Source organism: Prionailurus viverrinus, chromosome D4 (genome assembly GCF_022837055.1).
Source record: "Prionailurus viverrinus isolate Anna chromosome D4, UM_Priviv_1.0, whole genome shotgun sequence".
Taxonomy (NCBI): domain Eukaryota; kingdom Metazoa; phylum Chordata; class Mammalia; order Carnivora; family Felidae; genus Prionailurus; species Prionailurus viverrinus.
This window is the reverse complement of record NC_062573.1, coordinates 32,091,912-33,245,344: the sequence shown is the minus strand read 5'-3', so window position 1 is coordinate 33,245,344 and position 1,153,433 is coordinate 32,091,912. Positions and strand designations below refer to the sequence as shown.

At 41.6% G+C, this 1,153,433-nt stretch overlaps 19 protein-coding genes, 2 long non-coding RNA genes, 1 other non-coding gene and 2 pseudogenes across 47 annotated transcripts; 11 read left to right on the top strand and 13 right to left on the bottom strand.

Annotated features, from left to right (window-relative positions):
- Positions 1–146,155: 146,155 nt before the first annotated feature.
- On the bottom strand, positions 146,156–149,524 carry LOC125149857 (uncharacterized). Its single transcript, XM_047829016.1, has 4 exons — positions 149,242–149,524; positions 148,850–148,944; positions 147,283–147,514; positions 146,156–146,910 (listed from the first exon to the last, which is right to left on the bottom strand). The coding sequence occupies exons 1-4, from the start codon at positions 149,522–149,524 to the stop codon at positions 146,876–146,878; spliced, it is 645 nt and encodes a 214-aa protein (XP_047684972.1). The 3' UTR covers positions 146,156–146,875.
- ACO1 (aconitase 1) lies at positions 149,072–214,918 on the top strand. The gene is made up of 21 exons (XM_047830687.1): positions 149,072–149,219; positions 174,713–174,831; positions 175,879–176,047; positions 177,093–177,230; positions 183,752–183,821; positions 183,948–184,131; positions 184,603–184,742; positions 188,185–188,356; positions 191,611–191,711; positions 192,662–192,778; positions 194,138–194,297; positions 196,216–196,351; positions 197,657–197,741; positions 198,516–198,672; positions 200,339–200,463; positions 202,507–202,611; positions 203,341–203,483; positions 206,198–206,345; positions 210,307–210,429; positions 212,932–213,117; positions 214,061–214,918. Exons 2-21 carry the CDS (start codon positions 174,735–174,737, stop codon positions 214,172–214,174), a joined length of 2,670 nt encoding a protein of 889 aa, XP_047686643.1. The 5' UTR covers positions 149,072–149,219; positions 174,713–174,734; the 3' UTR covers positions 214,175–214,918.
- A 1,414-nt stretch (positions 214,919–216,332) lies between these two features.
- RIGI (RNA sensor RIG-I) lies at positions 216,333–253,838 on the bottom strand. 4 transcript variants are annotated; one of them, XM_047830683.1, is made up of 19 exons: positions 253,562–253,803; positions 247,461–247,595; positions 243,489–243,670; positions 242,239–242,386; positions 241,021–241,143; positions 239,828–239,929; positions 239,257–239,410; positions 238,463–238,721; positions 236,316–236,478; positions 234,475–234,594; positions 230,298–230,455; positions 229,180–229,315; positions 228,307–228,455; positions 226,043–226,133; positions 223,073–223,243; positions 221,705–221,856; positions 218,456–218,599; positions 216,984–217,135; positions 216,656–216,843 (listed from the first exon to the last, which is right to left on the bottom strand). In XM_047830683.1, exons 1-19 carry the CDS (start codon positions 253,665–253,667, stop codon positions 216,795–216,797), a joined length of 2,694 nt encoding a protein of 897 aa, XP_047686639.1. In that variant the 5' UTR covers positions 253,668–253,803; the 3' UTR covers positions 216,656–216,794. The 4 variants fall into 4 exon arrangements, with proteins under 4 accessions (XP_047686638.1, XP_047686640.1, XP_047686641.1 ...); XM_047830682.1 differs by lacking the exon at positions 216,984–217,135 and having other exon boundaries at positions 216,333–216,843; positions 253,562–253,838; XM_047830684.1 differs by lacking the exons at positions 216,984–217,135; positions 241,021–241,143 and having other exon boundaries at positions 216,333–216,843.
- Positions 253,839–263,559: 9,721 nt separating this feature from the next.
- Positions 263,560–275,176, bottom strand: TOPORS (TOP1 binding arginine/serine rich protein, E3 ubiquitin ligase). The gene is made up of 3 exons (XM_047830681.1): positions 274,998–275,176; positions 273,238–273,432; positions 263,560–267,114 (listed from the first exon to the last, which is right to left on the bottom strand). The coding sequence occupies exons 1-3, from the start codon at positions 274,998–275,000 to the stop codon at positions 264,184–264,186; spliced, it is 3,129 nt and encodes a 1,042-aa protein (XP_047686637.1). The 5' UTR covers positions 275,001–275,176; the 3' UTR covers positions 263,560–264,183.
- SMIM27 (small integral membrane protein 27) lies at positions 274,213–275,606 on the top strand. Its single transcript, XM_047830698.1, has 3 exons — positions 274,213–274,321; positions 274,798–275,043; positions 275,387–275,606. Exons 2-3 carry the CDS (start codon positions 274,999–275,001, stop codon positions 275,507–275,509), a joined length of 168 nt encoding a protein of 55 aa, XP_047686654.1. The 5' UTR covers positions 274,213–274,321; positions 274,798–274,998; the 3' UTR covers positions 275,510–275,606.
- Positions 275,607–276,054: 448 nt separating this feature from the next.
- NDUFB6 (NADH:ubiquinone oxidoreductase subunit B6) lies at positions 276,055–288,336 on the bottom strand. The gene is made up of 4 exons (XM_047830697.1): positions 288,034–288,336; positions 285,825–285,917; positions 279,620–279,664; positions 276,055–276,232 (listed from the first exon to the last, which is right to left on the bottom strand). The coding sequence occupies exons 1-4, from the start codon at positions 288,211–288,213 to the stop codon at positions 276,164–276,166; spliced, it is 387 nt and encodes a 128-aa protein (XP_047686653.1). The 5' UTR covers positions 288,214–288,336; the 3' UTR covers positions 276,055–276,163.
- Positions 288,337–296,661: 8,325 nt separating this feature from the next.
- On the bottom strand, positions 296,662–635,555 carry APTX (aprataxin). 12 transcript variants are annotated; one of them, XR_007146386.1, is made up of 17 exons: positions 622,608–622,692; positions 601,654–601,790; positions 600,307–600,353; positions 599,790–600,092; positions 598,634–598,693; positions 597,594–597,820; positions 591,709–591,812; positions 590,761–590,943; positions 571,044–571,691; positions 562,767–562,896; positions 543,420–543,521; positions 531,283–531,428; positions 499,934–499,977; positions 497,302–497,401; positions 390,699–390,831; positions 373,419–373,520; positions 296,662–296,907 (listed from the first exon to the last, which is right to left on the bottom strand). XR_007146386.1 is itself a non-coding variant. In XM_047830691.1 (10 exons), exons 3-9 carry the CDS (start codon positions 601,784–601,786, stop codon positions 590,789–590,791), a joined length of 1,029 nt encoding a protein of 342 aa, XP_047686647.1. In that variant the 5' UTR covers positions 601,787–601,790; positions 622,608–622,692; positions 634,727–635,555; the 3' UTR covers positions 570,372–571,691; positions 590,761–590,788. The 12 variants fall into 12 exon arrangements, 5 of the variants coding, with proteins under 5 accessions (XP_047686650.1, XP_047686647.1, XP_047686646.1 ...); XR_007146385.1 differs by lacking the exons at positions 296,662–296,907; positions 373,419–373,520 and adding an exon at positions 388,605–388,669; XR_007146390.1 differs by lacking the exons at positions 296,662–296,907; positions 373,419–373,520 and adding an exon at positions 388,605–388,669 and having other exon boundaries at positions 571,481–571,691.
- Positions 345,605–353,436, top strand: LOC125149856 (60S ribosomal protein L26-like). Its single transcript, XM_047829015.1, has 3 exons — positions 345,605–345,707; positions 348,661–348,784; positions 352,992–353,436. The coding sequence occupies exons 1-3, from the start codon at positions 345,605–345,607 to the stop codon at positions 353,434–353,436; spliced, it is 672 nt and encodes a 223-aa protein (XP_047684971.1).
- On the top strand, positions 442,166–442,873 carry TMEM215 (transmembrane protein 215). Its single transcript, XM_047830695.1, has one exon. It carries the CDS (start codon positions 442,166–442,168, stop codon positions 442,871–442,873), a length of 708 nt encoding a protein of 235 aa, XP_047686651.1.
- On the bottom strand, positions 452,323–452,818 carry LOC125150592 (microtubule-associated proteins 1A/1B light chain 3B-like; annotated as a pseudogene).
- DNAJA1 (DnaJ heat shock protein family (Hsp40) member A1) lies at positions 634,576–645,325 on the top strand. The gene is made up of 9 exons (XM_047830689.1): positions 634,576–634,728; positions 635,811–635,952; positions 636,128–636,305; positions 638,360–638,464; positions 639,567–639,794; positions 641,546–641,660; positions 643,323–643,438; positions 643,727–643,827; positions 644,694–645,325. Exons 2-9 carry the CDS (start codon positions 635,821–635,823, stop codon positions 644,910–644,912), a joined length of 1,194 nt encoding a protein of 397 aa, XP_047686645.1. The 5' UTR covers positions 634,576–634,728; positions 635,811–635,820; the 3' UTR covers positions 644,913–645,325.
- A 6,365-nt stretch (positions 645,326–651,690) lies between these two features.
- SMU1 (SMU1 DNA replication regulator and spliceosomal factor) lies at positions 651,691–673,425 on the bottom strand. The gene is made up of 12 exons (XM_047830688.1): positions 673,277–673,425; positions 669,425–669,635; positions 667,489–667,641; positions 666,137–666,247; positions 662,872–663,000; positions 661,319–661,438; positions 659,667–659,783; positions 658,921–659,048; positions 658,275–658,401; positions 656,119–656,286; positions 653,441–653,593; positions 651,691–652,195 (listed from the first exon to the last, which is right to left on the bottom strand). Exons 1-12 carry the CDS (start codon positions 673,300–673,302, stop codon positions 652,097–652,099), a joined length of 1,542 nt encoding a protein of 513 aa, XP_047686644.1. The 5' UTR covers positions 673,303–673,425; the 3' UTR covers positions 651,691–652,096.
- Positions 673,426–699,728: 26,303 nt separating this feature from the next.
- On the bottom strand, positions 699,729–754,638 carry B4GALT1 (beta-1,4-galactosyltransferase 1). Its single transcript, XM_047831313.1, has 6 exons — positions 754,046–754,638; positions 722,749–722,984; positions 707,779–707,966; positions 705,081–705,203; positions 702,926–703,030; positions 699,729–702,686 (listed from the first exon to the last, which is right to left on the bottom strand). Exons 1-6 carry the CDS (start codon positions 754,461–754,463, stop codon positions 702,554–702,556), a joined length of 1,203 nt encoding a protein of 400 aa, XP_047687269.1. The 5' UTR covers positions 754,464–754,638; the 3' UTR covers positions 699,729–702,553.
- Positions 754,639–794,624: 39,986 nt separating this feature from the next.
- On the bottom strand, positions 794,625–794,727 carry LOC125151098 (U6 spliceosomal RNA). The gene has a single exon (XR_007146645.1). It is a non-coding gene; the product is annotated as a U6 spliceosomal RNA (small nuclear RNA).
- A 6,492-nt stretch (positions 794,728–801,219) lies between these two features.
- Positions 801,220–812,718, top strand: LOC125150874 (uncharacterized). The gene is made up of 3 exons (XR_007146514.1): positions 801,220–801,386; positions 808,436–808,582; positions 812,444–812,718. It is a non-coding gene; the product is annotated as an uncharacterized LOC125150874 (long non-coding RNA).
- A 1,295-nt stretch (positions 812,719–814,013) lies between these two features.
- SPINK4 (serine peptidase inhibitor Kazal type 4) lies at positions 814,014–821,653 on the top strand. Its single transcript, XM_047831315.1, has 4 exons — positions 814,014–814,109; positions 818,545–818,588; positions 819,934–820,046; positions 821,512–821,653. Exons 1-4 carry the CDS (start codon positions 814,049–814,051, stop codon positions 821,555–821,557), a joined length of 264 nt encoding a protein of 87 aa, XP_047687271.1. The 5' UTR covers positions 814,014–814,048; the 3' UTR covers positions 821,558–821,653.
- A 15,688-nt stretch (positions 821,654–837,341) lies between these two features.
- On the top strand, positions 837,342–853,285 carry CHMP5 (charged multivesicular body protein 5). Its single transcript, XM_047831314.1, has 8 exons — positions 837,342–837,582; positions 838,364–838,468; positions 839,896–839,942; positions 841,980–842,073; positions 842,201–842,272; positions 847,209–847,317; positions 849,988–850,100; positions 852,582–853,285. The coding sequence occupies exons 1-8, from the start codon at positions 837,514–837,516 to the stop codon at positions 852,630–852,632; spliced, it is 660 nt and encodes a 219-aa protein (XP_047687270.1). The 5' UTR covers positions 837,342–837,513; the 3' UTR covers positions 852,633–853,285.
- Positions 853,286–862,186: 8,901 nt separating this feature from the next.
- Positions 862,187–938,472, top strand: NFX1 (nuclear transcription factor, X-box binding 1). 5 transcript variants are annotated; one of them, XR_007146254.1, is made up of 25 exons: positions 862,187–862,339; positions 866,886–867,887; positions 879,391–879,549; positions 881,960–882,037; positions 886,806–886,911; positions 890,232–890,303; positions 891,997–892,136; positions 900,094–900,193; positions 900,277–900,494; positions 906,480–906,577; positions 909,703–909,733; positions 913,443–913,522; positions 914,676–914,784; positions 918,624–918,743; positions 920,810–920,889; positions 925,266–925,496; positions 926,355–926,428; positions 927,240–927,341; positions 927,854–927,895; positions 932,893–932,991; positions 933,632–933,698; positions 934,578–934,723; positions 935,461–935,565; positions 936,795–937,054; positions 938,462–938,472. XR_007146254.1 is itself a non-coding variant. In XM_047829665.1 (24 exons), exons 1-24 carry the CDS (start codon positions 862,315–862,317, stop codon positions 936,865–936,867), a joined length of 3,357 nt encoding a protein of 1,118 aa, XP_047685621.1. In that variant the 5' UTR covers positions 862,187–862,314; the 3' UTR covers positions 936,868–937,071. The 5 variants fall into 5 exon arrangements, 3 of the variants coding, with proteins under 3 accessions (XP_047685621.1, XP_047685622.1, XP_047685624.1); XM_047829665.1 differs by lacking the exon at positions 938,462–938,472 and having other exon boundaries at positions 936,795–937,071; XR_007146255.1 differs by lacking the exons at positions 933,632–933,698; positions 936,795–937,054; positions 938,462–938,472.
- A 10,736-nt stretch (positions 938,473–949,208) lies between these two features.
- On the bottom strand, positions 949,209–964,699 carry AQP7 (aquaporin 7). 6 transcript variants are annotated; one of them, XM_047829549.1, is made up of 8 exons: positions 964,425–964,699; positions 963,261–963,311; positions 959,315–959,432; positions 951,223–951,346; positions 950,666–950,803; positions 950,338–950,456; positions 949,924–950,141; positions 949,209–949,543 (listed from the first exon to the last, which is right to left on the bottom strand). In XM_047829549.1, the coding sequence occupies exons 2-8, from the start codon at positions 963,284–963,286 to the stop codon at positions 949,267–949,269; spliced, it is 1,020 nt and encodes a 339-aa protein (XP_047685505.1). In that variant the 5' UTR covers positions 963,287–963,311; positions 964,425–964,699; the 3' UTR covers positions 949,209–949,266. The 6 variants fall into 6 exon arrangements, with proteins under 6 accessions (XP_047685505.1, XP_047685507.1, XP_047685508.1 ...); XM_047829551.1 differs by having other exon boundaries at positions 950,338–950,453; XM_047829552.1 differs by having other exon boundaries at positions 950,338–950,453; positions 950,720–950,803.
- A 31,947-nt stretch (positions 964,700–996,646) lies between these two features.
- On the bottom strand, positions 996,647–1,002,668 carry AQP3 (aquaporin 3 (Gill blood group)). Its single transcript, XM_047829556.1, has 6 exons — positions 1,002,481–1,002,668; positions 999,324–999,450; positions 998,829–998,966; positions 998,333–998,451; positions 997,788–998,005; positions 996,647–997,699 (listed from the first exon to the last, which is right to left on the bottom strand). The coding sequence occupies exons 1-6, from the start codon at positions 1,002,586–1,002,588 to the stop codon at positions 997,531–997,533; spliced, it is 879 nt and encodes a 292-aa protein (XP_047685512.1). The 5' UTR covers positions 1,002,589–1,002,668; the 3' UTR covers positions 996,647–997,530.
- Positions 1,002,669–1,012,071: 9,403 nt separating this feature from the next.
- NOL6 (nucleolar protein 6) lies at positions 1,012,072–1,025,989 on the bottom strand. 2 transcript variants are annotated; one of them, XM_047829547.1, is made up of 26 exons: positions 1,025,639–1,025,989; positions 1,024,390–1,024,596; positions 1,024,173–1,024,289; positions 1,020,877–1,021,056; positions 1,020,343–1,020,511; positions 1,019,977–1,020,111; positions 1,019,729–1,019,892; positions 1,019,520–1,019,640; positions 1,019,257–1,019,315; positions 1,019,071–1,019,172; positions 1,018,753–1,018,868; positions 1,018,427–1,018,604; positions 1,018,128–1,018,250; positions 1,017,806–1,017,954; positions 1,017,580–1,017,655; positions 1,017,211–1,017,351; positions 1,016,950–1,017,067; positions 1,016,717–1,016,871; positions 1,016,450–1,016,613; positions 1,015,851–1,016,003; positions 1,015,518–1,015,615; positions 1,014,618–1,014,742; positions 1,014,406–1,014,495; positions 1,013,812–1,014,006; positions 1,013,584–1,013,685; positions 1,012,072–1,013,360 (listed from the first exon to the last, which is right to left on the bottom strand). In XM_047829547.1, the coding sequence occupies exons 1-26, from the start codon at positions 1,025,690–1,025,692 to the stop codon at positions 1,013,211–1,013,213; spliced, it is 3,441 nt and encodes a 1,146-aa protein (XP_047685503.1). In that variant the 5' UTR covers positions 1,025,693–1,025,989; the 3' UTR covers positions 1,012,072–1,013,210. The 2 variants fall into 2 exon arrangements, with proteins under 2 accessions (XP_047685503.1, XP_047685504.1); XM_047829548.1 differs by having other exon boundaries at positions 1,025,792–1,025,989.
- Positions 1,025,898–1,033,137, top strand: LOC125150144 (uncharacterized). 2 transcript variants are annotated; one of them, XR_007146246.1, is made up of 5 exons: positions 1,025,898–1,025,983; positions 1,029,828–1,029,954; positions 1,032,029–1,032,092; positions 1,032,524–1,032,632; positions 1,032,903–1,033,137. It is a non-coding gene; the product is annotated as an uncharacterized LOC125150144 (long non-coding RNA). The 2 variants fall into 2 exon arrangements; XR_007146247.1 differs by having other exon boundaries at positions 1,032,875–1,033,137.
- Positions 1,033,138–1,036,055: 2,918 nt separating this feature from the next.
- UBE2R2 (ubiquitin conjugating enzyme E2 R2) lies at positions 1,036,056–1,150,634 on the top strand. The gene is made up of 5 exons (XM_047831245.1): positions 1,036,056–1,036,875; positions 1,121,404–1,121,490; positions 1,132,911–1,133,008; positions 1,147,050–1,147,184; positions 1,149,627–1,150,634. Exons 1-5 carry the CDS (start codon positions 1,036,699–1,036,701, stop codon positions 1,149,844–1,149,846), a joined length of 717 nt encoding a protein of 238 aa, XP_047687201.1. The 5' UTR covers positions 1,036,056–1,036,698; the 3' UTR covers positions 1,149,847–1,150,634.
- On the bottom strand, positions 1,072,106–1,072,579 carry LOC125150837 (60S ribosomal protein L27a-like; annotated as a pseudogene).
- Positions 1,150,635–1,153,433: the final 2,799 nt, after the last annotated feature.

Here is a 1,153,433-nt window from a genome sequence, read left to right as displayed (position 1 = left end):
CCAGAGGGGTTGTAAGTAGGTCTGGAGGTCAAGGGCAGCTTCTTTTCATGCAGCTGAAAGAGAGATCTTGAGATAACATTCAGAACACCCTATTTCCATATCCAGCCCATCATAACTAATACACTCTTCAGTGATAAAAATAAAATAAAATTTATCTTTCTGTATTGAAAACCTTCAGGGGGAAGACTTCATAGAAATAAAATGTCCAGTCCCTTGAAATGTAACATCTCTCGGTCACTCTCCAGCATCTTTATGCTGGAATCATCAGCACGGTCATTAGCATCTTAATGTAGCTGTGGGTGCTTTGTGTATGAAGTAGCTGGAGTGCATTTTGAAAGGTTTTTTGGTGGATGGTCTGGCTGTGATAGAGTATTGAGAGATAGCCTGCAGCACTTCTTGTCCAACATCGTGCATGTCCCTAACGAGAGAAGAATGATTTCATTGCCAGACAAATATGTGTGAGAGACTAATAAGGCAGTTAGAGCTATTATCAGAGCAAATGAGCCACCTAAGTGACAGCATGACTGAAGTGTAGATAGACTACATTTGCCTCTGCCTTTGCCTGCAAACATGAAGTCATAGGCAGGCACACTCTGTCAGTCTTCTTAAGGAAACCATTATGGGATTTAAGATTTCAAACTTCAGAGCTGGCTTCTTTCCAGACTGGAGAGTATATAAAGTTGCACCAAAAAGGAACCCACAGAAATACACTCAGTTCCATCATGGGAAAAAGAAAAGTCCATATTGCTGTACTTATTGCTTTATTGCCCTCTCCCACCTCAAAAAAAAAAAATCCATAGCTTCATAGACCTCATAATCATCTCTGCTCTAATAGAAAGATAAGGCGGGGGAAAGGAACAAAAGAAAAATTTCCCCAATATAGCTTCCTTTATGGAATGTAAGAACTTTTGGAAAAGATAAGAATGTCTTAATTAATTAGTTAATTAATTCTCCAAACATATATTGATGTCCTACTATACTAATGAGGCTTTTGTATTCCTGGATGAACAAAAATGAAGACTGAATCTCCAGTCAAGTTCAGGTATGTATGACCAGCCATTAACAAACTTGTAAAACAGTACTTTTGGTGCATTCAGGCTCTTTTTTCTCCAACATTGTTTCTTATTTTCCATTATTCTTTTCTCCTTTTAGTCATCTACCTTCAAAGGTTCCTCTCAAAAATCCCTGACAACATTCAATGACCTGTTTAAATGGCCTATTTAAAATAACCAAAATAGGACAAGCGAACATTCCTTACAGTAAAAAATAGTATAAATTTAAACAAAAAGGCTACATTATACTCAGTGAAATCCCAAGCAAAACAAGAATGGCTGATTTCAATTTTTTAAATAAAATGTTTTAAAAGTCCCCATTTGTTTCTTTCCAATCCATTTCACAGGCAGCTGAGAGAGCACACATAATAAAATGTACTTCTAATCATGTCATCTCCCCCATGAAAACCTTTCAACAGCTTTTTAAATAATCTTAAGATAAAAATCAAATCCTAAAAGTAGCCTTCTAAGTTTTGTATAGCCATCTACTTTCCCTCTCCTTTTAGCTCAGTAAGTACCAACCAGCTAGGCTTTCTTTTAGTTATTAAACAGTGGATCTTTCCACATCAAGAGATTCTAAGTACCCCTTGCCTACAATGGCTCAGGCATTCCTCTGCTGTCCTCTAACTCTCAAGCCCCCTCTCCACCCTCTCTCCCTCTCTCTCTTTCTCTCTGTCTCATCATCTGCACAATTTACCTCTCAGTTCTGCATTTAAAATATCAGTTCCTTGGAGACAGAAAAAAATATCCCTCCTCCTCCATTATTCTCTCTCATACCACCATGTGTCCCCTTCACCCATAAGACTTCTCACACAGGGGTATTATAATTGCTTATGCAATTACTATTTAATTTCTTTCTCCCCTCTATACTGTAACCTCTACAAGGGTAGGACAGTGTTTGTTTTGTTCAATACTATTTGTCTAGTATGCAGCACGGTACTTAGTAGATACTCCATACGTATTTATTGAATAAGTTAACATCTAGACTGTTAAGATCAATAAAAATGAGAACACAAACGTGTTCATCATAAGTCATGATTTCTAAAATTAGACTCAAATTAGATCTGAGTTTCTTGACAAATAAAATGAAAAGAAGAAATGATCAGCTGGGATCAACTATATAAGGTGAATCAAACCATTTCTTCAAGCAACAAAACCTGTCTGATCAAAAAATGTAGAAAACTTTCTCAAAGAGATAACATCCCTTCACAGGACTGAGCATAGTTTATAATTACACATGTGTATGACCCTTGATGGATGCGTCTTACGCTAGACTACAAACTTCCCAAAGGCACAGACCTTGTCTGTTTTATTCACCATAATACTCCAGAACATAACACAGTGCCTGAAATATCAGGAGATGCTGCTAGTCGTTCCTCCTTTATTAACCCATTTATTCTTTCATTCAACAAATATTTACTCTGTAGTTATTATCTGGGTGACATGGTCCAAGATACTAAAGAAACACCATGAGCAAATGATGGAAATAGTATACCTGATCATTTTTTAGCAACAGTAGTCACAAATTCCATATGGCTGTTTTGGGGCTTTGTCGCTTTTGCTGCTGTTGTTGGCGTTAAGTATGAGAGAAAACACTATAACGTGTGAAGTCATGAAACAACAAGTGTAACAAAACTTTTGCACAAACTTCACTTTTTAAAGGTTCAGTGTGTTTCAGGAGTAAAATGTGAAGTGACCAGAGGCGATGAGAGGGAGCAGGTCCCTTAGTACCCCTTCTCTCTGCTGAGTTAATGGCAAAACCTGGAGAAACAAACACTCAAGTCTGTATTTGCTGGTGATGGCGGGTAGTGCCAGAGTACCTCTGTGCTCACTCTTGTTCTAAAACATTCTGCAAAAATGAAGCTGGTTCGCCAAATTGTCCTTTCTTTATAGAAGACAGCGGAGATTCAAACACTTTTCTTTCTTCTCTGAAATCAACCTAGTGCTTATAGTATCCCAAGTCCACGTAGCTATTATCATGTGAAGTCCTTTACAGTTAGTAACTATACAGAAATACGTAGAAGGGATATGTGGGCACCAAAATCAAAATCATGATTCTTGGGCTATAGCTCCTCAATGTTAACTACACTTAGGACATTCTACTCTAATTTCCTAAAGTAGGATACACCAGTCATCTAAAGAAATCAGTAATCTGATCCCTTCTCCTTCAAGGGCATGTTTTGAAGCACTAAGATTAGAAAGAGGCAATTCAAGGGGCAACAGAGTGGCTCAGTCCGTTTAGCGTCTGACTTCAGCTCAGGTCATGACCTCATGGTTTGTGAGTTCAAGCCCCACATCAGGCTCTGTGCTGACAGCCTGGAGCCTGGAGCCTGCTTCAGATTCTGTGCCTCTCTCTCTCTCTCTCTCTCTCTCTCTCTCTCTCTCTCTCCCTCTCCCCTGCTCATGCTCTGTCTCTCTCTCTCTCAAAAAAAAAAAAAAATTAGTAAACACTAAAAAATAATTCAAAAAAAAAACCAAGCAATTGCAGATAACTCCCTGTGGATTATCTGCATGTGTAAGGACCTCCAGCACCGTGATCCCATTTCATAATTCCTCTGCATCTCATGAAATCTGATTATGAATATCAGCTTGCCTACTGCAGTTCTGGAGAGAAGATCACTCCACTTGTGCATGAAGCTGAGCAACAGGTAAATTCAGTCTTAACCATGAAGCAAAACTGGATGGCTGTTTTCTGCTGAAGGGATACACCCCTACTAGCTGTTGAAGTCATTTAATCACTCAGGACATCATTTTCCTTCACACAAAATGGGGACAAAACTGTCTTGTCTATTCCACAGAGTTTTCTAAGGATAAAGTGATTCCACGTATGTGAAAATGTTCCCCAACATTTCGAGGAGGACGGTGAGGCATGTGGGTAAGCCCTTCAACCTTGATGAGCAAAAAAATACTCCATCTTTTCCAGGCACGTTTTTCCATGTTCTTCCACTCAGTTTTCCCATGGGATACGTGTGGAGTTTTTGAGTGGAGCATTAAAAGAAGGCTTGCACTTTCTACGCTCACCAATGTTTATCACTAGAAACATATTTTATTTTATTTTTTTAATTTTTTTTCAACATTTATTTATTTTTGGGACAGAGAGAGACAGAGCATGAACGGGGGAGGGGCAGAGAGAGAGGGAGACACAGAATCGGAAACAAGCTCCAGGCTCTGAGCCATCAGCCCAGAGCCTGACGCGGGGCTCGAACTCACGGACCGCGAGATCGTGACCTGGCTGAAGTAGGACACTTAACCGACTGCGCCACCCAGGCGCCCCCTAGAAACATATTTTAAATACACAGCATACTTCTCTTTTGCCTGGAAATATCTATACTTAAATCTCCTTGGATGAAAATATTAGAAAAATTTCTATGTGATTTTTAAATTAGTTCAACTTAATCTTAGCTCTGGTTATTATCACAATGTAAAATCTATTTGGATATTTAGGGGCCCCTGGGTGGCTCAGTCAGTTGAGCATCCGACTTTTGGTTTCGGCTCAGGTCATGATCTCACGGTTCATGGGTTCAAGCCCTGTGTCAGGCTCTGCACTGGCAGTGTGGAGCCTGCTTGGGATTCCCTGTTCTCCCTCTCTCTCTGCCCCTCCCCTGCTTGCTCTCACTCTCTCTCTCTCTCTCTCTCTCTCTCTCTCTCTCTTTATCTCTCAAAATAAATAAACATTTTTTAAAAAATTATCTGGACATCTAAAAATATATAGAATAAGGAAGGGAAGATGTATTTATTTATTTATTTATTTATTTATTTATTTATTGCAAAGCAGGGAAGACTATCAATCAGAAAAACCAAAATAACTACAAAAACAAAACATAAAATTGCACACTCTTCTCTTAGTCAAAGAGTCCAAATGAGAAAATCTCATTTAAAAACTTAAGCAATATCTAAAGCGAATGCGTCACAAAAGCTTTTTTTTTCTATCATTTATCTCAGATTTTCCTTTTCAGCAACATTTTTTGAAAGTAGAAATAATGTTGGTGGTAACTTCCTTTTAAAAGGCCCAAAATGGAGTCATTGTACTATGCCCCATACCAGCACACCAAAACTTATTACCTTACCTAACTGCAATGTCAACATCTCCCTGGAGTACAATCTTAAACCGGTCAATCCGAATTTCCTGGTCAGCACTAGTGAAATCTGCCTGTTCGACCCCTTCTGTCCTCCAAAGAAAATGAGGTAATCTGCTCTTTCCTTGTCCCTGCTCACTTCAGCCCATAAAAGTCTCCTGCTGTCTTCAGTTCTTTGGAGCTCCTTTCTATCTGCTAACATGGGATGCTGCCTGATTCATGAACCACTGAAGAAATCCAAGATCTTTAAAGTTTACTCAGTTGAATTTTGTTTTTTAACAGCTTCATCTCGTGTCTAGAAAAATAGAGCAGAAAATTCCCCACCCCTGGTGCATTGGGTGTAGAACTGAATAAATTATTTAAACAAACCATAGCACCTATGCTTGCACTGACTTTTGAATGATTCTCTTTGATATGAGTTACTTCCCTATAGTGGGCACTCAGCTCTAATCTTCACTGTCCTTTATTTCTCAGTCTTTTCTACTTCACAGTCTGTTATATGTCATAGAATTATCAAAGCCCTAGTTGATTTCTTGACTGTGAGAATGGAAAGGCTTATATCTAATCTGTTTTTAGTGACTTTACCTAAACAAGAAAGTGCATTCACTCAAATCCATCATTCAAAAACATTTATTGATCCCATTGTGTACTAGAACAGTGCTAAATATATGAGATAAAGAGGTTAAAGGCCACAGTTTTGCAAGCAAGGATGTCACCGCTCAGTTGATATAAACAATTAAGGAAACAATTAGTATGTAGATATACAAAACAATCAGACACACACACACACACACACACACACACACACACACACACACAGATTATTACAGAAGCACAGATGAAGGGTTTCTAACTCAGATATGCCCTGATTGGAGGCTGTTGGCCTGGGGAAGCTCTAGGCAGGCTAACAAGAAGCAAGGCATCTTATATGATTGGTTTATTTCAATAATAATTGTATTTTATAGTATATCTGCTTAAAAATAGTTTCCAAAACCATTTTGGTAACTTACAATTGTACATTTACATGCTAAATTAAGTAATACATATTCACTAAATATCTAGATCATTTCTAAGTAAGATTAAACACTGAAATATTAATTACTAAGCATACATTTAAGTTTATATACTTTAGCTGCTTATTTTACTTGGTAAAAAGAAGCTAGATATTTGAAGTCATTAATAAACACGTTCTTTTTTGCCACAATGAGAATCTGTACTATAAGAAAGCAAATCCCTAAGAAAATTATGAGATGGTATATTCATAAACTTTGCCCGTCAGCTACAAAATGCTGGCATATGACACATAGTTCATAATTACCTATGTCTTAGCTTCCTCTATAAAGTCAAAGTCATTACTAGTTAAAAATTATAATCAATGTGTGTAAATGAAACTATAAGAAGCAACAAGGGCAAAGGGAAACAATTCTGTGTGCCCAGTATGCAAGGTATATACAATGTGCTATTGTTAAGGAAAAAGGAGGGTAATTTTATCATAAATTAAGTCCACTGGTTGTTCCAGAACGAGGAAGAAAAAGGTATATAGGACAAAGCCAGAATGGATTTGGAAAGTTGTAGAGGTTTTGCAAAAAAAAAAAAAAAAGAATTCAATCTCTAGCAGTCAAAGCTGACTAAGAGTTGAAGGGTTTTTAAAAAAATGAGCTTTAGTATCAATAATATACTGATACAAAACTAGTGTTTGTTTTTCTGTTAAAATGACAATTTCTTGGATTATTGCTATGCTCTTAATAAGAGGTTATAAAAGATATTCTTTACCATTTTTTTAAGTAGGCTTCAGGCCCAAATGGGGTTTGAACTCAAGACCCTGAGATCAAGACTTGCACGCTCTACCAGTTGAGCCAGCAGGCATTCTACTTTACCTTTTGAATAATCCACTATTAAAAAAAGAAATTCAATAGAGTAAATGTGAAGGTCTAATTGGCTTTATTAAGCAATTCATGAATTAAGCAGCATCCCATCTAGCAAGTAGGGGGGAGCCTCAAGGAGCTGTACCAAATGGAAGGTTTTTAGAGGACGGTATGGCAAGAAAGTTATTAGCAAAAGAAAGGGAAGGACTGTTCTAGGCAAGATCACCTGCCTTTGTGGGGAGGTCTTATTAGGTAGATGACCTCACAAAACTAAACCTTACAAAGCTAAATTTGATTTTTTTCCTGTTACTCCATCTCATGTCAGTTTGATTCTTAATCCAGATAGAAAGACCTTGACAGGTAAACTAAAATTCTTCCTTCCCAACAAGGGGTTCAGAACAAATATCCCCAAAGTGTGCTATTTAAGTATGTAGATTATTTTAAGCTAATGGCAACTAAGAATCCGCAGTTTTAGGAGGAGTATTTGGCCCTCCCCTACCGACCAAGAAGAATCTAAATTGGGGATCTCCCCCAGAATAAGAGTTACCTCTAATAAATTTTACCTAAGTGCTTTATCTATATGGCAGGGCAAACAGCTAATTAACAATCATCTGTTCTCCTTGTTGCTCTGTAAATTGCCCTCTTCCCCTTTGAAGCCCCTATTCTAATCCTTCGCTCAGAATGGCATATATATCTCATTTTACCTTTCTTTCATTGAACTTCTCAAGAATGTGAGGTTCCCATACACACAAAATTAAATTTTATTTTCTCCTGTTAATCAGTCTCATGTCAATTTAATTCTTACACCAGCCAGAAGAAGCTGATGGGTTCATGAGATTGCTAACCCAAGATCAAGAAGAACAAGAAGTAATTCCACAGGACTGTATGAATTTATGAAGGATGATTATAGGTTTTGTTTGGAACACTACTTACATTTAGTGTTCTATTTCCTAGATATAAGGAATCCTTTTCTCTTTTTCCTGTAGACATCTATAACTCATAAAACTATTTAGCAGATTATGCTTTTATAAATGGAAGTGAGACATTTACCTTTTTATCCCTTCCTAATCTCCCCCAGAATTCAGAAACATTTGTGTATTCTCATTTTCATGGCAATATAATTATTTGCATAGGTTCAATACAAATATGTCTTCCTTATAACAGAACATAATTAAAAATATTGATTATACAATCAAGACTTTGACTGTAATGTCATATTTGGAATGATGTGCATAGAATCAGATATAACCAGACAGTTTTAAGGAACTAAGGTCAACTTTAAGGAACCAATGCTTACAAAGTCCTCTTAGGAAAACCAGCCTGGTGTCTGGTTTTAAAAGCCTCAAGAGGCTTTTAAAAGTCCAGTCGACAACTCCTTATAGAAACTTCCAACAAAGCAAAGTAGGTTTACATGGGTAATTACCATTCTTGTTGCACCTATGTAAGTAATCAGGTCATATCTAAGAAGACCAAGTTTGTTTTGTAATTGAAAATAATCTTGCTTTGATTATCACTGATCAAAAGTGAGGTGACTATAGAGAGAAATTTTTTTTTAATTTTAGTTTTTTAATTTACATCCAAATTAGTTAGCATATAGTGCAACAATAAGAAATTTTATGTTTCAAGAGGGAACTATAGCACAGCCTTTTGAGTTATCAAATTCTGGTCCTGTTCATTGTCTCTAAGTTATTTTTCACCTCTTTATAAACTTCATGATATTACCTCCTACCCGTGAAGTATATGAGATCCTGTCATCTTACACAAATTGTCAATACTTGACAAATTAAAATTTTTGTCCGTTTCCTTCAACATCTGACTAAAACCCTCCAAACAAACATTTCCAGTTTTTCTCCTACTCTCCTGACTTGGGAGTCACTGAGAATTAAAGCCTGACTGCCCAGATCCCTACTGGAACTCTCCATTATCTTCCTAGCCTTTCTCCCCAGGATCTGAAGAAGAGCCATGAGCTGATGCCAGATGACTTGATATAAACTTCAAAGGGCTCATCACTCAGCAGATCACATATAGGCACCTTCAGGCCCCAAGTTGCAGCCGTATGGATCACTGAGGAAGTTCATCAGAAATCCTGTATCTTCCATGCTCTTCTGGAAAATAACTAAAACTGTCGTCAATCTCACCCAAACCTCTCTGATATCTATGCCATCACCAAAGCATTCCAACTGCAAACTGGGAGATCTATCACATTGCCATTGCCATCCTCATTGCACTATCTACAGACACATCAAGACCAATGTCTAGGAATCTTCTTGATTGTCTACTTTCTGGACTCAGGAACTGGATTTATAGCCTGTTCCAGTCATTAATGTCTGTTCTCCTTTTTATTCCCATAGGAATCCTCCTTGTTAAATACCCAACTGCTCATACCACCCAGCAAATAACCTCTACCACCAAGTCTCAGTAGATGGTTCAACTTGTCCTTAAATAACACAAATCTGCTTTAACAAACTACTGCACTAGTTTTCTTAGGTTGTTCAATGGAATGCCTGGTTTCCCTAGAACAAAAGGGAGGACTGACCAAGACCAAGGACCTTAATTTTCTTTCAGGCTAACTAAATCTTAGATAGGCTTCTTCCTGCCTCTAGACCCCTGACCCCCCTGTCTCAGAGCATTTGCTTCAAGAAAACTCATTGTAAACTCTGTCTCATTACTTTTCTTATGTAAAGCTTTTTAAAAGCCTCTCACCAGTTCTACCTTCTAGGAATGTCTTTCTTATAAACCTGGGAGCCATCCTTCTAAAATATAATCATTAAGGACGACAATGCCCCATCTCCCAGTTTCTGTGGAAGGGCTATGAGCCTAACTTTGGCAGGCAGCTTACTTCAAGTTGTAAAATTATCTCTTGTCATGAAGATACACAAAAGTTTATTTTTCCTTTGGATAAAAACAATTAGCCAACAAAGATGACCTAAGATCCTCCTTCCTACCCCAGCTCTCTGTTACAGTAGAGCTGAGCTCAGACATAGAGTCTCCCACAAACTATTGTAATAGCCTTGAGTAAAGTCTTAAACAGACAAGTTTAACATTGTCCCGCGTTTGACAGAGGCTACCATGATCTATCATGAAGTATCTAATAGTTATGATAGACCAAGTGGACTAAGCCAGTTCACAGCAATCTCAACAACCTTGGACAAGTTATCCTCTCTGAGCCTCAGTCTACTCACCCTTCCAAACATGGATGCTACCATGAGATTTTTGTAAAGATTAAAATCACTGATGTTTGTAAGACCTAGCTCACTGCCCAAAGAATCTGACAATCTAAAACACTTGTTAATCCCTCTTCTTCCCAACCCATCTCCTTAGCCAGTCACTTAACACACCACAAGATGATTTATTTGTTTTACATGTTATTTGTCATAGATCTCAGAAACTTTTTAAAAGATTGCACTTAATCTGCAGTTATTCTTTTAATGAATAAGTATCAGATCTAAACTCCCTGAAGAGATGATGCCTCCCGTTGTTCAAGGCAGTGCCCTTTGCAGGCACCATTTTGGCAGTCCGGAAGTAGACAACAATCTGGAGGAGCTGAAGGGTCAGAAAGACCAGGAATATGGAGAGTAAACAGAAGCAGCAGAAGAGCTAAGATTGAAAAGCAAGGATTTATACACTTCCACAACCCAACAAGAGCCTCTCCCAGATTAGAAGCTCCCTAAGGCCTACTTCTGCTTCAGGCAACCCATGCTGTCATCTCTATCCTGAACAGCATCTGGAGGCATTCGCCCCAGAAGCTGCACTCTCTGACCTGATTCTCTTTTAAACCATGTATTGTTTTAGGCTAACAACCTATAATCCTATTTTATGAAACAGTTTCAATAAATGCAATCTTTTGTCATTTTCTAAAATTAACTCTCTCCCTTTATTAATACTTGTTCTTTCACATTGGGAAATGTGAATAGTAAGTGCCCTTTTCATTGGTTTCATTCATCTGTTAAGTATCAAGGGGCTAGTACTTCAATCAATACATGCAATCTTTTGGAATTAAATTGCCCTGTTAGGAAGCCAGAGAAAATGTCTTCATGTGATGAAACACTTTGTGTTTGTCTCAGTCTCCTTTGCTCAATTGTTTTGGAACAAATACACATTTTTGCCTAATTTAAATATCACCTGTAAATGTTTATAATCATCCTCAGGCATCACTATGTAAAGGTGGGAGGAGTATTTCCTATTTCTAAAAATAGTATTGTGGTTCTGGCAGCATTTTTAAAAATATATTTTGGTAAACTGAATCACATTAAATGTAGAAGAGGCTCAGATTGTTTAAATAACATTTGTGATAACTGACTGGATTACGGGAATTGGTCTCAAAACTCAGATCATTGTTTACTTCAGTGGAGGGTGGGCTATGAAACTACTCATGGTTTCCCACCTCACTAACTTTGGTGTTTGATTTCCTCCAGCCATGGAGAATCAGAAACAGCTCTAGGGCTGGGGGAACAAAGGGAAGAGGTTAAAATTATTAAAACCTAGAAGTTGGAAAGAGGGTCTCTCACATAAACCGGTGACAATAAAGTTCCATGAACTCAATCCTCCATACCACAGGTTCAAACACAAGTACACTCACAGTATAAAAATACTCACATTATAACGGAATTTATCTTCCTTACTGAGGGCCTACTCTGTATTGAATCATGTAGTATCTAAAACATATATTAGCAGTTCAAAGTATGGTTCAAGAATCCCTAGCATCCTCAGAACCCTTTCAGGGACTCTGCAGAGTCAAAACTAATTTTGTAATAACGCTAAGAAGTTACATGTCTGTCTTCGTTGTGTTGGTATTTGTACTGATGATGTGAAATTTATAATGGGAAAATCTCATGGCCCCTAAGCATGAATCAAGGCAGTGACACCAAAATAAAAATATATCAGTAATAACTATAGTCTTAACAGCCATGAACTCTCATGTAAGAAAAAAATTAAAAGCCAGCCTCACTTAAGAGTGTTTTTAATGAAGCAGTAAAAATTATTAACTTTATTAAATTTTACCTCTTAAATGCTCATCTTTTTAATATTCTATATGATTAAATGGAAAGTACACATAAAGCCGAGGAAAGTTGTGTGATTATTTGAGTCGCAAGCTGCACTTAACAGTTTTTTCATAGAACACATTTTTTCTGGAAAGAACAGCTGACAGACAAACAGTGGTTTTCAGACTTGGGTATTTGGCAGATGTTTCTTGAAAATGAACAAAGTGAACTTGTCACTTGAAGAAAAACAACTAACAATATTTGTGGCCACTGATAAAATTTGAACTTTCAAATGAAAATTAGAATTGTGAAGACTTGTATCTACCACCATGAGCTTGACAGCTTTCCGATACCTAAAGATTTTTCTGATCTGATAGGTGGCTAGTTTAACAAATGTGATTTTTGTTTATATCCTGCGATAAAATGTGTCAACATTTAGAAGGCCTGCATAACTCAGTAAACCAATATTTTCCAAATGATCCATGCATAATGCATAAAATTATATGTGGGTGAAATATCCATTCAAAGTGCAAAGCAGACCGATGGATTTTAATATTACACAGTACAGAATGTTCCCCAATATGGTTTAAGATTCCAGATTGTTACAAACCTTTAATAAACTACCACTTGCTCAGTTTGGGTATCTATCAAAGGAGAATATCCACAACTAAGGGTAAAGTCTTTAAGAATCGTCTTCTCTTTTCCAACTATGAATCTGTGTAAGGTCACTTTTTCTTCATCCACTTCAACCAAAACAACATATTGCAATAAATCATATATAAAGGGTACATATGACATTCCTGCCGTCTTAAAAGACATTAAAGAGATTGGCAAAACATAAAATAATGCCACTCTCTGAAGCTTTTTTTTTAAAACACAGTTGTTTAGTTAAAAATATGTTGTTTATGGGGGCACCTGGGTGGCTGAATCAGTTAAGCATCCAACTCTTGGTTTTGGCTCAGGTCTTGATCCCATGGTTTGTGAGTTCGAGCCCCGCATCGAGCTCCGCACTGACAGTGCAGAACCTGCTTGGGATTCTCTCTTTCCCACTGTCTGTCCCTTCCTCACCCATTCTCTCTGTCTCTCTCAAAATAAATAAATAAACTTAAAAAATGTTATTTATGTTAATATATGATGGGCTTATTATTGCTATTTTAAAATAAATAAATATTATAGAAATATTTCTCAGTTTTAATTTCTAATATTGTAAATATCTATAGATATGCAACTCATATAAATAAAAGCTTTTGAAATCTTCAGTAATTTTTAAGAGTTAAGGGAGTTTTGAGTCGAAATGCTTGAGAACTGCTACTTTAGATATATCATCTCATTTTATCTTTAAGATATTAGATTGTTACTGTATTTTCAGATGAGTTGCCTAAGATTCAGAGAGACTAAGTAACTTGCTGAAGGTCATTCAGCCAGCTGTTAAATGCCAGAGTTTGTAATAATTAGCCATTGGGTATATGTATATAGTAGATGAAAATAGCGCAAAACAGCCAGGTAGAACAAACAGGAAAACAAAACAAAACAAAACAAAACACACACACACACACACACACACACACACACACACACACACAAATGGACACTAGGCATCTTATAGTTGATCAAGAGAGGAAAACATAGGAAAATGAAGTTAATAGAATACATATTTTTGTTACCAGTTCCACAAAAATCTTTGCATGCCCTAAAGTTCTACTGGGGAATCCTGTTATCACCCAGAGAGATATCCAACATCATGCCAGCTTTTGTGAGGGTTACAGTGCATTTGACTGGAATTGCACTGGTTACCTATTTGGAGCTTTTAAGTGCTATAGTGGATGGCTGAACAGGTTTGTCACCAACTGACTTAAATCCTTGGGATGATAAGTATACCATCCAGCCTTCATCAGTAAATGCCTAAGAGAAGGAAGTATAGTAGGGCTTACATTCATGGAGTACCTGTGGTGCCACACATGTTACATCTCATTTAATCCTCACACAGTCCCTAAAAGGTAAGGGGTTTCCTCATGTTTAAAACAGGACCAAGATTAAGGCTTCAAGAGGCCTTGTGAGGATGAAGATCAGTGAGTGCAAAATAGCACCCCCCACCCCCCCACCCCCAGTCTCGGAACACTGGGTCCTACACAGATGCCAAATTCTGAGAATGAGAGATAAAAGGGACAGACTAGCAGATCAGTTAGAACTATAACAACCAAGGCCTGATTACCCACATGGCCACCTCCATTTTAAGTCACAAAGATTTGGTTTAAATGATAGGCTAAATTCTGTAGCCAGATGTCTCCAGTTGTCAAAAGTGTAGCGCTATGGAGACCAAGATGTAGGCCAGCCCTGACAATGAGAGACATTTTTAAGAATAAAGATATTACCTTTAAAGATTATTAGCATTCTACTATGCTCACCTCCCTACTCTCACTTAAGATGAATTTTTCATGTATTAAATTTGCATAATTCATAATTCTAGGTTTCTCTATTTTTCTGACAGCTAGGTAACTAAAGATTGTAAGGGGAACTAAAATTCTATGTATTTGAGTGTGTGCTGTGTAAAATATCCTAATTATATGTTTATAAGTTACAACATTTGTGTCTTTATATGTTATAGTAATTAATGCATTAAGGATAACACAAACAAATAATTGTGTTTCTTTTCATGGGAGTGTAGTGAAGACAAGAATGGATGTTTTCCATAAATGGAAGCCTATCAGTCCATTTTTTCTCTATTCCTGGGCAAGAGGATAGATTTTTACCTGATTTCAGGATAAACGTGCTGTCCTGCTCTTTATGTTGTCACCACCTACCACCTGATCCCACAGGACAGCTGGACACTCTAACAGGCCACTGCCAGCCTTGGGACTTTTGACAATGTTCAGAGTTCATTCCCTTGAGGCCACAAGTCCCCAGGATAAGATTTTTATTAGAGGATGAACCAGAAAATATGTTGGATTACAGGTGCTGAGATCTAGTCCTACAATATTCATGCACTGTTAAGAGCCATAGAAAGGTTTTACAAGAGATGTTTTATAAAATGTTAAATAGGATTAATTTGAGAAACAGGACAAGATGAGCTAATTAACGAAGGTACAGTGCAGCTTAAATTGTGATGGGAGACTTGAGGTGACTCACTTGGTCTTCAACTTTTCCATTGTACAATGTTTCTGCCAAGGATGCTTCTAGAATTCCCCAGTTCCATGTTGTGTTTCTAACCCTCTAAGATCTATTGCAAGAGTTGTCTTTCAGGTGGCAGTAATCACAACTGAGTCTTCCTTCCTCAGGACTAAGGCTCCTGAGTTTTTTTTAATGGGTCACTCAGACATTGCTGGTATAAGGACATTTGTGTTTATGTCTTATCTCTTTTGTACATGGGAACCTTCTCTCCACCCGCTTCCAGTTCCCATATTGAGGGACCTCTATTAGCGGAGCACTCAATGACTCATAAATTTGAGATAAAACCTAAGCTGGGCCAGCCTAACTTCAGGAAGCATGTGTTACATTCTATTCTTGCAAGCCTTCTGTTTTACAGAAGCTGGCTGCCTCACTCCTCCAGAGTTGACTGTCCTTTTTGTTTTTGTTTTTGTTTTTAGGTTGCCTGTGATCGGATAAACCTACCTAATTCTGGGATGCAACTTTACTTATTTTTTTAATTATTTTTTTTTTTTTGAGAGAGAGAGAGAGAGAGAGAGAGAGACGGTGCAAGTAAGCCAAGGGCAGAAAGAAAGAGAATCCACAAGCAGAGGGGGCATGGAGAGGGAGAGAGAGAAGCGGGGCTTCGTGTTTTTGTGGGGGTTTTTTTACCTGACACAGGGCTCATGTTCACCCCAAGCAGGGCTCAAACTCACAATCATGACCTGAGCCAGTCAGATGCTTAACCGACTGAGCCACCCAGGTGCCCTGGGATGCAATTTTAAAAAGACCACTATTGTCACACACCTAAGTCATGTTTTCCAAAAGCCCTAGTGACAAGTTGGTATTTTGACCTCATTCTCCACAATTCCTTTGTCTCTGATTGAATAAAGAAAGGAGCTGTTAGAAATTGTCATTCTAATGCCCTAGTTCAAGGACTATAAAATAGAAATACAGAGTGGAACTTGGGTAGTAAAATAATACCTGGAGATTGAAGCATCTGCCGTGGCCCAGGAGAAGAGTGTTTCTACATTTGAAATAAGAGCGAAACATTTGGCTTCAGCAGCATATCTGTATTGTGTCTTCCAATTTGGACGGTTTTGTTTCCTTTTGTTTTGCTTGCTTTTGTTTTTAGCTGATATGTTCTGAAGGGGCAGCTTTAAGACTTAGGCTTTAGCAAGTGATTATCATGTGGCACTTGAACCCTGTTGGGTCACAAAGTTTATGACAGCTTCAACCATAGATAAGTGGCTCTTTTGTAAAGGCTGAGCTGCAGGCACCAGGCCACAGCAACACATCCAGACATCTGCCATGAGGGCCTCAGGAGGAGGCTGCTGCAGTCTGACCTTGAATTTCCCAAGAGTGGCTTGGCCTCACGTTGAGTGCAATGCTCCTAAAGCATCAATGAATGGGCAAAAATACTCCATTTTACCGTTTTGCAGACAGATCTGTGGTGCAGTGGAGTTCTACAGAGCATTAGTTAGCATTTAGATCCAATGTTAGTACCATGTCTGGGTAGACAGTAAGGGATTGATCCCCAGCCCCAAATTCCACTCTTCGTTCAGGAATCAGAAGAAAACTATGGAGCAACTATTCTTAAATTCATGAACCTTTGCCTACAGGTGTAAGAGCCAGCCCACCATTTGGTTTGAAACTAGATTCAGATTTTAGATCCAAATTAGGTTTCACTCAGAGAAGAGGAGTAGATTTTGTTAAGTATTAACTAAAAAGTCATGGGATCCTTATTATAAAGAAAATACAGCAACTTCCTGGAGTGCTTCAGTCTTTCTATTCAAATACGAACAAGTGAAGAATGAAAATCAAATAAAGAAAGGCATCGTGGTTAAGCAGAAGCAAGAGAGAGAGTTACTTACGAGGATGGTTGGAATATTAACTAAACTAAGTAGACATGGAAGAAATCAGAATTTAAAGATCAGAATAGAGGGGCATGAAATGCAAGAGTCTAACTGCTCTCAAAGTGCTAGAAAAAGGGGACATGTTCTTATGCAGTGGTTCTCAAACATTACTTATGCTGGGATTACTTGAGGCTGCACCCCAGACCAAATCAATTACGATCTCTGGGGGTGGGATGTGGCATCAGTGTTTTTAAACCTCCTAGGAGGTGCCAACATGCAGACAAGTTTCAGAAGCAATGTTTAAACAGGGGACTGTTTAATTGTTTCAATTCTTACTAAATCGGAAAGAGGGCCTAGCAGGGGAACAAAATCTAGCAGAGAAAGAGAGGAAAGATATCAGAGTATACTGAAATGACTCTTCCAGAGGGAGCCAGGATCCAGAAAATTATTAAGAAGCACCCTGTGAAAGTCACAGAAGAGGAATCCGTGAAATCAGCAGTGTAAAATATTCAAAGTATTCCTGAGTGAACTGCAATGAAAGATTGCTCCTGAAGGTTTAGTGATTGAATTGAGATCATGACCAAAAAGTTTATGGAATTAGGACACTAAAGATGAAGCCTATTAAATATTAAACAGAAGCCATGAAGGGCAATTATGTGTGACACCAAGACCTGGATTAGATATTGATCTGACCGGAAAGTACAACCAGTTGGATTGTGCAAACCAGAAAAATGAAGGCAAAAAGGATGTTAAACAATAAAATTGGGAGGCAGACCCAAAATCCATTGATTTCATATATCTTGCTTAGGAGACCCTAAAGACAGAATCTAGAAGATGATGTCAGAAAGATTTCTTGATATCATATCATTAATTCTAAGAGAATTAATCTGTTTGGTAAAGTTAGAATAATCAACTGGATACACATAGTTTCTGTAGAGGCTGCTTTTGGGCAAACAAGCTTGAGCAATGGAATGTAGAATGAGCCCACAGGATCTCCTGGCTGAAAACAGGCCCATCAGGTGACCCACCTCAAAATATCCATAGACCCTAACTAACCAATGGGTTACTTACAACCAGACACAGTTACCAAAAAAGGGAAAATTCCATATGTCACCATACCTCCTCATCTTCCCCCGTTAAAAACAGCCCCACCCTCCCCGGTGCAGTCAGTTAAGTAAGCATCTGACTCTTGATCTCAGCTCAGGTTTTGATCTCAGGGTCACAAGTTCAAGCACACATTGGGCCCTGCGTGGGGCTCCGCACTGGGCTCCACATTGGGCTCTGTGCTGGGCTTAAGCCTACTTAAAAAGAAAAAGGGTAACCTCAATCTTTGGGGCACTGGGGTGGCTCAGTCAGTTGAGCAGCCAACTCTTAATTTCATCTCAGATCATGATCCCAAGGTTGAGGGATGAAGCCCCACATCAAGTTCTGCACTGGGCATGGAGTCTGCTTAAGATTTTTCTCTCTCTCTCTCCCTCTGCTTCCACCCCCTCCCCTCTGCTGCCCCTCCATCCCCACTCACACTCACATGCATACACACACTCTCTCTATATATAAAATAAAAAATAAAAGGGTCACCCGGGGGCTCAGTCAGTTGAGTGTCTGACTTCGGCTCAGGTCATGATCTCGTGGTTCACGTGTTCGAGCCCCTCTTCGGGCTCTGTACTGACAGCTCAGACCCTGGAGCCTGCTTTGAATTCTGTGTCTCCCTGTCTCTCTGCCTCTTCCCTGTTAGACACTTTCTCTCTCTCAAAAGTAAATAAAACAGTAAAAATAAAATTTAATAAATTTAAAATTAATAATAATAAAAAAATAAAACAGCCCCCACCCATTGCCTTATCACAGACAGTCTCTCCTTTGCTGTCCTGCCCACCACTCCCTTGCACTGTATTCAATAAACTTGTATCTTCTTTGTTCTGCCTCAGGTGAATCCCTCCACCACACCCATCACCGACTTTCACCTGATCATCACCCCATATTTGGGGGCCTCCGTCCGACCAGACAGACAGCGCAGCTTCCTTCTTGAGAAGCAGCTCTGCAGAAAGCACAGCCTGAGATCTGCTCTTCTACACTTAAGGTTTACAGGGCCACCCTCCCCGAAGGGCATGGCCAAGGCTGAGACTTGGAAGACACACCCATCTAATTCTGAGTACGTAATTAGGAATCCCTCTGTTGCCTCACAACCAAGCCACATTTTTTTCATCAATTCTATCATACCAACACTGGCATTTTGATCTTACCTTTGTGCCAACTTTGTCTCTGCCAATTGGTTTAGAACTTGGTTCTGGAAATGTTTATTAAATATTGACCTCCTGAAACCCTTGATACTCTCTCTATAGTCTTTACTAGACTAGGTCGATGGTTGAGACCTTGATGCTCGTATTGGCAACAGTGCCTAACCACCGCCTTGCACATTATAGTACCTCCAAAAATATGTGTGAGGTGAGGAATAATGTTGCTTTTTCCTAACCCTTTCACCCTGACTTAAGAATGAGAGTCTTTAGGGGCGCCTGGGTGGCTCAGTCGGTTAAGTGTCCGACTTCAGCTCAGGTCATGACCTCACGGTCCGTGAGTTCGAGCCCCGCGTCGGGCTCTGTGCTGACAGCTCAGAGCCTGGACCCCGCTTCAGATTCTGTCTCCCCCTCTCTCTGCCCCTCCCCTGCTCATGCTCTCTCTCTGTCTCAAAAATAAATAAAAGCATTTAAAAAAAATTAAAAAAAAAAGAAGAATGAGAGTCTTTGTACATTAGTCACTGACACTCACCTCCTCCACATCTAAGCACAGAGCTTTTCGAGAGAAAGAGGGAGCTCAACATTCCCCCTCTAACTGGAGCTGGTTTTTCCTAACGCTCTAGCAGCAATCGACGGTGGCTTATGTTCTGAAGCCACCACCTCTCTTTAAGTGCTAAGGTCAGAGTCAGTGCAAGGAATGTAGTATGAAGAAACAGGCCTTAGAGCTCAGCCTGACATTCAGCCCAACTCACCAGCAATGCAACCAGGAGAATAGGAGGCAGAATTCATAGCGAAATATAAAAAGTTTATATCCAAAATGTATCTTCTGGACAATTTCTCCTCAGTCAGACAGTGAACTTGATAAATTTGAGATTCCAAAATGAGATGTCCCTTCATATCTTCTCTTTAGAGCTGGCTTATATCATTAGCATTTTTATATCCAAACCCTGCCCCTCCACCCAACTCTCACAATAATTAGGGCCACAGATTCTTTCCCTAGGATATAAATGACCTAAAGTTGTTGTAACAGGGACCTAGCAGTAAAGAATCCAGGGATAGTATCTCAGGGTCATCCAAATCTCATTTTTAGAAGGATGGATGTTGTGAGAGAAATTTAAGAGAGGAAAAGAGATTTTTATGTGTAGAGCAGTTAAAATCCAATGTGTAATTAAATTCTACCTGTTAAGAAGAGTCCTGTAAATCATTTTTTAGACATTGGACAAGAATTTTTTTAGGCATTAAAAAGCATTTAGTATGTTTGGGGCACCTGGGTGGCTCAGTCGGTTAAACATCCAAATTTGGCTCAGGCTATGATCTTGTGGTTCCTGGGTTCGAGCTCGCTTTGGATCCTCTGTCCCGCTCTTTCTTTGCCCCTCCCCCACTCTCTCTCTCTCAAAAATAAACATTTAAAAAAAAATAAAGACTTTAAAAAAAATCATTTACTATGTCAATTCTGACTACCCCAAACCTAATTCCAGAGAAGGTACCAATCTCTTCCATTTTACTCAGCTTGGAATGTCTTCACTAATGAAAACCCATCCCTGGATGAAATGGAAACATCATCCTATGGGACCTCTGCCCAGATTATCTGTTTGTCATCTATACTCTATTATTCTCCATTCTGAAGCCCAAGAACTCTTTCCTTTTTTCACATTCATTTGATCAATCAACCTGAATTTCAAAAGATCTTTAAAAAAAAGCCCTCATTCTATTTCTCATAAATGCAAACAAATTTCCTTGCGGCTTTTTAGAATTCTGGTGTAACTCAAGTTTCAGTCACTGAAGCCTTGTTACTCTGCTTTAGCCTAGGCTCAGTCATCAACCTAGAACTGCCAGATCCTTTAGTATTCAGCACACAGATTACTCTCATTTAATGACTAGTTTTATTCCTGAATTTTAATGGGGCCTATTCTCACTTTTAATTGCTTTTAAAAATGAGATAGTTTTGAAGGAATCTACACATATTTGACACAACCATAAATATTTTAAAAAGAAAAATCTCATGCTGGAGAACCATGAAAGACTCATCAGTTAAAGTAAACAGGAAAGAGCAGTTGCAGGATTAAATTTGCATTATTTCAAATCAGATCAGGGCAATTAATATGTTAAACTCCAGTTAACATCAAAAGCACAGGATGTGTTAAACTTGTCTCTTCCATTATTAAATGACGAAAATGATTTAATTACAAATTCTCTATTTTCTCTTACTACAGAAACACTCTTCCTATGTGTCATACTAGTTCTCTTTGGTCACTGAATTTTGAAGTTTTTCCCCCCAGTTGATATTGAATAACGATAGACCCTTCAGACAGCTTCATTCTATTCTGATCAGAATCCACGCAGCTCTGTGCAACTGATCCTTAGCTAGCATCCGTTGTCCTTCACCACTTTGTACCATAGAGCAAGAAGTCAAGAGAAAGAACATCTTCCCTCAGAGAACTGAAACAGGAACTTCGGAGGAGTGCCCTGCCTCTCAGATATCACACTTCTATTTTCTTCTCAGCTGCACTTCTGTCTATGTCGGGGGGAAAAAAAATTGTTAGTAAGGCTAACAAAGGTGAGAGGTGATAGGGCAAATATAGTCAGAGAAACTTCCGTTTAAAAGATGATTTCTGCTCGCGTACTTGGGTTGCATGAAAGAGCTTGGAGAACTTTTATTTCTATTTGGCAGCCCCACTCTACTTCAAAACTGTGGTCCTGTTGCCGAGGGAGTCACGTCCGTGTGTAGGGAGGCAGCAAGACAATTAGGTTTGATAAGCCCCATGTTCTCCTGAAAGTTGTTCCATCCTTTTGTATTTTTTATTTGGTCCCTGCATTTTTAACTGCGAAAAATTTTAAACACACCAAAAGCACAAAAAGCACCACAGAAAACACCTCTACCAACATTCTAGGAACATAAACACTGTATCACTTTTGCTTCAGTTGCTAAAATAAATAAGTAAAACATTGCAGATGCAGTTGGAGTTCCAAATGAAAATGGCCCCAGTTGATTTTTCTCCATCTCTCTCCAGGAACAAGTGCTACCCCTGTTCAAACTGAGGACGCTGTCTCTCCATGTTTCTACATTGTAACTACTTATTGTCTATTCAGGAGCATATTGTTTTCTATTCCGGGTTTATCAAATTGATGGGCATGGTATCACGTAGCATGTGTCACATTGCTCCTTGCTTTCACTGTCAGTGATGCTTTTAAATTCTATCCATGTTAGTACATATCGATCTTGCTTGTTTTTAACTACACCATTGTATAAATACACTGCAATCTGTCCTTCCACCCAAATGACAGTTACTGAACTTGTTTCTGATTGTTCACATATGCTTAATGGTCTTTAGAATGTATTATGACTTATTTTACACCCCTCCCTACCTTATCCCTACAAGTCGCATCTATATTTTAATCCTGTGTCGTTTTTAAACTCCCAAATATGTTGTTGTTGTTGTTGCTGTTACTTTTAAAGTCCTATTTATTTATTTTTTATCTCTACAATTTCTGCTTGGTTCTTTTATGTAAACTTTTCCTTTTTTCATAATATCCTGTTCTTACTTTATGTATGATTTTTATCCTTCTTTTATCTCTGATCATTCTTTAAAAGTACTTAGGGGTGCCTGGGTGGCTCAGTCGGTTGAGTGTCCAACTTCAGCTTGGGTCATGATCTCAGTGTTCATGAGTTCAAGCCCTGCGTCAGACACTGTGCTGACAGCTCAGAGCCTGGAGCCTGCTTTGGATTCTGTGTCTCCCTCTCTCTGCCTCTCCTCTGCTCATGCTCTCTCTCTCTCTCTCTCCTCTCTCTCTCTCTCTCTCTCAAAAATAAACAAACATTAAAAAAATTGTAAATACTTAAAAAAAATGTTCTCAATTGCTCATTATTGGAAATTCTTGGGCCATTTATACATCCATTTGTCACCTGCATTGACTTCGCAGTGTGACTTGTTCCGTCAAGAACCTCAGACTTTTTGACATCTTCCAGTGGGAGTTTTTCCTCACAAAAGACAACTTCAAAGAGAAGTTCCATATGTACCTCCCCCACGGCTTCAGCATTCTGCCACAGGCTTTAGTTTTAGCTTGTTCTTCCGGCTTGAATTCCTCTAGGGGTCTGAAAACTTGGAATTTCTCTTCTTTACCTCTGAGGTTGGCTCTCCCTTCATGTTCTCTGTCATTATGTTTATTTCATTAAGGATTTCTGTGTTAGGGAAAATTGTGGGACTCTCCCTCTTCAGCTTTCTGGTGAAGACTTCCAAATATGTCCTCAGAGCTCTCTGAGCCCTTCAGCCAATCTCTGTGCCCCCCAAACATTCCTTTGCTTATAAAGTGATTTGTAGAAATTATATTTTCCCATTTTATCTCTATTTGAATATCATTTTCCTTATTTATGCAATGTATTTTTCCTTTGAAATCTGAAATCCTTTTCCACATTTCACTACTAGGATGAAACACATTGAAAGGCAAAAAAGAAAAAAAAAAAAAAAAACAACCTAGAGCTTCCAGAAGATGTGTATGGTTTTATTCACAAATTTAACTTACGTGAACATTTTACTTAAAAGCAACTAAAGAAGTATTGCTTTCTAACCTCATTTCATCTATTTATATATTTTGTGTTATTTTTGTTCTTTTCCTAAGGTCATGTCCTTTCATGAAACCCAAAATAGTTTTTGTAAACAGCCTGTAGAAATATAAATCTTGTGACCAATTTTCAAAGAAAGAGCTGAAGTGAAATATGTAACAAGTTGGAGGTTTGTGACTTCTTACTTGAGACTTACAAGGGATGGATATACACTCTACAGTATGAGTCTAGGAAAGAGAACAACCCTACTAACTCATGTAGGTATTATTTCTTGATAATTGCCCTTAAAACTGGGCAAGAGGAAAAATATACTGGATGTTTGTTTGTTTGTTTGTTTTCCCTAACATTAAATAGCATTCAAGAAATCATCTTATTTCAATCCAAGGACAGATAATATCAGCTGCTTACCAGTTTTGACTTTGATTTCAAAACCATAGGATTAAAAAATATAAATCTATTTTAACTTAAAGTAAAATTTAAGCTTCCATCATAAGTTGGCATCTATTACACATTTTTCCTGAAGCTGAAGAAAAATCCCATTTTTTTGGACCCTCTTGCAAAATAATAACATAGAATCGGGAGACAACATTCATCCAAAGATACTCAGTTGTCTCATTGAAGAAACAGAACTTCAGAGACATTAGTTAAGTGAAAGAGCCAGGATTTGGACCTAATGTTATCAAATTCCAAACAGATTTTCATGGTCTGGCATGCATTAATGAAAAGGTCTCTGTCCCAGAAGTCAAGAGATTTATGTTCAAGCTTGGACACTGCCACTCCCATCCATCCCATTTGGGATGTCTTAATGAACAATAATAAAGAATCTTTGAGTGCTGTCAGTTGGGAGCTGACCTGACATAGTTTGACCATGATATTCTCCTGTTGAATGTAAACACTGTCCCAGAGCACCAACATCAGCAGAGGTCACTCTGGGAATATGACAGAGTGAGAAAAACACAAGATCACTTTGCAATCATATCTGATCCTAGACAAAAATAAGAATATTCAAACCACATAAATATCCAAACATCCCCTCTCCCACCTATCATGAGTGCCAGCTGTTTTTTTAATCAATTACAGTTATAGCCCCACTATGCTCCTCCTGCGTCTGAGATACAAACTATTTACCCCTAGTAAAGAATTTTCCCCATCCCCTGACAGTACCCATCCACAGCAAACTCCTGCCTCCTCAACCCCTCCCTTTAGTCACCTAACAGAAAGCCAAATTCTGTAACAAATTTTCCTATACCCTCTGAATTTGACACCCACACTTGCCCATGGGATCCCCTTATTGCATCAAGTAATCAGCACAACTTCTTGTGACTTTAAGTGTCCTTGGTGGTATTTGACTGGTGAGTATCAACACTAATACATCACATATTTCCCTGGAATTCTACAGGAAAAAGAGGAAGTTGGAGTAACAGCATCAGTATAATACTGATAATACTCCAGAGTATAATACCCGAAGGGCCCTTCCAGTTCTGTCATGCCATAGCCTAAACGTTTACTATTTCTACCCCTTCCTTTTGGTTTTGTCTGATATTCACCAAATTCCTGAGAAACTACAGTAAGATTGTTTCTACATTTTGCAAGAGAAGATTTACAGTAATTAGCATAACACTGAGCTAGAAGGCAATTTTCCAGTGGTCTCAGAATGAGACGCTGTTAAATAATCTATACAACTTTGAATTCAGAAGTACCAGAAACTCAGATTCACACTGTAAATAATCCTGTAATCACATATGCAGTCTTTATCAACTTTTCCTTCCTCTCAGGGTTCTAACCATTTTACAGAAATTGAAGCATGGACAATCCCAATCAAAATTGCACCAGCATTCTTCTCGAAGCTAGAACAAGCCATCCTAAAATTCATATGGAACCACAAAAGGCCCCAAATAGCCAAAGTAATTTTGAAGAAGAAGACCAAAGCAGGAGGCATCATAATCCCGGACTTTAGCCTCTACTACAAAGCTGTAATCATCAAGACAGCATGGTATTGGCACAAAAACAGACACATAGACCAATGGAATAGAATAGAAACCCCAGAACTAGACCCACAAAAGTATGGCCAACTCATCTTTGACAAAGCAGGAAAGAATATCCAATGGAAAAAAGACAGTCTCTTTAACAAATGGTGCTGGGAGAACTAGACAACAACATGCAGAAGAATGAAACTAGTCCACTTTTTTACACCATTCACAAAAATAAACTCAAAATGGATAAAGGACCTGAATGTGAGACAGGAAACCATCAAAACCCTAGAGGAGAAAGCAGGAAAAGACCTCTCTGACCTCAGCTGCAGCAATTTCTTACTTGACACATCCCCAAAGGCAAGGGAATTAAAAGCAAAAATGAACTATTGGGACCTCGTGAAGATAAAAAGCTTCTGCACAGCAAAGGAAACAATCGACAAAACTAAAAGGCAACCAACGGAATGGGGAAAGATATTTGCAAATGACATATCGGACAAAGGGCTAGTATCCAAAATCTATAAAGAGCTCACCAAACCCCACACCCAAAAAACAAATAATCCAGTGAAGAAAAGGGCAGAAAACATGAATAGACACTTCTCTAAAGAAGACATCCGGATGGACAACAGGCACATGAAAAGATGCTCAACATCACTCCTCATCAGGGAAATACAAATCAAAACCACACTGAGATATCACCTCACGCCAGTCAGAGTGGCCAAAATGAACAAATCAGGAGACTATAGATGCTGGAGAGGATGTGGAGAAATGGGAACCCTCTTGCACTGTTGGTGGGAATGCAAACTGGTGCAGCCGCTCTGGAAAACAGTGTGGAGGTTCCTCAAAAAATTAAAAATAGACCTACCGTATGACCCAGCAATAGCTCTGCTAGGAATTTATCCAAGGGATACAGGAGTACTGATGCATAGGGCCACTTGTACCCCAATGTTTATAGCAGCACTCTCAACAATAGCCAAATTGTGGAAAAAGCCTAAATGTCCATCAACTGATGAATGGATAAAGAAATTGTGGTTTATATACACAATGGAGTACTAGGTGGCAATGAGAAAAAATGAAATATGGTGCTTTGTAGCAACATGGATGGAACTGGAAAGTGTGATGCTACAAATATGGTGCTTTGTAGCAACATGGATGGAACTGGAAAGTGAAATAAGTCATACAGAGAAAGACAGATACCATATGTTTTCACTCTTATGTGGATCCTGAGAAACTTAACAGAAACCCATGGGGGAGGGGAAGGAAAAAAAAAAGAGGTTAGAGTGGGAGAGAGCCAAAGCATAAGAGACTCTTAAAAACTGAGAACAAACTGAGGGTTGATGGGGGGTGGGAGGGAGGCGAGGGTAGGTGATGGACATTGAAGAGGGCATCTTTTGGGATGAGCACTGGGTGTTGTATGGAAACCAATTTGACAATAAATTTCATATATTAAAAAAAAAGAAATTGAAGCATGGAAGTAAATTTTTTGGCATGACAGTTGAGAAATTAAATGTGGTTAAAAGCAACCGAGTGATGAAGATTCATTCATGTAGCTATAATGATGAAGTCAGTAAATCACATGCAATTTAATGATATTTCTGATACAGGATATGTAAGTTATGCATCATAATAATCATCTGGTTTTGAAACCTTTTTATACCTTTTGTTGAGATCTGGCTGAATGAATCTGCCAAATGACAAGAATAAAACAATTTAGTAACAAGTTTGATGTCCTTTATGCAAGGGAAAACAGTCTGTGGACTGGGGAGTTCAATGCTCGCGAGCAGTGAAGTGCTCTTCCTGTGGGATTCAGGGCAAGTGCGAGATTTATAGAGCATTAGAAGCAACAACATGGGGCACCTGGGTGGCTCGGTGGGTTAAGTGTCAGACTTCTGCTCAGGTCACGATCTCATGGTTTGTGAGTTGGAGCCCCACATTGGGCTCTCTGTCGTCAGTGCAGAGCCAGCTTCCTCTGTCTCCCCCTTAAGCCCCTCCTGCTCCAGCACACTCTCTCTCTCAGAAATGAATAAACTTTAAAAAAAAATAATAAAGCAGCAACACAGAAACAGGGCATGATTGGCTAAGAGGTCAGGGATTTCTTTATAAGGCTAGCAAGACCTATTTTCTCGGGGAAGGTCAGCTAGCCAAAGCTGAGCTGGAGGACTGGGGTTGTGTGTGTTAGGTGTCCTTGACAGGTGTTTCCCGTTAAGTACAGGCAGATTTAGGTTTAGATTCGTGACTTGGGCCTGGCCACTGGAATGGCCTCCACTTTTTGGAGTTCTGACACACAAATTAACTTTATATCAGATCATTTGTATTTAATAATTTTTGATAACAGAATGAAGATGACTCTCTCTGTTAACTGAAAGAAACTATTTAGATTTCAATGATGAAAGGTTGGAGAGGAAATGGTGCTAATGGAAAGGTCCATACAGAATAATCAAAGATAAACTGACTGCCAGATCAAAGAGGAATATGAACAAGCAGAGAGCAGCAACATCATCAACAGAAAGCACCTGTAAAGAAAACAACCTGTAGAGAAGCAGATCTTATTAATAATAAAGGGCTATAAATTAGATGACCTTTTTGAATTCGGACGTAAAGACATGCTTTGGAAAATTGCTAAAGCAGCCATGAAGAAATCCTGGCAAGCAGCAATGATGGAATAACTAAAGACTTTCCAGAAAGTATATATTTCCTCATATCAAAGAATATTTTAAATGTAGAATTCAATTTTTCTGCCAAATGCACCTACTACTGATGGTTTGAAAGGACTGCTTTTATTTTATTAAAAAGGTGCATTTTTAGCTGTGGGGCAGTTTGGTCTGACCTGGGTAATAATCGCAGAGCTACCCACTCCTATCAGAGCTCTTCTCTCCCTCTCCTTCTCTCCCTCACACAAGTCTTGAGTAGCGTGGTTATCACCCAATGTCTACCTCAAGGATTAATCGGGAAGTGGTCTTTTACAGAAACCACCTGGGACCACCTAAGAGACTACCAACAGGACATATTAACTCCTCACCATGAAGATTTTCTAAGTTCTGTAACTTTGTAAATTCAGAGTTCTAGAAATCAGATATAACCACCTAAAAAGGAGCTTATTAGGCTACAGTCACTATTACACCTTCACCTTTTACGTCTGAATATTTGAAAGTACACAGTATCAAGAAATTTCCCCAGTTACTCAATACTCTCAACATGAGAATCAACAGGGTAAATTCCTCTGGAAATTTCGCATTTTGGAAAATTTTCCAATGCTCTGGCTTCAAATTTATTAATCTTTTCCCTGCAATGTCTAATCTGCAATTAATCCATCTTGTGTGGTTTTCATTTTAGATAATGTATATTTCATCTCTTGAAGTTCCACTGGAGTCTTTTTTATATCCTCCATATCTCCCTTCAACTTCCTCATGCTTTTTTCTTCCTTGTTGAGCATATATATTTATAATATGCTCTTTTTTTTTATAAAAAATTTTTTTTCAACGTTTATTTTTATTTTGGGGACAGAGAGAGACAGAGCATGAACGGGGCAGGGGCAGAGAGAGAGGGAGACACAGAATCGGAAACAGGCTCCAGGCTCTGAGCCATCAGCCCAGAGCCCGACACGGGGCTCGAACTCACGGACCGCGAGATCGTGACCTGGCTGAAGTCCGACGCTTAACCGACTGTGCCACCCAGGCGCCCCATATAATAAATGTTTCAGTGTCCTTGTCTACTGATTCTGTGAGTCTTGCCATTTATAGGTGCATTTCTATTGAGTCTTTTCTCTTCTGGTTATGGATAAATATGTCCTGTCTCTTTGAATACCTAGTAATTTTTTATTGGATTCTAAACAGAAATTTACGTCGTTGAGCTGGAGGGTTTTTGATTTGTTATTCTTTGTATAACTTTAAATATTTGGGAGCTTTCTTCAGGGGTGCAGTTGCATTATTTGGAATCAGAGTGATTCTTTTGAGGTTGATTTTAATTTTGTTAGAGTGGGTCTCAAATGCCTTTAGTCTAAAATTCTACCCTACGACTGAGGCAATACTTTTCTGAGGACTCTACTCAATATTTTGTGTTAGATTATCTTTCACTCTTGCTGGTGGAAAAACAAACTGTTGCAAGGGGCGCCTGGGTGGCTCAGTCGGTTGAGCATCCATCTTCAGCTCAGGTCATGATCTTGCAGTTCGTGGATCAAACCCTGTGTCAGGCTCTGTGCTGACAGCTTAGAGCCTGGAGCCTGCCTCAGATTCTGTGTCTCTCTCATGCTCTGTCTCTCTCTCTCTCTCTCTCTCTCTCTCTCTCTCTCTCTCTCAAAAATAAGCATTAAAAAAAAAACTGCAAAAGCAAACTTTTAAGTTGATGTCAGAGCATACAGAGTAGCATGTCCTAGTAGGGGAAAGCAGACAGGGCTTAACCAGATGCAGGCAGCATATACAGATATAGAGGAGTAAACAAATTCACAAGTACCCACAAATGATGATAAAGTTGGAGAATTATGAAGACTTAATGGGACTCTCTAACACTGAGAATCTTTCCAATAATTAAAAATCTCTTAATGTTCTACACTCTTCACTTTAGAAATCTTTCCACCCATTTTAAATATCAAACAATAAGGTTGAAACCCTTTTGGTCCAGGATAGGAAAACCCAAACTCTATTATTCTCACTGTGACACAGATGAGAAAGTTTTTTAAAGCTCTACAAGATCAGCCACATAACATAAGTGGAATGAGTAAATAAATAAACCAATACTTAGAATATAATTGAGAACTGAAACTTAAGTATTCCAACTCCTGATCCAGCACTCTGGAATATACTTGGGGATGCATCATGGCCACAAAAATTATAATACAGGCAGGGTATTTTAAAAATCAAAACACCTAAACCCCCTGAAAAGATATTCTGATGAGAATTAGCATATCTCACATTTGTGCTACACTTTATATAGCATTTTCAAGGAGTTCCTTCTGATGTGATCACCAAAAAAAAAAAAAAACCCTCCCTTTGACAACTGGAGCAGTTATAATTTTTCCTGTTTAACAAATGAGGAAATTGTGACTCAAAAAAGTTAATTAAGGGGCACCTGGGTGGCTCCGTTGGTTAAATGTCCGACTTTGGCTCAGGTCATGATCTCAAAGTTCGTGAGTTCAAGCCCCACGTTGGGCTCTCTCCTGACAGTTCAGAGCCTGGAGCCTGCTTCAGATTCTGTGTCTCCCTCTCTCTCTCTGCTCCTCTCTCTCTCAAAAATAAACATTAAAAAAATTTTTTTAATTAAAAAAAAAAAGAAGTTAATTAAGTGCCAAGACATCTCAGCAAGTAGACTGGACCAGAATTAGCCTTCTGACATTGTGCTCTTGGCTCATGTGATGTCTGTGCCACACTATTTGAGATGCCCACCACTAGACCAAGGTGAATACAGTGCAAAGACTTTTGGCCCCCTGATCATTCCAGAGTTTCTTTTTCCTATGATATTCATTTGATGTTTCTTAAAATAATAGAAAAATTTATGTATTTCAGACCTAAGTTCAAAGCTTGAATACTTCCAAGTTAGTGCTTTTTGAGATGATCAATGGCTTTGATTTGAGAACCATGGTGATTTAACTGGAAAGTGGACTCTCCAGTCCAGGCAAACAGATTACACGTAAGACTGGGCACAGTTCTGCATGTGTGTCCACAGTGAGGTCAGTTGAGAAAGCATGGGAATTCCTACTGATATTAAGTCAGAAAAAAATCTCAAAATTGTATCAACTTCCAACAACAAACATTCATTTGTTTTCTTATAAACCTGAGAGTAGCCTGGGGAAGTTCTGCTTCGGGACGCACATCACATTCAGGTCAGCTCCACACATCCTTCGTTTTCCTTGGACCAACACTACCTGGGATGTGCTCCTCTGGAAACAATGACAGAGTGTAAGAGACAGGAGCAGAACCACACAATGTCTTCGAGGGCTTCCTCTCAAACCAGACATTGTCACAAACCAATGGAATGGAGAAGGATACCCACAGCCCCCGGTAAGATGATCTGCAAAGTCTGACAAAGGCTATGAATGTGTGATGGCAATTCATGAAGGGAGTGAAGAAGGGGGGACATTAATTCCACCTACCACACTATTTTATGTTTTATTTTATAAAATGAGTTTGTAATAATGTATCAGTATCAGGGCCAAAAAGGAAGCAGGCCCTTGGGACCATAAAAACACTAACTTAAGTCCTGCAGCGATTTCTACTTAGGAACAATGAGAATCAGTTTTTAAGCCTGCAGAATTCAGTAGTGGCTGGGTATCATATGTACTAGGATTGTGTCGTTTCCTCCATTAGAGTTACTTTGTACTCAAATCTCTACTGGAATCTTAAGGAAAATTACACAGTACAAATAATGGTGAGTTTCTTACAAAAGTAATTTGGAGGCACATCTAATGAAACTTCATATTCATATTAAAACAAAATTGCCTACGAAGTCTGAGTGCACACTGCTCCACTCTGTATTCCAAAACAAAGAGAACACTCAGCATCGGGTGCTCGGTATTCACACATCAACTCATTTGGTTCTCAGAACAAATCTCCACATCCTCTACTCCCACCCAGCCACCCAGGGAGCAGACTGGCCCCCAAATTCACATACACATGCAAGGTAATTCAAAGACAAAGAAGAAAGAAAGAAAGAAAGAAAGAAAGAAAGAAAGAAAGAAAGAAAGAAAGAAGAAAGAAAGAGAAAGAAAAGAAAAGAAAGAAAGAAAGAAAGAAAGAGAAAGAAGAAAGAAAGAAAGAAAGAAAGAAAGAAAGAAAGAAAGAAAGAAAAAGAGAAGGAGAGAAAAGGAAGGAAGAAAAAGAAAGGAAGGAAGGAAGGGAGGAGAGTTCTTGAATCCCAACTTCTTTCAATTAAATTGGGCCGATCTCACCTTCTGTTTAAAAAAATAAGTAACTACAACAGAAATCTAAAAATTGATCATTGAATTTTTTACTTTTAAATAATGAAGTTTTGGGATCTTGATGTCTTATTTACTTGAGATGCTAAAGATCATTCTCCCCCCCCCCTTTTTTAAATATAATTATTGTCAAGTTAGCTAATAACAGTGTATATAGTGTGCTCCTGGCTTCAGGAGTAGAGTCCCATGATTCATCGTTTACATACAACACCCAGTGCTCATCCCAACAAGTGCCCTCAGTTTGTTCTCTGTATTTAAGAGTCTCCTATGGTTTGCCTCCCTGCCTGTAACTATGTTTTTCTTTCCCTTCCCCCATGATCTTCTGTTAAATTTCTTAAATTCCACATATGAGTGAAAACGTAGGATATCTATTTTTCTATGACTGACTTATTTCACTTGATGCTAAAGGTTATTCTCCCACGTTGGGTACCAGAACTACTATAAATAGACACAATGAGTATACATCCTCCTAATTCCTATAATCCATGTCCATGTGTCTTGTATTAACTCTGCCACCGGGAAGAAAACTGCTAAACAAGCACCAATGAGGTGCTATGTTGCCACGTAGAGTGTCTAACATTTGTCCCCTGAAAATTATTCCTCCAGCCGTGGCCCTAGAGTAGTCTTCAACATATTCTGTCCAAATTAATGCAGTAGTTTCTCTCCTCCTCCTCCTCTCCCTCCTACTCCTCCTTCCCTCTTCTACCCCCTCCTCTTCCTCCTCTACTTCCTAACTCCAACTTCTCCCCGTACTCTGAATCTGCCATTCTCTCTAAAACCCAGCTCTGACCATGTCGCTTCATTAGATAGCAGTTAGCCAGAATGCTGCCCTCCCTGACTGTCCTAACAAGAACTGTCCTGCACCAACCCTTTCCCCTATCATAAAAGCCTTCAACATCTCACCGGTTTTCCTTCAACCCACATTTCCAGCGGCCTCTCCCATTACGTCCTTGATATACCCAGTGCCTTATGCAAATTGGACTGCTTCCTCTTCAGGTTTTCTCCGGAGCATGGAGCCCTTTGATCATGCTGCCTCCTCTGCCGGGGACACTTTATTCCCCCATCTGAACCTGGCAAGACAGCACTCAGACCCTCAAGACCCTGGCGGGTTGCAGCAGGCTCCTGCAGCAGCCCCAGCAGTTTCCTTCCCTCTGACTCCACTCTATCCTGTCCCTGAGATCTTTCTAAAAGTCAAATGTCACTCTGCTCAAAATTCTTCAGTGGCTCGTCAGCCCTATGGTATTAGGTACAAGTACTTGAACACACTGGATAAAACCCCCCTTGACCTGGCCTGCTTCCACCTTTCCTGCCTCATCTGCCCCCCTTTCTATGCAGCCTAGGATGCAGTCATTTTGAACTGCTTGCAGTTTTCAACAGGGCATGCTTTCTCCCCACCCCGTAACCCTACATGTGTGCATCTTTCAGGCACACTCAGCTGTGCAGCTGGCAGGTGAACTATTCCTTCAAAGACAAGCTCAAACAATCTCTTTCTCAAGATGCTGACCCTAAGCTTCCACCCTGGGTAAGTCTGTTGCCATCCCAATTCTGACCCCCAGATCCCCACTTCATACGTCTATCCCCCTCCGTGCGGCATTCTATTCTAACAAGCTGTGTCCTTGTTTTACTTCCTTGGTTGAACTATGAACACTGTTAGGGCTTCCCACTATACGACAAAGCCAGACAGATTATAGACAAAGACAACAGATTATAGAAAGCACTATACAAGAAGTAAAGATAAAATCCTTGCAGACTCCCTGGAGCAGAGGAGAAATCCTCCGAAGGGAGGGATTCATTCATTCACTCACTCATTCATGTATCCACTCATTGCCTAAACAAACACAGGCCCTGTGTGTCTAACCATGTCTTAGATCAAAAGACAGATTATTCCTCAGAAGGCCCACCCTGGGGATATCATGCAGCAACTGTTCTGTCAGTCTTGCCTCAAATGACTGTTAATGTGCATTCTCTTAGCAGATTAGGGCTTACAGGCATCCTGCACGTCTTGGTTCCCTCCTAGTTTTTCCTGTTAGTGGTGTTCTCAAGCCAGTCACAGCCACAGCCACACTTGGCCTTAATATACTCTGATGTTAAAGGCAGCTCTTGCCTACCTCTTACAGACGGACTTCAGACTAGGAGACCTAAATCTGGGGGCTCTGCCCTGTCCTAGAAAAGCTGGCAATCGAGTTAAGCCCGCTGGAGTCTGAGTCGTGCTCTCTCACTGCCTGCTACTGCTGCCCGAGCAGTGAGAGGCTTAGCAGCGATGCTCACCCCCCACCCCGGGGGGACCACAGTGCCACCTGCACCACATCATAGTTTCCCTGTTAGGGCATCAGGTGGTGGCTTTCTTTTCCGCATTCATTTCTCATTCCCAGGATCACAAGGTGACTTCAGATACCTCAGTTCCAGACACTATTACTGACAACAGTTATGGGTGAAGCACTTAATCCAGAATTGGGTCTGCACACAAATGCAAAATATTGGAAAAGCCAAAAATAATCCCCCAAGTTTTCACAGGCAGCTCGCTCAAGGCGCATGTGGGTGGCAGAACAGAAGGAGGCAGGGAAGAGTATGTGCCTCTGAGTCTGGTAATTTGGGTTCGAGTCCTGGCCCTGCCACTTTATCTTATGATTCTGGGAAAGTTGCTAGACCTCTTAGTCCCCAGTTTGGTCACCTATAAAATGAGGTATTGTTAGTTTTTATAGGAGATCTTTTTAAGAATTAAATGAGATCATTCCCAAAAAAAGTGCTTTTAAGAACACTGTTTGCACCTAAGTGCCCACAGAGGCTTATTACTACATTGTTGCTGTTGTATGCAAATTATCCACAGAACAATATTCATAAAATTGTCTTTTTTCCTCCTAGAAGCAGACACACTGGGTTCAAAGTGGGTAAAGAGAGTGCCTGGAATGTAGATCACTGCCTATCACAGAGTGCATGGTCAACAAATGATTGCTCAACACTGATTCCTTCCTTCCTATACAGTTTCAACTTTCCATACTAAAAAGAGGGAAAGAGATGTTAACAACCCAAAGTGTTTTTGATAATCCAAAAAAAATGTATATTTGACTTACAGAAGACTGTCGACTATGCTTTATTAAAAGAACATGTCCAATGTTCGCAAAACCCAAAGTGATTCACTCAACCAACAAACGCTAATTAAGACTATGCCCCATACCAGGCACTGTGATGACTGTGTCTTCAGTATGGAAAGACCACTGAGCTCTGCCCTCATGGAGCTTCAATTCTAGTGGTGCCAACCAGGCCACCCTATAGCTTTCGTGGGCCATACGCACTTTTGTGTACTTCCTCCTCCACAAAAAACAGATTAAGAATTAGACTTTATGGCTGTGTTAGCATAAAGATGAATTATTAATATCATATATCAAAACATTTCTTTGACCTAGAAATCCATTTTTTTGTTTTTAAAAGAAATTAAAACATTTTTGTGGATCCCAAAGAGTATTTTGGGCCCTGATGGAGAAGGTAGAGACACACTAAAGGGAACATGAGCATAAAATATTCCAAGTGGCTTTTGTTTCTTTTTTTTTTGCTGAATCATTTAAAGGTAAGTTGCAGACACTATAACATTTGCTTTCAAAATCCTTCAGCAGGCATCTTCTAAATAAGGAGATTCTTCTACATATCTATAATTATCATTGTCATACCTCAGAAAATTAACATTAATTCATGACACTACAGTATTTTAGCCTATATTATAGTTTCCAAGTACCACATCATATAACTTTTGTATTTTATATTTATACCCCTATCTTGAACCAAATTTATATTACCAAATTTATCCAATTCACATTATTTGCCACATTTATCTTTGGATGACATTTGTGCCAAAATACTCTCTCATTTTTAATGCTTAAAATGTTTCTTTTGCTGAACTATTAGTGATGCTTTATTGAGACACAAAGTTCTCTATCCCATTTTCTTTCACTGTCATCCTTTGATAATTTTTTTCTTTCTCTCAAAAATCCTTAGCCCATTCTCCTCTTCAGGAGTGTTCTCATGCATCCAGTTTCCTAGGCTACAATATTAAGAAAGAGAATTGTCATATTCCATTTGCTGGATGTCATTTTGTAAAGTGCATATGATAGCTACCGAAGTTAGCAGGCAGATCTAATCATACATCTTATCTCTACCATACTGTGTTCTCTACAGTATATCCTTTAGAACAGACAGCACATAAACTCAGAGCAAAACTTCCATATACATGTGTGATGATCTCATGACCTCGCAAAGACTGGTTGGGGTAATAAAGTTGTTATCAGTTTACAGACATAGGCTTAAAATATCAATCCTGACACATCTACTTAAACCCTCTAAGTCATGGTTCCGGCTAAAAAATAGAGTTGATAACCTGTGTAAAACACCTAATGTATAAACGCTACACAATGTCTCCCTCCCCCTTCCCTTTCTCTTCCCTAGTGTTCTAAGAGACCATCCTCAAGGATAATTCCCAGAAAGAAAGCTATGCCTCCTCTAAAACCTTCATTCCTTCCACAAAGAGGCCCACCTTGGGGTCTCATTGACAAGTCACAAAACACAGGCCACAAGAGATAATTATAGAGACAGATATTTGTTTTATTTGAAACATGTGAAACAAAATACTCAATATTTTCAGTAATGAAAAACATTCAATCAAGATTCCATTTGCTAAAGCAGGCAAATAATACTTCAATCATCCAGAACAATGAAGATTACAGTACGTAAATAAATGCCTTATCCTGACTAGTTCGATCCAATGTACATAATAAAGCAATATCTAAAAATATATGCTTCCACTTCTGAGAAATGGAGTTACTTTCCCCTATTCCTCCTACTAAGCACAACTGAAAACTCTGTACACTATATATACAACAAACAACGAGACTCTGAAAGGTGGAGAGAAGAAAGACCAACTAGGCACAACAGAACTTGAGGGAGAATATGATAGTGAGTTCCCTGGGTTTTCTTTTTGCCTTAAATATCCCAAACTGAAGACGCTGGCAACCCAGAAACATCAAGTACATTAAAAAACAAACAAACAAACTTTTTGCTCATATCAATGATTAAGAAAAGCAATTGACAAAATTCAATAGCCACTCATCATTTAAAAAAAGACTTTCAGAAAAGTAGGAATATAGATGGGAAACTTCCTCAACTTGATAAACAGCATCTTCAAGAAAACCTACAGCTAACATTATACTTCACAGTTGATGACTAGATGTTTTCCTCCTAAGATTGAGAACAATTCAAGGATGTCAACTCTTAACCACTCTTAACCAACATCGTGCTGGAAGTTCTAGCCAGTACAACAAGGCAAAAAACCAGAAGTGAAAGGCATGCAGAACAGAAAGGAAGAAAAAAAAGTGTGTGCAGATGACATGATTGTCTACACAGAAACTGCAAAGGAATCCACAAGAAAAAAAAATCACCGACAAGTAAATGACTTCAGCAAGGTTATGAAATATAAGAAAAATATACAAAAATCAATATTTCGATATACTGTCAATGAGTATGTATACACCAAAATTAAAAATTCAATACCATTCCCAATTGTTCAAAAAATGAAATACCTGTAAGTAAACCTAACAAAACATGTGATATAGATGCTGAAAATTGTACAACACCAATGAAAGAAAGAAGAGCTAAATAAATGAAGACAGAGGCACCTGGCTGGCTCATTGGTACAGCATGCAACTCTTGATCTTGGAGTTGTGGGTTTAAGCCCCACGTTGGGTGTACAGATTACTTAAAAATAAGGTTTTAAATATATATATTTAAGAGACATACTGTATTGGAAGATTAACATAGCAAAGATAACAACTCTCCACAAACCAATTAGGTTTAATACAATTCCTACCAAAATCTCAGCAATATCTTTTGTAGATATAGACAAGATTATTCTAAAATTTATATAAAAAGGCAAAGGAACTAGAAGGGTAAAACAATTTTGAAAAAGAAAAACAAAGTGTGAAGTATCTTTAAGCCTTACTTTTTTAGCTCAATACTCAAGACTGTGATGTTACCAGAGGAATGAACACACAGACCAATCAAATAAAATAGAGAACCCAGAAATAGATTCATACAAATATGCCCAAATACGTCATCTTTGACAAAGTTACAAAAGCAACTCAACGGACTGAGGATTGCCTTTTCATTAAATGGTGCTCAAGCAGTTGAACATTTATCAGCAACAACAAGAAAAAGAAACTACAAAAATTAACTCAAAATGGATCACAGTATGCAAACTGTTAAACTATAAAATGTTTAGGAAAAAAAAACAGGAAAAAAATATTTGACAGGTAGGCCTAGGCAAAGAGTTCTTAGATTTGACTCCTTTCAATCCATTAAAGGAAACTTGATAAAGTGGGCTTCACCAACATTAAAAAACTCTAGCTGTGGGGCGCATGGGTAGCTCAGTTGGTTGAGCGTCTGACTCTGGCTCAGGTCCTGATCTCGTGGACTGTGAGTTCAAGCCCCACGTCGGGCTCTGGGCTGACAGCTCAGAGCCTCGAGCCTGCTTAGGATTCTGTGCCTCCCTCTCTCTCTGCCCCATCCCCGCTCATGCTCTCTATCTCTCTCTCTCTCTCTGTGTCAAAAATAAAAATAAACATTAAAAAAAAATTTTTTTTTAACCTCTAGCTCTGTGACAGACCCTGTTAAGAGAATGAAAAGGCAAGCTACAAACTATGAGAAAATATTTGCAAACTACATATCTGACAAAGGACAATATATTATGAAGTCTCAAATTTCAACGGAAAACCACACAGTCCAATTTAGAAAAAGGACAAAACATGGAAACGGGTATTTTACCACAGAAAACGTCCAGATGGCAGATCAGCACATGAAAAGATGTTCCATTATCATTAACCATTAGGGAGATGAAATTAAAACCACAATACATGATCACTGTATGTCTAGCAGAATAGCTAAAATTAAAAAATAGTGGCCATATTAAATACAGATGAAGATATAGGGAAACTGAGTCACTTATACATTGCTGGTGTGAATGTAAAACTGGACAGCTCTCTGGCAGTTTTGCAAAAAAACCTAAACTTTCAAATACAGCAGCAACAACATTCCTATCCCAGAGAAATGAAAACTAATGCACACACACACACACACACACACACACACACACACAAACATGTACACGAATGCTTAACATAGTTTTGTTTGTAATGGCAAAAACTGGAAACAATCCATATGGCCTTTACTGGGTGAATGGTTAAAAAAACTGGCTCACCCCATCATGAAATACTACACAGAAATAAAAAGGAGCTATTGATAAGTACAACAAACTGAATGAATCAGAGAACTGTGCTGAGCGGGGGGAAAAAAATCTGAAAAGCTGCATACTGTATGATTCCATTTATCTAACATTTCTTAATGTTTATTTATTTATTTTGAGAGAGAGAGAGAGAGAGAGAGAGAGAGAGAGAAGGAGCAAGGAAGGGGCAGAGAGAGAGTGAGAGACAGAGAATCCCAAGCAGGCTCCGTGCTGTATGGAGCCTGATGTAGGGCTCGATCCCCATGAACCATAAGTTCATGACCTGAGCCTAAACCAAGAGTCAGAGGCTTAACCAACTGAGCCACCCAGGTGCCCCAAATATAACATTTCTGAAGTGACAAAATTATAGAAATGGAGGACAGCTTAGTGGTTGCCAGAAGTTAAGGAAGGAGTTGCTATGGAAGGGAAGTGGGTGTGGCTGAAAAGGGACTACATGGGAGATTTCTTGTGATAATGGAAATGTGCTGTATCTTGACATCCATTCCTGGCTATGATATTGTCCTATAGTTTTGGGGAAAGGGAATATGAGATCCCTCTCTACGACATCTTACAATTGCATGGCGATCTACAATTATCTCAAATGAAACAGTTTCATTCACAGGCACACAATATGCACAGCTGTCAAGAAGCCATGCCTCTGTATTCCTGGTAACTCAGATGCTAATTAAGCTTGTGACCCTGAGCAAGGGCTCAGGGTTCACACTCAGGCTGTGATGTCAAACTCATCAGCTTTCTGACTAACCTTGCTCTGAACTAATGTTTCTGGAAATATAGTGTATATACTATATAGTGTATACATTGTGTAGAGCTCATTAAAAAACTATGGCTGTTCTGATGCAATGCTTTGCTATGAGCTCCCGAACCAAATCAATTTTTCAACAGTTTGGTCCTGTATCAGCTACCATCCTAGCCCTAAACAGAGGCTGTCAACCATGGCTGAACATTAGAATTGCCTGGAGAGTGACTGATTCAATCAGCTGGGGCTGGGACTCCAGTGTTATTTAGAAGCTCACCAGGAGATCCACATGCAACCAGAGTTGAGAACTACTGGTCCAAAACAAATAGGCAAAAACCCACCTTCACACTGAAAAGAAAATGACCAAATACAGATTTAAAAAATAACAGCCAATACTGGCAAGGACGAGGAGAAACCTCTATTCTCACTCATTGCCAAAGAGAGAATAAAATAATTTCCAAAACTTTCTGAAAGGCAATTTGACATCTCTATGGAAAAATTCCCTTCCAGGGAGACACCAATGACCTGTGGTGAGCCAGAGAAAGGACACAGAGACTGCACTCCCAGCCTCCCCACCTCAGGGAGGACCACAGTCAGCACTTAGGCCTGTGCTAAATTAGAAGCCTCAGTCAGCAGCTTTTGAAGTATGAAGGGGCCTCTTTCAGGAAAAGACTGAGAGATGAGCATTTTGGTCTGTTCCCTCTACGCTGAGCCATGGAAGGATAGCCACAGCAAGTCCTCGTTCCCATGAGCGCATTAAGAACTGTTTCTTTGTAACAGTTTTGTGAGTTTCGAGGACACCAGGCCCCATTGGCTTTCTAAGCTGGGTATCTGGGGACCCACCTTTCAGGTGGAAGTCTTAAAAGCTGGGACACTAGATGTTGGGTCCAGGCTGTTCACTCTTCAGGGAGAAGCTGGAAGTTGTGAGTTCCTTCCCCATTATATGCCCCTGTGCCAGGGGTGGGGTTTATGGAGAAAGTGGATCTCAGCCTTTCCTACCCATTTCAATGTGGGTATTTTCTTATTCACTCCATGTGTAGTTTTTGCTCAGGTATTTTCTGGATTTCTTTTAGAGGCAATTGTTCCCTATGTAGCTGTAGACTCAGTGTGCCCGTGGGAGGAGGTGAGTTCAGGAGCCCCCCATGTTGCCATCTTCGACCAGAAATCTCCCCTTTCCATTTCTTAAAATCAGTAGTGTGGATCTCCAACCTTAACGAGGGGTGGTACTTGGCCAGCTTTGCCGGCATTTGAACTCCCAGGATCTTTGTTTATTAATTCTAATAACCACATGTGAATCTATAATCATCTCAATAAAAACTTCAATTAAAATAATGCATGGCTAGTAACAGAGTTCATTCATCAAAGTTGATCACCCTAACAGAATCCTGTATACCAAGTGTATGATAAAATTTATGCTACAGCTCTTACAAAGTTCACTCTACCTAACTTATTCTGTAGCATATTTTATATTTGGGTTGTTCATTGATGTGAAACTTCATTTATTTCTTTAGCTATTAATTGTGGTGTTTCTCCACCCCTCCCCCCCCCCAGTATGACTAGTTCTTCTGTTGTGTATTGTTAGTGATTCTTGTGTCTCTTTGTTATTATCATTTCATCACAAATGAATTTTAAAATTTGCAATAAAATAGCTTTCCAAACAAGGGAAAAAGTGAATGTAGCTTATTAGAGATAAACGTGAAAAAGTAAAGAAATAGACATGAAAATTCTTGCCTCGGATACTTGGTCATTATTTAAAATTTTTTTAAATGTTTATTTATTTCTGAAATAGAGAGAGAGCATGAGTGGAGGAGGGCAGAGAGAGAGGGAGACACAGAATCTGAAGCAGGCTCCAGGCTCTGAACTGTCAGCACAGAGCCTGACACAGGGCATGAACCCACAAACTTGGTCATTCACTTCAACAGTGCCAAGCACTATTCTAGGTACTGAAGATATAGTAATAAAGTAAACAAAGTCCCACCTTCATGGAGGTCACAGTCAACCAGGTTAGAAAGATAAACAGATAAATTATTATGTAATGTAATATTAGATAATACTACTAAATACCATACAGAAAACTGCATCTGGATAATTACCAATAGAGAATAGTGGGACCCTAACGTAGATAGAGTGGCGGGGTCCCACACAGCTTGTCTGAAGAGATGACCTATGAGCAGAGATTTGTATTACATCTGAGACAATATATGGTCATCAAGACAAAACCAATGCTGGCTCTTCTAAGACAGATGCTTATTAATTCCTGATTCCCAGAAGAATTAATAGAGAAATGGGTTCTCAGCCAAACTTCTTTATCTTCCAATCCAAAGGCTGAGGCATTTGGTTAGAAAATAAAACAGGGCCAAATACTTAACACCCCATTCTTTCATTCGCCTTTCTTTCGATATTTTTTAAAAGCTTGTCTAGCTCTAAAAGGAAAAAAAAAAACAACACCATTTTAATGAACATGGCAATTAAGAGATTCAGCCCTTGGAAACTAACACCCTTTGAGCTGCTGTGATGTTGGCCTTTTCCTGATTTGAGGTCAATAAAGTTATGGTGTTTGTGTCTCTCAGGGAAAATCCCTGCTTGTAAAATCATTTGACTCACTCTGGCTTCCCCAAATCCTCTTCAGAAGCTCAATCTGGAGATCAGAGCAGGCTACTCCTTTTCAATTAACTCTCTTTCAGACTTGATCATTGTCCTTGTCTTCATTTATGTCAAATAGTGCTCCCTGTGGAGACAGGCAGCTGGTTATTCTGAGACCACTCAGATAATCCTTATTAAAATAACTACCTCCCTTGCACAAATCCATCTATCAACTTCACCTTGACAGGCCCGTCAGCCTCATGCCTGGTGCCACTTCTGAGTCCCAAATGGTAGGCTTCCTCCCCACCCACCTCGAAATGCTGCAGCGGTAGCCCTGGGACACTGATTGCAAGGTGCAAACTGCATGTGCGGATTCTGAGCTGTTTCCTTCTTTGAAAGTTTAATTCAATTCAGGAAATCTTCACTGAACAAATAGTATAATTTCTGGGAAAACAGGTATGGGATCCTAGGATCCCTTGTTAAATGAGAATAATGGCTTTGCCTAAAAGGTTTCCTTGGAGACAACAGGGAATGTTCTGGGGATGTTTGTTATCTAGTCCGATAAATGCCAGATCAATGTTTTTATGAGACAATACCATAGCAAGCGACATGGAGGAAGGGAGATAAGAGCTTTGGAGATCTCATAAACTCCATGTTTAGCATGAACACCTATGTATGAAGATAGGAGTTATTAGTTTGTTTAATAACCAAAAAAAAAAGAAAAAAATCATCTGAAATGAAAGAAGAGGAGCTAGTCACAACAGCTCCAGAAACCTTCCTCAGCCCTCCTATCACCTCCTTCCATGTCAGGATACTCCCTGTGCTTCTGCTGGAATGTGTAGAAGCCACTCTCTCTTGACTTTAGAAATGACTTGTTTTGACCTCTGAATTCAAAGTTACACTGGGATTGAAGAGTGAATGACGCCAAACAGCCCCTGATGTAAATTGTGTGATTACTACCGAGAGTTCTCTGGGTCTCTCCTAATGTGGTCTCTCCTCTGAACTAGATGTGACAAAATGGTGAGCCGCTCACAGGTAGGGAAGAGACACTGCACCAGACAAAAGGACTATTTCTTATTTGCCCTTTGTTACTCATAGAAATAAATGGGGTCTATTTACTTCTCATATATGTAGACTTAGCCAGCATAATGAGTCCTAAGGTGGACTGGTAGATGCCATGGTACAGGGTCATGTACCTTTGGACTTCTTTCAAAGCCACTGGAGGGCCACAGACCTGGGGTCACATATAGCTTCGTGCCCTAGGCAGACGGAGAATTAAAACCAAGGACTATGAATAAGAGACAAATAATGAGTGTCACAAAAGGGAAAAAGCACTGTGCTACTAGATGATTCTCTGAATATCTAAGAGCTTCTAAACTAAGACCAAGACAGATAAAGTCCTCTAGGGAATTTTGGATAAGGAAACATCGCTAGAGTTGTGAGTATTGCTACCAGAACTGAAATCACCAGCCAGCATGTAGGGGGGATTTAAGACTTAGGAAGAGCTGCAGATTCCCCTGTTATAAGAAGTGAAACATCTACAAGTCTAGATGTAGTAAGTAGGCCATGTCAACTGGTACAACCTTGCCCTGCTGGGGAATGTAACCCTGGAGAATCCTACTTTGGGAACTTGGAAAGAGTATGAAATTTGGCTACCAAGTCAGTAGAAATTCCAACATTTGCTCACTTCCTAAATAAAGTTCCTTCTGATCGACTGTAACTAAAGGATTTATAGAGATCCCAGGCTGTGGGATGATGCCTGTTATCTTGATTTTCTCCAATCTATCATCCATACCCTAGCCTCCTGCGTAAACATCCTGGAGCACAAATGTATTTTTGTCATCTTGTTTTGATAATCATTCAATGGTTTCCCATTGCAATAAATAGCAACTTCAAAATCTTTAACATGGCTTATGAAGCCTAAACAAATTCTTCCAGGTTCTTCTCTCATCAGTGTCAGTAGGTATCCCATATATAAGTGGCACATCTTTTCCATGAATGAGCCAGGCTTTCTCACCTCAGATTACTCCTTTGCCTGATCCCCCCACCCTTTCACTGTATTAACTCCTTTCCACCATTCAGGTTGAAATTTACATTTTACTTTCATTGGAACACCTTCCATTGCCCTAAAATTACATTACAAATCTCTCCAATGTGCTCCCACAGAATCCCATATGTATTCCATAAATGGTACTTACCCCACTGTATTATCATTAGTAATTTATCTATACTCCCTCACCAATCTAAATTTCTTGTGGGAAGACATGCATCTTGTTTATCTTTACATTCACAGAACAAAACAGGGTCTCTCAAATGAATAAAGGAATGTATGAAAACAGCATTGCCACCAAGAGGCAAGAGATCTACATCCAAGTCAACACCTCAGTATTTAACCTTGAGAGTAAGCAAAGCATAAACTCACCATAGAGGAGAACATAGAAATAGAAATGTGATATGCTGTCTGCATAAACCAAGTGGATGGACTGGACCATGCCTTTATGGTCCCATCAACACTACAAGCAATAGCTTCATATGCAAGATTGCAAAGTACATTGGGTTGCTCTAAAATACATGCAAGGTAAGCATCCATGGGCACTCTGAAGGACAGGAAATATGAACAGTTTCTATAAATGCAGGGATTCAAAAAAAATTCTCTGTTCTAATTGTTATGGGAAGGAGGGAATTAACTGAAGGGTACAGTATAGAAACATGAATACTTGGCCAGATTATGCCCCAGCTCAGCTCTCTAAGATTCAAGTGTCATTAAAAACTCACCTTAATTAGGCAGGGCTATGACCTTTATTGATTGGAATTTATTATTAATTTTTAGCATAGTTTCCAGTCTTCATTCTGGCTGTTAATTGGGTCCCTTTCCCTCAGTGAAAAATGTTCTCATGTGCAGAGTCTGAGCATTTCCCAGCACTAACTTCCATTTCACCTCCATCATGTTGAGGCAAGGGCAGCATCCTCTCTGTTCTAGCAGAGCCTTGACTGTGTTTTAGCTGGCATGCAAATGTAGAGTGTGATCCATCATGTTTTATTTAATAGAGTTGCTGAGAGAAAGGAAAAAGGAAATTGTTGTGAATTAAATGTCCTTGTCGTTTCAGGCAAGAAGATAAAAGTTCTGATTGATTGCCGAGATGGCTGAAAATGGAAGTATTAATGCAAAACAATGATTTTGTTATGTTTCTATTCTCTGGAGTGTTGCAAATGGCAGTGAAAATTTTATTCTGGAAACAGATTAAGAGAGACTTTCTCCCTCGCCAGAACAAAAAGATTTGGTGAAATCAGGAAGGAGACGGTGAAGACCCAGGGAATAGGGTCGGGGGATCTACATCCCAGTCCTGGCCCTGATATGTTCCCTTGGTGGCCTTGGACAAGTCATTTATTGCCCTAACCTCAAATTTCTTAAGCTTTGAAGATTTGGCCAGATATGAGATCTAATATCTCTTCACTGCCCCTACTGCCATACAACTCTTTCTCCCTCTACATTAATCCAAGCAATAGGTCTTAAGTACGTGCCATCCACTGGAGGATGGCCTGCTCCCCCCACTAGAATCTTGAATTAAAGTATCAGCAGAAATTCCACCAAGTTCTGCCTTTTCTTTTCAATAGTATATAAATGTGATTGTAACAAAACAGAGTATAACGTGTTAAATGACCCCATTCACTGGATTAAATTTAACAATTTACCAGAGTTAACCTAAGCACAATTAGATACACAACGAACTACAGGTAAACTGCAGTATGGTTTTAGGGTTAGCTTCTACTTCCTCCTCACTTACCAATGGGGAAAATCTTTAGTTGAGTACAGATAATGAAAACAGCCCTGTCATGATCTGGTCCAGATCCTCCTTTTTGCCTCGCCTTCCTAAATCTGCAACTTTCCCTGATTCTACGGATCCCTGAGTACATATCACTCCATTTGCCATGCTTTCTGAGATGTTGGCTCTTTGATGGATCCAGACTCTTAAAGTCCTCAGAGAAAATTCCCAGCATGTGGCTACAACTGGCCAAGGTTCAGAGTTTAAGCTGAATGTCTTTATCTACTACACTTCTTTCTCTTCCTCAAAAAACCACTATTCAGACTTGGGCATTGTTGAAAACTAACAGGTTGGATTCTCTCCAGTGTGGGTTTCTTCTGCACAGGACTCAAGATGGTAACCTCAGAAATGGCTCCTATCATCTCACTCTGTGACTCCTGCTTTGGTGTGTGTGTGAGAGACAGAGACAGAGACAGAGACAGAGACAGAGAGACAAAGAGAGAAGCAAAGAGACAGAGAGGAAAGCACAGAGAAAGCTGTTAAGAAACAACTACCAGGTTTGATAGCTCAAAACAGAGTCTTGTATGATCTCAGACTGTGCAATAATGTATGAGTTCTGGATCAGAACTCAAATTCAATATGACGTCAGATTTTTTAATAAATTTTAGGTATTGGTCTTTAAATAAAAACCAGACACTTTGAGAACAAAGACATGCACTTAGAAAGTATTTGTGAAATGTTCTTTTAGTTTACATGGGCTTTGGCTTCTTTTTTGTTAAATGTCTGATTCTTAAAACACTAGCACAGTTTGCATCCTGCAAAACATGAAAGATAATTCTGTCCAGATCACAAGAGATACAGATTTGACTACTGCTTTTGCTCAAAACAATTACTTCATAATTTATATGATGTAATATCCATACTTGACATGAGGTCCCCAGCAAGCACTGGTTTTCTATACTGCTTTGATGGTTTTATTTTATTCAAAAGTTGCTTTTGGATACAGGAAGTCAAGTATAGAATGATGAATTCTGGTGAAATTGATGAAGTCAAGTCTTTCCACTTGGGGAAATGACTTTCAGATAATAAGCAATCTGATCATTCTCTCAGGCCACCAGGGCATAGCCACACACACAGTGTGAGTAATTCCCTAGCAGAGTAAATTAACAAATGTAACTCAAATGAACTTAACTTCTTAGAGTATAGAGTTAATGAGCCTGAAACGTGTGAGATTAGTTTAGGAGAGTGAGCTCGGGCAGGCTCCAAAGCAACACACTGCATCCCAAACACGAGGAAATCTAGGTCATTTGTCATAAGGAGGAACAGGAGTAAAGGAATCAATAGTCAGTGTATACACCATCATCCTTGGAGGAAAGACAGCTAAAAATGGACAGGCAGACTTTGAGACAATATCGTAGCTAGATCTTTATGGAAATTGGTGAAGCATTTCCAGATGTATTGAGTCTGGAGTACATGTATAGATTTATATTAGTAAATTTATATTTGTATCTATATTATAGTCTTTATACGAGACTCTTTATATTTAGCCTTTAATACCCTCATTGTTTCATAATTCAGTTTGAAAGTACATTGTTCTGTTCTATTTTTAAAATATTTAAAAGAGAAAATAAAGATAAAAACAATCATGAAGAAAATGCAATCCTACTTAAATTTCTTGGAACAAACTTCCAAATCTTTGGCCAGTCTCTCAAGTCAGACTACCTGCTGAAAAGTATTGACTTTCATGATCCTGAAGCCAAATGTTACTGCTTAGACTCAGGTAAATAATGTAACCTTTCTGTGCTTCAGTTTCTTCCACTGAAAAGCTGAAATAAAAAGAGTACCTACCTCATAGAGTCAGTTACTGTGTGCCTGGTAGTTGATGCATTTATTTTTATCATTTTAAAATATGTATCATTCTCAAAATAGAATGAAGTTAGGTTTATTCTTTACACCATACCAAAAAATAATGATGATGATGATGATGAACAGATGGAAATAATAATGAAGACAAAAGAAAATCCTTCAAAAAGTATACAAAGTTTCAGTTATAAGAGATGAATAAGTCCTAGAGATCTACTACTACTCGGCATAGGGCCTGAAGTTAACAATACCGTATTACATACTTAAAAATCGCAGGTGCCTGGGTGGCTCAGTCAGTTAGGCATCTGATTCTTGGTTTTGGCTCAGGTCATGATCTCACAGTTTGGGACTTCAAGCCTTGCACAGGGCTTCGTACTGATAGTACAGAGCTTCTTTCTCTCTCTCTCTCTCTCTCTCTCTCTTTCTCTCTTTCTGTCTCTTCCATGCACTCTCTTTCTCAAAGTGAATAAACTTTAAAAAAAGTTTTGCAAAGAGGGTAGATCTTATGTTGTGCTCTTATGACCAAAAAATAATAAATATAATAACAAGGGGGTGGGAGAAAACCTTTGGAGGGGCTCTATATGTTTATGGCACAGATTGTGGTAGTTTCACATGTGTATACTTATTTCCAAACTCACGAAGTTTTGTACATTAAATACATGCAGCTCTTTGTATGTCACTCTACCTCAAAAAGTGGTTTTTAAAAAGAAAGTAAGGGGGCACCTGGGTGACTCAGTCGGTTAAGTATCTGACTTCAGCTCAGGTCATGATCTCACAGTTCGAGAGTTTGAGCCCCGCATCAGGCTCTGTGCTGACAGCTCAGAGCTTGGAGCCTGCTTCGGATTCTGTGTCTCCCTCTCTCTCTGCTCCTTCCCTGCTCATACTCTGTATCTCTATTTCTCAAAAATAAGTAAACATTTTTAAAAAAAATTTTTTTTAATAAAAATTAAGAAAATTTAGAAAAATATAGTTTGCAATCTTAAGGTGAAAAAGTATATATAATCCAGAAAACAAAGGTGGGAATCACAGCAGAAATAACGAACACGTTCATATTTATAAAGATTTAAATTTTCCTTAAAGAAAAATAATTTCCATAAACAAACTAAAAGAGATACATGAAAATTATTGTTAAAATATTTGACAATTAGGGGACAAAAATGTAATATATTTTACATATATATAAATATGTGATATTATATATATATATATATATATATATATACTTATAGATACTAACAAAGAAGAGTTCCCAATGTGAAAAAAAAAATAGGCAGAGTACATGACAGGCTACTCACAAAAGAAGTAACACATGTTTCTTTTTTAAATGCTCACCTCACTCAAAATCAAAGTCACGAAAACTAAACCAACATGGAGATTAGTAATATCTGGTTGTGTCAGTGGAGAAGTGTGAATCTGGTCTGAGGGATGGGAAACTGGATTTAAGAACAAGGAAGTGAACTGGAAAAGGTGGAGAACAGGATCAATGGGGAGAAAGGAAAGGAATCGGGAGAAAAGTCTGGTACACTTAAACTGGAGGTAGATGGCCTTTGGATCTTGGCATGAAACAGACCTGGGTCTGAATCTTTTCTCTGATGATTGCTATCTCTTAGATAGCCTTGACAAGTTACTGGCTTTCTTGAGTCTTAGCTTCTTCAATCTATGACGTAAAGCATGGTTACGAAGATTGAGAAAAACAATATATTTGGCTTGGTCAACTCCATCCCACCTGCACCCAGCTTCCAGGTTTAGTAAAACTGTTTTTACTGATTAATGTAATTCTCCCCTGCCCCCCCCCCCCCCTGATGATCATGCAGAAACCATCCAGTCCTGGAAGAGCCAACCAGGCCTCCTTGACCCTCGTGCTCCATCAATAAAACTGTCAATAAGAAAGAAACAGCAGACTCCTTCAGAGGTTAAAAGCAAAATGGACATGAGGAGATTTTCAGATCTCAGTCCAAGCTGTCTGCTCCAGCAACCAGGGAACTACCCCATCTTGACCAGTGAATGAAGCAAATGCAGTCAATTTCACTAATCACATTTTCCCCGGGGGGAGTGCAGGACAGCTGATACCCACATTTGGTCTATGGTTATTTTCTGTAGCTTCCTTTTTGGTGGGGGCTTTGTGCTTGATTTTTTTTAATTTAGTCACTTTTTATGTATTTTATGTACATTTATGAAGTGTAAGGGAATAATCTCTCCCGATGCATTCAGAAACCCTCTTATTAATTCGAGATGGAAAGAACATTGTGACGGTAAGTAAACAATAACTATGTTCAAAAAGATCAGTACAATGTTTTGTAGGAATAAGAGGCAAAACTATAGTATGAAAGAGAGAAAGAGGGAGGGGGGAGAAAGTAAGAGGGAGAGAAAGGAGAAGAAAAAAAGAAAAAGGGAGGAAGGGAGGGAGAGAAACCACAACTAGTGGGTGCAGGAAACAGGGTTTCTCCATCAAAGACTGCCACCTAGTGGGCCTGTAACTGCACCTGTCCTTTGGCCTGTGCTAGTCCTGGAAGGCGGCCAGAGCCATCAGAGGCAGCTGACCTGCAAGCCCTCAAACCTAAATGAAAAGCAGATGAATAAATGTCGGCGCATCAGTAGATTCTAAATCTTGACAACACAGAAGCCTTATTTAATTTGATCCCCGTGCATCAGAGACTCTAAACTGCCATTAGTCAGGCATGCTGCCACTCTCTTCTCCGTTGTAGAAGACTAGTGCTGTTTATGGGGCATACACCAGCTATATTTCATGAAAGCAAGTGAAAGGAAACAAAATCTCTTGTGATAAAATAAAGAATAAATATAAACACCATTGCTTTATCCTGTATAAACCTTCCTGGACCACGTGTCAACCCATTTAGGTATGTTTCTCAAAAAAAAAAAAAAATAGTACATATATATTTGAAATTTTTGAATAAATGAAATGACCACTAGCATTTTTTTTCAGTGATCAAAAGTGGCTTGACTAGAGGTTAATGCTATCCAGTAAAGAAACAACAGTGTTGAAAGAAAAAATAATATGTTCATATTTAATGTTTTCTCTCTGCTCTTTCAAACAGAAGTGAAATTGTTTATATAAAGAATTTATCCTTAATTCCGTGCCTCCACACCACTTTGCTGACTTAAACAAGGATTACTATACTATATGACAAAACCTATTTAAATTCCAAAAGAAACATTGTATTTCTAAGCCTTTGTATTACCTTTTTATGTGGTAGAGAAAAAAAAAAGCAAATAAGATTTGTCTTTTATTTTTTACTCCTGCCCAGAAAAAAAAAATCTTAGAAGCTCTCGTATTCTCTTTAATCACAGTTTCTACCTCTAGGCTCCAAATGCAATTCTCATTTACAGAATTCTAAGGTTTGCATAATTTTTAAGACACAACACTATATATTTCTGTCCTATGAGTTGCATACTCTGAATTCAGCTGGGTTTTTTTGGCATACAGATTTAACGACCACCCAGATTCTTGCAAAGAGAACTGGAAAACAGTTCCAAGAGGATATTTTCTCTGCTATGCTAATGTTAAGTAAAAGTTAATTGAATAAAATTAGAACATATGACCTACTAAAATAAAAAACAAAGCCAATGGTAAGATTTTCATTTGGGTACCCAATCTAAAAATCCTGACAAGAAACAACAACAAAAAATATAGCTTCAGTATGTATATGGTATTTATCATTCATTTAGATGATGCACTTACATAATTTTTTTTAAAAAGACAAAATTTATTGAGCATATAGACAATAAATAGTCTGAGAATCAGAAAAGTAACCAAGAGAGTACAATTTCATGGTACCCAATGGTAGCTTCAAAAAAGAAGTAAATGCAACTAAGAAGTCTAGTTAAATAGTCTTGAAAAATGCCCATTAGGTATGGCAATTAAGTTATTGACACTGGGGACAGCAGTCTCAATAGAGTGGTAAGGGCACAGGCTGGGACACAGTGGATTGGGGAAAATGTTGAAATAGAGGAAGTAGAGATAGCAATACTATTCTTTCTGTTTTAAAAAAAAATCCTTTTTTAATGTTTATTTATTTTTGACAGAGAGAGACAGAGTGTGAGCAATGGAGGAGCAGAGAGAGAGGGAGACTCAGAATCTAAAGCAGGGTCCAGGCTCTGAGCTGTCAGCACAGACCCCGACGCGGGGCTCGAACCCATGAACCTGAGACCATGACCTGAGCTGAAGTCGGAGGCTTAACCGACTGAGCCGCTCAGGCGCCCCAGCAATATAATTCTTTCAAAAAAACATGGATAGGGGCACTTGGGTGTCAGCTGTGCTGACAGCTCAGAGCCTGGAGCCTGCTTCGGATTCTGTGTCTCCCTCTCTCTCTGCCCCATCCCCGCTCACGCTGTCTTTCCTTCAAAAATAAACATTAAAAACAATTTTTTAACAAAAAAATACGGATAAAATAGGAAGAAAGGAAAGAAGGAAGGGCGGGGGGGGAAGGAGGAGGGGAGGGAGGAAGGAAGGGCGGAAGAAGGAAAATCAGGGGTCAAATGAGGAATATTTTTAGGATAGGGGCATGCCCAGAGTTTAGTTAAGCTACTACATGGTACTGCTGTCTCAGCGTCCATTTTGTTTGGCCAAGTGGCCTTGGGGGCTTTACATCGATACCAGCCCCTCATGCAGTCCACAAAATGTGAGTTCATGATGTGACTTTCCCAACAGACCTTGTGTTCAACGGTCTCCCTTGCCTATCCCAGGCCTGTATGCCTTTAAGTCCCTTAGATAAGACCCCCAAGAGGTTTACCAAAACCCCTCTCTTATGCTTTGAATTGACCAATACAGCTCTGATAACCCCCAGCACTCCACCCACAGGCCCTAACAAAGTCTTGTGCCTCTGATCCTGCTTCTCTGTCTGCCCTCTGCCTTGACCTCCTATGAGCCCCTCGAGGCATGGAGGGATAGCTGTGGCTATAGATGTGTGTTTAGGTACAGAGGACAGAAGCACATCTGAGAGTTTCAATGAGGTACAAAGTAAGGCAGCTGTTGAAACCTAGCAAGATATGTAGATTGGCTAGAGATCTAGCCTGAGGAAAGTAGTAAGGATTTGGAACAGAAAAAGATAGTGACCAAAGGTAGTCTTCTGCAGGTAAGAGAAAAGAAAGCAAATTGTCTCATGGATCCCAAATGGGTATTTTCTTGGGTAGATGTAGGAGAAGCAATTTTGAGTAATTTATTTTCAGTACCTAAAAAGATCCCCAGTAATTACTCACAGAATAAGGTGTTGGCAACTAGTATTTTATGGCTGATCTTTCACTTGAAGTCCAAGTACACATACTGCCTGCCCTCAGAATATTAACAACCAATTATCATCATGAATTTGCATCTGATGCTAAGCTTCATCCCATCTCCACCACTATTATCCTTCTGTTCTAAAAGAACAAACAACACAACAACAAAAAAAAAGGCAGGCAAGGCAATTTTTTCTTCCTTTCTTCCCAAAAATGTTTTAAAATTCCTTCTGTACCTAATTTCCCATTTGCAGCTGGCCTGACTCCTCTTAAATGTCTAAAATAATATACTGCCTTCACGATATTAGCATATTCCATACACTAAGAATATTTCATCCATATTTGCATATTTGATTACCACACAGGGACAGATAGCCAAAGGCTGGAGATTCAATCCTAGCCAAAAGACTTTCAAGCAGCAAAGATTTCTTGGATACAACTTCAAAATTACAAACCAGAAAAGACATAATTGACAAATGTGACCACATCAAAATTAATAAATACTGTACTATAAAAGACAATGCTAAAAGGGGGTAAAAAAAAAGACAAGTCACATATGAGAAGGAAAATTTTGAAATCGTGTATGTGGCAAAGGATAGATTTTTCAACAAATAGCACAGAAACCACTGGGCATACACACAGAGGGAAGAAAAACAAACTTGAAACTATACTTCATATCATATAAAAATTAATTCAAAATGGATGATAAATCTAAATGTAAAGTCTAAAAACTGTAAAACTTCTAGAAAAAGGCATAAGATAAAATCCCTGAGACCTCGGGTTTGGCAAATATTTCTTAGATACAACACCACAACCATAATACATAAAAAGGGGATAAATTAGTAAGTTGGACTTCAAATCTAAAATTTCTACCCTTCAGAAGACACTGTAAAGAGAATGAACAAAGTCATTACATGAAAGGAAATTTTTGCAAGGCATATACCTGATAAACAACTTATATCTATAAAATAGAAAAAATTATCAAATCAAACAAGTAAACAACCCAATTTTTTAAATTTCTTTTTTTAATGTTTAGTCTTTTTTTTAAGGCAATCTTTTTTTAAGTTTATTTATTTATTTTGAGAGAGAGAGAGAGAAAGAGAGAGCACGCCAGTGGGGGGGGGGGTGCAGGGGGGGTGGGCAGAGAGTGAGGGAGACAGAGAGAATCCCACGCAGGTTCCGTGCTGTCAGTGAAGAGCCCAATGTGGGGCTTGAACCCACAAACTTTGAGATCATGATCTGAAGTCAAGAGTCTGACATTTAACCGACTGAGCCACCCAGGTGCCCCTAACCCAATTTGTTAAGTGAGCAAAAGATTTGAATACACACTTCACCAAAAATTATGGATAGATAGATAGATGAAATATAAGCACATGACCAGGTGTTCAACATCATTACTCATTAAGGAAATGCAAATTAAAACCACAATGAGATACTACTACATCCCTATCAGAAGGGCCAAAACTAAAAAGTCTGACCATACCAAGCACCAGAGAGAATGTAGAGGAACCTCAATGCCCATACCCCATTGGTGGGAAAGTAAAATGGTGCAGCTACTTTGGAAAACAATTTGGTAGATTCTTAAAAAGCTAAATATACACCTACTATAGGATCCAGACATTCCATTCCTAGGTATCTGCCCAAGAGAAATGAAAGCATATGTCCACACTAAAAAACTTGTATAAGAACGTGTATAGCAGCTTTATTTGTGAAAACCTGGAAGTGACTCAAATGTCCATCAGCAGGTAAATACATAAACAAATCACGGTATACCCATCCAATGGAATACTACTCAGTGATAAAAAGGAATAAACTATCGTAAATGCAAAAACATTGATCAATTTCAAAATGAATATGCTGAGTGAAAGAAGCCAACCAACATAGAGTAGACGCTTTATGATTACACTTACAGAAAATTCTAGAAAATGCAAACTGACCTATATAGTGACAGAAAGGAAATCAGTGATTGGGAGAGGTAAGGACATTGCAGAAGAACAGAAGAGACGGAGTACCAAAGAGTTTAAAGAAACTTTGAGGGATATTTTCATTTTCTTGATTGTGGTAATGGTTTTACAGATATATTCATATGTCAAAAATTTCAAACGGTATATTTTAAACACATACAGTTATATTTGTTGATTATACCTCATTAAGGCCATTTAAAAACTCCATAGCCTCCTACTGTTTCCTCCATTTAAAAATGTGTAAGGGCCACCTGGGTGGTTCAGTCGGTTGGTTAAGCGTCTGACTCTTGGTTTTGGCTCAGGTCATGATTTCACAATTTCATGAGTTCAAGCCCCTCGCTGAGCTCTGTGCTGACAGTTTGGAGCCTGCTTGGGATTCTCTTTCTCTCTCTCTCCCTCCCTCTCTCTCTGCTCCTCCCCACTCGCACTGTCTCTGTCTCAAAATAAATAAACTTAAAAAAATACTATAAAATATAAGCAAATAATATAATGAATAGCCATGTATTAATCACCTAGATTAAATATTAAAAATGTATTGAAGCCCCTCAATATGCCTCTTGCACATGTTAGAAGACCTCACTGCCTCCTTACTGAAGACCTGCAGATATCTCAAAATCCCACACTTCCCCTTGTGAAAACAAGAAATGATATGTAGAATAGGGGGTTAAGTCATTCCCCAGAAATTCTTTTGCCATCTTCATGTGACATCAAGTTCAAGTACCCTCTGTGTGCAGTGGTAAACAGAGTGCCATCTAACCACCAGGCCTCCTCTCTCCTCAAAAGGAACATGTTTGCATTAGCTCCAGCGCTACCCAGCCTGGGCACGGCTCTGCTCCACAAGCAGGCATGCGAGGCAGAGACGACTCTGAGCTCAGGTGCATGCATGGCCTCTTTTTTACTTCCCAGCTGACTGGCAGTCTCTTCACACCTGCTTTATTACTCTAAGTTGTCCCTCTTTTCATGCATTATATACTCCCTGTGGGAAACAGCAATGTCTCTCCTGGAAAAGAAAGAAGTTCAGCCCATGAGCAATACAGTGGGAAGTAAACGCACTCACGAGTTCCAATGTTATCTTAGCAACTGCTTTTCTCCGCATTTTGCAATAGTACGAGAAGAGCCTTTCTCCACAACTATATGACCCAAAAACATCAAAGAATTAGTGTCAGGCTGAAATGGGAAGAATATACTCCGCCTGAAGATTAATCCCTGGAAGCAAAATAAATGAGCCGATATAATAATGCCTTACACAGAAAACCTCAGAATGTGAAACTCTCCAAGACTTCAGAGACCACCATGTTCAAGACTCTTGCTTTACAAACAATGAACCGAAGCCGTGACTCTTTACGGTGTTCTATTTTTTAAATGTTCTAAATCTCTAAAAGGTCAACAGAATATGTCCGTATTTATCATGGTCTTTCAGTGCTTTGCCAATGGCTTTTCAAAACTTTACAACTGCAGAACAATAAGCTTCAAAACAGAGACGGTGGGATGGTCTCAATCAGTGGGGCTAACGTGAGCAATCTGTAAAAACTAATTACATTTTATCCCATTAAGGGATGAATGAGCGACTGATCCTGGTGTAAGTGTTCCCAGTTTTCCTGGCCAAGAAAAAAGGATCAGTTGCCCCCCCACCCCCTTCTGCCATTTCACTGCTAGCACCACACATGGATTACCAATGGCTACTTGTATAGCCCTCAAACCCCCAGCTTCCGCGGATCAGAAAAGCTGATGTGCATGCTGGTTATGAAAGTCTAATGGGATCAAATGTAAGTGTGATAAATAACCCCTCTGTCAGCACAGCCATAGAGTAATCTTTCAAAAGTTAATGTGTAATCATGACTCTCCTTTAAAATCCTTAACAGTTCATCACTGCTTTGGGATAAATTCAATCTCTATTTCTCCATACAAAGTCCTTCATAATCTGTATCTTCCCTATCTTTCTAGCCTCCTTTTCAACTTTCACTATTACCATTCTCCATCTTACCCCTGCACTCTGAACTCCAGTCAAATGTTTAAAATTGTCCAGTTAAGCCTCACCCATGCTTTCATGGCTTGGCTTACTTGGATACCCCTTCCTTGAATGTGTCTCTCCTCTTCTACCCTCCCAAGTCTGCCTTAATGGGTGCTCACTCATCTATAGTAAGAAGCTTCCTAAAGATCCTCACCTAGTATTCATGCCTGTGTCGCAATCTCTCCCCTTCAGTGTAGACCGAATCCAGTGACTTGCTTCTCGTGCATAGAACATGCAAAAAGTGATGGCAGGTCCCTATGAAGATCAGGTTATAAAAGACTGTGACTTTAGTCTTACATCCTCTCTCTGGCTCTTCTCACTAGCTCACTCTCATGAAGCAGCTGCCATGAGGGAGATGTCCCATGCAGAGACCCACAAGGCAGGAAACCAAGGGAAGCCTTCAGCAAGCAGCCAGTGAACAACTGAGGTGGTCAGTCCAACAGCCTGGGAAGAAATGAGATTTTCTAGCAACTGTGTGGGCAAACTTGGAAGCGGATCCTTCCCCAAACAGTGGGACTGACTGCAGCCCAGTTGACGTGTAGATTGCAGCCTTGTAAAATACTCGGAGCCAGAACCACCCCATCACAGCATGCCCAGAGCCTTGACACACAGAAACTATGATAAATTTCTGAAGCCACAAATGTTGGGCGTAGATGGTTTACACATTAGCTCCTGAAACTCCATACCTACCAAACAAGGAAAATTTAACTCCTCTACCCTTGCTAACTGTCTGTCAGGCATGTGCCTCTCTTTCCCATTTGACATGAACCTCTTGAAGATTGGAAACAGGTCTTTTCATCTTTTTAACCCCAAGATCTCAACACAAGGCCCGGCACATGGAAGGACTCAGTAAATGTTTGTAAGCGATGGATTGGGCGAATTAAATAACAACCCAGTTTCCGAATTGAGATTTAAAACAAAACTGACAAGTCAAATCTGCTTCCTTTCAAATACAGAGGACTATTCCAGGAGTTGTCAGGGTAGCAAAAAACACTATGAGAGGTATCTCTTTTATTCAAAGACAACTCTTGCTGACCACGTCACTCTTCAGTGTGAGGGCTGTCGGAGGCGACTCCTCCTGGGTGAGGCAGAGACTCAGTTAAAATACAAGTCGCTCAAGGGCACCTGGTGGCTCAACTGGTTGAGTGTCCGACTCTTGATTTTGGCTCAAGTCATGATCTCACAATTCGTGAAATTGAGCTCTACACCAGGCTCCACAATGACAGCGTGAACGATCAGTTGCCCCCCTGCACTCACTTGCACAGGCAACTCACTCACTCACTCACTCTCTCTCAATAAATAAACACTTAAAAAAATGGAAGTCAATCAGGCTAAACATCCTCAAAGATAAATCACTCACTTGAGACAAGGAAGAAGTACCTACTAACCTACTGTATGTCTTCATAACAGTTTGAAGGAGGTCCCTTCCAGAAGGAGGAAATCAGAGGGGCAGCAGGTTAATTAGCCCTTCCTCAAGAACAATGGCACAATGCAGGCATCTAACAAGGATTCTAGTTACGTTTTCAGAAGGGAATTACAAAATAATTTACCAGTGACTTCTATTGTATCTGTCTGCTATGTTGGTTTCACATTTTGAAGAGTACTAACATGCATAAAGTCAAAAGCCCCTGGATTTGTCTTTTCAGGAAACTGAGTGTATAGAGATCATGGGCCAATCTATGGCTCATGGGTCTCTTTTAGCTATAGAGAGGCTGAAAAGATTTAAAAAGACAGAAGAGCCAGCTAATTTTCTGAGGCCAGCTGCAAGGAAGAAAAGTAAAAATAATCAACTTCACTCTTTGAACTGTGCTATCTACCACTGTTACCACACCAATCCTATGCCACAAAGTTAACAGCTTTTTCCGATGTTATGATTTCAGAATCCTAGGTGCAGGGGAATTAAGTAATTTGTCTTAAGTTACACAGCTGATAAACAATGGGTTGGTGACTTAAAGCCAGCAGTCAAAGGCTTTGATCCCATATTCATCGCTCTTACACTGTACATAAGGTGCTGACCTAGACTTTAATTCACTTTTCCTTTATTTTAACAAGCACCGATGAGCATCATTCACGTGCCAGGCTCTTTGCCAAGGGACGCAGCATGAGATGTGGCGCCAGGGTGGTGTAGTGGGAGATCAGCACCCACAACGAATTTGCTTCCAGCGCTGCCCTTGTGTTTGAGGAATTTTCTTTTTAGCTGATAGATTTTCTGGTATTATCTAAAAATTTCCTTCCATATCCCTGTTGCAAGAAAACAAGTATCCTAGCACAGACAAGATTCATTTGGGCAAGTGTAGGAATGGCAAGCTGACAGAATACTTGAGTTAATGACGCTTCCAACAATAAGATCTATTCAGTAACTTACTTCATGGTACAAACTGTGCCCTAGACAATATGCTCACTTGTCTCACACTTCTCTACATGGAACACAACACTTGGTAGCTTAGGACTTTTAAGTCTAAATCATATGAACATGAAAGTTTAAAAATTCAGTTAAACATCTACAGGTTCCTAAATATATAGGTGTTGAGCAGCCATATATTAATCCCTCTCCATCTCCATTACATGAATGCAACACTATGCATTCAATAAATGTTGATGATTTAATGTACCAGATGCTGCAGTTGTGCCCTTCACGTATCATCCCAATATTTTCACAGGACTTCACTATCCCTGTGACATAGACGTGAATATATCCGATATGTAACCATCTAACTATATTTGGCACCTATTATGTGTCAGGTCCTGTGCTAAGCATTGAACATGTTTTCTCATTTATTCATTCATTTGGTAATTATTTATAGAGAGTTTATTATAATCCAGGGGTGGGGTTAGCCCCTTAGGACATAATAGCAAGCAAATGGAATAGACGGGCATCGTCTTCACTGACCTTGCTTTCCAGGTGGGTGGATACAGCAATAAATAAGAAAATAAATAGGGGCGCCTGGGTGGCTCGGTAGGTTAAGCGTCTGACTTCGGCTCAGGTCATGATCTCACGGTCCGTGAGTTCGAGCCCCGCGTCGGACTCTGTGCTGACAGCTCAGAGCCTGGAGCCTGCTTCAGATTCTGTGTCTCCCTCTCTTTCTGACCCTCCCCCGTTCATGCTCTGTCTCTCTCTGTCTCAAAAATAAACATTAAAAAAAAATAAGAAGAAAATAAATAATAAGATAATCACAGATTATGACAGTACTGAGAAGAAAATAACTAAATAAGACAGAAAAATGTGTGGAGAGGAAGATTCTACCTTGGGAATCATGGTAGGCTACTTCTGTCCAAGTAGGCTCCCTGGGGTGGTAACATCCAAGCTGAGACCTGAAGAGCATGAAGGAGACAGCCATGGAAAGACCTGAAGGAAAAGGTCCCAGGCAAAGAGAGCAAGTGCCCTGAGGTGGGAAAGAGCTTGGCTTCCTAGGAGAGCAGAAAAGATGCCAGAGGTAGGATGGTCCATTGTGAGTCTAGAAAGGTAGGTGGGAGTCAGATGATGCCTTGCAGTTCTGGGCAAGGAATTTTGATTCTGTTTAAACCTACATGAAAGCATTGAATGTTTTCAGCAGAGGCACGGTTATGATCTCAGTTGTAATTTTTTAAGATGATTCTGGTTTCTATGCGTGGAATGAACCTTAGATAAACAAGAGTGGAACTAGTGAGGAGGTCTTTACTGCCATCCAGATCAGAGATGGTAGACGCTTGGCCCAGGGAGGTCGCAGTGGTATGGAGAAAAGTGGACAACTTGAGATGTGCTGTAGTGGTGGAACCAGCCTGGCTCACAGACTTTAATGTGAGAAGTGACTTCATGCGGTTGGCAAATGTATTGCCCATGTATTACTCCTTCCTACATATTTTTTTAAAAAACACAACTGGACCTTAAAATGTTAAGTTATCGTCAATTACGGTTGAGCCTTGAAGAAGTCTGAATTGCACGAGTTCACTTATAAGCAGATTTTTTCCAGTTAATATACTGGAAATTTTTTTGAAGATTTTCAACAATTTGAAAAAAATGTCTTTTCTCTAGCTTACTTTATTGTAAGAATACAAAATACATATAACATACAAAACACATGTTAATCAACTGTTCATGTTATCAGCGAAAGCTCCTAGTCAACGCCAGGCTAACAGTAGTCAAGTTTTGGAGAATCAAGACTTACACACAGATTTTCAACTGTGTGGGGACTGGCGCCCCAAACCCCCATGTTGTTGAAGGGTCAACTGTACATCTCAATAAAACTGAAGCAGTTTGAAGGGGCGGTATTATCGCCAAGAGCTGGAGAGTGGAAACCCTGGGAATCACACCAACTATGTTTGACTTGAAGTCCATAACCACTATGCTCCATAGCTTCACATTCATCCCTACTCCTTGTCCAAAATCTCTCCAGGAAACCTTGAGTTTGTCCTATTCTCTACTCCTGGTCCTGGACCTTCTGGTTTTTCACCAGGACTGCAAAGTGCAGCCATGTAATTTGTGCCCTGCACAACTAGAGGAAGGATGGACATAGAGCACTAGGGAGGTTTTAAAGACAGGTTTACAAATTCATTGATATTCCTCCCCTCAAAGTGTTCACTCCCTTACTCTCAAGTGTGGACTGGACTTAGTGATGTGCTTCTGATAATAGAACATGTGAAAGTCATAGGATGTCACTTCTGAGATTAGGTTATAAAAAGACTACAGCTTCTGTTCAGGGGGTTCACTCTCATTCATTCTGTCTCTCTCCCTCTCTGTGCCTCTCTTTTTTTCCCTCCGTCCCTCATCACTGATTCGGTTAAACCAGCTGCCATGTCATGAGGGCACTCAGTGGTATGGGCAGGCCCCCATGGCACAGAACCAAGGCTTGCCAGAAACCATGTGAGTCAGATTGGAAATAAATTTTCTGAGGCCAGGCCACAGGCACCATAAATGAGCTTAGAAGTGGACCTTACTTCAGTCAAACCTTGAGATGACTCCAGCCCAATATAGCTTGAATGCAACCACTTGAGAGACTCAGTTGGCTGACCTACAGAAACTGTGATGTAATAAATTTTTGTTGCTTTAAGCTGCTAAATTTGGGGTGATTTGTTACACAGCAATAGATAACTAATATAACCATAATGTGGATGGTTTCTGGAGTTACGCAGCATGGCTGCACTGTCCCCACACTTCACCACTTCTCTGTTACCAGTTTGGGATTTTCTGTTCTAGTTACACCTTAATCACTTTCCCAGATGGGACCCCCATTCTCTGTCTGCTGACCTCACAACCTGTATCCATACGTGAAAAGGTGGTACACATCCATCCACCTCAGACTCACGGGATTATTCCAGGTCCTGGCTAGACCTGCTCCTTTGCCTGGATTAAACAATACCGATCCAAGTTTTCAACTTTAATATTTTTGTATCCTCCCAATATAAGATACTGATTGTCAAACAGTGTTCAAAGGAATGACAGTGTCAGAATCCCTGGATAGTTTGACACGCATACAGATTCTGGGCCCCCACAGTAGAGAGGCTACTTCAGTGGGGTAACTCAGGATGCTCCCAGGTAATTTTGAGGCATAGCCAGGTTTTGTAAACTCTGGCTTAGTGTTTATCCCTGACGTGCTCTGCAAACATGGCCCATAATTGGAACTAGAAGCTAGATTTCCTGTGTCCTCTTCAGTAGATTTCTCTCACACATGCACTATAAAGTTAACATTTTTCCTTGATGCATTTTCTCAAAGGCAATAACTGAATTATATTTGTTGAATGTCTGCAAAGATTCAGCAATCAGTATATACTGAATTTACATATGAAACATTTTGTACTTTTAGGGAAGTGGGATTCAACTGGATGGAAGTGAGTACTCTGAACATATAAATTTATTTTCTGTGATCTTACTTTTGCAGTAACGAATTTAATTGGTATCTTTTCTGACTCTGTGGAAAATGTGAAGAGCATCTCAATAAATTAATAAATGACAGCTTTGGGTTTATCAGTGATCGAGGCTGCAAAACTAATAGCTAAAGAAAATATAGCAAAGCAAAAATAGAGCCATTTATTCTGTTAAAGTTAAATTCAGGGAAACAGGGTCGTCAGCAAAATGCCAGAGCCAAAGATGCTACTGGAAAGGGAATCTGGTAGGAATAAAGGAAACTGCAGTTTTCTAATTAACACTGCAACGAATACTAAAAATGACCTTAAAGCAGAGTTTAAAAGGTATTTTAATGAGTTTTTGGCAAGGACTGCTGATGAGCCCTTTTTCATAACTGAAGAGAAATGTCTTAAAATTAACCAAGGCTTATGATCATCATATTGGAATCATATTTCAGGGAAATAAAACCCTTTGCTAGAAGTTAAACAAAAGGCCCAGTAAGAATACTAATAGAGCTTGTATCTTATTCTAATAACTCTGAGAAGAGGCAGATTTCTGAAGTCTAACTATTATGCCATTGTCTCCTTTTAACCTTCTGAGAAATTGTCACTGATTTTAAACACACATACATACTTCATTACTCCATGATTACCTATTTGTCTATTTCAGTATCCTTCCCTTTCTCACCAGTGGTTCTTCAGATTCTTCCCTAGGCTATTACATTAAGATACATACAGGGGTGCCTGGGTGGCTCAGTCAGTTAAGCATCTGACTTCAGCTTAGGTCATGATCTCATGGCTCATATGTTCGAGCCCTGCATTGGGCTCTGTGCTGACAGCTCAGAGCCTAGAACCTGCTTCGGATTCTGTGTCTCCCGCTCTCTGCCCCTCCCCCGCTCGCATTCTGTCTCTCTCTGTCTCTCAAAAATAAATAAAAACATTAAAGAATATTTTAAAAAAGACATATACAATCATCTCCCACATTTTTTAAAGACTTCACTTGCACAAGACTTCTAGTTTAATGTAGTATCTGCTACCAATTTTCTATGAAAATAACTCTGTACATGGACCCAAACAGCGTACATTCTAGCTTATAACCCGATAAACTGACCCAATTCCCATCGTCGTTTCTGAGTTTAAGTCTAGAATCACCCGTCACTTCTGCAGTGTCACCCCCCACCTTTGTGTTGCAGTAAGGGATCTGCTACTTTGTCTTTCTTCAGCCCTCTTCCATCTGCTTATGTGTTCCAGAATTTATTGAGATCTTATTTCACTCTGCCTTCTTTCAGCACTGATATGGAGTTCTCCCTATTGTTATACTTATCCTCTCATTTTAGATATAAGGTTGAAAAAACTTGTAGGCTCAGAATAAGCCCACAAGAATTGATAGTTTTATTACCAACAATAAATTAATAATAATAAATCAACAAAAATAATGTAAGAAATGATCAGCATTTATTAAATACAAAGCCTCTGTCCCACTTCTCTAAAACTAACATAGATTTTAGTTTCCTTCAGGACCACTTAGCAGTTGGTCTGGAAAATCTAGATTGATGCTCACAGTTGCCATGGGTGGAGAAAAATACACCATATATCTCAGTTTGGTCAGGCAAAAATTGGCTTGTCATCCTCTGCAATAAGGCGTGCTCTGTCTTCTGGGGAAACTTTAAGATTAACAGCAAGAATCTAAGTAGGAGTTTCATGTTAAAGTTAGATAAATAAGTTATATAAGTTATTTAAGAATAAAAATATGGGGGCACCTGGATGGCTCAGTCGGCTAAGCTTCCAACTTCAGCCCAGGTCATGATCTCACGGTTTGTGAGTTCGAGCCACGCATCAGGCTCTGTGCTGACAGCTTGGAGCCTGGAGCTGCTTCGGACTCTATGTCTCCCTCTCTCTCTCTGCCACTCCCCTGCTCACACTCTGTCTCTCTCAAAAATAAAAAATAAACATTAAAAAAAATTAAATTTCTAAAAAAAAAAAAAAAGAATAAAAATATGATCAGGGTGCCTGGGTAGCTCAGTTGGTTAAGCTACCAACTCTTGATTTCAGCTCAGGTCATGATCTCAGTTTGTGAAAGCAAGTCCTACATCAGACTCTGTGCTAAAAGCACCAAGCCTGCTTGGGATTCTCTTTCCTTCTCTCTCTGTCCCTCCCCCACTCGTGCTCACATGCTCTCTCTCTCTCTCCAAATAAATAAATAAAAATTATACACACACACACACACACACACACACACACACACACACACACACGATTTGTCATCAAGAAACTGGAGGTATTTCTAGGCATTTCATCCACAGCTATAACTCAGGGACCCTAGGTAAAACATTCTCTAGCACAACAGCTGTGCCACGAAGAGAATAAAAGGTCAAAGGAAAATCTTTCCTTTAGAATTCATGGAAGAATTCCACCATCAGTCTGGGGTCTCCGTCTGGACTCTAGATTGAAGCAGATGAAGTGCACAGAGACCATGCCAAAGCCATACCAGCACCTTGAAACTCTGAGTATGGTCCTTGGACCAGGAGCATCCCAGGAACTTGTTAGAAATGCAGGCTCACATGCCCCATCCTCTGCCTTTTTAACAAGATCCTCAGGTGATTTGTATGCCCCTTAAAGTTTGACAAGCTCTGCCCTGGAGAAATCTTCTCATACCAGGGGCTATAGAAAAGCGGGACACTGGATCATTAACTTCTCCAGCTTTATATCTTCCTATTTGCTCCTCCTCCCCACTGTTCCTGGGCCATAGGGGTTACTTGTGGAGGTAGGGGCCTTGGATGATTCCAAAAGACCAAATTACATGGTATGACCCCCAAATTCCAGAAGCAACCGCACAAACCTGGCAGGGCAAGGCGTCCTGAATTCCACTAAGCTAATATTAAAGAAACGACACAGACTTCTGAGAGCCCCATATTAGTCAAGACTCTTGGAGCTGCCATAGCAGAAAATCCAACTCAAAAAAAATTTTTTTTCTCAGTTCATGTAACTAAAAATTCCCGATGTTGATCAATTGCAGATACAGCTGGGTTTGAGTGTTTAAACAATGTTGTAGAAAGCTGCCTACCTCTTGCCAACTTATGCTTCTCTCTGTGTTGGCTTCTCTGGAAGGCTTGGCCTTATGAAAGCTCCCAGTCCCAGGTCTACCTTTTCTCAGCTCTCTAGAAAAAGAGAAAGCTTCTCTCCCAGCAGTTTTCTAAAATTCTAGACTGAGTTTTATTGGCTCTGTTTGTGCCAGTTTGGATCACATGCTCATTTCTGAACCAATCACAGTAGATAAGTGGATGTGACCTTCTAAGTCACAGACCTACTCTTTGAGCTGAGGATGAAGTCAACCTCATCTTCAGTACACAGGCTGAGAGCACGGGAGAGATGCTACCCCTAGAAAACTGGGGATATAATGGCAGAGGAGGGGGAGATTGATGCTGAGTTTAAAAAAAAAAACAAAACAAGTAGCTGTTCATGAAGGACATTTCAGCTGAAATTCACAACCACACAGAGGCGACCTCTCCAGAAGCAACAACATGTCCATCTATTGCAGTAGAGCTGCACAGCAAGGACGTAGATCCCCAGTGTATTTTCTTGTTATTTTGAGAGTGTCCATTGTTCCATTATAATACCCACAACATAATAAATTCAATTTGTATTTAAAGTTATATCAATTGGTAACACTGTTTGCTTACTTTTTCAGAGTACAAAGTTTGACCCAACAACCTAACTTAAGAAACGTGAAAATCATTAGCCAGTGAGAATATAGAAGAAAAGTCATTTTAATGGTATCAGAGCTCTAGGCAAAGCTGTGACATGTGCAGATTTTGTCCTAATTAGTATCCAGTGTGACCTCTTAGGAACTAACATGGACGGTCTTAGCCCTGGTCAAAGTTCCCAATGATCTCTAATGCCTCTGGGAAGTGCGACTTCCCCTCAAGGAAACATTGATCTCTCTCCATGTCTGAAAAAATCAGGATACAGAGCTGTGGATCGCCTTTGGAGATGTTCAATTTTGTTCTCCACTACTCAACTCTCAAGTGAATTATTCTGTACAAATCTACTTTAATTATGTATTAATTTCAATATTATTACATGCAGTACACAACTGCTGCTCATTAAAAATTAATCTGGATTCTATCGGTTTTATTTAGTATTCATTATGAGGCAACATTCACTTTTTTTAGAAAGGCCTCCAGATAAATGTGTTGCTCTACATAACCAAGTAGTGATTTGCCAGAAATAGAAATACCTTAGTAAGAATTATGCCTCCCTCTTCCCTTCCCTCCTGTTTTTAGCAGCTTCATTCACAGCCATGGGTAATGAACTAGCAGAAGAGGGAACTGACAAGGACTGGTTAAGTGCAACATTTGAGGATCCTGCTGCTCTAGGTTGTTGTTGGAGCTGGAACACCAAAGACCTATTCTCATGGTGCTATTAAAAGGAATTATTTTACGTCCTTGTTTTCAACAGCCCTGCTCTGGAGACTCTACAGCAAGGATGCCTTTGTTCAGATGTTGACCAGAAGCCCCAGAGCTTTATTTCTCCACATCCGTTAGTACTTTTCCATGCAGACAGATGCCCAGCAAAACAATGATGCTTAAACTGTGTGAGAGAAGAATCACATAGGATTTCAAGGAATAATAATAAAGTCTTAATCAGTTTTCTTCTGAATCTGAAAATAACAGTTAACATTTATGTAGACCTTACTATGTGTCAGGTGTTGCACACATCTTATTTAATTCCAAGGTAAATACTGTAGTTATTTCCACGTGAATTTTGCATTGTTTTCATAACACCTTAAAAGGATTCATACACATGTTCGCAATTACTGAGAAAACCTCTAACAAAGAAGAAACAAAACCTTAACCTTGAATTCGCAATGCCAAATAATTTACAGAGAAAACAAATTTTTACAGTACAGTTGTGGTCTCTTGACAGCATCAAATCGACATTTTAAAAAGGGTTAAGTGATACATACTGGCTTGGGCATTATTTTCTTAACACAGGAATTGATGCTGCACTTGGGGATATTTCATGAAAATGTTAGCTTCCAACTAGAACTGACACAAAGAGAAGTTTTACAGAATAAGGTTTTGTGGCTACTTCTCGGTGAGCTATACTGGAACAGGTTCCCATCCTACACTTTCTGTGACTTTCTCATTGGCTCTTGTTAAAATACAAAGAAAAGTAAAAAAATGTGCCAAGCCAGTGTATCAGTCAGACTAATACAAGTCTGACTAACAGAAGTACAGAAACCAACTTCAGCCAACAAAAGTAAAAAATAAATACGTGGTAGAGGGTAGGGGGTGTGATACAGGAGCATTATATAAACCAAAGGTAGGAAGCATCCATCCAGGCTTGAGGAAGTGATGAGAACAGGAAAGAGAAGTGGATCAGGAACCTTTCTTTGCTTTTTATTTGTGATACTTCCTACTCTCTTTGCAGACCAGACCAGCTTTTTCTGCTTCTCACCCAGATGACAAAAACAGCCACTCACAGCTCCCAAGTCTAATGTTATGAAAGAGTGGACCTAGGCCGGCCGACTCCATTTTGTTCTGTGTCCTCCATCTTGAGTGACTATGTCCCCGACATGGCCCCCTTTCCAGGAAAACTGCAGAAAGAAATTCCCGCTCAAACCTCAGACCACACCTCCTCCCCTTGAGTAACTTGCCGTTCAAACCACGCCCCCGGCAACATGCGCAACGGGACTCTGACCCTTCCCCAGCCAATCGGCTAAGGCCACGACCATTACCCCACCAACTGCCCCTAGATCCTTATAAAACGTTTGTGCTTTTGGAGTGCCTGGGTGGCGCAGTCGGTTAAGCGTCCGACTTGAGCCAGGTCACGATCTCGCGGTCCAGGAGTTCGAGCTCCGCGTCAGGCTCTGGGCTGATGGCTCAGAGCCTGGAGCCTGTTTCCGATTCTGTGTCTCCCTCTCTCTCTGCTCCTCCCCCGTTCATGCTCTGTCTCTCTCTGTCCCAAAAATAAATAAATGTTGAAAAAATAAAATAAAAAAACCTTTGTGCTTTTGAAACTCGCTCTCTCTCCGGCATCTCACCACTGCCTCAGTGCAGGTAGGGGATTGAACTTGAGCTAGCTCGAATAAAGGCTCTTTGCTTTTGCATCGGACATGGCTCCCTGGGGGTCTTTGGGGATCACAAATTCTGGGCAAGACAGTTACATGTTGACCAAATATGAAACTACACATTCTCCCTCTTTCTCGGGTCTAATTTCAAACTGTCAAGATAAATAATTGGGGAAAGGCACACTTGGGAGTCATATGTCCACCACTGGACTATTCAACTGGGAGGTGGGGTCAAATAGAACAAAATGGTATAAGACCCATCAATGCAGGTTAGAAAACAGATGCCAAAGAAGAGAGAGTGACTGTGAAACGGTCAGATGCCCTAAGGATGTTTTGTTAGTCTGGGTTCTACAGAGAAACAGAATCAATAGGTATTGGTTCTACATAGAGAAGGAGAGAGAGAAAAAAGACAGAGAAGGGAAGGGAAGGGAAGGGAAGGGAAGGGAAGGGAAGGGAAGGGAAGGGAAGTGGGGAGGGGAGGGGGGAAGGGGGGAAGGGAAGGTGGGGAAGGGGAGGGAAGGGGAGGGAAGGGAATGGAGGGGGGGAAGGGGAGGGAAGGGAAGGGGGGAAGGGGAGGGGAGGAGAGAGGAGGGGAAGGGAGGGGAAGGGAAGGGAAGGGAAGGGAAGGGAAGGGAAGGGAAGGGAAGGGAAGGGAAGGGAAGGGAAGGAGAATTTGTTCATACAATTATAGAGATTGACAAGTTCCAAGGTGTGCAGTGAGTAAGCTGAAGACCCAGGAAAGCCAACGGTATAGCTGTAGTCTGAGGGCAGAAGAAGACACATGTCCCAGCTCAACAGTCAGGCAGGTGAAGTTCCCTCTTACTCAGCCTTTTTGTTCTATTTAAGTCTTCAATTGACTGGATGAGGCCCGCTTACGTTAGGAAAAGCAATCTGTTTCACTCAGCCTACCACTTCAGGTGTTAATCTCATGTAAAACCACCCTTACAGACACACTCAGAATAGTGTTTGGCCAAATGTCCGGGCCCCCTGTGGCCCAGTCAACTTCATACATAAAATTAATCATCACAAGTGCCCTCTACCACAAACAACACAGTCTTTTCCAGCATCTGACTTCAGAGACAAAATTAGAAAGAATATTCATCTAATGATATTTTAATTTCTTTTGATAATATAAACCATGTCATAATAAAATTTTGTTAATAAAAAATTAAATGGTATCTACTTAGAAGCAAAGTAGAATGACAAGAGGGTGCCTTGACCCAAAAAGTATAATCCAACTGATCACAGACACCTCTCAAAAAAGACATTGGCACAAGTAAGCCTATCACATTTTCCTTACCAGAAATGATGAAGTAATGATAAGGGAATTCTTTGATTCAGATACTTTAAATTTATTTGAAGATTTTAGACTTTTTATGTCATCATATTCTTTTTGCTTAAAGATATATGCATTCTCTGATTCCAAGTCAAAACTGACAGAAATTAACCTAAGACTTAACACAGCTGTGAATGTTTTACAGTTATTAAGCTGAAACAAGCTAATAAAAAACAATATTTTAATTCACTAATGTAAAGATAACTTATTAGTCTGTGGTTTGCATTATTAAACAAGTTTGAAAGGTTAAATACTCATGTTCTAAATTATAGAATAAAGGTTACTCTCATCCATATCTTTGTTGCAGAAAGGAAATATGTTAAGACGAGGAAATGTAAACAATTTTGGAACACTTAGGCTTTTGAATAATTCATAATCTTTTATTCACTGAATACTTGAATACCTACTATGCAGCAGAGCTGGTCCTAAAGTTAAGATTTACTTCAAATGCAAAATGTATGTTTTTTATCCTGAGTTATTTGACTACTAAATATTATTACCATTTAAATAGTCTTGTCTTGGGGCACCTGGGTGACTCAATTGGTTGAACATCTGACTTCAGCTCAGGTCATGATTTCATGGTTTGTGAGTTCAAGCCCCACATCAGGCTTGCTGCTGTCAGCCTGTCAGCAAAGAGCCTGCTTCCGATCCTCTGTCCTCTTCTCTCTGCCCCTCCCCCACTTGCGCTTTCCCAAAAATAAATAAATATTTAAGATAGTCTTGTCTTTCAAATAGACAACATTTTTCTAAAGACATGTCAATCTTTTAAATATTAAGCATTTACATAATCAGAATTATTCTGAGAAAATCAGGTTATACTTCATTTTTGAGATTCAGAAAAAATAAAAGAAAGAGACTATGATAGAGCAAATAGGGCAAAATGTAAACAAGTGGCAGAATTGCAATAAAGAGTCGGGGGAATTCTTTATACCAGTTTTCCAACTTTTCTGAGTTATATTTAAAAGTATATCAAAATTTAAAGTTACTAAGAAATGAAAAAAAAAAGGAAAAATGTTATCCAGCACCTCCACTTCTGGGTATATATCCAAAGAAAATGAAATCACTGTCTCAAGAGATATCTGCACTCCCCTATCCAGTGCAGTGTTATTTACAATAGCCAAGACATGAGAGGTGTCTACTGATAGATTAATGGGTTAATAAAATGTAATACACACACACACACACACACACACACACACACACACACACTGCACTATTATACACTCATAAAAAGGAAATCTTGCCATTTTCAACAACATGGGTAAGACTTGAGGTCATTATGCTAAGTGAGATAAGTCAGACAAAGACAAATATTATGTGCTCTTACTTATATATAATCTTTGAAAACCAAATCATAGAAACTGAGAAGAGATTGATAGTTGCCATGGTTGCCAAGGGATTTTGGGGGGACAGATGAGGGTGGTCAAAAGGTACAAACCCCCCAGTTATAAGACAAGTAAGTTCCGGGGATGTAATGTAGAGCATGGTGACTATAGTTAATAACACTGAATTGTATATTTCAAAGTAGCTAAAAGAGTAAATCTTAAAAGTTCTCATTACAACAAAAAAAATGTAATTATGTGAGGTGATGTGTGTGAAGTAAACTTATTGTGGTGATCATTTTGCAATATATACAAATATCAAATCATTATGTTGTACATCCTAAACTAATACAATGTTTATGTCAGTTATATCTCAATAAAACTGGGAGAAAAGAAAAGTTGATAGTGTTGGTAAGTTGACAAACTGTCCACAAAGTCAGGTTATATTAATATAAGGCAGGCTGTCAGGAAGAAGATACTAAATGGTTTAGTGAAATCATGGCAGATCACTTTTACTGAACCTAACATTTAACTTCCTGCCCAATCAGAATGTATGGTAGGAATGTCTGATTGTCTGGAGCTGTGGTCCTCTGGGATGCTCTGATTCATTTACAACTTCAGAAAGTTGTAAATGAGCTCTCAAGCTGTGATTGGCCAGTTCAATTTGACTTCATCTTTTCTCTGGGAATGTCATTCATCAAATGGGCCTCCCAGGGGGCAGCAGTGAATCTATCACAGAGGAAGACAATCAAGTAGGACCAAAACCACATTCAAAATAAAAGTTTTTTAAATAAAACTAGGTTGATGAAGAAAAAGCAAAAGAGAGGATTACAGTATTTTCACTTTATCATATACAGGGTGGGAGGATTAATTAGCTTGTTTTTGTAAAGTACTTTAAAGATAAATGGTGCTGTTAACTTGCCAAAACTCATTCCTATTATGTTTATTTGCTGTGCCCTACATAAATATTTAATGATTACCCTGGGAAAGTAACTCTTGTTTAATCTATCATCCTTTTCTTATTAGTAGATAGTACACAACAGCCAAATTTTTCCCCTGAACATATTATTTTTAAAAATGCCTCCAAGATAGCTTCCCATCAACTAAGCAATAATCCACAAATAAGCCATTAATTTTTTATCGCCCTTAGCAATGAGAAACACATAATAGGGTAGAATCTATAAGTTGGAGCTCCTTCAAGGTAAAATAGGAGTTAATTTTCCTTGCACCATTGTGGTCACAACCACACTGGTCACTGCAAGGGTAAGCTTTTTAACAAAGAAGGAACAACACAGGTTCTGATTCACTCATTGTTTCTAAGCATTATTGACCACAAACCATGCCTTATTTCTAGAAACACGGGTTTCACAAATTAAGAGAAAACACTCTGGTGTCCCCCAAAGTGGTGATTTTCAACTAGCATGTTTCATGTCCCACAAATTAATCTAAATGGGAAAAGGTAGAGAAAGGAATATCAACACCTCTTTTCACTGAAGTTTTAACTGTGAAGTGAGATCAGCAGAGGCCCCAGCTCTGGCCACGGGGCTCAGCCCTGCTGCACAGAGGATCCCTGGCTGGCAACCTTCTTAATCCGCATATCCGTGGACCTCTTTGTGTGGCCCTGGCAGAGGAGCACCTTGGCCTCCCACCACAGCAAGAGCAGGCCCATGTGTATACATAGCACCTGGCAGTGGAAGGCAGAAGAGCAGAAAGCCAGCAGATAATCCCTGGCAAGTAAGGTTGGCAGTAAAATAGCAGGAAGTGAGCAGGGGGAGGATGATTAGGAGAAAAACCATGTACACAGTTACCCTCCACAGGCCACAGGATTCTGTCACGTTTGCCAGGGAACATGCTAATAGGGAAGTGGCAAAGTCTTAATGTGTTTTCAAGTGTTGCTAGGAAACCTGTGTCTGCAGGACACTAAATCCGAGTCCAGTGATTTCAAAACCACTGACCCAAGAAATATGCGGCTAATTCAAAAACACTGGATAATGTCCTTCCTGACGGAAGCCTTAATGATTTGGCCAATTCAGCCCTCACCGGTGGAAAGGCCCTAGCTGGGAGGCCAGGCTACAGACACAGAAATGAACGGAGATACCCTTTGCCTCTATCACAGTGGTCTCTAGTGCCTCGACCAAACCGGAAAATCTGACCTAACTTTTCCCTAGAAAATTTCTCTTGGCCATGAGTGGTAGAATCAAGGTTATCATTGCTTTTCCCATCCCAGGACTTGCCATTTTTTCCAAGCTGTGTGACCTTAGACTTGAGCTTACCCTTGGAGAAGCAGGCCTCTGGGCAATTCTATGCCTTGAAAGAGTCAAGTTCCTTCAAAGGGAGAGAGTGGTGTGTAGGGTAAGACCTGCAGCTCACAGACCACGTGAATTTGAATCTGGGCTCTATCACTTAAGAGCTGTGTGACCTCCAAGTTAATCACCGCTTCTGAGGCTCAGTTTGCTCAGTTACAAAACGAAGAAAATGCGATTCTTATGATTCAATGCCAGGCTTTACCACATTCTTTTTCCTAAAATGCAGTCAATTATATTTTAATGTAGATAATGTAATGAATTTAATGTGAATGAAAAAATTGCTAACCTTTAAGTGAACACATTTATCCATGCAATTATACATCATTCTATCCTTCAGTATCATAACCAAAACTTAAGTGATGCCTTTTTTTTTAGTGATGCCTTTTTTAACTGAGAATATAAAGATGTTTCTAACTTATTTGTAGCCATTTTCACTTATGCATTTTTCTTTTTTTAAAACCTATGCTCAAGAGCTTAACTTTCTCAGCAATTTCAGTTGTTGTTTTTTTAAATGTTTGTTTATTTTTGAGAGAGAGAGCACAAGCAGGGGAGGGACAGAGACAGACACAGAATCCAGAGTAGGCTCCAGGCTCTGAGCTGTCAGCACAGAACCCAACATGGGACCAGAGCCCGACCCGGGGCCAGAGCCCAATGTGGGGCTCGAACCCACGAACCATAAGATCATGACCTGAGCCGAAGTCGGACACTTAACTGACCGAGCCACCCAGGCACCATGGCAAGTGCAGTTTTGACAATCAAACTCTTGAGCATTCAGGACTGCTGCATATGGTGATACACTGGTTATGTATTGACACCCTTAGAAAATGTCATTCATACAGATCATAAGGGCATGTGTAAAAATACCACACGTCCTTAAATGAATCACGTATTGCTGGAAACAAACCTGCTCTTCATGAAAGCTACCAGACCTGGTGTAGATAAATGTTCAACCCCCTGGGATCAATGTCTGTATGATGTGTAAATTGGTTAAGCCAACCTCTCTTCACTTTGAAGATTTTGATTTCTTCAAGAACATAGGGCTAGCTGATATTTTAATGAAACGTTGTTTGAAACCATAAATATAATTATTTTACACTGCTGAAAGAGACAGCAAGGAAGATGTGTGGACTTGAGTATGGTTTTAGAGACACATTTGTTTGGTTGGATGTTCTATTGTTGAGAGACCAGTAAATAGTCTAAAGCAACACTAAAATCCTATCTTTGCTTTCTAAGTTGCACATATCATGATCAAAGTTCAATCCACCTGAAAGAAAGATTTCCTACAAAGTAATATTAAATCACTCTTCTTACAAAGCTATTTTTAAATATAACACATTTAACTAATCACAAAATATTACATGCTCATTGCAAACAATTTTGGAGGGAATAGTGAGCATATTTTTAAAAGACCATCAAAATCACATATGCTATTACCATCCAGAGATAACCTCTTTAAATACTTTGCTGTATTTCTTCCCAGCTTTCTTCAAATGACATTGTGTGTATATATAATTTTTTCCACAAGTTCAAAATTATCCAGTTATATACTTATTCTGAATTTTAACAACATCATTAACATATTAAATACCTTCAAAAATATCACTTTTAATGATTGCATATTAGCATATTATCAGATGTTTTGGTTGCTTTTAATTTTTGACTATTATAAATAATGTGATGAATATCTTTTACATAAATCTTTGATCCCTAAAATTTTCAAGGAACCTATTAAAGACTTTGTCACACACTGTCAGTTTCCTTCCACAAAGTTCATGCCAATATAAACTCTAACCAGAAGAGTACAAAGACATTTGTTCTCTCACATTCTTGCCAACAATGGATTTTTAAAAATGTTTCTACCAACAAAATCAGATTCTCAAAGAGATATCTATACATACACATTCACTGCAACATTATTCACATTAGCCAAGATATGGAAACAACCTAAATGCCTTCCAAGGGACGCATGAATAAAGAAAATGAGTATAATGAAACATTATTCGGCCATGTAAAAAAAAGGAAATCGTGCCTTTTGCAACAACATGGATAAATGTAGAGGGCATTATGCTAAGTGACATAAGCCAGAGAAAGACAAATACTCTATGGTATCATTTATATGTAGAATCTTAAAAAAAAAAAAAGCCAATTTCATAGAAACAGAATAGAATGATGGTTGCCAGAAACTGACAGGAGGACGATATGAAGAGATCTAAGTTAAAGGTACAAACTTTGGTGACTATATTCAAGAGCATGGTATTGTTTACTTGAAAGTTCCTGAGAGTATGCAGCCACTCTGGAAAACAGTGTGAAGGTTCCTCAAAAAATTAAAAATAGATCTACCCTATGACCCAGCAATAGCACTGCTAGGAATTTACCCAAGGGATACTGGAGTGCTGATGCATAGGGGCACTTGTACCCCAATGTTTATAGTAGCACTTTCAACAGTAGCCAAATTGTGAAAAGAGCCTAAATGTCCATCAACTGACGAATGGATAAAGAAGTTGTGGTTTATATATACAATGGAATACTACGTGGCAATGAGAAAGAATGAAATATGGCCTTTTGTAGCAACGTGAGTGGAACTGGAAAGTGTTATGCTTAGTGAAATAAGTCATACAGAGAAAGACAAATACCATATGTTTTCACTCTTATGTGGATCCTGAGAAATTTAACAGAAGACCATGGGGGATGGGAAGGGGAAAAAAAAAAGTTAGAGAGGGAGGGAGGCAAACCATAAGAGACTCTTAAATACTGAGAATAAACTGAGGGTTGATCGGGGATGGGAGGGAGGGGAAAGTGGGTGATGGCATTGAGGAGGGCACCTGTTAAGATGAGCACTGGGTGTTGTATGGAAACCAATTTCACAATAAACTTCATATAAAAAAGAAAGAAAGAAAGAAAGAAAGAAAGAAAGAAAGAAAGAAAGAAAGAAAGAAAGTTCCTGAGAGATCTTAATTGTTGTTATCACAAAAAGAAAAAGTATGAAGCGTTAACTATGTGACGTGATCATGTATCAATCATTTTGATATTGTAATTATTCCACAGTGTATATGTATATCAAATCATCATGTTGTATACTTTAAATATGCAATTAAATTTGTCAAATATTTCTCAATAAAGCTGGGGGAAATATTTCTATCACTCAGTTGATATTTACTGTATACCTGCAATGGGCCAGACCCTGGCTATGGCTTCAAGAAATGTAGTCTAATAGAAGAAACAAAATCACAAATGAGTGAAAGAATTGATAAACAAGTGAATAAATATAACATATTATGTTAAAATAAGAATGCAAAATGAGTTTTGGCTAAGAAAAGGTGAGGGAACTGCCTGAGAGGAAAAAAAAAAAAAAAAACCTGTGTTATAGCATGCAGTTACATAGCTCAGCTGAGAAGAACTTCTCCCTTGAAAATATCTTCTAGATATTAATATGTATTGCTGGTACCTATTATTTTAAATGTCATCCTACTGAGGGGGCGCCTGGGTAGCTCAGTCGGTTGAGGATCAGACTCTTGGTTTTGGCTCAGGTCATGATATCACAGTTTGTGAGTTCAGGCTCCACATTGGGTTCTGTGTTGACAATGCAGAGCCTGCTTGAGATTCTCTCTCTCTCCCTCTCTTTCTGCCCCTCCCCCACTGACTCACTCTTTCTCTCAAAAATAAACTTTAAAAAAAAGTTTTTAATTTTTTTTAACACATTCATTTTTGAGAGAGAGAGAGAGAGAGAGAGAGAGAGACAGAGCTTGGGTGGGGGAGGGGCAGAGAGAGAGGGAAACATAGAATCAGAAGCAGGCTCCAGGCCCTGAGCTGTCAGCACACAGCCCAACATGGGGCTCAAACTCATGGACCACGAGATCATGCCCAGAACCAAAGTCAGACGTTTAACTGAGTCACCCAGGCGCCCCCCCAAAAAATTTTTTAAATGTCATCATACTGAGGAAGACCAGGCATACAGTTTCCAAAAGTTGGCCAACCACTGAGTGGATGCCAAACAGAAGTTTAATCAATACCTTGTGCCAGCCAAGAAAAAAGAATCTTAAGAATCCTGGGCTGGACCCAAAAACTTGTGACAAGTGTATGGATAGCATATTTAAATATGGCCCAGTGGGTCACTTTCTGCTTTTCAGAGGCAGCCTTTTTTTTTTTTTTTTTTTTTTAGACAGAGAGAGAGAGCAAGCATGAGTGGGGGAGAGAGGCAAAGGGAGAGAGAGAGAATCCTAAGCAGGCTGCACACTCAGTGCAGAGCCTGATGCAGGGCTGGATTCCACAACCTTGGGATCACGACCTGAGACAAAATCAAGAGTTGGATGCTCAACCAAGCCTTCCAGGCGCCCCTAAAAGGCATCCTTTAAAAAGAGGAAAAGAGGGGCACCTGGGTGGCTCAGTTGGTTAAGCATCTGACTCTTGATCTTGCGATTTGTGGGATCCAGCCCCACGTTGGGCTCACTGCTGTCACCACAGAGCCTGCTTTGGATCCCCTGTCTCCATCTCTTTCTGCCTCTCCCCCGCCCATGCTGTGTCTCTAAAAATAAATAAACATTTTTAAAAAAGGGAAAAAAAGAAAAAGAGAAAACACCTATTTAAAAAAAAAAGTGAAGGGGCGCCTGGGTGGCGCAGTCGGTTAAGCGTCCGACTTCAGCCAGGTCACGATCTCGCGGTCCGGGAGTTCGAGCCCCGCGTCAGGCTCTGGGCTGATGGCTCGGAGCCTGGAGCCAGTTTCCGATTCTGTGTCTCCCTCTCTCTCTGCCCCTCCCCCATTCATGCTCTGTCTCTCTCTGTCCCAAAAATAAATAAACGTTGAAAAAAAAATTAAAAAAAAAAAAGTGAAAAGGACATGATAAATATTTTTTGATAAAAGTCACCGCCATTTTTGTAATCCTTCTAAAATCAGGAAAAATGTATTTAATTTGGAAATAATGCAGGCATACTAATGTCTAAAATTTCAATGCACCTTAGGAATTTAACTACAAAACTTTGTGTAAGTTGAGGAAAGGCATGAGGCTCAAATCAGCAAGGCTCTCAAGAATAGAGCAGTAAATGTGGCCAAAAACATTCAAAGAAAACACAGAACGAAACTAAATGGAATAAAAATGAACTTAAAACACTGCCAAAATACAAAATTAAGCTTCCTTGTTCTCTCATTTTGCGGTTAATTTATCCCATTACAACCCTCTGACCTATAATTTACCATCAATTTCACCGTCAGGATTTTCATTCTTCTTTTAATAGTCCCTCAGTTGTATATATATATGAACCTGATGGCATAAGTGACCTAGAGAGCAGCAAAAACAAAAACAAAAACACATTAAACCTAGAGTGATGCATTCCTGGAACTCTCTATAATTCCTCCCAGTATTTAGAAGTGCTTGTGTTTGAATAATCCTGCTCTGGGCTATTGTTCAAGTAACAAACAGCAAAAATCTAGACGTTCAAGGATAAGACTCTCAGATGATGTGTCTTTGCTTTAAGATTCAATGTTTTGTACCTGTGGCAAATCACCTGACCTTTTTTAAGCCTATAAAATGTGTATTACCAAAATAATACTTAATCTCCAGAGTTGTGAAAATTAAATATGGTCTGTAAAAAAATTATAGCATATAGCACAACAGAGTAGTAGTGACACAATACAATTGTTTTTATTGTAATAATTACTTAACTATTATGCTTACAAAACAATTTCTAGTTTTCTTATATTTCATAGTGATCTCTTGTTGAAATATCTGAGGAATTTTGATCATTCAGACCTTGCTTTGCCCAAATCCAAACCTTGAAAACTACAATTCTCTCCTCATGTCCACTTAGTTTCTAATAGTACATGATATTCCAAGTCTAATGTTTCTGATTCCTCTTCTTAAGTGCATTAACCTCAATAAGGTTCATGAAATGCAAGTGAGAACACATACATTTATAGCCTGTAGAAATAGGTCATTTTCAAATGTATTACTCAGGAAGAATTTTTTGCTCTGATGAAGTAGAGAAGGAGAGGAAAGAAGAAAAAGGTGTGTCAAAAACCACAGGCACATGACCATCTCTGACGGGCAGGGTAACCATCCACTCGGACCAATGTTGACTCTGCCTTCTCTTCAGGACAGTAGAGTAAGACAGCTTGTTGTGTAAGGATAAGGGCCTCTGGCTACAGAGTCTGGCTCGGCGATGGCATTCCCACAGTGCCTATCCTGATAATTAGGCAAGTGATAGGGAATTCTGTTTTAATCGTAAAGATGATGTCACTCTGCCTGATTGTTACCTACAGCTTTCTTTTCTTTTTTTTTCCTGAAGCTTTCTAAAATGTGGAACACAGCAGAAAATCTAGAGCACTAAAATGAGAGAGGAAATGAGAGACTCTTGCAGATAGCACCAAACTCTGGAACCGAAGTTTACAGAAGCCCTCGTAGGAACCTTACGTCTAAGAAGCCATAAGCTTCTCAGTCACAATGAGAAGAGGCAAGATTCCAGAGGAAATCAAACAGTCAAATTTGTCTGAAGAGTGTTTTAAGGAATGGCCAAAACACGATATGTATTTGGGGACTAACTAAAATTCCTGGACCCAGGCTTTACTTATGTCCTTCTTCACTTTGTTTTTCCCCATAGATTCTCAACCCAGAGAAACAGGGTAAGACCAGAAAGGCAGAGAGAGCAAAACTCCATTTCACTGCAGGATCTTATGCTCCGTGGAAGTTTGAAAGCCTGAGTCCCTAATTGGAAGTATAATCTGAGCCTCCTTCACAGCAAAACAGTTCCACTTGGGACAGCGTTCTTTCTAAGTCTGTCTTGCCAAATGAACTTAACCCAAAGAGATATATTTGCTTACTATTCTCTTGGACAAACAGATTGTCGGTGTGCTTTGGCATTCTCAAATAGTAACCCTCATTATTTTTTTCCGTTGTTATCCACAAACTTTGACATCTTTCTGTGAGTAGCATTATACATGTAATTCATCAAAGCTTCAGTTCCAACATAAATTCCTCAAACACACCTCGCTTGTGAAGTATCCTCACTGGCTTTCTTCTGTTATATCCCTCCGAGTTAACTTCCAGCTGACAGACCAAGATTTTTTTTTCTTTTCTGTAATCATTAATCTTCACTGAAAAGCTGTTCAAATGCCTTCCAACAGCTTCAGGGGCAGAGCCTCCTGCTGGCACTAGTAACTCTCATAAATATTATTGGGATTGTGCATGTACATCAGGGAGAGATTTTTAACCCAAGAGAACATGAAAAGAACACCAGCAGGCTCATTCTGAGCTAGTATGAGTTGTGCAACTGAGCACAGTAGAGGATGCGTGCAGGAAATTAGCCAGCAATTGAAAGGGCGAACAGGTGTTCCACGCAGGCTCTGCTTCTAGCGAGCAGTAAGAATGGCACACTTTATTGTATATTATTATTACCTATTATTACATCTTATCTCCTCCAGTAAATGACAAACTCCCTGTAAGAAGCATCTTTGTGTTATCAATGAAGTATTTCACAGATCGGCATTCCGATGTTTGCTGAATAAGTGAACTGGATGAGTGGATAGATAAGATAGGTGGATGGGTGAATAGCTTGTGAATTAAAGCTTGTATTATTCACATATCAAAAAAGAATAGTCTCCAGTAAGAACATACTCCCCAATATCAGGATGAGCAAAATATTCCAAGCCTCTTTTAAAAGAACTATGACATTATTTGTGGTGTGTGTGTGTGTGTGTGCACACGTGTGTGCATATGGGGGACTATTTCTCAGAGCTACCCACATAGTTTTTGTGCCTGTTTTAGAAATTAAAACCACGACTGTGCTTTGAAAAAAATCTTGATGCTAGCTGTCTGGGCAGGTACTAAAGCCTTAGGAGCATCTTCTAAAGAAATATTGCCTGTAGAAACTAGTGAAGAAAGGGGCACCTGGGTGGCTCAGTCGGTTAAGCTTCCTACTCCTAATTTTGGCTTTGATCTCACAGTTCCTGGTATTAAGCCCAGCATGGGGCTCCTCACTGACAGCATGGAGCCTGCTTGGGATTCTCTCTCTCCCTCTCTCTCTGCCCCTCCCCCCTCAAAATAAATAAATAAACATTTTTTAAAAATTAAAAAAATAAAAGGGACACCTGGGTGGCTCAGTCGGTTAAGCATCTGACTTCAGCTCAAGTCATAATCTCACAGTTTCTGAGTTTGAGCCCCACATCAGGCTCTCTATGTCAGTGCAGAGCCTGCTTTGGACCCTCTGTTCTTCTCTCTATATGCCCCTCCCCCACTCACATGCTGTCACTGTCTCTCTCTCTCAAAAATAAATAAATATTTTTTAAAAATTTTAATGTTTAAAAAATTAACAAAAAAGAAATTAGTGAGGGAAGATTATGATATGGAAAAAGAAACATCTTTTTAAAGAAATTTTAACAAATTGGGTCAAAAGGAATCTATAATATGCTCCTTAAAAATTATATTTAAAATAATGCTCAGAACATTAATGTACGAGCTAGAGAAGGGATAAAGCTCTTGTGATAAAGAGATTATGAATATAGAGTTGTGGGATTAAGTTTGCCACATTTAAATATTCTTGTAAGAATAATATTCTAACAGAGTGCCAAAGTGCTTCTTCTACTTTCTTATTTCAATTTTACTCTCAGCAAGCTGGCCAGGTGAGCTTGCTGGTCTGTGATGATTCTCTATAAACTTACATAGTGACAAGCAACTCTGAGCACCATTTAAAACCCTATGCAAATTCTAGTCTCTTCCCCAGATATTGAAACTATTTGACAGAAAATTTAAAACAACTCTGATCAATATGTTAAAAGTTCTAATTGAAAAGGTGGTAGATGGAGCACCTGAGTGGCTCAGTTGCTTAAGCATCTGACTCTTGTTTCAGTTCAGGTTATGATATCATGGTTTGTGGGTTCAGGCCCCACATCAGGCTTTGTGCTGACAGTGAGAATCCTGCTTGAGATTCTCTCTTCTCTCGCTCTCTCTCTCTCCACATCCCCTTCTCCCACTCGCTTTCTCTCAAAAGTAAATAAATAAACTTTTAAAAAAAGAAAAAGAATCACTAAAAAAAAAAAAAAGTGGTAGACATCCAAGCTCAGAGGGATAATTTCATCAGAGAGATGCTACAAATAAATAAAACAGTAATAAAGATAAAGACTGCTTTCAACTGTTCATCAGTACCCTCAATACAGCTGAGGAAAGAATAAGTAGACTTGAGGAAATGTCAACAGCCATTACCCAAACTGAAACCTAGCAAGAAAAAAATTATGAAAAACCATTTTTTAATTTAAATAATTTTTTAAATATGAAAAAAATTTAGAACATCCAAGAGCTGTGGAACAATATTTCAAAAGAAGAGAGAGAGAGAAAGGGCCAGGAAAATATAGTTAAAAAAAAAGGCTAAGAAAAAATGATAATAATGGCTAAGAGTTTCCCAAATTAATGATAGTCATGACACAACAGATCTAAGAAGTCCAGAGTACAGCAAGCATGATAAATACAAATATATATATATATATATATATATATATATAATATTCAAACTGCTAAGAACGATGACAATGAAATTCTTGAAGACAGCAGATATAAAAGAAACATTATATACAAAGGAAGAAAAACAAAAATACAGCAAATTTACCATCAGAAACATCCAAGCTAAAAGACAATACCATTAAAGTGATGAAAGAGAAACTGTCAACCTAGAATTCTACATCCAACAAAAATACCATTTAATAGGGAAGGAAAAATAAATACTTTTCACACAAAAACTGAGGAAATTTATTGCCAGCATATCTAGTCTACAAAAAATGTTGAAGTACCTCAGACATAAATAATACATTGGGCTGAAAACTAAATGTACCAAAAAAAAAAAAACCAAGAATTTTTAAGAATGGAATAAATGACAGGGCACCTAGGTGGCTCAGCCGGTTAAGTGTCCAACTCTTGGTTTCAGCTCAGGTCGTGATCTCACAGTTTGTGAGTTCAAGCCCCACATAGGGCTCCCTGCTTGGGATTCTCTCTCTCTCTCTCTCTCTGGCCCTCCTCCGTTTGTAGTCTCTCTCTCTCAAATATATATATATATATATATATATATATATATACACACACACACACATATATATATGTATATATATATTATATATATTATATATTGGGTCATATATACATATACATATATATATATATATATATAAGCTTTAAAATTTTTAAAAAGAATGGAATAAATGAAGGTAAAATTAACCATTTCTTTTATTCAATCTAAAAAATAGTAACACTGCATTCTGTTTATAGCGTATGATACAGTAAAACATATGACACAAAGGATGAGAAGGAGGAATTGAAAATATACAGTTGGAAGGTCCTTACTCCACACATGAAGCAGTATAGTATCATTTGAAGATATATTAGTTAAATATGTATATTATAAGCCCTAGGTTTAATAAAACAAATTTCCAAAGAAGCATAAGTAATAAGTCAATAGAGGAGATAAAATAGAATCACAAAAATTTTCTAGGCAGAAAAGGTGGGAGAGCAAAGAATAGATAGAAGAAATGGAAAATAGCTAAAAACACAATAGATCTGAATCCAACCATATAAATAATCACATTGAATGTGGATGATTCAAGAAAAACAGTTACAGCACAACAATTTTCAGATGGGGCAAAAGAGCAAGACCCAAATATATGCTGTCTTTCAGAAATCTACTTTATCTATGGAGAAAGATAAACTGTGCAAACATTATATAAATGAAAGCTGGAGTAATTATGTTAATATCAGACAAAGTAAACCTCAACAAAAATAAGACCGGGGACGAAATAGGACATTATATAGATGGTCAATCCTCCAAGAATAAATAGTAACTTATGTATGCACCAAACAACAGAGTTTTAAATATATTAGCAAAAAACTGATGGGACTGAAAGAGGAAATTAACAAAACCACAGTTACAGTTGAAAACTTCAATATTCCCCTCAGTAATGGATAGAACAACACCAAAATCATTAAGAATTACAGAAGAAGTGAACAACACTATCAATCAACTAAATCTAACCAATATACAGAAACACCACCCAACATCAGCAAAATATAGTTTCTTTTCAACTGTACATAGAACATCATATTCTTTTTTTTTCATGTTTATTTATTTATTTTTGAGAGAGAGAGAGAGCACACAAGCAGGGGAGGGACAGAGAGAGACGGTGAGAGAGAATCCCAAGCAGGCTCCATGCTGTCAATAGAGCCCAACACAGGGCTTGACCCCACAAATCATGAGATCATAACCTGAGCCAAAATAAAGAGTGAGATGCTTAACTGACTGAGCCACCCAGGTGCCCCACTTAGATCATAATCTAAGCCTTAAAATAACTTCAACAAATTTAGAAGAACAGAAATCATACAAAGCCTTATTATCACCAAAAGAGAGTAGAAATCTAATCTCCCCATTCAGTCTTTGCTGACTGGGGTGGCAGGGAATCTGTTTTTCCATATTTGGTTGGAGTAAGGTGGTTATTATCAAAAAGTTTTCTGTCTTGCTAAATTGCCTTTTTCCCAGTTATTTATCTAGAGAGAACAGGCTTTTCATTTGTGCCCAATTGTCTTTCCCAGATGCAGGCTTCTTCAGCACCCAATCTGGGATATATGGAAGGCAAAAAGGAATCTCAGGAAATACACCACTTTGTCATTCTTTGGGCTCTAAGGTCCCTAAACAGTCTGCCCTTTTCTCTCCACCTTTTAGAGTATTTTTCTTATTTTTTAGGACAATTGTAGCATATTGTATTATATTGTATTATATTTATATTATATTATATTATATTATATTATATTATATTATATTATATTATATTCATTATAAAAAGAAGATAAAGAGACCTAAATGGAGTTAAGGCTTCTATACTTCATTTGAACTACAAAAATGTTGACACCAGTAGATTGTGATAATTTAAGTAAGCATAACTTCAATCACTAAAAAATCTGCACAAAGAGATGCACTCAAAAACACTATATCTCAATAAAAATGAAATCAAAATAAAAAAATATAAAATATATTCAAGTAACTCACTAAAAGGCAGGAAAAAGTAAACAGAGAAAAAACAGAAAAATAATCAAGGGGCCGGCTAAAGCACTAACATATCAAAATTGCATTAAATATAAATAGTCTAAATACAGAATTAAAAAACAAAGACTGGCAGAATGGATAAAAATGAAAAAGGCCCAACTCTGAGCTATCTAAAAGCTCACTTCATTTAAAACTGATTAAACACAAAATGATAGAGGGATGCCTGGGTGGATCAGTCAGTTAAGTGTCCTACTCTTGGTTTTAGCTCAGGTCATGATCTCACAGTTTGTGAATTTGAGTCCTGTTTTCTGCTCTGGCTGATAGTGTGGAGCCTGCTTGGGATTCTGTCTCACCCTCTCTCTGCCCCTCCACCCCCCTCCCTCTCTCTCAAAGTAAATAAATAAACTTGAAACACAAAATGATGGGAAAAGATATGCCAAGCATTAAGCAAAGAAAGTAAGAGTGCCTATATTACTATCAGATAAAATAGGCTTCAGAACAAAGAAAGTTACCAGGGACAAAGAGGGACAGTACATGATGATAAAAGGGTCAGTCCACCAAAGAGATACAATAATCCTAAATGTGTATGCACCAAAAAATAGAGCTGCAAAATATGTGAAACAAGAAGTGGCAGAACTAAAGGGCGAAATAAAGCAATCCACAATTTTAGTGGGAAACTTCAAAACTCTTCTTCTCTCAAAAATTGATAGAACTACTACACAGACAATCAGCAAGGACAGGGAAGAACTTAACAGCACCATAGACTAACAGGATCTAACTGACATTTATAAAACACACCACACAGCAACAGCAGAATATATATTTTTTCAAGTAAATGAGGACATAGACATGCATGGAGGCATCTGCTACACCCTTTACACTTTCTCTATTTGACCTTTTTCCAACAGAAAAAGTAATAAATACTTGCTAATTATAACCAGTGAAGTAATACAATACAATGTCATACAAAGATTAATCCAGGGGTGCCTGGGTGGCTCAGTTAAGCGTCCGACTTCAGGTCAAGAGATGATCTCATGATTTGTAGGTTCGAGCCCCAGCTGTCTGTGCTGACAGCTCAGAGCTTGGAGCCTGCTTCAGATTCTGTGTCTCCCTCTCTCTCTGCCCCTTCCCTACTGGTACTCTGTCTCTCTCTCTCTCTCTCAAAAATAAAATAAAACATTTTTAAAAAATTAAGATTAATCATGGCAGACCCACTCCTCTATAATTCCAGCTTGCATTGTTATTGTGGGTATGAAACATCTGTAATCCGCCGAAAAAAGTGAATCATCTCGACAGCTCCTACAGCAGCAAAGAGAATGAAGGACTCAGTAGAGCATACTGATCAAAAGTCCAACCTTTAGCATTCTACCTACCACGCTGGAGTCCCTCTCCTAAAACTTACTGGCTGCAGCTGAGATTTACGAATCCCCAGGTTCTCTAAGCCTCCTTTTCCTCAACTGTATAATGCGGATAAGAAGAGCAGCTACATTACAGGCATTCTTTTTTCTCTCAGGACCACACCATCTCTCACATCTGTTTCTCTCTGTTCTTTTCTTCCCTCTGCAGACGAGAAAAAACAAAATGGGGAGAAAATTGCCATATGTATGGCAAAGTTTTAACGTCCTTACTACATAAATTTCAGTAAGAAAAAAAATTGAATAGGGCAATAAAAACACTAAGAAAGAATATTAATAGGCAATTCACACACAAAAAATTGAAAGGGCCAAAAAAAAGGTATGAAAGCCTCACTTTTATTCAGATAACTAAAAGAAAAATTCAAACGGGCAAAAAAAACTCACCCTAGTGACCAAAGAATTGAAATTTAAAAGTATATGTCATTTTTACTTATAAAATTAGCAAAAATAAAATAAAAGTAGTGTTAAGAATTCAGCATAATTTACATTTGTTTAGAACCACTGATCACTGATAGTGATTAAATCACTGATAGTGATATAAACTTTCTACAAGAATTTGGCAACATCTACTACAAACCTTTAAAGTAGTCATCACCCTTCTTGATATTTATACATTATTTGTACTTACTTTAGGAAGTTATTATGCTGCAGAACACATCAGAGATTCACATAAAGATTTATAAGAAGATACCAAGTTTTAGCTATAATCTAGTGAAAAACTAGAAACCTAACATTATTTTTTTTAAGCTTATTTATTTATTTTGAGAGAGAGAGAGCCTGCACAGGGGAGGAGCAGACAATCTCAAGCAGGCTCCATGCTGTCAGCGCAGAGCCCAAAGTGGGGCTCAAACCCACAAACCATGAGATCATCACCTGAGCCCAAATCAGGAGTTGGACACTTAACCAACTGGGCCACTCAGGCACCCTTAGAAACCTAAATTTATAAGGAAAGCGATGATAAAATTAATTGTGATATGTGCATATATCATAACAGCCATTAAAATCATGTTTTCTAAAATTATCTCATGATAGGAGTAAATGAATATAATATAATGTTAAGACAAAAGCAGTATAGAAACCATACATATAATACATATGTTAAAAAGAAGTGTATATATATATATATATATATATATATATATACATGTATATATGTATATGTATATATATAGTGCCCTCCCTCAGAAACTAGCACAGTGCTGATACAAAATAGGAATGCCCAAATGTTAAATTTAACAAAGCGATTGCTTTTGTAACCAAAGAAACTTTAGTGAATTTTATTCTCAGTTATAATTTATTCAAAGAATAATTATTTTATGTAAGTGGCATTATAATCGATTGAGCCTAATTGAGCATTTCTCGGGTATTTCCAGAATTTCACATAAGTTTAAAATCATAAAAGAAGACACTATTATGGGGCACCTGGGTGGCTCAGTCAGTTGAGCGTCCAACTTTGGCTCAGGTCATGATCTCATGGTTTGTGAGTTCAAGCCCCACGTCGCACTCTGTGCTGACAGCTCCGGGCCTGGAGCCTGCCTCGGATTCTGTCTCCCTCTCTCTCTCTCTCTGCTCCTCCCCTGCTCACACTCTGTCTCTCTCTCTCAAAAATAAATAAAGATTTTAAAAAATTTAAAAAAAGAAGACACTTAACATTATTATAAATTAAAGGAGGTTATGGTTTTTATTTCATTTTATTTTATGTTATTTAAAAATTTTAATACTTATTTATTTTTGAGAGAGAGAGAGAGAGAGAGAGAGAGAGAAAGCCCTCCGAAGTCAGAGGATTAACTGACTGAGCCATCCAGGTGCCCCAGAGATTGTGTTTTAAATATTCTTATTTTATATATTAGCTCTCATTCCAAAAAGAACTTTAGGTGACCTAAATAAAAACATACAATAACAGTTGTTTATATTTATCAAGTACTTATTAAATTTCAGGTTTTCTTCTAACAACCCCATCATTCTCCCAATTTCACAAATGAAGAAACTGAGGCACAGTGCTTAGGAAAATATACAAGATCACACACCTGGTAGGGGACCTGGGTGGCTCAGTCGGTTAAGCGTCCGACTTCAGCTCAGGTCATGATCTCACGGTCCATGAGTTCGAGCCCCACATCAGGCTCTGTGCTGTCAGTTCAGAGCCTGGAGCCTGCTTTGGATTCTGTGTCTCCCTCGGTCTCTGCCCCTCCCCCACTCATGCTCTGTCTCTCTCTGTGTCTCAATAAATGTTAAAAAAAAATTTTTTTAATAAAAAAAAGATCACACACCCGATAAATGGATGAGTTAGGATTGAACTCAGACCCTCTGGCTCCAAAACCCACAGTCTGGGGACTGCAGAACTGCCTTGGTACACGAAGACACTGACACCGTCAGAATCAGCTACATTCTGATTTTCAACACCCGAGGTGATTTCTTCATGTTCCATATCCAACCATTAAGTACAATGAATGAATTGAAGCACGAATCATACTGACCAAGGACTGAGGTGGACAATGTCTGAATTTTGAGCCCACCCCTCTTTCAACCCTTAACTTCTCTCCTTGTTGTAGCCATTTTCCCAAAACAATACCTATATCCTCATGTCCTCCTTGCCTTCCACCTCAACCACATTTATGAACAGGAAAGAATCATGAAGCTTATTCATTCTCAGGTATGAAATAACTGATGTGACGTTGTTACCCCTGCCAAGAAATTAGGAATTTTTTTTTTAATGTTTATTTATATTTATTTTGAGAGAGAGAAAGTGTATGTGGGAATGGGAGCGAGGGAAGGGCAGAGAGAAAGGGAGGGAGAGAGTCCCAAGCAGGCTCCATGCTGTCAACAAGGAGCCCGACTTGGGGCTCAAACACACAAACTGTGAGATCATTACATGAGCCAAAATCAAGAGTCAGACGCTTAACCAACTGAGCCACCCAGGCACTGTGGAATGTGGATTTTTAACAAGAAATAGAGTCTTAAATCAAAAGACCAAACCTCTAACAGTGAGGGCTTCAAAGATTGACAAGGCCATGAAAGAGACAGTTTGGACATAGAGAATTTCTGGTACCACTAAAATTATATCCATAAAGGGACTGTCTGGACCTCTGAAAATAGCATGAGCTCGGGAGTCTACCATTTTCTAGCTGTGTGAACTTAGGAAATGTAATTAATTGGGCCTCTTTTTTAAAAAAATTTTTTTAATATAATTTATTGTCAAGTTGGCTAACATACTGTGTATACAGTCTGCTCTTGGTTTTTTCCCGTGATTCATCGCTTACATATACAACACCCAGAGCTCATCCCTACAAGTGCCCTCCTCAATGCCCATCACCCATTTTCCCTTCTCCCCCTTTTTTTTAATTTTTGAAGGACAACATAGTACCTGCTTTCTAGGGATGTGACAAGATTTAGTGATAATGTATCTAAATTAGCACCCACAGTCTCTGGTGTAGGGTTAATGCTCCATAAATTATTGGTACTGATATTTAGTATTCATTTTGGCAATAGTATAAGTATTAACATTAGTGACATTAATTAACATTAATGAAAAGTACTGAAGCTAGCATCTAGATTTGAACTTTAGCTCTGCCACCTACTAGCCTTGTAAGCCTGCAAATAATACATAATCAACCCAGACCCTGTTGGGAGAGGCAGTCCCCATGGGCCCTGAGCACCCTGCATGTTTTTGCTGGGTACGCTGAGAATGTAAGGCTCTCGTGGCTCTTTATGGGGCCCATTTCTCAGGGTTGTTTTTGCAGCAAGCAACCTTGAAGGATAAAGCAGTGTTTCCACTCAAAGAGTAGGTTTCCTTAGCGCTCACTGTGAGAACAATAAATTCCTGTCCTATAACACAACCCACTGCACATGCAGCGTCCACCTAGATCCATCTATGTCATCCCGTGGGGCTTGGAGGGCAAGGGGCGGTGGAGCCGACCCCATGCTTTCACTGTTTGCTGTGTTGCCTTTGCCTCTGACCTAGGTTTTTATGTCTGGTGCCAGCATCCAGAGAACAGTAACAGGATGGCTTGTCTTCTTACACATATGGTAAAATCTCAGCGCCTTCAGAAATCATGAAAGCCTCTTAGTTTTCTCGTTTCCCACAGAAGAACAGCATCACCTGCCCTATCTCCCTCAAAGAACTATCAGAAAGCTGAACAAAATATATATTCACGCACAGTGTCAATTTTTATGTAAGCTGAGAGACTAGCGGAACACAAGTGACTGCGGATCATAAGGGGACCCGTATGTGACAGCAATGAGAGACTCTCAAAATATAGTTAATTTATTATATTGTGAATTCCAAGTCAGCAAGTGTCTATATTTTGCAGGCTCTATCTTGAAAGCATTCCCTGTGATTTTGGTACCAAGAGATACCAGATACCGAGAACAATGGCGTGTAAGTGATGCACTCCTATGCATGTGTGTGACTAAACCTTCTGGTAACTCATTAACTGAAACAAAGACAAGTCTCCAAAACATCAGCTTTCTTCTGTTGAGATATCATCATCCCTCCTTATTGTAGTTTTGATGTAATGACTCACATTTTCATTTTTCACTTACTTAGATGACCTTTATACTGTGGGGATTCACCACTAGTTTCCGTAAGTACTTGGTCTTTTTCTTCAGGACTAAAAACCATGGAGAATCACAGAGAGAATCAGATTTTCCCTGCTCCTCCTACCTCATGTGCATCAAGGCCAAAGAAAAACACATCTGCTCTGAAACTTACTGCCAACTACAAAGAACTAATGAAAACCAGAGCCTCTGAACAGTACAATGCTAGTTACAGTCTGTATCTATCAAGCAATTCCTGGATGTGCAATGACCCATATGCTGAAACCTTCACATGGCCAGATGGGCGCTGCCCAAATTCAGAGAACCACTGAGGATCATTCAAAATCTCCATAACTAGTACCCTTGACATTTACCAAACCAGAAACTAAACCTGGCCCATGTGAAAAGTGATTAAGTGAAAATCATGAACACAGCTTTAATATTTCATAAGAAGCCTCTAATTCAAGGACAGCCTTTTGTTTCAACAGTAAACCAAAATGATCAGAAACCCATATGCATATGAGCATGATGAATGTTTTATTAATAACAAGTGGCCCAAATTGAGATCCAAACATATCTATCTGTAAATGTCAGATGAACTAGTGGGAGGCCCAAAGGAACTAATTTGCATGAATCTGTTTGTAAGTGACTAGGGTTTTGGGGGTTGTGGGGTTTTTTGCCTTGTTTTGTTTTTTGGTTTGGACTAATCAAAGACAGAGGTTCTGTGTGGCACTTTAAAGAAATCTGAGAAAAGGACAAGAGAATATAGTACATGCCTCTCCCCTTTGCCACCAGACCCATGAGCACAGGCGGAACCAGCTTGTGAAGCACGGGGATATATCAGAGCATAAAGACCAAAGCTTTGATTCCAAGCGACAGAATGAAACCTTAAAACATACAGTCTCGGGGCGCCTGGGTGGCGCAGTCGGTTAAGCGTCCGACTTTAGCCAGGTCACGATCTCGCGGTCCGTGAGTTCGAGCCCCGCGTCAGGCTCTGGGCTGATGGCTCAGAGCCTGGAGCCTGTTTCCGATTCTGTGTCTCCCTCTCTCTCTGCCCCTCCCCCGTTCATGCTCTGTCTCTCTCTGTCCCAAAAATAAATAAACGTTGAAAAAAAAAAAATTTAAAAAAAAAAAAAAAAACAAAAACAAAAACATACAGTCTCCCTGACAATCAGAAACTGTGTTCAATAGCTTTTGTTGCTGTTACACTAACCCTTTAACTGTGTGCCTGGTCTATTTGCTCTGGTTCAGTGATCCTAGACAACAGACTTTAATGTGAAAAACAGGTAAACAGCTCAGCAATACTAGCTGAACACTGTAACAGTTTCTCCAAGGTTTGAGGGCATTCTTTGCAACCTGCATCTTCTCATAATAATAGCCAATCAAGGGAGTGGAGGAAATGAAGGAAGAAAGGTGAGAGAAAGAGAATGAGAGAGACTGAGCAGGATCTAAGAACTCAAAATTCTTAAAGTACTGTTTTTCAGTTAGTCTTCCTGATTTTTTTTTCATTTCTGTTGTTTTCCTTTTTTAAACGTTGATACAATCCTACATAATTTTCTTTTTATGTAATTGTTCTCTTCCTAACCATAACAATGCCTGTGCTTCTGGTTTGGGTCACTACACCTCAGACACACACAGGCGCATCCTTCTCTTGGTCTTTTCAGGACTGCGGCACTGACCCGGGAGCCCTCTCCCGCCCAAGAGATGTGCATATTCTCAGCAGATCAACTGCCCGGAAGTGAGGAGGGCAAGGTCATGCCCCTCAGTGTCATGGGCCGTTGGAAAATGTGGACATTCCCACTGCAACCTGCAGTCTGATCCAGACAGACTGACCCTTGTAACACAGGAACCAGGAGCTCCTGGAGACACTCAGTTCCACAGCAGGTTAGTCTGGAATAAAAGGCTCAAACTTTCAACAACAAACTGCAGAGAGGAAGGAGACCACTGGACACAGTTAAGGCAGGCACTGCTTTGTTCTCCAGGGGAGCTTTCAGTAGGATGCATACACATCACACTTGCAACCATTTATAAAACTTGTAGCACGGCTGCCTTGGTGGTCAGAAGTCTGTAGTCACGGACTTGTTGCTTTAATTATGTTTTGTCACTGACATCACTCATCTGTTACACACCAGTATAATTCCAAACTCTACTGCAAACCGCCACTCCCAGGACTATGAGATGTGGTAAAATCCTCAGGTCAGCCTCCACAGGCTGAACCATTTCAAGGCAGATGCCACTTGTCTCTTCTTTTTTTTTTCTTTTAATTTTTATTTTGATGTTATTACTTATTTTTGAGACAGAAAGAAAGCACGAGCTGGGGAGGGGCAGGGAAAGAGGCAAACAAGAACCAAAGTGGGCTCCACGCCAACATTACAGAGCCCGACACAGGGCTCAAACTCACAAGCCATGACATCATGGCCTGAGCCAAAGCCGAACGTTTAGCCGACTGAGCCACCCAGGTGCCTCTCACTTGTCTCTTCTTAGTGAGGGAGCTTGTAGTTGTCTCCCATGTGTTTCTGAATAATGTTCCTCCTGACACCGCCCTGAATCCTCCATTCAACTGCCGCTGGCACTCAGGGAAAGTGATGCTTGGTGCCATCCATGGAATGTCTTTTTCACCAAAGGTGAGTAAAAGGGACCGATGTTCTCCATACCTTACCCCTGCCATAATTCCCTGTATTCTGCTTTATCTACTTTAATACCACCCTATGAAAAAAAAAATCTCCTAAATATGACAATCTTTGTCCTAGGTTTATGTCTTTTTTTTAATTAAATGTACATCTTGCCTCCCATGTTTTAGTATTCTAGTACCCTTGAGTAGCAGGGGTCATAAATTGTAGCCAATAACATTAGAGAAGCTGGGCTCTAGTCTGGGCCCTGCCACCTTCCATGTGGGTGATACTGGGCAATAATTTCTATCTCAAGGTGCTCACCTATATGGGGTAATTATCCTACCTCAAAGGCAGTTGTCAGATTATCTGTTATATTGCCAAATTCCCTCAGACCCTACAGAAGTCCTCTAATTGAACACATCTGGGACTAGAAGTTCATAGGTTAATCAAAAAAAGCCAGAAATATGGAGAAATCTTATGAATTAATAATACATACTGTGGTAAGCAGAACAGTTGGCCTCCCAAAGATGTTCGCATCCTAATTTCCAGAACTTGTAAGTATGTTGTTATATGACCAAGAGGAATCAGGATGGCAGAAGGAATTAAGATTGTTAATCAGATGATCTTAACATGGGAAGATTATCCTGGATTATCCCAGTGGACCCAATGTAATCACAAGCGTCCTTAAAAGTGGGAGTGGGAAGAGTGCCTAGGTGGCTCAGTTGGTTGAGTGTCCAACTTCAGCTCAGGTCATGATCTCACGGTCCGTGAGTTCAAGCCCCACGTCAGGCTCTGTGCTGACAGCTCAGAGCCTGGAGCCTCTTCAGATTCTATGTCCCTCCCTCTCTCTCTCTCTCTCTCTCTCTCTCTCTCTCTCTCTCTCTCTGCCATCCCCTTCTTGCGCTCTCTCTCACTCTCAAAAAAATAGAATAAACAAAAAAAAAAGTGGGAGTGGGAAGCAAAAGAGGAACATCAAAGAGGTGAAAGCACGAGAAGGATTCAGCCTCGCATTCCTGTCTTTGAAGATGGCCACAAGCCCAGTAGTATAGAAGTCCCATAAAAGATGTAAAAGAGAAATGGATTCTCCCCTAGACCTTCCACAAGGAAGGCACCCCTGCTGACACTTTGATTTCAGCCCAGCGAGACACATTTTGGATGTGTCAATCACAGACCTTTAAGATAATATATTCGTGCTATTTCAAGTCTCTATGTTGTGTACTTTGTCACAGCAGCAAAAAGAAACTAATACATATTAGTAACATTTCAGATTAAAACATGTAATTGTTCATTCACCTGCCAATCTTTTGATTTGAATATATATCAGAGATAAGAGTTACACAAAGTCATTTTTTATTAAATAACATTCATATATTTGGCTACAATTTCCATTTTGGTTTCTTAAAATGAAGCAGGTATCTGCTAAAAGACTGTATCCAAATATAAAACTAACTCTTACAACTCATTCAGATGATAAAAAACAAATTAACAGAAAGAAGGCAAAAAAGTAGACATTTCACAAAAGAAGTAGTAGGAATAACCAAAGAGCATGGGACAAGATGTTCGACATCATTAATCATCAGAAAAATGCAAATTAAAATCACAGTGAGATAAACTGCATACCACTAAAATAACTAAAATTTAAAATACTAAGTACTGTCAAGGATTAGAGTTTCCATTACACTGCATTTTTATTTTTGTTTTTATTTTTATCTTTAGCTTTTTAAAAATTTCTTTTTAAGTAGCTTTTTAAAAAATAGGGGGCTCCTGGGTGGCTCAGTTGGTTAAGTGTCTGACTTCAGCTCAAGTCATGATCTCACAGTTTGTGAGTTTGAGACCTGTGTCAGGCTGTGTGCTAACAGCTCAGAGCCTGGGGGCTGCTTCAGAATCTGTGACTCCCACACTCTCTCTGCCCCTCCCCTACTCACACTGTCTCTCTGTGTCTCTCAAAAAATAAATAAACGTTAAAAAAAATTTTTTTTTAATTTCTTAAGTAGGCTCTAGGCCCATCGTGGGGCTTGAACTCATGACCCCAAGATCAAGAGTCACACCCTCCATCCAGGACCCCCTATGCAGCATTTTAAATCATATATTTTGTTATCTATTCTTAGAAGTTTCAGCAATGGTTCAGCTGACTCTACAACTTACTCAAGAAGCAAACTGATGGATTTTCCAAGAGAAAATTGATACATATTTTTAAGACTAAAGTTATCTTTAAGATGTATATTCAAAGTAGGGCGCCTGGGTGGCCCAGTCAGTTAAGCATCTGGCTTCAGCTCAGGTCATGATCTCCCGGCTCTGTGCTGACAGCTCAGAGCCTGGAGCCTGCTTCAGATTCTGTGTCTCCTTTTCTCTCTGCCCCTCCTCTGCTCATGCTCTGTCTTGCTCTGTCTCTCAAAAATAAATAAATGTTGAAAAAAATGTTTTTTAAAAATATGTATATTGAAAGAAAAATAGAGCCGATGAGCATGAGATTTCTTTCCCATAATAGTATTTCAGGAAACAAAGTAGCAATATCAATAGAGTCTCAAGGAAAGAATATTGTGACCCAGAATTACTGTTCATGTGAAAGAAAAAAAAAGAAACCAGTGAAGAAATGGTAGTGAGCCATGTAACAGGAAGGAAGAGGACGAAGAAGAAGGGGAGGAGGAGGAGGTAAGAAACAGAGGGAGGAGAGAAAGCAATGAAGGAAGGAAAAAGTGAGGGAAGAAGGGAAGGCGGAAACATATTGCTTTGAATATATTTAATTAAATAGGACATGTATCAAAAATAATCCTTGAGAAAAGGAAATGTGACAAAAAATTAAGTAATAATTATGTGGATCTAAAATATTATAGGGGTACCTGGGTGGCTCAGTTGGTTAAGTGCCTGACTCTTGATTTCAGCTCAGGTCATGATCTCACAGTTCATGAGATCAAGCCCCACATTGGGCTCTGTTGCTGACGGTGCAGAGCCTGCTTGGGATTCTCTCTCTCCCTCTCTCTCCCCCTCCCCCCACTCTCTTTCTTTTTTTTTTTTAAATTTTTTTTTTCCACGTTTTTATTTATTTTTGGGACAGAGAGAGACAGAGCATGAACGGGGGAGGGGCAGAGAGAGAGGGAGACACAGAATCGGAAACAGGCTCCAGGCTCCGAGCCATCAGCCCGGAGCCTGACGCGGGGCTCGAACTCACGGACCGCGAGATCGTGACCTGGCTGAAGTCGGACGCTTAACTGACTGCGCCACCCAGGCGCCCCCCCCCCCACTCTCTTTCTTTCCCTCTCTCTCATAATAATTAGATAAACATTAAAAATAAATAAATAAATAAAATACTACATATGTTTTAGGGGCATCTGGGTGGTTCAGTTGGTTAAGCTTCTGACTCTTGATTCCAGCTCAGGTCATGATCTCGTGGTTCATAGTTCATAGTCTCAAGCCCCACGTTGGGCTCTGCACTGAGAGCACAGAGCCTGGTTGGGTTTCTCTCTGTCTCTCTCTGCCCCTCCCCTGCTTACATGCATTCTCTCTCTCTTCTTCTCTCTCAAAATAAATAAACTTAAAAAATTTCAATAAAATAAAATAGTACATATGTTTTAATATCTTAGGATATAATTAACAATGTGAGAGGAGAAAGTAAAAGCACACTAAAGGTTCTCAGCTTTTACTCTGTCATATGTGAAATGTTATAAAATTTCCAAAAATTGAGGACTTTGATACAATGATATGTTATATAGTCATTAAAAGTATGCAGTTCTGATTAAAGATAGCACAATAAACCCATTTCCCTCAGGTCACATGGACCAGACATGGTTCCCATGCCCAAACCTGGGCCCATTTGCAAAGACCAATCGTGAGGCATTCTGGGTTGGGAGTGAGGCTGACCTTCCTGGAGAACAAGAGGGCTTTACTAGCCCACGTCATGGTTCTGTTTTCAGGAAAGAAAAGATGGAAGGATTGCCTGTTTAGAAACCAGTGGTTAGTGTCAATGTCCTCCAGCCCAAGATCACAAGGAACACACCCAAAGCTGAATGAGCTAAGTTTAGCGCTCATTGCAGTGAGGGAGAAGGCACGGCATAGGGGACCGCGGGGCATCTCAGTAAGAAAGAATGAGAAAGAACTAATTACAGAAGTTAGCCAAGGGCTAGGTGATTTGGGGGAGGGCTAAAGGCAGCAGGGTTCACAATGGATTGGATGCTACCAGGAGACGAGGGCAACTCTAGCCTTGTTGTCCTAGTAAATCTGACCTATCAGGCAAGCGATATAAACCAAAGCCAGAGCTGTGATAGCCACTCATATTAGCCAGGATAGGAGGATGTTCCGTACTTCTGTGGTTTGTTTTTGTCTGTACTTGGAAAATGATCAAGTTCTCTCCTGTATGTTTTCTCTCATTCCACCGCGGTCACGGAATTCCCTTGTGTGACGTGGATAGATGTTCGGTGAGGTCATTTGCGTCCAACAGGAGAACACTGTGGCCTCATTGTTCAGTGTCCTGCCAGTCCCTGAATGTCAGGAGTGCCTTGCCTCCTTTTCCACAGTTTTATCCAAATGGCGGGGTTGAGGGGAGAGCTAATCCTGATGCCATTATTTGTACCTAATAACACTTTTGGTGCTGTTCCATATGCCCAGTAAGAGGCACAAATGTGGCAAGATTTCAGTAACAACTATTTCAGTTTACATAGTTTGTGTGTAAACTAATGAAACAGTTCATTTTCTCTGTGTGGGAAAATGACCCCCTCCCACCCCTCGGTTCCCCTAGAGCACCACTAGGGCATTTCTGTTTGCAATAAACATGTAGGGTTTTATTTACTTGGTCCTCCCTAACACTCACAAATATTGATTTATATCAGTTGGTCTATTTAACCAGCAAGCAAAAGAAAGCTTCCCCAAATGAACATCTCTGAGCCAAGTTTCTGGCCGGAGGGAATATGCTTCCCTTTCAGTTATAATTCTCTCCCAACAAGGTACTATCAGGGGAAGCCTAAGAAACAGCATGTGCCACTCAGCTCATTGTGGCTTTAGATCAAGCCTCAGCTGTAACCAGAGCTGACTTACAAAATACAGATACCAATGGAAACAAAAGGTTCCATTTCCACTGGAAAGAGTAGCTTCCAGATCTCGGTGGGCAACAAAGAGAAAAGAAGACTTCTCAGAAATTGAACATGAGGCTTTTTCTCTCTCCGGTTTACCTTCAGAGCGCTGCCATTCTGAGTTTTCCACCCATTTGAACCTTCTCAGCTCAAGGAAGACAAAATAAGACTAAACTGGCAATCATTGAGTCAGACAAATAAATCGGGTAACTATCTTCTACAGTTTCCTAAGTGGGACACAAAAGACAGCCAGAGACACAAGTCAGGCTAGCGTGCCTCTGGGGAGCTAGAGAGCCCCAAAACCAGGACAGAGTTGGATCTCGGCTGTGCCTGCCCACCCAAAAGCGCAGAGACAGCCAGTAGGCAAAGCTCACTTGTCTGAGGTTGTGGTTTGTGGAACAACCGAAAGTTGGAGAAATCACTCTCCTCAGATTTCCATCCTTTTTCCATTCCCTGCCACCTGGACTATCATAGGCTTCTCTAACCCAGGTCAGTTGGTCAGAGAGGCCCTTCCTTCTGGTTTCCAGGACAGGATTCCATGACAGAGCCTTCCAGGAGAAACTTCACAAGAGGTTGAGCCCTGCTTTGTTTGTCAGCAGGAATCCCGCCACCTCCCCCCACCCCCACCAGCCCCTGACAACAGGAATACCTGATGACCCATTTACAACCCTGAGTCTAATGCAGCAAGGGTCTAATGAAGAAAACATGCGACTCTTCATCTCAGGGTCATGAGTTCAAACCCTACACTGGGCCTAGAGCTTACTCTAAACAAAAACAAAAACAAAAACAAAAACAAAACAAAACAAAACAAAAATTGCTACAAATCTCAAGGTGGTGCCTGATCCTGACCCTGTCACCCAGGCACTTAGGATCTGCCCTGGGCCAGGTGGTAGACCCCATAGTCACAGCTTCCCTTTCTGTCCTCTCTACCCCACCCCATCCCTTGCTCTGTGTAGGGACCAAGGGCAGTACCCCAAAGGCCACTTTGGCATGAAGATTATTTTGAATTAAAAGCAATCAAAAGCCAACAAATTCAGAAGAAGCTCTTTATCTCCCCTTCAACTAACAAAAAAGAATTTAGACAGAAGACATTCCTGAGGAAGAGAGCTATCACCATAGACAACTATATTATAATATGAACTAGGCATAGTAGACAGGGAGGAACCTAGTGAGGCTCGTTTCGTCAAAGTCCCCTGTGTCCTGTCATTTCCAAGCAGCCCAGCAAACACTTGGTTACCATTTATTCTTTTTCATCTTCCTGTGAATTGCACTCCTTCCCTTTGAAGTATCAGACCCCTATCCCCTTCTCCTTAGTTCAGAATGACATAAATACCTCATTTTGCCTGCCTTTCTAATTTCATGTCTGTGTGGCTTCCTCATACATACAAAATTAAATTTTATTTTCTCCTGTTAATCTGTCTCATGTTAATTTGATTGTTAGTCCAGCTAAAAGGACCTTCACAGACAGAGGAAATTCTTCCTCTCAACACCTGAAGCGTTGATCCAGACTCTGGGACATGACTTTTTCCTTGATTTACCTGCCTTACACTCCCACTGTTCCCTAAGACCACCTGAGCCCAAGGAAGCCTGATTAAGACCCAAAGATCATGCCAGCCTCTTCTGGGAGACTGGGTACTATCTCAGCTCCCTGCCTCTGGCTAAGCACCTAGTTTAAATTGACCTTTCCTTACCCCTTCCAAAGCCAAACCTGTCACATTTATTCTGACCTGAACCTGAGGTCTCACACCCCTCTATTCTTCATAATATTCTGTACTGATTGGTAAACAATAAAAATCAGATTCACAGCCTCAGCTATACAAACCTCAAACTAATGAGGTGATATAATCATGTCACAGTGAAAAAAGGATATGGGGGACATGTAACAAGAAATCATTTGCTGTAACAAGTCTGAGCCCAGTTTCTACCCAATGTTGGTTGTGTAGGTGGCCCTTGACAAATGGGGAGCGCATACACATAAAATCAAATGCCTGCCTGGAAAATATCTGCATGTCAATCATGTGATTAATCAACTCCGCATCACGGCCACATTATATATGTCATTTTATATGTTAAAGTTTAAAAAATGTGGACCCTTCTAATGTGGAGTCTCTCCCATCCTCTGCTGAGTGGTAAATCATGGTTCCAGGAGCTTGCACTTCCTCTCCCTCCCCCTTTCCCCTGGAGGGTTCTGAGGGTTACGCATTTGCCCTTCAGCAGTGATGAATGGAGTGTTGTGCTAATGCTGGGCGCCACCATTATTCATGTCCCTATCCTCTGTCCAGGCCTTTAATTGCAGCATAGTGCAAGTAGAAGCAAAAACTGTATTACAGAGGAAAACTTTCATCTTCCTGATTATAATACCTGACAAAAGGCAGGCTCTTCTATTAATCTTGGGCACCTTCCACCAGAGGGGCATCCATTCACTCACCAGATTCGTGCAGGACCCATATCGAGCCAGCATCACACGGAAACAGAAGATGTGGCTCTTGGGACCCATAACTTCAGCCGGAAGAAGCTGGGCTGATAATCATATCACTCTGTGGTCACATCCTTAATCGGCCTATTATGGGGCATAAATTAAGAATTTTACCGGAGAGAATCTAGGTCTCAGAATTCCTGACTGCAGGGACCCAGATGAGCTCTGCTGAATAAAAAGTTTTCCAGCATATTCTAGCTCTCTCATTGCAGCCTATTATAATCCAGTTCACACTTATTCAGAAATGCCCTGGATTCGTCAGAGTCCTCTCTTTCCTCCCTTTTTAGTTCTTAAAGCAATATTCAAAAGACGGTATTCAGCTACACAAATCATATCTAAAGGATATTGGCCAAAGATCTATTGTTCCATATGTATAATTATAGTGATTTTTGTCATAATTAACAAAGAGACAGACAAGTGGGAAGCCCATCAGACCACAATAAGAGCATCAATTTGGGGGGCACCTGGGTGGCTCAGTCAGTCAGTTAAGCATTGGACTTCGGCTCAGGTCATGATCTCACCTTTCATGAGTTCGAACCCCACATTGGGCTCTGTGCTGACAGCTCGGAGCCTCGAGCCTGCTTCGGATTCTGTGTCTCCCACACTCTCCCTGCCCCTCCCCTGCTCATGCTCTCTCTCTCTCTCTCTCTCTCTCTCTCTCTGTCGAAAATAAGTAAACGTTAAAAAAAATTTTCAAAAATGAATAAATGTTTAAAAAGTTTTTAATAAAAAATGAAAAGCATCAATTTGGGTTACAAGACAGTCCATTACTGTAGTTGATCATGGTTTCTATGAAGTCTTGGAGCCACAAAGGTTGTAGTGTCAGGAACTGACCATTTTCAGACAACAAGCCCCCTTTTCTCAAGAGCTAAAGATAAATCTTTTCCTTTGGTATCTGGGACAAAATTGGCTATGCCACCTCATGGTAGGACACAAAAAGAGGCAGTCAGAAGAGGTGCCCAGGGGCTCCTGGGTGGCTCAGTAGGTCGAGTGTCTGACTTCGGCTCAGGTCATGATCTTATGGTTCGTGGGTTCAAGCCCCATGTCAGGCTTTGCACTGACAAGCGGAGAGGCTGCTTTGGATTCTGTGTCTCCCTCTCCCTCTACCCCTCTCCACTCTCTCGCTCTTTCTCTCAAAAATAAATAAACATTAAAAAATTTTTAAAAGGGGCGCCTGGGTGGCTCAGTCGGTTAAGCATCCGACTTCAGCTCAGGTCATGATCTCATAGTTTGTGAGTTCCAGCACCGCATCAGGCTCTGTGCTGACAGCTCAGAGCCTGGAGCCTGCTTCACATACTGTGTCTCCCTCTCTCTCTGCCCCTCCTCCTCTCTCTCTCTCTCTCTCTCTCTCCAAAAATAAACATTAAATTTTTTTTTTAAAGATTAAAAAAAAAAAAAGAAGGGGTGCCCGTTGGTGGAAAGTGCCAATTCTGAACACTTTGAACAGTGGCTTCTTATTCTATCCTTGCAATCTCCTTTTTTATAGAAGCTATAGCACATGTCTGCATGTGTGTGTGTGTGTGTGTAGAGACAGAGAAAAAAAGTTAAAACAAACTTTAGAGAGTTTCTATCCCTTGCCAAGCATCTCACAGTCTAGTCAAGGAGATGGACAAAAATTGCACTAATTGCAAAACAGCATATTACACTTTATGATGGAAAGGTCGTGCGGGCACCAAGGAGGGAGTGGTAAACGCTGTCAGGTGAAAGCAGAGAAGACTTCATGGAAAAGGTGATGAATAACTGACTCCTGAAGAATGAGTAGGAATTTCCAGATTCCTTATGGGGTCAAGGCCATTTCTGCTTAGCTTGGGTGAGCAGTTCTCAAACTTTAGTCTGCAAGTTTATAAAAGCACAGATGGCTGAGCCTCACCAGCAGTTTCTGATTGAATAGGTCTGAAGTGGGCTCACAAATTTGCATTTCTAACAAGCTCACAAGTGATGCTAATGCTGAGAACTGGGGCTTAGGTGCAGGGTGAGGAGCAGAACTGGAGAAAGATACGCTGGGAAATAGGCATGGCCTGGATCATAAGGGACCCTGGGGTCCACAGGGAGACCAATCACTCTCTGGACAGTAAAGACCCACTGACACGTGTTAAGCCACAGACTGGAGTAACTGTAATTGTGTTTTCAGAGGTCACCTTTGGTGCAGGTGTACAGGAACAGGGTGATTATAACTGGGTCTCACTCAGGAAATGAAGTTAGAACAAAAGCCCCAGGGAGTGATAGGAACATCTAGGAAGGATGTGAGGTTACTTTATGTGAAAATGAGAACACTCGCCTGGTCTCCTGAGCTCTCCTCTCAAAGCAGGGAAATAAATCAACTGTCTCCTTTGCCTCTAGAAACTCTTATTCGTTTTCATCCCTTATTAAAATATGCATGATGTATCTTCTGGGAATGGACACACAGATTTCAGTATCATTTACTTAACTGCCATAGTTTGTTAATTCTTTTTTTCCAAGAAATAAAAGGAAACATCCTTGTTTACTGAAGTCAGAGTATCCTGGTGGGTCTTTCACATGCACCTCTGTTACCTACAAAGCCCTGGGTTAAGGGTGCCTGGGAGATGAAAAGGGTAGGGTTACGGGAGCCTTTGTGTTTCCAGTTTGGGCAGAAGATGACCAGAAAAGGTTGGAGCAGCACAGACTAGCCATGTAGAGGAGGCGGGGGCGGGGGCCGGTGGCAGTGGCAGAAATACCAAAGGTTGGTGCACCTGCAGGGAATAAAATGAGGGTTTCTAGGAAGCCCCAGAAGTATTTGGTAGGTGACTGACTTTCTTCTAGAATATGTTGGATGGAGGAAATATACAATATTAGCAGTAACATTAAAAAAGCTAACATTTATTGATGCTTACTGTCTTAGCCTGGGTTCCCCCTAAAGCAAAGCATGAAACAAAGGCTCACCTGATGGTGGTTTGGGAATTGGGATATGAGAAAGCAGGGATGCAGCACAAGGAGGTAGCTTGGGAGTAGAAAAAGCCAGTCCCAGCTTCGGATAGAACTGACCCCTGCCGTGGGCCACCGCTCACTTGACTCGCAGGATCTCCTGAGAAGATTTTTTTTTTAATTTTTTTAACACTTATTCATTTTTGAGAGACAGAGTGTGAGTCGGGGAGGGGCAGAGAGACACAGAATCAGAAGCAGGCTCTAGGCTCTGAGCTGTCAGCACAAGGCCCAATGCGGGCTCGAGCTCACGAACTGGGAGATCATGACCTGAGCTGAAGTCGGATGCTCAACCAACTGAGCCACCCAAGCTCCCCTAAACCTCCCAATAAGCTTTATGAAATGCTTATCAAATGTCTGTCCAGGCAAGAAAAGGGCAGGTTTCATTCAGACATTGGCCACCTTCCCCCAGTGGTCAAGGGCTGGCCTGCAAGACATTATTAAACCCCTTGAACTTCTGAGTCGCACACACAGGAGCACCCACTGCAAGTATCAGAGAAGCCTGGGCAGAAAGTGGGAGTGCTGAGGGGCTGTCAGCCTGCCCCTGCACCCAGTGGGTGAGGCCTACATGGAGCTGGTCACCACACGGCAGCATCGGGGGTGAGGCTGAGAGCCTACGTGATGGAACGTGAGTGTCCAGTACACTGGTGATGGGCCAGGTCCAGGGCTAAGGGCCTCACATGCATTCTTTCATTTAACCCATAAGACAACCCTGTAAGGCAGGCATTGCTATCCCCACAGTACAGGTGAGGAAATGAGGGTTAGAGACTCAAGACGGTTAGCAAAGTTAGTCAGGCACGAACTCAAATCTACTTCTGGCTTCAGAGGTCATGCTTTCCCACAATATTAGGCTGTATCCAACACATTCAGCTGGATGGTAACTCAGAAAGTCAGTTTAGGAAGCCATATCAACAATCTTTAAAATGCTTATTAATTGCATTTCTATCCTAGAAATACGACTTAAGGAAATCATCAGAAATGTGCACAAAGAATGATGTTTACCCCAGTCTTATTTATAATGAGATAGGTACATGTATGTGTACATGTATGTATATGTATATATATGAGTATCATGCAATTATTTAAAATGACTATGAAAGAATATAATCCAGTAGAGAGAAAAAATATAGCCCACAGAACATATGTCATGAGCTTAACAACATAGGAAACGTAAAAACATAGAGAAAAAACAGAAAGGAAAAGTAAAAAATGTCAAAGTAGGTAGTAAGATCATGTTAAAACTTTTTTCTTTCTACTTCTCAATAGTTTTTAAGTTTTCCACCAAAAAAAAAAAACAAAAACAAAAACCTATTATTTTGCATTGAGGAGGGCACTTGTTGGGATGAGCACTGGGTGCTGTATGTAAGCGATGAATCATGGGAATCTACTCCCAAAACCAAGAGCACACTATATACACTGTATATTAGCTAACTTGACAATACATTAAATAATTTTAAAAACCCTATTACCTTTGGGATAATTGGCATTTTTTATTTTACTTTAATAGGCAGTGGGGGGAGTGACTGCTACCCACCAGTGGCTCACCCCCAGGGGCTCTAGGTCACCTTCCAGGACCAGCGGGGTTGGGTTGTCTGTCCATCCTGCAAGTTTGCTGTCCCTGAGGAAGAAAGGGTCCTTTGTAGCTGAGAGAAGGTTTTGTGTGCTTTACAAATAATCTCCTTCAAAACCTTCTGCTTGGAGCCTAGACCTGTATGTCCACTCCCGGGCTCCAGAGATATCTCTGTCACCCAAGGCTGGGCACCACCGCAGCCTGGGCTCTGCTCTAATAAGTCGTGGAATGCTTGTGTCCGAGATCTTAACTGGGGGCAGCCCTGCTGAAATGAGCTCTGTCCCAGGTGAGGACAGAACTGTTTCTGTGGCATTCCCTGAAGTCCAGGAGTCCTCCTGGTGGAAGAAGATGGGAATGTGGGACGGGAAAAGGGCACGGGATCTGCACCTTCCTACCCTTTACTAATATCTCTAGTGCTAGTTTTACTTTCACACCCTGGCCAGCCCAGTCTCCCTCACTCCCAATGGAGAGATTCTTACACCAATAGGATTTCCCACTTCTGAGTCTGTCAACTGAGTCCCTCCCTTCTCTTTGCTTTTTTTAGGGATACAGGTGACCCTTGCTACATTTTACTCATAATTGCCGTGTGGCCACTTCCATTATTATTTTGTTTTGGAGTCTTATTCCCTCTGCTTACCTCCTAGAAATAAGTCCTGGAGACCCAAAACTAGAAGACTACATGCGCAGAATGGTCATGGCCCAGTGCTTCACAGTGATGTCTCAAAAGCCCACATGGTTCCCTTTTGTTCTTTACTAAATAATCTGGTCTATTTCAGGGAAAACAGTTGCTTAGTCAGGTGTCCAATGGAGGAGACAAGGCTGTAAATTCTGGCTATCACCCGAAGCATATCTGTAGTTCTATCTTTCTCTACATTATCAGACATCAAAAGATACTTTGACAAGAGAATCATTTGGAAGAAATCTTGAAACCAATCATTTGCTAGTTCAGTGGAGGTACAGCATATTTTAAACAGCATTTCTGTGTCTACAGGATTTCACACATTATGAGGCCCATGTTCCCCAAGGAGATGTGAGATCAATCTACCCAGCATCCTTTGCAGTAATATGATGGTAAATATTTCACAATGAGTTTTCCAAGGGGGGTAAAAAGCCCTGATTTGTATCACTTGCCAATTTTCAGGGTGTAAATACTCCTAGTGAGGCCATTTCAAATCACCAATAATTTTAAAACTGGCCCATAAAAATCCTTGAGACTTAACATTCAGCTCTCAGAAGCTGGTTTGAGCCACTTCAACAGACCACTGGACAGGCACGTGACTTAGACCCTGTAAACAGATGCACCTGCGTGAAATGAGCTTTGAAGAGAAAAATACTGGGAAGCAGTCTCCACATGGACTCTATCTTTCTGCAATGTGGCAGAGGAAGTGCCCTGTTGTTGAGTGTGGGAGCCTGGTTGTGGTGTCCAGTCCAAGCACCAGCAGTGTGAGCTGCTGTGTCTGTTCCCATGGCACCGGCCCTAGGGTCGGCCCTGGAGCAGACCTGAGGTGCACCCAAGTGTTGTTCCTGACTTTGTGGCCTCTTGGCTCACCTACAGGTTCTGTGACTTGCTCATCTCCTTTAATAAATCTCTTTTGTGGTTTGCCTGAATAGAGCGAATTCTCGTATTTGCAAATATGAACCCTAGCTGATTCTGTTTGAGGCAGAGATAGATTCTTGGAAGCGTAATTAAATATTGCTTCCATTACATCTGTCTTCAGAGTTTATGATTTTCCCTGTCGGGGTGAATTCAGGTTTCATTCGATCCCCTGTACTCCCATTGATGGCAATGGTGGACAGAAACCTCAAACTCGGATTACTCAGCAGCTCCTGATGCAGGAAGGGTGCAGCTTTACTGTGCAATGAAGCATCTAATAAGAAGGCCTTGCTCTCCCAGAAAGCCTCAGGGAAAGTGAGGGATAATTCCTTTGACCTCAGCAGTGCCAGCTCTCACATTCACCAAAGACACAGTGGAAAACTCTCTGAAAAGCAACACAGGGACCATGCAATTATCCACTACGTACATTTTGATAACCGCTCCCAAATCATTGATTCGTCAAACTTTACCTTAGATATTATTCTAGCACTTTAGGAACCTCCCACCTCCAAGGCACCTTCAATTCTTGCTAAAAATTATATATGCCTTGCCAGACCTCCTGAAGACCAGGAATTTACATTTTCAACTTGTCCTTAAAATTTCTGAGAGCCAAACTTATTTATGATCAATATCACACAAAAAAAGGGCAACTCACCCCCCCAAAAAAAAGAAAAAAAAAAATATATATATATATATTTAAAAGTTTAACAGAAAATCCTAGGTATACAACACAGATTACATCTTTAGACATTCACGCATAACATTATCATGAAATGATTAATAAATAAATTTTAACCCATAGTTTCAGGCCAATAAAGTTCTCCAAAATGCCTCAGGTGTGTGAAGAGAAGCTGAGTGGAACCCAGTGCATTTCCTGGAAGTCACCACCCTCCCCCAACTTTTTCTCCATATCTACAGACCTCCTGTCTCCCGTGGTAGTTTCCAAAAGAGAACTCTACCCAGCAGTTTTGAAATTCTGCTGCTTCTCATCATGCCTGAAAGATATGGTGAAGTTAAAAATAACAACAGCTGAGTTTGAAGGTCTGTTTACAAAACACCAGGCTAAGCACTTTGAATGGATTATTTCACTTAATCCTCACAGCTCTGTGGTGTAGGCACAGTCATTATCCTCATTATACAGATGAGGAAACTAGACACAAGCAAATTGTCCAAGTTCTCAGGAAGGTAATGGCAAAGGGAGGATATGAACTGTGTGAATCTAACTCCAGAGTCTATACTCTTTTTTTATTATTATTTATTTTCAATGTTTATTTATTTTTGAGAGACAGTGCAAGCTGGGGAGGAACACAGAGACAGAGGCAGAGGATCCAAAGCAGGCTCTGCACTGTAGCAAAGAGCCCAACACGGGGCTCAAACCCACGAAATGCGAGATCACGACCTGAGCTGAAGTCAGATGCCCAACCGACTGAGCCACCCAGGTGCCCCTGGAGTCTATATTCTTAAGGACTGCACCACACTGATAGTAGCTGACAGTGGTCAGATCAAAGACAAGCCAAAGCAGTCTTAAGAAAGAAGAACAGGGGCACCTGGGTGGCACAGTCAGTTAAGCGTCCGACTTCAGCCAGGTCACGATCTCGCGGTCCGTGAGTTCGAGCCCCACATCGGGCTCTGTGCTGACAGCTCAGAGCCTGGAGCCTGCTTCCAATTCTGTGTCTCCCTCTCTCTCTGCCCCTCCCCCATTCATGCTCTGTCTCTCTCTGTCCCAAAAATAAATAAACGTTGAAAAAAAAAATTTAAAAAAAAAAAAAAAAAAAAAGAAAGAAGAACAAAGCAGGAGTTATCACGCTCCCTGGTTTCAAACTATACTATAAAACTATAGTACTCAAAACAGTGTAGTACTGGCATAAAAATAGATACAAAGATCAACAGAATAGAATACAGAATCCAGAAATAAACCCAGCTTATGTGGCCAATTAATCTTCAACAAAGGAGGTAAGAATATACAGTGGGGAAAAGACAGTCTCTTCATTAAATAGTGTTGGAAAAACTGGACAACTATACTCAAAAGAATGAAACTGGACCATCTTCTTACACTGTACACAAAATAATGTAAGTAAATGTAAGACTAGAAACCATAAAAATCCTAGAAGTAAACATAGGCAGTAAGCCCTTTGACATCTAAGCAGTATTATTCTGGATCTGTCTCCTCAAACAAAGGAAACAAAGGACTAGAGCTAGGTATATCAACTAGGATTACATCAAACTAAAAAGCTTTTGCACAGTAAAGGAAACCATCAACAACACGAAAAGGCAAACTACTGAATGGGAGAAGATATTTGTAAATGATATAATCAATAAGGGGTTAATAACCAAAATGCATAAAGAACTCATATAAGTCAATATCAAAAAAACAAACAATCCAGGCACCTGGGTGGCTCCATCAGTTAAGCATTTGGTTCTTTACATTTCGACTCAGGTCATGATCCCAGGGTTGTGGGATCAAGCCCCATGTCAGGCTCCATGCTCAGTGTGGGATTCTCTTTCTCCCTCTCTCTGTGCCCCTACCCTGATCATATGCACACACTCTCTCTCTTTCAAAATAAGCTTTAAAAAAAATAATCCAATTAAAAAATGCTCAGAGGACCCAAATAAACATTTTTCCAAAGAAGACACACAGATATCCAACAGACATATGAAAAGATGCTCAACATCACTCATCATCAGGGAAATACAAATTAAACCACAATGAGATATCACCTTATATCTATCAGAGTATTCTGGCTATTATCAAAAATATAAGAAATAACAATTGCTGGTGAGAATGTGAAGAAAAAGGAACCCTCCAGCACTGTTGGTGGAAATGCAAAATGAGGGCAGCAACTATGGAAAACAGTATGGAGATTCCTCAAAAAATTAAATATAGAACTACCATAAAACCCAGCAATTCTACTTCTGGGTATCTGTCAAAAGAAAGTGAAAAATCCTAATTCAGAAAGATATATGCACCCCTATGTTTACTGCAGCAATATTTACAATAGTCAAAATATGGAAACAACCTAAGTGTCCATCTATAGAAGAATGGATAAGGAAGATAAAATATACATACACACGCGCGCGCACACACACACACAGGAATATTACTCAACCATAGAAAGGAATGAAATCTTAACATTTGCAACAACATAGATAGACCTAGTAGGTATTATGATCAGTGAAATAAAGGCAGAGAAAGACAAATACCATATGATTTCATTTATATGTAGACTCTAAAAAACAAACAAACAAAACAGAAGCAGACTCATAGATACAGAGAATAATCTGAGAGTTGCCAGAGAGGAGGGGATAGGAAGATGGGTGAAATAGAAGAAGGGGATTAAAAGGCACAAACTTCCAGTTATAACATAAATAAGACACAGGGATACAATGTACAGCTTTGAGAATATAGGTAACAATGGCAGCTTTATATGGCGACGGATGGCAGCTAAGTTCACCATGTTGATCACTTCATAATGTATCTGAATGCTGAGCCACTATGTTGTATATCTGAAACTAATATAATATTGGGGCTTTTTTAGTTTCAAGTTTTTATTTAAATTCCCGTTATTTCACAAAAACAAATATTACATGTCAACCACACTTCAATAAAAAAAGAAAGAAAGAAAAAGACAGAGGTGGGACGCTGGGGAATGACAAGTGCTGCAAGGAAGCTGCTTAACGTACACAAAAGGACCTCCCAGAATGTCCAAGGCTTGCAGAAAATCTTGGAGGGTTTTACAGGGGCTGGGTGTCCTCATTAGCTAGTGAGGACTAGTCTGTGACACAGGGATGGGAGGAGCAATTGTGACCCCACTCACAGTTTGTGGCCCAAAGAGTCAGTAAAGTGGCTACAGTTCTTGCTACAGAGAACAGATTCTGTCATTGTCATCTGATCCATTTGTTGTCTTTGTTATAAAAGCCAGGTGAAAGAATACCTTCTAGGGTTTCTGCTGAAAAGCGTTGACCCAGGGTGCTCACTGAAGCAGTCCCAGACTCAATTCCACCTCCTCCACTGTCTTGCTTTTCAGGTTTCACAGGAACTAAAACCATTCCCTCGAATCAGGGTAGCACAGACCTGGGCTCAAATCCTAACTCTACCATACAAAGTCCGCAACCTCGGGCAAGTTAATTGACCTCTCTGAACCTAGTTTTTCATCTGTAAGAAATTGATGAACATTCTTAACTCACGGGAATGAGCATGAGAATTAAATGAAAACAGCATTTAGCAAAGGTCCTGGCTAAGAGCAAACGTTCAATAATTGGTAATTACTTGGACCATCACACAAGCGCACACTTCTTCCCAAATCATTTATTCATTAATTCCTTTATACACAAGTCCCTTCAAAAAACACTTCTGAATTCTGTACTTTTGCTTTGTGTACACACATATCAACGGGACGTGGATAGATGGAGGGTGTGGGTATGTGTTATCAGGCCTGTGCTTACTTCCTTTGCAAAAGCAGTATCTGGAAGGTATAACGCCCACAGTGCAGTCTGTGTTCAGACAGACATGGACTGCAGTCAGGCCTAGGGCATCCAGGGAAGCAAGCTATCTCTTCTTCTGCATTCCCTACCTTTTCTCTCCAAACAGCAAGAACAGGGTTTCTTTTCACATGGGAATAAATGAAATGCAGAAAGTTTTGCTTCCATTCACAGCCTCCCTCCCATCCCTCTGCCATCTGAGCACTGACTGCCTGGCTCTCTGTGTGTCTCCACACTGTGCTATATTGAGACCCTTCCTGTAATAAAGAGAAGTAAATCAAGTCCATATTCAAAAGCCACACCGAAGAGCAAAACAAACTCAGACACAAGACTGTGCCCATTCTGATGAACGAGGAGCGCCAGCCTGGTTGGCGAAGGTAAGACTGAATGATGCCTTTACATAGTTTCATTTTTTGCCTTTCCCCCAGGGCCTCTTAGCTTGGCTTTTTTCATGTATATTTTTGACATTTATTCATAGGGATAAATGGACTGTTTGATCTTTCTGGATTTCCCTTTCAGTGACTAACCAAGACAGGAAAATATAGAAATACATAATTTCGAGCCCTCAAACCACTGGTTGCATCTGCAAAGATGCAGATAAGAAATGAATACTCTCTTCTTTGACCAATATTTATCATGTCTTCTACAGCTTGCTGCAAGCTCCCTGCCCTCAGATTTCATGGACTACAGCAGGGCTTTGCAGCCTCAGTACTATTTGGGGAGAGATCATTCTTTGCTGTGGAGAACTGTCCTGTGCATCGCACGATCTGGGCAATATCTATAGTCTCTACTACTCACTGGCGCCATAGCACTCTCGACCAGAGCTGTGCCAACCGAACTATCTGCAAATGTTGCCAAAATGTCTCCTGGGGGACAAACCCCCCCTCACCCTGGTTGAGAACCACAGGACCAGAGAGACATGTAATTGAATACCTATCATGAAATGAGAAGGCAGTGACTGGCAGAAACGTGTCAAGTGCTACAGAGAAACTCCTTCCACCAGGAAAAATAAGGAAAACAGGAGATGACAGCTGAAGCTGAGCTTAGAGCTTTCGTTGTCAGAAGTAACTCCCTATTTTGAACTCAGATTAGCCTTCTGACACCACTACCATCCTTTGGTCTAGATTCTCTCATTCGATACAAAAACGATTTGCCTATACAAGTATTTGCCAGCTCGCATGATACTGTCTGGGTTTGCTACTCTGGTCTTAAAGGAGAATTCCCGGGAATGGGGTGGAAAATCGCCGGGGGAGCCTCAGCCATGGTCCATGAAGACAGGAGGGCAAAGAAGAATGCAGATCCTGGGAGACAACCTGAGGAAACAAAAGCGTATCATCTATCACTAAGCATAAGCATCTATGTTTACTTTAAAAACAAAAGTCCGGACAAGAACTTCAATGATCCTTTGCAACTACGTGGATGGAACCAGAGGGTATGATGCTAGATGAAATCAGTCAGTCAGAGAAAGACAAATATCATGACCTCATTTATATGAGAACTTTAAGAGACAAAACAGATGAACATAAGGGAAGGGAAGCAAAAACCAGATAAAAACAGGGAGGGGGACAAACATAAGAGACTGTTAAATATAGAGAACAAACAGAGGGTTACTGGAGAGGGGTTGTGGGAGGGGGGATGGGCTAAATGGGTAAGGGGCACTAAGGAATCCACTCCTGAAATCACTGTTGCACACTATATGCTAACTACCTTGGATATAAATTTTAAAAGACAGTAATAATAAAAATTTTTAAAAAAGAACTTCAATGATCCGATACATTTCTCTACTATGAAATGAAACAAAAGTGAGCCCTAACTATTGAGTTTTCTGAAACATCATGAGTTTAAGCTAGTGAATTCAACACTCAGAAACCCTACGCATGTGGCCAGTGCTGCTTGCAGTGATGTTCCCTTTGCTCTCCTTCCAAGTTATAACTGTTTGCTCCTCTTGAAGCTAAAAGAAGTTCCAGATGAAATGGCAGGTGCTTAGACACTCACTGCCAGACGCCATTCACAGCAAGCAGCCCCACAGCCACATTGTCCCATGTGTGCAAATTTGTGTGGGTGCACAGGAGCCCATCTAATTGACTTTTAATGCTAATAAATCCACAAAGTAAACATGGAGGGACTGGAGGGAGGCACTCCAAATAATGGAGCATGAACCTCTAAAGATCCACTCATGTCAAAATTCACTTTTTCAGAACTCCACAAATCAAAGGCTCGCAATGATCCAAGAAGTATTTATTCAAGTACTGAATCTGGGTAAAAAGGGTGAGCTTCATGGTATTTGAACTTGTCCTATCACAACCTTATTTTGAATCAGAAAGTTTGCACCGTTATTTGTTGAACAAATGGATGCAGTTTGCTCTGGCTGATTAAGCATCAGTTGGGTTATAAGATGGCTGAAAATCTGCATTAACAGCAAAGCGACAATTTCACCATCCACAAACCCAGCTTTGGCAGTTACGTTTCCTTCCAGTAAGAGAACTGACACAGCAATTTTTCTTGTGGCCTAATGGAGCTCACGTAGATCCTAGGAGATGACTTTAATAAGGAGATAATCTGAGGGGCACCTGGGTGGCTCAGTTGGTTATGCATCTGACTGCGGCTCAGGTCATGATATTGCGGTTTGTGAGTTCAAGCCCCACGTTGGGCTCTGGGCTGACAGCTCTGGAGCCTGGAGCCTGCTTCGGATTCTGTGTTTCCCTCTCTCTCTGCCTTCCCCCTGCTCACACTCTGTCTCTCTCTCTCAAAAATGAACATTAAAATTTTTTTTTTAAATAATGTGATAATCTGAAAGCTTAAGGTTAACACCGCACGTACTGACTGCTTTGTAAATTCTTGACGTGCTATCATCACCAGTTTCACTAGAAAATGTGTCCATGGGCTTTTAACTGGGCTTCTGCCACTGAGCTTAGAATTATAAAATAAGAGTTGCAGGGGAAGCAACAAATAACTCTCCTCTGTAACTACTACTCCTGCTGGGATGTAAACCCTACACCGGAATGAAAAAAACAAACGTTAAATTGCCTACAACTGTTAGTTATAGTGATTCAGGACTTTTCACACCTTTCTTTTTTTTTTTTTTTTTTCCCAATTCTTTTGCCAAGAGTGTAACTCCCTCTTACATTATCTCTGACTACATTGGTTGCCATGGTTTTCTAGCTTTCACTACTTCTGGAAATAAATAACCCATTAGATGTATGTCATTGCTAATTTGTCTCTTTGTATCACACAGATAGGTGATTTGTAGCCTGGACATCAGCACTAGTTATCCTGAGTCTCTCTTAGTGAAAAGTTGGCACCAGAATGTTTTAGCAAAATACATAATACCCTGACTTCCGTTTAGGAGATCTGTCCTCATGAAAAGGTGAGTATTGTTTCTTAGTAGTGAGTCAATCTTGCTTGCTTCTATTGTTACTAAAGATAATTTATTTTATTAATAACCTTTTGTACATTTTCTGTACTATCTTATGTCCAGGCCCCCTTTTTTATAGACACTGTAAAAATTAAAATTAGCCTCAACTGTTTCAAAACATCACAAATTCCAAAGTGATAAGACTCCAAAGGAATGTTTAAAAAAAAATTACATGAAAATGATTATTACAGAATATCTGGGTGGTTTTTTTGTACGTTCTGAACTGTTTTTACTCATGACACTTCTGACATCAAATATATGGGTTTGTTTTTTTTTTTCCCCCACACCAACCAACTCTCCAAATCTCCAGACACCAACTGGTTGCCTACAACTCAATTCAGTCTTGACATGGTCTGGAGTCCATTCCTGTCTGGAATTAGAAGAGATCCCACAGGTGAAGGGTTCAGCCCCACAAGACTACCCCCCACTTCAAATGCCAATCACAAGAAATGCCAGGGCCTACCTATACTCTTGACTGACAGCTATAAATCAGAGGTCCCCATGACCCCCTCATCAGTGTCAAAGATGATTTGCTAGAACAGCTCACAAAACTCAGGAAAACAGTTTACTATTACTGGTTTATGATTTTCAAAATGCAACTCTGAAACGGCCAAATGGAAGACATGCATAGGACAAGGTATGGGGTGAGCAGCGCAAAGCCCCCTCCAGGCATACTGCCACCCTCCCAACACCTCCATGTGTTCACCAACCCAGAAGTTCTCTGAACCTCGTGTTTTGGAGGTGTTTATGGAGGTTTTATTAAGCTGACATGACTGACGAAATCACTGGCCATTGCTGAGCCCCTCCCTCCTTCCCAGAGGTCAGGGGATGAGTATGAAATTTCCAACACTCACCACACCTTGGTCTTTCTGGCAACCAACCTCCATCCCGAAGCTATCTTGGGAGCCCAGCCATCAGCCATCTCATCAGCATACAAAAAAGACACTCTTATCATGCCAAAGATTCCAAGGGTCTTAGAAGTTCTTGTGTCAGGAAGGAGGGAATAAGACTAACATATGACATATTATAAGATGTTTTTATCATCCCTATCACTCAAGAAATTCTAAGTTTTAGGAGCTCTGTACCAGACACTGGGGACAAAGACACATGTATCTATCTATCTATCTATCTATCTATCTATCTATCTATGTAGAGAGAGAGAGAGATCTTATTATTTCACGGTATCACAGAGGTACATCAATTCTTTCAAGTTGCAGAGATAATCAGTCTATAATTTGGTGGGTATGAGTCTCCCAAATGACCTCAGCCCCACGCAGTCCAGGATCCAAAGAGAATTCAGCATGAAAAAATATGGTTTTGTACCCACTAGCAAGAAAGGAAGATGGGGCAAAAGTTAATCTCCCAAGGGGCTAGGTCCTATTTCTTGTCAAAAGTATCTCAGAAGCTCCTAAATCAAGACCATATTCCCTTTTGGTGTCATGAAGAACTTTGTACAAAACCTTGATGTTGGGACTTCCCATACATCCACCCGCCCCACCTACACCATCTCTAGCTCAGTGGCACCCTTGACACGTAATACTTGTTACTGGCTTTAGGCCCTCATCCTTGCGCTATCAGCACATACCACAGAAAGCTCTCAATTGTGTTGAAATAAACAGGACTGAAGTTATTTGTTAAATGAGCTGTTTATGCACAAGCCTGTAATCATAACAACTTGAATGCAGAGTGAGACATTTGAGGGAACAATAGGTCATTGTGACTGTCCCAGGCTAAACCCAGTCAGTCTGACAAAAAAAAAAAAAAATAAGAATAGCAGAGCTGAGGGGAATGGCCAAGAATCAGAACCTTCAGGGAGGTCACATACACCTAGGCCACTGGCCAATCCAGAGAGTTCAAGAGGCAACAACACACATTAAGATTATTTGCCTTCCCCATTGGCTTGGGACATAGCCTTGATTTCCAATGTTCCCTGAATCTGTTTATTCTTTGATTCAACATTCAGCAAGTCCATATGGAAAACCGCCTTCTGAGAGATACAGGGATAACTAAGGCTTTCTAGAGCCCACAGAGATCCTCTGGAGATGGACATAAGTAGCCACAACACAAAATCAAATGGGCAGAGGTCATAAGAGGGACACAAATGAAGTTCTCCTTGATAAGAGATCTGTTAATAACCATCTTCCAACCTGATTTTCATGAAAGAAGTTCTTTCTCACTTGTGACTTTCTGAATATATCTGCACAGAAGAAAGGAATAATGAAGGCTGCTCAGACTGGTCCCTCCCCAGTCAACTCCACTCATCTTTAGGTCTCAACTTATAAGTCACTTCCTCCAAAATATCTTCTTCGATCCTTCCTAGGTCCCTGCTACATTCTCCAAGATCCATAGGATTTTCCTAATCAGATACTTAATATTCTGCTTAATTATTTGCTTAATTTTCTGTCCCTATAATTAGATTAAATTCCATGAAAGGAGAGCTGCGCCCTGTATCTCTGCTCAGAGTTTGGTGCACAGTAGGCATGCAGTGAACATTTTATACACATTTATCAATCAGTCAACACATAGCACATTTAAAAAGCCTCAGCAAAAATCAAAGGGGAGGAACACTGAGCAGCAAAACTGCTCAGCAATCTAACTGGACATGAAAATGGATTAATGCAAACTTTTAACACAAAATATAGAATTATAGACTATAGGCCCTGCCCCTCATGCATGGAAAGGGGTTCAATGGTGCTGGCAATAAATCACAGATCGTTTGAAACCCAAAATTATTCAACATTTTTTTATCCCTACCTACCATTAGTTTCCCACACACACACACACACAATACTTTTTAATAGAACCACTAATAAATTAGGAGGAGAAACCATGCTCTGACTTTCATCTCCTCCTTCTTCTGCCTTCCACCTTCTGGGAGGCTTGAGAGAGAGACAATAGCCAGAAGAAGAAGGAATAAAGAGAATGAATAATCCCTGTGCTTCAGCTTTTAGCTGTCAGTCTCTCACTAAGGATCAGAATCCTGCCCAAGATCTGAAGAACCTGGGGTTCTGGCATTCAGGGTTCTGTATCCCCAGTCCTGGACCCTCTGCTCAGGAAGCTTCCACATAACGGCTGCCTCTCCACCTAAGAACAAGGCTGCCAGGGGATGTCCGGTCCAGCCAGCATCCATCAGCATCACTGAGTGTCATACATACCTGGACAGCCACTGAACGTGACCCTGAGCAGGCAAATTAGCACTGGGATGCAAAAAAAAACAACCCATGCTGCACTTTTCAATGAAAATGCTCCCGTTTGATCTCTATCAGGAACAGTGCTTTTCTACAAGCCTGTCACTGCATGTGATGCCTCTATTACATACACAGCCTCTGGCAACATGGACAAGGCTGAATCCCTGCCCAAAATCAAAATGTGCCAAGGCAGATCAAAACATGAAGCAGTGCTTAAGTTGAGGTGGAGAGCAATTCACGAGCACAGACATCTAACTCTTAACTCTTTCTTTGCTTCTATCCTTAGTTTCCAGTTGGACTGTGGATACCACAATACCACCCTCCTCCCTGCTCCTCAAACCCATTATCACCACCAAAAATCACCCAGATTCCACAACATCATACAATGCATTCATTGGATTCTAGCAGAGAGGCAATGGAAACACAACATGACATCTTCCATTTCCAAACAGAGCCCAAGGAAAGCATTGCCCCATTGACGAATGCTTGCTTTCAGGCGCTCCCGCTATCCCCAGGTGGTTCATATGCACACCCAGTTGGAGACTGGCACTTTCCTGTCTAGAACAGCTGTTCCACTGAGCCACCCCCAGAAGGATGCCTCAACCAAAAGCCAATTTTTTATGGCAATGCCCACTGATTAATAAAGCATGTGCAAAGAGACAGCCCTCCAAATAATTAGCCTTCCTTTTGCAGATCTTGGGAAGTCATGCCCAATCCAAGCCTCCCTGCAATTCTGGCTCCTTAACCAGCATAGTTGTGAGCAAAAAGAGCTTTTGTTATAAACTTCAGGTGTCTTTGCTAAAGCACAGGTGAGAAATGTAGGACAGAGTAACTTCCAGCTCTTACCAGAATGCAAACATGCTTCTCTCTTGAAGCTGGAAGGTACCAGTGGGGTGGCCATAATGCTCCTAACTAAAATGAAACCACATTTGGGGAGGAGTGAGAACAAGGACTGACGTTAGACCTTCCTGAATCTATATTTGAGGAGACATGAGAAAAAGGACTGACAATGAACCTTGTTGGGATTGATTCTTGCAGACGTTTAAGGAATAATGGGGTTTTTTTACTACAAAAGGAATTAATGTTCACTGTAGAAATACAGACAAGCATGGGAAGAAAAATAAATTAGTGATAATCCACTTTCTAAAAGTAATCACTATTAAGATTTTACTGTAATTCCTTTCTTCCACACATGCGTGTATGTGTGTATGTGTATTTTTTGTTGTGAGTACTATTTTGTAACTGGTGTTTTTACTTAATAAAAACTACTATGTTAATTTTTTGCACAATTTTTAAATTGTGTTGTTTTATTTATTTATTTTTGAAAGAGAGCATGAGTGGGGGAGAGGTAGAGAGAGGAGAGGAGGACAGAGGATCTGAGGCAGGTTCTGAGCTGACAGCAGTGAGCTGTATGTGGGGCTCGAACTCATGAACCATTAGATCATGACCTGAGCCGAAGTCAGACACTCAACCAATTGACCCACTCAGGTGCCCTGTTCGTTTTTTAAAGACCACATTTATGGGTACTAAAAATAGCTCAATTTATTAAACCAGGAACACTACTGTATTATCTCTTGCTAAAAGACAAACTGAGGCATATTAAGAGTTTTAAATTAAAATTTTAAGAGTTTATTTGAGCAAAGAGTCAGTTCAAATTGAACAGCACCAAACAGAAAGTGGACAGGAGCTCTCCACCAACACGAGCCAAAGGAAAGACTTATATGCATAGAGAAAATGCAGAAACAAAGTAAAGGAGTTATTGATTGGCTTGAAGCCTGGCTGGCTATTTGTGACTGGTTGTCCTCAGCATTTTGATTTCATAACTGAGGCATTTACAGACTTAGATTTTGGTTTGCTTGCAGAGGGTTAGAACCACATCAGTCTAATGGTCTCCTTGTTTATTTAACCTAACATTCTTAATCTTCACAAGGACTCTCTGAGTTGGATACTATTAGATTTTGCCATTTTTTTAGAAGTTTTATTTATTTGTTTTGTAAGGGAGCATGCATGAGCAGGGGAGGGGCAGAGAGAGGGGGAAAGGGAGAATTCCAAGCAGGCTCAGGTTGTTAGTGCAGAGCCCAACTCAGGGCTCAATCCCACGAACCGTGAGATCATGACCTGAGCTGAAAGCAGGAGCTGGACGCTTAACTGACTGAGCCAGTCAGGCACCCCAGATTTTACCATTTTTCAATGAGGATACAGAGATGTAGAAATAAGACAGGTGGTGTCTCTTGTCTGCTCCTCCTTTCCTTCTCCTCTTGCCCTTATTCCATCCTCACATCAAGAGACAGAGACAGCTTCCAGTGCCTTCTCACAGCTCAACAAAACCAGCTAGATGAGGCCATGTGGAAACAGGTCACCAGAGAGATCTTCCAGGACCATCTCTGCCAGGGCAAAGCAGACCTGCAGGACACTCAGCCGTCAGACTTCCAATGACAGCTTCCTGAAGGCTCTCTGCCCTGCTTCCACCCAGTGTGGGACCTGGACTCAGTTTAATACAAGCGGGGAAGACACACAGCACCAATTTCTATGCGTGTTCTTTCTGGCTTTTTAGCTCTTGTTTTGAATTATTTTATCTCTTGTTTTGATTTCTTTGTCTTCTGTTTCTCTTCTCTTTCACTCTATTTTCATTAGCGCTTATGTTTTTGAAAGACAACTTTTGTTTCCTTTGTTCACTGCACCTCTCTCCCAGCTCACCCCAGTCCCCTCCACCAAGCAAGGGTTTCTCAGCTTCAGTTTTTATAGATCTCACTCTGGTCTAAGAGGTCCCCTTCCTTTTTCCCTTGGTTTAGCATGCTCAGTCAAGGCTGCTTCTGGTACCTGCTTCGGGAGAAGCCAATGACACCAAAATGGACAGATCACTGCTCCAGTGTAATAAAGAGATGGTAGGAAATTATCCCACCAGGAAGAAACTGCTAGCTGCGCGCATGCACACACACACACACACACACACACACACAAGCACACACTCCCCTGACCAAGTGAAAGCTGTTTCCCTTACTTTGAATTTATCTGCATCTTTCCAGCTCTCATTTGTTCCGATGCAACCCAACCCAATGTGATGTTATTACACTAAAGGGTCTTTCCTACAGCCTCTCAGTCAGCATTTTGCTTCACAACAGGTTATATTTCACAAATGCAAATATAAGTAATGTGTGCAGAAAGATTACAATGCACCCTACAGGTACCATCTGGAGTCTGTTCTGCTTAGCTTTCCGACAAAGGCCGAGGTATTCTAAGACACTTCACTGCAGTCCAACCTGCTACCTAGAAACCAGGCTGCCTAATTTCACTTGTCACCAATAACTCAGGTTTAGGAGTCAGAGCACTGCAAGCAGTTTAGAGTGAGGGGAGGGGGGCAGTCTAAATGCAATTCATTTTCCTTTCTGGGCTGACTCTCCAGCCAAGCATTAGGGAGCACTTGTTTTTCACTTTGATTATATTCCCTTACCATTCCAGGGTCTTCAGCTCCTCCCATCCCTTCTCTGTGCCCTGCCCGCCCCCCCCCCCTGTTTTACATACACACACACACACACACACACACACACACACACACACACACGAAAATCTACACCTAAGATTCCAAGGACTTTCAAAATGTACTCACTGATAGGAACCAAGTGCTGCTTATAATGGGTGTTTTGTTGTTGTTGTTGATGTTGTTGTTGTTGTTATTTTTACTATAATAGAAAACAGAGAAGAGAATTAAAGACAGATAGAGCTTATAATAAGAACAAATCCCTACGTAGCTGCTGAGACTTGACCACTGAAAATCTCCTAAGAGGCCTGGCAGCCTCCATGGGACTCATCTCAAAGGTTTGATGCATTAGGGTCCTGAGTTATTGGCAGCATCTCCTGAAAATAATGAAGGATCCAAGAATGCAGATTGTGCTACTCACTGGGTCTGCTTTCTAGAAGTATATCCAATCCTGACCTATCCTCTAATGGTAACGTTGGGGAGCTATTTCATAGACATTAGTGTTGCAGTGAACAGTGAAGAGGCTCCCGTCTGAATAATGTCAGATCAAAATTGTGTTGCTGCTTCACCTCAACACACAGTCTCCAACTCCAGGCAAAATGATAGTGGCACAACTCTGCTTTGTGTTGAGCTAGGAAAGAATCTGCATGATTTTTTCAAGGATGACAGAAACATCCAGAATATGTCAGAACACAAATATCTCACTGAAGACAGAGTGCACAGGATTAAGACAAAGTCTACGGAGAAATCAGAAGAATCATTGATTTGGGAAGCTTTCAAGCAGGTAGGAGCAAGAGGCAAGGCTTTAAATAGCTACTGCTGGCTATAAAAATAAGTGAACTGTAAATTCTTCTGACTGGAGGTTTCCTAAAACAGCAGAAATAGAAGTATTCCTAAAATCCTAATACAGGGAAAGTCACTCAAAGAAATACTTCTTAAGGGAATTGATGCATTAAGAGGAAGCATTTGCAGACTAAAAGCCACATAATACACAGGGGTTGCATCGTGACAGGATACTTGTTAAAAGAATCCATTTGAGGCTCCAATATTGAGGGTCAGTAATTTCTCAGAAAAAGGTTAATGGAAACAAAACAGAATTCAGGGCGCATTCTCCCAATCAGTGTGCAGAAGTATAAGCAAAAGTACACCCTTAGCATACCCTCAAGCTATAGAAAGCAAAATTATTGCAAAATTCTATTTTGTAGAATGTGCAATCAATACCATGAAGAAGAGAGGGAGGCCAGATGTAGGGGGACACTTGTGTGTGTGATTGGGCAGGTGGACAAAATCACCCTGTCACTTCCAGAGAGGCTGCAGTGATGCCCTTTTTGAAGGCAGAGAGAACGAATGTGAATAAACCAAGTGGTGATGGATGGAGCTAAAGAAACTTTCTCAAACCAGCTTCCAGCCCCAGAAGCTACTCCGAAAAATTTATAAACATGTCACAGATGAACAGAGATTAGGGAAAGCTGATGGAGAATGAAGCCATGAAACCTAATGGCTGTGGTCCATATCTTCCCTCCTGGAAAGAAAGGGAAACATGATCTGAGCCACAGTATTCTAGAAAGGTTGGGACGGGGGAGTCTGGCTTGGCTTTCATGGTATAAAGCAGCAGTGTTCTTCTCTGGAACATCACAAACAATGAAAGTACCAACACAACATGAGAAGGATCAAGCTAGAGAAGATGCAAAGAGAGTCTAGAATCACCAACAGGACACAGGAACATTGAGCACAGAGGTTTGGAACAGGATGAATAAGCAAATATGAGGCTAGAGGGAACCCTTCCAGAAGGGGATATCAAAGTTAACCCATGTCCAAGGACTTTTGAAAAAGACACCACTGCATTCAAGAGGCCATATGGATATCCACACAAGTCAGCCACAGCAGATAATCTGTGTCCTTTGGCTAAGGGTGGTGCAGGTGCAGGCTGACCATGCATGGCTTTCACCACCTGCTAGGCTCAGGGCCAAGTGTTCAGCATGCAACATGTTATTCAGTTTTCCCAGCAGTCTCCCATCCTCATCAAACCCCTCAGTCAGAGAAATAACATCCACGGAGAATTGATGGATTCTGAATTGTATCCTTCTGTTAAACTAAACAATCAGAAAGCTACACTACAAGGGATGTTTTGGGATATATGGTGCTCACCCTCCACCTTCCACCTCAAATTCCTTTAATTAAATCATGCTGACACTGTAAGCAGTAGTCCTGTTAAAAGTATCACTGGGTTAATGTAAGGGTATTACCTATTGGATTACACAGTATCCTCTTCATGAGTCCCCAAGAAACACAACTCCTGACCTTAGTATTAAGGATTATTATAGTTTCCCTAGCACAGGGTATGCTTTTACTTTATAGACACTGGGCCATGCAACTAATCCTGTTTGCTGACTTGCATGGGCTGCTAGGAAGCTCCAGGCCAGATTTGTGGCTCAACTCAAGGCATGCTATTACTCTAACTTCATTCCATTCTTTCTTGCTCCACTTTTCAAATATTTATGCTTATCTTTTTATCCTATAAAATTATATACATTTTTTAAAACCCAGTTTGTACAAGATCAGGTATAAACACATACATACATACATACATACATACACGTGTACAGATCTAAAAGTGCTATGGCCAAATTGCAAAAACAGTGCAAGTACTATGAGGTTCATGTACATATAATTGAAATTAGAGAAAATCCTGTCCCCTGCTAAAAGTATTTCTTATTAAAATTTATAAGTAACCCAGTTCTCCTGCTTCACATTTTTATTGAGCAAATCCATTTTCAACTTGCCAGAAACCTGAATTTCTTTAGTCATCATAGAGGAGCCAAGCCTTCTGATTTATATGGAACAATTTCTCCATCTATTGGCACAATTTAATATTGCAGATGATATCTTGAAATCAAACGTTCCCTTATTACTTTATGTAGATTTTGTTTCCTTCATTAAGTCTCTCAAAAAGTTTCCACTGTCAATAATTAAATTCATCTCCCCTGCATTAAGCTCTTTGCCTGCCGGAATTAATAAACCTATAGAAATTAAAATCACAGCATTATCACTGAGCTGAGAGGCTTCCTGGATCACAATCTTCAACTCCTAAAGGAGGTCAGGCCAAATTTTCCAAAATAAGATATAAAAGAATGAAGAAGTATTATGCATATATTTAATATAAGCCATTTTAGGATGTGACCATCATTTTAAAGTCATGTTTAACGGTTGAGTGAAAGGTTGGACATGCCAACATTTTAATCCTCATTTGGAATAGCTCATAAGAGACCAAACATATGGGCATCCAAATGTGCCAATCAGATTTAAAAGTCTGTATCATAGACTGATATTGACTTGAGACAGAACCAGTCTCACCATTCCTCGCCCACCAGCAAATACCTACCTTTGAGTAAATCCCTTCACCTGACAAGGCAATCCCACTCGTTAACAAAATACATCACCCTTGAAGTGTTTTTAAAGCATAAAATGTTCTCAAAAGTCTCTGTGATATCGCAATCTCTCTATGACTCTATATATCTGCAGTGAATTTATTTTTATGTACATCTCTGTATTACTACCCTACAGATCTAAGCTTAAAACCCAGTCTTCCACTTATACAAAGCATGTAGCCTTGAGTTAGTTTAACCTCCATAACCTTCTTTCCTTATGTATATGCGAAAATAATACTAATTACCTTATGGTGAGGATTAAAAAAGATAATTTAAAAAAATATATGTGGCACTCAGCAGACACTAAATAAATGGTAGATTTTAGTAGTTGTGGCAGGGAGAAGAAAGGGCTTTGTCACATTTTTCCCCTAAGTCCCTTAACAATTCAGTACTTTTCAAATTGAATCTCTGGCCTGAAGAAACAACTTTAAGAGGATCTGAAAGCAGAGAGGTTCACCAACAGAAAGAAATAAGGGCCTTAATGAAAACTCTGAAGGAAGGAAGAAGCAAATGGAAGCAGAATGGAAAAATAAGAGCAGAAATCAGTAAAACAGCACACAGGAAATCAATAGAGAAAATCAGCAAAACCCAAAGTTGGCTCTTTGAAAAAAATTCAAAAAAATTGATAAGTCTCTAGCCAAGGTAACTAAGCAAAAAAAGAGAGAAGACACAAATTACTAATATCAGAAATAGAAGACGGGACATCACTCTAGATCTCACAGAAATTGAAAAGAGGTCTCACAGACCTAAATGTAAAATCAAAACTATAAAACTCCTAAAAGATAACATAGGAGAAAACCTAGATGCCCTTAGGGATGGCAATGACTTTTAAAATACAAAACCAAAGACTTGTTCAATGAAATTAAGAATTGATAAACTGGACTTGATTAAAATTAAAAACTTCTGTAGAAGACAATCTCAAGAGAATGAGAATATACACCACAAAGTAGGAGAAAATGTTTGCAAAAGACACAATTTATAGAGGTCTGTTATTCAAAATATACAAAGAACACTTAAAACTCAATGATAAAACTCAATAAACAATCTGATTAAAAATGAGCAGACCTAAGAGACACTTCACCAAAGAAGAAATACAAATTGACAAGTAAGCACAGGAAAGATGTTCAATATCATATGTTATTGGGGAAATGCACATTTGCACAACAATGAGATAACAATACTTATCTATTAAAATGACTAAAAGCCAGAACAGTGACAACACCAAATGCTGGAGAGGATATGGAGCAAGAGGAACTCTCATTCATTACTGATGGGAATGCAAAATAGTACAGCCACTTTGGAAGACAGTTTGCAATTTCTTACAAAACTAAATATATATTCTTTCACAAAATCTAGTAGCTGCACTGCTTGGTGTTTACCCAAATGAAATGAAAACTTATCTCCACACAAAAACTTGCATACAGATGTTTAAAGCAGCTTTATTCATAACTGCCAAAACTTAGAAGCAACCAACTTGTCCTTCAATAGGAGAAAGATGAATTAAACTGTGGTACATCCAGACAGTGGAATACTACTCAGCACTAAAAGGAAAAGAGCTATCAAGCCATGAAATGACATGGAGGAAACTTAAATGCATATTACTTCATGAAAGAAGCTGATCTCAAAAGGCTGTATGATTTAAAATGCATAGGATTCAGAGAAAGGCAAAATTATGGACACAGTTAAAGAATCAGTGGTTGCCAGGGATTAGGGGAGAGAGAGTGATGAATAGGCATAGCACAGAGAACTTTTCATTTGCCTTTCCATATAAATTTTAGAATCGGCTTATCAATTTCTACAAAAAAAAATCCTGCTGGATTTGATTGGTTTTGCATTGGATCTCTAGTTCAATTTGAATAGAATTGACATTTTAACAAGTATGAGATTTCAAATCCTTGAACATAGTATCGCTGCCCATTTATTCAGCTCTTTCCTTGATTATATTCATCAGTGTTTGGTAGTTTTAGCATATAGATCCTATCCATATTTTTTGAGATTTATACCTACGCTTTGTATAATTTTTGTGCTATTGCATATAGTACTCATCTTTAATTTCAACTTCCAATTGTTCATTGTTAATACATAAAAATGTAATTGAATTTTATATATTTACCTTCTATTCTAAAATCCTGCTAAACTGGGGTGCCTGGGTAGCTCAGTCAGCTGAATGTTCGACTCTTGATTTCAGGCCAGGTCATGATCCCAGGGTCATGGGATCAAATACTCTGTCAGGCTCCATGCTGAGCATGCAGCCTGCCTAAGATTCTCTCTCTCCCTCTGCCCCTCTCCCCCACTCATGCACTTTCTCTCTAAATAAAATATTTAAAATAATAATAATAATAATACAATCCTGCTAAACTTACTTGTTAGTTCTAGTAATCTTTTTGCAGATTCTTTGAGATTTTCTATATAGTTGTTCATATCAGCTGCAAACAGATTATAGTTTTATTTAACTTTCCGGTTTGTATGCCCTTTATCTTTTTGGACCCAGAACAAAACTGAATAGAAGTAATGACAGGGGACACTCTTGCCTTTTTTCTGACCTTACAGGGAAAGCATTCAGTCTTTCACCATTAAGTGTGATGTTTCACTTAGCATAATATTTCAATATTTGTCCATGGTGCAGCATGTATCAGTATTTCATTCTCCAAACAAATGGATTTATGGATTGGAAGAATCGACATTGTTAAAATAGCCATATTACTGAAAGTGATCTATGAACTCAATGTAATCCGTACCAAAATTCCAATGGCATTTTTCACAGAAATAGAAAAAGCAATCTTAAAATTCATATGGAACCACAAAAAAAAAAACTCCGAATAGCCAAAGCAGTCTTGAAAAAGAACAACAATGTTGGCAGTATTACACTTCCTCATTTGAAATTACATTACAAAGCTAGAGTAATAATAACAGCATAGTACTAGCTAATCTGACACTTTAAAAATATCAGATTTTCAGCTTTTGCCCTTATCTCCTTAACAGCATATAATGACTATCTCAGTGCTTTATACTTTCAGACCATCCATGCCAGCAATTTTTTTTTCTTTCCTGCTACTGAAATGTGTGGCATCTACTTTCAACTATAATTTTGATCAAGGCTAAATCAGGAATATTTTGGTCTTATAATTATATTTACAAATTAATATTCAAGAATGTACACTTTTAATGAGTATCAATTTCTCCCATTAAGTTAACAAAAAAAAATTATTGGTAGTATCCAGCATTGTGATGGATCCCAAAAGACAGTTATTCTGTCTCAGTCAGTGGAAATTTGACCTAATACAAGTTTTCTAAAGAATGATTTGGGGGCGCCTGGGTGGCTCAGTCGGTTAAGCGTCCGACTTCAGCTCAGGTCACGATCTCGCAGTCAGTGAGTTCGAGCCCCGCGTCAGGCTCTGGGCTGATGGCTCAGAGCCTGGAGCCTGCTTCCGATTCTGTGTCTCCCTCTCTCTCTCTGACCCTCCCCCGTTCATGCTCTGTCTCTCTCTGTCTCAAAAATAAATAAACGTTAAAAAAAATATTAAAAAAAAAAAAAAAGAATGATTGGGGAACGTATTTTAAAAGTTTTCAAAGTGTGCAAACCTTCAATCCAGCAATTCTTCTTACAGGAATTTGTGCTAAGAAAATAATTAGATATTTAGTCAACATTTTATGCATAAAAATGTTCATCTGTTCATAAGGGAAAATAAGAAATTTTTTAAATCGCTAAACATGGGAAATGGTCAAGGGTTAAATAAAATACAATCTATTTGTGTGATATAATATTATGCAATACAAAAATCATGCTTTCAATTCAGTTTCAATGACCTGAGAAAAGTTTCTAATGTTATGTTTTGAAAAAAAAATGCAACATATAAAAAACAGCTACTATGCACTCCCTACTTATTGAGGTAAGACGGAGACTGATAAAATGAAACATATTAACAGTGATAACTCATCATGGGTGATAGGATTACGGGCAGTTTTTTAATGGAGTGTGTGTGTTTGTGTGTGTGTGTGTGTGTGTGTGTGTGTGTGTACGCACACATCTAAGTATATTTTCAAAGTTTTTGGCTGCGAACATGTTTTACTTTTATACGATGGTGAAAGTGATGTACAGAAGTGTTCTTAATTTGACCTCTATTTAAACCACTTCTTTATTTTACTGCACAGCGATAAATGTCTCCTTCAAGAATACCTCATTTTGTTTTCTCCAAAAGTTGCAAAAACAACTTAGATAATGAGCAGTTTATTTGCAGTAATAATGTATTGGCACTACTTAGGGAACTAGTTCACAGAACTTTTCCCTATGGCAAAACAAAAATGTCATACACAGAGGTATTACAGTGTTTATGCTAACTCTGGCATTTTATACGCTTGAGCTCATTATTATTCTCATTAATTTTGTGATTGTTAATAGCACTGCTATTTATATGATGACTTAACCTTTACAAATTTATATCAAAGATTTCAAAACTCAATGGAGAACGTGTCTAGAATGTAAGAGGATGTATCTCTGAATGATTTTCCCCAGTGGGGAGCATATTTTGATCCTTAATGTACTTAAATAATTGGGACGCCTAACTATAGAAAAGTTGAGAAACACTATTTTATCAGTAAAAGTATGAAAATTGGAAATGATTAATTGGCTTTCATAAAAATACATATGAATGTCAAAAATATATGTGAAATGAAAACAACCCAAGGGAGTATTTTCTACATGTTCCCTTTTGTGAAGGTGATTTTCAAATAAGCAAAGAATATGAACCTTTTAACAAAGAGCACTTATTTTAAAGCAAAAGCTATCCTAGGCTTAAATCTGAGCAAGACAAACTGAAAAACTCAACAGGATAAAAATATGGAAGATCCTCTATTTTAATTGTTAGGAATGCAGTGAGGACCCCGCTGTTCACTTTTGCCAACAGATGGTTTAGGCAGTCTTGCAGTCATTTTATCCCTGGTCACAGAGTTGTTCTGTGTCAGCTGTGTTTCTGTACAGTTGTCAAGTGTTTTACAAACATTGTTAAAGCCATTGTATATGATGAGCATAAAAGCAGTAGGAACCATTATATCTTCCATCTTTTTCTATACTTTAGAAGAGTTCATAAAGCATGATAATTACCTGTTGTTGAAAAGTAGAATCTGAAGGCAAAAATGTAAAAGTCTAACAAAATACCAGATCTGTTGCTGAGCCCGTGGGGAAACAGGCCCTCCGTGGGAGAAATGCATAATGGGGCCTCCACACCTACAGACAGTTGACCAGCAGAGATTATAACCTTGCTGCCTCTCAGTTCCTCTCTTACTCTGCTCGCTAATGCTGGGTCAGGCTTCTCAAGCCACCTTTCAGGCTCTAAGTCAGGATGTATGGCTGGGGGCACCAGAGGGAGTCTGAGAGGCTGGAGGAGGAGGCTGGAAGGGACTGGGCTCCTTCCTGCCTGTATGGGGGGCGGGGGGAGGGGGGGTGCTTCCTGTTTGCTTGCAGTTCCCAGGAGACTGCGCTGCGATGCTTTTCACCCTGACCGCACCAGTACCTTCCCAAGTGGCAGCCAAATACAGTTTTCAGTTTTCCCCATAGTTGCAAACTCCTATCTCCCATAGAAACATCAGAATCAGGGGCACCTGGGTGGCTCAGTCGGTTGAGCGTCCGACTTCGGCTCAGGTCATGATCTCACAGCTCGTGAGTTGGAGCCCCATGTCGGGCTCTGTGCTGACAGCTCAGAGCCTGGAGCCTGCTTCGGATTCTGTGCCTCCCTCTCTGTCTGCCCCAAGCCACTCGCATTCTGTCTCCATCTCTCTCAAAAATAAATAAACATTAAAAAAAAAAAAACTAAAAAAAAAAGAAACATCAGGATCAGCTGGCTACCGCCTTCTTCAAGATCCGGGCCCTGTTTCAAACTCAGAACCACAGCACCAGGGAAGCAGCACCACCTCCACAGAGGTCTGAGTTGCCATTCCATGGGATCCCTCCTCAAAGTTTCCTCAGCCAAGGACTGGTACAGGCTTCCAACATCTGCTGCCTTTTTGATTCCCTGAAGTTCTCTTTTTACCCTTTCAGCGATTTAATTAACCCCATACCTAGTGAACAATTCTTTATATTAAATTCCATCGGTTGAAATAACTGATGTGGTTTGTTTCCACACTTGACCTCATCTTTGAGTCAGTTTGGGCTCTATAGCAAGTTACCATAGACTAAGTGGTTTAAACAACAAGCATTTAGCTCTCACAGTTCTAGAGCCTGGAAGTCCAAGATGAAGTCAGTCGGTCCTAAAGAGGACCTCCTTCTAGGCTGCAGTCTGCTGACATTGCATCCTCGAGTGACAGAGAGAGCTCAAGCTACCTCTCCAGCTCCACCCTCTCCAGTCACCTCCCAAAGGCCCACTTCCAACTACCATCACATTTGGTGGGGAGGCCAGGGGTCATCAAGATTTCAACATATGAATTTGGAAGGACACATTCAGTCCACTGCACACCCTAACTCACACAGTCAAGAATTTGGCAATATGTAGAAAATTGACATGGACTCACCCTTTGACCCATCAATGCCACGACTGGTTCTCCAAGAAAAAGACATAGGGTCTAGGATTTTCTTTGAAGTGCTATTTGTAACAGCAAAGATTGGAAACAAAAATGTCTATCAATGGTACATGCACATAACAGAGTATTATAAAGTCATAAAAAGGAATGGGAAAAGTCTCCACATACTGCTACAGGGTCATTTCCATGAGAAGTGGTTAGGCAAAAAAAAAAAAAAAAAAAAAAAAAAAAAATTTTTTTTTTAAAAACTATGGAGGAGAGGAGAGAGGGAGAGAGGCACCTGGCTAGCTCAGTCAGTTAAGCATCTGACTCTTGATTTCATGATTTCATGATTCGCGAGATCGAGCCCCATGTCAGGTTCTGAGCTGACAGCACTGAGCCTGCTTGGGATTCTCCTGCTCTTCCTCTCTCTCTGCCCCTCCCCAGTGCACATACTCTCCCTCTCCCTCTCTCTCTCTCTCTCTCTCAAAATAAATAAATAAACTTAAAAAAAACATGGGGAGAAAATATGCATAGGACACTTCTATTTACCTATAAAAGAAAAATATAAAAGCATATTCACCCATTTGCTTTTGTTAAATTAGGGACACCTGGGTGGTTCAGTTGGTTGAGTGTCCAACTTTGGCTCAGGTCATGATCTCGCAGTTTGTGAGTTCGAGCCCTGCATGGGGCTCTGTGCTGACAGCTCAGAGCCTGGAGCCTGCTTCGGAGTCTGTGTCTCCTCCTCTCTCTACCCCTCCCTTGCTCACAGTCTGTGTCTCTCTGTCTCTCAATAATAAACATTAAAAAAAAAAATGAAAGAAAAAAAAGAATTTAGGGGCACCTGGGTGGCTCAGTCAGTTAACCGTCTGACTTCAGCTCAGGTCATGATCTCACAGTTCATGAGTTCAAGCCCCACATCTGCCTCTGTGCTGACAGCTCAGAGCCTGGAGCCTGCTTCAGATTCTGCATCCACCTCTCTCTGTTCCTCCCCCACTCGTGCTCTGTCTCTGTCTCTCTCTCTCAAAGATAAACAAATATTGAAAAAAAAATTTTTTTAACAATGTAATAGACACCACTTACTCCCCCTCAGGTTTCTCTCAGGAATTTGACAAAAGACCTGACTTAAAACAAGTAGAACATAAAACGTATGACCCACAAGGAAAGGTATGGCCATAGACAACTGCTCATACAATGGAAACAAGCCAGTCAAAAAGAAATGACTAGGCAATAGAGTTACCTAGCCACTAAGGGTCAGATCTGAGAAGGAGGGAAGGAAAGGGACAGATCAAAACCCTGTAAAACAAAGTCCCTTGCTTATAGTCGTTAGCATTCACTTTTGAATGCCCCCTCTCTGTAAAGAGAGCTTTCCTACTATTCTTACTTTCTGATCTTACATTCTAATAAACTTTTGCCTGCTGCTTATTTTATTTTGTGTCCACCCTTTCATTCTTCGAAGCAGCAAGACAAGGAATCCCAGGCATTAAGATAAAAAAAATCCTGCAATGGTAGGAAAAAATAGGTTGAAGAAGATTGAGATAGAAGCTAGACTACTCAAAATATACCTTGTTTTATAGATTTGACTTTGAAAGGTTCTGGTACCAATTCCAACATGGGTGTGTGTGTGTGTGTGTGTGTGTGTGTGTGTGTGTGTGTGGTAGTTGGGGAGGGGTTTCCCACACCATTAAGCAATTCTCAGACAGCACCTGGGTGTCCCACAATTTAACTCGATTCTGACACTAACAACCCGGAAATAGCATCAAATCTCACAGGTTAAGGGCTCAGTCTTACAACACTTCCCCCACCCTGCTCCCATTTCAGAGGCCAGTCACAAGTCCAGGTTGTGACCTGTGCTTCTGACTGACTGGTCATATGTACTGGAGGTTCCAACAACCCCCTTCTTAGATTCAGTTAATTTGCCAGAGCACACAGAACTCAGAGAAACATTTTACTTTCTAGATCACTAATTGATTACAAAAGGATATAACTCAAGAAGAGCCACATGCAATAAAGCATAGAGCAAGGTATGGGGAAAGGGTGCAAACCTTCCATGCTCTCCCCAGATGCACCACTCTCCTCAAATCTCCACATGTTCACTGAGTCTGAAGCTCGCCAAACCCTGCCCTTTGGAGTGGGAGTTTTACAGAGGCTACATTACATAGACACTGCTGATTAAATCACTGGTGACAACTGATTCAACCTCCAGTCCCTCCCTTCCCAGGCCTGAAAGTTCCAACCCTAATCACATAGTTGGCTCCTCTGGCAACCAGCCCCCATCCAGAGATGCTTTCCAAAAGCTGCCTCGTTAATGTAACAAAAGACACCTTTATTGCTCTTATCATTCAGTAAATTCCAAGGGTTTTAGTTGCTCTGTGCCAAAACTGAACAAGGACCAAATGCATATTCCTCATCTCAAATCACAATATTACAACTTTGAAACAAAAAATAATTTGCATAATCATAAGTCATACTCAACTAAAATTGACATTTTTTTAATGATGTATTTTATAAACAAACAAAAACGCCATCCACTAAAAAGGCATTGTTTCTACAATGCCAACCCCACAGCCAGAAGCACCCATAGGGTGCAGATTATGTCTCTAAATACCATTTTCCAGTAACAGGTACAAGGTTCTAGATCTGAAACAGAAAATATACAAAGTGAATGAGGAATCTCCTATTATACCAGAAAGCAAGAAAGATATCAAACACAGCTAGGTTATGTCAAAAAGACTCAAGAGCCAACTTGAAGATATTCTATTAGAACATCTTCATTTCCAACCCCTAATGATTAATGAGTCTAGGAAATGATCATCAAGGCCTACTAACATCATAAAAAAACAAAAAAAAAAGAGACAACCAGATGTTACGTACTTCCTAATAAAAGTATACAATATCATCTATGAAGTATTCTTGTGCAAAACACACAAGCATGATGTAATCAAGCTTCAATATACATGTACCTATGTGCAGGAGATAGAAGAACATATTAAATGACACAGTGGAGATGCAATTAGCAAAATCCAGGTGGTAGAACACCACAGGACAATTATTTCAACAAATAAATTGCAAGAAGAAAAGAGAATGTGTAAATTAACAGAAAAGATAGCAGGTGAAACTTAAACAAACAAATTGGGTTTTTTTTGTTTTTTTTTTTAATTTTTTTTTTCAACGTTTATTTATTTTTGGGACAGAGAGAGACAGAGCGTGAACAGGGGAGGGGCAGAGAGAGAGGGAGACACAGAATCAGAAACAGGCTCCAGGCTCTGAGCCATCAGCCCAGAGCCTGACGCGGGGCTCGAACTCACGGACCGCGAGATCGTGACCTGGCTAAAGTCGGACGCTTAACCGACTGCGCCACCCAGGTGCCCCCAAACAAATTGTTTTTATAAGACAATTGGGGAAATATGAATACAGGTGGCATATTATATATTTTGGGATTATTTTACTGTTTACTATGTTAATATAATAATATTGTGGTTACATTTTTAAAATAATTTATGATTCAAGAATGAAATTGTATAAGGTCAGGCATTTGCTTCCAAATTATCAGGTGTGGGGAAGAATTGGGTGAGGATACAGTAAAAACAATATTGTCCAAGGGGTACCTGGATTGCTCAGTTGGTTGAACATCTGACTCTTGATTTTGGTTCAGCTAATGATCCCAGGGTCATGGGATCCAGCCTTGCATCAGGCGCCACACTCAGCGTGGAGCCTGCTTGAGATTCTCTCTCCCCCTCTCTCTCTCTCTCTCTCTCTCTCTCTGCCCCTCTCCCCCACTTGCATGCTATCTCTCTCTCTAAAATAAAAAAACAAAACCAAAAAAAATCCAATATTGTCCAGGACTTTATAGTTGTAGGGTCTGGGACATAGGTATATGGGGGTTCATTATATAATTCTTTTTACTTTTTCATATGTTTATATTTTCCATAATAAAAAGTCTACTTAAAATGCAAAATCATCTGAGTTAACATTTTCGGATGTAATTCTTTGATAACTTTTCCTATTACTTGCATTTTCATTTCTTCTAGAGTCAACTTTTGGTAGTTTATAAGTAATGCTGTGAACAAAAAAATTATTCATTAGCATTTTTCTTAGAGAATAAAATAAATAGATACATTCTTTAGAGTGTAAGACTATAGGCAAACCAGACTATGGGAAGAACAATCGTGCCCGATTAAAAAAAAAAAAAAAAAAAGGTTGAGGAATTTCTTGGTTACATCTGAAAGAAATGAGGGGAGAGAGAGGAAAGAGAGTAGGAATAGGAAGGAGAAAGGCAGCAGACGGCTATGCAAGGTGTGATTAAATCCAATGAACACAAATATAGTCTTGATAATAACATCGAACGCGCAGTGAGCATTCACAATGTGCCACTTTTCTAAGCACGGTACACATATTAGCGCATTCAATTTTCATTACAACTCGATGAAGTAAGAATTGTTATTACCACTGCTTTCAAAATGAGGAAACTGAGGCCCAGAGAAGGTCAAGCTTTTCCCCACGTTGACAGAACTAGTAAACACTGGAGTCAGGATTAAAACCCAGAACGAAAGGCAATATGGCTACCGGGCCTGCACTCTTTAGCCATTATTCTTCAGGGCAGAGTTGAGAAAACTGACCACAGGCCAAGCACAACCAGTAGCCTGTTTCTGTACCTTTTTCCCCCCAGGGGGCCGCCCTGCTTAGGGCCCCCGCAGGCCGGCTGCAGGGGTGCAGAGTGGCAGCCGCAGGTGCCCGCCGAGCCCTCCGCGCCTGGCCGGGGTCTCACCTGCGACAGGGAGACCATCCGCACGACCGCTGGTAGCCTTCGAAGCTCTTGGTGGCTGTCAGCTGCCGGTAGGCCCTGGAAGCCAGAGGTTGCACCGCCCAGAAGGACCAGGAGGAAACAGCGGGAAGGTAGGCCCCGCCCTGTGCCGCCAGCCGCCCCGCCCACCGTAATCCGGCCCGGGGCGCAGGGCAGGTAACTCTCACGTATGAGGAGGGGGCGCTTCTCCTGCATCCAGCATCTCGTCCCCTAGGGCAGCCATGAGCACAGCCTCCCCCTCTCCCCCCCCACATACATCTTGAGAGCTAAATGTTTTGGGGGTTTTAAAAGGTTGTAAGATAGGAAAAGAAGGATGAGAAGGAGTAGTGTATGTGTTCACAAAGACTAAAATATTTGTTATCTAACCCATTACAGAAAAACTGACCAATCCTTTCTGTGCTCTCAGCGGTTTCCGTGAGCACACAGGGAAAGGGGGTTATATTGCCCCCTGTTAGATGTTGCTGGGAAAATAAGGACAGCCCCCGTGGATGCAGGAGTGTGGATACTTAGAAAACTATGAAGCAGCCACAAAATCTCAAAGCATGAGCAGGTTCTGGGATTGTCACAAGCAAACAGAAGTGGCATTTGAACGAAAGTCAACCAAAATCTCTGAGGGGGGGAAGGTACAACTGATATAGATTGTATATATATTGGCCAGAAACTTTCTCTTTATGAGTTTCAAAATTATTTGCATAGAATACTTTATGTATTGTATTAAATTATTTTAACATCTATACTTGTAGTTATGTATCTCAATAAGTATTTACACATTTTACCTCATTTGTTAATTTGTCAGAGATTAGTATATTTTATTTATTTTGGTGCAGTTCTCACAAGTAGTCAATTACCTATATTAAATAATTCATTAATATTTTATGTTACTAATTTATATTTTCTTTAGTTCTTTTTCCTAATTTCTTTTTTTGTTTCAATAACTACAGAACTGAAGATTTATTTGCCACTATATAGAGCTTTAGTTACATTCAAAATATTTCGGGGGTGGGGGAGAGAGAGACTTGTGATGCTTTTTTAAAAATTATTATTAATGGGGGAGCATCAGGGTGGCTCATTCACTTAAGTGTCCAACTCTTGATTTGGGCTCAGGTCATGATCTCACAGTTCATGAGCTCGAACTCCACATGGGGCTCTGTTGTGTCAGCACAGAGTCTGCTTGGGAATTCTCTCTCTCTCTCTCTCTCTCTCTCTCTCTTTCTCTCAAAATAAATAAGTAAACCTTAAAAAAATTATTATTAATGGAGCAATATTTTTTCGAAATAGCTCTTTAGAAGTATAAATAAAACAAATATACTAGACCATAAAACAAAGCAGATTCCAGCAATGATTTAAAAACAGATTATATTACAAATGAAATTCTATAATTGTATATATGTGCTGCAGAGTAATTGGGAATGGGAGGCAGATATAGAAGTAACACGATCAGCCATGAGTTGATCATTGTTGAAGCCAAGTGATGTCTATATGGGGGCTCATTATTCTAGTCTCTCTAATTTTGTAAATGGCTGACATTATTCATAATTTTAAATATTTAAAATAAAGCTTTAAAAGGGACTACATAGAGAAGTTCCAAATTTCAAGCTTGGCAAAATTTGGGGCAGTTGCAAGACAAGTTTAACAAACTGATTTTTTTTTTTCTCAATGTGAAAACAAAGCTACACAACTAAATTTGTGCCTGGTGATTTCAATCAAACATCAAAGCATCCCCCACTCCCCACAAAACAATATAGATACTGTCAGGGTCTGGGATTTTACTCCTACTTACAAGGTACTAAGATCCTGTTACCATTTTATAAATACTGGAAAAAGACACAAGACTCGTAAATCACAGAAGAGGACTTTATTACTCATGACACAACAAGCGGCATGAGCCTTATCCCAGATCCCATGGGGGTAACATAGAGGGGCCCAGAAGGATATAATACATACAATGAGTTTGTATTGCTAACAAGGAACACACTTGGGAATCTACTGTTTTTATAGTAAGTGGTAAGAAAGCCTGTACTTTGAACCCACATGTACCTATGACCCAGCCTCAACAATTACAAATTTTTAAATGATATGGTTCACCTACACTCTCACTCAATTCTTCACACACACACCCAATAATTTAGAAGCAAACATATGACTTGATATAACTTCAACCCTCACGGTGTTCACTATAAACACAACCCAGAGAAATGGCATTAGGAAAGAATAGTCAGGAAGGAACTTGAATTCTTGGCATACCTAGCAAAAATGTGCAGGGATGTTCAGGACCTGTGGAAGATTGTTTTCCCCATCAATCCACCTGTTGCCCCTACCTGTCTTGGCTTCTAGCAAACTGTCACAAAAGTATGTCACTCTATTGGCCATTCTGATTACTTTAACCAACAGAGGCTAGAACTAAATTTCTCACACAAGGCTACTATCATCGGGACTCCAAACAACAAGATGAAATTAACCTCAAGTATTGACCTCAAATATGCCTTCCAGAGTCCTGGACCCAGGTGACTGTCCCAGGGAAGACCAGAGGACTCTATTTCAGACAGTCAGGATGTAGTCTAGCCTAAGGCCCATCCATTATTCATTTCACTAACCTGCTGATCTTTGGTGTCATTGCCAATAATTACAGGAGGCAATAGATGAGCCAAAAAACAACCTCTATCCCTAATGGAGAGAGATTCCTTGGCCCATTTCTAGCCACATACAAGCATATAACCCAAGCAGGCACAGGTCACTCCTAACAGGATTTGTCATTAAACTTGATTTGGATCAACATTGCTACATTAGCTTGGTTAAGTCACACGGGCAGTGTCACTGAATGGTTGTAATTTCCTTTTCTATATGTGGCATATCCCTCTCAAGCATCAGAGAAGCACATGATTTTGTAACAGAATGAAGTGAGGTTGTGCCAGTCCATGTGTTTGTACCTGTCTACAGGGGCTCCATGTTGAGAGCTGCTATTGACGCATAGGCACAGCAGTATCATTTATGATCAGTCACATCCACAACCTGTCAACTGCATCTGCTGTTTGACTTGAGTGATGGTGTTCGATCTAGGCGACAAAGAGAATATTTATGGCCTCCTCCCTTGTATATCTGTAGTCTCAGATGTTCCTACCACAGGTGCCAGGGTCGTTTAATCCATCAGACTATAGTCTTCCAAGGGGTGGACCAGATAACAGACCAGGCCGCTAAATCATGGCTACTATCCCAAGAGTCAGTAAAAAATATGTTTCATCATAGGGAATATTGGCCAGAGTTATGAAAATGGCCTTGAGTTCTATGCAGTGAGTGAATAACAATGCCAATTTTCAGTATGGCATATACGGAGCAGCAGTTGAACAGCTCCAGCCTCCCCTCTCCCCTAACAGGTTTGAACTTGGCCAGACCATCAGTGAACCAGGCCCCAGCATTAAGGTGCACCTCTGTGAACTAAGGACACCATTGAGCCAGGGGCTTTACTTCAGGTGGTATCATGTGAGTACAGTTTCCCCAAAGCAACAGCTACCACTTTTTCATATAAACTGAGATGCTGCTAGGGCCAGTCTACTTGGTCCTTAAATACCCAATTTCCAAGTGAGGAAAAACTTTCCAATTTGACAAGTGAGATATATTGGGCCTTTTCCTTATTGGTTGTCAAGCCTGAGTTAACCCACCCAAAATGGGGACCTCAGGCTGCAGAGTCACAGGTCTTTATAGGTCTTTTGTTTTTAATATAATTTATTGTCAAATTGGCTTACATAAAACACCCAGTGCTCATTCAGTTTCTCAAGATCCACATGAGTGAAAACATATGACATCTGTCCTTCTCTGACTTATTTCACTCAGCATAATACCTTCCAGTTCCTTCCACATTGCTGCAAACAGCAGGATTTCATTCTTTCTCGTTGCCAAGTAGTATTCCACTGTATATATAAACCACAATTTCTTTATCCATTCATCAGCTGATGGACATTTAGGCTCTTTCCATAATTTGGCTATTGGTGAAAGAGCTTCTATAAACACTGGGGTACACATGCCCTTATGCATCAGCACTCCTGTATCCCTTGGGTAAATTCCCAGCAGTGCTATTGCTGGGACGTAGGTAGTTCTGTTTTTAATTTTTTGAGGACCCTCCACACTTTTTTCCAGAGCAGCTACACCAGTTTGCATTCCCACCAACAGTGCAGGAGGGTTCCTGTTTCTTTTTCAACAAGAGCTTGGCAACAGGTCAACAGCTGCATCTACTTCCCAAACCCCAGCTTTTTTAAAAGAGGTGCACTTGATGTCTGGGTCGGCAGGTGGCGATGTTGTACTAGGGAATTGCCTTTCTGACTTGTGCAATAGCGGTCTAAAGCTGTGATTTCCTTTTCTTCTCAGATTTTATATTCTTTTTGCTAGACCGCCAGTAAGAAGACAGAGATTACCTCTCTACCACAGTCTTCGAATAGAAGAAGCCCTTCTGGACTTCATAAGTATTCACAATGCAAGCACGTACAACATAAATATCAGTTATACGTTCGGCAACGAAAGACAGTAGCACATTGAATCAGCCCAAAAAGCCTGCCCTACCAGGTCACTTTAATTTTCCTTCTTCACAGAAAAAGTTGCCCAAACCCCATCAGTTGATTTTTGGATGCTTCCCCCACCCCCAGCCCCCAGCAAGGATCCCAATCTTGGCAGTACTAACGTTTTGGGTAGGATCATTGTTTGGGGAATGCATCCTGTGCACTGTAGGATATTTATGGCATCCCTGCTCCTATGCACTAAATGCCAGTAGAATACACCCTCCCTCTTTTAGTCGTGACAATCAAAGATATCTCTAGACATTGTCAAATGTCTTAGGGTCGGAAGGGGGGACTAAATCACCCTGGCTGAGGACCACTACACTATGGGAACATGGACCAATGGATTAAGAAGCCTAATAGGGATATAAAGGGAAGTCCAGAAGGTAAGGGGATGCAGATGGGAGAGGAGGAAGTCAGGCTTTGGAGGATGGCTTTTTTTTTAATCCTTGGTCTCCTCAAGACAGGCTTGGTACCAGTTTCCTTGCTCATATTATGCAGCTTCCTCCACAGTCCTCAGTGCCTTCAGCTACCCTTGCATCCAGCACCCCAACCCCCTCCACTAACTGAGCAGAATTGTAACCTGGGCAATTATGCACAACAGAGCTAAAAATATTTGAGCTTCCCCCTTCTTGAAGTTCCCCAAGCATACTCAGCTTTTTCCTGAAAGCAGCTGAAGTTGGGAAATGGGGGAGGGGAAGGGTCAGGAGGTGCAGAGGGACAGAGCAATTCCTTGTCCATAAACAAGGCCTTGCATCAACTTCCAGTTTCAAGCCCACAGCTTGGGCTCATCCAAATCAACACTTGTTTTTGATCCACTTAAGTTTCTATCTCCATATTGTTGACAGCATTTATTTAAACTTTGGGGATTCCTTGACTCAGCAGCTATAGCCACTTTTGGCCACCCCACTGTCATATAACATCTCTTTCTCATTCTACTCTCGAGGAGAGTGAGCACAACCAAAACATCGTTTGGGTAAATTGTTTCAAGCCTGTTTCTTATCACTTAGCTTCTAAATAAACATTAACAGGATAGCAGTGGAGGACACTTACTGTGCCCTTTGATCACCACTTGGGTAACAGCATTTGCTACTAGATCCTGGAAGTCCTCTCTTGCCCACTAACATAACCCATAGGGTCTTCCAGAAAGGATTGTCTCTGCCAGCATCCCATCACGTCACCAAAAGTGTCAGCAACTAAGATTTTACCGTACACAAGCTAATAAATAAGCCTCTTACTGTTTCATGGATGTTGGCAGAATACACAAGATTCTTGGGTCAGAGATAAAGTATTTTATTACTCATACACAGCAAGTAGCATGAAAATAATGTCACATTGGTTCCCTGTGGGGACAACAGGTAGAGGGCCCAGGTGGATGCTATGCATACAGTGAGTCTGCTTTGTAGATTAGGAAAAATGAGTTTGGGGAACGTACTGCTTTTATAGTGACTATAAGACGGGTCAAAAAGAAATACCCCGAATGAAGGACAAAGTGACTAATGGGTGGAAAAGAATGAAGAGAGCACAAGGGCATAGGGGCCGTAGTAAGATTTTTAAATAGTAGTTAATCTAACCCATGAAAGCAGTCTCCTCATAAACCGGAAACAGAAATGAGCCCAACTAGTGACAAATTTGCTGTTTTTCTAACTCTCATTTGTTGATGTTACCAAACCATTTTCTTGGGGAAAAAAAAAAAATCAAGTCAGGAGCAGCAGCCTCAGAACAATGACATTACTGCCCCCAACTTCCAATATTTCCATCCCCCAGGATGAGGAGCATCTTTACCGATGTGTACCTAAACTACAGGGCTGCATCAGGGGTTTTTTATACTATGATTAGGGAGAAGAAGCCCTGAAAATAAGTGAATAAGGAATTCTAGACGGTGATAGACCAAAGTTCTCTCCTAGAACACTGATGTTCCTCTTCTTTTCTGCAGAGAATAAATGATTTATAGCCTCAGAATATCCCATGATTTCACTTAAATAAAATTCTACATCATTGTATCGAGGTTAAAAGCACCAGCTCTGGAGTTACATCACCCTTAGTTCAAACCCCAGCATCACCATTTGCCAGTTGAAGCGTTAGAATCATCCTGAATCTCACTTTCCTTATCTGTGGAATGGTAAGAATGTCACCAGCCTCAAAGGGTTGTTGTGAAGATTCAATGGGACATTTGATCACATTTGGCTTTTATCACTATTTAGGTTGGGGGGGTGGCAGTGTTAACTGTAAAACAGATGGCTAGCGGGTCTGGGGAAAGCAGCTCAAGGATTCAGGCACTTGGGCGGTAAGAAAAGAAGCACAAACATTAAGTACAGGAGAGGTGTGGAAGGGGGTACCAGTTGGATACTTGGGAGGGAGGGCGAAGATGAAGTCAAGCACTGACTTTCCTTATTATCAATATATAGCATTTTTTAAAGGAACAGAAAACATTTATTTCAAACTTCCTCTAGTATGAGGAAGACACATTCAGCAACGAACGTAGGTATTCTAGAGTCCCCTCAAGCATTTCAGGAAGGACCACCTTATGCTTCACTCATTGCCAGATGTTTCCCCTCTGTACTATGCTAGAGAACACTGCACAGAGTGTAATGGAGGAGGGGGCAGAAAGAAAGTGACAGTAAGAAAGAGTCAAGAAACTCATACTGAGCACCTGCCATGTGCCAGGTTCCAGGTTAGGGGTGATGAACAAAGTGACATGGTCTCGCCCTATGGAGCATGTATCTCCAGGTAGCAGCTCCCCGGTGCCAATCTGTGGGCCTGCTAGAGCTGAATCACCTGTAGAATTTAAATTCCTCAGACTCTGAGCACAGATCCTACCCCTCACCTAATTAATCAGACATTCTAGGAGGTGGGGGACACCAGAGGCAGTATTCTTAATAGGTGCTCTCTGTGATTCCAAGAAACACTCAGTTTGGAACCACCACTAGTGTTTCTCAAAAGGTGGTCAGACTGTCAAACTCAGTCTCTCCAGGAGAACAGCATATGAATGTGCTCTCAGACTGCCTTTCTCTGACACCATTTCTTTTTTCTTAAATAATATGTGTGCAAGGGGCACCTGGGTGGCTCAGTCGGTTGAGCATCCGACTTCGGCTCAGGTCATGATCTCACAGTTCATGAGTTCAAGCCCCACGTTGGGCTCTGTGCTGACAGCTCAGAGGCTGGAGCCTGCTTCGGATTCTGTGTCTCCCTCTCTCTGCCCCTTCCATGCTCATGCTGTCTGTCTCTCAAAAAATGAATAAACGTTAAAAAAAATTTTTTAAATAATATGTGTGTGAGTGCATTATAAATTGGAAAGTGTGATACAAAGTTAATTAGGTACAGTTTTTAGGACCTTTCTATACCAAGGAAGTCCAGTTTATACAAGTAACTGAAGTCAGTGTGAACTACAATAAGGCATTCCTCAGAGCATAACAGGTCTCTGACCACATCTTCATGGTTCTCCTTATAGTAGCAGAAACTTCTGGCAGTGAGGCTACTAGAATAGTGCAGTCACCTCAACTGAAGGTCCTTCTGCCACTGGCCCCTGGAGTGATCTGCGGTGCCTGAGCAGCTCCACAGCTGGCTGGATGGCTTCCTCTCACAAGGTCCATAAGGTTTATACATTCCTCTAGACCTCTCGCAGAGTCTTTTGTACCATGGCAGAAATGTTTATCAGGTGGGCCCTGTATAAGCATAGTAATATGGTTCTAAAGCCCTTAAATGTTTAGCTTTTGCAATACACCATAAGACCCAAATTCAAGATGTGAGATTCAGAGTGAGGGAGAAACTGGATGGGAAGGAGGGGATAGACTGATGGTTAGAAAAGATGACGAATTCTCATTTTAGATGTGAAGAATGGCAGGTGTCTTTGGAATATCCAGGTGGTGAGACTCCACAAGTGGCTGGAAATAAAACATGTGGAGACCTGAAGAGAGTTAAGAACAGGCTTCAGCTACAGGTGACAGGGAGTCTGCACAGAGAAAATAAAAGAATAAAAGCTCATTAGCATATGGAATCACATGTAAAGGGAGAGGAGAAAAAGTATAGTGAAAGAGCCTAAGAAAGAGAGATCAAAGACTGAGAGGTGATGAGAGCAGAGGGCTCTAAAGCCAAAAGGAGGTTAAAATTTCAAGGAAAGACTAGTCACCAGTGTCAAGTAACACAGAGCAGTCAGCGAGGACAAGAACAGAGGGCAGGCCAGTGGATTTGCAATCTGCATGTCACTGGTGACTTTCTAGAGGGGAACAAAGCCGAGTGATGTGGGTACTACAGGTTTCTCATGCTTTCTCAAAGTAGAGTGTTCCTATGAAACCAAAATGGCAGAAAGCAAAGAAGCAATTACCATTATTTTCTGTGGAAAAGTTTTTCAGCGTTCCCAGACCCAAAATACAGCTTCTCTTAGGCTTTTCCAATACCCTAGGACACATCTTACTAATAGATGCACCAAATAAATCCAGATACAAGCACAGATGCTCACAGACACAGTCCAAAGCTACAGTGGCTTGATGCTGAGGTGCTGAGCGTAGTTCGCAGGGAAGGAGCTTGATGGGGCCCCTCTCATCTGGAACAGCTTGCTGCAAAACAAACACTGAATGTTATTTTCACTTTTCATCTTTTTTGTAACAGTAAAAATCCTCTTCAGATTTCTTTCAGTTAGCGAAAACAGGTACTAAGGTAGGTCTTCCATAAAATCAAAGTGGCAGAACACCAACTCTTAAATGTATTTCCTTCATGGTTTTGACCAGTGTTTATTAATAAATTCCAGTTCCCTTTAGAGTTTTGATTTCATTATTTTCTGCCAAGGATTATCAGTTATTGTGTTATATGCCTGTTATCATTGAACATTATCACCTAACTTCCAAAGGAATTCTATTATTATTATTTTTCAGTTTGTGGTGAACCTCTGGCATGGGATAGACACTCAAGGAAAATTTCTTCAAAGAATTTGCAAAGGAAGAATGAATGAATGTGAATTTAGAAAGTGTGTGGAAAGAAAGTCTTTTCCCATATTGGAAATATAGTAAGTATCTCATTTTTCAAAGTTAAATACAACCCTTTATATTTAAAAACTAGATATAATTAGGGATAGCTTGTACCCTAGAATAGTATAATGAGAAAAGTATGGACTTGGGAAACAGGCAGGCATGAGGACTGAATCCCAGCTATGGCATTTCGTATCTGCAAAATGGGGTAATATTTTTCACTTCACAGGACAGATGGCAGAGTTGATTAAGATATTGAAAGATCCAATCATACGGCCCTACACAGAGGAACAGAATGGCAACTAACTGGTACCAATGGGAATTAGTATTAGCTATTAGCTATTCATCTTATAAGCTGTTTATTCAGATACTCAAGATAGAAAACTACAGTAGTTTTCCATATAAATCGGCAGGAAAACCTCACCACCTTGGAACTAGAAAGATTGAATCACTTCTTTCTAGTCAGCTTTGCTAGAGAGGGTGCAACTCGAATCACCCAACAAAAGCAGGTCTGGTGAAGAAGGTCCATTCAGCGTCAACTGTCGGCCATTTCTCTCATTTCTAACCGGTGAACAGCCTGCATTATAAATCGTTGTCACACGTTAAAAAAAAAATTTTTTTTTTACACCAGAAACTGCATTCATAACCATGGAAACGTCGAAGTCCTATTATATTTCAGCGTGGTTCCGAGGCCCACTTGGCACGCTTTGCAAGGAATTAAGGCGGGAGTAGAGGTCGGGGGTGGGCACAAGGGGGTGAGAGGGGCGTGGCGGTGGGGACAGGGGCCAAGTGACCACACGTACTGGAACAGCTGAAGAACGAAAACTCTCCCTTTATGGCCAAATCATTTTTTAAAGCAAAAAAGAAAAACAACTACATTTCTTCCCCACCCCTTCCTGGCGCGAGCCGGACAGTCACACCCTATACCTCAAAGCGAGCGAAAGTCACACTGCTCCCAGGACTGGGCCCGCCGAAGTGGTGCGGGCCGCAGCACGCGTCCGCCCGCTTCCTGCGGTCGGGCCCTTAGCCTCCGCCCCCTCCCGCCAGGGGCGAAGTCTCTCCAGCCGGGCGGGGCGGGGCAGCCGGGAGAGACTCCGCCCCACCTCTCGGGCCGCTACCCCGCCGCGCCCGGGCCCCGCGCCCCCCGCCCCGCCCCTGCTCCGCCCATCAGCGGGTGGCCCCGGGGGACGCAGGGGGAGGGGCGCGGAGGCGGCTGCCCCTAGATCCACGCAGCGCTCGGGAGCGTGCCCCGCACTTGACGCCTGCCCACGCTCAGATCCCATTCGTGCACTTAGCGGTGAGTACCGGCCCGGAGGGACGGATGTCCCGGGGAAGGAGCGCCGGCCCCCCTCTTCCCGGAGGCAGACGGCGCGAGCCTCTTCCGAGGCGCGTGGAGCGGCTACGGGCTGGGTAGAGGCCGGGGAAGGCCCGGGGGAGAATCTGGCTCCTGGGGACTGACCTCTCCGCCTTGTCTGCAGCCTGTGCCGCGCGGGGGACAGGGTTCAGGGACTGGAAATGGCTCTCCTCGTCCCTCTGCCTCGGCTGTGCACGCCGCCGGAGAGTCCTCACAGAGGTTGTGCGGGCCTCGCTGGGAGTCCTCATCCAGGCTCTAAGGCCGGCTGAACTGGAGAATCCTCACCCCAAGGAGGGTGTGCGGGCCTCACTGGGGAGTCCTAACCCCAAGAAGGGTGTGCGGGTCTCACCAGAGAGTTCTTACCGCGCCCGGACTTGTAGGATAGGGAAATCCACAGCTGGCAGATTGGGGAATCCACACCAAGTAATAAGGGGAAACTGGGGTGAGATGGAAGGGTTCGGCACAGAGCCTGCCCTAATGAATTCAGAGATCCAGGAAGGAGAATGGGCTGCCTTTCTTAATTCAGCCGGATATCTGAACGGCATGTCTTTCCTGCAACGTACTTAACATACATAACCCTCCTCACAAGCGTGAGGATGAGGGGTGGGCGGGGGATGGGCAGCCTCTTGGACAGCTATTCTCAAACTTTTGAGGGGGCTCAAAAACCCCTTTACACTTAAAAACTAGCATACTAAGCTTTCGTTTGTGTGGGTTATATCTTTTGATATTTACTATATATATAAAACAAAGTTTTACTATATTTAATGATTGATTTTTTTTAAATAATGGACCTATTTATATTAACAAAGAATTTTATTTTCTAAAATAGAATGTTACTGATAAGAGTGGCATTGTTTTATAGTTTTGCAGTCTCTTTAATGTCTGGTTTAATAGAAGTCAGCTGGATTCTTATATCCGCTTCTGCACTCAAGTCTGGTGCACTGTCACATCTTGTAGCCTCTGGAAAACTCCACTGTATACTCCTGAACACGTGACAGAGGAAAAGGCCAATTGCCTTTTGGTATTATTATGAAAGTTGTTTTGACCTTGTGGATTCCTAGAGTTCCTGCACCACACTTTGAGAGCCACTGGTGTAGGAAATGCTTTGGAGGCTTTAATCATTGGTCCTGCTTCTTGTTTGGGATGTTTGCTCTAAATGGAAACACATACAGCACCCCATGCGTGGACAGTGTTAACCTCTGGTATTTGGGACCAAGCTTGACCTCACTGTGGCAACTTTTAGTAGTAGGTCTCCGCATAAGAGATGATGAGTCCCAGTGGCCTCCTGAAAACGCAGCAAGGTTCACAGATGGCTGGTTGTTCCTGTGCCCCAAGAGCTGATCTGTCTGTGCATCCAGATTGCGGCAGTGATGTGGCAAACAGGACCTGTGGGTTCAGCGAAATGCCCATGGGGAGCCCGTGCCAAGTGTGTAGGGGTTTGTGTGAGAGTTACCAAGTGGTCAAAAAGTCATTTCCAGAGAACACTGCCTTCCTTTCCGCCATGTTCACTGCTGTTTTTAGCTGTGTAGCCTTATTGGAATATCATGATAACCCAATCGTGGCATTCGTTCACTTTCCACTTTCAGAGATGTGCCACCTTGAGTGGCCCTTCCTCAGCTCCTACCAGAAAGCAATGTCCTGCATCCTGGTGTGTGGTAGGTGGGATCTCTCACTGGATTTTTTCCTTGGCTTTATGCTCTGTCAGAACAAGTTCCAGGTAGAAATTACATACATATATACATCAAAGGAAGACAGTTCTCTAACTCTGTCCTCCCTTTTGCTCCTCCATCCACAGAGCTTCTCCTGCTCTGATGAAGCAGCTTGGATACTGCAGCTGATAGTTTAGACATGTTGCAAGCAGGGACGTCTGGGTGGCTCAGTCGGTTAATCGTCTGACTCTTGGTTTCAGCTCAGGTCATGATCTCATGGTTTGTGGGTTAGAACCTCACATTGGGCTCTGCAGACAGCGTGGAGCCTGCTTGGGATTCTCGGTCTCCCTCTTTCCCTGCTTGCTCTCTATCTCAAACTCAAAGAAATAAACTAAAAAAAAAAAAAATGTTGCAAGCATACGAGCATGTTTCATCTTTTGTTGTCCTAGCCACAGATGGGAGAAGGGAATGGGATCTAACCTCTGCATACCTGCCATGTTCTTGGAGTAAAGCTCCACTTTGATGGTGGGGTGTCATTCCTTTATCCCTTGAGCACATATTTATGGACTGTCTACTTACCAAGTGCCCAGTTCTATACTGGACACTGGGGAAAATAGCACAAACAGGCAGTCCCTCTCTCTCTGGAGTTTACAGTCTGGTAGCCTCAGCATCTGCTGGTTAATTGAGACAGGCCACTGTCAAGTGTTCGCATGAAACCTGGTCTTGTGTGAAGAACACTGCCTCTCCCTGATGTGAGCTTCAAAGCACATGCTGAAGAAGCCTGAGCCCCAAATTGTGAAGATAATGATAAAAACCAACATTTATTACCATGGGCCTGGCAAAGAACTTCCTTTGCCTTCCTTCCTCTACTCTTCCTTTTATGAAGGACATAACTCCCTGTGAAGGAGCCAGACTCTACTAGGAAATGATTTCCAGCCTAGTTCCAGTCCCTGGGCCAACCTTGGGCAAGACACTCTCTGGGCCTCAGTGTCTTCATCTTTAAAGTAGGCGGTTGAGGGGCACCTGGGTGGCTCAGTCGATTAAGTGTCCGACTTCAGTTCAGGCACGTCATGATCTTATAGTTCGTGGGTTCGAGCCCCGCATCAGGCTCTGTGCTGATAGCTCAGAGTCTGGAGCCTGCTTCAGATTCTGTGTGTGTCTCTCTCTGCCCCTCCGCAACTCTCTCTCTCTCTCTCAAAAATAAATAAACATTAAAAATTTAAATAAAAAAATAAAGTACGTTTGGGCCACTGATGTCCTGAGGAGCCAGTGGTTTGCTGGAGCTAGTTTGCACTAGCATTTGTGGCCATCTCTTCCCAATTCCATGTTCAGTGACATCACATTTTTTAGCTTGAGGTAAGCCATTATGGAACTATTGACACCATGGAGATCAGCAAATGGTATAATCCAGGGCTCCCCTGTGGCCGAGAGCAAGTGATTAAACGTTTACCAGCACACCATTGCTACTGTCAGAGCCAGGGCGCTTTTTGTTTGTTTGTACAGTTGACCCTTGAACAACATGGAGGTTAGGGGGACTGACCCCTCCTACGCAATAGAAAATCCAAGTAAAACTTTTAACTCCCCAAAAACTTAACTATTAATAGCCTAGTGCTGACCAGAAGCCTTAGCAATAGCATAAATAATTAATGCATAATTTTGTGTGTTACATTAATTATATGCTGTATTCTTATAATAAAGCTACAGAAAAAAAATGTTAAGAAAACCATAAGGAAAATGCATATACTTTACTGAGAACATTTACTTTATTGAGAACAATTTGTAGATAAGTGGACCCATGCAGTTCAAACCCTTGTTCAGGGGTCATCTGTATTTTTTTAAAAAATAAACTCTTCAGCCTGGACAAAGACACTGAATGTGGAGTATGTGATTCAATTCCTCCAGAACTTTTGGTAGGGAAAAAACAATCTGTTTTTTACCCTATTCTACAATGTGAGTCAGCAAACGTTTCTGTAAGGAGGCAGAGTATTTTAGGTTTTGTGGGTTCTACAGTCTCTTACTACTCAGCTCTGCTGTTGTAATGTGAAACAGCTGAAGACAGTATGCAAACAAATGGGCACAGCTGGGTTCCAATAAAACTTTACTCACAAATACGGGTGCTAGGCCATAGTTTGCAGACCCATCTCAGAATGTCAGAACAGGAGCCATGCTTCAAGGAGGTAATTTCATGGAAAAGGACATTCTTTAGGACTATATCCATGAAGAGCAGAGACTTGATACTCTAAGGTATAGCTGGAAGTGGCAACTGCAAAGGATTTGGAATCAATCGAGAAAGAATCCATAGAAGGTTGTTTAAAGCCAAGTATGTTCACGTTTTGAGGACACAGCCACGTGTGGTGAGTAGGGGAAAGTGTTTTTATTCCCAGCTGCCATTCAGAAGCGGTCTCAGTCTAAGCCAGCATGTGAATTTTGGGTGTTGTTATGCAAAAATCAGTAGTGCATCTAATAGCTATTCTGATTCCAGGGAGAAGGACAAAAGTAATGTTTAAAAAAGGAAGGAAAATCCTCATTATATGTGTTTATATTTTATATACTGTATATATACATTATATATATGTATACTATATATATGCATATTTGTATGTCTGTATACCTAAGGTATGTGGCTGTGCTATTACTTTTCCATGTATTTTTTAAATGCTAATTTTTGAGAAGGCAAGCATGCATGCATATGTTGGTGGGGGGGATGGGTAGACAGAGATGGGGAGACAGAATCCCAAGCAGCCTCCGTGTTGTCAGCACAAAGCCCAACGTGGGGCTCGAACCAACAAACCGTGACCTCATGACCTGAGCTGAAGTCGAAAGTTCAACTGACTGAACCACCCAGGTGCCCCTACTTGTCCATGTATTTAAAATAGGTAATGTTTGGAAGTACCTGTAGCTAGTTCTTGGCAGTGAAATGGGGTAGAAGAAAGATGGGAACTTTTACTTATTATTCTTTGTAATACTATGTGTATGCCTACCCTTCAACATTCATGTATGTATTCATGCCTTTCCAACCTAAAAATAAAACAAAAAAACTAAGATCCCAAAACCTATATTTTTTCAAGGAAAACAGGATTATTTCTCTGGTGACAATGTTACTACCACCCTTTCTCCCCCAATAAAACAAATTATTTTGGGGCACCTGGGTGGCTCAGTTGGTTGAGCCTCCGATTTCAGCTTAGGTCTTGATCTCATGGTTCTTGGGTTAGAGCCCCGCATCAGACTTGCTGCTCTCAGCGCAGAGCCTGCCCCAGATCTTCTGCCCTGCCCCCCCTGCTCACCCTCACTCTCAAAAATAAAATAAAACATTAAAAAAAAATTGTTAACAGGGGCGCCTGGGTGGCGCAGTCGGTTAAGCGTCCGACTTCAGCCAGGTCACGATCTCGCGGTCCGGGAGTTCGAGCCCCGCGTCAGGCTCTGGGCTGACGGCTCAGAGCCTGGAGCCTGTTTCCGATTCTGTGTCTCCCTCTCTCTCTGCCCCTCCCCCGTTCATGCTCTGTCTCTCTCTGTCCCAAAAATAAATGAACGTTGAAAAAAAAATAATAAAAAAAAAATTAACATATTTTAATTGTCACATCACAATTCTGAACTAGTATATATACTAGTGTATATTAGTTCAAAATAATATTGGGAAAGAGGCCTTTCAGAGCAAAACATTTTACTAAATGGTATTTTTTTTTAACCCCCTGTCCAAGGTTACAAGTACCAGTGTTCCTTAATGGACTCTTACGCAGCCCTTAAACTAGTGTCGTAAAATGTTGTTTCATGAGATGCCATGAAGTACAGTTTTTACATTTAAAACCATGTTACCCACGAATATTTTCCTGTGATCCTGTTTTTTTTTTTTAATTTTTTTTAACATTTATTTATTTTTGAGACAGAGAGAGACAGAGCTTGAACGGGGAAGGGTCAGAGAGAGGGAGACACAGAATCTGAAACGGGCTCCAGGCTCTGAGCTGTCAGCACAGAGCCTGACGTGGGGCTGGAACTCACGGACCGTGAGATCATGACCTGAGGTGAAGTCGGCTGCTTAACCGTCTGAGCCACCCAGGCGCCCCCTGTGATCCTGTTTTTATGAGGAGAGAAAGCAGGTGCACGTATACGTGGGCGAACACACCCACGGACAAAGGCAAAGGGTTTGCCAAATGCTGAGTAGTTTTCTCTTGGTGATGGGGTACCACTGATTTTTTACTTTTCTTCACTTTGCTTATCAGTATTTTCTAGCAAGTATTAAACCGGTACTAAATTTTAAAATTTTTTTAATATTTTTTTTTATTTTTGAGAGAGAGAGAGAGAACATGAGCACGGAAGGAGCAGAGAGAGAGGGAGACAAAGAATCCAAAGCAGGCTCCACACTCTGAGCTGTCAGCAGAGAGCCCGACTCAGGGCTCAAACTTACAAACTGTGAGATCATGACCTGAGCTGAGGTCGGAGGCTTAACCCAGGTGCCCTAAGTATTAAATTTGATATAAGCATTAAAATTGAACAACCGTTACATTTGATATGACCAAAAATAATCACCCAGTTACTTAATACAAAGGGACAACACAGTTGCCTTCATTTTTCTTAGACTGAGTTACTCCTTACTTGCCTAGCAGTGACCCTACACACCTGCTACTCCCTTTCTGCCAGTGAGAAGTAGAGGAACAAGTATGGAGCAAAAGGTGTGGAGAACCAAAAAAGGGTAGCCAATAGACCTTAGTCACATGGTGCCTTGTCTGCTTCCCTGGGGAGCAGCTCCAACCTCAGCCCTTTCTTCTCCCTCCAGCTGACCCAGAGGTCAGAAAGGTCATAAGAATCTCACCATCACCTGAAAAGCCATCAGCTGACCATTTCCCTAGGTTGATCGGCTTGCGTTTCTTGCTTAGCTGTTTTTCAATGCAACATGTCAAACATAGACCTGGAGAGTATAAATCCCCAGCTTCAACAGTCATGAACATTAACATTTGGCCTATCTTTCCCCCAAATTCACTTCCTTTTTTTCCCTATTCCAGGAGATAGCATCTTATTTTCAACTGTATAAATTAACAAAAAATTATTCTTTGTTGGGTCTTTTTAGTAAAAAGCATGCACTGGTGCTGTAGCAAAAATCTCTACATTCTGGGGCGCCTGGGTGGCGCAGTCGGTTAAGTGTCCGACTTCAGCCAGGTCACGATCTCGCGGTCCGGGAGTTCGAGCCCCGCGTCAGGCTCTGGGCTGATGGCTCAGAGCCTGGAGCCTGTTTCCGATTCTGTGTCTCCCTCTCTCTCTGCCCCTCCCCCGTTCATGCTCTGTCTCTCTCTGTCCCAAAAATAAATAAACGTTGAAATAAAAAAAAAAAATCAAAAAAAAAAATCTCTACATTCTGCCCTAATGTCAGCCCAACTGAGCAACTGTGCAGTCCTTGAACGCTTGCTGTGTTGTCCTGCTTCACTGCTTTTGCATTTGATCTCCTCTCTGCCTACGAGTCTAAATCAGCCTTCCCTCATTCCTTCTCCCAATTCTCTATAAAGCCTTTCTTGATTCCCCTGGTTATAGCTGTGTCTTTTCTGTGACCTTCCTTATAACCCTTATCATGTTACTGTTACTTGTGTGCTTATCTTAGTCTCCTTGTTAGATAGTACTCGTCTTATAAAACAGGGAGTGTTTTCCTTATCTCCTTTTCTTCTGTGGTACTTAGCAAAGCTTAATGCAGAGAAGTTGCTCAGAAATACATATGCTAAGTTAATTTGAATTGAGTTCATTAAAGAAAATTTTTTGTTATAAAAGAGATGCACCACATTCAAAGGAAAATGTTCAGAGATGGCCTAGGACCGAGAACATTTCATCTCACCTGCAAGGATTTTAAAACAGTTTAAAGAATTGTGATGAAAAGAATCTTCCATTTGAACCAGTATGAAAAGGCAACTTTTTATGAGGAAAATAATTTTTCTTTGTAATCTGTTGTCATTTTTTTTCACATATATATCTGGAGGCTGTAGCTCTTCTCTGATTTTATTTTATTAATGTTTGTTTATTTTTGAGAGAGAGCATGTATGACTGGGGGAGGGGCAGAGAGATAGGGACAGGATCCAAAGTGGGCTCTGTGCTTAAAGCAGATGCAGGGCTTGATGTCACAAACCATGAAATCATGACCTGAGCAGAAGTCCGACGTTCAACTGAGCCACCCAGGAGCCCCTCTTCTCTGATTTTAGAATGCTTTTTTACCCCACTAATTAAGAGTGAGTCTGATGATGTTTTAGAATATCCATTGTGTTTTAAGATACAGATTTAAGGAGCCCACAGGTGGCTTAGCTGATTTGGCTCAGGTCATGATCTCATGGCTTGCCTTGTGAGTTTGAGCTCAGAGCCTGATCTGACTCCATCTTTCTCTGCCCCTCTCCCGCTTGGGTTTTCTCTCTCTCTCTCTCTCTCTCTCTCTCTCTCTCTCTCAAAATATAATAAACATTAAAAAAAGAAGATGTAGATTTAAACCTTCAGTAAAAGAAGTGGGCTACTTTTAGGACCCACGTGCCCCGTGAAGTAAGTTGATAGCAATCTCATGAATAATGGTGGCTCACAGGTATAGAGTTCCAATGTACACTGTGCTTTCACCTCCCTTGTTTTATTATCACAGCAGCCCTCGTGAGCTGGGCACAGCAGTGCAGGGCAGGTATTATTACCTTAAATCTGCAGAGAAGTAAACTCCGGTTTAGGGAGATGGAGTGAATCTTGCCTGTGGTAAAAAGTGGCGACTCTGATTTTAAATGTGTATTGGAAACCGTAGGACTTTGGGATTGGGTGCTGCAAACATGCAAAAGTAAGAAACTGTCTTTTTCAGTACTATATGTCTTTGGGGGACAGACCAAGTTTTGGAGGTTAAGTATGGATCCCTTAATGCCATAGAACCACCAGAGTGATCTCATACTTTCGGAACCAATCATTTCTCAGATTCCTCTTCTGCCTTAGTCGTTTGTTGTAAAAGTCAATCCACCTTCTATTGAATTAGCGCGGCTGTTGTGCGTGAATGCTGGTGTGGTTTTCATTCCCTTTTCTTGACTTGAAGAGAGCTCTGGACAAGCCCATATTTGGATAGTGTGACTTGCCTGGGCTGTTGCTCAAATAAACGTGTATGGAGGACTTATTCCTTATCCTCATCATCCTTTTACAACCATTATTGTAAAATTACAAAGCACAGTACACACTGCAGCGTAGTTCATGAAGAAGGGGTGCCAGTCTGAGATTGTCCTCCTGCACGATCAAGGAAAAACAAGAGGTGAATACATCATTGCTGACGGTCTGTTATATGCAAGAGCTGTGCTAGAACAGTCATGCTGAAAGTACAGTTCTGTACTCGTGGTGGCATAAAGACCAGCCGCGGGTTTGGTTTTAAGGGTGGTATGTTTCATAAAACCCCTTATTTGCTCAGTTAAGAATCAGTTGCGTTTTAAATGCTGGTTTGGCTGTGTTACTGACATCAACACATCCTTTCAAAGTTACCTATCATGCAGATTTTGCCAAAATCAAGGATATTTTAGGGGAAATACAGGTTGACTATCTAGTCTTAACATATGTACCTTTGAGTGTGAAATTTGTCTTAATACGAGGTTACATTTTTTAAATCCAGTTGGTTAATTTGGGTTTTTGTATGAGGAGTGACTGTAAGTTCTATCACCTATGCTGCCTACTGGGAGGAGACATGGAGCTAGAATCAGCCCTGGCATCACAGGGCCTGAGTTGAACTTCCAGCTTGGCCACTGATCAAGCCACAAGGCCTCGGCAGGTTACTTAACCCCTCCAACCCTCAATCTTCCCAACTGTAAAATGGAATGGTGGTGCCTTTCTCACAGGGTTGCTGGTAGACCACATTAGACAACATGGCTGAGGTGCCTGGTACCCCACAGGCACTCTGCACATGTCACTGGGCTGTAGTGCTCATGGATTGATGTAGCATTCATGGCATAATGCCTACACGTTGCTACCGTTCTTCTGAACTCTTGTCCCAGCCCCGAGCTCCTGAGCTCCAGATCCACCTATGCAACTGCTTGCTGGATGTCTTCATCCCAAGGTCTGTAGCCAAAACCAGCATCTTGGCTCCAGTCTTGGTCATTGGCTCTGCCATTTTGTCCAAATGAGGCACATAGGAGCTATCCTAGACCCCTTCTTCATTTCTTACCCTCAGTCCATTCTGTTTTTTTTTTTTTTTGAAATGGTAGAACAGTCTTTTTTTGTAGATGCCATGCTTACCTCAGTTGAAAATCATACAGAATCCACACAAACTATCAGAACTAATGAGGATAGCAAAATTTCAGGATAAAGGCCAAATAAAAATAATTCAGTTGTATTTCTCTATGCTAATGACAAACAACCAGAAATTGAAAAATATTTATTTTTTGTGTTTTTACATATTTATTTATTTTGAGAGAGAGAGTACACATGAGCATGAGTGGGGGCAGAGCAGAGAGAGAATCTCAAGCACATTCCAGGCATCATGACCTGAGTCAAAACCCAGGTGCCCCTTAAGTTGTGTTTTTTTTTTCTTTTTTAAAAATTTTTTAATGTTTTTTTTTGAAACCATTTTATTTAATTTATTTTTTAAATTTACATCCAAGTTAGCATATAGTGCAACAGTGATTTCAGGAGTAGATTCCTTAGTGCCCCTTACCCATTTAGCCCATCCCCCTTTCCACAACCCCTCCAATAACCTTCTGTTTGTTTCCATGTTTAAGAGTCTTTTATGTTCTTTCCCCCTCCCCGTTTTTATATTATTTTTGCTTTCCTTCTGTTCATCTGTTTTGTATCTTAAAGTCCTCGTATGAGTGAAGTCATGTATTTGTCTTTCTCTGACTAATTTCACTTAGCATAATACCCTCTAGTTCCATCCACGTAGTTGTAAATGGCAAGATTTCATTCTTTTTGATTGCCGAGTAATACTCCATTGTATATGTATACCACATCTTTATCCATTCATCCATTGATGGACATTTGGGCTCTTTCCACACTTTGGCTATTGTCAATAGTGCTGCTATAAACATTGGGGTGCATGTGCCCCTTCAAAACAGCACACCTGTATCCCTTGGATAAATGTCTAGTAGTGCAATTGCTGGGTCGTAGGGTAGTTCTATTTTTAGTTTTTGAGGAACCTCCATGGTGTTTTCAAGAGTGGCTGCACCAGTTTGCATTCCCTCCAGCAGTGCAAAAGAGAGCCTCTTTGCGTCCTCACCAACATCTGTTGTTGCCTGAGTTGTTAATGTTAGCCCTTCTGATAGGTGTGAGGTGGTATCTCATTGTGGTTTTGATTTGTATTTCCCTGATGATGAGTGATGTTGAGCGTTTTTTCATGTGTCATTTGGCCATCTGGATGTCTTCTTTGTCTATTCATGTCTTTTGCCCATTTCTTCACTGGATTATTTGTTTTTTGGGTGTTGAGTTTGGTAAGTTCTTTATAGATTTTGGATACTAACCCTTTATCTGACATGTTGTTTGCAAATATCTTCTCCCATTCCATTGGTTGCCTTTTAGTTTTGCTGATTATTTCCTTCACCGTGCAGAAGCATTTTATTTTGATGAGGTCCCCATAGTTCATTTTTGCTTTTGTTTCCCTTGCCTCTGGAGACGTGTTAAGAAGTTGCTGCAGCCAGGGTCACAGAGGTTTTTGCCTGCTTTCTCCTTGAGGATTTTGATGGCTTCCTGTCTTACGTTTAGGTTTTTCATCCATTTTGAGTTTATTTTTGTGTATGGTGTAAGAAAGTGGTCCAGGTTCATTTTTCGGCATGTCACTGTCCAGTTTTCCCAGCAACATTTGCTGAAGAGACTGTGTTTATTCCATTGGATATTCTTTCCTGCTTTGTCAAAGATTAGTTGGCCATATGTTTGTGGGCCCATTTCTGGGTTCTCTATTCTGTTCCATTGACCTAAGTGTCTGTTCTTGTGCCAGTACCATACTGTCTTCATGACAACAGCTTTGTAATATAGTTTGAATTCCGTCCATTCTGCTTTCTTAATTCTCACTGAGATATATTGTCTCTGACCTCTCTTTCTGACTGTAACCTGCCTCCCCAACATAAGTCCAGCATCCTTCTCCTGAAGCAGTCCCCCAGACTACCAGAGTGATCTCAGAAAATCAAATCAGGTCTTGAAGCATCCAGACTAGAATCCTTTAATGGTGCCCCTGTCTTCAGGATAAAGCTGAACCTTTTTGTGAGGCCCCTTGTGATGGGGACCCTGCCCCCTTCCTTTCCCTCCTCACTTAGCTCTGCCCACATGCCTCCTGTACTTCATCCACCTGGGCCTGCTTTATGATTTCCACAGGGTCACACTTCCATGCCTTTGTGTGCTGTGTTCTCTGCCCCAAATATACTTTCATTGACTCCCTCCATTCGTGAAGTTCCCGTTTTGCCTGTCCCTGGAGGTCTTCATGCCCCGCCTCCCAGGCTGGATTAGCTGTTCTCCCAAGAGGTTTCTTTATCACCATTCACCACTGCTGTAGCATGGATCTCATGATATTGTTATTAATTCCTCCTGTCCAGTCTATGTGTGACTGAAGAGCAATGGGGACTGTGTTCCTTTATCCCAGTTGCCTATAAATGTCGAATGTATGGGGGTGCCTGGATGGCTCAGTCAGTTAAGCGTCCGACTTCAGCTCAGGTCTCGATCTCGCGTTCCAGGAGTTCGAGCCCCGAGTTGGGCTCTGGGCTGATGGCTCAGAGCCTGGAGCCTGCTTCCGATTCTTTGTCTCCCTTTCTCTCTGCCCCTCCCCCGTTGATGCTGTGTCTCTCTCTGTCTCAAAAATAAATAAACGTTAAAAAAAAATTTTTTTTTAAATGTCAAATGTATGAATGAATTTACATCCTGTCTCTTAGACAATCCAGAGAGGCCCAGGTGCCAAATATGTCTAATGCTATTTTATTACTTGTTATGTCTTTGATGCCATGAAATGGCATTTGCATATAGATGCCATGCCACTGTCTGGGCCACTGAGATAGGGTGAAGGCTTAGCTGCTTAAGAGGTAGGCTTTAGAGTGTGATGGACTTGATTTTGAGTTCCAGCTCCCCCTTTCAATATGCCTGATATTTAGCTTCAGTTTCCAGCTCTGAACCACATCACTCAACTGCTCTGGGGAAAGAATATGATGGTCAGAAAACAGGAGCATCGGGTCGTCCTGGCAGTTGTCTTGCTTTTGGAAAATCAATAAATAAATATATGGGTTTATACCTCAAGCTTCTGAGAACTCTGTTAGCATGAGTCATCATTCTTAAGTCCAGTTCTGAGGTGAGTGAGGGTTGATGACCTCAGAAACTTGGGAAATTCATGGAGATAAATGCTGCCCTCTGAGACCCTGGCAGCCTGACACCCTGCCTCTTGTAGCGACACTCTTTCTTTCTAGTTCCTAAAATTTGAGTTAGAAAAGTTCATTACCAAACATCTATACAATTTGTTCAGAAGCTTGAGGAAATCATGCAGCTTTTCTTAAAGAATGGATATCAACTAGGCCTGCCCCATAATGCTTTTAAAAACACAGTGGTCTGCCCCTACCCCGCTCCTCTCACCTCAAAAGTTAGATGCAATAGGGGGTCGCCTGGGTGGCTCAGTCAGTTAAGCGTCCGACTTAGGCTCAGGTCATGATCTCATGGTTTGAGCCCCAAGTCCGGCTCTGTGCTGACAACTCAGAGCCTGGAGCCTGCTTCGGATTCTGTGTCTGCCTTTCTCTCTCTGCTCCTCCCTCACTCATGCTCATTCGCTCGCCCTCTCTCTCTCTCTCTCTCTTTCTCTCAAAAATAAATAAACCTTAAAAAAAAATTTTTGTAAGTTAGATGCTATAGGACTTGGTTCTGCAAAATGTCACTTTTGGGGTGTCTGCAGGTGTCATTTTTGAAGCCCCACTGATAACTGTGGGTTACTGCAGGGTAGGAGACCCACATTCCAAGAAGAGGCTGAAGACTGACCTTTATGAGGAGAGGATGAGATCAGGAGCAGAGGGCTGGGTCAGGACGCCTGGGGGGCCCTGCCCTGCTTCTTCCTTTCTGACCAAATGTTTTATGACCCCACGATGACTTTCCTGGAAGTATAAATTCTGAAGTTGACAAGCCCTTTTGTGAAACTGCTTCTATTAGACCACAGTGATATCAAAAATTAAAACTATTTCTGTTCTTTTGAGTTTGTGCTACTGCAGTTAATTTAAAATGAACTTAAAGAATGTGTCAGGTAAGCCTTCCTCCTTTGGGAATTACATATGATGTTGTGCTGTCTTCACCAGCAAGCCTAGAACTGGGAGTCTTGACAAGGCGCGGGGGCTATTCCCTCAGACAGTGCAGTGGCCATGGCCCCTGTCCCCCAAATCCTGTCTGTTGCCTTCGGCAGTGGCTGTGTATGTCTGCTGAGTGAGTCATGATCATCTTAATGATACATCCTAAAAATTTCCAGTGTTACTTAATAATGAAGTTCAAGGAAACAGAAGGGTTAGATTTCAGGAAGTTAGCTACTTTTTAAATGTAATCTAGTATTTTCACATTATGACTTAATTTCATATCAGACTTTAACAAATTCCAGTGTTGGGAATCTACAGTTAATTTAAACCAAGTGTAAAGAAAGCTAGGACAGTACTTTGTAGTTTGTCTTCAGACACGGTCCCTACAGTGGCCAAGTCTGCTGCCTCCCCACCTTGTCTCCTTTTCTGCCCTCATTCACCTTGCCCTGGCCTCCTTGCCTTCCTCAGACCCGCCTCAGGGCCTTTGCACATGGTCTCACCCCTGCTCCAGTTGTACATAGCTTGTCCCCTCACTTCCTTCAAGGCTCCGCTCAAGTGGCTCCATATGAATGAGACCTCCTTTGATCTCTCAGTATGCTTCACGGCCCAACACTCCCTACTGCCCTTGTCCTGCCTATCCACAGAGCTGGTCACCATCTGACATTCTGTTTGTATATCATTTAGCTGTGTATTCTGTCTCCCTCCTCATGGAAGCACCACACAGGCAGGGCCTTTGTCAGTTTTTTACTGGGTGTATCCCCAGTGCCTAAAACAGTTCCTGGCACATATTAGATGGTTAATATAAATGTGTGTTGAATACATGAATAATGAAGCATAGAATTTTTTTTACTCAGAAGGGACTTTTTAGGATCATCAACTAAACTTATGTTACAGGTTAGGAAACTGAGGCACAGAAAGGTTATATGGCTCATTCAAAATGGAACTCAATCATTTCAAAACTGTGACAGCTCTTTTTAAAAATCTAGGAATATATGTGGAGCCTTCTGGGCAGTTGTCCAGGATGAGATGGAAGAATAAGTGAAAATAGACTGATTATTTAAAAATTTGGCAAAAACAGGGGCACCTGGGTGGTTCAGTCAGTCGAGTATCTAACTTCGGCTCAAGTCATGATCTGCAGTTCATGAGTTCAAAACCCACGTTGGGCCCTGTGCTGACAGCTCGGAGCCTGGAGCCTGCTTTGGATTCTGTGTCTCCCTCTTTCTCTGTCCCTCCCCACTAGCACTCTGTCTCTCTCTATCTCTCTATCTCTCTCAAAAAATAAACATTGAAAAAAAATTTTAATTTAGTAAGGAAATAAAAATAAAAAAGACAAGCAAATTGTGTGATCGCAAAACTTTCTGATACAGAAGCAGTCTTATTCATGTTTACAGACAAGGGTGCACGTCTCATTATATGCTCGTGCTCAAGAAAAATGGGTTGATGGATTTGGTTATATTGTTGCACGACAATTCCTTTCTGCAAGACCCTCCTTCTGCACTACCTCTTTCTTTGTTTACATTCTGTCCCAAAATAGATCGTTGCTCTTAGGGCTTCTTATTCAAAATTCTTTCCAAGTACCCCATTTAAGAGATTTCTGTGGGTAGTTTTTGTTTTTGTTTTTTTAGGTGACCTGGTCTCTGGGAAAATCCGGAGATATTTAGTTATTCCAGTTGTCCAGATGTAGTTACATCAAAGAAAGCAAAGAGCTAATCTTTCTAGTTCTCTACTTTGTGAAAAAATCCACTTGACAAGCCATGGTGGTTTGCTGGCCTGGGTGGTTCTGACCTCAGTCTTATTTATGCTTACATAGACATCCTTGGAATCTCGCTTTTGACAAAAAGTTGTTTATAAGTAGCATGATATTTAGATACACAACAGTCAGTTTGGGAGTGGGACCAATTAATTTTTCTTTAAACAGAAAATAAATGAAGCATTGCTAATCCTTATAGTGAACTGAAATGAACTCTAGAGATGCAGTGACTTGACTTTGACTTTAGAGTTGGGACCCGTGAAAATTCAGAATGGGTGTATTTAGGAAAATGTGAGGAGGGGAGAGATGGGAAAACCACATGAAATACAGAAGAAACCTCTTTCTGTTGTCTGGATGGATTTTAAAAGCCCACCCCTGTGTGCCTTTAGATATCCTAAATAATGTGGAGCGTGTGTTGCCTGTACTTTATCCATCACTCTCCACTAATCTCTTGGAAATTCTTTGAAACTATACAAGCTCTCCTGGAAACTGATAGGCACACTCCCCACCCTCGAGAACTAAACAAAACCTCTGTCCTCCCCACCCCATTACTGGCAGGAGTCCCGCTGCTCAGGCTCACTCCTCTCCCCTGCTGGTTGATTGTGGGGCCCGTTCATACTGCCCCTCTTTCCCTATCCTAAAACCACCTAAAAAGATTCAACTCTGATAACAGAAGCAGCTAAATCTTGGATTTGTATACTCCAAAGTCTGGAAAGTGACTTGAAGAGGTGAATCTTACTGGATCTGATCACTGGGATTTAGCTAAAGTCAGTCGACCTTTCCGCGCATTTCTGCAAATCTGGCTGTGCCGAATAAGCATCACGGTGTGGTGTTCTGCAGGGTGTATGGTCCGAGATGTTCCTCTGGCAAGAGTGATGGGTCAGCAGTGTGCTGCCCGTGCTTTGTGTTCAGTGTCCTAAAACCCACTTGCAAGATTGCTGCCTGGGCTTTGGAAGTTCAGTCTGGGTAACAGAGAGCAAAGCTCACTGAACCAAATGGGGTTTTGCCCATGATTTAAGCTAATGGGGCCTCTTACCTTGCTATAACCAGCTAGGTTCAGGATGCACCTCGGCATGGGGTCAGACTGTACATCAGACCTTAGAGCTGCCCAAAGATTTTAGGGGTCCCGGAGCCAAGTCTCATCCACACTAAGAGCTCGGTGAAGTCCTCCTCCAAGGAGAACATTTGGTCACCAAAGGCCATCTGGGTATCACTCGGTTTGGTCTGTGTCTGGCAGACTGACAGTTTACAAAAGAAGAAATTCAGATGTCAAAGAGACAGATGAAAAAGTGTCCACCTTCACTGGCAATTAAAGATAAGCCCAAGATTAGCTTTTTAATCTTTCCATTTGGCGAAGAATTATGTTGCCTAGTTGAGGCACCTCCATTCACTGCCTCAGAGAAGGGTCATAAATTGGCACGGCCTTTCCCAGGCCACGTGGTGATGTTTAACACAATGGAGACATGCAAATCCTTTCACTCAGCTGTCCTACTTCTAGGGACCAGAAGCTAGGAATTTATATTAAGGAAATGGATTGAGGACCTACTCAAAGAAGTGTGTACAAAGGTTGCAGCATTGTTTGCCTGTTAATACCTGGAAACTAAGTATTTTACTAATGGGAGATTTAAGTAAATTGTTGTATATCTAAATGATAGATTTTTATGGTGTAATTAAAAATGATATAAAATATCACCCGATAGCCCGATAAAGATGTATTGCTGAGTGAGAAAAGGCAATTTGCAAAACACTGTGAGGTCTAATCCATTTTTTAAAGAAATCTAAATACATTTATTTCTTTTTTTTCCAATATTTTTTAATGTTTATTTTGAGAGAGAGAGTGTGAGTGGGGGAGGGGCAGAGAGAGAGGGATACACAGAATCTGAAGGAGGTTCCAGGCTCTGAGCTGTCAGCACAGAGCCCATCATGGGGCTGGAACTCACAAACCATGAGATGGTGACCTGAGGCAAACTCGGACGCTCAACTGACTGAGCCACCCAGGTGTCCCAAAATCCAAATACCTTTAAAAGTCATGTTAGATGAAACTCCAAACCATGCATGGTATTACAGGTGACTTTTATTTTCTTCTTTTTGTTTACCTGCACTTTGTAATATTTCTGCAATGATCATCTTTTACTTAGTGTAATATTTTTGAAGTTCTCACCAGCCTAGAAGATATGGTTCTGCAGCAAGTTTGGTCTCCTGCTGGGATTGCAGGACAGTAGGGTGATGGGGAGAAGGGGGAGCTGGAGGAGGGCTGAGGAGGGTGGTGAGAAGGAAGGGGTCCAGCTTGGATTGATACTTGTGACCTGTATGACATGCAACTGATCTGTCTGATGTTAAATGTGAACCATTTACAAATTCTTTAGTGAACCGTTTCACTGCATTGTTCGACAACAAGGACGCAGTTTGGAGGAGCAGAGTGGGTTTATCTAAAGAGTAATAGTCACAAATTTACTTTTAAATAAATCCTCATCAGGGGCGCCTGGGTGGCGCAGTCGGTTAAGCGTCCGACTTCAGCCAGGTCACGATCTCGCCATCCGTGAGTTCAAGCCCCGCGTCAGGCTCTGGGCTGATGGCTCAGAGCCTGGAGCCTGTTTCTGATTCTGTGTCTCCCTCTCTCTCTGCCCCTCCCCCGTTCATGCTCTGTCTCTCTCTGTCCCAAAAATAAATAAACGTTGAAAAAAAAAATTAAAAAAAAATAAATAAATAAATCCTCATCAGACATTATGAAAGAAAGAACCATATGTTGTGGTTTCAGGAACTTTATGAAGTGTTCTAGCTTCCTTTTAAAAGATAGTTTCTACTTAAGAAACATTTATCTACTTAAGGATAATCAATGTTGACTTTATTTTAGATCTTTTTCTATTCATTTCTATATATGATGGTATGTGTGTGTATGAATGAATATATAGTAATAGTCTTAAAGTTTTTAAATTAGATTCTCATATATATATAATTCAACTTCTTCTATTTCATTTCTGTTAATGTGAGTCTTTGCTCACATTTCTTATGTTGAATCTGAGTAAGGAATTGTATGTTTGATATTTATATCAATAAAATTTATTTGCCCTTACTTGTCTGCCTCTCTCAGAAAAAAAACTAGTTACCCAGGGTAGATTATGAAAAACTTAACTCTAAGTTGTTTTCCCAAAGTTCAGCTGCCAGTCAGTTCTCTGGTATTTTGCACCACATGGAAGGCTCAGTCAGTGATTAGAGAACTAACTCACAAAAGTGCAGAAGACTGTGATATGCCTAAGTGGTACTTTTTTAAACTTTACTTTTGGAGGATTTTGCGCATACTTTTTATCCCTGCCAGAAATTTGCGTTTCATTGGAGAGAAAATCAGCTGTATCTTCTTCCTCGGTCTACCACTCATAAATCTAGTGATCCCACTTTGCTTCTGGGGACCTCTGTCTCCTGGTCAGGAAAATGCTATGGCATCTCTAAGTTCTCTCCAGAAGGCTCAACATTCTCTGATTCTGTCTCATCACCTGCATAGCATCTAGGGCCAGGTGTCCCAAGGGCATGGTGGGGGACGGGTTAATGCCATGCCACATATGCACAAAAAGGTGGTGCCTCTCTGAGTTCCCTGCAGGTGTCCAAAATTGAGACCAAAGGTTGGTTGGCAGCCAGACTGTGGTTGGGGAGGAACCCCAGCTCTGAACTGCCTGCACCTATTTTGCCAAGAGCATGGTTCATTTGTTAAATTAGATCTGTCTGCCTATGCCTAATGTTTAGTGTTTTTAGTAATTTGCTTTAAAAATCTGGTGTTCAGTACTCTTTCCCCAACCTCTCCTGTCCCGGCACAAGATGTACCTGAGGGGATCATGACAATGTACAAGTCACCCAGCTGGTATTTCAGGATGGGTTAGCTTTGAAACACACTGTTTCTCAACTGAATAATTCTCTTCATTTTAAGAGTGTGAGCTAAGTGTAGAGAAGTGTTTCAAGTACAGTGCAAGTGTCTGTCTTTAAATTCCTTTTGTATAAGAACTGTTCATGCGTCCTACTTAATTCACAGGCCGGGGCCAATGTTCAGCGGTCCTACGGTCCTGAACACAAGGTTCATAAAGCACAAGTTCTGAATGAGCTCTAACATCACTGCTTAAAAGATATCATTTCCCTTTCTTAACTTTCTTTTTCTTCTTCTTTTTAATTTGTTTTCTCTTTTCCTCTATGCAATACTGTCTTACTCTGTGGAGCAGAAAAGGTAGCACCCACGCTTATTTCCATGACACTAACCCTCACCCTTCCAAAAAGAAAAAAAACTAGGATAACACTCCACCCGCTCCCCAAAACATCCACAACAACTCTCTCTGTTCACTCCTCCGTTTTATTAGTATTGAATGGGGATTAGGTGAAACAGAAAAAAGGCAGGAACAAAACAGAGGGAAGGGAGGATGGCAGATAAGAAAAGAAGGGAGTTGAAATGGTGGGGGTCTGTGCTTCCTGTGCATGTGAGAAGTAGGCAGCGCTCCCTGGCCAGCTGGTGGGGTTTCTAGATGAAACCCAGACCTCTGGGAGTCTGCAGGATTTGCAGTAATACTTGAGGTTTGAGGATGGGATAGGAGTCTGGCCAGGGGAAGGCAGACCGAGGAGGCATTTATGATGCCTAGATTCTACTTTGGATCTGGACTGTTCCCAAGCCAAAGGTCTTTCCCTTCTACCCTCCTTGGAACACGGTTGTTTTTGGCTTTCTCTTGGGACTGCTAAAGCATTGGGAGCTCCTATAAAGTGATTTTAAGACAGGAGTAATAGCATGAGTGAAACCTGGAAGGGACTTCCAGAGCCCTCCAGCTTCTTGAAAGGACAGTTTCCCAGAAGCAAAACCAGTTTTAGGTTGTTGCTATTGCTTGTCACTGACCTGTGACTTAGTAAAAGTGGCAAGGGGCATGTGACAATGCCCAGCTCAGACTAACGTGCTGGGTGACCCCGGAAAGAAGGAAAGCAACTCCAGTATTCCAAACTGAGTCTCAGCAGGAGGGTTTCTCAGGCCCATGAATCTCTCCTGTTTTGTTTTTTTGGGGTTTTTTTTGTTAGTTTGTCTGTCTGTTTTAGCTTTGGGGTTGGTCTGTGACCTCTACACAGCACCACCTTCAGAACCGAAGTTGCTGCACCTGGGGTGGAGGAAGTCGCTTGAGGGTGGGGTGGGAAGAGCCAGGATTTCAAACCTGGCTCTGCCTCTAAGTAGGTGTATGTCCTTAGGCAAATTTTTGTATCTCTCTGAGCTGCAGTTTCCTCGGCTGTAAAATGGAAATAATGATATGCTTTAGCTTACAGAGGTGTTGCCAAAATTAGAGAAGATGGTATAAAGTGTTGGGTGTATTTATGTACCGGTACCCGTGTACTTATGTGTTGGTACTTAGTAACTGGTGACTGATTTCTTTCTCTTTTAGCTTCTGCAAGTAGAATTTGGTTCATTGATTAGTGAAATTAGACAATTGTCTAGTTGGTTTTTGCATGCGCACAAGTTAGGGAGTGACAGAGAAAGAGGGAGACAGAGGACCCAAAGCTGGCCCTGTGCTGACAGCAGAGAGCCCGACACGGGGCTTAAACTCACTTGATCATGACCTGAGCCGAAGTCAGACGCTTAATCGACCGAGCCACCCAGGCACCCTGACAATTTTCTAGTTTTTAAGGAAAAGGGGAGGCGGACGGTAGAGCACTTTTTACACAAGCCATTTTCCCTAAGAGCTCTGTCGGTCACCATATCTGTCCTGAAATACTGGTAGGCTTCATAGGGTGGTGGGAACAGCAGAAATTGTGTAAGGTTTTCAGAGTTCTGCCAGAGTTACGGGGCATTCGTAAGCTATAGGGAAGTAAATTGACACATTTCATCCACTGCGTCATGGCAAATGGGTACAACTTAGCAGTTGGTTTAATCGTAGACTTTTGGCAAACTTGAGGCACCTGTCCCCATTAGGGTTTGACACAGAGATAGGGAAGAGTCAAAGACTCAAGGCATTTTAAAGATGTGAATGACTCACCCTGCCCCATTCTGCAAGGGCCTCCCACCACTTCCTCTGGCTGCAGAGATTCTCAAATGTCCCACAGCCTCTGTGGAGAGGCTCTTTTCCTGACCCATTTCCCAGGCAGGCCAAACAGCAGTTTCACTGTTGCAGTTGCTACTCTGTGGGGTAGAAAAGTTACATCTAGGGGCAATGGAATCGGTAACAAATCAAAGGGAGAATAGGATTATTACTGCCTTTTTCAATTTACAGCCTCAAAATTCCAATCAGTGGAATTATTAGTCTTGTTTTCTGAGCCCACCAATTTGTAAACTTATATAGACAAGCCAACGTATTTCTTACTAAACAGTATATTTATAGGTGTTTTTTTTCCTCCTGACTGGCTCCTCATTTAGTGGGGATGAACAATGAGTATCTCACATCTGTGTAGCACTTTAAGAAATGTGCTCTGTCCTCTGGGGCACATGGGTGTCCCAGTTGATTAAGCATCCAACTTTGCCTCAGGTCGTCATCTCATGGTTCATTGGGCTCTGTGCTGACAGTGCAGAGGCTACTAGGGATTCTCTCTCTCTCTCTCTCTCTCTCTCTCTCTCTTGCCTGCCCCTCCCCCATTCATGCTTTCTCTGTCTTAAAATAAATAAATAAAGATAAAGAAATGTACTCTGTCTTCAAAGCCACAGTGTTCCTTCCCAAAGCAGTCCTAAGATCCTCCAGGCTCCCACACTTAGGGTTCAGTTGTATTTCTTCTGCCCCATGATTCGGTGATTCTCTCCGTGGCTGTTTTCTCTAGCTTTTGCCTCTTCTTTCCATCCACCACTTTTCCACATCAGCTGCCGCCATCCAGTTCCCCACGCAGGTTACCTCTCGCCTCCTTTCTCTCTGTAGTTGCCTACCTGAGTTTTCTCTCTCTGATTACCCTGCCCTTCTCCAGTCTGAGACATCTGCCAGGTGGGGCTGGGACACGTGTCACGGGCTGGCAGTCCAGTGGTCACATAGAGCCCACAGGCGTGTTCGGTTTAGCCGTCATGCTACAGACTCACACGGTATTTTAGAAACATTTAGTTACCAACATTTCTAAATCAAGAGAGTTCACGTAGAAATCCCGACTGCCAGACTTGCTTGAAAAATTGGATGATCTGTCAACAGTGGGCTGGGCATTCCTGCATCAGCTCTAGGCTGGAGCCAAATGGCCACTGCCCCCCTTAGACGGCACATTCCACCCAGGCCTGCTCCCTCCTCCCACCTCCCCCATCAATTCTGATTCAGTAGCTTAGGGGTGAGACTTAGGAATCTGTCTGTATTTTTAACCAGAGCTATCCCTGGGTAGTTCTAACTCAGATGGTCTAGGGGCATATGCTTTTATAAACACAGTTTCCCTTGCTGGGCTTTCTTTAGTTTTGGTTCCAGAATTCCCAGAGAAGGAAGTGGATTGGCCCAGATTAGGGCAGATAGCTTTCCCTCTCCCTGACAAAATGGCAGCCCCTGCAAAACCACGTGGAACTCGGGGAAAGAAGTCATTGCCGGCACAGAGATGCTGGCAGACAACCTCACTCTGTCCTCTGGATTCTCTAGTGCTCCTGACAGGTGTCTCGCTTGTCCTGTGGCATCCAGCACTGCTAACTCCAGTAAGGCAGGGGCTGCTTCTCAGTCCACTGCCTCTCCCCAGAATTCCCTAGCCCTGGACTTTAGACAGAGGATATACACAAATATCTATTTCTTTTAAACTCAGTTTTCAAAAAGTTATATGGGTAAAAACACAACATGGGTACATGGCTAAAAACACAAACAAAATGAAAGGATGTGTAGTGGAAACTGAGTTTTACTCCTAATCTTGACGTCGAGGCCCCTGCCCTTCTTAAAGGAGCCAGTCGCTTTGGTGTTTTCATGAAGCTATGGGCCTGTCTAGGGAGACAAGAACCACTTGTAACTTTTTATCCTCCCAAACGGTCATTTCCTGTTACAGATACACCACATTTTATTGTGCTTTGCAGATACTGCATTTTTTATAGATGGAAGGTTTGTAGCAACCCCGCTTTGAGCAAGTCTGTTGGTATCATTTTCCCAGCAGCATTTCTTCACTTCCTGTCTCTGTGTCACATTTTGACAATTTTCACAATATAGCAAACTTACTCATTATCATTAGATTTGGTATAGTTGTCTACAATCAGTGATTATGACTCCCTGAAAGCTCAGATGATGGTTAGCATTTTTTAGCAATAAAGTATTTTTTATTTAAAAAAATTTTTTAATGTTTATTTTTGAGAGAGAGAGAGACAGAGTACGAGAGGGAGACACAGAATCTGAAACAGGCTCCAGACTGAGCTGTCAGCACAGAGCCCGACGTGGGGCTTGAACTCATAAACTGCAAGATCGTGACTTGAGCTAAATTTGGATGCTTAACTGACTGAGCCACCCTCCTGCCCCAGCAATAAAGTGTTTCTTAATTAAAGTATATACAGTGTTTTTAAATAGATTAATGTATAGTGTAAACATAACTTTTATATGCATTGGGAAACCAAAACATTCTTTTGACCCACATTATTGCAATACTTGTCTTATTGTGGTGGTATGAACTGAACCCATATGTCCAGAGTTTGCACATATTGTTTTTTCATTTTACAGTAATATGTTGATCATTCCATATTAGTCATCCTCAAATATGTTGAATATTTAAATATTCATAAAACCCCTGAATTAATTGGGGAAATGTTAGTATTCTTGTGTTTTGTTTTGTTTTTTTTAAGATTTTAGTTTTAAGTGATCTCTACACGCCTCAGAAATGTTACTATTCTTTTTTATTTTTAATGTTTGTATTTATTTTTGAGAGAGAGAGAGAGAATGAGCAGGGGGAAGGGCAGAGAGAGAGAGAGAGAGAGAGAAAGCCAGGGAGGAACAGAGAGAGGGAGGCAGAGGATCCAAAGCAGGCTCTGCTCCAACAGCAGAGACCCCAAACCAGGGCTCGAACTCATAAACCATGACATCATGATCTGAGCCAAGGTCAGACGCTGAACCGACTGAGCCACCCAGGTGCCCCGGAACATTACTATTCTTATCTCAAAATTGGGAAATGGATTGGTTGAAGGATTTTTGCCCCAGGGGTAGGACTAGAAAGCAAATTTTCTCATTCCTTCTCTACTTGCTATTCCTACTGTGTTTTTCTCTGAGTCATACATTTATGTTATTTGAAATTGCTATTTATCTGTGTGGTGGAGGCCAGGAACAATTACTTCCCTGGTTCACTGCTTATAATCCTGCCTGGAGCTGGGGTAGAGGGTCTCCTCCACACTCACTTGGGAAGTAAGTTTAGGCCTTTACGCCCCACTGCAGTACCAGAGATTCCTTGATGTGAACACTTTGTTGCCACCTTGTGCAAAGTGAATCAGGAAGACTTCAAACTACCATGTTTCTTTCAAATGCTGCAGAGACTGTTACAACAGGAAATAGTGCTTTCAAGCCCCCACTTCCAAAGTTCAAGTTTTATACAATTCCATGTCCTCTTCTATGACCTTTTACCTCCTGTCAGGCAAGACATGAGTCCAGCTCAAAGGGCCGGTTTGTATCCTCAGGATTTACCATAAGACACGGTATATCTTATTGGTGGAAGAATGTTGGAAAGTTGTAGACATAAGACAAAAGTGTGGGATTTTATGGTCTCTCAAGAGGTGAATGCTAGCTTTCGTGATACCTTCACAGAAGCCCATTTAATTTGCTAAGAATATAATTCTTGTAGTCGTTTATGTCCTGCCTTCCTCCTGTGAAAAGATGAGTGATGTCTTGAAGTGAATATCTACCGTGATTGTCAAAATAAATGAGGTCCAGTTTTGACAGTTAGAAATTAAATGTTCCCTTTTCTTTTCAGGGACACGTGGCCATCAGGAATCATGAGCAACCCATTTGCACACCTTGTTGAGCCTTTAGATCCTGCACAACCAGGAAAGAAATTCTTCAATTTGAATAAACTGAAGGATCCAAGATATGGTAGGTGCATGGCTCTATGATGTTAATTGTTCTCACAGCAGTTTGAGTCTCGTTTGCATAGTAATTAAGCTATGTAATTAATTAGCCTTTAGGAGATTTGAAAGAGGGAGTGGCAGAAATGGCTGAATGGTCTTGAATTAAGCACACAAACTCACACACCTTTTCTTACGTTGCTCATTTTTATGTTAGTAATTATTATATACATGTGACATTTATATAACACTTTATAGTATATAGAGGGTTTATACGTATATGTTACATCATTTAGTCTGCATAACAACCCCTTGAGGTCATGTTTATAAAATGTTAGAAGTCCTGAGGAAGCTGAGACCCAGAGAGGGTCAATGACATGATCAAGAAACAATGTGGGTAAGAGCAGAGGACAAAAACATGTCTTTTTTATCCCAAATCCTCTGCTTTTCTACCTTTGCACTCTTGTCTTTTCCAAATAATATTGGTGAATAGTTTTCATAGATCAGGAATGAACATTTCTTTTATAAATAAACAAAATAGTTTTTCTTCTGAACTGTTGTTATCCTTGAACCCACTACCAGTAGCCATTCTGCATGGCATGTGGGCTTATATTTCCTTTGAAAGGTGTATGTGACCAAACTTTGGTCTTAATTACATTAGTTGTAAAGAAGTTATTTTCTCATTTCTTGAACACTAGTTTTCATAAGAAATATTACTCTGTGTGGTGTGTGTGTGTGTGTGTGTGTGTGTTACTTGCCAGCACATAATATGGTAAATATCTAGGCTAACTTCTTTCATGATGACTTAACAGAAACTATTAATGGAATCCAAGGTAAGGCAATCATTTATTGTGAAAGAATTAACTTTTTCTATTACTGAATGTCTCTTCAACCCATTCAGTATTCTGACATATCGAACTGTTGAAATCAATTTAAATTTACCCTCTTTCCCTGTTGGAAAAATAGTCTGATGCTTCATATCAGGTTTATATGGGGACTGGCTTTAAAATAGTTCTTATAATAATGTGTCTCATGACTTGTGTTTATTTTGTCATACTTTTTTCTTTTTTTCTAGAACGCTTACCATTTTCTATCAGAGTTCTCCTGGAGGCAGCCATTCGGAACTGTGATCAATTTTTGGTGAAGAAAAATGACATTGAAAATATCCTAAATTGGAATGTCATGCAGCATAAGAACATAGAAGTGCCGTTTAAGCCTGCCCGCGTCATCCTGCAAGACTTTACGTGAGCCTAATGTCACTTCACTTCCCTGTTCACTGCCTCCCTTGCCAGCCTTTAAGGAAAGCTTGAATCACACACACACACACACACACACACACACACGCGCGCGCGCGCGCTATGACTGTATAATTTATCACCCATTATCCAGACACTTTTGAAAACGAAAGAGGTCTGTTATCCTGGACAGCTAGAGATTGTCTCCGACAAGTGGGGTGTGTAGTCACTCCACTTCTTCCAGTGGCAAAGGTCATTGTTTTTGGAGATCCTAACCTTAAGTATACTAACAAAAAGTGGAAGAAATAGCATGGAGTAGGGCTATCTTGGAATCTTCTCTCCCTCACATCCTGTTACCCAGGTAGCCAGGTTTGAAACAGCTGTCCTTAGAATATCAATATGCTGTGTCCTGAGGGGAGACTTGTAGTTCACAAGGCCTGACCTGTTGCCCTTAAACCTCAGTTCACATCCTGCTATTCCTGGGAGTCTTTATTCCCCATCATGGCCTGTTTTCTGAGATCTTGCCTTTCCATTTTTAAGTGATGTTATTTTATTCCTTATAGAGATGAAATTTTACTTTACCAAAGGACAGTCTAGAGGACAAATTTTATACTCAAAATAATAAAAAGGAAGGATTCACAGCATTCTTCTCTGAATTACATCCATTTCTTTAAATTTGGTTGGAGGTTGGAGGTGAAATCCGTGTATCTTCTATAGGCCTTTGTCACCCACCCCCCCACGTGAATGGGAATCAGCCATGGCAGTAACAGCCCTAGTGTTAAGTGCACATTTTACCACGGTCTCTATTTAGACCGTATTTGTTGTTAACTTTAATGCAAAATTGCATGTAGAGATACCACTCAGTCATGGTGCTTACTACCAATTTCTGCTCAAGGAAGCGTGTTTAGAAACTTCCACTTTTCTAAGGCATCTATTGTTAGCCCCACTGATGAGACTGTCTCGTGGCCAGTATTGTCACTGGAGGCAAAAGGTGAAAAATCTAAGTACACTTGTTTAACAGTTTTTTTTTCTGTTTAATTCTCTCTTTTCTTAGGGGTGTGCCAGCTGTGGTTGACTTTGCGGCAATGCGCGATGCTGTGAAAAAGTTAGGAGGAGATCCAGAGAAAATAAACCCTGTTTGTCCTGCTGATCTTGTAATTGATCACTCCATCCAGGTTGATTTCAACAGAAGGTGAGAGATTAGGATGAATACTTGGGTTTTCTGTTTTGTGCGGAATCTTGGAGATCAAGTCTTCTTTGTGTGTGTAAGTAAACAAAAGAAGAAAATCTTTAAAAGATGTATTCAGAAAAACTCAAACTTAATACAGATTTTCCAGTGAAGATTTTTTTAGGGGGGTGGGGGGTTATTATGTGTGGTTTTTTTCCTATTCACTTCTTTTGGGGCCCAGGCTGAAGGAGAAAGCTCCTGGTGATCACAGAGGCTCAAGAGGGCAAGTGGGAACCCACAATATCTCTTGAGGCTTAGATTAGGGCTGGCAGGTTAGAATGCTATCTATTTGCAGTAATATTAATCAAAGCAAGACACACAGTCAATCCCTAACTCAGGAGTGGGAAGTACACTCCATCTGTTGTAAAAGTAAGTGCAGGGGCGCCTGGGTGGCTCAGTCGGTTAAGCGGCCGACTTCGGCTCAGGTCGTGATCTCGCGGTCCGTGAGTTCGAGCCTCGCATCGGGCTCTGTGCTGACAGCTCAGAGCCTGGAGCCTGTTTCGGATTCTGTGTCTCCCTCTCTCTGACCCTCCCCTGTTCATGCGCTGTCTCTCTCTGTCTCAAAAATAAATAAACATTAAAAAAAAAAAAAAAAAAAAGTAAGTGCAAGATTATACAGCCAGGGTTTGGATACAAGCAGGGCAACCAGGTACTGCTAAAAGTCTGATATCTTAACCTAGAAGAATAACTAAATAAAGTTATCATCAACTATGAGTGCAGAAGAAAGAACTATACCACATTCAATGCTGGGAAAATTAGTTACTTGATAGAGCAGGTCCTATGAATTAAAGCATTAATATTTTTTAAATTAAATCATCAAAAACTTTAAAAGAAATAGAAGTATGTATATGTCTTGATGAGAAAGATCTTTCTAAATTTAAAAGCAGTAAATGAAGCAAAAAGGGAACAAGGAACTATAGATTTAATGGCTTCAAAGTTAACGGTAAATATCTTTAAAATATTTGCAACAAATACAACAAAGGGCTAATATCTTTAATATATAAACCTTGTGTATAATCCATTAAAAAATCGTAAAACCCAGCAGATAAATGGGTAAAGGAAAGTGGATGTTTCACAATAAAAGGAAAAACAAATGGTAAACACGACATAAATCATTTTCAACTTTACAAGTAATAAAAAAGTAGATTAAATCCTTGAGATACCATTTTCTCCTATCAGTAAAGATTAGAAAATAAACATTATTAATTATAAAGGTGTCATGAGGGAGACACTTTTATGTGCTGCTGATCACACTGAATTAGAAATGATGAAGGCAGCGTGTATTAAGATTATTAGAAATCACCAAACCTTTCATCCTGGAATTTCCACTTCTGAGCATATCCTTCACAGATACCTGAAATTCAGAAATAGCTTAATGGCTACATAGTGTTCATTAAAGCATGATTTATAATAGTGAAAACCTAGAAGCATCCTAAACGTCCAACAAAGGAGAATGATTAAATTAAGGTATGTCCTTGAAGTAAATTATTAGGTAACATTTGCTGTTATAATTATAAAGGGTTTAATAACACTTGGAACATGCTCACGTCTTAGCTCAATGAGCCAAATGTAAATTGCTTGTATAGCGTGATTTCAGCTAGATGAAGAACTATACAGAGATTAAAAGATTGGAAAAAGAGATGCCAAACTGCTAGATGATTTATCTCTGGGATTGTAACTGTTCTTCATTTTCACAATAAGAAGCTATTGGTTTGGTTTATTTATTATTTTTATTTTTAGAGGCAGAGCGCGAGCAGGGGAGGGGCAGAGAGAGAGACAGAGGATCCAAAGCAGGTTCCATGGTGACAGCACAGAGCCCGATGTGGGGTTCAAACCCACAAACCACGAGATCACGACCTGAGCTCAAGTCGGACACTTAACTAACTGAGCCACCAGGAGCCCCGGAAGCTATTGTTTTTAAATTAAAAAGTCACTTAAGATAGGAAACAAACCACTCAGAGATAGACAGAAAACTTTATTTGCTTCCTTGGGGACTTAAGTGGGTTCCATACAGCCTCAAGGGAACTGTAGTAGCTGGTCATTCTCAAGTTAATGTCAATATCCAAGCCAGAGAAATTCAGGATAAAAAGACATCGGCTTTGTCCCCTGAATTGATGGTTCTTGGAACAGACTGGAGATTCGGCAGCTGTTCCCTTTCCTTTGGACTCTAAACTCATCCTTAGGCAATTTGTCTTTTCTTTTTTTTCCCTCCTTGAATCACATGAGCTCAATTTAATAGTTTGGTGTCAAAGGGAAGAATAAGAAGTACATGGATAGAATGTTACTCTATTTGAGGGTAAGGATATTTCCTAACACCCCACTTCAGAAGTTATAAAAGTAGCCTCGCAAAATCATTGGCAACTTTATCTTTCCTGAAGATTCTCACTGATGTTGATAATTTACCTTTATTTCACTGCCTGCAAGGGGAAAGTACTGGTGGAGATAGATTTGTAATTGTTTTAATGTCTGAAGTCTTTTGACTGAAAATTCAAAGAGCTCCTGGCTATTATTAAGCAGTTAATGAATCTGAGTCATCACCAAGTTCACTGTGATTTTTTTTTCCTTGAGACCCATCAACTCTGATTTCAATTTTTTATGGACCCTTTACATTTATACCGTAGTACTGAAAACATTATTATAAAAACAGCAAAGTCCAGGGGGGAACTTTGATCCAAATTGATATCCGAATCTGGCAAACACTTTTTTTTCTTTTTTGTAATTAAAGAGAACATTTCTGTTAGAAGTATTTTCATTGGTGGTGTTTTGTTTTTAATGCTTGAGTTTGGTTTTGCAATTTGACCTCCCAGGCTCTTCCCTCATTTTTGTAAGGAATTAAATGTGATATGTCTCAACTTCTGTGGAACTGTGTGCTGTGGGCTTATTTCCAGCTATTTCCAGAAATGAACTCAAAAAACTGTGGCAGGGTGCTGGGATGATAAAGGTTCTCGTTTAAATATTTCTGAGCTCTTTGCCTTGCTTGAATAATAATAATTGGCCGCACACCATTTTTAGGAATGGAGGGTCTAGCTAACTCATTATTGTAAAATTACAATAATTATTCAAAGTTACCTCAAAAATAACCTTTTCTTTTTAAAATCCCAACAAGAATATCAAAACAACTTCTGACCAGATTTCATGAGTGTGGAAGCTCTCTCCTCTGTAAATAACTATAAATAACTCTGTAAATAAGTTTGTGACTTTCTGGAGTACCATTAAATGTAATAGAAACTTTGATATACGTCCAAATCTGAATTCAAATTACATAACTAGGGAGAAATTTCCTCTTTAGTCATATTCAGAAACTTTATTAAAAGCTCAGCAGATTGGTGAATTCAGGGAACTTCTGAGTTCAAATTCAAATTCTAGGTCTGTTCATTCATCCCAGTAACTAGAACTGTTCATTGAGCCAAGGTTAGAATAAAAAAAGTTTTGTTTTAAATAGTAAATAGGTTTTTACCTAGAGTTAACCTATCTTAAAAGAGCCTGAGCATGTCTGGCTTCTGCTTGTCCTGTGAATATGTCATTTACGTCACACTGGTGCCCCAGAATTCTCTGGGGTGAACGTTCCCCTCCCAACCCTGCTTCTGCTGTGAGAGGCTCTGTTGTCCTTCCACTGCTGGAGGCATGAGGGGGAGGAACCCTGACTGGATGTCCACAAGTGCTCCGAGTAGAAGAGCCACGGGCACCAGACACAGGGCCACACAGGGAGTCTGGAGGGTTCGGCCAGCGGTATCACTTGATCCAGGGTGCGGACCAGGGAGGGAAGAGCTGGAAAAGGCACGGAGAGAATACAGGAGAGAATAGAGGGTGGAAAGGCATGAGGGAAGTGAGGTTTGGGAGAATATGAGGGCTTCAGCATGGCTGAAGTTAAAGTTTGAACCAGGTGATAGGAGAGGGCTTATAAAGGAAGTTTGAGAGGTGGCTGGGTGGCTCAGTAATTTAAGTGTCCTTACTCTTAATTTTGGCTCAGGTCATGATCTCACAGTTAGTGGGTTCCAGCCCCGCATCGGGCCCTGTGCTGACAGTGTGGAGCCTGCTAGGGATTCTCTCTCTCTCTCTCTCTCTCTCTCTCTCTCTCTCTCTCTGCCCTTCCTCTGCTCTCTCTCAGTCTTTCAAATAAATAAAAGTTTTTTAAACAAGGAAATTTGAGGTTACACTGAAAAACTTCATTTTTTTTAAATTTTCTTTTTAATGTTTATTTATTTATTGAGAGAGAGAGCAAGCCAGGGAGGGAAACAGAGAGAGAGAGAGAGAGAGTGCGCATCCCAAGCCAGCTCCGGGCTGTCGGCACAGAGCCGGATGCAGGGCTCGAACTCACGAACTGTGAGATAATGACCTGAGCCAAAACCAAGAGTCAGACATTTAGCTAACTGAGCCACTCAGACGCCCTTGAAGAACTTTGTGTTTTATTTAGGGAAGAGATTTGTACTTTACTGAGAAATGGGAAGCCATTGGCAGGTTCAAGATGGGTCATGATAATCTATGTTTTAGAAAATGGATGCTGGTGATGGTATAAAGGTAGGTTGAAGAGACTGACAGAGGAGCCAGTTAGGCCTTTTCTGGAGTAAATGCTTGGATAGTTGTAGATACTAAGTGGCGGGAGGGGAAGTCAGTCGCTAGATGATACAGACAGATGGGGACGGGGATGAGGATGAGGTTCAGGAAGCAAGCTCATGTGTTAGGGTGTGACCCGCTGAGTATGTGGTGCCTGAGGTGTTCCTGATGCAGATAGATGCCTGGGATACATTGGAAATGTGGACCCGGACCTGAAGAGACAGGTGGGAGTCAGAGGGATGGAGCCCTCAGTGTACTGGTAAGAAGGTGGAAACGAGTGCCTAAAGGAGTAGCTGTACTGGTCCAGAGGATCCAGAGGATCCAGAGGCTCTGTCCTTCCAGGGGTAGCACACTTGTCCTGCCTCGTTCCCTTACATCACCATCTCCTTTCTCTCTTTCTACCTTCTGCTTTTCTCTCATGCATACACACACTCACAGACATTCATACAGTACATCAGGGATCACCTTTTTTTGTAAAGGGCCAGTAGTAAATATTTTAGGTTTTGCTGCCTACACACTGTCTCTGCTCACATATCCTTTTGTTTTCAACCTTTAAAAATGTAAAAATTATTGCTTGCTTCAGGGCAAAACCTGTACAGACATTGGGCTGGATTTGGAGTTTGTGGACCCCTGCTCTAAGGCACCCTCAGGAATTGATTCCCTTAAAGCAGCTGACACTTAACCTTGGAGAATATTCACATCAGGAGAAAGAAATCAGTGTCGTAACTGAGTGTGTAAATGTGTAAATGTGTAAACTGAGTAAATGCTAAGTGCTTGCAGCCCTTTTCTTCCCAAGGAGCACCTACCTGTCTTTATCTGGCTGACTCTTCTTCATCCTTCAGACTGGATCGGTGTCACTTTCCTCTCGAAGGCATTCCCGACCCCCAGTCTGAGTTTGTGACCCTATCTGAGTGTTCCCCTGGCACTCTGTACTTCCTGTATCATGGCATGATGGTCACACTCCCGTAATTGCCTGGCTGTTTCTCTGTATTGCTCACCAGGCTCTGGGCACCAAGTGGGCAGTGCATTTGCCGCTGTTGCATGCTTGTATTCCCAGAGAGTGGCAAGGACAGGCTCTGTGGATCACTAATAAGTTTAGAAGAGTGGTGGCTTCCTAGTAAAGTCAGTAGGTGTTTACTATTAATGAATGAAGTCTGACTTGGGTCTTAGCTATTAATTTTACCGCCCTTTCCTGGGTTCACTCAATCCATGATATACAGTTTATGAGTGCCTTCTGTGCCCAAACCTGTGAAGTTGTAACTATGAGTAGTTCTACTTTGACTCAAGACGTATGTAATTTGATTATAAAAATCCTGGAAGAGCTTCTTGATTCCCTGCTCTGCCTGTGTCTTTCCTATTGGACTGAATGACTTTGAGTAAACTCCAGCATATAATCTGTGCTTTATAGATACTCTTGGGTGGCACCATTCTCCTCAGAAACCTCTCCAGGAGCTAGGAGACTGATTTTATAAAGGCCTGTGCCTCCTGGCATCGCTGTTTCGCTGTCTCCCAACATAAACAGATGAAAATGCCAGCCCGGACCAGGCTCAGCTCAGAGTGTCATAACAAGGTCAGGCAGGATGAAGTACAGAGACCAAGGTTCTTTAAATCTCTAAGCTGCTGTTGTCATCATAAATGTCCAGACACTGTTCCTAAAAGTCAGGCTGTGTGACTAGACTAGCTATAACTTGAATTCACTTAATGTTTGTTACTCACCATGTTTAAAGGTATTATAGAGATCAATTGAACCAAATAATAATTACTCTTTTTACTTTTTCTGATTACCTCTCATTTCCCATGTAAATAAACGCATTGGTATCGCCCAGCAAGGCTGCAGATGAAGTTGCCAGTTGGTTTCTTTATCACTGAGAAGTCTGACCGGTAATATTTTAAGCCTTAAAATTTATACATTCAGCTTTTCTCTCTGACAGGGCAGACAGTTTACAGAAGAATCAAGACCTGGAATTTGAAAGAAATAGAGAACGGTTTGAATTTTTAAAGGTATGGGCGGAGTTTGCTTCCATTGGCTGGTTGTTTATAAACGCGGGTATGAGGGGGAGGTGCCAAGGAGCTGGGCTGCATGGAAGTGCATCGGATATTCATTGCGTTCTTTCCGGTCCATCCTAGTGGGGTTCTCAGGCTTTTCGCAACATGCGGATTATACCCCCTGGCTCAGGAATCATCCACCAGGTGAATCTGGAGTATTTGGCAAGAGTGGTGTTTGATCACGATGGCTATTATTACCCAGACAGCCTTGTGGGCACGGATTCGCACACTACCATGATTGATGGTTTGGGAGTTCTGGGCTGGGGTGAGTATTGTTGCAGGTTCCTCTTCCACACACGCTGTTCTGTAGTGTGTAGCCTAATTCACACTGATCCCGTCATAACATCCCAGTAGCACGACTTTGTGTGACCACACATATCAGAGAGACATTTTTGTCTGCTTTATTTACTGTTGGATTTCCAGTGCCTAGAAAAGCACCTCACAGGTACTCAATAATAATGTTTGGAAGAACGAACTGGAGCTGTTTGTTAAAAATGGAGACTCCGGAACCCCACTTTCCACTTGGTATAGAACCAAAGGGATTGTGATACTGCTGTTTTGGGAACCACACTCTGAGAAGTGCTTATAAAAATTCTGTAGAGGGAAATAGAAAAAGATAACTACTCATTACAGGATCCAAATCTACACTAGGAAGACATTGTAATGGGGTTGAATTATGCCTGAGGGATATAGTAAGACATGCTGAAAGCATTCTTCTGCCCTGCCTTCCTTGCAGGAGTGGGTGGTATCGAAGCAGAGGCAGTCATGCTGGGTCAGCCAATCAGTATGGTGCTTCCCCAGGTGATCGGCTACAGGCTGATGGGAAATCCCCACCCTCTGGTGACATCCACTGACATTGTGCTCACCATTACCAAGGTAACAACTTGCCCCCTCTTCCATGGTCTTGTGCAGTCACAGTGATGGGAGGAAATACATGCTGGCGTCCATCTTGGTTTCTCTGTGCACTAGGAAACAGTATGTTGATGATTTTTAAAAAGAGATGAGGAGAGGGTTCTTTGTTAAGTTTTAGATAATTATGTTCATTTTACTCTTCCATGGCTGCATGGATCCTTTTCTTTAAAAGGGTATTTTGAAATTGTGAAATAGTTCAGACACACAGAAGTTAAAATGACGTTGGCATGCACCACCACCCAGAACTAACAGTTGGTAACATTTTGCCCCCTTTGCTTCAGAGCCCTCTCTGTATGTATACTTTTTATGAGATAAAATGGGATATTTATGGCTAAAGCCATCCTCCACATTCTTAGAAATAATGGCTATCCTAATGTTCCAAGACTCATTCCCAAGCATGTGTTTATACTGTGACTACATTTTCTCACATGGTTCTTCTTTATATGTAAATAGCAAACTGCTCCTATGAATTTAATGTCTAACTTGTTTAATTCCCTTCTGTGTATTCTAAATTACAACAGATGTTTCTCCAAGCTGGAAATACTCCTTTTTTTTTTTTCTTTTTCCTTAGCTTTTGCAAGAAATAATGGGTTTTTTTTGGTGATTTGCTTGCTTTGCAAAAATAAGGCAGTTTCATTTTGAAAGGTTATTAGAAAAGTGATGGTTTTTTATTATCACAGACATTTTTTTCTGGTTGTACAGTTTGGAGGCTTGGAGTGTTAGGGATGGCCACTATCCTGTTAAAGGCCAAAGATGTTTCTCTTTAATCTTTATGGAATTTGGAATCACATTTCTTTGAACACTGTAGCTTTTTTGAGAAGTCTGTGCATTATTCTTTAAATGTAGAATAATATAGGTCTTGCCCACAGAATTTGGCAGAATCCCACATAACCAAAAGAGCCTGACGGTTGTCCACACAGTTCATGAAACTGGCTTCGTGCAGGGCCACATCAGTCACTGAGGCCCCAGCCCTGGCTGATGGCGTGTATGGAAAATATATGGGAGTCAGACTGTCTAGATCTTTTGGTTACATTTGACTTGTACCTCTGTTCAGGAAATATGTTCATTATACCCTTGAAAATAATCCATTTACTTATCCGCTTAACTAGTGCAAGACCATTTAGGTTGAAAGAAAGTATTTAATTTTTAGCACTTCCAGTGATCTCCTTAGAGAGAAAAAGCCCTTCTCATTTTGGAAAACTTTTATTAATGTTGATATTTGTGATTTGGGCATTAACTTTTTTTTTTCCTTTTTATAATAATTATTTTGACGTCATTTTATTTTTTTATTTAATTATTTTTTAAATTTACATCCAAGTTAGCTAGCATATAGTGCAACAGTGATTTCAGGAGTAGATTCCTCAATGCCCCTTACCCATTTAACCCCTCCCGCCTCCAAAAACCCCTCCAGTAGCCCTCTGGTTGTTCTCCATATCTAAGCCTCTCTTATGTTTTGTCTCCCTCCCTGTCTTTATATTATTTTTGCTTCCCTTTCCTTGTGTTCATCTGTTCTGTGTCTTAAAATCCTTATATGCCTGAAGTCATATGATATTTGTCTTTCTCTGACTAATTTCACTTAGCATAATGCCTTCTAGTTCCATCCACGTAGTCGCAAATGGCAAGACTTCATTCTTTTTGATTGCTGAGTAATACTCCATTGTATATATGTGTGTGTGTGTGTGTGTATATATATATATATCACATCACCTTTATCCATTCATCTATCAGTGGACATTTGGGCTCTTTCCATACTTTGGCTATTGTTGATAGCGCTGCTATAAGCATTGGGGTGCATGTGTCCCCTTGAAACAGCACACCTGTATCCCGTGGATAAATGCCTAGTAGTGCAATTGCTGGGTCATAGGGTAGTTCTATTTTTAATTTTTTGAGGAACCTCCACACTGTTTTCCAGAGTGGCTGCACCAGTTTGCATTCCCACCAACAATGCAAAAGAGATCCTTTCTCTCCACATCCTCACCAACATCTGTTGTTGCCTGAGTTAATGTTAGCCATTCTGACAGGTATGAGGTGGTATCTCATTGTGGTTTTGATTTGTATTTCCCTGATGATGAGTGATGTTGAGCATTTTTTCATGTGTCGGTTGGCCATCTGGATGTCTTCTTTGGAAAAGTGTCTATTCATGTCTCTTGCCTGTTTCTTCACTGGATTATTTGTTTTTTGGGTGTTGAGTTTGATAAGTTCTTTATGGATTTTGGATACTAACCCTTTATCTAATATGTCATTTGCAAGTATCTTCTCCCGTTCTGTCAGTTGCCTTTTAGTTTTGCTGATTGTTTCCTTCACTGTACAGAAGCTTTTTATTTTGATGAGGTCCCAATAGTTCGTTTTTGCTTTTGTTCCCCTTGCCTCTGGAGACGTGTTGAGTAAGAAGTTGCTGCAGCCAGGGTCAAAGAGGTTTTTGCCTGCTTTCTCCTCGAGGATTTTGATGGCTTCCTGTCTTACGTTTAGGTCTTTCATCCATTTTGAGTTTATTTTTGTGAATGGTGTAAGAAAGTGGTCCAGGTTCATTCTTTTGCTTGTCGCTGTCCAGTTTTCCCAGCACCACTTGCTAAAGAGACTGTCTTTCGTGCTTTGTCAAAGATTAGTTGGCCACAGGTTTGTGGGTCCATTTCTGGGTTCTCTATTCTGTTCCATTGATCTGAGTGTCTGTTTTTGTGCCAGTACCATACTGTCTTGATATTACAGCTTTGTAATACAACTTGAAGTCTGGGATTTTGATGCCTCCAGCTTTGGTTTTCTTTTTCAAGATTGCTTTGGCTATTCGGGGTCTTTTCTAGTTCCATACAAATTTTAGGATTGTTTGTTCTAGCTCTGTGAAGAATGCTGGTGTTATTTTGATAGGGATTACATTGAATATGTAGATTGCTTTGGGTAGTATTGACATTTTAACAATATCTGTTCTTTCTATCCAGGAGCATGGACTCTTTTTCCATTTTTTTTTTGTGTCTTCTTCAATCTCTTTCATAAGCTTGCTATAGTTTTCAGTGTAGACATCATTTAGATTTACAGGAGAGTTGATGTAAAGAATACAGGGAGTTTCTGTTACCTTTCTTCCAACTGCCCCAAACGTTAACATCTCACATAACTGTGGTACATGAAATCAAAATGAAGAATGTGGGTCCAACACTGCTAATGAAACAAGTAACTTCACCAGTGTTTTCAGTAATGACCCTTTTCTGTTGCAGGATTCAATCCAAGATTCCACACTGTATATAGTTAACATTACTTTTTAAATTTTATTTCTTAGAGTAATCAAAAATATGTTGGGCCGCGTCATTGTTTGTGTTTATGTACCAGGCTAGTTAATAAGAATTGTAAGGAGCTAGTTCTGCATTTTAAATGTGGGCTGTCAAGTCTCAGACTTTTCTATTGTTTTGCTGCCTAGCACCTGCGTCAGGTTGGGGTAGTGGGCAAATTTGTCGAGTTCTTCGGGCCGGGAGTAGCCCAATTGTCCATTGCCGACCGAGCTACTATTGCGAACATGTGTCCAGAGTACGGGGCGACAGCTGCATTTTTCCCAGTTGATGAAGTTAGTATCAAGTACCTGGTGCAGACAGGTAAGTGTAGAACCGCGAAGGCAGAAGCCCTTCGTAAAGTTTCGTAGAACTCTGGGGATTGGAGAACTGCCTTATGCCTCTGTCCCTTGGAGTGCACAGGGTCAGACTTACGGTGTTTCTCCTTTTCTCTGTAGAGTCAGAATGGTTGCTGGGATTTCAGAGGATATGAGACAGACACTGTATGGCCAGTAGAAAGAGCTCAGGTGTTCTGGAATCCAAGTTATTCATGCTGGTCTCTACTTCTAGTTATTTGACAGGAAACAAGGGATCTTAGTAATGAGAACAGCTGTCATGTGCTGGGCACTTGCTATGTATTTGCTCTCACCCTCTTCACAGATCTGGGGTAGATTGATAGATGAGTTCATTAAACTAATCGGAGAGAAGACTGAGGATCAGAGAGAGATGTAGGGTATTTTTCCAAAGCCAATAAGTAATGGAGCTAGAATCCAAAGCTGAGGCTCCAAACAGGACAGCATTCCAGGACACCTCTGTCTGGGCTGTCCCAAAGGTAAAATGAAAGACCGCATATGAGGGCATCTTGAAATGTTGGCAGTTTCTTGACTCTGTATGTATTTGTTTAGAGATTTGACTTGAACTTGGAGAAAGGTTTTTTTTTTTTTTAATTTTTCAAATTTATTTTTAAAATATTCAGTCATTTATTTAACACATTATCAACATCTGATCTAGGTGTCAGAGATACAGCAGTGACCAACATAATGTCTCTGCCCTCGTGGAGTTTCCATTCCAGTGAGGGAGACAGGCATGAACAAATAAATGCATACGTATGTATATAAGAGAATGAGGAAGAAGGCAGGGGAGGTGGTTGAAGTAGCTGAAGGGTGCTAATTTATATATCGGAAGGTCAGCCAGGGCTCCTGAAAGCAGTTTGAACAGATGCTTAAGTGAAGTGGGGGACAAGAAGTGGGAAGTGGTGGAGGAGGCATTTTCCAGACAGAGGAACCCAAGTACAGCAACTCAAGATGGGACGGTCTCTGTGTGTTCAGACAACAGCCGAGAGGGTGGGGGGGCCTTTGTGGCTGGAGCCCAGGGTCAAGGCCATGGGAGGGGAGGTCAGGGACCAGATCCACACAGGGGCTTGCAGGCCATAGCGGACAGTTAGAAATTTATTTTAAATTCTAAATGTTCTAGGAAGCCACCGGGTCATTTTGAGCAAGAAGATCACATCAAACAATTTTATTTTTGATGGCTCATCCTATGTGACAGAGGTGGAAGGGACCTTTTGTTTTCCAAATGACTTTTTTTTTTTAAACATTTTTTAGTGTTTATTTATTTTTGAGAGAGAGCACGAGCAGGGGAGGGGCAGAGAGAGAAGGAGACACAGAATCCGAAGCAGGCTCCAGGCTCTGAGCTGTCAGCACAGAGCCCGATGCAGGGCTCGAACCCACAAACCATGAGATCATGACCTGAGCTGAAGTCAGATGCCTTAACCGACTGAGCCATCCAGGCGCCTCCCAAATGACTTTTAAAATTACAACTGAGTTATTAAGGAGAAAAGAACAGACAGACTTGGGCCTTCTCATCAGTATCCAGTGTTTACTATTGAAAGGTTCTAATGGCTGATGTTCCTTTTGAGATATCAGGAAACAGCAGGCATCAAAGGTAAAGGCTGGTCAAGGTAAAGGCAAATGCAAGGACGGGGCAAATGCACACACACCTCATCATGAGGATTTGTGAGATGTTTACAGACTTAAAGTTTCATCCAGGTCTTCTCCCTGATTGTCCTGAGGAAAACCCTCTGGAAGTAGTTAATATTGTGATAAAAAGTGGTCTTTTTAAAATGTTTTCATTACATATAACTGTATTGAAATTGATTAATATCTCCCTTACTCCCCAAAAAGTTGAAGTGAAAAAGAGGTAGAAATAAAAGAACAGAAGAAATGGTTGAGGGAATTGACCGAGAGAAGGGGAGGGTTGACGGGGAGGAAAAAGAGGGGAAAGCTGCAAGATACACCCAGAGATCAGATTCATTTCTGTGGCTGTAGAAGTGGCCACCAAGCTGCTTAGTGATCTGGCACCAAATTTGCCACATCTAGTGCATTGAAACAGACATACTGCTTCAGAGAAGTAGAGCCCTTTCTCACATTGAAAGCTAAGAGAGTTTTCTTCTGTGCATCTTCGGGAAGAGGACGGCTGGGTTGTATCAAACGTGATAGATACATACATTAATGAAGCTCAGCCATCTTTTAGGAGGTCCAGGCTGAAAGCGGGTAACTTTTACAATCCAGTTAAAACAAACAGGCAAATAAACAGGCTCATCTATCATGGTCCAAGAATCAAGCTCTCAGACAGTCTTACTTAACTGTCAGAGAAATGTGTGGAATGTGTGCCCATTGGGTATTGCTCCGTGAATATTGTCATCTACAGTCAGGATCTAGATAAAACGGCAGAGAGGCACCTGGCTGGCTCATTGGTAGAGCATGTGACTCTTGATCTCGGGGTTGTAAGTTGGAGCCCCATGTTGGGTGTATAGATTACTTGAAAATAAAATGTTAAAAAAAAAAAAAAAGATACAGCCAAGCATTGAGGGTCATATTCCATTAGGAGTTAAGACTTGGGACTTTGGAGTCTTGAGCCACTATTTCCTTATCTAGAACTTGTCTCATAAGGTAATGATAAAGATTAGAGATGGAGATGATACATTTAAAATGTTTAGCACATAGTGCTGGGCAGACGCGAAGTGCTCAGAGCTGGTGGCAGCTTGAGAGGATTGCTATTTTCACAAGAATAATGTGGAGTGCTGAGTCTGGTCACTTGAAGGCAGAGGCTTCGGTGTGCTTTAACAGGTAACTAAGCCTTAGGTCCTCTGAATGAAGGACAGTGACCAAAGAGAGGAGAGTACTTACAGATAGGACTAGAATCTTCTTCAGCACATAGTCCAGATCAGTTCATGGCCCCTGATAAACAGCAGCATCACCCAGAGAGTCAAAAAGTTAGACTGAATGTTGAAATCGAAGCAAAGCTTTTGGGTGTGTGTGTGTGTGTGTGTGTGTGTGTGTGTGTGTGTGTGGTGTGTGTGTGGTGTGTGTGGTGTGTGTGGTGTGTGTGGTGTGTGTGGTGTGTGTGGTGTGTGTGGTGTGTGTGGTGTGTGTGGTGTGTGTGTGTGTGTGTGTGTGTGTGTGTGTGTGTGTGTGTGAGGGAGATGCACCTGACTTCTCTAATTGCTGGCCGAGGCTTTAGTTTCACTGGGAAATATTAACACCTGTTACTTGTTATTTCTTAAAATGCCCACTTAGGTCGTGATGAAGAAAAAGTAAAGCAAATGAAAAAGTATCTTCAAGCTGTAGGAATGTTTCGGGATTTCAGTAACCTCTCTCAAGACCCAGAGTTTGCCCAGGTATGAGAGCACCTTTCACCAAGTGTGTGTTTCCTCTTCCTTGAGCCTGTGATTTCAGTTGTGTGTGTTTTTTCTTAGGAGGTGTACTTGTAGGAAATTAGTCACTGCCAAGTCATCACAGAAGAACAGCATGTTAAAAGGCTGAAAAAAATCAAAAAGATAAGGAATTGTAAACGTAAAATAACTTCTTCCATTCCTCCTGGCCATTAGGCTGAGTGTGCGCCCCCTTTCTGACCTACCCATTTACTCCTCTAAGGTGGAAAACCTTTGAAGAAGGCCTTTGCCAGAGGGAGTAAGGCTGTTTAAAGGCTAAGCTCATTGTTATTATAGATGGAAAAGAAATGGAGGTCAAGTGTAGCAATTAGTTCTGATTTATCCAGTGACTTACCTTCATTCGTTTTCTCAGGTGCAAACCGATTCCCAATTTTTCTTTTCAAGAAAGCCAGGAGGGTAACCTGGATACAGGCCCCTGGTTTTGTTTCATAGTACACTGAGAGAAGGAAATATGCACTTAGACCAAGGCCCGTTTCCTGGCATTGATGACTGAGTGGCCGCATCCTACCAATTCATTTTAGCAAAAAGCACAATGGTGTATGTATCATTTTAGAATAAACCCATCTCAAACTAAGCTAAGCCTTAAAAAGAATGTAGGAGCTGCTTTGGAAAGGTGGATGCATAAAAGACACCAGCCAGCAGCTACAGCGCCCACCCTGGTCATCCTGAGAGGTGACAAGTCTTCCTGCCTCTCCCGCACCACTTACATGTCCATCTTGATCTTCAGAAACTCATTCTTTAAGTATTAAAAAGAAGATTGACTCCTTGCTTATGAATGTGGTGGTTTAGTTTGTTTGGTTTTGTAGCTGTGGTGTTATAAATTGTCTGGCACAACCGGAGTGTTTTCTCTGAGGTACAACGTCCGCGCCTGAGTCCTTTCCCTTTTGGGTGGACAGGTTGTAGAATTGAACTTGAGAACAGTCGTGCCTTGCTGCAGTGGACCAAAAAGGCCTCAGGACAAAGTCGCTGTGACGGACATGAAAAAGGACTTTGAGAGCTGCCTTGGAGCCAAGGTAGGGTCCGGGAAGGCAGGTGGAAGTCTCCCCAACCCTGCCCCGTGCCCGATCTCTTAGTGCCCACGCTGCTTTTCACCCTCTAATGAGGAAGCTTCCTGAAGCCTGACGCTGAGGGCGTTACTTCTCCATCCTGAAGTCCTCAGTGCCTCTCCCATTAGCCAAGAGCCACACAACTTCCTTAGAGCACTTGACCACCTGTGAACACAACTCATCCCGCCTTTTTAAAAGCATATCTGCTTTTCATATGACTCTCACTACACTGTCTACTCGACTTGCCCAAGCTTTTCTGGCCATCTTACTTCTTGTTCATGCCCTGCCTCCACCCACCTACATGCATCTTCACCTTCTGTGCATGTCCTAATCTATCAGCCCCTCCATAGCATGGCCTCACATCCCATAGCAGAAAGTCATCATTTGAACTTCTGGCACTTGGTCTGAGATGGCATCCATGTTCTTAAACCTACATTGCTGGTCCTTTACATTTCCCTTATTGGATGTCCCTTGTTGGACTGTATGTTTTGAGTATAGGATTTATGTCAGAATCACCTTTGTATCCCACAAAGTACCCAGCATAACATCTTGTATGCAGATTTTCAATGAACATCTCCCCACATGATGATTACGATATGTGGTGGGTTTTATCCTTGGGCCACCAGCATTAAACCAAATGTTCAGCTGTACTTTATTTGCCTTATTGATCATGATTAGTTGAATCTGACCAAAATGTATATATGTACACACACAGTGAAAAGTTCTCACTTTAGAAGAAAAAGAAATACTTTGGTAACCATAATTTTAAAAGCAATTTTTTTTAAATCTTTTTTTTTTTAATGTTTATTTATTTTTGAGACAGAGAGAGACAGAGCATGAACGGGGGAGGGTCAGAGAGAGGGAGACCCAGAATCTGAAACAGGCTCCAGGCTCTGAGCTGTCAGCACAGAGCCCGACGCAGGGCTCAAACTCACGGACCGCGAGATTATGACCTGAGCCGAAGTCGGCCGCTTAACCAACTGAGCCACCCAGGTGCCCCAAAGCAATTTTTAACAAAACATAAGTATGTCAGCTAGTGAACTCTGAAATGCTAAAGAAAAATTAAAGTTCTCTTTATTGTTTTTAAATATTTATAAAAGGCAGTCATAATTTCTGAATCTTGATCTACTTTGAAGTCCTATTAATATTTACTTCCTTCTCATCTCAAAAATGGAAATGCTAAAGCTACAAATTTAGTTTCAAGTTCGTCTGATTAAACTCAATGACATTATTGTAGAGTTTAATGGATAGGAACCAAGGCCACTGATTCTAATATGATGGAAACTTAGAACTTCTTTTTTTTTTTTTTTTTTTTCCTCCCCATAGCAAGGGTTTAAAGGATTCCAGGTTGCTCTGGACCATCATAATGACCATAAGACATTTATATATAATAATAGTGAATTCACCCTCACTCATGGTTCCGTGGTCATTGCTGCCATTACTAGCTGCACAAACACCAGTAATCCATCGGTGATGTTGGGGGCAGGTGAGTGCATTTGAATTGGTCCCCATGGTCATGTGGACGTGTGGGTGGAAATCTTTCAAGACACGACCAAGGGGCTTAACAGTTCTACATGTCCAAACGTTGTCTTTTACCAAGGCAGAGATTTATTGGCCCAAAAGTGTTTACACAGTAACTAGTGTCCAAAGCCAAGTATTTAAAGTAGAATACATAATGCATACTAGTCTTTAGGATTAACACAGAAAATAAGTAGAAGAAAGCCAAAAAAAAAGATGAATTTTTGGTAAAGCTTAGAATCTTGTGTTAGATTCTAGAAGGAAAAACAAAACCTGTTTTCATATCAATATCACAGACTATTCTCTGTAAAACCCCTATTGGGCCTTTTCATACAGTAGACTTCCTCTGTCTTTGATGTGCTGTCAGGTGCATCTGACTTAAGGCACAGGGCACTGGTTGATAAAACTTCCTGGTCTGTTGGGCAATTCTGGTTAAGCAGTTAATATTGACATACAGAGTTTAATTAATAGAAGGCTCTTTAGTGGGAATGCAAGCTGGTGCAGCCACTCTGGGAAACAGTATGGAAGTTCCTCAGAAAACTAAAAATAGAACTACCCTACCACCCAGCAATTACACTATTAGGTATTTGTCCAAGGGATACAGGTGTGCTGTTTCGAGGGGCACATGCACCCCAATGTTTATAGCAGCACTCTCAACAATAGCCAAAGTATGGAAAGAGCCCAAATGTCCACTGATGGATGAATGGATAAAGAAGATACAGTTTATATACACAATGGAGTATTACTCAGCAATCACAAAGAATGAAATCTTGCCATTTGCGACTATGTGGATGGAACTGGAGGGTATTATGCTAAGCGAAATTAGAGAAAGACAAATATCATATGACTTCACTCCTATGAGGACTTTAAGAGACAAAACAGATGAACATAAGGGAAGGGAAGCAAAAATAATATAAAAACAAGGAGGGGGACAAAACAGAAGAGACTCATAAATATGGAGAACAAACTGAGGGTTACTGGAGGAGTTGAAATCATTGTTGCACTCCTGAAATCATTGTTGCACTATATGCTAACTAATTTGGATGTAAATTTTAAAAAATAATAAAACTTTTTTTTAAAAAAAAGGAAAGCTCTTTAGTTTCCAGTTGTTTTTTTATCATTCCCAAGAGTTCCTGCTGTGTCCAAAGACCAAGGTCATCACAGAGTTCTTTCTTTTAAAAGTGCACAAGTACGTAAGGAAAACCTTTGTCCAAGAATTCTTCTGTTGACACCTAAGCCTTTGTTGTCTGGATCGAACAAATTTCCTTAAGACAAGTCACCAGCTTGTCTGTAGCTTTTTGTGTCTTTTGACCCCCACTCCTCATTTCTTTCCAAATTCTATGAGCTGTTCCTAAGAGAGCACCCAGTGCCCCAGTTATGGTCTCTGTTACTTGCCAAAACTCCAGGGGCCTAGAGCTGGTGATTTTCTGCTTTAAAAAAAAAAAATCTGAGGACTAGATTTTTACTCTAGACTGTATTCCTCACCTACCAGTGCACAATTCATATCCCTTTAAAAAGGGCCCTTCCAATTATAATTTTCATCCAGATAAAACGTAATTAGAAGGATTGCTTTCCCTCCAAAAATTAAAAAACTTATTCTGTAATATATTCCTGAACGTTTTTAAGTTTACTTCTTTAAAAAAAAAAAGCCCATCTCTTTCTTCGTTTTCATGACTAATTTTGAGTTTATTGCATACGTGTAAATGACTTTGGGCCAGTGAGCTTTTGATTTCTGCTAGGCAGCAGAACTAGAAAGCACCATGAATGGGGCTTTGTCAGGCGGTGGCAGGAAATGCAGACGGAAGGACCAGTCTCCTTCCTGAACTGTCCCTGACAGCTAGGCTAGGTGGCCACCCTACCTGATGTTGGTGTTCACTATTTCACAGGATTGTTAGCAAAGAAAGCTGTGAATGCCGGCCTGCACGTGAAGCCTTACATCAAAACTAGCCTGTCTCCTGGAAGCGGTGTGGTCACCTACTACCTGAGAGAAAGTGGTGTCATGCCTTACCTGTCACAGCTTGGGTGAGGAAGAATTTTCTTTTACACATTGCTTTTGTTCTATTTTGTTCCACATGTATCTTATGGTGTCACCTTGTAACACACGTCAGCCTATCTGATGGTATCTAATTAGTCTTGTCAGATGGTGAGTAGATTTCAGCCCTTAGACTCCAACAGAGTAGGGCCCTCGTGTGGACACTTGTGCTGGTTGATCATCATACAAGGGTGCCTATAAGGGCAAAGCAGGACTGAAATCAAGCCTGTGGTTTTGCTATGACACTGCATCCTTCTAGAGGAGAGGCTGCCATTTCTCAATTGACAGAGGTATGCTGTGGGCTAACATTGGCTCTACACCTGAGAGACTGCCCTTAGGTATGAAAATACTTTCTTACCAGGACTAACAATGTTTTAATTCCTTGGTGTAAACTAGTCATTTGTTACCAAATACAATTCCTCCAGTTTGCCCACTGTTCCTAATTTGGATGAGAAAGATTTTATCCATGCGTCTCATTAAAGTCAAAGTCCTTGGGATTATACAAAGTAGTAAATACAGAAATTACATGGCATATGTGATTTCAACTTTTAAAAAATCTAGATCATTCTCTCATGGTTCATGGTTTTGAACCCCATGTCAGGGTCTGTGCTGACAGCTCGGAGCCTGGAGCCTGCTTCGGATTCTGTGTCTCCCTCTCTCTCTGCCCCTCCCCCACTCATGCTCTGTCTCTCTCTCAAAAATAACATTTTTTAAAAAAAAGTCTGGATCATTCAGTTGAACTCCTTTTTACAATTTACTCGAAAAAGAATTTATTTTATTTTAGTTTTATTTATTTGAGAGAGAGAGAAAGAGCAAGCAGGGGGCGGGGGGAAAGAGAGCAACAAGGAATCCCGAGGAAGCTCTGTGATGTCAGCACAGAGCCTAACATGGGGCATGGTGCCATAAACTGTGAGATCATGACCTGAGCTGAAATCAAGAGTCAGATGCTTGACCAACTGAGCCCCCCAGGAGCCCCTCAAAAAAGACTTTAATTCAATGATCTCGAATGGATGAATAGTATATTAAAACGTTCTACCTGGTTGGTCAGTTGCATGTTGACTCTTAATCTTGGGGTCATGTTCAAGCCCCGTGTTGGGGGGTTAGATTGTACTTAAGATTAAAACAAAAACAAAAGCACCTTTAAAATGCTCCTGAGAATGAAAGCTTTCTAGAAACAGTGCTAAACTTACTCCATGTGCTGCTGTTCTCCTTAAATCAGTAGTCTCTAGACCTGTCATCAGCAGAGAGGCTCGCTGAGAATCATTGCGCACCCGTGCTTCTCTCCCGGCACCTAGGTTTGATGTGGTCGGCTACGGTTGCATGACCTGCATTGGCAACAGTGGGCCCTTACCAGAAGCTGTGGTAGAAGCCATCACCCAGGTAAGTGCAGAGGAGCCTGTGGGGCTTCAGAGCTGTTGCCTCCTTTCATAAGATGTGCGACCAAAATGCCGGTCGTCTCAGGAAGGTCCGGGGAAGCAGGGAATGGATGCCGTTGCACGTATGGTCTTCGGGGGCAAGCCATCCTTACCAGCTGTCTACGTTGTGCGGCACATTCCTCAGCCGTAAATTGGAGATGATAATAGTACGTGCTGCGAGCACGGAGGTGATAATGGACGTGCCGGACTTTGAGTGGTGCCGGCACACAAGTGCCCGGTCAGTGCTGGTGTTGACTGCAGACAGCTCCAGAACTGTGTGTTCCTGCTAATCTGAAAACTGGCTCGGAGTCAGGGCTGCATGCAAACAAATCAACACTAAGTTGCATTGGTTTGATTTTTGTTCTGTAAATTCTGTAGCTTTAGGAAACACTATTTGGTTTGCTTTGCAAACATAGGTCAGTGTGGCTTCCTTGAGCTTTCAACTGTTAGACTTTCCCTCCTGTTCTCAGGCCCCAGGCGGCAAAGTAACCAGGATGCTGCCTTCTGACTGACCTGGGATTTTCTCATGACCAGAAACCATGTCTCTCTGTGTCTTTTGACCCAGAGTGTCTCCCCAGGGACAGCAGTGCATGTTCTTTTCCCCGCACCCAGAGGACCAAGTGAAAGAAGGGTTTAAGGAGCCTCCTCCATTGATGGGAAACTTTAGCAGGTGGTCTGAGACAAAAAGCCCAGGCAACCTCTTCTCTGCGTGAACTGATTTTTCTCTTGCCGGACACAGGGAGACCTTGTAGCTGTTGGAGTGCTATCTGGGAACAGGAATTTTGAAGGTCGAGTCCACCCCAATACCCGGGCCAACTACTTAGCCTCTCCGCCCTTAGTGATAGCATATGCAATTGCTGGGACCATCAGGATCAACTTTGAGAAAGAGCCACTGGGTAAGATTCCATTTGTGTGGTTACACTTGTTTGTTTGATTTTTTTCCCAGTGAATTTGAAAATCTTATTGGAGGAAAGTAACTGCTTTCATTAATAAATAATGAGGCAAAGAACTAACAAAGATGAGAAGGAGTCTTTTCTTTATTCCCTCACACACAGGGAAGACCTACCTGAAATACACAAGAATTAACTGAAGGACAGAGATAACAAAAGGAAAGAAATAAGGGGCACCTGGGTGGCTCAGTCGGTTAAGCAGCCAACTTTTGATTTTGGCTCAGGTCAAGATCTCAGGTTCATGAGTTACACACGGGCTCTGTGCTAACACTGCAGAGCTGCTTAGGATTTTCTCTCTCTCCATCTCTCTCTCTGCCCTTCTTCTGCTCATTCACTCTCTCTCTCTGTCTACCTCTCAAAATAAATAGATAAATAAAATTTAAAAAAAAAAAAAAAGGGCTACTGGGTGGCTCAGTCAGTTGAGCATCCGACTTCGGCTCAAGTCATGATCTCGCAATTCATGAGGTTAAGACCTTGTCGGGCTCTGTGCTGACAGCTGGAAGCCTGGAGCCTGCTTCAGATTCGGTGTCTGCCTTTCTCTCTGCCCCTCCCCTGCTCACACTCTGTCTCTCAAAAAACATAAATAAACATTAAAAAATAATTAAAAAAAATAAAAAATAAAACAAAAATTTTAAAAGGAAAGAAATATAAAAAGGCATAGAGAGCATGCTATTCTGGCTTCCTCCCTAGTTCTTCTCTTTCTAGCTCCTGCTTTTATCTAACGATAGGCACTGTTTTAACATGTACTCTGTGGAAACACATCTCACACAGTTCACCTTCCCCAAATTCGGACAAATGATGCTGTGTTTCCTTTCCTCTGGTGGTTTTGCTGTGCCTTCCCCAATCTGTTCTGAGTAGATTAAATAATGTGAAAAGAGTGCCCCTTAAATTAACTTTTTGGAAATCAAAACTAGAGCTATAATTGATCCTCATTATATGGTAGATTTGATATTGCAGATTTGCTTATTCACCAAAATGTATTTTAACCCCCAAATCAATACTCACCTTGCCTCCAAGGTCATTTGCAGACACGCACAGAGGGGTGGCAGCTTTGAGTCACTCAACGAGCGTGTTCTCAGCTGCATCCAAACTAGGCAGGGTTCCACCTTCTTGTTTCAGCACTCCTACTGTCAGCAAGTATCCTGCTCATGCTCTGTGTAGTGCCATGTTTTCCCACATTTTTGTGGTTTTGGCGATTGCACTTTTAAAAATAGTCCCCAAGCATAGTGCCGAAGTGCTGTCTAGTATACATAAGCCCGAGAAGGCTGGGGTGTGCCTCGTGGGAAGTAGACTTAGTTCAGGCAAGAGTTATGGTGTTGCTGGCTGTGACTTCAGTGTTAACGCATCAACAAAATATATTAGATAGGGTGTCTTTAAGCAAAAGCACACGTAAAGCAAGATTATGAATTGATCGGTTGCCGAAAACGTTAGGCTCGAGGCCCTCAGGGGCCTAACCCGCATCCCCTGGGGGCAGCGACTGAGTCTTCACTACTCAGTGTTTGCATGGATTTTACAGAATATTGCTACCCCGGAGAACGGGATTTGACTGTATGTGATAATGAAAAGGGGGTATTAAATGCAGTTTTTCTCTAGTAAACTTTTTTTCCCCCAGGGGTAAATGCAAAGGGACAACAGGTATTTCTGAAAGACATCTGGCCAACCAGAGACGAGATCCAGGCGGTGGAGCGTCAGTATGTAATCCCTGGGATGTTTAAGGAGGTCTACCAGAAAATAGAGGTGAGGTCCCCGCCCACCCTGCCCCTACACGTTTAGGGGAAAGCCGTTCCTTTGTGGCCTCTCTGCAGACCTTGAGGCTGATGGGGTGGAAGCTATGGAGAGTAACATTTACTTCTAAAGATAACCAGGGAAGTGGTTCTCAGTCATTTCTCCTGAGACTCACATTTTTACAAAACCTGCACTCTCCCCAGATGTTCCCAGATTTGCACAAGGCCCCAGATTTGGCAGTATCCTTGGGAAGAGAGGCCTTAGGTTGTGTGTGATTCCTAGCCAGCTTGCCCTAACCCACCCCCTCCTCAGACACCCTGGATGTCGTGTCAACTGTGGTTGAGGATCCGTGATGTCTATTAGAGTATGTCACTGAGGTAGAGGTGTAATGCACCCTCAGAATTATTTGGATGCTTAAAAAAATTTTTTAAACACATTCAGTAAAAAGCCCCAAACTACCAAACTACTGAAATAAATAAAACTTTTTGTGCAGTTTACAAACAGGGAGAAAATGTGTGGGGCTCAGTATCGTTTTCGGAGACCCTTGGATGTTATTCTTTCTCTGCTTTCTGTGGTTGGGTGCCTTAGGGAGTGCTGACTGGGGCTTGGGTTTGAAATAACATAGCAGACTGGGGAGAAGGGTCAAATGGAGGGTCATATTCATGCACCGTGCCCTCCCACGAGTTGCACATTGGGAAGTGGTTATGAGCAAGTTTGTTGGGCGTTGGGTTGAATGCATTTCTCCAAAGGCTGAGGTAATGACCCTGTGGAGACATTCAAGTTGATTTTAATGCATAGCATCTGTCATTTGCTATCCAGTGTCCGTGTGACCTGGATGTCCACTTCCCCAAATTTTCAGAGAGTAAATAATTTCCCCTTTGGTACAATCTGAATTATTGCTTGCTAAGTTAATACTTTGTGTATGGATTAGTTTTCTGTTGCTGCCCAACAATTTATCCTAAAACTTAGTGGGTTAAAACAGCATTTATTATCTTACAGTTTCTGTGGATCAGAAATCCAAGTGTGGCTTAGCCGGGTGCCTCTGCCTTCACAAGGCTCCAGCCAAGGTGTCATCTGGGGCTGCAGCTCATCTGAAGGCTCAGCTGGGGGAAGACCCCCTTCTAAGGCCACTCACATGGTTGTGGGAGGATAATGTGCCTCACAGGCTGTTGGGCTGAGGGCCTCAGTTCCCTGCCTACAGTTAGCTGGATGCCCCCCTCATTGCCTTTCTGGTGGGTCTCTTCACAGCTCACAGCATGGTACTGACTTCCATCAGAGCAAGCAACAAAGGGAGAGAGAGACAGAAGGCCAAGTCTCTTTATAACCCAATCTTGGAAATTAGTCACTAGGTTCAGCCCACACTTAGCAGGAGGGGATGGCTTAAGTGTGTGAATGCCAGAAAGGTGGGGGCAGGTCCTTGGAGCCATCTTAGGGGCTTCCTGTCACAGTGCATATGTATTTTTAAGTTATTTGCCATGACATTGTCTTAGTATAAAGGAACTCTTTTGTATGGCTGGAATAAGAACTGTTTTGGGGTTTGTTGTATCGAAGTGGAGTTGACACACAATTACATTAGTTTCAGGCCCCGTACGTCTCATTGCTCACCACAAGTGTAGCCACCCTGCATCCCTGTTGATCACTGTTACGATACCACTGACTATGTTCCCCGTGCTGTTCCTTTCATCCCCATGGCTCATGCATTCCATGACTGGGAGCCTATACCCCCCAACCCCTTTCACCCCTTTCTGCCCATCCTTTCACCTCCCCTCCCCTCCGGCAACCATCAGTTACTTCTCTGTGTTTATCAGTCTGTTTCTGCTTTTTCTGTTGGTTTGTTCATTTGATTTGTTTTTTAGGTGCCACATACAAGTGAAAGCATGGTATTTATCTTTCTCTGATGTATTTCACTTGGTGTACTCAGAGGGTGTTATGCTAAGGATGGTTTTTATTATACTCTTAGAACATACATTTTTTGCTTACATGTTAAATATTCCTTAGAATGGAATGTGATTCGATTTGCTTTTCTTTCTTTTATCTTTTTTTATTTTTTTAAAGACTGTGAATGAAAGCTGGAATGCCTTAGCAGCCCCCTCGGATAAGCTATATTGCTGGAATCCCAAATCAACATACATTAAGTCACCACCGTTCTTTGAAAACCTGGTATGGCTTTTTTTTTTTAATGTTTAACAAAGTCAGTTTTCCAAATGGTTTCCTTATAAAGTGTACTTTATTACCCTGTGCCCTTGCTTTGTCCACCCATTCCATTGAAACCTCTACAAAGCCGAACGGATGATTCTGGGGAGAATCTTGAGAAGCTGGGATATTTGGCTCTAGTGAGCCTATAGCTCCTGTGTCTGGGGCTTCTGTGTGGCTGTTAGAGACACCCTGGGGCTCCAGTGCCACCTATACGTAGACTCAGAAAAGTCTGCGGAACTGACTGTTCCGGGAAGACATCCCCAGGCCTGTCCTATTTAAACCTTATACTCAGAAATCAAGGGAGCTCTTCTCTACAACTGATGAACCAGGAGCCCGTGAACCCCTGGGTGGGGAGAGGGTGGGAGGAGAAGTCAGGAATCTCGTGTCCTCAGCTTCTGAGCTCCGTGGATGTGGACACAAAGAATGCCACCTATGGCTGCATCCCTATTGGTTTTGACAGAATAGTGCCCAACTTTGCCTCCCTTCAAGGGTGGGATGTGAGTGTTCTGAGTAAATTCACCTTACTTTTCTAAGTACCCCTGACAAAACCAAAAACACTAGAATTTTCTGTGTATCACTATAGGTCTGGCATCTAGTTCAGGTCCACAGACCATTGTTGTGACCGTTGAGACTCCCTTGGTGACTTGCTAGAGCAAACCTGGGCCAACACTGACTTGCTGTATGCTTTGCTAGACTTCAGATATCCAGCCTCCTAAGTCTATAGTGGATGCGTATGTGCTGTTAAATTTGGGGGATTCGGTAACAACTGACCACATTTCTCCGGCTGGAAATATTGCAAGAAACAGCCCCGCTGCTCGCTACTTAACTAACAGAGGGTAAGTGTGAGTGAGGGAAAAAAAGACTAAAAGACAGAAATGGAATGAATGAAGCCAGTATTTCTCTTTTGAATCAGAGTCTGGTTTTTCACTGAACACTGAGGCTTGAAAAACAGTCGCCCTTTCTGTTTGCTGCTTCCAAGCTTCCTTGGGAGATTCCATCAGCAAGGGAGGGGACCTTCCTTCTAATGTCCCCATGAGACCCAGCTGTCGTTCCCGCCCCAGCTTGGCTGCCGTGAGGGTATGGGCTCTGCTCTCCGCCTGTGTCGCACTCGGCAGGGATGTCACCTGAGGTGCGTAGCCAGGTCCTGGTTGAGAGGAGGAATTTCTGAGAACAGTGGCTGACACATCCATTTGCCGATCCTTCAGTGTAGACTGATTTTAACAGCTATTATACCAGTATTATCTCTTGTCACCTAATACACCGATAGTAATTGGAGTCGTTCCCAGATCTGACTTTCCATGAGAATCATCTGGGGAGATAAAAATTCCGGTTCCTCTCTGCACCTCCTGAATCAGCTTCTTCAGGGATGAAGCCCAGAGCTGATGGGAAGAACAAAATCCAGGTCCTTCTTCTTCCTTCCCTTTCCTTGCCCTTCCCTTTGCTTTCTTTTCCCTTTCTCTTTCCTTTCCCTTGCCCTTTCCTTCCCCTTCCCTTTCCTTTCCCTTTCTCTTTCCCTTCCCTTTCTCTTTTCTTTCTTTCTTTTCCCTTTCTCTTTCCTTCTTCTTCCCTTCCCCTCCCTTCCCCTTCCCCTCCCTTCCCCTTCCCCTTATCTTCCTCTTCCCCTTCCCTTCCTTTCTCTTTCCTTCCCCCTCCTTTTCCCATCCCTTTCTCTTCCCTTTCCCTTCCGTTTCCCTTCCTTCTTGTGTTTTGTTTTGTCAGTGGGAGAGGAAAACTGCCTTGCCCTCACCGCACTTGCCTGGTAGCTGACCTGTTTTCTTCATACATCCCCCTCCTACTGTGCTCCACTCAGTCTCTGCCTTCTCCTAGTGCATCCTATGGGACAGTCATGTGCAGAGCAAGACTATTCCATGTTCCCCAGAAATGTGAGTGTTGAAGGTCTAAGAAGATAGCCCACCTCTAGAGGAGGTGATATACAGGAGTCTATGTCAAGATTTTTTTTTTAATGTGGGGCAACTACTGTAGTAAATGTACAGGAACTTTCTATACACAGACGCATATGGTAAGGTTTTAAAGGGATATGATTGTACTTTGAATGGGAGACAAGCGTCCATCAGCAAGCAGAGACAGGCAGGTGATATTCAAGAGGTGTCAGCGAATCCCTGCCCTTCCCCCTCATCCGTGCAGCTCAGTCTACACTGGCGATTGCCTTGTTTATCAAATGTTCCAGGCAAAGCCAAACGCCTTTCTGCCTGATGGTTTGAGCTGGCTGGTTTTTCCTCTTGGATCCTCTTCCCTCAAATAATCTGCCTGGTTAACTCCATTGCCAATTCAAGTCTTCCTCCATGAGGTTACCCTGCCCATACTCTTGTTCTCTTTGCTTTGATCTACTTTTTTTTTTCCCTCCGTTATTAACCACATTCTAGTAACACTAATAGACAGTGCTCTTTTTTTTATTATTATTTCTTTGTCTCCACCTTTTAGAATGTAAGCCCTGCAAAGGCACAGATCTTAATATGTTTGGTTCATCAGTGTACCTTAGGCCCTTTGAATAGTCCTTGGCCCATAACTGGTGGTCAGTAAATGTTGAGTGAATGAATGAATGGGAGAAAAGAATTCAACAGCAAACAGAGAAACAGAGATTGAAGCTGAATACAGAAACTAAGGAAACAAGCCGTGACCAATACTTTTTTTGATTGGTGATTGTTGACAATCTTTTGAGAAGGGGGATCACAGGGAAATGAATGAAGGGAAATACAGTACATTCCCAGAAAAATGCACATATCCCAAGCATTCCAGATACAATTTCAGGAGTTTGTAGATATGCTCACCTACTCCTAAAGCCCATTCACACCTTCTCTCCATCTTCAAATTACATCTCATCATGAGATCAGATCACCACTCAGACACACTTCCTAGCATTTTCAGAAACAGCCAGGGAGCTGATCGCTGTGTTAATTGTAAGCTGTTGTCCCTGCCGTCACAAAGTGTCCTTTCACTGGGGCCCACAGACAGGATTTTTTTTTTGATTTCAGGACAAGGAATAGCTGTTCTGCCTCTTCAGCATTGCTCTGATTTTTATCTTATGAAAATTGTAAACCACGTTGCCAGTCGTGTGTCTGCCCAGCACACTGAGCTCGTGAGAAGTAGATCTCCTTCCTGTTAGTTTACAGAATGTACCTTGTGTTTCCCTCATTCTTGGCTCCATCTGACTGGCCTATACTGATTATTCTTTTTGTTTTCTTTTTCTTACCTACTTTTAATGTTTTATCTTTTGTGAAGTTCCCTAGGCTACCCTAATGAATAAATAAAGTAAATACTCAATAGAGTTCCTCCTGGTTTTTTACCCAGATTTATAAGACTGCAAGTAAACCTGAGGAGAATGTTGATTTCTGCCTTTCAGTGCCCCACTTCTGACATCTGCCTCTACTGTCCTCAGCAGATGTTAGGAATAGCTTTCCTGCCTTGAAGAGCAAGGCTTATTAGATTAGAGAGCTATCTAGGTCTATGGTTTTTCTCTTGTCTTGATGTAAGTTAAGTTTCACCTTTGTTCCGTTCACTAAGCCAGCTCCTCTCCCGCTTGCATTATTAGCTTGACTCCACGAGAATTCAACTCCTACGGCTCCCGCCGAGGTAACGATGCCATCATGGCACGGGGGACATTTGCCAACATTCGCTTATTAAACAAATTTCTGAACAAGCAGGCACCACAGACTATACATCTGCCTTCTGGAGAAATTGTAAGTATTGTGTCTTCTGCTTGGTTGAGAGGCCGGCATTTGTCAGGCTCTGACTGAAATTTCATCAGTTCAGGTATTTGAGGAGGGAAATTCCAGGTTAAGGTCTCCAGAGGCTCTTTATCAACAAGCACTGTTGTATGACTTTATTAGCATTTAATTTCACTCACCACACCACTAGAAAAAAAAGAGGGCCCGCGGAGGCCTGCTAGGGTCCCAATGGGAGCCATTTGGAGTTGGCCCTGTTACAGCGGGACTTGTTGAGCCACAGATGGGAGGCATGTGAGAGGTGGAGAAAGTCTACATTTTGAATCGGACATACCAGCTGCGGAGCGTTCATTCAGCAAGTTATTTTCGACTCTGAGCTGCATTTTTCTGACCTGCAAAGTAGAATGATGCCTACCTTGTCCAGCTCTGAGGCTTACACTTAAATGGAATGACACACATAACGTGGCAGATACTCTCTGACACATGCCGTCCGTCCTCGACATCCAGCAGCTACTGCAAAGCTGCTTGAACAGTGTTTAAGTTACTTGAGAAATAGCCCTCCCAACTTACTTAACAATAATAGTAGCTAGTATTTATATGGAACTTACTACATCCAGGTACTGTTCTGAGCTCTTTATATATATTGATCTATTAATCCTCATAACAACCCTCTGAGGTAGGTACCATGATTGTCCGTGTTTTAAGATCCCAAAAATGGATATTAAAACCTAGAGAGTCTGGCTCCAAAGTCGGTGTGGTCTACCGCCACCCATATGCCTCACTTGTAACAGATGATATTTTAGTAAAACAGACTCTTCACAAATAATCACTAGTCACCAGGACCCAACACAGAGTCAGTGCCCAGTAGATACTTGTTCAGTGAAGAGCAGGGATGATAAACTATTCAATGAAAAAAATACAATTAAATGGTCGAATGCCCAAGAGACCAAGGGGAAAAGGCGTGCAGTTATAGACACTGGGAGGCCTCCGGTTTATGGCCGTCACAGTGAACCCCTCTTAGTTTTACAAGTCCTGCCATGGCATAGAACTTCTGGTCAGATGTTCAGTGCCTCATCTGAAATAAGGAGACTGAGATGAACCGACATTTGAGCCAAGCCTTGAACCTGAAAGATAGACGAACACAAAGAACAGGGTGTGGGGAGGGAAAGAAGATAACAGAGATAATGCAGGGAGCAGAAGAAAACTGCAAGAAAAATACTGTCTTCTCAGAGTGCTGAAATGATTTTCTGTTGGTGGTATAAGGTAATCAGAGGACAAAAAGGACTTTTCATAAAAAAAAAAAATAATTATTATTATGGGCTCTTTTAATAATTAAAAGCCCCTAAAAAATTTCACAGGAAAAGTTGGTTAGTTGAGAGAATCTCTCAGAATATAGAACAGAAAGACAAAGGAAAGATTAGAAAATATAAGAAAATTTAAGACGGAGATGAGGAGGCTCGGCATCTGACTAAACAGGCTGAAAAGAGAAGAGAGGAAATTATTCAAGAAGTGACACAAGGAAAATTCCCCAACTGCAAGATCCGATTCCAGATTACACCCACTGAATGCCCACATGATTACGGGAGAACAGCTCCAAGTCACATCATTGTGAAGTTAAGTGCAGCAGAGATAAGAAGAAGATCTACAAACTTCAAAAGCGAGAAAAACGGCTTATGTGTAATGTTCTGGGGATCAGAAGTGCTCAGAGCAACACTGGAAACAGACTGGTTTGCACCCCAGGATTCCATGTCCTATGTTAAAATAATAACATCTTCAGATTCAAAAACTTTAAAAGTACCCCTCAATCCCTGTCTCAGGAAATGACTTGGTGAATGCGTTTTACTGAGATGAGGGAATAAGCCAAAAAGGGAAGATGTAGGATCCAGGAAAAGAAAATGCAGGGGATCCCCAGGACGTTGGCGAAGGAAGATTCTTCCATAACATCAGTGCACCACATCTAGAGAAGAATCCGTCTGAATTGGAATAGGACTGAAGCTCGAGGAGTTATCCCTCCATGGAAAGGATGTTTTCATTTTTATTTTTTAAAATGTTTATTTCTTTATTTTGAGAGAAGAGAGTACGTATGTGTGAGCCCACACACGCAAGCAGGGGAGGGGCAGAGAGAGGAGGAGAGAGAATCCCGAGCAGGCTCCGCACTGTTAGCACAAGGCTAACAGTGGGGCTTGATCCCATGAACTGTGAGATCATGACCTGAGCCAAAACCAAAAGTCGATGCTTAACCAACTGAGCCATCCACAAATCTCATGGTTGGTGAGTTTGAGCCCCACATCAGGTCAGCCTGCTGTCCTCTCTCTGTCCCTCCCCTGTTTGCTGTCTCTCTCAAAAATAAAAAATAAACATTTAAAAAATAAAAATAAAAACAAATGACATACTTCCTGATACATTTGAATGTCCTTAGAGAAGATTTGTACTTTAGGCAGAGTGTTTGGGGATTCATTGATGGGTAGGGACACAGAAACAGATGAGTGTGTGTGCACGCACATAGACGCGCGCACACACACACACACACACACACACACAAATTAATACCAGTGGGGATTTTTTTTAACTGCCAAGAAAAGGAAATCATAGTATATTACATGACTCAGCTATAAATAACATTCACATAGTCAAAGTAATGCAAATACCAAATACTGACTTACCCAAAATGTCTGACATAATTCTATTGGGAGGTTGGGGAGAGGGGACCCTAGGGGAATGGTAGTTAGCCAAATCCCCATTGAAGCAGGAAATTGGTAAATAACAAAAATGGAGAAATGAAGAACTGGTGGTTTCAATATAACACTAGAGCCATAGAGGAACAATAGAAGAAAACAACAGAATTTTATGTCCTCTTCTTTAGAAGACAGGGAGAGTGCAGGGAGCTGTTGCTGTGTAAGCTCCCCAGATTCCCAGAGCGCCATGTAGAACTAACCAGAGGCTCCAGCAGCCCGCCAAAATAGTAATTTGTGAAAGCTTACTTCGGAGTTTGATTATACACCTTTCTAGAGCTTCTTCTGAAGGAAACACTCTACTGAGGGATTTTTTTTTTCCTTAAGTAGCCAGGAGAAACAATTATTTCATTACTTAATCACGAGCAACGATATCACATGTCTTCCTGAAGTCTTGGCTCCGCAGAACATTCAGAGTTCTTGTGAAAAACACATGAAATTGTGTTAGATGTTTCTCATGTACACTAAAATATTAGTCCTCTCCTGTCCTTTATTGATGGAGGCTTCTACTTCCTAGTGTCTCTGCCTTGACTTCCATGTAGAAAGGTGGCTAATAAAAATTTGCATTTTTTATGATTTTAGAACATGTTGCCTTCTTTGTGTTTAGCTACCCTTCCCAAGGGACCATGACTGAGTCTCTGAGTCAAATCCCAGGTTTAGCTGAGATTCTCTGTTTTTTAAGCTTTAAAATAGTTTAATCAGGGGTGCCTGGGTGGCTCAGTTGGTTAAGTGTCCGACTTCGGTTCAGGTCACGATCTCGCAGTCCGTAAGTTCAAGCCCCACGTTGGGCTCTGTGCTGACAGCTCAGAGCCTGGAGCCTGGTTGGGACTCTGTCTCCCTCTTTCTCTGCTCCTCTCCTGCTCGCACTCTGTCTCTTTCTCAAAATAATAAATAAACATTCAAAAAAAATTTTTTTTAATTGTTTAATCAACAGAAGAGGGGAAAAAAAGTCTGATCTTTTCCTTTTTTTCCCTTGGTGCCTTAAGATTAGAATGTTTTTCTAAAACCAGGACAACAGCTAGGGATTTCAGTTAAAAGAATATACAATTCACCGGTAGGGGTAAATAGATGGAGTTAATTGGAAATTTGTAAATCAGACAACTGATTGGTTGAGTTTTTGTTGGCTTTGTGTTGACATGGGTCACTGAAGATCCTTCTGACCCTGCACTTACCAGGTGCCACTGCCTGTGTCCACACTCTGTGCCTTTACCGAGTCTGTAAAACCTTCCTTTTCTCTTCCTCAGCTTGATGTGTTCGATGCCGCGGAGCAGTACCAGCAGGCTGGCCTTCCCCTGATCGTGCTGGCTGGCAAAGAGTATGGCTCGGGCAGCTCCCGGGACTGGGCCGCCAAGGGCCCTTTCCTCCTGGTGAGTACGATGGAGAGAGATCCCAGCAGGCGAGCTCAGGAAAGCGTGTGATGTTTGTGCAACTGCTTCTTGGTGGACCTGGCTTTACCTCACTCAGTGAAGGGTGACCTAGAGTTGAACTGGTTCCTTAGATCAGTTATTCATTTTCGGGAGACCATGGATCTTTGGGGTGTCTGTAGAGCAGTTGGGACGAGGGTCTGTGAAGTCTCTGAAATTCTGTTGAAAAGGGTGTATGTATGTCTTTGTTTTGTAGGGAAGAATTTCATGGTTTTCATGATACTCAGTTTGAGGATCAGAAATGTATCTCAGGCGGTTGTCCCAGGAGCGCAGTAAGCCCGGGCGGCCGATCCTGTGTTGTCGGTCAGGAGGTTCACAGAAGGGGAAAGTAAGGAGCCTTCACTTTGGACACACGCGGGAGCACACGTTTTTACAGTTGCTTCTCACTGCCCGTGAATCAGCTCGTAGACTCCCAAGGGAAAAGGCAGCGCTCTCTGGATGTAGACAGGCAGCTCTTTAGAACCTTCTACCAATTCAGGGCCTGACCCTCTGGCGGCGTCCCCATGGAGGGGCCGTGCAGGGAGCAGGCAGCTTTTACCTCCTGAGCATTTGCTGGAAGAGCCTTGCAGCTCAGCTTTAATTCTCGGGGTTGGGTGAAACGCCATAGCCAGTGTCAATCCAAATGATTTGTGGCTCCAGCAAATTAAGCCTTGGGAAGCACTAAATAAGTTGACATCCACTAAATAAGTTGATGTCTATGGTAAAAAATGTGGTGTCTGGCAGGCTGCCCTCCAGAAGTCCAGGATAATGTGTTTGAACATCACACCTACTGTGTTTTTTCTTTTTTTTTTTTTTAATCCATCCTTTTGCTCTGGCACGGGGTGGGGGTGGGGGGAGGATGTTCTCTGATTACTTGGTAATATATCAAAAGCCTGCCTTTTTGAGAAGCTGCTAGAAAAAACCAGAGAAATGACAGAAGAGGAAAGGGTTTTAGGGAAGAAGGCTGGGAGCTGGTGGTAGAAATGAGACCTGGTGCAGCACGCAGCCAGAGAGGGAACCGTAAGAGCTGGCGGAGGGTAAGAGAACCGGCACGCAAGGGGCTCCTAGGAGCCTAGACCTCTGTACGGAACGGCTCCAGGTTCCGGCAGCCCAAGCCGGGCTGCTCAGCAGTGCTGGGCTGTGCTCCCGGCTGAGGTGCCGCGCGGCCCTTGCCCGGAGCTAGGCACGTGCACAGGACCACCCCCCTCCTAGTGAATACGTGTACGTAAATCCAGACGGAATATCTGCTGCTCTGAAGAACCTGTTCTTCCTCTATACGCTCATTTTTAAATGTGGAAACGCTTGTGGGATTTTTAAATATACCTATGCCAGGATCTCATGCCCAAAGATTCTGGTTTAGTTGCTAAGGAGAAAGGCCTGCATGTGGGCATTGTAAAAACCTGCCCTGGTGATGTGAATATGTGGCAAAGTTTGAGAACCAGTGCTTTGTGTCTACGGCTCCCGCAGCTTACAAGAATCACTAGCTTCCTCCCCTCCATGCTCCCTGCAAGAGGTCCTGATCTGGGGTAATGCCTAAAGAACCTACATTTTTAACAAGTTCCCAAAGTATACCCTAAAGGGGCACCAGGGTGGCTCAGTGAGGTAAGCGTTCGACTCTTGATTTCGGCTCAGGTCATGATCTCAGGGTCGTGAGACTGAGCCCCAAGTCGGGCTCTGCACTGGGTGTGGAGCCTGCTTGAGACTCTCTTTCCCTCTCCTACAGCCCTTCCCCCTCAAAAGTGCACTCTATGTATCAAGAGCCCGTGTAGGGGTATCTTAATATTATATTACAATTAACTAATATTTAAGAGTGGGGTGTTCTAGGTAATCAAGGATCCTGGCTTATTGAGCACTGCTGTATATTGCCACTTCTAGTTCACTAATAAAAGGTACTTTACAGGAAGTCTTAATATGAAGACTGTATTCAGTGCAATTCAGTCCTTGAAACAGGAATTGTAAAAGCAGCACATCATTTACTTTCTCGATAGTATGTTCTGGAAGTTGCTTTTTTGGTTAAATCTTTTGTGTCTGCACCTATAGTAGCAAAATCCCAGGGAAATAGAAGAAATGATTATGGTGTTTTGTGGTGTAGATTCCAGATAACAATGAAAGTTTGCTAAGAGATGTTGTATCACAAAGCAGCTAAGCATGTGGTCAAACTGCATGGGTTCCAATACCAGGTACTCCACTGACTGCGTGGGTAAAGAGGGGACAATAATGGCCTCTACCTCCCAGAGCTGGCGGAGGGTGGATTGAGAAAATCCATTCAAGTGCTTGCACGTGGCCTGTACTTATAGGCAGTTCAGACTATCTACTGTGTTATTTATAATTAGAGAGCAACTTTATGTAAACAACCAGTTGGTACTTAGAATTTAGGTGTGAGAAGACTTAAGAAGCCTTTTGTAAAGTTTCCTTGTTGCTAAAGAAAACTGGAACTGTGTCCAAAGTACTGTCTTGGCTCCTCAGGGAATCAAAGCCGTCCTGGCAGAGAGTTACGAGCGCATTCACCGCAGTAATTTGGTGGGAATGGGGGTGATTCCCCTCGAATATCTTCCTGGGGAGACTGCAGACATCCTGGGACTCACAGGGCGGGAACGATACACGATCATCATTCCAGAAAACCTCAAACCACGAATGAAAGTGCAGGTCAAGGTAAGCTGAGCCTCTCCACACCGGGCCCAAGTAAACAGGGCTGTGTGTTTATAATCAATCCCGTCAGAAGGAAAGGAGTAGAGTTCGGAAGGAAGAAAATCACTCAGTAGGACTGCAGGGAGGATGGCAGCTGTTGACTGATCACTTACAGCTTGTTTATGCGTGTGGTCACCATCACTTCCTTTCTTACCCTCCAACCAGCCCCGCTGTCTCCACTGTGGCCCAGACTCACTTAGCCCAGAGAGGGGTGGGGGGAAGCTCAAAGACCGCACATTGTCACATTACCCAAAAAATACCTTTTTATTATCAAAATGTGAACAGACACACCCCATCCCTGAGCCTCACCCCAGGCCCCAGATTTTGATTAGCCCAGAGGTAAATACGACAGCTCCCTATGTGAGGTGAGGCCAAGTGCCCCGCACCGCCTACGGGACCACCTTAATGAGACTTCTCCTGACCCGCAGCTCCCAGAGAGGGTTTAGAAAATACCATCCAGGGGCACCTGGGTAGCTCCATCTGGTAAGTATCCAGGTTGGGCTCAGGTCATGATCTTGGGGTTTGTGAGTTCCAGCCCCACACTGAATGCTTGGGATTCTTTCTCTCCCTCTCTCTCTGCCCCTGCCCCCACATTGACGTGCGCGCATGATCTCTCTCTCTCCCTCTCAAAGTAAAGAGAGAAAACGCCATCCCGAACATCATTAGTTGCTGCTACCCCAGGAGACCTGGTTCTCTGTTGCCTGTCACTGCCATCACTCATACGCCATGATGCTTCCCTGTGCAGAGAAGTCCACTGGGGGTCTCGTCCAAATGCAGCTTCTGATTTCCTGGGTCTGGGCTGGAGCCCGGAACTGCACGCGGCAGCCCTGAGGACAGGGTGGGTGGGCGCCCCTCCTTGCCTAGCCTCCTCCCTCACTGATTCTCCTCTGCTTCTTTGTCATCACAGCTTGACACTGGGAAGAGCTTCCAGGCCGTCATGAGGTTCGACACCGACGTGGAGCTTGCTTATTTCCACAACGGGGGCATCCTCAACTACATGGTTCGCAAGATGGCCAAGTAGGTCACCTGCACCTGGAGCTGCACCAGGAGGGAGCGAAGCGCCACCGGCCGGCCGGGCCCTTGGTGCAGAGCACCCCCCTCCACGTGTGGGCCTCCCCGCAGGGGTGCCGCCTTGCACACATGCACGTGAGCACGGACGTGTTCTGGTGCCATCCCTCCAGGCACAAAACGAGCAGTTTCTGCATTCTCTATTTTTGTGAATCTTTGGCTCTCTCTCTGGAATTTGGAAGCTCAAGTGGTGGCAATGTCAGTAGTGCCAGAAAAGGAGAACTGAGCTTGTCTTTAAGGAAACTGATTACAGGATGTTGATTTTTTCACTGTCAGCCTGATAAGTCTTCTCAGAAGGCGTCGCCTGTCCTCTTTCCTGTTCGGCTCTGTTCTCCTCTGTTCGGTGAAACCTTTCCCTTGAGACTCCCTGGCCTATGCATAGTATGCCAGAGTTAACTGACATGGGTAGATGAGAACTTTCTCCCACTTCAGATCACAGTAGTGATTGTGACTCCCCTGCCCCCTTCTTCCTTCAGAGCGGATGATCCAGACAGCTTGGATCAGACACTGACATTTTTTGATTATGTACCTTTGGATGGATCAACACTAAAGAAATTGTGACATTTTTCTTTTACTATCTTCAAAAATCGTCCCCAGAAAATTTTTCAGTTAAGAGGAGGACTTTGGAGGTGGTTTTGGAGAGAGACTTAGAACATTTGTAATTTGAAGAAGAGATTAAATCTATTTTCAAGCAAAACTTTTTGACTTTGGAATTGAATTCTGTGGTGTGTGAGGCTTCAGTCTGGGCCTGTTTAGAGCAGAGCGAGTCTCAGGCTACCAGCATCCTGAAGCCTGGGTGACGTTTAACCTCTCCTGCTTTTACAACCACATCCGTGCTATACAGGTGAAATGGAAGAGTTGGGGAACCAGGATTTCTCTGCCCTGGTTGGGAGCAGACAAGAAGCTAGTAGGAGCAATAATGTAAGCGTGGTGAGCAGATCATCTTTTTATTTTCGTGTCCTATAGTTTACGTCCTTATTGTCATTGACAGCATTTTGGGGCACATGTCTCAGCTGCCATAACAAAATATCATAGACTGGGTGGCTCAAACATCAACAATGTATTTTCTCCTTCCTGGAGACTACAAGTTAAGATCAAGTTTCCAGCCACTTCATTTTCTGGTCAGAGCTTTCTGTCTTTCCTTTTGTGATGTTTGAAGGTTTGTCTAAGCCATTTATGGTCCTAGTGAATTACAACTAATCTGAATCTGTTTTAGAGAATACTTAAGTTATTACAGAGCCTACCCTGTCTTGAACACAAAATACCGTGGCCTACATGGAAACAGCAAAACTCAGGCAGTTGTCCCCATGTCTGGAAAACCGCAAACAACTCTCAGGGCATCAGCAACCTTGTTTAATGACACAAGAATGCCACTTGAATACATAGTCTGATTTTTTTTAAGTGGATAGGACAGCCAAATTTATCTCCTCAGTTTCATCCAAGGAACCTGAGAACAGAGTCCAAACTGTTGACCATCAACTATTACAAAATGGCTTGAGATGACCATTCAAAGGGAACAACAGCACGGGTTAAGGAAACAAATTAATAGGGCAAGATGTACAAATAAACTATAAAAACAAATCAATTTCTCAAGAAGTACTGTATCATCTACACACTCCTATTACTAAAAGTTGTCCTACAGAATTTTAAGATTACATGCCACACACTGGTACATGGAAAATATGAGTAACTACTATATCTATGTATATGAATATTTATCGAACCCTTAGAATTATCAGCATTTAAGAGATCAGCATAGAGGAATCAACAGCACAGACTGGGACAGAGCTAACAGAAATAGGAGCCAAGAGGGGGTTCCAAGAAAGGAGTACTCAACAGGGCCAAAAGCAGCAAAGAGATCAAAGAGAGAGAAGGCCTAAGAAGTGCCTGATGGATTAGGCACTGGTATTAACAAGAACAATGTCAGTAGATTAAGGGCAAAAGTCAGTTTACAGTAGGTTAAGGAAAGAAAGGGAAGCATAGAAAAAACTTTCAACATTTCTTTCCTTCCTTCCTTTAATTCATTCATTCATTCTAATGTGTACCCAGTGGCTACTGGATATTCACTGGGGATCAGTTGCAAGGGGAAGGATAGGAAAAGAAGTTAAGGCTTTTTAATTTTTCCCAAGTACTTAAGAGCTTTATTGGCCTACAGAAAGCCATAAACAGAGGGTAAAGTTAAGTGATAGATATTTAGTTCAATACAAGCCTTGGGCAAATACCTTCACAATGGTACAAGCAATCCATGATTGTACCCACTGGGGCTAATGTCTTCAGTCAGGGTCGGTCATCCATCCCCTGTAGCTAAAGAATGAGGCACCCAGGTCATTTGGGCATTTCCTTAGCATCAAATGGTATCTTCTCAAAATGAAAGTCCTTCCACTTTGCATATAGTTTCTGAGCTCCAGTTGCAATATCCTCCACCACAAAACTTTCTATTTTTATAACTGGAATCTCAAATATCTTATACTTCACATGGATTCCCCAGTCATGGCTGCAGTTTGGTCTGGCACAGAAGATCTTTGCTCTCTTCTCAAAATATCCAAAGCTCTTTGGTTTGGGGTGTAGTTTACTCACAAAGCACTTCCTGAAAGCATCTCCAACCACAGTGTAATGGCATTCCTACGGATGAAGGGGTTGAATAACAACATTAAAACGAGTACAAAACCGTGATTTTAAAAAGCTCCACCCTTATCTGAGATGAAGAGCACGTAGGATCCCACTCATTTTACAGATGGGGTAAGAAGGAAATACACATTCACCTGAAGGCCAGACCAGAATCCACGCGGCCTGACTCCCAGTTACACGGGTGGAGTTGACGGTGGGGGTCAGGGTACAAGTGAAGTGACAGGGGCCATCTCATGAAGAGGAGGACTAAGAAGTTTCCAGGGAACTGAGCTTCTGAAAATATCCCCTTTATTGATTCAGAAACAAAAGGGAGTATTTATTGAAGATCTCCAAAGACTGAATTCACCTGGCAGGCAAAATCCAAAGGATACAGAGAACAAAGGGTCAATGTGGACCTGAAGAGGGTTGGGGACTAAAGGGTTCAGAGGCTCTGCCTGTAGTCAACTTTAGAGTAAACCTCAGAAAGGCCACACTGTACAGAACAAATGCAGACCCAACACACCAGCCCCTCGGGAAAAGTCATAAAGCACCATTTCAACAGAAAAATCACTCAAATTGGAGCTGAAGGGACCTTTTATAGCTAAAGAAGCAGACTCCTAAAGGCATGGGAACTTGCTAGTATCACCCCTAATATCCTTCTTGCTCAGAGGGACTGATTAGAGACTTCAGCTTTCTGAAGCCCAAGGAGAACCCTGAAAACTCATCATCTGAACGAGCCTCCCCTTTATCAGCAGCAATGGAGTTACATCCAACTTTTGTCTTTAGACATTTTTGTATCCAAAGTTTTATCCAAAAGTATTAGGGAAAAAAAATTCAGAAAACTAACCTATTTTTTAAAATGAGATACTTTGTTTTCGTTATAAAAGTGATTTGTATCCCAAAAAAAAAGTTTAGAAAACATAAAATAGTAGAAAATATCACAGAATCTCACTGCAAAATAGTAATGCATTTTAGATATTTCCCCTAGTCTTTTTGTCTATACAAAGTTAAATTTATTTTTTTGTTGCTGGTAGTGATGGTGGTATTATTGCTATTATGTCACACTGCTATAGTCCTAGCATATTTCCAATTTTGTATCCTTGTTATTTTTCCCACTTCATTAGTTTGTAAGAAGTTTTTCATTATATATAAGCTTCATGATCATTTTGTTTAATAAACTTTACTTCGGATTTATTTTAGATTTACAGAAAAATTTCCAAGATTATCCAGAAAATTCCTGTAGACCCTTCACTCAGCTTCCCTGAATTCTCACACACCATAGTACATTTGTCAAAACTAAGAAATTAGGATTGGAACATTACTATTAACTACAGATTTTACTACTTTTTATAATAATATTCTTTATCTACTCTAGGATCGAATGCAAGATACCCCATTCATTTAGCATAACCATTTTTAATGGCTATGTAATATTTAGTTAAGTGGCTTTTTCTTCTTTATTGTTAAGGATTTCCTATTAAAACGTGTTTAGCTTTTTAAAAATACATTGACTATGGTCATGAAAACAATAAAAATAATAATGTCTGACTATAAATATCTCACCAATAGTAAGCTTTAATTACTGCTAAAAAATGACCCAGTGCTCTTTGTTAAAAAGGCTGCTTACCTCCACCACTCTGATATCAACAGTGTAACATGCAAAGGCTTTGCACTTTCTGCAGAGCAGTTTTTTATTTTCCTTATCAGGTACAGGTTCTACTTTTCCTTGACTATCCCTGATGACTTTTTCTTGAATCTGTATCTGGAGAACCTACATGCAAAAAAACACACGCAAAAAACAAACAAAAAAAAAAACCCCACATCATCAGTGTAATTTGTGTACAACTAGGAGGTATATATATACACATATACGTGTATGTAATCATTCATTTATATACAACTTCCACGAACATACAGTACCTGACTTTATTAAAAAAAAAAAATCCCATAGATTATTTTAATGGTTCTCCTAATTCTTTGTTAGTGTTTAACTGTGACCTCCAATTAGTCTTTTAATTTTTTCATCAAAGATGCTCATAAAATACTAAGGATGTCCATAAAATAGTCATCTGAACCATGCTTTCTACTTTAGTAGTTGGCAAAATTTTTTAAATCCCTCACAAATAAACATACGATATATACTGTTTCAGGCATGACTACACCCACTTGTAGAGCAGAGACCCATTAAATGGAACAGCAGGCAGAAGAGTCCCCATCATCTAAAAAAATTTTTTTCTCTCCTCTTCCAACCACAGGAGAGTATTGTTGAATTACAGTAAAGTTAAATGTATATATAGTATGTCTGCCTTCTATTCCAAACCTCAGGACATGGCTAAGTATAACTAAGAACCTGGACATGATGGAGAAAATAAACCTAAGAAGATTCCAAAGGTTGAAGAGAGGATGGCAGGCAGCTAGGAAACACATGGTAGAACAACATGGTGGTGACTCCCTGGGTTTTCTTTTCACCTCATATATCCAGACTAGGGGCTGAAGAAACAAGCAAGCAGAAATGCCTATGGGCCCAAATAAAAAATATCTCAACAGAAACCTACTCTCTCTAGCCAAAGGACCTGGAAAGGCACAGCCTAGCAAGCTAAAAAACTTTCAGACATTAACTGTTCTACTCCAAACATCACAGAATAAAACAAAAAACTACGGCCTAGGGGTGCACCTGGGTGGCACAGTCAGTTAAGTGTCCGACTCTTGATCTTGGCTCAGGTCATGATCTCACAGTTCGTGAGTTTGGGCCCTGCATCGGGCTTTGCGTGCTGATGGCGCGAAGCCTGCTTGGGATTCCCTCTTTCCTCTCCGCCCCTCCCCCATTTGTGCATGCACACTCTCTCTCTCTCTCTCTCTCAAAAATATATAAAAAAAATTTTTTTAAGTTTATTTTTGAGACAGAGTGAGTGTGAGTAGGAGAGGGGCAGAGAGAGAGAAGGAGACACAGAATCCCAACTAGGCTCCAGACTCAGAGTTGTCAGCACACAGCCTGACGCGGGGCTCAAACTCATGAACCATGAGATCATGACCTGAGCTGGAGTCAGACACTGACTGAGCCACCCAAGTGCCCCTAAATGTATGTATGTGTGTGTGTGTGTGTGTGTGTGTGTGTGTGTGTATGTAAATAACTAACTAACCTATTTTTAGGGTGGCCTCACCCCTACCCATGCTAGCAAAGACTGAGTGGGGCACCAAAATTTCCACTTGCAGAGCTGTAACGAAGAACCTTGACACTCTCACCCCATGGTGTCAGAGAAAGCCAAGAGGGGAGCCATGACTTTCAGCCCTGCCAAATGGTAGACCCTTTTGCCTGTGATGTCAGGGAGACCCTGTGGGGAGCCAGAACTCCCACACACACCCCCAACAAAATTACCAGCTACCAACAGGTCCCGGCCACACTTGTCCCAAACTCCCTCTCATCCTTTACCATCTCTGCCTGTTCTCTATGGCTGTGAGGGGAATCCCAAATGTGATTCAAAAGTCTAACTCAACATGTTGATACTTAACCTGTTTTGTTCTCATCCCACTCCTGTCCTGGCACACTGACTACAAAAGAATGTCTGTGTCTGGCCCAGCCTCCATCTCCCCTGGAAGATTTTTACTCTATTTCTTCTGCCACAAAGGAGTCTAAGCAGCTTGTCACCCAATGGAAGAGACAAAAATTAGGGCATGGAGATGAAAGCTATTATGGTTTTAAAACTTTTATTGCCAACATTCCCATATGCTACAAAATGGGAAGGTGGCACAGTGAAAAGCCCTTATCTTCAGTAAAATTCAGAAGAAAAATTAAGAGGAACTAAAAAATTTCCCTGCCATTCTCAATGAAACTGTGGAAGAAGTATTTTTAAATATTTTAGTCTCTAAGCTTTAGGAAGACATTTTTTAAAAAATGAGGAACCACTGACAAAGATTTTATGTCCTAAAATAAGTGTTAGACTACTACTTCTTAAAACTTTCTTGATAAAAGAGATTATGACTTTTTAAAAATATGGACACTATGGAGTCAGTCTACTGAAATGTAAAGTTCATTTTTGTGAAGGTCAAGTCTACCTCCCATATGCCTCTGTCCATAACAACTCTCATTTTTTGAGCACTTACTTTGTACCAGGCACTGTGCTGAGCGATGCACATACCCCATTTTATCCCCCAAACTGCCCTGTGAATTAAATACCATTTCTTTCCTAACTTTATGAATGTGGAGACTGATGACTTAAGAGATAGAGTTAATGCCTGAGGTCACATATCGCATAAGTGGCAGCAATTCTGGGATCAGAGTTTCCACAAGGGGTCTAGAGAAAGTGTGGGGGTGCGTGTACATGCGTACATGTGTGTGTGCATGTGCATATGTTTCCTGATTTTCCCCAATCTGGTTCCATGCTTCTGGGTTATAAAGGAAATTACAATCAAATGAAGGTTACTACCAAGAGGCTGAACTGAACAGATAACGCCACTCCAAAGTGCACATTACTATCCACAGCCAAACAGCATTTTACCACGTGCATAGTGCACTGGGAGCTCTTCTCGGAAGACTCCAGATATCAGAGAGAGGGGCCTGAGGAAAAGACAGGGGAGAGCAGGGTCCTGCCTGTTATGATGTAGTCCTCAAGATGAGCTCCCAACTTAAGGGTCGTTCTAACTCAGTTTGTCCTTTCTAACTAAAAACCAAACTTCAAGTATCAACACTAATAATTTGTATTTTAATCTCACTGAGACTTAAATCAGAATGACTCCGATGTTCACTGCAGGACAAAATTTTAAGCATAAACTTATTGTTCTAATGCAACACTCAGAGCAATATGATAAAAGGTACCAACTATGCTCGTATTCTATTACAGTCAGATTCTGAAAAAGTAACACAGATTAAAAGACTTACCTTTTCTTTAAATACTGCTTCATTCCATGTCTGAAGCATTGAAATGGAGTCATTCATCATTTTTTCTTTGTATATGTTTATTTTTTCTTTTTCAATTACAACAGCATTACTAGTCAGAAGGAAGCACTTGCTACCTCTCGCTCTTCCTCTGCCTATCAGAAAAGAAATATTTGGTGCCTTTGACTTAAAACCCTGGTAAATCTGAGAATAAGTCAACAAAAGGGTATTCCTAAAATTCAACTTTGGTTCACTGAACTCCATTTTCACAGGAAAGGTGAGCTGTTAGAGCATGGGCTCCAATGCAGGTATATACCTGAATATTAAACTACATGTTAAACTAAGAGCCCACACTAGACTGGCTTCCTTGGGGTCCCCATGGTGCAGGGTGATTAGACACCCATGTTGTCAGAGACACTGCCTTGAAGACAATCCATTATGAACCCACAGGATGACATTGTGAGCGAGCACTCTAAGACAAATAATGAACACATCCTCCCTCAAAGCCTTCAGGGAAATGGGGAAATAGATATGTTCACAGTCATCAGAATATAGATGGCAACAAGTGCTATAAGAAAGATCACTGTAAAGGACTATGTGCATTCCAAAAACTGTTGCCAGCTGGGGGAATTAGAGACAGGTGATATGGAATCAGGGGAAGAGGTTAAGAGGTAAAATGAAGATTGTCAGTAGCAGTACATGAGCACTTTCTGCAACAACAAGAAAATGATGAAGTCAGGCTGGCAGAAGTGGATAATGAATAAAGGCGAAGAACGGGAAATAGGTTGGAAAGATAAACTGGTCCTGGATTTTGACCTTTTTAACATCACGTAAATTGGGACCTATTAGAGTTCCTATGCAGGTGAGTGACATGCCCAACGCTGTTTTTCATGAAGTAAAGTGGCCGGTGTTGTTATGGAAATTGAAAAAAGGAAGAGAGGCTACTTAGGAGATCACCTAGTTGAGGTAGGACAGAAAAATCCCATGGAGTTTTTCTTCTAGAATACAGGGATCCATCAGTACCACAAGTACCACCATGAGAGGTCCACATGTTGGCTATACATATATAATCCAAGTGGGAATTATCTTTCCATAAATGTCAGTCAATGTAGGTCAACTAAACAGTACTCATTGTGCACAAGAATCAAAATGGGATATATATTAGTGGACAAAATTGTACTCCCCAATCCTGATCAAGTAAGTCACTGTTAGGGCCAATGATATCAAAGTCCACTGTGCCAAACAAGGGTCAGTAAAAGAGAAAGGCCAGAAGCACAATGACTGGTCGAAAGTAAGTTTCTAAATGACAGACACACTCACAAATCAGACAAACTGGCAGTCACTTAGTAATGGCATCAAAGCTCTTCTTACCTCTAGTTTGGATCATTTTGATGACATTGCCCACATACTCATACAGGATGACCAAATTGCACTCAGCAATGTCAATGCCTTCATCAGCAACTGAGGTGGCGATCAGAATCTTTTTATCTCCATTAGTTCTGAATGCATCCAATGCACACTTCTGTGCTGGGAGTGTCATCCCTGCATCAGAGTCAAAGAGCATTTTAGAAGTCACCAAAAGAAGGAACTTTACCCGGGGCGCCTGGGTGGCTCGGTCGGTTAAGCGTCCGACTTCGGCTCAGGTCATGATCTCGTGGTCCATGAGTTCGACCCTGCGTCGGGCTCTGTGCTGACAGCTCAGAGCCTGGAGCCTGTTCCCGATTCTGTGTCTCCCTCTCTCTCTGCCCCTCCCCTGTTCATGCTCTGTCTCTCTCTCTGTCTCAAAAATAAATAAACGTTAAAAAAAAATTAAAAAAAAAAAAAAAAAGAAGGAACTTTACCCTTGAAAAATAGCCACTAATGATGGAATGCTTACTATGTGGTCAAATACTAAAGTAAGTGCTTTATATCCATGATGTCAAAATAACCCTAGGCACTAGGGCCTATTCTTATCCTTGTTTTAGAGGACATAATGGTGGTGTTTAACAATTTGGACTCTGCCACAAGACTGCCTGAGTTCAAATCCTAGCTGGGGGACTAACTAGCTGTGTGAGATAAGAGTCATGTTATCTCAAAACAAATACTGATTTTTTTTGGGTGGGGGGGATTATCAACAACTAATCATAATGCCTTTGAATGTGTCCAGGACTTTACAGCTGACAGAACAGTTTCACAACTACTTATTCACTGGAACTTCACAAAGCCCTTTTTGGTTGATGTGGAAAGTGTTGTAACTCCCCTTTACAGATGAAGACCTTAAGACTTTGGAAGTCTGATAAACTGACAGCCTAGTTAGTGGCAGAACCAGGCCTTAATTTAAGTCTGAGACCCTAAGAGTGTGCAGTTCTCAGTCATGGATATACTATGAAGAAAAAGAATTTCAATGGTCTCCACCTCTGAGTTAATAGAATTCATAAAAGTTGGCAGCCAAAATCTGCAGATATATTTTAAGGCCAAAACATTCACCCATTTCTTCATCAAACATTTACTCAGCAATTATAGTTTGTCAGCTAAAAATATAATGGTTAAAAGGTCCATTTTTACCTATAAGGATCTCATAGAAGAAGAATATAAATAGGAAGCCATAATTCAATGTGATGAGCAGTGAAATGGAGGCAGAGTGGATCTACAGGATGGGAAGGAGAGACACCTCAACTAGTCTTAGGAGGTTGGGGAAGGCCACTTGGATAAGCACAATGACTGGTACAGAGTACCATTTCCAAACAAATGTGGATGGACGGATGATGGATAGATAGATGATGGATGGATAAATGAATAAACAAGAAAATATTTTGAGTGCCTATTTGTGAAGAAATAACAAAGTTTGAAAACCAACTCATGTAGGAATCAAATTGCAGAGAACTTTAAATTCCAAGTGCCATAATTTGGCATTGGACTTCATTTGGTAAGCTAAATTTTCAAAATCTGCATTTACTTTTCAGATTCATGAAGTTTAAACTTTGTATAAGTGCAAGAGTGATGAGTGAGGACTGACAGGATGGGGACTGCTTATTATAAACAAAACTAAACAGGTGGAAGGAAGTGAAGACCAGTCCCTGCTGGTCACTGAGGGTGGGGAGCACAGCTGCAAGAATGTCAGGTGGGGGCTGGTCACACTAGATCTTCTTGGATAATAACAGAGGCAACCTTTCATGCTTCAACCACCCTAGCTAGATATCAGGATTGTCTGCTTGAGCTTTTTCTTTTTTTTTTAAGTTTATTTAATTATTTTGAGAGAGAGCAAGGAAGTGAGCAGGGGAGGGTCAGAGAGAGGAAGAGAGAATCCCAAGCAGTATCCACGCTGTCAGCACAGAGCTCGACTCGGGGCTCAAACTCACGCAATGTGAGATCATGACCTGAGCCGAAATCAAGAGTCAGACGCTCAACTGGCTGAGCTACCCAGGTGCCCCTGACCTTTTTTTTTAATTGTAAAATATATAATACACATAAAAGCATCAATAGTAAAAAACAATAAAATAAAAACAGAACATTTCTATTTCCAGCTTATCTTAATCTACTGGTTGAGAATTGGAGAAAAAGAGTGACATGCTCAAACAATATTATAAAAAATAACTGGTTTTTCCCACCAGATATATGGGAAGAAGCAATGTCTACAAATTTTTGGCATTTGAGCATTGTGATGGCTTTCTGATGTGTCAACTTGGCTAGGCTGAACTATAGTACCTAGTAACAGATCTAGGTGTTTTTGTAAGGGGAATTTGCAGATGTAATTAAAGTCCCTAATCAGGGGTGCCTGAGTGGTTCAGTCAGTTAAGTGTCTGACTTCAGCTCAGGTCATGATCTCACAGTTCGTGAGTTAGAGCCCTGCATCGGGCTCTGTGCTGACAGCTCAGAGCCTGGACCCTCCTTCGGATTCTGTGTCTCCTTCTCTCTCTGCTCCTCCCCTGCTCTTGCTCTGTCTCTCTCTCAAAAAATAAATAAACATTAAAAAAGAAAGCTCCTAATCACTTGACATTTAAGTTGTGAAAGACGTTTCAACCTTGGTTGGCCTGACCCACAATCAGCCCTTTGAAAGAGGACTTCGGCATCAGTCCCTGAGCTCAGAGACTCGAAACAGTTCACGCCTGTGGAGGTCAGGCCTGCTCCTGACCACCTGCTCTATGGATTTCAGACTTCCTTTGCCAGTCCAACTATGTATGTATGCTAACTCCCATATGTGAACATATGTGTTTCACACATAAACAACACATATATGTATATATGTATGTGTGTACAACCTCCTACTGGTTTTACTTCTCCAGACTGATATAAGTATTAGAAAAGAATTTGAATATATTATAAATATTCTTATATATATAGTAATTCATTATATATAAGTACCTGTGTTCTGATTTGTTTTGCCCCGTCCAGTCAATATGCCAGGTTTTAGAAAGCTGAGTTCAGAATTTTCTTCAATCCATTTCTTCAAAGCCTAAAAATCAAAAGCAATTATCAGTTGGACACTATTTGTACAAAATCTGTATTAATACTGAAATACTGCAAGAAGAAAAAAAAAAAACCTTTAAGTTAGTGAACAGTTTTCTGACAAACCTGAGAATAAATGCTTTTTGGCACTGAATTCTATGCAATAATTAACTGTAGTGGTTAAGATCTTTGTGATCTGACACAAAATATACACAAAAAAATATCTCTAAGATATTTTTTAAATGAAGAAAAGCAATGCTCAGAATAGTGAATGTGTAGAATAGTGAATTTACCAAGATCTCAGGACATAAGATCAATATACAGAAGTCAGTTGTATTTCTGTTCACCAGCAACAAGCAACTAAGTACAATACAACAGCATTAAAAAACTGACACTTAGGTGTAAGTCTAACAAAACACGTGCAGAATCTATATGTGAAAACAATGAAACAGTGATAAAAGAAACCAAAGATGTGGTAGGTAGCCCGTCAGATGGTTCCCAATGATCTCTAGCCCTGGTCTTCAGATCCTTGTGTAATCCCCTTGAGTATGAACTGAACTCACTGACATGCTTCTAATGAATAAAAACATGGCAGACATGATCACTTCCAAGCTGATCTTATAAAATGACTACGACTTCCACATTAGGCTCACTCTCTCAGTCTCTCTCCGATCACTCACTCTAGAGGAGGTCTGCTGTCATTCTCGGAGGCAACTCTGTGGAAAGGCCCACATGAGTGAGCTCAGAAGCACAGATTCTGAGGCCCGCTGGTAGCCATGTAGGCTAAGGTTGGAAGTTGAGCCTCTCAAGTAAAGCCTTAAGATGACTACAGCCTTGGGAGAGCCTGAGCCGGAAACATCCAGTTGAGTGGTTTCTAGACTCCTGATCCATAGGTATTATAAGATAATAGATGTTTGTTACTACCAGTCACTAAGTTTTAAGGTAATTTTTTATCAGCAGTAATACAGATACTAATACAGAAGCCCTATATAAACGAAGAAAGAGAGATAATATGGTCATGGATTCAAAGACTCCATATTTTTAAGATGTTACTTCTCCCCAATTTTATCTGTTGATTCAATGCAATTCCATTCAAAATTCCAGCAGATTTTTTCATACATGTGAATGAGCTTATTCTAAAATATAAATGGAAAAGCAAAGGAAGATAGCTAAAACGATTTTGAAAAAAGGAAAAAAGTTGGAGGACTCACACTATATAAAGCTAATCAAGACAGTATGGGATGGGTTAAAGGATAGATGGATATAGATGAATGGAACAGAATCAAGAATCCAGAATAGACCTATATAAATACAGTCAACTGATTTTTTTTTTTAAGTTACAAAGGCAATTCAATGGAAAAAGGACGGTCTTTTCAACATATAGAGCTGCAATAATTAGCTATCCACATAAAAAAAGAAAAAAAGCATCTCAACCCATAACTCAAAATAGATTGTAGACCTAAATGTAAAATGCAGAACTATAAACCTTCGAGAAGATAACAAAGAAAATCTTTGTGATCTTGGGTAAACAAAGAGTTCTTATGTACAATACCAAAAGCACAAGCCACAAAAAGAAAAAATTGATAAACTAGGCTTTGTAAAAAGTTAAAAGTTTCAATCTATAAAAGATACTGTTAAGAGAATTAACAGACCAGAAGAAAATATATACAAATCACATTTCTCACAGAGGACTTTTTTGTCAGAATAAACTTTAAAAACTTTCACTCAACAATAATATGTTAACAACCCAATCAGATCCTATTTTAAAATGGGCAAAAGATGTGCAGAGACACTTCACCAAAGAAGATATATGGATGTCTAATCAGTTTATGGAGAAATGTCCAACTGCATTAGTTGAGATGCAAATATAGTAAAATGAACATTTACTCTAGGAAGATACCACTACGTGCCCAGAGAATGGTTATGATTTTTTAAATTGACCAAACATTTTTAAAAAATATGAAGTCCTTGCTCTACAGGTACCAAGACTTACTAGAAATTATTGATCAAAACAGTGAGGTATTAATATAAGGATAAACAAAGAGATAATCAGAACAGAATAGCCCAGAAACAGCCCACACATATACAGGTGCCTGATTACAGAGCAGTGAGGAAAGGACAATCTTTTCAATAAAACGGTGCTAGGTCGATGTGTAATCCACAAGAAGAAAGAAGCTTACATCCACAAGTGCTCTGGTTTTCACAAAGAGGATGGTTCTGCTCTCTGGGTTTAAGTGGTACTCCTCTTGCAAGATGAAGCAGAGATCTTTGAGTTTTGGGTTCTCATTGCTGGGATCCATAGAAACGCTTTCCAGTTTCTGCAGCTTTTCTGCAAAAGGGGAACATTCTATAAATGGCTTACAAATTCTAGAAATTTAGAACACACTGTGACCATTAGCTAGAGTTCAAGTAGTTAATCTCTCAATCCTTGACCAGAATTTTAAGAGCAATAACCACTGCTTTAATGTAACATTAAATGTAGCAATAAATGCATATTTATTTTTGCCCCAGAGAGCTGGTTCCCCAATGTTTAGCAGCACACCACTGAGCTACACATATGTATACTAAATACTTTCCTACAAGCCAAAATGAGAGAGAGGGAGAAGGACTTACTTTTCATTTAAAATTTTCCTATATTTTTCTAAATATGAGAGCAGTAGGATTATGGGCGATTTTGGTTTTCTTCTGTATAGAAGTACATATAAATTATAGTATGCTGATTAACACTGAACACTTTTTCTTATCTTTAAACCTTTGTAAAACTACTAAAAGTTAAACCAAAAAAAATGCTACTACCTATTATAATTTCTATGGGATGTATACTTCGCAAATCCTATTTTACTTCTTAACAAGAAGAAATAATGTTAAGCAACGGATTTTTTTCCTTAAGTACCAGATTTCACTGATGATTCATAGCCCTATCTACATAAGATCTTCTTGAGCCCGGAACAACTCCCTGAGCATCACTGCACACTAAATATAACGCAATGTAAGTATGCTGCCACTGGAGTCACCAGGTTCCAATGGCTTCCTCCTCTAGAAACACCACCCACCTTCGAATCTCCGAGTGAGATCTTGCTCAATCTCATCAAATCCTGCCGCTCGGACGTTGGTGAAGAAGTCTTTCAAGTAGTCCAGAGCATCTTTCATTCGCGCATGCTCATTGATAATGAGGGCATCATTATATTTCTGTTGAAAATGAAAACTGGGTTTCAGTGTGTCTCCAATGCCTAATGCATTCACTGTACTAAAATTCAATTAGCTGTACTTAGCGTGAGTAGGGGAGGGGCAAAATAAACTTTTCTCAAATCTATTCCAACTTAGTTTTAAGATGAATGGCTCCAATGGAACTGCAATAAAACCTTTGAACCAAATATTGTTTTAAAAATCTGAATTAGCTAGAATCATACATTAATTAGGATCATTTTGAATTTAGAATTCCACCTTGGAAGAGAAAGAGGAAATTACAAGAAAAATCCATGTCAAAGATTAAAGAACAAGAGCAAATCAATTTCCACATCAACTTGCCTCATGATTCAGACATTCGACTTAATCTCTTCATACACCCAAAGCCATCACTGAATTGCAACTGCACCTGTTCAGAATGATGGTGCTGACCACCTACACCAAATATTCAACTAAATTCATTAAATTCCAAAAATGCATACAGACTGAGTGCATTTTTAAATACTTTCAATGGCATGATGAGCAGAGGTGATGGTTGTTTCTCAACTTCTTGGTTAACCAGTAAGCAACCAAAGACTCTGGATTTCTGAGCCTGTGGCTTTGCCAAAGGTAAGAAAACATATGCTCAAGATAAGGTAGCAGGAGTCACCTAATGAACTTTCAAGATGACTGTCACCAATCACATATCTACAATAATGGTCATCATCCCCCAATTTCTTTCAATCATGTCAATCATAGCAATGCTAGAGGCATGGCATAGAATCCCAGCCTTTGTTTCCATCCTGTTTCTACTAGTATTAAGTTTCAGTAGGCAGAGAAGATGCTAAATGGGGTAACTTTAAAGTTTGCTTCATAGGAACCTTTTGGAAAGTTCCTAAGCGAGCTCTTGAAACAGGGTGAAAAGTTGATGTTCTCTCAGCTACCAGAGCAAAGCTCCCAGTTAGGTGCTAAAACTAAAATACACTTTTGAAAAGAAGTCACATACCCGCAAATGGGAAGTGTACAAAAACAGTGCTTTACAAATCCTGCTCTCTTCATCTTTGTCAGGCAACTGAAACACCGTGCATGCTTTCTGAACAGTAACGATCCATTGTTCATATTTCTGCGTTCCAAATTCCCGATTTCGAATTTGAGATATACCTTCTGGAAGAAGAAAAAGGTTTTCATTATGCCATATGATCAGTCATTTAAAGTTCTAAGCATGCCTCACCCTCTAATTTTCTTTTTTTTATTAAAAATGTATTTTAAGTTTTTTTAAATGTTTATTTATTTTTGAGAGAGAGAGAGCATGAGTAGGGGAGGGGCAGAGAGCGAGGGACACACAGAATCTGAAGCAGGCTCCAGGCTACGAGCTGTCCAGGCTACGAACCGCGAGATTATGACCTGAGCCAAAGTTGGACACTTAACCAACTGAGCCACCGAGGTGCCCCCCACCTAATTTTTTTTCTTACTCTCTGTAAATAGAATATTCCTCCTGAAATAGTTTTCAGCAGCAGTATATCTGTGTTTGCATATGATTGCTTACTGAATACTCTCTGCACCAAGAAATCAAAGTACTCCTTATTTCATTTTCACAAATCTGTAAGGTAGAGGTTACATTTTACAGGTGAGGAAACCAAAGCTCAGAAAAGCAAAGTAGTTTATCCAAAGTGACACAGCTAGTACATGGGGGAGTGCAGGAATGCAAATCCAGGTGTGTCTGATACCCAAATCTTACCAGCTTTGTGAGCTAACAACCAAAGCAGCCCAGAAGTAAAACAATGGACATGAAGATATCTAACTTTGCTTCTAAAAATGAAGTAGTGAATAAAAATAACAGGTCTCATGAGCTTCATCAGGAGGATATTTAAAAGCAGGAGAGAAAGAACTCAACACAGTCTATTCTGCCTTGCTGTAAACTGAAGTCATCTGATCTCCACGGCATCACTCACAGGGCTGAGCAAAGAGCTTGTCATGGATGCTTCTGTATGTGTGCATCTCCTAAGCTATGCCTCATCTCAGTTGCTTGGTCTAAACATTGAGCATATCCTGTGGTCCAGGCTCTGTGCAGGGTCCTGGGGGTAAAAGGATGTAGAAGACCGAAGCCTGATCTCAAGCAGCTCAGTCTGTAAGTTACTCTGGGATTCAATCTCCAGGTCTCCCTGTTAAGAGCACAGTATAATAAAACTCACAGGCAAGAGCTATATTTCTGGGTTAAATTTCTCCTCCCACCCTTTCGTGTTTAACAGGAGGAACAAAGGAGGCTACTCAGACAAGTAGCACTGACATGCTTCTTTCCCAGCCCCAACTATAAACGGTGGCCAGATGAATTAATAAGTATTTCTTGAACACGGGTGGGTGTGAAAATGAGTTAAGCAATGGGGAAATGAACTGCTCATAGGATATGGACTGGGGAAAAGGTGGAGGTAGAGAATTAGAGGTGGGAGGAATAAGAAGGTAGAAATTCATGTCTCTCTGCCCTTCTGCTACTTCCCCAGTTTAATCACATCATAATGTTCCTGGATAATGTGACAGCCTCTTAACTCGTCTCCCTACTTCTTGCTTTGTTCCCTCCAATCCACTGCCCACTCAGCAGCTAGAGTGGGTTCGCAAAACTGCAGAAGAGACACTATGCTACCCCACTGCTTAAAAGCCTTTAGTGGATGCCTCTGGCCAGATGCTACCCGGCTCCCAGGATCCTCTGTGATCTAGTCTCTGACTACTTCTAATTCTTTTTTTTTTTTTTAATTTTTAAAAATATTTATTTATTTTTGAGATAGACAGTGTGTGAGCAGGGGAGGGGCAGAGACAGAGGGAGACAGAATCTGAAGCAGGCCCCAGGCTCTGAGCTGTCAGCACAGAACCTGACACGGGACTTGAACTTACAAACTGTGAGACCATGAGCTGAGCTGAGCTGAGGTCAGACACTTAACTGACTGAGCCACCCAGGCACCCCTGCCTGTTTCTGATTCTTATCTCCAGCAGTTGACAAGACTAATGGAAATCCACATACTTGCTCCACTTTCCTGGCTGTTGCACACACTGTTTCCTCTGCCTGAAACACACCTTACCACCACCACCCACCTACCCCTATCCTGTTGTTTTATTATTACTTATCTAATTTTGGCCTTACACATTACACTGGAAATACCACAAGGGCAGGAGCTGTATCTCAGGGTCCATGTTATATTCCCATCACCTGGCATATGGCCTAGGACCAGGTGAATGATGAGTGAATGAGCATGTTCAAGGAACTGCTAAATCAAAGGATTCAAGTATGGAAGGAGTGGCAGATAAAACTGGAAAGATAAGTAGAACCAGAGTGTGCAGGCAGGGATCAGACTGGCAGGTCAGAGGCTTAGAGGGCTTTGCTTGTAAGGCAGACAGATTCAAGCAGGATACTGACACAATCAAACTGGTATTTCAGAAAGACCAACCAGGTAATGGCGGGTTGAATGGAGAAATGAGTAGGGGTGGGTAAGCCAGCCAGCCAGCTGTGAGATTAAGTCCTAAAGCAAGCTGTGAAAGAAAAAGAGAAGAGAAAAAAAAGTAAAGTAAGTGTGAAAAAGGTGAACTCGGGGCGCCTGGGTGGCGCAGTCGGTTGGGCGTCCGACTTCAGCCAGGTCACGATCTCGCGGTCCGAGTTCGAGCCCCGCGTCGGGCTCTGGGCTGATGGCTCGGAGCCTGGAGCCTGTTTCCGATTCTGTGTCTCCCTCTCTCTCTGCCCCTCCCCCGTTCATGCTCTGTCTCTCTCTGTCCCAAAAAAAAAATAAACATTAAAAAAAAAAAAAAAAAGGTGAACTCACAAATTCAGCATCTCCAGAGCTGCTCCTAGTGGTGGAAGCAGCACTACCCACCGGTGTACCTACAAGTGCACAAGCCAGAAGCCCAGTGGAAGTCACCCCAACTCCCATCCGAAGCCAGCTGGCCATGAAATCTGAATACTTCCTGTTTGCAGGGCTCCGCACAAGCCTCCTCCCTCTACCAACCTGTCTTGACTGCCTCTGTTTGGCCCTCTTTGTTCACTGGTATCCTTATCACCTCACCCATCAGTTTAAAATCTTCAGGTGCTTTGCACTGCTTTTAGGAGAAAGTCAAACTCAGTCCTACCATGTCTTTCCCTGTCTGGCCCCTGCCTCTCTCTACTCACTCCTTTCTACTACTCATATATTACGAGTACCATGAGATGCTTGCCGTTCCTAAAACATTCCCTTCCTTCAATGCCTGACACCTTTTCAATCTCACTTGTCTCTTTCTTAACTTGGCCTCAAGCTTCAAGATTGTCTCAGGCATCATCCCATCCCAGAGAGCTTTCCCTGCAGCCCACTCTAGGCCAAAGTTCCCAACGTGCTCCCACGGCACCCAGTGTGTACCTCTGCCCCGCTGTGTGGAAGCCCCCTGCATCTGATTCTCATTATTTGACTGTGAGTTCCCCGAGGTTGGGACTATGTCTTTAATCTTATTATTCCCATTAGCTAGCACAATGAATATCTGGTGGATGAATGAAAGAACAAAAGAGAAGAAGAGAACTTGGGTGACTTCGTGAGAAAGTCTCAGAAGAACAAAGAATCAAAGGTCACCTCCTGTTTCAATCTGATCCATCAGGGAAATGGTGGTTTCATATAAATAGGGAATTTATATTTTCATATAAGTAGGAAGAACAGAAAGCTAATTGTGGAGATTAAGAAAGTCATGAATTGGGGCGCCTGGGTGGCGCAGTCGGTTAAGCGTCCGACTTCAGCCAGTTCATGATCTCGCGGTCCATGAGTTCAAGCCCCGCGTCGGGCTCTGGGCTGATGGCTCAGAGCCTGGAGCCTGTTTCCGAATCTGTGTCTCCCTCTCTCTCTGCCCCTTGCCCATTCATGCTCTGTCTCTCTCTGTCCCCAAAATAAATAAACGTTGAAAAAAAAAATTTTTTTTAATAAAAAAAAAAAAAAGAAAGTCATGAATTGATTGAAATATGGTATTTTTCAGGTATGTATGTCAACACAGATTTACTTTGGATTAAAAAAAAATGAGACTAAAGAAGGAATTTTAAGGTTCCTCAATAACCTATAATCAAGAAGGCTAACCTCTTGATATAGTCTTGACACTGTCTGAACTGAAGAGAATGCAAAAAGACACTAGGGAATAATACATGGCTATTCCTAAGTGGAGAAAACGCAAAATGAGATTTATCTCACCGAGAGTTATGGTACCGATTTCGTCAAAGATACTCTTTGCCAGACTCTCTGTTTCCCTCATCAGCTGAGAGATGATGCATTTAAATCTGTCAGTGGTCCGTGATTCCACTTTCCTGAAAACTAGAGCCATCAGAGTAAAGTGAGTATTTTTCAGGAAGAACACATCATACTTCAAAGTAGGCATCTGCACACCTTTCTCTGTCTCTGTTACTTCTTCTGTAAGACCTAAGGCCCCAAGCTCACAGGCAGGTAGTCTAAACGATATATCAAATCTTCAGAAACCTTGCAATAGCTCCCTAATGCTTAATGCACAGATTCTAACATCTTCATTTTTCATGGTCTGGGTCTAATCCGACTTCTCAGTCTGGTTTTCTTATTACTCAACTCTACTTTGACAAGGCTGGTATCAATCTTATCTCTGCAAATACAACACTTTTTCAGTCTCTCTTCTTTGATCTTCTCCTTTCCCACCCAACCCTCAGAAGTGTTCACATTGTTCCTAAAATTCATTATTGCATTGTTTCAGCAGAAACTTATTCCCTGGCTACCATATGCCATGTTCTGGTGATAAACAGTTGAAAGGAACACACTCTGTGGTCCAGAGAGGTCTGTGTTCTTAGGGGAGAAATGTGTGTAGCCAAATAACCACAGTAAAGTCCTATAACAATAACTATGTGCAAGGTATCATGGAGCACAAGAAAAAGAATCTCTAATCCTTCCAGAGGAGGAAATGTTGTGGGGGAAATAGGGGAAGAGGAAAGGAGAAAGCACACGATGCACTTGAGGAGCCCAGAGGAATGTGACAAGGTTGGGCTTATGGGAGGGGGAGGAGATGAAGCACAGAGGGCAGAGGGACTGGATTTTAAAGAAATTTGTACTTGATACTAAAAAGTTTAGATTAGGTGCCTTCCCTAAAATCCTTACAGGCAGCTCCCAGAAGGGAACTTAACTGCCCCTCTCTGGCTATCTCATGTCTGTTTGTTCTGCCTTATACAGTCATACACTATCCCCAAAGCAAAGAGAAATGTATATATGTCTCCTCTTCCTCTCTTCCTTGTTGGGTCAGTATAGCATTGTAATTTAATAAACATTTGCTACTCAAATCTTTTTTAAAAAATCAAATACTGATCTGCTGAGGAAAAATACAATGAATTCACATTAATTTCCTTTCAACCCAAATCATCAGATTCATACTCAAATAATGAATGACCACACAGTCTCCTCCTCAGGCATGCAACACAGGGAAGGGCTGAGCCCAGCTCTTAGCCATTTACATGCTGTGATTTTAATTTTTAAAACAAAAATTTTTTTAACATTTATTCATTTTTTGATAGAGAGAGACAGAGTGTGAATGGGGGAGGGGCAGAGAGAGAGGGAGACACAGAATCAAAAGCAAGCTCCAGGCTCTGAGCTGTCAGCACAGAGCCTGATGCGGGGCTCAAACTCACAGACTGTGAGATCATGACCTGAGCTGAAGTTGGATGCTTAACCAACTGAGCCACCCAGGCGCCCCTATATGCTGTGATTTTTCTCATCACGCCTCATTGTTAGTATCTTTATAAGAACTTTATCAAAAACACAAAACCAAAAAAAAGAATTTTATCAAACTGAAGAGTAAGAATGTTTGTTTTAGGACAGTCCCCTCCTGAGGTTTGTCCACTGCCTGGAATACAGCTCAGCTAAGGAGACAGCTGTGAAATGTAATTATTTCCCAAGTTTGGGGTTAAATATTTTCCACTAAATGGAAAAGGTAAAAACTCAGTATTCATCTGAATGGCTCTGAACTAGGAAACGCGGAGGGTAACAAAGTCCTAAAAGGCATGCTATGGGATTCCACTTACACTTTTGGGGCTTATAAACAATTTCTTCCAGTTCCTCCAAGTTGTCTTTGACTGTTGCTATCACTGATGTGTCAAGAGAAGCACACAGTCTGCAGATATATTCCACGGCTTCTGCTGTGCTTTTGGCATCCCCAATGCCAATGGAGGCAGTCAGCCCAATGACCTGTGAGGAGCATTGGAAATCATCAGATGCCTGGGAAACTGCCTGCCATTTCCACAATCCTGCATACAACTCTTTCCTGTTAAAGTCAGGTTTTATTTTTTGTTTTGTTTTGTTTTTACTAATTTCCCATAAAGAGCAAGAACAGTATTTATTTTTTTCTGATACTTTCCATGACAATGCAAATGGAAAGGTCCCCATTAGGCAAAGCACTGAATAAATGCAAAAGTCGGAACTCATCCGATGAACATGAATCAGCAAAGAAAGCAAGAGTGGAAACCCTTTCAAGGAAGGACTTCTCTTCTCTACTCTTGTGTCCCCCATAATGTGTAGAACAACATACTGAAAGGAAAGGGACTGAAATCAGACACAACTCCATTCTAAACTCAACCATGTCACACTGGCTGCATGTCCCTGAACAATGCAGGGACACATGTCAGCTGTCTCTAAAAGTTGGGAAACAACAACTATTTAAAATGGTAGTTGTGTGAATTCAGTAACAAGATTTATAAAAAATTTAGCTTAATGGTCACCTAACAATTTAAGTTCTACTTGAATAGCCACTCAGTAAATACTGAATAACTGACTCATTAGCAAGAAATCTAGTGAACCACCAATTTTTTTCTAGAAGAAGCTTTAAGAAATGTGATTGCTGGGGGCACCTAGATGGCTCAGTCGGTTGGGTATCTGACTGTGGTTCAGGTCATGATCTCACTGCTGTTGAGTTCAAGCCCCGCATCGGGCTCTGTGCTGACAGCTCAGAGCCTGGAGCCTGCTTCAGATTCTATGTCTGTCTGTCTGTCTGTCTCTCACTCTCTCTCTCTCCCCCTCTCTCTCTCGACCCCCTCCCCTGGTCTCTCTCTCAAAAGTGAATAAACATTAAACAATAAATTTTAAAAAATGTGATTGCTACTGAATTTTGTCTATGGGTACATGCTGAATTTCTTTTAACCTGTGCTTCCTAAAGAGGTAGTTATTAGGGCTAGAGAACTTTATATGATGTGACACTAGTATACCATGCTATAAATTCATGGTTTCCAACCTTATCTGGATCCCCAGTGTAACCAAGCAATTCCTGTTTCAAATCCTTTCCATGCACCCCGAGCTCCCTCCTCCATTCCCATCTTGATTATTCCCAGCAAATAATCTCTCTGCCTCTCCTACATTTAAGAGAAAAGAGAGATTAAATGCCAGGGATTCCCCACCTTTCCTGTCCCCATCTATGAACTACTCTGTCTTGACTCCTTTCACACCCTCACCTCTGATGACACCAAAAATGGTGTCCCATCTACTCTCCTGGACTAATGCATATATCTGCCTACTTACCCCATACCCTCTGGTTTCCCCTGACATCCTGTTCTATCAATCATTCCCTCTATCTCCATTCTGCCTCACCCTACTGCTATTTACTACTTCACATTCTATACTCAAACAATATTGAAGAGCTTCACAATTCTCGACTCTCAGGCACACCATGCTCTCTCATACCTCTGTGCCTTTGGACACACAGCAGACTTTCCTGAAGACCATCAAGCTATCTAATTTGTACCTTCTTGTTAGCTTTTGCCTAACTTCTATTGGGTGTTGCCTTACTTTCACAGCACATGAGTTTTCACTTCTGTTCTGACTACAGATTGTACCCATCTCCATAGTGTGTCATCACCATACATTATGACATAATTTTTACATGTTTGGCTCCCCAGGAAATTAAACTGTTTGAGAGCAAGGACTGTCTTTTTATATTTGTATCCCCAGTGCCTAGCACAATGGATAACACAGGGCGGGGGGGGGGGGGGGGGGGGCTGTGCCTGAGGCATGTTTGTTAAGTGAATAAATGAATGAATGAATCAATCAAAATTAACCAATAGGCTATACAATCTGGACTTAGCACCTGAAAAGAACATCCTTAATTTGGTCATAAGAGTAAGTAAATAGGATTTAGCAAGGTTATAGCTCTTCTGAGGAATCCATCTGAATCTGGAGATACCTGAGGCAGTGGGTCTGAAGATCCTCCAAGTTTCTGATCTAGATAATTAAACATGATCATATTATAAGGATGGTGTTTACCAGTATTGTGACATTCATCAAATATCATCAAAGTAAAGACAGAGAGTGATGGAATAGTCCCATTTTTAAGACTATTCACAAGAATCTGTGGAGTTAAAATGATGATGTCATTGTTCTCAACAATCTGTTTCACTGAGACATTCTCAGACGTTGCTCCAGAAACACCTGCAACTTTGTACCTGGGAAATGACAGAAATTCCCTATTACCAACCACAATGTGAATGAGGAACCACAAAGATATAAAACACTAGATCAGAGCATCAACTGATTAAGCTCTCCTAACTCCGAAAGGAATCTGGAGACAAGTGCTTAGCACAGAGCCTTACACATAGTAAATGATCAACAAATGCAAGCTAGTTATAATTGTTGCTAGCATGTATTAATTCTTTCAAGTCATTAAGAAAGAAAATACTACTTAAAGAGTAATGTTAAATAAGCTATGAAATCATTAAAAAATTAAATGTGCCATTTAAATGTAAAATTTATCTCAGGTCATTTACTCACTCTGTAAGAGCTAGCCAAAGGAGTTTAGGATTTCAAGTGTACCTAACAAAATAGACTTGAATCCATGAAAAATTAATTGTATATAGATTATATAAAGGCTCAATCTACTATCGATTTTTGAATCATGGCTTTCCAAAAACTAAACAAAGCTAAAAACACACCAGTTACATGAAACTAGAGGAGAGAAACAAGACCAACTGTTATACCTACCCAAGTCTTACAAAATAGTTTGAGAACACAGATTTCTGCTGTTCATACACTGGGAGTTGAACAGCAAAAAAGACAACCTTCCCCTTTTGTCCTTGCGGAAATTTTTTAAGATGATGCTCACATATAAGAAGTGAAACAAAGGTTTTTCCACAACCTTTTAATATAAAAAGAAAAAGAAAATGTGTAACTAATAGTATACTAAAATATTTCTGTAGAAAGGTAATTACTGTTGGCTCCCCTCAAACCACTGCACTGATTGGTAAACTGAGAATGTGGATGGGTTAACTGCAGCAGAATTTACACCAGGACATGAAAATATCAAGTTACTTCCTAGGTAACATGCAAATAAATAGTCAAGGCATAAAGCAAACTAAAAAGGGGGGCTTTTTTTTTTCTTCCTCAAGTTCCTTAAAATACCTGGAGACTCTATTACTGGGACAGTCTTCTCAAAAGACATATGGAGCAAGGAAAATATTGACCCTTGCCCATTTTGTCCCAGTATTCAATAAAAGAAAAAAAAAAAGGAAGCAAACACAGAAACAAACCACGTAAGCAGTGGCAATCAACTTACCAGTAGGAGCACATATTATTGTGTTTTTTCCTTCCTTAGCAGGCAAAGCAAGCTCTAGTTGGTAATTTCTTGGCTTCACTGGGGTGTAAATATGAGAGACTTCTGTAACACAAAACGAACAAAATTTCCAAATAGTTACTGCTCTGAGGAATCAAATAAATAGCTATCTATCATCAAATAGACAGGAATTATGACTTTAGCAAGAAGGGCCTCATTTGAGAAAATTTAGAATCCTTGCCTCTTGCTAACCATTCTAGCTTCTCCATTGATGTGAAGTACAGAATCCTCTATCAATGACAAAATGCCAATGGCGAGAGTTTTGTTTTGTTTTTTTCTTTAAAGCCACAAAGATTTCTTTCTTAAACAATCTCAAAATCTAGTAAGGAGAAAACTAAAGCAAGAATGGCCTAATTCAGAGCAAGCAGATGGCCACGGGTTAAAGGAAATGCTATATGGAACAAAACAACAAATCCCTCCAAGGTCTCTGAAAAGCAACAAACTGTAAACATTGAATTCCCAAAGCAATTTCATATTGATGAGCAATCATGCTTTATTATTCTGCAGGCTTTCACATAGTATCTTCTCTCAACAGAACCAGAAGTTCCAAGGAATAACCAGAGGCTTTTTCTCACTAACAGATAAGCATGTAGAATGTTACTGCCAGAAAAGATCTTAGAAATAATCTATTGATTCCAACCTATTTAAAAAAAATGAAAATTTCTAAAAGGCTAAGGACCTTTACATATCAGAAAAATTTAAAGCAACTTACATTTGTTGATTTTATTCAGAAATGACAAAAAAACTGGTATCACTTGGTTGCAAAAGTAATCTGTAAATTCTCTTCTTACAGTAGCGTTAGCCCCAAATCACACTTTTCTTCTAACACTACTCAATATTAATCAGAATTTCTTCCCTGGGGTGCCTGGTTGGTTCAGTCGGTTAAGCGTCCAACTTCACTTCAGGTCATGATCTCCCAGTTTGTGAGTTCGAGCCCCACATCAGGCTCACTGCTGTCAGTGCAGAGCCGGCTTCGGATCCTCTGTCCCCCTCTCTCTGCCCCTCCCCATCTTGCACTCTCCCAAAAATGAAAATTAAAAAAAAAAAAAAAAGACTATGGCTTTTGGCACTGGAAGACATGTCCCTACACAAAATACCTAAAGAACACCATTATGGAAAAGAACAATGCTGGGTACCTGAAGATGGACATGAATTCTGACTAAGATTCTGGCATTCAGATTCTTCCTTGTAGAAAATCTGTATGTCAGAAGTTTCCATTTCATCATCCTCAAGAACTTTCACGTCAATATTCTTTGCACCTGTATGAGACCAAAAAACACCTCAGAATCTTCATCTGATCTGATTATTGTCTTGACAGCACAAGTCCTACAAAGAGGTCATAATAGTAAAATTTTCAACTTCTGCTAAGATTTTGCACAACCACTTGCTTCACCTTCTAAAACAATTAAAAGAATCTTTTTGAGTTTGATGTCTCAATTTGGAGTCTGAACTCCAATGCCATTTAGGACTTTATTATTCAAAGTGTAGAACATGGGCCAGCAACTTCCAGAGCTTGTTGGGGATGCAGGCTCTCGAGTCCCTGCTAAATCAGAATGTGCACTTTAACAAAATCCCCAGAAGATTCTCATGCACACTAGAGAAGCAACATTTAGCAAGTATTTATGTCTTCCATTCTTGACCTAACCCAAGAAATCAGATGTGTATTTATATAGACATTTTCCAGAACAACTTGTGATTTAAAGAAACCTAGGAAAAGCGAAGACCAGACACTCAGATGGTTTAGAAAACTCAGACTTTGAAACAATGCTCTGAGAAGATGTTAGCTTCGGGAAACCAAATGATGGTTTCATCACAACACAGATATATCATCACAACACACTCTTTTCTTCAGTCCTGTTCTGGCTTAGTTCCTGATGGCTCCCAGGCAAGACAACCAGGCTATGTGTATTATGATTCTTACTCTGAAAAGGGGGCAAGTCTTGGCGTTCAAACCTTTCATTCTATAATTTTAAAGCTATTTCTCTGATAATTTAAACCCAGAGAGTGAGTTCAGACTCTGCCTTCCCCACATCCTTTGGACCAGATGGGCTAATTCTGGATGAGAGCAGTTTGCCCTGGTCCATTTTAGGGGTTAGACACAACCAAATTACTTCTGCAGGGAAGGAGCCACTTACCTACCAGAACTCAACTCACTGCTGCTCTCTCTCTCTCTCTCTCTCTCTCTCTCTCTCTCTCTCTCTCGAGATGTAGCCATGGGTCTCTGAAGGGCAAAATGCCTCTGACAGTGAGTGAGAAATATAGGAATGAAAGAGGCCCTAAGTAGAACCATGAGAAAGATGGAGCATGTTTTCAGACCCTCCTACCCTTCAGAGCTCTTCCCTGGAATATCCTACCTTTGTCCACAGTCCACAGTTCACTGAACTTGCTCTCTTCTTTGTCCAAAGCAAGTTTCAAAGTTTTGGGCCAGTTTTCCTTGTCCGATCTGAGAAAGCATTCAACCATTTTCTCTGCACCTGCCATCAGCCCCTTATTGGAACAAACCTAAGCAAGACAACTGAAGTTAATCAATCATTTCAAAAGTTTTCCTTTTATGGAAAGGAAATCTGAAGAAACATCAATTCAAGCACTAATTTAAAAACCATTGTATAATATGGTTCAGTAGATCTGATTTATGACCATTTTTGCCCCATCCAACATAGTGCCTTTTAAGACACCCTTTCCTTTGTCCTTGTCTTTACACGTGGCATCACTATGTCAAGCCAGGTGTTCTCACCTCCTTGGAGACCTTGTATCTATCAGCAGCAGCAATGTTAGGAAACAATGCATTTGACAACCATTCAAAATAAGGGTACACTGGCATAAAGAGATATTTGGAAGAATATAACAGAATATTAACAAATGGTTTTCTCAGGGCAATGGGACCTATATGATTTTTATTATTAATCGTTACTAAAATGTATTGAGCATCTATGATTATATGCTAGGCATATATAAGCATATATATATAAAAAATATATATATATAATATATATATAATATATATAATATAAATATATATAATATATAAATATATATACAATATATACATAATATATATAAAATATTTTATAAAATATAAAATATATATATAATCTCATTTAATCCATATAAAAGTATGCTAATAAGATACTATCATTATTTCCATTTTATACATAAAAAAAGAGGTTTAGAGAAAATAAGCAACTTGCCTAAGATCACACCACAAGTAGGTGGTTAAACTAGGATTCTAACAAAATTTGCGTCCAAAGCCTGAACGCTTAACCACTAGACTCTATAGGTTTTCTTTTTATTTGCTAAACTGTTCAACTTTATTTAAAGTTGCATAAAATATTATTCGCAAAAATAATAATTTTAACTGAAAATAGGACAAACCTGAAAAACCTGTGACATTAAAAATTATTCAGTTCACAACTAAAAATACTATTCTAGGTAATTATGCCTTAGAATTGAGGACTTTTGTGGATTTCAATGATCTTTCTTGGGTCTAAATCAGTGGAGAAAACAGAATACATTTCCCATGTTCAAATTACTTCCCCCAAATTCAGTATTTAATATTAAATTAATTCGAATTAATTAATTATATTAAATATAGTAATTAAATTACCTGCATAATTTCTTCACATTCCTGACTAATTAAACATTTAGATACTTCAGGAAGGATATCTTTTGGATTAACTGTAGTTTTAAATTCTGGTTGTAAACGCTTTAACAGTGACCTATATTCCTCCAACCTTTCAATGGTTTGGAAATCCCAACTTTCAATGGCTTCATAAAGTCCAGAATAACCTGAAAAGAAGAAAATAGGGGCTTTTACGAAACCAACTAAAAGATATTTGAAGATTAACATCATACAATCATGTTTGAATGTACAGTGAGAGAACCCAAAAGGCATCTGTGAACCACCTGAATAATTAATGATCTTTCAAAAAGAAAACTCAATATTCATTTTAGGCACCCAACATTTTAGGTCCTCCAACATTTATTATCTCTTAGGAGAAAGTGCTAAGGATAATGTGAAGTCTCACATTCGGTCTTAGTATAAAATCTCCCTTCCACAGTGCCACGGATCTCACCTACAACCTCTGTATCTTCCAAGGAGTCAAAACATCATACAATCATTATCTTCCCAGTGCAAAGGCAAAAAGAAACATAAATCTTAATTCCTACCCCTAAGGAACTTAGCCTTCTACATTACTCCAAGAAAAGAAAAACCTCTCCAACTGTAGTAACCTAGGAATGCTTCAATCTAAGGTTCTCAAACAGAATCACCAGGCTTCTCACTCTAAAGCCCACATTCTCTTTATTTGGAAGAACCTTGCAACAAAATGAACACTTGGGAACCCACTATCCAATTTAACAACTAGAGTTTCCTAAGACTTTTGTGGGGGTGTACTTCTTTTTACCCCTCCTTTCCCCTCCCTGCAAAGAGACTACCATCCTGTATTTGATGTATCACTCCCTTCATTTTTTTTGAATAGTTGCCTAGCATACGTTTAACTCCTTAATGTATGTTTAGTTTGGCTTGTTTGGAACTTCATAATTATATCCTACTAAATGTAATTTTCACTGCTTTTTAAAAAGTTTAATATTACATTTCTAAGCTTCACCTGTGTTGTCATGTGTAGCTGTGTTCATACATTTTCACTGAGGTATAATGGGCCAAGTGTCAATATTGTAGAATTTATTTATCTATTTTCTTCCTGAAAGACATTGGGGTTGCTTCCAGTTTTGGTTGGTTGGTTGGTTGCTTTTGTTATTACAAGTGTTCTACCACCATTCTTGTATGTGTATTCTGGAATATATGTGTGAGTTTTTCTAGGACACATACTTAAGAGTGAAACTCTTGGATAGAGGGATACAAGAGATCCTCTCCAAGTCTTAACTTTGTTGGACTTCCTAAATTTTGCTATCTAGTAGTTAATAAAATGCTATCCTAATTCACAATTCCCTAATTGCTATTGGGCTGAGAATCTTTTCTTAGGTTTATTAACCTTTTCTACTTCCTATTCTTTGTAATGTTGGTTTCATACTTTTGCCCTGTGGATGTTTTCTTTCTTTTTATAATTAATTTTAAAGCCTTTTTAACACATTCTAGATATTAATCTAGAATCTATTAATCTCATCTATTAATCCTCTCCAGTTTCTGATTTGTTTTTTCACTTTCTTTAGTGTTGTGATAAAGAGATGTTTTTAATTTAATGTAATCAGATTTGTCAATTTGTCTTTTATGGATAATGCTTTAATGTATCGTTTCATAAATCCTGCTATACCCCAAGGTCATAAATTATTATTCTATATTCTTTTCTACGATTGTTAAATTTTTGCCTTTTGGAATTAAGTCTTTAATTCTGGTGAATTCATTTTGTATGTATGTGTGAATGGAATGAGCTAAGGAATACAAATTTGTTTTACATGGGTATGTAAGTTAGGGTTTATTTGGTTTTTAACATCATTCTGTCTATAATGGCATACTGAAATTTATTAAAAGTCCCTCCATTCCTAATGGTCCTCCCTTTCAAGTGGTCTCAAATATATCAGGTTTTCATAAATACAGGAATTTAATTGAAGGCTCTCTATTCTAGTTCATTGGTCAGTTGGTCAATGCCAGGATCAACGTTAAGCTGTCTCAATGCCTCAATGGCTCTAAAATAAATCTTGTTATCTAGAAGAGGAAACCCCAGCCTATTTAATTCTTCTTTAGGAATGTCCTATTCTTAGATCATAATTCTTCCATTTACATTTTAGAATAATTTAGAAATTTGTCAAGTGCATGAAAAAGCATGTAGTATTTTTACTAAAGTTGTATTGAATATAACACTTGATTTTAGTCAAAAGGCTGAGAAGGAAGAACAATTGTACTGAATATAAATATCAATGTTGAGAGAGCTGATATTTTTATGGTATTAAGTCTTCCTCTCAATGTGCATGGGTATATATCTCCACTTCAATAGGACTTCTTTAATATCTTTCAATAACACTTTATCATTTTCTCCATTCAGACCTTACACATCTTTTGCTAGGTTTTTTCCTAAACACATTACAACTTTTGTGACTATTGTAAGTGGTATCCATTTTGGACTACATTTTCTATTTGCTTCTGGTGCGTAGAAATGCAACTAATTTTTATGCTTTATTTTTATTTCAGTAAAATTATAATGTTAAATTAGTTTCAGGTGCACAACATAGTGATTCAACAATTCTATACATTACTCACTCAGTGCTTATCACGGTAAGTGTACTCTCGATCCCCTTTATCTGTTTCACCCACCTCCCCATAACTACTTCCCCTCTAGCAACAACCAGTTTGTTCTCTATATCTAGGAGTCTATTTTTTATCTTTTTCTTTGTTCGTTTTCTTTCTTAAATTCCCCCTATGAGTGAAATCATATGCTATTTGTCTTTCTCTGCCTGACTTATTCCACTTAGCATTACACCCTATAGATCCATACATGTTGCAAATGGCAAGATTTCATTCTTTTTTATGGCTGAGTAATATTCCATAGTATATATACTACATCTTTACCCATTCATCTATGAATGGACACTTGCATCCATATCTTGGCTATTATAAATAATGCTGCAATTAACATAGTGGTGCATATATCCCTTTGAATTAGTGTTTTTGTTTTCTTTGGGTAAATACTTAGTAGTGGAATTATAGGATCATACAGTAATTCTATTTTTAATATTTGGGATACCTCCATACTGTTTTCCACAGTGGCTGAACCAGTTTGCATTCCCACTAACCGTGCACAAGGGTCCTTTTTTCTCCATATCTTCACCAATAATTATTATTTCTTGTGTTTTTTATTTTGGCCAATCTGACAGATGTGAGGGACTATCTCATTGTGGTCTGATTTGCATTTCTCTGATAATGAGTGATGTTGAGCATCTTTCCATGTGTCTGTTGGCCATCTGGCTATCTTTGGAAAAATGTCTACTCACATCTTCTGCCCACTTTTTAACTGAATTGTTTGGGGGTTTTGGTGTTGAGTTGTAGAAGTTCTTCATATATTTTGGATATTAACCTCTTATTGGATATGTCATTTGCAAGTAACTTCTCCCATTCAGTAGGTTGTCTTCTTGTTTTGTTGATGGTTTCCTTTGCTATGTAAAAAAAGCTTTTTATTTGTTGTAGTCCCAATAGTTTAATTTTGCTTTTATTTCCCTTGCCAAGGAGACAAATCTAGAAAAATGTTTCTGTGGCTGATGTCAAAGAAATTACTTCCTATGTTTTCTTCTAGGAATTTTCTGCTTTTGGGTCTTGCATTTAAGTTTTTAATCCAATTTGGGTTTATTTTTGTGTATGGTGCAGAAATGCAACTAATTTTTGTATTTTCATCTTATCTCTAATATACTTACCCAATAATAAACTCTCCCAATAATCACTCTGTAGCTCCCTGTGGATATTTCAGGTAGGCAATTATATTATCTGACTGAAAATAATCCCTTACATTGCCTCCGATTAAGAAACAGGAAGTACATGGGGATAGCTCAAAATTAATAGTATTTCACTTTTACAGCATTTTGAAACAGTCAAATAACATACTCTGATTTGTAAGAATAATGAACTAACCTGCATGAGCAAGGGCATCCAAAAAGCCACGGAACCAGCCTTCTTCCTGGAGCTCCAATAGGAACTTAAGAAAAAGTGAGGCAGCCTCCATCGTGCCCTTATTGTTTTTCTCAGCCCGAATATACTGCACCTCATCTATAAACAGAAGCAAGAGTGACTCATCAAACTGCAGAATCACTAATCACTGGAAGAAAAACCTGCAAAGCGTTGTCAGACCTAATCAAATGGGGATGGTGATTTTAACAAATCACAGCAATGAAAGGCAAGAAGGCAGCAAACCCTCCGTTCAGGCAGAGTATGGGCATTCTTCACCAACTAAGCCCACCCACCCATCGTCTCCAGAAACTTCTTCTAGTTTGGTATGGAAGTCTGGGAACATGCTCTAAAGCAATCACTTAAAAAGGGAGTTTCTTAACAATCTCTGAGAAAGCACCCCCACAACAAAGAAGTCATTATAGCACTGGATTAGATGGAAGAACAAAGTCTTCTTCCAACATTTTGATAATCTCTTGTTCAAAAGTCTGAATTAACTGTAGGACTAAAAGCGTGTGAGGATAGGACCACTCCATGGCATCTTTAATTACACTGGACTCAGAAAGAGTTAGAAATGGAGTGATATCTTCATGGTCCTCTTTCTAGGTTTTTGCTTGAATGGCATGAAATACGGCACACAAGAGAAGCTAAACAGAAACACAATGAGACCAAGTAGCAGAAAACTATCCACCCAACTGCTGGTGGTCTTGCTAACTTGACACACTAACTCCATGTCTGGGGTGGTGACCAAATGGTTGCCTTCAAATGACCTGACACTTGATAGTGTCCCTTTTTTCCCCCTATTGTCAGTGGAATGTAAATTCCAAGAAGTAAACCAGTTGCCTGACTGGTTAACCACTGTATCCTCAGAGATTAAAAGAGGACCCAGCACATAATAGACAATGAATGAATGAAGAAAGGAAGGGATAGCCTCCTTCTCTGCCAAGGTCTCTGTCTTGGAACAGTAAAGTTAACACTTTCAATGTGCAAAATTCAATGGTTTTTAGAGTTGTGGAGCTATCTCTACTATCTAATTTTAGTACACTCTGACTAGTAAAAAGAAATCTTGTACCAGCCACTCCCATCTCCCTTCCCCTTAACTAACCACTAATCTACTTGGGTCTCTACAGATTTGCCTACTTTGGAGATTTCATATGAATGAAATCATACAATATGTGGTCTTTGTAAGTCAGTTCTTCCACTTAAGCATAACGTTTTCAAGATTCATCCATGCTGTAGCTTGTATCATTCATTCCTTTTTATTGCTGAATAATATACTATTGTATGGATACACCACCTGTTGTCCATCCATTCATCAGTTAATGAGCATTTAGGTTGTTTCCATGTTTTGGCTATTCTGAATAACAATGCAATGAACAGTCATGTACAAGTGTTTACGTACACATATGTATTCATTTCTCTTGAGTTTATACCTATGTGTGAGATTGCTGGGTCATATGGTAACTCCATTTAACAGTGTAAGGAATTATCAAACTGCTCTCCAAAGGAGCTATACTGTTTTACATGCCCACCAGCAATTTATGAGGATTCCAATTTTTTTTTAATATATGAAATTTATTGTCAAATTGGTTTCCATACAACACCCAGTGCTCATCCCAAAAGGTGCCCTCCTCAATACCCATCACCCACCCTCCCCTCCCTCCCACCCCCCATCAACCCTCAGTTTGTTCTCAGTTTTTAACAGTCTCTTATGTTTTGGCTCTCTCCCACTCTAACTTTTTTTTTTTCCTTTCCTTCCCCCATGGGTTTCTGTTAAGTTTCTTAGGATCCACATAAGAGTGAAACCATATGGTATCTGTCTTTCTCGTGTATGGCTTATTTCACTTAGCATCACACTCTCCAGTTTCATCCACGTTGCTACAAAAGGCCATATTTCATTCTTTCTCATTGCCACGTAGTATTCCATTGTGTATATAAACCACAATTTCTTTATCCATTCATCAGTTGATGGAAATTTAGGCTCTTTCCATAATTTGGCTATTGTTGAGAGTGCTGCTATAAACAGTGGGGTACAAGTGCCCCTATGCATGAGGATTCCAATATTTTAACACATCCTTGCCAACACTTCTGTTTTTTAGTTTATCTATCCATATTAGTTTTCTGTGGCTGCAATAACAAATTAGCATTAACTGGTGGCCTTCAAACAATAGAAACTTATTCTCTTACAGTTCTAGAGACCAAAAGTCTGAAATCAAGATGCTGGCAGGAGTACACTTCCTCTGAAGGCTCTAAGGGACAATACATCCCACTTCCCTTCCAGCTCCTAGCATTCCGTGGTTTGTGGCCACATCAAATCTTTGCCTCTTTCTTCATGTTATTCTCCCCTCTGTTTGTCTGTCTTGTGGCCACATCACTCCAATCTCTGCCTCTATCTTCACATGACATTCTCTTTGTCTCTCTGTATTTTCACATGGCTATCTTCTTATGAAGACACCAACCACATTGATTAGGATCCCACCCTATGCCAGCACATCCTCAACCTTAACTGATTACCTCTATAAAGATCCTATTTCCAAATAAGTTCACATTCTGAGGTAGTGGAGGTTAAGACTTCAACATATCTTTTTTAGGGACAATGCAATCTTGTTGCCTACCCCAACTTCCCTGGGCACACAACTGTACCCTATCCTTTGGGATAGTTAATCCTGTTCCTAGACTCTATCCTTAGAGGTGGGTTCTTACTCCCAGGCCTCCTTGCCCTTCATTCTTTCCTTAGACATTCCACCAGCCATAACTGGCTCTCCTGCATGAAGGTCCAGGTAAGTCCCAGTCACAGCTGAAACCTTCCCAGGGAAACTGTCTTGCTGCATCCTGGGCAGGTTAGCTTCACTCTGCACAAGGTCAGGTCCATCCTGCTGCTACCTAGTCCTGATATCTCCTGCTTCCTCAAAAGCACTGGGAGTTCAATGCAGGGAAAACTCTATTTTGGTACTTTCCTACTACCTTTGCCATCCTGGCCACTCTGTGATTCCATAGCCAGCTTCTCAAGGTAGAATTTCTTGATCTCTTTTCTGTGCTTTCTTGGTCTCTTTACATGCCTCTGACTAGAGCACTGGCACTGCATAGTACACAGTAACTGTCTGAGTGTCTATCTTTTCCCATTGACAGTTATCATGGACATGTTGTATCCATTTTTGTCTTCATCTTTGTATTCTAATCATCAACAAAGCGTCTGGCTCATGTATGGTCCAGAAAATGTTACTGAAGGAATGGGTAAATACTCAGAATACTGCTCACGGAGGGCCCCTCCAAGATAAGGGTTAGCCTTCTACTCCAAAGGGATATTGCAAAAAAAACTTATAGCCCACAACCTAGTCTGCCTTGAAACATCCTGGACAACCAGTAAATAAGTAAAGCCCTGCAGCACCCTAGTGACCATGCAAGCTCTCCAGAAGAAACATGGCTTCAATTCTCCTTTCCCAAGATTCAACTAGTGTACAATATCCAACATGTGGAGACAAAGATTATGGTAAAAGAGATATTGGATATTGCTGGTGTAATTTAAACATATTGGTGTATTTGTGTGTGCATGGGGAATGAATTTTTGGGCATAAGGAGAGTGTAGATAAGCTCCCACTTCTAGGGGGGAAAATGAGTCAGAAAGTTTATATCCAGCTACAACACTCATGTCTCAGCTCCCTAACTGAATCCTGATAGAGTATACTTGTCACAATTAAGGTTAACCAATAGAATTCAGAGATTCCAAAGCATCCAAGAAAAAAAAAAATAGGGGATAGAGAAACTTTACCAATCTAACGGAAAACAGAAAAAGATGAGAAGAAAGAAAAAAGTTTATGGATACATGTGCACATTATAAAGTATAAAGAAATGAACAGGAAAAATAGAAACCAACTAAATGGTATCAGTTGCCCTTGGTAAGAAGCTGGAAACGAAACTTCTATTGTTTCTTTAACATTCAAAAATAAGACAATACTATAGTGTTCTGCAGCTAGCTTTTTCTATTTCCCGTTTGGTACTTTGTGATTACACTATAACTATAAATTAAAACCACTATATATATTAAAAACTATGCTGTCTGTGTGCTCCCAAAGCACACTATGGTTTTCCATCAGAGTACTTACCACATTTCATCATTTATGGTGTACTTAGTTAGCAACCTGCCTTCGCATACACACTCTTTTTTTTTTTTTTGTCAAGTTTTTATTTAAATTCCAACTAATGGACATACATTGCAATATTAGTTTCTGGTATAGAATTTAGTGATTCATCACTTACATAAAATACCCAGTGCTCATCACAGTATCAAATGTATTTTTTTTCAATATATGAAATTTATTGGCAAATTGGTTTCTATACAACACCCAGTGCTCATCCCAAAAGATGCCCTCCTCAATACCCATCACCCACCCTCCCCTCCCTCCCACCCCCCATCAACCCTCAGTTCTCAGTTTTTAAGAGTCTCTTATGCTTTGGCTCTCCCTCTCTAACTCTTTTTTTTTTTTTTCCTTCCCCTCCTCCATGGGTTTCTGTTAAGTTTCTCAGGATCCACATAAGAGTGAAAACATATGGTATCTGTCTTTCTCTGCATATACACTCTTTGTTAGGTCAGGATCATTTCTAGCACACTCACCACTGATTTTTCAGTTCCTAGCATGATGCTTCCTATTAGATAATACGTGTAGTAAGTGTGTAAATTCTCTCCAATGCTAGCATATTGCCTAACATATGAGTTGTTCATTGAATGGACACATGAGTGCAAGAAAGAATGGGATTCACAATAGTTTGTTAGTGTTCCATTCATTCCAAGATTTCTAGAAGAGATTCTTGCAGGGGCTTATATTCTTCAGAGGCCCAAGCAACTCTGTGGCTCATTAGAATGTTACTTTGTTACTTCTCCCTGAGCACAACTAGAAAGCAGAAGCCCACTTTTGTTAATGGTATTCTTTCACTCCTCACTCCACAACCCTTGGTTTTACAGAGAAATTAGCCTTCAAATTACCTGTCTGCTTTCAGGTAATCTCCCCAAACTGCCTCACATCAAGAAAGATATTTCAGCAGTTGGAGCCTGAAAAGGAGTTACCAGATCCCTTCTCTCATCTCAACTCCTTCTAGGCACCACCTCCCTTTTCCTCTTTTCTTAAAGCCTCTGCTCATCTCCAGCACAGGGCACTTGGATTCAAATTTACAATATGGCATTCATCCATCATCATGTGTCTCAAAAGCTAGACAGAAACACCTGAATTGAAGCCTGCAGCCATTCAGTCCAGAGAGTCTTGCTCCTCTCAAGCTTCCAGCCATTGCAAATAAGACACAGCAAGAATAAGGGTCAATTACCTTGGAGCTCTCATAGCATTTTGTAATCATTAATGTACATCTGTCCTCACCAGTCTCCCACCCCCAAAATCTTGAGCTGCATAGTATTTTAAAGAAGGGCCTAAATCCTATTCTTTAATCTCGATGTTGGTACAAAGCTGAAGACACATTAGACACAACCATTAAAGGAAATACATGAAGTGGACAATGATTGGTTTATCCAGCTTTGAACCTGACTAGACATGCACCCCTACACAAGTCATAGCACTTCTCTAGGACTCAGTTCCCCATCTGAACTTCCAAAGGCTCCTCCTAGCAATTTCTAGTCTAAAATGCGGTGGCAATTGAAGAAGCAAAACAGATGAACCTAGGACAAGGGAAGGAAAAATAAGATAAAAACAGAGAAGAAGGCAAACCGTAAGAGACTCCTAAATACAGAGACCAAACTGAGGGTTGCTGGAGGGGTGTTGGCTGGGAGGATGGGCTAAATCAGTGATGGGCATTAACGAGGGCACTTGTTGGGATGAGCACTGGGTGTTATATGTAAGTGAATCATCAAATTCTACTCCTGAAATCATTATTGCACTATGTTAACTTAGATTTAAATAAAATTTAAAAAATAATTTTTAAAAATGCTTTAGGGATCTTGCCTCAACACCCGGGTTCCTAGCAGGCTACTTGCATTGATTAAAAGAAAGGAAAAAAGCACGGGAAAAACAAGTCCTAAACTGTTTCCTTGCTTCAAGGGGCTCGGGCCGCTGGGGACCACTCACCGTCCTTAAACCAGGGCGACATGTAGCTCAGGATATAGGTAGGGTCCAGAATCTTGATGACATAGTCCTGGAAGGCGCGCAGATTCCTCCTCTCCTCCGCCGTCATCCCGGTGGCTCAGCTCCCCGCGAGGTCCTACCTCACCGGTGTCCCACTCCCTTTAAAGCCCAGCGGCTGGCCAGGAGGGATTTTCTGAGAGGGTGTACTGGCCCAGCGGAGAGGCGGAGCCGCCGGGGAACCTAAACTGCAGAAGGGAAATGGAAACCGAAACCACAACCAGTGGTGAACGGGCCAGGGCTTGGCGGCTCGCGGAAGCTGGGCTGCCCCAGGTCCCCGCCTCCCTGACCGCGTTTTCCTGACGTTAGCCAACCTGCAAGTGCTCGCTGGCCCAGAGGGACGGAGGAGGATCCCTGGGAACTTTTTTTTTTTTTCATTTTGCTTTTATAGCAGTAAAGTTTAGATTCAATAAATGCACAGATTTTAAGTGTATGATTCACTGAGTTTTGGAAAATGTGTATGTGTTAACTGCTTCCCCCAGGTTGTGTAGGTCCTACCTGCATGTTTAACCTAACAGGTATCTCCCACCTGTTTCCCAAACTGTATGTACTATTTTGCATTCCCACCAGTAGAGTCAGAGAGCTCCAGTAGCTACACATGGGTCAATTTGCCATCTTGGTCAATGTGAAATAGTGTATTGTTGTAGTTTTAACTCCTCAAATAGTTAATGATGTGAGAACATTTGCATGTACCTGTTGGCAATTTACATATCTTCCTTTGTGAGGCATTAGTTTCCATCCTTTGCCTGATTGGGTTTTCTTTGTATTATGAACTTATAAGTTATTTATTCTAGATATAAGCCCATTGTCAAATATATGTATTTCAAATGTTTTCTCCTAGTCTGTGACTTACCATTTCATTTTCTTAAAGGTGTCTTTCAAGCAAATGTGAAATATTAAGAAAGCAAATAGAGTCATGAGATAGAAAATAAAGGAGATTGAAAAAAACTGTTTTAATGCAGTGGTAGGTCTTTCTAGGTAGGTCACACTTCAGCTGAGTCCTTAAGAATGAGAAGGAATGAATTATTCAAAAAAATAAGAAGGGGGGGAATTCCATACAAGGGGACAGAAAGCACAAATGAGTCAAAGAGAAAAAGTGATTTGTATCAGGAATTTCTTGAACAAGTGATAAATGGCATGGAGTGTTAGTGAATTGATGAAAGGGCCTTGTAAGGCAAAGAATAAAGTACAATGGAAACACATTGCAGGATTTTAAGCAAGGAATAACATAATTTGATGACATTTTTTAAAAGACTTTCTCTCTGGCTCCTATGTGGAATGGGTAGATCGATGGGAGCTGACTCAAGTTAAAAGAGGATGAGAGCAAAGATGAGGACAGTGGCAATGCAGAGTATAAGAAATGAAAAGTTCCAGATATACTTCAGACATAGGATTGAGTGAAGGAAGTGGGAAAGGAAGAGGGGAAAAAAAATCAAGGCTACATTCCAGGCATTGGCTTGAGCAACTAGGAGAATGGTAGCACCAAGACTAAAATGAAGAAGACAGGTTTAAAACGTATCGTATTCTACCGTGAAAGAAAGATGTTAGATAACAGCAAGTTCAGGAAGGAGAAATAAAGCAAGATAAGGGAATAAACAGTAATGAGGGCTGCTTATATTAGATGAGTGACTCAAGGGAGACCTAAGTGAAGTGAGATAGCATGCCATTTGGGTGAAGAGCATTCTAAAACAAAGTGCAAAGAGAAAATTAAAAAAAAAAACACATAGTACAAAAAAACAGGGGTGAACCAGGTCTGCAAAAGAAGGGGAGAAGAGTCACTAGAATAAAGTGGGTTCGGGAAAGAGAGGAGAGAGCTGGCCAAGGCAGTTCACATACAGCCTGACAGACCACAATAAGGACTTTGGTTTTGATTTTTTTTTTTTTAAGTTTATTTATTTGGGGAGAGAGAGCACAAGCAGGGGAGGGGCAGAGAGAGGAGGAGAAAGAGAATCCCAAGCAAGCTCCAAGCTGTCAGCGAGGCTTGATCCCACGAACTGCGAGATCACAACCTAAGCTGAAACCAAGAGTTGGATGCTCAGCCAACTGAGCCACCCAGACAGCCCAGTTTGGGTTTTGATTTTAAATATGATGCAGAACCATTGCAGGATTTGGGGGTTATAACAAGACCTGTTTTTAAAGGCTCACTGTGGTTGACTGGAAGAAAACAAGCTGCAGGGAGACAGGTGGAAGCCTACTGACCAGGTAAGAAGCTGGTACCAGCACTAGTCCAAGTGAGAGATCATGGCATCCTGGATTGGGAGCAAAGCTGTGGAAGTGGTAAAGTGTGGTCATGAACCGAATGTGGGATATGTCAGAAACAAGTCAAGGAAAATTCCTCTTTAGCCTGAGCAGCTGCATGAATGGGCGTGCCATCTATTAGCATGGGACGTTGGAAGACAGGAAGGCTTGTAGGAGGAAATCAAGAACATACTCGCTTGCTGATGAGAATGATCCACAGGCAGTGCTTCTCAAACACGAATGCACAAGAATCACTCACAGGTCTTATTAAAGTACTGATTCTGACCTAGTAAGTCTGAGATTCTGCATTTCTAAGAAGCTGACGCTGGTGATGCTGATATTGCTGGTCCACAGACCTCATTCTGAGTAGCAAAGTAACTAAGTAACATGTAGCTAAGGAACTAAAAAGCAGGAGATACAGGAAAAAAGAGGATAATTTAAAAATCAAAATTCCTATTAAAGTGAGGTAAGTGAAATCCACAGCACATGCAGAGGGTATATGTCCCAGAACAGTGGTTCTCCAACTGTGGTCTGCCAGCCAGTAACATCAGAACCACCTGGAAACCTGTTAGAAAAGCAAATTCTTGGCATCCCAGACATTTTGAAGGTGTGGGCCCCAGCAATATGTTTTAACAAACCTTCCACATGCTACAGATGCACACTTAAGTGTGAGGACTAAAGGCCTAGAGGAAGAGGGCTTTCTCCATTGAGTGGAGCAAACCTGGATGCTATGGTAGGTTGGATGCAAAAGTTACAATTCTTCACTTTTCCCAATACTCATATCTCTTACAATGCAATTTTGTAGCTCCTCCCATCAATACTGGTCTCTTTTCCTTCCCCTAGAATCAGCTTGGTCTTAGGACTTACTATACGGAGAAAAAAAAAAAAAAAAAAGAGGAAATGATGATGTCAATTCTGAGCCCAGGTCTTGAGACTCCACACTTCTCTCTCTCTCAGACCCCTGTGACCACCAGGTAAACAAGCTCAGGCTAATGTGCTGGAAGATGACTACACAGAGTCCAATAATCCCAGATGAGGCCATCCTGGATCAGCAGGCCACCCAGTTGGCTGAGGACAGACAAACAAACCAGTCAAGACCAAATGGGTGGGCAATGTCTCTACTAACATGCTAGAGGGGTATTGTTTTGGTGAGCAGATAGGGTTTGTGTTTGCCCAAACCTGGCACTGATCAGAACTGCCCAGCCACTATGGAAAGCCTGCGGTAGAGACAAGTGGAAGGTTTGAGAAAGTAAAAGGTGTGAACTATACCCATTATACCAATGAGCAAGAACACTAAAGAAACTTGTCCACTTGGGATTGTGTTCTTATGGTGACACCAACCTGCAGTTCCTAATTTCCTTCAAAAACACTCAGGAGGATGCATGTAGGCACAACTGAAGAGCTGGGTTCATCCAGATGGAGGTCCTGCTAGGTAACAGGTTAGCAAACTATTGCAGGACAGATTTGGCACGTGACTTGTTTTTAAAGAGGCCACAAGCTGAAAATTGTTTTAACATCTTCGAAGAGTTACAAAAAAAAAAAAAAAGACTATACAACATAGAGTACATCTGGCCCTTTACAGGAAAAGGTTGCTCACCCCTAAACTAAGTGAACGAAGACAGAAGGGCTAGAAAGAGGTTATTGTAAGGGAATGATTTAAACATAATCCAGAAAATCATAGCTGAGCATGAAGGGAAGTATAGAGAAGGAGGGTGATGGGTAGAGTAAGGTCAAAGATTATACTTCCTAGTCCTGTATTCTAAAAATGGTATTAGATATCTTTGGAGGTGGCCTAATCTGCCCCACCCAGAACAGAATTCCCTGATTCAATGACCACATGAAGGTAACTCCCAAGACCTAAAAAATAAAATTAACCTCTTGGAAATTCTGTTTATACCCTACTGCATGCAGGGCACTGCCTCTGATACAAGATATACAACATAAAATTGAAGAGGCAAGTAAAGTATATGGGACTAGAGGGTACATATACTTGGTCTCTTTTGAAAACCTTTTCTTCTTTTGCCAGCCTCCTTAATGTTGTATTCTCTAGAATTTTCACTTATGCCTGCTTTTCTTGTTTTTCTACTCTCTGAAAGAACTCATCCACTTCTACAACCTCTCTAGTACACCCACCCTAGTTTCCCAGTAACTCCTAAATCACCTCCCCAGTCCCCATCTCTCCTCCAAGATTCACACTCCTATTTCCAGGTACCCACTGGAAATCTTCATCTGTCCAGATGTCCCCCAGGGTGTCCCAATAGAATTTTCTGTGATGATGGAAATGTTCTCTACCTATATTGGCCAATATGGCAGCCATGAGCCTCACTAAACACCACTTAAAATTCAGTTCCTCAGTTTTACTAGCCACATTTCAAGTGATCAATACCCATATGTGCCTAGTAGCTACTATATTGGACAGTGCAGCTCTAGGCTGCTCAGTCTCAAACTGAACTCATTGTCTTCCCCAACTATCCCTATTCCTCTATCTCCTAATTCTCACACGGTGTGGTGGGGAGGGGGGCGGAAATCTCATCATACCAGACTTTTCCCTCTCCTTACAGCCCATCCTCAGGTACATGGTACCCAAATTTTGTCTAATCTACCTCAGAAATTGATTGAATCCAGCCTCTCCACTGAATCCCTGTTGTTTTTCTAAAGGCCCTTCTGACTTCTGGTTTGAGCTATTGAAAAGAGCTCCTTAAGCAGTCTTTCATCGAGGTTTTCCCACTCCAAACATTCTTCTACATTACTGCTAGTTGTTTGAAAACAAATGTAATCGTTCCATTCCCACCTTCTTTAACATTTCTGTTGGTTCCACCCTATTCATTGTTACACCTCTAGCATTTAGCATAGACTCAGACCATATGTACTCAGCATTTGGTGAATAAATGAATTTTACAGACATAAGTCCAAAGAGGTATCCTTGTGCTTGAGAATGGTTTACCTATTTAAAGTGCAGATGGTCATGCAGAGAAACAAATACTAGAGATCTAATTCTGCCCCCTTGTGTCTGTATAAAAGCATATCATCTAATGCTTTACAGGGATGAATTTATGGACTCAGACCTTGGCCTAACTCAACTTCCATTTTCCTTTCCTCTTGCTTTTCTCAGGCACAGATCCAATGGATTTACCATTCCCCCACATGCAGGTAAAGTGAGAATTTCCTAATTTTCACATTTTAACAACCAATCTTACTGTACTTTTTTAAATGGCCCTTTCGCACTTAATGTTTTCTAATACCTAAGTGATTCAGGTATTGACTAAAAACTCAGAATGAGGAAATAACTATTTACCAAGTTTTCATTATCTTCTTTGTACACATGCCAGCTGCTCTAGTGGAACTCAAGCATAAAGTACAAGATATAATATCCATGACACAACTACCATTTTCTTCGCCATCCTTGATCTTCTGCCATCACCCACAGTATCTTCCATGTAAAGGATACTTCCAGCCACATTGATCACCACCCTCAGTTCCAATCACCTTCACCTCTACCTCCACCCATTCTAGTTACTTCCAAACATGCCTAGCATTAGGCACTCTCTAAAATATTTTTTGTCTTATTCCTTCCTCCACTATATCCACTTGAACCTCACTGGAAAACAAATTGTTATCTCCCTGTTCTTTACGTATAATGGTGACCTAGCTTCACCTTTCCTACACAGCCCAGAAGCCAGAATGCATCAATTCAACTATACTCACCAATATCTCAACTCCCTTGCCTCCCTTTTACTAGTCACATTCAGAACTTCAACCATGAACCATCTCTTTATTCACTCACCAAACACATACTATACAACAGCATTTTCTCATTCCTCTTCTCAAGTCCAATCTTACTCACGACCCGTATTTCTCAGAAGTTGGCATTACTTCCTACTTCATGGAGAGAGGCTTTACAAGTGTGAATAACCTCATCTCAGTGCATCTTGCTCATGAGCATTTCTTTGTGCATTACCTCCTTCTGTCATTTCACAGTAAGACTTGCCTCTGCTTCTGCCCATTACTAATTCACTTACCTGTGCTGTGCTCTGCCATTCAGGAACTCTGCTCCATCAGTTACCTCTCCTTTACTTTTTTTTCCTATTCCAGGGTCTCCTTCTCAGAAAGCTTGTCTTCCCTCTATCCTAAATTACAAAACAAACAAACAAAAACCTCTCTTGGGGCCCCTGGGTGGCTTGGTCAGTTAAGCGTCCAACTCTTGGGTTTTGGCTCAGGTGGTCTCATTGTTTCATCAGTTTGACCTCTGCATCGGGATTCTCTCTCCCCCCCTCTGCCCCTCCCCTGCTCATGCTCTCTCAAAATAAATAATAAATTTAAAAAACACCTCACCTTTGTTTTTATACCCCTCACACACTTGCTTCTGAGCATGGGATCAAGAGCAGTTAACCATGTATCTCAGACTAAGATCCTTATCTCAACAGGCCCAGGATTATAAATGGGACCACAATACTTCTAGTGACTGGTTCTTTCTCACAAAGTGGCTTTAATAGTTACTGTATGTTCGCCTGTGACTTTTTTTCTTTTGCCAAGTATATGTGGCTGAAAACTCTAACACACTCATACAGGTAACCTAGCAGGCCTACGGAGGCAATTTTATTAACGTTTTGAAATTATTTTAAACCTACAGAAATACAAAAATAGTATGAACACTTCCCTTTTTTTACTCTAACACTTTGCCATAATTTATCATTTGCTCTGTCTACATATGTAGCATTCTTTCTGAACCTTTTGAGAGTAGGCTACATACACAATGATTATGATTTAGCTTCCCATGTGGGTTTTCCTAAAGGCACCAGTGGACATATCCATATAGTAGTGCCCCCCGCCCCAACTCACCTGCAATTTTGCTTTTCATGTTGGTTGTCCAGTCAACTAGGATTTGGAAGCAGATGATCTGCCTTTTAAAGTATCCTGAGGTCAACAGTAGCCTAAGGCTACATAACAATGCCTTTGTCATTCACCTCATTTATCTCATCATGTAGGCATTTTACCACCTCACATCATCACAAGGATGAGTACAAGTTATTTTGAGAGACATTCACGTAATTTTTATTACAGTATATTAATTGTCCAATTCTATTACTGCTGTCGTTAATTTCTCACTTCACCTAATTTATAAATTAAACTTTATCACAGATATGTATGTATAGAAAAAACCAGTACATACAGGGTTCAGTACTATTCAGTTTCAGGCATCCAGAGGGATCTTGGAACTTATTCCTTGCAGTTAAAGGGGTCATACCGTATAAATTCTGGTCTCAGTAATAGCTACATTAATTTAGTCAGTTAACATTTCAATTGTACGTAGCTTAACGAGCTTAATGTTAGAAATGCACCCATGCTCAGAATTCTGAAAAAATCTGGTTTGTGAAGAGAAACCTCTCCTTCTACTTCCCATCCTTTGCCCCCATTGGTGGGGACAGTGGGATGGCCACAACTCAAACCAGCTCATACATGGTTTCTGGTATCCTGAAGAACCTTCTGAAAAATTTTTAATCCAGGGTGTACTGACCCACTAAAGGCATCCATACCCACTGGCAGGGGACTGTAATTATTCCCCATGATAGAAGAATTCCCAGTAAGAATGGGCTGTCAGTTTACCTGGAGTAAACTGTTGTTGCCCTTTTGTATGCACAGACCATTATTACAGATTAGATGGGTTGGTGAGGGCCTCCCACAGAGCTTACTGAAACTGGGAAGTAATGAAGTTTTCCTGTTGTCAATCTGGAGACTGATGAACAACCAAGTGCAAATGTGAGGTTGCATTCCCGTTAAAGTCACAGAAGTCACAAAAACACTAAAAACCTGAGGTAAAATAAAATGTCTCATGGACACTGAATTCAGATGAACAGGTTAAAGAACACAGGATTAGGCTAAAAGCTGACAGACAGCAGAGCCCCCTGAAAGGAGAAAGGAGGTCTTAGCCAATTTTAAACATCGCTAGCACCTAGTTATCCATCAAGTGCTGTAAGTACTTCTTATATGAAACGAAAGAGAAGGGATTTACCAGTACACATACATACAGTCGCCAAAGAACTTGCAGATTGGTAAGAGAACACTCTGTAATCAATTACTACACTGTCCAGGGTTATTATGAGAGCAAGTTTGAGGGGAAATAATGAAAGGGTACACGTTAGCAGAAGCCTCCTTTAACACAGATGAAATTCAGTTCCTAGCAGAAGAAAAATCCACATATGAAGGCTCTGCATTAGTAAGCAGCAGCCCCTCCATAGACCTGAAACAGGCTAAGGTGGCCAGAGCAAATGAGGGGAGAGGAAAGCTGAAGGTGAACCAGAATCTGATGAAGCAGAGGCATATTATGCTGGATTTTTGCTTGCTTTTTTTAAGTATCCTAAGAATAACAGAAAGTTCCTGAAGGATTTTCAATATGGGAATGAAACAAAAAAAATTTTTTTTTAACTTTTTTTGAATGCTAACATGGGGGGGGGGTAGGTGTAGAGCAACAATGGATACAGGCAGACCCATTATAATAGCACAAGTGAGAGATTATGGCTGCCTAGGTTGGATAATGGTATAGACACATTAGAAATACTTACTGGCCAGGATTTGGGGATTGAATGAGAGAAGGAGGAGAAACAAAGACTGGGAAATTTTGGCCTGAACACCTAAGAGGATGATGTGATGGTGCCATGTGTTAAGATGAGCTTTAGGTGTTTAAAAACATTGATAGGTTTTCACTAAATGTATACAAATATCACATAAAATTAAAAAATGAAATAAAATAGCATTGTCTTTAATACTTCAGAAAACTTCAAAATCATGTCATAATTTCAAAGTATATTCCTTGATCAATTATGGTCTTCCCAAAATTTCTCAGTCTCAGTGTCTGAGCTTACTAAAAATTGCCAACATCAATTTTAGATTGTCATTTTAAAAGAATTTCCTATTGCCCTTATAACAAATACAAAAATGACCTACAAAGCTTGGTTGTCCTTTGGCTAATTTTGCCTACTTTTAGTTCTTGCAGTATGCTTCTGCCTTTGGATCTTTGGACATCTTTTCCTTTGTGAAGAACAACTCTACTCCTAGCTAACAGCTACTTGTTTTCTCAATTTCAATTCAGCTATCACTTCCACATGAAATTAGGCCCCCACTGTGTGCTCTTATAGGAAATTATGTTTTCTCTTCTGAGAATTTATGGTTTTTAATGTTTACATATATGTCCCCCAAGGACAGAGATCATATCTACTTTGTTCTATCACTGAAACCCTAAGAACATAAAATATAGAACCTGCCACCCAGCAGGCATTCCAACTTCTGTTGAACAATGAATGAATATGGTAACAAGGCAAGCTGAAGGCGACTAAATTAGATTTAATCCAAATTCTGTTCTTCCCTGGCAATCTTACATCAGGCTAGACAGAGAGCAATTTATTTTATCATCTCTAAAACAGGATAAAACATAAACATAACCACTCTGCATACAAGAACTACCAATGTAGAAGTTTGGCAAGGGTATTTTGTTTTTAATAGGCTAAATGCTACATAACTGCATTTTACTGAAGACAGAAAACAAGTATGATATTCCTTATAATCAAAGAACTAAAATAATTAAAACTGTGAAATTAAATGCAGATCATCTAAAATTTACTATTTATAACAAGTATATCCTTAACTATTTTCAAGATTTGAGCTCTACTAAAATTAAAAAAAAAAAAAAAAGGCAATACTACATAGAAAAATTTCTGGATTCTTGTAAAGTGTTACTGTTTTATTTTTTATTTTGTCGAATACATATCTGTTTTCCTGGCAGTCCAGATAAACAAGTATATAAAGGAAATATTTAAATTTTCTTTTGGCAGATGTCTAAACTGTGCAGATTAAAATGCCTTAATTTAACCTGAAGAAATGGTTTTGAATCATACAAAGTTTTAAGAAGAAAAATAAAGACTGTCCAAAGGGATTCTCCTAGCTTATAACACATTTCCAGAATAACTCTCAAAAAAAAAATTCAAAAATACTCATTGACTACTTTAAAAATATGTTGATACCATATGGCTTTATGAAATAACTTCTAAAATTTATATTTTTTTTTATTTAAAAAGGACCCCAAGTTTTAAATAAACTGCTAGCAATATCATTTTCCTCACTTAAAAGTGCATATCTCTGAGGGTGGGACATACATACTTTTTGAACAAATAATGATTTTTACAAATTTTTAACACAAAAAAAAAATCACTTAAAATATTTTTAAGGGGGAAAAGAGTTTTCACCAAAAGTCATCTTTAAATAGACTGCAGCAGATGAAACTGTTAACTGTTGTTTTTGTTTTCCATCAGAATTCTCGATGAGATGCTTTGGCAGTTTTAAGACATATCACGGTCTCTCCCAAGAGACACTGACATTAATGATGTCCGTGGAGATGGCAATTGCCTTGATGGCTCAGTTTGAATAGAGACATTACTGGGCTGGTTCTCCAAATCAGAGGCAAAGGTACTCTCTTCTCTTACATCAAGAGTTTGTTCAACTGAAGCTGCCTGGGATGGAATATTATCCACAGTTTTGTTGGCATTATTCAAGTTGTTATTAAGTGTGGTAGTATTACACTCCGTGTCTAGGATGCCAAATTCATCTTCTATTGTAACTACATCTTTAGCTTCAAATGGTTCGAAGGGAGGAGGCAAAAACTCATTTTGTAAAGAGTCTTGAGGACCACTATTATCACATTCTGTATCCTCCTTTACTTCAGAATCCTTATCACTATCACTGTCAATGGTAATTACAACTGGTGAGCGTGAAGCATTGTCCCCATGATGCTTCTTATGCTTCTTCTTGTGCTTCTTCTTTTTCTTTTTATGGTGTCTAGTCGTATCAGTAGCTTTCCCTTCATAAACTATCTCCACACTCAAGCTCCGGGTCCTCCTTTTTTTCCTCTTGTGTTTTGTCTCTCTGTCTGATGACCGGCTGTCTGAAAAGCTATCACTCTCATTTTTGTGGTTTCCATCTAATTTTGACGAGGATTTTTGGTAATGGCTTTCCTTTACTTTAGAAGCAAATTCACGAGAAGGTTGGGCCACTTCGTTAGTACCCTCCAAATGGCGCGTTTTGTATTTTCGTTTCCCCCCAGGCTTTTCATTTCTTACCCAATCAGGCCCTGTAGATGCAGTCTTTGATCTATTACTAGATAGGCTCCTTGATCTGTGCCTTTCATAGTAGTAATACTTCCTTTCACTGTGATTATTTTTTTTCCTTGCATTTGTTCTTTCAGAAAAGGACTGAATTCTAAATTCTGGACTTGAAGATTGTCTGGAATAATGAGCTCTGGACAGAGTCCTCCTCCTGTATGATGATTCGTAGCCATCCCTGTCCTTGTTTCTACTATAGTAAGTGTACTCCCACTTATATCTGCTTCCATAATTATTTCTTAAGTAATAACGATCTCTATTTCTGCTCCGTGATCTTCTTTTACCATGATCACTGCTACGAGATCTTGATCTACTTGTGCTTTCACTACTTAGAGAGAGAGTCTGGCTTCTTCTTGACCAGCTGCTATCTCTAGTTCTTGATCTCTTTTTGTCTCTTCTACCTCTAGGTCTGCTACTCTCCCTGCTTCTGGATCTTTTGCTTTTCATCCTTTTCTTCCCATGATGCTTTCTACGATTCTTCTGATCATGCCCACTTCTACTCTGGGAACGTGAATCTGAACTTCTTGACCTTGCCCTCCTCCTGTGTCTACGGTTATATGGGGAATATACTCTGTCTCCTCTGATAGATGAGCTCAGGTCTCTAGGAGATGACAATGATGTTGAGTGTTTCTCTTCCTTCTTTGACTTGATTCTTTTACCAGAACCACAATGACCTTTACTTATTTGCTCATCCTTTCCAAGGACAGAGCGTGGAGATGAACATCTACTAACATCACTATCACCAGAACTGTAAGATTGTTCTTGTGTCTTCACGGTCTCCATTTTCTCATAAGAGCCTAACTCCTCAGAATCAGAGGACAGTTCAACAAGTTCTGGGGTCCTCTCAGCTAGTGGTTTAACAAACCCAACAATGACACAATTATCTGCAGAAGAATCACTGTCATTATTTAGGTCTTCATTACTTTGTACTCCTTGTATCTGAGATGTAGTTCTTCCTGCTACAAGTTCTTCATCTGAACTATCAGAAGTATTTAAAAGGGAAGACATGGCAGCATGTACCTGCTCTGAGCTTGAGTAAGATGGCCCTGGAGTTTCATCATCCCATGGTGCTTGACTAACAGTGGTTACATTGATATCCAACTCTTGGGTTTCAGCTTCATCTGGAGATATTGTTATAACTGAAGAATCAGAATGGCTACCTTCTTCATATGAAGGAGCAGGACAATCATAATTAGCATGCTGGTCAAAAGCTGCCATGTTAAAGGGAGATCGAGCAAAACTGATAAATTCATGTATAAAATGCTCAGTCCGATTAAGTAAAAACGGTCTTAAGTCAGATACAAACTCCCGACTCTCCAAATCATAGCGAGTAACATTACTCATGATGATGTGCTGGACAATATTCACTAAAGATCCATGAGCTCCAAAAAGAACTGTAAGTTCACGTTTTAACCAGGGGACTAATCTGTGAAGGCAAGCCGGATTTCTACGGAAAAATTCAGCTGAAATATCCCTGCAGCGACCACCATCTTCAATATTTCTAACACGAGCACCAGCACGATAGAGAGTTCGTCTGAAATTAATAATATCTTGTTCTTGAATTTTTCGCAAAGATCTTTCATCTGCAGTAGTTGGCCTCCTTATTGCAATCTGCCTCATAAGTTGAGGAATTTCACCATTTCTAGGTCTTGCTGAAATGCCTAACCCTTCAAATAGTACTCCACTATCTGGTGGAGTTGTTGTTCTTCTATTCACGGTACTACTAGGTGAATACACAGAAGTACTTCGATTTGTCATAGTTGTACGATAGCGAAATCGTGGAGCATCAGGGGTGGCAAAAGAACCATTATACGAAGGCCTCAGGACATACTCCTTGAAGTCATCTTCTGCCCTCACAGAATGGAAAATAGAATCAAAGGGCTGTTTACACAGTGGACATTCAGCTTTGTTTTTTGACCACTCCTGTACACAGCGAAAACAGAACTTATGTAAACAGCGATCTAAGTAAGACACATTATCAAATCTATCCAAGCATATAGGACACTTAGAATCAGGAGATGCATCAGCTGGTACTGTCTGTTGCAATTTGCTAGTACCAGCTTTAGGTGAAAAGTTGTCCATTTTAAATTCCTTAGCAGCTGATGCCATTATCTGTAAAAGGGAAAAAAATACATCAGTAATCTGATAAAAAAGAAACTAAACCTGGAAAAAAAAAAAGCAAATAATGACTATGAGACATTCTTTGGTGAAAGTAGTAGAGTAGCTCATTATCTTTGTAATATGCAAGGGCAGCATAGCATGGTACTGAAAACACAAGCATTAAAGTCAGGTATTTGAATCCTGAATTGAATTCTGATTCCACACTAGCAAGCGTGACTAGATCGGTGATAATAGAACCTGCATCACAGTATTTGTGAAGATATAAAAAGCCTTCAGAGGGGCGCCTGGGTGGCTCAGTTGGTTGAGCATCCAACTTCGGCTCAGGTAATGATCTCACAGCTTGTGAGCTCGAGCCCCACGTCCAGTTCTGTGCTGACAGCTTGAAGCCTGCTTCAGATTCTGTCTCCATCTCTCTCTGCCCCTCTCCCAGCTTGTGTTCACTCTCTCTCTCTCTCAAAACATAAACATTAAAAAAATAAAGGGCAACCTGGGTGGCTCAGTCGGTTAAGCGTCTGACTTCGGCTCAGGCCATGATCTCATGGTTCATGGGTTTAAGCCCCACATCAGGCTGGGTGCTGACAGCTCAGAGCCTGGACCCTGCTTTGGATTCTGTGTCTCCTTCTTGCTCTGCTCCTCCCCCATTCACACTCTGTCTCTCTCAAAAATAAACATTTAAAAAATTTTTTTAAAAAATAAAAACCCTTTAGAAAAGGTACATTATCATATATAGTAAGCTTTCAAGTACTATACAGCATTCTATCTTTAATTGTTTTAAAGTTTATTTATTTTGAGAGAGAGAGAGAAAAGCAAGCATGGGGCAGAGACAGAGGGAGAGAGAGAATCCCAAGCAAGCTCTGCATGGTTAACGCTGAGCCCAGTGCAGGGCTCCAACTCACAAACTGCAAGATCATGAACTGAGCCGAAGTCAGATGCTTAAATGACTGAGCCAACCAGGTGCCCCTAACTTTCTATTCTTTTTCAAGAGAATTTAACAGGGGGCACCTGGGTGGCTCAGTCAGTTAAGCATCCAACTCCTGATTCCAGCTCAGGTCATGATCTCATAGTTCGTGAGATGGAGCCCTGCATGGGGCTCTGCACTGACAGCGCAGAGCCTGCTTGGGATGCTCTCCTTCTCTCTCTTTGCCCCTACCCAGACTCACTCTCTCCCACACACAATCTCTCTCTCAAAATAAATAAACTTAAAAAAAAAAAATAGAGAACTAAAAAAAATTTGATATATACACAAGAAAATCTGCCGAGAACTCATGTATCCACCACCCAGATTTAACAACTTCACATTTTTCATGGTTATTCCAAATTTTTTAAAATATCCCTTATCTTCTCCTATCCCTCTCTAGAAAACAAAAGCCCAAATCACCACAGTCCTCAGTTGGTGTTACTTCCATGTATGGTTTTATATCATTGATACAAATGCCCTGAACAATACAGACTGACTTATTTTATTTGTGGAAAGTATTGGATATGCACCTTTAAAAATAACTGTAGTGACAGGCACCTGGGTAGCTCAGTAAGTTAAGCGTCCGACTCTTGGTTTTGGCTCAGGTCATGATCTCATGGTCGTGGGATCAAGCCCCAGCGGGGTTCCATGCTGGCATGAAGCCCACTTGGGAGTCTCTCTCCCTCTGTCCCTCCCCCCGCTTGCTCATGCTCTCAAAAAAATAAAAAATAAAAATAACTGTCGTGAGATAATCTGCATACCACAAAGTTCACCAGTTTAAACCAATTCTGTAGTCTTTAGTGGAAGATTCTTACACACACACACACACACACACAAGTATCTTTTAGTGAAGACTAAATGAAATATGTAAAAGCACTCAAAGTAGTTGCTGTGAGCCAGCAACTACTGCATAAACGTTAGATGCTGTTATTATTATTATTTGTTACACTATTATTTTCAGTTCCTCACTGACTCCTTACAGAATCCCCTAAAAGCCTTGCTTAGATTTATTTAATCCAAAGTCACCCACAAAGTTTCTTGAAATAATGCTTCTAGTCTCATTTTTTCCCCACAAGGATCACTAAAATCTTAAAGATTAGTTTTGTTTTCTTTAAATTCATCAGTTTATGTTGACCCATAACTTACAAAATGATTTTGCCAGAGCTGAAATTTGGTGTGCCTTATATTTTTGGCTTTATCATCTTATCTCTCTTTAGCTATATTCTATACTAATCACTAAATATATATTAAATATTAGGTTCTTCCTTTATGTTTCCTGGGCCTATTATTCATCTTTATTCACCTCCTCTATTACAGGGAGTTCTATCAGCAGTCAACTGCTTTCAAGTCAGCCAAATAATACAACTTTCTAAACACTGGCCATACCAAACTCTAACAAACCCGATGACAAAAATCCATGATTGTGAAATGTAACTATTTCATCACAGATTTCAAATTAAACTTGCTCATCTAGGGTATCTTAACTTTCTCCAAGACATAACTTAATAGGAAATCAATTAATGCTGAACAAATGTTTCTCCAGAGATCTAAATATTTCTAGTCCTCTATTTTCTAGACCAGAAATACAAAAATCAACACTCTACAGCACAGAATTGCAAACTGCTTAGAGCTATATAAATAATACAGTACTAATTGTTACTATATTTAAACTCTGAAACCTTAATATTGCATAAATCTCTCAGCATTTTCCCCTACTTCTAACATTTTTATTCTCCCCCAGGAAAAAAAAAGCCTAAAAATAAACATTTTTATGATCAGAGTCTGTGCACTAGGGGAAGGGGATAAAGAGTGAAGTGGGAACTGGAGAGGTTCACAGAGAACCTGGACTGAAAAGCAAATTTTCCCTAAAAATAACTCTGTAAACTAGAGATATCCAATTAGCTCTAGATTTTAGTCTGTACACCTATGTAATAAAGGGATTACTAGACTTTTTAAAAAGACTGGTGAATTTAAAGCTAATACACTGTATCTTAGTTTATTTCTTGGAAATACAGACATTTAGTATTTACTGAACATTTGCAGTTCACATAAAAATTACAACCCTGAATGCATTTATTAAAGGAAATTAGTAGGTAGTGAACTTGAAGTTCAAATAAAACAAAATATCAAGTAGGATTTGTTTTAAAAAATGGAATCTTAAGTCTTCCCTTCCCCAGTTTTATAAGCCTGTTAACCACTTTGACAGCACAGCATAAAGCTAAAGAATGATCAGTAATGTCATTTACAATAGACAAAAAGAAAAGAGTTGTTTTGTATTTCTCAAGTATCTTTAGATATAAAGAATGAAAGTTACCAGAAACATCAAACAATGACAATGAATGTACATCATCAAATAAGAGATTTACTCCTTCAAAAACATCACTGATGCTGAAATTAAAACATTTGCTAATGGAGCACCTGGCTTGCTCAGTCAGTAGACCATGTGACTCTTGATCTCGAGGTAATGAGTTCAAGCTCCAATTGGGTGTAGAGATTACTTTTTTTTTAATTCACCAAAATATTTGCTGAGATACAAATGAGGTACAATTACCATATGACCCAGAATTCAACACCTACCAAAGAGAAATGAAAACATACGTCCACACAAAAACCTGGATGTGAATAATCAGAGCAGCATTTGTCACAATAGCTCAAACGTGGAAACAATCCCAACAACTGATGAAAAGACAAAATGTGGTATATCCATACAATGGAATATAACTGGGCAATAAAAAGGATGAAGCACTGATAAATGCTACAATATAGATGAAAATTTTCATTAAGCTAAATGGAAAAAAAAAAAATTAGTCGCTAAGACCACATGTTGCATGATGCCATTCATATGAAATGTCCAGAATAGGCAAATCTATGGATGAAAATTTATGGTGGTTGCTGGGGGAGGGAGAGAGATTACAAAGTTTATTTCTGAGATGATGAAAATGTTCAATTATAGTTGCACAACTCTGTAAGTATACCCAAAACCACTGGATTATACACTTTAAACAGGTGACCTTTATGGATGGAATATAAATTCTATTTCAACAAAGCTGTTTTAAAAATACGAATTAAGGCATAAAACAGGAATGGTTAGGAGACAGATTAAGATTTATAGGTTTATAAATTCTGGGTTTAGGTAGCAAAGGTGGACCTGATGGTGGATTTAGTGCTTCAGATTCTAGAACCTTGTGATAAAGGTTTCTCTGTCCTCGCACTCTAGGAATTGGGACTTGAAGTTAATTTCCCCACAGGGCTAAAGATGAAATCAATTCTTCTGATCCTTTTTCCAGAACTGCCTCCCAAATTCTAAATAAACTTTGCCACCTTTAGGATACACTGATTAAACCAAACCTTCCCCAAATCGTCAAATCTACTGGCTTTAACAGAGGTAAGAATCCTTCCTATCACATTTTGGGGTAATTGCAGTATTTAACAAGTATGTATTACTTAGGGAAAATGAGTGAGAGGAGGTAAAGAATCGAGAGACTGGAGTCTATAAATTATGTCAGGACATTTAAAAATGGTGCTAATTAGGGGCATCTGGGTGCCTCAGTCAGTTAAGGCTCTGACTCTTGATTTCGGTTCAGGTCATGATCTTGAGGTTCATGAATTCGAGCCCCAAGTCAGAGAATTCCTGCTTAAATTTTCTCTCTCGCTCTCTCTCCCTCTCTGCCCCTACCCAGTTTGTGCGTGCATGCAATCTCTTTCTCTCTCTGAAAATAAATAAATTAAGTTTATTTTAAAAATGGTGATTACATATAGGGGAGTGATGTTATTAATTCTAATGTTGAGCCAGGGTTGAAAATCAAAGCCACTTATTAGTGGTGTGATCTGGAGAAAATTATTTCTCAAAACCTTCAAATTTTCCCAACTCTAAAATGGGTTAAATAACAGTACCCACCTGAAAAGTAGATGAACTAGAATAAGCCCCAAATATTAAAAATAATCTGGAGGGGTGGCTCAGTAGTTAAGAGTCCCACTTTGGCTCAGGTCATGATCTCATGGTTCCTGAGTTCGAGCCCCGCACCAGGCCCTGTGCTGACAGCTGGGAGCCTGGAACCTGCTTCAGATTCTGGGTCTCCCTCTCTCTCTCTGCCCCCCAGCTCATGCTCTCTCTCAAAAATAAACAAACATTAAAAAATAATAATAAAAATAAAAGTAATCTGGGTCTTACCTCTTATGACCTTAAAAACCACTGCACCTCTCTGATCTGCAATTCAGTTCCCAAGGATCACATGGATCTTACAGGATCTACTGACCAGAAGCTATGAATTTTAATTCCAATTCCAGCCATAAAAAAAACCTGCTTGGGAACCATTTCCTTCTAAAGCCACTCACTCCAGGTAAGCATTACTGCTATGGCTGCCTAAAGCTTTTAATTTCATTGACTAAAAACAAAATAAAAAAGACCCCAACCTTCACCATTAACTTGAATCTCGGATAACTATTAATTTATTCTAAATAATCTTGAAAATTACCTACCAAAAATTCTATTCTCTTTGCCTTTAACACATTGTTTGCTTCATCTCAGTACGGCTCCCTTCCAGTCTACGAATGAGCAGCCCACGAGGAAAGCTGCACTGACTGGATGGTTGGAAAAACCACAGGCAGGCGAGCCCAACCCACAATGTGTAACACAGCACAGACAACTCCAATAGTCACGGTGATAGTGGCTTCCTCGGGGTGAGAACTGCCACTCGCCAGGATCGCTGATAAGCACCACGTGCATTACATAATCACAACGAACTAAAACACATTTACTCCTATTTTACAGACAGGCGGAGAGATTAGGGAACCTAACCTCTGGCAAAACCTCTGATAGGGGCGATGCCACTAGTGAGACGCGAACGTTTTGTTTTGTGTGGGGTCCCCCACCCCCCGCCCCCAAGAGAGCAAGCTTTTTCCAGTACACCGGTAGGCTCGCGCCCCTCGGGAGAGGTTCCAGGAAACGCAACCCTTCCCCGCCCACCCGCACAAATCCACAGGTGCGCCACTAGAGCCGCCAGCCCGCCCGCCGGGAGCCCCGCCCCGCCGAGGCCCGGACGGCCCCTCAGGCCCCGATCGCAGCTCCCTGGTCCCTGGGCCTCGTTCCAGGCCAGGAGCGCCGGCTAGCCCAGCCCTTCCGACCTCCGCGCCCCATTGTTTCGGATCTTTCTCACCTCGGAGGACGCCGGCGCAGGCCCGGCTGGGGCGCTCGTGCCAAGCTCCCGGCGGCCCAAAAAGCTAGGTCGATGACGGCAGGATCCGCGAAGGCGTACTCGACGACTTCTCCGCCGGCCCTCAGGAACGGGAGCAGGCGGGGGCGCTTCACCCTCCTCGCGAGACAGCGGAGACCCCGGCGGCTGCTGCGACCCCTGTGACGTAAAGCACTCATCACCAATGGCAGCTTGGGGGGCGGCGGCAGAAAGCGAGACCCACTCCGCAGCCCCCCGCGCGTCAAAACACAACACCCGCGTGCGTAACGCATGCGCAGTAGAAGGGCGCCGGCACCGAGGGCGGGGCCTAAGAACTCTCGGCCGAGCCCCGGCCCTTCCCCCATCGTCACCTCCACTCCCCGAAGGGGAGCTCGGAGATCCTTCCAGGCACAAATCATTACTATCACCGTCATTCTTGTGATCACCAGTTTCTGGGGGTTACAGGCCCACTACTTAATTTTCGTATTTAACTTACCCGAAAAACACGATAACCAGCTTGGTTTCATTTAAACCTCACCAAACTCTGCGAAAAGTTACTAAAATTACCTCTAGTTGTAAACATAAAGGAACTGAGTTATATGGAGGTGAAGTGACCGCCTCGGGTTGCACAGCTAGGAAATAACACTGGAATTCGAATGGAATCCAAAGCCAGAGCCCAACCAGTGTCCTACGCAGTCTTCATAAATCTACTTCAGTCTAAGGATAAACAGGGATTGCCTAAAAAAACAGGACCTTGAAATCTTCCCAAAACTGGTAACTTTTTTTCTCAAAAGAACACTTTTCCCCTTCCCCGTATCTGGATTAAAACGCTCTTTAGGTGATACCTGAGATGTACAGACACAACGCCTGAGCCTCAAGCGGCCGATTGCTCCACTCTTATCCACAGGCCTCAGATGGGAGCGTCCCAAACATTCTCAAGCTAAACTTGGTACAACGGCCCAGGTACAAAATGCTGTCTTTGGCTTAATATCTGATAATGTGCTACCGTTCTAAACACATAACATACGCTCAAAAAGACACTTGTTGATCGGCACGTACATTATGCCAGGTAATGCGCGCTACGTTATTTCTTCTTAGAAGTACCATTTACATTCACAAGCCACTAAGTTCTCAAAGACTTTGTTTTCTGGCAGAAGGGCTCAATTAACAGGGACTCCCATAACGATTTGTCCCTGTGTTATATAAAAATGGGTGACACTCTTATTTAAGCCAATGATGAATACACGAACGTCTATCTGTATCATGTGGAAACAAATGCGGGAGGAAACGTTAATCCCTCCAGCGCCAGAAACCAGTGTAGTATTTAAAATAAGGATTATTTTTTCAAATAAATGTTTAAATGCACAAGACGGTTCATTATCTTGCATGAATACAGCACTGCAACTGAAAGACCGGTTGTTAAGGCACGCCCATCTCTCTAACTAAAAAAAAAAAAAAAAAAAAAAAAAAAAAAAAAAAAAAAAAAAAAAAGCCATTTTCAACATTTTCTCCTTTATCTCATCCCCTCCCCGCACCCCGAGCTAGGCCCGCAGATCACGTGAGCCTGTCCCCAGCTCCGGGCGGAAGAGGCCGGCCCAGCTGAAGGGAAACGCTCCTGGAGGCGAGGGGCGGGCGCTGATGCCCGGCTGCAAGATGGCCGCCACCGCTCGGCAGCCGCCGCCCGGGAGGTTACTCTAAGGCCCGCAGTTTCCCTCCGTTCCCGCTGAACGCCGCAGCCTCCTTACCATGAAGCCAGTGAGTCGCCGCACCCTGGACTGGACTTATTCAGTGGTAGGTCCTTAGTCTGGGGGGGCTCCACGGTGTCGACTTCCTAGGCCCGCAGGCGGAAGGCCCCCTATTTCTTCAGCGCCCAGAAACTCTAAAATCCATTCCTGTATTAAGGATTTTACTCTCACCTCGACTCCGCCTCTTCCTGGAAGACACGCTCTTCCGCTTCTTACGTAAGGGCGGCTGGGTGTACTCGCCTCCGGAACCCTTTATTCCAGTTGTTCACTGTAATTCCCACCTTAGCAACGTACACGGCAACCTGTTGGGGCGAGGGGAGGGAGAAAAGTACCACTTACAGTAACTTTTCTTTTTTTTTGCTCTTACTCCCCACCTTGCATTTTTTTAGTTGCTTCTCGCGATCGTATTGCTCTCCTGGGGATATGTCATCTATGCATCAACAGTAGTCGCACGACGACAGCTAAGCAAGAAATACCCAGACAAAATCTTGGGGATGAATGAGAATTTGTAATTCTTCTGGATTTAATTCTGTGCATATAGTTCTTTACCTCATGCTTATATGACACGTGTGTATATTTAAAGTAAAATCCATTATGCAGAGTTTCCAATTTTTTTTTTTTGTATAAGTGCTTTATAATAACCACTAATCTAATTTTCACAGAGGTTTGTCTTTTACATTCTTATATAAAACCTAGATCTGACAGCATGGGAGAACTGGATCCTAAGTAGAATGACCTGTTTTTCCACCTAGAGTTTCTAAAGTACCTCTTTTAAAATGCCTCAGAAAGTCTTCTTTAAAACAAATTGTTGTGGAATTGTCGTTCTTATATTTGTTTATTGCAACATTTCATTCTGTTGCACACCTTCACATAAGATTAGGTTAAGTACTGAGCAAGAAAAAAATATTATGTGACTACTTTTCTACATCCTGTTTTTCAAGAAGAAAAAGGTGATCGCTCATAATATTTTTTTTTTAGCTTGTCAAGTTTTTATTTATTGTTAAATAATTCAGAGTTGCAAACTGTACAATATTTGGGAAGAAAACGACAACACATATCTCAGAGTAAACTTTATTAAAGTTACTTTTCCAGAAAATATATTCAGTAAATACAGTAATGCAGCAACAAACTTGGGCTCATATGCCTTTGAAATTTTAAAGTAATCTTCAGTGATGCTGATCAGGAAATTCTTTCATTGGTGGAATTACTTCTCCAGTCTCCAGAATTGTATCACCCTAAAAAAACAAAGATGAATTAGTACAAAAATCTTGCCTGCAGAGGTGATAGTTCCACTTGGTCAGACCTCACAAGGAAAATGTAGTTCAGTTCTGGCATTCACACTTTGAAAAGGACTTAGACAAAGTAGAAGCTGTCAAAGATGAGCAATATTCAAAATCTTAAGGTATAAGTGAAGGGGAAGCATAAGTGAAAGAAGTATACGGGAAAGTTTCACTCAAACAAAACGTCCAGAAAGGGCATGAAAGTGGTCTTTACAAAGTGACAGAGATGTTTATTTTGCATGGCCCCAAGAAAAAGGAAAAGCCCTAAAAAGAAGTTATGTATTCCCAGCAACTGAATGTGTTAGGCAATCACCAGTTTACCATTAGGCTCAGATATGAGGGACAGAATGCAAACTTTGCCAGGGTAGCTGGTTCAGGCATCTTTTCAAACCTAAATACAATCTATGTGGGAGAAAGGGCATGGGCTTTGGAGCCAGAACCAGGTGGTAAGAATCCTGGAACCTTCACTAAGAAGCTGTGTAATTTTAGGCAAATTACTTAGATTTAGTTCCAGCTTTGTGTTTTAAAATAGATTCTGTCAGTCTCACAGTCCATGAATAACTGGGTAGACTAGAATTACCCCAACCCCACCCTTGCCATTCCTTGACCTGGTAATGTTCAGGACTGTTATCTGATGAAGAAATACACTTTTACTGTTGAAGTCATTATACATTTGAGGGGTAGTTTGTTACACAGTTAGCATTATCCTAACACAGAAATTGGTACCCTGAAGTGGTACTAATGCCACTGTAATAAAAATCGAACCAATCTGCACTGGCTGAACAGTGGAGGCAAGGACAATGGCATGGGAGGCTAAAAGATGGAAACAAAAAGCAGTAGTAACTTGGAAGCAGAGCCTCTAGTGAATTGAGGTCTTAGGAGAAGTAGCTGAAAAAAGTTACAGTATGTCTTTGATTACTACCAGCTGCCTTGGGAACGTACTTTAAGAAACAGGAGCTTAGGCAAAAAGTGGGTGATTTAAGAGGAGGAATAAAAATGGAAAGAATAAAAAAATTCAGGACCTTGCAGTATTGGAAAATCATACTGCTTCTGAATCTATAAACACTGAGAGCTAACACTGAAGAGATCCTGAGATCAGAGACCCAGTAAAACTCAATAAACAGAAGAACTCTCCTATGGCAAAGATAACATCTTGAATCAGTGTCTCAGATGTCCTCCACACAGTTGCCATGGAGTTGAAGATGCAGTTGCATGAACATCAAAGAAATGAGAGAACTTCGTAACTACACAAAGCACAGATGCATAGAGGACTGACTACAAGCAAATGGGCTCCCATCACGTATTTTTCTTTCCATACCTACCAACTGTTTTGGGAACTGGATGGTCAAAGAAGCCAAACATATAGGCAACAAAAGCCTCTGGCACTCAACCTTAAGCAGAAGGCAGATTTTAAAGGCTGTACAACCCTAAGAGCATACTTCCCAGTACGCATTTGAGACATGGTCTAGGTTGATAATGGAAAAGAAAACAAAACAAACCCTAAACAAAGCCAGGGGCCAGGAAGAACAATGAACAAAGGTATTCCTTCCAGAAACAAAATTAGTGCCCATTCAGGTAACTTACTGCACACGGGGGTTAGGAGTCTTCATGTTTTATCACTGGCATTTCAGAATTGCCAAGAACTAGTGACTGCTCTACTGTCCCAATTCCACCACTGAACAATGGGTGGCAGGGGTTAAAGAAGGGATACAGTTAAGTAACCTTCTTAGTTCACTAATCCTCAGATCTCCAAGAGAAGTCACATCTAAACCTACCAGATACTACTGTGCAACATCTGGAGATCATGCATTTGGGGCTGGTTGCAGTGATGGTATGGGACTGCGGGATTTCTCTCCAGAAAGGAACTGTGTTTTATGTGTAGGGAGAAGGAAGCAAAGAGCTATTCAGTAATGAGAAGGGTGGACTGGCACTGACTCCAAGCATGGTAGGCTGGGAAATACAAAAAAGCACAGAGATCCGTGGAACAATAACAATGAGTTCTGGACAACAGGATCTGAAGAGAAGTGATGTAAGCTACTTCCAAGGTTAGACCTTAAGATCCTCCTGAGATATCCACCCCTCTCTTTCCCTGACATGATCTTTAGAAGCTCATATTCCAGATGGCATACCTATAAGGTTGTGGAGGACTGCATGATGGACATCAGTCTGTGCTGTCAGTAAGAAACAGACCGTTGATTTGTTAAGCCACTGACATCTGAGGGTTAGTGCCTATCCTATTCTAATATATGTACAAATGATCATTCTTTAAGTTCTCACAGAGGAAGCTTCTTAAAGGGATCAATGGCACAGAAACAACCACAGTGGCAAAAAAACAAAACAGAACTAGGCATGCTAAATGCTCCATAGCATTTAGGAGACCATCACTTTGGTCTTCTAAAAAGAGCCTCACCCTTCTTTTCTTTTGAACAGTACTAGCAAAATAAATAATAAACATATGTCAATGGAAGATTAAATAAATTACCCAACTGATGAAACTAGTAAGATAATTTCCTATTTTGAGACTACATAGGCCCTGACACACATTAATTATACACAATGAAATAATAGAAGAATTTCCCTATTTCCAACTGAAGGGTTAGCCAATTTTGGTGGTTCACCCTAAAATTCCCTTCTTGCAGACGATAATGGATTATTGTGACTGTGTCATTTGGTTGAAGCAAGAACCAACACAGTTCTGTTTTTTTAAAGTATAGAACTTAGAGATTGATGGTAGTTCATTATCTATGACTAGAAATAGGACAAGAACATAATCTGTATTTTGCCATGCTAAACAATAACCTCACAGACAACCAGTAAAAATACCAACTGTTGGTTAAGTAATCTTTTAATGCTGAAAACACTCATTTTAAATTAGGATAATAGCTTACATATTCACATCCCAAAACTTAAAGTACACATTAACACATTTTAAATTCACAGATGGAGAGGTTAAGGTCAACTGCCAGAAGAAATGATAGTTTGGAATTACTGAAGGAGGATTTCAGTTGCTGTTACTATGCCCAAGTGTCTGCTCAGGCTAGTGCCCTAAGTCCTCAACTCTACATGAAACAGGGCACCAGTGAAAAACTGTTGGTACCTTCAGTTCACTTTAGGATTACAAAGGTCATACAAGTTTTATAGCCAGCTTCAAAAGGAATGCTTCCACCTCCCATTTTCAACTGTACCTTCTGCCTTACAATATTTCCTATTTTTTCTTTACAAGAATATACAAAACAGGCACTTACAATGACACTGAGAAGAAAGGAACATTTTAATGATCACTTAGGGAGAGAAAGAAGAGAGAAAACTAATAAAAGAAAAATCAGAGACATTAAGACTTACTGGGAATATTCTGGGCTTCCTTTCAACAATGGCATATGGTTTTGCCTGCAATAAAAGTAATGCTCTGTTAATTATGGTTTTAGAGTTTCTTCTAAAATAAATCCTATTCCAGATTTTTAACTTAAATCCCAAACTTTCACCCAACTCCAGACTCATACGTTCAATTGTTTACTCAAGATCTTTACTTGGCTATCTCTACTCGTCATCTCAAACTTAACCAGGTCCAACTTGTAACATCTCTCAGCCCCAAATGGTCCCCTATTGCAGCAAATGGCACTTTCGTTTTCCCAGTTACAAAGACCAAAAACCTCAATTCCTCAGCAGATCCTGTTGAGTTTATAATGTTGAGATTATATCTTGAATCCAACTGTTTCTCAACACCTCTAGTACTACTACTCTTGTTCAAGCCTCTATCACTTTTTTCACCTGCTAGTGTCCCAGCATTGGTGCATGCCTTCTTAGTCTGTTCCCAACACAGAGGCAGAGTGATTCTTTTTTAAGATGTACCAATCTTCTGCTTAAAGTTTGGCAATTTCTACAGCAAAGGCCAAAGTCCTTGCTGTGATCTCTTAAGACCCTACACAATCTGGCCCTTGGTTACCTCTCTGATGTCTCTCTACTTTCTCTGTATTGTAGCCACAGTGGTTCCTTTGCTATTCGTCCAATCAGCTGGGCCTGCTTGTGCCACAGGGCCCTTATACATTAATGATTCCTCTACCTGAAATGCTCTTCTAGATACCTGCTTGGTTCATATCCTCATTTCATTTATGTTTCTCTTCAAATAGCACTTCCCCACAGAGGCCTCATCTTACCCTGCTTAGTTTTCCTTCTATAGATTTATAACCTCCTATAACATTACATGCCTCTTTGTTTATCTATTTATTGCCAGTCTCCAAGACTAAACAGTGCATGAGGGTAGAGACTCAATCTGCTTTGTTCACTGCTATATCCCCGTGTTTAGAACAGTGCCTTGCATATAAGAGATGCTAAATAAATGTTTGTTAAATAAATGTATTTATTAAGTATACACATTTGCACAAGATACCACACCAACAAAATTTTACTAAAAGATCATTGACATAATGTAAGACTAAAGGAAACTAGAGCCAAATGCAGGAGATAAACTCAAAATACAATGTAAATATATTAAAATGTCTTTAAGTACTGTGGCCAGAGGCAAGAAAACATTGAAATGTGCCTCGAAAGAATGTAAAATTCAGTTAGTCACTAAAGATGTTAGCTGAAGCAAACTGGCTGCAACATTAATGAGGATGCAGACCTGCCCAAATCCAGAGGAAGAATAAGGTAAGGGAGAGGCCTTGGGACCTCTAGTAACAAAACCTTTAACTAATCATGTCCATTTGTGGCTCAGGAAAAATCACCTGGAAGTAGGACTACCCCAGATAAGCAACCATACTAATGTCATGAATTGTCAACCCAGTAACTGCAGTTTGTTAAATTTACTTCTCTTAGGAGATAAATGACTTTTCAATCCTAGAAAAATTTAGTTAAATATAGATATAACAAAGATTAAACCTAGAGTATAAACAAGTAAATGTCAAATTTAGTACGTTCTTAAAGCATGAGCATAATCCATATACAGTAGTCTGTTATTTAGAACATGTGTAATGTTTAAGGTAATCAGTCTGGCTATTAGAGGTTCTAAAAAATCAGTTTTAGGATCCTAGTTAAAATGGATAATTGATTTAAGCTTGTGATTGTGAGTTTAAAAAGATTTTGCTTCTTAGGGTCATTAATTTGCCCTACATATGCTTAAAAATATAATTCAACATATAAATACAAATGCATAAATGCAGCTTAAAACATATAATATAGTATATTTGTAAGTGGAATTGTTTTAGTTGAGTTCAACTTGAATTAATCCAAACATAGTAAGAAGAAAGGAGACCACATTTTACTAGATGTACAAATAGTTTAATAAAATTTTAAAACCGAGTTTAAACAATTGTTTTTAAATTTGAAACTAACAAAATGAATTTTAATTTATATTCCAGGTAACTGTGAACAGTTCTTTCTGCGCATAAAAACCACTCTTGGATGTTAAAAAAAAAACGTGCACCGACAAGAAAGTAGTAACATTTTTTTCTTCTGTAGAGTCTTGCATGTTGAGACAGTGAAAAAAATAACAGACATATAATGATATGAAATGGGCTGTGGACTTGAAGATGAACATAAATATAAAATTTTGTTTAAGCCCAGCAACAAGAGAAACATAAGCTATACTCTTACCCTTAGACATATACATTTGTTAGCCGCCACCCACCCACCCACCCCCCCCGCCCCTTAACAGTTGCAGAAGGATTTTCTGTTGGTTTACAAAGTGAAAACACTAAAGTCCAACTCTAATTCCCACTAGCCTCCACTAATTTCATGTTTCTAACACAGAAGACAGGCCATGTCTACTCGGATATCCCTAAAACTGATGTGGCAGCACATGCTCCCACACAAATTTACTCCTTTCCAAAACACTACTTAGAACTTCCAAGGCTAGAAATTCTAGTCACAAGTGTCTCTGAACTTTGGTTTCATCCCCAACTTAACTTGAGCTATGTCTTCTTTAAAAAATGTCTTCTGGGGCGCCTGGGTGGCTCAGTTGGTTAAGCGGCCGACTTCGGCTCAGGTCATGATCTCGCGGTCCGTGAGTTCGAGCCCCGCGTCAGGCTCTGTGCTGACAGCTTGGGGCCTGGAGCCTGTTTCAGATTCTGTGTCTCCCTCTCTCTGACCCTCCCCCATTCATGCTCTGTCTCTCTCTGTCTCAAAAATAAATAAACGTTAAAAAAAATTTTTTTTTTAAATGTCTTCTGCCTCTACTTTTCTTTTTCATTCCTGCTGTCTATCTTCACCCTAACCAGATTCTCATCAACTAACACCTACAAAACTGCAACAGAGCCTTTAGCTGATTTGCCTGATTTTGGTACTTTCCTCCCTCCAATTACCCCATCATATCAATGTGGGTTTTTTTTACGTTTTCCTAAATACAGCACGTTTACCAATCACTATTGAAAATGGAAAGCTTCTCACTGCCTACCAGATAAGGTTTAACCTCCTCTGCCTAGCTTTCAAGAGTTTCCACTAAATGGTCCCAGCCCACTGAGCCAAGAGACCTGCTATTCCAGTTGCCTCCTCAGTCTTGGGTAGATATGATACGCACACTACCGACTCCTTATCTTTCTTTCTAGCTAGGATCTTTTCTCTTCCATACTCTTACCCAAATCATACCCAACTTTCAACCTCACTATAAACTCTTTAAGGTCAGGAAGTTTATCTTGTATATTCTTTCCAGAGCAATAAAGGAAGATGATATACTAGGCACTCAGTTTTTGTTGATTAATGAACATAATCTGCTTACTGAAGAGAACAAAAATGATGTCAGCAATCAGAATTTAAAGAAACCATGCAATCAGGAGAGAACAAGTCACGTTAAAGGGAATTTTCTGAGAATACCAATTATTTATTTTGACTCTCCTTTCAACATGCTAACAGAAAGCAAACCTCAACTGGATTATCTACAATTTGTTTAGGCAGTCCCTAACTTTTGTTTTATCTTGAAGTAATTCTGTACTTACAAAAAACTGTAAGAATTATAAAAATAGGGGTGCCTCTCGGTGGCCCAGCCAGTTAAGCATCTGACTTTGGCTCATGTCAAGATCATGTCATGATCTTGCGGTTCATGTGCATCAGGCTGTGTGCTGACAGTGTGGAGCCTACTCGGGATTCTCTCCCTCTCTCTCTGCCCCTCCCCTACTCTTTGTCTGTCCCAAAACAAATAAATAAAACTTAAAAAAAAAAAAGAATTATAAAAATAATTTTTTCCTGAATCACTTCAGTAAGCTGCAAATATTACTTTAGTATTGCCTACAAATAAGAATAATATTCTTAAAATAATCACAATACAGACATCAAGATCAAGAAATTAATCTGTTTCATTATTGATACATTTACTACCTTCTATCTAGTCTAAAGAACCCATTCAAATGTTACCAACTGTCTCAATAATTGTTTGGAATTCTCAGAAAATCCTCTCTTACAGAACTTGTTCTCCATTGTGGTAGGTTCTAAAATTCTGAATGCCAATGCCATCTTTGTTCTTTTAACTAAGCAGATTATGCCATCAATCAACAGCTGCATTCAGCTGACATGCCTCTTTAAGTCTTCAATCTAGAACAAATCTTCAGTCATTCTTTAACTTTCACAATCTTGATACTTTGGAAGGTAACAAGCCAATTACTACACAGAGAAGTCCTTCATTTTTGTCTTATGATTAGATTCAGGTTATACATTTTTGGCAGGAATAGCGCATGCTTGATGCTGTTTTCTCACTGCACCCTATCAAGCAGTACACATTTCCAGTCTGTCCCATTAGTTGTAACAAATAAGTATGGTGAAGATAGGTATTTTGAGATTAACGTTAGCAACTTTTGATGTTCTCTGGCTGAAGAAAATGTTACTTTGATGATTCTCAAGTGGTGACTTTTCTAATTGTATCAGTCCTTGTCCATTTAATATTTAGCAATCTACTGTACAAAAAAAATGGTCTCCTCTACCCATTTATTAATTTTTTGTATGTGTGTGCACTCATGGTTTTGCATTTTATTTATTCAGTTATAACTAACTATCATTAGTTATCTTTTTTTAATGTTTATTCATTTTTGAGAGAGAGAGAAAGAGCAAGAGACAGCATGAGTGGGAGAGGGGCAGAAAGAGAGAGGGACAGAGGATCCAAAGTGGGCTCAGTGCTGGCAGCAGCGAGCCCGATGTGGGGCTTGAACTCACAAACCATGAGACCATGACCTGAGCTGAAGCTGGACACTCAATCAAGTGAGCCACCCAGGCACCCCTATCATTAGTTATTTTGATGCTCACATTGTCCTGCGGGAGTGCGGATGAGTACAATAAGTTCACTTTGTACTTTTCCTGCCCCAGCTCTGGAATTGGCCATTTCTCCAAAGAGCTCAGGATCCTTTCAGTGGAGAATTTAGAAAATATGACCAGGCTGCTAGATATGTTAATTACCATGTGGTAGCACAGCAACCAGGCCTGTCAGTGGACAGACCTAGGGAATACCCACATTTATATATAGAATTCTGTATCAATACACATTAAAAACCTTGAGTTTATACCAAAAATTCCAATTCCATTCCAGTACCACAGGGTTTTCTATCTTTCCACGTGTGTAAGTCCCTTTTCTGACATGAGAATTCCGGGTCTCATTATCATCAATGTATGTACTTATTTGAGTCATTCTCCTATAACCAATCTCCTGTCACTACCACCACCCTCCAGTATAAATAACCTCACCTCATTCCAGTCCTGAGATCTTACTATAGATTGCCTCCTCCATCATTGCCCCAAACCACCTTTCTTCCAGATGTCCTCTTCCCCTTGCTCAGGTTCCAATATCCTACCCAAGGTTAATGACCACTGCTGCTCTCCAAACAAGTATATTCACTAACCTTCCCCCTCCAAACTTTCCCTCTTCCCAGGACCCAGTATCTTCAGTGGGTACAAGAATGCCCCATTCACTCTATTTGGGTTATGACATCCCATGCTGGGCAGCCACCACTCCTCTCCCCTCCGTGCCACTCCCCCAAGCGCAATCCTTCCTCACCCTGCCTTGGATCCAACACCCTATACCAGACTATCCCTCGGCTTTAAAATGTGGCAACTGGCTCAGTTCAATCACTACATGCAAGATCTTTTCATGACAAAGTTCAAGCTTTTGGGCATCATGGATTCTAAAGAAAGAAAATCGTGAAAAATCAGATAGAATGAAGAAAAGAGAAATGGAATGATGACAAAGATAACCTTTGTCTGATTTGAATTGTATCTTATATCACATCTATGTTCAAACAAAGGAGCAGAAATTCTTTTCTTGCTTCCTACTTGGAACCCCAAGTTCACACCAGTATTATTAGGCCAACTACATTCTGATCATTTAAATACTATTTTTATGAGAAAACTCATTTCACATTGTAATCAACTAATATAAAGATTAATTTTTTGAAAAACCATACTTAAGTTTCATTAAACCTTTTACCTAAAAGGGTTCAAAGTAGTTCAAAACCAGTTATAAGTGCAGATTATTTCCACTAAGTAAAGCAGGGTAAGGCATGCCCACATGGGAAATAATTTTGTATAATATCAAAAATAAATTTTGAAAAATACATACTTAAAACATACTTACATTCACATGATATTTGATATAATAATGAATAATCCAGGCAGGTATAAGTACATGAGTAAAAGCAAAGATACTGTGTCCATATGCCTTATAAATCTGGAGGGAAAAGAAACATACATAAACAGATATCCCATTTTTTTATGCCTGTGGCAGGAAAAAAGCATCAATGATATAATAATGTCATGATTATTTTTAAATGCCTACATACTACATATTTACTACAGTCTGTAATTAACCTCACCCACTGAAATATTTTTATTAAACACAGGGCCTGCTAGGGGATATCTACAGAGTTCAGAGCAAACAAGGCTTAAGGCAAGCAACATTTTGCAAAACTACAGTAAGATATTTATAGATATATAGAGATTTTAAAGACTACAAAAAAAACCATCCTTAATATAAGCTTGTTAGATAAAACATGGCAAAAATAATGAAAGAATAGTTTTAATTGATTTAACGAGAGTAATCAAACCTACAGAATTTTTCAGGTAAAGTCAATTTACGTATCAATTTCAGACATCCACAGTCAACACACATGCATCATTCTAGGTGTAAGACAGACAACCTTGAGCACACCAAAGCTCGAAAAAGAATGTTTTACATATTGAGACGGGGTGTTCCAAGCTCACTTTGAGATGCCTTCAGGAACACTATCTTAAAAGAGAAAGGCAAAATAGAGGTAAAAATGGAATTTTTCCATGACAGCCAATTTGACTGCAACACACCTATCTTACCAGGGAAAGGACTAACTAGACTCTAGGTATTACAGTACATCTGATTATGGAAGAAAAATTAACTCAAAGGAAGGTAAATCAGACTTCAACAATCATTTACTTCCTTTCATCGCTGGCTGATGGGTGGAATGTCAACTTCCAACCAGGTAGCTGCCAAAATCAACAAGTAGTGTCAGGGATACAAAGGGTGAGAGGAGGGTTGAATCAATTTAATTTTACCACCATAAATAAGTATCTAATACGACTTTCTGAGAAAAATGCGCACAAGAGTTGGTAGCACAGGAAGAAGTAGATACACGAGGATCTCAATGTGAACTCCTTCAATTCTTGGCTCTGTGACTATGGGTATACCATTCAATTTCTGTAGGCCTCATTTTCCACACATTTAAAATAAGGATTAGAAGTAGTGTCTACCCGGGACGCCCAGGTGGCTCGGTTGGTTAGGCCTCCGACTTGGGCTTGGGTCATGATCTTACAGTTTGTGAGTTTGAGCCCTGTGTTGGGCTCTGAGCTGATGGCTCAGGGCCTGGAGCCTGCTCCAGATTCTGTCTCTCTCTCTCGGCCCCTGCTCACACTCTGTCTCTCTCAAAAATAAATAAACACCAAAAAAAAAAAAGAAAAAAATTAAAAATTAAAAAAAGTAGTGTCTACCTTACCTTACAGAAGTAAAGAAAGTAACACATGAGAAATGCTCAGCAAAATCCAAGGCAGAAAGTTAGCACCCAAGTGTTACTTAATAGTATTATTACCATCATTATCAGCCAATGTTACAGCTTATTGAAAGCAATTCTGAGATATAGTGTTCATCACTTAAACTCATGTAATTTAATGAATAACTTCAAGAAAATATCCAGAGACCCTTAAAATAAAGACAGCTCTTAAATGAGTGATTTTCTCCAGTGTGAAGTCCAGAAATGGCATTTGCAAATTAAACAATGTGTCAGAAGTACATAGTGGTTGTTCAGAAGGGTGGCTCTTGAATATTACTCAATAAGCATACAAGTAGGACTCTTATCTTTTATGGTGATCACATGGGGGCTGTACTACCAGTTAGAGAGTCATTGTGCCTTCTGGTCAGTTGGGTGTAGTGTTAGTCTCTATAACCTCAACTTTTAAAAAGCAGGCAGGTGTCTTTAAATACTAAAATCACATAATTTTCACTCAAGGAATCCTCCTAGCATTCTGTAAAACCTAAGCAAAGATTCGCCTCCTTCGCATCACACATGACAGCGAAAGGGCTCTCCCAAAGCCATACACACTCCTGAACTCCAGAACTCCCAGCCCAGGACTCTTGGGACAAGAGAGCGTCCCTATTAAACCTGAGTCTCGGTTGAACCTGGTTCTCCCTCAGGGAACTACGGGGATTTGCGGGCCCAGAGTGATGTCAGTCCTTGGTGTGTCTATAATGAGCAGGCGTCGAGAGGCCAGGCTGGGGGTCGCGGCGGGGTGTATCAGTGCGAGGATGGTTTGTCACTCACCACCTTCTTCCAGGGGGCCTGGTCCTGCAAAAACTTATTCCAGAATCTCTCCATAGGCCACACCCTCTGCGGGGGCAGCACCGGCTCCCGGGGGCTCAGTTCTTGGTCCTTTAGCCATCGCCTTCTCAGCTCTCGGAGCTGCTGCAGCCGCAGTTTCTCATCGGGCGTGTACCCCGACATGTCGCCCCTGGTACCGAGGCAGGACACGGCGCTTCCCCGACCAGGGTCTTCTCACTTAGGCGCGCGCCACCCCCCTTCTGAGGCGACCTTGCGCGGACGTTCGGGAGCGGCGCGCCGTTATGACGTCACTCTGGTCCTGCCTCCGCAGCGGCTCCAACCTCGGCGCAGGGGCTGGGCTTGCACGAAATCTTTACCCGCCCAGGTTACTTGCGGGTGGATGGTCGGTGCGTCTTAGTTGTGGGCGGAGGGGGGGAAAGTGACGAAAAGAAGCAAGAGAGGTCGGAGGGCTAGAGTGGTGTGCTGAGACTTGGAAGGATGAGAATATGTGATTCAGTGAATGGGACGTCCAAATGCAAATTCTTCACTTCCGTCTCCCACCTTGGTACTCCTCTTCCCATGACTGTACTTGAGAGTCTGTGAAGAACGTTACTTCCGAGTTTAAGTGCCAGCTGTGTCAGTGACTGGTAAAGTGACCTTGAGCAGTCTCAATCTGTTTCTTTATCTGTACTGCGGGGTCAAAAAAAGAGTAGCTTAATATCTAACAGAATTGGACCCGTTCATGCTTTGACCAGAAATTCCGCTTCGAGGACTGTATCCAAAAGATGCAGTGGTAAAAATATGAAAAGAATGTGCACGAATATTCACTGCAGCACTATTTACAATAAAATACTGGAAATTCCTAAATGGTGGGCTGGTTGAAGAAATTATGGTGCAATAATGCAATTCTCTGGTCTATACACAACTGTAGAGTGATCTCTAGAATCTACTGTTAAGTGAAGAAAAAAAAAAACTAAGTGGAGGGAAGTGTATATAGTATGCTACCTTTTATCCAAAAAGAGAAATTTAATTTTCAATTAAATTTGAAAAATAATGTGAAGGAAACTATTGCTATTGGGGGAGAAAGGGAATAGGATAGAGGAGATAGGGATAGAAGCTAGGCATCTCTGTATATATCCTATGTAACAGATTTGACTCTAGAACCATGTAAACATTTTATACTTTTGTAAAACAAAATTAAATTTACAAAATCTCCTCTAACAATCAAAACTAAAAACACATGAATCTAACTGATCTGCCAGGTGGCATAACCCCCCAAACACACACCATTTTGAGTAAATCTAATCCATCAAATTACTGTACGTCTATAGAGAGGTATGCCTCAAAGACAGAGGAACTTCAAAAAAAATCTTAAATTATTTTAGGTAATATATATTGGTAGTGGTGGTATTATTAATGTGACACTGAAAGTAAACATTTACACTGGAATTTTTGTAATGGGAGAAAGGAGTTACAAATGTAAATTGTATGACTTTAAGTAAAAACTCTGAAGGCCTGAATTTGAATAAAAAACTCAGTAACAATTCGTGATGTATTTTATCTTTAAATATGTTTATTTGGGACACCTGGGTGGCTCAGTGAGGAGCATCCGACTCGATTTCGGCTCAGGTCATGATCGGCTCAGGTCATGATCGCAGGGTTGTGGGATCAAACCACACACTGGGTTCCATGCTGAGCATGAAGCCTGCTTAACATTCTCTCTCCATCTGCCCCCTCCCCTGCTCACGTGTGCGTGCACTTTCTCTCTGTCTCTGTCTCTCTCTCTCTCTATATATATATATCTCTCTCTATATATATCTATATTTATATATATGTATATATCTATATCTATACATATATGTGTATATATATATCATTGTATCTTAGCTCTGCCCACTGAAATGACTTAAAAAACAATGGCCAATCCAGTAACCATAAACATCTCTAGCACCTATAGTGTGATTTCTAAATACCATTTTCCATTAGAAGAAACCAGGACTCCTCAGAACAGCAGTTCTCAAACATTTTGCTTCTCAAATTTCCTTAAACTTTTGAAAGTTGTTGAGGATCCCAAAGAGGTTTTGTGTGTATGGGTTATACCTATTGATGTTAGAAATTAAAACATTTTATTTTATTTTATTTTATTTTATTTTATTTTATTTTATTTTATTTTTTGTTTTTGAGAGACAGAGTGAGACAGAGCATGAGCAGGGGAGGGGCAGAGAGAGAAGGAGACACAGAATCCGAAGCAGGCTCCAGGCTCTGAGCTGCCAACACGGAGCCAGATGTGGGGCTCAAACTCGCGGACCGCTAGATCATGACCTGAGCCAAAGTCAGAGGCTTAACCTACTGAGCCACCCAGGCGCCCCAAAACAGATTTTAAAATAACAAAATATCTATTAACAAAAATTATTTAGTGAGAAGAGTGCCATTGTTTTACATTTTTGTAAATCTCTTTAAAGTCTGGCCTAATAATGACAGCAGAATTTTTAAAACCACTTCTACATTCGATCATAATATCATACACCACATATCCCTTGTAAAACTATACTTTTGTAAGAGAATGAGACTTAAAAAGGGCAAATAGCATGTTGGTATTAGTATGAAAATAATTTTGGCCTCATAAACACCATGAAAAGATCACAGGGATTCCCAGGGGTCCCCAGATCACTCTTTGAGAACCACTGCCTTAGAGAAATACCTAATTCCAGGTCTGAGTTAAGAAATGTAAAAGAAGTCAGGAACATCTTGCTTAGCAGAAAGCAGGGAAATTTTTAAAGACTGTTTGGGTCATGTCAAAAGGATTCAGAAGCAGGGGCGCCTGGGTGGCTCAGTCGGTTGAGCATCTAACTCTTGATTTTGGCTGAGGTCATGAACCTGCAGTTCATGGGATCAAGCCCCGGGTTGGGCTCCACACTGACAGCATAGAACCTCCTTGGGATTCTCTCCCTGCCCCTGCCCCTCCCTGGATCATGCTGTCTCTCTCTCAAAATAAATATATAAACTTAAAGAAAAATGATTCAGGAGCCAACTTGAATAGATTTCCACTGGTCAAAGATAAAAGAATTTGTGTATCAATAAGTATAATGACCTCAGTGGAACGAAAATATCAAAGAGATTCACATACATGAGTTCATGATGAGTTGAAAAAAAAAACTCATTGGTCATTTTTCTATGGTGTTAGGAAACCAACTCATTATTTTGAAAGCTGTTAAGTGAAAGGGAAAAATCAAGCACTTTGTGTAAGTTGGCATCTCTGTATAAGTTGCATCTTGGAGTAACAAAATAGTTTATGAAGGAAAAATTTAATCAAAGAAGCATAACCTGATAAAAGAAGAAGGGATGGCAAAAGTAGAATATCACTACTCTGCAACCATTAATGAGTAAATGCAATGATCATCAAAAGCTGCTTAAGTCTCAAAAAGAGAGTAAGTGCGCCTCCTGGTGGAAGAGTGCCTCACTGCCTGTGAAGTAACCTTGCCAAACAAAAAAAAAATTGAACCTGAATCTGTTCAAGTTTCTAGATCTAAAGGAAGTTTCTAGATCATTTAAAGGAAATACATGCACAGACTCCTGTAATTTCTATACAACACCAAAATGATACATTCAGAAAAATCCATACCGTAGAAACTAGACAAGTAACTCCATTTCTTAAACAAAAATATATTGAAGGGAAAACAGAGAGAGAAGTGGGGGATGATAACCCATAGATTAAAAGAGATGATAACTCTGGAACCACAAAAGACCCCAAATAACCAACACAATACTGAAAAAGAAAAACAAAACTGGAGGCATTATGATTCCAGATTTCAAGCTATATTACAGAGCTGTAACCATCAAGACAGTATGGTACTGACACAAAAACAGACACATAGGTCAATGGAACAGAATAGAGAACCTAGAAATGGACCCACAACTATATGGTCAACTAATCTTCGACAAAGCAGGAGAGAATATCCAATGGAAAAAGGACAGTCTCTTTAACAAGTGGTGCTGGGAAAACTGGACAGCAACATGCAGAAGAATGAAACTAGACCACTTTCTTACACCATATACAAACATAAATTCAAAACGGATGTGAGACCTAAATGTGAGACAGGCTACCATCAAAATCCTAGAGAAAAAAACAAGCAGCAATCTCTTTGACCTTGGCCACAGCAACTTTTTGCTAGACGTGTCGCTGGAGGCAAGGAAAACAAAAGCAAAAATGAACTATTGGGACTTCATCAGGATAAAAACCTTCTGCATAGTGAAGGATACAATCAACAAAACCAAAAGTCAGCCTATGGAATGGGAGAAGATATTTACAAATAACATGTCTGATAAAAGGTTAGTATCCAAAATCTATAAAGGACTTATCAAACTCAACACCCAAAAACCAAATAATCCAGTGAAGTAATGAGCAGAAGACATGAATAGACACTTTTCCAAAGACATCCAGATGTCTAACACATGAAAAGATGCTCAACATCACTCATCATAAGGGAAATACAAATCAAAACCATGAGATACCACCTTTCAGAATGGCTAAAATTAATACAAGAAACAACAGGTGTTGGCGAGGATGCAAAGAAAAGGGGACCCTCTTACACTGTTGGTGGTAATGCAAACTGGTGTAGCCACTCTGGAGAACTACATGGTTCCTCAAAAATTTAGAAATAGAACTACCCCATGACCCACCAATTGCACTATTAGGTATTTACCTAAAGGATACACAAATACAGATTTGAAGGGGTATATGCACCCTGATGTTTATAGCAGTGTTATCAACAATAGCCAAACTATGGAGAGAGCCCAAATGTCCATTGACTGATTAATGGATAAAGAAGAGGTAGTACACACACACATACGCACACACACACATACACACACACACACAGGAATATTATTCAGCCATCAAAAAGAATAAAATCTTTCCATTTGCAACCATGTGGATAGAGCTAGAATGGATTATGCTAAGCGAAATAAGTCAGATAGAGAAATACAAATACCATATGATTTCACTCATATATGGAATTTGAGAACATATGGGGGGGTGGGGAGAGGGAAACAAACCATAAGAGACTTTTAATAGAAAACAAACTTAGGGTTGATGGAGGGAGGGAGGTGGGGGATGAGTTAGATGTGTGATGGGTATAAGGAGGGCACTTATGATGATGAACACTGGGTGTGGTATATGACAAATAACTGAATTCTACTCCTGAAACCAATATTGCACTGTATATTAACTAACTATAATTTAAATTAAAAAATTTTTTAAATAGCCAAATTATGGAAAGAGCCCAAATGTCCATCAACTGATGAATGGATAAAGAAGTTGTGGTATATATATACAATAGAATATTATTCAGCTATAAAAAAGAATTAAATATTGCCATTTGCAACAATGTAGTTGGAACTAGAAAGTATTATACTCAGTGAAATAAATCAGAAAGACAAAAACAATATTATTTCACTCAGATGTTGAGTTTAAGAAATATAACAGATGAACATAGGGGATAAAAGAGAGGGGCAAACCCATAAAACAGACTCTCAACTGTAGAGGACACACTGAGGATTGCTGAAGTGGAGGTGGGTGAGGGGATGGGTGAAGGGGGTGATGGGTCTTAAGGAGGGCACATGTGACGAGCACTGGGTGTTATATGTAAGTGATGAATCACTAAATCCTACACCTGAAACTAATATTCCAATGTATGTTAACTAACTTGAATTTAAATAAAAATTTGGAAGGTAAAAAAAGAGATGATAACTCAACAATAAGAACATGAACAACTCGAGTAAAAAATAGACCAAAGATCTTAATAGACATCTCACTAAAGAAGATATACAGATGGCCAGTAAGGATATGAAAACATGCTCCACATCATATGTCATCAGGGAATGCAAATTAGAACAATGAGATACCATTATACAACTGTTAGAAGGGCCAAAATCTGGGATCCTGACAGCACCAAATTGCTGGTGAGAATGTGAAGCAACAGCATACATTGTCAGTGGGATGCAAAATATTACTTACCTTGGAAGACTGGTGGTTTCTTATAAAACTAAACATACTCTTACTATATGATCCAGCAATCACATGCCACAGTATTTAACAAAAGAAGTTGAAAACTTATGTCCATACAAAATCTGCATACAGATGTTTATAGCAGCTTTATTCATAACTGCCAAAATTTGGAAGCAAACAAGATTTCCTTCCATAAGTGATTGGATAACTGCGGTACATCCAGACAATAGAATGTTATTCAGCACCAGGGCACCTGGGTGACTCAGTTGGTTAAGCACCGACCTCATGTCATGATCTCACAGTTCACAAGTTCCAGCCCCATATCAGGCTCAGAGCCTGGAGCCTGCTTCAGATTCTGTGTCTCCTTCTCTCTCTGCCCCTCCCCGACTCATTTTCTCTCTTTCTCTGTCTCAAAAATAAATAAAAACATTTTAAAAAGAATGTTATTCAGCACTAAAAAGAAAGGAGCTACTAACCAATGAAAAGACATGAACGAAACTTAAATGTGTATTACTAAGAAAGAACCAATCTGAGAACCCTACATACTGTATGACTCACACTATATGACATTCTGGAAAAGCTAAAATTATGGAGACAATAAAAAGATCAATGGTTGCCAGGCCAGGGGGCAGGGGGTAATGTATGAATAGGCAGAACACAGAGGATTTTTCAGGCAAGGAAAATATTCTGTGTGACATTGTAATGATGGATATATGTTATTTGCCCAAACCCATAGAATGTACAACATCAAGAGTGAACCCTAAGGTAAACTATGGAGTTCGAGTGATTATAGTGTATCAAGGTAAGTTCATCCTTGGTTAAAAAAAAAAAAGTACTATTCTAGTGAGTGATGTTGATAATGGGGGAGGCTATGCATGTGTGAGAGAGCAGGGGGATATGGAAAATCTCTGTACCTTTTCCTCAATATTATTGTACACACAAAACTAAAACAATCAAGTCTTTTTAAAGTGTGAAACAATGAGGGAAATTTGAACACTACTTTGATCTTTTATAATATTAAGGAATAGTTGTTAATTTTTTATATGATGACATTGTGGTTATATTTCTAAAGAGTAGTTCTTATCTCTTACAGATGCATACTGAAATATTTATGGGTGAGAGAATACAATGCCTTCTAAATAATTGTACATGATTTATAAATACTTTAAATAATTGGAGAGGGAGGAAAGAGGTTTAGAGGAAAGAAGATTAGTAATGAGTTGGTAATTGTTGATGCTGTCTAATAGGTAAATGGGGGGAGTAATTATACTCCTCTCACATACTATTTTGTATATATTTGAAGTTCTTCCAAATAATAAGTTTTTAAAAATCTGTGCCTTGAAGTAATAAGTAAACTATGCATTTAAGCTATTACTAATCCTCATTCTATCTTATAATAGCTACATTTTAGACTAAAATCCTGCATCCTTCTTAGGTTAGAGCTCTCAACCCTGTTAGGATGAGATGCAAACAACTGATAGTCAAGGAAGAGTGCTTAATCATCCCAGGAAGGATAGAGATCCTCAATGAGGCATTCGATAACCCACATACATGTTTCTTTAGTGAGTAGAGTTAAAGACATCTAGTAATTTCTTGAATTTGGGAGCTCCATTCTGACTTACTCTGGAAAATTACTATACTTTCCTCACCTCCTGCCACCACAACACTCAAAAAGAAAAAAGAAAGAAAATCAATATTGTTTTGGAAAATATATTCTTACACCACTTCCTACTGTCTACTGTATTTCTACCCCTTCCCATTTACATATAGCTATGAAACCCAAGAAGAAGATGGGTTCTAAAAATAAAACACAGTGGGGGAGCAAGTTCACCTACCACACCTGAGAAATGTGGACTCACAAATTCAGATGGTAGTACCTGGTTTAACTCCTGGATAATCCCACAAGAGGGCACTCTAGCTTGTGGGAAATTATAAATCCTGTACAGTCAAGTTGAGCTTTCTATAAGGTCTCATTTACCAGTCCACAAAACCAGGAAGGAGCTACAGAACAGAGGGCTGGGAAAAGAAGGAGCTGGGAGATAAGGCGAGAGGTTGTCTTCTGTCAATAAACTTGGGATCTAATAAGGGTCTAATACTTCCAAGTATGTTTTTAAAGACCAACTTGATTTGAGCCCTGGAAGAGTACACCAGTTGGAGCAGAGATGAGATTGAGACCATTGATTTGAGGTGATGAGGGACAGAGAGCCAAACTGAGTGCAGGACCCTCTACCACCAGACTGAATTTGCAACCTGGAATTGAGATTCAGTTTCCACCATCAAAATTCCCTTTCAAACTGCCAGTCAGAAATTTAAAAGCTTTTGTGCTATCTTCATTTATTTAAGTGTATTTATTTTTTCTATAAATTCCTTTACCTTTTAGTAAGTTTCTTTCCTCTTGTTCTTTTGCTTTAAAAAAAATAATAATCTATCACTCTACCACACAAGGCATCATTATTTCCAAGGACGCAAAGAGGAAAAGGATACTTACTCATGTTGATTAGAAGATCTGCAAGAGGGAGCATTCTTGAAGTCCCTACTTGGAATTTTTTTTTTTTAAATCAGTGTCTTAGAGGTAAACAGAAACTAATATAATCCACAGCTTCATGACAAAGTTCATTACTTACACAGGCAGAAGGTCACAAACTGTGTGCCAGAGATGGAGTTCTGAGCTGAACATTATATAGTTTCCATCTGTGAGGCACAGTTGGCAAGACTACAACTGTCTTAATACCCTACAATTAGTAGGGCAGAATAAGTTGTTTGACTTCTTAAGCATGTAAGTAGTCCAAGACAGTGTCCATCTCCTCAAGTTGTTACTTCTAGTTGGATCCCTGCACTTTCAGTGGCAAGTGATGGCAAACAGACACATTCTAGAAAAAACAATAGATTAAAATCATTACCTCTGCATCATAGAAGGCACCCTTGAGTTCTCTACCAGAGTTTCTAAATTTTGTGTTTCCTTTCAACAATAATTTAAAACTTTTCATGTAAGCACATTCTAGATCATTTGGATAACCACCTCATAACCAAATACTCAAATTTGCATGTGTGTTTACAATTGCATGGAGCCAAGTGGACGCCACGTGATGTTATGGCACTGTAGGAATACAAGTTTCTCAGTCATTCAGAAGTAGGGAAGCGGTGAATGGAGCCACCTCACAGCACACAGCACCTCACAGCAAAGTTTCCATCTTTGTATGTATTGACTAGCAACAGTTGATTCAGTGAGGTAATAAACAAGTAAAATGAAAAAGTTTTCATTATGTCTTCTTTTTGTTAGAGTATTTTGTTTCTATTGCATTTTGTAGGGTGCTAGTAAGCAGATCAGCCAACAAAACAAGAATTGGTTTGAAATTAACGTCGTTTAAAAGGGAAAAAACAACAATGCTCAATAACTCAAATAATGTTCCAGTAATACACAATGAAGCAGAGAACCCCAAAATGCATCTTTCTACTATTTAACACATCATTGTTATTGTTTTATTATTCAAATTTTTAGCCTTATATTTTTGTTCACACATAATTGGTAAATTAATATCCATTGCATAGATGAAACAGAGTATAGACAATGAGTTTATATGTAAGTTGTGTTTGTAAATATTTAAATAAAGGTATAATGGAAATTACTTTATTCTAGGAATATGCAAGAATTTGTTTTTCCTCCTTTAAAAGGTATTATTACATTACTTAAATTTGTACAGAATATACAGGTTTTTTTCTTTTTTATAAAATTATTAATGACCAACAGGGAATAAACTAAAGAAAAAACAGTGAGCATGTCTTCATAAGAACAGATGTACAGCCTTTTGGGGACTAGATTGACAACTTTCTATAAATTCTAATATTCCTAAATGTAATAGTTCATCCCATAATTTCAGCCTAGTAAATAATACTTCATAAGTTATACATTTCACAAAACATTGGCGCAAAGTGTTTAAGCCTAAAATTTTTTGACCTCTACCCAGAAGGACAATTTTTCTTTCCTTTGTTTTGTTTTCTTTTCCTTTTTCCCCCAAGGAGCAATTAGTTTTATCTTTTCTTTCCCTGAATTAATTTTAGTTGATTTTCTTGGATAAAAGACATGGCTTTTGGAGGGAAGGAGGTGGAATCTCAACCATCCCAGCTGATTATAATGCAAATTTACATAATAATTGATAAAATTTACCTTATCTTTTTACTTAATAGATTTTCCATAACATCTTAAAGTCCTTATTAATAGTGAAAAGGAAAAGTATTATTAACAATTTTTTAAATTAACAATAAGACCCTTCATTATTATGAAAATGCAGCTGTCTTACATTTTTGATGTAACATTGTATTTTTTTTCTGTTCATAAGTTATCTTTGATCTCTACACACCTGCTTTGGTGTATTCATGGGTATCTGTAATGATATGAGTGCTGTGAACATTTCATTTGAATGGCTTTTGTTCTCTTTTCTGTACTCATGCATTTCATTAGCATGATGATGCAGTGGTCATAATCCAGAAGAGTTATTGTTCTTCTCCCCATTTCTTTGTTCATGTACACACACACACACACACACACATACACACAAATAGATGCTGCCTCCTTCAGATAACACCACATCCACTATCATCAATTTATTTACCTGGTGACTTTAAATTAAGAAGCAGTATGTCTACAGTGGGCCCAATAAAAGGTAGAATTGAGACACAAAACTGGATAAAATTCTTTCCTCACTATTTGTTTTAGCCAGAATTATGCCAGTGCTTATTAACATAGTCAATTCATTGGTTGATACTTGAACTTTTTATCTGCATCTTTTAGGGAAATAACATTACACCCATTTATTGTATCAATATTTATTCAGTGAAAATAATGTGCATTTTGTGAGATCTTAACTATAGTACCCATTATTGGCACATAATTTTTCAGTTTATAAAGTACTTTCTTGTATATATCTTATTTAATTTCACAATAACCTTTTGAGTCTGTGTTTTTTGTTGACTCTGAGTTGTTTAGAGAAATTAGGGTCAGAGAAAATGGTCTATTTCATTTCTTCCCAAGTTACTTATAATCAATGAAGTACTTTTAACATGCTCTTCTTAAAGAGAGGAAAGCAGCCTGTGTATTTCTTTGGGTAGATCAAGAACGAAAATAAACCACCTATGCAGACATTTTCTACTGGTCTTGAATATGGTTGGATATTAGTGCAAGATTAGTGATTCCTCTTGGTTGGAAAGTGGAAGTCACAGGTCACACTGAATTTCAAAGTACAAATCATTTGAATTAATGGGATGTACCCTCCTTCAACTGTCCCTGCCATGGCTGGGTTCAGCACACCTATTTCTATCAGATGGAGGTCAGTTCCTCACTGGTCCATATCCTTCAAGACTACTACATCAGGACTAGCTTACTTTTATTGGCCTGTTTATTCACAGGAACTACTCAGAGAAGCAAGAGACTAATTGCAATGGGATCAATTTGGTTTCTCTTATTCAGGGAGAAAAGGTTTCAGTATCAAACCCAAAATATCCCTGTGGCAAGGTGCAAAGTTTTCTGTAATTTGGTTACTTCAGGCAACATATCATAATAATATCCCAAATATGCTCTACTTTCAAGTTTGTGTCTTACTTCAAGTTTGTGTTTTACCTTATGCAAATATATAAGCACTCTTCTAGCAACTATTTTTTTAAATATGAAAGTTATTGGCGAATTGGTTTCCATACAACACCCAGTGCTCATCCCAACAGGTGCCCTCCTCAATGTCCATCACCCACTTTCCCCTCTCCCCCAGCCCCCATCAATTCTCAGTTTGTTCTCAGTATTTAAGAGTTTCTTATGGTTTGCCTCCTTCCCTCTCTGTAACTTTTTTTCCCCTTCCCCCATGGTCTTCTGTTAAGTTTCTCAGGATCCACGTAAGAGTGAAAACATATGGTATCTGTCTTTCTCTGTATGACTTATTTCACTTAGCATAACACTCTCCAGTTCCATCCACGTAGCAACTATTTATTTATAATAATTCATATTTTCCATATATCAAATTCCTTCCAAAATATCATACCACCAAATATTGGTAATTTGTGTTTATAGCAGGAGCCATCCATGCATCCATCCATTCAGTAAACATTTTACTTAGTGTTTTATATATGCCAGACACTGAACTGTGCTGAGAATAAATTTATGAGCAAGATTCAAGGAGCCTCACACTCTAATAAGAAAGACAGATATGTAGACAAATAAGTTTACATAATGACTATAGAAAATGTGTAATGAAGTCTCCAGCCTTGGGAAAAATAAACCTATCTACTTTTCATTTATCCATCCATCTGTGCATTTATCACATATCAATCTTGAGTACCTACCCAATGACAGGCCTTGACCTCAATGTCAGGGATACAAGTTAAGTGAGACACAGCCCCTGTCTTCAAGGAATCCCACAATTTGGTGTGAGATCCAGATAAGTAATAACTACCTATAGCAGGAGATAGTAGAGGCATATGTCTAGTACCATGGCTGCACAAAGGAGTGATCAACTACTGGGTGAGGATTCAGAAGAGGCTTCAAAGTACAGAATTTGATAGAACTGGATCTAGAGGGATGAGACAGTGTCAGTGAGCAGATGAGGAGAGAGGGTAGTCAAGGAAAAGGATAAACTAACACTTTTCATTATCTCTGAATGTTTAGATGGAGGAGCTGTGTGTTCACTCAGACCCTCTCTCAGTTTGAAATGCCCATGTGTGTGCCATGGGGTGAGTGATGACAGGTACCAGAACAAATGTTTGGATAAGTCCAGTCCTGCTTTCTAATTAATCATATTTAATTGGCCTGGTAGTTCTGGACTATAGCTTCAAATCCAAATTCCTGTGATGGCTTTCAAGGTTCTTAGTGATTTGCCTTCTTCTTGTCTATGCTGCTTAATTTCACCTTCTTCCTCTACCTCAGTCCTACATTATAGGACCAATCGCCTTTCTACCTGCCCCCCACCAACAATATCTCCTTATTCTCTAATCTCTCTTTGCCTTCTGACACCAGTCACACTTGCCTACTTCCTCTCTGCCAGTTGACAGTTTAGCTAAGTCCTACATCCTCTACAAAACTTTGACCTCTGTGGTCCAATGATTTCTTTTTTCTTTTTTCTTTTTTCTTTTTTCTTTTTTCTTTTTTTAGAAAGAGAGAGAATGAGCAGGCGAGAGAGGCAGAAGGGGAGAGAATCTTAAGCAGACTCCATGCTCAGTGAAAAGCCCAACCCAGAGCTCGATCCCACAGCCCTCAGATCACGACCTGAGTGGAAATCAAGAGTAAGACGCTCAACCAACTGAGCTACTCAGGTGCCCTGGTCCAATTATTTCTATTTCTTTCGCCCACTTAAAAGTCTCCTTCAGTGTTAAACCTGTGCCATCTATTGCTTCCACAAATGGTTCAGATGAACAACTTTGCTAAAATCCCACTCTGGCTAGCCTGAATATACCTGGAATACTTATTATATGGAAATGGCACATATCATATCTTGCAGGACATCTTGGAATAAAGTTCATTGAAAAGTTTAATTAGCATAAAACAGTGTATGACGTTAGTAAATGTCTGCTGGTTAAAGCTGTGCAAGCCCTGTTCCCAAATACCCCATACTGTAATCACTTCACCCTGGGTTCACCATGTCTCAAGCAGTGGGAAGCATCTCCATTCAAACTTCATCATCTCCATCCACAGCCCACCTTCCTGACACCATAAGCTCAAACCCTGTCAGAAAGCACTCTGTGGTTCTACTTTCTGCTGTTCTGCTAGATGTTTTCAGAATTTATCAACCACATGCTTACTCTGAAACCTGGAGAAGAGTCATAATGCTCACAAATGTCTCTGAAGGAAATTTGGACCTTATTGTCTTTCTTTCACATCATCTTCTTTTCTTTCTTCCAGTTGTTTCTTCTCTCCTGTGTTAATCAGGGTAATGAACAAACAATCCCCAAATATCAATGGCTAAAAGTTTTGAAAGTATATTTCATGTCCATTTCACAGTTTGTGGTAGGTTGTGGGGATTAGGAAGCAGGTGTAGGCTCCACAGAGGCATCGAAGGGCCCAGGCTGATAAAGACTTCCATGGTCTGCCTGGGCAATCACATCCACTGGCTGGAGGGTGAGGAAGGGAGGCAAAAGAAACATGAATGGTGATGCAGGACATTTTAGGAGCCAGAACTGGAAAGGATAATATATCTCTTCCATCCACATTCCATTTGCCAGAACTCAAGCACGGGACCCCACTTAACTGCAGGGGGACAGTGAGAAATGTAATTTAGCTATATTTCCAGGAAGAGAACAAAATGAGTTTGGTGAACAAACTCTCCATCTTATTTGATTAGGGAGAAATTTATATATATCTTTCCTTAGAGGTCTTTAGTCTTCAACCAGTCCAAGGAAACACACTTTGACATGTCACACAATTTCAACAATGTGTTTGATGTCATCATATACATTCCAGTTACATTTGTAACCAACATCTTATAATTCTCAGATTGTCTCCCACATGCATGTTAGTTCTTCAATAAGATTTCATGGTGAAAGGGGTGGTAGTGGGAAGGAAGCCGACTAGAAAGGGCTGTTTTTCATAGAAGGCGGGGGGGGGTAGTTAACAACTTAGAACTTTGAGAAACCTAATTGAATGTCTATTGACAGCTTATGATATTACTAAATTAGTCAGTTCAAGAACTTGAGAGGAAATGTATTTCTGAGCAGACTATTTATTTATATAGGAACAGGTAATTTGGATTCAGAAGCATTAAAACATATTTTAAAAACGGGAATGTAAGGTCTTAGAGGATGCACTCACAGTTTCACAGTTAGGGGATGACCCACATTTCCACTAGATGGCCCTATTTCAAAATATTACAGAGCTGAAGATGAACATCTTTCTGATGACTTGCAACTCTCATACCTTTTCAAGTATTTAGGGCACTTCATTACCAATTGTAGCTGGTTTTTCTAAAATACTATTGATGTGGCAAATTTCATCTTTTAGTATGACATGGAACCTGTTTTGGTAAAAGAATTTAGCCCAAAGTTTTTTTTAATAGAGACTGTTTTGTTCAGAACAGATCATTTAAAATGAACAACCTGGCAGTACTTAAATGACAGCCTGTCCCCCAAAGTGCAGACTCAGCAGTGATGTCGGGAGAGTCCACAAAGCAACCCACGCTGTAAATTTCCCTTGCTCCAAGTGGATTTTAATACCAACACAGATTCTATTCCTCTTTTTATTTTTCCGGCTCTATTTTGAGACACACATTTCAAAATCCCTAAGGTTATTCTACTATGTTGTATGAATTCTGACAACTCCAAATAAGTCAAAACCATCCAATTAAAATATTCTCTGAAACTAAAATGGGATGACTATAATAAAAAGCTGCAAACCCAGTATTTAGCAACTAGAGCCTGGTGGTTGCCATTATAAAACATCTTGAGAATTGCTGACAAGAAAGAATAGAAGACACTAATGTCTCTTTTTCCTATCCATGCATCCGTTAACCCTGGCATCTTCTGCTATCAGGTGCTAGGTCTCAATGTAAGAAGGAAGTTCATCTAATTAAAAATAAAGAAACTCAAGGAAATGGATAGAGGCCTATTCCTTTCCCTCCCTTCTCCAACACTCAGTCCTGCTGAAAGGAGATCAAGGCTGAGGTTTCCTACCACTTCTGCTATCATCATCCTTCTAAGCAAATCTGATAGTAGCAACATAGGTTTGTTCCCAGAATCAAAGGAAGTCAACACCAGAGCCTTCTTTCTCCACTCCTATCATTCTTCTAGGCTCTTCCTACATTTAGACAGAGCCCTCACACTACACTCAACATTACTAAGTCATTCTAATACACATCAACAATTATAGATGAGAAATCAGAATACTACATTCAGGCTGAAATAATCTCCCATCAGTGTTGTGGTCATCCGGATTATCTTCAATATTAAATTGAAAACATTTCCCATCCTGTTTCTCCCAAATTATGGCAGTCATGTATTTCCTTATCCATTAAATTTCAGACCACAAAAATTGCACATCTGTGTGTCCAGAGACTTGAGGGATTAAATACAGCCAAGCTAATGTGTGTGTAATTCCACCTCTGACCATGAAGTAACAGGCACTAGATTTACCTTTCTGCCTTAAACAATTAGAAAGTCAGAAAAAAATGGATGAAGTAATGTTTTTCAGACATTGAACAACAGGCCACAAAGGACTGAGAGAAGGGAAATAAATGAGATAAGCCTTATAATTGCCCCAGTTTTCTGCCTGGAAGAAATTCCTAGTACAGGAAGCGATAACCCAAACAGAACACAGCAGTCTCACTGAGATGGGAAGATAAAGACTGAAGTTTGAAGGGGACAAGACAGCTAGACTTTCCCTCTGAAAAGACAGAACTAATAGAGCTCTGAAGTCTCCAACTGGGCAATGATCTCTGCATCTGAAGGAAAACTACCAGAGTAGAAGAAAGAGAAAAGAAAGAAGCCCAGGAAAGCTGTACACCAAACAGTGCCTGCAGCTCACACAGGGATGGAAACAGTTCATTTTCCTACCAGCCAGAGTGAAAAGAACTCAAACTACAAAAGACATCAGGCAGTGACCTGAGAAAAGTATTGCCCTCTTGGCGGTAGTGTTAACTCTGGATACATCCTTAAAAAGCTTGAAAGCAAACCTTGAAACAATCCAGTAAATTCCAAGTAAATTAGCTATACATTAGAATAAAAGTCCAATACTATGTAAGGCATAAAACAAAATGCACCATCTAAAAAAGCAAATAACTCAATGTCCAGGATTCAATAATAATAATACAAATTACCAGGAGTGCAAAGGATCAAGAAAACAAAATCCATTAACAAGAAAAAAAAATCAATCAATAGAAATAGAGCCCAAAGTGATGGAGATAATGAAATTAGCAGACAAGGATGTTTTTAAAAGCTATCACAAACATGTTCCACATGTTAAAGGAGGTAGAGAAAACATGAGAATGATCAGGAGAAAAAGGGAAGACATGAAAACAATCCATGGAACTTCTAGACAATATGAATACAATATCTGAAATGAAAAATACAATGGATGAGAATAGCAACAGCTTAAACAGTATAAAATAAAATATTAGTAAATTTAAAACCCAGTAATAGGAGCTGTCCTGAATGAACACCACAGAAAGAAAAATACTGAAATAGATGAAGCATCAGTGACCTGAGGGTCACTAAATCAATATGTGACATCGGAGTTCAGATACACTATAACATATTATAAATATAAAGACACAGAAGGATTGAAAGTAAAAGAATGAAAAAGGTATACAAGGCAAAAAACAGTATTTTCAGACAAAGTAAATTTCAGAACAAAGAATATTACCTGGAACAAAGAGACATATTTGATAATGATAAATGTGTATGTATCTAATAACAGAGCCTCAGATACATCATGAAAAATTCATATAAATGAAAGGAAAAATAAATAAATAGATAATTACAGCTGGAGACTTCAGCACTCCTTAATCAGTAGGTGATAGAAACAAGCAGCAGGGGCACCTGGGTGGATCAGTCAGTTGAAAACACTGATTTTGGCTCAGGTCAGGACCCCAGGATCATGGGATCAAGTCCCATGTCGGGCTCCGCGCTGAGCATGGAGCCTACTTGAGACTCTCTCTCTCTCTCTCTCTCTCTCTCTCACTCTCTCTCTCTCTCTCTCTTAAAAAAACAAAAACAAAAACAAACCTTCCCCAAAGAAAACTTCAGCCCTATATGGCCTCACTGGTGAATTCTATCAAACATTTAACAAAGAAATAATATCAATTCTATATAAACCCTTTGAGAAAATAAAAGAGGGAAGAACACTTCCCAAATCATTCTATGAGGTACCCTGATACCAAAACCAAAGACATTATAAGAAAACATAATTACACACCACCACCATCCCTTGTAATACAGACATAAAAACTCTGAACAAAATTTAGCAGATCCCAGCACGTATTATATAAAATGATAAAAACATCATGACTACATAGGATTTGTCCCAAGAATTCAGTTTTGGTTTATTCCTCAAAAATTGATCAATGTGTTAACAGACTAAAGGACAAAATCCATATGATCACTTTACTACATGAAGAAGAAGAATTTAACAGGATTTAACACCTATTTATGATTTAAAAAAAAAATGATAGAACTCCATCAAACTAGGAAAATAAGAGAACTTTCTAAACCTGATAAAAAACATCTATGAAAAATCTACAACTAATGTCATACTTAATGAAAAAAGACTAAATGCTTCACCTTAAGATCGGGACCATGACAAGGACGACTGCTCATTCCACTTCTATTCAATATTGTACTGAAGGCCCCAGCCAATGCCATAAGGTTGAGAAAAAAAAAAAAAAATATATATATATATATATATATATATATATATATATATATACAAATCAGAAAGGAAGAAGTAAAGCTGTCTATATTTGCAGACCAACAAAGCTACTAGAAATAGAAATAATTAATTTAGCAAGATGACAGGATGCAAAGTCCATATATAAAAATCACTAGTTTTTCTATATACTGGAATATAGTTGAAATAAAAAGCATGATTTCCAATAATATCAAAAATATTAAATACTTGGGCATACACTTAAAAAATATATGCAAAAGCTATACACTGAGAAACTATAAAACTTTGCTGAGAGAAATTAAGGACCTATATAAATTCAAAGATAAAGCATGTTTATGGAACATAAAATTAAATATTGCTGAGATGACAATTCTCTGCAAATTGATCTATAGAGTCAACACAATTCCAGCCAAAATACTAGCAGGTTTTTTGTTTTTTTTTTTTACGTTTATTTATTTTTGGGACAGAGAGAGACAGAGCATGAACGGGGGAGGGGCAGAGAGAGAGGGAGACACAGAATCAGAAACAGGCTCCAGGCTCCGAGCCATCAGCCCAGAGCCCGACGAGGGGCTCGAACTCACGGACAGCGAGATCGTGACCTGGCTGAAGTCGGACGCTTAACCGACTGCGCCACCCAGGCGCCCCTTTTTTTTTTTTTTTTTTTTTTTTAATTTTTTTTTTTTTAACCTAGCAGGTTTTTAATGACATGTCAACTTTTACAACTTTGTGTCAATAGTAACAAAAAAATCTGATTTTAAAAAAATGGGTAAAAGTTTTGAATACACACTTTATCAGAGAAACATTACAAATGTTCAAAATCATTAGTCATTAGAGAAATTAAAAAAAATACATAATGCAATTGTAAAAAGAACAATAATGCCAGATGTTACAAGAAAGTAATCACAACACTCATACATGCTGGTGAGAAGGCAAAATGGTGTGGCCACTTTGGAAAACAGGTGGCAGTTTCTTAAAAAGTTAAACATACATTTACCATAGCAATTCTACTTTTAGATTTACCCAAAAGAAATTAAAACATTTGTCTGCACAAAAGCTTGTACTCAAATATTTATAGCAGCTTTATTCATAATAGTCAATCATTGCAAACAACCCTAATGAATCAGCTGGTAAACGTGTAAACAAAGGATGCTATGTCCAGGTAATGGAGTACGACTCAGCAATGGACAACCTACTGATATACAAGCAGCGACATGGATGAATCTCAGAAGCATTATGCAGAGTGAAAGAAGCCAGACACAAAGATTACATCTTATATAACTCCATTTATACAAAATTCTCTAAAAGGGAAAATTATAGGGATAGAAAGTAAATCAGTGATTGCCAGGGACTAGAGGAAGGAGGTAAGAAATGACTGCAAAGGTCACAGGGAATTGTTTGGAGTGATGAAATGTTCTGTGGCATGATCATGGTAGTGATAACATGACTAGAGGCAATTGTTAGTATTCAATAAGTTGTACACTTTAAATTGCTGGGTTTTATTGTGTATAAGTTATACCTCAATAAAACAGGAGTTTGTTGGTTTGACTTTGTTTCTTACTATATAGAGAGTTCAAAAATCTGCAAGGCCCATTGCATAAGGATAGTGACAAAATATACATATATAATTTGGAATTCCAATGATGAGTCTCCTAGACAATTGGAAAGTTTCATCTGACAGGCATAGGTAGCTATACTGTTTTAGGGACAAGGTAGAGAGGACTGAATAATGGAGGTACAAAAGATATTCCAACATGTGACCTGCTTCAGATGCCTGAGATGGGGGTGAGTTGGGGAGATGTGAATTTCTCCAATGATGTTAAAATAGGCATCTCCCAGCCAACTCTATAAAGCAAGATAACTTGTGGTTAAATCCATATACCCACCTGGAGAACCTATTAAGAGGCAGGGACTGAGCAGAGTGTCAGTCCCTAGGAAAAATCCAAAGATGACAGAAAAGGCATGTGTCCTTAAAGGCAAAACCAGGATTACAATACAAAAAAATCAGTGCAGAGTACTACTGAAATTTTGAGAGGAATATATTCATCTAAAAAACATTTATTAAATACTAATTATATTCCAGGCACTGGAAGAGCATCTTCAAATACAATAATATGCGAGATAGCCACAGAACTCCCTCTCCTGGCGATGAAACGGCCATTCATAAATGTACTATTCAGCAGGATTCTTGGTTATAAAAATGAAACTGACTCTGGTCAAGTAAGGAGAAAAATAACCTCCTGCAAGAGTATCAATCACCTCACAGAACTGATAGAAATACTAGAGAACCAGACTAAGGTAGGAACTGAAGGAAGCCAGACATAGTCAAGACTCTACTAAAGAGGCTAATTATGGGGTTACTTTCCATCATAACACTGCCCAGCCAACTCTGCCCAACCAAGAATAATCCATTAGCCCTGTGGTTTTACAGCATTTCCTCAAGATGTATTTCTTGTCCAGGCTAAGATCATGCACCTTCCTGGATGTGGGGAGAAGAAATGGCCTTCTCCCCCTTTGTGTGTTTGTAGCAGGAACGTGAGTCTTAGTTAATTGGGTGAAAAGGAGAGGAAAGTGTGCTGTAAGCAGAGGAAATGGAATGTTCTGAGGTCCTATGGTAGGGGGAAGCGTGATGCATGTCAGGCACTCAACGTAGGATGGACCATGCAGCATCACTAGGGCCACATTAGAGGACTTCAACTTTTCCAGGAGCAATGAGAAGCCATTATGAGATGTTAATATAGGAGTGGCCATTGAATTTGTGTGTCAAATAGATTACTTTGCACTCTGGACAACAAATTGGAAGGAACAAAAAATGGAAGCAGAGAGATCAGTTACTTGGCTACTTCAATGATCCAGGCCAGAGGATGATGCAAGTGGTGGCAGTGGAAGTGGAAACAGGAAGACAATCAAGAGCTATTTAGAAAGTATACAGGACAGGCTGTGATGACAGCAGATGTGGAAAGTGAGACAGAGGTGGATCTAGGATGACACCTCCATTTCTGACTGGCCCAACTGCACCAATGGTGGTGCCGATCACTAAGATAGGGAACACTAGGAAAGAGCCAGTTTGGCAGAGAAAATCATGAGTTTTAGTGTTCAACCTGTTTAATTTGAAATGGCTTGAGACATCCAAAAGGCAATATCAGGTAAGTGAGAGGCCTCCAACTCAAATGAGTTAAAAAAGAAAAAAGGGGAGGGTTAATGATGCACATGATTGCAAAAGAAAGATCATGCAGATAGGTCATCAGACACAGCTGGAGACAGAAGCTGAAATAATTTTAATGTGGCTCATTTTCTCTCCTCATTTCTCAGAAAAGGCAATACTAATTCATTCAAATGAAAAATTAAAAAATTTCTTAAAAAAAAAACACAACAACTATGAACTGAAACATGTACCAGAATCAAGTAGGAAAGAAAGATGGATGGGCTGAATGATCTTCAAAATCTCACCCAACCCTAGGATTCTATTATATAATATAAGTTTTTGAATTGTCTAGAATGTAAATTTATTTCTATTCAAATAAATTGTTTCCGTTTCTTTCTTAACAGTAATACCTTTATTTATTATTAGTATTATTATTATTTCAAACAAGCTATCTCAGTTTCCCTGACGTAAATATTTAAGAGGCAGTAATGATATGTTGGATAAAAGCATAAAATTTAAGGGCACAGAGTCCTAGGTTCAAATTCAATCAAACATAATTAGTTGTGCAAATTTACACGATGTATTTCATGAGCCTCAGTTTTCTAGTTTTCAAAATAAGAGTAATAATAGTGCTTACATAATAATTTTTATGAAGATTAAAGGGGCTCTTGAATATTTAAAAAAAGGCAATGTGTAGGTGATTAGGTGTGAGCCTGGAACTCAGAGGAAAACTCTGCGTGAGAGATATAAACATGTGAATTGTATGTATGTCAATAATTGAAGCTATGTTATAGATGATATTACCTAGGCAAGGAGTATAGAGAGAAGAAGGGCAAAGCCTAGGACTGGACCTGAGAAACTCCTGAATTAGATTTCCTGGGCATGTCAGAGTAGCAAACTTCTTGATGGGTTTTGAAACTGAGTAATTGGGTGGAGAAGGAAGGAAAGGGTATTTTGACAAAATGTGAACAATAGGAGAGAGGCCTCCTGGGAAAGGGGAGATGCTCACTGAGGCTGGAAGGTGCATGAGAGGGTGCTGGATTTTGAGGCTGACAACAGTAGACACCGAATGATTGTGTATATCAAGAAATTTGGGCTTTCCTGTAAACAGCCCATCAGATTTTATAATCAGAGTAACAAAGTTTGTTTGTAAAGAGAAAATTTTTCCAAAAGGGAGAAAGAGGAGGTTAGCTAAGAGAAAGAGCTTGGAAGCAAAAAGAACCAGTCAGGAGTTCTAAGGAGTTAAGAGCTCCTCTAAACCAGTGGCAGGGACATATGTGTGACATATGTGTGAGATATTTCAAAAGTAGCATCAGCAAGACTTGCTAATGAACTGAATGTGAAGGAGAGAAAGAGATTGAAGGGAAATTCAGGCCCCTAGAGAATCAGGGAAGCATACATCAACAATTAATATCATTTGTGAACAGTCTGTCAGAGGAATCATAACAGAATCATCAAGTCTAATTAATGAGGTCATCCCATGAAGTTGGGCTAGAGGTAGGTCACAGTCTGTGGTACCATAAGATCCATTTTGCCTCTGAATTTCTTGGATGCTAAATCACAGATGGTGAACGCAGCACTGATGGACTGTAGCCTGTATGACCAGGTAGACGACAGAACTATTAACTAAAACAAGGAATACCACCCTACACTGTAAACACCTATAAAACATACACTTCCTAGCATCTCAAAGAGCTGGTGGCCACTGCATGACAACATTAGTACTAAGGGAAATATGGGAAGTAATTAAGATTCTAAGAGTAACCAGAAAAGGAAATGCTCCTGGAAGACTCTAATTTGTACATATGGATGTTTAGGACAACAGAAGAGTGCCTGTTTGGGGAGAAATGAACCAGAATACTGGAAGGCAGGGGGATTTAAAGAGCAAACTCCAGTGCTTTTGGTTGGAGACCTTGAACCAATGAGCAAAACAGATCTAGCAATGTCTGAAGGTTGATGGGGCATGGGAGAAGGATGGCAGAGCAGAGTAACATTAATCTACTAAATGTCTTTATATTTAAAGTAGATTTCTTGTTGACCACATATAGTTAAGTCTTGTTTTTTGATCCACTCTGATAATCTGTCTTTTAATTGATCTATTTAGACCATTGACATTTAGCAATTATTGATCCAGTTGGATGAATATCTACTATGTTTGTTACCACCTTCTATTTTGTTGGTCTTGTTCTTTGTTCCTATTTTTGTCTTCCATTTTTTCCCTGCACTTTCTGGTTTTAGTGGAGCATTTTATACGATTCCATTTTCTCTCCTTTCTAATCAATTATAATGAATACCACTTTTACTTTTTTTAGTTGTTGTCCTGAAGTTTGCAGTATACATTTACAACTTAATCCAAGTCCACTTTCAAATAACACCATACCACTTCACAAGTAATGTAAATACCTGTAATAATAAAATATTCCTTATTTTTTTCCCACTCATCACATGTATCATTACTATCATTTACCTCACTTATACATAAATGATAATAATAAAATACATTATTTTTACCTCAATCTGCTATCTGTTAGGTAAATTAAGAATAAGAAAAATGGAAGTTTTTATTTTATCTTTACTCATTCCTTCTCTAATGCTCTTCTTTACAGTAGAGCTGAGTTTCTGATCTCTATCATTTTGCTTCTCTCTTAAGAACTTCTTTTAATATTTCTTGCAAGTGAGGTTTACTGCAAATTCTCTCAATTTTTATTCAGTTAAGAAAGTATTTCTCCTTCATTTTAAAAAATTATTTACTTTTTTTTTTAGGTAGGTTCCATGCCCAGGGTGGAGTCCAACACAGGGCTTGAATTCATGCCCCTGAGATCAAGACCTGAGCTGAGATCAAGAGTCAGACCTTAACCAACTGAGCCACCCAGGTGCCCTTCTCCTTCATTTTTGAAGGATAATTTTACAAGATACAGATTTCTAGGTTACTGTTCAGGTTTTTTTTCCCTTTCAACACTTTAAATATTTCATTCTTCTCTCTTCTTGCTTCACTGGTTTCTGAGGAGAACCTGGATATAATTCTTACCTTCGCTCGATTCTTTCAAGATACTTTTCTTTAACTTTGATTTGCTGCAATTTGAATGTGATATGCTTAGGTGTAGTTTGGTGGGGGGCAGGAGGGACATTTATCCTATTTGATGTTTTCTGAGTTTCCTAGATCTGTGGCTTTCTGTCTGACATTAAAATCTGGGGAAATTCTCAGTCATTATTACTTCAAATATTGCTTCTGTTCCTTTCTTTTTCTTTCTTCCTCAGATATTCCCATTACATGTATAAAAGAGGCAACCCAGGATTGAAGCCAAATTCTAATGCCAAAGCCCATGATTTTTCCCATGCTAATTTAAGAATAGTTTGCTAGCAAACATTTAACTTTAAGACATAAATTACTCAACTTGAAAAAGTACAGAAGCAAAAGAATATAAAGTGAGCCTGAGTGAACAAAACAAAACAAAACAGTGTATATGGCTATGAGCAAGGGATGGAAATGGAAGAAAGACTACAATTACCAAACAGCATATGTCAGGTTGTGAGGTCCAGTCTCAGTGTTTTTTTTTTTTTCTCTTTTACTTCTCCCAACAGCCCTGTGAAGCAAGGATTGTTATCTTTATCAATGAGGCTATGGGTGATAGGGACGGTTAATCTGATGCAAAATTGTCAACTTTATAAAGTTTGACTTTTATGCTTTTGTTCCCATTTCTCACTCCCTTATTCCCAATATTCCAATCCTCCTCCTTCCTGATGCTCTCAACTAGGTGAGGTTTCCTTTGAAATTTGAAAACTGAATTCTTGACAATCTCAGAAAAAAAGGTTGATAGAAAAATTCACCTCTTGATTGACTTGATTTTATAGTCAAAAAAGTGTATGGGTGTGTGTGTGTGTGTGTGTGTGTGTGTGTGTGTGTGTGTTTAAAATGAGTAATTCCTTCCTTCCTTCCTTCCTTTCTTCTTTCCCACCTTCCTTCCTTCCTCCCTTCCTTCTCACCTCCCTTTCTTCTTTCTTTCTTTCTTTCTTTCTTTCTTTCTTTCTTCCTTTCTTTCTTTCCATTTTAAAATGTTTGTCTTTTGCGTTGCAACTTGAATGACGACTTGACTTAGTACAGTAACATCGGATCCCACTTTCTTTCCAGCAGAAACTTGTAGATACTGAGATACTGCTTACCTGTCTTCTGTAGAAAAGTAAGAGGTCAGCCTGATCTTTCCCCCTGTTTCTGCTTGGATACCTTAGGAAAACTTTCTTTATCCCTGAAGGTAAATATCTTAATCAATGTCAATTGTTTTATATTAAATAGTTTCTGAGTCTATGGTGTACCCTTAAAATAGCAGATTTCATTCTTTGCCTCCAGAGAAATTTCCTTCATTATATTTCAGAATAATTCTTATCTTTTATTGTTGAGTATGCTGTTTCAGGGACAATAATTATCTGTATTTTATGTCATCTACATATGAACACCTTACTTGGTCTCATTATTTTAATTTCTTTATAATTTTCTGCTGTGTTCATAGTGATTAGTTTCAGTCTTCAATTCTAGTCACTTCTTAGTTGTGTTTAGACTGTTCTTTAATTTCTAATTTATTTGTTAGATCTGTAATGTATTGTTTTGGTTCCAATAGGTTTCCTTAGCTCTGCAATTTCTCTTTTATCTCTTTCTGTTGTTTCAGCATTTTGTCTTTGAGTTCTTATTTTAATGATAGCATGCTTTTATTAAGTTGTTTGGTTTTTTTTTTTTTTAGCACTAAGGCAATCTGGGGAAATTTTCTTCTATTTTTTTGGTTTTTGTTTTCTTCCAGACTATTTCCTTTGTGTCTGTACTTTCTCTCTCTCTCTCTCTCTCTCTCTCCCTCTCCCTCTCCCTGTCCACCCCCATCCCCTCTTGGTGATACATTTACAAGGTTGACATGTGCTTTATTTTGATTTGCTCTCAGTTCCTCCGATCTACAGTACTTTCAAAAAATTTTTTTTGATGTTTATTTTTGAGAGAGAGAGAAACACATAGAGCATGAGCGGAGGAGGGGCAGAGAGAGGGAGACACAGAATCTGAAGCAGGCTCCAGGCTCTGAGCTATCAGCACAGAGCAGGAAGGGGGGTTCTGACCCTTGAACCATGAAATCATGACCTGAGCTGAAGTCGGACACTTAACTGATGGAGACACCCAGGCACCCTGACAGTAGTTCTTCTTGACCTTCTTAGCTTCCCTGGAAACTACTTATTACCCCTGTGGACAACAACTTGGAGGCTAGATGTCATTTTCTATTTTCTTTTCTATATCTCAGATTTGAGAGTGGGAAGGAGAAGAGCCCCTCTGGACCTGCCTGCAGTCCTTGCTGGGATCCTGCACTGCCTCCCCCCTTCTGAGTCCCCATGAATATCATTTATTGGGGCCAGTCTTCCCAGCAAGGGCCAGGCATTTCCTAATCCAAGGGCTCTGGCTGGTTCCCCCAACTCAGCAGCGACCTTGGAGAATGGCTGACCCTGTCAGCCCTTATGCCTCAGCCAGGATCTGCAGTGATGTTCGTAGTTTCTCACCTACTCATCCTTCTGGCCACTTCTCTTCAAGGTCAATTCAGGATATTGGAACTTTCCTCAAGTTCTTTTTCTGGGAAGCAGGTGTGATGAGCAAGATTGAGAGTCACTTTTCAATTTTGATTACTGCTGATGAATTTTTGGCCTTTTAAAAAGTGGTATTTTTGTTCATATCATTAAGTCCTGGGGTGAGCGGGGATGTTATTTGATCCAACTGCCTTTGCCCCAGACTTTCAGAACAACTTTTAAGCAAGCACTGCTGGTGATTCCAAGCAGATGGTTCACACACCACACTTAGATGAAAACCAAAGCACAATGCACAAAGACAAGGTAAAAATAAAATTAAGGATGGAGTGGAAAGCAGAGAGCCTTACTTCATACTGGTTTTAAATATTAAGATTGTTCCTAATTTTATATTTACTTAATATACTTATGCATCCAAGAGCTAAAAAGCAAAGGGGAGGAACACTTAAGTTTTTACCTTTTCCAATGTTAAAAAGCCCTGAAGGTAAACAGTTGCAGGTTTAAAACCTCATATATTAAATATATTTTAAAAAAGAAACCCAAAGCATGCTCATAATCACATAAGAGGGGCATTAAAATGTTTTCCAAGTACACAATATCCTGTCCCCCAAGATGTCTCCTTCTAAAAGCAGCTGAGCTGAACATCTCTGCCTTTACCATCCTTCACATTTATCTTACAGAGTGAAACTAATTCTTTCATTACTTTTAGAGATTAATTCTGTCTGCTGACTTCAACAAGACTTGATGTTTTCCATTTGTGCTCAGCCACATTTTAAGCAACACCCTGGGAGATAGAGTCAGTGCTGTGTACAGGGATTTCACCACACAGTTCACATCGAGATCAGCAAAAGGGTGGAAAAATCCCTAGATGCAGTTTTAATTTTGTTGCCAGGGAAAACAACAACAACAACAACCAGTGTTCAGAGTCCATCAGGCTTAGCTTCTCTGATGCGCCTCTTCAAAATGCAATAGGCAGGAAACAGCACATCTTGGAGCCTGCCCCTCCTTGAATCACAGTTGCCAGCCAAGCCCAGGAGCCTGGTCCTTGGAGTTCAGCGATCACACTGCCCAGCGTTGCAGGTCATGGGTTCCTGCAGGCTGCTTATCTTCTTTTCAGCATTTGGCAGGTGTGTTTTTACCACTGGCTTAATTCTCTGTGTTCCTTAGATGATTCACAGTGATTGCTCCACATGTCACTTTAACCTACTGAGCAAGTTTGCAAGAGTCGTTTATTCATTTTAAAGTGTAATAATGCCTCCTAGTCACAATGGCTGAAGAGGACACAGAGGCCAATGACCTTTACTATTGATTTCCTGAGATGTTTCACAATGACTAGTTAGGTGCAGGTATGGGGACAGAGTAGTATTTCTTAAGCACTCAGGAATCCAAATGCTGGCCCCACCAACTAACTGCATGACAGGGCAAGGTACCTACCTTCATTGAACTGCAGGTTCCTTATCTGTAAAATGGGGATAATAATGATACCAACTGGGAGGATATTTAAAAAGCTAATATATGGTGGGGGGGGGGGGAGCGGGGAATGCCTGAGTGGCTCAGTCGGTTAAGCATCCGACTCTTAATTTTGGCTCAGGTCTTGACCTCGTTGTTCATGACTTTGGGTTTCGAGTTGGGCTCTGCACTATGAGCAAGGAGCCTGCTTGGGATTCTCTTTCTCTCTCTTTCTCTGCCCCTCCCCCATTCACACAGATGAACTCTCTCTCTCTCTCTCTCAAAATAAATAAAAATTTTTTTAAAAAGCTAATATATGGGGAATTTTTAGCGCTGTGCAAATGATGCAGCTGCTGAAGATGATTATCATCTTACTATTTTATTAGAGAAGGGTGATATAAAAGGTTAAAGTTGATACATTTAAATATTTTCTTGAATTGTTTTACCAACGAAAATGAGTATAGTGAAGTACTTCTGAAACCAGATGCTTTTTATTTTCAAATTAAAAAAAATTATTTTTGGGGTGCCTGGATGGATCAATTGGTTAGGTGTCCAACTTCAGTTCAGGTCATGATCTCATGGTTCATGAGTTCAAGCCCCACATCGGGCTCTGTGCTGACAGCTCAGAGCCTGGAACCTCCTTCGGATTCTGTGTCTCCCTCTCCCTCTGCCTCTCCCTCACTGGCACTCTATCTCTCTCTCTCTCAAAAATAAACAAACATTTAAAAAAATCTGAAATTCCTTTAAAAAATTTATTTTTAACTGTATAAAACCACCTTGCTTTATGGACAAGGCCACTTGCCTGAGGTCACAAAGCTGACAGTAGATAAAATTACCACTACACCTCCAATAACCTTAATTTAAATCCAATGTTCTTTCTACTGCCTTATTCTGCCTTTCCGTGCGTCATCATATTCATCGGTGGAGATTCTCAGGTTGTAGCCATGTTTCTACAGAGGCTTTCTACATATTGGTAACTTCACATTTTGGCTGTTATAACAGACAATCCCAAAATAACCCTGGTGAAACGAGATTATTTGTCTTTCATGTTAAAGTTCAGGTAAGCAATCCAGGGCTGGGGTGGCCCTGCAACCATCAGAGACCCAGGCTTCCTCTATTTTAATGGCCTTCCCACTTCAGCACATGGTGACCATCTTTGGTTCAAGAGGGCTACTCCAATCTTTACCATCATCTCCACTTTGCAGTAAAGATGTGGAGAGTGGTAAAAGGTGGACTTAATTTTTCTGTTCAAGAGTACACAACGTTTTTGTCCATAGCCCATTCACCTCAACTTAGTCTTATAGTACATGTAGCTGCAAGGGGGGCTAAGTAATGTACTTTTTGGTTAATTCTATTTCTGTGTAAGAAGGGAAGACTGGATATCAGGGTATAATTAATAGTGTTTGACCATACACACACACACACACACACACACACACACACACACACTAAGCTTTAAGTAGTGTGATATTTTCACAAAAGTACTAGAACTTCTGGATTTTAATACAACAGCTGACATGTATATGTAAGTTCTAAGCTTCTACAAGGGATAATTAATCTATTTCTTGAAATGTGGTTCAGGATAGCAGCTTTCACCTAATGATCTGGGAAGGTGGCATGGGGTATCACACAGTCTTTATAATACTTAGAAAGCCAACTGATAAAAAATAGACAATACCAAGTGTTGGTGAGAATGTAAAGAAACTAAGTCTTGTACTCTGCTGATGGGAATGCAATATGGTGCAACCAGTCTGTAAAACATTTAGCACTTTGTGAAAATGCTAAATATAGTCAGGGCGCCTGGGTGACTTAGTCTGTTAAGTGTGGACTTTGGCTCAGGTCATGATCTCGTGGCTCATGAGTTCAAGCGCCTTGTGAGGCTCTGTGCTGACAGCTCAGAGCCTGGAGCCTGCTTCAGATTCTGTATCTCCCTCTAACTTTGCCCCTCTCCCACTCGTACTCTGTCTCTCTCTCTCTCTCTCTCAAAAAATAAATAAGCATTTAAAAAAATGCTAAACATAAAATCACCTTGTGACCCAACAATTTCACTGCTAGTTATCTACCAAAGAAAAATGAAAACTTATGTCCACACAAAGACTGTATACGAATGTTCATAGGAACATTAGCCATAATATCCAAAAAGTGGAAACGATTCAGATATTCATCAACTGGCAGATGGATAAATAAAATGTGGTATATTTATACTATATATATATATATATATATATATATATATATCACATTTAAAACACCACATATTGTATGATTCCATTTATATGAAATACTCAGAATAGGCAAATCTACAGAGATAGGAAGTAGTTTAGTGGTTGCCTGGGACTTCAGGGTAGCAGAGTAGGGTGCTGATTGCAAATAAGCATGAGGGTTTTGTTTTGTTTTGTTTTGTTTTGCTTTGCTTTTAGTATATGTGCTGCCGAAGCGAACACAGTTGAGGGTGTGTGTGTGTGTGTGTGTGTGTGTGTGTGTGTTTGGTGATAGAAATGTTATAAAATTGTTATTGTAGTAATAGTTATACAACTCTGTAAATTTACTGAGACTTATTGAATTGTATTATTTTTGAAGGAAAAATAATATAAAAACAGAGGGGGAGGCAAACCATAAGAGGCTCTCAAAGAGAACAAACTGCAGGTTGCTGGAGGGAAGGTGGGTGGGAGGATGGGCTAAATGGGTGATGGGCATTGAGGAGGGCACTTGTTGGGATGAGCACTGGGTGTTGCATGTAAGTGATGAATAACTGGGTTCTACTCTGGAAACCAATACTACACTGTATGTTAACTCATTTAACATTAAATAAATACATTGAATTTAAATAAATAAATAAATATTTAAATAAATAAATATTTAAATTGAATTAAACACATAAATTAGAAAGACAAAAATTGAAGTATAATTAATATACAATGTTATATTGGCTTCAGGTATACAATACATAAATTTCATGCTTTTAAAAGGCCAGTGGAAGTAACATGCATACCCATATATCTTCAACTGGGTTAATTCAGCAGGACCAACCTAGGTCCAGGGACAATGTAGGTACTGGAGATACCAGAGATAAAAATACCTATTCTCCTGTTTGCTAAGGGCTCACATCTTACAGGTTGTCAAGGAAAATTTCACTGAAAGGATTTTTTGAGTCCACATAGTGGATTGGATAAGTTAAGTAGAACATTTAAAATTTCATGATTTTCAAAGTGTAACACAGATTCTACTGATAGTTATTCTCCTATTTGACAAGTTCGTGACTTTTTTTTTGACAAGTTCATGACTTTTTACTTCTCATATATTCATGTTCATAGCATGACTGCTTCAGATCTGATAACTTTACCTCAAATGGTGTCTTTTGTTTTCTGATAACCATGTTCAGGCCTCCTCCTTTTTTTTTTTTTCTTTTTTAGAGAGAGAGAGCACTGGGAGAGAGCAGAAGGAAAGAGAGACAGAGAGAGAGAATCCCCAGGCAGTCTCCACACTCAACATGGAGCCTAACATGGGCTTAATTCCATTACCCTGGGATCATGACCCGAGCTGAAATCAAGAGTTTGATGCTCAACTGACTGAGCCTCCCAGGTGCTTCCACATTCAGGCCTCTTGAAATATACTCTTAGATGAATTTGTTCTCAGTCCACAAAATGGAATGAGATGGGTGTCACCAGATGTCCCCTAATGTCTTCTAGATGTAGTCTTCCATGAGTCTAAATGTGTTTTTCATTTGCTGTGTAACCTGGGAAAATCTAGAATTTGAGGATATACCTGAATAGTTGCTGGGGAAATTAAGTGGTTAAACAAGCCATGGCCTGTGCAATACTCAGGGATAGAAAAAGGTGAGCCAGGAGAGTGGCAGCAAGCGATGGGAAGAGAAAAACCAAGAGTCCATCATTTTGAACTTTTGCATGGAGAATAAACACGTATAATTTAAGAGGGTACAGAGGACAGTGAGCCAAGCATGCTAACAACAGCAGTGTTCAGAGTATATTCCCAAAGTCTGTGAGGTCTGTGAGACCAAACCACACTGTGAGAAGAGATATTACTTATCATTCATTCATCCATTTATTCTTCACATGTTCACCAACAAATATGTTTTGAGCCCTCCTATTGCTAGAAGTAAGGATGCTCCTAAGAGCCCTGACTTGGCTTCTGGGTCATCTCAGTATCGCATAAACTTTATCCTTCATTTTTTTTTAATTTTAAAGAGTCTATATCTTCTTGAATTTTATGAAAAAAATTAAGATGAGGTTTAAAATTAGCTCTTTGTGCCTGCAACAAAACTTTACAGAAGGTACTACCTTCCCATGTTTCTTGAGCACTTTGTTTCCCTCGTTACAGTATTTCAGAGTACTTTCCAAGTTCACATACATAGCCACAATGTACAGCTTTAGGCTTAAATATGACAAACAAAACATTAAATGACCATAACTGATTCAGTTATCTAGTATGAATACCAATAACAAAATTCAAAAAATGATCAGAGAATTCCCTCCAAAAGAACCCCCTAGCCTCAGGTAGCTTTGTGGGTAAGACTTTCAAATGTTCAAAAAACACATGATTCTCATCCTTTGTTAATTGCTTCAAAGATTTTTGTAAAAACATGGAGACTTATCTAATTAATTATTAAAAACTAAAATTATATTGGTACCAACACTTAAAACAATCACAGACATTATAAACCAAACTTACGTATCAATATAGATGCAAAAATATTGGGTAAAATAGCTACAAATTAAACTTTAAAATGTATTTAGGGAATTTCAAATAGGATTTCCCCAAGAAATGGGAAGATTTTTTTAATATTAAGAAATATACTAACATTGACATTTGCGACAAACTAAAAATAGCCACAAATTCCTTGACATTCTTCCTATTGAGAGGAAGGGTCTATTTGGCCTCATCTTGAATCTAGGATGACCCGTGACTGCTTTGACCAGTTAGAAGGATGGAAGTAACACTACGCCAGTTCTGAGTCTAGCCTTTGAGAGGACCAGCAGCTCTATTTTGGTTTCTTGGAGCCTGAGCCACATGTAAGAAGTTGGACCACCTTGCTACAGAGTCCACATAGAGGCTCTGAGGCTACACAGAGAAGCCAACTGAGCCCAGCTGAGCACCCTAACAGCTATCCCCACCAAAATGCCAAGCAGATGAGTAAAGCCATACTGAACCCTCTCCATGTGCCAGCTCCATACCATCAAATGACTCCAGTCAACATCATATGGGAGAAGAGTCATCTGGCTGAGTCCTGCTTAAATTCTTAACCCACAAAAATCACAAGATATAATAAGATGGTTGTTGTTTTATTTTGGGTAATTTGCTAAACAATTGGATAAACAATAGATAACTAGAACAACAGCCTGACAACATGTGAATTGACAATTCACATAAAAAAGAAAATACCTAATTTATATACACAAATCTTTACTCTTACAAGCACAGCATAGGGAAACCAACATTGTTAAACTAATTTTGGGTGAAGTTTAAGTGAGCTTTCTGAAAGGTAATTTGGTAATCAATATGCATTCAAATATAAAATTTCCAAACTCTTGATCTACAAATTTAACTTCTAGGCATTCCTTCTAAGGAAATAACCCATTAAGGGCACAATGATCTATGTGTAAAGATATCTCTTATAGAGTTATATATAACAGAGAAAAATTGATAACAGTCTAAATGCTCATCAGCATAGGGGACTAGTTAAATAAAATATGCACATCCCTCCAATGACATTGTATGAAGGAATTAAAAGGGATGCCTGGAAGATACAAACCAAATTGGCTATAATGTTTATCTCTGTGGCCTAGAATTATGGGACACTTTCACTTTCTGCTTTACACCCTGCCCCATGATATATTACTTTAAAAAATATATAAATTAAAAAAATAAAGGTACAGTATTTGAGAGGAGTCTTCTGTGTGGTTCAGCCTAACTGGAGTTCTTCTCTGGGGCTTGGGACCCATCCTCAGAGTCAAATAAAAACTCTCCAGTTGCCAGGCTTGTCCTCTGTGTATATATGCTATTTCTTCTTGGGATCATGCAGGGACTGGTATTTGGTAGGGACTAGAATTCAAGTGTTCAGCCTCTGATATCCTAGCCATCTGTCTCTCAACTTATAAATATCTATTGGCACCCAGAGATATAACTATGTATGTATACATGCCATCTACAGTTTGAAATTGTAAGCAGAATAATTTCATACCTCTCAGGCAGCCCTGGAATTAACAACTTATTATGAAGATCTTTCTCTACTTAAATTCTGAATCTGTATCATATCATTAACCAATGTTTTCATTACCTTACTTGCAGCTCCTTGACTGGGTTTCTTTTAGGGTACCAGGTTCCCTGTCACTTACCTCTGTGTTGCATGTGTTTGTTTCTTTGTGCTATTCACAAAGTTGAACACAAGCAGGCTGAGGTATTGTCATACTCAGATCAGCAGTCTCTGGCCTTCCAATGCTTCCAAGCATTTCCAAGTTCTTCTCCAAATCTTGCTTAAACCTACTCCAGTTATCTGGAGAACTGGAGGATCCTTTCTTTTTGGGATTGACTTTTTGGGACTAACACGTAGCCATGGTAACAACTGAGTGTTGGTGATAAAAAGAAGCCTTATTTGGAAGAAAACTCTTATTGTCAAAGCAGCTGTGTGTGTGTGTGTGTGTGTGTGTGCCTTATCTGTCTGAATCAATTATTCATTCCATTATTAAATGGAGTTTCTTTTTTATTTTTAATTTAAATTCAAGTTAGTTAACATACAGTGTAGTCTTAAATTCAGGAGTAGAACTGAGTGACTCATCTCTTACATATGACACCCACTACTCATCCCAACAAGTGCCCTCCTTAAATGCCCATCACCCATTTAACCCACCCCACGCACCCACCTCCCCTCCAGCAATCTTCAGTTTGTTCTCTGTATTTAAAAGGGTATTATAGCTTGCCTCCCTCTCTGTTTTTATCTTATTTTTCCTTCCCTTTTCCTATGTTCATCTGTTGTGTTTCTCAAATTCCACATATGAGTGGAATCATATGATATCTGTCTTTCTCTGACTAACTTATTTTGCTTAGTATGCAAATTGTATTGCAAAAAGTATTGCTTAGTATGGATGCTCTAGTTCCATTCATGTTGTTGCAAATGGCAAGATCTCATTCTTTTTTCATCACCAAGTAGTGTTCATTATATATATATATATATATATATACACATACATATATGTGTGTGTATATATATACATATATATTATGTATATATATATACATACACACACACCCCACATCATCTTTATCCGTTCATTAGTCGATGGACATTTGGGCTCTTTCCATAATTTGGCTGTTGTTGATAGCGCTGCTATAAACATTGGGGTGCATGTGCCTCTTTGAATCAACACTTTTTATCCTTTGGATAAATACCTAGTAGTGCAATTGCTGGGTTGTAGGGTAATTCTACCTTTAATTTTCTGAGGAAACTCCATATTGTTTTCCAGAATGGCTACACCAGTTTGTATTCCCACCAATAGTGCAAGAGGGGTTCCCTTTCTCTGCATCCTTGCCAACACCTATTGTTGCCTGAATTATTAATTTTAGCCATTCTGAAAGGTGTGAGATGGTATCTCATTGCAATTTTGATTTGTATTTCCTTGATGATGAATGATATTGAGCATCTTTTCATGTGTCTGTTAGCCATCTGGATGCTTCTTTGGAAAAGTGTCTATTCATGTCTTCTGTTCATTTCTTCACTGGATTATTTGTGTTTTGGGTGCTGAGTTTGATAAGTTCTTTATAGATTTTGGATACTAACTCTTTATCCAATGTATCATTTGCAAATATCTTCTCCCATTCTGTGATTGCCTTTTAGTTTTGTTGTTTCCTTCACTGTACAGAAGCTTTTTATCTTGATGAGGTCCCAATGGTTCATTTGTGCTTTTATATCCCTTGCCTCCAGCAATATGTCAAGTAAGAAATTGCTGTGGCCGAGGTCAAAGAGATTGCTGCCTGTTTTCTCCTGTAGGATTTTGATGGTTTCCAGTTTCACATTTAGGTCTTTCAGCCATTTTTAATTTATTTTTGTGTATGGTATAAGAAAGTGGTCCAGTTTCACTCTTCTGCATGTCACTGTTCAGTTTTCCAAGCACCATTTGCTGATGAGACTGTCTTTTTTCCATTGGATACTCTGTTCTTCTTTATCAAAGATTAGTTGACCATACATTTGTGAGTCCATTTCTGGGTTCTTTATTCTACTCCATTGATATATGTGTCTATTTTTGTGCCAGTACCATACTGTCTTGATGATTACAGCTTTGTAATATAGCTTAAAGTCCAGAATGTGATGTCTCCAGCTTTGGTTTTCTTTTCTTTTTTGTTTTTTAAATGGTTCATTTATTTTTGAGAGACAGAGTGTGAGTGGGGAAGGGGCAGAGAGAGAGGGAGACACAGAATCTGAAGCAGGCTCCAGGCTCTGAGCTGTCAGCATAGACCCCAAGGTGGGGCTCAAACCCACAAACCAGGAGATCATGACCTGAGCTGAAGTCGGAGGCTTAACCGACTGAGCCACCCAGGTGCCTCACTAGCTTTGGTTTTCTTTTTCAACATTACATTGGTTATTTGGGGTCTTTTCTGGTTCCATTCTGTGAAGAATGCTGGTGTTTTTTAAATTTTAGTTATTTATTTTTTATTTTTGAGAGAGATAGTGCATGAGCAGTGGAGGGACAGAGAGAGAGACACACACACACACAGGATCTGAAGCAGGCTCCAGGCTCGAAGCTGTCAGCACAGAGCCCAATGCGGGGCTCAAACCCACGTGCTGTGAGATCATGCCCTGAGCCGAAGTTAGACACAACTGACTGAGCCACTCAGGTGCCCCAAGAATTCTGGTGTTATTTTGATAGGGATTGCATTGCTTGTGTAGATTCTTTGGGTAGTATTGACATTTTAACAATATTTGTTCTTCCAGTAAGACAACAAAAAGAAGTAAAAGGCATCCAAATCAGCAAACTTTCACTCTTTGTAAATGACATGATACTCTATATGGAAAACCCAAAAGACTCCATCAAAAAACTGCTAGAGCTGACACATGAATTCAGCAAAGTTGCAGGATACAAAATAATTGTACAGAAATTGGTTGCACTTCTATCTACCAATAATGAAGGCAGAAAGAGATATTCAAGGAATTGATCCCAATTATAATTATACCAAAAACCATAAGATACCAAGGAATAAACCTAACCAAAGAGGTAAAAGATCTGTTCACTGAAAACTATGGAAAGCTTATGAAAGAAATTGAAGAAGACACAAAGAAATTGAAAAACTTTAAGAGTCTCTCATGGTTTGCCTCCTTCCCTCTCTAACCTTTTTTTTCCTCCTTCCCCTCCCGCATGGTTTTCTGTTAAATTTTTCAGGATCCACATAGGAGTGAAAACATATGGTATCTGTCTTTCTCTGTATGACTTATTTCACTTAGCATAACACTCTCCAGTTCCATCCATGTTGCTACAAAAGGCCATATTTCCAGAGACTCTTAAAAATACAATTGAACGAAATAAATGTTCATTTCTCTCTCACAAGATAACAACAACAAAAACACAAAAACAAAAACAAAAACAAAACAGGAGGTAGGTATTCCAGAACTAATATGGTGGCTTCATAGTCATCAAGAACCTGACAACTTCCATTTTCTCATTCTATTGTCCCTACAGTGTGATTCTTATTTTCATGGTACAAAACGGTCCAAATTTCAGCCATTACATTCCAAGCAGCTGATTGGAAAAGGTGAGGAATAAGGATACAACTGTCCTTTTTAAGGAAGCTTCTGATTATACCTCATTGACCAGAATTTAGTCATATGGCCACATTCTTGCAAGGCAGGCAGGGAATACACCTTTTAGCTGAGTGACATTGTGCTTAGCTAAACAAAAGAGTCCCTTGATTCAAAGAAGTAGGCTATTTGGCAGGCAGCTAACATTCTCTCCTGATGTCATACTGTTTTTAAAGTTCTGAAACCTGGCTTTTCTGCTTAATATATTGTGAACATTTTCTACTTTTAATAGCTGAATAATATTCTCTTATGTGACTGTTTCATGACTATTCTATGCCAGAACTGGTTTAACTAAGTCCCTATCAATCAATGAGTATCTCAGTTGTCTTCTTTTTTTTCTCCCCCCCCCCCCCAAAGATATTTTCTACTCCTGTAGGTGAAAACCATAGAAGACAATTTCCATGATATCATTAACTTCTGGTCTGTCACTTCTCTCAACATTTCTAACTTTGTTCTCAATTCAATGTAATGTGTACTTACTAGCAGGTACCTTTCTTTCCCGTACTTTATACATAATGCTTCCTGAGGCTCTGACCACAGCTTCTTCTAGTCAACTCCTGTGGCTTCAAATCTCATCCTTCTGTTAGTGGGCTCTATTGAGTACATAATCTTTAGCCCATTTCTAGGAATTTGCCCTACAGATCTACTTTCAAATGTCAGAAGATATATATCCAAGAATGTTCATTAAACATTATTTGTAATAATAGCAAAAACGACCGCAAAGGCAGGGGGGGAAAAATCCTATTTTTCATTAGGTGAATCAAATAAATTATGGCACATTTATGTAATGGGATACAATGCAACCATTAAAAACCATTGATCTACGTATACTACTATGGAAAGCTTTTCAAGACATGTTAGTGGGTGCAAAATAAGATGCAAAGCAATATATACATATATATGTTATATATGTTATATAATATATATGTAATATATATATTACATATTCTGTAAAACTTGACCTTAATATTATAAGTAAAGTCCAAAAAATTTCAGTGGTCCAAGATGTGAGTTTCCTTTACTGTGAGGTTAATGAAATGACCCCTACCTGGAGTTAAGGTCTAGTTTGGGGACCCAAATCCTATCTAGTCCTAACTACAGTTTGCTGCTACCTGGTGGCAGTAACCCACTCCAGTTTAAACATTCCTGGGCTGCAGTTTCTGGAATAGCAGTAGTGCTTCCAGACATCTTCTGATTAACTGGCTCCATTTACCCAGGGATATTGGGCCCAGAAAATAATGAGAATGTAGAAACCCATTTTTTGCCTTCCCATTTCCTGAGATAATAGGGCAGTCTGTTGACTTCCTTTCTTTCCCACTCACCATATCTCACCTCCCTGCCTGAAAGCCTGGCTGAGATAGAACATGAGCTAAATTCATTGTATCAGAATCTAAACTCCCCTGGGGCCACTCTGCCACTTACATTGCATATACTTATATTTACTATGTTACATAGTTTTCTTTACATTATTATGTCTTTTTAAAAGTAAAATTAGTAAGAAAGTAAAATTAGCAAAATATGAAAAGATAAGCTACAGTTGAAACCACTTGATTAATAGTATTTAAAACACACACACACACACACACACACACACACACACACAGAGGATGCCTATCAAACTGCTGATGCTGGAGGAGGGTTGCCCCAAGGGGCAATGAAGAGATTGACAAAAAGTTTTCCACAGTCCTAATCAGAAGATCTCTTCTCTGATGACAAGTGACACAGAAAGGACATCAACTGGCCTTACCAAAAAGCTAAAGAGAACATTTATTGATCCAAAGACCCTCATCCAAAAATGACCCATGTCCCAAACTTGCCACTTATTATCTCCACTTCCCAATGGACACCAAGAACCAGGATGATATGGGGGGAGTTAGGAGTCTTAAAATGATTCCTGTGTATCTAAAAGACACAGAAATCTGGAAATGAACTTGTGGAAGACATCCCAGTGGACCACAGTGAGGTCACCTTCATACCACCACTTCAGGGTGACACCAACAGGCTGACCACTCTGGTTTTCTGGTTACCAGGCCATAGTAACTGTGTGGTTGACAGAATGTATGAGTAGCAGACTATATTGCAATGACTCAGTACAAAGACAATCACAGACACGAGATACGGCATATTACTCAGATGTCTGTTGAAAATTGGAATCCACGGTTGAGTAGCTTTGTGTCTTAAGACACTTTTTTCTCACTTCTTGTACTTGAAGAAATAATATTCCCACTTTTTCTTGATTCCTTTTCTTCTTGTTCTGTTGTGCTTAACAATTATATTAAGAATTGCTTCTCTTTTTCTTTGTTTCCCTTAGGAAATTAATAATAGGTGTTTAAATCAAAAGACATACAGATCACTTTTTAAAAATCATGTGGTAGTAGTAGTTAATAATGGAAATACTCTTTAAGCAAAGCAGTTATTTAGGTTTTTTTAAAAAGGCGATTGGTGTGTGTGTGTGTGTGTGTGTGTGCACGCGCGTGTGTGCTTTGCAAATGGGAATTCATAGCAAGAATTCATGAGAATTCTTCTGGGGATTCTTCTGTTATTCTCAGCAACCTTATTTCTCAAAATTTTTCTTTATTGAAAAATTCTACTTAAAATATAAATATTGTCCATTAGAGTAGAGTTATTAATCCATAAATAGAATTTAATCTCTCCAAATCATGGTTTATAAATATTCACGTGTAGGTTGAATATAGTTTATAAGTCAGGTTTTATTTCTATATATGGAAATAAATGATTTAAAATTATCTTACTCGACTCAGGGCAAAGACGTATGAAAAACTACATTGGCTTTATGATATGTAAATTGGAGCACTTTCAGATTATTTTTCGAATATTTTGGGATGGCTAACTGATGAATGTATAATACAAGCAATTTGTATTTTTAATTTACATGTGACAACTTTTTTATGCTTAATCATACATAAGAAACATGTTTTAAGGTGTGTCTGGGTGTGTCAGTCATGCATCTGACTCTTGGTTTCAGCTCAGGTCATGGTTTCACAGTCTGTGGGTTCTAGCCCCATGTCGGGCTCTATGCTGATAGTGTGGACAGAGCCTGCTTGGGATTCTCTCTCTCTCCCTCTCTCTCTGCCCTTCCCCTGCCCTCACTCTCTCAAAATAAATAAATTTTTAAAAAATTTTTAGAAAAAGAAACATGTTTTTAATAACAGCAATAGCAATAAAAACACATGAATTTTAAAATGAAACTAAAACTGAAACTATTTTTTGGGGGTGCCTGGGTGGCTCAGTTGGCTAAGCTTCCAACTTCAGCTCAGATTATGATCTCACAGTTCATGACTTCGAGACCCACATCAAACTCTCTGCTCTCAGCACAAGCCTGCTTCACATCCTCTGTCTCCCTCTCTCTCTCCCTCTCTCTCTCTCTCTCTCTCACACACAAATAAATGAACATTAAAAAACACTGAAACTATTTTTCAAGTGAAATACTTACTGAATACAAAACATCCCAAATGATTCAAAGTCACCCCTTAGCATCAAGTAACACTGAACATGATTTGATTGTCCCTATGCAAGTCTCCAAACAAATGAAACAATGTTTCATTCCTGCTTATTCCCACCAATAATTTATAAAAATCAATGTCAATACTCAAGGCTAAACAAAACAAAATAAAATCAAAATCATCAAAACATAGGAAGAAAGAAGGGCTCGTATTCTGGGTAGAGGGAGAGAGGGAGGATAGAAACAAACCACAGGTAGCAACAACAGACCAATAGAGAAAACTTAACTGTGTATCTTTAACATCCTGAATACAGTTACTGTTCAATGAAAACTTGAAGCAGCAAGAACATGAAAGTCAAACAATAGAATCTTTCTTGTTAAGAAAAAGGAAGTAAATGGGAAGCATCTTTCCTCTGGACAAAACAGATACTAAAACAGCTGTTGGTCACGAAGTGGCAAAAGGAGGGTGGATAGATGATTTGGAGCCGCACATGTGCCCCCAACTCTCCTGAATTCTGATACTTCACTCCCATCCCCAACAATCCTTCCTTTATGTAGTAAGTTCTCCCCAGGAGAGCTACTGTTACTCATGGAAATGAACCAAATCTTCCAAGTATACTGGAACAGAAAACATAGTTGCTCATCACTCTTCTAGGGCATCTGTACATAAAAACATCTGCTTCCTTACAGGGGAAAACAATGAAAGCAAAAAATAAATTCTCTAGGAAGCAAAGTATGCAAAGACCAAGATCTTTTTTTTTTTTAATTTTTTTTCAACTTTTATTTATTTTTGGGACAGAGAGAGACAGAGCATGAACGGGGGAGGGGCAGAGAGAGAGGGAGACACAGAATCGGAAACAGGCTCCAGGCTCCGAGCCATCAGCCCAGAGCCCGACGCGGGGCTCGAACTCACGGACCGCGAGATCGTGACCTGGCTGAAGTCGGACGCTTAACCGACTGCGCCACCCAGGCGCCCCAACCAAGATCTTTGAAATTTGTAATTAACAATTAATTTTTGTTCTTGGATACACATCCCATTAATCTAAATAATTTGGCATAGAATCTAGAACATAGTAGGCATTCAATAAATATTTGTTGAATACATGAATGAATAAAAATATATCACATAGCTAATATTCAAAAACTGAGGACATCAAGGTTATTGTTTCTCTTCCAATGAATTAAGTATGGCTCCTGCCACAGCAATTTTAGTATAGCATTCAGTACACTTGCGGATACTAGGAACTAACATTAGTATCTTAAAAAGAAACCAAATCTGTACACAAAGCAAATGTGTATTGCGCACCCACCATGTATAAGGTTCTGCACTTGGCAATGCTGGGTTGCTACAAGAACCGTAGAACAAGGTCTCTATTTCTACAAGCTACAAGTCTATTTCTCTTTCCTTCTGTGGGTAATGTGAAACACTGGCCAAATTAGTGAAGCAGCTAAGTCCACAGCAAATGCCCTTCCTGTGAAAACATCCTTGGCTGTCTGGCTGTATCATGGGCGGGGGGTGGGGGGAGGGGGGAGGGGGCCATGAGCCCAACCACAGGTGACAGCAGGAACATCTGGAAAAAGCATGAAGTCAGATGAGGTACTGAGAGGGCCACAGGGAAGGGAGAAATGTAAGTGATAGGGCGGCCCGCTCTGCCCCGAGTTAAAAGTTTATCATCCTCTCTCTCTTCAGAGCTCCCGTGTTTCATTAGCCAACCACAGAGGTGACTGAAATATCACACCAGTTCTGAAAAGGTCAAAAACATAGTTTTTAAACTATGTTTCAAAAAACATCTTTTTTTAAAAAAGTGATTCTCCTTGTAAATACTCCTGACTAGTAATCCATTGTGTGTTCATAGCAATTTGTTCATTCATTTGCCAATTGATAAATGTTTATGATTTTTTCCAATTATGAATAAAGCTAGTTAAACATTTATGAACAGGTTTTTGTGTGGATATACATCTTATTTTCTCTTGAGTAAATAAATATCTAGAAGTGGAATTGCCGGGTCATCTGGTAAGTATATGTTTAACTTTTTTTTTTTTTAATTTTTTTTTTCAACGTTTATTTATTTATTTGGGACAGAGAGAGACAGAGCATGAGCGGGGGAGGGGCAGAGAGAGAGGGAGACACAGAATCGGAAACAGGCTCCAGGCTCTGAGCCATCAGCCCAGAGCCTGACGTGGGGCTCGAACTCACGGACCGCGAGATCGTGACCTGGCTGAAGTCAGACGCTTAACCGACTGCGCCACCCAGGCGCCCCTATGTTTAACTTTTTAATAACTGCCAAACTGTTTTCTTAAAGTGGGTATACATTTTGTATCCCTACCAGTGATGCATGTGAGTTCCAATTGGTCTGTCTTCTCACTAGCACTCTGTGTGTTATAAGTTGCTTTTTTAATTTTTTATTTGATGGGTAGTGATATGCTGTATTGGTTTTAATGTGCATGTCCCTGATAACTGATGATGTTGAGCATCTTTTCATATGCTAAATGGAGAGGTGGTCTGGAATTATAGTATTTTCCATTTCTCTTGAATCTTTGTCTGCCTTATAATATTTGATTGTTGGCTGGACAAATGAAAATTATATTTAGTGATAGTTTGAGACCCAACAAACTATCCTTTTTTCTCTGCAAAATACCCGAGTACTTTAGCAGTCTGGGACAAAGCTTTGAGGGTTTTTTTGCAGGCTGGAAAAACCCCATACTTCCAGGTTGTAGCCTTTGAGTGTCTCAAGAGGAACAGATATTACAGTAGGGCCTCTCTGTCTTTGAGGCGGTAGAATACCAATCCTCAAACCTTCATGCAACTGAGTTCTCAAAACCTTTGTTCTATGTCTCAGCTGCTTCCAGTGGTTTGCCAAATGTCAGCCCTAGGGTTCCAAAATACAGTGTGGGTCATTTCTCAAGTTCTCAGTGTAGCTCTCCCTTTCAGTTTCCTTTTGACTACCAGTGAGTCCTCCTTTGGTTCACCTTTTTGAACTCTAATCATTTCCTTGTTCTAATTTCTTACAATCTCATTTGGTCTCCAACGCATGCATGAAAGTGTGTGTGTGTGTTTCAGCTTTTTTAATTTCCTTCAATGGAAGGTACAGTTGGAATTATATAGTCTGCCAGTCCTTGAATCTCAAATAATTGGGAGACCAAAAATAAAGAAATAAATAAGTGAACAGATATATGTTAGGTGGTGAAAAGTGTTATAGAGGAAAAATAAGGCAGAATAAAGGATATAGGAATGCCAGGGATGAGGGAAAGAGTTGTCAAATAAGATCTTTCTAAGATGATAATATTTGGGCAAATAACTCTGAAAAGTGAGAGGTAGCTGTTCTGGGAAATTGTGGGTAAGCTGGAACACAGTGTGTACAAGGGGAACAGGGAGCAAGAGATTAAAAATATGGAGTGAGAGAGGGAGCTGAGGGTAAAGTCATGGAGAGCCTTGTAGGTCATCTTGTCTTCAGATCTTACTCTGAATGAGGAGCCATTAAAGGCTCTGGTCTCTATGTGAAAACAGATGTGGTGGGGAAGGGGGGGAGGAAGAAAGAATCCAGTTGGGAAGTTGCTGAAATAATTCAGGTGAGGGGGCGAAGCATGATACACACTTGGACTAAGAAAATAGCAGTGAAGTTGGTGAAAAGTTCAGATTTTTTATATACAGTGTTTTGCAGGTAAAACCAATAGGATGTACTGATGGATGTTTTGCAGGTAAAACCAATAGGATGTACTGTATAGAGGAAGACAGGAAGTAAATTTTTTGCCTGGGCAACTGGACAGAGATAGCATTTTCTGAGATGTGCAAAACTATACAAGGAGAGGTTTGGCAGTGGAGCAATCAAGGATGTTATTGAGATCCCTAATAGATATTCAAGTGAATTCAAGTTTGAGGAGATGGTTGGCTATGAGCTTGTAATTTAGGAAAGAGGTCTGGGCTAGAAATTTAAATTTCCGAATTATGAGTTTGTAGATGCTTTCAAAGCTAAGAGACTGGGGATGGCATTACCTATGAAGTTAATAAAGACAATTAAGGTTTTAGGCTAAACTCTGAAGGCTCTTAACACTTAGCAGTCAGTAGATAAAGAGGACCTGACCAGCCAGAATAGAAGGAGAACGAAGAGAAACTTATGTCTCAAGCCAAATGAGGGAAGGGTTCCAAGAAGGAAGCGTGAACAACAGTTCTGAGAGGTTCAAGTAAAGCCATAGATTAAGCAATGTCCAGGTCACTGATGGCTTTGACAGGGGCTGTTTCAGTAAATGAGATTGATAAAAGGAAAAAATGACTCTTCTTTTTATTTAAAAATAGCCTTTACCAAGTTTAATGAAGGAGATGATGCTTATTGTACCAACATGAGATTTACTAATTTTCCTCTGAGACAGTTAATGTGAATTACATTGATAAGCTAATTGCTCAAAGAGGCTTTACTTATTCTGAATAATCTCATCATTATTTAAATTAGGGCTTTAATATTCTAGAAAGACATACCTTTACTTACGAAGGAAAGAGCAAGTTTTAGAAAAGTGAATCCAAACAATCAATGGCATTTGACAATATTGGCATTAGAATGACATTTGTTCTTTTGAGCAAAACCCAAGAAAAATAATTCTAATAGGACCCTCTGGGCAGCAGCAAATAACAGCCTTGCATGATGTCATCTCAATAGATAGAAGTCCTCCCCAACCTTGCCATGAAAAATGCTCAGTGGTTTCTCTCTTTCTTTATCTGAAGTATTATTTCTTTGGCCTCAAAAATAGCTTTGTCTACTCCAATTTCTGGATTGTCTTTTATTTTTCATATTCTCAAATTTCTCTTATTTATCTAATACCCTCATATTTTGTGATATGGGAGCAGGTGGATATTACATAATTTTTGAGCTCTTATACAAAACAAAAGTAACATTTAGAATCTTAAAATAACACAAACAAGCTTTCATGTTTATAAATTCCCAAACATTAAATTTTCTTTCACCAAAATATTTCCTAATTGTCTTTTAATTAAAATTCTTTTCAATAAAATATTAGATATGCTTAAACTACTTAAGATATTTAAAATTGGAAATGGTGGAGGGTTTGGGTGGCTCACTCAGCTAAGCATCTGACCTTGATTTCGGCTAAGGTCATCATCTCACAGTTCATGAGTGCAAACCCTGAGTCGGGCTCCATGCTGACCAAGTGGATCCTGTTTGGGATTCTCTGTCTCTCTGTCTCTCTCTCCTTCTCAAACAAATAAATGAATAAATAAATAAATAAATAAATAAATACTTAAAAAAAAAAAAGAATGATAGCATTGGAGTCCATCTCACTTAGGTTTAAATCCCAGGTCTTCTACCTAGTTTCATAACCCTGAGAAAGCCACTTAATCTTTCTTAACCTCATTCTAGTACCTGCCTCACAGAGTTATTATGATGATTTTATAAGATTATATATGAAAAGCACTTAACATAAGGCCAAGCCTTTGGCAGGTGCTGAATAAAAAATTACTGTATCACCATCATCATCATCATTCGAATTGGACAATCTCCAAAGTCAAGTAGCTTAAAATAAAACAAAACAAAAAAGCTAGAGTAAGTATGATCATTGCCAAAGGTTGGAATTCGAGTTCACAAGGGAGATATCTATTTATATTAAGGCTTTAACAATAAAACACACTAAAGAGGAGAGGTCAGGATGATTCATTGCATTCCTTGTGCTGGATGCCAGGTGTTTTTATATATACATCTCTCAAGTAAGCTTGACGACAACCGTGGAAGGGAGATAGTATATGCCCACTTTACAGATGAGAAAATTGAAACTTAGAGGGGTGACGTGATTTGGCCAAGATCATGCAACTGTTAACTTGCAGGATCATTGCTCAACTCCAATTTGTTTGACTCCAAAGCCCCATTTCAACTAAACTTCCAAAGTAGAGTCACTTTGGGGACTATTCCAACTGGACTGCTCACCCTTATGCAGACTACATCTGAACTGAAAACATGAGTTTGAGAGTGACCCAGGCTTTGTCAACCCTCAACTTTTATTCTCTCTCTTCTCACACAATCTGATCATACCAAAGGAACTCCAGAATTAAGAGAGCTCATAACCACACCTGCTGCCTGCATACAGCCTGACTCTGCTGGCTCAACTCTACTGGTTCTTCTCTGCATGGAGTTGGAACATTTCACTACCCTGGACAGTGCTTTTCCCCATACTGAGCAAATCCGATGGAGCCGGATCAGGGCTGACTATACTTCCTGTGGTCCCAGGAATACAGTCACGATAATTACCAGTCAACTTTGGGTTGAAGAAGTTGCCTGACTCAGCAAGGCTGGCAGTTCCTCCTACACAATTCTTTCCAGTTCGTTGGCATTGGTATCCAGGAGTGGCTGGAGAATTTTGATAACAGCTTGCTGGTTGGATTCCAAGAGAATAGCTCAGATTCTGCTGAAGACTCACCAGAAAGTGGAGAAATACTGACAAAGGAAGTTAATGATGACCCCTTTGGAAACTTTGACTACCTCTACAGATGCCTTCACAACTATTTAAAGTATCACCTTGGAGCTAACTGAGACACCAGAAAAGGAAACAAACCCCATGAATGGAAATTAACAATCAGGCTGTGACCCACTTAAGTAGGTGTTATGCCGCTTGCCAAAGGCCTGCCAGAGAGCACACCCTGGGTTAATGGCTTGGTGCCTTCCTTTTCATCACTTTTATTATTTTTTTTAAGTTTATTCATTTATTATTTCTGAGGGAGAGAGAGAGGACAAATAGAGGAGGGGCAGAGAGAGAGAGACACACACAGAATCCAAAGCAGGCTCCAGGCTCTGAGCTGTCAACACAGAACCTGATGTTGGGCTCAAACTCACAAACCGTGAGATCATGACCTGAGCTGAAGTCAGACGCTTAACCAACTGAGCCACTCAGGTGTCCCATTCTTTTCATCACTTTTAGATGAAAGTTACAATTGTCTCCTAATTCCCTTGCAGAACTGTGCCCTCTTCCTCCTTCACCTCCATTCTTGGTAGCTTTTTCTAACTACTAACTAACTACTTCATAAAACACAAGCAAAGAACTAGAAAAGGTGACTGGCTCAAACAATTGTGGATATTAACATGTTAAGTTATATTTACCATGTAATATAGAAGTCATGAATCGTGAGTTAAGACACTGTATTTCTGTAAGCTGTGGGCAATACTTGGCACACTTAGAGTGATTCATAAAAGTTCTTTAAAGATCTTCCAAGACTGGAACCCAATCAACACCTCTAGTTACACCTCCTTTGCTATTTAATCTATGCTCTTGTCCAACACTGTCTAATAGGAATAAAATGTGAGTGACTTATGTCATTTTAAAAAATATTTTAAAAACTAAAAGAAACAGGTGAAATTAATATTAAGAACATATTTAACCCAATGTATCCAAAATATTATTTTAACATTTAACCAATATAAAATAATTATTAATGACGTAAATTCTTCTTCTTTTTTTTGGGGTACCAAGGCTTCAGAATCTAGTGTATATTTTACACATACATCTCCTTTCAATGCTCACTAGCCACATTTCAAGTGCTCAGTAGCCTGATGTAGTTAATGGTGACCTCATGGGATAGTGCAGCTCTAGTCAAAGAAGTTGGAAGAATACACAAATAAGGAAGTAGTACAAGCTCTCCAGAGGAAAGTAAATATAGAAGGATTTAAGGCATTCTTGCTGTTGCATAAACTTTGCTCCCCAGGAGGGTGTGCTGAGACTCAATAGTAATTAGCCTACACCATTTTGGTCTGATTTTGAGGGAAGTAGAAACTGAATGAGGAAGGTGCCCAATCTGTGAAATGTCTTAAAAGCACAGAACCTTATAAACTAAGAGTGCTCTGCCAAGAAAAAAGACCGTTTAAATGAGCGAGTGGGAACGAGAAGGATGAGGATGCGGAGAGAAGGCTCTATTACTTCTGAGATCCCTTCTAACCTGGGAGTTTTATGATTCCATATTCTATCAATTTTGTAAATGAGTACTTTTAAAGTGTTTTGCAAATGTTTGTTCTTTTTAAATAATTTAACTATTCAAGCTAAAATTTGGTCGATGCTACAAATTTGGGAAATGAAAAATTTAAGTGCCGATCCCATCCTAAGTGGATGAACATGGGTTCAGGTTTCTGGGGTTCACATCAAAGAAGGTTCTAACTTATTTGCAGGTACTTTGCATAGTTGCCTAAAACAGTGGGTTTGGAATCTGAAAGACCTAGGTTCTAGGTTGGCTCTTGTGGTTACAGGAATTGCAACTTTGGATGAGTCTCTTAAACTCTATATATCATCTATATGATGGAAATAATAATATCTATCACTCAAGCTTCATGAAAGAATTTACTTAGATAATATGCAAAGCTCCCACAAAATTCTCCACAAATGGTAGTGATTATGCCTTGTTACTTTACAGTTTTGATTATTCAAGGACAGCCATTCCCATGTAGTAAAACCTTTGGAATGGTTTCTTCACGTTGATGGAAATTTTCCTTATAGCAACAGCTAAAAAAATGGCTACATAAAATAGTATTTCTTCCAACTCCAAAGGGCTCCCTTCCAAAACAGCCACTTAGGAACAAGAGCCACTGAAAAGTGATTGATGTCTTCTCATCAGCCCATGGCAGGAACTGGTTTGTGTAGCAGCATCAGGCTGAACTGAGAAGAACCAGGGACTAGACACATCCTTTGCCAGGGGGCTCCCAGTGGAGTTCTTGCAGACTATTCTTTAGTGTGCTGTGACTCAAATTCAATTCTAAGCTGTAGTTGTGTGATTAAAAGCCTAAAGGAGAAAACAAACAAAGAAAACAAACCCCCCAAACAGCCTCAAAGTCCTGCCGCTCTGAAAGACCTCTGGCAACAAGAAACTTATCCCTCTAGTAGGGCGGAAGGGCCAAGAGAAGCATTTCCATTTTGCAACTCTCTTACCAACCAAAAACACAGGAGAGGTTTTCAAATACGTGTACATTGACAAAGGATTAAAAAATCACAGGGGAGGGTGTGGGTGGGAAGCAGCACAAAGTTTCCTGGACATCTCTGTCCAACACCACATATTTAGAGGTCATGTCAGAAAATGATACCTGCTCATAGGACTTGCTTCCTTTTAAGTCACAGCTTTACATCGTTGGCTTATTCTGGAAATAATAATTGCTCCTTCCTGGGGTGCCTGGGTGGCTCAGTCAGTTAAGCATCTGACTTACAGTTTGTGGGTTTGAGCCCTACATTGGGCTCTGTGCTGACAGCTCAGAGCCTGGAGTCTGCTTTGGATTCTGTGTTTCTGTCTCTCTCCACCCCTTCCTCGGTCTCTTTCTCTCTCAAAAAAATAAATGAACACTAAAAAATTATTTAAAAATAATAATTTTTAATTCCCAAGGATTGTTTTGCATTCCTAAAATATCACACTGCCAGGAATACTTTGAAAAGCTCCATTGTTCAGGGTCTTGGGTCCTTGACTGATAGGTCCCACCCAATGAACTGGTGCATAAAATAGATAACCTAGAAGCCAACAGCCTGGTTTTGAGCCAGACACACCTACCATTAGAACTTTGGCCCTGCTCATTATTAGCTTGTGATCTTGACAAATCGCTCTCTTAATTCTCAGTTCCTTCTATAAACTATGGATAAAAAGATATCTACCTCATAGGATTATTGGCCCAAATAAGAAAGCCTATAAAGTACTTAACATAGTGACTGGAATGTAGTAGTATGTCAATAAATGTTGGCTGTTTTCCTATACAAAATTTTTGGGACTGTGTCTTAGCAGTTTCCAAAAAGTGAAACTAGAGAATTGCCAAATAATAGCAATCTATGCAATCCCAACAATTTATGCAACAGAATAATATTGCAGCAAGACCATTTACCTAGCTCCACACAAAGCTCCTGAAGAAGAAAAACATCTGTGAATAAAGCACAGCCCATTAGAGCTGCAAGAGCCCTTAGATACCACTCAGTTTAAACTTTTCTTTTCTAAACAAATGAAATCTTTGAGAGGTAAAGTAACTCATCCCATGTGAAAAGCTAGTTAGAGGCAGGGCCCAAGTTCAAATCCAAATATCTTGACACTTAATGCTGTGATCCAATGAGTTCAAGTGCTTTTGCAGTTAAAACAACTCCTGAAATGCCAAGACATGAGTCATCACAAGGAAAATCTCCTGTATCTCTCATTCATCCCATTAGCCATTCATTTGAAATTCCATGGTCATATCCTAAGATGCTCTCTCAACAGCAAACAGAGGGCAAATGATGACAAGAAACTGCCTTAGCAGGAAATGCCCTCCAAGTCACTGTAGACCTGAAAGCCATCACCATGATGGCCATTTTGCCTAGATTCATTTGAGAAAAAGGCACAGTGTGTGAAACACTTCATCAAATGCCTGTGACCATTTATGCCAAAGAATTGGGAAAAATAATCAAACTCTATCCTCTGACCTGTAACCCAAGAGGCATATGAAGAAGGTTGTACCAGACAGTCTCTAGGATGATACCCAATAATCTCCACTTCTGATATTCACACGCTGGGGTAATCTCAAGCCCTAGAGTGTGGACTGAATTTACTGACTTGCTCCTAACACACAGACTACAACAGAAGTGATAGGATGTCAATACTGATACAAGGTTATAAAAAGACTGCATCTTCCATCTTGGCCACTCCCTCCCTGGGGGAGCCATCTGCCATGTTGTAAGGTAGACTGGTGGAGAGGATCACATGAATAAGCTTAGAAGCAGATATACTAAGGTCTGATAATAATCATGTTAGTGAATTCGGAAGCAGGTTTTTAGCCCCAGTCAAGTCTTGAGGTGACTGCAGCTCCAGCTGACAGCTTGACTGCAACTTTATGAGAAACGCTGGGCTAACATACCAGCTAAGCTGCTCCCAAATTCCTGACCAATAGAAATTGTGCAATAATAAACGCTTGCTGTCTTAATCTGCTAAATGTTGTGGTAAATTGTTAAACAACAATAAATAATGAATACAAGATGCAGACATAGTTGGGATAAACCACCCCTGAACAGAAGGCTTGATGAAATGTTCCCTCAAAGAGCAAATATCTTTATTTTCATCACAGACAGTCCAGAAAAACACTAATTTTCCGTGAGACTCCTCCAAGGCTCTATGAAAATCAGACAATTATATGTGTAGATGATATCAGTGTTATTCTCTGGGCTGTGAAAAGTGGGAAAGTTTAGTGTATTGCTATCCTCAGTGCCTGGCCCATGTTGGCTTTCTATAAATAATTATGAATGAATGAATGAAAGATCTATCTTAATGGCATAACTGTGGGTCTTCACTAGTATCATGGAGATAATATTTTTAAAATATCTTCATTTATTTCCATAATTTTTTATTAACCCAGGAGTTATTTCTTTCCCATGCATGTCATCTGCCTTAAAGATAAGCCAAGAATCATGTTGTACTAGGGAAGGAGAAGGTCAGCAGCAACTCAAACAAATGTCTTTTTTTTAATCAGAAAAAGTTTTGTAAAGTAACATTTTATTTTTTTATTAAGTATAATTAATATAAAGTGTTATATTATGTGGGGAAAGAGGTTCAAGAATTCCTTATACTTACATAAATGGGTTAGAAAAAAGCTTAGGGTGAAAAGCTGCCCTGCCCCCCCCCCTCCCTGGGGTAAAAGCGCCCAAGGCTAGCTAGCAAGATATTGTAATGGAACCATGAGTAACTTGTTATATCACCTGCAGGAAATTACTTTCCATCAGACACCAATATACTATTGTACTTTGATCACAATCTCCACTTGCCTCCCAGACCCTTTGCTTCTTACACACAAAAGTTAACGATTGCTATCCGATTGTTTTCTTCACATTCACATGTGTAAGATCTTGAGAGCACAGTAAATACAGAGACAAAAATCCCTGTTCAGGGTTCTTATCTTCTCCTGGACATTAGCTCCTCTCATATTCAATCCTATGTCTGCTCTTTTGCTGGACAAGAGAGAACTCCAGACTCACAGTCTGCAACAATATTAGTTTCAGATAACACCCCCCAGTGCTCATCCCAACAAGTGCCCTCCTTAATGCCCATCACCCATTTAGCCCATCCCCCCCCCACCTCCCCTCCAGCAACTCTCAGTTTGTTCTCTGTATTTAAAAGACTCTTATGGGGGCGCCTGGGTGGCGCAGTCGGTTGAGCATCTGACTTCAGCCAGGTCACAATCTCGCGGTCTGGGAGTTCGAGCCCCGCGTCGGGCTCTGAGCTGATGGCTCAGAGTCTGGAGCCTGTTTCCGATTCTGTGTCTCCCTCTCTCTCTGCCCCTCCCCCGTTCATGCTCTGTCTCTCTCTGTCCGAAAAATAAATAATAAACGTTGAAAAAAAAATTAAAAAAAAAATAAAAGATTCTTATGGTTTGTCTCCCTCTCTGTTTTTATCTTATTTTTCCTTACCTTCCCCTATGTTCATCTGCTGTGTTTCTTAAATTCCACATATGAATGAAATTATATGGTATTTGTCTTTCTTTGACTGACTTATTTCACTTAGTGTTATACCCTCTAGTTTCATCCATGTTGTTGCAAGTGGCAAGATTTCAATCTTTTTTTATGGCTAAGTAATCTTCCATTATATATAATTTCTTCTTTATCAATTCATCTGTGGATGGACACTTGGTTGCTTTCATATCTTGGCTATTGTAAATAATGCTGTCATAAACATAGGGGTGCATGTATCTTTTAAAATTAGTGCTTTTGTTTTCTTTGGGTAAAAAGCCAGTAGTGGAATTACTCGATCATATGGTAGTTCTATTTTTAATTTTTTGATGAATTTCCATACCGTTTTCCATAGTGGCTGCACCAGTTTGCATTCCCACCAACAGTGTATAAGGATTCCTTTTTCTCCACATCCTTGCCAACACTTGTTATTCCTTGTGTTTGTGATTTTAGCCATTCTGTCAGGTGTGAGGTGATATCTCATTGTGGTTTTCATTTGCATTTCCCTGTAATTAGTGGTGTTGAGCATCTTTTCATGTGTTTGTTGGCCATCTGTATGTCTTCTTTGGGAAAATATCTACTCAAGTCTTCAGTCCAATTTTTTTTTATTTATTTTTTTTATTTATTTTTTTTTTTTTGAATTTTATTTTTTTTTATTTTTTTTTTTTACTAGTATTTTTAAATCCAAATATGCTGGATATTTTCTTTTTTTTTTTTTTATGAAATTTATTGACAAATTGGTTTCCATACAACACCCAGTGCTCATCCCAAAAGGTGCCCTCCTCAATACCCATCACCCACCCTCTCCTCCCTCCCACCCCCCATCAACCCTCAGTTTGTTCTCAGTTTTTAACAGTCTCTTATGCTTTGGCTCTCTCCCATTCTAGCCTCTTTTTTTTTTTTTATCTGGTGGGGGAGAGAGAGAGAGACAGAGAGAGACAGAGAGAGAGAGAGAGAGAGGGAATCTCACACAGGTTTTGATGCTCAACATGGAACCCAGTGCAGAGGCTGACACAGAACTTCAACCTATGACCCTGGGATCATGACCTGAGAGTAACTCAAGTGTTCAACCGACTGAGCCATTCAGGCATCCCCCCTGTCCATTTTTTATTTTTTTTATTTTTATTTTTTTTTTCAACGCTTATTTATTTTTGGGACAGAGAGAGACAGAGCATGAACGGGGGAGGGGCAGAGAGAGAGGGAGACACAGAATCTGAAACAGGCTCCAGGCTCTGAGCCATCAGCCCAGAGCCCGACGCGGGGCTCGAACTCCCAGACCGCGAGATCGTGATCTGGCTGAAGTCGGACGCTTAACCGACTGCGCCACCCAGGCGCCACCCCCCCCCCCCCCCCCCGTCCATTTTTTAGTTGGATTTTTTGTTTGGTGTTGAGTTGTATAAGTTCTTTATATATTTTGGATAGTAACCTCTTATAGGATATATAATTTGCAAGTATCTTCTCCCATTCAGTACATTGCCTTCTGTTTTGTTGATGGTTTCCTTCACTGTGAAAAAGCTTTTTATTTGGTATAGTCCCAATAGTTTAATTTTGCTTTTGTTTCCTTTGCCTGAGAAGACATATCTAGAAAATATTGCTATGGCTGATGTCAAAGAAATTACTGCTAATGTTTCCTTCTAGGAGTTTTGTGGTTTTAGGTCTCACATTTAGGTCTTTAATACATTTTGAGGGGTTTTTTGTTTATAGCATAAAAGGGTGATCCACTTTCTTTTTTTTTTTTTTAAGGGTGACCCACTTTCATTCTTTTGCACGTAGCTGTCCAGATTTCCCAGCACCATTTGTTGAGGAGACTGTCTTTTCCCCATTGTACACTCTTGCTTCTTTTGTCATAGATTAATTGAACATATAAGTGTAGGTTTATTTCTGGGCTCTCTATTCTGTTCCATTTATCTATATATCTGTTTTTGTGCAGCATCATACTGCTTTGATTACTACAGCTTTGTACTATATCTTCAAATGTCTTTTTTTCTAATTCCATAGCAAGACAGTCTTGAAAACCAGACATTGCAGAGAGAGAAATATTTTTTATAAATTCTAAAATATCATTTTTTACATATAAGAAGCAATGTTTCCATGTCTGAAAATAAAGTTTTCCTCTAAGCTATGGGCAGAGTGGATGCAGAGGTGACCCAAGGGAAGTTCCTGTAAGACAGGAATAGAAAATAAAAAATATTTTACCAAAAGAAGAAAAGAAAGGCAAGAGGTGAAGTGCTCGGGGCCCTGGCTTTCCCTTCTGACCTTTGTTTCTGAGTGGCAACTTAAAGGCTATGCAAAAGAAAACTCCAGAAAGTTTGGGGAAAGGAAAACCAGAGATATTTGTGCCCCACTCCCAATTTGGGATTTGGAAGGAGATTGCCTCTCAGGATACACTGTGTGGACATGGGGTATGACAGGAGCATAGAGGAAGACAAAAGAGAAGTTATATAAAAAAAGTTATACTTGTTGCACTGCTTGCTATTCATTTTGTTAAATTTTAACTCCAGTTCACAAGTAGGTCAGCTTAGGTTTGCCTGGTTCCGGGGGTGCCCCTGAGGCCCAGGCTTAGGTCTTTCCAGTAGCCTGTGGGAACAAATGTGGAACAGTTGTTGTAGCTCTGATTGACTCCCACTTCCTTCTGTCCAGGAGTGACAAGATCCTGCCCAGAATTGACTGTCCACACAGCATTAGTCAGCAAGTTCTGTCATTGCTGTTGGTGCCCTTAGAGTAAGCATACTCCTTTCTCTTTTGCAGCAGTGTGGTTATAACCACAGGCAGATAGACCTGGGTGCCCACGGTGGTCCTGCCAGTTGTTAGTTGTCTGACCTAGGGCAACTTTTGCTGGGCCTTGATTTTCATTATCAATAACAAATTTATAATAAATAGGTATAATATTTCAGGGCTTACAGCATGGAAAGCACTTTACAAAGCATATAATATGCCTTATCTCATTTAATTCACACATTCACCATAGGTGTAGTAAAAACTGTTTTTATCTTCATTTTATAGAAGAGAAAACCTGCCCAAAGTTGCACAACTAATAAGTAGCAGTAGGAATTGAATCTGGGTCTGGCTGACTGCAAAACCTGTGAAGTTAATGGCCATATAGGAGGACTCCTTGGGGCTGATGCTCTGAGCACCTCGGAACATAACGACCCCTTATATGTAATGTGCCTGCTAATCTGTGTCAATAGTTGGTCCTGAATAGTATCAGCATTGGTCCCTGTGTGGTCAAGGTAACTCTTTTCTGTGTATACACAACTTTTAAACAAGTCCCACATTTATTCTGACAAAAATATTTGAATCTGTAACTATGACTTCTCAGTTTCCATTAAGCTCCCTTCTGGGGCTGGGGTCATGCCACTGCACGCTCCCCCTAGATTTGGAGACCGATGCCTCCTGGTGACCGCCTGCGGCAGCATTCCTTAAAGCCAGTGACAGCCTGGGCAGGTTCCCAGCTGCTGAAATTAGCCTGCAGGATCCTTGAAGGCAAAGGTATATTTTAGGACAGAAGTACCAAACAACATCACAGAATGGCAAGTGATCAGAACACAGCCCCTTCCACGTTTTCCCTGATGTCCAAATAGTTCATGCTCCTGTTTGACCCTATTGTATAGGTGGCTTGTATACAATGAGAGAATCTATTTATTTGTTAAATCAACAAATATTCATGTACATACAATTCTGGAACTGAATGATAATAACTTTCTTTTAATACGTTATAATTATAATAAACAAATTATCTTCTTCATAGGACTGCACCACATTTTAGTTAGCAAACTTATTTATTGCAAGTGATTTCATTATCTGCTAAATTCTTCCATGGGAATCATTTAGAGTTCCTGGTAATAATAATGACTGATGATAATGCTTCTTAATGAATTACCATGAGTAAAAAGTATGACTCAATAGCCCCAGTATGGAAAGAACTTTCTGATCTAGATCAGGAATATTCAAGACAGAAAAAAACTCAGATGTTTTATTCCACACTACCACCTGCCCCATGGGCATAATTTACAAATCACGAAGTAGGCTCAGAGACTCTATGTCATTTTCAAGGTCATTCAGTGAGTTCCAGACACAACTATGGGTCCTGATTTCTAGGGCAGTGAAGTCACGTCACCTCACCACACCACACTTCCCCATTCACGTTCTGCCATACAACTATGGCAGTAACTGTGAACAGGTAACTCACTACTCTCCACTTTGGGGATGGAACTGAGAGGTTATTACACAGGTCACATTCACAGGAAGAATGCAAAATATTTATCGAATAGAAAGTAGAGATGGGCTAGGAATCCAAATCCAGGAGGAATTTATTGAACCTTCAACATGCCAGACCACCAGCATCTCATCTCATTTGTACAACAATCTGTGCGAATGACATAACTACCCCATTTCACAGCTGAGAAAATGGGGTTTAGAGAGGGCATGACGTGCCCTTAATTCACACAGTAAGTGATGGAGTGAGGATTTATTATTGGACGTTGTGATTCCAGTCCAGGTCCTTTCTACTTCCTCTTGGCAACACTTTATTGAAGTTTCTATTAGCACCCTCAAGGGGAAGAAATAAGGATCTCCTTGGCTACATACATGTCCAAATACTGCATCATGTGCTGTTTCCAGTGTCCATTTTGGGTAAAGGCACAGCATTGAGCTCATGGCTTTTGTGTTGAGGAATTATTCTTCCCTCTGATTGATGAACTGAAATTATTCGGAAAGATCTTAGGTAAAGTGTGACTGCTGGCACGAAGGACAATGGTAATGGAATAATAATAAATTACAACCTCAGGCATCTTCCCTACTGTTCCAGCTTGGACAGCTTATTATCACACAGATAAACCCTCCCACTAGCTCAGGAAAAATGTAAACATCAGCTTCTGCGTTTTGCCTATATTGATAGTTGGTCATGTGCCAAATGGGTTTGGTTTGTAATTTAGTACGCAACAGTAAAACTTCTAAATCCACCATCTTTGGCTTGTATTTTATTTCCCCCACATGCTCAAAAGCTCCACCATTTCATTTCTATGCCAGCTGGGAATATGTAACTCTTTACTAATTTCCCCTGTCTCTTATAGGTCAGGTCCTCTTCCTCCTCCTCTTCTTCTACCCCCTTCTTCCCCCTCCCCCCTACTCCTCCTTCTTCACCTCCTCCTTCTCCTTTTTTTTTTTTGTTTTTGTTGCTTCACCTTGCTATGTATGCTAGAAACCTTTAAATATTTAAAGTTGCAATTTAGCAAACTACAGACAAGCCAGAAATAAAAGTCTGGATTAAAAATATTTTTTTCTAGGGGTGCCTGGGTGGCTCAGTCTGTTAAGCGTCCAACTTCAGCCAGATCACGATCTCGCGGTCCGTGAGTTCGAGCCCTGTGTCGGGCTCTGTGCTGATAGCTCAGAGCCTGGAGCCTGCTTCGATTCTGTGTCTCCCTCTCTCTCTGCCCCTCCCCTGCTCATGCTCTCTGTCTTAAAAATAAATAAAAACATTAAAAAATTTTTTTCTATACAAAAGGGTTAGAGATGCACTAATCCAAAGAAGGAAAAGACTGAATCTCCAGCACAGGTTGTTTTGAGAAGTTGCTGGATATACTGCCTTTGTAAGGTGACACCCTGTTAGCCATTGGTGTAGAGACAAAGGGCATATAGTACCTATTGCTGGATTTTCCCTTCTACAAAGTTTCTCCTCCTGCCAGAGCCCTTTCCTTTTGCTTTCTCTTCCTAACTTCCCATTCCCTGCACACCTGCATGGCAGTACAGCTACAGCTTCACCCCCATCCATTGGTACAGCTCTTATCATGACCACCAACAACCTTCTAGTTGCTAAATCTATTGAGTCCTTTCATATTTGTCCTTTATGCCAAACTGTTTATTGCTCCTTCCTTTTCAAAACTCTCCTCTTTAGGTCAATAATAATAATTATTGTCATTATTATTATAAGTTTGCATTAATAGAGTGCTTACAATATATAAAGTGGTATGTTAAACACTTTACATGTGTTCTGTCTTGAATACTCATAACCCCATGGGATAAATATTATTATTTTACCTAGGTTACAGATGAAGAAATTGAGGCCCAAAAGGTTAGCTAACTTGTCCAGAGTGACACAGCTAGTAAGCAGCACTTTTCTGAACCCAGGTTTCCCTAATGCCAGAGCCCATGTTTGTAAGTCTTATCCTACATTGCCTCATAAATTTTTCAGGACAATGACTATATAGAAACAATAAAGCCACTAAAGTTAGATCTAGATCACAATTCTTTTTTCCAAATTTGAGCTAGAGCAATGTTAGAAAATAAAGATGTTTTTTAAAGGTGAGAGTGAAAATAGATCATAAAAGTACCACCAAATAAATTTAGTCTTTTAGAAACAAATTAAGGTAAAATGAAAAAGCATTTGATCATCTCCAAGATTTTTCCCCATATCTTGCTTAACATGTGGGTATTTGGTTTTCAGCCTATGGAAGACAGACTCTGGAAGGCCCCCATGACCCCTACTTCCTGGTGTTCACACGCTTGGATAATCCTCTCTCAGTAAGTGTGAGCAGGACCTGTGACCGGCTTCTAAGCAACAGAATATGGCAAAGATGATGGGATGTCACTTCTGTGTACACTAGGTTACATTTTTAAAGACCATCTTGCTAGCACACTCATTCTAGAGACTCTGCCTGCTGCCCTGGTGAAATAAATGGCCACGTTGGGAAGTCAACGTGAGAAGGGAGTGAAGGTAGCTGCTAAGAACCATGCGCACCCTCCAGGCAATAGCCAACAAGACGCTGGAGCCCTTCGTCCTACAACCACAAGGGAATGGATTCTGCCGAAAATCCAGTTGAGCTTGGAAGCAGATACCTTCCTAAATGAGCTTCCAGATGAGAAGGCAGCCCAAATGACACCTTCCTAGGGAGACCCTGAGCAGAGGACCCAGCTAAGTCAAGCTCTGAGGCACAGGAGCCATGACATAATAAGTGTGTATAGTTTTAAGCTGCTAAATTTGTGGTCATTTTATACGAATACACAGCCTCACTCATGGCCTTTCCCAAATTTCAACAAAAATTCTTATGAAATCACACAAAAAGGACTGTAAAAAAATCATAACAAGACTGGATACTGTGTCTGAGAGTCAGTCTATTCTCAGAATCTTGAAGGGACTGTGCCACAAAAAGAACCTGTGTCAATTATTCTATGTACTAAACGAAGGGCAATTGGTATCTATTCCTGCATAATAAATTGCCCCAAAATTTTAGTAGTTTAAAACACCTGTTAGTATTTATTCTCAAAAAGTTAAAGGTAGCATTACCAAATGATCCAGCAATTCTACTCCTAGGCATATACCTGAGAGAATTGAAAATATGTGTTCACACAAAAACTTGCACACCAATGTCCATAGCAGCATTATTCTTAGTAGCCACAAGGTGGGAACAACTCAAGTGATTAAATGGATCATCTGATGATGAATGCATAAAGAAAATACAGTATGTCCATACAATGGAATATTATTCAGCCATAAAAAGGAATGAAGTGCTGATACATGCTACAATATGATAAAGCTTGAAAATATTATGCTAGATAAAAGAAGCCAGACACAAAATGTCACATATTATGTGATCTATTTGATATGAAATATCCAGAAAAGGCAAACTCAGGAAAACAGAAAATAAATTACTGGTTGTCAGAGGATGGGAGGAGAGAAGAATTAGGAAGTACAGGATTTATTTTGGGGGTGATGGAAGTATTCTGGAATTAAGCAGTGGTAATGGCTGTGCAACATCATGAATATACTAAAACCACTGAACTGTATACTTTAAAATGGTGCAAATGGAAAATTATATGAAATATGAATTTTATCTCAATTTAAAATTTTACATAAAAAATAAATAAGATAAACATTTATTGTTTCTCAATTTCTGGGGATCAAGAATTTGGGAGTGAATTGTGTGGGAGAGTCTAATCTGGGATCTTTCATAAATAGTCAAGATGTCAGCAGAAGCTACAGTCATCTTAAGAAGTCTAGACTAAACTGGACTAGAGCTGGAGAAATTGCTTCAAAAATAATTCATTCACATGGCTATCAAATTGGTGCAAGTTGCTGGTGGGAGGCCTTGGTTCTTCTCAGTGTAGGTTTCTTCACAGGGCTGAATGAGTGTATTTACAACGAGGCAGCTGGCTTTCCCCAAAACAAGTGATCACAAAGATAGCAAGGCAGAAGATGACATATCTTTTATTTCCTAGCCTTAGAACCCATGAAAGTATTTTCACAGAAAGCAAGAGATTTTGTTTAGCTTCTAACCACTTTTCTTTCCCTATTAAGAAAGTTAAGGACTTTACCAACTAGAATACTGAGAATACAAATCTTCCAGGAATGATAGATAGATAGATAGATAATTGATAGATAGATAAATAGATATCAGAATGTTGTTCTATCCTATTTATTCTACTTTTTCCACATTATCAGCAGCTATAACTCCCACTAACCATGTCAGCATGAAGTGGGGAATAAAGGGAGGGGATTAGGACAGCAAAATGAGATAAATGCCATCAGGTAAAGAACAGTAGGTGGAGCTGGAGAAAGATAAACCCTGGGGAAAAGGTATACAGGAAATTATAGATTTTCATAATACCATCTGTTTAGTTACTAGAGAGCCTGGCAGTGGGAGTAGCAGGCTATAGTATCTCAGTCCAGCCAAGCCAGACTAAATGAACGAGTGCTAGATTTTGCTATCTGAAAATAGAACACAACCAGATTCAAAAGGACAAAGAATGAGGTCAAAGACTATCCATTTACTGTATTTGTTGGTAGAAATATCTCTTACTCAATTGTAAGTTAGTAGGGGAAAAAGCATAAAGCTTATTTTTAAAATGCTGTAGAACAAGGAAGAAGGAATTGTATACTCAGTATAAGAAGAAACCTCAGAACATAATCTAATTAGATCTAGAAAAAGAAAACTCTAGAAATCTGTTTGCCATTTTTAGCAGGGTATAAAAAAATAAGACTGTTTATCATTAAAAAATTATCATAAAAAACTGTTTATCATAAAAAATTATCATAAAAAATTATCATAAAAAATTATCATAGAAAAATATAGGAACAATCTAAGATGGAAGATAACAGGATGATATGAAAATGGAGATGAATGAGATGAGAAAAGTTACGAACTTCAGTATATAATCATATTTAAGTCTATATTTGAAGATAACATTTACACTATGAAAAACATGAGGGGAAAGGAATGAAGAAAATACAATTTTTTAAAAAAGATAGTTATGGAAGACAAAGAAAGAGACTTGGACAGAAGAATTATTCACGTTCCTTCCAAAGAAGAAAACTTGAGACAGAAGCAGTAATCAAAGACATATTTTAGGAATATTTTTCTGAGTTGAAAAACACTGGAATATGAAAGTTAGGAAGGAAAGGGTTGACTCCTTCTCTACCCAGGGTAATAAATGACCTCAACCAGACGTCACTGTAAACATGCCAAGGGTACTTTTTCTTGAGTGTTCTCTATCTACAGAATATTTTCATCAGGATATGCATAGTCTATCTAGTTGCTTATTTTGAATAGAGCTGGAATGTCCAGATTTAAGAAGCATAGCTGGAGAATCAGGGGGTAGCCACGTGGGCATTTTCCTATCCACGTGTAGTTGATGGAATAATAAATCAAATGGTCCTTCAAAACCAGAATGGCTCCCTTTGTGAATAAGATTTCCATACACATTGTTCAAAATTAATTGGTTCTACACACATTGTTCAAATTCCATTTAGCTAATCCAAAACCAAAACTCAAGCCCAATGTGTAAAAATAAAAAGGACATTTTGGCAAACTTTTTCAAGCTTCTGATGATTTCAGGCTCCTTCAGGAAAGGAATGCTTTATTTATACCTGGTGTTTGCCTCTATCCTTTGAATTATTAGGAGAATTTGAGGAGGAGTATGATCTATGATTGCCGTGTGTCTGCTTTGACTTCTGTGTTAGTACAAAGATTGGAAGGGTGAACATGCTCCAGGCAAGACTAATAACAGCAATAACTATCACTTACCATGGAGCTAGGTACTGTGCTATGCATTTTACATCCATTCTTTCACTGAATCTTAAAAACAAACCTAAGCAGTAAAGTACTATTGTTATTCCACTTTATGTTAAGGAAACTGAGGCTTAGAGAGTAATTTGAGGTCATTTAAGTGTGTATTTATTTATGAGAGAGAGAGGGTGGGGAGCAGAGGTAGGGCAGAGAGAGAGAGGGAAACAGAGGGTCTGAAGTGGGTCCTGTGCTGTCAGCACAAAGCCTGACTCCGGGCTTGAACTCATGAACCATGAGATCATGACCTGAACCAAAGTCAGACGCTTAACCGACTGAGCCACCCAGGTGCGCCTCTGAAGCCATTGAAGGTCTCAATTCAAGGGGTGCCTGAATGGTTCAATCGGTTAAGCGGCTAACGTTGACTCAGGTCATGATCTCATGGTTTGTGAGTTCAAGCCCCACATGAGGCTCTCGGAACGGAGCCCACTTTGGATCCTCTCTCTCTCTGCTCCTCCCCTGCTTGCTCTCTCAAAAATAAATAAAAACATTTTTTTAAAAAAGGTCTCAATTCAAGTAGTAGAGTTGAGGTTCAATCTATGCTACTCGATTGCCAGGCTTGAATCCTCAACTACTGTGCCTCCTGCCTCCTTTTGGGGAAAAAGAAAAGAGAAGAAGAAGAAGGAAGAAGAAGGAAGAAGGAAGAAGGAAGAAGAAGAAGAAGAAGAAGAAGAAGAAGAACTCTTCCCTTTTGCGGCCATCGCTGGAGCTGTAGCGGCCAATATGAAGGTCAGTCCGTTTTGGCCTCTGACCGGAGCACGAGCCGTAAAAGGCATTTCAGTGCACCTTCCCACATTCGCAGGAAGATTATGTCTTCCCCTCTTTTCAAGGAGCTGCGACAGAAGTACAACGTTCGATCCATGCCCATCTGGAAGGACGATGAAGTACAGGTTGTGCGAGGACACTACAAAGGTCAGCAAATTGGCAAAGTAGTCCAGGTTTACGGGAAGAAACACGTCATCTGCATGGAAAGAGTACAGGGAGAGAAGGCAAATGGCACAACTGTCCACGTGGGCATCCGCCCCAGCAAGGTGATCATCACTAGACTAAAACTGGACAAAGACCGCAAAAAGATCCTTGAGCGCAAAGCCAAATCTCGCCAAATAGGAAAGGAAAAGGGCAAATATAAGGAAGAAACAATTGAGAAGGTGCAGGAATAAAGTAATCTTACATACGACATTACATAAAAACTGTCAAAATGATGAGGAAAAAAAGAAAAGAAAAGATACACGTGTAGACATACTCTGGAAAAAAAAAAGGTGTAGAATTGTATGGATTAAAAAAAAAAAAAAAACCCAAAACCTTACAGGCACACCTACAAACAAGTTGCGCACAAAGGAACCAGCTGGCCTCAGGCTTTTCTCGGGCAGCACAAGTGCCAGAACGCACTGGAGTAGCATCTTCAGAACTTTTAGGAGAGAAATGCTCCAATCCAGGTTTTAAATATTCACTCAAATAGATGTGAAGGCAATCAAAAGGCAATCTCATGTTTGTGAGAAACTAAAAGTCTCTCTACTCACTTATCCTCTTAAAAATCAAGCAAGCAAGCAAGCAAGCAAAGAACAACCCTGAAGATTAAGAGACAAATCAAAATTAATGGGAAAAATAGGAAGATGTAAAAGAATTGGCAACAAGTATCAAAAACATTTTGAAATACATCTAAAGAATTATAAACTCCGTTACTAATGGAATAGAGTTGTCAAACTAATCCTGACAGAAAGAAAGGTTATATAGTGTAAAAACATTTTAATTAAACTCCAGATTATATAACGAAAGACTAGAAATGGAGTTGCGAAAAGGAACTGTTATTTCTTCATTCATATATAGAAGAAAATGCAAAGATACCATTTCATTTCTTATTTTGATAATTAGAAAAAATATAGTTAATAATATTTTTTAAAAAGCTAAAGAACTACTAGTGATCTTCAAAAGTAGAAGATAATAAAAGGAAATAAAACTGTATAAGATATAGGAAGATATTATCTTTATACGGATAACAAAATTATAAAGATACAAGAAGACCACAAGTACATGTTAATTTCTCCATGGCTCAGTTTCCCCATCTATGAATAGGACTAATAATACCTACGTGATTTGTTGTTGTGAAAATCAAAATGGTTAATGTACACAAAGTGTTTAGAATAATGTCTGGCACATTGGAAGTGGTATATAATATTAGCTATATTATAGTATTACAGTGTATTTTTAAAATGTCTATAATAATACAATGTTATTTTTAAAGTCCTTTAGAATAAGCAGACATTACTTTTCAAATTGAAAAAAAAATGTTACTTAAAAAAAGTTAGACAACAGTTTTAGGGCAAACTTTTCTTTCCATCTTCCCTTTTACTATACAAAAATAATCAACTTTAAAAATTATTATACTATGTATATATGTAAATGTAGTGGCATAAAATTTGAGTTTGAATTTTAAGATCCTTGACATTGTAATTGCAAACCCTCTATTTACTTCTCCAAAACTCTACATTGCCCTTGGTTAGATTCCATTTTTTCTTCTCCAAATTGTACCCCAGGGATTTTAGGCACCAAATGTGATCTCATAAACTGCTAGAATTATAAAATATGCATTAGCAATTCCAACACTTTGGCATTATGTTAGGTTCCTTCACCCCGCCCCAAATTTGCTATGTCCTAACATCAACATTACCTCGAAGAGGGTCTGAAAAGTATAGCCCAGGTAATTATAAATGCTTGAAGAATCAGTTCTATAGCAATATTCATGACAGTAGATACTAGTGTATTTTCCACACCTTTCTTTTTCAGGTTAGATCCATAGAAATAAAGTGGAGGAATGTTCAGAAAATATGAGCACAAACGTGTGTGCACCTACACTCCCACCTACCCGATATAAAACCTTTGAATTGAGACAGTGAATACTTGCAGTGTGAACCCAGTCAGCTCTTTCGACTCCTGGTTGTGTTACATACTTGGAGTTTTAGTTTGCAAAGGAGGTAAAAGGGGAATAATGACACAGATGTGGGACAAGTTACACAACACTGCCTATCACAGAAAACGGTCCCCTTGCAAAGAGGAGCAAGTGCCTGTTTTTGTTTTTCCTTTTTTAAACATTTATTTATTTATTTTTGAGAGAGAGGGAGAGAGAACGGGGGCGAGGGGCAGAGAGAAAGGGAGACAGAATCCCAAGCAGACTCCGTGCTGTCAGCGCAGAGCCTGATGGCAGGGCTGGAGCTCACAAAGCATGAGATCATGACCTGAGCGGAGATCAAGAGGGATGCTTAACTGACTGGGCCACCCAGGCGCCCCACAACTGTTTTTCTGGTTAATGTCACGTCAGATTTAGGAGGACAGAGAAAAGGGGCGATCAAAGCCTTTTCCTAACTTCATCACTGGGGACACATTCATCAGTGTTTCTGTTCATAGAAATTCTCTTTACTAGAAATTCACACTAGACCACAGCATATGGGTTTCTCTTTGTTTTCTGGTGTTTCTTTTTTGTGCCTTTTCTTAGGCATTTTATTGGGAAGCTTTGGGAGGGCACTAACACAGAATCATGGAAACTCATTACTTCATTTTATTGTTATTTTTTAATGTTTATTTATTTTTGAAAGAGAGAGAGACAGAGCATGAGCAGGGTAGGGACAGAGAGAGGGAGCTACAGAACTGGAAGCAGGCTCCAGGCTCTGTGCTGTCAGTACAGAGCCTGACACCAGGCTTGAACTCACAAACCATGAGATCGTGATCAGAGCCGAAGTCAGAGGCTTAACCAACTGAGCCACCCAGACACCCACATTACTGCATTTTAAACCTTTTTTTCCATCAGGCTAAAACTTTAAATGACACAAACTGAACTTTAAAATTGCTGTTTGGAATTATATCTCCCTTATGGTTCTAAGCACACCTCTTCAGCTGAGTTCTAATATCCTGGGATTAGAGAACTATGCTAACATCCATATACTTCCCATGCCTTTAATGATTTTATTAATTTTTTTTTTACATCTCTCAGTCATCATCTTTTTGCATTGAATTCCAAGTTTTTCAAACTTATTCTCCTTCACCAACACCCTATTGCCTTTGGTAACAAGAGCACGTCTTCCCAAGAGCTTCATATGTGGGAATACTTAGGGAGATCACAATTTGGTGCTCAAAGAGATATTCTAAAATATTGGTTCACACAATGAAGAAAACCATGAACAAAACAAAAACACAATCTACTGAATGGGAGAAGAATTTGCAAATGATATATCTTATGAGGGGTTAATATCCAAAATATGTAAAGAACTTTTACAACTCAACACCAAAAAAAAACAAATAATCTGATTAAAGTGGGCACAGGAACTGATTAAACATTTTTCCAAAGAGTTAATACAGATGGCCAACAAACACATGAAAAGATGCTCAACACCACCAATCATCAGAGAAATGCAAATCAAAACCACAATGAGGTATCACTTCACACCTGTCAGAATAGCTAAAATCAAAAACACAAGAAATAGCAAGTGTTAGCAAGGATATAAAGAAAAAGGAACCCTCGTACACTGTTGGTGGGAATGCAAACTTGTGCAGCCACTGTAGAAAATGGTATGGGAGTTCCTCAAAACATTAAAAATAGAACTACCATATGATTGAGTAATTCCACTACTGGCTTTTTACCCAAAGAAAACAAAAGCACTAATTTTAAAAGATATATGCACCCCTATGTTTATGGCAGCACTATTTACAATAGCCAAGATACGGAAGCAATCCAAGTGTCCACTCACAGATGGGCTGATAAAGAAGATGCACACACACACATACCACGGAATATTACTCAGCCATAAAAAAGAATTAAATCTTGCCATTTGCAATAAAATGGATGGGTCCAGAGGGTATGATGCTAAGTGAAATAAGTCAGCCAGAGAAAGACAAATGCCATATGATTTCACTCACATGGAATTTAAGAAACAAAATAAATCAGCAAAGAGAGAAACAAACAAAAAACCCAGACTCTCAAACACAAAGAACAAACTGATAGTTGCCAGAGGGGAGGTGGGTTGAGGGACAGATGAAATAGATAATGGGTATCAAGAGTGCATTTACCCTTGATAAGTGCTGAGAAATGTATAGAATTGTTGAAACATTATATTGCATGCCTGAAACTAATATAACACTGTATCTTAATTATACTTGAACTTTAAAAATTAAAAATAAATAAATAAAAGAATAAGCCATCATTGATGCAAAATAAGCAAGTAAATAAAATATTGGTTCAATGGGTATCTAATGGCTGTCAGAAAGAAATTAACTTCTATTAGCGGGAGAGTATACCACTTGCTTTATATGAAAAATGTAACACCATCAAAAAATATTGAAATGCAAGCAGCTAACAAAAATACTGTCTGAGTGTTCACAGCCTCTACAACTTCCTTCTAAGAAGAGTGGATTTCGGCTGCTGGACAGGTGCCCAGACCCTCCTTTGCTCTGTTGTACCTGAGAAACAAGCACATTGTGGGGAAAATAAACCAAACCTAAAGAAATCAGAGAGATTTGGTTATTCTCCATAACAAAGCACTCAAGCACGAAGGGAAGGAGAGAGAGGAAGACCAACCACGTGGTTGGGTATTAAAAGAGTTTGCAGGAGAAAAGAGAGAGGAAATCATTCACTTCAGAAGCCAGTGCCAGATGTGTATGTGTGAGTGCTGTGTGTATGCCTGGAGAACATTCTGTCCCAGAACATGTACTATTTATTAAGGATATTCTGCCACTTTGGCATTTTGTCGAAAGGCACTGAGAAGATATGAACTACTTCCAACTATATTTTCCTGTCCTAATCCTGGGATGTATTTTGTCATTCATATAACACCACAGGGTGATAGGTCCACATGGGGCTCCAGATATATGTGGGTTACAAAGATAAGGCATTTATTAGATATACTGACCATAAAAAAACAAGTTAGTGTCTTGGAATTGCCTTCATTTCACTGTTTTTCCATCTCTTATGATTAGACAGCCATTGGCCACTTGATCTTCACCAGTGACAGCCATATATGATAACATGTAAATATAGATGCAGTTTAAAATATGGTCAAAACTGTTTTTTCCAGATTTTCTGATAGTAAAACATTTCATAATTTTTTGATAACTCTTGTTTTCTCCATAGATTTCCCTTTGTGATTTTTTTTAAACCAGACAACTTCTTGAGAGGCATATTTAAGTTTTACATGTTTACAAGGAAGTTTACAGTTTAAATGATAAAATAAATTATTCCAGACAAATAGCACCATGTCATGTGCCATGGGTTGTGTTCCCCTAAAAATGGCATGTTGAAGTTCTAACCTCCACTACCTCAGAATGTGACCTTATTTGGAAGTGGAATTTTTTAAGAAGTAATGAAGTCAAAATAGTTCATTAGAGTGAGCCTTAATCCAATATGACTTGTGTCCTTACAAGAAATGGGAAGTTTGGACACCGAGTAAGACAGATATGCGCTAGGGGGGACAATGTGAAGAGACGCAGGGAGAATGCCACGTGAAGGCAGAGGACGGGAGTTTTGCAGGTAAACAAGGAACTTCTGGTACTACCAGAAGCTGGAAGAGGCAAGGGGGAATCCTTACGCAGGTTTTAAAGGGAGCGTGGCCCTGCCAATACCTTAACTTCAGACTTAGAGCCTCCAGAACAGTGAGACAGTAAGTTTCTGTTGTTCTAAACCACCCAGTCTGTGGTACTTTGTCATGGCAGCCCCAGCAAACTAGTCCATGGTGTATTAAACAGTCTTAGCATTTTGGCTGACTGTCATTACTGTCATGAGGGCACTATGGGCTGGACGTTCTCAGGATTGCTATTGCTGTGGTCTCTCACTGTGCCAGGTGATTTGCAGTCACTCCTTGTGAAAGTACTTAACAGGTGAGTGTCTTTCCTATGAGGAATTTTTTCTCTTCTCTTTTCCTTCCTCCCTCCCTCCATTCCTTCCTTTCTTCCTTCCTTGCTAGCTTGCTTCCTTCCTTCCTTCTTTTCTGAAGTTCAACTTGATTATATTGTCTCCCTCAGCAAGGTTGGGTCACTTTGCATTTTTCTAGAATTTAAGCAGTTGCTTATGGAAATCTGAGTTCATTGGAACCATATCATCAATATATTCTCATTTAATTTTAACATTTCAGCCTGATGCCCAGGTTAGACTCTTAGGTCATTGTCAACCACTTAATATGGCTTGGTCACCCCCACTCCTTGTCTCAACTCTGGGGCAGGGCTCAGGAATAGAACGAAAATGTGCGCTTTCACATTACTAATTTTTTCTTAAATTGAAATTTTAATTGTTGTAATTTATGACCCAGCAAAATGCTTCTGGCTTCACCATGGCTGTATCATAAGGGCTAAGTCAGAATACTTAATCAAAATGTTGAATCCCTGCCCCAAACTAGCAATGCAAGAGCAAGTTAGCAACATTGGTATCCAGATACATTGACAGTGATGCAGGTTCCACTTCAATGATATCCACTGCCAGAAGGCTGTGGAGGAAGACAACCTTCTAAGATCCATTAGGGATCTTCCTATAACCTAACACACTCCTCTCCCACTACTCAAACACACTCCAATCCTGAGATCTGAAGGGAGGCCTTAGATGGGGCTAGAATTCCAGAAATCCAAATCATAGAGATCAAGACAAAGGAAATACCTCATTCCAACTGCATTTCAGGCTGGTGCTACTGATGGTCATACCAGAATTGTTACAAGACAGTAAATGATTAAGCATCAGATGATTAAACATTCAGCCCCTTAGGTACCAACTTCGGTCTTTACTATAGTCTCCTACAAAGTGCATTTTTATTTAAATCAACTTTTGTATAAATTGATTGCAAAGTTTTCCTAGCTCTTCTCCCTATCAGTGTCCTTACAATATGACTTGGTAGCTCCTCCCATGTAGAGAGAGGGGAACTAGCCTTGTGACTTTCTTAAACCAATATAATGCAGCAGAAGTGATGGCATACCAGTTTTTCATGGCCTCAAGAGGCTTTGCATACTTCTGTTGTATCTATTGGACCCCTGGCTCTGCCATAGGAAAAGCCCGGTGGCAAACCTAATAGGGGATGATGAACCACGTGAAGAAGAAAGAAGGGGCTCTAGCTGACAGACAGCCAACCTCCATAGACTTAGCCACTTAGCAAACCTGCAGCTTACCACAGACACATGCAGCCCAGCAAAACCAAAAACCTGACCAACTTAATCTAGCTCAAATTTCCAAGCCACAGAATCATGAGCTCAGTAGTCATTCTTTTTTTAAGCCATTACGTTTTGGAGTAGTTTATTTTGCCGCAATAACAAATACATCCTTCCATTAATGATATAAAAAAATATCATTGTGATATTTAAAAAAATAGCTATGAAGTCATGAGTCTGATATGCTACTAATATATTTTCCTAACATATAATAAAATGAATATGTAGTTATTAAATACTCTCACAAATTAAAGAAGTTGGGAAAAAGAAGATACTATTCCAGGCAAGGCAGATGGTCAAGAGGACATTTAGAGAGGAGAGGAAATTTAACTAGATTTGGAAGAACATGTAGGATGTGACTGCATAGAGATCAGCCAGGACAAAAAATTGGATTAGGGAGGAAGAGGATATGCTACAAATATACGGTGCATTTGTGGGACAGTGAATAATTCAGCTTGGTTAAGACACTGTTTTGTAAAGTTCTAAATCTGGAAAAAAGAATTTGGTTTTGAGAAAAACTTTAATGGAAACTAATGCTTTAAGCTGAAAGCCAAAAAAAAAAAAAATAGCCATCTGTTCTTTCAAGCTGAGACCAATGTATTTCAACACATTCTAACCTCACTTTTAACCTAAAGGAGTTGATTTTTAAGGATCACCACTCTCTTTTATAGTCTTTTTTCATCATAAGGAACAGAGAATGACTTGCCATTCCTACATTAAATGATTTAGACCCAGTGTAAGGTAGATTCTAGAGCCGGTAATAAGGTAAACAGAAAATGCCAGGGACCAAAAGTTTGGGCACCAGCTGATGCTCTTATGCAGCAGCTAATGAGCTGTGTTACTTTGAGCAAGTGACATGTCTCTGGATCTCAGCCTCCTTATTCATCAAACTCATAGGGTTAAACCAGATGATCTCTAAGATCCTTTCCAGCTCTAAAATTCTGTCATTCTCTGTCACAGCTCCAGCAAGACAAGCAGTCATCAAGAGATGCTCAAATTCATGGCTGATTCAGCCCATTGGCAGGAAGGGCTTCTGAGTTCTTAAGGACAGAACATAATGTGGTCTCGGTTTACCAAGCCCCAAGTGATGCTCAGTGTAAACAGCACAGTGTAACTCAGGATCTTCTGTGTGTGTGTGTGTGTGTGTGTGTGTGTGTGTGTGTGTATTGAAGTGAGGGTGAATAATGATAAAGTTAGGGTCTTAGGACTCTATTAAAATTAGTCAGTCTGTAAGATTGTCAGGTCTCTAAGAAGCACTTAGATATTACTGGCGATTGATTCACACTTTGCCTGCAAATACTGTGGTCAGGGTCAGCAAATTTCCAAAGCCAGAACATCCTTAAAGGTCCTGGTGACCTTGTCTTGACAATTCAAAACAGCATTCTGTCACAGCACTCAAAACAAAGTCCAGTGTCACTGGAATGAATGATAAATGGGAAAAGAGGAGGAGAAAAGAAAGCCATCTTAAAATCACCACTTATTCAGTATCTATTCATTCAATCTAACCCTTTCTTGATTCTAGGCACTGTTGTAGGCATTGGGGATATAGCAAGGAACAAAACCAACAAAAATCCCCGCCCTTATGGATCATATAATCTGTTCCCAACTATTCCTTCTTGAAATAGCCATGACATGTATATTATGCACACATCTGTTTGTGATCTGTTTGTTGTTTGCTGTCTTTTGCTTTCTTTGAGATAGTTAAGAGTTGGCAGAGTTGGAGATCATTTTCTGGTGGGGATGATTGGGGGACTGAGAACATCTGAAGGATACTTGCTTGGTTCTAAAACCTTGACTTAACTCATTTGGGCATTCAATCACTAATAGAGTGAAAGAACCAGATACAGAGAACCAACAAAAGCTAGGCTCTGCAGTTTTAAAACAAGTAAATAAACCAGATTCTCTGCTCCAAAAATACTCACAGCTTAGCTTTCCCTAGTAAGATAAAGAGACGTGAAAATACATATTTACACTTATATGATCTATCTATAGGAGGGTACACAAAGAGGGAGTAGGTAACTCTGCTGGGGGAAGCTTCAGGGACCTCTTCCCAAAAGAGGTTCTATAACCTGGATTTTGAAGAATAAGTATAAGTCTTGTTGCAGACTAAGAGGACAGCAAGTGCACAGGGAGGGTGGGTGTATTATGTTTGGAAAGTGGTGGTGGTTCTGTGTGGCTGGAGCAGTCATTCTCTACCTTGTTGCACATGAAGATCACCAAGAGAGCCTTTCCAACTACAGATACCTTGACCCTACCACTAGATTCATTAAATCAGAATCTTTAGGGGTAGAGCACAGGCTTCCATTAAAGTTTAAAATTTAAATTTTAAAGCTCTTCAGGCTCTAAACAACTCTAAACCACAGCCAAGGGAGAGACCTATTAGGCCAAAATAGCACTTCTCAAATTTTAATGAAAATTAAAATAGGTTGTTAGTCCCTTTGACTTGACTTCTCCTGGGGCCATGGCCTCCTGGGTCTTCCCTCCTTGAGTTTGAGCACTGCATTCCAGCATCATCTCCATTTCCATGCCACACCCTATGCCCACCTCAAGCAGGATACAATCCTCCGGTCCTTAGCTTGTCCAGTAGGAGGTACTAGAAAGAAAGAGCTGAGAGTCTGTAAGTCTGGCTGATAGTGACTTGTTAGGTGACCAAAACAAACTCGCCTCTGTAGGCTTCAGTTGTCTCATTTATTTAATCCAGTCTCAGGAATTGGATTAAACAATCACTAGGAAACCCAATATAAAATTCTATAATTGCTATAACTGAAAGCATTTACTGAACATGATTACTTTATTGAAAATATATTGTGCAAGATTAATCCTTTTTTCCCCTGGATATAGAAGTTTATTATTTATTTATTTATTTATTTATTTATTTTTAAATGTTTTTATTCGAGAGAGAGAGAGAGAGAGAGAGAGAGAGAGCCGGGGAAGGGTAGAGAGACAAGGAAATAGAGGATCTAAAGTAGGATCTGTGCTGACAGCAGAGAGCGGATACGGGGCTTGAACTCACAAAGCATCAGATCATGACCTGAGCCAAAGTCATCCATTTAACTGACTGAGCCACCCAGGCACCCCAAGAAGTTTGTTTTTTAAAATACAGAACCTGTCTTTATAAGCTCAATATCAAAGTGTAGAAAGATAAGACTTTTGAAATGTTAACTAATGCTTTGCCCCCAGATCTCTCCCCTCTGCCCTTCTCTCCCATTCCAGTAGGTAGGCAATCCTGTGCTTACTGCCTTGGGGAGTTGTGACACATTTGAAAGCAGAAACATGGTGTCTTCCCTGTTTTGATTTCCTTAAGTCTAAGCCTTTAGGGCAGAGGCTGCAAAATGGTGGCCCGAGGGGCAAAACTAGGCCATGGAAAGGTGTTTGTTTTTTGTGGTGGTTTTTTTTTTTTCATCCTCAGTGGCTTTCTTTCAAAACGAATTAACTGCCAACATTTAAAATCAGAAAGGTTTACAAAAAGTGAAAATGTCCAGCTTCTTCTTGAAAAACAAATCGGAAGACCTGGTAAATTTGGATCTCAAAGAGAGGTCCAAAGCATCCTCTTTCCTAGATCAAAGGGTCCTGGAAAGAAGCAAGACCACAGAGCCTTAGCTCTGGCAGGCAGAGCCACACACAGCCCCAGGGACTCACCAAGAAGATAGCAGGGAGGTCTGCCAGGACCTGGACCAGAAGATAGAAAGCTCAGTGGTAACACATGTGGTCCCACAGCCAAAGACTCAATGGGATCAAGGATGGATCTCAGCATATGACTTTGTATACAAGTGACATAAAAGACAGATATCTCCCATTACACCCATCTCAGTCCTAGGTAGGTGCCTTGGTTCTAGGTAAGCACCCCAGAATTGACACACAGTCAGTCCCCTGGGACAGAGAGAGAAACAGAAAATCCCAAACACAGAGATTAAGTCTCTGCCACATGGAAGAAATAGGGGTTCAAAATAGAAAATAATTTGCATTTTAGAAAAGTAAAAGAAATGCATATTTCATGCATATCTCAGTTTGGGACTGAGTTATGTGCCCATTATAAAAGACAGTAAAGACAGTAGGATTTTACTTATATACTTGTTTTCTTTTACCATATACTTGTTTTAAAAGGTGTACACACACCCTTTAAAAAATGACATCAGATATGGATGAGAATACTGGTAAGAGAAAATAACAACTATGGCTGAATCTTCTTTTCTAGAATGAGACAAAAATATGGTTCATTTCAAAGAGTTTGGAGATGGATTTGCTCTGTACACTGGTGGTCCTTCATATGATTGGATCATAGACTCCTTTGAGTAGCTTACAAAAGATAGAGACCTTTTGTCCAAAAAACATACATAGACACCAAATTGTGTGTACAATTCCAGGGCTTCAGAACTCATCCCCCTTTGGAAGCTCACCATGGATCCTAGGATACAAAACCCTCCCCACAGGGGCTACCTATGCCTACCACTCTCCCTGTCCCCATTTTCCTCCAGAAAGTTTCAGTGAATAAAAGAAAATCCTCAGCCTATTTGGAATACAAAGAAAACTGCCACCCACAGTCTGCCACCCTGACACCCTCACCATCTGCAGCCATTTAAAGCGCTTGCGCATTCTCAACCCCTGTGGAGCCATCCTGCACGGGCCTCCTTTTGGAGGTCAAGTGGGTTCCGCGCTCTGCCCTGAGCACCCTTTTTGGGACTGCCTGACCAACACATGTTATAAATAGAAGGGGATGAGGCCCTGAGTGCTCACCTGACTTCTGGCAGGGGATGCTTAGATTTGCTGCCTGTCAGGAAATTTACTCTGAACACAAAAGTATCCTGAGCAAGAGATGCTCAACCAGAAAGGGTGCAGAAGCATGTGGCTCGAAGGTGAGGCAGAGAGCACACTGTGCCAACTGGAAGGCATGGCACACTTCAGTTGACTCAGCTCATGCAGGCCTCAATCCGGCCACCAACACCACATTGATGAAGCCTCCTTTGTGGGAACAACTGCTTTGGCTTGATGGCACCATGGAGAAAGACAAAGAGGCTAGTGACACGAGTCTGGTCACGGAGGACCCACTCATCCACCACACACACACAGCAGGCGCTACTGTGCATCAGGCCCTGGGCCAGGTACTCTGGAACCCCAAGTGCACCCTCTTTCCTGCCCTCCAGGAGCACATCCACCCTGCAAGAGGTGGGGCCAGGCAATCCCCATGTCATGTACTCAGTGTGGTCAAGGGTGCCCCTGCCTCCTCCAGCGAGCTGCTTTCCCCTCTAGAGCCCATTTTCTTACTTGCAACATGAGAGTGTCAGACATGAAGATCCAGAAGGATCTCTTCCAGGTTGTAAAAATTCTCTGGTTCCTTTGGCCTACATACAAAGCTTTTGCAGAGAATTTTATTGCTATCTTTGAACCACTAGATGGCAATTGTACTTAGTTGAGGAGGAATGCTGACTTAGAAGGATCACTGTTTTAAAAAAATGGGTTGCTTAAGGAAGCGAGGAATTATATAGGGTTAAACAGATGAAATCGAAATGTAAAGCAGCTAATAGTGTCTGCTATCTGTATGATAAAATATGCTTAAGCAGTTATCAAACCAATATATCTAACTGGTCTGTGCTGATTCAGCAGGCACTTGTTTCGAGGCTGTGGTTTGGGAGCCGGCAGCACAGTGCTCTGCACTGATGTCAAGAGACCTACTTCCAGTCCCAGCTGCTCTTCTATGAGTCTGTTGGACTTCGGTGAACTGCTCATCCTCCCTCTGCCGTGGTTTCTGCATCTTTAAAAAATGTTCTTATATATTTTTTATGTTTATTTTTTATTTTTGAGAGAGACAGACAGACAAACCCAGCATGAATGGGGGAGGAGCAGAGAGAGAGAGAGAGAGACAGAGACAGAGACAGAATCTGAAGCAGGCTCCAGGCTCTGAGCTGTCAGCACAGAGCCCAACGCGGGGCTCAAACCGTGAGACGATCTGAGCTGAAGTTGGATGCTCAACTGACGGAACCACCCAGGCACCCCTTTAAAAAAATTTTTTTTAAGTTTATTTATTTATTTTGAGAGAGACAGAGATAGCACAAGTGGGGGAGGGGCAGAGAGAGGGAGACAGAGAATCCCAAGCAGGCTCTGCACTGTCAACTTGGAGCCTGATGTGGGGCTCGAACTCACAAAACCGTGAGATCATGATCTGAGCCGAAACCAAGAGTCAGACACTTAACAGACTAAGCCACTCAGGCACCTCTCTGCATCTTTAAAAGGAGGAGGAGCTCAGCCATACTCCGTGAATTAAGCCCTAGGTCTAGCAGTCTATGATCCTCCAGATAAGATATGCCAGTTAATAAAAGATTTCCAGCACTAAATACGGATGAGAAATTCCAATATTGTTGACCTCTAGGACAAGAGAAAGAAGTCTTACAACCACATACACATTTTGAACACAACATGCTGCCACCATCATTTGAGGCAGCCTGGAGAGTATATGCCCCTGGCTGGTCAAAGCAGTCTTTGCCAAACTAAGGTAAGCACCCCTTCCCCTTCAAACCTGAAATTGGCTTCTGCTTGAGGGAGTGTGCAACAGACCCAACTTGTCTGGCAGACAAACCACCTCATTCATGGCCAAACAGCTTCCATTGGAAGTGGCAACGGAAAGCCTTCCGGCCTCTTTCCCAGGCTGCTGCCATTTTGTTTCTCTAATTTGTTACTCCACACTGGCTTTGTTTCATCCCACACCCCTTCCCCAGGGTGCATCAAAGTTCACTCTGGTTGGGGGAGGCACCCAAGGCTCCCAAGAACAGAAAATATCCCTTGTTAGTGCCCATAGCCACAAATGAGTTAGCACCCCCAGTCTAAACCCCTTTCTCCTAATGTGGTCTATTGACCGTGTATCAGAATCAGTCATGTTAAAAATGCACATTCCGACCCTACCTAGATCTGCTGTGGGGAAGCCTAGAATAAGCATTTTCACAAGCATCTGGATGAGACTGAAGTTTAAGCCTCATTGCCTTACAACAAAGCCCTTCATCAAGATCAAGGTTACCTGAACTACAGACAACTTAGTGGAATTCTAGGCACAGAAACTGGAATAAGGGCTAACAGGGCATGATTGCAGAAGGCATATGTGGTATTTGTTGAAACAGAAAAGATGTCAGAGAGAGGTTTGCCATGTGGGGCTTCTCTGAGAGGCAGTGCTTTTGTAGAGTCTGGGCCTGCTTGCTTTCTTTAAATGTGAAATTCACATTTTCCTTCCCAAATTCATCAGAACGAGGGGCAGCAACTCACCCTAATTAGCCATCTCACAAGAGACTGGTAAATAAACTAGAATGTTATGTCATTAATTACAAGGAAAGACAGAACTGCTAAGCAAACTGGAATATTCATGTCAGCATGCCAGGGAGTTGCTCTTTTTTAGAAAAGACTACATAGGAAGGCAAATTACCATTAGCAGGTGGTTTGATGAGTGTGGACTAAAAGCATGGGAATTAGATGACATTAATGTCAGGAAACACAACCTTCACCAAAGGAAGGGAGATAAGGAAGGGAGATAACAGACCTTCCTGACATTTAACTACGTCCATTTAAAATGGACGAGACACTGTCCCTATTTTTAATCTTGTAGGAATACACTTGGCAAAGGAACTAGAATCTTCTGTGTGGATAGCCCCAATGATAAATCCTTGCTCTTTTTTGAGAGGTGCTATTTTTCCTGAGACCTTGGTGGCCATCATATGTGTCAACTCCATCTTTATTCTGTTTAGTTACAAGACAACTGAATAGGATTCTTGAGAAGCACTTTAGTCCTCCTGACTAATAAAATGTCTTAGGGAAATTTTCTCTGCAAATAGGATTCTAATTCATTACCCATATTTTTGTTTGCATCTTCAACCCAATCTTCAAACTTTCTAAACACATACTTGAGCAAAATGAGGCATAATAACAAATGAAATATTTTTGTTCTTACTGAACTACGTTCAAATTACTCACACACCTGATACTTAACATCTCTTCTAATTTACAGCAGAAGCAGCCTTAGATGGAATGGAGGCCACCTATGCCTTATTTCCATGCAATGCTCATCTAACCTAACCTATACAGATCTAACTGAGTTTCGGACTCAGTTTCCAGTCTAGGTCACAGTGGTATGCACAGCCTCTCCAGCATTCCATGGGTCCACTTTGTTGCCATTAGTCATTTGTCATGTCGGATCTACTGATGTGATCTGTCCTCTTGAGCTTTATAGGTTAAATTTTTCCAAAATCAACTTATATTTAGGGGAAAGTACAAAGCCAGAGAAAACACACATACTAAAGGCTTGATTATGCTTGTAACAGCTGCTGTGACTGCTGAAATAGAAAACACTGGCGTCTTTCCCAAAATCCTATATTTAAAATAAAAATATAATATCACTGTACATATAAAATGATTAAAGTATTAGAGAAATAATACTCTTAGACCTGGTTCACATTTTCCTATTTCAATGAAGAGAATGGGATTATCACATAGAAGAGAGCCTAAGGCATAGATAATACGAAATAAATAATTTACCAGACATTTGTACTTTCATTTGTAATGCACTTTTAAATTTTACACTACAATGTGGAAATAGAAGTAAAGTGTTTTGAAAAACAATTTTTAATGAAAGCATTCTCTGACCATACTATCCTGTCTTTCCAGATCTTTCCAACCCTCCTCTGACTCTATCTATTCTCTGATTTTCACAAGATCTTCAGCAACATGCATATTTAATTTTATCTCAGCCTTTCACTTTACATCAGTCCTTTCCTGCTTCATCTTTCCCTCTCCTGCCCAGATCCCATGGTTCATCACTTCAGCTACTTTCTACCTAGAAAACCCAACTTCTTCATCCCTTTGCCCTGCTGTTATTTCTGTTTTATAATCCCCAACCCTGGATTAACCCAAACATATTTAACTTCTCCAGCTCTGCACACTGGTAGCCAAACATTAAAGAAATACACATGGCTGGGTGGATTGGTTCTACTGTAGGTTTAGGATTTCCAGTCTCATCTGGTCCCCAGTGCTTCTGGTCAAACTTGTCTGTTTCCCTAGTCAGTTTCCTTTTTCTCTTCTTCTCCATGGTACATCCAAACTTTTGCCACTTTTCTAATGCTCCTTAGCCCACCTCAAGTATCCCCCACATTATTTTTTTGTAATTTTTTAAAGTTTACTTATTTATTTTGGGGGCACCTGGGTGGCTCAGTCGGTTAAGTGTCTGACTTTGGCTCAGATCGTGATCTCGTGGTTTGTGAGTTCGAGCCCCACATCGGGTTCTGTACTGACAAGTTCAGAGCCTGGAGCCTACTTCAGATTCTATGTCTCCCTCTCTCTGCCCTTCCCCCACTTGTGCTCTGTCTCTCCTCTCTCTCTCTCAAAAATAAGTCAACATTAAAAAAATTAAAAGTTTATTTATTTTGAAAGAGAGAGAGTGAGAGAAGAAGAGAGCGAGCCAGTGGGGGGAGGGCAGGGAGAGAGGGGGACAGAGGATCCGAAGCAGGCTCTGTGCTGACAGCAGAGGGCCAGATGCAGGGCTCAAATTCATAAACCATGAGATCATGACCTGAGGCAAAGTTGGACATTAACCTACTGAGCCACCTGGGTGCCCGTGCCCTACTTTCTTTAACTGATGAGATTGAAATGACCAGTATGAGGTCCCTCAGGTCTCCACCCCCCACTCACAAGTTTATCTGCACCTATATCCATCCTTCCCTAATGACTTGGAGGATGTGTGCTTCAAGGCCAATATTCACCACAGTTCTCTTGAATTTACTCTTCCCCATTTCCATCCAGGAATTTGTTCTACCAATGATTCATTTGTTCTGTTTCTTCAACTTCTTCCTTCTGGTTTCATCATATCATCACTTAATCATGTTCAAGTCTCTTCTAAAAAATAATAAATAAAATTCCCACCATCCTGCCTGCTTTCTCCAGCTATCACTGTATATATTTTTCTCTTCACCTCCAGGCCTCTGGAGTCATCTCCATTCATCTTTGCCACTTCTTTGCTGTCCATACTATCCTGCATCAAATATGATTTGGCTTCCGTCCCAAAAATCCACAGGAACTTCTTATCCTAAAGTCATCCGTGACTTTCCCATTGCTAAAGCCAGTGGGGTAGCTCATTCTTTCATAGTTGACTTCTCTGAAATATTTGGCAACACTGTCTGCTTTCATTTTTGAAATTCTTTTCTCTAATTTCCTGTAGGTATATAGGCTATAGATATTCTGATGATTCTCAAACCATATCTCCAGCCCAACCCCCTGCCTAGAGGTTCAGACTCCCATGTTGAACTGAACACTAAATTCCTCACCTTGATCCAGAGGCAACATATCCAAAATGGGTCTCATTTATTTCTCCCAAAATCCCTTCCTTCTGTGTGTCCCCAGTGGCCAAGTCAGAAGCCTGGCAGTCATTCTTAATCTCCCCCCTCAAAAGACCATCCTTATAGCCAATGGTTGCCAAGTTATTTCTATTCTACTTTTTAAAAAGAAGGCCTCATTTCTGACCTACCTATTAAAAGAATCAACTGACTATTCTCCTGCTTCCCATCTCACCCTAGATCAATCTTGTGTGGAAATTAGAATTCTGCAGCTTTCAATCTGCTCTTCATCTATAACTTCCATTCACTGCACGAAAACATTGGGCTTGGGGAGAGTGAACCCAGCTGTAGTGAAGGGTGCCAAGTGTCAAGCTGATTCCTTTTTCAATATTTGTGTTGAACAGATGAGATTTTTTTTTCCAACTATAATCATCTTGAATTATGCATCTGTGAGCTGCCTTAAGCAGAAAAGTAAAAGAAATAAATGTGTAAATGTTCAGGAGAAGATTGCGCCATGAAAATCACCATAGTGAAATCATTTGGTGGGAATATGCCAGGTTCTTATAGTAAGAATAAAGCTCATCAGTTCCCTCTGAAATGGAGGGACTTGAGGTACTAAACCACAAAACCCCATCTTTGTGCTCCAATGAGAAATGAAGATAAATCAGAGGACAACAATGTGTCTGCCACTCCTTCATCAGTCTCTCTGACACATATGGATAGATAGTCACTCCACCACTCAGAGCCCTCCTCTGGGTCATCATGATGCATTTTCCAAGAACTGGGTCATCATGATGCATTTTCCAAGAACCATCTGGAAGGTGTTTTGGAAGAGAAAGGCCTAGAAGTCTTCAATGTTTATGAAACATCACATGTTAATTAGACTCAAATTATTATCTCTGAAAAATTAAAAGAGGGGCAAAAATGAACTAAATACCATCCAAGATTCATTTCAGCTCAAAATTCTGAAATCTCCTTAAGTCACTGTTTTTTAACTTTGGTGACAGTGGGGGTGGAGGAGGTGCTACAAATTCCTTTGAGAAGCCAGCAGAAAAGAGGGATTCTCTTTTCTGGAAGATATTTACATACACTCACACACACATGCACACATGCACACATACACAACTTTATGTATAATTGCAGAGATTTCATACATCCCAGTTTAAGACCTCCTGTCTATCTCTGTGCACTAATTAGGCATGAATTTGAATATGACCAAAAGATTTTCTTGTGTAATCAGATAAATATAAGATTGCTACCCAGTACCCCCCCCCCCAACTCAAAGTGCCCAGCCTATCAAACCTATTTCTCTTCCATTTCTAGAGGACTCTTGCCATGGATTTCCCTGGGGTGCCCAGCTCTCAGCTCAGCAGAGAATACTGCTCCTCAGCTAGGCCTATGTGTCTCAGACAAGAGCCTTTGAAAGATTTGGTCCTTCTCCTATCGTCATGCCCACATCCATGGGCCTGGCTGCATTGTGGCACTGGTGGGCTTTCCTTTCCAGTCAGACCCAGTTGAAACTGGATGAGAAGTGGGACATAGAAGGTCAAGATGGTTCAAGCTGCCCATTTCCTACAGACACAAGAAAAACTTGGTCTGGTTGGCCAGCAGTTTGAGTCAGAGATGGGTGCCTGGATAAAGAGAGAATTGGTGTCATTAAAATGAAGGTTTTAAGGATTTTAGAGGTGCTGGCCATTGGGCTGTATGAGCAAGACCTATAGAACTGGAGCTTGTATCATGAGGCGAACACTGTAGTTAAACGTTTCTCACAATTAAATGTTCTTGGTACTCAGATCACTCCACATCTTTGAAAATGTGGGACGATACTTGGTATTTGGAAAAGCATCATTTTCACTACTTTATTATCACCATTGCCATGTAGGCTCCTATCTCTCTGTCACCAATACCCACTCTGATTTCCCCACATCCTTCACTTTCTGGGAACTCCCCTCTACATGATTTCCTAATGGCTGTTTATTTACCACTTGCATTTCCCTACCATTTAAAAGCTTTTTCAAGAACTTCAACAAATAGTCACAATTTCATCTGACTCCCTTCTAATTCCAAGCCATGAGAAAATATTTTGCATGTCATAACGACTAGATAAACATAAGCTGCAATTTCCCCAACTGATGAGAAAGTCCAATTTTGTTTCATGTTATTTCTGCAGAATCACAGAAAACAAAAGGCTGGCAGAGTTCCATGGGGGAAAATAAGAATTTCAGCAGTTTTATCTAATTCCATTACATCATCATTTTCCAAACTCACCAGTTGTCATACCATATTGCAAAATGTCACCAGCAATTTCACTATCTCATATATTATGGAGAAAAGAGAATTTTGTTGGGTGCCTGGAGAGAAAGCAGAAAAGGAACTTGTACAAGAGAAGTGTCACATATGGTCATGCGTACACTTGCCTCCAACAAATTCTGATAGGTGCAGAGAAGATTTTGACAAAGTGTTTTCATTCATAACATTTATTTTTTAAAAAGAACAAAACTGCCAACTTGAGTTTGCATTATTGAGCTACCACATGTGTTTGGTATATTGTGTAGAATACAATACTCATAAAATAGACACTTCTTATGGATCTCAAGAGTAGGGCCTATCTGCCTGGAGCTCCCTACCTCCCTGCCCCTCCCACACACACACACATACATTTTCCTTACCTGGTTCATCTGAGGGCATTCTTCATGTTTCACCAGATTGGACAAGTGATTATAAGCCCAATGTGGGTGGAGAAGAGACTCCACAACTGACGTTGTGCCAACCTGTTTTGAAAAGAGGAGGAATGGTGAGAAATTAGCAAACAAAAGTTTTCAACAAAAACTATGTCTTTCTCTTCCTGTTCTAATCCCCAGGATGCTGAACACTAAACCATTACTTATATATGTAAGTGGTAAAGCCATATAGGAGTTGAGAACACAGAATGCTTGGATTTTGGACCCCTAGTCCCAAAGGTTACTACCTATTACTATCTCACAGATTTCAGGTAAATCATTTAATTTCTTTTTGTATCAGTTTCTTCATTCCTAAAAAGGAGAAACATAATCATCATCATCATCATCATCATCATCATTATCATCATCTCTGAGGAATAAATAAGATGCATAATAAAGGAGTTATATGGGCACTACCTTGTGTCTAGAACATAGTATGTACTATACAATTACTTGCTATTCTTGCCTCATATGTGTTTTTTTTTAATGTTTATTTATTTTTGAGAGAGAGCATGAGCGAGGGAGGAGCAGAGAGAGAGCGGGACAGAGTATCTGAAGTGGGCTCTGTGCTGACAGCAGACAGCCCAATGTGGGGCTTGAATCCACTATGAGGTCGTGACCTGAGCAGAAGTCAGATGCTTAACCAACTGAGCCACCCAGGTGCCCCTCTTGCCTTATATGTTTAAACTGTTTTACTGGAACAGGATAAGCTTTTGAATTATAATCGCCATCTCTTACAAATAAACTTCATTCTAATCTGGGACTCCTTCCCCTTTCACTCACTGGACCACGACTATCAAGAAGGGAAAATGACACTGGGAATAATCCCTTGGGAAGAACACTTACAGAACCAGCTTTCTCCCCCTGATGCCTGAGAAAGGATTAAAAAATTTATCTGGTTGGGGCGAGTGGGTGGCTCAGTTGGTTAAGCGTCTTACTTCAGCTCAGGTCATGATCTCACAGTTCATGAGTTTGAGCCCCATGCCAGTCTTTGGGCTGACAGCTCAGAGCCTGGAGTCTGCTTTGGATTCTGTGTCTCCGTCTCTCTCTGTCCCTCCCCAGCTCAATCTCTTTCTCACTCTCTCTCTTTCAAAGACAAATAAACATTAAAAAAATAAACTTATCTGGTCTTAGGTTGGAGGGAAGAATTAGAAGGAAAGCAAAAGCAAAGAGTTTGATGATGGCATCTGAAGAGGGTCCTTGGACTTTAACATGATCTAATCCCCCAAGACTTCCTATAAATGAAGAAACAGTAGAACCCCCAAACAAGAGTGAGGACCTGAGAGGAGAAAAGATCTCTGCTCTGAATCCCAACTGAACTTAGTAGTGCTATCTTCACAGAACAACCTACCATGGCATAGCAGTAGCTAAGCAGAGGTGGTTACAGATGGTGTTGAAACAGGGAAGACCTAAAATATCCCCATTGGGTTTGCCACTGATCAGAAAGGTGTGGGAGCAATAAAGTTCCACTGTGCCACAGAGGAGTGTGGGAAAGTTTCACTGGGGAAAAGAGAAAGCCAAATTAAAGGGACATACAGTCCTGCTGCAAGGACACCCCAGTAGAAGTAGAGAGGAAAGTATGGCTAGACATTCAGTTAGGAACTTGGTGTTTCAATAGATGCCCGCATGGCAGGATAGCAGTACCTGAGCATAAGGGGAAGTTTTGTACATTCAGTGGCTATCAGTGTGGAAAGGTGCCAATAGCCAGGTGTCTGATTCTCTCCCTGTAGATGCTGTGATGCTACATAAGGCCCCTGGATCTTAGATGCCAACTCTGAGTTTAAGGGTAGGATCAGAGAGGACAAAATCCTGGATTAACTCAAGTATAAGCCTGAAATGAATGGTTTTACCTAAGAGTAATCAAGATTAAATTTTCTGCCAGGTAGTAAAATGGAGCTTGAAATAGAGAATAACTTAAGTTGCAGAAAAATGAAGAACACAAGGACTGAAAATTCATACTTGCTAACTTATCAAAGTTAAAACAGCTAGGATGTATGTTCTAGATCCCTGTAAATTGAGTAACCAATGCCCCACATCCAAGATGACATTGGTAATTCTGCTTAGGCAGTCTGAAATTTTGCCACTTTCTTTCTGAAAGAAGTCCCCTGTGTTGATAGCCTGCTAGAAATGGCAGGAAAAAAAAAATAACAAAGCAAGATATAATATGGTAACAGAGAAAGTAAGTCTATGCTACTTATATGAAATTAATGAGTGACTATATGGGTCCCATTGCAATTAAGAAAAAGGCAAACAGCCTGGTAGATAGAGCCCTGATTTCAGGTCAGGGGTCCTAGCTTCAAATCCCAGCCCTCCCCTTTTACTTAACTGTGTAATCCTGGGCAAGCAGTTTCGTGCCTCAGAACCTCAGTCTCCTCATTAAAGGTGTCTCTCCAGATTGACATGAAATGAAAGCAGATACAGAAAGTACTCTTGCATAGCCAGAGTCATGGTAGATGCTCAGTGAGTATCTGCTAAAGAAAAAAGCCCTTTCTCCAACTCCTTTATTTCCAAACCTGAACAGATTCTTCCCACAAGTTTATAGTCCTGTGTACCAGGCATACTTCCACCTCTGGCTGGGGTCTTACCCTGAGCAGATGGATGACCCAGAACTAGTTGCCCCACACTAATTTGACTAATTTGACTGTTATTTGATCTTTAGATTCTGGGAGCCCTGCTCCCTAACCCTGAGAACCCAACACCACCAGCACCCTCACACATGCACTCACTCACTCTTCACCCCTCCCTCAACAGCTGTGCCAGGGAGGTAGCAGCATGCCAGGGGTGAAACCTGTCCTATGTGGCTGGCGCAGCTGCAGATGTCTCACCCCCAGGGACATCTCATGACCAAGAAGGGACAAACTAGCTAAAATAAACAGACAGGTTTGGCTTTATAATTAAGCCTGAGCAAAATTGCGCAGCAACATCCTCTTGTTCAGTTTAAGTGGTGTTCCAGGACCAGGGGACTCTGTGGAAGAAGCAGAGACAATGAACTCCACCTTCCATAATAAAAGGACCAGAATCTTGGAAAGGAAGTAGTACTTTTAAAAGGGTGGCTCTTTGCAAACATCCTAGGGCTGGTGGAAAGGAAAGGGGGTGCAAAGGGAAAGAGCCAGAAATGGAGAGGGACCCTAAGGGCTTTACCGGTGGGAGGCCTCAGTGCCTTCCTGACAGCTTGATGTATTTCAGTGCCAGAAACTGCTGACCATACCCTTTCTGTTTAAGTTAGCACATTTTGTTGGCTTCCTTGTAGGCATTAAGTGATTCTTTCCTAGCTCCCATCTGTATTCACTTTACTCCCTTTAATACACTTATGTCTCGGTCCATTCTTATTAATGAAGTCAAAATGTCCTGTTGTCAAGGATTTCAGGGTGGGCTAAAAAACAAACAAACAAACAAACAAACAACCCAACAGACTACAAAGAAGCAGTGAGGGCAGCTGAAGTTGCACCAGGAGGGAGGGATAAATTCAAGCTGCACTCCATGAAACCTGGAAAACTCCATCAGCTTTTCCAGATTCTCTCCAGCCTCCACATCCCCAAGGACCTCATTGTCCCTAAAGAAAGCTATTAGTGTGCATAGACTAATGAGACCCTTCAGTCACTGGAACAGGAGAGACACAACGGGGAGTCTGTTTCTGCACACTTGGCAATAGGCTGCTGTAAACACCTGGTCCTTCTCTCCACCCCCCGGGCTCCAGTCAAGGCAGTGCTGGCTCCTTCAATCTTGGCTGCCCCAGGGCTTCTCCTAGAAGAGACACTCCTGAGGAGTCATAAGACTCCTTTGGTGGGTCCTAGCTGCCATCTGGGACTCCTGCTTCCATCCAGGGGACACTGTATCACAGTTTCACCCTTGACAATGGCTTTGGGGGAGGTCTTCTTGGAAGTGAAAAGGAGTTATTCATGAAAACCAAGGTAAAGACACTAATGGGGATCCATTGTTTACTTTGGAAATAAGGAATTATTCTCAGGTTATGGTGGTGGGGAAGGACACATAACTGTTAGGGCAGCCCTTGTTTAAACATGGATTCACCTTCATAGACTAAACTCATTTAGTGGCTACTCACACTTCCTCTGATAGAAACCAATCCTGTGCACAGGAAAGAAGCTATGTAGCAGCCCCTCATCTCTCTGTGGGACCTCACTCCCCAGAAAGCACCACAAGGCATCACTTGGCAGTTTCCTCTCGGGATAGCACCAGGCCATCTCCACCTCCACAGAACATGCACCATGAGTTCTAGTCAAGACTTTGTAAGTCTCAGGAGTCACGGCATCCACACAGTGATGCTATGATTCCAGAGAGACTATCTCACAATTCTGGGCAGGGCAGAGGAACTTACAAAAACAACACAACTTTAGTCTCTCCAGGAGCATCCTGCTCTATTACAGTTTTTACTATGATTAATCAAAGGGTATTCAAGGCTTGTTTATAGCTTCTGTTAGCTGGGATAGTGAGAGTCTCTCCCTGAGGAAGAATCCATCCTTGGCTGAAGATTAGCTCCTGGACTGGCATAGATTCTCCCAGGTAATTGTGTGCATACAGCCAGCTTTCTGCAGTGAGGCCCACCTCCTCCTCTTTGTCCTAAATCATAGCACAGCCTTAAAAACAACCAAAAAAAGAGGCTTAGACTACACAGCACACACAGACATGCACATGCTGTAGGTGGCATATAGAAACCGGGGTCCTGCTGGGCTGCTTCAGCTGTACTCATGTACCCCAAGAAGGGACAGCAATCTCCCTGAGCTTCACCGGTGAGGAGAGACTCAGGCACCCAGCTCTCCAGCCCGCCCAGAACTCTGCTAACTGCTCCAGTGTGTCACCTGTTCAAGAACAATGCTTGCCCCCTCCTCCTTTGGGTGCTTTGTCAGCTGACATAGAGCAAAACTTCCATCTCAGAGGAGGCAAACCTGCTAAGTGCGTCCAACTAGAATGCCCAGGGTCTTTTTTCTCCACCCACAGCGTCTTTCCTCTGAGGGCTAGGAAAAGCCACCCTCCGCTGGCTGCTATCTGATGTCCACACCAGCTTCCTACTCCAGGTTCTTCCATTCTAAGGTGGGTTTAGTACTTTCCCTGTCATGGACGAAAGGTGTCTGAATGTAGCCATTCAGGGTTATATCACACTTCATTTGTTTCTGCATTCACTCTTTCATCAAATGTAGTAGGGCTCCTAGTTAGAAGCAGGGCAGTGGTGGTAGAAGTAAGACCACAGATTCAGAAATTTTTGAATGTTGGCTTTTGCACTTACTTAAATTACATGCTGCAAGAAATGGGAGAAGCATGTATCAGCCTGAAGTTGGGTGCCTGCTTCACTTCAGCTCAGTTCTGCACACACCAGTGTTTCCTGGGTTCCCTGTTTACATTGAGCCTTTTCTCCTTTCTAGAAATTGTTTTGGAATTCACAGGGGAGAGAGGCCCTTGTGTTCATAAGTAAACAAACTTATGCATTGCACTTGAAAATAACCCAAGGGTATATTTTTGTAGCCAGGGAAATAACAGTAAACAAAGACAAAATATACATCTGGAAAGAGATTCAGATACACATTTGGAAAGAAAAGGAGACACTGCATTCCTTCAGAAGAAGGATGGGGATATGGCAGGGGTGGTAAAATACTACACATACTTGTATTCATTGAGTTTCTAACTTTTAGAATACATGACACAGACTTCTTCCAAATTCTGGAGTGTTGGGGTCCCTGTTACAGCATGGGAGGCACCCCGGGGGGGAGATACAGTTCTGGACCTGGGGTCAGGCTCCAGCTGACTACAATAATGATGCTGAACACAGAGAGCAAGACCCTACCATCAATAGGCTCACAGCCCAGAAAGGCAAATTCTCAAAACAGAAGCACAAATGTCTGACAGGACATTTGACCCTTGCTGTGCATCAGAATCACTGGAGACACTGTAAAAACAAAAACAAAAACAAAAACAAAACGGTCATGCCTGAGAGGCACCCAGTCTCCTGAATCTGAATCTTAAGTTTGGTTATCATCTCTACTGCCAAGATTTGCTAAAGCCTCCACACAACACAACTCCCTCACCCATGTGCCTGTACGTGCTTCCATGCTAGATTTTATCACACTCCTCCTTACCTATGCGTCCACCTGTACTCCAGGTCTTGCAACTCCGATCCTGGCAAGTCACAGAAATACCTATCATATGACCAGAAGGCGCTTTTTTTTTTCCTGAAAATGGTTGGATATTCAAAATTAAACTTAATAGTTAAGTTTTTACATTAATGATTGGAATCATATGTGATATTTCCCTATTAATTGGGATCCGGGCATCCCATTTATCACTCCAGAATTTAGAAGGAAATCTCCTGAGACAGACTCATTAGTTTAGGCAGTGACCGTGGCCTAAATCTTTTTCAGCAGTGGGATTGAAAGGTGAGCCTGGGAAGGGGAGAGCTGTCAGGCTCTGACTTTCTTTCTTGGCCAGTGACTCACATGCACCTGCCTCATGACAAGGGGGCCAGAGAGTAGATGGGACACTGTAAGCGTCACCCAATTACCAATTTTCACATTTCAGAAAGACCTAGAAATAGGAAAACAACAGACTATGATAAGCCCTAAAACCATATCACATCTCTTTCCATACAGTTTATTTTCAATTGCCAATGTCATCAGCTGTGTCACCAGGCAGTGACATATACTAGCTCTCCTCAAAACCCCTCTAGTAGCAAATGTCCCACGGGGTCACCTTCTCAGTCAGCTGAGTCAGAATCACAGAATTCTGGAAATGCAAACCTGACAGTGATCTTCCTAATAAGAGGGGAACTGTTAATATTTCTTGAGTACCTACTATGGGCCAGCCACTTCATGCATTTTATTTCATTTAATCCTCACATTAACCCTGATGTGTAGGTTTTGTTGTTCTCACACATTGGATGAAAAAACAGGCCTGGGAAGGTGAAGTGATCTGTACAAGGTCACGTATCTAGTGACCCAGATCCATGTAACCTATAAGCCCCAGTTTCTCAAAGTGGAGACTGTATACAAGACAGTGTGCCTACAGTCAAAAGAATCCACATAAACACAACACATCCTCTGAAGTTCCAGTTTTATTCAATGGTAAATAATTTAAAAGGCCATTTTCATTAAAGCAAACATGCATTTATGATGGAGGGGGAATACAGATTTGCACAAAATGCAAAGATAAAACATGAAACTTTAGGAAAATTCTTACTTGTGGCAAGCTACTTCTGCTTCTGCCTCCCAGACCCCAAGGACTCTTACCATATGCCCCAGCCAGGAGGAAGATTCCCAAAGATTTAAAAGCAGAGTCATAAGCCCAGACAGAATTTAGGAAAGGCACCCCCAAGGAAAAGATGGGGGAATGGCTTGTCATTAAAGAGCAAAGAGTAGTGACTCCATTTTGTAGGGAGATTCAATTTCAATATCCGTCACTAAAGGAATATAAATCAGATAAGGCCATTTGTTGTCAAGATCCTACCCACCTGAGTGATGTTCTCAAGAGGCTTCCAAAGGTGTCCAGTCAGGAAACAAGAATCTACACTCAATGAATGAGCCAGTGACAACCCCTATCTTCCCCAAACTCCCCCAACAGGCACACACACACATCACTTCTTGTCTCCATCTCTCTCACACCCAGACCTTCCTGCCCCTAAATCCTAGGGATCTTTTTTTCAAACACACACAGAATCATCTTTGAGGTGGTTGCAATCATCAAGGATCTGATTTTAAGCTAGGTAGGCCAGCCTATGCTCTGTTGAGGCTTGAATTCTTCCAGAGAAGTTAATCAGTGAATTTTGAAAAGGATGAAAGGATGGACTCCAGCCAGGCCCTCAGCCCAGTAGAGATGGGCACAACTTCCTGGCATCCTGACATTAGTTGAAGTTAATAGGCTTAACTAAGAAAACCACTGACTAAGGCAAAACAGAGCATTGCCTGGCTGAGTTGGAAAGGAGGCCTGACCTAAGGAAAGAGTAGTGGCACCACATCTACAAACCCATTGCAGCTAGTCTGCAGCTAACCCATGCTCAGCTCCCTAAACTCATCTGCTCCCCGATTCTACCGACCTACTGGTCTTTGCCATTCCCTTTGACTGGGAGGCTCTCTTCCTCACCCATTGCCTGACTAATTCCTACTTACCCTTTAGGCCTCAGCTTCAATGCCGCTTCTTCCAGGAAGATTTCCCTGATTCACTCCAGCCTAGCAACTTCTTGTTTACTCCCATAACACCCTGTATTTCCCCCATCCTAGTGGTTATCAGACTGCATTATACTTGTCTATGTACTTACTTGTGAATGCCACAAGGGCATGAATCCTCAAAGACAATGCCCCGCACATGGTTAAGTGCTCGGTGAATGCTTTTTAAATCAATGAATGTTAAAGATACACTACAAGTCCCCAAGGATGCCCATTGGGTCACAGGAATACACTTTTCTGACAACCCAGCCACCTTGAAAGCCGACAGCAGTAAGAGGGTGCTTTGGAAAGGGCTGACAAAGGAGAGGAGCCCAGCAATTGAGTATCTCCCATGTGTACTGAGGACACAGAGATAAAACAGAAATGGTCTTTGCACTGGAGACACTCACTCTAATGCAGGAAACTATGAGGGACACAATAGTAAGGACAGATTGTTTTTGGTACAAAGCTGAAAAGGAGACAAATGTGAAAACCAAACTGGGTGAGCAAGGCCTTTGCTTACATACTAATCTTCCTTCTTAGAATGTCTCACTAGACAAATATTTTAGAAGGAAATATTAATGAGCACTCTGATATATGTAAAATGATGTTTATTTGTAAAATAGTTGAGAGTCAACAAAACCCTTTCATATGTATCATTTTATTTCATTTTACTCATGTGTCAAATATTTCAGGGATGCTTCTTTATACTACACTAACATCTACTATTTGGCTACTTGGGAGGGTTCAAAGATAACTACCTTTAAGGAACTTGGAGTCACATGGAGGAGATAACTTATAACTGTAATTTAAGGCAGATAGAGACAAGAGCTGGGTAAATCAGGATTATTTCTGTTGTAAATGACTCAATCTGGCTGAACTAACAAAGGAATTATACTTCTCACATAATGAAAATCCCCAGGGATATCTTTATCCAGGGGTTGGAATAATGTATACCAGTCCTTTCTCTCAATCTGTTGGCTTTGCCTTATGCTGGGCTGGCATCACTCTCAGGCTCCATCATGGTAGCTACTCACAATTTCTGGCTCAAATCTTCCAAGACTTGATTTGACCTAACAATAGAGCTTCTCTTCTCCCACAGGTGCTAATGAAAATCATGGCCTGATTATCCTTGGCCTGAGTCATGATCATGTACCCTCTCATGAGCCAATCGCTGAGCCATGGAACAGAATTAGCTAACTGATAACCCTAGGTCACATGTCCCTCCTCTAAGCAGGTGTGGGGTCAGGCCCAAACAATGGGCTGAAAGGAGAATAAATCTTGAGTAGTCAAGTGTCATTAACAACAGTCTGATCAAATGCTTGAGACTTAGTCCTAACAACAGCTTTGTGTTTTCACGCATTTTACAAATGAGAGAGGTGAGACTAGTAAAAGCAAGAACAGGACTGGGATCTGGTCTTTTGGCTTAGTTCTGTGTCCCCTCCATTTGTGTTTGTTGGAATGTGAGATGTGACAATACTTCTTTGGGTGAGACATTACAAAACATTCACAAGCACCATAAAACATTTCACATCCATGGCTCTAATACCAGTGACACCTGCCTCCCATCACTATGACAACTAAAACTGCTCACACATATTTTCAAAGGTCCCCTTAGGGGGCAGCACCTCTCTCGCTTGAGAAAAACTGAATGTTACCCAAGTGAACCTTATTTATTATCAGGAGTTTCATCTTTCTCAAAGTTCCTAAATGGAAACTCTAACATTTGGCTTCAGAGATAGACTGAGCTTTTTATTGAACATCCCTTAAAAATTCTCTAGTCTAACCCTGTAGGCCAGCGGTTCTGGTCTAGAGGACAAGGGATGAGTAAGGACGGCAGGAAAAGGATGGGCAAAGAATGTGCTCCAGGAAGGTGAGTGGAAAGGATTGGAGGTGGTAGGTCTTGGTTTCCCATTGATGCTCCTCTGCTTCAGATACTAAAACCATAGAATTAACACATTTTTATCATCAGGATTCAAGCAGTTTCTTAGGAAAGACAGTATTATCTTCCCTTACTTAAGATAAGAAATTATGGGCTTGTGGGAAGTAGAGTGTTCAATTCTGAACAGTACCCACTAAAAAAGATATTGCCAAATTGATCTGCACTTTGATGGAGCAAACAGGATAGGTGGGAATTTGAAGCCAGCTCTTCACACAGAGAACACCTTCAGGAATAGGCAAAGTTACACCTGGGAAACACTCAAAATGTGACAAGAAAATTGGCCTCCTGAGATACTGAAGACAATCACCCAGGAATAGACTTGGAATCACCTTATACAGCCCAAATAGGCAGAACCAGGTCTGATAGAGGAACAGAAAACACATGAGCAATGGGAGATATCTAATAGCAAAGTGAGTCATCTGGTAAGGTAGTAAGTTCTCCACTGCTGGAGGCATCCAACCACACCCTGAGATGATGAAGTGGGTTTGAAGTTTAGCCTCTTAAATGTACTCAAGAAACACAAAATGGATAAAGTTTTAGTGCCCCACACACTGCTAACAGAGACTACATAGAGCGTGTGGGTTTTAAGTTATGCTCAGTTTCTACTAGAATAATAGTACCTATTCTCCCCTATCCAAAAAGCCTATCAGAACGTAAGTGTGAGAGACATTATTATGGGATAATTTTTTAGTCTGTTCTAATTAACAAAGGCAAAAAGGATCTTTAACAAACTTGCATTCTTTATTGATAATGTAATACTTTTATCCAAGCGAGTAATCACTTGGTAACTACTGGCCTCAGCAGTCGCACTAGGTGATCTCTAAGGTTTGTCCAACCAAAAGTTGAATCTAAACCTAAAACTCCATGAGCCAGAGCACCTACAGGGTGTTTGGTAACCCTTACCCACAGGACTTCTGGCAGGTATGACATGTACTATTGTGCTTCTGGCTATCTCATGGGTAACTAGAGGCCCACAAACACACAAAGGTTAAAATGACTTCACACGTCCCCCTAGAATTGCCAGGGAAAGTGGTAGCAAGTTTTAGAAAGCAATTGTGACCTCTCTGTGTCACTCCTTTGTCTGAAGAAATACCAGTCGAGACAGCTCTCTTTGTAAAGGGTCATCTCTGTCCGTTAGCTGGGCTCTGAGATAGAAAAGATGTTTGGCATTACCAGCTTCCAGCAGTGAAGCCATTTTAAATAAGAAATGCTATGAGATTGTGGGGTGCCAGATCAGATATTACAGAGGCTGGAAAACTCGCAGTTTACCTGGAAATTCCATCATAAGGACCTTTCCCAATCTTTGATCTTCGAAGCCACTGGAGCCGAGATACCTTGCCATTGCATACTTTCATGACATCAAGTCCCTATGAGTGGAAACATTCTTCTATTTTGTACTATAGGATTTGACACGAATTCTAGGTTGCTGCTTTGGTGAAATTACAAAAATGGATGTTTCTGGGGGACCCCAGGGACATTAGAGATTGTTGGAATCAATGCATAGAAATGTGGAAAAGTGGGTCTTAGTCTTTGTCAAGAGGCTCAGAGAGTAACTGTGCCTTATTCTCTTTGTTCTCACCAAGAAACAAGTAAATACGTTACTGCCACCATTGTCCCTTCCTTCGCATCACCAAGGTCATTTTTTCTGCTATTCAGAATAAAGTGGCTTCATTGTTGCCTAGTTGCAAGGGCTCATGGGAGGAAACATTCCTCCAAAGAGATCTATAACCTTCTAGGTGGTGTTATCCCCATTCTTATTACCATGGTTAGACTATGTGCTGCTCTTCTTTTCAAACCTCTGCTGCAGCACCACCATCATCAACATGTATTTGTGCCTACTCACCCTCATGCAAATTAAAGCAGAGTTATTGCCTGGCTCTCATGGTGCTTACCAAAAGGCTGAGCAAAATGAATATTCGCCCTCATGCATTCAGAAAAAATATTTACTGAACACCAATATGTGCTTGCTTGGTATCTCAAGTTGATTCTACTTGTCTTGTTTCCAGATGAATTACCTTTCTATTATGTTAGTTACCAAATATTCCAAATAAATGTAGAGGCAGAAGCTTCATAAAAATTATAAAAATAAGGTGACATATCTCAGGATCCTATAGTCAACTCTTTCTCCCTTCTTTATTCACTCTATACTTCTCCTTGGAGTGTAAAATGTCCTTTCATGATCATAATGATCACTTAAAGTCTACACCATCAGTCCATGTACCAATGCTGAATTTCAGACCTGAATATCCAAGTACTAGCCAATCATTTTCAGAAGTCTGGCAAGAAATCAGATTCATGATGTCCCCATACCAGAATTCAACATTTGACAACTGCTGACCTCTCCTCACTTCCCCCTCACTTCCCTTACCAACAAACCAGTTTTCTTCCATGTACTTCCAGTCTCAGCAGGTGGCACCAGCATTGGTCCCTCAGAAACATCGTTGTCCAACTGGACTCCTTTTCCTTCACCTTCCACATTAAATCAGACAACGTCTCCTACATTTGAACTACCAAAAGAGTCCTCACAACTCTTTTTCCCTTTCATTCCCACAGTCGCCACTGAGGTCCCAGCAACCCTCACCCACACCATTTCTCTGACTGGTATCTTGGCCTCTGGTTAAAAAACCTCTGCATGATTTTTCTAATACACCAATCTGATCATGTCAGCCTCCACCTGTCTCCCCCACCAAGTACTTCCAAGTTTCCTCATCCCTTAAGGAGTAACATCCAGGAGGGATCTAACCTTGCATTTTCTCCATTCTCCCTGCATTTAATCTCTGTTTTGGATTCATCCATCTTTACTCATCTCCGTATTGCATATTAGCTCTTGCCACTATATCTTTGCTCTTGTTTCCTCTGCCTGATTCTTCTTCCACTTCATCCATCTGGTAAATTCTTGTTTGTGATTTAAAATCCATGGTGTGCCACCTTTCCCTAGAATCCTTTCCTGACTCTCCTCTCCTTTTTGTCTCTGCATCATACACCTGCAGTGTCTATTCTTATCCCACCATTGTCACTGTAAATCCTCTAGTAAGCCATGAGCTTCTTGAGAGCAGGGATTGTGCCTTAGTTCTCCCTGCCTGCTTGGTTCTGGGTACTAAACCTGGCAAACACTAGAAGCAAATGCCTCTTTGTAAGTATAAAGGAGATGCTCTCAAGTAGATTCCAAAGGGGAGGGAGGGAGAGAGAAGTATGGGTTTTTGTTTTTTTAAACCATCAGCAATGTTTCTCATCCTTTAAAGATGAAAGTTTAGATTTATCCATGAGGGCACACTATTCCTTTATTTCTGGAAAACTTTAATGATCCTTTATGCAAAAGTGAGCTGTGATCCTCAATTGCAATGGGAGAGCTTCCAGAGACAATGTGGATCTGGCCTGTTCTACATGAAAATAATAAGTGATAGTCTTATGAAGAGGCATTCCCCAGATTATCATGCTACTGAGATACTGGCCATAAACTGCGAGTGAGGATGAAATGGGGTGTTTCCCTGAGTCAGTGGAGTAGGGATCTAGATCATATAGGCAGGAACTCGGCAAGAGCACTCATTTTGTAGGGATGCAAACTGGCTTAGCAGCACGGGCACAGGCTGGTTGTAATGGCAGAGATAACCAGGAAGGGATCCCTGTAGGAAAGCATGGCCAAAGGACTTGATAAAAGATGCCTATGGTGTCCAGTTGTTGTTTTTTTTCCTGTGGTATCTATCCATTGTTAAGGCATCCCTAACTCCCTGTATCATTCTATCACCCCTAGTCTCCTATAAAGTTTTGTGAAATGTCACAGCCCCATCTTAACTGAACGCTGGGGAAATTAATATAGTGGCCAATGTCTACTGTCATAGAATAAACACAAATACCTCCAAAATAGTCTAAAATAGAGACAGAGTGTATTACCCACCAGGTAAAGAAGAATCACATTCCTTAAGAAAAGTCAGTGAGGGGGGCGCCTGGGTGGCGCAGTCGGTTAAGCGTCCGACTTCAGCCAGGTCAAGATCTCGCGGTCCGTGAGTTCGAGCCCCGCGTCGGGCTCTGGGCTGATGGCTCAGAGCCTGGAGCCTGTTTCTGATTCTGTGTCTCCCTCTCTCTCTGCCCCTCCCCCGTTCATGCTCTGTCTCTCTCTGTCCCAAAAATAAATAAACGTTGAAAAAAAATTTAAAAAAAAAAAAAAAAAGAAAAAAGTCAGTGAGGGGGCGCCTGGGTGGCTTAGTAGGTTAAGTGGCCAAATTTGGCTCAGGTCATGATCTCACGGTCAGTGAGTTCAAGCCCCGCATCGGGCTCTGTGCTGACCGCTCAGAGCCTGGAGCCTGTCTCAGATTCTGTGTCTCCCTCTCTCTGACCCTCCCCTGCTCATGCTCTGTCTCTCTCTGTCTCAAAAATAAATAAATGTTAAAAAAATTAAAAAAAAAAAAAAAAAGAAAAGTCAGTGAGTCTCCTGCAAGCTGAAAGTGAAAGGGACAGGTACAATATGGAGACAGGGAAGTTTTTTCAAATTTCTGATTAGTTCAAAAGTGGATTGTACAGTCTCTCTTCAGACTGGCTACTTTTCTGGTTTAGAATTATTGAGACACAGGTATGGTTCGAAACAGGTTTGGAATGGGCTGCATTAGGCTCTTAGGGGTTTCAGTGTTGCTCACTGGGCAAATTTGAATAGGCATGCTTGAGGCTTGGTGAAATTTTTATTTAATGTTTTTGTTGGAGTAAAACAGTACACAGTTTATAACAGTCTGAGTTTTGACACAGAAAGTGGCCACAGTTCAAGGTCAGATGTCAGTCCAAGCAAGGTGTCAGTCCAAGGTGTCAGTCCAAGGTGATAAGCAACAACCAGGGTAAACTACGAAATGTTTCAGTGTTCCAGAGAAATTCCTACCGCACCCTGGAGAGGCTTACCTGGTAGAATATTAGGGACTCAGATGATGGATATTTGGCTATTAAAAGAGAGAGACTTCTGAACTTGGAGCGACTAGGGCTACCAGGGTTCCTGAGTATCATCCCCAATTAAATTACCTTGAAACCCAGTTCCTCCCTACAATTAATAATATTGACTCTTACCTTTGTATCAGTTGAACTCAGGGAAAACATCACAGCAGAGTTAAAGGTGGGAAACTGGATCTATTCTGCATAAAGACAATCATGCTCTGAGTTACACACCAACACCCACAGATGCCGGTTTTGTCTACTTAAGCAACGCAAGGCTTCCATAATTTTCTTTAAAAAATATTATCATTTCCTTTCCTTGAAAAATTACCAGAGGTATTGTTCATTTTTTTTTCAACACAATTGAAATCGTACATGGTAGGGAAGTTTTTAATTAGTCCATTCCGAGCAGGAACTGTGTGTGCTCACTGCAGTAGAAGCCTAATAAATTACTTCATAATCTCAACTGGAGGCTTTGTGTTGGAAAAGACTCATTAGTTTGCACCAGCAGCCAGCAGCTTCCTGTGAAAGGTCTTAGAAACATGCTGCAGTAGGTGTAGATCAAGTTGCTTGAGCAGAACTTCTGGGGCAGTGAAAACAAACAGGCCTGCATAGTAAGGGAAGCCATGCACATCCAAACTTCAGTGTCTGGGGACAAAAGAACTTTTGGAAATTGCATGCCAGCCCCTTCTGTCCAGTCCACATTTTCCTGCTCATAAAGCTTTTCTCCCCCATCCTCCCCACAAAAGGCTTGCTTACTTGCCTCTCCGATCATCCATATATATATATATATATATATATATATATATATATATATATGTTAGTGTGGAGAAATCAAATGCTTGGAAATATTTGTCCCAGACTAGTAAGGCAATGTTTATACAGTTCTGTTGAGACACACACACACACACACACCACAGATAGATACGTAACACCAGTGGGCAAAATGTTATTAGCCCAGCTGATAATAATAGTTCCTTTCAGGGGGAGCATAGGATTTGATATGTTAGTAAGTCACTTGGAGGAAAGGTTGAGACCCCAAGAGGCATGTTCTAATGATAAAAGATGTTCTCTAAATTGCTTTCTAAGGAGAGAGGGTTTTGCTGATCTCAGAGTTCTAATATTGTTACACCCTGGTGGTTTCGTAAAGAACTTTGGTTGATTGTTGGGGTAGAATTGCTCTACAAAATAAAGAGGTGAGAATTTGAAACTGGGGGTGGAGGGTTCAGGGAGAGAGGTGTGAACCAAGAAAGCCAAGCTTCCTAAGCAAGAAAGGAAAGAAGGAAAAATGTACTTCTGAGCAGAGCAGGAGAGGTGAGGTGTCTTAGGGGGATTTTGAAGTTATTTGCTATGGCATGTACATGATAAACTCCTCCCTCCATTTACCCTAGAAAACAGTTCCCCAGAAGCAGACCCTGAGGCCAGGATTCCTGTGCAAGGGGCTTATTAAGGAGGTGCTCCCAAGGGAGATGAAGAAGGGAACAGAGAAAATGAAGCAGGGAAGAGGGAAAAGTCAAGCTAAAATATGATCCAGGCAAAATCCAGCAGACTGACTCCACAGGAGAACTCTGGAGTGTAAGTACAGCTTAGTGTTGTCCCCACTGGTTGTAAGGGAGCTGGGCTCTCACGCTCCTGCACCTGTCAGTCATTGGTTAAGGGTGGGGTAGAGGAAGGGATAAATTCCCAAGCACTTCTGGAGACAGTGTCCACTGAGGAAGAATTGCACAAAACTTAATGCAGCTAGAATCTTCATTCTGCCTGTATAGTTTATTCTACACCTCTCTCCCAGCCCAATAACTCCAGGAATATGAGATACCTGTCTCTATCATTATCCATTTATCAACCCAGAAAGGTCCCTGATTGCCCCTATTTGGGTCATATGCTTAACCCCTGCCTTAATCTCAAAGTTCAAGGGAATGGAGTATTATGGTCAGTGAGACCAAGGAGATTGGTTTGTTACATGAGGAAGAGGGTGGGAGAAAACCACTCTGACCAGTTCACAACAATCGCTCCTACACTTCATTATATTTCTATAAAGATCCAGACAGAATTACTCTGTTCTACTTTCACTGGCATAAAACAACCATTTATCTCACTCACAGACTCTATGGGTCAGGAATTTGGATGGGATACAGCAGGGATGGCTTCTCTCTGTTTCACAGCATATTAGGCTGTAGATAAAAGACTTGAAGCCAGGGGTTGGATTCATCTGAAGGTTCATTCACTCACGTGTCTGGCAGTTGATGCTGGCACTCAGCTTGAGGTTCAGTTCCTTTCCACATGGCCTCTCCATGTGGTCTCTCTGTGTGAGATGGTTCAGGTTTTCTCACAGAAAGGTGGCTGGTTTCCAAAGCTGAACATCCTGTGAGAGAAAGCCAGGTGTGAACTGTATTGCCTTTTCTAACCTAGCTTCAACCTGCCGCTTTCAATTTGTTGGAGCCTCACAAGCTTGCCCAGATTCAGGGATTGGGGAAGAGACTCTACCCCTTGATGAGATGTGGCAAAATTCTGGAAGAGAATGTGGGGCCTGAATTATTGCTGTAGACATTTTTGGAAAATACAGACTGCCACACATTTTTCCCTGTGAATTCTCTTTGTCATATCTTCCCTAAATTATTATAAACTTTATGAGATATTCATTTTTGTATTTCTATGCAGTGCCTTGAGCAAGACCCTACACACAATAGGTCTTCAAAATATGTTGGTTGGCTAAATATATCTAACATAATGGCATCAAAGTTTTCCCACCAACTAACTGTGACTGTGAGAAGAAATACAGCAACATCTCTGAGACAGTTCACAAGCTGAGAACATTTCACTAACTTATGGTTTCTAAACATTCTGGCTTAGCAGAAAATTACAAATCATTTTATTCAAATTATATCTAATGCAGAATCCCAGTATGTAAAACACATTTGGGGCGGGGGAAAGACAGGTGTGGAGAAGAGGGAACCCTGGTGCACTATTGGTGGTAATGTAAATCAATACAGCCACTATAGGAAACAGTATGGAGATTCCTCAAAAACTCAAAAGTAGGGGCACCTGGATGGCTCAGTTGGTTAAGCATCTGACTCTTGATTTTCGCTCAGGTCATGATCCCCCAGGGTTGTCGGATCAAGCCCCATGTTGGGCTCTGTGCTGAGCATGGAGCCTGCTTAAGATTCTCTCTCTCTCTCTCTCTCTCTCTCTCTCTCTCTCTCTCTCTCTCTCGTAAAAAAAAAACAAAACTCAAAAGCAATACTACCATATGATCCAACAATCCCACTTTTGGGTATATATCCAATGGAAATGAAGACAAGCTCTTGAAGAGATAGCTGCATTCCCATGTTAATTGCAGCACTATTTGAATACCCAAAATACGGAAATAACCTAAGTATATGTCAACAGATAAATGGATAAATAAGATGTTGTATGCATATACAGTGGACTTTTATTCAACCATAAGAAAGAAGGAAATGCTGCCTTTTTTGACAACATGGATGAACCTTGAAAGCAGCATGCTAAGTAAAGTAAGTCAGACAGAGAAAGATAAATACTGAATGGTATTATTTATATGTGGAATCTGAAAAAAACCAACTAATAGAAACTGAGACTAGAATGGTGGTTACCAGGGGCTGAGGAGGAGAGAAGGGTCAGTGGGGGAACTGGGGAGACGGTCAAAGAGTACAAACTTCCAGTTACAAGATAAATAAGTTCTGGGGATCTAATGCATCTAATGCATGGTGATTATAGTTAATAATACTGTACTATATACTTGAAAATGGCTAAGAGAATAGATCTTAAATGTTCTTAACACACACACACACAAGTGGTATTTATGTGATGTGGTAGAGGTGTTGGCTAAAACTGTGGTGGTAATCATTTACAATATGTAAGTAAATCCACATATGGTACACCTTTAATTACACAATGTTATATGCCAATTATATTTCAATAAAGCTAGTGGGGAAGGAAAAAAAAATAGAAATGCTCTTTTTGAAGCAGGTATAAGAGGCCTGGAGACCTCCCCACTTTTCTCTCCTCTCCCCCCCCACGCGGCTGCCATCTCTTTTGATATTTTTAATCTTCTAGAATCTCTTCTAGAGTCTATCCCTTTTCTGAAGAACCTCAACCTCCTCCCTTCACCACCACTCTCCCAGTCCATTTGGTTCACACAGAACTGACCCCAGTGTTCTAAAGATGGCAATGTAACCCAGACCTTCCCAAGAAAAGTCACCAAGATTGGTTTGAAAAGGAGGACATGACCCATTCAGGGTCAGTGAGACCCAACTGTAAGACTTCTTACTGAAAATATCAGGAAGGAAGATCGTCTTTGTTCTGGGGTTGCTCAGCCAATAGAATAAAAGCCTAAAGCTCTTGCTAGCCATCTTTGTTGCTTGAGAGGAGTCTGAGAATGAAGCTGTAAAACAGAGGGAAGATGAAACTAAGACAAGAATGAAAAAAGCAAATAATGTTGATGACACTATTTGAGCATCTGAATCCAGGCATGTCTGTTGCTAATATTAACCCTGGATTTTTCCAATTTGAATTGTGTTTGTGTCACTTCTGAATGAAAGAATTACAGCAAATACCCAGAACTGAAGGTTCTATGGAACACAGTTTTTTTTTTGTTTTTTTTTTTTCAACGTTTTTATTTATTTTTGGGACAGAGAGAGACAGAGCATGAACGGGGGAGGGGCAGAGAGAGAGGGAGACACAGAATCAGAAACAGGCTCCAGGCTCCGAGCCATCAGCCCAGAGCCTGACGCGGGGCTCGAACTCACGGACCGCGAGATCGTGACCTGGCTGAAGTCAGACGCTTAACCGACTGCGCCACCCAGGCGCCCCTGGAACACAGTTTTAAAAGCACTACAGTAGACTATCTCTAAGGCCCCTTGCCTTGCATGAGCCTCTGGAGGTATAGATCTTTCAGCGTTTCACCTTTTGTCACTATAGCACTATAGCATGGGAAATGCATTGGTTTCTCAGAAATTATAGCCACGAGGACACCAGGAAAATGCTTGTGGACACACACAAGGCTCACTTATGATCCCATCTGGCATTTGCTCTAAGGCAACCCAAACTTTCTGTTTCTAGGATTGAACTTAGTAGATACAGAGCGTTTAATCATACATAAATTCTATATTAAAAAGCCATATATCTTCTGTAGGAAGAACTGCATCAATGGACCTCCAAAATTTTGTTAACTGTGGAATCAGGAGAGCAGAACATGTACTTAAATGTCCATTTTAGCAGAAGAAAAGGAAGAGACTCACCAACCAAATCTGACTGGCTAAATGTGCTGGTTTCTGCCACGCCCTTAGCAAAGACTGGTTCACTCATCCATGGGGGATGAGGGGGTGGTAGTCTCTCACACACACTCTTAGACATGCTTTAGGAGTTGAAAACAAACCCTGGTGCTTTATAGTACTTCTATTAAGATGCCTGGAATATGTCTTTGAATTTTTCTCACCCTACAGGGGGCCATTTATAGTTCTATATCAAAAACATGGAACCACATCAAAACCACAAATGAATCTTGCAACCCAGTCAATGTTGACCACTGCAGGATCTGATGTCTTTGGCAAAGGGTGTTATTCCAGCCTATCTTAGGGCTCAAAGGAGTTTTGGTGCTGAGTCACGCAGTTAGTCAAGTTGGATGCTTTGCCTGTGCACGATACCGTCTCTACTAGTTTTCCTGTACTTATTTCAAAGACACTTCATAATACAGGAAGATTACCACGAAGATGATTTCTAAATGGCATTTAAATAGGAGCCCATACTCTTTTTCTGTGCTTTTCCTAAGTTACCTTTGTACCGTTTCTATCTGCAAATGGTATTGCAGAAACATCTGTGTTTCAAATTGAGTCCCTATCACTTGCAAGAATTCCTCTCTTTTTTCTCTGCTGCCTCATCTTGCCTGGAGTCAGACTCAGTTATGTCACAGTCATTTTCAGGAATGCAGAGAATGCTGCCAGAGGCTCAGGATTAGAACTTTCCCATACAGAACAATATCATTTTCAGGGCAATTGCTGTTAGAATAATACACCTCAAAGAACATGAGGAGGAGGTGATGAGGCAAGAAAGGTCCAGAGGCTCAGCTTCAGGAGCCTGGTATAGAGGCCCCTCTCACTCATGAAAAGGGACTAGGCAGGGCCCAACACATAACAGGTACTCAATAAGTGCCAAATGCATGAATGAATCGGTGACTAGAAGGATGACATAAAACATGCAATTTTAAATAAGCCATACAGAGAAAGACAGATACCATATGGTCTCACTCTTATGTGGATCCTGAGAAACTTAACAGGAACCCATGGGGGAGGGGAAGGAAAAAAAAAAAAAAGAGGTTAGAAAGGGAGAGAGCCAAAGCATAAGAGACTGTTAAAAACTGAGAACAAACTGAGGGTTGATGGGGGGTGGGAGGGAGGAGAGGGTGGGTGATGGGTATTGAGGAGGGCACCTTTTGGGATGAGCACTGGGTGTTGTATGGAAACCAATTTGTCAATAAATTTCAGAAAAAAAAAAACAAAAAAAAAATAAAACAGGCAAAACTGGTTCCATCTAAAAAAAAAAAAAAAAAAAAAAAAAAACATGCAATTTTACCCACTTTGGTGATTTCACATAGAAGTCCAATAGTGGAAGAGGGAGAAATGATATTTGATCACCTGTTGTCTCTGTGGGGATAAATGTGAGGATACAGAAATAATTTCCTAAAGATTATTATCCCAGATCATTACCTTACTGATGCTTAGAATCAAAGAACATCAACATTGGAAAGGACCTTATGTGAAAAAATTTTCTTTTAAATATCTACAATTGGCCCTGAAGTTCTATAAACTGCGTTTTTATGAGCATATTGTAGAATATTAAGAGGTATTTTTTTATTTTATTTTATTTTCAATATATGAAGTTTATTGTCAAATTGGTTTCCAACAACACCCAGTGCTCATGCCAAAAGGTGACCTCCTCAATACTCATCACCCACCCTCCCCTCCCTCCCACCCCCCATCAACCCTCAGTTTGTTCTGTTTTTTTTGTTTTGTTTTTTTTGTCTTGGTCATTGTGTATTTATTTTTATTTTATTTTTTTTAATGAAATTTATTGACAAATTGGTTTCCATACAACACCCAGTGCTCATCCCAAAAGGTGCCCTCCTCAATACCCATCACCCATCCTCTCCTCCCTCCCACCCCCCATCAACCCTCAGTTTGTTCTCAGTTTTTTGTTTTTTTTTTAATTTTTTTTTCAACGTTTATTTATTTTTGGGACAGAGAGAGACAGAGCATGAACGGGGGAGGGGCAGAGAGAGAGAGAGACACAGAATCGGAAACAGGCTCCAGGCTCCGAGCCATCAGCCCAGAGCCTGACGCGGGGCTCGAACTCACGGACCGCAAGATCATGACCTGGCTGAAGTCGGACGCTTAACCGACTGCGCCACCCAGGCGCCCCTGTTCTCAGTTTTTAACAGTCTCTTATGCTTTGGCTCTCTCCCATTCTAACCTCTTTTTTTTTTTTTTCCTTCCCCTCCCCCATGGGTTCCTGTTAAGTTTCTCAGGATCCACATAAGAGTGAAACCATATGGTATCTGTCTTTCTCTGTATGGCTTATTTCACTTAGCATCACACTCTCCAGTTCCATCCACGTTGCTACAAAAGGCCATATTTCATTTTTTCTCATTGCCACGTAATATTCCATTGTGTATATAAACCACAATTTCTTTATCCATTCATCAGTTGATGGACATTTAGGCTCTTTCCATAATTTGGCTATTGTTGAGAGTGCTGCTATGAACATTGGGGTACAAGTGCCCCTATGCATCAGTACTCCTGTATCCCTTGGATAAATTCCTAGCAGTGCTATTGCTGGGTCATAGTGTAGGTCTATTTTTAATTTTCTGAGGAACCTCCACACTGCTTTCCAGAGCGGCTGCACCAATTTGCATTCCCACCAACAGTGCAAGAGGGTTCCCGTTTCTCCACATCCTCTCCAGCATCTATAGTCTCCTGATTTGTTCATTTTGGCCACTCTGACTGGCGTGAGGTGATACCTGAGTGCGGTTTTGATTTGTATTTCCCTGATAAGGAGCGACGCTGAACATCTTTTCATGTGCCTGTTGGCCATCCGGATGTCTTCTTTAGAGAAGTGTCTATTCATGTTTTCTGCCCATTTCTTCACTGGGTTATTTGTTTTTCGGGTGTGGAGTTTGGTGAGCTCTTTATAGATTTTGGATACTAGCCCTTTGTCCGATATGTCATTTGCGAATATCTTTTCCCATTCCGTTGGTTGCCTTTTAGTTTTGTTGGTTGTTTCCTTTGCTGTGCAGAAGCTTTTTATCTTCATAAGGTCCCAGTAATTCACTTTTGCTTTTAATTCCCTTGCCTTTGGGGATGTGTCGAGTAAGAGATTGCTACGGCTGAGGTCAGAGAGGTCTTTTCCTGCTTTCTCCTCTAAGGTTTTGATGGTTTCCTGTCTCACATTTAGGTCCTTTATCCATTTTGAGTTTATTTTTGTGAATGGTGTGAGAAAGTGGTCTAGTTTCAACCTTCTGCATGTTGCTGTCCAGTTCTCCCAGCACCATTTGTTAAAGAGGCTGTCTCTTTTCCATTGGATGTTCTTTCCTGCTTTGTCAAAGATGAGTTGGCCATACGTTTGTGGGTCTAGTTCTGGGGTTTCTATTCTATTCCATTGGTCTATGTGTCTGTTTTTGTGCCAAGTTTGTTCTGTTTTTAAGAGTCTCTTATGCTTTGGCTCTCTTCTACTCTAACAAGAGGTATTTTTTGGAGAAAGAACTACAAGTTTTGGAAGCAACATGGAAAACAAGAAAATAGGCATCTTACTGCCAGATTCTCATTGTTTGGTTTTTTTTTTTTTTACAAACAATATTTATCATTTAAAAAGTAGAGGTCTGCATCTTCCCTCCCCTCAGGCACAACTTGTCTCTCTCATAGGCTTTATTGGCTATTGTTTATTATAAATCTCCAAGGGGCAATAAAGTGAATAATGTTTATCAAACTTTTTTTTAAATGTTTATTTATTCTTGAGAGAGGGAGACAGAGCATGAGTGGGGCAGAGGCAGAGCAATAGAGCGACACAGAAAGGCTCCAGGCTCTGAGCTGTCAGCCCAGAGCCCAATGCGGGGCTCGAACTCATGAGCCGTGAGATCATGACCTGAGCCTAAGTCAAACACTTAACCGACTGAGTCACCAAGGTGCCCCTATCAAACATTTTTAACACAGAATCACTTCTTTTAAAATTTCTCCTATTGCTATTACAAGAGTCTTTGATACATGCTTTTGGAAAGGCTATCCTACAACAAAATTCCGATTATATATTTCTTTTTATTTCATCTATGGATATATTCAGCAAAGGAATAATCTATTCTCTTCCTCTTCTTTTTCAAGCTCTTTCCTTCCTAATAACATAATACTAAGACGGTATTAAAATATTTTGCCTCTCCCTGAGTTATTTAATTAAATATGAATATATACAATGGACTACTACTTGGCATGAGAAAGAATGAAATCATGCCATTTGTAGCAATGTGGACGGAACTGGAAGGCATTATGTTGACTGAAATAAGGCAGTCAGAGAAGGAAAGAATCATATGTTTTCACTCATATGTGGACCTTGAGAAACTTAACAGAAGACCATGGGGGAAGAGAAGGGGGAAAAATAGTTACAAACAGAGAGGGAGGGAGGCAAGCCACAAGAGACTCTTAAATACAGAGAACAAACTGAGGGTGGATGGGTGGGTGGGGGTGAGGGAAAAATGGGTGATGGGCATTGAGGAGGGCACTTGTTGGGATGAGCACTGGGTGTTGTATGAAAGCCAATTTGACAATAAATTATATTCATTAAAAAAAGAAATATGAATAAAAATACCATCAGCTTTTTTTAACTAGCAAAGATTATTCTAATGTTCATATGGAAGAACAAACAAAAACAATGATTAGATAAAGAAGAAATAGGGGTTGTCACCATCACATGTCAAAACATATTATAAAAATAAAATAATTAAAACTATGTTGAACTCACAAACGTATGGCCAACTAATCTTTGACAAAGCAGGAAAGAATATCCAATGGAATAAAGACAGTCTCTTCAGCAAGTGGTGCTGGGAAAACTGGACAGCGACATGCAGGAGAATGAACCTGGACCACTTTCTTACACCATACACAAAAACAAACTCAAAATGGATGAAAGACCTAAACGTAAGACAGGAAGTCATCAAAATCCTCGAGGAGAAAGCAGGCAAAAACCTCTTTGATCTTGGCTGCAGCAACTTCTTACTCAACACGTCTCCAGAGGCAAGGGAAACAAAACCAAATAATGAACTACTGAGACCTCATCAAAATAAAAAGTTTCTGCACAGTGAAGGAAGCAATCACAAAACTAAAAGGCAACTGACAGAATGGGAGAAGATATTTGCAAATGACATATCAGATAAAGGGTTTGTATCCAAAATCCATAAGGAACTTATCAAACTCAACACCCAAAAAACAAATAATCCAGTGAAGAAATGGGCAAAAGACATGAATAGACACTTCTCCAAAGAAGACATCCAGATGACCAACCAACACATGAAAAAATGCTCACCATCACTCATCATCAGGAAAATGCAAATCAAGACCACAATGAGATACCACCTTACACCTGTCAGAATGGCTAACATTAACAACTCAGGTAACAACAGATGTTGGCGAGGATGAGGAGAAAGAGGATCTCTTTTGCATTGTTGGTGGCAATGCAAGCTGGTGCAGCCATTCTGGAAAACAGTATGGAGGTTCCTCAAAAAACTAAAAATAGAACTACCCTACGACCCAGCAATTGCACTATTAGGTATTTATCCAAGGGATACAGCTATGCTGTTTTGAAGGGACACATGCACCCCCATGTTTATAGTAGCACTATCAACAATAGCCAAAGTCTGGAAAGAGCTCAAATGTCCATCGATGGATGAATGGATAAAGAAGATGTGGTATACACATATATGTATACAATGGAGTATTACTCAACAATCAAAAAGAATGAAATATTGCCATTTGCAACTATGTGGATGGAACTGGAGGGTATTATGCTAAATGAAATTAGTCAGAGAAAGACAAAAATCATATGCCTTCACTCATGTGAGGACTTTAAGAGACAAAACAGATGAACATAAGGGAAGGGAAACAAAAATAATATAAAAACAGGGAGGGGGACAAAACAGAAGAGACTCATAAATATGGAGAACAAACATAGGGTGACAGGAAGGGGTGTCGGAGGGGGGATGGGCTAAACGGGTAAGGGGCATTAAGGAACCTACTCCTGAAATCATTGTTGTACTATATGCTAACTAATTTGGATGTAAATTTAAAAATAAATAAATAAATAAAATTAAAAAATTAAAAAAAAAAAGTTGATACTGGCACATGACCACATCAGCAGGTCATAGTGGAACAGAGTAAAAAGCCCAGAAATGGACCAAATATGCAGGACACGCACCTGAAATCAGTGGGGAAAATGTGAGTCATGCACTATACAGAATTGGGACACTGAGTAGCCATTAAGACAAAAATAAAGTTGGATCCATACTTAACATTTTATGCCAGAATAAATTCCAAATGTCCCTAATGGGCAAAAGATTTAAGTGTAACAAATGAAATCATAAAAGCACTGAAAGGAATTATGGAATAATTGTTTTATAATCTTAGAGTGAGAAAGACCTGACTATCATAAAAATCCAAAAGCCATAAAAGAAATGAATGAAAAATTTGACTACAAAAAAAAAAAAAAATTTGAAGGTTCTACATGGCAAAACCCATCAAACTGGGAAAAAAGTTTGACAGAGGAAGAGTCAATTCCCCAGTGTAGATGAGCTCCAACCGATCAAAAAAAAAAAAAAAAAAAAAAAGACTAAAACTGCAATAGAAAAAATAAACAAAGGATATGATCACTCCACAGGGAAGGAAATATACATCTCTTAAAACATCAGAAAACACAATCAACCTCCTCCATAATAAGAGATTCAATATAAACTATAGTGAGATATCATTTATCATAGTATGTATAGTCAACTCTATGTACAGAAAAAGGTTAGAGGGGAGAACGCAGTAGGTGCTGGCATATACATAAAATACATCTGCAGGGGCACCTGGGTGGCTCGATGGGTTAAGCTCTTGATTCTTAATTTTGGCTCAGGTCATAATTTCACAGTTGTGGGATGGAGCCCCATATCGGGCCCATGCTAAGCACTCTCTCTGCCCTTCTTTCCTGCTAGCACTCTCTGTCTCGCAAAATAAATAAATACTAAAAAAAAAAAAGAAAGAAAAAGAAAAAGAAAGAAAGAAATCTTAAAAAAAAAAAACCATACATCTGCATATTTGCCCAAGAAAATCTTAACACTGTTGCTTGTAGGGAAACCTGGTAGGTGAGAGACAAGGAAAGAAGAGAGACTTCACTGTCTTTTTTTTTTTTTTTTTTGTACCTTTAGAATTTTGAATCATGAATGACTTTGAAATGTGAAAACAATAAAGAAAGAAAGTTGGAGCTAAAAAAAAAATCTATTTTTATTCTCTTTTTTCTACTCCAGGTTCAGCTATGGTTGACCTCTGCCACTGTCCTCCTCTGGCTTCCCTGGCTCCTTTAAAAACTGTAAGGGCGGCTCAGTCTTCATGATACCCAGGGCTGGTTTCATAGCTCACAAAATGAAAGTTGTTCTCAGAACATCTCCACGTGATTTCAGAACACATTTTAATGTGATGTTTCTGACAGAGCAGCTTTGGCTTCATTTAGCAGAATATTTGAGCATTTTAGTCTAAATACAGCAGTTGGATTCCTAGAATAAAGAGTAGTGAAGGGATGCAAGTATGGAAAATGTGGGAAGAGACTGGTTTTCTAGTGCACATATTAAGTTTAAAAACTATAAATTTCATTTCATTTTATTTTTTTAATGTTTATTTATTTTTGAGAGAGAGAGAGACAGAGTGTGAGAGCAGGGGAGGGGCAGAGAGAGAGGGAGACACAGAATCTGAAACAGGCTCCAGGCTCTCAGCTATCAGCATAGAGCCTGTCGCGGGGTTCAGACTCGGGAATGGCAAGATCATGACCTGAACCGAAGTCAGACGCTTAACCAACTGAGCCATCCAGGTGCCTCTGTAAATTTTATTTTTTACATAATTCTTCTGATTAGACTTTACAACATAAGTCATATTTATCTCAACTCAGATTATATGCTTTGCTTTTTGTTTCTTAACTTTTATCTGATAAAATCTCATTACTTTCCTCACAGCACTGGGTGAAGAGTATAGGATGTTAGAGTGAAGGGTATTGTTTGGCATAAATAATCTGCTTGCTAGGTATTGAAGGAATACCAGGTGACCTCCTTCCCTCTGTATTTGACCCCGTTGCCCATTTCTGGTAGGATTCAATACAACAGTCCATTTCAGACTCTGAAAAGACATGTGGGATCAGGATAGTTTCTAGTAACATATATTAAGTCCCCCGGGAGGTAAAGAGAACTAAAGGGAGACTCAGAATAGCAGAGGCCAAACTGGCTTATAGTCTTAGGAAATAACATGAGAGCTTGCCAGCATAATGAGGGCAAGTAATCCAAACTCAGTTCAACCAAACAAAATTACAAAAAGTTATACAGGTTAAGCCTCCCTCCACAATACACAATTATGTTGTAGTTCAACCTCCCATTTTAAAAAGCAAAACACATCATTTAACGGCCATTCTCACCTCCAGTCCAACTCTCCCTGCATAACTATAATAATCCCCAATCTTTCAAGCAACAAGGAACCAAGAGAGAAAAGAGATTTAAAACAGCAAGCACAAGCTTTGTTTCCAATGTGAAGGAAACACATCTAATCATTCTTCTTGTGGACATCTCACATCCTGTGCTATTCAGTACCTGCCTTTGACATTGGAAGTGTCCTCAGGTGGATCCAGACTTTCCTGACATTTTGAAACATATCAAATATGGAATTTCTTCTTTTATCCAATGTTCACATCTCATTTGCAAATCACAACTGTTTGAGAAAAAAATCCTCCAAAAAAAAAAAAAAAAAAGACAGTTTGGAGTCCACCGATCTAGACTATACAAGCACTATAACGGGAAGGCAGATAATGACAGAATGGCCTCACGCACAGGCAGGGTCCTGTGGGACTTAGAGAGCTCCAAGCCCTGAGGATGGAAGAACATAACCTGCTAAGAGTTTGAGATAGTTGGTGACCTCAGATCCCCTGCTCTCACCACTATCCCCCTATTGAGTCTCCCCTCAAGTATTTGAAGTATTCCCAACAGGATGAATACTGTTAGTACTGATGAGAATTCTACTCTCTTTTTCTCTTGTTCCCAGGTAAAGGATCTTCCCCCAAAGGAAGCCATTTTGGAGCAAATACCACCAGTTCTCTCCCTCCTTACTCTAGTTCTTCCATATGGGAAAGTCACTTATCTGATTGATGAAATGGGGATATCCTGACTTCAACTGGTTCACATTCCCCAGATAGTGGGGCCCTGATGTAGAATGAGAACAGTGGGGGCCTTTGCCTTCTTGTTTTCTCTGTTTCAGACTTGCTCTGAGCCCATGCACAGTGGGTACCTGTGCTTCCGATCTGCATCCAGGAAGCAACCAAGTGCATCTCTGTTCTCTGGCTCCAGGTTTCCAGCTTGCCTCCCCCACTCTGCTCTTCCTTTTTTCTGGGATGCTCTCTCTTTCTCTTGCATTTGACAAGATATGAAGTAGGCTCCCTTCAGGCACCTGGCAGGATATGTGGACCTGGAGTTCTCTGCGTAGATTTATCCTTTCTGTCAAATGAGTCCTCAGGTCTAGGCTGAAGTGGAAGGGAAGTAGCAGTAAGTTTCACTCTGCCCCAAATCCAAGCTGTGCTCTCCAATGTGATGGATTAGAAGCCCTTTATCTTGGACAATACATCTGATATTATACTTTAAGTTAAGACACTAAAAAAGTGTCTATTTCTAGAATTGTTAGCATACAAAATGGGAAAGAGGTTAGTCTTCCGATAATCTCCAGCACTCACCATAAAGTTTGCGCACTTGTGAGATCCTTGTGCCTTAAATGGATGATGGTGCTCTCCTGTCCACCTAGCAAGGGTATATAGGTATATTAACTGCCCCAGAATTATTGGAAAGAGAAAAATTATGGTCATTATATTATAGCTTAGTGCTTCCAGCAGGAGTCCTGTGTGAGTATCAATAACCTAACCCGGGAAGAAGGTAGGCATTGGAGTCAGCCATACTTCAGTTTGAATTTTAACTCTTCTATTTACTGTATAACTCTGGACAAGTTATTTAAGTTCTCTGATCCCATTTCCTCATCAACAAATGGGAATAGTAATTCTTTTCCTGTGTGTTTTTTTTTGTGAATTAAATCATATACATTATCATATCATATGAACTAAATTAAATCATATACATTAAGTGCTTAGCATATAGCCAGTGCCCCCCAAATTAAGCCTATTAATATTTCTATGTAGCTATAACTGGTAACACGTGGGGTTCTCCTTGGGTTTGCTGCTCTATATTAATTCCAATAGTAATATCTGCAATCTCAAATACAGAGCTGTAAACCCAGAATACCCAGCCTCTGCTTGCTAAGCATGTGGGGCTATAACCCATCCCCCATAAAGAAGAGGGTTTCTCCTAACAGCAGGGGTGGGGAATGTAGCAAGTAAGCTTGAAATCTATGGGTCTTTGGGTGGTGGTGAAACTCCTGAGAGAGCCTGGCACAGTGAGGAGGGGTTGCTGAGCCAGGGACAGCCTTTGGCAACAGCATCAAGAAAGAAAGACAGCTGAGGGGGGAGGCACTGGCAGCTGTAAGGTGTGGGAGGGCAGGTTGGCCATTGCTAAAGCACCAGCAGTAATTTCTGAAGCAGTTGTGGTGTGGCCTATTTGCCAACTAAGGCTATGCTTCTGGAGCAGCTCAGCACAGCCTTGGCCTGGATCCTTTTCAGATGGCAACAGCTACAGCAGTGAGATCCGAACTACTTCAGGACCAGTGATGGGTACCACTGATATGAGTTCTGTCTGTGTGGACCACAGGGAGGACAGCTCAGGGATAGGGGTATGGTAGTGATGGTTAGCAGCCTCACAGTTTGTTTCACAAGTGTATTCAATTTTTAGCACTGCTGTAACAAAGTACCACAAACAGGTTAGCTTAAAAAACAACAAAAATGTATTTCTTCGCAGTTTTAGAGACTAAACGTCCAAGTTTAAGGTAACAGCAGGGTTGTTTCCTCCCAAGAGCCAGGAGGGAAAAATCTATTCCCTCTTCTGGCTTCTGGTGGTTTGTCGTCAATCTTTGGTGTTTTTTGGCTTATAGTTGCATTACCATGATCTCTGCCTTCATCATCACATGACATTCACCCTATGTGCATGTCTATTTCTGTGTACAAATTTCCCCTTGTTATAAGGACTCTAGTCATACTGGATTACAGCTCACCCAAATGACCTTATTCTAACTTGATTACTTCTAGAAAGATCTTATTTGCAAATAAGGTCATATTCTGAGGTACTGGTAGTTAGGACTTCAACATATCTCTTTGAGGGTCACAGCTCAACCCATAACAATAAGATAGCCTCAGAGGCATCAATGGGGTCATTCTTGGAATTCTGTGGAGTTATCCCTTAGACCAGAGAATTACATTCTTGGGGGTTCTATTCCCATCCCATGGGGAGATAGTGTACCCAGGCATTTAGACAGGCATGGACCTGTGCACTGTAGGATCAGCATCTCTGGCCTCTATCCATCTGATATTAATAGAGGCCCCTCCTCCGCTGTGACAACCCAAAATGTCTCTAGATATTGCCCCCAGTTGAGAACCACTGCTTTGGATAATGAGATAGTTGAGCTATTTCAACCATCAAAACTTAAGAACCATCTGAAACAGATAAAAAGAGTAACATTCAATGAAGCTATCTTCAGATGGTCACCAACTCTAATTCTAAAAAGGTTTTTTTGGGGAGATAAATTCCTATGCAAGGGGTTAATCTGATTATCAATTATGTCTACAATCATAGCAGCCTTGGACAAAATAGACTCTGCTCTAGGAATAAGACAGGAAATTTTGTGGAGACCTCCCATCTTTAGACTATAATTGGTTGATGAACCACATGTCAAGAACCATACAGGTAAGAGTACAGAGATGTGGAGGGTTTGTGGGGTCTTGCTAATGGTTCCTTTATCACAGGCCTGCCCAGGTTACCTCCACAGTAAAGTCCTGGAAGCTTGGAAGGATAGTTACTAACAAAACAACCTAGCATTTACTGAGAACCCTACTGGCACAAGGCATTTTATATATAGTCATTTTACTTCCATTATCTTATTTTTAAAAAGATTTTAAATAATCTCTACACCCAACGTGGGGCTCTAACTTTCAACCCTGAGATCAAAAGTTGCAAGTTCCATCAAATGAGCCAGCCAGACACCCCCATTATCTTATTTAATCCTCACAAAAATCTTAGGAAGGATTATTATTATCTTCATCTCACAGATAAGAAAACTGAGACTCAGAGAGATTAAATACAAGTTCCCACAGCTAGTAAGCAGCCGATCCTAGGTGTGAATCCAGATGTGTTAGCTCCAAATCTCATGCTCTTTCTGCTACATGAAACCTTCAGGAAAAGTGGACCTCCTGGACCACTCATTTCATGATAGTCTCAATCCAGCCTTACCCAGCTACATGATTACTCCAAGATGACAGAGAGTCCATTCCCCTAGGCAGACTCTAGGTCAGAAAATCACACGTCCCCAGGTTCAATAAGCCTCAGCAAGGTCCTAATATCTTTATCCAGAAAAGGGGATTGGAACAGTCTTCTTAGAACTGAGTCCTTAAGGGATCTGGCCAACAGAACTGCTAGAAACATTCTTAAGGGAAGATGCAACACCCTCCTGTTCTCCAGCTCCTTTTTCTGGCTTCTAAGGGATAGCAATTTTTCAACTTTATTAACCAATCATCACTCACCTGGACAGTGAATCACCTAGCAGATAAATCACATTCCATCTGTGTTTTTAATTAGACCAGTGGTTCTCACCTTATAGAGTAAGTACATCAGAACCACCTGGAGGGCTTTGCAAAACACAAATTACTGAGCCCCACACCTATAATTTCTGATTTAGTAGCTCTGGGATTGGACCTGATAATTTGAATTTCTAACAAGTTCTTGGTGATGTTGATGCTACTGATCCAAAGGACCATACTTTGATAATTACCTTATTAACTCATGGATAGAGAAGACCACTTCATGGTACTTAGAGACAAAGTTCCTCTACCCTTTCTCCATGCCAAGGCACATATTCAGACAAGTTTACTTTATGAATCCAAGTTACGTCTTCACAGCCCAACAGAACTTAGGAATTCAACAGAACAGCATGAGGAGAGCTTAGGGCAGGGAATCCATCCTACAGGAATGACCTCCTCCTTACAGTGGGGTTCTTCTATTTCCTTAGGGGATCCAGAAAAACCAACACATTCTTGTCCAGCCATGTAGCAGCATTTCCCACTTGCAGAGCTGAAAGGCCATCCGTCATGATTGCCCCTTCCCAACTCCCTGCCAGCACCCCTCCCCAGAACAACTCTCCTTCAACAACTTTCTAGTTAGGAACAGGGTGTTGTTCTAGCTTGCTGCCCATCTTGAAAACACACAGGGACCCATGAAGGGACACATGGATCAAGAAGCAAAGTTATAACTACTGTTATATAGTCTGTAGGCAGAGGGCCAGTAACCCTTGCTGGAAAGAAAATCATTCAGAGAGGCCAGCAAAACAAGTGTCAATACATGGGTCAGAGACCCAGGAGTCAAGGATGATATTGACATATTGCATTTAAATGCCCCTGTGTTGAGTCCTTTGGAAATCCTAGGACTAGTCCTCTGCCATCTCTCTTCCTGATAAATAGGGACAAGATGCTAAGCTGACACTAAAGGTGTCCAAACAGGGATTCATGTTTTCAGGACTGATAAAAGGCCCAGTCTTTTATTTCAGTTGGACATCAAAGGTACACCCACAATGACACATCATAACCTGCTTGGCTTGTTAAAGGTATTTTCATCATATCATCAGAGATTCTGAATTTGCTCTGCTGGAAAATGGCTTGCAGACAAATTTAAGTAAAAATCTCTGTTATCTAGATATCCATAACCAGTCTACCCATAAGCCATGGAATTCTTCCTTCAAGTGGTATCTTGAGGTATGAAGAACCAGGTGAAAATGCCAGAGGCTACGGTATAAAACTTTGAAAGGATGGAGCAGAAAGCAAATCCACAGACTGAAACAGACATGCATGTGCCAAGGGCATAGGTTAATATTACCATCATTAAAAGCAGTGTGGAAAATCAGGGAGATGATTTAATCATACTCTGGCCCACTGGTATTGAGAACAGAGGCAAGGCAAGAAGAGTGTCAGCTTTGGGGAGCCTGGGTGGCTCAATGGGTTAAGCATCCCACTTCGGCTCAGGCCATGATCTCACGGCTCATGGGTTAAAACCCCACATAGGGTTCTGTGCTGACAGCTCAGAGCCTGGAGCCTGCTTTGGATTCTGTGTCTCCCTCTCTTTCTGTCTACCTGCCCCCCCCCACCCCTGCTTGCACTCTGTTTCTATCTCTCTCTCATAAATAAATAAACATTAAAAAAAAATTTTTTAAGAATAGTGTCAGCTTTAATACAGGTCAAGCTGGATTTAAAAGTAAAGCTGTTTAAAGAAGATGCCTCCCACTACATACTTCCAGGTCTGTTTGTGGGGTTCTGATGTGAGACAGCTGGGTCTGCAGAATAGGTACTTCCCCAACCTACAGTGTGGAGTGTCACAGAGCATCTAACACCCACAGATTGCAGGAAAGAATCACAGAGAGAAAAAGTCTCTAGGCTGCCTCTAAAACAGTGATATCCAACCAGGCTGCAGGTTAGAATTATGTGAGCTTTTAAAACCTCTGAGGCCTAGGCAATACCGATTGCCTCGGAATCTTGAGGTCAGACCAGGCACTAATACATACTTAAAAGCTCCCAGGTAATCCCAGTGTGCAAGTGAGGCTGAGAAACAGTGCTCTGGGGCTAGCCCTTAACCCAGGTGTGTTTACAAAAAGGAAAGTTGAAGCAGAAAAAGAGAATGTGCATGGTCTTGGGTAGGCAGTCCTCACAGATTGGGTCAAGATCAGCAGAAACTTTTCCTCTGTGAGTCTCTTCAATCCGGTAAGTCACCCTTGCCAGAAGAGGAAAGTGAGGGGGAAGAGACAGGCAGGGGCCTTTTCCCCATGATGTCTGTCAGCAAAATGCCTACTCTACAGGCCAAGGCAAAATATGGAGAGACAAAGAGTATGCCAGCCCACCTAACAACAGTCATAACAGCTACGTTGACTCAACTCCCACTGTGCACCAGGAGCAGTTCCATTTACTTTTGTACATTTAAACTTTGGAACAATCTTGTGAGGTAGGTCTAATTATCCCCATTTTACCAATGAGGAAATGGAGGCTTGGAGAGGTTAAGTCACTTGCCAAGTTGAGGGAAGTAACTGAATCACAGTGCCGGTTTGTCTGGCTGTGGAGTCTATACTTGTCCTGTCACACACAGCTAGTTATTCTTCTACAGAACAGAGAGAGAAACAGAATCCCCAGAGAGTTCAAACTGTGTGTGTGCGCGTGCGTGCACACGTGCACGTAGCAGGGTGAGGATCTGTACTTCATTTGGGTACTTCAAATGCTGTAATTCTTCTTTTAAATACCCATACATATACCCATAAAATATTGTCTTTCCACTAGACAAGGCACACAAAATTTGGGTGTAGTAGTCTACCTAGGTAACTGGAGTGATGTTCTGTGTGTAGAAAAGTCTATGATGTCAAATGATGGGCTAAGTCTTCCTAGTGCCAGGAATTTACCCAACCAGAACTCCATTAATATTGGTGGTTTTCCTCTCACTTTTAGGGGCTGCAAAAGAAATGCTGGGTTTTTTGTTTGTTTTCTTCTGTTTTGTTTTGATTTTTTAAATATTTAATTTTGAGAGAGAGAGAGAGAGAGAGAGAGAGAGAGAGAGACAGAATGGTAAGGAGCAGAGAGAGAGGGAGACAGAAAATGTGAAGCAGGTTCCAGGCTCTCAGCCATCAGTGCAGAGCCTGATGTGGGGCTTTGAATTCACGAGCCGCGAGATCATGACCTGGGCCAAAGCTGGACGCTCAACTGACTGAGCTACCCAGGTGCCCCTAGAAAATGGTATTTGAAACCAAGTTGTGGGCACCAGGGTGGTATTGATATACATTTTTTTTGTAATCTCTTTAATATCTACTTTAAAAGAACACAGGTGTATTCTCATACCTGCTTTTGTATTCAATTTGTTTTGATACAATCTTTTTTTTAAAAAATTTTTGGGGCGCCTGGGTGGCTCAGTCAGTTGAGCATCCGACTTCAGCTCAGGTCATGATCTCACACTCCATGAGTTCGAGCCCCATGCGGGGCTCTGTGCTGGAAGCTCAGAGCCTGGAACCTGCTTCAGATTCTGTGTCTCCCTCTCTCTCTGCTCCTCCCCTGTTCATGCTCTGTCTCTCCCTGTCTCAAAAATAAATGAAAACATTAAAATTTTTCTAATGTTTTAATGTTTATTTATTTTTGAGAGAGACAGACAGAACATGAGTGGGGGAGGGGCAGAGAGAGGGAGACACAGAATCTGAAGCAGGCTTCAGCAGCTGTCAGCACAGAGCTCGATGTGGGGCTCAAACCCACAAGCTGTGAGATCGTGACCTGAGCCGATGTCAGACGCTCAACAGACTGAACCACCCAGGTGCCCCAAGAAATGCCGTGTTATATAGATTTTCCCTGAATCTCTTCTCGGCTTTTTGGCTAAGATCAAGTGTATATATATTTTCCCTGAAGCTTCCTTGAGTGTGAGAGTCTTGCCATTTGGGTAGAGATTTCATGATCTGGGCCCCCTGCCAACTACAATGGAATCGCTCAAACCTCCAGGCTATTGAAAGCTCTTTGTCAAGGACCTGTGGACACTCTGTTTTGCCAAAGGGTATGCTGTTTGCAAGTCAGCAAAAGGAAGGTTTCTGTACTTCTCAAATGTCCTAGCAGAAATACAATATCTGTGAAGGAGACCCTGTGCAGGATGACTTGAGACACCCACTTGGCTTTCTCACAGAAGAGTCAATGTGTATAATATCTGTGTCACTAATCACATCATCATAACATAACTTGTGCATTTGACGAGATAGAAGGCAAAGAAAGAGCAAGAAGCAGTACAGTATGCCATGGCCCCAGAGTTTAGGGAGAAGAGTTTAGGACCAGGATGTCCACAGGTTTTCGGCACTTGTCCCGAGTTCTAAAATCCATAATAATGCTGCAGTGAGAGGGTATAAGCTTGGATGTGATTCAAGCATGAGTTGATAACCAAGGAGTCTTCCATCAAAACTATTTTTCTTTTTGTCAGGAATCCTTCATAATGCCCCAGTTTCACTGATGTCATTTTTGATGTCAAAATGATGTCATTTTGGTGGAATCAAATTTCAAACAGTTCAGAATTAGAGAATTGGTTACATTATGCTTCAGTTACAAGGCCAGTCACTACAGAGGCAAGCTTGTTAGGTTCCCTAGAGGTAACCAGGGTAACAGCAGGAAGCAGGTTAGGAACTTCCAGCCTCTTGGTTCACAGTCTTGAACATAAAGTGATGAAGTAGCAAGCCCTGAAGTTAGTCAGGGGTATGTCCAGTACTTTTAAAATTTAATTCCAGATATTGTCTGTAAAAAACAATTGTAGAGCCTCTGGATAAGGCTTTCACTTCTGGCAGACAGACTAGGGTAGATCACTTTAACTCGGGCCTGCGCTGCAGTTTTGTAGAGCCTGATCCATTTCTGGTTTGTTCTTACTCCATGGATATGGTACTTGAAGATCCCAGCTAGCATCTTGGACTGTTTATCAGGGTCTCTTCTCCTTGGAAGACCCTGAAATCCAATTTGCATCTCCCCAACACTGTGAGAAAGCTCTACTGAGGAACTTTACCACTTTCCAATCAGTGAATACCTCAAGGGGGGAAGTGGTTCAGATGGTCTCACTTCCCTGCAGGATTTCAGCCTCTTGATTTACTGTGGTCTCTGTAGCCCTAAACTCCCATTTTCATCCCCCACCCCACCACCACCATGAGAAACTCATGAAAGTTCTGCTCAAATTCTTTGCCCCTTACAAATGCCTTGATGCTTGGTTTCTCAAGCTCTCTGTCCTTGCTGCTCCAGAATCAAGAAGAAATGCCTTGAAGAGAAAAGCAGTTTAGAATATCAGGCTCATCTCAGTGAGTTTCCCTTCTATCCAGAATTTCGTCCAACCCTGGCTATCTTCATACCTCTCCAAAGCCTTCAAATGCTCTTTTTTTGTTCAAAGGAAATATTTTTTTTTTCAAAGGGAAATTTGGTTGGCAATACACTAGTCTACTATTACCAGAATCCCAAACTAAGTCTTTTATAGTACATTTCACAACTGTTTTAAACTGTAGGATCCTCTTGACCTAGAGGATGACAGGAGTTCTACAAACTCGTGAAGTCCTGAAATTGTATGTAAAATTGCATCAATGTGTGTAGATATCTCCAAAGGGACACATGACCCTAAGAGTTAAGGACCACTGCTATAGAGTATCCACAAATACTTAACTGGTATTAAATATAAATCTCTTTGTATTAAGTAAACTTATTAATTACCTATATTGGATATATAATTTATTAAATACCTAATTTAACATAGGTCTTGTCCAAGAAAATGGCTCTCTATACCTAAATACTTTATTTCAAACCAATAAATATTTTTCTATTATAATTTTCTTTTTCTACCATTAAATAACACCATCATAATAATGCCATAGACCTCTTTAGCACTTGAATGAAGCTCATTTCTAGAATTGCAGTCTAAATTTAAAGAAACCTACCCATAAGACTGAGGTTTGTCTTCTTTCTTTTTTAAGTTTATTCATTTATTTTGAGAGAGAGAGTGCACACATGTAAAGGAGAGGCAGAGAGAGAGAGAGAGAATCCCAAACAGGTTCTGCAATGGCAGTGCGGAGCCCGATGCAGGGCTTGAACCCACAAACAGTGAGATCATAACCTGAGCTGAAACCAAGAGTCAGATGTTTAAACCACTGAGCTACCCAGGTGCCCCAAGACAGGTTTTTCTGCAGGGCTGTCGGACATAATAATATCCGATACAGGACTATCGTGGTGGTAGTCCATTATGCATCTATGTTGCCTTTGTGAATCAGGTAAAGGTTGTTTTCTCTTGATAAGTGAACTATGCTTTATTTTCATAGCTTAAGATAATAAATCTTTTGCATTATTACTGTGTATCCACTTTAAACTCATTGGACTTCTTTTGGATAGGCTCTTTAGAGATTTGTTGTAGAAAACATAACTGCACACAAGTCTCTCCTCATCTTCTTTACTTGCTTGGAAATCACCAAATAAGATTAAGTTATGAGGTTGTGAGTCCACTGAAGATCAGCAGATTCACACAAAAGACAAACTGAAAACAAGCAGAACATTTCCAAAGACTGTGTCCTGGAGAAAAATGTACTCTGGAGAACAAGGCTAAGAGGAGAACACATTTTTCCCCCTTAGGTCCTTGAAAGTTTCAAAATGTTATAATGTCTCATACCCTTGCCTTGCTCTGAGCACTCTGCCTTCCAAGGACCCCTGGCCTAATGTAGGGCTCAGCTAGTAGCCGGGGTCCTGCTGCATTGGACAGATTCACCTCTTCCCCATTCAGCTCCACCTCCCCCACCACAAAATGACTGCCTGCCCTTCCTCAACCCCTTGTCACATTCAGACCATCTCACTGGAACCTCAAAGAATCTCATCCCTCAATCAGGGATAAAAAGAAGAGCCAGGAAGCTATCGTGGCAGCACTGGAATAGCACCTGGCACATAATAGTTACTTGAAGAGCATCTGAATGAAGGAAGGAAACAAATGAATGTGCAAAGAGACCAAGAAGAAAGTGAAACTCAGGAGCTGGTTACTTGGACAGTGGCTCCTACTCCCCCTCCATCCCCAACCTCCTCTCTGCTAAACTTCAGACCTAGGTGAGTTCTCATCCTAGGATTTGGTTCCCTTATAAATGCCATGATCTCCTTGCCTCCTTGGTCTGGAAGAACGTCAGGCTTCTAGTTTTCTAGGCCTAGCTCTCAACTGTTCTCTTAGCTTGGCTCTGATCCTATTCAGGGTTTACCCTGCATGCTCAATAGTAATTCCAGATCTAGACTTCTGAAGGCATTTCTTAAATATAAAATGTTTCCTGGAATTATACTAAATTCTCTAGGATATTTCACTATGTAGTTTTTCCCTTATAGATCTGGATATAGACATTCAACATACATTTGGGGCCTGGAATCATAGAGACTAAATCTATATTTTAAAATATATTCCTCTGGGATTACTCAGAGGAAAATCACTGAGTGACACTAGACACTGGAGAGTTTAAAATGAATAATATGTGAAGCTTATTTTCAAGAAACTAACCATTTTTATGCCACAACAGAATTACTCATAATTCTTTTAGTTGCAAGTGACAAATAGAATTTTTTTTAATTTATAGGACTGAATCGTTGACATTCCTGGCTGAAAGTCAACTAAAACCAGGAAGAAACTGCTACTAGGACATCCCCTTGAGTTCTCAGCTCAGCCTCTCTCAGTATGCCAGCTTTCTTCTCTTAGTCTTCTCCAAGTCACTGGAAACATGACTATTAGCAGCACCCAACCAACTTTGTCACCACACATGACCAAAAAACAATCCCAGGAAAGGGTTCTAATTGATCCATCTTGGGTCAAGAGCCCATTCCCAGAAAAATCAGTGGGTATGGCAGTGGGACAGGTAGTATGATTGGCTCCACTTGGATCAAATGTCTAGCTCTGGCCATCGAGCAGTGACCAGAAGACTGAGAACTATAAGAATGTAGCATATCTCATTCAAATTGTATGTCTGAAGTAACTCTTGGCATATAAAACAAACATCCACTACTACTTCCATAGGACCAAGTTCCTTTCACACTTAGAACATTCTAAGATGGGGACATTTCCTAGAATTCTAGTGCTATTTATTTTTCAATGGGCTATGACATTTTTCAAATATAGATGCTTCTGATTGCAGAGAAAAGTCTGGATCTTTTCACTGTGAGGACTCCTCTGTTCTCTAAACTTGCTCACTATCTGTCTAGAACCCTCCTGGTCTAGGATGCTAACCACTGACTGGTCAAATCTCAGTTTTCTGGTCTTAGGAATGAAAATGTAAAAGCAAGTGTTCTTTTATCTGGTGGGCAAAGTTCCATCTTCAAGCCCCTGAGGTGTCTCATGGATGCTGGTGCAGTGGCAGCCTGTGAATGACAAGGAGATAGCAACTCTGAGCTCTGGCCAGATGCCACTGGCCAGGTTACTTCTCGAGAAGTACTTACACTTAAGAGAACACAGCTAGGATCATGGGATGAGAATGCACACTTGAGTTGTGAAATGCCATGCAGACATAGGATGGCTGTTAATAGAAGTCTACCTGTGGTCTTTTCTAGAGCTTTATAGGTTAGCCAATTGGCCTCATACCCAGGAGTTCTCTCCACTTTTAGGCCCCACACTAACCTGTTATGCCCATAGCTGACTTAAATCCCTGTGGTCTTTGGGGCTAGGGGTAGGGAGTAGATGGCCACTTTTGCCCTTAATCTGAAGTGGGCTAAGCCTAGTCATGCCCACTGTTCCCATGGTGTAGGGGTTGGTCCGTGCCATTTCAGGACTTACTGCCTTAGAATGAGCAGGGAGTGGGAGGGTGAGGAGAGAAAGGAAATGTTTCCCATCTGCTCAATCTGGAGGACACTGAGAGATCAAAATTTTGGCACAAAATGTTACCTTAGGAGAATGACAATTTTTAATTTTTAGTAACAGATAAAGCTCTAGACTGGGAGACAAGGGACCCAAGTTTTACTGTTGACTCAGCCACTAACTAGCTATTTGAGATTGTAATTTCACCCTCATTTTCTTGCCTGTAAAATAGTGATTGGATTCAGTAAATTGTATATTCTTCTTCCAGCTCTAACATTCAGTGATTTGGATGCCTGTGCACAGGAAGGAATGCAGTACCAAAAAGGAGGGATATGGAGACTCTGCCTAGACCTATGGTTCTTGAGCTTGACCATGGACCCCTCAAAGAGAAGGCACAGAATTTTTTCAAGTGATTCGTAAATCCATACATGAGCCAAGAATCATCTGTTGACTGAATAAAAGCGTTTCACACATATGTGTACTATTTTTAACTTTACATAGGTGTTACTGGGATTAATTAAATGCCAATTCATTTTAAAGGTAAGTGTTCTGCATTATAAAATATAAAACTGTTTCAAATAACAAACACCAAAGAACAGCTATCATTATTCTTGGGGAATTTTGTTTGTTTATAAGAGTCCTTCCTAACAAACAGAGAATCTCTGATGAGAAGTAAAATTTATAGTATGGAGAGATTGTGCCTGGGGATGTATTAACTACTGCCTTTTGATTGTAAAATATTAAAGCTAACTTACCATTAGATAAAATTCTATTTAGCTTTTAAATCCTAACTTCAATATTACCTCCTTTATCAAGTCTCCTGGCTGGGTCCCACATACTGCCCCATCCCAACAAGATTAGATATATCAGCCATGGACCTAGAAAGAAATACTGACACAGTCAAATAAAGATGATTTGACAAACTTAATAGAGGATTATTTACTCAGGGATGAGCAATTTATAGGGAAAATACAAGGGCTACTGCAGCACACAGGGTATTAAGAGCAGGACTGTTACCACCAGAGGTGTGACAGGCTAAGGGAGGAGTGGTTGTTGTAAATGGTGTGAGAGAGTCCTAAGGAGAGGGCAGCCTTGAGTGGAGCTGTAAGTCTTGTTGGAGGGATGCAGCCAGCCCAAAGCCACAGTGCAGGGAGGAAGCCAGGGGAATAAATACCCAACTCGTTCTCCTTCTCTAACCCTGTCATCTACTGCTGCCTGTAATAGACCAATGCAACCAGAGGCTGGAAGACAAGGGAATCTATTGATATGGCTCATGCAGGTCAGCATCCCAGGGCAAAGCGTAGAGTAAAGAAGAGCACAAAAGCGGACCTGTAGAAGCACATAGGAGAGACCCCCCACTCAGTTACTCTTTCCTGACCTCTCACAGGACTCTGCACTTACCCTCTTTCTAGCACTTTCATATTCAGTGGTAATTATCTGTTGACATTTCTATCTCCCTCCCATACCATGGTTTCCCTATGGGCAGGAACCATGTCCTGCTCACTTCCACAGTGACAAAACCAAGCACAATGTACATCCCTAAGAAATATTTGTTGAGTTTCAATTTGAGGCAATGGTTTTGAAAAACAAGTGCCATATGGCTGGTATAGGTGGCATCTGCTGATGCTGCTGGGTGTTCCTGGGACCCGTGGGTCCTGGAACACAGCTCCATTCCCAGAGCACTACACGAGATGAATGGAGAAAATCACACTATTCATGTGTTTGTGAAGCTGAGGCCAGTGAAGAAATATGTCAAACCTCTTGACTGAAGCTTTTATAATTTTAACACAAGTGATTAAGTCTCTAACCTCATGGAAATGATCTGAATTTTCTGAAAGTTTTTGTAGGGCAACTTTTTTTTTCTTATTTCAAAGTGTCTCCTATTAAATTACCCTCTCTCATTTCCAGAGTCACAGAACATTGGAGGGACTGGGGATAGCACATGTGAGAAAGTCTTTGTGCCAAGTTGTCTCAGATTCTGGAACAGGAAGGCCCTGCTCCAAACACGGTTCCCACAAGATCCAGTGCTCCAGAAGAAGCTCCAAGAGGTTGAGGAACAATGGGATTCTGTGGACAGAGCTCTGCCCATCACAGGTCTATTCACACCGACTGATGAATTCACACCGGCCTTCTTTTCCTAAACCCTTTTCCACACATTCAGGTTGAGGAAGTTTGTAAATGGGATGCAGATTTCTGGTACAATGATTTCCCCCTGGCTTCTGGCCCAGAACTTCAGCTGAGAGAAATGAGTCAGTGCCCTCCTGTAACCCAGACCCCAGCCATAAGCTGGGAGCACAAGCCCCACACATATATTCTCAAGAATAATATTTCAAAATGCTTTAAATTCCTAAGATTAATATTTGGTCACATGGCAGGAAGTGTCATATAAAGGTAAGAAAGACTCCATAATTATTCGGTGGTTCTGTGAGATGATGGAGGGAAAATGTTTGATGTAGGTGGTTCACGAGCTCCTTATGGATGGATGTTGCCCAGAAGTGAAGAGAGAGCTGCTCAATCTTTCCTTTTGTAGATCACAGCTAATATGCCCACACAAAGCCTTCTTCTCTACTCTACCAGGCACTGGAGTCATGGTTATAGTGGTCAAATTAGCAATACTCTGATCAAAGTATACTATGATCAATTGCCAAAATGCAAAGGACAAGCCGAAAATGAGATAGTTGTGTGCATAGAAGATGGAGGGATAGACTGTTACATATAGCATCAGAATATTAGCCAGTGGCCAGAAAATACAGAAAGAAACTCCAGACATAAATTCTTTTCCCATCTAGGTGCAGAGGGGCACAAGCTCTATGCCCTTCTAAACAGAGGGAAGAGGGGCACCTGGGTGGCTCAGTCGGTTAAGCGTCCAACCTCAGCTCAGCTCATGATCTCACAGTTCGTGAGTTCAAGCCTCACGTCAGGCTCTGTGCTGACAGCTCGGAGCCTGGAGCCTGCTTCGGATTCTGTGTCTCCCTCTCTCTCTGCCCCTCCCCTGCTCATGCTCTGTCTCTCTCTGTCTCAAAAATAAATAAAACATTAAAAAATGTTTTTTAATAAAATAAAATAAACAGAGGGAAGAATCAAGCCCAAACCTGAAAAAGAATCTGAAGGGGAAAGTTCATAACTGCTTTCTTTGAGGCACTGTAGAATCTAAGTAGTTAGAACCCAGATGCCCACCTAAAATTAAGAAGGTAGAAAAAAAGAAAACAGAAAGATAACAGTGGGAAAAAATATACTGGAGAAGATGAGCCAAGAAAAACAGTGGTTCTTAGAAAAGATTAATAATATTGATAAGCTTTGATAAGATGATTAAGATGAAAAATGAGAAAGCACAAACAAGCAATATGAGTAATGAAAAGTGGGACATAATTATGATGTTGTGGACCTTGAAAAGGTAATAGGAGTATATTTCTAAGTATATCATGCCAGCAAATTTGAAAACTTATATGAAATAGACAACTCCTTGAAAAATATAACTTACCAAACTAACTCAAGAAGAGCTAGGGGTGCCTGGGTAGCTCCTTTGGTGCAGCATCCTACTTAGGCTCAGGTCATGACCTCACAGTTTGTGGGTTCAAGCCCTACGTCAGGCCCTGTGCTGACAGCTCAGAGCCTAGAGCCTGCTTCAGATTCTGAGTCTCCCCCCTCTCTCTCTGTCCCTTCCTCACTTGGGTTCTGTCTCTCTCTCTCAAAAATAGTTACAAACAGAGAGGAAGGGAGGCAAACCATAAGAGACTCTTAAATACAGAGAACAAACTGAGGTTGATGGGGAGGCAGGGGAGAGGGGAAAATGGGTGATGCACATTGAGGAGGGCACTTGTTGTAATGAACACTGGGTGTTGTATGTAAGCAATGAATCACAGGAATCTACCCCCAAAACCAAGAGCACACTGTATACACCATATGTTAGCCAAGTTGACAATAAAGTATATAAAAAAAAAACATTTCAAAAATATACATTAAAAAAAGAAAAGAAAAGCTAGAACACGTCCTATAACCTTTAAGAAATTAAATCAGAAGTCAAAAATCTCTCTTTCTCAAATCCCAGATCTATTAACTTTATTGGCAAGTTTTACTGAACTTTTGGTAAAGTCAATAATATCATCATGCCCCAAATTTTTCAGAATATATAATAAGACTTATATAACCATGATTCTGAAACCTGAGAAGAATAATGAGAGAAAAAAAACTTTCTGGTTAATATCATTCATGGACATGTATGCAAACTTTTTAAATGAAATATTAGCAAAATAAATCCAGCAGGTTATATTTAATCCAGGAATATGAAATTAATTTGTCATTAGAAAATCAATTAAAATAACATCACATTAATAAAGTGGAAAAAATTCACAATGATCATTTCAATAGTTGCACAAAAAAGCATTTGACAAAATTCCATGTCATTTTATGACCAAAAAAAAAAAAATACTCTTTGCAAAATAAAAATAGAAGGATACTCTATTGATCTGAAAAGTTTATTTGAAAAAAAAAAACTACAGTAAATATTTTTCTACATGTGAACTATTGAATGCATTCCTTTTGAAATGGGAACAAGAAGACAAGGATGCCAGCAACTACAGCGTCTATTCAACATTATACCAGTGTGGAAGGTTCTAGCCAGTGTGGAAAAGCAGGGAAATCAAAATAACAAGTATTGGGCAAAGAAAAACAAGACTGTCATTATTCACAGATAATGTAATTGTGTCTTAGAAATTCAAACAATTCTATAAATCTTTTAACTAATACAGATGTTAGGAAACATCAGACACAAAATCAATTCATAGAAATCAGTGATGTTTTGATACATTCAAAGAAACAGAAAAAAATTAAATATAATTTACAATGGGATTTTAAGTCCCTCGCAAAAATGTGTGAGACTTTAACAGAGACAACTACACAAACTTAATTAAAATACATTAAGAGTATCTAAATAAATGGAGAGATAGAGAAGATTCATGGATTGAAAGACTGTATATTGTAAATATATAAATTCCTCAAATTGATCAATAGATTTAATGCAAATTCTGATTAAAAATTATATATGTATTTGGTAGGACTTGACAAGCTGATGCTCAAATTCATGTAAAAATGCAAAAAATAGCCAAAACATTCTTGAAGATCAAGGTGAAAGAATTTGCTCCACCAGAGATACCAAGATATTAAGCAAGAAGAGACAATGTCACCAGGGAATTAACAAAGCACCTAGAAGCAGACCTACTTATACATGGATATCTGATATATGATAAAAGTAGTATTATGATGGAGAAACGATAAGTTTTACAATAAGTGGTGCTGGGATAACTTAGTATCCATGGGGTAAAACATGAAATTGAATTCCTATCTCTTACTATATACAAAAATAAATTCCTGGTATATTAAGACCATAAATGTCAAAGTCACCTAAAAGAATAATTTGAAAAGAAAATATAGGACTATCTCATGACTTTGGACTAGAAAACAACTTCTTAATAAAAAGCACTAACCATAGGGTGCCTGGGGGGCTCGGTTGGTTGAGCGTCGGACTCTTGATTTTGGCTCAGGTCATGATCCCAGGGTTGTGGGATTGAGCCCTGCTGCAGGCTCTGCACTGAGCATAGATCCTGTCTAAGATTGTCTCTCTCTTCCTCTGCCCTCTCCCCTGCTCTCTCTCTCTCACTCTCTCTATCAAAATTAAAAAAAAAAATTTTTAAGCACGAACCATAAAATAAAATACTGACAGATTTGCTGACATTATAATTAAGTGCCCCACATCTGGATGGCTCAGTTGTTTAAGCAGCCAACTTGGGCTCAGGTCATGACCTCGTGGTTTGTGGGTTATGACCCACATCCGGCTCTGTGCTGACAGCTCAGAGCCCGGAGTCTGCTTCAAATTCTGTGTCTCCCTCTCTCTAAAAACTGGATAATAAAACATTTTTTAAAAATTTACATTTGCATACTTGCAAATAATTTACAATGCAATGTTCATGTTATATTATTAAATAAAAACCAGGAAATATATATGTTTATTGTAAATATCCCAACTGTATATCAGAGCTGTTGAAGACCTGGAAATAAATAAATCTCCATACCTCAGTGGCTTCTCAGCATAGTAGCAGAACCATGATCAATGTACATTTTCTTATATTTTTCAATGCTTATGAAATCATTCAAACTTTATGGAAGTAAAAATAAGAATGGCACCTCCCACAAAATGAGGAATTCTAGTAATCCCTGCACTTTCCTTGACTGGCTTCACTTTATCATTCCTGTTCTTTTCATCATAGCTACCAGAAGTTAATTTCTGGAGCACACGGTATCCCAGGCTTTTCAGAATAGACTCTGATAAAAATTAAATCAGAACCACTTGAATTAGTTCTCAGACATGAATAGTATTGCCAAGCCCTCGGTTTTGGTGCTCAAATGGGAACTGTCAGTCAGAGAGGGAAAGGGGCAGAGGAGACAGAGAGTGATGAATTGAGGTGTCTTGCAACCTCTCTACTTTGAATCACAAGATACTAAGAATTTGGCAGTGTGGACTTTTTCTTCAGGTCATCTACAAATGTTCCTTCTCTTCTGATTCATAATTGGAGGAAGTTAATTCTAAGACCCATGGGAAGTTATAGAGGGGGAGGGAAAGGCAAACTGCTGTATAACCTAATAGATTAAGAGCTTGGGCTCTGGTATCAAACTTTTTCACTGTGTGACCTTGTACAAGTTCCTTCATCTCTCCATGCCTCAGTTTCCTCATCTCTAAAATGGGGACATAATAGTGCTACCTCACAGGGTTGTTATGAGGATTAAATGAAATAATGTATGTAAAGTGCTTAAGCACAGAGCCTAGCTCATCAAAAGCACTCAGTGAACAACAGCCATCTCCATTGCCATCTGCACGAGGCATTCACACGTGCCATAGCAGATGCTGCTATGGGCCAGCACTCTCTTAAGAGCTTCACATACATTGACTATTTAATACCACACCTAATCCTCATAATACCTGCGAATTAGATATTATTATCCCCATTTACAGATGGGGGGAAAAAAGTCTGAAGTCTGCAGCCTGCCCAAAGCCACAGAGTTCCTGGAGATCAGAGCAGATTGTCCCCAAACCTATGACTTTAAGCTCCCTCAAGCCCCTCTTCTTGGTGGGTGTGCTTTGGGGATGGTTGGAGCTGATGATGGTTAAATTGCCTCACCCTAAGGGGACTGAGTGACCTACCGCACCATCTGGTGAAAGAGAGGAAACAGAAATTGGAGAAAGGCATTTTCCCCAAGGCTCACAGAAAATCTGTCCCCCCCCCCCAAAATCACTCCAACTAGAATATGAATCCTCCAAAAACTTCATTTTATACCTGTAAGGAAGGTCATTTCCCCCAGTGCCCTCACCCAGCCTCAAGCACATCCTCAAATCCCTGGAGTATTTATGCAAAAGACTCAGGAGTTCAGGGGGGTTCTCCTGGGCTGCCTTTTCCCCCAAGGAGCAGACATTGCACAATAGAATTAATAGGCTGCAGGTTTCATGAGCAGCAAGACTAACATCTTCTGCTAATAATCCTGCAAGTGATTTGAGTTCCCATTGGGCTATTACTCATAGCGAGACATAGTCTCAAAAGCACTTGGCTGATCTGAATTAATTAAGCCATATAAACCTCCTGAGAGGCAGAGAGGAAACCTAGGAAGAAAAAGAATTGGGAGAAGAATGGCAAAGTGTTGCCTGATACTGAGATGAGCCTCCCTAGTGGACTGATAATATTATAGCAAGTAAACCTCACCAGCATAGCCAGTGAAACCCCAGGAAAAATTACAAGTCATTTGTAACAACAGAAATTACCATTGACAGTGATTAAAATACTAGGAACTTAAAACACTCAGAGCTCAAAGGGTCCTTAGAGATCATCTGGCACATTACCTCACTGTACGTCTGAAAAAGCCAGCCACTTGGATGAGAACGGAAAGCAGACCTGCTGATTCTCAGGACTCTTTCCTGCTGCTGGTGATGAGCCTTCCGGGACCTTTGACTGATACTCCCTGCAGCAGGGGGGAGCTGTGCCCAAACCAACTTCCCCCAGGGCCAGGGGCCTCAAACACTCCAGGTGCTTCACAGAGATGTCTTTAAAGAGCCGCCCCAAATGACAGACTACTTTGCACTCGAATACAAAGTATTTGTCACCCAATGACAAAGCCACTCCCTTTGGTCCATTAAAAAGGAGAGCAAGAGGGGGGTGAGGTGAGGTCCCTCTGCTATAGCACAGTCCACAAGGGCATCTAGCTGCACCTTGGCCAAAATACACTTCTCCATAGAATGCCAGAAGACTGAGAGACCACTGTGTCTTTTGACCCTGCTTCTGGAGAGCCCCAGCCCTTCCAGCAATTTCTGCTGGCATTCACCCACATCCTTCATGTGATACCCATTAACACATTAACCTTTCTAGACCTTCCCTGTGGTTATTTTTCACCAAATACATAAAGACTATCTTTCCCTGTAAGTATACAGAGATAAACATTATCTTTTCTAATGACTGCATGGTATTTTCCAGCAGAGGTACACCAGGATGTAATCAGCCAACCTTTCTTTGTTGTTTCTGATTTAGGTCCTTCTAATTTTTCAAAATTAAAAACAATAGAGCAGTGACCAATTATACAAACATCTTTGCACACTTGCCTGATTATTTCTTTAGGCCAAATTGTTATAAATGGAATTGCCAAGTCAAAGAATATGGACTTTTAAAAGATTTTTTAGATAATCTGCCAATTTTTTTTCCCAAAAAAGTGGTGTCAGAATAGGTTCCCACAAGATTTCTGAGGTGATCATTAATAATTTCAGATAGTCTTCTTGCTTTTCATTCAGCTGCATTCCAATAGAAGCTAATAGCCAAGTCAAATGCCAAACAGTACATTTACCAGAAGTCTGAAAAGGTTGGACAACTTTCTGTAAATGGTGATAGTTTTGAAGAAATGAGGAGAGGTCATCCCTAGAAGCATTGAGATAAAGGGGCTTTTTCCTTTTTTTTATTTGAGAGTGTGCACGAGCGAGGGAGAGGGGCAAAGGGGAAGAGAGAGAGGGAGAATCTTAAGCAGGCTCCATGTTCAGCACAGAGCCCAACACAGAGTTCAATCCCAAGATCCTGGGATCATGACCTGAGCCAAAATCAAGAGTCAGACACTCAACCATCTGAGCCACCCAGGTGCCCCAAGGAGCTTTTTCTTTATTATGCATCTTAATTTTGATAAAGATGTCATTTTTCTTTTTATAAATTTTCAGTTTGGGATACTGATCATTTCTGCATGGCAAAATTATGAGATATTATTATTCTTTATTTTCCTTATCTATATTTTCTAATATTTTTACAATGTTCTCATAATATTAGCACTGGTTTCTCACCTTTGGCACCCTTGACATTTAGGCCAGATAGTTCTTTGTTATCGAGGGCTATCCTACAAGGCATGGGACATTTTGTAGCTTCCCTGGCCTCTACCCACTAGATGCCAATAGCACCCCCTGGTCATGAAAACCAAAAATGCCTCTAGAGATTTCCATAAATCTCCTGGGAGTCAAAATTTACCCCAGTTGAGAACTGTTGCACTCATGTAATAGACAATACCAAAAATAATAATAAACATATATATTATGTTTATGTATACTACTTTGTGCCAGATGCCATTCCCAGTGCTTCAGGAGTATTATCATGTTAATTATTTTCAACAATCCTTTGAGGTGGATACTATTATTATATCCAATTTACCAATAAGGAAATTCAAAATGGAGAGGTTGAATAACATGCCCAAGTTCACACAACTAGAAAGACTGGAATCCAGTTGACTCCAGAGTCTGTGCTCATAATCATTTTTCTGAAGCTGCTTCCCACTGAAACACTTTTTTAAATAAATTTTTTAAAGTTTATTTATTTATTTTTGAGAGAAAGAGTGCACACAAGCAGGGGAAGGGCAGAGAGAAGAAGAGACAGAATCCCAAGCATGCTTCACAACATCAGCACAGACCCTGATGTGGGGCTCAAACTCCTGAACCATGAGATCATGACCTGAGCCAAAATCAAGAGTTGGACACTTAACCAACTGTGCCACCCAGGCACCCCTCCCCCCACCACACTGAAACACTTTTAAAGACTTTTTAGCCATTTAATTTTGTCCAGAAAATCTTATAAAATGTTCTCAAACACATACAATAATACAATGAACATTCATAAAATTATCACCTAAATTTAATAATAATCAAGATTTTGCCATACTTGATTCATTTGCTTCTTCCTTATTTCCATCTTTCCTTTCTTCTTCTCTTCTTTTTACTCTCTCCCTCCCTTTTTCCTTCTCTCTCTTTTTCCTTTATCCCTTTCTATTATATCATTTCATCCTTTATATAGTTCTAAAAAAGATGGATATTTTCTTACGTAGCCATAATGCCCATCACACCTAACAAGGTTAACAACAATTCTTTGGAATCAATCCATATTCACATTTCCCCGTTATCTCAAAAATGTCATTTTAATTCTTAAAAATGTCCGGCTTTGGATACTGACTGAGAAGGATGAAGCAGTGCTTCTCTACATATTGTGTACCAAAACTAAGAGAAAAGGGTAGTCATGCCAGTACATTTCATAGGAACTCTCTACATGGTTTGGGCTGAAAATGAGAGGAAAACACCCAGCCACAACTACAATAACGATCTTATTGCTGGTTTTGGGATATGAGTCCTGCCATGAGAAAGAACACAGTTGATTATTAAAGTTAATTTTAATAACAGCAGGAAACTGGGGCTAGCCTTCAGAGTTTCTCTACTCAGCTTTCTCAATGCATATTTATGATTTAATTTTAGTGCTTGTTGATTTACTTCCATTAGCCCCTAAAACCCTGACTCTTTCTTTCTGTTGTCCTTGAAACACAGTAGAAATTCCTCCAAAGTCCGTGGGTAAGGACCAACCTCCAAGAGGGTGAAGACAGCACAAATTGGTCTTATTTTATCTGAAGGCTGGAGGTTGAAGAGGGAACAGGATTCTTTGGAGACCAGTGGGAATCACTGCTACTCCTTCACCCCACACTGCCACCTGCTGGAATGTGTTAGGGGCAACAAGAAGAACCTTCCTTAAAGTAGTTTCTTATGGCTGCTGGGACAGATTGCGATGAATTTGGTGACTTAAAAGAGTATGTATATATATATATATATATATATATATATATATATATATATATATACACACACACACATACACACACACACACACACACACAGAGCACACATTTATTCTTTGTTACAATTATGGAGGTCAGAAGTAAAAAAAAAAATCACTGGTCTAAAATCTAGGTGTTGTCAAGGCAGCACTCTTAGGGAAGAATCTACTTTCTTGCCTTTTCTAGCTTCTAAAGCTGCATTCCTTGTGCATCTTGGTTCCTGGACCCTTCCTCCATCTTCAAAGCCAGCATAAAATATCTGCCCTGGTGGTTACATTGCCCTATTCTGTCACAGGCTCCTTCTGCCTCCTTCTTATAACTTTTGTGATTACATTTGGAGCCCATCAGAATAATCCATGATAATTTCCTCATCTCACAATCCAGAATTAATCACATTTGCAAAGCCCTTCTGCTATATAAGGTAACATTCACAGGTTCAGGAACTAGGACCTGGATATCTTTGGAGGCCATTATTCAACCTATCACATTCCTCGTAAGCACAACTCATTCCAATAGTGACATCACATATATTTTGGGACCACAAAGCCTTTTACATGTGTTTTTCATTTGATTACCACAAAAATATTTCAAGTTGGGCAAAGTTTGGGTTCTCCCAGAAGCAAACACTGAGGCAGGGAATTAAGTGTATGTGGTTTATTTAAGAGATGATCCTAGAAGCACAGGAAGAGAGTGGAGAAGTGAGAAAGGGAGGGTAAGGTAGCCAATAAAAGCTGTGGAATCAAGCCAGTTACTACTATGGAAAACTGGAGCTCTGTCCTTGGAAGACAGTATAGAGACCTCAATTATCCAACCAGGGTCTGAAAAAGCTGGGGCTTACCCAACTCTGCCATGCAGCCTTGACTGAGGGCAATTCTAGAGCATTAACTCTCTGGCACTTCCAGCTTTCCCTGCCTTTGAGGCTGGTATTCTCCTAACGCCAGAAGAAGACCTCAGGATCACAGGTATCTTCAGAAAGCAGCCTAAGGGGGGAGATGGATGCCCAGAACATTGGCCAAGGCACTAGCAGTGTTTGCTATGATCCCATTTACCAGTGAGACCCATTTATTCTTTTCACCAAACATGTTCTGACTGCTTGCTTACTCTGGGCCAGACAGCATGCCAGGTGTTGGAGCTCACAAATAAATGTACAGTGTGTACAGATATGTAAAAAGACAAATTAACATACACTATGGTAAGTGCTATGCCAGAACTATAAGTATTTGCTCCTGGCACATAGGAGCTTATAATAAAAATTGATTTTTTTTATTAACTTGTTTTATTTCTTATTTTTTAAAATTTACACCCAAATTAGTTAGCATATAGTGCAACAATGATTTCAGGAGTAGATTCCTTAGGGACCCTTACCCATGTAGCCCATCGCCCCTCCCACAACCCCTCTAGTAACCCTCAGTTTGTTCTCCATATTTATGAGTCTCTTCTGTTTTGTCCCCCTCCTTGTTTTTATACTATTTTTGTTTCCCTTCCCTTATGTTCATCTGTTTTGTCTCTTAAAGTCCTCATATGAGTGAAGTCATATGATTTTTGTCTTTCTCTGACTGACTAATTTCACTTAGCATAACACCCTCCAGTTCCATCCACATAGTTGCAAATGGCAATATTTCATTCTTTTTGATTGCCGAATAATATTCCATTGTATATATATACCACATCTTCTTTATCCATTCATCCAGCAATGGACGTTTGGGCTCTTTCCATACTTTGGCTATTGTTGATAGTGCTGCTATAAACATGGGGGTGCATGTGTCCCTTCGAAACAGCACACCTGTATCCCACGGATAAATGCCTAGTAGTGCAATTGCTGGGTCGTAGGGTAGTTCTATTTTTAGTTTTTTGAGGAACCTCCATACTGTTTTCCAGAGTGGCTGCACCAGCTTGCATTCCAAAAAAGTTGATTTTTAGAAATAAAGTATTAAAAGCACAGGGGGCACCTGGGTGACTCAGTCAGTTAAGCGTCTGACTTTGGCTCAGGTCATGATCTCACTGCTTGTGAGTTGGAGCTCCGTGTTGGGCTCTATGCTGACAGCTTGCAGCTCAAAGCCTGCAGCCTGTTTCAGATTCTGTCTCTGTCTTTCTGCCCCTCTCCAGCTTGTGCTCTCTTTCTCTCTCAAATACAAATAAGTGTTAAAAAAAAATTAAAAAGATAAACAAGCACAGAAGACCTGTGTCTGGAGGACAAATGTCCCTCTCCATCATTAGAGCCAAGCACTCAAATAAGGCACTGACATAAAATAGGATTAAAAAAAAAACAAAACAAAAACCAACCAAGTGACTGAGCCAAGGTAATCTGGCCTGTGAACAGCAGAACCAGGACAAGAATTCACATTTTCTGACTCCAAGGCCAGAATTTCTTTCACTCCACCCAATGGTCTCTAGGAGATAAGACTTCATACGTATCAGAAAGCCCAGTACACAGTAATTACCCAATGTCCTGGTAAAATGGAAACAGCACATTTTATTAACCATGAGAAAGGGAAAACATAATCCACCACAGGAATGGGAAGGGACTTTTCTTAAGAAGAAAGCCTAAAATTTTTGGTAAAATATTTTAATCACCTCCCAAAGGCCCCACCTCCTAATACAATCACATTGGGGCTTGGGTTTCAACATTTGAACTTGGGGAGAGAGATGGGGACATAAACATTAAGTCTGTGGTACCACTTCATTCCAAACCTGCCAAACCAGCAGAACATGCTTCCTGTGAGAAGGGCCAGAGCTGAATCCTTATTCCTATGGGCAGCTTGCTTCCAAGAAGAAGAACAAGCCAAGCATGCTCAGTTATTCTTCCCAAATTTACCATGTAGATAAGGAACTCACCTCTTGGATGTGGTGCGAGGCCAAGATTATATTAGGAAAAATGCCTCACTATGGAAACCAGGAGTAGGGGGAAAACCCTTCCTCTCTAACTCTGTGATTGGGAAATGGAAAACCATCAGGCTGAGGTTATTCCTTTCTCTCAAGGTATGGTGTTATTCCATCTCAACTTCTCTCAGGGCATCTGCTTCAGTCCCTTCATGTTCCCCTGGCTCCTCTTCTTAGTTTCTTCCTCACAGCCTGACATGGTGGCCTCACTCCTTAAGTTCACTATTCAGTTCCCCAAAACTGACACACTTACTCTCTCAGTATCCCCCTTCCAAACTTACAGAAGATCAGAATGGCTCAGCCCACTGATTTTTTTTTTTTTTTTTTAGAATTTTCTCTTTTCTCTTCTCCTGAGTTGATCTTAATTCCACTCTTCTCTTTTGTCCTTATCATCTCCATGTACCTGGTCTCAGTTCCTGTTTTGAGTTTGCCCTACTCCTGTGGCCCCTAACTCAAGCTTTATAAGAGTTATCAAACCCCCTCTACTCTCTCCTTGTCCCCCTCAGTGTGGACTCAGTTCTTCCTGGGGCAGGGGGTGGGGTGGTTTTACCAAAGGTCTCATCTTATGACTCTTTCTTCCCTATCCAAATTGCCTTGGGCACCTGCTCACCCCCACCCCTCCTCCTCCTCTGGCCTGGCTTGACTCATCATTTTTTTTAAGTTTATTTATTTATTTTTGAGAGAAAGAAAGCAAGTAGGGGAGGAGCAGAGAGAGAGAGGGAGAGAGAGAGAATCCCAAGCAGGCTCTGCACTGTCAGCATAGAGCCCAATGTAGGGCTCAAACCCATGGACCATGAGGCCATGACCTGAGCCAAAATCAAGAGTCTGATGCTTAACTGACTGAGCCACCTGGCTGCCCCTTGACTCATCTTGTAAAGCCAGGCTGCCCAAGATTCAAGCCAGTAGTTGGTCAACATATTCAGCAACTAAATTAGGAAAGTCCACTCATACCAACAAGACTCACGGGAGGCTATCTATAACCAGAAAGCCACTTTGCTGACTTACAAATGGAGATGTTACTTTCCACTCACTCAAATATTCATGTCTATAGAAAGATCATAGTGGAAATTTGAATTAGTGATAATAAGGAATTTTTGACAATTTTTAGGTTGGCAAAGTGATACATCTTAAGACTTATAATTTACTTTAAAATAATTCAGGATGAAAAGTAAAGTATAAAAATGAAAGGAGGCAACCATTTTGGAAAATAGCTTGACAGCTTCTTATAAAGTTAGAGTTACCATATGACTCAGTAAATCTACTCCTAAGTATTTACCCCCTAGAAATGAAAGTATATGTGCACATAAAAATACATACATAAATATTCATAGCAGCATTGTTCGTAATGACCAAAAAGTTGAAATAACTCAAATGTCTGTGAACTGACAGATAAAATGTGGTATAACCATACAGTGGAATACTACTTGGCAATAAAAAGGAACAAAGTACTAATACTTACTAAAACATGGATGAACCTCAAAAACATTATGCTCGGTGGAAAAAGGAGACACAAAAGAACACATATGGTATGATTCCATCTGTACAAAATATTCAGAATCTATAGAGACAGAAAGTAGGTTAGTGGTTGCCTAGAAGCGGGGGTGGGAATAAGGAGTGACTGTAAATGAGCATCAGGTTTCTTTTTAGGATGATGGGAATGTTCTAAAATCAGATTGTGGTGAAGACTGTACAACTCTGTAAATATACTAAAATTTCTTTGAATTGTATGCTTTAAATGGGCAAACTATATGGAGTATGAATTATATCTCAATAAAGCTATTTTTAAATAGGAAGGAAGGAAGGAAGGAAGAAAGGAAGGAAGGAAGGAAGGAAAGGAGAGAGGGAAAGAGGGAGGGAGAGAGGAAGAGAGAAAGGAAAGAAGGAAAGATTTTTGTCAGCCATGATGGTCTAGCCTTCACAGTACCAGAATGTCAGAGAAGCCAAAATCATCAGAATGTTGCTATGTGAGAGAAAGGTGGAGGGAGGTCTTGAGAAAATTTTAGATGCAAGAGATCCTGTGAAACCTGATAAACCACCCCTTCCCTGTAGCCCCCAGCTTTCCTCTGAATAGTGCTGGATAAACATAGCAAATGTCTGACCTGTTGGTTCTCTCTTTTCTTTGGTTGATGGTGAATATCGCTCTCTAGTTACTCTCTGTGTAACAAGGAAATATGATGGGAGCTGCTAGTATTTTTTCTCTAAAAATATATCCAAACTGCCCAAATTATTTTATTTATTTATTTATTTATTTATTTATTTATTTAGAGAGATGTAGAGGCAAAGAGAGAGAAGGAGAGAAAGAATCCCAAACAGGCTCCACACCCCCAGTGCAGAGCCCAGTGCTGGGCTCAAACGAATGAACCACAAGAACATGACCTGATCCGAAAACAAGAATAGGACACTCAACTGACTGAGCCACCCAGGCACCCCTAAACTGCCCTAATTATGAATTTTAGTGTTTTCAAAACTCTTCAGTCACAAATATTCAGACAAGTTCTTAGTATTATCTCATAGCTGAATACTTTTTCATTGGGTATGAATTCTTTAACACTTAAAGGGTAATCTTATTTCTGAAGTGTTGGAGAACCATCACTCTCAGGCCTGTTTATCTCTTGCAGCATATTGAGGTGCAGCATTATCAGGGATTTTTGGCAAGTCTAGGTAGACTATATGCATTTCTTCATCAGTTAGATTTCACCATTTTTCTGTCTTTCTGTCTTGCCTGGCTTTCTTCTTATTTTCCAGGACTGTGGTAGAATTAATCTCAAATTAATTAACACAAATTTCTAAACTCATTTCTAGACTTTGGAGGCCTGAGGAAGAAGAGGTATATGTGCCAACTTGATCCAATTTGCAACTTAATTTATCATGACTGTATAACATCCCAGTGTGTTGATGTAACATTATTTATATAACCATTTCATATTTTCCCATATTAAAATTAACATTGTAGTCCAAATCCATATATATAAATCTTGGCATATGACTCTAATCACTTCTAAAGAAACCAATTTAATGTATGTTGAATAAAATAACAAAATGAGTTGGTGATCTCTGGGTTTTTAGAAATACACATATTATCAAAAGTTTAAACATGTCAGTGCATTATGTTTAATCTGAGGACATGAGAATAAGAAAATCAGACCAATCTTTAGTTTGGGGATCAAACCACATCAGAATTCTCTACTCTCAGCTCTTCATGATTGCTAACAATTAATTTTCTAATCCTTTCTTTATTCCCTTACCAAAGACTCTGAACAGAATCAAAAGAAGGACAATATGGAGAAAGATCTAAGCTATTGAATAAGCTCTGTCCTGGAGAGCAAATGGATGTTTGGCAGGAACCACTCAGACACCTAAAAGGTTTTCATCTTTGGAACCATCAATCTAACACTTTCATTTGCACCAGCTTTATTTTTTAACTTAAGAAAAGGTTTGTGTAAATTCTAGGCTCTCTTTGTACTTTGAACTGTGTTCTGCACATCTAATGAACTTTAATGAGCTGCCAGAGTTTTTAAAACTCTGTTAATTTAGCAATGGAAAATCAATTGAAGCTACTTTACATCTTTGAAAGTCCCAAGTGAAATAAAGAAAGTTAGAGGTATAAATGTAGCCTTTAACATGAATAGACACTTCTCTAAAGAAGACATCCGGATGGCAACAGGCACATGAAAAGATGCTCAACGTCACTCCTCATCAGGAAAATACAAATCAAAACCACACTCAGATATCACCTCACGCCAGTCAGAGTGGCCAAAATGAACAAATCAGGAGACTATAGATGCTAGAGAGGATGTGGAGAAACAGGAACCCTCTTGCACTGTTGGTGGGAATGCAAATTGGTGCAGCCACTCTGGAAAACAGTGTGGAAGTTCCTCAGAAAATTAAAAATAGACCTATCCTATGACCCAGGAGTAGCACTGCTAGGAATTTACCCAAGGGATACAGGAGTACTGATGCATAGGGGCACTTGTACCCCAATGTTTATAGCAGCACTCTCAACAATAGCCAAATTATGGAAAGAGCCTAAATGTCCATCAACTGATGAATGGATAAAGAAATTATGGTTTATATACACAATGGAGTACTACGTGGCAATGAGAAAGAATGAAATATGGCCCTTTGTAGCAATGTGGATGGAACTGGAGAGTGTTATGCTAAGTGAAATAAGCCATACAGAGAAAGACAGATCCCATATGTTTTCACTCTTATGTGGATCCTGAGAAACTTAACAGAAACCCATGGGGGAGGTGAAGGAAAAAAAAAAAAAAAAAGAGGTTAGAGTGGGAGAGAGCCAAAGCATAAGAGACTCTTAAAAACTGAGAACAAACTGAGGGTTGATGGGGGGGTGGGAGGGAGGAGAGGGTGGGTGATGAGTATTGAGGAGGGCACCTTTTGGGATGAGCACTCGGTGTTGTATGGAAACCAATTTGACAATAAACTTCATATATTGAAAAATAAAAAAATTAGAAAATAATTAAAAAATAAATAAATAAATAAATAAATGTAGCCTTTAATAAAGATCTTAGTTACTTCCCAAGAGGTAGAAAAGATGGGAGGACTTAAGGAGGAAATGTGAACACAACCAGATAAGTCAGAAGTTCTCAATAAATATTTGTTAAATAAATGAGTCAGAATTATAGCCAAGAAGTAGGAGATGCAGGGAATCAGGCCTCTAACCAGGTGCATCAAAACAATCATGTGTAAGTCAAAAGGGGGATAAATAGTATATTTTTTATTTTCTAGGCCAAAAACAGGGTTATAAGAAATCTTAAAAGTGATTAGTATAAATCTGAAAGAAACTTCAAAGTTCAATCCCAATTCAACATGAAAATCTATTTGCTTTCTTTCAGTTTCATCTTTTCCCAATTTACTCCATATCCTTTCCCTCCTGTGAAGAAGTACTAGAATGAGGAAGGGGCAGGATGAATTTAGCGACAACTTAGAGTTAAGAAAATTTGAATTTGTTCACTTAGTCTTTCAAGTATTCATGAATCAACAACCATTTATTCAGTGCTTAATATCTGTAGGAGACTATTCTTTTATTCTTAAAATTACTTTTTCTTATTAATAAGAGTAGAATTTTTGAAAAATTCATACATAAAGAAAGAATATAATAACAATTATTAAACATTCCACCACCTAGAAATAGCCACTGTTCATATTTTGAGAATATTTCCTTTTGTTTTTTTTCTATTCTGATTTCTTTAGCAATCAGGATCCTATTAAATATAGAATTTTTTCAAGTTATTTCAACAGAATCTTTTTATTAGTAGTTTTTTTCATTAGCCTTAGATTGAGATCATTTTCATGGGTCACTAAAAAAATCTTTAAAATATAATTTTATGGATGAATAATATTCCCTCAACTGAATACACAATATTTCCTCTGGATGCACTGTACTATACATAACCTTTCCTCTGTTATTGGACACTTCAATGCTTTCCAGTGTTTTACTACTAATGTACGTAAATAGTTTTTATACCACTGATTATTCCCTCAGGAAAGACTGCTAGAATCATAATGCCTGAGCCAAACAGATCATGAGAAGCCCTACAAGCACTATCCAATAGAATGTTCTCTGATGATGAAATGCTTTATATATTTGCACTGTCTGGTATGGTAGCCAATCACCACACATGAGTACTGAGCACCTAAAATGTGGCTAGCACAACTGAGAAACTGGATTTTTCATTTCATTTCATTTTAATTAATTTAAAATTAAATAACCTCCTGTGGCTAATGGCTATGGTATTGGACAATGAGCTGGTCTAAAGTCGTAATTTGTTAGACTTTCAGAGATTTCCACAAAGTAGCCTCTATTCTGTTTCCATAGTACGGAGTTCAAGAAAGTACTCACCAGTTGTGTGGGTGAGTAGAGTACAAGGATAATAATGATTTCGTTCATGCTTCATGAACTGTACTCTGCTGTCATATCAGGTGGTCTCAGCAGACTTGAGGCCAGGTTATGAGCATGCCTGGATCTGATTCATGAAAATAAGCCTTATGTATATATGGTAAACCTAGAGAGAAACTCTTTTGCTTCTAGAGTCAGATGTGACCCTCCCTTACTCAGACACTACCATCCCCACCTGTGTGCCCCCTAGTGAAGCTGTGGGGACCTCCTTATACACCTTGAGATAAGTAAATACCAATTAATTTATTTAGATAGTGCCTGGGTCTGTTCTCCCCATCGATACACACCAATTATTGACATTTTTCAACATAATGATCATGTAAAAGGTATGAACTTTTTTAAGGCTCTTGCCATATCTGGACACGTTTCTTCCACTCCAGAATTACCAGGGCGCCTGGGTGGCTCATTTGGTTAAGCGTGGGATTCATGGTTTCAGCTCAGGTCATGATCTCACAGTTTCGTGAGTTCGAGCCCTACATCAGGCTCTGCACTGATAGCACGGAGCTTGCTTGGGATTTCTTCTTTCTCACTTTCTCTCTCTATCTCTCTCCAACTTGCACTGTCTCTGTGTCTCTCAAGTAAAGAAATAAACTTAAAAAAAAAAGAATTATTACCAATACATTCCCACCATCAACATATACAAGTGCTCATCTTAGCACGCCGCCCCCTAGTATTGGTATTATTTTTTATATTTACAAAAATTAATGGATAAAAAAGGTCATTTAAATTTACATCTTACATCTTTACAGGAAAAATGCTAAGAGACCTCCCATCTCTTAAAAAGTTTTCTCTTAACGCAGCATGTGGGTGGCTCAGTTGGTTAAGCATCTGACTCCTGATTTCGACTCAGGGCATGATCTCGCTGTGAGTTCGAGGCCCATGTGGAGCTCTGCCCTGACAGTGTGGAGCCTGCTTGGGATTCCTTCTCTCGTCTCCCTCTCTCTCTGCCCCCCCACCCCCCGCTTGCTCTCTCTCTCTCAAAAAATAAATAAACATTTAAAAAATAAAATAAAAAGTTTATCTCTTGACCCCACATGACCACCTCTGGGTCTCATCTCATTTCTCTATTCTCTTTAACAACAAAACTCATTTCAGTTATCTCTCCTCTCCTTATCTGATCTTCTTCTCCAATTCTCTCTTGGGCTCATTTCAATCAAACTTTCACCCCCATCCACTCCACCAGAACTGTTCTTTTAAAGGTCACCAATGACCTTCACGTTGCTAAGTCCAGTGGTTACTTTTTAGCCCTTTTCATATCTGACGTAGCAACAGAGTTGATGCAATCATTGCCCCTTCCTTGAAATGCTTTCTTCTTTTTTGTTTCTTGGACATCTCTTCATTTTCTCTCCTCACTGGTCAATTCTTCATAGTCTCTTGCTAGTTTGCTAGTTCCTCCTTATCTCCCCACCCTCAAAATGTTGATGTTCCTTAGTAATTAGTATATGGACTTCTCAAACCTATCAATGTTTGATCCCTAAGTTATCTCATTAGCTCCAGGGCTTTAGATGCTAGCCATATCCCAGCAGTTCCAGAAATTATCTCCAGCTCAGATTTCTCTCCCAAAATCCAGACTTGCACACCAACTCTATCAACATTGTCAAGTTCGACATATCAGGTTAACATGTCCAAATCCAAGTTCTTGATTTCCCACTTCAAATCTCAAGTATTGGAATCATCCTTGATTGCTCAGTTTCCCTCACATCCCAAATCTATCAGTAAATACTAACCTTCAGCTTAGGTTAAGATACATCCAGAATCTGACCCACTTCTGGTCTGAGTCACTGTCATCTCTCACCTGGACAATTGTAAAGTATCCCAATTGGTCTCCCTGCTCTTGAACTGCCTTAAGTCTATTTTCTATGCACAGCTAGGAGCCTGTCAAACAGTTGGGACTTCTCCTTCCTTTCCCCAAAACCTCCAACCAGGCCTGTTTCTAACGTGTGTGAGTTTCTAGGCAAAAATAAAGTGAATGCTGCCTTTCTCTTCCCATCCCTGGTTCTATTCTAAACCATGAAAGGGCTGACAGACAGAGTCTAGACATCCCATCTTGCATACCAGAGCTTTATCCATACTCAAAACACAGTGGTCCCTTAGCTATCCCACAGGCCTAGGGATGTGCACACCTTCACAACACTTGGGAGGATGGACTTAGCAAAGAACTACGCACAAGCTCTGGAAGCAAGTATAGACTGTTTGGGCAGGGGATTCTAGGTTTCCAGGTACCTATCACACGGTCTAGAAAGGGCAGGAAGGTGTGCGGGTATGGCACATCACTTTGGTCTATAAAGAAGGGCATAGCTAGAGGAGCCAAGGGAGTATCCACTACAGTGAAGGCCCAGTGCAGGGCCTCTAGCTGAGTTGCGTGGATTCAATGAATGTGGAATGTCCTAAATAGAGGCTACCTTATCAGCCTGGATCCCAGAGTGAAGACAACATGGAGCAAGGCTGCAGCTGACCCATCATAAACATGCAGTATGAGAATACAGCCCTTGAGGTCTGGAAGTCTTTCGTTGCCACGGCACAATCTATCCTGTCCTGCTAATACACCCATCTCAACTCTGTGAATGTGAGTTCTATAAAGGCAGACCATATCCTGTTTGACTTGTATCCACAGCACAGTGCCAAGCACATAATAAATACTCAAGTAATACTGCATAGACACAACCTTTCTGGATTTCACCTGTACGATAAAGGGGGTTAGAGTAGATATTTTACAAAGTATCTTCAAATTCCAGAATCCCATGATTTCTATAATTTCAGAAATAAAAGGTTCTGTATTTCCTTCTCAAATACCCACATGTCAAAGCCTCATTCTAACCTGAATTTCCTTTCTTTTCTGATGAAAAGCTTTTGTACATAGCTGTATATGGTTACAGCATTACAAGAACTGCTTAAGGCTTTAAAATCCTAGTCCAATCAGCCTGTACAGGCAAGGAATTAAATACTAGGAATGCTGTTTTTGGCTCTGAATATTGTGACCCTGATTGATGTCACACACACACACACACACACACACACACACACACACACTCACTTTTGCTGCTGGACTTGGGCAAGTATACCTGCTGTTCAAAGACCATCTGAAATTACCTCTAAGAAGGAACTGCTTCAAGAATCAGGCTTATAATTAAACAGTAATTGAAGTTTCCTGTGGTTTTATGCATGGCTCTTATCTAATGCTTAAGTAGATAAATTGCATGGCTTAAAAGTCAGAATGGAATTAGATGATTGTACAAGTGAATAGAGGTCTCTGTTCAGCAACATTGCTTATTTAAAATCCAACTTGGGGGGAGGGGCACCTGGGTGGTTCAGTTAGTTGAGCGTCTGACTTTCGGCTCAGGTCATGATCTCACGGCTTATGAGTTCGAGACCCACGTCAGGTTCTGTGCTGACAGCTCAGAGCTCGAAGCCTGCTTGGGATTCTGTGTCTCCTTCTCTCTCTGCCCCTCCCCTGCTCATGCTATGTCTCTCAAAAATAAATAAATGTTAAACTAAAAAATAAAAAAAGTAAAATCCAACTGGCTTCCAGCACTATTGTCAGAGCACCTACACAACAAAGACATCAGTCCGACCCTGCAGAAGTGACTCTCAGAGAAGCATGGATTGGTAGAGCTGAAACGAACCTCAGCTAGCCCCTCATCCAAAGCCTTTGTTTCACAGGAAATTAAAACCCAGGGAGGTAAAGTGATTTGCGTCAGGCCACAGGTACAAGAGGAGAAGATCAAGGGATTTAGGAGGTAAGACTATGATGACTTGGGTGACTTACAGGGTGCAGGTTGTTAGGGAGAGGAAGGAAGAGAGGACAGGTGCAAACATCTCAGCTGGGGTCAAATGAGAACAAGCAAGTTTCAAGGAAATTCGATGAGCTCAACTGGGGTCATGTTGAGTTTGAGGTGTCTGTGTACCATATAGACAGATATCAAGCAGACAGCTAGGTATTACAAATCTGAAACTTAAGAAAAAGGACAAAGTTAATGAGATAAATTTAGGGGTTGTCATCCTATCCACTTGGTGTTTAAAACTATTATAAAGTGGGAAAAGAAGTCAGGAAGGAAGCAACAGGGACATAGCCAGCAGAAGATCAGCATCCCAGGACTCTGTTAAAAATAAAAATAAATAAAATAAAGATGACATTACCAAGTAGCTGACGAATGAGTGGCCAAGAGGATAGAAGGGAAATTGGGATAGAATGGTGTCAGTAAAGGCAAGACAAGAAAGGGTTTCAAGAAGGTAAGTGTTCAATAACTGTGGCACACCCCGCAAGATGCTCCTTAATTAATATTCATTCTCCTCTTTTTCCTTGCTAACGAAATCCTTATTGTTTTTCAGAGTGGCAGTGAACCTGGTTAAAAATTAAACTGTGATCTCCCAAGCTCTTTTGCGTCTAGAGATGGCCCATATGACATCCCTCTGGCCAAGGGATATAAGCAGATGTCTATCTACTTGGTAAGGCTGTCAAGAAAAAGTGATACAAATGGTCAAACAGTTGGCATCTCACTCTAACCCTTTGCCGTTTCCCCTTTCTTTCCCAAAATAACGATTCTATATCCACAGATACAGCAGCTATCGAACAAACACGAGTACAAAAGACACACACAATAGATGACATGGAAAATTAGGAGTCTGATTCCTGATCTACTCAGATGAATGAGTGAGAAACATGGGAGTCAACCCTGACTCCTACTACCATCTTACTTCCTCGGATCCAAGACACTTGACTCTCCCCTTAACTATGCTTCAAATTCACTTTCTTCTAACCTCCTCTAGTCCCACATTGTTCAGCCCCCTATCATGCCTTGCCTGGCTGACTGCACTGTCCTCCTGGAAGGTCTCCCTGCTTCCACCCTTACCCCTTGCAACCTGCCCTCTAATCTGCTGTCACCATGTCAAAAATGGAATACTTTTGTGTTGATCCTTGCTGAACATATTTCCATGGTTCTCATTGCCTACTGGATAAAACTGAAGGTCCTTAGCCCCACAGTTAGGCCCTTTATGATTTGGCTCATGCCTTACATTGATTATGACATAATATGTAAATATATATATTTCACCCACGTTGTGAGTAAGGACCACTTACCAAGCATGTGCTAAGAGTTTTACATTTTCTTAGTCCTCATGATGCTTCCCCACATATTTGGTAGTACTATTCTCATTTTGCAGATGAGTCCACTGACTCTCAGGAAGGTTAAGTCACTTTCCCAAGAACACACAGCTTGTTTAAGCAGGGGAAGGCCTGGATGTCACAGCTCTTTCAAAGTTCTTTCCACTGCAGTGCCTTGACATGAAAGAGTATACACTCTTTTCTTTTCTCTTCCTTACTTACTATTCCCCATCTAGCTTAAATGAACATCCTTGTTGAAGAACCACAGCCAAACCAGTCTTGCCCCTGCGGCCAGAAGAATCCATCCCCCCCACTGCAGTGGGAACAGTCAGGCAGCTTCAGCAAGGGAGGAGAGAATCCCCCAAAGCTGGAGCTGCAGGACGGACTGTTCGGCCTGACCTACCCAGTCAAGGCCCCTACTTCTCCTCGCTAGCTAGGTGTCAGGTGCCACTCGCAGGGATAGGGATCCGGGGTCAGAGAGCCCTTCTTCCTCGGCCCAGACAGCCTGGCTGGCACCACCGCAGTGTTGGAGTAGGATCCCAGCTCCAAAACCACTCCCACCAGGGTCCAGAGCTGGAAGACCAGGGGGAAAGGCTCTGCTGACTCCCCAGAAGTCTCGAGCAAGACCTGACACCCACTCCTCACCACTGTGTCAGCCTGGGAGCCGGTCCTGTGGGCTCCGGCGGCGCAGCCCGCGCTGCTGCTGGAGCGCCTTTGCACGCCGCTGCCGCCCAGCGCCCGGACCCAGGGCAGCCCGCGGGCGGCGGGACCCTGGAGGAGTGCAGCCCTCTGAGCCCCGAGAACCTCAGCCTCGAGGTTGAGAGACGGGCAGTCGGAGAACCTCTTGGGAGCTGCTGTCAGTCGGGTTGGATCACCTAGATTTGTAACTCGATAAAGGTCCAGGTCCCCGAGGGATATCTCCAGCTAGCATCTCTGGCCCTCGGACGGTGAACTCGGAGTCCAGGCTGCCCCGTGGGCAAACCTACTGGAGTTCCGTTCTCCGGCCCCGCGACAGCCTCGCACCCCCCGGCCCTCCCCAAGCACGGAGGCCTTTGCAGCCGTCCTGCTCAGCCCTCCTGGGCAGCGGCGGAACGGACTCCAGCTGCTCCAAGCGCCCCGACTGGGCTCTGGGCAACTTCGTCTGCCCGGGTGGCTCTCCCTGGGGTCTGAACCCCTCGCGCCCCCGCGCGTCCTTCTTTGTTTCTGAGCTTGCTCTGAAAGTGATGTAACGAGGCCAGACTCGCGCGCCGTTTTCCCTCTTTCGCAGACTAAGTCCTTCCTCCCTCCAGCACCCGATGCTCTGCGCGCAGAGCCGGGCGCTGGGCTGTGCTGTCACTCCATTCCCAGAGCTCTGGAGACCGACGGGCACTGTTGGGAGAGACGCACTCTCACGTCCCACCTCCTGGATGCAGAGTCAGTGGGGAAAGCTAGGCTTTCCTTCCAGAAACAAGGGAGAGAGCCGAGGGGACAGCTGTTGTGGAGGTTTCTAAGGAGACTCAGACTGGCTTCTTTCCCTGCTCCTGGGAGACGGCAGGAAACCTCAGGTATCTCAGTGACCCCAGTGGGTGGATGTTTATATGAAAGAGGCAGAAGCTGCAATAATAAGAGATAGATAGACTGAGAGAACGAGAGAGAGCAAGAGAGCATGCAACAGAAACAGAGGGAGAAATAGAGACCCAGAGACTGCGATTGACAGACAAGTGGAGAGAGACAAAGAGTAAGAGAGATAGAGAGTTGGTGAGTGGGAAATTGATGGTTTTCTTTTCTTTTCTGTTTTTGGTTTTTTGTTTTGTTTTTTTTTAACCCACTGTGGTTTTGCCTCTGACAGAAGAGAGGACCGCTGCTCCCTAGCCAGCAAGCAGCCCCCAACCTGGATGGAGTGAAAGATGCGGCCTGATGACATTAACCCGAGGACTGGGCTAGTGGTAGCCCTGGTCAGTGTCTTTCTGGTCTTTGGCTTCATGTTCACCGTCTCTGGGATGAAAGGAGAGACTCTGGGAAACATACCCCTCCTGGCCATCGGGCCAGCCATCTGCCTGCCAGGCATTGCAGCCATTGCCCTGGCCAGGAAAACTGAGGGATGCACTAAGTGGCCGGAAAATGAGCTGCTGTGGGCCCGCAAGTTGCCCTGCTTCCGGAAACCCAGGGACAAGGAGGTGGTGGAACTGCTGAGGACCCCTTCAGACCTGGAGTCAGGAAAGGGAAGCTCAGATGAGCTGGCTAAGAAGGCGGGCCTCAGAGGAAAGCCTCCCTGCCAGGGGCAGACCGAGGTGCCTGTGGCCAGTTCCATCACCACCCCCACACCCACGGAAGAAGGAGAATGCCAGAGCCTGGTCCACAGTGGGCATCAGGAGGAGACATCCAGATACCTGGATGGCTACTGTCCCTCAGGCAGTTCCTTAGCCTACAGTGCCTTGGATGCCAAATGCTCAGCCTGGGACAGATCTGAGTGCCCTGAGCCTGAGGACAGCATCTTCTTTGTGCCCCAGGACAGTATCATCGTTTGCTCCTACAAGCAGAACAGTCCCTATGACAGATACTGTTGTTACATCAATCAGAGTCAAGGCAGGTGGGACCACGAGACAATAGTCTGAGCTTTGCATACAAGAGTCGCTTTGTTGATAGAAACGTGGCTACACTCAGCTTCCAGGGGAAGGAAACTGCCCTGTTCCAACAGCCTTCACACTGTTAGAAATTGACTTGGTATGTGATGGATATGCAAACCTGGGGTTCCTGAGAGCCATGTAAATAGGCATGTTGGGGACATATTTTAGGGAAGGGTGATAAGGGTTAAGGACACTGGAAGAGGCATCTGGTAGGAGAGGAAGCAATTCCAGTTGCTTTTTAACAACTAAATCATGCTGGATGTTTTGTAAACATCCAGAAAGTGGATGTTTCTGGTAACCCAGAAAGTGCTACCCAGCACCTGCTAAAAGGAAGAAAAATCTAGAGTGGGCTGCAGATATCAGCCATGAAACGATACACGGGCTTGCCATAGGGAAACTGAGCTGCTTTCAGTCTGAATAAATTGAAAGACAAAACAATTTAGTGCTTCATTATATGAAATGATTTTTCTCCGGTGAAAGCTCTTCACACTTAATATTTATTTGCTGAAGGAAAAAAAGTCAAGATAGAAAAGCTACATCCCTCTTTAGGTGGGATGGATTTTGGAGAAAGGGGAGTTAAAAACAGTTGAATTATGTAATTGAGTTTTATGACATTATCCTCTGACCAGATCAGAGATTTCAAATAAAGTAAAATAAGTGTGAACAGCTAAGTAAAAAAACTAACAATTTTAGATGGCTATGTTAGTTCTCAAACTCTTCATTTAAATTGATTTACTGGGTCTTTATCTTAAGTGTTTTTTAACATTTACTATCATTCATGTATAATTTCCTCATCAGGTGCAAAATGACTTGACATAATATTTTCATAGATTAGAATTGTGTTCATCAAGTCAAAATGGGCTTTACATATGTATACAAGTGTCTTTAACCTTTCTGGGAGATATGTACTGGTAATTACTATTCCTATATGCCTTTTAAAACCTGGAAACTATGAAGTCAATACATTAGTCTTGAACTTTACGCAGAATTTACATAAAATGCCATGGTTAAACTTCTGGAAGTGTCATTATTTGTACATTTATTCAACATTCACAAAGACTATAAATGCCAATGAAACAAGAGTTAATATACTAGATTTAACTAAAGCTCAGTTTTTATGAAGTTCATCTAATCAGTGAACATTGCATGACAAAGGTCTGTTTTATTTTACACTTAATTTTTTGCTACTGAGGAAAAAAAATCACAATAGGATCCTAACATGTATTTTCTATTTCACTCGCATAATTGTAATAGACAAGAGGGCAATCAGCCAGAATACTATTTAGTCCCTGTTAAAATTATGTAGAGAAATCGTGGTATATTTCATCTTGAATATCAGAATATTTTGCATTTTTCAAAGAATGATGATTTATTTTTAATGATCAGATAGTTTAAGCAACTTTCTCCTAAAAGGGAAATTGAGGACAAAAATTCTGGACAAAACTCTTTTGTGTATTTCAGGTCCAATTCTGCAAGTCTTTAAGTGTAGCAATTATTCAGTCTTAAGAATCATGGCTTTAAAAATCACAATTTCCAAATCAAGTGCAGCATCAAAAGTATAATTTTTTTTTTTTTAAGTAGGGCTTAAATGTCAGAAAATGAGATGTGTGATCCTGGGCAAATTTTGTCTTCTTGTACTTCAGTTCTTGCTCCTCAGAAATCAAGGAGGAGTGGGACCGACTTACACTAGAGTATGTCTGTCGCTCCTTCCCAGTTTGAATATTCTGTGGCATTATGTCAATGACACTTTATATAATGCCAGGAAATGAGTTACAGCAAAATTCATGCCAAAGTTATGCAATTCATGATAAAAATTGTATGACATGGATTGAATTCTTGCTACTACTTAAAAGAATTTTGTAGATGTATGAAAGCAGATTTGTTTTATTACCAAATATTATTTATTCAACAAATACATTTCTGGAAACAAAATGAAGATGTTAATTAAGGGTAAAATTTTTTCAATATTGGTATAGCCCCAAATAATGTAATGCATACCTTTGCACTAAATGTAATTTACTTTGGATTTGGCATGGAGGGAAAAGAGTTTCCTAAAATCACAATACATCTTAATAATTCTAGTGCATTTTGAAAGATGGAAATCATGTTTCAATGAAGGTGAAAATTATTGGATAACTGTCTTAAGAATAAAAACTTCTAATTTGCTTGTTTTTTGTGGACATCTTTAGAGATGAAGAGATAGCAAGACATTGGAGAGAGATGTTCACAGACACTCAGCAAATCCTACACAGGGTCTGAAAAGAGATGCTTATAGTGTTAGGTATGGCTTAAGGAGTGGAAAAGTTACTTTTTGATTTCTTGGAATCAGCACAAACTCCTTGATATCACATACACATTCCAATGTCCACATCCAAAGTCAATTACTAGTTTAGAAATCTAAGGTATTTTATCACATTTTCAAGTTCTTTTTCAGAAGAAACTTCCTTCAGTCTTCATCTTCTATCCACCTACTTAAGACACATAAGGTATCTAAATATGCATTTGAGGGCATTTTCTGCAATGCTAAAACAATGGTTTGCAAATGTTAACTGGGTGACTGAACTTTGACCAGAGAGAATAAAATGTGTGATTGTGTGTGTGATTTATTTTTAACATCTTCTATTAAGCAACCCCCTCCTAATATACAGCAAGGTAGCCTAGTGCCCCAAACCAATACCTGTTAAGTAGTATTCAGGAAAAACAGCCATTCTATTGAAAAGATTTGGAAGAAAAGGAAAGCAAGGTGAGAAAAGTGTCTGAGCTTGTTAGAGGAAACACAGCAGCTCATTCCAGTCAACTGTTTCAGCAAACTGTTAATATTAACTCAATAGACATGAGGATTGTTCCCTGTTCCCTTCAAGAGCTTTCAAAAAGGCATAAATATAAGTATGCACCAGTTATTTTTTTCACTCGTTGTTAATCCAAATAGTCATTTCAACTTGATTTAAATAGGCATTTTATTTTTGAAATGTTTTCTATTGACTTTTTCTTGTTCGACACTCTTATCTATTATGCACATGGGTTCTTTTTCCAAAATGTTTCTTGAATTTAAGTGTGAATTCAGCCAAGATACCCAAGCTGGAGCACGTTTAGACAACTGTTTCAAGATTTAGATTCTATTACAATCACAGCAAACAAAATCCAGATATGGTGAAGCTCAGACTCTCTTCCAAACCCTACTAACCAGCTTCTTTGAAAATGTTTCCAATACTCAGTGGGTCTTATAACCCACTGAGCTGGCACATGTAGGGAAGGAAGATTCATTCTTTTAAATGTTTTGCCCTTTTGTAATATCCAACCTCTATTTATTTATTAATATCTCCCCTCTGGACCTATAGCACCATTTACTTGGTGAATTCACTGTTACTATTACTTTATAATGTTAGAGGAAAAATAAATGCTCTTAATCCACAGCTCCACTATCCTAATAGAACTACTGTATTTCCATTTTAGCATATTATCTTCTAGGACTTCCCTGTATGCACCTTATGTATTATAATTGTGTGTTTTTCTTTTCTATTTGATTTATATCCTAAGTATGTTTTCATGTTTCTATGCAGTGTTCCTGATTACCATTTAACAATTGCATATTATGCCATTTTTGAGAGGTACCATAATTTAACATGCCATTTCTTTTTTTTTTTTTAATGTTTATTTATTTTTGAGACAGAGAGAGACAGAGCATGAACGGGGGAGGGTCAGAGAGAGAGGGAGACACAGAATCGGAAACAGGCTCCAGGCTCTGAGCTGTCAGCAGAGAGCCCGACACGGGGCTCGAACTCACGGACCGTGAGATCATGACCTGAGCCGAAGTCGGACGCTTAACCGACTGAGCCACCCAGGCGTCCCTTAACATGCCATTTCTTATTGCTAGCCAGATAGCATGCTTTATGGATGGTTTTGTATGTGTTTTTTTTCCTATTTTTGGTAACACAACTACATTATTTATACTTTTCCCAAAGAAATCTACAGTCGAAAAGCTGCCTCCTTATAGATGAGAGTGAGGGGACAGAAATGTGTACAAGGATCAAACACTTGACATTGTTGGTTTTCTCTTGACTCATGGGCAAGACATAGGGCAAGAGACAAAATAATGCTTCTATAAAAAGGTCCCCCCATTGGGACCAGAGTCAGTATTTTTAAGAATGAGATGAGATGGGGCACCTGGGTGGCTCAGTCAGTTGAGCATCCAACTTCAGCTCAGGTCATGATCTTGCAGTCCATGAGTTAAAGCCCCATGTCCAGCTCTGTGCTGACAGCTCAGAGCCTGGAGCCTGTTTCAGATTCTGTGTCTCCCTCTTTCTCTCTGTCTCTCTCTTTTGCTCTCTCTCTCTTCTCAAAAATAAATACACATAAAAAAAATTAGAAAAAAAAAAAAAAAGAATGAGATGAGATGGAGCCCATATTGTTAAGGGTAAGATGGGACATTTTCCCAGTTAAGTGCATATCTCAAAATCAGATTACAATGGTGTCCATCTTCAAGAGCATAATGTTGAACAGGTAAAATAAAAACTAAATATATACAATAATTAGTTTGTAATATTTCAACAGCATATCTTTAAAGTATCTTACCATATATTTTATAATATATTTAACATGTGTGTGTGTATATATATATATATATATATATATATATATATATATATTGCTACCTATTAGTGACTTGCAAGTGAACTGGAATTTCAGGAATTCAATAGACTACTCATGAGTTTTCTGTTTCAATTCCTCAATGGAAAAATTGAACTGAAGATGGAGATATGGACAAGTGCTTGGCTCAAGCAGGTACCTCAATAAAGGACTAAATTCCATTCAGCCTCTTGTCTAGGTAATATGAAATCATGGAAACACCACTAAGTCAGACTTTGATTTCTCACCACCTACCACAGGTTCCTTACTCCATGAACACCCAAAACAAAAATGTTTATACATGATGCTGTCCAGATACTCACAAACAGGTGGACATTGAAATAAGATCTCCACAATCTTTTGCAAATTATTCCTGAGCCTGACCCTTCTTAGAGACCCTTTCTTTATTTTTCCCTCTACTTCTCTTCCTGACTGCATGTTAGAACCTGCAGACTTGGTATCCTCAACGATAGTGCAAGGCTTTACATGCTTTATCCATCACAAAGTACAGTGTTACAGAATGGACCAGTTACAAAACAGGACATAAGGCTATTAAAACATCTCTTGTGCTGCTCTTTGAAAAATCTATCCCAAGAAAGTTAAACACAACAAATGTTTTTGCAATTAATCACTTTCTTACTCTCTGTGGTAATAAATTATTATATATGAGACATCCCTTCAGGCTGAGGCCAGACCACATCTGTTTAGAAAAAATAGACTTTTGAACATCACCTGCCTGTAATTCAACATGAAAAGTGTGAACATACCTTCGGACCAACTCAAAAAGGCCCACCTGCCCCTACGCTCTTCCCTCCCACTTCTGATACTCTGTGGCAGCTTCTTGGCTATGCCCTGATTTTGCCCTGCAGCTGACCATCCTGAGCCTTTGCCCAGTCCTTTCCTCTGCCTCAAACGTCCACCCTTTCCTCACCCTTCTGCTGTTTAACACCCTAACATCCTTCAAAGGGCAGCGGCCACATCTTCCACAATCTTTTAGATGTTCCCACCTAGAACTAATAATTCTACTGTTCTCTGATGTGACATTACCTCCACCATTATCATTGCACATATTAGCTGAGTGTGTGTTTGTCTCTCCAACTACAGTGTGAGTTCTTTGAGGGCAGGGGTCACATTTTATTCATCTTTCCACTCCACCCTCCCCACACACACTTTGCCCTGCTCAATGAAAACTCTAAATTGCACCACTTGGGTCACTCTCACAGCCTTCCTTCTTCCCCATTCTCGCAGGGAAAAAAAAAAATCTACCTTCTTGATTTGAACTAAATTAAATTTAATATAGTCAGCAAAAACATGGGTTAAAATAGGCTTCTGTGGGTTGGGACCCTAACTTTAATTTAGCATATTGTTTCTTTGGGAAAACCACATCTTACATAACAAGGAGAAGAAAGAAATAAACCATTCCAGAATATTTTCTCCTCCCTCCATGCCTGACCTAACTCCCACTCCCTGCCTCCCTCCATGAGTCAGTGACCATACTACACATGCAACAAGAACTAGTGGTTCTAGAAGCACCTGACAACCAAGCTTTTGAATTCCTGACCAGAAAGAAGGTGAATCAATGTACTCGGGTTAATTCTGTAAGTAGGTCAACAAAATATAATTCCCCAGCCTGGCTATTGTCCTTCTATTATGCTTCCATCCAATAATCCTTAACAGGACTTTCTAGGCCACCTGGGTATTCTTTCAGGACACTCTCAGGGGGCTGAGTTGCAGACCCTCACTCCCCACCCTCAGTGAAGCTTTTCTTCTCCACAAAGACTGTGAGATGCTCAGAGACTGGTTTGTTGTTTAGAGAAGGCTCTGGTTTGTTCTGGAACAAGATGATGGCACTGCTCAGCAATTCCCCTGAGTAGTAGTGAGGCCATTCTTAATAAACTTCCAACTCATAAAACTTACCCTGTGAATTTCCCAAACTATCTGACTGGGTAAAAGTGGCATTTAATTTGAGTAAGTCTTTTTCTTGACCATGGCGATTATCCTTCAGCAACAGCAAAAAGGATCTCATTTGAGTATGAGTAGGGAAGGGTATAGCAAAAGAAGAATGTGTCTGTATGGAACTGTCAGCACAGGGAGAAGAGCCAACAATCCCTCATTAAGCCAGTCACTGTTGTGACATACTCCCCTGACATCACCACCTTAGCATCTCAAACTTAGCACCAAATGCTAGAAAATGGACTGAGAGGATAAACCAAACAGAAAAATGTTTTAAAACTGAAAAGAATAAAAGGAAAATACTAGAGAATTTTGATACATTTTTTTAAATGGCTAAGAAAAGAAATATAAACAATTTAAGAGTATCTTCCAATAAGGGCAAAATTTAGCTAAAAATATCTTACTGGCTGGACAGAGTCAAAAGGAATGTAAAATAGCATCCATTAAATAAGATCAAACTGGCTTAAAAATTATTCAGTAGAGGGGTGCCTAGGTGGTTCAGTGGCTTATGCATCCTACTCTTGATCTCAGCTTAGGTCCTGATCAGGTGGTGAGTTCAAGCCCCAAGTTGGGCTTGAGCCTACTTAAAAAAAAAAAAAAAATTACTCAAAAGACTAAAAAGCACAATAAAAACTAGAAAGTTAAAGGAGTATAAGTAAATACTATTAGGAGAAGTATTCAAAGTTAAATCATTTAAATGCATAAATTCAACAAAAATGTCCCACTGAAAGAACAGGGTGTGAGATATGAGCAGTAATACCAAGACCAGGACAGAGAGCCCATCAGTGTGTGCCTGGCAGAGGCAAGGACAGACAAGGAACAGGGCTAGGCTGAGTTCTCCTCCCTGGAGATTCCCAGCCCCCAAAAGGCTCTCACCCTTCAGGTAGGAAAAACATGGAGCCCAGAATTGTTGCTCCCCCACAAGCCTAAAGTCCCTCCAAAGCTCACCGCTCACCCTCCTGTGTTAGAATAGAGGCCAGCAGGGGCGCCTGGGTGGCGCAGTTGGTTAAGCGTCCGACTTCAGCACGATCTCGCGATCTCGGGGTCCCTGAGTTCCAGCCCCGCATCAGGCTCTGGGCTGATGGCTCAGAGCCTGGAGCCTGTTTCAGATTCTGTGTCTCCCTCTCTCTCTGCCCCTCCCCCATTCATGCTCTGTCTCTCTCTGTCCCAAAAATAAATAAACGTTGAAAAAAAAATAAAAAAAAAAAAGAATAGAGGCCAGCAGCAAACACAATGAAGGGCAATGTGCAACCATGGCCTCATGGAGGTCCTCACACAGGAGAAGAGTCACTGATTACACCTTTGTCAGCCTTGCCTGGTCTCTGTCCTCTGTATCCCCTCTTTCCACAAGCAGCCTAGCATGCATTCCTTCACTCAACAAGTCCTGGTTAAGCAGTGCTGGGTGTTGTGCTGGTCTGAGATAACCACAACGAATAGACAAAGCTCCTGTTTTTATGGAGCTCACAGCCTAGCAGGGGGAGGCTTCTGAGTAAAACAATGCGCCAGGGTGGCTCAGTTGGTTAAGTGTCCAACTTCAGCATGGTCTCACAGTTTGTGAGTTCCAGCCCCACATGGGGCTCTCTGCTGTCAACTCAGAGTCAGCTTTGGATCCTCTGTCCCCCTTTCTCTCTGCCCTTCCCCTGCTCGCACTTTATCTCTCTCTCCCTCTCTCTCAAAAATAAACATTTAAAAATTAAAAAAAAAAGGGGGGACAGAGCTTCCATACCCTCTCAGATCACACCACTCTCACTGAATCTCAGCCTGTTCATCAACCTGAAAAGTCTCCTGGTCCAACCTCTTGGGTTTTTATAGAGAGGCCTCATCATATAGGCATAACTGATCAAATCATTGGCCATTGGTGACTGACTCAATCTCCAGCCCCACTCCCCTCCCCAGAGATCAGTGGGTGGGACTGAAATTTCCAACCCTCTAATCAAGAGGTTGATTCCCCTGGCAACTAGCCCCCATCTGGTGACGCAGGGGTTTTCCAAAAGTCACCTCACTGACATAACAAAAGACACCTTCATGGTGGTCACCACCTAGGAAATTTCTACAGTTTTAGGAGCTTTATGCCAGAAACTGGACAAAGACCAAATACACATTCCTTAATATGAATCACAGTATCACAGTGTCATGGGAGAAAATGTCTGATATGAGACCTGAAGAATGCGTAGGAAGTAGCTGACTAAAGAGGGAAGAAAGTGTTCCAAGCCAAGAAAACACTGTTTATGAAGGCAAAGAAAGAAGAGAAAGCACAACACATATTTATTTGGAGAAATGCACAGCATCATTAGATGGCTGGAGAGGGGGCCAGGTAGAGAAGGGCCAAGCCATGCCTTGAGCCTCTCCCCCCATCACATTTAGGATTTGCTAGGCCAAGGGACCCTGTACCAGACTGTCAGAGATGGAAGGAAGCTTAGAAATAATCCCATTGGCCTCTTATTATACAGAGGAAGAAGACCTGGCCAGCCTGCTTGTCTGCAGCACAACCATTAGGAAGGAAGATTAGACTCATCTTGACTAGAGTTCACAGGTTTAACAGAATTCTACTTTAAGAAGAATTGATTCAACAAGCAACTGTTTGATTTGGTTGCATTTCAGGGGCAAGGTTCCTTTCCACTTGGAGACAAATAACTAATCAAATTAAGCAGTCCACCTTTCAAACAATTGTTTTGCTCTTAGATGCACTAAAATAATTTGGAGCTCTTTTTTTTTATTATTGGCAACTTAGAATGCAAAGTATTTTATCTTCAAATGTCTAAATTTGAAAAAAAAAAACAGCCTCGGTTAAATAATAGTTTTCCAAAGCTGAATGTGCTCATTTGGAGCTCCGTTTTCCTGCCTGCAGTACAAAACAACTTCCTACAACTCCTAGGCAGGAACACTACTGTCTTGACGATCTGTGGTTGGATGAACGGATCAATCTCAGTTGGTAAAATCCCTTTTTTCCTTAGTAAGGGCTGAAAAAAATTCTAGAACAGATGTACTTTTCTAGTCTTACACAGACACTTTGATTCCAAATGTCTCCTGAGTGTATACCATATACAGGAATCTATCTTCATCCTCCTCACTTTCATATACTTCAGAAATGTGCGTGGACACACTCACCACACTGTGTCCATTCACTAACAGGAAGAATGCTGTGCCTCCTAAAGATCTTGATGAGCTCACTCATGTTGACATGATCAGGTACAAGAAACTTGGTTTTGTCCAGGACAGGAAGTAGCTCTCACCCTTGTACTGTTCTATTATCACTGGGATTTTCATAGGATGCAGGGGCTCTCGGATAAGTCGGACATCTTCTATTCTTTGTTGGAAGGTGTGGTGCTGCTTGAAGATCTTCTCCGAAGGCATGGTGAGGAAGGTGAGGCAGAGAGGCAAGGTCCCGTCTGTTCCAGGCAGCTGTGGGAGTGGCGGAGGCTCTGACTGTGTCTAAAATAATTTAGAGCTTGTGAAGCACCTGGCTGGTTCAGTCAGTTAAGCATCCAACCTTGGCTCAGGTCATGATCTCACTGTTTGTGGGTTGGAGCCCCACATTGGGCTCTGTGCTGACAGCTCAGAGCCCAGAGCCTGCTTCCAATTCTGTGTCTCCCTCCCCTGCCCTCTCTCTCTCTCTCTGCTCCCTCACTTGCTCTCTGTCTCTCTCAAAAATAAATAAATAACATTAAAAAAATAAATAATTTAGAGCTCTTAAGTGATATTGAGATATATTAAGTGAAAATATTTGATATAAACAGCTAAAATCACCATTACTGTGATACTTATAATTATTACAGACAGCTTGATATAAGGAAAAACTTTTTTCCATCATGGAGTAGCCAACAATGATTGTGAAATTAACTGGATATATATCTTTGTGGTCAACATTTTCTGTGTTTCAAAATGTCCCTAATTTCTCCCTTACTTCAGCTGCCTGGAACTCATGTCTCTTGTACAGATATATCTATTCCTGCACAGATACATCTATCATTCTCAAAGAGTGTCCTGTGCTATGTTAGTTCCTTTATATGTGAATATATGTTACACAATAAAAAATTTTAACACTCAAATAAGTTTGGGAATTACTGGGCTAAACCAAGATAAACATATTTTTTTTAACAGTATGTATCCCCAACATCCAGAACAGGACCTAGTACAGAGTATGCACTAAATAAGTACTTGTTGAATTAATAAATGTAGAATTCCATAAAGCCATTTATTTATTCACATGATTTGTGATATACAAGAAGGGAACTGAGTTTGCAGCATTCTGTAGGGCTGTCCTCAGGACTAGCATTGTGAAATCTTGCCCTAATCTCTAAATCTAGAAGCACTAATCATGAAAAAGAAGACAAATTTCCAGAAATCAAAATAAAGAGTCAAAGGAAAGAGAAGGAAGTTACATAATCTCCAGAATTACCCTCATGTTCATGGCCCTTGCCATTCACCCAAGAACAGTCCTCTAACAAACTACTCTTCCCTTAGCAGGGAGAATTTGGGTGATCAGAGCAAAGATATATCTGCCAGACATATTTTGCCTCCAAACGCTAATTTCCTAGGTATCCAAGTTTTGCTCAAAAAAGGTTGCCAGGTCCTGCCTCCAACTCAGAAATTAAATTAGTCCTAGATACCAGAAATTGGTGAGGAGTGTTTATAAGAGTTCTAAGAAGCTTTATGATACAGAAGAAGTAAGTTATGGCACCAGCAACCCATGGGAAATTGGAATCCCTGCCTTCCCTAGTCCCATCCCCGTAAGACGAGCATTCTCAGCCTCATTCAAGACCTGAGAAAATATCATCAAGGTAGTCCAGTGGTTACCAAACTCTAAGATACATCAGAATCACCTATAGGGCCTGTTAAAATAGATTGCTGGAACTCACCCCCAGAGTCTCTGATTCAGTGGAATTTACATTACTGTGAAATTCTCAGATGATGCCAATGGTGATGGTTCCTGGTTGCTTCCTCACCACTACTTGAGCTTTCAATTGGTTTTATAGCCGTAAGTTTAGTATAGACCCATGGGTCCAATCATGCAGTAGCATTTGGATCTAATGACTGGTGTATAATAGGCACTCAGCAAATAATTTGAATTAATAAATAATTATTTGTCTAATCCCTAAGATCTACTTTTAGAAAGTGTTACCCCCCTTCCTTGATGAAACTGGAGCCCAATTTGCTCAATTGGGCTCATGACCCTTTCTGCCTGCCTCCAAGCCCTACAGAGACCATGTGCCCCAAAGCCAGACCTTTTGACTAGTGACAAGGGATATGATGGAGCCCAAGAGGGACAGGCCCTCTTTAGACTCCTGGCCTGCCTGGTAAAAGCCAATTCCATCATGATCTAGTTTGTTCCAACCATTCCTGGTTGATTCCTCTCCCTGCCAGGCCACTCCTGCTCCCCGGCAGGATACTTCACAGCTGTGTTGGGACCTGGGACAGGTATCTGAACCAGGTTCCAATGATGACTTTGAAATAGGGACTTCACAAGAGATCTTGAAAGCCTGCCCAATCAGCTAGAATAAACAGTGGTTTACTTTATTATTTTCTTTTGTACTATTTTAGCCATGCTGTAAGTGCACAGACCCCAATGGCTAATTTTATTCTTCCCTACCTGTGACCGAGATACGTGAACTGTGTAGAAGAGAAAAATATACTATGCCCTTGAAAGAACAATATACTTGGGCTTTGATAGATTATGGGAAAAGTGAATTCCAAGAAAAAAGGTTTTTCTAATAAATTCATAAATAAAAATTAAAATCTGTTGTTTATCACTATTCAAACATTTTAATATTCTCCACAATCCTGTGTCACTGAGGAAGTCCAGGTAACCACTTATGTATAAACACCTGATAGAATGGCCCATCTGTGCTAAACCACAGCCTTCCCACTCCTTTTCTGATGCAGCTTCTACCACTGTTTCCCTTGGAAACCGAAGAAGCAGCTGTCTGCAAAAACATCTCTCTCCCTCCTCACTCATCAGTCCAAAGGACTAGCAGCTTGTTTTCTTGCTCATTGAAAACATCTGATGTTGGGGGATGGCTTGCATGTGGGGGGCAATACAAAAGAAATTACCACAGTGGGTCAGACACATTGTGCATTCTGTCTAGTATTCTTTCTTAGATAGTTTCATATTCCTCTTCATTTTATGTGATACACCATCAATTTCTTCTCTGTGTTGTAATAATTTGTGTACACCTTCTCTACTAGATCTCAGGTTATTTAAAGTCCAGGGAGGACATAAATCTTCTGTTTGGCATTCACTACATATTTATTAATATATATAATAATAGCATATAATTATAACCTGATTATAATCCAATGATGAAAGTTCTAGCATCCACTGAGGATTCCTGCCTAATTGACTATTACCATAATGGCTGTTAAATATTCACTTTTTTTCATTCATTATACTTTTATCAGTTGGAATTCTACTCTCAGAAAGAACTTTTCCTTCTCCATTTATTTGTTCACTTACTTATTTATAAACAAATATGGACTCATGGATTATTACTTTATGCAATGAGTTCTAATCTGTTTCTATCAATTTTTAATTATCAAATTGTCATGGATTATTTCATGAATGGGTTATAATCTGTTACTATCATTGTTTAAAGCTCAAATTGTCCCAGATTTGGCCAGGGGGAAATTCCTTGAAGCTTGCTCCTGTCCCTGTGGCATATCTCCATCCTATTTCAAACACTACTTCCTATCTCATGATGTTTCCATAAAACACTTATTAATTACAAAAAGAGAAACAGTAATTATACAGTAGATAAGCCTGGTAGACATAATCTTAACTAGTGACCAAAGTTCATATCACCAGCAATGGTGCCTCCTGATACTCTGCAGTGAGAAGGACAAATCATTACTTTGATGGTATTTCTGCCAAAAAATGAATAACCCCAATCTGATCATAAGGAGACATCAGAAAAATCTACCAACGGACATTCTACAAAAGAACTGGCCAGTACTCTTCAAAAATGTCAAGTTCATGAAAGACTAAGAAATGGTCTTGGATTAAAGACTAGAGACATGATACCAAATGCAATGTGTGATCCTGGATAGGGTACTAGATCAGAGGGAAAAAAAAACAGCTGTTAAATATTATTGGGAAACTTAGAAAAATTTTAATAAAGTTTGGAGATAATAGTATTATATCCATGTTAATTTTCTGACTTTGATAATTGTATTATGGTCATACAAAAGAATGTTTCATTCTTAGGGATTTAGACACTGAAGTGCTAGAGGGAAAGAAGTATCATGCCTGCACATTACTCCCAAAAGGTTCAGAAGACTAATAAGGCAGATGTGGCAACCTGGTTGAAGGGTACATGGGAAAGTGGGTGAAAGTATGTTGGTATTTTTTGTGCTGCTCTTGCAACTTTTCAGTATGCTTGAAATTATTTCAAAACTAAAAGTTATAAAAACTGAGTTACATAAAACTCAACACTACCATTTACTTATTTTTTATTCATTTATACTTCACTACATTCTATAGAGGATTAAAGGCAATTTATAACTCTTTCTATCCAACAGGATTTTTTTTTTCAATTAACTGTCTTCAGCTGAGTTCCCCTAGAAGCAGACCAGAGCCAAGTATTTGAGGACAAATAGTTGATTTGGGACATGATCCTAAAAAGCATCTTGTCTTGCAAGAAATGTAAAAGAAATTCTTCAGAGAGAAGGAAAATGATTAGGATCTTGGTTAGGAACTTGGATGTACATAAAGGAACTTAGATCTAATAAAGAAAGGAAGAACATTAGAGAAGGAATAAGTGAAGATCAAATAAAAAACTTTCTTATTCTTACTCTTAATTGCTCTAACAAATAACAATTTATTCAAAATAACAATATCAGCAATGTACTTGATTATTATAACCCATAGTTAAGAAAAATGAATGACAACAATGACACAAAGGACAAGAGAGAGAAATTAGGAATATTTTGTTATAAGGTACTTGCACTGCGAGTGAAGTGGTGTAGTGTTATTAGAAAGTAGGCTTGGGTAAGTCATAAATGTGTGTTGCAAACTCTAGGCCAACCACTAAAAATGTTGTTGTTGTTGTTTTTTAAAGTATAACCAATATAGAAAAATGAAAATGCTCAGTTAAAACTACAAATGGCAGGAGTGCCTGACTGGCTCAGTTGGTTGAGTGTCCAACTCTTGATTTCAGCTCAGGTCATGATCTCATGGTTCGTGAGTTTGAACCCCGCATCAGGCTCCGTGCTAATGGCACAGAGCCAGCCTGGGATTCTCTCTCCCTCTGTCTCTGCCTCTCCCCCCGTCTCAAAATAAATAAACTTTAAAAAATAAAAAAATAAAAATAAAACCACAAATGGCAGAAAAAGAGTGGAAGACAGAATTAGGAATAAAGAATGAGAGCAACAAATAGAAAACAGTAACAAATATGGTAGATATTAATCCAACTATATCAATAACCACTTTAAACAATGGCCTAAACACACCAATTAAAAGACAAAGATAGGCAAAGTGGATCAGAAAATAAGATTCAACTATATGTTGTATATAAAAAATCCACTATAAATACAAAGTAGATTAAAAGTAGAGGAATAGAGAAAAATATACCATGCTAACACTAATCAAAAGAAAACTGTAGGGGCACCTGGGTAGCTCAGTCAGTTGAGCATCTGACTTCAGCTCACGTCATGATCTCGAAGTTTGTGAGTTCAGGCCCCGCGTCAGGCTCTGTGCTGACAGCTCAGAACCTGGAGCCTGCTTCAGATTCTGTGTCTCCCTCTCTCTGTCTCTCCCCCACTCACACTTTGTCTCTCTCTCTCTCAAAAATAAAGATTAAAAAAATTTTTTTCTAAAAAGACAGCTGGAGTAACTATATTAATTTCAGACAGAGCAGACTTCAGAGCAAAGAAAATTTTCAGGGATAAAGAGGGTTCTATGAACTGAATTGTGTCCTCCCAAATTCGTATGTTGACTCCCTATGCCCCAATTTGACTACATTTGGGAATAGGGCTTATAAGGAGGGAAGTAAAGCTAAATGAGGTCCTAATAGTGGGTCACTGATACAGTAGGATTAGTGTCCTAAGAAGAGACACAGAGAGCTTGTTCTCTCTTTCTCCAAATGTGCTCAAAGAAGAGAGCAAGTGAGCACCCAGTGAGATGGCAGCCACCTACAAGCCAGAAAGAGAGGCCCTACCAGAAACTAACCATGCGGGCACCCTTATCTCAGACTCCCAGCCTGACATAAAAACTGAGAAAATGAGTGTCTGTTGTTTAAGCCAACTGGTCAATGGTATTTCATTATGGCAGCCCATACTAAGACAGAGAGACATTACATAATGATAAAGGGATCAATTCACCAAGGAGATACAGCAACCTTTGATGTGGATGCAACTAACAACATAGTGCAAAATACATGAGTTAAAAACCAACAGAACTGCAAGGAGAAATAGTTGGAGACATGAATACCCTTCTATCAAAAAGAGGCAGATCCAGCAGGCAGAAAATATCAGATGTGAAAAAGGGGTTATCACTACAGATCCCATGAGCATTAAAAGGATAGTAAATGAATACTGTGAACAACTCTATCACAAATTTGATAATTGGAATGAAAAGGACCAATTCCTTGAAAGACACAATTTGCCAAAACTCACATAAGAAGAAATAGACAATCTGAATAGGCCAATATCTATTAAATAAATTGAATCAATGATTAATAACCTTCCAAAATTGAAAGCACCAGATCCACATGGGTTCACTGATAAGTTCTTACCAACATTTAGGAAAGGAATTAAACCAATTCTCTACAATCTCTTTCTGATGGGAGGGAATGTTTCCTAAATCATTCTATGACTCAGAATTACCATAATACCAAAACCAGACAAAGACTTCAAAAGGAAAGAAAACTATAGACCAATATCTCTCACAAATATAGATGCAAAAATCCTTGACAAAATATTAGCAAATCTAATCCAACAACATATAAAAAGAATTGTACAACACAACCAAGTGGTATTTACCCCAGGTAGGCATGGTTGCTTCAACATTCAAAAAGCAATTACTGTAATCCTTCATATCAACAAGCTAAAGAAGAAAAACCAAGTGATCATATTAAAAGGTACAGAGAGGCACCTGGGTGATACAGTGGATTGAGCATCTTACTCTTGGTTTTGCCTCAGCTCATGATCCCAGGGTCGTGGGGTCGAGCCCCTAGTCTGGCTTCACACTGAACATGAAAACTCTCTCCCTCTGCCCCTCCCCCTTTCCTCCACTTGTGCTTCTCTCTTTCTCTAAAGTAAAAAAATAATAATAAAATTAAATAAAATTAAATAAAATTAAAATTAAAAAAAAGAAATCTAAAACACTGACCACACCAAATGCTGAGAAGGTTGTGGAGCAATAGAAACTCTCATTCGTTGTTGATAGAAATTCAAAATGGTACAGCACTTTGGAAAATAGTTTGTGGATTTCCTACAAAACTAACATACTCTTACTATATTGCACTCCTTGGTATTTACTTGAAAAAGTTGAAATGTATGACCCAAAAACCTATGCACAGATATTTGTAACAACTTTATTCATAATTGCCAAAACTCTGGAGCAATCAGGATATACTTCAGTGGGTGAATGGAAAAATAAACTGTGGTACATCTAGACTATGGCATATTATTCAGCGCTAAAAAGAAATGAGCTATCAAACCATGAAAATACATGGAAGAATCTTAAATGCACATCACTAAGTGAAAGAAGTCATTCTGAAAAGACTACATACTGTCTGATTCCAACTATACAATATTCTGGAGAAGGCAAAACTATAGATATAGACAGTAAAAGGATCAGTCTTTGCTAGGGGTTAGGAGGAAAGAAGGATGAATAGATGAAACATAGAGGATTTTTAGGGCAGTGAAACTACTCTGCATGATGCTTTAATGAAAGATACATGTCATTATACATTTGTCCAAACCCATAGAAGGTACGACAGCAAAAGTGGACCCTAAGGTAAACTACAGACTCTGGGTTATATAATAATGTGTCAGTATAGGTTCATCAACTGTAACAAGTGTACCACTTTGGTGGGGGATGCTGATAATGCAGGAGGTTATGTATGTGTAGGGGCGGAGGTATATGGGAAATCTGTGTACCTTCTGCTCAATTTTGCTGGGAACCTAAAACTGCTCTAAAAAATAAAGTCCAAAAATAAATAAATAAAATGTTTAAAAAACAAAGTATATTTAAAAGGAAAAGGAAATTACCTTTTTTAGCTAAATGGAGATTATTACAAAGTATTTCTCTCCTCCTAAAGCTAATAAGAATCCATACAACTACAGAAAGTATATCATACATAATGAGTTCTCAAGTTGGAATCCATGACCAAACTCCATAAAAGTATGTGTGTGTGTGTGTGTGTGTGTGTGTGTGTGTGTTCATATACATGCATCTTTTCCTCTGGAAAAAAATACCAAAACTTTCATGCTTAGTCACTTAATGTTTAATTACTATCCCCTTCCCAAAATCTTAAGGATCTCAACCTATGACAGTCAGCTCTGAGTACATGCTTCTGGCACCTTCATCTTTTCTCCAGTGGCTGATATAGACGGCAAATAGTGCAGTCACTAGATCCTTCACCAGCCTCACACAAGATGCCAATCTGTAGGTTGCCTGCCATACTCAAAAGTCGGCTGATTATCCCCAACAGAAAATCAGCTCATATCCCTTCACAGGTACTGTCAATCTAGAAACATCCCCAGCAGAAGAAACATATTATGACACTCAGGAGTAGCATCTTCACAGTATCTTATATAGCCAGTTAGATATTGTTCCCCCAGGAGAAATAAGGAAGCAGAGAAAAATGTATAGCATATCTTCATAATTATCAATATTGTTACAGCTATTGCTGTCTCTCCTTAAACTGCTTGACTTTCCCATCTGATGTCTAACTGAAAACTATTTTTTGTAACATTTATTTATTTTTGAGGGAAGGAGGGAGGGGGAGAGAGAGAGAGAGACAGAGAGACAGAGAGACAGAGAGAGAGAGATCATGAGTGGGGCAGGGACAGAGAGAGGGAAACACAGAATCCAAAGCCGGCTCCAGGCTCTGAGCTGTCTGCACAGAGCCCGACGCAGGACTCAAAATCACAAACCACAAGATCATGACCTGAGCCAAAGTCAGATGCTTAAGTGACTGAGCCACCAGGCACCCCGAAAACTATTTTTTAACCCACATATCTCAATAAACTTGCATGGCTTCCTCTTCCTGCTACAAAGTAAATATGGATTAAAGAAAATTCTGAGGGAAAATCACAGTTCTCTCCTACTCTCCGCCTTGGAATGGGCATCCACTTTCTTCCCAACATGTGTCACCAGACCTCCTAACCCCACAGCCCTGGGTTAACACTTCAGCATTTGTGGAAACTTCAGTTCTCTTGTTACCTTTAATGTCTCCATTCTCTTCATGCTTCCTCATCCGACCAATCCTCAAATCCTCTCCATTTTCCCACAACAATAATTCTCACGTCTGGTTATTCCTTTCTCCTAGCCCTTGCATGGCCCAATAATGCTGACATTTGCCAACCCCATTAGTTTACACTTATCACTTGCCCTGATAATAATGATATTCCTCTTTTACTCAGAAATAAAATACTAATTGATTCATGTGTACTTCAGTGAGGTATGGGAACTCTAACACAATTCTATGAGATAAACATTATCTCCCTTCTCAAAAGAGATGGATGGTGAAGCTCCCTATACAAAAATTATAAATTATTAGGACCACCAGAGATAAGATGATTAGAAAAAGAGATGTGCAGAATTCTAGGTAGAACCCCTCATGAGTTTCCTTAGGTGCTGACTTCATATTAATGTATGGCAGGGGGTCCGAATGGACCCCAGAACATCTGCCAGTTAACAACCCTCCAATACTGGCACATTTAGACAGACAAGGCATAAACCTTGGTGAAGACAGGATACAGCCCAGAAGTCCATTTGATTTTGACTTGGGTCAGGCTTCCAAAACATTGACAAGCCCTCTACCCAACTTGACCAGTGGTCTGTATATAAGTGAGGGGTTAGAACTACTTCATTCTATATTAAAACTTGATGACAAAAGGTACACTCTTCTCAATAAACCCACATTGGCTAACTAAAGTGCTTATGTCTTTGTTGGAGTTAACCCAGCTCCATGAGGTAGTGGCATTTGTTCCTGCTGATCAGAGCCTCAGGTTGGCAGTTACATACTATTTGATTAATGAAAGATTAGGGAACAAATTAAGTACACTTAGTACAGTTTTACAGGGAAAAATATTTTTTCAGAAAAAAAATATTTCAGGGGTGCCTGGGTGGCTCAGCCGGTTAAGCGGCCGACTTTGGCTCAGGTCTTGATCTCACCGTTCGTGAATTCGAGCCCTGCATCAGGCTCTGTGCTGACAGCTCAGAGCCTGGAGCCTGCTTCGGATTCTGCATCTCCCTCTCTCTCGGACTACCCCCCCCCCACCCCGTTCACACTCTGTCTGTCTCTCTCTCAAAAATAAATAAACATTAAAAAAAACTTTTAATACTTATTTTGTATGGTATACATATTATATCCTGTATTCTTATATTAAGTAAGCTAGAGAAAAGAAAATGTCAGCACAGAGCCTCATGCAGTGCTCAAACTCACAAACTGTGAGATCATGACCTGAGCTGAAGTCAGCTGCTTAACCGACTGAGCCATCCAGGCGCCCCCCCCCACCCCCCGCTACAAAATATGTATTAATCAACTATTTATGTTATAGGTAAAGCTTCCGGTCAACAGTAGGCTATTAATAGTTAATTTTGGGGAGAGTCAAAAGTTATGCTCAAATTTTTTACTGTGTTGGGGCTTCAGCGCCTACTGTTGTTCAAGGTCAGTGCCTGCTGTTGACTATCTGGCAAGGTGACCAAAACTGAGTATTTAGTAAGAAGTAACTATGATGGTGGTGTTGGGTTCAAAGAAAGGTGGTGTTGGGTTCAGGTTTCATGGAGGAGCTGGTGTTTTAAGAAATTGAACCAACAGAGCTAAGGAGAGATTAGTGACTGAAGGGAAGAGCAAAGGCAAAGGTGTGACTCCCAGGAAGCAAGGGCAGGTGTTCTGGAAACAATGAGCCATTTTGTTCCATCGGAGGTACAGTGAGCAAGCAGTGAGAAAGGTATGTGGAGAGGTATGTAGGGTCCACCATACTATGGTACTAAAGGGTATGTACTCCCAGGGCCACACTGCATGGGTTCAAGTCCCCAATCTGCTTCTTATTAGGTTTGTGACTTTAAGGATAACTTCTCTGTACCTCAGTTTCTTAAGCTGTAAAATAGGGAGAATAATAGTGGCCTGCTTCAGAGGGTTGTGAGAATGAAATCAATTAATATGTGTAAACTGCTTAGAACAATGCATGGCACATAGCAAATGCAGCACTTTATTACCATGGAGGGTCTAAGATGCCAGAGTAAAGTGTCTGTATTCAATTAGGACAAAGAGCTAAGGGAGCTTCTCTGAGGTCAGAAGTGACAAGATTAGAACCAGATTGTAAGTCTGGCAAGCTATAAGGGATGGAACAAAGTGGAGGTGGACAAGTGGGTGTGGGAGGTAAACACAGTGTAAGCCCAGGGCTCTGGGCTGTGAAAGAGGGACCTCTATCCCTGAAGATAAATGTGGTGGTTCTGAGGGGGTCCCAGAGCATGTGAATAGGTGCATTCCTTCTGATTCCTCCTCCTTATTCAAATTGCCTAATTAAAATGTAGAGGAAGTTGAAAAGGATTTAATACCTATGGCAAGAAACTCTACCAGCCTGAACCAAAAGCTAGAAAGCAACTCTCAATATATCAAAAGGAAAACTGACCTCTAAAAGCTTCTAGTTTTCCTTCTGTATCCTGAACTAAGACTAAGACTGAAAGGAAACCAACGATCTTGTTTAAAAGGACATACAGGGGCGCCTGGGTGGCGCAGTCGGTTAAGCGTCCGACTTCAGCCAGGTCACGATCTCGCGGTCCGTGAGTTTGAGCCCCGCGTCTGGGCTGATGGCTCGGAGCCCAGAGCCTGTTTCCGATTCTGTGTCTCCCTCTCTCTCTGCCCCTCCCCCGTTCATGCTCTGTCTCTCTCTGTCCCAAAAATAAAAATAAAAAACGTTGAAAAAAAAAAACTTTAAAAGGACGTACAATTCTTTTTTTTTTTTTTAATATTTATTTATTTTTGAGACAGGGAGAGACAGCATGAATGGGGGAGGGTCAGAGAGAGAGGGAGACACAGAATCTGAAACAGGCTCCAGGCTCTGAGCTGTCAGCACAGAGCCTGACGCGGGGCTCGAGCTCACGGACCGCAAGATCATGACCTGAGCTGAAGTCGGATGCTTAACCGACTGAGCCACCCAGGCGACCCAAAAGGATGTACAATTCTTAATAAGGACAGACAAACACTTTCCTCTTTGGAAGTCATTGAAGATTGATTGCTAAAAATCCCCTTCTATGGGGCTTGCCCCCAAACCTAGGTTCTCACTATGTGTTACTTCTAAGAGATAAAACAATGGTGATCCCTATTAAAATGCAAAAGAGATCACTTTTCCTATCCAAATTTAATATCTCAACAAGAATAATTTATTCAATTAACAATAAGCCAGTCACTAATGAGTTTCCACAGCATAGTTGGGTTTGACTGGGAGCATGGAGGGGGACATGATCTAGAACTCTGGATGAGAGAGTGGCCATGAGTGGAAGGCAAGGAAAAGTACATGGTGGGGAAGGAGTGGGGGTAGGGACCACATTAAAAAAAGAAGCAGATATAGAAAAGGAGTAAAGGGGCTTAGGGAATAAATTTGCCAATCTCAAAATCTTGAAGATCAGTCCTGACCATGCTTAATGAAACCAACATCTACCACCCAAACAGTATAACCTTGATCCTCACTGCCACCGGACTTGGTGCTCTCTCCTTTTGCCTGCACGTACACCCCTACCCTCTCTTCACTCATTCCCCACCCCCCAAAAAAAAGGAAAGAGAAAAAGAAACAGAGAGAAATAAACCATTTTCAATTTTAATTCTCTGTGGTTTCCGATGATCTGAAGTGTGTAGATGTCTCCCTTCCCTTTGGCCCAAGATGCCACTAAAATTCTAAAACTCTAAGCCCCTCTATGTTTCATGAAAAGACTGTGATGGGCTACATGGCTAGAAAGAGTCAAAAACCACATGTATAACAGAGAAATTACTTTAAGCTGAGTTATAGAGATATTTGTTGTTAATGATTCCAGGAATTAAATTAAAAGAGTTTCACTCTGGTCCTTAAATGGGGACAAAAGTGCCACAGACGTCTTTGGGGACTGCAGCAAATGTCTTTCCTTTCAGCCAGTAGGTGACCATTCCCCCTTTCCCCTGAGGAGGAAAAACACAAACGTTTCATTAGGGAAGAAATAGCCAGCTCAGATGGAAAGAAGCCATCCAGTGATAGACTGACCAACTCATTGGACATGACAGAGCACATTTTCAGCCAGGCCAGGGAACCCTGGAGTCCCTGGGGACTGGCATCCCCAAGAGACTGTTCTTTAATTGGCTCCCCACATTGCTGCAGAGAGCACTCCCTGCATTCAGGGCAGAGACAACTGCTTCTTGGGCACCATGACACGCTGGCTGACTAATGAGTCACGGTCACCCGCACAAACTCACTGATGCTGCTATGGCTAACAAATCCCACGTGTGCTGCCAACCCAGGAGGAGAGAGAAAACTTGAGCTCTGAAGCTACTTGGCCCTTCCAGCATAGCTAAAAGAAGATGATAACCCAGTAACTCTGAGGACTGTCATCTTCTTTTTAGACGTTCACTAAGCAGACAGTATCCCCATGTGAAAAATTAGTGTCCTTCCATCAACTGCAGATCAATTATACCTTCCCAACCCAGGGGTCAGAGCCCCAGCCTCTCATTTACATGAAAACTGGTCTTCAGAAGCTTTCATTCAAGATTCACATTTATAGACTCTGCAAAAGAAACGTTATCTGCCTATATTTGCTGATCAAATCCAACTGAACTAATCGTGATTCACTTCAATAGAGAAACACTCATGTAGGCAATACTCTGTGCAAAATTAATTTCAGAGATAAGCCACAGGAATGAGTTGCTTTTCCTTGGGCTTTTCCATGTGGGTTACCATGGCATTCCTTCTGAATATATTCATAGTTAAATATACAAAACCACCACAGAAACTATTTGGACAATGTCTGGAGGAAACCACCCACAAATAATGCACATACATCTCACATTATTGTATAGCAGGTTAAATTTTGTGATTTTCTAAGTCACACAATCATTATTCTTGTGACTCTCCATCTGGGGATGCTGGAGGAGAGTAAAGTGTCTCAGGTCACACCACAGCTGATGTGAACAGATAACAAATCTGGCTCTGGTGAAGTATCCCTTCCCCAGGCTCATCTCCCCCATGGATGGAGTCAAGGATTTGGGGACTGAAAATCTTTCTCCCCCTTAAGCTAGCCCCACCTTCTGCCCCAGGTATAACCATAGCTAAACTAATTTCAATGACTTTAATACAATTAATTTCATTGCCTTTTCTAGGAATAAATTCTTTTTTTAAATATAACATTGCTTAGAAGGGAAGTATCCTGGGAGTATCTCAGTGGGAATAAGTTCATGAATGGACTTCTATTATAAAGAGGAACCCCAGGCAATAGAAGAGGACTGAGTCTAGTGGCAGGGACCGAGAAGGATGCTGAAATCAGGGGAAAGGACCTGGAAAGGAAATGTGTGAAAAACCAGACATAGTTTGGCTGTTTCACAATTTTGGCAAAGATATCTCACTCTCTCCAATTTAACCCCAAAGGAGTGTCCCAAGAAAGGTCTGATCAGCTCATAATGGGTCAGGAATGAAGAAAACATCTACTGTATGAGCCAAAAGAAACATATGTGGCCCTTAAGTAGATGCACAATCCAAAAACCTAGTATCTTGATCAAAAGTCAAAGGATTTCCAAGTTTGTTTGCGACTTTTCCCCCTATGGCAGGGACAGCATATGCAATGTTGCAAATTCTACCAGTGAGTTTACTGACAGTAGTGACTGACAGGGTGTTAATGACTAGTTTCCTTGTAGTGCTCCCCTTACCCATATACCTCTATAGATACAAGTAGCTGATAGCTACCTTGACTTGAAAATTCCCACAGCACACCAGCATATCATCTCCAGTTTGTTCCAGGGGTTGGTATGCACCTGAACTACAGTGGATTTTCAGAGGTAAAGGACAGAAGAGGAAGTAACACAGTTACATTAACCCAGTCAACATTGCCTGCTTTTGCTTTGCCCTGAAAAATCAAGCAACTCTAAAGCTTGACTAAGGAAATTCAACTCCAAGAATCACCCACCAAAGAGGTGCGTCAGGGCACATCCCAGCAAACATCCTGAAATGCTTCACATAGTATCTTACACCTGACTAGCTTTTCCCACAGTAGTTATGTGGCAGGGGCTGCTGACCTGGGAAAACCTTGCCTATTCTAGACGAAACTTGATGTCTACTCTTTTTGGACAGTTATCCAGGAATATCTGCCCTTTATCTCATCATACCTCCTTCTAGCAGCCAGCTTTTGACTACCTGAGGTGGGTGCTCAGATCAAGAATAAAGATATAAAATTCCCTGAAAACCCTGTCATCTAACGATTCCTTACATCCAAAATGGTAGGAATTTACCTTATCAGGTGCATTCCAAATCATGATTTTTTTTTTTTTTTTGGTCACAACCTATACTATTATTGAGTTAACATTTTTCTTTGAATGGATTCACTTAATTATTTTTTTTAACTTTTATTTTTTTATTATGACATTTATTGTTGGTTTCCGTACAACACCCAGTGCTCATCCCAACAGATGTCCTCCTCAATGCCCATCACCCAGTTTACCCTCCCTCCTACCCCCCCATCAACCCTCTGTTTATTCTCAGGTTTTTTTCCAGTATATGAAATTTATTGTCAAATTGGTTTCCATACAACACCCAGTGCTCATCCCAAAAGGTGCCCTCCTCAATACCCATCACCCACCCTCCCCTTCCTCCTACACCCCATCAATCCTCAGTTTGTTCTCAGTTTTTAACAGTCTCTTATGCTTTGGCTCTCTCCCACTCTAACCTCTTTTTTTTTTCTTCCCCTCCCCCATGGGTTTCTGTTAAGTTTCTCAGGATCCACATAAGAGTGAAAACATAAGGTATCTGTCTTTCTCTGTATGGCTTATTTCAGGTAGCATCACACTCTCCAGTTCCATCCATGTTGCTACAAAGGGCCATATTTCGTTCTTTCTCATTGCCATGAGTACTCCATTGTGTATATAAACCACAATTTCTTTATCCATTCATCAGCTGATGGACATTTAGGCTCTTTCCATAATTTGGCTATTGTTGAGAGTGCTGCTATAAACATTGGGGTACAAGTGCCCCTATGCATCAGTACTCCTGTATCCCTTGGGTAAATTCCTAGCAGTGCTATTGCTGGGTCATAGGGTAGGTCTATTTTTAATTTTCTGAGGAGCTTCCACACTGTTTTCCAGAGTGGCTGCACCAATTTGCACTTAAATGTTTTAATGAAGAGGAGCAAGGGTTTATAGAGTTAAAAGCAGCCCAATACAAAAATGAATCCTCTTTCTCCTTGACTTAATCAGACTGGCTGTGAGAAAAACTGAAACTTTCTCATGATAACATTCTCATGATGTGATTTAACTATATTTAAATCCTTGTCTTTTGACCACCTAAGATCACCTAGTAGAATGACCCCACAGGTGGAGATGAGGGCTATAAGGAAAGCCCATGGACCTCCCCCATACCTCTACACACACACACACATAACCACACACACACCACCTTCTACACACATATCACCAAGGAGGAGCTCTGATTCAAGTGCTCCAAACTGGGCCACAGCAGTCAATAGAGGCCGGAACTTTAGATGGTTAAACCAAAGGGGTTACATCTAGATATGAAGTGACCCCTTTTCTAGATCTCTCACAGATTGTTTCTGCTCCCTCTCTTCTCTCCCACTGTACCAAGTGGTCATATAGGCCAGAGGCTGCCTCCCATTTATCAGGACCCACATTTACCCTTGGTCTTCGTAAACAAACAAAAAAACAGGGAGAACCTAGAGAAGTCATGGAGAGGACACGGAGGCCAGACTGATCGAGGCTTTACAAAAAAGGATTCTGTTCCCATTTGTGGTCTTTTGGGATCTTCTCTTACCTACAGTCTTAGAATCCTGTACTGGGGGAAAGGATCCAAGGAGGCCTCACTATGCCTTTACCTCATCTAAGCCTTGAGCTATGGGACAAAGGAGTCCTCCTGGCTCAGAAGTGGTTCTCCTCAGTCAGTAGGATCTAGACATCATTGTTTTCCTCTCAGTCAACCCTAAACTCTGATAATGAGTTATAATACTGAGTGGCCCCAACTTGTGTTTTTATTACCCTGCCCACCTGATTAAGTTTCATTAAGCTGGAAGAGAAGCAAAATTTAGATAATGCCAACCAGAATAATTGGTCCCTGAATAATTGTGTTAATTGTGCAACCCAATCATGAATAAATAAAAATAATGAAAACTTTCCATAAAGCAGATAATAAACTTGAAACAGCACTTATTGTTTTTTATTTTTACATTAAAACTCCCTTTTGAAGCCCCATAACTGTGCAAAATATTAATAATTATTATCATTTGTTGGCATTTGTGCCAAGATTTTAATAGCATCTCTAAGAGGTAAATAGACTTTCCCCCCATTTTATAGATTAGATAACTGAGGCTAAGGATGTTAAAAGCATGCCCAAGAGAACACAGTTTATAAATTTCAAAGCCAGGATCCAAAAGCTAATGCATTAAACACTTCAATAATATTATCCTAAATCCTAAATTACCTCCCCCCATAAAGACAAGTCATGGGAAGTAGAAAATGAAGTCGTTGAAATGCTACAGTCTGTATAGAGTAGAGAATACCTTTTCCTAAAAGGAAGGCTTTATTTTGAGCTTTTACTAACCCAGTAGAAGATTGGAAAGAAGGTTTTTAGTAGAATTCTAATCTTTTGCTACAGAGTCTTTTAAAGAGCCTCCATGAATAAAGGAAAGTGGTTTGGAAAAGAACACAGGCCCTTGAGTATCCTTCTTCTTTTTTCTTTTCTTTTCTTTCTCTTTCTTTCTTTCTTTCTTTCTTTCTTTCTTTCTTTCTTTCTTTCTTTTTTTTTTTAGAAACTGGAATAACCTGAGTGGTAATGCATCGTAACATTCCAACTGGAAAATTTCCAATTGGTGTTTGTCTTTTTACCAAGTTGGCCTTAAATAAACTTCCCCTTGGGGCACCTGGGTGGCTCAGTCAGTTGAGTGCCTGACTTTGGCTCAGGTCGTGATCTCGTGGTCTGTGAGTTTGAGCCCCGCGTCGGGCTCTGTGCTCACAGCTCAGAGCCTGGAGCCTGTTTCAGATTCTGTGTCTCCCTCTCTCTGACCCTCCCCCGTTCATGCTCTGTCTCTCTCTGTCTCAAAAATAAATAAACGTTAAAAAAAAAAAAATTAAAAAAAAAAAAACTTCCCCTCAGCTTGATTAAACTTTAGATAGGCTTCTACCTGACCTCCCTTTTCTTAAAGGATTTACTTTAGAAAACTTGTAATTATAAATTCTTTCTCTGAGAAGATGCACATCTTCTCACAGCCTCTTGCCACTTATACAACCCAGGGAAGTCTTTATCATGGGCCTGGGAGCCATTCCTTTGAAATGTAATCATCCAGAAAGATAATGCCCCTATCTCCTAGTCTTTGTGGGAGAGTTGGAGTCTAACTTCCTTGAGAACCAACTAGCAAACACCATCACATTGAACCAACTTCCCTTCGAACACCCTCAGTATTCCTACATTAACTCATCCCAGAACTAAAAACTCTCCCCCTTTTGTTTCAGCAGAGTTGAGTTCTCTCTCTCTCTACTCTACAGTCATTTTGAATAAAGTCTTCCTTGTCTGTCTAACTCCATCTGGTGCAATTTTCTTTGACATTTTTGATTCACAATAACCTACGCTAACCCATCCTTTCTACATTGGCAATGGCTTTGCACTTGCAGTGACCCAGGGACTGCAGTTTCTCTTATAAGATGAGGAGCTAGAAGTGAGTGCTTGGTGGTTATTACAGGTACTATACATTATAGACCCTTGTCTTCCACTTCCTTGTGACCAGCTGTTGCAGAGACTGTAATGAAAGCATCCCAACATAGGAAAAAGCACCACATTCAGCTTTGGCCAGACATCCACCCCACCCCAACACCATCACCAGGACTCTCTACTCATTGGAGGATCACTTGGTTTGATATGCAAACACCTTCTGCACTGAACTCAAATACAACATACCTGGAAATGTTTGGGACCCTACTATCTTTAAGACCATGAAAAACATACAGATCACAATCAGCTCACTAAAACAACAAACTTACATTTCACAAAATTTCCATCCAACTTGCATTGGCTTCTGTACACCCCAGTGAACAATCTCTACCCCCCAAGTCCCACTCCTCCCCATTGAGCTACACTTATTATCATTTGAGCAGTTGTGACATCAATGTACTGAACTAGACCCATTTAGATTTAACATGGAAAGTTAAAAGGAAAGAGTTTCAAAGAGTTGTTTTACAAGGCAGCAGGCAAAGGAATTACCATGTAACTTGATGTGTAAGAAAACACACTAATTAATCCCTTAGAAAATGTGCCAATGGGGGTATCTCACTTGGCTGGTTAACTCCATTCAAGAGGCTGTGTTCACAGTTGTCTCCAAATAGACAATAATTAGGCATTTTGGTGCCAACAACTCCATCAACCACTGGCCCTGGTCAGAGAAAATTTATGAACTCAAAATACATAAGCATATGAAGCAGGTTGTAAGTCTAAAGTAAGAAAACATGAAGCTACCACTTGATGTATATCTACTATGTATCAAGTGCTTTGCACTCTCATTTTATTTGCTCATCCTAACAACCTTGAGAGGTAAGCATTATCATCCCCATTTTAAATCGCACAGCTTGTAGAAGTTAGAGCTAAGACTAAAACTAGTGTCTATTTAATTCCAAAGTCTTTTCTCTTTCCACTATACAATACTATACTTAATTGGGGGGGGGGGGTAATTAATAACCTTCAATTCTTGTTCCTTTGTTCCTAAAAGAAATGCAGCCATTTGTTTAGCATTCAGAGGATTTGCTTTATGGTTCAGAGAGCAAACATCTTACAGGAAGTATTGAGATAGAAATTGAAGGAGACTGTGCTGACAAGTTAAGGTGTTTGGTTTAGATATGGAGAATCTGATGTCCATGTAGGACATCCAAATGGAGGTGCCTCAGGGACACTTGTCAATACTGGTCTCTAGCTCAGGAGAAAGGTTGGGGTAAAGGTAATGATTTAAAACTTTTCATCAGCAAAGACTTGTTTGTAAACCATGGAAGTGGACAAAACTGCCCAAGGACAATGCAAAAACTGAAAAGACAAGAAGATTGAGGACAAAGCTCTGGAGTCAAGAGACGAGAAGAAATGAGTGAAGAAACCTGGGGAAGGGGCATTCAGAAAGGTGGGAGTAAGGAAAAGCAAGTTGTAAGCAGAAAAAGGGGAAAGATGGTGGCAATGCTCAATAGAGTCCCCTGCCTCAACCAGATCAAGTGAAGTGAGAATTAGATAATGCTGCAGGACAAAGAATAATTTAAATGGTTTGAGGGGTTCCAGAAAGTTGAAGATGGTAGAAACAGTCAATGGAGATGATGACTCTAAGGAATCCAGAGTTGTAATAATAATGGCTAATATTTACAGACTGCTTACTAGAACCCAAGTGAGGTATACAGTACCTGATAGCAACTCCTTGGGAAAAGTACTATTACTATCTCTATTTGATGGATAAGGAAAATGAGGCACAAGGAAGTGAAGGAACTTGCCCAGGACCTCAAATCTAGTAGGTAACATCAGGATTTGAATCCAGGCAATCTGATTTCAGACCCCAACTTTCCAGTCCTCAGGCTAAATTTCCTCTCTTCGTAGAAGAAAAAAGAAAAGACTAAAGTTAAGTAAAGAGGGGTGCCAAGACAAATTTCCTATATATGTTTGATTTTGGATGGAAAGGTTTTGAGTATGTTTCTATACTGAGAAAATGGATCAGCGGAGAAAACCTAAAGATCCTACAAAGAAAAGAAAATCAATGGTACAAGCCCCCATAAGAAGGCAGGATCAGAAGCAATTTCTTACCTATTATTAATTCCTCACATCCTTAGTGAATGCAAATATGTCAGACTCTGCTTGGCTTTAGGGATTCAGTGGTGAACTACAGAGATGGTGCTCTCACCCCAGGAAGCTTCCAGCCTAGCAGTAGGAAGACAGGTAGACAAGGAAACAGTCCAACAACATAAACCGTAGTATGTATCATGAACAAAGCAAATGGGGTGCTGGGGCAGAAAACAACCTCCAATAGACAGTGACATTTGAACTGAAACCTGAAGTTTGGAAAAGAGGTAGACTTCTGAAGATTGGAGAGTAGAAGTGAAGGTGCAGAGCAAGGAGGAGAACAGAATGAAGTGCCATAAAAGACATGGCAAATCACCTGGGTGGTTTTTTTAAAAATATAATTTATTGTCAAATTGGCTAACATATAGTGTGTACAGTGTGTTTCACCTGGGTGGTTCTTAAAAAATACTGTTGACCAAGAAATCAGAATGTCTAGTCAGACAGAGAAATGACATCATCACATTTACATTTTTAAACAATTAAGAAAACTAAATGGGACAGGGGAAGGAATCAGCTTTATAGGGGTGAGAGGGCAGCTCTTTTTTTAAAACAGGAAAGAAGGAAAGAAATACTTTTATAGACAAGTTTAAAGGTGAAAGGGAGAGTTCACATCTAAGGACTTCTATTGCCTCTGAAAAAGGAAAGATCTAGTCCTCCCTGCAGTGACTGAAGGGCATGGGGATGGGGCTCAAAGAAGAGATGAGAAGTCAGTAAACAGCCAACAATGGGAATTTGGAAAGGAAGGTATCTGGGAAAAAAGACCTCAAGGGTAGCACTGAGAAACTTAGAAGATGCTGGAAACCAGCTCTTTCCGTGGAGCCATTGTCATTGGACAAGGTTATATAACAGTCTCCACTGTGCAGAAGAGAGTGGAAACTGTTAGACTAACAGAGATGTGAACTGTACAGCAAGTACAGAAGAAAAACCAGGCAGTTGAGAATTGTTGGTAAGAAACCATCTTAGAGATTGACCATGGATCTAAGGCTGTATCAGAAAGTAAGCCAGGCAATGAGAAAGAATGAAATATGGCCCTTTGTAGCAACATGGATGGAACTGGAGAGTGTTATGCTAAGTGAAATAAGCCATACAGAGAAAGACAGATCCCATATGTTTTCACTCTTATGTGGTTCCTGAGAAACTTAACAGAAACCCATGGGGGAGGGGAAGGAAAAAAAAAAAAAAAGAGGTTAGAGTGGGAGAAAGCCAAAGCATAAGAGACTCTTAAAAACTGAGAACAAACTGAGGGTTGATGGGGGGTGGGAGGAAGGGGAGGGTGGGTGATGGGTATTGAGGAGGGCACCTTTTGGGATGAGCACTGGGTGTTGTAGGGAAACCAATCTGACAATAAATTTCATATATTGGAAAAAAAGCAATAAAAATAGATGAAAAGTAAAAAAAGAAAAAAAAAAAAAGAAAAAGAAAGAAAGTAAGCCAGGAAAGCTGGTTAGACTGGAACAGTTACACTGGAGCCTTGATGCAGCTGAAGAACAAAGAGATTTAGTGAGGGGAGAGAGGGGGGTTGTAGTATGTGGACGCTAATGGGATTTCATAAAAGAAGCAGTTTCAAGCAATGACAAGGTCTGGGCTGTGATTATAAAGCAGCTTTGGCAGCATCCAGTGTGCCCATTGCCCTCTTCAAGGAGCCTTGCAAATAGACAGGCTTTTATGTATGGACATTATCTAGATTCCACATTAGAAGCCACCACTCTACAACCACCAAGTATTAGAGCATTATTGTGAAGGGATGCTGGGGAGATGGCTTCAGGTCATATGTTTGATGTTGGCTGGCACCTTCCCTACAGCACTTAAACCCTGAATACACTTACTGACCATATTATCCCAGCAGGTGGAAAAGTTCTATTTAAGAACAATTTCCACCATTATGTCATCAAGAAACTAAAATCACTGTCTCAATTCAAAATATCACTGTTGCTGACACCCAGTTCTTACAACCCTCGTTATTTCTCAATCTTGGATGAAATGCCTGTCAAGATCTCGGTTAGCCTAATGCAAGATTATTATTCATGGGTGGTGGTTGATTTTTCCAATCAACTAGAGGGTTAGCTGTGAGATTCAGCCAAAAACCTAGGGACAGCTTTGGAGAAATGAGGGTGAGAAATATGAACTGAAGCTCCAGGCACCAGCTGTGAAATGCTGAGCAGAGGGGAGTTAAGATCACTGGCTCAGTGGTCAGCTCTGGCATCCAACTCCATCTCGACTTGCCAGCTGAGTGGATAAATCTCACTCTCAGTGTCCTCTTTTGTAGAGTGGGATAATAATATCCACTTTGCCTGCTTTGTTACAAAGACTGAACAAGATTGAGTACGTAAAGTACTAAGCACAGGGTTTGGTACACAGTACCATACAATTCATTAAATGGTCATTAAATGGTAGTTGTTAGGAACACCTGGGTGGCTCAGTCACTTAGGTGTCCAACTCTTGATTTCGGCTCAGGTCATGAACTCATGGTTCATAAGATCCAGCCCCGAGTTGGGCTTGTGCTGACAGCTCAGAGCCTGCTTAGAATTCTCTCTCTGCCCCTCCCTGGTATACACACATGCACACACAAATACTCTCTCTGTGTCTCTCTCTCAAAATAAATAAAATTTAAAAATAAAAAAATAAAAAATAAAAGGTATTTGTTATTATTATTATTATTATTATTATTACTAAATTGTCAAATTGTATGTTTGGGACAATGAATCACTTCCAAGCCATTGCTAAGGGGTTCTAAAGATATATATATATATATATATATATATATATATATATATATATACACACATATATATATATATTCTAAAGCAATATATATATATATATATATATATCTAAAGCCATATATATAGCAGTATGCCAGTAAACCCATTAGGGACAGGGTGAGGAGGAGAGTAGAGCCCTGATTTATAATGGTTACCAATTTTCATGGTATAAATACATCCACCATGATTAACTTCAAGCTACCAATGTGACATCACCAAAAGCACATTTGGCTTTCAGGAATCAATACACCACTGGACATTTATCCGAGAATGTCACTCAAGAGTTCTTGGGAATTCATTTGTTAATACATACACACACACACACACACACACACACACACACACACATCAAACACCTAATCTAGGGGCGCCTAGGTGGCTCAGTCAGTTGAGTCTGCCTCTTGTCTTCAGCTCAGGTCATGATCTCATAGTTCATGGGTTCAAGCCCACATCAGTGTCTGCAATGGTAGTACAGACCCTGCTTAGGATTCTCTCTTCCTCTCTCCGCCCCCCCCCCCAACTTGTGTGCTCTGTCTCTCTCTCTCTCTCAAAATAAATAAACTTAAAAAAAAAAAAAAAACCTAGTCTACTCTATTATGGGCCAAGCATCTACTGTAGAAAGGGGATTTTAAAAAATGAACAGAGACATGGCTCTTCCTTCCTTGAAGATTATAATCTAGGAGGGGAATGGACAGTTAAACAGCCATTACAACACTGTAAGGGAGGAGCCATGTGGGGAGAGCAGTATGACAAGGAAGGCCAAGGGAGGACACCTCACATCAGAGATTTCTCCTAGTCAATAGGATAAGCAGAAGCCAGCCAGGTAAAGTGAGAGCCAGGAAAGTGTTGAATGGAGGAAGAGGCACAATGGCCTAGAGGTCTAAGAAAGCAGAAATTACGAGGAGGTTAGTATGGGTGGGCCTGGCATAGAGGATGGAGACCGGCTGGAGAGGCTAACCCCCGACCAGGGTATCCTGGGCCTTGTAAACCATGTTAGGAGAGACAGCACAGAGTTTTAAGGAAAAGAGCAAGATGGTTGGACTTGATTTTTGTTACAGTTTCTCTGATACAAATTTATACAATTAAATATATATATATATATATATATATATATATGAAGAAAATAAAGGTAAAGGTCAACCTAGTTACAGTATTGATAAAGGAGTGGTGAGGAGGGGTGGACAAACTAGAGGAAGAGGATCCTACTTGGAGGCTATTGCTATAATCTGGGCAAGAGATGATGGTGACCTTCCCCAGAGTCTTATCAGGATGGGGAAAGGGGGAGAGATCTGAAAGATGATTGGGAGATAGAGTCACAGAACCTGGTGACTGATAGGAGAGGGATGTGAAGGAGAAGGAGTCAAGAATGATTTTCAGGTCTCTGAGTTCAGCTACCAGGTAGATAGGGGTGCCATTCTCTGAAAACCAGAGGAAGAAGAGCAGTTCTGGAAGAGGAAAAGTATGGGGTTCAGTATTGGACATGTTGAGGTGCAGGTGCCTGAGGGAGTGGGATAATCCCCCTGGAGTTCAGGAGAGAAATCTGAGCTAGTGATTAAACCATCAGAGCCTCTAGCATATAGGTCACAGCATAAGCCAGGGGAGTAAGTTGAGATCATCCATGGAGGTGTGTACAGTTAGAAGAGAAGGAGGCTTAGAACTCTGAGAGTCATCAGTATTAAGCCCCCAGAAGAAGAAACACCAAAGGAGCCTGAGAACGAGCAATCAGACAAGTCAAAGGAAAACTAGGTAAATGAAGAAGGAAGAATTAATCAACAAAGTCAATGATACTGAAAGATCAAGACAAGAAGGCCTGGGAAATATCTTTGGCAATCCCTGATGACCTTGGCAAAATTCGTATCAGAGGTGTGATAGGGATGAATGCCAAATTTCAGGGGTCAATAGAGGAAGGATGTGTAGGTAGCAAGTGTAGACAGTCCTTCAAGAAGATTGATGATGAAGGGTGCAAAGAGCTTGGACCATAGCTGGATAGGAATGTGGGGTTTGATGGAGGGTTGTTTTACTTTGTTTTAAGTTTAGAGAGACATAAGCATGTTTAAAGGCTGGTAGGGAAAAGCCATCAGAGAGAGAAGGCCAAGGGAGCAGGAAAAAGATATAATGTGGGCCAGGCTATGCCTGAAATGGACCACAGGCTTCCAGTCACCTCTGGGGTAGGAACTAAACCCTAAGGGTCTCAGAGCACGCCAGAGTTCACCATCCCAGCGAGGAGGAAAGGGAAGAGAAGGAAAGGGGTGTGGGCACTAAGGAAAATGTGTAAGTTCAACAAATGGGGCCATACCAGTTTGTGAGCTCCTAGTACCAAGCCCCATTTCTAGTGAAAGCACCACCACTTGGGGGAAATGTGATTAAAACTTATTTTAAGTTATTCTATGAAACAAGCTTTTGGTTTTTGACCAGAATAAATCTTTAGATCCTTTAAATACTTAGAAAGGAGTCCAAGCTGGCAGCCTTTAAGTCCAATTCAGCTGGTAGACAAATATTTTGCCTGAATAGCATAACATAATTCAAGAAATTTCACATAAAAATTTAGACTCCTGAATTCTCTCAAAAACTTGAAATGTAGAAGTGCCAGGACCACGTGGCATCCATCAGATGACCTAAGTGGTTGCTGCCACATTGAAAAGGGGCAAACACTCCCCAGGCTGTCCAAGTCTCAGCTGGCCTCTTTCCTTTCCTGCCCAGCCCATACAGGAGGACACTTCCCCTCTGGCACCAAGTTGGGTTAGATGGCTTTATTTGGGGGCACCTTCTATGTGCAGGACAGAGAGCTAAGGCACCAGGGATACAATAGCAACTGTGACATTGTCCCTGCTCATGGAGCATGGAAGCTGGAAGGCTGGCGGACCCTTAATCTCAACAATATGAGGCTGCTGGCACTTTTTGACAGTACAGATTTAACTTTGCATTTAGAAAATATTCCAGCTGTCTGCTCGTCCCACACACCCACTGATGAACAAAAGCACATTCAGAACGGATGCTCAACTAGCTATAGAAATTTTGACATGAATTTCCTGGAGTTGACATTGTACTGTAGTGCACTGCTTTAGGAGTGAGGCCAGACCACTGACTGAAGAGGGCAGGGGAGAATAGCGTAATACCAGAGAATTTAAAAGAGCATTGGAATGTTTTTGGCAATGGCAGTCTCACTGCATTCCTTCCTTTTTCTTTACAAGTTGAAGTCATTTCCAATATTGTGCCAATATCTGACCTTGTCTTTGCCAGATTCAACTGAAGAGAGATTAAAGCAAAAGAACAGGTATGACCCATAGGGCTCAGAAGATTTATTTGTTTTGCTAAAACTCTCGCAGCTGATCTTTTGGCCAATGTAAGCGTGTCTGCCTGCCTGTGTCCCTTGAGGGTACTATTTTAAGGAGAAGGTGCTCCTTGGAACAGAAGAGCTTTTTCATTATTGAACTTTCCCCTATTCCTGCTGCAGAGAGTGGGGAAAATAAATTTGATATAGTTTTAATGTAGACTGAAAAAGACATTTCACACATAAGTAAGACCTTTATTTTTTGCAGTAGAATTAATTTTCATTGAATAAGAAACAAAGATGAAAACAGCTGACGCCCCAAGGAATTTCATATAATAAGACTAAATTAAAATATTCCTGTTTTGAGAACTAGTACTAATCAAAGAATCTGAAAGGGAGTGGAGTAAAGATAGAAGAGGTCAAGTTGTTCTGGGTTTCAGCTGAAACAACTATAGGATTTAGAAAGGAGATCACACAGACTACTCTGTTGACCCAGTGAATCCTCCTTCCATCTCACCCTTCCAAATCAAGACAGCAGCATTGCTCAGTGTGTTATGGATTGTGAACTTTGTGTTTGCCTGTGACAGATCTGGATTTGAACCCCAGCTCTGCCCCTTACTGGCTGGGTAACCTTGTATATTCACTAGCTGGTAACATTTTTACTTATATGTGTCTAGGCTGCAGTTTCCTCATTTATCAAACAAGGATATTAATACACATTTCAGAGGGTGGCGGTGACAATGGAATGAGAAGCCTTGCAAAAAATGGCTTTTCCATAGCAAGCATTCAGTAAGGGGCACCAAGAAACAGACTGGCCTTCTCAGCATATGGTCAAATAATTTGGGAACCTCTTTATGATGTCAGTAATCAAAATTTGACATCTGAATTCTGATATTCTTAGCCTAATTTTCAAATTACCCAGGAACCCATTATGTAAACCTAAAGAACCACTACAAAAGGTAAACAGGGTTGGGTAGGTGGGGATACATAGACTAAGGGACAAAGGAGTTAAAAGACAGCTGTGGAGGGAGAATTACTTTTCATTGTTTATACCATTTTGCATGGTTGTAAATTTTTACAGATTTATTGAGGTATGCTTTATATACACTGATATTCTCCCATTTTCAGGTACATAGTTTAATGAATTTGGGTAATGTATATAATAATGTAATCATGTAACTACTAAACCAAGATATACAACAGTTCTAACACCCTACAAATTTCCTTTTGCTCCTTCCCAGTCAACCCCACCTTCTACCAGGGCCCCAGGCAACCACTCATCTGCTCTCTGTCACGATTGTTTTGTGTTTTCTAGAATGTCATACAAATAAAACCATATAGTAATTAGCATTTGACCTTTATGTTTAGTATCTGTTTAATTCACCCATGTTATTGCATGAATTAATATTTTATTCCTTTTTATTGCTGAGTAATAATTCATAGTATAGATATAACACAATTTATTTATCCATTCACCAGTTGATGGATATTTGGGTTGTTTCTAGTTCAGAGCTATTATAAATAACCATGTTGTTAACACTTGCAGACAAACCTTAGTATCCTTTAAATTTTGTCCTAAATGCATGTATTCCCATTTTCAAATTGGGGTTTGGGAAGAATCACTTCTTTAAGTAACTGGAACCCAGAATAAATGAATATCATTACAGTTTGAATCACCAAGACTTATGTAGCTTCTCTCCACGTGCAATACTCAATTGTATTTTTATCTTCTAATGTACTATATCTTCTAATGTACTATATCTTCTAATGTACTATATATATAAATATACAAGAACTATTTGGCTTTCTCTAAGCAGTACATCTAGTTGATTTCCCCAGCAGACAAGATCAATCAAATCACTATCATGATGTAGAATGCTTCACTGTAGCCTGAAGGATGTTTGATTTTCTTTAAAAAAATAATCTTTTACAGCTACAGGCAATAACACATAGGGGATGGAAACACATGTATTTGGAACAAAAGTATATATAAATTCAAATACAGCCAAAACTAATCTCGGGAGATAAAAGTCAGATAAGTGGTTACCTCTAGCAGGGGTCAGTGGTATTGACAGATATAAGGAGGCAGAGGTGGGGGAAAGATATGATCGAGTCTTAGAATGCTGCAACTGTTCTCTGTCTTCATCTGGGAGCTGGTTCCATGAATGTATGCATAAATAAAAATTCATCAAACTATGTAATTAACATTAGCACATGTTGCTATATGTATGTTTACCTCAATAAAAAAAAAAAGGAAAAAGTGGGATGCTTGAGTGGCTCAGTTGGTTAAGCATCTGACTCTTGATTTCAGCTCAGGCATGGTCTCACGGTTTGTGAGATCAAGCCCCACGATGGCTCTGTGCTGACAGTGTGGAGCCTGCTTGGGATTCTCTCTCTCTATCTCTCTCTGCCCCTCCCCTGCTCACTCTCTCTCTCTCAAAGTAAACAAATAAACTTTTTTTAAGTAAAAAGCAAATAATAATAATTTTTCAACCTTGAGTCAAATGAGGTTATATAAATGTATGGCTGCTGGCATTATACTTAGCACATAATAAATGGTGCTTAATAAATGTTTCTCATCTACTTCCCTTGCTTTTATTTCCAAGGGAAATGTTTGGCAGAATGTAAACATTACAATCATGGAGTTTAAATATTATTATTTTTTCCTGAATAGATGGGTCATTGTCTCCCCTGAAAACTGATACATAATGGAGTATGGGAGGAAGTACAGGGTAAGCTCTTCGACATCCTATCTTCCTAACCTGAGTGGATCCCATCACACATTTTTAGCTGGACATTGGGTTTGTGTGGAATTTCAAAGGTTTTACACACAACAACCTGGTCTAGGGCTGTGCTTACTACTTCCCCGGTGTGGAGGATCCCAGTGGGTATGGACACCTCAGATACTACCCTCTCTGAAAACACATGAAATAATAACAAACTTGAGTTAACTAAAGCATACTGAGTTTTTAAGGCTACTAATAGAGGCTTGCCATCTCAAACCTTTACGTGGACCTTCCTTGTAGCTTGGAAAGTTCATGTAGGGCACAGGGTCCAGAAAAACTCCCAGAAATGGGTCTTTAAGAGCAAAAGTCACCAAGCTTGTGTGGACTGTACATGAACTGATCCAAAAAATATTTCTGGTCCACAATGTGAATAGATTGCCTCTTGGCAACTGTTGGTCAATGCTTCTTATATTCAAGTAGCATTGGTTTTCTCTGTCTCTCTGAAATAGCCTTGTCCTCTCATACTCAGTTTCACAACAAACAAGAGAAATAGTTTGGGTCAACCAGCCATAGTTGAGTTAATTGTTTATATCTACCTTTCACACCAAGAACAGGAACTCAGGGAAAAAGCTACTGAGGGCCATGAGAAATAATGAAATGATGTATCAAACATTAATTCTTAGACTTCCACAAGACCATTTATACCATCAGAAGGGTACTTATGGAATAGCAGCCCAGTAGCTTGGAAGAGTCAGTGGAGCTTCCAAAGATATAGAAAACTCATAAAGATCAAGTCCTAGGCTCAACGTGAATAAAGTAGATTTCCTGGATCAAAGATGAATGACCTCTCTTGAAAAAGCTGACCCTCTTTAGAGAAATGTGACCAAATCTCAGAAGCTCCAAACAGTATAATCTATAAGTGGATCTCCGTTCTGGGGGAATTAGAGATTCCTCCAAGAGATGAGGATGGAGAAGTTGGAGGAGAGAAGGTTGATAAAGAAGGGTCAGTAGGATCAGAACATGGTGGAATCATTAATAGGCATTGATATAATAAAGAATGAGAACTTAGACGTTGACATTTAATGTATGATTGTTCTGCTCTGCTGGAGAGAATAGCTGATTGTTTAGAATTTTAATTTAAGAGGTGATGCTAAATGATGTTTTTAACCTTTTCTAACATTATTGTTTGAATAGGTAAGGAGACACTCTCTGCTCAGCACACCCACTTTATTTCTGCCTGGATGTTGAGGTGCTGCTTCCAGATACCATTCAGTAGACACACATATACACACACACACACGGTTGTCATGACAATCGAGGCATGGTCTAAAGACAAACACATCGAGACCATATCTGGATGAAGCCAGTAATTCAGACATTTTGGTAAAGCCTTTTTGTTTTGATGGGAGTGAGGGAATTTGTCCACACAGCAACAACAACAACAACAACGTCAACAAAAAAAAAAAAACCCTCCATCTGTCTACCCAGAAGACAGTGGTCCTGCCTAACTAAGTGCTACTCCTGGGATCTTGTGATTAATTAATTAATTAATTAAGAATTAATTTAATTTAAATTAAAGCATTGGCATTTAAGGCATCAATTATTTTTCAAAAGGGCTCTTGGAATGGGGCTTGTCTGCCTCTTCTAGGTCCTTACCCACCAGGGGTCATAAGGACTAAGCTACAGTAAAAATAACCACTGAACCAGACTAGCACAAAGTTCTGGTTTCCAGGAAACATTTTTGGTCATTTTGTTTTGGGGAAAACATTAAGGTCCACAGTGTCAATCTACCACTTGTTTTTTCACTTGCAAACATTCTGAAGCTCAATTTGAATTTGATTATCTTAGGATCTAATGATTCACTTAGGTAGCAACATATCTAAATTGGAGCCCAAGTAATCAGAAATAATGAGAAACAGCTAATAATGGTGCCTGATTTCATTGAATGCCTTAGATACCAGGAAAATCATTATTATTAATAAGCAATTACTTTATGGTGGACAGTTGGGCTCAGGGAAGTCTATAAATATAAGCCAGCCTACAGGGCCACACAAGACAAACAACCAACTAGTTAGACAAATGGGTGATTAGGAAAGTTTGGGGCAAACAGTTTCAGGGGGCAAGTAAGACTTGAGCTGAGCCTCATAAAAAGCATAACATTTAAGCACACTGGAAGTAAAGAACTAGTACAGTAAAGGAAGTAAAGGGAAGTAAAAAAAAAACCTGCAGGAAAGAGTGGGATGGTTTGGGTGTTACATTGTTTGGCCAACCATGTGCCACAGAAGAGCAATGGGAAATAAGGCTGTGTAGTGAAGAATTAACCTTACCCAAAGAGAGGTCTGGCCTTTGCCCTCAGCTACTAGGAGTTGATCTCTAGGCCTCTGGAATGTCTTGCCTAATAGGTGAGTCTTTGTTGTTTGGGAGCTTTGGCCACTGACAGTCTAATAAGATTTGTGATGGAGCCCCCGGGGCATGCAGTATGTCATGACCTCCATTGGAAATGAGACTAAAGATATTAGCCAACCTCTAGGAGTACTTGGAGACTGAAAGCCACACAAGCAGTATGTGATGAAGCCCCAGTAAAAACTCTGGACACCAAAGGCTGAAGTAAGCTTCTCTGGCTAGCAATACTTTGTGTGTATTATCACATATGGTTATGGGAGGAGGTGCTGCCATCCATGACTCAATGGGGAGAGAATGCAGGAAGTTCTGCCATTGAACCCCTCTTGGACTCTGCTCTATGTGTCTCTTCCTTGGCTGATTTTAATTTGTATCTTTTTGCTAGAATAAGGCTATAACAGTAAGTATAACATTCCTGAGTTTTGTAGTCATCCCAGCAAATTATCAAAACTGAGGGTAGTTATGGGGACCCTCAGATATATAGCAAGCTAGTCTGAAATGCAGGTGGTCCTGAGACCACCAAACTTGTACCTGATATCTGAAGTAACAACAGTCTTGTGGGAATTGTGCCCTCAAGCTGTACAGTTGGTGAAACTCAGGGCAAAGGCTGAAGAATTTAGTTATGTGCAGCATTGCCCGCAAGCTTGCAGTTTTGACACATGCTGTAGGCAATTAAGTTCTTGAACAAGAGAACATGATAAGCAAAGTATAGTTTCATCTCACAGTAGTGCAAAAGACAGAGGCAAAGAGACTAGTGAGGGGACTCTTTCTTGTTCAGATGTAGGAAGATGAAGGTCTGGACCAGGGCTGAGGCTAAGAAAGGGAAATGGAATAATAACACTTATTGAGAGCATATGCTGCACCAGGCATCATGAATACTTCATACACAATTTTTTGGTGTGTGTGTGTGTGTGTGTGTGTGTGTGTGTGTGTGTTGAGAAAGAGAGAGCAAGTGGTGGAGGGGCAGGGGGAAAGGGAGAAAGAGAATCTTAAGCAGGCTCTATGCCCAGCATGGAACCCAACACAGGGCTTGATCTAACAACCATGAGATCATGACCCGAGCTGAAATCAAGAGATGGACACTTAATGGACTGAGCCACACAAGCGTCCCCATTTTTTCTCTTAATGTTCATGGTCCCTGCTTTATTTTCATTTGGTCTCAGACACTTTAAAACATACTCACAATACCCAAACATCTAGAATTAGAAGGGCATGAAACAAGGGGTTTACAGGTTGAAAAAATATCCTGGGCTTCAGAACAAAACAATACCAATCGACTACTGAAAATTCCTTTGATGAACACACAAAGATGTTTTGTTTTCAATGGGAAAGATTTAAGAACAAGAGTCAAGCTTCTTGCGCTCCCTGAGGCAGGGCACCTGGGTGGTTCAGTCAGTTAAGTGTCCGACTCTGGCTCAGGTCATGATCTCGCGGTTTGTGAGTTTGAGCCCCATCTTAAACCATCTTAAAAGGTAGACACAATATTATTTCCATTTTACAGTTGAAAAAACCGATGCACAGAGAGATTAATTAATTTGCCCCCAGTCACCCAGCCAGCAAGTGGCAGAGCTGAGATTTAAAACCAGCTCAAATCTGACTGCAGAGCCTGACTCAGAACCATTCTATCAAATGAGCTCTACCTCATGTAAGACATTATGTTAAAAGGATCAACAGTATTTGCTGGCCAACTGGATATAAGAGAAAAAAAGTCAGGAAAAATACAGGGTGACTTCAGAGTTTAGCACATTGATAAAAGAAAAGGCCCCTACAGCCCAATTCTTCTATTTCATCATGAGCAAAAACGGCATGAAGAGATCCAGGTCATGGCCCCAAATGTGCCACTAACAAGAGGACCTTGGCTAAAGTCAATTGTCCTAGGCCTCCAGTTCTTCAGTTGGAGTAAACCCCTAAATTCTCTGCCAGCCACGAGAAGAAGCATAGCAGCTTCTTCTGAATGGCCAGCAGCATGAGCTCTAGAATCAAACAGATTTGGGTCCTGGCTTTTGCTAACTATATGACCTTGGGCACGTAACTGAGCCTCAGCATTCTCATCTGGGAAATGGGGATTATAATATATAGGTCATAGGGATGTTGTGAGGATATTTACTGTAATAAAATAATCCATGTGGGGGCACCTGGGTGGCTCAGTCAGTTAAGTGTCCGACTCTGGCTCAGGTCATGATCTCGCGGTTTGTGAGTTTGAGTCCCACATGGGGCTCTGTGCTGACAGCTCAGAGGGTGGAGCCTGCTTTCGATTCTGTGTCTTCCTCTCTCTCTCTCTCTCTCTGCCCCTCCCCTGCTCGAACTCTTTCTCTCTCTCTCAAAAATAATAAACATTTAAAAAATAATGAAAAATTTAAAAATAATAAAATAAAATAAAATAAAATAATCCATGTGAAGCCCTTAGCATAATGTCTGGCATATGGTTAAGCATTAGATACATGGTGGTTTTACTGTTAGTATTCCAGCTCTAACATGTTGTGAGATAATGCAGAATTTATTAGCCCCAAGACCACCATTCCAAATAATTCCACTGGCCAAACTCAAAGGTGAATAATTTGTCAATCCTTATTAATAAATATATGAGAGAATCTAATACTTTTAAGCTACCCTTATGTAGATGTATATTCTGTATTCTACTGTGTGGCATTCACTGCTGTCTGGTGCTGGGGTAATACATGCGATAAGCATACAAGTTCACACTGACACATAACCAAATAGAAAATATCATTGTATGAAGATTCAGCATCACATCAGACCGTGATCAACACACAAATGAATCAGCACCTCTCTAAAGCAGAACAGAGCAGAACCTATATTCCTAAATACTTAATCCATTTTTTTATTTTATTTATTTATTTTTTTATGAAATTTATTGACAAATTGGTTTCCATACAACACCCAGTGCTCATCCCAAAAGGTGCCCTCCTCAATACCCATCACCCACCCTCTCCTCCCTCCCACCCCCATCAACCCTCAGTTTGTTCTCAGTTTTTAACAGTCTCTTATGCTTTGGCTCTCTCCCACTCTAACCTCTTTTTTTTTTTTTTCCTTCCCCTCCCCCATGGGTTCCTGTTAAGTTTCTCAGGATCCACATAAGAGTGAAGCCATATGGTATCTGTCTTTCTCTGTATGGCTTATTTCACTTAGCATCACACTCTCCAGTTCCATCCACGTTGCTACAAAAGGCCATATTTCATTTTTTCTCATTGCCACGTAATATTCCATTGTGTATATAAACCACAATTTCTTTATCCATTCATCAGTTGATGGACATTTAGGCTCTTTCCATAATTTGGCTATTGTTGAGAGTGCTGCTATGAACATTGGGGTACAAGTGCCCCTATGCATCAGTACTCCTGTATCCCTTGGATAAATTCCTAGCAGTGCTATTGCTGGGTCATAGGGTAGGTCTATTTTTAATTTTCTGAGGAACCTCCACACTGCTTTCCAGAGTGGCTGCACCAATTTGCATTCCCACCAACAGTGCAAGAGGGTTCGCGTTTCTCCACATCCTCTCCAGCATCTATAGTCTCCTGATTTGCTCATTTTGGCCACTCTGACTGGCGTGAGGTGATACCTGAGTGTGGTTTTGATTTGTATTTCCCTGATAAGGAGCGACGCTGAACATCTTTTCATGTGCCTGTTGGCCATCCGGATGTCTTCTTTAGAGAAGTGTCTATTCATGTTTTCTGCCCATTTCTTCACTGGGTTATTTGTTTTTCGGGTGTGGAGTTTGGTGAGCTCTTTATAGATTTTGGATACTAGCCCTTTGTCCGATATGTCATTTGCAAATATCTTTTCCCATTCCATTGGTTGCCTTTTAGTTTTGTTGGTTGTTTCCTTTGCTGTGCAGAAGCTTTTGATCTTCATAAGGTCCCAGTAATTCACTTTTGCTTTTAATTCCCTTGCCTTTGGGGATGTGTTGAGTAAGAGATTGCTATGGCTGAGGTCAGAGAGGTCTTTTCCTGCTTTCTCCTCTAAGGTTTTGATGGTTTCCTGTCTCACATTTAGGTCCTTTATCCATTTTGAGTTTATTTTTGTGAATGGTGTGAGAAAGTGGTCTAGTTTCAACCTTCTGCATGTTGCTGTCCAGTTCTCCCAGCACCATTTGTTAAAGAGGCTGTCTTTTTTCCATTGGATGTTCTTTCCTGCTTTCTCAAAGATGAGTTGGCCATACGTTTGTGGGTCTAGTTCTGGGGTTTCTATTCTATTCCATTGGTCTATGTGTCTGTTTTTGTGCCATTAATCCATTTTTTTTATCAACTCCAAGCAAAATCGACTTCAAATTCAGCCTAAAGATTATTTCCACTTTCTCTTTTTTTTCTTGAGTAGGGCCACCAGCGATAGTATTATGACCTCACTCACATTTCTGTATAATGAGCTTATCCTTGGTGAATGAAGGAAAATCCTTTAAATATAGGGATTAGTGAAAATCAGCATCCCTGCTTACTAAGTATCTAGTGCCCCATATTTACCCATAAACAGATCTGTTAAATATCCTCATCATTTACTGGGAGTATGTTTGGGTCTAAACACTTGCTCATTGATTCTGAATTAGAGGTACAGGGAAGAGAAGCCCAACTAGAGATAAAATTAAATGCAAAGCAAATGTGAGTTAATGGCATAGACTTGTATGAAAACAGCTTTAATTCCATAATGCAGTGTTTTACAGTAATGAAAAAAAAGAAAAACAATTGTACGAGCATAATAGTTTCATCAACATTAACTCCATAATGCAGTATTTTTCAGTAATGAGTGGAAATAAAAGGCATGTGTGAGTCACAGTGAAGCATGCAGTGAACTACATGAGCTGTAGGCCAAGTAATGAAGGTAAAATGGGAGAAGCATCACTCTTTCTGCAGTGTGGTTACTGATCTCAGTCTTTCTATTTATCACTAGACTATAAGTTCCCTGAGGGTAGAAGTCCTGTCTTCATGTTCAGCCTTATAACCTCCAGAACTGCAGTCTAACATGGAGTCTGGCACATACTGGATTCTCAACAATTATGAACTGAATAGATGAATTGTACATATTTTTTAATGAGAAATATTTTAAAATTTATTTTCAGTTTGTCTGATGGCTAACGAAACATTTCATTGTTCTTGTTTCAATTTGTACAATTAAAATTGAAATTTGAAATTGTAATGATTATTGATATCACTGTATCTAATTGCTATTCTATGTTTGATACCCCTTTTAAAGATTCTCCTCCTTCCCTCACTAAGGGGGAAAGGGGAAATACCAGTGTGAACAAATGGGGGATTAGAGGTCAATGAGCTAGGTGCCTGAGAGTCTGACCCCAAAAATAAAAGTATAAAACCAGTTCGTTTCCATTATTATTGAATAACAATGGTTCTTGAACCAAATCAATAGACATTTTCTAGGTGTCCACTATGAAAAAGTCAAAGGCACAATGGAGGCTACTAAGATTTGCTTCCTAGGAGATTATGACTCAGGAAAGTTAGAATTTTTATATAAACTATTCACTTCCATTAATTCCTAGCTTTGTTCCACTGCAATTTAATATCGTTCTATGTCTAAGGGACTGCCCATTCATCAACAGCTACTCACACACAACTCTGATTGTCCCTATTTTGTAGACATCATAATGATCTATAATTGTATCAAAGGTAGTGTGCAGCTTGTTCAGGAACAAGTGTATCCACTTGTCCAGTGCAGCCTGTCCACTCCCTTATACTGAGGGCTGGTGCTAGAAAGCTGAGTGAAGCCCACAATGCCACAGAAAGGGGCAGTGAGGTAGAAAAAAGTTAAATCAGGCAAAATAATTGGCAAGACCTGATTAAGCAATGGTACCTCCTTATTCAGCACAATTTTGTGAAGCTCTTAGAATTCTAAGCCAGGGAGACTGGATAGTGATGGGCCAGTTAATTGCTTTAGAAAATATTCTTAGTTGCTTTTGATATGTCTGGTTGGTTTTTTGTTTTGTTTTGGTTTAGGGGAGACTTTTGCTTTTGTTTTTTGTGTTGCTTGGCATTGCTTCAGACTGTGTTGGTATATTCAAAGCTAGGGCAGCTTGTTTGATTGGAACACCATCCCCTAACATCTGGACTCTCCCTGTTTCTGTTGATCAAGTGAGTGGGTTTACATAACAAGAGATTTACAAGGATTGAGAAGGCTGTGCAAAACTCATTTAGAGAAGTCCCAGGCTGAGGTTAATTTGCTTGCCAGTTATCCTCATTCCTACATGCATTCTAGATCTTTCATTTCTTGGATGTCAGGGGTGTTTTCATTTCTTCAGATAAATTACTTTGAATTTATACCAGATTCTTTGCTAGGAAGAGGCTTTCTGCCTCTGCCTCCCACTCCCCACCCCAGAAGAGCATCTTCAGTAGTGACAGGGCAGGACTCTAAGCCTTTCTGAAATCTCTGCTCACTTTCTCCATCTGTAAAACACAGAGGATCCCTTGGCCACCAGTTAGGGACTGACTGCTTTGACTGCCTGCACCAAACTGCTCTTGTGCAAAATGTTTAGAATGTTTCAACCTTAAAATTTACAACTTTGACTTAAGGGTTTTTCATTGTACTTTCAAAGCTTGACCCCAGGCAAGATGACCTCAGTTCTGCCTCATTGCTGATGTGGCCACTGTATCCTTCAATATGGAAGGGAAGAACATATATATATATATATATATATATATATATATATATATATATATACATACATATATATATATATATATATGGCCTATTTACTTCAGATTTTAAAACACATTCCCTAAGATGAAGAAGTATATCTTTCTAAAGCAATTTCCTGCTGTTTTTGCTAAACTGGATGCCTTTTAGTTCTAAGAAACTGATTTAAGTTAAAAAAAGAAAAGTGGTGGGGGTGGAGGGACTTAACCAAATCACAGCAACATACCGTATTAACAGCATGCCTAAGTGCTAAGCTCACTGCCACTTTACTCAAACACCTGCCTTTTCTTCTTTTGCGGATATGAATTGCTCTCCACCTACTAAAAGTCATGCACAACTTGTGTAATACTGTACATTGCTCCATCTTTCTGCCTTTTGAGTTGAAATCCTAACTCCAGGTATGCTAATTTACCTGAAAAAGATGGACGCACCCGGGTTACTCTGAGTCTGGCAAGGTTGGCTTTGTCTTAGGTCATCAGCAACTTGTTCTGGTAATGTGCCTGTTTTCAGCTATGAATTAGAACAGTTAATTATCCTCAAAGGAAAGGACACACAGAGCCCAATCTTCCTGTCTGGACCTTCCTTTGTCACCACTCACACTCTCTGTTGTTCTGTGCTCCATATACAGAGGAGGGTATTGTTTGCATTGTTTGGCTGGCTTTGAAGGATTTACACCAAGCCAGGCACATTCCCTAACCTGGAGCCCTTGGAGCTCCTGGAGCCCCTGGTACCAGTATGGAGATGAGGTCATGGGTGCTGTGAGGGACAGAGAAACCAGGAGACTTAATTGGAGGAACGGAAGTTCTGCCTGTGATCTCATTCACACTCAGCTTTACTCAATTGGTCATTGAGATCGATGCCTCCCCTAACTAGAGACACTCTTATGGGATCCTGGACCTGTCAAGGTGAGTTACGCAGGCCCAGCTGCTACCTTGCAGGGATTTGCAATTTAGCTGGTACAAGCAGTGAGTATTGTTAGAGAGCTCTAGGACTTTGAACTTTGGGTGGGATTGGGGGATGGGGGTGTTCAGGAAGATCAGGCTATTACCTTCATCACAAGGAGTTTGGTGTCACATGGACAATTTACCCTGACACCTCCAGGTTTGGGAGATTAAAAAATCTAACATTACTTGAATCCTTAAGCTGTTGGAAGAAACAACCAACTAAGATATCCATTCTGGCTACAGGGTAGAAATAATCGAGTGATTTACTAGGCAAATTTAGTGCTCATTTCACTTGCAGAAAGCTTGGGACCCCCCCGGAGGGATAAAGGATGAATATTTATTGGAGGCTAATAATAGTGGTGGAATCAAATCTGTATTTTTTCAGTGAAAGAAATAGGGTGATATTTTTGTATTTCCCTCAGGAATTCTGTCTCAATCGTCCATTTTTGATACATATTCACAATCTACCCTGGTAATATGGTAAATACTTATAAATGCAGCATGACTGGCTATGTTATTTCTTGTATTCGTTGTTAATTGAGGAATACAACATGCAGTCAGGCAATCAATACAAAGTACCTCCCATGACCCAGGCACTGGGCTAGGTACTGGGGACCCAAAGATGAACAAAATTCCATCCCCACACATAAGTAACATGTAATCCTGCTAGAATAAGGTACTGTTTGTATTGTGTGTCTGGCCGTAAGCCTGCCCCTATTTTTACTTTCTATTTTATCTTTTACTTTTCTGCCTCACTGTCCCACTCTACTGATCCCCATGCTGTCCCTCCAACTCCAAGCACGTGCCTGCCTATGTGCCTCCTGTTTCCTCTATCCCCAGATGCCCATCACTTCATTCAGGGTTCTGACTACACCACAGAAAACTGCAGTCCCCTTCAGTCTCTCATTCCCCACCTGGCTTTATTTTTCTTATAGCATTTATCACCACCTGATACATCATATAACATTTGTTACTTTGTACATTTTCTACCTTCCTCCACTAGACTATGAGCTCCACACAAGCAGAGACTCCATCTTACGCACTGCTGAATTACCTACCTAGTACAATGCCTAGCACATAGTAAATAATAAGTATTGATTCAATGTCTAAATGAAAAGAGTCAGCAAAATGGGATCCAGAACCCAAATGAAGAGGTTGGCCTTGGAAAAAAAACAGCACAGCCCTTCCTCTGAGAAAAGAAGAAACAAGGTAAAGATGGGCCTTTAATTGATAAGTTTAGTAATAGTTGGAAATAGGGGGACATTGGTCAATTTCACACTTTAGAGCCTATAACTGGGGAAGAGGGATAGTAGAACAAGGTGATCCACCTGGATCAGGTGGATGAAAGGACAGATGAAATTAAGGAGGACAGATGAAATTAAGAAGGAATGTAAAGTGGGGCACCTGGGTGGCTCAGTCGGTTAAGCCTCCGACTTCAGCTCAGGTCATGATCTCATGGTCCGTGAGTTCGAGCCCCGCGTCGGGCTCTGTGCTGACAGCTCAGAGCCTGGAGCCTGTTTCCAATTCTGTGTCTCCCTCTCTCTCAGACCCTCCCCCATTCATGCTCTGTCTCTCTCTGTCTCAAAAATAAATAAACGTTAAAAAAAAATTTTTTTTAAAGAAGGAATGTAAAGAAAATAGTAAAAGTTAGGAATTGCCTTCAAGGCAGTTAGGGATAAGTAAAAAGACTGCAACACAGCTGTAATGTAGGTAGCCCAGGACATCCAGGTCAATGGCTAGAACTTACACACCTGGATCTCAAGACAGATGGAGAGTTAAAACTCTGGGACTAGGAATCATTGGCATACAGGTATGGTGGCAGCTGGGAGTGGGAGCTATATCACAAAGGGTTTAGAACAAGTGAAAAGCACGCCAAGGATAGACTCCAGGAAACTACAAACATTCAATGTGTGTGTGAAGGTTGCAATGCTGCTGAAAGACTGAGAGGGAGCAGGGTGGGCAGTAGGAGGTGAAGAGGAAAGAGGGAGTAGGGAAATCCAGTAAGGAAAGAGCTTCAGAAAGAAGGGAGGAGTAGGTGGTGTAAATGCTGGAAAGAGGTCAGAGGAAGAACCAATTACTCCAATTAGTTATTAAAGAATTATGGGTTTGGCAATTATCTTGCTGCTAGGTGTTTACTGATTCCATTGCATTAAAACAATGCTTAGTTTACTTTTTAAACTGCTAAGTCAGTAGTTTCCAAGCAGCACTGCACATTAGAATCCACCAGTGAGCTTTTAAAATACTAATGCCTGAGTTTTCCTCCTGAATAATTATAGCAGAATGTCCAAGAGGTGGGGCCCAGGCATTAGTTTATTATGAAAGCCCCAGAGGATTATAATATGCAGCCACGATTGAGAAGGGCTGTGCGAGAGGGAACTGAGCTTTCCACAGATAACCACGTGGGGAACCTCCATGTTTGGCACATATTGGGCAACCAGTAGGGTAGAGGACAGAAAACTTTGGTCCTTGAGGTAATGAGGACAATATGTTGGGATGATGGTGGACCTTGCCCAGGTACCTAAACTAGGGGATATTAATGGTCACCCTCTCTGCCAGTTATTTGCTTCCTTGGCTTGGCAGATCCCTCAAATAAAGATCCTAGTCTATTCACATCATCATCACCATCATCATTATATCTATCAAGCTCTTTATTGTACCAGGCACTTGCTAAGAGCATTATATGCATTAACTCACTTAATATGACACTCCTGTGAAGTTGGTACAGTTTTTAAACCCTATTTCATGGGACAAAGAAACTGAAGCTCATAAAGTGACTTTCCCAAGGATCATGAAGCTTGAAAAATGCAGAGCTGGGACACTAATCCACTTCTGTCTCACTCCAGAGCTGAAGCTCTGAACCACGTCTACCTCATACTGCATTACTGGAGTTGGAATCCTCTACCTGCCCGAGTACCTCCCTTGCAACTTCTGAGGAGGACTGCTCTCTCCACTCCACTTCCCCCTAGGCTGGACACTTCCTTGCAAGATTCATGCACAGCTGCCCAAGATCCAGTATGGACATTTAACCCTTTCCTTGGTATTACAGGTAAAAATTTGTCTTCTACCTTCAATCACATTTACTTCTGTTAAAGACACTTAGAGTTACCAAAATCCTAGTGCAAATGAAAACTGACCCTTAAAAATCCATGCAAGCAGAACACAGAATTCAAAATCAAAAACTGACCCTTAAAAATCCATGTAAGCAGAACACAGAATTCAAAATCAAAGATGTAAAAGTGTGAGTTCCTTGCCTTCAGCAATTAGTTCTCAAGAAAGAGAAACAAGTTAAATAGAAATGCATGAGCTAATCAAATCAGCTTTTATTACTGACATTGTATTTCAATTAGGCATTACTTACTATAGAGCAAGTGGTGATTTTTTTGTTTATCACGCATTAGGTCTCGGATCCTTTCTGCCATAAGTACTTCCATATTCACTGTACTTCTCCATTTAAGCATCCATCATAAAGAGAAGTTATTTCATGGGAATACTTTGCTCCCTGTGTATTAATCTCTGACTCTTTGAAAGCACCTAGAAGGCAGGGGGATTTCCACAGGGGGTTCTTCACTTATAATTATCATTCCTTAGGATCCAGTAACCACACCAGCTATGAAAGGGTGCACCAGTGAGATCTGCCCTTGGTGCTGTGATAAATAGATACCTAAACAGGTGCAATTAGCGAGGACTGGGAAGTGACCCAAACTTGCCAAAGACATCGTCAATTCTATCAGACTTTGTTAGGAAATTCATCTTGTCTAAAAGCTTGTTCAAAGGTGGGTCTTTGGGTTGTTTTCTTGTACCTCCTAATCAACTCTAGTGATCAAGAGTAACAGTCATGCAGTGATTTACTGATATTCTGAAGAGAACTGCAGAATTGAACAATTTAGAATCATCTATCCCCAGGTTTACCCATCTTTGTTAATGTTAGGAAGATTAGCAGCCAGGAAGATTTAATTGAGGTTTACATTCAGTAGCATGAACTACTAAATTTATACATGTGAATTTTGTAAATTTTACAAATATGAACTTTGATGATAAAATTCAATATACTTTTTCAGATCACATACCAAACTCATTCTTACAGGGGAACCATCCCAGTTCTGATATGCAACCTGTGTCTACCCCCTTGTATCCACTGATGTAGTGGATACATTTTTATTTTTAAAGATAAGGAAACTAAAGCCCAGATATACTAGGATGCCAGAGGCTTGGAGTTTCAATAACGCTGTGGCTTGGGCTAGATCAAAGGACTCTGTAACATCACTGGCAGAACATTTCCATTCCACCACTGTCCTGTGAAAACTTTCAAAGTCACAATTCTCATTTTTTGTTTTAGTAAATTATTTACACAAATTATCATAAACCCATATATATGTCTAAATCCCAAAGTGATGGGTATTGTGGCTCCATAGCTGTACCTGTGGATGGGGCATGCTGCAAATGAACACACTTGCCGTGTTTTCATCATCATATGTATCACTTTGTCATAGTGTTTTTAATGGCACCAGAAGTCTACAGAAATACAATTGAGCTGCCATCTCAGGATTCTGCTCTCTCTTCTCTCCCCACATCTCCCTATAAGGTTTCCTCTCCATCTATAGCTACATTACAGCCTTAGATAGTGGTGGGCCCCAAATTTCCATCTCCATATAAGCATCTGTTCCAAGTTCCCAACACATATTCCAATTGCCTACTGTATCATCTCTATTTGGAAGTAGACTGGGAAAAGCCAGAAAAATGCCAAGAAGTTGTTACGTGATGCAATAGATTACTCACTGATATATCTCTTTCCAAGACATAACATGGACTTGTGCTTAGTTGATGTGATGGCTTCAGATGATGATCAAGTCCCCTTTCTCTACTCACCCCTTACCTCTGCATACTCTGAAGGGCAAAGACAGCGATTCTCAGGCTTCCCTGTAATTAGCTCCTCAAGAGACACTGGAATGTCTAACAGAAGAAGCCTCTTCCTTCTGTGGGAGGAGAGAAAAGAATTGAAGAAAAATAAAAACAACCTAGCGTTAGAAATAATCAAAACAGAAGCATGTGCCACACTCTGTAGAGGAAAATATAATTTAACCCTCTGAAAATTACCCTCACTTTCACAGATTTATTTATTCATTCATTCAACTAATATTTACTGAGTACCTACCATGTACCAACCATGTTCTAGGCACTTGGAATATAGCAGGGAGCAGAGCAGACAAAGACTCTGCCCTCAAGGAACATATATCCAGAGGTAAAAGATAGCAATCCACCAAATATATGTAATTTGTCAGTTTGTGATAAGACAGCAGAAGAGTCTAGGCAAATGAATCTTTATCAGTGATGGACCATGGAATCTAAGCCAGGTGAGGAGGAAATGGGGTATGAGAGAAAGTGAAGTACAGTGAGATCATGAGATCAGTGGATTGGATGTCCCAACTAGTACACTGGTAGAGTTGGGAAACTAAAGGGAATTCGCTAAAAAAAATAGGGGGTGGAGGTCAAAGAGTAAGATATTGACATGGAGATTATGGAACGTATCCAGTTATAGGTAATGATATAGAAATGGGCAGCTGAAGCAGGTGAAGAATATAAGATCATGGGAGAAGATGAAGGTCAAAGAACTGACAGGGTAGGACACATCTTCCTAATGGATACTAAGGTCACCCAAATTCTAATGGAAATAGGATTGAAGAGACAGGAACAGAGAGCCCAGGACTAAACCTGTGTCCTTCTACCAGAGAACTATATGGGAATAACAGAGCAAGCTTGAGCCTTAAACAGGTTTATCAATCTCTCTGGTCTCAGTTGCCTCCTCTGAAAATGAATTGGCACAAATAAATAATCTATAAAGTGACTTCCACCTAATAGCTCCAGTTTAGGACAAACTGAGATGGTTGATTCAACCCCTTGGCCTCCATCTGACAAGTAAAAAGGGTCAAATTAACTCGTGTACCAATTCATCTGTTAAACAATATTTGGAATTACACGGTGAGTTATTCATTCCTTATAAGATCTAGTCTTGAGCCCTTATTAACTGCCCTAATTAATCATGAAGGAAAGAAAATTCAATTTTGCCACCAATACCTGTCTCTCTCTTCATTCTATTATGTCATTCCCACCATTTAAGAGCTGCTTCTTTCTGATCAAGTGTGACTTTCTCCACCAAAGAGCCCATCCTAGTCATCCAGTCATTCCCAGTGCTCCCCAACATGGGGTGACCGGCTCTAACAATGCTGCTTAGGCCCTTTATTCCCCTTTGCCCTGCACAACCCACACCCTCTCTCCCACACACACATCTTCGGCTCACTTCTGCAGAGGACAGTGACGTCAGCCTAGCCCCTGGCATAGACAAGTTCCATATATGGTTAGTGCTCATTATAGAAAAGACCTTGCTCATTTGCACTTGTCTAAGAGAGTCCACTTTTAGATATTTATGAATCTAGTGACTAGTATGAGCCAATTCCCATGAAGAACAGTAGTTTGTTGTTTGGTTTCGTTTTTAGTCTCTGTAGGATTACACTTAAACTGCATGGTTGTTGTTGAAAATTAGCTTACTTACACATATATCAAAGCTGGGTAGTAACGAGATAATTGGGGGAAATGGGAATAGTGTATGAAGTTAAACGGTGTAGTTATTGGTATAAAGTAAATTCTCCATTACCATCAAAATTTCATGATTCCTCTGATCTGAGAATTGAGGCAGATTTTCTCATTATATACTATAATCTTTCCCTCTGCTCTTCTTTCCGTTTATTTAAACATACCAAGAACAGTCAGTAATGTTTGATCATTTTTGTTGAAATTCCCTTGTCCTTTGATTTGTTAAACAGCATTCAGAATAACATGAAACTATTGGTCAATATATACAATTCCCAAGGGTTTTACATTTAAAATTGTGAAATGAAAAATAATTTCAAGGAACCATGCCCCACCCTCACTCATCTCCTATTTCTCTTATAGACTGTATCTTTATGACAGTTTTAATCTCTGCTGAAATTATGTATAATTTTTTTGATCTATTGGAATTTATAAACCTGGAGGGAAATTTTTTAAAATAAATAAACAAATCCTAGGGTGAAAAGAATTTATTTAAGGACTCAACATCCTGGGGAACAAAATCCACACTCAACATCATTATGATTGGAATATGGTCAAATGAAACAAATCCCAGAGGATCCCTGTGTTCCAGATGCAGCCAGAGTATTTTTAGTTCTGCTGTCCTTCAACTCAATATGCCTAGGTTTGGATGGGGAAACTCACCCTAATATCCAGAACACTTTACAGTATGGAATTTTTGTTCAGTGCTTTTTCAAAACCATAAGCTATTCAAACATAGATAGATAGATAGATAGATAGATAGATAGACAGACAGTATTCATCTTATTCTTTCTTATATATATGAGCAAATCAGACACAACATTGTTCTCTGCTAGGGTAGGATACACTGTTCATTGCTGAGCAACGGAGAAGCAAATTCCCTGATTGTTCACTTGAAAATATGTTCAGTAGAATCTTACCCAAGCTTGGGTCACTTCATGAGGCAATCAAAATGATGGCATACCTGCAAAAAGACACACAGGTCATTTTGATGTGAAATCCCTCATCTAGAGCAAATTAAAAATCCACACAGATTGCAGAGCCACTGTTTTCAGGGACAGTGGGGATAATATTTCAGATAAGCTCAGCTATACCCATATTTGTGAGTGCTATGAGGTCATAATTATCCAGAAAATGGTGAATATTTCTTCCAAATAAATCTGATTCACATGTACATATCATGTTTTAAAATAAATGTAAATGTTCATAGACTTATCTATAATTAACAGACAAGAAGTTATGTGTTATGCTATTTACATTGCAGATATCCACAAGTCTATGGATATCAACCTTTTGTTAGTTATACTTAGTAAGAGATATATTAGAAATACTTTTCCCAATTACTCATATGCCTGTTAATTTTCACTATGGTATTATATAATCACATAAAAGTGCTTCCTTCTAGTACTTTTTTCTTTTTTTGAGAGAAAGAGAGAAGGACAGTACAAGCCATGGAGGGGCAGAGAGAGGGGGACAAGGGATCCAAAGCAGGCTCTGTGCTGACAGCAGAGATCATGACCTGAGATCATGACCTGGGCCAAAGTCAGACGCTTAACCAACTGAGCCATCCAGGCGCCCCTTCTTCTAGTACTTTTAAAGTTTCAGTTTTCATACTGAAAATTAAAGCTAACCCCAAATTAATTTTGGTTAAAGGTGTGCACTGGGGGTCTAATATTATTTTTGCCAAATGGTTAGACAGCCATCCTGAATCCTTTATTCCAACAATCTCTCCTTCCTTCACTTATTTGAAACTCCATTTTTTTTTTCATATACTAAATTATCTTATTTACTTTGGCCCATTTCAGGACTACCTACTTATCTTTCTTGTCTCATTTCTCACCACTCCTACCACTCACCTCAACAATCCTAGATGGGACCATCTTCTCTTAGATTTTACACACACACTATTCCCTCTCTTTGCAATTACCTCTGTTGGCCCTTTTTCCTAGCAAACTTGTACTCTTTCTCAGCTCATCTCCACATGGCCCATTCCCCATACCCAATCTGGACTAGATGCTACTCCCATGCACATGACACTCTTAAGACTTCTATCAACTGTTCTATAACTCGGCTTATTTGTCTTTCCCACCAGAACAAGATGTTCTTGAAGGCAGGGAATATTTCTTATTTATTTTTGTAGCCTTAAGTGTCCAGCACAGTAGTTGTTAGGTAAATTAATTAGACCTAGAATGTGCCTACTACTTGGAAAGACTCCTTGCTCTTGCTTGTAGATGTACTCCTTAGATACGAAACAGGATTTTCTACTAGCATCTCCAGCTACATCTTTTCTAGCACCATTGGATGCACCTAGTTCAAAATCCTTCCTACCCCTCCCTGTCTAGATATAATGACCCACCCATTCCCATCCATGCCCCAAGACATAACATAAATCCTTCTTCAAGATAATGCATTCAGATGACAGTAGATCCTTGGGAATAATGATGGAAATAGGGTTTGTTGTAGAATTTCACTAGTTTATGTTTCCTACCACTCAAATGCCTGGCTCTTACTGGAAACTCCAGTTGACAGGAATGTCATTGTTGAGCAGAACATCCACCAACCTTCCCTTTGGGCAGTATTTTGTCACAATAACCATATCTGGCACTGTAATGCAGACTTCAATGAATCTGCAAACGTTTGGATGATCTAATTCTCTGGGAAAATCAATAACACAAACCAGAAAGGATTTATCTGGAACATGGTCTCCTAATTCCCACTTTAAAATCTGATCTAGTATTTCTGAGCACATAAAAGAACAAATATCCTCCTGGATTTAGTGTTGTATACAAATAAAGCTTGCAAATCCACCTGTTGTGATGCAAAATTAAGTATTTAGAAAAAATATATACCATCATCATCACAATTCATTCTGGGCCAGGTACTGTACCTTTAATATCTCTAATCTGCACAACAACCCTGACTGTTAGGTATGATTATCTCCATTCTAAAGGAGGAAACTGAGGCTCAGAGAAATTAAGTAAATTGGCCAAGGTCCCCCATAGATAAGAGACCAGATGCTAAGCCTGATTCTGCAATTTCCAAAATTCATTCATGGTTTTTTAACATTGCCATAGTGTATTCCAATAGAAAATACAAAAACAAAGAGAAAATTCTCAAATTGAGGAAAGTTTTGTTTTTCCCAAAAACGTTGCTTTGGAAACAAAGGCAATTTTCTCAAGCCAGGTAGTCACAGACTTTTCAGTCTTCCCACACCTGTCTCTCATACATTTGTTTCTCTTTAAGTTGGAGTCCCCAACCCCCCACTCCTGGAGAGGAAGAAGGTTCTCCCCAAATCCCAGTTGTGGCTGGCATTTCTGTGTGGTTAATTACTACATTTGCACCATCAGCACAGAGGCACACGTGCTGCTTTGCATAAACCAAGGATTGACATACAGATGTTCTGTGGGGAGTTTTCCAAACATAACATTTTTCTCCAATCAAAATTTCACCATCTTTTCAGCTTAAAGTTTGTTTCCCCAATCATTAATCCTTGGATTAGATCACAAATGAAACATCTTCTAAGGGATAGCACGAGAACATTACTCTTCAAAACTGATACTGTTGAGGAGAGGAATATTTAGACTTGTTGTATAAGCTGGTAGCTGAAGGGACTTCCATCCCCTTTCCCCTCTTTTAGGAGGATTGAATAGAATGTTATAGACTTTCCCACCCCTGATTCACTTTCCACTAACTGAGTGGACTATCTGATGGGTTACACAGTGTGTGCTGCAATTACTGGTGGGCAGCATTACTGTATCAAAGACCACTGTTCCATTTCTGCTCCACATGGCAAGCACCTCTGGGCAGTCCTTCGTAGGTGGGTCAAGTCTGCCACTCATCTTGTTCAACCCCTTGACGGGGTGAATGTGGCAGGCTTTTGATCCTGCTATGCAGATGTTTAGATAAGTGACTTTATATCTCCTCTGCAGGCCTTTGCTCGCTGACTCACTCTGTCATGTGGCTGAGTACGTGAATCTAATGACTGAGATTTGGGCTGAGTGGTAGACCATGCACTTCAACTTCACACCAGAGTCAGGTTCTCCAATCCAGATTTTGCCAAAGTTTACTGTGGGTATCAGGAGCTTGTCTACCTATGAAACAAGTGGTACTTGGCCCTCTGACTCTCATTCATTATGTGTGTTCCCCATTAGTCAGAATCAGAAAGAGAAGAACAGGTGAATAGCAACCTGAACATCTAACAATTGAGAGTTCTCAGAAACCAGGTTCTGAAAATATCCTCTATCAACATAAGAATGGCCCCAAGTCAAGGGCACATAGGAAACCCTGTTTCCTGCAAGATGCAAGATGAGATATTTTTAAAGAACGACGGTGTACTAAAACAACGATGGTGTACTAAAAGAAGATCATTTTTGCACTGCTTTATAGTTCACAATTTGCTTTTTATATACATATAAGAAGTCAGTGATGCTTTGGTTTGTTGAACCTGGCAAGCCACAGAGCCCCTTGCAAAGGTGAAACATTAGGACTTGATCAGTATGTGAATGCCAGATGTGCAGGCTACTTTGTACGGAAAAGATGAGTTTCACTGTCAGGACTGTTCTGCAAAACTGCCAATGTCATCCCAACCCAGTGTCTCCCCATGTGATCCCTACTTTTCTTTATTTGAAGAGGGAAACAAAGACAAACATATTTTCCCATTAGTCTTGGGAGTAAGAAAAGGGGAAAAAGCAGTGTGCCTATTCCCCTAACTTCTCCTGAATCTAAAGTCAACTATACAGAGTAGGGAGGAGTGGCAGGGATTAAAAAGAAGCTAAGTTACTGAGGGGAAATGCAATCATCACTTTTTCAAATTGACTAAATTTCTGGCATAACCTGTTGACAAGATAAGACCTTAAAGACACCTGGGTGGCTCAGTCTGTTGACCTTCTGACTCTTGATTTCAGCTCAGCTTGTGATCCCAGGGTTGTGGGATCAAGCCCCATGTCAGGCTCTGCACTGAGCATGGAGTGTGATTAAGATTCTTTTTCTCTCTCTCCCTCTGCCCCTCTTCCCCACTCGTTCACTCTCAAAAACTAAATAAATAAAATAAGTCCTTAGATATGTTAAAAATAATGAAGGTTTTTTAAATAATAAAAGCTATTCCAAAAAACAAATAATGCAGTGAAGAAATGGGCAGAAGACATGAAAAGACACTTTTCCAAAGAACACATCCAGATGGCCAACAGACACATGAAAAAATGCTCAGCATCACTCATCATCAGAGAAATACAAATCAAAACCACACTCAGATACCACCTCACACTGATCAGAGTGCCTAAAATTAACAACTCAGGCAACAACAGATGTTGGTGAAGATGTGGAGAAAGAAGAATCCTTTTGAACTAGCTGGTGGGAATGCAAACTGGTACAGCCACAGTACAGCCACTCTGGAAAACAGTATGGAGGTTCCTCAAAAAACTAAAAATAGAACTACCCTATGACCCAGCAATTGCACTACTAGGCATTTATCCAAAGTATGTAGGTGTGCTGTTTTGAAGGGGCACATGCACCCCCATGTTTATAGCAGCACTATCAACAATAGCCAAAGTCTAGAAAGAGCCCAAATGTCCATCAATGGATGAATGGATAAAGAAGATGTGGTATATATACACAATGGAGTATTACTCGGCACTAAAAAGAATGAATTCTTCCCATTTGCAACAACGTAGATGAAACTAGAGTGTATTATGCTAAGTGAAATTAGTCACAGAAAGACAAATATCATATGACTCCACTCATATGTGAAATTTAAGATACAAAACAGATGTACATAAGGGAGGGAAGCAAAAATAATACAGAGGGGGACAAAAGAGAAGAGACTCTTGGGGCGCCTGGGTGGCTCAGTTGGTTGAGTGACCAACTTCGGCTCAGGTCATGATCTCATGATCTATGAGTTTGAGCCCTGCATCAAGCTCTTTGCTGACAGCTCAGAGCCTGGAGCCTGCTTCAGATTCTGTGTCTCCCTCTCTCTCTGTCCCTCCCCCGCTCATACTCTGTCTCTCTCTCTAAGACTAAATAAACATTAAATAAATAAATAAATAAATAAATAAATAAATAAATAAATACAGAAGAGACCCTTAAATACAGAGAACTGAGGGGTGCTGGAGGGGTTTTGGGGTGGAGGGATGGGCTTAATGGGTGACATTAAAGAGGGCACTTGGGGGGGAGCCAAGATGACAGAACAGCATGGAAGTTTTTTGTGTGTCTCGCATCCATGAAATACAGCCAGCCCAACACTAAACCATCCTGCACACCTAGAAAACTGATGTGAGGATTAACACAACAATCTGCACAACCTAAGCCACAGAATTCAGCAGGTACGTGGCACAGAGAGGTGAACTTGGGAAGCGAGAAGCCGCAGCAGGCAGGGAGCCGCTTTTGAGGGTGGAGAGAAGACAGAGACGGTGGAGAGAATACAGGAAAAGCACCCCTCCCCAAAAGCAGCTGGAGAGAAAGTGGGAAAATTGGAAACAGCCACAGGAACTAAACTAAAAAGGGAGAAAGGAGAAAGGAGAGAGTTTAAATTCCATTAAGACTGTAGGGGCGCCTGGGTGGCGCAGTCGGTTAAGCGTCCGACTTCAGCCAGGTCATGATCTCGCGGTCTGTGAGTTCGAGCCCCGCGTCAGGCTCTGGGCTGATGGCTCAGAGCCTGGAGCCTGTTTCCGATTCTGTGTCTCCTCTCTCTCTGCCCCTCCCCCGTTCATGCTCTGTCTCTCTCTGTCCCAAAAAATAAATAAACATTGAAAAAAAAAATTAGAAAAAAAAAAAAAAAAGACTGTAAACAGGGGAGCACAGAGTCTGTAACTCCGCAGCTCAATACCTGGTGGTGCTCTGGTGGGAAGAGCGAATCCCCAGGAGCACAGTGGGGTCTGGGAGGTTCTTGGGCCACACACAGAAAAGCAGTTCCACTGCTGGAACAACATTTGGTAGAGACTGTTGAGGCCCAGCAGACCCCAGAGAACGGCCTCATTTGCTAGTGCTGGAACAAGGTCATCAAGGGTGAAGCCTAGTGCCAGATGTGTGTTGTGATTTTCAAATAATCCCTGAAACGCTGCTGCTACACTATCTCGTAAACTTTCTCGGGTGGGCTGGCGCCTGGCCACAGGCTCAGGGCATCAGCAGCAGCAGGGTCCAGCAAGCGTTCCTGGGTGCAGCTGACATTCGGCCATTGATCAGTGAGACCCTCCTGCAGAGGGGCGGAATGGATCAAAGTCACAGTCCATCAGAAGTAAGGAGCCGGGGAAAACAGCCACATCTGAGACAAAACTCAGGAGAGCGGTGCTGCCTGGAGCTTGGTCACAGACAGTGAAAAAGTGGGAACTGGACAAAAGCTGAAGACAGAGTATGGGTGCATGACTGCTGACTGGGAAAAGCAGAGTTCCAATACTAGAGACTGGGTACCTGGGTGATGTCATGTTCACTGCTCCTGCACATGAGCATACGCACCTATGAGCGCCACAACAATCCACCCCAGTAGGCTAGCAGCGCCATCTAGTGGAGAATGGAGCCATTACACTAAGCCCCGCCCAACTGGGCCAACCTCACTCTGCAAGAACACAAGTCTCACCACCTGCTTAGTTTATGGACTATAAAGCACTTCATAATCTGACTTCTAGGGGAAAACGAGGTAATTTCAGTCATATTTCAATCTATCAGCAGGTCCATCTATTCAATTTTTTTTTCTCTTTTTCACTCCTTTTTTTTTCTTGAACACAGAAAGAGAAAAAATTCATTTTTATTTTCAATTTTTATTAAAAATGTTTTCCTTTAATTTTTGTTTACCCAGGCCAAAACATACCTAGGATCTAGCATCATTTATTCGATTTTTTATGTGTGTGTTTTTCATTTTTTAATTTTAATATTTTTTAAATTTTAATATTTTAATTTTAATTTTTCTACATTATTAATTTCTTTTCTCCCTTCAAAATGATGAAATGAAGGAATTAACCCAAAAGAAAGACCACAAATAAATGACAGCCAGGGATTTAACCAACACAGATACAAGCAAGATGTCTGAACCAGAATTTAGAATCACGATAATAAGAATATTAGTTGGAGTCAAAAATAGACTAGAATCCCTTTCTGTGGAGATAAAAGAAGTAAAACTAGTCAGGATGAAATAAAATATGTTATTACTGAGCTGCAATTATGGATGGATTCCGTGGTGGCAAGGATGGATGAGGCAGAACAGAGAATCAGCGATATAGAGGACAAATTTATGGAGAATAATGAAGCAGAAAAAAAGAGAAAGATTAAGGCAAAAGAGCATGATTTAAGAATTAGAGAAATCAGTGACTCATTAAAAAGGAACAACATCAGAATCATAGGGGTCCCAGAAAAGGAACAGACAGAAATAGGAGTAAAAGAGTTATGTGAGTATATCATAGCGGAAAACTTTCCTAACCTGGGGAAAGATGCAGACATCAAAATCCAGGAAGCACAGAGGACCCCCATTAGGTTCAACAAAACTGACCATCAAGGTACATGATAGTCAAATTCACAAATTCTCAGGCAAGGGGAGGATCATGAAAGCATCAAGGGGAAAAAAGTCCCTAACCTACAAGGGAAGATAGATCAGGTTTGCAACAGCCTTATCCACAGAAACTTGGCAGGCCAGAAAGGAGTGGCAGGATATATTCAATGTGCTAAATCAGAAAAATATGCACCCAAGAATTCTTTATCCAGAAAGGCTGTCATTCAAAATAGAAGGAGAGATCAAAAGTTTACCGACAAACAAAAATTAAAGGAGTTTGTGACCACTAAACCAGCCCTGCAAGAAATTTTAAGGGGGACTCTCTGAGGGGGAGAAAAGATGAAAAAAAAAAAAAATATATATATATATATAGTATATATATACATATATATATATATATATATATATACAAAAAGCAACAAAGGTTAGAAAGGACCAGAGAGGGGCTCCTGGGTGGCTCAGTCGGCTGGGCGTCTGACTTCGACTTGGGTCATGATCTCACGGCTTGTGAGTTCGAGCCCTGCATCAGGTTCTGTGCTGACAGCTCAGAGCCTGGAACCTGCTTCTGCTTCTGCTTCTGTGCCTCCCTCTCTCTCTGCCCCTAATCCACTCACATTCTGTCTCTGTGTCTCTCAAAAATAAATAAACATTAAAAAAAAATTTAGAAAGGACCAGAGAACACCACCAGAAACTCCAACTCTACAAGCATCATAATGGCAATTAAATTCACATCTCTCAGTACTCACTCTAGACGTCAATGGACTCAATGCTCCAACTAAAAGACATAGGGTAACAGAATGGATAAGAAAACAAGATCCATCTATATGCTGTTTACAAGAGACCCACTTTAGACCTAAAGACACCTTCAGACTGAAAGTAAGGGGATGGAAAACCATCTATCATGCTAATGGTCAACAAAAGAAAGCCAGAGTAGCCAAACTTATATCAGACAATCTAGACTTTAAAATAAAGACTGTATCAAGAGATGCAGAAGGACATTATATCATAATCAAGGGGTGTGTCCACCAAGAAGACCTAACAATTGTAAACATTTATGCACCAAATGTGGAACACCCAAATATATAAATCAATTAATCACAAACATAAAGAAACTCATTAATAGTAATGCCATAATAGTAGGAGACTTCAACACCCACTCACAGTAACAGACAGATCATCTAATCAAAAAATCAACAAGGAAACAATGGCTTTGAATGACACACTAGACCAGATGGACTTAACAGATATATTCAGAACGTTTCATCCTAAAGCAGCAGAATATACATTCTTCTCCAGTACACATGCGACGTTCTGCAGAATAGACCATATACTGGGACACAAATCAGCCCTCAGCAAGTACAAAAAGATCGAGATCATACCGTGCATATTTCCAAACCACAACACTATGAAACTCGAAATCAACCACAAGAAAAAATTTGGAAAGGTAACAAATACTTGGAGACTGAAGAACATCCTACTAAAGAATGAATGGGCTAACCAAGCAGTTAAAGAAGAAATTAAAAAGTATATGGAAGTTAATGACAATGATAACACCACAACCCAAAACCTCTGGGACGCAGCAAAGGCGGTCATAAAAAGAAAGTATATAGCAATCCAGGCCTTCCTAAAGAAGGAAGAAAGATCTCAGATACACAACCTAACCTTATGCCTTAAAGAGCTGGAAAAAGAACAGCAAATAAAAACCAAAACCAGCAGAAGACAGGAAATGATAAAGATTGGAGCAAAAATTAATGCCACCAAATCCAAAAAAAACAGTAGAACAGATCAATGAAACTAGAAGCTGGTTCTTTGAAAGAATTAACAAAATTGATAAACCACTAGCCAGTTTGATCACAACGAAAAAGGAAAGGACCCAAATAAATAAAATCAAGAATGAAAGAGGAGAGATCACAACCAACACAGCAGAAATAAAAACTATAATAAGAGAATATTATGAGCAATTATATGCCAACAAAATGGGCAATATGGAAGAAATGGACAAATTCCTAGAAACCTACACTACCAAAACTGAAACAGGAAGAAATAGAAAATTTGAACAGACCCATAACCAGTAAGGAAATCAAATTAGTAATCAAAAATTTCCCAAGAAACAAGAGTTCAAGGCCAGATGGCTTTCAGGGGAATCCTACCAAACATTTAAGGAAGAGTTAACTCCTATTCTCTTGAAACTGTTCCAAAAAGTAGAAATGGAAGGAAAACTTCCAAACTCTTTCTATGAAGCCAGCATTACCTTGATTCCAAAACCAGACAGAGACCCCACTAAAAAGCAGAACTATAGACCAATTTCCCTGATGAACGTGGATGCAAGAATCCTCAACAAGATATTAGCCAACCGGATCCAACAATACATTAAAAAATTATTCACCACAACCAAGTGGGATTTATACCTGGGATGCAGGGCTAGTTCAATATCCGCAAAACAATTAATGTGATTCATCACATCAATAAAAGAAAGGACAAGAACCTCTCAATAGATGATCCTCTCAATAGATGCAGAGAAAGCATTTGACAAAATACAGCATCCTTTCTTGATAAAAACCTTCAAGAAGTAGGGATAGAAGGAGCATACCTGGAGATCATAAAAGGCATATATGAATGACCCAACACTAATATCATCCTCAATGGGGAAAAACTGACAGCTTTCCCCCTAAGGTCAGGAACAAAACAGGGATGTCCACTCTCACCATTGGAAGTTTTAGCCTCTGCAATCAGACAACACAAAGAAATAAAAGGCATCCAAATCAGCCAGGAGGAGGTCAAACGCACACTCTTTGCAAATGACATGATACTCTATATGGAAAACCCGAAAGATTCCACCAAAAAACTGCTAGAACTGATTCATGAATTCAGAAAAGTTGCAGGATATAAAATCAATGCACAGAAATTGGTTGCATTCCTATACATGAACAATGAAGCGACAGAAAGAGAAATCAAGGAATCGATCCCATTTACTGTTGCACCAAAAACCATTAAATACCTAGGAATAAATCTAACCAAAGAGGTGAAAAATCTACTGACACTGAAAACTATAGAAAGCTTATGAAAGAAATTGAAGAAGACACACAAAAAAATGGAAAAAGATTCCATGCTCCTGGATATGAAGAACAGATATTGTTAAAATGTCAATACTACCCAAAGCAATCTGCATATTCAATGCAATCCCTATCAAAGTAACACCAGGATTCTTCACAGAGCTAGAACAAATAATCCTAAAATCTTATGGAACCAGAAAAGACCCTGAATAGCCAAAGCAATCTTGAAAAAGAAAACCAAAGCAGGAGGCATCACAATCCCAGACTTCAAGCTATACTACAAAGCTGTAGTCATCAAGACAGTATGATACTGGCACAAGAACAGACACTCAGGTCAATGGAACACAATAGAGAACCCAGAAATGGACCCACAAACATATGTCCAACTAATCTTTGACAAAGCAGGAAAGAATATCCAATGGAATAAAGACAGTATCTTCAGCAAGTGGTGCTGGGAAAACTGGACAGCGACACGCAGAACAATGAACCTGGACCACTTTCTTACACCATTCACAAAAATAAACTCAAAATGGATGAAAAACCTAAATGTAAGACAGGAAGCCATCAAAATCCTTGAGGAGAAAGCAGGCAAAAACCTCTTTGATCTTGGCCACAGCAACTTCTTACTCAACACGTCTCTGGAGGCAAGGGAAACGAAAGCAAAAATGAACTATTGGGACCTCATCAATATAAAAAGTTTCTGCACAGCAAAGGAAACATTCAGCAAAACTAAAAGGCGACAGACAGAATGGGAGAAGATATTTGCAAACAACATATCAGATAAAGGGATAGTATCCAGAATCTATAAAGAACTTCTCAAACTCAACACCCAAAAAACAAATAATCTAGTGAAGAAATGGGCAAAAGACATGAAAAGACACTTCTCCAAAGACATCCAGATGGTCAACTGACACATGAAAAAATGCTCAACTTCACTCATCATCAGGGAAATACAAATCAAAACCACAATGAGATACCACCTTACAGCTGTCAGAATGGCTAACATTAACAATTCAGGCAACAACAGATGTTGGCGAGGATGTGGAAAAAGAGGATCTCTTTTGCATTGTTGGTGGCAATGCAAGCTGGTGCAGCCACTCTGGAAAACAGTATGGAGGTTCCTCAAAAACTAAAAATAGAACTACCCTACGACCCAGCAATTGCACTACTAGGCATTTATACAAGGGATGCAGGTGTGCTGTTTCGAAGGGACACATGCACCCCCATGTTTATAGCAGCACTATCAACAATAGCCAAAGTATGGAAAGAGCCCAAATGTCCATCAATGGATGAATGGATAAAGAAGATGTGTGTAAGGGAGTATTACTCGGCAATCAGAATGAAATCTTGCCATTTGCAACTACGTGGATGGAACTGGAGGGTATTATGCTAAGTGAAATTAGTCAGAGAAAGACAAAAATCATATGACTTCACTCATATGAGGACTTTAAGAGACAAAACAGATGAACATCAGGGAAGGGAAACAAAAATAATATAAAAACAGGAAGGGGAACAAAACAGAAGAGACTCATAAATATGGAGAACAAACTGAGGGTTACTGGAGGGGTTGTGGAGGGGGGATGGGCTAAATGGGTAAGGGGCACTGAGGAATCTACTCCTGAAATCATTGTTACACTATATGCTAACTAATTTGGATGTAAATTATAAAAAAAAAAAAATTAGAAGAAAAGAAAAAATATTTTTAAAAAAGAGGACACTTGCTGGGATGAGCACTGGGTGTTATACATAGGGGATGGATCACTGGATTCTACTCCTGAAATCATTATTGTACTATATGCTAACTTGGATAGAAATGTATAAATAAATAAATAAATACTATTATAGTTTTGCTGCAATCAATGTTCTAGTCTTCTACACATTTGTGATATTAATTCTATCAAGCTCTATTACATTGGTCATCACCTTAGTCTTGTATTCCTAAATGTTCCCTGATTTATCATCTGCCATGATGGGTTAAATATGAAATACAACATAATATGAATCCATACAAAGTAAGAAGGACTATTAGGTTCATACCTGTGTACCAACACTGAGAGATGATTAGTAATTACTAACTGAAGCATTTGGTTTAGACACAATGGTGTCTTTAAACACAAAGGATTCTGAGACCAGAAAGAGGATGCCTGAGGAAGAACTCACCTTATCTGGGGCAAAAAGAGTCCTTCTCCTTTTCCTAACCCAGGAAACCCCAATAAACCCTTTGAGAATCATGAAAAAATAAATTGAATTCTGAGGCCTATCAGGTTCAGGGGAAAAAGTGCTAATAAAAAGATCTTCAGGTGGCTCAGTTGGTTAAACATCTGATTCTTGATTTTGGCTCAGGTCATGAACTCACGGTGGTGAGATTAAGCCCTACATCGGGCTCTGTGCTAGGCATAAAGCCTGTTTAGGATTCTCTCTCCCCCTCCCTCTGCCTCTCCCCCACCAGGGTGGAATGCACCTTCTCTCTGTCAAAAAAAAAAAAAAAAAAAAAAAAAAAAATCCTTGGATGTAAACAAGGTCCACATGCATGGGCATTGCACATATTTTCCACCCTTGATAAAATAAAGTCTTATCCTTGAGTCCAAAAGGCCAACTCACAAGGACATAGGTAGGGAGGTCTAGTATCACAATAATATATATGAAGAAGGTTTGGAATTTGAACTAACTATAAGCTTAACATAAGCCAGCAACATGAAGCCACCAACAGGGAGGAGGTGGCATGGGTGGAGACCTGTTGTCCAGAGTTAGGAAGGTGTGTTCCACTCTGCACAGGCAGGATCAGGATAGAAGTGATAGGTTCCATTCCAGAAACCACACTTGGAAAGAAATGTTAGTCAACAGGCTGGAAAGTGGTACACTCAGGAAAGGGCTTTGGACTCTGTGTTGTACAAGTAAAAACAAGGATGTTCATCCTGGTCAGAGAAAACTTAGAGGAATCCTGATACCCATCCTTCACAGAAATCCAGCATGCTGCAGTGGCCAAAGTGGACCATCTGAGGTCTTTAGCACCACTAATTTGTCCAATTAGGTAACCCACATGAGTTCATTTACCTGTCTGCCACTGCTGTGGTATGCCTGCTACACCCAGATGTCAAACTAGTAGGCTGGGATCACTTAGCAATTGTAATTAAAGCTGAATGTAATTAACAACATAATAGTGAGATATTCTTGTTTAATTTCCTGAAGTTGGGAACTATGATTCCTGACAGAAGATAATAAATATAAATAAAGTTCCAAAATGCGGATGAGCATTTGAGTCACATCCAAATAACTATTCACCAAGCCACTGCCTTAATTAATGATCTTGTGGCCCACTGTGAATAGACATGGATGCCCCTGCTGTCTTTAAATGCTTAAAAAATAGCTGATGATTACACAACAATTGGAATATACTTAATACCACTGAGCTTTACACTTACAAACGGTTAAAATGGCACATTTTATGCCGTGTATATTTTGCTACCATAAAGAAAAATGTTTTTAAAAAATAGCATGGAGCATGGCTTTTGAGTTAGTTGGAAAGGAGCATAAATTCTGACTGAGCCACTTACTGGCTCTGTGATCTCAAGGAAGTTGATAAACCTCTATGAATCCCAGTCCTCTGCAAACTTGAGTAATAATGTCTATTCATCAAATGAGGTAAGTAGTTGGACATAAGGAGTAGAAACGACACATAGAGGAATGCATGGGTGGCTCTGTCAGTTAAGCATCCAACTTCAGCTCAGGTCATAATCTCACAGTTTGTGAGTTCAAGCCCCATGTCGGTCTCTGTACTGACCGCTCAGAGCCTAGAGTCTGCTTTGGATTCTGTGTCCCCTCTCTCTGCCTGCCCCTCCCCTGCTCATGTTCTCTCTCTCTCTCTCTCTCTCTCTCTCTCAAATAAACATTAAAATTAAAAAAAAAAAAATGACACATAGAAAGCACCCACTGGGTGACATGGCAGCTGAGGATGGATTAGATTCAGCATAAGGCCCAGTGAGTAGAAGTTTCAGGAAGATCCACTGGCATTCAGGATAAGGAAGATTTGCCAATTTAAGAGTTTCTGACAATGGAAGAGGCACCTCCACTCTGCATTAGAGGTCTTTTCTGCAAAGACCATAGCTCTGCAAAACCATAGCCCTGAAAACCACAGCCCTGAAAACCACAGCTATGGAGAAACGTTAACCCAAGAGCCAGAGGTTCAAAAACAGTGGTTCACTCCCCAAGGCTGAAGTTTCTAATCCATTCCATAGGATGAAAGGGCCATCTGTTAACAGCAGACAATGACTGTATAACATTCAATTATCAGTAAAGGAAGATGGAATTATTCAGTAAGTTGCACTGGAATAATAAACTAGTTGTATGAGAAAAATTAAATTATAGCCTCACCTCATTCTATTTACTAAATTAATTCTAGATACTTTAAATAATCCATCATAAAAACTCAAAGTGACATAAATTTTTAGAAAGGAGTTTATAAGCTTGGGATAAACTCCAAAATAATGGATAAACTCAAAAGGAAAATATTTATAGATTTGTCTGCATTAAAAGATGAAAATATCTAATGCATTTGATCCTCCTGGGAAGATCCAATTAGATTGACATGTATTAAAATATTCTACACACCATACAGTGGAATAATTTAAAAATATTTGGAGTCACTGATAGGGGGATATACTCTACTCATTTGGTGATCCCAATTCAAATTTTATCTTTATCCCAATTTTCACTGGAGCACACTAGGTTCATGTTTTAATTTCTTTGGCTTTCTTTTTTTTTTTTAATTTTTAATGTTTATTTATTTTTGAGAGAGAGAGAGCATGAGCAGGGGAGGGGCAGAGAGACAGGGAGACACAGAATCCGAAGCAGGCTCCAGGCTGCAGGGCTCGAACTCATGGACTGCAAGATCATGACTAAGCCAAAGTTGGATACCCAACCAACTGAGCCACCCAGGAGCCCAAGAGCAAAAATTGCTCCCCATTGCTACTATTTTTTTAATGTCCCTGGATATTCTTATCTGTTGATTTTTCCAAAGGTAACTGAAAATTGTTTTGTTAGCATGGCCCTGAGGCCTCTGAGGCAGGGACCAGGCAATGGGAGAACAATGCACCTTCCACCCTTCTCTGAGGCAAGCAGTGCTGCCCTTTTATGTAAGGTGAAACAAAGGTAGTCCATGAATGGTTTTTCTCACTCCACCTTTACTGTTCCTACAACTTTTGGAAATCTGTATTTTCAGAAGCTTTTTTCACATCAAGCAGAATCTAGCTAACCCCGTGCTAACTACACTTATCTGAGACCTGTTAGAATGGGTTGGATGGTTATGATAAGTGCTGGGCTTTCTGAGAAATGGTACTACTTAATCATAATGCCTGTGATGCTTGTAGCAGACAATCTCAAAATTACTTAGAAATCTTAAGGGAAAAATTTGTCAGAGAGGTACCTTTTAGGTGGTTTCACTATAAAAGCCTGACTGCCTTGTATGGGGGTAAGAGAATATTTTTAAATAGACTTCCTCCTGCAATAATTGGTAGAACAGTGACCAAATAAAATAGTCGCTATAGATTTAAATCATACCAAAAACTGTGAATTTGCATTTTGAGTATTCATCCTTTTGTTTTTTAGGTATTTTCTTGAGAAGCTAGGTAAAGATGCATCAGGGCTGTTAATCAAATGCCATTAAACCATTATAATTGTTATTACAATGGAAAGTTGGAAGGAAGTGTACTAGGGGCTCTACTGAGTAATCTACCACTATGTGGCCCAGAAATCCAGATATTTTCTAAGTTAAATTTGTGCTACTTTTTTTTTTTCAACGTTTATTTATTTTTGGGACAGAGAGAGACAGAGCATGAACGGGGGAGGGGCAGAGAGAGAGGGAGACACAGAATCGGAAACAGGCTCCAGGCTCTGAGCCATCAGCCCAGAGCCTGACGCGGGGCTCGAACTCCTGGACCGGGAGATCGTGACCTGGCTGAAGTCGGACGCTTAACCGACTGCGCCACCCAGGTGCCCCAAATTTGTGCTACTTTTAACCAGCACTAGGAAATGTCTGGCTTAATAGTAAAGGAATGTGCTTAGAATTCAACAAACTTCAGGGCACTTTGGGTGGCTCAGTCAGTTAAGTGTCAGATTCTTGATTTCAGCTCAGGTCATGATATCATGGTTCGTTGAGATGGAGCCCTGCATTGGGCTCAGCATGGAGCCTGCTTGGGACTCTCTCCCTCTCTGTCCCTCCCCCTGAACATACCCTCTCTCTCTCTCTTTCTCAAAATAAAGAAATAAACATTTAAAAAATAAAAAAATAAATAAAAACTTAAAAAAAAGAATCCAAGAAACTTAGGTTTTAATTTTGGCTCCACTTTATACTTTTTGAAAGCCCTGGGCAAGTTTATTTACCAGTCTGTGCCTCAGGTTCCTTGTAGATAACATTGGGGAAATAAAAATGACCTTGTAGGATTCAAGATTAGGGGTAATGCACATAAAGGGACTTGCACAATAGTTGGCACAAAGTGGGTCCTTAATAAATATTAGTTATTAATGCATCAATAATATGAATATTCTACATTTCTTTATTATTTCTAGTCTAAGAGCTCACCTAGAAAAAATAAGAGGACATCAACTATGATGACTGGAAAGAAAAGATTATAAATGATTCTCCTAGTCTGCAGTTATTGCCTAGGAAACCAAGTTGTTGCCGCTGACTTGAACAGCATCCAAGGAGCCTACCGGCTGTAGCTCAAGCTTAGCACAATAATGGGTACATGTCCCTGCCTGGCACTGAACACACCCTCAGGAACCAGCTTACTAGATCCCAGTCTGGGTGAAGTACTGCTTCCTACAAGTACACAAATGTTGTCCCTGGGGTCCCAGGTACCATAGGATTCCTTGGCCCCACTGACCCACTGCCCAGGCTCCCCATCATGGCCCAGCAAGCCACATCTGAGTGGAAGAAACGAAACAGTGACATCAGTTTGTGCAACCAACAAAGGGAACAAACCAATTAGCCGACACTCATTAAACAAGTATCCTTAGTAATAATAATAGCTACCCCCACCTGGCACTTTACAGGCTTATTCTTATTAGTTATCACAATAACCCTGTGAGATAGGTTTTGATATCATCATTTTACAGAGGAGGAAACAAGGCTCAGAGAAATTCCAAGTAACTTGCCCAACATCCGATAGCTGGTAAGAGAGATAGGTTTCCAATCCAAATCTGTACAACTACAAAACTCATTGTCATTCTACCACACCATGTTGACTCTCCAAGAACCCACAGAGTTCTTCATGGGCTTCAGAACCTGACCCACAGACTCTAGCCTGGAAGGAACCTTAAAGATTATACCAGTGGGATGCCTGGGTATCTCAGTCAGTTGAGCATCCGACTTTGGCTCAGGTCATGATCTCACAGCTCGTGAGTTCGAGCCCTATGTCGGGCTCTGTGCTGACGGCTCAGTGCCTGGAGCCTGCTTCAGATTCTGTGTCTCCCTCTCTCTCTCTGCCCCTCTCCCACTCACTCTGTCTCTCTCTCTCAAAAATAAATAAAAACATTTTAAAAATTAAAAAAAAAAAAGATTATACCAGTTATTAAGCTGATGCCTCTCAGCTCTAAGCCCACCCTTTCACATTCAGCTTTGTGATGCTAGGAATGAGACCTGCACATGCCCACTTCTTTATTGCCAGTTGCTTCCGGTGAGGCTTTTCCAACGGAGGTTGTGGGGAACAGTGTTCTAGAGGAAGACCTAAAAAAGGGAGGGTTAGCCTACGACTTCCTGCCTGCTTCCCATTAGATCAGCAGGTCCTCAGCAGCTTATTCCTATAGCACAGAGATTCTGTTTGCAATTTTCTCAGCACCAGCCACACTGTACCACCCTCCCCTCCCCAGAAATACCAGGACCTACTGGAACTTAGAAGCATGGTCTCTATCTCTAACCTTCTAAGTTTTAACAGTCTCAACTTCTTCCCTCTCTTCCCCCAGACTTAAGGGTGATAGCTGCTTTCTGCAGTTGCTACCGCTGTGTTCACTGTTTTTCCAGTTCTCTACTACCTGGTTAAAAATTACTTATAGTAATTTCTCTGTTAAAATAACTGACATGGGGGGCACCTGGGGGGCGCAGTCGGTTAAGCGTCCGACTTCAGCCAGGTCACGATCTCGCGGTCCATGAGTTCGAGCCCCGCGTCAGGCTCCGGGGCTGATGGCTCGGAGCCTGGAGCCTGTTTCCGATTCTGTGTCTCCCTCTCTCTCTGCCCCTCCCCCGTTCATGCTCTGTCTCTCTCTGTCCCAAAAATAAATAAAAGACGTTGAAAAAAAAACTTAAAAAAAAAATAAAAATAAAATAAAAAATAAAATAAAATAACTGACATGGTTTCTATCTCCTGACTGGACACTGACTGACATAAGGAATCATCTACTCTAATGCCTTTTGAATATAGAAACTGAGACCCAAACAAGTTAAGACTTGCTTAAGTTTGCACAGCTAGTTAGTACTAGAATTCATAATAATGTTGCCACCATCTATACACTTAGAATATACTACAATCCAGTGAAGTACTTAGACCATCAGCCCTATAAAACAAATGTGAAAACTAAAGCTCAAAAGTTATGGGATTTTGATGTCATCCACCTAATGAGCAACAGAGGCATAATTTGAACTGAATTAGCCTAACTGCAAAATCAGGGCTCCTCAAAACTATTCTGTGCCTGGCATCTTGTCTCCCTCACTGAGAGATACAGGGATGTAAATGTCTCTGCATCTTCAAAGGCTGGTAGAGCTTCTAGCTGTGACCACTCACTCTACTCCTAGAACTGTTCACTTGACGTCAGTAATCTTTTCTTAGCACTCCTGGCACAAAATAAAAATCTAAATATCATTCCGTCTACTAACACTTCTTTCACCAAGTCCCCAAACCAAGAAGTGTGTGTGTGTGTGTGTGTGTGTGTGTGTGTGTGTGTGTGTGTATGTAGAAGAAAAAAGCTCTTTTACATCCTATCATTTTCTCCCAATCTATCCAGGAATCTTTTGGATGACTGAAGCCCCTCTCATAGCCAATCACAATGACTCCAAGTCCTGGGTGATTCACAGACAAAATCAGAGGAGGATTATTTGGTAATAAGGAAGGAGTAAGAGCATAGTTATGAAAGCTATAAATACCTTTCATAACCCTGCTGTAGACTGGGCTGCAAAATGAGACAGCTCTGATATGCTATTTACCTTATCAAAAAGTTGTACTTCAAAAATATCAGTAAGTCTTTCTCTATTACCTCCTGACAGGTGGAGCCCAATTAGAAGCTTCCAAGGATCTGGGTTTGGAGTCTAGCCACTCTCTGGACTGGAAGTTCTGCTGATCATCACTAAGCTACAGTAGGTTAATCACAAAAGGAGACTGCATGGCTCCCATGCCAGGGATAGTGCCAGCTTGTTGTCTACTAATGACTCAACCTGGATGACCAGAGCTCTTATTGGGCTTAATACCTTTGTTTGTAGGAAGCATCCTCAGAAAAATTCATCTTCAGGGCGCCTGGGTGCCTCCGTCAGCTGAGCATCTCACTCTTGATTTTGGCTCAGGTCATGATCTCACAGTTCATTAGATCAAGCCCTGCATCAGGCTCTGTGAGGACAGCATGGAGCCTGCTTGAGATTGTCTCTCTCCCTCTCTCTCTGCCCCTACCCACTCTCTCTCCCTTTCTCTCTTTCTCTCTCAAAATAAACATATTTTTAAAAAAAGAAAAGAAAAATTCATCTTCATTCAAGCCCAGAATGGAGGTTAAGACCAGAGGCCTCAGAGCATGCAGGAAGCCTTGCTACCATCCCAGGGTTGAAACTACCCACAATTATAGGAGTAGAAAATATGAAAATAAGCCATGGGCATTTTCATGTGTCCTGAACTTTGATGGTTAATTCCATTAAGCCGTTAAAGGTTGTGTTGCTTTCATTCAATAACCATTTATGGAGTACTAACTTGGTGCCAGGCACTGACAGGATTACTTTGTTTAATTCAAGAAAAATCTGCAGAGCATCTACAACATACAAGCGCCTTACCAGAGAGGAAGGGCTTATGCCTAAAGGCTGCCTTCTTGGCTGTATGTTACTTCTGCTCAGCTCAGTACCCTGCTTTTCATAGCTTTCTTAATGCCCACAGCAGGAGCAATCTGGTTTACCAGAAAGAGCAATATATCAGGAGCCAGAAGGTTTAGGTCTGGGCCCTGCTGCTCATCCCCTATAAAATGTAGGCAAGTCACTTAATTACCCCTCAGTTTTCTAATATGCCAAAAGGAATCTGACAGGTTAAGATCCAGTGAAATGAATCTATTATTGAAATTGGGGGCAGAATGAAAATAATTTTATTTTAGTCCTATTTTGCTTTTTTTTAAAAATTCTTTTTATTTTTATTTATTTTTGAGAGACAGAAACAGAGTGTGAGCAGGAGAGGGGCAGAGAGAGAGGGAGACACAGAATCTGAAGCAGGCTCTGGGCTCCGAGCTGTCAGCACAGAGCCAGACGTGGGGCTCAATCTCACAAACTGTGAGATCATGACCTGAGCTGAAGTCGAATACTTAACCGACTGAGCCACCCAGGCACCCCTAGTCCTATTTTGCTTAACCATTATAGCAGACAAATGAAATTCCTGATTAAAAAAAGACATGGGTCTACACAGCAAAGGAAACCATCAACAAAATGAAGAGGGAATCTACTAAATGAGAAAAAATATTTGCAAATCATGTATCTGATAAGACTTACATATCCAAAATATAAATAGAACTCATACAACTCAATACCAAAAACACACAAACAATCCAACTAAAAAAATGGGCAGAAGATATGAACAGATATTTTTCCAAAGGCATACATATGGTCCAAAAGGTACATGAAAAGATGTTCAACATCACTAATCATCAGGAAAATACAAATCAAAACTACAGTGAGATACCACCTCATACCAGTCAGAACAGCTCGTATCAAAAAGCCAAGAAATAAGTGTTGGCAAGGATGTGGAGAAAAGAAAACACTTGAGCACTGTTGGTGGGAACATAAATTGGTGCAAATGTAAATTGGTATGGCCACTATGGAAAACAGTTGGATGTTCCTCAAAAATTTAAAAATAGAACTACTCTATGATCCAGGAATTCCGCTTCTCAGTATTTATCCAAATAAAATGAAAAACATTAACTCAAAAAGATATTGGCACCTCCATGTTCATTGTAGCATTATTTATAATATCCAAGATATGGAAACAACCTAAGTGTCCATTGATGGATGAACGGATAAAGAAAATTTGGTACACACACATGCACCACACACACACTGGATTATTATTTGGCCATAAAAAAGAAGGAAATCTTGCCATTGCGACAATGTGGATGGACCTCGAGGACATTAGGCTAAGTAAAATTAAGTCAGAGAAAGATACTGTATGATTTCACTTATATGTGGAATCTAAAAACAAAAAACACACAAGCTCATAGATACAGAGATCAGATTTATGGCTGCCAGAGACAGTGGATAGGGGATAGGAGTGAAGGGGGTCAAAAGACACAAACTTCCAGTTATAAAATAAATTAGTTACGGGGACGTAATACACAGCATGATATCTATAGTTAATAATACTATATTGCATATTTGAAAGTTGCTAAGAGAGTAGATTTTAAAAGGTCTCATCATAAGGAAAAAAATGTTTGTAACTATGCAAGGTGATGGGTGTTAAACTTGTGGTGACCATCTTGTAATATATAAAAATATCAAATTATTATGTTGTACAGCTGAAAATAATATAATGTTACATGTCAATTATATGATATATAGATAGGTAGATAGATAATAGATAGATAGATAGATACATAGATAGATAGATAGAAAAGTTAAAAAAAAAAAAAATACCAGAAATGAAAAAGAGGACATAACTCTAGAAGAAGTAAATACTAAAAATCATAAGAAATATACAACTTTATGCAAATACATTTTTAAATGATACTCCTATAAAAATATTACTTACCAAAATTGACTTAAGGAAAGAAATTTTTTAAAACCTAAATAAACCAGGGGTGCCTGGGTGGCTCAGTCAGTTTAACATCCAACCTTGATTTCGACCCAGGTCATGATCTCACAGTTTGTGAGATCAAGTCCCATGTCAGGCTGTATGCTGGCGATGGGGAGGCTGCTTGGGATTCTCTCTCCCTCTCTCTCTGTCCCTCCCACACTTGCACGTGTGCATTCTCACTCTCTCTCTCTCTCAAAATAAATAAATAAACTTAAAAAAAAAAAAACTAAATAAGCCAATAACCATTAAAAAACAAATAGACAAGGGAAAAGTGAAATACAAAATCACTGTCAGGAAAATGTGGCCACAAATAGGTTTACTTTCAAGGCTGCTGTACTATATATATAGTATATATATATATATATATATATATATATATATTTATTTATTTTAGTATCCACTTTATTCAGTGTCCAGACCCAACATGCAGAAAAGCTCTCACCCTCAGCGCTCCAGAATCACTGAATCTCAGCAGTGGAAGGGCCCTCAGTCCATCTCATCCCGTCACCTGCTCTCACAGGACTCCAGCCACCAACATCCTGGTTGAGGCCTTCCAGTCTTTGCTTCAGTGAATACATGCAAGGGCGACGCCCTCCCTGTCAATGTGCTGCTCCATACCTACACAGCTCTGGTAAGTAGAAAACATGGTACCCAAAACCTCTCCCTATATTTATCTCTCAATGGTCCTAGTTCAGCCCCTCTGTAGCTACCTCAGTTTACCTAACCCCTCCTCTCCAGGGCACTCTTTGACACCCTCACTCTCCTCCTTCACAAGAACTTCTATAAACTGCTTTGGGGTTTACAAAGCACTTTCCTTACATGTCAATAGCAAAATCACATTCCAAATGGGTTAGGGGGAACCAACAACCTGACATTGCTTGGGCCCTTTTAACAGAAATGAGTTCACCCTGTTTATTCAGAAGCTGACATTAGGCATAAAAAGATAGGCATGACCTTTTCAGCCAGACTCTAGGGAGAAGACACTAAAAATATATCTATGTCCTCAGGCACATGGTCAGAGCCACTATGAATAACCCTCCATGCTCCCTGGAAATTCAGGCAGGCAACAAGAAGGGGCCTGCAGGGCAATTTGTATGTGGAGACACAAGGGGAGGCCTTTGTCCTCTAAGAGATGAGACATAGCCCAGAGCAATGGAGGCCTTGTCCATTTCTGAACTGTGAGATGGTCCAGAGGAGGAGAACAAGTGGATTAGAAGAATGGGGGGATTTGGCTATTTTATAATCATAATAATTTCCTCAAATCTTTAAGAATTCTGAACAAGAACTTAGACTCAAACTGGCATATGATTAAACTCAAATAATGGTATGGTACTGTTGATTAAAATGAAATATCTGGCTATACATAGTCCAAGTCACTGGGTAGTGGAAAGACTTAATCCCACATAAGTATTATCATGTAATAAGAACAATAATTACATTTATTGAGCCAGTCACTGTGCTTTGCCTATATTATCTCATTTAATCTGCATAACAACCCTATAAAGAGACACCATTATTATCCTCATTTTACTGTTGAGTAGACTAAAGCTGATAGCAAGTAAGTAACTTGCCTAAGATCACACAACTAGTGAAAAATTTACTCTGGGTCCATGTGACTTGGATTCTGAGCTCTTAACCAAGAGACAGAAATAGAGAAAGAATGAAGCCACCTTCCATAGCCAATCAGTTAGAAAGTCATTCAGGCCAAACCAGGGTCTCTAGATCCCAATCACTCCCACATGCAGAATTCTCCTAAGAAGCAAGCAGGGCAGGCCTTCGACTGATGTGGACTCCCTGGGGCCTCTGGGCCCAAGACTCTGCCATCTGCAATCTAGGCTTTACCTCAGATGTCTGGTCACATCATACCTGGATCCCCAGGTTCTCCTGTTGCCACCTGTGCCAGTTTGACTGAGCACAGGCACTTGTTCCCCAAGCCTGTGCTGAGCCCATGGACCCTTAAATCCAGCAAGTCTACCAGGAAAAACATGACCCATCTATTCTTCCTCATCAGTCACCCCTTTCTGCCAGTGTTGAGTTCAGCCTGCTTAGAAGGTCTTCCACAGCTGACTGCTTTTTGTCCCCTGCACTAAACTTACAGGATTCTGAACCCAGATCTGCAGGTTGCACTCCCATGCCTATTTAAAACCTTAAGAGGAAATAAAGCATAGTGATTACCACCCATCAGACTTGAATTCAGTCTCAAGTCTGCCATTTAGGAGATGGGTGACCTTATGCAAGTTTCTTAAACTGAGTCTCAATTTTCTTTCTTTCTTTTTTTTTATTTTAAAATTTTTTAATGTTTTTTTTTCCCAACAGGTGCACTCCTCAATACCCATCACCCACTCTCCCCTCCCTCCCACCCCCCATTCTTTCTTCTTTTTTTTAATTGAGATATAACTGACATGACATTATATTAGTTTCAGGTATACAATGTAATCGTTCAATATTTGTACTAGTCTCAATCTCCTTATCTATAAAAACGATTTTGAGGATTCAGTGAGGTAGGATACAAAGTGCCTTGAATAGACTTAGTGTTCAGTAAACGTATATTCCTGTCTCCTAAATCATTTAAACATTACTGCCTAACCCAATCCTAACTTGAGTATTTCTTAGCTGCCTCCTACCCAGATGCTACCCAAAATGTAGCTCTGAGTTCCTGATTTGTTTTCAAATCAGAGGGCTTCTCTGAAAACCAATAAGTCATCAAAGCACATTGAAGCATAGGTATGACCTGTTGTTCACAAAGCTCTGGAGAGGGAAAATATCTTTAAAAACAAGCCTCCCACCCCCACCCTAAGATCACACACCTGGTTGATGATGGAACTGGGACTGGGCTGGAACCTGAGTTCAAATAATTTTCTGTCACTGCCTAAAATGAATTAAAAAGAGGTACAGTTTCTTGGCAAACAGATGCCATTTATACAGTTATTTATAATAACCATCATCCTCAGAATCCCAAATGTTGGGCCATCTAAAAATCCTTTTCTTTCACTTTTGTTGTATTACATTTTTCTGCATAATTAGATTTTGGATAGGCTAAGGCTCAAATTAATTTGAATTCCCTGCTTTCATATGAGCTGGCAGTGGAATGTGGTGCCCCAAGAATGGGCTGGGTAGCAGACAAAGCTAGTTAGGGATTCTATTTTGTAGAACATAATCTCTGGGTAATTACACAGTGACCACAGGCTACTTAGGCTCACTGTCCCTCAGGGTTGGGAGAAACATTAACATTATTTGGTCATTCCTAATTGTGATGATTCCCAAACATCATCAGACACATGCTACCATCACAATTTTTTATCTGGGGCCACTATTACCTACTTCATGTATTTCTGTAAAATAGCTTATTTATTTTCTTTAACCATGTCTAAACAATATCTATGAAATCACAAGCTGCCTTCTGGCTATTGTTTTTCTAATATGCATTAAAATAAATACACAACTGTTAAAGTTTGTGGGGTTTTTTTGTTTTTTTGTTTTTAATTTCTCATCGGCAATACACAAACCACTACTGGCACATACTGCCTTATCAGATGCACAAATACCTTCTACAACAGAGTAAACATTTGATTAAACAACATCCCTTTCAATAACTCCAGTGAGGTTTCCAACTGTTACCTAAAGAGTTAGTTCCTAGCTAAACAGACAGCTCTGGAAGGACACCAGGCAGCACCAAAGTGACCAATGGTATATTTTACAATTTTTACTTTTTAAAATTTATTTATTTATTTATTTATTTATTTATTTATATTTTTTTCCAGAAAGAACCTCTTAAGAGAGAATAAGGCTTTAAGGTCAGAGGTGGTTAGAATTTCAACTCCACAACTCCAACTGTAAGTTCCTGAGCAAGTGACAACTTCTGAGCCTCAGTTTCTTCCTTCTAAAAGGGGACAATGATACCCCATGACACCCTCTGATAAAATTGTGCTATGGGTTAAAATGCATACATGAAGCATCTAGCACAGCACCTGGTACAAAGTAGTCACCTACTGAATATGAGTTCCCTTTCTTGTCCATAAGAATATAGGGTAAAATAACCTGGAAATACTGACTAATGACTTTCCTTGGTAAAAACTCAACTAGTTTATCTTTTAGAGGCACTCCAATCACTCTGTTTTGCATATGAATCTGGGATAGTATTTTTCTTCCACCTTAGCTAGGAGCCTGATTATCTTTCCAAAGATAACTGGGGACATGATCATTCTGAATATCAAGACAGAATTTGTGCCTGAAATGTCAGAGCCCTCACTGTTTTGGTTTTCTAGGTACAACAGGTTTCCATGATCCCAAGGGGAAATCTGATCTGCCTTTGGGGAAGGGCGGGGGGAGGAGACCCACTGGGGTGGGGGTGTGGATCGAGGGACAGAGGGGAAGCTCTAACCTGGAGGCACCGATCCTGAATCTGGTTGCTTAAGCCAACAGAATTTCAGCAGAAAAGCACCAACCATCATTGTCAAAAGTGCTGGGCCCTTTGAACTAAGGCTACACACCTCCCAGAAAAAGTAGGAAAAGTAGAGCTGGAGCACAGATAGTCCTAATGAGGTGGGCTGGTGGTCAACACCTCATTTGCATTCGTTTTGCTCATTATTATGTGGTATTAGGGAAATTTTCTGCTGAGCAGAGTGACCTTGACATGTGATTTCCTGTGCTCTCTGGGTATTTGCAGAGCATTATAAGAAGTAATGATTCCCAAAGAGCCCATCTAATCTGACAATTTTCATCAGCCTCCAAAGGGAGATTTTATCTTTTGTCCATTTCTCCTGGGGTTTTTTTTCTATTTTTTATTTTTTGTGTGTGTTACTATTAAAAAAGAGAGAGAGAACAAGATCTATAACCTTCAACAGTGTCCTTGCAAAAGTTAGAAGTGTGACATAAATGTGATCTTTCGCTCATCTTAACCACCAGTCAGCATTTCTCAGAAGGTGAATTAAATACTCACTGGCCCTACTCTCCTCTTTGTCTAAATCATGGTAATCTCCAGTTACCCCTGTGAGTTTGGCCTAAGAACCAGAGGCACCAGTCTATCAGAACCAAATGGCATGAACCTAGGCAGTCAGATCCTAACTACTCTAATGTCAGCCAATTTTGATCCACATTTGTGAACATGAGTTATGAGAGACATGGGGGGAAAACTCTGATTCTGGCTGTTTACAAACTTTGTGTGATATGAGTGAAATCTACTCTCCAACTTTTATCCAAAAACATCTTTTGAAACCACTTTTCAAAAGATACCTAAACAACTAAAAAAAAAAATTGAAATATGATTGAAATGTTTTACAGTAAAAATTAATCAAAACTGTAAAATTCAGCACAAAATCAATACTTAATTATTCATCATTTGCAATAGTAAGACTACCAATAAGATGATGGTACAAGGGCAAAATACAAACTAGCACCCACCCACCCCCTCCCAGGTGAGACATGTATGGTATTCCTTGGACACTCCTGGCTACCCAAAAACAAGAAAGGACAAAAAACAAATGGTTAAACTGATAAGAGTCTCCACCAGTTGACCAGAAAAAGGCAACCCCATCAATAGCCTCAAGTCCAAGAACTCCCTAGCTGTCTCAATGTTAATGCCTTGCTAGAGGGAAAAACAACCTTAGCTTGACCACAGCTAGGCCTCCAGTAAGTCTTTAGCATGTGAAAGCCTCTTTGCAAATTCCCTCTTGACTTTATCTCCCCGGACATAAAATGGTCACCCCCCACACTTACAGTGCAGCTCTTCCTGCCATTGGGTCCTGTCCCCATGCTTTAATAAAATCACCTTTTTGCACCAAAGACGTCTTTAAGAATTCTTTCTTGGTCGTCAGCTCCAGACCCCACAAATCCCCCATCACCCCAAAACTTCATCAGTATCCATTAGCATAGTCAATCACAATGGATTTAAGAAGGATTTAAATTAAAAAGCCATATAAATGAGAACAAAAAAATTGAGAATTCAATATAATTTTTAAATATCACATGACTTTATTTCAGATTTATCACAATCTTTCATTTTGACAGATTGTATTTTCCGGCTTCAAAATAAACTATTCTGTTTTCTAGCCCTTCAAAAGCTATTGCTATTCTTCCTCCTAATTTGTCCCTACTTCTCTATAATCGTTCTTTAGCAATCTTGTGAATTCCTTTCCATTCTCTTATTAAAGCTTCAAGGGGGGGCGCCTGGGTGGCGCAGTCGGTTAAGCGTCCGACTTAAGCCAGGTCACGATCTCGCGGTCCGTGAGTTCGAGCCCCGCGTCAGGCTCTGGGCCGATGGCTCAGAGCCTGGAGCCTGTTTCCGATTCTGTGTCTCCCTCTCTCTCTGCCCCTCCCCCGTTCATGCTTTGTCTCTCTCTGTCCCAAAAATAAACGTTGAAAAAAAAAATTTTTTTTTTAATAAATAAATAAAGCTTCAAGGAACTGAAAGGGCGGGACTATGCCGGCCGACTCCATCTTGTTCTGTGTCCTTCACCTAGACCACGCCTCCTCCCCTTGAGTAGCCTCCCGCTCACCCGTTCAAACTTCCTGATCAAAACAAGCCCAGCGACCTGCGTAACAGGACTCCAACCCTTCCCCAGCAAATCGGCCGAGGCCACGACCCTTCCCCAGCCAATTGGCTGAGGCCACAGCCATTACCTCACCAACTGCCCCTAGGCCCCAATAAAACCTTTGTGCTTTTGAAACTCGCTCTGTCCCTGGTATCTCACCGCTGCGTCGGTGCAGTTAGGGGATTGAGCTCGAGCTAGCTCGAATAAAGGCTCTTTTGCTTTTACATCGGACTCGGCTCCCTGGCGGTATTTGGGGATCACGAATTCTGGGCATAACAGAACTATTCCTGTCACACACACCCCCATACACACTTTGCCTCCAGGTCAACAAGCTCTGTTATCTATCCCAGGGAGGAAAACATCAGCATCCACAATCCAAAACAATAGAAAATGCCAAACCATTGACTTTTAGAATATACTATATAGGTTTTGGGGGTAACTGAGACTTCCTAATAATAGTTTCGTTGTCAGTTTTATAGATAACACACCAAGTGACAGGAGGAGCCCACACATTTCACCATGAGCTGTTAAGAATTTGAGATGTTAAATTTGCTACAGTGGATGCATGTGAAGTTGATTTGTCAGGGGACAAAAAAAATGCAGAAGTAGCCCCAGTGTCTTCCCCAAACCACTCCCCCAACTCCCATGTAAGGAGGAAGTTACCTTAATTTCCTGATCCATTCCTAGACCTTTATTGCACAGAACCAAGATAATGGGGGAGAAGGAAAATTAAAGTTTCCAAAAAGCTACACTGACCTATATAATGAAGAGCTGAACAAAGAAGGGAGAATGAAGAGATAAGCAACTTTATGTAGGTTCAGCTGGGTAAAGACCTGGGCAGTAGCTTATACTGGGAGAAAAGAGAAACTTTGGAGCAGCTACAGTGTTGGGGAGATACTTTGAAATGGAAAAAATAGGATTTTTAAGAAGCCCTGCATTCTCAGGAAAAACAAGAATGCTTTGATTTGTTTGTAATTATTATTTGCTGGTCTGTTATGCATTGAACTGGATTCCATGTTGGACTGAACCATGAGGTGATTATCCCCTTATCTGCATAATATCAAGTGTCAACAAAGATTCAAGGAACCAATTAACTGACAATCATTGATACAGATATGTGTATGTGTTGTCCTTTTAACATCACTTGCTCTGCTCTCTCCCATTAGACATATTCTGCCTTTTGTAAAATAAGAATAGGAAAGTACAGTGATCTACACAATGTGGAAAGATATACTCATTAAAGTTCACTGCTTGAGGCAGATATAGTATTGGGACCATTTAGCTACAATGCCCTCAATACAGAATGTACTGCATGCCCTGGTCCCTTCACAGAGACTCTGAGAGAGGCAAAGAAGCCCCAGCTGCCAACTCTGCAATCCCTAGGTGCACCAGTCTCAGATTAGTTTAACTATTATTAATTACTGGCACCTCACGACTCATTATCCCATATCAGTGCATCCCAATAGCATGGCTGAGAACCATACATATAAATCATTTGCTTTAGGCCACCAAAGACTCCATTTGAAAAACAGAAAGTTCTGTAAAGACTGATTCCATTGGCCAAAGAAACAATCCCCAAAAAGCAGGGCCAGACAGTGATAATCAAGCTCAGTGATAATCAAGTTCAGTGCAGACCTTTCCAAATTCCAAGACTAGTCTTGCACACCTCTTCAGCCTAAGGGGAATTTAAGGTCCAATACTGTCTTCTCTAAAATGTGACAGAGCATGAGACTCAGAGAACTGGATTCAATGTAAGCTCTGTCATCATCTTAAGAGGCAACCCTGGGTGGGAGGTTGTACAAAGAAATAAACTTGGAAACTAGACAGACTGGGTTCAAATCCTAGCTTCCTTGATTACTCTTGTGACCTTGGGCAAAGCACTTCACCTTTTGTGCTTCATTTTCTTCATCTGTAAAAAAGGATCATAGTTACTTATCAGGGTTTGCTGTGAGACATAAGAAATATGTAGACAGTCAGTAAAGGTTAGTTGCTGCTACGTGGCCTTGGGCAAGACACTTAACATACCTGGATCTCAGTTTCCTCATTTTTAAGTAATGGGGATGGATTATATAACTTCAAAGACTCTTGACAATAGGGAACTCTGAGAAGATAGATATCAAATCCTGACAGAGAATAATAGACATAAAGAACAAATAACCAAGGAAAACTTGTCATGAGATGTTGGTTGATTCTTACCAGAATGGTCAAGGCAGAGGCAGTAGAGACCAAGCAGATTAGAAGGGTAATCATCACCCAGGCATCTACAGGAAGTAGACATTTCCCATAGTCAGCTAGACACATGGAGCAGCTCTCACTCTCCTCACAAAGGCCATCCCCACAAACTGAACCAATGGAGAGAAGAAAGAGAATGCCAAACAAAAAATATTTTAAAACCTAACGAAATAAATTCAATAAAAAACAATTTTTAAATTTTTTTTTTTTCAACATTTATTTATTTTTGGGACAGAGAGAGACAGAGCATGAATGGGGGAGGGGCAGAGAGAGAGGGAGACACAGAATCGGAAACAGGCTCCAGGCTCTGAGCCGTCAGCCCAGAGCCCGACGCGGGGCTCGAACTCACGGACCGCGAGATCGTGACCTGGCTGAAGTCGGACGCTTAACCGACTGCGCCACCCAGGCGCCCCAAAAAACAATTTTTAAAAGGAACAAAATACAAACCGGTCTAAGGTGGGGTTCTGATGCTGGTTCCATCACTGGCTTGATTTCCAGTTTTGCTTTGGCTAACGAGCAAACTCAGCCAAACTTATTGTTAATTTTTAATAACTCTATGAAAGTTATATATTACCACCATAAGTCCACTTTCCCTTTCCTTTGGTCATTATACTTCATCTTATTTTCCATGGTCACGGCATTGGTTGTACTTTAGATTTTCCTATTTCATTGTACCTATTCTTATAATCCACTTGAAATTCTTTATGAAACCAGGCAGGGTATTAAATAAGTTGAAATCATTTTGCAAGTCACTCAATTTCTTTATACATCATCTTTCTATGCATAAAATAAGAGTTTGGGTCTCAATGTCCAGTATCTTTTTTTTTTTCTCTTTTTTCTTTTTTTTTTTTTTTCTTTTTTTTTTTCAACGTTTATTTATTTTTGGGACAGAGAGAGACAGAGCATGAACGGGGGAGGGGCAGAGAGAGAGGGAGACACAGAATCGGAAACAGGCTCCAGGCTCTGAGCCATCAGCCCAGAGCCCGACGCGGGGCTCGAACTCATGGACCGCGAGATCGTGACCTGGCTGAAGTCAGATGCTTAACCGACTGCGCCACCCAGGCGCCCCTGTCCAGTATCTTTTAGCTCTAATCCTGTTAATTCTAATCTTTTCATTTCTAAAACTCAAAGTGCATATTAGGTTACCTTTATAGAGCTTTGACTTACTGTATATAAGTAGGACTGGGTTCTCCAAAGTGTTTTAAGTTTTGTTTTGTTTTTTGATGTCTGATCTTATTTGTTACTCTTAGAAAAATCTCATTTTTTCACTGGATGCAGACTTGTAGGTACAAATTCTCAGAGAAGACAGCCTCCGTCTCTTGGCAATCTGTTCCTGGCATTTTTCTTTAGCATTTTCATTACTTGAGCAGAAATCAAGAGTAGTTAGATGTTTAACCAACTGAGCCATCCATGAACCCCTTCCTCTACTTTTATGCTAAGATTATTGTCAGTAGCAATAACAAATTTTAAATGACTAATTTTGAAGATTCCTTCCCATCCTACTAGGTGTTCCATTTGTATCCTAGAATTGGATTTATAATTCTAACTAACATTTGAATGAAGCTTAACATTTGTATAGAATTTATAACCTTGTCTAAAAGTTTGAAATTATCTCATTTTGATCTTCAGCAAACCTTTGTGATAAGTGAAGCAGGAATACATCTCCACTTAATAGGTGAGGGACAATAACAGATGAAATAAATATTAGTCCTTTTTACAGATGAAGAAACAAAAATACAAAGAGATTAAGTGACTTGCTCAAAGTCACACAGGTAATGACTGGCACAGGGACTCAAAGTCAAATCCTCTGACCCTAACCCCTTGACCCTCTCCATCCTCGCAGCCTCTATGAAAAGATCTTCCAGCTCATGCTGAACACTTCCAGGTCCGATATCTCCTAGGACAGCCTCTTTGATGTGCTGTTGTGAAGATTTATTCACTCCCATCCTATGGAGTACCACAGAATTTGTCTTATTCCTCTTTGACATGACAGAGCTAACCTTTGAAACAACAATCCGGTACCCTTAAAACTTTATTTCTGAGCCAAACATTAGAATCATTCCCTCAGGGCTACCTTATCTGTTGAACCAAAAGGTCCTGTGCCTGAGGCCCACAGCTTTCCAGGGGCCTGTAAAAAATAAAAACAAAATAGCAAAAAAAATAAAAAATGAATTGGCTCCAAGCTACAGAAAAGCAAACTGAAATTAATAAGCATTTAATTAACTGCCTACAAATTTAACATTATGTCAACTTTGTTGTTAAATTTATAATTCATAAAAAATTTCATTACATATGCAAATAAATTGTGGATTAGATTCTCTTGTTTTACAAGAATTTCTGAGTAGGCACAATGAGTGATAAGACATAGTCAACTGTAAATTTAATAAGTCATTCATAAGCAAATAATTTCAAAAGCAAAATTATAAAAATCCTTTCAATACTTTATGGAAATTTTTACATTTAATTGAGATGTGGGTACATTTTAATATGTTTGGCATAAGTGATGAAGCCTCTAGGAGGGTCTACGAAAAGCTTAAAAAGGTCCTGAGTCTTCCATTGCCAAAATTTCTCCATGTGGGTCAACAAGGTACCTTTTAGTAAGATTGCTCCCTTAACAGTTTATGGCTTAACAGTTTATGTAGTTTCTTCTAGTTACTGGATTTGCCCACTGAGTTGAACCTTGCTGGTTTGGATGAAAATGAAGTTGTTGGCGAGTACTTGGGCTCTGTCACAACATTGCCAACGTGGCCTATAGCCAAAGATAGTATGTAACTAAAAATTCAAAAGGACCCCCACTGGAAGCTTTCTCTCTCTGCACCCCATCTCTTCCAGACAGGATGAGAAAGTGCTCTGAAAAAATTCAAACTCTGGTGAAGTAGGCAAGGCAGTCTGCATATTGCCATGGGCCTGGTTTAATTGCCTCAAGGAGCCTGAGGATACACTGGCAGGATCCTAAAAATATTGTAGGTTAAAAACCATCTTGCATCAGACAAAGAAGACTGCTGCTAATTCTGTTAAACTCCTTGTATTCAAGTGATACACTTGGCATCAAAAATGGCAATTCTTTAAAGGCTCAAAGGCTCTGTGAGTGCTGCCTTCACGGAGCCTAAGGTAAGACTATCTAGCATGAAGTCTTTACCCCCATGCCCTCAGAAGCAACCAAGGGGAAAAGCTGTGGGGATCAGCTTATGAATCCCAAGAGTTAGTAATAACAACAAACCTGCTTCCTGGAGGGCTCAGCCTGTGACTGTTGGCTTCAATCCCAAGCCTTCTGGGAGTCCTGGGGAGCTAGAATTACTGAAGCAACATTTTGATGGTACCTGCTGAAGCCATAGTCAATTCTAGAATTTGCTGCTCTGCTTGGGAAAGGAAAGTCTGAACCTTATTTGGATTCCTGGGGGACTCCCTGGGTCTTGTTGCCTGAGGCAGGAAATAAAGCAAATTCCTGAGAGGATTGGGGCAGGGATGAGCACATGAAGAAGTCATGAGTAAAAAGCTTCAACCCAAACATACTCTATGTCCTCAGAATCTGGGTATCCTGGATGAAGATGAATTTGCCTCATGAAAGCCCCCTGTCCATCTACCACTTCAAGAGTCTGTCCAGGGTTGTCTCCTAGTCAATCTTAGTCCACTGCTCCATCTCTGTGCCTCCAACCTGAGTTTCCTCTCACCCAAGCCCTTCAGATTGGTAGTGAAATCAGATTGGTTCTTGACCCTGGCTTCCTCTAAAACCATCTGCAGATGTCCCCTGTCTGTATTCCCAAAGCCAGCCAGTAGAGCCACACCTCTGGTCGGCCAGGCAAAGACTGAATGCTCTAATATAGAGATCTCTAAAGGTTCTACATAGAGATTCAGCAAGGACCCTCAAGGAAGGGGATAATTTTGGTCATGGAGTGATCAACACTTTTAGTCATTCAATAGTAAACTTGACCCTTGAAACAACACAGGTTTGAACGGCACAGGTCCACTTACATGCAGATTTTTTTTTATACATACAGTACAGTATTGTAAATGTATATTCTCCTTATGATTTTCTTAATAACTTTTTCTTCTCTAGCTTTCTTTACTATAAGCATATATATATATAATGTGTATATATATAAAACACATAATATATATAAAACACATTATATATAATTATATTATATATTATTTATATATATATAATATATATAATTATATATTTATATATTTATTTATTATTAAATATAATTTATTTCTATAAATTTATTATATTAAATATAATATATTTATAATTAAATATATATTTATATATAATTTTATATATAATTTTTTATAACTATATATAATGTGTTTTATATATATTTTGTGTTTTATATATATATACTATATATATATAATATGTGTTAAAATATGTGTTGATCAACTCTTCATGTTATGGGTAAGGCTTTCAGTCAATAGTAGGCTATTAGTAGTTAAGTTTTGGGCAAGTCAAAAGTTATACACAGGTTTTCAGCTGGGGGGAGGGTTGGCGCCCCTAACCCTCACATTGTTCAAGGGGTCAACTGTACTTACTGAGTGCCGGTGCTGTGACAGAACTAGGCTAGGTACTTGGGGTACAGCAAAGAACAAGGCCTACCTGGGCCCTATCCTCACAGAACTCAGTCACCTTCTGACCTGCTGATATTCTGCTTCCTTACCCACTTTCAGCAGCCCACTTTTAGGCTTGAGAGCAGCTTACATCTTTCCAATTCTGACATGGGCAAAAAAGAGAGCTATACTCTCACGGACCAACACCACTGAATAGCAATAAAGCAAGGAATGAGTAGAAGCAAGTTTCATTCCAACCCTTCTACCTGATTCTCACTTCAGTTCATGCATTGTTGCCCTGGGATATCCATGATCTATGGGGACCTCTAGCATATATCCATCAGTAACTTCAAGTTGCTTCTCTTGTGCAAAGGAAGAAAATATGATAGACGATAAATACCCTATGGCTATTCGGTATAGTACATGTTGAACCTGATTTTTCCACTTGAATACGTGGAGGTAATTTAGCTCATTGGAGTATATATGACAGCAGGAAAAATGTAACTCATGAAACCATATTTATTTTCCATTCATCTTATAACATCTCTCACCAGATTAAAGTACTCAAAACCAAGAATCATAGTCCCCTGCAGGGCACATAATTGATTAGAAAGATACGTCCCTGAATTATAATGTTGATTCCTTAAGGGTAAAACAAGGAGACAGACTACTCACTTATTAACAGATCCCAAGATAAGGCTCCTCTCATCTGTGACCACGGATACTGGTTTCTCTGAATTCTGCAAAGCTTCTAATGTCTAACTTAAATCCCTCCAAATACCATTTAATCCTTACTCTCTTATGCTAACCTCAGTGATTTTAAATTTTGAAGATCAAATAGACATCATTTAGGTAATAAACTTTAATAACCAAGAGTTTGATTCAGCATTCTTAAATTCTAAAATTATTTTTTAATTGTTTATTTCATGGTTTTTATATTTATTGCAATCAAATGTATCTCATTTTGTGGAATAAGCACATTCCACATGGCTCACTTTTAAAGTGCCTCTTTCCCCTGACATTCATATAAAACCAGTTCCAAGACAAAAGAAAATCACCTTTAATGATGCAGAGATCTTTTTTTAATCATACATTTAAAGGAGAATTTTTTAGGAAATAATAATAATACACACATGAAGACTAAAGTTTCTTTTGTTTGACAGAATCACTTTGAGAGTTAAATGGAAAACAGCAATTACAGCTTAAGAACAGAACATCCTAGACTAAAAATTCATTCAGCTTTTATCAAATCTCCTTGCCATCATTTTACAAAAGAATAACAGGAAACTCTCCTTGGGTGCTCAGACCTTGTTTCCTAGCAATTGATAGAGGCTGCAGGCACTCAGGAATAAGCAATTGAGCTAAGACTGAGGAGAGTAGAAACTGAAATTCCAAATATCACAGGAAGTGGATCAATAGACAATTATTGAAAAGTGGACCACCCTCTTATTATCTGTTAGCCAATATCAAGTTAGGCTTTGGACACCATACAATAATTCCTTTAATCAACCAGAATCCACATATATCTATAAAGGTTGAGAAGGGGGGCAGAACAGGTAAGAACAAAATAACTATCTAGTAAAAGGAGGCCAAAACATAATGTTGTGTGTCAGGTTGTAAAGTGTCCCAGGGTTCAGCACCTGACCCAAAGACACCAGTTATGGTGTGTGTGTGTGTGTATGTGTGTGTGTGTGTGTGCATGTGGGCATGTATGTACATACACAAACATGCACACACAAATAACAAAGCAGTAACAACATCATGACTTTGCTAGGGGTTGTTATAGACTAAATCAGAAGAAAAGATAAGGAAAAAGAATACAGATCTGAATATTCAGCTTATTTGCAATTACATAAAAGCAAAGTAAATTCACCAAACTTTATGGTTATTTCTATGACAGTGGATGGTTTATCTTTGCACTTTTCTGTATTTTCCTAATTTCCATGGTGAGCATGCATCTTTGACTTCCATATATAATGAGGAAATGTTTTGTTTTTAAAAAGAAAGAAAAGATTTGAGATCAAGGAAAAGCATGCAAAGGGAAATTCTCCTGGGAAGACTAATAAAAGGAAGACTCAGTCAAGAAGGTAGAAATGAAGGTAGAAGAGAAAACATTAAAATCCACCTGAGAGGCTGCATGTAAAGTGAGGTCAGGGTTGGGCTTAAAGGCAGCTCTAGGAATGACACAAAGGAGAGACTGTAAAAGTGATGGACTACTTAGTAAGGTTCTATAGCTGTAATTTACCCCCTTGTGTACCCCCAAATTGCCTCACACTGTAATAAAATAGACTCTGGAGTTAAATTACCAAATGAATGTGCAACTCAAGACCCACTTTGGAAGAGGACATAGAGGAGTAGAAAGGAAAGAACAGCTGTCTCAAAAGGTGCCATCTAGAGGGGACATCCCTCAATGCCAATGGGGAACAGGCTATCATCTCAGGAGCAGACTGGTGGGTACGCAGAGCAGTATCTCTTAACCCTCAGAGACATAGCAGGAAACAATGGCATCCCAAAGGCAGACCCGGGTGAGAGGTATGAAAGACTATAGAGTGTTCAGTGTGAAAGGTGTCATCCAAGCCTTCTTTCCCATCATCCAGGATTTGACAACCTGACAGTGAATTTCTAAGGAATGTACATTAAGTACATGATAAGAGGGAAATAGTTCATGTATGTTGGTTCTCAACCTTTCTCTTCCTCTGATGCTTAAGAGAATTCTGTCTTGACCCTTCTCACCTCACCTCCCAGTCCTGCTTGGCTAAATAAGCTCTTTTCGGGGCACCCGGGTGGCTCAGTCTAAGGTTAAGCGTCCAACTTCAGGTCGGGTCATGATCTCGCGGTCCGTGAGTCAAGCCCTGCATCGGGCTCTGTGCTGATAGCTCAGGGCCCAGAGCCTGTTTCAGATTCTGTCTGTTTCAGGTTCTCTCTGACTCTTCCCCATTCATGCTCTGTCTTTGTCTGTCTCAAATATAAATAAACGTTAAAAAAAATTATAAATAAATAAATAAGCAAGCTCTTTTGGACCTTGTAATGGAGAGGAAAGGTGCTGGTGAGGATGCAGAAGGGCAGGAACTGGTGGGGTGGGTGCAGGGCTGTTGGTGGAAGGGTGAGGTAAAGGAGATAGGGGAGCTGCTTCAGAATAAGGGAAATGGATGGAAGAGAAAAGGAGATGTTAAAGATATATTACTATGGTCTCCTTATCTCCCCTTTCAGAGTTCAAGAAAGTCAAGAGAAGGGCTGAGACCTTTGGAAATTATTTTTAAATGATGGACTGTATTATTTTAACCACAATAGTGTTCTGAGACTGTCCCAGGAGAGTGCAGGCTTTAAAAAGATTACATGTTGATGAGGCACACCTCATTCCCATAGGGACCTTGGGGCTCAGGGGTGAAGCTAACTAGAGTCCATAAAACCACAGCAAAAATTTACTTCCTAATGTTCTTGTGTGTGTTGGCTAAAATAAGGGTCTATAGCCCTAACTGTTTCCCCCCAGGTTTTTTTTTTGTTTTTTTTTTTTCCTAACAGAATTGTTCCTGAAGCTTCTAACTCTGTAAGCTGCTCAAATTCCTCTGACAGTACAGAAAGTATAAAAGCTCATCATGTTGGAAGTGACAGGGTAAAAAAATGATAATATCTTCCATAAGCTTGAGTTGCACAGAAATGTCTACTCTGGGTATGTTTTAAAGGATGAACCAAATCTGAAATATTCGTTGTATCTAGAGCATGATGCTTGACAATTTCATACCTTGGTGCTCTCTAATGAAAGGAAGACTCCCTTTAATGAAATCAACTGTATTTAGCATACGTAGAAATAATGGGCCATTCTGTGTACATCAAGATGGTGCTACTAGTCTTATATGCACAGTCATAGGCATATATACAAGATGCACACCAGGACCTGCTGGGGGTCATGAGAACTTAATGGTAAACCCTGAGCCTTGGTAAATACTAAAGAACTAAATGGTAACAAATGGCCTCTGTGACATGGTGCAGAAATATTCACTGCCATGGTACAATCTAGGACAAAGTTAGGAAGAATGGGTGTGTATGCTACCACCCCACCTCCAGTGACCAGGGCAGACATCATTAATTAATCGATACAGTCTTTCCTGCTGAACCAGACATGATCCCAGAAAACTTTTCATTGTAGCTCTCCAGGAGTCACTCTTGATGGATTGGAGCTGACGCATGAGATGAAATCTATTTGCCATTCCTAGTCTCTGGGATGGTTAGGGCCAAAATGTCAATGTGGGCATGAGTGTGCAAAGATCCCACCCCAGGGGCACACAAAGGTATTGGAGTTGACAGTGCAGAGATAAAGAGCGGAACTGTCTTTATGCAAAGGGCAACAGGAGGCAGAAAAGGCCCCCCTGTTTATAATACCCAAACCTCTCCTATTTCACCTCTTGGTTTTAGGTACTAAGGGCTACTACTTGAACAAAGTTATTTTCAGAAAAGAGCAATTTTTGAGTTGTTGTCTTTTATAAATAGCTTGGCTCAAATTAATTTTTCACATCAACAAATCAGACACCCAGAAAGACCGTGAAGGATTAGGGTTCAAGATGGATTAGGTATGAATTGGCAAATGATTAGCAATTAGCTAAAGAAGGTGCAAAGGGGTAGGTACAAAACACTACTTCCCACCCACAGCCCTCAGGAGGTCAGCCCTATAGCCGGTAAACTGAGCATCAGATCCTCAAAATCCCATAGTAAATAAGTGGGGGGAAACATTGGATTAGGGATTTATCTTCAATAAATAAAATTAAAATTTAAGAAAATAAGTTTGCTTTATCTTACTTTTTAATTAGGTTCTAATTGGCACACTATATACTAAGTCTGAAGAACTCAAATATTTGAGTTTGAACAACTAAAATATTTATATTAGGAGACATAACTTTTCCAACAAAAAGAGTATAATAACATTATATAATTTCCCTCACTTCATGATCAACTTTTGTAGTAAGATTATAAAGAGGATAACTTCTCAGAATACTTAAGGACATATTAATTTACTAATATCAACACCTACCTTTGCTATTCATATCATTTGCTTTGAACATCTATAACCTCATACGTCATAACCCTTACTAGTTTTCTCTTCAGTTGTTAACTTATCTGACTTTCCCAAACTTCATTTGTATGTGATCTGAGCAATGTTCCAACATCATTTTCTTTAACCTCATGAAATCCTTAAATGTTGCAAAAGTGACAATTTCACTTCACAATCTATTTACATTGAGTTTGCATTTTCACCGTCAAAGTTTACAATATTCATCAGTAAAAATGACTGGGAAAATATGTTGTAAGGCGAGAAGAGTCAGGCTGGTATTAAGCAAGACAGATACATGAGAGGGGACAAATCTGACAATATTTCATGTGATAATAAATGTTGCTTCCCCACGAAATCTCGTAATTGTTATGACTGGACTCCCGACCACCCAGCTATTCTGGATGTGTATGTAATTATGCCACCTTCCTCCCTGGGCCACAGATGATTGGATCAGAGATGGACATCTGACCCAACTAAACCAATCATCTCTTTCCTGGGAATCTGGGATTGAGACTCAGTTATATGTATAGAACAGTGATCTCTCAACTTTTTTTGATTGCATATCTCTAATAGTAAAAATATTTAACTACACTTTCCATAAATAATTTTTTATTTATAAATTACATTCACAATTATATTTATAAATTATATGAATGTAACATTTTAATCTTTCAAACATTTTATATGAGTTTAAGTATTTTAATATTTTAAATTTATGACTAATTTTAAAATCTTTTCATTTAAAAAAAATTTTTTCATGTTTACTTATATTTGAGAGACAGACAGAGCATGAACAGGGGAGGGGCAGAGAGAGAGGGAGACACAGAATCCAAAGCAGGCTCCAGGCTCTGAGCTGTTGTCAGCACTGAGCCTGACGTGGGGCTCAAACTCAAGAGCTGTGAGATCATGACCTGAGCCAAAGTCGGTCGCTTAACCGACTGAGCCACCCAGGCGCCCCTTTTTGTTCTTTATTAATAATTATTAATAAAATATTTAAAATTTTTGAATGATATTCATTTATTAGTCATTGTTTTAAGAAACTTCAATTCTATGACACAAAAATTCATGTTGGATCCTATGTTCACATATAATACTTGGTTTTAATGGCTGCATAGCTGAAAACCTAACTCTTATGACAACAGATCCCAATGGATAAAAAGACACTTTCTACATTACGATTTTTCAGGGTGCCTGGGTGGCTCTCGGTTAAGCAACTGATTTCATGTCAGGTCATGATCTTGTGGTTTGTGGGTTCAAGCCCTGAGTTGGGCTCTGTGCTGACAGCTCAAAGCCTGGAGCCTGCTTCAGATTCTGTGTCTCCTTCCCTCTCTGCCCCTCCGCCGCCCACACTCTGTGTCTCTCTCCTTCAAAAATAAATTAAACATTAACATTTAATATAATTTAATTAACATTTAAAAAGAAGTGTTTGGTTTTCACTTTTAAAAAAAATTATGGGGGCGCCTGGGTGGCGCAGTCGGTTAAGCGGCTGACTTCAGCCAGGTCATGATCTCGCGGTCCAGGAGTTCGAGCCCCGCGTCGGGCTCTGGGCTGATGCCTCAGAGCCTGGAGCCTGTTTCCAATTCTGTGTCTCCCTCTCTCTCTGCCCCTCCCCTGTTCATGCTCTGTCTCTCTCTGTCCCAAAAATAAATAAACGTTGAAAAAAAAATTATGATTTTTTTAATCCCAACCACCAATTATGCAAAGGCTTTTGTTGAAATTAGGCTCATAAATTCCCAGCATCTCTGATGTCAATTAGTTCTTACAAATTAATCAAACCCACTGACTTTCTCTTCTGGAAACTTTTATACCAGTTAGAAAATTCTGGTTTTTGAAGTACAGAGCTGTCAAGGTTTTTGTGGTTGAGACACATTGTTTTCAACAACAAAATCATATAATGATAGAAACATTTCCAAACACCCATTTTCAAGATGTTTCTCCATAGCAAGAGGTCTTTTGAAAAGCAGATATTTTCTCTCTCGTTGATAAAATATCACCTTTGCCTTGAAGAAGGAGATAAACTTTTATTTTAAATAGCTGCTAGTGTCACAGAAAAGGCCAGTGAATTTAGAATCATTATTGAAAAACAAAAATGTGTTATACATCTTTAAAAAGGACCATTCTTTTGTCACAAGATGACCAGAAAACATCTTTTCTCATGGCCATGTACTTTCTTTTTACAAAGTTTGGGATGATTCTACTATTGAAGTCCTTGTTTGTATCAATTAACCACTTAAATGACCTCCTGTGGCACTTTGTACCCTTCTGGCTTCAATTCTTTCCTACACAAAATTGAATATGAATAGCAGAGAATGGATTTCACATGCGCAGCTAATACTCTAGTCTTACCTCAGAATTATTTTTCATTCTAATGAAAGCAACTGCTCCATTAGTGGTTACACATAGGTATAAAACATTATATTTTATTGAAGAATTCATTTCCCATATGACTGTGGCTGACAGTTTCATGTCCTGTGCAGTGTGTTCAAACACAGATGCCTCATACCTTGGATGTTCAGTTTCACTGGGTTATTTTGCCAGCAGTAGACAGCATGTGTGAATATTTGTCCATCATCAGGAATCCAGAGGCCAATATCTAACCTTTCCCCTTCACCAAAAGAAAGAAGCTGTTTTATTAACAATAGATACAGGCAAGAAAGCATCAATTATAATGACAAGAAAGTACAAGAAAAAGCAAGTGAGAAAAAAGATGATCATTGGTGGGATTATTTAACCCCTTTCTCCTGATCACAGCTACTCTGCAGAAAATGCAGAGCATAATCACTTTGAAGAGCCCTGAATATGGGTTATTTTAGCTCCCTAGTCAGGATCTAATGCATCTGAATGAAATGCACTTTTTTTTTTTTTTAATCCCTTTTCTGAGTCCTTTGTTCTCAAGGAATATCACAGTAACGAGCTGGATACCCAAAGTACAGTTATTATTTCTAAATGCTCCAATGGCTCGGCCTACATATGCTCTCAAAATATTTGAGTCACTGGAGGAAATTAAGAAAACCTACCAGAGGATTAGAAGGGATTTCCAAAGAAATCATATTTTCACCTCAAATCAAAAACTCTTAGTCTGCCTTGACTACAAGCCTTGGCTCTTATTCTCACCATATGTGCAATATTTTGGATGTTTCTCACTGATATAAAGAACTGAAATTTAATTTCAAAAGGCTGAATAGACATGACATTTACCAAATTAAAAGAAAGCACAATCTCCATCCATACACTCTTCATACAAATACCTTTCAGTCTTAAAATTTAACAAAGCTCCTCTGATTGCACATGGAATTTACACCTGAACCTAGTGTGACATCTCTAGTGGGTGGGTCTTTCCTTGCCATTGGTAAGTGAGTGGAGTCTTTGGTAAAGTTTATCAATCTTATGTATGTATTTATTAGCAGTATTGCTTTCTGTTCCTTAGGGTAGGGTGCCTGGACATCTTTACTTCTCAAGCCTGTTTGGAGGTGAGAGTATTTGATTCAGCAGACATGTGCTGAGCTCCTGCTTTGTACAAAGATTCAGTTTCAGTTTTGTGAGGGTTTCAAAAATGAAGAGGTTCCTACCTACAAGAACTTCCTCAGGGAAGATGAGATACATTCATTTTTTTTTTTTTTTAATGCTGGGAAAGTCAACAATATAAGAGTTACTAAGTGTTAAAAGGGCTTAGTTCCAAAATTCTAAACTATTACATTGTAATAATTAATTAGCTGAATAATCCAGGCTAAAAGCTAAATCTTCTCTTCTCAGATCAAAACTAAAGTTTCTACAGGTTTAAAGTACAGAAGTAAAATGTATAAGGAGGCAGAAGAGACAAATGGGATAAGTATACTGAAGCATAACTGGGCTTTTAACCCCTGAATAAATATGATCTAACTCTGTGCTTCCCAGTGTAAAAAGGCACAAAGTAGAGAAGGGGCTGGATTTTTTAATGACAGGATCTCATGGATAGCACTGAGTCTGAATCATCAGGATCCACTGTCTAGTTATGGATCAGTCAAATGCAGATACTGGACCCAAGATGAGTGAACTCTCAGTGACAAGGTAATACTAAATGGACTGGACCAGTTCCTAAACCCAGAAAGCTAATCCCTCATTCTTCATTCAAACCATGATTTATTCTGAAACAAATTTTAAGCTGCTTAGAAATATGCAAACATGTTACAAGAAAAGATAAATCCAAAATAAAAACATAACGCAGGGGCGCCTGGGTGGCTCAGCTGGTTAAGCATCCAACTTTGGTTCAGGTCATGATCTCATGGTTTGTGAGTTTGAGCCCTGCATCGGGCTCTGTGCTAACAGCTTAGAGCCTGGAGCCTGCTTCAAATTCTGTGTCTCCTCCTCTCTCTGCCCCTCCCATGCTCATGCTCTGTCTCTCTCTGTCTCTCAATAATAAATAAACATTTTTAAAAAATTTTTAAACAAAACAAAACATAAGGCAAAGAGCAAATAAAACTAAGAAAGCAAGATGGCATTGGGAGTGAAGTCAGCCCACAGAGTAGAGCAGGAGTCCCTGTGTTCTTTCTTGAGTAGCCTCCTCATTGCTGGAATAAAGAGGCAAACCCAGTTAGTTACATGATGCACTGCCACCATCCTGGTTATTAAGAAAATAAAGAAGCCAAACAATGATCAGAAAATTATCCAGAGAGTGCCTGGGTGGCTCAGTGGGTTAAGCGTCTAACTCTTGATTTCAGCTCAGGTCATGATCTCACAGTAGTGAGACTGAACCCCGTGTTGGACTCTGTGCTGACAGTGGGAAGCCTGCTTGGGATTCTCTATCTCCATCTCTCTCTCTGCCCCTCCCGTGCTCTTGTGCTTTCTCTATCTCTCTCTCTCTCAAAATAAATAAATAAATATTTTTTCTTAAAGTGTGGAGTAATTAAACCATGCTTTCTTTATCAGTTTGCAAGATCCACTCTGAGAGAATCAAAGGTCAGTTACAAGATCAGTTTAGGGCCCAACAAAAAGGATCTGAGAGCTCATGGCACCACGTCATGAGCCTAGATTCAGAAACACAAAGTCATGACTCTACGAACTCCTTTGTAACATGATTAATGACATGATTCAGACCGTATAAGGTAAAACAAGTAATACCAGTGCTAATTCCACCCCAAGCATCACATTTCAGTGCTTTTTTAATTTGGTTTTGTTCATTTATGTTAGTTTATGTTTCAGATGAAAAGTTTCTAGAAAACAGGTTACAGGGCAGTTATAGGCTGAACTGTGACCCCCTAATTCATATGTTGAAATCCTAATCCCCAGCACCTCAGAATGTGAATGTATTTGGATATAGGACCTTTTAAAGATGTACTTAAGGAAAAATGAAGACATATGGGTGGGCCCTAATCCAAATATGACTGATGTTCTTATAAGAAGAGATTAGGACACAAACATGCATGGAGGAGTTTCATGTGAAAACACCAGAAAAAGATGGCCATCTGCAAGCCAAGGAGAGAGGTTTCAGAATAAAACTAACCTAGCTGACATGTTGATCTTGAACTTCTAGCTTCTAGAACTGTGAAGAAATAAATTTCTGTTGTTCAAGCCATCCAGTCTGTGGTATTTGTTATGACAGCCCTAGAAAATGAATACAAGAGCTATTTAAATTTCTCTGAATAGGGTCAAGTCTCAAGACTATATGTAAAATAGGTGCCTTTAGTGGGGCAGGCAGAAACGCAACAGATGGACAGGACTTTGGGGTTGTAGGTATGGCATTTAAAAATCAGGAATCGAATCAGGCATGGTCAGAGAGGATAAAAGATTTATTATCTCTTATCTTACATATTAAGATTTCTCAATGTTCTCAGAAGTAAGTCTATGGTGGGAGGTAAGAGGCAGGAAGGACTTCTGGGCCACTTTGATACCATTGGGGGTTTAGGAGAGATTATGTTGAGAATTAGAGAGATTTGGACTACTGTCTAGTCTAAAAGCAGTGATTTTAAATAACACAGTCCATTGCTATACCTTGGTCTTAACAATGTTCAAGGAGAAATAAGGTTGTAATAATAGAATGCTCCATATGTATCTGTTTTTGCCCCCACTATTGCAGGACTTCTTACCCTGCCGTTGGTCTCTTACCCCTCCTCTTTGTTTCAAGTGATTCCCAGGGAGAGATTCTTCCATGAACACAGGCTTCTCATGATCTCTATCACTGTCTATCTAATTGTCTATTATTTACAACATTTTAAAGACCTGTTTAGGGGCCCCTGGGTGGCTCAGGTCATGATCTCACAGCTTGTGAGTTTGAACCCTGTGTTGGGCTCTGAGCTGTCACAGCACAGCTGTGCTGACAGCTCAGAGCCTGGAGCCTCCTTCAGATTCTGTGTCTCCCTCTCTCTGTGTCCCTCCTCTGCTCACACTCTGTCTCTCTGTCTCTCAAAAAATCAATAAACATTAAAAATTAAATTGAAAAAAAAGACCTGTTTAATATGTTTCATAAGTTTTAAGGTAGTTTGGATGTCTAAATTTTATATATATTTCATAATAAGAGTAATATAATAACAATAAAAGAAAATTTGAAAAGAGATAAAAGAAAAAAAATCACCCATAGTCTCATCATTCTAAGGTAATTGCTAGCATTTGATTGATTTTCCTTTCAACTTTTTTACTCCATGCATAAGAACTTTTCACCAAAAGTTGTAATTTTAATATATACACAACCTTCTATACTCCTTAAAAAAATAAACTTAATATTGTATCATAAGCCTTTGTCAATGGTGCAACAGAATTTTCTTAAACATCATTTTAATGATATATAATATAGCATAGAGCTGACACAATAGTTTACTTATCAGTTTCCCAATTCCCAATTAGGTTATTTCAAATTCTTTAAAAATAAAGAACTATAAACAACATGGATGTCTTTGACAATGGATATGTTTGAACATATTTCTTTTCTTCCTATTTTGCATTTCTCCCTTGGAACACATTCCCATTGTCTGAATTACTGTGTGAAGGGGCAGGCTAATTTTTATGCAGATGCTTAGAGAATGCCCTACTGTTGGCGATAGGATCTGCTATAGATAATTTGTATAGAGGCCACTATTCTCATTTTAACCTATGCCAAGATCCGCAGTGGCTTGGGAATACTACCATTGCCTTTTGGGGGAATCATCTATCTAGTTCATAGATAGTGCATTTTGCTTGATAAGTTTGCAGGATCAGTCTGGTGAAATTCAAGATAAAGATGGGATCAGAGTACGTCTAAGACTCACACAAAGGGTTGATAGAAGTCTACTTCATATCCTCAAGGACACTTCGTGTATCAGTGAATGAGAGAGTGAGCTCAGGAAAGCAGGCCTCAGAGAAGCAGCTCTGTTGCACTAGTCAGGGAGGAGACCCTGGGACTCGGTAACTGTGTCACTGGCTGTGGGTCTTGCTTGGGGCACAATATATCAAGTTTTCACCCACCTGGGTCTCGATTTCATGAACAGTGAGAGCAAGACCTGAGTCAAAATCAAAAGTCAGATGCTTAACCAACTGAGCCACTCAAGTGTCCCCATGAACACTTCTGGATACCCACTGTGTCCACGTTGCCTTCTCTGCTAGGAGTTATTGGAAACAAAGACAAGACTACCCAGTGGATTTGGTCCGTACCTTCAAACAGCCCTTTAGGCTGTTTTAGAAATAATAGCAGAAGTGAAAAGGCTACCCTCACTACATACACACTTAAGTGTCTACTGGATTCACAGTTATCATAGATGAGACAAAATGATAAGAAAAATCGCCCAAACTTTCAATAAGTAGCAGGACTTGACAGCCTGACCACAAGTATATCTCCAGAAGAAATTTCCATTAGCCTTTACGCTTTTCCCCTTGAGAGAACAAGTTATAACACCTTCTTCAAAGTCTCATAGCCTTTCCTTTTTAAATACTAATCCTTTATTCTGACTGCAAAAGTTTTTCACTAATGATAGCTATCACATCTAAGCGAACATTTAAAATATGGACTTAAAAAAAAAGACATTTTTGCCTGCAAACCACTCATTTTCAAAACCATCATCAGAAAGATGTCTGAATTGGTCACTGCTAGGAAGATCCACCTTAACAATCTCAAAGCAAGTTTTCTTCCCCTCCTGCCAATCCAGCATCATGTCTCCCTTTCCAATCTCAAAAAACTAATTTTCAGAAATAAATCCATGTGTAAATCAAAGTATGCCTGTAGCTTGTCATTTCAACAAATAAAGTGACAAACATTTGTTAGATGCTTTCTATGTGCCTAGCCATGTTCTAAGTGCTCAGAAGCACAAAAGAACCACAAGGAATCTCTGGTTCCATTGAAAACTTATTCTGTCACATTGAAAATGCCTCAAAGTTTCCAAAGAGAAAAAAAGAGACAGAACCTCTTCAGGAAACTTTTTTCCCATTGTGAGCCTTTGAAGCTCATGTTAAATACTAAAGAAGAGTTTTTGAAATGTAGATTCTTTTTTTTTTTTTTTGCATTTATTTTTATTTTTTTAATATATGAAATTTATTGTCAAATTGGTTTCCATACAACACCCAGTGCTCATCCCAAAAGATGCCCTCTTCAATACCCATCACCTACCCTCCCTTCCCTCCCACACCCATCAACCCTCAGTTTGTTCTCAGTTTTTAAGAGTCTCTTATGCTTTGGCTCTCTCCCACTCTAACCGCCCCCCTTTTTCATTCCCCTCCCCCATGGGTTTCTGTTAAGTTTCTCAGGATCCATATAAGAGTGAAAACATATGGGATCTTTCTTTCTCTGTATGGCTTATTTCACTTAGCATCACACTCTCCAGTTCCATCCACGTTGCTACAAAGGGCCATATTTCATTCTTTCTCATTGCCACGTAGTACTCCATTGTGTATATGAACCACAATTTCTTTATCCATTCATCACTTGATGGACATTTAGGCTGTTTCCACAATTTGGCTATTGTTGAGAGTGCTGCTATAAACATTGGGGTACAAGTGCCCCTATGCATCAGTACTCCTGTATCCCTTGGGTAAATTCCTAGCAGTGCTACTGCTGGGTCATAGGGTAGGTCTATTTTTAATTTTTTGAGGAACCTCTACACTGTTTTCCAGAGTGGCTGCACCAATTTGCATTCCCACCAACAGTGCAAGAGGGTTCCTGTTTCTCCACATCCTCTCTAGCATCTATAGTCTCCTGATTTGTTCATTTTGGCCACTCTGACTGGCGTGAGGTGATATCTGAATGTGGTTTTGATTTGTATTTCCCTGATGAGGAGCGATGTTGAGCATCTTTTCAGGTGCCTGTTGGCCATCTGGATGTCTTCTTTAGAGAAGTGTCTATTCATGTTTTCTGCCCACTTCTTCACTGGATTATTTGTTTTTTGGGTGTGGAGTTTGGTGAGCTCTTTATAGATTTTGGATACTAGCCCTTTGTCCGATATGTCATGAAATGTAGATTCTTCAAGGGGAAAATAAAAGGTTGGCCTGAGGTTTGAAAGAGAGGTTGTCACAGCCACCATAAGGCATTCTTCAGGGAAAACAGTGCTTTCAGTGTTTATGAGTTATTCATTAGAGAGGCAGGGTCGAGCTGGCTGACACTGTGGGTGCTAAGGCAAAACTTTCATCCTGGCTGCAAGGTAAGAGCTATAAATCCAGGTAAGGGCTGCCATGCATTTCTGGAGGGCAATTCTAAATCTCAAAAATGTAGAGAAACAGACAGGGAACAGGAGACATCAGAGACAGAGAAGGCTTTGCTGTTTTGTCCACAAAAGGAAATGGCATGTGCCAGAGGCAGAGCTGCTCAAGGCTTCATTAGGCAAAGAGGAGACCACATTTTGAGAAGACAATCACAGGAATCAGAGCAGCTGCCATAATTTTTTTTTAATGTTTATTTCTTTTGAGAGAGAGAGAGAGAGGGGGACAGAGGATCTGTGCTGACAGCAGAGAGCCTGACGAGGGGCTTGAACTCATGAACTGTAAGATCATGACCCGAGCAGAAGTACGACACTTAAGTAACTGACAGCCACCCAGGCACCCCGCAGCTACCATAATTTTTAAAACTCAAAGGCTAGAATGGTAGAGCCTCAAGATTCTGCCTCAAATAAAATAAAATATTCAGAGTTAGTCTGAGACCCAAGTTTATTAAGCAGATGAGGCTGAAAGATACGTGATTAATTGAAATATGTTATAGGCACCCCTCACTTTGCACTGTTCCAACATGTACAAATTTCATTTACCATGCTTTAGTTAAACCATTCAACAAAACAGTTGAACGCCATTCAACAAAACAGTTCAAATTTTAGTTAACACCGTATATTAATTGTGAGTAATCACATAAAGTGCAAACTTTGCTACTAACCTTCAGCCCACAAATCACTATATAACAGATGGGTATCATGATCAGTGACCAATGACATCACTTCTTTCCGGGTCTGTCAGTGACTGACCACTACACCTTTGTTATTCATTTCTTGCACAGACAGTAAAGAGTACAGTTGTGGTGCCTCCTTGTCTCCCTGTGATAAATTCACACAGTATTTTATAACAAGGATTAAAGGGCAACAAAGAGACAAAAAGTGATAATGCTAGAAGTGAAAGTTGGATGCAATTAGATCTGAAAAAATGGCAACAGAGAAGCAAAGATAAGATGAGATCTAGGCTTTCATGAAGCTATGATATAAACTATGTTGACAAAATTCAATGAATATAAAAAACAGCGTACAGTTGCTCCAACACATTTCAGTTTAAATGGTAGTAGAAGCAGAAAGCCAATCGCGGTTGAAATGGAGCATGTCTACTTTGGATTGCAGGCTGCAATCAAAGATAATCCAGATCGGTTCGGATCACATTCAAGCCAAAGTGTTAAAGTTAGCTGCCAGATTGAAAGAAAAATGTAATTACAGGGAGACCGAAAAAGAACCTTTTACTGCCAGTAAAGGTTGTTGTCACTGTTTCAGATGTTGGCATAAATTGATTAATGTTAAACTATCTGATGAAGCAGCTAGTACAGATAAGGATGCTGCTGTGAAATTTGGACCCAGATTGCAAGGATTAGTTAAGGCAGGTAGTTAAGATGCTCTCACATATGAAAGTGGCTGTGACAAAAGCATGAGGAGGTACCAGAGGAAGTGACATCAGCAAAAGACACCCTCAAGTTAAAGGAACTCTCAAAGATATTTCACAACAATGAAAACAAAAAGAATAAAATATTGAAAGCTGATTCAAACTTGGAAAGGATTATGACCATTTGCAGGCGTAATATACTGATACATGCTACAACATGAATATACCTTGAAACATTAAGCTAAGTGAAAGAAGCCAGTCACAGAAGACTACATACTTTATGATTCCATTAATATGAAATGTCTAGAATAAACAAATCTATAGATACAAAAAGTAGGGGCACCTGGGTGACTCAGTCAGTTGAACGCCCCACTTCAGCTCAGGTCAGCTCAGGGGTGGTGAGTTGGAGCCCACATCAGACTCTCTGCTGTGAGGTGGGAGCCCTTTCCAGCTTCAGATTCTCTGTCCCCTCCCCCCTTTCTCTGTTCCCCTCCCCCCTCTCTCGGCTCCCCCCCACCTCCCCTCCAGTGTACGTGCACTTTTTCTCTCAAAAATAAGTAAACATTTAAAGGGCCAAGTTCCAAAGAAAAGGAACCCTTAATAAAGTGAGTCTAGTATTCTGTTTATCTCTTTCCCCCTCAAGCAAATGATGATTCTTAGCATGGTAGGGGTTCTAGTGGGTCGGGGAGTGGGAAAGCTGAGAAGTCAGGCCAAGAACAGATACTACAGGCAGAGAAGCCAGTACTCATGGAGATAGAAAGGAAACACAGGAGTCAGGGCTTGCAGAAGAAATCAGGCCTTAAATAGCCAAGACCCTTAAGTGGGGAGGCCTAGGAAAGAAAGCCTAAAATTCAGGAATTTCCCTTCAAGACTAATAAAACTGAAGATACTTTATATTTAGCAAGACTAATCAAGAAAAATGAGAAAAGGCACAGAATACCAATAACAAAAATTAAAATGGAGACCTCACCACAGAAGCTGCAGACCTCAAAGAGATACCAATGGAATATTAGAACAACTCTGTGCCATAAATTGGAAAGTTTAGATGAAATGGACGAATCCCTAAAAAAATAAGACTGACTACAACTGATGCAGGAAGAAACATAAAATCCAAATAAAGCTGTAGCTATTAAAGACACTAAATCAATCATTTAAAAATCTTTCCACAGAAAAATCTCCAGATACAGCTGGCTTCACTGATGAATTCTTCCATTTAAGGAAAAACAAACACCAGTACTAAGAAAACCTATCTCAGAGAAAACAATCTATAAATAAGAGAATGTGTCAAGTTTACCAGTAAACAAGGTCAATATACAAAAAAAATAAAATACCAAAATAAACTATTAGAAAATGAGAGTTGAAGAAGGACACAATAGGAATTCCTACCTCTCCCTTCCCTAGTGGAGCTCAGACTTTATTTATTTATTTATACATGCATAATCATCTGATGCTGAATTTAACACTTCGAAGGAAGTCATAAGAGAAATCTGTACGTAAATGGTTGGACTTTAGTTTATCCAACAAACACGAATATATGCATGTTTTCCATTTACAGAGGCCTTCAGAACTACTCTTCAGGCCTTCAACTGCAAGGAAACATATCTCAGGTGCTACAATAGTTCCAGATATGTCTGCCTGAGCTCTAGGGGAGGAAAAAGGAAGTTAAATCATACAGCTAATACGATTCACAGGCTCATCCTCACTTTATTTTCAAGGGGAACCCTTGTTTTAAAGGGGCACTGATTCTGTAAGGAGACGTTTGTGAGGCCCAGGTGGACAACTCCCCAAAAATGTAGATGGAAGAGTAAAGGCCAGAGGCCAAGAAGCCAGGCTGGTAAGCCTCTGAATTTGGTGGAAAGCCTGTTTTAAAAACGGTTAACATTTCCCTCCCACCACTGCGTCAATGACTGGAAAAATTATTATTGACAAAAATAACAAAAGGTTATTAATGCCATTAATATCTAAGGAATATACAAATATCAATTCAAGACCTCTAAGACCCAAAATACAAATGGACATCAATCCTTAACAAAATTTACTGAAAAAAAATATTAACACACATGTCCAATAACCATCTCAAAAGTGTTTCCCTGGGGTAGAAATCAAAATTAAAATTAAAACGAGTTACCTACCTATGTGGAATTTAAGATACAAAACAGATGAACGTAAGGGAAGGGAAGCAAAAATAGATAAAAACAGAGAGGGAGACAAACCATAAGAGACTCCTAAATACAGAGAACAAACTGAGGGGTGCGGGTGGGATGTTGGCAGGGGGAAGGGCTAATGGGGAGACGGGCATTAGCAAGGACACTGGTTGGGATGAGCACTGGGTGTTATATGTAAGTGATGAGTCACTAAATTCTATTCCTAAAAAAAAAAAGAAAAATACTTTTCAAGTAAATCAAAAATTTGTAAAGTACATTACCCAAACTATTTACAATTCCATGTAGTGTAGGTTAGGGGAATATCATGTGCATTTCTCTATTTCTTCTGTACATCTATACAAACTTGGAACTGAATAGCACAAGCCTACTCCTTATGTGCCTCTCTCATGATGTAAGAGCAATAATGACAAATTTCTCTTCCATGAATATAGAATTTCCATGGAATGTTCCAACAGTTCGGCTGCCTCACAGTGTAAGTCACAGGACTCATTTTTATCAAACCTGACTGTAGCAAATTTCTGGCAGATTTAGCTGGTATATCATATTATTTAAATGTATAGCATGTGTTTATACATATACATACATTCCATGTCAGCCCCTGATTTGTCATCTTTTTGTCACTTTAGTTTTGCAGCATAAGGATGTTGGTAACATTTCACATTTTCATCTTCATGTAAATCAAGTTTCTCTGGTATTATGTGAACCAGTGTATTTACCACTTTTGTGTTTGGCTGTTACAAATATTTCATAAAATAGAATATAAAATATAAATATAAATATAAATATAAATATAAATATAAATATAAATATAAATAAATAAATTGGGGCTCCTGGATGGCTCAGTCCGTTAAATGTCCGGCTTCAGCTCATATCATGATCTCACAGTTAGTGAGTTCAAGCCCTGCGCTGTGCTCTGTGCTGACAGCTCATAGCCTGGAGCCTGCTTCAGATTCTGTGTCTCCCTCTCTCTGTCACTCCCCTGCTCATGCTTTCTCTCTCTAAGAATAAATAAACATTACAAAAAATTAAATTAAATTAAATTAAATTAAATTAAATTAAATTAAAAAATAAGTAAAACGAGTTACCTGTTTCACCAAACATATTAGTAGAGATTTTTTTTTAACAATCTCTTTTAAATTTGTTTTAAATAAGAGGAGCACTGTCATGTCTACTGGTGGGTGGACTGATGTAGCTTCAAAATCTGTAGAAACTTAACAGAAAAGAGACAATTCTATAACAAGGCTAATTCTAATCTAAATGCTATAAAGAAATAAATGCTGTGGGGATGGGTGGTTAATATGTCCTAGCCAACCTCATGTCTAAATAAGTTAAAATACCTGTTTCTTGAAATAAGTACTGCCCTCCCGCTAGCAAATACTACTATCTTCCTTATGTTGTTGACCTACCTGGCTTTTCTATCATGATTCAAGGATGACCTTAAGAGAGAGCTAAATCTGGCAAACTGCAGTTAATCCTTGAATAACACAGGTTTAAACTGCATGGGTCTAGAACTACTGGGACCTTATGAAGATAAAAAGCTTCTGCACAGCAAAGGAAACAACCAACAAAACTAAAAGGCAACCAACAGAATGGGAAAAGATATTTGCAAATGACATATCAGGCAAAGGGCTAGTATCCAAAATCTATAAAGAGCTCACCAAACTCCACACCCGAAAAACAAATAACCCAGTGAAGAAATGGGCAGAAAACATGAATAGACACTTCTCTAAAGAAGACATCCAATGGCCAACAGGCATATGGAAAGATGCTCAACATCGCTCCTCATCAGGGAAATACAAATCAAAACCACATTCAGATATCACCTCACGCCAGTCAGAGTGGCCAAAATGAACAAATCAGGAGACTATAGATGCTAGAGAGGATGTGGAGAAACAGGAACCCTCTTGCACTGTTGGTGGGAATGCAAATTGGTGCAGCCACTCTGGAAAACAGTGTGGAAGTTCCTCAAAAAATTAAAAATAGACCTACCCTATGACCCAGCAGTAGCACTGCTAGGAATTTACCCAAGGGATACAGGAGTACTGATGCATAGGGGCACTTGTACCCCAATGTTTATAGCAGCACTCTCAACAATAGCCAAATTGTGGAAACAGCCTAAATGTCCATCAAGTGATGAATGGATAAAGAAATTGTGGTTTATATATACAATGGAGTACTACGTGGCAATGAGAAAGAATGAAATATGGCCCTTTGTAGCAACGTGGATGGAACTGGAGAGTGTGATGCTAAGTGAAATAAGCCATACAGAGAAAGAAAGATCCCATATGTTTTCACTCTTATGTGGATCCTGAGAAACTTAACAGAAACCCATGGGGGAGGGGAAGAAAAAAAAAGGGAGTTAGAGTGGGAGAGAGCCAAAGCATAAGAGACTCTTAAAAACTGAGAACAAACTGAGGGTTGATGGGGGGTGGGAGGGAGGGGAGGGTAGGTGATGGGTATTGAAGAGGGCATCTTTTGGGATGAGCACTGGGTGTTGTATGGAAACCAATTTGAAAATAAATTTTATATATTGAAAAGAATAAAAAATTAAAAAAATAAACTGCATGTGTCCACTTATTTATGGATTTTTTTTCAATAAACACCATACAGTGCTGTAAATGTATTTTCCTTATGGTTTTCTTTACAATTTCTTTTCTCTAGCTTATTTTTATTGTAAGAATACAGTATATAATACATATAACATATAAAATATGTGTTAATAGACTGTTCATGTTGTCATTAAGGCTTATAATCAACAGTAGGCTATTAGCAAAGTTTGGGGGGGAGTCAAAATTTATATGCAGATTTTTCGGCTGCACAGAAGATTGGTGCCATTGTTCAAGAGTCAACTGTATATTAAAGAAGAGTTTTGGCAGAACATATTTCAGCATTTAGTCTGACAACATGGTCCCAAGATGCCCCTCCAACACACACACACACACACACACACACACACACACACACACACACACACGTACACACACACACACATACTTCCTGAAACTCTTTCCTTTATTTTCAAAACTTTTCAAAACATACTTCCTGTGAATCCTCCAGCTTCTTTTCAACTACTTTCTCTCTCTGCCAAATAGTTTTCCTCTGTCTGTCCTTTAAATACACCAAAAGGTTTGCATGCTTGGCTTTTTTCTATTTAAGGTTTGTATCTTCTTGATAAGTAGGCTCAGATTCTACTTTTGCTTTAAGAACTATCTCTACACTAACAACTTCCAAATCCATATCTCCAAACCTGCATGAGCTTTCTTCACCAATACTACATCAGTACTTCTTGTATTAACTTCAAATATAACATCTAAAATGCAATTTTCAGGGCGCCTGGGTGGCTCAGTCGGTTAAGGGTCCGACTTCAGCTCAGGTCATGGTCTCACGGTCCGTGAGTTCGAGCCCTGCATTGGGCTCTGTGCTGACAGCTCAGAGCCTGGAGCTTGTTTCCGATTCTGTGTCTCCCTCTCTCTCTGGCCCTCCCCCGTTCACGCTCTGTCTCTGTCTCCAAAATACATAAACGTTAAAAAAAATTTTTTTTGGGGGGGCGCCTGGGTGGCTCAGTCGGTTAAGCGTCCGACTTCAGCTCAGGTCACGATCTCGCAGTCCGTGAGTTTGAGCCCCACGTTGGGCTCTGGGCTGATGGCTCGGAGCCAGGAGCTTCCAATTCTGTGTTTCCCTCTCTCTCTCTGCCCCTCCCCCGTTCAAGCTCTGTCTCTCTCTGTCTCAAAAATAAATAAACGTTAAAAAATTTTTTTAAATAAATAAAATAAAATATTTTTTAAATAAAATGCAAGTTTCCTTTCTGACTCCATCTCACCTACTTTTCCCATATTTATTCACCCATTCATTCAACACATAGTTACCAAGTGCCAGCCATTATTGATGACACATTCTTCCAAGGTAGACACTTGGAAACCAACATTCATTCTTCTCAGCCCTTCTTCTGCTCGGGTAAACTGTGAATCGTAACTCAGAGAGGTCTCTTAGATTCAGCCCATTTCTTCATCCCTACTAACATTTTAGCCCCAGTCATCATAATCTCTCACCAGGATGTCTGCTGCTGCAACTTCCTATACATTTTTCCCTGCCAGTGAAGTCAGTCTGTTTTCCACACAGTTGGCAGAATTATCTTCCTAAAAATAAATCAGGTCATGTCACTCCCTTTTCTGAAAAGCTTTCACAGCACATAGTGGCGGTAGGGTCTTTGAACCAACTGCATTGGAATCAGCTGGGGAGCTCATTAAGCTGTCACTTCCTGAGCCCCAGACGAACTGCATCCATCTCCTTAGAGAGAAGGCCTAGGAATCCCCATTTTTAACAAGTTCCCAGGTGATTCTTGTTTCTACTAAAGGTAGAGGAGACCTACTGGCCTGCAGGAGAGAACCCAAACTCCTTAGGCAGAAATACAAGGTACTTCACCCTCTGGGCCCAAATGGTCTCAGTTCCCTCCACTCAATACCGTGCATCCTACACATCTCTCCTATCTAGACACCTCAGGCCCTCCCATACCTCCACACCATTCTCTATACACAACTCCTCTGCCTCCTTCTTCACCTAGCAAAACCCTGGTCTACCTTCTCCAGTGAATCCTTCCCTAACCACCAACTCTTTCTCCATTAGTATTGTCTCTTCCTCCTTTGTTCTTCTTTCTTCATACCTTCATTGTGGCCAGGCACTAGCCCCACTGAAACATAATTTACCTGTTCATGTGGTGGCCTCCCAAATAGACTGTGACCTAATGGTATTATCCGGCAAGTTAAAAAATCTTCATAAATGTCTAATGGGTTAATTAATTACTTGATTCACTGGGTCAACCAATTTATTTATCTAGTATTCATTTGGGGTCTGTAAGAAAAAGCTAAAATTCTTATACAATAAGGAAAAACAACCTTTGCCATGCAAGCCAGGCCTGCCTCTGGAATTTACAGGTTCTAACCTTATAACAAGTTAGATCATCAAGAAACTCGCTGTTTTAGCTGCACACACTCCTCATAGAATTATCATTTCATGTAATGCTCTATTGTAATGATTAATTTTATGTGTCAACTTACCTGGGCCATGGGGTACCCAGACTTTTGGACAAATATCATTTTTGGTATATCTTAGTGTTTCTGGATGAGATTAACATTTGAATTAGAAGACTGAGTAAAGTAGATTGCCCTCCTCGGGGTGGGTGGGTCTCACTCAATCTACTGAAGAACAGAGTAGAACAAGAAGACTGAATAAGAGGAAACTCCTCTTTATACCATCAGTTTCCCTGGTTCTCGGGCCTTTAGACTCAAACTGGAACTACATACATATTGGCTCTCCTGGGTCTCCAGCTTGCCAAATTGCAGATTTTGGGACCCCCTCAGCCTCCATAATCACTTGACTCAATTCCTTGTAATAAATCTTATTTGTTGATTTCTTTAAATACACATCCTATTCTGTTTCTCTGGAGAACCATGGCCAATATAGTCACGAAGTGGCCATTTGAAAACTATTTCTATATCAATCCCCATTGAAAACTTTGTCTATTAATTTAAATGCTCCACTGAAATAGTAATAGATACAACTTGAGTGTGCTGCTGATGTCCAAATGTATATCACATCCCTGAGTTCCATACTTATGGATTCAAGTGTCCACTTTACATCTCAACTGAATTATCTCATAAGTAACTCAATTTGACCATGTCCAAAATAAAACTCCTGATCTTGCTCTCCAAACCAGCTTATGCCCAGTCTTTGCTATCTTAAAAGATGGATCATCATTCATCCATTTGTTCAAACCAAAAACCTAGAACAATCTCAATTCTCTCTTGTTCTCTTCATGCAGCTAATCAGCAAGTCATATTGATTCTGCTTCAGTCCAAACACTTAATCCCACCTCCACCAACTTCATCCTGGACCAAGTCAGCATTTTCTGTCACTCAGACTTTTGCAATAGTCCCAATAGGGACTCCAGTAGAAGACCCAATTGTTCTCCCTGCTTCCACTTTTGCCTCCTGCTGGCTGTTTTCCGTATAATAGCTAGTGGGAATCAGAATTAGACACTACAAAAGATAACAAAACTTTGCCCCTTCAAAATTTCCAAAAGCTCCCCAATCACACTTGGGGAAAACAATCCAAATCTCTACAAAGCCAAACATGGCTACCTTCTCTAGCTTCATCTCCTACCAGTCCCCTGCCACTCACACAACTGCTATATCCCTCTCCAAGTTTCCTCCAGTCTTACTGGTTGATTCTCAAATATATAAAGTTTTTTCCTATCCCCGGTCCTTGGACCTTGCTGTTTCCTTACCTGAAATGCTCTTTGCATGGCTCTTCTTATCATTCATGGTAAGTGCTCATATGTCACCTCCCCAGAGAGACCTTCCCCCTGCCTCCCCAGCACTCTCTATCCCATTAATGCACTTTGCCTTCAGAGCACTCATCACTATCTAATGAGTTCTTGACTCTCTTCACTAAAAACCTCATGAAGAGAGAGAATTTGTTTTTCTTATACACTTGATATCCATGGTGTCTGGAACACAGCACTTGCACAATAAGTAACTGAATGGACAGATTCTTCTAGTATGTAATACCTAAAAAAATTCAATGTTTGCAAACTGATATGTATCCTATGATGAGACATGGAAATTATATAATTCATCATGTTTCTCTTTTTTCTTAACTTCTAGGAAGCCCAATTCCAAATTTTGTATTTAAGCCCAATAATTTACCTTAAGTTGGGTTTCCTTTTCAATTATCTATTACATGTTCTTGATCTTTTATCATTACTATAACATTCTTTTACATAACCACCTTTTATTATAAACCACCTTAATTCCTTCGTAAAGGCAGACTATAACAACTAATGCATACTTATTCATTTATTGATGCATGGATATTAAAATTGTTTCTCTAACATGACTAAGCTTCTTGAAAGCAAGCCTATATACAATAGCCCTTTATATGACCTCAAGCACATATCAAAGGACAGGACTTATATTTGCTCAATAACATTCTTAACGTACTGATTTCTTTATTGATTGATCAAAAGTAAAACCACATTTTGTCTACAAGTGAATAAACTAAGGTATAGAGAAAATTGTCATCTCCCTTTCAAAAAGTGGAAGGATTTGTTAGAAGTAAGAAAGCAAGAGTTATCTACATAAAAAAGAGAAATTGATTTGGTGAGCTGAACACGGAGAACCCACAGGCAGAGCTAAGCCTGACATAAAACTTAGTGGGAGAAAATCTAGAAGGGATGAAATGTTGTCCAAGAAAATTCTCCTGGAAAAACTGGTAGAGAGAAAGTGACTCAAGAAGAAAATAATTTTAGGATGTCTGAGGAGGCCTAGAAGAAAGGTTAAGGTATGGATTTAAATCTTGCTGGAGAAATAATGAAAAACCCTTGGCAAGGTGGATGGGATTGAGGGGAGGTGGGATAAACTTGGGATTAAAGGGATGGGTGCAATAGATGACTTTGTCATTAACAATGACTGAGGACTGGAGGTGGGGATGCTAAAGACATCCCTTCCATCTGCCTGTGGGCCCCAGACTGAGGGGAGAGACACAAGATAGGGGAAAAGACAGGGAGAGCTAAGTTCTGATAGAAACCTAGCAGGACTGCCCTTCTCTGTTAGTTCCTGACACTCAGCCTAATGTCCAGCAGACATGTTAAAGACCAGCACTAACTGTGAAGGCCAGGGGCAGGAGTAGATGCTGCCATGGTGGATATAGCGGTTGTTCCCAGGGGCATCTTTCCAGCTGGCTGGGTACTTCACAAAACTCTTTGGCAGTGGCTACAGTACTAGACAAGTGCAAGGTTTTGGATTTCTGTAGGTATTTCCCCATCCCCACATGCCCCTTGATTCCACAATTTGCCTCCCTCACGCCAAGAGAGGGCCTTGAGATCCTCCTTATTAAACAAAATGGACAAGCACAATCGAAGGAACACAATAGACATCCCACATCCACAGCCTGTTCCAGCACCCAGAGCCTTCTAATGGACACTTTACTCAGACATTAATGTCTATATAGGAGCCCAGAAATAGCAAGGACAAAATGTGAAGTTTCCCCTGAAAATTCTGCCAAATAACTGCATGTTAGTCAGAGTGACTCATATAATATGTTAGGGTCTTTGTAGGGGTTTTTTATGCTGAGTACAGTTTTCCATCGCTGAGACATTTACCTATTCTAGAGCAGGGAATAGATAGATGGTAGAGCCAGTTTTTCAACATGCAGGGGAGAGCACTTTTGCTCAAATGACTTTTGCCCTATTTGGGGCCAGACCTAGAACCACTGACATGTCATTTAAAACCCCTCATAAGCATTCTTTAAGAGACACATTATTAACCCTACCAAGAAATGAGGCTACACTGATGCAAGACCTAAGAGGTCATTCATAAATCTAATTGGTATAGGCAAACCAAATGGAATACATTCATGGTAAATCTTAGAAAAAATGGTCCACTAACAGCTTCCATTACCTTCCATATGGCACGGCCATATGCATGGATGGAGGATCCCCTCCATCCTCAACGCACATGCTCATTCTATACTTACCACACATACATACATTACATTTCATACTTACTATCTTCCAAGCACCATGTTTACAGCATCATCTCATAAAAGCCTCCCAACAACCCTGTGAGGCAAATGCCACTATTACCCCATTTCACAGATGAGGTAACTCATCAAGGTTAAGCCCTCACCTGGTTGGTAGAGCCAGCATTCAGATCCAAGTGTTCGGACTCAGGAGTTCCCATTCTCAGTCTCTAGGCTATGCTGTCTCCCATCGGATGGCATAGGGCCATTAGTAGAAATGCCAACATGCAACTGCCTCTGAAGAGAAAGAAATGTTCCAACTGACAGGATGGATTATGCGTCAGAGGCAGAGGAGATGGGTCATCTTGAAGCTCTGAGTATACTTACTCTGTATACAAGTGGTTTTGTTTGCTAAATTAAAGCATATTGTCAGCTAAACTTACAGTAATGCAGCAATCACTTTCACTTTCTTCTAGTTTATAATATTTGAAGTTTCCTCCTAAAAAACAAACACTTAACCTTAAGAAAACACCTTCTAAATGATTTCTGAAGAGATGAAACAATTGTAAAGACTTTGCTAACTGATCCCAATGCAGAGAGACTCTTAAACCAAAAACACTTTTTAATATTTTTTTTATTTATTTTTGAGAGAGAGAGAGAGCCCATGAGCAGGGAGGGGAGGGGGCAGAGAGAGAGGAAGACAGAGAATTAAAAGCAGGGTGGGACCATGCTGTCAGCACAAAGCCTGATGTAGAACTCAAACCCACAAACTGTGAGATCATGACCTGAGCCGAAGTTGGATACTCAACCAATTGAGCCACCCAGGTGCCCCTTAAACCAAAAAGTTTAAGCTCTGGGTCTCAAATCCCTGCAGAACACCACACACGGACACACACAGACATGCACACATACACACCCCACATATTCATCACACAAACATAAAACGCACATACTACACAAACAACACACACCACAAGCAAACACACCACACACATACCACACACTCCACTCACACACCACAGCACACATTTATTCGTCACAAAAATTATACCATAAATAGCACACATACACCAAACACATGTACATAACACATATATGCCCAACACACAAACCACACACCCATCATATATACACACATATACCACACACACAACACACACTCAGCATGTACACACGGCACACATACACGCTAACAGTAGAGTTGCACCTGCTGCCTATGCTTGTGATACTTAATTGTGGTGTGATATTTATGATGGAATTCATTTTCAATTTGAAGAGTACAGCTCCATAGGGGCAATTGCTTAAACTTGAGAATAAATTAAATGATAATTTGAGTTAATTTTTATAGTCAAAAATGCAGTTTATATTAGCAAAAAAAAAAAGTATGAGGCTTCAAAAATCATACTCTTAAGCCTACTGAATCACTGTAATTTTAAAATCTTGAATCTGCTATTAGTGGGGGGAAGGAAATCTATTTTGCAATCTGGCACATTCTTATGATGAGTTTCTTACTGTGACTCATGCCATAGATGCCTTGTGCAAATGTATAAGAAAATAACCAGACTGGTATGTGAGGAGAATTTCAATGATGAGAGAAAAGCTGTTTGGGTGCATCAAACCCTTCCCAGCCTTCCCAGCCTTCCCAGCCTTGGGGCTACTAAGGCTGCACACATCATGCCAAAAAAAAAAAAAAAAAAGTATTCTCACAGTGTGGGGAAGAACTTCATAGGACACCAGTAGGGAAAAAAAGGGGGAAGAATTTTTAAACTTGCCCTATGTCCACTGACAACCACTCTTAAATCTAATAGCTTATATTCTAGCTCTTTTCTTCTCCTAATTCAAAATCTTTTAGCTAAATAGAGCCCCTCAACTGCCTTCAAGCTTAGAGCTAGGGAGAGTGAATGGAGGTGAAGCAAAAGAAGGAAGTTGAGGAAGTTAATGGGAGATTAGGCTTAGTGGCTTCCTCCATGAGTGGGCTTCTCAAGAGGGAGAAAAGAAAGGTTGAAGCGCACAGGGCTGAGGAAAGTGCAAGATGCACATAACTCAGAAGTTCTTGCCTAATTCTTGACATAGTATGTGCCAAAGAAGTCTATTAAATCCATGATGTACATTCCTTAGTGATTTGGGGTTACACTGCAATTTGGGGCTATCCATGACCATGTAACTATCTCACCCTATTACTTACTGCATTGTGTTTAAGTTTCAGGGGGCAAACTGTCAAGAATTCTTTTATCTTTTTAAATCTACTATATTGAAGAAATCAGGTGTATTTTTTTTGTTTTTTTAATGTTTATTTTTGAGAGAGAGAGAGAGACGGAGACAGAAGCAAGTGGCGAAAGGGCAGAGAGAGAGGGAGACACAGAAACCAAAGCAGGCTCCAGGCTCTGAGCTGTCAGCACAGAGCATAATGCAGGGCTCAAACCCATGAACTGCAAGATCACGACCTGAGCCGAAATCCAAAGCCTAACTGACTGAGCCACCCAGGCACCCCTCGGGTGCATATTTTTATATAAATGTTGATTACAACCAGTCTTTAAAGAAGATCCTAGAAGTTTACTGTGAATCATTTACAACAAACAACATTTGAGACATTCATTATTCTCTTTAATAAAAAACACTATTAACATAATACAATTTGTTTAAATAATATTTCAGAAGTGTTAGAGACAGCAAATTAAACAATGGGTTTATTATGTGCTACAGGAAAGGAACAGATTTTTTAGTACTAGAAAAATTCTTATCTTCTCCTTGGGTGTCAGGAGCTTCAAAACAGTTAGTTCAATGAAAAGAAATGCATTTGTCTTAGATACTTTTCTTGAACCTCCAAAATCCAACTAACAAGTACTTTACTGATAAGTTGATCTTCTGTTCTTAAAGTGAAAAATCATATTTCTGTTCGTATAATTTTCTTTCTTTCTAAAGAAGGATTTATGTGATTTTCTTCCATACCCCAGTTGACATAATTTGAAAACACATTTTCATGTTCTAATAATCCATTACAGAGCATTAAACTTAGGGAACAATTCCCTTCATTTAATAAAATATACATATGCCTCGGGCACCTGGCTGATTCAGTCAGTGGAGCTTTATGACTCTTGATCTTGGCGTTGTGGGTTCAAGCACATGTTGGGTGTAGAGATTACTTAAAAATAAAAATCTGTAAAGTATACATAGAGATACATATACATATGCCTGAATAGAAAAACAGAAAATGAGAAACCAAGCCCCTTAAAACATAGACATAAGTTTTAGGATCAAAACTGAAATATCCAATATTACAGCTATATTTAAAAGTTCCTTGAATATTTTGGCAAATGGGGGTAGGGAGAAGGCAATAAAAAAAAAGTATAACTATCAGAAAAGAGAAAGAATTCTCACATGAGGGTCTATTTAAAAGCTTCAGGATATCAACTAATCATAACTCATCAGAATATTCACTGAGGGGCTAGTTATGAAACAAATTATCCAAATTACTAACTTTCCTATATATTAGCAAAACCCAAAAATGCAATGAAAAATTTAACTCCAAAAGCAAAACTCTTTAAATGTAAAGTATAACCACTATCAATAAACTTAAGAAATGTGGAGGATATACTTTGAGAGAAAATTACAAAACTATGCCATAAGACATAAAGGACGATTTGCACCAGTTTCCAGGAATGTTCAAGAGTTGTACAACTGAAGTCCTCCCAGGTCCACTGAGGCCCCACTGAAGGCCAAAATCAGTGACTCTGTGATGCCCAAACCCAGAGAAATGGGCTTCCTTCAGGATCCTTCAGGTCATCCATCAGTGGACAACAGGTAAGAGACCATGCCAAAAGGCATGACCTGGGCCATTTGTCCATGTTAGTTCACACACACACACACACACACACACACACACACACAAGTGGAGTTGAACTATTTCCATAGGCTGCCAGGTTTCCTGGAGTGGGACTATGCTACTTTATATTAGTGAAAGCAAGCTTGCCACTGTGAAGATCAACCCCATTTTCTTTCTTTTTTTTTTTTTTTCTTTTTTAGAGAGAGAGAGCACAAGCAGAAGAGAAGGGAGAGGGTGAGAGTAAGAGACAGACAGAGGGAGAAAGACAGAGAGACAGAGAGACACAGAGAGAGAGAGAGAGAGAGAGAGAGAGAGAGAGAGAGGGAATCTTAAGTAGGCCCCATGCTCAGCGCAGAGCCCGATGTGGGGCTCAACCCCAGGACCCTGGGATCATGAGCTAAGCCAAAATCAAGAGTCAGACACTCAGCTAAGCCACCCAGGCACCCCCAAACCCCATTTTCTCAATAGCTGAAGAAATGGAAATTACTTTTTTGCATATTTATAAGTCCAATCAGCCTGGGATAAGGAGAAAGGACAGGAACCAGGTTGATGGGGACCCTGCCATCAACAATACAAATAAGAAGACTCTTATTTAATAAGAGTTAATAAAATAAAAACTGATTTTTTTATAGACCAAAAAAAAAAAAAAACTAGAGTTTTGAACTCAATCTCATAAACAGAACAACTTCCAGGAATGTGTTGATGACTTTCTCCTTGGAAGACTTCTGCCTAGAAATCTGCTGGATACCATTTTTTTTTTCTTTTTGGATACCATATTAAACAGAGTTTCAAGAGCCATCAAAGTTCTGGCAAGTTTATAATAACCAGAGCCACAGTCTAACCTATACTAGAATTATGAAGAAAATGCACTTAGCTGGGAAAGAATTCTGGATAACTATACTGTGTTATAAAGGCTTTTCAGAATCCACTTCACTTTTCTAACAAAAACAGTGATCATTAAGTGTGTGAAACCAATATTTATTTAGTAGGTTTTTGCCTCCTGGTATATACTAAGGGGATTCCACAAGACAGCTTCTGCCTAGCATTTTCTATCATGCATGAATCTCTATAAACATGCAAATGGATTAAGGCATGAACTCCACAATACTCTCGTTTAAATGAATACATTCACTGGAAGAGTAATGTATCAGTTAAATACTACCACAAAAAAATGCTGCTTAGCAGATTACCCCAAAACCAAGGAACATGCTACAAGTATTTACTCTCATGTTCATAAATCTGCAGGTCTGCTGAGACAGCTCAGCCTCACACTGTGGGTATGTGAGTCGGTTGGGGCAGCTCTGCTCCACGTCATCATTCTTCTGGGTCTAGGGGAGAACTTAGGATATGTTTATGGCAACACAGAAGCACAGGAGGGCAAGCCAAAACACATCAACATATTTGAAGCCTTTGTTGTCATCATGTTCACTAATATCTCATTGGCCAAAAGAAATCACATGGCCCATCCCAACATCAGTAGGACAGAAAAATATACTACACCTCTGGTAAGAGGAACCACAAAGTCACCTGGCAAAGGGTGGCTTAGTCAGTTAAGCATCTGACTTCGGCTCAGGTCATGATCTCACGGTTCATGAGTCTAGCCCCTAAGCCTGCACTGTCAGTGTAGAGCCTGCTTAGGACTCTCTCTGCAGCCCTCTCAAAATAAAGAAATAAACTTAAATAATAATCTCTCTGCAATGCCATCAGCAAGAGCCAAATTATGGAAAGAGCCCAAATGTCTATTGACTGATGAATGGGCAAAGAAGAATTCCACACACAATGGAATACTAGTTGGCAATCAAAAAGAATGAAATCTTGTCATTTGCAAAAATGTGGATGGAACTAGAGTGTATTATGCTAGGCAAACTAAGTCAGGCAGAGAAAGATTTCACTCATATGTGGAATATAAGAAACACAACAGATGAACATAGGGGAAGGGAAGAAAAATACAATAAAAACAGGGAGGCAAACCATAACAGATTCTTTAAGACAGAGAACAAACTGGGGGTTGCTAGAGGGGAGTCAGTGGGAAGATGGGCTAAATGGGTGATGGGCATTAAGAAGGGCACTCATTGGATGAGCACTGGGTGTTATATGTAAGTGATGAATCACTCGGTTGTATTCCTGAAACCAATACCTCACTGTATGTTAACTAACCTGAATTTAAATAAATAATTAAAAAAAGAAGAATCATCTCTCTGCAACAATCCTCTCTATAAAAAGGTGTGTGTATGTGCACGCGCACGCGTGTGTGTGTACAAAATTTTTCTTTCAAACCAGGTAGATCAAAAACTTCCTAGAATTTAAACCTTGAACATAGTGACACAAAACTGAAAATGGTAAGAGTTCACTCATTCTTCTGGTTGCCCTGAAGATGCCATTTTGTGATTACTGCTTCCCAGATTCTCAGAGTTGCTTTATACTTCTGACCCTTCTGAATCCCCCTCTTCACATTTCCTTCAACTCTGTGAACCACCCTTTCATCCTACCAATAAATATATTTTTTTGCTTCAATGAGTAAAATTTATTTCTGTTGCTTTCAAAGAATTCTATCAGGTGCAGATCCCTTTCCATTTTCTATCCTCCAAGGAGATGAGAGAGAGAGAGAGAGAGAGAGAGAGAGAGAGAGAGAGAGAGAGAGAAAGCGAGTGCACTAAAGATGTCTTAAAGCAAATAATAAGGCATGCCTTCACTCAAGAATCTAGTATCTAAAATCATTTCATGAAAATGACTGTTGCCGTGGCAACCTTTCAGTGTGCATTCAGTGACTTCATGTGCATTGATTAACATTTTAATGTAAACCAAACTGTATTGGCTTATTTGGCCTTGATTCCTTTTTAAATATAGATTGTTCTGTCTCATAAAAGTAATCAGAGCTTCTATTCAAGATGGCTGACTAAACAAGTAAATTTACTTTCCCCCTACAGTTCCTATTGGAACGACACTGTAAAGGAAAGCCCTCCATGTTTATCTCCCACCCACCATTCTATACACCTATACACGCAGGTACACACACATACACACACACTCATGAAAACCACTAAAGTCCCAAGTCCTGTCATCAGAATCTGTTCTGATGATCCAACATGGTCAATAAGGTTAATATCCCTCCCATTAGTTGGATTAAATACAGTCAAAGTCAAAATTGTGAGACTTTTTTATTAGATTCTGACAAGTTGAATAGGAAATTCATCTGGAAAAGAAACTGTAGACAAGACAATAAAATGTTAAAGAAGAACACTGGTCAGACAGGCCATGACCATAGAGAAAGTCAAAGTGGATAGCAGAAAAGTGGCCCAAAGAGTCTAGAGAGAGAAAGCTCTAGGGAGAGGTGTGCCTATTTCTCATCCTACTGAACCACCCACAAGCACTCCCTTATTATCTGCATCCAGGACAAGTTCACCAGAACTTTAGGTAGCAAATTGTTTCCAAGGCCGTATAAACCACTGAGCACCATGTAACATTAATGTGCTACGTGATTCTGAGATTTAGCAGCTCATTGACTCAGAAAACAATTTCATCCTTCCTGAAGAAACCAGTCAGGCAGTCAAAAAAGATAAATAAAAGGAAATAAAGAGGTGGATTCACATGTATTGATGTCAACAATTGAGTTTACATCTTCAGAGAACTTAGGGAAAATGTTTAAATATAGTCATAAAAATAAATAGATTTTATACACACACAAAGGATCAAAAGGATGAAGCACAAAGAACAAGTCAACTATAAGCAGCAATCCATCCAATGGCAGCATCTCACACAATGCAAGACCCAGAAAGGTGACATTAGGCAGCAAAGAAACGCAAAGGTGATGGGGCGCCTGGGTGGCGCAGTCGGTTGAGCATCCGACTTCAGCCAGGTCACGATCTCGCCGTCCGTGAGTTCGAGCCCCGCATCAGGCTCTGGGCTGATGGCTCAGAGCCTGGAGCCCGTTTCCAATTCCGTGTTTCCCTCTCTCTCTGCCCCTCCCCCGTTCATGCTCTGTCTCTCTCTGTCCCAAAAATAAATAAACGTTGAAAAAAAAAAAAAATTAAAAAAAAAAAAAAAAAAAAGAAATGCAAAGGTGCTGAGTACAAGAGGCACAAAGATTCTACAGTGAAGAAAACAGAGGTGGAAGCTTGTACCAGTTTGTCTCACCCTCATAGGAGTGTCCTACAAGCTCAGCTAGGTGAAATGAAAGTAAGAGTAGAGAAAGGAGGAGGAGTGGGGAGGAAAAGAAGAAAAAGAGTGAAGAATAAAGAAATTCTACAAAACCATGGTAACAAAAATTGAGAGTTTAGTAATAGCTCAATATAACTGAAATAGGGAGCCCATAACAGACTTGTGTATGTATTAAAATTTAGTTCACCATAAATGTGGCATTTCAAATGAATGAGAATGAAGGCTAGTTTAAAACGAGTTGGAGTTAGATAAAAATTGAAAAAATAAAGATGGATCCCTATGTCACACTACCAAAATTTAAATACCACATATAATGAAGATCTAAAGTAAAAAAAAAAAAAAACAAAAGTATAAAACTACCAAAAGAAAATATGAGAACATATGGATAAGGAAGGCCTACTTAAGCAAAATATAAAATCCAGAAACAAGAAATTAGTTTTATAAAACGGAATGCCTGGGGTACCTGGGTGGCTCAGTCGGTTGAGGGTCCCACTCTTGATTTTGGCTTGGGTCATGGTCCCAGGGTCATGGGATCAAGTTCCGCATCAAGCCCACATTGGGCTCTGTGCTGAGCATGGAGCCTGCTGGGGATTTCCTCTCTCTGCCTCTGCCCTTCTCCCCCCTTCATGTTCCCTCTTCTGTATGATGAGAGCATAAAAAAATTAAAGATTATAAAATTAAAAGGTAATATTTGCAAAATATTTGCAATATAAGTAAAAAATAAGAAAAAAGAGTGAGGGAACTTAATTTTTTTTCATGTGCAAAGGAATACTGGTAGACACTGTTCAATGTCTCTAATTTACATTCTATGCTGCTTCTGTAATAATAAAAATTTTAGTTGAGCATGGATTTGCCAAAAATAAAGGTTATATCTCACAGCTGCCCTTAAAGCTTGGTCACCTTTGGCTTGTGGCTGAATTCTGGCCATGGTAATACAAAAAGAAGAATCATGGAGGAGATTCCAGGAAACTTCCTCAAAGAGTATGTGTGAATCCTTGATCCCCTTCTTCATCTTCTCTTCCATCCTCCTGCCCAGAACACAGATGCTTCCATCTTGGACTTGTGGTCAAGGTGAGGAGTTGGATTTGTATAGGAAGGAGTTCCCCTTATCCTGTGGAAGACAATCAAGAATGGTATGCATGTAGATGAGTGGCAGCAAAGGGATGGAAAGTTGAGCAAAATAATACTTACTGGTCTCAATGTGCTTGATGAAGCAAGAGAAAACCTAGCTAAGAGTAAGGGAAGTGACAACTTAAGGACAATGGTACCGACATGGCACTGTTCTTGAAAACAATGAAGAAAGAACCTGAAAACAGCAATGCCACAGAATGAAAGGAGAGCCTAGCAAGAGTTTAAGGCCATAAATGTGTAGTGGTACAAATCTGCAAGGTTTATTACAAGACCTACTGATACTTGTCTCTAACATTGACTAGTTAATCTGAAGATAGAAGCAAAGGAAGCAAATTGAGGCATCAATCCATGGTTGGGATATAATAGAGTGGGTTTAGCAATAGAATAGAAGTAAAAGGAGTATTTATGGGAGAACATTTTTTTAAGATTTTTTTTTTTTAATTTTTTTTTCAACGTTTTTTATTTATTTTTGGGACAGAGAGAGACAGAGCATGAATGGGGGAGGGGCAGAGAGAGAGGGAGACACAGAATCGGAAACAGGCTCCAGGCTCTGAGCCATCAGCCCAGAGCCTGACGCGGGGCTCGAACTCACGGACCGGGAGATCGTGACCTGGCTGAAGTCGGACGCTTAACCGACTGCGCCACCCAGGCGCCCCTAAGATTTTATTTTTAAATAATCTCTACACCCAACGTGGGGCTAGAATTCACAACCCCGAGATCAAGAGTCACACACTCTGGGGCACCTGGGTGACTCAGTAAGTTGGGCGTCCAACTCTTGATTTCGGCTCAGGTCATGACCTCACAATCGCGAAATTGAGCCCCACATCAGGCTCCATGTTCAGCATGGAGAGATTCTCTCTCTCCCTCTGTGCCTCTCCCCACTCATATGCTCTCTCTTTCTCTAAAGTAAGTAAGTAAGTAAATAAATAAATAAATAAATAAATAAATAAATAAATAAAATAATAAAAAGAGTCACAAACTCTACCAACTAAGCCAGCGAGGCCTCTTTATGGGAGAATATTTTAGATGATCAAACATGAGGCTCATAGAGAAGAAAGAAAGCCTAAGATGGGTTTACTAAACTGGGAGGAAGTGGCAGGACCAAGAAATTGAAGATTTTGACAATGGTGAAAAACAGAGTGGAAATGAAGCTATAGAAAAGCTAAGGGCTGGACCCAAGGATCAGGATACTTGAATTTTACTCAAAAAAATGTAATGAAAATTTTCTTCTAAACATTTCTTCTGAGGTGCCTGGGTGGCTCAGTCGGTTAAGCATCCGACTTCAGCTCAGGTCAGGATCTCGTGGTTCACGAGTTTGAGCCCCACGTCGGGCTCTGTGCTGATAGCTCAGAGACTGGAACCTGCTTCAGATTCTGTGTCTCCCTCTCTCTCTGCCCCTATCCCACTCACACTCTGTCTCTTTCTCTCAAAAATAATTAAAAACATTTTTTTTAATGTTTAAATATTTCTTCTAAAAGGAAGATGTTCTAGAAGAAGGCCAGTTCCAGAATGACCATGGAAGAGACAGGAAAAGTGCAGCACAGTGGTTAAAAGCACAGACTTTGAGCCAGGAAGAATTTCTGTTACTAGTTTTGTTATTTATCTTCACCATGCCTGTTTATAAGATTGTTGTGAGGAATAAAAGAAATAAGTTGCTTAAAGAGCTCTGTTCAGTGTCCAGCACATAATAAGCTTTCAATAATTGATAGATTTAAAAAAACAAAAAGGAGAAAAAACACAGACATGCCCTATTATTCTGTCTACTATTAATTAAGATACACAACACATTATGAAGTGGGAAAATGTAATACCTTTAACACTGATGCTAATTTTGCCTATGGGCAGCAAACATTTCCAAATTGTAATCAAATATCTAATAAGAAACAAGTGAAAAGCCTAATCCAATCATGAGCTCTTCTTTTACTCTGATTGAAAATGTCTAAGAAAATGAATACACACTATAGTTCAGAAGGAATGCCTATTACAATCAACGAAGTCAGCAATTACAGCAAAAACTCAACCCCCTCAACTGAGCCAACATTTTGAAAAGAGGAAAGAAGTATTTTTAATTGAAAGATATTTTTAATGAAAAAGATTTTAAATGAAAAAGAACCGATTTCCAGATATCAAGTAAAAAATAATCGTAAGTAAACAACCATGGAGCCAGTATGCTTAGAGATAGCAGAATTATTCTTGGTAAAGCTGGAAAGGATGTCAGAGTTACCTAGTGCAGTCAGCATGATAGGTGTCAGAAAGCTTTCCCTAGTCCATATGTCCTTATCACTCCTCCTTCACTCTTTAAATTATCGCCTGAAGTGTGGGAAATGTGTACTGCACATCAAAAGTATTAAATAAACCGATTCAGCAGAAGCCCTTACAATGCAGTTGGAGAAAAGGTATAGCCCCTGTTATGGGCTAAAGGAATGACTGCACACTTGTTATCTGCTAGTTAGGATTTAGGGCTAGTTAGGTTTCTTCTGTGATATACCAAAATCCATTTAACTCAAATGGCTTTAGACCACACGACTATCAGGCAATACCTGCTGTTCAGTGCCTGGCACATAGCAGGTACTCAACAAAAGTTATTAAAATCCATTTGTTTACTTATGTACCCAACATTTAGTGAGTGCCTAATATGTGCCAAACATTATTCTAAACATTAGAAATACAGCAAACCCATTTTTAAATTTTGTCTTTATTTTGGTGCTATTTGCATTATGAAAGTAATGCATGATTATTGCTCAAAGTGAAATACAAAGACATATCAAAATTTTCTTTGTGGTCAAACATGGGATCAACTGTTTTAAATGTTCCATGAACATATGGGGAGAAAAGTGTTTCTTCTCTATTCAAAGGATGAAAGGTCTTTTCCCTATATTTATGAGTGCATGTGCACATGTGGGTGCTTGCATACACATGCAAAAAGTTTACTTATTCTACTGTTCAAGTCCTACATGTCCTTATTTTTTTACCCCCTGGAGATGTCCAGTTTTGATATGCACACACCAAAATCTCTTACAATAATTATTTTATCTCACCAGTCAATGAAAATGGAGATTGAAGAATCATACAACAATGAATTGAGATGCAAGAGCTAAAGTAATCCATTTGTTAAGCACCAAATGAATCAGAAAAACATTAAATGAGTTGTTAATAGAACTGTTTATAGCCAGGGGCGCCTGGGTGGCTCAGTCGGTTGAGCAGCCGACTTCAGCTCAGGTCATGATCTCATGGTCCGTGAGTTCGAGCCCCGCGTCGGGATCTGTGCTGACAGCTCAGAGCCTGGAGCCTGTTTCGGATTCTGTGTCTCCCTCTCTCTGACCCTCCCCCGTTCATGCTCTGTCTCTCTTTGTCTCAAAAATGAATAAATGTTAAAAAAAAATTAAAAAAAAAAAAAAAAAGAACTGTTTATAGCCAGACTTCAAGCTGTATTACAAAGCTATAATCAGCAAGACAGTATGGTACTGGCACAAAAACAGACACTCAGATCAATGGAACAGAATAAAGAACCCAGAAATGGACCCACAAATGTATGGCCAACTAATCTTTGACAAAGCAGGAAAGAATATCCAATGGAATAAAGACAGTCTCTTCAGCAAGTGGTGCTGGGAAAACTGGACAGCGACATGCAGGAGAATGAACCTGGACCACTGTCTTACATCACACACAAAATTAAACTCAAAATGGATGAAAGACTTAATTACAAGACAGGAAGCCATCAAAATCCTTGAGAAGAAAGCAGGCAAAAACCTCTTTGATCTTGGCCGCAGCAACTTCTTACTCAACATGTCTCTGGAGGCAAAGGAAACAAAAGCAAAAATGAACTATTGGGACCTCATCAAAATAAAAAGCTTCTGCACAGTGAAGGAAACAATCAACAAAACTAAAAGGCAAATGACAGAATGGGAGAAGATATATGCAAACAACATATCAGATAAATGGTTTGTATCTAAAATCTATAAAGAAGTTATCAAACTCAACACCCAAAAAACAAATAATCCAGTGAAGAAATGGGCAAAAGACATGAACAGACACTTCTCCAAAGAAGACATCCAGATGACCAACCGACACATGAAAAAATGCTCAACATCACTCATCATCAGGGAAATACAAATCAAAACCACAATGAGATACCACTTCACACCTGTCAGAATGGCTAACATTAACAACTCAGGCAACAACAGATGTTGACAAGGATACAGAGAAAGAGGATCTCTTTTGCACTGCTGGTGGGAATGCAAACTGGTGCAGCCACTCTGGAAAATAGTGTGGAGGTTCCTCAAAAAATTAAAAATAGAACTACTCTATGACCCAGCAATTGCACTACTAGGTATTTATCCAAGGGATACAGGTATGCTGTTTTGAAGGGGCACATGCACCCCAATGTTTATAGCAGCACTATCAACAATAGCCAAAGTATGGCAAGAGCCCAAATGCCCACCGATGGATTAATGGATAAAGATGTTGTATATACATATACAATGGAGTATTACTCGGCAATCAAAAAGAAGGAAATCTCACCATTTGCAACTACATGGATGGAACTAGAAGGTATTATGCTAAGTGAAATTAGTCAGAGAAAGACAAGTATCATATGACTTCACTCATATGAGGACTTAAAGACACAGAACAGATGAACCCAAGGGTAGGGAAGCAAAAATAAAAAATAAAAACAGGGAAGGGGACAAAACATAAGAGACTCTTAAATGTGGAGAACAGAGGGTTACTGGAGGGGTTGTAGGAGGAAGGATGGGCTAAATGGGTAAGGGGCATTAAGGAATCTAACCCTGAAATCATTGTTGCACTATATGCTAACTAACTTGGATGTAGATTTAAAAAATAAAAATAAAATTGTATACTGTAAAAAAAAAAAGAACTGTCTATAGCTAAATACATTGTGGATTAAATGATAAAATGGTTTTTTCTTCAGAAAAATCCTTTTTCTGTTGATGTCAAATTAAATCCCTCAAAACACAACAACTACATATCAGATCATTTACCTCTTCTATGAGTCATAATTATTCCTGTTGGCTCATTTTTAATGTGGGCTTTTGTATGGTTGAAAATGACTGTGCAATTAGGTAATTGTGTTAAAAAGACAAAAATTAGGTTTTTCTCTCCAGAAACAGAAGCCATATGAATACAGTGATGAGAAACTAAAAAGCAGTTCAGAAACACTTTTAACTATAATACAAAGTCCTGTTTGGCTAGCCTACAAACATGATTGTGAGCAAATAATCTGCCTGCATTGTTCATCTTTAAAGGTCCTTCGCTTTCCTTTTAGACAACTCCCCTCCAGGTTTCAAATAAGAAGCAAATAATGTGCAAAACACAATTATGTTACATGTATACAGTAGCCCAATCCAGAAAGAAATGAGCCACAGAAGGAGATGCCCTGCTGATCATCTTTGCTATTAGTCACATTGTTTAAAGCTTCATAGGTTTTGTATGGATAGAACACAGAGAAAACCTTTCCATAACAAAGGGCCCAGAGGATGGATACTATGGTAAGGACAGGTGTTTATAGTTCTACAAAATGTTTACTTTTCATACAGTACAACAAATGAGTTCATCCGCACCTGGCCAAATGACAGGGAGTTTAATCTTGAAGTTGACCAGAGCTCCAAACACTTGTGAAGTAAATTCGCTTAAAATCTTCACTCATCAGATTATTTTCCCACTTTGAAAACTTAATAGTTTATTAAGTAATGTAGAAACTAGTGCTGCAAGCCCTTATCTTTAGAGGAGGGACTAAAGATTATTTAGTTTTTCTTGAAATTCTTTTACATTAAAATGACTTGTTTTGTCAAGAACACTTTATTTGGTCTGAGGGTATATTTGGCATCTACCAAAATGAATCTAAAAACGATTCATTTCTGCATCATTCCTTATGTGAGCAAAAAAAAACCCAAAAAACAAAAAACAAAACAAATAAGAATTCCTATGAATAGATTAAACCAATTCTACCATTAAGTTTCCTTTGAAAATAATTCTTTGCCATAATCATCATAGTTATTTAGTGACCATCTACCCAGTGCTTTACCCTCATTATTTCATTTAATACTCTCAATCATCCTACAAGGGGTGCCTGGGAGGCTCAGTAGGTTAAGCACATGACTCTTAATTTCGGCTCAGGTCATGATCTCATGGTTTGAGTTCGAGACCGACATCAGGCTCTGTGCTGACAGTGCAGAGCCTGCTTAGGATTCTCTCTCTCCCTCTCTCACTGCCTCTCTCTCTCTCAAAAATAAATAAACATTTTTAAAAAATATTCTCAGTAATCCTTAAGGGTAGACAATATTACAGGTGACCTTATGAAGAGGACTAAGGAAAGTATAACATAACAAGGCCATCCAAGTTAGTGCCTTCACCTCAGCCAGGTTTAGTCATTCTCAACTTGTCTGCTAACATGCCGTGACGTAAATTCAAGGCTCAGTAATCAGTTTAAGGGAGATGTTATGTGTGGATGCAGAAGGGGGCACCTAGACGTAAGGAAAGAGTTCTAACTTCGGATTATCCAATCCCCCACTCCCTACCTTAGACTGGGTCATTACCACACTGAACTGTAAATTCCTCAAGCAAAGTGAAACTAAAGCCATCTTCCCCGTGGCATTGCTGCCAAGGCTGGTGACTGGCACAAATGGAACCTCAGTACTGTTTATCTAGTGCCTCTATTCCCAGCAGACCATATTACCTAGTTCTTAGCAGGAGAGGGAAGAAATCTCATCTTGAAGGGACCAATTTCTATTTCTCATGGCAAACATAGCATGGCAATTCCTTTCGTCCCCAAAGACCTCCCTATCCTCACGGCCCACCTCCATGCCTGGGCAGCCTAACCGCTCTCTGCGCCCATCTTGCTCTTATGAATGAGTTCCCATCTCTTTCTCAAAAAGTAATGCCACTCTGGTGTCCCTGCCACCACCAGTAACTCTGCCTTTATAGAACACTGTGCTCAGCAGGTCAGTCGGGCTCCTGGAAATGCAAACTGGAGTTTCAAAAGGATGAAAAGATTCCTGGAGGATTTTGTGGTGTTTTGGAGAGTGCCTCTGGGCAGATCACACACTGTGACAAGTTCTTTCCAAATTGTAACAATTCAGTCACACCTTCTACAAAGAACTGATTTTTTCACAGTTACCATGGTGGTAGCTGCCCTTGCTCATTTTCCCCCAAATCTTGAAATGACTTGGGATTATGATACTGATGCAAACGCATGGTTTTCTAAACACTGCTCCCATTCCAAGGTGCCTATGAACTGGCAAATAAGAACAGGCAGGAGGTGAGGGAACCCTACTGATGGCCACAATGGAGTTGGAAACAGTTTGGCACATCCCGCCCAGGGAAGGCGTCCCACTCCCCACTCCCACTGTTGTCAGAGGAAGAAAAACCAGCTGGACGGGAAGTGGAGGCTTCACACTCTAGTCTAAGTTGCATGGCCTTCTGCGGGCAGTTTTACGTTTCCTCCCTTGAAATTCTTCTCTTTAATCACAGATTCTCATTAAGGGAAGAAAACACTGGGAGGGAAGGAAGAAACAGACACTTCATATAAAAAATTTTCCCCATTAGATAATGCTTAAAAATTCTTTAACTAGACATTCACAGGCAAAGAAATAAATGAATCTAGACACAGACTTTATACCTTTCACAAAAAATTAACTCAAAAAGATCACAGACCAAAATGTAAAATATGAAACTATAAAACTCCTAGAAGACTACATGAGATAAAATCCAGGTGACCCTGGGTCTGGTGATGACTTTACAATACCAAAAGCACAATCCATAAATAATAATAATAATAATAATAATAATAATAATAATAATAAGTTGTAAAATAAATAAATAAATACATACATAGTACTTCATTAAAATTAAAATCCCTCAACCGGGGACAAAATGTTTTGTTGTACAAATAAAGCTGAAATGCAAACTCCAATCTTGAAAAGATAATGTTGAGGTTTAAAATCATACTAAATATAAAAGACTAACAGCAGATCCTTGTCCAGGCCATACTGTTTCATTGTTGTGGTGAAGGTAAGGAGAAAAGAGATGAGACTACCCTAACACAATTATTTATAAGAAAACAGGAAAGAAAAATATTTGTGAAACACACAAGGAACAAAACCTTATCCTAGGGAGGGATAACATGATATTTCCATTTTACCATCTTGAACATATATATGACTTCTCTGACAGACACGAGGAAACCTGATGGCTCAGGTGCTGAAATCAGATTAAACATTTCCTTGCTATCAACAGCCAAGGCCATCTCTGTAAGTCTCAGTCCAACCCAGCATTCAATTCACAGTCTTAAATATTTTCACTATTTTAAAAATTCTGATAAAAAGAGATGTCTTAATACTAATGTATATGAACCCGGTATTTGACTCAAAAAATATAGACAAAATAATAAAGACTAAAGAATTAGGGCAAAAACAAATTATAAAGACAGTCATGAAAGTAACAAATCCAAGAGTTACTTTTCTGAAAAGTGACACTTTAAATTTTTGTTTAATGTTTATTTATTTTTGAGAGACAGAGTGTGAGCACGGGAGGGGCAGAGAGAGAAAGACACAGAATCTGAAGAGGCTCCAGTCTCTGAGCTGTCAGCACAGAGCCTGACACGAGGCTCGAACTCACAAGCCGTGAGATCATGACCTGAGCTGAAGTCAGACGCTTAACTGAGCCACCCAGGCGCCCCTGAAAAGTGACACTTTATAATAAAGTGTCAAGAAACACATAATAAAGATACGAGAAATAAGAACAAAGATCAAAATTTCAAAAAAAAAAAAAAAAGAATATATAATCTTTGCTAACATCTATCAAAAACCATTGAAGAGATCCAATTTCTATCCAGGGGGAAAAAACCCTTCTCCAAATTCCCCTCCTATATTCTGTAGTTTTCTAGACCTCTCCAGAGTTCCCACGTCCCAAAGGCCTCAAAGTCTTCCCCAAATGTTCACCTCATGTATCTCTTTTCATCCTTCTCCTCCCTCCCTCTTTATCATGTAGGGTTGGTTATCATGTAGAAGTCAGATCTCCATCTCTCCCATTACTGGAATTCTCTACCACAAAGGATACCCTGGAACTAATCCAGCAAGCCAAACTCCTAACCATTCTCCTCCTGATTTTCAGGTCCCATTTGCTCCTCCTCTTCTCCTCATGCTTTACATCAGAAGTCTGGGTTCCAGGCCACAAAGCTCTCACACATGAACTAATCTATAGAATTCACCCCCCATCCCCATCCATCAAAAATATATCCTCACGTCCAAGCAACATTGAAAGAGTAGCCCTCAGGAACCAAGAGGGTCATCCCCAGAACTCAAGGATGGTCCAAAATTGGAACTTAATATAGCATGTCACATCAACATAACACTCAAGATAAATTATGGGACCTTAATGGCTGCTGAAAGACATTTATAAATACAAATAGGAAGTTGCTAGGATAAGAATTTTGAACAAAATATAGTTGATATCTCTGTGAAAGAGACAGAGATTAAGGTTGGGGGTAGACAAATCTACTTTTCTAGATCTAGTAACAAGGAAATCGGATCCCAAACTTGAATTTACCTTCACTTGTGTCCTCCTCAGGCCCAACTGAATCTGTTATAGCCTGAAATTTGGCCTTGCAGGATGTCTGTCTGCCTCTAGAGGTCTGGAGAACTTATTAAAATTATTAGCCATTTTTTGTTTTATTGGCTATTAATATAAGTAACTGAACGTGGATTACATTCTGTGATCTATTTTTTAAAAAATAAAATCTAGGTTTTCTCACATTCCCAAATACATATTCATTGTACCTAATTAGAAATCTGCATAATAGGGGAGCCTGGGTGGCTCAGTCAGTTAAGTGTCTGACTACTGATTTCAGCTCAGGTCACAATCTCACGGTCACAGTCTCACAGTAGTGAGATCGAGCCTCTCTTTCTCTCTCTCTCTCTCTCTCTCTCTCTCTCTCTCTCAAAAAAAAAAAAAAAAGAAGAAAGAAAGAAAAAGAAATCTGTACAATATAACAAAATTTAAATTACCTACATTCTCACCATCCAAAAATGACTACTAATTAACATTTTAGTGTATTTTCTCCCAGCATGAATTTGGGAATATAAGCACTCTTGGTGTTTAATAAGGACATAAGTTTGTCACTGGAGTTATAACAATCATTTCTGTCTCAAACCATTCAATGGGACATCAGAGGCTACTAGATTAAAGAGTTTTAACAGAGTCTCAAGGCAAGAGATTAAACATTTGTCTACCCAAAGCACCAAGGGCATTAGATGCCCTTCCATGGTATTCACAGAGTGAATTTCTGTGTGTGGTTTGGAAAAAAAGCCCTACCAGATGGTTCAAAACAATTAGCGCCTATGTGACTTACACATCTACACATACACACATGGACACACACACCAGTTGAGAAACTTTACCCTAGGAATTCATCGATGACTGATTTGTTTGAAAATGTATGGAGAGGGTCCATAGCTTTCACCAAATTCCCTGAACCCGTGACTACTTCAAAATGCCAGGAGTCCTAGTTTGTAGAATTCTTTCCAGCTCTAATATTCTGACACTGTTTCAGGCTGGGGCATTTTTCTGCCTGCTTAGATGACAAAACTCTTAGAAAAGCTGGAGGATATAAATGAAGCTGAGCTCTTATATCAGAAGGAGATTTTGAGGGAAGCTAACCCATGGAAAATGCACACATACCCCTTTACCTTCCCTGTATATCATTTGTCTCACTTTGACAGTGCTTCCTCTAATATCAAAACACCAGAGACTTAACAACAATTACGTCAATGTAAAAATAACCCCACTTTTCAAGGATATGCCCAGAAGTGTCTGCTCCCAGCACTACTACTCCCAGTTATACTTTGTGATGAGAATAAGAGTTACTAATCCTGGGGTCAAATTAAGAAATGGGAGGAAATAAGCTATCATATTTTCAAGGCCTACCATGCATTTGACATGCCTTAAAACCTTCATCTGATAAATTCCAGAATCAGGCCTCAGCCGTGGCTCTAGTTAATGTTAGAGTCTAACCTCCAAGCCACACCTTCTCCCCTTATCATCAATCATGCATGTTTTACATTCTTACCAATACCTTGGTTGTCTCTCAAACTTCTATCTTAATTAGGAGATCAGTTAAACACACACCAGCCTTATTAAAAAAAAAAAAAAACTTATATATTTTACTTTGAAGCATTCATTCTGAAACATAAAAGTTTTGTAAAACCATTTTGTATTATAAAGCAGATTAAGAATTTATTGTTCAAATACTGCCATCTGGTGGCCAAAGATAGTAACCCAAAAAACAGATTTCTCCTAGAAAAGATACGGAAAACCCCAATAGCCCTGATCACCTGGTTTGTTAGCAAAGATTGAAATCTGGAACGTTACATAGGAAAATATTATCTGGAACATTATATGAGAAAATCTTAACATGTTTATGTTCCACTAATTCTGATCCATAAGAGATATGCTGTCCATAAACAATGGCAACAGGATGTTTATCAAAATGTTTCTGAAAGTCAAAGATACAGCCTCACAACACATTTGACAGTTAAATTAGCTGTAACAGAAAGAGTTCTGTTTTCTTTTTGCTTTCAAAGCATGACATGAGGTTTCATTCACTCAACAAAATTTTATTGGGATATCGTTATGTTCTACGTTCACTGAATTTCATTGGGTACTTGATGGAACTTCAGTAACATGTTGTAGACATCATGGCCTGGTGAAGAATAACATCCCCACCCTATACGATTGGGCATTTGTGCTGTACCTGGGCCTCTGCTTCAGGGGTGAGTGTGGGCTAAAAGCTCCTGCCTGCAGGGGCCACCTTCTTGTCATTCACATTAAGGGGACATATGGTCTATCAGTTTCTCAGGTAGGTAATTCAGATAGGTGTGCCTACTGGGGACTCTCCAAAACCTTGGGTCTCCTACCTAATGCCTGACCAGCCGGATGGATCACATTTTAGTATTTGACCTACTTCCTACCCTTGCTCTGTCATGAACATTTTCCCTTTTCTGGGTTCTTGAAAGCAAAAATAAGTTTCTGTTCCCTAGTCACTGGGCAATTCTCTAGGTACTTAGTAACCTAGAGAATATTTATGATAATGGAAATGCTGTCCATAGTGGATAAGAATCCAGCTGCTCAACTGGCTTTTTAAGCACCCCTGAAAGCCTCCTTCTCTGCCCTGGCCCTAGGCTCCTATCTCTAGAATGCAGCCAATTAGAGAGCAGCAAAGGCTGATGGTCTGCTGGTGAACCAGGACATGGAGATGCCCGAGGACCCTGGCAACTCCAACCAGCATTGTAAGAGTACACCCTATAGTTTCTGGAGAAATTTCTGCAAAAGGTCCTTGGCCAGTAGCTAGTCATTAAATTTGAAAATATGATATAGTTTTTCTTCCAATCAAAGCAAACAATACAGGACAATAGTGGGGGCAGTGGATTGTGTCAACTTTTCAACTTGGAGCTGCCAGAAGTCCAGAACTGTTTGCCTCCTTTTCAGTCTTAGATTCCATGGCAACAGTGCAGAACCAAAGAGCTACCAGCACATGGGGATGATGTATGCAGTCCACATGAGTGGTAAACAACTATTGTTTTTGCAAACTGCTTCTCCCTCGTCCATGAAATTCTAGTAGGGCCAACAGTCTTGTGGCCCTCCACTCCTCACCTCAAGATAGTCCTGTTACTTGAGATGGCCAGAGTATGCCATCCACCTAAGAGACACAGTAATTAGTCTAGAGATGAGTATGTGACCTAAGCAAAGAAGTCAGTGTCCTTTCTGTGCTTTGGCAGAAATGTGGAGGGGTAAGGGATGGAGAGGATTGAGCTCTCTCACTCTGAGGCCCACAACTGTTCTTACTGCTCCCTAGAGAGTCAACCCAAAAAAGCAGAACTAAGAAATGAAAAGGGAGCCTAATGATGTCATTTAAACCCCTAGAGATTCAGCCATGCTCTTTGCCTCCCTGATAGGTCCAGAACCAGCACAAAGTGGGACAAATGAAGACTTCTTTAAAAACTTACTTTATGGATTAAGGCAGGAGTGCAAAGAATTTCTTGTGCTTTAGAAAGCTTATTGGCTAATTTCAGTCTTAGAAAAAAAAAGAAAAAAGAAAAGACCCAGAGGACAGAGCAATGGGAGCTAACAGGCTGAAAGCTGAGGACTCATATCTTACAGGGAGGGACTTTAAGTATAATCTAATCCAAGGCCCTGGTTTTAAATATGAGAAACCAAGGGGCACCTGGGTTGTTCAGACAGTTAAGCATGACTTGTGATCTCAACTCAGGTCTTAATCTCAGGGTTGTGAGTTGAAGCCCCGCATTGAGCTCCATGATGGGCATGAAGCCTACTTAAAATACATACATATATACATACATACATACATACATATGAGAAGTTGGAAGGTTCGAAGTGCAAAAGAGCTTGCTTGAGAGAATATTCACTGAGGCTTCGCAGATCAGACGGGTTTAGTTTGGGAGAGGTGTTGTGACCGGCGCAACAAACACCGAGATCAGGGTCCTGAGGGTAGGGGAATGTAAGAAAAAAAAAGAGAAGAGAAGCCAGTTTGGGAACAGGAGTGTCCCCTGGGCTGATGGCCCAAGTGACGGCTTTACTGTTGCTGTACACAATCTTTTATATCAAGACTCTTATGGATCAGGTCATTCTAAGAATAAACAGGTTTCACATGATCGCTACCAGCCAAAACATTTAGTTCTGTGTACCTTATGAACTTTCTAAACGGGTCACAACAAGACCTTGTTGATAGATTGCTAGCAAAACACAGTTCCCCTGTTTGTTTCTCTTTGACCCGGGGTAGAAAAGGGGGGTAACATTACTGCCAACACCCACAGACCACAGGCTTCAGGAATTAGCTTTCTCAGCCTTGACAAGGCTTTCGTATTCCTTTGCAAGTGGGGGGATGGGAGGGGGAACCACCGGGTTGGCTGAGTCAACAGGGAGCCGTTGCTCGACCCGGTCTCAGCCTGGCACGGGGGTCTGGCCTCCCACAGAGAGAAGACTAGGACTGAATGCTGGACCATCCCACTACCAGGTCCCTTTCACGTTCATGCTTGTTTAATCCTCAGTCAACATGAGAGGTACATATTTTAGTTCCATTTCACAGATGGTGAAATTGATGCCAGAGAGGTTAAATGAGTAACCCAGTGCCACACAGCCAACATAGAACAGAGCTGAGCCTCGAATACAAGCCTAAGGTGATTTTTTTTTTCTACTCTGCATTTACATGAAAAAAATATTATGAGGCAGGACAGAAGGGAGTGGGACTTAGGAGAGTAGCCGATCCTTATTCTCAAATAAGATATCTGTGTCTATGCTGCCTGGCTGGCTCAGTCGGTACAGCATGCAACTCTTGATCTTGGGATCATGAGTTCAAGCCCCACATTGGGGGCAGAGTTTACTTAAAAAAAAAAAAAAAAAAAACCTCAGTGTCTGAGAGGATCCGGGAACAAAGAGATGAATGCAATAAAGGCCAAGATCTGGTTTAAATTGCTAAATGAGCCCCTTAAATCTCCAAGTCCCAGCTGCCTTCTAAAAATTGAGGAAGTTGAAATAGATGGTCTCAAAATAAATTTGCAAAATGGAACAGGCAAAAAGAGTTGAACAGTGAGTGGCCCAGAATCCTAGAGGTCTAAACTCCTTTCCCACTGCCCCACATCCTGGCCACTCCCTTCCCTAAAGTTTGGGTAGACAGCAGCTGCTGACAAAGGAACACTCAGGCACTTGAGTGTATCTCTGATTTGATGAGTCATTCAACAATGGCCTAAATAATGCTAATAACACATGAGAACACTAATCATTAGTAGACTCTAAAACTCAAAACCCATTCCTTTATGGTAGAGTTTGCTTGTTAAAAATTTTTAAAAAGAAAGGAAGAAGTAAAGACAAAGTTAAGAAATTAAGATATTAAGAGTAGATTACTCCCATTCAGAGATTCTAATGGAATTTGAGAGCCCTTTTCCCCAGCTCTGACTTAAGATTTGTCATAAACTATTTAAGGTCTACTCTTCATGTTCTCATATAAAGCATTCACTTGTTCAGTTTCAGGTTTCCAGTTCAGCTCTGTTATCATATCTACCTTCTCTTTAAGCAACAAAGGAACTCCATTTTAAATCTGGTTTCTTGGCTAGAGTTGAAGTAACCATATTCAACCATTTTATTTTAATAAAACAGCTGCCTTGCCTAGGTATGACGGGGCTAAGGTAAAAGAGGATAGTCCCTAATGGAGGAAATGCAACTTAGAGTCACAAATGTGAGTTATGTGCATTTGTTCTATTTTTTCATGCCACTATGCCCTGTACCTTGAGAAGACTCCACCCAACTACAACACAGTAATAAGTCTGGGATAAATAGGCAAAGTGATCATGTAACAATAGCCCACTTGGGAGAGGGGGTGGCATGGGACCTATATACCTCAATATTTCATGTCCTTTTTCTGACTCCTCATTTTCTCATCTGTTCTTCTAAAACTTCTGTTGTTCAAGGTCACAGGGTAGCCTGGCTAAACAAAGAATGTAAAGGTGGTCACCTCACTCTTCAACATTTCCCTCATTATATCTCACATATATCACATATATCATCATATATCACATACACTGTGATATAGTCTCTCCTTGGTTGCAGTTTCTTACCAAATATTCTCATTGTGATTTTAATATCAACATGCTAAACTATATAACATTGTTGATTAGGTAGAAAATTAACTGTTTTGGCAATACCTATTTTTAAAAAGTTCACTGGGCACCTTATCTGAAGTTCAGTTAAATGTTCTGCAATTCCCAAGTACATTGGCTGAGGCCTCATCAAAATCTCTGCCTTAGTCAGAGATTACTTACTGAATCCAGCATAGTTTGTACTGTTAACATACTGTACCCATGAGATACTGCCATTCCCACTATCCTGGGATACATTCATGATATAGCTGATCTATTTTTGCAGATGACTGGTTTTAGTAATGTAGATTCACTGCCTTTTAGATAGCTCATGATACGTCGGCCAGTCAGTGTTCCTGAACCCCTCAGACCTGCTGAAGATTTCTCCATTTCCCAAGATTCCTGCCTGAATGTGGTGGCTAAACTAGAGCAAGCAGCTCCTGGGCCTGAATTCCATCTCTAGTCAGAAGACCCCAGGATGTGCATGCACCAAAGGGCTGAGGAAGGAGCAATGAGACCAAAGGAGAGCATCTCAGGGATATCCTGGAGATAAGGTCTCTCCCCCTAGTCCTCCATAGGAGGGGATCCCAGACACCTCCTAAGCTCCCATGCAAAGTGGTGACTTTTTCCTTCAGAGCAGAGGTTAAGTTGGGGTTCACAGACCCCTTAGGGAGTCCATGGAAGCACCTTAAGGGTACATAAAATGTGTATACATTATTCTGGGGAGTGAGCTTCATGGCCTTCATCATATTTTTTTTTTTTTAATCTAGTCTATGGAAGAATCTTCAGAGCTCTGTGGAGATCTCCAAGTTGTAGCTACTGGGACAGAGAGAGGCAGTTAGGCCAATTCTGACAGAGATCAATGCTGAATCTCTGACATCCAGCCATATCCAGTGTATGTGACTGATTACCAGATGCCAGACTCCAGGAAGCATCCCTGAACCTGCAAGGACTCTTAGTGACCATCTCAAGTATGGTCCAGTCCTGGAAAGGACCATTTGTACCTGGATATCTCAGACAGACCCAGAAGAGGAAAAATATATAGGCTCTGAGCCTAAGGTTAGCTGAGTTCATCACAGGACCCAGACCAAGCCTCTGTGACTGATGTCTGAGCAAGAAGGGATGGGAGCCATTGAAAAGAAACAGTTGGGGTGCAAAGGTGGCTCAGTTGGTTAAGCACCCAACTCTTGATTTTGGGTCAGGTCATGATCTCATGATTGGGTCTCATGATCTCATGCATGGGATTCTCTCTCTCCTTCTCTCTCTGCCCTTCTCCCCTCATGTGAGCACATGATCTTTCCCTCTCTCTCTCAAAATAAATAAATATTTTAAAAAAGAAAAAAGAAAAGGAAGTCGTCAGCACCAGGCCTGGTCCCAAAAAGCTTGGAGCCAGGGGCGCCTGAGTGGCTTGATTTCAGTTCAGGTCATGAACTCAGGTTCATGAGTTTGAGCCTCAAATCGAGCTCCACACTGTCAGTGCAGAGCCTGCTTAGGATTCTTTCTCTCTCCCTCTCCCTCTATACCTGCCCTGCTCTCTATCTAAATAAATTTTAAAAATTAAAAAAAAAACAAAAACAAAAACAAAACATGGGGCCAGGGGGCCTCCCCCAAATCCTGCAGAAACAAAGGGCTGGTCCCTATAAGTAGTCATTCTCCCTTATCTAATGCCCAAAGTCTCCCTGGATCCTGAAATAAAATTGACCATGCAGAGGGAAGGAAGGCCTGCAACTAGCCCAGAAAACCAACCAGGAAACTGTGTGTGTATCCTGGCAGGGGACAGTCTAATCTGGAACTTTCAGAAATGCAAAGTGCTTTGAAGCCCAGAGTTCATTTATATTGTGGTTCTCAGACTTTAGTATGAAAACGGTCATCCTGAATGTTTTATAATACAGATTCCTAGGCCCAAAGGATTGTGATTCAGTGGTTTTGAGATAAAGCCCAAGTGTTTACATGTTGTAGAAGGAAACTAGCAATTCTTATCTCAGGTATCCATGGAGTATACCTTTAGAAACAGTTTCTAGGGGCTTTAAGGCATCAGATGTGGAAAAGGGGCTTTAGAGGAACTGACTGTCCTCAGAGAAATCAATGATAAAATGCCACGAAGAGCTTTTGGTCAGCACAGGCCCAATGCCCCTATGAGTCTATGGCCCCTACTGGTTAGTAATACATTTATATTCTTCAACTAATAGGGAAAATGAGTTTGATGCCCCAGAACCAAGACCAACTTTGAAGCCCAGGGTCCTCCTGAACTCCCAATAATTTTCAACTACCTAAGAGAGCTGCCCCAAACAAATAACTTTATTTTCAGACAAAAGATCCAAGCAGGCCAGCAAGAAGGCTTCACAGCTGAACCCTGATGAACAAACATTTGGCCGAGTATTTCCTCATCAGCCAGGAACCCCTGATATTAGGGGAAAAAACCCATCTCTCCACCCCCTCACCAAGCCTGTTTGCTCAGAGTAAATAAGTACTGGTGAGACACTTCCTGAGAAGGAAGCATGGATGGTTTTGGATAGAAAGGAATGAAAGGAACAGAAGAAACTAATTTCTCCATGAAGAAAGGAAAGAGAGAAAGACAAATATCATAGGACTTCACTCATATGAGGACCTTAAGACACAGATGAACATAAGGGAAAGAAAGCAAAAATAACATAAAAACAGGGAGGGGGACAAAACATAAGAGACTCTTAAATATGGAGAACAAACAGAGGGTTACTGGAGGGGTTGTGGGAGGGAGGATGAGCTAAAAGTGTAAGGGGCACTAAGGGGCACTACTCCTGAAATCATTGTTGCACTATATGCTAACTAATTTGGATGAAAATTTAAAAAAAACAAAAAAACAAAAAAAAACCCCTGAAGATTTAAAACCAAATAAATAAGTAAATAAATAAGTAAATTAAATTAAATTAAAAAAGAAAGGAAAGAGAAAGAATATTACAGAACAGATTAAGATCAGAGAACAAGACCAATTAGTGCCTTTAAGCTAAATACCAGACCTCTCGAGCTGCTCTAATGAAGGGTACCACGTGCGTCTGGGGAGGAAGGATTAAATGTACAGAACAGAAATATATAGCCTGCTCTCTGATTCCATATCTTGCATTAGGTCAGTGTGAACATGGCTTTGCTCCCCGTGAGTCAGACCTGACATGGATCCTGGAGATCGGGGCTCAGGCCTGTCCCAGCCACCATCACCAGAGAACACATCCAAAACAACCCCAAATTCCTAATTCTTGAACTATTTCAGGTCATCCCATATTGGAGCCACTCAGGAACAGAAGAAGCTTTGTTTGGGCGGGGGAAGCTGCATGTTTTAATTCAAGAAATAAAAGTTCAAAAGCAATCCAGAACAGGTGCCAGAAATTTGCTCTAAACAATCAGCCACACCTGCTGCAAAAGTTCAGGCTCCACAGAATCACTTTGGCCAGTGTCTCCTGAGATGCTCTTTCAGCTGAGGAATGGAAGGCAGCAGCTGCTGGCACTCGTGACAACGGAGGGGCAGCTTCAAGAGCTCAGGCATCCCATCTCGGACACTCACTCTGCCAGCGGTCTGTACCATCTCTATCACAGCTGCAGGCAAAGGAAAAAAGTTCAGAGCCCAGCTACTCTAGAAATCCAATACAAGATACCCCCCAGAAAAGAAACTCTGACTCCACATAAAAATATGCCAGGTATCCTAAAGCTAGTAAACTTGAGGTTAAACCCACTGCTGGGAATCAGATTCTAAATCTGAGCAATCTGTTTTTGAGGTAATTACATTCCTTCAGGACACACTGTAAGCAATCCGTATTATTACATCAAAAGCTTATATCAGAGTGCTTTACCCTTGGTTAGCCCTTGGTCAGTGGTAGCTGCCATCATTAACATCCCAGCATACTGAAGTTCCACAGTACATACCCTGGGAAATGCTTCCTTCTATATATACACAGCCTTCCCCTGTTAATCAACCACTCCTCACATGAGGCAGCCCCCAAGCCCCTACCCAGCTGATGGCAGAAGAGACAACTGTTAAGAGATTTCATGTCTATGAACTCCAATAATTCTCAGTACAACCTTTAAGGGCCCTGTTGTTAGAACAAAACACCTTTCTGACTCTGACATAACAGCTTTCTAGATCTCTACCCTCTAACCCCACCAAGAAGGCTGCTCACAGCAAAGTGGCAATCCTACTGAACCCAAATAATCCAGTTTATTTTAATGGGTGAATCTTTATAGGGAACACAAAGTTGTACATGGGCTTTTGAGGCCAGGTTATTATCTAGGAAAACAACTAAAACAAATATAAGAACAGGTGAGAAAATGAAACAAACGTGAAAACTAAACAACACTGTTTACCTTGCGATTCTATGAAGTATTCTGTATTGAAAGAATTCCAATGTTTTTTGTTTTTGAGGCAAGGAGAATCAAAATCCTGACTGATCACATGAAGATGTACATGGCTAGGTGAGAGGGGGGATAAAAAAAGACCATTAAATCCATTAAAAACTATGGCTTAATCAAAATGACAAACAGTAAAAGTACAGGTATATAAAATATTGCTAGTGTTTCCATTTAATCCAATTCATTCACCCATTCACTGAAGAATATGTAATGCTTGTTAAAGGGCCAAGGATTATTCTAGCACTGGGAATTTATCAGTGAACAAAATGAGAAAGGCCTCTGCCCTTACAGAAATTATATTCTAATAATGAAGACAAATAAAAAATAAGTAAACACATAAACAAGGAAAATTCAAACCATTAACACTAAGAAAAAAATAAGCCAGGGAAATGGGACACAGAGTGCTCAGGAAGTAGAGGTTACCTCTTCATCTAGCCAAGAGTGTTCAGGGAAGGCCCCTCCCAGGCAGTGATTTGGTCTGAGAAAGCAATTAGGCAAGCAAAGATCTGGGGAAAGAGTGTTTCAGGGAGTGGGGAGGCCAAGTGCAGAGGCCCTGAGATGAGAAAGAACTTCGTGCAACTGAGGAACAGAAAGGTGATAAATACATCTGGAATGGCTGGAGCCAAGGAGGTAGGGGCCAGAACATAAAGAGTCTTATAGGTTGACAAGGGGTCTGCACTGTATTCTGCTTACATGGTCTCTGATTTGCACTTTTAAAAGATCACTCTGGCTGGTCTGCAGAGAAGGAACTATAAAGAGGATAACAATGGATACAGAGACAAGTTAGCAAGCCACTGCAGAAGTCGAAGCTAGAAATAAACACACCTTAGATTAGAGCTGCAGTATTAGGAATACATTTTGCACTCGAACCAGTAGGACTCCCTAATGTGGAAGGATTGGATATGGTTTGGGGGAGGTGCCACTTACAGAGATGGGAAAGCTTAAAAGAAAAGCAGGTTTGAGGGAGAAAATCAAGAGTTCTCTTTTGGACTTATTAAACCAAGTAAGATGCCTTTTTGTATAGCTTTGACTCTTAGAATCAGTAATATTCCTATCCCCGCAATAAATAATCAAAACCAACCAATACATGCAGGAATTCAAAATGGAATATAGGCAGTAACAAACCTAACAGTATTACAAACCAATAAGGGAACCAGACTGAAGGGGGTCAGGAAAAAAATAATTTGCCAAGTGAACTTTGAACAACAGTAGTTTGGATACCGTAAAGATAAAAAAAAGCTGTATACAAATACTGTGCCCTAATGAGTAAATGTGTTTCTCACAGGGGTATGGGTTAGCAATTCTGTAACTATTTTATGTGTACACTAAGATCGAACAGGTAAGCGAATTTATGATATCTAATGAGAGCCAGATTTTTCACTGTTGGACAAAGACATTACAACAAAAGAAAGGAGGAGACAAGAATGAACCTTGCAGAGTTGAACTATAGCGAGAGGTATTAGTATAAATTTTTGCTTTTCCATACACATACACAAGTAGAGAAAGAAAGAAAGAAAGAAAGAAAGAGAGAGAGAGAATGTCTGTGTGGGTTAGGATTCATGCATGTATTTCCAGGCTCTATCTGCTTAGAGGACCTAGGAGCAAAGACACTCTGGAATCAACCACTTCTCTCAATATAGAAACTTAGTATGCACGTCTTGGTTTATAAATATCATTATCCAATAAAAGAACTAAATAAAGTAAAAGGTTCCTTCCAGGGCTAGAACAGAAAAAAAATATAAGATGAACCTGGAACATCTTGCTCCAGAAAATAAAGAAGTGCTCAAAAAATGTTAGGGCCATATCAAAATGATACAGGACCCAATGTAAAGGAGCTTCCAAGGACCAAAGCCAGAACAATTTGAGAAATATAATGAATGACAAATTAAAACCTATAGAATAAAATAAACATCCTTGAGTCCTTACTGATAAATAACTGAATAGACATAATGGGGGAGAAAGGACAGCTCTTCCATACAGAAGAATTCTAATAAATAAATTAAAGAGAATGACGGAAACATAAAAGCACCATTAGGTAATGTGGGAAATCAAATAGCTCTGTCCTGGTTAAGGAGATTATAGGGAATGTATTACACTGCTTTCTGGCTCTGCTGAAAACAGGTGACCAGTATCTAGTTAACGTGTATTTAGGGTTGCGTGTGCTCATGAATTCCTTAGACCATGTTATCTATGGAATATCTTATCTTGTTCACCACCCTGCTTTCCGGCATCTGCTCTTCTGCAGTCTGGGGAATACCTTGTTTTTTTGCATGCTTTTCTAGACATTCTTACTGGCACCTACGTGCCAATTTTCATATTGCACAGTGATTTCCCTATAATGTATGCCTAATAAATACGGGAGCTTGAGAGCAGCTTGGGGTGCCTTCCCTTAGCCTCCCTTTCACGTCTCTTGACTTTTGGAGTCTTAAGTAATCCTTTCTGCTGTCCTCAGCTTTGCTGGACAAAGCCAAAAGCCAAACCCACAACTGGTGACCCCGAAGTGATAAGCTGAATCAGCAAGATAAACACCACAGTAATAACTGTTGCAGGCAGGACCTACCAATAAATGCTAAAACCACTGGGCAAAAATTTGAGGACAAACAGGATAGCAGCACAGTTCCAAACTATTCAGGATATTCATCAATTACAAAGGGAAAACAGTAACTCAAGAGAGAACCCTGTCAGACATCACCATAACAAAGTGATCAAGGTTAATATCATGAGTAAAAAGCCATCTCAGCATTATGCACTCCTTGATATGATACACTTAGAGGGACCCAACATCATCTCTGGTATTTTGAAAGGAGGAGAAAAAAAAAAAGAAAAAAAGTATAACCTCAACCTAAACATGAAAAAGTATCAGACAAGCCCAAAATGAAAGACATGCTATAAAACCAACCAGTATTCATCAAAAGTGTCAGGGTCATGAAAACCAGGAAAGGAGGAGGAAGTGTCACAGGTTAGGCGAAACTAAGGAAAGACAATAAATAAATAAATGCAACACAGGATCCTGGACTGCATCCTGGAGCAGAAAAACATAAAAAAAAAAAAAAAAAGTGAAATTCAAGTAAGGTCTAGGGCTTAATTAGTGGTGATGTTATGGAAGATCTTTGTTCTGCTTCATACTTTATTTTTTATATTTTCTAAATTTTTTACAATAAAAAAATTTGTTACCTTTTCCTTTCCACAGTGTTTATTCAAAATTATAGTGATCTTAAAAGGATATGTAAGCAGCAACTTTACTTACTGCTCATTTTGCTTCCCACCCACACCTACCATAGCTTTTTTTAGCATTCTTAGCGCAATAGCATTTGTTATATGATGAAGGTATGGACACCATGATTACTATGTGAAAAGTGCTCTACAGTCAAGGGCTCTGTTAGCCACAGGCTGCACAGCACTGGAGAAACAGAATTATGATTATGGGTGACTTTTGTCCTAAATTTTTTAGTAAGGTTCTAACAATAAACCTTATTAAACATATACAGTTGATCCTTGAACTGACCCCCCCACACTATCAAAAATCCAAAAGTGTAACATTTGGCTTCCCAAAAACTTAACTACTAATATCCTACTGTTGACCAGAAGCCTCACCAATAACATAAACAGTCCATTAACACATTATTTTGTATGTTGTATTATATACTGAAGTCTTACACTAAAGCAAGCCAGAGAAAAGAAACTATTAAGAAACTCACAACAAAAAGAAATACTTCTATAGTCTTTTACTATACTAAAAAAAAAAATCTGCATATAGGTAGACCTGCACAATTCGAATCTGTGTTGTTCAAGGGTCAACCGCATTTTTAAAAACATTTTTTTAATGTTTATTTATTTTTGAGAGAGAGAGAGAGAGAGAGAGACAGACAGAGAGTATAAGCGGGGGAGGAGCAGAGAGGGAGAGGGAGACACAGAACCTGAAGCAGGCTCCAAGCTCAGCACAGAGCCTGTAACGGGGCTCAAACTCACCGACCGCAAGATCATGACCTGACCCAAAGTCGGACACTTAACCGACTGAGCCACCCAGGCGCCTCAAGGGTCAACTGCATTTTTTTAAATGAGTACAACATACATCTACCCTTAGACCTAGCAACTTCACTTGTAGGTATTTACCCAAGAGCAAAACATGAAGTATGTCCATGATATACAAGACAATATACATGAATCTCAAAATCACAATGCTGACTAAAAAAGGTCAGACACATTATATGATTCCATTTATATGAAGTTCTAGAACAAGCAAAACTAACCTATGTGGAAAGAAATCAGAACAACACGAGGGTTGAGGAAAGGACTAACTGGAAAGGAGCACAAGGGAACTTTCTGGGATATGACAGAAATGTTCTGTATCTTAATCAGAGTGATAGTTACAGGACGTATATGTTTGTCAAAACTGACCAAACTATAAATCTGACGCAGTTTGTTGTATGTAAGCTAAGCCTCAACTTTAAAGAAAGAGTACTGGGACGCCTGGGTGGCTCAGTTGGTTGAGTGTCTAACTCTTGGTTTTGACTCAGGCCATGATATTGTGGTTCATGTCCTGGCAGTGCAGAGCCTGCTTGGGCTGCTTAGGATTCTCTCTCTCTGTCTATCTCTCTCTACCCCTCCTTCGCTCACGTGCTCTCTCACCCTCTCTCAAAATAAATGAATAAACTTTAAAAAAAAAAAAAGGAAGAGTACTGATGGGGAAAAAATATGGCACAAAAATTTCATTTGGTTACAGTCACCCATAATTTAAGTCATAATTATCTAAATAAAACGTGAAGAATGTTGTTAGGTAGTTAAAAAAAAAAAAATAACCAAAACAAATTCTGACACACGCTACCACAGACATGAACTTTGAAGACATTATTCTAAGTGAAATAAGCTAATCACAAAAAGAGTTTCTGTAGGATTCCACTTCCATGAGTCACCTAGAGCAGTCAAATTATTAGAAACAGAAAGCAGAATGGTAACTACCAGGGACTGTAGAGGGGAATGGGAGGTAGTTTGGGAAGATGAAAAAGGTCCTAGAAAAATGATGGTGATGACTGCACAACAATGTAAATATACTTAATGCCAATAAACTGTACACTTAAAAATGGTTAAAATCCTACTCCTGAAGCCATTATTACACTGTGCTAACTTGGATTTAAATAAAGTTTTTTAAAAAAAATGGTTAAAGTGGTAAACTTTGTTACGTGAATTTTATCACGAAAAAACAAATGAACAAATACAAGATAAAAACTGCGAAATCCAATTAATCTGCTTATCTTGTTGCTTAGCTCAGAAGAACTGGAGGGGTGCCTGGGTGGCTCAGGTTGGTTAAGTCCGACTTCAACTCAGATCACGATCTTTGAGTTCATGAGTTTGAGCTCCATGTTGGGCTCTGTGCTTACAGCTCAGAGCCTGGAGCCTACTTCAGATTCTGTATCTCCCTCTCTCTCTGCCCCTCCCTGCTCACACTCAGTCTCTCTCTCAAAAATAAATATTTAAAAAAAAAAAAAAGGACAACAACAACAACAACTATGGAGATCTGCCTTGGTTGAGTTCTTTGAACAGGTTCTGCATTTTTCTCTCATTTTATTTTAAATCTTAGACCTACTGAGCTATCATGACAAAAGTCAGTGATGTTTGTCTCCTCCAGAGCAATGGTCCTTAATCACTAAGGAGTTATAGATGCTTCTGAAAAATCTAATAAAAGTCACAGGCAAATCAGGGAGAAGGGTGGAAGTTTCAGCCCACCTTCCTTGGAAACATCCCACCCTACTCCCCTTGGCCTTGAGACTATCAGCACACCCAAGCTGAATCCATCTGTCCACTTAGAACCAGAATACACTAGCACTACCCACAACACTTACCTCATGCTGGGAATGGCATGGTAACCCAATCGGAAGCGGAGTTTGCTGGACCCAGCAAAATCTGTAATCATCTTTTCCCCCACAGTGTGCATGTGTTTAAGGAGCTCAAGATGTTCCCTGGTCACAGCCTTCAGACTGGAAATGGAAGCCCATGGTAAGACCAGCCAGTGGTGACGAGCCTTGGGGTATTTATCCTTAATCACCACTACCTGCTCATCTTTGTAAACCTAGGATAGGGGCACAAGAGAAGGAAACAGATATCTACCACACATGTTCTGTGTGTCAGGTACTGTCATATTCACTAACTCACTTCATTCCCAGCACAATCTTACGCAAAAGGTGTCAGTATCCCAATTTTGTCAGATGACAGCAGAGACTCAGATGAGTGTCTTGCACAAAGTCACATCATTACTAAGTGGGAAGCCTAGGATTTCAAACCAGATCTAGTTGACTCCAGAGCCTGTGTTTTCAAGCACTACACTACAGAGAATACGCAGGAAATTCACAGTACAAAATAGTTCCTAAGGATTGGATGTAAAATCCCTGCAGGCATAAATTCAAAGGCACCCTTCTCCACTCTAACACAGCAGACCATGTGACACAATCATGTGTTCCAAGAAGCCCTATCAGATCTGGCCCCTTGTCACCCCAGAATGTAACTTAAGAACTCACAGACTCCTCCCAGGATGACACCTGACTATTAATCCCGGGGCAGCCCAGCAACTGCAGTCACAATACATTACCTGACACTCCCGTGAAAAAAACCCCACAAAGGTTAACTCAACTTCCCTTAATAGCACCCAGAAGTTTAGAGGAATAAGGAAGAGGAGATCTTCATTTGAAGAACTTAGCTTCTCTCCAAAGAATTCCAGTTGCTAACTTACTGACAATGGGAAAAGCCACTTGTTCTCACCAAGTAGACCGATAAAACAAACCTCATTCAGAAGGACTGATCTCCTTTGCTTTCATTTATCCTCACTCTGTGGAGTAGTCACTTAAAAGACATGTAATACATTTCAATGCCAAAATTTTATTCTGACCTGCATTTTGGGATCCTGCATAGAAATTTTTAAGCCTTGACTCCAGTGGCCCAATGATTCCTGAAACAAAAAGGGGCAATGTAAATTGCAAATGTCAGTAGCTATATTTGGCATTAGTTAATATTGTATGTGTCAGCAAAGTGCAACCAAACTTAGTAATGATTCATTTTTTTTAACCCTCTCTCAAAGGGTTACTGAATTTATTTATTTAATGTTTATTTCTTTTTGAGACACAGCACGAGTGGGGGAGGAGCAGAGAGAGAGGGAGACACAGAACCAAAACAGGCTCCAGGCTCTGAGCTGTCAGCACAGAGCCCGATGTGGGGCTTGAACCCACGAACTGTGAGATCATGACCTGAGCCGAAGACAGACACTTAACTGACTGAGCCACTCAGGCATCCCAAGTAATAAAATTCATTTTTAAGATTTAAACTATATCTGGGGCACCTAGGTAGCTCAGTCAGTCAGGTGTCCGACTTCAGCTCAGGTCATAATCTCACGGTTCGTGAATTCAAGCCCCACATCGGGCTCTCTGCTATCAGCACAGAGCCCATTTTGGATCCTCTGTCCTCTCTCTGCCCCTCCCCTGCCCGCGCCTGCTCACTCTCACTCTCTCTCTCGAAAATAAACATTCAAAAAAAAAAAAAACTCAACTATATCCCCTTTACTCAAAATTTCCCTTTATAACCATAAACCATTTCCATTTTCTTCCTATACAGTAGTGAGAGCTGTGTGTCTAGATGAAAGCTGGAAATGCCAGAGTGTGAACTGCATCTTCTTTGCCCTCTCGCACTCCATCTACAGCTTAACTACATTTCCACTTTGACAACAGGATGTGAATCAGATGATCTATGAACAGTGTTCCAATGCTAACCCTCTGCAGATACACATATGACTGACCCACTTTAGCAGTACACCGCCATTACCTCCCTACCTTCGGGTGGCTTACCTCAGGACTTCAAGAAAAATGTACATAAAGGGACATTCACCCAAGTGATTGGTGACACAAACAAGTGACTCTTTCATCATGGTTAATAACCCTTGTCATGGTTAATAACCCCTTACGAGTATTTGAGCTTTACAGTGTACAAAACAATCAAGCAGTCATTATATCTCATTTAATCTCCATGTCATCTATCAAGCACACCACCCTCACCTTTTTGGTAGACGCATCTTTCTCCTTCTTTGAGGGCACAGAGCATTGGCCAGGGTCACTCCCAGGTTCCAGTCCTGTATGGGAGTCAGCTTCCTGGGCAGCACCCCTTTCTATAGAATCATTGTTGCCTGACCTCTTTCTCTTCCTGTGTGTTTCCAGGCCAGGGCTCTCTGCCTCTTCCTCAAACTCTACAGTATATGGATAAAGTTCATTCACCATGTGGAGAACCTGGCCAGGCTGCAGCTTCACCTCTTGGTCCTTCCCAATTATGACTGAATCAATGCTGGTGGGATTGACCCCTACCTATAGAAAAATCAGAAAATAATTACAATGCTAGCAATAATACCATAGCCACTGTTATGCTAACCACTTACTGTGTGCCAGATACCATGCTTAATGTTGACTTCTATTACCCCATCACTTCCACACATGACAGAGAAGCTTTCACAGGTTGGTACAGACAGCATAAGAAAATCATCAAGTATAAAATGGAAATCCAAATTAGAAACACACATACCTGCTTTACCTTGACATATCCTTTGTTACACTCTGCTTTCAACTGTACTGAAAGAGATTGAAAAAAGTTCAATCTAAAGGCCACCAAGAAGCAAGCACATGCTCCTGTTCTTCCTACAGGACAATGAAGCCTCATTCCAGGAGGCAACTTGACAGGGGTTTCCTCAAAGGCCCATGAGCAAAATCGCCTATTATGGAAGTGGCTGGGCTCCAAATCCTTCCATAAAATTTCCAACAGCATACATACTCCTTTAGCTACTGCTAACATTCCTATGAGGCAGGTTTACAGAATCCCCACAATCCCTATTCCAGAGTCCTTGGCCCACTCAGGATCATAGACTCTGCAGTCAGGGAAGGGACCCAGTTGTTTCATAAGCTCTTGGCTCATTGTTAAATCAGGCTTCCATTATTTAATAAAACTATCAGATGCCTTCAATAAAGAAAGGCAAAAGATACATTATTGGAAAACAGAAGTTCAGCTGGCCTTGGGTAGGCAGAGTGCAGAGAATATTCTAGAAAGAGGACTGCAGGAACAGAACAGTCTGAGCATATGTGGGAAGAAGTAACATCAAACACTTGTGAGTGAGACAAGGTGCAGAGACACCACAGCTGCTCTTCAGGGAGGACAGGCAGTAGACAGGCTAACATATACATCGCTCCAGTTGCTGTTGTGAGAAGCAGTGTCTCTTTCTGTCTTGGACCCAGCCAGCTCAAGCATGGCTTTCCCCCCACCCCTCACTTAGATTTAACTCTTGCGGGAAAAACCAAAATCACTATTGCAGACTCCAAGCACTGAGAAACCCTGTTCTCAGGAACACACCGCAGGCGGAAGGCCTGGTTGCAGTGAGCAGATCAAGAGTTTACATGGAACAAATAAGTACACGGTACAGCTTTTTCCTAAGGACCTTCATTTCATTAAATCCCAGGAAAGACATCTCAAGAGCTGGATGCCATAGTCTTATAAAGACGACACCCTCCGTGTGAGGCATTATATAAAGGATGGAAGTATCCCATCACTTCTCAGACATGGTTTCAGGCTGGAGATCCCAGAATGCAACTGTCTCACTGCCCAATGAGGAATCTCCCCGGGCAAAGTAGGGTGCGGGATTCAGTTCCACCATACTAACAGGATGGAACCTGCCTGCTCCCAACACTGAATATTAACCGCTTCCAGAGGGTGAAATCAGGGGTGAATGGGGCCCTGATGTTGGCTAAGAGAGCTCAGTTCCTGAGTTTTGTTTATGGCAGACAAAAGGTTTCTATCAATAGCTTCCAGGAAATGTGCATCCTTGGTTATCATTATCCTAAGGAACAAAACACAGTACTGCACATTGCTATGACCAATTACCTTGCTGTCGAGAACATTTCTTGTCAATGATCTTGGTCTCTGGGCCACGCCCAACCACCACTGCCTCCAAATGTGGAAGTCTGATTCGCTGGTGCCGGCTATCCTGTCTCACCAACCAGCACACCCGCATCATTACTCTGAGAAACAAAACAGAAGAGAATCACTGGAAAAATTAGCACACCCCAGCACCACCACACATGCCAGCTACCAGCTATTCATCTTGAGGCCAGTGACTTCACCTAGGTCTCAATTTTCTCACTTGTAAAACGTGATAATGACAGGACTCATGAGGCTGTCGTGAGAATTAAATAAGATAATGTATGTACTTACCTCTGTGCCTAAATCATGCGAAGCAATCAAATATTTATGTTTACTGATATATTCTATGTGCTGGCCATTAGGCTACATGGTGAGGATAAAAGAATAATTAAACATTGTCTCTATCCTTGAGAGGCCTGGAGTATAGTGGGGTAGATAGACTCATATGTCAATTATTACAGTATGATGTGATAAGCATTATAAGGGAGTAACCAAATATGGCATTTGCCCAGGGAAAGAAACAACCACTCTTGTGGAGAGTATCAAAAATGGCTTAACAAGGAAGGGATATTTATGCTGAGTTTTCAAGGCATGAGAAGGAGTTTGCCTGGCAGAGAATTAAGGACATCAGAACAGAGGATGTTCTTCAGTCAAGAGGCATCTTTATGCGGATTAGGTTTCCTTTCCTTGGGGTACCTGGGTGGCTCCGTCAGTTAAGCATCTGACTTTGGCCTGAGCCCTTGTGGGTTCGTAAGTTCGAGCCCTACATCTGGATCTCCACTATCAGCACACACACCCAGAGAGCCTGCTTTGGAGCCCCTCTGCCCTCTCTCTCTGCCCCCTCTCAAAAATAAATAAAACATTTTAAAAATTTTTTTTCCTTTCCTTAATCGTCATAACATACCAATATTAGAACAATACATTTTACTGCCATCTACCAGAAGATTGTCATAATAAATACACAAACCTACAACATCTAAAGAGTGAATGTGGCACCTTTGTGCTATACACAACCTGCACAATAGAGAAGGTGCTGGTTTTCTTTTGAAAACAACCTGTATGGCCATGGAGAGTATCAGTAGAAGGGAAAGAGCCAAGAAATTTGGGAGAGAGACGAGGCCTGAACAAAGGCCTGAACAAAGACAATGGAGAGGAAGAAGATCCAGAAGAAACTGTGAAGGTAGATTTAACTACTGAGTGTATTTGGGGAATGACAAAGGAGTAGAGGGAGACACAAACCAAGACTTTGAATTTGGAAATAGCCATTGACTAAAATGAGCAATACACAAGGAGACATAATTTGAAGTTAAATGGCAGACGAAGAAGGGATGCTTTCAGACTGAAACACAATTAGATTACATTGTCTGTGAAAGATCCACAGGTCAAGGTAGGATATATGGGTAGAAAGCTCAGGGAAGGAATGGACTGACTGTATGTATTTGAGAGGCATCAACATGTCAGAGAAGGTGAGGCAAAGAGAGCATGAGATCACCCAGAGAGGTAGAGCAGGGAACTATGGATAGGGACAGGACTAGGATCTTTGGGATACCTCCCCCGACTCCAGAAGCTTATTGCTCAAGCCTCTAATACCCTCTCTTTGAGAAATGTGCCCTACAGGCAAGGCAGCACTTACCAGGCGCTCTGCACAAGCTTTGTGTCCAAAGGGAAGAGAAAAGAAACAAGATTTTTGAAAGTCAAAGTTTCATTACCATCTGCAAAGGATAATGCAAAGCAGGGCGAACAAATGATTGCTGAGGAGGTGCAAAGTCACAGAAATTGGATCAGTCAGGAAAGGTTTTGGAAACCACCCAAATGAAAAGGCCAAGAAGACTGATAAGGAAAATAAGTGAGAGGGTATATTCCATTTTTAAAGGCACAAGCGACAAGGCATATTTCAGCAATAAGCCATGGGTGAGGGGTGGAAAGCAGACCCTGTTGGCTGACCCAGGGGAGCTGCTCCAGAGTCATCAAAAATGGCAAAGGTATTGAACACTATGCTGAAAAGTTTAGATCTGACAATCAAGAAGAGACAACTGCCAGGTTAATGAGCTGCATGGCAAAGTGAAACGACAGCTGGGCATGGGCAGGCTGGAGTGGAGAAGTCGAGACTCTGAGATTAGTCAGGAGGCAGTCAACATAATGTGGACAAGAGTGAGGTCCAAAAGTTCAGCAGGTCTTTGTGAAGGGGTGGTTGCAAGGCATGAAGAGTCAGTTGTAAACCTAAAATCCTCAACCTGGAGCCTCAAGTGATGATGGTGCTATAGGAACGTTCCATTTTTAAATTTTTTTTTCAATGTTTTTATTTATTTTTGGGACAGAGAGAGACAGAGCATGAACGGGGGAGGGGCAGAGAGAGAGGGAGACACAGAATCGGAAACAGGCTCCAGGCTCCGAGCCATCAGCCCAGAGCCTGACGCGGGGCTCGAACTCACGGACCCCGAGATCGTGACCCGGACCGCGAGATCGTGACCTGGCTGAAGTTGGACGCTTAACCGACTGCGCCACCCAGGCGCCCCGAGGCACGTTCCATTTTTAAATGCTATGTATTCAGAGGCACATCTGTTTGCACTTACTGGAAACTGATAAATGAGCAGGAAGTGGACTGAGAAATGAAGTATGTCTTCATCAGGCTTTGAGAAAGTAGTCACGTGGTGACTGACAACTCACAGTAATAACAAAAGAAATGTGAAGAGAGCACAGTTTGAGAGCAGGGACAGGAAGGAATCTGATGGGCAGCTGAGAGCATGGCTGGCTGTTGCAGGATAATAGAAACTACCCCTCCTGCCCTCCACACACACTCATTCTTGTCAAAGTTCTCAAGTTATGATGTTTCTATTTACAAATTCTTGAGAAGCTAAAGCAGTGACTCCACAATGCTTATGCAACTAACCTTGACCAACATTTTAGCCCATTTTAGTCTTCAGATCCATTTTCTAGGAATGAAGCATTTTAGAATATGGGGAATGCATAATGATAGGCGCTCCTGAATCTCAATATAGTCCATACATTGAAACTCCATAAAGTGCAAGCTCTAAAACAGCAGAAGTCAAGTCCATTTTTTGCTTACCAATATATCACCAGCACTTAATACTTGACATACAAGAACACTGTACATACTTGCAAGTAAATGACCAGACAATAATCCTATCCAGGTTCTCTGGCCTTCCTTCTCTTTCCTCTGCTCTGGCTCCTCTTAAGCCACCCTTTGCTCCTCTCCTTGGGCAATCCCATCCTCACATCTATGTGGATAAATCCTAATTCTCTATTTTCCAACTCCCTACTTTTCATTCCAGAGTTGTCGGGATTAGTCAGGAAAAAAAAAATCTAGTTATATCTTAAGGAACCAAGTGATCTGATAGGCCATGCAAGCCCAGCAATCTGAGAATGTAGAACAGTGATGTCCAATAGAATTTTTTACAATGATGTAAGGGTTGTACACCTATGTTGTCCAATAATGTAGCCACCATGTGACAATCAAGCATCCAAAATGTAGCTAATGTGACAGAAAACCTAAATTTCTTACATTTTTTTTTAACTTACATTTAAATAGCTACATGTGGCTGAGGGCTATCATGATATCCAACCCAACTTGCCCAACCCTGATCAGTCCCAAATTCCTCAAGCCTGAGGTTAAGACCCTCGTACTCTAACCCCACAAAGGTCACTTATGTCACCTCCTACTTCCTTTCATAGAACTAGCCCCACCTTTCCTTTCCCCCAGACTCACATACATTCATTCTTACACACAAATACATCCCTCAGGTATGATATACTGAATCATGTCTCCCAAATAAGTCATTCTCAATATGATCTCCAGGCATTCGATCATACTCTTTCCTCCCCTCCAGAATCCCAAATCCTTCTCAACTTCCAAGCCCCACCTCCCCCCAGAGGTCTTCTCTGAATTATCTTCTCTTCCCTACCCCTACATCTTGCTATTGGGTGTGGTTAATTTACCTTCACAGTTCTCTGAAAATTAAATGTTGATGTAATTCCACTCTCCAAATGAGATTATAATCTCCTTGTAAACAGAATGCATCACTGCCCATCCATACAAAAACTCAGAGGAAGGGTCTCTTAAAGATCACTGCCCTGGGCTAGGCCTGGCCTTATACTTCTGGATCCCCTGGAGTTCAGCATGCCTTTATCAAGTGCATACTAAGTGCTAGGCACTTGTTAAATGTCTTGCTTATATCATCTCATTTAATTTTCACAACTCTCATCCTAAGAAAGAAAAATTTAAGGCTTAAGAAAAAATAGGCAACATGTACAAGCCACATAGCTAATACGTGCCAGAGTTAGGATTTGAATCAATTCTAAAGAATGGATTCTTGGGGTGCCTGGGTGGTGGCTCAGTCGGTTAAGCATCTGACTCTTGCTTTCAGCTCAGGTCATGATCTCACTGTTCTTGAGTTCATGAATTCTGTGCTGAACTTGAATTCGGGCTCTGTGCTGGACCCTGCTTGGGATTCTCTCTCTCTCTCTCTCTCTCTCTCTCTCTCTCTCTCTCTCTCTCTCTCTCTCTCTCTCCTCCCCTTCCTCTGCTCCTGCTCTTGTGCACTCTCTCTCTCAAAATAAATAAATAGACTTAAAAAGGGGGAAGGGGGCAGAGGCGCCTGGGTGGCTCAGTTAAATGTCCGACTTCAGCTCAGGTCATGATCTCATAGTTCACTTCAGGCTCTGTGCTGACAGCTCAGCGCCTGGAGCCTGCTTCGGGTTCTGTGTCTCCCTCTCTCTCTGCCCCTCCCTCGCTCACACTATGTCTCTCTCTCTCTCTCTCTCTCTCTCTCAAAAACAAATAAACATTAAAAATTTTTTTTTAAAAAGAATGGTTTCTTAATCACTACACCATATACCTTTTGTCTTCACTCTTTTGATCAATCAAAATTACTGCATGCCTACTATGTGCCTTGTGGTATTCTAGTACTGTGAATAAAGAAATAATGTATCTCACTCATATGATGCAGGTATATCATTCCTGTCTTCAAAAGGCTCAGAGTCTTGTGAGGGATATAAACACAAAAACACTTACAACAATTGTAGTAAGTATAATGATTGGTCTGTGCAGAGTATTATGGGAGCAAAAGGCTGGAATACCCAACACAGACTTGGAGAAAGGAGATGTCAAGGAAGATTTCCTATAGGAGGCAGACCTAAAATGAGTCCTATATATAAACTAAGTTAACTGGTGAAAGGGTCATTCTAATTAGGAGAGAAGGAAGTGGATAGAGAAATGGAGAAGATTCAAGTCAAAGGGAACAGCAAGGGTAATGCATTAAGAAACAGCATAGTGCACATGAAAAGGAGTTCAGTGTTGCTGCAATCTAAAGCATGAAGCAGAAAAGAGGCTAGAGACACAGGCAGATCCAGAATAAGCAGAGCCCTGGGTGACTGGTGAGTTCAAACTTTAGAACTTCCACTGGATTTTGCAATTCAGTAAACAATAAATACTTGCTAAATGAATGAGAAAAAAGATCAGATGAATGAACAGACAGATCTTTAAAGATTATGAAGCAGGGCTTTGTCACAGATTTGTTTTCAAGGGCTGGAGTTGGGGAAATCAGTCAGAAGGCCATCATATTTCAGGTGAAAGATAATGGTACCTAAAGTAGTACAATAAGAGGGATGAAGAAGAGAGCACAGATTTGAGAAATACTTAGGGAATAAAATCCTCAGGACTTAGGGATGGATGTGATAAGAGCAAGTTCAGGGAAGACACTGAGTTCAGTTTCAGGCCTGTGAATTTGAACTGTCTGTGGAACTAGTAGGCAGAGCTGTCCAGCAGTGCGGTAAGAAGTGAGCAGTGTGATAAGAAGTGAGAGGGAAAGTTAGAAAAGAGGTTTAAGCTGACAACTTTGATTTGGGAGCATGTAGAAGGCAGTTAAAACCAACCTAGTTGATGTGCTCACTCACACAGTGTGTACAGAATGAAAAGAGAAATGGGCCAAAGTCACAAGCCTTGGAAGAACCTAAAATTTTAGGGAAGGAAGTAAAAAGACTAGCCCACACAGGAGAAATGGCTGGTGAGAGAAGCATATGGAGAAATAGCTAGAATGAAAGCTCCTAATGGGGAGGCACTTTGTCTTCCTCATCTCTGCATCATAATAAATATCTGTTGAATAAGTCAGGTCATAATCTCACAGTGAGTTCAAGCCCTGCATCCAGTTCTGTGCTGGACAGCTCAAAGCCTGGAGCTTGCTTCAGATTCTGTGTCTCCCTCTCTCTCCCCGCCCCTCCTCCGCTCACGCTCTGTCTCTCTCAAAACTAAAACACATTAAAAAAAAAAAAAAAAAAAAGGCAGCAAAGGGATCCAGTAGTGACTGAAAAATATCTATCTGATTTGATAATCACTGTGACCTTAAGGTTAAAATTTCAGGAGAATGATAGGTCTGAAAGCTAGACTGGAGAAAGGAGTGAAAGGTAAGAAAATGGAGGTAGAATTTAGAACACTCTTTAAAAAAGAAGGGGAATAGACTTACTGGATGAGAGCTAAAGGAAGACGGATCACTAAGAACTCTTCCTTCTTTCTAGCTTTGGAGGGTAGAAGCCAGGTGACCAGGGATCTCAGAAACCTATGTTCACATATGACTAGGACATAGTCAGGGGCAGAAAAGACAAATAAAAACAAGGTCTCATAGATGAAAACATAAACAAAAGGTGAGAAGCAAAGATAATGGGATTCACTTTGATCAGAAGAGACAGCTTATCCTCTGAGAGTAAAAGAAAGGTAAAAATGGGTGTTAAATGAGATGACTTTTCAAGAAGGGAAAGCAGGGGCAGAAATTTGAGGGAAAGCATATCCGATGACCTCAATTTTCTCCATAAAATAGCAGACAACAGAGTGAGGTGTTCGGGAGCTTAATGAACAGTTAAAAAAAAAAATCAATATAACATAGTAGAGAACATCCAGCCTCTTATGTGCAACTGCCTGAGTTGCAGCATCTAGTCACTGTGTGACTTGACGCCAATTATTTAACCTAAGCCTTTATTTCTCCAGCTGTAAAACATTAAGACTTGCTGTACAACACAGAGGTAGCATGAAGACTGAACGAGGAAGTACGTAAAGCTCAGTGTCTGGTCAAAAGCATTCAACACTCCTGTCACTGGTGAACACTGAAAACAGGATAAAAGCAGGGGCTAAGGACGTATACAAAGATCGGCCGACAGCAGTGACTGTGCAACTAAGGTGGAAAGGCACAAATCCGTATCGTCTCTCCGTAAAGTACAGTCCTGTCTCAAGTATTCTAACGATTCCCAATGTAAGTTAGATTCTCTAAAGGCTCTAAACCTGGACCACATTGATTCCATGTAGAAATTATACCCCTGCTTTGTTGAACCACTACCACTGGCCCTCCTATTGGACCTGTTGAGGACGCTGTGAAGGCCCCTCAAGTTCCTTTCACGGAGAGTTTCTGCAGGCAACCATGTCCTTCCTAACAAGCCAAGCCGCCTCCTTGGGCTAGACAGTACCCACTCTCTAATCTTTTCTCTGCTTGTGTAGTGACCAAGCCAGTACAGGTGTCGGGGGTACAGGTTGGTGGGGCGACGACCAACGACGGGGTCGCCGAAAAACGGCCCAAGGGAGTTTGAGCAAAGTGAGAAGCCTAGACCCCGAGGATGGAGCAAAGCCTGCTGGGAAAGAAGCCATAAAAGCGTTATTCAAAGAACATCATTCAAGGGTAGTAATGGCCCCGACCCAGGGCCCACACCCACGAATTTCAACCGGGTCAGTAGAGGAGGTAGGCCGACGACCGCCTTACCTCGAAACAGCGGACACAGACAACCTCACGTTTCTCTTCCGGGACGCGCCACATCCGGCGCTGTGGGATGACGTCACGAGACAAGCCTAAGAGCAACGAGTGACGTCACCAGTGCCTGTACAAAGATTGGCTGAAAGGGTCTTGCCCAAAACGCAGATCCGGAAGCGTCCGCTCCGATTGGCCCCTCTGGGACGGAGGCCATAGTGCGGTTCCTAGCAATAATCCCTCTGCGGACGACCACCGCCAGCCTCTCTCCATCCGAGAATCTCTTCCCTGTCACCATCTCTCAGTCTCTGAGTCCGGGGAGACTTTAAGCAACTATTCCCTCTGTGGCCGTTTCTAGGCAGCTGATGCAGTATCTTAACACTCCCTTCGTTAGCAGAAGCTCACTACCCTTAAGGCCATCTTTCCTGCTGTAGACAGTACCTGCTGTGACATTGTTTTTCTGCCCCCTTTCAAAACTGCAACCGGCTTTCTCCCTTTTCTGGAGAGAAAGGGCTGGAGGAACTAGCGGTGCGGAAACCTGATTGTTTTAACGCTGGCTTCACTAAATGAACTAGCTGACAGCCAATTAGAGAGGAGACAAGAAGCAGGATGCTGGGATGAGATGGGTTTACTGATTTTGATAGCAATTCCAGGATGTTCCCTAAGAGTCACGTATTGCAATTATTCGAAGTCATTTTGGCAGATGGAAAAATTCCTATCTTATGAGTGAAGGCATAGTTTATAATCTTTCTCAACCTCAATAAAAACCAAGGCTTAAGGAGTCACATTTCTTGATCAAGATTGTTTCCTTCCATAGAAAAGCAGAGTCAATAGTATGATAAAGATACCAAAACTATCAAAACAGGATGGGAGAGTCTTCCAGGAAACACAGAAAAGAGACTTCCTCTTTTTTAGCAGAGAAGATGCAGGTTTATATTAAGGTCACCCCAGGAAGTGGGCGAGCACAAGCAGCATCTTGGCCACACAGCCCCCATGGTGGTGGAATGTGATTCACACTGCTCCAGGTAAAATGAGGTGGCTCTTGTCACCTGACCAGTTCCCTCAGAATTAAGCTTCTCTTAGCTTCAGCTTCTACCTGACCTGCCTTAGTGCGTCTTGCATTCAAAATGGGATTGGATTATTCTAATTGGATTATATACCATATATTGTGCAAAACTGGGCAGTTTCCATGCCCAGTATATTAGGTCTAGCCCTTCATCTATAGCATATTACTGGCCAGAGAAGCAGGGTCACATGGCACAAGGACATGGCAAACACAACTTTCACAGACCCCAGAACCAAAGATGTATCACAAACTGATACATAGAAATTAACAGAGTTGTAGTCTGTGGCACTATCTAATGTAGTGGCCATCAAAGTGTAATCCTTGGATCAGTAGCAGTAGCCTCACAACACCAGGGAACTTGTTAGAAATGCAAATTCTCGGGCTTTCACCCCAGGCTTACTGATTCAGAAACTTTAGGGGTGTGGCCCAGCATTTAACAAGCCCACCAGGTTATCCTGATGCATGATCAAGTTAGAGATTCACTGTCAGAAGGCAAACACTTCAAAGTGCACATCATGATAAATTTTGTGAGCCTGCTTAGGGCTTTGCTTTTTTTTTTTTTTCAAATTCAAAAAAAAAATTCTTAATTGTGGCAAAATACACATAACATAAAACTTACCATCTAAGCCATTTTTAAGTATACAGCTCAGTAGTGTTAACTATATTCACATTGTACTAAATGTATCTCCAAAACTTTTTAATCTTGCAAAACCAAAACTACATGTTAAACAACTATTTCCCCTCTTCCAGTCCTTGCCAACCACCAATTTACTTTTGGTTTCCATGAGTGTGACCATTCTAGATACTGCACATAAGTGAAATCATGCGGTATTTGTCTTTCTGTGACAGACTTATTTCACTTAGCATAATGTCCTCAAATTTCATTATTTGTAATGTGTCAAAATTTCCATTTTAAGGCTAAATAACACTCTGTTACATGTATACACCACACTTTGTTTACAATCTATTTGTCTATCATCGGGTGTGTGGATTGTTCCCATCTTATGGCCATTATGAATAATGTTGCCATGAACATGATTGTATAAATATTTCCCCAAGATCCTCCCTTCAATTCTTTTGGATATACACCCTAAAGTGGGATTGCTGTGTTGTAAGATAATTATATTTTTGATTTGAGGAACAAAATACTGTTTTCCATAACAGTTGCATCATTTTACATTGGACACAGGGTTCCAAATACTCTACATCCTTTATAACACTTGTTATTTTCTGGTTTGTTTTGTTTTGTTTTTTTAATAGCAGTCATCCTAATGGGTGGGAGGTGCCATCTCATTGTGGCTTTGATTTGTATTTCTCTAATGATTAATAACGTTGAGCACCTTTTTGGTTTGTTGGTCATTTATATATCTTCTTTGGAGAAATGTCTATTCAAGTCAATTTGCCCATTTTTTTCTTCTTTTTCGGGCCCCCATTTTTAAATCAAGTTATTTTGTTGTTGTTGCATGGTAGGAGTTCTTTTTATAGTCTAGATATTAATCCATTCTCAGATATATTATTTGCAGATATTTTCCCCATTTCATAGACTGCCTTTTCACTCCATTGATTATGTCCTTTGATGCACGGAAATATTGTATTTTGATGTTGTCCAAGTTACCTATTTTTACTTTTGCTGCCTGTGCTTTTGGTATCATATCCAGAATCATTCAAAGATTTTCCCCTGTTTTATAGTTTTAGGTCTTATATTTGGATCTTTGATCCATTTTGAGATCACTTTTTACATGGTGTAAGGTAAGGCTCCAACTTCATCCTTTTGCATGTGGATAACAGTTTTCCTAACACCATCTGTTGAAAAAATTGTCTTTTCCCCATTGCACGGTCTTGAAACCTTTACTGAAAATCATTTGACCATATATGTAAGAGTTTACTTCTGGCTTCTCTATGCTATTCCATTATGCTATATGTCTGTCTTTACACCAGTACCACCTGTTTTGATTACTGTGGCTTCATAATAACTTCTGAAATCAGGAGTGTGAGACTTCCAACTTTGTTCTTCTTCAAGATCATTTTGGCTATTCTGCTCAGGGGTTTTAATTATTTTTTAATTCCAACAGTTAGAAATTGAAAGATCTTGCATGAAAATCAGGATTCTTGGTCTTTTGGGGAAAAAAATTTTTTTAATCCAGCAAATTACAGTAAAAAGTAGCCAGAACTGTTAGTGACCACCATGTGCTCCCCAGTTTGCTACTGTCTCCACCCACACATTTATATAACCTGTCTGGTCCCTGAGGGCCCTTCTTTCTTTGAGAATCCTAGTCTCACGGAAAGGCAGTTGGAGCCAGAGGACCAACCTGGGGAAACTGCAGCGGTCTGCTCCACAGATCTGCTCAGAAGGAAAAGTACAGAATCCTGGGAGAGGATATAGCTAGGAAACTTCATTCTGTTTTTAGGGGTTTTTTTTGAGGGGGGGGTAGTGTAGGAGGAGATTCGGAGGCGTGTCAGAAAAGACCAATCTGAGGAAAGGAAAATAAACCAAGCTCAGAAAGATGAAAAGAAAACAGACAAGTGAAGACTTGATAGAAGAATATTCCAGGTCTATGATCTAGACTGAAAAAAAGAGCAATATACAAAAGCCCTACAGCAGTCCTTAAGCACATTCTTTCAGACATGACAGAAGTCCAGTGGAGCTGAAGAGTAGACAGTGAAAGGAAATGGTGAGATCTGAGCCAGGGTCAGATAGTAAACCATTTAGGAACTGTATGTGGATTCGTCCTATATTCAATGAAAAACCCCTGAAGAGTTGGCCTGGGGAATAATATTATTTGATTTTTGTTTTATTGGATGTTGTGGCTGCTGTGAGGAAGAATGGATGGGGTGGAGGTAGGGCAAGAACAGAAAGGCTGACAGCAGTTAGGAATATAGTGATGTAGTGCAAAGGATGTTCACAGCCTGGACATGAGGAAAAAGGTATACTGATTCAAGAGATATTTTGGAGGCAGCATCATCTGGACAAGACATTTTCTACTCTGGGGGCAGGCCTAGGTCAGATGCCAAATAAGAAGACACTTAGTGGGGGATAGGAACAAACCTAGTGAGCTACAGAAACTTAGCTGCATGTTTCATATATCCAAAAACTTCTCACTGCAAGCATCCACAACTCTGCCTGCAGGCTTCCTCTAGCCCCAAGAGCCTTTCCTAACTGCATATAGGCCAGAAATGAGGGGATCTATGCCCCTGCGAGCACTTGTGAATAATGTAAGGAAGTGGGTGGGTAAACTTGTTTCCTCACCTCAGGATGAAACAACTTTGAAGTATGTACAGCATTGTCTCCCAGAGGCTCTCCAGCAAGACTAAACCCCAGATGCCCTGAGGCGCAGCCTGCACACTGGCTTACTTCCCACCCCAGCCTTGCTTCTCCACTCCCCTACTGGTACTTCTTGGGATCAAATCCTAAATGACATACTCAAATCCTTGCCTTAATGTCTGTTTCTCGGGGAATTCAACCTAACAAACTCCTCCTATTTTCTAAGATAACATTTTATTTCCCTTTTTATTTTTTAAAAAAATGTTCAATGTTTATTATTTATTTTTGAGAAAGAAACAAGAGCGTGAGCGGGGGAGGGTTAGAGAGACACAGAACCTGAAGCAGGCTCTAGGCTCTGAGCTAACAGCACAGAACCCATGAACCATGAGATCATGACCTGACCCAAAGTCAGATGCTTAACCAACTGAGCCACCCAGGCACCCCTTATTTCCTTTTTTAGATAAGCTAGTAATTCCTACTGGTTCCCAACTTTTTAATATCACAGCACAAAGAGTAAGTCACATTCACAGAATACACTAGGGTAAACTTATGAGAAACTAGGTAAAAATAAATTACTACAGGGGCGCCTGGGTGGCGCAGTCGGTTAAGCGTCCGACTTCAGCCAGGTCACGATCTCGCGGTCCGTGAGTTCGAGCCCCGCGTCGGGCTCTGGGCTGATGGCTCAGAGCCTGGAGCCTGTTTCCGATTCTGTGTCTCCCTCTCTCTCTGCCCCTCCCCCGTTCATGCTCTGTCTCTCTCTGTCCCAAAAATAAATAAACGTTGAAAAAAAAAAAAAATTAAAAAAAAAAAATAAATTACTACATTTTATTTATAATTAACTATGATAAGAAAAATTAAAAATGGAGTACTTGGAAAAGTAGTATTTATTTTGGCTAAATATTCAAATAAAATATTTTAATGTTTTTTTTTTAATGTTTATTTTTGAGAGAGAGAGAGAGAGACAGAGCTCTAGTGGGGGAGGGGAGAGGAAGGGGAGAGGGGAGACACAGAATCCAAAGCAGGCTCCAGGCTCTGAGCTGTCAGCATGGAGCCCGATACAAGGCTTGAACTCACAAACTGCGAGATCATGACCTGAGCTGAAGTTGGACACTTACCTGACTGAGCCATCCAGGTGCCCCTCAAATAAAATATTTTTAAATTTTTCATAAGAAACTTCAGCATGTTTCTGAAAATAGCATTTTTTTTATATTGGGTTTCATGATGAAATAAAATACATATTTTCTGATTAAAATTTTTAATGATAATTTTTTTCAAATTCTTTGTAGTCACACCTATAATTAACACACCAGTAGAGAGGTTCTGTCCCATACATTGCAGTGTAAATGTGCTAATGTATCCATAAACTATACCCTATAATTTAATTTTTTTTTAATGTTTATTTATTTTTGAGAGAGAGAGACAGGATGCAAGTGGGTTAGGGGCAGAGAGAGAAAGGGAGACACAGAATCTGAAGCGGGCTCCAGGCTCTGAGCTGTCAGCACAGAGCCTGACACAGAGCTTGAACTCACGAGCTGTGAGATCATGATCTGAGCCGAAGTTGGATGCTCAACTGACTGAGCCACCCAGGCACACTTATACCCTACAATTTATTTTAAGATCTTCCACCTACAATTTATGCCTTATTGTTTTCAACTCCTGCTTTTGGGACTAGGTTAACTTCCTACTATGGGTTGATTTCATAGCTTAACTCCCCCAAGGTTTTAAATTTCCGAGAGTTCCGGAAATAGTCACCACAATCCCAAGTAGTGACATTCATAACATTGATGGTTCATGTTGGAACTTTTATTTCAATTCAGCAATTCTTATTTGTGTAAATCACAGATGTTGTGCTGGTCTCTCCTTAAATTTCTTACAAGCATACTAAGAAGAAAGTCACAAGAAGTTTTTCTAACTTATCCTGCCTTACCTCCCACCATTTCTTCAATGCCAGCCTTGTACCAGTAATACTGAACTTCTTACCGTTCAACCCCTTCCTCCCCAATACTCTGAGATATATAAGCTGTCTCTCCTTTTTTCCCACCTAAATAAACAAATATTTATTGAGTATCTGCTACAAGCACAGTTTCAGACATGAGGAATACAGAAATGGACAAAATAAAGTCCCCCCTTCAGTCTAGTGGAGAAAGAGCTGACAACAACACACAAACGTAGGTCACAAAGTGATTTAAGTGTTATAAAGGGAAATAATACATATTATACCATGATGATTAAAAGAACCCTACTCAAGGGACCCCTGGTGACTCAGTCAGTTAAGCGTACAACTTCAGCTCAGGTCATGATCTCAGGGTTCATGGGTTCAAGCCCCACATCAGGCTCTGCACTGACAGCTCAGAGCCTGGAGCCTGCTTCAGATTCTGTGTCTTCTTCTGTTTCTAACCCTCCTCCGCTATGCTTTCTCTCTCTCTCTCAAAAATAAATAGGGGTGCCTGGGTGGCTCACTTGGTTAAGCGTCTGACTTCAGCTCAGGTCATGATCTTACTGCTCATTAGTTTGAGCCCTGAGTCAGGCTCTGTGCTGACAGCTCAGAGCTTAGAGCCTGTTGCAGATTCTGTGTCTCCCTCCCATCTCTGCCCCTTCTTATGTTCTGTCTCTGTCCCTCAAAAATAAATAATTTTTTTTTAATTTTAATAATAAATAATCATTTAAAAAAAAAGAAGCCTACTTAAAAGCATTCATACTGATGCCATTTATATTAGGATCTAGAACAGGGAAAACTAATCTAAAATTATAGTAGAAAAAAAATCAGAACAGCTATTGCCTCTCTAAAAGTAGGGACAGGGATTGACTGAAAAAGGCACTTGAGAGAACTTTCTTGGTGATGGTGATATTCTGTATCTTGATAAGGGTTTGGCTTAACCCATATGCACATTTGTTGAAACTCATCAAAACGGTACAGATAAGACTTGTGCATTTCTTTCTATGTAAACTTTACCTTAAAAAACCTTAAACAAATATCTAACTCTAGTTAATGATATGCAAGCTGAAGTGTTGAAAAGCAAAATATACTGATATCTTCAGTTTATTGAATTGTATTTAAAAAGCAGATGAATAGAGAGAGATGAAGAGAAATGAGATAGAGCATGCAGAGTAAAAGACCAATTATAAAATCTAGTGGTGGTTATATGAGATGAGCTAAGCTCTGGCCCAACTGCAATGCCCAAATGTATTCCTTGATGTTCATGCTATTTTCTGGAATGTTCTTTTCTCCCTAACTCACCCTTGCCCCCTCTAATCCATTCACACTGCAGCTATAGAAAAGATTTCAAAACACAATCTGACCATGTCACTCCCCTACTTAAATCCTTTCTATGGCCCTCCGCTGCCCATTCAATTAAGACTAAATTCATTGTTCATTCTTACTTTTACAGAAGGCCAAAACCCATCTACCACTCTCCCCTTGCCTGTCCTCATACCCAAACACAGGGCCTTTCTTTCAGTTTCTTGAACCCATACAGTCAAGGTTCTTGAAAACTACTCTAGCTAACTTAAAGATGATGGGACTGCCATTGGTACAATTCCCAAACCATGAGTCCTCTACTATCCAGACCCTCAACCTCATAATTACAGATGGTTAACAATAACTCCCAGAACAGAAGGGCCTAAGATCTTAGAATTGTCAAGATCAGCTCTTCCCACTAGTAAAGGGACGTGACTGTAGGAACCCACATGGACACCTGCATCCCACATTCTCCGGTGTCTTACCTCTAGCTGGATGAAATCAGAGAGGTTCTAGTTCTCCATTGGCTGGTACACTTGTTTACTCATTCAACAAGTATTTCTGAGCACCTTCTACTTGTCAGGCATTGTTTTAGATATATGGCCACCACCATGAACAAAACGTTCCTGCCTTCAAAGAGCTTACAATCTATTGGAGATGGACAGACCATAAACAAAGAAATATACAGGTCATGTGGGGATAAATGCTATAAAGAAAAAGCAGGACAGAAAATTATGAGGATATTTTGTGTATTATGAAAGGGCTTTTTTGAGTACAGACCTAAAAGAAGCCATGTGGATATCTAGATGAGATGGCAAATCATCAAAGGATTTTAATCAGAGGAGTGACCTTTTTTTTGAGCTCCACCACCACAAACCACCCCACAGTGACATATTTTTAAAGGATTATTCTAATTTTTTCATGGCACGAGGATCTTAAAATGAGAGAATGGTTTGCAACTCTGTAGTTTCTTCAACCCCTAATGTCTGCATGCATTCGCCACTTAGAGTGCCTCCTCTGTATTAGGCAGGGAGCTAAGTGTTGAAGATGGAGAAGTCAAGTGAGATACAGCTCCTCCCTTTAAGGGACTTTCAGTCTGGTGAGCACAGGGCCAGCATATACCCACCATTCACAGACTTACCTCTGAGCTATTCTACTCTCCTGAACCTGTTGGTACCCTTCCTTCCTTCCAATCCTTCAGACACTGATCTAGCTGCTCTTATACTTCAGATTGGATGCCCAGTGGCATTTTGCTGACCATGGTTTGGCTCCTCTTGGCAACAGATTTGTATGTCTACGCTCTTACACTATTCAGACAACCCCAGGACACTCCTACCTTGTCATTCTTTTCACCAGCAAAGCTCCATCTCTGCATGTCAAAACAACATAGTTTAATGAAATTTAATCTTTCTTTCTATACACATAGAATAACATAACTCTAAATTATATCATTTGTAACAAAAGTTTTTAACCACTCTCCAGATGGCTTTTGATACAGAAGAGACCTTACCTCCCACCTATGTGACTTCCTCCTGATGTCTTAGAGATAGCGAATATGGCAAACATGATTGAAGAGAAAAAAGAACAAAAACATTTTTTGGAAAATGTAGATTTACCCTGTCTGTGGTAATCTATTACTTTATTAGACCCCATTGATTCTCATCTTGCAGAATTTTTTCCCTTATACAGTCCCTCCCCACACTGACTCTGTACTTAGCCAAAGGACTGGCTTTAGCCAGTGGGACATTAACAAGTACAAACCTTGATAAGTGCTTGCACATTACGGCCTATCCTCTTGGGGTACTCCTCTTCAGAACCTAGCTGCCATGCTGTGAAAAGCTCAACTTAGCATGTGAAGAGATCATGTGAAGGAAAACTGGGGTCCTAGCCAACAATCCCAGCTGAGCTCCTGGCTAACAGCCAGCCTGTGAATGATCCAGCGTGGAAGGCCCCTCCAGCCCTAGTTAACCCTTCCCAGCAGTCACCACACAGAACAAAGATGAGCTATCCCTGCTAAGCCTTGTTCTGATTACAGAATTTTGAGAAAATAAATGACTGTTGTTACATTTTGAGGGCAGTTTGTCCCATGGTATTAGATAACCAGAACACCCTTTTCTTAAAAAAATAAAAATAAAAGGGCACTGTTTCTACTGTGTGCTGGAATTCTTAAGACTGAAATGTATGAATTTCAGGTCAAGGTTCAACTTCCTTAATAAGAGAACTGCCTTGGGGCGCCTAGGTGGCGCAGTCGGTTAAGCGTCCGACTTCAGCCAGGTCACGATCTCGCGGTCCGTGGGTTCGAGCCCCGCGTCGGGCTCTGGGCTGATGGCTCAGAGCCTGGAGCCTGTTTCTGATTCTGTGTCTCCCTCTCTCTCTGCCCCTCCCCCGTTCATGCTCTGTCTCTCTCTGTCCCAAAAATAAATAAACGTTAAAAAAAAAAATTAAAAAAAAAAAAAAATAAGAGAACTGCCTTATATACTTGCGTAGCTGTTAGCTTAATGTCTGTGCCCCCATTCATCTGTAACCTCCACTAGGGAAGGGATTTGTGTGCCATGGTGAACTTTGACTCCTTGACCTAGAAAACACCCTAGCACATAGTAGGCACTTAATGAATAATTTAGTAAATCAATATGATGTTGACTAACTTACCTATATTAGTTCCTATGTTTAAATAAAATAGTAATTCTTTGACCATTATTATTATTAGCCAAACATTTGTTCACTACCTGTAGACACTGTTCTAAGCATTTTATATTACCTCATTATCTATTTAGTCTTCACAATAACCCTATGAACTAGGTACTCTTATCATCCCCTTTTACAGATGAGGAAACTGAGGCACAGAAAAGATAAATAACTTGCTTGTTGCAGGGCCAGGGTTCTAACCCAGGGAGTCAGTTTCCGGAATCCATATTCTTAGCCACTACATCACTTCCCCCAGTTTCTTGTCCTAAGTCTGGCAGTGCCATTGCTGTAAAAGCAAGAATAAGGTAAGGTTACACACTAGAAGATAAGAGCGTCGTTGTGATGAAGATATCACTGTAGTGAGTCTGTAGACAAAAACCTGCACATAGAGACTCAGTTCTTCTCTGAAACACTTCACAATGTCAATGACATTAGGAATGAGAGGTGGTGACATCCTCCAGGAAGACCCTTATGCCAGGCCCTACCCCCAAGCCTCCAATTCTGCCAGCTAAAATGACCTGGAGTGCCTGGGTGGCTCAGTCAGTTAAGCATCCTACTTAAGCTCAGGTCATGATCTCACAGTTTGTGAGTTCAAGCCCTGCATTGGGCTCTCTGCTGTCAGCATCAGCAAAGGGTCTGCTTCAGATCCTCTCTCTATGCTCCTCCCCTGGCCTGCCTCTCTCTCTCTCTCAAAAATAAACATTTAAAAAATTAATAATAAAATAAAAAGACCTGTGAACTCAGCTCAACCCCATTCTCCCTACAGGGCTGTGAAGAGCCCTGAAACAGTGGCTGCTTGCTCAGCACTCTTTTTTTTTTTTTTTTTTTTTAAGTAAGCTCCACACCCAGAGTAGGGCTTGAACTCTTAATGAGATCAAGAGTCGATGCTCTACCTACTGAGCCACCCAGGTGTCCCAGCACTGGGTCTCTTTTCATGCCCTACTGAACCTGTGACTGGGTCCTCCTGGTGCTCAGCACAGAAACCAATGACAAAGGTGCACCCTGGCATCATCGCAGGCCCTACCTCTACTCTAAAGGAAAGCCTGGACTTGGGAGTCTGGATTTAAGCCAGTAGCACTCTCAAGGTCACCTGCAAACTGAGTTCCAAGCTTGATGCATACAGTACTTTCTGAACCCAACACCACCACTAGCACCACCAGCAGGCATACATATACACAGATGCCTCTGGCTTCACTCCTATATTTGGGGAAAACATAAGAAATTTAACATGAAAATACTGAAATGGCAGTTTAACCCAAGAGTAGAAGGATTCTTTCATAACTGTATTGCTAGATAGCTACAAAGAGGGTGCAGAGTTGGGGAGCAGGATGTTAGGTCTTAGAAATTAGAGGGGCCTTTCTAGAGAGAGTCTTCAGCCTGGGCCTTCTCCATTTGACATTCACTCAACAAATACTTTTTGACACCTGCTATATGCCAGAAACTGGGGTAGGTGCAGGACATAAAAATGTTGCGGAGCCATGATCACTGAGATAGCCCTCCACCTCAATTTAACCCATTGGATCTCTTTTTGGTGTGTTGCCATACGGCTGTAATAGGCATCCTTGTGAATTGGCCACCCTGTCAGGGATGCTGTCAAGGACACTGCTCCTGATATAACACAATGTTCTCTTTATGAGCATCCCTGGGAGACAGTCCAACCTGATCTCAGTTCAAGGAAAAGTGTTACTTCTCCAGAGTAATGGGTTTGTTCATTATCAATGGACATCATGAACTGTGGGAACAATGAGGCTTGAGAGTTTAGAGATAAATTCATGTCCCAGCTGTAGCAAATGTGAAGGTCATTCCTACTCCCATTTTTAGCTTTGTCCCTGACTCTGTTTTGCCTCTACCCGTGTTTTTATTTCTTCATTCTTTGCACTTTTAATTTATGGCATCTTGGTGTGTGGGGGCGTGTGTGTGTGTGTGTGATTTTTTGTTTGTTTGGTTTTTTGGCTTCTTCTTGTATCCCTAGAAATGGCTATGAACTCTTCTGGAAGTAGACATCACCATCAATGTTTATAATATACTATACACATTTACATTTATACTATGTTAGAGGTATGTCCACAGCATGATGTGGCAACACAAGAGGGCTTATTAATCTGTCAAGAGCATTACAGAAGACTTTGCATAAGGATCATTACTTGAGTTGAGTCCTTTGTTTGTTCTGTCAAGGATGTTATAGAGTTTATTTACAATGTGACAAGTGTTAAACAAAATTAAGTTGCTGCCAAGTGCAAAATACTGAAAAAAAATCTTGCAGACTAGATTTTTATGTCATTTCAGAGGTTCATGGGACACCACAGAAATTGTTTACAACAAATTGAGGCTACTTCCACAAGTTTCCTCTCACCAAATTTTTTTCTGACAAAAAGATCATGAGGACGAATAATTCATATCTACATCAGAATTTATGTGCAGACAAGGAAATTCAGATGGAACATCAAAATTAAATTGGAAAATGCTTGATAGCAAAGTGAGATGAAGAATTAAAATATTTACCTACAAGATATATATATATATATGTATATATGTGTATATATACATATATATGTACATATACACATACATATATACAAAATGTTATCTACCTGATTATTCAAATAAAGGAGGACAAACAAAATTTAGGAATTCAAATTATGTAGATCAAGAGTCTCAGTTTGGAAAGGATATTAAGAATCATTTAGGGGCACCTGGGTGGCTCAGTGAGTTGAGTGTCTGACTTTGGCTCAGGTCATGATCTCACAGTTCATGGGTTCAAGCCCCACATCAGGCTCTGTGCTGACAGCTCAGAGCCTGGAACCTGCTTCAGATTCTGTGTCTCCCTCTCTCTCTGCTCCTCTCCTGTTCATGCTCTGTCTCTCAAAAACAAATAAACGTTTAAAAAATTTTTTTTAATCATTTAGTTCAGTTGCGTACCTGTACAGCAGTATTCTTCCTTAATTCTTCATTCCATCTTGCAGGTAGACCTCAGCCTTGGACTTTCCCTGGATTGTGTGGCTGCCTATGTGAGAACAGGGTGAGAAAAAGAATAGTTGCTGACACATTGTTTTAAGTGTGCTGGATCAGCAGATTATCTTTAAATACATGCAATTTGAGCTCCTTTTTTTTTTCTTTTCTTAAAAAAGAGGTCTAGCAATATAAAAATTCATATTGACCAACTGCATAGAGAGGACCTCAAAAAAGAAATGTCAGGACTCATGAAGTTTTCTACAATTTACAAAAAGACAGCAAAAACATGTTTACATCCTCTCATTCTCCAACAGTATGAAAAATTGCAACCATCTTCCTTCACATTAGAAAAAGAAAAAGAAAAAGTAAGCCAGCTATACTTCATGATGCCTTTCAGTTATCAACCAGGCCTGGCACTTTAAAGGGGATACTATTCTGTCTTTGCATTGGGAAAAATTGTTGACTTTTAACTTAGAGAGACTAAGAGAATGCATTATTCTTTTTGCCCTGCTTCCTTTCTATTAGAATAAAAAAAAAACTTAAAACTATCAGAAAACTGCTCACTGCTAAGAGGAAAGGCTACTCTGAACCCAGCAATTAGTCATGCTGACGTTTCCTGGAATAGGGCAGCCCAGGCCCACAGGAAAGCCACTCTTGTGCTAAGCTAGACACTTCACGAGGGCAGGAACCAACTCTGCTTCTGCACGACTATAGATACTCAGCACCTAGCTTAAAGTCTGGCACAATTCATATTCATTTATTCATTCAATGAACATTTATTGAGTACCTACTCTGTACCAGGCAATGTTCTAGATGCCTGGGATGCATCATAAAACAAAACAAAGATCCTGCCCAAGTGAAATTTTAGTTCTATTGGGAAAGGGGTATAGAGAGAAGAGACAACAGGTAAATAATGTGCTATGTCATGAGTGCAATGGAAAAAAAAAAAGTAGAGCAGGCTAAGGAGGATTTGGAGAGCTGAGGAGGAATAGAAGATCGCAACTTTGATTAGGGTAGACATTGTAGGTCTCATTGAGGTGACATTTAAACAAAGCCTTGAGGGAGGTAAGGTGCTCAGTAAATGTTGATGAAATAAATGAATTAGAGAAAAATTAAGAAAGCAGAAAAGTGTTAAGGCATGTTCAGGGGATGATGAGGAAGCCACTTTGGGAAAGGTAGGTTACTGGAGATGAATCTGGGAAGGAGGTGGAGCCTGACTTCAAGAAGTGCTCTGGGTACAAAGCTAAAGGGTATGGATTTACGAAATTTAAAGCTTACAAAGATCTTTCACTTATAGTTATATCTCCAGCAAAGTAAATTTCATCTCCATTTTGCCAATAAGGAAACTATGTTCAGATAAGTTTAGTAATTTTCCTGAGATCACATAGCCAATAAGATGCAAAGCCAGAACTTAAACCTGACTTCCAACTTCAGACTGTCCATACTGCCCTGTAACCTCCCCCCAGAAAATGTACACAAGTAATAGAAAGAAAAGAGAGTTATAAAATATACTACTAAAATATAAAAATGATTACATGTCGGTTATCAAAAACAGAGATATGTAAAAATAAAAATTTAATGTAAGCCTTAATTTAAATTTTTTTTTAATTTAAGCTTTTAAAATTATACATTCTATAGAGCAACAGATAGATTGTGGGAGCTCAACAAAAAATCAAAAGACAGTAAACTATGAGCCTATTTTGAATAATGTACTATAGTATTGGCAACAGAAAATATGTGGCTACAAATCTATTTCTACCATAAATGCCTTTCTTTTACTATAAACTTTTGCAAACTTTTACTTTCAGATTGAATATATGTCTCTTATAAACACAGTAATACTTTGTAACTTGTTTTTCATCAATACAAATATTATTTCTCAATTATACAGAAAATACATGAATACTTTCTTTAAACAGTTAAAGTCTTCAGTACTATCAGATTGGAACACTCTAATTCTCCAGCTCTTTTTCTCTGTATATTTGTAGATCCAAGTGTTCCTGACTACTTGTGGATACTAATGTGTTTAAAACTGAACTTACGGGGCACCTGGTTGGCTCAGTTGGTTAAGCATGCTACTCTTGATTTCAGCTTAGGTCATGATCTCATGGTTTGTGGGATCGAGCCCCAAGTTGGTCCCTACACCGACAGCACAGTCTGCTTGGGATTCTCTCTCCCTCTTTCTGCCTCTCTCACTCTCAAAATAAATAAATAAATAAACATTAAAAAAAAAAAAAAAAAACAATGCACTTACCACTTTCCCCTCAGAGCTAACCAGGTCCTCTGATTTCCAGTGTCAGTAAAAGGCATCACCATCCGAAACCTTACATTCCATATTTTATCTGCCCACTCATCTATCATATCTGATCATCAACCCAGTCCTGTAAGTTTATCTCTGTAATATCTTGTGTTACCACCCTCTCTTCTCCATTCTCACTTCCACTTCTTTCATACTGACTCTCTTTACCTACTAGTTCTACTACTACAGGGCTAGGTTCATGGGTGTGTGTCCTATGGAGTCACACAGGGTCTCACACTTAGAAGGGCCCTATGTTTGGTTTAATGCTCTGCTGTCACTGTCTTGAATTTATTAATAATTTTTTTAATAAGGAAGGGCCCTGTATTTTCATTTTGCACTGAGCCTCACAAATTATGTAGCCAGTCTTATACTATTGTAATAGTATCCTAACTAGTACCCATTTTCCCATTAAGGCCCTGATACAACCCACTCTCCACAACTCTGCAGGGAATTAAAAAGAAGATTTTCCATCGGAATTAGATCAAGCAATACATGGCACAGAAGTCTGCCAAATTTGAGGCTGAGAGGTTTGAAGTATAACTTTAAATTGAAAAGATGAATTATTGAAGAATTAAGTTTCCATGTAACCAAAGAACTAACCGCATAATCTATGGACACTTTTGTATTACAAGTACTTAGGGAAAATGGCCAACATAAACACAACCCTCTATGAAGCCAGAGCGGTATGGGGAAAGAACACAGGCTTTGCATTCAGAGAGACTGAGTTCAAATTCCAAACTTGACCACTTACTGTCTGACTTTGGGCAAGTTACTCAAATTTTCAAATTTTTACTTTCCTATTGATAAAATAGAGAACACTATCTGGCAGGACTTTTGTGAGACTCACAAAATAATAGAGACCCAGTTCAGTTCAACAAACACTTACTGAATGCCTACCCTATGCCAGACCATGTTTTTACACCAATGGAATCAAGACAAATAAGACTTCCTTCTAAAGGGTACATTATGGAAAGGGGGAGAGGACTGAGGCAAGGAATAAGTTTATAATGGAAAAACCTAACAAGTGCTACCTCACCAGGTGTGATCAGGCAAACATTGATAGTGATAGATCATGTTCATAGTATAGGCCTTTGATATGATACGATGAAACTAAGCACTTTAACTCTGTGGTGTTACTCTCCCAAAGTTGTTGTAGAACCAAACTAAAATGGAGTCACTTATGTCAGGGGCAAAATGGAGATGGTTAATGCGGGCATATAAAGCAAACTTAACCCAATCTTACAGGAATTTCCAGTTCTCCTCAGAAATCAGAAAGCACACCAGCCAATCCCCAAATGCCAAGTTTGTTCATGCCATCTCTGGACTTCCTCATTCCCCTGACTCAGCTACCCTGACCCAAATAAGAAAAGACTGCTAAGAAACCAATCATCTGAAAAAACCAAACAACTTCCACATTTACCCCATGAAAAATCACTTAGACTGTGGCAACTTGAAACTCATTCCTCCAGTTGCCCTGAGTTCCCCAGCTTGTAGGTAGAAAGCCTTGCAATAAACTCATCTTTCTGGTTTATTTTCTCAGTGTGCAGAGTTTGAGTTTTGACACTATAAATCCAGTCTCACCATGAGAAAAACATTAGACAAACCCAAATTGAAAGGCCTTCCACAAAGTACCTAGTGAATGCTCCTTAAAACTGCTAAGGTTGGGGAGCCTGGGTGGCTCAGTTAGTTGACAGCCAACCTCAGCTCAGGTTATGATCTCACAGTTCGTGAGTTAGAGCCTCACATCGGGCTCTGTGCTGACAACTCAGGGCCTGAAGCCTGCTTTGGATTCTGTGTCTCCCTCTCTCTCTGCCCCTCCCCCGCTCATGCTTTGCTTTGTCTCTCTCTCTCTCTCTCTCTCTCTCTCTCTCTGAAAAATAAACATTAAAAATAAACTGTCAAGGTCATCAAAAATAAGAGAAATAAATTTTAAAAATCTGAGAACTGGGGCACCTGGGTAGCTCAATTGGTTAGACATCCAACTTCGGCTCAGGACATGATCTCTCGGTTTGTGGGTTCGAGCCCTGCGTCGGGCTCTGTGCTGACAGCTTGGAGCCTGGAGCCTGTTCCGGATTCTGCCTCCCTTTCTCTCTGTCCTTCCCCAGCTCACACTCTGTATCTGTTTCTCTCAAAAATAAACATTAAAAAAAAAAAAATCTGAGAAAGTAACAATTAAGAGGGATTTAAGGAGAGGCACCTGGGTGGCTCAGTCAGTTAAGGGTCTGACTTCAGCTCAGGTCATGATCTCAACGATTTGTGAGTTCAAGTCCCCCGTCGGGCTCTGTGCTGACAGCTTGGAGCCTAGAGCCTGCTTTGATTCTCTGTCTCCCTCTCTCTCTGCCGCTACCCTACTTGTGCTCTCTCTCTCTCTCAAAAATAAATACTAAAAAACAAAAACAAAAACAGTGACCTAAGGAGACATGATGACTAAAAGCAATGTGGTATCCTGGATGGGGTCCTGGAACAGGAAAGGGACATTTAGTAAAAACTAAGGAAATTCAAAAAACAAACAAACAAACAATGAGCTTTAGTTACTAATAATGTATCAGTATTGGTTATTAGTTGTGACTACCATTTTAACATGTTGACAATAGGGAAAACTGCATGCCAGGTATAAAGGAATTCTCTGTACTATCCCTGCAACTTTTCTGAAAATCCTCAACTATTCTAAAATAAAAAGTGTATTTAAAAAATAACACATGGGGGTGGGGGTAGGGAGCGCCTGGGTGGTTCAGTCAGTTCACGTATGGGTTTGAGTCCCACATCAGGCTCTGTGCTGACAGCTCAGAGCCTGGAGCCTGCTTCAGATTCTGTGTCTCCCTCTCTCTCTGCCCCTCCCTGTTCGCACTCATATCTCTCTCTCTCAAAAATAAATAGACATTAAAAAATTTTTCTTAAATAACACCTGGGGGGGAGGTGAGGGGTTAGAAAGAAGAGTTCATAAAGAAAACTAAAACTAAACCATGTATAGTCACAGAGGTAAGAGGAGAACAAGAACAAATTGGTGATCCTCAAAAAAAAAAAAAAAAAGTTTCCAGCCCCACTAGGCCCCACAGTCAATTAAAAACTAAATGTTTCAAGGGGCGCCTGGGTGGCTTGGTCGGTTGAGCGTCCGACTTCAGCTCAGGTCATGATCTCGCGGTCCGTGAGTTCGAGCCCTGCGTCGGGCTCTGTGCTGACAGCTCAGAGCCTGGAGCCTGTTTCGGATTCTGTGTCTCCCTCTCTCTCTGCTCCTCCCCTGTTCATGCTCTGTCTCTCTCTGTCTCAAAAAAATAAATAAAACGTTAAAAAAAAAAAAAAAAAAACTAAATGTTTCTGGGCACCTGGGTGGCTCGGTTGGTTGAGCGTCCGACTTCGGCTCAGGTCATGATCTGGTGGTTAGTGACTTTCAGCCCTGTATCAGGCGCACTGCTGTCAGCCTGTCAGCACAGAGACTGCTTCAGACCCTCTGTCCCCCTCTCTCTGCCCCTCCCCGCTTGCACTCTCCCCAAAAATAAACAAAAACAGAAAATGTTTCATGAAATTTTTTTTAAAGACAGTTTTTTTAACGTTTATTTTTGAGAGAGAGAGCTTGCACACAAGCACACATGTGTGCAGGGGTGGGGCTGGAAGGAAGAGCAGAGAGACGGAGAGAGTCCCAAGCAGGTTCCACACCATCAACTCAATTCAGGGCTTGAACCCATGAACCGAGAGATTCATGACCTGAACAGATATCAAGAGTCAGATGCTTAACTGACAGAGCCACCCACGGACCCCATCAAGAAATTTAACTCTTGATTTCAGCTCAGGCCATGATCTCACAATTCTTTGTAAGATCTAGCCCTGCGTTGAGCTCCATGCAGATTTGCTCTCTCTCTGTCTCCGTCTTCCCCTCTCCTGCTCACACACACTCACTCACTCTCTCTCCAAAAAAAAAAAAAAAAAAAAAAATTTAATTTATACAAGCATAAGAAACAGCATTTTAGCTGAGATTTACTTTCTATTTTATGTTTTCCAGTAAAAATTTTCTTTTTTTAATCTAAAGAAAAAAGTACAGCAAGGGCACCTGCGTGGCTGAATCATTAAGCATCCAACGCTTGATTTTGGCTCAGGTCATGATCACACAGTGCACTGGCAGCATGGAGCCTGTTTGGGACTCTCTCTCTCTCTCTGCCCCTTCCCCACTCTTGCTCTCTCCCTCTCTCAAAATAAATAAATTAACATTAAAAAAAAGAGTATAGCAGTAATTCTACACATCCAAAATTGGACTCATCTTCACCCTCCCCAATTCTGACCCACCACAGCCTTCTCCTCCTCCTCTTTCTGGGCTCCCCATCACAGGAAGGGCACCCCCAACCATCCTGTTGCTCAGGCCAGAAAGTTGGAAGTCAGCCATGATTCCTTCTCCCTCATCTCTGCTTCTAGTTACCATGACCTGCAGATTCCACCTCTATGTTTCTGTTTCTAGTTCTCTCTCTCTCCATTTCTATCACTTAGGCCTCAACACTTCTCATCTTCTCTCTCACCATAAAAGTTTTCTAAGAATCCTTCTTTCACATTAGCACCCAAATGATTGTTCTAAAATGTAAATATGATCAAGTCATCTATAAAAATGGGGTTGCTGTAAGGATTAAAATATGACAATATTTGTGGAAAGTTTAGCACAGTGCCTGACAGGCACTCAGAAAGAAAAAAGTCAGATCTTAGAGGTTATATCACCATCCTCCCTAGGATCCTCCAGTATTTTTTCAAGATGAATTTCAAACTACTAGCATAGTGCTCAAGCCCTAATGACTTGGCTTCTGCCATGCCTCTAGCTATCGCCAGCTACCTCCTTGAATACCTGTATCCTGGTCACATGGTTATGGAAAGTTATGAAGCATCCCACTGAAATAAATTATAATGATAAAACAAGAGACCATTCATGATAACAACAAAAAGACAATGTTTAGTAACAACTTCAAGAAGAAATGATCAAGGGGTGCCTGGGTGGCTCAAGTGGTTAAGTGTCTGACTCTTGATTTTGGCTCAGGTCATGATCTCACGGTTTGTGAGGTCAAGCCCCACATTGACCTCTGCACCAAAAGTGCAGAGACTACTTGGGATTGTCTCTGCCCCTCCCCCAACTTGTGCCTGCAAAAATAAACATTAAGGAAAAAAAAAAAAACAGAAAAACTAGTTCACCATTTGAAGAAATATAAAATTCAGTTACTTACAAATAAGTAATCCCCGCAGTTTACACCAAAATCAATTCCAGATAGAATGAAGACTTAAGTGTAAAAACCGGAACCATGAAAGAACTAGAAGAAAACCTGGGAGAATACATTTATAATGTTGGATTGGTGAAAGCTTCCTAAACATAACAAATGAAGGAGGGGGGAGAGGGAGGGAGAAAGAAAAGAAAAGAAAGGTAAAAACCAAAAGAGGAAAAGCATACTTACTTATTACAATTTTAAACCCGCATTTACGTTGACCCACCAATTTCCATTCTAGATGTCCATCTCACAGCAATACTGGCATGAGTGTCCAAAGCTATATTTGAGAATTTCTCAGCAGCACTGTTTATAAAACACTGGAAATTGCCAAAATGTTAATCAGTAGGGGAATAGTTAAATTATAGTGCCTGCATACTATATACTAAGAAGTCATGGAAAATAACAAGGGGCGCCTGGGTGGCTCAGTCAGTTAAGCGTCCAACTTCGGCCCAAGTCACGATCTCATGATTCGTGAGTTCGAGCCCCGCATCGGGCTCTGTGCTGATAGCTCGGAGCCTGAAGCCTGCTTCGGATTCTGTGTCTCCCTCTCTCGCTGCCTCTCCCCTGTTCATGCTTGCACTCTGTCTCTGTCAAAAATAAATAAACTTTAAAAAAAAAAATAAATAAATAAATAAAATAAAAATAACAAGGTAAGGGACTCCTGGGTGGCTCAGTCAGTTAAGCGTCTGACTCCACTACTGCTCAGGTCATGGTCTGATGGTTGTGAGATGAAGCCCTGCATTGGGCTCCTCACTCAGCATGGAGCCTGCTTAAGACCGTCTCCCTCCTTCTCCTTCTGTCTCTCCCCCTGACTGCATGCGAATGTGTGCACACATGTTCTCTCAAAAAACAAATACATTTTTAAAAATTAATTATTTATTCTGACACGATGACAATAAATTAAGTGAAAAGTACAAGTTGCAAATAGCATGTATGATATACCATGTCTTTACCAAAAAAACTCACATACTAACTTACTGCTAATCTTTTCATATTATTTTATGTAAATAAGAATGCCTAAAAGTGCTGAGTTCTTTTACTGAAAAGCTAGATTTTTCATGCAGACATTTTTATTTTTTCATTAATTTTTTAATGTTTATTTATTTTGAGAGAGAGAGAGAAACAGAGCACATGAGCAGGGGAGGAGCAGAGAGAGGAGACAGAGAGAACCACAAGCGGACTCTGCACTGTCAGCTCAGAACCCAATGAGGGGCTCAAACTCACAAACCTCAAGATCATGATCTGAACTGAAACCAAGAGTCAAACACTTAACCGAATGAGACACCAGATGCCGCAGGACATATTTTTAGCATCATTAAGTTTCTATGAAGGAAAAATATTAGAACATATGTGATGACAGTTTTAAGGCCACCAAGAATTACCCAACTTTGCTACTGGGGTGACAAATTACTAGTTCAAAGCTTCAGTTGACAGGAGAGAATTTTACACTTTTTAAATTTTTTTAAGTTTATTTATTTATTTTGAGAGACAAAACTCAAGCAGTGGAGGGGCAGAGAGAGAGAAAAAAAAATAGAAAATCCCAAGCAGGCTCTGCATGGACATGGGGCTCAAACTCACAAAACTATGAGATCATGGCCTGAACCAAAATCAAGAGTTGGACACTTAACCGACTAAGCCACCCAGACACCCCTTAAGTTTAATTTTTTAAAATAAATACTACAAATAAACATTCCAAAGTTACAAAATGGTAGATTGTGAAATATCTCCCTCCCATTCTCCTCTCCCCAAAGGCAACCATATGACAAGTTTTGGGATATCCTTGAGAAATATTCTATACACATACAAGCAAACAAGCACATAGTTTTCCTTTTCTTAAAACCAACTTTTATACCCCCTTTTTTTAAAAATTTTTTAAAATGTTTTTATTTATTTTTGAAGGAAAGAGAGACAGAGCATTGGGGGGGGGGGCGGCGGGGAGAGCAGGACAGGGGCAGAGAGAGAGGGAGACACAGAATCCGAAGCAGGCTCCAGGCTCTGAGCTGTCAGCACAGAGCCTGACGCGGGGCTCAAACTCATGAACTGTCAGATCATGACCTGAGCCGAAGTCAGACGCTCAACCGACTGAGCCACCCAGGGGCCCCTATTTTATTCTTAATAAAGAATTTAGCTCACTTCGCTTGCAGGTTTTAGAAGAATTTTCAATATCACATTTTATAGCCTTACGTTGACTTCCATCTTTCTCAAAGTTGTGGGAATTTCAACTGAATTCCTGAGGCTAAAGGAAATACTAAATACAGTAATATTTAAGAAACACTAGACTTAGTACTATTTATTGGGGAAACTCAAAGTGATTTAATATATATACTCTACTTATATGCTTAACCAATGTTAGATTGACAAACGCATAGTTTATACCATGGTAAAGTCGGAGTTTTAGAACGAAAACACCTCAAAACATATGAACAAAATTTATTGTTACTGTTCTCTATTAGTTGTTCATATTTTTACACTTGCTGGTCTCTTGATCTGGGATACCCATCTGCATGGTGCAAAGTTCAGCACCTCAATACTCCTTTACTGGCATTTATAACACAATTCGTCGTTTTTTGTGTGATGAGATTCTTGAAGGCAGGGAACATAATTTAAATGATCTTTATATTACCAAACCCTAGTACTCTGCCTGGCAGTATTAGACTTTTAACAAGTGGTGGTTAAAATAAAAAAGTTTATACCAGAGCTGATAAATCGAGAAGGTAATGACAAGACCTAAAGATTAGGTCTTGTCAGGGGCACCTGGGTGGCTCAGTCGGTTAAGCATCTGACATGGGCTCAGGTCATGATCTCATGGTTCGTGGGTTTGTGCCCTGCGTGGGGCTCTGTGCTGACAGCTCAGAGCCTAAAACCTGCTTCAGATTCGGTGTCTCCCCCCGCCCCTCCGCCCCTCCCCCACTCATGCTCTGGGTCTCTCTCTCAAAGAGAAACACTAAAAAAAAAAAAAAAAAAGATTAGGTCTTGTCAGCCAGAGCAAAAGCACAGAGAAGCAAAGCGTTTTTGGAAAACAGCAGGTAGTTTGGTGTGACTGGGTGCCCAGTTTAAACAAAAGAGTTATTAAGTCTAAAAAGGTACGCATCAGGAGGCCTCCAGAGTAAAGTTCAAAATCCTCCGCTTAGCAAGATACATCAAAAGGGTGTTCCCCCAAAAAGCTCTGAAGACTAGCCTCCGGCCACCAGCAACCTTAGCTCTGGCAGTATCCAATTACTTGCAATTTCCAAGAAGCATCACATTCTTTCACCCCTTAGCCTTCCCTTGTGCTTTGTCCTTTGCTGGGAAAGCTCTTCTCCCTTCTTTAAAACTCAGCTCAACTGCTGCTTTCCCATGGACGCTTTCCCTGTTCCATCAGATTTTATATAGGAGTCTCTCCCCTGCTGACCTCTATTTTGTGGTTCCCTTAAGTCCATTGACATGTCCGGTTCCCCACTAAAGTCTACGCAACATGAACCAGGTTTCATCATTGCATCTCCATCTTCTTTGGTTGTAGATACTCCGATGTTTGGGATTACTGAATATAACAGATTCCGTTTTCCATTATGCCCCCTGGACTCATTTGAAAGCGCATATACTCACTCTACAGACTGTAAACCCAAGTTTACAGACTGGTAGGGCTTAAAATTTAGGTCAATTAAAACGACTTGTTAGCCACGCTTGCTGCCCCTCGCTAGCCAACAGGGTGAATGCCAGGCCAGGAGTCCAAGGTCCTAAGTTTGCACCAAGGCATTTCAAACATTTCCCTGTGTCCAACGTGTAGGACACAGCCAGGGCCAAGGCAAATAACATGTGTACAGGGGCCAGGACTTTCACAAAGAACTCCTCCCACTTGCAACTTGATGGATTACAAGGCCACGGACTACGCGTAAAAAGGAGCAAGATCCAAGGCCTGTGAGGTTGCCCAGAACAAGCCCAAACCCCTTTGCTCGGCATTTCTTCCCCAGCGGGCTTCCAGAATCTCAAGGCTGAGGAACAAAGCCAGTTAGAGACGCCCAAAGAGGCAAAAGAGGGGCCGGCGGGGAGGAGGAAGGGAGGGCTTTGTTCTGAGAGGTTCTCGGTCCGAACTCAGCTCCCTCACGGGGCTCTGTTCCCAAGCCCTCCACGCCATCACAGGCCGCAGCCACGGCCCCGCGCATTTGGGATTCCGGAATTGGCCGGGTACTGCACCGCTCCTGAGCAATCTCCGCTCCCGCCCAAGACTTCCGCGCTCCCCGGCCCACTGGGTGGAGGAAGGAACTCCAGAAAGTTCCACGAGCGCCAGGAACCAAGGCTTGCGCCCACCCCCACAAGGCCCTTCGGCACAGCTCCTCCCAGTCCGAGCGCCCCCGCGCCGTTGCCTAGGTAACCGCGGGGCGGTGGCAGCGGCGAAAGGGGCGGGACTTCCGTCGAGTGACGCGCCAGGACTCGGCTACAAAAGACGACGGCTGCGGCGCGCCGGGCGGAACTTTCCAGAACGCTCGCTGAAAAGCGGAGGAGCGGCGGCTGCCCGAGCTGCGCCCAGCAACGCGCTCCTTCCCGCTCCCCCACACCGGCCTCGGCCCCCTCACCGGTGAGTTTCAGCTCTCGCGCTTCCTCTCGTCCCAAGGCCGGCGCCATTGTCGGCACGGGGAAGCCGGATGGAGCCGCGGTCGGAGGCGGTTGACTCCGCGTGGGCGGGAGGGTTGTCGGTTCCTGTATTCACGATTTTCTTTTGGGGAGGGCTGGTGGGTTGCCGCAGCAGTCTTCCGCACGCGGTGAGTGGCCTCGAGATGTTTCCTGAAGCATTTTCCACTCTATTTAGCCCGAGGTCCCCAAGGACTTGGAGCCCTCAGCTTTCCAATCGACCCCCCTTCCGTGCGCGCCCCCGCGTCCCCTCTGCTCCGGCTTGCTGGGGGTGGGCGACCATTCGCGCACGCGCGGAAGGAGCCAGGGGGCGAGGGGCTGCGGAGGGAGCGGGGCGGAGGCTGCGGTCGCTTCTCCGAGATCCTCTTTGTTGAGGGCTGGCTGGGGTTCTCCCACCCCTTCGGTCCCAGGTGGGAGGAAGAAAACCGTAACGGTCTGTACCTAACGTAGGGGGCAACCTAACACCATGGAAACTACGCTGACTCCTGGGGGCGAGAGGTGTTCGGTAGTGAAAGTAGAGATGCTATAAGTTCTTTGATTGAGAAACACCCTTAAGATTGCCGGGGGGAGAGCTCGCTTCGTGGTGGCTTAAAATCAGTTTCATAAACCACTCCTTTCCCTCCTCCCTCGTGTCCAAATGTTTTTTTATCTAGGGTGTGTAGGGCTTATCCGATTTACCGGAAGATAAGGATAACGTAAGAAGTGAGCCTATTGGTGCTCTTTTTGATTACTGCTGTCATACTGGGAAAGAAACAGGAAGAATCCGGATAATAGTGGCGTTAAGTATGGAGCTTTCCTGTGGGAGAGTGGGGACCAGCTGCTACAGAGAAAGGCCTGTGAATTATTCCCTGATAATTACTAGCTGATATTTAGTAAGAATTTATCGCTGAATTACCAAAGGATTTGTTACCTTCTCTGAAGGTTAGGGAAGGTAGTGTTCTATCAGATTTGGGAAAGAGAAGATTTCTCTGCCTTAATTCTGACTTTTCCTAATTAATAGTTGAAAGTTAAAATTGCATTTTATTTCAGGCTGTAGAAAATGGTGAAAGAAACTACTTACTATGATGTTTTGGGGGTCAAACCCAATGCCACCCAGGAAGAATTGAAAAAGGCTTACAGGAAATTGGCTTTGAAGTACCACCCTGACAAGAATCCAAATGAAGGAGAGAAAGTAAGTGATGTACTCCTACTTTTTTTTTTTTATGTGTTCAGTCTTAAATGTAGCTGTGTAATTCTTTGCCAGGTATATACTATTTCCATTGCAGTCTGACAATGAGTATGTGTAATACAGTGATTGTTTTTGCAGCACTTTTTTTCTGAAGGGAAATTTTCTTTCTCTCAAACAGTTTAAACAGATTTCTCAAGCTTATGAAGTTCTCTCTGATGCGAAGAAAAGGGAATTATATGACAAAGGAGGAGAACAGGCAATTAAAGAAGGTGGAGCAGGTGGTGGTTTTGGCTCCCCCATGGACATCTTTGATATGTTTTTTGGAGGAGGAGGAAGGATGCAGAGAGAGAGGAGAGGTAAGAATAACCTAGTCCACATGCAGCAAATTAAAGTAGCCCTTTGTGAAAGTAAATTCTTGAGAAATCATCTGTTTGAAATGCTTGTTTACATGTTGGTATAAAGTTGCAAACTGACAAACTGCCACTTTGATGTAATTTTTTAAAGTGAGAGGTAACCAAAAATAGCTAAGTCAATCAAGTTCTAACAAGTGCTTGTAAAGTTCTCCAATATGTATGACATTTGGAAGGTTAGCAACCTTTAGGTAAAGGAATAGAGTATAGGAACATAGTATTCAAAACCCTTTTTAGAGATATTTGACCCCTCCCCCACCCTTCAGCCCAGTTGGAGGTGGTGGCCTTGTTCAAAGTGAGTTAAAGTGCAGAAATTTAAAATTTCCTCAGGGTCATATGTAGCAAGGCATCAGAGTCAGGATTAGCTTTTATTATGTCCCAATAGCTTACAGTCTGTTTAATCTCGCTTCAATTTAAAATATTTTAAAATATGTACCCCTAACATTTAACAAAAATGTAGTTAAGGAACTTAAAACAATTTGTAATCAAAGTTAATTACTTAGGATGATTTGTCCCACAGAAAAACAGCTGGGTTTTTTTGGGGGGTTTTTTTTGTTTTTTTTTTTTTTAATTTTTTTTTTCCTTTTTTTTTTTTTTTTTCAACGTTTATTTTTATTTTTGGGACAGAGAGAGACAGAGCATGAACGGGGGAGGGGCAGAGAGAGAGGGAGACACAGAATCTGAAACAGGCTGCAGGCTCTGAGCCATCAGCCCAGAGCCCGACGCGGGGCTCGAACTCACGGACCGCGAGATCGTGACCTGGCTGAAGTCGGACGCTTAACCGACTGCGCCACCCAGGCGCCCCTTTTTTTTTTTTTATTTTTTTTTTATTTTTTTAAGGAATGGACTAGCAAAGTCTGACTCCCATTAAAAGGTTTTTTGGTCATGAAACTGGAGGATAAGTCACACTTCAGGAATTGTTTGCTCTCCCTTCTCTGTAGTCTCAAATCTATAAAGGGTAAAGAAGGGCAGTTTTTAGCATGCCAGAATCAACTACATGGACCTGTATTTGATACAGAACCAAAGGTGGAGCTAGGAGGAAAAGGATACAGTTAATGGTGCTTCATTGGAAAGTAAAAATACTCTTTAGGCATGCTCTGCAGATAAGAGTGAGGGAGGTTTTTCACTGAGGCTTAAGGCAGTACTCATTCCTGGTGGATAAAAGTCATTGTGGAAGAATCATTAGCTAGGAACTTATTAATTAACTATTGGCAAGTGACTTCTTTGTAGCCTTTGTATCCTTATGCAATCTCTTTTCCATTTCACATTTTAAGGTGAGATATGGCGCTGCTTTATAGCCACTGGCCACATTTAAATAAATTTCTTTATAGTAGCCATTCTTAGGTGCTAAACAGCTACACGTGATTAGTGGCTACTGTATTAGATATCATGGATATAAAATGTTTTTATTGTTGTAGGTGTATTGAATAGGACTGTATGAGAAATACAGTCTTTAACTACTGTTGCCCCAAAAGTAAATATGCCACACTTCAGAAAGAAGTGGAAATTAATAGCCTTCTGTAGAGACTGAATAAATATGTCTGCTTTCCTGGCGAATTTTGCTTAGTTGGAACTCAGTGTGCTGAAGGATTTTTGGATGAAGAAATGGTTGGCCATGTTCAATACCATACTAAGTGAAAGGTTTAGAGTATATTAGGACAGAAATGCAGTTTGGATTAATTTATTGTGAAACCTATTTAAATAACATCGATTTCCCAAGTGATTTTGCAGTTGAGGTTTTTGATTAGCATGGTTTATAAGATGGTCACAAATATGTCCTTGGGCAGATTATTCAATGTCACCCAGTTTTCCTCAACTGAAATCACATCATAGTTCGTGGATCATGTGTGATAATGTGGCCAACTTCTATGTATGTGATAGGTGCTCAACAGATGTGTCCTGTGAGACTAGTCTTTCATTATTCTTTACTATTTTTAAAGTGCAATGAACACAAACATAAGAAATTTCTTAGATTTTTAACGAGCTGTCATTTATTCTAGGTAAAAATGTTGTGCATCAGCTCTCTGTAACCTTAGAAGATTTATATAATGGTGCAACAAGAAAACTAGCTCTGCAAAAGAATGTGATTTGCGACAAATGTGAAGGTATGTATGGTCTTTTCACACCTTTACTATAAGTGAAAATGAGACCAAAGCTCTTCTAGATAAATAAAACTGACAGTACTCTACCTAAATCTTGGAGAGTACAAGTATGAAGAAAACCTCCTGAATCCACCACCTTTTTCCACGTGTGTGTTTTATTCCTTTTTTTTTTTTAACGTTTGTTTATTATGGATGGGAGGGGTGCAAGGAGAAAGGGAGACAGGATCCGAAGTAGGCTCTGCTGCACAGAGCCTGATGTGGGGCTTGAACTCCTGAAACATGAGATCATGACCTGAGCTGAAGTTGGACCTTAACCAACTAAGCCACTCAGGGGCCCCTTGTATGTTTTAAATACAGTTGGAATCAATCTAATTTGTGGTGTCTTTTTTTTCCTCAACATTATTCAGAGTTGAACACTTCTGTTCTCTTTAAAACTCTTATGTCATTCTAATGGCTTCCCTGATTTGTAATAATGGTTTAAACAGTGTCTTCTTTTTTGGACACTTAACTGTTTAGACCAGTTTCTGGGTGAGAACATGTAATCTTAAGTTATTTGTTTGAAATAAAGGTATTTTCTAAAGAGAATACATGCTTTAAAATGTTCTCATCTCACAGATAAAGTATTCCTAAAAATTGTGCTTTGGGAGCACATGTTTAAAACAAAAATCTGGGGGCGCCTGGGTGGCTCAGTCGGTTAAGCGTCCGACTTCAGCTCAGGTCATTTCACGGTCCGTGAGTTCGAGCCCTGCATCGGACTCTGGGCTGACAGCTCAGAGCCTGGAGCCTGCTTCAGATTCTGTGTCTCCCTCTCTCTCTGACCCTCCCCCATTCATGTTCTGTCTCTATCTCAAACATAAACATTAACAAAAAAAATTTTTTTTTAAATCTGAAATGGTTCTTTGGAAAGACAGTAAAAATGTTATCTATTAACTGAAGCTGGTGGTGGCTATATTTTGTGAAATATAAAAAGGCTGAATTGTAGATTTTTAGGACAGCATTCCATCAAACCTTGGAAACTGAATGTAGTGTTTAAGAACTTTGATTAATATTAAAACATTCATCATATCCAATACTAAATTCCAACATTTCTTTTTAAACTGTTTAGGCCGAGGTGGTAAGAAAGGAGCGGTAGAATGTTGTCCCAATTGCCGAGGTACTGGAATGCAAATAAGAATTCATCAGATAGGACCTGGAATGGTTCAGCAAATTCAATCTGTGTGCATGGAGTGCCAGGGCCATGGGGAACGAATCAGTCCTAAAGATAGATGTAAAAGCTGCAACGGAAGGAAGATAGTTCGAGAAAAGAAGATTCTAGAAGTTCATATTGACAAAGGTGAGTTCTGAGTCACTTTCTTATTTTGATAGAACACTGATATCAGCAAATGATTGAATAGTGTTCTAAACTTAATTTTCTTCTATTAAATCATTAGATCTTCCACTTGTAACTGAAATAACGATTTCCTTGGGAACTGCTAGATTAAAGGATATGCCTTTTTTTTTTTTTTTTTTTTTTTTGGTAAAGATTTTAAGTATTCTCTACACTTACCAGTGGGGCTCAAAGATTGAGTCATGGGTTCCACTGACTGAACCAACCAGGCACTCCAGGATGTGCCTTCTTTTAAGGATAGGGGGGTGTAGGTAAAGAATTCAGGGGGTCTCCTATTTTCTTGAAATTGTTCTAAACTAATGAACATGTTTTAACTGGTAAACAAGAACTTATGAACATGTAGCAATGTCTTTCAGACATGGCTAATTTAAAATGAAACTATTACATAATGTGCATACTAATACGGAATTGTTGATCATATGAACCTCACTCCATATTACTACGTAAATCTGCATTAACTTATGCCTCTGTAATGTTGTTTTGTGTGATTTATGGTACTGCCCTCCTTTCACTTTTCCTCTCTCAGTTGGTCCATGTGTAGTCAGGTTTGGATTTTTTTGCTTTGATAGAACATCCCTTTTGCTACCAACAGTGTTTTTAGGAGAGCATTAGTTGTAAGTGAAGCCATATTTGCTGCTTTTATCCATGCTTTTTACAGTAGTGGAACATCGAGCAAAACCAAGTACAGTTGAATTGCTTCACTGCTGTAACAAGACAGCAACTTGGCCTCAAGAATAAAGACAAACTGTTCCTTTTCTTCTATGTAATACTGGTATTGTGGTTTAAGTTCTTAGTTTTTTAGAGATACATCCTCACGTATTTAGATTTTGCTTCAAAAAGGGATTGGGGGAAGGGTGTCTGAGTGGCTCAGTCAGTTAAGCATCCGTTTTCCTTCAGGTCATGATCTCTTACAGTTCGAATCGTGAGTTCGAGCCCCATGTCCCCGCATCTGGCTCTGCTGACAGCTCAGAGCCAGGAGCCTGCTTCAGATTCTGTGTCTCCCTCTCTGCCCCTCCTCTGCTCATGTTCTGTCTCAAAAATAAGCACTGAAAAGAATTTTTTTTAAATGGAGGGGGGAACATGGGTGAAGGTACTATAATACATGAAGCATTAGTCATGAAATGATCTGCTGGATCTAGTTTGATGGATATTCATTACGGTTTTGGCTACATAATAGGGGTTTCATATCTTTCATAATATGTAAAACAGTGGCTCTTGTTTGGGTCCCCTCAGTGATTGGTTCAGGAGACAAGCTGGATATAAGTAATGTTTATTGTTAATTATTATGGTTATGTTTGCCAGTTAACTGATTTGGTGGCAGCATGGGCCTTTTTATTTAATCCTCGAAACAGTCCTGATGAGGTAGGTGTCTGGGAAAGTTGGTATTTATTTTGGAATGTTATGCAACTTGCTTCCCCAGGGTAATCCAGCTAGCAGTAAATAGCAGCTCTGAGATTTGGAGCCTCACGTGGGTTTGCGTCTATGGTTTGTGTTCTCCTCTATGATCACTTTCTTCAGTAAAAAAAAATGGCCTGATTGAATCATGTGGGCATTCTTAGTCATTTCAGTAAATTTAGCATCCACAAAGACTTGAGCATTTTTTTCAGGCATACACAAACATGCAACAATTTCTTAATAAAGATTCTGACATTAGTTGGATGTTAAATAAGAGTGTAAAACTAATCTTTTGTTTTTAGGCATGAAAGATGGCCAGAAGATAACATTCCATGGTGAAGGAGACCAAGAACCTGGACTGGAACCAGGAGATATTATCATTGTTTTAGATCAGAAGGACCATGCTGTTTTTACTAGGTAAAAACTTAATTACTCAAACTGACAAATTGGATTTTTTTAAATGTGCTTTTCATTACTCTAAAAACTTACTGGAAATACTGTAGAAAAGTGTAGTAGAGTTAGGTTATATGTGGTATCTTTTCTAAAAGGCTGTTAGCCATTGTTTCAGTAGGCTACAAACAAAGATCAGATTTTGGTTTTTGGGTAAATTTAGGTAAATCGTTACCTAAAGGATATGCTTTTTTTTAAGAAGTGTTTTGTATGAATATAAATAGTCTTTGTGTAAGCAGTTAATTTGAAATGACCTAAACCTTTTGCCCCTTTTAGTCCAGAGTTTGTGGTAAGTTGAGTTGCTTTTAATTGTAAATAAATGTATAGAAACTTCTCTGTAGAAAACTAAATTAGTATATAAATTGAGGTCTGTTGCTTTGAAATGATACTGTTTATGCTCTTACAGTTAAGAATAAGGATTTGCTAACCCATGTGTTAAATATATAGCGATTGCTAATTTAAAGCTTTGGACGAGAGTAGGGATCCTATAAATCTGTTGGGAATGACATGAAGGAACTGGTTTTGAGTTAGTGAAAAAGAACATTCCTATAAGTGTCTTAAATAATGGGAAATGCTATCAAAGTCAGGATTTTGATGGGGTCATTTGAGGTGAATCTACTAGTTTTGTTTGTGTTTGTTTAATGCTTGCTTTTGAGAGAGAGGGGGGAAACAATCCTAAGCAGGGTCTGTGCTGTCACCACAGAGCCCGATGTGGGGCTCGAACTCAGAAACTGTTGACCTGAGCTGAAATCAAGAGTCAGATGCTTAACCAACGGAGCCACCCAGGCACCCCTGAATCTACAAGTTTTATTTGGAGAGTATTCTGTGGATAAGTTATTTTACTAATATGAACTGGAAAAGAAAGTCTAAGCACAAGGAGTAAGTGGGCTATATAAAATACAAAAAGTATTTCATAATAATGCAAAGCACTATATTAGTAATTCATGTAGGTCAGTAAAAAATTCTTTTATCATTTGGAATTGGTCATCCCCATTATTTAATTTCACAGAACCTAAATCCAGGACCCAGTTGGGAGTCTGTTCTGCCTCACACTATGTCCTTTCCTTCTTAATATCAGCACTTTTTTTTTTTTTAAGCTGCACTGTTGTGGGAAAATTTTTTTCCCCTTGTTAAGAAACCAGATTTAAAATTAGGTAATGGGGATAAGTAGTAGAGGCTACCTAGAATGAGTGGAAAGATTCTAAATTCTTACCCAGGAAATGGTTGGCAGGGTTGCTGTTTCTAGATCACAGCTGTTTTGAGAATTGGGAGAGAAAGGACTTTTTTTTTGTGAAAGATACCCTTGCTTGCTGTTAAGAAAACGGATTTGCCGGGGCGCCTGGGTGGCGCAGTCGGTTAAGCGTCCAACTTCAGCCAGGTCACGATCTCGCGCTCTGTGAGTTCGAGCCCCGCGTCAGGCTCTGGGCTGATGGCTCAGAGCCTGGAGCCTGTTTCCAATTCTGTGTCTCCCTCTCTCTGCCCCTCCCCCGTTCATGCTCTGTCTCTCTCTATCCCAAAAATAAATAAACGTTGGAAAAAAAAAAAAAAAACGGATTTGCCTACTGTGGTACTTCTAATCACTGGTGATTTGAGAGAATTGAGTGTATGTCATATTTATGTTGATAACAGGCGAGGAGAGGATCTTTTCATGTGTATGGACATACAGCTGGTTGAAGCACTGTGCGGGTTTCAAAAGCCAATATCTACTCTAGACAACAGAACCATTGTCATTACCTCTCATCCAGGTATGATAACTTAGATGAGCTTGTCAGAGTATTTTCGCGGTCTGCTGCTAGCTAGTATATAGGCACTGAGAAAACTAGTATAATTACTTGTTCAGTTAAGTCTCTCCCTGAGCTGAGCTGAAATTGTATGGTAATTGGGTTTCTTAAGGAAGCCCCTAAAAACTGAAAGGTAATTGGATTGCTTCACATATATTTATTCCTGTCAGTGAGCTAGGACATTACTCTTTATTTTCCCCGCCTCATAAAAATGTGACTGTATTTAATAAAACTTGGCTTCTATGTTTTTAGGTCAGATTGTCAAGCATGGAGATATCAAGTGTGTGCTGAATGAAGGCATGCCAATTTATCGTAGACCATACGAAAAGGGTCGCCTAATCATCGAATTTAAGGTAAGCTATAAAGTAGCCTGGGAATACTTGACAATGATTAGCTTATTAAAATATAACAGAATTACATTTCTGGATGGTAAAGCACATTATAGTCTCTTGTTCAGGAAGAAATGAGCTAACACAAGGCTATAATTAGGATCTTATATTTAGTTCAGCAGAAGTACTTAGCCATTGTGAGTTTTTGGCAAAATACTACAGTGCTTGGTTAATAGGATGGTTCATAAAGCAACCCCCAACCATTTTTTTTCAATCTTAAATTGGCCCTTGACCAACAAATACAGCTTTTATTAAAAACATTTTTGGGGTTGCCTGGGTGGCTTGGTCGGTTAAGTGTCCGACTTCAGCTCAGATCATGATGTCGCAGTTGATTGGTCGAGCCCCATATTGGGCTCTGCTGACAGCTCAGCCTGAAGCCTGCTTCGGATTCTGTCTCCCTGTCTCTCTGCCCCTCCCCTACTCATGCTCTGTCTCAAAAGTATACTTTTTAAGAAACTTAAACATTTTTGGGAAAAGAAAGACTGCTTTTGTGAGGATGAATAGCTTTGTTTAAATTCTGTTACAAGGAATTAGTATGTTTTAGTGTGGGTTCTTACATTGGCTGAATAGAACCATAATCATCACAGTGCAGTTTTACTCCGATGAGGGTTTTTTTTTTTTTTTAATGCCTTAAATTCTAGTTAAGGCTATACTAGCTAGATGTTTTTGTGCCTTTTAGAACATGTGTTCTAACTTGGGATTGGCAGATTCACCAAAAGATAATGTTCTCAAGTGTTTTTCTGGGGAAAATGGGTCAATGGTAATATGTCTAAGGAGCTACTTGGTTAAGTAAATCAAATGGAACTTACAGTGGAGATTTCTTTTTATAGGTAAACTTCCCTGAGAATGGCTTTCTCTCTCCTGATAAACTGTCTTTGCTGGAAAAGCTCCTACCTGAGAGGAAGGAAGTAGAAGAGACTGATGAAATGGACCAGGTAGAACTGGTGGACTTTGATCCAAATCAGGAAAGAAGGCGCCATTACAATGGAGAAGCGTATGAGGATGATGAACATCACCCCAGGGGAGGTGTTCAGTGTCAGACCTCTTAATGGGGCCAGTGAAGAACACTGCTGGCATTTTATATGCAGTAGTGAACGAATGAAGGACTATAATCATAGCTCACTACTTGCTATTATTGTTTTTGTTTTAATATTCAACTATAGTAGTGTTTTAAAAGTTAAATGAAGAATAAAAAATATAAAAGCTCTGACTTTGCCCTGTATGTATGATGAATTCAGTGTGCAAGATAAGTTTAATACTTGTAAAAACTACTTTTAAAAAATCTCCCCTAGCATTTGTTAGAGGCCCGACGTTGTAATTGATTTCAGCTCTATGTACATGAACTAGTTTAGACTGAAAATGCTAGGTAAATGTATTGACTTCAGTGTATGACCCTTAATTGTTAAGCTATAAAGTTGAAACTTGTGTTTAATTGGCAATCTGAAAAAGAATTTGTAGAGAAGTGTTGGTCTGTAGTTCTATTAAGTGGGATTCATTGTGATGCTTCTGCATTTATTCTGTTGCCTCAACTGTTACTTAAAGATGGCATGCTGTGTAATTTGGCCTGTGATATCAGTGGTGGAAAGGACACCTTAAGAAGGGGTTTATCATAATCTGCTGTTTGAGGGCTTGCACTTGTAGAACTGCATTCCCTTCTGTGCCATCTTTTTTTTCATATATATATATTTTACATATATATATATATATATATATACACATACATACACACACCAGTCCTGGTTACACTTTTTTTCCTTCTCTTTGGACCATGATAAGCTTCAGAGTAGTGACTTCGGGAGCAGGGTAACTTAGAGTGAAGAGATATTTACACAGAAAAGTAAATTTGCATGTATGAGCTAGGAAGGTGTTTTTTAGGTATGTTACAGGCTTACTTTAAACAATTTAACTTACGCTCCGAAGTAACTGTAATTTAATGTTGGTAGTATAGCAAATTATGATGAATAGCTTTAATTGTATGTTTAAAAGTCATGTTCACAAGCTTAAATCTGGATATCAGAATTAAGCAATTCTTGAAATGTATGAATGTCTCCTTAATATACTGATTACAAAGCATTTCCAGTGTGTCACTACAGGCTTTTTTTTCCCCTAGATTAAAAGCATTGGCTTTTCATTAATTAAGATAGGTAATTTGTCATTTAACTAGTTAAATGGGTAATTGAAAATGGTACTTAACTATAGTTGAATGTTAAACAAGGGTGGGGAGTGAAAGTGGGTGAGGGGTAAGTAATGAGCCAAAAGGGTTTTTAAAAACTTTGCAAACACTGGTGTGAAAATGTGAAAGTTTTTACCCATTTATCCTGATTCTCCTGCATCTCCTGTAATCAGTAAGGTTAAACATTTCTCCAGAAGTGGCCCACATCTAAGTTCCCCTCATAGAGCACATTTGAGTTAAAAAGGAGAAACTAAAACAAAGTTTTCACACTTGCAGTGTTTGTCATAGTGAAATAATTAATAACCTGTTATTTTTAGATTGTCATTTTTAGTCAGTACCATACAGCTACCCTTGTGTTTGGGTATGATGCCAGGTACTCAGGAAAGCACAACAAAGTATGACCAGAAATCTTAAATTTCTCCAAAGAACCCTGAGTTGTAATACATATAACATCTTAAAAAATTGAAATCCTCATGTTTAACATCAGTCATTGAGGGCAACTATAAATTACAACCACAGTGAAATACTACTTCACACCTACTAATCCAAAATGAAAATAGGTGAAACCGTGGAGAAATTGGAACCCGGTACCTCATTGGTAGGAATGTAAAATGGTGTAAAAGTTGAGCAGTTTCTCAAAGAGCCTACAGTTAGTAATTGACTCCTTGGCTAAGTGAGATACTTGTTGCCAGTGTTATCTGTAAAATTCACAGTAGCCAAGGAGGAGCAAACCCATACCCAACTAATAGACAAAATGTGATGGTGCGTGTGTGACAGGACAAATTATTGTATGTGTACTTAAATGACCTATCAAGGCAAATTCATACACCAGTTACCAAGGGCTAGGGGGAAGAGGAATGAATGGTTAATGCTTAATTGGTTGTGATAAAGTTTTAGATAAACAGTGATGGTTCTACAAGGTTGTGAATGTTATTAATGCAATGCTACTGAATTATACAGTATAAAAATAAAAGAAAGATAGAAATCTGAAAAGGAAATAGTTAACCAGGAAAGGCAGAAACCGTTTGTAGTTTAAAAGCTGCCCCTGAGAACTTGGACCAAGGTCATCTCTTAACAGCTCTGACCAAGTCTGCTACAGGAATGCATGTGCATCCACACAAGTGGAGTTCCTGGCCCTAGCACTAATGCTTGCTCTGATGCCTTCCCCATCCACTCATACTTGTAGGGAATAAGAATGTCCCATGAGGGTGCTAATGGAACATGGTGGCAGATCTTCCTGTATGTGAAATTAGCATCAGGTCTTTTCTGCATATGGTACTGCTTCTCAACCTTGGCTACACTTAGTTACCTGGGAAACTAAAAACGTGAGCCCCACCCCCACCCCACGCCAGGATTTTAACATCATGGAGCTGGGTGTAGTAGCTTAAGCACCAAGATGTTTATCAACAGCCAAAGTTTAACACTACCAACATAGGGACATAGTCCTATTAACCATCTAGGATAATGCATTGGTAAGAGTCCAATAATGGCAGCCTTTGACACTGCAGTTAGAAGTTTGAGGCTCAGACCAGGGAGCTTCCCAGCTTAGATGTACACTTCATCACAATATCTTTTTTGAAATAATGTAGGAAAAATGTAGGGTGTAAAAATACAGTGAATGAAACTGCTAACAAGCTACAGCAAAATAAAGATGCTCTTTTCAAGGGTTTCTTAAGTCCTGAACAGTTACCACTTAACTGGGTTATATCTACAACCTTGTGAGGCAGAACAAGAATCAAAACATCCATTTTAGGAGTGGAGAAACTGCCCTCTAGTGTTCTGGATCTCAAAACAGTAAGGTTGATGAGCCCCAGTGCCACGATTGCAGATTCCATAGGTCAGGGACAGGACCTGAAAATTTACCTTTGATTTATTTACTGGATGACAGAACCACTGCTCTGGCCCAAGTAAGTTAACGGTAAAAACTGCAGTCCCAGTTGTCATTCAGTGCTTTTACTCATCTCACTTCCTGTGGCCGGGTTAGGTAAATAAATTGTAATGGATTGTGGAGACACAATTCATGCATTCTTTGCCTGTTCCCAGACCTAAAGAGAAGCAGCTAACAGCCAGATTCAAAGAATAAAGAAATTGAGCTTTGGAATTGCACCTGGCTTTCAGTGTGTGCTCCATGAACAAGGTATGGGAACCTCTGGAAGTCCCTTTCTTCATGTGTATTATGGAAACCATAATAGGCTGTACTTCATAAGAGTAATTCAGAGAATTAAACAGGGCTGCTTACATAGGAAGGAAGGGCTTTTAGTACAAGTTGAAAAGCAACTGAAGAAAATAATTGTACCTGAGATTTAAAGAAAGGTTGCCTTGAAATCCCATCCTCAGATTTCAATGTATCCAGAGTCACAAATTTATTTTTTTATTTTGAGAGAAACCAATGGGGAAAGGGCAGAGAGAGCCAAACAGGCTCTGTGCTGATAGCCCAGTTGCTGACGGGCTCAAACCCACAAAACTCATGACCTGAGTGGAAATCAAGGGTTGGACACTTAACTGAGCCACCCAGGTGCCCCCAGAAATACAAATTTAACAACTGAATGGGGAATAGGGCAAATATCCTTACCCTACTGAAGGAAACTTTACTGCTGTGTATTTTAAGTTGTAAGTGCTGGAGACAAATACCAGTTGTATCTGTAGGCTGCAGCAGAGTACCTACTTTCCTAGCTACCTGATGGAACATGTTTTCGTAAGAATGCGGGTGTCCACCTCTGCCCCCACCCTGCCACACAGTTTGGATATGTTCCAGGACCCCCAGTGGAGGTCTGAAACCTAGAAGAGTCCTGAGCACTATGCACTGTTTCTCCCTATACATACATACCTACCTATAATGCTTATAAATTTAGCACAGTAAGATTAATAGAAAAACAAAATAGAACAATTATAAGAACATACTGTAATAAAAGGTGAATGTGGTCTCAAAATAGTACTGTACTCACCGTTGTGATGATGTGAGATGAAATGTCCACATGAGATGAAGAGAGGTGAATGATTAAAGCATTATGACATGCTGTTAGGTTCCATTTGATTTTCTGATGCTAAGTCAGGAGGAGGATCATCTGCTTTCGGGCCGCAGTTGCCTGCATGTAACTGAAACCAGATGAGGGACCGCTGTATGCCATTGGTTACTGCCATCAAACTCCCATTTGCTTATCCTCTCCCGTTGATACTGGTTAAGAGGCCAACAAACATGATCTCTGCCATCTCTTTGTAAAGTGAAAAAGCAGTCCAGTGGTACCATCAGACAGACACCTCCAGCCTCTGACAGTTGGCTCCAGCCAGTGCACAGCACCCACAGCTCATCAGAGACTCCCTAGCCCAACGATGCAGGCCAGCCAGGTTCCAGCACTGCTCTTCTTTACCCAGACCTGGAACAAGGGCACAGAGACCCCACTGTGTGCCTAGAGGGTCTAAGGCCCTCAAGCAGCTCACAGAGAGCTGGACAGTGGTACGGGCTGGCATGGGAGTCCAGAAGCCAGGGTGGCCCTTCTCTCACCTCAGCTTCAGTCCCTGGGGCTCCTCCCATAAGAAAAGCTATGTGCAGAGTAAGTGCAAATACCTTTTAGGTTTGTACAAAAGGAAGTTACAGACAGTTGCACAAGGGTTTCCTGGGAAAGGCGGAAGACTTAATTTTTTTTTACTTTTGTTATGTTAATTCATTTAAGAAAAAAGGTACATTTAATGACTCTCAATCCAGGCTTCTCTTCACCTGGTCTCCCAAGACACTGCATGCATTGCAAGAATCCCACACTGCAGTGCCTGGAAGTCTCCTTCAGCTAACTTTGACCACCAAACCCCTTCACCCACAGCTCCTGCTGGTCCTTTTATGGTCAACTTCAGGAAGCCTTTCCTAACTCAGTGGGGCTTATTATCAGGTGCCCTTCTCCTATCCCACCATTTCAATTACACCTTTTAGCTGGCATTTCTTCCCTGTTCTGACAGGAACCGGTCTTACTAAGCCATCTTCAGCACTAGGTACAAGAACAGATGTTTGATAAAATTCCAAGAAGGAATAAGTGAACATGTGCTGACCAACTAGATTCTTGTTCTTCGTGAGCACAAAGTTACTGTTAAAAAAACAAAATTCAACTGAGTAAATTTTGAGATCCAATTGACTTACTTCAGCAGTTAATGAATCCAGCAGCATCCCATCTAACAGGAGCACTGAAGAACTGCACAGAACAAAAGGCTTTTATACACAGAAGGGGGTGGGAAAAGGAGATCTCTAACAAGTGTGGATTGTTTCAGGCAAGGTTACCTTCCTATGGGGGCCAGAGGGGGTCTATCAGGTAGATTACCTCATAAATACTGAATTCCAGATTCACTGGTTAATGATTACAGTCCTGGGACAGGCCGAAACTGCAGTTTGGGTAGGTATTAAATCTTGGCCAGTGTGGAGCTTAGCACAAGGCCAGCACAAGGGACTCCACTTTAGGCCTGTTGTTTCTCATTCTTAACAGTACTGCTCAACCATTCACAAGGTCATGGGCTAAATATAAAATCCCAATTTCTTGAAGATATTTCTAAAGGATTCTTAGCACAAGCTGTTTCCTCTTTCCACCTTAAACTTCTTACATGAAAACTTTTCACTGGGCTGTGAAACTACATTCACTTGAATTCATGGATTTATGGCTAATGTTTAACTCAAAATGGCATACACTGTCAAAAAGCTGCAGGTTTAATGGCAAAAGGAAAAAAAAGTTTTGGGAATATGACTGAGGAAGAGGGATTTCTTAGTGCTGCCAAGGATTAATTCAGCCAATATTGAGCATTATTGTGCCAGGCAAAGGATCAGGCTATATTTCACTCAAAGGCAAATTAGAACACTATAAAACTTTGTTTTTTTAAGTTTGTTTATTTTGAGAAAGAGAGCGAGCAGGGGAGGGGCAGAGAGGGAGAGAATCCCAAGCAGGCTCTGCACTGCCAACGCAGAGCCTGATGTGGGGCTCGCACTCACAAACCGCAAGATCATGACCTGAGCTGAAACCACAAGTCGGACACTTAACCGACTGAGCCACCAAGGTGCCCCAACAATGTAAATCATTTAAAAAACTTTCCCCACTCATTTGTACCTAATGAGTGCTAAACTTAAAAGGAGACATAAAAGGTCTACACAAATAAGGTCTCACTTTCTTGAAATGACACCTGGCACAGCCCCTCCAACATCAACATAAGCACACTCAATACATCTTTGGTTCAAACATAAAAGACACCCCATTTGCAAAGTATTTTCAAGAGTTTTACTGGCTTTTAACTGGTAAGGATGCACATACCTAAAAAGACTTCTCTAAATCTCAGGTCCTTTTCTAATTTTCTTCAGAACAACAGCACATTTTCAATGCCAAACCCTCAGAGATGCCAAAGCGGAATTCTCATAGTGGATCCTACAACTAAGTTCTATCCAGAAGATGAAGATGATGTTCTCTGGAGTTGGCCAGAACGCATGAGAAGGCACAGCTAAGAAGAATGAGTGGACAGTGAGGGCAATGAAATGAGATCCTATCAATACCTGGCCTTTTTACATTCAGTCTATCCTTCTAAACAGGAACTGACTTCCTGCTAGACTAGAATGTTATGTCCCACCCTCCATACTTAACTAGTAAATATGTTAACTAGATGAGCACTTATTTACATTTAAAAACAAAAGCTCCAAAAAAGGTGTAAAGTTTATTAACATCTAAAAAGAATGGACCAGCAAAGAGCTACTGAATATGGGATAGTTACTTATTTACAATTTTACTGTAGGAGATACGTCTTAATCACCATTTCAAATAATCAAAGAGTATAACTCTCTTCTAGAAACAGCAGTATTTCACTCTCCAGGTAGAAGACTACTGAAAACATCAAATAACCGCCCCAATTAGAAACAGATAAATGAATACCTTAAAAAAATATAAAAAGGGTAGCTGCTACTTGAACATGAATTTTCACAAAATTATTCTTGTGCCTAATTCAGACAATTGCTTAGAAAAGGTAGCCTAGAAAGAAAAAAGCAATACATGAATATTTCTTCACTTAAGTACATGCTCTCAAGCGAGTTGAAGAAAAGTGGAATTAGGGTTTCCAGAGCTTTAGAAGTCCATCTTCACTGTAGGTTGCAATCAGATTCTGATGAGGGTGATGTGCAATACCGATCACATCCTTCTCGTGAACCTGGGAAAAGTAAAGCACTGATTTAGGGGATATAGGTCTATAAAAAAGTGACTCTGAAGAGGCTTCCAGAGCTGAATGGAAAGGAGGAAGAGTGAAGCTTCACTTCTCACCAAAGCAATCAAACCTAAGGCAGCCTTGAGGATGGCTAAAACACACATACCAAAAACTCAAATGAGGTTATCACACTGCTGGTTCGCCAATTTTTGTACTGTTTTTCATAATGTGTGAATAATGCTTTGTCCCACGTCACTTTTGCATGACAGCTGATCCTACTCCCAATCCCTATTTTGTAAATTCTAGGCCAAGACAGTAGCTAAGACCAAATGATTCCTTCAACTCCATGAACTTGTATTTTCCAGGCTCCTCAGCTGGAGAACACTCTCCACCTCATATTATTTTGCTCACACCTGAGATCTGTACTGGAGGCCTCAGAGGGCAAGTGTGCCAAGAATCATGTGACGCAAGAGATTATATTCTAATATGGTATGTATATCATTTTTTGTATGTTCACTATACTTCCAGGACCACAGAAAACTACATTTTCCCTGTCCCCCTTGCATTTGGGTTGTGGCAATGTGAGTGAATTCTAACCAAAAAAGAATGAGGAACAAAGTAATATAAGCTACTTCCAGATGGGAGTCTTAAAAACATCTGGCATAGCCCTCCAGCTAGTTTTTCTCCTCCTGAGACCTTGGAGTCCACATGTTCCAAATGACACAGCTAAACAATGGAGGAAAATTACCCAACTATCACATTGAAACAAGAAATAAACTCACATTGTGTTAAACTACTAAAATGTGAGGATTGTTTGTTACAGCAACTGGCATTATTTACTCCTTATAGTGGCTTGTACAACACAGAGCTGCTAAATACACCATAAATCAATTGACAGGATAGTGTAAAAGTAATTTGCCTTTGAAAGGACATGGAGAGAACTAGCTATACCTGTCACTGTCTGATCCCCCTGGGGAAGATACGACTACTATAACCAGCCCTTCCTTATTCTCTGCTTTATGTACACCCATCCTATCCACTTGCTGAGGGCTCACTGAAGGATGACTTCTGAGAGGAGGTAATTCCATACCATTACTTATGGGCCCTTTATTTTATTTAGTGATAGAATTTTTACATTTTTTATACCAAAGTTCACACTTACAGCAGTCTGGAAAAGGTTTACTTCAGAGTTCAGAAAGATACCAGTATTAATGAAATTTCTTTAGATGGCCTTAAGTCAGTAATACTCACTGTCAAAGTTCTCTCCAGTTTCCCAGTGACTGTGCTGAAACAATAGAGCACAAAGTCCTCCCCTACGCAGTAGATCCATTCACCACGGGGAGATAGGGCACAGCAAACAAAATCACCACCTTCTCTCTTACCAGAGCTGAAGCTTCTGACAATCTAGATCATACCATACCCCAAGACAAAAACAAAACATCTGGATTAGCAGTAGTTCTAGAGCAGCAGTTTTAACTGACATCCTTATACTGTTATTTTGCATTCTGGTTTTACGGTCATTGATAATTAGATCACCAATACCACTCATTGTGTGCTAAATCCTCTGGCCTGGGAAACGGTCCATGGATAAACTATCTCAAGTTAATCATATGTCCCAAGTTACCAATCCCTGCTCTTTAGTCTATGGAGTCATTTTACCCTGAAGCAAATTCATTGCCACCCAATTTCTAAATCTATATCACGATTCTCAATGCTCTGTGGACTTACACTCTGTCATTTCCTCTATCTAAAAGAATGAGGTGCTCTCCTCATGCAAGATGGAACTCTGTCTCCAAGACCTTGCTTGCTCTATTTTACACACATCACCATAAATCAAGCTGAGAAAAACCAATCTCAAAAGGTTAGAAGGTTGGGGCGCCTGGGTGGCTGAGTCAGTTAATTGTCTGACTTCGACTCAGGTTATATGATCTCACAGTTCATGAGTTCCAGCCCCACGTCAGGCTCTGTGCTGACAGCTCAGAGCCTGGAGCCTGCTTCAGATTCTGTGTCGCCCTCTCTCTCTGCCCCTCCCCCGCTCGCATTCTGTCACTCTCTCCCTCAGAAATAAACATTTAAAAAATTAGAAAAAAGAAAAGTTATAAGGTTACATACCATATGATTCCATTTTTATACCATTTTCAAAGTGACAAAATCATTATAATGGAAAGCAGATCAATAGTTACCAGGGCTAGGGTTATGGGGGGGAAGGTTTGACTGTAAATCCTCTGGCCTGGGAAACGGTCCATGGATAAACTATCTCAAGTTAATCATATGTCCCAAGTTACCAATCCCTGCTCTTTAGTCTATGGAGTCATTTTACCCTGAAGCCTGTCACATACCTGTAAAGGTATATAGCATGTAGAAGTTCCTTTGGGGGTGGAGAAACAGTTCTATATTCTGATTGTGGTGGTAGTTACATAAATCTACACATCTGACAAAATTTCATTGAGCTATTAACTTGTCACCTCAAAATGAATGCATTTAAAACTAGCGAAATCCAAGTAAGGTTTGTATTTCAGTTCATTATATTGTATCAATGTCAACTTTCTGGTTTTGATAATTGTACTATGATTATGAAAGATGTTATCACAGGGGAAAGGGTGGGTACACAGGCACTCTTCGTCCTATACAAACAGGAACCTAGGAAGTGGGCAACTATAGCTATTATGCAGGGGCCCAGTAGATACTGCAGACCAGCCATCTCAACCATGGGCTCTTTGTGTTAGTTAAGTCAGTCAATTTATTTATTTATTTAATCTCTTCACCACACATGGGGCTTGAACTCATGACCCGGAGATCAAGAGCTGTATGCTCTTCTGACTGAGCCAGACAGGTGCCCCTCAACCATGGTTTCTAAACTACAAATATATCAGTGACAGGGACTAATGGAATGGAGAGCAAGTTGTAGACACCAGCCCCTGGTTCTTCTCCATGCTCAGCAAGATCCCCAAGGGCCCAAGTCAACATTTCAGTAGCACAACACATTCCTAGGACCTGAGACCTCAATCTTGACACTCCTAATGTCGTTGGCACTGCAAAAGTGAGGTTCCTTGGGAAACATGCAGGTGCCCTGATTACAAATACTTATCATGAAGACACTGTTGTCCTTCTCCTATGAGAGTTCCACCTTAGATCATGTGGTAACTAGGAGATATCCCAAATTAGTAAACCACATACTGTATCTCCCTTAGTCAGACCGGCATTGTTATCTACAACAAAGGTTTGAATGGGCGGGTCCACTTACAAACACAGATTTTTTTAAATTTTTTAATGTTTATTTATTTTGAGAGAGAGGGAGAGAGAGAGCACATACACCAGTGGGGGAAGAGGCAGAGAGAGAGGGAGACACAGAATCCAAAGCAAGCTCCAGGCTCTGAGCTGTCAGCACACTGAGCCACCCAGGCGCCCCAGATTTTTTTAATTTAATATTTTTTTAGTAATCTCTACACCCGATGTGTAGCTCAAACTCAAACCCAAAATTAAGAGTCACATGCTCTTCTGACTGAGCCAGCCAGGCACCCCATGGATTTAAAAAAAAAAAATAAATACAGTGTAGTACTATAAATGTATTTTCCCTTATGATTTTCTTAACATTTTTTCCCTAAGCATATGTTATTGTAAGAATACAATACATTGTAAGATTACAGTATATAATATTAAAACATGCAAAATATGTGTTAGTCAATTGTTATTGGTACAGCTTCCAGTCAACAGTAGGCTAGTAGTGAAGTTTTGGGGGGAGACAAAAGTAATATGCGGATTACTGTGCAGTGGGTCGGTGCTCTAACCCCTGTGTTGTTCACAGGTCGACTATATAAGGTTTTTGGAGTGATGAACCCATATTTGGTTACTGGAAGGGCCAGGACCAAGACTTAATGATTTGCAAATGACCCACAGGATCTGTGCAAGGGCACTTTCGGAGCACTCACCTGCCCCTGCATGTTCATGATGACCACTGTATTCGATCTGTTGCACACCACGAAGTGCTCTGGATTTTTAGGAAGCAGGATCACACTGTTGACAGTGATATCTGTCCCTGCAGTGCTGCCCAAAGATTTAAAGGTATTTGAACATTCTGTGGTCTTCATATTCCAGATCTATGACACAAAAATTCAAGGGATAAACATTTTTTGGGTATAAGAATGTCTAAAGTTTTGGGGTTATAAAAATGAAAATTTGATTACTAAAATCAAATAAAACTGACTCAAAAAAGCTTCTTGATTTTTAGTCCTATCAAATACCTAGCTTTGCCATATACATAGTAAGTAAGCTGTTACCATCTGTTTGCTGATTAATGGGTACCAACAAAAGTCACAAAGCTATTTAATAAAACCTTTTAAAACCTATCTTTTCTTACAAAATTCTCCTAATTGAACTACATATCTTTAAAATTAGCTATGTGTCAACCCTGCTACTGTTAACCGGAAAGCTAGCCTCCTCTGGACATCAAATCAAATGTGGGCTTTTAGAATTAGATGCTTGGAACCCTATCCTGCGACTGTAATTTGACAGCTCTAGGGCTGTCTAGGACATAGGCATGTCCGTTTTTAAACAGCTCCACAAATGATTCCAACGTACAGCTGGAACTGCTGAATAGAAGCCACAATGTTGACACTCACACACGAGGATCCACAAAGTGGAAGCCACTCTTGGCCACGCGTATTATCTCTCCCAGCCCAGCATCTCTTTTGGTAATAGTTCCCCACCCTAATGCTTTTTTTCACCTTGCCCTTCTGGGCTGTTATAAACTGAAGGGGTTAAATCAGACATCACAGTTATTGAAATCTGAGATGTGCTCAGAGAAGGAATGGACCAAATATTGCATGGCACTGTCTGGACACCACTCACTCAATGAGGTGTATGTATGTATGTATGTGTATACATTTAAAGTCTCAAAGGCATGGACTATGTTGTGTTTCCTTTGCGCTTTCAACAGAGCTTAGCAAAAAATGGATGTTGAATACCCATCAACAGGAGGAAATTACTGCCCTATTAACTGCCACAGTGTTTATTTTCATAATAAACACAGTTATCATCTGCCCTAATCTCCTCTCTAAAGCCTGGCTGCCTAGAAGAAAAATGAACATTTCAGGGATCAAGAGTTCTAAGGCTTCCAGTGTTTTCTGTCCAAAAAGTCAGTGAGATGCTTACCCAACTCACTGAAGGACTAAAGGAAAAGACCACAAAACAAAGCTAAATAGGCCACCTCCCACTGGCATTTTACAGACTGTAAGGCCCATATTCAAAGCATAAAGAGGGCAAATCCCATGATTAAGTACTAAGAGCTCTGTATATTTCCCCATCCGTCCTGAGAAAGACTTCTCCAATCCTCAGGTTTCTGGTTCAATTCCCAAGCCAGAACAAGCAATTTCAGAGGGTGGTCTTTTAGGTATTTGTGTTATAACGTTTCAGTCTTCTGCCAAACTACACACTTACATAAGGCAATTTAAAAGCAGGTCCAGAATGTAAATGGAGTGTCTCAAAGATCTCCAGCAATTTTCTATTTGGATTTCTCATCGTTTCTAGGAATTGAGGCCTGCTATTAAAATAACTAAATCTCTTAAGGTACTGAAGATGCATTACTTTCAGCTGAGCACTGAGGACAATAAGTAAGTATTTGAGAGAGGGCTTAGTTCCACTCTACACCTCTCCTGCCCTCTGTAAGTGCTGTCAGGAAGGCCCCTAAATGTGGGGGGCCAGGCTGGGGTAGGGAGGCTGTGCAACAAAAAAGAGATTTATTCATCTGGTCACTAAGCACTTTATAAACTTGACTACTGTGGGTGAACCATACCTTTAACAAGACAATTTAACCACTATACATGGGGGATGACTTACATCCAGGCCTCTGTACCCTTCCTCTTTTCCTACATATGATAAATGTTTTGATTATGTAGATTTGAAACTCCGGGTCCTTCAATAGGGATTCCCCAGAGAATATTACTATTGTCTCAGACTCACCTCATTTATGGCTAAAACAGCTAGTAAAGAAGTTTACTCCATCACAGTCATCACCATTATCACCACTGAAAACTCTTCAAAGGACAAAAGCAGAAACCCCAAAATAAACCAGGAGCAAATACTTAACCTTTACAGTGCCATCAGAGGATGCACTAATAATATAATGTCCATCTTGTGTAAAAGTTGCTTCATTAACAAAGGAGGAATGGCCACGAAATTCCTTCAGGGTTTTCCCAGATTTTAAACCATGAATTCTATCACAAACAAAAGGATATGAAAAGAACAATTAATAGTCTATACATTACAACTGGGACCGAATGTTGAATATACTTTCAAAGAATTATAAAAGCTCAACTTATAATATCATGGGGACAAAGAGGATTATGCAATTAGGTATGCAATATAATTTTCATTATGTCACACAAAACCAAAACAAAAGCTAGGCACAGAGACTGCAAGAAAACATGCCAATAATACCATTGGCTTCTGTTCAGAGACAGATTTGGCTATATTTGTAATATGCCCTCTATGGTGATTCTGATGCAGGTGAGCCCAAAATCACACTTTAAGAAACACGAAACACTGCTATAATCCCTTTCTCTAATCTTTCTTCTGGGTAGACTCAAATGGAGAAAATAATAATGAGGTCTCACATATCCTCACACTCTTCATATAACACCATGCTGGTGAAAACATAAGGAATCACTAGTACCTCCCTCCAGCACTTCATCATAGCAAACTCAAGTAAGGGCAGTGTAGGGACTTTTACTTACCTAATTGTCTGGTCAAAAGAGGCACTAAGGATCTGGCTGCTATCCTTAGAAAAGCTTAGACAGGTGACACCTTTACTGTGTGCTCTTTCAAATCTCCTTAAACACTGTCCACTCTGAATCTTCCATACCTTTATTAAAAAAAAAAAAGTAAAAACTTGTAAATAGAGTGACCTACTCTAGCCTGCAGAGTCAAGCAACATGCAATGCTCAATAATGTACTAAAAAAGCATTAAAAATGCATGCTAATAGCTGAATATGTCTGCTTCACAATGTGCAATAAGTGAATCCTCTGAAATTTAAGCCTCTTTCCTTGTAAATTATTAACAAAAATTTAGACTCAAAGTTCACTTAAGCAGAGACCATTTCTGTATTTTATCTAGCCCTGGGTGTCTCACCAGCAATTAAATACAAACTACGTCTAATCAAATACAGAGCATCCCATTCCCTAAAATAACCCAAAGTACAATACATCATATAAGGTGAGCCAGGGTGATACAGCAGAAAAGGTGTGATGAGCAGATCTGGACTGAAGTCCTAATCTATCGCTTACAAAATGTGTGACTTTAAACTGATTACTGAACCTCCCTAGGTAGAGTTTTTATTAGAATTAAACAAAAAAAAAGTAATTAGCAAAATTTCATGTTCAACAAACAATACCTATTATTAAGCTATCACATGTAAAACACTACCTCATTGCAGAGGTTTCAAAATGTCTATATGTGAAAGTTTCTGCCACTAATAAATACCTTGATTTTTCCATCTTGGGCCCCAGTTGCTAACATTTCTGTATCTCTGCTAAAACACATGCAGAGGACAGCATCATCCATCATCATAAAGTTATCCTGGGCCTGGTACTTAAGATCCTAAAGGAAACAAAGATAAGCAGTTACCAAAATAACACAAAACCTCCAGTCATTCCAGATCTCTAAACTTACTAAAAGCAGAGTAATGGATTGTGCCTACTCTAAATTTCCAAAGCAAATACTAGTGCCATGCACACAGGTTTCTAATGAACTGACAGTGCTGGGAATAAATAATTTTACACAACCTAAAGTAATACTGTAAAAAAAATTCCAACATAATACCCTACATCTTTTTGCTTACTGATCTTTTTTCTATGCAAAATCCCCCTACAATTTCATAGTGTACATTTTTTTAAGTTTATTTATTTATTTTGAGAGAGACAGAGAGCATGAGTGGGGGAAGGCGAAGAGAGGGAGGAAGAGAATCTCAAGCAGGCTCCACACTGTCCATACAGGTTGATGTGGGGCTTGAACTCATGAACTGTGAGATCATGACCCAAGCCAAAGTTGGATGCTTAAGCCATCCAAGCGCCCCCATATTGTACACTTTTAATATATGTGAATTTATTTGAGACACGATGTGAAAAAGCAATGTCTTTTCCAAATTGCCAGCTACTTTTCCTAAAACCATGTATTGACTAAAATCTGCTTATTTGTGATGTTTCCTTTGTCATCCTTATTGTTCAAAATAAAGTAACTTTATTTTTTCCTAATTAAAAAGTAAGACTGTGTCATGGTTTAAAAAAAAAAAAAAGAAGCAAACTATAAGGAAACATATCAAGTAGAAAGTGAAAATCACTCATGAATTCACTATCCATGGAGTGGAAGTTAGTACTCTATGGTAAAGATTACATTTTAAACCAGTAGATATAGTCAATAAATACCTATTTAGGAAAAAAATTAAGTTGAATCTACAGCAACTTCATCCCCCTAAACAAATTCCAGATGGATCAAAAATTAATATAAAATACAAAACATGAAAAGCACTACAAGTTGTAGAAGAAAAAGATGGATAAATGTGATGACACAAAAAAATTTCAAGTCTATAAAATGATGGGCAAAGTCAAAAGACAAAAAGTCACAATTGAAAAATATTTGCCATACATATTACAGAGACTGATTTCTTCCAACTATAAAGAGTTCCTAAAAATCAGTAAGAATCCAAAAGAAAAATGGGCAAAGGATGTGAAGACTTCACAGAACAGGAAATACTCCTGGCTTCTCACATATAAAAAGATATTTAACTTCATTCATAGTAAGAGAACACACAATTAGTACAATTACTTAGACACTACTTATGTAGCTAACGTATTGCTACATACCTTATATGTAAGGTATTGCTTACATATACCTAGAAATTTCAGGAAGGTTACATAAGAAACTGATAACCCTGGCTGGTCCAAGGAAGGGAACTGACTAGCTGAGGGACAAGGGTTGGAGCAAGACTCTTTACTGAGTAACTTTTCTATTTTATAAAATGTTGTATCAGATGTATATATTATTTAAAAGATAAATTTATACTATAAAAATAACAGAATTAAACAAAACTAGATAATTCTCCCACTAGAAAAGTTAATATATTTTAAATACTTCACCTTTCTGATTTTTCCAGTCGTAAAGTTCCAGACTTCAATGAATCCATCAACAGACCCAGTGACCAAATACTGACCATCTGGAGAAAATCGAGCACACTCCACATGTGATTTCTGACCAAACTGTTTCAAATGAAACAATGAAACAGATGTATTTTTATCTAGTGGACCTTTAAAACAATTTTCATTTTAACCTTTTGCGAAATCCGGCCCTAGCACAAAGTCATGGCTGGCCTATGTTACAGAGTATCGGAGGAGCATTTCTGTATCTGGACACACAGAATGGATATATTTTCTCTGACCAGTTTTAGGTCTGGTTCTCAGTTGAATCTAGTTTTTTTAATGTGAAGTTGGTATTTCCAAAGCGATGTAAAAAACTATTTTAGCACAGGACTTAGAACAAATAATCCTATTAACTTAGTAAGTTTTTACCTGAAGCAGCTACTATTAGCATAACTTTCACACTCAACTTAATGAGATAATGTTGTACAAATATGGGAAAAAATCCATTTTCTTCAAAATAAATGTCTGTTTTCCTATACTACTTTGTAAACAAATTTTCCATCCTAGTTCTTTTCATGACCTTTATTTAATTGATAATGTGCGGCTGACGAACTCTAGAACTAATTAAGGTGACAGAACATTTGCCTAGGCGATGTATCCTGAGCATTTACAGCAATGATGTTCCCAACAGACGAAAACTACAGAACATTAGATGACAACAAAGAAAAGCTCTATTATGAATTTCATTTTAAATGGCAACAAAGGAAAATGTATATGAAAGAAAATCTTAGCCCAGCAGCATAATTTTAATGGATTTCTTTTTGTCTCAAGACTTCAGGCAGGTAAATATGGTACTGCTCAAAGATATCTTTACATATGATTCAGAATATATAATCCAGGAAAGATAAATTCAAAGCACTAAGCCAAAGTCCCAGATTTGAGGAACATGAAATATTTTAAAATCCATGAATTCACTAAGAGCACAAACCAAGAGAAAATGTAATATAAAGGAGATGCGAAAGTAGCAAATATGCTTGTAATTCTGGGAACTGCAGCAACTACTTGATTGTGCCTTTTCCTAGAAAAGTCTCAAATTAAAAAATTTAAAAAAACAAGAACGGGCCCTGAGATGATAACATTATTTTCCTCAAACGCCACACTTGCCTACTTTACAATCCACGCCTGGTACTTTGCCTGACACGTAGCAGGCAAATGCCAATGTTGAACAGGACAAATGCACAGAAAGTTCATTGTTAGTTCCAAGCTTAACCAAAGAGCTAACCATTCTTCTAAATGAAGGCTTCCTGGGAGGAAGTGCAGGGCAGATGATGGGCCAGCTGCCAAATTTATGTCCACTTGGTTATACATCTGAGGTGTGTCACTGCCAGACCCCAGCAGTACCCCAGTGGTCACCAGCAGCAACCCTGAATGTTGTCAGAGCTGGAGAATGAGTTCTGCTCCCAAACCCAAGCTCCTGGCACAGGGCTTGGCTGAGCAAACACATGGAATCCCCAACAAATGATTACAAAAAGGATGAGTATCTAAGATCCTACCTTAATGTGCCTGCTCAGTTGGGTAGGAAATTTTTCTTCTTCCACATCTTTGACAGCTGCTTTGCCTCGGAACAAATCTATTGTCATGCCAGGAGGAAGCAACCCCTGGTGCTGCTGCCACTTCAGTGCCTATGAGAAAAAAAAAGTACAGCAATCTAACCTACAGATCTTTTAAGATCTAGTCCTGATTGCTCAAAGCCAAGCCTGAAAGGATCAGGTTAACATCCAGACCCAAATATCTTTGGCCATTCAAATATAACATAAGCTATGTGACTCTGCGTGTCCCAGGAAGACAGGCTGATTTCAGTGGGGAAGGGAATTCTGAGAGCCAACAGGTCCATATTTCCGTATCTATTTTCTTATAGGTTTGACTCTTCTGTTATAAACTTCTAAGCTTATTTATTTTGAGAGAGAGAGAGCAGGAGAAGGGCAGAGAGAGAGAGAGAGAGAGAGAGAGAGAGGGAGAATCCCAAGCAGGCTCCGTGCCATCCGCTAGGAGCCCAACATGGGGCTAGAACCATAAACCACAAGATCAGGACCTGAGCCAAAACCAAGAGTTGGATGCCTTAACCAACTGAGCCACCCAGGTGCCCCAACTCAACATAAACAAAATTTGGAAAACAAAAATCTCCCATAGTTCCAACATCCAAATACAGCCACCATTAGTTAGCATTTTATGTATACCTTCTAGTGTTTCCCACTTTACATGTGTTTAATTAACATAATTATACTGTAATTATACCCTATATAAAATGTTATTTTCTTCTGTTTTCACCTATCAGATCATGCAATGACATACCTATCATTTATGGCTGTCAAATATACCCTTTCTGGTGAATGTTTAACAGTTTAATTAATATATTAATGGACAGTCAACTGCTACTAATTTTTCACACAGCTAAATAATACTGCCATAAGGGCGCCTGGGTGGCTCAGTCGGTTAAACATCTGACTTCAGCTCAGGTCATGATCTCACAGTCCATGAGTTTGAGCCCCACATTGGGCTTTGTGCTGACAGTGAGGAACCTGCTTGGGATTCTCTCTCTCACCCTCTCTCTGCCCCTCCCCGACGTGTGTTTTCTCTCTCTCTCTCTCTCAAAATAAATAAACTTAAAAAAATAATAATAATAATAATAATGCCACAACAACACTTTTGAACAATAAGGCCTTTTCTATTTGGGGGATAATACTCACTTAGAATAGATTCCTCGAAGAGGAATTATTGAATCAAAAAAAGAATATCAATGGTTAAGCCTCTTGCTACACACTGACAAACTGTTTTCCCAAAAAGTTGCAACTTCAACAATGTTTATGACTGAATATGGGAAGTGGGAAAATCATGGATTTTGGAGACAGTCCTAGGCTGTATCATTTGCCAACTCTCATTTTGACTCCCAATTTCCTCTTTGTGTTTACTGTTTACTCATGTTCTCTTCCCTCTTACCTGTTGTATTTATACTACTTTTCCTATCAATTTGTGAGCTTTTGATGTGATCCAGGTATTTGTTTACAGTTGCCAAAAAGAATGTTCTCCCAATCTAGTTTTGATTATAGCTTTAGAGATTTCTTTCTATCCTAAGTTAAACTCTTAAGTGATTAAATTTGTTTATCTTTCCCTTGGTGCCTACTCCCTAAATATAGGAAGTCCTTCCCTATCAAAAAGTTTGATACATTATTTTCTGGTTTTTCTATTTTCTTTTTCTTTTTTTCAATTTTTTAATGTTTATTTTATTTTTGAGAGAGAGACAGAGAGTGTAAGCAGGGGAGGGGCAGAGAGAGAGGGAGACACAGAATCTGAAGCAGGCTCCAGGCTCTGAGCTGTCAGCACAGAGCCCGATGCGGGGCTCAAACTCATGAACCATGAGATCATGACCTGAACTGAAGTCGGATGCTTAACTGACTGAGCCACCCAGGCACCCCTGGTTTTTCTATTTTCTGACATAACTTTCAATCTATCTGAAATTATACTGTATAAAACAGGAGAAGAATCTGATCTGACCTTTTCCCCTCATTCAAAAGTACCCCAGATTTATTGCAAAGAGGCTATTTATATCATTATTAATCACTTGCATCTTGTGCTATTTATAAACATCTCTTACTCTAGGTAGCTTTCAGTAACAACAATGCTAGTAATATTACTACTAAAAAAAAAAAAAAAAAAAAAAAAAAAATCACCAAAAGCAGCTCCCATTTACTGATTGTAAAACAAGGTGCCAGGCAGGGGTACCTTTGTGGCTTAGTTCAGTTAAGTGTCCAACTTCAGCTCAGGTCATGATCTCACAGTTTGTGAGTTCAGGCACCGCATCGGGCTCTACACTGACGGTGTAGAGCCTGCTTGGGATTCTCTCTCCCTCTCTCTCTGCCCCTTCCATATGCATGCTCTCCCTCCCTCTTTCTTTTCAAAATAAACAAAGTTAAAGGGGTGCTTGGGTGGCTCAGTTGGTTAAGCATCCGATTTCGGCTCAGGTCATGATCTCGCGGTCCGTGAGTTCAAGCCCCGCATCGGGCTCTGTGCTGACAGCTCAGAGCCTGGAGCCTGTTTCAGATTCTGTGTCTCCCTCTCTCTCTGACCCTCCCCCATTCATGCTCTGTCTCTCTCTGTCTCAAAAATAAATAAACATTAAAAAAAAATGTTTTAAAAATAAACAAAGTTAAAAAAAAAAGTTTACAAGGTGCCAGACAATACAGGAAATGCTTTAAATGCATCATCTCATTTAATCCTTACTACAATACCATGATGAGTAAATGGAATCAGAAAAGTTAGAGAGGCATCTGGCCGGCTCAGTCAGTGGAACACACAATTCTTGATCTCGGGAGTTGTATGTTTGAGCCCCCCATGGTGGGTGCAGAGATCACTTAAAAAAAAAAAAAAAAAAAAAAAAAGTCCTGAAAAGTTAGGTAATGTGCCAAAAACCACATTAGCTGGTAAGTGAGAAAGCTCGGATTCTAACCAGAATAAACATTTGTTCCAATTTGCCTTTGACAGTGTCCCGGCACAATGATCAGTGACTATCCCAAATGGAATGATAAATTCTACGGTCACCCTAACTCTAACTGACGTTAGAGTTTATGCTCCAAAGTAATCTCTACTGCTTCTCCCAGAAAAGAGGAGGCTGGCATGATGGCATAGCTGTTGGTACAAGCAGCTCTACCGCTAGTCCCCAGTTCTTAGGATGTCCGACTTCTTTAGCTTGCACATACACTTTATATGAAGAAACAGTACCAGGAGTTCAGGGTAATTTCAGTTCCACAGACTCTGAATTACCTGTCCCAGCAATGCCATGAGACGAGATGGAGGCACCACGCTGACCTCCCCAGCTAAGGCCTGGGCAATTGCTGCTCTTCTCTTCTCTTTGCTACTTCCATCTGGGTATGCCTGAAAAAGGAGAGGGAGTAGTATTATTTCTAAGAAGCAGCCACAGGATATGAGTGTGCTTATTTAAAAACAGTAATAACCAAGCAGAAACACTAAAAAAAAAAGATAAGAACAACCTGGTTTAAGAAGGGATTAATTATATTAATTAGTTAAGATGACTTCCCAGTTCTCTCCACTTGCATTTCAAAAGTATGAGCTGGTCGGGGAGCCTGGGTGGCGCAGTCGGTTAAGCATCCGACTTCAGCCAGGTCACGATCTCGCGGTCCGTGAGTTCGAGCCCCGCGTCGGGCTCTGGGCTGATGGCTCAGAGCCTGCAGCCTGTTTCAGATTCTGTGTCTCCCTCTCTCTCTGCCCCTCCCCCGTTCATGCTCTGTCTCTCTCTGTCCCAAAAATAAATAAAAATGTTGAAAAAAAAAAAATTAAAAAAAAAAAAAAAGTATGAGCTGGGAGCGAATTGAGGTCAGCCAATCCACACCATTATTTCCAAGAAGAGTACAAGTAAACCACATCAAACCCAGCATTGTTTTTCCACTTTTCTGAAAAATCTGCAGAGCTGAGGATTCTTTTACTAATTCTTTGGTAATTTACGACTCCCAGCCCAGAAGTCCTTCACCACCTCTAAGCTGAATCCTGTGATGGTAATCTAAATTTCTTTCCTTTATCCTCATGGTTTCTGTGTGTTTACCCTAACTCCCCATTATCCAGTACCTATTAAATTTTTTTTCCCTCCTAGACTAGTATAAGGCTGAGTGAGAAACAATGAAACTATACATATAATAAAGTTTGGGAAAAAGAAAAGAATATGAGTCACCATGCTCTACAAGTAAGCATAACTGGCTAAGACAAAAGCACGAGCTTTCTAAGAACTAAAAGAGTTGAGAGAAAATTGCCCTTGTTGGGCCAAGGGACACAAACACATAGTGAATATACTAGCAGTCAGGCAGCACTTCAGAGTCAAATAAGTACTTGGGCTAATGTGGAAATTATATAGGAATAAATCTTCTGCTTCTTTACTTATCGACATAAAACCGTCTAAAATGGGGTGTGTAGGGGAGGGAAGACCTTCAAATACTCAGAAAACCGAACAAGATTATTCTCTTTAATACATGTAAATTTCAACCAACATATATAAACAGAAAAGTATCATTTTCAAAAACTGAATCAAAATCACAAACAGCATCCAATAAAATGATAAAAAACATTACATTGTTTCTAATGTTAAAAAGAGTTTCTAGTCATACCTCACGAGGATCAAAATAAGACCTGGCCAAGAGGTTCTCCAAATGAATATACCGCTCTGGCTGTGTTTGTTTTAACATGATCATGGGATCAGTCTGTCTCAGGAGTGACCTTGCAGCCCCCAATTCACGCAACTCTATCAATTCCAGAACAACCTGGACAAAATTAAAAGAAAATGTCTGTTTTATCGCATTCTCTTAGTACTGTTTCTTTTTCAGTACAATTTCTGGTTCAGAAATGGCCTCCTAACGTGATTTCCAGTATTAGGAAATGTTCCTTCCTCTTTCACTAGCATTTTCAGATGGACAACTGAAGCAATTATAAGTAGTAACTTCAGGGCACCTGGATTGCTCTGTTAAGCCTCTGACTTACAGTTCGTGAGTTCAAGTCCCGTGTCAGCTGTGCTGACAGCTCAGAGCCTAGAGTCTGCTTCAGATTCTGTCTCCCTCTCTCTCTGTCCCTCCCCCACTTCCACTCGATCTCTACAGAAAAATTTAACATACATACATACATACATACATACATACATAAATAGTAACTTCAATCTTTCAACTTCCATCCTTCATTTTTATCCACCCATTTCCACTCCTCTCAGGCTTCTTGTTCCGAATATAGAAGCTGAAGAAAGCTAAAGATAAGAATATATCCATGGGCTCCAGAGAAACCTTTCTCCAGTTAGCTAAATTTTCTTTGAGGAATTACTGAACTCATGTGGACTATAAATAAACACAAACCAACTATCCTATTTTTATTTCAAACAACACGATATTCTTATTTCCAGAAAGCCCATTCTGTTATCATACAAATGTATAATAACTAATTGGTATGATATTTGTCCTGATTTTCTGGCACGGAGCTTCTAAAAACCTGGGAATTTCCCCAGTGATAGGAATATCTTCATTATTAATGAGCTCCTTGCATCACACCTGAGTTTGTGCTAAGACGACAGCTCACGGAAAGGGCTGGTTGCCCGAAAGACCAACCTGGTGATCAGAAGATTGAGGCTTTGAGCCAGCCCAACCTCCAAGGAATGCTGGGGAGCTAAAGGTTGAAAGAAATTTCAATAAAAACCCCAAAAGAGCTTCCTGGTTGGTGAATACATTAATAAACAAGGTGAGAGAAACACTCTGATTCCACAGGGAGAGAGCATTAGAAGGCATAGAGAGCATTCAGAACCCTTCTAGATCTCTTTTATGTGTCTTCATTTGGCTGGTCCTGATCTGTATCCTTGATAATAAAACTATAATCATAAATGTAGCACTTCCCTGAGTTCTGGGACTCATTCTAGTGAATTATTAATTCTGAAGGGGTCACAGGGGCCCCCAGATATGCAGCCAGCTGGTCAAGAGTGTGGGTGGCCTGAGACCCCAAAAAAGTACAGCTTGTGTCTAAAGTAAGGGCAATCTTGCAGAGGACTGAGCCTTTAACTTGCAGGGTGTATGCTAACTCTGGGTGGTTAGTGCCAGAACTAAATTGTAATATACACTAGTTGGTGTCAAAACAGTTCACTTAATGATCACTTAAAAAATAAATTTAGGAACACCTGGGTGGTTCAGTTGGTTAAGCATGACTCTTGATCTCAGCTCAGGTCATGATCTCGTAGTTCCTGAGATTAAGCCCTGCATCCAGCTTTGCATTGACAGCATGGAGCCTGCTCGGGATTCTCTCTCTCCCTCTGCTCCTACCCCACTCGCACATGCACACACATACACGCACAGTCTGTCTCTCTCTCAAAAGAAATAAACATAAAAAAAATAATTTTAATTTAGTATAATCTTGGCTTTTAAAAAAAAGAGGAAAAAAATACAAAGTAGCACTCAAACCTTGACAGTGTAAGTTTTAAGGGCTGTTACAGTCCCACAGTGCTTCATAATGCTTCCCAGTGAGGGGGCCCACAAAAAACCAATTTAAAGGGATTGGCATCACCTCCCCTCTTACCTGTTCATAGAGGTCAATGAGGGTTTTGTCTGGCAATTTCAGAGATTGTATGGCCTGTAAAACAGTATCCCAATGGCCACTATTAATGTCAGCCACAAAACTCTCAATGCTGTCCACGGTATTCAGAGACACCGTAGTCTCTTCCTGTAACGTGGCTAACGCCCGATGTAAACTGTTCTCCTTCAGGTACTGCATGATAAGACGGATCACACTGGAAAAAGAAAGCAAGTCACCTAGCTCAGGAATCCTCACTCACCAAAGAGGCCACACAGTAAAGACCACCCCAGCTTATCTCTTCTATTCAACCATCCTCCTTTCACTAGTTACTTCCCACTTGTTTATCATGTAAATATAACTTTCCCAAAATCACAGAATCTAAGTTACAAGAGACCTTGAGGATCACCCAGTCCCACCTTCACCCCAGAAATCCAAGAACTAGGTTTTGGAAAGGGGAAATAATTTGTCCAGGGTCTCACAGTCAGCTAGAAAGGTACCAAGGTGACACTTCCTTCCAAGACCCAAGATCTTTTTATTATGCCAAGTTTCTTATTAATTTGTATGATTATATTGTACACTGTTGTGAACTATTTAAACCCAGTCCAGTCATTGACACAACATACTCTAAATGCTTGTCTACTTTTTTTTAATGACAACCAAAAAATATGAATTGGAGATTTTCTCACTAGGGATTTGAACACAAATGAGAAGAAATATATACTGTATGTAAAAGCAAAACAAAGTAACACCTACCCACCACCTTTATTACCAAATTTTTAAGACATGTAAAAAAAAACAAAAAACAAAAAAAAAAACCATTGTGGATTCACTTTCACAAGTAAAAGAGGAGCCAGGCAATTTCCAAATATTGAGAGAATAAGCAACCACTTTCAACATGTGACAGAAAACTTAGAAGTTATTTATAGTTAAATATAGTTATTTATAGTTAAAACTTCTTGCTCTTGGACTTAATAATAAGGAATCTGGTGAAAGATCTGTTCATACAGACTATAAAACTTCACTGTACAATGCTGTGATACACTGTTTCCCTTCTTTCTTTAAAAGCACATGTGCCTCACACTGTATTTCTATTGGACAGTGAGAATACAGTAGGTCAGACTGTCCCAGTTGGAAGGGATTTCTGACTGGAATTTAGTCAATTCCCTCTATCAGGTAGAAATAATAAACATAAAACAATGACCAATGTTTATTATGTATTTTGTCCCAAGCATTTTAGACATTGATTCATTTACTCCTCAAAACAGGCCTATGAGGTAGGTATCACCATTATATCCATTTTATAGATGAGGATTTGACCAAGTAAAGAGATAAATGGAAAAATGAAGGTTCAATCTGACAGTGTGGCTCTTGAGCACATATCCCTGACAGGAAAGCAAACACTCTCTTCTTAAAAATTCCTCCAGAAGGAAACTGATTACTGCTACTTGTAGTAGTTTTTTCTCTCATGACCCCTTAAGAGATACTGAGGTTTAGATTGCTGCTATTCTAGTACCTACTATCCTCCTTAGCACACTTCCATTTGCACTCCCAAATAAGACATGCTCCCTGTAAAGATCTACTGTGTGACATACCTCAAATCAAATTTACTTTCTTCAGACACAATGTACAATTGACTCTTGGACAACATAGGGGTTAGGGGCACTGACCCCTGTATGGTCAAAAATCTGTGTTTAACTTTCAATTCCCCCAAAACTTAACTGTTAATAGCCTGCTGTTGACCAGCCTTATTGATTGAAAATGTTACAAAGAAAATCCTAAGGAAGAGAAAATACACTTACAGTACCGTACTATAAAAAATCCTCAGATAAGTAGACCTGTGCAGTTGAAACCCATGTTATTTAAGGGCCAACTGTAATACATAAAGACCTAAAACCTTTGGCAATAGGCTGGAATTTGAATCAGAGTTCTGTCAGTTACTGTGACCTTGAGCAAGTCAGTTAACATCTCTGTGCCTGTTTCCTCATCTGTTAATAAATATACCTACCTTGTAGGGCTAGTGAAAGGGTTGACTATACTGTTTACAGTGCAACTAGCACAGAAAATACTGAATAGTAGTTATTATTGATAATAAAAACATGGTAGGGGCATCTGGCTGGCTCAGTCAGTAGAGTGTACGACTCTTGATCTCGGGGTTGTGGGTTCTAACCACACACTGGGTGTAGAGGTTACCTAAAACTAAAATCTTAATTAAAAGGGGGGGGGCACCTGGGTGGCTCAAGCAGTTAAGGGTCTGACCGGCTCAGGTCACCATCTTGCGGTTCACAGGTTAGAGCCCCACATCCAGCTCTGTGCTGAAAACTCAGAGCCTGGATCCTGATTTGGATTCTGTTTCCCTCCCTCTCTGCCCCTGCCCCACTCATGCTCTTTCTCAAAAATAAACATTAAGGGGCGCCTGGGTGGCGCAGTCGGTTAAGCGTCCGACTTCAGCCAGGTCACGATCTCGCGGTCCGTGAGTTTGAGCCCCGCGTCGGGCTCTGGGCTGATGGCTCAGAGCCTGGAGCCTGTTTCCGATTCTGTGTCTCCCTCTCTCTCTGCCCCTCTCCCGTTCATGCTCTGTCTCTCTCTGTCCCAAAAATAAATAAAAATGTTGAAAAAAAAAATAAACATTAAAAAAATTTTTTTAATTAAAAAAATAATAACAATAAAACACGCAGCAACCCAAGGATGGGAGAATGGTCAGTGTATACTATTTATTTAGACCCCAAAGCAGGGAACCCTTTCCAACTCCTGCCCTGACTTAGTAGTTGTCTTAGTTACCAGCACTTTCACTATTCTTTGCTTTATTCTTCTCCACAACACTTATTACTATCTGTTAAGTCTCATATTTTACTTATTGTTTTTGTCTGTTGTCTGCCTTCCCTATCACTATGTACATTCTTTAAAGGCAAGGATGTTTGTGTTTTGTTCAGTACTGTATTCCCAGGGTCTAGAATAGTACATAGTAGACTTCAGTATTTGTTGAATGAATAAACCTCCCTTCCTCCCGTGGCAGATCTTCAGAACAAGCCCTCTCCCTTTCTTAGGCTAAGGACACAAATGTTATGTCTGCTGGTTTAATTAGTAAGTGTCGGCCAGGGCAAAGTAGAAGGTGGAGTCCTGAGGAAGTTCACTGAAGACCTTCTTCAGTCACTCATTAGCCCCCTTCCCCTCCAAGTCGATCATTCTTCTGCCCCAATCTTCAGATTCTCTCTCTTGGTCGCTACAGAGAACTCACCGACTAACCAAAACTCAGCGCCAGATAGCGTCTGATAAAACAGTTAATAGCTCATTCATTCCAAAGGCAGTAATTGAGCCTCTACGGTGTGCTACGCTGTGGGACTTTAAAAGGGAAAGGAGCTCCTAGGCGCCTACACAGGTTAGTAGGGTGGCTAGAGAAACAGTGACAATACTGGGTAAGTGCTGAGCGGAGCAAAGCTGAGGGGACATGTAAGCACAGAGGAAACGAATCATACTGTTTAAGGAGGTGCGGGAGAGAAGGAAGGCTTAGAATCCAAGCTCCCTTGTGCAGGTAATTAGACTGGAGTCCAGAACGGGTGGGCAATTTGATCAGTCACAGCGCGCGCCAAGAGTCGGCGAAGGCTAGAACTCAGATCTTCAAGGCCTATCCTTCCTCCTAGCCCCGTGCAGTATCCCATGGGGCTTTAGGCTTCTCATCCGCCACTTTCTTGTGGGCCCGCCTCCGAGGTAGCCAGATCCAAGAAGCATCTTTGTGGGCCAGGAAATGTCCCTCCACTCCCTAGGCTCTCAGAAGCCTCTCCCTGAGCATCTTACACCCCACACCCTTCACCTCCCGGCCCCCGCCACTTCGCCAACTTCCGCCACCGCAGGACTCACTCCGAGGACTCGATTTCGATCGACATAGCGTTATCTTCACGGGCGCACAGGTCACTCCACTCTTAGGCCCAGTCGCGCAACACACCAACGACACCTCCGGCGGCCGCCTTACACCACTTCCGCTCGACGTCCGACGTCCGCTCCGGGGACGGCATGCGCGACAGAGGGGCGTGGAGTGCGTGAGGGGCGGAGCTTCAAGCGAATGTTAGGCGTGCGCGTCTGCGCGCTTGCTAAGAAAAGATTTATCCCCTCTCCTCCCTGGGGGAAAGCTACTTAGAAGGCCCGGTTTGGAAGTTTTCTTTCTTTTGAGGGAAATTAGTTGACTAGGTTTCAAAATAGAATTTGCAATACCCGACTGGGAGGTGTTTTAGAATACAATCGAAACTAGCCAACATTTGCAGGAAGAGTTAATTGAGAAGAAATAAACAAAGATAGATTTAAAAGAATAATAAGACTTTGAAGCTAAAACAGTTTAATCAGTCTAATTATGGAAAGTTCGGGAGACGGTTGGGATTTGTATACCCACTTCTTGGGAAGAGCTATTTACAGTATTTCCAACTAAGTATTTAGTTGAAAAGAGTTTCACTGCAGTGGTAGGTTACTGGAAAAACAATGAAACCAAATGCAAATGTTTAAGGAGATTTGAGACTCCTTTTTACAGACTTCAGACGATATACATTATTAAATTAATAGAGGCAAATGAAATGTATGGATATCAGTGAAATTCATAAAGGCTGGTTTTTTTAAATATTTTGTTGCCATTTATGTAAATTAAAAAAATATTTGCAGGAAAATGATAAGTCTGTGTTGTGAAAATTACACATTGAAGTGATTTATTTGGAGATTTCCTGTTGACTTTCAGTCTTATACCTTCCCCAAAGGTCTGCACACAGTTTCTCTCTAGCCTCTTAAATACTGCTTCCCCCCACCCCCCCCCCCCCCAAATCTTTCTCTGTTTCCCATCAACTCTTCAAGGACCTGGTCTTCAAGATCCCAAACGTCTTACAATCTAAATATTTGCCCCAACATGGGGTGAGATAGCTAGAGAGGTGTGTATGATTTCTGAGATTCTTTCACTATTCCATCCCATGACACAACATAGATGATTACAAAATCTTCCTTGAAAAGAGCCAGCTCATTTTCAACAATAGAATACTCATTTTCTTCACCTAATACTTGCCATGTCGTTTTTAATTCAACTAAGGTTACTTCCCTATTTCAATTATACAAATAAGTCTTCTCTATAATTACTTAACCACACATTTTAATGTAGTGTCCACCACACCTCTGCTTTCATTTTAAATGGTATGGCTTCTCTTCTTGTGACTCCTATTAAATCCAAACTTGTTCATTAAATACACATGCAAACATCTCATTGCTTCATTATGTCTTTAGTAGTAGTTGCCAACGATTTAAATATTGAAATACGTACCACTATATTTTATAACAAAATTTTCCTGTGTATGAGGCATTATATTTTTTCATTATCTATGTGAGTAGATGATATTATCTATGAATTTCAGGATACCAAAGGGAATGTTACCAAATATTTGGAGGGCCTTGAGCCTAATAGTACTTAAGAAGATGTAGGGAAGATCTCCATCACAAATAATTCCAACATGACTCCGATCTCTTATTATTTTTCTTACTCCTTTTTTAACCTTAGAAAGATATTCTAGAAAATAATACTTATTTTGAAAAAGAAACATTTATGTAAAGTGAGGCAATTCCTTTGGTTTCACTTCTGTTTCTTTTTATTCAGTCAATTACAGGTACAATTAAGTTAGTTCTTTTTCCTCTAGAAAAATAGCATGTATTATAATGATCCCATTTTTATGACAACACAGGTCCACAATTCCTTCCTAAAATTCTGAAATCTAAAAAGTTGTGAAAATTAAAGGTGTTTTATAAGTCACTTGGCAGCACAATGTGTCCTGAATTTAAATAAGGCTACTTGCAGTTTTTTAAAACGTCTCTTAGTGTGAATATTCATATGCAGAAATGTTAACATTTAATTATGGAGTACTGCCTAGATACTGCTGAGAGATATTATAAGATATACAGCATATAAACCATATTATCTTTCCAAAATATAAAAAATTCTAAATTCCAAAATATGTCTAGCCTCAGTATTTTCAGAAAAAGTGTTGTGAACCTGTCCTACCTATCTATGTATCTGTCTAATCTCCTATTATATATATATGTATATATACATATATATATACATATATATATATATGTAAAGGCTCTTTGAAGTGATAGTTAACATCATCCATCATCTAGGTGATAGGATTTGGACTAATATTTTATTCTCTTCATTCTTCTGCATCATTAAAATTTTTCATAAGCATGAAAAAAATTTTTTTGAATTTCAAGAAGAAAAGTTACAGTAGTTAAAAGTGTAAATATCAGTTATCTGAAAAATTGACTTATATGGAAAAATTCAATCTCTGATAATTCTAATTTCAGAGAAATAAAAATTGCTTCAAAACCAAAGAAAAAAGAGACGTGTGGGGCACCAAGGGGTGAGAGGGTGCACATAAACTGTATTCTTTCTGTACTGCTTACTGCTTAAATCCCTGGCGCCAAGAGGCCTGTTTCAAGTCAGAACTTATTTGTGTCTGTGTGTGGTTTATGCACCCACAACATCAGGTCACCAGACACGTTTCTTAAGAAATGAAATTTTATTACAGTAAGCAGCCTCATCCTTTACACCTTTTACATCCTTTACACTAAGAAGTGTGCTGGATTTTTAATCTCTGATTAACAGTCAACATCCCTCACATCACACATGCTCTTCATCCATGTCTCCTCTATAATAAAAGATTTGAAATTGGCATTTTCATTACTGTATCATAAAACTGTAATCTGTACCAGCTAGAAAGGTTTTTCCTCCCAAACTAGCTGTTTATGTAAGTCTCCTATAACCCAAGTGTATAACCCATCAATTTCCATATTCTTTTCACCCCCAAAGCATAAGATTTGTCATCTTGCTGATCTCTTATTAGCAAAATTATAAACTTTAACAGTTACTAAAGATCAATTTGTCCAGGAAATTTTGTTTTTAACACTAGATAAATGAGATCTCTCATATCTCTTTATTTGTATGTAGATAAACTCAAACAGGCACACAACACAGACAACTTCTAACCTCTAAACCAGGCAGTTGGGCAGTTGTATTCAACAGAAAGCTTCCCATATTCCCCTCAAGGACTAGTTTACAGCCTCCTAGACCTGATTTCTGGTGAACATATGGCCTAGGGTACCACCAAGGGAAATCCCAGTCTACTGATCATGTCCCCTTTCCAGAAAGCTAGCTCTTCGCAAAAGTCCTTGTCTCCAAAGTCAATCCCCTTAATCCAGCAGAGGGCAGGCTGACCACAGAAAAGCTGCCATTGAACTGGTCTCGAGATGTTCAACTTGTTTTTAAGGAGGAGAGGTATAGGGGAGAGAGATCCTCATTCCAATGGGCAAATGAAGTAGAAAGCAAGATCAATATTTGAGTGCCAAAATGGGGCGAAAGATTTGTTCTTCCTATTAAACTAGATCAATTTGATCTGACATGGTAATAAGGCAAAGTCTAGAGAAAAATTATCATACAATTCTACCTGTGTGAGGCAGGACATGACTTACAAGTCTTCTAACTCAACCTTCACCTTTTTAATTCCCACCTCCTCCAGAGCAGCAATCTCCACATCATCCATAATGAAGAACCTTCTTCTTCTTCTTCTTCTTCTTCTTCTTCTTCTTGTATACATACTTGATTGAAGGTACTGAAGCCACCTGTTCCAACTTGGAGTAAAATGTTCTTTCCTGTAACTCCCCAAAAGCAAGCCTGTTCCCTTCAGAGATTGCAATGTGGCCCTGGCCCTAGAGTGAAAAGAGCAGTTCCTCAGGGGCGCCTGGGTGGCTCAGTTGGTTGAGCCTCTGGCTCTTGATTTCAGCTCAAGTCATGATCCTAGGGTAGTGGGATCGAAACTTGCATTGGGCTCTGCCTTGGGCATGGATCCTGCTTAAGATTCTCTCTCTCCCCCTGTCCCCCTCCCCTGCTCTGCATTCTCTCTCTCTCTCTCTCTCTCTCTCTCTCAAATAAAAAATAAAAGGGCAGTTTTTCCGCGTGGATTCATTTTTATCAGGGACAAAAATCTTTTCCAGAAACCCTTCCCCCTTCAGCTGATACATTGGCCAAGGTGGCAACATATGTCTATTGTCAAACTGAGCATTTCCTGAGCATCTAAATACAATCACAGATCATCCAGCAAGAAAGAAGAGATGGAGCTAGTGGAATGACTGTTGTGTGGAGCTAGTGGTATGACAGCCAACCATATCCGCAGGGTCTCGTCTGTGAGGCTGGTAAGAGGCACTGAAGAGTCCCATCACACAGACAAGGAAGTGGGGAGGAGGAACTGAAGGGATCTACCCAGATCTCACAGTGAGTGAGTCCCAGCTTGTAAGAACTCATGCTGATTTCTGCCCCTTCCCTCCCTTCTCTGACCAACGTCCAAATCAGTGGCTGCAGATGCTGTCCTCAGTGGGCCAGCCAAGTCCAGGCTTATAGGACTAGAGAGAAGCATGAGGGGAAAGGTGCCTTCCTAGGCAGGCAAGGAAATGGGACTGACTTGGGGCAAAGAGAGTAGTTCTAGCCTGATGACATGATGCTTGGACAGGACCCGAGCTACGCATGCCTATCATGGAGGCACATTCTAAGGAAACAGCCTCACCCACAGCACCACCTAAAAGGGCAAACATAGGCAACCAGATTTTATAGGACATGACTCCAATCTCCACCTCCTTCTGAAATGATAGGACTAGAAGTAGATACCATACCCAAGAACAGATTTACCGTAGCCTGACTGGCATCCTATGACTTAAACTGGCTCAAAAAAGATGAGTTGAGCCAGGCAGTTTTTCTCTGTGTCTCAGCATTATGACCTCGAAAATATAGAGAGATCTGTTGAAAGGTTCTAAGGGAGGGGGAGCCATGAGATGAGGAAGAAAGAAGTGTGAGGCAGCTTAACTGAGAGAGAAAAAAGATATTTAGCTGAGGGAAGGAACACCAGTGAGTATATAAGGTGAGCCTGGAGCACACACCTGAAATATGTTGAGCGGTGTTAATGAAGGAACTCTGGAGCAGTGAGCCTTGAACCCCACCTTGCTGCTGAGGATGCTGAAGTGACCTCTGAGCCCTAGAGAACCTCCATTTCCAGATTCTAAAAGGCCTGCACCATAGTGCCTGTATTTAGATGCTAAACTTCCATCTCTTTCTTTTAGCCAACTTCTATCCCTGAATAACTCCACCTTTGCTTGAGGTAGCTTGTGGGAGGCTTCTTGCTTGCAGAGCCTAAGCAATACACACCATTAGAATGAGAGCAGCGGTGTTGAGAGTGGTTAAGAGCCCAGACTGCCTGGGCTGGAATCCCAGCTCTGCCACTTACCAGCTATGTGACTTTAGGCAAGTTACTTAACTTCTCTGTGCCTTGTCTCTTCATCTGTAAAATAAGGATAAAGATAGTACCTACCTCAAAGGTTATGAGAATTAGGGGCACCTGGGTGGCTCAGTCAGTTAAGTGTCTGACTTCAGCTCATGTCATGATCTCACGGTTCTTGAGTTCGAGCCCCGCATGTGGCTCTATGCTGACAGCTCAGAGTCTGCAGCCTGCTTCAGATTCTGTGTCTCCCTCTCTCTCTGCCCCTCCCACACTCATGCTCTGTCTCTCTCTGTCTCAAAAATAAATAAACATTAAAAAAAAAGGTTACAAGAACTAAATAAGTTAATATTTATAAAACAGAGAGGATTGCCTGGCATATACTAAACACTGAATAAGAGTTTGCAGTTATTATTATATACTATGAAGTAAAAGCCCTTCTTTGTGTTTCTTAACGCAGTAAGAAAAGTAATGCTGAAGGTCAAAATGAGGTCTAAAACTTGTTGGGGGCATCTGGGCGGCTCAGTCGGTTGAGCCTCCAGCTCTTGATTTCAGCACAGGTCGTGATCCCAGGGTCGTGGGATTGAGTCCCACATTGAGCCCCCAACGGGGCTCCACACTGGGTGTAGAGCCCCTCTCTTTCTCTGTCAGCCCACTTACCCTCCCCCTTTCTCAAGTACAAAAAAGTTAAAAATTAAAAAATATACCCTGAAAATTTTAATTAATTAATTTAAAAAACTGGTTTGTTTTGGAGGGAGGGATTCTTTCCCTCTTTCATGAGATGCTGCTGTCACAGATCGGTTTGTTCCCACTCATGTGCCACCAGGTGGTGGATAGCTGGTTGCCCATAATATTCCACTTTGTCTTTTTAAAACAAATTTTAGTTTATTTATTTATTTTAATGTTTATTTATTTTTGAGAGAGAGAGAGAGAGTGCACACACCAGCGGGGGAGGGGCAGAGAGCTTGGGAAACACAGAATCCGAGGCTCTGAGCTGTCAGCACGGAACTGCATGTGAGGCTCGAACTCCCAAACTCCTGAACCGTGAGATTATGACCTGAGCCGAAGTTGGACACCCAACCAACTGAGCCACCCAGTCGCCCCTAAAGTTTATTTATTTAGAGAGAGAGCTTGCATGCGTGCAAGAGGCACAGAGAGAGGGAGAGAGAGAGAATCCCAGGCATGCTCAGCACTGTCAGCACAGAGCCCAGTGTGGGGCCCCACGCAGGACCAACGCAGGCCCAACGCAAGCCCTGAACCCATGAACCGCGAGATCATGACCGGAACCAAAACCAAGAGTCCGGCTGCTTAACCGGATGAGTCACCCAGGGGCCTCTTCCACTTTGTCTTGATGCTTGGAATCCCTGTCTGTGTCACTGCTGGCCAAGTCAGCTTCTGTGACCCAATGCCACAAGAGAGTGTGTGGCCAGCACCTCCTCTATTTACACAGAAAGGGTTCTTCCCACAAGCCCAGGGGCTTGGATGGGAGGCCAGGGTTGGAGAGCCCAGTTCCCTACACCAAAGACTTGTTAGCACTTGTGGTTTCCAGAGGCTTCCTTTAGCATGTCTTTGATCTAGTATCTATGCAAATAGAATCCACAGGGCCAAGCCAGGATGAGCCCCAGCAGCTTCATGTACTTCCCCACAGGGACTTCCCACTGTTGTCCTTTTTTGTAAGTAACATCGCTGATCTCACCCAGGTTACTTTCCTTCAACCTCCAGGGACTCCTGGGCATTATACACCTGGAATACTTGGCCTTTCTTTACATCAAGGGGAAGGTTCTAGCTCCATTCCCCATATTATTCCTGCTCATAAAGTAGATCAGGATTCCCCACCATTCTCCAAATGCAATGGACACCTTTTGGGTCGCCTGGCCAACTCACAATTCTCCTTTCTTTCTGAGGTGCTCCAGTGACCCTCAGCAGCGGGCCTGCTGCAGTCACATTTCACAAGGTATTTCTCTTCCCACCGTACCTAAGTGGCCCCCCTGGTGGACACCGACCCAAGCTAAGCTGATAGGATTTTCTCTCCCAAGTATTAAGGGTTGATCAAAATATTCTAGTTCCAACTGGCTGATATGCTGAGGAGTTGCAGGTGGCCACTTTCTCTACATGAGTGGGAAGCAAAGAAAGTCAGGCTGCAGAGAAAAAAATGAAACCAGCTGCATAGAGAAAAAGATGAGAGCCACAGAGAGTGGTCTCTGGGTTTCTGATGGCTTTTTTTCCTCACCAAACTCTCTGTGGTAAGGACTATTAATATCCCATTTTACAGATGAGGGAACTGAGGCACAGAATCATGGCATTATCCAGGTGTTATGACATGAGCTCCTGGATCTAGGTGTTCCTAAAAATAGTACAATGTGGGGCATCCTAGTTGTGTGAGCTGGAAAAGGATCCTTTTTTGCCTCCTTAGGCTGGTTGAGTTGGGATTCTGTCACACTTGATTAAAGAGTACTGACAAAAGAGAATAGAGATGGATTCTTTATTCTCTACGTGAGACATCTCCAACTGAGACAGATTCTTTTGGGTGGATCTAGACTTGGATGTGAGGAAGGATACCCAAGGTACAGAAAAAGAAGATGAGAATGGGTGCAGCTGCAGACAAGTTGTGAGGGGGAGCTGGAAAGGGGGGAAGCTTAACCTCAGGGTTTTTTGTGTTTTTTTTTTTTTTTTTTTTTCTGTGAGGAGATCAACTGAAGCACTTGCAGTGGGGCAAAGATTTCAACTGAACAAAGCAATCGCTTGTAAATAGGAGAAGAAAGGCCATTTGTATCAGGTAGAGGAATCCCCAGCTGTGGTTACATGTGGTAAACTTTATTTAGGTAAACTCATCCACCCAACTGTATATGATTTTTCTCCAGTAAGACTCAACTACAGTCCTGAGGATTAGCTGGGTGGGGTAAAAGTGGGAGATTAGGACACTAACCTGAGGCACTGAGGAGAGAGTAGTGGAAGCGACACACCTGGAGGCCAAGGCTGAAGGGGAAAGAGAGCCATGAAAGGCTGGTAGCCCCAATAATGTGGAAGACACATGCGGTGAGGCTCAGAGCATGGAAGAACTGAAGACAGGGCATGTCAGAACCTGGAACATTGGATCTTGAGACTTCTGAGGTGGAGCCCTTCTCACTGATGACAGGATTCAGGACAGGACTACAAGAGGGAGTGGCTAAAGTAGAGTCAAGAAGAAAAGTTCAAAGGGAAGAAGTCATGGAATGTGGGGGCTAAATATATATAAACATATAGACTTAGAACACATACAAATATATATCAGATACACCCAGAAACATGATACAAATATACATGCAGATATGCACGGGCACACAGCACAGGCAGGCACACACTAATTCACGGATACAGGACACAAAACAGACCTTCCCCTCATGCCTCTCAGCATACCACACTGACAGGCGCACACACACACACACACACACACACACACACACAGATGTGAAATGCATATGCAGAGGCACATATAATCATGTGACAAACACGGAAACTTTGACACATATGCACACCATGGCACTGTGACTTAAGGGAGAAGGCTTTTCCCCCAGGTATTGTTTTTCCTGTTGAATTTGGCCCCTGTAGTACCCACGTGGCACAGCCCCCTTTCTTAGAAAAAAGAAACCTGAAGCGTCGCCCAAATTAGAAACAAAGGCCCTGGCACAGCTCAGCCCTGGCTCACCAACCAGGATGTCTGCCCCTACCTTTGTCTCCCTGGAACTGGAGTCCTGGCTCAAATGCTGCCCCCAGAGACTCTCAGCCAATGGAAACAGAGCCTCCCCAGCCACAGGGTAGCCCTGGGACAATTGGCTCAGGCTGGGCAGACAAGCTCTGACATCCACCGCCTCTGCCTTCCCCAACCCAAGCATCTCTTTCTCAGTCAGGCCAGCTTGATCCCACACAGTGGCCTACTGAGGAAAAGGATCAAAGGTGAAGAGGGGTGAGGCTGGGAAGACAGATAGGAATTAAGGCTTCACCCAGAGGAAAATGGGGAGCCGAGGAATATTATTACTAAGTGAGACACTGGCGTGTTAACATTTGCACTTTAGAGCTCTCAACACTTACATTAATACTTGGCACATAATATATATGAAAGGCCTGTAGGAGGGGTTGGGAACTGGTGACCCTAATGGTAGGGACCTCAGGAGAATCAGATCAGGTAAAAGTGAATGGAGGTTTAATCTAGGGCCAAGCATGGTACTGGAATGAGTAAAAGAAGAAATGAAAGTGACTAAGAGATGTGATAATAAAGACTAGCTAGAGCTGGACCATGGGACTGGCAGGGCTCATGGGCTTTGAGTGAGGCTAATTAAAACACCACTATGAGGCAGACATAGAAAACCACCTTGTTAATTTCACTGTCATATGGGTATAAAATATACCTATCATGAGGATAGCAAATATATATATCATCATACATTCCCAGCAGCTTACAAACATGCTCTAGTATCTCTTACTCTTAAAATGCTTGTTTGACCAACATCATTCCTCTTCACCTCCTACCTCATTTTTCTTCTTTCCTGCATAGCCACATTTCTAGAAAGATTGTCCCCAAATGCTGTTTCTACCTCCTCACCCCATTCACTCTTAACTTATTCCAATCTGACTTTGATTTCTACCATTCCACAAAGTGTGCTTATGCCAAGGTCACTGGTGACTCCCATGTTGCTAAATCCAACAAGCACATCTAGGTCCTCATCTTGAGAATTAAAGTTCAGAAGGTTAAGTAGCTTTTACTTCTTGTAATTTGGCCCATCTGCCCCCCTACTAAGGAGAACTGGAAAATATAAAACAAATCTGCCAGAAGGCATAGAAGAGATAATAAATTAGTGTTGGGCCCACTTTTCCCCTGAGGGATATTTGTCAATGCCAAAGTGGATGACCAAGAGACAAATGGCTTTTTTGAACACAGGGCAGGGATTAGAGTTTAGGAGTGGCCAGAATGGGGAGCCCTGATGAACCTCCCTTGGTTAATATACTGAAAGGCTGAACCTTAAAAATAAGGCTGAATTAGAAGTAGATAGGCCCTCCTCACAGGGCTCAGTTTCAAATAATCTCAATCCTTAAAATTGGAAAATACTAATTCTAGAATGTCAGTAACCAAGAGCCTGGCAGAAGCAAGTTTCGGTAATCCTTCCTGAAAGAAGACAACTTAGGCCTCAAATTATTGCTATAAACAATTTTTTGCACTGTGTTTTGCAAATAAAATGGCCCATGTATAGGCAATAGAGCATAAATGAAAATCAACAAAAACAAGAGACAATAGAAACAACTCCATGGGGTATCCAAATATGGGAATTATAAGACACAGACTTTAAAGTAACTACATTGGGGCGCCTGGGTGGCGCAGTTGGTTAAGCGTCCGACTTCAGCCAGGTCACGATCTCGCGGTCCGTGAGTTCGAGCCCCGCGTCGGGCTCTGGGCTGATGGCTCAGAGCCTGCAGCCTGTTTCAGATTCTGTGTCTCCCTCTCTCTCTGCCCCTCCCCCGTTCATGCTCTGTCTCTCTCTGTCCCAAAAATAAAATAAACATTGAAAAAAAAATTAAAGTAACTATATTTACCGTATTACCATGTTCAAAGGGAAGATTGAGAATTTCAATGGAGGACTGGGAACAATAAAAAAGAACTGAATGGAGATTTCAGAACTAAAGAACTAATAATAAGAAATCATGGATAGATTTACCAATTCATTTGACAAGCTAAAGAGAAAACTCATGAAGCAGAAAATAAGTCCTTAAAAATTAGTTAGAAAAAAAGTACAGGAAAATAAAAGTTTTCAAAGTACAAAAGAAAGGAATAATTCATAAAGAGGGTAATGAAAAGATCTAACGACGAGTAATTCAAATTCAAGAAAGAAGAGACAGGGGCGCCTGAGTGGCTCAGCCAGTTAAGCATCCGACTCCAGCTCAGGTAGTGATCTCTCTGTGAGTTCGAATCTCACATAGGGCTCTGTGCTGACAGCTCAGAGCCTGGAGCCTGCTTCGGATTCTGTGTCTCCCGCTTTCTCTGCCTCTCCTCTGCTCATGCTCTGTCTCTCTCAAAACTAAGTAAACATTAAAAATAAAAATAAAAAATAAAAAAGAAGAAGAGACAGCAAAACTTGAAGGGTTAATGGCTGAAAACTTTCCAAAAAGGAAGGAGGCATCAAGCCAGGTATGCAAGAAGTCCTGGAAACCCAAATAGGTTAAATAAAACGAAAACCCATGCCTAGTCCACATCACAGAAAAGCCAATCAAAACCAGTGACAAAGAGAAAATCTTAAAAGCATCCAGAGGGAAAAAAGATACATAACCTTAAAAAAGAAGAAAAATAAATAAAACAATTATTCTCATAAGAAACAATGAAACCAGTAGACAATGGAATTATATCTTAAAGGCACTGAAGGAATATAACTGACAAATTCAATTCTATATCCAGTGAAAATATCCTTCAAGAATAAAGGTGAGATACTGATTCAGAAAATTATAAATAAAAACATGAAACAATTGGAGGAATTTGAACACTGACTGAATAATTGATATTAAGGAATTTTTATTATTATTTGGTTTTTTAAAAAGAGTATTATCCTTCAGTGATAGATAGTAAATATTTACAGATGAAAAGTTTACAGATGAAACATTGGGATATCAGATATTTGCTTTGAAATAATCTGAGACTGGGTGGGATAGGTGGAGTGAAACAAATGGAGTACATGTGGATAATTATTGAAGTTTAATTATGGGTACAGAAGTTCATTATACCGGCCTCTCTATTTTTGCACTTGTTTGGAATTTTGCGTTCTAAAAGTTTTTTTTTTTAATTTTTTTTTTAACGTTTATTTATTTTTGAGACAGAGAGAGACAGAGCATGAATGGGGGAGGGTCAGAGAGAGGGAGACACAGAATCCGAAACAGGCTCCAGGCTCCGAGCTGTCAGCACAGAGCCCGACGCGGGGCTCGAACTCACGGACCGTGAGATCATGACCTGAGCCGAAGTCGGCCGCTCAACCGACTGAGCCACCCACGCGCCCCCGCGTTCTAAAAGTTTTATCCAGAAAGAATGAAGGTGAAATAAAGACATTTTCAGACAAATAGAAAAAGAAAATCTGCTACCAAGTGAGCCACACTGAAAATGTTGTTCAGGCAAAAGGAAAATGATTCCAGATGGAAGCTTGAAAATGCAGAAAAGAATGTAAGGCAATGAAAATGGTAAATATGTGGATAAACTCAGATTGATACTGACTGTAAAACAATACCAATAATAATTTCTTGTGAGGCTTTAAAAAAAATTTAATGTTTACTTTTGAGAGAGAGACAGAGCATGTCGGGGGGAAGGGCAGAGAGAGGAGACATAGAATCTGAAGCAGGTTCCAGGCTCTGAGCTATCAGCACAGAACCCAACATGGGGCTCGAACTCACAAACCATGAGATCATGACCTGAGCCAAAGTTGGACACTTAACCATCTGAGACACCCAGGTGCCCCTGTCAGGAGGCTTTAAATATAGTGAAATTGAAATGCATGACAACAACAACATAGAAGTCAAGAAGGCATAAAAGGAGTTGAAGTGTTCCAAGGTTCTTGTGTTGTTCTGGAAAAAGGTAAATTCCTATTAGTCTTCAATAAATCAAGGATTGATTTGGTAATCCCTCTAAATAACTACTAAAAAAAATAGTAAAAGAATGCATAATTTCCAAGCCAACAGAGGGGAAACATTGAAAAGTTAAAAATATATAATCAATTAAAATAATAGGTCAAGGAAGGAGAGAAAAATGAATATAGTTGCATGTGAGACAAATAGAAAACACTTCATAAAGTGATAGATTTAGGGATGCCTGGATGGCTCAAGTGGGCGAGTGGCCAACTTGTGATTTCGGCTCAAGTCATGATCTCATGGTCACAAGATCAAGCCCGGCATCCAGCTCTGCACTGGGTGTGGCACCTGCTTAAGATTCTCTCTCTCCCTTTCCCCCTCCCTCTGTCCCTCCCTAGCTCACGCTTGTGCCCCCCGACCATCTCTCAAATACAAGGCGAAAAAAGCGTTAGGTTTAGACTGAAATGTATCAATTACTCCAAATATAAAAGGAAGAAATTCTCCAGTTACGATACAAAGATTTTTAGATTGGGTTTAAAAACAACTATATGCTATTTATAAGAGACACAGGTAAGACATAAGGATACAGAAATTTTAAAGGATGGAAAACTATAGAACAAGAAGATTCTAACCAAAAGAAAGCAGATGTAGCTATATCAATATCAGAGAAAGTAGGTTTGCTCAGACCTTTTAAAGTGTACAACTTAATAATTTATTTTTAGTATACTCACAAGATATGCAACTATCACCGCTATCTAATCGCCAGATAAGAGTTGACTTCAAGGCAAAAGCTGTAAACCAAGAAAATATAAAAATTCTAAATTTGGAAGCTTCTAATAATATAGCCTCAAAACATGAAAGGTAGGAATCAGTAGAATTACAAGAATAACCAGAAAAATGCACAATCATAGTGGAATATTTTTAACAAGTAAAGGGTATAGAAGAATTGATATCTAACATTTATTAAGGCTATGTAATATTTGAACTATACAGTTAGCAAATTTGACCTAATGGGCATACACAGAATACTGTCCTCCAAAATTCTAACTACATTGTCTTTTTATGTATAGAAGAACATTTGCAAAAGTTGACCATATTCTGGGCCACAAAGGAAGAAGTCTCAATAAATTTCAAAGGATTGATATCATACTGAGGATGCTTTCTGCTTACAATGAAATTGAACTAGAAAGCCATAACAAACAAAACGTCTGATACATTTTGAAACCCCACGTACTGATTAAAAAATTTAGGAGCTTCCTGGGGGCTCCTGGGTGGCTCAGTCGGTTGAGCGTCTGACTTCAGCTCAGGTCATGATCTCACCGTCCATGGGTTTGAGCCCCGCGGCGGGCTCTGTGCTGCGGGCTCAGAGCCTGGAGCCTGCTTCGGATTCTGTGTCTCCCTCTCTCTCTGCCCCTCCCCCACTTGTGCTCTGTCTCTGTTTCTCAAAAATGAATAAATGTAAAAAAAAATTTTTTTTTAATGTAGGAGCTTCCTGGGGTGGCTACAGTACACAAAGGGCAGGGAGAGACAGAAGAAAAAGTCAGACCACTCCAGATTGGTAAGTGGCAGTTTGAATAAGCAAGGAGATTTATTTATGAGACTTGTCTTAGGCCAGTTCAAAAGGAGTAGATTTCTGCACCCATATGCCAAATCTTAAAGTTTATGTGGAGGCTTGCTCGTGGGTTTGGGCTCTGCATCGGGCCCTGTGCTGACAGCTCAGAGCCTGGAACCTGCTTCTGATTCTGTGTCTCCCTCTGTCTCTGCCCCTACCCCACTCGTGGTCTGTCTCTGTCTCTCAAAAATAAATAAAACTTAAAAAAAAAAAAGTTTATGTAGAGGCCTCATCTGGGTTCAGTCATGTATACTGTCCAGATTGTCTCAGCAACACCTTAATTTCTCAAGGCTATGTCCTTGCAACAGCTTCCACTGTTCCCAGCAGGCTCAAGTGTGCATTCCAAGGACAGGGGAGAGGGTGAGGAGTCTCTGATTGCCCAGGTCCAACTTGTGGATCAACTGGCAGTCACATGACCATATCTCCACATATGGTAGGACATTTAAAAAGTACATTTTTTTTAGGGCTTAGTTGTTTTTGGTGTTTTGTGTTTTTTTAGCTTCTTTCTTTCTTCCTTGCTCTCTTTTTTAAAGAGAGAGATCATGAGCAGGGGAGAGGGGCAAAGGGAGAAGGAGAAAGAATCTCAAGCAGGCTCCATGCTCAGCATGGAGCTTGACACAGGGCTCAATCCCACAACCCTGGGATCATGACCTGAGTCAAAATCAAGAGTTGGGCACTCAACCAACTGAGCCACACAGGTACCCCTAAAAAGTATATTTCTATGTCATCACTGGATGAAAGAAAAAAAGTCTATTGGAATTAGAAAAAAATTTTTAAGTAGAAACTATATAGTAAGAAACATGACACATAAAATTGTAAAATACAATTAAATATGTGCTTAGAGGGAAATTTATAAATGAATGTATTTAAATATATATCAAGAGCTAAGCTTTCATCTCAAACCATGAGAAGAAAAGAAAATTATACCCAAATAAAGTAGAAGGAAATTTTAAAAATTAGATCATAAATGAATGAAATGGAAATAAAGTACAGTAGAACCAAAACCAAAATTTTTTTCCTTGAACAGACTTATATAAGATTGAAATGAAAAGGAAAAATAACTCCTTCAGAGATATGAAAACCTGAAGAGGATTTTATGAGAAGGAAACTTACCTGCCAATCTCATTTATGAATATAAATGTAAAAATCCAAAACAACAGATTAATCAACCAAATCTTGCAGTATGTAAAAAGGTTAATAGATAATGACTAAATTGGTTCTGTTCTAGGGAATGTAAGGTTGGTTTCAGATTTGAAAACCAATTCAAGCAATTCACCTCCATTAAAAGAATAAGGGAGGGGTGCCTGGGTGGCTCAGTTAGTTGAGTGTCCAATTCTTGATTTGGGCTCAGGTCATGATCTCACGGTTCATGAGATCGAGCCCCACATTGGGCTCTGTGCTGGCAACACAGAGTCCACTTGGGATTCTCTCTCTCCTTCCCTCTGCCCCTCCCCCTCTGGCCCATGCACCTCTCTCTCTCTCAAAATAAATAAATAAACATTTAAAAAAAAATAAGGGAGAAAAATCACATCATCACTTTAATAGATGCCAAAAAAATTAATAAGGGGCACCTGGGTGGCTCAGTTGGTTAGGTGACCGACCTCGGCTCAGGTCATGATCTCACAGTTTGTGAGTTTGAGCCCCACGTCAGGCTCTGTGCTGACAGCTCAGAACCTGGAGCCTGCTTCAGATTCTGTGTCTCCCCCTCTCTCTGTCCCCTCCCCTGCTCACACTCTGTGCCTGCCTCTCTGTCTCCCAATGATAAATAAACGTTAAAAGAAATTAAAAAAAAAACTTAATGAAATTCAACATTAATTCATAATTAGGGGAAATAACCTCTTAGCAAAAAAGGGACAGAGGGAATTTTCTTAATATGGTAACAAATAGCTACATAAAACTACATCAAATATCATTTTTTTTAAAGTAAGTTCTATGCCCAGCATGGGACTTAAACTCACAACCCTGAGATCAAGAGTCATATGCTCTACAGACTGAGCCAGTCAGGCGTCCCCAGCAAATATCATTCTCAATGGTGAATTAGTAAAGGTTTTCCTTTACATATCTGGATTTAGAACAATCAAAACATAAAGCAAATATAAGGGGGAAAACCCTACCTCTACTACTTCTACTCAACATTGTAATGGAGGCAAGAGATAAAAGCTATAAGGATTGGAAAGGAAGACACCTCATTTGCAGATGATAAGAAAGTGTACTTAGAAAATCCAAAAGAATGTAGAAAAATTATTAGAATTAATTAACAAGATTACAGAATACAGGATCAATACACAAAAATCTATTGCATTTCCATATACCAGCAACAACAGAAAAATAAATTTTAAAAGGCTATTATTTATAACAGTATAAATATATCAAATAGCTAGGAAAAAATAATAATGTGTAAAGACCTCTAAATATAGATTTTAAAAGACGTAAGCCAAAAGAGGATTACATTGTGTTTATAGATTGGAAGCTCAATGTTTTATTTAATCTTTTTTTTATGGTGAAAAAATTAATATTTAGATTTAGCCAGCTGGACTCAGTTTAGATGATTGCAATTTTGTTGGCAACATCCAAAGCATCATAGTCAGGAACCAGTCAAACATATTTGCCTTCTTCTCTCCATCGGGCCTCATCAGAGTGTTGACCTTGGCCATGTCAATGTCATAGAGCTTCTTCACAGCCTCTTTGATCTGGTGCTTGCTGGTCTTGATATTCACAATGACACAAGTGTGTTGTTGCCTTCTATTTTCTTTATGGGTGACTCCATAGTCAGGGGGAACTTGATGTTGGCATAGTGGTCAAGTTTGTTTCTCCTGGGGGCCCTCTTTTGAGGATATTTGGGCTGCCTTCAGAGACACAGTGTCTTGGGCAGTCGGAATGTAGGTGATGTGTGGATCTTTTTTTGTGACTGTGGATACCTTTCAGCACTGCTTTCTTGGCCTTCAAGTCCTTTTCTTTGGCTTGGCTTTGGGAGGGGCAGGGGCTTCCTTCTTTGCCTTTGGCGCCATCTTTGTGAAAGGGGAAGGCTCAGTGTTTTAAAGGTATCAAGTCTCCTTATAGTGATCCATAGACTTAACATAATTTCAATCAGAACCTCAGTAAGTGGGGTGATGGTGGTGGTGATTTTTGGTGGAACTTGACAAGCTGATTATAAGATTTATATGGAGGGGACCTGGATAGCTCAGTCGGTCAAAAGCCCGACTTTTGGTTTCAGCTCAGGTCATGATCTCACGGTTTGTGAGTTCAAGCCCCACAGAGCCTGCTTGGGATTCTCTCTCTCTCTCTCTCTCTCTCTCTCTCTCTCTCCCTCTCTCTCTCTGCCCCTCCCCCCACTCGTGCTGTCTCTGTCTCTCTCAAAATAAATAAACTTTAAAAATTTATAAAATTCATATGGAAATGCAACAGCCAAGAATAGCCAAGACACTCATGAAGAAAGGGAATAAAAGCAATTGAAAGGTATACTAAGACCATATGGTTTGCCACAGGATAGATTAATAGAGCAACACACCAGAATAGAGTCCAGAAATAGACCCTCACAGGTCAGGACATCTGCTTCATGACAAAGGTGGCACTGCAGAGCAGTGGGGGAAGGACAAATGGTGCTGGGATTATGGGATATCTGTATGGGGAAAAAAGCAATTTACCCAGTGGCCTACAATGGCTATGTGGTGAAGTCAGGTCTTTTTTTCTTTTCCTTAAGTTTGTTTGTTTGTTTGTTTAAATAATCTCTACACCCAACATGGGGCTCAAACTCATGACCCTGAGACCAAGAGTTGCATGCTCTTCCAACTGTGCCAGCCAGGCATCCTGAGGTCAGGTCTTTGAACCCAAATATATCTGGCTTTAATGTAAGTCTGTATCCTTTAAATTCTGCCAGTGGCCCAGTCACCTCCCAAAGCTGTCATGAGCCAACAGGACCAGAAGTTATGGGAGGGCTTTGTGAACTGGGGAGTGCTATGAGCACCTGTGGGAGAGGCTATATCCACTGAGATGATGACTGCCTTCCAGGTAAGTAGAGTGGCCTTGTCCCATAAGCCCTAAAGCCCCCTAAAGAGCTGGGTCTCTCTTCTCTTCTGTAAATTGCAGCTAGACTCCACGTCCCCTTTAGAAGAGGCCCTCTGGTGCGCTACCAGCAGGGAAACCTGAGCAGGAGGCTGACATCTCTGCATGAAGTCTCAGGGCTGGAGCTCTCCTTGGGCACAGTGAGAGGCTGAGGCTCTAATGTTCCCTTGGGGTCTTTCTCCAGCAGTGTTGGGGAGAAAACAGGAGGTAGGCCACCAGAGACCCTTGGGACAAGTTTGTGTCTCACTTTGTGAGCTGAACTTTGTGTTTTTGCAGCTTCAGTCCAGGTGGTGAGGCAGACCGAAGAAGGAAGAGCAACAGGGCTTTCCAGGAAGGCTTGCAGCAAAGGCCTAGTTCCCTCTGGACTGCGATCTATGCCCCCGGGAATGCCTCAGGACTGCCGGAAGCTGTCTTTCCTTCCACCCTCCCCCTCCCTGGTTTCCTGGATGGACAAGGGGACCTTTGTTTCTGGCCTTCAGTACTGTGTTAAGCCCCACAGCAGCAACCTCAAATGGGCAGAAGGAGTGGGGGCAATAAACCCCCCTGGAGAGTTTTCCTAGAACCATGGCTGGCAGCCTTAAAGGGCCCTCACGGCCTCCACACCGTTTCTGGCCTTGGTCACCCATCAAGTCAATACGGGCCTGCTAGTCCAGGGCTTCATTAGGTCCCTCTACTGCCTGCCTCGGCCCAAAGCAAAGCACCCCCAGCAATGTCCTCACTTAAGAGTTGGTGGTGGGCCAGGGAAAGGCTTGGCAGGCCTTGTTTCCCATGAAGAAAAGCCTTGGAACAGTCTACTAGAGGGTGTGGGCAGTGAACCTGCAAGATCCAGCAGGCCCAAGACGGTGAGAGAGTGCCCACAGGCCCTGGACAACAGCAGGGCCAAGCTCATCTGCCAAGCCCACCAGTCACCAAGCCCAGGGTCAGTGAGAGACAAGAGTTGAGCCCCAGCACATGAGTCCGAGACAGAGCATCCAGCTGACAGGCAGAGCCCAGGCTGGCCTCTGGGCTTCAATGCCTGACAAAACAGTCATGGTGGACAGTCATCTGTCCTCACCAACAGGTCTTTTTCCCTTATCACAGTTTCACTGTGGCTAGGTCAGCTTCTATCCAGAGCAAATCCCATGAAACATGAAGCACTGAGGGCTGGTGTCTGATAAAGTTAGACCCCAAGACCCGCTTTTTAACACTTTTGGTTCAGCCTGTCTAAAAATCATGAGTCATCAGACCAAAACACGGCCCTGGCTTCATTTAGGAAAGTGCCACTGGCTAAGAACGTCCGGGAGGATTGGGAATGGTGTGGCAGCTCCCCTCCTTTGGGGAGAGCATGGATAGGAAGGGAGGACAGGTGCCAAGAAGGAAAAAGGAGGGCTGAGCAGAAGCCCGGGCCTCTCTCTCCACTCTCCACTGCCGCCGGTCTCCGCAGCCTTTGGAAGATACTGTGGTGATCCCTCCTGGACACTGGGTGTTGGCCCAGGGCAGGGACAAGTACTGAGCAGTGGGATGAAAGAGCTGTACAGTCTGGGAACCAGGTTGTCACTTCCCAGAGTGATGCTTCCAGAGGCAGAAAGCAGCCCCACTTCTTCAGAGCCACGTGGCTCCTCAGCCCTTAGGGGTCTCCCTTCTTCCTTCCTTGTACCCCATGACCCGGGCCTCATGCATCCTCATGGGTGCGTTAACCACCCCATGTGTCTCCCAGACTGCGGCTGCACTACTGTCCCTGGTCCAGGAGCTGCTGTCATGCGGTACACCAGACTCCCAAGTCCTCTAAAACTAAGGGGGAAAACAAAACAAAATGAAAACACACAAAATAAAAACCATGCTCTTGGGCCCAGTGCTCAACCTACACTGCACCTGCCTTGGCAAAATGCTGCTGATGCCAGGCTCCAAGTAAGGGCCACATCTTCCCGCTGGGGTGGGGCACTGCTCAGCCTGCTGCTTCCCATTCCCACCTGTACTGCAGAGAGTGTTGCTGAATCTGGATGAGTGGCTGCATTCATGGTTCAATGGCCAGAGTCCTGGACTGGGGACTCAGGAGATGTGGGTCACACACTAACTCTGTGTGACCTTATACAAGTCACATGACCTCCCTGAGCCTCAGTTTCCCGCCATGGGGATTACTGAATGAGCACGACAGAGCAGGTGGGAAAGCACGAGGTGCGCCGATAAGGGCCCACATGCAGCAGTTCACCACATCTATCTGCAGCCCCCATGCTTCCTCCCTCACTGCCTTTGGTGAGGTTGCAAAACTACAGAGTTGGGATCTTGCAGCTGGCCTGTCTCCTATGCTGCTGTTATCAGAGAAGCCAAAATCACTTACAGAGCAACAGGACACTTTCACACAAAGGGAGCACTTTGAAGTCCCCGCCAAAAGCCCAAGTCCCTGGCTAGATAACCTCCCGTAGCTCACTCACCCAAGGTGCGGAGAGCTCCGCCTGGCAGAGCCCTGTGGAGCCGAGCAGGGTGGTGCAGGGCTGGGCACACAATTCCTGGCACCCTACCAGATAAAGATTCAAAGTTAGAGCCGTACCATGGCCTGGTATCCCCCCTCCTCTGGCACATGCCCCCCAGGCAGGGAGTTGTCCAGTACTCACATCTGGACCGGACGTGAGTCTACAATAGCTCCATGCCCAAACCTGTGTCAAAATCCAGATGTCAGGGCCTCCCTCAGCAGCAGAGCTCCTGGATTCTGGGGCCAAAGATCCATGGGCATTGGGGGTCTTCCTCACTTCCTCCTAGGCTCACACTCTTCACAGGGTCCTGATCAGGGGCCTCGGGCCCATCTTGCTCCTTAGGAGCCAGGGCACAGTGCCCCCTCCCATTCTTCTGTCCTTTGACATTTTTATTATCCAAATATAACAGGCGTGAATGTTCAATTGTACACAGGAAAGTGGCAACAAATGTCCTAACTTGATTTTTCTAAATCTGAGAGACTAGCTAGAGGCTCATCAGCCCAAGTTGAGCTCCTGTCCAGCCTCCATTGAGCATCCCCACAGTATGCCACATCCCACCACATTGGGAACTGGGCACAGGCCTGCACCACTCCCCTGTAGGGGGAGCCCCCATCTTCCTTCCAAGTCTGGGCACTTGCAGGGAATGCAACCCCCCAGGGGACAATCCTGCTCATTCTTTCAATGGGGCCAGCACAGTGCTGTTAATAGCCCTCAGGCAACCCCTGAAACACTAAAGATGGTTACTCCTGAGGAGCCTAGCTGTACAGTCTGTGCAGAAAAGGGAAGATCATCTCCTCATTTTATTGCTCGTGCATCTGCCCCCACAAACAATTACAGAGTAATTTCTGCACTAAATTATTCATACATTTCCCTGCCATGTATGGAAAAACCATTCGGTAGTTTCCTTTTTTTCTTATACCTCTTCCCAATCGATAAATATAGATCTACTTCATCATTCTCAATGGTCACACTGTACTTAATTGCTGGGATGCACTTCATTTATTTAGCACAGTCCCCCATTGATGGTGGCTTCTAAGTGTTCAGTATTACAAGCAGTGGCAGGGTACACACTCGCATCTCAGTGCATGGCTTTGCTTTCTTCGGATAAACTCCTAGAAGCTGAATTGCAAGGTCAAGGGGTAGGTCCACTTTTAAGATTTACTTGTCTACAGTCCACTCCCAGAAAGGATTTACAATGCAGTAGCATGGGGATGGAGGTTCCCCCACCCTCACCAACACCAAGTCTAGGACCATCTCTCCCAAGTGTCCCTCCCTCCTGCCCTTCAGAACTCACTTGTGGTCTCCCTCCTGGCACTTAGGGGCCTTCCCCTTCATCTAGACAGAATTTATCTAGGTGACTATGTTATCCCCAGGTGTAATCTGGCCCCAGCTTGTCATTTCTTCTTTTAAAAAGCCTCCAGCTTGACCCCTAGTTTCTGCCAACAGTAAATGGGAATCAAGGGGGCACTCTGGAGTAAGCGCCTCCTTGTCCCCCGGTCATGATAACCTGCCTGAGTCCAGGCTTCCCCTTCTTCCCCCAACCCCCCCTGGCAGCTTTGCATCTAGTTTATTTAGGGAAGGATATTAGTCTTGGGCAAAGGTAGCAACTGTAAAGCCGGTTATCTGAGGCAGAGCACCAAGCTGGATTCAGCAACCAAGCTGAGTGCCCACGATTAGCAGATTCTCAGGTGGCACTCCCCACATGGCCAGCCCTTCTCACACGCGAAATCTCCAGGTGGGTGCTGGACCCCACACCACCATCCTCAGCCACCTCCAGAGCAAGATGAGGTCAAGTTTGGCCCCAGGGAGCTGCCTCCTTTTTTAAAAACTGTGGTAAAGTATGCACTCTTGGTCTTTTCAGGCTGCTGTAACAAAAATAGCATAGACTGGAGGGCTTATCAACAACAGAAATTCATTTCTCACAGTCCTGGAGGCTGGGAAGTCTAAGATTAAGGTGCTGGCAGATTTGATGTCTGCTGAGGGGCTGCTTCCTGGTTCACAGACTGCGCCTTCTTGCTCTAACCTCATGTAGCAGAAGGGATGAAGGAGCTCTCCAGGTCTCATTTACAAGGGCACTAATCCCATGCACGTGGGCTCTGTCTTCATGAGCTAACCACCTCCCAAAGGCCTCAGCTCCAAATACCATCATACTGGGAGTAAAGTTTCAACGTGAATTGGGGAGGGGGCACACTCACTCTATAGCATATATATATATATATATATATATGCTATATATATATATATATATATATATATGCTATATATATGCTATATATATATATATATATGTTGTATATATATATAACATGGAGTTTATCATTTTAACCACTTTTAAGTACACAGTTCTGTGGCATTTAGTACATTCCTATTGTGCAACTATCGCCACCATCCATCTCCAGAACTTCATTTTCTATAACTACAACTCAGTACTCATTGAACCCTAACTTCCATTCTTCCCTCTACTCACTCTCCCCTACAGCCCCTGGCAACCATCACTCAACTTTCTGTCTCTATGAATTTGACTACTTAGGTACCTCACATAGTGGAATCACGTAATATCTGTCCCTTTGTAACTGGTTTATTTCACTTAGCATAATGTCTTCAAGGTTCATCTATGCCGTAGTATTTGTCAGAACTTCCTTTCTTTTTAAGGCTGAATGATATTCCATTTTATGTACACACCACATTTTGTTTATCCATTCATCCCTTGATAGACACTTGGGTCATCTCCACCTTTTGACTATTGTGAATAAGTCTGCTGTGAACATGTGTTTACAAGTATCTATTCAAGTCCTTGCTTTCATTTCTTTTGGGTATATATCCTGAAGTAGCAATTACTGGATCATATGGCAATTCTATGTTTAATTTTTTGAGGAATCACCATGAGATATTCCATAGGTGCTATGCCATATTATATTCCCACCAGCAGTGCACAGGCGTTGGAATTTTTCCACATGCTCAGCAATGCTAATTTTGGTTTTTTGATAACAGCCATCCTAATGGGTATAAAGTGGTATCTCAGTGTGGGTGATTTGCACAGGACAGGCGGGGCCGATCCTGCTATTTTTATAAATGAAGACTCAGAGATAAAGTGACTTCCTTCAAGGTGATAAGAAGGGTTAACCTCAGGGACAAAAGGAAACCCAAATCAAGGCACTTCCTACTGGGAGAAGGGCAGAACTATGGGAAAACCAGAGGTGGAGTCTGAGAGCAAGTCCTAAAACAGAAGAGCAAACCAAGGGCTCAGAGACGGAAGTCCACTTGCCCAGAGTTACACAGTGAATGGGAAGGCAGAAAGAGCCAGAAGTAATGATCACTGTTTACATGGCTTTTTCCTGGCCATCTTCCCAAGCCCCCTGCCTGGTGAGGGGGCACACATCTTGTTCAAAGGCAGACGTCCTTGTGGTGCCATGTCCCTGTGGTTTCTGGCCTACTGACCCTGTAACTACCCATAACAACCATGTCCCAAAGGTTTCTCTGCCTCACAGCCCGGGTACAGGTCCCTGAGCCCAGATGAAGGCAATAGCCACATTCCCTGCCCGGGGACTCTGCCAGAGAAGGAAATGAGGCTTGTCTGGCATGACTGGCTCAGCCAGACAAACCTCATTTCCTTTCTGACAGGGTAAATAAGTTCCAGTTCTAAGAAATCGGCCCCTAGGAATGTGCAAACTCTCACCTCCTGGAATAAACAAGAGGAGGGGAGACTGGAAGTGTGGTGAAGACTTGGTAACACTTAGAACTTGGGCATCTTCTCATTTCCTTGACCTCTCCCTACACACAGCTTCCCTCTGGTCACCAGCAGCAAATACTCCTACTTTCGGGAGGTTCCACTTGCATACCTCCACAAGGACCCAGTGACCTGGGCACCATCGCCCTGCCTCCAAAAGTTATTTGTAAGTCAGTGATTTGGCATCCAGGTCACAGTCTCCCATGGAAGAAAGGTACTGTGTAGGGGGGCCTGGTGCCCACCCAGTCCACACTGCATGGCTCCTGAGCTCTGCCTGGCTCAGACTTGGTCTGGGTCCATGTGGAGTGGGAGATGAGACAGAGCACATCTCAAGGAAATGGCCAACCCCCAGGAGCCTGTCTGTGGCCCCCTTCCTCCTGCCATCATCCCTTCCTGGCCCCCTCAGAGCCCACCATGGGGGTTCAAGCCCCCTTCCTTCCCAGTGCTGCCATTCCAAACACCTTTACTCAGGTGAGGCAGGGAAGGGGAGGGAAAACACCACCGGTGAGGTCCTGGGTGCCTCCAGATTTGGAGCAGTCACATCACAGCACTAGGAAGAAGTAACAGTAGGATTTGAACCCAGGCACTCTGGTCTCTCATAGGCACATGTCAGGTATGTTATGCATGTTAGTTTGTATGTATTTGTGCGGATATGTGCATCTTTGGGGACAGAAGGTGCTCCACTTCACCCAGACCTTACAGCTTGCAAAGGCAGCACTTTGTTGAAAGGATCAGAGTCTCCTGTTCAAAGGTCAGATCTGAGCCCAAGGCCACCTCTGTTCAGGTCTGAGGCCCCTAGGGGTCCTTTCAGCAGTCACAAGGATGGGTGGGGATAGCCAGATAGCATTGGGGGGCTATACAGTGCTGCCCTTACTGCTCCTGTTTCCCAATTGGTCCCACGTTCACAGCTCCACCAACCTGGACAGCAAGGGTGCCCTCTCCTTCATACCAGTCTCCTCTGACACATTTCTTCCAGATGCCAAGTCAATCCAACCAGCACCTTAATACGTTGCTGGTACCTGATCCTGGGGGTGATGAGAAGGAGAAGGCACACAGGGTACTTACTGTCTCAAGTCCTTGAGTCACAACTAAGACCCTGTAGAACATCTGTTTAAATGTCCTGGGACTGAAAAGAAATCTTACTTCGTATGGTACCATTTAAGTTACTCTGCGAACACCTGTGTAAATGGCTCTGCGAAAGATCTCAGAACTCTCATGGTGACTGCCGAATACAGCAGAATGTGGCCAGAGAACTGCTAGTGGAAATTCTATTTTGAAGTGGTACTAACTACTATGTAGTAAGTACCTGTGAGGTGCCAGTCATTATTTTAGACCCATCATCTCTTTTAAGCCTCAGAAAGTCTAGGTGCTATTATTTCCATTTTCAGGTAAGAAAATGAGGCTCAGACTGGGAAATGGCTGATTCCAGTGAGGTGTGTGGAACATAGTCAGGTGAGGGACCACCGCCACCCCCAGCCATGACCTGCCCCCTTGTGGCAGACCTCTGCTCTCCTCTGATCCTCCCAGCAGGCAGTCCCAATCATTTCCCATCCGGCCCGGAGAGCCCAAACCCCTTACTTAAATCAGAAAAGAAACCACCTGAGGTTACAAAGATAAGGTCATTTATTCACGTTATATTACTGGATTTTAAAGACAAAAATACAGTTCTGTTTTGAACACCAAGGTCAGACATTCCCCCCTCCCACTTACAATGGTAAACGCATACATTTGCATACATGGGAGGTCGAAATACACAGCACAACAGGTCTCTGGGACAGGACAGCTGCCGTACTGGCTGAGTGGGGCACCCACGCCCAGCCCTGAGGTCAGCAGAGACCCTGCCCAGACTGAGAGCCAGCACCAGCATTTCTTCTACCCTCTCGTGCCACCTCTGCCTCCTAATCTTTCCCAAAGGCCACTTCACGGGGTCACCAGCATCGGGATGGACAGAAACAGAGAAAGACACAGCACATAACAACTTCATGGTGACACCTTCCAGGTGAAGGAAATGCTCCCTGAACCCTCAGCCCTAACCTCCTCAGGGAGGAAAGAGGACCCACAGCATCTTATAAACCAGGCAAGCATCCGGGCCTAACCTTGGGCCCAAGTGGGTCCCATGAAAGCACCAGAAGGTCAGCAAGTGGGGAACAGGTGAAGCAGAAGCCCCCTTGGTTCTGAGAACAAACCACACACTTGACTATTCCAGTGGAACATGAAGGAAAGTGTAACAGGAAAACAGGAGGAAAAAAAAAAGAATTTTTTTGTAAGAGTAAAGTATATAATAAAGAAGTTACCACTCAGGATATTTGTCTCCCTTCTTTTAAGGCACTTTGGAAAAACCAGGATCTGGGGACAGAAGGAGAGGAGAGGTCTTCATTCTTTGTATTTCCCAAAACTCCCTCTCAGGGCGGTCATTCCTGGTTCCACTGACACCCCTGTCAAGGAACGGGGGACTGACCGAACGAATACTCTTCGCATAGCCCAGCTGCTTCTGCAGTGGAAAATAATTTTTAACCAATACAAAGGCTTCTGGAAAAGAACCATGGTAGCATCCAAGATGCTCAAAGCGATAAAGGCACAGGTAAGACCAGGGCTGGGCACCAGTTCAGCCTCCACACTGAGGGCTGGCTTCCAGGAGGCCAGTGGTGGGGCTCTGGGCTGCCACCAGCTAAAGGGCCAACCCTGGGATTAGATAGCTGACTCTTTTTGCCTTTAGCTCAGGCTGGACCCGACAAGGGCAGCCAGTGGTAGCAACTGCCTTGTGCATCCCACCCCAGGCAGTCCTCGCTCTCCCCCAGGAGAGGTGGGTCTGGGGAAGACACCCCTGTGGATCAGCCTCCCTGGAGTGCGAGCACCTGCTAAAAACCTGAAGGGGACTGGGAGGCTTTAGGCACCAGAGTGGTTGTGAGGGAGTGTGGGAGGGTTCAGCTGAACTTTCTAGATCTCTAATTAAAAGGCACATTCATGCTGGAGAATGAATAGTCTGTTTGACCCTGAGTGCCACAGGCAAGTTTTAGGGAACAGGCAAGAGGCAAAGGAACAAAAACGGAGAGGAAGGAAGGAGAAAGGAGACAGAAAGGAGAAAGGAGAAGGGGGGAGGAAGGAGAATGGGTCCAGCAAGGTAGGCCAGGCAATGTGGCTAGCACAGTGAAGGAGGTGGCCCCTGGACTCCACAGGGGCCAGAGCAGTGATTTCCTCCCCCTCCCCAGACTAAGGGCCAGTAAACAACCTGATTGCTATCATTTAGAACTCCACAGCCTAGGGCCCTAAAGGGAGGTCCCAGGGTCAGTGGGAAGAGGGGTGGAGGAGGTTCCCTCCCACCTGGGGAGGGTAGGGAGGTGGGGAGCTCTGCCTGGCAGACCTAGGCTTTTGCCTCCCCCAGAGGTCTAGCAGGATAACTCTGACCAGGGAGGTCTTGCCCTCAAAGGGCCCAAAAGTGATTTTGCTCTTTACAAAACCTGACCTGCCAGCCAAATCGGGCCACTACAGCATATGCTATTTTTCCCACTAAAAAATGCTCAATCCCCTCCCTACGTTTAAAACACCACAATAAAAATACATAGGAAATTCAAGTTTATATAGCATGCTCAGAAAAATAAATTGTCATGATTTAACACTAAACAGCTATGCAAATCTGGGTCAACACAAAATCAAGCTAGATCATAATAAAACCCGATTTGTTCTTTCTTTAAAATACTACAAACTGCTTTTTAAAAAAAAAAGTCTTTACATTCAGAAATCAGACAATCTGGAGAAAGGCCACTGAATTTGAGGACACTCAAGGCTTTTGCTCTGATGGCTAACGTTGCCTTGGAATTCACACGTTAGCAGGGCAAAAGGTCGAAGGCTCAAGTTTTAAAATTCTTTTGCTAAGAAAAGACATACGCACACAAGTGATTGTGGTAGCTGCATACTGCTAAAAGGTGGGGGAGGAGTAAATTGAGAAAGGTCGAGATTGTGTTTTTCTGTTAGAATATGCAAACAAAAAACATCACACCAATCCGATTTCAGCAGCGCTCTCCGATTTTTCATGAAGTAATAAGAATACCACAATTTAAAGCGAAATTCTTACCTATTTCACAACAGATTAGGAGTTTATCACTGGAAATGAGTCCCACAGTCACCAAATTTGGGGCTGTGTACTGATTCTTTGGGGTGACACTGTGAACATGCCGAGATTCCCCCAAAGGCTGATAGTTTCTACATTTACAAACACCTCGTAGAGCTAAGAAGTCACATGCCGAGCCAAGTTGGGGGCAAAATATCCCACTCGTCCTGGTCATCTGGAAAGGCATCTGAATGATGACTGGAGGGGGCCTATCACTCTGGTTGTTAAGAATGAAAGGGACCGGCCCAGCAGATTGGCAGAGACACACAGCAGAGGTCCCTGGCCATTTTCAGGTCTCTTATTAGTGTACCAAAATGCTAGCTCGGTGTCCCGATGTCCACTGTGATTTTGGTATACAACGGGTTTCTCTCTATGTCCAACACCTTGTAACTGAGTGTGTTCAAACCGTCAGAGAGCATTGTCTCCTTTGTATGTGCAATTCGGTCAAACCTACAAGAGAAAAACAGGCAAAGGTTGGTGTCAAAACAAAAATCTTAAGAAAAAAAAACATGAAACATTTGTCCTTCATTGCCCCCCCACCCCCACCCAACCACCTAGTCTACTCTACCCAACTCATGGACAGATCCCTCCCTTCCCCTTGAGGCCTGGAGCCCTCACCAGAGCCTCATTCCTATAGCCTACCCCACCTGAAAGGGGAAAGAAAGAATGTAAATGAACATAGAACACACCTCTGAGGATTGGGTTCATTTTTCTTGTCTCTTGAGTGGCGGATCATCCGGCACTTGCCAACCACAGCATTTGGGCGAGAAACAGACATGCCTCTAAAAACTAACCTGCAAGGAGTGAAGGGACAAGTCGTCACTGCAAAGCTGCCATAAGGCTTGGGTCCGACAGCCCCAGACTGTTGCCCCATCCGCCATCTTGTTCACTGTTCTCACTCAGCCCATACCTCAGCTCACTGTGGCATCAGTTAAAACTCACACTAATTCCCTGTGCCCTTTGACCACTGGTTCTGTAGTTTGTGTTGGTTGGGGAGTGTTCTGTGCCAGGCACTGGGGGTGTCTACCCTCACAGAACTTACAATGTGGACTTAGAACATAGGGCCATCAGTGTCAGGATGGAGGTGAGGAGGGGAGGTGGTGGTGGGGAGCACAGAAGGAGAAGCCACTCACTCTACCTGCGCAAGACTAGGCAGAGCCAGCTATGAAGACGAATGGGTGCCCACAGAGCATTTAGGGCAGTTGGGACAGCACAGGCAAAGGCAGGGAGGCAGAGCAAACACAGGGCCCTCGGGGAACAACAGAAGCTTCTGGGGACTGGTAGAAAGAGTCTGGGGTAGAAAGTGGTCAGAGATGAGGCTGGAAAGAAGGGTGAAGGCTAAATCATGGAGGCCTTCTCAGAGCTTTTCGCATCCCTTTTTTCAGATCAGTGCCAGTGTCTGAAAGGGGTAGAATATACAGTTACCCAAAGTTTTTGGCCAAAGGGAGGACTCTCTGATAAGCACTGTTAAGAATGGAGAGCAGAGAACAAGACTAGAGGCAGCCAGAACAGGGTGGAAGGTTCTGTGTAGATCTGGGGGAAAGGAATGAGGACCACAACCAAAGCCTTGACACAGCAGGAGCACAAGTTGATTAAAAAGCAGGACTGGCTGGTCCTGGATAACTTAAAGGTTTCTGGCCTTGTCTCCCTCAGCGCCTGGCATACGGTGAGTTAGGTCCTTTATCTTTCAAGAAAGCTGCTCCCCCAGCCACCCAACCTTCTAGTCCCTCCACCCTTGGGTGTCCATTCTCAGTGCTCCCTTCCCACTAACCCTCTTAACTGCTTGCATCTGTGGTGTCACATCAGCCCCTAACACCATCCTGTGGGTCTGAGGTTTGCCCAGGTGGTGCTGTGGAAGCAAGTTTGTTTCTGTCTGGACCCCCTGTCTGGGGCTTCAGTGTCCTCCCCATCAGGCCTGTGTCACACAGTGCTCTGTCTGAAGATGCTTGATAATCAATCCGCATCCTCTAAACCTCAGGTTTTCTTCCAGGTTGATAGTAAAGACCTGGGTCTATGACAGGTTCTCACACAAAGCTAAACTTGACTGACTTGGGTGCTGCTCTGACAGACACCTTCTGTTAATTGATCAAATTAAGGTACTCCAATTCGGGAAGGAGCTAGGGTATATTCTGATATCAAGCTCAGTGACAAGCTCAGACTAGCTCCCAGAGGGAGAAGTTACTTCTTATCTGGAGATGGCAGGGTTGAAGTTTCCACTGTCAGGGAGAACTGGGCAGAATGTGGTTTCAAATGCCACTGGTGTTTTGTTTTGTTTTTTCTTTTTACCATCTGCAATGACAATGCACATGATAAAGGAGCCCTGGGGGTGTGGATGGGGTGGACAGGGCTGGTTGAAAGTAGTGGTTGTTGGGGCTGGGTGGGTCCACAGAAGTTCATTATACTACTCAGTCCTCTTTTATGTTTGTTAAAAATATTCCAAAATAAACAAATAGCACAAAGATTTTGTAAAGGAACTTAGGATCCTGCCCAAAGAAACTTGTTTCATAATCAAACGGGACCACAATGAGATGCTGAATTTTTGCAAAGGGCATGTTTACTTCTTTAGGACAAAATGGCATGTGGGATAAATCAAAGTAAACCCAACCCTTTATTTGGTTCTCATTTTGCATGTTCCAAGGCTAATGCAAAAATCACAAAAGCTAAACTTCCTAAAGACATTTTTCAGCACCTGTAGCACCTACAGCAGGGCACATCTAAGAATTTGGGCTGAATGGGGACTACATCCCTCCCAAGGGTCAATCCTTGCAGAATAATCAGGCACTGATTGAAAAACTGGAAGTGAAGGGAGACAGGGGAGAAAGACATCTAAGTTGGGACAATTACCTGTTAAAAATGTCATCATCTTCACCTCCCCAGCCCCAATAATTATTCGGAAATCCATTGATGGTGAGAAATTGCTGTTTACTTAGAGCAGAGACACCTCCAAAATACTGAACATAAGGTAGGCTGGGGGAAAAACACACACGCACACACACACACACAAAGAAAACCAGTGGTTAGTAAGTTTTGACTTTCAAAATAAAGCATGCTCAAAGCACAAATAAATGCTTCTGAAGTTATTTTTATTCTCTGGAACTTATAAATTGGGGATTTATAAGGGTTTTCTTTGTTCTGTTTTTATATATCAGTAGAGAAGACACAGAAGTCAAAAGGTAGAATTTGCTCTAAGAATATTGTGTTGCTTCTATGGTTACCTGGAAAATTAGTCAATGACGAGAGAGCATAAGTGCACTTCCTGTGCCCCATTCAGGAAACTGCTTCCCATGTGTCCTGCTCCTGCATGAGAAATGCTTATCCAGGAGGTCCTGGAAACCGAGATTGTGGTAAAGCCTCCCTGTGCCCACCCTGTCATGCCCTCCCTTTCCACCCTCAGCCCATCTACCAGTCTAACTTTCATTCTTCCACAGGTATACTGGCTTGAACTCTGACCCCAACAGTCAAAATAGCGTTTCCGAAAATTTGCCAAAATAAAATTTTCTAGGAAATTTCTACCACATCCCGACTTAGCAAAATGTATAATGGTGAATCTATTTTGATACATTTTCAAGAAGTGGGGCATCAGGGCTCTCATCTTTCCACACCTTTTTGTATTTTACTATATTTTTAATGTTTATTTCTTTATTTTGAGAGAGAGTGTGTGTGCATGGGCGCTAGCATGAGCAGGGAAAACACACTGAGAGAGAGGGAGAGTTAGGATCCCAAGCAGGCTCCGGGCTGCCAGCGCTGAGCCCGCAGAGCCCAACACGGGGCTGGATCTCAGGAACTGTGAGATCACAACCTGAGTTGAAACCAAGAGTCAGAAGCTTAACTGACTGAGCCACCCAGGTGCCCCTATATTTTACTATTTCAATGGTTATGAATCATGGGCTTCTGAAGGATGCAGACGGAGCACCAATGAGAAATGTTAACACTCAGATCATACCCGGAAGCCAGGCAAAGGCTTTCCAATGGGTCCTTTAAAGGCTGTGGTTTTGGGATGACCTTGTATGCAGCACCAAACCACACTAGGGCTCTTACTGGAATCCAAAGAGACTAAAATCCATCACACAATTTAAGGAAAACTAACTCAGACTTGAAGGGGGAAGTCAGCCAAACCATACAGAGCATATGAAAAAAAAGCTGCAATGATTATTTTCAAATACATTCAGGACATTGGACTAGAAGTATCCATGAAGATCCAGAAGGGCCTGCTTTAATGAGTCAAAGGTAATCTATCTATAATTAGGTGTCATCAGTTAGGGGCCCAGTTACCCACCTTTGGACACACGTCACACAACCGTCTGCATCTGATTACAAATGAGGGTTTGAACCAGGTGGCCAGGCCACTAAGGTTTGTCACGATCAGCGTTTTTACAAAAAAAGGGACTCTTCGTGACCTCACGGGGAAGCGCATGCCGAGCTGATGAGATTCAGTTTGCTGTGTTTTCTCTGACCAACCACCTCATCCCCCAAGCCTGACTGGTTCTGGGTAAAACAAGCACAGTGCTGTGGCAAAGAATGAGGTCCTTACCACCACGCTTCAAGGGGAGAAATTAAGAGGGGACAGGGTTTGAGCCTGTGTCTCTTAAAGAGAAGAAGGTACATAAACAGGGAAGAGGGGAGAGGGCACAGGGTGATGTTTAGAGTCAAATTCTCCTCACAGCATCCTTAGTTTCATAGCCCTCACTGCCCCCAGCAAGGGAAGACAGAAAGAAATGGGAATAAAAGGAGTCTGAAAGAAAGCATTCATATCTAAACCAAGGGACTGCTGACTGGCACAGGGCTGCCACACCACAGCGGCGCACCCAGGCCAGGGATGCCTAGCATGGGGTCTGCAGCACAGCTTCCTGGAGCTTCAAGCTAACGTAGAGCAAGGAGGGAAAGGTCAGTATAATCAACTAATAGGTGATTTTAAACAATTCTATGTTAATATAAACAGGGATAATTATGGAGCAAAATGCAGATTTATTTTTTTAAGATAAAAAAAAAAGACTACATAAGGCTATTTTCCATCTATGACCTTATGCTTTAGATTATACTATTGCTCTTAGAGAGAGGCATTGGCTGACCTCTCACTAGGGGCATTTTGGTGGGAAAGTTTGGATCCTCATGCTTAAACAGAAGCCTGTGCTTTGCAGGGAACAGTATCATGTTCCTTCTTAAAGTACCAAGGTATATCTGCCAAGGTACCCAAACCCAAGAATCTACTTGGGGAAAATTAGTCCAATTTGCTTCCCAAACTGTGTGGGGAAGAGGACAGAAGAAAGCAAGGAAATACAGCATCTGTTTGGAGCCTAAAGGCAAGAGCCATCCCAAACATAAAAACTCTTCTTGCCTGGATGTGTAGAGGTAGGGGTGTTTCTGAACTTCACTTTTCTTCTCAAGTTTTACGGACTTTGGGCTTAAAAAGCACCCAGTTCTCAGAGGAAAAATTCTCCTCCAAGAACCTAAAGAGACACTCCTGGGCTACAGGAATTGCATTTCCTAGTCATCATGTAAGAGTGAAACATGTTTCCTGCAGATTCTGGTGAACATCTCTTACCTAAATCCAAACTTATCCATTGCTACAGAAATGTGCCGTGGCTGTGAAAAACACCTGTAGGCATTATGATCATTCATTGGAATGAGGTCCACGTCGCTAAACACAAAGCAGTTGTAGTCATAATCCTTCAAGGCCTCTTGAAAGCCAATGTTGAGGAGCTTGGCACGATTGAACATGGTTTCTCCAGCCTGGTGCACAAAAAAAGAAGTGATATCAGATGCCATAAGGCCAATGAGCAGAACACTCCCAGGGACTGGTGACTTTGTCAACTACATGGGATCATTAGTCCACTCATTTTTCTGCTTTCACTTTACAAATCAATACGGAATGGCATGCCCTGAGTCAGCAATCCCACTTCTAGGAATTATCATATGGGACTTGCAAATATGCGAATAAGAACAACTTGCTCACCACGGGATTTTCATCACAGCAAAAGACTGCAAACAATGACATAAGCTTTTGCTAGGGAACCAGTTAAATAAATCATGTAATAACCATATAATGGAATAGAATTGTTCAAAAAAATAAGGAAGCTCTAAAAGGAAATGATCTCCAAGATAGTATTGTTAGGTGAAAAGGTACTTAGACCTATGTGTCATATATTTACATACTATATATAGACTAATTCCCATGAAGACACCCAGGAAACTGGTGCCTATTGGACTTTTTACCCTTCTCCCCTCTTTGTATGGTTGATTATGGTTTGATCACTACATTGTGTGCCCCTTCAAGATGTCTATTATTAAACTAGGTACCAGAGAAAGATGGTGAGCCCAAGTCAATCTCTGCCCTCATGGTGCTCACAACGTAGGGTGGGAAGCAGTGTGATACACACTATGATAGAAACAGGGTGTATGAGAGAGAAGAGGACACATACTTCAGGATGCCAACCACTGGGTCCTGAAGCACCAAGTCTGTTGGTGCAAAGGTACTTCATATTTTATTTACTTGTTTATTTTCAGTCTCTCCCACTAGAATAGAAGCTCAATGAAAACTGGAATTTTTAACTTTTTATTTCCCCAGTTCCCAGAACACTGCCTGGCATACAATAAGAGCTCAATAAATAACTGCTGGATGGATGGATGGATGGATGGATGGATGGACCAAAGGATGGGTTTCAACAAACAATGGCAGATGAAAATTCTTCTAGGAAGCTTCAACCAAAGGGCTCCCTCAGGGTCACCACCATGGGGTTCTGTCCTTACCAACTCGCACAGCCCCAGGGTAGTAAGGACAGTGATAGCATCGACACTACCATTCTTACATTTAGCAGTCCACAAGCCCTTCCATACGTGTATTCTCATCCCGGCCAGAATCCTCCCAAAGATGCCAGGAAGGAACTAAGGCACATAAGCAACACAGCTGGTGCTGGACCCAACACTGTGAAATCCGCATTTAGTGCTCCTTCTCAATATCTCTTGGGATCAACAAGATCAGAGCCCTCTACTTTGGGGGAAAATATACTCACAAGAGCCTACAGTGGCTACACAATCCAAAGGTGGGATACCCAACATCCACTCTCCAGGCCCACAAGAGAAGATTTGGAAACTGGTGCTTTATAAGGCTACCTGTGTGAGTACAGAGCATATGGATGGTGCCACAGCTACCCAACCTCAGGTGGGTGACTCAGAAACGAAACCACTTAAGAAACACGAGTACCAGGAAGTCAGATAGAATAGCCAAGAGAAGAGTGAATGGATTAAGTAAGTATTTTACACAGGAGCTCCTTTGTTCAGCCCATGACAAAGCTTTCTAATCATGCATGGGGAAAGGAGAAGGCCAGGCCCAACAGCACATACTGTGTTCTGTGGTTGTCCCCACCAGTTAAGAGTCATTCAAAATCCTGCCTTCAGCTAATTCTCTGTAAGTCCTGAGGCAAAAAGAAGTTTAAAGTTTAGAAACCAGATTTGAAAACTATAAAACTGTTATAATCACTATTATTACAACACACTGCTAAAATTAATTGGGATATATAACATGAAAGGCATCGGATAAGTGTCTGACATGCATTTAAACATCTCAACAATCTTGTAACAACCTTCATCCCAACCCAGATTTACTTCATTCTTGCCATACCCTTCTGCCTTCTGGCAATGGGGGGAGAGGCCTGCACCTGGTACTTTCCTTCTTGCTCCTCTAGCCCCATCAAGACCCTAAGAATTAGCTTTCTCTAAATATTTTAAAACACAATTCAACCCCATTGAACACTTTTCCAACAACTGAAAGGGTGTCCCAACAAAGCCTTTTCACACCTGTATAGCAGACCCCCAAGGATAGCTGCCCAATGCTCCTTTCTCTTGGTACATTCTCTAATAACAGGGACAGGGAGCTCGTGCTGGCCATGCCCAAACGACAGGGCCTGGTCTGCTAGCCATGACTATTTGAGTTAAGCAGATGTTTGACCTGGGACTATACTATGCATTTTTCCTCTCCTGGGAACTGCACATTTGGAACCATGAATGGACACCTCTGGTACCATGCCCCAAGAACAATGGCAGCCTAGAGGAGAAACCCAAGGGAGCAGATCTATCCTACCCTTTTCTCCATATGTATAACAAGCTCCTTCAACTCAATAAGGCACTTCAGTGTCTGGTCCACCCTTAAAATTAGTCAGGCAGTTTCCTAAAATAGCTTGACCTGTATGTCACTCCTCTCATCCTGGCCTCATCTCTGTGACCCTGGAAGAGGGAGAAGGCAGGGTTCTTTCTTGCAGGTATAATTCCTTACTAGGGCCCTTAGGAACATAAGACCAGCTGAATGGTAGATAAGGAAAGTATGTCTTCCCCTTCCTCCCCTAGGATTATAGAAAACTCAACTCTAGGCTTCCTTGGGTGAAATGTTGTAACACTTTTGGGTAACTTTCCTGATAAGAAAGACAGGTCCTGGCAAGCCTGCCAACCTCCCACCAGTAACAGGAGGTGTTCATTCCTCTCCAGGGGATGGGAAGACACCCAGGCCTCATTCCTGTCCCTTCTCATTGGGCACATGCATCCAGTGTTTTTGCTACTTCATTTGCTCGGGTAAATATTTATCAAGCACCACTACTGTGCAGCCAAGCCAAAAACATAGTTGTGACAGACACGTGCATTTTTATCCCAGGAATGCCATCTTCTTCGCTTACTAGCTATGTGACTTTGGGTAAATCATACCTCTCAGGCTCCATTTCCTCATTTGGTTACTTGGATGACAACAGGTGAATTTTCTTAAATTTGACAATGCATGAAAAGGCCTTTGCACATTGCCTGACAACAAATGTTGGCTACTATCATTATTATAGGAGTAGGTCTTCCTATCCATCTTGAACAGGCAGAGCTTTCAATATGTCTCCCAGAAATCCAACATGGAGACTTCTTCTCTAGTGTTTGTGTGTGTCCTTCGAATCAGCTCCAAGAGCCCTCCTAAATCTTGCTTCTCTGATGGGAGGATTTCTAAAAAGGATTAGGGTTCAAGTGAGTGGCTCACATGATTAGAATCTCTACAGCAGCAGAAGAAAGAGACACCTTTAGAAATGTATCATGTGCTTGGGAAGTCACACACGAAGAATAACTGATGCACCGAGATCAGGGTTCCCTCTGAAAAAGTGAGCTTTTCAGTGTAGGCTTCATCTTATGTTGGTCGATAAGAGTTATATGTATCCCAGGGGCGCCTGGGTAACTCAGTCGGTTAAACCTCCAACTCTTGGGTTTCGGCTCACGTTTAGTGAGTTCGAGCCTCACATCAGGCTCTGCACTGACAGTGCAGAGCCTGCTTGGGATTCTCTCTCACTTGCACGCTGTCTTTCCCTCTCTCTCAAAATAAATAAATAAGCTTAAAAAAAAAAAAAGAGTTACACATATCCCTTCCTTCTAGGGCAACTGGCTCCTCTTAACAGGAGACGATAGGAAGAAATAAGACAGGCCAAAAATGATATGACGTTCCCGCAGGTGGACAGGGAAGTCGTCTCACTGACCAAAGCTCACAGAAAAACCTTTTATGATTTCTCTGTAAAACTTTATGGCTGTAAACGTTTTATGACTGGGCATTTACCTAAAAATGGATATATCAGTCAGTCAAGCAAAGCCAACAATGTCAGTCGGGGGAGGACAGGAGCTTGGGTCTGGCCAGGCACGCTGGTCTGGAGTAGTGAGGAGGCTGGCACAAGCCTGAGGCCAAACTCCTCACGGAGAGGAAAAGAGGGAGAGGTTACCCTCAGACAAACCCAGGGCCTTTCTGGCAAATCTGGATGGCAGGGCTCGATGTCATAAGAAGCATCAAATAGCTCTTTAGGGCTGTTAAAACCTTTTTCTAGAGCCCTCATTTATATTAAAGAGAGGGCAAGTGGTATGTTCATTGAAAATGGAACCTCAGGGCTCCTGGGTAGCTCAGTTAGTTAACCATCTGACCCTTGATTTCAGCTCAGGTCATGATTTCACAGTTTGTAATATCAAGCCACACATTGGGCTCTGTGCAGACAGCATGGAGCCTGCTTGGGATTCTCTCTCTCCCTCTCTCTCTGCCCCTCCCCCATAGACACGTGCATTCTTCCTCTCTCAAAATAAATAAATATTTTAAAAGGGCACCTGGGTGGCTCAGTTGGTTAAGTGTCTAACTTCAGCTTAGGTCATGATCTCACAGTTTGTGGGTTCAAGCCCTGTGTCAGGGTCTGTGCTGACAGCTCAGAGCCTGGAGCCTGCTTTGAATTCTGTCTCCCTCTCTCTCTGCCCCTCCCCCAATTCATGCTCTCTCTCAAGAATAAATAAAACACTAAGAAATTATAAAAAGGTAAAAATTTTAAAAAAGAAAAAAGGAAAATGGAACCCCCACATACTGCTGGTGGGAATGTAAAATGGTGCGGCCATCTTGGAAAACAGTCTGGCAGGTCCTCAGGTGGATAAACAAAGAATTACTTTATGATCCAGCAATTCTACTCCTAGGTATATAACCAGTGAAATGAAAACATATGTCTACACAAAAACTTTTATACAACATTCATAGTAGCATTATTCAAAGCAGGTAAAAAGCAGAAACATTAATGTCTGTTAATTAATGAACAAATAAATAAAATGTACTATACTCATACAATGCAATGTTATTCAGTAAAAAAAAAAAAAGAATGAAGTACTGATAAATGCTCTCATATGGATGAACCCTGAAAACATCATGTTAAATCAAAGAAGACAGTCATAAAGGACCACAGATTGCATAATTTCATTTATATGAAATGTCCAGAATGGGCAAATCTAAAGAGACAGAAAGTATATTAGTCATTGCCTAGGGCTGGGGGGAATGAAGGGATTCAGTAGCTAAGAAAAATGGGGTTTATTTTTGGTATAATGAAAATGTTCTGAAATTCACTGTAGTAATGGATTATGTGCTTTATCTTTTCCTTTTTTTTTCCAAGTAGGCTTCATGCCCAGCATGGAGCCCAACATGGGGCTCATGACCCTGAGATCAAGACCTGAGCTGAAATCAAGAGTAGGACATTTGACTGACTAAGCCACCCAGGTGCCCCAATTATGTACTTTAAATAGGTGATTGTATGGTATATAATTATATCTCAGTAAAGTGATTGCCAAAAAGAAAGAAAAGCCAGCTCCAGAGACAGGGGAAGGACCAAGGGTTATATTTCCCCTCTTTCTCATATATTCATTCTTGTCATTTATTGGGTATCTATTTCATGCTTAGCTATAGGGATACAGAAAAGGAAAAGACACAGGCCCTGCTTTTGAGCAGTTCCAAGTTAAAGAGGCAATTGTAGGGACGCCTGGGGGAATTAGTCAGTTAAGCATAGGACTTGGGCTCAGGTCATGATCTCACAGTGTGTGGGTTCGAGCCCCAAGTCAGGCTCTGTGCTGACAGCTCAGAGCCTGGAGCCTACTTCAGATTCTGTGTCTCCCTTTCTCTCCATCCCGCTCGCACTCTGTCTCTCTCTCTCTCTCTTAAAAATAAATATAATAAACATTAAAAAAAATGTTTTTTTTTTTTTAAAAATAGAATAGGTACCAGAGTCTGGTCTAATCCCCAGGCAAATCCTGACGATGGCTAAGGCAACAGAAGCCTTCTCCTGATTGCAGCAAGACACATGACCAGCTGCAGAAGGCCATGGTCGCCCTTACCCAAGTTCTAACAGTCGCTAAATGATTGGTTAAACCACCCCACCTTTCCTGGACGTCAGGCCCATGTGTGTACACCAGTAGACATTTCCCCCAGCCAAGACAGCTTGGGGACTGACCATACCTGGCCCCTCCTCTGCCAAAAGACACGGCAACAGTGAGGTTGGAAAACAGCAAGCTGAAGCCAAGACTCAAAGAATCAAAAATTCCATGTGATGAGACAGTTTTGCTCCCATACACATGCCCCGGCCCATCACAAAGTCATACACACATGGCCCCTGCTCAATACCCACAGTAACCCACAGGCTCTCAAGCCCACAGATTCAGAGGCAGGTCTACAGTCAAGTGGACACATTTGCTGAAACTCCTCCTGTGTGCTTTTCTGTGCCCACTCAGACACCAAGAGAAAAGGCCTAGGCCAAGTGGGTGACAGGAGAGCAGACAAAGCTCTGGCTGGGCTGAGCGATCCTGTGGCAGGACTGCCCACAGGCCTACGTGTGGACCTAGGGGTAGTAGACAGGCTGGCTGGGAGGTGATCCCCAGAGAATTGCTGGATTTATACAAATGCTGAGTTTGTGGAAGGCTAATATCCACTCAGCCATGATTTCACAGCAATTGGGCCTCAGCTCTTAACCATAATAGTATGACAGCCTCAAACTTGGAAAGGGCCCTCAACAAAACCTGAGTCTGAGACTTCATTCAGCTCTTCACCCAGGGAGTAAAGGTAATGGGGCCCTTCAGGGTCAAGGAACTGAGGGGGTGGTGGCTCTCTGCTTGCCAAAGTAATTGACAAGAGTGAGCACATCGTTGGTCCTTGCCGGACACAGGTCAGAAGCCCTAAGTTGCCTTCGGAGAGAACTGAGCAAATCAAACAGCCCAGCAGGGGTTCTGGGTTCTGACTGAGGTGAGCCCAGAAAACAGTTTTTAATCCCCAGCTCCACAGGAGCAACAGCAGGATGCCTGCCTCCTTCCCTGGACCTGAGGCCGAGATCTGACTTTCTGCAGAAAAACACTTTAGAAAATAAAGGCTTCTTTCTCAGAAAGCAATCTGACCATTTATATGAAGAACTGTAAAAATGTTTACACTGCTTCTGAACCCATAATTCCGTATCGGAAAATCTAGCCTGGGGAGAGGATTCTAAATGTGGAAGAAGCGACACCAAATTAGCTTCAGATTTAGAGATGTTCATTCCGGTGTTATTTACACTGGTGAGAAAGTGGAGGTTCTTTAAATGCCTTCGACCTAGAGGAAGGGCTAAGTTAATTATGGCACAGCTACATGCTCAACTACTCTGAGAGCATGGAAAGTGGTGATTATGAAGACTGAAATAACATGGCAAGATGCTGATGATACAGAATTTTAAGAAAAAAGCAGGACACAAAAGTATATACACATACGGTATGAGCTCAATTGTGGCTTAATTTTAAGGCAAAGTTATCTTAGACCTCTGCACAACAGGCTGGCTTCCAGCAACCTCAGCATTTGCAAGCAAGACCACAGAGACCATGACCTTGCCTGGGAGACCCCAGAGCTGGAGGATGGCACACTCTTAGGATTACTGACATGGCTTCCCCGTGACCAGCAGAGCCTGGGCTCTGGGTTTGACTTGGGGCATATGGACATTACCAGGGGTGGCAGCAGTGGTGGCAGCAGCAGCAGCAGTCACAGCAGTAGTTAGGTCGGCACTCCTCTCTCTCTCTCTCTCTCTCTCTCTCTCTTTAGGAGGTGGAGGGCACAGAAGAGGAGGTAGGTGGAGAGTAAGAAGCAGATCACAGAGAGGAGCTCCTCCTTCAGCTTGCTTTGCTACAAACAGGATTGACAAGTAAAAGCAAAAAACCCCCACTAGAAAGAAAAAAAAAGAAAAAGAAAAAGAAAAAAGAGACAAGGATGGATGCAACGAGAGAGGTAAGGAAGAGAGGCAATGTCAAGGCTGTGAAGAAAAGGGGCCCCATTCTGACCCCTCTTGTTCCAGGGCAAAGGCAAATTCCTAACAAGCTGGCACTCCCTGTCATGAAGTCACAGGTGAGCAGGGAAAAAGACATTTCCTAGTACAATGTCCAGGGAGGCAATCCATGAGCTCTGTGAGTACGTGTACATGTTCTGACACATTCCCCAGGAGAATGGACCAAGCCACAGACAGGGAGAGGAAAGACACAGCAAAGGAAACCATCAATCACTGGGACAGCACACAAGCTATGGTGGACACAGTGGACACAGACACTCCTGGCCTTGTTATGATGCTCCTGGGCCCCAGGATCCAGAAGGTCCCAGTGCTCAAGCAAGGGGGTGCTACAGGATAGGACTGGACCTACCACTCCCGAGCCCCATTTCTGCACACATCAGTCTGGGCACTGACAGCTTTAGGAGAAAAGAGAAGGCAGGGATGGGGGTGGGGGGTGGGGGAACGGGGATGGTGAACAGACATGATCAAAACAGAAACCAAACCACTGGGGTCATAGGCCCAGGCAGCTGTCCTCCAAAATGGGATGGGCCAACGAGTCCAATTCACTCTAATTTATCTTGGCCTCATGTAGGAACCAGCTACTCAGCACAGTCACACAGATAAGCTGCTGAGGTGTGGTGACAAATGCTCTCACTCATTGTCTCCAAACCTGGCCACACTTGGTTCCAGACAAGCAGCCTGGAACTACCTTACAGCAGTGCACAGATAAAAAGGAAGAGGGAAAAAATTCCACGTCCAAAGAGTCCTCACGCAGGCCCCCCCTGCTGCACCCACAGGCTTTCAAGCCAGGATTTACCTGTCAGTATGATAACTGGGCAAGCCTCCTGGGTGGTTCTGAGGTGGTTACTCCAAAGCTGCTACCCACCTCTCATGACACACTGGGACTCACGGTGGTGTTGCCAAGTGGATATGGAGCTGTCTCCCAGTGAGGGGAATGAGTGTGTTTGGGAATGAACATGGTAAAGTAAGGCATTCCACAGGCCTTAGGTGATCTCTCTCCAAATCCCAGCTCTGCCACTCAGCCATCATGGGGCCCCGAGCAAGCTGCTTACCTTTGTGAGCTTTCTCTCAGCAGGAACAATGAGAGTACCCATTTGCCTCATTGGGAGGCTGGCAGGGTCAAAATTCAAAGTGAGACCATGAAAGAGGTTCAGTCCAAAGGACCATAAAGTTTTATGACCATCAACAACCATGGGGCTACTGTAGGTTCTCTGCATTTTTCCTGAAAAGCAAGGTCACCCTGATGGCCATGTCCCAGGCAGCCTGATCTGGTCAGCAAGGAGGAGGCAGCTTTGGGGAGATGTCTTGGGGAAGGGCTGTGCAGGTTGGCTCCCAAGAGTCATGACCTGGCCTGACTGGGGAAGAAGGCTTCACTGCCAAGAGGAACAGACCTCACCAGAGAACCAGGATCAAGGAAAGGATGCTGAGGGTGCATGTTAAGTAAGTGGGCAAGAGTCACAGGGAGCAGCTTCTAGCGCCAAACCCCGAATGAACACTGGACCATGCATGGAGATATGTGGTCAGGGAGGCAGAGGGAGGCAGACCTGAGGGGCCTGGGGTCTAGAGGCTGCAGGCCAGGGAGGGCATGCACATGTGGAATCAGCCCTCACTCCTCACTAGAAAGCACTGAGTGGCCCAGGAACAGCAGGGAAGGAGAAGTCAGCTCTATTACAAGGCTTCACAGAGCTAATGGTGGGGGGTGAGAGGCACTCACATGGTGATTAGGAAAGAGCCACTAGGGGAAGGACGGAAGGAAAAGCACACAGGGTGAGAGGGTGGGCAGCCTAAGCAAAGGCACAAGGAGGGGAACACAGAATATGTCTCAGTGAAGATGGAGAGCTCAGTGTGGCTGTGACATCGTGTGTAAATAAAGGAGGGCTGAGGAGGAAATGGCTGTAAATAGGTCATGTCTGGACTGCAGAAGGTCTCAGAAGCTAAGTTCAGGGCTTCAGACCCTTTAGACCTTTGGCTGTGGGCAGTGGGGACATACTGAAGGGCTTAGAGAGTGACCTGGTCAGAACTACAAAGATCTTGGGCAGCCAAGTGAGATCAGAAGCCCCAGAGGATACATGAACAGAACTGGAGAGACCAGGCCTGGACACTGACTGACTCAGGACAAAGGGCTGCCATAGTTATGACATGGTTATTACACCCCTGCCTGACTAACTAGGCCTGCATTCCTCACCTGTTTGGTAAGTTTTATGCTGATTAATCTCACAAACATCCTCTGTTTCTTACGTACGGCTATTACTACCAGGTGGCAACCTGCCTTCCTTTCACCTTGGGTGGTTTTACAGTTTCCTTTTCTGATTAAAGTGCGGGGGAGTGCAGTGCTCCTCCCCCATCTGCTATGACATCTTGCTATCCACCTCTGCACCAAGGTCTCAGTGTTAGACCCTGGGTGGGACATCTGCGCCACAGAGCAGCACCCTGTGCTCCAAGACAGCGGGACGTGCCAGAACCCTAATGGGAGGCTGGAAGGCTGGAGGGCCAGGGTAGGAGGAGAGGTGGAGACCTGCAGATGAACCGCAATCTCAACTGGTAAAGCCTTTGCTGCTCCCTCTCCACCACACTTACTGTGAGATGCGGGTTGTTGTGGTAATTAGAGGGGCCTAAACCAAAAGGGAGTGGTTAATAGCTTAATATAGACAAGGATAGGAGCCACAAAGCCCATGAAAGCTCACCCCTATGTGCAGAGCTTGAGACACAACCCTACTCAGAAGAAGCTGTTAGGCTTGACATGGTCCCTAAGTGCCCTCAGATTGTTTTGTCATTATCCAGTATCCTCTGACCCTATCAAGAACACAAATGGGAGGGTCTTGAGGCTGGTACTGAGTAGAGGTGAAGCAGGAGGCAGGGAGAGCAGTAAAGAGTTCATTGCTCTAATGCTGGGCAAGGAAATAGGCAGGAAGAAAGGAGGGGTGAGTGGCAAGAAGGAACATAAATCATGGCAGTAATAGTTAATGGTTACTGAGGGTTCATCTGTCGGGTGCCTTACAGTCCCCTGTGTAAATACTAAAACCTTCCCCTCCCACCAATAAGGAAATGGAGGTCTGAAGAATTCAAGCCTCCATCACTGAGCTGGGAGGTGGCAGAGCTGGAATTCAGGCAGTCCAAGCCTGAAGCTTGCTCCCAGCCCTTATACCCAGCTTTGAGAAAGGCTTTGAGGAAGGGACCAAATGGTCTAGAGGACAGAGTTCGTGCTGATGCAGTGAGAGGGCACTAAGTGACAGGGACTAAAGTCTGAGCTGCACCCTACTATTACTTCTATGACTTCCTACCAGTCACTTCCCCTCTCTGAGCCTCAGTTTCCTCATGTGTGCAATAGAATAGACATTTTCATACTACCTGGCCTCAGGGGTCCAGGCAGATCCCAGCAAAGAATGAAGGGAAGTTAAGGGTAGAGATGGGGACATGGTCTGCACTTCAAGTAGAATAGTGCCATAGTGATCTGCTGTTGATGGGGGGATTGCATAGCAATTTAATGGGGCAGTAGGTTCTGTTCTCAAAAACTTGTTTGAGAAGCCTCAGAATAGATGTCTCAGAGGTGCCTCCTACTTTAAGCAGTCTCTCTAATCTTAAATGGGGTGGGCAGTGAATGAAGAGTCAAAATGACAGCAAGGTGTCTGAGGCAGGGAGATGACAGGAGGCTTGAATGCCATCAATTTACACAAAGGTCAAAGCCAGATGCTACCGACTCCCTTTCTTCCTCTTCTCTATGTAACAACAAAACAGAGAAGAGAGGAAGTTCCTAATTTGTAGGTGGGGCATGCTCCAAATGTTTCTTCTTCTGCCTCTTTTCAAGGATTAGGTTTCCTATCACTAGTTTATTGTGTGCTCTTTATTGAGGTCATACAGATGATATTCTTTATGGGAAAAGTAGAGCAAACTTGTTTTCTTCATGATTTGGTTATCTGGAAGTCAGATCATTATTTTCCCAAAGAAACAATCAGGGTAGAGTTGGAGCAGAATAAATAAGATTAGCTGGTAGAGAGGGAGATGGGGGTGGGGGTGGGGGGAGTGGAGATTTTCCTAAGGTGGAAAGTTAATCCTTAGAAAAGGAAAAGATAGAGAAGCAAAAAGACATGGCGGGGGGGGGGGGGGGGGGGGTGGGGGGGGGTGGAGGGGGGCAGGGGTGGAGATGATGATACTGACAAGACTAGAGGGGAAAAAAGATGTAAATATGTTTGGAAAGCTAAAAATAAAACGTCCAATGCTAAGTTGCAGGTGGGAAGAGATAGAGGTGGGGGGTGGTTTCCCAGTATCCTAGGGAAGTAAAGAGGTGGAGGGGGGAGGCATCTGTTTAGGCCTGCTTTCCGCAAAGTGTAAGTCATAGAACATTAATTGCTTGAGATGGCTCTTGGAAAAGCGACCTCCAGTCACTCAAGCTCAGGAATCACTGTGTGCCGAGTAGTTCTGGAGGCTGTAACGTATGCTAGTACACTAAAGGCTCTGTAGGAATGAAGCCTGCTTCCCGGTTGTTCAATCCAGCATTTTTCAAATGTGTTTGGCCTCAGAGCTCCATTTCAGAAAGCACACTTGGGAAGAAGCCCTGTCTGATGTGCTGTCCAGTGCTAGCCAGCACGGCAGTGCCACGCTGTCCAAGCTGGCTTGTGTGCTTGGTCTGCCGGCTTGGACTGGGGCAGGCAGGAGCATGTAACTGGTATAAAACATTCAGAAACTTGCTGTTTGAAACCTGGAAATTATCTGTATAAATTAGTCAGAGGAATTTAAGTTCATGGCTAAATTTCACTGGTCCAATATTTGTTTTGACTTTATAATTGAATGGGGAAGTCTCACATTCACTTAAAATGTGACACATCTCTACATCAGCATCCTTCTCTCCAGCTTTCCTTGACCTCAGTCACCTAAATTCAAAGACTCAGCATCATCACCAACTCTTTCACCCAAGTATATATTTTAATCTAATTTATATGCTATCTAGACCACAGTTGTCTAGTTCAGGCAGGTTTGTGGGAGGCCATTAGATGTTTTGCATAATAAGATCTGACAACACTGTATCTACAGCATATCACTTGTCTACTGGTATAAATAACTGTCAAAGAGAGGAAGGAGATATAGTGGCGTGGCTTGTTTTTAGTAATTCTTACTGGCTCCTGGTGATGGTGGCTTCCTCTTCTAGGCACTCACTGTCATTGTTTTAATAATGCTCCTGAATCTCACCATGATCAACAAGTGTTTACTGGCATCAGCCAAATAAATGTTCCTTGATGACACGGCTTTTCTTAAACAAATAACTTGTCAGATTGAAGTGGCTTGGATTTTGCAGAGCATATACCTATTTTCTCTTACATTCTCAAATATTCTTCTAAGATGACCCACAACTGTCTGGTGGTCTTGCCTGCAGATTTTCTCAGGGCCCAAGTCTGTGCCTCATTTGGCCAAGGGACTCAAAGTGCCTTGAGGGGTTTGCCTGCTGCCTACTCCCCCACCTTGAGCTTCAGTTCCCTTGTAGCAGGGCTGTTCTGCTCTTCCCTGCCTGACAGACTCAGCTTCTGCACCTGGCCCTATCACCTCTGCCGCATTCCTACGGTCAACTTGATCAATATGCAAAGCTCCTTTCTGCATTGAGGTCCCTGGTCACTGGCTCCAGCTGAGATGCCCAGGTGTCCCTCCAGTCTCTAGAACCTAGTTTATATCCTGGTTCTTCCAGGTCACTGCTCTCCCCTTCCTCTGAGCTTCCAAAGCATTTGGCAGCTGCCATCCAATCACATACTATTTGGGATTGTTAATAAATTGTTCCTGGAAGGGACTCACTTGCCACAGTGGGGATGGAAGCTTCAGGACAGAGCTGGGACCTTCCTTCTTTAATGACTCTCTGCAAACTATGTCATTGTCATGACAGTGCTCAGAAATGATTGATGGACACACTGCTATTTCCAGCTTCCCTCTGGTCCAAGGAAGGCATACACTGTCCCTCTAAGGGAAGCTGTCAACTGCCACCAATTTTACTACCTCAAGCAGATCCACAATTTATCGTGATATGAAATGGAGAATAGGCCTTTCAGAAATGGGTATACTGTGTCTCTTCAGATGAATTTCAATAAACCTTGGTGTGTAGATAGGGTAAATGTGTTATTCCACATAGCAGGTTATAGTCTATAAAGATATGAATTTAGTATTTAAACACACAACACCCAAGTTATACTCGTAGAAAAATAATAATGCTTCTCAGACTGGAAATGAGCAAAGTTATTTTTAAAAAACCAATTTTAGATCAATCTGATTCTCCAGGTCATGGTGATGAAGGCTGACATGTCTTCAGCATTGGTTTCCTAAGCACGGCTAAGCTCAACACACACAAATCAGACATGCAGTGAGAAGCTCTTTTCTCAGACCCAGCCCAGTGCACATGACACTGGGTGGCCTATGAATCGGACTTTCCCAGCCATTTTGCTGGGGGCTGGCTTTCAGGTGATCTAAGGATGCTATCTCCAGCAGGGGTCCCAGAAAATAGTTAGACTTTATAATCTCAAAGTTGCTAAACTTCTGACGTTTAAATGGGTGTTTTGTGTTTTTGTTTGTTTGTTTTTTCCCTAAAGGAAAACACACAGCTACTCAAAGACGAAATAATCAGTGCTTTACTTTGGGGGAGTTAGGATTGTCATTTTTCTCTCAATTTTGCTGGAAGGCTACTTCCAGCAAAAAGAAAACAAAATACCCCAGCAATTACCCTTGCCTAAAGAGCTGACAGCAACAAGCAAGTTGTATGGTATTTAGCTTATCTGCATTAAGGAGGGTGATGGTGGTGAGGTTATAAAATGCCATGTCTAGTATCTTTTCTTTCTCTTAGCCCTTATTACTCACATATTCGCGCACATCTATGTATGTACACACATGCACGTAAACACATACACACACTCCCTCCCTCACCCCGTCTCCCCAAACCTCACCTGGTTGATAACATAGATGCCGTAGTCTAACTGCTGACGCTGTAGGATTGGGTGCAAGTAATACAGCCAGTACTTGAGGTGTTCCTGCCGGTTACGGAATGGAATAATGATGGCCACCTTGTGGGGAGAAATGCAGTTCTTGGGGGTATAGCGGCCGCCCACCTTCACCTCTGGGTTCTGTTTCTCCACAAGCTTCAGGTCCACAGGCATATTAAATTCAATCACCATGGGGCCAACTAGACAGGTGAAAGGAAGGAGAAGTTAGCAAGCTATAGGGTTCCCCCAGGCCACAGCCTCAGAAGACATCTCCTGAGAGGCAGTGTGGCTGTGGAAAAGACACTCCTGTCCAGTGCTAGCGTGATCCACCATCCCAAGAAACCCCTTAGTACCAGGAAAAGCCTGACAGCTGGTCAGCCTATGAAGCACTCGTCTGCCCAGGACCCACTCCCCTGAGATTCTATGTTTCTCCACTGTAAATGTTTCGAAATGGAGTGACTGCTGCTTAGACTTCCTGAAACGTTGTAAGGATCAGAGAACATGGATGAGAAAGCACTTTCTCAGAAATCCTGAGGTTGAGACCTAACCTTGCCACACCCCAGCTATGTGACCTTGGACAAATGACTTCCATCAACTCTCTGAACCTAGCCCAGTGGGAGAAAGGGGAGTGTGTGTGTGTGTGTGTGTGTGTGTGTGTGTGTGTGTGTGTTGGGGAGGGTGGTGTTGTGGAAATCAGCCTCAAATCAGAAGGCAGGAAGGAGGAGCACAAGTAACCCATGTCTCAGGAAGACACCTGATGCACAGATAAAAAACAAAAAAACAAACCTCTGGGGCACCTGGGTGGCTCAGTCAGTTAAGCGTCCAACTCTTGGTTTTGGCTCAGGTCATGATCTCGCGGTTTATGAGTTCAAGCCCCACATCGGGCTCTGTGCTGATGGTGTGGAGCCTGCTTGGGACTCTGTCTCCTTCTCCCTCTGCCCCTCCCCTGCTCTCTCTCTCTCTCTCTCTCTCAAAATAAATAAACTTTAAAAACAACAACCACAAAAAAAAAACTCCAGAGGTAGGGACTCGAGGAACTGAGACCCCAGAGCAGACTAAGGGAAAGAGAGGAGAAACAGCTGAAAAGCACATCAAAGAAGAATGCTTGGTAAACACAGGAGATGGAGTAACAAAGGGAATAAAGAACAGAGGAAAAGTCTGAGAGGACTCCCAGGTTTCCAACCTGGAAGCACACAGCTCCAGATGAGAAAAATAAGTTCATAAGAGCTTAGAAGAAAAAAAAAAAAAATCGATGAGATGTGGATGGTAGACTTTGAAACAGTGGTAGGTGAGTAGAGGGAGAGACAAACAAAGGTCAAGATCCAGACACGGAAGTCCTCGTTTCCTAAGGTGGAGCCAGGAGAGGGCTCCACTCCCCAGCTGGGGACCGTCCTTCATGTGGCCTGGATGGTGAGGGCAGGGAAAAGATGACAGGCCCAGGGGTACAGAGGGAACTGGGGACAGAGTCAGCACTCAAACCTAGGGCCCCAGTATTCCCAGCAGGCCAGATTCTCTCAAAGCAGGTTCCAGGAAATACTAATTCCAGTAAGATGCTCAGTGGAAGAACATGTCCCCTGGTCAAGTGAGTCTGGGAACCTTGCATACCAAAACTTGCTTCTGGAAAGTATGAGGCTCACCAAAGGTTCTGAGAAGTTGTACCATCAAGAATCCCCCTCTACTTTATTTAACCCACCATTTCCCAAACTTATTTGGCCATAGAACCATCCTACCAGAGAACACATTTTGAGAACTGTTACTCTAGTGTAACCAGCTTCACCTGTGAAGCCAACTAGCCACAAGAAAAAAGGAAACTGCGGAACAGCAGTGAGAATGCGGACCACAAACCGGGAGCAAGTTCACCTGAAATATGCTGGTGGGACCCACCCAAGGCCCAGGGCGAGGCCTTGGGTGCCCTATTTGTTTATCAATAATGTGGCACTCCAAGCACCCCTTATCCCCAGAGGTCACTCACCCTGCTGAAATGAGCCCCAGAAAAGATGTGCCTCTTGCTCCTCCTGTTTGTCAGGAGGTGCGAACTCCCCATCTCCTCTTCCCTAGCATCCCCTGGTACTTCTCACCCTTCCCTCCTTCCAGTGCTGACTCAGTTCCATCATCAAGGGACCCATTCCCGTTCACTTATTTTCTTCTTTTCTTAAAAAAGTTTGTTTATTCATTTATTTTGAAAGAGAGAAAGAGAGAGCTCAAGAAGGGGAGGGGCAAGGAGAGAAGGAGGAACAGAGAGAAAGAGGGAGAAAGAGGGAGGAAGGGGGAGGAAGAGTGAGAGAGAGAATCCCAAGCAGGCTCCAGCATGGGGCGCGAACCCACAAACCATGAGATCATGACCTGAGTCGAAGTCAGACACATAACTGACTGAGCCACCCAGGCGGCCCTTGTTTATTTTCTTCTGAGACACAGATCTTATCATATCACTTTGCTGCTACAAAAACCCTGATGGCTCCTGTGTGGTCTTTGATGGAGTAAGGCCAGATTTCTTACCGTGGCACCAAAGCCCTTCAGTCTCAGCTCTGCCTCCCTTCCCATTCCAATAAACCATGCTTATATCCACACTTAATCTGTGCCAGAAATGTCCTTCCTTCTTTCCTCTAACAATAGACTTTTGCATGGAGACAGACCAGAATCTTAAAATTAAAGTCCCAATCTGGCTTCATCCTTTTGCTCTCATTACCAGAGCTCAGAGAGCAGAACCCTGGGAGGCCCTGCTGCACAGTGCACATGTGAAAAACATGAAAAGAAGATGCATCATTGGGCTCTTCTCACTTCAGAGGGCCCCACAACATCTGCAATCCTCCAGCTCCACCCTACCTTTGGTTCTGAAGATGCTGCTAAACATAACTCTGTTTTCGGGAACCCAAGAGGCATCTGGACTGTCACCCTACCAACTTGCTCACACCTTCTGAAACCAACCCAGAAGACAGGAATTCACACTTGGTCTGCCCAGCTTCCCTAGAGCAGACACCTGCAGGTCAGAGAACATCTTAGTTTTGCCAATTCGGGGATTGTAAAACAGTGGTCTTGAGGGAGCTTCCCGGACAGGAGAAAAGGCTGCCTGGGCCCCAGCTCAGCTCCCCCAGTGACTTGCTGGATGATCTTCAGGCAAGTACCACCTACTCTCAGGATACCTCTTTCCCATTTGCAGACTGAGGGGCTGGAACACAAGCTGCGCCAAAAGAACTCTTCCCCGACCCCACCACCACCATCACCTATGACAAAATCTGCTTTTGCTCCAGGGTTTCCTCAGCAACTGACACCACTGTCCACCCAATTCTGGGAGCTTATAACCTAGGTGGTCCATCTTCTATTCCCCCCCAGCACACTCACCCACTCACACACAGGAGGTGTCAACAGTGCGTGACAATCCACGGGAGCCAACTCAAGTGCCAGACCAGAGTCTTCTGAGGTGTTTAATGCCAACTTTTCCTATGGTATGTGTCAAAGCCACCTCCAATTTGTTTTAGTCAGTACCTTCTGGGCACCTACTGTGTGCCAGAATGTGTGCCAGGTTGAGGGGCAGGGGGAGGTGACAGCAATAGGCAAGATGGCTCCTGACTTGAAGGAGCTCCCTGCTGAGGGTATGAGAACCTAAGTGAAAACTACCCTGGTTCACAGCTGTCTCAGGGACTTGCTCCTCCAGTGGCTTCACGCAGAGCTTTACTGCTGAACAGCCTCTTCTCACTCTCCTGCTCCTGTCACTGCGGACAACCCGCATCATGTCTGAAGTGCATCCAGAGCACCCTGGTCCCCGATCCTGCTACCCTGGGATATCCTTTCCCCATTTGCTTTCTCTGAAGGCTCTACAGCTCTGAGAGCCCTGTGGCTCATGCCTGAGATTGGTCAGCCCTCAGCCCTCAGCAGCGGCTGCAGACCTGGAGCCAAATGCCTCCTGGGTCCAGTGGCAGTCAGGAGGCCTCCCTGAGTGCCCCGCACACCCCCTTACCATGCTGCAGGGGCGGTCCTCCATGGCACACCGGGCCCTGTCCCAGTGAGAAAATGCAGACAGCTCTGACTCCAGGAAGGCAGTGACTGGCTCTGCCTCCAACTACAATAAACTGCTATCAGACCTCAGAGTCACTGCCGGGGGCCTCAGAGAGGGGTGAGGGGAGGAAGCAGAGGGCTGAGGGCTTCATGACAGTCCGCAGGCTGAGCCAAGGCTCCCTTGCTGTGAGGCGCATGGCGTGTGCTACCACAGGCCCTAGGCCCTGCTGGGCTGGCTTGTGTGTTTTCTTGGCTCTGGGAGCTGGAAGCAGGGTTACGTAAGCAGCTGAGCAGATGTGAGCCTGTCCTTGGCTCCCCCGGCTAAAGCCCCGCCACGTGGGCCTCTCGGCTGGGAGTCCAGGTCACGGCCTTGCGTGTAAGGCGCTCAATAACTTCAATGTGTGAGCTCAACTCAGACAAATTCCACCGCTCCCTTGCCCGGCATGGCAAACCCAAACACACACATGCCCCTCCACTGAAGCCCTGCTAATCTCGAGCCAACCCGGCACAGACTCCCTGCCTCACTCTCATGCTGGCTGAGCCACTAGTTCATTCCTCTTGCCTCAGCAAAAACAGGCTGGAACATCTAGTCACCCCTTCCCAACCGGCTGGCCAGTGGCTCAAGATACAATCCTTGGCCCGATGCCGGGTGGTGAGAATGTTTCACTAGCCAGTGACAAAATGGTAAAAGTGAACACAATGTACGTTGTTCTTCATCAAGCTAAATGTAACCAATGTACTAGAAGTGTCCCTTTCTCAATAAGCAAGTGTCTTCCAAAATAAAGATTTCAGGGACTCCTGGGTGGCTCAGTTAAGTGTCTGACTCTTGATTTCAGCTCAGGTCAGTGTCTCACGGTTCATGAGTCCGAGCTCCACGTTGGTCTCCACACTGACAATGCAGAGCCTGCTTGGGATTCTCTCTCACTCTCACTCTCTCTGCCCCTCCCACACGCTCTCAGTCACTCTCTCTCTCTCTCAAAATAATAAATTAAAAAGCTTAAAAAAAAATGTATTGGCATCCAAAGTCAAGCACTTCTTACTCTTTAAATGGTGAAACGTCCTTTTATGAGATGATCATGATAGATTTTGAGACTGAATTGGGTTTGTTTTTTTAACGTGATGTTTAAAAAAAAAAAAATCCATACTTGGCAGCCAAGGGTCAGGCCCCTAAGTTTCTCTTGGAACTTTTCCAGATAATGAAATTCAAACATTTGGGAACTGTGAGACTAGGCAGTGCCCAGAGCTGTAGTTCTCCAGTCGGGATACCGGCAGTCTTCCTTGTCCAGACCTCAGCCCCGACAGTGTGGCATGGTGCCTCTCCAACTCAACTACAGTGCTTTTCACAGGCTCATGTGGGTAGGCCATTTTCCTCTGTCCCAATCTAATCTGAAGGCCAAATATGTGCTGGGAGCCAGGTCTTCACACATTCCCAAGGCCTGGGGTGACAGCTGTCTGCAATGGTCCCACAAACTCACGGTGCTCCTTGTGGCCCCTCGCACTAGACACGAGAAGCACCACCTACTGCACAGGGCTAGGCTGGTGCCAGGCAAGAGTGGCAGGTCCGGGTTAAGAACAGTGCTTTGCCCTTGGAGGGGAGGGAGACCAGCAAACAATGGTGACGTGACAGTGGCAACAACAGCTGAAACGGCACAAACTCTGGTGCTGGGGAAGAAGAGTCAAGGAAAGCCTTGCAGAGAAGCAGCTCCTATCAGGGAGGACGGATCACACAAGAGTTGTGTCCACTTGGCAGCCATGGACACAGAGTAGGCCAGCAAATCTTACCTGAGTGTGCAGCATACAGCTATTCTCCCAACTTCCCTGCTATTGATGCAAGCAACCAAGAGGATTTTGATACACTTCAAGGAAACCTGATGTAAGAGCATGGGACAGACAGCTACCAGAAGGGACACCTCAAGTCTCATGTTAACCATTGCTGGTTAAGTTTTAAAATCAAGCTCACAAAGGCTTCAAAGGTACTGGAAATAGGGGCACCTGGGTGGCTCAGTCGGTTAAGTACCCAACTTGGGCTCAGGTCATGATCATGCAGTTTGTAAGTTCGTGCCCCTCATCGGGCTCTGTACTGACAGCTCAGAGACTGGAACCTGCTTCAGATTCTGTGTTCTCCCTCTCTCTGCCCCTCCCCTGCTCATGCTCTGTGTCTCTTTCTCTCCCCAAAATAAACAAACATTGAAAAAAATTTTTAAAAGTACTGGAAATAATTTATTTCTCAAACTAGATGTTCATGACATTTTTCTCTATACCTTTGGGTATATCTTTAAAATTAAACAATAAAGGGGTACCTGGGTGGCTCAGTTAAGCATTCAACTTTGTCTCAGGTCATGATTTCACGGTTCGTGAGTTCAAGCCCTGTGTTGGGCTTTGTGCGGACTGCTCAGAGCCTGGAACCTGCTTCGGATTCTGTGTCTCCCTCTCTCTCTGCCCCTCCCCTGCTCACACTCTGTCTCTCTCTCTCTCTCTCTCTCAAAAATAAACATTAAAAATATTTTTTTAATCAAACAATAAATATTTTAAAACATAACCCAAGGACAAGAAGTGTGACCCCTTTTTTCATCCCTTTCCCAATAAGCAAAGGTTTTCCAAAATAAAGATTTTAGGGGCACCTGGGCGGCTCGGTCAGTTGAGCATGTGGCTTTTGATTTCAGCTCAAGTCATGATCCCAGGGTCGCGGGATCAAATTGTGCCAGGCTCCGCATTGAGCGTGGAGCCTGCTTAAGATTCTCTTTTCCTCTGCCCCTCCCCAGCTCGCACTTTCTCTCTCTAAAATAAAAATCAATAAATAACCAAAATGAAGATTTCAAAACATACAACTCAGTGACCAGAAAACAGGAATAATCTAGTCCTAATGCTGACTTGATAGGTCTCCGGCACACCATACACTCAATACAATGTCAACACCCACTGTTCTTTCTGCCAACTCACCATCCAAGCCACTATTAGACTCCAGGGACGGAAATGCTTTTTCAGCAGGAAGCAGAACACATTTGTGGTCTCAGAACCCTGCATTTGGGGGCACAGAGAAAAACAACGCATTTGCTCAAAAAATGAAGAAGCCTACCAGAGGAGGTCTGCAAAGCGGAGCCCAGGTGGCCAAGAGGAGACTGGACTAATTGAGAACAGTGGCATCAGTTGCCCCTCTATCTCTGTAGAAGTGGCCCTGCCACATGGCTGAACAACCACACTTTGTAGATCTTCCAAAAATATGATCTGAAAGTGACCTGGCCATCAACGAACCATCTACGAACCATCCACATTAGTGAAACTGGCCTTTCTTACACCCTGCCCTCTCCCCCATTAAATTCCCACCCAATCTTCAAACAAAGGCCAAGTACTCTCTTTTTGTCAGTTTATTTTGAAAGGTTTGTTGTTGTTGTTGTTTTAGTAATCTCTACATCCAACGTGGGGCTCACAGCCCTGAGATCAAGAATTGCATCCTCTTCTGACTGAGCCAGCCAGGCACCTCAAGGCCAAGTACTCTTATTTGCTACTGCACTGGCTTTCTTTTCTTTTCTTTTCTTTTCTTTTCTTTTCTTTTCTTTTCTTCTTTTCTTTTCATGTTATTTATTTTGAGAGAGAGACAGAGAGTATAAGTGGAGAAGGGACAAAGAGGGAGAGACAGAATCCGAAGCAGGCTCCAGGCTCTGAGCTGTTGGCACAGAGCCCAACATGGGGCTTGAACCTATGAACTGGGAGATCATAACCTGAGTTGAAGTCAGACACCTAACCGACTGAGCCATCCAGGCACCCCTGCACCAGCTTTCAAAATGCTGGTGAGATTTCTTTCTATCGAAGAGGTTCAAACTGTGGAGTGCAAGAGGAATCATTTGAAAAGCATATAAAACTACAGATTCTTGTCTCCTACCCCCCAGAGTTCCTGATTTGGTAAGTCTGGGACTGAGGCCCAGGATTCTGCATTTTTTAAATGTTTTTTTATTTATTCTTAAGAGAGAGAGAGAGCATGAGCAAGGGAAGGGCACAGTGAGAGAGGGACACAGAATCTGAAGCAGACTCCAGGCTCTGAACTGTCAGCACAGAGCCCCGACATGGGGCTCAAACTCACGAGCTGTGAGATCATGACCTGAGCCGAAGTCGGACACTCAACTGACTGAGCCACCCAGTCACCCCCTCGGGATTCTGCATTTTAACAAGCACTTTATCTAGATAACTTTAGCACAGGTTCCTGGACTGTATTTTGAGAAATGGTGGTTTACAGGTTCATTCATTGACCAGCACCCTCCTCTCACCCCCATAAAGCTCTTTAAGAGTGAGTACCAAGAAAAACAATCTATACTCAGGAGCTACTGTGTATATCTGCTGTCTGACAATATTTATCATATGACAGAACATGTTTCACTTTTGGTTTTTGCAATGGAACAGATATAATAACTATGTCGAGCCCTAAGGTATGAATATCTACATTTTAACTCTTCTCCAGTCTTTAACTTTCTAAGTCACATTTTCTCTTTCTCTGATTTTAATTTATTTATATCTGTCCTTTTTATGGTATGTTCCTTATAAGCTACATCAAAAACCTTTGTGGGGGTGCCTGGGTGGCTCAGTTGGTTAAGCATCTGACTTTGGCTCAGGTCATGATCTCATGGTGTGAGTTTGAGCCCAGCATGGGGCTCTGATTTGACGGTGTGGAGACTGCTTTGGATTCTCTCTCTGCCCCTCCCCCTTCGTGCATATGCACACACTCTCTCTCATTCTCAGAATAAACAAACTTAAAAAAAAAAAAAAAAACCTTTGTGAAAGAAGTAAAGTAACAATCCTTCAAAGTTCAAACCAAATGTCATCTCTTCTTCAAAGCTTTCCCTGAACCCTTGGACCGATCAGTCCCTGCTCTAGATGCCCACAACACCCTTTCCAAATCAACATTACAACCTTTACATGCCCTTTGGCATGAGGGCACCAGTCTGTCTACAGGCTCCTTCCATTAGACCCTCCTTTCCTTGAGGGCAAGGGTTGTGTCCCATTCCTTTCTGTACTTGGGACAGCTTCTGATAGAGTAAAATCACAAATGTCTGCTGACCCACAAAGTACTTGCTCAACTATGAATTTAAGCAGAGAACTAACAGAGCAGGAACCATCTTGCTTTTGGTGTTTGAGAATCTAGATTGTTGTCCTAATGACACATCTATGACCAAGGCACCAAGGCCAAAAACACTCTCCTTCCTAAGCTCTAAATATGCCTTTTGTGTCCAGATACAGCACCTGATTCATGATCTATAGGCAGAGCCCCTACCCTCCCTTTTAAAATGAGTTTCCTCCAGGTTCTTGGCCTGTAATTTGAGATTCTCTGGCAGTGGACAAGCCTAACCTAATGAAAACGTGGCATTTCCTCATCTAAACCTCATACCGCCACATCAAATAGGCTCTTCACCAAATAACATTTGTTCCTTGAGAGAATAACCCCAAAATTCAGTCTGACGTGGGTCTTGAGATCACCAGAAAAGCCTTGAGTAGTCACTCAATCCAGGATTCTATCACCAAGAGTACCAAGGCCTAAACCTACGAAACAAAGCCAAAGTCAGATTCTATCACCTTGAAGCATCAAGGATCTACCTCAAACCAGAACTCGAAAGAGTCGTGGCAGACCAGGGGTGGAGGAATATTAAGAATTATGTTTCCAGGATTCAACCTGTATTACAAAGCTGTAATCATCAAGACAGTATGGTACTGGCACAAGAACAGACACTCAGGTCAATGGAACACAATAGAGAACCCAGAAATGGACCCACAAACACATGGCCAACTAATCTTTGACAAAGCAGGAAAGAATATCCAATGGAAAAAGAACAGTCTCTTCAAGTGGTGCTGGGAAAACTGGACGGCGACATGCAGAAAAATGAACCTGGACTACTTTCTTACATCACACACAAAAATAAACTCAAAATGGATGAAAGACCTAAATGTAAGGCACGAATTCATCAAAATCCTCGAGGAAAATGCAGGCAAAAACCTCTTTGACCCTGGCCGCAGCAACTTCTTACTCAGCACATCTCCAGAGGCAAGGGAAACAAAAGCAAACAAAAATGGACTATTGGGATCTCATCAAAATAAAAAGCTTCTGCACAGCGAAGGAAACAATCAGCAAAACTAAAAGGCAACCAACAGAACGGGAGAAGATATTTGCAAACGACATGTCAGATAAAGGGTTAGTATCCAAAATCTATCAAGAACTTCTCAAACTCAACACCCAAAAAACAAATACTCCAGTGAAGAAATGGGCAAAAGACATGAATAGACACTTCTCCAAAGAAGACTGGCCAACCGATACATGAAAGTACGCTCCACATCACTCATCATCTGGGAAATACAAATCAAAACCACAATGAGTTACCACCTCACACCTGTCAGAATGGCTAACATTAACAACTCAGGCAACAACAGATGGTGGCGAGGATGCAGAGAAAGAGGATCTCTTTTGCACTGCTGGTGGGAATACAAACTGGTGTAGCCACTCTGGAAAACAGTATGGAGGTTCCTCAAAAAATTAAAAATAGAACTACCCTATGACCCAGCAATTGCACTACTAGGTATTTATCCAAGGGACACAGGTATGCTGTTTCAAATGGGCACATGCACCCTGATGTTTATAGCAACACTATCAACAATAGCCAAAGTACAGAAAAAGAGCCCAAATGTCCATTAATGGATGAATGGATAAAGAAGATGTGGTGTGTGTGTGTATACACACACACACACACACACACACACACACACACACACACACACACACAATGGAGTATTACTTGGCAATCAAAAAGAATGAAATCTTGCCATTTGCAACTACGTGGATGGAATTGGAGGGTATTATGCTAAGTGAAATTAGTCAGAGAAAGACAAATATCATATGACTTCACTCATATGAGGACTTTAAGATACAAAACAGATGAACACAAAGGAAGGGAAGCAAAAATAATATAAAAACAGGGAGAGGAACAAAAACATAAGAGGCTCTTAAATATGGAGAATGAACAGAGGGTTACTGAAGGGGCGGGGGGGGGGATGGGCTAAATGGGTAAGAGGCATTAAGGAATCTACTCCTGAAATCACTGTTGCACTATATGCTAACTAACTTATATGTAAATTAAAAAAAAATAATAAATTAGGGGCGCCTGGGTGACTCAGTCGGTTAAGCAGCTGACTTCAGCTCAGGTCATGATCTGGTGGTTTGTGGGTGGAGCCCCACGTTGGGCTCCGGGCTGACAGCTTGGAGTCTGGAGCCTGTTTCAGATTCTGTGTCTCCCTCTCTCTGCCCCTCCCCTGCTCATGCTCTATGTCTCTGCATCTCAAAAATAAATAAATGTTAAAAAAGAAGTAAAAAACATTAAAAAATTAAATTAAATAAAAATTTTAAAAAATTAAAAAAAAAAAAAAGAATTATGTTTCAGGGATGCCTGACTGGCTTAGGTGGTAGAGGATGTGACTCTTGATGTCAGAGTCCTGAGTTCAACCCCTACATAGAGCTTTAAAAAATTAAATAAAATAAAAAAGAGGGAAAGAAAGGTAGGAAAAAAAATTTTTTTAAGGAATTATGTTTCTGCTCCAGGGCTGCACATGAAGGAAAATGAAGGGCAGAGGGATTGACATACTTTCTCAAGGACACTCTTTGATTAGCAAAAAATAAAAAATAAAAAATAAAAGGCCATCCTTAAGAGAACGCCAAAAATTCCAAAGACCTGAGTTAAAAAGGTAAATGTTCATAAAAGTCTAATCTAAAAAGACAAAAAGTAGTTGCCTATGGCCAGGGGTGACAAAGGAGATTAAATGTAAATGGGCTGGAGGGGTCTTATTGGGTGATGAAAATTTCTAAAACTAGATTATGATGATGGATGCATAGCACTGTCAAGTTACTAAAACTAACTTAATTACACCCTTAAAACAGGTGGATTTTATGTTTGATATGTAAATGATACCTCAATTAAGTTGTTTAAAAAAAAAAAGTCACCATCACTTACAGCATCTGTACAACTTTAAAACCACCTGACAGTGACCAGAAAAGTCAGGGGTCTCTCCAGGATTTTATCTAGCATCAAGGCAAGGCTTGTCCTTTACCAAGCAATAATAAAAGTGCTTTTTATCATTAAAAAAAAAAAAAAAAAGTCATCATTATCTTCCACTCATTAATCCTTTAGGGTTCTGATGTTCATGGATGTGTCTACACAGCGGACAGCATACACGTCACTCTACTCTCTCTACACTGTGCCCATTGAGCTTGTCTCGGAATCCTTCTTAAACTAGGGTTCCAGGGAGCCACTAACTGATCCAAGTGGCCTAAAAGTAAATCTTATTTGACTTGACTGCTCTAAACTCTTCTCAAACACATTTCTCTATCATATGTGGTCATGGCTTTGGAACTGAGGGAGTCAGGAGAAGCAAGTTCAGAGCACTGGGAAACCTCAAGGAGGCCCCCGAAATGGGAGTGATAGCACACTTCTGTCCCGGGATGACCCGAAGAGAAAGTTTCCACCCTTAGTGAAACCACAGAGATGCAAGGTCCTGAGGTCAAGAAACTGTGCTGGGGACCACAGGCTTTTAAAGCCCCATAAACAGGCTTCTCAGTGTTGTCCTCGAGGGAAAACCGTCCCAGAAGGAATTTCTGTTTTGTTTGGTCCTGGCCCAAAGGCGGAGTTCCTCCTCACTCAGCTCTTCTCCCTCTGGCTTCCCTCTCTCCCTCCCTCCCTCCCTCTGGTGGAAATTGTGGAAATTCTGGAAAGTGCTCCTGCCCACAGTTACCACTACCAGGAAAGGCTGGGAAGTCAATTTGCCTGGAAATTCTGTTAGCCCCAGGAAGATCTTGGGGGATCTCTCTCATCTTAGAACTAGCACACTTCTGCAAGAGAAGATAGGAGCTTCTCAGAAAGGATTCGAATAACTTAAGGCCTGGTGTTTTATTTTAAGACCTTCCCCTCCAGACTGAGGCCGTCTTCCTGGGTCCTCTGGGTACTCTGCTCTGGGTACCCAAGCCAGTCACCAGTCACCAGCAGGTAGCCCAGAGCCTGCCACTTGAGGACTCCAGGCCTGGGATGACAGGAGCCACATTTGCCTGCATTCCCTAGGATTACCCTCCTCCTCAGGCTGCTGGGGGAGAACACTTTGCACCTTCCTAGGCGATTTGTTAGAAATGATACAGAAATGTGACACACAGTTAGTTGTACAGGAACCAAACTCAGTTTCCAAGAGAGAAGCAGCATGGTAGGAAGAGGCTCAAATCCCTGCTTTCCCTTCAAAAGGCCACAGACAGGTTTCATAACCTCTGAACGTTGCCGGTGATAGCACAGTGCCTAATACAGAGCAGACCTACAGCATATACATGCTGAATAAATATATGACTAATGCATCCAAGCCTCACACTCTAAGAGGTAAAGTCACTCTTAATACAACTCAGTAAGAGGCTCAGGAGTCATAAAGATAGACTGTTTGCTGAAGTGAATCGGCTGCGTTCAGCTATACTAGCACACTTAAAATGTGGAGGAACAAAGGGTAGTAAAGTGGTTATAGAAAAAAAATTGATGCTGAGAGACCACACAAAAAGGAAACAATCTATATTCAAAAAAAAGATAGCACGGGCAAAGTTAACAGAGGACAGATTCAGATCCAGAATCTGCAATGTCTGGGACCAGCAATGGATTAATATCCAGGATGCATAACGAACTCCTGCATATCATCAAAATAAAAAATGTTGGGGCACCTGGGTGGCTCAGTCGGTTAAGCATCCGACTTTGCCTCAGGTCATAATCTCACAGTTTGTGGGTTCGGGCCCCTCATCAGGCTCTGTGCTGACAGCCCAGAGCCTGGAGCCTGCTTCAGATTCTGTGTCTCCCTTTCTCTCTGCCCCTCCCCTGCTCGCGCGCTGTCTCTCTTGCCTTCAAAAATAAACATTTAAAAAAAAAAAAAAAGGAAAAGAAAGAAAAATGTTCAGAGTCCCACTGGGAGGGGAAAAAAAAGCACAGACAAATGATTATCACGAATAAGCAATTTACCAAAGAAGAAACCCAATGGCCATCAAGCATATGAAGAAATGCCCATACTCATTTGTCATCAGAGAAAAGCAAGTTAAAACAACAACTATCCCAGCATTATCAATTCATTCAGCAAAAATTAGGAAGCTGGTTAGTTAATGCCAAGTATTTGTTGGAAGTACAGAGACATTTAAGTTCCGCAGGTGGAAACATAAATGATGGGTAGCCATTCTGGAGTGGTATCTGGCAGGGCCACATCAATACAAATATACACCGACAGGCCCATCAAGGACACATAGAAGGCTGTTCCTTCCAGATGTATTTGTGAAGACAGTGTTGGAGGCAGTGTGGGAGCCTATCATTAAGGGAGAGAGAAAATTGGGATGAACATCGTGGACACTAGACGTACACGTAGCAACACGGATGGACCTGAAAAACTTATGGCCCAGTTCTTGGTTTCTAAATGCCATTCTCTACTAGGCATTGTTGGAACTAGGGCTTGTTGGAAAAGTAGCTGATTCCACGGCTGAGTCAGGGAATGAACAACAGCACCCTGGATCATCTTGCTGTGCCTAAAAGAAAGTGCTTAAAGAATGATGGGATATGTCAGAAAGACATAGGAACCAGCCTAAAGGGGATCTCACTGACCAAATCTGGGTCAATCTGAGCATCAAAATAAATAATGATAGTAAAGGATCATGAGCTATTGAGTAAAGAATCCATAAGTCTGCACCAACATATGCATTAATAGGGGAGAAGGGAAAGCTCTTCCTTACATGTGGTGTGCAAACTAGCAAACTGGTGCAGCCACTCTGGAAAACAGTATGGAGATTCCTCAGAAAGTTACAAATAGAACTACCTTACGATCCAGCAATGGCACTACTAGGTATTTACCCAAAGGATACAAAAATTTGGGTTGAAGGGCACATGTACCCTGATGTTTATGGCAGCATTATCTATAATAACCAAATTATGGAAATAGCGTAAGTGTTCACCGACTGATGAATGGATAAAGATGTGGGGTGTGTGTGTGTGTGTGTGTGTATAAATATATATATGTACATATATGGAATATTATTCAGCCATAAAAAAGAATGAAACCTTGCCAGTTGCAACAACATGGATGGAGCTAGAGAGTATCATACTAATTGAAATAAATCAGTCATGAAAAGACAAATATCATATGATTTCACTAATGTAGAGTTTAAGAAACAAAACAAACCAGTTAAGGGGGGGAAAAGAGAAAGAGGCAAACCAAGAAAGACTTAACTATAGAGAACAAACTGAGGTCACCAGAGGGGAGGTGGGTGGGGGGATGGTGAAATAGGTGATGGCGATTAAGGCGTGCATTCGTTGTGACGAGCACTGGGTGTTGTATGGAAGTGGTGAATCACTATGCTGTACACCTGAAACAAATATTATACTGCATGTTAAATGGAATTTAAATAAACTTTAAGTTTATTTATTTTAACAGAGAGATAGAGTGAGCAGAGGAGGTGTAAAGAGAGAAGAAGAGAGAGAATCCCAAGCAGGCTCTGTACAGTCAGTGCAGAGCCCGATGTGGGGCTGGAACTCACAAACCGCGAGATCACAACCTGAGCCGAAACCAAGATTCGGACGCTTAACCAACTGAGCCACTCAGGTGCCCCTAAATAAAAACTTAAAAAAAAATAAAATAAAAATACAGGTACATATACTGTATGATACATATTTATAGCATTCTGATACAACACTAGTAATGGAGAACAGATCAGTGGCTGCCAGGGGTTAAAGGTGGGAGGAGAATGTGATTACAAGGGGAATTTTGGGTGATAAAACTGTTCTGAATCCTTATCATGGTGGTGGCTACACAAATGTGCACTGTGTTACAATTCATAGAACTGTATACCCAAAAAAGGCCAATTTTACTATATGTTAATCTAAAAAATTCAATACATAAATATGTTCATATAAAAAGCAGCAGCTCCAATTTGGCAAGAGAAAAACAGATACACACGAAACACATTAAAGTGTTTGCTCAAGTGGGGAGGGGGGTGGTTGGGAAATGGAAGTGGGAATGAGAATAAAACAGAACAAAGAAAATAAAGCAGTAGAGTCTGTGATGATAATGGGCCATGAAATAAAGTCTGATGGCTGGATGGAAAGAAAGGGAAGAAAGAAGGAAGTACAAAAAGAAACAAATGGGGGAGTGGTGGAGACGGAGCTGGATGTGTCCTTCCAGAACTGTACGGGGAGAAGAAAGGCCTGACCACTAGACAGGACCCCAGTCCCTGAAAAAGGTCTGCAATTCCGTGGGGATGGATTCATGAGCCATGACAGCAGACACCATCCTACATTAGGGTACAACTCACTTCCCTGCTCTGACTTCTGACTTACCAGCTGCCTGATTTGATTACACTATGGATTCCCTTGTAGTATTGCCAGCAGCCAGAGAATTCTAAGCCACCTGACAACAGTTCTAATCTTCCCAATAAAGCAGCAATTTAGTATTCCAGCATGAAAATAAGTCTCCTGGGAGTTTTTATTAGTGAGTCAGCAGCCCCTCTCATCAGTTCTGGAGCCCTAACTCAAATTTCTAGAACATCCCCAATGCTGATTACAAATACATCCTCTCTCCATCTAGAGCCAGACCTGGAACCATGGCGAGCCTGCTGCCCTGTGGGCCATCTGGGCAGTCAGCCAGTCATGCATTCCTGGCAGTACCTTTCTGGTATCAGGATCACTTTAAATGCAGTCAGCTCCAATGTCCTCCTCTGAGGAATGGGGATAATAATGTGCTCTTTTCAGATGGTAAATGAGATAACACATACACAGTTGACTCTTGAACACCAGTTTGAACTGCACAGGTCCACTTATACACAGGTTTTTTTACAGTAACATACTATAAATGTATTTTCTCTTCCTTATGACCTTCTTAACAATATGATCTTTTTCACTAGCTTACTTTATGGTAAAAAATACACAGTATAATATATAGAACATACAAAACATGTTAATCAATTGTTTACGTTATCACTAAGGCTTAGGGCCAACAGTAGACTATTAAGAGTTAAGTTTTTGAAGAGTGAGAAGTTATATGTGGATTTTCTACAGCACAGGGGGGTAAGGCCCCCTAACCTCCATGTTGTTCAAAGGACACCTATATATATTCATCACAATGTTTAGCACTTAGCTCTTTACAGATATTCAGTAAATATTAACTTTGCTTTCTCCCCTGAATCTCAGCAACTTCAAAGCCTACAGGTTATTACAGCCCTACAATCACAAGTGGCTAAAATTTTGCATTTCTGTTCTGATGTACCAGCATCAGTGATAGATTTGGAAGAAGAGGTTAAGACTTCAAAGGGCCTTCTGGGTATGATATAAGGTTTTGAGGGTTTAACAGTGATTCTGTTCATCTTTTACTGTCAGAGACAAGAACTAAAATACTCAAGAACCAGCTTGGAAGAGAATGCAGAATAAAATTATAATCTTGGGATGAAGACCTTCTTGAGTACAAAAACAACCTGAAGCCATAAAGGAAACAACAGATTTAAATACACAAAAATTTGAAAGACACCAGAGATAAAGTTAAAAGAGAGACCATGTGGCACAAGAACAGACACTCAGATCAATGGAACACAATAGATAACCCAGAAATGGACCCACAAACATGTGGCCAACTAATCTTTGACAAAGCAGGAAAGAATATCCAATGGAAAAAAAAAAAAAAAAACAGTTTCTTCAGCAAGTGGTGCTGGGAAAACTGGACGGCGACATGCAGAAAAATGAACCTGGACCACTTTCTTACATCACACACAAAAATAAACTCAAAATGGATGAAAGACCTAAATGTAAGACACAAATTCATCAAAATCCTCGAGGAAAATGCAGGCAAAAACCTCTTTGACCCTGGCCGCAGCAACTTCTTACTCAGCACATCTCCAGAGGCAAGGGAAACAAAAGCAAACAAAAATGGACTATTGGGATCTCATCAAAATAAAAAGCTTCTGCACAGCGAAGGAAACAATCAGCAAAACTAAAAGGCAACCAACAGAACGGGAGAAGATATTTGCAAACGACATGTCAGATAAAGGGTTAGTATCCAAAATCTATCAAGAACTTCTCAAACTCAACACCCAAAAAACAAATACTCCAGTGAAGAAATGGGCAAAAGACATGAATAGACATTTCTCCAAAGAAGACATCCAGATGGCCAACCAACACATGAAAGTATGCTCCACATCACTCATCATCCGGGAAATACAAATCAAAACCACAATGAGTTACCACCTCACACCTGTCAGAATGGCTAACATTAACAACTCAGGCAACAACAGATGGTGGCGAGGATGCAGAGAAAGAGGATCTCTTTTGCACTGCTGGTGGGAATACAAACTGGTGTAGCCACTCTGGAAAACAGTATGGAGGTTCCTCAAAAAATTAAAAATAGAATTACCCTATGACCCAGCAATTGCACTACTAGGTATTTATCCAAGGGACACAGGTATGCTGTTTCAAATGGGCACATGCACCCCGATGTTTATAGCAGCACTATCAACAATAGCCAAGGTACAGAAAAAGAGCCCAAATGTCCATTGATGGATGAATGGATAAAGAAGATGTGGTATATACATACACAATGGAGTATTATTCAGCAATCAAAAAGAATGAATTCTTGCCATTTGCAACTACATGGATGGATCTAGAGGGTATTGTGCTAAGAGAAATTAGAGAAACAAAAATATCGTATGACTTCACTCATATGAGGACTTTAAGATACAAAACAGATGAACACAAGGGAAGGGAAGCAAAAATAGTATAAAAATAGGGAGGGAAACAAAACATAAAAGACTCTTAAATATGGAGAACAAACAGAGGGCTACTGGAGGGGCTGTGGGAGGGGGATGGGCTAAATGGGTAAGAGGCATTAAGGAATCTACCCCTGAAATCATTGTTGCACTATATGCTAACTAACTTGGATGTAAATTTTAAAAATTAAATTAAAAAAAAAAGAAAGAAAAGAAATCTGCCTAACAGGCTGGGGAAAGGAAAGGTGGTGGAAACCAAAAACAACACAAAACAAAACCAAAAAAACAAAACCAAAAAAAAAAAAAAAAAAAAAAAAGAGAGAGAGAGACTGTTTGCAAACAATATAAAGGAGCAATATCCATAATATTAAAAGGTCCTACAAATATATTTTTAAAACTAATAGAAAAATGGGTAAAAATATTAACAAGTAATTTACAGAAGAAATACAAATGGCCAAAGAACACCTAAGAGTTGGTTCAACATCATCAGTAATCAAAGGAACTAATTAAAACAAGGTATCACTTTTGCCCATCATATTGGCAAATGTAAAAAGATTGTTAACTGGCATAGATGTGGGGAACAGGTGCTTCTCAAACACTGTTGATGAGAACCAATTGGAAGGCAATTTGACACCATCTATGAAAATGTTACAAGTACATGGCCTTTAGATCATGTACTTTAAATCAATAAATAACCTAGATTTCCACCTTAAGACACTGGAAAACAGCAAACTAAACCTAAAGCAAGCAGAAGGAACAAAATAATAAAGATGAGAGCAGAAATTAATGAACTAGAGAACAGAAAAACAATAGAGAAAATCAGTGAACCAACAGTTGGTTCCTTGAAAAGATCAACAAAAATGACATCCTTCTGGCTAGAAGAAAAAAAGAAAGAAAGAAAGAAAGAAAGAAAGAAAGAAAGAAAGAAAGAAAGAAAGAACTCAAATTACCAAAATCAGCAATAAAAAAGGAAACACCACTACCAACCTTATAGAAACAAAAAGGATTCCAAGGGAGTATTGTGAACAACGGTATGTCAACAAATTAGGTAGCTTAGATGAAGTGAACAAATTCCTGGGAAGGCACAAACTACCAAACCTGACTCAAGAATAAACAGAAAATCTGAATAGACATGTAGCAAGTAATTGAATTAGTAATCAAATAGCATCCCACAAAGAAACACCCAGGCTCAGATGGCCTCACTTGTCAATTCTACCAGATATTTAAAGAAGAATTAATACAAATCCTTTGCAAATCCTCTACAAATTGGAAGAGGAGGGAACACTTCCCTGCTCATTCTATGAGGCAGTACTTCCTTGACACCAAAATCTGATAAAGGCATCACAATAAAGAAAACTACAAATCATTTATTTGTTAATTATACTTTAATAAAGCTGGAAAAAAAAAATCCCAACAGCTACAGATCAGTATTTCTTACTGTCTCTTTTACAAGACAGGCTATCTACAGCCTCTAAGTTTTTCTAATAACACACCAAGCACAGGTCACTGGGCACCCCAGCCTGAGCCCAGCACCCACCTCCCAACCACAACACATGTCTTCTCACCTCCTGAGACTCTACCAAACACCCAATACTCCCTCCAGCTCCTCTTCCTGACCATTCAACTATTTGTACTCCATGAAGTTCTCTCCCCAGGACACTGACTGACAATGTCCACTTGGAGAAGGAAGGCTATGAATCGCCACAGAATCCTGGCACGCCTGACACATAGCAACCCCCACTGCAAGTTCCGCAGTGTTGTGGATTCAACAAGAGGGAGGCTTCCTTGTGGACTGGGGTAGGTCTCCACTAAACCCTGGTTCCAGGCTAAACCCTGTCCCTAAATTATGGTTACAGCCTCACACCTCTCCCTTATCCTCTTAACTCTGCCCCAGGGTAGATGGACAAAAACAAAAACAAAGACAAAACTGCATTTGGAGGAAATTTTACTCTGCCTCCTACTAGGCTGAGTGTAAGCCTTCTGCACCCAAGAGAATGGGGTTAGGCATTGAACAAAAGACAAGAGTACTGATATCACCACATACCTCATCTCATTCAATCCTCTCATCCACTCTTGGAGGCAGGAATTATTGCCCCCATTTTACACAGGAGGAAAGTACTGCTCTGGGTCCCCCAGGAACAACATGCTGGACAGCAGCTCTAGCCTGACTATAAACAGCCCCGGGGAGTACCTTGTTAAATCACAGCTGATCACCATGAGATGTAGCACAAGAGGACAAGGGTGGTTACAACATGAGAGGAGGAACAGTCACAAGTTGAATGCACCCCATCTGCTTAATCTATAAACCGCTGATAACTGAAATCGCTGGCTCTAAGGTCATTCTACTACTTCTGGAAGTCAGCAGACTCCTGTTTATCTATAAAAGAGGCATGTGCGTGGAGGGGGAGTGGGGGGGCATAGGAGCAGAACTGGCAATTTATAGTTATTGATCAATTTATTTTTACCCAATATAATTTAAGTCTTTCTTCCTTTGGGCCTCATTCCTAGATCCCATAAACCAAGTCTGTCAGACTGGAGTTGATCCATATGGGTTAAATGGTCAGCTGCCCAGACTAGCCAGTCAGAACCTATCATGGTTTCTGTGGATGGCTGCATGTGGTATTCCCAGACATCAACCCACAAAGTTTTAGGTCAACACCATTTTTAAGCCAGGCTTTTAAAGCCAGAGCCTGTCCCCCATTCTATAGATTTAGCTCCACAGACATAGGAAGAAGGAGTTTCTTACCTTGTGTAAATCAACTCTTTGGCAAAGAAGGTACATGAGGTGCTCAAAGAGCCATCAGTAAGGCCCTTATGGATACACCTCAACAGGAACTGCCCAGACGCAATGGCTTACAGGAAAAGCCTCATGTCCAGGATGGCCACAGTGCCCTACACAGGCCACTTAAGACACACACACACACACACACACACACACACACACACACACACACAAGCTGAGAGTATAGATATAAGACTCCAGATAAATCTGACTCTCTTGGTATCCATATTCTTTAAAAGCCAATATCCCTAGCCCAGGAATTTGCGATTTAGGGCCTGTGGATTATTCCAACCCTTCTGGAAAGCAAGGTGGCAATGTGAACCAATGTCCTAAAAGTGTCTATGTCCTCTGGCCTAAGAATTCCTAAGAATTTATCCCATGGAGTTAATTCAACTGAAGCAAAGAGCTCAACACAAGCGAAAATATTCAGGATTATCTATGATTAAAAAAAAAAAAAAAAGACTATCTATAATGGAGAAACCTGGAATGTTGAATGCTAAGGGAATATCCATAAGAATTTTAGATAGCAGCTTGAAAAGATAATAAGGATAATTACAAATAACCTAACAGTTTAAGATAGCATTGAATGAAATGAGCAGAACACAGAACAGTTTTATACTACCATTACAACAGAGTTAAGTATGTATGTATTTCAGTGTCCAACTTCAGCTCAGGTCATGATCTCAGGGTTAGTGAGTATGAGCCCTGCGTTGGGCTCTGTGCTGACAGTGTGGAATATGCTTTGGATTATCTGTCTCCCTTTCTTTCTGCCCCTCTCCTCCTTGTGCACACATGCGCTCTCTCTCAAAACTAAAATAAAAACATAATAAACAAACAAACAAATAAAAAGCAATGGCAGGTTTTGTTACAGTGGTAGACACATGTTTGATTACAATGGTAGGTAGAATTATAGTTTGTTGTTTTTTTTAAGGTTTATTTATTTTGAGAGAGAGTGTGAGCACATGTGAGCAGGGGAGGGGACAGAAAGAATCCTAAGCAGGCCCTGCACTGTCACCACAGAACCAGATGTGGTGCTCAAACTCACAAAGCATGAGATCATGACCTGAGCTGAAATCAAGAGTTGGACACTTAACTGAGCCACCCAGGCACCCCGAATTATAGTTTTTTAAACATCTGATGTGGTGATATATTTTCAACTAAAAAAATTTTTTTTTTAAAAAGGAAGAAATCCTACAAAGCAAAAACCAAAATCTTCAGAAATAACTGTTAGTGCTACCAATAATAAATAACACACTCAGAGCTTACTCAGTGTTAGGCACTGTTTTAGGTCCTTTCATGCCTCCTACCTGAACTTCCCCAGCATCCATGAGGTAGACACTATTATCACCCCCATTTTATAGGCAAGAACACAGAGGCACAGAAAGGGTAATAACAGCTTTCCCATATCACACAGCTAGCCAGAGTGATGGAAAGAAACATTCTCTATGCCACTTCAAAGGTCATTCATCTGCTAAAATGTTTGTGCCTGCTTCGAGACGACAAAATCCACAGCAGAAGTCTCACCCCAAGAGCCTGAAATGGGCAGTAGGTAGTGAGCTTCACAGGTTATTTCAGAGGCTTTTCATGTTGCAAATATGACCAGGATTTCCCACCATACCAACCTAGACTTCAGAAGGACGAGCACTGAAGACCACTCAAACTTCAGAAAGGGAAAGAGGGACCGACAGAGTTGGGACTTGCCCAAGATGATGTAATGACTTAGAAGAACCAGAACTCGAAATTCTCACGCCAGTGGTCTTTGAGGCTTTGCCCCTCTCCCCTGCAGACCACGACCTCCTCTTTCTGTATCTCTCTCTCCCTTTACCTTCTTTCCTTTGGTCCCCTCGGTCTAGCTATCCTCAGCTTTCCCTCCCTACTATACTAGCTTCTCTGTCTTTCATTATCTTCCATTCACTCTGCCTCCACTTCCAGTCCTCTCCCGCCCTGCAGGTGACTGCAGCAGCTGGCATTTCAGCTACAGTGTTCTTCCCATGTGGCCTAACAGCAGCCAGAGGAAATTACAGGCCACATTTAGCAGTAGACCCCTGCCCTTCCCAACCAGGGAGGCTGTTCAAACACATTGGGAGAGACAGAGATGCTAAAAATCAGTGTTGGAAGAGAGGCCCCTCATTTTGACTCTGGACCTAGCCCAGATCATCCATCTGGTTCCCTGCACCTCCTCGGTGCCCTGAGGGCCCTCATGCTTCCTCTGTCTGACTACACAGTTTTTCCGAGGTCTGTCCACCACGGAGTAAGGACCAGCCTTTGTTTATGTCTGTCTCCCATGCCTAACGTAATGTAGTTACCAATAAAGGCTCGCTGCATGAGCAAACCAGTCTTCATTTACTCTCTTTCTTAGGGCCCTTCCTGACTTGGCGTGAATACCCAGGTCTACCCATTCTCAGCCAGGCAGGCTTCCTTTGGTGCTCATCTGAATGCCAGAAGCCACCTAACACCTCAACACCAAGTTGCCAAGCTCCTATAATGCAAATACCAGTTTCCCAGGGTCCACCCTCCACTTGGGGAGGCCTTTCCTGTTTTTTCAAGCGGGCGGTGGTGGTGTCCTGAAACAACCAACACCAATCTGCCGTTTCAGGATGTCAAAGGCAAAAGGATATTATGCAAAACAGAAAGAAATGTTTAAAGAAAATTTTAAAAGCACTTTTAGAATGTACCCTGTCAGGGGGCCAGGCAATTATTGCACCCCCCACCAGGGACCCTCCCCATAACCTCCAGACCCATGTGGTGGGACAGGAAGGAACCTGACCTCATACCATACTGGTCATGCTGGTGGGACATGACCCCGCCTCTTCCCTCAGCACAGCCTCCCCCTGAATCCCCAGGCTCTGTGCCAAATAACCCCTGGCAGATTCCCAAATCCAAAGTGTCCCCTGGAAGAGGAAAATGTAGATGCAGTGAGGGCAATCAAAGTGGAATAACTTCAAAGTGGAATGACACCTTGGGAAGAGACTGCCATACTGGCCTGAGACTGGATTGCTCAAACCACCTGAACAAGTTCCAACTGAGTGCCAGGCTTTACTGGTCTCTGAGGCTTCTCTCAAAAGCAATTCCTGGAAACTTGCAGGTTCTCACTTTGTGGCCCCTCCCCAGATCTCAGAACTGCCTGGAGGTGGGAGAGCTGTGTTGTTTGTTTCAGAGTTCGATTTGCTGACTTGTTCCCACAAGCTCTGTGGAAACAGTCACAAGTCAGTCATGTCAACTGCACTGGGTTTGCTAGCTGGTGTTTCCACGGCCTCAGTGCCACAGTCCACGTAAGCCTAGCCCAGGGACCTGGCTGCTAAGGAGACAAATGGAGAAGTTACTGAGAAAGCAGACTCCTGGGGCATCACCCCCACCGCTTCTGTTGACAACAGATTTCTGCTCAGTCTGATCCCAAGAGTCTGTCCTACAGCTTGGCCCTTTGCCCCTGCCCCAGGCACTTCCTGCACCTAGTTTCCTTTTTAATCAGAATTCTAGACACATCCCTCATTCAGCAATAAATGATACTCCTCTGCCAGCGCTAAGCAAACCTGTAATTCTCAATGGGTCTATCTTTTTTAGTAAGAATGGTTTTAAAACATAGCCCTTCTCAGAAAGCATTCACCCTTCCCCCCCCCCCCCTTTTTGGAAAACCCTACTATTGAAAAAATCCAAAAAGTGTAGTGCTTTATGTCCGAGCCTCAGAGGGCCACCAAGAAAAACAAAAACTACATGTGTGTTCAACAACAACTAAATGATGAAAGAAAGTTATAGCATATTCAGCTGACAGAATGACACAGCTTTTGTGGTTTTTAAAGTTGTAGGACTGAACTCGTAAGAAAGAATCTTAAGTGACAAATGCTGGACACCAGGCTATCTATATCTAAACATACCAATCTATGTGTTCATCTGTAAAGACAGTAACTATATTCTTATCATATGTACAAGAAAAAAGACTAACAGAAGATGTGCTTACATGTCTCCTCTAGGTAATAGGAATACAAGTGTGCTTTTCTACCTCTTTTAACTTTTCAAGTTATTTTCAATAAGCCTGCATTACTTTTTGCAAAGAAGACGAAGAGATCGTGCGCTCCTCAAAAAAATACAGAGAAAAGCAAAGACCCACAGCCCTAGACTGCCGTGTTTCAGGGAGACGAATCCTTCCCTCTCTCTGGGCTTTGCGAGGGGCTTTAGAAAGTGGCAGGGGGAAAGGGAAGCAGCTACAGAACACACCCAGACCAGACATTAAAATCACTGCCAAAGAATTTAGCAACAGCCAATTATGTATCTCCTGGCCTTCATTTGTGTAGGGAAGGGGCGGGCTGAGGCCAGGCTGGAAAGTGGAACCTGAAACACTGAGCGTGTGACTCAGCCCTTCTGCCGTCTAAGGACGAATCCCTTTAGGCCACGTCCACCCAGAACCAGCTCCCAACCAGACCCTGACCCCTGATCCTAAGCCACCGCGACCTTCGAACCTGGAGGTTCTGACCTTTACAACAGGATCTGCAATCTCTCCCTGAGCTCGTGACCTGTGTAGGCCCAGTTAAACACAGAGACCCCCATAACTGGGGCCTTTACAATCATAGTCACAGTCCAGCTCGAAGGAACTCTCACAATCCCATGCCTTGTCAAATCCCCCAGGAGTCAGGGTCTGGCTGGCTGACCTCACTGGCCAGACCACCCTGGGCAGTGCCAGAGCCAAGTGTAAAATGGCCATAGTGCCAGGCCTCAAGGGATTTAAGCCACAAAGGCGGACCACTTGTCCTCAAACAAACGGATTGCCCTTAACTGGATAAGAATAACTGGAATTTCCAGATAGATACGGATTCAAGTAGAATTCCAGTCTCTGCTTCTTGTTGGGAGCAGGCAGGGAACACTGAATAGTGAAGATGGGACAGGAGGCACTGGGTCTACGAGCAGGGGAGAAATCACCAGGTTTGATTTGGCCACAGGACAACTGGGCCCCTTTCATACACACCCAGAGCCCAGTTAAGCCCAAAGGGGATGAGCTTCCCAGACCTGCCCCCAAAGCCTGGAAGATCCCCAGGGTGAAGTCTATGGAAAGGCGGGGACTGCCTGAGCATGAACTGTCCCATTGTTCCCAACCCATAAATTAGTCTAGTCTCAGCCTAGAAATCCCTATCCTGCTGCTACCCAAAGACCATATGGTTGCTGTTGTATCATTACAGTCATTATAAAGCAGCAAGGTACAGATTACTCAGCCAAGCTAATTTGAGGCTACAGAAATTAGAGGAACTTTTCAACACAATCAAAACCAGGACTGAAGAACTCTGATATCAACTCTGGGTTTCTGAATAAGAGAAAGAAAGAAGGAAGGAAGGAAGGAAGGAAGGAAGGAAGGAAGGAAGGAAGGAAGGAAAGGAGGGATGGATAGGAGAGAGAGAGAGAGACTATAACACACACACACACACACACACACACACACACACACACAATTTAGTTTCTCTAAATGACATCAGCAAAATTTAATTATGCCTCCTCTGCTTGGACTATGAGTTCCTAAAGAAGAGGCATTTTGTCATATTCCTCTTTGCGGCACTAGTACCCAGCAAAGATCAGGCACATTGTTGCAAGTGAATGAAGTTACCAGATGCTTTAGCCATTGAGGATGTCCATGCAAGCTGCTACATAAGACCTTTCAGGTGGACACAGACACACCTAGAGAGAGAGGGTCCTCCCAAATTCCAGATGTTAGCCTGCTCTGAGCCCCTGCACTAGGTATCTACAGGGCAATAACCTCAAGGAAGAGCACTATGCTGGGAAGCAGAATACCTGAGTTCCAGCCCCAGCTGGCCATTCCTGGCTGTGTGGCCTGAGACGACACCCTTGCCCTCTAGCACAATGAGGGATGGGGCCAGAGAACTAGACAGTCCCATCCTGGGATGCTGTGGGTCCAAGATGCTCCGGATGAAATCCAATCCCACATCTGGCTCTTGCTCCCCATGCCCCAAGGAACATCCATGCTTGCTCAGAGTCTGGGACAGATTGCCACAGTCAGGAATCACTTCACCCACCATCAGGCTGAATGGAAGAAAGTGAGCCAAACAGTCATAGAGGGTGTTTCATAATCTCGGATTGTCAGACAAGAAGGTGTATCTGTCAATTTGTCAGTAAATTATTTTCCCCAGGAAAAACAACAGGAAAAAAACTGTTTTAAAGTACTAGTTACCTAATCTGACAAAGCTTAAAGATCTAGACACAGGAGAGGCTCCCCATGCCTCCCCCAACCCTGAGGATGAGGCTCCAAGACTCATCTCCAAAGGGGAGAGAGAGCCCTTTCCCAAGCCGAGGCCAGAACAGATGTCCTCAAAGTACATTCTGTCCTGGGCAGCCTGCTCGTGTCCACATGTGTGCATATGGGAGGGGGACAGCATGCTGGTGGAAAAACACCTGAGAGCTGAGAGCCCAGCAGAGACTCAGAAAGTGCTTTGTCTTCCCAAGGGTGCAAGCCATGGCAGGGGCTTGGCTGACAGCCCCCACAAAAGCTGGGGAAACTGGCTCATGGATAAGTGTTCTCCCAGGGCCCTGGCTATCTAGAGTAGCTGTTTGCTGGCCCAGGGGCCCACAACTCTCTGGTGCCCACCTCTAGATCACAGTCCTCGTCTGAACAAAGGAAGAGAATCTCTTCACAGCACAAAGGGCAGGGGAAGTCTCTGGGTTTAAGCAGTCCTTTACTCACCCCCCACACCCCATACACCCTTGACAAGACTGTACCAGGTGTACCAGGCTCCAACTGAGCCCCCAGGTCAGCCCGGCCTTCTCTAACCAGTCCAACCTAAAGTATTGCCCACTCCCACCCAGCCCCTCTCTGGGCTGACAGTGCCAGTGCCAGTACAAGTCAAGTCACACTGAGCTGCCACCAAATCTGAGCAGAGATGAATATCCCAGGAAAAGGAAAAGGCAAGACCACTCCTCTTCCCAGGTTGACTACATCTCAGGCAAACACCCAGGCAGCCAGGAAAGGGCGCCACATGACCGTGTTCAGTGGATTAGATGCTGCTCAGCCAGAGGGCCAAGAGGACAGTGCCTGGAGTTCTGAACTGTCTGAGAGAACTCCCTGGGGAACTTGTAAGAGTCCCCAGGAAAGGCCTACCTCCCCCCTTCAGTCCCTACTCCTGAAGGCCTCACACTAGCCCATGGGGGACCCTGAAGTAGGGCTTACAATGGCTCTAAACTCTACAATCTGCCTTATGTCACACAGATAGTGTAGACAGGATTCAAACCCAAGTCTCTCTGAAGTCTGTCTCAAGGCTCTGACAACCCACGACAGATCAAACAGTCACTCATCAAGCCCAGTCTGATGCCTGGCTCCTCCGGGAAAGAGCATGCCCATTACCCTCCATGTTCCAGACAGGAGCTTATCATAGCGTATGGCCCAGACCCCTGGACAACAGAAAGTAAAGCCAAGTCATGGAAAGAAACTGCAAGTAGTGAAAAGGCCGCAGTTCTAAACCCCACGGATGCTTTCTCCCATCAACCTCAAAACCGCCCACAAGGGCTTTGGTTGACACCTGCCCAGATGAACAGATGGGCTCAACTCCCCTGACCCACACACTCCGAGAGACCTTCAGCTTCCTCAAGGCCCCCTCCCAGCCAGGAGCCCTCACTCCAAGAGCTGCACCCAACCACTCAAACCTAAGGGCTCAATTAAAATGAAGAAAAACCCTCTGTCTTCACTTTGTGGGACCTCCGTAGCAGCTGCCCAAACATCATGGTCCCATATGTGTCACGCTAAGGCAGCCAAGCTAGAGAAGGCCCAGGGCCTCTCTCCTCACCCTCCAAACGTTATCTCTCAGGAAGTCCCTTCAAACCACCAATTCAAAGTTCAGCTCAGAAATACCAGTAACTGGTCACCAATCACTAGCAACACCATTAGAAAACAAAACAAAGCAGAGATACAGCACCACGGGCTCTCCAGCTTCATGAAGAAGACTTCATACCTCAAACACCAATCTAATGAACATTGGAGTACTTTAATTTGCTAGTTTCTTTTTTTCTGAATAAATGTCTAGGCAACAATTAAAACCAAAAAAGACAAAACCTGGCCTCTCTGGGTTCTGAGGATTTCTTCTCTCTCCTCCCCCTTCTCTCTGCTATTCAGAGCCTTCTATCTCCACGGGAGTCTGAGAAAATGGAACTTCAAGTCCCAAGTCCTATTTGCCGTGTACTTAATGTACGCAATCTCATTTATGTTCTAAAAATAACCCTGTGAGTTAATCACCAACAACCTCATTTTACATATAAGAAAGAGATTCTGAGAAACTCTCTAAGATGCGTGAGGCCAGACACTTAGCAGCGGGGCAAATATTCAACTTTATTTTATAGAACTAGTCTCCTTCCCAGAGGGAAGTCCAATTGAGTCCAAAGGGACTCAATTTTCTGTTTACAAAAAAAAAAAAAAAAAAAAAAAATCCCCTTACTTCCACAATTCATGTCTGACCAATTCCAAGAGCTTCCCCCCAAACTTGATACGAAAATACTGAAGTAATCATTGGAGAAATTGAGCAAGAACATGTAGGAGGCCTTCTCTGCCAGGGCTTTGCGGGAAGGTGACAGAGTTCCTTTTGGCAGGATGCCTGCCCTGCTGCCAGGGCCCCTCACTCCGAGCAACAAATAAACCCTGGCATTAAAAATGAGCAGCCACCTGTATGATAATCTTGGGAACAACCTGTGGCTGCCTTGGGCCTGACTGCCTGTGGATTACAGACCAAGGAAAGGTTCCCCCCCACTGCCTCCAACAGGCACGGGCTCAGACTGCTCCTGATGTGAGTAATGCAAACCCACCCACTCAAACTCCCAGTATATGCTGAAACACAGGCTGGTGGCCACATTTCCAATTATCTGGGCAAGATACCTGAGACTCTGAGCTGCTTCCTGGAAGGGACAATTCGGTGTGAACTAGTTTATAGTTTAGCTCTCCAGCCCCTATGGTACACACACTGTACTCCTACAAACACCCTCAGCCCTTAAGAGTGCTAGTTCACTTAGGTTTTGGGAACCTACAGGGGCAGGAAGCAGGGTAGGAAGGCCCCAGGGCAGGGATCTACATAAAGGAGGAACTTAACATAATAGCAACAATTTACTAAGGGTTTACCTTCATTAATGTAAACCCTTGTTTATATTGTCTCATCTAGCCTTCCAAAACAAACCTGACTTAGGTACCATTTATCTTCCAGAAACCAGAGGTTAAAGAGCAAGTCACTCGTCCTAATGCTCAGGAAAAGTTAACCCACACTCAGAGAAGAGTATTTCTATGGGAAGACAACGTATGTGAGCTGGATGTGAAATGGGAGGGCAACTTCCTTCCCCACTGGAGGCCTCATCATCAGTTTCCTAAACTGGAGTGGGTTACTCTGAGCTGCCTCTTGGTCCTTACCAGACTTGGCAGGGCGAAGGCTGCTCCATGCCCGAAGCAAACTCAAACTCCAAAACTTCTTGAGGCACGGGCCAGAGCAAGGAAGTCTCCATGGCCTTCTCTGCTTCTGGGAACAGAGGGGCCTGCAGCTTCCTTGTACCACCCCCGCCCCAGCCTTCCACGTAAATCCAAAAAAATCTCGCCTCCCACCCTCTCCCTACATCCAGCCCGGAACCTCTGTTTGGGACTAGGGACTCCGAGCCGGAACTGGGGGGCTGAATATCCTGGAAGAGGGCATGGGCGAACGTCCAGGGGACCCTGTCGGGGAAATTCGGGAAAGTCCCCGAGTCCTTACCGAGCAGCGGGGACTCCTCAGGGCATGCGAGCAGCGACAGCACTGTGGTAGAGGGCACTGGGGCCGAAGTCAAGTTGCTTGCGGGGCCGGGGCCGGGGTGAGAGTCCGCGTCTGGGCTGGAGTCGCGACCCGAGCGCAGCTCGGAGGAAGCGTCCAAAAGCGGCAGCGGCGGGGCCCCTCGGGGTCGGAGCTCCGCGGAAGGCTGCTCGATGGCGGCGGCGCCGTTTGAGCCGCCCTGCAGCGGTGTAGGGACTCCCACCAGCTGAGGCAGGCGGTTCAAGTCGCGGCCGGCCAGGTAGTAGACGAGGGTGACGCCAAGATGCAGCGCGCAGACCGCCACGAGCAGGCGGCAGGCCCGCTGCAGGGACGCGCCCGGCATCGCCGCGCTGCCGCCCAGGAGCGGCTCCCGAAACCTCATCTTCCCGCCGCCGCTTTAAGAGGCGGGTGGGCTACCGCGGGGGGGAGGGGGGCGGCCCGCCCGCGGGCCGCCGGCCAGGCGCTGCCCGACCACGGCTCTTGGGGGAGGGGCTGGAGGGGAGGCAGGGGAGCGCGGCGCCGGGTGGCAGGCGGCGGAACGCCGAGACTCCGACCAGCGCGGCCGCCCAGCGACTAGAAGTGCGCCCGAGGCGCGGGCGGGGGCGGGGGCGGGGCGGTCGGTTGGAGCGGGGTTTTCGGGACTGGAGCAGGGGGGCGGGGCCTCTGGGGCGGAGCCGCGGTGCGCGGGCGGGGACTCGGGAGGCGGGGCGCTGCAGGGGGCGGGGCCGTCTCCAAGTGCGGCTGGCTGCCCCGGGGCGCGGCGCTGAGCGGTCGGGTTCCCACACCGCCCTCCTCCGGAGCCCTTGCCCTGTGTCTTCGGTTGCTACCCAGCCGCGCCGCCGCCTCCTCCTCCTCTTACTCACCCCTCCTCCTCCTCCTGGCTGCCCTCCAGAGGCGCCACCACTTCCTGCGGTGCTGAAGGGCTGGGGTACGGGCCTGGGCCTACACGCGGTGGCGCAGAGAGACGCTGGTTGCTGATTTGATGGGTGGGGGGACGCGGCGGCGTTCTGGCCTGGGGCTCGGTAGGCCTGGTGGGTCCGGAAGAGGGACGGAAAAGAGTTGTCCAAGAAACGGGCTTCGACGCCGGGCGGGAGGTGGAACAGCTGAGGAGGGATTCTCTGGGACGTTCGGTACCCCTCCCTTGGCGGGGCTAGGCCCCTCTACCAATGTAAGGGCCCAGCAAGAAGGCGCGGCTCACCCTCGCCCCGTGGAGGAGACAGTGCACAAGTCTCCGCTTGTCTGGCTAACTCACCTGCAGCCCAGCCTAGGGCAGAGGCCCACCCAGCTTGGTTTTGGGTGTGTGGAGTGCCTCCTCTACGTGCATCCTGCCCCGAGAGGATGTGTGCTTTGAGCAGGAGAGTGGCAAGAAGCCTCAGTAACTCCCATGCTGGCAAACAGATCAGCCAGCTTTGTTTATATAGTCTGTGTGAACCCAGACACAATCCCATGAAGTAGGAATTGCTCCCATTTTACAGATAAAGAGTTAAAGGCTTGGATGTGAGGGCTATCTGGCTGCGACATCTGTCACCCCATTGATCGCCAGGGTTGATTCGGCTGATCTGGCTGGCTAGGAGGGTGTCCCCTTCCTCCCTCTGCTCCAGGTGCATCCCTCCGGAATCTGTGGTCTTGGTCGAAAAGGACAACCTTCCCACTACCTTCCCGGATAGAGGATCGGCCTTCCATCAAGGGTATAGGAGTAGCTGCCCTCCTCTCCAAACAAGCTCTGGATGTCCATTTATAGGAGAATGTAGGGTGGTCAAGCTTCCAAAACTCCAGATACATTCAAATGAGGCACAGCACGTGGCAGTTTGTATTTATTTAAAAAAAAAAAAAAAAAAAGGGGGCGCCTGGGTGGCGCAGTCGGTTGGGCGTCCGACTTCGGCCAGGTCACGATCTCGCGGTCCGTGAGTTCGAGCCCCACGTCAGGCTCTGGGCTGATGGCTCAGAGCCTGGAGCCTGTTTCCGATTCTGTGTCTCCCTCTCTCTTTGCCCCTCCCCCGTTCATGCTCTGTCTCTCTCTGTCCCAAAAATAAAATAAAACGTTGAAAAAAAAAATTAAAAAAAAAAAATTGCTCAGGATTAGGCCTTGGCTGGGAAAAAAAAAAGTTAAAGGCTCAAGAAGGCTAAAAACTTGCTTAAGGGGACGTCTGGGTGGGTCAGTCGGTTAAGCATCTGACTTGATTTCAGCTCAGGTCATGATCCCATGGTTTGTGAGATCCAACCCTGCTTCCTGGCACTGCTGACAGCACAAAGCCTACTTGGGATTCTCTCTCTGGCCCTCCCCTGTGTGCACTCTCTCTCTCAAAATAAATAAACTTTAAAAAAAACTTGCCTAAGATCCCACAGCTGGTGAGGGACAGAGTCAGAATTCTGTTTTCAAAACCTTTATACACCACACATTTAACCCTTGTTGATTTGCAGGTAAGGGCTGGAGGCTATCGGGGTGATAGGCCTAGGCACTGAAGTTGTGTGGTTCAAATTTGACTCAGAGGCCACTCCTCAGGCACACCTGATGCCTGAGTGAGCAGGGGCACCTGACCCCTGAGAAAGACCCATGAGAGTGCTATCATTTATGTGGATGGAGAGGGTGACAGCTCTGGCAACCAACTCTAAAGTGGAGGGAATGATAGCAAGAGCTAGCATAGATTGAGAGTTTACTATATGCCAGTCAAACACAAGCCTAACTGCTTTATATGCATTGTCTCAATCCTAACAACACTTTGAAGTAGGTAGTTGTTCCTGTCTCCATTTCACAGCTGAGAAAACTGAGGCTCAGGAGTTCACTCTTGGTTGTGATTATACAGGATACTTTCTTCACTTGCCTTTCTGGACACCAGGCTTTCCTGATCTTCATCACTTCACTGGTCACTCCTCTGTCTCCCTTGTGGGCTTCTCCTCCTCTTCACCCATTGTTGAAGGCCCCAGGCCACTGTCTATGATGCTCTTTTCTGTCAGTACTGAATCCCTAGAAGTGATTTATAACATCTGTATGCTAATAACCACAAAATTTGTCTTCCCCAGCTGTTGAAAGCCTCAGAACATGGCACATGATACTCTTTTCTGTCTACACACTCCCTAGGAGTAATTTATAATAATTGTTTGCTGATAACTGCAACATTTCTATCTCCAGCCTAGATCTTCAGACTGATTTTCAAGTGCCTCAAACCAGTATCTCAAACTCAATACATCCTGCCCTCAATAACCTACTCCTTATACTCCACTCTCATTCTTATCTACGTCAGGGAATGGCACCATTGCTCATCCAGTTCCTCAAGCCCAAAACCTAAAAGGTATCCTTGATGTGCCTCTCTTACACTCAAACGCCATTTCCAATCCCTTGGCAAGTTTTGTCAGTGCTACCTTTAAATCATCAGAATTAACCACTTATTAATTCTGTTGCAACTATCTTGGACCAAGCCACCATCATCTTGGCCTGGGTTATATGGTAGCCTCCTAATTGGTCACCCTGCTTTCACCTTCTCCGTGCCCCCCTCCACAGTCTGTTCTCCAAACAGCATTTAGGAAGATCTTTGTAAGCATCAATCAGGTCATGCCATTTTTCAGAATGAAATCCAAATATGTAGGAGCCCTATCTAATTGGTTCCTAGCTCTCCTCCCCACCCACATCTATCACTCCCTACCTGCTCTACCTGCTTTAGCCACACTAACCTAATTGCTGTTCTCTTATTTTCCTTATTTTTTCCTGCCTCAGGGCCTTTATACTTTCTATTCACTTAGTCTTAAATAGTCTTCCCCCATATTTCATTCAGATTTCTCAAATGTCACCTTAAGAAAGAGGTCTTTTTAGACTACCATATGTGGAATAGTTCCAAACATACTTATCCTGCATGATTTTTTTCAGAGCATGTATCACTACCCAGCACTATATATTTATTTATTGTTGTCTGTCTCCCTTATTAGACGATGGGCTCCATGAATGCAGGAACTTTCATTTGCTACTGTATCCTCAGCTCCTGGAACTGAACTGGCACTTAGTTGACAGTTAGTAAATATTTGTTAAAATACCTAATAAATGAGGGGCACCTAAGTGGCTCAGTCAGTTAAGCATCTGACTCTTGATTTCAGCTCAGGTCATGATCTCATGGTTCATGAGTTCAAACCCTGTGTCGGGCTCCACGCTGACAGCGCAGAGCCTGCTTGGGATTGTCTGTCTCCCTGTCGCTCTGCCCCTTCCCAGCGTGTGCGCGCTTGCTCTCTCTCTCTCTCTCTCTCTCTCTCTCAAAAATAATTAATTTTAAAAAACTGTTAAATGAATGCTTATGATCATCTTGATTATGTGGGAAGGGGATAAGAACTATTGTTGTTATTTTATTTATTTGTTTGTTTGTTTGTTTGTTGCTAAATTATTTGAAACACGTAAGTTAAGAGCTGTTCACCAGGGAGCTGCTGAAGGTGAAGCTGACCCCAACAGCCTATGCCTAGAGGAAAATGCCTGACCAATGAGTGAGGAGGGTTATAACAGACCCCATCTGAAAAATGAGAAGGGAAAATGAAGATATGTCTTCCTTGTGTCCAGATGATGGGCAGGAGACAGGACTGAGGGGAGGTTAGGGGGTCACAGAACTATCCCAGGACCCTCTCTGTGGCCAGGAAGCAAGGAAACTGCTAACTATCTATTCCTTGGGAGCATGCAGAGCCCACAAGGTTCCCACCAGCTTTATCAGCACCCCCACCCCCATCTAGAGGTGCCTAGAATTAGTAAATTTTTTGCTTCAGAAAGGTCCAGAGACCAGAAACCTTCAGAACAATATTGTCCAGCTGTCCAAACATGAACTGGTATTGCAGACAGACCCAAGACAACTTTCTCCAGCCCTTTCCACTTTCACCTTTGTCAGGTTGAAAACTAATCCCATCAGAGGAGATACCGGAAGAGGAAGTTGCAGTGCTGACTGGCCAAAAACTGGAATCTGGGTTTTGTAGTTTGCCTGTTGAGTGTTGATCTGCCCAGAATTACCCACCTCCCCACTTTTCCCCGCAGGCTGCCTTCACCTGGTTAGTGACATTTCCTCTACCCTTTCACAGCACCCTTATCTGCACCTGTCAGTTTACATTTCTCTTTTACCTTAGTAGATCAGAAGGACATAGAATAGTGCCTGGCACACAGTAGACAGTTGTTTCAGTCATCTAGATCTGCATAAGATATTACCCCAAAACTTAGTGTCTTCAAACTAACCATTTCTATCTCACAGTTGTTCTGCTTCACATGGTGTCATCTGGGGCACTGGCAGAGTCAAAAGTCCCCAAATGATTTCACTCACACTGGCAGTTTGTGTAGGCTAGAGGCTGACTGAGAATGATCGTGGGTCAGGGGCCTTGGCTCTTCTCCATTTGGACCTCTCCATAAAGGCCTCTCACATGGCTGCTCGGGTTTCCTCACAAAATGAAAGGTACATTCTAAGAAGGAGCATTTCAAGACAAGGTAAGAAGATGTAGACCCCTTAAGGCCCAGCCTTAAGCATCACTTCTGTGGATATTTTACGTAAAACAACTTACTGAGCAGTCCAGATTGAAGGGGAGTAGATGTCTCCTCTTCTGGGTGGGTGGACAAGTAAAGAATCGGCAGCCATCTTTTTTTTTTTTTTAATGTTTTATTTATTTTTGAGAAAGAGAGAGATACAAGAGCTCGAGCAGGGGAGGGGCAGAGAGTGGGAGACACAGAATCCGAAGCAGGCTCCAGGCTCTGCACTGTCAACACAGAGCCCAATGTAGGGCTCAAACTCACGGACCACGAGACCATGACCAGAGCCAAAGCCAGACGCTTAACCCAATTAGGCACCCCGGCAGCTACCTATTTTTTAATCCACTGTAGTTTTCCCAGTGGCCACAAATTATTTAGGAAAAATTTGAGCATGAAAATAAATATTGATAGAAACAGTTAACAGCCAATTGAACAAAATAAGAAACCATGTGTTCATACTGAATAAAGAAATGAACATTTGATGAGTAACAAGATATTTACATAATTTCAAAGTACCTCCTCCACAATATGCTTACAATTTCAATGGGAAACATTAGAAAAATCCAAATTTTAAAACATTCTTGAAAATAACTATCTTGACCTCTTAAAAAAATGTCAAGTTCATGATAGTAAATGAAAAACTGGGGAACTTTTCCCCCACTGAAGGAGACTAAAGAGACATGATGACCAAATGCAACACTGTGATTCTGAAGTGGATCCTTCTGCTATAAAATATTTTGGGGATGACCAGTGAAACTTGAATGCAGACTAAGGATAAGGATAGTATTGTATTGATGTTAATTTCCTAATTTTGATGGTTGCATTGTGGTTATGTTCGAAATATGCATATAATATTTATGGGGTGGGGTGCCTGGGTGGCTAAATCCATTAAGCATCTGACTTTGGCTCAGGTCATGATCATAGTTCATGAGTTTGAGCCATACACTGGGCTCTCTGCTGTCAGCTCAGAGCCCACTTTGGATCCTCTGGCTCCCTCTCTCCCTCCTCTTTCTCTGCCTCTCTCTCTCTCTCTCTCTCTCAAAAATAAATAAACATTTTAAAAATTTTATAAAAATGAAAGAGAGAAAGAAGGAAATAGGGGCACCTGGATGGCTCATCGGTTAAATGTCCAACTCTTAATTTTTTTTTCCAACTCTTAATTTCAGCTCAAGTTATGATCTCACAATTTGTAAGATAGAGCCCTGTGTCAGCCTCTACAGGTTCTGTGGGCTCAGTGTGGAGTCTGCTTGGGATTCTCTCTCTCCCTCTCTCTCTGCCCCTCCCCCACTTGTTCTCTCTCTCTCTCTCTCTCTCTCTCTCTCTCTCTCTCTCTCTCCCCCCCCCAAATAAATAAATAAACATAAGAAAGAAAGAAAGAAAGGAAGAAAGGAAGAAAGGAAGGAAGGAAGGAATAATAGGCATTGGTCCTTAGGAAATCTGAGATCCAATCATGTATGTCACCAATTCCCCCTTCTCCAGAGTCAGGGAATGTGATACCTATCATTTCCACTGTTCTTCATACTTTGTGGTTGATTTCCTTCCCTGTCCTGATCATTTTTTGACCAGGTCCAGTCTGCCTATTTCCTTCATGAAAGACTAGTGCTCAGGACTGGTTGTGGCGTTCTAGCTGGGGTCCAAGTGACAGAACAGAGAAGGATAATCAGTTGCCTTCATAGTTCCAAGTATCAGATTTTCATCGATGCCTTCTAACACAACATTCACTTTTTGATGTCCATGTGAAACTAAGAGACAGGGCTGAAGACAGAATCCTAGAAGACTGGAAACACCCTACAAGTTGACTTGGATCCTTTAAATGCAGTCACTGTGCCAACCAGGGTTTTTGACTGCAAAACAGTAATTACACCACTTCTCTGCCATGGCCACCGCTGCCAGCGAATACTCAGCACCACCACTTCAAGACTGCTCAAGCTGCTGCTGCTGTTGCCATGAACACTTCCCACACTATCCTTGCCTCTTAGCATCATCCCCTAAGAAGTCAAAGTCCTTGGTCCAATTCACACACTTGAGTCCTAGCTGCCAGGAAGTGAAAAGGAGAATCTTCTTTCTGCTTCCATGGTGGAAGCCAGGGAACTACAACCCTCCAATATTATATTATTATTAGAAAATTATTCCAGGGCACCTGGGTGGCTCAGTCAGTTAAGCATCTGGCTTCGGCTCAGGTCATGGTATATGGTATATGAGTTCAAGCCCAGCATCAGGCTCTCTGCTATCAGCCAAGAGCCCACTTGGGATCCTCTGTCTCCCTCTCTCTCTCTGCCCCCTCCCATTCGTGCATGTTCACACTCTCTCTCCCTCTCTCAGCAATAAGTAAACATTTTTTAAAATATTAAAAAAAGAAAATTATTCCAAAATAAGGGATTGTACGCTGAGTAGACAAATAAAATGACAAAGATTCACTCCAGTCATTCAGCAGGTTACTCTTCCTCTTGATGGTACTATCATTCAACCCATTTTTCTCATTTTACCTACAAGAATATCATGGCAGAGATTGTTAAAGTCCCTGCTGAAGATCCAATTTGCCAACAATCAGTTACAGCTCTGTGATCTATCAGTTCAGGGACCCGTCATAAAAGGAAATTTGATTGCCCTTGCCTTGACTTGTTCTGGGAGATCTCTACTTCCCTTATATCTTTAAAAACCAATTTTGGGGGTGCCTGGGTGGCTCAGTTGGTTAAGCATCCAACTTCAGCTCAGGTCATGATCTCATGGTTTGTGAGTTCCAGCCCCGCGTCAGGCTCTGTGCTGACAGCTCAGAGCCTGTAGCCTGCTTCGGATTCTGTGTCTCCTTCTCTCACTGCCCCTCCCCCACTTGTGCTCTGTTTCTGTCTCTCAAAAATAAATGTAAAAAAAAATTTTTTTAATTAAAAAAATCAATTTTGGGGTAAAAGTATAGTTTGCAGGGTCAACTTGTTCTCTTTGTGATGGACAGGTGTTAATTTTGTTTACTCTTTATTCATTCATCCTTATGGTAAGAGGAGGTCCATTCTTACTGTGTGGTTGGGGTAGCCTAACCTCAAAACTCAGATACCATATAATTAATTGAGATAGGGCTCCTAGGTGGACTCATATTGGCCAATCAGAGCACTGTTTCCCTCTGGCCACAGTAATTGGCTCAACAATTGACACATGATCCAAGGAGGCCAAGAAGCAAAGAACCCATCTTCCCTCAGGACTTCTGATTGAGAAATATGGACAAACACTGAGAAAAAAATCTCTTTCGTTCCTCTGGGGTGACCAGCTTGGAGTTGCCAAGGGTATAATATTAGTTTCCTAAGATTCTGTAACAAATTGCCAAATGTTCAGTGGCTTAAAACCAAAGAGCTTCATTCTCTCACAGCTATGGAAGCTAGAAATCTGAAATTAGGAGGTTAGTAGAGCCATCCTCCTTCTGAAATCTCTAGGAAAGAATCTTTCCTTGACTCTTCTTGCTCCCGGTGGCTCCCAGCAACCACAGTGTTCATTGCCTTTTAGCTGCATCACTCCAATCTGCCTCCATGTTCACATGGCCTTCTCTGTGTGTATGTTTCTCTCCTGTCAGTGTCTCTCCTCTTCTTACTAGGACACCAATCACTGGAAATAGGGCCCACTCTAATCCAGTATGACCTCATCTTGACTTAACTAATTGCATCTGCAAAGACCTATTTCCAAACAAGATTTATTCTGAGGGAAGACATGAATTTCAAGGGTTCCCTATTTAACCCCCTACAGCTATCAAGTGGAAAGAGCCTGCTTGAGAATTAAACCAACATGGAGTCATGGGGTATGTGTCCTAGTATGGCCATATCTGGCCCTGTACTGATCAATTATATGAACTGGCGAATCTCCCCCTCTTTGCCTTAAGTCATCTTGAAGTGACAGAAAGAAACTGACTACCACCCCTACTTTTGTAAAATTAGAAAGTCATTTGCACATGACCCATGTTCCAAACTTCTCCCATCCTCCAAAAATCTCTGACAGGGATTGTGCAATCCCACTTGGAGGTGGAATGGATTTACTTCATTTACTTCATTTGGCCAGGAAACAAATTTATGTTGAGCAGCTAGACGATTTCTTATAAAGCATCCCACCATTATTCCTTGCTTTTAATTTTTATTATGGAAAATTTCAAAAATACACAAAAGTGGGGAGAATAGTATAATGAACCTCAATGTTTCTATCACCCCATGTTTGCTTCATCTACACCTCCAACTTCCCTCCATCTCCTGCAGGATTACTTCAAAACTCAGATACTATATAAGTAATTTATCCTCTTCAACCACTATTCTAAGTTTTAAATCCCCTCATTACTGTATTAGAAGACTTGTGCCTTGCAAGACTAAACAAGGCACTTTGGACATAGCGTCCACCAGAGTCTGCTGAATGGAGTCCCTACCCTCAGAATTTCCAATCTATTAGGAGAGATAAGACAGGAAGCCCCTCCAGTACTTATCAAACTTTAGTGTACACCATCTGGGGAGATGTTAAAATGCAGAAGCTACTCAAATATTTGTGAGGGGGTGGGAAATATGTGGGAGGGGGTGGGGAATTCTGCAGTTCTAATAAAGACTACAATGCTGCTGGTCTGTCAAAGGAGAAAAGACAGGGTACTGTATAAGGTAGGGGTGACAGGTCACCAGGCTTAAGAACTGTCTTTTGAATACCACAGTTACTCAAACTAATTTTTACAATATTTCAGAGTGAGAAGAACACTGAACCAAGCACTGAGGGATCCAGAGAGGAAATTTTATAAACTCTGGGAAGGGAAGGCACAGTTACCTGTCAGTTTCAGAAATCTATAGGATAGTTAGAGTGTGAAAGTGGCTAGCCAGCTCATGGTGACTCTTTTTTCAAAAAACTTTACCCTCCTGGGACTGGTCCTCCATATCCATTTTTGTACTGCTTGAACCCACCCACCAGCCATAGCTGATTGGACCAAGGGTGAGCATCTGACCCAAGCTGGGTCAATCAGAGGGTCTCTCCTGAGAATTTGGATCTGAGATTCAGGACAGTCAGTCAGACCCTAGATATGGCTGGAATTGAAATTATGTAAATATTCCACCTTCTGCCAATATACAGAGAAGCAAAGAAAACTGAGAGAATGAAACTGACCATAAAGAGGACCTAGAAATGAAGAGAGCACTACCTACATTCCTTAGGCTTCTTGCCCTGTTCTCATCCCTCCTGAGGCCTAATAGCATTTCTGTGCCCCAGAACCCAATCTCCCTATATTGAAATCTTCCAGATATTGCATGAGTGAGTTTTAGATCTCTGCAACCAAAGAGACTGACAAACAGACAATGTCATATAACAAGTGAGGACAAAGCCAGAGAGGGAGAAGGGTTAAGAGCTGCTGGGTTTAGGAATGCAGGTCAGTGTGGGTTTACCAGACAGCTGGGCAGATGAGAGGTCATTTCTGGCCAAAACGAAGTCTCAGGAACCAGAAAAGAAACTTCTTCCCTGCAGGCAGTAGGCTGGGCCCTGCCTCTGGCTTCCTTTGAGGCCACCAGGTTCATGTTGCCTGCCTGCCTGTCTGCCACTTCTCACCTGGGAATTTGCCCCAGCCTTCCTGACTGTGTTAGGACGGGCCCTACCAGAAGGCACCTTGTTTCCACTAAGCTCTAAGAGCTGTGGCGTTCCTGCTCTAGAGCCACCTGACAGTATCGTCTGCTCCTCCCAGGGATCTGGGGAGAGCTGCTGCCAGTTGGTTGTTATTCTGCCCATCTTCCTCATCAGCAGGCCACTCTGTGAGTCTCCAGCCTATGAGGTATGAGGAGTTTAGTCCACAGGTGGGCCCTGAAGTCTGTGGCAATGATCCAAGCCCAGCCCTTTTGTTACAGTTGGATGGTCAACTTATTCCCGTTGGCTCAGGACTGTCCCATGTCCCAGGACCCCTCTCAGTTCTGGAAAAACTGGGAGAGTCCTCAATGGAAACCTGCCTTAGCATTGTCCTTGGAAGGGCTCATCCCAGGTCTGGTGACTCTAGACCTCCAAACCCAGCCTCCTCAGTATCCCCACACAATTGGAATTTCTAAACTGCTTTCTGAAACCATTGCATCTTACACCTGTTGACCACACAGCAAATTAAACGCACAGATACTCAAGCCTCCCATTCACTAATTGGCTGATCTTGGGTTAGTTATCTAAACTCTCAGTGCCTCACTGAAAAGTGGTACCAATAATACTACACCTGCCTCATTGTGTTGTTGTGAGAAAAGTGAGAATAGTGCCTGACTGTATGAAAGCTGGCAATTACTGTCATGCCCCTACCCTGATCTAGTCATTGCCTCCTCCCACTAAGGAGACCCTCACTCCCGGACATGCTTCACAGTCCCAGTGGCATGGCACAGACCCAGGCCTAATGGGATGACCCAGGCTGCCTTCAGAGGTGTCACCTAGTCCTCCTCTCCCTGGGCTCTGAGATTGAGCCTTGGAGCAGGGCCCGGTTTCTCTCATTTCCAGGCACAGTCCCTAAAGGGGAATGCTCATGGGGCCCATTAGAAGGACCTAACAGAAAGAGATCAGCAAAGGACTTCAATGGCTTGGCCAGCCCTCTTGTGTGGATAGAGGATCCCCCTGTCTCTGGTCCCCTGCTATTGTGGCCAGTCTAGTCCCTCAACCTGCTTTCTCAGTAGCCATGCTCTCACACCTGTCAGAAATGAGAAGTCCAGAAATAAGAGATTCTGGGCCAGGAGGGACACCTCCTAAGAACTCTGCAAACAGCTACAGAATGCCTTGAGGGCATTGTGTGTGTGCACAGTGGGAGAAGTATAGGAAGTCCTTGCAGCCAGCTATTATCACATGACCATTGACTACTGGAGGTGAGGTCTGTCTGCCCACAAAGGTACCTGACCCATGTTGATTTCTTCCCCCTGTTCACCATGAGAAGTGTGTGCACCAACGCAGGCTTTGTATATCACAATGAAAGCAAATGCCAAAGCCCTGGTGCCGGGTTTCAGCCCCTCTAAGAGAAAACCCCAGGAGTACATGGAGGTCTTACCACCTCCTCTTGGGCCAGCCACACCAGGCCAGCTCTCAAAGGCTTCTTGTGACTGTCCTTTCTTTCATCTTTCCTCACTGTGATAAATGTCCTAGGATTAGCCCTTCTGTGTTTATTGGATGAGCAATTTGTGTCTGTCTGAAAAGCTACATCTGAATAACGTTTGGCACGAGCTGAAGAAATGTGAGCCTCTGTGTTCCCCTCCAGCCAGCTCTCTGGAGCCAGCCCGTCTCCTGCCAACAGGGTTAGACAGCTCTGCTGCTGGGTCAGCAGCCTAAACATGTTTGTAGGTGGGGAGAGGGGGTTGGCAGGAGGGTGAGGAAAGTGCCTGCGGTGAGACCAGAAACCCAGAAGGACAGAGGAGTAGAGCAGCTTTAGAAAATCCACCAAGTGTTCTGGAGGCCCTGTAATAATTTGGAGACATCACAGATGTGATGCCCATGGTGATCACCCAGGTCTGGGGACAGGAAAATAAGGACCCCCATGCAGCTCAGGACAAAGGGTGATTACCTGGGCCCAGAGTCCCAGAGGTGAACTGCAGCAAAGGAGATTCAAAGGAGTCCAGTGGGTAGCACGAGGAGCCCAGATTTAGAAGGTTAATTAGTGTTGGGCTTTTAAGGTTTGTGTGGAGTGGGGCCAGGTGTGGAGTGTTAGGATGTAGTGAGGCTGTTGAAACACTTCCTGACTCAGGGCACCTGGGTGGTCAGTCAGTTGGGTGTCGATTTCCACTCAGGTCATGATCCCAGGGTTGTGGGATCGAGCACACCGTCAGGCTCCATACTGAAAGTGGAGCCTGCTTACGATTCTCTCTCTCTCTCTCTCTCTCTCTCTCTCTCTCTCTGCCCCCTCCCCCACTTGCACATGCACACTCTCTTTCTCTCTCTTTCTAAAATAAATAAAAACAAAAATAAAAAATATTTCCTGTTCAGGTCCTGGCACTGGGGAGGACAGCTTGCAGCAATGGCCATCAGGCAACATAGTTATGAGGTGCTGAGGAGTATAGACAAAGAGGGAATTGGGTGGGTGTGTTAACAACTTCTGCCACCCCTCCTCCTCCAGCAGCCTCTGCTGTCCTCCCTCCATATTCCTCTGCTCTTCCCTTAGGGTGCACATCACTGGTCCCACATGTCCTGTGACTCAGCTCTCAGTCTTTCCTCCACCAGCACCTCACTCTCCCCAAGTGAGTGATCAGACTAAAGACAGGACACCATCTGTGTGCCCCTAACAGTGAGCATAGAACTGGCCACCAAAGAGGCATCAAAAATGGTTTGACTAAAGGAATGAAAGTGAGGCTGGGACTTCAGATTTCAGTGGTCACAGACTCACAAGAAGATAGCAAATGACAGGTCAGGCAGAAGTAACAATGCAGGAAATTGGTTCATGAGTGAGAACACGGCCACCATAACACCATCCTTAGAGTCTTCTCTGGGTGGAGACCTGTAGGGTAAGTCAGCTTGATGAGACAGGCCCCTAGAGGCTCTTCTGTAATAATTCACTCGTCCTGGTGTTCACGCGGCTCCATCCATCCAGTTAATGTGTTTTGAATCCCTACCTGTATCATACGCTGTAGGATACTGTCTGTCTCCTCAAATAGAAAACAAACAAAACAGGACAACAAAACAGATGTACCCGTAAAAGGTGGTAGGAACAATCTGTGCTCTCACAGAGTGTAGGGAGAATGTTATAAATATTCAGGGGGGGAAAGCAGGTTAATTTTACTTGGAGGAGCAGGAAAGTCTTCATGGGGATGGAGGGGGACGCGTTAGACCTGGACCTGGAATGAAATCTGCAAATGCACCCCAAGTGTGCTGTTCATCCTCCCCCCACCACCACTTCCCTGCTGTCAACACTCACTCAATTTGGTGGCAATGGAAGATTTTGCTAACTGATCCCTGTACCTTTTCACAAGCCCCAGGTATATCCACAGAACGCTTCTCAACACAGCAACCCAGCCAGATGATCAGAGAGGGTGCACGAGAGAAGAAAGGCATTTGCCATCACTACTTGGAAGGCGTATATAATTGAGACCTGCAGGGGTCAGCAACAGAAGGAACAGAGTGAGGAGAGGCACAGCGGTGGGGAGACACTGAACGTGTATGATGAAGGGGAGTGGGCTGCGTAGGCCTGCGAGTAAGGTCTGTGAATAGGGAACAATGGACAATGTGGCTGAGAAAGTAGGTTGAGGAATATGTGGATTAGGATCTTGCCAGGCTAAGGAATGTGGGGTTAGGCCTGCAGGGGGCAGAGGCAGTCACACAACTGAGTTGTGTTCAAAAAGACAGTCTGGCAGCAGTGGGCAGGGTGGACTGGGGTGGAGAGAAGCTGGAGGCGGGTAGATCAGCCAGACAACCATCCCAGGCAACCAGTGATGAAGCCTCCTGCGAGCTCTTGGAGCACTTGGCAAAAGCATCTGTTTAACACTCACTCTACAGTCTCTCTCGGAGCTGTCTTTTTACAGCCTGACAGCCCTACAGGCTGCAGGATCCTTGACATCAGGAACTGTTTGCTGCCTCTCTGGGGCCCCAGGCCTGACATGGTTCTTGGCAGGTGCTCATTATATATTTGTGAATTACTGAATAGGGCAGTGAAAAAAAGGACAAGGGGTGTACAGAGAAGGGCGCAAGTTTCCGGGATAACATCCTGTTTAGCAAGTACAGTTCCTTAGGCCTGGACATTGGCACAGCTGTCTTTTAATGTGTGTGGTGAAGTAGAAGCATGTGCAGACAGCATGGGCAGTGAAGGAGCCACAGCTCACTCCAAAAGCTGCGAATTGCCTTGTCTGTGTGCCTGCATGTGCGTGTGTGTGCGCGCGCGTGTGCGCGCATGCATGCGTGTGTGCATGTCTTAGACTTGCAAGAGCTTTTGGCTTTTTAGAGAAAGGTGGACAGACAAACGGGAGAACTCACAATCTGTACTGTCCTAAGGTGCCTTAGGAAGTGTATTAAGACTCTTTTTTGGTTGCAAGTGGCAGAAGATCAATGCAAGCAAGCCTAGGGACAATGGGAAGCATTTGGGGACCGCCAGAGTGAAGGATTCCAACGGTGCCAGACTCTTTCCATCTCTAACGTCTACTTTTCTCCACATGTCAGTCAACCTCATTCTCAGAGCCTGGCCTCCCCCACCGGCTGGAAATATGGCTGCCAGGAGCCTGGGTCTCACTTCTGGGAGCTCCTCCACCAAAGAGTCAATAAAGCCTTCCTTTCTCATGTCCCAATTTCAGAGACCCCAGGAAAGGATTCTGATTAGCGCTGCTTGTGTCAGGACCCTGCCCCTGGCCTAAGACCTAATGCAGCAGCTAAGGAAGCAGGGTCATGTAAAAAGGAAAAAACTTCCACCAAAACCCCATAGTTGAAGTAGAAAAGGAGTATTTCACAGAGGTGGAGCTAATAATAATAATCCTGGAGACCCTGGGTGGCTCAGTCAGTAGAGCATGTGACTCTTTTTTTTTTTTTAATGTTTATTTGTTTTTGAGAGAGAGAGAGAGCTGCAGAGTGCAAGTGGGGGAGGAGCAGAGAGAGAGGGAGACATAGAATCCAAGCAGCCTCCAGGCTCTGAGCTGTCAACACAGAGCCTGACGCAGGGCTCGAACCCACGAACTTCAAGATCGTGACCTGAGCCGAAGTCGGATGCTTAACTGTCTGAGCCATCCAGGCGCCCCAAGAACATGTGACTCTTCATCTCGGGGTTGTGAGTTCAAGCCCAACATTGGGTGTAGAGCTTACTTCTAAAAGAAAAATCCTGTCTGAGTCTGCGTAAGTTAACTCTTGTACATAACAACCCTAATAGGTGTCACTGTTGTAGTCATCATTACCCTTGAGAATTATTACCTCAGGAAACCAAGGCACAGAGAAGATAAGTAACTGTCATAGATCACAAACTAGTAAATAGAGGTGGAGCTAGGATTTAAATCCATTTAATCTAGCTCCAGACCCTATATCTTCTTATTATGTTATTTTACCTATTCACTACAGAATGAAAGAAAGCAAGGTCTAGGGCTGTGAGGAAGGAGCCTCAACAATTTCTCCTGGGGAAATTTAAGGCCCAAGCTGAGGAGCCTTTGGAAAGGGATCCAATGTCAAGGGAATCTAGAATAAGAAACACCACCACCCATCTTAATCTTGCTGGAGATAACTGAAAAGGAATGTTTCATTTTAACCTTTTTTAAAAAGATTTTTGGGGCGCCTGGGTGGCTCAGTCAGTTGGGCATCCGACTTCGGCTCAGGTCATGATCTCACACTCCGTGAGTTCGAGCCCCGTGTCGGGCTCTGTGCTGATGGCTTGGAGCCTGGAGCCTGCTTCAGATTCTGTGTCTCCCTCTCTCTGACCCTCCCCTGTTCACCCTCTGTCTTTCTCTGTCTCAAAAATAAACATTAATGGGGCGCCTGGGTGGCGCAGTCGGTTGGGCGTCCGACTTCAGCCAGGTCACGATCTCGCGGTCTGGGAGTTCGGTCCGGGAGTTCGAGCCCCGCGTCAGGCTCTGGGCTGATGGCTCAGAGCCTGGAACCTGTTTCCGATTCTGTGTCTCCCTCTCTCTCTGCCCCTCCCCTGTTCATGCTCTGTCTCTCTCTGTCCCAAAAATAAATAAACGTTGAAAAAAAAAATTAAAAATAAATAAATAAATAAATAAAAATAAAATAAACACTAAAAAATTTTTTTTAATATTTTTTTTAGTTTATTTATTTATTTATTTTGAGAGAGAGAGAGAGAGAGAGAGAGAGAGCAAGAGCAGCAGAGGTGCAGAGAGAGAGGAAGAGAGAGAATCCCAAGCAGGCTTTACACTGTAGCACAGAGGCGAACACAGAGCTCAGTTCCACAGACCACGAGATTGTGACCTGAGCCAAAACCAAGAGTGGCTGCTTAACCGACTAAGCCACCCAGGAGACCCAAGATTTTATTTTTTTAAGTAATCTCGACACCAAACGTGGGGCTCAAACTTACAACATCAAGATCAAGAGTCTCAAGCTCCACCTAATAAGCCAGCCAGGCGCCCCTCATTTTGATTTCTTTTTTCTTCCATCTTTATTTACTTAGAGTTAGATAAAGCCAAGAAAAGCAAATGAAAGAACAATGAGGTCCCATTTTCACCTATTAAAAATTTAAGCAGCAGTATAATAGCCACGCTGGCAATGGTGGGGAGATGGTTCCTTCTAAATGGCTGGTGACAGGATAAAGTGGTCCAACTAGTGAAAAACAATTTATTTGGCAATGAGGGTCAAGAGCTATAGAAGCTCTTTTTAACTTTGACCTGGTAACCTCACTCTTTAAAAATAGCTCGTGGAGTCACAAAATAAAACCCAACAAGTGCTACATGCAAGAGATACATCTAAAATAGTGTTCCTCGGAAATACTGAAAGTAAAAGAGTAGGAAAAAATAGAAAACAAGAACAAAAGCCATACATGCAACACGAAAGCAAGGGTTTTGGAATTAGTATCAGACATGGTTGAATTCACAGAAAAACAGAAAACAAGACATAGGAGAAAATGATGATAAAGTCAGAGAGCAACAATGTAGATTCGTCATAAATATTTATGCACAAAATAATATAGCATCAGAATTCAGGAAGCAAAAACAATAGGAATTACATGGAAAAATGGACATAAGTACAGTAACTGTAGAAAATTTTAATTCACCTCTCTTAGCCCTTGACTGATCAATAAACTATACAAAAAGCAAGGAAAAACAAGAGGACTTGATTTGTTAAATTAGTAAGGCAGATTGAATTAAGAGATATCAAATTCTATATCTTGAAAACCTAGAATTTACACTTCGTGAGTATCCCGGGATCATTAACAAATGACCACATATAAGGTTTTTTCATAAAAAAACAAACAAAAAAACCTCAATACATTTCAAAAAGTAGAATGAGTACAGACAACAGTCTCTAATCACAATCCACTAAAACTAGGAAATAATAGCAAAAACAGAAACTGAAAAGCAATAGAAAAGCTGAAAATTAAATATAACCAAAACACAATATCTGGATGGAATATTATTCAGTGTTAAAAAGCAAGGCAATTCTGACACATGCTGTAAATCAATTAACGTGGAGGACATTGTGCTAAGTGACAAAAAGATAAGCACTGACATAAGCCAGTCACAAAAATATAAACACTGTATGATTTGCTTATATGAGGTATCTAGAATAGTCAAATAGAGACAGAAAGTGGAATTGTTGTTTCCAGGGGAAACAGGAGGAGTGGGGAATGGGAAGATTTTTAATGGGTATGAAGTTTCAGTTTTGCAAGATGAAAAAGTTCTTTTTGTGTATTGTACAACAGTGTGAATACACTAAACATTATTGAGCTATACACTTGGAAATGGTTGAGATGTTAAATTTTGTGTCATATGTATTTTAAGAAATTATCTTAATTCTCAAAGTGTAAACTATCTTTTGGGGGAAAAAAGTGATAATCCCCAAGGAAACAGTACAAAAGACAAGTCAAAGGAATGAGCATTTTCATGGTTCTTGGCTATGTCTCGCATAATCTTCAGTAAGAATTCAGAGGGATAAATTTTGAACAGGGCAAGCTTTGAGACAGACATATTGTGTTTGAAAATGTTGGTTTTCTTCCTGCATTATTTCACCAACTTGTATGCCAGGCTCTGTATTAGGACCTAGAGAGACCAGAAAGGGTAGAGTTTATCTACACCTGTTTATCTCTACCACAGAAGCAAAGGTCCAGAGAACAAAGCAAAATTCTGTTCAACCCCACCAGTTAATTCCAAGTAAAAGGAGAGGGGGAGGGAGGTCAGATGGCCAAATATTACGTTTTTCTCTTCTCTGAACCTAAGCCATTCCCCACTGGGGCTTCAGATTGTGGCTTCCTCATTGTGACCACAGGTAAATCATTTTACCTCTCTCAGAGTCACTTTCCTCATCTACAAAATGGAACTGATAGTGCCACCTGGTTTTCATGAGGAGCAAATGAGATAAAGTATATTAAGAGTTTAGAGAGGCACACATATTCAGCACACAGGAAATGCTGGCTTGCTGCTGGTGGACATATTTTACAGACGAGCGAGCATCCTCCGACTCAACTACATTACTTGTACTCTTTGGAGGTTTGGATGGGCGCATTTCTTCCCTCCCTAAAGTTTCTTCCAAGATTCTGTCTACACACTTATACATGAGGTTACCAGCTCTGAGGAAAGAGACAAAGTTGACTCTCCTGGTATCTTCAGGACCTAACACTTGGTTTGAAAAAAAAAAAAAAAAAAGACTCCTTAGTAGCTTCAGGCACCTAATCAAAGCCACAGCTGGTCTGGGGTGCCAACCACAGTGCCATGAACACCTGGGCCTCAACGAACGCCGCAGATGAATATGGGGACATGGTCAGCAGCAACTCCATACCCTTTGGTAGCTTTCTTTTTCTCCCTGCACCTGGCAGATAGCATCCTTCACGCTTAGTAACTTAGTTTATTTGTTAGCTAATTTATTCATCCACAACATGTCAACAAACAGTTAACAAAAATCACACTGGAGATCTGTGCAAAATGCAGTGGGGAATAGGAAAAGCAGCATCTAAGCCTCACCGGGCATATCAAGGCAGGCTTCACAGAGGAGTAGGATGAGCTGGACTTGGAATAATCTATAGGAGAAGGCTATGGGAGTTGAAGAAAGAATATACTGTTAAAGAGTAGAGTTTGGAGCCCTTGGAGTTTCTTGCAAGGCTGAGCAGCTATTCCCCATGAGACCATGCCCAGTGGCAGGAACACAGCAACTATGAAACTCCTCTAGAGGGCTCTCTACAAGTCCTCTCCCTGCCTCAGCCCTGCGGGCCTTACTTACATCATCGATGGAGCTTTCCCCTAGGGAGAACCGAGCTCTGCCAGAGTCCCATGGTGAGCAGTAATGGAACAGAGATTAGGATCTGACTGAGTTATAGTCCTAGCTTTTCTATTCTTAACTCCTAGGCTTTTATGGAGCTCTGGGGGCCAAGCCGCCTTTTAAAAGCCCACACATGGAAAGCATGGTGGGTACAACTGGCTCACCATTAGGAAAAAATTTAAGTTTAGAGCTCCAAGTCATGGCTGACGTTAGAATAAATTCCAGATGGCTGAAAGATTTGAATGTAAAACATGAAATCACAAAAATAGTAAAAGAACAAAATAGATGAATATTTATAATTTTGGAAGGGAAGGGAAGTACAGAAGACCATTCTAAGTTTGACACCAAAGGCAGATAATAAAAGATTAATGGGAACACACACACACACACACACACACACACACAAGAAGACTGGCATGAAAGCAGAAATGTTAACAAAGACCTCCAATTTCAGGATTATAGGGTATAAGGAGAAGAGGCCCTGGGCCATTCCTTGGAGTGGTTAATTGGGAAAATGCACTTGGAGTATCCGATGCGATTTTTCCTTTCCTTCTCACGTTTTGTACTAATTAGCTGCAAGGGGGATTTCCCCCAAACCAAACCAGTAAGTGTGGGCTCTTGGGCCAGAGGCAAAGCCTTGCCCCAGACAACAACTAGGACCCAAGAGGGGAAGAAAATTGCCATACTCAAAAGACAAAATGGGTCCTCTTCTTCCTTACATAACCCCCACATCTCCAACCATCCAGCACATTCCACTTTTCTACAAAGTTACTACATGCAGAGTCAGTAAACAGGACAAACAGGAACAAGAATATACAACTTAAAAATGAACAAATGTTGGGGCACCTGGGTGGCTCAGTCGGTTAAGCGGCCAACTTCGGCTCAGGTCATGATCTCGCGGTCCGTGAGTTCGAGCCCCGCGTCAGGCTCTGTGCTGACAGCTCAGAGCCTGGAGCCTGTTTCAGATTCTGTGTCTCCCTCTCTCTCTCTGACCCTCCCCTGTTCGTGCTCTGTCTCTGTCTCAAAAATAAATAAACGTTAAAAAAAAATTTTTTAAAAAATGAACAAATGTCTAGAATTACTAAATATTTGAGAAAAGTCAGAACAATGACACAGAACCATCAAAATACCATCAGAAAAACTAACATTCAAGAAACAGAATTAACAACTACTGAAGAAAAAGACTTCAGATTAAGTGTAATTAAAGTCTTCATAAGAAATGTGAAAGGAGGGGCGCCTGGGTGGCTCGGTCAGTTACACGTCCGACTTCTGCTCAGGTCATGATCTCTTGGTTTGTGGGTTTGAGCCCCACACTGGGCTCTGTGCTGACAGCTAGGAGCATGGAACCTGCTTCGGATTCTGTGTCTCCCTCTCCCTCTGTCCCTCCTCGACTTGCACTCTCTCTCTCTCTCTCAATAACAATAATAAACATGAAAAATTAAAAAAAAAAGAAATGTGAAAGGATATTTCATCCATTAAAGAGAATCAACTGGAGGGGGCACCTGGCTGGTTCAGTTGGTGGAACATGCAACTCTTGACCTCAGCATCCTGAGTTCAAGCCCCACGTTGGGTGCAAAGCATACTTAAAAAAAAAAAAAAAAAAAAAAGGATTGAAACAAAAGGTAAAAAAAAAAAAAATCAACTGGTGATTTGGAACTTTAAGCACTTGTTTTTCCAAATAAAAAATTCGGGGGGCTAAATCGCAAAATAGATATTGATGAAGAATCAATAATAGAGTTGACAGGTCAAGTGGAGAAATTCTCCCGAAATGCAGTTCAAAAGAACAGAGGTAGGAGGTATGAAAGAGAAATTAGAGGCAGTGACAGGTTTGGCCCACTGGCTAGTCTGCCAACCTCTGTTCTATGGCCCTCAATTCCCTCGTTTGTAAACTGAAGATAATATTTGTACCAGCTTCATAGGGTTGTTGTGGGAGTTAAACGGGGCAATGTGTCAAGTACTTTGCTCCTCACCTTATACATAATAAGCAGCCAATAAACACTAGTTATTACTGTTGAGGTACTTGTTCAGGTAGGTGCTGAGAATGAAGAAGGAGGTCACATTTATTTGACCCCTACTGTGCACATGGCAGGCCCAAGTCTTCAAGGGACTTGAAGGACTTCATTTTATCATTTTATCAGTTACTTCATAAAAATACCTCAGGTTGGCAGAGGAAAAAGAAGTGATGAAGCATAGAAAATGGACCCAGAAGTTCTGTCATCCTCTATAGTAGAAATTCCAGAATAAGATAACAGATGGAATGGAGGGGAAAAAAATAAATACGTCATGGCCTATTTCCTAGAGGTGAAGAAAGGCATAAGCTTTCCCACTGAAATGGCTCACGGAATACCAAGAAGAATAATTGTCCTCCCCCCAAAAAAGACCTATGCTTAGATTAACTATGATGAAATTTCAGAATTCTAAGTATAAAGGAAATGCCAAGCAATTTTGTTCCATTCTCCTATATTTGTAAGTGCATTTTTCCAGGAAGAGGATCTGAAACATGTACCCAGTTCTTAAAAGAGCAACCATAAAGGAAGTCTAAGAACTGCTGTCTCCTATGAAGAGAACTTCTCCACGCAAGGAGGCTGGCGAGGAGGGGCTCAACTTTTAATTAAGGTTGTTCTACATCTGGTCCCTTTCACTCTTTTTTCTTGCACACTCACAAAAGGAAAGATTGACCAAGCTCAAAACCAGACTGCCCTTAACTCAGCACATTATTAGACTTTCTTCTCTCTGGGAGAAACACCTGCAAAGATTTTCCCTCAGAAATGTCTCTGGTTTTAAAAAGTCTCTAAGACTCAACAATGCTAATAGCATTTGCTACTGTGAAAATTTTGCTGGGGAAATGGGAAGAAGGGGCGTCTTGTGAGCCCCCTGCAGTTTTGTGGCATTGGGGTCATTGTGATGTGGTCAGTATGCAAGCCCAGGTGGGGGTAGGGGGTGGGTTGGAGACTTGGACCCACTACTTCCAACTGTATGATCCAGGCACTTTCTGAGCCTCTGTTTCCTGGTCAGTGAAATGGGAACACCCTTGTTATGCCTCTCAGGGTAGTTGGGAGGCTAAGATTTTTACCAATGAAGGCTCTGAGAAAGCAAGTTCTAAACTAAGAGTCACTTATGCAAATGTCTTAACGGCTACTTGTGAAGTGGCCGGCATAAGAAATTAGGGAATGGCGAGCACCCTGACCTAACAAAAATATTCAGGAGCCAAATTTGGCCCTGGGGCACCAGCTTATGACCCTGCTTTAAACAAAAATGAGGATAATTGGATTAAAGCAGCTCTCTAAATGGATAGAAAATAAAAGTTTTCACCCTGTTACGGGTTGAATTGTGTTTCCCCTTCCCCCAAAATAAGTTGAAGTCCTAAGCCCAAGTATCTCAGAATGTGACCTTATTTGGAAATAGGGTCATTGCAGATGTAATTAGTTAACATCAGGTCATACTGGAGTAGGACTGACTCCTAATCTGACTCCTTATAAAGAAAACAGCCATGTGAAGACAGAAAGACACAGAGAGAATGCCCTGTGAAGACAGGCAGATGAGCGATGCATCTGTAAACCAAGGAATGGCGGGTTTGCTAGCTATCCTGGAAAACTAGGAAAAGGGCATGGAACAGATTCTCTCTCAGAGTCCTCAGAGGGAAACAACCCTGCTGACATCTTGATTTTAGACCTGTGAGAGAAGAAATTGCTTCTGTGTTAAGCCACCCAGTTTATGACACATTGTTATGGCAACCCGGGGGGAAACTGATACACTCCCCTAAATGAAACTATTTTATATCGGCTATGAATTTCCGCTTTTCAGCATGAGTCAGTGGGACGCCCAGCTTGAGCCTTGGCGGGGCCAGGACCAGGGTGAGGCACCCAGGGTCCGAAACTCCGGGAGGCAGTTACTCTCAGGTCCCCGCAAGTGCTGATGCTCTGAGTGCCTCCTTGAGAGCTGGGCACCTATGGCCACGCCGGAGTGTGTGACAGTCGTCCAGCCTGAACGCATTATCTAATAGCTTTGAGTGGTGCTTTGGAGCTGATTATAAAATGTAGTCTCCAAGGTGTCTGGGTGGCTCAGTCGGTTGAGCGTCTGACTTCAGCTCAGGTCCTGGTCTTGAGGTTTGTGGGTTCAGGCCCCCGCACTGGGCTTTGTGCTGACAGCTCGGAGCCTGCTTCGGGGATTCTGTGTCTCCCTCTCGCTGCCCCTCCCCTGCCGAGCACTCGTCTTGCTCGCTCTCTTTCAAGAGTAAATAAACATTAAAAAACTTTTTTTTTTAATAATAAAATGTAGTCTCCAGCCACTTTAACCTAGGGCAGAACAAACATGGATTTCTCATAATCTCAGAACATTTCCTCTTTATTTAAGGCAGAAGGTGAGGGAATAGCAGAATAGCAGAATACGCCTCCCCAAAATATGACTAAAGGAGTTCAGGACATGCCACCCCAAATTATGCCACTTTGGTATGTTGATTATTTTAAGCTGTAGGCACTTGAAAAACAGCAAATTCAGGGAGCTTTCTCTGAATTCCCCTAATCTTCCTAAATCCTCCAAAAGGAACTCAATTGTCATAAATCCCCTCCCAGGGAGTTTCATCAAGTAAGGAAGAATGACTCTCATCACCAGGGAGCAGCCTGGAAGTCCACACTACACCTAGACAAACTTTCCACTAATTATTGTATCTCCTATCCTTCTAAGTGTCCATTCAACTTCCCCCAAATCATTTATTCTCTAAGCCCTACATCCTCTCCTCTCATTTACCCATTAAGATGGTATACAAGGGATGCCTGGATGGCTCAGTCCGTGGAGCATGCAACTCTCAATCTCAAGGTTGTGAGTTCAAGCCCCATATTGGGCATGGAGCCTACTTTAAAAAAAAAAAAAAAAAGAGGGAGAGAGAGAGAGAGATGGTATTTAATCACAAATTCTAAGACATCTTGGGGAATCATTAATTTTTCCAGGGATATCTCCCCTGTATGTATGAGGTATATATGTTAATAAACTTCTGCTTGCTTTTCTCTAGTTAATCTGTGCTTTATTACAGAAGTCTCAGCCAACTCAGAAGAATGGAGAAAATTATGAGGATAGGATTGCTGAGACATCCTACCCAGATGGAATCCTGGGAACACTGACAGAAGGGTAAGAGTTCTTATTAACATCAGCTCTCTTGGATCTCTGTAGTGCCCAGTTAAGAGAGGAAGGTAAAACTTCATGTTGTCCCTACTTTCCAAATTCAGATTAGCAGGAGGAAAACATTCATAAGAATGAATTCTTTGAACCATGACTCTTTTGAATTTGGTTTTTGGGGTACACTTTGGTTATTTATCCTTTTCCCTCCCAAGGACAGCTATTGCTTTTCTGTTTGTCTCCTTTAATGTCATGAGAACTCAGCTTGGGACACAGGTTGTTGGTTCTTGTGTATGTGCAAGTGAGTAGTTCTGGACCTAGAGAGGCGTGCATCTTTGTGCCCTCTTTAGGGATACCATTTGTCACAAAAGGCTTATTAGCTTTGGTTTTGAGCCACTTGATAAACATACGTTTGGTTTCAAAGAAAAAGGAAAAAAATTATTTAAAAAGGAAGTTTAATACTGCCAGAAATATTTACTGTTTGTTCCAGCTGATAATAAGATATTGAAAGGATTTTTTGAGAGCACTCTATGTCAGAAATTGGCCTAATTAGAAGCTGATATATGTATTTTTTAATGTTTTTTTATTTATTTTTGAGACAGAGACAGAGCATGAGCAGGGGAGGGGCAGAGAGAGAGGGCGACACAGAATCCAAAGCAGGCTCCAAGCTCTGAGCTGTCAGCACAGAGCCTGACACAGCGCTCGAACCCACAGACTGTGAGATCATGACCCGAGCTGAAGTCGGACGCTTAACTGACTGAGCCACCCAGGCACCCCTAGAAGCTGATATTCAGAGTCTGATAGGAGCTTCGGTTTTTTCTTTTTTTTAAAGGTTTCTCTGTTCTTTGTTTTTCCTTGATCCTGTTCCTCCCATGGGGACTTCTCAGTCCACTAAAACTCTCTTCTCAAACCCCTGCTGACTACATGTTCCTTCCACCAACTCTGTCTACTTCCTTCACGGCATGATTTCGCTAAGGATAATTTGGAACCCCATTGGTTTCTTTGGGAAACTTAAGATCTCCCTAAACTGGCTCCTTTAAGACCTCTTACTTCCCATTTCTTCTGTTGCTTCTTCTTGATTTTGCCACTTTCAATCTTCCATTCAGTTTCCTTGAATTTTTTGATAGGTCCACCCTCAAACTCTAACCTCCTCTGTCCCTCTGTCCACCCTGCCCACTTCAGCCTTCAGCTCCCTATAATCCCTTCGACTTGAGGCCTCCTACCCTTCATCAGAGGCTGTCAAGGGACCCAGAAACCCCCACAAGCAACTACTTGAGGCTGAAAAGGAAAAAGGAGCTTTTGGAAATTTGGCAAGTGAAAAATCTTAAAAGTCGTCTCTACAAATATAAGTAAGAACTTGTAGCCATCTGAGTAGGCAACCTTAACTTTTTCATCTGCTAGAAACACAATTTGGACCCAACTGTTGCTTTATAAACTAGCGAGTTTTGTATTCATATACCCAACATATGGCTAAAATTTTAATAAAAGCTCTAAGATCCCTATTTTTGTCTGTATGTTTACGTATGTCCATATATGTATGTTACTCTGGATGACACTGTCAGAATTAATTGTAAAAGAGCTCTATTTAATTGGCTTAAAGTAAAGCAAGTGCTTATATAAATTAAACATTCAGAGCAGTATAGAAACTAACCTAAATGTTTTTCAAGTTCATGTGACTTGAGTAGTCTTTGATAAACAAGAATATTGTTGGCTTAGTGAAAACAAAAACAAAAACAAAACAAAACAGCATGACAAGTCTTGAGAGCTGTCAGCATTAAAAATAATAGAGAGGGGCACCTGGGTGGCTCAGTCAGTTAAGTGACTGATTCGGCTCAGGTCATGATCCCACAGTTCGTGGGTTCATGCCCCGCGTCAGGCTCTGTGCTGACAGCTTAGAGCCTGGAACCTGCTTCAGATTCTGTGTCTCCCTCTCTCTCTGCCCCTCCCCCACTCACGCTCGGTCTCACTCTGTCCCTCAAAAATAAATAAACATTGAGAAAAAAAATTTTTTTTAAAAAGGGGGGGGGGGGCGCCTGGGTGGCTCAGTTGGTTAAGCGACCAACTGAGGCTCAGATCATGATCTCGAAGTTTGTGAGTTCGGGCCCTGTGTCAGACTCTGTGCCGACAGCTCAGAGCCTGGAACCTGCTTCAGATTCTGTCTCCCTGTCTCTCTGCCCCTCCCCCACTCATGCTCTGTCTCTCTCTGTCTCTCAAAACTAAATAAACGTTGAAAAAAATTTAAAAAAAATAATGCAGACATACAGCTTTTATTCTAGCTGAGTGTACTAGTCAAACATTTGTCAGGAAGAATAGTAACTTAAAGTGATGCCCACCTTTGTCTAATGTCTAACGAAATTTTCATGACTGATCTAAATATAATTGTTAAGAACAAGTGAATAAACTAAATGTAGGTGGGATAAAAGTTTATAAATGATCTTTTCAACAATGATTATATTTTATAAAATATATCTGCTTAAAAATCATTTCCAAAATACTTTTGGTAACTTGAAACCTTAAAGTTATACTATGTTAAATTACAAGACAGGTATTCATTGAATACCTAGATCGTTTCCAATTAAGATAATGTACTGAAAACATTAATTGCCACACATACGTCTAAGTTTACCTACTTTTGTCCTCTTCTTAGAGAGGAACAAAAGCTAATTTGACATCTATAGAATATTGATGTGACAATTCACAGTTGATTACTTAATGTTCACTAGAAATCAGGGTTTCTAAGAGTTCAGAATCCTAATTAATGTATTTAATTAAAACTAATAGAAAAAAAACTCTATATGCAAAATATATAAGAAAAGTAGGGTTATTTTTGGTAAGAAAAGATATGAATTATAGAGACACATTTTTGTTAAGGGAGAAGAGAATAACTGTGTCCTAAAATAGAATAACTGGTTGTTCCAGAATGAAAAAGAGAAGAATAAAGGACAAAAGCTAAATGGGTGGAGAAAGTTGGAGAAAGAGAGAGTGAGATCAGGACAGACAGAGAATCTTATCGTTTGTGGTCAAACTGGTCAAAACTGAATGAATTTGTTAAAAGGGTTTTAGAGGGGAAAAAAGGGTGGGGATTAGAAATAAGCTTTAGTATCAAGAATATACTTATGAAGGGACACCTCGGTGGCTCAGTCAGTTAAGCATCTGACTTCGGCTCAGGTCATGATTTCAAAGCTCGGCTTGTGAGTTCGAGCCCCACATTGGGCTCTCTTCTGTCAGCACAGAGCCTGCTTCAGATCCTCTGTCCCCCTCTTTCTCTGCCACCCCCACTCATGCTCACATGTTCTCTGTCTCTCAAAAATAAATAAACATTAAAAAAAAAGTGCACCTATATAAAACTAAAATTTAATTTTCTTTCACCTGTTAAAAGGAAAAAGTTCTCTTGGGTATTGGTGTACTCTTTCTTGAAAAAAAATTGAAATATAATTGACATATAACATTATGTTAGTTTCAGATGTGCAACAGTGTGACCAAACTGAACTGACCTAAGAGATTGGTTCAGTGAAATCTACCAGCTCGGGTTCTAGATTGTGAAATTTCTTGAAGAATTTTCAAAGGTAGGGAATGAATGGTAAAAGAATGTGCCATGCCAAAATATGATTACAGGATTTCGGGACATGCTACTCCAAAATATGCTGCTTTGGTATAATGGTTGTTTTGAGCTGTAGGACACTTGAAAAATAGCCAGTGCAGGGAGATTGTTCTCTGAAATTCCCTTATCTGTCTAAAGACAGATCCCCGAAAAGGAATTCAACTGTCATAAATCCCCTCCCCAGGAATTTCATAAACCAGGGAAGACTGAGAAGTTACTTGGTCCTAGGGTATCCTCTGCTAGGAGGAGACTTTAGAAGTTAACACCATGCTCAGACAAACTTTGTACAAAACATCGTATCTCCCATCCGTCTTTCCTAAAATTCATGCCCTCTCCCAGGGGCGCCAGGGTGGCTCAGTCAGTGAAGCAACCAACTCTTGATCTCAGCTCAGGTCTTGACCTCACGGTTGTGAGTTCGGGCCCCAAGTTGGGCATATACCTACTTTAAAAAACAAAACAAAACAAAAACATGGCCTCTCCCCTAGGAGGACTGCATCCCCTTCCCTTCCTTGTCCCAATTAAAATGGTATTTACTCCTGAATTCTAAGCCATCTCAGGGGCTTACTTATTTTCCCCTGGGTATCTCCTATGTATATATGAGGTATACATGTTAATAAAGTTCTGTTTGTTTTTCTCTTGTTAATCTGTCTTTTTTGTTTTGTTTGTTTGTTTGTTTGCTTGTTTTTTAACTAGGCTCTACACCAAATGTGAGGCTTCAACTCACAACCCTGAGATTGAGTCCTATGCTCTACCAACTGAGCCAGCCAGGCACCCCTAACCTGTCTTTCATTACAGGGTTCTCAGCCAAGAATGCAGAAGGGTAGAGGGGAAATTGTTTTTCCTCCTGGAAGGTTTACAAATTTTAATTCTCTCTCTCCCACTTACCTCATTCACTCCTATCTATCAATTAATCAGTTAGTTCTCTACCCTGGATGCCAGGGATTAAGAACTGAATGAGAGACACCAAAGGTGGGGGCAAGGGTGGACAGATATATTTTTAAAAATTAAAAGAAAGAGAGAAAGAAAGAAAGAAAGAAAGAAAGAAAGAAAGAAAGAATTACCATAAAGTGTGATAAATTCTATAAGAAAGACAAGTTTAGGGGCTATGAGAGCTCAACAGAGTGGTACATCACTCAGATGATGAAGGAGATGGGGTAAGAAGATGGTACCTACACTGTCTCTTTATGGACGAATAATTGTTACTTAGTCAATTAGTCAAGAGGAAGGATGAGGAGGCGGCAGATTGGATAAAAGAGGAAAAGAAGGAGTCAAGAATGACATCCAGATTGCTTAATAAAGCCAATTAGATCTTCAAAACAAAACAAGGAATGACACCCAGGTAGCTTGGGTGATGAGCAAATATGGTGCCAGTTGCTAAGACAGATAAGACCAGAAAAGGGACAGATATAAAAGAAAACAACTGATTAGGTCTTGGACATGCTGAGTCAGGTGCTTGTAGATATACAGGGAAAAATGACCAACACAGCACTTCCAAAGCATGTTCTAGGAACCCAAGTTCCAGGAGATATTAATATTCCAAGAAAAAGGGTAAGGGGGGGTGGGTAGAGTCTGTTGAAGGTTGTATTAGTCCAGATTCCCCGGGAAACAGAGCCAGAGGCAAGAATTATATGCTGATGCCTTTTATGAAGGTGCAAACCCAAAGCCTCAAGAGTGAGCCATGCAAAAGGGAAGTGAGGCAGGGAGGGATGGGAAACAGTGCAAAATGCAGGGAAGAGCAGCTGGTGGGCCACAGAACTACACAGTTGGCTACAGTAGCAACAGTAAAGAAAAGCAAAAGGCTGAAAGTCCACCACTCAGGCAGTGTAACAGAGACTGAGAAAACATGGATTGTATCTAATACAGACTTCAAATAAGTTTAAGAAGTACTGGATATTACATGCCCCCTCTTGGAAAATTGCAACGCATTTTAACACATTAACAGTTCTAGAAGTAACTCAGCAAGGAAATAAATTTCATTTTATTTAACACAGTATTTCCCAAACTTACTTGACCACAGAAGCTTTCTTTCATGTGCCGCTCATCTATAGAACTCAGTTCTGGTCCACTGTGGATACCAGAATCTGGAGCAAAGGAGAGAGTACAGATTGGGTAGGGAGTTGAGAAGCATATAAGTAGTGAATGAAGCCCAGAGGATGGAGGAGATCATCCAGGAAGAGTTTGGAGAATGATCTTAAGCCAGAGCCCTGGGATACACCAATATTAAGGGACAGCACAGGAAGAAGATCTCTCAAGAACAAAGGAAGAGACAGCAACAGAATTTGGATACTCAGAAAACATATTTAGATATTAAAGCAGAAAGGAATTTATAACTGAGTATAGGTGAACAGAGGACACCCTAGGACCAAGCTACTCAAAAATCTATTCTAACCATCAGACATTATCCAGGAGCTTGTTAGAAACTCAAGATCTGAGATCTCACTCCAGATCTATCCTTTACTGTATCCTCTGGTCATTCACATGAACATTAAAGTGTAAGAAGCTCTGGCTTATAGCAATGCTGGAATGGGTGGAGGTGTAGACTAAATGGAGCTTCCAGAGATACCTGTAGACCCTCTGAATCAATATGCCTCTGCCATCATGATCAGGAAAGAAGCCACCAAACTAGTGCTACAGGAAGCTCCTGAACTAGGAAGGTGGTGATCATGAAACAAGCTGGCCTCCTTCCACACCAGCAAAACTTACCTGCTGCCTCTCCCCCTCTTAGTTCCAGGATCCAGTCTCATGTAAGTTCATTTAATTGGCAGTTTCTAAACCACGTTTGGAATGCCAGCTGCAAGGAATTCTAGGAAGTGGAGCTTCCCGGCTCTAATGTACTAGAAGGAAGTGGAAAGGGATGTTGTATGAGTATGACAGGAGCTGATAGCTGTCCCCCAATATCTCTATTCTACCCTTCATCCATGGTAATAGGATCTTCAAGTTGGCACATGACTGTCCGGAATAAGGATGCCTTCCAGCCTCTCTGCAGATAGATATGACCATGTGACCAAGTTTGGACTAATAATGTAATGGAAATGTCACAAAGCAGCTCCCAGGAATCTTGGAGAGACAGCAGGAGCATACCCTTTACACTCTTCATCCCTCCCTCTAACATGCTGCTTGGAGCGTGAGATGCTACCATCTTGGACTACGAGGTTGAGGGCTATATGTTGGGGTTGGCAGAACACAGCTATGAAGAGCCAGAGTTCCTGAGAACCTCCTAAGTCAGAGCGACCATTCCTGCTCTGACGACTTACCTCTGTATACGTGAAAGACTAATCAACCACTGTTATTTTGGAATGCCCCCACAAGAATCTAATCCTAGCCAATACAGATGTCAAAGGCACTGATTCTTAACATTGGCAGTTCATTTCAGAATGCAATGCCCTGGACCATCCTCCCTAAAAAAAATACACTTTTGTATAACTCTTTGTATAACAATTTCAAGGACTGCTGTCCTTGAAAATGTTGTTTTTACCTGAAGACAATCTAAGGACTCGTGAACCCTTTGCTAAGAACCCCTAGAGTGGAGATTTTCAAGATGAAAAGATTATAACCAATAGGCAAAGGGCTCAGAGTAAAAGTAAGAACTGAAAAATGGTCCCTGGATTTGGTCCAGACTGTTGATGCCATTAGTTGGAGGAGTTTCAGTGGGGTAGGGTAGAGTGGGGGCAGAAACTAGACTGCAGAGTTCTGGGAGAATGATAATCAAGAAAGTGAAGGCAGCAAGTATTAACCATTTGGAGTCAACCAGTAGCCTGGCCCCAAAGATGGTGGTGGCTGGGAGACAATGGAGGTCATGGGCTCCCGAGAGGATTTTCCTGGCTCTCTTCTGCTTCTAGGACCAGACCAGCCAGAGTGAGGGTGATTTGGAATATCCGACACCATTCCATGTTGCACCCCATTTATCCTTCACGGCGTTGGAAATGCTGGCCCTGTCTCAGAAAGGAGGGGAAACTGGGATCCTGGGAACAGAAAACATTCCTGAGGGAATGAAGGCTAGAGGATGATTTTGGCTCAGCCAGAATAGATGTTATCAAGTCCTTCCCCTTCAGACAGTCCACACTAGGATACCTCTGGGCATCCTTCAATGAGAAGATTGTCCCCTCTGTCCCCTCTCTTCCCACCTATGGTGTTGCTGCTATAGCTGGACCCCAGACGTAAAACCAGTACATCCAATAGCCTTGGCACACCTGTAGAGTTAACATCAAAGCAGACCACAGCTTATCCTCTGGAGAGAAGGAACCATATCGTGTGTCCTGGTTTCTTTTCTTACCCGGAAGCTCTTTCATGCTTTTCTGCAACCAGGACTCAGACTGGCATTCCTGATGTGCCTCCATGATTTTCTCCCCTCATACCTGTCAACCCTGCTCTGAGATCCCAGGCTTTTCCTGCTCCTGCACCCGGAGCTGTTTCTCTGCACTACCCCCTGAGTACGTTTGTCACTTAGTCCTGTCTCTCCTTAACATCATCCTTTCAAATGATAGAACCACCTTCCCAATCAAAGATTTACTGTGCAAGGGTCCTCCCCAGATCCCCATGGTGGTGAAAGTGGACAAAACCTAGTCACATGTGGGAAACTGGAGACAGAAATGGCTCAGATTTCTTACTTCAGAGCCCCAGGGCACAGCACTGGCAGAGGGAGCCTATCAAAGAGGCTCTGCTCTGAGTGGCCTACCTTTTGTGGAGACACAATGTGCTCATTTATATCTGCTACCTTGGGATAAAACGAGGGTCTCCGCTGGGGCCTTACACTTGCCAGTTAGCCAAGGCGGAGCCAGGAGTCCCTCAAAGGCCTCAAGTACCCAGGGAATGAGCAAGGGTCCCAGGTCAGAGTCAGAGCAAGGTTTGCTCTCACCTCTGTGGCTCCCACTTCCCAGAACAAGTTCCAGCAGCTCTGGAACATGGCTCCCTCCAGAGAAGAGACTAGGCTTACAAAGTGGAAATTGTCCAATAAAATGTGTAAACATCCCACCTGTACCCCTCCCACTTCCCACCCCCGGGGGCCCCATGGTTTGAAAACAAAGCTTAGCCACTGAAAGCTTTTATGTAGATAAGAGCTGAGCCAAGCAGCCTGGTTCCTTTGGGCAGCCTCTTCCTCCTTCCCTGTCTAGCATTTCCTGGGTGAGAAGGAAGAACTCAGTGAAAGGAGTAAGCTTCCCCAGAATTTTAGCAAGGTACTTAGAAAGAAATACGGGCTCTGGCCTCTGAAAAGCCTGGATCCCGATCAATCCCTGCCACTTACCTGCTGTGTGACTTTCCCTTAACTTTTCTGAGCTTCCACTTATTTTCTCAACTGTAAAATAAGGATTAGAATTCCTCTTATATAAGGTTGTAAGACTCCAATGAAATACTATATGTGTAGTTCCTGGCTTTTTTTAATTGGTACGAACCTGTTTGGAGATAGAGCCTCTAAATAACTTTCCTTTTCTCTCTGCTCTCAGCTTGCCTTCCTCCCCTCTCATCATTTCTCTCCCCAGCACCTGGAAAGCTCTCCTAGGTCCCTATTATTCAAAGGTCCAGGGCAAAGCAGCCTCACCTATGAGAGCTTGTTAGAAATGCAGACTCTCAGCTGCCCCAGACCCTCTGAGTCTGAATCTGCATTTGAATAAGATACCTAAATTTTTCTCTGTGCATATTACAGTTTGAGAAGCACTTGCCCTGGGTCATGCCTTGCTTCTTTTCCATACCAAATAGCACTGGATTTCAACAATTCACACCAGTTAACAGCAGTAGTTTCCTCCAGCAAATTGCATACCACATACTAAAACTTCTCCATTGGACACTTGAGTAACAACAAATCATAATATTAATAAAATGATGGTAGCAAAATTTAATATGTACGGAATGCTTTGGTATTTACACTACCCTTTCATACCCACATAATCTCATCTGATTCAAGAATATGAGATAGTTATCTTCAATCAGAGGGTGTTTGAGTGAGTGAATGAATACATGATTGAATGAATGACTTGGGGACTATTTAGAGAAAAGAAACTGAGTTATGAGAGGGCCTTTAGGGTTTCATCAATGAGGAGTTTTGTTCAGCTGCTAGTAAGAGCAATTCAAAACAACAGTTTGGGCCTAAATGAGATTGGGGATTATTTTCCTCTTACATGATAAACTGTCTCCAGGCAGGCCAGGCTGGTGTGGGGACTCTACAAGTTTCAAAAACTGGAATCCTGCCTTCTGCTCTGTCATTCTTAGCACACAACTTCAACTCGGAGATGAAAATGACTGCTGGAGCTCCATCCATCAAATCCTGGTCCCAGGGACAAATAAGCAAGAACAGGGGGAAAGGACAAAGAGGTGCTTGCTAGCTAAGTTAACCCCTTTAAACAGCTTTCTAAAAACCTTATCCAATCACTTCCAGTGACCTCTCCTTAGCCATCCCCCTCTACAAGTAAGGTTGGGAAATGTGGTTTTATTAGCCAGCCACTTTGCTGCCCCTAACATAGTAGTAAGGAAGGTGAGGAGAGCGGCTATTAGGATGAAATCTAGCTTTCTCTACCAAAATGGGAATCAATGAGAGGGGGCATTTTGTGTTTCTCCCTTTGTAATTGCTCAATAAGGAATAGAAGAATCTGGAAAAGACAAGGCGGTTGCTTCTGGGCAAAAGGAAAGAGTTTTCTTACCAGTGTATTAGCAGAGGGCCCAAAGAAGGGGTAGATGAGAAACCAGGACACTTAACTGAAATGTTGCTTTCTTTGTAGAGGATGCTGGCTTCATGGTAGATTATTCATGCTCTTCTTCCAGACTGGAATGCTCTCCCTCCTTTACATCGTAATTCCTAACTCGTTCCAGTCAACTCCTGCGCATTCCTTTAGTTCTCACCTTGCACGCTCTCATAATCTTGTTGTATGCTCTCAGAAACCCGGAGTTTACCTGTATAGTATGTGTTCCAGGTCTGCCCTGCCCTAACATGTTTTCCCACCTCCAAGTATAAGGTCCCTGAGGGTAGATACTATGTCTATACTATTGATCATTGGATTTCCAGCACCTTCATGGTAACCAAGCATGGAGGTGGCACAAGAAGGATGCACTTGAATGAATGAATGTATCTGGTAAGAAAGTTCGCATTATTCCTTAGCTTTTTTGGATTATAAATAACAAAAATCCACCTGCATTATCAAGAAGGGGAAACTTAATTATAACGATACAGGGGCATGCCACAGAGACAAAGGACTAGATTAGAGCCTGGCCTCAGGAATGAAATACTATATGCCATGGAGCAGAATCAGAAACTCAGATGCCACTGGGAATCTCCTCATCTTTCATTCTCTCATTAGATCAGTTTCTCCTGCTTGTTACTTTCACACAGGGGAGAAAATATGGCTGTCAAAAGAACTTAAGAGTTACATGTTACTGGACCAATCAGCTGGAGAGAAGTTAACATAGCTCTTCTTCTCTCATCTCTATCCCTGGTTGGAAAAACCAGAAATATTATTGTTCTGGTATGGGTTAAGTGCCTGACCCTGGACCAATCAAGTGACCAGGGACTAGGGTCATATTGTAGAAACATGGCATTTCCCACTGCAACCTTGTAGTTTGGGTATGGGAGAGTTAATTCCTGAAAGAGAGGTTTTGGGAAGACCAAACAGTAGATGTCCATTGGAGCGAGCATTGGCTCCCCACACACCAGCCCCAGTTCCTCAGCCACAACTCCAGCATCTCCTTGGATTAATGCCTGGATCTCTGAGGCCTCGGTAGGTCTTCATGGCCATTGTGAGAGTTCTCTGGTATATTCTAGCATCTGGCTTCCAAAACTTTATTCATTCCCCCAAACCCCTCTTCCCCAACAATACCAATGTGCAGACATACCACTGAAACTTGAGCTTCACAGAGAAGGTCTCCTCAATGACCAGGAGAATCTGCTGGGCTTTCCTGGCTGCAGAAGGTGGAAAGTGGAGTCTGGAGAGCTGTTGGGCAAAGTCAGATAGGAGATGGGAGCAGCTCTCTCCAGTATTTCTTCCAACCAGCACTCTACTTCTCCTCTTACATCTGGCTATCATTCAGCTATGAGGGATGAGCTTCCAAAACCATCTGACAAATGAAGAAACTGAGGCCCTAAAAAGGGACAGGATATGAAGGTGGTCATTTGGCAGATCAATAGCAAAGATAACACTTGAATTTAAGTCTCTCTTCTTTATGCTTTTAATATAGGGACTGGAAGAGCTTGACAACACTTCTGCAGAGACAATGCTATGCTCACTAGATGTAGATTACATTTCCCAGGCCCCTTGGCATCTAGATATGGACCATATGACTGAGTTCAGCCAATAGGAGGAAGGTAGAAGAAAAGCATGCCATTTCCACATTTGCCCATAAAATATCCCAGGTAATCTTCCACACCCTCTCTCCTATCTCTATAAGGCTGGAAACAAAAGGCTCTGAGATGGGAGCTTCCTCATGGAAGAAGGCCAAATCTCTGATTTCACTGCCTGGAAAAGAGCTGCCCAGGAGTCACCCTACCAAGAAGATCTGAATTGGATTTTACAGGTGCAATAAATAAATCCTTACTGTGTGAAGTCACTGAGATTTTGAACTTGTATATTGTTATATGTAGCATACCATTCCCAGACTGGCACATCTTTGATGGAACCCCTCCTTATTATGAGTTACATTTGACCTCTTCCAGCACTGTCTCTGCCCTTTGACCCTGACAAAGACCCAAAATACAAAGGGGGCAGTACAGCTTTGTGACTAGGAACACAGGCCTTAAATCCAGTCATATCTGAGTCTGAAACCCCCACACACACCCCCCCCAAAGACCCAAGCAGGTTTCTTTGTCTCTTTGAGCCTATTTCCACATGTGTAAAGTAGAGACAGTTTCTAGTTAAAATGTGGTTATAGGGTTTAAAAAAATATTATATAACCAGTGGTTCTCCATCGAATGATGTCACTCTGGGAGGGAGAGAGGGAGGGAGTTGGGAGGGAGGAGGGAGCTGGAAATTGTAAGGTCATGTTTGGTTGTAACAATGACTGTGGAACCCTTCTAACTAAAGATGCTAGATGTCCTGTGATGCTTAGGACACTCCTCCACAGTAACAAGCTGTTACTCGTCCGCCAAGCTTTCATATGGTCCGTTGGACATTCATTTATCTGACGTTACAATAACGTAAGCCTAGAACTAAACGCTGTTTTACAAAGAACCGCAAAGTATTTTTGCATGGTTTTAATGTCAGTTGAGTGTTCCAGGAATGTGTTTGCCCTGTGTCACTGTCAGCACTTTGACAGGAATCAGCACCCTCACGGGAGGATAATTCAGGGAGGGGTTAATTTGCAAAATGACGAATTACAAAAGTGTGGACAGGTGTGGGGAAGCCAGACAGGACAGGGCAGGCACCCAGGTCCAGCAGCAGCACAGCTGTCACCACCGCTATATATCCAAGGGGGAGGTGGGGGGAGGGGTGAGATTACTGGAACCTGACAGGGAAGAAGTGTTGCTGACAGTATTAGATTCCCAGGCTGCCACAACAAATCACCATGACCTTGGTGGCTCAAAGCAACAAAAATTTATTCTCACCATTCTCAAGGTCAAAAGTCTGAAATCAAGGCAACATCAAGGCCACAATGCCTCCGAAGACCCCACGGGAGAATCCTTCCTGGCCTCTTCCAGCTTCTGGGGGCCCCCAGTGTTCCTTGGTTGTCTGCATCACTTCGGTCTCTGCTTCCATCTTTACATGGCCATCTCTTCTCTGTGTCTTCTCTTCTGTGTCTTCTGAAGACACTTGTCTTTGAATTTAGGGTCCACCCAGATGATCTAGGGCAATCACATCTCAAGGGTCTTAATTACATCTGCACAGATCCTTTCTCCAAATAAGGTTACATGCACAGGTTCCAGAAGTTAGAACGTGGACATTGGCAAGGCCACTTTTAGGCAACAGGCTTGAGCAATGGAAAAAGGTAAGGTAAAAGGACCCACAGTGACCACCAGGCTAAAAGCAAACAGGCCCAGTAGGTAACCGACTTCAAAACATCCAGGGGCCCTAGCTGACCAATGGGCTACTTACACACAGGTACAAGTATCAAAAGGGGACAATTCTGTATGTTTGCATACCTCCTCACCTTCCCCCTTAACTACAGCCCCATACCACAGCCTCTTTGCTGTCCTGCCTGCTGCTTCCCTTGCAACTTATTCAGTAGACTTCTTTCTCCTTTGTTCTGCCTTCAGTGAATTCTTTCACGGCCTGTGCTGCTGGCCTCCACCATACCAGGTTGCCCCACAGACAGCTTTTGGGGGCCCTCATTCAACCCTCTGTAGCCACCCTGAGAACAGCAGTGACTTTAAGATGAAGGTATAGATAGGAGGTAGGCAGAAAAATAAAAACCCCAATCTCCTTCCCCTCCCTCATTCCATCTCCTGTCTTTCATTGGCCAAACCCAATAGGAAATCAGATGCCAAGAGTGTGGTGGTTGTGTCAGGCTCCCAGGGCCAACAGCAGGATAGAGAAGTGGGGGAGAATGGATCTGGAGGGGCAAACAAAAGACAGGGGAGCACTGTGTCAATCAAGGGAAGATTGGATTCTGTTTTATTTGGAACTTTAGCAGGGAAGTTCACCATTGCAGAAATCATGATTGAATGGCAACAGTGCTGGTGGTTGCTGTTGGAGCCAATAATGTAACATAGGTGTAACAGCCTGTGTTTGTAGTTGTTGCCCATTTACAGGGGATGGCTGCTTCATTATATCTGCCAGCGGGGTCTGTCCAAGCATTTCCATATTGAACATTTCACAAACTATTTTTCATGTTTATTTATTTTTGAGAGAGAGAGCACAAGTCGAAGAGGAGCAGAGAGAGAGGAGAACAGAGGATCTGAAGCCGGTTCTGTGCTGACAGCAGCAAGCCCAATGTGGGGCTCGCCCTCGCGAACTGGGAGATCATGACATGAGTCAAAGTCAGACACTTAACTGACTAAGCCACCCAGGTGCTCCTCACAAATCTTTTTTTAAGTCTGTTTATTTATTTATAATGTTTATTTCTTTTTTTATTTTTAAAAAATTTTTTAAAGGTTTATTCATTTTTCAGAGACAGACAGAGCGTGAGTGGGGGAGGGGCAGAGAGAGAGGGAGACACAGAATCTGAAGCAGGCTCCAGGCTCTGAGCTGTCAGCACAGAGCCCGATGAGGGGCCTGAACTCAAGGACGGCGAGATCATGACCTGAGCTGAAGTCAGATGCTTAACCGACTGAGCCACCAGGCACCCCATATAATGTTTATTTCTTTATTTTGGGAGAGAGGGGCAGGGAGGGAGGGGCAAAGAGAGAGAGAGAGAGGCAGAGAAAGAGAGAGAATCCCAAGCAGGCTGTGCACTGTCAGTGCAGATCCTGACATAGGGCTGGAACTCACACACGGTGAGATCATGACCTGAGCTGAAATCAAGAGTCGGACGCTTAACTGACTGAGCCACCCAGGAGCTCCAAAAGTTTATTTATTTTGAGAAGGAGAAGGCCAAGAGAGAGAGAGACAGAGAGAGAGAGAGAGAGAGAGACAGACAGACAGAGAGACAGAGAGAGGGAGAGAGGGAACCCTAAGCAGGCTATCATCACAAATTTGCATGTTGTCCTTGCACAGGGGCCATGCTAATCTTCTCTGTATTGTTCCAATTTTAGTATATGTGCTGCCCAAGCAAGCAAAAAATATATATTCTTGTATTCTAAACACCTTTTATTTCTGCCTTTAAATTATGAGGCATTTTTTAGTTTAATATTATGAAACTGTGATGAAGGTTGGTTATATTATCTATGAATGCTAAAAATGGCATTGAAAAATATTATTGGGTTGCATAAAGTTGAGAGTTACAAGGTGTAGGTGACTCATAGTGCCAACACACTAAGAGCTGGATACATAGGACCTATTGTCATTAGGGCTGTTATCACACTTCATCACTTCCAAGCACAATTGGATTGAGGACCCTGGAGACCAGGCCTGCTGTGAGTCACTAGGGGAGGAGAGGGCCTAGAGCCAGTTCCCCTGGAGGTGGTATGACGCAAGCCTGGGTCCCGAGAAGCCCCGGCTCTGACACCACTGTTCCCTCCCCCAGAGCAAGATGTCTCCAGAGGAAGAGACTCTCTTGAGCCCTGGAACTCCCAGATAAGCTCCTAGAGCACACCAGCATCCCAGGCTTTCCCACAAAGCCAGGAGCGGTGAGGGAGGTAGCTAGGCCAGGCTCCAAAGCTGCAAACCAGACACGCCCCGCCCAGCCAAGCTTACGTCAGTGGGCTGGCCAGGTGGGGGAGGGGTGGAGTTGGCCCCGGAGCCAGGCGGTCTCACCCCCAGGGGAAGGGAGGAGTTGAGAGCAGAGGGAGGAGGGGAAGGAGGGAAGGAAGAGAAAGGCGGGAAGAGGTGGGAAGTGAGTTCAGGGAAGTCTGACTCAGACCAGTCTTGACAGCTGTAGAAGGGGAGGGAGATGGGGAATGTGTTACCTCCTCGCTCCAAACTGGGCTTTCAAGACCCCTGCCTACATCGACATCCTCATCTCATGCCATCCCCAGCCATGCAGAACTACTTATAGTTCTCTTCAAAGGCCTATAAAGGCTAATCCACGCCTTTGGTTATACACCAGGCTAATCCACCTGAATTGCCTTTTCCTGGCTCATTTAGCTCAAGGCTTGCTTGAAAACATCACTTTCTCCATGAAGTATTCTCCAATCCAGACACAATTACTCTGGTCTCTGCACTGAAATCTATAGATGTCTAAAGTAGACTAGAATTGTCATTTATTAATTTAGTACAATGTTCATAAGCTTTAGTGTGCATCAAAATCACCCACGAAGATTTTTAAAATGTGGATTGCTGATTGCAGAGTTTCTGATTCTAATTCTGGTCTGGGGTGATGTGGGAGGAGGCAGTTGAGAAGACATGACTGCTGGTTGACCCTCAAGGAGGTCCTGGGCAGCAGGAGGCTCATCACCCCCTCCCCTGTCCTTGGAATGTATGCTCTGCCTACTGTTCCCACAGCGGGAGCTGTTCCAAGGATGAAGTTTTGAAAGAGTAAGGTGTTGAGATCACCTGGACTGAAGACAAGGCTGAACCCAGGTTATGCCTCTGTATGAACTTTTAAGATTAGGCGGGTGGGTGCAGACATGTATTTCTCTTGTGGCCCTAAAAGCCAAGACTCCTAAGTAAGTTCCCTTGCTTATTAAACCTGCCTCCAAACAATCTGGAATGATCTGCTTGTTTCTTTGGCTTCTCTGCCCCCTGTGTATGGGGCCAGTTTATGAACCAACAGGTGGGGTCAAGAATTTTCATTTCCAGGGGTACCTGAGTGACTCAATCTGCTAAGTGACCAACTTTGGCTCAGGTCACGATCTCACAGTTTCTGGGTTCAAGCCCCACATCGGGCTCTGTGCTGACAGCTCAGAGCCTGGAGCCTGCTTCAGATTCTGTGTCTCCCTCTCTCTCTGCCCCTCCCCAACTTGTGCTCTGTCTCTCTCTCTCTCTCAAGAATAAATAAACATTAAAAAAAATTTGTTGGGGCGCCTGGGTGGCGCAGTCGGTTAAGCGGCCGACTTCAGCCAGGTCACGATCTCGCGGTCCGGGAGTTCGAGCCCCGCGTCGGGCTCTGGGCTGATGGCTCAGAGCCTGGAGCCTGTTTCCGATTCTGTGTCTCCCTCTCTCTCTGCCCCTCCCCCGTTCATGCTCTGTCTCTCTCTGTCCCAAAAATAAATAAATGTTGGAAAAAAAAAATTAAAAAAAAAAAATTTGTTAAAGAATTTTCATTTCCAGTAAGTGATGCTGCTGGTCCAAGGATCATACTTTGATAACCACTGGTTTGGTACAAGAAATGATGCTTCGTGGGCATGATCAGCACTTATTTATTAATTCATTCAGTGAATGTCTACTGCAGGCTTGCTGTATGCCATACATAGACCACTTGTTGCATAGTCAATAATAACCAAAGCAGAGGTAGAACCTACCCCCATGGAGCTTCTGATATTAAGCAAATAAGCATACTGTTAACTATACACTAACAAGTTGTGATAAATGCTCCAAAGGAAAAGAAAAAGAATATTATAAAAAATAATAATAACAAGAACCTGTTTCAGACTGGGTGGTCAGGTAAGGCCTTTTGGGTGACAGAGACATTTATACAGGCATCCTTTAGACCAACTCCTACAGGATACACTTACTGCTCTGTATGGTTATCTATTCGTAAATTGTTCAGCTAACCGCTAGACTGTGTGCACCTTGAAAGCTAGAATCTTGTGTTATTAATATTTGGGCCTTCGGCATGCAACAGAGAATAGAGCCTTGGTAAATAGTGGAAAAATGGATGGAAAGGTGGAAGGATCACTGGAAGGATGAATAAATGGATGAATAAAATGTCAGATGTATGTATATATGCATACATGGATGGATGGATGGATGGATGATAAATGAATGGGTGACTGTCTCTGGCAGCAACATGGAGCACCAGAATTCCTGGTGGTATCAGTAAGACAGGAGGGGAAACTAACAGAAATTTAGCTGATTCCTTTGCTGTTTTTCCAAACTCTGTCTATCATTTAAGTGACCACCAATGGCCCCTCTTCCCCAAAGCTCCCTTGATTACCATTGTTAAACCCCACTCCCCACAAAAAGGAGTTACTGTCACCTCTTGCATTCCCACACATGCCACACTGACTTCAACACACACAACTGCCTAACACTTGCCATCTGCTCACCACCTGCATGCAGTTTCTCAGGGCAAGCCATGTTCTCTGTGTCAGTTTTAGAAGCCAAAAGGAGAAGGAGAGGGAAAAAAAGAAAGTTTTTCTCTTACGGAGCCAAAGAAGGCATAGAGCTCAGAGGGGGGTAAGGAGATTCTGGCTCTGATAATTTATCACATGACTTCAAAATAGCACTTTCAATGACACATTTCCTCTAGATATGTCTTAGGCTGCTAAGAGGAGCATAGTTCATTTAAAGACTCAATTTGAGTCAAATAAGAAGAAGAAAAAGACCCAGGGTCACTCTGGGGTATTTAAAAATGGGGAGTGAAAAGAAAACTATATACAGACCAGTTCTTTCCCTTTGAAGACTCTCCACCCAGGATTGAAACTCGATCTGCTTTGCAGGCTTCAGACTTCCATACACTTGTTTCCATTCTCATTGAAGCTCTTGGCCACTCAAGCCCAATCCTACACCAAAGACATTTGAATCTAGAAGGGAATTTCCAAAGGAGTTAGAGGTAGGAGAAGCACTCCCTTCCATTCAAAAGAGGACAGAATGAAGAATCTGGGACATGAAATTCCCCAGAGATTGAAACACAATTCATCTCTATTGTGAAGGATCTCAACAGATGACTCTCAGAAGAGGGCAAGAGGACTAAATACCTTTTGTGCACATGAATAGCTAACATCAATATTAACTAAAGAAATGTAGAGAAAGCAAGATTTCATATGTATATGTGCATGCGCGCGCGCGCGCACACACACACACACACACACACACATTTCAAACCATAATGTTCTGTGTGAGTCAGGATGTCCTGAAATGGTCCCAAGTGGAACTGTAATTGGTACATTTCTGAAATCATAGGGCAGTAGTTCTCAAGTGCAAATAAAATGCTTCCCCTCCCCCAAAAAGGAGAATGTGAATTAACATCAATTTATCTTCAATTCTGATCATCTAGCCTAATGGAACCATTTGAAATGTAAAAACAAAACAGCAGCAAAAAAGAACACAAATCACAGATACTAATCACAAAGACATTCATCTTTATGTTATATGTAACAGTGAAAGACTGAAAAATGCCTGTAAGTCCAGCAACTTTAGAATGGTTGTTGGTTAGACATTTATAGAATATTATTTATCCATGCCTAATTATGTGTTTTGCAGAGTTCTTCCTTGGGGGATGTGCTGGCAGAAATAATTGTCTGGGGTGCAAGCTGCAGGTCCTTTAGGAGAACACCCTGGTTGAGTCTCTGAAGTCCAAAACCTGGTTCTCAGCTTCTCAAGATCAGAAACTGGCTTTTCTTAGTGCACCAGCTAAGAACAGAGTCTTGGTGACAAATTTTCACTGATACCACTCAAGGCTTCGATAGCCATCAAAGGTCAATCTATTAGATCACAGTAGATGACATGCCTTTCCAAACAGCAGAATATGTGTATCCACTGCCCAAAAATCTGTCCCTCAGCTGATATTGGGGTAAATGGTAAGAAAAATCAGATTTCTTGGTGAGCTGCATGTTTGAATAAAAGAAAATGTGTAGTTCTGAGGAGTATTTTCCAAGTAATGGTGAGGCTTGATGAAATGTCCCTGATCTATAGGACAGACAATTTCTCTAGTGACTCTTTCTTTAGTGCTCTCTTCCTGGGAGAGCAGAGGCTGCTTGGTGACCAGTTTGCTTTCCTGCACCTGCCTTTTCATGCTCACTGCTTCTCTTTATAGTAATGTGGTTCCATTCTTAGCACAGGTGACTGATAAATCCAAGGTGGCACCAGCTCAACCAATCAAAGTCCCTTCTCTGGGCATACAGACTTGTGATTGTGCTAATTATCAATCTGTTGCCTCTCAGATCCAAATTCAGTCTTCATTGTCTGCCCTGAAAAAATACAGTACACCATCTCAAAATGTTTTCTTTGCTAGGTGACTGATGTAAAGCTTTGTCAGTAGAGGGCATGGGAGAGACATTGTGGGAGGAATTTTCTTTTCCTGATTTGGGTGTGCTCTGTTCTGCAACACCGCCCCCCGCCCCCCCCCCCCCCCAGGGGCATGTGGCACCTGACTCCTACAACATGGACAACTTCTCCAGTACCCAGCTCCTGCAATGCAAGTGACTTCTCTACCATCAAGTTCTTGCAGGACAGATGGTTTCTTTAGCATCCAGCTCCAGCAGTTTAGGGTGGCCAGCACCCTCCAAAGGGTTCAGCTTATAGTTCAGCTAACAGGAGGCACTGGGAAGAGATCTGAGTGCAGGTAGAGACATGTCAGAGTGATTGCTCCCCTGGTTCCCTCTCAACCAGACCACAGGGAGGCAATAGCTGTGTTCCTCCACCTAAATTCCTGTTGGACTGTCTCTCCCTCACGGGTACAGTTTTGGCTGTTGCTCCTTCAGGACTAGGGGTGGCAATAGGCAATGCCCTCCCACATCTCTAGTCCTGAGTACTTTGTCATTTACTTGTCACGGTAGCCCTGCTGGCACCTTTGTAAATAGTCCCTTCATTAAACTCCTCAGTGACACATGGAGTAAACCATCTGCTTTCTGCTGAGACCTTGGGGGGCTCAGCATCCATGAGAAGGAGGGGAAAGCAGGGATTAGAATTTGTTACAGAAAGCTTGCAAAGAGAAAGACTGAGGTTTCTGACATGCAAAAGGGGATCATGTAGTAAGATAAAAGCCATAAACGCTTTTTAAACTATTTCTGAGATTATTCTGTAGTTAGACCCATGGTTCATTTTCCCTATTATAAGTGGGTGGGAAGTTGTACAGGAGGCTAGCTTAGCTAAAGAATCCAGAAATCACAGTTTTTCTGCACATTCACAGTTGAAGTGTGATATAAATCTGTCACCACTATAGGGACATGGTTAATTAAATGATAGAAGGATAGATGGAATATTAATGGTGATTACAGCAAATTTTAATAAGAGCTTACAATGTACTACCAAGTGAAAAAGTAAAGCATGAAAATTAGTTATTTTTATCTCAACTATGTTAAATACATACACATATATGCATAGAAAAAAAAACTTGTAAGGAATTCACCAAAATGTACAAACAGGTTGCCTTTAGGTAGTGGGATTGGAGGTGGTATTTCTTTTTTCCTTTATATTTTTCTTTATTTTTCAATTTTTCTGCAATGAGTACAAATTACTCTTGTAGCTAGAGTTTTGTTTTTTTTTTTTAAGAGAACACATACATCATGTTCTGCTCACACTATCAGAAACAAATCAGACTGACCCTGGCAAGTCCCAGCCAAGGAATTTGCCTCCAGATATGCATTGGCCTGATTAGTGCCAGGAACCTCAGCAAACAACTCTCTGAGTTAACTCTTTCTTCAGAAAAGAGTAGGAGGTGGTGAGACAGGGACCCTTCTGATGAGGTCAACCTGTAGGAATGGGGTTGCTACCATGGATCCCATTGTCCTAAGCACCTGCCATGGAAATGTGGGGAGTTCTTACTCTTCCAGTCAGGGTTAGGTTGGGCCACCTGTAGTGGGCTGCTGAGAAACAAGCTGAATCAGAACTAGCCCTGTCCTTGAGGAACAAACATGGGACTCTGCCACCAGTGACATGCACAGGGTATGAATGGTGTCTTTGGAGTATGGAAAACATAAGTCCAGCTTACTCAGGACTGAACAGAGACGTGTAAGTTGATGTCCCTTTTCCCACCCAAGTGAATGTGGGCCTGCCTTTAGGCCTTCTCGTGGGCCTTTCTTTCTACTTGAAATCCCATGTCTATCAGATTCCTGCTGACTTACCTTTGAGTGTCTAGGTAGAATCTTAAGAGTTCATCTTGGTGGAGCCAGGCATTGGCTGCTCTGTGCTGGCCCTTTGGAGGCAGCAGACAGGCGCCCCCTGCTGGAGAATGCGCCACACATTAGACCTGGAGTCAGGGGCAGAGAAGTATGCTGAAAGCCTGTGTTGGTATTTCAATATTTTGTTTTGTTTTGTTGTTGTAGGGGAGGAGAAATAATGTTCTCTCTACCCTTCTGAGTTCTTAGCTGAGACCCTTGTAATAAAAGACAGATTAACGAGGAAAAAAAAAACACAGAAGTTTATTAACATGTATACTTCATGTATACATGGGAGATACTCAGGAGAAGAGGAGGTCCCTGAGGTGGTTTAGAATTCAGAGTGAAATACCAACTGAATAGGGAAAGGGAAGTGGGAATACAGGCCTCTTAGAGGAGATAAAATGATTTTTAGGAAAGATTAGTGGGCCTTCAGAATAGATGGCAGGTATAATAATTTGAGACAAAGTTTGTCTTCTGGGTGTGGTATTGACCTCCGGCCTTTCCTGTAATGAGACAATTTTCCCCAGTTGATGACACCTTTAGGGAGGGGATCTATGATAAATGAGCTCCTTTTGAAGGATCTATCTTTATTTATTGTTATTTTTTAAAGTTTATTTATTTTTGAGACAGAGAGAGAGAGAGCACGAGCAGGGGAGGGGCAGAGAGAAGGGGAAAGAGAATCCCAAACAAGCTCCGCACTGTCAGCACAGAGCCCGATGTGGGGCTTGAAGTCACAAATTGTGAGATAATGACCTGAGCTGAAATCAAGAGTCAGATGCTTAGCTGGCTCAGCTACCCAGGTGCCCCGGGAGAATCTATCTTTAGGCAGGTAAGAAGAACTTAGAGAAAACCTCTCTCTGCATCGGTTGCTTTTCAAGGGCCTACACTCAACATAATCAATACACAGACGTGGCATCTTCTGAGATGGCATGGTCCGCCACCCTTCATGGTGGTTACTGAGGTTGTGGTTTTCAGTTTCCCTCCTCTTGGTGACCCCCCACCCAGGCTAGCCACAGTCCCCCCATCAGAAGCCAAGCCAGTGGAGAGAGCATTCTGCAAGGTCCTCACCCTACTCTGCCTGCAGATCTCATGCCGCCAGTGCCCAGGGCCAGGCCCAGACAAGGGCACGACCTGTTAAGAGGAGAAGAGAATCAAAAGAAAAAAGGGGGGAGGGGAGGGGTGTGCACGCCTGGGTGGCTCAGTTGGTTAAACATCTGACTTAATTTTGGCTCAGGTCATAATCTCATGGTTTGTGAGTTTGAGCCCCACAGTGGGCTCTGTGCTGACAGTGCATGAGACTGCTTGGTATTCTGTCTCCCTCTCTCTGTCCCTCCCCCACTTGCTCTCTCTATATAGCTCTCTCAAAATAAATAAAAATAAACTTTTTAAAAAGCCGGGGAGTGGAGGGTGGATGAGAACCTAAAACTGGACTTGTTCAGCTTCCTGGTGCACTCACTCGGAACATCTTTGCTTCCTGATGGGTCAGGCTGCCATAAATCCTCACTGTACCTCCTTCATCTACCAGTGTTGGGGATCAAGAGGAAGAGGCTAAAAGTGCTCCATACAGAGCCCTGAGGACTGGGCTGTGCAGCTGGCTATTTGCCTAGTCCAGAGCAGAGACGGTATCTCTGGGAAATGCCCCTTCCCCCTCTGAACCCTGCTCATTCCCTTCTTTCCAACCGTAGCCATTAAGTCTACCCAGCCGTGGGAGACATCTAAGCAGGAAGGACCACAGGCACGGCCTCATTATCTGTTCTTGCTCCCTGATGACATACATAACTGCAGCTTAACCTACTGAATCAGTCATTGCTAGGTGAGGACAAGGAGAGAAGAGAGGACAGTTGTTGGATGTACCAGTCTTCCCTTCCTAGTCCGTCTGTCTGGCCTGGCCTGGAGACTGCTACGTCAGCCTTTGGCCAAGAGATCACTCAGTATAATACATTTGGGTTCTGTTTGCATTCTTATCAGAACATGTGCTCATTTTAAGGCCGTGCTTCTCAAACAGTAAAGTATAAAAGTAAAGTACCTGGGGGTCTTGGTAAAGCCCAAGTTCTGACTTGGTAACTCTAAGGTGCAGCCTAAGATTCTGTCTTTCTAACCAGCTCCTAACATTGTGAGGATGTAAGGGACCCAGTCTTGTATTCTAGGCTTAGTAAGGTATTATTTGTTCTGGGAAGATTATCAGAACTCCAGTGTCAGAATTAATCACTGGGTTTCATCTTCTCCCCAACATCTGACTCAAACCTTAACATATCTTTCTTTTTTTTTTTTTTTAATGTTTATTTATTTTTGAGAGACAGAGCACGAGCAGGGGAGGGGCAGAGAAAGAGGGAGACAGATGATCCGAAGCGGGCTCCATGCAGACAGCAGTGAGCTGATTAGAACTCACGAACCATGAAATCGGTCATTCAACCAACTGAGTCACCCAGGCACCCCGACATATCTTCTGACTGACTCATCTGTCCCCTTGCTAGCCTGGTGATTTCTAGCACAAGTAATCTTTGCAGCCCTAACACCTCGCATAGTGGATACCCAACAGTTTTCAATAAATGAATGAACACATTAATGGCTTTTGAAGGCAACTTATAAAAGATGTAGGTTGTTAATAGCTAGGACAACATTTCCCAAACTGTGTTCCTTGGAACACTAGTTCTGAGGAGTGTTAATAGATATTTATTAAATGATGACGGAGAGTGGGAAGGTTCTGTAGTCAATCTGGGAAATGCTGGATTAAAAATAGTCATCTGAAAAGCTTCTCAAAGCCTTTAATAAACAAAGGGTCGTTGCCAGTATCTAAGAGAGGGATCCAGGAGGCAGCATTACCCTCCCTTACTTGACCACAGGAAATTTTCTCAGAAGCATCTTGCAGGGCTGGTGTGCTGAGGAATGTAGCAGACAGTTGTCACTGCGTTTTCACCCAAGGATTGTAGATTAAAATTAAGTTACATAAGAGATCTAGAGAGAGAATAACTCCTTATGAGAAGAGGATATGAGAGCTGAAAAGAGAGACTACCTTATCTGTCCCCCTTTCAGACTGAGTCATCAGTCTTTTAAGGTCTTATAAGCCACTGTGGGGCTCTCCTTCCTCTTCTGGATAACCCAGGGAGGGGTCCTCCTCTTCCTGCTCTGATGCATTGTAGTGGCTGAGGGGGAGGCCAGAAAACCTAGAGAAAAGAGAACTCAGAGGACTGCTTGGAGCTCAGTCCCCTAAGAGGCTAAGGGTTCCAGTAAGTATCTCCAGGAAGAGCTTTAGTGCAGCCAGAAAGCAAGGGGTGGGGGGAGTTTAAAAGGGATCACATAAAGGGTGCCTGGGTGGCTCAGTTGGTTAAGGGTCTGACTTCGGCTCAGGTCATGATCTCACGGTTTGTGAGTTCAAGCCCTGCATCGGGCTCTGTGCTGACAGCTCAGAGTCTGGAGCCTGCTTCAGATTCTGTGTCTCCTTCTATCTCTGCCCCTCCCTCACTCGTGCTCTGTCTCTGTCTCTCAAAAATTAGTAAATGTAAAAAAAAAGGGGGGGGGATCACATACAGCAAGTCTGTCCCTGAGATTAGGGCTGAAATAAACTGAAGAAAAGAAAGGAAGAACCTAGAAAAAGGCCTCATGTGAATCCCAGAGTTCACTTACCTTAAAACAGTGGTTCTCAACTAGATGGATATTTGCCAGTGTCTGCAGACACTTTTGGTTGTTAGAACTGGGGAGAAGTGCTACTGGCATCTAGTGGGTAGCAACCAGGGATGGTGCTAAACATCCTCCATGGCACAGGACAGCCCCTATAACAAAGAATTAGAAGCTCAAGGGGCGCCTCTGTTGCTCAGTCAGTTGAGCATCCAACTCTTGATTTCGGCTCAGGCCATGATTTCAGGATTGTGGAATCAAGCCCCTTAGCGGGTTCTGTGCTGGGCATGGAGCCTGCTTGGGATTCTCTCTCTCCCTCTCTCTCTGCTCCTCCCCCACTAGCATGCTCTCTCTCTTTCAAAATAAATCAATAAACATTAAAGAAAAAAAGAATTAGAAGGCCAAAATAGTGCCACTGTTGAGAAAACTTGCCTTAAATGTTATTCTGAAATGTCACCTTTAATTTAAAATTTAGGATGTTGTGGGGCGCCTGGATGGTTCAGTCGATTGAGCGTCCGACTTCGGCTCAGGTCATGATCTCACAGTCTGTGAGTTTGAGCCCTGCATGGGGCTGTGTGCTGACAGCTCAGAGCCTGGAGCCTGCTTCCGATTCTGTGTCTCCTTCTCTCTCCGCCCCTCTCCCGCTTGTGCTCTGTCTCTCTCTGTCTCTGTCAAAAATAAATAAACATTAAAAAAAATTTTTTTTAATTTAAGATGTTGCTTAAATTCAACTCTTTTACCATAAAGAATTGGGGAAAGTCTGTTTAGTAGAAGAAAATCCATGATCATCAATGTGATGGTCCAAATCTTAGTCAACAATAGTATTTTGTAAGCTTAAATCACATCACAAACAAGGGGACATGTTTTGCAAGGAGCTATAGAAATAAAATGCCTCACAGCAAATATGTTCCCTAATTTAAAAGTTTAGGATGTTGCTCAGATTAACCTGCTTTAACACAAAGAATTTTGGGGGAATTTCCTAAGTAGGAGATAGATACAAATATATACAAATAAATAAATATTATGAGTAGAGATGAGAAGGATCCGACTCATGTCTATGCAATTATGGAAATTCTTGCACAGGTGCGTGAAGAGACATGTAAGAGGGTATTTTATCACAAAGTTGTTTATGATGGTTGGAGTGCTGGGTGCAGTGAGGAGCAATGAACCAGCTATACACACAACAATGTAAATAGATCCTTAAAACATGGTGCTGAACGTTGGGGGCGGGGGAGTAAGGAACACAGAGACCTCCAGCGCGATACTATTGATTGAAATTAAAAATACATGCCCACAAAACAATGCTTTCAAGAACATTCACAAATAGAATGATTCACAAATCTTAGTCATCACACAAACTTTACAGCTGAATGCTTAGGAATCAGGCACCACTGCCACCTGGTGGTAGTGGTTAAAAATTGAGGCATAATTCCGGTTGATTTCTTTGGGGTGTTGTTTTGTTTTGTTTTCAAAGAATTCCACTTGCTCCAAATCTTTGCCAATACTTGATGCTGCCTGTTTTTTTATGTTTTAGCCATCTTAGTGAGTGTGTAGTACTATCACAACGTAGCTTTATTTATTTATTTTTTTATTGAAGTATAGTTGACACAGTGTGACATTATTTTCAGGTGTGCAACATAGTGATTCCAAAACTCTGTACATTACACTATGCTCACAAGTGTAGTCACCATCTGTCACCCTGTGCTATTACAATATGATAGACTATATTCCCTATGATATACCTTTATTTAGTTTTGTTGTAGTTAAAGGTTTTTTATTTTTAAAATATTTTTTAATGTTTATTTATTTATTTGAGAGAGAGAGAGAGAGAGAGAGAATGGTCGGAGCAGGGGCAGAGAGAGAAGGATACAGAATCCCAAGCAGGCCCCATGCTGTCAGCACAGAGCCGGATGCAGGGCTTGATCTCACAAACTGCAAGACCATGACATTGAGCTGAAATCAAGAGTTTGATGCTCAACCTACCTGAGCCACACAGGCGCCCCAAGATTTTTGATTTTTAAGTGATTTCCACACCCCACATGGGGCTCGAACTCACAGCCCTGAGATCAAGAGTTCTACACTCCACCAACTGAGCCAGCCAGGTGCCCCTGTATGCTATACCTTTTGCCCAAGTGATTTATTCATTCCAGAACTGAGAGCCTGTATCTCCCACTCTGCTTCATCCACTTTGTCCATCCCCTCACACCTCTTCCTTCTGGTAGCCATCAGTTTGTTCTCTGTACTTATGGGTATGTTTCAGTTAGGGTTTTGTTTTGTTTTTTGTTGTTTATTTATTTTTGAGAGGTGGGGGGAGGGACAGAGAGAGAGGGAGACTCAGAATCCGAAGCAGTTTCCAGGCTCTCAGCTGTCAGCCCAGAGCCCGACGCGGGGCTCGAACTCACGAACTCTGAGATCATGACCTGAGGCGAAGTCGGACGCTTAACTGACTGAGCCACCCAGGAGCCCCTCAATTGAGGTCTTTTAAAGATAGAATTTATATACTACAAAATGCACAGATATTAAGTGTCTAACTCACGAATTTTGACAATTGTGTACATCAGTGTAATCATCACTTTAAATGCTATAGAGAATATTTCCATCACTCCAGAAAGTTCCTTCTGCCCTTCCCAGGAAATCCTCCCTACACGTTACCTTACCAGCAGCCACTGATCTGATTCCGTCGCTATAAATAAGCCCTGCCTGTTGTAGAACTTCATGTACGTGGAACTATACAGTGTGTACTCTGTCAGTGCTCCACCCACATCTCTTGGCACTCACTGTTCCTGTGCACACCTGCATTTCCGTCCACAACACCTACAATTCTTTGGCTGGGGGCTTTCTTTGTGTGCTCTGAGACCTGAGAGAGGCAGCTGCTTAGAGCCAGGGAGTTAAGGACCTCCCTCCAGCAGTCCTCAATCAGTGGCTGATGGGAGTTGGTACATGTATACTCCAGCTCCCTCACCCTTCAGTGAGGATAACTGAAATGGGATCCACAAAGTGTCCCACCCGTCCCTGCTGGGACTGAGGCCTGGTTTCCCACAACCATAACCTCAGTAATACGCACTATTAGTTCTCCTCCCCCCTTTCCTCACTTATCCTGACTCCCCTGCCAGTGCTTCTTGGTATCAACTCCTGACTCATGGACCCTATCAGAATTAACAGTGGTCTGGGGGGAGGGGGGTGTGACATTGCACCTGGACATAAGAACCTATAGTCTTCTTTCTAAAGACCATCAGAGCTCTGGGGAAGAAGCAAGAAGAAAGTCTCATGAGACTTTGTCCTAAGTTCTTTCACAGGTAAGCTCAGAAGACTTGACTTCTGAGCTATGTCTGTGAATGGAAGTTCTTGAATGGCACATGGCCTGAAATCACCAGGTCTCTTATGATCCCAATGATGATAATCAAGCCAGAATTCCACACACTGAGAGAGAAGGTAGGTGTGAAGTTGCTATCTGTGAGTCCTACGGAAGGACTTGGGACAGATTTTGGAATAAAGCACCACATCTAGATCTTGGAGGAGATGCTGAGTTCTTTGGGGCCCCAACAGGTGGACCAAGAACTAGAACAATGTGATCCTTGGAATAGAGTGCCACCTCTGTTCCCATAAGAACACAGCATAGAGTGGTCAGTGGCTAGACCCACTGGGCCAACTGGAGCCCAGCCTGGTTCTCAGAACACTCTGAAGCCCTTGAGCCCAGGTGAAAGAACCTGGAACTGCACTCCTTGCTGTCCTGAAGCTGCATTCAGTTCTGGATGTAGTCATAGACTCAACACACTTGTGTCAGGCCCTGCACAGAGTACTGGGGATATGAGGTAAACCGAATGTCTACCCATTCCTCTCTGTAAGGATATATACAGCATAGTCTCATAAGCAAGAAAAGGCCGTGGAACATTACGTGTGTTGCTGGGATAGATTTCTGTGCAGATGAGGAGCCCAAACTGGGGAGGGCTGAGTGCCCCAGAAGAGAGCCCAAGGGAGGTGGTAGAGGGGCATGCCGGGCAGTGGCACCGCATGAGCAAAGGCTTGGAGGAATAAGAGCATGGTGGGTGGTTCTGTCTGATGGAGTTCAGGGCTAAGTGGCCAGAGATGAAGTTAGAGAGGTCAGCAAAGGCCCAGTCATGGAAAAATGTGCATGCCATGCCAATGAATTTGATTTCATCCTCAAGTCAATTGAGATTAAATAAGTTTAATTGAATGGACTAATAATAATTGAATAATATTAAGCAGATGGATCATGTGGTCATTTCTGCATCTCAGAAAGATTGCTCTGGAAGAAGTATGGAGGACGAGTTAGAGGAGGTGAAACCAGAAGCAGGGAGACAATGAAGCCAAGAAGTCACAGAGGCCAAACTAGAGCAATGGCAGTGGAAATGTAGAAGAGGTGATAGATATTAAAGAGGAGAAGGAGATGAAATCTGTAAGAATGAAGAAAGGCGCATTCATGGGGGATGCCCATGTCTGCCAAGGGCACCTGGATGGTAGTAGTGTTGTCCACCTGGATGGGGGCACTGAGAGGTGGGGTATCTCTGGGTAGAGAGGAGATAGTAAACTTACTTTTAGACATATTTAGTGGGAGGTCCATGGAATATCTCTGTCACCATTTCCATCACTGCCCTGACCACAGCATTTTAGAAATATCTTTATAAAGTTATAAATGTTCAGTGCCCATGTGTCCATTCCACCTCCCCACTACTTGTGAAATGCAAGCTCCTTGAACATAGAGATCCATTTATCCCTCATTTCTATGGTCCCAGGACCTGGAACAATGACTTGTGCCCGACAACAGGTACTCAATAAGGGTCTGTTGAATGGTAGGGCAGGTGTCCTCATGGAGGTATGACTTCAGTCTATTGCCATCACTGAGTCCTCCTTGAAGTCAGATCCCAAGAAAATAGATGAAATCTCCCTTTAAAGGAGTAGAAGGGTGCCCTTTCCTTTTTTCTGCCATCATTTGGAGGCCCTGAAGTTTGGACCAGGCAGCATGGGGGGTGGCCAGACCTGGGACATGAAGTCAGATGGCTCAGGATCCCAGGACAGGACAGGCCGTGGAGCTGGCTGTGTCCAGACCAGGCTTCCTGGGGGAGAGTGCCATACCTGGGGTGCTTAATGCAGGTAGATGGGCAAGGGAGGGCACTTGAGGTTGGAGGAAGGTGGAGCAGGATGTGGGATGAGGGGCCAGGAAAGATGGTCCAGGGGCAGGCTGGCCATGTTGGCCGTGCCATCTGGCAGGCCCAAGACCTGCTTGAGTTCAGTTTATCCACCTTAAACCAAACAAGGACATTGTTTCCTCCACCCATCAGCAGGGCTGGTAATTCAGACCTAATGGATCCTGCATTGTCGTCATTGAGGAGAGGCTGTATTCTCTGGCATCAGTCCAATACTTAGCAGTGAGCAGGAGGGCTGCTGGGAGAGGCTGAGAGGTGTGGGCTCGGCCAGTGCACACGTCCCAGCCCTCACTCTGACCTGGGGAAGAGATGGAGGAACCACCAGCTCCTCTGCCAGAGCCCAGTCTCAGGGCATCTCTGTCTTTATTGCATTGATCCCAGCACTTGTGTAGTGTAAGTACAGCTTATAGGGCTTTTAGCACTTTGCTTCTGCTCCACTTCTAGGAATCTGCACTCAAGCTTGGCATCATAGTGTCTGCACACATCTCACCTCTCCTCTTCAGGGTCCTTATAGCTGCCCTGGGAGTCAGGCTGGTGATCAGCAGGCTCATTTCCCAGACAGGAGCACGTGCACAAGCCCAAAAGGAGGAAGGGATACCCTCAAGTTCACCCAACAATTTGGTCTGGGCTGGGACCTGAGGGTGAGCTGGCCCTCTCCTTCTGCCACTCATTTCCATGTTCATTCTACTCTAGCCATAATGCACTCTTCGGTATTTACTTCCTTAGCATACCAAACTTGCTCCTGTCCCAGGGCCTTTTCCTGCAGCTCCTCCTCTGGGTAGACTCTTCCCCCAAATCTCTGCAGGACTCATTCCTTCTCGCTTATATGATCAACAGCTACTTAGGAAGCAGCACCTATAGACTCAGTGGGAAGGCAAACAAGGCCACAGAGTCAGCTTCAGGACCCCACTGCTGGAGGGGGATACGGGGTGAGAAGCAGTGATCTGATCTCCCTGACCATTTCAGACTCACCAGGTGCCTCTCTCCACTCACTAACCTCACCTTAGCTGCATTGACCTCTCTGTTTCCTGGATGTGCCAAGCTTCTTCCTGCCTCAGGGCCCTCACACATTCCGTTTCCTGTCTGCAACACTGTTCCACTCTGTTACAACCTGCCCCACCCACTCACCCCTTGGCCTTATCTGACTTCCCAGATGGATAGGCCAGTCTTGGATCCTCTGGAGGCACTGAGCCTATCTCATGTGTGAGATTTACTTCACTGGCAACAATAAAGCTCTGGTACCAGTCACCTATCTGCCTCATGACAAGCTGCTTGAGGGCAGGAATTGTGTCTGACTTAACTCTCTGCTGTGTCCAAACACCCAGCATGGAGCTTAGCTGCTTATTAAACTCTTGTTGAGTGAATGGATGAATTCTGGATTAATGAATGAGGTTTACTTGGATACCTTGACATCCATAGGGGTGCTGTCCAATAGCGGTTGGATATAGGGGTCAGGTTCATATTTGGGTGGGAGGACAGATTTGAAGATCGTCACTATAGTGAATCCAAGAGGTGTTTGACCGAGGAAAGAGACTTTGGGCAGGGAGGATGGTAGGTGGGCATCAGGCTGCCCTTGATTTTACTCTGAACTTTAAAGGATGCAGAATTCAAGCCGCTTGGTCCCTTGAAGCAGCTAGAACCAGCAGCAGACCTCCCTGCCATATTGATAAAGGTCTAAGGTCCAAAAACAAGGGAGGCGACAAACTCCTTTGTTTCCCTCTGTCCCCTTCTCACTCTAACCTGGATCACTGGCAGACAGACCTGGGGACCAGATAGGCAATGCAGACAGGCTCAAGAGCTTCGTCATGTGGAAGGATGGGGGCCTGCAAGGGGCTGGACCTGCTTAGCCTGGAGGTGCTCACTGGGGTTCATGTAGGTGCAGGAGGCTTAGAGACAGAGCTGGGACTCCCCCAAGGAGTTTCAGGGAAACAGACCTTTTGTGTGAGGAAGGACTTAGTTCCAGGCCATGCAATGATGAAGCTGGTAGGTAGTGAGCCCCTCTTCCCTAGAGGATGAATGACTTCCTGGCAGGCCTGCTGTAGGAAGATCTGAGTGGAGGATGGTAGACAAGACCTAGGTGACCTTAAAGTTACCTCCCCTCCCCATTAATGAGATGTTCTTGCCTTAGGACAGGAAATCATCCTTAAATATTTGCTCTGCCTGGTTACACAATGGAAGGATAGATACCACCTGGCTTAGAGGCACCTGTGAGCCTGGAGCTTCCTGAGGAGGGGCAGGAAGATCTTGAAGCTGAGTCACCGACCTGAGGCTGGGCGTGGCTGCAGATCTGGGACTTCTTATCAGTCTGTAGGGGTGACTGTCTGGCTGCCTGGAGTCCCCAAAGGGGCTATTCTTGAAGAAGAATCCTTCCCATTGAGTCATGTAACTTTCTTACAACTTATCTGTAAGCTTGAAATGTTTCAAAATAAAAAGAATATTTTAAAAAACATTGAAACTTTGATTCATTTTGGAAAGAGGCTCAGCATCTTTAGTTTTAAATTCTTCCCAGGGAAACTGAATCTGTCGATGGAGCTAAAAATCACAGATCTAAATTAATTATAAAAGTGAATATATAATAACATTTCATTATTCTGTTCTGTAAATCAGAAATTCTTTGAAAGCAGATAACCAAACATCTCATTTATGTATATTGTATAAGTATGGGGGAGTTTTAGATACTGATTTTTCTTGAAAATAATCTGGTCTGTTTTAACCCATTAAAACCCATTAAACCATGGGTTTAACCCATTAAACTGCAAATGGAATATAATACATGAAAGGCATGAGTGTATCTTCTTTATGTTTTATTTTGCTTCCCCCCCCCCCACCCCCACTGTGTCAATTATGCCCTTTCATGGTGGGGGAGGGAGAGGAAAGAAATAAAAAGAACCTTTTTTTTTTTTAATTTATTTTAACTTTTATTTTTGAGAGAGAAACAGAGTGTAAGCCAGGGAGGAGTGGAGAGAGAGGGAGACACAGAATCCGAAGCAGGCTCCAGGCTCTGAGCTGTCAGCACAGAGGCGGACGCAGGGCTCGAACTCACCAACCATGAGGTCATGACCTGAGCCAAAGTCGGACGCCCAACCGACTGAGCCACCCAGGTACCCCAAGAACATCTCTATTTCTATTTACACTCCACTTCATCCTCTGCAAAAATGTTTTCCCATCTGCTGTCCCCACTCCTCTCTTCACAGCAGCCCCAGGAGGGAGACAAGAGTCAGAACTGCCATCCTCATTTTGTGCATGGGTAAACTCAGTCCCAGTTAATGAAAGTGTCTTTTCTGAGATCACAAAGTTGGTTAGTGCAACACCAGCAAAGGAACCCAAGGCTCCAGCCCCTCTTCTCTGCCTCTTCACCTTTCAGTGGCTGCTTTTCTTTTTATGTGTCCTTCTGATCTGCCTGTCTGTCCTTCTCCCTGTTTCTCTGACTCGGTTTCTCTCTGTTTTTCTACTTCAATTTCCTTCTCCCTCTCACTCCAGCCCTCAGACTGGTGTTAGCTTTGTAGGTTGTCCAAACTTTCCTTCACTCTGGAAATCTGCCAGCCACGTAGGCACAGCTCCAGGCCACCACAGGTTCAACATCGCTGATGTCAGGGTGCAGATATTCTCTGGATGACGCTCCTGCCTCTCCATCTGGCCCCAGATAAGGGTGGGGATCAGCCCTATAAATAGTCTCTGATCATCCCCCTGGCTCAGGCCCCAGCCAGCCTGGACCAGTCAGTCCAGGATCAGCATGGCTGTCCGCCTGTGGGTGGTTGCCCTGGCCATGGCCGCCCTCCTCATTGTGGACAGGGGTGAGTGGACAGAGCCTGGATTCTCTGTGGCTTGGTAATGTTAGATGAGTTTGTGGGGGCAGAGACAGGACCTGGAGCACCTTTGAGGCCTCAATTTTCTGCATATACCCTCTTTCTGTACCTCTACTGTGGTGGGAAAAGTCCTGGGCTAGAAGAAACCTGGGTTCAAATCCTGACTCTGGCCCCAGAATTGCAAAAATCCCTCCTTTCTTAGGGTCTCTGTTTCTCCAGCTATAGCGTAGGAAGTTGTCCTGGTTCAAAGTTTCTCTGAGCAACTACTTGGTGAGAGATTGGGGAGGCAGCAGGAAGCAGGCCTATCTCAGGAGAGGCAGGTAAGTCTTCTGGCTGCAAGGTGGTGGGTGCTGAAGGAATCTTGGCTTGGGTCCTCTGAGCTCCCATCTGCTGTGACAGGCTGTGCTTGTGGGACAGACCGCAGCTGTGTGAGCCCAGGGGAGCCCTTGTCCCGGGCTAGACACATGCAGCTGGAGTGGGGTCTCCTCAGGCCCTGGAGCCCCTCTGCGGTCTCACACCTGCTGTGTATCAGGCATTGTCCTGGGCCCTTAAGACATATCAGTGAGCAAACAGAAAGAGAACTGCCCTGATGGAGCGGAAATCCAGTGAGGTAGGATGGAGGGGAATAGACAATAAACAAGATAGGTGCAATGTTAGAAGGCAATAAAGGATAAAGAAAACATATTGGGCAGCGTGAGGGAGGGGGCTGCAATGTTAAATCAGGGGCATTCTAAGAGCAAGGCTGGAAGCTGGCAAGGGGTTGAGCCATGTGGATATCTGGGAGAAGAGGTCCCAGACAGAGGGAACAGGCACTGCAAAAGCCCTGAGGTAGGAGCACGCCTGGAGTGTTTGAGGTACGGCAAGGAGGCCATTGTGGCTGGAAAGGAATGAGAGGCAGGTTGCAGAGCAGCAAGGAAGGAGATGATAGAGGCAACGGGGAACTATACTGGGTAAGGCCTTGAAGGCCAATGTGAGAACGTGGCTTTCCCTGTGAGAGAAACAGAAGGCCCCGAAGGGTTTCGAGCAGAGTTGTGTGTTAAAAGAATCACTCCAGTTGCTGTGTTGAGAATAGACTAAAGACGGAAACAGGGAGATTTCTTAGGACCCTCCTGGAAGGCCACCAACCTCATGGCCAGTCCCACACCCATTCCCCTCGCTGGGGACATAGGCCTAGGGGCTGGGGCAACAGAGAATGGGTCTGGGGGCTCTGGCCCAGCATAGCCTGCTTACTCCCAACCTGGCAGCCATTCTCTGAGCAGTTCTCCTGTTGGGAACACTGAGGAGGCCTGCCCTGAAGAGAATCCTTGTGTCCTTTCAGATTCCTGCCTGGGCTGAATGAGGAGGGGAGTCCAGGGCAGCCTGAGAGTCAGTGTAACTTCCAATTCCTGAACACCCACTATGTGGCGGGGCATTGACACATGGGGGCAGAACCATAGGAGCCCCAAGGAGCTCAGGTCATAGGGAGGCAGGACTGTCATGATAGAAGCTACTATTTGTGGTCTGAATATTTGTGGCCCCCAAAATTTATATGTTGAAATCCTAACTACCAAAGTGATGCTATTTGGGAGGTGGGACTCTCGTGAGATGACTAGATCCTGAGGGTACAGCCCTCATGAATGGGATTAGTGCCCTCCAAAAGAGACCCCGGAGACCCCCTCACCCCTTCTACCATGTGGGGACACGGTAAGTAGGCGCCAGCTATGAACCAAGAGGGCCCTTGCCAGACACCAAATCTGCCAGTTCTGTGACCTTAGACTTCCCAGCCTCCAGAACTGTGAGAAATAAATGTTTGTTGTTTAGAAGACACCCACTTTGTGGTATTTTTGTTATAGCAGCCCAAATGGACAAAAACAGAAGCCTTAATCCAGGTCTGCCCAGGGAACTCTGGGAGACATGAGGGAAGGCTTCCCAGGGAAGTAGCGTCTGAGCCTTGACACGAAGGTAGAATCAGTAGAAGGGTGATAAGGACATCTCAGGTAGAGGGACACAGCATAAGCCAAAGCAGAGCCTGTCCTGGAAGAATGGGCAGCAAGGAATAGCTGGGGCATAGGAACATGGAGAGGTGTACTAGGAAGTGAGTCCAGGAGGGAGTTTGTGAGGGCTCACGCAGGGCCCTCAACATAAGATGAAGGAGCTTAGTGATCCTGGCAGGGAGCCGTGGAAGGCCTTTATATATTTTTAATGCTTTTTCATCCCCTAACAGTTATGGACCATGAAACAAACAAATGTTATCACTCAATGAGTTCTGACAATGCATGTACCTGTGTAACCCAAACCCCTATCAAGACACAAAATATTTCTGGGGCATCTGGCTGGTTCAATTGATAGAGCATGTGACTGTTGATCTCAGGGTCATGAGTTCAAGCCCCAGGTTGGGTGTGGAACCCACTTAAAATAAAAATTAAAACAAACCAAAACAAAATATTTCCAGCACCCCAGAAATGTCCCTCATGCTGGTCAATCCCTTCCCCCACCCTACCCTCAGAGGCAACTGCTGTTTTTTTTCCTTCACGATAAATTAGTTTGGCCTGTTCTAGAAAGTCACATAGAAAGTTGTATTTATTGGGGCGCCTGGGTGGCTCAGTCAGTTAAGTGTCCGACATCGGCTCAGGTCATGATCTCACGGTTCATGGGTTCAAGCCCCACGTCCAGCTCTGTGCTGACAGCTCGGAGCCTGCAGCCTGCTTATGAATCTGTGTCTCACTCTCTCTCTGCCCCTCCCCTGCTCACACTGTCTCTGTCTCTCAAAAATAAATAAATGCAAAAAAAAAAATTTTTTTTTTTTTAAAGTTGTATTTATCCCCGGGCTGCCCTTCACCTTGGCTCAAGGTGCCTCTTCCATATAGTATATAGTCTTGTGTCTAGCCTCTTCCGCTCAGCGTGTTTTGAGATTGAGCTATGTTGTCGCATATATCAGTTGTTTTCCTGTTTTATTGCTGAGTTGTATCCCACTGTATTGTGTATCATAGTTTATCCATTCTGCTATTGAAGGATATTTGGATAACTTCTCATTTCTAGTTTTATAATCACGGAGGGTTTGAGCACTGTGGTGACAAGGCTGGGTTGGCATGTTGCTGCCCCAACGCCATGCTTAAATAGCACATCAGGGGTCACTCTGTCTCACTTTCCTTCTCCCTCTCTACCTTGGAAATCTCTTAAAACGGCAGCCTCAGGGAAAGCTAAAACCACAGTGCTGGGCACACTTCCAGTGATGGAGAACTCTCCACTTCTGGAAACAGCATCCTTCACCGAGGTATGTTTCCACTGAGAGAAAATTCTGAAACTCAAACCTGCCTCCCTGCTGTTTCCTTGCACAAATGGGTTCTGCACTGTGAGGTTGAGAAGAGCTTGTCTCTCCCTTGGCCCCAGAACAGCCCTTCAGAGACTTCAGGAAGCATCCTGCCCTTCTCCAATTTATGTAGACACCTTACCTTCCACCTATGGCATTAGATATGGCTCCATTCCCCCTTGCACCTGTCATGTTCTCCAGTCATATCAGTTTGTTCGTGTGCAAGCAGTGCACCTAGACCATGGAGGGTTGGGTGGCACAACCGTGTATGAGACAAGAACAGGCTGGGAAGTGACAGACCTGTGTGCAATCCCAGCTCTTCCCTCAACAATCTGTGTTGCTTTACCTTCTGAGCCTCTTCCCTAGGTTGGGCAAGTTCCCCAGGAAGCAGACTCAGACAGGCATGCCGTGTCTTGGGGCGTGCTCACGGGGGTACACCCATGAGGGATGAGGAAAGTTGTGATGCTGTGCAACAGAGGCCCCCAACAATCTTACAGGGAGCTTTTGAGCTGGGGTGGCTCCTCCACATTGTTTTGAATAGAGATGAGGGGTTCCGGCCATTGTACAAACACCAACCTGTCATTGAATGTGGGCTATTCCTGGGTCGGGGATGCAAACACAGGTGAGGCAGCTCTGTTCTCTGAGGGTAATTCCTAGCAAGGGACTTGCCAGGAGTGGCCAATACTCCTGGCAGCTGAGGAAATGAGCACCTTAGTCCTGCAGGTGGGATCTGGGTAGCAGACCACAGCATCTACCACAGCCTCCTTTCCTCCTTGTTGCATAATAGTGATAGAGATGTGAAGACTAGTTAATTAAGATCATGTATTCTCGATGCCTGGTACATAGTAACTGAACTATTTTTATTATTATATGGGATTTAACAATCCTAGTGGGATCTGACTAATAAGGAACAGGTCGGAGCATCACCTCCCTAACTCTAGATTTCCTGTCTCTGTGCTAGCAACCCAAGGTCACATCAGCTTTCTGGGAGCCCCACTGTCTGGTGACTCAGTACTTTTCCTTGCGAATTGCAGACTGGGTAGTGGCTGGAACAGGTCTCCTGAAGCAGTCCTCAGACCCCAGACCTCCTGCCTAGAGCCATTATCACCTAACTCTTGCATTTTTGCCTTTCAGAAGTGCCAGTGTCCGTGGAGGGAAAGTTCACTTTCTCAAGAATGGTAAGGCAGCCGCTTGTAGTTTTGGCTCCAGGGCTGCCGTTCTGGCCTCGCTTCCGTATCCATGCTAGGCAACCACCATTTTTCTTCTTTATACTCTTGCTCAGACAACTCAAGATGGCTCCGAGGTGGCCAGCATGGCCTCCTGAGCCTGCATGCTCCCCAGGTTAGCCCTTCCAGGCTGAGCTGGCCCAGCCCCTTTGCCAAGGTCCCAAACTTGCCTTCAAGGACCCCAAGAGATCTGCCCCAACCTGGTCTCCAACGTCCCTGCCAGCAGTGAGATCCCCTGCCCAGGCTCAGCAGGACTGAGTGCACTCTCTGCTTTGTGTAGTGCAGATGGGGCAGGCTGTAGGGTTCAGGCCAGAGGCCCCCTGGCCCCTTGGCCCCCTGGTGTGACCAACCTCCCCAATCACACTCCATCATCCATCTCTTCACTGCAGGGGACAGACACCAAATTGTCTCTGAACCCTGATTCTACCTTGGCCCTGGGTCTGATGTCCCCAGGGATCCCAAGGCAGTGGTGCGGGCCTCCTTGAGATCCCCCAACCCACCCTTCACGTAGGTGAACAAGGAGGCTCAAAGCCACCTTCCCATCCAGCAGCCTCAGCAAGTTCACACTGTCAGCCCATCAGAACCCAGGCTTATTATTGTGCCAAGGAACCAAGTACTTTACACACATTATTTCAATTAACCCTATATGAGAAAAATACTATATTTATTTACAGTTTTTGCAGATGAGGAAAACTAAGGCCTAAAGAGTAGAAACGGCTCAGTCAAATTTACACAGTTAATCAGTGCAGAACTCAGGCTCCAGATCTCATCACTGTTGCATGGCACTGCCTCTCTCACCCTGTCCTGTCCCACGCTCCCATCCTAAGCCCTGTCTCATTTTTCCAGCCTTCCCACACCAGGGGTCTGATGGGTCATGTAGGCCAGAGTGAGTTGGGGGGCCCTCAGTGAGGAGGAGCCCCCTGAGACTGCTGGGTTGTTCTGTCTCCTGGGGTCCTCACTGGGACCAGCAGCAGAGGTTCTAGTTAGGCCCTCTGAAGAGTGGGAACCCATCCCCAGGAGGGCATAAACTCACTCCTCACATACAGACACAGACAAACGCATGGTTGCCAACAGACTTGGGCTCAGCAGACACAGACACACACTTAGTCATGCACGCACACATAAGCAAACATGCCAAGGGGCTGTGAGCGGTTAGTTTCATGCTCCCTGGACCAACAGCGGGGCCATCTTGAATCTGGCTCTCCCCTGGAGCCCATGACTCCAAGCAGAGTCCCTGGGTCCCTCCTCACTGCCTCTGAATCCTTGAGTGCCCTCCTTCCCTTCCTCTCTTCCACAGCCCATCTGTGAGCACATGGCGGAATCTCCAATCTGTTCCCAGACATCCATCCCGGTCTGTGGCACTGATGGGGTTACATATGACAGTGAATGCCAGCTCTGCTTGACCCGGCTGTAAGTCCACCGCACACCTTCCCCTCGGCTTGCCCCATGTCTGGTGCATGCAGGTCTGAAAGGAGCAAGACTTGACTTGCCTTTTCCTTCACACACCTTGGCCTGACTCCTCTGACACTGCCCCCAATAGAACAAGCACAAGTGTGTTTCAAAGAAGGCGCACGGCTCTGAGCACAAAACCTCAGCTGGCAGGGGGTTGGGGAGGGCGTTGCAGAAACCCTGGGTCCCTTCCCTTGTTCTGTCCCTGACTGACGTCATTTATTCCTCCAGCCAACAATCATTTATTGAGCACCTACTACATGCTAGGCACTGGGGATATACCAGGGCATAAGCTAGACAGCATCCCTGGCCTTCTGGGGCATATGGTCAGCCCAAGGGGGAAGCCACGCTAATGGTTAGCCAACTGTGTGGTATAGAATCCTCAAGGCTCAGGTGGGGGCACCCAGGGTACTGTGAGTGCAGGGCAAGGACAAGGGCAGGGACGACTTCCCAGCTTAGTTCTGAAAGATAAGTTGAAATTAGCTTGGAAAAAGAAGGAACAAGGAAAGGCAATTCCAAGTAGTGAATTGGGTTTGGAAAGATCTAGAAGGGAAAGAAAAGTTTGTATTTGAGAAAATATAAGAAATTGGATACACTGGAGTATAAAGCTTAAAGGAGAGTGGGAACAGGCAAGAAATGAGTCTTGAGAGGTGAGAAGGGCCTGAATATGACCTTGGTATGTCTGATCACCTATTTGTCTCCTTTCTTCATTAATAAAACCCTTGAGGGGCGCCTGGGTAGCTCAGTTGGTTAAACATCCAACTCTTGATTTTGGCTCAGGTCATGATCTCATAGTTTGTGGGATTAGGCCCTGCATTGGGCTCTGCTCTGCTGGTGCAGAGCCTGCTTGGGATTCTCTCTCGCCCTCTCTCTCTCTGCTTCTGCCCACTCACACTCACTCCCCACTCTCTCTCAAAATAAATAAACTTAAAAAGACCCCAAAACCCTTGAGCTGGGCCAGAGCTAAGCAGGATCATGGAAGATAGTCTTCAGAAGCTATAGCGCTCTGGACAGAGGGGCAAGAGAGCAGCAGAACAATGTCCTTAGATGGGAGGCAGTGGGGATCAAGGTGGTTTGTGGGGCAATGAGGTCTGTGGACAGTTGAGCCTCTGGGGCAGCCTGGTGGAGGTATGGCTAGAGTTCAAGACAGAGTCAGGGCTGGAGACAGATTCAGCAGCCATCAGTATACAGTAGTAGACAAAATCCCAGGAAGCTCAGATCTCCTGGGGGAGGGTGTACAAGAAGGAAAACCTATAAAGGGATGTGTCCAGGGACCCCTAGGACCTGCCCTGCACCTGCACTGGGTGGGGGGTGGGGGAGAGATATCTCAGCAGGGTGTCTTGATAGATGGGGCCAGGCAGGGTCCCTGAAGGGTATGCTCCAGTCCCTGAGGAGATGGCCTCATCTTTGTCTCCTTTGATCCTAGGAAAACCAAACAGGACATCCAGATTGTGAAGGATGGCAAATGCTGACCCCATAGCAGCCTCTTAAGCCAAGAAGCTTCAGGCTAGAGAAGAGTGGTGAGAGTGGAGGATATGACATGAAATAAAAGATCCAGCCCAACTCAACCAAATGGGCCAGTATCTTTGACAACTTTGGTGAGGTGGGTGGTGGCAGTGGTGGGTGAGTGTATGTGGGGGGATTTTGCCCTGACCTCCCTACTCTGAATCTAATGTCTTCTCCATCACTCTAATGCTCCTCAATGCTGTCATGTGTCCCCGCCAGAGGTCCCAAGTATCTTTGACCCTCTTGTGGAGGTCAGCCCCTGTCCCCAGCGCACTTATCTGCCCCAGCCTGCTTGTCACTAAGGTCAAGAACTTAAGGGACGTGTGTACCATCTACCACTGCCTGAGGATATGACTTTGGGAGAGTCCTACACCCCTCAGAGCCTTCTCCTTGGGCTGTACCAGTACCCCAAGTCTTACACACACACACACACACACACACACACACACACACACACACTCACACACAGGCTGATACCACCACGGCTGATATTTAGGTAGTATACACAATATATCTGAGCTACTTGTTAAAATATTGACCTAGTTCTATAACAGTTAAAAATAGCTGCCCCAACCCTTTGAGTGTCCCCCTGTACCCTGGTCACCCACAGGAAGATGACTTCCAGACCCTGCTCTGTTCTTTTGGTCACCATCCATTGTGACTTAAATATGTTGGCATTGGACACAACTCCAGTCACAAACAGCACACATGGACCTATACAATGGCCCATGAAAACACACAGCATCCAGAAATCTCCCCCTCCCCAGCCCCCAGCCTGTGGTCCATGTCAAATATACCCTCTTTTGGGCCAAAGAAGGAGCCACTTGAGAATGGTGGCAGAGGAAAAGAGTGTGGAGAGGGGCCTGACCAGTAGAAGCAGTGTCACGTGGACCCAGATTCTTCCTTTAGGGTGGGCAGAGAGAGCGGGAAATGTGCTATGGGAAAACATACTGTGAAGAAAGTGGGGGCAGAAAAGGCAGGAACCAACATTCCCCAGATAACTGAAATGGGGACACGACAGGAACTGTTGCTGATAGATTTGCAGGTGGCAGGGACTGGGAGGTTACCTGTGGGCCCTACTACTGCTATTGTTAACAGAAACTTTTGCTCCTCTCCTGCATAGGAGTGATGCAGTATTATGTTTGGCTGTGAGAAACCAAAAGCCAAAAAACAGTGGCTTAAATAGTTAATTTCTCTCGCACATAGACCTTTGTGGTATGCTAACTTCATGTTCCTTAAATATTGTTACTCTGCCATCATCAGTTTCCTCTTCAATGTACAAGACAGCTGCTCCAATGCCAGCCATCATGTCTACATTCCAGTCCACAGAGAGGTAGAGAAGGGCACTCTACTGCCTCTGAAGACACTTCCAATAAGATGCACACAGTCTATTTACATCCCATTGGCTAAAATGTAGTCTCTTGGCCACGCTGGCACAATAAAACTAGGAAAAACTATTATCTGGTTGGCTATGTGCTAAGCTGAAAATCAGTTCACTTACTACAGAAGTGTAAATATTGGTGATATCTAAGCTTATGCTCTAAGTGGGGAGTCCCTCTTACACTCAATTGATACAGCTTCTCAGCCAAGCTTCCCCTTGTTGATCCTTCCCCTGCCAGGCCTCCACACATGATAAGGAATCACAAAGATTATGCCTGAACAACGTGCCAGGTACCAGGCACCACACTGGAAGAAACACCTCATTCGCCACCTTACAACTGTGAACACTTGGCCCTGTCTCTGGAAACCTAACTCTGGGCCCCTAAAGGCCCTATCTGTGGCATGCGACACTGCTGCCCTGGCCATTACTGATTGGCCAAGATTCTTCTCCAGGATTTTTTGAACTGAAATAAGGGAACAACAAGCATTTCCTCTCCGGTAGTGAAGCTGTAAGATGTATGAAATCAGGGTTGCTGACAGCCATGTTTCCTACTTTGTGGAAGAAGTAGGATTGACAGAATGATACCATCATGCCAAGAAAGAGATATGGGGCACTTGGGTGGCTCAGTAGGTTGAGCCTCCAACTTCAGCTGAGGTCATGATCTCACAGTTCATGAGTTCAAGCCCTGCATCCGGTTTGCTGCTGTCAGTGCAGAGCCCACTTCAGATCCTCTGTCCCCCTCTCTATCCCTCCCTTGCTCACACTCTCTCTCAAAACTAAACATTAAAAAAAAGTTGAAAAAAAAAAAAAAAAAAGAGCACCTGAGTGGCTCAGTCGGTTGAGTGACCGACTCTTGATTTTGGCTCAGGTCATGATCTCACAGTTTGTGGGTTCAAGCCCCATGTTGGGCTCTGTGCTGACAGTGTGGAGCCTGCTTGGGATTCTCTCCCTCTCTGCCCCTCCCCACTCTCACACTCTCTCTCTCAAAATAAATAAATGAACATTAAAAAGAGAGAGAGAGAGAGAGAGAGAGAGAGAGAGAGTAATTCCAGGTTGTGTTTGAGCTCCTGAAGTCCAACTGCCCTCGAATGTCCCAAAGTTACATGGGGTAACTCGACATCCTGCCAATAAATTTTCTATTTTAACAATCTCTTTGGAATTTGCTTTCTGGTGCTTTCAGCTAAGAGTCCTGAATACCAGTCCTGAAGAAGGGCTTCTCAGAGAAGGTAACCTTTGCGGTCTGTCTTAAAGGATTAGTAGAAATTGGTGACTAAACAGACAATGTGTGGGAGAATTCTTCCAGCTCTGTGAGGCTGAAGGATGTTTGTGGGTCACAGAGCCCCATTTGTTCCCCTGCAGTAGGACTGCCCATGTCCTGAGAAAGTGGGCGACAGAGGAGTATTCTTTCCCTGTTCACAGGCAGAGTTATCCTGTGGATGTGCAGATCTATGTGGGTGGGCCTTGTGCACAGGCCCCAGTCACCACCCTGAACATCTGCCCAGCAGCCTGTGCCTTACGGCCTCTCTTCTCCACCCTTAAATAAAACAATGGCTATTGACACTGTAAATGCTGTAAATTCCGGTGCTGACAGAGCTTCAGTGGCTGAGAGCAGCTATGGGAATTTCACTGTAGATATGTGTGCTCAACATACATTCATTTATTCTCCAAATATTTATTGAGCACCCATTATAAATAGATGTGCTTGAAATATGTTGTTAACAAGACAAAGAAACTCCTTAACCCAAGGAACTTAGAGAGTCTAGGGTTAAAGGTACATATTAATCAAATAATCCCACAAATAAATCATCATGGTTTATCATGCTACTTATCATTAAGAAAAGTTATGGCAAACTGGGAAACGGTATCGCATGGGGGTTTGATATGTTCTGACAGTAGATGAGGTTTCTCCATGGAGAGACATTTGACTTAAGTTCAAGGGATGTTCAGTTACCTAGAAAGCGGGTGGGGTAGGGACGGGGAGAGATGGTAAGGAGCTGTCCAAATGGAGGAACAGCATGTGCAAAGACAGGCAAGGAGAGGGCCTGCTCAAGGCAGGAGAGGGCACAGAGCATCTGGAAGACCACAGCAGCCAGCAAACAGGAGAGTGGCCCAGGATGACAGGGAGAGCGCACAGGGTAGGGCCTTTGGCCTTTATCCTAAGGGGACTGACATGGTAAAATCTGTACTTTATGACCACTCAAGCTGCTCTGCAGAGGGCCAGAGGGGAAGTAGAGACCAATGAGGGAGAAAGAGAGAGAGGAAGAGAGAATATGAGAGGGAGTGAGAAAGCCCACATTGTCAGGAGGCAGTATAGTGGAGATTAAGAGCATGGGCTCTAAATCAAACCATCTAGCTTTGTATCCTGGCCTTGACACTTATGACCTTGAGAAATTACGTGAGCTCTCTGCTTCCTCACCTCTAACATGGGGAGAGTATCTGTCTGCCTCTTAGAATGTGTGAGGATTCAATGACTAATACACCCAAAGAACTCAGAACAGCACCTGGTGCACGGGAACTTCTCATTACATGGCTTTTTTTTGTTAACAAGACAAAGAAACTCCTTAACCCAAGGAACTTAGAGAGTCTAGGGTTAAAGGTACATATTAATCAAATATGTCAAATATTAATCAAATACGGGCTACCGTATAAAAACAAATACTGAACTGCTGATTAAAGTGCGAGGTGGGCTGGGCAAGGCGGAGCCTCATCCACTTATGCCCCACTGCCACTGCCTTGTGCTAGGCCCCGCCTGCGCAGTCCTAAATTCCTGGGGCTTCTGGGACTCCCTCTCTGCCAAATAAGGTCAGCCTCAGAGTGGCCTGTGGGAATCCTGTCTCCTAGGCACTGTGGGAAAATCTGGGGTGATGGCAGCCGAGCCGGTTAAGAGTTCTAGCATACAGAGCCACTCTCAACCTTATTAAACGTAAATTATAGCTAGAACCGCAGAAGGCTTTTGCTTCTCATACTTCATCAAAAAAACTTGGAACATTGTTTTGCTTACTGATGATGTGTACGTACATTAACTACTTTTTAAAAAACATAACAACGTAGGGGGAAAAGGCCACAAAAAAAAACAGGAACAGCCTTGAGGGAAACACTGACCTCAGAAGGGTACAATGAAAGAGAAATGCCTTTGAAAGAACTCCTGAGAAGTTTACAGTTGCCTTCACTACCTGCCTCACTGTGACTCTTCTCTTTGCCCCCACTAAGCCATACTTGTGGCCTGGTTTCAAGCAGATATTCAGTCAATACCAGCCTTAACCTACTAGAGATTTACCTGAGGACAAGGAAGTCTAAGCATCAATACAAGCCCCACCCAGAAATGGGCTTCTGAGATCTCAAGGCCCAAGGCTGGGCAGGGTCACTGGGAGGTGAGGTCAGGGTCTGTGAACCAACAATCTGGCCAGCTGTGCCAGAATTAGGTTACAATGAGGGATGTTTAGACTACCCCACGTTGCCAAACACCTGTTCTGAGCTACTCTCGACATTCCTGACTAGATGTAACCTCCTGGTGGTTCTAGGTTACATCTATAGGTTATAGAATCACAAGGGCAAAAAGGCCTCATGTATCTGAAGATGGGGCCTATAAACCCAAATAGGAGGTCTCTCCAGCCCAAAGAAAGCACCCAAAGCTCAAAAGAGCTGGGAAGACTTGGGAGGGGAGGCCGTTTCCAGACAAGGTGGGCTGCAGGACAGCACAGCCATACAGAGACAGAATGAGAAAACAGACAGGAGCTCTACTGAAGATTGCAGACAACACTTGTTCATTGAGAACAGGTAGAGGGGCAAGAAAACAGGCAACCGGCCAATTGTCCCCAGCGGCCCTGAAGAAATCAGGTCACTTCTATTCCAGAGAGGACAGAGGTGGTGGCACTGTTCTTCAAGGCAGCACATGCTCTTTGCCTCACCTCACTCGGCGAGAGCTAAGTTTGTGGACCGTAGCCGCTCTGTCTCCTGGCAGATGTTCTGTTCCACGGTGTCACATTCAGCTAGGAATGCCTAATACATAAATACAGGGCAGTGAGGGACCATCCCGGGCTAGCCAATCCCTGCCCGTGCAAGGCTCTTTGCTTAGCCATTGTGCAGAACCCATGGGTGACTGACTCAAAACAGGCTGTGTAGGGATGGAGCTGGCCTGGCTCTAAGGCAAGCAGGGCAGGGGCAGAGGCAGCATAGGACTAGGGTTTCTGACGACAACCCCCAGCAGGTGGTGAGGACAGGAAACCTTGCCACTGTGAATGTACAATTTCAGGGAGCAGTGTTCACCTGAATAGTGTCTCCTGGAATTGTGTGATCTTCCTTCCCAGTTAGTAAATTCAAATATAATTACAGGGACATGAAAGGAGCTTTTCTCTTATGTTCTGGGCTCATTAAATAACAACCAAAAAAAAAAAAAAAAAGTCCACACCACACATCACACTTCTATCCTACCCTACTTTGAGCAGGTAAACACACACGCAGGTAAACACATTAAACTTTGTAATCTCTGACCACACAACTCACCTGAACCCTTTTCACCAAACCCTTCCTTTTCAGTCTACTGTCTTTGAAATTTTCTGGCAGAATCTGTGGAAGAACACATTGACACATAAATAATCTCAGTAAAAATGGCATGATAGAACATGATAGAACACCACAGTATGCCAAATGCATCTTAAGTCACCAGTGTCAATGAGACATGGATTTTCAGGAATGATTTCCCTTGGTCTGTATCTTATCTTACATGGCTCTTCCCATGGCTCTCGCCTCTATAAAAGTTACCTTTGTTCTCAATGTCTGGGCCATAGACACTGATCTGTAACAAAGACTTTGTTCTTTCTCTGTGTCCTATGTACAGATACTATGTCCTGGCCACACCATGAGCTCACTGTGCCTCTTCTTTACAAACCCCTCTCACTCCCCTAGAATCCCAAGCAGAGAAATTCACCCTCAAAAATGAGGCATCAGGGGCACCTGGGTGGCTCAGTCCATTAAGCGTCCAATTTCAGTTCAAGTAATGATCTCGCGGTTTCACGAGTTCTAGCCTGCATTGGGCTCTGTGCTCACAGTTCAGCGCCTGGAGCCTGCTTTGGATTCTGTGTCTCCCTGTCTCTCTGCCCCACCCCCTCTCACTCTCTGTCTCTCAGTCTCAAAAAAAAAAAAAAAAAAAAAAAAAAAAAATTTTTTTTTTTTAAATTTTAAAAACATGAGGCATCAGGCTAGAAATACGATTACCATCCCTCTGCAGAAGGGAACATGGAGTCGATGAGCCCCAATAGTCTCATAAGAGCTACTCATGAGTCTAACTGAATTCCATCCAGCTAATGAGCCCAGTGGAATATCAGCCACATGAATATCAGGAAAGTGAAGCCCTGTGTTTCTCTGACCATAAAATCAGAGTCCGTTTGGGTTCCAACTTTGTGAGAACTGGATGCTATTAGTATACATAAATAAAAATGACAAAAGCCTTATGTTAGTGTGATGTGAGTGACTAAAAATCAAGAACTGTCTTATCTTTTTGTGTATCCACCAAGGATTAGCAGGGTCTGACACACAGCGGGTGCTCAATATACTCATACAGTAAGAGTGCATTACTGAAAGACTGAAACTGACTGAAACATAGTCAAAGGAAACTAGTTCTTCTCAGCTGAATATTTACTTACCAGCGTGTCAATCTCTTCCAAGATCTTCATAAATTGCTCAATTGTGGCTTTTACTCTCCTATCAAGTTTGCAGAGAGCTTCAGCTTGCAAATCCTTGGCCAGAAAGCCCTGTGCAGGAATAATGCATTATTGCAAGGGTTCCTTGAGGCTGACAGAAAACTCCATGCCAAGACACTGATGAAGCAGCCACACCCTGAGCCTACATCCCCCCAAAAGGCTGGGCCACACCTCAGACCCACAACTTCATCTCTTGCTAAAAAACAGAAAACCTGGCCCAGGGTCACCCCATGAACTGTGATAGGCTGCAGGCCACTCTGTCTCACATGGCCCACTAGGGCTGCAAATGCCTCCCAAGTGCAGCCCCCAGTCACCAGTGTATACCCACACACAAGAGGCAGACATTAGGAACACGAGGTGTAGAGCCTGATGGACCCAGGCTTGAATTCTGACTGCCCTTTACTGGCTTGTGATCTTGAATAAGTTACTTAACCTATCTGAGACTTAATGTCCTCATTTTTAATATGGAGATTATGATACCTCACCCCTGAGGGTTACTATGGGCATAAAGAGGAATATATGCAGACCCTTAAAATAATTCCTGACATAGACCTGTGTAAACAAATGGCAGAATTTACATTATTTTTACTAAACTGTCTTGCTGTTTATTCACATTGCTTGGCCCAGTCACCAATTAGCTGGTGACAACAGGTGGACAGCGGGGATCTCTAAGAATGTTTATTGAAGATGCAGATTTGACCACTTGTAGTAAAGGCTTTAAACATTAACCAGCAATTCCAAGTGAGAGAATTTATGCCACTAAAGAGTCAGAAATGGTCAAAAAAGATTTACATCCAAGGATGTTCAGAAAAGCATTAATGCATAATGATAAAATAACATTAGGTTGATGAACAATAAAGAATTGGTTGGCTAAACCATAACATATTCATATATGTGGCAATATTATGCAAGTTTTGAAATACATGATCATTATTTTTTTAAGATTTTATTTTTGTTTTAAGTACTTTCTCCACCCAACATGGGGCTCAAGAGTCACATGCTCTACCGACTAAGCCAGGCAGGCACCCCAATAAGTATGATAATTTTTAATGACATAGGAAAATGTTCAATCTTTTATCTAATAGAACAATTTACAAAGTGTACACAACATTATATCAATTTAAGATGCAAAAATATATTCCAGTCTTTAGTATTGGTTGTCCTTTTTTTTTTAAGTTTATTTATTTTCAGAGAGAGAGAGCAAGGGAAAGAGGGGCAGAGAGAAAGGGAAAAAGAGAATCCCAAGGCGGCTCCACACTGTCAGCGCATAGCCCAATGCAGGGCTCGATCTCACAAACTGTGAGATCATGACCTGAGCTAAAATCAAGAGTCAGACATTTAACTGACTGAACCCCCCAGGTGCCCCAGTATTGGTTATCTTTTGAGTCAGGGGCTTACAGGTATTAGTGCCCCTATGTTTACCTAAAAGTTCTGTACAATCAGCATGTATTACTTTTGTAATTAAAACCAAAACATACATCTATTAATGTTATAAACTGAGGGGAGGGAGGGAAGATGTGATTTGGGGCTGTTCACAATCCTTACTTGGTCTCTGTACCCCTTCTCTAATAGAAGGAAATGAACAGGATACCATCCTCTAAGATCAAGCTCAACTTGGACCTTTTATGCCTCAACAAAATGTTCTTTGCTTTGCTAAACATATTATAACAGACTGGACTGAGAGAAGCTACCTGTTCTATTTCAGATAATACATGATCCTGGCATGGCAGGTGCTCTCCTAGGAGCACAAATGGATGCTGGCTAGGGTTTGAAAATAACAATGACAGTAATACTTATAAAGCACTTAGTATGTGTCAGACTCAAAGTACATCATTTTATTTTACAATTTTTGTTTTAAAGTAAGATCTACGCCCAATGTGGGGCTTGAACTCACAACCCCAAGATCAAGAGCGGCCTGCTCTACCAACTGAGCTAGTCAGGTGCCCCTCAAACTGCATCGTTTAATCCTCACACCAACCCTAAGAGGAGGGAGGTATTGTCATTAGTCTATTTTTACAGGTGAGGAACTTGAGACAAGGCAAACTTGCCCAAAGTAATAGAAAATGTAAAGCCAGGATCTGAACCCAGGGAATCTGACTAGAGAGGCTGTCCTGGTGACCACACATTTGCATCTCCACAAAGAGAGTGACCTGCTGGATTCCAGTAAGCTCTTTATTCAACTCTTCCAGTTGGTCAGCTGTCTTCTCCACAGACTTCTCCAAATCTTTCAACTTCTTTAGTTCAACCTCTTCCTCTGGACTGTTCTAAAATGTTTAAAAAGAAAAAAAGAAAAAAAAAAAAGAAAGAAAAAAAATAAAACGTTTAAAAATAAAATGAAGTCAATAATCACCAAGAAAGGTAGCTTTTGTCTGGCAAGAAAAAAATCTGACCACAACTGGACTAAACCACTCTCCTAGAAAAAAATAGCCTTAACTCTGCTGCTTCTTGGAAAGCAAGCAGGAGGATTACACATTAGGGTTTTCTACCCACAAAGACTCTAGACTAGAGAGAAGATACTAAGTAAACATTTGGCCAGGCCCCGGACAGCTTGGGTTGGGAGGATGGAGCCAATCCAAGAGCCAGATTCAACCTAAACTTGGGGCTGATCCATAGCAGACTCCAGACTGAAACCTCAAGAGGAAACAAATTATAGTGACTACCTGTAAGGAGTCCAGAATGGTGAGACAGGTAGAATTCTACCATTCCTTTAAATGAATTCCTAAGTGTCACCCACCAACTGAGCTCTCCCACTTAATACGATGATGATGACAATGATGAATACTTCTGTTGAGCATTTCCTCCCTGCCAGGCACTAAACACTTTACCTGTATTATTATTTTAAGCCTTACCACATCCCTGTGAACAATCTAGTGTTTTTGATGATGAAACTGAGGTTTAATGTAAAGTAATCTTAGATCACACAGCCCAAAAGAGGCAGAAACGGACTTGAATGAGACTTGGCTCCATATATCCCAGGACAGCCCCAATTAGGGGTCCTATAGTTTCTTTAAACTCAACCTTTATGTTCTGCCCATTGCTCAGAACTATTCCCCTGACCCTTGAGCAAGAAACCTAGAATATTTCCCCTTCTCTCATCTAAACAATCAGTAGTCAGGGCCAGTAGCTTCCTGCTTTTACACTATCTCAAATTGATCACATTCTTCTTTGTGGGGAAATCCTAAGTGCCAATCTCTTGGCGTTCTGCAGCTGGACTTTTTTTTTTTTTTTTGCCTCCACTTTGCTAATCTCTGCCCTCTCTCCATCTCTCTGAATCAGCTACCTCACACAAAATAGAAAGCTTCTTATGACCAACAATTCCAGTGTGCTACAATGCAGGGCTGGCCATAAACCTCACTCATCACCCCAGGGGCTACTGTCCTCACAAACTGGCTCTTTTCCTCTTTCAGTTCTTTATTCTGAACTTTTCTTTCTGGCCAAAGAGGGTTTTTCCCTTGTGGGAGATTTTAGTAAAAGGGGTGTTTAAAGGGAGAGAGACTGATGAAATTTGCAGAGTACTTATTTTAAAAATCTATAGGCTTATTTTAATAAAACATTCTCTTGCAAATCCCCTGCAAGTAAGTAAGGCCTGACTCAGGCCCCATTTTAACCAGATTGAGATCCCACCACCAACACAAGAGCTGTTATTGAAGCAGCATAACTGTTCCTAATTCCCAGAGTAAAAACCATAACCAACAGGAGTGGGAAGGCCTGAGAATAACAAAACTAGTAATCCTATCAAATGAATGGAGCTACATGTATTTAGAGAGACCTATTTTATTAATGCAGAATCTGGGTCCCCAGTTTGGCCTTTTAAATAGAAATGTGTATAAAAGACCTTGGTCATTTGATTCTCAGGTATTCTGGCGGAAAAAGCAATTTACCTTCTTCCCAATTAACATGACTCGGCAACCATTTTGTATTCCAAGTGCTGACAATGGCTTCTCCATTTCCTTCAGAGATTTTCCTGAAAAGAGAAGTTAAGCCAAGTGGTAACAATTGTACAACACTGAAAACAGATTTCAGCAAGGGTACAGGAAACAGACAAGTGTGTTCACTAATGAGAAGAGGATAAATTGGTAATAACCTTTTCAGACAGTGTCTTGACCCAGAAATTTCACTTCAGAATTTATCCTAAACAAGTAACTGGACATGTGCCTACACAATAAGTGTTACAAGATAATCTTCAATGCAACCTTAATCATAATAGTGAGAAACTGGAAAAACAAACATTTAGGAATAGGGGATTGATTAGCTATACATCAGTACAGAAGACTTTGTAGGCATTAAACTAATTTAAAAAAAATTTTTTTAATGTTTTATTTATTTTTGAGAGAGAGACAGAGCATGAGCAGGGGAGGGGCAGAGAGAGAGAGAGGGAGACATAGAATCTGAAGCAGGCTGCAGGCTCTGAGCTGTCAGCACAGAGTCCGACGCAGGGCTTGAACTCACAAACTGTGAGATGATGACCTGAGACGAAGTTGGACGCTTAATCAACTGAGCCACCCAGGCGCCCCTAAAGCTAATTTTTTTAGGAAACCTGAATGCCACAATAAATGCTGATGGCTCAGCATTATAAGAAAAATGTTATAAAAACTATATAGTCAATATAATCTCAGTTTCGTCAACTAAAAACACATACATAAATAAGAACTCACACTTCAGGATGCCTGAACAAACAAACAAAAAGTTGGATAGAAATATGCTGAAATGAGGGGCGCCTGGGTGGCTCAGTAGGTTAAGTGCCCAACTTTTGATCTCAGCTTCAGGTCTTGATCTCAGGGTCGTGAGTTCAAGCCCTGCACGGGGATCTGAGCTGGGTGTGAAAACTACTTAAAAAAAAAAAAATATATATATATATATATAAATGTATATATATATTATATATATACACACACACACACATATATGTATATATACATGTATGTATATTTTTAAAAGTAGTATACGTATATGCATATATGCATATATGCATGTATAGATACATGTGTGTATATATGTGTATATACACATATACATGCGTATATACATACATGTATATACGCATGTATATATGCATATGTGTATATATATGAGGGGTGCCTGGGTGGCTCAGCCAGTTAAACGTCCAACTTCAACTCAGGTCATGATCTCACGGTTCATGAGTTCAAGCCCTGCATCAGGTTCTGTGCTGACAGCTCAGAACCTGGAGCCTGCTTTGGGTTCTGTGTCTCCCTCTCTCTCGGCCCCTCTTCCACATGTACTGTCTCTCTCTCTCTCTCTCTCAAAAATAAATAAAACATTAAAAAAATTATTTTTAAAAAATAAAAATAATATAAGAAACATTCTGAAATATAATGAGGGGTTTTATCCAGAAGAACATAGAGCATTTTCTTTGTGCTTTCCTCCATTTTGAAATATGGTTTTTTGTTTGTTTTTTTTTTTTGAGAGAGAGAGAGAGAGAGCAGGAGAGAAGGGCAGAGGGAGAGAGAGACTTAAGCGGGCTCCATGCTTAGTGTGGAGCCTGAGGCAGGGCTCAATCCCACAACCCTGGGATCATGACCTGAGCCAAAATCAAGACAGGGACGCTAAGCCAATGGAGCCACCCAGGCACCCCTGAAACATGGATTTCTATTGCATTTTATAATTCCATGATAAAATGTTTAAAAAATAAAAAAAGACAAGGAGTTGCACTATGAAGTATAAATAAAAATGCTTCCCATCACTAAATTATTTAAGACTGGCACCAAATCTCAGAGCCTGGAGCCTGTTTCCGATTCTGTGTCTCCCTCTCTCTCTGCCCCTCCCCCGTTCATGCTCTGTCTCTCTCTGTCCCAAAAATAAATAAACGTTGAAAAAAAAAAAAAAAAAAAAAGACTGGCACCAAATGGGATAAATCTAGCCCCATCAGATACCACAAATATGGGATCTCTCAGGAGATGGGGGGAGGTATGGGAGATATGGAATAGATATGGGAGATATGGGAATAGGAGGGGGAGGTGGGTCCTGGCAGAAATCAGTATCATCTACTGATGGGGGGCCTGCCATATCCAGGCCCCTAGTAAGTTTGTTCAACATCTCTGTGTCAGCACTATGCTGAGCATTGGACACAGTAGTGTCTTCCCTCAAAGTTAGTTATCCCTAACAGAGAAATCAGATGTTCAGCAACTATGAAAACAATTACTTAATAGTAACTTGCAGAAGTGGTCAGGAGAGCCACATACGCATATGATGGGAAGAGAATCTAGCTTAGCCAGGGAACACTGCCTGTGCACTTTCACCAAAAATGGTTAAGATTTCTGCCACCCTCATGGGACTTCAACTCTAACATCTGTCCAAATGTTTCAAAGTGTCCAGTATATCGAAGGGCCTCAGTAAAATACATGTCTAAGGAATGGATGACTAAACAAGCAAATAAGAATTATCCCAGTTTGAAAACTAAGAGTTACCACTAGGTAAGGCTAAGCAGTTTTAAGTAGGCCCATTAGCCCTAAGGACTCAAAGCTGGAAGAGAAATGCCTACCCTTAAATATAAGTTTCTGAAAAGGCAGTGGAACCCCTGTGGCCTCCTCAACAACCTGGGCCAGGTCTTGGACAATTGGCTCACTCCAGCCCTGTTGCGGGATAACGTGAAGATCATGCTTCTCATTGCCTGGGGACAGAGAAGAGTGTTTGATGAAGAAAACTCTTTCACATAAACCAAAAAAGGGTGACACTTTATTATATTTATTTACTCAGCCTTCAAGGCCCAGTTCATTTGCCACCTACTCCAAATAGCCTGTCTGTCCCCCCATCTGCCCAGCTTTGTCTGGTAACCTTCTCAAGGATTTTTGTGTCCTCTATGATAATAACTAGCAATCTAGTGATATCAGGTAGCATTTTACACACTTAATATGCATAAAGGACTGACTAGGCTCACTTCATACATTATCTTATTTAATCCTCAGAACAACCCCATTAAGGAGGTACTACCTATTAATCCCCATTTTACAGATAAGCAAACTAAGTTCAGGACCTAAGTTAAAAGACCTGCCTATGGAGACCCAACTGTGAAGTCAGAGCTTGACTTCACATCTATCTGATTTCCAAGGGCATGCTTTTCATCACAAGCTATCTGCTTCCTGTGGCCTGACTACCCTGTACTCTGTACTGTACTGTTCTTGTCTCCTTTGCTGTAATGGGTAAGGAATTATTTTTCCTCCAGGTCTCTTCTACTGGGCACATCTGGGCACAAACATGGCTGGTGCTCAGCAAATAGACAATGAGTGAGTAAACTCAAACAGCAGAAAACTTCTTTTTGAACCAGAAATGCCAATTCTTTTCCAGGTATGTGCACAGTAAGGAGGTAGCCCATGTCCTGGGCATATGCCTTGAGCCTGCACAACAGCCACATGAAGTCAGCAGGACAGGTGCTACCAATTCTACTTCACAGGGAAGAAACCAGATGCCTAGAAAAGAGACATCCCAAGGTCACTCAAAACTGAAGGATCTAGAATACTGGTCCCCAGATTCTGAGGCCCTGGGGTCTCCTCTAGTCCTGAGGAGACTTCATAGGTTCAGCTCTTGGGTGGACTTACTCTGTTTGGCTATCACCTCCAACAGTAGACAGACCCTAAGGGTTCCCAAGGCGTACGCTTGTAGCCACATCCCACTCAAACAACGGACGTAGGTTTAAACTCACCACACACACAGGTATCCAGACACACAGCAGTCATATACCACACGGCCAAACACAATTCTGATACAAAGACTCACAAGGACTGCCCAGGCACACACTAAGACATATAACCAGGACGACGACGTGAAGCACGTACATGGACGATAAGACAAAAGGCAAATGGCTTGAGACAAAATACACTGGCCCCTGGAAAGGTGTGCAGATACAAGACCCGCACAAAAAGCCGGTCCCAAACACAAACAAGACCTCACATTTCCAGACACTAGGACCAGCACAAGAACACACGCCTTTGGAGGACACGTGGCCAGACCCCCCAGGCTTTGGTGGACCGGCACGGAGCCCAGCCGGCACGAAGCCCACCCGGCCGTCTGCGCTCACTGTGGGTGACGGTCACGCTGAGGCCGCCTGTCGCCATTTCCTCGCTCCCGGCCACCTCTTCGCTCCCGGCCACCTCTTCACTCCCGGCCACCTCTTCGCTCCGGGTCACCTCTTCGCTCCGGGCCGAGCGAGTCCGCACTTTCTTCACCCGCGGCCTGCGAGCGCCGGTGGCGGCGCCCCTGGTGGATCCGGCATGCCCGCGGGCCGCACTCCGGACGGATGATCGCTGAGAGGGAGGCGGACCGCGCTCGGCCGGGGGCACCGACTGGCGCGGCTCCCGGCCCGGCCGAGGGGCGCGCCGCCGGGGACCCAGCCGCTCCCGGTCGCCTCGCGGTCTCCGCGCGCCACCGCGCTCCGCCAGACCCGCGCTAGTTGACCACCCAGCGGTGGGAGAGGAGCTTGGCGCCTTGCAACCCCGCGCCGCTGCTTCCCTGCCCCGCCCCGCCCCGGCCCGGCCCGGCCAGGCCCAGCGGGCCTACCGGCCCCGCCCCTTGGAGCAGGCCCGGCTGAACACTGCCAAAGCAGCTTCGGCCCCACCCACTCAGCCGAGGTCCCGCCCCACTCACTTGAAGCCACGCCCACGCCCTTCACTGTGGCCACGCCCCTGCTGACTCTCTGCACCCTCCAACCTCCGGGAGCTCTCCTTCCCCGGAAGGCCGAGCTGAAAACCCGGAAAAAGAATCGGGAAACTGCAATAGGCACATTGCGCTTGCGCAAGGCGGGGCAGGAAGTCAAGGCGGAGGCGGCGGTGATTCTACTTCCGTTTCTAGTTTTGCTCTAGTGTTTGGGTTTTCTTCGCGGCCGCCCAAGATGAACCGATTCTTCGGAAAAGCGAAACCCAAGGCTCCGCCGCCCAGCCTGACTGACTGCATTGGCACGGTGGGCACTCGACCACGGATAACTAGGCTGAGGGACTCTGACATTACCGACCCCGCCCACCCTGGGCTCCCGGCTCCTACTCCTCCATTCCGTTCCTGGTTCCGGACACCTCGGCCCTCACCACCACACCTTCATTCCTGTTACCCAGGGTCATTCCTGACGCCACAAACCAGGGATTCCTAAGCCATCAGTGTCTCCCCCTACTTGCACCCAACTCCTTCTGAGGCCCACTGCCGTGTTTACTTGCTCTTTCCTTCTCCTCCTACCCCAACCAGCCATTAGGCCCACATCCTTCCCACTTCAGTCCTAACCTTTACCCCTCATTTATTCTCATCCCTCTCCCACATCAGGACCCTCAACGTGATATCCTGGGTCCACATATCTTTACCCCGGTCCTGGATTTTAATAACAGCAAATTCAGAACTCTGGCCTCTCACATTAAGCCTCCTCCCTTTATCTAAGCAAATAGCATTAGCGCTACAGCCCTGGCCTGTTTAACACACCTTCTGGTTGAGCTCCCAGCCTGACTAGTCTCCAATTGTAGGGGAATGTCAACTCAACCCAGTGATTTTCAATTATTTTTCTATTCAAACACACTTGAGAAGGGTCCTGGAATATGTGAATCTGAGGGGTGGAGTATAGTTTATAAAAGCCCCCCCCCCCCCCAGTGTTTCTGACTGGAAATGTCCGCCTGGTCAGGAACCACTGTTTCCCACCCTTCTTCCCTCTCCTGCCTCTTCTCATGTAAGTATATTGTGATAATTACCACTGTTTCTTTAAGGTGGACAGCAGGGCAGAATCTATTGACAAGAAGATTTCTCGACTGGATGCTGAGCTAGTGAAGTATAAGGATCAGATCAAGAAGATGAGAGAGGGTCCTGCCAAGGTAAGGGAGGTGGCAGCTGCAAAAGGCTCTGGGACAGATTAATTTGAGCACCTGTGGAAATAGGGCCCAGCAGTAAGGGCTGGTGAGAGATAGAGAAGACATGCTCACAATCTGGTAAAGAGAAAATATGTGACAGTGTATCCTTCAGGGAGGGGAGTTTGCAGCCTGATAGGAGAGGAAGGCTGGGGTTTAGCCTGGTGGAGAGAAAGTGCTGACCACACGTCCAGAATCATGTACATGGGAATTAACATATTTTACTGAGAAGGTGGCAATCTGGAGAGTAGAGCTGGGACATGCTCAGAACTATGAGCCATGCTGGTCAAGTTAGGTGTGTATAATAGACTGGTTAAGGAATGGTATGCTGGGAAAAAGTACTGAACTAGGTAGGCATCTGGAGACCAGTGTTCTATTAGTAACACCATCACTATCTACTAGCTGTGACCGTCATAAAGTCACTTAATATCTTGCTTTCCTCTTCTGTTGTTAGAAACATAGATTACTATATTTAAGTGCTTGGACTGTGGATATAGAACTACCTACTTTTTTCCCGTTTCTGTAACTTATTAACTATTTGAGCTAGGACAAGTTATTTAGTGTTACTGAACATCAGTTTCTCTGTCTATAAAATGGGGATAATATACTTTATAGTGTGAGCATTTTGTGTACTCACGAAGTAATTGGTGTGACCTACATAGCACTGTTTCTCCTACATAGAAACATTATTTGTGAGATAATATCTGCTTTTCCTTCTTCATTGGAGGAACAAAAAGATTTATGAAGCAGTATAGAAAGGAAAATGACAAGAGGCTTTTCTCAGCCATCTTAGTTGGATGGCATGGAATGAAGAGTGACCAGAGGCAGGAAAGCTCATCTGGACTTGCGATGAAAGCCTAAGCCCTGGTAGCAGTCATGAAAATGACAGGAAAGTAATCAGTTGGAAAGTAAGTTCTGAAAATCAGTAACAAGATGACTGCATGTAGAGACAACAGAGAGGAAAGGTAAGGTTGATTTAAAGATTCTTAATCTAGAGAAGTGAGGGATTGGTGGGACCATTGTTAGTTATTTACAAGGTGAGAACAGGTTGAGGAGTTTGGGCATGTTGAGTTTGAATGGATAGCAGGATGTCCAAGTTAGGAATCTCCATAAGGCAACTGGGTATACAAAATAGGCACTATTGGGGATGGCCATGGAGATAATATGCAGTAGGAAAAGGGAATATAATTCTGTACCCTGAGATGTGGGATGCAAAGACAGATGAGTTGAGACTTAAAGACTGTGTTTGGGAAGTGAGGAAGAGTCCAGGAGCCACCATGTCTGCAACTTTGAAGAAGAGAGTAGTAGATATGTAAGTCTGAGGATATGGGAGATTTCTTTTACTATATGTGTGTTTTCTTCTTCTTTTCATTAATATCTGTTTCTCTCCCCAGAATATGGTCAAACAGAAAGCCTTGAGGGTTTTAAAGCAAAAGCGGATGTAAGTTATAAGTGTAACCTCCTTTCCTCCAGCACTGTCCATCTAGACAGAATTTTTTGCTATGGTAGATGTTCTATATATGCGCTGTTCAGTACAGTAGCTCTTAGCCACATATGGCTATTGAGCGCTTGAAATGTGGCTAGTGTGACCAAGGAATTGAAGTTTTAATTTTATTTAATTTTAACAATTTAGGTAGCTATATGTGGCTAAGTGGCTTCTGTATTGGACTACCCAGATCTATAGGGTTCTCCCATTATGTATTTAATTAGAGTATGCCTTTTTATTTATTTATTTTTTGTAAAATTGAGGATCCTGAATATTTGTTCCCTCCCACTAGAATAGATTTAAGGGTCCTGAATTTATTTTAGGTAACTATGTCTCCGTGTCTGAGCAGAAGCCAGATAGCATCTTTGATGCTTACCCTTGTGGGCTGTCCAACTGATGAGACCTTCTGCAGGATTGTAGGGGTCAGATGTAATTAGCTAATAAGGAACTAGAAAGGTTGTTGATATCTCTGTTTTTATTTTTAAAATGCTTTTTTATCAGATACCACCTTTTAGATTAGACAAAATTGGAAAAAAATTATAATGCCTAACATGGTGGTGAGAGTGGTAAAAACTATTCCCTTCTTAGGTAGCCTACAGTGTTTAAGTAATACGTATTCATTATACATGCTTGGAAAATACAAAAACATGAACAGAAGAAAAGAACATTTACATAGATTCCTACTATCAGAATTAACCATTTTTAGAATGATGATTTCTTAGTTTCTTTTCTCTGCTCGTGCACATATGGTATATGTGCATATGGCTTTTTAGAAGAAAAATTGTGTATATATAGGTTGTCCTTCTCCATCATGAGCAGTTCTCTCCTTTTCAATGTTTTTTAAGAATGATACACTTTTTTTGGGGCGCCTGGGTGGCGCAGTCGGTTAAGCGTCCGACTTCAGCCAGGTCACGATCTCGTGGTCCGGGAGTTCGAGCCCCGCGTCAGGCTCTGGGCTGATGGCTCAGAGCCTGGAGCCTGTTTCCGATTCTGTGTCTCCCTCTCTCTCTGCCCCTCCCCCGTTCATGCTCTGTCTCTCTCTGTCCCAAAAATAAATAAACATTGAAAAAAAAAAAAATTTAAAAGAATGATACACTTTTTAACAGGCTGGTGATATTCCACCACCATTTGCCCACACCATGAATTGACCAATTTTCTGCTGGTTGGATAGTTAGATGGTTTCCTGATGTTGTATAAAGACCATAGTGACATAAGTCTTTGAAGTAGTATTATACTTTGATATAAAACTTTATTTTTTAAAAAAAGAACATATTTTGAGCACCAGGCATTATATCAGGCCAGATGGATTGCCTAATCATGGATATAAGATTAGTCAAATACAATACCTATCCTCAAGGAGTTCAGTCTGCTAGAAAAACAGTTTAGTTATATGTATGAAGAGCTTAAAAATAGTCTCCCCCTTTGCCCCAAGAGTTCTCCTTCTGGGAATTTATTGCAGGAAATCATTTGAAACATTGTAAAGACACATTAAATAGTATATAGTAACATAGAAAACAGCAAAAGCTGTAATATTAAGGGGAAAATTAGTCTTATAACTAAGATACAAAGACAGAAGACTGGAGGGGTACATCATGATGCTTGTGTTAGAGTGATTAAATGGTTTTTGCCAATTTTTCTGTGTATTTTTTGTAATTTTTTTAAAGTCTATTTATTTATTTTGAGAGAGAGACAGAGCGCACATGGGAAAGGGCAGAGAGAAAGAGGGAGAGAGAATCCCAAGCAGGCCCTGTGCCGCCAGCACAGAGCCCAACACGAGGCTCAGTCCCATGATTGTGAGATCATGACCTGAGCTTTGTGAGATCATGACCTGAGCTGAAACCAAGAGTCGGACGCTAAACTGAGCCACCCAGATGCCCCTAAAGTTTTTTGTTTTTTTTTTTTAAAGGAAATACTTATTTAGTGTTAGAGATACTTTCTTCCTGAGGATTTCTGTCTGGCTCACATTTACCATTCTTAATTGATTCTGAAAAGGTATGAGCAGCAACGGGACAATCTCGCCCAACAGTCATTTAACATGGAACAAGCCAATTACACCATCCAGTCATTGAAGGACACCAAGACCACGGTACTTCCATTGCACCTTTTCCCATGATTTTTTTTTTAACTGTTGTGTTCTTTTCCCATAGTATTTAAAAGACCATTTCACTAGCATGGCTTTTTAAAACATGGTGTTCTCTCTTACCCTTTTCTAGGTTGATGCTATGAAACTGGGAGTAAAGGAAATGAAGAAAGCATACAAGCAAGTGAAAATTGACCAGATTGAGGTGAGATGTATGCTAGTTTCTGTAAGAATGTAGTGTAGTAGATTTGGAAAGAATCCAAATGAATGTGAATGTAATGGGAAGAACACAGAAGACAGATTGAATCTTGGGCTTGACATTTACTAATAGAGTAACTTTGGGGTAGGGTACCAAATGTGTCTGTTTCCTTGTTAACACCAGGATCCTAATGCCACATACAGTTATTATGAGGATGAAATAAATGAGCTGGTGTGTCTACATACATAATATCTAGAATATAATAGGCACTCAGTAAATAAGCCCCCAGTTTCCTGTTACTTCTGACTCACTTAATGATTTTGAGTCTGTTTCCACAATTGTAAAGTAGTGATGTTGCTGTCCATCTCCCAGGATGGTCACAAGTGTTGCTGTCCATCTCCCAGGATGGTCACAAGTGTTAATGAGGCTATATAAGTCAGGTGCTTAACACATTTTCTGGAGTAGAGCTGGTTCCTTTTGCTAGTAATTCTCTTTAGATTTTTAATAATAATGTCATTAGGCTCTTAAAATTAACATGTCTTTTGAGATCGTGCTTTGGCTGGGAGGTGAGCCCTAAGCACTCCTCTCACTTCTCTCAGGGGAACAGCCCAGATGGCGAGTAGGGATAGCAGAGGGAGTGAGTGGTGATTGGCCAGAGGAAAGAGGCTACCTTTCTGCAAGTACAGTGGTGGTCTTTACTTCTATCCCTGAGTAGAATGTCTCTTTGTATGAGAGCAGGGACTTGATTTTTTCACTGTTATATCCCATACCTTGAACAATGCCTGGCTGTAGTTGGTGCTCAGAAAGTTTCTATGATTGCTGAGCAAATGAACAAGAGACTATTAAAGGAGCTAAAGCAGTTGCCTGATTCAAGCAACATTTGTTGGTTGAGTACTTACTGACTTCCTGGCATCTTGCTACATCTGAAGAGGTATTCTCTGAGAGTGCTGATCTACAGTACAAGTAAGGACATTCCTCCTCTTTTTTCATGCACCCCTCCTTACACTGCCTGTGGCTTTCTCTCTTATCCTCCACCAGTCTCTGCTTACAGAGTTAAGCTCAGTGAAATCTTCCCAGACGTTTACTAAGAAAAGTGTTCCATGTATGTTTGTCTTATTTGTACAATGCTATTTGGTAATATAATGCAGTTGAATTTTATATTCTGTTTATAGGGTTCCTTATGTTTTAATGAGAGCTCTTTACTATAAACAAAATAGAAACTGGAATTTTTCTGTTGTTGTTTTTGTTTTGTTTTCTGTTTTGTTTTGTCTCTCCATCTTTTACTTGTAGTTGCCTGTCTCGTTCCCTATCTAATTATCCTTTTCCTGTCTCCTAGTAGATTTGCCCACATGGCAGGTAGAGAGCTCCTTTCTCTCCCTTTTGGTGTGTGCCTCTGTCTGTGTCTGTCTCTGGCTGGACTATATATTTTGAATTTCATTTGTTTTCCTAAAATACTTTATAAAACATTTTCACTGTTTGATAGCTCTCACTCATTCTTTTGTATTTTACCCATGTGTATGTGTGTTCCTCTGTTTCTAGCCTTCTATTTTTCAGTTTCTGCATATCAAGTCTAGTGCTTGTATTTGTATTATTTTTGTGTTGCTTATCCATTATTAAGCCTGTTAATTCTTTGTGTGCTAATTAGTGTGTGTGTGTCTTTCATAAAGTCTATTGCTAGGAATCCTATTCATAAATGACTTGAGGAGACTTGTGTTGATATGTGATAGCATGGCAGAGCTTGACCTAACTACTTTGTGTTTTCACTCTTTTTAATTTCAGCCAGCGCTTCTCTGTACAGCAGAATGTTACATGTGTACAGCATAGTAGTTTGGCACTTGAAAATACAGCATAGTGCTTTCTTTTTTAAAAAAGTTTTTTTTGGGGCGCCTGGGTGGCGCAGTCGGTTAAGCGTCCGACTTCAGCCAGGTCACGATCTCGCGGTCCATGAGTTCGAGCCCCGCGTCAGGCTCTGGGCTGATGGCTCAGAGCCTGGAGCCTGTTTCCGATTCTGTGTCTTCCTCTCTCTCTGCCCCTCCCCCGTTCATGCTCTGTCTCTCTCTGTCCCAAAAATAAATAAAAACGTTCAAATAAATAAATATTAAAAAAATTTTTTTAAGTGTTTTTCATTTTACTGTCTCCCTCACCTTTTTTTTTTTTTTTAATGTTTATTTATTTTTGAGAGATAGAGACCGCATGAGCAGGGGAGGGGCAGAGAGAGAGACGTAGAACATGAAGCAGGCTCCAGGCTCTGAGCTATCAGCACAGAGCCTGACGCGGGGCTCGAACTCACAAACTGTGAGATCATGACCTGAGCCGAAGTCAGACGCTTAACCAATGGAGCCACCCAGGTGCCCTGTCACGTTTTTTTTTCTTCTAATGTTTATGAGAGAGAGAGAGAGAGAGAGAGAGCAAGCACGAGCAGGGGAGGGGCAGAGAGAGAGGGAGACACCGAATCTGAAGCGGGCTCCAGTCTCTGAGCTCTGAGCTCAGAGCCCAACACAGGGCTCGAACCCATGAACCCCAAGATCATGAGCTGAGCTGAAGTCGGACACCTAATCTACTGAGGCACCCAGGTGCCTCTGTCTTCCTCACCTTTAAATGGAAAAACAAACCTCCAATTTGTGGGCCAAGAGGAGTTTTTCAAATGTTTTGCATTGCTTTAAAAATTCTGAAGGATAGGGGCGCCTGGGTGGCGCAGTCGGTTAAGCGTCCGACTTCAGCCAGGTCACGATCTTGTGGTCAGTGAGTTCGAGCCCCGCGTCGGGCTCTGGGATGATGGCTCAGAGCCTGGAGCCTGCTTCCGATTCTGTGTCTCCCTCTCTCTCTGCCCCTCCCCCATTCGTGCTCTGTCTCTCTCTGTCCCAAAAATAAATAAACGTTGAAAAAAAAAATTTTTTTTAAAAAAAAAAAAATTCTGAAGGATAAGGGTCCCTAGGTGGCTCAGTTGCTTGTGTCCAACTTCAACTCAGGTCATGATCTCGTGGTTTGTGGGTTCGAGCCCCGCATCAGGCTCTGTGCTGATGGCTCAGAGCCTGGACCCTGCTTTGGATTGTGTGTGTGTGTGTGTGTGTGTGTGTGTGTGTGTGTGTGTGTGTGTCTGCCCCTCCCCCACTCTCACTCTGTCTCTCTCAAAAATAAATAAACATTAAAACAAATTTTAAAAAATTCTGAAGGATAAATGGTGCTGGTTTGGACTTTCTGCATTATCAACAATACTCTCTTTCCTCTCTGTGGAATTTTCAGCATATAGCGAGCATATTGTTGCTCTGCACATCCTTAACACAATGGAAGACATATAGTATTAAGTGCTTAGTGTTTTACATGTATTACTGTGATAAATCCTTTAATAATCCTATGAGGTATGGCTATTAATAATCTTATTTTATGGACAAGGACATTAAGGCTTAGAGGCTTTATTTCTCATTGAGTAAGGCAAGATTTGAGCTTCAGAGTCTGTGCTCCTAGCCATTATATTAACTGCCCTTTATTATGCTGTAGCACTTCTCAGGTTGCTTTTTACATTATTCCTGGCTTTGTAGTCTTCTAGCTAATCACAGGTAGATCATTCACAGATGACTTATGCTCTCAGTCAATTATTTTCACCAGCCTGGTCTTGGATATCAAGCCTATCCTGATTCCATTTCTGTTTCTCCATCCAGGGTTGGCTCAGTATAACTTTTTGTACCACCTAGTTGTTTCCACTGTTGTCTTTTTTCCCTACACAGTATAGTCCATCTTTGGCTGCCTTAAGAAGATTAATTTGCTTGTCTCTATTACCTCCTTTTCTCCATAAACTAGAAAAATGTTGATAGTGTGGAGGCTGAATTTAGTGTTTTATGTAAACTTTCTGTAATGACAGACTAATGGGCATCTGTTCTTGCAGTAGGACTTTGGATTTCCCTGAAGCACCTTAAATTCAAATGCAAGATCACCAATTTAATTCTTTTCTTTTTTTAAAATTTTTTACATTTATTTATTTTTGAGAGAGTGAGACAAGGTGAGAGTGGGGGAGGGGCAGAGAGAGAGGGAGATACAGGGTCAGAAGCAGGCTCCAGGCTCTGAGCTGTCAGCACAGAGCCCGATGGGGGGCTCGAACCCACAGACTGTGAGATCATGACCTCAGCTGAAGTCAGACGCTCAACCGACCGAGCCACCCAGGCGCCCCTCTTTTCTTTTTTTTTTAAGGTTTTTTTTTTCAGTTATCTTTACACCTAGCATGGGGCTCAAGCCCATGACCCCAAGATCAAGAGTCACACGCTCTTCAGACTGAACCAGCCAGGTGCCCCAATTTAATTCTTCCTTAATTTTGAGTTTACATTTTATCACCAAAAAGGAGGATTATGTGGTCATTGCCATTCACGGTTATTGTTATGGGACTCTTCAGTTTTGTGATTTTTAAATAATTCATTAGGGGCGCCTGGGTGGCGCAGTTGGTTAAGCATCCAACTTCAGCCAGGTCACAATCTCGCGGTCCGTGAGTTCGAGCCCCGCGTCAAGATCTGGGCTGATGGCTCAGAGCCTGGAGCCTGTTTCCGATTCTGTGTCTCCCCTCTCTCTCTGCCCCTCCCCCGTTCATGCTCTGTCTCTCTCTGTCCCAAAAATAAATAAACGTTGAAAAAAAAAATTAAAAAAAAAATAAATAAATAAATAATTCATTAAGCTCTTTTATATTTTTAATTGGAAGGGGCATTCAGGAGTTATTCAGACCTGTACTTTACAGGAGCACCTGGTCAGTTGTTGACTAAAAGCATTCAGTAGGCAAGGACTGAGTTAAGGGTAGGGAACTAACAATTGTTGAAAACTGGTATGTGCTCGCCATTTTGTATACGTTATCTTTTTAAAAATCACTTGCTTCTGAGATTCAGAGGAGAGAGTGGAGTGAGGGTTAGTTAGAGGAAAATAGTAAAAAATTAATGAAAACTGTCATATACATTTCTACAAGGATTTACAAGACCAGCTAGAAGATATGATGGAAGATGCCAGTGAAATCCAAGAAGCACTGAGCCGTAGTTATGGCACCCCAGAATTAGACGAAGATGACCTGGAAGCAGGTATGTTATGGGAAAAGCAGTTGGGAAAAAAAAGTTTTAGAGTCTGAAAGGAGCAACTTCCTGGGACCTTTTCCCAAATGCTAGAGAAAATTCCAGTGAAGGTTCTGTGAGAGTTAGTTTATGGTACGGTCTCTGGGCAAAGAGCTTATGAAGCTGGCATGTCAGATGTGCATGATCCACTAACAACTCTTGGATAGATAAGCTCTGGAGGAAAATATGGGCAAAAGTGTCTGCTGACCTGGTGCTTGGTATCTAAGCACCTGCCATTTTCCTTTTGATTTTGCTCTCCCTATTTTTGGAGTCCTCTCCCTCAGAACAACAAAGCAGATCAAGAAACAGTCACTGGCAAGTACTTCGTGTGCATCTACCATAGGCCAGGTACTATGTTAGGTGCTAGGAATTCAACATTGAAGAAGGCAAATATGGTCCCTGCATTTATGAAGCTTCCATCACCAGGGGTAAGAAACTTACTTCAAGTGATTAATTACAAGAGCACAAACTGTTGGGAAGGAGAAGTGTGGGGTACCATGGAGCACATAGCTGGGGAATCTATCCTAGTTGGGAGTGGGCACAGGCATGGGTCCTGAAGGATGAGCAGGGGATAATAGGAAAAAAATGGGAGGGGTTGTTGCCTGGCCTCAGGGAGAGGAGCTTTGCCCAAAGAAATGAAAACACTAATTTGAAAAAAATACGTGCACCTTTATGTTTCTTGCAGCACTACTTTTAATAGCCAAGATATGGAAGCAGTCCCAAGTGTCCATCCATAGATGAATGGATAAAGATGTGGATACACATACACACACACACAGAATGGAATATTACCATCAAAAAGAGTGAAATCTTGGCATTTGCAACAATATGGATGGAACTAGAGGGTATTATGCTAAGTGAAATAAGTCAGAGAAAGACAAATACCATATGATTTCACTTATATGTGGAATTTAAGAAACAAAACCAAGGGGCGCCTGGGTGGCTCAGTCGGTTAAGCGGCCGACTTCGGCTCAGGTCATGATCTCGCAGTCCGTGAGTTCGAGCCCCGCGTCGGTCTCTGTGCTGACCGCTCAGAGCCTGGAGCCTGTAGCCTGTTTCGGATTCTGTGTCTCCCTCTCTCTCTGCCCCTCCCCCGTTCATGCTCTGTCTCTCTCTGTCTCAAAAATAAATAAACGTTAAAAAAAAATTAAAAAAAAAAAAAGAAACAAAACCAAGAAAAAAGAGATAAACGGACTATTAACTATAGAGAACAAACTGCTAGAGGGGAGGTAGGTGGGGGACAGGCGAAATTGGTGATGGGGGTAAGAGTACGTTTATCATGATGAGCCTGAGTAATGTACAGAATTGTTGAATTACTATATTGTACACCTGAAGTGAATATAACACTGTGTGTTAATTATACTGGAATTTAAAAAATAAATAAAATTTTAAAGAAAAGATGATAGCGACTAAGGTGATAGTAGCAGAAACAGAAAAGTGGATGTGGAAGGAGGGGAGGTCAAGAATGTTTGTCGGGGGCACCTGGGTGGCACAGTTAAGTGTCTGACTCTTGATCTCGGCTCAGGTCATGATCTTGCGGTTTGTGAGATCCAGCCCTGCATCAGGCCTTGCTCTGATGGTGTGGAACCTGCTTGAGATTCTGTCTCTCTGTCTCTCTGCCCCTCCCCCACTTCTCTCTCTCTCTCTCTCTCTCTCTCTCTCTCTCAAAATAAATAAATAAAACATTAAAAAAAAATGTCTGTCAGTGTCTAGCATGAGTAACTAGGTAGATGGCAGAACCACCTCACACTGGATTTTCTGTCACATGATTCCCATCTCAGTTCTTCTCCTCCTCCTCTTCTCCTTCTCCTCCTCTCTCTCCCCCCTCCCTTCCTCTCACCCCCTCCCTTCTTTCTCCCATTCTGTTTTTGCCTAGAACCTTTTTTTTTTCACATTCATTTCTTTATTTTATTTCCCATCCTGAGTTTCCTGCTATGTCTCTATCTGCTATTGTCATTCCTCCTGGTCACTTCCAACTCACTTTACCATAGACATATTTTTAAAGCTTGATTTCATGTGATGGTCACTCAGTATGCAACAATTTCATGCCTCCTTTCACTGCCTTCTCTCGAGCTCATCAGTAACTGAGAGAGAATTTTTTACATCTGTTATTGTCCAGATTTTCTAATTTGAATTGGCCAACTGGTAGCTATATATAGACTCTTCTCATGAAGACTAGGGCTTTGTAAACCTGTGGGGAATGGTTGTTTTGTTTTACTTTGATTTGTGTTTTTCATAGATTCTACCACATCAGTTCCCTTGAAAATTTCTTAAGATGGTCATCTTTTATTTTGAAAATAGAGATTAATAATCCTTTCCCCCCAAGCACCTGGGTGGCTCAGTCCATTGAGTGTCCAACTTTGGCTCCAGTCATGATCTCACAGTTCTTGAATTTGAGCCCCTCATTGGGCTCACTACTGTCAGCTCACAGCCTGCTTCAAATCCTCTGTCCCTTTCTCTCTGCCCCTCCCCTGCTTGTATTCTGTCAAAAATAAATAAAACATTTTTTAAAAATTAAAAAAAATCCTTTTCCCTTTGTTTTGAAATTCATGTCTCATAATAATTTGGCTAACTTTCTTAACATTAGCTGCCAGTTTTCTTGCATAACTGTTTTTGAAATGTCAACTGTTTCAATCTCAGAGTTGGATGCACTGGGTGACGAGCTTCTGGCTGATGAAGACAGTTCTTACTTGGATGAAGCGGCATCTGCACCTGCAATTCCAGAAGGCGTTCCCACTGACACAAAGAATAAGGTGAAAGCTTTTTCTCTTTATGTTTGCTATGCAAAATGGTTAAGGTTTTATGCTTGATCCCAATTTGGGAATCTACAAGGTAGTCTTAAGTTTGAACGGGGAAAGAACATGCTAGTCATTGTTTTGGGACCTCTTGAAAGTCTAGTTTTCTTGCATTGGACTGTGGACAGGCCGAGTACGTAGTGTCACTGAGGCCCAGGAATTACCCTTGTGAGCTTGCACTGGGTGCCATTTCTAGGTTTCAGACAGTATTTCCTGGAAAAGCATTACCAACACATTCATGAACCATGCTGGGCAGCAGTGTGAAAGAAAGTTCTATCTCCATACACACTGCTTAATTGTAGGGTGGACTTTTTTTTTTCTTTTTGAGCAGCAGGCAAAAGTTCATTAGAGTCTAAAATCAGAAAGGAAGAATAGTATGAAAGCTCTCTTTACAGAGAGAGTATATTCAAAAGGGAATGCTCCAGGTGGATTTTTTTAAATAGGGATTAATAATTTAAGTATAAAACTTAATGTTGAAAGTTTCTCATTAACAACGTAAAGAATCAGGACACCTGGGTTTAAGTCTCAGTCCTGCCACTAACTCCCTATGAGACCTTGACAAATCACTTAATTGTTGTGAACTTTTCTGATCCTTACATCTGTAAAATGCAGATAATTACAATTATCTTACATAATTGTTATGTAGAACAAGTTAGATCTTGTATGTAAAAGGACTTCGCACTGAAAGCCCCGTCCAAAGCTACACAGTTGTCATTATTATAAACAGATAAAATTTTGTTGCTTATGAAATCCTGTTCACTCCATCTTAGTTCCTGGTGTAATGTGTCATTTTTTTCTCTTGCCATTTTTTCTGTTTGCCTTATCTCCTTGTTGTTTGCTTTATCTCCCAATGGGCACGTTCAGTGTGCACAGTCCTTGAGTGAGAGCCAGTTTCAGCTCTGCCTTTGTTTACTGTATGACTTGGAGCAAATTAGAAATTCTTGTTTTCTCTCAGAACCTTATCAGTTTTTCCTGCATGTGAAATGTGGGGAGCAAAAGGTGGGAAGTAGATCATTTCCAAGGTCCCTTATAGCTAATTTCTATGAATGTGCATCTTCCCCCTACCGTACCCTCCCTTCTTCCTTGAGTCTAGAGTAATCTTACTTTTCTCTACTGCTCATTCTACCCCACCCCTGTCTCTGGTCATTTCAGGGTTCCAGGTTTATAGGTTGCTTTTTCTCAGCTTACCTAAAATTATTTTTTTTAATTTTTTTAAGTTTATTCATTTCGAGAGAGACAGTATGAGCGGGAGGGGGCAGAGAGAGAGAGGGAGAGAGAGAATCCCAAGCAGACTCTGCACTGTCAGCGCAGAGCCCAAAACAGGGCTCAAACTCATGAAATACGAAATCATGACCTGAGCCAAAACCAAGAGTCAGCCGTTTAACCAACTGAGCCATCCAGGCACCCCTGAAATAATTTTTTTTTAATCTTTTATTTATTTTTGAGAGAGAGTACATGTAAGCAAGGAGGGGTGGGGGGTACAGAGGATCCAAAGCAGGCTCTGGACTGACAGCAGTGAGCCTGACAGCCAGTGAGCAGGGCTCACTCATGAACCATGAGATCATGACCTGAGTTGAAGTCAGACACTCAACCGATTGAGCCACCCAGTTGCCCCTACCTGAAATGATTTTTATTAACGCTACCCACCACAGCTTACCTTTTCAGTACCCTGAAGCATCTATGTTATTTCTACTTTTAGAAGGTCACAGATTCCTGCATTAAATGTGCCGTTGAGATATGGTTTCTTAATTGATAGTAGTATTGCTGTCTCTAAGTTTGTAGAAAAGTATGATATGGAAATAACTGCTTGTCCTGGGGCACTGCTCCTTTAAGGATTGGGAAGCTACAAACGATAATGGTTCACTTTAGAAATCAGAGTGAGGGGCGCCTGGGTGGCTCAGTCGGTTGAAGGTTGAACGGCTGGCTTCGGCTCAGGTCATGATCTCGCAGTCCGTGAGTTTGAGCCCCGCATCGGGCTCTGTGCTGACCGCTCAGAGCCTGGAGCCTGTTTCAGATTCTGTGTCTCCCTCTCTCTGCCCCTCCCCCATTCATGCTCTGTCTCTCTCTGTCTCAAAAATAAATGAATGTTAAAAAAAAAAAAATTTTAAAAAAAAAGAAATCAGAGTGAAAATGGGAATCTGGAGGCAAGGACTGACTCCTCATCCTTTCCACCCAGACCCTTCCTAGTTTACTCGTAAGTGTCTCTTGCTCTTTCACTCTTCCTTTGTGCTGCAAAGGACCACCCTGAGCTTTTCCAGTCCTTTCTTAGCTTATCACTTCACCCTTTATCTTTCATGAAAATGCTTTCTAATCTTCTCAGTGGGATTTTGGTGTTCACTGATTAAACACTGGGAAATGAATTTTGACTACTAAATACTTGTGATCATTTGTTTTATCAACTGAAAAACAGTGGCACTACACATTGCTTTCTTTTCACAGGATGGAGTCCTGGTGGATGAATTTGGATTACCACAGATCCCTGCTTCATAGACTTGCATCATTCAAATACATCGTGTAAAATAAACACATATTGTGGGACTAGGAAATATTTATCTTTCCGAATTTACCATAACAGATTTATGTTTCTTTCCTTTCTTCGAAGGAAAGGTTAATTATAGTGCTCTTTTATTTTTTTTCCATTAAGAGACTCATTGTTTGGGGGATGCTTTCTTCATACTAAATTTTTATGTCTTTTTTCTTATGAAAGACTAATGTACTTAAAAGTATCAGTGGCTATGTATGACTTGTTTTCCTTTATTAATAATAATTTGAAATAAAACCAAGGAAGTGGAATCTTTACATTCTAAGATAGTGTTAATTCCACAATCTCAAATTGATAAATTGATAAGACAAAGATGAGATTATTGGGACCGCTTATACTATGATTCAAAACCATTTTCTATTGTGGTATTATAGGTTGGTTAAAGTGGTAGCCTTTTTGATGGGTTTTATTGTGTCTTGTGAGTAATTCATTACTATGTCTGATATTGGAATGGAATTATCACTACTATATCATGAGTGGATATTTTGATTCTGTGGTTCCCTCAGTATTACAGCCTGACTTGTAATCAATAATGAATATTTCTTGATATTTAATGTGTACAGGACATTTATTTATACTCAATAAATATTTTTCAAAAGGATACAATTTTAATTATATCACTTCAGCCTAAAACCTCTAATACAGGAATAATATAATTTTAATGTTGATTCAGTCTAAAAATCAAACTTAACTGCTAGCATCAGAGGGAAGAATAAAGAACAATCCAGGCCTGGGCCCTCATCTACTGTCTAATAACTACTATGTAGCCTAGTCACTTCACTAACCTTCCTTATTAGTAAAATCATGCTCACTTCACAAGGCTTTTGTGATGAGTCATTGAGGTAATGGTCGTGAGTACAGTTGGCACTTAAACAATACAGGTTTAAACACGATCTACTTCTACATGGATTTTTTGCAGTACAGTATTGTAAATGTATTTTCTCCTTATGATTTTCTTATATTTTCTTTTTCCTCACTTTATTGTTTCTAATACATGTACAAAATATGAGTTAATTGTTTATGTTATTGGTAAGACTTTTGGTCAATAGTAGGCTATTAGTAGTTAAGTTTGGGGGGAGTTAAAAGATGCAGATTTTCAACTGTGCCCTATTCCCCATGTTGTTCAAGGGTTAACTATACTTTGCAGCTTGCTATTCTCATATGAAGGATTATTAACAACAAAAACAGAGGCTTCATTCTTTTCTTGGAAGGTGCCAGGAGTCCAAACTCCTGCCTAATTGCAGGGTCTTTAATGATTCATTCGTGCAGACTAATCTCACCCTCTCAAGAAGCTTTTGTACTATTCATCATTACTTTCTTGAAATCTTCCTTGGCCTCTCTATAATTTCTCATTCAGCTCTTTAAATATTTCTTTCATTATAGTTTCAATCTTGGACTTCCTCTCACCCTTTATATTCTCCTTGAAACATGTCACACCCAACATTTTATGTATTACCTATTGCTAAAGACTGAAAATAATTGTCACTAGTCTAGACCTCTTCATTCTTATTTTCAGTACTCGGCATTCCCAATGAAATGTCCCATCATTACCTAAAATCTGATATCTAAATTGAGCTTATTTTCTTGGGATTCACTCTCAGCAAACATTCCTGCTTTCTTTCTTGCCAATGTTATCAGTGCCCCATATATAGCCAATTGTAATGGGTGATAGTCTTCCAACTAGACCTTTTTAGTGCATTGGATACCCGTGATCAATCATTCTAACAAAATCTCTACTCCCTTGGTTTTTGTGACATTGCTTTCTGGTTTTCCTGTTCTTCTGACTATTCTAAGACTCCTTTCTGAAATCCTCATCGCTCTGAAACACTAACTAATGTTAGTGTTCTTAGGATTCTAACTTTTAGCTATCATACTTCTTTCTTTGATCACTTATATTTACTGAACTCAACTATTCTCATGACTTTACTGACCACTAAATCTATACTTCTATCCCAGATCTTGCCCCTGAGGTTCAGAATCCTATTCATACCCAGTTTTTTGCCTAAGAATTATTTGGATGTTCCAGAAGCCCACAAACACTTTGCATTCAAGTGGCCAAGGTAGCCATTACCTTTCCCTTAGACCTGAATCTCCTCCTCCTGTTTTCCCTGTCTCAGGTCATGGAATCATTATCCTCCATCCAAAACAGAAAGCTCTTGAGTTGTCCTTAATGCCTACATTTTGCCTCACTCTGCACATTCAGTTAATCATCAAACTCTGCTTTTAACTCTACATGTTTCTCAAATCCAACCCCTTCCCTCCTTTCCTCTTTCAACTTTCCTTAACCTAGACATCCATCCCATAATCTTTTGGAATTAATGACTTGCTATCTCTTCGTGCAGTTTCACTTCCTTGAATCCATTCATCACAGCTATACTTACCTTTCTAAAATACAAATCTGGGGGTGCCTGGGTGGCTCAGTCGGTTGAGCACTGACTTTGGCTCAGGTCACGATCCCACCGTTCCCCAGTTCGAGCCCCGTGTCAGGCTCTGTGCTGACAGCTCAGAGCCTGGAGCCTGAGTCAGATTCTATGTCTCCCTCTCTCTCTCTCTGCACTGCCCCCCCCCTCGTGCTCTGTCTCTCTCTCTCAAAAATAAATCAACATTAAAATACAAATCTGACCTAGTCACTACTTAATGTCTTTCATCGTTCCCTGACACCTCCAGCAAGGCATACAAAGCTGCCTGTGACTTGGTCCCTGCCTCTCTATAATGGTTTATTGCTTAGTCCTTTCAGAACAACATTCTTTTTTTTTTTTTTTTTTTTTTTTTTTTTTTTTTTTTACAGAACTGCCTCCCCAATTATAACTGTGTGATTATTGCAAAAATACCAATTAGAGACCAGGCTGTGCCTGTTGAAGTTCTTCCCTTGTATTTACTAAATGGAAACTAGGGGAAATGCTTTCTTCCCCCACCCCCTAAATTCTTTGTCAGTATGAGAAGCTTGAGATACTGAGTCTGGAGGGGAGCCAAGATGAGAGGCCGAATGAAAGAATCGTTATGGCACTGAGCCAAACCTCTGATCCTTGAGATTCCCAGAGTGCTCCAAGTCTCGGCAACTCTTCCTTTAATTCTGTGAACTGAGAATTCTGCCAATAAACCCCTTTATCTGCTTAAACTAGTTGGAGTTGGGTTCCTGTCACTTGCCAATAAGAATCCCAGAAATTTCTCTGCAGCTTCTTTGCTCTGTCCCGCTTTTCAATGTTAAATGCTGTAATAATTGCTTCCACTCCCCCCACATGCACCACAAAGTCGATTTTCTGCTTCTGACCAGTTTTCCTTTTCCTGAAGATTCCTTAACACTTTTATCATTCTGCTAATTCTTGCTGTACTGGGAAAAGAACTAAAGCCAGGACTTGGTCTATGTCAATCTTAGTGAATTTAAGGAAAATGGAGAAGATGAGTCCTGTGGCAAAGTCCCAGGCACAACATAGCCTCTGATAATCACTCCACCAGTAGCTGCCACCAGTCAGTATCTCTGTTCAGTATCTCACCTGTTAACCATTAGAAGCTGAATTGAGTACTGGTGGTATCCTTAGGTTGTAATCTATCAGCCCTGGAAGTTTAGCAAGGTCAAAGGAGATTGGAATGATCCAATGATATCATCTCCAAAGGAGATTGGAAAGATCCAGAGTTGAAAGAGGAAAAGAGAGGAGGGGTTGGACTTGAGAAACATGTAGAGTTAAAAGCAGGTCAGATTTGTATTTTAATGTTTATTTTTCAGAGACAGAGACAGAGCACAAGTGGGGAGGGGCACAGAGAGAGGGAGACACAGAATTTGAAAGAACGTAAAAGTTTGGCACTTCAACCTGTATTATCCATATACTATAGCTTTCCTTTTATATTTTCCTACCCTCCCCCCCCCCCCCATAGATTCTAATATAATGAATCTGAATATGGTGTGGGCACTTGGATTTTTAAAAGCTCCCCAGGTAGTTCTTATATGTAGCCAGAGCTAAGAACCACTGCCCTAGAATGCCTAATCAGTCTCAGTCTGTTTTCATGGACAGTCTGGGCTGTTGCCATCAATTTCTGCAATGGGAAGATAGGCATTGATTGCCCTAAGGCAGAGTTTTCATCCAGAGAAAAAGTTGGGAAGTAGTCCCTCCTCGTCTATTTTTGGGGAGAGTTTGTGAAGGATTGGTGTCAATTCTTTGAATGTATGGTAGAATTCACCAGTGAAGCCATCTGGGCCTGGGTTTTGTTGGAAGCTTTCTTATTACTAGTTAAATCTCTTTACTTGTTATATAGGTCTATTCAGATTTTCTGTTTTTCTTGAGTCCATTTTGCTAGTTTGTATATTTCTAGGAATTTTCCCATGTCATCTTAGTAATCTAATTTCTTAGTACAAAGCTTTTCATAGTATTCCCTTATAATTCTTTTTCTTTCTTTTTTTGGGGGGGGGGATGGAGCAGAGAGAGAGGGAGAGAATTTTTTCTTTAATGTTTATTATTATTATTTATTTATTTTTTGAGAGAGAGAGCACATGGGGAGGGGCAGAGAGAGAGGAGACCAGAGGATCTGAAGCAGGCTCTGCACTGGCAGCAGAGACCCTGATGGGCTCGAACCCACAAACTGTGAGATCATTATCTGAGCCGAAGTCAGATGCTCAATCAACTGAGCCACCCAGGCACCCCACTTTTTACTTCTTTAAAGTTTATAGTAATGTCCCCCTCTTTGATTCCTAATAATTTTTTTCTTTTTTCTTGTCAATCTAAGCTAAAAGACAATTTTTTCTTTTTGCTTGATGAATCACTTTGTTTTCTTGGATTTTTAAAATTTTCTTATTTTTATTTTATTTCTGCTCTAACCTTTATTGTTTCCTTCTACTTGTTTTGGTTTAGTTTGCTTTTCTTTTTCTAGTTTCTTAAGGTAGAAGATTAAGCTAAAGCTACTGATTTGAGGTCTGTCTCTTTTTATTAATAAACTTTATTTTTTGGAGCAGGTTTAGATTCACAGCAGAATTAAGAAGGTACAGAGAATTCCCACATATACCGTGTCCTCACACATGCACAGCCTCCTCCATTATTGACATTCCACACCACAGTGGTACATTTGTTGCAATACATGAACCCACATTGATACATTAATATCACCCAAGGTCCATTGTTTACAGTAGAGTTTACTTTTGGTGTACATTTTATGGGTTTTGACAATGTATCCACCACTGTATCATAGAGAACAGTTGCACTGCCCTAAAAAGCCTCTTTGCCTATTTTTCTTTCCCGTCCCCTAAGCCCTAGCAATTGTCTCCACAGTTTTGCATTTTCCAGAATGTCGTATAGTTGGAATCATACAGAATATAGCCTTTCAGATTGATTTCTTTCACTTAGTGATATGCATTTGTTTCCTCCATGTATTATTCATGGCTTGACAGCTCATTTCTTTTCAGTACTGAATAATATTCCAGTGTCTGGACTTTGTTTTTTAATGTTTATTTTGAGAGAGAGTGAGAGCAGGAAAGGGGCAGAGAATCCCAAGAATCCCGAGAGGATCCCAGAATCCCCTCTGTCAGCACAGAGCCTTACATGGGGCTCGAACCCACAAACCGTGAGATCACGACCTGAGCCGAAACCAAGAGTCAGACACTTAACTAACTGAGCCACCCAGGTGCCCCTGGACTTTTTAAATGCAAGTAGTTATAGCTATAAATTTCCATCTGAATACCACTTTTATTGCTTGTCATACATTTTGGTATGTTGTATGAAATACTGTTTGTATAGGGAGGGCAAGATAATTGTTTACTTACTTCATTTACAAGTTTTGAAAATAACATTTTCCCTAGTATGCCAGTTATGAATTATTGCTATTCAGTTCCAAATTTATCCTTTTTGCTTGCTCTGTGAAATGATGTGGACCCTTTTAAATATTTATCCAAGGGGTGCCCAGGTGGCTCAGTCAGTTGAGCATCCAACTTTGGCTCAAGTCATGATCTCGTGGTTCGTGAGTTCAAGCCCTGCATAGGGCTCATTGCTCTCAACGCAGAACCTGCTTCAGATCGTCTGTCCCCCTCTCTCTGCCTCCACCCCCCGCTTGTGCTTTCTAAAAAATAAACATTTAAAAAATATATCCTTTATCAGCTGGCAGATACTAAAATTTGTCAGTAGAGGGCACCAGAGAGATATCGCAGGAGGAAAAGGTTTTGTTTCCTGTTTCTACAGTTTGAGTTAGGCAGGCTTCTGTGCTACAGGCAGCTTCTCCAGTGTTTGGCTCCTGCAACATACAGAGCTTCTTCAGCCCCTGGCCTTTTCAGTTTCTGGTGGCCAACAGCCAGAAACTGCTCATGGCACCACCTCAGGTGGTTTATAGTAGAGTGCCTTTTCTGAGACATCTCCCCATGATTTACTTTCCCTAGCATCCTACATGGTAGATTTCTAGCAGCTTCTGCCATTGTAGCACCACACTGCTTCCTTGCCACCTAGTGAGCCACAGACACATCCTCTCTGAGAAGGTCCGCACCTCAGCTCTGAGGCGATCTTCAGTGGGCAGTCTATCTCAACCATAGAGGTAGTGGCTGTTCCTTATATTGCTAATTCTTTATTATTTTAGAGTTGTTTTTTTTTTTACTTCTTTACTAGTCAATTCCTTATTTCTCCAATCCTCTGTTATAGTTGATAAGTCTTTAAATAAATAAAACCTTCTCTGTTCAGATGACTGTGTGGTTCCTCTCTGAACTGGACCCAGACTAAAACATCAGGTAATTAAAAAAAAATTTTTTTTTTACATTTATTCATTTTTGAGAGACAGAGACAGAGCACAAGCAGGGGAGGGGCAGTGAGAGAGGGAGACACAGAATCTGAAGCAGGATCCAGGCTCAGAGCTGTCAGCAGAGCCCGATGCAGGGCTCAAACTCACAAACCGCACGATCACAACCTGAGCCAAAGTCAGACGTTTAACTGACTGAGCCACCAACATCAGGCAATTTCTTTTTTTTTTTTTTTAATTTTTTTTTTCAACGTTTATTTATTTTTGGGACAGAGAGAGACAGAGCATGAATGGGGGAGGGGCAGAGAGAGAGGGAGACACAGAATCGGAAACAGGCTCCAGGCTCTGAGCCATCAGCCCAGAGCCCGACGCGGGGCTCGAACTCCCGGACCGCGAGATCGTGACCTGGCTAAAGTCGGATGCTTAACCGACTGCGCCACCCAGGCACCCCAACATCAGGCAATTTCTAAAGGTGACAATATAGTTTGTTTGTTTGATGAGCTAATGTGTCAAAATTAAGGATTTATGTTCAGTAAAGTACAAAATTAATAGACAATGGAAGAGAAAACTGAAATGTCTAAAAATGATAAGGAATTGATATCTGCAATATATAAGAAACCATCAGCAAGAAAAATAAAGCAACCCCAATAGTAAAATGGGCAATGGGGGCACCTGGGTGGGTCAGTCAGTTAAGCATCTAACTTCAGCTCAGGTCGTGATCTCAGGGTTTGTGAGTTCAAGCCCTGAATCAGGCTAGCTGCTGCCAGCGTGGAGCCTGCTTCGGTTCTTCTGTCTCCCTCTCTCTGCTCCTCCCCTACTTGCACTCACTCTCTCTCAAAAATCAAAAAAAGAAAGAAAGAAAGAAAAATGGCCAACGGATGTAAATTTAAAAAGAAGAAACTAAAAACATCATTAAGAAATGTTCAGATTCATTAGTAATCAAGTGCAAATTAAAACTACAATAAGGTATCACATCACACCCGTCGGTATGGAAAAAGTTTGGAAGCTGGACACTGGTTATATTTCAAATATACCTCAGATCTGTCCTCTTCTCTCCATCTCATTTGCTGTCACTCTAGTCCAAGGCCACCATCATCTTCCGCATTAGTGTAATACAAAAATGTAACTGATCTACCCACTTCTATGCTTTCTCCCCCCACAATTCACTGTTTCCTTGGGTGGAAGAGAAATCTAAGTGTAGCTCAGATACCACTTCTTTGCTTAGAACCCTTCAATAACTTCTTACTGCACTTGGAATAAAATCCTTTATCATGGCCTGCAGGTGATCTGAGTGATCTCCTTACCTAACTCTTCAATTTCATACTGTGCCACTCTTCTTGCTTACTATTCTCCAGCAGATACTTCAACATCTTGAACACTTCAAGGTCTTTCCTTCTTCATACCCTCTGCACATACTATTCCTTCTCTCTGAATCCTCATGTAGCTAGCTAGCTCCTTCTCATCTTTCTTTCTCCTCAAAGATCCTGGCCACCTTTTCTGGAGCAGATCCCATTAAGTCTCTATCACTGTTACCCTGCCTATTTCTTTCATATGCTAACATATTTTGCTAACATATTTTGAAATTATTCTACAAGTTATTAATTTATAAATTATTTAGTTTTTAATTTCCTCTACTAGATAATGCACTTCATGAGGGTGGGGACCATGTTCGTCTTTTTCACCATCTACCTCCAGCACTTAAAGCAATGCCTAAGGACGTATTAAAACACGTGAATGGGGCTCCTGGGTAGCTCAGTGGGTTTAGGGTCCCACTCTTGATTTCAGCTCAGGTCATGATTCCAGGGTCATGGGATCCAGCCCCGGGTCAGCTCCATGCTGGTAAGATCCTCTCTCTCCCTCTGTTTCTCTCCCCCACTAGCACACTCTCTCTCTAAAATAAAATTTAAAAATCGTTTGTCTTTTGGCTAAGATCAAGTGTAAAAAAGCAAACAGAAAAACCCACATGTGAATTAATCTATTTCATGTTTTCTTTACAAATGCAGCTGCTTCACACTTAAACGTTATGTTCTAGTTAGTAATGCAACAACAAAACAAACTCCACACGCTCATTTAAAATTCTGTTACTTTCGGACCCCCTGAGTGTCTCAGTCCGTTGAGCATCTGAGCATCCAACTTAGGCTCAGGTCATGAGTTTTGAGCCCCGCAGCTGGCTCTGTGCTGATAGCTCAGAGCCTGAAGCCTGCTTCAGATTCTGTCTGTCTCTCTCTCTGCCCCTCCCTGTCTCTCTCTCAAAAATAAACATTAAAAAAATTTTTTTTTACTGCTGTTAATTTACAAATTATCAGCGCCTCCATACTTTCCTCTTTATGTTCAGTATCCATCTTATTTTATTGTCATCTGCCGGTTCAAGTCCTTTACCATTTCTAACACATGGTTTTTATATCGCTTTTTGGCTTAGAAGTTATCTAACTTCTTTGTAAGAGTTCTCTGTATATTAGCCTTGTTATCGTTTGTTTTGCACGTTATTTTCCCCCACATTCCCTTGCGACTACTTAGCAGGGTTTTGTTTTTTAACTTCAAACCTGAACTACTCTAGGTAAGAAGGTGACGTCTGAGTTGACTCCAGCAGGCCATGTGAAGTTGGTTGGGTGCCAGGGCAACAGAGCATGGTAGCAAGAGAGCACCGCGAATCTCAAAAAGAAAAACAATGACTACGCAAATTCCTGCACGCTCCCACACCCGGCGCGAGCTTTACTACCTACAGCCAGGACTGTAGGCCGGCGCCTGGCGCTTGTGTCTGACGTCACCGACGTACCGCACAGTTCACTCAGGCAGCGCAACCTCCGTGGCTGTCCACCGCGCGCGCAGAGGCGACTAGTCTTGCGGCGCCGGAAGTCGAGGGCACGTGACCGGGTGACAGCCCTTTCTAGGTTGCAGGGCTCGCTTTAGGTGTTGCGGCACGGGATGGCGGAGGCGCCTCCTGTCTCAGGTACTGTCCCGGCCCGCGCGGGACTGGGCCCCTCTCAGGGAGCGGAAATTGGGTCAGTGACGAGTCCTAGGGGCCCGGCCATTCATATCGCGAGAGTGGCGCGTACTAGGGCTGGGGATAGTGGCTCGGAAGGGCCAAGCCACGCGCGTCGTGGGTATCGAGACCTCGCCCGTTCACCACTGGGCTGTGAAGTCCCCGCAGCTGGGTCTCCAGGGAGAGCGGGTTTGTCCCAGCGCCAAGCGAATCGATGTGGGCGTCCCGCCTTCAGCCCGGCCCTACTGGGGCAGAGGCCGCCCTGATCTCCAGAAGGCGGGCGGCGGCCCAGTCACCGCCAGTGACGATGGCGGGCTCTCCATGCGTAGCGGGTTGGCGCTTCCTGGGGCAGCGGAGCGGGCTCGACCCGGACATCAGTGGTTTCCAATCTCAGACTGCTACAGACTCGCAATGTGACTGAGTCTCCGTTTCCTCATCTATCAGTTGGGAGTGAATATGTTAATTCCTGTGAAGGCTCCCGCCCTGTACTGTACCTGTTCCGTAATTGTTAGCTCGCTTCTCCTGGAGTTAGCTCTGTGTGTAAAACACCCTCATTTGGCTGTAAATGTAACATCCATTTCCATTTCCTTCAAGGTGTACTTTAGGTCTTTGTTATCCAAACTTTACATCGCGACTCAGTGCACACGTGTAAATACAAAAGCGAACCAAAAGTTTCAGAAAGTAATGTTCTTCCTTGCTGTCTGCAGTATGCTCTATTTTCTGTTTTATTTGAAAAAATACTTGTCACACCCACTACAATGGTTTGATTTCAGGACCCACTCTTAATGAAAAACAGGACAGCAATTTGCAGCATGTGGTTTGTAGTCTTAGTTCAAGACTCACTGATTTGAGTGAGTCACTGCCACTTAACCAATGTTGGGGCACTAGGAAGAATATATATGTATTTGTGTACTGGGTGGCAGGTAAAATGTACTTGTTACTGTGGGTCTCAGTAAAAAAAAAAAAAAAAAAAGTGTTTTCCAAACCCTAGTCCTGATTTAGGTATTGAGTCATCTTGGGGGATAGGAACTTTTTTAGGCTGGTGTTTTGCCATTCTCCCACACGTTTTTTTCCCCCCAGATCCTCAACTGAATCCATTGATCTTCCCATCCTCAGGCTCACTTCTGGCCCATTTCTACACCTGTCAGTGTTTGAGGCCAGAATGGGTAGGATTTGTTGTGAGTTACAGTTTTGGCCTCCTGTATTCTGCCCCAGGTTACAACCTCCTCCCCATCTACTGTGGCAAAGTCCCCTAGTCCAAAGAACTATCCCATGTTCTTATTTTAGCATCATCTCTAGCCCACACCCCCATCTCCACTCAGCGTTTAGTTCTCTTGCCCACTTCTGTCCTCAAATAGCAGAGCAGTTCAGGGATATATTTCTGCCCATGGGCAGACTCTCCAAATGTCTGCTTTGTTTCTGGACTTCATAATCTATTGGATTTCCCTTTACTCTTCTCCACTCATCTGCTGGACACTTAACTATTCTGCTGTGTTATCTTGAATGTAGGGTACCACTTGTATCCTCTTTACCAAGTAACTTCTAGCTACTTAAAATACTAAGAAAAAAAGGGGGGAGTGTCTCAGTTCTTTGTGTCTTGGGTGCAGTTTACTGATTCATGTGCCCTTTTCCCCTTCCTCCTGTCTCTTAAGGGCCTCTCTGAGGACATTACCTACTACCTCATGTCTAATGGAACACATACTGTATATGAATAGGTGCTGCCCTATCTAGACTCTGTAGTTGCATCAACTCCTTACAGCTTAACATGGAACACCTTCCTCCCATCCTTTACCAAGCTAATCTGCACAACTTTACTGGCTTCTTTTGCCCCTCTCCCACTTTGTTTCTTCAAGAAGGAGAGGACTATACAACACCCATTTGGTCTAATCTTCCCATTCTTACCTTTATGTTTTCTCTTATGTTTGTGAAACATCTCCTTTGCCACCTTATGAATTTGTCTAATCCCCTTTTTGTTTTGTAAGGCCTTCCACCCCACCCCCAGAATTGCCTGTGTGAAAGCCATCAGGACAAATCCTGGATTGAGTGAAAGGTTACGCTATGACCTTTATGATCTCATTCAGTTCTTGAGTATGTGATTCTATGGTATCCACTACCCAAACTCTGACAGTGTAGTGTAAGAGTGTGGTCTCTAGGGCCATATAGCCAGGGGTGGAATCTTGAGTCTGCTTTGGAACATGTCTGTGGTCTTTGACAAGTAACTTTTTCAGTCTCAGTTTTCTCATCAGAAATGTAAGAATTAAATGAGTCAACAGATGCAAAGTGCTTAGAATAGTGCCTGGCGCATGTTAATTACCTAATAAATGTTAGGGTTTATTATTAAACCTGAAACCCACAGGCTCAGTACTGTACCCATTTGTGGTCAGGTCTGTGTATTTTAGATATTCGGTAGCCCTAACAGCAACAATAAAGCACTATTTTAACCACTGTATATATGTTACTAACTTGCTTTATTCTTCATAGCAACTCTTGGATGTAGGGATTATTACTGTCTCCATTCCTTATAAAAAAAATTAGGATTAAGTTACTTGCATACAGACATAAGTGATGGGCAAGTACATAAACACATGTCTTCCAGGCTTTGTTGATTCATAGTACAGTTGACCCTTGAACTATGTGGGGGTTAGGGATGGCAACCCCCCTGCACAGTGGAAAATCCACATTTAACTTATGACTCCCCGGAAACTTAACTACTATCAGGCTACTGTTGACCAGAAACCTTACCAATGACATAAACATTTGATTAACACAGATTTTACATGATATATGTATTATATACTTACATACTCTTGCAATAAAGTAAAGAAAATGTTATGAAAAAAATGAGGAAGAGAAAATACATCTACAGTACTGTACTGTAAACAATTCATGTATAAGTGGACTTACTGTAGTTCAAAACTGTGTTGTTCAAGGGTCAGCTGTATGATCTATATGCTACACATCATTCTGGCTTTTTAATTTTTTTAAATGTTTATTTTTGAGAGAGAGACAGAGTGTGAGCAGGGGAGGGGCAGAGAGAGAGGGAGACACAAAATATGAAGCAGGCTCCAGGCTCTGAGCAGTCAGCACAGAGCCCAACGCAGGGCTCTAACTCACGGACCGCGAGATCATGACCTGAGCTGATGTCGGATGCTCAACCAACTAAGCCACCCAGGCGCCCCTCATTCTGGCTTTTCTACTAACTAGTTTTGTATCTTTAGGCAAATCATTTAGTCTTTGGGCTTCAGGGACAAAGAAGCATCTTGAGGGAAAAAAATGAGTGGGTTGAAGAGGCATATGCTTAATTTTTGAGACTCAGATTCTGGACCATATCATAAAGGTTATGTATGGAAAACCTAAAATACATTCCTGGAGGGAACAGGTGGGAACTAATGTACTCATTGTGTTAAGTACTATCAATATGAAATTTTGATTAAATTTCACAATAACCCTTTGAAATAGTATTGTCATCTTTCGTCATGGGTGAGGAAATGAAGGCTAAAAGCAGTATCCCTAAGCTCATACCATCAGTTGGAGGACCAGACTTCAAACTGATTTTGTCTGACTCCAAAGCCTGTTTGCTTGATATTATACAATGCTATCTTAGAGTTTTGAAAGACCACATGGAACCTGCCGTTTGATTCTCACCCCTGAACTGTATGCTGACCTAAAATTTTTTATAAAACAAATGCAGGTATAAATCATGCCTATCGGGGTGCCTGACTGGCTCAGTTGGCTCAGCATGCAACTCTTGATCTTGGGGTTGTGAGTTCAAGCTCCACATAAAGCAGAGAACTTACATTAAAAATAATAATAATAGCAATAAAAATAATAATACTAGGGATGCCTGGGGGGCTCATTCAGTTAAGCATCTGACTTTTGATTTCAGTCATGATCTCAGTTGTGAGATCGAACCCCATATCTGTGGAATCTGCTTAAGATTCTCTCTCTCCCTCTGCCCCTCCCCTGCTTGTTCCTGCTCTCTCTCTCTTGCTCTTGCTCTTTCCCTCTCTCTCAAAAAATAATAATAATAATAATGCCTGATCACTCAGATGAGCGGTTTTACTTAGCAGTTTGTTTTTTTTTTTTTAATGTTTACATATTTTTGAGAGAGAAAGAGAACATGAGCAGGGAAGGGGCAGAGAGAGAGGGAGACACAGAATCCGAAGCAGGCTCCAGGCTCCAAGCTGTCAGCACAGAGCCCAACGTGGGGCTCAAACCCACGAACCATGAGATCATGACCTGAGCCAAAGTCAGAGGCTTAACTGACTGAGCCACCCCCGTGCCCTGTTTACTTAGCAATTCTTAGCAGTGGCTATTGGTGAAGCTACTGGACATGGAATGGTCAGTCTTCCACAAGCACCTTGAACCTATCACATTCACAGGAAAAGTAGGCCTTAATAAGGGCCTGTTTTATATAGTCCTTAGGAAAATAACTTTTAGATATGCCCTAGGGACTTGTGGGTTTCATGGGTGACAATTTCTTTACTGGCGTGTCTATTTTTTTATGTCCTAGGTACTTTTAAATTCAATACGGATGCTGCTGAGTTCATTCCTCAGGAGAGAAAAAATTCTGGTCTAAATTGTGGGAGTCAAAGGAGATTAGATTCTAATAGGATTGGTAGAAGAAATTACAGTTCACCACCTCCTTGTCACCTTTCCAGGCAAGTCTCTTATGATGACATCTCTGGTATTCATCAGCACAGTTATCTTTTGGGAAGCAAACCTAAGAGTCAACAAACTTCTTTCCAGTCCTCTACTTCTAACAAATTACTCAAGAGCCATGGCCTTCAGAATCAACCTTGGCAGAAATTGAGGAGTGAAAAGCAACATATCAAGGTCAAGAAAGTACAGAATCTCACTGACCAGTCCTCAGATGCAGCTAGCTTAGAAAATGTGGCCAGGCCAGAGAGTGGGACAAACCCCAGAGAGCACAGCCCTTCTGAGAGTGAGAAGGAAATTGTTGGTGCAGATCCCAGAGGAGCAAAACCCAAAAAAGCAGCGCAATTTGTATACAGCTATGGTAGAGGACCAAAAGTCAAGGGAAAACTCAAATGTGAGTGGGGTAACAGAATGACTACAAAATCTGAGGATGCTGGACCTGAAAATACCAAACCTGTGGGGGTTATCCACTCTGACTCTTTGGACACATCCTTTAGGAAAGGAGTATCGGATGGGTATGGGGCCAGACGCGGTGAGCAAAGAAGATACCCACAGAAAAGGCCTCCCTGGGAAGTGGAAGGGGCTAGGCCACGACCAGGTAGGAATCCACTAAAACAAGAGGGCCAACGACATACAAATGCCGGACCCAGAAACAATATGGCACCCATTCCAAAGGATAATCTTAATGAAAGGCCAGCAAAATCTGCCTGTGACGATGGGAATTTGGCAGTTGTCAACAAGTCTTCCAGAAGGATTGACCCAGAGAAATGTGCTGTAAGGAGGCAGGATCCTCAAGTAGCATCTTTCCCCCGAGGCAAACAGAACCACGTGCTAAAGAATGTGGAAACGCACACAGGTAAATCTACCTAGATAGTGGAAATGTTTTGTCTTGTTTTGTTTTGATAGATAATAAATTCATGCAATTTAGGAGCTAGAAAATATTAAAAGATATACAGTGAGGGATGCCTGGGTAGCTCAAAGTGTCTGACTCTTGATTTCGGCTCAGGTCATGATCTCAGTTTGTGAGTTTGAGCCTTGCGTTGGACTCCAAACTAACAGTGCAGAGCCTGTTTGGGATTCTCTCTCTACCCCCATCTCTCTCTCTGCCCCCGTCCCCCACGCTCTCAAAATAAACTTAAAAAAAAAAAAAGGTATGAAATGAAACATCTCTTTCTATCTTTGTTCATCATCTGCCTGCCTGGGTCTTACCACCACTTGCTCCCTTCCCCAGTAAGTAACCACTTACTTAGTTTTTCTATATTATAAGCAAATACAAATACGGAACTTTTTTCTTTTTTTTTTTTTCTTTTCTTTTTTTTTAACATTTATTTATTTTTGAGACAGAGAGCATGAACAGGGGAGGGTCAGAGAAAGAGGGAGACACAGAATCCGAAACAGTCTCCAGGCTCTGAGCTGTCAGCACAGAGCCCGACGCGGGGCTCGAACCCACGGACCGTGAGATCTTGACCTGAGCCAAAGTCGGATGCTTAACCGACTGAGCCACCCAGGCACCCCGGAACTTTTTTTCTTAATAAAGAATTTTAGTAAGGGATTTTTAAAATGCAGATGTGGGTCTTATAGTTGTTTGGTTACAAGATTTTTTTTTTTTAATATAAAAGCACAGGTAAGGGATGGTAACATCTCCACTGCCTTTCCTTATTCCAGCCTGCATCGTCTCTTGTCTGCTCATCTGCAAAATGTCCTAACCATTCTTGGCCATCTTCATTTTCTCTCTTTCAGTCCATCTCTTACACTAGCATCAGAGAATGATCTTTCTAAAATACATATTGAACTGTGTCACTCCCCTGTTTATTTCTGTTCACTTGTTTTCACCACATGCAGATTCTGGCTTCTTCCTTACCCAGCCACCCCACCTTATGCTGCATCAGCCCCCCCACCACATTGTATTCTCTGTACTCTATGTTGTTTCATCTTTCCCTGCTGTTGTATATATGGCTCTCTTCTTCTAGAATGTCTGCCATTTGATTCACTAATGAATCCTTACTCTTTTTAAATTGCTCTTTTAAAAAATACTTATTTTTTTGAGAGTGAGAGAGTGCACACATTAGGGAGGGGGGTGCAAAAGGAGGGGAAGAGAGACTCCCAAGCAGGCTTCATGCTCAGTGCAAAGCCTGACACAGTGCTTGATCCCACGACCCTGGGATCATGACCTGAGCTGAAATCAAGAGTCGGATGCTCAACTGACTAAGCCACCCAGCACTCCTCTTACTCATTTTTTAATAGCTAGTTTAGCCACATGTCCAGGAAACCTTTCTTACTTCCACAGATGGCATTAATCTTCAATAGCCCTACGATGTCTTTCCCTTAAACGTACACGTTTCCGTTATAGCAGTTAGCACTGGAAGCCATCATTGTTTATATGTCGATGCCCAACACTAATCTGTAAGCTTCCTGAAAGCAAAGATTATTTTTTATATCCCTATTGCTTAACATAGCTCTTAGAACATAATAGGTATTCCACTCTGTTGGAAGGTTCTTCTTTATTTTGAACTAAAAACTTCTTTCCAGTAAATACTTTCTATCCCCTGGTTCAGGTTCTGTCCTCTGAAGCAACACAGCAACCAGTCTCTCTCACCAGTTTCCCACCTCCTCATTGCAAATCAGCTTTTTTGCAGTATTTGAAGACACCTCTCATTTTGCCTTGAGTGTGTATGTATTTCGTACAGGCTAAACAGTTTCGTTCTTGTAGCTGTCCTTGTGGACCTTTACCATCTGGTCTCCCTCCAGTTTAATGTACGTAGCCCAGCCCAACACATGAAGTCACCACCTACCCAGGACTGTTTTTACCCTGGCTTATAGTACTTCTAGCTCTCTTTTGCTCCCCTAGGCAGTCCTTCCTCTTGGGACCTCAACTTGTGTATGAACAAAGGTAGCATTATACTAGAGTTGTCTTTGAATTCTTAAGGCTGGTTAATAGTTTCCTTTTGCTTCATAACAAATTATCACAAAAATGTAGTGGCTTGAGATAACACAAATTTATTATGTCACAGTTTCTTTGGGTCAGGAGTTTGTGTATCTGTTAGCCTAGTTCTCTACTCAGAGCCTCACAGGTCTAAAATTTGGCCAGGGAGAAACCTCATCTGAGGCATGGGGTCTTTCATGCTCACTGGTTGTTGGTAGGATTTAGTTCTTTATGGGTGTAGGGTGAGGTCCCCTATTCTTGCTGACTATTGACTGAGGGTCACTCTCAGCTGTTAGAGGTTACCTGCAATTCCCTACCACATTGCCCTCTACACAACATGGCACTTATCTTCTTCGAGGTCTATAGGAAAACATCTGCTAGAGATTCTTCAAATCTCTCTGACTTCTTTCTCTGATCCCTAGACTCTTTTTAAAGGGTTCACCTGATTATATCAGGCCCACTGAGACTCAAGGGGAGGAGATTATATAGGGCATGCACACCTGTATGCATGTGGGAATCTTAGAGGCCATCTTAGCATTTTGCCTAACAAATCTCTCTTGGCCTCACATCCCCACACATTCTTGAGAACACTTTATTCATATTTATAGAATAAATACTATGTACCGAGCACTGTTCTAGGTACTGGGAATACACTCCTAGTGAGATTTACATTCTGGTAGGGAAGGCAGGCAGAGAGCACTTAAACCAATATTTAGTATGTCAGGTTGTGGGTAAGTGCTAAAAAAGAAATATAAAGCAGTTTAAGAGGACAGAGTAAAGGGGGGCGCTAGTTTAGATATGTTGGTCTGTTTGATGAGACAAGTACACCATGTGGCTTTCTGTAAAGTGTACCCAGCAGAGGAAGAAGCAAGTTTAGATTAGGGTGTGAACAACAGAGAAGCAGGCAGCAGAGGAGGTCAGAGAAATCACAGGGGCTGGATCATGTGAGGCCCTTGGATGTGGTTCTGATTAAGAAGATCAGAAGCAGCTGGAAGGTTTTGGGAAAAGGGATGACATGATCTTCCTAGCAGCTGTGTGGAGAATTGTCTGTAAGGAAGCAAGGGGATAAGTTAGGAGTTGTTGGAGCAATTGACGTAGTTGATGATGGAGACTTGGACTAGGGTGGTAGTGTTGGTAAAGGTAAGAGTGTTAGACTTTGGATGTATTTGGAAGATAAAACTGACAGGATTTGCAGATAGACTAGATGTTTGCTCCAAGAGAATGAGAGGAGTCAAAGATGAAGCCAACACTTTTGTGTTTGAATCACATAAAAGAATAGAATTGCCAGGGCACCTGACTGGCTCATTCAGTGGAGTAAGTCACTCTTGATCTCTGAGTTGTAGGCTTTAGCCCCACCTTGGGTATAGAGATTACTTAAAAAATAAAATCTTAAAAACAAACAAACAAAAAAAAAAAACGAATAGAATTGCCATGTACTGGAGTGTGAGCCTGGGAGAGGAAAGGGTGTTGTTTGTTTTCAAAACTTTTTAGTTTGAGATAATTTTAGATTTATAGAAAAGTTGCAAAATAGTACAGAGAATACCCATATATCTTTCACAGCTTTGTCTAATGTTAATATCTTACATAACCAACTCTGGTCCTTTGTCAAAACTAGGAAATTAACACTGGTACAGTAGTATAAACTAAACTGTAGACTTTATTTGGATTTCACCATTTTTTTCCACTAACATCCTTATTTTGTTCCAGGATCCAGTCCAGGATACCACGTTGCATTTAGTCATCATGTCTCCTTAGTCTCCTTTTAGTCTTAGTCTTCTTGTTGGAAAAGTTTTCTTGGTCTTTCTTGTTGGAAAAGTTTGGATATGTTTTGTCCACTCCTCGTTCAGGAAAGATAGATAATTTGGTTAAGTAGGGAGTTAAGAATTCGAGAAGAGATCTGGACTGGAGATGTAAACTTGGGAACTTTCAGCATGGAGTCCTCTAACAGACTAAAGGAGGTCACCTAAGATGTGAGTGTAGTTAGAGAAGAAAAGTTTGAGGATGGAGCCTTCCTGTAACTCAGTGTTTAAAGGTTGGAAGGTAAGGACCCAGCAAAGGAGACAGAGAATAAGTAGCAGTTGAACTAGGAAGTGAACCATGTTTTAAATGCCAAACTAAAAATGAAATTCAAGGAGGGAGTGATCAGTTGTGCCAAATGCTACTGATGGATCCAGAAAGATGACAACTGCATATTGACTGGTGGATTTGGCACTGAGAGTTATTGTTCTTGATAAGACAGTTTTGGTGGAGTGGTGGATATAAAAACTTGATTGGAATGGAAAGAAAGGATTAAAGTCTTTATGGCTGCTTGCAAGTGGTCTTTGCTAACTCGCATTCTGTACTGAGAGAAACTAGCACTGCTTCTATTCTTCCAGGCTCTCTGTAGCCCTCATTCTGTGGTAGCAAGATCCCCTGTATCCTTAGTAAGTTTCTCCTCCGCTTCCTAATTAATCTGTGGCCTTCTGTAAGTTCACCACATATCCTTACGGCCTTTCAGTGCCTGCTGTTTTTCCTTATCCCACTTGCCTTAGTTTCTGAAAGATGAGAGGAGTGTGCTCCTCCATCAGTGTCATTTGTGAACCATTATTTTTCTACCTTTGTATCAAAATCCCTGCTCCTTTGAACTTAATGCTATATCACCTTTTGGCTACATCACCTTCCTGTCTCTTTATTGTTGTCATGTATTAGCCTCCAAATCTCCCAGCCCCAGCCCTCATTTATTAATGCCTCCAGCCTGTATCTTTCCTCTTGCCCAATGGTTCTCAAAGTGTTGCAGAGCAGCAGTCCTCAGCAACGCCAGGGAGCTTGTTAGAAAAGCATATTCCTGTGCCTCACCTCAGACTTACCAAACAGAAGTTCTAGGAATAGGGCCCAGCAATCTTATTTTTTAACAAGCCTCCTGGTAACTCTGATTGGAGAACTACTGATTTACTATAAATCCTGCTGTTTGTCTGGGTGACTATAGTGGTCATATGGATTATACCATCCTCATATTCTTTGATCTTCTCAACCACAGTGACCTTTGCCTTCATTATACTTCTACACCCGCTACTACTTTCTGACCATAACCTCCTGTCCTTCTGGTTCTCTCAGTCTCTTACACCCACTAACTGTATTGTCAGCCATCTATCCTTCTTTATTCCCTCTTTAGGCTGGGCCTTATTGTACTTTTGAAGTATTATCCTTCTGAGAAGCCATTTGGCAGAATCCCCACCCTGGATTGATGCTGCAGTCTACCTTTTCTGCTCCATCTGGATAACAGGATGCTGTTCCAGGAAATCATACAGTAGTACAGATTTGGTGCTGTGGAAGATTCTCTCACCTTCTCAGGGAAGTCTTCCTGATCATCCTGTTTAGATCTATAATATTCCCCCCACTACTAGCATTCCCCATCCCTTACTGGTTTATTTTTCTCCAAAGTACTTCCCACTGTTTGATGATGCTACTTCTTTTTCATTGTTTATCATATTCCCCTACTAGATAATAACTTCCTGAGAGCAGAAAAGTTTTGTCTGTTTTGTTCACTGTATATCCTTAGTGTTTAAACAATGCCAATGCCTGGCACATAGTAGGTTCTCAGTAAATATTTTTGTTTAGTGATTTCTCCAACTTCAGTTGACTTTCCATACTGCCTATTTTCCCCTTATATGACCTTGGTCAGCTGTCCTTCCCATTTTCATCTAAGAGTACCCCCAAATCTTTTCCAGTCTTGTTCAGATCTTCCTGCCATTCATCTACCTCAGTCTCAGTGGACCTCCTTGCCTCCTATGAGATCATCAGGCATAATTTTCTCAACTTTTTGCTCCCTTTAGGCAAACTCAGAGAAATCTGCCTATTCTTTTCTTTCATTTTGAACTCTCCTTTATTTCCTTCCATCAGTCTTTCACATCTGCTATTGCAAGTTCTCAGCCTAAAGCTCTTCTTAAGTCTGTCCTATGCTCTAAAAGAAAAACTCCCGTCATGTGGCCTCCTGGTAGTGTTTCCTTTCCTTCCATTACAGTCTAATCAAGAGTCACCACTCTGGGGCGCCTGGGTGGCTCAGTCGTTTAAGCGTCCGACTTCAGCTCAGGTCATGATCTCATGCTCCGTGAGTTGGAGCCCTGCGTCAGGCTCTGTGCTGATGGCTCAGAGCCTGGAGCCTGCTTTGGATTCTGTGTCTCCCCCTCTCTCTGCCCCTCCCCTGCTCATGCTCTGTCTCTCTCTGTCTCAGAAATAAATAAAAACATTTAAAAAATTAAAAAAAAAAAAAAGTCACCAACCCTGTTTCCTTTTCCCTGTTTTGATTCACTTCTCAGTCCTCTGCCATCATCACCACTGACTCAGAGAGCTACTGGTAGGGTCATTAATGCCTTCCTATTTGCCACAGCCAGCAGACAGATGTATTTCAGTCCTCATTATCCTGGGCTTCCGTTTGAGTTTGATGTGAAGGAGTCTTTGTTGAAGTGTTACTTTTTTGATACCACACACTTCTGGTCCTCCTTGTTCTTGGCTGTTCCTGCGTGTGTCCTTCAAGTTTCTCTTCCTCCACCTCTTTCTTAAATGTTGGCATTTCCTAGGACTTTGTCTCAGCCCTCTGTTCTTCTTACTTGATAATGTCTCATTGGGAGACGACAACTGCTCTCTCAACCACTGCCTCTGTGCTGTGCTGGCTTCTAAACTCTTACCTCCAGATCCTAAGCTCTGCCACAAGCTTCAGACTCACATAAATAAACATGGTATCTGACATACGCTTCAGACTCAGCAAGACCACCTTGAACATGTTGACCATGCTTATATTGTATGAGAGTTTTAAAAACAGCTGCCTCACATTTAATGAGGTAACTTAATAAAGTTGCTTTAGTAGGTAACTCACCTTTAGTCTGAAGATCTTTTGCTATATATTTTTTTCTTTTCATTCACTCATACAAGTTTTTAATCAGTTTTAAACTTTTGTTCTATTTTCCTTTTCTTTCTTTCTTTCTGTCTTTCTGTCTTTCTGTCTTTCTTTCTTTTGAGAGGGGTGAGTGGGGGAGAGGGGTGGAGGGAGAGGGAGAGAGAGAGAGAGAGAATATCTCAAGCAAGCTCCATGATCAGTGTGGAGCCAAGATGTGGGGCTCAATCCCACGACTCTGGGATCGTGACCTGAGCCGAGATCAAGAGTTGGACTCTCAACCAACTGAGCCACCCAGGTGCCCCTCTCATTTGTTTTATCTGTTCCTTTTTATTTTTGCAGATATATTTTAAAGTAAATTCCAGATATTATTTTACCCCTATATATTTTCACTGTGCATCTGTTTTTTAAAATGCCATATATATATGATTATTATTTTTACATAATCACAGTGTATTCTTGGATTTTTCAAATTAGTATTGTTTTAGACCTTTTTTTTTTTTAAGTTATTTATTGGTGCATCTGAAAAGTTTGTAGTCAGTTAACACTTCAATCAGGTCTCTTTGTTCTTCCAATTATTTCAATGGGAAATAATCTTTACTGATATGCTCTCAAAGTAGAAGTATAGAGTAGACACAGTTATGGCTGAGAAATTATGGGGAAGCCCTAGTGGGAGAGGGTTTAGATTGAAAAAGAGCCAGTGGTCAGACCAGGGCTGGCATCCAGCAGATAAGAGCCTTGGACCTGAAATGTAATAGTTGATCAGCACAGAGCTGTTCTAGGACACTACCATATTTTACATATGTTAAACATGTTTGTATAAAACCGAAGTATTGTTAGTGAAAGGATTATACTGTTTCTAGATCTTTCTGGAACCTTTTGCTATATATTTTTTTCTTTTCATTCACTCATACAAGTTTTTTTTTTTTCATTTATTTATTATTGAGAGACAGAGAGACACGGAGCATGAGCAGGGGAGGGGTAGAGAGAGGGCAAGACACAGAATCTGAAGTAGGCTTCAGGCTCTGAGCTGTCAGCATAGCCTGAAGCGGGGCTCGATCTCATGGAGTGTGAGATCATGACCTGAGCTGAAGTCGGTTGCTTAACCAACTGAGCCACCCAGGCGCCCCCATTCATACAAGTATTACTGAGTGCTCACTATGTCCCAGGCAGCGCTATAGGTAAAAACCTCAGCCCTTGAGGGAGTGTACATTCTATGTACAGAGTTAGGACATAAGTAAGGTGAAATAAGTAAAATATATGATCTATAAGGTTCAAGTGGTGTGGAGAAAAAATAAATAGTATGGAAAATAGATAGGGAATGTTGAGGAAGTGGGTTTCAAATTTTTAAAGTATGGCCAGAGACTGCCTCATTTTGAGTAAACATTTGAAGGCACTAAGGGACTGAGCTATGTTGATGTCTAGGGAAAAGTATTCTAGGCAGAGGGAACAACAAACTGTAAAGATCCTCAGGCAGAAATATGCCTGCCAGTCTGGGGCTAGGAAGGCAGCCATTGTGTTCTCAGAGGGAAGGAAGAATAGCCATAAGGACCCAGAAGTGATGAAGGCCGTCGTAAGGACTTTGGCTTTTACAAGCATGTGATGGAGGAACTATTGGCAAGTTCTGGGCATGAGTGGCATCATCTAATTTGCATTTTAACAGGCTCCCTCCAGCTGCTGTGTTGAGAATAGACAAGTAGAGCAAGGACAGAAATAGGGGAGACTAGTTAGGAGGCCATTTTAATAATCCCAGGTGAATGGATAGTGGTTTGGGCCATACTAATAAGGGGTTGGATTCTGGATCTATTTTGAAGGTAGAGCCAGAAGGATTTACTGTCAGATTGAACATGGGATATGAGAGAGAGAGCCTTTAGAAAGGGCTTGGTAGAGCTTTGTGGGTTACTCAAAGTTGGCAGTTGTTCCCACACCACTATATGTGTGTGCATCCTAGTGGTCAATTTCACTGTGGCTAGATTTAGAAACATCACATATAAAACAATAATTATTTATTAACAAGCCATAAACTTAATGAATAAGAGAAACAGTAAAATAAAAAGACAACCTTCAGGGTAAAAATCAAAACAATAGTCTCTCATAGGGCTTTCGTGTATGTTCCAAACTTCACTTACTTTTTTGTGTCCTTTACTTTTTTTTTTGTTTGTTTATTTATTTTGAGAGAGAGAGCACAAGCAGGGGAGGGGCAGAGAGAGGGAGAGAATCCATATTTGACCGAATATACATGCTTAACCTCTTCACCTTGCTAAATCCTTGCTGAAGTGACTAAATCAGTATAAAAAAAAAAAAATTTCTAAGTCCTAGAATCTGCAAAGCCACCCCAGAGATGTATCCTGAACTTGAACTTAATAAAGATGGTACCAGTAGAATAACTTGGATCAAAGAGTCAGACCTGGGCGCCTGGGTGGCTGGGTCAGTTAAGCTTCTGACTTCAGCTCAGGTCATGATCTTGCAGTTCATGAGTTCAAGCCCTGCATCGGGCTGACAGCTCAAAGCGTGGAGCCTGCTTCGCATTCTGTGTCTCCCTCTCTTTCTCTGCCCCTCCCCCTGGCTGGTGCTCGCTCGCTCTCTCTCTCTCTCTCTCTCTCTCTCAAAAAAATAAATATTAAAAAATTTAAAAAAAAAATTTAAAAAAGAACAGATTCAGACCTAGTAGTAAGGACAAAGGGAGACTCCCTGTTGTTAACTTCTGGAACTTGGCAAACTTGCACTGACCTGAGCCAAAATCAAAAGTTGGATGCTTAACCAACTGAGCCATCCAGGCACCCCTGTGTCCTTTACTTCTCTCTCAGTTCTGCTCTGGAATAGTCAATAGGCATTTTCTACAAAAAGTATCTCCAATGTAATTCTTACAAACTATTCCTCTGCCCCAGTCAGGCTCTTGTATATAGATGACTCAAATATAATCTCACTTTCTAATGAGCTCTTACTTAACTTACCCTTAAGAATCTTCCACACATACTGTGCTAACTGGTAGAAAATATAATTAACTTTGTTATTCACAGATGTTACCTATGCAGGATAGGCTATTCCTGCTTTTAAGAAAGTCTGGTTCCTCAGTTTTTATAATATAATTAAGTTTTATGTTAATGTTTATATGTTATTTAAAGCAAGTAGATTCTCCTTTATCAGCTACATAAAATCTTTATTCCAGACTTTCCTGACAGCAAAAGAACTATCCCAGAAACTTTACTGAAACTTTTAAGGGAAAGAAGTTGTAGAACAGAGTAGGTGATACTCATTTATTTCTTCATCCATTCATTTAATAAATATTTACTGAGCACCTGCTAAAGGCCAGGCACTGGAAATACAACAGTGAGCAAGGCCCTGACCCTGCCTCACAGACCTTAAACTCCCCATGTTCTATGTTTCTTTTGACGTTAAATCGGACAAAGTAATCTGAGGAGAGCTAAAATTATGGAGTGATTAAAATGCAAATTTGTGGAGTGCCTGGTGGCTCAGTCAGTTGAGTGTCAGACTCTTGGTTTCAGCTCAGGTCATGATCCCAGGGTTGTGGGACTAAGCCCCACGTTGGGCTCTGCGCTGAGCATGGAACCTGCTTGGGATTCTCTCTCTCTCCCTCTCTCCCTCCCCTCCTTGTGCACTTTATGCATAAAGTGCTTTAGCACAGCACTTGGCATGGTGCATTCAAGGTTAGTTATTTTATTCTTATAACCTATTTGGACCTGATAACAAATAAAATAGTGTTACGAAGTAAATGCTAAAAATATGGACTGAAAAAGAAATTCTCTCTCTCTTTCTCTCTCTCTCTCTCTCTCTCTCTCTCTCTCTCTTTCACACACACACACACACACACACACACACACACACACACACCCCTCTCCAAGAGCACCTGACTATACTTGGGATCTAGAAAGGCTTTGCTGAGATCGTGTTTAAGGAAAAGTCTGGAAGTGGGTGATGGTATTAAGGAAAACATGTAGGAGGATTCCATGATACTGGTCTCTCTCAGCAGATGTTGGGCTTCTGAAGCCAAGTTCTGTGTCTCCTTTAGTCTAGTAACCCTACCATAGGGTTGTGGTAAACACCAATAATACTTTTGTTGAGTAGATCAACTGAAGACTTTCATGGCAACTGCTAGAAGAGATGTTACCACCCTGGGTTCTTGGAACCTATGCAGGCTTAGGTTTCTTTCAGCTGACCACTGCACCTTCATGAGCCCCTTCCTAGCCCGAATCCATGGATCTGGTTCAGATTCAGAGGAGGCAAGGTAAGGTGCTGCAATGCATTGGCTTCTTAAACTGTGTCATGAGGGGCATTTGGATTCTCCATCGGTTCCTGAGCAGTTTCTTGGGAATGTTTCCTCAGTTTTGGGAATCCCCACCTGAATGTCTACTTCCTAAGTCTTCTCCCTCAGTATATTCCTATTCTTTCTTGGCCCCAAACACTGAACAACCACCTTACTCAGAATCAGACAAGATACTTAAAACCTCTCTGGATTCTTCTCTCAAATGCCTTTCTCATCCTTGGTTGACTAAAGTAAGGAATGTTTTTCTATGTTTGAATTAATTTGTTTGGTTTTTTAAACAGGTTCTCTAATTGAACAGCTAACTACAGAAAAATATGAGTGTATGGTATGCTGTGAATTGGTTCGCGTCACAGCGCCAGTGTGGAGTTGTCAGAGCTGTTATCATGTGTTTCATTTGAATTGCATAAAGAAATGGGCAAGGTCTCCAGCCTCTCAAGCAGGTCAGTCATTTCTCTCTTCTGAATATTCTCACTTATTTGATATATTCAGGTTTAAAACTTAGCCTTTTTTTTTTTTTTTAAGGTTTTATTTTTAAATTTTTTTTTTTTTTTCAACATTTATTTATTTTTGGGACAGAGAGAGACAGAGCATGAACGGGGGAGGGGCAGAGAGAGAGGGAGACACAGAATCGGAAACAGGCTCCAGGCTCTGAGCCATCAGCCCAGAGCCTGACGCGGGGCTCGAACTCACGGGCCGCGAGATCGTGACCTGGCTGAAGTCGGACGCTTAACCGACTGCGCCACCCAGGCGCCCCTAAGGTTTTATTTTTAAGTACATCCAATATGGGGCTCGAACTTACAGCCTCACGATCAAGAGTCACATGCTCCACCGACTGAGCCAGCCAGGTGACCCTTTAACCTAGCTATTTAATTCCTCTTGAATATTTTATCTGCTATGTTGCCTTGAACATGTTTCAGATGACCAGTATTAAGCTATAGATCTTAAATGGCTAAGGAGTGCTTGCCTGGCTCAGTCGGTAGAGCATGCAACTCTTGATCCTGGGGTCATGAGTTCAAGCCCAATGTTGGGTGGAGAGCTTACTTAAAAAATAAAAATAAAATTTTAAAAAAGGAAAGACATTTTTAAAACCAGCTAACATAACAATATTAAAATATATTTGGAATAGAACAAAATCAGTCACATTAACTGAAAACTTATCCAAGTAGCAACTATAGAAAACATTTCCTGTATAGTTTGCTTTAGAAAATTTATAGAAAGCAGTTGTTGGGTTTTGTTTTCTTTTGTTTTGTTTTGTTTTGTTTTGTTTTGTTTTGTTTTGGAAGCAGTGGTTTAGTTTACCCCTAGGGTGTTAAAGTTGCATTATCTTTAGCAGATCTTCTCCATAGTATTTTGTGGGTTTTTCCCAAAGTATACTGCTATTTGTGGATAGTGTAAATGTGTTAATAACATGTTTTCTGATTTGTGACTCTTCTATAATTTAAGACATCTCGAGGTACCTGGCTGGCTCAGTCAGTAGACCATACAGCTCTTGATTGCAGGGGTTGTGGGTTCAAGCCCCATGTGGTATATAGAGATTACTTAAAAATAAAATCTAATAAAAAAAAAAAAGATATCTGGGTTTTCCTGCATGTACTCAAATATTTTATCTTTTTTCTCAAGCCAAGATTTAGATAATGTTTACCTTAATACTAAAAGTAATACTTTTAGTATTACTAAAAGTAGTATTACTTTTACTACTTTTAGTATTACTAAAAGTATTGCTTAAAAAAGGGTGGGGTGTCTGGGTGGCTCAGTCAGTTAAGTGTCTGACTTCAGCTTAGGTCATGATCTTGTGGTTCGTGAGTTCAAGCCCACATCAGGCTCTATGCTGACGGCTCGGAGCCTGGAGCCTGCTTTGGATTTTGTGTCTCCCATTCTCTCTGCCCCTCCCCTGTTCACGCTCTGTCTCTCTCTCTTTCATAAATAAATAAATAGATAGATAGATAGATAGATAGATAAATAAAAATTTTTTAAAGTTAAAAAAAAATAGTGCTACATTTCTACCACATAATGAAATGATAATTATGTGAAATGATACAGGTATTAGGTAATGCTATGATGGTAATCATATTATAGTATATAAATGTAGCAAATCAACATGTTGTATATCTTAAACAGGGCTATATGTGGGGCGCCTGGGTGGCTCAGTCAGTTAAGCGGCCAACTTCGGCTCAGGTCATGATCTCACGGTCTGTGAGTTCGAGCCCCGTGTCAGGCTCTGTGCTGACAGCTCAGAGCCTGGAGCCTGTTTCGGATTCTGTGTCTCCCTCTCTCTGACCCTCCCCCGTTCATGCTGTCTCTCTCTGTCTCAAAAATAAATAAACGTTAAAAAAAAAAATTAAAAAAAAACAAAACAGGGCTATATGTCAATTATATCTCAATTGACATTAAAAAAAATGGATACCCATTTGATTACCGTATCTAAAGTCCTTATAAATATAAGCCCAAATGCAGTATTTAAGCAAAGCATTCAGTATTTTGATTTTGTTTCTTTTTAATATTTATTCATTTTTGAGAGAGAGAGCATGAGCTGGGGGGGGGGGCGGGAGGGGGGGACGGGATGGGGGGGCGGAGACAGAGGATCCGAAGCTGGCTCCATGCTGAGAGTAGCAAGCCCAATGCGGGGCTCGAATTCACAAGCTATGAGATCACAGGACCTGAGCTGAAGTCGGACTCTTAACTGACTGAGCCACCCAGACACCCTGATTTTGTTTCTTAAATGCCTCATTTGATAACATGAAACAACTACTGTTGCTTCAATATTATGACTTCCTTTAGATTTAAATTTTTAAAAATTACATGTGCTTTTGTAAGGAAGTTTTTTTGGTTTCCTCTTATTTTTCTTAACAGATGGCCAGAGTGGTTGGAGGTGCCCTGCCTGTCAGAATGTTTCTGCACATGTTCCTAATACTTACACCTGTTTCTGTGGTGAGTTTTTTTGCTTTCACTTGAGTCTCTTCCATTTCATGTATTATAACTCATTTTCCAGCCCAGAAGAAGTGAGGTACCAGATATGTTTTAGAAGTTACTAATACTCATAAGACTTCAAAGTTACAGGAGTCTACACACATCATCTGCATGTAGTCTATCACACAGCTGGAGTCCCACCCAGGCCTTTGTACTCTTGGCAGGCCGTTCTGGACATGGGCCTTCTCATAGTACCCACCAGGCACATACTACTTCTGAGCTGTAGTGCTAGTCTCCTTGATCTTAGCTTTAGACCAGAGCTGACCAGATGGTAGAGGCAGGTATAGACATGGACTCCCTTAACTGTTACAGCTTTGATATTCTAGATTTGAGCCCTATGAGAAAAGAGTAGTATTGAAATGTATTTTATTTTAATCCAAGAAATCAGTCATTGGGGTCTTTATAGTAAAGCAAGATTTTCTATAAACCAGCATTACAAACTCTATTCTCCCTCTTTGTGGAATACTTCTTCCTGTTTTTGAATAACTCAATTTCCCTATGTGTTAGTAAAAACTTCCTGCAATCCAAAAGCCGTTCCTATTGCTAGTCTATTTTCTGCATGTCTTTTTTTTGTTATTTTTTTTCTTCCCTCCCTGTCTTTTAATGGCTGACCTTCATCTGGTTATTGATTTTGCAAATTTTGCTTCTTAACCATCTGTCTCCTTTCTTGAACCATTGCATTTTTGCTTCTTTCCTCGTCACCTTGCTGAAACTATTCAGAAGTCATCAGTAACCCCTTCCTGACCAAATCCAGGGCTGATTTAGAAGTTCTTAACCTTTTTGGTAGCACAACAACCTTTATTTTGACCATTCCTTTTTTTGAAATAACTAGTACTTCCTATTTATTTCTGTATACTTTAATTTGTTGGTATTTCTTTTTTCCCATTATTTAAATAGCAGCTTTCACAAAGAGTTGGCCATTGACTATCAGCTCTTCAACTTCTAGACTAAATCTCTTGGTGAACTCACCTATATAGAATGTTCTTCTTCATATTTTCTTTAAATCCTTGTCACTGACTCCTTATCCATTCAAGTTCTGACCACATTCTCTTCCAAAGGAGGCCTCGCTTTCTTATGCCTTCTTCACTTTGGCCACTCTTTTATTTGGAATCTGCTGGTCTGGTATGTTTTATTGCCAAAATTTGAACCTTAAGAGATAATAAAATAATATTTGTTGAAGGAATGAATATTTTGGAATGTACTATTGGAAAGGCAATGTGAGAAATGCCTGGCTGGCTCAGTCAGTAGAGCATGCAACTCTTGATCTCAGGGTCATGAGTTCAAGCCCCATGTTGGCCATGGAGCCTACTTAAAATAAAAATTAAAAAAAAAAAGAAAGAAAGGCAACATGAAACTGGAAATGAGACATCCATGTAAAACTGTGCAAATAGGACCAATACCAAGGCTTAATTACCTTATTTTGAAGGATTAAAAAAAATTTTTTTTAAGTTTACCTTAGATAAACAGAGACAGAGCACGAGTTGGGGCGGGGCAGAGAAAGAGGGAGACAGAGAATCCGAAGCAGGCTCCAGGCTCTGAGCAGTTGGCACAGAGCCCAACGTGGGGCTCGAATTCATGAACTGTGAGATCATGACCTGAGCCAAAAACCAGAGGCTTAACAACCTACTGAGCCACCCAGGCACTCCTAAAGGAATTTTAAACATAACGCACCACAGTGGAATGAAAAATCTTTACCTTCACCGACAAAGTAGCTATGAGACCCTAAGAAGGTAGAAGAATGTGGGGTGGAGGTCAGGATGATCTGAGCAAGGTAAAATGGTGTGGGAATACAAATAATGGCCTTATTTTACCTAATGACTTTGCCTCACTTAGTTCTTTCAGGAGACCATTAACATACTTTATTGAGCACTTATTAATGCAGCAAGCACTATGAAGAAACAGAGGGGACTAAAACTGTTTATTAACTTCCCAGAGCTTACAGTCTAAGAGCTAAGACACAATTAACTTTATGTTCTATAAGTCCAAGGTGCTGTGGGAGATCTTTGGCGTGAATTATGATGTTGGGCTATATGATTAAGGGAATCCTTAAAAAGGAGATAGAATTCAACTGGGCTTGAAAATATGTAAAATTTTCGTAGAAGAAAAGATTTGTTGAAGAGAATAGCTTAAGCAGAAGTTTAAAAATAAGACTTTTTTTCAGAAGGGAGAGTCATTGGTTATGGAGCAGGATCTGTGAAGGCAGAGATGTGGGAAATGACTAGAAAGGTCAGGGCTGACTCCTTGATGTCAGGCTTACATGTAAGGATTTCATTTTTCAGGCTGTGGGAAGCCACCAAGGGCATCAGTGTGATTCTTTATGAAGATTAGTCTGGTGGGAGTGAATAGAGAATTTGGGAGCCTAAACATTTTGGGGACTTGTAAGAACCCAGATGAAGAATAATAAGTCTACAGTGGGTGTTAGAGTGGAGCAGAAAGGAGGATTTCAAAGTAAACAGGAATTAATAGCAATAGGAAAGGAAATGGGAATGGGAAAAGCAATGGGAAAGGGAAGAACCCAAATGTGGCTCTGAAGTATCATTTTGGAAATGATGATACCAAGGACAGAAAAGGGGAGGTCAAGAGAACCAGTACTGATGGGACAGTGAGTTCAGTTTAGAAATGTTGAGTTGGAGGAGTGAACAACACATCCAGTGAGAGGTGTCCAACAAGGAGTTAAGAATATTTAAGGGGCACCTGGGTGGCTGTCAGTTAAGTGGCTGACTTCGGCTCAGGTCATGATCTCATGGTGTGTGAGTTCGAGGCCCACATCGGGTTCTGTGTTGATAGCTCAGAGCCTGGAGCCTGTTTTGGATTCTGTCTCTCTCTGTCTCTGCCCCTGCCCTGCTTGCACTCTGTCTCACTCAAAAATAAATGAACATTTTTTAAAAATTAAAAAAATATATATTTAAAGAGAGATCAGGACTCGGGGATGATAGTTGCATTTGAGAGTAGTAGAGACCCTAGTGGATGAAAGGGTAAGGGGTAAAAAGTGTCTAATGCAGAACCCTGGCAGGAAGAAGAAAAATAAGACATCATTTAGAGTCAGGGAAAAGAGGTTGAGCCATTGAAAGATGGTAGGGGAAAACCAGGCCACTGTATTGGAGCAAAAAAGTACAGAGGCAGGGAAGCTTTTCTAATAGTCTGAAGGTGAGGTTCTGGCTAACAGAGAGGCAAGAGTAGAAGTAGCAGGGGAGATGAGGTGAGGCACACTATGTACAGAAATTGAGAAGATTAAGTAGAATGTGGAAAGTGGGACTCCTGGGTGGCTCAGTCGGTTAAGCGTCCGACTTCGGCTCAGGTCATGATCTCATGACTGACGAGTTTGAGCCCCGTGTCGGGCTCTGTGCTGACAGCTCAGAGCCTGGAGCCTGCTTCAGATTCTGTGTCTCCCTCTCTCTCTGCTTCTCCCCCACTTGCACTCTGCAGCTCTCTCTTTCTCAAAAATAAACATTAAAAAAAAGAATATGGATGGGGCGCCTGGGTGGCTCAGTCGGTTAGGCGTCCGACTTCGGCTCAGGTCACGATCTTGCGGTCCGTGAGTTCGAGCCCCGCGTCGGGCTCTGGGCTGACTGCTCAGAGCCTGGAGCCTGTTTCAGATTCTGTGTCTCCCTCTCTCTCTGACCCTCCCCCGTTCATGCTCTGTCTCTCTCTGTCTCAAAAATAAATAAACCTTAAAAAAAAAAAATTAAAAAAAAAAAAAAGAATATGGAAAGAAAAAGAGGAGTCAGGGATGACTCTAGTTTTTGAGTTTGACTCCAATGGTGATGATATCACTGATAGAAATAGGGAACACAGAAAGGGGTTTAAGAGGGAAGATGCTAACTTTGGTTGTAAATGTAGACAGTTTGGGGTGACTGTGACACCCCAAGCAGAGATGTTTGGCAGATGGTTGGACAGGGATGGCTGGAACTGAGGATTTAGGACAATGCAGAAAATACAGATTTGGGGGAAAGAAAAGAAGAAAGTGTAGTATTGGGAATCATGGGCCTTTAGGTGTATTGAACCTCTCAACATGAATATTTCTGAAAGAAACAAGATAGAAAAGCAGAGGCCAAAGACTGGGAACAGGCCATCAATTTAGGGTGTAAATTGCCCAAGTAAGGATGAGTTCCTCAAGGGCATGGAGGAGTCCTGTGCCTCAGTTTTACTCTTCCTGCGTCTGTGCAAAGTTCATGAAAGATATTTACTAAAGATTTGCAAAGTGACACTAATTATAAATTATTGCCCTTTTATGCCTACCTCATAGCTTTAGAATTGGCAATTTCCTACTGTACAGGGAATTTATGTCCTTTCTATCTCTTCCTGCTCCTTCCCCATCTGCCACCCCATTGTTCTCATCCCTTATTTCTTCTTTCTGATCCTTACAGCAGATATTCCCATATACATTCAAGGGCCCATTTACAAAAAATAGATCTGGTAGTGTTTTTTTAATTTTAGATTAAATGTGTCCATTAGTCAAAGTGGCATTTTCAGAAGTAAAAGTGACTTTTTATTTCTCTTTTTTATTTCTCTTTTCCTAAATCTTTTAGGATTTATCATACTTAGTGAAGGTTTTGATGATTAGCATTATAGTCATTTTTTAAATTTTAGGATGTGGGATCATGTGTTTGTCAGACTAATGGAAACCATACTGAAGTTTCATGCTGTCTAGCTATATTGTACTGTTTCATTAAACTCTAGGATGCAGTTGAAGTTTATACTATTGACTCTCTGATCTGATATGTTTTAGGCAAGGTAAAGAATCCGGAATGGAGCAGAAATGAAATTCCACATAGTTGTGGTGAGGTTTGTAGAAAGAAACAGCCCGGCCAGGACTGTCCACATTCCTGTAACCTGTAAGTTGGAACACGAGACCTCTGGGGGTAGATACACTTTGCTTGTGGCTCTGACTCTATGTATCTGGTGGTTACCATGTAACAGGGTGGAGTGAAGGGCAATATGGTACCATTTGCTAAGCACTTACACTGTGCCAGGCACTCTGCAAGAGTTAACTCATCAAATCCTTATAACAGTCCAGTGATGTATAGATATTTATCATCTCCATTTTACTGATGAGGCTCAGCAAGGCCAAGCATCTTGTCCAAGGTCATAGTGCTAAGACATGGTGGAGCTGGGATTTCCAAAGCCAGTGCTCCTACCACTACATTATACTGCTGGCTTCTAAGAAGAAATATTCCCCCATGATATCCAGGTCCAGAAGAGTATATAGGACAAACTTCTGTCTGTAGAGTCCTGTTGCACAGTGTTTTTAGGATGTGAATCCCTTCTGTACAATAAGTAGCCAACTTGACAATATATCCAGTCAGCTTCTTAGTAATAAGAGGAATAGGAGTGCTTGGGTGGCTCAGTTGGTTAAGCATCCGACTCTTGATTTCGGCTCGGGTCATGGTCTCACAGTTTGTGAGACAGAGCCCCATGTCAGCCTCTGCTGACAGTCCAGAGCCTGCTTGGGATTCTCTCCTTCTCCCTCTCTGTCCGCCCCTCCCACCCTCATGTGTGCTCTCTTTCTCTCTTTCAAAATAAATAAATATTTTTTAAAATGTTTTTAATAAGTAAATAATAAGAGGAATACCTAATACTAACAGTTGATCAGTTACAAGTGACAAAATTCTACAGCTTTAACTTAAGACAAATTTTTAATTCCTGGGTTCAAGTCACTCAACAGTTGTATGACCTTGGATAAGTTACTTCTTTAAGCTTCATTTTCTGCATCTGTAAAATAGTAATGATATGAGCAACAACACTTATAGATGTCTATGAATATTAATTCAATGCATCTAAGAGGCTTGGTACAGAGTCTGGCACATGGTAAATGGTCAAGTAATGGTAACTTGCTTTTATTACCCAAATCTAAGAGTAAAACAGACATCAAACTATTATCTTGGTACTTCTGCTACTTGGAGCAGGGGTAAATGTTGGGCCAGAGGCATTGTGGTTAAGATGTGGGGGTGATGCTGGGGAATTGTCTGTGGTGGGAGAGCTGTCCAGATGGGGCTACGCAGCTTGGCCTGCTACCTGCCAGGTTGTTGGCCCCTCTTCTTCTTTTACTGCTTCCATAGGTCCTTCCTCAGAACCCAGGGACTCATCTGTTTAAACTCTTCCATCCCTCAGTTGGCATTTTAAGTAAATTCAATAATAATAAGTTAACCCTCTGCATGAACTATCATTCTGAAACCTTTAGCAGAAATGGCCCTGTCATGACTACCAGAAAACATCAAAAGTGATGCAGATCAGGTGGTCAATACCATGGTTGAAGGGAAAGGAGTCCCTAAAACTTGCTCTTTTGTGGCTTTGGAAATCTTTCTCTTGACAGCTGTCCTGTTCCTCCTGTCAGGCCCCTAGAGGTTGCCAAATCCTATTCCCTGACAGCACCTTCCTTTCAAAAGAAAACATTGAGTTTCTCTCATTTATATGTATCAGGACTCAGAAGCCACAGTTGGCCCCTTTGTGTCTCTATTTTGGGTTGTTTCATAGATTATAAAATTCTCTGGAGGAGTTATTCTCAACCCTCTTTACACATTAGAGTCATTAAGGAGCATTTTAAAACACCAGTGCCCTGTCTCTACCTTGTAGCAATTGAATCAGTCTTTGAGGGGGTGGGTCTTTCTCTATGATTCTAATAAAGAGCCAGTGTTGTGAACCACTGCTCTAAAGGTTATAAAAATCTGGGATTGGGGGCGCCTGGGTGGCTCATTTGGTTAGGTGTTTGACTCTTGATTTTGGCTTAGGTCATGATCTCGTGGTTTGTGGGATCGAGCCCCAAGTCAGGCTCTGCACTGGCTGTGTGGATCCTGCTTGGGGGATTCTCTGTCTCTGTCTCTCTCTATCCCTCCCCTGCTGTCTCTCTCAAAAATGAATGAACTTTAACACACACACACACACACACACACACACACACACACACACACACACCTGGGATTGAGTCTAGGTCTGAGGGATATTTGAAATAACCTGGAGTCATCCACACCTGACCAATGTATCTTGTCAGTTTAAAGTTATTTAAATGTGCAGCCATGAAAATCATTTCACCTGACAGGGTTGCAGCATATCATGTGAAATATAACTGTTGAATGATAATAGTCATCTTTAAAGAAATGCTTAAACTTAAGTCTCATGTGGATTCTGTCTGTTGAAATGGGTCACCCTAGAAAATTAGGCACTTGTTCCTGGATTGTTTTTAGTGTTTAAAACTTATTTAAGAATTATCAGAGTGGGTGTAGGAGTCATATTAAAAAATCCAGCCAGGCCACTGTATAGGCACACCTGGTTTTTTATACCAAATTCTTTTACCGACTTGATTTATTAAACTTGGTTGTAATTGGCCTATAATTCCCAAAGGATTGTGATTTGCCATCACATAGAATGACCCCCACAAACGTTTCCAAAGAAGTTCCCAAAATATTTTTTAAATGGTTGTATTTCTAAATTAGTGTGTAAGTTACCGGGGTATCTCTTTTGAAGAGAATAGTATCTATTTGAATATATAAATTCCATTTTCTAATTTTTTTGGTTTCTTTATATCATCACTCCTAGAAGAAGCATTCTGTTCAGAAGTCTAATTCTGACCTATCGCATATCTCTAATTCCAGTTCTTTCCATGAATCCCTTTTTTCCTTTGTTCTCTCTTTGCATTACTTACCAGCATGCCTTCCCTCATGTCAGCCTTCTTTTCACCGATCCCATTGTTAGCCCATCACCTGATTATATACTAGCTGATATGTCTGTACTTCTCATGGACCTACTGGATTTATGCTTTATTGCTTCACTCAGGTTCTGATCTTCTAAGAGATTCCATCTCCCATTCTGCCATTCATCTGAGTGGCAAGCTATTTTTATTCCTAAACATCTCACTAAGTGGGCTAAGACAATCTATGGACATGTCATCTTTGTCAGACCCAAATAAAACCAGTATTTTGACTTGGGCTCTATTTTTCTGGTTAAATATTCTAAGATGATAATGCCATCAGTTCCTTCTATATGAAAACATTGTTGGTATCTTTGTTTAAATAGTTTAATCAACTTTAGACAAAGGCTAAAACATTTTGTAGTAGGTTTATTTGTTGCCACCACATTCACAATAAGACCCAGTAGGGGCAGCTTTGTTCAGGTTTGGATACATGAGTATGATTTATTCATCTAAGCCCTTCTCTTTTAGTCTCTGCCATCCAGGACCTTGCCCACCCTGCCCTGCCTTTATGACTAAAACATGTGAATGTGGACGGACAAGGTAAAGTTAGAACTGTACTCTAAAGACTTCAGTTTCTACATTGATGATTTATCTGTGAATTTCTAAATTAAGAATTAGTAGGTACATATAAATAAGTGATAAGCGCAAATAGTACTTTTTTGTAAAAAGTAGTTTGTTCTGCTGGCCCAATCCTGTTTTGCAGTCTTATAAGTGATTAAGAAGTTATATGCATGGTGAGATTGCCCATTTCAGGTGAAATGCCGAGGTGACAAGGACTTTTTTCTTAACCTCTCTAGTGTGTGAAAGAACCAGGATTGAACCCAGGCTTGTTAAGGTTCAGGACACAGGGGCTATTTACCTGTACCTAGCATAATATCTGACATCTAGGAGGTTTTCAGTGAATATTGTTGAATGAAAGAATAAGTGACCCCAGAGCCCACCCTCTTTTCATTATAATAACAAGTTCTCCATCATCAGGGCAAGGATCAGTGGTAGTTATGGAAGGTCTCTGAGGCCCAGTAAGACCCTGAAATGATTTCTGAACCACAAGACAAAATGGGATTGAGCCAATTTTCAGTGAATCTCATTTGTTTAGCATTTACTGAACTTAAAAGGATAGTAATGCAGCCTGAGAGTCACATGCAAGAGCTCTGGGTCAGAAAGACCAGGTCAGATCTAGGCTCTGCCACTAATTGGTTATTGACATGGGCAAGTTGCTTAAGCCTCATTTTTCTTATAAAATAGAAATAATAGTGTTCACTTCCAGGAGTTTTATTAGACATGATGCTGAGCCCTGAAACTGATTATTTGTGTATATAACAGTGAGTTTTTAAAACAAAGTAGGGGACAGAATACAACTCTTTTTGTTGGGGCGCCAGGGTGGCTCAGTTGGTTAAGTATCCGATTCTTGGTTTGGCTCAGGTCATGATCTCATGGTTCATGGGATTGAGCCCTGTGTTGAGCTCTGTGCTGTCAGCACAGAGCCTGCTTGGGATTCTCTCTCTCCCTCTTTCTGCCCCTCTCTCACTCACTCTCTTTCTCTCTCTCAAAATAAATAACTTAAACTCCTTGCAGGAGAGTAGACTCCAAGCTCTAAACCATTACCCTGCAAGAGACCTGAAGACAGTTGTCTAAAAGCACTGATCTCATATCCTTCTCTAGCCAATAAGTCAGCAAAATTAAGGTGCTTATTAGAACAAAGCCAGAATGATTTTCCCATCTGAAATCAAAGTCATATACAGTATGTCCTTAAGTATTATAACTGCATAAAATGCCAGAGTACTGGGTTCCAGGAGAATACCATTGTACTTCCAATCTGAGTATGTACATTATAACTACCCCACCCACCCTGCAACTTTCCTACCTCCATCTGTAAGACATTGTAGGAGCTCCAGGCTCTTCCCCTCCTGCCTGGGAGGGGGAGTTCCCCTACCTCGTGGGAACTCAGAAGAAATCCACAGAGAGGAACTTCACTTCACTGGTCAGAATATAGGGGAGAGAGAAAGGCAGGGTGGGAAATAAGGAGAACAAAGCAGGAGAAAAGAAAGAGTGGAGAAGAGGAGAGTGATTAAGGAAATAAAGACTGGAGGAGGGAAACAGAAGAGTGGGAAAATGGGGCCAAGAGAAAGGTTTCATAGTTTTGGGGAGGAAGTTTGTGCTTCGTTGTTTAGCTATCCAACAGGAACTTGTCCAGTGTTGACTAATTCTGCCTTTACATCTGTTTTCTTTCCAGGCACACAGTTCGCTGTGGTCAGGCTGTTTCAGTCCACTGTTCCAATCCATGTGAGAATCTTTTGAATTGTGGTCAGCACCATTGTGCTGAGCTATGTCATGGGGGTCAGTGCCAGCCTTGTCGGATCATATTGAACCAGGGTAAGTGGTGGGCACACCAACTAGCAATACTTGTGTACTTTTCTAGAACCTTATTTATAGTTGTGTTGATGACATGGATTGATTCACACCTATAGTCACAAGGCCTCTAGTGTTGTACCTTGGGTAGGAAGAATTGGAGATAAATTAATGCTTAAATGGTTTTCTTTTTTTTTTAATTTTTTTTTTTCAACGTTTTTATTTATTTTTGGGACAGAGAGAGACAGAGCATGAACGGGGGAGGGGCAGAGAGAGAGGGAGACACAGAATCAGAAACAGGCTCCAGGCTCTGAGCCATCAGCCCAGAGCCTGACGCGGGGCTCGAACTCACAGACCGCGAGATCGTGACCTGGCTGAAGTCGGACGCTTAACCGACTGCGCCACCCAGGCGCCCCAATGCTTAAATGGTTTTCATTAGTTTAGTTACACAATACCACTATAGGTCATTGTCCTGTAGAATTTGAACAGTAGATTTTATTTTTTTTTTTTTTTTAATTTTTTTTTTTTCAACATTTATTTTTTTGGGGACAGAGAGAGACAGAGCATGAACGGGGGAGGGGCAGAGAGAGAGGGAGACACAGAATCGGAAACAGGCTCCAGGCTCTGAGCCATCAGCCCAGAGCCTGACGCGGGGCTCGAATTCACGGACCGCGAGATCGTGACCTGGCTGAAGTCGGACGCTTAACCGACTGCGCCACCCAGGCGCCCCTGAACAGTAGATTTTAAAATGCTGTTTAAAAATAACTACTTGGGAAATTAAAAAAATAAAAAAATAAAAAGTAACTGTAAAGGATCTAGAAAGGCCAAAAAAAATCTTGAAAAGAATGAACTTGAAAGGATTAAACTATCTGATTTCAAGACATCTAAAGTTCCAGTAATCGTGACATTGAGTTGTTGCTGTTAAAGGTAGACTACTAGATGCATGGAAGAGACTAAAGTCCAGAAACAGACCCACATATATACAGTTAGTTGATTTTCAACCACAATGTTAAGTTAATTCAATGGGAAAAGAAGTCTTTTTACAGATGTTGCTAGAACAACTGGATGTATACATAAGAAAAAACCAAAACCTCAACCCCTAATTTACTCTTTTCACAAAATTAATTCTACATGGGTCACAGACTTAAATGTAAAACCCAGAAACATAAAGCTTCCAGAATAAACTATAAGAGAATATTTTCATGACTTTGGGGTTAGGTAAAGATTTCTTGGACAGAACAACCAAAATACCATAAAAGAAAAAAATTGATACATTGAACTTTATCAAAATTAAAAGCTTCTCTTCATCAGAAGATACCATTAAGAAAATGAATAAATCAATTGCATATTGTATCCAGAAATTTTGAAGTACTCTTACAAAGTAATTAAAGATGAACAATGGGGCGCCTGGGTGGCTCAGTGGTTAAGCGTCCGACTTCGGCTCAGGTCATGATCTCACGGTCCGTGAATTCAAGCCCTGCATCGGGCTCTGTGCTGACAGCTCAGAGCCTGGAGCCTGTTTCAGATTCTGTGTCTCCCTCTCTCTCTCTGCCCATCCCCTATTCATGCTCTGTCCCTCTCTGTCTCAAAAATAAATAAACGTTAAAAAAAAAAGTAAAAAAAAAAGTACCTATAAAAAAGATGAACAACTTAAACAATGAGCAAAAGACTTGAACAGATACTTCGTAAAAGAAAACCTATAAATAGCCAACAAACACACAAAAGGTGCTTAACACCTTTAAATACTAAGGAAATGTAAGTTAAAACCACAATAAGTAATATAGTATAACCACTTTAGAAAACAGTCTGGCATTTTCTTAAAAGGTTAAATGTAGAATTTTATCATATGACCCAGTAATTCCATTCCTGGGCACATATGCAAAAGAGATGGAAATATATGTCCACAAAAAAACTTGTAAATGCATGTGGATAGCAGTACTAGTCATCGTAGTCAAAATGTGGAAGCAATTCAAATGACTGTCACTTGAGGAATGGATAAACAAATGTGGTATGACCATACATTGGATTATTACTCATCCATGAAAAGAATGTAGTATCAATACATGCTATGAAGTAGATGAACCTCCCAAACACTACGCTAAGGGAAAGAAACAAGTCACAAAGAAACACATACTGTGTGATTCCCATGTTTTTACAATAGTTCCTGATCTGCAGGGATCCCAGCCTACAGTGTATTGATGCCCTATAGAGTTTTATTTTATTAAATTTTACCTTGGTGTGATGCTGTTGATCTGTGTTGGCACCTAAAATAAGTAACAGCCCTATGAAATGTTTTGTGCTGTGTACTGTAAGAATTTCATGTAAGGAACTGTGCCATGTAATACTCAATTTCTGTTTATGGGTCCTCCTGGGAGAAATTCCTGTCTGGCTTTAGTTCCAAGACTGGTTGTTTTTCCTCAAAGACTATTGATCTTTTTATCTTAGAAGCCTCGTATGATTGACCTAATGTTTGTCTTTATAGTGTATTTCTTTTTAAGCTATGATTTTTTTCTATGTCTCTACCATTGTTCCACTTTTCACATCTTTAATTTTATGTTCTTTTGTTATATTTCATATATTCTTACGTGTTGCCTCAAATCCATTTTGAGATAAGGCAGGAGTTAAGTATATGCTGGCAGTTTGGTCTTAACAATATAGATTGTGGTGTGAGAGTCCCTTTGATGTGGACCATTTATAGTTCTTAATTCATATTGTGCTTTTACTCACCTATTCAACCAGATCTTTTTTGTACAAATTTGTATGGATTCCCATCTCTGCCTTTGTGTTGCTGTGTAGTTGATTTTTCAAACACAGTGGAAGGCTTTTTGTTTGTCCACAGTAAATATCTAGGGGACTGTTATGGCCATGAGTACAGTTTGTTTCTCTTCTCTATTTGTAATTCTCCTAGGATCCCTTTCAGCCTTATCTAGAGATTTAATAAGCATTCCTTCTGGGGTTTCATTCATGTGTTGATAAAAATGCTGAATAGGCTAAAGCTGGCAGCAGAGACCTTCCAGACTCCTCTGGTTCCATATTCTTTAGCCAGCAGTGACACCATCCAAGTCTTCTGTCACCAGCTCTTATTGCTGTCTCTTGTGCCTAAGCATAGTGGGGCTTTTTAGTATTGTACTCCTATTATTCCCTAATTGATCAGGGGCTCCATTTTGGCTTTTTTGGTTTTTAATTTTTTTGGTTTTTATTTTATATTTGAGAGAGAGAGACAGAGACACAGAGCGAGCAGGGAAGGTGCAGAGAGACAGAGACAGAATCTGAAGCAGGCTCCAGGCTCCAAGCTGTTAGCACAGAGCGCAATGTGGGGCTCGAACTCATGAGTAGTGAGATCATGACCTGAGCCAAAGTTGGATGCTAACTGACTGAGCCACCCAGGCGCCCCTCCATTTTGTTTTTATTGTCACAGTTTTCTGACCTTTGATTCTTTTGTGGTTTTATTTTATATATTTTTTTAATTTTTTTTTAACGTTTATTTATTTTTGAGACAGAGAGAGACAGAGCATGAACGGGGAAGGGTCAGAGAGAGGGAGACACAGAATCCGAAACAGGCTCCAGGCTCTGAGCTGTCAGCACAGAGCCCGACGCGGGGCTCGAACTCACAGACCGCGAGATCATGACCTGAGCCGAAGTCGACCGCTTAACCAACTGAGCCACCCAGGCGCCCCTCTTTTGTGGTTTTAATTGAATTATAACATACAGTGTCATATTAGTTTCACATACTCATTAGTTTCAACATACTCATTTGACTCAGTGTTCTCCACAATAAGTGCAGTCACTGTCACCATGTAATGTTATTATAGTATTATTGACTGTATTCTCTGTGCTGTACTTTTCATCTCTTTGACTGTAACTGACAGTTTGTACCTCTTAATCCCCTTCATCTATTTCATCCATCCCTCACTCACCTCCCTGTGGCAACTGTCAGTTTGTTCTCTGTATTTAAGAGTCTTGGGGTTTCTTTGTTTGCTTGTTTATTCGTTTGTTCTTTAGATTCACATATAAGTGAAATCATATGGTATTTGTCCTTCTCTGTTAGACTTATTTCACTTAGCACAATACCCTAGAGAGGTCCATCTATATAGTTGTAAATGGCAATGTCTCATTCTTTTTTATGATTAAGTAATATGCCATTGTATATATATATATATATCACATCTTTATCCATTCATCTATCGATGGATTCTTGGGTTGTTTCCATATCTTGGCTATTGCAAATAATGCTGCAACAAGCATAAGGTGCATGTATCTTCTCGAATTAGTGTTTTTGTTTTCTTTGGGTAAATACTTAGTTGTGGAATTGCTGGATCATGGTATTTATGTTTTTAATTTTTTGAGGAACCTCCATACTGTTTTCCACAGTGGTTGCACCAATTTCTATTTCTACCTGCATTGCACAAGGGTTCCTCTTTCTCTACATCCTCCTCAATGTTTGTTATTTCTTTAAAAAAAAATTTTTTTAATGCTTACTTACTTTTGAGAGCAAGAGAGAATGAGCACAAGCAGGGGAGGGGCAGAGAGAGAGGGAGATGCAGAATCTGAAGCAGGCCCCAGGCTCTGACTTGTCAGCACAGAGCCAGACACGGGTCTTGAACTCATGGACCACAAGATCATGACCTGATCCAAAGTCAGATGCTTAACCGACTGAGCCACCCAGGCGCCCCAAATTGTATAAATTCTTTATATATTTTGGATATTAACTCCTCATTAGGCATCTCATTTGCATATATCTTCTCCTATTCCTTAGGTTGCCTTTTTGTTTCATTGATGGTTTCCTTTGCTGTGCAAAAGGTTGTGTTTTTTTTATTTTTTTTGTTTTAATTTTATTTTTGAGAGAGAGAGAGAGAGAGAGAGCACTAGCAGGGGAGGAGCAGAGAGAGAGGGAGACACAGTATCTGAAGCAGGCTACAGGCTCTGAGCTGTCTGCACAGAACCTCACGTGGGGCTTGAACTCATGGACTGTGAGATTATTACCTGCGCAGAAGTCAGACACTTAACCTACTGAGTCACCCAGGTGCCTGCAAAAGCTTTTTATTTGATGTATTCCCAGTAGTTTATTTTTGCTTTTATCTCCCTTTCCTGAGGAGACCTATCCATAAATATGTTGCTAAGGGCAGTGTCCAAGAGATTACTGCCTGTGTTTCCTTTTAGGAGTTTAATGGTTTCAGGTCTCTCATTTATGTCTTTAATCCAGTCTGAGGTTATTTTTATGTGTGATATAAGAAAATGGTCCAGTGTCATTCTTTTGCATGTAACTGTTTGATATTTCTAGCACCATTTACTAAAAAGACTGTCTTCTACTCATTATATATTCTTGCCTCCTTTTTTATAAGTGAATTGGCCATGTAGTTGTGGGTTTATTTCTGACCCTTGATTCTTTTGTTCACAGCTGTCTGCTCATACCTCCAAAAAAAAAAAAAAGTCTCTGTTCTGTCTGAGCAGAAACTTAGGAAAGAAAAGCCCACTTGCAGAAATTCCCAGTTACTAGGGTTTGTTTACGAATTCATTGATTTCATAAATGTTGGTTGTGTTTCCTACGTCTATATTAATTCATCCAATAAGTTTTTATTGGATAAGTGAATCAATTTTAGAACCAGAGATGAAACTGCACATGTACTTACTAGAAGGTGGAAAGTAGATTTTAAAAATCAAGAGTCTTGGTTATGTCTTCATTGATTTGAGGCTTTCCCTCTTCTCATTGAAAGTTTTTGGTCTGTTCAATACAGTGTTTTATTTTACAAACATTATGTCTCATGTTTAGTTAGAAATATTTATTTTAATTTTTACTAAATACGTGATTTTATGATTTGATGTTTTTATAATATTACACTTATTCTAATGTTGATTTTTCTGTGTAAGTAGATATCTAAGTTGTACTGAGAAAGAAGGAAAGCATCATTAGGTCTGCAGGATTTCTAAATTGAAATCTTTTGGTCTGCATTTATTATGTAGGGTCAGGCATATTTGCATAGATTGATTTTAATGAGATAAATTTTCACTATCTTAAAAAAAATTTTTTTTATTAAAAAAATTTATTAAAAAAATTTTTTTAATGTTTATTTATTATTCAGAGAGAGAGAGAGAGAGTATGAGTGGGAGAGGGGCAGAGAGAGGGTGGGGGGGGGGGATACACAGATTGGAAGTAGGATCCAGGCTCTGAGTTGTCAGCACAAAGCCTGACGCGGGGCTCAAACTCACGAACCGCAAGATCATGACCTGAGCCGAAGTCAGACTTTCATCCAACTGAACCACCCAGGTGCCCCTAAAAAAATTTTTTTAATGTTTATTTATTTTTTAGAGAGAAAGAGCATGAGAAGTGGAGGGGCAGAGAGAGAAGGAGACACAGAATCTAAAACAGGCTCTAGGCTCTGAGCTGTGAGCACAGAGCCTGATAAGGGGCTCAAACTCATGAACTGTGAGATCATGACCTGAACTGAAGTCGGACACTTAACCGTCTGAGCCACCCAGGCTCCCCAAGATAAATTTTCATTGTAAATTGAAAATGTAAAATGAGGGGCGCCTGGGTGGCTCAGTCGGTTGAGCGGCCGACTTCGGCTCAGGTCATGATCTCACGGTCTGTGAGTTTGAGCCCCGCGTCGGGCTCTGTGCTGACAGCTCAGAGCCTGGAGCCTGCTTCAGATTCTGTGTCTCCCTCTCTCTCTGCCCCTCCCCTGCTCATGCTCTGTCTCTGTCTGTCTCAAAAATAAATAAAAATATCTTAAAAAGAAAAAAAAGAAAATGTAAAATGACACTTAGAAAAATTATATAAGTTGATGAAAATTAATTCTTATCAGACTTTGTTACATTTTAATACATCAGAAGCATAACTCCTTAAACATATTTATTCCTGCCCTCAAGAAATAAAGAAACTCATTACTTCTTTTGTTGTTGTTGTTTGTAGGCTATATTTAATTAACATATTTAATTAATGCATCTAAAAACCTATTTTTTATTTCAAAATGTTTACAATTTTTATAAAGTCCCAATAAATGCTTTTTGCTAACACCACAAAGAGCCATGGACATAGGACGGAGGCTATCACTAAAATATTCTTTTTTACGTATGAAGTTCTTGGCCTTAAATAATAAAGGGATCTAAATTTTGCAAGACGTTAATGATGATTAATAAGAAACATCTCTAAAACCACACAGAATTAACTGTAAAGAGCACCTCCTGACCATGGAAGTCATTTAAAGGAGCAATTAAGTTAGGGCCTGAAGTCTGATGTTCTGTCACAAATTTATAGTGATTGGGTTCACCCTCTACTTTTACCAATGTAGGCATATTAGAATTCATTATTTCTTGAACCCATTGGGAAATCTATAGAAGTTAGGCTGGGTTCTTTATCTAGCAAATAAAACTCTTGAGTTGTTTGAACTTCTTACTCAGTATCAATTCTTAAACATGATTACTTCAAATTCAACAATAGAATACAAATTATTGAAGATTTTATATTGTACCGGTTTTTTTATTCCTTTTTAGCAGTAGAGAGTTTTTCCAAGCATTTTCTGTGAGCCCCAGTATATAAAGTACTAAATCTCTGCTGCTTGGGTTGAAGTGAAGATGGGAATGATTTAGTCATCAACTCCTCCACGACTATCACCAGCTTAGTTTCCATCTTCTGTAACATCTCCAGAGGACCCCAGGGAGCCACACAGTAAATGGCTCTCAGCTATGGCCTCATGGGCCGGATAGTAGCCTCTAAATTTAGAGAATTGCTTCACTTTAATGCTGCTTTGGGGATGCACTGCAGAGGCACCATGGGATATCAACAGTCTTACAAGGCCTTTTTTACTTCTGTGCTAAAGCTTCTCAGGTGGGTCTTAGAGCTGCTATATATGCCACATTTATTTCTGCCTCAGGTCTGATCAACATTAATGAGTAGCATTTTGTGCTTTCTTATAGATTGTTTGGAAAATTTTAAGAACCCATGCAGGTTATTAACCTTTGTTTTTTAAATTGTGTCCTCAAGTATGCTACTGTGGCAACACTTCCCGAGACGTGTTATGTGGAACAGATGTAGGAAAGTCTGATGGATTTGGTGACTTTGGCTGTTTAAAGATATGTGGCAAGTAAGGTTTTATGTTTTTCTCAGTTAGAATAAAGCTGTATTTTATGCAACAATTATGTAATAGTCTGTTGTTTTTCCTAACAGGGACTTGAAATGTGGGAACCATACGTGTTCTCAAGTGTGCCACCCTCAGCCCTGCCAGCCATGCCCACGGCTCCCCCAGCTGGTGCGCTGTTGCCCTTGTGGCCAAACTCCTCTCAGCCAATTGCTAGAACTTGGAAGTAGTGGTCGGAAAACATGCATGGATCCTGTCCCTTCATGTGGAAAAGTGTGCGGCAAGCCTCTGCCATGTGGTTCCTTAGGTAACTAGTAGGCATAAAGTTGTCTTTAAAAATATGAGTGGAAGTGTTTGGCAGCAGTGACTTTATAAGGAGAATAGTGTTAAATTTTAGTTATAATATCAGAGGCTTTTAAAAATATTAATGATCAAATTTGTGTGGGTACTTTCTCTTTCCTCCTCAAAAATTTCAAAATGTGAAAACTCACATTTACCCAAGTGATCTCTCCTTCTGCTTTGGGTATTTTATTGCTAACTCAGGACAGTTGTGAGATACTATCCCATGAGGGGGTTATGATTTCTCTTAGCCTACACTAGTATGGACACGATCTATCCTTTTACTAATCCAGGGTTCAGTGAGTGTTTAAAGGCATTTTCATGTAATAGGAACATGTTAAATAACTGGGTCGGATGTTTAAGAACTAAAATTCTAAGTACAATAAAACTTTAGCCATTTGGGTCACTCAAGAAATACATTTTCTATAGCTAATTTTCCCATATAGTTGAGGAGTAACACCTCTTGAGCTTCACTTTGGATGGACAGTTTTCTAAAATTCACATTTTCTTCTTTCTTTAAATAGAGTTTATTGAAGATAAGTTTTTCCCCTTTGTTGACCCAGAGTCATCATTTTCCTGAACCTCAGTTGTCGTATCCTGCTGGGTACACTGGTGCCCTCGGGGCCTGCTGAGGTTTCTCAGGCAGTTTCCCCACACTAGTGTGCAGTTTGAATTGTTTATCTACTTGTTAAAGCTTTCGGTTGTTTATTTTCCTGGCAATGCTTTTAGCATTAGTGACTCTCCCTTTCTTCTGACGTGTGGCTTCTGATTACTTGGATATAGAAACCAGAAGAAATTTGTTTGAATTAGCTATAAAGTAATAGTCTGAGTTCTGAGACGTTCTGAGGCGTTCCTTGGGGGAGGTGCTGGTATAGTTTTGCAATGACTTGGCACCTTCTATCCTGGGTGAGTGTTCAAAGGCTGTGTGTTTAGAAGAATGGATGTAGGCAACTGAGTTTGTCTAAGAGAGGTGTTCCTATAACTGCAGCAAAGCTAGAATCTTTAGGTTTGGTTTCCATGTTTATCAAAAATAGAGATTTCATATTTCTTCCAAACACCAGCAGGAACCAGTAGGTACATCCTACTGTATTTTTTACAGTCTGACTTTAAAATTGTGTATAGAGGAGGAATGTTCTTTTCTCGTATTTTAATACACATTTCAACTGCATTAGAAAAATCAATTGTCTGTTGGTTCTCTTTGCCAACTGTGAAAATGTATCTTCAGATAAACTCTGTAAAGTGAAGATCAAATGACTTCAAAATCAAGAAGGATGGTTAAAGTCTTCCCTTTTCAGAAAGCTCATGGGTCAGTTTTATAACAATTTTATATACGATGACCACAAGGAATCCTACCATGGGGCTAAAATATGTTGGCAATGAGAGAAAGACAAAATGTGAAATGGGTAATACAGGGGGACTTAAGCAAGAGAAGAATAGTAATTATCAGTATAAACCAGCCCCAGGGGTAGGATAAGAACAGATCAAGGGATTTGAGGGTAACCACCGTACCTCATCAGGTTTTTAATCATAAAAAATTTGTAAGGAATTAGGCTGAGTTGGATTGAGAAGCTCAAAGACAAGCCCATGTGAAAACAGTGGCTCTCAAGTTTATTCAGATCTAGCTGATCCATAGAAAGTTTGCTGAGGTCTTTTAGTGTCTCACTCAGTAGGAATTTCTATCCTAGATAAATAGCTTTAGTACAAGACACTAGGTAGAGTTTTGCTTTCACAGTGGAAATATGAGGAGCTACATGGACCCACTCCCCAGCAAAACAAGCAAAACTGGGGAAAAGGAATCATTTAAAGTATCTGGAAATTATCCGATGGGCATACCTCAAATGAGTATTTATTAAAGAAAATCTACTGAAACTCAGTAAGAACAGCAAGAGTCTATGTTGTTTAAGTCACAGTCCATTCCCTCCCTTCCACCCCCAGCTCCGCTTAACAAAAGCTCCACTCAGGATAGGTGTGCCAAGAAGATGAGGCTTCCTCTACCCCTAAGATCCCAGTCAGGGGTTACCAAGTCTCACTGGGAGGAGCACACTGCCAGCATTTTTCATCCCCTCTAACTCCAAATTGAAGAGGCTAAATTTCTGGGACACTGGCTGGCTCAATTGGTAGAGCATGCAGTTCTTGTTGGGGGTGTAGTTTCAAGTCCCACATTAGGTGTAGAGATTACTTAAAAATAAAATCTTAAAAAAAGAGGCTACGTTTCTGGTAGACACAGCTGAGAGTTGCAGGCTCCCTTCCATACAGCCCACCCGTAAGTCAGAAGTTTTACTCCAATCACAGCAGGTTAGAATATTGGGGCCCTAGTCATCTTCACCCCAGCTCATTTGTAGAGCAGAGGCTCTATGCTGAAAGATACAAGCCAAGAAAACCAGAGGCTACTGTCCCACTCACCACCAAAAGTAAGTAACTGAGACTTTTCCTAGGGAGAAAGGTAGTCCATAAAAAAGAGAGCTCCAAAGTACTCTCCAAAGGAAAGGACTTTAATTTGAAATAATGTAGAGAAGTTCAGGCCTAAAAACCCTTCAGAAAATAATAGCTCTTCTTGATTAAGGGCAGCTAGCTAAACTGTAAGCCAGCTAGTTCAGCAGAAAGAACCAGGGAAAGAGGTAGCTAAGAGGAGCCCCTCTGGGGTCAGAACACACTTCACAGACTTGCCTCAAAGACTACCCTTACCCGATTTCATTGGATCAGACTGCTGAGCAATTTATGCCCAACAGAGAGAAAGTAGAATGAAGAAAAGTGAACAGCACTTCAAAGAAATAGGAGTACTTTTAGGCACGCAAACATATGTAATGGGAATACCAGAATGGTAGAAAGCAGAAAAATATTTGAATAACTGAAAACTTTTCAAATTTATTGAAAACCTTTAATCTGTATATCCAATAGGACAAATTCAAAATGTTCCACACCTAGACACAAGTAAAAAGCTGAAAGCCAAGGATAAGGAGAAAATCTTGAAAGCAGCAAGAGAAATATGACTCCTTACATACAAGGGAACCCCTATAAGATTAGCAGCAGACTTCTCATCAGAAACAATGGAGAACACTACATCACAACAAGAAGATACTGAGATGACCTATTCAAAAGTGCTGGGGAAAATATACTGCCATCCAAGAAGCTTCTATTCAGCAAAACTATCTTTCAGAAATGAAAATAAAGGGGCACCTGGGTGGCTTAGTTAGTTAAGTATCTGACTCTTGATCTCAGCTCAGGTCTTGATCTCAGAGTTGTGAGTTCAAGACCCATGTTGGGCTCCGCGCTGGGCATGAAGCCTACTTTAAAAAAGAAAAAGAAAGAGAAGGAAGGAAGGAAAGAAGGAAGGAAACACAATTTATTGCTAGTAGATCTACTTCACAATAAATACTAAAGTAGTAAGTTCTTCAGACTGAAAGCAAGTAAACCCAGATATAAATTCATATCCATATGAAAAATCAAAGAGTAAATGTAATTGCATAATTATAAAAGACAGTATAAAAGCATATTCTTTTTGCAGCTGACTTAAAAAGTAGTTGTATAAGAGAATATGTAATTGTATTATTAGGGTTGTAACATGTGGAAATATGTCTGACAATAAGAGCACAAAGGAGGTGGGTGAGATCAAAGTAAGGAAGTAAGGAAGTGACACCAAGTGGTAACTCAGATCTGTAGCAACAAATGAAGAAAATCAGAAATGGTAAAGATGATAAATGTAACAAACTATGAATGTATGCTTGCTCTTTTCTGTTTTAATAGACATAACATTACATAATAGTATATTGTTGGGTTTGTAACATGTAGACGTAATAATAGCATAAAAGAGAAGAGAGAATAGAGCTACATAGGAGTAAGGTTTCTCTATCTCACTGGAATTAGGTTAGTATAAATCTGAAGTGGATTCTGGTAAGATGTATATCGTAAGTGGGGCGCCTGGGTGGCTTAGTCGGTTAAGCGGCGGACTTTGGCTCAGGTCATGATCTCGCAGTCCGTGAGTTCAAGCCCCGCGTCGGGCTCTGTGCTGACAGCTCAGAGCCTGGAGCCTGTTTTGGATTCTGTGTCTCCCTCTCTCTGACCCTCCCCCATTCATGCTCTGTCTCTCTCTGTCTCAAAAATAAATAAACGTTAAAAAAAAAAAAAAAAGATGTATATCGTAAGTCCTAGAACACCGATTAAGAAAATAACCAAAAATAAATATAGTGAAATGGGGTGCTTGAGTGTCTCAGTTGGTTGAGCCTCTGACTCTTGATTTCAGCTCAGGTCATGATCTCATGGTTCATGGGATTGAGCCCCTGCTTGGGATTCTCTCTCTCCCTCTTCTGTCCCTCCCCTGTTCACGCACGTGCACACACACTCAAAAAAGAAATAACCATGGGGGCACCTAGGTGGCTCAGTTGGTTAAGTGGCCGACTTCGACTCAGGTCATGATCTCAACTGGTTTGTGAGTTCAAGCCCCACATCTGGCTCTTTGCTAGCCTGGAGCCTGCTTCAGAGTCTCTGTCTCTCTTTCTCTCTGCCCCTCCCCTACTCACACTCTGTCTTTCTCAAAAATAAATAAACATTAAAAATTTTTTAAAAATAAGGGCGCCTGGGTGGCTCAGTAGGTTAAGCCTCTGACTTTGGCTCAGGTCATGATCTCGTGGTTAGTGGGTTCAAGCCCCACATCAGGCTCTGTGCTGACAGCTCAGAGCCTGGAGCCTGCTTTGGATTCTGTGTCTCCCTCTCTCTCTGGCTCTTCCCCATTCATGCTCTGTCCCTCTGTCTCTCAAAAATAAATAAATATTAAAAAGTAAATCTCATCGATTTAAAAAAAATTTTTTTTAATAAATAAAATAAACATTTAAAAATATGCTGTGAAGGGGCACCTGGGTGGCTCAGTCAGTTAAGCATCTGACTTCGGCTCAGGTCACGATCTCATGGTTGGTGGGTTTGAGCCCCGTGTCGGGCTCTATGCTGACAGCTCAGAGCTTGGATCCTGCTTGGGATTCTGTGCCTCTGTCTCTCTCTGCCACTCCCCCACTCATGCTCTGTTTCTCTGTCTCAAAAATAAATATTATGTATATATATGTGTGTGTGTGTGTGTATATATATACACACACACACATATATATACATAATATACAATGAAAACTACAATTAAAGGAAAAAAATGTTAAATTAGAAACTTAATGCAAAACAAACCAGTAAAGGAAGATTAGATTAACAAAGTCATGAGGCATACAGAAAAATAAAAGTTAAATGACAGATATAATCCAGCTGTATCAATAATAGCATTAATGTGAATGGATTAAACTCTTAGAAAGCAGAGATTGTCCAACCAAATTTTTTAAAACACAAGATTCAACTATGTGGTATCTTCAGGAAACAGACTAGAGTTAAAGATAAAATAAGACTGAAAATAAAAGGATGGAAAAAATACATCATTTAAACAGCAGCCCCAAGAGACTTGTGGCTGATCTCTGAGTGGTCCTCAAAACAGGACTTGTCCTAAATGTATTTAGCAGAATGAATGGTAGGTCTCTTATCACCACATGGTCACAGAGCTTGAGTCATTGAGATTATGGATCATGATTTCTGATTGTTTATGATCCCCAGATTATTTTCAGAGTCAAGAGTACTTCAGTAAAGTCGTCCATGGCTACAATTTTAAGGAGATTCAAGTCTAACCTTGAGACTTGAGGCCTAAAGAAAGAAGTCAGAAGATCTGTTTTTTGACTTAGGCAAAGAATCATGCACTCCAGAGGATATGCCAGTGACTAATTCTGGGCCCTGTCTTTGCCGGAAAAGGTCCAGCCTGCCAGATGAAGGGAAGATAGGGGAAGAGGCATTGACTACATCCTTCTTCCCTCAACTCTGATTCTGGAGTTGTAGGCAATAGAAGTAGAAGACCAGTGTGGCTAGTGAACTTGGGAGTCTGAAAATGAGTACTTGCAATGTTCATTCCTAGCTCTTTTCATTTTTATTAAAGATTTCATTCATACCTGCGAAAAGCTGTGCCATGAAGGAGACTGTGGACCATGCTCTCGTACATCAGTTATTTCCTGCAGATGCTCTTTCAGAACAAAGGTAAATCCTGAACAATGTTAGTGCTGTTACCACCAGTACCTTTTAAATTCATGATTATGGGATGGGAAGAATCAAAGTAACTTGTTTTAATCCTATCATACTATATATGATTCATTCAACCCAGCCAGTGTATGCTGACAGCAACCATGGGTCCGTTGTATGGTAGATATAGGCTGTGGGTCAGGTAGCACTCTAAGCTCAGAGGCCAGTAATGGGGCTGAGGCAAGTATCCAGATAGCTCTACCAAATAAAAGTGTGATAATGCTAGATGCTAGGAGAGAACAAAAGCACTGTTGCTAACTAAGAAATTGGAGAGAACGTAGTCCATATGATCACCCTTATCTCTGACAGTCATTGCAAGAGTTTAGACAACTGCTGAATTAGAGTAGTTAGACCATCCTAACTTCTGATACCAACTGCAGTCCAGTGTCCCTAAGAACACCCTCAGGGTTTGATAATTCACTAGAACTCAACAGAGCACATAGAAAGCTGTTATAATCATGGCTACAGTTTATTACAGGGGAAGGATACAGATTAATATCAGCCAGAGGAAGAAACATGCAGGGCAGAGTCTCAAGAAAGTACCAAATAAGAAGCTTCTAATTGTTCTCTCCCTGTGGAGCTGGAACAGCGTTAACATTCTCAACATCATTTTGTGATAATGTGCATGGAGTGCTGCCAACCAGGAAAGGTCACCCAAACCTGGGTGTTCAGTTTTTTACTGAGGCTCCATTGTGTAGACATGGTTGACTGCCCATGTGGCTGGTCTCAATCTCCAGATTGTCACCAGAGGTCTGCCATTACTGTGTGACCCAAAGCCCCCATCCTAAGTCATATTATTGGTCTCTGTGGTGTAGCCAGTCCCCACCCTAAGACTTTTCAGTATGGCCAGCTTGTACGCTAAATCATGTTAGACTATGTGATGACCCATGGCCTCAAGCAAACAATGACACTCCTTTCAGGCATGATATTCCAGGAGCTTAGAGATCACTTCCCAGAAGGCAGTGGCAAAGGCCAGATCACCCTTTCAGTAAGGTTAATTATTCACTATACAACTGTTTTTGTCAATATCTTCTTTCTGCCCTGGGCAGTTTTGATTGGACTTTTTGTTATAAAAGGGACATCTTACCATTTTGGAATTCATGCCCATTCCTATGTTTGTAACCAGAGGCAAGAGCCTTGCTGTCTTTGGGAAATCCAGCTTGGAGAACATAGCAACTATTGATCTGTCCTCTCTGACCCACCTTCAGTGCATATTCAACTGCTACCAAGCCCAAGGGCTAGGTAGCAGCTGACTTGCAAATGATTCTGAGGATCTATTCCAGAAATTGGCAGCTAGCTTACTGGGTAAGCTTTAGAATAAAAATGTAAAAATAATGTAATTTACATGTGGCAAAAGATGTGTGTGCGCATGCATGCACACACACGGCTTTTTCCCTGAAAGAAACCAGAGTACCTGGGTCAGTAGAGATATTTTGAATGTCAGACACAGGATCTTAAAAACTGTGAAATACTGTGATTTAGTAATCACAAATTTAGTGATGCCCAGAGGTGCTGGTTGTGACCAAGAAGCACAAGCAGAGTTGGGATGTGTGAGCTAGAAATGGCTACTGTCTGTTTGCTTCTTTCTCCCCAACAGTCCTGTTCTCTCTGTGCTTTTTTGATTCTCATTCACTGTCTGCCCTCACTTTAATAGCAGATCCCATGGCAGTGAGCATATTCATGAAAAGCTGTGTATAAAGTGAATTTTTGCAAATAAAAGTTTTATTCTAAAATTGCTGGAGGCACTCACTGTCAGTATGAATTCTATTGAAACCTTTGACAAAGTGAAAAATCTCTTTGCAATTGATGGTCATCACCTCATTCTTCAGCCAGATTTTTCATGAAATGTCTTTTGTAATGGAATGGGCTTTTCCATGGAAGTGAGTTTTCTAGATAAATAAAACTTATTTCTTAAAACTTCAAAGGTGGTTTTCTTTTAATCACTTTGGTGGGAATCTTTGAAAAATGTATGCTGTACTACCTCTTACCAAAGAATACTGTATTTAAGTTTTTATTGGTAATTCATATTGATTGTCAGGATCTACAGGAGCTCTCCCTTCTCCCTTTCCCTGCAATTAAGATAACCACTCCAGTATGTCATTTCTTCTCTGCAGTCCAGTGTTTGCATTAACTGGAGCACGCACTCTAGCAATTTCATGACTCACCTTTGCTTTGTATCTCCAGGGAACATATGGGCAACTCTTCCTTATCATCCAACCCAGCCAACTAATGTATCTAAGACATCTTTGTAGCCAAGAATCTTCCATTTCTTAGACTTTTGCTTCTGTTTTCAACTCTAGTAACTGCCCTTTTCTTCAGAGTCCTTTTCACTAAGAAAGAATATTTTTAGCATTTTGCTAGTTTCTGAGTACCTAGCAACCTGTAAATGACATCAAAGCCAAATTCAGATGTAGATACTGGGCAGCCAGGCTCACTCTCCCCCAAGTGACTGACTTGCTTCCCACACAGCATCCTCTCCACACATGTTATTTGGGATCATGCCTCAGCAAGTTACATATGGTAGATCTTTGAGGTCGTTCATACATAATTACCAAAGTCATAAAACTGAATGCCAGAGGACTACTATATTCTACTTTGCTGCATTTCTGCAGTGTCATGCTGCTCTTAAGTGTGTTGACCTGTTTGCCTCTGGAACCAGATTATTACATATTTTCAATTTTTCTGCTTTTTGTGGCTTTTTCTGTCTCCTTTGCCAGGCAATTTTTTTTCTTTGCTTTATGTACTTTTAGCAATCCCTCCTTCCATTCAGATTTTATAATTCCTAAAATCTACTTTCAATTAGGAGGCCAGACCACAAAGATTGTTACAATTATATTTGCACGAAATGTCAGTAAACCAGGAGCCCCACTGTGAGTAAAGCATATTCATATAGAAACTGGGCTAACCTAGCTCCAGATAGGTGAAGTTGGCGAATAAGTGACTACCAGAAAAGTATAGGATATTTAGGGTGTACATGTTATATATAGCATTATACTCTAGTTGTGTTGTTTCATTTGTTCCTAAAGGAGTTACTGTTGGTTTTTTGTTGTTTGTTTTTTTTTTTTCTTTTCCTTTTTCCATAGGAGCTTCCATGTACCAGTCTCAAAAGTGAAGGTATGACTGAGAATGGGCATGAGGGGACTTTCTGGGGTAAAAGTACTTGTTCTGTTTCTTGATAAGGGTTTGTATTATATATGTCATAATTCAGCAAAGGTACACTTAAGATTTGTATATTTCATTTTATATGTTTCATTTTCTTTTGCCTCAAAAGAAAAGTAAAAATCATAAGTTCTGGTTAATTAAGTTCTAAAAAAGGTAAGTGTAGTCAAATCTGCAGTTTACTTTAAAATGTATCAAATATTAAGGTAAATTGATAGGTGGATAGACAGGTGAAAAAATAATGGTAAAATCTCAGTAATGGGCATATGGATATTCACTGTAAAGTTGTTTCAACTTTTATGTTTGGAAATTTTCATAATAAAATGGTAGTAGTGGGGGTGAAGGAGAATAATACCTAATGCAGCAAGCTTTTTACATACTGACTCTGATGCTAGATCCCCTTAAAGCTTGATACGACTGTTGGACATCTGGAACAGGTACTCAGCCAGCAAACCTTCTTAACCTTGAGGCCTACAGTATTGTTTCTTCCTTTGTCTTTGATCCTGACATCCCACACTATTAAGATTCTGTCTTTTGCTCACCATCACTTAGTCTTTTGTTTAAGCCACCTTAATACCTGTTTGGAAAAGTGATAGAAGTTAAATGTGTACAAAATAAAAAGATCTTATTCTGGCCAGGAAGAAAGCTGTTTTAGATTAGGATGCTTTTGTCTGCAGGTATCAAAAACCCAAGGAAAAATAACTTTAGCAATAAGGGGCTTTACTGTCTCACATAATAGGAAGTATGGAGGCAGAACAAGTCCAGAGTTGGTTAATTCCAACCTCCTGATTCCAGGACTCCCGTTCAGCTTCTCTGATTTTCTTGGTTTTCTCCTCATGGATATAAGTTAGCCACAACAAGTCCACACATCAACATCTTACCCAGCAATATCTAAAGGAAAGAGATTCTTAAGCTTCCTTTCCTTCTCAAGAGCAAGGAAGACCATCCTGAGAGGACCTCAGTACACTCTGTATCACATGCTCCTGCCTAAACCCAACGTTAGCAAAGAAAATGGAATTAATAGGCTAGACTTTTCTACATTCAGCCCTGAAACTAGGAGCACATGGGTACCTACTTTCTGAGCAGAATTAAGCCTCTGTTAGCCTTAAGAAGGTGGGGAGTAGGGGGCGCCTGGGTGGCTCAGTCAGTTAAGCAGTCGACTTTGGCTCAGGTCATGATCTCACGGTCCGTGAGTTCGAGCCCCGCGTCGGGCTCTGTGCTGACAGCTCAGAGCCTGGAGCCTGTTTCAGATTCTGTGTCTCCCTTTCTCTGACCCTCCCCCGTTCATGCTCTGTCTCTCTCTGTCTCAAAAATAAATAAACGTTAAAAAAAAAAATTAAAAAAAAAAAGAAGGTGGGGAGTGGTTGTTTGGAAGGTAAGCAGAAATATCTGCCTTAAAACCACAGTCAAAATTGTGGTTATTAAAAATATAATTTGAAAAAATTACATTAATATGCTTTTAAAGTAAAAAAAAAAAAAAAAGGAATAAAAACAATATAAAGGAAAAAGTGAAAATACACCCTAACCTGATTTTTCCCTCCTCCCCTTCCCTGATGAAACTGTTACTAGTTTGTTGGATTTGGGTCCAGATATTTTTCTGTATTCATATAGCTTTATACATCTGCCAGTTTTATTTTTTTCTCCTAAACTTAATTTTATAGTAAACATATTGTTTGCAATTTGGTTTGTTTTTTTTTTCTTCCCTCAAAGACATTTTCTATGTCAGTGTATATAACTCTCCCTCTTTCACAGTATTCTGTATGTGGGTATGCCACAGTGAGGTTCACTCTTGCCCTCTTGGTGATCATTTAGTTTGTCTCCAGTTTTTCCCCATTATGAATAATACAGTATCCATCTTGTCCCACTTTTTAAAACTTTATCATGAAAATATTTAACCGTATGTGAGAGTAGAAAGATTAATATAATAAATCCCTATGCACCTGTCACCCATCATCAGTAATCAGCATTTTGCCTATCTTGTTTCCATCCCTTCCTTCCCTCCTTTTTATTTTCACTGAAGTACTTTGAAAATAAATCTCAAACATCATTTCACTCATAAACACTTCAGCACCTAGCCTATTTTTAAAAATTGAGGTAAAATTCACATAATGTAGAATGGGCTGTTTTAAAGTGTACAATTCAGGGGTGCCTGGGTAGTCAGTTGGTTAAGTGTCTGACTCTTGATTTCAACTCAGGTCATGACTTCATAGTTCATGAGGTCGAGCCCCGTGTCAGGCTGTGCGCTGACAGTGCAGAGCCTGCTTGAGAGTCTCTCCCTCTCTCACTGCCCCTCCCCTGCTCACTTTCACATGCACTGTCTCTCTCTTAAAGTAAGCATTTATTTAAAGTGTACAATTCATTGGCATGTAACAGATTCACAGTGTTGTGCAACCATCACCTCTATCTAGTTCTAAAACATTTTCATACCTAAGGGGCAGACCCTGTATTCATTAACTTTTCACTTCCCACTCACTACCCCCTCAAGCCCCGAGGAACCACTAAACTGCTATGGGTTTACCTATTCTGCGTATTTCATATAAATGGAATTCTATAATACATAACCTTTTTATACCCAGCTTTTTTCACTTAGCATGTTTTCAAGATTCATCCATGTGTAGCACATATCAGTACCTCATTCCTCCTTATGACTGAATAATACTTCATTGTGTGGATATATCGCAATTTATTCATCTGTTGATGGACATTATGGGTTGTTTCGATCTTCTGGCTATTTGGATTAGTGCTACTATGAACATTTGTACACAGTTTTTGTTTAAATTTTTTTGGATACATACCTACAAGTGGAGTTGATGGATCATATGATAATCGTGTGTACTTTTTTAAAGAACTGCCACAGCAGTTTTCCGTAGCACCTACATCATTTTACGTTCCCGCCACCCAGACACCCCACTTATTTTTTTGTTTTTATTTTTGTTTCTTATGTGTTTTTTTTCTTAAAGCTATCCTATGTAGATATGAAGTGATATGTCATTAAGGTTTTGATTTGCATTTCCCTAGTGATGCTGAACATTTTTAAATGTACTTTGCCATTTGTAATCTTCTTTGGAAAAGAGTCTGTTTAAGTCCTTTGTCTGTCTTTTAATTGGGTTCTCTTCTTGTTGAGTTGTAAGAATTCTTTATGTATTTTAGATCCTAGAGCTTTATAGATAGATGATTTGCAAATATTTTCTCCTGTTATGTGCGCTGTCTTTTCACTTTCTTAGTGGTGTCCTTGGTACACAAAATCTTTCAGTTTTGATCAAGCCCCAATTTGTGTTTCTTCTTTTGTTGCTTGTGCAACAAAATATATTAAAATATATAAAAATATATTTTCAAAAGTATATGTATAGGAATAGTTACTTAAAATAGAATTACCATTTAAATTTTTGATAGATAACATATGTGTACCAAAAGTTTATACTCCCATCCACGGAGTATGCCTTGTTCTCTACACCTTCACCCGTACCATATTGTCTTTTTTTTTTTTCTGTACAATCTGACAGGTGAAAATTTTTAGCATATCTTATTTTAATATGCATTTTCACCATAACTAATTTATTTACATTATTACATATGTGTTTCTTCAGCTTGTAGTCATCGAATATTTGTTGAGTGAATGTTCATCTCCTTTACCTTTTTTTTTCTTTTTAATTGGCCACAACAGATGCTACATTTATGTGTGATAAGCGATGTAACAAGAAACGGTTGTGTGGACGACATAAATGTAATGAGATATGCTGTGTGGTAAGTGGACCTATCATTAGGTACAATCAGATTTCATTCATCCGGGGGCCAAGCATCTAGAAACCTTAGCCATCTGGAATGTAGTCCAGATTCAGACATCACTGGGAGAGGCCCCTGAGCAGCAGTGAGAGAGCTGCCCAGAGAGACAGGCCTGGGCCTTTTTAGGCCTTTGCCAAGTCAAGAAGTCAGCCAGTGGAAATATGGGGAAAGAGAAGAAAGACAGAAGCCCTCAGGCTCCAGAGCCTAAGACCATCAGATGAGCATACAGTCCTCTGCAGGAGATTGTGTGCTGTCCCAATACACAGATTGGGCTGGTCTTAGCAATTTGGGCTTTGGGTTTCATATACAGCTTGGATCAGGTCAATAGGCAAAATGAGTGGGGCATTTTTGAAAGGAGCAAGTTTCAGTTATCTGAAGTATTCACTTATATGGAACTAAATAAAGCACTACCTGGCAGTAATTGGGTTACCATGTTGTGCATGTGTTTGTGTGTGTACAAACAAGAGCACACAGTGCCATTAGCAAAGTAGTGCATGTATACACATGCTTATGTATGTATATCATACATAATTGTTATTTTTGAAGTTTACATATTGATAAGATGAAGAATGATGAAATTGTACAACATATTAAGACTTATTTTTAGGGGCGCCTGGGTGGCTCAGTCAGTTTAGCATCTGACTTTGGCTCCGGTCATGATCTTGTGGTTTGTGAGTTCAAGCCTTGTATCAGGCTTGCTACTGTCACAAAGAGCCCATTTCAGATCTTCTCTCTCCCTCTCTCTCTGCCCCTCCCCTGCTCGCTGGCTCTGTCTCTCAAAAATAAACATTAAAAAAAAAAAAAGACTTATTTATAAATCAGTATTTGAAGACATAAAGACTTCTTCCTATTATTGAAAATTTCAAACATATACAAAAGCAGAAAGATTAGCATGCATCCCATATATGCAACATCCAGCTTCAGTAGTGATCAGCTCATAACTAATCTTGTTTCATCCACCTCTCCACCTGCTCCCTCTGATTATTTTGAAGCTAATTCCAGACATCATTTCATTCATAACTGTAGAAAGCTTTTTTTTTAATTAATCTTCTTGTTGTTTGTGGAAAATATAAAATGTAGATAATTTTGCAAACAAATATGAATCTCTTCTTAGGATAAGGAGCACAAGTGTCCTTTGATTTGTGGGAGGAAACTCCGTTGTGGCCTTCATAGATGTGAAGAACCTTGTCATCGTGGGAACTGCCAGTCATGCTGGCAAGCCAGTGAGTATCTTCACTGTATGCTTTTATTAAAGAGTTTTCTAGGGATCTGTGGGTGGCTCAGTTGGTTAAGTGTCCAGCTCTTGATTTCGGCTCAGGTCATGATTTCACAGTTGTGAGATCAAGCCCCATGTTGGGCTCTGCGCTGGGTGTGGACCCTGCTTAAGATTCTCTCTCCCTCTCTGCACCTCCCCTGTGCTGTCTCAGAAAATTTATTAAACAGTTAATTGATTGATTAAAAAGTTTGATAGGGGCACCTGAGTGGTTCAGTCCATTAAGCATCCAACTCTTGATTTTGGCCTAGGTCATACGTTGTTGCAGTGGGTGGGATTGAGCCCCACATTGGGTTCTGTACTGATAGTGCAGTGCCTGCTTAAAATTCTCTCTCTCCCTATCTCTCTCTCAGAATAAATAAATTAACTTAAAAAAAAAAAAAAACTCTAAGAGTTGTCTAGAAGTTCAGGCATAATATATTTTGAGGGACTGATTAGTTTGGTATGGGTTACTCAACTAAGCCTAAGTATTTCAGATATGTTGTGACTTTAAAAAGTTATTCTCATGCTGCATTGTCATCCCTGAATGTGCGAAACTTGGGATGTAAGCAACAATCCTAAAATGAGATCTGGTTCATTAATGGATTACTCTTAAATATCATTGAACCAAATTCTGTCCTCAGCAGTCTTCCTTCTCTGTATTATTAGCAGCAGTTTGTAAACTTTTTCATCTTAGGACTTACTTACATTCTTAAAAATTGCCAAGGACCCTCAAAGAGCTCTTTTTATGTGAATTATAGCTATACTTATCATATTAGAGATTAAAATGAGGAATTTAAAAAATATGTATTAGGTTTTTTCTTTTAATTTAAATTTTAGTTAACATACAGTGCAATATTGGCTTCAGGAGTAGAATTCAGTGATTCATCACTTACATTCATTCAGCACTTACAACATGCAGTGCTCATCACAAGTGCCCTCCTTAATACCCATCACCCATCTAGCCCATCCCCCACCCTCCTCCCTCCATCAACTCTTAGTTTGTTCTAGTTTGTTCTCTGTCTTTAAGAGTCTCTTGTGGTTTCTTTCCCTCTCTCTGTCCCCCACCTCCCTTTCCATATGTTTGTCTGTTTTGTTTCTTAAATTCCACATACAAGTGAAATCATAGGTTGTCTTTGTCTGATTGACTGATCTCACTTAGTATATACATTCCAGCTCCATCCATGTTGTTGCATATGGCAAGGTTTTGTTCTTTTTGATGGCTGAGTAGCATCCCGTTGTATATATGTACCACATCATCTTTATCCATTGATCAGTCAGTGGACATTTGGGCTCTCTCCATAGTTTGGCTATTGTTAGTAATGCTGCTGTAAATTTTGGGGTGTGTATACCCCTCCAAATCTGTATTTTTATATCCTTTGAGTAAATACCTACTAGTGCAATTGCTGGGTGGTAGGGTAGTTCTGTTTCTAGTTTTGTGAGGAACCTCCACGCTGTTTCTCCAGAGTGGCTGTACCAGTTTTCATCCCTACCAACAGTACAAGAGAGTTCCCCTTTCTCTACATCCTTGCCAACACCTGTTGTTTCTTGTGTTATTAATTTTAGCCATTCTGACAAGTGTGAAGTGGTATTTCATTGTGGTTTTGATTTGTGTTTCTCTGATGATGGGTGATGTTGAGCCTCCTTTCATGTGTCTGTTAGCCATGTGTATGTCTTCTCTGGAAAAATGTCTATTCATGTCTTCTGCCTATTTCTTAACTGGGTTATTTGTTTTTTGGGTGTTGAATTTGGTAAGTTCTTTATAGATTTTGGATACTACCCATTTATCAGGTAATGTTGTTTTGCAAATATCTTCTCCCATTCCTCAGGCTGCCTTTTAGTTTTGTTGATTGTTTCCTTTGCTGTGCAGAAGCTTTTTAATCTTGATGAAGTCCCAGTAGTTCGTGTTCACTTTCATTTCCCTTGCCTTTGGTGACATATCTAGAAAAAAGTTGCTACGGCCAAGGTCAGAGAGGTTGCTCCCTGTGATCTCCTCCAAGATTTTGATAGTTTCCTATCCCATATTAGTTGTTTTTTTAGTATATGTGCTGCTGAAGTGAGCACTCATACTAGTTTATTTTTAATAACCAGATTTTTTTTTAATGTTTATTTATTTTTGACAGAGAGAGAGAGAGAGAGAGAGAGAGACAGAGCACAAAGGAGGGGCAGAGAGGGGGGACAGAGGATCCAAAGCAAGTTCTGCGGTGACATCAGACAGCCCAGTGCAGGGCTTGATCTCATGAACCATGAGACTATGACTTGAGCCGAAGTCAGATGCTTAACTGACTGAGACACCCAGGCTCACCATAAAATAAATAAACAAATTTTTATAACAGCCAGACTATATTTTAGTGTGCAGCGTAAGCACTTTATTTCAGATTATGGAAAAGACATGTATTTAAGAATCAATTGTTTTTTTCTTTACTGCTTCATCGAGGACTTTTTTGTGGTGATGAAACTACAGTGATTACAGTTTGGTACTACTGCCTTGATTTGCGCTAAGACCCTGGCAGTTTTACCAACTCTTGGTTTTGCACCATCACTGCAAATGTCAACATAGCGGGGCAAAGAACCATGTCTTAGTCTGATTATGAAAATAATTTTGTTCTTATGGACTCCCTGAAGACCCTCAGGGACCCCTAAGGGTCAACAGAGCATACTTTGAGAACTGCTACATTAAAAGATTGGCCTAGATCAAGATTTCCCAAAATGTCTTTGATAGAATGCTAGACCTACTTAATTTCAAAAAGGAGTTGAGTCAGTGCTTTGATATAAATCACACACACATGAATTCCATGAAAACAACTTACATGGCCCCTTGCCCTTTACCTAGCTAATTCACATATATTAGCTTGTTGAATGGATAGGTCAAAGTTTGGTATTCCCATTTGACCAGTAGAAATCTCAGAGATGTTAAACTACCACCCCACAGTCACTAAGTAAGTAAGTAGTAGGTCCGGAACCAGAAGCCTAAGTCTCCTGACTATATTTATGGGGCTCTTTACACCACATTGTATAGGCTCTGATGGGTTTGCTGAAGAGAGTGCTGACTGGAGAGGGGCAGTCGGTGGAAGAATCTCAAGAGCCCTGGGCTTCTGACCCTTGGTGACCTAGTTGGGAACCATGGCCAAAGTCCTGGCCTTTACTAAGACTTAGAGTTGGAGAACTGACTCCTCTTGGGATTTAGGAGTTAAGAGAGCTCATGACAAGGTAGGCTGCTTATTAGAGCTGTCCAGTGTGAGCCCTCATTTTGATTTGACTTGTGGCCTGTAATGAACTCAGATGTAGCTCTGTGCTTCATTTCAACTTCACATTTCTAGTATGATAGGTGTTGATTAGACCTGTAAGAATTTTTTTGAGTGGCTTCAGTGCTTCTCTGAGGTGTATATTCAAATATATATTTTTGTATGTTTGTTAATTACCTGTGGCTTTCATAATCTGTATCCATTTTCCTAACTAAAGGAGTTTGAAAAAATAAAAAGCTATGTCTTTAGCAGAAGTCTCTTGTTCTCTCAAAAGAGATGGTCTATAGATCTGTTGTTTATAAAATATATGTAAAAATTTCCTGGGTTACTCATGGACTTACAGTTTGTTGCAAGTAAAAATGAAATGCTTCTTATCTGTCTGCTCCATTGCCACCAGCTCAGGTTTAATAAAATAAAAACATTTTTTGAAAACAGTCCCCTAAAAAGTAATACAAGCCAAAATAAATGTGTGTGTGTGTGTGTGTGTGTATGTGTGTGTGTTGTCTGTGTAAATATGTATGTGCACATCATGAAAGGTTGTTTTGTTTCATTGCTGCTCCATCAGGTTTTGATGAATTAACCTGCCACTGTGGTGCGTCAGTGATCTACCCTCCAGTTCCCTGTGGCACCAGACCCCCCGAGTGTACCCAGACCTGCGCCAGAGTCCATGAATGTGACCATCCAGGTGGGTCCCAACTCCTTGCCTCCCCCATCTCACAGCCTGTTTCACACTGTGTCATTTAGGATGTTGCATGACAGTCTTTACTGCTCTGAGGTCATGTTGTGATGGCCACCCCTGTTCCCTGTTCTCAGGGGCTGCTTCTGTGAAGGTGAGTCTGTGATCTGGGCCACAGCTGAGAATCAACAGTGCACTCCATTTCTTTACTCAGTGGATATCAAACACACCTGAAAGGCTGGAAGAATCTCCAGCTGATCTTGTCTTTCAGGGACTTTTCTTCTTGTTGCCTTCAATTTTGATTTATATTTCAAAGTTGAACATCTTTTTGTAAAATTGAAACTAACTTTTTGTTGTTAAGGAAGTAATATATGTTTACTGTATAAAAAGAAAGAGGGGTGCCTAGGTGGCTCAGTTGGTTAAGCATCCAACCCTTGATTTCGGCTCAGCTCATAATCTCACAGTTGTGAGTTTGAGCCCCACATAGGGACTCTGCATTGACAGTGCAGAGTCTGCTTAGGATTCTCTCTCTCCCTCTCTCTGCCTCTCCTCCACTCATGTGAATGCTCTCTCTCTCTCTCAGAATAAATGAGATGAAGTCAAAAGATTGAAATTAAATCATCCATTATGTCACCTTTTTATACCTTAATATATATTTCTCAGGGCTTTTTACATGGGCAAAATAGATATTTGCATTTTTTTTTCATAATATTAAAGTGTGATGCTACTGAATTTATTTTAACTGGATTTTTCCCTCTTGTAATTTTAATCTTTCTTCTTGTCAATGAATATTTTTCTACAATATAGATTTTTAGTGGTTAATGGAGTGTGCTGTTACATGGATGGGCTATAACTTAGTCTCATGTTGTTAGATAATTATTTCCAATTCTTCTTTCATAAACTGCTGTAGACATCCGGCCAGCAGCTACTTAATACCATCCATTTTCTGTCCAGTCTAGTCACTAGCTTTCCTCTAGGACCACAGTAGGCTCATCATTTCATTTTACCAAGTCCCAGAGGCAAACCTGAAATAACTGAAGTCACCAGATTTGGTACTTACAGTAAGCCATATAGTTCAGACTGACAAATAAACAACCCGTTTTCATTTTTTGAGTATTTTAATAGAGTAAAAAAGAAGTAAATTCTTCATGAAGTAGAATGTCCCTTCTTTCCTGGGGACCTTTGGAGGGCCCTCCCAACTTAGTTTGGTGTTCACACCAGATGAAGTAAGTGCCCGAGCCAATACTCACCCACTCCCTCCTTCACACTCATTTGCAAATGTCACAGATGAAGTCCAAATCCTGGTGGGTAATGTCCATAATAAGAACTTAACCATTTTTGAGGTGTGTTGTTTTAGCCCACTTTTGTTCAGCATTCTTTTAACTTTTCTTGAGAGTTAGTTGTATACCCACCATGGTATCAGACACAGAGAGAGGTTCAGAGGAAGAAAAAAGTAACCCATGATCTCAAGATTTTTCTGTTCTTCCCAAGAGGAAGAGGATGGTAGTTATATGCACATGACACACAACCAACCGTTTCGTAAAGATGGGCCGGATAACATGGTAGCAAGCCATTGACATTAGGGAGTGTAAGAGAGCTCTGAGCAGGGTATGGTCAGCCAAGAAAGGCTTTGTTGGAGGAGATGAGTTAGGATGAACTGCCTCTTACAGGCAGCAAGGAAATTGAAAGGAATCAGGGGAGCATGTCAGATGGCATGAGTAGCAGAGATAACTCAGCTGTATGTGATAGGGCCAAAAGAATGACTGAGTAGAATGGACAGACCAGGGTCTGTGCTGCAGGAGATGAGTGGAAAAGCTGCCTCCTTCTCTGCTTCTGTGTTTGGTGTGTCTGTCCCACCTCAGTGGGATTTCTTTTACTCACTCATGCTCATCCTTCAGCACTTTGAAATAAAGTCGCCTACTTTTTACTTTCCTGTGACCATTTTAAAAAGTATTCCCAGCTTCTAAACTTAAAAGTTCTATGTTCTATACCATTAAAACATATATAATAATTTATGTGCTTTATTTAAACATTATTCCTAGACATAATTCCTAATTTCCTTTCTCTCTTAACAGTGTATCATTCTTGTCATAGTGAAGAGAAGTGTCCCCCTTGTACTTTCCTGACTCAGAAGTGGTGCATGGGCAAACATGAGGTAAGTTTTCTCTCCCAAGTATTCATTGTTCCAGCTAGAGATTTATGATTGAATTACTTTTAAAGTTGTTAGTCTCATTATTTCTCAAAGTAAAAATATACTCCAAGAAGCAGAGGTTTGCTTTGGCCCCTTTTTTTTCTTTTTTTAAGTTAAGGTAGAATATGGGGTGCCTGCATGGCTCAGTTGGTTAAGCAACTGACTTCGGCTCAGGTCATGATCTCACAGTGTGTGAGACCCCATGTAGGTCTCTGTGCTGGCAGCACAGAGCGTACTTTGGATTCTCTTTCTCCCTCTCTCTCTGCTCCTCCCCTGCTCATGTGCTCTCTCTCTCTCCCTCTCTCTCTCAAAATAAATAAAATAAACATTTTAATTAATTAAGGTATAATTTGCATAAAACAGAATTTTACCCTTTTAAGTGTACAGGTCCTTGAGTTTTGCAAAAACATTCATACAGTCATGTAACCATCACCATAATCGAGATGTAGAGTAGTTCATTCACCCCCCAAATATTCCTTCATGCCCTTTTTTTTTTTTTAACCATTTATTTTTGAGACAGAGAGAGACAGAGCATGAACGGGGGAGGGTCAGAGAGAGAGGGAGACACAGAATCTGAAACAGGCTCCAGGCTCTGAGCAGTCAGCACAGAGCCCGACGTGGGGCTCGAACTCACATACCGCGAGATCGTGACCTGAGCTGAAGTCGGACGCTCAAACGACTGAGCCACCCAGGCGCCACCCCCTTTTTTTTTTTTTAAGTTTTTATTTATTTATAATCTCTACACCCAATGTGGAGCTTGAACTCATGACCTTGAGATCAAGAGTCACATGCTGTACTAACTGAGCCAGCCAGGTGTCCCTCCTTCATGCATCTCTATAGTTATTTTCCCTCCTGTCTCCAGGCCCCAGCAATCAATGATCTATTATCTGTCCCAGTAGTTTTGCCTTTTCCAGAATGTCACGTGAATGAAGTCATACAATAGGTAGTATAGTGAGCCTCTTTTGCTTTCATTTTTACTCTGGTTGCAACTAAGTTAAACTCAGTCAGTTGACCTTGAGAACATGGGCTGTATTTCAGAGACAACTTCCAGGTTCACCAGCAAAGGTTGCTAGCCTGCATAAAGGTGTTTCATTAAGAGCATCCCTGGGGCGCCTGGGTGGCTCAGTCGGTTAAGCGTCCGACTTCAGCTCAGGTCACGATCTCGCGGTCCGTGAGTTCGAGCCCCGCATCGGGCTCTGGGCTGATGGCTCAGGGCCTGGAGCCTGTTTCAGATTCTGTGTCTCCCTCTCTCTCTGACCCTCCCCCGTTCATGCTCTGTCTCTCTCTGTCTCAAAAATAAATAAACGTTAAAAAAAAAAAAAATTGAAAAAAGAGCATCCCAAGAGTGGTGGTGTCTCTCCACCAGGGGCCACTCTTCCTTCCTCTGTGCCCTGTGCAGCTTCCTATTCTGGCCACTAGGTCCAAACACCTTCCTCCAGGCTCACCTACACCTCTGCAGTGCCATTACCATGAAGGACTTTTCATCCTCATTCTCAATTTGTAAGCTTATTTGACACCATTACCTATAGACCCTTTGAAACACTTTTAAGAATTCTTTATTTAAAAAATGCATATTCATTGTAGACAATTAAGAGCATACATTCTGCAATCCAGAAATAAATACTGTTCACATTCTTGTGTATAGACTATAAGTCATGTGTGATACACACTTTCTCATATTCTTTTAAGATTATACTGTTGTGTAACCTACTTTTTACTTCATAACATATTAAGCAACATTTTTGGAAACCCTTGGCATTTGTGACAACATGCGTTTAATATCTTTATCTTGATGGACGTATTTTTCTTCACTTATTTCCTGTAAGTGGTTCTCAAGTCATTTGTCGTTTACTAGTATCTTCCTCTATGAGTCTTACTTTCTCCGAGAGTAGCCATTCTAAGACATCCATGTATCATCTTTGTGTTGATGGCTTATTTGACTTCATTCAACAAATATTTTTTTACATACCTACTGTGTGCTGGGTAACAGGCTAAGTTCACATGATTCAGAAGAGAACAAGAGAGGCATGACTGCTGCCTTCGTGGAGCCTTTACTCTGGGGCAGAAGGCAGGCATTTAAACAGTGCAATAGCAGTTTAAACAGTACAGTAGCAGGGCAAGTACAAAGGACTGAGCAGGATCAAAGGAGCCCCCACCCAAGGAAGGTGTTTGTAGAGGAGGTAACTTCCTAAAGGATAATGAAAAGTAGGCAAGTAATGAGGGGAGGGAAAACAGAGGACACAGTGTGTGCAAAAATTATCTCCAGGGGCACCTGAGTGGCTCAGTTGGTTAAGTGACTGACTTTGGCACAGGTCATGATCTCACGGCTTGTGAGTTCGAGCCCTGCATCAGATTCTGTGTCTCCTTCTCTCTCTGCCCCTCCCCCGCCCACACTCTGTTACTCAAAAATAAATAAACATTAAAAAAAATAAAAATAAATTATCTCCAGACCCTGGTATTAGTGTAGGTAAGTTTAATGATTGGGAACTACATTCTACCAAAATACTTATATAGCAATTCTTCCTTTTTTTTTTATGTTTATTTATTTATTTTGAGAGAGAGCACATGTGTGAGCAGAGGAGGGGCAGAGAGAGAATCCCAAGCAGGCTTCCTGATGTCAGAGCAGAGCCTGACACAGGGCTCAATCTTGTGAACCATGAGATCATGACCTGAGCCAAAATCAAGAGTCAGACACTGAACTGACTGAGCCACCCAGGTGCCACTCTAAAGCAGTTCTAAAGCGATAAGAAGCGTGTACATTCTAGACTTTGGAGGCCTTTTTAAGAGTAAAAGTTAGATGTCACTAGAGTCAAAGTATATTCCTTATTTTGAGGGTTCTCAAAAGAATTTGAGTCAATATGTAAGAGTAAACTTTGCTCCCACAGGAACAAAATTCTAGCATCTTTTTCCTGGAGTAAGGAATCCTGAAAGAAGGTGATTTCCAAAAATTAAAAGTTTGGGGTTTCATGGCCTATTGCCTCTTAATTTTTTTTTTTTTTTTTTAAGAGGGAGAGCACTTGAGCTGGGGAGAGGGGCAGAGGAAGAAAGAGAGAGAATCTTTTTTAAAAAAATTTTTTTTCAACGTTTATTTTTGGGACAGAGAGAGACAGAGCATGAACGGGGGAGGGGCAGAGAGAGAGGGAGACACAGAATCGGAAACAGGCTCCAGGCTCCGAGCCATCAGCCCAGAGCCCGACGCGGGGCCCGAACTCACGGACCGCGAGATCGTGACCTGGCTGAAGTCGGACACTTAACCGACTGTGCCACCCAGGCACCCCAGAAAGAGAGAGAATCTTAAGCAGACTCCACACTCAGCACGGAGCCTGTCGTGGGGCTTAGGACCATGACCCAAGCCAAAATCAAGAGTTGGACTTCCAGCCAACTGAACCACCCAGGGGCCACCCCCCCACCTTTTTTATATTTATTTATTTTGGGGAGAGCACAAGCAGGAGAGGGACAAAGAGGGGGCGGAGGGGACAGAGGATCCAAAGTGGACTCTGCACTGACAGGCTGACAGCCATGAGCCTGATGTGGAGCTCGAACTCATGAACCGCAAGATCGTGACCTGAGCTGAAGTCAGACACTCAGCCGACTGAGCCACTCAGGCACCTGCCTTTTAATTTTTTTTTTTAATTTTTTAAAATTTATTTTGAGAGAGAGAATGAGTGGGGGAGGGTCAGAGAAAGAGGGAAAGAGAAAGAATCTCAAGCAGGCTCTGCATTGTCAGAGTGGAGCCTGACGTGGGGGCTGAATCCACGAACAACGAGATCACGACTGAAGCCAGAGTAGGGTGCTTAACTGACTGAACCACTCAGGCACCCCTGCCTCTTAATTTTTTTTAATGATAAAGCTACCTAAAGTTAAAGATACCATGAGTTGGGAAATGTGAGGAGAGTTGATTATTTGATTATTTAATTATTTCTGTAAAACAGCACTGCCAGCAGTCTTGAAACCATGGGTCAAGGGTGCCTCCCAACCCTCAGTGCCCTAAGCTGTTTGCAAAGGGAGGAAAAGGTTATCTGATCCTCCTAGTTGGTCAGAGCATATCAGATACTCCCTAGTTATCTAGTTTCATGTGCTTGCTACCCGTCCTGGGAAGTGTATATCCTCAGTCACACTTGATTGCTAGCACAAATTCTTTTGGATCATAACAAGGGTTATTAAATAAGTTCCAGATTTGTTTATTTTCAGACAAATTACGTTCAGATTTTGAAAATCCACCTAATTTTTTTTAAGATCAAAATAACTTTTTGAAAATTAAAAAATGTTTGAATAGGAAGTCAAAACTCATCCCAGATCGCACACGGAGATAAGAATCTGGCTACTTCTGTCTCTCCTAGTTACGAAGCAACATCCCCTGTCACCTGGCTGATATCTCTTGCGGATTACCCTGCAGTGCCACGCTACCATGTGGAATGCACAAGTGTCAGAGACTCTGTCACAAAGGAGAGTGTCTTGTGGATGAGGCCTGCAAGCAGCCCTGCACCACCCCCAGAGCTGACTGTGGCCACCCGTGTATGGCACCCTGCCACCCCAGCTTACCCTGCCCCACAACGGCTTGTAAAGCCAAGGTGCGTATTCCTGGCTCCAGATAGGGCATTGACTATGGTTGTGGGGCTGCTCGTGAGTCCAGAGCTGAGGCTCCTGGGCATAGAGTCTAATCAGAGATCATTGGTTGCAAGGAACTGCAAGCTAAGGTGGAGCAAGAGAAAGGTGGGGTACACTGTACAGATTCCTGTCTGCCCAGCTTGAAGTGGCCTTCTAGTTCAGAAGGTACCCACTGCTGTCTGACCAGTCTGTCTGTCTCCCTTAGAACAAATTCTCAAGAGAGACTCTGATTGCCTACTCCGTTTATTCAACAAATATATGTGTCTGTGTTGCGCAAGATGTTTTGCTAGGTGCTAGGGCTCTACCGGTGAACAGGAGGCACGTGATCCTTTCAATTAGATGGGACAGATCCTTACTAATTACTCAGATACTGAATTATGACTGTGGTGAATAAGAGGTTACACCCTGATAGAAGGTGCTATGAGAGCATGAGAGTGGGCAACTTAGCCTGGTCTGAGGGATCTAAGTAGGGCCTCCCTGAGGAGGTGAAAGCAGGCAGTGGACCTGATTAGGCCTTGGATGGTCCTGGGTCAGGTTCAATGGTAAAAACTTCATTTCTAGGCCTGCCCCTTCAGGTGGGGTTAGGGACTGTAGTAGTTGCCAGAAAGGGTCCCTGTAGAATGAACGGTTCCCTCCTAGTGTGTCAACTACCACGTTGTCTAGTTGCATGCATGGTTAGCTTCCTCCATCCTGAAGGGTAACCACTCACTGTCTATATCCTCTGCCATGGTTTGATTTGAGAGAGACTTTAAAAGTGTGAAACCTGCCTATTCACATGGTTTCTATGTGCTAAAAGTCGCTCCATGTTAATCTTATTTCAGATAGAGCTGCAGTGTGAATGTGGACGAAGAAAAGAGATGATGATTTGCTCTGAAGCATCCAGTACTTATCAAAGGTTAGTGCTGCTCAAATGTTAATAGCAGTGGATCTCAGTATACAGAGGTTATACACGTGTATACCGGTGTTTATTGTAGCATCCTTGCAACTTTTGTTGTGGAAAGTTGTTTAAATGAATTTTCCTCAGTCTAGTTTTTATGGTTCAGAGAGAAAGTATTGTTTTGTCCCTTTCCTTCCATAACTTTCATTTGTAAAATAACCTTTTTATTTTTTTTCCTCTTTCTCTCCCTTCTGGTCTTGTTATACCCTGAGATCAGAAGGGATGATGTCCTGAAGTTACATGAATTGCTTTAACATCCCACCATTTGTGGTAGCACAGCCAGGACCAAGTCCTGTGCTCTTCCCCTGTAGTGGGGGTTTCTGACTGTTCTGTGAATTGTCTTTGCAGCCCCCTGAAATCCTAGAACCAGGTGGTCAGAAAGGTCTGAGTAAGGAGGTGAAGGTGTTAGGGATGTGTGTTTGTCTCTGATTAGGTGCAGAGAGGTGTCATGGAGATAGCATTTTTAGAGTATAAAGACATCAGAGTAGCTTTGACAACAGTGGGTTTCGAAATACTGACTGAATGCCAGGCATTGGCCTGGATATTCAAGGGAGATTAAATAGACTGTCTCATTGCTTCCTGTGGAGCTGCTTAGAATCTGATTGAGGAGATACGACATAAACGTGTGGGTAGTTCATAATAGATGGGTTTCTGAAGCCACATGAATTGTCCAGTGATAGATTTGACTTGAAGGAAGTCTTCTCTGTACTTAGTATTAGAACATTCCTGTGAAACTGCAATGCCTTTTCTTCCCTTTTTTATACTTCAGAATAGCTGCTATTTCCATGGCCTCTAAAATAACAGACATGCAGCTTGGAGATTCAGTGGAAATCAGCAAGTTAATTACTAAGAAGGAAATTCACCAAGCCAGGTAATTTTTAAAATGTGTGTCTTCTGTTAGAATTAATTTCCAGAGGATAGGAACTATTTATTTATCTCAATCCCCCACAGCAAACCCTTGCACACACAGTAGGTGTTCCAACAGACGTTTGAACTTAAGAGACCACACCCACTCCAATCCAGCAAATCTTATTCAGGATATAGCTACAACCAGAGAAGACTTAGGCCTCTCCTCAAACAATAGCCAGAGGAAGCAGAGACCTAGATGTGTCCAGCCCAACCCACAGAGAACAGAGAACTAGCTGTGCCAAGAGAAGGAAGTAGCGCTATGAGAGGGTCATTGGAAGCATTTTGGCGACACTTTGAGGCCCTTCTGAGAACTAGATTACCATAACCCAGAGGCCCACCCACCTGTCCTTGAAAGGGACCTCATGTAGCCATGTTTTGGCCAGAATCTGTTTCCAGGTTGACTAAGAACTTATTGTTGGGTAGAAGCTGTGAAATCTGTGCCCTGACTTTTATTTTTTTCATTTGTTTCTCAAGGCTGGAGTGTGATGAGGAGTGTTTAGCCTTGGAAAGGAAAAAGTAAGTCATTTCAACTGCTGTTTATCTACTTGTCCTTGAGCTCTGTGAAGTTAGTGGGAGGGAGCAACTGTTGAAGCATTCATTCAGCACCTGCTGAGTCTTTTGCTGCTATTGGAGAGCAAGAGAAATTCAATCATCAAGAATTGTAATGTCTAAGGATAAACCACTTAGGTGATTTCAGCACATTTCCGAAACATGAGCTTATTGGTTTTGGGCATGGCGTAAACATCACATGCTACAGGATACTTATTCACTGACTGGCAGACTTCCTGATTCCAGTGGAGATAAGAGGCTCAAAACTTTTTTAATGACCTTTTATGTTGAAATATAGCATACATATAGATCAGAAGTGCACAGATCAGTGAGTCATCACAAAGTGAATACAGTGGTGTAATCCTTACCCAGGTCAAGAAATAGAAAATTACCAGAACACTTTTGTATACTCCATAAAGATAAAACATCTATCCTGACTTCTAACACTTCAGATTAGTTTTGTCTGTTTTTGGACTTTATATAAATGATGAAATCTTGTAGTTTGTATTATTTTTGTCTGGCTTCATTCATTACATTTGTGATCTTCATTCCTGTTGTTGCTTATAGCAGTACTTGGGTCATTTGCATTTCTGCATGATATTTTAATGTATTAAGATATTATAATTTATTTATCATTCAACCATTAATAGGTATGTGTATGGTTATGAGTGTTGGGCTATTATAAATAATGCTCTGTTAATGGGGCACCTGCGTGGCTCAGTCGATTGAACATCCGAATTTGGCTTAGGTCATGATCTCATGGTTTGTGGGTTCGAGCCCCACATTGGGCTCTGTGCTGACAGCTCAGCCTGGGACCTGCTTCGAATTGTCTCCCTCTCTCTCTGCCCCTCCTGTGCTCGTGTTCTGTCTCTCTTTCTCAAAAATAAATAAACATTTAAAAATTTAAAAAAAAAATGCTGTTAAGAACATCCACATACTTCTTTTGCCATATATACATACTCATTTCTGTTAGTTACAAACTTAGGAGTAGAATTACTGATTGATAGTTAATAGTGTATTCATATGTTCAGCTTTAGTCAGTTCTCCGCAACAGTATCCAAAATGGTTGTGCCATATTATACTCCCAGCAGCAGGGTAATAGTTCCCATTGCTCTACTTTTTTCTTCTTTTTTCTTTTTTTTTTTTTTTTTCCTTTACATTTTTATTAGCACTTGGAATTGTCGGTCTGTTTTTGTTTTGTTTTTTTTTTTTAATTTTTTTAGTGTTTATTACTTTTGAGAGAGAGAGACAGAGTGCAAGTGGGGGAGGGGCAGAGAGAGAGGGAGACAGAATTCGAAGTAAGCTCCAGGCTCTGAGCTGTCACCCCAAAACCCTGTGCGAGGCTCAAACTCATGAACTGTAAGATCGTGATCTGAGCCAAAGTCAGATGCTTAACTGACTGAGCCACCCAGGCACCCCGGAATTGACAGTCTTTTTAATTTTAATCTATTCTTATGAATTTGTAGCTGGATGTCAGTGAGCTTTTAGTTTATATTTCCCTGATGACTGGGGCGCCTGGGTGGCGCAGTCGGTTAAGCGTCCGACTTCAGCCAGGTCACAATCTCGCGGTCCGTGAGTTCGAGCCCCGCGTCAGGCTCTGGGTGGATGGCTCGGAGCCTGGAGCCTGTTTCCGATTCTGTGTCTCCCTCTCTCTCTGCCCCTCCCCCATTCATGCTCTGTCTCTCTCTGTCCCAAAAATAAATAAAAAACGTTGAAAAAAAATTTTATATTTCCCTGATGACTAGTGAGGTTGAATGCCTTTTTATATGGTTATTGGCAATTTGGATATCCCCTTTTGTGAAGTGCTTATTCAATTCTTTTAGTTATTTTGTAATTGTGTTGTCCTTTTCATATTCATTAGTAGGAGTTCTTTATATATTTTGGATGTGAATCCTTTGTTGATTTTCAGTATTGTATTTTCCTGCACTTAGTGCCTTCAGTTTTCACTCTCTTAATGGTATCTTTTGATAGGCAGAAGTTTCTGATTTTAATGTAATCTAGTTTATCAGTCTCCTCCTTAGATACTAGTGCTCTTTATGTCCTGTTTAAGAAGTATTTGTCTATCTTGAGATCATGATGATACTCTGTTATTGTCTAGAACCTGTATTATTTTACCTTTTACATTTAGATCTACAGTTGACCTGGACTGATTTTTTTTTTTTTTTTTTTTTTTGAGTATGGTTTAAGGAGAGTTCACAACTCAGTTTTTTCCATATGAATATTCATGTGACCAGTACTATTATCAAGATGTCATTTTCCCCAGTCTCTCTAGTGCCTCCCTTGTCTTAAATCAGGTATTCATATTACGTGTGGATCTATTTCTGAGCTCATTCTTTTCCATCATGCTAGAATCATACTCTCTTAATTGTACCTTTATAACAATAAAGGTCTTACTATCTGATAGTTTATCTCTTCAAGCATGGTTCTTCAAGATTAACTTGACTGTTCTTGGGTATTTGCATTTTCATTTAAACTTTAGAGTTAGCTTATCAATATCTGCTTAAAAACCTACTAAGATTTTGATTGAATTGGTATTCAATTTCTAGATCAATTTGGGAAATTTGACATTTTTATAATATTGAGTCTTCTAATCCATGAACAAGGTATACCTTCCATTTATTCCTGTCTTCTTTGATTTCTCTCAGTGATACTCCATATTTTTCTAGATACAGATTTTGTACATCTTTTGGTAGATTTGTCCCTTGCTGGTTGATGGTTTTGATGCTTTTTTAAGTGGTAATTTTTTTTGTATCACTTTTTTTTCTCTCCTCTCCCCTCTTGTATCACTTTTAAAATTTTATTTTCTAAAAAAGCAAAACAAAACAAATTTAATTTTCTAATTGCTTATTGCTGGTATATAGAAATGTAACTGATGTTTGTTGACCTGTATTCACAACCTTGCTAAATTCACTTATTTCTTATTTCATGTCCTTTTCTAATAATAGTAATTTTATTTCTTTCCAATTCTTATCTCTTTTCTTTTTCTTGCCTCATTATACTGGCTCAAGCCTGCAGTACAGTGTTGAATAGGTGGTTGATAGTAGGTATTCCTGACACCAGAGAGCTTTAAATATTTCACTGCTAAATATATTTTCTATTAGTTATTTGAGGATACTCTTCATCAGATTAGGAGGCATTTATTCAATGACTGGCAGACTTATTTGTTCTAACAAAGATTGGTTAAAATGTATAGCCCTGTAAAAATGTTAACAGTTGGAGAATTTAAGTGAACAATACACAGACAGTCCCCAACTTAACAATAAACTGACTTACAATTTTTCTACTTCATAGTGGTGCAAAAGCAATTCACATTTAGTGGAAACCATAGTTCAGATTTTGAATTTTGATCTTTTCTCAGGCTAGTAATATAATGCTGTCTTATGACACTGGGCAGTGGCAGCAAGCTGCAGCTTGCAGTCAGCCGTGCAGTCATGAGGGTAAACAACGAATACGTTTACAACCATTCTGTTTTTCACTTTCAGTACAGTATTCCTTGAGGTATTCAGTACTTTACTACAAAATAGGCTTTGTGTTAGGTGATTTTGCCCAACTGTAAGCTAATAATGTAAGTGTTCTGAGCACATTTAAGGTAGACTAGGCCAAGCTATGATGTTTGGTAGGTTAGATGTATTAAATGCATTTTTGACTTACGGTATTTTGAACTTATGATTGTTTTATCATTATAATATTCTTGTTACTTTGTTTGGAAATTTCTCAAAATAAATAGTTAAACAAAAACAGGCAAATGCCGGGGCGCCTGGGTGGCGCAGTCGGTTAAGCGGCCGACTTCAGCCAGGTCACGATCTCGCGGTCTGTGAGTTTGAGCCCCGCGTCAGGCTCTGGGCTGATGGCTCAGAGCCTGGAGCCTGCTTCCGATTCTGTGTCTCCCTCTCTCTCTGCCCCTCCCCCCATTCATGCTCTGTCTCTCTCTGTCCCAAAAATAAATAAACGTTGAAAAAAAAATTAAAAAAAAAAAAAACAGGCAAATGCAGGCAAAGTATAGTCCTGTTTTATCTTGAAGTTTGACTTTCCACTACATTTTTTTTTTAAGTTTATTTACTTTTGAGAGAGAGGGAGAGTGAGCAAGTATGAGTGGAGGAGGGGCAGAGAGAGAAGGAGTGAGAATCCCAAGCAGGCTCCATGCTTTACACCCACCATGGGGCTCAAACTTAACAACCCTGAGATCAAGAGTCATCTGCTCCACCACCTGAGCCAGCCAGGTGCCCTACCCAGGTGCCTAGTTTTATATACGCTAATTGCAATTACTTAAAGGGAAAAAAATCTGAAAGAAAGTGTATTAAAATGCAGTATTTGTGTTGTTAATGGAATTCTTCCCTTTATTTTCCAAATTTTCTGTAAGACAATACTAATTTTAATGATTATATGTCTACTTTATCTGTCTGATGTTTAGGTGAAATCTCAGAGATAGTCATTCCCATTCTCATCCCAGATAACCCAAGCTGCCAGTGTCAGCCAAGGGGTTGGCTCAGACCCATGTACATCTGTCTTGCTTATATTCTTCTAGGAAGATAAAATCATATCTTGTCCCAAGTAGTTATTATTCCTTCCCTAATGATTGGGTTTACTGATGAGCCCCTGGGTGGCTCAGTCGGTTAAGTGTTGAACTTTGGCTCAGGTCATGATCTCACGGTTCGTGGGTTCGACCCCCACATCAGGCTCTGTGCTGACAGGCAGAGCCTGGAGCCTGCTTTGGATTCTGTATTTCTCTCTCTCTCTCTCTCTTTCTCTCTCTCTCTCTCTCTCTCTCTCTCTCTCTCTCTCTGCCCCTCCCCTGCTCATACTGTGTATCTCTGTGTATAATAATTTTTAAAAATTTTTATAAAAAATAAGTAGGTTTACTGAAATGACATCATTAATGTATAAAGAAGTTAGGACTTGGTGGGCACTCTGTGTTTTCCTCTCCTTCCTTTCCTTTTATTTACTTACATCTCTCTTACTTCCAGGAGATTAGCAGAGGCATTTCATATCAGCGAGGATTCCGATCCTTTCAATATACGTTCTTCAGGGTCAAAATTCAGTGACAGTTTAAAAGAAGATGCCAGGTGTGTATGTAACTTGGTACCACCTTTCTTAATTATGGCTTACAAGACTGTTTGGTCTTTTAAGATATAACTAATATGTGCTCGTCTGTGATCGAGCCAGTTAAAATCTATATATCTATTATAAGAGATTATATGATGTTTAATAAAAATCCTTTTCTAGGTTTCTCGAAATTTTCCTCTAGAAGAATGGAGCATGGGGTGCAGGGTGTGTGTGTGTGTGTGTGTGTGTGTGTGAAAGAGAGAGAGAGAGAGAGAGAGAGAGAGAGAGAGAGAGAGAGAGAGAGAGAGAACGCCCTGTAGTAGAAGTATGGGCTTCCATAGGGCTTGGACTAGCCTGAATTCCACTTCTGGCTCCTCACTTGGGTCCTCACTTGGGCAGTAATAGCTCTTATTTTCCTCCTATCTCCTGGCCCTCCAGAATGCTCTTTCTCCATCTTCTCCTTTCTCATATTTGTTTTCTCTTTTTCTTTTCCTTTGTTCAGTCACAGTCAGTCTTCTATTATCTGACAGTTCCTGACCTCTGCTGTTTTTCTGCCCACGTTGTTCATTGTCTGCAGTTTACGGGCAGAGAGGGTGGGTAGAAGGGATTCTCAGAAGAGCAGGAACAGATGAAATTAACTGTGGTGATTTCTCATTTCAGGAAGGATTTAAAGTTTGTCAGTGACATTGAGAAAGAAATGGAAGCCCTTGTGGAGGCCGTGAATAAGGTTGAAGTCAAAACATCCAACTGGACATGTCTCTAAGGCCAGCTTGATTAAAAAAAAAAAAAAATCCTAGAAACACCATCAATATAGAGTAGTTATAGGAAAAAGTCCCAACTTCTTGATGATCGTTATCTTTCCCCAAAGCCCAGCCATTATAACATCTATGGAAGCCTTGTCCTGGTTCAGAAAAAAACTCCTCAATCAAAGTCAGTGTAAATAAAAAATTTTAGCTTAGTGCCTAAGATTGGGTGAAGAAACTCTGAACAATTGGAGGCATTCGGTAGTGATAATTGAATGCCTGTGTGGGATACTTAGGAAGACATGATCTCCAAAGGGCTATTATATGATAGGTCACACTGATTCTTTATTACCCCCAAGGCACAATAGAAACCCTGGGGTAAAAATGAAAAGTTGAATGACTAGAGCTAAAGAGTAGTGGGATAGACTCCTTTAAGAGAGTGAAGCCCTTGTCCTGGAGGTAGCTTTAAGGGAAAAAGTCTTTAATTTAGTCAGAGGCATCCAATCCCATGGTGACTCCCTCTTTATTCTGTGGGGATGTGAGTGAGGACAAGATACCTATATTAGATCCACATTTAATGAAGAGGAATTTCCTTCCTGCCATCTCCCTTAGCCCCTCCCTTTCCTCCCTTCCTCCCTTCTGTTCCCAGTTCCCAGCAGGACACTAGCATGGTGGAGAAAATGGAATCATTGTTCCTAACTAGGAAACCTGTGCAAGTGTATTTCTCTGCTAGTGTGTCTGTATCTGCACACTCATGATTTTTAGCATAAAACATATTTTTTATAAGAAATGAAATTGTCTTGTTTTAGGTCTTTGATTTATTCAGTCATTTTATCAATCATTCATCTTTACCCTCAATACAGGGAAAGAATAGTAAGAAGAGCCACTGCTTCCCTCCCATGAACAGAGACCACCGTCGGATCATCCATGACCTGGCCCAAGTGTACGGCCTAGAGAGTGTGAGCTATGACAGTGAACCAAAGCGCAACGTCGTGGTCACTGCGGTCAGGTGGGTTGATCTTGTCATCACAGGAGGAACTGCTCATTGGAGCAGGCTGGACCTCGGAAAGCAGGATCTATCAATGTTGGCTTTCCTTGCTTCCTCTCTTAGAAGAATAGATAGAAAACCTGCTTATGGGATAGCCATTCTGGCACAATCAAAGTCCGATACAAAGGTCTGAACCAGAGAGCAAAGCCCATGCCTCAGTCCACAGGACAGACACGTCTAAAGACATGCAAGGCTTTTATCTGCCCCAATCCACAAGTGACACTGGAGGCATCATTTCCTCAGATACAGGGAGCAGACCCTGAGGGCCTGGGTTGCATGCCTGCCCATCACATCTGTCCCCTTTTCCCTTGTCCTCCTGGCATGATGAAAACAAGATGCTAGACTCTGATTCAAGGCATCCCCCGTAAACAGTGTTTGCCATTAGATGAGACTATGGCTGTGTTATGAGCAGGGAAGTGACAGTGAGGATCTAGGATCACTGTCAGAACCTGAGAGAGTAGGAGGGACTTCCAGAAGAAAAAACTTGAATATGAGATGACAGGAAGCAGGTAACAGGCCCAACAGAGATGAGTGGAAGGGACGAGGGTTAAATGAAGGTGACCATGCCTGAGAGGAGACAGGTCACATCGGAGCACTTAGCAGCAGCACAGTGAAAATCATGACTGGATTTGCAGCGGTCTGCCTGTCTCCACAAACAGTTCTCACTTTTCAATACTTTGTGTTCTGTCTTTTATCAGAGGGAAGTCCATTTGTCCTCCTAACACGCTGACAGGTGTCCTTGAAAGGGAAATACAGTCACGGCCTCCACCACCAATTCCTCATCACAGGCATCAGACAGACAAGTAAGGATCCTTCAGCTGCTTTCCAAAGGGCCCTGTCTATTCAGAAAAGCCAGCAGGGGCTAAACTGTCCAGGTCTCTACCAGCCATTGGCAGCCTCTCAGGCCTGGCCTTGGGGGGCTTTATTCAAATAAGTAAGGTGTGACTGGGGTGTCAGACACATTTGTTCATGCCAGAGGGGTCCGAGGTTTGATGTTTATAATGCCCACTTCTCTTCTGGAGAAAAGTCATTGGACATAACTTCCATGGTGTAGATGGTGACACTGGGAAGTGGACTCATTGTGTCACAGCGGATGATTTAGGAACGTTACATGGTTCACAACATTTATTCTGCAGATGGATGTGGGATAGTGGGCTGAGGTTGCAGTGAAGGTGGGGACTTTAGCGTTTTGCTCTAGTGACCTCTATATGGTTTGTATCATTTTTACAACAGAAACATATATTCATGATTTAGAGATAAGAAAACCACATTGGCAAGCAGCAAGTCTCAGAAGCAGGAAAGAAGAACCATCCCCTTTTCCTTTCCTTTCCTTTGCCAGAAAGGAAGCTGGCTGCCTTATTGTGACTGAGGCAGCATTGCTGAAAGTTGCCCTGAAACTCAGCAGGGTCCCTAATGCTGTTCTGGCCTTCCACATAGAAGCTTTACCAGAACTTCTTATACAGAACTTCTGGGAGGGTGGGAAGGGCAGTTTATAAAGTCACCATGAGGGCCATAGTAATCGGTGTTCCCTGGGACTGGACAGGACGGCTAGGTGTTGCCCGTTGGGCACAGCCTTAGCAAGGATTGTCTGGGTCAGTGTAGCTCCATAGGACCAGCCCTGCTTCACCCCTGTAAAACAGGTGGCCTGGATTCCAGTCAGCCCAGCTGCATATCCACATGGGCAGTGGTTTTGGAAATGTGAGGTATTCTACATGTTATTTCACAGCCATGTCCAGTACCACCTGAACATAACCGTGTGGAGTCTTTGGCCTGTTTGCGCCATGCTTTTTTCCTTTTGTTTGCTTTAATTTTGTATAAAATTTTATTGTAAAAACTTTTAGAGTCAAGAGAATATTATTAATACAGTGAACCCCTGCGTGCCCATCACCAAATTTCAAGTTCCCAACTCATGTGTGCCCCACTGTCTTACCAAAGCTTTGCAAATGGCAAATCAGCTGATCCTTAACTTTCTGAAGACCTCAGTCCACTTCCCCCAAACAAGAAGACTGATTATTCTTTGTTTGCTTTTCAGGAATCCTGGGAGCAGTAATTTACAGAAAATAGCCAAGGAACCAGTAATTGACTACTTTGATGTCCAGGACTGAGAAGATCAAGATGCACTTAGATAAAAGAATGATTAGGTGTGATGGAGACTTGTTTGCCAGCAGAAAATCATGCTTGTTCCCAACTGCCTGGTGGACTCACACACAGCCTCACATACTGTCTTGTACTGATACGTCCAAAGCATGAGTGTATCAGAAGTCCCCTTGTCCTCTATTCCGTCTGTATAAAGTGTTTCGGTACAGCCAGATCTGACTGGATGGTCACTAGTGATTCGGTCGTGTATTTGCAGAGGCTCCACCATCACCGTGATTTCTCGGAGGGCTGGGGAATATTGGGTTTGATTTGGACAAACCAGAATTTTAGCCTGAAAGCAGCACTTAGTCATAGCCTCAGTTGTCCCAGTTATCCCTCCTCCTCGTAAAAATGCCTGCAACATCAACTGCACCTCACTTTTTGGATTAATCCAAACTGATCACAATCTTTGGAAAAACACAAGTGAGCTTCTCAGTCCAGAATACCAAACATTGAGTTGGTACACCATATCCAGAATCACACATTGTGTTAAACCCAGCTATCTTATCTGAGTCTTTTGCCAAAAACTCTCCTAGGTCTATCTGGCTGAACTTATGGGACTTGGAGATCCTCGGTGCCATCAGTTCTAGACCTAGGAGAGGGATCAGGGTGCTTTACAGAACTCCATTTTCTAAAGTCCAGGGGTGTGGCTCATACCACATCCCTGAGCTTGTCTGGTGACAGGTTAGCTTTATCTGCCGTGACAGAAGAGGACATAGAGCAAGCTCCTCATGCTGCCAAGTTCAGTGTGGCCTCTGTGTACTGAGCAGTGTAGCCCTAATTCCTCTCTGGTTGAGAAAGAGTCTCAGGTGGATTTACCTTTCCTGTGTTGCTTTCTCCCAGGTCTGCAGCAGCTATATTGGCTCTCCTGGTCTCTGAGCTCTGGACTTCTGTTTGAATATACACAAAAGTATGTGGACAGTCCAGGGCTTATCCCAGCAGCCCTCTGGAGGCACTCTTGAGTCTCCATTAAGGCAGGTGCACTGACAGTTACATTAGTTTGGCCCTCTCTGGCCTTGGCACCCCTCCAGCTTGGAGGCCAGACTTCCAACAACTTTCTCCAGAGCAAGCCACGAGCCCCAGAACAACAGAAGATTTCAGAAGTGACGTCACAAAACTGGCACCTAGTTTTCATAGGAAGAGCAGGGTCACCCTTTGGTCCTGACCCAGACGATCTGCCTTGAGAGGCAGCAAGTACAGGAGCAGAAGAAGCAACTGGAGGGAAGAGATGGAAAACTACAAAACCACCTCTACCTGGACCCATTTAGCACAGGGTCAGTAGCCCCAAACACAAGAAGCCCACAAGTACCTGTTACATCTCTGAAGCAGTGGTTCATTGGGTGAACTGCATATGGAGAGCATCTCAGGAGGCAGGAGACCTGATTTTAGACGCCAGCTCTGCCACATAACTCGCTGCTTGGTGGAATGGAGGTATCACCTGCCTTACCAGGTTGTTGTGAGGATTAAATGAGATAAGATATATGGAGGTGCTTGATCTATCATAGGTGCTGGAAGTTTATATAAATGATACTTGGGGGCGCCTGGCTTTCTCGGTTGGTAGAGCATCTGACTCTTAATCTCAGGGTCGTGAGTTCCAACCCCACATAGGGTATAGAGTTTACTTTAAAAAAAAAAATACTTGGTATCTGGAAAATATATAAGCTGCTTCTTCCTCCATACTATTAGCCAAGTAAAAAGTATAGAATGCTAAACAGGCCTACCTTCTGGTAGGCTTATGTGCCTACCCCATGCAGCCCTGTGCTAGGGCTGTGGTCTATTCTTTCAGTTAGTAATGCCCCAGAGATCACATCCCTGAACACATATTTAAAATGGAATTGGTTGGTCTGGCACAAACAGGTCATTAGTCTGTTATTAAAAGTTAAGGGGAGCTATAAGAGGCTCCTGTGATATTGGAAGTAGGAATGGGTTAGCTCTTGTGGTTGGGAGAAGGGAAATGGGAGGAAGTTTTTGGGCTGAGTCTTAAGATGGTAGACTGTCATTTGGAGAAGAGAGGCATGCCAAGTGAAGGTAAATGGCATGATGTGGCTTTCAGTGCGAATGAGGAAAGGTGAATCGTCCAGAGTGGGCAGTCAGCTAGAAGGACATGTGATGAGGCTGGAGAGGTAGAAAGAAAGGGGTCAGCTGTGGAGAGCCACAAAGAGCCACTGGAGGGTCCTAAGCAGAGAGTGACAGTAAAGGTCCAGATAGGAAATATAGGCTTTCTGAGTCTTAAGAGTTTCTGTTACAGCTACCCACTCTGCCATTGTGATATGAAAGCGGCCACAAACAATACATAAGCGAATGAGCCTGACTCTGTTCTAGTAACACCTTATTTTATAGACACTGAAATCAGAATTTCATATAATTTTTACATGGTACAAAATAATATCATTTTTTTCCAGCTATTTAAAAATTAGAAAACCATTCTTAGCTCATGAGTTGGACAAAAACAGGCAGCAGGATGGATTTGCCTAAGGACCTTAGTTTGCCCACACCCTGTTCTAGAGCAGTGTCTCAGACAGTGTGTAGAAGGGATTGGAGGTTTAACATTGAGGCGAGACCCCAGCCAAGAGCTATAGGAGTTATCCACATGAGAAGATGAGGATGCTGGGGGGTGGTGCTTCAAAGGGAAGAGATTCAGGAGGTCAGATAGGATGCTGAGTGCTGGCAGGTAGCTAGCACCCCTCGGATCACCAAAGGGACCCCTCACCCCCCTCAGCAAGGGGAAGCTGCTTCTCATGGGTTTGGTGGATTCTCTACTGAGCACTGGCCTTGGACATGAGCATGGACTAAATCCTTTGGGCACCGTGACCCCATACTATTGCTCCCTGAAAATCAGGTGATCTCATTCCTCCCCCTTCCAACCCTACCCTCTTCTTTGGCAGGAGATTCTTTATGGGGCCAGAGCTTTTCAGAGACCCAAGTTCTTATCTCTGGAATTCCCTCTGGCTTGTGTGGCAGGGCTGGCTCCTTTCAGCAGTGGTGCCTGCCTGACATGCAGTGGGAGGTTGTATCCAGGATTGGAGATGAAAGCGGCCCTCCTGAATGCAGGGTCTGTGTGAAGCAGCTCTGGATCCTGTCCTGGACAGGCCAGAGAACAGACCAGGGGAGGGGAAGAAGGAATGTCAGTCTTGTAAGAGGTTCAAAATCTCACAGAGTGGGTCCTGTGATTTACGTTTGGAGGGGTAGGGTCCTTTCCACATGGTGTCAGCCTTCTTGCTTCATGCCTGAAACCCTAGAGACCTTGTTCTCTAAGGAGAACCTACCAATGTGCTTTCCCTTCTAAAATTAGGGAGGGAATGCCTGGCCACCTTCACAGACCTGCCTACCTTATCAGTCCCCTCCTATGTCCTGTAATACCTACTGAGAAATTTCTCCCTCCCAAGCTCACTACGTGGCCTCGACTCAGATGTCCCATACTATCTCTAATGGTCTTGTAGAGCTCACAAATCTCCAGGGAAAGCTCTAAGCTAGCCTAACCCCTCAGTCTACAAAGGCCTACCCCAGAAGGGAAAGGCTCCATGTGTCACACTCAATGTGAGCCAGACCAAGACTGGAATCCAGGCTTTGGGTTTCCCAGCCTAGAACTGCCCCTAGGCCGGGAGGGGTCTGAGTCTTCAAGGAAAAGGCAACTGTCTTCCCCAAACAAAATTCCTTTGGAGTGCTTCCCAGTAGCCCAAGCTGCCCTCAGCCCCCCAGGCTTCATGTGGTTGCTCTTTATAAGGCACAGCGTGGCTACACAGAACCTGGCTAAACTGCTAGGACACCCAGTTGGCTGCCTCAACTCACTCTGTGAACCCTGAGCAGTTTGCTTCCATTGTCTGGGCATTGGTTTCCCCATCTGTCAGGTCGGGAATAGTTTCAGCCCACATGCTACCTGAAGCCATTGGAAGGCTAGTGAGTAGACAGGATCTGAGAGGCTGGGATATTCTGTCAGTTCAGTCAAGCGTTGAGCCTATCCCAGGACCATCCCTCAGAGGATAGCCCATTTGGGGGAAGGAACGGAGCAGTTGTGAAGCTGCTCTGGCAACAGCTGGGGCTTTCAGTCACCTCCCCCGCTTCTACTACCTCCACCCCTGCCCCCCCCCCCCCAGGCTTGACGCAGTGGTGAAGGAGTCTGAAGTACTCATGCACCCACTCCTCAAAAGTCTCTTCTGATAGTAGATAACAGCTTTTGAGCACTTAATATGCACCAAGCACTGTGCTCATCTCTTAATCCTCAAAGCCCCTTGAAGCATATATTCTTACTATCTCTATTTTACCAATGGAGAAACTAAAGGTTGAAATTAGGTCACTTGCCCAGGATCACTCAATGAATTACTGGGGATCTGAAGTTCCTATAAAGTCAGACTCAAAACCTGTGTCCTCTACTATACACAGAACAGGGACAGTTCACACACATTACCTTGGAGTCCCTGGGACTGCGTTGTCTGGCAGGTCAGGACAGGTGGAAGAAAAGCTTATACTGTGTCCCAATGTAGAGAACACCAGCAACCCCCAGATGATGGGACTTTTTCCTACGATGGCCACTAGGGAGCAGTATGTATCCCCAAACCAGGAGCCCGGGGCTGGGATGGGATAGTGCTTACACTTTGCCTCAAAAAAAGCTTTTACTTAAAATTTGTTAGTAGTTTATAACCAGTATCTTCATTTTTTATGTTTATTTATGTATTTTTAATGTTTATTTATTTTTGAGAGAGAGATGGAGTGTGAGCAGGGAAGGGTCAGAGAGAGAGACAGAATCTGAAGCAGTCTCCAGGCTCCGAGCTATCAACACAAAGCCTGACGCTCAAACTCATGGACTGCGAGATCATGACCTGAGTGAAGCTGGACGCTTAACTGACTGAGCCACTCAGGCGCCCCAATGTTTATTTATTTTTGAGAGAGACAGAGACAGAGAGACAGTGCGAGCCGGGGAGAGGCAGAGAGAGAAGGAGACACAGATTCTGAGGCAGGCTCCAGGCTCTGAGCTTTAAGCACAGAGCCCAATGCAGGGCTCGAACACAGAACCACGAGATCATGACCTGAGCCGAAGTTGGACACTCAACCAACTGAGCCACCCAGATGCCCCAATTTTTTTTTTAAGTTTATTTTGAGAGAGAGAGCATGTGGGGGAGGGGCAGAGAGAAAGGGAGAGAGAATCCCAAGCAGGCTTTACATTGTCAAAGAGCCCAACATGGAGTTCAAACTCACAAACCATGGGATCATGACCTGAGCTGAAATCAAGAGTCCCACCCTTAACTGACTGAGCCACCCAAGTATCTTTAAAACTTATAACCTTTCCAATTTTTTTTAATTTTTTTTTTTACATTTATTTATTTTTGAGAGAGAGAGAGCACAAGTAGGTGAGGGGCAGAGAGAGAAGGAGACACAGAATCCGAAGCAGGCTCCAGGCTCTGAGCTGTCAGCACAGACCCCGACGCGGGGCTCGAACCCACAAACCTTGAGATCACGACCCAAGCCGAAGTCGGACGCGCAACCGACTGAGCCACCCAGGCGCCCCCTGTTTGTTTTTTTAATACTGTTTTCTGTTTGTTTGCATACACAACGTAAGCACAGGAAGAAAATCTAAGTCATGCAGATATCTGAAGAAGAATGTCGCAGGCAGAGGAAACCACCATTGCAAAGGCTCGGTGGTGGAAACATCATGTACCTTGAAAGAGCAGCAAAGCCATCAGCTGTGGGAGAATGAATAGGGAGAGAGAAGCAGGGGCCTGGAGGCCACTGGAAGTCTTTAGGCAGAGGAGTGAGTGATACAATTTGGCTTATTTTTTGAAAGGATCACTCCAACTGCTGTATTGAGACTAGACCATAGGGGTGACACAGAGCAAAAAGACAGACTGGGAGATGATCAGAAGACCACTCTGTCTGTAATCTAAGAGAGGTAATGGTGGCTCAAACCTGGGTGACAGTGGCGGGGTGATGAAAAGTGGTTGGATTCTAAATGTATTTTGCAGGTAACACCTATAGGGTTTGCTAACAGCTAGGGTGTGGGTGGGGTGTGAGAGAGAAAGGGCTCAAGGATGACTTCAAAGATTTTGGCCTTAGCATCGGGAAGATTGAATTTGCTATTTACTAAGATAGGAAAGAGTGTGGGAGAAACAGCCTTGAGGGATGAAAATCTGTCCAGTGGGTGGTTGTACATAGGATTGGACAGGAGATCTAATTTGGGGAGCTGTGAGCATATAATGGTATTTACAGGCTGGTAAGGTCATGTTGGAAGGGAAGTTGAAAGAGAAGAGGTCCAGGGACTGTGCCCTGGGCATCCTGTCATCTACAGGGCAGGGAGCTGAGGACAGGGCAGGAATCAGACATTTCGAGAGCCAGAGCAGGGAGTTGAAGTTGCAGGACTCAGAGCTACAGGGAAGTCCTATGTGATGGTGGTCTCTGGAGCTTTCCTACTGGTTGCCTAGGAGAGTCTGGGCTTCTCTTGCTTGCCCTGGCCCATCTGAACCTTCTGAGAGAAAGGACTGGCCCCAGGGTAGAAGTCAATTAATACCCAGAGTATTTGGGTTCCTGGAGCCAGAGGAAATCATGGGCCTTGGCTGCCTCCTCCCCTCTAGCCATCTCTTAAACATGGGTGCTTTCCAGGACTCCATCGTCTATCCCTGGGCCATTTAATCCATCTGCAAGCCATCACATGCCACCCTGGGCTGTATCTCTAGCCCAGGCCTGTCTATCCCAGGGTGTCCCACAAGCACCTCCAGTTCAGCATGTCCAACTTCCAAACTCTCCTGGTATATCCACCACCTTCCAATTTCCCCTGCCCCAACACTGAGTCTCCCTTAGGAATTCATCTTCTCCCTGTCCTTGACCTTGACCAGGATGGAGGTAGGGGATCTGGGGGAGTGGGGAGGACAAGAACACATTCTCCAAGGGCCTGTTGTGACCCCTATCTGAGGAATCCTTATCAGCCAACAGGGGTTTGGTTGGGTCCCTGGAGGACTCAAAGGCTCAGTTCCAGATTTATGGCCTCATCCATGTGCCTGGGTGTACTTGGCTCTGAGCTATGTGTCTTGTCTCTCTGCCCCTGACCCAGCCTCTGAGCTTCTACACCCCCTACTGGGCCACAGCATAGGGCATCCCCTCCAGAAGCCCTTGTACACACCCTCCAGCACCCACCCACTGCCTTGACTCCTGAGCACAGACATAAGGGGAGACCATGAGTTCTGGCAAACTCTTCTTCACCTTGCTTCATCACAGCAAAATGCCAATGGCAAAACCCAAACCTGAAGCACCTCACTCCTCTGAGCCTCATTATCCCCATTTTACAGACGTGGAGAGTGAGGCCCAGAGAGGTTCAATAACATGCCAAAGCTTAGTGGGGGCCACTTGAGTGTTTGGGGTTATTTGTTCATTTGGGGTCTTTGTTTTTTGAGTGTTATTTTCACTGTACCTGTATGTTACATATGCATGCTTATAGGATATATTTCACAATTCAGAAACCAAAAAAAACAAAAAAACAAAAAAACTAGCCAAGGTCATATTGGTAAGGACTAAAATCCCTACTGTCTACCCCTTACCAAGCCAATCTCCCTAGGCCTCAGTTTCCTTGGATGTAAGATGGGCATGATGATGTGAGGACCACAAGAGAATATAGAGCGAATACACTGCCCACATGCCAGGCATAGCTTATTTTATCATCCTAGCAGCCTTGTGAGGTGGGAGCTATTATTATCCTGTCTTACCTAAAGTCATACAGCTTGTGACTGGTAGAGCCAGCATTTGCATCCAGCCTGGCTGCCCTCATTGTGTTCTTAGGTTCCACAGTACAGGCCCTGCAGCACCTAGGAGGGTTAGGTCATACCTCTTCCCCACTTCAGGTTCAGCATAGAGGTAGGTACCTTGCCACGGTCAGACTGCACAGCTCTGAGTAGCCATAGCCTCCTCCCACTCGGCATCAGCACCCCAGCCTGGCCCGAGATGGCTGCTCCTTTCTCTTTCTGGGCTGCAGGATTCCCATCTGAGGGAGGAGACAGACTAGCCAGACCTCGGTGCTGCCTGTAGATGCCTGTCCCTTGGGGGTCGTGAGTGGGAGTGGGAGAGCAGGCAAGGACAGGGAGTGAGGGGCTCTCCCAAAGCCAGGACCACTAGGCTGAGGACCAAACCTTTACTTGCAAAGCCTTGGAGTGACCTGGCCTGGGGCTGGGAGTTCTTCCTACCTTACTCTGTCCCCATTTCAACCACAGCCTGAGTTGAGGTGGGGAGAAGCAAAGTGGGATCATGATATGAGACTTCAAAGTACTGGAAGAAGTCAGAGCTGAGAGGCTCCCCAGACACCAACAAATCCACTCCTCAGTGCACAGATAGGGAAACTGAGACCCAGAGAGGGGAAAGGTCCTGTCCAGGTCACACAGCAAGCCTGTGTTGGGCCAAGGCCTGTGAGAGAAGACAGGGCTTCCATGACTCATATCCCAACCTGGCTCCTAGCATTAAACAGATGTGTCTCCTGCAGCCATCCAGTAATGGAGAGTCCATGTGTGTGTGTTGTGTGTGACAGACAGACAGCAGGGTGAAGAGCAGGCACCCACAAGGCACTGTGATGCCCACCCCATCCCATCCTACCTCTTTCCTTCCTGCCTGCCTGTCTGCCTGCGGTGAGACCTGCCTCTCTCCTCCAGAGACGTTCCTTGCCTCTGCCCCAAGCCTTGGCCCTACCTCTCCCCTGGGCCTGCCTTGGTTTACCTTACCTACTTGCCTGATCTTATCTGCTTCTCCTCTTCCCTCCCTTTCTGCACTCCAGTCCAGCAGTGGCCCCTCCATGCTCCCACCTTAGGGTCTTTCAGTGGCTATTTCCACAGCTTGGCATGCTCTTCTCCCGGGTATCCACACGGCTCACGCCCTCTCCCCCTTCAGGTCTTTACTCAAAGTCACCTCCTCAGGGAGGCCTTTGGTCTTTCCATTCCCACACACTTCCTATCCCTCTTTCCTGCTTTTCCTCATTAGTATGTATCACTAACATACCATGTTTTGCACAGAATGTCAGCTCTTTGAGAATAAGAACTTAAGTTTCTTTTTTTGTGCCCGTATCCTCTGCCCCAAAATGGTATCTGGCATGTTGTAGAATTTCACCCAACTTCTGCCAAGAGAATGAAAGGGGTCTGTGCATAGAAATGCTGTGACCATTGTCAGGGCTCATATAAGCCTGACATTGGGATCAGAGTCTACAGCATATTATGGGCATTGGGCCTAGTCATGTCTGTGGCAGAGCAGTAGACAGCAGGCAGGTTCTTGATGAACCCACTGACTGCCCTACCTACAAGGCCACCTCCCAAGGACATGAAGATGACAAATGGCTGAAGTGGTCAGCAAGGGGCATAGGACAATGGGAGCCAGAAGTCTGGGACCCATATATGCTTCTCCCACTTGTGACTGAGGCCTTAGGGTCACTCTACTCTGGAATACTAAGAATGAGAAAGGCTACACTCCCCATGTTCACAAGGCCACTGAGGCTGAGAGAGGGGTAAGAGGCTTATCCAGGGTCACAGAGGGAGACAGCTTGCTGGGACTTCCAGATGTGGTCCCTTCCCTGGTCACTCCCAGGCCTGGTCCCCTGGCTCAACTTTTCCCACTGTGGGAAGTCAGATATGGTCAAGCCCCTCCCCTTCCTCCCTGGTCCCCCTGTCATCAGCACATTCCATACCTATCACTTCCTATCACCTATGGCTATTCATCTTTTAAAATATATGATACCTACAAATGAATATATATCACAGTTATATGTTATAAAACAAAATCATATAACAAACCCATATATTTACCTCCAACATCCAGAACTAGAAAACAGTTCTGGATGTCGGAGGTAAACATGGGATGGGGTGGGCATCACAGCACCTTATAGGTCCCTGCTCTTCACTCTGCTGTCTTTTCACTCCCCGCCTTTTCTTAAAGATTTTATTTTATTTTTTAAGATTAAAATCTTAAAGTAATCTTTACTTTACTTTACTTTACTTTACTTTACTTTACTTTACTTTAAAATCATAAGTAATCTCTACACCCAACATGGGGCTCAAACTCACAACCCCAAGATCAAGAGTGGCACACACTCTACCAACTTAGCCAGCCAGGCATCCCCATCCCTTCTTTCGTTTAAAGTAGTTTTAATCACATATGTATGCCCAAAGAATATATTCCTTTTTGTTTGTTTTTCAATTATATAACTGGTATCATACTGTATACAGTCTACTGTATTGCTTTTTATGCTTTCACACTTTTTCCTTGTTGTTACAGGAAGCTGTCATGCCTCAGTTTTCACTGATGTATCATGTTCTGTTGTATGTGACTATACGGCAAGGTAAGGATCCACTCCCCTACTGATGGACATTTGGGTTTGTTTCCAGGGCCCCCTGATCACCCACATTGCACCCCTCCTCAGTCAGACCTCTTCAGGTGCCCTCTCCACACCTCCTAGCCATGCTCTCCGGACACTGTTCACTGACCCTCCTTTCACTATTCCATGGCCCCCATGATATCCACACAACCACGACTTCCCCATTTTTGTCTTGAACTCTCTTCTGATCTCCAGGCCATATTAAAAATATTAAAAGGCATACCTGTTTATTGAGCACTTACTCCATGCCAAGCACTATTCTCAACAATGTACATGTTTTATTTCATTGAATATTCACAGCAACGCAAATGGTAAGTTATATTAGACCCATTTTACAAAGGAGAAAACAGAGGCCCAGAGAGGTTGAGTAACTTGCTCAAGATACACAATTCTTGCCCCCAGGTCTCATAGGCAACTCAAATTCAACATGTCACAATGTAACTTATCTTCCTCTCCAAACCAGTCTGTCTCCCATGCGCACTCACAGGGGGCACATCTCCAATGCCCCAGGCCCAAGCCAGAAACTGCAGTCAGCCCTGACTCCTGCTGCGTCCTTACCCACTCCTTCTCCCAGTGCTAGCCCAAGGTCTTATGGCCTCTACCTCAGTATTTCTCAAATCCCCTTTCTCCCATCTGCTGCTCCTCCTGGATTATTGCCTCTCACCACACTCCCTTGCAGGCTCCGATCTCCCCCTTTCCCAGCAGCTTGCACCCTGTAGCTCAGGCAGGCTTGCTAAGCCTCATCTCACCACGTCTCCATCTCCAGAATAAAGCCCAGCCTCCTTGCCTCCATCTCCTCAAACTACAAAGCGCAGCAACCAATCCCAGAAGCGACAACTCTTGTCCCCAACTCTGCTCTGCCTCCTCCTCTGGGAAGCCATCCCTGGCCCCCACCCTGAGACTGGGCTGTGAGCCCCCTCTGAGCCCTGCAGTCCCTTCTCTGCTGCTTATCTCCTTTCTCATGATAAATCATCTTCATTACCCTACACTCCTCAAAGGCAGAGACCCAGCCTCATCCACGTCAGCATTTCCAGTGCCAAGGCAGGGCCTGCACACAGGAAGTGCTCAATAATTGTTGAAAGGCTGAATGGACAAACAATGACAGGAACCATGGGTGATGCTACTTCTGGGCCCCAGAAAGCAGGGTGATTCCTGCTTGATCCCAGAGTGGGTGGGGATGCCCCACCTCCACCCAGCTTCTCCGTCTGTCCCCCTGAATCCCATCCCACAAGGCCATTTCCTGTCTCTGCGCCTTTTGTAAGAACTTTCTTCTCTGCATCTTCCTTCTGACTCTGGAATTCCTTCATGTAGGAGAGTTCTGGCACCAGGAGAAAAAAAGAGGAATCCAATCCCTTACCTGCTTTCAATCTACATTAGGCATTTTCAAGGTAGGGGCTGATTTTGCCTCCAAGGGCAAGAACACTGATTCTTGGAAGGGGAAGACGAAAAAAAAATCTTACTCTTTTTTCGTATAAAGCACAGATATATATAAACCAATATATAGTATATCTGTGGCATTAAAATATCATGTGATTAAGAAAGAAAATGTCTAAAAGGCTTTTGAGGGGAGCAATAATAGAAAGAAATGGTTGAGAAACTCTGATCTACATGCTTGGACCTTGCTTTGTCTGGTCCAAGAACTAGCCAGAACTGAGGGAGAGTCTAGAGTCCTTCCCAGGGCATATCAAGGTATCCCCAGAGCTATTGTCCTTTCCCCAAAACCATCCCTTCCCTACCCTATGCCTGAAAGTCCACCATTCGGTGTCTGGCATCCTTTAATCTCCTCCTGTTCCTACTGGGGCCATAGTTTGGCACTTCCTCCATCCTCCCCCAGGGTGGGTGCCCCAGCTCCTAACCCTGGAAGGAATTAGAGGCTTCCCAGCTCTATACTGCAGTCTTGGGCTGCAGCACAACCCTGGAGTTCCTAGAAGAATCCAGGAGGGAAGCCCAACCACAGGAGGCACCCAGGACACGGGGGTGCCACTGTGGGACAAGGCTTCCTTTATTGGGGTGGGGATAGGGTCACAAGTCACCTTACTTAGAAGTGCTCCAGGTGGATGGAGTCACTTAAGGGTGGGACAGTCCGGACTGAAGGTCTGTTGGCAGGAGACACAGAGACAGGGGTGAGGGTCGTAGGTGGGTTTGACATGGTCTTGGGCAACACAGGTATTCTGCGGTCTTCATATTTCATGGAGTTCTCCAGTATCTGGGGCCTCCGTGGGATGCTGGAGCCAATGAAGACCAAGTAGACGATGGCACCTAAGTAGGCACCCAGGAGTGGTGCCACAACTGGCACCCACCACCAGTCCCTGGCCCTGCAGGCAAGAGACAGAGGGACCTGCTGAGAGGGCTGATGCCCAGGACAGCACCTGCATCCACTCAGGCTGAGACAGGGAGTAGGGGCTGAGAGTAGAGGAGTGACCCCTATTCTAGCCCAAGAATTGCCCCTGAGCCTGGGGCCCTGGTTAGCTTCAGCCTGATTCAGGGATTGAGCTGGTCTAGGACACGATTGACATTCAGTGCAGGAGCAGGATTTATATCAGTGCTGGTCTGGGGGAAAGCAAGGACCCACTCCTGTCTCCTCAGGCCACCGGGGAGTTCTGCAGGACTGTGGAGCTTCTCACATCACCCCCCACCCCTCCACATGCAGGGAACCCACAGAAAACTGGAAGGGATGGGTTGGTGAGGGAAGTACCTGAAAACCTGTATACCCCAGCCAGCAATGAAAGTGAAGAAGCGGGGAGGCAGGTCTCGGGATGGGTTCATGGCATATCCTGTGTTCATGCCCAGGGATAATCCAATGACAACAATGAGGATGCCAATCACCAGGGCCTGTGTCCCTTGCAGTGCTGGATTGTTTTCCTTGTCCGTGATGGCGAAGAGACATAGCTGGAGTATCCCTGTCACTATTACCTGGTGAGCAGACACTGTGGCAGCCGCCTGGGGCCCTTAGCCAAGTCACAGAGCTTCAGCAATGCCCCCAGCCCCAACCCACTGGCAGAGACCCCACCCAGAGTTCTTATCCTTTCTATTGTGAGGGCTGCCTGCCAGCCCCCACTTCCTTAGGTAAGGAGGACTTGAGGAGGGGAACTCATACTGGATCACTGACCTCATCCAGGAAGCCCCTCCACAATGTCATGTGCTCAGGAAGATAGGTAGCAAAAATGCCAGCGGTAGCTGTGGGACCAGTCACTGTCAGATGTCCACCCGAAAATTGGATAATGGCTGCTGTGGAGACACAGACTGAGTGTGAACCTGCCACCAGCTAAACTCTACTGGAGTCCCAGGAATAAGACTGTAGGACGGAGGGGTGGGGAGCACCTCCAAGGCTTTTAGTCTAGACATTTTCACAGGCCAGGACACTGGGTCTGTATCTGCCCATTTTTCAGAGGAGGAGGCTGAGGCCAGGGGTGGACAACATAGGACAAGACACTCACAGTAGAAGAGGCAGTAGATGGTGGCAGAAGCCAGGAAGGAACCCAGAAACTGACCCAGGATGTATACAGGAAACTTCTTCCAGGACATGCGGCCTAGCGCACAGTTGGTGAAGGTTAAGGCCGCATTCATGTGGGCCCCTGCGGGAAGGGGCAGAAATGTCAAAGGTGTGAGAGAAGAGAGAAACAATAACAACAAATAATACAAAAGCAGCAATAACAATAATAGTAACAGCTAGTATCTATGGAGTGTACTAATTTAATCCTCACAAGGACCCTACGAGGCAGGGACCTCCACCTCCATTTCACCATTAAGGAAAGTGAGAGAGAAGTTAAATAACTTCCCTAAGTTGACCCAGCTAGTAACAATGGGGTGTCTAGGGCTCTGAAGAGTCTGGGCAGAGAGGGTCAGAAGAAAGAGGTTCAGGGTATTCTCCCTCCTGCGGGCTGGTGAGAATGGGTTCCGGCGGACTTGCAGAAGGGGCTGGCTAGAGGAGGGCAGGAGGAGTATACAGGGGACACCTGGCCTTGCTGATCAGATGGGGCCCAGGTTCACTCACCAGAGATGTTCCCTGCCATGTGCACTCCCATGGTGACTCCGAAGCCAAAACCCAAGTTGACACTGAGGTAGCTCCCAAATTTCTCTCCTAGAACCATATGGGCCACGGAGCCAAGGCCAAACACCTGCGAAGGAGTGCCTCTGAGAGGACCACCTGTCCAGAAGCCCCAACCTTACAGAAGGGCTCAGGCTCAGTTTGGGCTCCTCACCCCCATGCCCCAGGCCACCCTGCATTGCTTTTGGAGACCCTCTACCATGCCCTTGTCCTCCAGAAACTTCCTTCCCTGACTCCCCTTTAAGACCTGACCAGGGGCGCCTGGGTGGCGCAGTCGGTTAAGCGTCCGACGTCAGCCAGGTCACGATCTCGCGGTCCGGGAGTTCGAGCCCCGAGTCAGGCTCTGGGCTGATGGCTCGGAGCCTGGAGCCTGTTTCCGATTCTGTGTCTCCCTCTCTCTCTGCCCCTCCCCCGTTCATGCTCTGTCTCTCTCTGTCCCAAAAATAAATTAAAAACGTTGAAAAAAAAATTAAAAAAAAAAAAAAGACCTGACCAGTGAGAGTTGGGTGGGGCTGTAAAAGGACCTGGGAGGGCAGTGGCAATGTCAGGGGCTCTTAAGGATACACCTTGGCCCCTGGGCCCCTGACCACCTGAAGTTCAAGGAAGGGGGCAGGGCTTCGAGGAGGGCATGGCTGGTCTAGATCGAACCCCTCAGAGTATCTCACACTTCAACCTCACCTGAAGGAAGTTTCTTCAAGAAATTTCCATACTTCATGCCTGTTCTCTGCCAGGACCCCATCCCCTACACACACACATCAGCCCTGGAAGCTAGTGGGTGGGGTTCTATTCCTCTTGCCTCCAGCAACATTTCCATTGCTCTCAGGTGTCATTTCTGAACTTCTTGCTCTTGCCCATCCATAACTGCTGGATCACCTCAAAAGATAACCCCCTTAATTCCCCCCTTCACAAGGAGATTAGAGGCCTGAAGCTAGGCTCTCACTCAACCTCCTGAAGTTCCCACCAGAATCTATATCTGCCTTCCCCTTCAGCTCTGGTTCCCATGCCCAGCTTCTCTGTCCCTTTGCAGATACCTCCCTCTTGCCATGACTGGCTCCCACAGACTTGGGACTCTTCCTTCCTAAAAGTAAACCTTCCTGCCTCAGCCCAGCCTGTCTAGCTATGGACTCCTGGACACCCTGTCCCTGTGTGGGCCAAGCTCTGGGAAAGGACCCATTGGCTGGCTCCTTTATCCTTTCCCTTGCTCTCCCTCTTCAAACTGGCTCCTGCTTCCACATGTCACGGACATGTGGACAAAACTGTCTCCAAGGACTCCCACCTCCTGATTTCTTAAACATCCCTTCAGTCATTATCCTACTTGACTTTGCTAATTTTGACCCTCTTAACCATTCTGTGCATCTGGAAAGTCCCTCCTTTTTGGCTTCTACAACAATCCTCCCCTGCCCTCCCCTCCCCTCCCTTCTCCTCTCCTCTCCTCCCCTCCCCTCTCCTCCCCTCTCCTCCCCTCCCCTCTCCTCTCCTCTCCTCTCCTCTCCTCTCCTCTCCTCTCTTACCTATACAGGCTCCCTCTCTATAGTTCCTTCCCACATTCTTCTTCTTTCATCTTCCTCGTGAATATGGATAACCCCAGGGCTCCATCCTTGGCCCCTTTCACGTCTCCTCAGTCACTCTTCCTGGGTCTTCTCACTAACTCTGTGGCTTCAGATATGCTTGATGCACTAAAACTCCTAAAACCTCCACCTAGCTAGGTCCTTATCTTCAAATACCCACTGGGAGTCTGGGTTTTTCAAAGGCATCTCGGGCTCTATGTTGAAAGCTCACCATCTCTCAGAAAATGTTATCCTCATCCTATGCTCCCCATCCCAGTCGGCCAAGCCAGAAACTTGGCAGTCACAAATGAGAGCTTCCTTTCTGTCATTCCCCACAACCAGTCAGCACTGCTTACATTCTATCCCAATCTTATCCAGCCTCTTCCTTGCAGCCAGAGTGACATTTCTAACAGACAAAATCTGATCATGTCTGCCCCTTGTTCAAACATTCACTGTCTCCCCTCCATTTCTAGGATAAAGTCCAAACTCAATAGGCCACCATTTAATACCCTGTATAAATTATCCCTTCTGCCTCTCACTTTCATATCTGCTCCAGTGTTCTCTATTTTCACCAGTAGTGTTACTACTAAATAATAATCATGTATTGAGTACTTACTGTGTGTCAGGCACTTGTAAGCAAGTTATATCTATCACCTCCTTTAACCCTTACACTAATTTATATGTTAGGTGCTCTTGTTTTCCCCATTTGACAGATTGTCACCCAAATCCTAGAGAAGTTGAGTGGCTTGTCCAAGGTACATGTTCTGCACAGAATGGGCCCGGATTTGAATCTAGTCAGTCAGCTGTGCCAAATAACATCAAGGCAAACAACCACATTGCTCCCTGCGTGCCTTGCTTTCTCTGCAATTTTGCATGTGCTCTTCCCTCTGCCTGAAATACCTGATCCCAGATTCTGAAAAATCAATACTGTACTTTAAAGTCACATTCAGGAGGCGCCTGAGTGGCTCAGTCGGTTAAGTGTCTGCCTTCAGCTCAGGTCATGATCTCACAGTTCATGAGTTTGAGCCCCGCGTCGGGCTCTGTGCTGACAGCTCAGAGCCCGGAGCCCGCTTCAGATTCTGTGTCTCCCTCTGTCTGCCCCTCTGCTGCTTACACTCTGTCTCTCGCATTGTCTCAAAAGTAAATAAACATTAAAAAAAATAATAATAAAGTCACATTCAGATGGCACCTCCTTTGAAAATTCCGTGTATTTTAGATATGTTGTCTCTGAGGGACCTATAGCTATCCAGGCTGCTGGAAATGGGAGTCTCGATCTGTGTCATCCAATATGATGACCACCAGCCACATATGGCTATTAAGTGCTTAGCATGTGGCTAGTTCAAATTGAGATCTGTTCTAAGTGTAAAGTACACACCAGATTTCAAAGACTTATTAGGAAAAAGAGAATATAGAGTATCTTATTAATAATTTTATATCAGGGTGCCTGGGTGGCTCAGTTAGATGAGCATCTGACTTTGGCTCAGGTCATGATCTCACAGTTTCTTGAATTCAAACGTCACTTCTGACTCACTGTTGTCAGTGCAGAGCATGCTTTGGATCCTCTGTCCCCCTCTCTCTGCCCCTCCCCTGCTTGCACCCTCACTCTGTCTTCTCAAAAATAAACATTAAAAAAAATTTTTTAATGTTTTATTATTTATGTTTGAGAGAGAAAGAGTGAGCATGAGCAGGGGAAGGGAGGGGCAGAGAGAGAGGGAGACACAGAATCTGAAGCAGCTCCAGGCCCTGAGCTGTCAGCACAGAGCTTGACGTCGGCTCGAACTCACGAACCGCAAGATCATGACCTGAGCCAAAGTCACACGCTTAACTGACTGAGCCACCCAGGCACCCCCAAACATTTTTTTTTAATTATACTGATTACATGTTGAACTGGTAATATTTTGGATATATGGATTAAATACATTAATTATTCAAATTAATTTCACCTATTGATTTTTACCTCTTTAATGTGGCTACTAGAAAATTTTAAATTACATATATGGCTCATATTATATTTCCCTTGCAGAATTGTGTTCTAGAGTTTTTGAAAAAGAAAACCTGGAGAATTGTGGACATGGAGGCTATAGTTGAAGCCATCAGGGAGGATGAAGGTGAGAGATCAGTTGAGGGCTGAACCTAGAGCTGCACATGGGATGGCATTAGAAACCCCAGTTGGAGCAGGTGTTGAAATGACAAAAGAACAAAGGGAGAATGTGCCTTAGACACCAGCAAGAAGCTGACTTTCCCAAGGAGAGTGTGGTCCCCATGGTCATATGTAGCCTCTGGGTCAAGTGCATGAAGGCCTGAAAAGTATCCCTTTGGATGTGACAGTCCAACAGTCAGTAGTAATGTGGTGAGCACTGCCTCATCAGGCCATGGGAACAGAAACGGGGTCCCAGAGATTGAGAGGTGAGTGGGCGGTGAAGAAGAGTTGAAGGGTACCCATGTAGACATCTGTTTGAGAACCTGCCTGAGAAGGGAGAGAGGAAGAGCATGATAATTGAAGGGGCTCACGGAGGGGAAGAGAGAAATGTTTTGTGTTGTGCTGGTTTAGGGAGAGAGACTTCAGTATGTTAAAGATGAGAGAGGGAGACGCTGAAGATGGAAGGGAAGGAAAAGGATGGAGCAAAGTACCTGAGTAGACTGGAGGGTGAGACTGGTGCAGGAGTGGAGGGCTCCACGAGGGAGGGGCCCACCCTTGTCAAGAGGGAGATATGTGGATTCACAGGTAAATGAAGTCTGGTGCTGCAGGGACAGGTGGGTGAGGAGCCGGACACAGGAAACCCGCCTGATGGTTTTCTCTGCCAAGCTACAAATCAGCCATTTGCTGATTTAAAAAAAAAAGAAAAGAAAAGAAAAGAAAAGAAAAGAAAAGAAAAGAAAAAGAAAAAAGGCAGAGTACAAAGCAGCATTGGGAAAGTCTGAGAAAAAGTGAAATAACCAGGGGCGTCTGGGTGGCTCAGTCAGTTGAGTGTCCAATTCTTGATTTTAGCTCATGGTTCGTGAGTTCGAGTGCCACATCAGGCTCCACGCTGACAGTGCAGAGCCTGCTTGGGATTCCCTGGCTCTCTACCCCTCCCCAACTTGTGCATGCGCTCGTGCCCTGCCCCCTCTCAATTTAAATAAGTAAACTTAAAAAAAATGAAATATCCTGGATAGGGCAGGGAAAAGGCAGTTGAGCAGGGCCACGTGGGTCCCTCAAGAGCTCCATGACAGGTGGAAGGGAGCCCAGGAGCAGGCTGACTTAGGACAAGGGTAGGATGAGGCAGGAGAGGACAGGAACACATGGGGCGTGGGGGTGGGGAGTGAGGCCAGGACAGGCTGACAGGCTTGAGGAAGGTCAGGAGGTACATGGACTGGAGCAGGCATGGAGAGTCTGAAGACTGAGGGTCCGCATTTCCAAGTAGGAGCTCAAAACCATTTGCTAAAAATAATGAATGAGTGAATAAACTCCACATGATCTCCTGCGTCAGGGTTTTCAATTGGCAGTCCATGGGCCAGTCCATCCGGAACACATGTTTTGTTTGGGTGATCTGGGTTTGATGACCAGAGGTTTCAGCCTCCCTTGACAAATCAGAAGCTCTGGCAGCTCTGGCCTTCATCCTGCTCTGCGTGCCAGCAGTCAGCTAGAATAGTAGCAGCCACGCCTTTGCACAGGTCAGCACTCTGCCCTTAGCCCCAGTTCCTGCCACTCTGTGTTGATTCTCTGGCCCCCATAGCATGTAAGTTTGCAACTCCTGCCTTATGTCTCATATCAAGAGCTGTTTTTCCAGGGCCCTAATGGCCCAGCCCCTCTTCTCCCTGGTCAGTGAATGTAGTCCAGCCCCGTTCAAGGCCAGCCCTGAGCACAACATCCCCAGAGGCTGTAGAGTGGCACTGAGTGGAATGGTCCACCTCCCTCATCCTGGCTGCAGTAAATGGGGCCCAAGGTCATACTAGCTTTTCTGGCAAAACTTTTGCCCTGATGACTCACTGAGCTTCTGATAACTGAAAAAGCTTCCCCACTTCTTGGCACAGGCCCAACAACTGAAAATAAGAACACAATGTCCTATATGAGCTTAAACCTCACAGAGTTCTTTTATAAATGTTATTTCCCTTCAATCCTCACAGCAAATCTGCCTGGCAAATGTTTCAGCTCCCATTCTACAGATGGGGAAACTGAGGCCCAGAGACTACCAAAAGCCCAAAAGTGAAGGCCTTACCTCAGCTGGAGGGAATTAACAAACCAGGGTGTTAGAAATCCTGTTGTAGTAAGTTAAGGAACAGAGAATAAATAGAGATTAAGGGTCACACTGTGATATTAGGTTGCATTGGATTTAATCCTAACTTAAAATGTGACTTTGGACAAATAATTTTGTCTCAGAGCCTCAGTTTTCCCATCTGTTAAATGGGGATAATAATAGAACTTCCCTCACAGGGTTGCTGTGAGGATTTGAGAAGATACAGTATGTAAGGGGCTTGGCATCATCGTGCCTAGCATGCAGTAGGTACTCAATAATAATCTCAATAAAGGGAAGACAAACAGGGGCACAGGAAGGCATTGGTGCATGTGAGTGGTGCCTGCTTCTCCTAAGAGCTCTCTGAGGAGGCACCCTCCTACCTCCATGGTTCCAAGGTTTAACAACCCTCATGAGGCTGGAATGTTTTGTCATGAATAGATGACTTTGTCCTGGATTAAGGCTGGACACCGTCCAGCTGCTGTCTTCGCAGCTCAGAAGTCAAAGCAGGAGGGCAGGTAACAGGGGAAGGGAAAAGGACAGGAGACAGGGAGAGGAGAGCAGTTGAGAACACTTATCGTGACAAGAGACTAGCACATATGTCCTACATGTGTACTGGGTATCTGCCACCTCAATGTTAGTGTCACATTTACCAACAAGGAAGCCAAATTTCTAAACAGTCAAGATACTTGTAGAAGACCACACAGCTAGAAGATAGCAGAGCCAGGACTCAAACAGCTCCACAGCCCATAAAGGTCCGATTCAACACACATACTAACTGAGAAGACAGACTTAGCCGTGGAGAGGCCTGCCCAGGGTCAGCTGGTGACTCAGTGACAGAATCAGGATTCTTATGTCTAGAGGCTCCTGTGCTCCATGGGCCACACCATCTCCTACACTGGCTCAATGCACACACACTCATAGCCACACAACCAGTTGTACTCATACTCACATGCACACACTCAGGGACACTCTCTCTCACCCCCACTTCCTCCAACATGCTCCTGACTGCCTTTGCTTTCCTTCCCAGAGCCACCCCTTCTTTTCATGAACCTGGGCCTGCCATAAAGTCCAGACAGGCATGGCTACAGCTTCAGGGAAGAGGCTGTCTGCTGTAGATGGTAGAGCTGAAGCAGGTGGAGAGAGGGAGTTTCTAAGAAACCTCACATCCCACCTACAAGTCTGGTTTCTGTCCCATCATCTACTCAAAGAGCCCTTGTCAAGGTCCCTAGTGACCTCCCTGTTACCAATCCCTATAGACCCTTATCAGTGGTCACTTTCTCTGGCCCGTATGTAGGCCTCCCACTGCTGACCACCCACTCCTGTGGACCCTACCTTCCCCCCTTGTCCTCTCACCTCTCTGGCCACTCCTCCTCAGGCTTCTTTGTGAAATGCTCCTCTTCAGGTTTCTGTCCTCAACTTATCTTTTTTTTCCCCTCTTTCTATACACTGTCACTGGGCAGTTCTATAAACACCATCCATATTCTGATCAGCTCTAACTCCTTACTTCCAGCTCAAGTCCCTCTTTTGAGCTCCAGACCTCTATATCCAACCACCCCCCAGATGTCTCCACAGGCACCTCACCTGATCACACCCAAACTGACCTCACTTTTTGCCCTGTAGCAGGCTCCGGACTCCAGAATGATCCTCCTTGGCATTTACCCTTCATCTGCTACTTGGAAAATCTCGATTCTTTCTCAGCTCCCTCAACGTGTGCTTTCTTCTCCATCCCTGGACTGGTCACCACCATTTCTCTTTCCAAGGTCAACAGCCTCCTAACTGCTTCCCCTCCCACCAGCTTTGCCCATTCTGCTGAGACTCCACACTGCACACCGAACCATCTTCTAAAATCTAAATCTGAACACATCACAACCCTGCTTGAGAACCTTCCGTGTATCCTCACTGCTCTCAGGATTAATTCTCAAAGCATGACCCTCGATAACACTTCTCTCCAATCTCTGTACTCTTTGTTTCCCTTCTTCCCGTTTCCAGCCATGCCCCCTGATACCTGCTCGCCCAGCCCATAGTTTTGTTCTGCCCTCACATACTTTGATCCCTTTCTTTCCCAAAAAGATAGTGAGAAAGACAGAGCTCCTCCTAACTTTCCTATCCTTCTTTAGCTCCCAGCTCCAAGACTGAATAACGGACAATGTGACCCAGGGGTCAGTGGTGGGGAGGGGGGCATGGATTGCCTCCACTGAACCTCACCCTCCTGAGGTCCTGGGGTTCACGTCCCTTCCTCAGAGCCCACCCACCCTGTGCCACCCACCCACTCACCATCATGACATATGTGCTCATGAACTCTGCCAGGAACTCTCGCACCATCTCCTTTTGCATTATTGCTTGCATCTTTGTTACCACAGGTGATGAGACCATCTTGGAGTTGCGGGTAGACCTGGAGCAGCAGCCCAAGCCCGTGGGTAGGAAAGAGGCCCAAGTGCACTCACTGACCATGGGCCCTTCAACTCATAGCTGAGTTAATGGGTAACCCAGAGGTTACCCACACACACCTCCTCTTGCCCAGGTCAGCTGGTACAGCTGGGATCAGAGACAACTGAGAGCCACAGGGATGTAGCCTGGGAAGGGTGCACCAATGAGGCCATTTTGCAGAGAGGGCAGTGGCGAGCCAAAAAGTGTCATCTGTGGTGCCAGTGAGTCTCAGAGGAGAAGCAGATGGGAGAGAGCAGGCAGAAAAGTCGAGCTCAGCTGTCCATCTATCTGTCTCCCTGCCTATCTTCAGGAGCCAAAGCTCTGGGAACACAGGCCAGGCATCAGGCAGGACCTGTCAATAGGGAGATACTCCACAAACAAACACGGTGTAGCAAAGTCTGCTTGGGGTGCTATAAACAGCCCTGAGGCCTGAAACATACATTAGGTTCTGCCAGAGGTGAAAGTATCTGCAAAGTGCACCGGGCCTTTGCAATGGGCTCAACACAATCAGACGTCTGTGAGTGAATGAATGAATGAATGAATGAACAAATGAAAGAGAGGAGAGAAGAAAGGAGGGACCAGATCTTCTCCCCTGTGGTATGTTCAGTGCCTAGCACAGTGCCAAATGCAGAGCAGTTGTGCAATATATATTGTCAAATGAATGACAACTGAGGAATCCATCTGTCTTACTCTCCACTAGATCCTCAGAACTTCCTACAATGCCTGGCACATGGTAGATACTTGATAAATATTTGTTTAATAAATGCATGGCTGGATGGATAGATAGACAAAAAAGTGAGTTACAGGCACCATTATCTGTTGGAGGTGGGGTAGAGACCTCTGGTTTGGGGAAGGAGATGGAGTCTAGAGGCTAAAGAAGAAGAGGAGGGGTACAGATACCTTTAAGTGTGGCCTTAGTGCTTGTTCAGACTGGTGCCCCTCCCCATGCTGAATGCCTGAAGCTGACACCAGCCCCTCAGCTACCTCATCTTGCTAGGGATAGCAACATCACCCCCTACTCCTCCCCGGACTTCCTGAAATTTCCCTGGCCTCACAGCAGCACAGATTAAGTAGAGGGAGTAAGAAATGTAAGTCAGGCATGGATAAAACAACTTCCACTTTTATGGCTGAGACCCTATGTTCAATCTCACCCACCCCAGTCCTTGTTCTGTTCTTACTCCAGGGAAATAAATCAAGGGCTGAGTATATGGAGGGAGATATAGAGTTGCATGGACAATTTACTGGCTCCCATCCAACTCCAGCTTCCATGCAGCATCATTTGGGGGTCTCCTTGCCCCTATAACCAGCCAGGCAGGGACCCAAGAGGGTCCTGGGAAAGTACCACAAAGGTAGTGGAGAAGTGACAGAGCAGGAAGCCAAGGACACCAAGAGAATTTTAGAACCCTGGCCCCATCCTCCCCACCACATGGCAGGCAGGACACAGTAAGCAATAAATAAATAACCACCAACCAGCTACTGACCTAGAAATCTACCAAATGCCTGCTATGTTCAAGCATTGTAGTAAAGAACATTATCATGATCCCTGCTCTCAGGAAGAAAAACAATTAAGTAATTGCTATAAAGTGTGAGCACTGTTGCCACAGGTGAAGGGGGGCACTACTGGATTGCAGAGAGGAAGCAAACAACCTAGAGGTGGGGGTAGGAGGGTTTCCCACAGGAAAGGAAACAGGTCAAAAATGGAAGGCTGGCCAGATGAAGGAGCATCAGGGGAGGCAGGGGAAAGTTCAAGGCATCAGAATAGCATGGCAGAGGCTTGCAGCAAAGGACTGTGTGATGTAGAGAGGAACTCCCCAAGAATGAGCTGGCCAAAGAGAGGAGAGAAAGTGGCATGAGGTGGGTAGAGATGGCAGAAGGCCTAATGGTCTGTGTTAGGGGGTGTGAACTCGACCCAGAGAGCCATGGGGTTTGGTGGAAGATTTAAGCAGGAGCACTGCCTCCTCTATGGAGGCTGGGATGAGGGAGCAGGAGTGGGAGTGTGGTGAGCAATCAGGAAGCTTCTGCCACAGACAGCCTGAGCAGAGATGGCAGCCTGAGCCAAGAAGGTGCCATGGAGATTAGAAAACAGTGAAAATGACACACTTAGGGTTTAACTGAAGAGGAGAATGGAGAGAGAAGAGATGACCTTCGGGTTTAGGAAGAGCAGCAGAATGACAAGCGAGGTGCAGGAGAGAAGCTGCAGCCTTATGCAGGAGTATGAGGAGTCTGTCCCGGCCATGTTAACTTTGAAGAGCCTGCTAGACATTTAGGCAGAAATGGTCTATAAGGAGGCAGCTGGTCATGTAGTCTTGTTTAGAGATACACATACAGAGGCCACCAAATCATCTGATCCCTGGCCATAGATGAGGCCAAGGAGAGGATATAGAATGAGAAAAGGGCATCTGAGAAAAGTGGCCTACAAACTGAGAAGCTAACAGCAAACCAGATAATTACCCATGCGATATCTGCTAACAGAGGTGCTAAATAGCCAATAAACTCACCAACCAACCCTTCAACTTACTAATTAATCTAGCAGCTTAGCCAACTAACTATCCTGTTCACCAGCTTATTTAATTATCTAATCAACCAAACACTTATAAACCAGCCAGGCCTCAGTGGTACAGAATACAAACCCAGTCTCCAACCTTGGATCACTCCATCTAGTGGTTCTGATGGATAAGGGATAACAGCAGCACCATCAGAGGTGAGAAGCCCAGGGTGGGAGAGGTGAGGCCTGCAGACACTTTTGAGGAGTGGACAGGATGGGGCCTAAAGTGCCTGTGAAGGAGTAGAGTAGTGGTAGAAAGAATGGTGGGAGTGAGAACATTCTAGATATTTTAGGAGATGGGACTAGATGTGAGCTATGGGGGAGACAGAAGTGTGAAGGACAAACAAGGTCTTGACTTCTGGCTTGAGCAATGGAGAAGGGGATCCTTGGCTGAGTTGAGACCACAGGAGGAGTCAGCTTGGGATATGGAGGTTGTTTTCAACTGGGACTGAGTTGCCTGTGGAACTCACTTGGAAACAGTATCTGAAGCCCCAGAGAGAACCCAGCACAAAGGGGAGCCATTCATTCTCTCTATCCAAGGGTGCACAAATATTCCTGCTCCTGTGCTGGCAGGCAGTGATGAAATGTAATAAGCAAGTACATTTGCGTGTCAGAAGGTAGTATGGCCTATGGGGATAAACAGAGCAAGGGAAAGGGGGTGGGGTATGATTTTAAATAGGGCAGTTGGGGTAAGCCTCACTGAGAAGATAGCAGACATGAGGAGGTGAGGGAAGAGCATTTCAAGCAGAGGGGAAATCCCAGAAGGACTCTGAGCATGTTTAAAGGAAAGGAAAGGAGGTCATTGTGACTGGGGTTGGGGAGAGCAGGGATGGAGTGGGGGAAGGTCAGAGAGGAAACTGGGACTAGGTAGGCAGGGCCTTGGCCATTGCAAGGGCTTTGGTTTTTATTCTACTCTAAAGATCTGAGCCTGTGAGGGTGAGAGGCAGTGAGTTCAGTTGAGCACCACCTACATAAAGGCAGTTGGAACCCCCTCACCAGCCCCTTGACCCTCACCCAGGTCTTTCTGAGCCTCCCTCACCCAAGGGCCCAGCCCCCAGGGTCCGGCTGGGAGAAGTCTTTCTTCTGAGACTCCTGAGGGGGGGGGGGGGGGGGGATGGGTAGGAGTGGGGGGAGGGAGGGGTCAGCTGCCATGAGGGAGAGGCTGGGAGTAGGGCAGGAAGGGCACAGGGATGTGCTGGGAGGGTGGGGGATGGGTGGCTGGAGGAGGAGAATGGGTGGAGTGCTTACCGCCTCTTCCTATCTGATTCAGCCATGTTCTGTCTTTGAGATTTTTAGATGCTGTGGAGCCAAAGAGAGGTCATTAGGGCTGGGGTGTGGGGGCACAGAACTTGGCCCCACATTCTCATCAGACCTCAGCCTCCCAGGGGAGAAGCCACAGGGACAGGTCCTGCCGGTTCCAATCTCTCAACTCAGCCAAGTTGACAAAGAGAAGTGTGGACGTGCCTTAGCCAATGGGGAAAGGCCCTGCAGTCCCACCCCTTCTACCCATGCTGGCCTCGGGACCCCTGGAGCAGGTCCTTCCTGGGTCCTTCTGACTTTCTCCACTGTCCAAAGTGGAGATGCCCACAGCCTCCCCTCAGTGGCTCCACCCTCACATATGTGGGTATTATTGCTTTTAGTCTAACCTCTTGCTGCTGACTTAAATTCCGATTTTCCAGGGCCTTTTCCTTTTACATACATACACACACACACACACACACACACACACACACACACAATATGAGGTCCTAAGAATTCATTTAGTCCATTCTTCTAACTCAGAACCAAGTCTACCTGCTTACCTTTCCTGAAAATTCCCCTGTATATTCCCATTTTCCACCCGAATGACCACACAAATGTAATCCTTGAGTTTCCCCATCCTGGAAGTCCCCCTTGTTCTCTAGCCAAATTCCCTCTAGCAGTTGCACAAGTTGACATCCCTAGCCCTGACTGCAGACACCCTCCAGCCCCAGCCCCAGCTTCTCAAGAGGGAACTCCAAGGGGAGAAACCACTCCAGCAAAGCCAGCAATAAAGCCCTTATCTCTGATATTCTCCCTTCTGCTTTGGTCCAGTGTCTGCTTTCCATGGTCTCCTTATCCTCCAGCCAGCACTCCACTGACAGCCCAGCCCTACATACCCTCCCAACCTCTGCTGCACTGCTGGTCCTCCCAACAGTCAATTTACAAGTAAGGAAGCTAAAGCCCAGAAAGAGTGTGTGACATGCCTACGTCACACAGCAACTCAGGACTAAACCAGAACAAACATCCTGGCTTTCAACTCCCAGCTGGAGTTGGTTCCCCCAGACAGTCCCATGGTCACCTCCTCCCCATACAGTCCCCAGGAAGTGGCACTCTGAGGCCTGGGCCCCAGGGGAGGCCCCCTGTCCCAGCCCTGCTTGGAGCCCGACTCACTCTGCTAAAGCGTCCACGTTGGGGGCTTCTTGGTTATAGCAAGCTTTGGTCTTATTTCTCCATGACTGTCCCAGGCTCTGGCTGCACCCGCAGCTGGGGCTCCACTGCCCTGTGTCCAAAGTCTAGAGCCTGCCTCTCAGCCCTCCTTAGGTGACCCCACGTACTGCTTTGCTCTGCTCTTCCAGGGGAGAAGTCAGTGGGGCAGGGGTTTGGCCCAAACCGCTTGGGCCAAGTCCAGACACACTGCCCAAAATAGCATCCCTTCTCCGGCCAGCGGCGCCACAGAGACCAGGTTCTGAGGCAGCCTTTGTGAGGTCAGAGGTGGAGCTCAGAGCGGGTCCCAGAGGAAGGCCCTGCCCTCCAAGCCAGGTGTTCAGCCCAAAGTTAGAGGAAGCCCTTCAGGGCCCCAGACTTGGGGGAGGCTCCAGAGGCTCCAGAGCCCCTGGTTCTGGGAAGAGCTGTGCAGAATGGGGAACAGAGATGGAAATATCTGAAAATCAACAGCTAGATGGAGTGGTTTTGGCGAAGACCCTGGTTCAGTCCTCAAGGAACCCCAATTCTGAAGGAGGAAAGGGAAACTCAGGCCCCTCCCAGTCTCAGGGGGAGGAGGACACATAAGCCATATTTACAGGAAACACCAATCTGATAGGGGAGGTAGAAAGCCAAGCCTGGTCCTCTGGGGTCCCTAGTCTGAAGGGGGGAGAGAAGAAGCATGGGCCTCGTCATTTGGGAGCCTGTCTGAGCAGAGGAAGGGAAACCTATGCCCTATCATCAGCAAAATGCCTCCCTCAGGAATGGCAAGCGAGGCCTCTGTGCAGGAGTCAAAGCCAAACCAGAGTGTGGGGCACTGGCCCAAGGCTGCAGAAATTTAGTGACTGAGATGAGGTCAGGAGTGAGCCCGGGGTTTAGCTACCATCTAAGAAGACTTCGGGAGCCAGGGCACTGCTGGGCATCCAAGTAATAGATAGCTCTGGTAATAGAACTGTCCTCTAGGGGTACCTGGGTGGCTCAGTTGGTTAAGCATCCGACTTCGGCTCAGGTCACGATCTCACGGTCCGTGGGTTCGAGCCCCGCGTCAGGCTCTGTGCTGACAGCTAGAAGCCTGGAGCCTGCTTCAGATTCTGTGTCTCCCTCTCTCTCTGACCCTCCCCCGTTCATGCTCTGTCTCACTCTGTCTCAAAAATAAATAAACGGTAAAAAAAAAAAAAAAAAAAAAGAACTGTCCTCTAGAGGGTGCCAATAGACCAAGCCAGTCTGGACCCGCATTTTCCAGGTCCCTTCCCAAAACTGCCCACAGGTCTCTCTGCAGGGAGAAGGCTTCCTGGTCAGAAGCTGTCCATAAGGAGCAAACTCTTCCACTGCTGCCCCCCAAGGCTGAGGTTCAGCCCTGCACTCCACCCTGCAGACTCAAGTGGGCTCAGTGTAATGAGTCCTTCCTTCAGAAAGAGAGAGATGAGATGTACCCCTGGACATTGGAGACAACTGCTTTTATTCCTTTCCTGTGTGTACTGTCAAGATCAGGATGAGGTAAGGGTCAAAAGTGAAGCTGGGGTCTGGGAATAGGTCAGAGCTTGGGCACAGTTGGATTGGGCTGGGATCAAGTTGGTGAGGAATAGAATTGGGATCCATATCAGAGTCAGGGATTGAGCCCTGGGGTCATTTACTGGGCCAGGCACTGGAGACCCAGATGTAGAGAAGACAGCCCTGTCTCTTGGAAGAGATAAGCAGCAGATAACTTAGTATACACTGTGATAAGGTAGATGGTATATAGGCAGTAACTAAGCCAACTTGGAGCAGGGCAAGAATCATCTAGAAGAGATGACAGGGAAGCTGAGTCCTCCAAGTTGAGCGAGGGGGTGTGGGAAGGTGGTGATTATTTGAAGCCCAGTGGGCTTGTGAGAAAACCTAACACATTCTGTGAATGGCTTGCAGAAGGCTGGAGAAGTGGCTCAGTCCTGCCCCAGGGCCTCTGCTTCCTCATCTGTGAAATGGAGTTGGAGGATATGAGGTCCTCTGATCCAACTACTTTTGGCATCAAGACAAGGCCCAGGAAAAGGTTTATGAAGGCACAGCAGCCCAGTAAATCAAAATCTTATTTGGTAGAAATGATAAATTGGTTGAAAAAGAATTGGTAGGAGCACCTGTGTGGCTTAGTGGGTTAAGTGTCCATCTTTGGCTCAAGTCATGATCTCATAGTTCATGGGTTCAAGCCCCATATCAGGCTGCCTGCTGTCAGCACAGAGCCCACTTCAGATCCTCTGTCCCCCTCTCTCTCTACCCCCCCCCCACTTGCACAAGCACTCTCTTGCTCTCTCTCAAAAATAAATATAAAAAAAAAAAAAAAGAGGGGTGCCTGGGTGGCTCAGTAGGATAAGCATCCGACTTCAGTTCAGGTCATGATCTCCTGGTTCATGGCTTCAAGCCCCATGTTGGGCTCTGCACTGACAGCTCAGAGCCTGTAGCCTGCTTCAGATTCTGTGTCTCCCTCTCTCTGCCCCTCCCCCACTCGTGCTCTCTCTCTCTCTCTCTCTCTCTCTCTGTCTCTCTCTCTCTGTCTCAAAAATAAACATGAAAAAAATTTTTTTAAAACACTCTTTAAAAAAAAAAAAAGAATGAGGGGTGCCTGGGTGGCTCAGTCAGTTGAGCATCTGACTTCGGCTCAGGTCATAATCCCACAGTTCATGGGTTCAAGCCCTGCATCAGGCTCTGTGCTGACAGCTCAGAGCCTGGAGCCTGCTTTGAATTCTGTGTCTCCCTCTGTCTCTACCCCTCCCCTGCTCACACTCTGTCTCTCTCTGTCTCTCCAAAAAATAAAATAAAACATTTTTAAAATTTTAGTAATAAAAAAAACGAATTGGTAATATTAGTGTGCTACAGGGCAAGTTTTGCAAATTTTGATGTATCTCTCAGCATTTAGTCCCTCTTGCAGAAATTAACTTTCTTACTTTAATTTCATCTGCAATACATTCTTTTTGGTAGTGAAACTTTGAGAATAACCCAGTGCTCATCAACCTATTTTATTTTTTTAAAGATTTTCTTTTTGAGTAATCTCTACACCCAACATGGGGCTTGAACTTACAACCCTGAGACCAAGAGTTGCATGCTCTACTGAGATCATGAGTAGGGGAGGGGCAGAGAGAGAAAGAGAATCCCAAGCAGGCTCCATGCTGAACTTCAAACCCCTGACCCGGGGCTCGTTCTCAGGACTGAAATGTCATGACCTGGGCTGATATCAAGAGTCAAACACTTGGGGCACTTGGGTGGCTCAGTCAGTTAAGCGTCCGACTCTTGGTTTTGGCTCAGGCCATGATCTCACAGTTTGTAAGATAAGCCCTGTGTTGGACTCTGCACTGACAGTGCAGAACCTGCTTGGGATTCTCTCTCTTTCTCTCTCTGTCCCTCCCCTTCCAGTGTTTTCTCGCTCTCTCTCTCTGTGCCACCCCTTTCAGTGCTTTCTCTCTCTCTTTCTCAAAATAAGCAAAAAACATTTTAAAAAAAGAAATCAGACACTCAAGTCACCCAAACACCCCTCACTTTCCTACCTTTACTCACTACACTAAAAATCTTACAATGTAAATTGGTGATTGGGGACATTAATGTTCAACCTAACTGAAAATTTAAATATTTATGAATGCAAAGTCAAGCAAGTTGAACAGATAGAATTGTCTATCATTGGTGCGGAAATTTTTTAAATAGAATACAAATAAAATGAATCTCAGATCATTTTCTTTTATTCTTTTTTGGCCTAAAATACAAACAAGCCAAAGGAACCTTAAAAGACCCGTTTTCCATCCATGACAACTATTATTAACATTTTGGTAGATTTCCTTCTCTTTTTTTTATGTATATACATATCACATCCCTTTCCTACTTTGTCAATAATAAGTAGTAGGAAGCTTATCTTGTAAAGTACTTTTTCACTCAAACATTATTGAGAATATCTTTCCATGCCAGTAGGTCTACATTCACATCTTGTATGTGACTATATGGCACAGAATTGTCTCCAATTTTATTTTTTTTAATTTTTTTAACGTTTATTTATTTTTGAGACAGAGAGAGACAGAGCATGAACGGGGGAGGGTCAGAGAGAGAGGGAGACACAGAATCTGAAACAGGCTCCAGGCTCTGAGCGGTCAGCACAGAGCCTGACGCGGGGCTCGAACTCACGGACCGTGAGATTATGACCTGAGCCGAAGTCAGACGCTTAACCGACTGAGCCACCCAGGCGCCCCAAATTGTCTCCAGTTTTAAATATATCCAATACTCCCCTATTATGAACAGTATGAGGTACATACAACAGTTCAAAATCCAATTAGGAATGAAAATGCAAATAGAAAACAATTTTTAATCAGAACAAAGAAATAAAACTGCCAAAAGATGCTAAAACTTCTCTGAACTTCCCCCCAAATGCCACCAAAAGTGTTGATGTGTAGAAAACTAATCATTTCAGCTAATTATTTGTTTCAGGCAACATGCCATTTGATTAACTTACTTATCCCATAAACTACTTTCAGTCAAATTGTTTTACATTTGGGGTTTTCAGACTCTTCTGAGCCACCAAATCCTGTGTATAACTCAGTAGCCCATGTATCAATCAGTAAGAAAGGAGCTGCTCTGGCTGAAGGGGCAGGGATGGGTACCAGTCCTTCAAAGGCCCCTGGTCTCTCTGAAATCACTGCAGTCATAAAGATTCTCCTTCTCCTCAAAAAAAGAAAGGACTCTTAAGCCTCGCCCAGGTAATTGTCACCTTTCAAACCCACTTTTCAGATAGGGAAACTGAGATTCTGAGAAAGATAACAACTTGCTCAAGATCTCCCAGACCTGGAACATCCAGATCAGGGCTCTATCCCTTGCCCCAGGAGGCCACGGTCCCTCACCCAGGAGAACTGGGGACTAAGTGGCTTGGTTGCGGAGGGGTAGGGGCACAGGCAGATGGTATGTAATTACATACCATACCACAAGATGGTGTATAGTCTTGACCCTCTCCAGTGACCAGACTCCCCTTTCCACAGCTCAGCCTCTTATCCTCAGAGTCATATGTGGGCCTTCAGGACAGACTGGACAGAGACTAAGGCAAACAGGGTCAGGAGGCACAGCCACCTGTCCAAGGGAAAACATCCTGTGATTCGAGGAACCAGAATTCAAAAACTAAGCCTGTTCCACTCTAAAGCCAATGTCATACGCCTAATTTGGCATTAGAAACCAGGCATAGGGGTGCCTGGGTGGCTCAGTTGGTTAAGTGTCTGACTTCAGCTCAGGTCATGATCTGGCAATTCATGAGCTTGAGCCCCACATTAGGCTCTGTGCTGACAGCTCAGAGCCTAGAGCCTGCTTCAGGTTCTGTGTCTCCCTCTCTCTCTTCCCCTCTTCTGCTCACACTCTGTCTCTCTCAAAAATAAATAAACATCAAAAAATTTGAAAAAAAAAAAAAAAAAAAAAAAAAAAAAGAAACCAGGCATCGAGCTCAGACCTGCCACTTTCCAGTATGAGCTAAAGTTATCAGGGAAGACTTCTTAGAGGAGGCAATCTCACTGACAGAAGTTGGAAGATGATACTGACAGAGGTGTATACCCCATGCGGTTCATAATAGGGAAGAACTGGAATGTGTGAGAAGTATTTGAGTGTGCCTGGGTGGCTCAGTCAGTTGAGCATCTGACTTGATTTCGGCTCAGGTCATGATCCCAGGGTCATGGGATTAAGCACCCCGTCGGGCTCTGTGCTGAGCTTGGAGCCTGCTTAAGGCTCTCTCTCTCCCTCTGCTCCTCTCCCCAGCTCTCTCTCTCTAAAAGAAGAAGAAGAAGAAGAAGCATTTGTGTCTCTGTGTATGTCTATATGTGAACATGTATATGTGTGAGTGGGCCGGTGTGTGTGTGCACCTACCTGTGTGTGGTCTTGCATGTGAAAACCTCTCTGTGGGTGTGTGGGTACACACACACACACACACACACACACACACACACACACACAGTCATGCACACATGAACATGTGCCCATTCCACTGGGTTAATATTTTCCTGCCTGCGTCAGCCTGGTCCCAGTCAGCAGACAGCTCACTGCAGGAACGTGCCCTATCTGATCTGGTCAGGGGCTGTGGGCCTGGAACAGGGGGCTTGAGTGGGCAGGAAGCCCATCTCAGCTCCCCCAGAGCAGGCTGCTCTCTCTCCACTCTCCTGCTCTGCCTGAGAAAGGAGGCAGACCCAGAGGCCAGGCAGCCCCAGTTTGATGCTTCTTCCCTCCTCCCAGCTCACACTGGGGCTCCCAAGTGGGGCAGACTGCCTGCCTGCCTCTAAAAGAGTAAAGCCAGCTGCTGCCCGAGTACCTCCCACTTCCCTCATCTTTGCCTAAATTCTGAGGCCTCCCCGCACACAGGGGAAATGCTCACAGGGTGCTCCCTTTCAGCAGGAAAGCAGCCTTAAAATGACTGTGCTAGCCGGTGTGAAGGTGGGATTTAATTTACAGCTTTCCAGGAACACAGTGACTGTACAAAGAGCCTATAGAGAGGTCTATGTGGACAGGGACTGAGACACAGGCACCCACAGGCCTTGAGCCTCAGCCAGGAAGGCTCAGTGGAACACAGAGACCCCAGGCAGGGTGGGACCTTCCCAGTTCCCAGGCCTCTCCCAGTGTCAATGGAGGGTCTTTCCTTGCCTACACTGGTCCTTGTGGTGCACGCTGGGCCAGAGTGGGCTGCACAGAGACAGTCTCTTCTGCTCTGGGCACAGCCTAAGGTCCAGGATGATTCAAACCCAGGTGTCCTGGCACCTAGCCCAGCGTGAGGATGCCCTAATGCATCTCTGTTTGGGAGATCCAAGGATGGAGCACAGAGAGAGGAGGATGACCCCCAGGAAGAGGAGGTCCCCGGGGACAGCAACTGTTTCTCACGGTGCAGACTTCGAGGCTTCCCACCTCCCTCAGGCTACATCTCTGGGCAGTCTCCTCCCCACCCTATAGCCATATTCTGCTATTCGTGGCCCTTGCCATGTGTGCCTTTGTGGGCCCATTCCTTCATAAAAAATTTTTTAAAAATTATATTATGTAACCATGTTGGTCTAAAGACAGATGTATCAATGTTGTATATTAAAACATTTTCTTCAACCGACAAGTTCATTTTAAAATTTTAAAACAAAGCATCTTTTTGTAGGCCCTTAAATAGAACATCTTGGCAGGCACAGCACCTTCCGTTTCCAATGGGGAAGTCAGCCCCGCGCATCCCCAGTGCCCTCTCCCACCGCACAAAAGCTGCCATCTCCCCAAGCCTGTCCACATGGCACCCCACTGCTCCAGAACAAATGAACCAACATCTTTCTCTTGTCCTCTCTCTCTCTCTCTCTCTCCTTCATCTAACAAACATGTCTACCTTCCCCTGCTTCAATCCAACCTCATCAAGACTTCTCCCAACTCTGTCCACTTTAGCTTCATCAGTCTTTTTTTTTTATGAAGTATTTCGAAGCTTATTTGTTTTAAGAGAGACAGTGAGCAGGGAAGGGGCAGAGAGAAAGAGAGAGAGAGGGAGAGAGAGAATCCCAAGCAGACTCCATGCTCAGCACAGAGCCCCGACTCGGGGCTCCATCCCACAACCGTGAGATTACGACCTGAGCCGACATCAAGAGTCGGATGCCTACATCCGGATGCCTGAGCCACCCAGGTGCCCCTTTATTAAGTATATTAAAACAAATTCCCAGCGTTATGTCATTTCACTCCTATATTCTTCAATATTCTTCTATAAAATATATGAATATTTTCTTAATCACAGTACCATATCCAACGAAATGAACAATTCCATGGAATTAGTGAGTACCCATAATTATTTCAAAAAGTCTTTTTGCATTAATTTGTTTGAGTCAAGATCTAAACAAGGTCACACATTACACTGGGTAAGTGCTCTCTTAAGCAGGAGCTGCACCTCTTTCTCCCTCTGATTTGTTCATGTCACTGACTTGTAAATATGGTTCTGTGGGAAGTCCATGTTCTGGATTTATCTGTTTGCTTCTTTGTGGTGTCATTTAACTTTTCCTCCATTCCCTATATTTTTTAGAATATTCAGGAAGTTAGCACTCATGGGTGTGATTTTATTTAGGTTCAATGGGGGGCGGGCAGAGGATCCTTTGTAGACCATGCTATGTGCCTTCCTTTTGTGTCCTATCCAGAGACAATATTCAGTTGCTTAGTGATGCTGACCAGTCAGTGGGTCCAGAAAGTGGCAGCCTGATCCCTCCATTGTCAAGTTCCCAATCAGCCATTCACTTTCTGGTTTCATCCTTTGATTTCTGCCTAAATTAACTTTAAAATCCTTCCACACTAGAAAAGAAGGGTCAGATAGTGGTGGGTTGTCAGGTACCTGCTTAATTAGAGCAAAAAGAGGAGTCAGGATCAGGGAGGCTTTGTGAGAAAGCCGACCTAGGTGGTGGCAGAAAAGAGCAGTGGAAAACCCAGGGACCTCCTGGCCTGGAGCCTGAGTCTTGGGCTGGTTTGGGGTTAGGCTATTCACAGGGAGAGGCTCCCCGATGCAGGTGACGAGCTATGGTTCATAGCTCAGGCTTTATCCTAGGCAAACCTGAGCTTGAATCCAGTTTGGCTTCTTTTTTATTTAAATTTTAGTTAACATACAGTGCAATACTGGTTTTAGGAGTTGAATTCAGTGATTCATCACTTCCATACGTACCCAGTGCTCATCTCAACAAGTGCTCTCATTAATACCCATCACCCATCTAGTCCATCTCCCACCAGTTCAGCTTCTTAGTTGGTGTGGGTGGCTTTGAGCAAGATTTTTAATTGTGTGTCTTCATCTGTATGATGGAGATATACTAATCCTCACCTTGCAGGGTTGTTAGGAGAAGAGATTGAGTTGGTACACGGCATGGCAGGTGTCCAGTAGAGAATAAACATTTGGTGGAGAGGTGGAGAGGATGTCTGTTTGAAGAAAGGGAACCTGGATCCCCCCATCTGCCCTGACCAACTCTTGCCTGACGCCAGGTCCAAGCTAGAAGGGCTGAGGGCAGAGTATACTATGTTCATTCCACAGACAGCAAGACCAAAGCCCATGGACTTCCATCCAGATTTCTTTTTATTTTTTTATGTTTTTGAGAGATGGGCACAAGTGAGCAAGCGGCAAAAGAGAGAGAGAGAGAAGGAAAGAGAGAGAAGCAGGGTCACCAGGACTCGTGTTTTACCCAAAGCAGGGCTCAAGCTCACCCCATGTGGGACTCAAATTCATGAACTTTGAGATCATGACCTGAGCTGAAGTCAGATACTTAACGACTGAGCCATCCAGACGCCCTTTATTTTTGTTTTTTATTTTTTCAATTTTTTTCTAAACTTCAGCTATTTATTTTGAGAGAGAGAGAGAAGAGTGCAGGAGAGGCAGAGAGAGGGAGAGACAGAATCCCAACAAGCTCCATGCCATTAATGCAGAGCTGGACTTGGGGCTCAAACCCAAAAACCGTGAGATCATGACCTAATCCAAGATCAAAAGTCGGACGCTTAACCAACTGAGCCACCCAGGCGCCCCTCACCCAGGTTTTAAGCTGCTCCAGCCAGGCGTGTTTGCTCTCTTGGCCCTTCCCAGTGCAGCCTGGCCGCTCAGCAATCTGGACTTGACTCCCTGGTTGCCCCCTTGGGTCTGGGGGCGGGGCTGCCCCAGGCTGCCTGCAATCACTAGCTCCATCAAACAAGCAGTCAGCTCACAAAGTATCTGGGGGATTCAGGCGTGACAGGACCTGGGGCAGGCAGCCTCCTAGGGATTCCCCAGCCTGCACAGCAAAGTGTGCATAGGTGCACAACAGATATATGTTAAGAGAACTGAGCTCCCCTTTCCCTGAGTGGGAGAGAAATAGGTTGTCAGGGAGGAGGACTATACATGTGGGTGGGGCAAGGGGGCGTGTTTTGGGAATCCCAGAATTTGCGGCTCCAACATCCTGAGTCCTGGGGCGAGCAGCTAGAGCAGGGCAGAGAGCCACGAACTTTTCAATCCTGCTCCTGTTCCAGACTGTTTACTCCTTCCCTGCCTGCTTCCACCCACAACCCTGGCCCCAGGTAGCCTCTCGCTTTGTGAGTCAGCAGTAGTAGCTGTGGGGTGGAGGGTCAGAAGCACCCCCTCTCCCTAGCCACCACATCCTTTTTACAACATTCATTAGTCTGGGCACTAGCATCCCCTGCTGAAGATTTAACTTCACTCCTTTGACCTGAATCCCCTGGAGGCACCACCATGAGCTCTCTCCTCAGACACCCTACAAGAGACTGGCATGACCAGCCTTAGAACTAGGGTGCTACTCTGAAGGGGGAGACACATTGCTGCGTCCTGCCCAGCCCACACACCTTCATTGTGGCTTCCAAGTTTTCTTTTCCACATCACCTGTCGCACCTTCCTTGTTTTGTTGACTTTAGTGCTGTCTGTTTGCTCTGGCTAAGCCTACAGCCCAGGATGGAAACTCTGAACTCATGAAGTGTGAGCCTGAAAGACAGCAAGTTGGAGGTAAGGACAGACAGGGGGTTGGGGGTGTGGAATATGAGAGAAGGCATATTCCCAACCTTAGTCTAAGAGCACTGCTGTTCACCCCCAGGAGGCAAGAAGGGTTGGGAGGTGCAGGGATGGGTAGACAGACTTTCCCAGCCTCACCAAGGGCAGGTCGTGTCCTGTAGTGTTAATTGGTTTTGAATCTCAGCCCCAGAACTCTGAACACTTCACTTCTCCAGGAGGTTTGAACACCCCTTGTAGGGCAGAATGCAAGTCCCCCTGGAGGTTACCTGCTTTCAACCCCTAGTCCTTCAGCTGAACAACACAGGGAATGGCACCCTCCCCCTTGTGAAGCCCCAGGACCAAGCCTTGCAAACTTTTCAAACACCTCCATTAGCATCTGTCACCCAACAGCCTCGAGGGGTGGCCCTGCAGGGATTATGGCCTCTCGCCATTTTACAGTGAGAAAACTGAGCCCCAGAAAAGGTAAAGGGAGATCTCCAAAGTCACTAAGAAAAAGCCTGGAGTAGAAGTGAGGGTTCCTGGCTGCTAGCCCAGACTCTTTGTCCCACTTCAAGCATCTCTCAGATCATGGGGCATGATGGAAAGGCGGCACCAGGCCCTGGGCGCTGGGGCAGGGGCCAGCACACCCAGACGTGGATATGCACGCACACTGCATGCCAGCACACACAACGCCACCCTAACCAAGGGCATGGGCAACCTGGGATTGACATGCTTTCCTCATATCCCCAGAGTGTACACCACTCAGACCCTTCAGTCCTTACTGCCTGCAGAGGGGATGAAAGAAAGCTCTGGCTTGATGCCCACCTGTCGCACTCACTTCTCCTGACCTACCTATGTGGTCTGTGGGGTGCATGCCCTCTCAGGATTAACACGAGGGAGCCACCATGGCCTGCAGCCAGGGGCTTAAGGGATAAGCTTAGAGAAAACCACTGCTGTCACCATGGGCTTAGAATGCCCAGCCCTGCCAGCTGGTCTAGCCAAGCCCTCCTTGGGGAGGATAAGCTGTCATCAGAGAACCCTTCTCACCTGCCACCCACCCAGGCTTCCTCTGATGGCTCACCAGGTTCTGAAGCTGCATTCTTCTTTCAGGGAGACACCTGCACCCATGCACATGTGTTCTGGGAAGAGCTATGAGTTCACCCATCACCCCTGCCTCTTACTGCACCCACCCTCCACACCTATGGCCTACAACTTTGCACAACCCACATGGGCTGTTTGTGTTCAGGGACCTACTGGCCTGTATGTACAATGAGACATGGGCACACATCTCAGACTCAAGCATGTAACACAGCATATACCCTACATAGATGAACACACAGGTAGGTGTTCCACTCTATAGGCCCCCTGCCCTTTCCTGGACCAGGGTCATATGAGGGTGAGGGGGTGAGTCACCTGCCAACTGGTGGAACCTGCTGAGCCAGCAGGATGGGAAGCCCTAAGCTGACAGATGTGGCTTCAGGGAACCAACACCCGATGTGAGGCCTGGCCTGCCACCAGCCTCCAACAACCCTCAGTCCTCCACTTCCACAGAAAGACACCTCTACTCCTTTCAAATTTCAATTACACACACACACACACACACACATACATATATATAAAATTATATATATACATATATATAATTTTTTTAATTTATTTATTTTGAGAGAAAAGGAGAGAGAGCAGGGGAAGGGCAGAAAGAGAGAGAATCCTAAACAGGCTCCACACCAGCAGCAGCACAGAGCCTGACACGGGGCTCAAACTCACGAACCGTGAGATCGTGACTTGAGCCGAAGTCAAGAATCAGATGCTTAACCGACTGAACCACCCAGGCTCTCCATAAATACTTTTTAAAATATATGTGTCTGCAGCTGAGCCGCCTGTCACTGTGCCTCAAGGGCTACAGTCAAACTTCTGCTATTAAATACAGATGCCCTGTGGGGAAAACCAGGATGGTAGCAGGACCTATCCTCTCTCCTCTCCCCTGTCTAAACCCAAGGCCTCTACCTATGCTCTGTCCATGGAAGCCCTCCCTATCGGTGATAATTCACAGGTCTCACTCTTAGCTTGCATACGCTTGAGCCAAGAGCTGCACTCTGGGCCCAGGCAACCCCTGTCCCCTATTGCCCTCTCCCACCTGGGTATTCCTGCTCAGGGGTCTGTCCTTGAGAATGGGAGCTCTCTGAGGATGTAGGGCAGTCCACAAACAGAGAACTGGAAGTTTCTCACCTCTGGGTGAGTGTATCACCCAGCAAAGGGAGGAAGCTGGTAAAGCCTACCTCCCCTGGCTCCTCATAATCTATTATGACTAACTCAAATCCTGTTGGTCTGAAGACTCTCATCAAGCTCCTAATATATCCCAGGCATGTCTGTAAATATCTGGTCAACTTTGTGTGTGCATCAAGATTCAGAAACCTCACTCTAGGCCTCACTATCTTCCTAGTCTGAAAATGTGAAGTATAGTGGTTGAGAGTATGGCCTCTGAAGCCAGATTCCTGGGTTCAAATCCCAGCTCTGCTGCTTGCTAGTTATTTCATCTCTCTATTCCCTAGTCACCTCATCTGTAAAAAGGAGACACTAGTGTCTACCCCATGAGGTTGTTGCAACTTATTAAATGAGTTAATAACACACAACAAATGCTTAGGAGAGGGCCTGGCCTATACTAAGTGCTAAGAGTTTGCTCCTATTATTCTCTCTCCCTCCACAAATTCAGCACCTTATCATCTGTCTCTAACAATGGAGTCTTCATGCAGCTGTCAACATGATCTAAACACAAATCTGAAGGGGTCTGTCCTGTACTCAAAACCCTTGCATGGCTCCCATGGCCTTCGGGATGGTGTGTGGTTCCCTAGCCCTGCTCAAAAGGCCCCTCACATCCACCAGCCTCACCATCTCCCCTCTCACTTTGCCTTGAGCACCTGGACTCCCCTGGGTCCTCTCTTCCCAGAACTTTCTGTCCTGTGATGTGCTGCTAAATGCTTAACAGCTGGCTCTCCAGGAAAAAATGTGTGCATCTATATACATACAGAAGTTTATTATAAATGCTATTGGTATAAATCTGTAAAATAACACAATTTACAAATAACACTAAAGTATACAGTGACCTTTATGGTAAATTCTACAATGCCAATTACTTTATGTAATACTTTCTTTAATTTTTGCCCACTCTAATATCTGTAGTTTACTCGGTTGCAGTTCATCCAGGATTTGACGAAATCTGACCATGAACAAATGCTTGATTACTATCTGATTCAAAAAAAGTCTTCACATCATTGACTAATGAGTATAGTTCTAACATAAATGTTGGTTGATATTTTTATTTATATTAAAGGGTAAGACAAAAGTAAAAGAACAAAGACATGTGTTGAAACTTTACTTACTTGCCAATGATGTAAGTGATCTTTTTTGCTGAATTGAATGATAGTTTTCAAACATTGGAAGAATGTTTCCTCAAGGTTTTGTGTTATTCACAATGTAGTGGCTACAGACATGACAAGCTTTTTTTTTTTTTTAAGTTTGTTTTTTATTTATTTTGAGAGAGAGAGCATGTGCACATGGGAGGGGCAGAGAGAGAAAGAGGGAGGGAGAGAATTCCAAGCAAGCTCTGCTGACAGTGCAGAGCCTGACATGGAGCTCGAGCCCACGAACTGTGAGATCATGACCTGAGTTGAAAGATCCCTGCTTGGGATTCTCTATCTCCCTCTCTCTGCCCCTCTCTTGATTGTTCTCTCTCTCTCTCTCTCCCTCCCTCCCTCAAAAGTAAATAAACTTTTTTTTTTAAATAAAAGATACAATTTATATAAATAACTTCAAGAGTATGCACAATAGTAAAATGCAATAACAATTAGAACGTGATGAGTTTATTACCTTTGTTTTTAAAAATTTACATAATTACAGGTCGCCTGAGTGGCTCAGTCAGTTAAGCGTCTGACTTTGGCTCAGGTCATGATCTCCCAGTTCAGTTCGTGAGTTTGAGCCCTGCGTGGGGTTCTGTGCTGACAGCTCAGAGCCTGGAGGCTGCTTCAGATTTAGTGTCTCCCTCTCTCTCTGCTCCTCTCCCACTCGTGCTCTCTCTCAAAAATAAACACTTAAAAATTTTGCATAATTATACATTTATATAATTTAATTTTTAAAGCTTTATTTATTTATTTTGAGGGAGACAGAGACAACGCAAGTGAGGGAGAGGCGGGGGGGGTGGAGAGAGAGAGAATCCCAAGCTGGCTCCATGCCGCCAGCCAGCGCAGAGCCCGACTCAGGGCTCAAACCCACAAACCATGAGATCATGACCTGAGCTGAAACAAAGAGTTGGACACTTAACTGACTGAGCCACCCAGGCCTCCCTAATTTAATTTTTAATAATGGCTGTGTGTAAGAAACAGTTTGCAAAATTCCTGAAAACATAACAGTTGGCTCTTGTGAACCTGTGGGGGTGGCTCCAGAACCTCTGCCCACAGCCTCCCTGGCAAATGCCAACAGGCCCTTCTAGACTCAGGGATCCATTACTCTGCCCTGACCTTTCCCAGGCTGGATGTGGGGCCTCCTGTGGGTCCCTGCAGCCATGTGAGCTTCTCTCTTTCATGGCCAGTGAAGGCTAAGCTACCTTACTTATTTTCAAGCCTGTTTTCCCTCTGGGTAGGGAGGGAGGGAATGAGCATGTGGACCAACAATCTTGTTCACCTCTGAATCCCTGGGGCTTAGAAAATGCCTGGCCGATAGAAGACACTCAATAAATATTCGTGGAATGAAAGAGGAGGAGCTGAGGAGCCTTGCAGAGGGACACTGGGGAAGAGACAAGATTAGGGAAGTTGGGGATGAGAGGTCTTAATCCAGGGACTCAGAATGTCTGGGAAGGAAAGGTGAGAATGTTCCCTACTTGTCCTGGGAGCTTTCTGATGAGCATGTCTGATCTGGCTACTTGCATGCTAATGCACCACTCTGCCCCCAAAAGGTCCAGCCTCCCCTATCTGTACCCCCACTCAGCCCAAATTTCAGCTGAGTTTTCTCTTAGCTTCCAGGACTTCAGAAGTAACTTATAACAGAGACTCCCTGGTCTTCAGTGACCAGGTTAGGGGACACTTTGTCTTTGATAGGCAAACCCCAAGGAGATTCTTCCCATTTCACTGAGGAACAACTGAGATCCAGGGCTGGCAGGTGTCTGACCCAAGCCTTAGATGTCCCAGGGCTTCCTCTTGAGCTATGAATTGCCCCAACCCTGGCTGAAGGCTACATGCTACCTTGTTCCCCAGCTCATCCTGTCCATCTGCTTTGCCTCCTAATAAGACAGTCCTCACTCTCGTGGAGGAGCTAAGTGGTACAGCTCTTCCCCTCCCTCCTGGGAAGGAGCCCAAAGAAGGAAGCACCTCATGCTCCCTGATCCACCATCACTTGCCCCTCCTACAGTCTAACCTGAATCCCACCTGCTTTCATGATACCTCCTTTCCTTCCCAGAAATGGACCTTGGCTCCCACCCTAGAAGTGAACTCACCAAAGCTCTTCTCCACCCCCCAGCCCCTCCCCAGCCCCATGGCAGAGCCAGGAGCCTAGCCCAACCCAGCTTCTGTCTCTGCAGTTCCTGAAGGCCGTCACTGAGTGAGGGCAGCCGGCCTGCTGGAGCCACCTCTCCCATCCTTGACCTTTGCCTGGGATATACCTCATCTACACGCTCTACACAACACATGCACACACCCTATCCTGGAGCCCAAGATCCTCTGTCCACCTGTCCAGACTTGTCTGCTGTCCAGCTGGCTGACACACCCAACCCAGTGAGTCCCCTCTGGTGGAATGTCTCAGGTCAGAGAGAGAAAGAGAAAGAGGGAGCCTGAGCGGGCAACTTCCCATCATACCCATGGCTGACATCCCTTCCTCAGCTTAGGAAGTTCCATGAAGGACCCCAGGACCCAGGTCACCAAATGCCCCAGTTTTATGAATGGGCAAAGTGAAACTCAACAGGGAATTGAGGGTGTGGGCCCCAAGAGCCAGCCCAAGGCCTCAGGGGTGTTAGTCAGGGACAGGACTCGAGCAGGGGCTGGACCCTATGCATAGTCTCCTATCCCTGTCTCCTTGCTGCAAACCCAGAGGGCCCCAGTGAGGAATCTGGGAGTGTCAGAGGAGTCACAGGTGGGGCCCACCTCTGGTAGAGGACAAACTTGCCCAGCAGAGTTTTGGAGGTTGGACACCTCTGAAATCACCCCCAGCTCAGTGCTAAGGGGAGGAAAGAGGACAGGCTCACCTAGTAATCAGGGTTTCTTACCAGTGGCATACTAAATGGGGACCCGTGGAAGCAGTGCTCCCTGGGGACAAGCGATAAGGGTGCATCAACAGCAGAGAATTTAAAAACAATAATACTGACTAAAATACTACTTTAGTCAGTAGACTAAAGTAGTCAGAAAACTAAAAGTCTTCTCATTGCCATCAGCAGTAATTCTAAACAATGTTGGTAATAAAATACTTCCCCCAGATGGGGTGTGCCATTCCCACTGTCCCTCCCCCCACACCATTTTTCCCAACTCCAGATTCACCCCCGAATTCTAGACTATCAGATTCACATTATTTCTTAGATCATAAGACAATTTAAATTCCTTTGGAGAATTTATAGGTCCTCTTAGGACATCTTTTTCTGATTTTCTACTTCAGAGCATATCTGAAATATTAACCAATTCCTAGTAGAGTACTTGATTTATTTGTTACCCATTCATTCTTTCATTCATTCATCAACAGCCATGGAAACCCTACCAAGTGTGAGGTGCCTTGATGTGCCATGGAGAAAAAGTCACAGTCCCAGAGCTGGATGGCTTACATGCCACATACAGAAGCTGGTGAGTAAAATAAGAAGGTACAATGCAGATATGAGAAATAATAAGCACAGAAGCCTGTGGGAGTTGAGAAGAGGTGGCATCAAGGACGCCTTCCTGGAGGAAGGGACATCTAACAACTGAGAGGTGAGAAGGAGTTAGCCAATTAAAAGAAGTGTGAGGCAGAAAGGATAGCACACCCCCCCCCGCACCCCCCTTCCCCCACCCCGCCCCCAGAAGAGACAACCCAGGCAAAGGTCCAGAGAGAGCCTGGGTACTGCCAACAGCAAAATTCTGTGTGGCTGGATAGGGTGGGAGTGCGGTGATGATAGTGGTTGGCCTGAGATCCTGAACCATCTTGTGCTTGCTCTTGAGAGTGATGCGGGGGCCACTGAAGGGCTATAAACAGGGGAATGGCAGGCTATATTAGTGTATTAGAAAGCTTAGCTCAGAAGGCATGAATTTGGGTGGGAAGAGCAAGAGTGGAGCAGAGAAATTGGTTAGGAGGCAGCTGCTTGATGAAGGCAGGAGATATGGTGGCTGGAACAAAGAGAGTAGCATTAGGGATGGAAAAGGAGTGTGAGCTTCAGCGAGGATGCTGAGGAGTGATTGACGATGGGAATGCAGGAGCAAGAGGTGTGGGTGACTCTGGATTTCGCTAGGGCAGTGGCCCTGTCTGAACAAAGGGGAACAAAGGAGGAGGAACAGACTTAGGGCATAATCAGGTCTTATTTTCATATTTCTGATAAGAATTTCTCAAATTCACATCGCTTCTTCAATGTGCCTTCACATGTGTCAGGTTTATGATTTTGCAGATCAAGGCAGCCCCCAAAACACTCTTTCTGTGTAAGGAGGGATTACTCTGAAGAATTGAAATGACAGTTAGTGAGAGATGTGACAAAAAAAAAAGAAAAGAAAAAGAAAAATATATATATATATATATATTTCATTAACTCCATCACGCTTTGCCAATCATTCTTTCCTTCAGGCCTGGGGCTAAGAAACAGACAAGACCTGCCTTCATAGGAGTGACAATCTAGTAAATCAAAAAGTAATACAGGGTTGGGTGCCTGGGTGGCTCAGTCAGTTAAGTATCCAACTCTCGATTTCGACTCAGGTCCTGATCTGTTTGTGGGATTGAGGGGGCTCTGCGCTGGGCATGGAGCCTGCTTGGATTTCTCTCTCTCTCTCTCTCTCTCTCTCTCTCTGCCCCTCCCCTGCTCACATGTGCACCCCCCTCCTCTAAATAAATAAACTTAAAAAAAGTAATAGAGGGTTATAAAGTATGTGCACTTTCACATAAAACATTATTCTTGCCTCTTTGTTGTTGTTGTCTTTACAAATGCATAGGTTTTATTATCAAAGCAATAATGCCTATCAAAGATATGTGAAAACTACAAAAAATAAAAGCAAATTGCTCACAATTCAGAAACAACACAACACCTATTAACCCTTTTGCTCCTTTTCACTCTTTGATCTAAGTACTCTGTTGACATAATTGAAAACAGTTCTATATAAGCCTGTTGGTATAATGCCCTTTTCACCTAATGCCATGATTATAGAATAATGAGCTCTTCAGAATCATGATTTCAGTAGCTAAGAGACAAACCATACTTTATTTCATCTGTCTTCTATCGTTGGGTACTCAGTTTGTCTTCAACTTTGAAGTTTTATATTTCATTTTTTTCATGCATAAATATGTATTTGTATTTTAATGTTTCAGTGGTATAAATAACATTGCAATGAAGATATTTGGACAAAGCCTTGGTCTACATCTCCAATTAAATTCCCAGGAATAAAATAACTGGAACAAAGAATATAAGAAACATCCAGCTTTATTTTTATTTATTTATTATTATTATTTTTTAATTCATATCCAAGTTAGCATATAGTGCAACAATGATTTCAGGAGTAGATTCCGCAATGCCCCTTGCCCATTTAGCCCATAACCCCCTCCAGTAACCCTGTTTATTCTCCATAGTTAAAAGTCTCTTATGTTTCATTCCCCTCCCTGTTTATATATTATTTTTCCTTCCCTTCCCTTATGTTCATCTGTTTTGTATCTTGAAGTCCTCATATGAGTGAAGTCACATGATATTTGTCTTTCTCTGACTAATTTCACTTAGCATAATAACCTCTAGTTCCATGCACGTAGTTGCAAATGGCAAGATTTCATTCTTTTTGATTGCCGAGTAATACTCCATAGTGTGTGTGTGTGTGTGTGTGTGTGTGTGTGTGTGTATATATATACCACATCTTCTTTATCCATTCATCCATCAATGGACATTTGGCCTCTTTCCAGACTTTGGCTATTGTTGATAGCTGCTATAAACATTGGGGTGCATGTGCCCCTTCGAACCAGCATACCTGAATCCCTTGGATAAATTCCTAGTAATGCAATTGCTGGGTCATAGAGTAGTTCTATTTTTAATTTTTTGAGGAAACTCTACACTCTTTTCCAGAGTGGCTGCACCAGTTTGCATTCCCACCAGCACTGCAAAAGAGAGCCTCTCTCTCCACATCCTCGCCAACATCTATTGTTACCTGAATTGTTAATGTTAGCCATTCTGACAGGTGTGAGGTGATATCTCATTGTGGTTTTGATTTGTATTTCCCTGATGATAAGTGATGAGCATTTTTTCATGTGTCAGTTGGCCATATGGATGTCTTCTTTGGAGAAGTGCCTATTCATGTCTTTTGCCCATTTCTTCACTTGGATTATTTGGTTTTTGGGTGTTTAGTTTGATAAGTTCTTTATAGATTTTGGATACTAACCCTTTATCTGATATGTCGTTTGCAAATATCTTCTCCCATCCCATCAGTTGCCTTTTAGTTTTGCTGATTGTTTCCTTCCCTGTGCAGAAGCTTTTTATTTTAATGACGTCCCAGTAGTTCATTTTTGCTTTTGTTTCCCTTGCCTCCGAAGACATATTAAGAAGTTGCTGCGGCCAAGATCAAAGAGGTTTTTGCCTGCCTTCTTCTTGAGGATTTTGATGGCTTCCTGTCTTACACTGAGGTCTTTCATCCATTTTGATTTTATGTTTGTGTATGGTGTAAGAAAGTGGTCCAGGTTCATTCTTCTGCGTGTCGCTGTCCAGTTTTCCCAGCACCACTTGCTGAACAGACTGTCTTTATTCCATTGGATATTCTTTCCTGCTTTGTCAAAGATTAGTTGGCCAAATGTTTGTGGGTCCATTTGTGGGTTCTCTATTCTGTTCCATTGATCTGAGTGTCTGTTTTTGTGCCAGTACCATACTGTCTTGATGATTACAGCTTTGTAATACAGCTTGAAGTCTGCAGCTTTATTTTAACCCTTTATATATTTATCTCTTAAAACCATCAGTTTTATGGTGTAAGGTGAGGATCTAATTTTTGCTTTCCAGAGATGAGAACGGATCTTCTTCAGGTATCCCTTTCACCCCCAATCCTAGCCCCCAGGTTCTTCTACTTCCCTCAGAGATAATAAAGATGAAATCAAGAGGTGACATTACAAGCTGTAATTCTCTTTGCCCTAATTACAAGAAAGTGTTTTTCCTTGTTCTATGAGTAACTGGCTTTCTCTTAAGTGTCCTCACTTTCTGATGAGTAATTGGAAATGTGCTTCTGTTCGTGAACTTTGTCAAAAGCACTTGTGCCAAATCAGCTAAAAAGCCCTTGCAATGCTCAAAAGTAAATAAAATAAAAAGGGATACCATAATATGACAAGGAATAACCAAGTTAATAGGTGTACAGCACTCACCACAGTGTCTGGCACTATTAAGTGCTCAATAAGTAGTATTTATTCACTTGACATTCGCTGAGCCCCTACAAGAAGCCAGGCACTGTGCCAGGCTCTGGGGACCTGGCAGTGGCCGAGATAAACACAGTTACTGCCTTCCCAGAGTGTCCTGTCTGGTGGGCAAGATGGTCTTAAAAACATGACTATATGAATAAGTAGTGGATCATAAGTATTACATGTCAAAGTACTGGGGGCCGTGAAAGTGTATCATAAGGGAGAGGTAATAGTCTGAGGGGACATCAAGGAATTCTAAAAAGGGAAATGTTATTTAATAAATGGAGATTTTAGATCCAGGCTGGATGGAAGCACTGCCCAAACGTCATAGGTGCAGGTAGAGAGGATTCAGGGCTTCCTGACAAGGCTCTTCCACCCAGTACTCTTTCAAAAGCCTGGTAATAAGTGCCTAGCCCCAGAGTCCAGCTAACATAGGGGTGAAAGGAAGCAGAGTGCCAGGGCAGAGTGTGAAGGCAAGGAATGTGGCAAATCCAGGTAAGGAAGCCCAGTGGAGGCTAGAGGCTGGAAAGGCAGGGGTACAGGCTCTGAGGTGCACACATGTGGAGGACGTCTACACCACAGGGAAAAGCCCATTTGGAGACCTATATGAGTGGCTGGAGATAAGGAGGATGTTGATGATAGTGAGGGGGGAAGCAGAGATGGGCAGTGCTGGTGAATCAACAGAGGGGATGGTGGAAGCTGATGACAGTCCAGAGGACTTAGAGATGATGGGGACTGGGACAGGGGGTGAGGGGTGTGGTGACCAAGGTGATGAGGATGACAGGGACAGGTGGTGACATCAAGGTGACAAGGGAGATGGGAGTGGAACTAGCCAGTGACAGTGTTGGGGTAGAGGTAGTTGATAAAGAAGACAGGGCAGGCTCAGATAACAACAGCCTTGGGCATGGGGCTGGGACAGGGATGGTGGCATGCTGAGGAAGGTAACACAGTGATGGGAACTGGGTCAAGTGAAACCATGGTTAAGAAAGGGCCAGTGGTTGTGATGCAGGGATGACGGTGAGGGTGACAAATGAGTGACAGGGTCGGAGATGAGTGGTGACCATGAATGTGACCCAGGGATGACAGGAAGTGTGAGTGGTGATGATGTCTGTGCTGGTGGCAAACTAGAGACACCCACTCCACCCCCTCCCCTGGGCCCATTTCAACACTAGAACTGTTTCCTAGGCCGCAGGTTCCATGACTCAGTACCACACATCAGCCAGCCCAGATAAGATCTCCAGGTGCAGCCACTGCCACGGGGGCTGGCTGAGTGCCCTTCCCGGCTGTGCCCAGGCCCATCAGGGGGCCAGGGTATGGAACGTTGGTGTTATCTCTGCCTCCTCCCTCCTGGGTTCACATCCACAGCAATATGAGGTCCACCAAGAACTCCTAACCTTTCTCTTCTTGAAGAATACAACTTTTGCCACAAGTGCCCTGGCCAGGGCTTTGTCTATTCCCCCAGCTTTGTCTATTCCACAACTGATCCCATTAGAAGTTTCTGGGTCCTCTAATGCTTTGTCATAACCATTCCCTGAAAAGAGAGAGAAAGGAAGGTGAGCTTCAAGGATGGGGAGGGAGTCTGAATAATTCCATCTATTCCTCCCACATATATCTATTGAGCCCCTCGCATACCAGGAGCTAGCTGTCACAGCCGGACCTGTGGTTCCCCCTCTCCCTGAAGCTCGGTCTGGGGGATAGACATGTAGATGGCAGTCATCCTCGAGAAAGTGCTATTCCCTTGAGATAGATGCTTTTCAAAACCTGAGGAGAGTGGGTCCCATTAAAGAAATTCTCAGGACTTGTGATGGTGACCCTTCTGCCCTTTGCTCAGCTGAATACCTTAAACAAAACAAAACAAAACTTAGAGTATACCAAGGAGAGAATGTGAGTATGGAGATGAGAAGGGAAAGAAAATCAGTGATGTGGCTGGATGCCAGGGTGCTAAATAGGATGAAGTGCCAAGATAAAGGTGCCATTACAGAGGAGCCAAAATGATTTCCAAGAACAGGGATGTCTAATATTCAATTTGAGCATGTTGGGTTTGTGCAAAGTAAACTCTCTCCAACTCCCCAAGCCTTCAGCACAATTTGTTACTAACATAAAGACCTGCCATGAAAAAGGGAATTCTCGGGGCACCTGGGTAGCTCAGTCAGTTGAGATCCTGACTTCGGCACAGGTCATGATCTCACAGTTTGTGGGTTTGAACCCCATGTCGGGCTCTGTGCTGACAGCTCAAAGCTTGGAGCCTGCTTGGATTCTGTGTCTCCCTCTCTCTCTCTGCCCCTCCCCTGCTCATGCTCTGTCTCTCTCTCTCTCAAAAATAAATAAACATTAAAATTAAAAAAAAAAAAAAGAAAAAGGGAATTCTCAAAGAAAAAGAAAAAGGGATTTCTCTCCCTTTCTTTTTCTTCCTTCTTCCTTCCTCCCCCCCTTCTCCCTTCCTTCTCTTCTTCCCTTCCTTCCTTCCTTCCTTCCTCTCTCTCTGTTTCCTTCTCTTTTCCTTCCTTCCTTTCTCCCTCTCTTACTCCCTTTCTTTCTTTCTTTCCTTTCCTTCCTCCCTTTCTTCCTTCTTTCCCTCCTTCCTTCCTCCTTCCCTCCCTTCCTTCCTCTCTTTCTTTCTCTTTCTTCCTTCCTTCCTTCATTCCCTCCCTCCCTCCTTCCTTCCTTCCTTGCTTCCTTCCTTCCTTTCTGCCTTCCTTCCCTCCTCCCTTCCTTCCTCTCTCTCTGTTTTCTTTTTTTCTTTCCTTTCCTTTTCTCTCCCTCTCTCTTTTCTTTCTTTTTATTCCTTCCTTCTTCCCTTCCTTCCTTTCTTCCTTCTTCCTTTCCTCCCTCCCTTCCATCATCTGAATCTAAGACTCTTTTAGGAACACCAGAAGAGAATTGCAGAATGCTAGAGCTGGAGAAGAAGTTAAGGATCAAATCATCTCATGCCAACACCCCTGTGATATTGAAGGAGAAACTGAGGCAGGGTGGTAATGGATCTTGCTCTGAGTCTCAGAGCAACCTGGGGCTCTTGACACCCAGGCTTCCCACCACACTTCCCTGATCTGGTCGTGTGCATCTGGTCTCCATAGAACACAAGGTGTGGCCCCGGCTGGCTCCTCCTTGCGTCCCTAGCTTGGTGCTAGATGGGCTCAAAGAGGTCACTAAGCAAGAGCCCCAAACTTTGGTTTCTCAGATCCTCCCTAACCAGGATACTCTCTGATCAGGCCTCACCCACCTTCCCAGTCTCATCTGGTACTCTAAGCTCCAGCCACACTAAATTCCTTCCAGCTTTTCTTAAACACTTGATCTCCTGCCACCAGGCCTTTGCACAAGCTGTTACCTCTACCTGGAGTACCCCACCTGGCTAACCCCTTCTCATCCTTCAGGTCTCACTATAGGGATACAGGGCTGAATTTATGGGCAGATGGCCTTAGGGGCTTTTTAAGGCTATATGGCACTACAAAGGCCCCATGCTTAATTTAATACTGCTGCTGTGTTGAAATTCTAAATATTTTTTTAATAAGAAGCCCTGCATTTTCATTTTTCACTGGCCCCAATAAGTGATGTACCCAGTCCTGTAAAGGTGTTTTGTTCTGGTAAAATGTCCCAATTCCAACTTTCCTTTGGTTGATTGTATTTGTAGTCTCCTCCACTAATTAGCCTTCAAGTTCCATGATGACAGGAACCATTTGGTAGGTTCCAGCTCCCCCTTTCCTAACAGTCCTCAGTGTCTCTTTGGGAATCCATTTTATACAGATGGCCCTAATAGCTCCCTTGAGGCTAGAGATGAAACAGGTGACTTAGGTTAATCCAATCAGATCAGGCCATCCTCATGCCCCAGAGGTGGGCATGTGACCAACATGGTCCCATAAGAGGGCACCCTCTTTGCCGGGATTGCTGTCACAGAGACGCTCCCTCTTCTCTGCTAGACATCAATGAAAAGCATGGAAGTTGGAGCAACTGCCAGGGATCTTGGAACTACAAGAGGATTTAGGCTTAGGAGGAGGCTGACACTATGGAGGAAAGAGAGGAGAGACAGAAAGGACGTGGTGCTAGATTAAGCCTCATCTGAAGTTTTCCTCTGATTTTTCAGTTCTGTAAGCCAATGCAGTACCATTGTTACCTAAGCCACTTTGAGTCAGAATTCCACTTTTTTGCATCTGGATGCTTCCTACCTGATACTATATGCATACATCTCGCTCATTATAATATTCCTGGCACCTACCACACCCTGGCATAAAAAAGATCCTCAGTAATCATTTGACGAAAGAATAAACAAACAAATGAATGAAATAGACGCAAGTCCTCTGGCAGAGAGACCAAGGATACTACTTTACACGCGAGACTGTTCCAGGAGCCCTTTTGCAGAGTTTCTTCTACTGGTCGCCCTGATCCTGCATACCTCCAGAGACCTCTACAGGTTCCCCTCTTTCCTGGCTGGGCCCAAATCTCTAGGACAGCCCAGAGCTTAGTCACTTTCTGTTTATCCCCTGGCAGATGGGCATGCTGCAGTTTCTCTCTGCAGTTAAGTGTCTCTGGAGTTAGAAGCTAAGGGGTGAATGGCTTCACCAGTCACAGCATGTGACTCTTGATCTTGGGGTTGTGAGTTGAAGCCCCATGTTGGGCATAGAGCTTACTTAAAAAATAAATAAATAAAGTTTGTTAAAAAACAAAAAAAAAAGGGAAGAAGTTGCACCCTGAGACTGGGAACCCAGGCCTGGATTGGCTGTTGCTTTATCCAATAGATTTGCACCATTCACTTGGATTTGAGTCATATTGCAATGTATTAGGAGCTAGCTTTTATAACTAGACTCAGCCTCCTGCTGCATAGAATGGCAGTGAGGATGAGGACCTATTAACTCCAAAGGGTGAGATGACCCTCACTGTCTGGTTGTCTGGGATTCTAAACTCCTGTGAGACAGACAAGCAGCTCTAGTAGTTGGAAATGGGGAGTTTTAGTCAATCCTGCGGTTCTCTTATTCAGTAAGTGTCTGTCAACAGCTCCTGGGTACCCGGCCCAGTCACTGGGACTCTCCATCACATTCTTTAAACTTCCTGCTTCCTGACCCCTTGCTCTGAAAATCTGGGTTGTGGCCTCAAAACCTAAAGGCTTCCCAACCCTACATCCGGGCCAACGACACATCCCGTGACCCCCATCCCCTGTCTCTGCACTTCCCCCCTCCCCCCACTTCTAGCCTGTCAGGTATCGTTTGCCGTTTGTTTCCCTCGCCCACAGATATGTGGCTTCTGGTAACCGGTGAGTAGCAGTGTATTTGAGTATGAGTATTAGGTAAGTGTGTGTTCACGAGTGAGTGCATCTGAAGGTGTCAACAAGTTCTTGAGTGTGCATGACTCTGAGAGTGTGTGTACGTGTAAAGACATGGAGTATAGACGTGTGTGTCCGTTTGATTATGGGCATACGTGAGTGCACATAAGTGTATCTAAGTGTGTTTGGGCATCTGAGTATGTGGGTGTAAATCAGTGTCAGAGTATGAGTGTGCATGCATGGGTATAGATGGGTTGAGTATGGAGTGTGTGCGTGGGGGGCAGTCAGTGAGTGCATGAGAGTGTAAATTTGTTTGAGGGAGCATAAACACACTCGCACCATCTTCACCTGTCACAGCAGACACACCTTCATGTGTATGTGGGCACATGTGTGCATCTAAGGAACAAAAGTGGCTCAAAGCTATACACCCTTTGTCGGATAAAGGGAAGACTTTGTCCACAGGCCAGGGTCACTCTCTCCTTTCCACCCCAGACATGGAACTAAGGATCTACTGGGAAAGAGCTCCCTGTAACCAGCAGACAGCCTCCCTGCTTAAGCTAGGCCACCTCCCCCCTCCCTCAGCCCATTTCCGGCCAGGCCCTGGCAGTGACCCTGAGCAGAGAGGCAAAGGATGAGGGCAGTGAGCAGGACGTTCCAGGTGCCTCCTTGGCTTTGGGGGGCATCTCCGTGGAGACAAGAGGTGGACCATATCCAGATGATTATCAGAGCTCCCAGAGTTCTCTCTCCCCCCACCCAGCCTCTCCCAGGCACACCTTCTTGGCTCTGAGAGCAGTGAGGAAGCTGGCAAAGGCCCACCACTTGTCACAGAGGTTTCCAGAAAAAAAGCAGAGGCTGGAGGATAGTGGGAATACACCAGAATGACTTCTCAGAGCAAGAGATTGGAAAAGCTGGTCAAAGTGATTAAATCTGGTTTCAGGCTTTGTCCCCAGAGAGCTCTAGGTATGGGAAAGGTAACACTTACCTCTTCTCCACAGCACACGTTACCTCACTCTGAAATGAAGGCATGGCCAAGGTGGTCAAGGGAAGGGACCCTGAAAGGGATCAGGTGAGTCAGTTTTCAGCCTGCTCATAACCTCATCCCACTGGCAACCTTGGCTTTTCATAAGACCTCCCCATTTGTGTCCCCCCACCCCACCGCCCACCTCTGGCCTCCTGTGCTTTGACCATATGCAAGGATCTTTTCCCTATTCCCAAAGCTGCTGGAACTCCCAGGGTGCTGGTAAGAGCTGGAAAAGGCTGCCAGGGTCACGCTAATTGTCCTAGTCTGCCCCATTCTTGAAGAGCTGAAGCTAGATGGTAGTGAGACTTGAGGAAGGACTTTCTGATAAGGCAATGAGACAAGATTAGGAAACGCAAATTGGGATTTTTGCCTCTGCCTTCAACCTCTCTCCCCTCACCCCATACACACTACCCTCTCAACCCCTAATTCACCACTATGACCATTCTCAAACCCTCCCAGCTCCTTGAAATCCTACGAGATGGTGGAGTAGCCACTTCTTTCTTTCTCAGGAGCCTGAGTTTTCTGGAGAAGAGCCAGGGTGGGAAGGGAGCTCTGGCTTTCATCTCCCCTCACCCTAGTCTTCTCAGGGAAAGCTGGGTCCATGTGAGTCAGAAGGACTGGGACTAGACTCCCAGGCTAACCAAGGCCCCACAGAAGCTGCAAGCAACCTGGAGCTGGAGGAGATGGCCTTGCAGAGTCATCCAAGCCTGGTTTGGCTTCATATTTTCCCTCCGAATAGTACACAGGGAGCTCACAAGGGAGTATGGCAATAACAGTAATAATAACATTATTCTATATTTTGTATCATTTACTGCAGCATCTGGCACCATTCTGTATATCTGTTAACTCACTTAATCCTCACTTTGTGCAACCCAGTGAGGTACTGTTACTATGCCCATTTTACAGATGAAGAAACAAAAGAGCAGAAAGATGAAATCTGTCAGGGATCCAGCAGGAACAATATATCCTCAGAGGGCTTCACTAAAGTGGAGCTTGTGAAGGGACTACAGAGGCAGAGTCAGGGTCACAGGGACCAACAAGGGGTAGCCTGGGACTGACTAACAGCAGGCAGCAGAAGAGAGCAGTGTTACTGGGATGCAGTGAAAGCCCTAGGAAAGGCATGAGTACCCTGGCTTTCCACCCCACCCCATCCCCGCCCTCTGATTTCCTGCCTGTGCCTCCTGCTTGCCAAAGCCAAGGCAAGACAGGGGCAAGAGGGCTCAGGTGATGCAGCCCATAGATATTAGCCTCCTGAGGCACAGAGCAGGCCAGAGATTGGATCTGGAGAAAATGGAGACCTCCTCCATATGCCTAAGGCCCCATGTGGGAAGGGCTGGTTGTCTGGACCCAGAGCCTTGCTCCCTGAGATGTCACAAAGTGCTGTCTGGAAAGGGGTTGCGGGGAGCTAGGTTGGGGACAGGAGACTGGGTTGTAATGCAGACTGTGCTGCATTTTTCTGTGGTCCTGAGTGAGACTCTGAGTCTCAGTTTCCCCTTTACATAAAGAGAAGACAGGTGCCACTCTGGGAAAGCCAAGGTGCCCAGACCAGAAAGAGCTTCTGTTCCCACTGCCACTCTCTCCCTTATTCAAAGAAACCTGGCATCAAAGACAGAGGCCCCAGGCATGGAGATGCTGAGTCCCTGAGGAGGCCACCCCCACTTGCTGCCCACTTAGGACTCAGAGATATTTTGTGATGAGCCCCCTTCAGTCTCCTTGAGGGCCCCAGTGCCTTAGTCTCTGCTCCCTTTGCCAGTATTCCCTAGCCCACAACGCAGAAACCCATCTCAGGACAGGTTCCCTCCTCAGTGAGGAGGTGCAGGGCCCTGCCTAGGCCAGTATCTTCACAGACCCTTCCTAAGGAGATCAAGGGCATCTCTGGCCTCTGGGGTCTCTGTATGGGGTGGAGTAGTTCCTCCTCTCCCCTTCCCACCCCACCCAACTCTGCCCCACCCATGCTTCCCCAAGCCTAGGGGGAGCCCCACCCAGGTTTTCAGACAAACAAAATCAAGGGGAAAGAGTTAGCAAGAAGGAGGGAGCTCATTACCAGGAATTAAGGAGGAGGCATGCCCTGGGGTAAGACGAGCCGATTGGGCTAGCAGGAGAGTCACTCTTAGGTACAAGCAGAGATGGACTCTGAGGTATACCAGATGTACAGTTAGAAATACACAAAGAAAGATCCAGCCACAAAGAGTCAGGCAGTGACAGAAACACAGAAAGGGACAGACCTGGTTGGCCAGAGGCACAGACCCACAGAGACATAAGACATACTGAAAGAGAAAGACAGCCACTCCCAGGAACACTGAGAAATGCACACTTGCATGTGTGCACACACTCAGAGGGAAGCACACAAGGAAACAGGAACCAAGCTCAGGTTTCAGGGAGGCTAATTTCAGTCCAAACAAGTCAAAACTTTGAAGAAACATGGGCTCCTCCAAAGTGAGCTGTGGAGCGGACTGGACTCAGGAAGGACAGAGCTGAGGTGTGGGATCTATCTACCCTCCCACATGGCACCTCCAAGCACACCCTGTAAAGTAGATTAAGATACTTCCCTAAAGGGAAAAAAAATAATTTAATTTAATTAAAAAAAAAAAAAAGATACTTACCTAAAGAAGATGAAAACATTTCTTTTTAGAACTTGCTCTCAGCCACAGCTACTAATGGGAGGCATAGCCTGGACATGAGTGGGGAGGTGGGAAGCTTCCCTCCAGCCCCTGGAGGGGTCACATGCTGCTGCTTGGTTCATGTCCCTACCAGACCCTGCCTTCATTCACTGCTCCTTGCCTGGCCAGGCCTGAACCTTTCTCAGGAGGTCTGACCCTCCATCCAACACGGTCCCTAGGCTGCCCACTCCTCTGCCCTCTACACCTGTACATGTAACCCTCTTGTGTTTCTCTTCTATCTCTCTCCAAAAGCCTCCTCAAGTCAGGTCACAGCAAGCCATCACCCCGACTCCTCCTCCCCCTCTTCAGGAAATTCAGAATCCATGGAAGGAATCTGAAGCGGAAGAGGATGTGGAATTCAATGACCTTAAAAAAAAAACAGCCTTCAGCACCTCTCCACAACCACCATCCCCTCCTCTCCAATTCTGCAGGAAAAAAATCATAAGGTGACATTTATTGACTATTTACCATCTGCTGGTCACTATGCTAAGTCCTTTTCATGAATTATCTTCTACTACCTCTTCCTCTCAATATCTCCCAATTCACAAATGAGGGAACTGAGGTTCAGGGAAAGAAAAATGACCACCCCAAAGTCACACAGCTAGAAAGAGGCCAAGCTGGGCCTGGAATCCAGGCTTGACTTCTTTAACCACTGCACCAAAAGACCTCCCCCCAGCCCCTGGCTGACTGGTCAGGATCAGCTACAGAATTTGAGAGGAAGGGATGACAGAAGGCATTGGGCATGCTGGGGAGGACAGCAGGGTGGGGGCACCAGAGGTAGGACTGGTGTAGCTGGAATGAAACTCTGAAGTCACATTCCCCTCCCAAGTCTGGCCCTTCCTCCCCAGAGGGCCTGGGAAGGGGACACTCCCTCTGGCTCAGGTCTCTCCAACATTCCAGACACACCTCTTGGGAGCTGGGGACAAGGAGGGGTTGGGGACCTGAGATGGACCAGCCTTCTACCCCCACCTCCCCAGAGTCCTGGCTGTGTGACCCTGCATTTGCCACCCACCCTCTCTGGGCCATGGTCTCCTCAACTATGAAGTGGCTGGGGAGCACCAGCTCAATCTCTAAAGACCACATTTCTCCTGCCAGACCCAGGGATCCTCTGGCTGCCCTGGGGTTAACTCTGCAGGAGGGCTAGGCTTGGGGCCGGCCTTCCCTTTTATTCCCAGTGAAACCTGAGGAGGATCTGGTGAGGCAGGGAAGTAGAAGGTGAGAAGTAGAAGGTGAGAAGGGGCACATGATTTCTTGACAGAGCTTCCTGGGCTCAGGTGTGCCAAGTCCATTGCCTCTCTGGGCAGTCAGGACATCAGCATCGGTCCAACCCCAGGCTTACGGACAATGGAGGTGTCTCAGACTGAAGAAGTGAGAAGAGTGGAGGGAGACAGGGATGAATGAAGTCCTGGGTTCAGACAACTAACTGCAGAAGATGGTGGGAGGGTGGGGAAGAGCAGGGGTGACTTTCTAGAGAAGACACTTAGAGAAGACCAGGAGGATTTCAGTGAATGAGCACTTTGGAGCAAGGGTCCAAAGGTAGGAAGGCGCAGAAGTACACAAAGTAGTCTGGGGTGATGCAGCACTGTGAGGGGAGCACTATGAGGGCATAGGAAGGGACCGTGGGCCAGGTCCTGGGGAAGCTGAGTGCAGGAGGGAGGGTTTGGGATTGTGTCTGAATTATCGGGCAGAGCCTTGGAACGAAGCCCTTTTAACGGTGGTGCCAGAAAGATCCCTGTGGTCCTGTATAGTCTGGCTGAGGCCAGCCTGGAGGCAGGGAGGCTGCTAAGGGGGCTGTGGCCAAGGTCTGGGTGGAGGTAACAGAGCCTAAACAGCTGAGAGCTATAGAGGACTATACAGGTGACTAGTCTGATTGGCCTCCTCCAGCAACAGGGAGCTCACTACTTCTTGAATAGTAATCCTCCCCTTTGGGCAGCTCTGCCTGGGAGAAAGTTCTTTGCTAGGCCAGGTTCAAGCCTGCCTTCCTGGGATGATGTGTGGGTGCAGGGATCAGGAAGAAGATGCCACTCATTGTGTAGGAAGATGGAAGCTTGGGAGAAAGTGTGGGGCCACTGAGTTCAAGCTGAGAAGCTTGGTGAAGAGGCTCACTCACCTGTCTGTGGGACTTACTCTTGCCCCTCAAGCAGGGCCCGAGTACTGCCCCTAGGGTGCCCTGGCCTGGCTGGGCACCCTGGGTATTTGTGGTTGGACACAATGAAGCTCCTTAGCTGGCCCCAGGACAACAGCAGAGAAAACAGAGAGAAATTTCCACAATTGGCAGTTTTAGGGACACATTTTATTGTTTTTTATATATATATATATATAAAAGGCAAAAGAGTACATGTGTTGAGTGGAGAATTAAAGGGGTGAAGACCCTATTTTAAGTAGAGTCTCCCAACCCCCATCCTTAAAACTGTAACATCTACTATGTATATTTTTTAAAAAACCAAAAAACATGAAACTTATACCTGGACTTCACCCCACCACCACACATGCCTACATTATGACAGAAATACGTTCTCTGCTCCTACTTATGTACAGCCAGAGCTCCACACCTGGGCTGGGGTCTCCTCCTCCCGGTCCTACCTCCATATTCCCACCCTACCTCCCCCAAAGCCTGTAGAAACCCCCTGCTAGAAAAAGGGTGCACGCATGTGTGCACACACACACACACACACACACACACTCAGAAACACATATCTGGACCCTCCTCCACATGGAGCCCCCAAAACATGCAGACCCCTGGCACTTTCCTCACTCACAGAGGGGACATACCACAGATGGACCTTTCCCTAGGCTCCCCCCACAGCTAGAATCCTTTCCACTTGGTCCCTTGCCCTGATATCTAGGAAACCACACACACACACACACACACACACACACACACACACACTCAAACACCAGCTGCCTATTCTCACTTTTGGGGAGACAAAGAGATATGTTGGCCCTACTCCCTGTCCCAAAACAGCTTAAAGACAGTGTCCTAAGGTCCTGTTTGGGCAGGGTCCAGTGGAGAATCCTGAAGAAGGCCGTCCCACTGCAGTGGGGAGTAGAGGGAGTTTCTTAGTCCGGGAGGGGGACCACAAAGGCTTCCAGGGAGCAGCCCCTGCACAGTCTGTGGCTGCTCAAGAGAGGGTGGGGAGGTGGCCCCTGGCCACTCAGATCTGCTCCTTGTGCTTCACGTGGGCCAGCTTCACATTCTCCTGCTCAGTGGAGGGTGCAGGCTGCTCCAGGTGGCAGCCGATCATGAGCTGATACACAAAGACTCCCGCAATGGAGCCCAGGAGAGGCGAGACGATGGGCACCCACCACCAGTGTCGGCCAGTCCTAGGGACAGACACATGTGGTCAGGGGAGGGTGGGGCAGCAAAGGGAAGGCGGGCTGGGACAGGCTGGGTGGAGGGGGCTGCACTCACGTGAAGACTTCAGAGCCCCAGCCAGCAATGGCGGTGAAAAGGCGAGGGCCGAAGTCCCGGGCGGGATTGACAGCATAGCCAGAGTTGAAACCCATGGAAGTGCCGATAACGAGGACCACCAGGCCCACGGTGAAGGCCTCCAGGCCACGGGGGACAGGGTTGTTGTAGGGGTCAACAATGGCCAGCACACACACGATGAGGGATGCTGTGCCAATGAACTGGGGAATGGAGAGGACAGGATGAGGACCTGCTCCTACCCTACCCTCTGGTCCCTCCTCTGTCCTTGGGCTCCTGGAGCCTTAACACTTCCCAAGTTCACTTCTCTCCAGCAGTGGTGCTGGCCCCTGGGGAACTAGCTGAAAATGAAGATTCCTAGGAATCTGCATGTTTTATAAGTACCTATCACCATGATTCTGGTGTCAGTGTCCCCACACATTGAGACAACCCTGCTATAAACAAGGAGTCCTGTCCCCCAGCCCCCCATGAGATGCTCACAGCAGCTTGGTCCTCCTCTCTGTGTTCCCTAATGAGTCCCCAGCCCATACCTGGTCGAAGAATCCATTGACCATGTCCAAGTGTCCAGAGGGGTAGGTAGCAAAGATGCCAGCTGTGCCATTGGGGCCCGAGACTACAAGCTCATTCTTGGCGAAGTCCCAGATTGCATCTGGTGAAAGATTAGACCCAGAGTGGGTGAGGGCAGAGGCTTACCCAGCTCTCCTGTCTCAGGTCAGGCCCACCCTTCTGGAGGATCGCAGGTGAGCAGCACATCACTGCTGTATTACTCAGGAGTCTATGGAAGGGTGGCAGGGGCGGGGGAGGGGGGTGGGCAGCGAGGATGGTGGATGGCCTGAGACTCTGTTGCCCAACTTGTTTCTTTCTTTCACCTTGTGCCCCCAACCTTGGTCCTGTGCAGTGAATGAGTGAGTCATAAGCTCGGGGCCTGGGCAGGCCCCAGCTGTCTGTCATCAAAAGGCCTGGTGCCAGGAGGTCCCAAGCAGAGAAAGGGAGGTAGTGGAGGATGGCAGGGTGGGGAATGCTCACCATAATACAGCCCAAAAACAATTCCAGCACCCAAGAAGGCTCCCAGTGTCTGAGCCAAGGCATAGATGGGCAGCTTGATCCAGGGCTCACGTGCCAAGAAACACATGGCAAAGGTCACAGCAGGGTTCAGGTGGGCCCCTGGAAGAGAGGAGATGGGACCTATTAGTCACTGTAACCTCCCACAGTTGGGGATCCCAGGATCTCTAACCTCCATATTCCCCTTCTTTGGCCTTAGGGGGCAGGGGTGCAAAGGGTTTCTTGTACCAGATGGTGAGTTGGACTATGTAACAGGCCAACACTGATAATCTGATTCCAAGGTGAGAGTCAGAGGTTCAAAGTGTCAAGTTCCTTCTCCACTCTCCACTTCAAAGGGCTCAAAGCTGAGGCCACGGCTATTCCCTGCCCTTGAGAATGGCCCCCACCACCTCATTCCCCAGTTGGGCACCCTGGGGAATGCCCTTGAAGGTAATGACTGAAGGTGGAGCAAGGCCTTACCAGAGACCTGGCCAGCAACAAGGATGCCCAGGGTGACAGCGAAGCCAAAGGCTAGGTTGATGGTGAGGAAACCACCGTGGGTGCCCCGGCTGAGCACCACCTGGGCCACGGAGCCACAGCCAAACATCTGTATCAGGAAATAGAACCAGGCAGGGAGAGTGAGGCCCGGCAACTCTCACTCCAGAAGGAAGGAGTAAATCCAGCAACCTCCACCTGCAGTCGTCAGAACGGGAAGCCATTCCTGGGGGGATCCAACCCAACCCCCTCCTGCTGCAACTGCACCCTGAAGAAGAAGCAGACATGCCCTCCCACCCACAATGCCCAAACTCTAACAGGGCCCTATGGAAGGGACTGGAAGCAGAGTCAATGACAGGGAGCCCAGAAGATGGCTGGACCATCTTCTCTGATTTTTCTGGAATCTCAGTAGGAGTGAGGTGTAAGGGAACAGCTTTTACCTTAGCATAGTTTGTCCTCCAGCCCTTCAGGTCTGGCCCACAAAGTGGGAAGGCTCTCACTCATCCTCCCACCGCCCCCACCCCCACACTTGCCTCCTTCCTTGCCCCAGAGAAGAGCTGGATGGGAGTTGGGCAGGGGGCGGGCAGTGCCCACACAGAAATAGGGAGGAGGCCAGAAGTTAGGCTGAGTCTGCTTCTGAATCTGGAATGTCAGAGCCCCTGCCCCTGCCCCTATTCCTGTCCCAGAGTCTCCTCTCCCCACCTTCCCTGACCTGACCTCAGGAATCCAGGTTCCCTACATAGATGTGGAGGTCCTGAAGACAAAGGTCTGAGTGGCTCCTCTCTCTAGCCCTGACCCGGGACTCAGCAGTGCAAGTGGAGAGACTGGCTCTAAGCTTTCTGACAGGGATGGAAGAATTCAAGAGGACTAAGGTCCCTGATGTCCTGCAAATACAGAACATCCTATTCCTTTGTTCAAATGTAAAAATGTTTCTGTGCCAGCTGTAAAGAACTACCACCCTGAGCTCCCATAGTGTCCCCCAAAGCTGCTCAGGCCCTGCCCTGGGTCTCCTCTTCTACCTCCCCATAACTAAAAGTTTTATGTCTACCCAGGGGGCAGTTTCCAAGACTTGTGCTAAGAGCCCTTGTCCATTCTGACAGGTCAGCATCCTGTTGTACTGGGTTGTTAAGCATTTTGATTATCATCCCTCAGAAATACCAAGAGATAGTGAGGAAGCCAGCGGCAGTGATGCGGGGCAAAGGTGTGTAGGCAGGTGAGAGCAAAGATCAGAGATTGGGCGGGGGGGGGGGGGAGGGAGGCACATAGGGGTCTGGGGCACGCTGCCCTGTCTGGCAGGCCCTGGCCTCAGCTCCTTTCCTGCCTGAGGCCCAAACCTGGCTTCATCCCAGGAGACCTTGGAGGGAAAAGCTGTCAGAGCCAGTTCCACCACCTTGGGGCTAATCTTCCTCTTCCTCCCCCTCCTTCTCCCTCACTCCCCACCTCGATTTGTACCCCAGAGAAAGGGGCTCCCCTCACTCAAAGGCCAGCCCTGATCCTGCCACTGCAGGCTCTAGGTCCCCAACTCACAGGGGTATGTAGGCAAGCCCTCCTCCACCACTCACCGATCTCCCGGGCCTAGCCCTCCTCCTCAGGCAGCCATTGAGGTTCTGCTTTTTCACTGACATCAGATGCCTTACACTCACCTGAGCCTGAAAGCCTTCACAAAAGTAACACCCTCTTTTTGTGGTTGGGGATAAACCAAATGATCCTGGGGCTCAGTGCAAGGTCTGACTGCTCCTTTGTGGCAGAGGCAAACTGAGATGTGGGAGGGGATGGAGAGGCCCCTCTGTGAATGTAGGAGACAACCTCCCCTGCACTGGCATCTCTCGAACAGGGGGCTGGACCATAAATCAGATAAGCAGTGAGGGACACTAGGCTCTGGGGCAAGAGGGTGAAAAACACCTGCCCCTCCTCCCTTCTTGGCACAGGGAGACAAGGGATGGAGATGACGGGTAGGGCCACTAGTCTTGTGAGGGGCTGTGGATAAAGTGCCCCATCTGGCTCCTCCCTTGCTATTCCTGGAAGCCAGAGGTGAGTCTAAGAAGTTTTCTCCCCATGGCACCCATTCTACCACCATCACCCATTTGAGGTGGGCCACCCCAGCCCTACTTGCCTCTAGTTAAGCTTCCTAGTCTACAGGGGGCTGGCTGGTGTGCATCACCTACAGTGGGGGCTGGGGCAGGAACGAAAGAACCTATCCACTGCAATGAAGCAACTGAACCCAGAAGTAACCCAGGAGAAAACAGGTGTAACCACGTGAAGGGCTGAAAATCAGAGAGTAGCTGGGACAGGAAATGGAGACCTTGAGTGGTGTGTGCCTGTCAGACCCAAGAAATGCAAACAAAGTCACCCAGGAACAAGCTAGGGACGAAACTGGTGTAACCAAGGAGTAAACTGACCGAGGAGTAACCCAGGCAGGGGAAGTGGCCTACCCAGAGAACCCACAAACTAACTCAGAGGCTGTTAGAGGCTGGGGAGTAACTCAGTGTTTTGGCACAGAAGATGACAGCATATGTCTGGGTGACTGACAGAGTCTGGGAGCCACTCAGCACAAGGGGAGCAACTTTAGCGACATCCTGTCCTCTGTGCCCAGGGCCCAGCTGCCTTCCACAGCCTCGTATCTTCAGGATCCTTCTTTCTTCCAATTCTGCTGTTTGCACCCTGTGTGCCTTCCGCCCTCTGCCCCCACCCGTGGAAAACTGTCCTTGCATCGGGGAACTTTTGGACTTTCTGAAGCTTAATTATTCATTAGGGGCCAGATATCCAGGACCCAAATAATCTAAAAAGGATCCATTTGCCAATGCCTCCACTGCCTCCCAGAGCTGGGACTCTGGGAACTGGGGAAAGTGAGAGCCAGAAGACGGTGGAGGTCTCAGACTGCAGGGGTGACTGCTGCCTCCAGCCTGTGGGTTGGGGCACTGGTGAGAGGGTAAAGGATCAGAGCCGTCAGTGGGAGTAACAGGTGGCACTCTGGCAAGTCAGAGCTGTCACAGACGGGGTTAGAGCTGTGGGGGAAGAGCACTCAGGGAGGGGTCATGGTGGAGAGCAGAGCTGGGAGAGGGGTCGGGCTGTCTCGAAAAGCAGCCCCTCCCGTGAACAGAGGGGGAGAGAGAGAAGGGCTTCTCCGGGCCCCTCCACTCACCACGAGGATGAGGGTCCCCAGGCACTCAGCCAGAGCCTGGCGAAGCAGCCGGTAGCGGATGTGGAGCATCTCCCCGCAGCGGGACACCAGCTCCTTCTGTCGACCCATGGCGGGAGTGGCGGCGGTGCAGGCGGCGGCGGTGAGCGCGGCGGGAGGACGGCCGGGCGGTGGCTGTGGCCCCGAGCGCCGGGTGGCGCCCTTTATAGGAGCCGGAGGCTCTCGCCACGCCCTCCCGGCAGCCCCTCCCGGCGGCCCCTCCCGCTGAGCCCTGAGACCGCCCGAGGTGTGGGCGGCCGCCCCCAGCGGCTTGCCTGGGGAGCCTGGTGAGGACGCGGGGCTGCGGGAAGCTGGGGAGGAAGGTGGGGGGCGGGGAGGAGCTTTAGGGGTGGGGTTCGCCTGGAGAGGGCACTTAGGGGAGGAGGTGTGTTACGGGCTGAGAGGGGATTGCGGGGTTCTGAGAGCCAAAGGTCGGGTACAGGCATGTGTGGGACATGGCTGGGGAGGATGAAGCTGCCAGTGGAGACCTCCTTGCCCCACTCACAGTGAGCCCTGCTCACCCCCACGTGATGGTGGGGGTGAGAGAGACTTGTCAGAAAGGAAGGGAACTGGCCCCATCCAGCTCTACAGTATAGCTGGACCCGTTATGTCCTCAGAGAGGGGGCTGGAGGGAGGAGGCTGTGGGCCCCAAGGGAGAAGAGACCGTTTCATAGTCCAGACCTGCGTGGACTCACAGAACACAGGCGGAGTTCCAGCCAGAGTTCATGGGCCTGTTGTTCCTTGTGCTGAATATGTATCACATGTTGCATGTCCTGATCGGCTCTGTCCATGGCTATGTCCACACATGACATCTGTCCTGTGTACCAGATTGCACCTTCTGGACATTTCTCATGGCTGTGTACATGTCTGTTGAACCTGGCTAGGTTAACTGAATTTGCCACACGTGTATCTGCGCATGTTTTGCACGTGGCTCCAGAGGGTGAGCTGCAGTTGTCCTGACATGCCACATGCCACATGCTTGCCAGCAGGGTGAGTCCTACCTAGTTGTTTTTAACTCTCTCTTCTCCCACTCTGGCTGATCCAGCCAGGGGAGAGTCTGACCCTTTAAGAGGTTAAGCTGGCTAAACTGTGAGAGTTGTCAGCCCCATCTGAGGTGGGACGTGGGGCAACTTTGCTCCTCATATTGCATTTATTTTTTATTTTATTTTATTATTTTATTTTATAAATAAAATCCCAAGCAGGCTCTGTCGTACTGTCAGCACATGGAGCCTGAAGCGGGGCTCAATCCCACCAACCTTGAGACCATGACCTGAGCCAAAATCAAGAGTCGGACGCTTAACTGACTGAGCCATCCAGGCGCCCCAAAAAAATTATTTTAAAAAATTAATAATTGGGAAACTGAGGAGTGGTAGCCTGGACCCTACCTCCACAGGACTGGGAGCAAATATGACTGCACTCCAGTTGCTATGGCAGCATTGCCTGGGGAGACCACATTTTCCAGAGGCACTTAATCCAGGTGGTCTAAGGGCCTTGGGGACTTATCCCTTGAGGAATGGCTGTCAGGAATAAGGGCTCCATTGCCCAAAGGCTCTTAGGCCCAAAGAGATGGGATTTAGCAACACACATTGGGTAAATTTACACACTCTTGCACATGCACACGCACACTCTGAGACTGGCAGCCATGCTTCCCTATAAACCCTCAGCTCTGTTCACATGCTCATGGGATCCCCTTCACATGGGAAACTAGCCATGGGCTCAAACATGTATGTAACCCATATGTGAGGTCTCCCATCGCCCTTGGCCCAGGAAGGAGCACCCCACTCCTCCAGCCCCAACGGGTTGGGAGGTGCCATGGTGAATCAGGAGGCCATCACCAAGTGCCTACCCATGGCACCACTGCCAGTCTGTGACTCAAGACAGAACACTAGACTCCTGGTGCCAGAGCCCAGACTGTGGAAATGGGGAAACTCCCTTAACCATTCTACTTTTTCTTCTCCCTGCCATATGATGTGCTTCTCAGCCTCTCAGTGCCTCAGATGGGGCTCCAAAGGCAGCACGGGGCAGGAATTGGCAAGGAGCTCTCCTCAACACTGAAAGAACATAGGAACCCCAGCCCATAGCACCTTGTCCTCACTGTGCCCCATCCTGGGGCTGCCAGAAGGACAAGCCTGGCCTGGAAACCAGAGCACAGGAGAAAAACAGGGGAACTCTGCCACCAGCAGGCATATATGCAAGGCCCTAGACACACATGCATTTGCACTTAGCTTACATAGGTGTTCACATGTGCTGCACCATATGCTCCTACACAAAACTCATTCATATCTATAATTAATGTGTGGACATACATGTTCATACATGTACCTACACATGCACAATGAGATGGATTCGGGTTGAAGCAGAGAAGGTATGATACAGGTAGAGCTTCATGTTTCTTAGTGGGCGTGAAAGAGGGGGAAGGGTACAGTGCCTTCCAAGGGTCCTTTATTCCTGCCAGCCCTCATTTGGGACTAAAAGGGGTCTGGACCTGGGGAGTTTGTGCAGAATTGCCAGGCTGGCCTGAGTTGGGGGGGCAGAAGCAAGACCTCACTGTCTCTTCTCGTTGTAGTCAATGTCAACGGCGCCCCCTGGAGCCAGAGACAGAAAGAAGTATGGCTTCAGAGAGAAGTGATTGCACTTGGTAAGGCCAACTCTGAGTCACAGAGCTTACCTATAGCCCTCTGGGCTCCCTCCTGTGCTTTGGGAAGGAAAACTAGGGCCAAGTGCAAGTGCAAGCTAGAAGCCAGCCCACCTGGGAGCTCTGGGAGGATGCAGATGAGGAGGCACCACCTCGTCCCAGGGCATCTTGAGCAAGGTCTGTCTCACCTGGGCGGAGGGCTGAACCCAGGAAGGGGCCTTGACAGCCCATCCACCCGTGGGAGGCTGTGATTCCTTGAGGTCAGAGCTGGGGGAGTGGGTTCCCAGACAAGGGAAGGGCTAAAGATGCAAGTCCCAGCCTGCTGGACCAGAGGGGCTGGCTGGGGCCCTGTAAGGGGAGGTGGTGGCACACCCTTCATTTTCTGCCCCCGAAACTCTTTTTGTTTGAATAGGAGCAGCGTGAACCATCAGAAGATACATGGGCCTTGCTGTTAGCAAGTGGGGTGGAAAAAAGTGTAGACATTAGAAAACAAATCATGCTATAGTCTCCCCAGCCTCTTCAAACCCCCTAAATCTCTTCCGGTCTTTGGAACAGGGTGGGGGAGGGGCAGGCCAAAGCAGACATACAGACATTTTCAAGTTTAGAGATCACTTCCTCCCATTTGCAAAACAACTCCCAAAAGTGGGTGTATTTTTCCCCTTTCACAGATGACAAAACTGAGGTTTAGAAAGAAGTCACCTGCTGAGGTCTCAGCCAAGCATTGAGCTGGGATTCAAACCTCATGAGGATAAGAAGGTGAGGTGAAGAAGAGGGCCGGAGAGGCCCGGGAGCCTCAGGTCCAAGGCACAGGAGGAGCAGGGAGCCAGGACACAGGAATCCACTGAGTCTCTCCATACCACCTGAGCCCCTTTTCTAGAATGCACCCCACTCTTAGGCCAATGCTGGACACTATTCCTGCTCCTAGGCCTCAAGAGTTGGGGGCTGGCTCTGGACTGGAATTGGGAGTGGAGAGTGGAGATGAATCATCCTATTATGAGCGTCCCCAGACTGGGGGGCGGGCAAGCATCTCCTCCTACTGTGCCAACAGTCACCCCCTGTCTCCAGACAAGATGGCAGAGAGCCCATGAACACATACTACCCCCTTGGGCACTTCCAGCCACATGTCCAGCTCTGAGAAAATCTACCTTTAGACCCATATCCCGGGGACTTTGGATTCACCTTCTGGTGTCTCTGAGCTGCCCTTGGCACCCTTTGAGGACAGCAGAGAGTTGCAGAAGAGGCAGAGAGATGCGGCAGAGGCTTAGACTCCTTGCTGAGGAAGGGTCCAGAGTTACAGGGGCCAGGCCAAAAGGTCAGAGGCTTCTTGCCAATCACAATCTCAGCTCCAAGTCTGGCTTGGCCACTGAACAGTCAGGTGACCTAGCCAGCTCTCTTCTCTCAGCCCTCAAGTCTTAGTTTCTTCATCAGTCACCTGGAAGTTTCATATGGAGTCGTCCCACCCCCCAACCCAGGGCCTCTGTAAGAATCAAGCAAGATTGTGGATGTTTCAGGCTTTAAAAACTTTATCACACAGTCAACATAGAAAGCAAGACTCATTCTAGAAGCTGCCTCCTTAATCAGAGCCACATTTCCTCATATGTGAATATCCACGTATATCCACATGAGTTCTTGGCTCTGTGTTTGCATGTATCCATGGAGGTCTGTGTGTACAGGGGGACAACCATGGGGTTCATGCATGCATGTGTGTATCCATCAGTGCCTGTGTGTGCATTTGTGTGTCCAAGGGCCTCTGTGTGCATATCTGTGTGTGTCCCTGTCTGAGCCTGGCTGTGGGTCTGGGCCCAGAGTTTACAAAAGCCAGAGATAGAAGATGGGGATCTGTTGAGAAGTCTGGGGACTAGCTGGCCGGACAGTTGGCCCTGCCCCAGGCCGGCCTAGAGGGAGAGGAGTTAGTGACATGGAGCTGACACAGACCAGGTTATCACTACAAACAGGCCTAGGGTGTCTGGAGAGCTCTGGTTCACACCTCAGGATCAGGTCCCTGGAGCCCCTGGCCTTTATGTTTTCCTCTCTCTCTCTTCACTAGCAGGAAAGCTTCTGGAACCAGGATGGTTGCCTCAGAATGAGGGGTCAGAACCAGAGATTGAGGAAGAAGAAAAACTCATGGCCTTCCTGGGGGGCCTGAATTAGGGCCTGGCGTTTGCCTGGCCGCTGCAGCCAGGAAAGGAGCATAGAGCATTTGGGGGACTGAGGCAACCAGAGAGCTTCCTGGAGGAGGAAACATTTGGCTGGGGATTTTGTAGAGGGTCTTCTGGGTGAAAGCCTGCCAGGCCAGGCCAAGGTAGGTATGGCTGTTTGCCTGACACAAGATGAGAGCACCTGTAGTGAAGCCAGGGCAGGACACTGGTAGCACAGAAGGGCCTTGGGTTCTATACTAAGGGCCTGAACCTTATCAAGGGGCCGGAGACATTCAAGCTGTGCTTCTTTAATCCCCAGGGCTCTGAGGAAGCTCTCACAGGGACTGTGGCAGCTGGAAGCGGGGAGAGGGAAGGCAAGGAGGCAGAGCCCTGGTCCCACCTCCTGTTTCAACCACAGTATTTTAACCATGTTACATCAGGGTTCTAAACAAGATTACAATTGACAAATGTTCCACTGCTAAGAACAGAAACTAATGGGAGACCTGAGGGTTTTAAACAGGGAAGTGGTGTGGTCTCCATTTGCCAGTTAATGGAAGGCACTGGAAGGATCCCTCCAGTTGCTATGTGGAAGATGTGTTGGAGGGGAGAGGCTGAGACCAGGAGGTCTGGAAGGAAGCCACAGAGGAAGCAAAGAGGCCAGATGCAATGGGTACAGGGAGTGAGGAGAGTTTGAATTGGGGATTTAGGAGGCAGAGTGATCAGGGCAGGTCATCAAGAAGCTGAAATTGGAGGCGAGCCCAACTGGGTAGATAGGAACTTGAACCTGAGATGGAGCCCAGGACAACTGCTCTCTGAGAGGCCTGTGGTCTGAAGGGGGTGGGATGGGGGACCGCAGGGGGAAGGAGGCTCTGCATCTGGTGTTCCAGAAAGGCCATGGGCATGTGTGAGCCCCAGAATTCTCTCCCCTCATCCCAGCCCAGTCTGTGCTAATTACAGAGCAGCCACCGGCTGCCTGCCCCCGGGGGAGAGGTGTCACAAGGGGAAAGATCTAGGGGAGGGGACAGGCTACAGCAGGAAGTTCTGCAGTCAGACTTCAGGTATGACTTCCTGAGGATCTCTAGACCTGGGATGGGTGGGAACTGGGCTCCAGGGAGACCCCACTGATTGGGATGGAGGTGGGGATGTTGTGGGGGCAGATTAGAGAAAGGTCAAGATGCCATATCTATCATTTTTCTTCTTCACGTTGAAATATATTTGACATATAACATTGTGTAATTTCATTATTTATATATTATGATTGCCATTGTAGCAATAATTAGACCTCCATCACATTACATAATTGTCCTTTTTTTTTAGTGGTTGGAATAATTAAGTTCTAGTCTCTCAGAAAGTTTGTTGATTATAATACAGTATTGTTGCCTATATTCACTATACTGGGCATTAGATCCCTCGGGCTTATCTACTACTCATTGTAAATTCATATCTTCAAACATCTGTCCTGCCTCCCCTTCCCCACATATATCTATCTTTTTCATCCAAATCCCTGGTGGTCAAGTGGAACAGGGGACTGGATCTCAGGGCCTCCTTATTCCTTAGGTCAGGGCCCAATCTGGGCCTTGTCAGTCTTTGGAAGACCCCAGCCCTATCCTGTGGAGGTTTCCAGTCTGGAACAGTAGGGGAGAGCTGGGTCCTGCTTTTGAAGAGGTCCCAGTTAGGGGGACAGAGATTTCAGGCTTGAGCTAAGGTGGACCAGAGTGTGCACACTCTCAACCCTCCCCTATCCTTGACTCTGCTCCTTTATGTCTTGCTGATAACAGCTTTATTCAGCTGCCCTGGGTGGAGGGAGAGGAGCAGGGCTGGCAGGTGGCCCAGGACAGAGGAGGGGGGCAGGCTTTGCACTCCTCTCTGCCCCATTGCACAGATCTAGAGTTCAGCTCTCCATTCCTTTATTCCTCTTCACCCCAGCCCTTGGCTGCAGGAGAGCCCAGGCTTGGCAGCGGGGTCTGGAGACAGGATTCTCTGGATCTCCACCCCTAGCTCCCTGTGTGACCCTGGACAAGTTCCTACACCTCTCTGGGCCTCACGCAAACCAGAAAAATTATCCTCTCCATCCTGCTTTCAGAAGTTGAACTGTGAAAGGGAAATGAGTCTCTCTCTGGGTTTGGAACACCCTGGTCCCCATTAGTGCCCTGGGCAGTCTAAGAGTCCTGTTGCTCCCCACACACACCCTCCCCCCTCTCTCTGCAGCAGAGGGATGGGCAGGCAAGCTGACCTATGCTTGAGTAGGGTAGGGGTGACTCACGTGCCCCAGGCTTCCCCTCCCCTTAATCGCTCACCTGGATTAATCTATGACTCACAAAGCAAGTACCGGATGTTGGAGGGGTTGTATGTACGTTTGTTTATTGGGGTGGGGGCACTTGGACGAGTCCAAATCCGAGCAGCCCTCAGGACTTCTTTGAACGTAACCTGCTGCAAGGACCCCTAGGCTTTGGGGTCTTCCTCTTTTTCTCCAAAGTAATGTGCTGGGCAGAGGAAAATAGGGTCTTCAGCTGAATGGATTCCAGTTTAGAGGAGATGGTGATACCACAGTCAGAAGAGAGGACACTTTGAGAATTCACTAAATGTAACCACACAGCGAGGCTTAGAAGGTCTGACAGAACTGGGGAAACCAAAGCCCCGAGAAGAAGGCTTTGTTTAAAGCCACAGAAACAATCCAGAGTTTTTGCCTCTGTTTTTTTTAATGTTTATTTATTTTTGAGAAAGAGAAACAGAGAGTGCAAGCCAGGGAGGGGCAGAGAGAGAGGGAGACACAGAATCCGAAGCAGGCTCCAGACTCCGAGCTGTCAGCACAGAGCCTGATGCAGGACTCGAAGTCACAAACCGTGAGATCATGACCCGAGCCGAAGCCAGATGCTTAACTGCTTAGACTGAGCTACTCAGGCACCCCCCACCCCCCCCACCCCCAGAGTTTTTGCCTCTTTATCTGAGAGCTTTCTCTCCTGACCTACTCTTCAAAAAGAGAGTTCCCCTTTTACAGTAACTCTGAGCTGGAGACAAAACCTGCACACAGACTAGTGCATACAGACATGTCCACGCCCCCCAACACACAGAGCAGACAAATCACTCCATACATCAGACTCCTACCCCATCATGTCCACCTGCAGAATTAAATGCAGAACCCCACAGAGGCAGACACACCCACAGGGATGTATAACCTACATCCTGCCCAGCCTTGCTCACACAGGAGTTCCTAGTCTTCTCTCCTTCCCTTCCAATAAAGTTCCAGCTCCTCATGCCACCATGGTCATCTTAGACCACACCAGCCTCTTCACCCACTTCCTAGAGATTGGAGGAAACAGGTTGGAGCTACAGTGTGATGGACTGTGAGGTTGGAGCTAGAGAGATGGAGCCTGGGCTTCCTGCTTTCTCCACAGTGCTGAGCAGGGAGTGCAGAAAGGATGGTACAGCTCCCTGGGTTGAGTTATTTGCCATCTTCCCTTGCCTCATTGTGCCCCTGACAAAGCCATTACCGTGCCCATTTTACAGGTGGTGAAGCTGAGCCCATCAAGGGAAGTGATTTGCCCAAGGAAACATGGAGGTAGCAGGGCCAGGGCTCATTTTCCAAGTGGGGACTGGTGTCTGCACCTCTTGGAGCCACCTGCTGCAGTTTTGCCCGGGGGCAGATTCTGTTCCCTCCTTCACCAGGATAATCTAGAACTGGGTTTGTGAAAAGGCCAGAAGCTACAGGACTGAAGCCGACCCATGGATGGAAACAGGATGGTTTGAAACAGGCCAGCACCATCCTTCCCCAGAGCCTACAGAGGGACTGTGGAGAAAATAAGTGAAGAGGAACCAGGGACCACCACAGAACCAGGGTCCATGAGGGCCGGAACTGCATTTCTTTCCCCAAACACAAAGCCTTGTACACCTCTGCCTGGAGTTCGTGAATCAAGAGCACAGCTCACATAGCCCATCAATGTATTCTCTATGACATGCCAACATCTAATCTCATGACGGTGACAGGTAGGGACCGGTACAGGTTCACAAAGACTAACAGACTTGGGACAAAATTCAAGATCAGGGCTCCCATATGTGGCTTATTGTCTTTTTTTTTTTTTTTTTTTTTAATCTTTATTTTTGAGAGAGAGAGAAAGAACAAGTGGGGGAAGAACAGAGGGAGAGGGAGACACAGAATCTGAGACAGGCTCCAGGTTCTGAGCTGTCAGCACAGAGCCCAACGCGGGGCTCAAACTCATGAACCATGAGATCATGACCTGAGCTGAAGTCAGACGCTCAACCAACTGAGCCACCCAGGCATCCCTTATCATCTTGAGGATGAACCCTGATAGCCAGGCATCAATCTCTTCACAAACAGGCCCATGCCTGCTGCTGAACCTTTCAGAAAATGAGGATAACTAAAAGCACATACTTCACAGGGCTGGGATTGTTGCATGATCACGTTCCTGCACATAAGACATGTAAAAAAACGGAGTGCCCAGCATTTACCAGGCACTCAAAATGTCAGCTGCATCTTAACTCTCAGGGTGCAACTCATTGTCACCTTCACACTCATTCTAGGCAGAGATTACAAATTATGATTCCCTTGTCCTTAAAGCATTTTGGTGGGCCTGCTTGCTCTCCATCTGCCTGGCCTAGATGCCCCTTCTGCACACACCTGCATCCTACTTGAGCATTGTCCTGGGTACCACGAAGGTGCCAAGAAATCTGTTCAAACATGTTACCTGCCCCCAGAGAGTTTACTTCTAGGAGACAATGTTAAAACTATGTGAAAATGGTAGAAAAGCCAGGAACATGGGGAAATTAAGTGACTTAATTTTAAATCAGAGTTTAAAACAACAGAAGAGTTCACGCCCTGTATGCAACTACGAAGTAAACTGAACAGACAGTAATTGTTCTCATGTTTCAGACGAGAGAAAGAGCACCTCAGGCTGGGGGCGAGGGAAGGGTTGGAGGAGGAAGCACTATTCGAGCTGAGTCTGGAAAAACAGCCAGGATTAGGGGAGACGGAGAAGGGAGAGGCTGCTGCAAGTGGGGTGTGGACCGGGGTGAAAGGAGGCAGCACCGCCCCCCACCCTGGCACTGAGAGCTCCTGGAGAGCAGGACTTGGGGCTTGTTCCCCCCACACCCTTACTGCAGGGATGTAGTGGGGACAGTGTGTGACATGAATGGGCAGATGCCATGGAGCCAGGGGACTGAGACACTGAGCAGCCAGGGCAACGCTGAGCGCTTTCTGCAGCTCTCCCGGACTAGGGGACCATCTGTCCCCCTCACCCCTTCACTGGCTCATTGGGTACCCAGCCCCTCCTGTCCTCTGTGCTTTCCCCTGGTGTACCCTGGAAAGTAACAGCACCCACACAGGAGAGACCCGTGTCCCTTCAATGGGCTCTATTCATACACACAGAGCCCCTTTCCCACTGCTCAGTGCAGATATTCTGTGACCCTCAAGAAGTGCCATACCTTCTCTGGACCCCATTTAAAGGCCTGACACTGCCCTGAAGGGCATACTAAGGTGTAGGCACACATCCTGGCAATGGGAAGGGGAGACAGCCTCAGCCTTGGGCAAATGTCCTCCTCTCCACACTTCTGGAAACATCCTAGGAAGAAAAGGGGGAAAAAAAAAAAAAAAAGCCCAGACTAAGGCTGACACGTGGATGGATCTCCTGGGTTCATTCAGTTCACTGAGCTGGCTTGCCCTCCTCTTCTGGAAGTTCAGACAGGCCCAGGGGACTCTGTAAGAAACCAGGCCCCTGCTCTGATGCTGAAGCATCAGACAGAAATTTGGGGCAGGGCTTTTCTAGGGGAACATCTCAGTGTGTTTAGGCCAGCAGGTACTCCATGGAAGATCCATACGCAACGAGGATGGAGATCATGCCACTGACATCTTGCTCCAGAGGTCTGAAGTCTGGCTGTACACCTACAGCTTGCTCCTGGGGTGGAGATCACACAGTCCACCTCTCACTTCGGGCCTCCACAGCCTGTACCAGGCCTTCACCCAGGATGGCAAAGTCCTCCAGGATCGCTTCTACATTGGGCACCATCACCAGCTCCCCACTTTGAGACACCACCATGTGCCCCTTTGTGTTGGACGCCTAGGGGAACCAGAGAAATATGGACTGAGATGTCACAGAGGCACACCCAGAGACACCAAGCCAGGTGGGGGTGGGGAGCAGTAGCAGTAGTAGAGGTCGACACACAAGACACATGCTTCACACCTGACCCATGCAGTCAGGGAGCATGCCACATACAGACATGCATGCCCACATGGAACCACATGAACACACTTGGGAACACACTTATCATCAGCCAGCACACCTTGAAGGGCTGGGGCTGGAAGCTGGTGGGCTTCCAGAGAACACCAATCACCTCTCCACCATGCTGGTCATAAAAGAAAAGGGCCAGGTCCCCAAAGGCCTCCTAGGAAAGGGCAGGACATAGATAATATTACACATAGACATCTGAGAGTCACCTCCATGGCCCCAGCTTCACCTGGAAGCCCCCTCCCCAGGTTGTGCCAGGTTTAGTCAGCCCTTTAGGACCTACCCTGAGCTGTGCCAGATAAAGCTGAGGAGGATCGTAGCCCAGCACAGGCATCAAGGACGAGGGCCCTGGCTCATTGAGCAGGCCACGGCAGAAGGAGGCAGCTGGTGAGTCCACGGCTTGGCGGTGCCGGGGGATGTGGCGGGGAGACAGGCGGATCAACACATCATACATATCCAAGGGTGGCCGGAACACTGTCTGAGGGAGTACCATAGTGCCCACTGAGAGTTGGGAGCTGGACCACAAAGCCTTCCACATGCCCACCTTGGTTCCCTCCTTCCCTTTTGTCTGACCCCCCATTAGGGGCCCAAATGTTCATCTGAAGGTGGGAACATCAAGCCCCAGCTGGTGTCAGCCAGCTTCAATCTGTCAGGAGGAGCACAGGCTACAAGTGTGAGGCCTGGATAGAGCCAGGGCCCTGGTTCTCCTGCAGGTTCCACCACTGCCAGGCACCATGGGCAGTATCAATGCCTTCTGTGGATTCAGTCTTGCCAAACAAGAGGGCTGAGCATCCTGTGAGAGCCCCTATAGCTCCAGATTCCCAATGTTCAAAGACAGAATCCCTAGAACCCGAGTCACTCTTGGTCAAGGGCTTACCCTGATGTCCCCAGGCCCCCGGGGATCCATTAGCTGCTTCTCTAGGACAGGCAAGGCCTCGGCTGCCAGGACCACAAGCTGCTGTAGGATCTGAGGGGATACACACAATCAAATACATCAAACCTGAGTGTGGGTCTTTCTTAGCTTATGCTGGGCCTGCTTTCTCCTTGGCGGAGAAGACCACAAATTTAGAGGTAAGGATGGGATTGAACCTGGGGTGATGGTCCATCCTGTGTCCATACAGAGTTTTTACGATCCTGGGGCGTAAGGATGACCATGACCGGGAGTTGTCTCCGAGCTGCCAGGAAGCCACTGCGGATCTCCACCTGCTCTTCCACTGTGAACAAGAGGGGGTCCTGGGTCAGCCTGCCCCCTTCCCCAGCTTTACTACCCCAGATCTTCCTACTGTACACCCAACAGCTGCCCATCACAGGGATTTTCCAGTGCCCCTCCCCCAAAGGACAAAGGCAATGTAAAGGACACCATGTTTGCCTCAATTGGGTGGGGTGTTAAACTCTCAGCCTCAGCCCAAAGGCAGAATTTTCCACTGCCTGGCACCCCGTTCTAGTTTCCGGGCCGACACAAGCTGAGGCCTGCCCCTGACCCCCTTCCCACCCTACGCTCCCACACACCTGGGGAATTAGGAAGCTGACACCCTCCTCTCTGCTTGGACCAGGAACTCCTCATGTTACAGATGAAAATCATCACCCCCACTCACCAAGAAGTCTGGACATCTATTCTAACCTGGGCCCTTCCCTGATCCCCACAAGACTTCTCACTTGGTGTTCAGGGTCCCCCTTCTACTCTCCTTTCCCCTTCACAGCCCCCACCAGGTAGCTTGTTTACCACCCCGGTCCATTCTGTTTCTGAGCATCATAGGAACAAACCATAGCTCTATAGCCTTAGAGCTCCCTAAAGCTTTGACTGGGCCTCTTCCTCCTAGTAATTCCCCACCCCAAGGCATCAGGGTCAGGCACAGATATCTGGGAAGGGGAAGCCACGAAAAAAGCCCTATCTAATAGACTGGCGTGGAAAACCCTTGTGTGCCCTATTGCTCTGCAATCCACAAAGGTTTTTTCTTGCAGGAGTCTGACCCCAGTCCTACCACTTACCAGTGAGCTCATTGTTGAGGTTGACAATAAGGGGGTTGTTCTTCCAATCAAAGGTTGATATCAACAAAAGGAACCGAAGGAAGCCCACCTGGGGGGAGCTGAGAAGAAGGAATGAGCAAAGGGTCTGGGCCCAACCACACATCCCAGGGCTTTCCCCACGACCTAGACAGTCTAGACCCCTCAGCATGGATGGGGGTGGGAGGTGTCTTAGAACCTCTTCTGTCACTTTTTTTAGCTACCCTTTCCCATTTGGACTGAAGGTACAGCCTAAGGGACGACAACTGGCCCCAAGGGGAACTTTCTGGCTAGAGAAAAGATGGAGTTCGGAATCACCTGGGAGGGGTGAAGGGCTCAGGGTGCAGGAAAAGAGCAGCAACCACCAGGTCCAGGCTCTCATCGGTGAGCCCCTCACCCAGAAGCTGGGCGCGCACCCACCGCTTGGCCAGCCGTGCCACACCTGAGAAGGCTGGGTGCTGCTGCTGGAGTCTGTCGGGGGAAGAGGGAAGTGGCAATGAGACTCAGGCACTCAGGGCCCAAGAAGAGTATTTCTGCTCTACCACCACTATTTATTCAACCTTTACCCAAAGTTGCCCTCTGTACAGAATCTCACATGCCCCTAACTAACACCCCAACAGATCAGTCCTATAAAATTCCCATTTCAGGGGCGCCTGGGCGGTGCAGTCGGTTAAGTGTCTGGCTCTTGACTTCGGCTCTGGTCATGATCTCATGGTTCTGTGAAATTGAGCCCCACATCAAGTTCTGTGCTGACAGCACAGAGCCTGCTTGGGATTCTCTCTCTCTCTAAAAAATGAATACATAAACCATGGTATAAATTTATACCAGGTGGCCTCCCAGAGAGACAGGTGGCCAGGAGAGCAGAATAGAAGCAGGCAAGGATCTACAGACAGAAGAACGTATGCAGGTGGCCATACCCATGCAAGGCACTGGTGAGCAGGGGCAACTGCCTTGTGTCCCTCTCAAGGCGGAGGGAGGCAGGCGTGTCCCTCAATGAGATCATCCCCTCAGGGCTTCGCATTTCCCTCAGGATCTGGGGCTCCCGCTGATAGGCCACACGAATCCGGAACACAAACCCATCCTGTTCAAAGCGGGTATGGGATGGGAGACACATGTCAGCATGGGATACCCTAACACCCTGTGCCCTCCCTCTCTGGGGAATCCCTACCCTACACCAGTCTAACCTTGAGGACATCAGTGTGCATGGCTGTGGCACGACACTGCAGCCCATGCTGTTGGGTCAGCAGCTCCGCCAGGCGCAGCTGGAAGGCAGCTCGGACCCGGCGTATGGCCTCAGCATCCTGTGGCCACTGACCACTGCCCTCCAGATGACATACCACTAGGAAGAAAAGAGGTTTCAAGACTGCAGCATGGAGTGGGAACAATTTCTCTCATCCCCTCCCAAGAGGATCCTCACCAGTCATGGGCTCCACATAGGCTGGACAGGGCTTGTCAGGCCGAGGCAACAGCGAGGCCTGCTCTCGCAAGTGATCGTAGAAGGAGTAGGCTGGCCGGACTGGGGTTGGTGGGAACACCTATGGAAGATGCAGGGCTGAGGTAGGGGCTCAGGACTGAGAAAGTGAACACAGTCAGGAGTCGGAAAGGGGAATACTGGAGGAACGGGGTAGAGACAAGGAATTGCTAAGCAGAAAAGGCTTCCTGCCACCTTCCACCTCACCTCAGTGTAGCGCAGTACTGGATGAGCTCCCTGCACAGCAGACACAGTCAACGGGAGACCTTCCAGCCCCCACAGGAGGCGGCTGAGGTCATCGTAGCAACGCACTGCTGCTGCCAGGGCTTCCTCACCTGTGCTGGAGGTCTGAGAGGGAGAACACAGTCAGTCAGGAGGCCAGGACCCTACAGAACCCCACCACCACCCAGGATTTTATCACAGCTCAGGCTGCTGCAGAGCCAGCACCCCCTCTGCTGGACACTATAAGAAGTGCAGCCCGGCTGAGGTGTGCTCTCCACCCCCTACCTAATCTGGCCACACAAGCTACTCTGCAACCCCTAGCCTTAACCCTTAGCCCTGACCCATGACCCTTACCTCTTTTGGGCTTTGGATCAACGCGTCCAGAAGGCCCCCCACATAGTGGACACAGGTATCTGGGATGTCGGCATGACTGGGAAAGGGGCAGAGACTCAGTGAGGGCACTGAGGAATATGGAGAATGCTGCTGGACATTCGCTGCTCAGCCCAAAGCCTGGGCCAGACCCTCCTAAAAGGCTCCCCAACCCACCGGTGCTTCCCAGCATCCAGATGCTAACACTCACAGTGCCAAGAGATGGGTGACCACCTGGTGGGGAATAAGGCGCTTCTGGGCCATAGAGGCTGCCTCCCAGACCACAGCTTCCCGAATGGCTCCATCCTGGAAACGCCGAAGCTCTGAGCGAAATCCCCAGAACTGGCGGAAGTCAGCAGCCTGAGGAAAGGCAATGGGTGGTGGAAGAAATCGACAAAGATGGGCTTTATCAGAAATCCCCAACAGGACTCAATCCAGGTGGCATGAGGACGATCCACCCTATTCCTGCCAGTGCACGGCTTGGAGTTCCCAAGACAGAGCCAAATCACCCCCCAGACCCCAGAGCTCCTTACCTCGGGCTGGTTGGCTTCCGGACCCAACTCAAGGACACTGGTCAGCCCCTCAGGCCGGAGGAGCAATCCTAGGGTCAGGGTCCCAGAGTCTCTGTGCTTCGGTGGATCCTGGCTAATGTCCCACTATAGGGTGTAAAAAGGCTGAGTTCAAGCCAAGAATGCCCCAGCTTGACCTGGAAATCCAGTTTCCAACTAGGTAGAAAGATCTAGCTAGAGGGATGGTGTGTCTTTTGTATTCCCTGAGACCCTAGATCTAGTCCTCCTTAAACCCACAAACTCCCTACCCCACAGCACCTCACCTCTAAGACTGGGGGCCGAGAGTGGGCCAGCAGGTGAAGGCGGGACCCCAGACCCTGCTCCAGGAGGGTGGTCAGTGAGCCCAAAGCAGCTGAAACATAGTCCCCACCAAGATCCTGCAGCTCTGGCCACAGCTTTAGCCGGTGACATGCTGCCTGCAGGCGACTCAGTGGATGGAGACTAGAGGGACAAAGAGACAGAATGAGGTATTGCTGACCCCAAGTACCACCCCCTCCCCAAAACCAGGAACATCTGAGCACTTCTGCCCCACCACTGTAGCTCCAGGGAAAAAGAACCCACTAACATAGCCTGTCAGCCATAAACTTACTGCAAGACGTGGTCAAAAGCCTGGATCATGGGTTTGGGAGTCATCAGCAAAAATTGGAATCCATCATCAGCTCTGCTGTCCAGCAATGCCATAGACAGCCGTGCCTCATGCTGTACCTGGGGCCACAGCGTAAGCAGGGAACTCACATGTGAGATTATCACCACTATACCCCTCCCTTCAGTGACCTGAGGGCTCAGACCAAGAGACATGCCTGACCTAAGCTCTTTGGAGAAGAGTTTCTGGGGTTCTGGTACTGGTAGAAGGGACACAGTCTGGACTGGGACACCTGGGGAATCCAGGAATGGGAACCATTGGTACCTGGTGGTAAGTAGAGGCAGTGACATCAGCACAGAGGTTGAGACAGCCTGAGGAGTCCAGGAAGACAACAGAGAAGGCCTGATGGAAGTCAGCCAGGGCCGGCTTGGAGGCATAAAAAAGAAGCCAGTCAGGGTTGAGGCCTTACCTTCAGGCCTCCTTGCCCAGCCCCAGCCCTGCCCCACTCACCAAGGAGGGATCTGAGCTGAGACATAAGCTGATCCCATTGACTGTCAAATCTGTGGTGGCTGAAGTGAGCCAGAGAAGATGGGTGTGTCAGAAGGTATCCTCCTCCCTGGGGACCCAGCACTAATGACACTCTCCCTCCTCCCTGCCTCCAGAATTCAGTTTGCTCTTCTGTCTTATGTTAAGAAACTGAATGACCCTTGATAGGATGAGAGGATTCACAGGATGAGTAGAACCCTTGGCCTTTCTGAGTCTAGCCACCTTACCCAGAAACTGCAAGACGCTTCTCAGGACCTGGTAGCCACTCATGGTGGTGTAGATCTTGCGTGTGGACACAAGGAAGGCAACCAGCATGGAGACAAGGAACCCACTGAACCCTCCCAGGCCCTGAAAAAGAGATGGAAACAGAGAGGCCCAAGCTCAGAGCCAACCTGCCACTCAGTGAGGCAGGGAAGCTGGGCCACTCCCAACTCACCTTGTCCAGTTCCCGCTGCCGCAGCCAGACCTTCAGAAGTGCCACGCCATCCTTCAGCCCCAAGGCTGAGCCCAGCACAGTTGACAGCAGCTGCACGTGAGACTCAAGGGCCATGTCCTGCAGAACCCATGTGTTATAGTGGGGGGTGGGAGGCTCTGGGCTACCTGTGGGGGAGGGGAAGCCATGAGAAGAGAAATCCCCACAACACTCTTCCCTTCAGCTCCACCTTGACACGAGTGCCTTCTCACCATCCCCTGGGGGACTCTGCCCTCGGTACCAGGCAGAGCGCACATTGTTTTTAGATGGCAGCAGGCGGCACGGGCGGAAGAAGTCAGGTGGAGGGCATGGATGCAGACGTACAGTGACCAGGCGCTCATCCTTCCCTGGGGGAGACAGGGAGTGCTGAGATCCTTCCAGGTGGGCCTCTGTGCCACCCTCCTCCTACCTGAGGGTACCGGGTACCATGCCCTCCCACTTCAGAATCTGAGGTCTTTGTACCTTCCCCCTCAAACCTGAGGCCTAAGCCTCTCACCTTGGACTTGAGGCCCCACACCCCCCCCACCACTGAATTTGTCACTCCATACTGCGCCTTCAGCCCAGTATGTGCCTCCCACCATGTGGCCGAAGTAGGAGCGAGGGTTTCAGGTGGCATCCATTGGTGTAGGAGAAGCGAACACTGCCAAAGAAGGGGTCTTGGCCCAGGTGGTGAGCTAACTGGGCCAGGTAGAGAGCACGCTTGCGGAAGTAGCGCTGGTTCAACCCATCCTTGTCCTGTAGGAGCTCCTGGAGAGGGTCAGAAAAGAGAGAGATGCCCAGGCACTTAAATGCTTTTTGTTATAGAGCTTAGAGGCCAAGATGAAGCCAAGGTGAGTCACAGTTTAGAAACCTCAGGGAGTTTTGCTGGCCAGAGTGCCTGAACCAGGGCCAACACCATATCTAGTTCTCAGATGACGAAGGCAAAGTTCCAAAGGGCAGCAACTGGCCCAAAGGCACATTTAAGCTGCCCTCAAGATGATAGCAGTGATCTGCTCTTTTGATTTCGAGTTCAAATTTCAATCCCTTGGCAAGTGGCAGGTGGGAAAGAAAGACCCAAGAATTTGTAGGTGGTGAAGCAGCAGTCTCTCCATTCCCCAAACTCTGGACCTCACCTTGGGCATGGTCACTGCCATATCCACATTAATGTCCGGCCGGACGCAGGTACCCAGAAGGTAGCTGCCCACAACAGTGACCTGGGCTGGAGGCAGGAAGCAGAAAGAGCCCTTCACAGTATAGGGCACTTGGTGGAGGGGTACTCGAACCCCAGCTGGGAGCCAGGTCTGGTCAGTCAGCTGTGGGGACAGAGACAGTGATACATATTATTTGACTGCCTCCCTGACATGTCCCCTTGGTGTCTAGTAGACATGTCAAATTAAACATAACACATTTGAGGGGCGCCTAGATGGCTAAGTAGGTTAAGTATCCAACTCTTGATTTTGGCTAGGTCATGATCTCGTGGTTCATGGGTTTGAGCCCCACATCAGGCTCTGTGCTGAGGGCATGGAACCTGCTTGGGATTCTCTCTCACTCTCTCTGCCCCTCATCAACTTGTGCATGCATGCTCTTTCTCAAAATAAATAAATAAACTTTAAGAAAATAAAAACAAAAATAAACACATCAATACATTTGAAGTCAAACTCAGTCTTTCTGTAAACACATCCTCTCCATTTTTTTTAAAATTTTTTTTTCAACGTTTTTTATTTATTTTTGGGACAGAGACAGAGCATGAACGGGGGAGGGGCAGAGAGAGAGGGAGATACAGCATCGGAAACAGGCTCCAGGCTCCGAGCCATCAGCCCAGAGCCTGACGCGGGGCTCAAACTCACGGACCGCGAGATCATGACCTGGCTGAAGTCGGACGCTCAACCGACTGCGCCACCCAGGCGCCCCAGCACATCCTCTCCATTAAGGCAACTTCATTCTAGTTGCTCAAGCCCAAAACATTTAAATCACCTGAACTCATCTCTGTTAAAAACATCCATTTCACTTTTAAGAGCATCCAGACACTAACCACCTCTACTTCTCTATCCTAGTCTGAGATGCCACCATTTTCCAGTGGATCACCGCATGATAGGTTTCTAGCTAGTCTCCCTGATTTTATCTTTATCCCCTTCCCTTCTACCTTTAACACAACAGCCTGAGTGAATTACATTCTTAAAAATTATCAAGGACCCTCAAAGAGCTCTTTTTACGTGAGTTATATCTATACTTACCATATTAGAAATTAAAATGAGGAATTAAAAAAAAATTTATTACTTTTTTTTTTAACTTAAATTTTAGTTAGTTGACATACAGTGCAATATTGGTTTCAGGAGTAGAATTCAGTGATTCATCACTTACAACACTCAGTGCTCATCACAAGTGTCCTCCTTAATACCCATCACCCATCTAGCCTATTCCCCACCCACGTCCCTCTATCAGCCCTCAGTTTGTTCTCTATCATTAACCGTCTTTTGTGGTTTGTTTCCTTCTCTTCCTCCCCCCACCCCCGCCATTCTCATATGTTCAGCTGTTTTATTTCTTTACTAAAAAAAATTTTTTTTAAATGTTTTATTTATTTTTGAAAGACAGAGAGACAGAGCACAAGCAGGGGAGGCGCAGAGAGAGAGAGGGAGACACAGAATCCAAAGCAGGCTCCAGGCTCTGAACTGTCTGCACAGAGCCTGATGCAGGGCTCGAACTCATGAACTGTAACATCATGACCTGAGCTGAAGCTGGATACTTACCCGACTAAGTCACCCAGGTGCCCAACACTTGTTTTATTTCTTAAATTCCACCTATGAGTGAAATCATATGGTTACCTCTCTGTTTGCCTTATCTCACTTAGCATACTACATTCTAGCTCCATCCACGTTGTTGCAAATGGCAAGGTTTCATTCTTTTTGATGGCTGAGTAATATCCCATTGTATATGTATACCACATCTTTATCCATTCATCATTCAATGGACATTTAGGCTGTCTCCATAGTTTGACTATTGTTGATAATGCTGCTATAAACATTGGGGTGCATGTACCCCTCGAATCTGTATTTTTCATCCTTTGGATAAATACCTAACAGTGCAATTGCTGGATGGTAGGGTAGCTGTTTTTAGTTTTGTGAGGAACCTCCACACTGTTCTCCAGAGTAGCTGCACCAGTTTGCATCCCCACCAACGGTGCAAGAGGGTTTCCCTTTTTCCACATCTTCACCAACACCTGTTGTTTCTTGTGTTATTAATTTTAGCCACTCTGACAGGTGTGAGGTGGTATCTCATCATGGTTTTGATTTGTATTTCCCTGACAATGAGTGATGTTGAGCATCCTTTCATGTGTCTGTTAGCCATGTGGATATCCTCGTTGGAAAAGTATCTATTTATATCTTCTGCCCATTTCTTAGCTGGGTTATTTGTTTTTTGGGTGTTGAGTTCAGTAAGTTCTTTATAGATTTTGGATACTAACCCTTTATCAGATGGGTCATTTGCAGATATCTCCTCTCATTCTGTAGGCTTTTAGTTTTGTTGATTTTTTTTTCTTTTTTTTAGAGAGAGAGTGTGTGAGCAGGGAAAAGGGGAAAACAGAGACAGAAAATCTTAAGCAGGCTCCATGCTCAACACGGAGCCTAACACAGGGCTCAATCCCACGACCCCAGGATCACAACCTGAGCTGAAATCAAGAGTCAGACACTTAACCGATTGAGCCACCCAGGTGCCCCTGAGTCAACTTTTTAAAAATGAAGCTAGATCACATCACTGTTACACCAAAAAAAAGTCCCATCAGTGGTTCCTCTTTTTACCCAGAGCAACAGGCAGTCCTTGTTTCAGTTTAACGAGGCCCTGAGTGAAATGCCTCCTCCCTCCATTGCCTTTTTGAACTCGTGTCCTTCTATTTTCCCCTCATTTAATCCAAGGAACATACCAGACTTACTACTGCCTTTGAACCTTTGTGTTGACTATTCCTTCCTTAGATATCTACATGGTTGACTCACTTCCTCCAAATCGTCAGACTACTGTCACTTCAATGAGGCCTACCTCAACTACCCTATTTAAAATTGCAAACCACTCCCACCCTCTGATATTCCCACAATCCCCTTACCTTGCCCTACTTTCTCCTTTTTCCAGTGTTTACCATTTACTAATATTGCCACTCAGTTTACTCATCATGTTTATTGTCTACTATCTATAAGTCCAACACTAGAAAGTAGGCTGCTTTGTTCACTGATGTATCCTAAGAACACAACTAATGCAACGAACATAAATGTTTGCTGAACAAATGAACACATGGTTGACTGTACTTCCAGTTGAGCCTCCTGGCAGTGAAAATGAGCTCCCTAGGACCCCACGCCCTCTGGAGAAGAGCAAGGCCTTGTTTCAGAGGCCTACACTGAGGACCTCTCCTGGACTTCCCAGTTCTTCACTCTACCTGCGTTACCTGTGTCTTAGGAGTTGAGGGCACCTTCAGGACTCGCTGGTTGACCTCCCGTAGGAAAGCATCGATCCGCTCCTTCTTCTTCTCCGACAACCTTACTTCCTTTAGTAGCTCCTCTACCTGTAAGAGTGAGTAACTCTTACACCTGTAGGGGCGAGTTCTTCAGCCTCAGGGTTCCAGGACCATCCCTCTAACCCAAGCCCCAGCCACCCAATAGTACCTGCAAACGAAGCAAGCTAGAGTGGAACAGACTCTCAGTCTCCCGAAGGCGGTTTAGCTCCTCATTGGTAGGCTCCTTGTACAGTTCTGCCTGGCTAAGCTTCACTGGCTGCAGGAGACTCTCCACTGGAGACCCAACCAAGGTACACTTCTTAGAGTATTTCTTCTTTCCTTCCTGGCATGTGTCTTCCAGAGCTAGTTCCATCACCTGTGGCCAGTGAGAAGAGAAGCCAGTGTGAGGTCAAAGGTGTGTAGCATGCACTGCCTAAAATGCCACCATGATAGGACATGGATAAATGCTTCACAGGCTCCTGTTCACTCTTTTGAACGGAAGTCAGACTGCAAAACCCAGGATTATCATTACTTAGAAGAACATTACTGAGCTCTAGTCTTAAAACTCCTAAGTTGAGGGTTCCCTGTCTATTTGACAGCACAAGCATGGAGCTTGGCTTGGAGCTGGAAGGGGTAATAGTTGACTGAGCCCTGACCTAAACAATGCCTGAGCTCCTCCTATTTCCAGATACCACGCATCAGGAATCTTCCTCTTTTGCTGGGTTTGTCCTGGGAATTTACAAATGCCATCTCCACTCTTGCTCTATCCAAATCCTGCCAGGCTCTAACCTGCCAGCAATCCCTGACTGTAGATTACATCCGTATACATTAAGTGGTCAGTGCTGGAAAGAGCTAAAACCTACTGCCTCAGGAAAATATACTCAGTAAACCATCCAATCTTCAGTAATCCCGGAAGAAAATGTACACTTGAAGGAAATCAAGGTTTCACAGGTAGTATGCCTACTCTGTCAGCAGGTATGCACACCCTCCACACCCTGGTCTGCAGAATCCTAAACCTTCTTCCCTACAGCCATGGGCCCCGCCTCTACCCCACAGTCCTACACTGGAGAGAGCCTTACTGGAGGGCTCCAGAAGAACCACCATGTGCCCTCCGTTACAGCGGCGAGCACAGAACTAGGCACAAGAGGTCAGATCTCATCCAATGACAAGAAAGAGAACGTGGTCGGGGAAATGACCGACGTCACAGAGCTTTCGAAGGAGTGAGCTCAGTAAACTTTATTGCTGCTATCCAAATAACGCCAGGTTCCCCCTGGGTCTGTCTCGGTGCGCCAGACTGGCAACATGGGGGAATAAGGCTCCTCCAGAAGGGACGGCCATCCTGTCCCTCGTCGGCGAGCTGTCAGGCTCTGCCACCTCTTGCACGTAGAACATTCCTCCCTCCCAGATGGCTCACCCACCTCCGGGTCCCCAGCAGCTGCCCGATGTTGTGCTCCCGCAGGGGCCGGCCCCATCACTTGGAGTCCAGGTCTTGCTCACGCACTTTGGTTCAAAGCCCACGTGCTCGGCACTTCTTCCCACCCTGGCTGAATTGCTGAACCCCCGCCACAGACCTGCTGAAATCCCGCCACAGAACTGCTGGACCCCTCCACAGAATAACCGAAGCCTCACAACAGAACTGCCGAAGGCCTGCAGCAAAGTCACCGTACCCAACGGGAAACTTCCCGCACCCAGCAGTAAACTTCCCGCACCGCGTGGGGACTACCCTCGTGCCGCAGGACTCCGCCCAGCTCCAGAGCCATTGGGTGAGTGCCCGATGAGTCGCTGGCGATTGGTATCTGTCACTCTCCAGGACCGCCCATCGTGGGGGAGGAGCCAAACAGTGTTCTCCGATTTACGGTCTCTTTGCGACGCCAGACCGGAAGCCTGCCTGTAGTTTAGCGGTCGCTTGCTTTTCCTTATTTCCGCCGCTTGCGTCGAAGGGGGAAGGGCGGAGCTAGTTTGGGCACTTGGGATTGTTTATTTATACCAGTGGTTTCTATCCTTTTTTTTCCATCCACCACATCGTCTCAGTTGTGTCGGTTTTGTCAATTCCACCTCCAAAATATACCTTGAATTCGTTCATTCTTCACTGCCTTTAGTGCCAAGTTTAGTCCAAGTCACATCATCTCGTGCCTAGATTATAATACCTTTCTCCAGTTTATTATTAAATTTTACAAATCTACCCCAAAATTGTAATATTAATATAATGAACTCTCATATATCCTTCACCTACCACCCATCATAACTTACTGATAATGTTTTGTCGGATTTGTCTTGTCTTTTAGGTATTTACATACTGTTTTGCAGAGCCACTTAAGAATTAGTTGTGCACATCCCTGAATACTTAGGCATTGATCTACCAAGAACAAAGACTAATCATAGTCCAGTTATAAAATTCAGAAAATTTAACCTCTATCAGTACTATTCAAATTTTGCTGATTATCCCAATAATACCTTCTACATAGTAGTATTTTATTTCCTGATGTAAGAGCATGCATCAATTTGGTTGTCACGTTTCTTTTCTCACTCTTAATCTGGGATATTTGCTGAGCTGTCCATTTTTTGGTCTCTTATGACAACATTTTTGAAGAGTATAGGACAGTTTTATTCAATAGCTTTTTACTTTTTATTTGAGTACAATATATATGTATATGTGTGTATATGTATATATAATTATAGATGTATGTACAATGTACACAAAAATTACATATATACACATATGCATATATAATTCCATACATGCATATATAATCACACATATATGATTATATATACATCTGATTATGTATATACATATGTATACATGGAGGAATTACATAAGGTAATTCTTCCTAATTACATAAGGTTTGAATATGTATAAACCAAACATACCCATGTTACCAGCTCCCAGAAAAGCAAAACATTTCCTGAACCTTTAGAATCTCCCCTCATTCTGCCATCTAGTCATCATGCCTCAAGAGTAACTACTATCCTGACTTCTAATAGTACCGACTAATTTATGCAATAGCTTTTAAAGGAATTTTTCACAAGAGTGGTCTTGTCCTTCTTCAATCCATTTCCATGCAGTTGCCAGAATGAGTGTCTTGAAACCATCATTCTTTCAAGTCACTTTCCTCTTAAAAACTCATCATTCATATTAAATACGAATTTTAATAAAACCTCAATCAGTATGGTCCTTCACTGGCCATGCCATCCTTTTTCTTGATACTCCACCCTTGGAAAATAAAGAACTTAATGTTCTTTTTTTTTTAATTTTTTAAAGTTTATTTTTGAGACACAGCATGAGCAGGGGAGGGCAGAGAGAGGGAGACACAGAATCTGAAGCAGGCTCCAGACTCTGAGCTGTCTGCACAGAGCCCAACATGGAGCTTGAACTCACAAACTGCCAGATCATGACCTAAGCCAAAGTCAAATGCTCAACTGACTGAGCCATCCAGGTGCCCCAAGAACTTATATCATGTTCTTTCACATCTCAGAGACTTGAGCCAAGCTGTTTGCTCTGCTTGGAACACTTTTTCTCGACTTTTTCTCTGCCTCAGTTATCAGCATAAGTATCACATCTTTAATTAGGCCTTCCTGATCATCTGATCTGAAATATGTTTTTCCTTATCTCATCATCCCATTTGTTTCTTTTTAGCACTTTTTTTTTTACAATTTTTTGATTGTTTATTAGTTGTCTCTTTGTTTTTGACTGTGAATCCATGAAAACAAGGACCACGTCTACATGGCCAATGCCTAGCACACTGCAAATACTCAGTAAGTGTTTGCTGAATGAATGAATGTGACTACTGTCAACCTTTATAGCCTTGTCTCTGACCATTGTTTCTGTCAAATTTTATGCCCCAGCCATATTGAACTACTTGGAGTTTCCCTAGTTACCTGGCTTTTTGTCCTGGGCCTTCAAACTTGCTGTCCTTTTTGCTCAGTGTCTTGATTGTTTTTTCCCCAGCTTTATTGAGATATAACTATTGTATAACATTTTTTAAAGATTAAAAAAATTTTTTAATGTTTATTTATTTTTGAGAGAGAGACAGAGCATGAATGGGGTAGGGGCAGAGAGAGAGGGAGACACAGAATCCGAAGCAGGCTCCAGGCTCCGAGCTGTCAGTACAGAGTCTGACGTGGAGCTCAAACTCACAAACTGTGAGATCATGACCTGAGCCGAAGTCTGGCGCTTAACCGACTGAGCCACCCAGGTGCCCCTACATTTTTAAAAGATTTTTTAAGAGGTGTCTGTGTGGCTCAGTCAGTTAAATGTCTGACTTTAGCTCAGGCCATTATCTCACGATTCAAGCCCCATATAGGGTTCTCTGCTGTCAGCTCAGAGCCTGCTTCAGATCCTGTCTCCCTCTCTCTGCCCCTCCCCCACTTGTACTCATGCTCTGTCTCTCAAAAATAAATAAAACATTAAAAAATATAAAATAAAGTCTATGAAAAAAGGATTTTTAAAGGTTTATTTATTTTCGAGAGAGAGAAAGCACAAGTTAGGGAGAGGCAGAGAGAGAAAGAGAGAGCGAGAATCCCAAGCAGGTTCTGCAATCAGTGTGTAGCCCAACACAGGGCTCAGACCCATTAACAATGAGATCATGACCTGAGCCAGTCAGAAGCTTAACTGACTGAGCCCCCCTAGCTGTTGTATAGGCCCCTAGCTGTTGTATAATATTAAGTATAAGCTTTGCAATGTGATAATTTGTCATATGTATATGTTGCAAAATGATTACCACAATAATGTTAGTTAACATATTTAACACATCCTTTACCTCACGTAAATACCATTTGTTGTTGTTGTTATGGTAAGAACAAATAAGATCTATTCTCTTAGCGACTTTCAAGTACACAATACAGTATTGTTTACCATAGTCACCATGCTATACATTAGATCTCCAGAACTTATTCCTTTTTTAAAAAGTTTATTTATATATTTTGAGAAAGAGAGAGAGCATAGGGGAGGGGCAGAGGGAGAGATTGAGAGGGAGAGAGAGAGAATCCAAAGTAGCTCCACACCCAACATGGAGCCTGATCCAGGGCTCAATCTCATAAACTGTGAGATCATGACCTGAGCTAAAATCAAGAGTCAGATGCTTAACCAACTGAGCCACGCAGGTGCCCAGAACTTATTTCTCTTGTAACTGGAAGTTTATATTCTTTAACCAATATCTCCCCATTTCCCCTACCCGTATCCCCTGGCAACCATAATCTACTCTGTTTCTATAAGTTTGGCTTTTTTTAGATTCCACATATAAGTGAGACCATGCAGTATCTGTCTTTCTCTGACTTATTTCACTCAGCATCATGCTCTTAATGATCATCAATGTTGTTACAAATGGTAGGATTGCCTGCTTTATGGCTGAAGAATGGTTTTTTTATATAAAATTTTTAAAGTTTATTTATTTTGAAAGAGACAGAGACAGTGCAAGTGGGGGAGGGGCAGAAAGAAGAGGGGGCAGAGAGAATCCCAACAGGCTTCATGCTGCCGGTGCAGAGCCCAATGTGGGGCTCAAACTCACGAAAACCTGAGATCATGACCTGAGCTGAAACAAAGAGTCAGATGTTTAACCAACTGAGGCAGCCAGGCGCCCCTGACTGAAGAATGTTTTGACTGTTAAGGAAGATTTCCTGGAGGAGATGGGTCTGTGCTAACTCTTGAAGCATAAGTTGAGTTTGGATTGACTAAGAAGATGAATCAGCACCATTGAAGTTTAACAAGCCCTGAGGAAGATCAGAGAGTTGAGAGGTAAGTCAACCACTCATTCTACATTGGATGACACTTAAGAAATGGCAAGCCCTGTGCTCAGTGTCAAGGATAAAGAGATAAGTAAGACATGATGATCACAAGCCAGAAACCTGGGGTAATGTTCTTGCCTTCATTGTTTATAGGCTGGTCCCTCTATTCAATTCTTTTTTTTTTTTTTTTTTTTTTTTTTAGATTCCAGCTTTGACCTTTATTTAAGAGACCAGATGGGTTGTCCCAGGAACCAGGTGTCAGCCCTAAGGCCAAGCAAGGCTGGAAAGCCACATCTGGCCCTGCTTCGCCCTGAGCTGCAGCCTCAGCCCCAGTATCCTGCTTGCTACCAGCAAGCGGAGATGCAGGTGCAGGTGGAGGGAGCCCTAGGAGATTGGACGTTGCTATTGACTCATTAAAACAAACAAACAAGGGGCGCCTGGGTGGCGCAGTCGGTTAAGCGTCCGACTTCAGCCAGGTCACGATCTCATGGTCCAGGAGTTTGAGCCCCGCATCGGGCTCTGGGCTGATGGCTCAGAGCCTGGAGCCTGTTTCCGATTCTGTGTCTCCCTCTCTCTCTGCCCCTCCCCCGTTCATGCTCTGTCTCTCTCTGTCCCAAAATAAATAAACGTTGAAAAAAAAATTAAAAAAAAATAAAACAAACAAACAAATAACAAACAAAAACACCCAAAACTATTGATTTGGGGCTTTTTCCTAAACAAACAAAAAAAAAGTACACTAAGCTTCTATGTTTCCTGTGACAGGTCATCTGGGGTGGTGGGGGGAAATCTGCATGACTCCTCCTCCCCAACAGCAGCATAACTTCTGTATAGCCCATCATCGGGGGCAGAGGGTGGGCACATGGAGGTTATTGGCTCTTGTGTTCATTTAAATGCAACCTCATAGAGGTTTATTCTGCCCCTGCCCTGCTTCCATTTAAAATTGCATTCACCCCTGATGTGCCTGGCTGGCTGTGATGGTAGACAATGCAACTCTTGAATCCTACCATGGGTGTAGAGATCACTTAAAAATAAAATCTTAAAAACAAAAACAAAACAAAACAAAACAAAAACAACCTGCACTCACCCTCCCAAAAGAATAATACAAATAAAAAATAAAATTGCATTCACCCCAACATTTTCAGTTTTAGGCTCTAATTTAGTCACCTTCATTAGTACTCACCAAAACTTGCAATATTATTTGTCTAGTAATTACTGATTTTTGTCTGATTCAATCTCAGCCACTAGAATGTAAGCTCCATGACGGCATAACTAAATCATTAAATCATTTAGCATAGGGCCTGTCACATAGCAGGCAATCAATAAATATTTATTGAATGAATAAGTGGCTCTTAAGAACATCTCAGAGGCTGGGAGAAAGATGTAAACAAATAATTGCAGTATAGCATTGGAGGCGATGTGTTATGTGTGGATTGTTATGGGCACATTAGAATAGGAATATTACAGGGCTTTGGTTAGGAGCAATCATGCTTAAGTGGGATAACCAAGGTTCAACTCCAGGTTCTGCCATTTACTCACTGGGTCACTTTTTTTTTTTTTTTTTTGGAAAGAGAGAGCTCGTGGGCAGGGGAGGGGGCAGAGAGAGAGAGAGGGAGAGAAAGAATCCTAAGCAGGTTCCTGTGCTGTTAGTGCCGAGCTTGACACAGGACTCCATCTCATGTTACACGGGATCGTGACCTGAGCCGAAATCAAGAGTTGGACGCTTAATCGACTGAGCCATCAGGTGCCCTACCTTGGGTAAATTTTTTAGCTTTTGTAACTTTTATTATATTCAGGAAAATAGATGTTCTAGTATGGATGTCATGGATTTTTGAGAGAATTAAACAGGAAACTACATGTAAAAAGTCTGTCACAGACTGATGCACAGCAAACATTAGCTATAATTATTAAAGGAAGATTGTGTCTCCTTAAGAACACTATTGGACTTAACATGTGTTAACATATGCAGAATTTAAAAAATGTTGGTCTCCTAAAGAGTCATTATGTAAGGTAAGAATTGACCTCTCCAAAGCAAATACTCCTACCTCTCATTTATCTTCCAATATTTCTATATTTTCTCCCTTTAGAAGAAAGAATCATTTCAGAAGAGCCCAGGTTGAGGAGCACCAGGTGATACCATACAGACTGAGGGTAAGTGTCCTATTTTCTTCACCACCAGAGGGCACCACTAGTCAAGTCAATCTACCCGTCATAAAACACTTAGGAACTCTAGGAAGCTGTTTTTGCCCTTCATTCTTCTGACAAATATGTTTTGAGTACCTACAACATGCCAAACGTTGTAGTGGCTTGTATATAAAAAAGGAGCTTGTATAAACAAGACCTGTCATCCTTGTGGAATCTATAATATTGAGCACCTACTATGTGTCTGAGAGGTTCTATTAGACATGGGGGTGGAGGGTGGGGTTCAATTTGCTTTTGCTGTTTTCCTGCCCTTGGCTGTAAGCCCATGAGAACAATTACTTAGTGTCTACTTTGTGTCAGACAATGTGCTGTTTGCTGTGGATCCAGGCATGAATATGACACAGTTGCAAACTACTAATAAACAATGTCTTACCTGCTAGGATAAAAAGGCATGAGAAATTCTGTGGAAATAAGAGTTCTTCAGACCAAGAATGGAGAATCTTAAGTACATACTTCATTAACACACTAGGATATAAGCTTCCTACACAGGTATATGTTTATTAGCCACCTTCCTTAGGGCCATGGTCATTGTAGATATTTACTATGAGTTTGTGAGTTTGTTTGAAGCCAGGGAGCAGCTTCTGGTCTGTGTCAGTTGTATGTTCTAGTGGGTTAGGCTAGGGATCTACCATCTTCTGGGGCAGGGTGGGACTGTGATGAGTTTATGTGGGTGAAATGCTTTGAAGATGAACTTTCTGCCTATTTGTCTACTCACATCCTTGTTATTAAAGGTGTCAACATCATCTCCTACGTTTCCAGGTCAGCAATCTTCTTGTCCCTAAATTGAATGGTGGAAGAAGGGAAGTCAGAACCAGCAACACAGCATCATTTTGGGAGAAGGGGATGTATTAACTAAGACATTCTCCCTCCTCTGAAGTGAGCCCTATTTCCAGTGGATTTGGTTGCAAGACCTAGAATGTAGAGTTGGGAGCTAGGGAAAGATTCTTCAAAATATTGAGATCTCATCTCTGATGAAAAAGAACAACAAAAATAAATAAACAATGCTCCTTCATTGTGGATTGTGCAAAGTGACTTCCTTTTAAAGGGTATGGTATACAAAGGAGGTGAAAAGGGTTACATTACAGTGGACAGACCTGACACACTACCTCAGCCAGGTGATTGAGGTCAATATCAACACTGATAAATCATGTGGATACTATGTGCCCTGATATGATGTGATAAAAAATATCATTTTACTTCTGTGATCTTCCACCCCAAAACCTATAACCCACAAATTCTAATTGAGGGACATTGCACAACATACTTGATTAGTACTCTTCAAAACCCTCAAGGTAATCAAAAATAAGGAAAGTCTGAAAAACTGTCACAGTCAAAGGAAGCCTAACAAAACATAAAAACTAAATATAGTGTGGCATCTTAGAACAGAAAATGGACATTATGTAAAAATTAAGGAAATGTGAGTAAAAACTTTAGTTAATAATGTATAAATATTGATTTATTAGTTATAATAAATGTACTATATTAATGTAAGATGTTAATAAGGGAAATTGGGGTGCCAGGTACATGGTAACTCTCTGTAGTACCTCCTCAATTTTTCTTTTCTTTTTTAAAAAAAAATTTTTTTTTAACATTTATTTATTTTTGAGACAGAGAGAGACAGAGCATGAACAGGGGAGGGTCAGAGAGAGGGAGACACAGAATCTGAAACAGGCTCCAGGCTCTGAGCTGTCAGCACAGAGCCTGACGCGGGGCTCGAACTCACAGAACGTGAGATCATGACCTGAGCCGAAGTCGGACGCTCAACCAACTGAGCCACCCAGGCGCCCCACCTCCTCAATTTTTCTATAAATCTAAAACTGTGTAAAAAATTGTCTACTGAAAAATCAAGGTGCCTGGTTGACTCAGTCAGTGGTATGTACAAATCTTGATCTTGGAGTTGTGAGTTCAAGCCCCACTTTAGGAGCAGACATTGCTTAAAAATAAAATCTATTTATACTCATTTTTGAGAAAGAGAGAGTGTGAGTGCGAGAGGGGCAGAGAGAGAGAGAGAGAGAGAGAGAGAGAGAGAGAGAGAGAGAGAATCCCATGAGGTGCAGAGAGAGAGGGAGAGAAAGTGTGGAGCCTGGAGTGGGGCTTAAGCTCACCCAATGCAGGGCTCGAACTCACAAACCCTGAGATCGTAAGTTGAGCTGAAGTCAGATGCTTAATCACTTGAGCTACGCAGGTGCCCCCAAAATAAAATCTTTTTTTAAAAATGGAGGAGGTGGTGGTGCCTGGGTGGTTCAGTCAGTTGAGCATTGGACTATTGATTTTGGCTCATGATCCCAGAGTTGTAGGATTGAGCCCTGTATCTGGCTCTGTGTTGAGGATGGAGCCTGCTTGAGAGTCTCCCTCTTAAACAAACAAACAAACCATCAAATAAATAAATAAATTTTAAAAATGGAAGGGGTGGTAGCCAGAATACAGCTATGCCTTAGTATTTTTTTCTTTAAAGTTCCTATTTAAAGAGGCGCCTGGGTGGCTCAGTCAGTTAGGTGTCTGACGGATTCAGGTCATGATTTTGCAGTTCATGAGTTCAAGCCCTGCATCGGGTTCTGTGCTGACAGGTCAAAGCCTGGAGCCTGCTTCAGATTCTGTCTCTCCCTCTCTCTTTGCCCCTCCCCCACTCTCTCTCCCTCTGTCTCAAAAATAAAAAAAAAATTAAAAAGTTCCTATTTATGGATCATTTACCATATGCTAGTAACGCTGTATATAGATGATCTCATTTAATATTTACAGTTGTTTAAGTTAGTTGTAATTAATCCTCTATTACAGAAGCTGATGAATAAGGAATGGATAATGTAAATCGTGGAGCCAGGATTGGAACTTAAGATCTTTTCAATCTCAAAATTCTAAATGTATGGAACTCTCATAGTATCCTGACTTTTCTAGGAAATGTTTCAGCAGTTATCACAGGAAGAGCCTTCCCAAGAGAAATAGGTATTCTAAGTCACCGGGATTTAAGACTGTCTCCCATCTCACTTCACTTATGATTAACTTAAAAGTCCCTCATTTCCAGGTTGGATCTTCAAGCTGAAAGGAACTGTAGGGGGTCAAGGTCCAAGTTCAACCACAGTATTTCTTTTTAAGATTTTATTTTTAAGTAATCTCTACACCCCAGGTGGGGCTGGAACCCACAACCCCAAGATGAAGAGTTGCATGCTCCACTGAGCTAGCCAAGCACCCTCACAGTATTTCATTTTACCAATAACTGAGGGATAGCCAGAGCACTTGCCCCAAATCACAGAGAAGGGCCAGGAACCCAGGTTCCGTCTGAGTTATTATTTCTCTCTTTATTTCCCACAACTTCCTCTTTGTAGTTAAGAGAAGTAGAAGCTGGCCTATCTGCCTTCCCCATTTCTCGGATGGGAATCGCCCCCCCCTCCCGGGTGACACACTGCCCTCCAAGGACACACTAGTTTAAGGGCCCGGCAAAAGATATGTCGGGACAATTGTTCCTGCCCATAAGTCCCATAAACTCAGCACATTCTTGTCAAGCACCTACTGAGTGCAGGGACGGCGGACTTTGTGTCACGGGGAGGGACCTGCAGAGGAACAGAGTTCGTCGGAGGATGGCTGCGAAGCCTGTGGATACACATACAGAGAGGAAGGGAAGGCGCTGGGCAACTCTAGGACCAGTGGTCCTTTCCCGGGAGCTCCCCAGGAATCGCGGCGTCGAGCCGCACAACCGTCATTTGGGGCCAAGGGCATCCCCTGTGGCTACCCTCCGCCCCCACAGCCTCTTAGCCCTTTAAGGGCGGGGGACACGCGTCAGCGTCACAAAGCGCCGCCACCGCGCCTGGTGGCGGAGAGCAGGCGGGGAAGGGGGAGGAGGAAGAGGAGGAGGGCGAGCAGGGCGGGGGAGGGAGGGGCGTGCGCACGCGCGTCGGGCCGCCCGCCGCCGAGAGCCGCCCTCCCTCCCGGCGCGCGCCCCTCCTCCCTCTCACCCTCCCTCCTTCTTCTCGGCTCCGTCGCTCCCGCGGCGCGAGGCGCTCTAGCTCTTCTCCACCTCCTCCGTCGTCGCCCCTCCCCCCGCGCAGCCGCCGCCGCCGCCGTCGCCGCCGCCGCGAGACCCCTGCGCGCCGCGCTCCCCCCGCCCTCCGGCCCCGCGCGCCCTTCGGCCCCAGCAGCCCCTGAGGAGAACGAGAGGGCGAGCGAGCGCGGCGCTCCCGGGCCGGCTCGGCCCCCTCCCCTCACCATCGCCGGCCCTTTGCCGCCCTCCTCCGCTTCCACCCCTTCTCCCCCCCCCCCCCCCCGCCAAGTTGAGGCCCCCCCCGGGGGGGGGAGGCCCGGGACCGGGAGCGAATTCCCCTAACTCCTTCAGCCCCTCCCCCCGCCTGGCCCGAGTGTGAGGAAAAGGGCCCGGTCCGGCCCGCGTCGTGTGTGAGGAGGACTCGGGCCGGCCCACGGGCCGTCTGGGGCCTGGTCCGGCCCGCCGGGTGTGTGAAGACAAGCCCGGTGCGGCCCGGGCGAGGACGAGCGGAGGGGAGGGGCCTGGTCCGGCCCGGCCGGTGCGAGAGGACTGGGGCTCCGGCCCGGCGCCGCCGCCGCCGCGATGGCCCAGCAGCAGATGACCAGCTCGCAGAAGGCCCTGATGCTCGAGCTGAAATCCCTGCAGGAGGAGCCGGTGGAGGGCTTCCGGATCACCCTGGTGGATGAGTCCGACCTCTACAACTGGGAGGTTGCCATCTTCGGACCCCCCAACACCCTCTACGAAGGCGGCTACTTCAAGGTACCCCCACCCCTCCCAGCCCTGACTTCCCCAGGCGGAGGCCTTGGCTCCCTGTCGCTTGCGGGGCCCAGAGTGTGAGCGCGAGTGTGTAGAGGGGGCTCCTCACCTCGACAGCCCCCTCCCCCCATCCGTGGAAGCAGGAAGGCCTTGCTCACCAAGTGCCTTTTCTTTGTCATGGGGGCGGGGGCGGGAGGCCAGACTGCACCGGGAAATAGGAAAGCCTCTCTGGCTAGGGTAGTGGCTACCGGCGGAGGAGGGCTGTCTTTGTTTTGTTTCCCCAGCTGAGGGTGTGTGGGAAGAAAGGTGGGCTTTCCTTTCGCGTCTTCCCATCCGAACCTTCCCCGCGCCGGCTGGAACTGCCCCAGAGGGCAGAGTGACCTGCACTTACTGGGTTGGACCTTTCTTTTTTGGGGGGTGGGGGTGGGGGAAGGGTATTAGTCTGTCATTCCAGAGTCTGCCTAGTGACCTGACACTCTGAAGATTTGATGGGCTTCTTGCGTGGTGGTAGTTACAACTTTACATTCCAGTGGGCGGTAATGAATAGGACCCCAGGGGTGGTAAATAAGGGTGCCTGCGTTTTCTGGCCATTATCTTACTGGAGGGAACGCTGATTTAGCCCCCTTTCTGTTCTCCTTTCTCTGTTTACTTAATGGTGTTTCAAATGCCCTTTGTCCTCACCCTGCCACCAACTTTACTGCCCCCCCCCCCCCCCCCCCGCATGTAGAAATATCTGTAGACGGTGTAACGTGTACAGGAGATTGATCGTCTCCCACTTAAGAGAGACAAAATTGAAACGTTTTATCCAGGTGGTTAGCTTTAGCAGATGGGGTGGTCTCACAGATGAAAAGTATCATCTGAGGTGAGATGGTTTCACTGAGTAGGACTGTTCCATAGCCACCCCCGATTTAAGACAGTGGTTATTATCATTCCTGAATCCATGGATTTTCTTTCTTTTTTTTTTTTTTTATTCCAACGTAAATAACTTGGAGGTATTGAGAGTTTTTTGTTTTTGTTTTTATTTTATCATTTTTGTGGGGATGATCACGGACTGAAGGTGGAATGTTTCAAATGGTGGAGGCAGACAGGAAATTAGTGCTAAGGAATCCATTTAATTTATTTCCAAAATTAAGTAAAATAGAGCAGTGTGAGTCAATCTTGGTTTGCTTTGAAGGGAGGGGCTGTCTTGGCATAAGTTTTAAGTGAGTATCTTAGTCATGTAGTTATGATGTACATTTTTAGGACTACCCAATTACTTTTGTTTTTCTATCCTTCTAAAGGTAGAAACTTCAGTGTCAGCTTTGAAATTGGGTCAACTTTGTAGAAAATGTGAAGAATTGACGGGGATGTTTAATATTCATGCCTGTGATAATCAGTGAATATCTAGTGAAAATACATTTTTAGAGCAGCACCCTTACGAACTGTATGCTTAATCTTTTGTGGTCACCATACACTGTACTTTTTTAGATGCATGTATTAATGTACAAGTTATTAGTGACAAATTGAAGAAGGTATTGCTGTATCTGCTGGCTAAATTTAGTGGCATAAAGTTTAAATTTCCATAAAGTGTCATTGTTTGGGGTAATGGATAGTCAAGGTGAGTGGGTACTAATTAGAATGATCTCCATCTCAGTGTTTAAAAAAAAAAAACAACTATGTGAAAGGAAATAATGGGCTGCAAATTGTATTTTTTGCTGAAAGAACAGGAAAAGGACTGTGGAGAATCCTCTCAGTTTGAAAGAAGTAGTATGGGGAGAGGATTCCCTACTGGAATTTTAACTTTAACTTTTAATTTTAATTTTAAAATGTAGGATTCCCTACATTGATTTCAGTTAGGTGTTTTGTAATTTCAATCCTCTTTAGAAAGAATGGTTGAATTTCATTGTATATGTTAATTTCTTAATCTTCAATTATATTTTAAAATGTATGAAAATTCTTAGGTAGATTTTATGTTTTAGTCTTGTGTGAGAATTTTGTCAATTTTGTTTTCTTATACTTTATTCCTTATTGTATGGCCCTTTATCCCAAAAGTCTTTCATTGGAAAAAGCCAAAGTTATGGTCATGAGCAGTTGACACTTGTGATAGGTCTAAAACCATTGTTTTTTATTTCACTGCTTTTGTCTTAAAACAAGGCTTTTAGTGTGTTCCACTACAGCTGCAGTTAAAAGTTGGCACAGACCTTTTTCTACCACGATTCTCCCTTATCAGATAGTTCTTGAACATTTAGTATAGTTTATTTTCAAGTTAAATTCTTTTTTCTATTTTGGATTGTAGTTTCTGAAGGCAGTGGAACCACCATTCTTTAAATTTTCCATGTTACTCCTTTAACTTTTACATATTAATAGGTTTCTTACTGATCTTTTTCACCGTGAAATAGTTGGCTCCAGTCTGTTCTAACTATGGCATCTGTTGTGGTAGAGACTTGTGAGACCTGTATTTCACAAATTTATTTTGGATTCATGTTGTCTTTTTTAAATCTCTCAAGTCTGTGATTCTTAGCTTTGGGCGGGCGGGGGGGTGGTGGTGGTGGTGTTGGATGTATGATAGGCATAGGTAGTTTCTTGTGCCTGTTTTTCTGGATATTCTAAAATCTTTCTTGGCCTTGCTTTTTGTCCAGTTTCTTGGTCTCTTAGACTTACCGAGTGAACTTCTTTACTGCTTCGACTTTTTCCTCTAGGGATCAATCATTACAAAACACAAAGTAGAATATAGCTTAGAATAGAGAATACCTCTGAAGGTAATTTTGCTACTGTGGAGCAAGTTGAAATTTTATTGTCAATGGAAGAATAAATTGTTGATCAAGTGAGCAGTTAGTTAATGATGACTTTTAACAAGTTTACCTCATTCCTTTAAAAAGTACTGTCTTTTCAAGTAACTCCTGTTAATGATCATAACTTAGAATGGCTGCTTTGGGCTAGAACCTCCTTGGAACTCCTGCATTATTTATCTGAAAGCATGGTAGCAGTGAGTCTAGAGATCAGAAAGTGAGAGTGCCTAAGGGGGAACCTGGCTGTCACGGTTGGTAGAAAATGTGACTCTTGATCTCGGAGTTGTTGAGTTCAAGCCCCATGTTGGTGGAGAGATTAAAAAAAGAAAGATAGTGCCTCTTTCGTGAGGTGTGTAACATAAAAGTTTAAATGATACAGAAAACTTAAAATATTGCAGTTAACCTTTTGTAGTTTTAATTTTATTCAGTATTTGAGAGTGAAATATAGGTGCCTTCCATTTGTAGAAAACTTCAAACTGATAATTTACAAAGTACTATATACTCAAAATTTTCTTTAGTAGGAGCTTCTTTATCAGACTTAACACTTGATTTATATTAAAGAAACTTAAAAAAAATTTTTTTAAAGCTTGAGAGAGAGAGAGAGAGAGAGAGAGAGAGAGAGAGAAGGAGACACAGGATCTGAAGCAGGCTCAGCAGAGAGCCTGATGCTGGGCTCAAACCCATGAACTGTGAGATTACTACTGAGCTGAAGTTGGATGCTTAACCGACTGAGCCACCCAGGTGCCCCTAAAGAAACTCTTCATTGATAGTTTTTTAAAATAATGGCTATGCATTATTTTCATTTGTTCTAGAATAAATGAATCTATTTTCTGCCCCCCTCAGAAAAAACAAAACAACAACAACAAAAAACCTTGCCAGGCTTACCTTTAGTGCCTGGCAATGCCCTTCCGATTATAGCATACTCTATTTTGTGACTCTAATTTTTTCTTTTCCTTTTTTTTCCTTTATCATTTATTCATTTTTAAGAGAGCATGAGCAGGAGAGGAGCAGGGAAAGAGGGAGACACGGAATCTGAAGCAAGCTCCAGGGTCTGAGCTGTCATCACGGAGCTCTACTTGGGGCCAGAACCCACAAACCGTGAGCTCACGACCTGAGCCGACGTTGGATGCTTAATGGACTGAGCCACCCAGGAGCCCCTGTGACTAATTCTTAATATAAAATTGAAACATTTATTTTAAGACAGTGATTCTTGGGGTGCCTGGGTGGCTCAGTTGGTTAAGTGCCCACTCTTGATTTTGGCTCAGGTCATGATCTCACAGTTAATGAGTTTGAACCCTGCATCAGGCTCCACACTGATCATGAGGAGCCTGCTTGGGATTCTCTCTCTCTGCTCTTTCTTTTAAAAAAAAATTTTTTTTTTTAACGTTTTATTTATTTTTGGGACAGAGAGAGACAGAGCATGAACAGGGGAGGGGCAGAGAGAGAGGGAGACACAGAATCTGAAACAGGCTCCAGGCTCTGAGCCATCAGCCCAGAGCCCGACGCGGGGCTCGAACTCACGGACCGCGAGATCGTGACCTGGCTGAAGTTGGACACTTAACCGACTGCGCCACCCAGGCGCCCCCTCTCTGCTCTTTCTACGTGCACGGGCTCTCTCTCCCAAGATAAATAAATAAACCTAAAAAACAGAAGACATTGATTCTTAGTCTTTTTGTTACATGGATCCTTTTGAGAAACCATTTTCTTTGGGAAAACATTAGCACATATAAACTGGTTTGCATACATTTTCTTTTTCTTTTTTTAAAGTAGGCTCTGCACCCAAAGTGGGGCTTGAACTCATGACCGTGGGATCAAGAGTCAGATTCTCTACCAACTGAGTCAGCCAGACACCCCAGTTTGTATACATTTTCAGAGGGTTAACTAACAGGTTAAGAATTCCTGTTTTAAAGGATTTGGATAGGCAACTTAACAATTAACTTTAAAATTATAAGCATAGTGCTTTTTTTTTTTTTTTTTAAACAGTTGTATGATGAGTCTGTCAATATCTCGGTTCTTAATTGTTTCTCAGTTACTTTGAGAATGAGTACCTCTTAGTGCTTTTAGCTGTAACCTTTTCTGGAAGTTGAACTTGTCTTGAGTGCTGAGTGAACTAAGGCAACACTATAAATGGAAACATAGTTAATGTCTAGTGGTTTGGGGCACTACTGTAGTAAATTTAGTAGTTTTAGTGTTCCTCCTACCACCTCCCCCCACAATGGCATAAGTATGGCATCTCCGTATTTATTTTATTTTTTAATGTGTATTTATTATTTATTTATTTATTTTCAAATGTTTTTATTTATTTTTGAGACAGAGAGAAACAGAGCATGAGCAGGGGAGGGGCAGAGAGAGAGGGAGACACAGAATCTGAAGCAGGCTCCAGGCTCTGAGCTGTCAGCACAGAGCCCGACGCGGGGCTTGAACTCACGAACCGTGAGATCATGACCTGAGCCGAAGTCAGATGCTCAACAGACTGAGCCACCCAGGCGCCCCATTGTGTATTTATTTTTGAGAGAGAGAGAGAGAGAGGGAAACACAGAATCTGAAGCAGGCTCCAGGCTCTGAGCTGTCAGCACAGATCCCAACGTGGGGCTTGGACCCACGAACTGTGAGATCATGACCTGAGCCGAAGTCGGATGCTTTAACTGAGCCACCCAGGTGCCCCAGTATTTTTTTTTTTTAATGTTTATTTTTTATTTTTGAGAGGGGGGAGGGGCAGAGAGAGGGGGGCAGAGGATCTGAAATGGGCTCTGTGATGACAGCAGCAAGCCTGAGTAGGGGCTCGAACTCACACTGTGAGATTGCAACCTGAGCCAAAGTTGGCTGCTCAATGCACTGAGCCATCCAGGTGTCCCGCATCTCAGTATTTTATAGAATATTTTTTTACCATATTAAGCTGATTCCAAAAATTTTTTTCCTTTTTTTTAGTTTTTAACTTGTTGGAAATTGGGATGTGTCTTAAAATCTGTGAAGTCTTTTTTTTTGTTGTTTCTTTAATGTTTATTTTTGAGAAAGAGCACAAGTATACAAGCGAGTTTGGGGGAGGAACAGAGAGAGAGGGAGTAGAGGATCTGAAGCAGGCTCTCTGCTGTCAGTGCAGAGCCTGATGTGGGGCTCGAACTCACCAATCATGAGATCATGACCTGAGCCAAAGTCAGATGCTTAACCAACAGAGCCACCCAGGCACCCCCATGAAGTCTTAAATCCCATCAGCCAGGTGGCACTTGAGATCTAGTTGTGAGAGAACCTCCCATTGAAATCTTGTAATAAAAATTTTTTTTTAATGCTAGCATCAGTGTCTTAAATTTGATAAAATAAGTATAGTTTCTTTTTGAATGAAGAATTTGAGCCCTAGTTAATATTTTGTTTGCAGCGTGTTGATTCTTGTGTTTCAGAGATTTGTGTTAGTAAATAATACTGAGTATTCATCAAAGGCAAAGCACTGTATGAAGAGTAACTTACAGAGAGTAAGGAAAGTGTTAGGATAAGTAACCTTAGACCTTATATGAATAATCTTAAAAATTTTTGTGTCGACTTTAAAATATGAGGTGTAGGTATTCACACAATTGTAAATGGTAATTTAAATCAAACCTTTTATTTTTATTATTTTTTTAAAAGGCACTGTTTTACTTTTATTATTTTTTTTTAATGTTTATTTTTTAGATAGAGACAGAGTGTGAGCAGGTGAAGGGCAAAGAGAGAGGGAGACACAAAATCTGAAGCAGGCTCCAGGCTCTGAGCTGTCATCACAGAGCCTGATGTGGGGTTCCAACACACAAACTTTGAGGTCATGACCTGAGCTTAACTGACTGAGCCACCCAGGCGCCCCTATTTTTATTATTTAAAAAAATATATATTAGTTTATTTTTGGGAGAGCACAAGTGGGGGGAGTACAGAGTGAGGGGGAGAAAGGATCCTAAGTGGGCTCTTTGCTGACAGGCTTGACAGCAGCAAGCCCCATGTGGGGTTTGAACTCCTGAACCATGAGATCATGACCTGAGACAAAGTCAGACACTCAACCGACTGAGCCACCCAGGTGCCCCTAAATCAAACCTTTTAAAGTTTGGAGGCCCATTAGAGCATTTGTCAACATAATGACAATCTGTCATGATAAAACGTCTGTTCCATCTTTGCAATTTAGTGTTACTAATCCTAGTTTAAGGTTCCAGAAGAACCTGTCTTGTGGGAGACAAGTGAACTAAAGGAGGCCATCTAACAAATTGGTCCAACTCTGCTAGTTAGGGGGAAATAGCAGGAAGAGTTATAAATTCAGGGTTTAGGACTACAGAATTCCACCTTGCTGAAAGGTCATAGTTAAAAGATCTAATTATGTTCCTGAATTTCTTTTGGACTGTTTCACATACAACTACAGAGATGTTAGAGCAAGACTGAGCCTCTTTGGATGTGTTCTGTCAACACAGAACTATTTTATTTCAACTTTATTCAGTAAGAAATTTGTTATTTAGAGTTTATGCTTATGTACCTTTAAGTGAGGTGATTCTGAAGTGAAAGGAATGATAGATACGAAATTAAAGAGATAATTTTAGTACAGATTCCCAAGGTTTGATATATAAATATTATTCCATATTAAAATTGGAAAACTCAGATTTTGGGATACATATTTAAAGTTTGTAGACAATAGTCCACTTTTTTTTTTTTTATTTAAAAAAAATTTTTTTTTTCAACGTTTATTTATTTTTGGGACAGAGAGAGACAGAGCATGAACGGGGGAGGGGCAGAGAGAGAGGGAGACACAGAATCGGAAACAGGCTCCAGGCTCCGAGCCATCAGCCCAGAGCCCGACGCGGGGCTCAAACTCACGGACCGCGAGATCGTGACCTGGCTGAAGTCGGACGCTTAACCGACTGCGCCACCCAGGCGTCCCGACAATAGTCCACTTTAAGTACTATACTTGATTTGTTTTAATAACAAATATAAAAATGTTTTTGTTATAACATAAATAGTAAGTTGAATTACTGTTGTGAACCTGTTGGCAAGGTAAGTAGACTGAATACTTAAAACATATTAAAAACCAAGCACACAAATGTACTAAAAACTTTGAATGCCATATCTAATTGTGGATACACACTACTAAGTACAGTATTATAGATATTAGTACCTAACATTTATTGAGGCTTACAATGTGCCACATCCTTTATAGGAATATTTCATAATCGTGTGAGGTGTGGTTACTGTTACTTTCATATAGGAAGAATGAGTCATAGCTCATTTAAGTTGTCCAGGGGTCTTCAGCTAGAAAGTTTAAATACCAAATTGTAGTACCAGACTGCTGGACTCTGAAGCCTGTGTTATTCTTTTACTGAGATCTTTTGCCACTTAGGATATGTTTGAAGGTATAAAAGTGGAGCTTTAAGAAAATCAAATTTATGGGGGTGCTTGGGTGGCTCAGTCAGTGAGTATATCTGACTTGATTTCAGCCCAGGTTGTGGTGTCCCGGTTCATAGGGTCAGCCCCTGACGGGTTTTGCACCGTGAGCGCAGACCCTGCTTCGGATTCTTTCTGTCCCTTGCTCTCATTTGCCCATGTGTGCATGTGCTCTCAGAATTGATAAGTAAATATTGTAAAAAAGAAAATCAGAGTTACGGAGTTTTTATAAGGAACTATTTAAAATTTTACTTAAGTTTAAAGGTCACAAGGGTAATATCTGCCCCTCCAAATTATGGGTCAAGATTGTTATGATGACATTGGTTTATATCTTAAGTTCACTGGAAAAAGAAGATTTTTTTGTTTTTGGATTACTTCAATTAGAGAATGATAAATCCTGTTGCAGAATGATTTTTTTTTTTAATTGGCAAAACTGTTCTTTAATAGTAACTTTCTAATTTAAGGGGCCAGTGGGTTAGTGTCACTGTTGAGAAATAGAAGTCTGAGAAAACTACTTTTGGGATTAGAAATGATACTATATCTCTCACAAAAATGATGGTGGGAGGATGATAGGAGTTACATTTCTTATTTTTTTTTTGATGATTTTTAAAAAATTTACATCCAAATTAGTTAGCATATAGTACAACAATGATTTCAGGAGTAGATTCCTTAGTGCCCCTTACCCATTTAGCCCATCCCCCCTCCCACAACCCCTCCAGTAACCCTCAGTTTGTTCTCCATATTTATGAGTCTCTTCTGTTTTGTCCCCCTCCCTGTTTTTATATTATTTTTGTTTCCTTTCCCTTATGTTCATCTGTTTTGTCTCTTTAAGTCCTCACATGAGTGAAGTCATATGATTTTTGTCTTTCTCTGACTAATTTCACTTAGCATAATACCCTCCAGTTCCATCCACGTAGTTGCAAATGGCAAGATTTCATTCTTTTTGATTGCCAAGTAATACTGCATTGTACATATATAGACCACATTTTCTTTATCCATTCATCCATCGATGGACATTTGGGCTTTTTCCATACTTTGGCTATTGTCGATAGTGCTGCTATAAACATGGAGGTGCATGTGTCCCTTCAAAACAGCACACCTGTATCCCGTGGATAAATGCCTAGTAGTGCAATTGCTGGGTCGTAGGGGGAGGATTTACGTTTCTTAATGCAGTATTGGCTTATACTTTTATTTATTATTATTATTTTTTTAATGTTTGTTTATTTTGAGAGAGAGCAAGCAGGGGAGGGGCAGAGGGAGGCTGAGAGAGAGGATCCCAAGCAGGCTCTGTGCTGTCAATGGAGAGCCTAATGCGAGGCTGCATCTCATGAACTGTGAGATCTCTCATGCACTGTGTGATCTCTCATGAACTGAGATAATGACCTGAGCCAAAATCAAGAGTCCTACACTTAACCAACTGAGCCATCCAGGCGCCCCATGATTTATGCTTTTGAAATAATAATGCCTATGAGAAAGAATGAAATATGGCCTTTTGTAGCAATGTGGATGGAACTGGAGAGTGTTATGCTAATTGAAATAAGTCATATAGAAAAAGACAGATACCGTATGTTTTCATTCTTATGTGGATCCTGAGAAACTTAACAGAAGACCATGGGGGAGGGGAAGGGGAAAAAAAAAGTTAGAGAGGGAGGGAGGCAAACCATAAGAGACTCTTAAAAACTGAAAATAAGCTGAGGGTTGATGGGGGGTGGGAGGGAGGCCAAAGTGGGTGATGGGCATAGAGGAGGGCACCTGTTGGGATGAGCACTGGGTGTTGTATGGAAACCAATTTGACAATAAATTTCATATTAAACAAATAATAATAATAATGCCTTAGGGGCACCTGGGTGGCTTAGTCTATTGAAGTCTAGCTTTGGCTCTGGTCATGCTCTCATGGTTCTTGAGTTCTAGCCCCGTATCAGGCTCTCTGCTGTTAGTGCCTGCTTGGGTTTGTTCCTCTGTCTCCCTCTCTCTCTGCCCCTCACCTGTATTGTCTCTATCTCTGTCTCTCTCAAAAATAAATAAACATTAAAAAAAAAAAAAACCTAAAGCACAATGCTGTAATACTTTTCTTACTATATTCAAGCACCATAGGAAACTTGAGCAGTTTAAGGTTAAAACTTTTTTTGTTCCTTCATTTGAGTGTTAAAGTGATATATTCCTACTTCTAGCATCTTTATTTTTTTTATTTTTTTATTTTTTTTTTAGCATCTTTAGATTAGTACCATAGTTTTCATCTGTTCTGTGTCTGCATTTCCAACTTTCATAATTCATTATTTATCTGCTTTGCTGTATTTGCTTCATGGGCAGCTGATGTTTAATTTGAGGGATAAATTCCATGAATTTATCCTAATTTATCCTAATATCCTAATTTATACTAAGTGTGGCTCACTTAGTAACACACATAGTAATTCAGATTGTAAATATTGAATAATTACTGTCTTGTTGAAAATGACTGTAGCCTCATTTATAAAATAATATTAAGAATTGGCAAAGTTATAGCAGTTGGGGCAATATGTAGCAATCCTTTGTAGAAATAGAATAACTTAAAAATTTAGAAACCAGGGGTACCTGGGTGGCTCAGTCAAGGTTAGGCGTCCTACTCTTGATTTTGGCTCAGGTCATGATCTCATGGTTCATGAGTTCAAGAGTTGGCCACTCAGCTGACTGAGCCACCCAGGCACCCCACACACGTCATTTTTGATTCAAAAATAGTATTACTCAGGTTATTTACCCTATTTACCAAGTTGAATCTCACTGAATCAGTTTTGGATATTAAATGTGACAAAGTAAAGTCCACACTACAGAGAAGTAAAGATTAGCCACTAACAAAGACAGTATGAAGTTGTACAATAAGCTTTGAAAGCAGTTCTCAAAAAATTCTGAATTGTTTGAGCACTGTGGGCGTAGCATTGTTGGAGTGGGTATATAGCCAGCCTCCTGAGGTATTTGCTCTGGAGGGGGCAAAGCTCATTTGAATTCTGGTAGTTGAGTTAAAAAAACAAATCAAAACACTTTTATTACTTAGGCCCATCTTGATCTTAATCACTCAACTGCCATTTCCCCCATTGGCTAAACAAAGATAATGATGTCTTCAAGCTGTTAAGGACTAAGCCCTGTGGAAAAACTTCAGTGCTAATGTTAAACAACAACAACAACAAAAAGTATAACTATGTCCTCAGGGTTCCCACCCTTAGTTCTTTGGAATTTGTTAATCATATTTCAACATTTACTCTGAATAAGAATGACAAAATTGGCTACACAAAGAAAGAAATGTCTTGTTGAAGATATGGAAATTATGTAGAATTTAGATTTGAGATTCAAAGAATCTTGTATTAAAAGGGCTTTAAAATGAGTGCACTTCCTGAGTTTTGAATTAAATCTCCACCTTATGTAACTTTTTTTCTGAAGATTTTTTTGTTGATAAATTATGGAATAAGTTATGTACAGAAAGGTTCCTTAAATTAAAAATAGTACCAGTAAGTGGTAAAACTGGAAAAGTTACTTGAGGATGTGTAAGTATCGTATTAAGGAAATCAGTTATTTCTAACTTAAAAAATTTTTTTCTATTATCAAATTGTGATCTTAGATTATGAGCTCTTTAAGAAATGCCACTGGATCGGGGCGCCTGGGTGGCTCAGTCGGTTAAGCGTCCGACTTCGGCTCAGGTCACGATCTGGCGGTCCGTGAGTTCGAGCCCCGCGTCGGGCTCTGGGCTGATGGCTCAGAGCCTGGAGCCTGTTTCCGATTCTGTGTCTCCCTCTCTCTCTGCCCCTCCCCCATTCATGCTCTGTCTCTCTCTGTCCCAAAATTAAAAAAAAAAACAACAAAAAAAAAACGTTGAAAAAAATAAACGTTAAAAAAAAAATTAAAAAAAAAAATGCCACTGGAGGGGTACCTGGGTGGCTCAGTTGGTTGAGCGTCCAACTTGACCTGATTTCGGCTCAGGTCATGATCCCAGGGTGGTGGGATTGAGCCCAGCCTCGGCTTGAGATTCTGTCTTTCCCTCTGCCCCTTTCCCCTGCTTTTACTCGCTCTTGCTCTCACTCTCTCTCAAAATAAAAATTAAAAAATAAAAAAAAGAAATGCCACTGGATCTTTGATTTTCCTTAGCATTTGCCATAGGACCTAAAAGATAAAAGAATAAATGCTTATCTTTTGGGGAGTCACATCCTTTGAGAATGGCAGCCCCCCCTTCCTCCAAATTCTGCATGCAATTTCAAGGAATTACTGGTATCTGAATTTTCTCCATAGACCTTAAGTGATTCAACCTGTGTCTAAGACATGTGGTAGAATAAAGTGGCTAAGTATTTAGACTGCTCAGTTACTTTAGTTGTGCTTTCCCTTTTGGGAAGAAATTGCATTTTATTTGGATTTTGACGTTTGATCTATAGTTGCCAGGTTGCCTCAATTAGATCTAATGTTCTTGATGACTGAAGTTTTTTTTTAAGTGATTTTTTTTTTTTAAGTTTATTTACTTATTTTGAGAGAGAGAGAGAGAGAGAGAAAGCTCTAGTTGGGGAGGGGCAGAGAGAGAGGGAGGGAGAATCCCAAGCAGGCTCTGCATTGTCAGCATAGAGCCTGATGTGGTGCTTGAACCCACAAACTGTGAGATCATGACTTGAGCCAAGGTTTGATGCTTAACCAACTGAGCCACCCAGGCATCCCGTGATGACTGAAGATTAGCTAAAAATTAAGATTGAAATCTTGGTTATATAGTATTATAGCAAATGATAATCTTTGTGTAGGGCTCCTCTTATAATTTAAATACTATAAAACTTGTTTAGAAGAGGTTAAGAATTTTAGAACAGTGATAGTGAGAGGCATTAATTACCAAAACCTGCCAACCATAGCAACCTGGACCTCTGTAGTCTCATGAAGATAAAGATTGCTAAGCCTCATGTGGAAAATTAAAAGAAATAAAACAAAATAATTAAACCCAATTCTGTTTTAGCCTTTTTAGAGTATCAGAAGACATTAAAAAGAAATTTTAAAACTAGAAGTGCATTTTGGAATTTCTTATAAAGTGGAGGATTTTAAAAGAGCGACTATAAATGTTATGAATTTTCTTATGGGGTTCTTGATGCTTTAAAAAATAATTAGAAGACTACATTTTTAAAGCTCTGCTTGTACTTTGATAATACTCTATGTGCATGCATTTTGTTAATAATTTTGGTAAAGTTTAGCCAAATATGTACCTATATTTTTCTTTCCCCCAATATACATAAAGTTTCCTAAATAAAAGATTAACTATACCTAGCATGTACTGTTTACATATATACCTTGAATAAATTAATTATTAACAAGGTGGAGTAGGGAGGGAACTTTTAAAGTAGGTTAAATTTCTGTGGTGTGTGAATTATTATAAACTCTTCTGGGTGATTGTTTCAGCTACCAAATATGTCCTAAAGTGTGTACATCTTTAATTAGACCTTAATTTTTTGCCTTCCTGTTAGACATTTCTGCTAGTATGGCTTTTTTTTTTTTTTAATTATGTTTTAATTATACTAAAAAGTAAACACTAAACTGGTCTCTACCTTTTTTCATAAGCCTCTTTTGTATTCACTTTTCTGGATATTTGACTGACACTGTCTACCCAACCACACGAGCCTAGAAGCTAGAAATCGTTTAAGATGATTTCTGCTTCCTCTTTTCACATATCCAATTATTTTTAGTATCTCATGTCTCTGGTATTTAGCCCCTCCTTTTCATTCCTGCTGCCACCATGTAAGTTATACTCAGTTGTCACTCAGACTGTGACAGTAGCCTCTTTACTGTCTTATGCCCCTCCAGTGTATGATGCTCCTAGAATAACCTTTCTAAAGTTCTTTTCTTTTTCTTTTTTTTATTTTTTTATTTTTGAGAGAGAGACACACACACAGACAGACAGACAGTGAGTGGGGGAGGGGCAAAGAGAGGGAGATACAGAATCCTAAGCAGGCCCCAGACTCCAGGCTGTCAGCATAGAGTCCAGCTTGGGGCTCCAACTCACAAACTGCGAGATCATGACCTGAGCTGAAGTCGGACACCTAACCAACTGAACCACCCAGGCGCCCCTCTTTCTAAAGTTCTAATCTGACCTGTCTCTACCATCAAAAAAAAAAAAAAAAAAAAAAAGAAAGAAAAGAAAAAGACACTATCTTCCACAAAATGAAGTAAAAATTTCTTTGTGTGACATACAAAGCCCTTCATGATCTGGTTCTTACTTACTTTTTCAACTGTATTTCCAGTTCTTGCTCCGTAGGTAATTTTTGTTTAAGTTTTTGTTTTTTTTTTTAAGTTTGCCTAAGCAATCTGTACACCCAACATGGGATTTGAACTCATGACCCTGAGATCAGAGCTCCACCAACTGAGTCAGCCAGGCAGCTCTCCATAGATAATTTTTGACAGTGCCATTGCCTAAGCTATTTATCTGTCTGGAATGCCCTTTTCAACTTTTCTCTTGTTCTCTTTAGTCCAGGGAACTCCAACTTCTATTTTAAAACCCCATTCACTATGAATGACCTGAAAATTTCTTGGGTTCACCCTCTCTAACCTACACTCTTCACAATTAAACTGTTTTAAGGTAAACTTAGATATCCTATTCTTTGATCTGTAAATACTGGAGTCCTAAAAAAATAAGTACTCTTTTTAAAAACATAATTGCATTATTCTTAATAGTAATTCCTACACCTGAAACTAATGTAACATTATGTGTCAGATATACTCAATTAAAAAAAATCCTTAATATCTAATATGCAGATTTCCCCAGTTGTCTCATAAACTTTTAAATTAGTTTGAATCAGGATCCCATAGAAAATCCACAATTGCATTTGGTTGATATGCCTCTTAAGACTTTCTTAATCGATATATTATCCTTTCTCCTTTTTTTAAATGTTTGTTTTCAATGTTTATTCATTTCTGAGGAGAGGGAGGAGCAGAGGCTGGAAACAGAGGATACAAAGCAGGCTCTTTGCTGATAGCAGAGAGCCGGATGCGGGGTTCAAACTGAAAAACCAGGAAGGAGATCATGACCCTAGCTGAAGTTGGATGTTTAAGAGACTGAGCCAGGTTCCCCCGCCTTTTTTTTTGATAACAGTTTTATTGAGATACAATTCATACACCATACAATTCACTTACTTAAATGTACAATTCAGTGTTGTTGTTTTTTTTAGTATATTCACAAGAGTTTTACAACTCATGACAATCAACTTTAGAACATTTTCATCACCCAGAAAAGAAATTCTATATCCATTAGTTGTCACTCCTCATTTTTTCCCCAAGCCTTAGGCAAGCAGTCTACTTTCTGTGACTATAGATTTGGTTATTCAATAAATGTACAGATTTACATTTCATATGAATGGAATCCTATAACATACAGTCTTCTGTGACTGGCTAATTTAGCATAACGTTTCCAAAATTCATATGTTGTGGCATGTATCAGTACTTCGTTTATTTTCATTGTTAAATAATGTTCCAGTGTATGAACATTTGAGTTGTTTTCTATTGAAAATAACACTGACATGAACATTTGTGTACAAGTGTCAATGTGGGCATATATTTTCATTTCTCTGAATTATTGGGTCATATAAGAACTCTGTATCATTTGAGGAACTCAGACTATTTTCCAAAGTGGTTGTACCATTTTATATTCCCACCAGCAGTGCTTGTGAGGGTTCTAATTTCTGTAATCTTGACCAACACTTGTCTCTCTTTTTTTTTTTAAACTTTATTTTTTTCCAATTGAATATATTTAACTGCTAAACTGCTGTCTTCACTTTTAAGGAATTCACTATTGTATTGGACTGGTAATAATTATGTTGTATTACATAGTAAAGGATATTATTATAATACTAAAAGTAATGGAAGGTTACTATGTTTCTAACACTGGTGGTCACCAGACATAGTCATGGAAAGTTCTAGCCCCAAACCTAGGTAGCCACTTATGTTTTCCACATTGTTTCTTCTCTGTTTAAATTCATAAAACTTCCCATGCAGGATCTAGTCATATCTCACCTTCTCATATCTCATGGAGCTAAATTTAGGTTAGTAAATTTGGTGGAGAAAAATACTAATTTCTTGATGGAGTGAAATCTGTTATGCAGGTATTATACAGGAATTTAAATTTTATAACATTAAAGATGTAATGAGGGACATTTATTAAGGGCATTAGTTTATTGTTTTTCTAGGAAAAAATTCAAGCAGCATGAAAGTCTTTCCCTTGAAAATCACTTGACTGTTTGACATGTGATCCTTCAGAAAAATATTCTATGCATGTACAAACATAACTATGCATTTTTAAACTATAATTTTAATTATACTTAAAAGCTTTTTCTGCATCTTGTTTTTAAACATAATAGTTTATTTTGGAGATCTTTCCATGATCAGTATTTGTGGATTGTCTCATTAATTGTAACTGTTGCACAATACTCCAGTTAAGGATATACTTTATTCAACTGTCTATTGATGGGCAATTAATCATTCTCAGATTTTTTTTAATGTTTATTTTTGAGAAAGAGAGTGCACGCGCGCAATTGGGAGAGGGACAGAGAGAGAGGGAATCTGAAGCACGCTCCAGGCTCTGAGCTGTCAGTACAGTGCCTGACACTGGGCTCTAACTCACAAACCATGAGATCATGACCTATGCTGAAGTTGGACACTCAACTGACTGAGCCATCCAGGCACCCCAGTTTTTGACTCTTACAAGCAAAGCTGAAAAGGGACATTTTTACATATCTTTATATTTTTGTGAATAGATTGCCTGGATTAAAGGATATATGTATTTAAATTTTACTAGTCAAATTATCCTGCAGAAATACTAATTTTTATTCCATGATGTAATTTTTATGGGTATTGTCAAACTATAAAATTTGCAGTTCTGATAAGTCAGCTTTTATGATGGTTGTTTCTCTTAATTGTCAATGAAATTTAGCTTACTTTCATGTCATTGGCCATTTGTAATGTATATGCAGGTTATCTATACGTGTCCTCTGCCCATTTTTGTTAGGTTTTGTTTTTATTTATTTTAACTAGGATAAAGGCTGTGTGCCTAAAGAAGGTTGCTTGTTGCAAATATTGTTCCCATGTGTCATTTATTAATGATGTAATTTAAAATATTAATTTGTGCTTACAAATCTACCCAAAGTTAAACATGAAGACAAGCATGGAGAAAATTGTATTTGTCACTGTCATGACAGTAGGCTAGAAGAATTTGTGGGGTTTAGAGTAAACTCTTCTAAAACGTTGTCTGTGTGGATGATTCCTAGTCTGTGAACAAACTTGATACAAATAAGTTACAGGCTGATACAGAGTTACCTGTATTTTACTGAGAAAATGGTAGTAGCTCCTTTCAAAAAATAAAATGTTAATCCCCACTTATAATTCAATACACGTTTATTATAGAAAGTTAAAAAAATTTTTTTTAATGTTTGTTTATTTTTGAGACAGAGAGAGACAGAGCATGAACGGAGGAGGGTCAGAGAGAGGGAGACACAGAATCTGAAGCAGGCTCCAGGCTCCAAGCTGTCACCAGAGAGCTGGATGTGGGGCTTGAACTCACGGACTGTGAGATCATGGCCTGAGCCGAAGTCGGATGCTTAACTGACTGAGCCATCCAGGAGCCCCTAGAAAGTTTTAAAAGTTCCTGAAGCTATAAAGAAAATGTCACTTATATTGATGTTACTTAGAAGTAATACTTTTTTTTTTTTTTTTTAAACTAAGTTCTGTGCCCAACATGGGGCTTGAACTTGTGACTCCGAGATCAAGAATTGCATGCTGTACGACTGAGCCAGCTAGGCACCCCTAGAAGTAATACTTGTAATACATTTTCTTCTGAATATGCTATAGTTCATCTCAAAAATCAGATACTGCGTATTCATTTTTTAAACTTAATATATTCTGAACATTTTCCCAGCTGTTATTTAACCTTTTCTCTCTTGTTGGACCTGGGGATTTATTTTTCTTTCTAAAAAATACTATCTTTTTTTTCCCCTCCAGTTTATTTATTTATTTTGAGAGACTGCGCCACACACGAGTGATTGGAGGAGAGGCAGAGAGAGAGAGGGAGAGAGAGAGAGAATCATAAGCAGGCTCTGCCCTCAGTGCAGAACCCAATGCTGGGCTCGAGCCCACAAACTGTGAGATTATGACCTGAGCTAAAGTTGGACACTTAACCGACTGAGCCTCCCACGTGCCCCTAAACAATACTGTCTTGAATACATTTTTATATCTATATTTGTGTGTTTTTCACATAAGTTTCTGGTACTGGATATATTGGGTCAAAAGTTATGAACATCTCCATATACATTTAGAGAAGATATTTGGAACTGATTTTGACAAGATAAGATGCAATAGTAAAAATGCTAATTTTCTTTTTTTTTTTTAAAATTTTTTTTTTTCAACGTTTATTTATTTTTGGGACAGAGAGAGACAGAGCATGAACGGGGGAGGGGCAGAGAGAGAGGGAGATACAGAATCGGAAACAGGCTCCAGGCTCCGAGCCATCAGCCCAGAGCCTGACGCGGGGCTCGAACTCACGGACCGCGAGATCGTGACCTGGCTGAAGTCGGACGCTTAACCGACTGCGCCACCCAGGCGCCCCAAAATGCTAATTTTCTAGAGGGCTAAGAAACCATTAAAGACTTGGCTACTATGCCTTGGTTTTACATAGTTATGTATGGAAAGTTAATGGGATTAGATTAGCCAAAACGATTTTGAAAAAGAAGAGCAAAGCTAGAAAATTCATAATACCCAATTTTAAGATGCAGTATAAAGGAATGCTAATCAAGAGAGTGTGATATATTGAACTAAAGAAACAGAATAGAGAACTGAGAAATAGACTTAAATATAGTCAACTGATTTTTTGACAAAGGTGCAAGTAATTCACTGGAGAAAGGACAGTCTTTTTCAACATATGGTGTTGCAAAAATTGCTCATCTGTATGTAAAGAAGTAAGCCTCAACCTATATAATGTATTTTATGCAAAAAGTAACTCAGCATGGATCATAAACCTAAATGTAAATCATAAAGCATTAAAACCCCTGGAAGAAAGCCTTGAGAAAAGTCTTCTTGACCTTGAGTTTGGCCGAGAGCTCTTAGATACAGCACCAGAGGCATGATCCCTGAAAAGAAAAAAATTGATGAAGTGAACTTCATCAAAATTTAAAACTATTTTCTGTGGAGGACACAGATAAGAGAATGAAAAGACAAGCCATGAACTGGGAGAATGTATTTGTAAACCACATATCTGAGAAAGAAATGAGAATATTCTGGGGAGGGACATGGGAATCTGGTGGGCGTTTCCAGGTGATTTTTAAAAAAATTTTTTTTTAATCTTTATTTTTGAGAGAGAGAGAGAGAGACAGAGTGAGAGCAGGGGAGGAACAGAGAGAGAGGGAGACACAGAATCCGAAGCTGGCTCCAGACTCCAAGCTGTCAGCCCAGAGCCCGACGTGGGTCTCGAACCCATGAACTGCGAGATCATGACCTGAGCCGAAGTCGGACGCTTAACCGACTGAGCCATCCAGGCACCCCTCCAGGTGATTCTGATGTAAAACAAGGTTCCTATTCCTGATATTCAGTGTGATTCTGTGTTTTGCTTTATAAGTAGAATGACTTTATGTTCCAGAGTTATATATTTATACATTTTTTTATTAGCCAAAAAAGAGGTACTTTAAAATTCACTGTTATGTTTATGTGACTACTCTACCACCAAGTACCATCTTCTCATGTAACCATGACACATACCTGTGAAATTATAACCAGAGGTGTTCTTTAAGCTTTGGAATTTTTATGTTAATAGCATATATAATTTTTTCCCCAAGGATTTTTCTTTTTCTTTTCTTTTCTTTTTTTTTTAAACTTTATTTTTTTTTAACATTTATTTATTTTTGAGACAGAGAGAGACACAGCATGAACGGGGGAGGGTCAGAGAGAGAGGGAGACACAGAATCCGAAGCAGGCTCCAGGCTCTGAGCCATCAGCCCAGAGCCCGGTGCGGGGCTCGAACTCGCGGACCGCGAGATCGTGACCTGAGCTGAAGTCAGACACTCAACCGACTGAGCCACCCAGGCACCCCTCCCCAAGGATTTTTCTATGTGATCTTTTTATTTTTTAGTTTTCTTTACTTAAAAAAAATTTTTTTTTAACCTTTATTTATTTTTGGGAGTGAGACAGAGCACGAGTGGGGGAGGGAGACACAATCTGAAACAGGCTCCAGCTGCTCATTGTCAGTACAGAGCTCCACCCAGGGCTCGAACCCATGAACTGCGAGATCATGACTTGAGCCCAAGTCCCATCTTAACTGACTGAGCCACCCAGGCACCCCTAATTTTCTTTAATTTTTTATTTTGAGAGAGCAAGTGAGTGTGCAAGTGCACAAACGGGAGGGGGGCAGAGAGAAGGAGAGACAGAATTCCAGGCAGGCTTCACGCCATCAGCACAGAGCCACATGTGGGGCTCGAACTCATGAACTATGAGGAGATGATGCAAGCTGAAATCAAGATTCAGACACTTAACTGACTGTGCCACCCAGGTGCCCCTATATGATATTCTTAATGAGTAGTTGATAGTTGTGATTTTTGTTCAGGCAAGGAAATTACTTCATAACATGTCTAATGTATTTCTGAAGCAGTAATTTAGTAAATGAGAACACTAGGAAAAAGTATTGCTAAGTTGAATATTTTAGCTTCTCATGTAATGCTCTACAAACACCTGGAGAAGGATTTGGGGCCTAGGTAAATCATCATTATGTTATTCTTATATATAATTAAAACTATAAATATTAACTTCAGAAATATGGAGAACATTTAAAGTTTGTTATTTTTGTTTATGTATACTTTTGTTTACCAATATTGAGTGCTTACATGTGTCAGGCACTGTTGTAGGTGCCAGGGGTACAGTGAACAAAACCCTTGACTCATGGTGCTTATATTCTAGTGGGAGAGATAGACAATGAACAAAAAGTATATGGCATCTTAGAAAGTGGTTAACGCTAAGGATAAAAGAGTGAAATAGTTAAGTAGGAGTCTGAATTAGGAAGAGGATATTAAAAATTTTTGTGTGTGTGACAGTTTAGATATTTCTGAAGAAATGTGACTTTTGGAATGTTCTCATAAGGGGCAGAGTTAACTAACCATGAAGATCTGAAGAACATCTTACTTGAGAGCTAAAAAATAGTGTGTTGGGGCACCTGGGTGGCTTAGTTGGTTAAGCATCAGATTTAGGCTGAGGACATGCTCATGATTTTGAGCTCCACATGGGACTTTCTGCTATCAGCGTGAAGCCTGCTTCAGATCCTCTGTCTCTCCCACCCCCCCCCCCCCCCGCCTCCCCACTCCCCTCTGCTCCTCCCCTGCTCACACTCTCTCCCTCAAAAAAAAAAAAAAAAAAAAAAAAAAAAAAAGAATAGTGTGTGTTATTCTTTGTTGTATGCCCTCGTGGGTTAATGAAGTAGAAGGCAGTGAGTAAAAAGTTGAATTATGTTTATTTTCTGTTGTAAAGGCTTGTAGTTAGACTTTTCTTTCTTTTTTTCTTTTTTTGGTAAGTGCTATTTAGTGCAACTAATTTCTCGGGTTTTTATGGGTTGTGATTTTAGTCCCTACAAGCAACTTTAGAGACTGAAGACTCAGGGTTAAAACTTAAAACTGTTCATATTTCCCAGTGGAGTTAGAGAGTAGGCATTATGTACTTTAGTATTTAGTAACCCTTTGAGTTTTCTGCTAAATCTCATTCTTCCTTAATATTAATACAGAGGCATTATAATATAGTGATTAAAGTTTGGGCTTTAGAGTAAGACAGCTAGGTTCTGGTTCTGAACCGGTGATCTTGGGCAAATTATTTAACCTCTGTAGGCCTTTAGTTTCTTCTGTAAAATGGGATGAAGGGGAATGTGGCATATGCTTTGTTAGGAATACTGTGAGAATTAAGTATTATGTTAGTACATGTGAAGGTACTTAGAATGTGCCTGCTATGTGAAAAGCAGTCAGTAAATGTTAGTTGGTGTTAGTGTTAGCAACACTGTTTTGAGTGGTATTTTTCACTTTATAAGTAATAACATGTGCATCATGTAGGATCATATTAAATGAAAAGTTTTATTATGCCTACTATTCTATCCCTTCCCATATCCCTGGTTGTATTTCCCAGAGGTGGTGGTGTTTTTTTTCCATTTTTTCATTTAAAAAATTGTACTAACCACTTAACATAAAATTTCCCATTTTAACCTTCTTTAAAAACATTTTTTTTTTCTTAGGGGAACCTGGGTGGTTTAGTTGGTTCGGTGTCTGACTCTTGATTTCGGCTCAGGTCATGATTTCATGGTTCCTGAGATCGATCCCCACGTTGGGTTCTGTGCTGTCAGTGAGGAGCCTGCTTGGGATTTTCCCTTTCTCAAAATAAATAAACATTAAAAAAAATTTTTTTTTAAGTGGTTTCCACACCCAATGGAAGTCAGGACCCTGAGATTAAGAGTACTGTGCTCTTCTGACTGAGCTAACCAGGTGCCCCCTTCCATTTTAGCCATTTTTAAGTATATACTTTAGTACTTAATACCATTAATTTTTGTACTTTAAAAGCAGTCTTTCTTTTTCTTTTTTCTTTCTTTTTCTTTTTCTCTCTCTTTTTTTTTTTTTTTTGCTATGGAAGATGATCACAAAATATCCACTTCCCCTCTGTTGAATATCTTCCCAATTTTCTAATAGCTTCTTAACTTTTAAATTGCTTGTATTGAGTTAAAAATTTTATAAAAATCAAAGTTTTGGGGCGCCTGGGTGGCGCAGTTGGTTAAGCGTCCGACTTCAGCCAGGTCACGATCTCGCGGTCTGTGAGTTCGAGCCCCGCGTCAGGCTCTGGGCTGATGGCTCGGAGCCTGGAGCCTGTTTCCGATTCTGTGTCTCCCTCTCTCTCTGCCCCTCCCCCGTTCATGCTCTGTCTCTCTCTGTCCCAAAAATAAATAAAAAACGTTGAAAAAAAAATTAAAAATAAAAATCAAAGTTTTACCTGTCTGTAATTTAAAGAATTAAATGAATTTTGCAAAGTTACTTCATAAAATAGTCCCCCAGACACTGCCTCTTCATTTCTATCACTCCACACAAAAGAACTTAAAATTCTTATAGCTGGGGCGCCAGGGTGGCTCAGTTGGTTAAACGTCCGACTTCAGCTCAGGTCACGATCTCACAGTCCGTGAGTTCGAGCCCCGCGTCAGGCTCTGGGCTGATGGCTCTGAGCCTGGAGTCTGCTTCCAATTCTGTGTCTCCCTCTCTCTCTGCCCCTCCCCCGTTCATGCTCTGTCTCTCTCTGTCTCAAAAATAAATAAACGTTAAAAAAAAAAATTCTTATAGCTGATCATTTTGGCATTAACCTCCTTAATACTGTGCTTCTATTACTACTCTCTGATTTTTAAATTTTATTATCTGTGATTGCCCGCCATAGAAGATAAGGATTTCTTTTTAAATCCCTCCACTGTCTTCTTTCCCTCTAACATATATGTTACACATACACGCACATATATTCCTCCAGTCTTCCTAAAGTTATATCATAATTATAGATCTTCATTACTTAAAATTTAAGATGTAGTAAAATATTACTTTTTTTTTAAGTTTATTTATTTTGAAAGAGACAGAGATAGCGTGAGTAGGGGAGGGGCAAGGAGAGAGAAAGAATCCCAGGCATGCTACACACTGCAAGCACAGAGCCCAACGAGGGACTCAAACTCACAAAACCATGAGATTGTGACATCAACCGAAACCAAGAGTTGAATGCTTAATCAACTGAGCCACCCCAGATGCCCCCAAAATATTTTTATTTCCCATATAATATTTTGTTTTCCATATAGTTACCTTATTTTGCTTACTCATTTACTTTTCTATGTAGTTACCACTAATCCCAAGAATTTTTTTGTAATAGCTTTATTGAGATATAATTTATATTCTATGTAATTCTCCCACTTACAGTGTTTAATCCAGTGGTTTGTAGCATATTTACAGAGTTATGCAATCATTGTTACTACAACCAATTTTAGCATATTTTCATCACCTACCAAGAAAACTTTTTTTAAAGTATGCTTTATGCCCAGTGTAGAGCCCACTGTGGGGCTCGAACTACAATCATGAGCTCAAAACCTGATCTGAGATCAAGTCAAACACTTTACCGACTGAGCCACCCAGGGGACCCCCCCCCCTTCCAGTTTTTCCCCCCTAGGAAAATCTCTTAACCGTTAGCAGTCATACCCCCTTTCTCAGCAACCTCTTCAATCCTAAACAATCACTAATCTACTTTTTCTGTGTATTAGACTTGCCTGTTCTAGTGCTTGCTTTGGCAGCACATATACTAGATTTGTCTGTTCTGAACATTTTGTATAGATGGAATTGTACAGTATGTATATATACATATATATACGCATATATACACAGATACATTTATACATATATATATATGATCTTTTGTTACTGACTTCTTTAATTTAGCACAATGTTTTCAAAATTCATCCGTTGCTGAATAAAATCACATTGTATGGACATAATGCATTTTGTTTATCCATTTGTCTGTTGATGGACATTTGGGTTGTTTCTACTTTTTGGCTATTATGAATAATGCTTCTGTGAACATTTATGTACATATTTTGTGTGGATATTCTTTTCATTTCTCTTGGGTGTGTATCTAGGGGTGGAATTGCTAGATTATATGGTAACTGTTCAATCTTGTGGGAAATTACCAGACAGTTTTCCAAAGCGGCGGTATCATTTTACTTTTCACCAGTCTCCTGAAGTATTTTGAATTTTATTCTGCATAGTTGCCTTCTGTATCTAGTTTATAGCTGTTTACTGAGTTTACTGTCTTTGCCATCAGCCTGGGTGTTTCATGCTCCTACCTGTGTTATATTGGCTGTTTACCTTATTGTCTGTGTCTTTGGTTCATTCTCATGTTTTGGTATATCATATCCTTCAGTAGATGTTTTTGAGGAGGTGTGCATAGCACATGAATTTTTGAGCTCTTATTCTTTTTTTTTTTTATTTTTTTTTTTTTAATTTTTTTCAACGTTTTTATTTATTTTTGGGACAGAGAGACAGAGCATGAACGGGGGAGGGGCAGAGAGAGAGGGAGACACAGAATCGGAAACAGGCTCCAGGCTCTGAGCCATCAGCCCAGAGCCTGACGCGGGGCTCGAACTCACAGACCGCAAGATCGTGACCTGGCTGAAGTCGGACGCTTAACCGACTGCGCCACCCAGGCGCCCCTTTTTTAATTTTTTTTTAACGTTTATTCATTTTTGAGAGACAGAGACAGAGCATGAACAGGGAAGGGGCAGAGAGAGAGGGAGATACAGAATCCAAAGCAGGCTCCAGGCTCTGAGCTGTCAGCACAGAGTCCGATGCGGGGCTCGAACTCACGAACTGCAAGATCATGACCTGAGCCAAAGTTGGACACTCAACCGACTGAGCCACCCAGGCGCCTCTAGAGCTCTTATTCTAACTTGAGCTCTTACTGAATTTGAGTTGCTTGGCAGGGTATAGAATTCTAGGTTGGAAATCACATAGCTTTAGAATTTTGAGGCTATTGCTCTATTATCTTCTTGGTTCCAAAAGGGCTTTTTGAAATTCGGAACCATTCTAAATCCTGCCCATTATATGTGAATTCTTTTCTTCTGGAAATTTGCAAGATCATCTTTGTGTTCCCACTGTTCTGAAATTTCACATTGCTATGGGTACTTTTAATCTGGAAACTCGTGTTCTTCAGCATTGAAAAATTTTCTTGAGTTATTTCAATGATATTTTCTCCTATAAATTTTTTTTGTTGTTATCTTTTGGAAGTGCCTGTTACGTGGATGTTGGATTGCCTGGATTAATCTCTAATTTACATTGTCTTTGAGGTGCCTGAGTGGGTCAGTTGGTTAAGCATCCAATTCTTGATGTCAACTCAGGTCATGATCTCTCACTGTCTGCTGGGCATGGAACCTGCTGATTCTGTCTCTCCCCTTCTGCCCCTCCTTTATTTACACTCACTGTCTCCCTGTCAAAAAAAAAAAAAGTCTTTTTATCTGATTTTCAGTTTCTTTGTGTTTTTATTTTTGTTATTATTTATTATTTTTTTAAGTAATCTCTACCCTTAATGTGGGGCTTGAACTCACTACCCCAAGATCAAGAGTTGCATGATCTACTCACTGAGCCAGCCAGGTGCCCCATGTTTTTATACTTTTCCTCTTGATATCAGCTCAGATTATGATCTCATGAGGCAACTATGCAGAATAAAATTCATGCACTGACAGTGTGGAGTCTGCTTGGGATTCTGTCTCTCTTCCTCTCTCTCTGTCCCTCCCCCACTCATGGTCCCCCCTTCTCTCCCTCTCTCTCTCTCTCTCAAAATAAATAAAAACTTTAAAAAAATTACCTCACCTGGAGTGCTTAGCTGACTCAGTAGGAGGAGCATGTGGCTCTTGATCCCAGGGTTGTAAGTTTGAGCCTCACACTGGGTGTGGAGATTACTTAAAAAAAAAAAAAAAAAAATCTTGGGTGCCTGAATGGCTCAGCTGGTTAGGCGTCTGGATCTTGATTGTGGCTTAGGTCATGATCTCACAGTTTGTATGAGCCCCTTGTTGGTCTTCCTGCTCACAGCGAGGAGCCTACTTGCGATTCTTTCTCTCCCTATCTCTGCCCCTCTCCCAGATCACACTCTATCACAAAATAAATAAACTTAAAAAGAATAATTAGCTCACCTTTATCTTTCACCCCTTCTGTGGAGTTATTCATTTTTGTTTTATGTAGCATTTTTAGTATAATTTACATACAATAAAATGTACTGATTTTAAGGGTGTGGCTTGATTAATTTTGACAATTCCCATTTAGTCACCACCTCTGTGAAATTATAGAACATTTCCGTAATTCCACACAGTTCCTTCATACCCCTTCCCAGTAATTTTCCCCCACATCATCCCAGGCAGCTACTCTTGTTTGCTATCACTATAGCTTTTATTTTTGCCTGTTTCAGAGATTTATGTAAATGAAATCATACAGTATGTATTCCTGGGTTTGGCTGCTTTTCCTCAACATATTGTTTTTGAGATTCACATATGTTACATGTAGTTTGTTCCTTTTGATGAGCAGTATTCCATTGTATCAATATACCCTAATTTGTTTATCTCTTTCTCTGTTTGATAGGCATTTTTCCAGTTTTTGCTACTTGGAATAAAGCTGTTATGAACATTTTTGTTAAGGTCTTTTAGTGGACATTCATTTTTATCTCTTGGGTAAATAGAATACCTAAGAGTAGAATTTCTGTATGTTTATCTCTGCTGTTTTTATTTAAAGAGTTCTATCTTGATACCTGATTTTTATTTTTATCTTTAAAAAAAATTTTTTTTTAACGTTTATTTATTTTTGAGACAGAGAGAGACAGAGCATGAACGGGGGAGGGTCAGAGAGAGGGAGACACAGAATCCGAAACAGGCTCCAGGCTCCGAGCTGTTAGCACAGAGCCCGACGCGGGGCTCGAACTCACGGACTGCGAGATCATGACCTGAGCCGAAGTCCGCCGCTCAGCCGACTGAGCCACCCAGGCGCCCCGATACCTGATTTTTAAAAATAACATTGTTTTTGAGTCTTGGTTGCAGTGTTTTCTCCGAACTTTCTGAAGACATTGTATATTTTTATGTAGCGGTAGATGCTGATTTATTTTTTTAAGCTTATTTTTCCCTCATAGACCGTCTCTTCCACGTTGTTTTTTTTTTTTAATTTTTTTTTTTTAATGTTTATTCATTTTTTAGAGAGACAGAGACAGAATGTGAGTGGGTTAGGGGCAGAGAGAGAGGGAGACACAGAATCCGAAGCAGGCTCCAGGCTCTGAGGCTGACGCAGGGCTCGAACTCATGAGCTGTGAGATCATGACCTGAGCCGAAGTCGGATGCTCAACCGACTGAGCCCCCCAGGAGCCCCCCAGGTTGTTTTTGATAAGAAAGATTCATGTTAAAGACTTTACCTTAAGTCTGGTAATCTTTGGTTATCTGCTCAGTAGTCTTTTTTTTTTTTTAATTTTTTTTTTTAACATTTATTTATTTTTGAGACAGAGAGAGACAGAGCATGAATGGGGGAGGGTCAGAGAGAGAGGGAGACACAGAATCCGAAACAGGCTCCAGGCTGTGAGCTGTCAGCACAGAGCCCGACGTGGGGCTCAAACTCACGGACCGTGAGATTGTAACCTGAGCTGAAGCCGGTGCTCAACCGACTGAGCCACCCAGGCGCCCCATTTTTTGTTTTTTTGTTTTTTCAGTTGAGGTTTAATATACAGTAAAGTATATGCCTAGAACGAGAGAAAACATTTTTAGTGCTCCAAAAGGCACTTGTACCCCTTCCAAGTCTGTACCCTCACTCCCCTAAACCATTAATTAGGGGTGTCTGGCTGGCTCAGTTGGTAAAGCATGCAACTCTTTATCTCAGGGTTCTGCGTTCAAGCCGCACAGTGGGCATACAGCTTACTTAAAAAACAAAACAACACACACACACGAAACCTAGGGGGCACCCGGATGGTTCAGTAAGTGTCTGACTCTTGGTTTTATTGGTTTCAGCTCTGGGCATGATCTCACAGTTTGTGAGTTCGAACCACACATTGGGCTCTGTGTTGGCAGTGCAGAGCCTGCTTGGGATTCTGTCTCTACTCCTCCCCCCCCCCCCCCAAATAAATAAACTTAAAAATACCCTATAGCCACTGATTATTTTGATGATTTCTATCATAATTTAGTTTTGCCTATTTTTCAACTTCATGTAAGTGAAATTACTCCATTTTTCTTCTTTGTTTGTTATACATTCTTACAGTTGTTTTTAGCAGTTATCCTAAATCAGAGTTTCTCAACTTTAACACAATTGACATTTGGAGCCAGTGATTTTTTGTTGTGGGGTAGGGGGCTATCCTGTGTGTTGTATGATGTTTAGCAGCATCCCTGGCTGCTACCCACTAGGTACCTGTAGCAGCCGTCTCTCAGTTGTGACAACCAGTCTTCAAGCATTACAAGATGTCTCCTTGGAGGGTAAAATTGTCCCTGGTTAAGAACCACTGCCCTAGATATTTCAATCTGCATTCTTTTTTTTTTTTTTTTTAATATGTATGTATGTATGTAATCTCTATACCCAAGGTGGAACTCACACTCATGACCCAGAGATCAAGAGTTGCATGCTCTTCTGACTGAGCCAGCCAGGTGCCCCTCAGTCTGCATACTTTATTTTTTTTAAGTTTATATATATATATATATTAAAAAAATTTTTTTTTCAACGTTTATTTATTTTTGGGACAGAGAGAGACAGAGCATGAACGGGGAAGGGGCAGAGAGAGAGGGAGACACAGAATCGGAAACAGGCTCCAGGCTCCGAGCCATCAGCCCAGAGCCTGACGCGGGGCTCGAACTCACGGACCGCGAGATCGTGACCTGGCTGAAGTCGGACGCTTAACTGACTGCGCCACCCAGGCGTCCCTAAGTTTATATATTTTGAGAGAGAGTGCACATGTGTACAGGTAGGGGAGGGGCAGAGAGAGAGAGGGAGAGAGAGAATCCCAAGCAGGCTGAGCACTGTCTGTGCAGAGCCCAGTGTGGGGCTCCATCCCACGAACCATGAATTTTGACATGAGCCAAAATCAAGAGTCAGATGCTTAACCACTGAGCAACCCACACACCCCTGAATTCTTAACTTATTACATTTAGAGTTAGTGCTTTTCAAAAAAAGTGAGAACCACATAACAATTGAATTCCAGTCTGTCCTCCTTACCCTTTGTGCTACTGATATCACATTTTAGTTACACATGTCTTATAAACCTCTAAGGCAATAATAGTATTGTTGTTTTACATATTTAATCCTTGTAAAATAAGCAGAAAATCTCAAACACGTGCACACTTTAAAAAATATTTATGAGAGAAAAAGAGTGTGTGTATGTGTGTGTGTGTGAGTGTGAGTGAGAGAGAGAGAGAGACAGACAGAGGAGCAGAGAGGGAGCTAGAACCCGAAGCAGGCTCTAGGCTCTGAGCTGTCAGCCTGGAAATGGGGCTCGAACTCAGGAACTGCGAGATCATGACCTGAACTGAAGTTGATGCTTAACTGACTGAGCCACCCAGGTGCTCCCCCCTTTTTTTCCTTTTCTTGTTTAAAAATATTATTTATTTTTGAGAGAGAGAGAGACAGAGACAGTGCAAGTGGAGATAGAGCCCGACATGGGGCATGAACCCACAAACCGTGAGATCATGACTTGAGCCGAAGTTGGACACTCAACTGAGCCACCCAAGCACCCCACTTTTTTTCTTTTTTAATTAAAAATTTTTTTTTAACATTTATTTATTTATGAGAGACAGAACGAGACAGAGCATGAGTGGGGAGGGGCAGAGAGGAGTGTGGGACACAGAATCCAAAGCAGGCTCCAGGCTCTGAGCTGTCAGCATAGAGCCCAACGTGGGGCTGGAACTCATGGACCACAAGATCATGACCTGAGCTGAAGTCGGATGCTTAACCAACTGAGCCACCCAGGCACCCCCCTGCCTTTTTAATATTTATTTTTGAGAGAGAGAGAGAGACAAACAGAGTGGGAGAGGGACAGAGAGAGAGGGAAACACAGAATTTGAAACAGGCTTCAGTCCTTGAGCTGTCAGCACAGAGCCCGATGTGGGACTTGAACTCACAGTGAGTTCATGACCTGAGCTGAAGTCAGTTGCTTAACTGAGCCACCCAGGTGCCCCCTCACCCCCCCCCCCCCTTTTTTTTAAAATAAGGCAAATATTCATGAGACTACAGCACCCAGGTCAAAAAATAGAACTATTTTTCAGCTATCCAGGAATCCTTCCCATGTCCCATTTTGATTATAACCTCTTCCCCCTCCCCTTCCCAGGTAACCATTGTTCTGACTCTTAATCATTTCCTTATTCTTTATAGTTTTATCACCAAGTATGCATTCGTAGACTATCGTGTTACTCATTTTTAAAAATTTCGGGTTTTTTAAGTTTTTTTAAAATTACAGTTTACCCCCTGCCTCTTTCTTTACATTTTTTTCTCTTGAAGAACCCTGGCCAAAGTTTGAATTTTACTGATTGCACATCTCATGTTGCAGTTAAGCATGTTCCTTCATCCTCTGTGTTTATTACAAATTGGTAGCTGGATTCACAGCCTTGGTCAGACTCTGGTTCAGTCCTTTAGGCATTGCTATAGGCAGTATTGTGTTCTTTAATCAGGAGTTATGTTACTGGTTTTCTCTCTTATTGTCATGTTAGCAGTTGGGCTTTATGCCCAGATCAATTAAATTATTGATAGTTGCAAAACAGTAGCATTCTGTTATTTCTTTTTTATTTATTAGTTGGGATACTTTTATTAAGAGATGTTTCTCTGGGGCGCATGGGTGGCTTGGTCAGTTAAGCGTCCGACTTCGGCTCAGGTCATGATCTCACGGTCCATGAGTTCAAGCCCCGCGTCGGGCTCTGTGCTGACTGCTCAGAGTCTGGAGCCTGTAGCCTGTTTTGGATTCTGTGTCTCCCTCTCTCTCTGCCCCTCCCCTGTTCATGCTCTGTCTCTCTGTGTGTCAAAAATAAATAAACGTTAAAAAAAAAATTAAAAAAAGAGATGTTTCTGCTTATCTACTAGTTATCCAGAGCTACAGGATACATATCTATGTCTTTATCTCTTTCAAGATAGCAGATTAGTTCCCTATTATCCTTTAAGAACTATTTTTAAAATAGTGTTATTGTGAATTTAGGAATTCAAACATCTGATGGGTTTTAATCAATGGTAATTATTAACATCATTGATTCTTAGATTGTCCTACTGTTGGCCAATTGAAGCCTACTACATTAGCTCTTGAATAACTTGATCCACTCCAGGTGTTCTTTATAGCATTCTTGCTATAGGGTATGACCAAGTGTTTGAGGCTTATCTTTTACATTCCCTGCTCCAGATTGGTAACTACCTGGTTTCTCCAAGACACCCTAGTTATTAGTGGAAAATGATATTTGAGAATGTCATCTGGGCATTAGGTATGTGCATTGCTGAGTTATCATTTTGTCTAGGACAGAGTTAGGAGTGATGTATGTACATCTGTTTCCACACACAGCCACGCACACACACATTTTAAGACTTAATCTCTTTTATATGACATCTATATATCCTTTTTCCCATACCCCAAATTCTGTTCTTAAGGATATAGGGAATAATGGATTAAAATGTCATCATCATTATTTTTTTAATGTTTATTTTTGAGAGGGAGAGAGACAGGGCGAGTGGGGGAGAGGCAGAGAGAGAGGGAGACGCAGAATCTGAAGCATACTCTAGGCTCTGAGCTGTCAGCACAGAGCTCGACACGAGGCTTGAACCCCCAAGCCACGAGATCATGACCTGAGTGAGCCTAAGTCGGATGTTTAACCGACTGAGCCACCCAGGCACCCCTAAAATATCACATTATTAATTACTCATTTGTTTTATCCCATATTATACAGTAGTCTCAGAATAGCAATACTAATAATACTGTTAGCCATATGATTGCTGAGCAGTTGCATAAATTATTTTGCATATGCTATCTCCATATCTCAGCTTTCCTCTGTAGAGCTGTACTATCTATCTATACCTTCAGATTACATTGATATTACATACTGTATTCTTTTAATCTGCACCTATTTTTAGTTCTATAAGCAATTATAGAGTTCAGTGGAACTATATACATAGTTCAGAGGTTGACATACTTTTTCTGTAAAAGGCCAGATAGCAGATATTTTAGGCTTTCTAGGCCAGAAGGAAAAAATCAAAGTTATTATTACATAGTTACTTACATAACGAGAGAAACCAAACTTCCACAAAACCCTATTGACAAAATTCAAAATGTAAATAGTTGAGTATAATTTTTTATAATGTAGGTCTACTAATGAGAAGAATGGAATTAATTTTGGGGGTTAGATAATGCTTAATTGGGGTTCAGAGCTATTATCATTAAGATTGATTGCAGTTGTTCATTTGTTAATGTTGATCTCTAATGAGATTTTCTTTTCAAAAAGTCTACACACAGATTGGTACTGCCAAATACAAACATCAATCCGTGAGTATATGATTTTAATGGAAATAATTTATCGTTTGGAAGGCATTTATAAAATTCTGTTAGATTCTTGATATTTGTCTTTCAGCGTATCATTATAGTACAGATTAGTCACTTCCAATTGTAGGTTAGGTTGAAGCTCCTCAGTTGCACAGTTATACATGGATTGATTTTAAAATATGAATTTTCTGGGGCGCCTAGGTGGCTCAGTTGGTTAAGCGTCCAACTTCGGCCCAGGTCATGATCTTGCGGTTTGTGAGTTCAAGCCCCGCGTCGGGCTCTGTGCTGACAGCCTGAGCCTGGAGCCTGCTTTGGCTTCTGTGTCTCTGTGTCTCTCTGCCCCTCCGCCACTTGTGCTCTGTCTCTCTCTGCCTATCAAAAATAAATAGAAAATTAAAAAGTAAAATAAAATATGAATTTTCTATTTTACTTAGGGTCCAAAAAACACTGCTGAAATTGTCCTTTGAGCTCAGAAAATAGATATTTTGCAAATTTGTGTGGGAATGGAGACCTTAATTTTTGAACAGGAAGCATATAAAGCAGTTTGCCATTATATACGATTCTAATAGCTTTAGTTATTAAAATATTTTAGGCTTTACCTGCAGTATGTTTCTTATATAAGCAGTCTTTTGCTAATTTTAAGTTCATCAAGAATCCAAGTTTTCAGCAAAAGCTAAATTTTCAAATCCATTTGGTGTTCTACAATAATGGTTGCGGCTGATTTTTTTTCTTTAGAAAAATGTTGAGTCCATTCCTTGGGCTCAAAAAATGGCAGTAAAACTGCCAAGCCATGGAACTGCTGAGTGGTGGGGCAAGTCAGGATATTCAGCTTCTGTTTTGGAACCAATGATGGTGAAATCCCCGAAAGCAAATGAAATTTATCTTTTGGCACTACTGGTCTATAAGACATGATGGGTTCAGATATTTTCCTGAGAATACCTGCTGCTGAGTAATACAGTGAATAACCATAGTCTTGAAATACCTTATACATTTTACATTTTCACAAGTTTTGTTAATTTGTCCCCACTAAGCCTTTTTCTTACCACACACATTTTACCACCATTGCTTGTAGCATTTCTTAGATTCCACTTCAGGTTATACTGAATTAATGATTTCTTAAGTTTGAAAATACTCTTTAGTAGTTTCACATAGGCATTCATAGAGGCTAATTTTTTAGTTACTCAAACTCTGTATTGATTGATCAAATAAATAACTGATAAGTAATCTGCAACATCTGTTAACTCATCTGTATTCAAGGAAACCTGCTAGAAATCATTTGCCTTGTTTTTAAATTGACTATTGCTATTACTCCCAATATCCTCAACTTGCTTGAACAACTGTTCTCTCTGGAAAGGCTAATAATCTTAAACAAGTTCGTTTTCTCTAGACACATTTCCTTGACTGCTGTAATCAAACATTATTTAATTAACTCACCATTAGTAAATGGCTTTCCTTGCTACGCTGACAAATGAGCTACTCACACACATAGTGTGGTTGCAGTTTCATTTTTTCATTTTATGAAGAAATTAATATGAGATAATTTAAAATTTTCTGATTTTCTAATGCTTTCCTGTGAGTTGGGAACTCTTATGATGAGTACAATCTGGTAATGTCTCTATATGTTGTATTCTTTTAGCATAGTTATAGTGTCATTACTTAATAAAGACAATGCTTTGCCATCTAATTTGATGACAAAACATACTCCACTGTGCCTTGATGTGTGACATTTAAAGTGCACTTTCTTGTTTTGACATGATGGGTTATGCACTCATAAATAAAATTAAAATGTCATGTACAGCAGTATGTGTGACACTCCATGCTGTCAGATACAACTACATCACTGCAATTTATAGTGCACTGTGATGCAGCAGTGTGAGAGGGCACCACATAGTCTCTATTGCAGCTGCTCAACTCTGCATTGCAGCATTAGAACAGCCAAGCCAATCATAAAAAAATGAGTGTGATGGTGTTCCCATAAAACTTTATTTTATGGATATTGAAATTTGATTTTTTTTTTTTTTTTATTTGAAAGGTACTTGTTAGTATTTAATGAACCTCTCTCCATGTGGTTTCAGTCTTCAGGCTACCAGGACACAGGCTCCCCCCACACTCTTAATCTTCTCCCCAGCTCTTCTACTGAAGAATTTGGTCTTCACGATGACAGGCTGTTTGGGGAGCTTTCCCTTTCCCAAAACTTTGTAGTAGCCCGATTGCAGCACATCAATGATAGGAGCAGCTCCAGTCTTATTTTTGGCAGCATTTACCTGTTTCTGCTCACTAACCAAGGTCCACAGTTTATCAAGGTTGACAGTTGGGCAGAAGCTCTAGTTCCTTTTTAAGTGGTAATGTCTCATACCAACTTTTTCAAAGTAACCTGGATGATATTTGTCAAAGTTGATCCTGTGGTGATGCATGCCACCAGCATTACCCCGGCCTCCTGGGTGCTTCCGGTGCTTGCCGATGCAGCGGTGGCCGTGGCTCACGTGGCCCTGGCTTATGTGGCCCCGAAGTTTCTGGGTCTTCCTCAGTCTGGATGGCATATCGGTGGCCCAGAAGAAAGAGTGAAATTTGAATTTTATGTGTTTTTAGGCATCGCAAATATTCTTTGTATTTAACCACATATTTCCCTTTCAACTGTTTTTCATCAGTTCTTGCAGGGTACTTTTTTTGTTTTTTGTTTACTTATTTATTTTGAAAGAGAGAGAGAGAGTGCGAATGGGGCAGGGTCAGAGAGAGAGGGAGAGAGAAAATCCCAAGCAGGCTCCATGCTGTCAGCGCAGAGCCTGACACCAGGTTTGATCCCATGAACCATGAGATCATGACCTGAGCCAAAATCAAGAGTTGGATGCTCAACTGACTGATCCATCCAGGTGCCCCTGCAGTGGTACTTTTATCTTAGATGTTTTCCTTCAGCATGAGGAACTTGCTTTCAATAAATGATGTAGTGCAAATTTGCTGGCAACAATTTATCTCAGCTTTCTTTTGCCTGAAAATATCTTTATTTTTTGAAGTTTTGTTTTTTTTTTGTTTTTTTTTTTTTTCTGGGTGTAGAATTGTAGCTTTTTTGGTGGGGGGTGGGGGTGGGCCAGAGAAGAAGCTTTCAGTATTCCAAAATCATTTTCTTGTTTTCTGGCTTCCTTAATTTCTTTTTTCCCCTAGCTTTATTGAGATAAAATTGACATATAACTTTAAGTTACGCAAAAGTTTAGGGTGTGCAGTGCAATTATATTGCAAAATGATTACCACAACGTGGTTAGTTAACATATCCTTTATCTCTCATAATTACCAGGTTTTTGTTGTTATGGTGGTGAGAACGTTTATGATCCACTCTCTTAGCAGCTTTCAAGTACATTGTTGTTAACTATAGCCCCCATGCTATACATTTGATCCCTAGAACTTACTCATCTTACAACTGGAAGTTTGTACCCTTTGACCAACATCCCCATCCCCACCCCCACTCTCGCCCCCATCCCTGGCAACCACCAATCAACTCTCTGTTTCTGTGACTTTGGCTTTTTTAGATTCCACAACTAAGTGAGATAATACAGTATTTGTATTTCTCTGTCTGACTTAACTTTACTTAGCATAATGCCCTCAGTGTTCATCCATCTTCTCCCAAACAGCAGGATTTTCTTTTATGGCTGAATAATATTCCATTGTATATGTATTCGCTTCCTGAATTCCTTTTGACAAGTCAGCTATCAGTACTATTATTGCCACTTTAAGATAATATCTTTTTTTCTTCTGGCTACTTTTAAGATTCTCTCTTTGTTTTCAACATTTTATGGTGTGCTTAGATGTGGTTTTCTTGGCATTTATCCTGCTTTTGGTCCACTGAGGTTTTTTTTTTTTTTTTTTTTTTTTAAGTTTATTTGTTTTGAGAGAGAGAGCACAAGTGCACGTGCATGAATGGGGGAGGGACAGAGAGAGAGAGAGAGAGAGAGAATCCCAAGCAAGCTCTGCACCGTCAGCACGGAGCCCAATGCAGGGATTGAACCCACGAACCATAAGATGATGACCTGAGCCCAAATCAAGGGCTGGCTCAGATCATGTCCCTGGGTGGCTCAGATCATGATCTCATGGTTTGCAAGTTCAAGCCCTGCATTAGGCTCTCTGCTGTCAGTGTGGATTCCACTTCACATCCTCTGTCGCCCTCTCTCTCTCTGCACCTCCCCACTCGTGCGCTCGCTCTCTCTCTCTCTCTCAAAAATAAACATTTAAAGAGTCTGGCGCTAAATTGGCTGAGCTACCCAGGTACCCCAGTTCACTGAGCTTCTTAAATTTGTGTGTAGGGGGCGCCTGGGTGGCGCAGTCGGTTGAGCGTCCGACTTCAGCCAGGTCACGATCTCGCGGTCCGTGAGTTCGAGCCCTGCGTCGGGCTCTGGGCTGATGGCTCAGAGCCTGGAGCCTGTTTCCGATTCTGTGTCTCCCTCTCTGTCTGCCCCTCCCCCGTTCATGCTCTGTCTCTCTCTGTCCCAAAAATAAATAAACGTTGAAAAAAAAAATTAAAAAAAAAAAAACAAAGAAAAAAAATTTGTGTGTAGTTCACCAGTTTTGGAAAATTCTTAACCATTATGTCTTTGTATATTGCTTTTACCTTGTTCTGTCTCATCTCCATTTATAGATTAGACCTTTTGTAATTAGGTCCTACCTATCTCCTACACTCTGTTCTGTCCTTTTTTTTTTTTTTTTTTTTCCTGTTCTGTGCTTCACTGTGAACATTTTATTGACCTGAATTTGAGTTCACTAATCCTGTTTGATGCTGTTCCAAATCTGCAGTTAAATCTACCCAGTGAGTCCCCAGTTCTAGATACTCTATTTCAGGTTTAGACTTTTTAAACTAGATTCAAGTTATTTGGTGGAAGTTTATTTTAAAAATTAATTCACATCATTTTCTCTATTTTCTTTTAACATACTAATTGGTGGCATTTTAAAGACCTTGGCTGCTAACTCGAATACTTGGGTCATCTGTGGATTTGTTTCTATACCTTTTTCCTCTCTTGATTATCAGTCATTATTCTGCCTCTCTATATGTCAGTTTTTTATTATATGTTGGAGAATGCATATAAAAGAACCATAGAGAGGCAGAGGTAATCTTTATCCAAAGGTGCTTTCCCCTTTCCCTCTGTTAGGAAGATAGGTTGTCAGGCTGTTCCTTTCAAACCAGGCAAGGATTAATTTAGACTGGGGCTTGGGTTACAGTTTAGTAAGACTTAGTTCATCTCTGGTTGCCCTAGTGTTTCTGGTATGCTCCTCTGGACTTTTCTTTGAGAGAGGTGAATTTATGTCTTCTCAGCTTTGGATGACTACAGGAGATGGAATTCTGTCCTTCAGAAGTTCTGAGTTAGCTTTTTATAAAACCTCTGACACCATGCAGTTATAAAATCTGAAGGGAGATTGTGTTTTTGTGTCTATGCCCTAGAGCCAGGGGAAAATTGTCCGTGTGTTTTAAGCACTTGTCCTTCATTCCAACCCTGTGTGACCACCAAAAACTGATTTCTCTTTCTCTTAGAGTCCCCCTACCAATGCCCAGTCTCCTTTTTCAGCACTCCCCTCCCCCTGCTCAATTGGCAAAATGCCCTCTACCACTGAAAAAGAAAATGAATAAAATGGCCATCTGTTTCTGGCTTATAAAAGAAAGACTTTCCTCTTTCTGAAATTTTAGTTCAAATAGGTCCTGTTACTTTGTCAGTTTCCATATTCTTTCCAAAAATGTGATTTTTGCAAACTGCCCTCACTCCCTGCCACTTTGCACCATTGCAGTGAGAACATTGGTCTGTGACCTACTGTATCCTACTTGGAAGGAGAATTGTCTCCTATTTAATATCTGAGTGACCAAAAAGCTGGCCAAGTTCTGAGTGCATGGATGGCAGGCAACTTTTAACATATGATCTGGCTAGCCTTTTTCTAATGGAACCTCTTAATGTCACTATCTTTAGGCCTTCCTTTTGGGCCTGTGAGTTTCCTCAGTGGAGGTCCTTAACGGTTTTCTGTCTGGAGAGTAAGAGACTAACTACCAACTTTCTGTGAGCCACCTGAGGAAGATGACTAGGGTTGTCAGCTTATAGCATATTATCTTTTACTTACTGCCCACTGTTTGCCTGATTGCAGCATGGAGTTACAGCCCCACACTGAGCCTGATGTTACCCAACTCAAAGACTTTGACCTTCTCCAGAGAATAAAGCGTCTGTCTTCTGGCAAGAGCATCCAGCTGCATAAGTCAGGGAGGGGATTTGAGAAGCTGACTGCTTTATAAAGAAACCTTCAGGCAGCCTTCCTTCTCTTAGCTCTCTTCTATTCCCACTTCCAGAGCTACTTGATGCTTCCAGTTTTCAAGATTTGGGGGAGGGGAGATCGTTGTATGTATAATGTTGGTTCTCTGTTTTTCCACTGCCAGTTTAAGACAGCTTTCTCTGGCCAGTTGGAATAATTTCTTTTCCATCTGTTTTCTACTGTCCAAAATTTAATTGCTTTGTCTCTTTGGGCATTGTCTTTGTCCTTGTGGGTGTATGCTTTAAAAAAAAAATCCTATATTTTAACTTTTAGTGGGTCTGAGGATGAGCAAAAATAGGAGCTATGACTTCAATCTATAATACTAAAAAAAGATAACATGGTACAAAACTCATAAGGTATAAAAGGGCACTTACAGCAAAAAGTTAGTCTGAATAATCTATTCTTTTCTACTGGTTGTAATGCAACCTTTATCATAATCCAAATTCCCATTTACTTGGGTCTGTTTCTGTTTGTTCATTAATCTCTACCTACTTCGACTTATTTTGGCTTAGAATACATTTTTAATGTCTATTAATGTTATTTTCCACTCATTGTTTTTGTTTTTCCTGAGAAATTTCATGGCTGTTCTTCCTTATTTTTGTAGAAACCTTTGGATCAAATTGGCTGGGTCTCCCCAAAATTCGTTTAGTACCTTTTGTTTGTTTGTTTTTAGTCATTGCATTACATTTAACAGTTAATTTGGAAAGAGTTGACATCTTGACAATATTAAAATGTTTCTATGACCTTTCATTTATTCAGAGCTTCTTTTATATATCTTTCAGACCTCTTATTTATTTGGTTTTCTTTTCTTTTTCTTTTTCTTTTGTAAATTGTATTTTTTAAAAATTTTATTTATTTTGAGAGAGAGAGAGAGAGCATGTGTGTGTGCCAGCCAGTGGAGAAGGGGTGAAGAGAGAGGGAGAGAGAGAATCCCAAGCGAGCTCCATGCTACACAGAGCTCCATCTCATGAACCGTAAGATCATGACCTTCGCTGAACTCCAGAGTCAGATGCTTAACTGACTGAGCCACCCAGGTGTCCCTGTACTTTTTTTTTTTTAAGACTATTTTTTTTTTTAGAGCAGTTTAAGGTTCACAGCAAAATTGGGAGGAAGGTACAGAGATTTCCCATATACAGCTGACCCCATGAGTTGCATAGCCTTCCCCGTTATCAGTTTCTCCCACCTTCTCCCATAGTGGTACATTTGTTATAGTTGGTGGACCTACACTGACACCTCACAATCACCTACAGTCCCATTTCACATTCAGGCTCACTCTTGGCATTGTGCATTCACAAATGTGTAATGACATGTATGATCCTTAATATAGAGTGTTTTCACTGTCCTGGAAATCCTTTGTGGTTTTCTGTTCATCCCTCCCACCCCCAACCACTGATTTTTTTCTATCTCTATTGTTTTGTCTTTTTCAGAATGCCATATAGTTAGAATCATTTGGTGTTTAGCCTTTCACATTGGCTCTTATTTAGTAATAGACATTTTAGATCCTCCATGACTTTTAGTGGCTTGATAGCTCATTTCTTTTTAGCATTCAGTAATAATACATTGTCTGGATATACCATAGTTTGCTTCCATTTACCCAACTAAGCACATCTTGGTTGCTTCAAATTTTGGCAGTTATTAATAAGGCTGCTGTTAATATTTACGTACAGGCTTTTGTGTGGACATAAGTTTTCAACTGATTTGGGTTTTTTGTTTGTTTTTTATTGATTTTAGAGAGAGAGACAGAGTACAAGCAGTGGAAGGGCAGAGAGAGAGGGAGACACAGAATCCCAAGCAGGCTCCAGGCTCCAAGCTGCCAGCACAGAGCCCGATGTGGGGCTCCTCGAATTCACGCACCATGAGATAGGACCCGAGCTGAAGTTGGACGCCCAACTGACTGAGCCACCCAGGGGCCCCTTAACTGATTTGGGTTTTAAATACCAAAGAACATGATTGCTAGATTGTATGAGTATGTTTAATTTTAAGAGTCTGCCCAACACAGTGGCTATATCATTTTACATTCCCACCAGCAATGAATAAGAGTTCTAGTTGTTCCACATCCTTGTCAGCATTTGATTTTGTCAGTATTTTGGATCTTAACCATTCTAATAGGTGTTAGTGGAATTTCATTGTTTTAATTTGTAATTGTAATGATGTGTAATGTTGAGAAATCTTTTCATATGTTTGCTATCTGTGTGTCCTTAGAGTTCTGTTCAGATGTTTTACTTGTTTTTAAATCATGTTATTTTCTTATTGTTGAGCTTTAAGAGTTCTTTGTATATTTTGGAGTAGTCTTTTATCCCATGTGCCTTTTTTTTTTTTAATGTATTTTCTATGCCCAACGTGGGGCTTGAAGTCACAGCCCCAAGATCAAAAGTCACATGTTCCACAAACTGACCCAGCCAGGCAGCCCTATTACATATGTCTTACACCAGTATTTTCTCCCAGTGTATGGCTTGTCTTCTCATTCTCTTGTCAGCATCTTACACAGAACTCTTTTTAATTTTAATTAAGTCCAACTTATCAGTTCTTTCTTTTGGGCCTTTGGCATTATATCTAAAAATTTATTGCCAAATCCAAGGATATCTAGATTTTTCTCCTGTGTTATGTTCTAGTTTATGGTTTTGTGTTTTGCATTACGTCTATGGTCTATTTTTAGTTAATTTTTGTGAAGGGTGTAATGTCTGTGTCTAGATACTGTTTTCACGGTATCATGCTTAACTTGCAGCACCCCTTTTTTTACTTACTGTGTACTTTCCTTGTCTTTAAAGAGTATTCTCATCCTTTTTCTTTATATATTAATCTTGTACATTCAATTTTATTGCTAAGTAATTGTTTTTTATTGTTGCTATTTCAAATAGGATTTTTTTTTAAGTTTATTTATTTTGGGAGAGAGCATGAGTAGGAGAGGGGCAGAGGGGTGTGGGGGGAGAGAGAATCCCAAGCAGGCTTCACGCTATTGGTGCAGACCATGATCTGAGCCGAAATCAAGAGTCAGACACTTAACCAACTGAGCCCCCCAGGCGCCTCCCTGGCTAAGGAGTCTTAATCTGAGAAAATTGTATAATTCAACAGAGAATTAACAAAGATAATGACAGTTACTGTTTATGCTTAGCCAACTGAGCCACCCAGGCACCCTTATAACTACTGTTTATGAAGAGGTTAATATGTGCCATGCCCTGTGCTAAGGGGAATATACATATATGTAATATCCAGACTTCCATTAATTACTAGCTGTATGACCTTGTGCAGGGTTCTAAAACTCTTTTTATTCATTTTCCTCTTGTAATAAGGAGTTTGATGACAATACCTGCCTCACAGGGTTCTTTTAAGAATTAAATGAATTAATAGGGGCTCTTGGGTGGCTCAGTCAGTTGAGTGTACTACTTTGGCTCAGTCATGATCTCACCATTTGTGAGTTTGAACCCCGTATCAGGCTCACTGCTGTCCATACAGAACCTGCTTTGGATCCTGTGTTCCCTCCTCTCTCTGCCCCTCTCCACCTCTCAAAAATAAACAAACATTATAAAAAAAGAATTAAGTGAATTAACATGTAAAGAATTTAGAACAGTGCCTGGCACATAGTAAGCACTCACTGAGTGAGAGCTGCAACTGCACTATTTCTTATAGCAATCCCATGCGGTATATTACTGGACAGTTCTATATATGTGGGGAAACTAAGGCTCACAGGGCGTTTAGTAGTCCAAGGTTATGCAGATTAGTCTGTATTCCTGATTGTGTAGCTTATTAAGTCTGTCTGTCTTAATTGTATTTTGCCCAAGCCTCCCAAAGCAGGATAGTTGGATGTTCAGACAAGACAGTTTGTCAGGATGTTGTCTCATGAGGGGATCAGATAGACCCCTGCTGCTGGAATTTGGAACAGTATAGCCTTCAGAAAGACATTGGCCATTGCAAGAAGAAACAAAATATACTTTTAGAACAAGAACTTCAGAATTAGAGTTGGAGCACATGCTGGCATTTGGGCTGGGGGAAAGAGGTTGGAGCCCAGAGGTTGTTCCTGGGAGTTAGGGATGCATTGATTCTGTGGGTGTCGAAAAGTGGCAATAGCTGCAAGGACAATTACATCAGAAACTGGTAACGAGGGTGGCATTAGTTACTTCATTTCTCAGTCACTTGTATTTACTCTTCATCTCATAATACCAGACCAGCTGTGCTCTGATAGCAGCTGGCGTCATGAGCTACAGAACTCATGGATTAGATGCCCTTTGCAATAACAAATTTCTTCTCAGTGCTGGTGTCTGATGACAGAACTGACCTGCTGATCTGGATTCCTGACTTCTGGCTTACTCTTAACCTCTTAAAATTTCCCTGTCCCTCCAAATCCTGCTAATCCAGATTTCTTACTGCCGTCATATTACTGATTTGACACTTGCTTTTTTCCTTTTAATTAAATTTAATTTTCATTTACAAAAATAATTAAAATATATATAGTTTTATATGTATCCATCCCTACTCCCAAAAGCAGTCTCTTTCAGCTGTTTTAGAAGTGAAGAGTAAGTGAGTCTTTGGTTGCCTCCGTGTTTACTTTCAGCATAAAGCCATGCCTGAGGTGAATTCTACCCCCAGACTCAGTCACATATTGCCAGTATTTATTTAAACCAGTTTTTTGTTGTTGTTCCTAGTGTTAATAATCATACTCATCAGTTCATGGCTCTTTATCATTATTTTGCCCATACCAGACCTTTTCCTGTTTGTTTGGTGGTAGTTGGTAGGTAGGTTTGTATGCAGCCATTTCTTTTTATTTCCATTCTCACTTCTCCTTCCCTCTTTTTCCTTAGGCAACCATTCTTTTTCTTTTTCTTTTTTTTTTTTTTTAAGCAGGCTTCAGGCCCAGCATGGAGCCAGCACAGGGCCCAACATGCGGCTTGGACTCAGGACTGTAAGATCAAGACCTGAGCTAAAGAGTTGGATGCTTAACTGACTGAGCCACCCAGGCACCCCCCTCTTAGGCAACCATTCTAATGTATTTATGAATATTCTTTGATAGGCACTCATAAGAATCACTTAAATTTTTTTTTTAACAATGGCAAACTTGGAGAAAAGCTCCAAGAACTTTCTTCCTGAACCATTTGATAGTAAGTTCTCAGTGTCTAATTTCCCACCATTTCTCTAAATATTTTAGTTTATTTTCTACAAACAATATTATTCTGTATAATCTCAATATAACTATTAACAATTAGGAAATTAATGTTGAGGCATTAGTACCATCTAATCCTCAAGCCCCATTCAATTTTGCCAATTTTCTTAATACTGTTCTTTGTAGTAGAAGAATTCAGAATCATGTGTTGCTTTTGCTTTTAGTTGTGTCCCTATAATCTGTCTCAGACTCCAATAATTTCTTGTGTTTTTCTAGACTTTAATGCCCTTGATGGGTTTGATGGTTACAGGACACCTATTTTGTAGAATATCCCTCAATTTGAGTTAGTAATGTTTCCTCATGTTTATTTCAGGTGGCATATGATTGTGATTTGTCTCATTATTGAGGATGTTCACTTTGATCACTTAGAAGATTATGTCAGGTTTCTATAAAGTTACTCTTCTCCTTTGTAGTGGATAAGTATTTTGTGGGAAACTATTTTGAAGCTATATAAACATTCAGTTCCTACTCAGCTTTCAATTTATTTATGCTTGTATGGATTCATAGTTTATTATTTATTCAATGGCTAATGATGGTATGCATTCAGATATAAAACTATATGCATATATATTACATTGGTATAAATGATGTTTTTTATTTTATTTTACTATAATGGTATATTAAAGTGTTAAAATGTGATCTAAATCTGGAAGGTCATATTTCAGAATGTTTAGGATGATTATCTGGTTGGTGGTGAGTAAAACTCTACCATAATGAGATAGGGTGGAGTTCAAAAAATTTAATCACATAAAATATAAGCTTAGTGTTATTTCTGGCTGACCTGAAGTTATAGGGATCCAGCTGCTTGATCCAATTCTGACCTGGTCCTGGCTGCAGTTTTGTGCCACCTGGTGGCATTTGTCCACTTCAGTATAATATAAATGCGACAAATCTGGCTGCTTAGGACTTCATGCATTGGTAGCAATTTTAGGTGTCGTTAGTTGATGCCAGCTTCTTTGACACAATCTGGTGAATTTGGGCCAAGTGAGTACTGGGTATGAGAAGACCTGTTCTCTATCTCTTTGCTTTCTAAGACAGGTGGCCTACTTTTCTCTTCCTGGCCTTACCCTTGCCTCTGTCAGTATAGGGGTGAGTGGGTGGATATATTTACTGTACTATTGGTGATTTTTATTTTCTCTGCTTTGAAAATCTATATTTTCTCATATTGTCCAAATTAACATGTATGAAGTATTAATAAAGTATTTTTTTAAGTTTATTTATTTATTTTGAGAGAGAGATCAGGGGAGGGGCAGAGAGGGGAGAAGGAGAGAGAATCACAAACAGGGTCCACATTACCAGTGCAGAGCCTGATGTGGGGCTCAAACCCAGGATCCGTGAGATCATGACCTGAGCCAGAATCCAGAGTCAGACACTTAACCGACTGAGCCACCCATGTGCCCCAAGTATTAATCACAGAAAATATTAATAACAGAGAGAAAGATGGAAGGCTCAGCTGTCACAGGAATAAGGGAAACCATATTAAGTAGATGATTTATGTAGGAACCGTTTTCTAGCCCTTCAAAGAAATTTTCAACCCGTGTTTAAGTCTTACTACCAGGACTTGTTCTGTGTATATGAAAGGATTCTTCCAAAGCAAGTCTTGTCTTCAATTATTCTATTTTTAAATTTTTTTATTTATTTAAGTAATCTCTACACCCATCATGGGGCTTGATCTCACCACTCCTAGATCAGGAGTCGTATGCCCTTCTGAGCCAGCCAGGAGCCCCTAATTTTTCTATTTTAATTCTGTTACGTATTATCACCATTTCTGGATTATTTTCCGATTTATTCTGATTCCTTCATCTGCCCACTAACATTTTCTTTTTGTATCTTAGGTGCAAAAGGTTAAGTTAATCATAATCCACAGTTTATAGCCCATTTTTGTCATTGGTTTATGCTAACTACCACTTGTGTTACTTGCTTCTATCTTTATACCCCACTTCCATTTCACTCCTCCTGCCCTAGGCAACCATTCTGGTGTGTACTTTTTAATTTGTACTTGTTCCTACAAAATGTGTGTTATTCAGTATACATGTATTTTACTTTATGTACTTTAAGTATTATTCATATTTTTATTTTCTCCTAAGCAGTATATTTTATTTCTTCTTCTTTTTTAAAGATTATTTGAGGGAGAGAGAGCATGTGTGCATGAACAGGGGAAAGGCAGAGAGAGAGAGGTAGAGAAAGAATCCCAAGCAGGCTCTGTGCTGTCAGTGTGGAGCCCAAGGTGGGGCTCGATCCCATGAACTGTGAGACCATGACCTGAGCTGAAATCGAGAGTTGGACGCTTAACTGAGCCACCCAGATACTTTCCATTTAAAAAAAAAAAAAATTTATGGAAAATGTAAAGATAAACAAAAGTGGAGAGAATCTTAAAATGAACTCTGATGTACCTATCACCCAGTTTAGTGATTAACATTTTGCCAATGTTGTTTTTTCTGTCCAGTTTCTTAAAACATATTTAGATACCATTTCCATTTTACCCATAAATAATTCAATATGCTTTTCTAACTGTGGTTATCATATTATTAATTGGAAGGCTTGCTTTTTCTCCAAGTTTTTCCTTTTATAATTTACTGTCTTTATTATTTCCTTTTATAATTTTTACAATAAAAATTATCTGAAAATATTATGGCGTTTTATGTTCTTTGCCTTTGTCTTTATTTTCCTAATTGCTTTTTACTTTTTCTTTACTTCTAATTTTATCATTCACTTTGGAGGTTTTCCTCAAATTTCTGTTTTTTTTTTTTTAAGCCCTTGGTTAATTTTTAAGAGGGAGTTGCTAAGAAGCTGCAGGTGGGAAATTGTGTATAAGTGCACCTGGTTGATTAGTGGGTCTCAACCAGTTTAGGTGACAAATTGGGGCCTTTTTATGGGGATCTCCCAAGTATGAGTATCTGTAGGTCATAAATATAGTCTATTTACATTTCAGTTCACAGAAGAGTTTAATATCTTTTAAAAATGCATTATGGGGGGCGCCTGGGTGGCTCAGTTGGTTAGGCGTCCAACTTCAGCTCAGGTCATGATCTCACAGTCTGTGAGTTCGAGCCCCGCGTCAGGCTCTGTGCTGACAGCTCAGAGCCTGGAGCCTGCTTCAGATTCTGTGTCTCCCTCTCTCTCTGCCCCTCCCCTGCTCATGCTCTGTTTTTATCTGTCTCAAAAATAAATAAAAACATTAAAAAAAATGCATTATGGGTTATGTTTCCTGTATTTGGGACCAGTATTGCAAATACTTTGAAAACCATTAGCCTTTATAAATTCTTGGTTTGAAAATGTTAATGATATCATCATTATTTGTAATTGCTACTGTAGTTTTTCTTTGTATATTTTATCTCTTGGTAGATTAATATCTGTCCTATGCTGACATATTTGGATACTTACGAAAACTAAGCTGAGCTAGGAAGGACAGTTTATATTTAAATTTTTTTAGGCTCACTGCCCAAGTTTAGTTTACAATCCCTGCCCTGCCTGATAGTTTAAGACACTTGAGAATATCGCTATTTTAACATGGAAGGTTATATTTTCAAAGTGCTACAAAAACGATTTATGTAGATTACTAAAATGGACTCCTAAAATCTTAAGACGAGGATGGACTCTTGGGATACTGGTTTTCCTTTTACATCTTTATTTTGGAAAACTTACTAGAGCTAGGGTTTTTTTCCCCCTGAATAACCAAAGATAAAATTTTACATACATTTTTGTTTGGCATAGAAGACTTGAGACCTTATTTAAGTTTCTTTATTTTATTCTCCAGAATGATTTTGACTCTAACGTAAAATACACTTTAGTTATTTAACGTAAGCTTAGTATCTGGCATATAATTTTTGTGGGTATCCAGGCTATTTTATTTTAATATAATTATATTTTAGGAATACACATTTTCCAAGTAATTTTATAGAAGGAAATTCTCTTGATTGGGCATGACACTTTCCTGACAGGCCAAATATTGGTGCATAAGCTTCGTTTTCTAGTGACATCTTAGCTTTTGGTGTAAGTTTGGATTCCTTCCTTCCTTCCTTCCTTCCTTCCTTCCTTCCTTTCTTTCTTCTTTATGTTTATTATTTGTTTTGATAGGGAGAGACTGAGCTGGGGAGGGGCAGAGAGAGAGAGAGAGAGAGAAAATCCCACCCAAGCAAACTCTGGGCTGTTAGTGCAGAGTCTGATAGGGGCCTTGAACTCAGAAACTGTGAGGTCATGACCTGAGCTGAAGTCAGACATTTAACAGACTGAGGCACCCAGGCCCTGCCCCTATCCCCCCACACTCCCATTCCCCCACCTCCCCACCTCCCCACCTCCAACGTCTGATTTCTAATAGCTTCTTCCTAACATTTCCTTTTTCTTTCTTTCTTTCTTTCTTTCTTTCTTTCTTTCTTTCTTTCTTTCTTTCTTTCTCTCTCTCTCTCTCTCTCTCTCTCTCTTCTTTCTTTCTTTCTTTCTTTCTTTCTTTCTTTCTTTCTTTCTTTCTTTCTTTCCCTTCCTCCCTTCCCTCCCTCCCTCCCTTAACATTTTCTGTCATTAATCAGGTAGTGAATGGCAAGTACCTTTTTGAGAGTGTGTGGATGCAACATCTTGTGGTGGCATGGCACGATACTCCATAGCACGTTATGACCTACCATGTTAAGCAAAAACATTGCTGCCAGTACCTTTTCTAAATGAGTCTTTTATATGCTACATTTGTTCATTCTCGAATTCATGTGTGTTTGAAATCAGAGTTTTCACAGATTCATGGTTGTATAACATCAAATTTCCATTTTTGACTTGTTTGGCATGTCTGACACATACTTTTTTTTCTTTTTTGGGGTGGTGTGGTAAAACACAATATGAGTTGACACCATGTGAAGTTTTAACAAGCTATTCTTCAGCAATTAGTTAATGCAAGAAAAGATCTGACTTAGTTCTCTGCAGTTTTAGTGAGGATCTATTCTGTGTCTGAGAAGCTTTTTATTCTTAAAACAATGGCAAATATTTATGTTAAACTTTAATATTATTTGACAGATATGGATTAGTGAAGAAAGCGATTTTGAATCTTTTCAGTCTATTGTTTCTTCAAATGACTGTCACTATCATTTGCTGATCTGTTTTCCTCTTTGGTAATAAAACTTTATTACTTGTCATTTAATACAATAAACAGAGCCAAGAATTAGATATTTGTTCCTTTTTCTCTTTTGCCATTGCCACTGTCAAAATCTAGACTTTCTTATGTAGTGAGTTAATTTTACCTCCTTCTGTTATCCTGCTTACTTCTTATTAAATACTTGCCTCATATGTCAGTCTCTTGCTTAAGAACATGTAATATCTTTCCCTGGTGTTTACTTAGGCAGGAGTAGAAGACAGAATATAGATAGAATGCTATTAAATTTCTTTTCTTGCTTTCATAAACTTGATGCTTGTCATATATTTCTCTCTGCTTGGCTGAATTATATGTTGTGTACCCTTATTTCCCACTAGTATACATCTTTAACAATATAAAGTCTTCCAACTCATGAATGTAAGTTATCTTTCCATTTGCTTGTATCATCTTTAATTTCTTTCAACAGCATTTTGTAGTTTTCAGTATACAAGTCTTTCACGTCCCTGGTTAAGTTTATTCCTAAGTGTTTTATTTTTTTTGATGCTATTGCAAATGAGATTATTTTACTAATTTCCTTTTTTGGATTCGTTGTTGTGTAGAAATGCAACCTTTTTTTGGCAGCTGATTTTTTTGGATGTTCATATGGTATTCTGCAACATGGCTTGATTGGATTCATTTATTCTAACAGTTTGTGTTTTGTGTGGAATCTTCAGTGGTTTTTATATAAGATCATAATGTCTGCAGACAGAATTTTCTTCTTTTCCAGCTTGATGCTTTATATTTAATTTTCTTGTCTAATTGTTCTGGTTAGGACTTCTAGCGTGAAGATACTATTTTATGTTTTCTTCTAGAATCTTTATAGTTTTAGTTTTGCACTTAGGTCTGTGATCCATCTGTAAATAGTGAGAGACAAGGATCAAGGTTACTTTTTCTGTGTGAATATCTAGTTCCTCCAGTACTATTTATTGAAAAGACTATCCTTTTTCCTATTGAATTGCAGTTTTGCTTTGTTGTAAAGTAGGTGATCTTATATATGTTTGTTTCTGGAGACTGTCTTCTGTTCCATTTGTCTATTTGTCTAGCCTTATACCAGTAATAATCTTGACAATTAGAGCATATGGTAAGTCTTGAAATCTAGTCCTGTGTCTCCAGTTTTATTGTTCTTTTTCACATTGGTTTTGGCAATTTTACATCCTTTGTATTTCCACATAATTCTGGGTATCAGCATGTGAATTTCTACAGGAAAACCTACTGGGATTTTAATTGGAATTCCAGTCCATCTATAGATCCCTTTGGGAACAATGGACATCTTAATAATATTGAATCTTTTGGTCAATGAATGTTTTGTATCTCTCTACGTATTTAGGTCTTTTTCATTTTTTTTCATCAGTGTTTTATAGTTTTCAATGTAGAGATAACACACATCTTCCTGCAGATTTATTCCTAGGTAACATTTTTCTAGATTTATTAAGCTATAATTGACATATAGTAATGTATTAGTTTAAGGCGTGCAACTCGATTAGATATGTGTATATATTGCAAAAATGATTAACAAATAAGTTATCTATCACCTCATATAGTTACAGAAATCATTTTCTTAAGAGAACTTTTAAGATCTACTCTCTGAGTAACTTTCAAATGTATAATGTAGTGGGGTGCCTGGGTGGCTCAGTCGCTTAAGTGTCCAACTTCGACTCAGATCATGATCTCGCGGTTTGTGGGTTCGAGCCCTGCATTGGGCTCTGTGCTGACAGCTGGGAGCCTGGAGCCTGCTTCGGATTCTGTGTCTCCCCCTCTCTCTCTGCCCGTCCCCTGCTCATACTCTGTTTTTCTCTCTCTCAAAAATAAAGAAAAAGGTATAATGTAGTTAACTGTAGTCCCCGTGTTGTACATTACATTCCTAGAACTTACTGAAAATTTGTTCCTTTTGACCATGTTCACTATCCCTGCCATCCTTACCCACACACCCCTGCTTCTGGTAGATTGGCAACTATCAAGAAGTTCTCTGTATCAATGAAAAGTTTATTTTTTGTTATTTTGAGAGAAAGAGATAGCAAGCGGGAGGGGGCAGAGAGGGAGAGAGAGAGAGAGAGAGAGAGAGAGAGAGAGAGAGAGAGAGAATCCCAAGCAGGCTCCACACTGTCAGCATGGAGCCCATTGTGGGGCTGGAACCCACGAACCATGAGATCATGACTTGAGCCAAAATCAAGCATTGGATGCTTTACCGTCTGAGCCACCCAGGTGCCTCTCTGATTTCCTTTTTTTGATGAAACTCTGTTCCAGTAGTTTCCAAGGGAGGGTACCGTTGATAAGTATGAGACCTCCTAGGTCTAAAAATACTTTTACTTGATCTTCATAATTGAGTGATAGTTTTGCTGAGTTTAGAATTAGAGGTTTAAGGTAGTTTTTCTTCAGAAATTTGAAGGCATTGTCTTCTTCCACTGTTACTGTTGAGAAGTCTCAGCCCCCCCCCCCCCCCCCCGTGGAGTCTTTTTTTTTTTTATTCTTCCAGCTTTATTAAAATATAATTGACATATAACATTGGGTAAACACAGGATTTCCTTTTGTCCCCATGTTCTGAAATTTCACAGTGATATGAAACCTTGGTGTAGGTTTTTTTCATTCTATTGTGTTGTGCTTTGTAGGTTGACTCTACTTGTGTTCTTCAGTTTTAGAAATTTTTCTTGAGTGATTTCCTTCCCTCTGTTTTGTCTTTGTTTTGTCTGTTTTAAACTCCAGTTATGTGGATGTTGACCTTCTAAACTGGTCTTTTCGTTTATCTCTTTTTCTCCTTATTTTTCATCTTTGTTTTTCTCTTTTCTGAGAGGTATCTTCAGTTCTTCTAGCCTATATGTGTGCATGCAGGCGCACATATGTATATGGGGCATGTGTATATTTCCTCTTTGCTATCATAGTTTTCATTTTTCAAAAGCCTCTCTTGTTATTGTTTGAATGTCACCTCCCTGCCTTTGGCCTGTTCTTATGTTATGGATACCATTTCCTTCCTTTCTTTCTTTCTTTCTTTCTTTCTTTCTTTCTTTCTTTCCTTTTTAACTATATCATTTCTTAACATTCTAAGAATATTCATTATTTTTTGACATTTTCTTTTGCTTCAAGTTGTTTTTGAGGATTTTTCCCCCCTTTTTGTTTTTTGCCTCTAGGCTTTCCTTAAATGTCTACAGATCCTGTCCACTCATATTTAAGAGCAAAGTACTAAAAGGCAGATTGAAAATTCAGCTTGGTGTGCAAGGGCAAATATTTTGTGACCTGTTGGGTGTTCACAGTATGGTGATCAGGCTGGGCTGATTTGGGAAGTCCCCATTTGTTGTATCTTTACAGTTTTCTTTTTTATTTTTAAACCACTGTATTAAGGTATAATTGACCCCCCCCCCCCCCCCCCAAATGGTCAGTGGTCAGCTACCTCAGAGAAGAAGCCTTTCTTTTATCTTGCATTTATAGATCTGGTTACTAGCCTTCTCAGAGCCAGGTAGAAAAAGAAAAACCCAGGATCTTACCATTCAGTAGTGAGATTTTCCCTGTTTTGTTTGATTTCTCCACACTGCTGTACTTAGTTCAACCATGGTAGAGAATAAACCTCTAGTCTTCTATTAGAGTGGTGTGGGCTAGTCACTGATCAGCATGGGGTAGAGGTTCTGGAGATCTGACTACTCTTTATACAGACTTTTGGCCAGCCCTCCTATTTTCAGCACCACTTGCACTTGGTGCCTCAAATTTCTGAGTTTTTCCATGGTTAAATGGAGAAAGTAAACCTACTCCTTGGGCTTTCTGACCACAAGCCGGGGTTTAAATTTTCTCTGGTCTTCTAAATTAGTTACCACTTACCCTTCTGGTTTCTAGCTTCTAAAATTTTGTTATTTTGTGTCCTCCCATTTGTCCTTCTGGGTTTATGACTTTTAAAAAATAAAAAGACCTGTTTTATAAACTTAGTTTGTGAGGAACCAAGAGTAAATATACATGTTGACACATTTTTAACTGAAAGTCCAAATGTCTTTTCTGCTATTACATTTAACATTAACCCAGCTGATGGTGCCATGGGTTCCTGTAGCATTTATTTTGAGAATAAAAAGCTATACTTTCCAAGCTAAAAGAAACATTTTATTACTGTATTAAAAAATACAGAGGATTTTCTGTTAATATTGAAAGTTACTTCTCCTCAAATGTCTAAAGTTTACTTTTTAATGTTTGTTTGTTTGTTTGTTTACTTATTTTTGGGCGGGGGACAGAGGATCCGAATCAGGCTCTCTATGCTGTCAGCACAGAGCCCGACACGGGCTCCCCCACAAACTGTGAGATCATGACTGAGCCACCCGGACACCCTTGAAGTTTACTTTTTAGAATTCAGTAAGAACTTCAGGGATTTCCTATTGTTATTTATATTTCATCTTAATTTTAGGATAATTACGTTGAGTATTATAACAACTCTCAGTTAAACTTTTTAGATTGGGGGGCACCTGGGTGGCTCAGTTAGTTAAGCGTCCTACTTCAGCTCAAGTCATGATTTCACGCTTCATGAGTTCGAGCCCCCGCGTTGGGCTCTGTGCTGACAGCTTGAAGCCTAGAGCCTGCTTCAGATTCTGTGTCTCCTTCTCTCTCTGCCCCTCCGCCACTCTCACTGTGCGTCTCTCTCTCAAAAATAAATAAACATGTAAAAAGATTTTAAAAAATAAAATTTTTAGATTGGGATTTTTAATCAGTAAAGACTCATACTTATTTCTTGACTTGCCTGTGGCATCTATTACAGCATCATTAGGTATAGCTTCTCACTTTATTCTTCACATACTGTTAATGAACAGTTTAAAAGTTTGTGTTGGTCGTTGGCAGACTTTCGAAACTTACAGCAAGTTAATAGAAAACATGTTTTGATTGCTTTTGCTGTTATGTTGGAAACATATCCTATATAGCAGATGTGTGCTGATGACATAGCAGAAAAACTCAGCAGTGGGAGTGTCCTCATTTCACACTAACTCCAGGCACTATTCCAAATGCAACAGTAAACACTCTACATTTGCTGTCAACTGAGCTATTACCAAGTATAGTTGTCTTTAGGACTGGGAACCTTTTTCTTAACCTATTTAATTGTATATTCATAACAAGGTAACAATAATTGGAATATATTGCATTATTTATTTTTTTTGTCATGGCTAAAATTTTCATATGAAAATAATTAGTGAGATAACAAAATTACTTTAACATTTGCACTTTGGGGATTATCAAAATTCTGTGCCAAGACAATGTATATTTCATTTACATATATTAACATTGTTTTACTTTCAAGTTGGGAGTGGGTTAGGGAGTAGTTTAAGTCTCTAGGGAATTTTGGAAGCAAGGTTTCTAGCCCCTTGAGGGGGCTGGCTATTACTTTTTGGTTATGCATCTTAGGGCCTCTTTTTCTTTGCCTATTTTTTTTTTTTTTTTTTTTCATTTTGTTATGTTTCACATTTTGTGGGGAGAATAGAGAGCTGGGGAAAGTGACAGCACATTAAGGTAAAAAGATCTTAAGACAACCTAAGAAGTGATGTGGAAATGTTGGGGTTTGGAGCCGAGGGCCAAGAAAGAATTCTTGAGATGTTTTCTGTGGAAGAAGGTGGTTTTATTAAAGCATGGAGCCGAGACAAGAGCTGTGGGCAGAAAGAGCTGCACTGGGGTTGTGACATGTGACTGATTATATACTTTTAAATTGGGAGGGGGTTAGGGATAGCGTAAGTCTCTAAAGAATTTTGGAAGCAAGGTTTCTAGCTCCTTGAGGGGGCTAGCTGTTGTTAGGAAAAGGTCATTAACTGTCTGCTAAACCCTTAGTCCTGAGACCCTGACCCTTCAGATGTGTATCAATGGGCCATATGCTTGGAGGATGATTGCTAAAATATATCTTGGGTGGTAGAGATAAAGGAAGTTTCCAGAGGAATTTTTATATGTTAAAGTAGACTTACAGGATCCTAGAGGTCAGGCTAACGTTTAACTAAGATTGCCTTTTGCCTTTAGCAAAGTTTTAACGTGCATTCCTAGAGGAATGTTACCCTGCCTGTCCCAAGGACTTGTCAGTGGGCTGTAAGTTGTAAGGAAATTTAATTTTTTTCTTGTGCCTTTGTTTCCCCACATCAAGAAGAATGAGAAAGAATGGACAGAAAAGCTTAAAATCAGGAGACAGTGGAGTTACAGAAGTCCAGGAAATAAAATTGTTCAGGAAGACAAAATGATAAACATGGGGAAATGCTTCTTGGTAGTCAAAGATGTGGACTAGAAAATAATGTGTTCCTCATTTAATAGGTCATCTGCATTTGTGGCTTATACATACTTCTTACCTTGTAATTTCCCAATGGAGTGATGAGATGAAGTGATGCTTGTAAAGCATTTAGCCCAGTGCCTGCCACTTAAGCACTTTGTAAGTGTTATCATCACTGCCATTTATTGTTGTTCACCTATTTCCTCAGTCCAGAAATCTGAGAGTCCTCCATAATTTTTCTCTTTCTCAGTCCCCAAATCAAATCAGTCACTAGGTCTCATTGATTATACTTCCTGGATATCTCAAAGTAAGTGTTGTGTTCATTCCTACTGTCTATGCCATTGTTTTCATTTGTAAACCTTTCTACGTTATTTTCTCTCTGCCTTTAAGTCCCTTTTCAGTTTGAAGGAGTTTACCTCAGGTATCACCTTTCTGTAAATCTTCCCTAATCATCTTAGGCAAAGTTAATCATTTCTCTCACAGTGCTCTTTTAGCACCTAGTAGACATCTTAAGGCCCTTAATTTGTAATCGTTTATTTGCATGTCTGTCTTTTCAGTTAGACCATAGCCATTCAGGGTTAGGAATAGTGTTATAAATATCTTTGTTTCCTGCCTCCCATATTTGGTACCTGGGAACAGGATTGTTTTTCAATAGTATGTTGAATGATTGAATATCCATGTAAATGTTCAGTGCGTCTGAATAACTAAAAATAGATGTCTGTTGAGTTCATGGATATCATTGAGGGTACAGTTAGCAATAGCCTGAGCATTTCAGAGAAGGCATTTGTAGTAATGCTACAGAAACTATTTTGGAGGTACTTGTCATGAGAAAGATAAATGGAGTTGCATGAAAAAGAGTCTCTCAGAGTTTAAATTACTTCTGTAATAAATGAATATTTTTAGGTATGACTTTTCAGATTTATTTCTTGTATTTCTTTTTTTTTTTAAGTTTATTTATTTTGATAGAGAAGGTGCAAGCAGGGGAGAGGCAGAGAGAGAGGGGGAGAGAGAGAGAGAATCCCAAGCAGGTTCCACATTGTCAGTGTGGAGCTTGATGTAGGGCTAGAACTCACAAACCTTGAGATTATGACCTGAACCAAAATCAAGTTCCGATGCTTAAGTGACTCAGCCCTCCAGACGCCCCTCTTGTGTTTCTTTAAAAAAAAAAAAAAAATGTTTTTTTTTAAAGCTTATTTATTTTTGACAGGGAGAGAGAGTCAGAGCATGCGTGAGGGAGGGGCAGAGAGACAGAGACACAGAATCTGGAGCAGGCTCCAGGCTCTGCGCTGTCAGCACAGATGGGGGCTCAAACTCACAGACTGCACGCAAGATCATGACCTGAGCCAAAGTCGGACGCTCAACCGAATGAGCCATCCAGCTTCCCTTGTATTTCTTGATATAGCCACATACAGGCCAAATTTAAAACTATACTTCATGAAAAAAATTGTGAAAGGTGAACTTGAGATAACTTGACTGTGTGTATGTAAACTTGGTTAAAGGTTATACTCTAGTACATTTACTTAACAGTTTCAGAAATAAATGGAGAGATCTAAATATTATAGATGCTATTTTCATCTAATTTATATTTAAATTCTAGTTATTTTTTAAATGTTTATTTAAAAAATTAAAAAAAATTTTTTTTAACGTTTATTTATTTTTGAGACAGAGACAGAGCATGAACGGGGGAGGGTCAGAGAGAGGGAGACACAGAATCTGAAACAGGCTCCAGGCTCTGAGCTGTCAGCACGGAGCCCGACGCGGGGCTCGAACTCAAGGACTGCGAGATCATGACCTGAGCTGAAGTTGGCCGCTTAACCGACTGAGCCACCCAGGAGCCCCTAAAAAGTTTTTTAATGTTTGTTTATTTTTGAGAGAGAGAGAGAAACAGAGTGTGAGCTGGGAGGGGCAGAGAGAGAGGGAACACAGAATCCAAAACAGGCTCCAGGGTCCTAGCTATCAGCACAGAGCCTGATGCGGGGCTTGAACCCATGAACCGTGAGATCATGACCTGAGCAGAAGTCGGACACTTAACTGACTGAGCTATCCAGGCACCCCATAACTGTTGATTTATTTTGAGAGGGAGCACAAGCAGTGAGCAGGGGAGGCGCAGAGGGAGAGAGAGAATCCTAAGCAGACTCCATGCTCAGCTTAGAGCCTGATGCAAAGCTTGATCTCATGAACTGTTGTCCTGCCCTGAGCTGATATCAAGAGTTGGACACTTAACCCACTGAGCCACCTGGCACCCCTAACTTCTAGTTATTTTATTTTGATTTCATCCTTAAGCACAACAGTGGTGAAATGTCTTCTGGGTGATTTTAGACTTACTCCTAAATAAGAATTATTACTTCTGTTTTTACAGTTTATTTTTTAAATGTTTATTTTGAGAGAGAGGGAAAGAGAGTAAGTGGAGGAGGGGCAGAGAGAGGGAGAGCAAGAATTCCAAGCAGGCTCCACACTGCCAGTGCAGAGTCCAACATGGGGCTTGAACCCACGAACCATGAGATCCTGACCTGAGCCAAAATCAAAAGTCAAATGCTTAACTGACTGAGCCTCCCTAGGTGCCCCTCTATTTTTACAGTTTAAAAAGATACAGTAGTATGAGTAAGCAAAAACTTAATGATAACTTAGAAAATATTTCTGCAGAAAGAACCAGTGCTTCTGTATATGCAGTGTGTAATTTACAAAATAAAGATGTTGGAATGTGTCACATTCCACATGTGACCTACAAACCTCCCTAAAGGATATCAGATTTCCAAAAGAACACTTAGCTATAGCTCATATATTTCATATTTACACATTTTCAGGGTGCCTGGGTCAGGTCTTGCAAACCCAGAAATCACAACCTGAGCTGAAATCAGGAGTCAGGCATGTAGCCGATTGAGCCACCCAGGCACCCCCCAACCCAAATGTCAATTTTCATTGCAAAGTAGGTATATAGAAATATATAGAAAGTCATGAATAAAAATCTTTTTTTTTCTATTTATAAAAGTAATATATGTTCATGTATCAGTCATATAGAAGTTAGGCTAGTTCTTTTAGTGACCCATTCGCCCATCCTCATTCCCTCCCTCACTTCTACCACTGCTCTTTTCCCCAGAGATAACCATTGTCAGTAGATACAAATATATCTTTAAAGCTTTTTTTCTATATGTTACATACAATATATGTGAAAATATAAATATCCTCAAGTACATATATTATTTTTTTAACTGCAAGATAAAGATTTTTTTTTTAATATATAATTTATTGTCAAGTTAGCTAACATACAGCGTATACATTGTGCTCTTGGCTTCAGGGGTAGAGTCCTGTGATTCATCGCTTACATATAATACCCAGTGCTCATCCCAAGAAGTGCCCTTCTCAATGCCCATCACCCATTTTCCCCTCTCCCCTGTCCACTCCCCCCCCCCCCCCATCAACCCTCAGTTTATTTTGGAGGGTATTATGCTAAGTGAAATAAGTTAATCAGAGAAAGATAGCATATGTTTTCACTCATATGTGGAACTTGAGAAACTTAACAGAAGAGCAAGGGGGAAGGGAAGGTGAAAATAGTTTCAAACAGAGAGGGAGGCAAACCCATACATATATTACTTTTTACATGTTATATATGATGTATATTATTTTTAAGTAGCATCAGCCTATATACTGCCATTTACCTTTTTTTACTTAACACATCTTGGGGATTTTTCACTGTTGGTATATATTGGTCTGTTACATCTTTTATAATAGCTACAGAACAGAGAGTATCAAAAGAGACGACCACTATTTAGTATTTGAACCAGAACCCAGAAATGTGAGTTTATTTCTTGCTTAAAAGAGGTTTACTGGTCAATCACAGTCTGTCCAAGTAGAGCAGACTACTGATCTTCGTACATGTTTTGAGAAGTATAAAGTTTAGGGATCAGTTTATTTTTTGTAGCCATGGTGGGTTGGCATCAACAGTGGAAGCATGATTACTTGGGTGAGATGGTTACTGATTGGTTGGTATTCAGAAGTGTGTTGGTTAAAGTATGTTCCCAGTTGACTGGCTTTTAGAAGCAAGGGGCTGTCACTGATAGGTTGGGTTGCAAAAATATAGCCACCAAGTTGTTTTCATGTGAGTTTAAAATTGGTTCTTGTTGGGGAGCCTGGGTGGCTCAGTAGGTTAAGCATCTGACTTTTGATTTTGGCTCAGGTCATGGTCTCATGGTTCGTGGGTTTGAGCCCCACGCTGGGCTTCAGTGAGTGCAGAGCTTGCTTGGGATTCTGTCTCTCTCTGCTCCTCCCCTGCATGCATAGGCATGCTTTCTCTCTCAAAATAAATAAATATTTAAAGACAAAATTTGTTCTTGTTCCATAGCTGTAGAACTGTCAGGTGTGGATTAAGCAACTTAAAACTGGTTCTGATAGTTATTTTATTATGGCTACAGAACAATCAATCTTTCTGCCACTAGGATATGAACCTTTATTTATTTATTTTTTATTTATTTTTTTTAAGGTAACTTTTTTTTTTCTCCCAATGTTTATTTATTTTGGGGACAGAGAGAGACAGAGCATGAACCTTTATTCTTGAGATCAAGGATTATCCAGATCTTCACCAGTGTTGTTGATTTGTCTTAGAGGTGAGGTTTGATCTTTTTTTTTTCCTTGAAAGTGAAGTCTTGATTTTTAGTTCCAGTGTTTATAAACATCTTCATCCCTTCATCCAGAGGGAGAGTCATTTTCCCCAACTTTCTTGTGTTGAGTCCTTCCCCTACATATTTGAATTGTTGCCTTTATTTATTTGAGTTTGTTTGAGAGAGCGTACAGGAGGGGCAGAAAGAGAAAGGGAGAGAGAAAGAAGCCCAAGCAGGCTCTGCACTGACAGCTCAGAGCCCGATGCAGGGCTCAAACTCATGAACCATGAGATCATGACTTGAGCTGAATTCAAGAGTCAGACGCTTAACTGATTGAGCCACCCAAGTGCCCCACCTTTATTGTTTTCTTAGTAACTTGTTCCACTCTGTGTCACTGACCTGACTCATTTCCTCTTTTTTTTTTAACTTTTTTTTTTAATGTTTATTTATTTTTGAGAGAGAGAGAGAGACAGAGCATGAGTGGGGGAGGACCAGAGAGAGAGGGAGACACAGAATCCGAAGCTGGCTCCAGGCTCTGAGCTGTCAGCACAGAGCCGGACGTGGGGCTCAAACTCACGAGCTGTGAGATCATGACCTGAGCCGAAATTGGACGCTCAACCGATTGAGCCACCCAGGTGCCCCATGATTCCTCTTTTTTTAAATTTTTTTTTTCCAATGTTTATTTATTTTTGGGACAGAGAGAGGCAGAGCATGAACGGGGGAGGGGCAGAGAGAGAGGGAGACACAGAATCGGAAACAGGCTCCAGGCTCTGAGCCATCAGCCCAGAGCCTGACGCGGGGCTCGATCGTGACCTGGCTGAAGTCAGACGCTTAACCGACTGCGCCACCTAGGCGCCCCTGATTCCTCTTTTTAAAAATAAGGTTTATTTATTTATTTTTGAGAGAGAGAGAGAGTGAGTGAGTGAGTGAGTGCAGGGGAAGAGCAGAGAGACCGGGCGAGAGAGAATCCCAAGCAGGCTCTGCACTGACAGTGTGGAGCCTGATGCAGGGTTTGAACTCAGGAACTGAGAGATCATGACCTGAGCCGAAATCAAGAGTCAGATGCTTAACTACTGAGCCACCCAGGCACCCCACTCATTTCCTTTTTTAGTTATTATAGCTTTATAGGTTGCTTTTCTGTCTGCTAGTGTGTATCCCCACCCCCCCATCCCTGCCATTACTGGTTTTTGTCCAAAACAGTATTATTTTCATACAGTTTCTCTTTTACATGAACTTTATAATCATCTTGCCAAGTTCCACCATATTTATTTGGTTAATAGTGGCATCTATTGCTGTTACAATGGTATGATAATGTTGATTATGCAAAGAATCATAATGCTTTTAAAAAATAATTGTGTATTAGTCATTCTTTTTTTTTTTAGCTTTTTCTATGTTTGAGATTTTCCATAGTATGAAAATAGAAATAGTATAATAAACTCCTGTATACCCATCACTCAGCTTCCAAATTAACTCATAGAAAATCTTATTTTGTATGTACCTTATCCACTTCCCCCCATTATTTTGTAATTGATTTCAGACATCATATCATTCATTTGTGAATATTTCATAATGTGTTTCTAAAGCATAAAGGCCTCTTTAAAAAAGTAATCATAATACTATTATTACAATGGAAAAAGTTAGTAATCCCATAAAACCAGTAGTAAAACTCCTATGTCTTTAATTATGTTTTATTTTTTTTATCTTTATGTTTTGGCCACTGTCCTAATGCATTTTATAAGCATTAACTCATTTAATCCTCAAACCAAGCTGTTTAATAAGTACTATAAACCTTATTTTACTGATGCAGAAACTGAGACACAGGTTACGTATCTTGTTTGAAATAATAGTTCATGAGTGGCAGAGTTGGGATTCAAACCCAGGCAGTCTAGCTTCTATTGCAGATATACCCTTAACTATAACTCTTCTATTCTGCTTTTCATATTGGTGCATATCATAGGTCTTTATAAATTTTAGTGCAGCTATATCTAGTTACTCTGTAAGGATTTCTTTCAATATATTTAGTAGTCTAGGAAGACATTTTGGGAGACCTAGACATTTGGCTACAAAATTTTATTGATTATTTCTGTTTCTAGAATGGATAGTCTAATTTCCCTATAGAAATGTGATAGAGGAGGTTACATTTTCAACTTATTGTAGAATTCCCAACTTACTATGTGCAAGTTATTTCACTTGCACTGACTATTTCACAGTCTGAATTTATCTAGATATAGCTTATATAACTACATAATAATTAGTGAAGCTTTCTAAAGTATGTACAGATTTTAGAGATGAGATTGATTAGTGGAAAATCTAGGAAATGTCTTCTAACTTACCTCTTTTATCCTGTCCAACCCACCTTCTCAGTGCTTTTCAGAGTCATTTTGCTAAAATATACATCTTGTCATTATTTTTTGATTAAATATTATTTTCTGTAGCTTCCCACTAGCACCTAAACAAAGCTTCAACCTGTCTTCATCCTGTCTTCTTTTATCTCCTGTCATTACCACCTAGCATTCCACTAGCCATACCTGACCAACCATTATCTATCCTTAGTACTAGCTGTCACTCTGTACCTGGTGCCTTCATTTTGCTTCCTCTGCTTTTACCTATCCAGGGACTTATACAGGCAACACCTAGTCATAGTAGCGCTCAGTAGATGTTGAAGACATGAAGTCTTTCCTGTTTTTTCCCACCAGACTAATTACTTTTCTTTACATATAACATATTGTATATTTTATAGTGTGATTCTTTCTTAGCTGGATTGAGTGTATGTGTGTATGAATATTTTCATCTATAGGTTCTCAGTACCCAGCCTGGAAATGCTTAATAAGATTTTAAATGAACAGTGGGAAAATAAGCTTATTTATAATTTAAATTTTAAGAAGTGATTTGGGTTTTTATTATTTGGGTATTTGGGGGTGGTCCAAGATGTTTTATATTTATTTTGTTCTCCTACTGCTTCTTGGTCATTTGGAAACCAGCACTTGATTTCTTATTTAATGACTTAGTTGGAGTTTGAGAATATTCTAAATATTTTTGAGCCCCAATGAATATTCAAGAATTTTCCTTACCTTTGGATCTTTGGAATATTCAGGCACAGAAAATGTAGAAGGCAGAGAATAGCAACTGAACATAGTTATCAAACTCTCCCTGCTTCATACCTTTAAACTTGTTTGTGGAGAGAGACTTCTGTAAATAAAGGAAGTGGTTGTTAACATCTGTATCTATTCTTCTAAGTACAAGGAATGCATGCCTGTGTAACTAGTTTAATAACTACTTTGCCTCCTTAGGATTTCAAAGCTAATTAGACAGGGCTTTATTTAGTCACGTTTTGCCCATTAGTGAATGCTGAACCTTAAGATCAAAACAAATAGAAAAATTTGAAAAGCATATAATAATACAAAGATGGACCAGAGAGAGGCATCTGGATTTCTATACTTATTTTTGCTACTTCAGTATTTTCAATATAAGATTTTTTAAAAGTTTATTTATTTATTTTTGAGGTGGGAGAGGGGCGCAGAGAGAGAGAGAGAGAGAGAGAGAGAGAGTGAGAGAGTGAGAGAGAGAATCTCAAGTAGGCTCCGCACAGCCAGAGCAGAATCTGATGCTGGTTCAAACTCACATGAACTGTGACATCATGATTTGAGCCAAGTCAAGAGTTAGGAGCTTAGCTGCCTGAGCCACCTGGGCACTCCTCGATATAAGAATTTTAATTCTTATTTAATTGCTAATTCTAAGTTTAAAGATAAGATCAAGTTCAGTATTTCAATAGCACTGAGCAGGTGTGATGTACCTTGTCCTGTTACATAGTTGAAAACCATTCATTAATACAGATTTGGGCAAAAATGTGGTTGTCGATTGGCTCCTTGGTCTTTTAATTAACTCTTAGGAATGTAGCTCCACATTTTTTTTTTTTTTTTTTAGCATTTATTTTTGAGACAGAGAGAGACAGAGCATGAACGGGGGAGGGTCAGAGAGAGGGAGACACGGAATCCGAAACAGGCTCCAGGCTCCGAGCTGTCAGCACAGAGCCCGACGCAGGGCTTGAACCCACGGAGTGCGAAATCATGACCTGAGGTGAAGTCGGCCACTTAACTGACTGAGCCACCCAGGCGCCCCTGTAGCTCCACATTTTAAGCACCTGAAATTTTTGGACCCCACTTAACAGCATTTTGGGAAAGTATTTTGTTTTTTTGTTTTTAAGTTTATATATTGAGGGAGAGAGAGAGAGCATGCACTCAAGGGGTAAAAGAGGAGAGAGAGAGAGAGAGAGAGAGAGAGAGAGAGAGAGAGAGAGAATATATCACAAGCAAGCTCCGTACCATCAGCGCGGAGCCTGATGTGGGGCTCAAACTCATGAACTGTGAGATCATGACCTGAGCCAAAGCCGATGCTTGAACAACTGAGCTATCCAGGCGTCCCTGGGAAGGCTTTTCTGTATTTTTGTTTGATTGTATTTTAAAAGATCTTGGGTTTGCCTAATAAGTGTAAAAACAAATACTAAGTTTTTCTATAAATCTTTTCCAGGGTTCTAGTTATGTAAATAGAGCTGTAGGAAAATGGGTCACCTAGGCACCTTGGCCTTATCTTTCTTATGTTTGTATGATAAAAATTTTTGGTTGAGATCACTTAAGGCATTTGTAGAAAACTTTTATAAGAACTTGTTTTTTAGTATTTATAATTTGTAAAGCTTTTGTATATATTATTATATAATGGTTTAGGTATTTTATTTAGTGTTTCACAGTGCTGTATTTATTTTTATTTTTATTTCATTTGTTCATTGCAAGTATATAGAAATAGTTATTTTTGCATATTCACATTGTATCCTCTAGCCTTCCTAAACTCATATTTGTTCTAGGAGCTCTTTTTGTAGATTCTTAGGGATTTTCTTCGTAGACAATCGTGTGATCTGTGAATAGAGATGGTTTTAGTTCTTCATTTCTAATATGTATGCCTTTTGTTTCCTTTCTTGCTTGATTGCACCGGCTAAGACCTCAGTGCAATGTTGAGTAAGAACAAGAGTGATAGGAGTGGACATCCTTGCCTTACTTACCATCTCATAGTGGGGCACATTCAGTTTTCCACTAATAGGTGTGACATTAGCTGTAGGATTCCTATTTTGCCAACGGTTTTTTTTTTAATCATGAATTGAATGTTTACTTTTTCATATGCTTTGTTTGTACCTATTGAGATGATCCCATGTTTTTTCCTCTTTAATCTGTTGAAATACACATCTTTTACCCAGTGTTAAATCAATTATGATTTTTAAATGTTGAACCAGCCTTGAATTTCTGTGATAAAACACTGTCATGATTTATTATTCTTTTTAATATATTGCTGGATTCCATTTGTAAGTATTTTGTTGAGGATTTTTATATGTTTGTTCATAAAGGATATTGGTTTGAAGTTTAATTTCTTGTGTGTGTCTGGTTTTTATATCAGGGTGTGGCTGGCCTCATAGAATGAATTGGAAATTATTTACCCTTATTGCATCTTCTAGAAGAGTTTGTTTAAAATTAGTGTTCCTGCTTCCTTAAATATTTGATAGAATTTGCCATCATTGATGTCTGGCTCAGGAGACTTCTTTGTGTAAAGACTTAAATACAAATTCAGTTCCTTCCTTCCTTCCTTCCTTCCTTCCTTCCTTCCTTCCTTCCTTTCTTTCTGTAAGATTTTGTTTTTAATCTCTACACCCAACGTGGGGCTTGAACCCACAACCTCCAAATTCAAGAGTTGCGTGCTCCACCGACTAAGCCAGCCAGGCACCCCCCAAATTCAATTTCTTAGTAGATATAGGACCATTTAGGTTATATATTTCATCTTTTTTTAAAATATTTTTTTAAAGTTTTTTTATTTATTTTTGAGACAGAGACAGCACATGAGCAGGGGAGGGGCAGAGAGAGAGAGGGAGACACAGAATCCGAAGCAAGCTCCAGGCTCTGAGCTGTCAGCACAGAGCTTGATGCGGGGCTTGAACTCACAGACTGTAAGATCATGACCTGAGCTGAAGTTGATGCCTAACGACTGAGCCACCCAGGCGCCCCAGTTATATATTTCATCTTAAGTACCTTTGGTACTTTGTGCTTTTTGAATAATTTGTCTATTTCATAGAATTTGTTGAATTTTGTGAGCATAAAGTCATGTGTAATGTTTCCTCATTCTTTTAATATTGGTAGGATTAGTAGTGCTGTCACTTTTTTCTGGTCTTACTACTGGTATTTGTAGACTCTCTTTTTTATTGGTTTGTCTAGAGATATGTCCATTTCCTTGATCTTTCAGAGATCTGGTTTTATTAATGTCTCACTGCAGTTTCCACATTTTTCAGTTCCATTGAGTTCTACTTTTATCTTAATTCATTTTCTTCTGCTGGCTTTTGGTTTAATTTCTTATTTTCCTAAGTTTTATTAAGCAGAAGTTTACACCATTGAATTGAAACCATTCATCTTTTATTTTTACTTTACGGAAGTGTAGTTGACATACAATATTGTATTAGTTTCAGGTGTACAACATAGGGATTCAACATTTATATATATGTTACAAAGTGATCACTACAATAAATTGAACTACCATTTGTTACCATACAAAAGTGTTACAGTATTATTAACTATATTCCTATGTTGTACATTGCATTCCCATGTCTTACTTATTTATAAAAAGAGATTTGTGTCTTCTAACCCCTCTCCCCTATGTTGTCTGCTGCCTCTCTCCTCTCTGGCAACCACCAGATTGTATTGTTCTCTATAATTATAAATCTGTTTCTCTCTCTGTTTTGTTTGTGGGTTTTTTTTTTTTTTTTTACATTCCACATATAAGTGAAATGATTCAGTATTTGCCTTTCTCTGCCTAACTTATTTTACTTAGCATAATACCTTTTAAGTATCATCCATGTTGTTGCAAATGGCAAGATTTCATTCTTTTTTATAGTTAATATTCCGTTGTATATATACCACATCTTCTTTATCCATTAATCTATCAATGGACCCTTGGGTTGCTTCCGTATTTTGGCTATTATAAATAATGCTGCAGTGAACATGGGTGCGTACATACCTTTTGGAATTAGCATTTTTTCTTTCTTTTCTTTTCTCTTTTCTTTTCTTTTCTCTTTTCTCTTCTTTTCTTTTCTTTTCTTTTCTTTTCTTTTCTTTTCTTTTCTTTTCTTTTTTGGATAAATACCCGGAAGTGGAATTGCTTGATCACATATGGTAGTTCTAATTTTAATTTTTTGAGTGAACTTCATACTGGTTTCCATAGTGGCTGCACCATTTTGCATTTCACCAAGAGTGTACAAGGGTTCCTTCTTCTCCACATCCTTGCCAACCCTTGTTGTCTTTTTATGCTGGCCATTCTGACAGGTGTGAGGTGATAACTCATTTTGATTTGCATTTCCTAATGATTAATGATGTTGAGTCTTTCCATGTATCTGTTGGCCATCTGTATGTCTTTGGAGAAATGTCTATTCAGGTCCTCTGCTCATTTTTTTTTTCTTAATGTTTATTCATTTTTTAGAGAGAGAGACAGAGAGTGAGCAGGGTAGGGGCAGAGAGAGAAGGAGTCACAGAATCTGAAGCAGGCTCTAGGCTCTGAGCTGTCAGCACAGAGCCTGACCCAGGCCTTGAATTCACACGCTGCGAGATCATGACCTGAGCTGAAGTCAGATGCTTAACCGACTGAGTCACCCAGGCACCTCTCTGCTCATTTTCTAATTGGGTTGTTTGCTTTTTTGATACTGAGCTGTGTGAGTTCTTTATATATTTTGGGTATTATCCACTTATCAGTTATATCAATTGCAAATATCTTCTCCCATTTGGTAGGTTGCCTATTTGTTTTGTTGATGATTTCTTTCACTGTGCAAAAGCTTTTTAGTTTGATGTAGTCTATTTGTTATTTTTGCTTTGTTTCCCTTGCCTGAGGAGATAGATCCCCTCCAAAATATTGCTCAGGCAGATGTCTAAGAGCTTATTGACTATGTTTTCTTCTAGGAGTTTTAGGTGTCCAGTATTAAAAACATTTAACTTATTCGATTTTTGAATTTATTTCTGTGTATGATATAAAAAAATGGTAATTTCATTCTTTTGCATGTAGTTGTCCAGTTTTGCCTGCTGAAGAAACTGTTCTCCATTGTATATTCTTGTCTCCTTTGTTGAAGGTTAATTGACTGTATAAGTGTGAGTTTATTTCTTGACTGTTCTGTTCCACTGATCTGTGTGTCTGCTTTTGTGTCAATGCCATACTAGTATTTTGATTACTATAGCTTTTAGTATATATTGAAATCAGAGAGTGTGTGATGCTTCCAGCTTTGTTTTTCTTTCTCAGGATGGCTTTGGCTATTCAAGCTCTTTTTTGGTTTCATAGAAGTTTTTGAATTATTCTGTCAAAAATGCCATTGGTACTTGGATAGGGATTGGGTTGACTCTGTAGGTTGCTTTGGGAGTATGGACATTTTAACAGTATTCTTCCATTCCATGAACACATATATATTTCCATTTATTTGTGTTGTTCCTAGTTTCTTTCATGAGTGTCTTTCATATAGTTTTCAGAGTATGGGTCTTTCACTTCCTTGGTTAAATTTATATCTAAGTATTTTATTCTCTTTGATGCAATTGTAAATGAGATTGTTGTCTTGTTTCTTTTCTGATAGTTCATTAGTATATAGAAATGTAACAGATTTATGTGTATATTAATTTTGTTTACTGCAACTTTACTGAATTCATTTATTTTAATAGCTTTTTGGTGGAGTCTTTAGGGTTTTCTGTATATGGTATATCATGTTATCTGCAAATAGTGAAAATTTTACATATTCTTTTCCAATATGGCTTCCCTCCCTCCCTCCCTCCCTCCCTCCCTCCCTCCCTCCCTCCCTTCCTCCCTTCCTTCCTTCCTTCCTTCCTTCCTTGTCTGATTGCTGTGGATAGGACTTCCAATAGTATGTTGAATAAAAGTGGCAAGAGTAGACATCCTTTTCTTGTTCCTGATCCTAGAGGAAAAGTTTCCAGCTTTTAACCATTAAGAATGATGTTACCTGTGGCTTTGTCATATCTTTGTCATATATGGCCTTTATTATGTTGTGGTGTATACCGTCTGTCATCACTTTATTGAGAGTTTTTGTCATAATGGATGTTGAATTTTATGAAATGCTTTTTCTGCTCTATTGAGATGATCGTATCATTTTTATCCTTCATTTTGTTAATGTGCTGTATCATGTTGCTTGACTTGGAGATTTTTTAAAAAGTTTATTTTGAGAGCAAGAGTGAGTGCAAGTTGGGGAGTGGGGGAGAGAGAATCCCAAGCAGGTTCTGTGCTGACAGCGTGGAGGCTTGATCCCATGAACTGAGAGATGATGGCCTGAGCTGAAACCAAGAGTCAGATGCTCAACCAACTGAGCCACCAAGGCACCTGATTTGCAGATGTTTAACCATCCTTACATCCCTGGAATAAATCCCAATTGATGATGGTGTATGATCCTTTTAATGTATTGTTGAATTTGGTTTGCTAACGTTTTGTTGCAGGTTTTTGCATCTATGTTTGTTGTGGGTAGTTGCATCTATGTTTACTAGGGATATTGACATGTAGTTTTCTTTTTTTGTGGTGTCTTTGGTTTTGGTCTCAAGGTAATTCTGGCCTTATGGAATGTGTTTGGAAGATTTCCTTCCTCCTTTATTTTTTGGAATAGTTTGAGGATAATAGGTATTAACTCTTCTTTAAAACTTTGATAGAATTCACCTGGGATCCATCTGGTCTTGGACTTTTATTTTTTTGCTCGTATTTTTATTACTGATTCAATTTCATTACTAGTAATTTGTTCAGATTTTCTGTTTTCTATTTTTGGAAGATTGTATGTTTCTAGGAATTTATTTATTTCTTTCAGGTTGCCCAATTTGTTGGCATATACTTATTCATAGTAGTCTCTTATGATCCTTTGTGTTTCTGTGGTATAGGTAATAACTTCCTTTTCATTTCTGAATTAATTTGTGCTTTTTCTCTATTTTTGATGAAAGTCTGGCTTTTTAAAAGTTTCTCAGTTTTGTTTATCTTTTCAAAGAAGAAGTTCTTAGTTTCATTGATCTTTTCTATTGTTTTCTAGTCTCTATTTCACTTATTTGCACTCTGATCTTTGTTATTTCCTTCCTTCTACTAACTTTGGGCTTTATTCTTCTTTTTCTAGTTCCTTTAGGTGGAAGATTACATTGTATTTTTGAGATTTTTCTTGTTTCTTGAGGTGGGTCTGTATTGCTGTAAAAACTCTTAGGACTGTTTTTGCTCTATCCCAGAAAATTTGGATTGTTGTGTTTCCATTTTCATTTATCTTGAGGTATTTCTTATGTCTTCTTTCATCTATTTGTTGACTCAGATTTGTTGGTTTACTGGCATGTTTTTTAGACTCCATGCATTTCTGTTCTTTTCCAGTATTTTTCTTATAATTGATTTCCAGTTTCATACTTCTGTGGTCTGAAAAGATGCTTCATGTGATTTCAATCTTAAGTTTGTTGAGGCTTATTTTGTGGCCTAATTTCAGTATGCACCTGAAAAGCATGTTTATTCTTAAGTTTTTGGATGGAATGCTCTGTATGTATTTATTAAGTACTGTGGTCTAATGTGTCTTTCTTTCTTTTCTTTCTTTTGAGAGAGAGAGCGTGCAAGCTGGGGAGGGGCAGAGAGAGGGAGAAAGAGAATCAATCCCAAGTAGGCCCCATGCTGTCAGCATGAAGCCCAATGATGCTGGGCTTGATCCCATGAGCCAACCATGAAATCATGACCTGAGCTGAAATAAGATCAGACGCCCAACCAACTGAGCCACCCAGGTGTCCCTGATCTAATGTATCTTTTAAGGCCAGTGTTTCCGTACTGTTTATCTGTGTGGATGATCTATTTGTTGATGTTAGTGGGGTGTTAAAATCCCTTGTTTTCATTGTATTACTGTCAGTTTTTTCCTTTTATATCTGTTAATGTTTATGTATTTGGGTGTCCCTGTGTGTTGGGTACATAGATATTTACAAGTGCTGTATTCTCTTGTTAATTCCTTTGTCATTATGTAATCTTTTGTTACAGTCTTTGCTTTAATGTTTATTTTGTCCCTATAAGTATTTCTTTTTATTTCCATTTGCATGGAATATCTTCTTCATCCCTTTTCTTTCTTTCTTTCTTTCTTTCTTTCTTTCTTTCTTTCTTTCTTTCTTTCTTTTAATAAATGTTTATTTTTGAGAGAGAGAGCTCGTGCGTGAGCAGGGGAGGGGCAGAAAGAGAGGGAGACCAAGGATCTGAAGCAGGCTCCGTGCCGACAGCAGAGAGCCCTGTGCAGGGCTTGAACCCATGAACCGCGAGATCATGACCTGAGCCAAAGTCGGACACAACTGACAGAGCCGCCCAGGCTGCCCCATCCCTTCACTTTCAGTTGTAGGTCTTTAGATCTGAATTGAATTTCTTTTAGGCAGTATGTATGTATGTGTGTGTGCGTGTGTGCATGCGTGTGTGTTGTGTGTGTGTGTGTGTGTGTGTGTGTGTGTGTGTGTGTGTGTCTTGGGTTTTTGGTTTTTTCCATGGGTCTTATTAATCCAGTCAGCCACCACATGTCTTTTGATGGGAGCATTTAATCTATTTACATCTAAAGCAATTATTGATAAACAGTGTATTTTATGCCATTCTACTGATTGTTTGTTGGTTGTTTTTGAAGTTCTCTGTTCCTTTCTTCTCTTGCTATCTTTCCTTGTGATGTGGTGACTTTTCTTAGTGCTATGTTTATATTTCTTTCTTTTTTTAAAAAAGTTTTTAATGTTTATTTTTTTGAGGAAGAGAGAAAGCGAGAGAGAGAGTGTAAGAGGGGAAGGAGCAGAGAGAGACAGAGGCACAGAATCCAAACCAGAGAGAGAGCTGTCAGCACAGAGCTCGATGAGGGGCTTGAACTCATGAACCGTGAGAGCATGACCTGAAATGAAGTTGGACACTTAACCAACTGAGTCACCCAAGTGACTTTGTTTTTTAAGTAGGCTGCGTGTCCACTGTGGGGCTTGAACTCATGACCCTGACATGAAGAGTTGCATGCTCTACACCTGAGCCAGCCAGGAGCCCCTGTATTTTTTTCATCTTTTTTTGTGTATCTGTTATAGGTATTTGATTTGTGATTACCATGAGGTCTATATATAACGTCCTGTATATAAAGCAGTCTATTTTAAATTTATGGTCACTTAAATTCAAGTACGTTCTAAACACTGCATTCCCCACTCCACCCCCATGTTTTATGTTTTGATGTCATATTTTACATCTTAATTATTTTGTGTATCTTTTGACAAATTATTATAGGTCTAGATGACTTTACTACTTTTGTCTTTTTAAAAAAAAATTATTTAATGTTTTTATTTATTTTTGAGACAGAGAGAGACAGAGCATGAGCAGGGGAGGGGCAGAGAGAGAGGGAGACACAGAATCCGAAGCAGGCTCCAGGCTCTGAGCTATCAGTACAGAGCCTGATGTGGGGCTCGAACTCACAGACTGTGAGATCATGACCTGAGCTGAAGTTGGACACTTAACCGACTGAGCCACCCAGGTACCCCTGTCTTTTAACCCTCATACTAACCATGTGGGTGGTTGCTGTTCTACCTTTACTATATGTTTACCTTTACCAGTGAGATTTTTTTTCTTTCATAATTATCTTATTTCTATTAATGGTCCTCCCTTATATTTTAGTTTAAAGACATCCCTATAACATTTCTTATAAGGCTAGTTTGGTTTGATGTACTTTAGCTTTTGCTGGTCTTGGAAGCTCCTATCGCTCCTTCAGTTCTGATTAACATCCTTGCTGGGTAGAGTATTCTCGGTTAATTTTTCATTTCAGCACTTTGAATATATCCTGACACTCCCTTCTGGCCTGTAAAGTTTATGCTTAGAAATCAGTTCATGGTCTTATGGGGGTTCCCTTGTATATAATTAGTTGTTTTTCTCTTGCTGCTATTAAGATTCTCTCTTTGTCATTAACTGTTGACACTTTGATTATGTGTTTTGGTTAGGTCTCTTTGGGCTCATCTTTTTTTTTTAATGTTTATTTATCTCAGAGGGGGTGGTGCAGAGAGAGAAGGAGACAGAGGATCTAAAGCCATCTCTGTGCTGACAGCAGTGAGCCCAGCGTGGGACTTGAACTCACAAACTGTGAGATCATGACCTGAGCTGAAGTCAGACACTCAACAGACTGAGCTACCCAGGCACCCCTCTTTGGTTTCATCTTATTTGAGATTCTGTGCATCCTGGACTTGGATGTATTTGCTTTGCCAGGTTAGGGATATTTATAGCCCTTATTCCTTCAAATAGATTTTCTGTCCCTTTCTTACTCTCCTCTTTAGGGACCCCTATAATTCAAATGTTAGTATGCTTGATATTGTCCTAGGAGTCCCTTAAAATATCCTCATTTTTTTTTTTTTTTTTTTTAATTTTTTTTTTCAACGTTTATTTATTTTTGGGACAGAGAGAGACAGAGCATGAACGGGGGAGGGGCAGAGAGAGAGGGAGACACAGAATCGGAAACAGGCTCCAGGCTCTGAGCCATCAGCCCAGAGCCTGACGCGGGGCTCGAACTCACGGACCGCGAGATCGTGACCTGGCTGAAGTCGGACGCTTAACCGACTGCGCCACCCAGGCGCCCAAAATATCCTCATTTTTATAATTTTTTCTTTTTTCTGTTCCTTTTGGAACCCTGGCTTATCACTGATCTATTCTTCTGTATCATCTAAGCAGCTGTTAATTCCCTGTCATGTATTTTTTCATTTCATTTATTCTTTAGTTCTAATTGGTCTTTTTAAAATTTTTTCTCTGTGCTGAAGTTCTCACTGTGTTCATCCATTCTTCTGCTGAGTTTGAGGAATATCTTTATAACATTCTTTACACTCTTTATCTGAAGTGTTTATCTCCATTTCATTTAGTTCTTTTTTCTAGATTTTGTCTTGTTATTTTGTTTAGAACATATTCCTCCCTCTCCTTGTTTTGCCTAACTCTGTTTCTGTGTATTATTTAGATCAGTTATCCTGCCTCTTCTCATCTTTTCTAATATAAATACTTAATGCTAAAAATTTTCCTCTGAGTACTGCTTTAGGTGTCATAAATTTTCATGTCATGTTTCCATATTCAATGGAAATTCGAATTCAAACTTCAAAATGTTTTCTTTTTTTTTTTTTAATTCAAAAAATTTTCTAACTAGCCCTTGGCTTCCTCTTTAAACCACAGGTTGCTTGTTCTGTTATTTAATTTCCAAATATTTGGAAATTTCCAGTTTATTTATTTATTTATTTTTTATCTTTATCCTTGAGAGACAGAGAGACAGAGAGCATGAGTTGGGGAGGTGTAGAGAGAGAAGGAGACACAGAATCCAAAGCAGTCTCCAGGCTCTGAGCTGTGAGCACAGAGCCTGATGTGGGTCTTGAACCCACAGACCATGAGATCATGACCTGAGCTGAAGTCAGATGCTTAATCAACTGAGCCACCTAGGTACCCCTCCATTTTACTTTTTGTTAATGATTTCTAGTATAATTTAGTTGTGTTTGGAGGACATGCTTTGTATGATCTTCTTTTAAATTTGTTGATATGTTTTGTGGCCCAGAATATGACATATCTTGGTACATGTTTCATGTGTCCATGAAAAGGATGTTGTTGGTGCTGTATGGTCTTCTATATCCTTGCTAATTTATTGTCTGCTTCTACTTAGAAGGAGGGAGATGATGATGCCTTCAACTATAATTTAGGATTTTTAATTTTTATTTTCAGTGATACAACTTTCTAATTATTTTGTATTCTAAAGCTCTTAGGTGCATACACTTTTAGAATTGTTACTTCTTCTTTGTGAATTGACCCCTTTAGTAACCAGATTTCCCTTTTCATCCCTGACAGTATTCTTTATTCTAAAGTGTGCTTTCTCTCATATTTCATAAAGCCATTCCAACTTTATTCTTTTCCCTACCAGTTTTTCCACTAACATCCTTTTTTAATAAATTGTGATGTAATTTACATATCATAAAATTCACCCTTTCAAAGTATACAGTTCAATAGTTTCCTTCTGTTCACAAGATTGTACAACCATCACCACCATCTAGTTCTAATATATTTCATCACCCTCAAAAGAAACCCTATACCCATTAGGAGTCACAATCCATTTTTCCCTACCAATCCTAATGTTCTTTTATTATACCTGGATCCAGTCCAGGATACGATATTGCATACAGCTGTTCCATCTCCATAGTCTCCTCCAATATTTGATGGTCTTTGTTTTTGCTTTTTTGTGACCTTGACAATCTTGAAAAGAACTGGTTAGATATTTTGTAGAATGTCTCTCAGTTTGGGTTTGTCTAATATTTTTTTTCATGATTAAACTGGGATTGTGAGTTTTGGGGTAAGAATACCACAGAGGTGAATTGTGTTTCTCACCATGTATCAGGGAGGTCATGATTTCCACGTGACTTAGCACCAGTGATGTTAAGCTTGATCACTTGGTGTAGGTGGTGTCTGCAAGGTTTCTACACTGTTAAAGTTAGTATTTCTTCCTTTCCATACTCTATTCTTAGGAAGGGAGTCATTAAGTCCAGCTCATGCTCATGGGAAAGGGAATTAAATTTTACTTTCTGAATGGGATTATCTACATAAATTTTCTGGAGTAGTACTGTAAGGAACTTATCCCATCTCCCCTTGTATTTTTTCATTCAGTAGTTTATACCAATATGCATTCATTTATAGTAATTTTGTACTTCAGGTAATTACCCAGGACCATGAATTGTTTTAGTTTTGGCCATTAGGAGCTTTTTCAGGTTGGCTCCTATGTTCTTTTGACATATTTTTTTCTTTAGCATGCCTTATTTTCACACAGTATAAGAGGCTCTAGGCTCATCCTGTATTTTCCTTGCCCCAGATCTAGAATCAAGTATTTCTCTGAAGAACTCTGGTTCCTTTTATTAGGGGATGGTAATTAAAAACCAAGATCCAAGGAACTGGATGTCCTTGTTGGTACTGGGGTGTGGCTACATTAGAGCTGCATTATTTTAAAATAAGTAGCTTTATTGTGATTGTTATTATTTATTTTTATTTGAGAGAGAGCAGGAGCAGAGAAGGCAGAGGGAGACAGAGAATCCCAATCTAGTTCCACACTCAGCATGGAGCCTGACATGGTGCTCAATCCCATAGCCCCAGGACAAGACCTGAGCTGAAATCAAGAGTTGGATGCTCAACTGACTGAACCCCCAGGCCCCTCGTTGTGATTTTAATGCTCATATACATTTATTCATTCATTCAAATTGTTTTAAAGTAATTAAAAAAAAATTTTTTTTTAATGTTTATTTATTTTTGAGACAGAGAGAGACAGAGCATGAATGGGGGGAGGGTCAGAGAGATAGGGAGATACAGAATCCGAAGCAGGCTCCAGGCTCTGAGCCGTCAGCACAGAGCCCGACGCGGGGCTCAAACTCACGGACCATGAGATCATGACCTGAGCCAAAGTCGGACGCTTAACCGACTGAGCCACCCAGGCGCTCCTAAAGTAATTTTTTAAAAAATGTTTTGAATGCTTATTTATTTTTGAAAGAGAGAGTGAGAGAGACAGAGCATGAGCAGGGGAGCGGCAGAGAAGGAGACACAGAATCTGAAGGAGGCTCCAGGCTCTAAGCTATCAGCACAGAGCCCAATGTGGGGCTTGAACCACAAGTTGTGAGATCATGACCCGAGCCAAAGTTGGACGCTTAACCGACTGAGCCACTCAGGTGCCCCAAGAATATTAATTAGAGTTGTTTTAAATTCCCAGTCAGATGATTCTATGCCAGATAACTCTAACCAAATAATCTATGCCATATTTGGTTGTGATAATTGCTCTGTCTCTTTATTTTTTCCTTTTTGTATGCCTTGTGATTTTTTTCTTGATAGTTGGATATGATGTACCCAGCTATAAGGAACTCAGTAAATAGGCCTTAGTAAAATGGTAGTGAGGTAGTGGGTGGAGGAAGTGCATTCTATATTCCTATGATTAGGGCTTAGTCTCAGTGAGCCTTTGCCTCTGGACTGTGAGTTTAATCACAAGCATTTTTCATTGTCTTCTTTTTTCTTCTTGTCTAACTGTGTTTGCTCTTTCTCAGGACTCTTTTGGCTATTCTGGGTCCCCTAAATTACAACCTTATATGAATTCTGGTACCAGCTTTTCCATTTCTATAAGGAAGGCAGCTGGAATTTCCATAAAATGATGTTGAATCTGAAGATCGGTTTGGGGAGGGTTGCCATCTTAACAGTATTAAGTCTTGCTGTCCATGAATATGCAATATCTTTCCATTTGTGTATGTCTTTAATTTCTTTCAACAGTGTTTTGTATTTTTCAGAGTATAAATTTTGTACCACTTTCATTAAATTTATTTTTAAGTGTTTTATTTTGATGCTACTATAAGTGATTTTCTTCATTTCATTTTCAGTTAATTAAATGCTACTATATAGAAATATAATTGATGCTGCTATCTTGATCTTTTATCCTGCAACCTTGCTGAACCTGTTTACTTGTTCTGATGACTTTGAGTGGATTCTTTTGAATTTTTTATGTATAAGCTCATGTTATCTGCAGATACATATAACTTTACTTTCTTTCCAACCAATCGGTATACCTTTTATTTAATTTCCTTGCTCAATTGCCTTAGCTATCATCTCCAGTACAATGTTGAAGAGAAGTGGTGAGAGTGGTGAAAGCAGACATCCATGTCTTATTTCTGAAATTAGGGGGAAAGCGTTCAGTATTTCACTGTTAGATATGATGTTAGAGTTTTTTAAATTAATGCCCTTTACCAAATTGAGGAATTTCCCTTTTTGAGTGTTTTAAATTATTATGGGGTATTCAGTTTTTGAGTTCTTAGTGGTTGCCCTGGGGATTACAATCAATACCTTATAACTGTGGTAGTTCATTTAATACCATCTTAATTTCAATAGCATACAAAAATTTTGCTCCTAAACACACACATAGCCAACAGAACATGAAAAATGTTCAACATCACTAATGCAAATCAAAACCACAGTGATATATAACCTCACACCTGTCAGAATGACTAAAATCGAAAACACAAGATGGGGTGCCTGAGTGGCTCGATTGGTTAAGCATCCAACTCTTGATTTCGGCTCAGGTCATGATCTCACGGTTTGTAAGATCGAGCCCTGGTTCAATCTCTGTCTCTCCCCCTCTTTCTACCCCTCCCCTGTGCTCTTGTGGGCACACTCTTTCTCTCTCAAAATAAATAAATGAACATCTTCAACAAACAACAAAAAAAGAAACAAGTATTGGTAAGGGTGTGGAGAAAAAGGAACTTTTGTTGATAGAAATGCAAACTGGCGCAGCCACTGTAGAAAACACTGTGGAGATTCCTTAAAAAATTAAAAATAGGATGAATCACTATATGATTTAGTAATTCCACTACTGGGTATTTACCCAAAGAATATGAAAACACTAACTCAAAAAGATATATGCACCCCTATGTTTATTGCAGCATCATTTACAGTAGCCAGGTAAGGAAGCAACCCAAATGTCTATCCATAGATGAGTGGATAAAGAAGATGTGGAGTGTGTGTGTATACGTTTACGCATGTGCACACACACAATGGAATATTACTTAGCTATAAAAAATAATGAAACTTGCCATTTGTAACAACTTGGATAGATCTAAAGGATATATTGCTAAGTGAAATAAGTTAGTCAAAGAAAGACAAATACCATGTGATTTCTCTCATATGTGGAATTTAAGAAAGAAAACAAAAGAGACAAAAAAGTAGACTCTTTAATGTAGAGAATAAACAATTTGGTGGTTATGGGGGGAGGATGGGTGAAATAGGTGAAGGGGATTAAGAGTACAATTATTGTTTTGAGCACTGAGTAATGTACAGAATTGTTGAATCACTATGTTGTACTTCTGAAACTAATACAAACTATATGTTAATTATACTTGAATTAAAAAAATAAAAAAAAATTTTAGCTCTTTACAACTCCGTTCCCTTTACTTTTTTCTTAATATTGCCATACAAATTACAACTTTATATATTATGTGCCCATCAACAAAAATTTTTTAAATATTTTTTAATGTTTTTATTTATTTTTGAGAGAAAGGGGGTGGGCAGATAGAGAGAGGGAGATACAAAATCCGAAGCAGGCTCGAGGCTCCGAGCTGTCAGCATAGAGCCCGGCCCGGGGCTCAAACTCACAGACTGTGAGATCATAACTTGAGTCGTGAAGTCAGATGCCTAACCAACCTAGCCACCCAGGTACCCCCATCAACAAAATTTTTAATTTTAGAGGCAGAATGAGCATGCAAGCAGGGTAGAAGGGCAGAGGAAGAGAGAGAATCCCAAGCAGGTTCCACACTCAGTGCAGAGCCTGACATGGGGCTCAATCCCACAACCGTGGGTTCATGACCTGAGTGGAAATCAAGAGTCAGACACTTGGGATGTCTGAGTGGCTCAGTCAGGCAAGTGTCCACCTTCAGCTCAGGTCATGATCTCACAGTCAATGAGTTCGAGCCCCACATTGGGCTCTGTGCTGACAGCTTAGAGCCTGGAGCCTGCTTTGGATTCTGTGTCTCCCTCTCTCTGCCCCTCCCCTGCTCATGCTCTGTCTTTCTCTGTTTCAGAAATAAACATTAAAAAAAAAAAAAAGAAAAGGAATCAGACACTCAACCGACTGAGCCATTCAAGTGCCCCAACAGATTTATAATTATTACATTATGTAATTGTTTTTTAAAAAAATTTCATTAAATGTTTGAGAGACAGAAAGAGAAAGAGAAAGAGACCTAGCAAGGGAGGGGCAAAGAGAGAGGGAAACACAGAATCCGAAGCAGGCTTCAGGCTCCAAGCTGTCAGGGCAGAGCCCAACGTGGGGCTTGAACTCACAAACTGCAAGATTGTGACCTGAGCTGAACTTGAACAGTTAACTGACTGAGCCACCCAGGTGCCCCTGTAAATGTCTTTTAAATTAGATAGAAGGGAAAAAGAGTTATAAACCAAAAAATACATTTATAATTATGAGTTCTCAGTTTTCATGTATCTAATAATATTTTTTTAATTAAAATTTTTTTAATGTTTATTTTTTGAGAAACAGACAGATTGCAAGCAGAGGAGGAGCAGAGAGGTGGGGAGGAGACACAATCTGAAGCATGCTCTAGGCTCTGAACTGTGAGCACAGAGCCCAGCGCAGAGCTCAAACTCACGAACTGTGAGATCATGACCTGAGCTGAAGTTGGACACTTAACCAATGGAACCAGCCAGGTGCCCCTAATTTTTTTCAATGTTTCTTTATTTTTAAGAGAGAGAGAGAGAGAGAGAGAGAGAGAGAGTGCGTGCAAGCAGGGGAGGGGCACAGAGAGAAAGAGACACAGAATCCAAAGCAGCCTCCAGGCTGTGAACTGTCAGCACAGAGCCTGATCTGGGCCTCTAACCCACGAACCTTGAGATCATGACCTGAGCCAAAGTTGGACACTTAACCGACGGAGCCACCCAGGCACTCCACACTTATCTAGTAATATCTTATTCATTTTATTTTATTTATTTTTAATTAATTCTATTCATTTTTTGTTTATTAGAGAGAGAGAGAGAGAGAGAGAGAGAGAGAGAGAGAGATGGAGTCTGAGTGGGGGAGGGGCAGAGAGAGACGGAGCACAGAATCTGAAGCAGGCTCTAGGCTCTGAGCTGTCAGCACAGAGCGGAACTCATGAACTCCGAGATCATGACCTGAACCGAAGTCAGACGCTTAATCGACTGAACCACCCAGGCACCCCTATCTAGTAATCTTTTAATACACCTTCAGTTTTTGAAGAAGAGTTTTGCTGGTTATGGAAATTTTGGTTGATAAGTTTTGTTCTTTCAGCACATTTAATGTCATTTTACTGCTTTCTGGCTTCCTAGTTTCTGATTAGAAATGATGTCTTATTGAGGATCTCTTTTGCTTGATCAATTGTGTCTCTTGCTGCTTTGAAGATTGTCTTTGGCTTTCAGTAGTGTTTGATTATGATATCTCTAAATGTGAATCTGAGTTGATTCTATTGGCAGTTTGTTGAACTTGTTTATGAGGCTTAATGTTTTTCATTAAAATTGGATTTTGGGGGCAGTTATTTCATCAAATATTCCTTTTTGCTCCTTTGTTTCCTTTCTTGCTGGGATTCCCAGTATGCATATGTTGGTATGCTTGTTAGTGTCCCACAGGTCTCTGAGGCATAGTTGTTTTTTTTATTTCTTAGATGAAATAATGTAAATTGATGTATCTTCAGTTTCACTGATTGTTTTTTCCTCTTGTTCAAATCTGTTCAGCCCATTTAGCTTTTTGTGGTTATTATAATTGTACTTTGCCACCCCAGAATTCCTATTGGGTTTTTTCCCCCCTCAAAAGCTATTCCCTTTTTTTAATAATTTCTCTTCATTGATATTCTCAGTGTGGTGAGACCTTTTTCCCATACTGTCCTTAGTTCATTAGCCATGGCTTCCTTTAATCCTTTAAACATTTAATGCAGCTGATTTAAGAACTTGCCTGGTAAATTCAGTATCTGGACTTTGAGTTTCTGTTGATCGGTTTTCTACCCTGTGTATGGGCCATACTTTGTGTTGTTTTCTTTCTTGCCATGTTCTGTAGTATTGTGTTGAAAACTGGATGTTTGAGTAATACAATGTGGCAACAGAATTTTTTGTTGCCATCATTGTAATTGTTTCCTTGCTTAGTGGCTTTTTTCTGACCCAGTTCTGTTTTGTCTATATTCGTGTGTGTGTGTGTGTGTGTGTGTGTGTGTGTGTGTGTGTGTGTGTAAAATGTTTATTTAGTTTTGGGGGGGTGGTGGGTAGACAGAGGATCTGAAGCAGGCTCTGTGCTGACAGCAGAGAGCCCAATGTGGGGCTCAAACTCACAAACTGTGAGATCATGACGTGAGCCAAAGATGGACGCCTAACCGACCTAGCCCCCCAGGCACCACTGTTTTGTCTATATTTTTATATGTGGCCAGTAAAGTCTCCACTTGGTTAGTTTAATGATCAGCTAATGATTGGACAGCAATTTCCTTAGTTTGATTTGATTTGATTTCCTGATACCAAGAAGTCTCCTGGGCATTGTAAGAGGAGTTCTGTGTGCATATTGAATGAAGCATGCCTTTAACACTCAGTTATGCAGTTTTGAACTCTGCCTTAGCCTTTGTACAGATCTGTACAGATCCTTCAGTATAGCCAGAGATGCCAGTTTAGGGCCTTCTGATGAATTCTCATGACTTTCCTGAACATGTGTAGAGCCTGGGCATACACAGCCCTACATATGGGCCAGTATTCTAGATTCTTGGGAATTTGTTAGAGTTTTTCAAAGTCCTTATGCACATCTCATATCCTTACTTTTCCTCTTTTTTTTTTTTTTTTTTTAATGTTTGTTTATTTTTGGGAGATCACAAGTGGGAAAGGGGCAGAGAGAGGGGGACAGAGGATCCGAAGCGGGCTTTTCACTGACAGCAGCAAGCCTGGTGAGGGGCTTGAACTCAACAACAGCGAGATCATAACCTGAGCTACTCAGGTGCCCCTAAATGTTTATTTTTGAGAGACAGCGCGAGCACAGGAGGGGCAGAGAGAGAGGAAGACAGAGAATCCGAAGTGGGCTCTGCACTGACAGCAGACAGCCTGATGCGGGGCTCAGACTCAGGAACAGTGAGATCATGACCTGAGCCAAAGTCGGACGCTTCATGGACTGAGCCATCTAGTCGCCCCTGTCCTTGCTTTTCTCATTAAATTTTTTGGCTAGTCCGTTGTTTGACCTAACAAGCAGCTTTAAAGTTCAGCATTTGCCTGTCGTTGTTGTTAGCAAACACATCCATGGAAAGTTATTTTGACACTGCCCAAGCTATAGATCAGGTCAAATGTAGATAGTCTTGCAAGTGAATTTTTCTAGGGAACCATCAAAAATGTCAGGTAGTGACAGTTCTTTGGGATTAAGGCTTGGAAGAAATTTCAGCACATTCTGTGACTCCTTGTCTTCACTTTGAATGTGATATATTAGTTTTAATTACCATAGCTCCTGGAGAGCAGGTCATGGGACTGGGACAAGTTAAAACACCACAAAGTTCCAATGTTCTTACTGAGGGTCAGCTCTTTTTCTTGAATAGAGGCTCCTTGAATTACTGCAAACCTTTGGTTATTTTCTACATTCTGAAGAATTGAGTCTTAAAATTTTTGCCAATTTTCTTATTGCTTTTATCAAGAGAAGAATTTTTGAGGGTCCTGACTTGCTATGATTACTGGGTTTTGTAGCTTATTTAGTCTTAGCTTGTCCTTCTATCCCTTTCTCAGGCTCTTTTACTATACTGTTAAATGAGTGTCTTTCTGGGTTTCTTCATATTTGAAATATGGTATACTGTAAGAGTAAGAGTAAGAAACAATCCAAATGTCCCAAAATACAGAAATCATTTATTTAAAATGATTTATCTAATATCCCTATGATGGAATGTTACACAGATACTAACAATCATCTATTTAGAGACTATTTTGTAGGAAAATGTATGATACGGATGGGGAAAAATTATAAAATTCAGTATATTCAAATTTTTGAAAATAAGTTTTGTAAAGAAACAAACATGTATATACCAAAAAAACTGCTGGAAGGAGCTGTATCAAAATATTAGCATTTATTATTTCTGGGTAGTATTTAAATCAGGTGAGTTATAAATGATTTTTGTTCTGTATTATGTACCATAAGGTTGTATTAGTTATTTTTTGTGTTAAAAATAAATGTAGCAATTAGTATGACATACCTGTACCTATTACTATTTTTCACTCATATTAATGTAATGAAAAATTATTTGACTGTTGAGTTTGGGTGATTTAATATAAGCTCTTATGAATATTTGAAAAAACGCTATAAGAACATTAATAGTAACTCTGACATTGGGGCTAACAAAATGTATATGAGTAGTTGTTAATCCTAAGAGTTTACTCCATAGAAAGTTTAATTTCACTGGGATATAATAGGGTGAATTATTAGGCAGATGAAAAACCTATAGTCTCATTTATTAGCATTTCATTTTTTTCCTTTTCAGGCGCATATTAAATTTCCTATTGACTACCCGTATTCACCACCTACCTTCAGATTCTTGACCAAAATGTGGCACCCCAACATTTATGAGGTAAGAGACATATGTTGTGAATTTCTCTGAAGATTCATTTTTTAGATACAGTCCTGCAAAATAACCTATGCATCTCAGTATGCTGTGGTAGTTATGCTCTAGCCACAAGGGAGTATTCATGGTTCCCCACTTGTAGTTACTAGTCTCTAGTTTAATTGTTCCAAATTGAAGGTTGTTTCATAATACTGGTGTATTCTGCACATAGATATGTTTATATATAATATATATAAAGCTTAAATTTTTTTTTAAGCTTATTTATTCTGAAAGAGTATGATTGGGGTAGAGGCAGAGAGACAGGGAGAGAGAATTCCAAGCAGGCTCTATGCTGACACAGCACAGAGCCCAACAAGGGGCCCAAACCCACAAATTGTGAGATCATGACCTGAGCCAAAGTCAAGAGTTGGATGCTTAACCACCTGACCCACCCAGGCAACCCTAGATTTTTTTTTAAGAGAGAGGGGCATGCAAGCAGGGGAGAGGGGCAGAGGGAAAGAGAGAGGTGATCTCAAGCAGGCTTCATCCTCAGCGTGGAGCCCGATGTGAGGCTTGATCTCATGACCCTGGGATCATGACCTGAGCCAAAATCAAGAGTCTGATGCTCAACCAACTGAGCCACCCAGGGACCCCTATTATATTTAAGATTGAGACTTTGAATCATTGTTGCTATTCCTAAGATTATACTGCCTAGGTGTTAAGATTGGCATTTTAAAAATTTAGTGTATAAAGTCATACAAATTACTATCCTCTAGCTTCACAGCAAGGGTTACCTGTTGCTATGATCACAGATTGAGCTTCTCAGGGGAATTTATCCTACTACATTTGGACTGGCCTCCTTTTAGTAATTGCTTCAGAGCAGTTGAGAACCTCTTTTAGAATAAATCCAAGGTGAGGTTCTTCTACAGAACATTTCACATGCCTGAGGGAGTGATTTCTAGTTTTGTTGGTGAAAGACACTTAGCTTTGGGCTAATCTATAACCATGTTGGAATGATGCGTTTTGTTTCTCAGGATCATTATGTAAAGGACCTCTAAAATATCCTTATAGTCCACTCCTTTACCATTTTGTAATATTTTTCATTGTATTAAGGCTCTGAGGTGGTCTTACTTTATTGAAGCTGTGGACCATGCATTAAAATTCCTTTTTAAAATTTGCAGCCTTAGTCATATAGTCCCTTCTTTTGCTCTGGTGGATATTGGGAAGCTCCTTTGCTCCAGAAACAGAGCAACATAATGCCTGTAGGCAAGAAATGAAGAACTTGCTCTAGAGCTCTGAACCCTGAATTTGGATCTCCATATAAATCAGCACACTGGAGCAAGCAGCTTTATTGTTTTACACAATTTACTTTTTCTTCGAGGCATTATCTTTGCCTTTCTTTTCTTTAAACAAGACAAACTGGTGCTCAAAAGGTGATGTGTAGTTACATTTCCAGAAATAAGCTCCCAGAATTTGTTTTCTTTAATGTCTTTAGTATTTGAGATAATCACAATATTTATAAACAATAGTGAATACCTTAACACTATTCTGTATAACAGAGTTACCCCTTGTAGGAGATAGACTATAGAAACAATTCACTGTTTAAGAAGTTCAAAACGAGTTCAGCACACGTAGAAATACTTCTGTGTTTCTGTCCATGTAGTATTTATGGATTTTATATAGCATGAGTGAAGTGAGAAGACTCAAGCTTTTGTTTTGCTATTAAGAACTAATTCACCTAAAAGCCATGTATTCACTTGTTTCCATTCTGAAGTTACCTAATCCCAAACTCCTCTCAAAGAGAAACAAAAGGGGCGCCTGGGTGGCTCAGTCGGTTGAGCGTCTGACTTCAGCTCAGGTCATGGTCTTGCAGTTCAGGAGTTCGAGCCCCGCGTCGGACTCTGTGCTAACAAACCGTCCCCTGCTCATGCTCTGCGTCTGTCTCTCAAAAATAAATAAATGTTAAAAAAAAAAAAGAAACAAAAAAACAAGGAAAAGGATTCAAAACTGTGAAGGAATAAAGTGTATGTAAACTTCCCTTTCGACTATTTTTTCACTATTAAAGTAGACTATTTAGTTCTGTCTCAAGACTTAGCATTGGATCATTATTTTTTAAAAAGTTTTTTTCATATTCATAATCAAATTTTCAATGGGAAAATAATTCATTCGTATCTTATAAATATGCAGTTGTTTTCCATGCCACAAATGTTTACTTTTTAATTTTTTTAATGTTTATTTAGTTTTGAGAGACAGAGCACGAGTAGGGGAGGAACACAGAGAGAAGGAAGCACAGAATCTGAAGTAGGCTCCAAACTCTGACCTGTCAGCACAGAGTCCTGACGTGGGGCTCAAACCCATGAACCACGAGATCATGACCTGAGCCAAAGTTGGATGCTTGAGCAACTGAGCCACCCAGGAGCCCCTAATGTTTTCTTTTTAAAGAAGTGATAAAGCGTGGTTAGGAATTTAATTTGATATAGTCATGGTGGTCATAAGAGACTTATAGGGCGCCTGGTTGGCTTAGTCAGCAGAGCATGTGACTCTTGATCCTTGGGTTGTGAGTTCAAGCCCTACTTTGAGTGTAGAGATTACGTAAAAAAATAAAATCTTTGGGGTGCCTGGGTAGCTCAATGGGTTGATCATCTAACTCTTGATTTAGGGTCATGGGATTGAGCCCCATGTCAGACTCTGCACTGAGTATGCAGCCTGCTTGAGATTGTCTCTCTCTCTTTCTCTCTGCTCGTACACTCTGTCTTTAAAATGAAATGAAACAAAATAAAATAAATCTTTAAAAAACAGAGAGAGACTCTTCTCACATAAGTTAATTTATCTTTGCTACACTTTGGAAATGATTATCAGAATTGAACTTTTTGAGGGCCTATGTTCGTATTTGTGATTCTAAAGGTTGGGGCTCATGTTTCTTGGCCAAAGGGATATTCTTGTTGGTTGTTGCTCTCACCTACCTGTGTTGTCACCTGTGGTAGACACGTGGTGGACCTTGAGGTCAAATTGCTGTAGTCATCAAAATGTTTACTGCAGTGTTATTTATAATAGAATTAGAGATGGGGGAGGGGCAGTGAAACAAACCAATCAAAAATACAAAAGTAGAAGACTATTCAAATGCCAGAAAAAGGGACTTGATGGAAGAGTTTTGGGAAGGTTCCTGCGTAGCCCAGTCAGTTAAGCGTCTGACTCTTGATTTCAGCTCAGGTCATGATCTTACGGTTCATGGGTTGGAGCCCTGTGTCAGGCTCTGTGCTGACAGCTCAGAGCCTGAAGCCTGCTTTGGATTCTTTGTCTCCCCCTCTCTCTGCCCCTCCCTGCTCACGCTCTCTGTCTCTCTCTCTCAAAAATAATCATTAAAAAAAAAAGTAAAAAAATAAAAGAAGTTTTTGCTACATTAACTTCACAAGCATTAAAAATAAATATTGTAAAGACTGTTATTGTTAGAAAATAAGTTATAATGTTATTTTTTAAAATAACTTTTTAAAGTTTATTTTTATTTATTTTTGAGAGATAGAGAGTGAGCAGGGGAGGAGCAGAGAGGGGGACAGAATCCCAAGCAGGCTTCGCTCTATCAGCGCAGAGCCCACTGTGGGGCTTGAGCTCAAAATCTGTGAGATCATGACCTGAGATGAAACCAAGAGTCAGACACTTAACTGACTTAGCCACCCAGGTGCCCCTATTATGTGAAGTTTTAAAAATTACAAGAGCTTTTGTTACAGTTTTGCTAAATACATCAATGTACACATTACTACAGCCCCGAAAGAAGTAAACGCTGCAGTATATATGAATGAATTTAATTATTTTAACATTACCTTTATCATTGCCATATTTGTGAAATTTATAAATATCAAGGGGGAACTTGGAGAACAAAGGAAATTTAATATGAACTTGTCATCAGTGATTGTACTACTATGTATCTACTCCTGTCTACTTTGTAATATGTTGAGTGAACTCAAAAATAGTTTCATGGTTACATGTAACTGCGTTCTCAGAAGTAGACAGCCAACAAACTCCATTTGCCTGGCCATGTATTAAAATGAGGCTTTCATACACCCTGTAATGCACTGTGAACTTTACAGCTATGGCAACTCAGAATCTCTCTGTTCTTTAGAATTTAGTAAATAAAAAATATATATATTTTTAGAATAGACTAATTTTTAGAGTAGTTTTAGATTCACTGCAAAATTGAGTGGAAAGCACACACTATTTGATCTTTTTAGTACTAGTGAGTTGTGAAACACAGTATGAAGCTTTACTTAAAAAACATAATAGGGGCACCTGGCTAGCTCAGTCAGAAGAGCATGTGACTCTTGATCTCGAGGTTGTGAGTTTGAGCCCCATGGTGCATGTAGAGGTTACTTAAATTTTTAAAAAAAGTAAAAATATAAATATTTCAGATGTTTGTTTTTTTTTTTTATGAAGGAGTATACAAGTCATTTTTCCTATATAGTGTGCACAGGTAAATGTCAACCAGTGCAGTCACGAAATGAAAGTTCCTGTATGTTGGTGTCTTTTAGTCTGCTTGACAGCCAGTAATAAAATATTTTGCTGTTTCACTTATGGTTCTGGTTCTGAAGAGTTATTCTTCATTCTAGAACCCAGATTATTCTCAAATCATTATACTAATTTGTATAGCTTCCAGCATTATAAAGATGTATCAATTTGGCTACTATTCCACTGTCATTAGGGCATGGGATGTTTAAATATTATTGTTTTAATAATGATTAAAAATAGACCCTACTGTTCTAATATGCTTTTCCTAAGTCATGTTGTCTTAGCTTGGGCTGCTATAACAGTACCATAGAGGGGATGGCTTAAAGAAAAGGAATATATTTTCTCACAGAATAGGAAGCTAGAAGTCCAAGATCAAGGTGCCAGCATGGTTAGTTTCTGAAGACTCTTCTGCTTTATCTCTCTGTCCTTAGAAGGCTTGAGTAAAGAACAGGCTAGCTGTCTGGTATCTTATATAAGGTTTTTTGCCAAGTCTGCAGAACCATAACTGTTTGGAATAATAAAGTTTAGGCTTTGTAAGTGTTGAATGGGCCTAATTACACATAGTTTATGATCTTTGTAATTATTTAGATGGATGGTATGCATTAGGAGTGAAAATGGTTGAGACCTATAATCAGCTTTTTAAAAGTTGAAAGAACTGCATATATCCAAGAGTCCTTTACAGTAAAGCTCTAGTCATCAATTATATTTTAGCATTAAGAAAAGACCAGATAAAAGCAACAATAATGCTGTGTTAGCGAGGGTTCTCCAGAGAAACAGAACCAATAGGATATATAGAGATATGTATTAGAGGAGGTTTATTTATAGGAGTTGGCTCATATGGTTATAAAGTCTAAGAAATAGCACAGTCTCTGCAAGCTGTAGAACCAAGAAAGCCAGGAGTATAATTCAGATTGAATCCAGAGGCCTGGAAACTAAGGAGCTGCATGTGTATGTCCTAGAATACCAAGGCCCAAGAACCCAGAGTTCCAGTGTTCCAGGTTAAGAGAGAATCGGTCTTTTGCCTGTTTGTTGTGTTCAGGACCTCAACAGATTGGATGATGCCTGCCCCATTAGGATACTTACTCCAGTTAGGGTGGATATTCCTTACTCAGTCTACTGATAGAAATTCTAGCATGTCCTGGAAACACCCTCACAGACACACCCAGAAGGAATGTTTTACCAGCTGGGATCTGATTTGTAAGTAATCTGTGACAAGCAAGATTTAATATATATTTATGTAGTTATATTCATGGATTTGCAGATCTTATGCATTCTCTATAACTTAAAGGTACAGGAAAAAGGTTTTTCTAGGCAGTGATGTGCCCAAATTTGGCTTGATATCAGAATCCTGTGGAGAAGTTGTTACGAATAAAGAATACTGGAGATTTCAGTTTAATTGGATTTGGAGAGGGCCTAGGCTAGATAGATAGCCTTCACTTTACGTTTTACAGCTGCCGTTCTAGAGACTTAGAACTTCCCCCATCCTTTTAAAAATAATAATTTATTGAGGTGAAATTCACATCATAAAATTAACCATTTAGGGGCTCCTGGGTGGCTCGGTTGGTTGAATGTCTGACTTTTGATCTCGGCTTAGGTCATGATCTCACAGTTCTTGAGATCAAGCCCTGTGTCGGGCTCTGTGTTGACAGCATGGAGCCTGCTTGGGATTCTCTCTCCCTCTCTTTCTGCCCCTTCCCTGCTCACTCTCACTCTAAAAAATTAACTGTTTATTATTTTTTAAATGTCTATTTATTTTTGAGAGAGAGGGACAGAATGTGAGCAGGTGAAGGACAGAGACAAAGGGAGACACAGAATCCAAAGCACGCTCCAGGCTCTGAGCTGTCAGCACAGAGCCTGACGTGGGGCTCAAACCCACGGACTGTGAGATCATAACCTGAGCCGAAGTTGGTCACTTAACCTGACTGGGCCACCCACGCATCCCTAAAAAATTAACTGTTTAAAGTGAACGTAATTCAGTGATATTTAGTACGTGGTCCCAGTGTTGTGCAGCTAACACCTCTATTTATAAAGTATTCCCATCACTCCTGCATAAAACACTTTACGCACAATGCACTTTCTCTCCATTCCATTTCACTCTAGTCCTAGTCTCTGACAATGACCACCCAGCTTTCTGTCTGTATATATTTTGTCTATTCTGGATATCTCTTATAAATGGAATCATGCAATATGTGACCTTTTGTGTCTGGCTTTCATTTAGCCAATTTTCTCCATGTTGTAACATGTACATTTCTCTTTATGGTTGGATGATATTCCATTGTATCTATCCATCTATTGATGGACATTTGATCTTTGTCCACATTTTGGATGTGAGAATAGTGCTGCTGTGCCCGTGTGTATATATGTACTTGTATAAGTCCTTCTTTCAGTTCTCTTGTTTATATACCTAGAATTATGGTATCAAATAGGTAATTTTGTATTTTACTCTTTGAGGTACTACCAGACGGGTCTCCAGCAGATGAACCATTTCAAATTCCCACCAGTAATGGATGAGGGTTCCTGTTTCTCCACGTCCTTACTAACACTTGTTATTTTTCATTTTTGTTTCAATTATAGCCATCCTAAGGGATGTAAAGTGATATCTTATTGTCATTTTGATTTGCATTTCCCTAATGACTAATGATGTTGAGCATGCTTTCATGTGTTTATTGGCTATTTATATATCATCTTTGGAGAAATGTTTGTTCACGTCCTTTGCCCATTTTTTAATAGACTAGTTTATCTTTTTGTCTTTGAGTTGTAAGAGTTCTATATAATTAAGGATATTAAACACTTACCGAATACATGACTTGGAGATATTTCCTTCTTATCTGTAGGTTGTCTTGTCATTTTCTTGATAATTTTCTTTGCACAAAGGTTTTTCATTTTGATAAAGTCTGGTTTATTGCTCATGCTTTTGGTGTCATATCTAAGAATCCATTGCCGTATCCAAGATCATGAAGATTTACTCCTATGTTTTTTTTTTTTAATTTTTTTCTTAATGTTTACTCATCTCTGAGACAGAGAGAGACAGAGCATGGACAGGGGAGGCACAGAGAGAGAGGGAGACAGAATCCGAAGCAGGCTCCAGGCTCTGAGCTGTCAGCACAGAGCCCGATGCGGGGCTCGAACTCACGAACCGTGAGGTCATGACCTGAGCCAAAGTCAGACGCTTAACCGACTGAGCCACCCAGGTGCCCCTGTTTTGGTTTTTAAAGAGTTTTATAATTTTAGCTCTTAGATCTTCCATTTCGAGTTAATTTTGTATATGGTATGAGATAGGAATCCAACTTCATCTTTTTGTTCTTGAAAATTCAGTTATCCCAATTCATTTGTTGAAGAGACTGTTCTTTCCCCATAGAATGGACTTAGCATCCTCATCAAAAATCAGTTGGCCATAGATGTATGTGGTTATTTATGGACTCTCAGTTCTGTTCTATTGGTCTGTAGGTCTCTCATTATGCCAGTCCTAAACTGTCTTGTTGATTATAGGTTTATAGTAAGTTTTGAAATCAGGAAGTGTGAGTCTTTGATTTTACTTTTTTTTTCTCTTTAAGATTGTTTTTTGCTATTGTAGATCCCTTAAATTTCTATATAAATGTTAGGATCAGGTTTTCATTTTCTGGCAAGGGGAAGCCAGGATTTTGATTAGGATTCCACTGAAACTGTAGATCAGACTGGGGAATAGTTAGTGCCATGTTATCATGAAGTCTTTCCACTTACGAACCCAGGATGTATTTATTTAGGTCTTTAACTTCCTTGAGCTGTGTTTTATAGTTTTCTGTGTACAAGTCTTTCACCTCCTTGGTTAGATTTATTCCTAGGTTGTGTTTTGTTCTTTTAGATGCCACTGTAAATGAAATTGTTTTCTTAATATCCTTTTTAGGTTATCCTATTTAGGTTATTGCTGGTATTTAGAAATAAACCTGATATTTGAATGTTGATCTTATGTCCTACAACTTTGCTGAATTTGTTTACTTGCTTTAGTGCCTTTCTTGTGAATTCTTTGGAATTTTCTTTGTCATTTTTGAAATAATTTTTCTTTTTCCTTTCCACTTTGTATGTCTCTTACTGCTTTTTCTTGTCTAATGCTCTGGTTAGAATTTCCAGGACAGTGTTAAATAGCAGTGGTAAAAATAGTTACCATTGTCCTTTTTTTTGTTTTTTTTTTTAAAGTTTTTAAAATTTATTTTGAGAATGAGAGAGCATGAGTCGGGGAAGGGCAGAGAGAAAGAAGGAGAGAGAATCCCAAGCAGGCTCCACGCTGTCAGCACAGAGCCCCACGCGGGGCTTGATCTAACATACTGTAAGATCATGACATGAGCTGAGATCAAGAGTCATTTGCTTAACTGACTGAGCCACCCAGGTACTCTAATCCTTGTCCTATTGATCCTTGGAGGGAAAGATTTCACCATTTACTATAATGCTAGCTGTGGACTTTTTTAAAAAATGCCCCTTATAATGTTAATAGTTCTGTTTATCGTTTTTTGAGTGTTTTTATCATGAAAATATTAGGTTTTGTCAAATGCTTATTTATTTTGAGAGAGAAAGCACAGGGAATCCCAAGCAGCCTCTGTGCTGTCCGTGCAGAGCCCGACATGGGGCTCCATCACACAAACTGTGAAATCATGACCCAAGCCAAGATCAAGTGTTGGATGCTTAACTGACTGATTGACCCAGGTTCCCTCAGATGCCCATCTTTTAATTTGTTGTTTCTAAGTAGAAATCTATATATGTTGTTCCACTACTCAGAAATTTTATGTATATACATATTAAACTCTGAACAAAGTAACATATTCCTCTGGTCTAATTTTTGTACCATATATTTATTTCATTCACTACTGTGGTGGGTAGAATAATGGTCCTTCAGAGATGTCCATATCCCTAGACATTCCAGTTCCTAGAACCTATGGTATGTTAGCTTATATGTTAAAGAAAAGTTAAAGTTGCTAATCATTAGCTGACCTTAAAATAAGGAGATTATTCTGGATTATCCGGGAGGGCCCAATGTAACCCAAAGAGTCCTTTAAAGTAGAAGAGGTAGGCAGAAAATGAGAGTGAGAGATAGACTATGGAAGAAAGGCTCAGAGAAGTGTAACACTTTTTGCTTTGAGGATTAGAGGAAGGGGGCCAAGACCAAAGGAGTGTGGGTAGCCTTTAGAAGCTTAGAAAGGGCAAGGAAAGAGAGTGTGTCTTAGAGGCTTCAGGAAGCAGTGCATTAATGCTGACACATTGAATTTAGCCCTGTTGGAACAGTGTCAGACTTTGACTATAGAAATGTAAAATAATATTTTTTTTGTTTTGTTTTAAGCCACTAAGTTTGTGGTGATTTGTTAGAGTAGCAACGTAAAACAAATACAACTACCCAAGCATATTTTGTTCTACTGTTTATGATGTTGGTTTATTTATCTAGGCTAACTGATGTCTAAATTTCTCTTAAGTTGTTAAAATTGTACTTCTTACTCAAAATCCATCTCAAAGCTTTCTGAAACAATAAGCCTTTTGTTCTTCTACACTAATATCCTAGTTTCTCTCGTGATTTCTGTTGTGCCTTCTTTTTTTTTTTTTTAACCTTCCTCATAGCATCTAATGATAGTACAGAGTTTTAGAATTTAGTATTTGGTATTGATTTTATTAAAATTTTATTCTCCTTTTAAAAATACTCTGTTACCTTGATGTGGTTGTGTATTTTATGTGTGTGTCTAAATTTGGGTTGTATGTGTAAGATTTTTACACTTTCTATAGTTATATTTCTGTTTAAAATTTTGAATTTTATCTTTCATTTTAGACTGAGATTGGTGACTATATCTTACTCAGCCTTGTCTTTTCTATTGAAAAACAGTCTATGATGCATATGGTAGGCAATACATATGTGTTTGACTTAAATGTACATGTGAATTAGGTCCTATAATTTAAGTTTATGAACCAAAATATAACCATAGTGATGAGTTTTATCCATATCCTGAGGGAGTTAAAATTACATTGTTGGGAGGCATATTTTTAGTTTATATAAACCATAATTATTAAAACCATTGATTGATGTTACAGGTGATTTTAGCATCTCTCTAGGCAGATTTTAAGCAAGGCAAATTTGAGGGGGATTTGTTTGTTTCTTTTTATGTACTTTAGGTTCAGATGTAGCTGAAAATAAAGATACTTTGTTGCTTCTCAGGACTCTTGGATCTCAGTTCATCATGTTTGTCTATTTTTAAATGAGTTTTTTTTAGAAAGATGGTGCTACAAGACAAACCATAAGAGACTCTTAAATACAGAGAACAAACAGGGTTGATGGGGAGGGTGGGAGAGAAGGGAAACTAGGTGATGGGCATTAAGGAGGGCATTTGTTGGGATGAGCACTGGGTGTTGTATATAAGTGATGAACCACGGGAATCTCCCCCCAAAACCAAGAGCACACTGTACACACTGTATATTAGCCAAATTGACAATAAAAATAAATAAACAAACAAGTAAATAAGTAGTGCTACTTTTTAAACTAAGATATATCTGGGAGATTAGTCAGAATGAATATTTGTAATATAAAAACTACTTAATTCTTTCTTTAAAACTTTTTTTTAATGTTTATTTTTGAGAGATAGCAATTAAGAGCGTGAGTGAGGGAGGGGCAGAGAAAGAAGACACGGAATCCAAAGCAGGCCCCAGGCTCTGAGCTATCAACACAGAGTCTGACACGGGGCCCCGAACCCACAAATGTTGAGACCGTGACCTGAGCCGGAGTCAGACACTTAACTAACTGAGCCACCCAGGTGCCCCAAAAAAGTACTTAATAATTCTTTAACATTGATTGCAAACATGAAGAAAAAGAATTGTTTTCTCCCCTTATGATGAGAAAACAAGTTTTCTACGAATAAAAGAAAATTTAGCAGAACTGATGTCCCTTTTTTATATCATATTTTTGAGTACTTTCTAAATGTGATGTTTGTGTCTCATAGAATGGAGATGTATGCATTTCGATTCTTCATCCGCCTGTAGATGACCCACAGAGTGGAGAACTGCCGTCCGAAAGGTGGAATCCTACTCAGAATGTCAGGTAAGGGGCTACATAAGGAATAATCTGGTTTTTAGATGGCTCTTAAGATTGGATATTATCTTTTAACAAGTACAAAAGAATCCTTTCTGTACTTTGTTGTTTTTGTTTTTTGCTAGAGCTTTAAGTAACACGTATGCATCATTTTGAAGAGTCCCATTTACAGAGCAATAATGCATATTTTACTCATTTCTTTATGTTCATCTTGAAAGAATTTTTCTAGTGTGACTTCTTCCTCTTAACATTATTTAAGTTCCATCCTGCATCTTTGAATCTTGTGATGCCCATGTTTGGATGAGTTGCTTCCTTATTCTAGGGTTCTTACTATATTTTGCAGAGAAATCTATCATATAAGTCTTTACAAACTTCAAATGACTTTATGTTGTACTACTTTAAAAAGGGCTTCTGGGGCTCCTGGATGGCTCAGCCAGTTAAGTGTCCAACTTTGGCTCAGGTCATGATCTCACGGCCCCGTGTTGGGCTCTGTGCTGACAGCTCGGAGCCTGGAGCCTGCTGCAGATTCTGTGTCTGTCTGTCTGTCTCCTCCCTCCCTCCCTCCCTCCCTCCCTCCCTCCCTTCTTCCCTCCCTTCTTCCCTCCCTTTCTTCCTCCCTCCCCCTCTCCCTCTCCCTCAAATAAACATTTAAAAAAAAAGCTTTCATTTACCTGGGTTTTTTGTTTGTTGTATTAACTGTGTAGATGGTTCTTAATGATTTGAAAGGCTTGTATATTTCTTTTGATGCCATCTGTTGAACTATATAAGTAGATATTAATCATCTGTTTGTTTATAGTGGTCTATATGTGTGGGAGTTGGTCACCTAACCCTTAAAAGAACCCTGAGTTTTAACTTGTAATTGTTATGTTTACATTATTTATCATTATATTTTTCTGCAATAAAATTCTATATATAAATATATTTTAATTATTTGTGACAGGGCTGTAGTTAAACTTATTTCTATATTGAATTACTTTATACAGTTGATTAAAAACAACGTAAGTATACACTTGCAATTTACTATGTACATTTGCTAATTATTAGAAATGCTTTTTGAAATCAGGTAGATGGACATTTGTTTTCATTAGTCCATGTATCTATGAATAATTAATTATTACTTTGCTAGAGTGAGACAGAAATACAGCTTTGGGGAGCCTGAGTGGCCCAGTCATTTAAGCGTCCGACTTCAGCTCAGGTCATGATCTCACAGTTCATGAGTTAAAGCCCCGCGTCGGGCTCTGGGCTGACAGCTCAGAGCCTGGAACCCACTTCAGATTCTGTGTCTCTCTCTGTGTGCCCCTCCACTGCTTGCACTCTGTTTCTCGCATTGTGTCAAAAATAAATAAATGTTAAAAAAATTTTTTTTAATAAAAAAAGAAATGTAGCTTCAATTTTATATATGATATATGAATAATATATATGCTAATATACACACCCAAGAATATATATACCTGTGTATATACAAGCATATATATGTGTGTATGTGCATGTATACACATGTGACAATAAACATATATTAGATGCAGTGATTAAGAGACCATATTTACATATGATAATGGAATAAAATTTTATATGGCAGTGAAACTAAATCCTTTTAATTCTGAGTTATTTGGCAAAAACCACGGAGTGATCTGTTGTCAGTCTTTAGAAAAACAAAAGTTTTATTGTGATATAATTTCCATTACCCTACAGTTCTCCCAATTTAAGTGTAATATAGTACAAAGTTGTATAAGTATCCCCACAATTTTAGAACATTAAAAAAAATTTTTTTAATGTTTTATTTATTTTCGAGAGAAAGAGCACAAGCAGGGGAGGGACAGAGAGGGAGACACAGAATCCGGAGCAGGCTCCACACTCTGAACTGTCAGCAGAGAGCCAACACAGGGCTTGAACTCATGAACCATGAGATCATGACCTGAGCCAGAGTTAGATGCCTAACTGACTGAGCCACCCAGGCACCCCAATTTTAGAACATTTTTATCACCTCTAAAGAAATTCATTCGTCTTCACATTTACACTCCATTATCACTCAACCCCCACCTCCCCCTTTTTCCTGAAACCCTAGGAAACCACCAGTCTACTTTCTGTCTATATAGATTTACCTATTCTGGATATTTTATAAGAATAGTAATTCAGTATATGGTGATTGGCTTCTTTAGTATGTCTTCAAGGTTCATCCTCGTTGTAGCATATATCAGCACTTCATACCTTTTTATGGCTGAATGATATTCCATTGAATGTTTATACCACACTTTGTGTATCCATTGATCAGTTGATGGACCTCTGGGTTTCCATTTTTTGGCTATTATGAATACTGCTATACACATTATGTACAAGTTTTTACATATACATGTTTTTATTTCCTTGGGTATATATACCTGGGAATGGAATTGCTGGGTTATATGATAACTCAACGTTTAGTTTTTTGAGGAATTGCCAGACTGTTTTCCAACATGACTGCAGTAAATAGTACATTCCTACAAACATTATGTGAAAATTTATTTCTCCACATGTTCATTAGGACTTGTTATTATCTTTGTTTTTTTTTTTTATAGCCATCCTGGTGGGTGGACATGGTATCTCATTGTGGTTTTGTTATTGATGTTTTCTCTTTAAATGACTTAAAATTTTAGAATAGTTTAGATTTTTGAAAATTGTGAAGGTAGTACAGATAGTTCTCATATATACCTGCACCTGCCAGTTTTATTATTAACATCTGATATTAATGTGGTTCATTCATTACAGTTAGAGAACCACTTTTAATACATTATTGTTAACTAAAGTCCATACTCTTTCACATTTCCTTAGTTTTTATCTTATGTTGTTCTTTGCTCTAGAATTTCATGCATGATACCATGTTATATTTAATAGGCATGTCTCCTTAGGCAACTGTGACAGTCTCAAACTTTTCTTGTTTTTGATGACCTTGACAATTTTGAGGAGTACCAATCAGGTATTTTATAAAAATGTCCCCCAGTTGGGATTTTTCTGATGTTTTCCTGATTATTAGAGTAGGGTTATGAAGACCACAGAGGTAAAATATATTTTTGTTACCTTGTAATAAAGGTACCTGATATTAACATGACCTATTACTATTGATGTTAATGTTCATCACCTAGCTGAGACTCTGTTTTTAGATTTCTCCACTATAAAGTTACTTGTTTTTCCCCTTTCCATTCTATACTCTTTTGAAGGAAGGAAGTCTTAGGTGCAGCCCACATGTAAGGAATGAGAAATTATACTTCCATGGGGGTGAGATATCTGTATAAATTATTTCAAATTCTTCTGCATAGGAGATTGATCTTTCCCCTCCCCCCATTTATTTATTCATTTTGTTAGTCATTTTTAATCATTCTAAAATCTAGTAGCTCAATAAGGAACTCTACTTTGGTTAAAAGCAGAAAAAAAAAGACTTCTTGACTTATACAAGGATTTCTTTATTAAAAAATTTTTAAAGGTTTTATTTTTTTGAGAGAGAGCAGGCAGGGCAAGGACAGAGAGAGGGGGCCAGAGGGTCTAAAGTGGGTTTAACGCTGACAGCAGCAAACCCAGTATGGGGCTTAAACTCGCAAACTGCAAGATCACAACCTCAGCCAAAATCAGACGCTCAACTGACTGAGCCACCCAGGTGCCCCTACACAAGAATTTATTACAAGTTTTTATCAAGTTTCCTTCCCACTTTCTGGAAAGTGTATACCAAAGAGTGTTCAAGCATATCAAATTACTGTTGATTATGCTCATTACTCATTCCTTTAGGTATCTTGTTCAAAACAATATAAGCTGAGAAGATAGATATATCTTGGAGTGCACCACATCTTGCCTGTAATTTTTTAAATCAGAAAAGAAGTGACTTCCTTTCTTAATTAAATAAATATGTTGATATACCTAACTTTGAAACCATCATGCTTCTGAATTCTAATTCTCATATTGATCAGGCACAGAGCCCTGCCATAAGTTTATGTCTATGAAATAAGGAATCAATACATACTCCTTGTACTTTATGCTTTACTTTAATAGGACTTTGCTTCAAGCATGATGCATTTCTCCTTTTTTAAAATTTTTTTAATGTTTATTTATTTTGAGAGAGAAACAGAGCATGAGCAGGGAGGGGCAGAGAGACACAGAGACACACACAGAGAGACACAGACTCTGAAGCGGGCTCCAGGCTCTGAGCTCTTCAGCACAGAGTCTGATGCCGGGCTTGAACTCATGAACCGTGAGATCATGACCCGAACCGTGAGATCATGACCCGAGCCAAAGTCAGCCATTTAACCAACTGAGCCACGCAGGTGCGCCCCCCCCCCCGCCCCCGCCGCTTCTTTCTTTCTTTTTTTTTAATTGCGAGAGAGAGGGAGTGAGCACCAGTGGGGCGGGAGGCAGGGGGGTGAGTAGAGAGAGAGAGGGAAGAGAGTGCTAGCATCCTAAGCAGTCTTAGTGTAGGTCTCAATCTCACAAACCATGAGATCATGACCTCAGTCAAAATCAAGGGTCTGGACACCTAACCAACTGAGCACCCAGGTCCCCAGGGATGATTCATTTCTTAACAATAAGCAGAGATGCAATTAGTAAGTTCATTTTAATGAAAATATAATTCCAGCAGCCCTAGTCTATACATATGAATTTATTGTACTCCATCACATACCAAAATGCTTGTATTAACATCACTCTACACTTCTAACAAAATTATTTATGTGAAAGGAAAAACAGTTGGCTTTATTTGTAAATTTCTCTTTGTTTTATACCCCTTACATTTCATTACTACTGGGCATTGCACCCTAGGAATATTTGGATATGTGGAAAGTGTGCACTTCTTTTGTAAAGGGCAATTGTGAAAAGGAACGCTGGAAAGGAGAAATGATGTGATACTTGATATACCCCCAGGTGCATGAGTATATTAAAGTCTACTGCTTTACATAGGATCTTTTATGATCATTAGCAGAATTCATGTACTTCTGCTTCTTCATCCCTCCTATCCCTTACCACCATACAACAGTTCTAGCTGATTATTTGTTCCTTTAACCTATACTTATCTCTTATTTTCAGCCTCAACTGGTATATTGACACTTAGATCCAAGTAAAAGAAAAGGCAATCAGTATACTTATTTTACCTCCCATCCTCTCTCCCCCTTTTCTTGATAACTTTTGAACATATTTATCATCAGAAGGTTATAAGATTTATAGTCTGTACTGTTTTGTAACGTGATCCTGGTTTTTAAAATTTATTCCTGCCATTAAATGAATTCACTGTTTGCCGTCCATTATTTTACTTCCTTTGATCTATTAATTGGCTGAATTAGTCCATTAGTAATTTCTCCAGGAAAATGCTCCTTAGAGCCCCCTGTAATCCCTGAATTCTTACATGTTCAAAATGTTGCATGCTATGTGTATGGGTGTGCATATATGTGTTTTGCAGTTACACTTCAAGTGACAGTTTGGGCATAAGATTTCAGGATCATACTTTCTCTCCTTAAAGGATTATGATATTGTGGACATTATTCTGCTATATTTATTGTTGCTGGGGAAATGTTTGGCTACCATATTTCTCAGCTCTTTCATTCTACATAATTGTTTAAGAGACTGTTAGGCTTTCAAAAGAAACACATCATTTGTAATTAAACTGACAGCGTATTTAAAAGGGTTAAGTAAATATGTTGGAAGACTTGTTGAAAAATTGAACAAAAAATGCAGGGTTGTCCTTTTGGTATTATTTTGGTGCTTGTTTTTCAGGGCTAGTAGTAGTAACCCTAGTCAAAAAGAAGTGTTAGCTGTATGGTACTAAGTGATTCTTACTTTTGGAGGTTGAATGTTGAATCACATGCTTACATCTTGTCCCCCTTTGAGAAAACAGGCATCCCCATAGTTCATAATATAAAGCCCCAAACGATTTTTTTCATTTCATTTTAGTACTACCTTAATGGATATTGCCATTACCCACTGGAATTCAAGATATTTTACCTTCTCCTGCATAAGTACACAATATATTATTCACCGTGTCTCAGTTTAAAATATTGTGAACCTTTTTTCTTTCAAGGTATACCTGTTTTTCATTTGATTCAGTCCTTTGGGGACAGGAAACTCCTCTCATACTAATCTTCCTCTTAAAAACTACTGTTGTTACTTTGGGGAGCAGCATCATTTTTTCTCTCTCTAGGCCCTCAGGTCACTTGAGCCCCAATTTAGAAGCATTTCTTAGACTTCATCTCAGAGATTGCCTTCTCTGCTTTTATGCTTTTTTGTTTAGAGGCTTTATAACCAGGACTAGTTTTCTTGATTGCCCCTTTGATCTTCATACACAGCTCAAAAACGTATTTGCATTGGAATATCTTTTTAAGATTTTATTTTTAATCAATCTCTACACCCAAAGTGGGGCTCGAACCCACAATCCCAAGATCAAGAATCACATGCTCTATTGACTGAGTCAGCCAGGAGCCCATGGATTGTAATCTTTAGTTACCTTCTCAGACTTTTTTTTTTGTCTCTTAACCTCATGTAATCATAGACGTTCCTTCAATGTGATGATCTTGGGGGTGGGAAAATGAACAGAGGCTTTGGTGTTTGTGAATTTCTAGGGAGACGTAGGTTCCATACATTATTGGAACCTCATCTGCCTGGAACACCTGATGGTGCCCAGAACTCTGTAATGTCAGGAAAGCTCTACCTAATGAGTGGGTGTGAAATACTTTTTTCCTTTTCCTTTGTTTCTCTCTTGCTTATTGTGAGGCAAGGGGGTTCTTCAGCTAGCAATTGTACATATCTCTCACAGGTCAGTGTATCGCATTGAAATATCAAGAGGCAAAATATGAGGTGCTCAGGATTTTCTTTTATATTCCTTTGCTGCTAAACTCTCTAGAGTTAGCAGTTGTGCAACTAAGGGTTCTGCACTCCATATCCAGTTTATGGGTGGCCAAAGCAAGACAGCAGTGGAGGTGACATAAGGTTCAGCTCCAGCTGTTTTAGGGTCTTGATTGCTATATGGCAGTGTTATCTGAAAGCGGTCCCATGTTTACATATGTTTGGACTTATTCACGACCACCTGTACTAGTCTTTCATTCAGCACCTCAGTGAACATATTTAGAAAACTTGAACATGGAAAGCTTTTGCAACCTGAAGAGGAATAAAGCATCCCAGTTACCTTGAAGAGTCTAACTCAATATATATCACAAGACCTAGTGAGTAGTAAAAGTAGAGGGGAAAGTAGGAAAAAGATCACTACAATTATAGGGATCCAGAGCATCAGCCAACTTATGTCCACTAAAGGCTCAGTAGTTTGCCTCCTCATAGAGGCATAGAGGAAAGCCAGCACTTTCTGGAAGAGAACATCCTATTACACCCAGGTGCATAGGATTAAGTTTAGGCAGGTTAGAGTTCCTTATGGAATTGGGAAGATTTAAGGAGTAGGCATTAGCGAAGAATGGAGTTGGGAGGGTAGGGACCCCTGATGTTGCCACATGTCAGCAATTAGGAGTCCATACAATGCCTCTTCTTCTTGGTATAAGAAACAAAATATTCTTAAATCCATGCTCTGTCCAGAACCAAGTGAGTGCTTTTGGTTGGGGTTGGCTGTCAAACAGTAGAGTTCACAACTGCTTTCTCTGAATCACCATCCCCAGAACTATCTGCTATACCTGCTGCAGGCTCTTAGATAAGGAAAGTCATCTTGGTGGAGGTTTGGTTTCTTTTGAAGGATGGTTGCATAGTGTTTTCTTTGCTACTACATCATGGAGAAGCATCATCTGTCAGGAATAGGATAGGATGTTTTCCTGTTTAATCTTCTCAATGACCTGCTGAAAGGGAAGGGAGCTAAGGACTGTCCCAAACATTAGATGACACAGTAGGCAAGGTGAGGGGAAATGGCTGTAGCATTGCTGTTCCTAGGGCTCCTGACAGTCCCATTTGGGGCCAGGATGATTTCATTTATTGCTCCCTTGATATTTGTACATTGGGTTCCACTGCACTCAACTTGGTAGTTTCAGATTGTGCATATGATATATATTGTGTATTTTAAAAATGTCCTTTTAAAAATGTTCTTTGTGTTTTTGTGTATTTAGTTTGAGACCCTCATTCCTATCATGTGTTTTTGCAGGGATGTATCAGTCAGCAACAGTTCCAGGATTGCACAGGAAGAAGCATTTATTACATTTGTTAGTTGCTTTAGAGACATAAACAGAAGCTATTTGTAATATGTAACCGTCTAAGCTATCACATTTTCCCACTCATAACAGACTTATCTGCCATGATGTCCTTTTCAAATCCCACTTACGTCTTGAAAATATGTAATAAGGACTGTTTTTTAATTTTTATTTTAGTGTTTATTTTTAAGAGAGAGAGGGAGATGGAGTGTGAGTGGGGGAGGGGTAAAAAGAGAGAGGGAGACACAGAATCTCAAGCAGGCCCCAGGCTCTGAGCTGTCAGCACGGAACCCGATGCAGGGCTTGAACTCACAAGCTGCCAGATCATGACCCGAGCTGAAGTCAGACACTTAACCGACTGAGCCACCCAGGCGTCCCAGGACTGAGTTTTTTTTGTTTTGTTTTGTTTTTTTAATTTTTTTTAAACATTTATTTATTTTTGAGACAGAGAGAGAGCATGAACAGGGGAGGGTCAGAGAAAGAGGGAGACACAGAATCTGAAACAGGCTCCAGGCTCTGAGCTGTCAGCACAGAGCCCGACGCAGGGCTTGAACCCACGGACCTCGAAATCATGACCTGAGCCGAAGTCAGCTGCTTAACCGACTGAGCCACCCAGGCGCCCCCAGGACTGAGTTTTAACTAAGGGCCATCTTCTGGTGTTATGGGTTCATCTTTTGAAATGCTATAAATGTGAGATTAAAGGGATGTAGGTTAACTAGAAGAGTCAGGCACTGGGCTTCCCTTCTCCAAAGTTGCCTATCAGTTTTCATCAAATTAGGCCATTATCTGTAAAACCTAAGAATCTCAATCAGTCATTGTTTCTCTGTGTATGTGTTTTAATTTTTCTTAATGTTTGCTTATTTTTGAGAGAAAGAGCATGAGTGGGGGAGGGTCAGAGAGAGAGGGAGACACACAATCCGAAGCAGGCTCCAAGCTCTGAGCTATCAGCACAGAACCCCAAGTAGGGCTCAAACTCATGAACTGTGGGATCATGACCTGAGCCGAAGTCGGACACTTAACTGACTGAGCCACCCCGGCGCCCCATGTGTATGTGTTTTAAGAGTCAAGGTAAGTTTAGGCTTTTAAGAATGAACCCCTTCTACCTCATACTGCTTAGAGGGTATGTGTGTATACTTGAAGAAAAATGCCAATCTTTAATCCTGCAAAATTCCAAACTTTTCCTCTGTAGTTTGCAGGCAGATCCATGAGCCAGGTCTTAATTTGTTGTACTCGGGCCAGTTTTCTGCCTTCCCTCCTAAAGTTGTACTTGTGGTGACATAGTAGCTAACAAAGAAAGGTCAAAAAAGTGAGGGGGTAGTGGATGCTTCGCTGGTCCAGTTTGTAGAGCATGTGGCTCTTGATCTCAGGGTTGTGAGTTCAAGTCTTCTGTTGGGCGTAGAACTTACTTTATAAAATGGGGGTCAAACCCAACTCCTTGACCATTGTCTATATGTTGAAAAGGGACAAATACAATATTGTACATTGGGTCATAGATGTCTAATTCTCATTTATCTCTCTTAAGTACTACTTTAGTTTTCTTGTTTTTATAACATGTCTGAGCTCTAGAACTTCACAACTTACTAATTTGCTGTTTGCTAGTAGTTTGTGTGTGTGTGTGTTTAATTGGTCTTCATTTTATTTTGGTGTTTTTATTATTTAAAAGCCTTTTTTTCAAGCTTATTTTTATTCGAACAGTATTTTTTAAACAGTGTTTTTAATTTATTAGTCGAATCTGACAAAGATTGTAAAACAACCTAAAAGATCAGAAGTATGAACTTGAAAACTATAGAAAATGGAATGGTTTTGCCTGTCCTTTTGTCTGCATGTCTCTCCTTTTAGAACTTTTAAGTTTTGGTCTAGATCCCGTGTTGAAAAACTCCTACCATAGTCCTTTGTCCTGGCTTTTAAAGCGGGGATGGAGGGAGCACATCATTTCTTTGAGTATCTATAAATCTGGGAAAGGTGGTGGTCGTGAGAACTGACCAATAATTGAAAACAAGAACGCTGTTCCTCATTTTTATCCCAAATTATTACTTGAGTAGGTCTGTTTTTATTGTAACACATGTTAAACATTTATAGTTCTGAATTTGGACAACCAGACCTACCTATTCCTCTAAACCTACAGTAGAGAAGAGCATAGAGGGAGGAAGGAAGGGAGTCTGGGATGGGTCCTCAGAGTCTCTTGCCAATCCAAGAAATTGACATCTGAATGCCACAGATTGTCTAAATGGACAAGCGCAACTCCATGTTACATCTAAAAACCAAAATTTCAGGGGTGTCTGGCTCAGTCGGTTAAGCATCCGACTTTGGCTCAGTTCATGTTCTCATGGTTTTTCAGTTTGAGCCCACACTGGGGCTCTGCGCTGACAACACAGAGCCTGCTTCAGATTCTGTGTCTCCCTCTCTCTCTCTCTGCCCCTCCTCAGCTTGCACACACATTCTCTCTCTCCCTCAAAAATAAACATTAAAAAAAAAAAAAAGCTTCATGTGGAACTGTGAATTTACATAGACAAAATGAGACTTTTGAAAGAATGTAGTTGTTTTCTAGATCCTATCCCATTTGTTCATGATCTGAAGGAAACAGTCTCTTTAGTGGGCTTTAATGACTTCTTTATGTGTTGTATTAATTTGATAGTTTCATTATTTGGTCTTTCTTTCCTTTCTACCTTCTGCTTTTTTCCTTCTGAAAAAAAATAGAATATATGAATAAAGATTTTCTAACACTTAAACTAACCACAAAAGATGGCAGCAAAAAACCGTAACCATTGGAATAGCTGCAGAATTGTTCTGTTTTGTATGTTCTACTAGTATGGATTTAGCAGTTCATTTTTTCCATTCTATAAAGATAGGATTAAGGGGCGCCTGGCTTAGTCTGAAGAGCATGCGACTCTTTATCTTGGGGTCATGAGTCTGAGCCCTACGATGAGTGTAAAGATAATTTAAAAAAATTTAGGGGTACCTGGGTGGCTCATTCAGTTAAGTCTCTGACTCTTGATTTTGGCTCAGGTCTGATCTCCTGAGTTGTTTTTTTTAATATTAGTTTTTAATGATCATTTATTTTTGAGAGAGAGCACATGAGCAGGGGAGGGGCAGAGAGGGGGGGGAGAGGCAGAGAGGGGGGGGAGAGAATCCCAAGCAGGCTCCACACTATCATTACAGAGCCTGATGCAGGACTCGAACCCATGAACAGTGAGATCGTGACCTAAGCCGAAGTTGGACGCTTAACCAACTGAGCCACCCCAGCATCCCTTTGATCTCACAGTGTGTGGGATCAGGCCCCTCATCAGGCTCTGCGCTGGCAGTATGGAGACTGCTTGGCCTTCTCTCTGTCCCATCCCCACTTATGCTTTCTCTCAAATAAACATTAAAAGAAATTTTAAAAACATAGGGTTAATAATACTTAACAGAGTTGTCTATCATATGCTACAGATATAATGCTTGTGTTAAATTATTTTGGTACAAGTGCTAGACCATGTATGACACTACTTCCAGATCTTTTCCAGTCATGATACATAGAAAAACATGAAATTACTATATTTATAGATCAGAGTAGTAAACTGAGGATACTTCTTTGGCCAGATGTTGCTACAGAGGCTAAAGTTACCCCAGGTCCCACCTATCCCATGGGAAACAGTATATAATTTGCCTATAACTAGGGTGTTGCATATGAATTGGCATCAAGAATCTTTGTTAGAGATTAAAAGTCTCAATTCTGCTTTGCTCTGTATTGGCCTTGTTATTAGGTAGATTCTCACCACGTGGTAATATAGATGGCTACCAGCTCTTGACTTTCCTTATTCTCACAATTGTCAGTCCAATCAGGAATAAAAATTGCCTTTCTGCTATTAGAACATCATAGCTCCCTACCAAGGCTCTGATTGGCCCATCTTGGGTTACATGCACACCCCCAAATCCAGCATCATGATGAGAGATAGAATCTGCTGCTGTGGTTAGGTAGGTTGTTTCTCTGAAGGTTTTGCATGATAGTAAGGGAAGATTAACCCATTAACCCCACCAGAACCAACAGAGTGGATTCCTCATTAAAAAACAAAAACAAGATCCTGCTGTCCAGAATAAGTGAAGAAATGAAAATGAAAGTGAAAACTTGCCGAGTTAAACTATTTTCATAGTCCACTATAGTACCTGACACTTCTTCTGAAAGCATCATGGATTTCCATTTAGAAGTATATGGTATTAGGAGTTCTTTTTTTGATAGAAATGAATTATTTCACCATTTTAAAAATTGTATTTCCTAACATTTTATTATTAAAATAAACACAAGATATAAGAAAATCAACTTAAACTACTCATGGGACAAATTTCCTAATTCAGTTAATACGACTTACCTAGACCTGTCTTGTCCAATGTGGTAGCCACTACGTAACTACACATAACTATTTTAATTAATTAAAATTAATGTCAAAAATTTAGTTCTTCAGTTGCACAAGCTACCTTTCACAGTGCTCATTGACTACATGTGGCTGGTGGTTATATTGGATAAAAAGATTATGCATTTCCATCATCATAGGAAGTTGCAGACAGTGCAGATCTAGACCACTTATAGCTCTTTTTTTCCCCCTCTCTATACCACACTTTGTCCTGTCCTTATCTTCCTAACAGGTTTTGGATATGTTCTTCTGAGGCAATCCTTATGGAATGTTCTACCCCCTTTTGTTTGTTTCTTGCTTCTAGGATGTTATGTCCATTTCCCATCATTGGCAGTGATAAGTTTTTGGTAATCTTTATTTTATAATGTAATTACTGAAGAAATCCAGAAGGATCTTTGTGGGGAGGGGCAAAGAGTTATTCTTAATTTAATAGAAAGGGGTGTGTGTATGATGAATGGATTTTAACTAGATGGGAAAGTTTTCTGTGAAAGTGCCTTTCACTTGTATAATCACATAACAAACTCTTTACTCTTTTTAGGAAAAGGTTTCATCAAACCAAACATCTAAATTGCCTGACTCAATCCCTTTATTTTTTGAGAGAGAGCACATGAGACTGTTTTCCAACAATGCAACCTATAAGCTCACGCCAGTGAGAAAAGATACCAAAATAATTTTTCCTCCCCAATTTTTCTTTACATACATGCATGTAGCTTGTAGGGAAAAAAACCTTGGGAATAATTTAAAACCTTTTTGGAGCCTTGTCTGGTTATTTTTCTACAGAAATTTTATTCCCTGTGGTTAAAGTGTCTGGTTTTTATCTGTAGATGAAAACTGCCTGTCTTAACAACTCCAAGTCGTAGAAACCCTGGGAGATAAGGGACGACATCTAACTTGCTCACTATTGCACATCCAACATCACAGTTGGTGCCTCACACACACACAAAGTGCTTAGTAAATAGAAACTAGTTCTTCCGTGCCTGGGATGTTGTTTTCCTCCATTCTCCTGCTTAAGTGTCTTCCTTCCCTAAGTTTGGAAAGGAAATACGTTTGTGTGTATTATCATTTTTTTAGATCCTCTTAAGCAGCCATGATAAGAAGTGGATTTGTGGGGCAGGGTCATCTTTAACCTTGCCCACAAAAGGATGGCCTTAAAGCTAAATATTTTTTGCTTTTTCTTTTCCTGTTGCGCTTAATTTGTAGTTTTTAAAATGTTATTTGAAAAGCTTTCAGGCTTCCACTTTGGAAGCAGATTGGAACATGTAGCCAGTTGAAGACGGTGCATGTCTTCTACAGAGTTTTATTGTGTGCCCTGCCACATGACCTCTGTGATAAGCTTGCAGATTTCCTCTTTGTGTCCTAGTTAGCAGCTTGTTTCAGCCTACCAGCTGAGTACTGAAAACGAAACAAAATTGTTTCTTTTTCCCTAAGGTCTCAAATATTATAGTCTTAAATTTAAAGGCACAATATTTTTGGATCTTGTAAACATGAGTATTTGTAGCTGATCCCCTCCCCCCCTTTTTTTTCTATTTCTAGGACTATCCTGTTAAGTGTAATCTCATTGCTCAATGAGCCCAACACCTTCTCCCCAGCCAATGTGGATGCTTCGGTTATGTTCAGGAAATGGAGGGACAGTAAAGGAAAAGACAAAGAATATGCTGAAATCATTAGGTAAGGTGCTTTGTTTTACCTTCCTTTTGATTACTTTAAGTCTTCATACAGAACCAAGGTTTAAATCAAACTTAAATATTGTTTGGGAAGATATTTCTGCCTGAGCCTAATGAGTTTGGCTTTTGAGGGAGCACACACTGGAAGATAATGCTGCAGATCTGATTTCCTGGGAACCAGAACCTCCAGGTTCTCAGTCACTTAAGTTTGCAGACTCTGCCTCTGAATCATTCTAGGGACACTGTTCAGTATTTTCAGCATGTCCGTTAAGTGTAGCGGATACCAAAGTATTTCCAGACATTCTAGATGTTTTTGTTTACAAAAAGTTAAAAAAAATTTTACATTTATTTATTTTTGAGAGAGCACAAGCGGGGGAGGGGCAGAGAGGGAGACACAGAATCTGAAGCAGGCCCCAGGCTCTGAGCTCTCAGCACAGAGCCCAACGTTGGGCTTGAACTCACAAACTGAGACAATGACCTGAGCTGAAGTCGGACGCTTAACCGACTGAGCCACCCAGGCGCCCCCGTTTTCAAAATTTTTAATGAAGCCCTATAGTTTACTGGCCCTTTTGACCATACCAGCAAGTATCTTCTGGGTATCATTATTATCAGTAACAATAGTATATGGTTGAACAGAGTCCTAGAAGCTTCTTCTTAGTGAGAGATTTGGAGTCTACCTATAGCTCGCCATCCCTCATATGACTTTTTTATCAGTTAATTTTTTGGGTCTTTAGTTTTTCCATCTGTATAAAAAAGGGGAAAAAAGTAGAAGTTATTGGGACTGAACCAGTCAGCTCTCGATCATATCCTGAGTAGGACATGAGGTTTTAACAGTACCCAAGAATTGGTACTTGAATTGCAACAAATTCATTTCCCTTTAGTACTGTTAGATTTTATACCCTTAAAATAGAACCCCAAGGACAGTTCCAGCACATTCTGTGAATAGTTTAGTAAGCACTAGAATTTATACAAATAGAGTCCCTCTTTATAACTCTAGTCAGCACAATGCCATGTGATGTATAAAAAAAAACTGCACAGAAAATATAGCTGAATAATATATATAGATCAGCATTTCTTCACGATTTCTGCCCACTAGAATCACCTTTAGACCCTCTTTCATATCCATAGTCATTTAATAAGAGTATAAGGATAAAATCTGGGCATGTGTATTTCATTTTTAGCAGCCACTTAGGTGATTGGTGTATACCAAAAATTGAAGATAAATTAGTATAAATAGTAAAAACCTGGAGATTTAAAGGAGCTGGAGTAGACTGTGTGTGTGTGTATACACATGTAAAGTTTTTGAGAGAGAGAGAGAGAGTGTACAAGTAGGGGAGGGGCAGAGAGAGAATCCCAGGCAGGCTCCATGCTGTCAGTGCAGAGCCTGAGGCAGGGCTCAAACTCATGAACCTATGAAACCATAACCTGAGCCGATCAAGATTCGGACACTTAACCAACTGAGCCACCCAGGCTTTCTTAATTTAAGGGCTTATGTCATTCTCTAATCCTTAACACATTTATTACACATCAGCTTCATGTCAGGTACTGTTAGGTCATTAAGGCAGTCTTTCTCCTTGAGGAGCTCACACTTTACTGATAAGAATTTGTAAGCAAATCACCATTTAATGAGTGCACCTATAGGGGTGTTGAGAGGGTGGAGCCTTCTTGGGATTCACTCTGCCCCTCCTCCACTTGCATGTGTGTGTGCACACATGCTCTCTCAAACTTTTTTTTTAAAGTAAGAAATACAAGGTCTCCACTCCAATGAAGTTGACATTTGGGTGGAAGAGGAAGAAACTGACAGGAAAATTAACAAATGGGGATCATAGAAAATATACTAGTGATTAAGTAGCATAATGCAAAGGAATGACTAGGTGACTGCTTTAAATTGGGTTGTTAGAACAGTCCATTTCTAAGTACAAATCTGAGTGACATAAGTAGCCAAATTAGTAAATCAGGAGAAGAGCAAGTGATCTACACAGAACAGGCAGTGTTCAAGTTACTAAAAAAACAAACCAGGGATGGCCTGTATGTTTTGGGTGGGAAATGAAGTAGGAGGCAGGTTGTCATGCAACACTGGAAACTAACATAGGCTATTTGGAATCTACTTTAAGTGCAAATGGCAGGATTATTGAATAAAGAAGAGTGGTTGGGGTTGCATAGAGTTTGGTGCGAGACGAGGCAGGGGAAAAAAGTCTCTGAGGTGACTCCTGGCTGACCAGCATCTGAGATCCACTACTTCTAAATACCCTCCAGAAGGTTATTATTTGAGTGTTCTTCAACATGGTACCTGATGGGCTGAGAACCTGTGGCGTAGTATCTGTCAGATGCCTTTAGGCAGGCACTGAAATTCAGAAACCTGAATCATAAAAAATCGAGTATTAAGAAAGGCCAGTTGTAAAATCTATCTTCAAGATAGAGACTAACATAAACCATCTTCCTTCAGGAAACAGGTTTCAGCCACTAAAGCCGAAGCAGAAAAGGATGGAGTGAAGGTCCCCACGACCCTGGCGGAATACTGCATCAAAACTAAAGTGCCTTCCAATGACAACAGCTCAGATTTGCTTTATGACGACTTGTATGACGATGACATCGATGATGAAGATGAGGAGGAGGAAGATGCCGACTGCTACGATGATGATGATTCTGGGAATGAGGAGTCGTGACGTGCTCCTTCAGTGCCCCTGTACTGCCCTGCCGTCTCAGGCCAAAGGGAGGGGAGCAAGTGGGGACCTAGCAGTGGCCCCTCAACAAAAACCTATCACGGGGGTGGGAAAAACAAACACGGCTCCTGCTGACTCCCCTTATGGATCTCAGTTTGCTCCTTTTTATGGACCTCTTAATGGAGAGAAAGTAATCCTCCACAGAATGTCTGAATTCTTGCATTCTTTACCCCTCCATCACTGTATTGATTTTTTTTTTTCTTCTTCTTCTTTAAACCCAAACTTTCGCCTCACTTCGTCTCTACAGAGTGTTCACGGCAAAAACACCTTTGGTCTGTTTTTAGATTCTTGAAGAATTAGTCTTTCATCAAGACGTTTGTGTTTAAAGCTGGGAACCCATTGGAAGTTCACAAGTGCTGCATATGCTGAGTAGCAAAAGAAAATGGAAAAAAAATATAAAACCCCACAAAACAAACTTAAAAAAAAAAAAAAGCAAATTTGCCAAGATTTAGCTGCTCATTTACATTAGTGTGTGTGCATTCGATCAGCCCCATGGTGGGGAGTTTTGTTTCCTTTCCCATCTTAAGGCTGAGATACAGTGGGCATCAGGGACTTTGTGCTAAGCCTGATGAAATGTGTTCCTAAGGGCACAGAGACCCTTCAGCCTCCAGGAAATCATCCTAACACCGCAGGGGGCCTCAGCTACTCTGAGAGAAAGATCAGATTTTGTTTTTTGAAATCGATTGGGATCTAAAGCCTGAAATAAATATTCATACTTTACATAGAACTGAGCACTTGATTGCTATTTATTTTAAAGACAGAGTTGTTACCCTCCCCACCCCGAGGGAGTGGGGAGAGAGTGGAGACTAGTGTGTGTGTGTGGAGTCTTAGTGATCGGGAACAAGGAGTTTAAAATCACTATGCCAATTTTGGTTGATGCTGCTGGGGAAAAAAAGTCAAAACTACTGGTGACCACTGTTGGATAAAAAAACATCTTATGTGAACATGGCCTTTCCCTCAAAGATTTTTAAAAAACCCTCATGGTGAGAGTGTAAGTAGCCAGTTTTAATTAATCAGTATTAATCCTAGGTGCATGTGTTAAGATTTTGGTTTTCATTGAGCTGCTTATGCTGATAGTGATAGCTGTGGATAGGAGACACGAGTGACCAGTTTCCGCTTTCCTCGTTGGATGTGACCTGGACTTTTCTCTCCTTTCAATGTACTCTGGCTGTGGAGGGCAAGCAGAAGTTGTGCATGGAGCTTGCCCTGGGCTGCCTTGACTCTTCTAGCAGGGCCGAGGGAATTGGCTGCAGGCAGTGTCTGGGCAACGCTAGATCTTCCAACTGTGCTGCGGCTTTGACTTCCCCGGTCTCAATCACGTGTTACTTCAATCAATATTGAGATCCATCAGCCTTCACCAACCAGGGACTTCAGAACTTGGCGGTGATTTTTGTTTCATTTGGGAGTGGGCCAGTTCATAGGAGGGCAGTGTTCTTTCAGTGGGGAAAATCATTATAATGTAAAATTAGACTTCGGAAGGAAAATACAGCAGAGACTGGCTACGATCCTCCTCCAGATCCCTGTGCACTGGTGTCAACTTCTTCAGATCATAGCTCAGAAAGAACCAAAGGGTTGATGAGGGACAGGGGTAGGATGGATCCTAGAACAGAGTAGGTGATGCTTACTTCCTTAGCTCCTCCTTCCTTTCTGATCTCAGGGTTTTCATTAGCTCTTCAAACTCCAAACATTTGCTGACTAATGCCCAGCAGACCTCTCTGGCCTCTAAAGTTTGATTTGGTATTTATTAAGTGAGGATGTTAACATACAAAGGTTCATATGGGACAGTGTTGAGCCTGGTCCCAGAATCTCTGTCCCATCCCCATGGGGCTAGGACTACCTACACCCCTGAATCTAGTGATTCCAGTCAGATTCAGAGAACAGAGCAGCTCTTTGTAACAAAACACTGGCCACACATTCTCATAGAAAGATGTTGGAACTAGCTTTTTAACACCTCATGCTTATAATCTGCCTATCTTCTGGAGCTCAAAGTCTCATAATGCTCGGATTACCCCATCAGCCCCACACACGTTTACAGCTGGTAGCTTGGTCTGCTCTCTTGGAGCCCTATAAGGCTTTTCTTTTACCCCTTACCGCGAAAGCATTTCTCTGTCAGGGCAGGCCAGGTGCCTTGGCATTGCGGAAGGTGCTGTGTTGCTCAGCCCTGTCCCGTTAGGCCCTGTTGGCCTCTGTTGCACGTTGACTCAGGGAGCCAGAGAGCCAGGTGGAGGTCATACCTCTCAGCCCTTTGGGGTGTTACTGTTGAGGGCTGGGTTTGCCTCTGATAGAGTACAATCAATTCCAGAAAAGACTGGCATGTGTTGATTGGCTAGCAGGTAGACATTCTGAGAACTCTGACTGACCTGTAAAACCCAGATGCTGGTTCCAGAGCTCTGTCCTGAGAACACATCCTGTGGCAAAAGAAAACTTGAGCATGTAATTTTTTTTTTCTTTTTGAGAGTAGAGGTCTCAGGCTCAGGCCACAACCTTGTAAGTACAGTTGTGATTATTTGGTGTTGACATGAATTCAGAATCCTGCATTTTTAGATTCCTTTTGATTCTAGTGGAGGCCTCTCTGGATGCTCTTCAGGTTTGTGTGTTTTGAGGCTGGTTGGAGAAAGTAATATCACGATTCCGTTGTTGCTTCTCAAAGTCTTCCCCCTCTATTTCGTATCATTCCAGAGTTCTTTTCTATTAGCCAAACTTTTCTGTAGTCCCTTCTTTCCTCTTCCCTGGTGATTACTTGCTTCTTTATTTGGTTTCCTTATGTTTGGGACATATGCAGTAAGAGACTGAAGGGGAAAGTGTGTAGTTCTCCACTGAAAGTTAACTCCCCGCCCCTCCCATTCTGAAAAATGGTTTACATTTACAAAAAGATTCAGATGCAATTTTCAACTATTCTGAAACCAGCAGGACACACCTGACTTTAATAGTTTTCTTAGCTGAAATTGTAGATGTTTTTCTTCAGTTTAACTTATGAGAAAAGATTATCTGATGCATTTTTGTGTTCAACTTCCCCTTTAGTGGTTTATTTTGTCTTTTTCTGCCCATCTGTCTACTAATAAAATGTGAAATAAAATATACCTGTATTGCTACTTCCCCATGGGATGACCCTCTTCTTTCTTTGTGTTAAAGAAAACTAAAAGCTGGTCTCAATATTTCCACTGTTCCCTTGAAGATTACACCCATGACTCAGCTGAAAAATTAAAAACCAAAAGTGAATCTCACTCACCTGCCTTCTAGGATATTCTGCTCAACTCACCTCCTCACAGAATAAACATTCCCAGTCCTTACTAGTTTTTTAAGGAAAGGTTATTAGAGATACAAACATCTGTTAACCTTAATTCTTATTAAGTAGGGTACGACCTGCTGATACACGTAGACTGGTGAAGGGATGAGGGTGCTTCCACTGCCCTCCTTAGGCAAGCATTTTGATTTCACCGTCATTTGTCTTTTGAACTTCCTGCTGCTAATAAGCAGAGATCAGGCAAGAGATCATATCATGTAATTACAGTCCCTGTTTAGTTTCACTT

Bases quoted from the DNA above. Each gene is read 5' to 3' on its own strand.
- LOC125149857 (XM_047829016.1), bottom strand. From the start codon at position 149,524: ATGAGGACTCCCAGCGAGGCCCGCACAACCTCTGTGAGGACTCTCCGG. The intron at 148,945-149,241 runs GTCCCTCCGGGC...GCGGAGGCTAAG, and splicing joins GCTCCTTCCCCGGGACATCC to GGCCCGACCGCAGGAAGCGG. The intron at 146,911-147,282 runs GTAATTGCTTCT...TTCTCTGTGCAG, and splicing joins CTTTTCCACAGAAAATAATG to ACTCCCTGTCACCTGTAGCT.
- ACO1 (XM_047830687.1), top strand. From the start codon at position 174,735: ATGAGCAACCCATTTGCACACCTTGTTGAGCCTTTAGATCCTGCACAA. The intron at 198,673-200,338 runs GTAAGATTCCAT...TTTTTCCCCCAG, and splicing joins CTTTGAGAAAGAGCCACTGG to GGGTAAATGCAAAGGGACAA. The intron at 210,430-212,931 runs GTGAGTACGATG...TTGGCTCCTCAG, and splicing joins CCAAGGGCCCTTTCCTCCTG to GGAATCAAAGCCGTCCTGGC.
- RIGI (XM_047830682.1), bottom strand. From the start codon at position 253,667: ATGACGGCGGAGGAGAGGAGGAATCTGCGCGCCTTCCAGGACTATGTC. The intron at 229,316-230,297 runs GTATGTGACTTC...CATTTTCAACAG, and splicing joins TGTACACTTCCCATTTGCGG to AAATATAATGATGCCCTCAT. The intron at 221,857-223,072 runs GTAAGAAGAGCT...CTTTTCTGATAG, and splicing joins CAAAATGATCCAAACTAGAG to GCAGAGGAAGAGCGAGAGGT.
- SMIM27 (XM_047830698.1), top strand. From the start codon at position 274,999: ATGAAGCCAGTGAGTCGCCGCACCCTGGACTGGACTTATTCAGTG. The intron at 275,044-275,386 runs GTAGGTCCTTAG...GCATTTTTTTAG, and splicing joins TGGACTGGACTTATTCAGTG to TTGCTTCTCGCGATCGTATT.
- TOPORS (XM_047830681.1), bottom strand. The intron at 267,115-273,237 runs GTGAGAAAGATC...TCCCTTTTACAG, and splicing joins CTGCGCCGGCGTCCTCCGAG to ATAATGGCATCAGCTGCTAA.
- NDUFB6 (XM_047830697.1), bottom strand. From the start codon at position 288,213: ATGTCGGGGTACACGCCCGATGAGAAACTGCGGCTGCAGCAGCTCCGA. The intron at 285,918-288,033 runs GTGAGTGACAAA...TTTTCCCTCCAG, and splicing joins AGGCCCCCTGGAAGAAGGTG to ATTTATAAGGCATATGGACA. The intron at 279,665-285,824 runs GTAAGTATGTTT...CTTTTATTGCAG, and splicing joins ATATCAAATATCATGTGAAT to GCAAAACCATATGCCATTGT.
- LOC125149856 (XM_047829015.1), top strand. From the start codon at position 345,605: ATGCCTCCTGGTGACCGCCTGCGGCAGCATTCCTTAAAGCCAGTGACA. The intron at 345,708-348,660 runs GTATATTTTAGG...TTTGGTTTTCAG, and splicing joins CAGGATCCTTGAAGGCAAAG to CCTATGGAAGACAGACTCTG. The intron at 348,785-352,991 runs GCAAAGATGATG...CTGGAGCTGTAG, and splicing joins CTTCTAAGCAACAGAATATG to CGGCCAATATGAAGGTCAGT.
- TMEM215 (XM_047830695.1), top strand. From the start codon at position 442,166: ATGCGGCCTGATGACATTAACCCGAGGACTGGGCTAGTGGTAGCCCTG.
- APTX (XM_047830691.1), bottom strand. From the start codon at position 601,786: ATGATGCGGGTGTGCTGGTTGGTGAGACAGGATAGCCGGCACCAGCGA. The intron at 598,694-599,789 runs GTGAGGGTGGTG...TTTTTGTTTCAG, and splicing joins AAGATGCGTCTACCAAAAAG to GAATCATTGGGCCACTGGAG. The intron at 591,813-597,593 runs GTAAGTGTTGTG...CCTCTCACCTAG, and splicing joins CATGCCATTCCCAGCATGAG to CCATGTACATCTTCATGTGA.
- DNAJA1 (XM_047830689.1), top strand. From the start codon at position 635,821: ATGGTGAAAGAAACTACTTACTATGATGTTTTGGGGGTCAAACCCAAT. The intron at 636,306-638,359 runs GTAAGAATAACC...CATTTATTCTAG, and splicing joins GATGCAGAGAGAGAGGAGAG to GTAAAAATGTTGTGCATCAG. The intron at 641,661-643,322 runs GTAAAAACTTAA...TGTTGATAACAG, and splicing joins GACCATGCTGTTTTTACTAG to GCGAGGAGAGGATCTTTTCA.
- SMU1 (XM_047830688.1), bottom strand. From the start codon at position 673,302: ATGTCGATCGAAATCGAGTCCTCGGA. The intron at 667,642-669,424 runs GTAAGAGGGGAG...AATTTTGTCCAG, and splicing joins TCATTGACCTCTATGAACAG to GTTGTTCTGGAATTGATAGA. The intron at 652,196-653,440 runs GTGAGTATTACT...TACTTTTCCCAG, and splicing joins AACTGGAGAGAACTTTGACA to GTTCACGAGAAGGATGTGAT.
- B4GALT1 (XM_047831313.1), bottom strand. From the start codon at position 754,463: ATGAGGTTTCGGGAGCCGCTCCTGGGCGGCAGCGCGGCGATGCCGGGC. The intron at 703,031-705,080 runs GTAATTGTCCCA...CACTCCTTGCAG, and splicing joins GATGATGACATTTTTAACAG to GTTAGTTTTTAGAGGCATGT. The intron at 702,687-702,925 runs GTGTGTTCTATG...TTTCTCTTGTAG, and splicing joins AATGAACCCAATCCTCAGAG to GTTTGACCGAATTGCACATA.
- SPINK4 (XM_047831315.1), top strand. From the start codon at position 814,049: ATGGCTGTCCGCCTGTGGGTGGTTGCCCTGGCCATGGCCGCCCTCCTC. The intron at 814,110-818,544 runs GTGAGTGGACAG...TTTGCCTTTCAG, and splicing joins CCTCCTCATTGTGGACAGGG to AAGTGCCAGTGTCCGTGGAG. The intron at 818,589-819,933 runs GTAAGGCAGCCG...TCTCTTCCACAG, and splicing joins AGTTCACTTTCTCAAGAATG to CCCATCTGTGAGCACATGGC.
- CHMP5 (XM_047831314.1), top strand. From the start codon at position 837,514: ATGAACCGATTCTTCGGAAAAGCGAAACCCAAGGCTCCGCCGCCCAGC. The intron at 838,469-839,895 runs GTAAGGGAGGTG...TTCTCTCCCCAG, and splicing joins TGAGAGAGGGTCCTGCCAAG to AATATGGTCAAACAGAAAGC. The intron at 842,273-847,208 runs GTGAGATGTATG...CATTTCTACAAG, and splicing joins TGAAAATTGACCAGATTGAG to GATTTACAAGACCAGCTAGA.
- NFX1 (XM_047829665.1), top strand. From the start codon at position 862,315: ATGGCGGAGGCGCCTCCTGTCTCAG. The intron at 932,992-933,631 runs GTGTGTATGTAA...TTCTCATTTCAG, and splicing joins AGTTTAAAAGAAGATGCCAG to GAAGGATTTAAAGTTTGTCA. The intron at 935,566-936,794 runs GTAAGGATCCTT...TTTGCTTTTCAG, and splicing joins CACAGGCATCAGACAGACAA to GAATCCTGGGAGCAGTAATT.
- AQP7 (XM_047829549.1), bottom strand. From the start codon at position 963,286: ATGGCTGAATCAGATAGGAAGAGGCG. The intron at 951,347-959,314 runs GTGAGTGGGTGG...ACTCCTTCGCAG, and splicing joins TGAGCACATATGTCATGATG to GTGTTTGGCCTTGGCTCCGT. The intron at 949,544-949,923 runs GTACTTCCCTCA...TCTTGCCTGCAG, and splicing joins TGGGGTATACAGGTTTTCAG to GGCCAGGGACTGGTGGTGGG.
- AQP3 (XM_047829556.1), bottom strand. From the start codon at position 1,002,588: ATGGGTCGACAGAAGGAGCTGGTGTCCCGCTGCGGGGAGATGCTCCAC. The intron at 999,451-1,002,480 runs GTGAGTGGAGGG...TTCCTGATACAG, and splicing joins TGGGGACCCTCATCCTCGTG to ATGTTTGGCTGTGGCTCCGT. The intron at 998,967-999,323 runs GTAAGGCCTTGC...CCTCTCTTCCAG, and splicing joins TGTTGCTGGCCAGGTCTCTG to GGGCCCACCTGAACCCTGCT.
- NOL6 (XM_047829547.1), bottom strand. From the start codon at position 1,025,692: ATGGGGCCGGCCCCTGCGGGAGCACAACATCGGGCAGCTGCTGGGGAC. The intron at 1,020,512-1,020,876 runs GTGAGGTCCAGA...GACCCTCTCCAG, and splicing joins TGGCAGTGACCATGCCCAAG to GAGCTCCTACAGGACAAGGA. The intron at 1,019,641-1,019,728 runs GTGAGTTGGGAG...TCTCTTTTTCAG, and splicing joins GGCAGCGGGAACTGGACAAG to GGCCTGGGAGGGTTCAGTGG.
- UBE2R2 (XM_047831245.1), top strand. From the start codon at position 1,036,699: ATGGCCCAGCAGCAGATGACCAGCTCGCAGAAGGCCCTGATGCTCGAG. The intron at 1,133,009-1,147,049 runs GTAAGGGGCTAC...TTCTATTTCTAG, and splicing joins AATCCTACTCAGAATGTCAG to GACTATCCTGTTAAGTGTAA. The intron at 1,147,185-1,149,626 runs GTAAGGTGCTTT...ATCTTCCTTCAG, and splicing joins GAATATGCTGAAATCATTAG to GAAACAGGTTTCAGCCACTA.